General features: G+C 43.8%; 21 protein-coding genes, 5 long non-coding RNA genes, 4 other non-coding genes and 1 pseudogene across 90 annotated transcripts in view; 19 read left to right on the forward strand and 12 right to left on the reverse strand.

Moving 5' to 3' along the window:
• Window positions 1–7,821: 7,821 nt before the first annotated feature.
• Window positions 7,822–113,424, forward strand: LOC120387409. Its single transcript, XR_005590152.1, has 3 exons — window positions 7,822–8,262; window positions 44,598–44,677; window positions 112,578–113,424. It is a non-coding gene; the product is annotated as an uncharacterized LOC120387409 (long non-coding RNA).
• CALN1 (calneuron 1) lies at window positions 58,065–341,904 on the reverse strand. 4 transcript variants are annotated; one of them, XM_039508117.1, is made up of 7 exons: window positions 341,781–341,904; window positions 242,258–242,461; window positions 214,274–214,398; window positions 166,954–167,097; window positions 145,904–146,016; window positions 78,556–78,709; window positions 58,065–65,814 (listed from the first exon to the last, which is right to left on the reverse strand). In XM_039508117.1, exons 2-7 carry the CDS (start codon window positions 242,386–242,388, stop codon window positions 65,687–65,689), a joined length of 795 nt encoding a protein of 264 aa, XP_039364051.1. In that variant the 5' UTR covers window positions 242,389–242,461; window positions 341,781–341,904; the 3' UTR covers window positions 58,065–65,686. The 4 variants fall into 4 exon arrangements, with proteins under 4 accessions (XP_039364051.1, XP_039364052.1, XP_039364053.1 ...); XM_039508118.1 differs by lacking the exon at window positions 341,781–341,904 and adding an exon at window positions 299,203–299,308; XM_039508119.1 differs by lacking the exons at window positions 242,258–242,461; window positions 341,781–341,904 and adding an exon at window positions 234,258–234,822.
• Window positions 113,873–118,206, forward strand: LOC120387408 (annotated as a pseudogene).
• LOC120387402 (S-adenosyl-L-methionine-dependent tRNA 4-demethylwyosine synthase TYW1-like) lies at window positions 326,023–444,294 on the reverse strand. 6 transcript variants are annotated; one of them, XM_039508103.1, is made up of 18 exons: window positions 444,175–444,294; window positions 443,034–443,219; window positions 442,904–442,946; window positions 439,803–439,945; window positions 438,901–439,041; window positions 438,243–438,344; window positions 437,169–437,363; window positions 435,373–435,654; window positions 433,934–434,056; window positions 421,094–421,220; window positions 406,274–406,326; window positions 402,945–403,063; window positions 396,802–396,911; window positions 393,010–393,187; window positions 388,990–389,125; window positions 354,144–354,254; window positions 341,781–341,948; window positions 326,023–328,354 (listed from the first exon to the last, which is right to left on the reverse strand). In XM_039508103.1, the coding sequence occupies exons 3-18, from the start codon at window positions 442,905–442,907 to the stop codon at window positions 328,133–328,135; spliced, it is 2,214 nt and encodes a 737-aa protein (XP_039364037.1). In that variant the 5' UTR covers window positions 442,908–442,946; window positions 443,034–443,219; window positions 444,175–444,294; the 3' UTR covers window positions 326,023–328,132. The 6 variants fall into 6 exon arrangements, with proteins under 6 accessions (XP_039364037.1, XP_039364040.1, XP_039364038.1 ...); XM_039508106.1 differs by having other exon boundaries at window positions 444,171–444,246; XM_039508104.1 differs by lacking the exon at window positions 444,175–444,294 and adding an exon at window positions 443,879–444,019.
• On the forward strand, window positions 444,293–452,217 carry SBDS (SBDS ribosome maturation factor). The gene is made up of 5 exons (XM_039508121.1): window positions 444,293–444,533; window positions 446,839–446,968; window positions 448,152–448,352; window positions 448,997–449,161; window positions 449,951–452,217. The coding sequence occupies exons 1-5, from the start codon at window positions 444,406–444,408 to the stop codon at window positions 450,077–450,079; spliced, it is 753 nt and encodes a 250-aa protein (XP_039364055.1). The 5' UTR covers window positions 444,293–444,405; the 3' UTR covers window positions 450,080–452,217.
• A 285-nt stretch (window positions 452,218–452,502) lies between these two features.
• LOC120387403 (merlin-like) lies at window positions 452,503–483,053 on the reverse strand. Of its 10 annotated transcripts, none has more exons than XM_039508107.1 (21): window positions 482,976–483,030; window positions 481,872–481,946; window positions 481,064–481,130; window positions 478,557–478,637; window positions 476,248–476,356; window positions 473,357–473,482; window positions 472,836–472,958; window positions 467,559–467,642; window positions 466,511–466,579; window positions 466,173–466,255; window positions 465,130–465,205; window positions 464,452–464,589; window positions 462,688–462,762; window positions 461,556–461,669; window positions 460,959–461,081; window positions 459,792–460,009; window positions 458,761–458,863; window positions 457,538–457,665; window positions 455,802–455,952; window positions 454,865–455,074; window positions 452,503–453,640 (listed from the first exon to the last, which is right to left on the reverse strand). In XM_039508107.1, exons 5-21 carry the CDS (start codon window positions 476,335–476,337, stop codon window positions 453,605–453,607), a joined length of 1,947 nt encoding a protein of 648 aa, XP_039364041.1. In that variant the 5' UTR covers window positions 476,338–476,356; window positions 478,557–478,637; window positions 481,064–481,130; window positions 481,872–481,946; window positions 482,976–483,030; the 3' UTR covers window positions 452,503–453,604. The 10 variants fall into 10 exon arrangements, with proteins under 10 accessions (XP_039364041.1, XP_039364042.1, XP_039364045.1 ...); XM_039508108.1 differs by having other exon boundaries at window positions 478,557–478,660; XM_039508111.1 differs by having other exon boundaries at window positions 481,064–481,418; window positions 482,976–482,991.
• A 354-nt stretch (window positions 483,054–483,407) lies between these two features.
• MRPS17 (mitochondrial ribosomal protein S17) lies at window positions 483,408–488,416 on the forward strand. 6 transcript variants are annotated; one of them, XM_039507249.1, is made up of 5 exons: window positions 483,408–483,510; window positions 484,209–484,294; window positions 485,193–485,479; window positions 485,563–485,709; window positions 486,996–488,416. In XM_039507249.1, the coding sequence occupies exons 4-5, from the start codon at window positions 485,587–485,589 to the stop codon at window positions 487,284–487,286; spliced, it is 414 nt and encodes a 137-aa protein (XP_039363183.1). In that variant the 5' UTR covers window positions 483,408–483,510; window positions 484,209–484,294; window positions 485,193–485,479; window positions 485,563–485,586; the 3' UTR covers window positions 487,287–488,416. The 6 variants fall into 6 exon arrangements, with proteins under 6 accessions (XP_039363183.1, XP_039363178.1, XP_039363179.1 ...); XM_039507250.1 differs by having other exon boundaries at window positions 483,446–483,489; XM_039507244.1 differs by lacking the exon at window positions 485,193–485,479 and having other exon boundaries at window positions 483,411–483,510.
• A 2,228-nt stretch (window positions 488,417–490,644) lies between these two features.
• NIPSNAP2 (nipsnap homolog 2) lies at window positions 490,645–512,982 on the forward strand. 2 transcript variants are annotated; one of them, XM_039507970.1, is made up of 10 exons: window positions 490,645–490,748; window positions 495,984–496,123; window positions 496,209–496,254; window positions 500,804–500,898; window positions 503,281–503,351; window positions 504,650–504,790; window positions 506,007–506,038; window positions 509,414–509,508; window positions 510,720–510,803; window positions 511,623–512,982. In XM_039507970.1, exons 1-10 carry the CDS (start codon window positions 490,660–490,662, stop codon window positions 511,685–511,687), a joined length of 858 nt encoding a protein of 285 aa, XP_039363904.1. In that variant the 5' UTR covers window positions 490,645–490,659; the 3' UTR covers window positions 511,688–512,982. The 2 variants fall into 2 exon arrangements, with proteins under 2 accessions (XP_039363904.1, XP_039363903.1); XM_039507969.1 differs by lacking the exon at window positions 490,645–490,748 and adding an exon at window positions 490,898–491,174.
• Window positions 512,983–516,701: 3,719 nt separating this feature from the next.
• On the reverse strand, window positions 516,702–537,488 carry PSPH (phosphoserine phosphatase). Of its 6 annotated transcripts, none has more exons than XM_039507869.1 (8): window positions 537,374–537,472; window positions 537,118–537,226; window positions 532,859–532,906; window positions 524,039–524,197; window positions 522,889–523,023; window positions 520,605–520,750; window positions 518,876–519,024; window positions 516,702–516,893 (listed from the first exon to the last, which is right to left on the reverse strand). In XM_039507869.1, the coding sequence occupies exons 4-8, from the start codon at window positions 524,176–524,178 to the stop codon at window positions 516,783–516,785; spliced, it is 681 nt and encodes a 226-aa protein (XP_039363803.1). In that variant the 5' UTR covers window positions 524,179–524,197; window positions 532,859–532,906; window positions 537,118–537,226; window positions 537,374–537,472; the 3' UTR covers window positions 516,702–516,782. The 6 variants fall into 6 exon arrangements, with proteins under 6 accessions (XP_039363803.1, XP_039363804.1, XP_039363801.1 ...); XM_039507870.1 differs by having other exon boundaries at window positions 524,039–524,194; window positions 532,859–532,910; XM_039507867.1 differs by having other exon boundaries at window positions 532,859–532,910.
• Window positions 537,489–538,567: 1,079 nt separating this feature from the next.
• On the forward strand, window positions 538,568–549,486 carry CCT6A (chaperonin containing TCP1 subunit 6A). The gene is made up of 14 exons (XM_039507864.1): window positions 538,568–538,764; window positions 539,038–539,101; window positions 540,597–540,731; window positions 541,468–541,641; window positions 541,797–541,900; window positions 543,074–543,184; window positions 543,750–543,909; window positions 544,170–544,252; window positions 544,698–544,794; window positions 545,378–545,525; window positions 547,116–547,249; window positions 548,067–548,169; window positions 548,806–548,878; window positions 549,302–549,486. The coding sequence occupies exons 1-14, from the start codon at window positions 538,628–538,630 to the stop codon at window positions 549,372–549,374; spliced, it is 1,596 nt and encodes a 531-aa protein (XP_039363798.1). The 5' UTR covers window positions 538,568–538,627; the 3' UTR covers window positions 549,375–549,486.
• LOC120387609 lies at window positions 541,138–541,269 on the forward strand. Its single transcript, XR_005590253.1, has one exon. It is a non-coding gene; the product is annotated as a small nucleolar RNA SNORA22 (small nucleolar RNA).
• Window positions 542,785–542,920, forward strand: LOC120387608. The gene has a single exon (XR_005590252.1). It is a non-coding gene; the product is annotated as a small nucleolar RNA SNORA15 (small nucleolar RNA).
• Window positions 543,496–543,610, forward strand: LOC120387610. Its single transcript, XR_005590254.1, has one exon. It is a non-coding gene; the product is annotated as a small nucleolar RNA SNORA22 (small nucleolar RNA).
• Window positions 549,487–551,662: 2,176 nt separating the features above from the next.
• SUMF2 (sulfatase modifying factor 2) lies at window positions 551,663–562,925 on the forward strand. Of its 2 annotated transcripts, XM_039508511.1 has the most exons (9): window positions 551,663–551,844; window positions 553,434–553,587; window positions 554,957–555,071; window positions 555,983–556,027; window positions 557,490–557,640; window positions 560,117–560,172; window positions 560,985–561,069; window positions 561,685–561,850; window positions 562,717–562,925. In XM_039508511.1, exons 1-9 carry the CDS (start codon window positions 551,760–551,762, stop codon window positions 562,805–562,807), a joined length of 948 nt encoding a protein of 315 aa, XP_039364445.1. In that variant the 5' UTR covers window positions 551,663–551,759; the 3' UTR covers window positions 562,808–562,925. The 2 variants fall into 2 exon arrangements, with proteins under 2 accessions (XP_039364445.1, XP_039364446.1); XM_039508512.1 differs by lacking the exons at window positions 557,490–557,640; window positions 560,117–560,172.
• A 2,186-nt stretch (window positions 562,926–565,111) lies between these two features.
• PHKG1 (phosphorylase kinase catalytic subunit gamma 1) lies at window positions 565,112–585,170 on the reverse strand. Of its 2 annotated transcripts, none has more exons than XM_039507259.1 (10): window positions 584,984–585,170; window positions 580,582–580,717; window positions 578,879–579,054; window positions 577,047–577,101; window positions 572,159–572,224; window positions 571,499–571,662; window positions 570,840–570,930; window positions 569,034–569,187; window positions 568,413–568,538; window positions 565,112–566,871 (listed from the first exon to the last, which is right to left on the reverse strand). In XM_039507259.1, exons 2-10 carry the CDS (start codon window positions 580,662–580,664, stop codon window positions 566,620–566,622), a joined length of 1,167 nt encoding a protein of 388 aa, XP_039363193.1. In that variant the 5' UTR covers window positions 580,665–580,717; window positions 584,984–585,170; the 3' UTR covers window positions 565,112–566,619. The 2 variants fall into 2 exon arrangements, with proteins under 2 accessions (XP_039363193.1, XP_039363192.1); XM_039507258.1 differs by having other exon boundaries at window positions 584,978–585,170.
• A 4,662-nt stretch (window positions 585,171–589,832) lies between these two features.
• On the reverse strand, window positions 589,833–593,614 carry CHCHD2 (coiled-coil-helix-coiled-coil-helix domain containing 2). The gene is made up of 4 exons (XM_039507331.1): window positions 593,429–593,614; window positions 592,120–592,366; window positions 590,781–590,937; window positions 589,833–590,200 (listed from the first exon to the last, which is right to left on the reverse strand). Exons 1-4 carry the CDS (start codon window positions 593,476–593,478, stop codon window positions 590,190–590,192), a joined length of 465 nt encoding a protein of 154 aa, XP_039363265.1. The 5' UTR covers window positions 593,479–593,614; the 3' UTR covers window positions 589,833–590,189.
• Window positions 593,615–596,359: 2,745 nt separating this feature from the next.
• Window positions 596,360–597,986, reverse strand: NUPR2 (nuclear protein 2, transcriptional regulator). Of its 2 annotated transcripts, none has more exons than XM_039508053.1 (2): window positions 597,549–597,981; window positions 596,360–596,898 (listed from the first exon to the last, which is right to left on the reverse strand). In XM_039508053.1, exons 1-2 carry the CDS (start codon window positions 597,945–597,947, stop codon window positions 596,890–596,892), a joined length of 408 nt encoding a protein of 135 aa, XP_039363987.1. In that variant the 5' UTR covers window positions 597,948–597,981; the 3' UTR covers window positions 596,360–596,889. The 2 variants fall into 2 exon arrangements, with proteins under 2 accessions (XP_039363987.1, XP_039363986.1); XM_039508052.1 differs by having other exon boundaries at window positions 596,706–596,898; window positions 597,523–597,986.
• A 4,214-nt stretch (window positions 597,987–602,200) lies between these two features.
• Window positions 602,201–622,014, forward strand: VKORC1L1 (vitamin K epoxide reductase complex subunit 1 like 1). Its single transcript, XM_039508054.1, has 3 exons — window positions 602,201–602,459; window positions 617,323–617,432; window positions 618,021–622,014. The coding sequence occupies exons 1-3, from the start codon at window positions 602,266–602,268 to the stop codon at window positions 618,245–618,247; spliced, it is 531 nt and encodes a 176-aa protein (XP_039363988.1). The 5' UTR covers window positions 602,201–602,265; the 3' UTR covers window positions 618,248–622,014.
• A 626-nt stretch (window positions 622,015–622,640) lies between these two features.
• Window positions 622,641–645,319, reverse strand: GUSB (glucuronidase beta). Its single transcript, XM_039508050.1, has 13 exons — window positions 645,077–645,319; window positions 642,078–642,266; window positions 640,310–640,491; window positions 638,791–638,933; window positions 634,480–634,667; window positions 633,677–633,829; window positions 632,601–632,779; window positions 631,427–631,573; window positions 630,512–630,596; window positions 628,415–628,591; window positions 627,227–627,362; window positions 624,282–624,430; window positions 622,641–622,729 (listed from the first exon to the last, which is right to left on the reverse strand). The coding sequence occupies exons 1-12, from the start codon at window positions 645,272–645,274 to the stop codon at window positions 624,282–624,284; spliced, it is 1,926 nt and encodes a 641-aa protein (XP_039363984.1). The 5' UTR covers window positions 645,275–645,319; the 3' UTR covers window positions 622,641–622,729.
• On the forward strand, window positions 636,892–665,690 carry LOC120387375. Its single transcript, XR_005590140.1, has 3 exons — window positions 636,892–637,159; window positions 660,496–663,761; window positions 665,171–665,690. It is a non-coding gene; the product is annotated as an uncharacterized LOC120387375 (long non-coding RNA).
• Window positions 648,938–669,322, reverse strand: ASL (argininosuccinate lyase). Its single transcript, XM_039508051.1, has 17 exons — window positions 669,200–669,322; window positions 668,867–668,930; window positions 665,564–665,758; window positions 663,657–663,740; window positions 662,963–663,019; window positions 660,790–660,887; window positions 659,783–659,860; window positions 658,908–658,985; window positions 658,083–658,135; window positions 656,826–656,888; window positions 656,039–656,153; window positions 653,565–653,649; window positions 652,421–652,480; window positions 651,338–651,421; window positions 650,800–650,880; window positions 650,153–650,259; window positions 648,938–649,185 (listed from the first exon to the last, which is right to left on the reverse strand). Exons 2-17 carry the CDS (start codon window positions 668,876–668,878, stop codon window positions 649,035–649,037), a joined length of 1,401 nt encoding a protein of 466 aa, XP_039363985.1. The 5' UTR covers window positions 668,879–668,930; window positions 669,200–669,322; the 3' UTR covers window positions 648,938–649,034.
• Window positions 669,323–675,567: 6,245 nt separating this feature from the next.
• Window positions 675,568–675,638, forward strand: TRNAG-GCC. Its single transcript has one exon. It is a non-coding gene; the product is annotated as a tRNA-Gly (tRNA).
• On the forward strand, window positions 675,597–714,906 carry LOC120387290 (CGRP receptor component). 4 transcript variants are annotated; one of them, XM_039507782.1, is made up of 7 exons: window positions 675,705–675,906; window positions 680,596–680,632; window positions 687,444–687,542; window positions 690,390–690,484; window positions 704,960–705,017; window positions 712,637–712,769; window positions 713,763–714,906. In XM_039507782.1, the coding sequence occupies exons 1-7, from the start codon at window positions 675,899–675,901 to the stop codon at window positions 713,768–713,770; spliced, it is 438 nt and encodes a 145-aa protein (XP_039363716.1). In that variant the 5' UTR covers window positions 675,705–675,898; the 3' UTR covers window positions 713,771–714,906. The 4 variants fall into 4 exon arrangements, with proteins under 4 accessions (XP_039363715.1, XP_039363716.1, XP_039363714.1 ...); XM_039507781.1 differs by lacking the exon at window positions 675,705–675,906 and adding an exon at window positions 675,597–675,635 and having other exon boundaries at window positions 712,637–714,888; XM_039507780.1 differs by having other exon boundaries at window positions 675,707–675,906; window positions 712,637–714,886.
• Window positions 714,907–739,901: 24,995 nt separating this feature from the next.
• On the forward strand, window positions 739,902–811,989 carry TPST1 (tyrosylprotein sulfotransferase 1). Of its 8 annotated transcripts, none has more exons than XR_005590103.1 (8): window positions 739,902–740,047; window positions 740,865–740,933; window positions 776,784–777,724; window positions 788,707–788,905; window positions 801,978–802,028; window positions 807,166–807,241; window positions 809,874–809,921; window positions 811,385–811,989. XR_005590103.1 is itself a non-coding variant. In XM_039507778.1 (6 exons), the coding sequence occupies exons 2-5, from the start codon at window positions 776,880–776,882 to the stop codon at window positions 809,918–809,920; spliced, it is 1,101 nt and encodes a 366-aa protein (XP_039363712.1). In that variant the 5' UTR covers window positions 753,527–753,666; window positions 776,784–776,879; the 3' UTR covers window position 809,921; window positions 811,385–811,988. The 8 variants fall into 8 exon arrangements, 2 of the variants coding, with proteins under 2 accessions (XP_039363712.1, XP_039363711.1); XR_005590104.1 differs by lacking the exons at window positions 739,902–740,047; window positions 740,865–740,933 and adding exons at window positions 753,549–753,666; window positions 756,343–756,453; XR_005590100.1 differs by lacking the exons at window positions 739,902–740,047; window positions 740,865–740,933 and adding an exon at window positions 753,527–753,666.
• A 4,818-nt stretch (window positions 811,990–816,807) lies between these two features.
• KCTD7 (potassium channel tetramerization domain containing 7) lies at window positions 816,808–842,899 on the forward strand. Of its 13 annotated transcripts, none has more exons than XR_005590024.1 (9): window positions 816,809–816,979; window positions 819,502–819,643; window positions 823,288–823,386; window positions 824,853–825,045; window positions 825,718–825,887; window positions 828,167–828,345; window positions 829,449–829,821; window positions 830,698–831,628; window positions 841,130–842,899. XR_005590024.1 is itself a non-coding variant. In XM_039507232.1 (9 exons), exons 5-9 carry the CDS (start codon window positions 824,902–824,904, stop codon window positions 841,137–841,139), a joined length of 876 nt encoding a protein of 291 aa, XP_039363166.1. In that variant the 5' UTR covers window positions 816,809–816,979; window positions 819,502–819,643; window positions 821,518–821,553; window positions 823,288–823,386; window positions 824,853–824,901; the 3' UTR covers window positions 841,140–842,899. The 13 variants fall into 13 exon arrangements, 11 of the variants coding, with proteins under 11 accessions (XP_039363171.1, XP_039363166.1, XP_039363172.1 ...); XR_005590023.1 differs by lacking the exon at window positions 830,698–831,628 and having other exon boundaries at window positions 841,130–841,239; window positions 842,678–842,899; XM_039507232.1 differs by lacking the exon at window positions 830,698–831,628 and adding an exon at window positions 821,518–821,553.
• Window positions 842,900–847,107: 4,208 nt separating this feature from the next.
• On the forward strand, window positions 847,108–883,316 carry RABGEF1 (RAB guanine nucleotide exchange factor 1). Of its 4 annotated transcripts, none has more exons than XM_039507220.1 (10): window positions 847,108–847,217; window positions 862,742–862,926; window positions 864,819–864,985; window positions 869,997–870,116; window positions 874,080–874,249; window positions 875,958–876,039; window positions 877,446–877,578; window positions 878,005–878,096; window positions 879,573–879,829; window positions 881,084–883,316. In XM_039507220.1, exons 2-10 carry the CDS (start codon window positions 862,748–862,750, stop codon window positions 881,480–881,482), a joined length of 1,599 nt encoding a protein of 532 aa, XP_039363154.1. In that variant the 5' UTR covers window positions 847,108–847,217; window positions 862,742–862,747; the 3' UTR covers window positions 881,483–883,316. The 4 variants fall into 4 exon arrangements, with proteins under 4 accessions (XP_039363154.1, XP_039363155.1, XP_039363156.1 ...); XM_039507221.1 differs by having other exon boundaries at window positions 874,083–874,249; XM_039507222.1 differs by lacking the exon at window positions 869,997–870,116.
• On the reverse strand, window positions 856,926–858,325 carry LOC120387075. The gene is made up of 2 exons (XR_005590026.1): window positions 858,190–858,325; window positions 856,926–857,187 (listed from the first exon to the last, which is right to left on the reverse strand). It is a non-coding gene; the product is annotated as an uncharacterized LOC120387075 (long non-coding RNA).
• On the reverse strand, window positions 869,158–888,168 carry LOC120387074. The gene is made up of 3 exons (XR_005590025.1): window positions 887,984–888,168; window positions 883,739–883,848; window positions 869,158–869,210 (listed from the first exon to the last, which is right to left on the reverse strand). It is a non-coding gene; the product is annotated as an uncharacterized LOC120387074 (long non-coding RNA).
• Window positions 888,169–888,239: 71 nt separating this feature from the next.
• Window positions 888,240–914,178, forward strand: TMEM248 (transmembrane protein 248). Of its 4 annotated transcripts, XM_039507224.1 has the most exons (9): window positions 888,242–888,381; window positions 889,972–890,091; window positions 895,855–895,933; window positions 904,335–904,511; window positions 905,339–905,624; window positions 906,951–907,101; window positions 908,878–909,061; window positions 910,111–910,254; window positions 911,434–914,178. In XM_039507224.1, exons 1-9 carry the CDS (start codon window positions 888,359–888,361, stop codon window positions 911,452–911,454), a joined length of 1,185 nt encoding a protein of 394 aa, XP_039363158.1. In that variant the 5' UTR covers window positions 888,242–888,358; the 3' UTR covers window positions 911,455–914,178. The 4 variants fall into 4 exon arrangements, with proteins under 4 accessions (XP_039363160.1, XP_039363158.1, XP_039363161.1 ...); XM_039507226.1 differs by lacking the exons at window positions 889,972–890,091; window positions 895,855–895,933 and having other exon boundaries at window positions 888,240–888,381; XM_039507227.1 differs by lacking the exons at window positions 888,242–888,381; window positions 895,855–895,933.
• Window positions 914,179–943,104: 28,926 nt separating this feature from the next.
• The window catches only part of LRRC75A (leucine rich repeat containing 75A), a 261,639-nt gene continuing 117,360 nt past the window's right edge, over window positions 943,105–1,087,383 (forward strand). For both annotated transcript variants that reach the window (XR_005590153.1, XM_039508123.1), the window contains exons 1-2: window positions 943,105–944,109; window positions 994,865–994,993. Coding sequence is in view for 1 of the 2 variants with exons in the window: in XM_039508123.1 (XP_039364057.1) it covers window positions 943,840–944,109; window positions 994,865–994,993 (399 nt within the window). In the remaining variant the exon portion in view is untranslated. The remainder of the gene's footprint in view (window positions 944,110–994,864; window positions 994,994–1,087,383) is intronic.
• Window positions 983,129–990,587, reverse strand: LOC120387412. Its single transcript, XR_005590155.1, has 3 exons — window positions 990,525–990,587; window positions 987,153–987,381; window positions 983,129–984,135 (listed from the first exon to the last, which is right to left on the reverse strand). It is a non-coding gene; the product is annotated as an uncharacterized LOC120387412 (long non-coding RNA).

Below are 1,087,383 nucleotides of genomic sequence, written 5' to 3' on the forward strand. Positions count from 1 at the left end.
CTCATCTGATAGAACAGAGCTAGTATAGCTGCAGTTCGCAGGGATGTGGCCAGGACAAAGTGCAGCCGACAGAGGGCATCTCTGACTTACAGAAGTGAATTATGTGGGCTGAGAAAAGCGGGAAATTATTTATTATCTGACAAGGATTTGTTTTTCTTACCTGTGGCTGGCAATAGAGGAGTCTCTTTGTCGCTCCATTCATTGCTTTATGGTTCCACTGATTTTCTTTTTAGAATGGGATGAGTGAGGCAAAAGGGACATAAAATAGCAAGAGGAAGCCCTCTTCTGCTGAGACAAAAATGCTTCTAAATTCAGGTCAGAAATGAGTCATCTGCTGTCAAGATGACAGAGAAAAACTTGAAGCCCTGACACTTAATGCAGGGCCTGGGATGTAAAATGCACCACTCCTAAGAGAACTCCTTGCATACACCTTTTGTGGCCCTATTTATGGGACGACCCTTTCTCACCGCAGCCTATGGCTCACAGACCCCGTTAGAACTACTAATGTTATTCTAGCAGTGCCCACCCATGCTGCTAGAGCCCAGAGAGCTTTCTCTTAACTCTCAGTAATAAAACATGAGGGCACATGTGGAGAACAAGCAATGCATTCTCCTGAGAGCGGGGGGTTAACGTGACTTGGGTCTGATCCTGAGCTGGTGTAAATCAGCACAGCCCTATTGGCTTCAGTAGAACTACACCAAATCACACCAGCTGATGATTTTGTATATATATTCACAGGGATTGCGCTTTGTGGTGCTCTTTGGGTTTTGTTGTGGGGGGAGAGATTCCCCCCTTGTCTTTAAGGCTATGTCATTTTTACCTTCTCTCCCATCATGTCTTCAGCTTTGGTGCTATTTTTGTCCTCCTCTCCCTTTGCCTGTAGCTGTCTTGTTTTATTTTTAGTCACTCTGGCTGCCTGAGATTTGGCTCTTTGTTCTCAGCATGGATTTGTTCCATCTACGGCCTCTTCAGTCCCTTTATTCTCCATGTATCTTTGTTCAGTCTTTTTTCTCTTGCCGTTTCTTTTAATTGCTTATTTCCACTCATTCCATTCTGGTTATTTTGTTCCTCTGTCTTGTATCCTCTCTTTTATTTTTCTTTTGCTTTGTTTTCTTTGTAGTTAGGTTCTCTAGTCTAGTTGCTTTGTTCTTTATACATCATCATTTTGCTGTTTAGATTTCTCCTCGACTGCCTCTAAGTAACTATGCCTCTGTTTTTCCCCTTAGGTTTCCCTTTTGAGATTTGCATCCAACCTAGGTATAATGGTTAAATATTTTTCTCTCTTTAAATTTTAAATCATTAGTGTCTGTATTCCAAATGCACTGACTTTCTAATGTTAATCAGTGGGTATCCACACAGCTACTGGTGCTCTCAGAGTTACACAAAACCAGCCTTACGTCAATGTTGAATTGCTCTCATGCAGTATGTGTTGGGTTTTTAGCTTGTTATTTCAGTACTCCTTCTTCCCACGTTGGGGTTTCTCTAGAATGCTGATGAATGTAGCAGAAGCTCTGAGAGAACGGATATCTTCCCAGCCCTGCTGAGCCAGAACCATTTGAGATCAAGATACATTGCAGGGTAGGGAGGTACCAATGAACATACTCTTATAGTCCCACTTTGGCAGTGTATCGGGCACCCATTTTACAGTCCCTCTAAACTGTCAGCGTGGTAGAAAGGAAGCTTAGTGTAACTGAGAATCAGCCTCTAAAAGATTTTAAAAGCTGCTTCCTTTTGCAGGGTGTTAGACTCACTTCCCTACAGTGCTGCCCCAAATGTTTGCTACTGGTAACAATTCACTGTGCTAGAGCAGGGTGTGATATCATGGAGAACAACACTGCTTCCTGAGAAGAAAAGGCAAATGCTTTCAAAAGGGTAAGTCCACTCCTAGCAATCCAGGCCATTATGATGGAGGTCAAACTTTCCAGGATCTCCCAGCTCTAATAAAATATAGGCCATAACATCAAGGTCTGTGTCTACAATGTGGAAATGAACAAAATAATTCCCAACAATGCTGTCATGGGGTTAATAGACAAGGTTCCTAAAGTCCGGCTCGGTTTTACCACCACTTTAGTTAATCCTATTATGCACGTAATTTAAATGGTGGTAAAACCAAGCCAGTCTTTATAGTGACATTACAGCTCCTGCCAGCACTAACACCAGTAGCAACCACTGTAATTTGTTTGTTCATTTCCCCAGTGTAGACAAAGCCAAGAAGAGACAGACCCATGATATTACACCATACTGGGGGGAAAAAATAAGGTAGCATTTTATTTGGCTATCTTAGAGTGAGAGCACTTATTTCAATTGGAGCCATAGAAAACCTCATTTGTCCTGCACTTGGCAACTCAAGGAAAATACTTTCAAGCTTTACAAAGGACTGTGTTTGAAGACAAGTCTCTCTCCAGAGAAACTGCTCTCTGTTGCTTTTCATTACGCTGATAGAGTCTAAGGTCAAAGGGATGTTGTGATCATCTGCTCTGACCCTCTTGCACCAAGACAAGCCACAGACCTTCCCCCAAATAATTCCTTTTTGAACTTGAACATTAGAACCACTGGTCACTCACAGAAGAAATATCTAGGATCTGATTTCCAGAAGTACTGGGAACTCATAGCTGCGGTTGTTGCCAGCAGAGCTGCAGAAAAATGAGGCTCCCCTCACTTCTCAGAAGCTGCATGTGGGAAAAGGATGGAGATGTGCACAGGGGAGAAGGAAATTCAGAAAAGGTAGAACTAAGTCTGCGGTGCTGACCCCAATTTCCAAGAGAGAGGAAATCACAAGCAGAATGAAATGTTTGTTTTGTTGTGAGGGTCATTTCTGAGAAGGGGAAGGTGGGAGAACTTGTATCTAGTCACGGTCATCTCTGAAAGCTCTGTGGGCCAAATTCTGTGGTCGTGTATAGAACGGCCCTGCGATAGGGTGTGTGCAGTGCACATTTCCTCCACCCAGTTTTACAGCAGCATTCCCTAATGCAAGCCTGGCAGTGTTCCCCATTGTTCCTCTTAGGGGCCCTATTCCGAACTCCTCAGCCAGAAAGGAGCGACTGGTCTGGGACCCCAAGTAGGAGGATGGAGGGATAGAGGGGAACATCAAGCTTGTGATAGAGCTGCCGGGGACTCAGCTGAGAAAGTCAAGAACTTGGCCCTAGTTCTCAGCAGTGCGTAAAATGAGTTTTGGCACTGCATAGGAGGAGGGGCAAGGGAAATTTAGGCCACCACTGTGGCCCCCTGGATTCTGGGAATCACTGAGAAATGGAATAGTCACTAACATAAGTTTGAGCATGTTCAGAATAGCTGGAGCAACGAATGTGCCAGACATACTTTGCTCCCCAGCTGTCTCCCCTATGCCAGGGATTTGCGGGTGGGGACACCAACAGAAGTATTGCCCAGAGCTGTTCACCAACCCTCCTCCCCCTGAGAGGCCCTTCACAGGAGCAGTGTGTAAAGCCAAATTAGGCCCTCTGTGTTTTTAGGAACCATCCTAATGTCAGAACTCTAGTGCCTTGGGCCACGAGTCCTTAGCGTGGAGGTAACCAATAAAGGGAATCACTCCCCGTGATCGCTGTCCGCTGGAAGTTGTTCTGTGTTTGTTCAGCACCTAGCACAATGGGGTGGTTGCCCATGACTCCTAGGCACTACCACAACCCAGATAATAATGCTAATGTAGACAATGCCAGGCGAGGATGGTACATTTCCCAATAGTATAATGTTGGTGACCTCCACAGCTGAAGTGCAGCAGCTCACGCTGAGCGGCTTTGTTGCAGTTGATAGGGAGATAATTATAATCCCATCAGTGGATAAACTGTGTTTCAATAGGCAAGAGAGAGCTCTTCAGGCCTTTGATGGATATCTAACAGCTCCTAGAGATCTGATATTAATCAGCTGCTATCTCTTGACTGCCGTCAGCCTAGTGATCACTAACAATAGCAATTGAGGGAAAACACAATTTTTCTGAGATGCACACTTTAAAAAAAATCAGGCTGATTTCTGAAGCTAATTATTAACTGTTCTAGCCCCAGTCGTTGTGAAAGTGGTCTTGGTGTGCTGGGAAAACCTGTCACCTTGATACCACCTCTGGTGATGAGATTTAGCACCAGTTTTCTTTTACCAAAGTGTTGGCTGGAGGTGAATTGATGTAAATTACAATTGCCACCCATCCTAATCAGAAGAGAAGGGGTTTTCTCTTTAGCCTCTCATGAATTATTTAACTGCTGGAATTGCAAGGTGAGGAGTGGAAAGTGCCTGCTAAAATGTTACTTAATATTTAATTCCGTACAAAGTCAAGGTTGGTATTTCTAGGTATTTGATTTCTTCCTAGATATGTGACAGGTAAAAAATATTCATTATTCACAGCCTATCCTTAGTCCTTAAGATCAAGCAAGCTTCCCTCTGTATTTTAATGAACAATTTCTTCCACACTGCAAATTTGTTTGTAACATTAATAAAAGTGATATGTTCATCCAATTCTCTTCAGTTATGCCATGAAGTTGCTATAAGACAGACGTTCTAGTCAATAATGCTAATAGTCATTGCCCGAGAAGCCAATTGTGATTAGGAGTGAGAATATTTCTGGTATTGTCCTATATAGTAATAGGATAAAGTTACTGATGGAATAGTTTGGCTACCAAACTACATGGTATCCTGTAACACCCACATTTCATTAAAAAGTTGGACTCTTGTGAGGCCTGGGATAGATGTACAATACAGACAAAGTGTAATTATATTTTGGGAGTGATTTTACCTTGCTAAGAGTGCAAGATATATGGGGGCTTTTGTTTGTTTGTGAAGATTTATAGGGCCCATGGTTGATAGCTATCTAAATAGAACACTGGGAAGCATGTAGGATGCATGCTGATGGATGTAGCTCTTGCTGAAGTGTTTAACATTACATGACAATTACCTTCCAGAGTAAAGGCACACAGTATCCTGGGACTTACTGTTATCACAGTAGCATCTATAGGCCCTAAACCGGATTGTGTAAGGTGCTGTACAAACACAAAGGAAGAGAGAGTCCTTGCCCAGAGTAGCTTATAATCTAGCTGGACAAGACAAAGGAGAAACAGCAATAAAACCACTTGCCAATGGTCATACAACAGAGCCAGTTTTTCTCAATCCCAGACCAATTCCCTACACATATAGCACAGGGGTACACGAAACAACAGGATGAGGCTAGATAGAACAGGGTTCGTGGCATACTTTAGCGTGTGAGATGTTATTTCTCTCTCGTTCTGTGATGCTAAGCCCGTGAGACAAAGGCCTTTCACTGCCCCAGACTAATACAGCCACAAAGCAGGGGTCTGAGACTTTCCGCATCTTTTCATCTGCTCCTCTCCCTCCCATAAGGATGCCCAGTGGGTGAATCACTGTCGTCATCTTATGCTGCTCTCTGGGCTCGCTGCGGAGAAGATTAAAGGCAATGCACGCCCTGCGTGTCTTCCTGTTCCTGCCCACTCTCTCTTCTCCCAAAGGAAAGGGACTGTGCTCAGCTGCCCTCTCATCGCAGGTATCTAACAGCATCTCTTCCTGCCCCCTCGGCTGCTGCAGGGATTGGGAAGGTAACGTCACAGCTGTTCCAAAACTCAGCTCTTCTCCTACCAAGTGCTGAATAAGCAGCTCTGCCAGAAGCCCCACAGGTCAGGGTACAAAACAGGAGGGCTTGACTCAAAGCTCATTGAAGCCAATAGGAGACTTATCACTGACTTGAATAGACTTTGAATCAGGCCCTTCGTGCAGACTTCCCCATGCTGCCCCATCTCTTTCCTCAGCCTCATAAAAATCCATTCGATCCTGCTGAGCATCCGTGGGGAGGACGGTGGTTTTTTATGTCAGTTTGCTCCCTCTAAACAGCAAATGGCAACAGCTTTGCAGTTGGGTGAAATGAAAGTAGCTGCCACACTAGAGAAGCGTCCCGAGGATGCTGATGGAGTGTCTGCCTTTCTTGAATGATGCTCCATCTATGAGCTGAGTGCTCAGCCGGTGGGATGTGTTTTATCTCTAGCATTAGCTGGGGTTGTTGCCTCTTCTGGGAGTAGTAAGAGAGAGGACATGGGAATCAGGACACCTGGATTTTAATCCTGACTCTGGCAGTGCGTGCTCATGGCTAGAGCATGGGCAGTAGGTGCCAGATCTCCTGGGTTTTAATTCTGGCTCTGGGTGTGTGAGGCTTTCTGTGAGTCAGGACTTCTGGATTACATTGGTCCAGCTCTTGCAGGAAGTGGTGTCTAGTGGTTAGAGCATGGAGGTGGATGAGTGTCAGAACATCTGGGTTCTAGTCCTGGCTCTGCTACTGACTTGCTGAGCATCTGTCAGCAAATGACATTGCAACAACAGCTGTGGAGGAGTTGACATCTGCCGGGGGAGGGGGGGAATTGAACTCTGGATCTAAAAGCTCCTAATGATTTAATAATGGTGTGGGTGTGTCTCAGGAAGGGCAGCTAGAGATCTTTAAGTTTTTTTTTTTTTTTAAGATGGCAGGGGGAAACTTACTCACATGAGACCGCCCATAGAACTACGCCATCAAGCGTGTTTGAGAACAACCTGAATTCCCCCACTCTGTTTAAATTAGAGTCTAATCTGGTTGCAGGGATGGAGAGATGAGATATTTGAAATGAAGTGAGGACATAGAGGGAGGCTATTACAGATGAGGGAAGCTGCAGACGAGGTGGGTCTCCCACCCACCGTGGAGAAAGCAGGGACGGAAGGGTCCGGTGCCCAGGGAGGGCAATTGGCAAGCCCTGATTCAGTCTGAAAAGATCCATTCTGTTGGTGGTGCTGCCCTCCTGCTCTCCTATATTCTAGGGAGCAATGGTGTCCCTCTTCCTTACTGCCCTTGGAGATTGTTCTGTGTTCCCTCCAAGCCCAGGGGCATGGTGCCCTCTCTGCACTTGAATTTCTCCCCAGCAGCACATGCCATCCGGATCTACCTACTGGTGCTTGTGCAACAACCAAGCCATCTTCACCCTCCTTCTCCTCCTCTGCACCTTTAATTTCTCGCACTTACTTATTGACCCCTTTAGCAATTCTGGCCCCGATTCTGCAAGCTGCCCCATGTGGGAAGATATGTGCAGCCCCCTGGGGCTCTGTGCAAGTGCATGTATCTCCTTGCATGCCTCATATTGCAGGATTGGGCCTTAGATTATAAACTCTTGTGGGTATGTGCTGGGTCTTTCTGTGCATTTACACAGCACCTTGTGCATTGGGGGCCCCCCGATGCTAACTGAGGCCTCTGAATGCTACTGCAGTTCAAATAATAATAATAATAAAAAAATACTACTAATAAGTATTAATAAATTCACTGCCATTCTGGACTAAACTTCAGCGTTATTGCTCAGCTCTGAACTGCTCTGGGAATTGTATGAGCAGCATTGCTTTAAATCCATGCTAATTCTAAGGGCATGAATTTCAAGCCCTGAGTAAATCACTTCAGACTAGAATTTAGAATCTGTTTTGGTTTTATGGCAACTTCTAGCATTGTCCCAAAGGGACCCCCAATAAAGAATCAGAAACCATCGGTGACAGCACAGAGACTATGCATGCAAAGGCAGCAAGCATTATGACTGTGCAGTCATTAAAAGGTCACACACGCAGCAATGGACTTTAGAACCCATTTTACTAACAGAGAAGCATTGAGCAGAATGCAAAACCTATTCCTTAACCTTTCCAAAAGAGGCCCTGAGTGCAGGTCCTGCAGTTCTTTCAGTGACCTTTAGAGGGGGCTGTGTGCTATGTTACTCCCACCCGCTCTGCCCCTTCAGGGAATCCTCACCAAGCCAGACACAGATGTGGGTTTGGTTTTGTTTGAATCCCAGCAGTGGGGGAGGTGTGTTGCTTGCACAGTCAGCTCAGGGAGATGACTGTCAGCTGGCAGTAATCAAGGGCAGCTGAGCCTCCTTAGGCTTAGAACCTTGAAGAGTAGCTCAGCTCAGTGAAGGGAGACTCTGCTAGCTGGAGAGCAGGCCAGGGTGCTCTAGCGATGAATATTGTTGATGGTGCTGTGTGGATTCCCGCTGCAGGAAGGAGATGTGGCTAAAGGTAGCATCGTGGTTTGGTTTCTTTGGCTATGCAAGAGCCCTGACACCTTAGAAAGAATCATTCAACCTAGGACCTCCTGGGAAACTTCTCTCCAGCTATATTGTCCAGGACTGCTGTGTGTGGGATTTTTCATGGGATGCTCACCAGAGACTAGTAGACAGGATTCCATTTCAATGTGCCTTCTACCCGAGCACCCCTCTAAACATGCAGTGACCCTCCTCCCGTTGGCAGCAGGTAGGAACTTAAGTGCTATTAACAATATGTTAATGTGAGATTTTTTTGGCTCCTTAAATCTGAACTGCTGATAACATCCTCAGTGCAATTTGTCCTTTCATTTTTCATGCTTCCTTTTAACAGGTAAAGTGTATATGTTTGAGTCTCTTCCTTGTCACATCCTTGACCGTGCCGTAGGCAATTGTTTGAATCTTTGGCTCTTCACTGTAACTTAGAAGTAATTGGCCATGAGACTTTGAGATCCCTGAGAGAGGCCAGGGGCTTAGAAACTGGCACAAAAAGAAAAGTTCATTTCTAACTGTTTGTCTAGGTTTTTAAAAAAAATGATTGAATTGAATAGTTCTGCTTGTGACAAAAAAGTGTTGCTCCATCACAACCCATTGTCTGAAGTAGCCATGGGGTTGTGTAGCTCCTAGCATTGTTTGTGTAGGAAGGGGAATGGTTCTTGGAACTTGCTTTGTGAAATTCAGTAGCTGACTCAAGGCCATTTTCATAGTGCCACCGTGTGGCCAAAAATCAAATAATCACAAATGGGCCTCAAAGCAAAAAATAAAATAAAATGATCAGGTGTAGAAGAAGTCGGCATCTGTGAATCCTCCCAAGGAGCCCTGCAGATCCAGAGTCTGGGCAGAAACTGAGCTGCTTTGAAAATCATGTTTAATGTTTTAACAATATTAAACAGGGCATTGAAAATTTGGCCAGAGACTGTGTATGTGCACGTACAGTAGTTTGATCACTAGCCTGAGACTTGGGAGACCCAGGTTCAGTTCCTGCTCTGTCACAGGCTTTCTGCATGACCTTGGGCAAATCACTTAGTCTCTCTTTGCCTATGTGTAAAATGGGGATAAAAGCACTGCCTTACCTGACAGAGGTGCTAGTGGGGATCAGTACATTAAAGATTGAGGTGCTCAGATGCTGTGGTAATGGGGAGGCCTTACTTGAGAGAGAAGTTGGGTGATTCCCTCTCTCGCAGAAGAACCCTGTGAAACAACAAACCAGAAGTGAGGAAGTGGCTTTTTTCCAGCTGAACAGATTCAGGTTATGATAAGGAGGAGGCCTTGAACAAAAGGCAACCACCAGGTAAATCTGTTAGTCTATAAGGTGCCACAGGATTCTTTGTTGCTTTTACGGATCCAGACTAACACGGCTACCCCTCTGATACAGGTAAATCTTGGCTCCACTCAAAGCATGAGGGAAATGCGTGTTGCTCGTCTGATACATTGTGTTTGCCAAATCATTAGGACAAAAGCAGGCGGCACAATGTCTTGTATTTTGAGCTTTCTAATAGGGCACCACGCAGTGCAATTGTTTTTCTTTTTTATCAAAAACAAACACAACCATTCACCCTCCCAGAACACACTGATTCTTGGGGTTTTTTGGCAGGGAGGAGGGGAGAGGAAGTGTTGGGCATGGTACAGCTTATCCCACAATTGGTTTAAGTCTATATGCTAAAACTGGTGTTTCTCAGCCATGGGTTACAATTCTGGGATTCAGAAAAAGCGATTGGGAAGATGGCAAGGGTTCTAAAACTTTATCATGATCTAAAGCAAAGAATCTCACTTCCCCACTCTCCTCACACCGTTATCCTTCCTCTCAACACACACACACACACACACACAAATTATATAGGCTTAGCGTTGTAATTTATTTTTTACTTTTTTTTATAGTAAATGTAAGTGGGTGACGAAAAATTCTCAAACAAGAGGTTGCCAGTCTGAAAAGGTTGAGGAACACTGGTTCAGAAGAAGCTGTCATTTGTATCTAATAAGTGGTGGTTGGTTTTTGTTTTCGTTCTTTGCTAGCGGGTGCAATTCCAGGTTCCTAACAGAACCAGCGGAGGAATTGTCTGCACTTGTGAAACATGATTGCGTCTAACAAAAAAAAGAGAGAGGATGAATTGAAAGCCTGGCTGACTCTTTCCCCCCCCCCCCCCCTGTAAAAGGTGACAATCCTAAACATTGGCTTGGTAATTACCCACTCAAACGCTTTCTGGCTGGCTGCAAACATGAAGCTAACTTGAAGCTTTCACTACAATTAGCCTCATATCTCTCGGAGGGCACTCAAGTGTGGTTTGAGTGATGGTGTATAAAATGGGCAGGCCTGTTAATTGTTTCAGCTTTCTCAAGCCTTCGCCCTATGGAGTCGTTTGTTTGCTTTTTGTTTTGTTTTCTTTAATTTTGTCTTCTGACAAACATTCCCACACGTGGCATTGGTCTCTAACGCCAAGTTTCTGCTCAGTTATTAACCATGCTCGGTGCAGCGTTCCCTTATCTTCAAAGCGTGCCTCCAATCTGTGCTCATTCCTTATGGCGATGACAAGTCACCCTCTGGCCCAGATCTAGCAAGAAGCTGTGTGTGAGTGGAGCCCTGAATAGAACTCCAGTAAAGCCAATGGAGCTTGCCACCAGTGTCCATCTCAGTGCCAGAGAGGGGCTTTTATTAGTAACCCTACTGGGATGCTCACAAGAGGGGTTTTGAGAGGGTGGGTGGGAATTTAGGCTACTACCTCCTCTGGGTCAGTCTGCATTGTCTTCTAGGGATTTCACTTTTCATGTCTCTTACAAAACAAGGCAGAGTACCTAATGGTTAGAGCACTGGACAGGGACTCAGGCAAACCTTGGGTAAGTCACTTCATCTCTCTGCCTCAGTTTCCCATCTGTCTCTCTGTTTACAAATGGAGGTCAGTTTGTGTGTGTTTGGGGTTTTTTTTTGTGTGGTTTTTTTTTAAGTACTTTGAGACTTACTGAAGAAGAGCACCATGTAAGTGCAGGATGATGGTATTATTACAGTGGCAAGCACAGAATCTGTGTTTAGTAATGAATATTCCAGGGAAGGAAACTGATCTTGGTCAAGTCCCTGAAGTGATCTGCCTCCTAGGCCATTCAGAGCCAGGAGTGTCTGTCTCAGTCACATTCTGAGAGCATTAGACTGTGATTTCCTCTCCCTCCCCTCTCTTATTTCCCCCCTTCTCCCCCCCCCCAGGTTAATTCAGGGACTGCTCTAACCAGGGCCGCCCAGAGGATTCAGGGGGCCTGGGGCCTTCAGTGGCAGGGGCCCCCGCCGCCGAATTGCCACCGAAGACCCGGCACTTCAGTGGCAGGTTCCGGAACGGAAGGACCTCCCGCCGCCGAAGACCCGGAGCGGAAGAAGCTCCAGGGGCCTGGGCCCCATGAGAGTTTTCCAGGGTCCCCGGAGCAAGTGAAGAACTCCGCTCCAGGGCCCCCGAAAAACTCTCGTGGGGGCCCCTGTGGGGCCTGGGGCAAATTGCCCCACTCACCCCTCCCCACCCCACCCCGGGTGGACCTGGCTCTAACTTGGTCTTATGACTAAACTTTTCTCTGAAAACTGCTTCTCTCTCTCTCTCTCATGCCCTACATGCAGAACAGGTTGATGCTTTGCTTTGTCTCACATGGCTGGATGTTGCTTGCAGGAATGCTGCCTTGTAACTGTTAAGAACCATGCCCCATTGGATAGTTCTTTGGCTGGTCTCCTAGTATAAATACAACTATTCCTCCTCCTCCTCCAAGGAGCTTTTCCTTTCCCCTGTGTGGTGCTATTCTCCTCCAGGTGTTCTCAGCCTGTGACACTCATGGCTGCAGGAGATCAAAAAGTCAAAGAGTGTGGCTGAACTTTGCAACTGGCTGGGTAACTTATTACACTTAGGGTATGGCTACACTTGCGAGTTGCAGCGCTGGTGGAGGCTTTCCAGCGCTGCAATTAGTAAGTGTCCACACCTGCAGGGCACATCCAGTGCTGCAACTCCCTGGCTGCAGTGCTGGCCGTACACCTGGCTCAGCGTGGGGAATAAAGATTGCAGCGCTGGTGATCAAGTGTGGCCACACACCAATGCTGTTATTGGCCTCCAGGGTATTAGCAGATATCCCAGAATGCTTTTATAAATTACTCTTTGTTTTGTTATGCAGCCTCTCTTTGTTTTGTTGTGAACTCGTAGCTCTGTTGATCCCGGAGCTGCTTATCTACAAACACAGCTCCTGTTTGCTGTGATCAATCAAATGAGATAATGAGGCAGACAGGGAGTGAGTGTTTGCTTGACAGAAACGGGGCAGAGGGGAGAGAGGGAGTCCGTTGGCTGCAGGCTGTTTGCAGTTAAGAGTTAAGGGTAGGGGATCGGGAACATGTTCTGATTTTTCAAGGCAGGAAGGTAACACACAGTGTTGGCTCCAAAAATTCACACTCTCTCTCACCCGCTCCCTGTCACACTACGCCCCGCCCCACCCCCCTCTTTTGAAAAGCACATTGCTGCCACTTGAATGCTGGGATAGCTGCCCATAATGCATCACTCCCAACAGCGCTGCAAATGTGACCACACACGAGCGCTGGTAGCTGTGAGTGTGGCCACACACCAGCGCTGGCCCTGCACAGCTGGACGACCAGCGCTGCAACTACCAGCGCTGCAGATTTGTAAGTGTAGCCATACCCTTAGTTACGCATGGTAAGATGAGAGTAAGCCAACAGCTGATCAGGAAGGAATCCATACACAATAAGGAGACATTGTACAACTAACTAGGTGTATTATGGGATTTCTTAATATTTATTTTGTCTGCTTTCTGAAGGGTCCAAGAGCTTAGCATCAGCAAATCAGATTAAACCAATGATCGGAGATTGCTCTGGTGATAAATCTTACATTTGTTTCTGTCTTGTTAAAGCAATGTAAGATCTCGAAGAAGAAAAATGGAAGTTGACCTTTCAAAGAGTGTTTCCAATCATCCATCAATCTTGCTCTAGCCCTGTGATGCAATTTAAATATGTATTATTATACCTGTTTGATAGGCAGCTTTTCCATAATCAAGTTTTCCTAGGAGCTAGATATTTTTTTCCAGGAATACTGAGCACTCTCACCTCCCAACTAAAGCCAGTGGGAATGGCAGGCACTCGGTACCCATAAAAATTGGGCTTCATGTGACTTGCCAGAGGTTGCATCACCTATCTGGGACAGAGCTGGGAATCCCTTCATTCCACACCTGAGTCCCAGGCTTATTCTTTACGCACTAGAGATAAGAACACAAGAATGGCCATGCTGGGTCAGATCAAAGGTCCATCCAACCCAGTATCCTGTCTTCCGACAGTGGCCAATGCCAGGCGTCCCAGAGGAAATGAACAGAACCGGTAATCATCAAGTTATCTATTTCCTGTCGCCCATTCCCAGCTTCTGGCAAACAGAGACTAGGGATACCGTGCTTGCGCTGACCATGCTAAAGGAGACCTGACACCAGGCTATACTGAGCCTATTTTCTACTGGGTAGTTTCCTGAGTGACTGGTCAGACTGGCATTGGAGACATGAGCGTAAAGAGCTGAGAAAAAAATCTGAATTTCCCTCCCCTCTGCATATGGGTGAGGGTGCAGCTTTGTACATGGGAGGGTGGGAAGGTATATGTGCATTGGGGAGAAGGGTGGTGTCAGCTGTGTTCATAAGTCTGTGGGTGGGGTGCACCTGAAATCAGTGGAGGGTTTGTGTGGAAAACATTCTGTATGTGTGCGGGGGGGAAGCTGGCTGTGTTCATATGCTGGGGGAGCTGCTCTCTGCTTGTGGCTGGGAAGCAACTGTTCATAGTGGGAGGGGGCTGGTGTCAGCGCCTGCATGTCATGGGGGGGGGGGTTGTTTGCACACAGGTCTTTGGGGAGGCAGTTTGGTTGGGGGAGGGGGCTGGTGTTGCTGTTAAGTGTCCATGGGGAGTATGGTGGCTGTGTTCCTGGGGGTGCAGGTGTTCACTTCTGTGGGGAGGTGACTGTATGTATGGCAGGGCACGTGTCCATGTCTTCAGCAGCATGTGACTGTGTGGAAGGGGGACGGCTGGTGTCTGCATGAGGCTCTCTGCAAAATAACTGTTTATGGAGGGGTGGGGGGAACGGGTGTCTGTGTGAAACAGCCACTGCCCCCTACATGGATATGTTCATGGCTGGCTGGGATCTGCACACGCATTTGGAGGGGAGTAGTGTCTCTAGGTGCATGCAAGGGGAGGACATTTTGGGCATGTGCTCAGGGTGGGGGAGGCTGTTTTGTGCACACATCTGTGGGTGGGGGTGGCTGTGTCCGTGGGGAATGTCTGTGTCCATGAGGGGTGTGGTTGTCTTCACTGGGGGGCGGGGGAGGGTGGTGTTTAACCGTGTGCCCAGGGAGGGGAGGCGCTGTTCTGATGTGGAATCTGGGGTCTGCACCTGGCGTGTTCATGGTGGGGCTGGTGTCTGTGTACCCCGATTGTGGGGGAGCTGGTGTTGATGAAGGGGCTGGTATCTGCATGCAGGTCCATCGGGGTGCAGGCTGTGTTTGTCCATGGGGGTGGTATGCCTGGGGGGGGGTGTTGAGGTATGCCTAGGGTGGCTGTGTTTTTGGAGGGGGGTCGCTAGTGTCTTTGTGCACAGCTGGGAGGCATTGTGTTCATGGGATAGGCTGGAATCTGTGAAGCGTTCAAGGAGGGTTGTGGCTGTGTTCATGGCAGGTGCGGGGGCTAATGTTTGCATGTCTGTGGGGACGGGCTGACATTTTATGGGGCCTGGTGTCTGCATATGTGTCCATGGGATGGGGATGGGGGCTGTGTTAATGGGGGGGGAGGGGGAGGCAGGGCCGGCTTTAGGAAGTGTGGGGCCCAATTCAAACAGTTTTGATGGGGCCCTCGCAGGGATGACTTAAAAAAAAAACATAAAAAAAACACGTGGGGCTTGTATTCACCAGGCGGTGCTCTGAGTCTTTGGCGGCACTTCGGCGGTGAGTCCTTCACTCGCTCCAGGTCTTCAGCAGCACTGAAGGACCCGCCGCCGAAGTGCCGCTGAAGACCCAAAGCACCGCCAGGTGAGTAAAAATGTAAAAGGCCCCTCTAGCCAGGGAAGGAATTCTCACTGGGTGCGGGGCCCGATTCGGGGGAATTGGTGGAATAGGCCTAAAGCCGGCCCTGGGGAGAGGGGCATCTGCAGTTACGAGGGGTGCTTGTGCACATGTTCATAGGAGGATGTCAGCATGCCCATCTATGGGTGAGGAAGGCTGTGTTCACATGTGGGGAGGGGCTGGTGTTTGCACATGGTGGTGGGGTGCTGATGTCTGTGGTGGGGGTGGCTATGTTTGCAAATGGGCTGTGTCTGTGTGCTTGTCCTTAGGGGGAAGACTCTGTTCATATGGGGGGGGGAAGATGGTGGCTGTGGCTCTGTTTGTTTGTGAGGGGGGGCTGGTGTCCATGCACATATGGGTGGGGGGGGGGCTGGTGTCAGCAGGCTCATCCGTGGCGGGGCTGTGGTGCTGTTTGTGGGAGGGGAGCTGGTGTCAGCAGGTCCATCCATGGAGAGGTGTCGGTGTGGCTGTGTACAGGGGACTGGGAGAGCTGGTGTTACCGTGTATGCAGGGGGCTGTGTGCATGGGGGAGCTGGTGTCAGCATGTGCATTCGTGGGGTGGCTGTGCTTGTTGGGGGGCTGGTGTCTGCATGTGTGTCAGCGGAGGGGTGCTGCGGCTGTGTTTTGGGGCAGGGATGGTATCTATATGGGGGGAGCTGTGTTCAGGGGGCTGGTGTCTGGGGGGGGGCTCTGTTCATAGTGAGGGGGCTGATATCTACATGTGGGTCTGTGGTGGGGGGTGGCTGTGTTTGAAAATGGGCTGGTATCTGCATGCTTGTCCTCTAGGGAAAAGGCTCTGTTCGTATTTGGGGGGTGCATGTCGGTGGGTGGGTGGAGGACTGTGGCTGTATTCAAGGGGGGCTTGCGTCTGGGTAGGTGGGGCTGGGGGTGTGTAGCTGTGTTCATGGGGGTGGCTGGCGTCTGCGTCAGAGTGGTGGGCTGAGGTAGGGAGATTTTCCATATTAAGCACTGATCAGCCCTAGATTGAACTGACCTCGCTAAGCAGGGGGGTTGGATGCCAGATCCCAGTGAAGAGACCGAGGATGGGAGACGTGTCTTTTGCTTGGTGCTGTGGGCTCTGCCTAAGAGTCACGGCCACTATTCATCCTGTCCCTCTCCCCTGTTTGAAGAGCGAGGTAATTAGGCTCCATAGAGAGTGTTTTGTGGGTTGGTTTATTTTAAAGTGACCAGTAGAGCTGAAATCACTGATCATCAGGTAGCGGTCTTAAAAAATACGCTAGTTGCCTAACTCTTATGCTCTTTGGAGGCATCCAGCATAAAGGTATTTCTTCCTTAACAGAGAAGCAATACCAATATGAGCACTTCTATACTAGTAGGACTTTGTCCAAATTAGGCAGTTACACCACCTTAACTATCTTGCTTTCTAAGCTAGTATAATGGTACAAAAATTGCCAGTAGACTTAAGTTACTTCATTCTGGCACCATCTTGGATTATGCTGCTGTGTCTCCCAGTACATACCAGAGATGAAGAATTGCAATATCATAAATAGAATCAAATTTCATTGCATTCTGCAAACGTAGCTTGGTCTTTTATCATCATCAACAAGATCTTGATCATAATCAAGAAGAGACCTGCTTGTAACAACTCACTGCAAAAGGCCTCTTCTGAAGACATTCTTTACAGAGGTAATGTTAATAGCCAAAGACAAGTTAATTATTTAAGCAGCCATTGACTGAAAGGATAGGTAGATAAGCTTGATACTTTAAACAGGAGCGATACATTGTCTGACTTCTCATCAAAGGGGTAATTGTTAGATATTTATCAGTGTTTAATTGTAGCGGTAAACAAAAACCTCTTAAATGGGTTTTTAAAAAATTGCCTCTGAGGACAAAAAAACAGATTCTCCAAAAGGAAAGCTATTAGCATATTCTTTAGAAGTTTCTGCAATAGAAAGACAGCTGTAGGAGCCGAATCAAACCCACATTTCTTGTGTATGGTACTTCTGTCCTCTTATTTCCACCATTTATTTTATGTGCTGCACAGGGTGCATATTAAAGCACACACTTAAGAGGTTAACACAAAGCTACGTGAGCAAGTCCACTGTATGCAGAAGTAAGTGTTATTTGTAGGAATATGGAATTTCATCATGCATGTGATATGCAGGACTACATCCATCCTATTGCCATTAGAGTAATAGTGTTTAGAAAGTCCAGAGAGAGAACTAGGAAAAATTACTAGCTTATTACTTATGTTTCAGTATTGCCTAGGAACGCCAACCAGCACTGGGCCCCCATTTGCACTGGGCATTGAATTAATGGGGGTTGAGGATTTTCAGCCCCTTGCAGGATTGGGCCCAGCTGTGAAGCTTAGATCCAGATCCATGCTGCTCCAGAGTTTGTGGGAGGGATGGGGGGGGGGCGGATTTCAGGTGTAAGGTTTTGGTTCCAGCCTCTGGGTCAATGCCACAAATATATATGACTCGTGACCAGGATGAAAATGACTGTCATGTTTACAGGGCTAGCTACAGCTCTGTCTCCTTCCTGGTCTCTCTCAGTGCAACCCTCGGGTGTCGGGCCTCATGCCTTCGCTTCTCCTGAGCGGAATGCCACAGACCTCCCACTTAGACTGGGATCTGGGCCACAGCACCCTGCACATCAACTGTGCTTACCCAGCAGGTTTCACTGAGCACAGACACCTGCATTTTTTTTCTCTGTGGGAGTCTCTGATCATTTGGTATCCAGTGATAAAGCCGCCTTCTTACAACCAATCTCACAATGGAAACAAACCTGTTAGAGAGAATTTTAGAACAATCTACACATGTGGCTATCTTGCCTACTGGCTTACCATTGCCTGATGGCAGCCTAGGCAGGCCTAACTTCTTCAGATACCCCAATGGTGCCTTCCTCTTAATCCTTTTTTAAACAGCTAGAGTCCTTTTATTCTCGTGTGTTCCTGAGCTTTGGCCCTTCTGAACTGAACTAGTTGAGCAGGTTGGCTGGGAAGGTGGAAATCTCATCAAAGCTAAAAGTTCAGGCAGTGTCTGTTAGCAGCCCATGGTCTTTGCTGCAGGAAGATGCATCTTGAGCTCTTCTTGGCCCTTCTTGCTCATCTTTCCTTACAACCCCCTATTAAAGTAAACTCATATAATCGTATAGTAAACATCCCAATAACCAGACCAACATGCAGCGGTCATTTCATCCGTTATTGCCAGCTCTGCTTCTTGCAGCCTGGGATGGAAAATTGCTGCCTTATCTGTATCCCTGTTCTTTAGACCTGAAATGTACCATATTGGTTTGCCAGCTGAAGGCCGCCCTAGTCTACAGCACAGTATTTCCTTCCAATTCTTATAAAGCTTCACTTGATCTATTTTAATAGCGATACCCAAACTAAATCTTGGTATAGAAAAGATGAGTAAATGTGACTTACTGGTGCACATAGAATTAGAGGAGTATTTATTTAAAAAAAAAAAGGCAGGTAGAAAAGATTAAGAACTTCTTCTTTTAAAGAATGATCCGAGCGAAGTAGCTAGGAAAGGCAAACATCAACCGGAGCAGGCCTCTGACTGCAACGTGTAGGATAGTACCATAGCAATGGCATGTACTGCTCTGTATCTGTATACACCTACTGTGCAACCCTTCATCTGGGTACAGGTTCCTTGCTCTAGGTGAGAGAGGCCACGCTGTAGCCAAAGCGAATCATTGAATTACTAATCTGCCCCTTGTATGGAGACAAATGATTATAGCCACGTGTCTTTACCAAAGTGAGAGTTACAGAGCTACAACACGCTTTGTTAATTTGCCCTGTGAGTAAGACCGTATCTTACACACTAGAGCCCAGATTTTTAAAGGTATTTAGGTGTTGCTGTGCTCTGCATTTAGCAGCCTAAATCTGAGTTCAGCAATGGCAAAATACCTTTTAAAAATCTGACATTTCCCCTTTTATCTCTTTATCAAACAAGAACTTTTTTTTTTTTAACACCACCAACCCTATTCTGTGTTTCCATCCAACTATCTGTTAGGGCTTATAAGGAGAGGTTTTGGGGTCTATAAGGCATAAGCCAATGCTAATGATAAATGCCATTTTTCACCACAAGAGGTCCCCAGGTTCCTAAACAGAAGAATAAGTCAACTGCATAGCTCAACCATTTGAGAACTGTTGTGAAAATCAGTATTGGCAACCGCAAAAGCTCAAAAAACCAGGAGTCGGGTTGCAAAAACAAATTTTAAAGAAGGATTTAATTTTTAAGTGCTTTTTGTTTGCCTTCTGGTTTTTTGAGGCTTTAGGATTTTTTTTAGCAATCATGTGATCATGCCAAAAAAGCCTTCATGACTCTGGGAGCTGGGGTGTTTAAAAGAAGCATCAAATATTGCAAGCCTCATGATAAAATCATGAGAGTTTGCAACACGGGAAAAACATAGTGTGGAAATACTTAATAATGTACAAGGTTTTTATTTTTATTTTTTTAGCTGTGCTGTAGTAATGAGGGGGATCTCCTGTTAATGAGAAATGTTGGGAGGTTTTTTCTTTCTGCAGTTGTCTGTCCTTTTTCTTTCTCCCAGTTAACTAGGGAGTGAAGTTTGGTCCCTGCTGTTGACTTTACCTGGTTTATATTAAAAGCCATGTAGAATAGACTGCTTCTGTCTTTTCACATAACCTCATTGATATTAGCGTGTCTGTGAGCTACAGAGGGGAAGAGTCTCTCAGACTGTGTGGAGTGCGTTGACGGTTCATGGCCAAAGAGTCTTGTAACTTCCTTTGTATTAAAGTTTTATTTCTGTATGAACATGGACAGTGTGTGGTGTGTTGGTAAAGGGCAGGGTTTGTAATTGTGTTCCGAGTGGTTCTGTCTCTCTGACCTTCAGTGAGTTACCGAGGCAGGGAATTTTCAAAAGAACCAAAGCGAGTTGAATGCACTGACTGTACAGATTGCTTTTACAAAGTTCCATCGGTTCAATCCCATGAGCACTGCTACCATTTTCTGTGTCGTCACGGCTCTGAAGATTCAGAGGTAGTGGCTATAAAAGGGGGGGCATGGTGCACCAGTCACCTCAAATCTTCCACTGCCCGCTCATATCCAGATTTGGAACTAAGACTCAAGGGAAGTGTGTGGTGAGCATGAATGTGCAGAGTCCATCTTGAAGCCTCCATTTACAGAGAAGAGACCTTCATTTCTTCGTCAAATGGCCTTGGCACATTCCTAGGAGACCTTAACAGAGGGCTAGATATTGGAAAGAGTGAGGCAGAAAACCTGGAAAAATTACAATAGGGTCATAAGCACAACAGGGGGATATCCATGTAGGAACTTGCTCAACATCTTAGAGGTCTATATACAAATGCAAAGAGTATGGGAAATAAACAAGGAGAACTGGAAGTATGAAGTTGTAATTTAGCTTATGTATTGACTAGTTTTACAGAGACTTGGTGGAAAATAGGGATGTACCATTTTAAAATTTAACCATTTAAACGATTAATAATATCTTGTTTAAATGGTTAATTGATTAAAGGTCTGGCCTGCTGGATCCAGCCCAGCAGGGCCACTCTGGGCAGGGCAACTGGGGTCGGCAGCTGGCTGGCGTAGAACGACTGGGTTAACATTTTACATCCCTAGTGGGAAAAGCCTCATGATTAGAATATTGGTACAGGGAGTATAGTTTGCTTAGGGAGGACAGGCTGGGTAGAAAGGGAGGAGGTGTTGCATTATACATTTTAAAATATATACTCTTGTTCTGAGGTCCAGAAGGAGGTGGGAGGCAGACAGTTGAGTCTCTGGATAAAGATAAAAGGAGTGTGTGTTTTGGTTTGTTTGTTTTTGTTTTTTAAATCAGGAAGAGGAGGTGGATGAATTAATAACAGAAACAGCCAAAATCCAAGACCTGCTAGTAAGGGGGGACTTTAACTACCCAGATCTCTGTTGGAAAAATAAAATGGCAAAACACAAATTTCTAACAAGTTCTTGGAAAGTATTGGGGACAATTTTTTTTTTTAAACACTATTAACCTTTTTAGTGACCAGATACTCAACAGAGTAAATATGAATGACAAGGGGAAAGAAATGGAAGACAAAGTAGGGAAATACCTAAATTTTATTAAACCTGTTAAATGTAATGTATTCAAGTTGGTGGAGCCTAATGAAATTCATCCTAGGGTACTTAAGGAACTAGCTGAAGCAATCTCAAAACCGTTAGCAAATATCTTTGAGAATTCCTGGAGGAGGGTAAGGTCCTGGGGAGGGGCAAACACATAGTATCTATCTTTGAACAGGAGGATCCAGGGAATTACAGACCAGTCATCCTAGCTCTGATATCTGGAAAGATACTGCAACAAATTGATTTAAAAATCAATTTGTGAACACTAGGAGGATAATAGGGTTATAAGGTAGAGCTAGCATGGGTTTGTGAAGAACAAGTCATGCAAAAAAACCAACCTAACTTCCTTCGTTGACAGGGTTACTGGCCTAGTGGGTGGGGGGAAGCAGTAGATGCCATATATCTTGATTTTTTTTTTTAATAAGGCTTTTGACACAGTCCCACATGACATTTCCCTAGTTTCATTATGATGATGTGGTCTAGATGTAACTAGTATGAGGTGTGTGCACAACTGGTTGAAAGACCTTGCTCAAAGTAGTCATCAATGGTTCGCTGTCAAATTAGGTGTGTGTATCAAATGGAATTCTTCCAGGGTCAGTCTGGGGTCTGGTACTACTCAATATTTTTTCATTAATGACTTGAATAATGGAGTAGAGAATGTGCTTCTAAAATTTGCCGATTACACTGTGGTGGGTTGCCCCCTGCTTCCAGGGTGCCACCTGATGTATTGTGGTCTCACTGAGCCCGCCCGTTCCACCAGCCTGGGCTCCTTCGCCCTGCTGTGCCAGGCCCTCAAGCCTTCTCTGGTACGCACAGGTACGCACACACCCAGCAGCAGAAAGACACGGACACTGAAATCAGCGCTGCATGGGAAGAATCAGCTAGGGCAGTAGTCGCCAACCTTTTTTGTCTGGCAGGCGCCAGATGATGAGCCACGGAGGACTGTGACGGCGGACGGGCATCCGCCAAAATGCCTCCGACAAGCGGCAACGTCAATAGGCGTTGCCGACAAGCAGTGTCATCCAGAGGCAACGCCTCTGGATGCTGCTGCTTGTCGGTGGCATTTCAGCAGATGCTCGTCCGGCCACGGCGCCTGTGTTGGGGACCCCTGAGCTAGTGCACACCCCTTCTGGGTTGCAAACCCAACATTGTATTGTCTTGCATTGCACAGAAATCTGTACAGCTTCAGTTCATGAAAATCACCCCTCCCAGTGGAGGAAGAGATGCACAGCTTTTGCCCCTGCCCTCCCCCTCCACCCCCAGTTATGAATTTCACAAACTGGATTTTATAATAAACCAAACAAGCGTATTAACCATAAAGGACAGATTTTAAGTGATTATAAGGGATAGCAAACAGATCAAAGCAGATTGCTGAGCAAATAAAACAAACACGCAAACTAAGCTCAGTACACTAAAGAAACTGGGTACAAGTAGTAATTTCTCCCCCTAAAGGTTGTATTGGACATTTCTTTCACAGGCCAGACACCTTTTCTGGCTCGGGCTCAGCTCTTCTCCCCCCTCCTTAGTCCTTGTTCCTTTTAGATGTTCTCAGCTGTCATCCTGGGCAGGATTCAGTGAAGAAAGAGCCCTGATTAACTCACTTCCCTGCCTTAAATAGGATTTACATATAGTGGGAATCATTTGTTTCCCAGTTTGGTCCCTATGAGTGGAAAAATACTAGCAGGTCGAGATGGGGTCCAGTACCTGGTGACATGATCACATGACCCTGCAGTGTCAAAGCAGCATCCCAGGAAGCTTCTTTGAAAATGCTAATCTCCCAGTTTCCTAAATCCTATTGTTTTCCCTAATGGTTCATTGCCTAACGAGCCAGACTGATTATATTCTAGTGGGCATTCCTCAGATGCAAACACATTTTGTAATTGATATATAGTTAATATTCCTAACTTCAGATACAGACAAATAGGATAATCACATTCAGTAAATCATAACCTTTCCAATGACCTCACATGACCCACCTTCCATAAAATACATCTTAGTTGTGCCATATTCATATTAGAAGCATATTTCTGTGAAGAATATGGGGCATAGTGTCAAGTACACCAAGCTGGGCGGAGTCGCAAGGACTTTGGAGGACAGCTGGAGAATTCTAAAGGATCTTGACAGATTGGAGAATTAGTCTGAATCTGTCAAGATGGCATTCAAGAAAGATAAGTGCAAAGTACTTCACTTAAGAAGGAAAAAATCAAATGCACAACTACAAAATGCGGAATAACTGGCTAGGCGGTAGTATTGGTAAGAAGGATCTGGGGGTTATAGCGGATCACAAATTTAAATGAGTCAACAATGTGATGCAGCTGTGGAAAAAAGGCTAATATTCTGAGCCGTATTAACAGGAGTGATGAATGTAAGAAACAAGAGGTAATTGTTCCACTCTGCTCAGCGCTGATTAGACCTCTGCAGGCGTAGTGTGTCCAATTCTGGGCACCACACTTTAGGAAAGATGTGGACAAATTGGAGATGGGCCAGAGGAAAGCAACAAAAATGATAAAAGGTTTAGACCAGGAAAGGTTTAAAAAAAAAACTGGGCACGTTTAGTCTTGAGAAAAGAGAGACTGAGAGGGGACCTGATCACTGCCCTTTTTAGAACAGCCCTAAAAATATTTGAAAGCAGGTATCAATTGTTTTCCATGTCCTCTGACAGTAGGATAAGAAGTAATGAGCTTAGCCTGCAGCAGGGGACGTTTAGTTTAGATAGTAGGAAAATCTTTCTAACTGCAGGGGTAGGTAAGCTTTGGAACAGGCTTTTGAGGGAGTTCATGGAATCCCCATCATTGGAAGCTTCTAAGAACAGGTTGGACAAACACCTCTCAAGGATGGTCTAGGTTTTCTTGGTCCTGAATCCGTGCAGGGGGCAGCACTTGATGACTTCTGACAGTCCCTCCTGGTCCGACATTTCTATGATTTTATGATTCACACTCTTGACATATGCCGGCATGCAGTTTGGAGTTCCGTGGCCAAATCCTAGCCTAGCAGGAAGCCCCCCAGGCTTTCTGAGAAGCACAAGTATGTGATTTAATGTAGCAAGGCCAGACTGAGCTCAGTTCAGAATATTTTTTTGGTGCTGAAGTGCATGAATGTGACCTACATAACCAATAAGCCTGGAATGGAAAGTGTTACTGGAATACATTGAACTCCAAAACGGGCCACAGGATAGAGGGCAGCATGAGACATTAACTAGAAACAGTGGACAGAGGCCCAATGCCCTTTGCAGCATGTTTTTTTTCTCCTGTGTAATAATAGGGAGCAGTGGGTAGCAAAGATGGAGCCAGCTAATTTGCAGTACATTTCACAGATTTGGTTTGCGGGCAGATAAATGGCTCATACAATTCAATGTCATCAAGTAACGAGGCGGAGACCGGATAAAAAGACTCCAGGATAGTAGTTGTATTAGGCTGACTGGGGATACCGCATTTAAACTAACAGCAGCAAGAAAAGGACAAGCAAGGGCTGTGAGGATATCGTAGCGGCTTCTCACTGGAACTCCAGTGTGTGCAATTCTGGTTACCAGCAGTAAGAGACATCTTGTGTGATCAGTTCTTGACAAACAGTAATTCGCTGAGAACATCTATTCTGCTCAGCTACGGCATGAGACTGATTAGGGATGAGTTTTAAACCTGCTGCCTGTTACAAATGCATTAACTACCTCCAAATGGCCCCAGAAATAGACTTGTGTGTGCATTTAAACTCCACTGTACTTGTCTCTTTTTTGCATCCCCTTTTATTTCCCTGTTTTGAATCATATTCATTATGATCTTTAGCTGCTACTGTAAACTGTCTGTCAATTTTGCCTACCTACTGTTACTATCCTTCACCTCCCTCAGACTCTCTCTCCTTTCTCCTTTGTGTCCCAAAAGCATCCTCTTCCCCCCACCAAATTATGAACTGAAACACTGGTTAAGTAAAGAAGACTCTTATCTCTAGTTTCAAACACCAGACTTCTTGAAGGAGCTCTTTCATCATCTTGATGATCTCATTATCAGAGGGGAAACATAAATCCCTATTTACATGATTTATCAGAATTCTTCGTACCTCTCTTGTATAAACCCCATAATCCACCGTGAGCGCCTGGTTTGTCAGTGCGGTAAACCCATGGCACAAGAGATGCACCTAGAGGCTCATTCTACTTCTATTGAAATCAATGGCAACAATCAGTCAAGCTGTTTGGTGAGGAAAACATTGATTTATTACTGGGCCAATTGGTTGCAACTATAGTGAAGAACAGAATTATCAGACACACAGAAGAATGGGATTTGTTGGGGGAAGAGTCAACACAGCTATTTCAAAGACAAATCATGCCTTGCCAATCTAGTAGAATTCTTTGAGGGGGTCCACAAATGTGGATGAGGGTGATGCACTGGATATAGTGTGCTTGGACTTTCAGAAAGCCTTTGACAAGGTCCCTCACTTGTGGCTCTTTAAAGTCAGTGGTTCCCAAACTGTGGTTTGTGAACCCCTGGGGGTTCATGAAATGTTACAGGGGGTTCTCAGGAAAAAATTCCCTAATGGTGGACAGAGCTGTCCCTAGGGACCCTGGGCAGCACGGGGCCGGCAGCCCGGGGCCAGCAGCCCGGAGCCTCTGGACTTCCAGGAGCTAAGCAGATCAAAGCAAACATATCTATCACACTGAGGAGATTTGAACTTCTAGACTCCTTATAAGAAATGGAAAGGGAGATGGATATTTTTTTGCTGTTTTTAAAATTAAATAGGCAGCTAGTATTGTTCTTCATAATTTTAAAAACAAGTTTAAGCTTTGTTGTAATGTGTGGTGTTTGCCTGGACTGCTCAAGACCTGAATGCTTGTGTAAGAGGAACAATTTGAGTTGGCTTCTTAAATACTTTCATGCTGTTTCACATCTGATACTCCTTGGTGAAACATAGGAGCCTTGTCTTACAACAGGCTTATTCAAAGTAATACAAGCTACGAAAGTGAGATCTTGGACGAGTGTTGCCGTTTTCATAATGTAATCATACTGTAATGATTAATAATAGTGTGTAATAAGCATGTCATAAAAACAAATTTTATATTTCCAAGATCACGGATTTTATAATTTATATTCAGGTAAAGGAGGAAATCCCTAGAAATATTCACTTTTAGGAGGGGGTTCGTGAGACTTGATATTTTAGTGAAAAGGGTTCACAGGTTGTTAGTTTGGGAACCACTGCTTTAAAGTAAGCAGTTGGGATAAGAGTGAAGGTCCTCTCATGGATCAGAACAGGTTTAAAAAATAGGAAACGAAGGGTAGGAATGAATGGTCAGTTTTCAGAATGAAGAAAGTGAAACAGTGGTGTCCCTCAGGGACCGGTACTGGGATCAACCTATTCATAAAAGATCTGGGAAAAGGGGAAAATTTTGCAGATGATGCAAAATTACTCAAGATAGTTAAATCCAAAGCTGACTGCAAAGAATTACAAAGGGATCTGCTAAAACTGTACGATTGGGCAACAAAATGGCAGATGAAATTCACTGTTGATAAATCCGTATTTGGAAAACATCCCAACTATACATACAAAATGATGGGATCTAAATTCGCTGTTTCCGTTCAAGAAAGATCTTTGAGTCATTGTGAATAGTTCTCTGAAAACATCCACCTAATGTGCAGCAGTAGTCAATAAAGCTAACAATGTTAGGAACTATTAGGAAAGAGGTAATACTGCCCCTATATAAATCCATCGTTTGTCCACACCTTGAATACTGCATGCAGTCCTGGTCACCCCATCTCAAAAAAGATGTATGTAATGGAGGAGGGATTAAAAAGACAGACTTCATCTTGGAAAAGGAAAAACTACAGGGGGATATGAGAGATCAATAAAATCATGAATGGTGTGCAGCAAGTGAATAAGGAAGTGTTTTTGTTTTTTCACATAACACAAGAACGAGTGATCACCCAATGAAATTAATAGGCAGCAGGTTTAAGACAAACAAAAAGAAGTACTTCTTCACACAATGCACAGTCAACTTGTGGAACTCCTTGCCAGGGGATGTCGTGAAGGCCAAAAGTATGATTAGATTAGTTCATGGAGGATAGGTCCATCAATGACTATTACCCAAGATGGTCAGGGACACAACCCCAAGAATTGGGTGTCCCTAGCCTCTGACTTCCAGAAGCAGAGAGTGGATGACAGGGGATGGCTTGCTTGATGATTGCCCAGTTCTGTTCCTTCCCTGGCATTGGTCACTTTTGGAAGACAGGCTATTGAGCTAGATGGACCATTGGTCTGACCCAGTATGGCGTTCTTATATTCGTATGTTCTTAACTGACCCTGGATCAGATAACCCAATTAGCAAGTGCAAAGCCTATCTTTCTGTTCTCCAACTCTCCTTTGTAAAGGAGTATCCACACTAACCTTTACAAATGTGTTAACTACCTTGAGTTCACTCCAAGTTAATTGACTGGCAGTTAGTCTCTAGTGTAGTCAAACCCTATTATTACTATTGTCTAGTATTACCAGAGCACCTAGGAGTACAGCTGGGTAAATGTTTTTCAGTTACAGTAAATTGGCCAAAAAATACTTTTTGTTTTAGTTTCAGTGCCCTGAAACTATTTGCAGATTTGTGTTGAATTCAACTAATAGCCTTGGCTGGAAAAAACAGGAAAAACTAGAAACATCACACTGTTTTGCTATTTTGCTTTGGCTCAAACAGATTGAGATGGATTCAAATGGACATTTCCAAAACACAGTATCATTTCAAATTGACAATTCTTTAAAAAACAATGAATTTTTTTTCAGTTTTTTTTGGTTCAGGGTGAAATATTTTTTTCTTTTGTTTGAAACAAACGGATTTGATTTTTTAAAAATTATTTTCAGTTCAGCTACCAAATCAAAAACTAAGTTATTTGCTCAGCTCTACCTGGAGAACCCATGAGCCCATTGTGCTGTATAAACCCAGAATGAAAAGATGCCTCCTTCCCCCCCCCCCCCCCAACAGCTTACAATCAAAGTAAACACAAAGTGTTGTTCTTATTTCCAACCTAGAGCGAATGAAATGGGGATGCAAGTTTATTTAAATCTTCTGTGTCACAGTTCATTAGATTGTCGAAATGGGTAGAAAACACTTTGTGTGTGTTTAAGGGCTTTGGTAAAAATCAATGTGGTTTATGTGCTGCTTTGTTTTCTCTGTAAATCTCTGGTTTGTCTTGACTGTTGCCGTTGTCTCTCACTGTGTTTAGTGCATGATTTTGGGGCCAACATATTGCAGCTCCGAGGACACACTGTGACTGGCTACAAATGGAGCCCTCCGTTGTTAACCCTGAAGACCATTCAAGTCATCTGACTGTCTAAGGCATTTGTTCACATTTTAAAACCTCTGAATGTTTAAAAGAGTCTGTGGCCAGAATTGGGAGTCTTTGAATTCGTGATCTCTTCTGTGCTGTCACTCGCTCCTTTGCTAGTAATACCACAAGGGGAATGCGATTTGTGTGTGCAGTGCTGGGTTGGGACTAGCCAGCAAAAAGGCTGCTCTCTTGGTCTAGCTCTTGGGAACACCCTAGAATCCTTTCTCTGCCCCAGAGCAAGTATCTTCCTCCTCCTCCTCCTTGCTACCTGAGCTTGACTGTCATGGCCCTCTTCTCAGTCCCTTCTCTCAAACTAGCCAATGCAGGTGTGAGAGTCTTCTCTGCCATCCAGAACCACCTCTGCGCCTCTCCACTTCATCACTCAACCTCTTTCTTCAAACCTTATTGGAAAACATCCACTTCTCCCTTTTGGATACCGCTTAATTTCTCTGTAGGTTACCACTGGGGAACTATGTTTAACATTTTTCTGGAATACAGCTGTATGAAAATGGTAGGTGGTGACTGCGTTTTTGTTTCTGGCTGTAAAATGAACCTATAGTCCTAGGCCATGTCTCCAGTACACCGTTAGGTCAACACAAACTGCCTTATGCCAACTTAACTGTGGAGCTGTACACACTGCAATGCGCCTCTCGCCAGTGTAACTCTCCTGCCTCGCCGCTGTAACAAAACCACCTCGATGGGAGGCGTAGCGCATATGGGGACAGCGTTAGAGCAATGCAGTGTCAGTGTAGATACTGCATTGCTTATGTCACCCTAAGTGGCATCTGGGAGGTGTCCCACCATGGCCATTGTGACAGCTCTGGTCGCCAGTTTGAACTCCACTGCCCTGCAGCCAGGTACACAGGCCTGCGCCCCTCCCCTTTTATCCCCAGGATTTTTAAAAATTCCTCTTCCTATTTGCTCAGCTAGCATCTTCCCAGCTGACCATGCCAGCTCCATTTAGATGGAATCCATTAGATTCTATTTTCTTTATATACTGAGCTGCAGTTTACATTGTATAGTGACTGGGACTATATAGCTTTCGGTCAATATAGGACTGAAGCCCATTGTTCTTACTCTGTTTAAGTGCCAAAATAAATAGCTAAAGAATCTGATTTACACTGAATCTCCTCCCATTCCTTTCATGGATCATTTTGCAAATCTCCTGTGTGCCTTTCATTTCTAGTCTAGAGACACATTTCATTCATCAGCCATTTAAAAAACCTAAGTTTTCACAATCTACTAATCGCCCAAAGAGTTGGTTTTTTTCCAAATATCTCCTTGCATTGTCATCACAAATTAGAGTAATTTTAAAAATAGCCTTGATATCCTTTTCCTACCAGCCTCTCCCCCACCACCACCTGCAGCTCCACCCAACAGTTGCTTTTACACTGCTGCCATGTGGGATGCTAACAGAAAAGCAGCAGAGGAAGATCTCCCCTCATTCTAAGTCACAATTACAGTGTCTCCAGCAATAACTTCATAGGAAGTGAAAGATGCCAAATGGCCAGCCTTGCAAAGTGCATCAGTATGGTGTCGGTAGCACCATTGCTAACTCCCTTAAGCTCCTTTGCAAAGATACCTTGGCAGGCTGGAAGGATAATATCAATTTGAGGAGCCATATCCATCCTGAATTTCATTTTTAATAATGTCTTGGGCGTTACTTTAAAATTAATCACAAGAATGCTAATATGGATTTTGTTCTGGCTATGATTGGCTTCACCTCATCAATGGGCAAGGCTGAAACAACTTTCCCTTTTAAATATTAATCAGGGTTCTTATCTTGCCGGTAGACTTAGCAATGGTAAAGGGAATAAATTACACATCACTATTTTTTTTTCTATAGCGCTGTCTGAATACTGTATATATTAGTTTCTTTTCTTTTGAGTTCTGCACTTTCTTTCATGTTCTCGGTCAGTCTCTATATCTGGTTTACTTCCAGATCAGCTCTCAATACTCAAGGGGGTTAGTTTTTAAGACGCTTTTAAAATTGTGGGTACTTACCAGACATTTAAGAGGTCAACCCACATATTGCTTATTCAAAAACAATCCACCTTTGGTATTTACACGGCCACTAGTACTGTACTATCTGAATGCCTCACCATTTTTAATGTATTTTTTTTCCTCACAACACCCCTCTGAGACATGGCAGTGCTACACCTCTAGCCCGATATAACGCTGTACTTGGGAGCCAAAAAAACCTTACCATGTTATATTGAACTTGCTTTGATCCTCTGGAGTGTGCAGGCCTCATTTCTCCCCCCCACCCCCCGTGCACTGCTTTACCGCGTTCTATCCAAATTCTTGTTATATCAGGTGGCGTTCTATCAAGGTAGTGATGTACTTGCTTCAGTTTTCCATATGTAAAATAAGGATCAGAGAGATGAAAATATTTTGTATGGAGTATAGGAAATAGCTAAAACCTGACAAACTATCACTTTAAGAGTGAGGGATTTTCTCAGGCTAAGGGGCTCTGAGGGAAGCCATGTCATCTGAGTTAGTCAGCAGAGCCACCTTAAAGTAAGGGGGAGGGGGGTGTTATACTCGCTGCCTTATGAAGCAGCCTGTTTTTTTTTTTTCCTCTCTGTTTTTGGATTCTGTGTGTGTGGTGTTGAGTTGTAAGACATGAAGTAGCTTTACGTTGCAATCTTCCAGTAAGAGTGAGTATGTTTGTCCTAACTTCTCTGTGGGTAAGCATATACTACAAGCTAGGGGTGTGACCACCCTGCTTACATACACATACTCGCGCTCGCTCTCATCAAGTTAGCACGTGTTTAAATACCATTGTAGCCACAGTACCAGCTATGTACCTACTGGTTTCAGGTGGGTTTGTGCTAAGCTGTGCCTTGGCTGCCCATGCAGCCATGGCTACACTGCTGTTTTATATTCACACAGGCTCGATAAAAGCTAGCACGAGTGCGTATACAACAAGCAGGGGAAACACAACCCTAGCTTGTCATGTAAATGTAGCCCGTGTGTATGCTGTGAACATAACATTTAGGTGCCTAGAGGCACCTGCAACTCATGGTTCTCAATGGCTATTAGAAGTCTAAATACCTTTTAAAAATCTGGCCCCCAAGTGACTTGCCCAAGGTCACATAGGAAATCTTTGGCAGAGCAGAGAATTGAACCTGGGTGTCCTGAGCCCCAGGCTACTGCTCTAACCACAGGGCCTTAATAGAGGTCACTTCTTGGCCATCTTGCATTAGATACCTCCGCCACATCCAAAGGCAAGACCTCACTTCAGCCAGTCCTTTGCAGGGATTGTTGAGTGTGTAGCTTCCCTTCAGATTTGTAGGCCAGTTGTCTTTATAGCTGATAGTTGTGCTCTGACAGGTATAGGTCAATAATTCATAGCTGATAAAAAATTCCCTCTTAACTTTATTCTGCTTTTTAAGAAAATATAAGCCGTATCTCTCCGGAAAGATGGGTTGGATTCAGATCGACAAGGACACTTCGCAGATAAAAGCACCATTACTAGGCTAGATCAAAAAGCAGACAGCTCTTGGAGGAGAAAACTTGTTTGTAAATACAATGCAAAGTTGGCCGGGAGAAGTGACTCTTGTGTGCACATCCTAAACTGAATCCTTTTGAAGGTGCACAAACAGACATCCAGTCATGTAGATGCTTCAGGCTGGCTAAGCAGGTTCAAACTGCCAGCTGGAAAGCTGGAAAAAAATTCTAGAGCCAGCTAGTAAAACAGGCAATAGGACTTGAACAGAGATGGTTCTACTTGCTATACAGATAAAAAATGAGTGTGGCACCAGAGCTTGTAATCTAGACTAGATGCCTTATAGAATGGGTTCTGTCATTCCCTTGAGAGCCGCAAAGGAGTCACAGACTAAAGGGCTGTGATCCAAGGGAGCAGTGAGAGGGTAGCATATGGTACCCAATACCAGATGCTGGAACTGAATATACTGCCCAGATAAAGGGGGGTGGGAGGAGCTTTATTTAAAAAAGCAAAAAGTCTGGAGATGCAAGGGCATTGCAAAAGCTCCTCTCTATAGATAGTTTCAGACTAGATCTTTCCTGCAGGCACTTCTTCATGGTCTAATCCACACACACACACACACACACACACACACACACACACACACACACACACACACACACACACACACACACACACACACACACCCCCTAGTCTCCATTGTATTTTAATTCAAAATCCTAATTTTCATTATTAGGAATGAGTCGCTGTGGTAGGTTCTGGGAGGGAAAATAATCTTGTAGCCTCTCATGGGGACTAGTCAGGGAGGAAATGGTATTTATCCTGGAGAACTTGCTGGAGGCAGCATGCTATGAAGTGCCATCTGGATACAGTTGTGGTTAGTAGCTACAGGGCCGGCCAATAGACCGCAAGGTGATGGGGACGGGTCACATCTGTGACCATTATGTGCTATGACTAAGTTATGGAGACTCGTGCACTACACGTTGAACGTCTCGTGCTGCACTCATTCACTGTTCATTTCCTGCCGTGATGGTCATGCCAAACCTATAAATATTTTTATGTTCCAATGAGGCTAGGAGACGCTATCTCTGCCACAGCAGCAAAACAACATTGGGTGGGGGTGGGGGGAATAGCTGCAGCGGGAGGCTTCTGCCACTGGGAATGCCACTCATCACATGCTCAAGTGGCTTGTGGCATAACAGAAAGCTATGCTTGACTGTGTGGGTAAATAGAGAATAAGTAAGGCCGATACCATCCTGACCTCTGCTCTCTGGAATCTGTCAGTTCGGCATCTCTGCTACCTCCTCTTTTTCTTCTTCAAGCAGTTAGTTTTATTCATCAGTAGGGAGAGGTGAGCCATGTGGGATAAGATGAGGAGAAGTAAAACTCTTCTAAAGTACAAGGAGCTTTGGGTTACTCTATTTTTCTCTTGATCCCCTTCCCATCCTACCTTCACTAAAATTACTATTCACTTTCATACACCTCTGTGCATCCAGTGTGGAAGTTATATTGGTTTGTCTCCTGGAATTCTGACATGGCCACACTTCCAGTGTGTGGCCTTCCTTTTTCACACCACTTAACAGAATACTGTATACTGTGGGGCAAAATATTATGATTTATTTTCCCCTAAGATAATACAATATGACCAATCTCCTTCTCCAGAAGGAGCTCTGTGCAACAATATATAAACCAGTGACATGTCTGGAGACTTTTTTCGTGGATTTCCTTGACTTCTCTCCCACTTGCTTCATAACATCCGTTCCTCCTTAGTACAAAGTTCCTATACTGAAATGCTACCATGTAGCACCATGGAAGTTGTTAGCAAACAAAATCCCTGTTGTCTGTAGGTAAATTTTGAATTAGAAGGTTATTCTCGTGGAGGTGGGTAGGTAAAGACCATTTTTAAAAGTAGTCTCATACTGGCTCACTACCCTCATGTAAATACTGTATATTACTTATCAGAGGGGTAGCCGTGTTAGTCTGGATCTGTAAAAGCAGCAAAGAGTCCTGTGGCACCTTATAGACTAACAGACATATTGGAGCGTGAGCTTTTGTGGGTGAATACCCACTTGGACGAAGTGCATCCGACGAAGTGGGTATTCACCCACGAAAGCTCACGCTCCAATATGTCTGTTAGTCTATAAGGTGCCACAGGACTCTTTGCTGCTTGTATATTACTTGATGCCATCTGATTCCATTTAATGGCACTCCTGTCTCAGACTCAAGTTATAGGAAATGCCACATCTCAGTAAAATAATACATACAAGTGAACACTGTAAAAGAGGCAAAAAACTGCAAACCATTTCAAGAGGAAACTAAGATCAATCATTCTGTTAAAGACAGCATTTCTACCAAGCCCTTGAAGTTAGACTCCTCATCAGCTTAATCAACAGTCTTAAGTTTGAGCTTGCCTGCAAAGAAGAATTCAGAGTTAAATAGATATCAGAGATTATTCCATGCAAGGTGAGGCATCCAGAGAATATGAAATAAAATAGTTGAGCCATTACCTGCAATTTCAATGCGAAATCTGATGCTAAAGGCTTCTTAAAATTCTCAGCTGAGGAATTCCAACAGAATATTGATTTGTGCCTTTTTTTTCTTTTGCATTACGAACCTTTTCAATATCTTTGCCCCATCATTTTAATATGAAGGTCCAAATAGAACTCCTCTAATAACAAGACTGAAATCCTCTTTGAGCTATTTTGTTCCCATTATATATGGGAAAATACTTGTCTAAACCATTACCCATAATGTCAGTGGTATTTATGATACCTACGTTAGTACAAATCGCAAAGCGATGTCTCTTTCACCATTAGATTCCTGTTTATCTACTAACAAGCTAGGCAGACATGTTCACCACAATGCATTATTGCTGGAACACATGGGCAAGGTTGCTAAGCATCTGATGGTTCTAGTGAGAAGAACTTGGCTTGCTCTTTCCATCAGCAAAGCACTGGCACCCCCCTCTTTGATAGGTACAACAGAGTCAAAGTGCTTTATTCACAAGGGGTGAACCTCACCCCTTTGCAGCAGGCCCTCCGCAATGCCAATGCACCACGTAAGCCTTTTTGAGCCCTAGTTTTGAGGGCTTAAGCCGTGTGTAGACTTGGTGAAGAGATGAACTTCGTGGGATGTTGAGCAACCTCAAACCCCGTTGATTTTATCTGTGCTGCTCCATTGGCCTCGTAGAGGTAGGGTCGCAGACCAGGATTTTTATAGTGCTGAGCACTTGTAGCTTCTCTGGAAGTCAAATTCGCAGCTCTGGGATCTGTCTCGAAGCCCCCCACTCAGGCAAAACTCCCTTTGATGTGAACATACAGTCGTGACTAATAACTGAGTAAAGATTTTGGCTCAGATCTGGGGTTAAGGAGCCCAAGGACTGTACTGTGCATCCAGGTTTCATAGTCTAAAAGCATGTGGGCGTGATCGCCAATGCAAATGGAAAGCATAGCTCCAGCACAGAGAATACCTCTTTCCCGCCCGAATATGCTAGTCACCCTTTCCAGAAGGCTCTCTTACACTGGGGCAGTGGTTTTCAAACTGGAGTATGCCCCCCCCCAGTAATGGCGGACAATACATTTTATTTAGTAAGACTTGGCACTCTAATCCTAGGTATATCATAAGCCTATGGCTGGGGGTACGCGGCAAACTGCATTATTTGGAGAGGGATATGCAGCCTTAAAAGTTTGAAAACCACTGGAGTGCTGGAGCTCACCTCTGTAAGAAGTGATGGGCCCCCACAAGGGCGTTGGAACAGTTTTCATAGTGGGGATGAAGAGTCATTCAAAAACCCCTGTCTATGATGGAAGCCATTTATTTGGTTATCAGGACTTAATTTGTGCCAGGGCTGAGCCCCGCCCCTCTAGGCATGACAGTTCATAGGCCTGGTACCTCTGGACTTGCCCATCAGTTATGAAAGTAAAAATATTGCTTGAGCCCCAGCACCTCTTTCATTACATATCAAGCACTGGTTGTTATGACCACCTCAAGCTCGGGGGTGCTGCCACACACCCAGCACCCCTGGGCCTCTGTCCCTTCACTGGAAGTCAGTGGGTATTTATCACTGCCTACATTGAGATGAGGATCTGGCACCAACTTTCTAGCAGCACTTGAATCTTCCTTTCTGCATTTGCGCTCCTAGAAAACGTTGTCCTTGGCAGTAATACTGAGTCTCTGTGGAAATCGAGCAATGCACAACTGCAGTGTTACTAACCTGCTCAGTTTAACAGCGACCTGACGACAACCAGTATTAAAGATCCAGAGTAACTATCAAAAAACCCACTTTCAAGCAGCCCTCTCCAAAAATCACTGGAGCAAACAATAATCCTTGCATTAATACGCAGGAAAAGAGCAAATGAAGGTTACATTAAATATTCATGGTGTGTGGTTTTTTTTTTTTTTAGAATGGTGTGGAAATGTATTTCTTAGCTACTAAATATAACAAATATTTAACTATTATGGAAAATGCAGAGTTTGGGACTAGAATGACATACTTAACAATGCACTAACAAAACCATTCATAGACCTGAGATTGAGCTGGGGCTGTGCAGACTGGTTCACAGAGGCCTTCTCTTACAACAGCTAATATTCAGTGGCTAGATGCCAAGCTAGGAAACATGTTGTTCCTGCAGCAGTTTCTACCTCTCTTTTTCCAATGGCGCAGGCAGCTATGGTGGTGCCTCTGGATCGTTCATGTGGTTAGATTGCTGATGTTCCTTAGGGGGTTACTCTTTTTTTCCCTTGTGTATGACAGAAGGAAATGTAAGGAGTTTAGATTTTTTTTTCCAGCCTGTAAACAAAGAACTAGGAGATGAATGACCTGCACAGTTGGATCCTATGCTGCTGATCAGGCCCATCAGTCTTTGGAGAAGTTAATGACTCTGAACTCCTTGGCTCAGACCCAGCACTACAGGGAACTTTTCTGAATGTAGCTCCAGTGGTACATTTTAGGAGCAGAAAGTGACACTGCCCCTCACAAAATACCTGCTTATCCACAACCACGTTCTGTACCCATACAGGAGCTGTTTGCAATTTACTGCAGAGTAGAAATAAACTGCATTTTCTCACACCCCGGGAAAAGTCTCCTGATGCTGATTACCGACGATGATTCAGACTAATCTCAGCCAGAATGCAAAAAGTGTTGTGTTGATCTGCCAGGTTTGAACCACAAGCTCATTTATTTCATCTAAATGCATTATCCCATTTGCTGCACAGCTGCATTTGGATCAATTTAGTACCAAAAGCTAATTCATTTATTATCTGGTTTTATTTTATATCGACAGTATGGCTGGTGAGAGGGGCAATGAACTAGAATTTTGGACCAAAACTGGCACATCCAGAACTCTGAATTGTATCCTACGTTGCAGCTTTTGCCCACTGGCATTTTCCTTTAGATATGTAGAGTTGCATTGCTTCAGACCTGAGTTCAAAGAGAATTAAATGGGACTCAGCCCTGTTATCAGTGCCCACTGTAAACCATCACTTTGGGGAAGCACTGGAATAAGATGGTCCTGCTGCTGTACCCAGCCACCCAGGGCAATGGAAACTGGCCTGGGTTTGAGTATGATCTGTTCACAAACCATTCATTGCAACTTGTACGTGTGTTCAGTGATGGAGATCTCTGCAGACATATTTGTTCAGTCAAGTTACCTGAACTCTGAGTCCCTAAATGGTGCATTCAAGTGGGGGCTCTTTAGAGGAGCTCACTGAGTCCAGCTTGAGATCTGGCATCAGAAGGAGTGGTCCAACTCAAATTCTTTCTAGCTGTCTTCAGCTAGAGCGAATGGCCCAGGATAGAGGACTCTGGAGATCTGTGGTTGGCGGCCCATACCCCGATTGGGGTGACGGACGGGAGTGAGTGAGTGTCTGATGGTTTAGTTGAGTCTACTGGGAAAATGAAGGTGGGGTGGGGAAAAACCTCCTACAGTTGCTCTTCTGCCTTTCTGACTAAGGCGGGAGAGGGAATCCATGTTCCCAGAAGGTCATAGTCTAGAGCAGGGGTGGGCAAACTACAGTCCAGGGGCCGCATCCGGCCCTTCAGACGTCTTAATCCGGCCCTTGAGGTCCAGCCGGGGAGTGGGGTCCGGGGCTTGCCCCACTCTGTATGGCTCCCAGAAGTAGCAGCATGTCTCCCCTCCAGCTCCTATGCATAGGGGCAGCCAGGGGGCTCCACATGCTGCCACCGCCCCAAGTGCCGCTCTTGCAGCTCCCATTGGCTGGGAACCACTGCCAGTGGGAGCTGCAGGGGTGGTGCCCGTGGAGGGGGCAGCACGCAGAGCCACCTGACTGTGCCTCTGCATAGGAGCCGGAGAAGGGATGCTTCTGGGAGCTGCTTGAGGTATGCGCTCCCCAAAGCCTGCACCTCTGCCCCACCCTGATCCCCTTCCTACCCCCGAACCCCTCGGTCCCAGCCCGGAGCACCATCCTGCACTTCAACCTCTCAGCCCCAGCTGGAGCCCTCACCCCATCCGGCACCCCAACCCCCAATCTTGTGAGCATTCATGGCCCGCCATACAATTTCCATACCATTATTGAACTGTCCCATCTTTATTGTTATGTTAGCATCATAAGTATTTGTTTTTTTCCCAAAGGCAGCGTTTTCCCCCTCTAATATGATTTAGGTGGTTGTATCAATGCCAAGCCTAGTGCAGGGGTAATCAATTATTTTTTGTCAAGGTCCAGACTCCAGAGAAAATAATACCAATAATGATAATATTTTTGTATTTAGTAAATATATTTCACTGGCTGTTCAAAAGCATCTGGTGGTCCAGATTTAGCCCTAGGTGTGCCTATTGACTGTCCCTGCACTAGTCCCACTTCTGGTTCCAGGAATTCTCCCCAAATCCATTCACAAACGTGTGAACCTGAATGTTGTCTCTGGTCCGGCAAGGGGGAACCCCAAATTCCTGCAAACGTCCAGTCCCATGAAACCACGAGAATTCTGGGGAGAAATGTCTTTAAGCCCCTCTTGGAAGGGTTGGTACAACTCTAGCTCTGCTTAATGTGGGGGATGGAAGCTTGGGCACTGTTCACTCACATTGTCAAGGTGAAAAGGGGAAACTTTACCAATGAACTCCCTTTCTCTGTCATGAGTTACCAGTGAGGGCTCACGGTAAAGCTAGAGAGAGATTTGGCATTACAGATTCCCAGCGTGATATTCGGGGATGATGCTTTGGGAGAACGGCGCCTTTCTGACAAGAGAAAATTGAGGTCACAACTTCTTGTATTCACTAATGCAAGAGGAGAGTTGTTTGCTCGGGTGCCTTGGCCAGATGCTTACTTGGGAACTAATATTCTGTTCCCCCATTTGACAGGCTACAATATGTCTTTGCTTCTTCTACTAAAATACTTGCTAAAAGCTGTTCAACTGCCATGCTCCACTCTAAGCCTTCATTTACACTAGCTCCTAAAATGCCAGTGTATCTGCGTCAGTGCAGTCCCCTAATGCATCCGTGTTTACACCAATGCAGCCTGATTTGAATCTGTTAGGCTTTATCAGTTCTTCTGCACTGCAAATCACATTCCAATGGTTAAATGGTATCTTCGTTAGCGGCATTGAGCCAAATCCCTATCTCCATAAGAAAAATCCCTGTGTTGACCCAGACCTTAGTGATGGCTGCATGTCAGTGGTGAGTTTAGCAATTTGTATGTGTAATTGTGTAAAATGGGTGAGTGCATATTGTTACGGTGGGAGTCACCAGATGGCATTGTTGCAGTCTAGAAGGGTTTTTGTTGGCTTACAAGCAGCATAGAGGTTTTTTGAAGAAATGCTGTATTGTTGTTTCTATGACAGGTAGGGTCTTGTGGGGATGTTGTTACAAACAGCAAAAGCCTCTGTGCTCTCCATTAATCTCTCTAGAGTTAATTCTTGGTTTGGCATTGCCTCCTGGAAACCAGGCACAGGAATTTGGGCTGAGATTTCTGAAAGAGGGGGGTTGTCTGCATGTTTGTGACCACCTCTGTTCAAGAACTGGGGTGTATATTGCTTTTTTGTAGTTCAGCATGTTTATTTACAGTATACAAAGACAAGACTCTGTCACTGATTCCTTCTCCAACAGGAAGCTGTTCTGCAAAAACTCAACCTTTTCTAGCTCAGTAGAGGGGCAAAAAATTGTGCATGTGGATTAATTTTTTGCAATACAGTAAAAACTACACAGCAAAGGTTGTCTTCATTTTCTCTCTTTGTTCAGCTCGGAACACAGTGTTAGTGCTCAAGGTAGATAAATAACAATGATTTATTAAAATCAAAATGGTTTTCTTAAGAAATGTGTTTAATGTAAATACTTTTACTAGATTATACTACGTTCAGGCCTTAACATAGATTGTCATAATTTCAAATTTTGGATTTTTTTTTAAACCAAGCAGTACATGCCTGATGCCAAAGTTTTAAAGCAGGGGTTCTCAAACTGGGGATCCGGACCCCTCAGGGGGTCATGAGGTTATTACAATGGGGGGGAGGGTCGCGAGCTGTCAGCCTACACCCCAACCCCACTTTGCATCCTGCATTTATAATAGTGTTAAATGTGTGGTTTAAAAAAAAAAAGTGGGGTGGGGGTCGCACTCGGAGGCCTGTGGGGTGAAAGAGGTCACAGTACAAAAGTTTGAGAACCACTGTTTTAAAGAAAGTCAAATCACTGAAGTGGTGGATGTTGTCTAAGTACCTGCAACAGCATTTGTTCACATGCTAAAACCAGCTTTTGACCGCTGTAGCCTCTTGTGTAGGTGCAAAGAGACAATATTTTCTTCATTCAGTTTAACTAGTGCAAGTTGAAAAATTGATTAGGAGTTGAAAAAGCAGGAAGTGTGAGGATGAGACTGACTAGTTCTAAAATCTTTGAAGGAAATGGATGATGAGAACCACAGTCAGTTCAGCTCACTAACTACCAACTACTTCCGTTGTTTAATATGATCAGTTTAAAAAGCAAAGTTTGTTGTGATAAACTTCCTTTTTTTGTTTGCTTGTTTTTCTCGTATATCAATCACATGTAAGCTAGTTTTATCTGATGAGTAAACATTTTTAAATGTTCATTTCGTATGTTTTTAATTGAATTCCAATGTCTATCCCAATGCATCTTGACACATCTCAACGACCCTAGTAAACGAGATATGTACCATTCACCATTTTCTAACGCATTCAATTTTTAATTTTTACTGGGTTTTTTTGGTTTTTGTTTTTTTTATTGTATGTCAAAGTATATACTTGTGTAAATGTATACAGATACATTATATCCTTGTGACTGGCAAAAAAGTAGCAAACCTTATGTAAAGGGCTGTTGCAAATCAACATGTTTTAATGGTTACCAACCAGTGAGAATCACCTTTTGCTTTAGGAAAACAACTAAAGTATGAGTTCAATACAAGATTGAAATAAATTATTTAAATCAAGGTTTCTCACTTGCTAATTTAAATGATCAAATTTAATCATGGTTTAAATCACTTTGCTTTAAATCAATCCACCCTGTCTGCACTTACCAAATATTGTTGAGATCTTTGATGAACCATGTTATAAATGCAGCCAATTGCCATTTCATGTTATAAATATTCTACATGGCATAAGCTCTGGATCATTTGAACTTCTTTCTCTAAACTCTGGTGTGGGCTCAGGAAAAACATGGCAGTTACACTAAGGCAATAATCGTAGCTCTTTGCTGAGCCCTAAGTATAGCAGATGGGACTTCCTAGATAAAAAGGTTTCTAGCAATAAAAAAACCCCAGGTATTTCATGGCTTTTTTTAATGGTACTTTTATAGCATGAAGAATGGTTTAAAAAGCACCCAGGGACCTAGATTAATCTATGTAAACATTAATATCCTTCTAAATTGGTCCCATTTAATTCACTGTGGACAAGTCTTAATTCAATATTATTTTACTTGTACAGAGCTATTCCACTTTCAAATGCGCCCCTTCCTCTTGTCTGACAGGGTGGCTTCTCTCTGGTAGCTGCCTTCTGTACCTGCAATCCAGCTGTGGGCGTATATTGGGTAGTTAAAGGAGTGAGGATTTAGATTTGCCCCATTTTTGAAGGGCACCAACTGTGTCAGCTCTTTTTTGAGACCACGACTCATAACTCAAAGGTTCTATTTTTCATTCTGAGGAGTTCTAGTGTTAGCAACTGTGGCAGTCCTTAACTAAAACCTCAGGTAATGAACTGTCATGTGTATGTACTGAAACATGTACTATAGCCCTATACTGGATATGGTGAGCACTGTGCGTGTCAGAGACCATATATTGCTAGGCATAGTGAAGATTCTCTCTTGGCTCCGGTGGCAGAGTGAATTCTATCCTCCCTGCTACCTTAAAGTTCTGAATGGCCAGCAGCACAGTGGCATCCAGGCAGCACTAGAGGGCCACTGGTTTAATATGCAGGGATATGAATACACCTAAACCTTGGGAGTAAGACCATCTCTAAAAACTGGAGCATCATGGACATGCATAGTGCTGAATCAATGCAGAAGACAAGCTTCCTACCCCAAATAGCATGCTATCTAAATGAGAGACATGGTAATGACCCCTAGCTGGAGAGTGGATGAATACTACTTAGATCACACTTCTTGTATTCCGCTATCTTAAATAAACAAATAACTACAAATTTTGAGTGAGAAGAGGGTGGATGGTCCAAGTCTAGAGGGCAAGATTTATGAACAGCTGAACAGTAATGCCTTAAGGTCCCAACCAAGATCAGGGCCCCATTGTGCTAGATGCTGTACATACAGAGTAAGAAACAGTCTCTACTCCAGAAAGTTTAGGTTGGAATTTTCAAAGGAGCCCAAGGGATTTAGACACACAAACACCCATTTGTGTCTTATGGGAGTTGGGCACTCTGCTCTTTTTAGGAGTGTTGTGAAAAGCGTCCCCTAAATAAATGAGGCAGAAAGGATGGGAGGAAAATTATGTGGTCAAGGACTATAACAATGTTTAAAAGGGGACTGGATAAATTCATGGTGGCTAAATCCATAAATGGCTATTAGCCAGGATGGGTAAGAATGGTGTCCCTAGCCTCTGTTTGTCAGAGGATGAAGATGGATGGCAGGAGAGAGATCACTTGATCATTGCCTGTTAGGTTCACTCCCTCTGGGGCACCTGGCATTGGCCACTGTCAGTAGACAGATACTGGGCTTGATGGACCTTTGGTCTGACCCGGTACGGCCATTCTTGTGTTCTTAAGTGACAGAAGCCAAAGGTGACTTAGGAAAAATTGACCAATCTAATGTATTTTAGGCTCTGTACATGCTAAGCACCAGCCTGTTCCAGAGGTTGCCCAGAAGCCTGAGCTGAGCTGGACTGAACAGAATACTTGAGCACATAACAAAATGAGCTGTGGCTTCTGTCCAGCCAGTCTGGCTCCTGGGCATATTAAAGATCACATTGCTCATTGCATCTGAATGCTTTGGATTCCAGTCCTAGCTGGAATCTGGAACGAGAAAAGGAAAAGCGTTGAGGTTTTTTTTTAATCATAAGTACTTACGCCTCATTGGTTGTTCTTAAACAAAGGTTCTGATTTTTATGCATCAAGGGAGAAATTCAGCCCTGCAGCAAAAGACTTATTGCACCCTCCCAATGGGGCCTGGGGAGGTCTGTCCTGGGATGAATAGCCCCAGTGCTGGCTGCTTTGTAGTGGTGAGGGATGAATGTCATAACCTCATCTCCAATCCCTAGTTCAAAATTTCCTCCAAACAACCCCTCCCCGTATCCCCAGCTTCTACTTTCCATGTGGTCTTTATGGAGGAAGTGAGGCTTCAATGAGAACTATAAATACCGCTTACCAGATTTTCGAGTATTTCAGTAGCTTTAATCTGTCACAAGGTGTTTTGTACCAGGGCCGCTATTTCATACCTGGAATGACACTCTGTGTTACAATGGCTTAGCTCTGCTTGCAGATTAAATCACACCATTTAGCTGTTTATCGTAAATAACTTTAGTGATATTTGGCGGATAGTATTGCAGAGTCTCCGGGCCTTCTCAAAAGTATCAAGGGCCCAAATTAATCCACGCCTGCTTGTTATGTATGGTGGTGTCCTCCTATCAATTACCATCTCTTACAATTCCGTTGAAAGAGTAAGATGAATAGAGCTGTAGTGGGAATTTGCCTCACTTTGTATCTGTTCACTACCTCTGAACTGTGCTCAGGTTTGCTTAAAATTGGATGAACCCATATCACATTTTGCAGGGATATGGCTTCTGAGTTGCTGAGTGCTTAAAACTCTTGAATTCACTGGAAGATGAAGGTGCCTGGTTCCTGAAAAATCAGATCTTATCTTTACAATATGAAATCCCTAAGGTTTTCTCTTGGGCTGAAAGGTATCTGTAAATATAACTTCCTCCTACTTTGAGTTAAAACCAAACAGAAAAAGCAGGAATCAACTCTGTGTGCAGCATTCTTGCTAGGGCAGTAAAATGTTAATCAAACTGCACACACTAACCAGTTGCCTGCAGGATGTTGAGCTTCAACAGATCTGTTCAACTAAGAAACTGCCCACAATTTGCATACGGTCTAGTGTCAAGAGGTAAATTCAGCATATTACTGGCAGCGGGAAAAAGTCCTAGCTTCCTCGTGGCTGAAATCCCAGTGTCATTCCTGTAATAAATTTCATCCTCATAGCTTACCTATGAAAACCTAAATCTTCCTTTCCACCACTAGATGTCACACACTTGAGTCTTTTATTTATTTTATTTATTTATTTATTTTATTTTTATTTAACAGGTGCATTCAGTTCAGAATAATATTACTTGGTCAGCCTCTGCAATTCCTCCCTGCAAACCTCATTTGAGGAAGATAGTAAGGTAAGTCTGTTGATCAGCTGATTGCTGGATACATGTTTAATTCTTTGAGTGGGTTGCCTAAAAATAAACTATTTTACACCACACACAAATCCCACGTCTGAAAGTTTGATAACTTTTACTCATATCTTCTATTCCTAAAGATAAAAGATATGGCACTTATAGAATAGAAAAAAAATTGTTTTGAAATGTGTGCTGGAACCTCGAGAGAGGCCCATTTCAAGTTTGGGGTTCATTTTTTATCTTTGCCAGACTAGTTCACCATTTTCCATAAATAAGATGGCTAAAAACAGTAACTACTGATGAGTTCACACACCAAAGGATGTCAGAATCTTTAGTTCCAGTTGACAGTGTCCACTGTGCACCCCAAAGAAAACATTTCTGCTATATAAGCCCTCCTGGTGGCAGGCCTTGCAGGAAGGCTAGGAACTGACTAAACCACGGAGACTGCATTTCCCCCCCCCCCTCTTTTTGATATGTCCCCTTGTACGCTAGTAAGCTGCTGTGCCTACGGTGAGAGGGTTTACACTTAAAGTCAATGTAATGTTTGTGAAATTATTAGGGTTATTTCAGGCGATACGCAGTTGCTGCAGTGTTTGGAATTATAGATTTTTATAAGTACAGGCAGGAACCATGCTTTATACAGGTATGTTAATGGGAGGAAATGAACAGCTGTTAATAATTCAATAGAGAGTACTAGAATCCTTATTTCCTGTGAAAATGTTTGCAATGTTAAGATTTGTTTTAGAAAGGGTTGCATAGTCTATAAGTATGTGGGCGCGCGCACACACACACACACGATCGGAGACCTTCCTGCAGAACCAATTAAGAAGCCAGTGCAAATAAGTGAGGAGGTAAGTACCACTTTCTGGAGGTGCTCCAGCTTCATCATTTTTATCTTCTCCTGTGCAGAGTTGCTGTGTTTGTTTCTCTAGGTAGAAGGAAATTGAGTATATCAAAAAAGAAACACAGGAGGGGGAAGGTGTCTTTATGCTATTTCAAGATCTTTCCGTTGCACATATTGGGCAAGAACATAAAATGCAAGACTAATTCTGTTTCCCACTGAAATAAACATATATCTTACAACCGGCTGCATGGACTGTACTGAAAATGGCTTAGAAACCTCTTGACAATCTCAAAGACGTGCTCGCTTATTTCATTTGAAGCAGTGGGCAAGGTTATTCAGACTTTCTGATCTTCACAGAATCACTTGAGTGGCGAGCACCAAAAAGTGATCAGAATAATGCCTCGTGTAGGAAGATCTACCTCTGCCCCTTCCTGAAAATAGTCACATCAGCATGTCCTGTTCCTAGTGAAAGGAAAACACACACCTACTGTAACCAGCAGAACGCTAGACCACTAAAACAATAGGAACCATTTATCTATGGGCAGTATTATCCTGTGATTTTTCCATAACCTGCTATACAGTAGAAAGTTGTATGCTAACACACAGTGTAGCCCTATCCAATAGGTATGCTAGAGATACTGTATGGCATTATTTTGTCTGCTCCACTAGGGTTCCATCTTTGAGGAGGCCCTCTGTGCGTGGAGTTAAAATACAATTTTAGCTGTATTTTATTTTATTTTTTTAAGAGGAGGGGGGTAAGCTGAAATTGGATTGTACAGCTGGAGTTTACTCCTGCTTCAAATCAAGATATATTTCACCAGTGCAAGCAATTGCTTTGCCTCTCTCTACTGTGGGTAACATCCATCCATTTCCCCTGATGTGGCCAACAATGGCTGTAAATAGGGACAAATTTTCGCTCTTGACAAATTCAATGTATGTATATTTATGTAAATATATGCAAATTAAGTTGCTCTTGGGGAGGGGGGGAGCAAAAGGTGTTGGACCAAATAAATTTATTAATAACTTCCTTACTTTAAACATTTTTGTGGAGGAGAGCAGAAATAAACATTTTTTGTAGATGTGAGAGTCTCTTAAATATAAGTTCCAAAGAAACTCAGTTAACAGACCTCATTATTGATAAATTAACTTAATTACACTGAATGTGTTTCCCTGGGATCAGTAGAGCCACTATGTCAAAAATTTAAGATATAGCAAGAGAGAAGGCTGACAGGCAACAAAGAAAGCAAAAACTAATGTAATTAGGTCCCCAGAGATGTGTATTCACAGCTCCATGTGGAAATTAATATTACAATTCAGTCAATATTTAAGAGTTCAATTGTATTGACTTAATTAAAACCTTGATTAAAAAGCCAATAAACCAACCAGCTAAAACTCTCTTTTTTTTTTTTTTTTTTAAAAAGAGGGGGGGACCAATCTAATTAATTCTTGATTATGTGTGGCGCTCTAATTTAATAATAAGCTTGCATTAATTAAGGTAGATCTTGCATATGTTGAGTGTCATTAGAAAAGTAAACCAAACCAAAAAAGCTTTTCCCAGTCCTCGGAAAAGATGTGGATTGTACTATATATGCATTTATTTATTCTGGTTAGCAAAGGGGAAAAAATACATCTGGGTTTTGTAATGGTCAGAGAAGCCAATTTTGAATTCTTCATTCATCCCTTAGTTCAACTCTCCCTCTGACATTGTGGGGTGGTTTAGGTCAACTGTGTGGCTTATTAAATCTCAGACATCAGCCTTTGAAACAAATGTGTCCTGAAAGTAATGGAAGGTAACTAGGGGTCAGTGAGAACTCAAGATGCCCAAAACTTTAAGGAACTGGAAACCAAATGCTACTGTTTGGTCCAACCAGCCTTTGAGAACTTGTTACTATCATGCCATCCTAAATCAACATACCAGCCCACATGCTGGGGCAAAGTTTACATGGATCCTGGGGCACAGGGTACCTTGAGCTGTTGTTACATTAAGAAATGTACCTAAGTGCTGATGCTTGTATAAAGATGGGTTAACAATTCTTATAGGCTAGTGTGAGGGGGTGTGCATAACCCACATTTGAGCAAGAAAGGGTTAACCCAACACTATGGGTGGCGGAAGTCCCACCCCTAAGATCATGCTGGGCATGCTCCAACTGCTGCCCCCATATAAAAGGGAGCAGCCCAGCTCATTCTAGGCTCACCACCGAGGAGGGAGGACGCTCGGAGCTGCTTCAGCACTTGACTGCGGGAACCAGAGAATAAACCAGACCAGAGGCCTGTTGCCTATGGCCAACCAACTGGAGTCAGAATTCCAGGGACCTACCTACACCAAGGGGCTTGGAGACCCTCATGACATACAGACCTCGACTTCAGGAGACACAGTAGAAAGTGGTCCATGGAGGCGGCATGAGTAGTATCTCCCACCTGAGGAAGGTAAGCATGTAGCAGTAGGATCCATACTGACTGCATGGTGACCACAGTTGCCACTAACAGGGCCCTGGGCTGGGACCCAGTGAAGAAGGGATGGACCGGGTCCTCCTATTCTGGCTGTTACTTTTACTTACACACACACACACACCCCCGCTGGCTAGCCATTGAGCTGCACATCCCTGATCCCCAGGGCAGTCGCACTGACTTTGACCATGAGGCCACACAGCCCTGATTCCCAGGTCGGTCATACAGACTCCGGTCATTGGGCCGTACGGCTCTCAGGCTAGGGATAGTTGGGTAGACTGTAACCGCAGGAATATCACAACCCCAACCTGCCCCAAAAGGGGATGGGGTGTGCATACCCCGCAACACTGGTCAGTATTGGAGCTTTCTATACCTTTTGATATCTATTAAAGAAACTTCCTCCTGCAGTCTAATGAAATTGAAAACACCAAGGCTTTTTTTAAATTTGTAATTCTATCTTTTTTTCAATGTCATTGATTGGTCAAATGCTTATTTCACTCTAAATGTGTCTTAATAAATAGGCAAGATGCAATTGAACTGCTAGTAAATTAGCACTTATGCAGTACGTCCTTTTAGGTGCTTTTGATAGATGTCTGGTATTTTGTGGCAGTGCTAATCAAAGCCTACCTGAGGAATGGCACCAGAAGGGTTAAATTTCAGAACTTCTGAATTCTCTAAACTCCTCCAGCATCGTTCTCCAAAATTGTTGTGTTTTTGGTTTTGTGGCTTGTTTTTAACTCTCTAAATGTTCTGTTTAGATTATTCATCTTAACTGGACACCCTAGATACTATGATTAGGAAATCGTAGTGGGCGAAATCCTTCTCATTTAAACCCACTGAAGCCAATCAGGTAGAATAGGTGTAATCAAATGTAAAATTTAGCCACAATGTGAAAAATAATAAATAATCTAACAAAAGTATTTTAATTCAGTGGGTAGAAAAGTCGCAGATTGACTGTAGACGGATAAAAGCTGTTCTTACTCTTCATCCGTCAGTCAGTAATCAATCCATGCCTCTAGCATTTAAATGTAGTTGTATTGCTTAGTTACCAAGGTGATGGATGCCTTCTGTTAGTCCCTTGCATTTATAGTTATTCACCTTTTGATGTAGCCTCATCCCACTTCATTGCAAGCCTATAAGATGACCAAATATCTCTTAAGCTTTAAACTTGAGTTATAAAAACAAATCCACTTTAATTTTCAATGACCATTTTCTGCAATATTACTGTATACATAACTTGGAGACCAGTGGAGTCTAAAGAAATCCCGAAGTGATAAGTGTTTAAGAACCATCTTTAACAACATAGAGATTTGCAATTATGTAAATAAATGCTGCAAATTATAATTGCTATTGACAAGCCATCATGTGTATGCAATCGTTACATTCAAAGTGTCTAATGAATACTTACTGCGCAAGGCATACAAAGGGGTTATTTATCCTAAATAAAGACTGATTATTTTACTGTAGTCTATAGTGCTTTTTTCCCCTTAATGTACAGTAGAACCTCAGAGTTACAAACCACTCAGGAATGGAGGCCGTTTGTAACTCTGAACTAAACGTTATGGTGATTCTTTCAAAATGTTACAACTGAACATTGACTTAATACAGCTTTGAAACTTTACTCTGCAGAAGAAAAATGCTGCTTTTAATCATCTCAATTTAAATGAACAAGCACAGAAACAGTTTTCTGACAGTGTCAAATCTTTTTTAAAACTTTACTTCTGGTTCCAAATGAAGTGCATGGGTGACTGGTCAGTTCGTAACTCTGGGGTTCTACCGTAGTAATGCTTTGCCCCTCTGTACAAACCCGAAACCATGAAAGGGAAGATCTGGTACACTTCTGAAGTTTCCTCTGGATTTATTAGCTTGGGCAGATTCCATACTTTTGACAGAACGTGCACTTTTTTCACTTAAATTCTTATTTTGTGTCTTCCATTTTAACTTAAGCCTTGAAAGCAGGGGTCGGCAATCTGTGGCATGCGTGCCAAAGGCGGCATGCGAGCCGTTTTGTTTTTTTTCTGGCACACTGCTGCCAGCGAGGGTTCTGGCCGCCGGCCCCTTTCAGCCCACTGCTGGCCTGGGATACCAGCCGCTGGCCCCCGCTCACCTCGCTTCTGGTCTGGGGTTCCAGCCGCCCGGCCCCCTGCCAGCCGGGGTCCGGGCCTCCGGCCCTGCTCAGCCCTCCTGCCAGCCTGGGGTACTGGCAGCCAGCCCTGGGCTCTGCTCGTGCCTGGTCCCAGCACTCTGCAGCCCTTATAAAAAATTGCACTACAATTAGCTTAAAACCTTTTGTATATTACAGTAATCATTAAAACATGTATAATGTTAATTGTTTCATCAAACCTAAGTAGTTGTACTTACGTGACTGTGCTTAATATGTGTTTTGGATGATTTACCTTCTAAAAAAATCTTGCATGTTTCGCACTGCCAGAAAGGTGCCCCCCAGCTTAGAACCACTGCACTAAACTAATAAGATCTGCATTTTAATTTAATTTTAAATGAAGCTTCTTAAACATTTTAAAAAACCTTGTTTACTTTATAACTAAACTAAACTATTGTTCTATGTATATTATAGACTTCTTATAGAGAGAGACCTTCTAAAAAACATTAATCTATTACTGGCACGCGAAACCTTGAATTAGAGTGAATACATGAAGACTCGGCACACCACTTCTGAAAGGTTGCCGACCCCTGCTCTATAGACAGACATGCATATGCATATGTGCAGACTCGGTTCTATCCACTAATCTCAGTGATTGTGAAATTCTGTCCAGTAAACTCTTCATATAGATTTCATGTTTTGACAGAAATCACACATCCTTTCCAGTAAAAAGCACTGTTCAATAGTATACAACCAATTCTGTCTCTGAAATTTACTCTTTTTTATGTAATTGTGGCACTGAGGAGCATAGTTGTAACTTGCTAAAATGCGTGTTCTGGATTTGAATAGGATTGAATGACTGGCTTATGCCCAGGGATTAAAGCAACACCCATAAGAATCTTCAGCAGTTCTTTATAATTATAGCTGGTCTTTATATCCTCTCTCGTGGGATCCATTAGTACCATTAAGCAAAGAGAGTCTGGGTGAGAGAGCGCTGTAAGTGCTTTGAGGTGTACAGGGCAAAGTGTTATAGGTGGACAATACCTGTACATTGATGATTGGATCATATTGGGGTACTACTCCAGCTTTGATTACTTTACTCCATCTTTAGCTCCCAGGCAGTTAGCAGCAACAGGTGTACTAGGGGGTGATATAAATATGGTAGGAACCCAAAGCTTTCTTTGGGATTGAGACCCCACTGTGCTGGGATACTGTACAAATATAGAAAGGAATCTCTGCCTCTGAAGATGTACCATGTAAAGGCACAGGCAAAAAGAGGAGGAGGTAAGGATAAGCTGTTCAAGCAAATGATTACGGTGAAGAATTGATATTTCTGGGTAGCACTAGTTTTTGTTTTGAGAGTGGTGGTTTTGTAGGGTTTTTTGTTTGTTTGTTTGTTTTTAAATTTTGGTTTAAACTTGGGTCAGAGGTAGGGGTTAGGAGGAGAGACCCAATCATCGGGCTAGGTTTTGTAGGGATTGCATAGGGTTCCCAGCTGGATAGTTTTTGTGCTGCCCTGCTGGTTAAAAGATTTAATGTGCCAGGTTATTTTTTTTCCTACTTGGGACAGTCTAACTGTCCCACGATTTACACTCCAGTTAGCCTGCACTGCAGCACCACATTAGGGTAAGGTAAGAAAGTGATAACCTACGCTGTGTATGAGAGGTTAGTTTATTTTGTTTTTAAATGGTTCTCTACAGCTAATTACTAAAATGTTTTTGTTGACACTAGGACCTGTTTTCTTAGTGAGGGGTGGCCACTGGCTGGTTTTCTGCATCGTGGAGGTGGCAACCCCCGTATTCCACCACAGGAGTCTTAAGGAGGTTAAGATTGCGACTCTTTGGATGTTATCAGTGCTTTTCCCATGTGTAAGAAAGTGTCTGGAAAAAGCAGGGAGATGTTTAAGGCAGAAGCTTGCTGATGGAGTCAAGGCACGGATCAGCATTGTGTTAGGTTACTAGACCGGCTAGATAGAGTGGCTGAACTCTTCAGTCTCTGAAAGGTAGAACCAGAAAGTTTGTGGTTGATGTGGGAGTGGAGGAGGAAGCTCGTGGAGGGTGGGGACTGTTAAGGTGGTCATCTTCATAGTTTATCTCAGCAGCAGCATTTTGAATGGACTGGAGTGGAGCAACGCCAGAACAGAGGCGGTTGCAGTATTCAAGATGTGAAATGACGAGGAGGGGAAAGGCCGGATTTTAGAGTAATTGTGGAAGAGGAAAAGCAGCAAGATTTAGCAATGGCTTGACCAAGTGGGTCAAATGAGAGAATGAGGTCAAAGATGACTGCCAGGTGAGAGGCCTGAGTAGTAGGAGGATGGTTGTAGCATCCGAGTTGATAGACAAAGGGATAGTTAGGGAAGGGGGCAGCAGCTTGAGCATAGTGGTTTCATTTTTTTCAGGTGAATTTTAAAATATGGGGAAAGAATTCTATGAAATCAAAGTAGGAGCACTGGGCTTAGAGCTGTATGAGGAAAGCATGTGTGATATATAAAGTTTTGAGTGCATTGGGGATGAACAAAATCCTTCTATTTCCCCCCTCCCCCCCAGCCCACAAATTAGCTAGGCCGACAGATGTAAGATAGATCAAGACAGGAATCAGGTCTGATGCTATGAAGGACCGCTGACTTCCATTTAATAATCGCATGCAAATCATGTGTAGGTACCTAAGATACGTACTTGCATTTACAATTGTAATAGTACGTGGAAAATAAGGCCTACAGGTGTGGGTACTTTTACCATTGGATATAGGTATACACTTAAGGTTTGGCCCTAATATATATGGCAGGCCTAGCTTAATTACTTATGCCTACTATCCATGACTTATTAAAATAATCAAGCCCAGGTAGATGAGTATTATGCACCTATAATTGTGTTCTCCTATAGTGACTTTCCTCTTCAAACTCTAAAGCACTTGAATTACAGTCCTCACAACAACTCCATGAGGCTTGTAAGGATTGGTCTATTTTTCAAAGTGATAATCTGAGAGGTTAAAGTCCTGTCTATTGTAGGATTTTATACTGCTACCCATCATTTTAGTATCTGAGTGTCTCCCACATCAAATTGATACAATAGTCCCTAGTGGACTGTATAGAATCCCTGGCACGTCTTCCTTTTTGGGGTAAAACCTCTGCCTAGGGTAGGGATTTCTCTATTTAATTTACCTCTATTGTTAAGGGTGATTTGTTTCAGTTTTTGGTTGATTAGCGTTTTTTGGGGCATAAGGGGAAAAAATGACGTCTCTGGAAGAGTTGGCTAAACAAGCCAAGAATCCAGACTCTCTTCCAAGCATGCTCCCTCTGCCTGTGTTCTTATTATGTCTGCCCAGTTAATACAAACTATTTAATTTGTAAACTTCAGTTTCTGAAATCAATTTATAGCCTTTAAAGTATTTGGGATCATAAACTCTCTCAGGCCTTTCACGTAGCAGCTCAGATTTTTGGAGCTGTTGTAGTAACAATGAAGCTTTCCTGCCAAGCAGGTTAATGACTCATCGTTCTGTTGAATGTGAAGGCTGCTTCCCTGCTACTGTACCCATTAACGATTTTGTCAGTGCCATTCCTGGGTCTTTACTAAATGATGCTCCAGATTTGGAAATGGCTGGTTTTTTTCATCCAAATACAACCGCATGAGTGAATGCTGCTTCCCTCCTGATCAGGAATCGAATGTTTGCGAATGCACTTCAAGGAAAGTACAGGACTGGGTCTCTGAGCAGTAATTGCCTGTCTGTTCGCTTTATGGCAGGGGTGTGGACAGCTGCAAATGCTATGAAACTGAATCAGTTATGCAAGAAATCAGGATTACAAAGACCTAAATATGACATGAAGTGAACAAAATTACATGGCGATGCAGCAGTGGAAGTACAAAAAGTTACATTCTTAGTCCCATGTTTATGGTGGTAATAAAAAAAAAAAAAAGTAATTTGTTCATATTCTATCTAAGCTCCTCATTGTGCGTGTGAACATGTTTTTTTAAATGTAGATAAGCAGATGCTCAGGTTGCTGGCATCATTCCAGAATTCCTACGGCAGCCTCCCTCTGTCCTGTTACGCCAGGTCATTAGATGATCTTCACCAAACGTTTAGCAGTACTGAGTGGAGCTGATGGGGAGAGATGCCTTAGCTATTCCATTCACATCTCTTGCTGAGCATGCAGATGAGTTTAATTTATGTTTAATCAGCCTCTGCAAACAGCAATCACTTGAGAGCCTTTCCACGTAACGTGCAGTGATTACCCTTATTATAGTAGTACAGTTCGTACCACTATAGTTAAGGGTCTCTCAGCCTTTCCATTATAAATCCTTATTCTGGGGAGTTTTGCAGCCTAACTGTAAAAATGCTTTTGCAGGCTGGCACTTGACATAGTGCATACAAGGGCACAAGCTCTTTTAGATTCATCAGGAGGTGGCTCGTTAGCAGTACTTACCTTGTTTTCCTGTAGCCGTACTGCAGTGTCTCCTTTCTGCGTGTGCCAAATCTCACGGGCTTCCTGTTCGGTGATCTGTAGGATTTTTGCCTAAGGAGTCAAATCTTGCTTAGGCTAGGGACGAATATGGCCCATAGAAATTTAATCCTTGAAATATCCCTGAGGCAGAGATTTTTACCCACGGCCACAGAGCGAGAGTCGGTGCTGATGCTAGGAGATGAACTTACTGTCTGCAGGCTGCTTGGTGGTAGCAGTTGCCAACCATGTAATTACAAAATATACTTGTTTGTTTTTAAGGCTATACACACATCTTGTAAATATTTGGAATACTAAAGATTTGTCCAACTATCTTTTTGTTAACCTTCAACTCTCTCATTTTATTAATAAGCTTCTGTTTTTAAAAAGTAATAATGTGATCTGCTAGTGCCTAACATCTTGAAATTTGCCAATTGTTCTTACCCTGTGCTGTTAGAGAAACACTGTAGCATCTTTGTTGGAGTACAAAATAACGTTTTATTATGGCAAGATTACTTAACTTGCTCACTTGACAACCGCAACTAGGGAAGATAATGGATGCAGAGATAATAAATGTTGCAATACTGTGTGGACAGGTAAAGGATGATGATTTCAGTTAACTGCATTTTCCTTTCCTTGGAGCTACCAGATTTTGACGGATTTAACTGAATGAATTTTTTTTTTGGTGGTTTGTTTTGGTAAGTGGGCGCAGGATTTTTGTTCCACCTCAGATCTAAATGATAATAGCTATTTATTATTGGTCATCTTTATAGCCACTTGTAAAGCTAGGCTCGAATGATCTCAGCTTTCATTCATTATACATGAGATACATTCTCCAAAAGCATCTCATTTTCAAAGCCACTCGTGGTGGACAAGTAGCAGTCTAAATGGGAATTGGGGTTAAAAGACATTTATTATAGTTGGGTCTAGGCCGAAAAGGCTGCCTATGCATAATTACTAATATATTGACATTGTAGAGTATATTTCCCAGTGCTGTATGCCAGTTGTAGGTTGGATTTATCATGTTGCACTATAATAACCCCCCTGGCCAGTATTTTTATATTCACTGTAAATCTGGTGTAATATTAGGGATTAAATAGGACACTTTTAGCCATTCAAGAATGAGCAAACTGCTATATTTTAGTAGAAGTCCATAAACAAATGGTTTTAATGCTGAGACTGCCTGGATGTTTCCTAAAGGTGGGTTATCCCAACTGTGGCATGAGAACACTGATTCACTGGAGAATGTAAAATTTGTCTCTAGTTTTGCCTGAATATCTGGGTACTACCTGTGATTAAACTCTGACTAAATCTGGGTACTGCTGAAGTCAATGGGAGTCTTGCTATTTATTTTAGTGGGAGCAGGAATTGAGCACAAGTACTATTCTCTGCTATGTTGTAAAGGTGCATTTGGTATGTCACAAATTGATAGTAAATTAATACATCTAATTTAAACTACAAACAATCCCATGCACCACTCTTAGAGGAGTTGCATTTTGATTCCAGATTTCAACTTTAAAACTTGTTGTTGTTGTAGTAGCCTGTTCAAATGACTAATGGTATTCTCTCCTCCCTGCCCCCCACTTTCTAACTCAAATAACTGGAGGGAATTTGTTCGAGTCCAGCACACTCAGAAATCACATTTGGGTAAGTGTGGGAAACTTTCAGTCCAAAGGGGAAATGCTTCAGAAATTTTTGAGCAAGTGAAAATAAGAAGGCTAATAAACTGTTTAGCAACAATAATTTATAGAAGCTGTGCTCAACATCTCCTGTAATTACTTTCTTATCAAAACATTTGTAATTTTCTAACTTCTGTGGGTGGAAGAATAAATGGAAAAAGATATGGAAGATAAATCAAAAACATTTTAATTAAAAATGTTATCAAGAGTAAGAAACAAAGAGCCAATTGAAAATGGAGGACTTGAAACTGCGCTTAATATTGAAAAGGTTTCTTTGTTGTATTAACTAGTCTTTACCAAAAAATAAATAAATATACAGCATTGGGATTGGCATTAGCAAATGAATGCTATAGATGTAAATCTGGTGGAGGAAAAGGGGGGGTAATGGACAGAGTATACGTGGGTATGTAGAAGTGTCATCTCAAAGTCCTATTCACATTGAGATTTGCTATTTGTGTAAGTGCAATAGGCCAACCAAATCATGGTGGCTTTTTATAAAGTTTGGGTCATGCAACAGAAACGGAAGTATAATGAATTAGTGGATGGATAATCATTTGTGGTAAAACTGATTAAACCTTCCAAGTTTAAGGAACATCATCCGAAAGAGCAGACTTTCGTCCAAGTAGTTGTGTAATAAATATGAACCGAGTCAGACAAATTCTGCAACTTTCTTAGTTTTCCCACCTGTTATGTAAAGCACTTTCCATGGATTAAAAAAAGGAATAAGACATTTTTCGGTAAGAGGCTTTTTCTTTTTCTGTACCAGGTGTAGTGCGTTTATTCAAAAAAATCTTTCACGACTCAGTTGTAGTTACAAGATAGATGTGAGCGAACAGCAAAACACAACTTTGTCACAAGACATGGGTGAGCAACTTCAAAAACTTATCAAATTCTAATTTAGACACCACAGATGAAGCAGTCGGGTGTCACTCCACATAGGTGTAGTTTCATTTCAGACTTTCTCACCTGTCTTTGGTAAAGAGTTAACTTGAATGCTGTTCTAATAGCTCTGGGGATAATATTAAACACTTCTAAACGGCCCTTCATCCAAAGATCTTAAACCACATTGTAGATGTGAATTAGGAGGTAGGTGAAGAAGAATTTTCAGTAAAATTTTTCAGAGTAAAACGAAGAGCAGGTTACGTGACTTCACACACCAAGGCTCCCTTCCTACAAGCTGCTTGATGGCTGCGTAGAACTTTGCTGGAGTCAGCGGGCCCTCTCAAGAATACAGGGGTTTTCCTGCCTGGAGCGGCTTGCACTATTGAAGCCTATGTAGCAGCTGGGTCAGGAGCAGAACTGAGGTCTTAGGTAGGCTCTCTGGTCTTACTACTACTGTATACATTCCTACACAGTATTCTGATCTGGACCTCACTGAATTCAGTGGTGGTCATTCCACTGATTGTGGTAGGTGTCAGATCAGGCCGTTAAGGGTTCAGGAAAGTACTGTAGTGCAACACAGTTGTAGGTCCCCTTGTCCATTTGCTTGCATCACTGTAACTCTCCTGACTGCAGGTGAATTATTTCTGACTTCTACAAAGGGGAGTTGAGCCCCCTGTTAAGCTCTATGTAACGTTGTAGCGTAGCAAGCGTCTTATCTCGATCCTAGCATCAAACTGACAGTGCCTGTATTCAGCCACAAGCGCCGTTTGTAATAACAAGCTTTATAATATGTAAATCTGTTTTCAAAGGGGAAAAAAACAAATCTTTTTTTTAATCTTCATGTATTCCTCAGAAGAAAGAAAGGGTCTCGGGCTGTATATTTTATGCAAATCTAGCTTTCTCTCATTCTTGGGCATGAATGAATATCAATGACTGCTTCAAAATGAGAACAAAAAAGAAATTTCATCCCTCGTCAAAAGAAACGAAAACTTTATTTCTATTGCATAAATAATGGTAAAATTAAAATCTTTTTTTATACACATTATATATTTACAGTGGTGTTTGGTTAGAGGAAACAGCCGGTATATATGGCAATCTGTTTTTCTTTATACACTTCTTTATACACTCAGATAACATTGTAATAACAGAGAATTTATTTCAGTTGCATGCCAAGTTCATTTATATTTACATTGGTTTGTACAAAGTTTTTTTGTTTTTTAATTATGTTAACCGTTATGCCTTTGACTTTGTGGATGGTGATTGTTCTTAATTAAAATGCCATGTCTTCAGTTAATGAGCAAAAATTATTGATTTTTAACTCTGAATGAGAAATGGAGCAGAAATAATGATGGATTGAGGTATATAAATTAAACTAGTAATGTTGGATTTCATATGGCTGAGCCACTAGGTATCAATTATTCAGGTCCTACAATAAAATGAATGTCAGGGTGCCTGATTCTGATCTCACTCCAGTTTAACTCCATTGAAGTCAATGGATTGGCTCCTGATTTCACCTGTGAGAGAAGAATCACACCCTGTATGTTCACTTTAATTGATGGGATTTGAGAGAACAGGAGCCACTGAATGAAGCAAGAACAGTTTGGCATGTCTAGACAAGGATGGCAGGAATGCTAATACTGTGTTTTAGTCTGGAAGAATATGAAAATAGCTCTTGTTTACAGTTAAAATCAAAACAGATATACAATCTGAGGGTCCTGATCTCTTAGGCCCCAATTCTGCAAACATGGGCCATGCCTAATTTTGAAATCAGTGGGGCTAATCACAGTAGTAAAGTGAAGCACATGCATAATTGTTTGCAGGGTCAGGGATTTAGTCACAGGAGGCACATGAGGAAGGGTCTGCTGTTTCAGACACAGGACTAGCAGATGTGAATCAATTTTAATAGGAATGCAGTTTAAAGGGAGGGAAAGAACAGCAGTCCTGGGGGCTGGCTATTTGTGATAACAAAGCAAAGACAGACTTTTCTCTTTAGGATCCTGTTAATGATCACTCTTGAATAGGACTGGACAGAAAAAAACAATACCAGCTTGTGAAAACTTTCAAGGTTTCAAAATCTGGTTTTGTTCTGCATGGGAACTAAACCAAAATGTTTTGAGGTTGGGTGTGTGTGTGTGACAATTGTAAAAACATCTGTTTTGAGAATGCAACCTGACCTTTTCAATCTGATGTCCTCCCTGCATCTCAGTTCTTCAAAATCTGTGTCTGTCTTTGTTTTCGTCAATGGCATGTTTTGACAACACTTTACTGAATGAGTAGAGCTGGTCAGAAAACTTTCAACAAATCAGTGATCATTATATTAGCTTCCCCCCATCTTCCCACACACTCCTCCCATTGCTACTCTTCCCCTCCCCCCCCCCACCCATCACTACTGTTACTTCCCTACAAAGGGGAATTTTCAGTGTAGCTGACCATAGGGCAGGGAGGGGAAATCATGCATTCCTAATTCTGTTCAACCTCAAGCAAAATTCCCAGGGATTTTGGCTGAATACAAGGATTTAACTGGCCCCTCTTCCTTCCAAATGAGATGGCATTAGAATTTGCAGACTTGAATTGGGAAGTCCATTCAGAGATGCTGAATATTCCTGAGATTTATAAGAAATATTTCTGGCAGAAATCTGAGTGTTCCCTTTGACCCAGAAAGTTAAAATTAATGTACGTGAATAAAAGAGAATCAATGACAGTCCTCATGAAAATGGCAGCCAAAATAGAGAGATGAAAGTGAATGTTCTCTATTAAATTCTTAGAATAAAGCCCGTTACTTTCCTAGAAACTGACAGCTCTGCCACTAGATTTCCTGACATCAGAGTAGAGTCTATTTCACTAAGATATGGCTCCTATAAGACTTGTCCCTCCATTTAAGCATGAATATATATGAGTCAAGACACTTGGTCAGACTTAAAGCTCTTATGAGATTAAGATGAACGATTTTTTTTAATTTAAGACCGCAAACTCTACTTTACCACCAGATATAATGCATTATAGAAAGCCTCATTCTTATTAATCATAACTCCTTTCTGTGGACGATCAAAATACCATTTTCCCCTGTCGCAGACCTCCATCTAAATTGGGACACTTAATTTCTTGCTTCTGAGGGACGACCGTTCTTGACAGCAGTGTGTGTACGTACATGCGCATAAAAGTTGCAGTGGAATATAAAACCTTGAATGGATAAGGGAGAGGGAACGGCATAAGTCTCCTTGTATTATGTGAGCACTTCAAACCGGAATTTCATCTATAGCATTGGAACTGTGGACAGGGGTCGCAGTCCTGTGCTGAGTTCCAGCAGGCATTCTTGGAGTTCTTCATAGGAGGCCAGAAACACACAACACACTTTAAGCATAGAAAGATTCTCTCCCCCACTAATCTAACACCTATTGACCTAATTACTGTACAGTCTTTGTTCTGGGTTTTCTGCGTTCAATCAGATCAATAACATAGACAGATGAGAGCTCACTAGGATGCTGTGACTGATAATCTTAGGATGACACATTCTTGAAATCATCTTAACTTCGGGGGGGGGGGAGGGATGACCTCCCCTCTCTCTCCCCCCACCCCCCGTAATGTAGAGTTTAGGTTGTGCAAGTGCATTACCTTTTTGATACAGTCACTAGAATACAAGGACATTGCCAGTAAAAGCCACACCAACTTCCTGACCAAACAACTTCCTGACCATTCACAGGTCCTGCCATCTAAACATCAATGTGCGAGTACACACCTAGAATACTTAGTGTGAATTGTCTGTACCCAGTCCCTCAAAATCACACTCAAATGCACAACTTTAACTCTGGCCTCAGCAAGATTAGAATAGGGTTATCTTGTGGGAGGAGTAAGAGGTAGGCTGAGAAGCAGGTGTCCTCTTCCATGTTCTGTCCCCATCTATTCTGCCACCCCAAGTCAGAGTCGCTTAGGGAGATTCTGTGCGGTGCAGAGGTGACGAGGAAGGTTAGGTAGCAGGGCCATGGTGGTAGTATTAGAGATCAGAGCTAATAAATGGGTTCAGACAGAATTCTCAGTTCTCTTGATGGGGATAAAATGTGTTGTACTGAACTCTCTATATTCGCCTAGACAGCTTGAGAAATTTAGATGATAACTTTCAGTGTGTTGGGGTTTAGAGTTTTTTTTACCCTAGGATTCATCACAAGATAACTGTTCCAGAGAGTCAACTGAATTTTCTAAGATATGTCTGGGCAAAATGCTCATTATTTCCTGACTGGTAATTGAATTTATACCCAGATTTGCTACAAGCATTCTCTTGTGGAAAGTCTTGCTGTAACCTTAACAATGGTGCGGGTACCAACTTGGTAGCAAAAGGTTAAAGAAACACAAAGCTGTCCTGCTTCCTGATCCAAGACTGTACCATAAATAAACCCCTATGAAAGCCTCAAAACATTTTTTCAGAGGTGCTGAGTGCCTAGAATTCCAACTGAAGTGACCAGGTGCTCAACGTCTTTTGAAAACCAGGATCTACCTTTTAAATGTAGAGCGTCAGGATGAAAAATATTCCTGAACCTGGCTAAAATTTCATTTTGGATCACCTAAGACCAAGCCAGAATCCTCGTTACATGGATACAGTCCCAGTTTGCCAAACCTGTAGAGAGCAGGGTAAGAAACAAACCAACAACCTCATATTCAGCTTTCTGTGAGGCTCATACGCTTAGCTGCTCAGGGATTTCCAGATTTGTTCCGTCTTCATGGAAATATTGGCAAATACCAAAATTCTCTCCAGTTATTATCAGATGGGCTTTTTCTTGTTCAGTAGTCTCCTGTTTTTAAGAAGTTTGTCCTTCAATTAGGAAGCAGTAAATCCACATGAGCAATCCCACACCACAAATTGCAGATGCCTGTAACTCTCCATTCACTAACGGACATAAGAACTGTCTAATCAATGGCAAAAGCTTAGGGCTTGTCTACACGCAGATTTACACTGGTTTGATCAAACTGATGCAATCCAAATGCATGGACACTCTCATTGGCTTAGTTTGATTTAGCTAAACCAGAATAAGTCTACACTTAAATTGAAATGTGTGTCCACTTAGGGGTTTTCCACCAGTTTAAATTAATCTGTTGAATTTCACACAGTTAGACAAACCACTGCAACCCTCCACCTAGACAAGCCCTTAGATACAAGTGTATTTGGGTCATGCATCATTCCCAGATTCTGCAAAAGGCAGGCTAAGCTTATCAGTTCTTGGCTCGAATACTGTTTGACCCCCACTAAGGAAGTTGGGCTGCATGTTCTTTAAGAAATTGTTGCATGTTTCTGTGACACTGTGCACATGTCTTGTATAGCCAGTATTGCCTTAGCTATAGCCTTTTCATACCGAATGGCAATGCGGAGCAGCCACTGAAATTCCCATGGAACTTGTAGTGTCGCGGTGGTGGAGTGAGTGACGGATGTGCAAAACATGCCCACGTGCAGTAGTTAATAGTACTAAACATGCAGTACTGTGTGCCTGTATTTTGGAGGGCAGGATTTATCCCACTCCTGTTGCATGCCAGGCTCCCCTCCGTGTGGGAATGAGAACAGAGCTTTTAACTGTGGTTGAGGATCAGTTTTCAAAGTCAAATTCCTATTTATGTATCAAATGTTACGTGGCTTTGGATTTCTCTAATTCTAAGTAACTGACCAAGAACGGAAACATGTTTTTGAGTCCTTTTATGTAATCTAATAACATTCCAGTAGTAACAATTTAATATTTATGCTGAACAATATGAAATTACAACCCTGTTTTTATGTAAACTAAAACCTAAAGAACACCCACTGAAATCCATGCATTGTTTTCAGGAATTGGAGATGATTAAAATCACTGAGACTTGCCAAATGCTGGTGACTTTTTTGTTTACTATTACTATACTGATCAACACACCCATGTTGAGCCATTAATGTACCCAGAGCCAAGTTTTCTCAGGCAAAACTCGCACTGATTTCAATGGGAGTTTTGTACCAGAGGGAAGGGTCTTGCTTTGGCCCCAGTGATCTAATCCAGCTCCCCAGGAAGCTGCACTGGGGGGCTGGGTCAGGCCACGACTGAACGCTTGTCTCCAGCTTCAGTTGCTCTCCGTGTGGAACACTGGTTTCTAACTTTCAAAAGGCACCAATATGGTCCGTCAACTAGGAATATTAAGCAAGAAGTGTTAAGCCTCCAGGCAGTAACTGCAAATTGTTAATAAACATCACCCAGTGATAAGTAGTGTTGATGCTGTGTTCCGATGATGCCACTTTCATCATGCCCCTGAGACGTGAAACTGTCATCCACATTTACGGCATCAAGATCTCAATGCTCATTAGTCGACTAGGTCTGTCGGGTCCCTTACAGAAAGCCTTTAACTCTATCTCTGTTCCCTAGCAATGAGACGTATGTGTTTAGAACTCTCCCAGGATTTGATTTTGTTTGAAGTCCGTTCCTGTCCCATACTGTATGTAAATCTCTCCTTCTGGGAGAAAGAATGCTTCTCAGAGAATATTCTACTCATTGATCCAATTTTAGCCACAGTAGAACAGAAATGAAGTGTGTGTTGTGTCGTCCTGAAACCTAAGCAGAAAAATTGCATGGTTGCTTTGAAAAAGAAAGTTGTCTTGCTCAAAAACAGGGAAAAGATGGATGACGAAAAGTTTGTGGATTTAGGCTTGAAACGGTGTGGGGGAGAGGAATGCAAATCCATGCCAGATATTGAACACATCCACTGTGAATGGCTGAACTGTCTGTAGATGGGGGAGGAGGCAGAAGAGGAAGGAATGTTTCCATTGTGCTCACTTTCTAATCAGACCTAATAAAAATATGCATTACATATAACCAAAAGACATGACATTAGTTTTCAGGACAGATTAGGGTTTAAGAGGCTTGGCTTCGTTGTAGGGGGGAGAGAAGGCATGAACCATGCTGTGTCTCTGCAGTGATTCTGGCTGGCACACCCAAAGTTCCACTGAGAGTCTAGGGGAAGTGTATGTTGGAGATGAAGCTCCGCCTCCCTTTGAAAAGGTGAAGCATATGCTCCTTGGCCCCACTTTCACAGTGACACTTTCCACCCCCTTGGGGGCATCTAATGTAGCTGGCAGCACTAGACTCCAGCACTCTTATGGCTCTATCCCTACTCTCAGGTATCTAAAGAAATACACCCTCTGCCTTCTCTCCTCCCCAGACACACTGTCCATTTGACAATAGCAGGTGACTTTCCCCCATACCTCATACCCAGATGACGCAAGGATCGTTCAAAGCTAAATGCAGGATCATGCCTCGTTTAAAAAAATAAAAATTCCATACTTGATCCTGGCATCAAGCGTGCGTGGTCCTTGCACTCTTCCCAGTACGTGTTGTACCTTTTTGACTACATAACTCCCTGATCTTGTTTATGCCGCTCGTGAAAAATCTCTTCCAGGAAAAATGAGTAACTCTCAGGATCTGAACGGCTGACATGCTATGCACCATATGGCAGTATTTTCTAGTCTGAGCTCTTCCACTGCTTGTTGCTTTCTGCTTTTCAGTTTTCTCTCCCATGAGCCTACACACGAGGGCGAAAACTGCCCCTGATAAGAGACAGAACAGTCGAATGATCAAAAACGAACAACACCAAAAAGTCAAAGGTGCGAGCGACTATATATAATTTTTTTTTTTAAAGGAGGTGCCTAGCACAGAGACTTCTGATACCTCATTTCCATAACAAGGCATGTGATTGGAGCCAGGACTCAACAAATATTATTTTATCGGAAGAGTTCTTCTATGATTTTGGTGTCTGAGAAGCTTGTGCAAGACAAATTTAGAGCAAGGGCAAAAGCGAGTTTGATTGAAAACAAGTGACATTTGATGCACAGATGGAGCCAAATATGATGATCTTTAATTGATAGCGCTGGTTGCAGACTCAGTAGGAAGACTGTGCACAGATTTTTAAAATGCCCATGTGCTAAAGCAAGCTTTTTTTTAAAAGCCCTGATTGAAACAGAAAAAATCGCACAAAGTGCTTCCCCACCCCCAATCTTGTGTCAAAGGTGGGTTTAAAAACAAAAAAATAGAAATTGCACAATACTAGCAAATTTTCCTTTTTTAACATTTGAAAATACTATACAAGGACTTTCTAGCTCCCCTCCACTGCCATAGACTTGAGGGCACAGTCGTAAGGGAAAATGTAGCAAAGTATGTGAAGTAAAACTGTATTTGCTTGTGGCTACACTATGATCGACTTCCTAGGAATGTAGAACTCCTGGAAAGCTGCTCGAAATAGTCTGTTGGCCCCTAGGTTAAAAGACAGCCCACAAAAATAGCTCGTGAGGCTGCGCTTCTTCAGAATCACAAAATATAACTCTGGATGAAAGTGAGTCCTCCACGTTGCCACCGCTGTTTTGAAGCAATAATTCAGGACTCCTGTACGTTTATTGCATTAGGAAACTAAACCATTAAAGCATTAAGACAGCCCTTTTATGTCCCTGCCAAGAGGATGTAGTTGATTCACAAGCCATATTACACTGCTGGCCTCGGGTTCCTTGTCGACTGGTTCTTTATCTGCCCGCCTTTTATTTCCCCTTTTCAAAGTTGATTGAGGAAAAAGTTCACCCGTTGGCATGCGCATGCATGGTTAGTTTGGTTCACAGTGTTATGGTGAAAGGCTATTCCATGCCGCTCCGGAGGATCTGGTTGGCTGCAATCAACATGACACTTATAATAAAGGCCATGGCAAATGCACATATAAGGCTCTTCCGTACACAGGTCTGTCTGTTCTGTTTCTGGGAGTGAACTAAAGTGGGAGGGGAAAAAATAGAGAAGGTAAAGATGAGACACTCTTACAACTGTAAGTATTTAGTCTTTCACCAGTTAGTCTTTGCATTGTAATAAGCACTTAACATCTCTTGCATCTGTAACCCCTCTGCAAAAAAACCCATATCAATTGAATTTTACCCCAATAATGTCACCCTTTTCACTGGTCTGACTTTGAATGGTTAAACCTCTAGCCCATTCCTTTGAGATTACCCCCAGACTCCAGACAGCCCCAGTTGTTTGATTTCTGATTAAGAAAAAGTTGCATTTCCATAAAGATTTCCACCCCCGGATTTCCATACCAGTAATTTAAATTCTCCACTGTGCACTTCAAAGGGAGACTGAACCAATTGTTGCCCGATTCTGGCACATACTAAATACAAAGGGTAAATTCAAGCCCTCTTATTCTCAATACAGAGTGGTCACCAGGTATCCTAGCACCATCCCAGTTTATTTATTTCTTTTATAGTCCCTAGAGAAACATTGGAACCTTTGCTTGGATTCAATATTTAGGGCATCTTTCTGCCAGTGCAGGATTTGCGTGCTCGCAGTGTATTTTCTAGTGCTTTGTCTGAAATGGCTTGTAAAACAATCAAGTGATCCATTCTCATTGTATTCACCCTGAAGGTTCACTGACTTCACCTGTTGCTCCTAGTTAAAATGCCTTTGTATCATCCTAACCCACTGCTGTCTCCTCTTGGCATTGAAACACTGTTTACAAGTATTAGAAGGGTTTAAATTTACTGCTGTTTAACCAAAGAACTGACCATCTCTTTAGTCCTTTAGATATAGCTCCATTAATCTTTCCTTATAAATCACTTGTGTTGGTTTTGACTGGAAAGATGTAGCCAAATTGGAAGGGATTCAGAAATGAGGTGCTCGGAACTGAGCAGAGTATTCCAGATGCGGTCTCATAAGACTGTGCCCAGTGGCCATGGTTAAATATGGTGTAATCACTTCCAGGAAGCGCATTTAACGTTTTCAGTGGCCAGGCAAAAGGAGACCTATTGAAAAGGAAGCCTTACAGAACAGACGGAAAACGTCTCTAAATATCCTGTAGAAAAGCGGGAGTATCGGCTACCAGTCAAAATACAATATTCAAAGTCAGGAGCTGTGGTTTTGTTTTTTAATCTCTACCACTGGCTCGCACTGTGACCTTGCACAAGCCAGTGTTCCCCTCCAGGCCTCCGTCTCCCCATCTTGCAGGATTATTGTAACAATTCATATTTGGCAAATGCTTAGGGAGCCTCTGCTAAAGGGCTATAGCAACTCGGCGTATCTTTAAGTCCATTGTTGCAGGAAGTATGAACTCTGTCTTATCTGTATGTGCTAGGCAGCCAATAGTTCTCTTATTTTGGTGTGTGTAGGGGAGAGGGAGAGGGCATAGCTGATTGATTATGGAAAGCACTGACTTACTGCTAGTGATTATAAACCTTCTCCATAACAACCATGGTAATCACTAAATTTTGATATGGCTCCCCCTCCGCTGCTCCCCCATCCCCTAGTTATACCATGGACATGAAGTTGCTGCCTCCACAGGCAGTCAGACTGGTAATGAGAGAACCTCAAATGACTGAGATACTGTTCCAGTGTTGACAAACATCTGAGGAGCAGAAGAGTCTCTGAACATCTCAAGTCTGGAAAGCTTGGGCTGGTGGTTTCATGAGAATGGGTTTTCTTTCACAATACCCTGCCCTTCTGGTTCTGATGCCAGCTGGAAACTGACTATCCAAAGGCATGCAGAAAGCGGGGTGGGGAAAGCTGTTCAGAACCGTCAGGGAGCTCCAGAGATTAAATTCTGAGTGTTAGCGTTTCTGCCTCACTTTTGTAAGGGGGTAAGGACGTTTGATTTATAACACCCGTGTCCATATCAATGACACTTCGGTATGGCCTTACTCCTTCTCAAAATGTGGTATTTTGATTGAAATGGCTGTTTCTTTAGCAGCCTTTTTTCCCTAGGTCAGAGAAACCAATAGGGGAGTCAAGTAAGTTCCATGCAGAGAAAGTGTAAAAATCCCCATTGTGGCAGTTTGTATACTGTTCTGGTGCATAAAAAAAAATAAAATAAAAGTAAATAAATCCTGACTTCTAGCCTGTACCTTTCCTATTCTATCCTCCCACTGTTGCTTTCTTCCCTGGGTGGTGGGTTTTAAGAAAAAAATATTTTTTTTACATCTAATACTGATTCATTATTTTATGCCTAAAATACTGCCATTTCCAAAATCTACTTAAGATACAGGGCCTAAATTTGTGGGTTCTCCCCCCACTTCTGAAAGCTTCCTCTAACGAAAGGACAAAATGCAAAAATTCACTGTCAACCGTAATGGCCTAACACAGTTCCTGCAGAATAGGATCATACGCTCTTGCCAGTGACAACAATCTGAGTTTGGGGTGCCTGAGTCCTGGAGGACTGGTCCCTATGGCCAGCATTATACTTTTTGTGATAATGCTGCTTTCTCATGTGCAAAGGCTACAAGGAAGTGAGAAATCAGTGAGCTTTTGTTGTTCGATTGTGACAGTCAGTCTATGCAAGTCTCTCTAGTTTTTAATCTTCTGATGAACCAGCCTTCAGAAGTTGTGCTTCTAGGTAGCAAGCTTAAAATGAAGTTATTCCTATAATTTCCATCGCGAGAGGGCTGCAGTGTAATTCATCTTTAATGATAATGGTTTAGTGAGACATTATAATTGGTAGAACTTGTATGCAAGGTTAACATATAATAAATTACAGTTCATGCTCTGTTGGAATACCAGAGACTATACTTTAAGAAGGCTCCTCAGTACTTCAGTTGAGAAGAGTATATGGCCCAGTGTCTAAATGAAACCAGAACTGCTGAATAATTTCACTTTACAGCCCCTTCTGATTGTCTGTCTGGAGTCAATATAAGACCATGATCCACGTGCTGTATATTTTATCAGCGAACAGTGCACACAATGAATGTTTATGGCACTGGAAAGATTTCATTACTTAAAGCAGAGGACTGGGAGGCAGGAGACCGGTGTTTCACTCCCTACGCTAATACTGACTCACTAGGAGGCCTTGGGCACTGGGGAGATGTTTTTCAAAAGTGGCCTCTAGTTTTCAGGCCCATAGGTTCTCTTTTCTGAGGTGTTGAAGCAGAGTAGTTGCAACGTCTGCTGATTTCAATTGGAGCAGGAGGTGCTCATCAGTAAGTGGAAAATAAGCAGCTGAGATTCATGGCATCTCAAGGTTCGGGGCATTTTTTTTTTTAAATGTGGGCATTTGCTTCTCAGGCTCGGCTTCTTCATCTATAAAAGGGAGATAATTTGCCTAACGAGGGGCTGTAAGGGTTAAAGACTTTATTTAGTAGCATTTCTACACTTAAGAATGCACTTTGGTTTTCACATGGCTGAAAGAAAAAGTGAGCTAGTGCAAATTATGGGTATGTCTACGCAGCAAAGAAAAACCTGCGGCTGGCCCATGCCAGCTGACTCTGGGCTTGGGTGGCAGGGCGGTTTTCAAGTCCAGAAGTCTACACAGCAATGAAACAGCCCTGCAGCCTGAGTCGGTTGGCACAGGCCAGTTGCAGATATCTGTCTACACAGCAACAATGCCCTATGTGTATTTGGTTTTAGAGATGGACCTGATTTCTCTTCACCTATGGGGATGTTTGGATCTCAACTTTTTTTCTGTGCATGCATCCATCTGTCTGTCCATCCGTCCCTTTTATGAAGTTGGATACTTGGTCCCAGGACACACACAGCAGCTAGGTGTCTAGTTCCTGCTGACGATGCTGCTGATGATGGAGGAAAGATTCAAATGGCACAAAAGGAACTCTCATTCAATCTATATACTTGGTTCAGTATTGTTTAGATTAAACATCCAGTCGCATTAACTGCACTGCTTTGGTGAAGTACTCAGCAATGTGCCACAAAAAGTATCGAGGAGGAAATGTACATGCAATTTTTTTGTGTTTTTAATTTGAACAGATGCGAGAGAAATGAGTTTAAACCAAAGTCTTTATGAAAAAGTGTGAGTGATTGATAAACCACACAATCCCTCTGGCATTTTGATGAATGCATACTGCAAAATTCTTACACTCTCTAGCAACATTGTATCCTGCATGTGAAACTTTTTGTGAAGTCCGTGGGAGTTCTGTTAGAGGAATGGCTGCAGAATCAGGCTGAAGGAAATGTTTCAAGTAATCTGGTGATGTAGCTGTGCCGCTAGTGATAATGGCCTTGCAAATGCTATACTTACTAATCGACATCTACACTCAGGGTATAATAGTTGCAAAGTGGGGTATGTGAGTCTGATCTTGCAAACCGCAGTAAAGCTCAGGAGCAATCCCATAGAAGTTGCGTGGAAATAACTAAGATCAGAAGCAGGCCTAGGATAGCGAGTATTCTGATATTTTTCCTGTCTGCCTACTTCTCTTGTCTTGGTTCTTATATTGTGCATCACTGTATTTCAGCCCCTTGTATTCATTTTAATAGAAAAATGTCATACTGAATGTATATTATACAAATGAGCAAGATTATTTCATGCTTCTCACTGATGTGATGAGACAGTATTTGGGTGGTCACAAATAAGAAATCCTATGCACCCCAGCACACTCTATGCTTGCCTAGCTGCATTTCTCTTTAGAAAGGGAGACAATCAACAGGACTGTGTGTTATCTAGAACACTGGCAAATGAAAAAAATTGGTTCATCAATAAGTTTGCAACATGCTTAAAATCTGTGGAACATTTTATTTGATATACGAGTAGCAGGAACTTAGTTTGTTGGATTTTGAACTTATTGGGGCACAAACAAAATCTTCCATTTCCATCTCCAAAGAATAAATCATTGGTGATTCACTGTGGGCCTAAATTATTCCTGCACTGCATACTGTACACTGTGTTGCTGGGGGAGGAGAGGAAGAAAAACAGTTTCATGAATCATGCATAAGAGTCCCTTCACTAATCACAAGGTAGCTGATCCTGAGAGGTGCTGAGTCTAATGGAGTTGTGTGTGCTCAAACTTTTCATCTGGTCAGGGCCAGATCCTGAATTCAGCTGGGAGGAGGAACCCAGGGCCCCAGTTTTCCTTATGGCAGGCTCCTCTGTGCAAATGGTGTGAATTCCTGCCCTGCTTGACAAAGGGAAAGCTGCCACCTTGTACAAAATTGCTCTCAGAGACAACCTATTATAATATAATCTTCCTGTAGCTTTGATCTGTCTACTCGCAAGAGTTGTGTAATGCAACATAACCCCCACTGAGCTACAATGCCTACAGCTGTGATGCAAAGCAAGGGTTTTGAATGCAGCTGTGGCAGCCACCGAGCTGGCCAATGCCATTCTCTAGGAAGACGATTTGTGTGTATAGAGGTTCACCCCTTTCCAAAAAAGTCAAGTGGTCTTGAGCAAACTAGACAGATGGCTTGGTCCTAGAGCTTGATATTTTAAAGACCACCTCATGGGCTTTGTCCTGCCTTTATTCCAGTGGGAAAAGTCAGAGAGAAGACAGCTACCATGAATATCTAGGTGCACTGCACAGGATGCTAGGTAGAGCCAGGATAGATTCAGCTAAGAGGGGTCAGAGCTAGTCAAGCTCTACTGCCAGCCTTCCACGGCGCTCCCTGGTAAGAGAAGGCTGGGGGCTTTAGAATGAGGAAAGTCTGCATTTTACAGCAGAGACCCGTCCGTAGTGGTGTCTAGGCTCTGTACCATCATGGCTGTGGATTGTGTTTTCCTATTTGGAAGGACTGAGAGCAATGAAATCCTTTTCTTTAAGTTTGTTGGTTTTTTTGAAGTTTGTTTTCCTGGAGTTCTCCCTTCTCCACATTTCTCCTTCTCCAAAAGCATGTGTTAGCAGTGCACCAGAGACACACAGAACAGAACAGTGGCAGCAGGCAAGCAAGCAGAGAGCTCTCAGTTCTCAGATGTGTGAAAGTGGTCAGCTCAAGTGGTCAGCTCTCCCTCAGGAGAAGGAGGCTGAGTGAGAAAGGCAAAGAAGATTGAGCTAAGCTGATGCTCAATTTGAGATAAAGCTTCCTGAGAATTTAAAAGAAATTCAGATCAGAAAGAGCAAGCAGCATGGGGGTGGGGTGGGGGTGGGGGTGGGGGGGGGGGGGGGGTGGGGGGGTAGTGAGTGTGACCTGGTGTAGTTGTGTAGTTCAGGTGTGTGCTAGGCATTCATAGCATATGAGAGAAAGGGGGGCAAAGGAGCAGCAGAGAGCAGTAGCAAGAGCATGAGCTATGCAGGAGCAGCAGCCATATATGAACATCTGAATATAGGCTGACTGCTAACGAAGATGCGTGCATCTATATAACATGGGGCTCTGGATACTGGCCGGGCTCTATATGGGGAGGGTTGGAGGGAAGAGCTGTTGCAAGAGGTTGCAGGGGCAGAGAGAGACTGCAGTTTCTCTTCTGTTGGGGAAGAGGCCACAAAGGGCTAACATTGACCAAACAGAGAGCAGAGCAGCTCTGAGGAGCAGGCAGCCTCAGGCTCTACACGATGTATCATGATCTGGCTAGTGTTCTCAAGAATAAATGCAGCTAGAAAAAGCAGGAGTAGCAAATCAAAGAAAGCAAAAACAAAAAGAAAGAAATAGTAAGTGCTACTAAGCCACTGCCCTGCACTCACTGCACATGCAGGCTCTCTCGAACACTGACTTCGCAGCAAACACTGTGTAAAGCCCAGTTAGCAAACTAGCTTGCTAACTACTGCATCTGCTTCATGCTGACCATGCTGCCCCTGCCTGCTGCTGCCCAGGCCTTGCCAACGTGTGGCCACATGTGTGGCTAAAAACAGGCAAAAAAGCAGGCCACATCCACGGCTGCATCCACAATGGGGCCTGGCCTGCTCCTGCAGGCTGCTGGCTGCAATGCTACTGCAGCAACCAGCAAACCGAGGTGGAGAGGTGGGAGGGCGCGGCTCGGCCGTGGTGCTGAGCACACCTAGGTGTTGGTGTACTCTACTACTGCCTGCCAGTGCTTCACCTGCTGCTGCTCCCTGGCCCCTGTGCTAGTGGCATGTACTCTGTATGCTGCTCTGAGGTGGAGAGAGGGTGGGCAAACTACAGCCCGTGGGCATCATCCCATCATCCTGGATCCTGCCTGATCCTCTGGCCCTGCTGGCCCAGGGGCCCCCCCCCCCCCTCCTCCTCCCTCTCCCTGCCCGCAGCTCTCAGCGCGCCCGGCCCCGCGGCGGCGCAATGCTCTGGGGTGGGGGGGCTGGCTCCTCCGGGCGCCAGCAGCCTAACCTCTCTCTGTGCGGTGGCATGGGCCCCCAGCCAGCCAGCGGTGTGGCTGTAGTGCCGCCAGCACTCCAGGCAGTGCAGTAAGGGGGCAGGGGCGTTCGGGGTGGTGGTCAGGGGGTGGGGGGAGTGGATGGGGTCAGGGAGGGAACGGGGGGCGCTGTCAGGAATGAGTGGAGGGGTTGGATGAGGCGGTGGGAGGTCTGGGGGCACAGGCGACAGGGAGTGGGGTGAGTGTGGATGGGCAGGGGTCTGGGGCGGGGGGCAGGTCATGACCCCTTCCCCTAACTGGCCCTCCATACAATTTAGGAAACCTGATGCGGCCCTCAGGCCAAAAAGTTTGCCCGCCCCCAGGTGTAGACCCGTCCTAACAGTGCCATAGGGAGCTGTTACTGTCCATGTGGACACTTAGTGTGCAGCAAGCTCGTGCGCTGTAAATGTACACCCCAGCTGGTATAGACAAGGCCCAGGTTTCTTTCCCTTTGTCTGGAAATAGGTATGAAAATGAGGAGCTGACATCCTCCTGTGAACAAGGAGCAGAGACTCCTAGCTTTTGGGTGCAGCTGCTCAATTATGTCTTAATTTCAATGTCACATTTGAGGATGAAATATTTGTGTGTGTAGTGCGCAGCCATCAGCATATAGACATTCTAGTTTGTTCCCCGTGAGGTTCTTAACAGACTATCTCGAGCAGTTTGATTTAAGGCACTGCTGGGCAAGAGACTGTAGTGTAATTACGCACTGCTCTCCTTTTTGCCGTAAATTATATATGATGAGTCTTGGTTCTTGCCTCCATTCCCCTGGCCTGCTCATTAATTTCTTCTGCCCATTGCTACTGTTCTTTTAGTACAGTGCATATCCTTCTGTCTGTTAGGTATTTCTATGGCGATCTCCATACTTAGTCGCTTTTGTGGTCCCTTGTTATCAAGGTGGAAAATCTGAATGAAAAAGGGGGGAAATGTTTGTTTCAATTTGGGGGGGTTGATTCTTTACCAGAGCAGACACTTTGTCATTGGATAGGTGGCAATTTTGGACTCAGCTGCAGATTTGGGTTCAAAGTGTCATTCAGCGCACTCTAAAATAGCCGCCAAACTCTCCAGGTGTGCGGAGCTGGACCTCTGGATATGCATTTATAATTTTCACTAGACAGGGACTGACGCACACAAAGTGTAATCCTGAATGTCTGTGCACAGACAATGGAATCTCAAAACAGAGAAAATGGTTAGCTAAGGCCTGGCCTAGACAGCGTTTCTGAAGCAATAGTTATATTTGGTTTAGAGGGGTGAATTTTTTTAACAGATGTAGTTATGCTGGTATAACCCCTTGTCAGGATGCAGTTACATCAATATAAAAGGTGCCTTATACCAGCGTAGTTTATAGCATATTCTTGTAAAGAAAGTGCAGTGGTGGAACAAGCACCTTCTCTAGTCATGTAAGTGCATCCGCGCCAGGGGGGTCGTACCAGTGGGTGACACAACTTTGCATGTAGACTAGCCCTGAGAGTCTCTGTGGTAATTACCCGCACTGAGCCTCTGTGTCTGTGGAAAGAGCACACAGTGTCCTTCTGTTGGGAAGAATGTTTCAACCGTGCTAATGAGGTGCTGATTTTGAAGAAGGGTTAAACTAGTTGGTGGGGGAACCCCACACCTCACCAAGTCTTACTAAAATCCAGTGAGGCACTCCACTTGCCTTACCTGCTAACTTACTGCTTAATTAAGGCATGTTGACCCCGTGAAGTCCTGCGTTCTTGCTTTGGAGCCATGCCCTAGAGTTTGGCACCTGTGTAATGGGTATAGTTGGGGCAGCAGAGTATATGCTTAAGTGAACAGCTATGCAGGAGAGAGAGATGCACATTGTCTTTGGGCCTGAAATTACTTTGAAAAGTGCCAGTGTCACAGCGAAACTTTTGAAATATTCTGTTATTTTTGAACCAGAAAACTGGATTAAAAGCTAACATTTTTTCCTCCTGATTTTTTTTAACGGGTCCATATGCTTCTGGGTTCTGTCTGGCACCAGCAGCGCCAACATCCCATGAGAAAAAGCTGTTCCCCCTGTACTTTCAGAAGCAGGAAGTACCAACGTGCTGACAGACTGAACAGATGACACGTTCAGTCCAATTTTAGCAGACCCAGGCTGTTGATAGTTCACCTAAGTATGAGGCCCAGTTCAGTGCTGAACTCAAATTAGTGGCTTATCGGCAAGTAATGACAATTTTAAGAGCTTTGCTTTGCAACATCAACTTTCCATTTTTAATCGCGATTTAAATCAGCAAGCAGGAAACCTTGATTTTAAGTAATCGATGTTAATCTTATTTTGCATTTGTGCTTTTTATTGTTCCTAAAGATGGGTCGATTGTCATTGGTTGGTGTAATTTGGTGGTACTTTTTGCTAACCAGGAGGATGCACTAGATCTATATGCATTTATTCCAATTTCTATGTAATTTCTTAATGTCACGTATTTATTGAACTTTTGCTTTTTTTTATATTAGAAAATGGTTAATCTCATTTAATAGAGGAATAACTGCAAGTAAAAAAATGTGTCAGGCTCCATTTGGCTAGAAATTGGAAATCAATTCAAAATGCACAAAAACTGCATTGTTATTTAGTAAATGAAACTACCTTAAATATGCTGGGCGCAGAAGAAGTGTTTTAAACTGCAGGCAATACTTCCTTTATCAAATCAGTGTGATTGTAAAACTAGTGCCCTTCACAATCAAACTTATTCTGCATTTAAATCGGTTCCAATCTTGAAGGACACGGTGACATCTAAATCAGAGTATGTGGCTGCTAGAGTAGCCCAGAAATGTGGTGGTGCGGCTTGAATCCACCTCTCTGAGAGGCTATAGTTACGTAGACAGAAGAATTCTTTGTTGTTCTAGTTCAGGGCTCGGCAACCTTTTCAGAAGTGGTGAGCTGAGTCTTCATTTATTCACTGTAATTTAAGGTTTCGCGTGCCAGTCATACATTTTAATGTTTTTAGGTCTCTTTCTATAAGTCTATAATATATAACTAAACTAGTGTTGTATGTAAAGTAAATGTTTTTTAAATGTTTACGAAGCTTAATTTAAATTAAAATGCAGAGCCGCCAGGACCCAGGCAGTGTGTGTGCCATTGAAAATCAGTTCACATGCCGCCTTCGGCACACGTGCCATAGGTTGCCTACCCCTGATCCAGTTGTGTCTACAGTAATGGTTAGGTCAACCTAATTGTGTTGCACAGGGCAGGAAATTTCTCCAAGCCCTGAGTGATATAAACCAAATAAACCTTGAGCTATATCTGAAGCCTAGTCTATACCTAAACATTTCTGCTCTAGTATCCTTCATTTTCTCTCACTCTGATCTTATTGTGGGAACCTACCCACACGCAATGAAGCATTCTTAAACTTGAAATGAAAGATTAGATGGGATTTTTTTTTAACTTTGGATCATTTTTCTCATTGGCATCTTACATTGGGTAAAGTATAAAAGCGGCTACAATTATTAAAGCCAAAATTGCATGCGACCCCATCTGTCAAGTACTCCAGTAACCATTCCGTGTGGAATCCCTAAACTAACTTTTTTTTAACCTAATTTTGCTAATACAAAGCTAGTCCTTCTCTGTGTGGTCCAATAAAAGAGATCCCCTCACCCACCTTGTCTCTTTCAAATCCTCACTGTGATTAGTTCCAGAATGCTAGGTTAAGCCGATGTGTAAGTGCATGTGTCAATCTTTGCAGGATCGGGATCTTAAGGGGCCAAACTTTTAGTAGATTAGTATCACAGAGCAGAATTTAGCACAGTGTAACTGAGAGCAGAACTTGACTCACTGGCTTTTGTGTTTAATGGGTTGGCTTACGTAGGTAACATTCTCTTTTGCAGAGAAGAGAGACGCATGCCAGGTTTCGAGTGCTAGGTGATTTCAGGACGATCAACAGTAATTAACAAGTGTCAGAGAGATGACTCCAGAGCTCAGTTGTAATTCATTGTGCTAATTCCATTACAAGGATTAAAACTTGCCTCTCACAAGGATCTAAGCCAGCTAAAGAGATTCCTGTCTCCCTGAGAAGCTTTCTGGCATTTGTATCATCATTTTATACTAACCATTGTGAGGTTCCCAGAAAGAACATCAGCGAGAAGTAGCTACTCTTGAGAGAATTGCCATTTCCTCCTTCACTGACCTCCCACTGAGCCTAAAATGAGCGATCCTATTTTTCTTTATTATTAATTTATATCAACTTTCCTGTTCCAAAGAGCCTTTCGTCTGAGACTCTCAAAGCACTTTACAAGCAGAAAACCCTTGCAATAACCTTCTAACAATTTTTTTTTTAGAGGTGGCTCAATTTGGTGAACACCTTTTCAATTCCTTGACATCTTTCACCGATGTGTGTGTGTGTGTGGGGGGGGGAGTTTGCACCACCTGATTCTGCGTGGTTTCATGCCATTTCCAGGGACTGAAACGGTTCCCCAATGGAGCATGAAAACTCTCATATCAATTCACTCACACTCATGGATGTTGAAAAAGCTGGCGTTAGAGCCGGTTGGGGTGGTGCTCGCAAAGCCAGATGGGGCAGCAGATTGAGACTAGAAGGGAAGAGGTTCTCAATTCGATTCCTACTTCCGCCCCTTAATTAATGCTGGCCATTCATTAGCCCCTCAATAAAATGGTTTTGTTCCACAGCTCAAGTAAAGGAAGGCTATTTGGGGAGGGCGTTGTGGTGGTTGATTGTTTAAAGCATACTCAAGTATGCAGCGATTCTTCCTCCCCTTAAGCAATTTGTTGACTTCAACTCCAGGCTAAGTTTAAATGTAGGTTTGCTACTGGATTATAACTGATGAAAAGGGAAGAGAGTGTAGGGGAAACTGGTGGGGAAGACTTACCTTGCTTGTGGAAGGATACCAAGAAATTGACCTCAAAATGGTTCGGGTACTGAGCCTGACAAATGTGTCACAAGATCTATCTTGTATGAAGATGGGGGTTAGTCATATAGAGCACAGGTTCTCAAACTGGGGGTCTTGACCCCTCAAGGCTTGCGAGATTATTACATGGGGGGGGGAGATTGCAAGCTGTCAGCCTCCATCCCAAACCTTACTTCGCCTCCTACATTTTACACTATTATTAAACACTTTAAATATGAAAAAAAATTATAAGGGGGGGTGTCACATGCAGCAAGCCTCTTTGTGAAAGGGGGCCACCAGTACAAAAGTTTGAGAACCACTGATAGGATCTCTAGACATTTTATATTCCCTTTAAGTGACCCTATAAACTCTATGTACTGGAAACCATATAAGGTATCAGTTTGATTCTTAAAACACTTCAGCCCCTCCTCCCCCGTCCCCCAATTTTAATGGATATAGAGTAAAGAAGATTAAGGCTCAAATTCTGAGGTCCATACTCAGTTTTCACTGGGCTTTTAAGCAGACCAGTGCTCATTGATAATAGTCAGGTCAGTTCCCATTAAAACCTTAGGAAAGGACCTCAGGGTTCAGCTAGAGTTTCATAACAAAAGCTTAGCGAGAGAAGGCATAGTAACTTTTCACCACCTTCAAACTCTGGTTGGCAGTTGCCAGAGTTTTCATTTAAACTCTCCTCCTCGTTGATGATGATGTTTTCAATGTCCTTCATTGTTAAATGGTCCTGGAATGCATGATACAGAATATGTTTGAGCTCTTCCAGCGTTATCCTTTGCATGTCAAACTGTGGGAAAAGGAGAAATCATTTCAGTTAGTTTGCATAACTGGTAACAAACCATGAATGCTTTCGGGACCCTCTCTCCACATCCGAGCACATCTCAATTTGCTGCATGCTCGTTCTCTCAGGGTGAAGGAAAAGGCCCCAGAGGTTGTTTTGCAAATTCTTTTCCATACTTCTAAAGACCCACTAGAAATGACGACTATCCATCACTTCCCCTCTTATGTCTGTATTGCTTACAGGCCTGCATGCGCCCAAGAAGCCAAACCCAGGATGGGTTCTATGAGAAAATGGCCGTACCCAGGCCAGGACCCAGCAAAGCTTGTTTTCGGTAGGATCTCTATACCTTGGGCTGCCTAGCAGCTTTTTTGCAGTGCAGCAGCATCTTTCCCTAACCCCTCCCTCTTATTTGTTCTGATGTCTCTTTCCGGAACACACAATACAGGGAGCTGGCATGTTCATCTTCAAGTATTCATGAGCATATGGCAGGTAGGTGCTGCTCCCGCACCATGTCAGTGCCCATCCTGAAACTGTCTCACTGCTGCAAAAATATGCTGAAACCTATGGTTCTCCTTGGAACACAGTCCTCTGCCTTTCTCCAGAGGGTACATCTTTGCTGTTGGGTAACTGGCTGGGAATTTAATGTACAAGTAAACAGACACTATTTTTGTTCATTTTTTTATATCATATATAAATATTTATATAGAGAATATTTATTTTAGAGACCTTATTGCTTGATTTAACAAACACTAGACGTTTACATGCAACCTCTGTATCCTTCTCAACCCTTCAAAAGAAATATCCACGTCCTGCAATGAAAAAGGAATCCAAACTACACCTCTGGCCTAATGGGGTGGTGAGTGAGAAAAATAAATTACCACTTGTGTCTGCTTCTTCCATTAAACACACACTGACAGCAAGTAATTAGATTTCTTATCCAACAATTTCATAAACCATAGGAGCAAAAGAGAACCCACCCACCCCCACACAAGCAATTAGATAAGCTTATCTATTCTTAGTTAACAGGAAAACAAAGAGAAGTTTAGCATGGAAAACAGCTAAGGCCCCGTTCCCTGACCACCTTGTCCTTCACTGATGAAAAACCATTTGCCTATGTGAGAAAATAAGCTTTCAGAAGCTGTTCTTGATACCTTTTTAAAAATATTTTTGCATATAAATAAATATGGACTCATTGAGCTGTAAAATTCTAATTAGAATTTATTTCTTTTTCATGTGACCTGTAAAATCTGATGCCAACAATGTTATCACGCAGCGAGCAGGAGACAGCGTGGGCAATGGTGAACATTGCAAGCTCCTCATGTAGCTCCCAACAGACCCCCGTCTACTGGGGTTGGTTGCTTTTTTTGCTGGATTTGGGACACCGCTGACCTACTAAAAATATCACCAAAAGCACAGTCACCACCAGCAATCTATAGACTGCTTGCGCTAGAAGAAAGACATACACACACATTGGGGTATAGTGACAAATTCCCCACTCACTGGGTTGTAAGCATGGCAATCTGTATACTCCTCTTCTGATTTCTATTCAGAACTGGTATGAATAGGAAAAATGTTTCTCCTGGCAACTAGAGCTCTGTAAACATAGGCTAACAAACACTTGGCTACCTCACAGGGGTGTTGGAAGCATTAATTACTTGATGTTTTATATGACGCGTTGCATTTTCAAAGCACTCTACAGAGCCAAGTGCCATTTGATCATTTTTACCCCCTTTTGAGGCATTGTTTTCAGGCTGGCACCGTGCTGAGGTGAATGGGGTTGCTCTGGATTTACACCAGATTTACCTCTATAGTATCTCTGCTGCAAAATATGGGCCAAACTGAGCTTTGTTAAAGCGCAGGGGTTTACCGTGGGGCTGGGAAACACCCAGCGCCCAACAGTGTTTCGCCCCCATCCTGGGAATATGATTTCTCACCTGCCCTGTAGTTCCACTTTCCTCTCTTTTGGTGCGGACAGGACTCACGTTAGGGGTTACGCTTGAGGTAACTCTGCAGTGAAGCCATGGCCTTATTGGTCAAAGGAGGGGTGGTGGGCGGTAGTTGATGCTATAATAGTGCTTTTTTTCCCCTCACAGGGAGAGCTCTGAAGCCAGCATGTGAGCTTTTGCACAGGAGTTCATAGCTCCCCCCTCCAGAGAGATTTTTGTTCCATCTGCCCCGTAGCTAGCTTTAATCAGGGGTGCCTGCAAACTCTAGAAAGCACAGCCTGTGACTTCATGGGAGATGTATTAATAAGCACAGCTCATGGTCTCTGTGCTCTTAACTCACATCCATACATTTGAAAGTTCCCCATCTTCTCGGGCGTCCACCAATCACTGGTGTTCTGACTCCCCAGGCACTTCTGTAACTACTAGCGGATTGTGCTTTTGCTAGTCCACCCTTTGCCCGTGTGGTCTTGTAGAAGGAGTGCGTTGGCCATCTGCCTCTTGGGACATTCTAGGGAGAGGGGCCCTGGATGGGCTCGTTTCAGGGAGACTGCGTGTCAACTTCACAGGCAGCGGCTATCAAAAATAGTAATGGGACTCCCCTCACTCCATCACAGAAATACTGAAACATAGGAGTAGCCCCCGTGGATCTGACCTGGTCCATCTAGCCCAGTATCCCATCCCAGACAGCGGTCAGCATCAGCTGCTTCGGAGGAAGGTGCAAGAAACCGCCCAGCAGGCAGATAAGTATGTTTTTGGATAGCAGCCCACTTGAACTACAGTGTGGTTGTATCCCATGTCAATGGGCAACTGGTGAAGGACTCTCTCTTGAGGTTCTGTGGAAGAAATCCTTGGTGGAAAGATTCTGCCATGACTCTTTCGGTGACAAAATACCGAAGTATTTCTCAGCAGCAGAACTGCTGCCTTACGATCATCTGGCTTGGGCACACTCTCTCCTGTGAGCCCCCCTGCACCGAGCAGCACCACTTACCCTTGTCATACCTGTTTTGTTCCCGGAGGTTGAGCCAGCAGCCAATTGGGCACATCCGGACTTATTTTCACGAAGACATGGAGCCACTGACTGTGTTGAACAGTAGAAGAGGGGGTTTATAATTGGATGCAGCTATATCCTGTCTTGGGTCATGCACCTTACCTAAATTGCTCTTCAGGTTGGGGGGTGGGGGAGAGGCAGGAAACCCACCCCTGCAGCACTTGCTCACTCCATCCGTGAGCCTGTGCGCAGAGTTCTTCTGCACAGGCCTTACTCTTCCCAGGAAGAGGCAGAGGATAAACAAGGGCTCAGCTCCAATCCCTGACTCAGTCCCGCCTTAAGCGATCCTCCAGCTGCAATAAGCACGGTGCTTAGTAATGAAGCGTTTGCGGGATCAGGCCTGTAGTTTGTGAAGTGTTTTGTCATCTTTGGGGATGAAAACTGCTGGAGCTATGAACAGCATCTAGAAACTCAGCAGCCTGAAATATTTTCCAGTTTGAGCCCACATCTTCTGGCCCAATCAGAGTCGTAATCAGAAATGTCCTTTTGCCATTAATGTGTGTTCATAACACAATCATTAGCTTTGGTGAAAAGCGCATTGGTGGAAACTGATTTTATGAGCCTATTTTTCATTGTTAGGCTGTAAATTACGGGTTCATAACAGCGATGGTAACTTTCCGAAAATAAGCATAAATTTCTCCTAGAGTTCTCTCTCAGTGAATCCCAAAGCAGTCAAGCTATAAACCCTGGCTGTGGCTAAAGAACAAGTGGAAGAGCATTTATAGACAGGGAAGAGCGCTATCAAGGGAGATTCTTTTATGGATTTCCTCTCAGTATTATGCTGTAGAAGACAAGCGAGTCAGCTTGATGAACTGTCTGTTCATCTCTCTCCACTTTCATCACAAATGAATGTACAGAACTTTATGAGCAGAACTCTGCCGACTGCCTGTTGGGGGGTGTATTAAAGAGATGATTATGATTCCAAGGCAGGGTGGTACTTCAGTAAGCTCAGCTTCGGTGTAGATAATCTCCGGGGACAGCACTTCCCTCACCTTCTCCCTTTAGCAGGCCTCAGTATTACCCTTTTTTCCAGGATTTTAATCCTGATAGCAGGTAGAGAACTGTTGGTTAAAGAAACTCACATCTGGGTGCTGAAAGCCAGAACTAGTTAAAACTCTTTCTTAGAGAACGGTGAGCTGGCTAAGTTCATACTTTAAGTCACTTAGCCATGATCTATGGTATATGAACATCTTGCCATTAACTAAATGCAGAACATGTTATTCGACCACCCAGTTATCCCTGAACTGAAATTTAAGGGCCTGTATATACAGGAGGTCAGACCAGGGGGAAGAGTTTTAAGGCTCTAAGAGACCAGTACCTCATCTTCTCTATTCCCCCTATAGATTAAAAAAAAGAAATGTTACTCTCAGCCATGAAGTGAATATTTGAACTTGCCCCAAACTTATGGGTGTTCAGCGCCAGGGTTCTGGCTTGGCCAGATATGGAGGGTGGAGCTAGATTCAGATTTCCTAGCAATAAGGGGAGTTGGGAACCTGAGGGTTTGTAATGTAACGCCCAACCGGAAACTGCAGGGAGAGTTGTGCTAAATGCTGCACAAGCAGCACCTTGACAGTACCAAAATGGAGCAGTTGAGAGTTTCTGCTTATTTAGACTACACTGGGCTGTGCATGGGCTCAAGGCTCTGGCTGCATGGAGCTGCATCTAGGACCAGGTCCATGCTGATTCTCCTTTTTATATGAAAAGCAGAGAGCACCACCACTAGAAATAGAGACGACTATTTGGCCTTCGGGATTTTACACATATCTGATAGCTTTCTACTAGACTTAGTACATCCCTATGCTGATGCAACTCTTGTGGTAGGTGAAAATCTTCCAGCATTTCCGATATGTCCAACCCAGATATAAAATCATCACAGCTTGTAAAAGAAGGGCGTGACTGCATCTGCTATATAGCATGTAGGCTCAGTTTTGGGGGAGCGAACTTAAAAGTAGACTCTTAAAGTTTTTATAACTGAACTGTAGCCACCAACTTGCATGAGCTATGGGAAAAAACCTTCAGTAGATGAGTGAGCTTCCTGTGTCTTAGCAATAAGAGCAACATTAAAAGCTTGTCAACAGAAGAATGGAGTTCCGGGAAGTGCTGGAATCAGTCATGCGATCACCTTAAAAGCCATGCTGTATAACTGGTAAATTTCCACCTTTAGGCAAGGCATGCTTTGAACAGAGACCAAGATGATCCCTGGTGTGTAACTCCATAGATGGGTAATTTAGACTCCCGAGTCTCCCAGATAACTAACTCTGATTACAAATTGTTGGGTAAAAATGGGACCCAAATATGTATGGAAAGATCTATGTGCAGCATAGAGTTGAAAACTCATTTCAATGATTTACTCCATAAACTGCTCTCAAATTTTTATACTTCGCATCTGACAATGCATTCTATTTGGCTACTGACTGCAGTATATCAGTTTCATTTCCCTGATCAGCTCATGTTTCTTAAAACAGCACTCAAAGGCATAGAATGGCCATTTTAACATATGCTACACTTACAATGCTTTCGTAGAAAGGAGACGAAACGTGGTTGCTCCTGTTTTATGGGTCCTTATTTAATAAAAGCGCATATCCCCGCTGTGGTTGATGCACTGATCCAATTAGATGTGAGTGTATCACATAAATAACTTCCACAGACAAATCTATGCTTGCTTGTAACTACGCCTGCAGAAGCCTGCATGCGCCACCATAATTCTTCAGTTCTGGAGGAAAATCTTGTGCTCCTCCATAAAAGCATATATTGACTGAGGGCTTGATTTTGCAAGATGGCTAAGTCCCTTCAATTTCTCCTTACGCCAATGAGAAGTAAACTTGCTCAACATCTTTGAGGAGGCACTCAGTACATTGCAGGCTCGGTCTTTTGGTGACCACCTTAAGTCAGTAGTTTTAAGTTCAGTACAAATACAAGGGAAATGTCTTCCTTGCTATAATTTGATTGTCCGCCTTCTCACCTACATTAATACTTACGGTACCTCACTAATTCATCTTTGCCTGTAGCAACAGAAATCCATTTCATTCACAATCCCCACAAGTGTAACTATTTTGTTATTCTCTAAAGACTGAAGCTTAGATCACCTCACAACGTAGAAAGGTGGTTTTCTCCTCATTTGGCAAATGCTTGGCGCCAATGCTTTGAACAGCTCTCTCAAAACTACAAACATAATGGTCAATGTTCAGAGGCTTGCAAGCAGGGTGCTTGAATTCAGAGCATTTTTTCTTCACTCCAGAAGTGATTGTCCACTTCATATTGTCTTAACAAACCAGTGTGAAAATGTGCAGGGGAAAAAATCCTGACCTAAGTAGATCTCAGGCTTTGTTATGAAGCGTTTAGACTTTGACTTGTCTTTCAAGCAGTGAACGGCTTTTGCATCAGGAACACTCATTGTGCCTTGTATCTGCTTTCACATCTAAACTCTGATTAAAAAAAAATCAGTGCACCCGTTGTCAAAGATCTCTGAAAAAAATATCCTGAGTAGGGCCCTTGACCACTAGTCGTACTTTGGCCCAAAATTAAGCTCAGGACAAAATTAAGCTAAGTTCCTTTTGGGCTAAAATTATAGCTCCGCAAAAAGCCCAGAACTGTCCAGTGCTGGATAAATGGTAATCTAAACGGATACAATGACTCACGCAAATGATGATAATCTGTCTGAGTGCGGCAGAGAGAGATCAGCTGAACTGGCCAATCTATCACCAGCACAATGGGTACGTGGGGGGAGAGAGAGAATGAAGGACAAAGTAATAACCAACCTTTGGTTGCAATGTTAATAAAAATACCTGGGCTCTTGGCCAAGCTGAGAAATGATTCTGCCCATAAAGCAGTGCCAAATTATAGCAAACTTTGATCATTATGAACCTCCCTTGGATCTTAAAAAAACAATTTGTTTGTGGGTGATTGTTTTATGCTCTTTATAAAATCTAAAATGCCATTTTTCATAGATTCTCTCCCCGCCCCCATAAACATGATCAGTAACTACCTTCTAGACAATCTTCTATCCCTCTCTCTTTAGGCTTGTCAAATGAAATGGCAGGGCGCTCTTAGGCAGGACTCTACACATAAGTATTGTATGTAAGAGACAAGGCAGAAGCATGTGGATTAGTGACTCATCTGCCTGCACACTCCTTTCCATTCAGATGTCAACTTATTTGGTAGTTCTAAGTTCACTGAACACATGGGGATAAATTACGGCCCCATGAGCCAGCGAAGCATGGGGTTAGCCTCCAAGTGTGTTGGGTGAGGGGACGTTATGCCTGTGATGCACAGTAAATGGGGATCTGTCCCAAAGCACCCCTGCAGCTTGCTATGGAGGCATTCGTGCCAACACTGGAACACCCCCTCTGGGGTGTGCCGAGTGAAAGCAGCAGTGCTAATCACACTTTGAGCCAGAATTATAGCCGCCTCCTCTGTGGGTGTGCTGGAGGCAGCAGAGGTCTCTCTGCACCTGCATCTCCTCTAGCATACGCAGTTAGCGAAGAGGTCAAAGCATGGCCATGACTGTGTATGCAATCAGAGCAGCTTGAAACAAAGTATCTTCCAGGCTGTTTAACTACTGTCATATGGGTAACTGTTTTCTCATTATTTTTTTCACTTGTGAGTTCCCATAATGGGTAATTACTTAAGAACTGTAGTGGAAGATTAGTGTGAGCAATTGCATATTTAGGAAGAGAAATTGACTCAGTCTATGGAAGGTGTTGTTTGTGTCTCTCTTGTTCAGCTCAGTTTCTCTTTTGCTTTTTGCGCTTAGAATGTGAGGGAGCATCTTTGGCAGCACCTGTGTTCAAACACCTCACTGCTTGTTAACCACAGTTCACACTAGGCATGGGCAAGCAGATTTCTATCATTGCTCCCAGCATGTACCAAGGCTTGAAAATGTTGGGTTAGTTTAAAGCAGTGGTTCTTAACCTGGGGTGCACGATGCCCTTTCTGGGGGAGGTGAGACATGCCAGATTTTTTTAGAAGGTAAATCATCGAAAACACAAATTAAGCACAGACACATAAGTACAACTACTTTGTTTCATCAAACCTATGTATTTATTAACATTATGCATTTTTTAACGATTACTGTAATTTACAAACAAAAAAAGTCTCAGTTTAAAGAACTGACCACCTGCAATGATTTTTTATGAGGGGTGCGAGAACATAGTTTGAGAACCAAAGGGGTGCAGGCTGCAGCAAAGGTTAAGAACCACTGGTTTAAAGGGTACAGTGAACTGGGAATTCCAGAGATTCAGAAGCATAAGGATGCCCAGTTAGAAAACATTCAGTATTTACTTATTAACTGTATTGAGGTACTTCAATCTGCAGCAGGTATAGGGTCTCATTCTTGGCCACTGGGATGATAGGAAAATTATTTGATTCCAAGCCATTCAGAGAGCCTGTTTAAGTGAAACAGGCTTTACTGAAGCTGCACTGAAGCCACTGAGTCTCTCCCTTCTCATTTGCACTGGTGTATGTATGAAAACCATCTACAATTTTAAAAACAAATCTGCAAAAATTAATTATGCTGAATTACACACCAATCATAAATTCAAATATTACACAATCAAACTGTGACTTGCTTAGAGTTCAGTGCCCAGAATTAAAGCATTAAAATCAAGCTTTGATATAGTATTTTTCCCAGTAAAGCATGTTACAAAGCGAGGTGAGTATCATTAGCCCCATTTTACAAAACAGAGATGACATGAGTTGCCCAAGGTCACTCCAGTGGGCCAGGAATAGACATCAGGGCTGCTGACTCCCAGTCCAGTGCTCCTTCCTCTAGGCCACATTGCTTCCACTGAATTTCTACTTGTACTACAGTGGAGTAAAACTACTTCGGGGAACTTTCTTCTTTTCCTGAAAGCTTAATCCTGTTTAGCATGAACTTTCATTCCACTGCAACTGTTCCATTGTACAATCCCTGCTGGACTGCACTAATGTAGTGATCTGGGAGGTCATCTAAGTGGTGTGTTTCAAGGATGCTGTCTCCTCCTCTGGTCAGCTATGGACAGGAAACTCTGGGGGTGACAACTCAATGAGGAATGAAGTCCATATGACTGGTCTTTCTTCATAAGTTCCTTGCTGGGTGTGAAGAAATGGCCTTCCAGAGGTCCCCCAGATACTACCCAGCTCTTAGTAAATATTCCCCCTCCCTAGCTGCCAACGCCCGCTACAACTGCAGATGATTGTTGTGGTTATCGATACCGTTAGTATGTGGTTCTCTGCCCTATATGGTATCTTCTCTCAACTGTTCCACTTTTCTTATGCAATCATTTACATGGGTAGATTTCTCTGTGTCACATACACAATTATTATTTCCGTTACTTTCTTTTAATGTCATCTTGTCTTTTCCTAATTTCTAATACAGTGGAGCCAATTTATGATTCATGTAAAATGTCCTCCCACTGTTTTGTAAATGTCAGAATTACAGCCATGATGGCTCTGTGAAAGTAAAAGAAAGCTGAGAATATCTGTTATACATTTCAGGATGCTAAGGAGAATAATACCCAATTTTATAATTCAAAGTTCCATCTATGATCAGCTCACCCATGTCTGGGCATTAGCCCACCTAGCACTGCTATCAAAGAGAGGACGCGGTGACTTGCCCCAGAACTATAGATCAGTCACTAAAGGGAAAAACAAAAAATTGTAAGGGAGCAAATGAAGGAAGACAGTGGGCTCAAGGGTAGCCCCCAGGTTTAGAAATGTGTTCTAGTCATCTTCAAGCAACTCCACATTTCTTAAGTAGGAGGTACAACAGCCATCAGGAAGTAGTGGTGGTTATAACATCTTTGTAAACCTGCATGCCTGATAAGAGCCATTTCTGAAATTTTTACAACGAACTGTGGCCGCACGGAAAAAATGAGGTAGTGCTTGTTTCTATAAAATTCAGCAACACTAAATGCAAGCCTGAGACATAGTACAAGAGGGAAAGATTGGAGACGGGGGCAGAACTAAAGTTTAATCTCTTGAAATTAAGACGAACATAGTTCTGCTGCAAAAGGGCCGCTAACGCGATAAAACACAAGGATGCAGACCAAACAGAAGACATAGAAACAGACAGAAAACAGGCTTAAAAGGAGCTATGCTACTCAGCTGCATTCATGTCTGAATGAACACTGCACACACAATCATGCCACATAACTGAGAAAAAGGTTGTAGTGGACAGTTGTGATCAATAAGAATTGTTCCAGACCAGCCCCGCTCTATGTGGGTATCGTGTAGTTACTAAGTGATGAAGTTTGATAGAGAGATGGAGTTTACAGACCAATTGTTTACATATGGGAGATCAAGGTGGCTATTTTTTTTTGACAGAACTCTGCCATAGAACAAATTGGGCTGGAAATCAAGTTAAACTCTACCCCAAACCTTTTATTATTCCTTAGCTCATCAGTGAAGCACAAACCACAACAGGTTCAATGGTTCAGTTTCTTCATCTGAACTTGAACAGAATTTGCAAAAGTTGGCAGTCACCATCAGCACTCAATGCAGACGCCATTATTGGTTGTCAAGTGAAAGAGTTACAGTGCTTTCCAGGAGAGGGGGGGATTAGCCAAACCATAGATCAATAACAAGTTGTGTTTTCAGCAAGTCTAGTAGTTAGGAAAGTTTTAGTTGGGTTTGGTCCAATAAGTATATTTTCTTTGTTTGCTCCTGGACTGAAAGGGCACTACATTGCTTCAGTCCCTGCTCCTGGGGTCTTGTAGTAAGTTTAGTTGTCAGAAAGGGGTCACCATGCAATCAAGTTTGAGAACCCCTGAACTAGAGGGATAGGCAGAGAGCAAATGAGGGCACAGTGGAGTGAATTATCCATGGAGCACTATGTTTTTGCAAGGAGGTTTGCATACACTGTGCCGATCTTCTTTCATCAGCACAGAGGGTGGCAGAAAGATTACATTTTCAAAAGGCAAGAACAGTTAAATATACCATGTGATCAGACCCCTTAAAGCCTAAATCTGCTCAGTCTTGGGCTGAATCTCATGGAGCCTAATCCCACTCCTCTTCATGTCAAGGCATTGCCTTTGTGTCAAAAGATGGTCTTTCCCCTCTGTCACTGCCCCCATCCCGCTCACTGGATTTGATGCCCGGGAATGGGATTGTCAGTACATTCTCTAGGGCTATAAGGATCCAGAGACCATGAGTGCAAGATTCTGCATGTCATCTTTCAAATATGCTTTAAACTGGACGTGGAAAGACCATTCCTCCCCTCTTTTGGTGGAAGAGGGCATTTGTTAGTGTCAACCACCCCCTAGTATTCATGGCATATTTTCAACCCTCTCCACCCCACTAGGCCATCCCATCAGTGGCATGCTGTTGGTGTAGGCAAGACATGGTCCAGGACCAGCTGTGCCCATAGGCCAATTCTGTCTGGGCCCTCAATGCATGAACAAAATGGCATCCTCCGCACAGCGTGACCTCACGTGTATGGTGTGTGCAGAGGATGCCATTTTGCACACCTGACTGAATGGGATAATGCAGTGGCATCCCGGGATATTTTTATTTTCTGACTCATAAGGGAAACCCTCTCAAAAACAGCTGCCTCTGAGCTAAAACCATATGAACGCCTCCTTAATGTCATAGAGCTATCATGCAACTCAATGCTGTTATCGTACACTGTGCCATAGAACCCTTGTGCTTCAGATAATTGCCAGGTCTAGTCAAACCTTAATACAAAAGTTCTTCCGGGCTCATGAGCTTAAGCAACCTCAATTAAACTCAGGGTAGCACTTGAGCATATTCCAGCTGCGGCGTTCACAAACTTGAATAAATCCAAATATGAAACATTCAGTTGTTTGTGGGATTTCATTCATGAACACACATTGCCCAAATCCTGTCCCTGCACTTAAGTGCCCCTTGCCTTCCAAAACCAGAGCGCTCTTTTGGGATTCAATCCTCTCGCTCCTCCTTGGCAGGTCACAGCTGGAACGTTTTTAAATTCATCTTCTTAAAATCACTGAACCATGGGGCATTGCAGCAGAAACACTACCAGCAACATTACACTTCTCTTGCCAGTGTAATTGTATTACATACAGAAGAAACACCAGCTAATGAATATATACATTTATATACACATATAGGTGCTCTGTGCAGAATACTGTCACTTTCATACTGTATACAAGGAGTGAGCAGGTACCTAACAAATAGCCAATGGGCAGCTGCGTAATGCAAATCGGCACCATCGGAGGCATTTGCCATCGCAAATGAGATGATGGACTAAAGTCGATGATCATTGTGCAGGATTAACTGGCCTGCAGGTGTGGATTGTTGTAACTTTGCCATGCCTATTGCCGCACGAAAATGCAACTCTCCCTTGAGGCTGTCAATACAGTAGCTTTCACATTTGCAAACATCCTGACATTTAAAAACCAACAACATGTGGCATCTCTTTATTTTGCCTTCTTTGTTTGTTTTCTTTTTCCCAAGCTTTGTGCTACAATTCTCATAATGCTGAAGATTTAAGAAAAACACCAATGATGATGTGGGAACATTTTGTTCCTTTGGTGTAGTCGCACATATTGAATAAAGGTGCCTCTATGAAATAAAGATGAGTTGAGCCAAATCTTTGTTACTGATTTGTAGGCGGTTTCCTCTCTAGTTTTGACTCCCATTAAACTTTTAGTTCTGAGTGACTGAACACCACTATTCTAGTAGCAATCCTTTCCAGCCCTGTGTGTACTCGCTGCAATTGCCTTCAGAATGCTCAGTGTTGGAAAGTAATGGAGCTGCTACAATTTTGCACAAGAGCAAGGGAAACGTTGCCTCTCAAAGAGACACGCGCATCAAGCAAAAGTCTGCTCACAATGCGTGACCCTCAGAAGAACCTCCCTGGCCCCAGAGTCATCCGGCAATGAGAATGGGAATTATTTGTTTCCACTACTCAGTGCAGGGGCCACAAAGCTCACTTGCACCAAGCTGTGTTAGAGGAGCCAAACCTCAAAGAAGAGCAGAACTTAGTGGAGCGGAGGCAAGTCTAAATGTCTTAAAAGGACATGGCTAGATTTGGGGACAGAGTGTGTGCACACAGCTTATGTCTGCATGTTCATAATACTTGCCACATGTATATGCTCTTTTATGAGGGTATGGGCATCCATACAGGGATGTTGCAAGGGATAGGAAATGATGCCTGTTTCTATCCCTAAGAATACATGGGGTGCTGCCTAGAGATGTGCATAGACACCAGTTCCTATCCCTATAGACTGGGGTAGTCTCCTACCCCTAACAATACAGAGAAACAGGTGGTTATTCCTGTCCTTAGCTGGAAGTAGAGGAGCATTCTTATAGGTAGCAAGTCATGGCTGGGGCTGGATGTCCCTGGGTGTTCCCAGCTCTGGACCTCTCTTCTTATGTGTAAGCTATAGCTGGGATAGGAAGAGGGGTCTATGTGCCTGTTCTTGGATGTAGAAAACTGTCCCCGGCTTCTATCTCCATGTCTAGATGGAGCTAGATATGTGTAGGCATTTATGCCCAGCGCTAGGCAGCTAGCCATAAGAATATACTGTATAGGAACAGACATCCATCTCTGGAAGAAAAAACAAAATAATCTCTGCTCAAGTTTGCAGAAGACAAAAAAAATTAGGGGAGTGGCTAAGTCAACTCCATCACTGATTCAGAGTGATCCCGATCACTCAGTAAACAGGCTGGAAGCAAACACTGTATGGCTACATTTAAATGTGTACACCTAGGAACAAAGACTGCGGGTCGGACATACATACTTACAGGATGGAGAATGCTATCCTGGGAAGCAGGATGATCTATCATGATAATCAGCTGAATATGAACTCCCAATGTGACACTGTGGCTCAAAGAGGTATTGTGATCCTGGGATGCATATGTGAGACTCTCGAGTAGCAGTAACGGGGTTATTTGGCACTGCTGTGACGGCTGCTGGAATAATGTGTCCAGTTCTGGTACCCACAATTCAAGAAGGAGGTTGATAAATGGGAGAGGATTCAGACAAAAGCCACAAGACTATAAGGTATTTGTAATCAGTGATAAGCTCCTTGGGTCCTAACAAAGAGAAGGTTAGGGGTGGGTCATTGTGGTGGCTCTCCAAATCACTGACAATCATGCCCAAGCTCGCCCTAGGAGGGAGCAGCGGACCTGTTGGCATGACTGCGGAGGCCATGATCATCTGGTCTAATAGGCATCCAGATGCAGATTCTAATCCCAGAAGGGACAATTTGTAAATACATAAGCATAGGGTGTGTGTGTGTAGAGCAGTGACAGGCAACCTGTGGCACATGAGCTGATTTCAGTGGCACTCACACGCTTTTAAATGAAGCTTCTTAAACATTTTAAAAACCTTATTTACTTTACATACAACAATAGTTTAGTTATATATTATAGACTTACAGAAAGAGACCTTCTAAAAACGTTAAAATGTATTACCGACACGTGAAACCTTAAATTTGAGTGAATAAATGAAGACTCGCCTTGCCACACCATGTCTGAAAGGTTGCTGACCCCTGATCTAGAGAGACAAACTCTGTTCCTGGGTATAGAGGTCTGAGATACACGTATGCATCAGTGTGTGTATATTTATTAGGCCTGGTCAAAAATTGGGGGGAAATTTCTATGAAAATGTTTAATGAAAAAGTGACCCCTCTCTATGGAAAATTGAGGTTTTGTGGGAAAAAACCAAAACCCGATAAGGGGGGGAAATTGTTTTTGACCTAAAAGTCTTAATTTTTTTTAAAACCAGCTCTAGCGTGTGTGTTGGGGGAGAGGGAACAGTAACATACCATCTAGAACACTTCTGCCAAAACCTGCATGCCCTTTGCACTGCACTATCAGTTCCATAAGGACAGGTGGTGGTGAATGTTCCACATCCACTGAAGAACAACTCAGAGATCTCGTTCCTTTGAAAAAAAGAAAAACTATTCATTTTTCAAGTCCTCCCTCAATTGTTTAGAATAATTAAAGGACGTACTTTTATTCCTCTGCTGCTAGTGAAAAATGGAGCCTGTACACCAAATACAGAGAAGATTAACATGCTCCCCACTACTCCTGTGCATGGAAATCGTAAGGACTGCCCTTTTGGTGCATTCTGAGTCTTTCGGTCCGTTTGACTCGTTCCTTGAAGTCAGGGCTAATGTATCAGGACTTGAGCCATTTTGACAGATGACCACTACTTAGGAAATGGTCCAGGTTCAGTGATGTCATTATCTAGAATCAGAGGGGTAGCCGTGTTAGTCTGGATCTGTAAAAAGCGACAAAGAGTCCTGTGGCACCTTATAGACTTTATTGGAGCATAAGCTTTCATGGGTGATGAAGTGGGTATTCACCCATGATAACTCATGCTCCAATAAATCTGTTAGTCTATAAGGTGCCACAGGACTCTGTTGCTTTTTACATGATCTAGAATAAAAGCCAGACCTTTTTTTTCTACCACCAGTGAGAATCTGGCTCTCATCCCTGCATTGTTTTTATAGGTTGGTGGTTGGGTTTTTTAATCACATAGCGCAATGGAGCGTGATTTCACTGCTGGTAGTCCTAGCCAGATCTCTGCATTACAATTAATGGACTAGTGCAGAGTAAATTGTTTAATTTATTACTTCCACTAAAACTTGGCCCAAGGAATTTGATGTTCCTATGAAGGCATGTGTATTTGGGGGATGGGTCTAAGACTAATCATTATTTTCAATCAGATATTTTCTCCCTTTTAGCCAGCTTTTATTTTAGCTGGGTGGTCTGGCCACTCCTCAATAGCTACAGCCAAGGAAAAAATGTTTTCACTAACTTTTCAAGTACTGTAACTCTAGATTAGCATCTGTGTGAAGCTTTTATACTAGAGCTGAGCAGAAACCAGATTTTCTATTGCATGGGAAATTCCAAACCATTTTCTGTTCTGAAATGGAATGAGAAAGAGAAAAAAAGTTTCCCAGTAAACAGGAAATTCTTCCCAAACTTCTTATTGTTTCAATCAAAATCTTTGACTGAAATGGAAATCTCATATAAAAAGGGTTGAACACCTGGCATTTTCTGAAACATGTTTTTTTGGGACAAAACATGACATTTGATCAAAATTGACACGTTTTGATAAAGTTGCGTAATGCTTGTTGCAATAATGCCTGTTTCAGAAATAAAAATCAGCCTTTGTGTGGTTTTTCATTTTTGAAAGGAAAAAGCGGAAAGCTACAAAAAGGTAGGAACAGGAATGACTGGATCAGTTGGGTCTTACTATGGCTTTTTCCTTTCTCTGGACTGATGTGGCAAAGTGAGGGTATGATATTTATGCAGCATATCGCCAGTAACACCACTGTCACCAGTGAAGGAAGAAATAATTTCTGGGTCAGACTAGAGGCCCTCACTATCAGACATCTGCACCAAATACCACACAATTATGTGCCTTGCCCCAAATTTCTCTAGGTTTGCAGACTGCTTCCTCTCAGTTAACCAGTTTCTTTTGATATCTTCTGTAGTGCCCATAGACTTTGGTGGTTGGTATAATCATAAAAACTGTTCAGTGGAGTAAGATTGCTCAATGTATCTTGAACCATCTGATCACATCCCCACCACCCACCTGCAACTAGTCAATAATGAGACAGAAATGGGTGTTGCCACATGGTTCAAAGGTCAGACTTTGGGCCCGATTCTCCATTGACATACTTTCTTTTGACCCCCTCAAAATGGCTGGTACTCCAACTTACTTGCTTTTGTAAATGACTGCAAGTTAAAATTCCTTGATGCCTTCCTCGCTGTACCATTAGCTAGGACATGATATTTCAACTTGCATCTCGATGGAGCCTTATACCCTGGTGAGCAATTTATGGAGAGAGAGACCAAGGCCCAAAACTCAGCAAGGATGAGTGGGTACCTCAGAGATGAAGTACTTAGACTGAGTCATCCCTCTGTGGCTCACATGGCATCTTTTAGTTTGCCAGGTAGACTTTCTGGTATAAAATTAAGGGCTCATTGTCACATTACTCAAGATGCATCTCCTTCCAGAACTCTGCCATTTGTAACAACAGATACCAGGATATGAACTCACTGCTCAATCTTTTCACACGTACTGTAGAGTTGTAGTGAAATATGCATGATGCGTTACTGTTGGCAATGGCATAAGTCAAGGGAGGTCATTCAGTGATATTATGGAGTGGATATACAACAAATTATTAATAATGGTCAGAATGCTGATCAAGAAAAGTTCCCCTACCGTTGCATGTCCTTAACAATCAAATAATAATTACCCAACGCTTTACATCTTCAAAGCAACACAACTCCATCTCAGGGTGGCCAAGAGGTTAAGTGTGGATTTGCCCAAAGGCTGCAGAATGTGTCAAGGCTAGAATTCTAATTCAGGAATGGCCTGTGCCTGTACTGAGAGATCCATGCCTCAAAATAACACTGACACAAAACCCGACCTCTGGCGGAAGATCAAGCTGTACAGTATGTGTTCCCGATTCATATTTTAAAACTAATATTGAAGACACGCTAAGGCTCTTATCCTGCCGTCTGATCCAGGCAGAATGACCCCACTGATGTCAGTTGGGTTCCACGTGGGTGCTACGAGTCCATATGGCCAGAGTAGGACCTAAAAAGCAAACCCAGGGGAATAAAGCGAAGCCCATTTGAAAAGGCTGTCCTCTGTACAAGTAACTTCCTCCATAATTACTCTGGCTGATTAGCATAATCAGGCTGAGGCAACGGAAGTGTGAAATTACTTTGCAGCATTAAAATCAATGAGAGGAATACTGTAAAATCTGAAATTATTTCCCACCAGCCTCGGTCTGGAATTCACATGGATTCCCAGGATGATGTTAAAAGGGATGCATAAGGGGCATGGGCCTGCAGCTTTTTCCAGCCAGGAAGTGCCACAGAATTATATACACTAAGATTTGGTGAAGTTTGTAAGATTACCTCCTAGTGGATGGGTGGGAGATGGTAGGTAGGGGCCTGTGCTCGTATTACAGTAACAGTGGGTCTATAGCTCAAATGCGCCTTCATTATATGAAGTGGTCATGGTGTAACGAATGGTTAGCTGGCCACAGGTTTGTTAGGACATATTCATGGTTAAAATATCATATTTAATAATTCCTACTCTTCTGTTTCCTCTCCTGAAGGTCTCTAACAGAGTCTAATGGTTCTTAGTTTAGTATTATACAGAATCACCATTTGCTAATTGCCAAGATTTCTCACCCACAAGTTTTGGTAGTCGAGGGACAATAACCCAAATAAGCACAGTTCAGGAACAGCTTTTCCAAAACTGAAAAGCAGCTCAAAAATCAGTCAGGAGCCAGCAAAGAGCATGATCTCATTTCCATAGTAACGGGCTCATTACTATGCTGGCTGCTGCTAACACAAGATTGCTGAAAAGAATCAAGCAGACTTGGCTGCAGGAAATGGTACATAATGTATTCAAAAATATATTTTAAAAAATTAAATTAAAATGTTTTAATAATATATGCACTGTGCCTGTCTTAACCCTAGGCACATTATCAAGTATTGCATACGATACACAGTATTCAAAATAAAAACAGGCCCACAAAGTCAACATGGATAGATCATAAAGGCAGAAAAGTTACTACTTTCCAGCCACTCACAATATTATCTGAATCCGTCAACTTTCCCCTGACTGGGGAAAGCATTATCCTATTAGAATGCCCCGAGAGTCATGAAAACCCAGGATCTGGTGGACTGATATATGGTTTAGTTTAACGGCATTTGATAGTACAAGATCCTGGCTATATGCTGGGTTAGGGTCTCTTTCCAGAAATGCAGAGAGCAGCTGGATCTTAAACATAAACATCTAACCAGCCATCATCACTGTGTCTTAAAATCCTGCCACAGTCAGGAAGAAACAATGGCTTGAGGATCTACACTGATGCACAAAGCTCTGATGAAAAGGACTCCGACAATCAACGTGGGAGGGATTTCCAGCTTTAAAAAAATGGGGACAAAATATCCACTCCATCCCTCTGTGAGAAAATTGACCCTGCTGGAGATTGCACTGAAGCTTGTCAGTGCCACTTGTGTTGAAGGAGAAACTCCATTAGCTGTGAACATTGACGCAAGCAGTACGACAGGGCCCACATTTGTATTCAGATTGAAGCCTGAAGGCTTCCTCGGAAGAGCCTTTTCATCAAAACCTTTGCTCATGTGAGTGTTCCCGATGAATTCAAGAGGGCCATTTGCCTGAATAAGCATTACAGAACAGGAGTAAGGATCACAGAATCAGGCACCCAAATCCAATCCTAAAGTGTGATACAGAAGAACTGGTAGATGACATGGACTAGTCTCCTTTCACATAGTCCTTTTTCATCATGGAGGCTCAGCACTACGTGTGACTTGTCTGGGGACAATGAGACCTTTTCAGAAGGGCCACTGAGGGGGTTGGAACAGGATGGCAAAGCAGCACAGGAAAACAAGGTGTTTATACAAATGAGTTCCCCTCTCCAAGTTCGATAACTCCTGCAAAGCAGCCACAGGAATAGCAAAATAGGAGGAAAAACTGAAATCGCTAGAGCTGGCTGGAAACTAGAATTACCTTTCCATGGGGAACTTTGTTTTTCTTGGTTGCATTGTCCTGCAATGTCAATGGGAAGAAAAAGAAAATTTCCCCTGGAACAAGTATTCCAATTGTTTGGAAAAGACATGGATGGGGACGTTACTTCACGGCTATGCTGTTTACCTAAAAGGTGCTACGAGTTACCACCGATGAGGGGCATTCCTCCCTCAGGATTCGATTAGTACTTTGTGGAGATGGAGCCCCAGGGCTCTGGTGTGTTAGGGTCTGGGCCATGTACTGTATTACTCTAAACTCACTACTGCTACTTATCATAGGTTGTTGCTTTGTTTCCCCACACATTACGGAGACAGAATCAACATGGGAGCAGGTTCCTAAGATGAGACCATCAACAACTGAGTAACAGAAATCTGACTTCTGCTGCCTACAGTTTTCACTCTAGCTGGACTAGAATAGAACTCCAACAGCTTATTCCGGTGTCACCATTGCTGTGTAACAACGTTCTTGGCCATTTTAATTTGATCCGCTGGCCAGTGCTAGATCCGGTCTCCTGATTCTAAAGCATTATGCATAATGCTTTAGAGAGTATCAGTATATTGTCTTGCAGATTTAAGACAAAGCACCCCACTAGGTCAGAGACCTTTATGCCACACTGAATTCTCCAGTTCAAGGCCAGGGCATAACCATTATTGAAGCAGGTTAAAAGAAATAAGCCCCTTGGCATTAAAATTCATACTATCTTCTCTTTCAATAATGCTGTTATGTCATGTCAAATCAATTAACCTATGAAAACTTAGAGGGGAAATCATTGCTTTCTTCTCCTTCTTTTAAACCAACTAATTAATCCTAAAAAAGTTCTACAATTTAGGATCCATTTGTCATAGATCTGAGTTGTTAATCAGTCATGTGCAAATCCACAGTGAATGTATATTTAGTTTACATTCCAGACCCTCAGGAGAAAACTTGCTTCTATACCAAATGGGAATTTCCAACTGTATTTCCAATTAAAACTTGCATCTTCAGATGCTGCAGGCTTCCTCGCAGATAGTCTTTTTACATTTACGCTGTTTCCTAGGCTAGTTCATTTTACATTACAATTTGAGAAATGAATACATTCACTTTGATTTTCCAGACAAATATGTTACTTATTTCAAGACTATCCTGAGCATCATCATTTTTAGAACCTTTCAGCCCCGTTATTCACGTATAAAGAGAGAAGCCAACAAGATCATTTAATTATTTTTGTTATTGCCCGAGCACTCTGCAAATCATCATTTTTCACTAGCTGTGTGCAGCGCTTTGGAAGCTTATCCAAGCCTTCTCCGAATGATGCATGCTTAAGTAACCTGAACTTTGAGATTTACTCAAACTTGTTCTGGATTTAAACTAAAAGTGAGAAGAGAATCGGGACCATGAGCTTGTTCATGCGTTTAATCTCCAGATTCATAATAGATATTATACAACTATAATGGAAGATACAGAGTGGCTCAATACCTCCAATTGAAGTCAATGAAGTTTCATTTACACTGGTGGGTCTGACTCTTCTGAAAACTCTACTACCTTTTCTTAAAAAAATAAGACCACTATTATTTGAGACTAAGATGCAGTAATTTTTAAAATCCATTTACTGTGAAATTGGGTATAGACAACTCCTCAGTTGAACTGAACAACAACAGATCAAGGAGTCTCCTCTCCCCTATATGGGTTATTCCAATGTAGGGGAGAGGAAAGTCCAGAAGTTTCAACTTGAATTCCTAGGAAGCGCTACTTCTACCATGGTGTTTCTACCCTATAGGAAGGTTCCACATCTTTAAATGTGGATCCCCCCACTTGGCCACCCCGCCTCACCAGCTACAACTAATCTAGTGACTGTACTTCCAGAAGTACCCCCACCAAAGTTGCCTCCAGAATCCAACTACCTCCAGGGCTGTTAAGGTGAGTTGGGGGGAAAGGCAGGGGATACTATCTTACCATAGTGGATGGATAGGAATATATGGGGTGCAATAATTAGCTACTGCACAGGATACATTTACTGCTATGTATATAAATTCCATCCCTTCCAGATGCCCCTTGTTTGTGCCACAAAAATATCACCATAGGTGAAAGAATGAAGAGAAAATATAGCCGTACATTCTAATGAAGGCTGTTGAGCAACTTAGAAAAGACAAATGTGTGCTCTGTCCCCAGTATGGACAAGAGAAAAGCCTAGCCCAGGGATTGGCAACCTTCCAGAAGTGGTGTGCCGAGTCTTCATTTATTCACTCTAATTTAAGGTTTCACGTGCCAGTAATACATTTTAATGTTTTTTAGAAGGTCTCTTTCTATAAGTCTATAATATATAACTAAACTATTGTTGTATGTAAAGTAAATAAGGGTTTAAAAATGTTTAAGAAGCTTCATTTAAAATTAAATTAAAATGCAGAGATTCCCCCGGACCAGTGGCCAGGACCTGGGCAGTGAGAGTGCCACTGAAAATCAGCTCGCGTGCCGCCTTTGGGACACGTGCCATAGGTTGCCTATCCCTGGCCTAGCCCTAAGAGAGGGGGAAAACCCACTCAAAGAAAGTGGGCAGCTTAAGATGCTACTGTAGTTACCAAATTCAGTGAAGTCTGGACCTTTCCTTCCAAGTGGAGGTTAACACCTTCTACAGCAAAATGATGAACACGTCATCACCATTTGAGGTGCACATCTCTCTGGGAAGACCAGGTACAAATACGTTTGTAGCTACAGCGTTAGCTATGGGTGATTAGGATCTAGAAGAGCATGATGCAGGATAAAGAGGCCTGTGTCCCACAACAAGGAACACAAGATGGTAACATTACCTGTCATTAGATGAGAGTGGTAATTCAAGCTATCTGCGCCCATTATCAATACAAATGTGTTTCCTCTCACACGCACACACCCTCAACTTTGCCAACTGAATTTGTCAGAATTAGATAACATTACTATAGAAAAGCACCTGCACATCTTGGGAAAGTAAAGAAAGCATAGTGTATTGGAGGAGTGGTTTTAATTTATGGGTCTAATAAATATAGACTTTGGCAAACTTTCCTTGTTTATATAATTCCTTGCCTGAGATCTGCTGTATCTGCTCAACTGCTGGGTGTCGGCCTTGCACAAAGCATATTCATTAACCTCTGTTTTCTTTCAAAGCGTAAAATCACAAGTGGCCTTGTAAATAACATATAATTAATGGATAAAGAAAAATTAAAAAGCGTGATGTGTGATAAGTTACAGCTGCAAGCGTTGTTTACTAGCATACTTTGGTTACCTAAACTAGTAGATCAATCTCTGTACAGATCAGGAGCTGTCCACAAGCACCAAGCATCCAGTGCATGATATGAGGTATTAACCAATAGTATTAAAATGTGGGTTTAAGCAGATTCATGATTACATTCATTGATTGAATGGGCTGTATACCCTGTACCCACCGCTATAGTTGAGTTGATTGGGCTCAACTGTAGCTTGACCTAGGCCACTAAAGAAACCTCAGTGACGAGTCTGGAGTTGAACTGATTTCTTGGGTTTCAGAGAACTGGATAAAATGTTGTCCCAGAACTGGCCTAACACGAGGAAGAAAAGGGAGCAACTAAAGGAGAGAAAGATACTACAGAGACACTAGTGGCTGATTGGCATTTGTCGTCACCACAGAGGATTTAAAAAGAAGAAATACTCCCTAGGTAACATAAGGCAAAGGTGTCTGCATTGGCACAAGATGATCTATTAAGGAGCAGTTTGTCCATCTTGCGTTCTTTCTGAAGTCTTGTCCCTAGTGACTAACGTGGCTGATCTGCCAACAGGCACATACAGCTGCTCACTAAAATCAGCAGAAGAATGGAAGGCAGCAGATGTTCTTTTAAAAGGTGCTAGGGTGTTCCTGTGATTTACAGACCAGCATGCATTGTTTTAGCACCAGGAAAATTGGTTGTCTCTATAAAATAGTGGTCATCTAGCGGTTTATAGAAGCTGTGCTAGTTTGAAACAATTACTCTACTAAAATTCTTTGCACATATCAGCAAAACCACAGATGAAGGAGAAGCAGCTGACAATGTATTTGGATCTTCAAAAAGTCTCTTGTGAGAACTGCTTAGTTGCCTCTCGCCTCACTCCATGACAGGACATTAACTCATAGTCTAAGGGGGCTCACTCACCACTCTGGCACCTATTTGTGGCCGATAAGGGAATTGGCTCTGGTAGCCAGTGCGCCCTCTTCTGGTGGTGTCTCGCCACCATCACTTCTCCTCCTGGACCCAGGTCCCCCCAAGGACCACAGTGTCCTCTTCAGTGACACAGCCCTCTGGCTGTGCCACGCTCTGTGGTCCCACCTTCTAGGGGACATATCTGCAATCCCCATCCAGCCACTTAGTCATAGACTTAAGGTCAGAAGGGACCATTATGATCTTCTAGTCTGACCTCCTGCACAACACAGGCCACAGAATCTCACCCACCCACTCCTGTAACAAACCCCTAACCTATGTCTGAGTTACTGAAGTCCTCAAATCATGGTTTAAAGACCTCAAGGTGCAGAGAATCCTCCAGCAAGTGACCCCTGCCCCATGCTGCAGAGGAAGGCAAAAAACCTCCAGGGCCTCTGCCAATCTGCAGAGGAAAATTCCTTCCCGACCCCAAATATGGTGATCAGCTAAACCCTGAGCAAGTGGGCAAGACTCACCAGCCAGCACCCAGGAAAGAATTCTCTGTAGTAACTCAGATCCCACCCCATCTAACATCCCATCACAGGCCATTGGGCATATTTACCTGCTAATAATCAAAAATCTATTAATTGCCAAAATTAGGCTATCCCCTCAATGGTGACTGCAGTCTACTGTCTAACCACTCCCCCTGCTGCAAGCGGTGGCGGGGAGGGACCCTGAAGAAGGCCGCTGCTTGCCGCCCTTCCGACTGCTCCGTAGATTTCCCTGGGCCACTTCCCCACAGCCCCATTGCCCTCGCCTCAGGGACTCAGCCTGCCGATCCCTGCAGCCTCCCAGGAGCTGCCTTTAGCTCCCCAGGTCTCTGCCTGAAGCACTGCTCTGTCCAGCGTACTAGCTGCCTTCAGCCTGCAAGGCAGCCAGTTTGCCTCCATCATCGAGCTCCGGGGAGTGACTGAAACTGCTCTGCCCTGCAGCTCTTTATATAAGGGGCCTACTGGGCCCCGACTGGCTGCTCCCCTCAGCCCTTCTTTGATTGGCTGCCTCCTGTGCAGCCTGCCTAGGGCTCAAAGAGCCCAATATGGGGCAGGCGTCTTATCACTAAGGGGTTAATATTGTTTTCTATTAGTCAGTTCCTACTTGTAAGAATACAGTGCCAAGTTGAAAACTGACCAAAGATCAACAGTAGGATGCCCCAAGAATTTGGTCCCAGACCATTGTTGTGTAGGATATTTATGAATGACTGGAAAAGGGAATAGCCACCTCTCTTAAAAATTGTTTGGTCAAGTCTCTTATTAAAAACCTATACATAATGGTAAGAGAGGATAGGTCCCTCTGACATTCCTCAGATTAAGTAAATGGCAAATAAATTCATTGTGTTGTCCCCTCTTGAAAATGCAAGGTGATGGGCTTGAGAGACCCATGCACAATGAGTGGCTACTGTTAAAAAAAACCCTCATTGAGATGTTACTAATTAATTTCCAATTCTTTGTCCATAGTGACAGGATAACTCACAATATAAACTAAAACAGTTTTATTCAATGGCAGCAAAGATTCATCACACTGTAAAATTACCAGTCCTAACATTAGACAGATGTTTTTGTTTGCTTTTATAAACTAGAGTCCATAATAACACATCATTACTGAAAAGGAGCTCTATAGTGCATGTGCTTTATTCATATTCTCATCTATAAATGAGTTATGAGTGTTCTATAATGGGATGGTGCAAGTGTGCATATGGCTACAAGTGAATTACACACCTAGTAAATCAAGTTTCCTGGGAACACCGAGTTCAGTTTTCTCTGGTAGTCTTTTAAAGGGTACAGAGATGGGCAATAAGAATGATTAGAGACACGGAAGACTTCAGTATGAGGAAAAAAGAGGACTGTTAAGAGTCCTGATTTAGCTTTAATTTTGTACGTGTCTGAGGATATCTTCCATATGCCTGTTCTCTTATCATATTCTCCTTCTCATAAGGAAAAAAGGATATTCAAGAAAATCAAGAGGCACAAAATATCAAACTGAGGAAAACTCTGCACGCAATATCATTGCCTCAGTGGGACTGTATCTAGTGGCACTGAGTTCCACAGGCTAAAGAGCTTAGAAAGATTCAAACAATAGCTATGTATATGGCTAATGAATGGTGAGCTTATGCCAGGAAGCATAAACTGTTTTCTCCTAAGTAGCTGGTTGTTTGTATTAAGTGATGAGATAGGAAAAAAATTTCTCGCGTGACATGCTTCACCATTATCTAACTCTGCAATGTAAACATAAGGTAAGTACTTAGTGGGCCTTGGAGATACATGTGACACAGACTGCAGCTGGCAAAGTAGTCAGGTCTTGCTCACTGTTCTTTACAAGCAACTGGTAACAAACTCACTACACCTAAAATCTACTGAAAGCAGTATCAATACTATGAAAGCTTGTAACTTACACACATCTTGCAATGATTTACCAATTCTCAAATATTATGCCCTTCTTGAAAGTCTCGGAGTAAAAGTTAGTTACATTATTCCGTATCTTATATAGTCAGCAGGGAATCGTGTCTCAGTGATAGCTCATTCAAGTGGGAGGGAACTGTCACCCCTTCCTGGCTAGCTGGCTATGTAATGTATTGGTACAACAGTAGACAAAGACAAATTACAATTGCTCAATCCAGAAAAGTCAATGGAAAACCAAACTCTTGAAAGTGAAAAGGAATGAGAGGACCATGAGGGGATCACCCCATCTGGGAATAAAGACTGATTCAGTATATCACAGGGTGGAGAAGGACACTTTGGATCCATTCACTGAGGAGGGAGTGCTTCATGGAAGCACCTTGGGGCTAGCAAATGCTGCAAAAGGCTGACCTTGGGCATGAGAATCTGTTCTGTTACCTTTCCTAGCTAACTATTAATACATGTAGGCCCTAGTTCACGTTACAGGGTTCTGTGCAAAACAAAATCATCAGTTTGTTTCTCTGATGGACATTTGATTTCTTTCTTTAAAAAGCGCAAGTGTCCCTTTAACTCCTCACTTAAAGTCGTCCTGGTTAACACTGTTTCATTGCTGATCAGTTAGGGAACATGCTCGTTTAAAGTTGTGTAATGCTCCCTTCTAATGTCGTTTGGCAGCTGCCTGCTTTGTCTACTGCTTGCAGGAAGAGCAGGCCGTTGCAGCTAGCTGGTGGGGGCTTGGAACCAGGGTGGACCAGCAGCCCCTTATCAGCTCCCCACTCCCCTAAGTTACCTGTGCAGCAGCTGTGACCCTCCCCCCACTGCCATGTGCTGCTCCTGCCCTCTGCCTTGGAGCTGCTCCCTGAGACTCTGCTTGCTGTTGGGGAGGGAGAGAAGGTAGAGGGGGGGCTAATGTCAGGGTGTCCCCCTCCCCCCTGCTCCTGCACCCCGCTTACCCCATCTTCCACAGAGCAGGGGGGAACACACCAGGGCTCAGGATGGAGGGAGCTTGCAGCAGCTGCTGTCTCAGCAAGCTGATCTAATTAACAAGGCAGTGTACTTAAAGGGGAAATTCCTCTCTGTGTGTGTGTGTGTGTGTGTGTGTACACATTTATAAATGTCTCTCGTCTGGTGAAAAAAATTCCCTGGAACCTAACCCCATCAATTACATTAATTCTTATGGGGAAATTGGATTCGCTTAACATCGTTTCGCTATAAGTCACATTTTTCAGGAACAGAACTACAACGTTAAGTGAGGAGTTACTGTATTACCATCACTGAACTCGAGTGCTGTGGATGGTACAGGCCTGGTGGGTTAAGGTAAAACTGGGGCACACGGTTCTTTTGCAAGCAGAGGAGCTGGGATTTCTGTGGGTGTGCAGAACTCAGCTGCTGGACACCATAGGAGGACACTTAGAGACACGCCAGCCCATGTCCCTTCAATTGTCAACCTGCAGGGCAAAGGCAGGGCTGGTGTAGCCCAGAGGCCGAAAGGCTGGTTGTACTGGGGAGCTAAAATCCAGCTGGCACAAGCAAGGCTCCCTCACATTGGAAGCAGGTGACAACAAGGTAACTCACAGGCCTGGGTGACTCAAGAAGCATCAGAATATGTCATAGGAAAGATTAGTCAATGCATTTTAATTTTAGCAAGAGGAAGGTCTTATGGTTTTAGCCCAGGCCTGGGAGACCTGGGTGAAATCCTGGAGTTTGCCCAGATTTTCACCTGGGATTTTATTATTGTCTCTGCCACAAAAGTGATCTTAGGCATCTATCTCCTCAATGGCGATAATATTTATCCTGTTATGTCACAGGGAGGTAGAGAAGCTTAGTAGGTAATGGATAGAAAGTGCTTTGACATTCTTGGGAAAGGAGACCCCTTCAACAGTTATTCACTGGGTAAAAAAATACCAAAAGTATCTTTGAAACTACAAAGTATCACCATCATTACTGCCTAGATACTGTACTGAGAAGGCAGTATCCACCTAATGAACCTATGTGAGTATCATCTGTACTGCAAGAACAATCGCCAGTTGTATCTTTCTTCTACTCCTGCCCATGTGCACTCTTTTCCATTGACAAGGGATGCTGGTTTATTGGGCGCAGAGATGCTTGGCTTCTTCAGCAATCCCCAGTATTGGCATACTCCTGGAAAATGCAGCCATGAAGCGCTACGCCAAACGCTACATCCTCCCAGCCAGGAGAAATGAATTTCCTGAAAGCAAACAGTGGGAAAACACCAGGGACTGACATCTGTTACCCTTTTGGATGGTGGATTCCTTACCGCCCCCCACCGCCCCTTACTGAATCACTGCCTAGAGCATGAAACTTCATTTAATGTACACAGGATTTGGATTTTTTTTAAAAACGTCAGAGGAAGTATGAACTGTCTGATCAATTTCCCTGCTGAATCTTTTTTGAAAACCTTGGGCAACAATGACCCCATTTTTACAAGAGATTTAGGGATGGTGGCAGACCCAGATAACACAGTGATGTGTGCTACAGAAATGCATGAATACCTAGTAATTAAAAAAACTTTATAAGAGCTTCTGAAGTGAGAGCCAATAGGGAGTCACAGGATTGGTGGTTTCACTGAACCTCCGTGGCTGCCACTACACATCCCACAAGAACACGTTCTCTTGTAACCTTCTGGCACTGCCGTCGCGAAGAGCAAACGAGCTCAGAAGTTTAGATACTGTATTCAACTTAAGGTCATTTCCAAGGTCTTAGGAAGTGACCTGAAAATTTGCCCTTTTATTTTATCCTAGTCAATTCAATCATTCCGGAAGAGATTCTGTCTCTGTAAAAAAGTGCTTTAAGTTGTGATTTCTAGAAGTTCTCCAAGATTAAATTACTTACGTGTGTGCTCAGTGAGGCTAGATATATTAGAGCCTCTGCATGGGAAATACATTGACACTAGATGTTTGCATCTTGGTTCTCCTAGTACAGAATCTCAAATAAGCTCCATCTAAGAGAATCCTTGGGTCACCACAAAGGAATAGTCTCTTAAGGCAGATAAATTATAGAAAAATGAACTCCTCACTCAGAAACCGGACTTTGTACTAGGCAACCTTCACAACACTAAAGAAAAGCAAATGAAAAAACGTGGCTGTGAAATACGACACTAGACTACACTACACTCATTTCTAGTTTGTGATATAGGAATGTGGATTACGGACAATTAGGAACGTTCTCACGGGTGACTGGATCAGGGACATTGGGTTCATAGCCAATTGACTAATCTTTGGCCCATCTCCTGTGAATCCCAATAAAAGGTCCCAATTGTGATAGTGATTTTTACAATAAGGAAAGCTTTTAGGGATGGATTATAAAAAACAACAACATGCATTTATTCAGCAAAGCACTTAACAATGTGCTGCAGTCCTGCTGAAGTGTGCTGAATCGCTGCTTGGGAACTGACCTGATATTACCAAATTTCACACACAGCAATAAACGGCCAACAATTTGAGCCCATTCCCAACCTGCCATAGAGAAGAATCCTTGACCTAGTGGAGAAAGAACTCGATACCCTATTATCCCTCACAGTTCCACCCCTCCCCTCCTATTCCCCTAGATTATTTGATCAGGAAAAGCCTAGGATATCTTGTGTTTGTAGCTGTGCGCCTGCCTTTATTTTTCCCCTAACACAGGATATGGGGGGAGTTTGTTTAAAAAAAAAATTAATCTCTCCTCAAGTTAAAGGGTGTTAGGTACCTTTGAAAATCTCACCCCTACAAGATCCGTGACAGCACGTTGTGCAGGCAACTCTTAATTAGTCAGTATGAGAGAACTGAGATCAATGAGGATGTTCATACACTGCCTAATACGGTCTCACTGCATCCTTGTGCTCCTCCCCTGACTCTATCCACCTGTCTGTAAGGCAAGGACTGTCTTTAAGTATCAATCTTTGTTCTGTGTCTATACAACACAGTACAGTCTGGATCCATGAATGATGCTCTTAAGTGCTACCACAGTACAACACAATAGGTAAGTGGCAAACTCCCATATGTCATCACAGATTCCTTCTTAACCTCCCCGCCTGTCTTGCGAAGGAATGTAATGGAAATGAGAACATTCATTGTTTACACAGGCACTTTGAGGTGAACTTCCCCTCACTGAGCTTGTAAGTTCCAGGCTGATGGTTCAGTCTTCTGCATCTCCATTACCACACTGGCTAATAGAGGGCGGAGGTGTGGGGTGGGCCAGAGTACCGCCCACTACTCCAGGTCTGGAGGTAGGGTGACCAGACAGGAAATGTGAAAAATTGGGACGGGGGTGGGGGTAATAGGAGTGTATATAAGAAAAAGACCTAAAAATCGGGACTGTCCCTATAAATTCGGGACATCTGGTCACCCTATCTCGAGGAGGTGGATCTGGCCAGGTGGGCCCACCCACTCCTCCAGGTCCCAGCCCAGGAACCCTATAGCTAGTTTAAAGGACATGAGCAGACTCATTAGAGAGAGATTAAGTATTTTGGTAGAGAAGAAAACTTCCTGAAATGCTAGTTCAATACAGACTTGAAGTACCAGCTCCAGGGATTCAAATACCCTGCCCGCAAAACCGTCTCAAACATTATGCTGTACCAAAACCTGCTTGTGCTCAGCAGTTTTTTAAGCAGTGAGTGCTTGGAGCACAAGCACAGTTTTATTTAAGATTAAAACAAAAAACCACATCTGTCTTCATCCACAACATTTGGTGTTAGAGAGGGAAAGGAAGTTGTTGGGTTTAGTGACGATGTGGTGTTAATGGCCTGTGATATAAAAGAGGTCAGACTTGATCTAATGGGCCCTTCTACGTCTCTGTGACTCTAAATCCTAATCCCAATGAAGCCTGTCACAAAAATCCTATTGATCTCAATGGGGCCAAGATATCACCCTTTTTGACTAACATAATCCAAGCCCCACTGTCTGAGTATGCTCGGTCCCTCTTGGGGTATAGTATTCCAAGGTGTTGATGGAGCAGAACTTGCCTGCAATGGCCAAGCCAAGTTTTTGTAGGATCCTTTTCCAGACTTTAGTTACGGGGAACAACTACTGACGTCCAGAGACCAGCAAAGAACTTCATGAGTTATATTGTTTTCCCTGTCCTGGCTTGTGAAAACAAGAATGTCCTCTAGACTTGCTGTCTATAACTCACCACTATGAACAGCAGGAGGCTGTTAAAAGCAGCAGCTTTGAGGGCATCAGAAGTGATAACATTAAAAGGGAGAACTGTTAAAACAGCTCTCCCATCCTACACAACAAAAAAGCCGCCTTCTGACCACTCAGGGCTGGTTTTACTGGAGACAGAAAAAGAGGGTAGCCCATTCCTTGTCCAAAACCTGAGCTGAAATTAATTTTAAAATTCACAGTTATAAAGCTGATTTAAATATACAGCTGGTTTAAATCAAAGAGAGGAAACAAATAATGTGAGGAACTGTTTTCCTGTTATATGAAAAATGTGTCTCTGAACTGTGTGCCAGGCTACAGCCAGGACTGGATCCAAACACAGCGCAGGGAAATCTGTTTTTGTGACTCTTGGATCCCAGTTTACACACGTAAGGGGCTTAGGCAGTTTAGGTGCTTATCTGAACCAAACCTCTTGAGGGCTCCATATCCAAAACCAGAGATAGGGCAACATCCATCCTTAGTACAACCCTTCCTATGATCTTACACAGTCATATTTTTAAAAAGCCGTTTTCCTGCACACATCTGGCACCGCACACTACAATATGCAGCTTAATAATTCACCCACACTGTGGACATGATTTTATATAAAACTCAACCATAAGCAATGTAGATTTACCACAACCAGCCTGCCAGTGAAAATTCATTTAATGTTCAGCTCCTTATTAATCATGGCCTGTTGCTGGTCTGACTGATGTCAATGACAAAACAGCACCTGAATCAAATATTGATTTGAGGGTGTGCTGATGCTTGCAAGTTCACAGTAAATTAGGGCTAGAACTTCCTATAACATTTGGTTTTCTTACGTTGGTTGACAACACTCATAAGCATAATTCTGGTAATATACATTAGGTTTGCTATTAAGAAAACCAATTTTCCCTCTCAAATACTTGATTACATTCAAAAGTGTCTACCATCAAGTGAACTGTCATGCGGCAGGCACAGCGGGTGTAAAAATGCAATTGCACTTGAATCTTACAATATTCAAGATCACCTGGCCAAAGTGCTTATTCAGTTAAGACTCGTGTACAGTGTAATGCAATGTGACATGCTGAAAATTTCAGTTCAATGATCAATATTATCCATTCACACAGGAGGTAACTAATCCAAATTCCAGTGGATAATTAATGAGAAGGGAAGGGGGGGGTTACTTGTCAGCAATAAAAATAATTTTCACTGAGCATTAAGATGAGTTTTCACTCCACCAAGCATAAAAAGGGCAAAGAGTTCTCAAAAATCTAAACTTAGACACCAAACTTCCAGCTTCAAGAGAAAATTAAACCACTAGCTTTCCTCTGACATACAGGAGACATCTGTGAATGTACAATGAAATATAGATACAATTTGCAACCTGAGGCCTGGCTTCTAGGGCTCTCAGTCTGGCACCTTTGCAGACTATTACACGTTTACATTATATATCTTTACTTTAATATATCTGCTCACTGCTGGAAACTGATCACAGCAGATGCAATGTGCGAGTGACAACATAACCCAGGGGAGACTCTGGGCCAGATTCCGCAGTAGTGTACATGGCAGGGTAAGCGACACATCTGGTATAAAAACAGGAAAAGGGGTCTTGCTAAATAACACTGACTGGGAATAGGGAGACCTGGGTTCTTTTAGCGATTCTGACGCTGGCTCACTGGAATTCTGAGCCTGTCACTTGGGCCAACATTTTCAAAAGTGGACTCTGATTTTCAGTGCCTAACATGGGACATTGTGGGCCTGAGTTTCAGAGCACCCAATGTTCCTTCTGACAGCAAGAGGGAGCTCAACACCTGATGCAAATCAGGCCCAATGTGTATCAAACTGGGCACCCTACATCAGTGACCACTTTTGGAAGATGTTGGTTTTAGGACCCACTCCTGCTCTTTTTTAAATGCCAGCGGCAAAACACTCACTGATTTAAACGGACACACGATCGCCATCTGTTTCACTACCAAATACTAAGATGGGGATTGCATTCAGTTATCCCAGAGCCCTTAACTGATGGTAACAGAGTGCAAGGCAAGAACAGAGTATACTGCAAGATGTTCTTGTGCCTTGAATAAATCCTCAAACACACATTCACTGAACCAACAAGCCAAAGCCTATGTGAGGCCTGCATTCTAATACATTATTGTAAACCTGATCCAAACAACGTTCTTGTGCTAACTCTACACCAATTGCAAGCACAGTAGCAAACAGATTTTTAGACATGCTTCCTATATCACTGGTCCCAGCTGCACCTTAGGTGATGAATCACATCAGTGCTGCCTTGGCAATTATTCAGTGGTGTCTCAGTCTATTGATTGCTTAATAAAGATAAAAGCTTAGTGTAAATACAAAAAGAGGGTAGAGGGCACCAGTGTATTTGTTGTTTGAGAATCCGTGTTCAAGTCTTATTGAGTGCTTGATTAAGATCACAATGTTATCGTGGGGCAGGCTGTTGAAATGTAACGTTGTACAGCAGACTAGTGAACCTCAGATGGTACAGAGATTTGATTCAGTACCCCAAAGCTTCTGATGTTTATCCAAAGTCTGAACACATTGGGCCAAATTCTGCTCACACTTGCACCAAGCAGAGCCTATGTTTGTGAACCCCCCTTCTCCCACCTCCACCCCTCTGGGTTGTTGCTCACCAGGTTCAGAAGCCCTACTCTAAACAAAACTTTATACCGGTTTCTTTTATTCTCCTAGGTTGCATTCTCACTTATCACAATGTCACCTTCACCTCGTGCCCTGGAAAGCAGTGCTGACTCGGGGTTATAACTGGAGACCAGACGTCAGGAATCCTGGATTCTCTTCCCAAGACCACTGTGGACCACTTTAAGTCACTCACTTAACCTCTCTATCTTTCCAGAAGGCTTGGATACCTTTGAATAAGAGGTGTGATGTAAAGGAAGCCTGATTCTCAGCTATGCTGGGAACATACAGCTCCCACTGTCTTCATCTGCAGATCTGAGTGCTCAGCATCACTGAAAGTCAGGTCCTGGATATTTTATTAACAACTCATTTCATATAAACCTCCCAAAAAAGCCATCAGACAATGACTTTTGGTCACCCCTGACCCGGGATGACATTGTAGGGTTCAAAACCATTATTAAATTCCACACACGCTGAGAAGGAAACAATAAATCTTCCACCACCCAACAGAAATCTCCAATTGAAGCATTTGCGGTATGTTTGTACAATCCAGGCCAAGTAGGGCTACCACCATACCAGGATTTCTTACACTTTTTCCGGGTTCTATATCTTAGTGAACGCTGCACCTCCTTCACCCACTGCCATAGACTTCTTCCAACCAGCAATCGCAGCCAAGAATGAAATATAATGAAAAAGGGAATTTCATTTATTAAATTGCTCTCTCATTTTTATTTTTTTTTAGCCACAGCAGTTACTCTCGGTAGCTTCATTCCCAGAGCTCCCCCCCTGTGGGAATAGAATGTGAGATGCTGAGATTGTTTAGGCTTTTGGGATGAGCTGACTGTGTTGGGAATTGTGTGTGAAGGGCTGGCCTTGGGCTTGTTCTCATCGGCCAGCTAATTGTAAATAGGATGATAAGTCAGACAGGTGTGTAGGATGATAATTACCCTCTGGGTTACAGCTGTGGCTGTGTGGGTTTAATTAATTAATTAGCAATTGTGATTGCTTACCATATTGTATATAAGAGCATGCTGGGAATGAATAAAGGCATATGCATACACACACACGCTTTCTTTCTCTGCTTGGGATCACATTAAATGTTGAACTCTGTTCCTGCTCTTCTGCGATGCAACAAATGGTGGAGAAGCTGCGGGCAATAGTATCGGTGGCCTGAAAAAAGGAGGCGCACCTGAGTCTCAGTGTCGAGCGGCTGGGAGCCGCAGGGCGTCCGAAAAAAGGAGGCGCACCTGAGTCTCAGTGTCGAGCGGCTGGGAGCCGCAGGGCGTCCGAAAAAGAGGGGCGCACCTGAGCTCAGTGTTGAGCGGCACGCCGCAGGGCGTCTGAAAAGGGAGGCACACCCGAACTCAGAGGTGAGCAGCTACCATGGGAACCGCTGCATTAGCGGAAGAAAGGACGGTGATATGCATCGCAGAGCAGCAGGAGCTGTGACCCAGCCGCCTGCCTCCGTCCCGCCTCCCCTGTCTCCTTCCCGGCGTGGCATAGATTTTGATCATCTTGGACTATAATCTCCATGGCGTGAAAATCTGAAGATAATCTGGAGTAAAAGATTGGTTTATTTAAAGTGACTATTGTATCACGCCGAGGGGAGCAGCGCGGCGGGTTCAGGAGTAGGAGCGGGCAGCGCGGGGCGGCGGCGCGCGCGGTTTGTTTATTTTTAAATGTGGCGGGCTTTTAAGAAATGTTTTATAAGGTGCCCGCAGCCCCGAGTAGGACTTGGCGCCTGTCCCCGATCACACGATGATTGAAATGCTTGTAACAACTGAAGCTCAGGAATTGCTAGATCAGTTCAATGCTCTGTTGGAACAAGAGTTAAGATATTAACCATCTGACCTGAGACTAATTGAAATTGCTCATGACAATGGCCTCTGAATGACTGCAAGGTTGTGAGACTTTGAAGTAAAAGATCTCCTCAGCTTAACTCAATTCTTTGGCAAAAATGAAGGTGCAGCCTAAACACTTGGGCTGTGTTGGACTAAGCTGCTTCTACCTGGCTGTGAAAGCAGTAGAAGAAGAAAGAAACATTCCCTTAGCCACTGACTTAATTCGAATAAGCCAGTACAGGTTTACTGTATCTGACATAATGAGAATGGAGAAAATTGGGTTAGAGAAGCTATACTGGAGAGTTGGGGCTATAACTGCTTTTCAGTTTCTACAACTCTATCACTTGTTCATTCATGAGAATTTACCTTGTGAAGGAAGAAGGCATCTTAATTTTGAGAGACTTGAAGAGCTATGCCAGGATTTTTTTTTCCTGTTTGATATTTATTTGTTTGAGATAATTTTGCTGTGCTTGCAAGAAATTTTGTGCTGGCTGCATAGCATTTAGTGTACCATGCAATTATTATTAAGAGTTATGTTTTGTGTTTTTTGTTTTGTGATGTTTTCTGGCCAGAATTGTTGTTGTGTTGTTAAGATTTTTATGTGGTTATGTATTTTCTCTAGGACCCCCCCCTCCCTCAGTGTCAGTTTGATCACCTGACATCTGAGGGATGTTTCTATTGGGAAGGGGGGAATCCTGTAGAGTTTGCACTTTGTTTTTGTTTGGTGTTGCTGGGGTTATATGTTAAGGATTGCATGGTTATATGGGTTGGCTTTACAAAGTTTTAATTTTGGCTTGTGATAGATTGTGGTGTTATGTTGTTAAAGTTGGAAATGTTTGGTGAATGTTTTTATCCTTTTTTCCTTTTCCCTCTTCTTTTGATTGTGAATAAAGGGGGGAGATGTGGGAATAGAATGTGAGATGCTGAGATTGTTTAGGCTTTTGGGATGAGCTGATTGTGTTGGGAATTGTGTGTGAAGGGCTGGCCTTGGGCTTGTTCTCATCGGCCAGCTAATTGTAAATAGGATGATAAGTCAGACAGGTGTGTAGGATGATAATTACCCTATGGGTTACAGCTGTGGCTGTGTGGGTTTAATTAATTAATTAGCAATTGTGATTGCTTACCATATTGTATATAAGAGCATGCTGGGAATGAATAAAGGCATATGCATACACACACACGCTTTCTTTCTCTGCTTGGGATCACATTAAATGTTGAACTCTGTTCCTGCTCTTCTGCGATGCAACACCCCCCAGGGTCCAGAACAGCAACCACAGTGGCAGTACATGTGAGCTGCATATTTAAGCAGAGATGGTGTTACAAATGTGTCTGTGTTAACCCCTTGGAGATTGCCAGCAACATGAGCGATGACTAAGGGTGGATGGAAAATGCCAGTATTCAAAGTAGCTCAGTTAGCGAGCGACTGGTTCCACAGAACTGCAGCATCACCTTTGCAGGTAACAGTGATGTGTGTTTTCTACAGTTAGCACCAGCAACATGCCTGGTATATCCTCTACTGCTATTCCCAGGATTGCTAGATACTGTGCAATAAATAAAAAAAACAGTGATATTAAGGCTGAATTTCATCTTGAAAACACAAATGACAAATGCCTTTTTTTCCTCCGCTAAACAAACAGTTAAGAGAACAAAGCTACTTCAAGAGCTTGCTGCAGGAGATTTTTTTGTAGGCAAGAGTCTGTGTTCCTATGTTCAAATCCATAACTTTAGGGAATCCAGAAGTACTTGAATCCAAGCGCTGAGCTGGCCCATTAGACAGACTGGATGCAAACCTATATTTGATGTAACTAGAGCAAAAAAGACTTATCTAGATGTTTGTATGTGTTTCTGTGTTAGTTCTAGTGTAGATCACTAGACTGACTTCTCTCTGCCTTCCTCCTCTGGGGATTTCACTCTTTGGAAATAAGATCAGGACAGCTTCCTTGGAAGCTCCATCCTTTCTAGGTGCAAAGGAATTTAGATTGGTCCCTAAACTGGTCCCTGGCATTTTACTGATTAGAGCTTAGGCTTTACAGGCACAGCAAGAATACATCGAGTCAAAAATCCCAGGAGATCTCCCAAGCGAAATCCAGAGTTAGAGAGAGACTGTGTGTGGCTTCAGAAGCTGAGATATAAAGCAAAAGATCTAGCGGATAACTAAACATAAGCGGAGACTTCTGTGTAGATAGTCAAGCTTCCAAGGGGTGAAGCAGGAAGTATCTGAAGACCAGCAAGCATTTCTGATTAAGAAAAAAACAAACAAAAGCTAGATTTTGGCACTGTCAAGGGGAGAAAGAAAGGAGACAATATTAAGACAACTGGTGGCTCAGAAGAAGGCAAAATGCATTACAGAAGTTGTGTGTGCCTATCTGAAGGGAAGTAATGAGCTCCCCCTGCTAATGAAAGCCTGCAGTTGAGAGACACAAGATGCATTTCACCTGTTTCAGATGAGACTATCAAATGACATTGCTATGAACTGAGTCATAGGCAGTTTCGCAGCATGAATGTGATTAAAAAAACTGAAAAAGTGTCTTGGGGGGTGTTTGACATTCTAGCAAAAATATTTGCCAGATGTCACCCATTCTACTCATACAGAGTTGAGGAAGAAAGCAGTTCATGGTAAATGCATTCACAGCAAATGCCAAGTCTCAGGAAGTGTGGGGTCTGCCGGGGGGAGTGCTCACACTGAAATCATATACCTGTAGTGTCTGGAGCAAATCAGACACACACATTCACATTCACACACATACCATTTTATTTCAAATAGCTGTTTTAATGTCTGCCTTGCAGTGCGTTGCAGGAAGAGGAAGTCTGGGATTTGGTTGCAGTCAAGCTGTGGAATAGCCTTGTAAACGCCTGATGGTCTGGAATACATTATAACCATTCGGAGGAAATGTTCAGATAACAGAGTGGTGGGTACCAGTACAAGAACCAAGACAGACAAAAACACTAGTCATTAGAACTTGAAAGCAAATTTCAATTCAACCATATTTTCTACCTTACTGTACTTGTTTTATGTGAATTTTTGTGCCATTCGAGCTTTACTAGCACAAATACGTCCAAAAGCCTAATTGTGAGCTTGACTAGAATATTCTTGGAAAGGAAATTTAAATTTTTGTGTTCACTGATAAAGTTCGCAATTTCCAATCTGTGTTGTGTTGCTTATTTACCAGAGTCATCCAATCAGAGATCAGAAAGAGCACAGTTTGACTTTTGTAACTAAGCAACACAGCACAAATTGCAAATTGTGAATATTCACAATTTGACAAAATATTTTATTTGTTGTCTATTAATTTCTTTCAGAAAAAAGGTGAGGATTTCACTATTTGTTCGAGGGACAAGTTGCAAATGAGATAAAAAACAATCAAATTATGTATGGACAAATTATTTGCTCACCTCTATTTCCAACATTATGGCTGGCCTCTGATATTAACAGAAACATGACTTCCCAAGTGCTGTTTAGTTGCAGTAATAAAACAGCATGTAGCTGAAGCCAGTGACTACTATTACTGTAAACACAGAGTGACTGATTCAATGGCATCTTCCATTCTTGGTGAACTTGTCCTTTGTAGAATTAACAAGCATAAAGGATTGTTTACAACCAGAACTGTGCAAAAGGGAGCATGCATTTAATACAGAAGGTGGCTTTTGCTGTAAACTTGTACAAATTGAAGCTGAAAAATATACTGCATGTTTATTCTGTGTTGGTTTTTTCTTAATTAGCTCAAAGGATGCTGTTCATAAAAAGTTTGGCCCAAAACATAACCTCACTGTACTAGCCATAAAAGGGATTGATTTAGCAAAGCAACTTAGAGCAATCACATTTCCACCCACACACCTTGAAGAGGACACAGTTTATGTTTGAAAATGAATAATTAGTTAACTACAAGTTAGTGTACCAATATTTTCCACTTTCAGGAAAAACAGTGGTCTTTCTCCTGGCTCCAGTTATGATGGAATGATCAACGCTTATAGAAATCAAGGAGGAGATGTGCCATTCGTGTTAATAATTGACTCCTGCACTCAATGAAAATTCCAACCCTGAATGTGGCAGAGTAAGAAACAGCAGGTAACAGTGTGTGACTTCACATCACTGTTTCCCCACCTAAATAACTGATGCAAAAGGAAATAGACTAATTAGAGGCAGACCCAATCAAAAAATTTGGATTCCAACAAGCACAAACACTGCAGCTCAGATCCTCCTCTGGTTCTAATTGAATTAGTAGCTTCAAGGCTCTAACTGAAAATAAACTCTTTGGAAGTCTCCTTCCACTTTTATTCACTGAAGAACCCATTGTGACTGTAGTCTAATGCTTAAAGGAGGGATGGGACTGAGTGTTAGGTCTGTTACAGAGCAGGCAATACAGTTTTGGAGTCTTATGAGACACTGGGCGCATAGACCCAGCTCTACAAAGGTACTTGGGCAACTTTAGCCCAGATTTGCAATCCAAAAAACTCCCGCTCAGCTCCATCTAATCTTAAATTCACTTGGCACCTAAATTTTCACCGAACCCTCAATTCCCTTAGGAACCTAGGTTTCTGCCTCTGGATATGCCCACCACTGCCTCAGGTAGGCATCCAGAATGCTCATCTCACATCTCGACCCTAGCATGACCCACAAACCAGGTGAAGATAGGTGGAACAGTGCCTATCTTGCCTGTGGGCCCAGATCCAGTAGGCGTTCTCCGAGCACACCTACCTCTGCACAAAATGGCCAAGGAGTGGCGGGAAGGAGGAGGCAGTCTCTCTTATAAACTTTAGTCCACTGGTTAGGGCAGCGGTTTTCAACCTTTTTTCATTTGCGGACCCCTAAAAATTTTTGAATGGAGATGTGAACCCCATTGGAAATCTTAGATATAGTCTGCGGATCCCCAGGGGTATGCGGATCACAGGTTGAAAACCACTGGGTTAGGGAACTCACCCAAGATGTGGAAGACCCTGGTTCAATTTCCCCATCTGACTAAAGAGGAGACAAGTGAGTGCCCTAACCACTGGACTATGGAGTCATTCTCACATTCTGTCTCTAGTTCTCATAGTAACTATGGAAGCCATTCCACTTTGTATGAATAATTAAACAAGAGAGCATGAGAGAGATCCACATCAGAATATCTCACATTCCCGTGGTCAGGTGACATGAGATATTTTATATTCTGTAGGATTAGGATGATTAATAATGACCCATTGGTTGCTCAAACCAACATCCAACTATGCTTGACTTTTAAGATTGTTGTTCAAAATCCAAACCCTTACCTGAATTCTGCAAATGTCCCCAATCTTTATAATGGGCCAAGCTCCTACACCAAACTTTTGGGTGTTTAACTCATGCTGCATAATTGGGACCCAGGTATCAATCTCTAATATTAATGCCATATTTAATAAGCTAAAATTGTTGTTAGTACCATAAAGCCAGCCTCTAGCCACAATTTTTAGAAAGCTGCAGAGTCTTCAATTCTTGGACTATTTCTGGGACTGAGTCATAACCTCTCAATAGCTATAGCTATCATCTAAATAACATGGTGATGTATCAACTAGAGAGGCCAGCCATGAGGAAACCTTGCTAGCATGAACTTTGCACTTTGGCTTGAGCTATGGTATCAGAGCAGCTTTAACCCAGAGTCTCTGTTATTAGTTATACCATCGGTGGCAAACCCGAAGAAAAGGGATTACGGGAGAGATGGAAAATGTAATTACTTTAACTGCCCACCCTCAGAGCCATCATGTGGCACCATTTTCAATGGCCATTGATGGAAAGACCACATCATTGCAATCCCTCTTTGGTGGCTGACCTGAGCACAACCTACCCCCATAAATTACATCAATGGAGTTACAACAGTTCACATTTCCCTACTCGAGGGAATCCCTTTGTATACAGTGACTAGGTCTTTAACAAAAAAAATGGCTTTCAGGAGTTCATTCAGAAAACTGGGTGAGGTATGAAAACATTTCCATGAAATGTAGCACTACCAGAAATTCAAGGAGATGTTTGCATTTCCTTAAAAGCCTTTGCACTGTAACTTGCACATTTTTTGATAGGGAGAAAATAATTAGCCTGATTTCCAGTGAAGACAGGCCCAGTTCTGTATTGTCAGTTTTGATTTCACCATCAAGATGTAAAAATATAAGTGAGGTTAACAGAGTCATGTATATGTACAATATTTCAGTCTGGCCTTCACCACTCTATTTAATTGCATGAAATAAAATAATGCTATGCATTAGTACACTTACCGTGTTCACTGTTAAAAAACAATTAGAGTAAAATTTAATAAAAACACAAAAAAGTTAAATGTAAAATCCATATAGCAGGGGGTCACCAGAGAGTGTGATGACCCAATAAATTATTAAGTGACCACAAGCCAGACAATGCAGAGGGATCTCAAGGATAATGATCCATCAGTTTGTAGGATCCCCCTCTCCCACCGATATACACCATATCTGAACTGGAATAAAGTCAGGGAATGAGCTATTTAAAGCCTGTCCGAACACTGAGCTTTCTGCCCATATATATCAATATATTTAACAGAGGTGTAATACCAGATAAAGCTGATCTGGTGACGGTTTGCCATCAGCTGACTGCTTAGTAGATCTGCTCAGGAAACCAGAATTTCCGTTCCATAGGAAATCCCATTTTTTTGAAAAAAAATTCTGTTCCAAATTGAAATAAGGAGCTACATTTTCCAGCAAAATGACAATGCTAGGGAAAAAATGATTTTGAAATATTTATCAAAACGAAGCATTTTTACCTTATGATATTTCAACATGAAACAAAATGTTTATGTAACATTTAATAAAATGTGGAAGTCAAAATTAAATTATTATTTTATATTATAATGTATATTAATACACATTGAATGTATGATATAGTAATTTTAAGTCTAAACAAAAGGAATCAATATTCTCCAAATTAAATTAGGAAGTTGAAATGATTCATTTTGACTTTTTCCTGCCAAAACTTTTGATGAAATTTACATACTCCCGAAAAACAGTTAGATTTTGATGAAAATGCATTTTTCAACAGAAAACTACTCTATCACATGTTTTTATCAACTCAACTAATTAGTTTTGAGAAGCAGTAGATGCAGTACAAACACTGAGATGTTTGATCACTCACTTAACAAAAGCGATCTAAACTTTAGGACGCTGTCGGTGAAATGACAAACTTAATCATTCCCCTTAGTGATGGATCTGATGGTTCTTATTTTTCACATAGGACTGCTTGCTGCTTATAGAGCACTGCCTGTTGATAACAGCTAGGCAGGTGCAAGCTGCACTGTATACCACCCCCTTAGCCTACAGGAAAGCATGCTGATATCACCTGACACAATTTGTTTGTCCCTTCCACTTGTTGAATTTTGTCATTAACCAAGATCAAGGGCAGACACTGTCTTGTTACTACAAACTTAACAGAACCCACTGTGCTATGTGCTGGATCACAGCTTCATGTAAAGAGCTGTGCAGAATAAGACATCTCTCCTGTGTAGAGCGCTCCTATAACACACCACTGTTCCTAACTGGTGCCTCGAAGTGCTATTGCAATATAAATCAATAACCACAACAGTGTTATGCACATGATAAATCCATGGATAGATCACATTAACTGGAGCCTGCAATCAAGTAATAATGTTCTGGTTTGTATGTATGATGCTATGTGTTGGGCCAGTGCCAAATTATTATGAATTGCTATGACTGGTATGAATGAATGTGGTAAGCATGAGCTTGGTATGGCTTGGTATGTCAGAATCTCTTAGCGTTATATAAATGGTGTGGAAAATTACTGTCAGTGCTAAAACGGCACCTGAATGGTTAATAAAGGCTCAATCTGTGTGTATGTTTCAACATCGAACTTTGGAATATCAGCAAGGGAACCAGCTCACGTAAAATCATGCAATCAGTGGGCTTAGTACAAGCTGACCTGGGTCAAAATGACCACTCTGGATGGCATCACGGGACATGTGACTCCTTTAAGCAAAGGCAAATGCTAAGCAAAGGAAATTAGTTAATTGGGGAACTAACTTAACATCTGAAGACAGAAGTCCTCAGGGTGACCTAGACCCTGCTTTGGGGGACACTTAACGGACCAAGTAGCTGAGAGGGGAAAAGAAAAGAAGAGAAGACGTCTCCATCTAGAATTGGTAGATAAACCTGCTTTGTTTGCCAATCAGGATACTGTGTAAGGCTAACATAGTTATTGAGGGTTTATGCTTGAGGAACTGAGGCTTATTAGGAAAGATGTGTACTATGTAACCGTAACTACTTGTGTAATTCTTTCTCAAATAAATTACTATGCATTAAGCATATTGGTTTCTGAATTCTCACTGGTACCAGTAACAATGCGCCCAGCTGTGGGCCATTAAAGATCCATTTCAACACTATGTATGTCCTCTTTATGAGAGCTCAGAACAAAGGATAATGTGAATTATTATCCGCCAAATCAGAGAGGTGGGAGAGCTTCACAGAGGCACTGTTGCAGCAAACAAATTAAGCATGTGTTTAAGTTTAAGACATTGACATCAATAGGACATCTTACATGCTTGGCTGAATAGAGATGGAATTATCATGTGCTTATCAATTTTGCTGAATATGGGACAGAATAGATCTGGGTTCAGATAACTATACAAGTCTTCAAACAGAGTTTGTGTTCTTAATGCACTAAAGGAATACCTGAGAGGAATACCCAAGAGTTTGACTATAAATCAGTATTCACAAATCAAAACTGATATAGTTAAATCAGTGCAACCTCTCTTGTGGATGCAGTAATACCAGCATAAACTAGCTTTATATAAAAATCAGCCCTTTTATTTTGGTAATTAAGTGGATACAAACACACTGATAATACTATAACTGCGTTCACACCAGGGAGTTTCATTAAATGTAACTATAGCCAGTTTTAAATTGATACCGTTTTTATAATGATTTAATTATGTGTAGATCGGCCCTAACAGGAAAATTTAGCGGTGGCTACTTTCAACTTGAAGATGTGTTTGTTTTGTTTAAAAACAACCCAACATGTTTTTAATGGAAGCATTTGACTAACTGACATTGAAATGCTGTAAAGGCAAAGGGGGAATAACGCATTTACAACCCCGAAATGCTCTCCTCTCTTTCCATCTCTCTTTCCACTGGGGAGTGGTGATTTAGTTAAGGAAACAGTTCTCATTCTTTTGGTGCGTTGCTCAGGGGCACAGTTAAACCTGCATGCTGAAGTGGAATGTATAGCCCTGCTCTGAGAGGCTGTGCTCCCCAAGTTGATTAGAAGTCAAAGTTAACTGCTGTGGCAGCAGCTCTGAGTCATAAAACATGCCCCCCTGTCCCCTTCCCCGTCCCCGCCACATGCTGGATAGACAGATGTCTGGAGGTTCCCAAATATGCTCTGCATCAGCATGCTAACGTTTAAGCCCATAGACACTCTCCACCCACCAGACACTCTCCCACAATTGACATACTTCAATAAGGAGGATATGCCACTCTCTCCTGCCTCCTTACCCTCTCCAATTGCATGATTTAGTGTAGGAACCTGCGAGGCCCCACATGCTCCCCAAGATAGCAGCAGGATCCCTTAACTGCACCTCTTGATTCAGAATCTCCCTTACATTTAGCGGCACGTGGAGTTTCTCCATGACTTGCAGCTAAGAGGGCAATACAGCAGCTGAAATGTTACCACAGCCAAGGTTTTAAATAGCTCCAGGATTTCAGAAGCCCCAGAGAACAGCTGAGTGTAGAGAGCAGTGCAGCAGCAGGACAAAGCAAACGGGAGTGCTGAGGTCAAGCAACAACTAGAGAGGAAAAGGGCTCTCAGAGCCACTCACCAAGCCATGACCCTAACCAAAGGAAGGCACAGGAGTCACGTCACCTTCCCAAGACAAGTCCTACAGGAAGAAGTAGGGAAAGAGGGAAGATCATCTGGTCTCTCCTAAATAAGCAGACAGCATCTCTCCAATGTATGTAAGTGAGAATGGTTATTACACAGTGGACTCACTGCAAAAACGTATGCATTCAGTTTGGCAGTGGGCAAAAATTACAGAAAACTCTTAGGCTATGGCTATACTAGAGAGATTACAGTGGTGCAGCATTTTGATTTATGTATTCATCAGCAAAATGATCAGTTACATTTTGATTGCAAGCATCTTATTTATGGCTAACAAAAGGCTGCTCTATTTTATGGTCCAAGGTGGAGATTTCTAACCACCATCCTTGCAAAGTCAACTTCTGATCTGTACATGATACAGAAATGTTACTGTGAGAGGACAGAGACGGAACTATGTAAAGTCACTATATGCAGGTAGTATTCTTGCTCAACTGTTAACACAGTAAACCTACTTGCACATTAGATGTCTTTAAATTTACTTGCTTCCTGGGTTGCTATTTGGTGTGAAATTAAAACTCAACAAATCTCAGCCTAAGTTTCCTATTACAGGAGCCTTTTCCTAAGGTTTCTCACTGCAGGACCCCTCTGGCCAAGGGAAACATTCAAATTTCAATAAGCAAAACTCCTGTGTTGGAACTAAGAGGACCTAACTAGTGTGGGTGCCAAGATGAGGCAGGAAAGCAGCTCTACATCTCTGAGCAAGGTCATAGAATCTGACACCCTATTTCAGCCATTCCTACAAAATCACTTTGTCTTTCAAGTGTAGAATTTTATAAAAAATATAAAAGGCTACACTGACACACAACATAACTGATCATACCACTGTTGCCTTTCAGATTCCTTATGAAGAATTTTTTTTTGGAATTGCCCATATGCCTCGAACTCATTCAGTCAATGAATCCATTAACAGTAGGTCTGAATTGTTGGCCTCCTCTTGGAATGTAGTCATAGTTGGCATTCCAAATTCCCTAGGATTGTGGCTCTGCTTCTCTCTCATACCGCTATTTTCTTAGATAGTAGTGTTGCTTCCTATGAACTCCAGATCCATCAATCAATTGCCAAACCAATTGCTGAGGCCACAAGATCCGAAACAAAAACAATCCCAGGCACACCAAAGAACTGGCTGGATTGATAAATGGCAAGACCAGTAGTGTACTCCTATTGGGCAGATTAGTGAACCCATCTGTCGTACTATGTTGTATTTTTAGCATTGCGAGAGTTCACAAGCCTCACTCGGCTGTATCTTTCTATAATGAATGTATCACTTAATAGAACTCATTGCATTCAATCTTAGAATCCTAGCTCAGTCAAGACTCCCAGTGACTTCACGTTAACTGATATCAATGGGTGCTTTGCCTAAGGACTACAAGATCAGGCATCCCTGTCCCACTGAGCTTCAGCCACGCTTTGGACAACTGTACTGAAAACAGTCCACATGAGCGCGCCGATTGCTTCCAATGCTGGCTCCCGCGACTGTTACTAAAACTCATGTGGAAAACAGTTCTCAGCAATCTGGTGTGTGTGCAAAAACCAATGCCCCACAAGACCACACAGAGTTTGAAACAAGCACAGATCATGAACTCAACATGAAGCCTAATTCTGCCCTCAGATACACCTGTGCAACCCCCAGTCACTTCAGTGGGCTGTAAACAGATTCACAGGATGTAACTGAGGGAAGAAAATGTCCTGAGGTGTCCTAATGCATGGCTAAATTGTTGCATGGCACATACAAATCCAAAGATTAAGCAGTTCAGACAACTTCATTTAGGAATGTACATCTAACCAACTGAGTTTCTCATGCCCTGCAAACTCAGGATGGATGTCCTCCTCTTCCATTCAAGTGAAGAATTAGACCTGGCTTGGGTCCCTGAATGTACAACTCAGGAAGTTTAGAGATCAAGAAAAGCAGTTGGACTTTCTGAGGGGTTCTCAGTGGTTATGTTTCCAAGGACTCACATTGTGGATCCTAAAATGTAAGAAGTTTGAATCTTTACAAACTCCTTATCAATCGTCAAAATGAGGCACAATCCATTTTAGCCTCAAACCTGGGTTTACTGCAAAGTGTGTGGTTATGATTCACTTTCACCTAAGCAATTGTGTGCCTCTTCTCATGCCAGTGTGTTTTGTAGGCAACACACATCAGATTTTATTTCTAAGATGATTGCACAGTACTGTTTCAGTACTGTGCATTATGATATTAGATAACAGATAAGAACCTCATTTTTCCTTAGACCTAAAATGCAAAATCTCCTTGTCTGCCCATTGGTCACAGGCCGACTGATCCAACACATAGATTAAAATTACTTCCTTGACGCGTTCTTTTTTTCTTTTGCTGTGACAGCAGATTTGTGTTTCCTCCCTCACTACTGTAAAATATCGGTATCTGGCAAGAGCCAGCAAATGCTAAGAGAACTGCTGGAGGGGACTTGAAAATTGATCACCTTATTTTTAACAAGGCAAAAAACTGTATTCATAGCAACAGAGTAACCAGCAGTTTCTGTAGGCTTCAACTGAACTTTCTACCTCGTCAGTAGTAAAGAGCTTTTGGGGTTGATTTTTATTCTAGGGAGCAGGAATAAGGAACCTCAGTGTCAGACTTGTGGTCTAACATAATATACTGTCTTGCCTCCAGAAATGTACTTTACACTATTTAGAGAAAGGAAATGTTACAAAAAAATAATTGTGCATGAAGCAAAACACAAACAACAAAATTATAGGGACACTCCTAGACCGCAGCATCTGAAAAAACTTATTCACTAAACCTTTCATTCACACGCTGCATCTCCTTCTGATGCCTTTGACATATGAACATCACTGTATTTCATACAACGTCCTCTTTAAGTTGATCACAAAAATGGTGTGTGGGGAGGGGGAGGTTTAAGTTACACGTTCCTTGTCTTCAGCTGAAGTGATGTATCCATCTATTTTTTCAGGCATGAGATTTTTCCTGAAAATAGCATCAGCAATTAGAAGTGAATGTTAGCAAAACCACAGTGGAGTTAATCCAGGCTTTTCCATTGCAGAGTCAAGCAATGGTGAGCACAACCAGTGATGTTCTTAGCTAAATACTATAGGCCAATGTTTTCAAAAGTAGGTTTTGGGTGCCCAACTTGAGACACCTTTAAAGAAGCCTGGTTTTCAGAATGCTGATGACTCAGCACTTTCTGAAAATCAGACTTCTGTATGCTGTCTCAAGTCGTGCACCCAACAAAAAGCACCCACAAATCATGTCACTTCTAGAGCTGATGAGGAATTTTCAGTAAAACAATTTCCCTCCCGTTAGAAAATACTAATTTGTCAAACCTGAAACTGTTCATGGGAAAGGGCTGGTTTTGACAAATTTCCCATTCTGGGGGGGGGGAAAAAATCCAAAACCTTCAAAATTTTCAAAAAAATTATTTTGAAAAGTACAGCTTTCTAACAATCACCCTGAAAGCAGGGGTCAAAATTTTAAAAATCTGAAAGCTAGGAAAAAATCCACTCCCAATGACATTACATACTATAGTATAGAGAACACTAAGGCCTATTTTTCTGAGGTTCATATAGCCTGCTGCTCCCACTGATGCTTATGAGAGCTACAGGTGCTCTCACACCTCTGAAATATCAGGCATTAAGCCCATGTCAAAATATAGTGCCTAACAGTTTTGACCCTGATTTTGGAAAAAGGCCTCAAACCAGCTTTGGATTTTGCAAGCACCGATAACTGGATCTTCAATTACTTATGCGTGTAATTCATATGATTTAGACATCTAACTCAGGCAGGTAAGCTTTGAAGGTTATATGAACCACAGCCGCTCCTAATGATTGTGCATGCAATTATTTGACAGTGCAATGTGAGACATTTTCTCATTATGTCAAAGTACCAATGACGTGTGTGTCATTTCCACCTTTTATGGAGGTGCCTTGCATGCCATTCTGAATCACTTTGATATTGAGATTAAATTGGGAAAAGCCTATCTCAGAGAAGGATATTCTTGGCTTAAATTTAGAACAGGCACATATATAGTAAAATGACCGGTGCTTTAGAAATAACACAGCATATTAGTCACAGGGCATTTCTGACACTATGGAGTTTCATTACAGTTAGATCTTTATCTTAATTTTTTAAGTTTTATGGTATATATTGGAAAACATGAAACCCTTTTGAGTCCTATTGCAGTGTGTACATCACAACCAGTTCCAAGGTTTGTAAACTTTATATCCAAATATTCCTACTTTCACTTTCCTCCCATCTCTAGGACTGGATGTATCCCCATAATCTAGGTGTGAGTACAATTGTATACCCAGACTTTTATGATGCCTTTAGTAGTGCGTCCGGCTCTGGCACATTTTGCCACAGAAAATAAATGAAGTCAGCTGTGGTTTGTCAAACAGACAGGATTGAGAAGGTGCAGAAGTAGAGAGAGGGGATTTTCAACTTGACAATTTTAATGGACTTTAATTAGCCACTTTAACTTGATTACCATAAAGCTTCTGATTCTATGTCTCATATGCAAGTGTGCCTGAGGGTGATTGATATGGGTTTTTAACTCATCTAATTTGATTCCTGTACAGCAATCAACAGTCAGCTGTTTGAACTGCAATCAGAACAGACTGTTTCGGGAAGCGAGAAGAGTACAACAGAATTCTAGTCTCTCATGACCTTTCCCGAACACCCTTTTTCTGAGGATAAACAGAAGAGTAACTTGAAGCTATAAGAAAAACAAAGAGCTGTTTTCTGGTACACAAAGGGATCTAGGGGAATTTTGTGAAGAGAGCATTTCCCAACTCCATTGGACCAACAGCATTCATAGAAAGAATGATCATTGCAATAGGTATATTTGTCTCAGAAATTGTCATTAGTGACTGAGATGCCCTGACTGAACAAGGTGCATTACTTAAGACTCTACTGCAAACAGCCAGACAAGCTTGCTAAAGTACTCTGCACACACTTCTTCAAGCTAGATAGAAAATGGGGAAATGATTTCACTAACATTTTTTATGTTGTTTCCATTTTGCCATTTGAAATGGACCCATTTTCTGTTTTTCATTAAATTCTCCATGATTTTTTACCTACATTTTTCTTTTCATTTGGCAAACACCCAGTTTGCAGTAAGAAACCATGGTTTGGGGTAAAACAAAACACTTTAATAAGAATTTCAGGAAACATTTTTATCAAAATTTCTGTGAAAATATTGGTAAAAATAGACATTTTTGATTATTCTCAAAATTTCCTCCACTAATTCTATCATGAAAAGTTTCAGGGGGTGGGGGGTATTTTCAGCAAAAAAAACCCACAACCTTTTTCATACAAAAAGTTTTGATTGTTATTTACTCTTTACAGGACTCTCTAAAAATGGGCCCTCAATGTGATGGAGTGTGGACAAATGTATAAAAAAAGACAAGTCCATCCCTGGAGAGCTCACATTTAGGGCACTGATCCTGCAAAGCCGTAGGGACGTGCTTAACTTTATGCACTGTGAGTAGACCCTCTAGCTTAAATGAGACAACTTGCAGTGCGCAAAGTTAAATACGCGTATAAGTTGTTGCAGAACTGGGGCCTAAATTAAGACAGGACCAGGCAAGCCAGTGTTCCAACCAAGCAGAAGAAATGGAGAGAAGATGAGGGTAACGAAAGTTCAAAACGTGCACTTTGAGCCAATGACAGATAAGGAAGAAACAAGATGTATAAGGAGTGGCCCCCACTCTCCACCAACCCCAACCCAGAAATAAGTCTGTCACCTAGAAAGAGAGATTTTAACATGCACAGTATATACATTATAAAAATAAATACAAAATATAAAATCCTCTGAGAGCAGTGTAATTAATTGTGCATTCAAGTCTGCAGACAAGAGAATAGTGCTCCCTTCAAGACTCGGTCTGCCTGACTTTCCAGACATCTCATCACAGCTGGCATTCAACAGAGCCTCAAAAAACATCCCCATCTATAGACCAGATTTGTAACGGGTGTAAAGCTGCATAGCTCCATTGAACTAATGAAGCTGTGTGGATTTACACCATCTGAGGAACTGCAGCTCTATCTATAGAATAGATTGTTCTTGTCTCCTCTGACCACATCTCTGGAACACTATAATAATTTGCTTGTTAAATGTACAACATTGTAAAAAGAATTTTCTTCCCCACCAGATGCTAGGGCCTGTATTATTATTTCATGTATAATCCCGACTCAGATCAATGCCTGGATTGAAATTTCACACACACAGTGATGTGCTGTGTTGACTGACTTGGTATCCTGCTTTCTTACATAGACACAAAATCTCTACAGGTGCTAACAATTCAGTTGGTAGATTGCTATTGGAATGTAACACTGGAGAAGCAATTTAAAAACGAAATCTTTGCTAGACATAGTATGGCTGGAAGGTGAAAACCCCCTTCATATTTGCCAAGCTTGGGTTCAGAAACCCTGACATTTCAACGAATCATTAGTTTCGAAACACATTAGAATTGTGTAGTTCAGCTGCATTCTATTCCCTACACAGCGGCACAGCAGCGTGGAAGATTAGCGATGGGTCCAAACTTCCACCAACTTTCAGGGGGCAGTGTGGAGAAGGTGGGGGGAGGGGGCACTGTAGGAAGGTTAAATCCAGACCCAATCTCAGAGAAAGATTTTATGGCTTGTGCCCTTCTATACAAAAGACCTATAACACACTACAGCAATTTGATTTAGGCTGCTCAGATTCAGCCTTTATATAGATGTAGAAAAAATTCATCTGGTTTTTCAAACCTATTTACTTTGGAGTCACTAACCATCAGCTGAAAATCTTCTTGCTATGCAATCTACCCTGTTGGTTTTAACTCTGTGATGAAAACCTAGATGAAGAGTGTTCTAAGAGCTTACTAAGGAATACTGGTGGTTAAGGGGAACATTGGCAGTGGATTCATTCTGTCTTTGCGTCCCTTCTCAATCTGACCCTGCTCATACCAGCCAGGACTGTGCAAGCTCCCTCCTGCACACAAAGCCCTATATCCCCATTTCCAACCTAGGGGCCTAAGCCTGTAAACAGTTATTACCAGGCAAAGTGCTTCCTTCAGCAGACTAGTCATGGACAGGAAGCACTGTGCTCTGGAATATCTGCAGGATTCGACCCTAAATCCTGAACAAAACATTTCATTGACCAAAACAACCTTTTAAAAAAAGTTTTAGTTTTTCCTAAAAAAAAATTCATTTCAGATCAAACTAAAACAATTTAATGTTTCCAGTTTAGCCATCAAACCAAAAAAAAAAAATCAACTATTCACCTGTTTGTAGATTTAAATGGCGCGTGGGATGAATGTCATCCTGGGTATTTCAGTTTGCCAGCAAAAGTAAAGCACTGGGGATTTATAACAAACCCAGAATGTTCAGGAATATAAAGAAACAGATGATGATGGTAAAATACCTCACTCGTACATAGCGCTTTTCATCAGTGAATTGCAGAGTGTTTTACAAACCTCAGTATCATTATCTCCATTTCACAGATGGGGAAATTGAAGTATAGAGAGACTAAGAAACTTGCCTAAAGTCATACAGCAGAGCAATGGCAGAGCTGCATATAGAACCCAGGTCTCCTGAGTTCCAAGTCCAGTGTTCTAACCACTAGGTCACACATTTTATTTTATTTTTAAATCACTAATTTTCTAGTATGAAACATCTTTGTTTTAAAACGATTCTGCACAAATTGAAGACAGCAAAAAATTCCACCTTCCCGTTTCTTTTGACTATATACTTTTGTGTTTTACAGAGTTAAAAAAAATGAAGGAAAATAAATTCCTTTTCTGTAGAATTTCAGTACATGCACTTCCTAAGTGAATGTATTTTCACAGGAGGGTTACATCATCATTTGATTCTGGGATCATTATATGTTCTACCCTTAGACTTAAAACTGCCCTTGGGATTCAAGCATTTTTGAATGTCAGAATAAAATACATAGTTTGCTGAAAGCTATTTGAATAACTGCAAGAGCATTTCAGAGCCAGAAGTTCGTAGCTTTTGTATTGGAGGCAGTAATAAAGAGAGGACATTATGACAAAAGATGAGGAAGTTTGGCTTGAAGCAGTAGGTAGAAAGAAGAATTTCTAATATGGGGGAAGGGATACATTGTAACACACTGACTAAGCAGGTGATATTTTGTCACCCCCTACTGGAGCTTACAAAGAATATGTAAACAATAATACCAAAGCTTTTGTTCTTTTAACTCAAGTCTCATAGAATATCAGGGTTGGAAGGGACTACAGGAGGTCATCTAGTCCAACCCCTGCTTAAAGCAGGACCAATCCCCAGACAGAATTTTACCCCAGTTCCCTAAATGGCCCCCTCAGGGACTGAACTCACAACCCTGGGTTTAGCAGGCCAATGCTAAAACCCCTGAGCTGTCCCTCCCCTCAATAGAGAGCTGTGATTTGTGAGCTAAGATTTCTGGATTCTGTCTTCACTGAGTCCCACAGTTCCTGTAAGTATACAACACATGCTTCAGTGAAGATTGGCACTATCTAAGTGGTATTGTGTCATTTCTTTTCCACCCCGAGTGCTGCGCCTCTAAAATGTATCCACTTAAACTTTGGAGAGAGAGAGATAGATGAAAAGGAAAATAAATTGAGTGAATTTTAGGGCTGCTGAAAGTTGCAGGACTGATAACTCTGGAGAAAGCTTGACACCCTCTGTATCTTATCTGCAAGTCCCTGAGCTATCCAGTCCCCAAGGGAAAGGTATCTAAAACAACACACACAGCAATGACCGAAAGAGAACAGAAATGAAATCATCTTTATAAGATTTCTTTTTTGTCTCTTCTTAGCTGAAGCGAAGGCATCTCCATATTCTGCATTGCACTATCTGGTAATATCTAGACTAATTGCTTTGCTCTTGATATCAAAGCTCATCAACCGGTATAATTTGATAAGGAATCTTCTGAATTCTGCCTTTCCTTGCCCTCAGTGTACAAAACCTTGAAAAATGAACATGCCTCATGACAGAACTGTTGATGTACAGTGTAAGACCTCCATGGAAACATTGGACAGATTTCTTGCTCATTTCACTACAGGGGAAATTAGGCATAGAAAATACCATAAATATCAATATATAAAGAGGGAGATCACGAAAGGTTTTGATCATTTAATATCATAGAATCATAGGAGTGGAAGGGACCTCGAGAGGTCATCTAGTCCTGTCCCCTGCACTCATGGCAGGAATAAGTATTATCTAGACCATCCCTGACCATTGTTGTCTAACCTGCTCTTAAAAATCTCCAATGACAGAGATTCCACAATCTCCCTGGGCAATTTATTCCAGTGCTTAACCACCCTTACGATTAGGAAGTTTTTCCTAATGTTCCACCTGAACTGCTCTAGCTGCAAGTTAAGCCCATTGCTTCTTGTCCTATCCTCAGAGCCTAAGGAGAATATGGAATTCACAGATATATCCTTGTATATTTCTAGTATTTTCATTGACTTCAATGGTGTTATTCTGGATTTATGCCATAGTAAGTGGTGCTAGAATCTGTTCCAACATAGTTCTTCAGTCCTACTTGTGACTTATACATACTTCTTTTTAAAAAAGGACCACTTTATAATACCGTGTAGAATTCAATTATATACAGTAGTAAATCTTTCCCAGCCACTAGAAAATGCATTAAGACAATCAATTCTAGAGGATCCTGTGCATTTCAAGGCATAACGTATTTCTTCCCTTGCTGGCACAGAAATATATTTATAACCTCACATACAGTAAAATGAAGGGGGTGGGCAGAGACAGGCAGAGAGGTACTTTGTCTGGATAACAGTGGATTCGTTAAAAGAGAGAGACCTCTGGCATTTCATCAGCTTTCTCTTCACGTTCAGCATCTTTCCACCCACTCAGAAATGGTAAATCATGTCTCTGCTAGAAATGTTTATTTAACAAAGCAACACCACTTTTTTTTTTTGAAGGAGAGAGGACTAAGCCCATTCTTCTTCGCCAGTGCAGAGTTTGCAGTGGGTGAGGCAAAGTTCTCAGCACAGTGGGCATCGTTTTTGCCCCAGCACACTAGACAGTAATCTGTTCTACTCTTGCCAGACAATCCATTTCAAACCTCTACAGGGCCTATTTGTAGGATTCATCTAAAAAACACTTGAAAACCAGGGCTTCTGTTTTGTTTAGTTTTTCTTTTTCAAGTGCCAGCTGGACCAGAAACCATGGGCTAAAATTCAGGGCCAGCGATGCATGGACTGTCATCCAAACAAAAGATGGTGTTCACCGCTAGGGAGAAGTGTGATGGAAGAACCGGGCTGTACTATGGCTTATCCTGGAGGATACTGGTAAGGGACTGGTGGAGAGGCTGAGAAAGGCATTGAACAAGATCAGAGGATGTGATTTGTCAAGGCCACTTAGGACAGAGCTGGAGAGCTAGCGTAAGAGAAAGTCATGACATGAAAGGGGTGGTATAACAAAGTTTGATGGGACTCTTTAAGGAAAAAGACTTGAGTTTTCAAAGAGAGGTAAACACCCAAATCCTATTGACTTGCAGTGCAAGCTGGGTGCCTAACTCCATGAGACTCCTTTGAACATCCTAGCCCAGGGAGAAGGGCAGATGCCCAGGGGGGAAGGAAGGGGTGCAACTGAGATCAAATAGTGGTCTCATGACTGGGAATGCCAGGGCCACAGAGTTATCCATGAGCTGTCAGGATTCCTCCCCTTCCTCCCAGCAGGGAATCCCCAGCACCCACAGCAGTTACTCGACCTGCATGCTGGGGGGGAGGCCTAAGGGAGAGCAAGGCGCTACGAAGCACTCATTTGCAGCAGCCAGCAGCAAGCATGGTCAGCCTGGCCCCATCAGACCAAAACAATAAAGGCATTTTACAAAGACAGGTGAGCAGGTGCCCCTGGGGTGCCACAGTTCTATGTGTTACGATAGAAAAGCTGTTGAACACATATCTACACTCATCACTGCTAGAATGGTAAAGGTTCATGGCTTACATTTTCAAACCCTGTTGCCATCTGCAGATGCTAACTGCTTCAAGTCAGTCACCTGCACATGGTTTAACATTGCTGTTTTGCTGACATATTGGTTGTGCACTGTATGCCCCCATGATAGCATTTAGGGCCTGATCCATAGAGCCTTGAAAAGTCAATGGGAGTCTTTCCATTGAATTCAGTCGTCTTCAAATCAGGCTTTAACCAGTAGGTTGCAACTGAAAATCCTGATTTCACACCGGAGCACCACAATGCTACCACCTGGGTGTACATTTAGGGTATGTCTACATTGCTCACTGAGCCAAGGTCTGCGGGACATGGGCCTGTAGACTCAGTGTTGCCATACACATGCTTGAGAGTCCACACTGCTTTGTAAACCTCAGTTTACAATTGCTGGATCTGGGTCTCACCGTTGTGCTAATGCATCCATATTGTACCTCACAGAGCTTCTGACTGAAAAATCAACGAATGGGATAGTTTTGAACACTTCAAATTGAAAATCACTTCAACGTTCAGCAATTCTTCGTGAAAATAGGTTTTCATTTTTCCATCGGCTCTAGTGTTCACATACCTCATCAGGAAATTGTTTTTTTCTGCATTGTTATTGTTCTGTTAAGCAAACCAAAAGACACAAGCATATTACAAGAGCCTGATAACAACCACAACGACCAAAGGAAGGTGGTCTAGGGAAGGTTTGTTCTTTAGCAAAGTTTGCCAGCATTCCAAATCCCTAATAAGCCATTTCTTAGATACCTCTGAAGAGAGGAAGGATGGTCCAGTGGTTAGGGTGCTGACTCGGGAAATCTGAGCTCAATTCCTTGCTTTAACAAAGACCCCCGGTGCGCCCTGGGGCAAGACATTTAGGCTATGACCCCACTACAAGCACTGCAGCTACACCTCTGTAGTGTAGACACTTGCTACAGCAACAGAAGGGGGGTTTCTATTGCTGTAGTAATTTTCCAAGAGACAGTGGCTACATTGATGGAAGAATTCTATACTGGAAGAAGTCTGTACTACATCTCTCGGGGAGCCGGGGGAGGAGCTGAATTTTTGACACCCTTGAGCAACATAGCCAGGTCTCCCTAAATTTTAGGTGGAGACCAGATCTTAGTGTCTCTGTGCCTTAATTCCCCCTCTGCAGAATGGTGATAATAGCACTGGCCTACCTCACAGGGGTGATGTGGGAGGGGAATAAATTCATTAAAGATTATTGGCACTTAGATACTCTGGTAACAGGGGCCATATAAGTACCTAAAATAGATCGATTATTTGAATCTGTTTGGAGATGCTAAATCAAAAACAAAGGCTCTTTGGGTCTGAACCAGAAGGGGGCTGGACATCTGCAAGTCCTATTGATTTGAATGAGTTTTGGGGGTATAGTCTGTGCTTAGACTCTGGCCAGAACTGTATTATGGAAAACCCATGCTCAAAGAACATAAGAACAGCCATACTGGGTCAGACCAAAGGTCCATCTAGCCCAGTATCCTGTCTTCAGACAGTAGCCAATGCCAGGTGCCCCAGAGGGGATGAACAGAACAGGTAATCATCAAGTGATCCATCCCCTGTCGCCCAATCCCAGCTTCTGGCAAACAGAGGCTAGGGACACCATCCCTGCCCATCCTGGCTAACAGCCATTGATGGACCTATCCTCCATGAACTTATCTAGTTCTTTTTTGAATCCTATTATAGTCTTGGCCTTCACAACATCTTCTGGCAAGGAGTTCCACAGGTTGACTGTGCGTTGTGTGAAAAAATACTTCCTTGTGTTTGTTTTAAACCTGCTGCCTATTAACTTCATTTGGTGACCCCTAGTTCTTGTGTCATGAGGAGTAAATAACACTTCCTTATTTACTTTCTCCACACCAGTCATGATTTTATAGACCTCTGTCATATCCCACTTAGTCATCTCTTTTCCAAGCTGAAAAGTCCCAGTCTTATTACCCATTACCCTACCATGCCCTCACATGGCAGTCGTTCCATAGCCCTAACCATTTTTGTTGCCGTTTCTGAACCTTTTCCAATTCCAATATACCTTTTTTGAGATGGGGCAACCACATCTGCATGCTGTATTCAAGATGTGGGTGTACCATGGATTTATACAGAGGCAACATGATATTGTCTGTCTTATCTATCCCTTTCTTAATGATTCCCAACATTCTGATCACTTTTTTGACTGACGCTGCACATTGAGTGGATGTTTTCACAGAACTATCCAAAATCACTCCAAGATTTCTTTCTTGAGTGGTAACAGCTAATTTAGACCCCATAATTTTATATGTATAGCTGGGATTATGTTTTCCAATGTGCATTGCTTTGCATTTATCAACATTGAATTTCATCTGCTATTTTGTTGCCCTGTCACCCAGTTTTGAGAGATCCCTTTGTAGCTCTTCACAGGCTGCTGGGGACTTACAAAACTACTCCAGATAGTTATCATCTGCAAATTTTGCCACCTCATTGTTTACCCCATTTTCCAGATCATTTATGAATATGTTGAATAGGACTGGTCTCAGTACAGACCCCTGGGGGACACCACTATTTACCTCTCTATTCTGAAAACTGGCCATTTATTCCTACCCTTTATTTCCTATCTTTTAACCAGTTACCAATCCATGAGAGGACCGACCTTCTTTTCCAATGACAGCTTATTTTGCTTGTGCTTTGCTCAAGATGGAAGGCATGAGTCCTGCATGCATTCCTCCATTGCCTTTATTGTTGTGCTTGAAACTTAACATAAGGAATATATCTATTAAAAAAATACATTTCTCCCAACAAACCCAGCAAAGAAACTTCAAGAGAGCAGGCAAAATGCATTACAGAATTGCCACCACCGAACCTATCCAGGGCAGATCCCATAGGGAGCAACGGAGCCCCATGCCAGTTCAAATTCCAGACAACCATCAACACAGAGACCTACAGCCATGTGCATTCACAGCTCCATTCATTTTTAACTGGCTCATTACGAAAGTCAGAGCACAGTTGTTATTTTATGCATCAGGAGGAGAGAAAAAAACAACAGAGACAGACCAAAACTCTGTGTGTGTGTGCGTGTGCGAGAGAGAGAGAGATGGGAAAAGAAAAAAATAACCTCTATGAATTAAGAAATAGTCAGTGTGCATGTTTCCAAGTGTGTGACGCTGAATACCAAAATCACCACCTGCCACGCTGATAAAGCAACATGACCCAGCATGCAGGATGCCTCTTTATATAAATTGTTATCTTTAAATATACCTCAGACAAAGGCTTTGGTGTCTTTTTAGAAGGCTAATGGTATAAATAGGCCTGTTCAAACTATGCAACACAATAGGACTGGGAAATCATCTTTTCTCCCTATTGTTGGCTACAGCAGAGGTCTAGTCTCTTGCTTTTGATCAGAAGCATTTTGGCCTAGATTTTCAAAATGTAGTGATTTCAGATGCCTCTAGTTTTGGATATCCAATTTGAGATGGCTTAAATGGACCTGGTTTTCAGACAGACGCTGTTTAACACTGTCTAAAAATAAGGCCCCATTATAAAAATAAGGTCTCAAGTTCGCCACCCAAAAACCGAGACATCCCAAGTGTGCCAAGTCATTCTTGAAATCTTTGCCTTTACTTTTGTTATATAGTGGTGAAAGGAGTTAAAGGATGGAGACACTCGTCACAAGACAAACAGCAGCTTCATGGATGGCATATAATTAATCAACCTAACAAATGCACAACTTCATGTATATTCCAGCAGGCTATCCAAAGCACTTCTACGCAGGATACATGTGCCACAAACATAGGTCTCTTGTTGCGTCCTGAGATGAATGTCAGGCAAGCGGAGGATGGCTATAGTGTGCATGGAAGAAATCAGGGAGAAAATGAACTTGGGACTCTTGGTGGCAGGTACACTGGAGAACGCGCATTTGAGGTTAGCTAGACATGTGACAAGAGTGGGAGAAGAATGACACGCAAAGAAAGCATGGGAGGAAGAGGGCAACAAGAAAGACTGAGGATATGATGGAAAGACTCTGTCAGGGAAGTCTGAAGAGAGGAGGACTGGAACTCCAAGACTCATGAGTCCATGTGTCATGGACCAAAAGGAGTGGTGAAGAATCCTGGTTACCACCAATCTTGTGTAAATGGGAAAAGGAGTTGATAAATGCAGTGGAGTCATGCGAAGCAGGCAGCTAAGCCTGTAGTAATGTCTGCTAATCAACAGCAGACCAAGGTTTTCAAGTGACTTGAGATTCTGGATGCTCCACTGGAGATGCTATAAAAATGTCTGATTTTCAGAAAGTTCTGAGCACCTGCCCTGTGAAAATCATCCCCCTTTCAGTGTATCTCAAGCTGGGCTCCCTAAAGTGGAGGCACCCAAAATTGCAGATAACTTTTGAAAATGTTGGCTTGTTTGGGTAATCCACCAGTGAGTTCGTGTTATAGGTACACCTCTGTGCTTGATCTGCAAAAGATGAGTGGGACAGCCCCAGCTAGAGATGCTTTAGATTAAGCTGTAGAAACTCATGCTTCTAGCTCTGGAGCATGCACCAATATGGTGGCCATCACATATGCACTACACCTACAAACATTACTAGGCTTTCCTCATGGACCACAGCACATGCAGCGGCCTATGAGCCAAGCACCTCATACAGCTCACTATCTGATTCAGTCGTCAACTGACAGATAAGATTCCGACAGCTGAGCCAACCACCAACATTGTGCATCATCTGGAGTTTTGACCTACAAACTTAGCGTTACACAGTTTCGAGCATCTGCCATTCTTTAGAACCACAGCAAATGCTGGCTGGAGTCCTCGATAAAAACTATGCTTCCATATTGCAAAGGCTGAAATAACACCACCTAAAGTCGATATTTGGAAAATTTTTGTCATTGTAGCTACACCAGTTTGCAAACTCCCAGTGTAGATGTGCTGCACTGATGTAAAATGGGGCTTACTCCGGTTTCACAGCATATTACACCAGTTCAGGGGTTCTCAAACTGGGGGTCGGGACCCTTCAGGGGGTCGCAAGGTTATTGCATGAGGGGTCGCAAGCTATCAGTCTCCACCCCAAGTTCCGCTTTGCCTCCAGCATTTATAATGGTCTTAAATAAATTAAAAACACTTTTTAATATATAAGGGGGGAGGGTCACACTCAGAGGCTTGCTATGTGAAAGGGGTCTCCAGTACAAAACTTTGAGAACCACTTCACCAGTGTAATGCATCTGTGCTGAGGGGTTGGAGTGGTATAACCGCTTGGTTTAGCAGCTGTTTGCAAAAGTAAGGGGAGCTGACTAAAGACCATTAATGAAAGCCAGATCCCAGACCAGCATTAGAGTAGAACAACATAAAGGATGTGCAGGAATCTACATACTCCCAAGCCCTCTCCAGCCCAGCCCAGCTGGGGAGAAGGAAATCTGTTATTTAGAAATACACTTTTCCAATGCTGGTGAAGAAGTGCCGAGTTTATTACCTGGCTAAATTACAGGCTATTTTCAGAGAGACGAAATACATCCTCAGGGATTATGACAATGCTAAAAAATGTTCAGGCCCCAAATTAATTCCTCTGCGGGGACTAGAGGAGGAACTAACTGTTCCTCAATTCTTCAGAGGAAGAAATGTTGTTAAATTTATCTACTGGACTTAGGAAAAAACCAACGCCTTTCCCCAGCCACCTTATATCTTTCAGAGTCTCTGCCTCCCCTCCCCCAAGTTTGCACTGGCTTTTGTTGATGCCAACGAGATTTCCAAATATTTCCTTCCTCATTTCATTCTATTAAACCACTGATTGATTGAATGGTTTAATACAGCATAGAACTATCCCATGGGAGAGTGATTCCATTAGTAATGACAACTGACAATAGATTATGAACAGGCAGCTCCTCGCATAAATTCATTAAAGCGTCAGCAACAGAACCCAGGCCGTGGATATGCAGATGTTCTATCCCCTTCCTCACTGCATCCTTACTGCTCTCCACATAGAACTGGGATCCTTGCCCTCAGAATTTTCTGCAGAGGCCAGCAGGAGACAGAATCCTGCCCTCCGCAGGCCTCATAAAAATCACCACAGCCATCTCAGGCCAGTACTGGAAGCTGTTGTAGCCTCCTCAGTCCCTGGATATAGCCATGAATAGAGCTGAGCGCATAATAGATGGTGGTACTGAGAAATCCAGAAAAATAGTTTGGAACCAATTCTGCAATGTTTTCCCTTGGGTTTATTTTTCTTGACAAAACAAAACAAACATAAAAGGCATTTGTTCAGGTTAAAAAAATTTCATTTTGAAAATGCCAATATCAAAATGGTTCTTTTCTATTTTTTAAATGTTTTCCCCTCTGTTTTACATTCAGCCAAAACTATTTGCCAAACTCGACCTCAATTCGCAAAGAGTTTTGTTCACTCCCAAACTGCATTTTTTTTTGTGGCAAATTTACTATTCACTAAAATAAATTCACCCTGCACTAGTAATGAATCTACCAGGCTTGTGCCTCATGCTGTCCTCGGCACATCCATCACCACCTAGTGATGAGAAGAGAAAACTCATTCTCCTCTACGTGGCTGGAACCAGCCTTCCTTCCCTTCTTGCATCACAAAAGCTCCCATGTTAACAGAACATGCGTGGCTGGTCTGATGGCCCATGGCTCCATAGTGCCCTGCTATGCAAGAGATCAGTGTGCTGCGCTTCGTTTGCTACGCCGCTGCAGAACATCTGATGAAGACACTCTATGCCGACGGGAGACACTCTATGCTCTCCCGCTGGCAAAATTAAACCAACTCTGTGAGTGGCACAAGCTGTCCTGCCAGCATAGTGCTGTCCACTCTGACGCTTATGTCGGTCTGGCTTATGTCACTCAGGGGGGTGGTTTACTCCCACCCGAGTGACATAGGTTATGCCAACGTAAGCTGTACTGTAGACATAGCCTTAGACACTTTTCAAATTTTTACCCTTATTCTTACTAAAAAAAAAAAAAGAAAAAAAGAAAAAAGCTGACACTCTGGTGATCAATGGAATGGTCTCTTTGCACCACTCCAGCTAATCCTTGATCCCCACTAGAGGCAAGCCCCCTCCCCGCTATGGAAAACACTGCACTAGAAATCCTTTTGTCCTTCAAACCATACACCATAATCACCCAAACAAAGTGCTCATAAACATCTTCTGGTATCAGATAAACTTTCCCATAACTTGTTTTTCTTACAAACATACGTTAAAACAAATTTTATATTCACTTGTAAACAGAAAGCATCAGTAAAAACCCCATCTGGACAAATGGCGCTGAGATGGAGAATTAGGAATTGAAATATGTAATTGACAACATTCTCTGCAAAACCGTACTCCATTTGTACAAGCTCTAGCTAGAAATTTTACAGAGACAGAGCTACAGCGATAGAAATTAACGTTCCCTCAGCTCTATTGATACTATTGTTCAAGACTGCGTTGAACTGAAATAGTCTTTACAGTGTTACCCTCCCCCCATCCCCACCCTACAACCTCTTGAACCATCATGCAAGAACACGGAAAGCCTTTCTTTCCAGAGTGGATCTGATCTTGGCTACTGTATAAAGAGAGTGAGCAAGCTGCTTGACAGGAACTGATACAATGCAATTTAAAGCTCACATGGGAAGGAAAATACACAGCCTGTTCCCATCTTTGCTCTCTCTACTCTTCTACCATTGGCATCTTTCTCCATCTTCCCGCAGTCCTGCTAATATTGTTGCAAGATCCTTCCCCTCTGCAGCTCATGCCATCTGGAACAGCCTTCCTGTATCACACCAACTCACTCCCAATTTCATTTGAACACGCATCTCTCATCCCTCGCCGGTTCCTTTGAATTTCTCTCTCCTTCTGCTGCTGTTTATTATTTAACTCTGTCATTGTATTATTTAAACTGTGCTGGGAACAGAATCTGGATGAAAGCACCATTAATATAGGAAGCTGGGCCTTCAGCAAAAATATCATGCAAGCCAAAATCGTGACAGTTGGAGAATGAAAGATTGGATGGATAGTGGCAAAGCAGTTTCTGGAAGCCAAAAATGTATCTTCTGCCTCCGCACCTGATACAAAAAACTTCTCCGAGGTGCCTCTTGACATGCTGATTCTATGGTGTGGTGCCCCAGGCCTTCAGCTAACAACCTACGTAAGACAGAGTTGCACCTTCTAGTGGCTATGTTAACACCTTCAATTGCCTGGCCCCACTTATAGTTTTGGAGTGGACATAACAGGGCTGCAGCTACTCTCAACTTTCTTTAGATACTTGAGGGGATTTTTCCAAAACTGTCAACATGCAAAAATCATTACACATGTCCAAGCCTTTCCCTTTTGCGAGAAAGTTTAAAGTCTGCATTAGTGGGATGTTGAGAGTGAATTTAGACCCAGTTCAGCAAGGCACTTCAACATGTGCATTACTTTAAGTGTGTGCTTAAGGCCCACTGAACTTAAGCATGTACTTAAATACTTTGTTGTAGGGGGATGGGACTTAAATACTGCTTAAATATTTTGATAAATCAAGGCTCTGCTATTTGAGTAGGTAAAATAAGCAAAGGAAACATGCCACACAGCAGCCTTGTGTTGCCCTTTGCTACATTCTTCTGCCAGTTCACTCTTCTGAGAACAGGCAGTCAAATTGCAGAGGTACATTTTAGACAAATTTGACCTGCTCAGAAAGAAGAGGGATACATGTCTGTATGCAAAATGAAAACGTGTGCAAGCCACTCTTAGATGCGGCCTCATGGATATGTCAATGAACCTGAACTCAGGAGACGTGGGTTCAAATTGTGGGTCTGCCATTGCTTGCTGGGCAAGTCATGGCCCCTCCCTGTGCCTCAGTTTCCTCATCTAATAAAGATATTGCCCTCTTTTGCAAAGTGCTTGCAGATCTATGTAAGAGCTAGGAATTATTATTATAAGGGTTTTTTTACATACTCTGAAGTACACATGCAATTCAGTCAAATCTTTATTGCCCACAGATAACCCCCCAGACTATTTCTCACAGCTTGTATAGCATCTGTCACCTGATAATCACAAAACTCTGTTAATTAATTCTCACAGTAGTCCTGTGAGGAAGAGAAGCATTATTATTTTCCTCACTGTATAAGCAAAGTAAACCACAGCACAAAAGAGTTAAAGTCAGTGGCGAATAGACAGTCCACAGCAGTGCCAGACATAGAACCCAGAATTCTGCTGCTCCGGCTCATGAGGCAAGGCTAGCCACAGGCATATATTGTTTGGTAAGAAGCACTAGAGCTTTTTCCCCTTTGTATTAGTCAAGCTCTTTGATAAGTGACTCACCTGTGGGGCTCAATGGAGGCTGTAGAAGAACAATGATTTTCTGCAAAGTCCCGGTACTTCTTAATGTTTCTTCAAACACTGTTTCCCTCCCAGATATGTCATAATTCATTGCTGGTTCATCAACACTGAGTACTTACTCTGAGGAATGAACGGTGGGAATACAGAGCTAACACTTTCAATCTTGTTCCTATCATCTCAGCATGTATCAGAAACACGTTTAAAGGATTTTTTTACACCACTCAAATATGGCAGACTGAATGCCTGCAGGAAGAGGAGACAGAGCCTTTTATAGTTAGGCTGTCAGTTCCCCCAAGGACTAGGCTTGAGAGTGACCAAAAGCTGGTAGGCCACCCAAAAGCACTCAGTTGTTATGTGAAATCACTGGTCATCTCATAGTAGCAGAGAAATCCTGTATACAGTGGTCCAATATTCCTGTCTCAAACAGCAGGCCTGGGAAAAGTGCAAGAAACCCTGCAGGAGGCAGTTACAAAATAATATGTCCACAGGGAAAGTTGAGAGGTTAGAGGATTTCTTATGTCCTGAAGCACTAATGTTTATATCCCTTCCAAAATTTGGGGGTGGACGTGTGTGTGTGTGTTGGGGGAGGTGTAATCCTTACTATAGCAACTCAGCAGAACCTTGTTATCATACAAAAATCCAATCCTTTTTGGAAGCCTGCACAGCTCAGTACAGTTGTCAAGTTTACAGGTATCCACACTGCAAAAATAGCCGTCGCATTCGGCACTGGTTAACACCTTAGACAGGCGTCTCAGCACCAAGGACTGAATTCACATGGAACATGAGCATGGAATCTTACCCTGTTAGGGCAGGGTTGAGGCACATTGATGGGTCAGCATAGGAGCAGCTTGCAAATGGCACTGCCAGTCTACTTGTTCTGTGATAAACAGAGGGTGTCAATATCCCCAGACTTGGATCCCAAATTATTTGACCTATTGTATCTCATAGAACACACATAAGCACCAATAGGATCTAATCAGCATGCTATACATTTGATTAACTTCAGCTCAGTTCTGCCGGCTTGGAATACATACCATTACCACATTGATGGCGAAGAGTGAAATATGACGTCTAAAGGGAGATCACCTGATGGGCAACCATATAGATTATATTTCTATTTCTTTGCCTCATTAGACAAACTAATCTATTTCCCCTTTAACACAGATGTTTGCTTTGCATCCCAATCAATATTCCTTGTAAAACCCAAGTTCCCAACAAGGCATTGCAAAAATATCAAAATCTATTCAAAAGCACAGTTCTACACAGACACAAACCATCAAATTCTCTCTCTTCTTCACACATCAAATGCAGAGAATGAGAAAGGCACTCCACCAATACAGTATGGTCTTATGTGGGTCATAACAGAACTGAATAACCTTTACACAATTGTTCAATCTCAGCAAAATATTTCATGCTTCAAACATTTCATTGTTTCTTGAGATAGTGATAATTGCTCATTGATGTTGCTTTAAGAAACCAAAAAGATCACTTACCTGCCAGAATATGCTGTCAATTGTATTTCCAAGAAAACCATCTCTCCCTTCTGAAGATACCAGCTTAGGTCCAAGAATGGTCATAAATTCATCAAAATCAACCTGGCCATCCCCTGGAATGAGAGGAAAACTATCAATGAGTCTTAGTTGATTGGTATCTCAAAGGCCGCTCAAAAGTCCATGGGCCACCCTGGATAGCTCTGCCCCCTGGAAAGAAAACAGGTTATGAACCAGTGAGTGCATCATCCAGACACCATGATCACCAGCAGAATCACATCTGTTGCATGGGAAACAGCTCATTTCCATTCTTATTAGTGGTTTAATATTATATTACTATCCAAAGAGCAGCCAAGATTGGGGTCCCATTGTGCTAGGTGCGGTACACAAAGAGATGAAAAGGCTGTCCCCATGCCCTGCTGAGGTTACAAGCAAGTCGCTTCTAAAAACCAAAGGTTCTTGAGCATTTCAGCAAGACCGCAACTTCCATTAGCTGTAGGAGGGAGGCAGCGTGGCAGCACTGGACTGGGACTCAGGAGACTTGGGTTCTCTTCCTAGCTCTGCCACTGGTTTGCTAGGTGACTTTTGTCCCATCACATCATCTCCCTGTGCCACAAATTCCCCATCTGTAAAAAGTGGGGATAATGATACTGATCTCCCTTGTAAAGTGCTTTGAGATCTGCAAAGGAAAAGGCTCTGTGTAAGAGCTAGGTATTAATTAATTTATTATCATCATCATCCTGTTTGTAAATCAGCCTGTAGAGAGTGAAATCTTTCCAAACTCTTACGCAGGTCCAAGTCCATCCTGCAGCAGAGGTTCCCATACAAAGAACAGCCAGGTAATAATGTAACCACAAGGCAATTCATATCAGCTTTCATCAATGTGTATCTCCTAAAAACCCTGCGTACTCTGTATGCAGAGAAGACAGTGTAGACTCGGATCCAGTGTCATTTCCAGAAAGAGGAGACTGCTCGTGCAACTAATGAACTCAGCCATGACCCCGCAGTAGATTGTCTGTTTTGTAAATGAGCCCTGGCGCTGTCTGTAGTGCATCCAAGTATTAATTATCACCTGGGAGGACTTTACAGAAGGATTCATACAAAATGCCAAGAAAGAAAGAGAGCGCTTCTGTAGTGGTTAAGGAATCTTTCAAATACTTTGTTCTTCCAGGTTTTAAAAAGGTGAGCGCAATGCACATCTGCCTCTCTGTACTTTTCAGCTCCCTAGCACCACACCACCAGAGCACCTCACAACCTTTTAATGCATTCATCCTCCCACCACCTCTCTGAGGTAGGGAAGTGCTGTTCTCATTTGACAGTTTGGGAATGGAGACATAGAAAGATTAAGAGACTGGCCTAGGGCCACATATTGAGACCAGGTCCACATTAGAAACATTTGCGGGTATGGCAATGTCATGGAAAGGGTGCGATTTTTATGACAAGCCCTAATATAGGTGCAGTTATGCCTGCAAGAAAGTGGTTTTGCCCGTATAGCTTATGTTATCCAGGGAGCTGATACAAAAAGCACTCTTTTGCCAGTATAAACTGGCTACATCAGGGGGGCTTTCTAGTGTTGTTCTAGCGTAGACGTGGCATTAACTGAACCCGGGTGTCCCAGGTCTCAAGCTAGCACCCTGATCATTGGGACCTTCCTGATTCTCTTCCCGATCCTGCACCCATTTAACCCCGTGGGAACAGACTAGCCGGACAGGAGCTTGTGTGGGTTTTGTTCTTAAATTATCAAGAATGAATCACTATTAAAAGATCAGACTAGAGCAGCTCTGGACAGTGGTCATTAGGAAAAAGCCAGTGTTCACCGGGGTATCTTAGATACTGCGGTGTGTGATTACTTCTGAGTAAATACTGATTAATGGCAACACCTCCATTTGCATGTGTGCGTGTGTTTTGTGGGCTGCGGGTATTTGCCCTTTTCAGTGTAACTAAGATAACTGTTTGCTGTTCTCCATTTGTACGTACGCCTCATTTGTTGAAATCTATATAAACTAAATTCTTATCTGAGCAGAAAAACGATGTCAAATAAGCCGAGCAGAGATTATTCCCTTTCCAGAACGATGATCTCTACCCACTCAAGAGTGCAGTCAATAATTTTCAGGAAGACACGCAGAGATGGAAAGAACATTCTGAGGGGGAAGGAACAAGCATTGCTCTGAAGAACATAGCAGGGATCCATAACAGGCTCAATCCTGTCAGCTGCTGAGCAGTCTTGCCCCAAACCAGCAAGGCACTTCAGTTTGCGCATAGCTTCATTCATATCATTGGGAATGATCCTCACACACTTACAGCTAAGCATGTGCTTAATGCGTTGCTGGATCAAGGCCAGAGCACTCAGCACCTGATAGAAGAGTCAATGCCAACATTCATTGCATAGATAGTCTGTTTAGGGCGAGGTGGGGGTTGGGGACATAGGGACCCACATCTTTGAGAGCAGATTTTTGAAATATTCATAGGCAGAGAGACGGTGCGCTTTTTGCTTCCCTGTGGGAGACAGAACTTTGTGACATCAAGTCAGACTGTATCAATCACATCACACTGGATCACGTTGTGGAATGCAATGCAAGGTGACAGTGAATTCAAGATGATGTACACGGCAAAGCCTTGCTTAGAAGGAAATGCTGTAATAGAAACACACACTACCTTACAAACTGGGTTAAAGATATTAGCCAGATTATCCAGAAAACAATTTGCATTTTAAATAGCTACTAGTACGTGACCACACATATATTTGCTTCTTCATGTCTGACCCCAATATATTGAATTATCCACATGACATTTTCTACTAGAGACAGTGTCATTTCATTTACTAAGAAGAGAAGCAGGGAGTGCTGCATAATAGAACAAGTGTCCAGAGTTCTGGGCTCACTTTCTGACTTACTAGAACTTTGGCCAAGTCGTTTATAGTCATCACTCTGTGCCTCAGTTTACCCATCTAAACATAACGACTACTTCAGAAAGGCTGTTCTGGGGCTGAATTAATTGAAGTTTGTACAGTGTTTTGAAAGCCTCCAATGAAAGATACCACAAAAGTGCAAAGATATTTTATTTCCTTATTTGCTGCACTTTCAGTTAAAACTGGTGACTAGCATATGACCTAACCAGAACCAGGATTTGACATAACAGAAAAGATCCCTTTGACATTTCTTTTAAGCATAACAAAATAAACACTTCCCACCATCAGACTCACAAGAGATCCTGTATCAGAGGTAGAAATCACAATTTAAAGCAAGAACTCCTTTTATGGTATTCAACAGTCAACAGAAAAATCCTTAAATACCAGTGTACGGATCATGGGAAAATGAACATAAAGGGCTACTTTCTGTTCTCAGGTAGACCCCATGCAATACTGCTGTAACTGCAGAATTAAAATCAATGGGGTTTCTCTCAGGTATAAGGTTCTGTAAAGGGATGATGCTGAATGAATTTTGCTCCCCCTCAGATCAGCAGGAGTTAAGATCGGCTCAGAGGACTGCTCAGCATCTTCAAGGATCTGACCTTAACTGAAGGCAGAATTTGATCCACAGTTGCTCTTACCTCACTCCCTTAACAATCTCAGCTAGGTACGTATCTCATCGAATTATAATCTGTGATGCTTGCAATCACATTCAGTACCTATACCATGCCTACAGAAATCCTCGTTGGCAGAGATTATTAGATATTCAGAGCAACTGAATGCCATCTTATTCAGAAATTCTAGGTTTCTGCAGAGATGGGGCCAAGACACAAAGTTTGGATCCAAATGTGACTATCCCAGGCATTTGGGGGTGTTTGGATTTGCTGGCACTCTTCAGCCGTTAGACAGATAGACCTGAGTCACACAAGTATGAAGCCAAACTTCCTCAGGGTTTGGGTGGGCTTGAATCCCATGTTCTGGTCTGAGCCCACCTCCAGCTTTATTAGCACATAGTTTTTGTGTCATGCCCAATTCCTGCAGTTCTCTCTATGCCAAGAGATTTGTAATGTGTCCACCGTCCTCCTTCTACACCAGTCTCCCCTTCCTTCAACCTGCAATTTTACGTTAATTACCTTAGCAAATCCTCTTCGCATTCAAGGAACTACCGTCAAGGGCAATTTGACCAGCGAGGCAATCTAACGCAAATTAAACAGCAGGCACAGGGAGTGAGAAGATGCAAATCGGTTGCTTGTTCGGCTCAGATATTCCATTTTCCTTTTAGTGATGTAGAGCAGTATTCTCTTTTCCCTGCTCTCATCAGTTTTAAATGAGGAAGAAGTTTATAAACCTGACCCATACTGCGCTCACTGCCCTGGTTGATTATGACAATCAAACACTAATATGACTTATTTATAAATCCAAGGTGCATAGAAACTCTACTAACGCAGCCATACAAAGCTCCTGGCATGTCAGCGCCTAAATATTTGTAGCCAACCGCACTTCAAAGCTTCCCAGCAGCCTGGAAAATAGAGTAACTTTTTCAACAGTGGCCAAGTTACACCTACTCCTAACTAGTAGGTCAGACTGCAGGACTGCAACCATGGCCATGTGAGAAACAGAGTTGAAATAAGGTAATACACAACGTGGAAGGTCCTCACTATGTATTATTCTTCCCTAGAGCCAGTCCACTGGCTTCCCTTTGTCTACCTAAAAGAGGATTTTTCAAAGAGTTGCTCTGTGAATTTTTCTGCCCGATCCCCTATAATACAACCCACTAACTGTCTTCCACTGAGGTCAAAGTGGAAGATGGGCTGGAAACTGTATAGCTAAAACCTTGCATAACAATGAAAATATAGCCCAGAACATATGTTATTGCAGTGTAACGTTCATGGGATCAACTAGACCCTGTTGTCATTATCTCTCCTCAATGCACAAGAGACACTATTCTAGCAAATAGATGCATCAAGTTACTTGCTGTCTTCCTTGCCGCTTAGTTCCCCCACAGCCCTAGGCCGTCTTGCCCTGCTTTAAGAAGACCGAACATAGCACATGGCCATTATCCGTTCATTGCTTGGTTTGGTTGAGCTCTAATGACAATGAAGAACCTGGTTTGCTCCCATTTCCTGGAGTGGGATTGCGAAGGGAGACCAATGCTCCAGCAGTGAGAAATCGCTCAAGGACAGTGGACTTTGCAAAGGTAAATACATTTTCAGGCAGAGATTTTGATGCTAAATTAGCACGCAGGGGAACACTTCCTGAAAACCCCTGGCCACGGCACAAAGGATAAGGCACATATATAAATGGAGATAAGAATCTGGTGTGTGTGGACTGATAAGTACCCACATTTTTCTTGTGTTTGACCTCCCGAATACGGCTAGCTGGATATATTTGAATTAATGAGGGAGTCACTTGCAGCTTGGGTCACAAGCATGCACAACCCTTCCGTTCATTTTTATTCTCTTAATAGCTAGCAGCAGTGATTCTCTGTCCTGCTCTGTGTCACTCTTTGCTGCTGTGTGGCAACTGTATGTGAAAATTATGGGATTTTGGGATTGCCACCCTGCTCTGCTCTAAAATTATAGAGCTACAGCCACTGAGCTATTTTCAAGGAAAGTTGTGTGCCTCTTTCATAGACTTTAAAGCCAGAAAGGATCACGTAGAGCTGCCTGCTCCTGGCCCCTTCACAAACTCAGTCGGAAACCGCTCCAAAGGACATGCACCAGGGCTCTTTTATTGTTCATGCCTATCCCCACCACCTACGATTTACATATCTTACAGACCAACACCCTGGGAGACCGCTAGCTTCTCCTACCAGCAGGGATCTAGAGCTCCTTGTCCTCCCTTTCCTGTCTCTCCCTCTCTGCTTCCTTCAAGCCAGCTTTATATAGCAGGCTGGCCACTCAAGCCTGCAGGTGCATCTCCTCAGGTGATTAGGGCGTGGCCTCCCCAGCCAGTCCTGACTAATCCCCCTTTTTAAGCGGATCTGGGCTAACAGGGGCCTGGGTTGGATCTCTGAGCCAGCCCCCTGTTACAGACCATTATGATAATCTAGCCTGACCTACAGCATGACACAGGGCGAAGAACTTCACCCAGTAGTTACTTCATTGAATATATAACTTCGGTTTGAGCTATAGTGTCTCTTTTAGAAACTAGCCAATCTTGGCTTAATGATCGCACATGACGGACAATCTGCCACATCCCTAGATACGTTTTTCCATAATTAATTACCTTCACTATAAAAATGGTGCCATCTTTTTAACATAGGTGTGTCTCTGAGTATTTGTCTTCAGCATGTGGGTTTTCTATACTGTGGGGGAAAAACTCCATTTCACAAATTAATTACACCTGGGGTGAAGGTGTTTGTTTTGGAGGGGTTGGAAGGGCAATTGGAGGATGGGAAGGACAGCGAAGGAGCCAGCTATATACAAAACTATAATGATATTTTAAACGTATTGTATAAAATTGTTCGAAGATCTCCTTGCACTTTACAAAGATTAATGAAAAGCCTCACAATAATAATAATATCCACTTTTCACAGCTGGGGAAATTGAGGCACAGAAAGCCGTAAAGTCACTTGTCCAAGGGTAACGCAAGAAGCAAGTGGCAGAGTCAGGAAGAGAACCCAGGTCTCTCTGGCCTATCTGAGCTAATGCTCACTTACACGCTAAGTCCCACCAGGCAATGATGCACGATCATTCTAGCATGAACTCAGATAATACACCTTTTCCATTGTAAAAGATCCTGGTGGCCTTTACTTTGTGAAGCTCTTACGCCTCCGTTGTTTGCAGCAGGGCTTTGACAGTGGGCTCTGGGAAACACCAGCAGGCTGCACAAGTGCCTTTTCTTTGTCCCATGAAATTCTGTTCAGATTTTGCTGAGACACAAACTGTTAAATATCACCATGCCCTTTCTCCCTTGCTCCTCCTGAACAAATCACAAAAACTTGCTATCATTGAAGAGACATGAACTCTCTACAGCTCACTGTAGGATGAAAGACACATTTCTACAAACGGGGGATAAATAGAAATTATAAGACCCCCTTCAGGACATACCCTTCTAACAGTTTGGCTGAGAGGCGTTGTACATACCCCAAACTTAACTGGCCTCGGGACGGTGGTTAAATACCTCCATGAGCAGCCCATCTTTTTGGGTTGCTGGTGAAAGTTGGCAGCTGTGGATCATAGAAGGGTAAACATAAAACTCCATGATTTGGTTGGACTGGGGTTCCTAGCTGAGGGAAGAGTTGGATTTGCATCCACCCTGTAAAGGGATCAGCTGGAGACCAAAGACAAGGAGCTAGTGGTTTGTCTGTCTGTTCTGCCCACAAGGAAGGGAACCCAAGAATCACTCAGTTTTACCCTGGCCTGGGATCTGCCTGCGAGAACCAGAGAGCTGAACTGACCACCAAGTCTTTGCATCCAATGATTCTATTATCTATCCACACTGCAAGTGGGGTAATCTTAGAACTTCCCATTTGCACCTTGTTTCAAGGGACTGGCCTTTGTTCATTGCCCTTGCAAGGAAAGGGAGTTCAGAACTCTTCCAAGGACTGAATGACTGTGTCCCCATTAGAAGGGACTCTTAGCCTATTCATATGAGCCAGCAGAACCCTCTCTAGCTGTTGACCCTGCAAGACAGTGATCGAAGACTAGGACTGTAACTTCAGCTCAGGTGCTTCCACCTGGAAACGAGTGATAGAAGCTTGTTGTCTAACACCAGAGATCAAGTTACCCTGATGAGTATCCATTTAAACCTCAGCCTGGTAACCAGACCTTGGAGATGCAGATGTGACAGCTGCCATCTTGACCCACATACCAGGGACTGAACAGGGACCTTCTGAGCTAAAACCATGAGCTGCTACAGTTTGAGCTAAAGAGCTACAGCTCTGGAGCTGGGGGCTGTAACAATTCATATCCTCTGTGGAGCCGCACAGCGTGGGATCTGTAACATACACACACCAGTAGATTAAACCAGGGATTCTAAAACGTCATTGCACCGCAACCCTGGTCTGACAACAAAAATTACTACACGACCCTAGGAGCGGGGACCAAAGCCTGAGCCCTGAGTCCCGCTGCCCTGTGGTGGGGCAAAAGTCAAACCCCAAGCCCCTCCCCGCAGGCCAGGGTGGGGCCCAAGGCCCCCAGGACTTCAACCCCAGTCTGTAACCTGAGCCTCCCACCCAGAGCTGAAGCCCTCGGGCTTTGGCTTCAGCCCCGGGTGGTGGGGCTCGGGTTGGCCCCAGACCCCAGCAAGTCTAAGTCAGCCCTCGAGACCCCATTCAAATGGAGTCACAACCTACTTTGGGGTCCCAACCCACAGGTTGAGAATCGCTGGGTTACACAACCAGAGAGACTGGTGCTTGCTCTCCACAACATCTATTACGAGTCAAAAATGAGCAGGTTGCTTTTTAGCACTTGGGTAGAGGAGAGCAGTCCAACGATAACAGCAACTTACACTGCAGTAAAAATTCACCAGGCATCTGTCAAGTGATATGTCAGCTCCACACAATCCCTTGGAAACCATATAACCTCAAAATTACCTCTCTCTCCAAATGACTGCACTGCAGGTAAACATACTACAGGGCCTGCTGTCCCTGGCTTGCCTCCATGTCCTTTGGCTGTGCCACTAGGCCATCGGGCCAATCTGCTGCAAGCTATCAATACTTATTCTGCAGAAATAGCCTCCTTTGCACTGCGGAGGCTATCATTAGGAGATGGGAGAGTGATGGCTATCAGGCAGTGTGTAAAAGTGAAAGGATTATTGCAGATCCCTTACAATTTCAGAAAGTCTTACATGTTGCAGTAGATGAACAGTTTGCCAAATGCTCAGCTAAAGCAAAAACAGATCAAGCTGGATGAGACCCTAATCATTTTTGCCTAAGAGGCTCCCAGAATGGCAAGAAGCTCTGCAATCATCATTGCAGTTACCAGAGAGCTCTGCAACATTTGACACAACTGGGAAGCTGATAATTAAGTATGAGGAACTATAGACACAGTCCATACAAACTGCCCGCGCGCACACATACATGCACACACACACACACAACTCCTATGTTGGTTTTTTTTTAATTATTGAGGTTGCAAAGTGCCAGAATTTAAAGATGCAATCCCCATGTGCATTAGGATCCTGTATTGATCACGTACTGTTTTTAGTACCGAACCCTGGCCTCAGTCAATGCACAAGATGTCCCAGTCTTCAGGTAATGAAAGAGCTGTTCAGTATTTCTTTTTCTCCTCATCACTCAGTATGTGGCCACAAGCACACCCGCCAGACCCTGCACTGAACATGGAATTTGTTATTGCTCATTCGTTTTTTTTTTTAAATGGTGTTCATCAATGTAGTATCCTACTTGCCTCACAAACAATCATTCACCTTCACAACACCTCTGTGAGGGGGCGGGTGGGAGTAGCATTATCTCCATTTTACAGTTGGGAACTGATGCAAAGGAAGATCGGGGCCAACTTTTGTGCAAATTTCCACTCATTTTCAATGCCCAACTTGAGACACTATGGAACTGATATTTCAGGGGTACTGAGCAACCACAGCTCCCAGCTGTACTTGTGAATGCTCGACACTCAGATTCAAGAAGCTGGACAATAATCAACAATTAGTGGCTGCCTGAAAAAGCGCTGCTCTAAGTGACTTATGTGAGAAGTCCGGTAGAGGCAATGCTTTCTAAAAGCCCTAGTTAATATGCAACGGCCATATCCCATTCCCCGCCCCTCACATTTGGTTTAAAGAGCGGGAGAGAAACTCATCCTAAGAGAGTTAAACTATGAAATTGCATGTTGAGAAGCTTATGAGCCAGCTCTGAAGTCAAAAAAGGGAGAGAGAAGCATCTAACATCTGATTGTCAATCTAGTAATCAATTTACTCATCCAGCAATCACTTAGTTTACCAGACCAGCTACGCTTATTTAGATCAGACGATTAGAATGAATTAAAATATAATATCGATGGTAATATGGTTTAGTCTTCACAGCAATGTGTAAAAGAAAGAAAGAAAGAGCCTAAGATACTTTTTCGTAACATTTATCCAAGATGCTACAGGCTTCTCCTATTCAACAATGACGGAGTAAAAGGAGGAGAGCTCTAAAAATACTGGTCGTCAGTGAAAGGTGAACAAAGATCCATCACTGGATCCCATTTCCTATTGAACTGGAAAGCACATTACAAAATCTATTATTGTACAGAAGAGAGGTATCTTGCCCCCATCCCCAGAACAAATAAGAGCAGCTGTAAGTGGTTTTTACTAAAATAAAAAATAGCTGGACTTGATAAAGCTCTTTAGCCGGAATGAAAGGTTTGTCATGTGCCTGTGAAGGGTGAGAGTTCCTTAGGGTCATCCAAGTCAGTGTCACATAAGTAAAGGCTAGTCTGATTAAACCAGTTTTGTAGTTGAGCTATTCCATCTGTCAGGTGGATGAGTCTCCCAGCTAAGCAATATGATTTAAGCTAGCAGAACTTTGTAGCTGAGCAAGGTCGTTTTTCACGGACAAGGAACAAGTGAAGTGCTTGTGGCAAGCAATCTGTTCTCTTCCTGTTGACTTCTTAGGGCAGATCTACACTCGAAACGCTGAACCAGCGCAGCTGCACGAATGCAGCGCTTTAATGAAGACGTTCTATGCCGACGGGAGAGAGCTCTCCCGTCGGCATAGTAATCCGCCTCAGCAAGAGGCAGCAGCTTTGTCGGTGGGCAAAGCTCCTCTGCCAACACAGAACTGTTTACACCAGCACTTAGGTCAGTACAATTATGTCGCTCAGTGGAGTGGATTATTCAAAGTAATTACACCTCTACCCCATTATAATGCTACCCGATATAACACAAATTTGGACAGAACGCGGTAAAGCAGCGCTCCAGGGGGGCGGGGCTGTGCACTCCAGCAGGTCAAATCAAGTTCGATATAACACGGTTTCACCTATAACGTGGTAAGATTTTTTGGCTCCCATGGACCGCGTTATATCGAGGTAGAGGTGAATATTCAAATTATACCAAAGTAATTCTGTAGTGTAGGTTTGATCTATTCAGTGTAATCATTCTAATTCTGCCCTACATGATTTTGGCCCATACAAATAACTAAAGCATGGTCTACACAGAGATCTTGTACCAATATAACTCTTTCAGTTAAGGGTGTGATTTTTTAAACCAAAATAATTACACCAACCCAATCCCTAGCGTGGATGCACCTATAACAATATCAAGATGTATAACTTATCCCCCTTCCCATATGGGAATAGCAAAATTGGTACAACTGTGTCCACACTACAGTGGGGTCGTACTGCTTTAACTATACTGGTACTGCTTCAAAGACGGGGTTGTCAGAAGTGCCCTGAACTAGGATAGATCATTTTGTATAGTATAGAAAAGAGTATTAACCCAGAGAAATTGTCAAGTCATGACTATGGTGCACCATATGAGGGGATGCTTGGTAAGGTTCTGTCTACGCTACAAATGCCTGCCCTGGCCTCACACCACTTCCGGAAGCAGCCGGCACGTCCCTGCGGCACCCGGGGGGCAGGGGTCTCTGCACACTGCCTCTGTCCCCAGCACCAACTCCGCTGCTCCCATTGGCTGGGAATTGCAGCCAATGGGAGCTGTGCGGGTGGAGCCTGCCTTAACCCGCTGCTGCACTGCCCACCAGAAGCCACCTGAGGCAAGCGGGGTCGGGGACTCCGCACGCTGCCTCTGGAAGCGGCCAGCAAGTCCTTGCGGCCCCTGGAGGTGGGGCAAGTGGCTCCACACGCTGCCCCCGCAGCTCCCATTGGCCGTAGTTCCCAGATAATGGGAGCTGTGGAGTGGGCGCTCGGGGCGTAGGCAGTGCACAGAGACCCCGGCCCCCTCCAGGGGCTGCAGGGACATGCTGGCTGCTTCTGGGAGCGGCACGGGGCCAGGGCAGGCAGGGATCCTGTCTTAGCCCCCCTGTGCCACCAGACTTTTGGTGGCCTAAAATCTCCCAGTTTGGCTTCAGTAGCCTCTGGGAAATAGAGCCTGATTCTGGGAGACTCCCGGCGAAACCGGGACGGTTGGCAACTGTATTTCAATCTTGTAACAGCTCAACCTGACTGTACCCCAAAAGTAAGATCAGAAAAGGGAGTGCTAGAAGAATCCCTAACTATGAGGGAAGTTTACACAATGGGGCCAACTTCTCTGCATTATGGGTATATAGCTCCATTGATTTCAATGGAGTTTTATCTACTTATACCAGTGGAGCATATAGCCCTAACAGTTACATTCAAGCATCGTGAGTCACAGATTCATCTTTTTTATTTGTAGAGGCTAGTTTAAATGCTGGGCTCACTACACAGGAAAATGCAGTAATTAATATGCTGTTTTTCAATATCTTTATTAGTTTTCCTTCTAACTGGCAAATCATGCAAACTATTCCTTTTTTCTCACAGAAAATACATTTTATATACTTTACATCCCAAGGCTATAAAGACAGAGCATCCCAACTTGCTAACAAGACTGCAGAAAGATAGGTATGTATTCAACATTGTAGCAACATGCATAGAACTTGGAGGGAGGAGCACCGGCTGCAGAAGGGAAGAGTCTGAAGAAGGCACCAGGAAGTCAGTCTGTGTGTACATGGCTAGAATACTAGCTGCCATCACAGCATCTCTGTAAATAGTTATCTTAATAAAAAGCTGGTTTAATGTTATAAGCATGGAGTCCTTCATGTTATTACCCAGCACATGGTCCATGAAACACCCATGATTTGTAACGTTCAAGTTAATGTTATGCAGTTCAGCATATAGGAACACAAGGCCTAAATTACCTCAATTGCACCCCAAGCAATGGAAAAGTGAATATGTTGCTCTCCCCCAATGGCATCAGTGGGCCCTGGGGTGTAAGTTAGGCAGAACGCGGTCCATGGTGTCAGAGCACATATCACAGATCTGAGGAATGACATCCAGTGTGTTCATATATGGCCATTGTCCAGCTGGTGAATATTCAAGTGTATTGAACAACCCTCTGCTGTCTTAGGCCTGGTCTACACTGGGGGGGGGGGGGGGACTTACAGTGTATCAGCCACAGGAGCTCGAGCGTGAAAGCTGTGAAGTCTTCTACTTTGACTGACCTGACCGTCCTGGCCGCGCGCGATCAAGTCGCTCCCTCTCCGACTCCGCCGCCGCCCGCCGTTGGGTGGTGGAGTTCCGGTCGACGGGGAGCGTCCGAGTTCAACTCTATCTAAGAACTCCGAGAAGTCGAACTCTCCGCGTCGACCCGGCGGGTAAGTATGGACCTACCCTTAGTGTGAAATTCATCCCAAAGCAGAGAGCCAACATACAATCTAAGACCTGCTTGTATCCTCAAAACAGGGCATAAGCATTGCCTACCCTGCACAGGATGCACCTCATCCTTAAGGGATGAAAGCATTGGTCTCCCCCCGACACACACACAGCAATGAGGAGCAGTTTTTTCACACTCTTCTCTATCCTGTTTTACTTGGTTTGCTATACCACCTTCATTAGAGTAGTATCTCAGCCCCTTTCGATAGCGAGTAAAGCAATAGGACTGTGGTAATTTATTAGGTTTCCTTAGAGACCTGAAATATTCCCAATATATTATTTTCCCCTTAGCTTTATTTTTAACAGTTAAAAAAAATGACTAAAATATTTCTCTCTGCAGCAGCCACCCTTCTCCTTGGCTGAACTGTACCTTTGAAAACGGTAAGGAGACTTTACAAATTAAAAAAATAAGCAGCAGCCCTTTTAAGAAATACAATAACTGCTCTGACCTGCGGTACCTGCCTCCAGTGAGAGCTGCGGAGTTTGGTATTCAGGGGAAGTATTTTGCATTCAGTCAGGCTGGGCTCGGGAGAAGGCAGCTGGATGCTTACTCCTTCGCAAAGATACGAGAGGAGAAGCACAGGGCAGGGAATGTGCTGGTAGCATAATATGCTAAATTGTGTTGTTTTCTACCTGACCCACATCATGACAGGAGGGAGGGCAGTGGAGTGGCAGCAGCTCTGTGGAGGTTCCTTTAGCCATTCTGTCTGCATAAGGCTGGTACAGGGAAAATGGCTCAGTTAGCCTTGGGGGAAGCAAATGCACCAATGCTCCTGATGGCTGATGCAGACATTAGCAGGGTCACGTACCCCCAGCATCTGCTTTCAGACGCTACCACCTGGTGCACAGTAGGGCAGGTCCTTGCAGGGGTGCTCCCAGGCTACCTGGGGCTGAGAAACACCATCAGTTGATGTTTAGCCATCCTCCCTCCCTACCCTGTAGCCCAGGGGTTCTCACACTTCATTGCACTGACAACAAAAATTATTACATGACCCCAGGAGGGCGGGACCAAAGCCTGAACCCATCCGAACCCCGCCGTCCTGCGTAGGGAGGGGAACAAAACCGAAGCCCAAGACCCGCCACCCCGGGTGTGGGGCCTGTAGCCTGAGCCCCGTCACTCAGGGCTCAATCCCTTGGGCTTCAGCCCTGGGCGGTGGGGCTCAGGCTTCAGCTTCAGCCCCAGACAGTGTCCCCAGAAAGTCCAACGCTTGCCCTGGCAATCCCATTAAAATGGGGTCCCAACCCACTTTGGGATCCTGACCCACAGTTTCAGAACCGCTGCTCTAGCCCTTACCGTGCTGCCTGGCCCCTGCCTGGATGCACTGAGGGAGAAGAGGGCTCACTGTCTGCCCCCACACAGCAGGCCCACCCAAGGGACGGCAGAATTTAGCCTCATGTGAAAAGCAAATATGTTGCTCTCCCTTGACGCATCTATAATCTCAGACACCCCCTTTAAGGTCAGGGGGCAGATGGTGCCCAACAAACTTTCACGTGTTAGGCAAAGGGGCAGCCTTTACCTAACACGCACAACAAACAATTGTACTGGAAGCCTCCTGGGGACACTAACGTGGTCAGTTGCTATGGGGGAGCTGCCTGTTGAAAGTGGGCCCCTTAGTGCAGATTTCATTACAAGCATGCACATTCCTAGCTGCAGATACCTTGTGTCATTTGCTAGACCCAGAACCACAGAACCGCAGCAGCGGCACAAAGAGCAGGATTCAAACCCACTTGCTTCCCAGCTCAGGCCAGTCTGCTAGCCCGTATCCCTTTTCCCCAGTGAGGCTCACTTCGCCTGTTCCCTATAAAACAACAGGGCCCACAGCATAACAGGCAGAACTACAGCATATAACTACCATGAAGTAAAGTACTAACCACACCATGATAATAAATGTGTGGCCACTTAGAACTTCACGGTTGTCACCATAGGCACACCATGACAACTTAAATCTTTGTCATCCCAGCAAGGACAGAACTCAGATCTTATAGCTCTGAACTCACATGTCTCTACCACTTGAGTTAAGAACATCTCCGTCGCACTACAGGGTTTATGACACTCAAATGAGCAATTCCAACGCCATCCCTGATAGGGCAGCAGCACGGATACACACAATCCAGTTTGTTTCACTACAATAGAATACAAATCCATTCTAAATAATGTTCATTCAGAATCACCAGCCTATATAAGTCCAAAGGACACCAACATTTCAACTCAAACTGCTTTCATTGAGATTATGGGTTTGTGAATCAGTTCAAGTTTTCAACCACCATCCCTTTACCTTAATCTCACCCCAACGACGTTCCCATCTCCTGTCAACTGTGTCCATTGCTCTGACAAATTATTCATGTCCATCCCTGGTCTTGCCATCATCATATCTGTTGCATCTAAGCCTCCATAGTTATACTCTTTATACTTGAAAAAAGTTCCACCATGAGGTTTTTATGTCATTGTCTTTTTAATGAATTAACTAGATGCTTACACTTTTCTACAATGCAGTCATTTTGTGGGATAATATGCTCATAAGAACCAAAAGGGAAATAAAAAGCTTTTTTTTTCCTTCCAGAGCAAGTGGCAAGAACACCCAGGACATAATCAATTCCAATAAAAGAAAATGCAATTCAAAATAAATCATTACACTGTGGCCAAACTAATGATTTACAACTGAAAGCCAATTTCAAGAGAGACAATCAGATATTTGAGAAACTTCTCTCTCTGTTCCAACTGTCCTAAGAATCCTTCTGAGAGAATACAATACAATATATGCTTCGACGCACCACTGCAGATGATTCTAAACTGGGGGTAGGATTATATCATACAAGCTGGAAGAGTCAGCATTGGTCGGCACTTGGATGGGAAAACTCCAGAGAAAAATTCTGTCCACTGACGCAAGTTCTTTTGGTGGCTCTCTTTTCTTTATCTCAATAATGAACTAATGCCCCAACATGGTGTTACTGGGCACTGGGCTGCTGGAAACATGGTGTTGCTGAAAACTCATGGGCATTAAAGACTGAATGGCACTTTTACTGAGGTATTGGTCAAATTCCAGTTTGGACAATTCCACTTCTACTTAGAATTCTACCAGCATTTTCTACCTAACCTAACTTCTGCCTGCTTTTTCCATGGGATATAAAATTCTCCTTTATTTCTGTCCTAACCTGTTATGTGGTTACGCTTCGCATTGTTAAACAACTGCCATGTTACGACCCCAGGAGTAGCTGCTTTTCAGTGGGATAGGAAGTGATTCCTGTATAATCTGTCAATAGGGTGACCAGATAGCAAGCCTGAAAAATCAGGACATTCCCTTTTGGGAGGGGGGGGTGTTATTTTAGTGTAGGATGAGTGCCAAGCCATCAAAAACTGTCCATATTATTCCTGCTGGTGGCTCTTCTTTATAAACACAAATTCATCCAATCTGGGTAAGACAAACTTTCTCTCGGGCTTAGGCTTCTATTCATTTTCAACCTGAAACAGATTTTTAATAGCTGAGTTCTCACTCTCAACCCACTTACAAAATGGGATTCATACAGGAATGGAAAGGCTGACTGATTCTGGTTGTGTCATTATAATCAATTTGTCAGCTAAATAAGGCAAGGCAGATACAGTTCCTCTGCCATCTTGCAATCCAAAGATACTCCCAAGGTATTGTCCAATAAAAACATTATGTTTGTACTAGGTCCGCACAGACTGGTTCAGATTACACGTAAACCACTGCCAATTTTATTACCTTACTATTAGCAGGCACTGTCATCAGCCTACTGGGAGGAAGCACACATCTGGCTAACATATCCACGTGCACATTATATCTTTATCAGTCACATACCCCCAAATGCACAGAGAGTTTATTGTCTTTTCCGTAGCACTCACGTACTGGGGGGGTCTTATGATTGAACATTGTACATAATGATTTATCATGCAACCTGGCATCCCAACTGAGATAAATGTAGGCAAAGCACTGCCAAGAGCTTCAGTTTTCTGGCTTTATTCTGACAAAGTGCTGCATCCCTCATCAGGAATATACGACAGAGAGAAACTTGGCTGTGTAGATCTATATCTGCAAGTACAGGGCCTGATTCGAAGCCCAGAGAAGTCAATTTCCATTGACTTCATTGGACTTTGGGTCATGCCCAGAGTACCGAACAATCCCCATTCACACAGCAAGAGAAAGAAAGGGAAGTGAGTTATACAGTTTCAGGTTCTCATTACATGTTTCAAGATAAGCTGTGGAAAAGAGCAATCCATTAAAGAAAAGAAAACCTTGAGCTGCATTGTGTTAGCTCGGTTTGCAGTCTAAATAAATTCTTCTCATAATATCCTCCCCCAGCTCCTGTACTGCCTAAAGAATTTTCCCTACTAATCTTTCTGTTTTGTTTTTTGTCTTTTTAAACTCTGGGTCCACTTATCCTTTAGGCACATTGGAAAGCATAATCCGAACTGTACATATAAAATGATGGGGTCTAAATTAGCTGTTACCACTCAAGAAAGAGATCTTGCAGTCACTGTGGATAGTTCTCTGAAAACATCCACTCAATGTGCAGTGGCAGTCAAAAAAGAGAACAGAATGCTGGGAATAATTAAGCAAGGGACAGATAATAGGACAGAAAATATCCTGTTGCCTCTGTATAAATCCATGGTACGCCCACATCTTGAATACTGTGTGCAGATGTGGTTGCCCCATCTCAAAAAAGATATATTGGAATTAGAAAAGGTTCAGAAAAGGGCAACAAAAATGATTAGGGTTATGGAACAGCTTCCATAGGAGGAGAGACTAATAAGACTGGGACTTTTCAGCTTGGAAAAGAGACAGCTAAGGGGAGAAATGATTAAGGTCTATAAAATAATGACTTGTGTAGAGAAAGTAGGTAAGGAAGTGTTGTTTACTATTTCTCATAACACAAGAACTAAGGGTCACCAAATGAAATTAATAGGCAGCAGGTTTAAATCAAATAAAAGGAAGTATTTCTTCACACAACGCACAACCTGTGGAACTCCTTGCCAGAGGACGTTGTGAAGGCCAAGACCACAACAGTGCTCAAAAAAGAACTAGATAAATTAATAGAGGATAGGTCCATCAATGGCTATTAGCCAGGATGGGCAGGGATGGTGTCCCTATCCTGTGTTTGCCAAAAGCTGGGAATGAGCAACAGGGGATGGATCACTTGATGATTACCTGTTCTGTTCATTCCCTCTGGGACACCTGGCATTGGCCACTGTCAGAAGACAGGATATGGGGCTAGATGGACCTTTGGTCTGACCCAGTAGGGCCATTCTTATGTTCTTTACATCACATGCATGTGTCTTCTAGTCCAGAAAACCTTCAGTCAAAATACTATGAAAATAGGCACCTCAGAAACATTAATAATTAATAATAAACAACACAGCTAGAAAAGCTAGATCGGGATGGGTGAATTGGCTCCGATACAAGACTCACCTCCCAGTCTTTATGCAAAACTGACATTGAAACTTTGTCAAAGGTCTCAGAAGTTCATTAATTTATTCCCCTCTTTTACCTTTTCATGCCACCTCTGCACTTACAGATCCCAGCTGTACTAGAAGTGGAAATGACAGCATGCCAGAGATCTCCAGAGCATCCAGATATCGGGAATGAGAGAATAACAGGAGATGGACTGGAGCTGGAGTCATTATCCAAATCATTCTTCGTACTAAAAGTGTATGAATCTGTACCACATCATTCTGTAAAACCTAAAGCAAAGTCACCCTTATGGAAGAATCCAATAGAATTTAATAGGATGAACACAATAGTGCTCTATAGAAATTACTCTTAAAACCTATAGAATTTTTTTTCAAAAGAATGAGATCCTTTCCACCATTTTTAAAATCCACCCTATGGAATCCATTTTCTATTGATTTCTATCCCTGCTATAGAATTCTATGGGATACTTTGAACATTCTATAGAAAGGTTATCATGCTCTTTTACATTCCACAGAGGTGTTTTTCCCCTCTTTAATCACAAGAGACTGAAAGCCTGTGATCATGGCATATCTGTCCTAACTGGAAACAGAAAGTACTAAAAATCATGTGAGAAAATCCAAGCCCAATTTCTAAACCAAAGCAGCATATGAACTAAACCTAGGAAACATCTGAAGTTTGCACTTCACTCATACATTTGTAACAAGGAGCAAATTTTATTTAAAAGCAGCACGTATTAGCTACACTCCATGGTGCATCTGTTGCACACGGAGGATATCAACACTCTCAATTTAACATTTGCAGATTTATAATACTCTGCATTGTAAAACTTCTTTAGATGACCAGAAAGATTTTACTATAAAAAACAAACACTAAAACCAAAAAATCACCAAGGACATTTTAAAGATGTCTCCTTATTCTGAGCTAGTATGATTGCAGATGTACATCAGCTAAGAGAGTCCCCCATGGTTCCAAAAGCCTTGATGTCCTATTCCTCTATTCACTTTAATAATGGGTTCCTTTTCTTTTATTATATATTAGTAACTATTTGAACAAGATCTCTCCACAGGGCCTTGTTCCATCCTTTTCAAAGCCTTGCCCATGAAAACTTCCAAAGCTTCCACATTTCAGACACAGCATGAGAAAGCCCCACCTATCGCAACTTTCGCTTGCAAGCTATGAATGATGCAGCAGAATTACATCATGGCTTATAAAGAACTGGATTGCTCAGAGAAGTGGAGCATTCAAGACACAGATAACGGGCTCCAAAGCCTTCCAATGCAAGGTCATTGGTTCAAAGGCAGCCCAGAAATAACCAAAAAGTCCTCACAATTGATATCTGTTTAGTGACTGAATCAAACATGTTTAGTGGTTTCAGTCTAACTCTCAGTGAACAAGCATCCACAAAACCACCACCATGACTACCTCTAGTTGGCACAGCAGAGAAGCCAAGTATTTGAATGGGTTATGGAAACTGAGCTACCCTCTCATTCCTAGAGGTGATCAGAATAGAGTCATATAGAAGGGACAGTGTGGGGAAGCTTGCACCACTGTTGTACCTACTCTGTGAATGAATAAAAGACTTCAGTTTCCTGGGTTATCAGCTGATACCTTTCATGAGCACTGTATTCACAATACATATCTGAAAACAAAACTAAGGAGGAAATGGCTTAGCGGGATACTTTGACAGGCACTATTTTGCCACTTCCACCTGGACATTGCTTGGAAATTATAGGACAGTCCAATCTGCAAGTGAAAATCTGTTTGTAAAGGTTTTATCGGGGGAATTTTATAAGGTGAGGCAGCATGGTCTAACAGATAGGGCATAGGACAGGGAGTCGGGAGTCCTGCGTTCTATTTCTGTCTCTGCTATTGAGCTCATGTGTTGCATCTATAAAGCACAACAAATATGATTGCAAGCAGAAGATGTGTTGTACAATGCATAATGCATTATATTATATATATTAAACCATATTAGACACACACACAACACAACATTGCATTGCTTTTGCTTGTTGTCTGACACACACACACACACACATGCATCTTGCTTACTGCTTACTGGTTTCATTGCAATTCAGCTGATTATGGCCTTGTTTATCACCTTGAAACCGATCCCAGCTAGGCCACCTGGCGTCTGTCTCCCACGGGCTAGCTCCCAACTTTCTCACAACAACTTTATCTAACCCCTCTGTACTTGATGTGCTGCTGCTGTAACTTTCCACCAAGGCAGCATGGGGATGATATAACCCCACACTCATGTGTGACCTTGGACCAGCCACTCCACTTTTCTGTGCCTCTGTTTCCCCTCCAGCCCTTTCTCTGTCATGTCTATTTAGATGGTAAGTTCTTTGAGGCAGCGACTGCCTCTCACTATGTATTTATACAGCACCCAGCACTACTACAATTCAAAGAATAATAACGACTTACCATCCATATCAAGGCGCTGCATGATAATTGCCAATTCCACCTCACTAGGCATGTATCCCAAAGAACGCATAGCCATGCCCAGCTCCTGCTTGGAGATAAAGCCATTCCCGTCCCTGTCCAGCACCCGAAAGGCTTCACGGATTTCTGCAATAATGAAGAAAAGAAGAAGGGTGTAATAGCATCATGGTGCATTAACCGTTCCATGCAAAGAATATAAATCTCTCTTTATTATATCAATGAGATGTTTGTAAATGTTCCAGTAATAGTAACCAGCATATGTATAGATAAAAAAAAATCTCCTGGGTTGAGTGTCGATAATATCCCACATTTTATATACATATACACACACACATATATATATATATATATGGGATATTATTGACTCTCAAGTTTTCAGGCATAAGACAACCACTAGAAATCCAAAAGTAATTTGTCTCTAGGCAAATTATTGCACAAATATTTATTTGAGGTTTTTCTGAATCTCTCTGCAGTATCTGATACTGAGCTCTGGGTGGACTGTTCTGATCTAGTATGGCTATTCTTATGTTTCTAGAATTATAATCATCACACCAACCCTGGGATACAATAGACTATTTCATCAAATAGACTCAAGAGTCCTTTTCAGAAAAAGTAATGAATTAAGCCTGTCAGCACATTTGTAAGGAAGATAAGTTTTGTCCGTCATACAAGCAGGGTAATAAAACCATGACCTTATTGCAGGGTAAGAGAACATAGGCACACTTCTCTGCTACATGCAGATTCATGTAACCTAAGCATGACCCTTTAATGAGGTCACCCACATCACCACATCAGGACAACGTCTCTCCACTATTACACGAAGTCACACCAATCTAAATAGGAGATTTTTGCCTACAGCCAATAAAACTTTTGGCCCAAAGAACTGCCTTTGGAAGTTGAATCTCTCTCATAGAAGTCTTATCTCCCAAATGAAGCCCTAAATGCTCATTTTCTTTCTTGTCTGATAAATCATGATGTATATCTTTTAAATCACCTCCAGGCAATTTCCACCCTCCACTACTTTTCATGGCATTCCTCTAATTTATAACTGTTTTACAGCTATAAACAGCCACAGATCAATAAAAATGCTGTGAGAACCAGAGAAATCATCCATCATTCTTCCCAACCCTGGCACAGTTTTTGTCATCTGATGTTGTTTTTGTTTTAAATCTGACATTCACACCTCAAGCCTTTCATAGCCGCTTTAAACTCCATACTGCTCAGTCATTCCCTATCCTGGAGTGTCCATGTTCTGCCAATGCACTGAGGGCACTGATGGTTATCCAAGTTTGACATACTTCAGGGCTTTCTTAACATTGAAGTTTCACCATCAAATTCCCCAGGTGAAGTGGTCATGGCTGCTTAAAATGCAGGGCATTTTGATTCACGTCAATTCTGGAGTCTCAGCCAGCTGGGAAGCCTTCCTACTTTAAGGGATTTGGGGTTTGGTTTGGTTTGTTAAATAGGTTTGTCTTTTCAACAAGCATTTGGAAAGAAAACATAGGATGTTTTATTAAACACCTTTCAGGGAGATAATGAGCTATTAACAGGTTCAGTAATCTCACGTCAGTCAGCTCTTTATGATCTCTGCTAGGATACGAACACATTCCTTATTTAACATGTCATCAGTTATGTTTATCTTACTTGTGCATTGTCTGCAAGGATGTTGACTGATCATTTTCAGTTTACCCAGGGCCATAATGTACCTTTCAGTAATAAAACCTACAAGAAGGCAGAGGACTCCAGGAAACTCTGTCCGGTAAACCACAGACTTTCTGATGAATGTTCTCCTGAAGGGGGATGGTTCAGGGAACCCCAGAGGAGCCCAGTGCCCACTCCCCCAATGAGAGGCATGGAGCAGAAGTCAATATTGCTAGTACCCATACAGTATTCACCCACATGGGTCCCAGAGGGAGCATTCCAAGGTGGATGGCCACTCCTCACCAACATGCTACTTCCAACTGCACAAAGTAGGATTCTGAAGATTACTGGGAAAGTAGGAACGTGACATAGAGGTGAGTTCCCCTCATCTGCTTTCACTGCCCTAGCTCTATCCACTCTGCTCCCCTTTGCCCATGGGGATGTGCAATGAGCCACTTATCTGCACAAATATTTCTTTGTATTATAACTGTCTCCTGCAGAACTTAGTGATCGTATTGCACGGCTGGTGCCTCTGTAGCCTTTGCTTTTGGAAAATTAATAAAATGAATATATTTAAACAGATGAAAAGGTGGCTGTTTGGAAAATAGGGCTCTTTTCCCTGCAGAAAATTTCATCTTCATCAAAAAACTAAAAATCAAAATATTTGTAAAATACTGTTGCAGTGCCTCATGGGAGTTGTAGTTCAGGTGCCTCACGCTCCCATTCTCCCAGAGACCGGGCTCCCTGGTCAGACTACATTTCCCATGATCCACCATGATTCTCCCAGGGGAGGAGACGTGGTATACCATGTGAGTTCTGTGGCCCCAGTGCATCATGGCAGATGAAAACCGGTTGGGGAGCCCAGTACACAGAGTATGAGGAGGATCAAGGGCACCAAACAACAACTCTTATGAGGTATCGTGGCAGCATGTCTGATTCAAGATATTTTGGTTTCAGCTGAAAAATTAAATTTTCATTTTCAGGTGTTTGGTTTTCAATTCAAAATTCAGTTTTCTGCCATAAAACAGTTTAATCAGAAAATTTTCAACTAGCCCAAGGTGGTTTGGGCACTAGCCTAGGACTCAGGAGATAGATATTCAATTCCCTCCTTCACCACAGAGTCCCTGAGTAACCTTGGGCATGTGTCTTACTTTCTTGTGCCTCAGTTTCCCATCTGACTAATGGGAATACTAGTGCCCTGCAGGGAATCCGTTACAATAATAATGGATCTTCCATCCAAGGAAGAGCTGATGATATCATAGCTCACAGTGGTAGGCTGCAGTGACTTAATTATTTTCTAATAATTCTTTTAAAGCCCAAAGACAGCTTCTAAATCACAATCAATCAAAGTTCACACATACACCACTGTTCCTTTGACAAAATCTATTGTGCCTTTATCATTTCACTGTAAATATACTATCTTATACTATGGAATAATTCCATGTTTGCTTAGTTGATTTTTAAATCGCCTTTTATATGTCACCCATATAAGGCCTGATCCAAAACCCACTGAAGTCAAAGGGAAGATTCCCGTTAATGTCAGTGGGCATTGGATCAGATCCATAATAGCTATATTTTCAGTTCCTACAGGAATTAACTATGGCCTCTTTATCCATAAGTGAAAGAGAGATGCTATCTTGTATCCACCTTCTCTCCTTGCATTGGAATCACAATAATGTAAAGCGATGACGAGTCTGTTCAAATCAAGCACAGCTGGAAGTTTCAGTACATAAAGCCTTTGGAGTAGCAATGAATCCCATTAGACACTGCCAGCTCGAGTGAGATCTATTTTCATATGCTGGGCTGAAAGCTGAAGCACAGTAAATATTACAGTGGAATCCATTCATTTTAAAAAAATGATCTTTAACAGCTTAAAAAAAAAGCAAATCAGAACTAAAAATATAGTAGGAAACTAACAAAATGGTTTTTAAAGGAAAATATCAGGCATTAACGTCAGAAAACTTTACAAGCCGCAATGTGAGAGCACTTAAACATGAATAATCTACATTCATATATTGACTTCAGTGTAGGATTTCTTAATCCCAACATATGGCAGATTTCATTGGGAGTACTCACATGCTTAAGTGCTTTGCTGGATCAGGGCCTTGGTCAGAATCCCAACATAAACTTCAGTTCAAGCTGTTCCACAGCCTTCAGAAAAATGAACTTTTAACCAAGTCTGAAACATCAACTTCTGACCCCAAACCTACCTATTTTCACTCATGTCTATAAATAGCACTTCCTAGTGTAAGTATATTTGGGGAGCTATACTCAAAGCACAAAAAGCAGCTATACTTCAGTAAGTGCCTCCTTTGTATACTTGCATGCAACTCCACCTCAAACATTTTTTTCTTTGTAGCATTCTTTGATTCTGCTCTCCAACAGACTCCCTGTTACTGTTCGACACATCACCTAACTTAAAAGTCACTCGGCTCTGGTTCCTTTTCGGGTACAGTCAAGCCAACTCTATTAGCTAACGGGTACAGAACCGCAGTTCTCAAACTGTGGTCTCTGAACCTGTGGATCACAAGGTTCTGGTTCCCCCTTCTTGTTACCAGCCGTTAAATGTCATTACCAGAAGCTAAAAATACATCAAGACTTCCCTTACATCACTTTTCCAAGTGATCATGGTGGTTGCAATGACGACTGATGCTGCTGGATCACAAGTGGGACAGGAGGTGCCCATGAAGCAATCACTCAGCAAAGATACTGTCCATACTATGAAAAAAATTGAGAACTCCTTTCTTTAGACCAGTGGTTTTCAACCTTTTTTCATGTGTGGACCACTAGCAAATTTCAAATTGAAGTGCCGGACCCCTTTGGAAATCTTAGGCATAGTCTGCAGACTCCCCGAGGTCTGCAGACCATCGGTTGAAAATGACTGATTTAGACTACAGGCCCTTTGGGGGCAAGGACTGTTTATTAGAGCACGGCAAATAATTTTCAACAAACAGATTTTTTTTGTTGTTGAAAAATGCATCTTTCCATGCCCCAAAACTCTCTGCAAATTTGGGCCCAATTCAATGAATAATTTCCATACAGAAAAAAAACAGGAACAAAATTTCAAAGAAGACAAAACATGTTATTTCAACCATTTCAGAATGTTTTGTTTTGACTTTTTCATTTCAAAATGTTGTGTTTTGAAAATTTCAAAATGTTGACGTTGACTTCAAACTTAGCCAGATTAAAAAGAAAACAAAAAATGGTAAAACAGCCAAATGCTGATGAATCAAAACCAAAACACAAATTATTTCGAGTAAATCAAAATATTTTAATTGACACGAAAATTAAAAAAAAAAATTCATTTAAATCAATCCAAAATGTTTCAGTTGATTCAAAACAAATGTATGTGTTTCAGCATAAAATTTCGATTTGATTCAATTTGAACCAGATTCTTTTTCAGAGTGTTTAGTTCGGTGCTCAGACTGAAAATTCCATTATTTGCTCAGGTCTACTACTCTGGGTTTGCACAGTGCCTACAACAGGGTAGCCCCAATTTTGGCTAGTTCCCAGGCACAACCATAATAAACATAGTCATAATAATAGTATAGAAGAATAAGGGCCAGTCTGTGACCAGAGAGCAGCACAGATTAACACTGCTCCAGAAGGGTGAAGCCTCTTACCCACCCTTCTGGAGAAGCGACCAGTGGGGGCGCACTAGTTCCAAGCAGTCCTGTGCTGGGGCTGGCCATACAGTAGCAAGCGACAGGTCTGTTCAAGTTCTACTGGTTTCCACTAGGGATTTTAGTATATTCCCACTCCCATGTATATTACTTGGCATCAGTTTGTACGGCTGTCACCCTCCAGTCCGATGTATGTAGTTTACTCCCAAACCCAGAAAACGCAAATAGAACTTCTCATGTAGAGAAGGTGGTAGTTAAGTATCTGGGGATTTTAATATTGGGTGACTGTGTGTGAGAGAGATGCGAGACCTTAGAAACATGGACACTTCCAAAGACTATTATATTGAGATGGGCCAGATGCTACAGGCTCAGGGATTAGTCACACGCTTTTGTATCTATAAATGTTATATGTATCATTGTGAGCTAAGGATGGTATTCTAGGTCTATGGGGGAGGGTCACAGAGCTTCCACCAAGAACTAAAATCAGTGGGGAGTAATTATGCAGATCCTGGGGCAGGTAAAGAACCCCTGGAGTGAATGAATTGCATTCAATTCAGACCAGGTTCAATGAGACAAGGAGAAAGGCGATAATATAAAGGGTCAGACTGAACTGGCTGAATGAATCCACTTTTTGATCCAACAATTGACATGAGATTGTAACCAAGAAGGCAAAACACTGCTGGAAGGGTTTGAAGACTTGAATCTGCCAGGGCCTCCATGTGGAAAATGGGAGACACCTGGTAAGCTTTGCATGCGTGTAGACTGTTTATTCTTTTAAATGTCCTTTCTGTAATGCTTTTGCCCTAAAATAAATGTGTTGTGCTTTATGAAAGCTACCTGGTCACTGGTAACGCTGTCATTTTCCCTGAGACAGGGACAGACCTTCTGGGATCAGTACAGTGGATTGCATGGGCACTGAAAGCTTAAATCCCTTATCTGCAGGCTGAGACACATGTCCTTGCCCACAGAGAGGTGATGGCTGGAGTCTGAGACTCTACAGGGTGTCCTTGAGCAGATCTGTAGAGGTCAGAGGGGCAGTTAACCCCAGAACCATGACAGTGTGTTGCAGCAGTAACAGCACTGGACTGAGACTCAGGACATTTCAGTTCTTCAGGATGATATTGGGATGTCACTGCCCCAGCTTGTGCCTTTGTTTCCCCATCTGTAAAATGGGGATAATAACCCTGGATCTTCCTTGTAAAGAACTTTAAGATCTAAGGATGAAAAGTGCATTGCTCTTCTGCCACTCAGTCTAAGGACAGAGAAATAACACTGTGCACAACAGGTTAGACTGAATGGCAGAAAACAACAAAAATGAGATTCAGCTGGAAAAATGCAAAATCATTGAACTAGGGAACAAACAACACAAAACAGGTAACTCAGGAGAGGGAAGGACTAGGGAAGTATTAATGCAGAAAGAAATCTAGGGTATATTCATTATTTATTTTATTGACTGATTTCAATGTATAATTCTATGATTCATTTCCAGGTACAAGTTCTGTAGTGACTTAAGCAAGAAGTGTCTCCATTTCACAAGAAAACCAGTGAATCTGGCTCAACCTGTACAGAAAGTCAAAACTTTTCAACCTTCTCTATCATCCAGAGGTCACAGATTTTTACCTCAGCTTGTTTGCTGTTTTTAAAACACATTTCTCATGATGGTTTAGCCTGCTATTTTCCCCCCACTGATGATTTATGTTCTACAAGTGCTAAAGGGTTCAGTACTCATTTCTCAGAGTTATTTGAGCATGCAAGGGTTTTTGTTTTTAATTAATTTCCACTCTCTGATTGCATTTAACATCTGTACCTTCTAGTTTTTAGTTATTAGGCAGCACATGGCAATTCTATTAAGTCCCAAATTCCTCTGGGATGAAGGAAAGAATAATCAGGTGAAATAAGCATTTTTTAATTTTCTTTGTGAGACAGCTATCATAGTTCTGACTTGACATCCAGTCTAGCAAGTCATTAATTCTCTTCATCTATATCTGACTCTACGAAGATTCAAAGGCTACTTCCTCCTTTACATGAGTTACTCTGCATCAGTTTCTTTCGATGCATTTCATTTCAGAAAAGCCATTCACAGAGGGAGTTGTTTTGGTGATGTTTGATATTGTTTTTCCTTTAAAACTTCCTGAGCTTTCTGACCTACAATTCAACAGTAAATTTATTTACAGGAAATCCCTATATGACTGGTAACTAGCAGCAATCCTCATTATTTCTTGTTGCATATACTGATCCAGAGTGAATCACAACTCTCTGTGAAACAAATTCTACTTGGGAAATCACTGCCTGCTAGCTAGCCTCTGGCCTCGCAGATGGTTTCTATATATTTGATAGATTATAAATAGCCATGTAATAAATTTGTAATTACACTGCAACTGTTGACCACGTTAAGTGCTATGTAATCACTATCCGATTATTTCTGTCATTGTAACATGGGTAGCAGTCCTACATCCCTTATGTTTGCCAGCAGATAATTTCCTTAGCTTCAATGCAGCTTTGGGTTCTAAAGTATAAATAAGTGATTTAAAAGCTGCCAATTTTATATCCTTAGTTGCCTAGTAAATAAGTTTAACAATTACTAGAGCTGGTCAAAAATTGGAATTTCCATCCCTTGGGAAATTCTGATATTACCACATTTGTGTTAATCCTAAATCAGGATGAAGTGTCAAAATATCTTTAAAAAAAATTGGTAGAATGGAAAGTTCTAAAAAATTTTGATTTGGAAATGTCAAAATGTTTTATTTTGAGAGTTTCGATAGAAATGAAACATTACGGCACTATTGGATCAAAATGTTTCTTTTTGACACTGAGCTGTGTCTGTCTGAGCTGTCACAGTGTCTCATGGGAGTTGTAGTTCAGGTATCTCATACCCCCATTCTCCTTTATGGACTGTGATCCCTGGAGGGACTACATCTCCCATGATTCACTGTGGTGGAAATGTACTCCAGCCAGGGACACAGCTCATACAGGAGAATGGGGATGAGGCACTTGAACTACTATTCTCAAGAGGCACCATGGCAGCTCAGTTGGACACAGAGTAATGTCAAATTGACCCAAACTAAATGTTTTGATTCATTTCACAAAGTGAAATATTTCAATGTGGGTTGATCCAACCCAAAACATTTCAGTTTGATTTTCCTAGTGGAAAATAGGGGGTTTGGGGGAATGGCAAAACTGAAATTCCCCATGAAAATTCTGATTTTGTGGGAAACTGCATTTTTCACTGAAAAAGCATTTAGATGGAAAATTCTCAGCCATTCTAATAATTACCAAATAATCTTCAGGAACATGTTACTATCATATAAATGCACCGAATAAAGGATATGTGCCAATACTAAGTAATTTTTTTAACGATAATAAATGTCATCGTTTCAGGGTAACTTTCCTGTATTCCCCATCCATCATCCCTTGAGGGCACCCACCAAAAGGTTTCTGGCTCACAGCTGTCATCTTTTCTGGGCAGTGAGTCTTACTCACTTCTGACCAGGCTTTTTAAGGCTGCACAGCGTCCTGTCTTCTACTGCAATATCTCCAGCAAGCCAGTGTACCTAAAGCTTGTGCTTTGTTCTCTCTCCCAGGACTATGAACAGTACAATTGCCGGCAGTTATAAGTTACAACACAGCTCTTTCTAAGCAAGTACATATATTCTTCAGGCAAAAGCAATACAGAGAAAACAAAAAAAAACCCAATAAACATTCCCATATGCATGCTAACAGCTTACCAGAGGTCACCCATCAGTTTTATGGGGCCTCAGTTAGTCCAACCTTCCCTAAAGGTGGACCACAGATCTTGTCCATTTCCTAGATCAGAAAGAAGTCCCCGAATCAGTTTAAACTCAGGTTAATGAATCCAAAAATCCTCTCTTAGTCTGTTCATCTCTGGAGAATCCAGTTTGAACTAGCATATGTGAGCTTTCCCAGGTATCTCTGTACGGGTATTACAATCTGGGTGATTTGTCTTAATAACCACCCACTGTTTTCAGTTCCTGAAGAAGCTGGGGCACCCCTCCCTCATGAAGTAGAATACAATCATACATAACCCATTCAGTTAATACAACGGACCCCAAAGATACTTAAACTTCATTCAGTAAGGTCTCCCAAGTATATGGCAGGATGATGCCACACCTGTCACAGTAAATATCTAGTGCCAGGTATAGGTGCTGGCTTGACAGTCCTTAAGGATGTTTATCTGCATAACAGGGCAGACAGCAACACTGCAAACTTCCCATTACCCACCTATTGCCAGGCAAATATGCTTCAACCCTGATCCGGAGGGAACATATAGAGTAGCTTATAATTTTATGACCCTTGCATTGTCTTATGTTTCAGTGTTCTGCAGAAGAATATGACTGTGAAAGCCAGCTGTCAAAAGTGTTTGGAATGGTAGTAACTTGTTTTACATCATTTTATGTCATTCCCATTAGAATTGGCAATCTGCAAGTCTACATTTAGCTGTTCTCTGAGTAGCATCCTGGACATCTTGGGTCTGTCTCTGCTTATGTTGAAAAGTAAATGGGTGTTTTCCACTGATTTCAACAGGAGCAGGACTGGTACCTTTTTTTTGACATAGAGGATGAAATCTTAAGCTCACTGAAACCAATGGCAAAATTCCCATCATCTTAACTGGGGTCAGGATTTCACCCAGAATGTAACTGCAGGCCTGAACCTGCTTCCACTCAAATCAAGGGGACTCCTTGTCTCTCATTGGTTTCAATGATAGCAGGATCTGGCCCTCAACTGGTGAATGAAATAATGTAGAATAATTCAGTGAGTGGTGATTTTAAATGGGTGCACATTTTCCCCTTTGTTTTCAGCTGATCAGGAATAACTTTGCCTTAGTTCCTTGCATCTGAAATAAGCTTAAAAAAATAAAACACCCATTGATGAACTGCCACAAAAAATGTTTGATTCCCAAAGGCCACAGTGCAAATTTATACTGGTTCTGACTGCTCCGTGGACCACTGCACACAGGGCACAGTATTATTGATTGCTCGGTCAATTAAAGTCGGTGTAAATGTTGGCCAAACAGATAAATCTGTGCTGAGAAAAATAGCAAGCAAGGGAGGGCATGTCAACAAAGAGGTAAAAAGAGAGAAGTGTAAATCTGTGTTTGCTCCCAGCACATCGATGCTCATTGCAAGCATCAGTGCAAAGATGATGCACCATTACACAGGTGAAAAACATGACTGGCAATAAAGTTCTCTACTAAGAGAGGAACGTTCTTCCTAGCCAACTTACAGCCCAATATGCATCAGAGCTATCATATGGCCCCTGAATGGCCTGCACTTTAGACTTCACTAATGCACCCTCTGCCACTCCCAATTCTTCTCAGCCTCACCAGCTTCTCCCTCTCCTCTCCCTAAAACTCACCTGCTGTTTCAGGCCTAGCATTCTTCTCCCAGCCGTTCCATCTCCTGCTCCCCAACCAGTCCATTCCATCTGTGATAATTTCAGGGCTGATCCTATCTCCTGCCAATCACTATTATCTCTTCTTCTTCTTCTTCGCTGTTTGACAAGTTAGCCCAAAGAGCTTCAGCAAGGGTGACAGATTGTCTCTTTCCCAGTTTAAGTGTCAGAAATGCTGAGCTTTGCATTCCCGTTCTCTCGGCCAAATGGCTCCTAAAATGGGTCCCTTCTTGGGCAGCCGCAACCAAACAAATCATTTATAAATATCAGCCTTTGAGACGGATGTTGGCTACATAAGCAAATATCTCATTTTTGTTCTTTGAGCAAAAAGCTTATTGTTACATGTCTCCGCATTTACCCAAGATCCCATGGTACATCGTTGTCACTGTGCAATCTCTGAGCTGGTAGTGTGGCCAGTGCTGCATTTAATGCTATTTGCAGAATAGTTCTGTGGTCTCTCCACACAAGCCAGGAGGCCACCATCCACCCTAACACATGTATAGAGGCCTGTGTATTAAATGGAAGAGTCATATGACCTCTCCTTTTGATTGCTGAACCATCCCACAAAGAGCTCTGCATAGAAAAGGAGAAATACCAATTGATTTTTAAACCTGCAGATGGATCCCGAATAGATAACGCCAGGGAGTTCAAAAAAAATCTGCATTGAGAGTGACAGTTTCACTCTGGTCTTTTTTGTTTTTTTACTGTGAATTACTGTGCTGCTGAAAAGTGCCATATTGCCAGATCTGGAGGTCCTAGTTCTCTGTTTATCCAAACAGCAGGTAAAGCACAAGCAGTGGCAACATAAGCCCCCCAAGTCCCTCAGCCCTGTGAGCTGGAAGGACTACAAGTCTCTGTGACTCATTCAGCCCTTTCTGATGAGACTGCCAGCGAGGACAGCTGTGTTGGGGGCCGTTCGTGTTGTTCACCTGGAAGTGGACTGAGACTGCAAGGGTAATATTTGCCAAGCACAACTGAGAAAGGAACTCCCACCACTACTTATTATTGATAATGAAAAAGAATTCGTAGCCATGAAAACATATGGCCCCTCCTCCATTACAAGTGTCCGGTTAAATAAACAGCCCATAATATTTCCTTTACAGTTTAAAAAACTACTGTTCAGAAAGCTGAATAAGGAGACAGCTATTCTTCATAGTTTTCCAAAGAAACTTCTCTCTTTCCTTTCCCCCCTCCTCCTATTCCAATCCCTTTAGTGTGAATTGGTGATGGAAAGCCTGTACCCCTATTTTACAAACTAATTGAAGAGTCCATAAAACTGAACATCTCAAAATAACAGTAGCTACACAACAAAACTGCATGAGTTGCAGTACAATCATTCACAAAAATCAGGGTTCCTCGGTGCCACCATTTATGGACAATGAGTAAAGGCCTATTTTTCCTCCCATGACATTACTCCAGTGTTTTGCCATGAGTATTCAATCCATGCTCACAAAAATGAAAATGTTTGCTGGATATGATAAAAGTTTAAGACCCTGCTCACGGGCATTTCAAAGACTGAGGGTAATTTGATTCAAGATTATTTACCCATGACTCTCATCAATGTCAAAGAGATAATGGTTGGCCATCATTCATTAATTTGCATCCTTTTCGGATTTCCCACTGAAGCTGTTTTTGTACAGTTCTTAGTAAAATGGCAGCTTCAGTCTGCAACCTTCAAGGCAATAATCGTTTGGGAAATATGACCTATGTCTTCATTTATAGCTATTTTCCTTCCCTTCATAAAAATGCATTATTTAGATATTGAAAACTTTCTTTTATAAATTTACTTCCCAATTTTCAAACTTGGGTGCTTAACTCAGGGCATTAAGTTCCACATTTAGGACAACATCCTTGAAACAGCTAAGCAGGGATTGATTTGCTATGGGAACACCTCAAAGTCACCTGGCATGTGGTTCTGACTCGTACAAGAACTTGGGCTTCTTTCTTTTTTTGGAACCAGAGTTTTGTGGGTGCAATTAATTGTGGGCGCAATCATTTGTGGGCAAAAATGACTGAAGCTGGACAGCTTTTTCACCCACCCCAGAACCTTTAAGTAAAGCTCCACATGGTTCATTTAACTCCATCAGTTGCCTCATTAAGGACCCTATCATGGGAGCTGCTGAGTGCCCATTCAGCACCTTGTATGATCGGGCCCTAACCTGATCACACTACAACATCTAGATCAGGGGCCGGCAACCTTACAGCAGTGGGGTGCCGAGTCTTCCTTTATTCACTCTAATTTAAGGTCTCGCGTGCCAGTCATACATGTTAACGTTTTTAGAAGGTCTCTTTCTATAAGTCTATAATCTATAACTAAACTATTGTTGTATGTAAAGTAAATAAGGTTTTTTAAATGTTTAAGAAGCTTCATTTAAAATTAAATTAAAATGCAGAGCCTCCCAGACTGGTGGCCAGGACCCGGGCAGTGTGAGTGCCACTGAAAATCAGCTCGCGTGCCGCTTTTGGCACGTGTGCCATAGGTTGCCTACCCCTGCCCTGGTAGATATTGATATTATTATTCTATCTACTCCTCCATCATAAGCCTGCCCACTTCAAAGACCAATTTCAACCATCCCCATGTTTCTTTTTCAATCAGCAAATTTTACCCCTTGGGCCCCGGATTCACTTCCACTAACTTTGGCCCAAGGCAACAGACTGTCTTGTAAAGACTCTAATGTACCTTTGATTTAAGGGTTTTCATTATTAACTTACTTTTCCCCCAGGCATTTTCTATTCCCCAACCCTCAAGCAGCCATGGATTTCTTCCTCTTCAAAATAATATTCATTATAACATGTAAATTGCTATACTGGCAGCATGTCTTGTGAAAAGGAGCATAGAGAGTCTGTTGACAAAACCCAATCTAACTCGAACGTGCCCTTTCCGGCTCTCACTCATTATCATCTCTCTTTACTGTGTCAGAGTGAAAGGAAATGAGCTTCTCTTTACTCTTGCTCACTCTTTTTTTTAAGGACTACACAGAGCCAGCTACACTGAATCAAAACTTCCCACACAGCGAAACTTCCCACCACTTTTGGCGGCATGTAGCGTATGCGTAGCTATACGCTGCAGTGAAAACCAGGTTGCATCCACACTGCAGGGTGTAACTACACGTATCAGTGAAAGGCTCTGGCAGGGGGGAGTTGCTGGAATCTTTGCCCGCTGCTGGAGCCTTTCCCCGAGGCCAGAGTCTTTCCCTCTGGTGGAGAAAGGGTCTAGCAATGGGAGTCCTTACCTGCACGGGAAGGCACCAGCGGTGAGGAGCTGCTGGAATCTTTTCCTGAGGTGGGGAAGGCTTCAGCAGTTTTCCTTCTGGCAAGGAAAGGCTCTAGTGGATGGGCACTGGGCAAACTACGGCCCATGGGCCAGATCTGGCCCACCAGCCGTGTTAAGCTGGCCCTCGAGCTCCCGCTGGGGCGTGGGATCTGGGGCTTACCCCACTCTGGCGCTCCAGCTGGGGAGCAAGGTTGAGGGCCACTCCAGGCAGTTCCTGGAAGCCGCAACATGGCCCCCTTCTGGCATTCCAGCCGGGGAGCAGGGTCGGGGGGGCATTCCACATGGCTCCCGGAAGCTGCAGCATGGCCCCCTTCTGGCACTCCAGCCAGGGAGCAGGGTTGGGGGGCATTCCACATGGCCCCCGGAAGCTGTGGTATGGCCCGCCATACAATTTCTGTTCCCAGATGTGGCCCTCAGGCCAGAAAGTCTGCCCTCCCCTTCTCTAGTCGCAGGGAGCTGGCAGAACCTTTCCCCTGTGCCAAAACCTTTTTCTATGGTGAGGAAAGGCTGCAGTAGCTGGGAGACGACACAGCTAACAATAGCAGTGCAGAGGGTGAGGCGCAGCTTGGGTGAGTGGAGAGCTGTGCAGGGTATGTCCTCGGGTACATACCCACAGCCTTCAGGCAGATCTGTGCTCTGCCTGCCTAAGCCAGGCCTCACCGTCTACTTAAACATACTCTACTTCCGCTGAAAGAAGTGTGCAGTGTGGACGTCATGTTCAATAAATTCAGCCACTTTGGTCTTTGTCTAAGTGCTGGAGATAAACTATAAATGTGGTGGTTTAATTACAGAAGTTCATGTTAGAATTCATGCTATCATTAGATTTATAACTTTTCTGGTAAGCCCAACTTGTCTTCTGTTACCCTCTACTATGGAGATATTTGTTTCACAGTAAAATGGGGCTCTGCTAACATTTTCTGCCCGGTGACTAGTGATTATATTCTCTTAACTCCACTGAACACTTTCATATTAAGGTGACCTTGCTATGAAAGCAAATTCTTTGCAAACCTAGTAATGACCTGACTGGACAGAAGGGCTCTACAATTCTTCATTATCTGAACCTGTTTTCTACAACTCAATCATCTCCTGCAATTACAGTGGAAAGGCCCTTGATCACCTGACTCCTCAATTAGATAAACTGATGGAGAATTCCCAGTGACATTCAGATCAATAACCCTATTCAGAAGTCCAAACAAGACTAAACCAAAGTGGTGATGCAAGCACAGTAAAAACTTCAGGCAGGAGGATAACAGGAATGTAACTCTTACTTGTATTTTAAAGGGGACATAAAGAGTATACCAAAAATAGGTGGGGAAGCAAGGAGGGGCGGCAGAGATCCAGCATCATGTGTTTGAACATGATCTACCAGGGCAGGTGAGTAAGCAGGCATAACCTTGTGCAGGCTACCCGTGTCACCAGACCGTGTGTAGCAGAGAGGCCAGCTGCCATAAAACTGCTAATCCCACTCCTGCACAAGGGAGAAGGCAATGGATAGAAGGTTCCCTCACCCATGGTCCACCCTCCATATACCAACACAGCAGAGCTGAGCCAGTGTACAGTGGGAAATAAACTACACCATGTACAGGATTCTCTCTAAGTTACAGTTCAGTGCCTGGCCTCCTTCTGGAGCAGCAGCATCCCTGCATTCGGGGCTTTTGGCAACTCCATGATCTAGCCATATAACCCTTCTGTCTCACCTGAAAAAAGGAGTTAATTTCAAATATTACAATTGGAGGCAGGCTGGGGAGAGCGTGGTATAGTTATTTATGGAAGGGTTTGTTTTTGTTTTCCACTAAATCCTTCAGGCGGCCACAATTAAACCAAATAAATCATTCTTTTCCATTAGTAATTTCAGATTAGAGGTGAAATAGAAGCTTTCTAATAAATCTTTGTACCTGAGGACGTTTGGAAAAAAATAAAATGCGCTCTCCAGAAAACACACTAAGAATCTAGACTGGGGAATTTTACTCATATATTTTATTTAAAATGTTTTTAATGGCAATCTGTCTTTTCTGCTGGTGATTTTATAGTGCAAAGAAGGTAAGGTGTTGTATATGAAGGTACCTGATTCTCCTCAAAGTATATGGAAAATGAGTAAGAATGGGAAATAAAACAACATCCACTGACCCTAGAACCTGGAATTCTCATTCCATGAGAAATTCCAAAATTTCCAAAAAACAAACATCTAAATCAGAACAAAACTTCAAAATTTCATTTAAAAATATCAAAACATTGTTTTGTTTCATTTGAATAAGGCCAAAATGTTTCATTTCCACTTTATCAACTCAATTATATTATGTTGTAGTCAAAATCAATCATTTTGATAATTTTCTGTTGAAAATTTCAAGTTCCTGCAGAATGTTTTGATTTAATCTAATCAGCGTTTTCCAACAGATAACCATTCTGTCGGAAAAATTACAAAGCGCTCTAATCTCCCCTACTTACTCCATATGCCTTTGATCTGGCTTTATTTATGGCTTTACATAGTGTAAGACCTTTTGAGAAGGCTTTTCATATCCCTGATCATGAAGCAGCACTGAGAGGTCCACTCAACAAGATGTACAAGTTCAGAGACACTCAACACTGCAATGCACCCAGTGCAGCACAGCTGATACAATATTCTCTACTGCCTTGTGTCATAATTTGCACCAGTGTAAAGTGAGTGCAAAACTCTACCAAAGTAATTATGTACCCACTTTGCACCAATGTAAAGGATACAATGCAATAGAAAAATCACACCCAGTATTGCAAAACCTGCAGACATATCTCCACTGCTATGAAGACCAATATCCTCCACAACACACCTTTCACGATCCACAGGTCCTACATATGCCTCTCACAACATGTGGTGTACCTGATCCATTGCACTAAATGCCCCCAATAACAACCATGTGGGTGACATCAGACAATCACTATGCTCTTGAATGAACTCGCACAGAAAAATGATAAAAGACAAAAACACCACATCACCCATGGGCGAACACTTTTCACGAAACAATCACTCTATATTTAGCCTCTCAGACCTCATCCTCAAAGGAAACCTGCACAACACCTTCAAAAGACAAGTTTAAATTCATAACTCCGTTAGACACTAAAAATCATGGATTTAATAAAGACACTGGATTCTGGCTCATTACACCAATCTATAATCCACTAAACCTCCCTCGTCGTGTGACAGCAAAGATGTTAACTGTCCACTTCACCTTGAATGCTCTCTTACAACATGTTAACCCCTTAGGCTAAACAATCTGTTCCACCTTGTATTTAGCTGTGACAATGCTGCTCCCATAAAGATATTACCTCACCCATCTTGCCTCTCTAATACAATTAACCTTCATCCAATTATATATGCTATCCCCACGATGAAGTGGTAGGGATCTGACAATAAAATATCCAAGCAGATGATTCAGAAAAAATACAGCTGGATCCCTACTGAACGAATTCATGACAATATTTATGGAATGAAACCAATAAAAACAAAGGGCTGCAAGAAAGAGCTACAGGGCTCAATTCTTCTCTCCTTTAGACCAGTCTTATTGTAGTGAAGCCTCATTGATTTCAGTGGAGCTGCTCCTGATTTGCACCACGGTTAACAAGAGGAGGATTCGATCCTTTGTGACCATTTCCCATATGTTAGTTCTGATTCAAATCACACGCCGGGATCAGAGCTGAACAACACCTTTAGTCCTACAGAACAAAAAAATCTTAACAGAGAAAGATGAAAGTAAGGCTCGTTAAAGAGAATGGTTTAATTAGTGTGCACGATATCAAAGTTGAATAATGTCCCAAGTGCAGTTAGCATGATTTCTAAATTTGAAAATGGGTCATTTGCCTTTATCATCATTTTACATCTATGCTCCCTTGACATGTTTTATCCATGTTCACATGACATATTGATCAATGATCATTCCAGTGACCTTTTATACCATAGAATTAATGAGTTTCTTTAAATAAATAGTTGCTCCCTTACAATCCATTCACACTGCAGCTCCCAAAATAATCCCACCCCCAATCAGTCCACATCACATCCCTCTTCAAATCCTTTCCATAGCTCCCTCTTCACCCACCAAGTCAAATTTAAACCTCTTGTCCTCAAGTCCCTCTGCAATTCTGCCCCAGCGTTCCTCTTGCTCTTATTGTGCTCCCCTTCTCTCCTCTTTCTCACTGCCAGAGACATCAACCACACTGTTCCCTTCACTTCCTTCTCCAACTCCTGTCCTCTTACTTTCTCCCATACTGCCTCGTCCACAAAGAAGACCACCACCACCCCAGGCCCAGAAGCTTCCTACTCTCCTCTCTCATTCGAAGCCTCCCCCTGCCTCTTTCACAAGGCCACAAACGCCAACCCACATAAGCACTGCCAGGGCAGAGAAGTCATTTTGCTGGAGAGGAGATAAAGGGAAAAGGAAAGCTAACCACGCCATAGACAAATGGGTAGAACATTCAGTGTTCTCCTCCATAGGCATCATTCCCATACAGGGAAAGATGGGGCTCAATAATAATACAGTAACATAGTCTGTAGCCTCATCACCTTGTGCTGTGATCATCACTTGGGCAGGGCCCAGACTTGGATGGAAGCGATGAAAGGACTGTCTAGGAAGTGGTGTTAGCAGTTTGGCATGTGGCATTTTACTCTCTGAGCCATTACAGAGCTAGGGTCTTAGTGCGGTGGTTCTCAGCCGGAGGTCCGCAGAGGTCTTCCAGGGGGTACATCAGCTCATCTAGGATTTGCCTAGTTTTACAACAGGCTACATAAAAAGCACTAGCAAAGTCAGTACAAACTAAAATTTCATACAATGACTTGTTTATACTGCTCTATAGACTATACCCTGAAATGTAAGTACAATATTGATATCCAATCGATTTATTTTATAATACTATGGTAAAAATGAGAAAGTCAGCAATTGTTCAGTAATAGTGCGCTGTGCCACTTTTATATTTTTATGTCTGATTTTGTAAGCAAGTAGATTTTAAGTGAGGTGAAACTTGGGGTACGCAAGACAAATCAGACTCCTGAAAGGGGTACAGTAGTCTGGAAAGGTTGAGAACCTAGTGAGTGGCAGGGGGTATTATGCTGCTGGCGCTTTTGTTTTGCATAAAGCAAAAGGCTGAAGTGCTCTGAGATTCACGGGGATGACAGATTCTATCTGCTATAAACATAAAACCATTTTAATTAAGAAAATTATCTGGCTAAAGATTCCAAGCATAAAGCAAATAAATAAACCAACATCAAATGCAGACACAGGTAAAACTTGCACTGTGTGCATTTGATCTAATATATATTAGCAAAATAGATCGGTTTCACATTTCTAGAAAAGGATACCAGATGTCTTTGGCATCATCTAAATTATCTCTATTTATAAAAGTTACTCTTTTCCATTTGCTGCCAAGTCTGAAAGTCCAATTTGCCAAGATAACATAACCAGTGCGGATGAAGATTTCCAAACTTGAAGTATCAGTCTCTTAGCAACCGTGGTACCCTTTGTATTAAAATGGAGCAGAGTGAAAATGTCATCTTCTGCAGACTTTTATGCACCTAATCAGTGAATTCCCATTAAAGACAAGCAAGCGGGTGAAAATGGTACTTGGAAAATCTCTCTTGCTCGCTCTCCCCGCACCCCATGAAATAACAGCTGATCATAATGAAAGGTTCAGCAAGCCCAGGTCAAAAAGCTGGTATGATTCATGGAAAGATTAAGACTCTTTCCTTCCACTTGCCCAAGAATTCTTGGTTTAGTGCTGAAGCAGGATCGATGAAGCCCTGCTCAGTTTTGTGTCCATCTGTAGAACAACCATTTGATAGCTCCCTCTCTCCAAACCTACAAGAGTTCCTAAAAGGGTTTTCAACTCCCACATTCACATCTGTTGCCTCCATTTGAGTCCTTCGCAGAAGCTCACACTCCTGATACGGTGTCCTTTGTAAAATAACATTCTGGGATCCTCGGGGTGTTCCTCTCCATTCTGGGGTCCTCAGAAGTTTAGGGTGCTATATAAAGGCACAACAATATTGTAAACATACAGAAGGCCATAATAAGCCCTGTAATTCTCAAGGTCGCATCAACTCTCTGAGCTCAGATGTGGCTGCCTGCACTTTCAATTCAAAAACACAGGAAACGCAAAGCAACTAAAGCTGCAACCCATGTCCCCTGGTCTCTCTCTGCTTGCCAAACATGAGGAGTTCAATTTACACAAAGAGGCTGCATCTTCTCTCCTCTCTCTCTCTCTCTCTGGGCTGATTTCTGACCTCAGTGGAATTACTGTCCTGATGGACACTAGCGTGGGATCAGAGTCATGTTGTTTGTATGGGTGTAGGATGAAGGGGTTAACTCACTGCTGTCACCTCCTTGTGGCCAGGTGTGGCGTAGCAGCTCTCTGCCCACTGGCTGTCTCCTGCTGATGGCTGTTCTGCCTCTTCCTGTGATGTGGCCCTCCGGACAGGTCACTTTAAAGCCTGTCCCCTTCTGGAGCAGGCCGTGAACAAACAACAGGGGGGACTGACGCAAATAAACAGAGTTAGTGAGAGAGAGGGGAACTGGTCCCCCTTGGGGTGCATCAGAATCTATGAATATCTCTCAGGGTGTGTCAGAATCTGGCCCTCTCCTCAGGCAGAGGCCTTCTGGGAAGTCATCTGGGAAGCTCCTGCCTTCAGTCAGCCCTTTCCTCAGGAGCTGAGGGCTGACGCTCTGTTCTCTTCCCTGGTCTGACAACAGGTGAGCTGCTCCGCTCCCCTGTTCAACTCTGCCTCCAGCATGTGCATGCATGGCAGGTGTGGTGGGGCGTAGCTGGCTGACCCCAGAGCAACTCCTTAGCTCCTTGTTGCCCAGTGTGGGGTTTGTATGCCCCATCACACCCCCTCCTCCTGAAGATGGCACTGGGGACCCAGACCAGCAGATTATCCCCCTCTCTCTTCCCCGCCCTGAAAAAAATGACATTTTGGTGAGCTTTTCCCACTCTGTGCTGAACTTGGAATGTGTACAGCTGGAGGGCAGGAGCTGGAGGGGTTGTGTCTTTGCTGGTGTTTAACCACCATAAGGGAAGTGATCAGTGACAAGCTAGAACAGATTTCCCAGGAGGTAGTAGTGGAGGGAGTCCACGACCCATTTCACAGCCACACCTTCCTTTTCCATTATGGAATATGCCCACTCCCAAGAGAATAGTTTGCGGCTCAGGTAGAGTACAGGATGTTCCTCTCCATTTGCTTCTTGGGACAACACTGCGCCCTGTCTCACTTCTGAGGTGTCGGCTTGCAAAATGAATTCTTTGGAGAAGTCAGGACTGAACAGGACAGGCTCTTTTCACAAGTGTTCTTTCAACTTCTGAAAGGCCTTTTTGCAGGCCTCGGACCTGTGAAGCTTCTTGGGGCTGCTATTCCGGACTAGGTCTGTGAGGGGGGCTGCTGTGGTTGAAAACCCAGGCACAAATCAGCAGTAGTAATCTGGGAGACCTAATAAACTTTAAATTTGTTTCTTCGTGGCTGGGATAGGCATGTTTTGAGGGCCTGCACTTTGCCCACAAGGAGCCAGTCCTGGCCCGTCCCCACACTACATCCGAGGAAGATGGTCTCTTTTCCAATCTTACACTTTGCTGGGTTTCCAACTGGCCCAGCCTCCCATAGGGACCAAAGTACGGTGGTGACTTGTGCCTCATGTTCATCCGAATCTCAGCTGTGGATGACCACATCATCTCAATAGCATGCTGCAGGTGACGGAACGTCTCTGTGGCACCGTGGAGGCCAAAGGGCGAAGTCCTAAATGACAGTGGCCAAAGTCTTGGCAAAGGTGGTTTTCTCCCGTGATTCTGGTGTGAGTGGGATCTGCAGGTGTGACAGGTCAGAGCTGTCTGAGCCCAGAGCAGTTCCTTAACCCCTTGTTGTCCAGTGTGAGGTTTGTATACCTCATCACAGTAGATTGAGAATGCTTTGTAGTTAAGGCAACGAGCTGGGACTCAGGAGATCAGGGGCCAGTTCCAGACTTCCGACGAGTCACACTTCAAGCTAGATCCTGCAGGTGGCTCCCCCAGAACATATCCATTTGCAGTATCTAGCCTTTAATCATTCAGCGTCTCAGGTCCCCAGTTGTACATTGAAGATAATCACATCTTTTTTGCACCCTTTTTCCACTTAGATTTGAAGCTTTTTAAGGTAGGGACTGTTCCTTATAATGTCTACATTCAGTGCCTAGCACCAGGAGTCCCTGAATTCAGTTGGGTCCTCTAGGTGCTCCTGTAATATTAATAAAAAATAAAAATGATCTGGAAGCCAACTCTTCTGTTTAGCACAGTGCCTATCCTCCCCATACTTCTCAACGGTAGAGAGAAACACTCTAGTGAGTGTCTCTCTCATTCTGTAACTCAGAAAAGTGGGGAGTTTGAGTACTTTTTTGAGCAAAAGGAGAGTTTGCTTCCCCGCTGGGATTGTCTTTGCTCCCACAGCAGTAATGATCAGAGTCCATCAAGACCGCACGATCAGCAGTTTATTTCTTACGAAGTATAATAGTTGCTTAGGAGAAGATGGGATCAATAGCATGAGGAAATGCCCATACTTGGATGCCTGCAGCTCCTCTATCACACAAACAGGCAAAGAAAAATCCTTGAAGCTTTTACAAACATTGCTGGGCTTATTTTCGTTTTCCCGCATCCCTGATGGATTAAAAAAAAAATCAATCCAAGCTCGACTCTATTTTAGCTGTGACCTTAGCTCCTCCAGGTATTTTCTGCGTTATTTCTGTAGATTACTAAAACCAACAGTTATGATGATGATAATAATGCCATGGTGACTATTTGGAGCTCCAGGGAAGGAGACAGAGGCTGTCTAAGTATTTTAGATTTAAGAGGGAATAGTCTCGCCATTTACAATCAGATATATCCAGCCTGCCATGTTTTTTACTGCTGCAAGGTGAGCAAAGGGTCTGAAATGAAATAAAATGGAATGAACAGTATCTTGGCATCAAATGCCCTTTAAATAATCAATTTGGCATTTGGCTATTGGAACTTTCAAGCCATGTACATTACTTGCATGCTTTATTTGTTTGTCCAAAGTCAGAGGGGAACATGCCATTTGTAATCCTATCTGTGAAATAAATTAAATGGATAAAGAAGTCCCTAATTAAAGACTCGATAATGTGTATATATATTTTACATTGGAGCTAATACTTACAAAGCACAAACAAACATAGTTTGACACCATACAGACTCGTATTATATAGCATGCCAAATTTTGAGAGCCGCTATTTCGCACCTGATGCGGGGAATAGGGGATTTTACTCACATTATTGTAATTATTTATTAAACGTATTCAGTATATTCAGTGCCCTATGCAATATGCACAGAATCATTGAATACACACAAAGAAAATATACAGTCGCAGGATATATACAGACAATATACACACAGACACTATAAACAGACAAACTATACACAGTCACAGTGTATGCATACACACAATATACAGGCACGTTACACACATAGATAATATACACACACTGTCACAGTATGCAAACAGACAATATACACACAGTCTCTGCCTCCAAGATCTTATAGTCTAGATAATGTTGCACATCAGGTGGAATTGCCCCCAGATTAAACCATACTGAAACAGCTAATTAGGGATGATGTTTGATAAATTTACTACGGCATTTCTCCTTGCAGACATTAATTTATTTAGATGTATAAGGAATACACTGAAGAAAAAGCCCCTAAAATCTCTTGGCACCTTTACCACAATGAAAGATACTACCACGTGAAAAGGAAAGCCAGCAGCTACTCCACACCCACGAGCAAAAAGTAACCGTCAAAGTAAAAAGCAAGCCCAGCAATACTCCCCTCGCTAACACAAATATCAACCACCTGTCATGTCCCTCCCTCTCTAAACGTCTGGGTAAACAGACAGGCTTGCAGTGTGGCTGAATGTCAACAGATGTCTGGGTAGGTGGGGAGAGTAGGTTCAAAAGTTAAGGACCCCTCTCATCACAAAGAACACCCAACTGTCAGCTCCTACTGTTTGACATCACTCCATGGGACTACTCACATGCTTCACGTTAAGCACCTGGTTGAATCTATACAGCATTTATTACACAATACCTGTGAATGTTTGGAGTGGGATCTGTTCTAAAAACATATATGTAAATGTTTGCCAAGTACAGCTGAACTTTATTTAGAGAATGAGACCGTAACTGTGCCTTGCTGTATACTGTACGATACTTGACATGTTTTCTTATCACAGAAATAGCCTCGGCCAACTCAGTCTAAGAATACACAGCGTTAGCAAAACTCTGAAATCAGGCAAATTATAACTTTGCTGGGAAGACACCTCAGGAGCAGCAGGATCAGAAGAGCATCTTTCTCGGTGAGCCGTGGAGAAGATAAGGGAACATAACTTCTAATACAACGTACAGAAGATTACTTTAAAAAAAAACACATAAAACTCCGAGAATCTGAGAGAGAAGGAAAAACTCACAGCAGAGGAGAGGTAAAATCTGTGACATTCACCTCTCAAATTAAACTTCACGTGAAAGGAGAGTGAAGGAATTCTCCACTGCCTTGTGCAGCCATTTACACCTGCAATGGCATTTTGTACCCACTGTGCACAGATGTAAATGACTCCACGAGGTAAAAGGCAGTAGAAAATCAGGTCTCACTCCCAACACCCTTTTTATGTAAGGGCTGGTCTCCACGCAGTTTTTGTAGCACTATAACTTATAAACTGACATAGTTAAAGTGATACGATTCCTTCATGTTGACACAATTATCCTGGTATAAAAGTGCATAGCTTTTTGCAGCTGCACTCAGGGGTTTCTAAACTGATATAGTTATAACAGTATAAAAACTGAGCGTAAAACCAGCCCTAAGAGAGGCTCTTTTGAAATCTGACTCTCCCATATATTACCTCCCATCTCTGCTGAAAGTCACTTCTCTCTCAAATGGAAAAGCTCATTCCTGATTGCAAGCTCAGGCCCAAGACTACAATCCAAATTCTACACTTAGAGACTCAGTGACTTCCACACAATCCAGGCACATGCAAAGGACAAAATCGGGCCCAGTTCATTCTCCTGGAAGAAGCATTATATTGAAATAATAACTAGAGTTATTAAGTTATGCCAGCTGCCAGTAGCCCCAAGGGGCTATAGTAACAGCCAAAAGTCACCAGATAAAAGGAATTCACAGCCATGACACACACACCTCTTGGCCATGTCCCCTATGCCATATGAATGGGGAGGAGATGTATGGGCCATTACGCCAGCTCTGTGGCATGTGAGGTTCCCCTTACACAAGGGGGATCCTTCACTGTCCAGCTTTAGGGCAGCTTTGCGTTGGCAACAAAGCACAAAATGGTCCCATGGCAGGCGAGAAGAATCAAGCCAAATACTGTTGCTTTATTTTGTGTTCCACTCCCTCTCTTCTTAAGATATTTACGTTCTTCCAGATCACACAAAACATAAGAGAAGAGAGAGATGGGAAATGCCAGGTAGATCATCTAGTCCCTCCCCTCTTACGGAGGGACTCCTTCCTATATTATATGTTTTGTCCAGTCAGGTATTATGTATCTCAAGCAATGGGGTTTCCATCACTTCCCTTGACAGATTATTGCTCAGTTCAGTAAGTGTCCAGGAAGTCTCCCCCTGTTATTCAGACACAATGTTGTTCTCCAGCTCCTTTCACAAGGCCCTACGCTGAATTATAAAGCTTTGAGTGGTTCCAAAATAAATCACTTTCTCTGCCTTGGAAATACAGCCCTGTAGGAGGTGGGAGTTCTGTATACAGGAATCCTACAATAAATATATAGCCCCTATTGTAATATCTGAGCACCTGACAGTTTTTAATGTGTTTATCCTCACAACACCCATATGAGGTAGAGACGTATTCTTATCTCCCTCCTAGAGAGACGGAACCGAGACACAGAGAAACTAAGTGACTTGCTCAAGGTCAAACAGAGGGAGCATTTGGCAGAGCAGAACCTTGAACCCAGGTTTTGCAAGTCCTAAGCCACAACTAGGTGGGAGTAAAGCCACCAGTCCCTAACTCCTGCAAGAACTACCAGCGGCTAAGGAGATCATATGCCTCTGACATGGAATTCTGCAATGCACCTGCCTGCCTCCACAGCTTCCCATGACAGCAGCTCACAGCCCCAACTAAGGAAGGGTCTCATAGTGTGGAGACAGGGCACACAAGAGTTAACACAGCCCTAGGCTATGTTCATTATCTATAGGCTTGCTCCTATGCATATAGCACACTTGGACCTCCCATTCCTACCCATGGGCCCATTTCCTCCTCTCATGTAGATCCCAGTCATCACAGAGCACTTCCTCCATGGTTCAGGAAGGTGGAACTATGATGACAAAGAGGAAAGTGACCTCCCCATTACTACAACCCCCAACTAGGAGCTTTCCAGGTTTTTGTCCCCAATCTTCCCATGGAGACGGAGGTAACAATTTGGCCTTGTTGTTTTTTTTTTAATTCTCAATCAAAGTGGCCGAGCACGGATGGAATTTGCCTTTTGCTTCATAGCACAAAGGCGCAATGAATTTCAATGAAGAAGCAAGAGTAGTCAATAATTGGCACCAGCTGTCTTTTTTTGCCTCACCATCTCTGTTTTAATGGAAGAACTGCAGAACCATTCATGGTTATTTATATAAATGCTGTACACTGCCCCAGCTGCAGACCTTCGCCAATCTATATCATTTTAGAAAAGCAGTGTTGCATATTTTCTGCCAAGCAATTAACGCACACCGTAGCACACCAAGCAGAGAGTTTTAGTAGCACTAAACAAGGTTAGCACATTTGTAAACAGCTTGCTATGGTGTAATATTTTTTTCTGCTCATATGGTCTAAATATACCTTGGGAGGATTTTCTCCAGTACAAATGGCTCTGCCTGAAGGAATTTAAAACAACAAAAGGGCTTATGATAATTTCTTCTGCTGTTTGCCTAGCGCGCACTCTCTCTCTCTCTCACTCTCTCTGTTTTCTGGTTGGTCAAGTTACCAACTGAGGGTCAAGTTCCACCAATTATCCAAATGAGAGCTTGGTTTTAATGGAGCATCCAGTTTAAATAGAGATGAGGTAGAACACACATACTGGCCACCTGAGTTCTAACCTAAGTGCCACAGACTATCCATATAGACTACCCATTGGCAAGACAGCTGGGACAAATCTCATCCCTGTAGAGAGAGAGTACACAACACCCAAGTACGGGCTTAGACCGGGCACTAACACCCTTTAAGATGTGCATTCTACTCTCCATAGACGGCACTGTAGAAATCCAGGCTTCTCATTTACTAGTGACTTCCAGATCAAATGTGATCAGTTTAGAAGCTAAACTATGTTATTTCTGTCTCTCATAACAGTCCAAATTTATAACCTGGGTTTTGGGAGTCAAACTGAGTTCTTGCCTCCTCCGTGCACGGCCCTCAATAATAATAAGCAGCAGCTCTGCAGAGACAAGGTGAGTGAGGCAATATCTTTTATTGGACTAACTTCTGCTGGGGAGAGAGACAAGCTTTCGAGTTTACACAGAGCTCTTCAGGTCTGGGAAACTAACTCAAAGCATCAACGCTACATAAAATAAATAAAACAACACTGCATAAAAGCCCTGCAGCTCCTTTTATGCCTATAATGACTCTCGAGCAAACCCATCACTGTCATTGGCCTGCACAGGTAATACTGACTGGAGTTCAAGTCAGACATTTGGGTGACCATGCATAAGCAGGAGTGGAATCCAACCATTTCTTCGTAGCTCAACTGGCTCTTCAGACCTAAGCAACAGTTAAAAAAATATTTTTGTCCCTCAAGTCAGCAGATATGACTCCGGATGTGCAAAGTGAACAGATCTGCTTAGAAGAAGGTGCCATTTTAAGATAGTCACAGTTCAAAGCAGTGCCCTATGTAAATCTCTCCGTGTCTCAGCTCACCTATCTTTACAGCTGGAGGGACAGTAATATTGACCTACCTCACAGGGGCTTTGTGAGACTAAATACATATTTTATACAGGGCTTTGGGACCTGAGACAAAATGTGCTATAAAAGTGCAATGTATTTATTTGTTTTATGCACTTGAACCTAGATAAAACTGGCTCGAGAGGCTGGACTGGGATTCATAAGACCTCGGTTCTGTCCTTGGCTCTGCCACCCATTTGCAATGTGCTCTTGGGTAAATCACTTCCCCTCTCGGTTTCCCCTTCCCTCCTTTGTCTTCCTTGTCTACTTAGGCTATTGGCTCTTATTCTCTTATCCATACACCCCCCTATTACTACTATTGGTTATTTGCACTGCAGTAGCATCTGGTAGCCATAGTCTTGGACTAAGATCCTGTTGTGCTAGGAGTTGTATGAACACAGTTGGGACGATGTGACCCCAGTCTTGCTTATGCTTCTCAGTGCATTGGTAACCCAAATAATACTTATTAATTTAATATCTTTAACAGCATCTAACTTCCCACTAGATCTACAGCACATTCTGCCTTTTAAATAGTTTGTTTCATAAGCTTCTTTGATGGGCCACCATCCTGTTTGATATTCCATCCATGCTTGTTGTGAGGAGGCTGTTAATGAAATGGCAAAGACCTCCCGATCCTTGCGTATGCCTAAAAGATGTCTACAAAGCGGTACACTTTTTACACTTCATTTAAAAGCTCTAGAAACTAATTGGAGTACAAAGTCAGGTCTAATTGATGTTTGTATTGATTGAACTGCTCCAAGCCTTAATTTCGGTTGTAAACCTCACTTTAAAATAAAGCCATTCATAATTAAGACAGGATCTGTAATTAATGGATTTTTATAGTCATAACAAAATTCCTGTCTCATCAATCTAAATTAAACTCTGCATCAAAGTTAGTGCAAATTAACTACCGTGGGTGACAAATTTGCTCTCAGCAAAGCTTTCACTATTTTTATCAACATCAAAAACTAATTTCACAATAGGGTTAGTGGAGGTTACAAAAAAGTAGTAGTTGTCTGCAGACAAGTTGCATTTATGATGTGTATTCTCTACACAGCACAGAAATCATGATAGAGATGCTTTATCCTACTTTGTTTAGCTTTTGGGTAGCCTCTTTCCAGCGTATGACTGTTTACAGGCTTAAATGGTCACCTGTTTAAATGCTCCTAAAGTTTCCAGAATGAAAAGGTCATTACCTACATAATGTACATAACAGATGCAAAGATGGAATTACATACAGCTCCTTGTCACTGGGCCTTGCAATGAAATTTTCACATGGTGTGTGTTGGCATTAATAGCAATGCTTTACACACATTACGTTAATCCTCGCCAGGCCCCCTAAAGTAATTAATGGTTTGGCCTCCAGAAAGCTTTTAAAATGACTTGGCCAGAACAACCCAGAAAGTCATCTGCAGAATTGGTGGTAGAACTCACTAGTTCCTGGCTACCTCCTGTGCTCCAGCCACTAGACCATATTGCCCCTGGCACATAGTTACCACATGGGAGTACTCATTTGAGTTGGATTTCTGCTTCATTGGATTCCATTTAACTTATAAGCAAGGGGCACAGTTTGAGGGCACCCCAACAGCTAATTAACCATACAGCTAAGGGGCCAGTCTGCCTGAACAACTGCCTGTCTCAGTTCCTTATCTTTATGGAGACGATGTGTGTGTAACCACTGGCTGTAGTTTAGGCACACTGGGTCTGATTAAAAGTCCATTGAAATCAATAGGTGTCTGCCCATTGACTTCAGTGGGCTTTGGCTCAAACCCATTATTAAAGATAGAAAGCAGTCACATTGGGCAAAACTAGCCTGTGCACCTCTGATGACTTCAGTGGTATAAATCAGGATAGTATTTGGTCCATTGTTTCTGCCTGTATAGTATAAGCATAGAAAACATCAACCTAATAACTCTTCTCAGTATTGTAATCCGGTGGTTCAGTTTACACTACGTCTCATTCTTGTGGCTGGTCCAGAATCAGAGGATAAGAGCCAATTACTGCTTCCAGCTAATGGAATTATTCCTTTAGTTTGAATGGCAGAGTCCTATGCTTCCAGACCTGATTCAGGAAGGCATTTGTGCATGGTCTTAAGTGGTGTCCGGATCGGGACTTTAGTGCTGATAACCCATGGTGGGGAGCAGGACAGTAGCTTGATAGGTTTTATTGTCTCTTTCTATGTGGTTTTTATTTTGCGGTAGGTACATGAGCACGCAGAAACTATCTCGCCCTTTATAAAGAATAGATGAAAACAAACCAACCAACCAGTAGAAGGAGAAAGCTGTGAGACCAGTTGAGAATATTTCTTGTGGGAGTGAAGCACTTATTGACAACTCCCATGTTCAAAGCTGGCCATGTGCCTTTCTGCTCTCCTGCAACAAAAGCTGGTGTTAAAGTCTCCCCTACTTCCTCATGGCTACAGCGTGCAGGAGTCACCAGTCATTTTCATTCAGTTGCATTGATAAGACTAATTGTGCTCCTTAAGAGGAGGAGATGAGATCGATACCAATGCAGAAATAAAACGTATTAGATAAATGATGTCCCATTTGTGCAGTAGTCCTGTTAACCCTTTTGAACAAGTGGCTGTCGAGATTTTTGTCCACATTTGAAAAAAATTTTTAAACCTGGTAGTGGCAAAGCTTTGGCTTTCTTTTTAATGATTGATGGACACTAAAGGCTTTGTGGCTGTTGATATGGCACAGAAGGAGAAGCTTTGATGCCTAAAACTGATGACTTAGTATTGTACAGGGTTTTTTTTCTCCCCAAAGTTTCCCTTGTTCTTAGCTAATAATTAAGAGGGGCTGCCCCAGACCCTGGGATCCTGGCTCCATGGCAGGGCTCCTAGGCTCCTTGCCAAGCCTTGGTTAGAGCTGGGGCTCCCAGGAATATGGCTGAGAGTCTGGAAGCCCTGGCATGGCTGCCTGCCCCAGAGCAGCAGACCCCGAAAACCTAGGCTCTGCAGCAGTGCAGAGAGCTGGCAGGTCTCCCATGCAAACCTGCCTTTCATTCACCGAAAATTCATTAAACCGGAGGTGTTTTTGCTCAACATTTCCGGTTTGATGAATCAGCATTTTCCTCACACAATTTCCAGCCAGCTCTTTTTATGAGTCTGCTAGTGCCCCCAAGCTAATGGATTTGTTTCTTTAGCACAGGTAGCGGGGGCCTGTGTTTTTAGACTCAGAGGTACTAAATTCAATATCTGCAGACTAGCCAACCAGTGGTGTCATTACATCTATTATTTGTATAAAGCAATAAGTAAGGCAATCAATGAAGCTTTATGGAAGGGGAAAATCAAATTTGCTGAAAGCTACAATCCCAGGAAGCCAGGTAGGGAAAGCTTATTGTTGCTGCTATGTCCTTCAGCTCCCTCGATATGTTTCCATCTCTCCTACGCCAGCACTGAACTAAATGTTTACTTTCCTCCCAAGCTGTCAGAGATAAAACTTAAGTCCTTGTGACAAGCATCTTACCCATCACATGCTTTTAGAAAAGAAGCTTCACCTTTCAAAGGCACAAACTTAGCTGTACCTGCAGAGCACAGGGGATGCCACCTCCACATTAAGAGCTGTTGAAGAAAAAATACACCCAACCGATTCAACTGTAGGGGGAAAATACCAATTACTAGCTAGTTAAAACAGTTATTTTTCCCCCTCTCCATTCAAACCTATTCAAGGAACCCCCTGGCTATGCATTAGATTTAGATGAAAGGAAAGTAATGAGATCCGTCTTTACCAATTTCAGTAGATAATTGCCCAAACGAATAATCTCATTAGTAATTAGAAATGCCCTGTTCCAAATGTGGCTGACATGTTTGTGTTCTATTGACTTATCACCAAGAGGCACTACACTTCCCCTAAATGACATTATAAAGATGTGAATTGGAGAAAATGAGCCTAGATACTTTTTCACGGCTGAGGGGTTATTTTAGTTTTTATGTATGTCTCAGCAAACTGAAGAAAAGATGTGAAACATTAAGACTGATCATAGCGCTGTGTTACTGAAGACTGGAAAATATAGGATGATAAAATATCTGCTTTGGTTATTCTATCTTTATTATTTGCATTATTTGTTCCTACAACATACCAGGGGGCTGTTTACACATATAGGGAGACACCGTCTGTGTACTGAACCCTTTATACTTTACACCCAGAGAAGTACTGCAAAAACAGCGTATGTGAGCATTCATTCCAATTCTCATCAGCTTTTTCATTCTACTTATAGTTCCCCTTTAGCTGACTGGTTGCAGATGCCAGGGGCCTTTCAGGTCAAGATCCCCAGTGGAAGAGAAATCAGCGACCTGGAGTCTGGTTATATTCTAAGTATAGCTTGTTTTATTTATCTACATACACCAGTCCTGGAACAGAGGTGGTCACATACAGCACACAGGCAATTCCTTCTTTCAGGATTCTCTGCCCAAAACCAATGACTGGTTCCTAGGAAATATTTGATTTGAATCAGAGGCTGAAAGAGAGGGCAAACTCTCTGGTTCTTCCCACAGCTCCCTGTGATGAGTCCCTCCCCCAGGGTGCCACCTGGAACTGGGGTACCACTGAGCCCCCCGACCCACCAGCCTGGGCTCCCTTTTACACTGTACTGCTGTGACAAGCTGCAAAGCCTTCTCTAGCCTGCACTTTCACCAGCACACATACAGTTAGGAACACACCCAGCTGCAGTTACATGCGGGCAGGCTCTTTAACCAGCCCCTGCATGGGAAGGCCTCAGCTAGGGCACCTCCCAGCTCCTAAGGCACACACCTCCTCTGGAGTATAAACCCAAAATTATACTGTCTTGCGCTGCACAGGGAACTGTACAGCATAAGCTCATAAAATTCATCCCCTCCCTGAATGTGGAGAGGAAATGCAACAGCCTTTTTCCCCTGAGTTATGATTCCCACATACTAGTTTTAGATAAAGCAAAAGCACGTTTATTAACTACAACAGATAGATTTTAAGTGATTATAAGAAATAGTAAACAGAACAAAACAGATTACCTAATAAATAAACAAAAACGCAAAATAAGCTTAATATACTAAATAGATTGGATATGAATAGCACGTTCTCACCCTAAGTGATGACACCAGCAGGCTGCAGACTCTTAAGCTGCACTTGCTTACAGCTTGGAATCCCCAGGTGTTCCATTCACAGGCTAAAAATCCCTTTAGCCTGGGTCCAGCACTTCCCCCACTTCAGTTTTTTTCCCCTCAGGTGTTTCCAGGAGCCCTCTTGGGTGGGGAGTCAGTGAAGAACCCAGATGATGTCACTCCCTTGTCTTATGTAGCTTTTGCACATGGCAGGAACCCTTTGTTTCACAGCTTGGTTCGCACGCCAGTCAGTGGAAAAATACTGATATCTCAAGGTGGAGTCCAGCACCGGGTGACATGGTCACATGTCCCTGTAAAGTCACAGCAGCCATCCCCCACAGGCCGTTTGGAGCGGTCACCGGAAGGCTCACCAGGTGGGAGATGAACTTCTCCTAAGGCCTATTATTTCTTCCTAATGGCTCATTAACCTGAATGGGCCCTTCCCAGACAGCCATCTAGACTGAGAGCATTTTCCTATTGGGCATTGCTCAGGAATAGCTACATGGGAAATAGATACACAGTCAATACTCATAACTTTGGATACAAAAATGATACATGCATACGAATAGGATAATCATATTCAGCAAACCATAAACTTTCCAATGACACCTCACATGCCTTATCTTGCATAAAATACATCATAATTATGATATAATTATATCATACTAATATCGCTATGAAGAATATGGGACACAATGTCACACTCCCCCCTACTGAATTCTGCATAACAAAACTTACACCACTTGTCTTCCCAAAACTGAACATTTGCTCACATATTAAGAAAAAGAACTTGGAAGACTGTAACAGCAACTCCTATATGCACCACAGACATGTGCTTTACCCTGACCTTTGAATACAAAAAAATGTCATTTCTAACTCATTTTAATTTCACTCAGAGGCAGATTTTGCTAATAGCCCTGGGCCAAATTCATGTCATCCCACTAACTTCAGTGAATTTGGCCCACTCATCCTACAATGTAATAACATTACAAATGGCAAATGATCACAAAGCACTTTACATACTACCGAGATGATTCTCCTTTTGATCAGCACTGCAGACCTTATACCTGTTCCACTTCTAGACTCCCTCTGACATCAATAGCGCTGAGTGGAGAATTCATATATATATACACACACACAAATTGCTTCTCCCACTGACCCTGTGTCACCTTTGAAGTGAAATGAGGCAAGTGGTTAACCCAGTGCCCCACAACACTGTTACACCACTGGGCTAGTACAGATGACAAATACCTTAACCCAGGCATGCACAGTAAAACCTGTTATAACCAAACAAAGTTCTGGGTTCTAGTCCCAACTCTGCCTCTCCTGTGCTGTGTGACTAGGCAAGATGCTCAAACTCTCTGTGTCCCTCTCTGTGAAATGATGATGAGGATACTTGCCTGGCAAACAGGTCTGCTCTTCTGTTTGGATGATTAATGTTTGTCAAGTACTTGAAATTTTCACCTGGAGGGAGTCATATACTCACCCAGTGATATATTAACCGTAGGGATTACTTGCACCTCTTCGGTACTCATGGGCATGCAGAAGCAAACTCTGAATTCAAAGTTTCAATTTAATACCCTTTGATGTTTCAAAAGCCAGCCAAGGCCACGAAAAGCTTCTTCCCGGCTGGGTTTCTGCCCCACCATCTGTCTGACAGTTGGAAGCAGCAGCAATCCGACACAAGCCGACAACTGCTGCCCATAGTCCTGGCTGCCAGCTCATCTTGCTCAGGAGGGCCTCTAGGATGGAACCTGAGTGGTCAGACACCACATCTAGCCAGCTACCAACCACCCGCTCCCTTGCCTGTGCCCTCCAGAACAGTCTGTCCAGCTTCCCTGGCTCCCAAATCTCTCCCCCAATATTCCCTGCTTCCCCGTCCCAGCTCTGACTCTAATATCACCCCTCCACCACCGCCTCCTCTGTTCCTGCTTTGCTCTTCCAACGAATCTGCCCCCAAGAATCTTGGCCACTTCACCACAGAGAATCCTGCTTCCCTCTCACACATGATTCTCCACTTCCCCACTATTCTTTCTCCCCCGGCTTTAAAACTCCCTCAGCCACTACCCTGGAGATCCCCACTCACTTCCTATCTTACCTGCCACCAATTTTCCACCCCTCTCCTCTTCCGCCTTTCTGAATGTTTTGCAAATAATCTGACAAAATTACCAGGAAGGAGTGTGTTTCAGTGGCTGCGCCAGACAGGAGCTGGGTGCCCCGTGTGGGTTGCACTGTATATTACTGTGCATTCACTCAGTGAAAAAAAGACAACAGCTTCCTATCTCTGGCCATTCGCATCTATTCTCATTTCGTTTTGGGATGAGCTACCGTGTGTTTTTCTATTTCCCCTTCTTAGCCTTCAATTAAGCATTGCTCTGAATGACATGACCTGGCTAGGTAAACTTGGATATGGAGCTTTTACAACAGCTGGTCTCATGCTTCCCACAGCCTTGTAATTGCAGGGAGAAAGGGAAGGTGGGTCTGAACCGTATCAAGACACAATGCAGTCTATTAATTTTACTCTTCTGAGCATAGCGTGCTTAGCTTCTCTCCTCTGGATCTATGCCTTGCTAAGTGACTCGTCGCTCTCCCAGTCATGAGACGTGAGTCACAGCCTTGCCCCCTCAGGAAGACAAATGTACTTTATCATGTGTGGGGAGAATAGTACTGAGGGAGTGGGGGGGGCGGGGGGGAGAACATAATCAAAACGTGTCATTACAGACTTATGGACAGCAGTTGCCTGCGATGGCTTCTAACCAATAACACAGCAGGTTTGAAGATGCTTTATGATGCCACATAACAGATGCCCTGAAAATCAAACTCAAGCCGTTAACATTAACCTTGACATTTTATCTTATTTTTCTACCAAAAAAAAAAGGGGTCTTTAGAAAGAATCACATGTGGAAGATACAGGCAAAGCTTTCCCTGGATTTCTGGAGATTCCCCATCTCCTCCATTCATGGGATAAATGCAAAGCAGAGGTTCACTCAGTGCCATTCATTTAGATCCATTTCAGCAAAGCACTTAAGCCTTTCCACTAAAAACACGTTTAAGTTAAGCACTTTGCCGAAAAGGGGCTTTCCTCCGAATACTCCCTCTGGGAAATCTTATACCACTCAGATGGGGATATAAATATTATTCTGCCCTTCTTACAAACATTGCTCCCATGTGGTAAACTGAGGCACATAGCGATTAATGACTCTCAAAGTCTCAGTGCAGAACTAGAACCCAGAAGTCCTGGCTCCCAATCTGTTGCTCTGTAGCTGCCAGATCTCATTATTAATGAGGCAAAATCTAGACTGGCTTTATGAAATGCACTTAAACATTGCGGCGAACAGATGTCTAATCGTAGGCATCGCTGAGTTTGGCAGGGTGACTCTTCTGGACTTGAGGAAGTTGACTCAGGTTTTGCTACAACTTGATTAAATCTGACATGCTGAAAAACACAGTGAGCTACCTCAGCATGGCTGAAACATTGATCTCTGTAACACTAAGGGGCACCTGACAGCAGACAACCCAGCAAACGGACTGAGGCAGAGCTGGTTCTCAGCACTCGCATCGTTTACTTTGTCAAGTATTAATTATTTAAAATAATGCTAATTGAAGGGGAAACAGGCAAAGTGCGCTGGCTAATTGATACACTACAGTGCATGCTATTCTGAGCAGGAACCCTGCTGGAACAGAAGTACCGCAGAGGTGCCCTTGACTGGGTACAGCTAACTGAACAGAACTCATTTCCCCATGCAGCATGAAACATGCATCCTAACCACTGCTGAGCCTGCAGAACCTTTTCCCGCATTTTATAAATTCATGCAAGCTCATTCTGCCCCAGAATCATGCAACATTAAGGTCCCGTTTGCTCCACTGTGGGTCTGGCTTAGATTCATCAGGGCACTCTAGTAACGTTCATCCTCCTTTTGTCTCTTTTTTAACAGCATCTTGTCTGAACCTCCTGAGTCCACTCTGCAGCAGCCCCAAGACTTTGGTTGAGATATGAAAGCCCTAAGCGATGAGATAGATGACAGCTGGTATGAGAACCAATACGGCACAGAACAGAAAATACAACAGGCTATTTGACTAAGCACTTACATAATAGATTGGGGGCCTGAGTCTTCTCGTACACACTTCATGGGCGTGACACAAGTCTAGCATCGTTGACTTCAGTGGAGTTATTCCCAATTTAAACTGGCATAAGTGAGAGGAGAATTCCGCCCCCACCTCCAAATTAACGAATCATGAATGAGATGAGCATTAATGCAGATTTATTCAGCCACAAATGGGGAAGGCGAGGCACAGAGAGGCTAAGAGACTTGTCCTAGGCAACTTAGCAACACAATGGCCCGTTTCTAAGATACCAAGTGCAAATGGGAATCTTCAGTCAGCTGGTCTGAATACACAGTTCTGCAGGCTTCCTGCTGCTCCCACCAGGCTGCCGTTCCTCCTCCATTGAACCTGCAGCTCAGGAAGGAGACAGTAGTTGGCTGCAATGGGGCTATCTTGGCAGGAACAGAGCCAGCGGCTCACCAGGAGTGGTCAGAGAGGGACAAAGAAGGGTCAAAGAGGGAAGTTTTTAAAAGGTCAACGATAGGGTTTATTCTGTAAGAAGGAAAAAAATCCCCTTTAAGGTATTCAGAGGCTGTTCCCTCTAACCACCTCCAGGTGCATTCAGTCTGAAATCTGTTTCCCTGCCACACTCCCCACCCCAGGCCCTATCAGCCCAGGGAGCAAACAGCGGAAGCAGAATCAAACCCCACAGCCTCCTGTGTGGCAAGGAGAGGCGCTTCAACCAACAGCAACCAGTATGGACCACTAATGAATTCACGCAGCATCTGAAAGGTTCTGGAGGGATGCTAGAAAATGTTCACCTTGATCTGAGCCTCTGGATGTAGGCACCTGATGCTGACTGAACACATGGGCCCCAATCCTCCATTCTCTGGCTTCTGTGCCTGGGAGAGAAACAGCAGGAGGGAGGCAAAGGTAGCTTAAAGCCTATTTTGACTCTGCCTATTCAGGGGTCTGCCTGGGAAGCAGAGAATAGCCACAGAACAGGGCACTCTCCCTACCCCCTCTCCCTTTTGTGAGCTCCACAGCTTCTGAGAGGCTGTCCGTGCAGAGGGTGTTCTCCAGACTGCTGCAAAGGGGCTTTGCTGTTAACTAAGGCTCAGGCCCACTGAGTTTTTAGGGCAACATGCTCTGAGAATCATGCTCCCTGCAGAGCAGCTGTGAGGTGAACCATGGATTTAGGACAAGGAACTGGACAGATCCTGGTAAACGAGTGGTCTAGATTAGAAATATGCATTAAAAAGGTCCATATTAAAGTGGTATCAATGTGTCATTGTCCGATTTCAGGGACTTTTAAAGCATGTTTGGAGCTCGATCTGAGTTTGCCAGGCAGCAGCTCTGCACACAGGTCCTTGGCCCATGCTCCAAAGAAAGGCAGTCTTCAAAATGAACTGGGTTTATTTAGAAAAATTCAGAGGACTATTTGCCCACAACAATTCAGATCACACGAGGGATAACGTAACAATGATGCGTTTCCAGTAGGAGACACGCATGCCTGTCTCCATGCTACGAGGCAAGAGATTAAATAAACAAAGTACTGAAGAGTGAGGTAAAAGTGACTTGGTGCAAACCACGGGGCTTTTCTAAAAACGGTCTTGTACACAGAGGGTTAACAATGTCCACCCTGTATCGGTTCCTTCCTTCCCATCTCCAGGAGACTCACCCCCTTTCGTACACCATCCTCGTTCACATTCACTGCGGAGGATAACTAACCCCAGTGACACTCCGAGGACTTGCCCACTGACCAGCCAATACCAATAGCTACGGTGATGTAGTTAGAGCTCAAACGTAACCTCTTTAATTGTCTTCCAGATGGTGTCCCTAGCAATTCTCATCTGTTGGCAGCTGATCGTCAGTTTATTAATTCTCTCTGTCAGAGCTCTCCCCTCAGAGACGGCCGCGATGTGTGTTACTGGATTTTTCCTTTATAACAGACTGCTGGGGCAGTAAGCCAAGGTGAATGAGCTTTACAGTAAAGGATTCTGGCATCAGGAGGGAGGGGTTGTTCTGGGGAAAGGAGCAAGCACTTCCCCCTTTAACGCAAGGCATCTGCGACCCCTTTCCCCAGCACATATACAAACACTACAAGATTCCCCCCAATATCTTAGCAACCTGCCACGTTGGGCAAATATAGAACCGCCAGCCAGGGCCCAAGCAGTAAAACATCTGGGAATGGAAACCTGAGCTGCTTTGTGCCGCTCCACAATTTCCATTCTGTAGCTTTTTACCACCTACCTGCTGAGGGTCCTTAGTGCCTCATCTAGCACAGCACTGGCCCTCTAGCCATAGAGTTCCCTGATACTTCACAGCATCCACAGCTTAGAAGATATGAGCTTGGCTCCCTACAGAGCCCAACTTCCTTCTAACCCCAAGAGTCACTCTTGCGTCATACCAGCTTTGTGTGTCCGTGTGACTGACGGCACCTGCTAGGAGCTGGGACCTGTTACTCCTGTTAACAAAAGCTCTTGTAGCTGAAGTGCTAGACGCCTGTGTTTCTGGAACTGAATTACAGTCCCTGTGAGTGTGTGAGAGATTTGTCTAGTAATTGTGTCTGTCTGTCTGCAGCACCTGGATTTCATACCAGCTCTGTGCAAAGTGGGTGTAAGATGCTATCAGATCAGAACTGTAGATTTTACCACTTACTTTCCCACTTACTAAATGGCTATGCAAGGTGCAGCTCAATGGAGAATTAGGCCCGATGTCTTTGAGCCAGTATGTAAACATCAAAGCAAACCCAAGTAACACTGGAATCTATAGACTCCATATTAATTTTATAGAAGATCAAATAGATTCGGATAATTATACACGCAGAGCACTGCTGTGTGCTCCCTTTGTCTGATATAAATGAACACTCTCTAACCTAAGCCCACAGTAAATAAGAACACAGGCCAGAGTGGGTAGCCACAATCTCGCTCCGTGCATGTATGTTCTTCCTGTGGGTATTCGTTCTATGGGCTTTTTTCAGGAGCAAATGTGCATCTCATAATAAAATAATCGATATTATACAGACGTTATCATCACCGTGCTGGTATTTGTGATTTCTAAATGGAAACTGTTTCAACCCTGAAGCAACTGGGCACTGAAGAAATTCACACTGTAATTAAAATAAATTTATATTTGGGAAACTGGAAAGAAAAGCCCCACAGGCATCAGAGATACCCAAGGTCCAGCCGGGGGAGTATCTGCATCATGACACTGTGGCTTTCTATCCACAAAGATGAAACAGTATTTAAACCCAATTTAAAACTTAAATTATTCCATTTTCACCCCAGATCACTCATGATGGGAAATCCATGGATGAACCTCTCTTTTACAAGCATTCCGAGCTTTTATACAATTTCATCCATGTAATTAACAGGCTGCTCCCAGAGCTCACACTGAAATACAGGCTTTTGAGAAACCTCTGTTGCTATCGCCCTCAATGCTGTTCATCACAGCTGCTAATCTGAGCACTAGCCTTTAATGCAACATAAGCATGGCTAGCATTTCAGCTTAGTTCCTTCTGTGTCATGCCTGGCCATTTCAGAAGAGGTCCTTGGACCCCCAAATGCACCTTATCTTTCCCTTTTATCCCTCTCCTCCTCTGGGTGGTTTTTTCCATGGCCAAAAAGCTAAAAAAGGCAGACTCACTCAGTGTTACTCCATGTGTCAACCAAGCATCTAACGGGACATAGCGCCTTTGGATTTTCCTCCCTCTGAGTGCTGGTGCATTGCTTCTCCAAAGAATTTAAGTTTCACGCTCTCCGCGGACACCAAGGCAGCTCACTCTGCAACAATAAGTCTCATCTGCAAATATATTGTGCAATCAGCTTGATTTTAAGACTGGCAAGAATCTAACTGCTCCTTGAGTCACCAGAACTCAGCAGGGTGAACAAAATAGCCACAACTCCAAAGGCGTCACAGAACAGGCACATTCTAAAAGAATCATTTTCAGGAGGAACTTCTGGGACTAATATTGTGGTTCCCCATCTCTGAGAGGCAACCGCGTTTTTATCAAGTCCTCTTGGTAGCCAATAGCAAATCAGGTCCCAATGCAGCAAAATGCTTAAGCAGTTCAATGGGACTCGAGTGCCTGTTTATGTGCTTTGCTGAATAGGGATGGGATTACAGTTAAACTTATGCTTAAGAGCTTTGCAGAATCAGTGCCTTAGTGCTTTACAGAGCATAGAATATATCTGAAAGGCATTAAAAACTGACCTTCTTGGGGTTACCCATTATCCGGTCAGCAATCATGACCTCTGCCTTCATTTTAACAGCCATGGACAACATTTGTAGATGTGCGTGTCTAAAGTTTAGGTGACTTAGTTTGAGAATTGGGGTCCGCAGTTTTTGTTCCTGCTTCCCAAGAGAGCCTATTTAGTGGTATAATCTCCATCACCCTAATGTCTTATTGTCCTGCTGCAACTTTGACTCTATAAATGGCTATTGCCTCAATATAGCCTCATCCAATTGTTCATTGCCTGGATTATTGGCATATGGCAGCCAACATCTAATTGTGAAGTTCATCATTTAACCAGGCCCTTTCATTTTTGCATAAGTTGTTTTCCACTCTAAAGCCACTCACTGTTGTATCTCATGCAGCAGCCCAGCCTACAGGTGACCTCGTTAAAATCGCTTCTGCAGGTTTTGCTCTCACTCCATAATGGCAGAGAGTTGGCAATGAAACAGGTGGAAGCCTGGTAATGGAGGTGCTATAGTGCATGCAGACATGTGAGCATGTTTGTCTTCGACTCAAACAAGATAATCCTTGAGGAAGAGCTCTGATTCAGGGGACATCCTCGAGCACTTCATTTGAAGGCCACTTGACCTAAGCTTGTCTAGACTGGGGATTTTCCCCAGTTCCAGCCTTTTCTATAGCTCCACTACTGCAAGCCTAGCTTGGACAGACAAAGCCTTGATTTGCACTGACGGAGCTTCCCTCGGCTTCACTACACTACAGCATGCACCAGTTCAGCCAGGCAGTTGTCTGTAATCGGGGCACATACCCAGTCTACAGAAGGTCTTACAGGCACAGCTAAGGTTTTATGGCGGAGGCCATATGATCTAAAACTGCAGATGAAATACCTTATTACTTCAAAATGCTCTAAATACATCAGAAATAAATCTCAGGGAGGGTAAAGAGCTATTTAAGGTGAAGGACAACGTTGGCACAAGAACAAATGGGTATAAAATGGGGATGAATAAACTGAGGCTGGAAATCAGAAAAAGGTTTCCAGCCAACAGACGGGTGAGGCTCTGGAACAGCCTCCCAATGGGAGCAATGTGGGCAAGAAACCTAACTGATTTCAAGATGGAGCTTGATAAATTTGTGAAAGGGATTCTGTGGGGTAGTTGCCTGTGATAGCAGGGGACTGGACTTGATGACCCAGCAGGTCCTGTCCAATCATATATTCCTGTGCTTCATAGTGACATGGTCCAATGCCGATTGACTTACTGTGACTTGGGCCAGGCTCCGAGTTATCATAACATCTTTCTACCCTAATGGCTGCTCTTCTGGTTCTGGGGGGTGTGTGTGTGCGCGAGAGAGAGAAAGAGAGAGAGAGAGAGAGAGGTGTGTGTGTGTGATACACACATACACACACACACTTACTTTTACAAAGTTTACCTAAAATGCATATATTTTCCCTTCAGGTGATATTTGTCAGACTCTGACAGTGGGAACATTTTGCCTTCTAACGATACCCTTTAGATAGTGTCTGTGTGGGTGGATGACTCAAACTTGCAATGATGATTCCATCCCCTGATTTTTTATTAATATATATATATATTCTTAGCAATTTGTAATGTTAAGGCAGCAGCGATTCTAAAAGGAAATATGTGCAAATAGCGCTAAAATTCTGAAATGAATCAACAATAGCCAGGAAATTCACAGATAAAGCAGTTGCTCTAGCCCTAATTTATGCTCTTATGCCTAGCTATTCCTGACTATATGGCACATAACATTCACCAGAAGCCGCCCCTACTTTATAATCCCCAAGAGACAGGTTATGGATAGCATGTCAGTTTCAACTTTGTCATTTACTTTGTGTTACAAATTTTGGCAACACCTAATGTTCTATAAATTAATTTCCTTTGCAATCCTAAGAGTTTCTCAAAACCCTCATGCTACTATGGGGACCACAAATAGCAAATGACACTATGAGGAATAGACAGAGAATCAAAAGAGTAAGCAACTATTGCTTCAGCCTATTTTCTTTGCTGCCACGATAGTATTTACAGCAGAATGGGAAAAAGAGGATGCATTTAAAATAGACAGATGGCTGACAAAAGTCTGAGAAGTTCTCATGGGAAGAGAATGACTAGCCAGAAAAGAGGTGGAAGAATTGCCCAGGCATGTGAACAGACTACTCTAAGATGTGCTTATTCACCCTACAACGCAGAATCTCTGCACACTTTTACCCCTTATTAAAAATGTGTGTAACCTTGAACAATTTAAATTGTCTGATCTTCATACCATACTGCACTGTATGACCCCGTGGACCACATAACAACAATGCAAGTATGAATTAATTACATTACCCCCCAACAAAAATAACATTCTAATCTATTTAGTTTTACTTAGGCTCTTATACTTCACTTATCACCGTAGTAACTGATCACAAGCACTTTTAAAAATCCATTACAAAAGTGAATGGGATTGAGTCAAATACTCTAGATGCTACCATGATGCCAGAGAAGCCTAACAGATCAGATGGATATCTGGGCCCCAATCTTGCAAGAAGTCCCGCCCAAAATTCCCAATAACTTGTATGCAATAAGGTTCAATCCTTTAAGGATTTAGCATATTGTTGCTGGTATTTCTGAAGGCACCGGAGGGGGTTTAGCACCTAAATCCCATTGAAAGTCAATGGGAGAACAGTGCCTAACTCCCATAGGCTCCTTTTGAAAATCCCAGCCTGTATTATTAATTTCAAATTTGTTACTATGTTATAAAGGTAGTGATGCAGCCGTTAGTACATCAGTATAACTCCCATATGCCCTCACCAACGCCCAAAGCTAAAACATCTTAATAACTGCTGCCTAGATTGTAAACTCTTTGGGGAAGAGATGGCCTTTTTGTTCTATAGTACCTAGCATAGTGGGGTTCTGGTCTCCGGATGGGGCTCTTAGGTGCTACAAGAACACAAATAAATAATAAAATAATACTTACTGCTGGTAAAAAATAACAAATGGCCAAAAGGAATTCCATCTTTTTTTTTTAAATGACTAAGCTATATTTTAGTACACAGTGCACAGGAAAGCATGTCCACCTACGAAATCCTTCTGTGCTGCTATGGCTTAAGAGGAACTGAATCAATTTAGCACCAATTTTGTGTGTAAGGAAAAAAAAATGCCCTCGGGTTGAGTCTTTTCTGCTAGGCTATAGGAATGAACTATGCCCAATGACTAGCTAAACTGCTAGGCTAAAAACTGGGACATATCTTCATGGCAAAGTTATAAAGCCTTTGAAAATAAGTGTTTGTAAAGCAAAATGCTGCCAAAAATGTATAAGTAAATTCTAACAAGAAGTCTGTGTCTAACAGCCAAAGAATAAATGCGTGATTAGCAAAAGAGCTCAGCTCCTGTATTTTGAAGAATGAGTGGGATATCCTTTGTGAACAGAGATGAATGAAATAAGCTGCTCTCCAGTGCAACGGCACAATTACACTAAGGCACAAACCACATTGAGCTGACATGGGATTAACATTCGCAGTGACTGCCACTGGTTTTATAAGCCGGCTACCCAGCAGTTATTCATGACATTTCACATTAATTACCAGTAATGACACTCATATTCAGACTGACTTTGTTTAGGCCAGGCACCTTCACTCCCTGGGCTGAATTTTGTGGTGACCAATAGCCTGTGAAATCAGAATGGAGTCGCCAACATGCATGAATTTTACCTGATTGGGGGGTGGTCAAATTGCAAAGTAGGGTGGGGGTGGCTAAGGGGGCCTAAATCTCTGGTCTGTCACTGTTCTGTGCAGGGCTGGTCTCCCTGTGCTATGTTAGAGCAGCTTGAAGGCCAACTGCAAACAGCCTGAGAGGAGTGAAAATACAACAGAGAATCAGCACATCTTACAGTATTCTGGCCACTCTCCAGTCCTCCAGCCAGGCCCCCTTTTCCCTGCAGTGCCAGTGGCAGGGAGGGTGAATGGCACAAAAGTCCTTCTGCCACTACAGGATCAGTGGTGTCTCCCTTTCCCTAGCTCTCTGGGCCAGTTAAATCAGCTTCACTGCCAGATTACTCCAGTTCAATAACACAAAGAAGCCACACTGCACTGACAGAGAGCTTGCCTTTGTGTCTGACACTGATATGTAAACACTTCAGAGCAGAGACCTGGCTTTTCTGTTTGGTTGCTTGCTGCTAAATGCAAATCTTCTAAACAAATAAGTTGCAATGCCTTCTTCAGTCACTAGGAGGTAAGGGGTCTGTGAGCTATAGAGGAAGTTAAAATGGGAACACCCTGGTTAGCGTGTAACAGCGAAGTCTTCCAGAGCGGCATTTGAGCAAGACTTAATCTACTGCCATCTTGTCTGCATTGTGCTAACCTATTTGATCATCAACTATGAGAGCATCTAAACTTTACCTAACCACGTTGTTCTTCCTTATTGCAGCCCACAATGGGCAAGCCAGCTCAGCGATATTATCAACCAAACCCAAACTCTCATCCAAACTTCCACAGCACCTTACAAGGAACACAGAGGGTGGCTATAAAATCTGCACACTTCCCTTAAGTGATATGCCTTAAGTGACGCTTTTAGTTAAACTGTGTTTGAAGTGTTTTAGACTCAGGGCCGGCGCTTCCATTAGGCGACCCTAGGCGGTCGCTTAGGGCGCCAGGATTCGGGGGGCAGCATTTTGTGCGCTCCCCACGGGGCGCACGGGAGCTTCCGGTTCCACTCCAGTCGCACCGCGGAAGAAGGACCTTCTGCCGACATGCCGCGGAAAACAGCAGCAAGCAACTGAGCAGCTCAATGACTGCCACTGTCGCCTGCAGCATTTCGGCGGAAGGTCCTTCTTCGGCGGCGCGATGGGAGCGAAACCGGAAGCTCCCGCACGCCCCGTGGGGAGCGCACAAAATGCCGCCCCCCGAATTCTGCCTAGGGCGCCAGAAACCCTGGCGCCGCTCCTGTTTATACTAGGTCCTGTATATTTCTTACCTTTAATAAGTATAGTAAATTCCCACTGGGGGAAAAAATCATTTTAATAAATATATTTGGAGAATATATTTTTTTCTTCTTAGCTTAAATTAACATACAACTTGTAAAATTGACTTACAGAGAGTAGAGATAAAATAGACCTGTCAAGCTTGTAAGTGAGATCTGATTTATCCTCAGAACATATAAAACTTGGCTTGCTTTCATGTTGCCCCACCAATACATGTAAACCCTGTTCTAGAGGGACAGTTTCTATCTAGCTCCATTTCCATGCTCATTGAATCATTAAGCTCTCTGCAGAGCTTGTACAAAAGGTCCACTGAGAAGTAGACCAAGAGCTTCAACGTCTTCCATGTTGCTCACAGAACAGCCATCAAACAGTAAGCACTTATGATTAGAAATTATCTGGTCAAGAACAGAGGGATCAGACCCCAGGTCCATATAGCCCAATGTCTTGTCTCTGACAGTGACCAATACCAGATGCTGCAGACGGAAGTACAAGAAACTCCACGGGGTAGGTAATTATGGGATAATATCCACCCACAAGGAAAGTTTCTTTCTAACCCTCGTCAATTAAAGGTTGGCTTATGCCCCCAATCATTGACCTGGAGAAGTCAATCGCAAAGCACTTTTCCAGCCCCGGAGCCACATTCAGCTTCCACATATCTATCTAGATAAATAGATATAGCTAGACAGAAAACTTCTCGCTTAATGGACATATAGCAAATGTGATGCTACATCTAGGAACACAGATCCTGGCCCTGCATAAAGAACAAGGCATCTTCCTGTGTAAAGAACAAGGCATCTTTATCCAAAATGTTAGTCTAACTTTCTCCTGCAAAATTTGGCCCATTCAGAACATTCTTGTTCTTTTAAAAGCTCTTGCCTTATTTGAAGGTGGAAGGACAGAGACTGCAGCTAAAAGCAGACCTGAGATCTGAATAGAACTTCAGGCTATGGCCTTCCGCTCATTTTAGATCTGGTGACCTGTGCCACTTAAAGCAAACCTTTTATTCTCTACTTCACACTCGGAATGGCATTCAAGTTATTTTATGATTACGCGACTAATAAAATGAATGCAGGCTCACCGACTGCCTTCCCCTACTGTCTAATTACCCCTTCCCCACCTCAAACAAGGCTTCTTACCATCCAATTCCTCCACAGAGATATTGGCTAGCTGTTCACTGTCACTGCCAGCAGAGAGCGATCGATTCAGGTAGTTCCCTTTGTACAACAGGCCAGCCGTCACATGGTGGAATGGCATCTTCTCCCTGCACACGAAAAACAAGCAGAAGACTCATTATAATACTTTGTCTTTTCTTTCTTTTCAGAGAGCAATCAGCTGCCTTTGAAAGAGCAGTAGGATTAAAACCTTCTGCGTCTCAGAATGATGAATGCTCAGAGAAGCCAAATTCATGACTGATGGATTGCAGGCTTAATTTTGTCGCTACACTAGGAACTAAACAAATAACAGTGTCTTCATTAAGGGGGAGAGTGAGCATAGGCAGAATGCAGATGTCCTAGCCAACTAATAATCCTTTGCATTTACCTAGCAATGTTCAGTCTGGAGAATTTAATAGAGTGTAAAAAAATCACAAGGCGTCAGAGCTGAGATATTCAAAGCTGCATAAGGGATCTGAACGCCCAATTCCCATTAATTTAAACAGAACATCCAAATCCCTTAGGCAGCTTTGAGTATCTCAGCCAGGAAATGTTAGTACTAGTGCTGAGTACCAATCCTAAATGAGATTACATCCATGCCACAGTTTCAAGGATCTAACTGCAGTGGTTCTTGCTGAAGGAAGGAATTTCACCTTCAAGCAGGAACTGGAGATGAACATTTTCATCCCAGTATATGAAAATTGCAGAAGAGTATTACCAGGACAGCATCCCAGGAGATTGCAATGGAAACTTCTTTGTAATTCACCTACAGCATAAGCAATGCCCACCATAACCCAGGGTATGTTTCAGCAAAGGACAGCCATTTCCCCAGTCGAAAATGGCAGTTACATGGCAATAATATACAATGATTTAGGATGGACAGGAAAGGAGCAAGTTTGCCGTAACCAACTGAAATTATGTTTGAAACTGAAATGTTTGTAGGCCAGATCCACAGCTGGTATAAATCAGACTCCATCTCAGCCATAGCACATTTTATAGTGTAAAGGATCCACCTTCAGCGGATATAACAGCAGAGTCGATGGAGCCATGTTGATTTATACCAGCCGAGGCTCTGGCACAATGTTTTTACACAAACTGGAATTTGGCCAGGACACAGGCCAAAATACCTCGAGCCAAATCCTCAGCTGGTGTAATTCGATGTAGCTACAGTGACTGTGCTGATTTACAGCAGCCGAGGAACTGGTCCCTTGAATGTTCTCTATAAAAACGTACTATAGGGTCTCTCCTTTGCATCTCGTTCAAAGGCCATCACCTCTACATTCATGCCGAAGCACTGCCTCCGAGAGACAAGTGCCACCTATTGAATCGTGTCCTCAACTTCTGGCCACACTTGGGTAATAATTACAGGGGTGATTTGGCTCTTACACCACCATATGTTTTTAGTATAGTCAATAAAACAGATGCATATATATACACATACACTCAATATATATATAAAGACATGCACATCTGACTCCTGTAATGAATGACTTTCTGCCTCATTGAGTTTATGAAAGCTTAAATAGCCTTAAAGAGCAAACCAACCTGATACAAAGGTAACACAGAATGAGAAAGAAAGTTTGTTTCCCTGTCATTACTTTGTACATACATAGCAGTTCTCTTGCTGTAATTATGCAAACAAATCCTAATCCTTTTTAAAATATATTTACTTTGGAACTAGTTTCTTCAGCAGCACATTAAAAACATAAATAGGTGCATAGATAATTTCCCAGCACTTACCAATTAAAGTATTTCACTCAGATACATTAGTCTGTGTTGCCAAGGCACTAACTTTATATACACAGCGAAAGGATATGCTGAACACCATTTCAGTGCCAGTTTGGATATTTAAATGCTGACCAGTCAGACAGCAGTTCCAGCAAGCTGTGCAGTCATGTTGGCTGTCACGTCAAACAATGAAATATTTAAACAGAAATTGATTTGCATGTTTCCTCCATAATCATACTTCCAATATAAAAGCAACTACACTGACTTTTGAAATCCCATTTAATTAGAGAGGGGCTAAAACCAAATCCCTAAACCTGAGCAGTCACATATTTGGGGTTAGTTTGATATCCAAAATCCAGATCTCAACTCCTCACACAGGGTCAGAGGTTTAAATTGACTAGGTGCATGTACAAATCAGGCAGCTGAGGGCACACAACAGGCCAGAACTGGTGTCCAGGGTTACCCAATTTGTGTGCACAGCTGCAATAACTACACATGCAAATAAGGTACGGATTTCTGCATGTAGCTGAATGCCTAGCCATTTTAAAAATCAGACTTGTGAATAATGATTTTTAAAATACCAGAGTTAACCATCCCCTCAACTTTGAGGTGTTTGAAATCTACATCCAACTGCTAGCAGAGTGAAGCTTGAGGTATCCTGCCACCGGAAGGGAATCCTTCTAGAGAGAGATGAAGCAGAACATCTGGATTGCAATACCTGGATTGTGGGGGAGCCATACAAAAAAGGGGAAATATTCTGAAACAAGCAAAGGCTTTACGGGAGAGTGGGTAACTATCAACCCATCTGGTAATCAGTGCTGTGCTCTACTATAGACAGTTTGTTTATAGACAGGGGGTCGCTTTTTGTCATATTTGCTGGTGAATTGTTGCATGATCAGTCTGAGCAAAATCCTCCTATCGCAAGCAGGGTCACAGAGGGTGGTGGAAACAGGATGACTCTTCAGCAAGAGGTAAGAATGACACTGCACACGGCATTGCCGACATGAGACACTATGTGTACACGAGGGAGATGTTAAGATAGCCTGTGGGTCCATGATTACACTAATCCAAGCAGCCACACATCTTAGCAGTGGGCATGTGCAGTGGAAGTCCTTTATTAACTATGGACGGGTTGCAGGACTGGCGATGTCTGCAAACCGGGAAAAGGAGCGTACTCCGTTCTCCCTGCCCCAGGATAGCTCCCCACCATCATGATGATTTACTCCAGCTTTGTGTGAGGCAGGTGGATTTCACCCTGTGTACCTCTTTGTCCTGACCTTACCCAAGTTGCATTACACTTTCGGAAGCATTAGAGGAGCACACCACCTTGAGGGACAAAATCAGCGGCAGCTCCAGGCACCAGCGCTCCAAGCACTCCTGGGGCGGCAAGCCGTGGGGGGCGCCCTGGCGGTCCCTGTGAGGGCGGCAGTCAGGCAGCCTTCGGCGGCTTGCCTGCAGGAGGCCTGCCAGTCCCGCAGATTCGGTGGCAATTCAGCAGCAGGTACACTGAATCTGCAGGACTGGCAGACTTCCCGCAGGCACACCGCCGAAGGCTGCCTGACTGCTGTGCTTGGGGCGGCAAAAAAGCTAGAGCCGCTCCTGGACAAAATACCTGTGTAGGCCTGACCCTGCCAGACCTCAAACCACACAGTACTTCAGGGGGAGTTTTTGCTTGAGTAAGATCTGCAAGACAAGGCCCTCTCTCATTTGTATTCAGACTGCTGTACTGAATGTTTTATGTCTTTTTGAGGAAGGCCCTTTGCGGTAGAAATATTGACCTTTTCCTCTTCGCCCGCAATAAAAAGAAAGTGACTCTATCTTAATGAGTCTGAGCACTTAATTAATGGTAGTTTAAAGACACAGCCTTGGTGGTTCACTGCTCAGGCAGGAACTCATGAAAGAGACTATGCCTTAAAGGAAAAGAAACGGCAAGTCATTGTGTAACCCTTTCACCGGGGGAAGCAACCAGGTGTAGCAAGGGGCTGGCATTGCCCGGCACTCTTCAGAGAAGCTAAGCTGGCAGCATTACTAGCCTAAAGACATTCCTGCTCTCAGGAGACCTCACAGTGCTACCCAGCCCAACCATTGCTCAGTTGAGAGAGGGTGGCACCCAGCATCCTCTCTCACTTGGCATGTGACCGGAGTCCCTATTGCTGAATTTGTAGCCATGTGAACATGTTTCTCATTAACAGGACACAGAACTTTCTTCTGCCCTTTTACAGAGACGGCATAAGAAAGAATCCAGAGTTCTGTCCTGCATGAAGCAGCCTCTGTAGCTGATGCATCAAATACCCAGTGCTTCCTTAGATGGACAGTCACCACCAAGGGTACTCTCCCTTCCATCTGGAGGGTTTCCACCTGTGAAGCAGCTGCAGAATGCTGACCCTTGCCTGGCTGAGCTCACTGCTGGAACGGACAGCAAAGAAGAAAGGGTGTGTTCCTGTGGAGGATCCACCCCACTTCATAATGCTAGTGACTGTGGCTGGGAGAACGGGTTTCACACCACACACCTGATCTCCAATTCTGGAGCCCACTATGACGCTTTTCAGGGCATCCAGGGCTGAGAATCACCCCCCTGCCACCTGCCTCCATTGTGAGGGAGTCTTACCGGTGTCAGCTGGGTGTTAACTCCCTAATACAACCAGCCTGTCAGGTACTCGAGCACTCTCCTCTGGGCTACACCAGCCCCGCCTTTGCCCTGACAATAGATGCTCCCTGCCCCTGTGGGAGTCCTCCTATGGTGTCCTCCTGTGGTGTCCAGCACCTGATCACTGGATAACCATAGAAATCCCAGATCCTCTGCTCACAAAGGAATAGTGTATCCTCATGGTAATATAGACTTAAGAAAGACAAGAGATTCAAATAGAAACCAGTGCGAGTGATGGAAAAAAAATGGCTATGTACAAAACAAAATCATAAAACGTGAACTAGGGCTTACACATATTAATAGTTACCTTTCCTAGCCAACAGAGCAGATTCTCACCTGCAAGTACAGCCTTTTCCAGTGTTTGCTAGCCGCAAGGAGACAGACCCCAGTCTTTCCTCCTCAGTGAATGGATCCAGAGTGTCTTTCTCCACCTTGTGATATACTGAATCAGTCTTTTGTCTTTATTCCCCAACAGGATGCGCCCCTCACTGTCCTATCATTCCTTTTCACTTCCAGATAGTTTCAGTGTTTATAGTTTGTCCTTGATGGTTTTCCACTGACTTTTCTGGGGAGTTGGTGCACTGAGCAATACATTACGTAGCCAGTTAGTGGTGACAACTTCCTGCCACCTGAATGAGCCAACACCGAGATATACAATTCCCTGCTGACTAACTTTTACTCCATAAGGGCATAATTTTCCATATAGTTACATTAGTCCTTAAATATGACCCTACACACATCTTGCCATGTTTATGAGTATCGATAAGATACAAGCTTTCAGTAGAGACCTCACATGCTACCCTTTATGGAATACTACTACGAAAGTGGTGTATCAGGAGTAGTGAGTTTATCAGGTCTGAGACAGGAATTGCTTGTTAAGAACTTCGAGTCCTTTGCCAGTTAGCACCAGTCAGTCTCTGTGTGACACCCTCTCCCTACAAACTCAACACAGCCTAGAAGGGGGAAGTCCACCTCAAACTACCAGCAACAAATAAAGGCTGAAGAGAGCAGCTACTGTATGTTTTCATTCACATGATGTAACTATTTTACATAGTTCAAGACAGACTCTCACTTAGGGACTGCAACACTGGTAAAGCTGGATGAATACTACAGCAGGTTGAAAATCTTCCACTGGAACTGGTTTTTGAAAGAAGATTGAATTTTCAATCGCAAAAGGAGTGTTTCCATGGAAAAGGTTGAGTTTTCATTATTTAAAAAAAAAAAAAAAAAGAATCTCCCAAACACAAAAAATATTATTTGGAAATGCTGCCATGATGCCTCAGGGAGTTGCTGGTTTGGGGGAACCAGGTCACCAGTCAGACAACATTTCTCACCAGGCACGGCAGCAGCATTTCCAAATATATTTGTTAGGATTTTGGTACAAATACCTTTGAGGAAAACAATTCATCAACAGGAAAACAAAGCAAATTTCACTGAATAAATTATTTACTACTAATTATTCATTCAACTGGTGTTTTGGTGTCAGGAGTCTCTTTAGTTCAGTGTTTCTCAATGAACGGTCCCTGGACCAGTGCTGGTCCCTGTGATCTCCCTGACACTGTTTAGAAAGGCAGGAAGCTGGTCCTTGGTAACATTGCTGTAGCTTACATTCTTCTTCTGCTCCTATGGTGTGTTTAAATAAAAGAGAGTTTCAGACATTACTGAAAATTCATCTGATTCAACTGGAAACTTTCTTTTAACTAGAAATTAAGTGCATGTGAAGGATTGTTCTGCAGGATTAGGATCATTTAAGTGGCTCTGGCCAATAGATTGCTCAAATTTACCCTGTAACTATACCAAGTACTGATTTTTTTTTGCCCCAGATTCCTAAGTGGCCCTCTCAAGAATTGAGCTCACAACCCTGGGTTTAGTAGGCCAATGCTCAAACCACTGAGCTATCCCTCCCCCTAGCAGATATGTGATGGCTACCAAAATATGCAACATTTCTTATTAAATTCTTCATTATGTTCAGCAATATATGACTGCCAGTGATTTCTTCAAGTACCTGCCACATGAAGATGTGCAAGCAAAGAAAAAGAAAGAAAAGAAAGAAAGAAAGAACGAACCACAAAATGATTAGACTGTAGGGAAACAAATTTATGAGCCATAAAGCACCCTCGGGTCCTGTTATAAGCCCCTTTTGCAAAGATTCACCAAATTAAGTAGTGGAGCTGGGTTGAACAAAATTGGAGGAAGGGTCAAGTACAGTAACTGAGGCAAACAGAGAGATCTCTGGCACTTTACCCAGTCTTAGGTATCTATATATCTATATGAATCAGGCTAATAATTGAGCTTCTAACTTGGCCCAGAGGAAAATTCAGAATGAAACACAGATAGGTCGTTGTGCATCAACAGGACATATCTTGAATAATTTCACCCTCCATCTTCTAAGTGTGTCAACCAGGCAAGACAGTTGTCTTTCCAAATATTCCTCACTGTCTTCCTCATTCTGCCCTAGTTGAGGCAGGTTTAACAGACACATCACACCATGGAAGAGGCAGTAACCAGAGAGTCATCTTTAGCCATGCCCTCCTTCATCTGAGCAACTGTTCTGGAGTTAATCCACATCTCTCCCACTGTAGCCAATATATTTAATGGGAGTCAGCAACTTGTTGCATACATGCGCTTTTGGCAACACCCCTCCATTAGTCAGAGTATTAATTGACCTTGTGCATTAGTACTTGGATTTGCTGTTGCTGACTATGTATTTTTTCTTTTTGCATGTCTCCTATTGGGCATAGAGTTGGCTCTCCTTACATTTCAATACTAGATCCAGCTGCAAAGAACTTGGAAGGACCCAAAAAGTCTCAGTACAGCAACAGAAAATATATTTGGCGCATTAACAGGCATATCAGGAGTGTCTGATTGGTTCTTCTAACAGTGTGCCAGATTCTAGGATCCTGCATAGGAATGCAGAGGTCTTCTTTTTAATCACCCAAACCTCAAGTGTATAAAGATAAACAAGAATTAGAGCTCATTTATGCTGGCAGGTGGATCTTGTTATAGCTCCAAACAGGCTATAAGAGAATTTGGGGGTCTCTAGAGCAGAGGGAAATAAGGTCTGGGATAGAGGAGGTCTTACTCTCGTAATTGACCCATAACCTCTGGCTGTATTACTGAAATCCTCAAATTATGGAAAAAAAAAAAAAGGGTTTCTAACCTGAGAGGAATTCCTTCCCGACCCCAAATATGGCAATCTGTTGGACCCTGAGCATGTGGGCAAGACCTATCAACTAGATACCTGGGAAAGAATTCTCGGTAGTAACTCGGAGACCTCCCCTTCTAGTGTCCCATCAAGTAGTAAAGGCAGGGTCGGCTTTAGGAAGTGCAGGGCCCGATTTGAATTGTTTTAACGGGGCCCCAGCAGGGATGACACACCCGGCGGCGCTCTGGGTCTTCTGCAGCACTGAGGACCCGCCGCCGAAATGTCGCCGAAGACCCAGAGTGAGTGAAGGACCCGCCGCCGAAGTGCCGCCGAAGACCCAGAGCACCGCCAGATGAGTAAAAATTAAAAAGGCACCTAAGTTAGGTGCTCTTCTTTAGGGCGCGGGGCCCGATTCGAGGTAAAGGCCTGTGCTTTTAGGTTTTGATCCAATGCTTATGCCAGCAAAAAAAAATTTCCATGGGAAAAACTCCTTTTTCCAACCTTCTCTAGTCTCAGCCTGCTGGGCCCTGGGGATTGGTTCCTCCAAGTCTGACTTGCAGTGCACTCTGGGATGTCTCCATCCAAGTAAGCTTCGGAATGTGAGAAATTTCAGTGAAGTCAAGGGTCCTAAAAAAATTAAGTGTTGGCCTCTACAGTGGGATCGGAAGCATGGACTACTGGAAATGTATGAGTAGAAAAGAAGAAGGAATAGACATAGTTGCTAAGGGTACAGAAAAGAGAGAAAAATTATTTGAGGGTGGCAGAAAATGCCTTATAGTGAGAGACAAAGAGCTCGATCTGTTTAGCTTATAAAAAAGAAGATTGGAAAGTGACTTGATTACAGTGTATCTGTACCTTCATAGGGAGAAAATACCACGTAGTAAAGAACTCTTTAATCTTGCCGAAAACTAAAGGTTGAAAACTGAAGCCAGACTAATTCAAATAAGAAATGGGGCACAAATCTTTAATAGTCAGGGTCATTAACCATTGGAATAAACTACCAAAGGAAGTGGTGGATTCCCTGTCTCTTGATGTCTTAAAATCAAGACTGGATGCCTTTCTGGAAGATATTCTTTAGCCAGACTCAAATTATTGGGCTCAATAGAGGGGTAACTGAGTTAAATTTAATGGCTGGAATTATAAAGGTGGTCACACTAAAACTTTGACTACACATGGAAGAAAAATCCATGGCTGCCCCATGTCAGCTGACCCAGGCTTGCATGGCTTAGGCTGCGGGGCTGTTTCATTGCTGTGTAGACCCTCCCACACACCTCACAGTGTCCTAGAGCCCAGGCTCCAGCCCGAGCCCAGAATTCTACCCAGCAATGCAACAGTCCCGCAGCCTGAGCCCTGCAGGCCAGCCATGGGTTTTTCTTCGCTGTGTGGACATACCGTAAGTGACCTAGTGCTCTCTTCTGGTCTTAAACTCTATGAATCTATGAAGATACCATACCTATTAACACAGTATAAATGCCCAGGTCAGAACATCTGCTATGAAAGAACTTAAATGTTATACTGTGTGTTTACTTAGAATCATAGAATATCAGGGTTGGAAGGGACCTCAGGAGGTCATCTAGTCCAACCCCCTGCTCAAAGCAGGACCAATCCCCAGACAGATTTTTGCCCCGGATCCCTAAATGGCCCCCTCAAGGATTGAACTCACAACCCTGGGTTTAGCTAGGCCAATGCTCAAACCACTGAGCTATCCCTCCCTCAAAACAAGTTACCCTGCTAATGAATGATGATGCCAGCAGAGATCTCTCTGAATCCATGCCCAGCAATTACTTACTGTTTTATCCCTTATCGGCATGCAGTGGTAGTCATCGCTGTTTCGCTTTCCTCTCATCTAGCAATCAGCAATTTCCCCCTCACCAACAGAACACTTGGTGTACGGAGAACTGAACAAAATCAACAGCGATAATGTCTAAGTGAACAAATGGGGCCATCAAAGGTCACCAGTGCAATAGAGTCTTCGCACTATCCTCTTTGTTTGTTCAACACCCTTATGCCAGCAAGCACTCTCAGGATCTTTACTGTTAAGTCCAAAAAATCTGAGATCTGTCTCTTTCTGGAGTAATTTATCGCACTTTTTTGGCCCATGCAGCGCTCATTGAAGGATCAGGGCCTAGAGAAAGGGTAGCATGTTGACACAATTAGATGATACAGAACTAATTGACAACATGGAATAAGAAGATTGTTATTAGCAGTAAGAAAAAACGATATTTCAAAGATTTTCCAAAGAGAACATCAAAGTAGCAAGGAAATGTCACTTGTGCATCTTTAAGTCTCCAATTATACATTTGTACATCTTCTCTTAATCTGTTTAAAGACCTTGTCTTCCATTGGTAACAGAGGATATGGCTGTTGTGGGTTTGTTTATCACAAGTATTGTAAGGACTCTTTTCCCCAGCATGTTTTAGTTCATTTTCCTATGTCCCATTGCCTTCATTTCAAACAGTTATAGCAGAGCTGAAGAAATGAATTCAAAGCATTCCCTATCTGCAGTATAGTATACTGAACAAAAAGCCTCAATTTGAAAAAACATATATACACAAGTTATTATTCATAATAGACTGAACATATCATAGCTGAGTAATAATAAATGGAAATACATCAATAATGAAGAATTTTTACAACAGATTTAACAAAACAACATGGCATTACAAATAGCCTCAGGGTTGATTGGGTATTGTTAGTAGAGTGCCAAAACATTTAATTTTAATAATGGGACAATGAATTACTTCAGTGAATATTCTGAATTAATTACTCTAGTGATATTCACCACCCCCGTTCCTGAAAGGAAGCTATTGGGCAGCTTGCATGGTTTCAGTTCTAAAAGTGACGGCAGGTAACTCTTACTGAAGTTGTCTAGACGTTATGGTAATTGGGGGCCATGCAAATATCATAAATGAGATAGAAAGTAGTAGAACAGGGGAGGAAATTATAAAAGTGAAATAACTAGAGATGAAATGTGATACAAAATTCAAATGCAGATCTAAGTTTCAAAGTCATGGGGCATTAGGATCTAGGCTTTTGGTTGAGTACATTGTAGAGAAAGTGGCCAGTCCTTAAATTAGGGTGTAGGTGTAGACTTCCAAAGTCCCAGATTCATCAGACCAGGACATTTGACCTAGGCTTATATTCAATAGCAACACTTTTCCAAAATTGTACGGCTATTTATTATTACAGGAGATCTTGCAGATGCATTAAGACTATGGTATGCAGAGGATTTTAAAACATTAATATTAGATTTTTTACACCACTATCTAAGGTTGTCATAATGTCCACCCAAAGGAAAAGAGCTAAGGACTACCTGTCCATCTGTGGCATTTATATATAACACCAGTTACCATAGTACCGAAGCACTGAGCAGGTTAAGGGGAAGAATATATATTTAGGTTTTGATCATACAATGAACTCTGCATGGCATGGAGAAGATTTCAGGATTAATGCCTATGGCCCCAGTTCAGCAAAGCAATTCCATAGAAGTCAATAGGATTTATGCATTTAGTACCCAGTTCAACAACGTACTTAAGTACATGCTTAAGTCCTACTGATTTCAATCAGACTACAGCACTTGCATAAGTGCTTTGTTGAATCAGGGCCTAAAAGCATAAGTGATAATTATGGGATAATCAGACTCCATAGTAAAGTGCTAAAATTCTTTAGAAATTATGCAGTTCTTTCCTCTCAGGGTACTGGTCTTTGGAAGATTGTCACAAAGCTGTCCTGAGATTTTGAAATGATAATTTCCTGCTGAAGCATAGTGTTTAGCTCTTTGGATGGCCAAATTACAGGATTCTTATTTTTATTCAGTATTTATTTGAAGGAAATGTACAAGGGAGAAGTCTGATGCTGGCAGTGCTTTAAACCTGCTGGTGCTCCGTAAACAAGTTAGCTCCAGAGAGATTTTCATGTCGCTTCTTGAAATATAAAAAGAATCACTGAGACTGAATAATTGAAAACAGTTATGTAGACTTCATTTCGTTGTTTTTCCTGGGCTTAACTCTGTGCTTTCTTGCTCATAATTGTATACTTAGCAGGGTCAATTAACTATTTGGAATCTCATTTACATAACAGTTGACATGTTGATAATGCTTCAGAATAGATTATTGCCCTGGAGGATATCATACTATGCAGAAAACTAATATGAAAGAAGGCATTTCTCTTAAATTACAGTTTTTAGAAGGAGACAAAACAGAATATGAAAGATCAAGGAATTCTATAAAATGGGACAATGTGTATCAACACACACACATCAATCTGACATTTTTATACCATCGTTCATCTAGATAGCTCCCCAAATGCTTCAGCAAGCTAACAAACTCACTGTACAAGGCCTGGTCCTTCCAATACACACTCACAGAAGCAAACCTTACCCACATGCTGCCATCATTACTGACGTCAATGGCAAAACGCCAATTAACTTAAATGGGAGAGATTGTGCCCATTAGCTGTCCTGAACTGAAGTCAACGGAATGATTTGCATGAACAAGAACTAGGTACCTTAGTAAGGCTTCGTAAGACTAGGCAGTCATTTAAAAGTGCTCATCAAGTCTATATGACAGTTTAAAGGCCCCAACCCTGCCAACAAAAAAAACATGGGCAAAAGCTCACTGACTTGAAAAAGTTTCAGTACAGGCATAAAGGTCCATCCTCGCAGCATCCTACTGACTTAGTCCCATTGACCGCAATGAGAGTCTCACCACAGTGATCCCTTTGCACGATTAGGGCCATGGGCAGGAAGTGAAGACAAATTAAATACACTATACAATTGTTTCCATATCTAGGTGGAATTCAGGTCAGAATGTAATGACCTGAACTGGATTTTGGCCAGGATACCAAGGGCATCATATCACTCAACTGTCCTTCATTTCAAGGAACGTCATTCATCTTAGTCCCATAGTTACCGGTATCTACATTTCAAACAGACCTATTGTCCCTCTCATTCTTATTGCTGAAAGCAACTGATTAAAAAAGTGATCATTAAGTGAGGTGATGACAAAGTTGTGTACACCAAAGAAGTGGATCCCAAGATACTTTGAGTATTTTGAATGAATACTTTTTGTGTGGGCACACGCCACACACTGTGACCCACATTTTTTGATGTTGAGGGGAATGGCCCTCCTTAATCTTGTAAAAAATACCACGGGATCCTTAATGACCATAAGTGATCACATCTTCTGTTTCGGCCTGACCTGAAAGATAGAGAATCAGATTATCTGTATTACATCTGTGAAAATCTGGAGCCACTCCACTGTATGAGTGCCCTCAAATATCAAGGTGAAAGCGCTTAGTGAGGCAGAGATATTAAATCAGAGGCTGGCCCAGCACCACCACCAACACAATACTCCTTAACACCACACTGGGACATTGGTTAACTCCTGGCTCAGGTCTTTTATTTACACCTTAACCATTTTTCGCGCCCCCCTTAAACCGGTTCACCGCTCCGCACACACACAGCCCTCCGCTTTAACTATATATGTTATATACGAGACTCTTTAGGCTCCCCTAACGTACTTAGCCCTAGTAGGAGGGAGAGTTCCTATAATTAATCGATCTATGGATTATCGATTATACCAGTGCCGGATCGACAGTGTGGGACAGCACTGACAACAGTGCTCTGCCACTGACACTCAGACTGGAACTTGGCCAGCAGGCCACAACCAACAGGCTTTGAGCTTTTGAATATTTCCTGCCTTTTTGCCGTGCGTGGAGCTCATAGTTAAAAATCAAAATAAAAAAAAAAAAAAAAAAAAGAAAAAAAATAAAATGGACCATGCGGATCGCTGCAGAAAAGGATGCAAGAAAGCAGGCAAATCTGTTTTTCAAAATCGAAAAAGAAAAAACAGAAGAAAAAAAAAAAATCAAAAAAAAGACAAGCAAGACAAGCAAAGCCAAACAATCAGCCAAAGAATCAAATGCACGGAAAATGGAGGAAAACGCCGGGATCTGGAGGACAAAGTCACCACAGTTCCTGCAGTCTGCAAAGTAAAAAAGTTCTTGGCTTTCTAGGCTCTGCATCTTCGTGGCTCAACCTCAAACACAAGCTCCAAATGGCAAGGCATAGCCCCACCCCCACCCCCACCCCCCCCCACAAAGAGAAGAAACTGAACTCTCTCCTCTCTCTTCTTCACATCTCTCTTCTCTTGCTGATGCAGATACTGCCGATGCTGCACACACCAACACTCCTCAACATCATCCCCATTGGTGGCTGATGTGTATGTAATATGGCTGGTATCAGCCCTTGGCACATCATGGCACACAAAAGCAGTGCAAAAGGACTGTGGGCATGCAGCAGAGCATCTCGGCAGGTCAGCACTAAGGTGCCCTTCACTTTTTTGGCTTGGGTGTGGTTGATTATGGTGATATACAGTCTGGCACCATAATAGGGGGGGCTGAGCTCTCCCTCCCCACCCCTTCAGTGTGTAAAAAGATTCAATTGCCCCTGGACCAGCAGAGGGATGCTGCTCCTCTCTCCCTCCTCCTCCTACTGTCTCTCTCTGACTCATCATAGCAGCTGAGGCTGCCTCACTCTCACTATCACTAATATCACTGTGTCTTATTTTTTCACTTTTTATTACTTCATCAACAATGGGGGGGGGGCCCAGGAAGTAGCAGGAAGAGGAGGGGGGAAGAGGAAGGGGGGGCAGGCAGGTGGGCAGCCTGCAGATAGGTGAATAGCAATCAGTTCATATTCTTCAGGGCACTCTCACACAGAGCTCTGCTTCTCTGACACTCTCTCTCTCTCTACTCAGGCAGCTCTTATTCTAGATTCTATTCTATTTTTAGATACCAAAAAGGGAGGATTGACTCTTGGAGTTTTTTTTTCTTTTTTTTTTTTAGCCCTGGGCAAGCAGCCAGGCAGCACTTGGCACAGCAGCAAATGGTGCAAGCAAATGATCAATCATCTTTTTTTTTTTTATGGATTGGATGATTGGATGATGGTGCATGGCTGCTGGTAACCTGCTCATGCAAAAAAAAGCAAGCTGTAGCTGCTGCTGCGCTGCTGAATCGTCTGTCAGCGCATCTATCATACACACACACGTGACACAAACAAAAAGGCAAACCATGATTATGATTGCCATGGCATCTGCCAGCAATCCAAAAGGAAAAAAAAGGAAAAAAAATGCTTGTGCCTGCTGTTTTTTTCCAGAGGAAGGAGTGACTGACGACATTTACCCAGAACCACGATTTTGATTTTTTTTTTTGCCCATCAACCATCTCGGATCCGAAATTGGGCGGGGGGGGGAGGAGGCGGGGGAGGCTGAGATAGCTGAATAGCTACCCCCACAGCAACGCGCAGAAGTCGTCGATGCTAGCCTGGACGTGGACACACACCACCGATTTGTGGTGTGTGTGGTGCCGCACTCGATTTTATACAATCTGTTTTACAAAACCGGTTTATGCAAATTTGGAATAGTCCCGTAGTGTAGACGTACCCTCAGAGGAGAAGCGTAACAACTACTAAATCACCAACTCTGTGCCCTGGAACATCTCAGTGCTCCTTGGAGGTGTCCCATTTATGCTGATAGGATCACAGCGCAAAGTGATATGGCTGCAGGCAACGAATGACATGAATCCTAAACCTCAGATCCAGACTAAATAGTACTGTCACTTATTATGAAAAGGGGAGATATGCTGTGCCTATACTACAGCCATGAGACCAGGCTTACCGACAGTATGCAGTGTGCAGATGTTTAAGATTTTCTTTTATTATGCTGTAATAAGGTATGTACAACTATGCCCACAAAGAGTGCATAAACAGAAATTAAGTTGAGCGAATGAAAGGGCAGTTTTAAAACCACCTCATTATTTCTATACATTTTTCATGTCATACTCCTGGACTTCGGGTTCAGAAGACTAAATCCACAGTGTGATTTTGATTACCATGGTTTAGTGTCTTTATTCGAAATCACATTTTAATCCTTTAAGCCTTTTAGCAAAGCAGGATGCATTTAATTATAAGTAATAATGTAAAGGGGAGTTCTTCTATTGCATCACATTAACGATAATCCAAGTCCTGTTACATAATAGCCTGTGTTTTCTACAGTTTCTTGCTTACAGCTTAGAGCACAAAGTCAAATTCACAGATGCAAAGTATAATCAGCGGGTATCTACCTTCAGAAAGTCAGTCTATAGATATCAGTTCCTCCAGTTAATATCCCAGCTAAGTACATTTTATTGTACTGCTTCCTATATAAAACGGACTTGATATTATTTATAATATCCATACAATAATTGCTTTAGTTGCCAGAACCCAATCCCACTGAATAAAACAAACATTCTAAAAGACATTCCACAATCCCAGGATATATTAAAAGAGTTCCCATTTTCTTTTGTATCTATTAACAGATTTTGTCAGCCACATTTCATGCTGACTCAATAATGTTATGTGTGCAGAAATTGGCTAAAATGATGCACACTAGCATTGCTAATGCAAACAATTTTTACAGAGGCATTATTTTTTTTCAATTTACAAATCATTATTGAAGATTAAACCTGAATACTAACTAGGTGCTGTTATCTTGCCACTCGTTAAGCAATGTTTCATCTGCCTTACCAGTTAGATCAGTTGGGGGGGAGGGAGGAAGGATTTTGCCGTGCATTACAACTTAGAGGGGAAGGTTTTTTGGAGACTGGATTAGAAGCAGAGGACCAGCCATTGAAATGTATTTGGACTGGGTTTGCATTGGTTTTGTTGATGTAAAGTCTAGAAGAAGTGGCCACGGGAGTGTGTATATGCATGCACATATATATATATATATAAACACGTGTATGTGTGTGTGTGTATATACACACACACACATATAAAATGATCTCCCGTAGATAAGATGCATCAGCATAATCCTGAACCACATTATGGTTGGACAAAGACTGCATGATGTTGAAGTGTGTTACGGGGAGAGGGAGAGAGAAAGAGAGAGATGATAACTTTGCCTTGTATAATATGAGAGAAAGGGGTAAAACAGAATTCTGTATAAAAATAAGGTTTGAATAGACAACTAGAACCTTTAACAGAATACAATTTTTGCCGTGTAAATTTAGGCCAGAAATTCCATAATACATATAGTTTCTATAAAGCCCTGCACTATAATAAAATTCATCAGCATGAAGAAGCATACTTTATTATGAGCCTTCTTCTTGCACTACTGAAATTAATGGGGGGCTGTCAGTCACACCCAGGCTAGGTCACACATAAAGTCAAATGCAGGACGCATACTCAGCACCTTGCAAGACAGAGATCACCCTGAGAGGTCTAATCCTGCAGTCCTTACTGCAAGTGGATATTTTGCATGAGGAAAATCTGGCCCACATGTACCATCATCCAGATCCACGTACAGTGTGGTTTGAATTTTTCCTTGACTTACACCCCATGCTACTCACTGATGTCAGGGCAGATTTGGCTCAGGAGGTGCAGTGCATATGCCAAGGAAAAGAGTACAGGATCTAGAATAAGATAGAAAACTTGACTAGGGGTAAATCTGTCACATCAAAGCTTCTCCTCACACATAAGAGGTAATAAAAAGTTTCCTGCAATAAATAAATAAACTTTCACAGAAATACCACAACATAAAACAGCTGGGACAGTCTTTCTAAAACGAAAACTTTCAGGGTGCTCACCTGGTGGAATTTATATTCCAAGCAACCAGTATATCTTAAATGTAGAACTTCCATTGGTTATTGTATGAGACTGGAACAGTAAATTATTTCAAGTCAAGGAAGCTTACATCAGTATTAATTCAAAGTAAAAGCATAGCCAATGTGACCTAAACATTATCCCTGCAATGAAAGGCTCATTACAAAACAATATGGGGGAGGGAGGACTAGAGAGACTTTTATTTGCACTAAGACATCATATATATGTGGTCTAATCGCAGATAATTGCTTAGATGGTTCTTTTGGACTTAAAACGAAGTGTCATTTTGATGTCAGCCACCTACATGATGTAAGCAACCTACTCAATCAAATCCATAACCAATCACATCCAGTGCATCTGCTTTACAGCAAAACAGAGAAATCCCATTTCCAATTACATTAGGAGTTTTTTTAATAGCCCGATAAACACAATAAATATAATGTGGCACGTTCCCTCTTTTTAATACATATATATCAGGGGTTCTCAAACAGGGGGTCGTGAGGTTATTACGTGGGGGAGGTCGCAAGCTGTCAGCCTCCACCCCCAAATCCCTCTTTACCTCCAGCATTTATAATAGTGTTAACTATTAAAAAATGTGTTTTTAATTTATAAGGGGGGGGGTCGCACTCAGAGGCTTGCTGTGTGAAAGGAGTCACCAATACAAAAGTTTGAGAGCCACTGATATATATCGATCTAAATCATTTAGACCAATGATAACTTGGACAGCTGTTTCCACAATGGATCAAATTCTACTATAGTTTTCTCATTGAGGCAGTCAGTATCATTACGAATTTCAAAAGAGTAATGACCATCACCACAATAAAATCCTGCATTGTGCACAATTAAGAATTGAAACACTATGCAGCTAATACTAAGAAAAATGCAGCTTCAACATGCTGGAAAATGTTAGCAGAAACTTCTTTGAATAGCTTATGAGTGCCAGCTGAAATGGTATTATACAGCTTAAGACCTCAGAAAGCAAGAAAGCTAAGAGGGAGGCTTTCTTAAATGTATTCCTTTTGCTCTTTTAGTAGATAAATTAGGATGCAATCACTACAAATCATCTTTCAGTGATTGAAATTATATTTAAAATAAAACAAACCAATGTGTGTTTGAATACATAAAACCTATTAATACACCTATGCATATGCCTGGTAGGACCATCACCTTTTGATTACTGCCATTAAGATTAGTGGACATTATGGGCCAAATTCATCCATGGTGTGAATTCACTGACTTCCATGGGATAATTTGGAGCTGGGTGTTCAAATGGAGGGGAAATCATAGCTCTTTGTTTTCTGATTCTCTCTGTACATCTACTTATACCTACCTACAGAGTGTGTATTACACAGCTACCAAACAACCCTGTATCTTCTTTCTTGGGCCTGGGGGTTGTTTGGAAAATACAACAGAACACTAGGGGGATGCTGTTAAACCAGAACTTATGTACCTCTCTGTCTCTTGTGAGAGTGTGCGTGCCCACCCCCAAATCTATCCCCCATCTGGATGCACACAACACTCAGAGCAGATGCAGGTCTGCGTTACTGACTGTTATTGAAAATAATGGGAGTGATAGAAAATGTGCATACACAGAGAAAGGGAGAAATAAGGTGCGCAGGGAGAAAGAGAGAAGATGTGTGTACCCCAAGGGGTATGTTTCACAGTGGCTATAAACACAAACACAGGGTATTACAAATACAGAGCGGTAGGAGCGATCTCTCGGGCTGTCTACACACAGCTTCCTGCACCCTGTGGCACAGCTGTAGCCCTTTCACTGCGTTACGCTCAGTGCAGCCTCCTCATGCCCACCTGCAGCGCTGACCTGCCGCCCTCCTCCCCCAGGGACGCCACGACCTGTTGCTCAACAGCTACATTGAGTCGCTCGGGGGAAGAACACGCGCTAATTGCGCCCAGCTTGCCCCGGTGCAGGGAGCTGAGCTGAGCTGGCGCTCCGGCCACGGGCTGCCCCCTCCCCGGGGCTTTGGAGCGGCTCGGGGCTTGCTTAGGATGCGGCGGCCCGTGGGCGCAAGGTGCACCCCACCCCAGACACGGTGCAAGTTCAAAGCACCGCCCCCCCCCGGGTCTGGTACCTGCGCCCCCCGCAAGGCAGGTAACATGGAGCCACGCTGCGACCTGCCCGCTGTGTCACCGGCCCCGCCTGAGCCCTGCCGCCCTCCCCCCTCTGCTGCTTCCATCCCGGGGGGGCGGGGGGGATATTCAGCTCAACCTGCTGTCGAGACTCTTGGAGGGGGGCAGCGCATCCAACACTAGCTGGAGGAGACCCCCACAGCCAGGGCTGGACGCCCCCTGCCCCCCATCAGGGCCCCCCCCTTTAAACCGCCTGGTGCAAAATCCTCCAGCCTGCAACCTCTCTGCGCCTAAGGACCCGGCTGCCGACCGGTCCGGGGCCCCCAGGACGAGCCCGCTGTCCGGCAGCAGATGGGAACGGTTAATAGAGTATGGAGCTAGGTAGATTCTATATATATATATATATACATATACACACACACACACACACCCCACTCTTCCTTGCAGAGGAAGGTCTTTGCTGAGCCTACACCGCGCGCTCCTGCGACCATCCCCACCCCACTAATGGAAGCAAATGCCGGGCAGACCCCAGCACACACAGCTGCACCATCAACACCCCGGCCGCTCTCGGCAGGTTCAGAGGGGGGGGTTCCCCTCCCCCCCATCCCATTCTTTTCATGCAATAAAACCTCACCCCCGGGCCGGCTAATCGCGATCATTTCCTTCGCCCGCCTGGCCAGAGGATGGGGGGGAGAGAAGGCGCCCCAGGCTCTGCACTCACCTTTCCAGCAGGCGCCTCGGCCGCTACAGGTTCTCCCCCCTGGCTCCCTCTGCCCCCCTCCAGGTCGCTGCTGGCCGGGGGGGGCGTTGGTGGTTTATTTCTCTCCGCCCAAGCCGAGAAATCTCCGGTCACACACACAGCGGGTAGAAAACATGCAGCCCCCGAGGCAACCGGCGGCGTTGGCGGGGTTCCAGCGCTCCCCGTGTCTTGGGGTGCATGGGGCGGGGCGGGGGAAAGAGGGGGTCAATCTCCGGCAGGGGGACAGGTGACCCGGGCCGTCCAGGTGCGCCCCGGGGCCGTCAGTGCTCCATCTCCCCAGGCAGGGCTCCCGCTAAACTCCATGCAGCAGCTGCTGCCTGCCCCCTCGGTGCCGCCAGCAGCCCATGGCGAAGTTACAGCGCCCGCCTTTCCCCGGCTGGGCAACACCCCCCAGCCACCTCCTGGGGCTCGGGAACCGGGACTCGGCTGCTCCCCGCCCGCGGAGAAGCGCCCGGCCGCGGCGCGCACAGACCCAGGCAGCGAGCGGCAGCTTCCTCCCCTCCGAGCGAGAAGCTGCCCACGTACAACTCCTGCCCACTGGAGCCGTTTCACATTGGACACCTTGCGCCAGGGCCCTCGGTAACTCTTTCCTCTCCGGGAGGTGAGGCGCACTCCTGCAGCTCGCTGCACGCTCCTGGAGGGGGGCAGGGGGACAGAGGGGGACAGGCAGAGAGGAGAGGGGCTTGGGAGCAGAGCTACAGAGAATAAAGGGAGTGGGGGCCTGAGGAAAGTCAGCGGGAACAGGAGGGCGGAGGGGCAGATGAACGGAGGGCGAGGCAGAGAGGAGGAGGACGCCAGGGGCACATTTAGAGAGGAGAGGTGGAGAGCTGAGAGGAGGTCGGGGCAAAGAGAAAGCCCGAGGGAGGGAAAGGGAAAGAGATGAGGATTAAGGGGAGAGCCACAAACCACCCATCCCTGAGGAGCATCCCAGGAGAAAGGAGAGAAAAATGTGGAGACCCAAAGAGAGAAAAAGGGAGCGGGTCCCCCTGAGGGAGACTCAAGGATGTAGAAAACTCCCAGGGAGAGATCAAAAGGGATAGACTCACAGCGCTTCTCAGACTGTGGGTCAGGATCCCAAAGCGGGTCCCGACCTCATTTTAATGGGGTTGCATTAGATTCATTGCTGATTCCAAAGCCCAAGGCCTTCAGCCCGTGATGGCCGGACTGGGACTTGGGCTCCGGCCCCACCTCACCCAGGAGCAGTGGGTCTTGGACTCTGGCCCTGCCCCCGAGCAAGGTCATGTAGTCATTTTTGTTGTCAGAAAGTGGTCACAGTGCAATGAAGTTTGAGACCTGTGGGGATAGAAAGTCCAGGGGAATGGGGAGGGAAAGAGAGGAGACACAGCAAGAAGAAAATTAGCATAAGCAGTAAGGGTTGCAGCCAGGGGAGGAAGTGACTGAGTGAGATGCTGGAGGAAGAGATTTATAGCCAGTCTTATGCTACCACTTTTCACCAATCCTCTAACTGGCTGGCAGCACAATCCACTAAACATAGTTTAAGGCTCATATTTGAAGAATTCATTCAAAGACCCTCCCACCTCGCAGGGTCCCAGAGCCATCGGAAGTCTACACAGCAATGAAACAGCCTCACATCCTGAGCCCTGTGAGCCTGAGTCAGCTGGCACGGGCCAGCCGCAGGTGTCTAGTTGCTGCGTTGACATACCCTGTGAGAGCTCAAGTTCCTACATGTTGTATATTTCACTATGGGATATTAATTAGAAATTATCTTAGATATTCATATGGCCCCCTTTACCATAGTATCTGAGCAATGCACAATCTTTAATCTATTTATTCTCACAGAACCCATGTCAGGTAGGTATCCCCATTTTACAGATGGGCAACAGAAGCACAGAGACTAAGTGACTTGGCCAAGGTCACATAGGAAGTCTGTGGAAGAGGAGGAATTGAACCCAGGTGTTCTGAGTCCCAGACTAGCACTCAAACCACTAAATCATCTTCCTTGTCTTTAGACCAAAGACTAACTCAACACATGGGACACAGGCAAAGGCAAAAACAGTGCATATTACTAATTTGTCACAATTCTAGACACCCAAGCGCCAAATAATTTTGTTTCTGACCTACTATGAAAACCCACAATCCTTCAGAATAGCTCACAAACGACATGTTTGATGGGCTGATGTAAGTGAGTGTAGAATCAAACACCAGCATTGTTATAAACAAAAGAAAAGAAAAGAAAAGAAAAGGCATAACTAAACACTGCCACAAGACTCCTGAATGAACAGGTATGTGTTTCAACAAAGACCTACCAGTTACACCCTTACTTCTTGACAACGGAAGCCCACTGTTTAAGCCAACTAGAATGGTGTGCATAGTATTCAGGAAACGACATGGAGAGTTTCCAGCAGCTACTAAAACACTTTGACAATCACATTAATATTAATCAAAGACGGTGTGGCCTCATGGATCACGTGTCATCTTTCTATTTCAAGGGTATTTAATTCATAGCCTGTTAGTGTTGTACGTTTCCAGTGCTGCCTCTCTCTCCAGACCAGTGAATCACTATGTTACCAACACTTAGGGCTAGATGGGGCCTTTAAAGCACAGTGAATAAGAGCAGAAGTCCAAGGAAGGGATCCTGCCTTTCCATGCTCCTCACCTGCTCCAGCGAGCTAGTTAACTCTGACCAGTTGCCGATTATTTCCCCCCTGAGCCAAATCAGTTGCACTGACCAATGCATTGGAAGGGTGGAGCCAAAGCTCTTCTGTGCTGTGCCCACTCCTCACCCCCAGAGGGCAGGGATATTGGGTACAGGTTACTTATATGCACCTGGGCCCCTGGTCTGGGAAGGCCATGCAGAAGCATGGGGATTCTCTTACTCATTCGTACATTGCCATAAAGGTACATAGGCCAGACTACAGTCCGGCACTGCATCATCTTCATTATATAGTACACATATCCATGTCCAACGAAAACACTTCAATTGCTGGTCCATGAAAGTAACTCCCGCTGATGTCAATGGGAATGGAGCTGATAGACCATAGGCCGCCTGCGTTTTCGTTAAATTTTACACCAGGGTAGGGTTGGAATTCGTTGCTTTTTCATTCTTTTCCTTTTCCTTTTTTCTTTGGTTAACTCTTAAAGGGATCAAGCCTGATTTGCTTATATGTTACCCCATCAATTTTAAGAGCACTACTGGAATGAGTAAAGCAAGCAGGGTTTGGTCCATTATAGTTCTAATAAATTTATAAGAACTTAATTCTCTCTTTAAGTTTACGTTCCCCCCATAAATTTCCAAAGATAGTAACCAAATTCCTGCCATCCAGTAGCAAAAGCATCTGCCTTGTGGTTTGAAAATAGTAATTTGAAAATGATTGGAGTTCTATATCTATTTTTTAAATTGTTCACGGACCAGATTCTGATCTCTGCTACACCTGCATAAATCCAAAGTAACCCCAGTTACTCTGGATTTACATCCACAAAATTGAGATCAGAATCCGGTTCTCCCTCTCTTTTACTCCACGTCCTTTAAAACATATTACTGATTGTGTAAAACCTTGTGTTTTATAAGAATAAATATAAATTACCAATTTTGTTCCCACGTGTGAACCCAAATGCTGGCTCTTCGTGGCACAAGCACATGGAAATATGTATTTTTCATTAAGGGATGAAAGTTTCAGAAATCACAAGTATGTCATCTGCATTACATTTCTGCAAATAATGCAGAGGGAGACAATATAATACCAACGTGACAAAGTAATACAGTGAAACATTATTAAAGACAGAGCAAGTTGTTGTCACAGGCCTAGCTGCCTTCTGGTAATTGGTGATTGTTGTCACTGTCAGTACTGAGGCATCACTCTACTAACAAGTGCATCATGGTTTGATGTAATGTGTCATAAACATGCTTCAGATCAGCCAAAATGATTAATCAAACGTTGGGTATCACCCAGTTCAGAGGAGACGGCTCAGTAAGCCCATGACTGGAGTGGTGTTTTTTTCTTTTTTATCTATGCATCAGCTTTTTGAGCTGTACTTTCTGTGGTAAAGCACAGACCAAGCAACACCATGGATACATAGCTATGAGCTATCATTTAACAAGTGACCACCACTACTAGGAACATACCAGCAGCATTGGCCACACCAGATTAGATCGTTGGTCAACCTGCAGCAGAACAAGGGAGAGGCCAAGAGACAATCAATCCAAGCCAATGTAAAATTTTAGAAAGGGCTGACATTTTAAAAGATCTCCCCTTTATTAGCTATGTCATCATTTTATAGACCCATCACATCAAACCGTAGAGATCTTTAAAATGGTCAATCTTCCATTGAAATCAGTAGGAGTTTTGCTCAATTGAGGAAATTAAAACTGGAAAAGATCTATTAGGTCCATCTAAGCTATCAACTTTCCAGTGCAGAATTGTTCCCTACAATATACTACGTGTTCTTGTCCTCTGTCCACTCCAGTTTTAAATGTCCCAAGAAGTATAGGGGAGAGTTGTACTAATACTTCATACCCTAATAGGTCTCACAATTAGAACACGTTTTCTGACTTTTCTTTTTGCTTAATTTAATCCCATTATTCCTAATTAAACCCCTGTGCACCATCCCAAACACTTGCTACCCAGCCTGGATATTTATACCTTTCTAACAATGGTTAATTATTCCAGAGGCAAATTGTTCTTAAACTTTCTCCTTTATTTCATTTCTCTGTTGGATGATTTATTTTGAAGTTTAATGGGCAATTTTTAGAGCTAAATAGCTAGCTTTAATAATTAGTGAGTAGGTTCTGCTTGAGGATTTATGATCCTTCTGTGCAGTGCTTATTGTGTTTGCCAACTCCTGTAATTGATGTTGATTGATTAGGTATTTGCAATGAGGCAGAAGAGGAACCACGTGGAAGATTGTTGGTAGTTTAGGAAGCAAAACAGTTAACAGTGCTTGTTTTGTGGGACGAGAGAGAAGGCAGATCTGCCCCAGCCTTTTAATAACCCAGTGCTGTTGCCCTTGTTCACACTGAATAGTACCTTCTTCCACAAAGAGGATTGATTTTGATTACTCACAGAACAAGGTGCTACTCAGCATAAGTAAGGGCTGCAGCGTCAGGCCTAAATTATCCAACTGTCGCATTGCTTAGAACAGTTGTAGACGGCAGAGGATATGCTTACTACAAAAGGGCCTGAGCTACAAAACTTCTAGCAGATCCACTTCTCCTGCTCACATGCCCCAGGATCATATGGGTATAATCTCACTTAATCAATTTCCTTCCATTGCAGAGGTCTTGGGCTGTGCCTCAGGGTGTACCTCAGTGCATCCTATTTTCTGCCTGAGGCACCAATAGTTTAGTCTGCTGTTGGCTGCAATACCTTGGTCTAATTTCAATTGTTGGGTTTGGTGTGCGAATGCTAGATGCTGTTGGTGTCCTGTGATACACTGGGGATTAGATTAGATTAGATGAGATGAGATGATCTGGGTCCCTTCTGGCCTTAAATTCTATGACTCTCTGATTCTATCTCCATCCCCTCTGTGTGCTTGGTTCCAAAGTTTCAGTTCAGCCCATTAGAGAGACTGGGCTGGCTATAAACATCACATCTAGGCTTAGTTTTGGCACCTGACCACCCCTTCCCACTGAAAGTCCAGGGTTTTGAATCAGGTTTACCTACTAGTGCTAGCTACGGCTTCTGTATTGTAATAGGTTCCCACCCAGAGTGTGGCTCATTTCAGGATGGGAGCCTTAGAAACCAGTTTAATTTTGCAAGTCCCGTTAGTAAACTCTGTCAGCCTGGACAATAAAACAAGAACGCCTTTTAATTACAAAATAAACCTGTAGGTAACTGTGACAACACCCACAGTGGTCCTCATGGTATGTTTTCCAGAAGTTAGCTAACCTCATACCTGGTTCATTCGGCTTGTTCAAGATACCCCATTTGGGCTACCAAGCACCGAATGAACTCCTAAATCCTGACACTATAATAATAATCTGCCCAGTTTAGGACAGCATCTTCTGGAATACGGTCACAATTTTGCTGAATGACCATAGTCCCAATGGGACAACTGGCGATTATTCCACAACCCCAGTCATTATTTTCCCCAAACGTCACAAACAGGTCAAAGAGCATCTGCCTTCTGTGCTGGATTCACCAACAACTCACGTTCACTGACACCAAGAGTCTAGAGCAGTGGTTTTCAAACTTTTTTTCTGGCGACCCAGTTGAAGAAAATTGTTGATGGCCGTGACCCAACGGAGCTGGGGATGAGGGGTTTGGGGTGTGGGAGGAGCTCAGGGCTGGGGCAGAGGGTTGGGGTGCAGGGGTGAGGGCTGCGGGGTGGGGTTAGGAATGAGAAGTTCAGGGTGTGGGGGGGGCGCTCTGGGCTGGGGCAGGGGAGCAGGAGGGGATCAGGGCTCTGGGTGCAGGCTCTGGGGTGGGGCCAGAGATGAAGGGTTTGGGGTGCAGAAAGGGGCTCTGGGTTTGGGGGGGCTCAGGGCTGGGACAGGCGATTGGGGCACAGGTTGGGGCATGGAGTTACCTCAGGCAGCTCCCGGTCAGCGGTGCAGTGGGGGGGCTAAGGCAGGCTTCTCGCCTGTCCTAGCACCGCAGACTGCGCTGTTCTCCGGAAGTGGCCAGCAGCAGGTCTGGCTCCTAGGAGGAGGCGCGCAAGCAGCTCCGTGTGGCTGTCACCCGCAGGCACTGCCCCCCCACAACCAGTGCTCGGGGCAGGGGCAGCACACAGAGCCCTGTGGCCCCCCTGCCTAGGAGCCGGACCTGCTGCTGGCCACTTCCGGGGTGCAGCATAGTGTCAGAACAGGTAGGGACTAGCCTGCCTTAGCTGGGCAGCACGGCCAACAGGCCTTTTAACGTCCCGGTCGGTGGTACCGACCAGAGCCGCCACGACCCAGTGCCTTACATGCCATGATCCACTACTGGGTCACAACCCACAGTTTGAAAACCACTTGTCTAGAACAAAACAGGCAGCATTTTGTGGCATGCAGGTTGTTGAAATAAATCCATGCCCCAGGGCCACCTTTTAGCTGAGCTAACCTACTGAGCTCTGCCCTATCGGTGCTACCTTGTGTCATTAAAGCAGCAGTACAGGGATTCCAGGCATACACATGCCACGAAACAATGCAACTCTCCGACACCTGGTATAAACCTCTCTATTTCAATCTGCTCTCTCAGACATGGAATTCATGATCAGTTACCAAACATCACCATACAGTGTAGCTTCATGTCTTAAAGGGACACCACCAACTTGAAATAGGACATCTGCATCAACTGTGTATTTCTTTCTTTTTTTTTTTTTTTTTAAGGAAGTAACTCTGAAGTCATCCAAGCACACATTTTTTCCAAAGAATATCAAAAGTGGCAAAAATATATAAAAATTATTGCCTGCGAACAGCTGAAACAGATGGTCTGTTGTGACTCCTCCATAGCCTCATGCAATTAATGTGAGTCAAACCACTTTAAAAAAATAATGAAGAATCCATTTTGGAGATTTCCAGCCTTCAGAAATCCCTTTGGACTTCCCAGTTCCTGCTCAACACAAAGTGAGGCACTGGATGTCCCAAACTCACTAATAAACTCAGCCTCAGGCCAGCTTTTATGCTCCTCTAATACGATTAAAGACAATAACTATGGTGGTATGCAAGGATCCTGGGCAAACATGCAACATTCCAGCAAACGACAGAGCTGTACAACACGTGAGGAGTTATTGCTACCTGGGAAGCATCATTATAGAAGATGGAAGACAGCATTATTGAAGGCAGCACCAGAATAGCAAGAACACAACAGATGAGAAGGGACATAAATCTGAAGACTAAATTCCGCCCCCAAGCCCAGCCACCTGCCTCCAGCTGGAGATGAGCTCCCGCTAGCTTGGGGGAGGAGGTGGAGCATTGGCAGGGCCACTGCCTGGGTTAGGGGAGGCGTAGCCTTCTCCGGCCTACTATACCCACTACCCACGCATTACTGAATGGAATAGTTTGTGATTAGAAAGAGACTTGCCAGACAGGGAATTCTGGTTGCCTGCTTCTCTGTAGAGATTCCGAGATCTTCTCTTTTTCTCTGGGAGACTCTCCCTTTTGATCATCTTCACATTTCATCTGCCCCTCTCCACGTTCATCTATCAGCCTCATCGGGCAGATGAGACGAATGGTTGCAGAAGATGGGTGACCACATCAGGGGGACATCAAAGCCAGCAACGTGACTCTGCAAGGAGTTGACAGAAATTTACTGCACATGCTGTACTAGTTTATAATTTATTTAAACGAGGCTGTTTAATAATGCATACCACCCTTTCAGTGGGCAGCAGGACAACCATGGCAGCACAGCACGGACACAAACATGAACAGTTGCAGCTGTAACAGATGTTTAGTTATTAATAAAAGCTTGATATTACCACAGAATATTAAAACACACGTTAAGTGACATGCTTTCACAGACAGCCCCACTACTTACAGGTATGCAGGGATCCTTGCCCATTTGTTTTCATTGCAAACAACGTCTGCATAGACAAAATGACAAGTCCAGGGATAGATTCCACCAAAACCCCACAGTATGGGGATATTAGAGGTGCAGCACCTGAAAGGATATTCTCAGTAGCACTGGGCCAGATATAGGCACAATGGTTCTGAACTCACTGAGACTGATGTAAATTGGGACTACCTCCACTGGAACCAATAAGCCTGATTCTGAATGCACTGACACTCATGTAAATGAGGAGTAACACCACTAGAACCAGGGAACTGGGGTAAAAACCAGGGAGAGATTAGAGTCAGGCCCAATATGCAGGCGAGTGTGCAGGGTGCAAGACTTCCCTGGCTCCCTCCCTGTAGGAAGTTATAGTTGCTGCTGGCATTAGGCTGGAGCAGCCTGTGAGCTCCCACCCTACAGGGATGGAGAGCGTAACTACCCTTGTTACAGAGGCACAAGGAGAGGAAGTCTCTCTGTCCCCACACCCCACCCTGGGCTAGTCACATTCTAGCCTCACTGCCTGTAAGACCTACAGGGAGTCCAGATCCTCCCTTAGGGCCTGACCCTGCACCCACTGAACTCAAATGGAGTCCTTCAGTGAGTGTAGGACCAGGCCTTTTGATTCCTTACTGATGGAGGAAATTCAATAGTTGAGGAGGTTTAGATTGTTCCTGATACTTAATCCAAACCCTCTCCATAGCTCTGGAGCTGAAAAGTGAGAGCAGGGGATTTTCAGGGGCAGAGACCTTCTTGGGAGATCCCTTTTAACCCCTACTTCTGGTCTGATCAGAAGTACCACAAGAAAGAGCTTTTCCTGTGGCATTTTCCCCCTCCCCCCACACTTCTAGCTAGCATAGAGGCACAGGGTGAAGGGGGTCATTATCTGAACATATGCTTAGCAGGTAGACCAGCAAGCACCAGGGAGACATACCTGCCCCAGCCCCCACCCCCTACCCAGATTGTCCCAGTGCCACAGCCCACTGCCTTCTTGCCCCTCCCTCGTGGAGGCAGGAGAGGGCATTCATGCTTGCTGTGCAGCAGAGGTCCTGCTACAAGAATTACCACCAGAGCATTTTTCAGCTCTCCATTTCTGCTTTTTGTCCCATCTGCCACTCCTGCGAGGCTCTCTCCACACCCCTCTTCTGCATCAGAGCATCTGTCCTCTTCCACTCCTTCCCGTCCCCTCAGTGGCCCCATTTTTCCATCCTAGGTACCCACCAACTCTACATGTTCATCTTCCCCTCTCCAGCCCTCCCACCAGCACAAATCCAGATCTCACATCCACGCAGTTGCTCTGCCTCCTTCCCCTCACCTCTGGGGACATTTGCCCCCACCCTGGTCCTCTCTCCACCCTGCCACCACTTCTGACTCCATAGCCGCGCCTTTCCTCAACTCTTCATTTGACCTGCATCCCTGGTTCAACTTCCCCAGTCACGAAAAGGTGCCATCACACCCCTTGGTACCTGGAATACATGTGTTCAGAACAAAGAGATAAGGGATAGACAAAAAATAGTAAATCTAATTTCAGATGAGGCACACGGTACCTTATACTTGTAAATGGATGAGTATAAAAAGGGTAGCTTTAGGAGTGTCACTTTGACTGCACACCTCCTTTGTAAGGTGAATTTAACAACACTGCAGGAGATGGCTTCCCAGTATCCTATTGAACCTTCTTTCCTCTTCTATACTGTTATTGAGTTTTCATAATAAACATGAATGACATTGGGTATTTGGTCTCTTGAATATATTTCATCCTGAACCAAAGTGTGGTCAAGCAATTAGGTACATAGTTTGTCAGCAACTCTTGCTTCCTTCTTCCCTGCCACAGATGAAGTTTCCCATCTGATCTCCTCCTCTAGGCCCTCCAAGTGCCCCAGTGACCCCATCCCACCTCCTGAGCTACCTAGCACCTACTCTTACCCTCTCCCTTACTCTTCTCATTCTCCTCTGGCTCTTTCCCCTCACACTATGAGCAATTCCACCCTCGACCCCACTTGCCCCACCTCCCTTCTCTCTTTCATCTCTTAACTCATTGAGCATGCTGTTTACCGCAGCTGTCTGGAGTTCTATTCCTTCACTTCCATCCTAGACCCTCTCCAGTCCATCTTCCAGGCCTTGCATTCCACTGAAAACTGCCCTAACGAAAGTCTCTAAATAACATCTTCAGAAGCCAAAGTTCAGAACCAATACTCCATCCTCCTCGACCCGTCAGCCACCTTCAACACAGCCAACTGTGCTTTTCTTGAAATCTTGTCCACCCTTGGCTTCTATGACTCTGTCCTCTCCTGATTCTCCTCCTATCTCTTTAATTGCGCCTTCAGATAATTTACCTAGCCCCCTTATTTTGATCATGTCCCCCACCTTTCACTGACTCCCTGTTCTCCATAGTATCAGCTGTACATTATTTGTCTTCACTTCAAGTTCCATCACAGCCAATCCCCACCTTCCCTATCATCGCTCATTCACTATCAACTATGGACTCCCACCTCTGATCAGCCCATGATGCCACCCTCCATCACCCACTTGTTCAATTTTCACCTTTGTTCTTTCTCCCATGCTGCCTCCCACACTTGGGAGGAACTCTCTGTAAACCTACTTCATTGTCCTCCTTCAAATCTCTCCTGTTCTGTGATGCCTACAAAACACTTGACAACAGTTAGGCTGCTGGTGTGCAAAGACCACTGCTTGTCAGGCTGACCAGTATCTCGCTGTTTCCTTGCACTCCTCCATCTGCCTGTATCCTTCTGTCGTCTCTTGTCTTATACTTCGATTGTAAGTTCTTTGGGGCAGACACCATCTTTTTGTTCTGTGTTTGTACAGCACTGGGCACAGTGGGTTCCTGATCCATGACTATTGTCCTAGGCACAACAGTAATACAAATTGATGATGATGATGATAAACTCTGTAAGGGTTTCTTCTGAGCTCCGGATAGCCTCTCACATCTTTCAAACGGTTTTGTCCATCCCTACTTATTGCAACGCCGGGCTTTCAACACCTCCTCTGATAACTGGATTCTTTCCTCTCTCTGCCGGTCATCTTATTTGCGGCACAGACATAGCACTTATGAAGGAGTTTTCTTACTAATAATGACTGAGTATTTCACTCTGCTAGCCAGCCACTTAACGCCAGCCAGAAATGGCCTTTTTATAGATAGCTGTTGAACTTCAAGATCGGTTAGCTAATCAAAGCCACATTAGGAACCCATCAATCAGTAGGGAGCACTGAACAACAGAGAGTAAGACAGTCAATGGCTGTTCAAGGCTGAACTAAGGAGAGCCACAGAGAGGTCTTGTGGTCTGTAAAGGTGTGGACAGTCCCTGTATGCCTCCTTGTGGCCAGGTGTGGCACTGCAGGTGAGACCCACCTTCCTTTCCTCAACGGGCATCAATAAGTTTACTATAACAGATCTGGGCAAGCAGAAGCAGACACATACTATCAAAGTAGCAAAACCCTTTAATAAGGATCCAGGATAGGAGCAATTACAATAACTGGTTCATAAGCTTCTCACTTGGCCCCTGTTCAGTGCTCTCAAACAAAGTCTCTGAATTTGGTCAGGCTACTCACCTGGAGCCTGAGGAAGAAACCACCCACTGTAGCCTGCACAGTTTCTCTCCCTTGACAGCTTCCGGTTTCTGTTTAAATACCCCTGCCCAGGGGAGAGGGGGCAGACAGGGGCTCTCTGAATACACCCAGACTGTCCCTGGTCATAGGCTCTGGCCTGACCCTTAAAGGGGCAGTTCATTTTTTCCCATAGTCATTCAAACCTGTCCCCCTGGTCTACACTTCATATCCCGCATTTTAATCTTGGTTAAAAAGGCCTACAGTCAGCTCTAGCGGAATTCTTTCTATGGAGTTTCTGGACCTGTGCCACTTAGGACACCATCCAGATTAAACCCTGGTTATCCAAGAGGGTTTCATTCCAGCCACAATTCTGTTGAACTTTACATATTAAACAAAAATCTTGTAGCACTTTCCTTGACTCTCTGGTAGATTGCATGAAAAATAAGAGCAGAATCCAAAGCTGTTCAAAGGACTTCTCTTTACAAACAATTCTGACTATCATTGCCATGTGATAGGGACAACGCTGTCAGGTGATAGGGACAAGACAGCTGAACATTCACATTGGGGAATTTTCTTTTATAAGCCTGTTCAGTTTAAGCCAAGCTGCCCCAAAAGCATTATTGTGAGAATAGGATAAGCTTTGGTATTAAGGTAGGCTTTTAGTTGCCATGATACTATGTGTAGCCGAGAAGATGTTAAAGCAGATTTCAGCCAAAAACATTTAACATTGCATCTAAGTGAAGCCACCACTCAGAGAGAGCAAACCACCTCTAATACAAGAATGTAATGGCTTCTTTATATTATATGCTCCACTAATCTGGATGTTGGACCAACAGTCCTGGCAACTCTGCAGTCACAGAAAATGTGACCCTCTTTGGAAACAGTTTCATGAATTTATTGACACCTGTACCAGAAACTGCACTTACAAACTCCTGTCTCAAAAGGAGTGCCAAAAGTACCCAATAATGCACTGATTACAGTTCTGCTCCTCCTTTATCAAAAAGCCCTGCACATTAAGTTTACGCGCCTCCAATATATTCAGGAAGCCAGAAAAAAATTCTTGCCTCTATCTTTAATATTCAAAATTCAGGTCTTGTCTACTTTGTTTTTCCCAAAAGATGGATGAGTGGAGAAGTAGCAGTAATGTAGTGTGACAAGTTACAAACCCATGTAACCTGATGGAGAGGAGGAAGAAATACATATTCAGATGGTTAAAAAAATGTTTTTTTTTGTTTAATTATCGTTAAACAACTAACAACCCACTGCCTGTTAAAGATTCAACACACACCCCTAGTGAAGGGCTGAGAAAGCTTCTCTGAATCTTCCAAGACAACCTCCAACAGAAAGAGCAAAGACAAGATTTGATATTTCTGGTAAGTTTTTGCAAAGTTAAAAAAAACAACCAGAAAAGGAAACTTAAGAAGAAATAAAAAGACCTCAGACCTTTCCACCCTTATAATTAATAAAAACCCCACATGGCAAAAATCCTTTTTATTTCTCTAAGTAGGTCCAATTTTTGTCTGGTCCTTTGAACATTTGCTTAAGATACATTTCATCGTAGCTGAACCGAGTTTGCTTGTAACTGTAAAACCAGGACAGAGTTCTTCAGGTTTTTTGGGTGACAGAATCATCCTTTAAACTGTTGAGAATTAAAGTGATCACTAATCAAGTTCAGTTGGCTCCCCTAGTACTGCAATGCTTCTTGTTTAAAGTTTTCTTTTCTTTTCTTGCTTTTTCTTTTCAGTCTGTCACTCCAAATGTAAAAACCCCAGACTGGTTTACAACACAGCATACCAACTCAAGCTCAACCACTCATTCAGCATTTCTTCATCCCAGTGTATTCTTTCAACAGGGTTTCATTTTAGTTGGCATTTACCTTAAAAATATTATGCTAGGAAAAGGCAAGAAAATCCTAAACACACAGTATATCTGGTATAAAGCAAATTAAGGAAGAGCATCTTAAATAGTTCCAAAACAAATGATATAGTCAGATGGAACAACAACATGTTTTCTTCCCATAATAGGAAAGATGCTATTGCAAAATGTCGACAGAGAAGAGCCACTTCAAAGATCTCAATATCATGGCTTCCATAGGATAGACAAATTTACATAGCGAGGATTTTAACAGCTGTTCTGTGGTTCAAATAAATTGTGGTTATTTCCAGTCTTATTAATAGCTCAGAACCTAATACTATTAAAATGGAAATCAACAGCTGTTCCAGACATGCTCTCTTTGGAAAGTAAATGATGTTTGAACTCAGCCTGTTAAGAAGCCTTTGGTCAATTCTTTCGTTGGATCTGGAGCCCTTTATTTAAATGGCATGAAAAAACCCACATTGTATTCTCTCTCTGTGATATTGAGGCTGCTGGATTTCTACCTTATCCTGGGTAGTTTTTCTTCACTTTTCTGTTGTTCTATTCTATACACATTAAACCATGTCACCCTTATCACTTTTTTTCCTTCTGATAATAGCTCACCTAATAGCTCACCTTAATTAATTACCCTCATTACAGTTGATATGGCAACACCCATTTTTTCATGTTCTCTGCGCATATATATTTTCCTACTGTATTTTCCACTGCATGCATCCGATGAAGTGGGTTTTAGCCCATGAAAGCTTATGCTCAAATAAATTTGTTAGTCTCTAAGGTGCCACAAGTACTCGTTCTTTTTGCTGATACAAACTAACATGGCTACCACTCTGAAACTTATCACTGTAGTATCTGAACAGTTTCCAGTAGCGCACTGAGCACCTTTCAGTGGCCTGGGTTTTATTTTGGGGAATATTTTTTTAAACGTACACGCTGCTCCGTGTGTATGTTAGAGGAAGCAGGTCGGAGCAGCGCACTTTGCATTTGGAGCACTGGCCGTGAGTGGAAGGTGATGAGGTTTGTATGGCCCCTTAGTTCCCGTAGGAATTCATTCATTCAAAGTCTAGGATGAGCTCCTGAGAAAGTTCTGTCTCCTGCACAGATGAGTTTTTCCCTTGTAAATAGAAAGTACCATTTTGCCAGAGTGGCAGAACAGCTAATGCAGTGGTGTTGTGGCTGGGAGCTTTTCCCTTGCTTGCAGTTGCCTGATCCCAATATGATTAATGGTTCACTCCCTTTAACCCATACAGGTAACACCTACACATTTTCCATGTACAACAAGACTACTACCTCACCTGCCACTTTCATCTGCACCAATATTTGGACTCATTCTGTGAGCCCTCAAGTGAGAAGACCCACTGAAATAGTTACTTACTCGTATCAGGATTAGTCATGGAAGGGTTGCATGACTTGCCTTGTTTATCTCACTGCTTGGAACTGGCATTATCCCAAACACAATTCCCTTGCAGCAGAAAGAGGATGGTTCCAATGGATTATCTGACACAATGGGCCTGATTACCATCTTACTCCACACCAGTGTATCCCTAGTCTTTTCAGTCAGTACTGATTCCCACCAGAGTAAGCAATAACCAAAACAGATCCTGGTGGATCATCTCACACATTTCAAAAACTGCCCGATTCATAATGAACTGAGAGAACAAGGGACACTTATAGGAAAACTTCCCTTCAAGCAGCCGGGTTTGCTATCGCCAAGTGATAGATCCTCCAGCCCGCAGTGTGTGATTTTAGGGTCAGTTGGATGCCATTCAGCGTATTAGCATAAATCTGGAATGACAGGATGCTAGGAAGAGATTGTGCTGAAGATTTGGAAAGCTCCTGAAGAATTGAGCAGTTTGGCAAGCCTCTAAGAATAACTGTTCCCCAACAAGGAGCTCTGATATTACGTATGGTCTTTTGAAAAAGCAACTGGCAATGTCAGGACAATTATAAAACAAGGGTTTAGGTCAAATGACGTACTGTTCTCAATGTGCAATGACAACAGAATGGAAGAAAAACACAAGAGAAACTTGCCAAGCTGCATGAAAAAAGAAATAACCAACAACAAGAATGAAAGAGACTTTGTTGGCAGCACTGACTAAATGACTTGCAAATCGTTACTGCCCTCTTTCACCCACCTTCTGTAAAGTAATTGCTGTGTGCTGAAGCTAACTCACCAGAGATACTGCTGCTGCTAACAGGGAACTGCCAATTAATTATCCTACAGCCGTTCCAATCTCAAAAGAACTAGGAAAAGATTTTGAGGGTAGCAAAAAGTCCGGTATTAAAGAAAAGGGGGGTTGGTCAATATTTGGTGGTGCTGAATCTGCGTTTAGCTTCAATGTTTGATGATGAGAAGAGGGAGGCTGAAAGGTCAATGAATCTTAGTGCAATCTTACAAATGAACCTAAAGGAGCAGATACATAGTTATTCTGAATTCAGAGCCGCAGGTGCTAACAGCCAAAGACTGCACAAAGACCTTTGCATAGAGTACAGCCCTGTACAACTATTGGTTGAGCTTATTCATTAGCACATACACATATGCAAGTAATAGGTTACTCATGGCTCCAGTGGCCTGGCCTCACCCCTCACTTTTATATCCGGGGTTACAATCGCAGGACTAGAGCTACATGCGTGCAGCTGGTCGACCTTGCAGGAGTATGAGCCAGGCTCTTATTTGTTTCTTTCTTTTTGGGTGACTTGCACATGAATTCACCTTCCTTCCCCTTGGATTTCAACCCCAAAAGTGCCCCAAAACATAAAGTTAAACCCAGTCAAAACCACCACCTCTCCCTGGATTTGGATCAAAATCGGAGGTTGGCCAAAAAGAAAGTGTTCAGGTCCGGATCAGATTTAAGCTGGAGTTCAGAGTTCCAAATCAGGGTGCAACCAGGGCCCAGGTATTAATGTAACAGCACCAAAATCTTGTGAGCTGTCCTGGCAATATTTTGGCCCAAAACACTGGAAATGTTGTGAGGTCAACGGTTCTGCTTTCTACCTATTTACTTTTCTAAGGTACTCATTTGCCCCCCATTTACTGTAGCATCTGAGCGCCTCACAATATTTATTGTATTTCTCCTTACAATACTCCTGTGACATAGGGAAGTGCTATTATCCCCATTCTATAGATGGGAAACTGAGGCACAGAGAGACTAAGCAGCCCAAGGTCACACAACTAGTCTGCAGTGCAGCAGGGAACTGAGCCCAGGTCTCTCAAGTGCCAGACTAGTGCCCTAATCACTGGACCACTCTCTCTCTCCTGGGCCAAAAGCCTTGCAAGGGCATCCAAACCAGAACAGGGGAAATCAATCCTTTCTGTGCTTGCCTTAGAATTTTCACCATCCCCATTGGGGGAGGTCAGATGTCAATGACATTCAAAGAGGTTAGGACTGAGATTCAGGTTATAACTTAATTCTAGTCCAGCGGTTCTCAAACTGTGGGTCGGGATCCCAAAGTGGGTTGCAACTCCATTTTAATTGGGTCACCAGGGCTGGCTTAGACTTGCAGGGACTCGTGGCCAAAGCCCAAGGGATTCAGCCCTGGGCCACAGGGCTCAGGTTACAGGGCTCGTGGCTGGGGCTGAAGCCTTTGGGCTTCGGCTTTGACCTCTTCCCCGCCCGGGGTGGTAGGGCTCAGGCTTTGGCTTTGTCCCACCCCCTGGGGCAGTGGGCCTCAGGCGGGGTCAGATTTCGGTCCCCACTCCTGGGGTCAGGTCAGAAGGGGGTCACGGTGCAATGAAGTTTGAGAACCCCTGGTCTAGTCAAACCCAGTGTTTCCTATGGTTCCTCCCAATACCATAAATTGCCCCCGTTTTGCTCAAAACTCAACACGTAACGTCCCATAATTCAGCACAACTTCATTTGAATCTTTGTCAAGGTTTGCTCTCTAGTCTATTAATGCGCACCCACACATAGATCCTAAACAAAAAGCTTTGTTAGTGACGACTTACGATGGAATTCATTTCAATCGAGTCCAAGTAACTCAAAAATGTCCTTACAAAAATTAAACATTTTTTTAAAACCTCAAACCTCAGGATATCTGGAAATTAACACTGATGGGAGCCAGCCTGCTCCTTAGTGCCATAAATAATCCTCCATCACTAACTCTTAGACACCTGTCTGATTTCTATAGTTAGGAGTGACGTTATAATCTTGACTTTCCGTTCCTGGAGTTTTGTCATTTGCCAACCTCAAACATTCATCAGTTTATCTGCACTGATTTCCCTTTCATTACCATCACACACCAAAGGTTTTCCAAATAGATATCTGTTTACCATCCAAAGGCTGGTTGAGGGGCCTTGTGCAATGAATTGGTGGGTCTCAGACCAGCTCCCAACGGACACATGGCCTCGCTATAAATATCACCATTGAAAAGGAGACTGATTGTTGACAGGGATAGCCAAGACGGCAGAGGACTGAATGGACACTGAGATTTGGCCAACCTCTCACATCTGCGCTGTCACTACCTACTCTGAACCTGTTCTGGAGCGAAACGAAGGAGGTAAATCTCCAGAGCTATCACCATGGAGGATGCTAATATCAGATGCTAATAGGGAGATGAAACATACACATAGGCACGTTCAGAGCCAACCTACTGCAGAAGAGGAAGAACAGACTGTATCTGATTCAAAATAAGCCAGGCAGTGCCTGTCACAAGAAATCTAAGCCCAAGGAGTCTCTTGTTCTACCCAAAAGTCCCTATCCTACTGCCCCTCAAAGAGGCAAAATACATCAAAACAATACAATAATCAAAAACAAAACAAAACCAATAAGCCACAACACAGGGGGACTAGTTCTGTGCATACTTTTGATCTTCCCCCTACCCCACCATCCCCATGACCACCCCCTGGGCAATGAGATTAGCATAACTAATACCCTACCCTAAAGCTACACTAACACAGAATAAAAGAGATCAAATCAAGCTGGTGCAGGTCATTACATCAGTTTAATGTTGCAGCTGTTTAAGTCAGTAGCAAAATATACCATTGACTTCAGAGAGCGCCGGACTGACTGCACAACTGTATATGCAGAAGCCTTTGACCTTGGTTCAAGAAAGCATTTAAGTGTGTGCTTAAATCCATCCCTATTGTGAAAACACAAACTTTTGCTTAACTTTAAGCATGTGCCTAAAGTCCCATTGACTTCAGTTACTTCAATAGAAGCTAAGCATGTGCTTGAGTGTTTTCCGGATCAGGACTTTGGCTAGAGACTCTAATTTCCACAAGATATTACTATTTATTATTCAGACCGTGTTACAGTAGCATCCTGAGGCCCCAATCGTCATTGGGGACCCATTGGGATAGCTGCTGCACACACACATATTCAACAAATATGCCAGGCTGCAAAGTGCTTCCAACAGCAATTCAACTCCTTTCTCAAATGCTCAATTTTCTGGAAAACCCAAACAACTTCTGAGCTAAACTGCTGAAATTCTACCACACGCAATATCAACGGTGCTAGGCTTTTTTGCTTCGGGTATATATCTTGATTAATTGCATACTCTCTGTCTCTCTCCTATTTATTTATTTAATTAATGTTTCGTTCGAATTAAGCACCAGAGTCATCATTCATAGATCACAGTAATTGTTCTCCAATTCTTCTTCTGCCAGCTATTAGGGAAGCCTATTTAAGGCTGACCCTACCAACCCGTATTCATTTTACTTCAAACATTTCAATTACTGTCCAGTTTGGATCCACTTGAACAGTCGTGTCTAACATGAGCATTGCCAATACAGTGCCCACTTATGTTTTATCATCCCTAGATGGCATGCTGATAATGCTACTTAGCTCTAACACAGCAGTCTCATTATCCCTATTGTACAGATGGGAGCACTGAGGTACAGAGGTGAAAGGTGACAACAGGGCAGTGATGGAGTGGGAAATGGAATGCGGGTCTCCTGAGTCCTAGTCCAGTGCTCTATCTACTGGATCACACTGCTGGTTCTACAAAAAAAACGGTGTGGGTGGCTTAAGAGGCACTGTGAACAGCAGCTCCCTGAGCGACATCTGGGATTGGCTGGAGAATGTAAACCCACCCTGACTGGCAATGTGGAAAAGGGCAGTACTCCTTGTTAAAATATCAGCGAGTCAAGACCAGATCCAACTGAAAACCATGATGCCTGGCACTGTTGCCTTTATCACAGAGAAAGTGTGGGAACAATTACGGCTATTAAGTGGATGTTAGCTGGGGAATCAACACCAAAGGTAATACGGGCTTGTTACGGGGAGTTCCAGAACCAGTCACCTGCACAGGATTCCCGGTAGCTCCACTGACCCTTGGGGATCAGCGGGGCAGGGGCACTGGAACAATTTGTATTGTGGGGGTGCTGAGAGCCATTGAACCAATGAACCAACTGTATAGGATAGAAACTACTTCAAGCCAGGGGTTGTAACAGCACCCCCAGCACTCCTAGTTCCAGCACCCATGCAGAGAGGGGCTCAAATGAGGCCTCTCTTGCAGAGGCGTGTCGTGTCTGTACAGTTCCCTGAGATATGCATAGGCTTTCCTGCTGTGGGAGGCAAGGAAGAAAGGATTTCTTCCCTTCGCCTCATCCTGCGATAGTTAGAACTCGGAAGACATTCTCCATCAGGCCCCGTCAGTTTTAAGGTAAGTCAAATTTTAGGCATAAACTATTTAATCTAATGGTAAGGGAAAGATCCAGTCAATCAGTTGGTTTGACCCCTCCCTCCTGCTTTGCACAGGGCAATTTCCTTATGTAATTCCCACTATTAGTCTCAGCTAATCTGTTCGTGAATACCTCCCATGGTGGTGCTGTGTTAAACACATTAGCACAGAAAGAGAAATAACGTTCGCCCGTGACTTCCATGGGCACGCCTTCCAAAAGCTGTGGAACAGAGACTGATGTCTTCGGATAGCAGTATACACATGGATAGCATTATTGCTATTGGTATTACCGTAGGCCTGGAATCCTAGGCATGGAACCCCTTTGCGCTAGATGCTGTACATACACAGAACAAAGAGATGCTCCCCTATATATTATAGTAAAACATATTATTTCCCCCTCTGATATGGGGAGATTTCTACCTGAATCAATGGAATATCGGAGCATGTTTCCTATCTTGTTTTACCTTGATTAGCTCCTATCACGTGCCTGCACGTATTTTCATTAAGTCCTCACTATGATCGCCATAGCTATGATATGGTATTGTGTGTAGAACAGGGCTAATTTAGATATTATATGTCTGATTACACTCTCCCTTGCACCGGTGTAAATCAGGAATGACTCCATTCACTTTGGCACAGTTACACCAGTCTAAACGATAGCAAAATAAGGCCTTATGTTGAAAGCAGACTCCTGTCATAAGTTGGCTTATTGCATATATATACAGAAGGTCTTTGTGCATGTCACTCTAGTGTGGACCTGTACGCCTTTCCCTTGAAAATCCCTTACCAAGTAGCATAATTTCTTTGGAGCATGGACTGTCTTTTTGCTACATGTATGCATAGTGCCTAGGGACAATGGACTCTCAATCCCTGACCAGAGCCCTGCCTGCACCCACCTCAGTTAAAACACAGCAGGGCAGGTTTCTGATTCTCAAGCTTGGGCAGCTCCCATGCAGAGCCGACAAGAGCAGGGGGAAGCCAGTACAAATTACCGGGCCCGGTGGTCCAGAAGGGGGCCCAGGGCCCAGCTTCTGCAGCTTTGGCGGCCCTGTTTAGCCGGTCCGCCCTTGCTGGGGGGCCTGAAAAAGTGTTTTCACTGGGGCCCGAACCCGCTCTCGGCAGCCCTGCCCCCATGCCCTTCTAAAGTTACTCCTTTCCTCTCAATATGCTGTTTCAACAAACCCTTACTTCCTAGGGAATGATAGGAAAATAAAAATCTCTCCCTATTTTATCTTTGATTCCATATATTCCAAAATAAAGATTTTTATCTTTGGTCACATAACAACAGGTGGGGCACAACAGGATCACGGGTACCATTTTCAAAAGCATCTGTGTGACTTAAGAGCCTGGGTCCCTTTGCTTTTCAATGAGACGTAGGTTCCTGGAAGTCCCAGTTGAAAATGGGTCTCTTAAGTCACTAAGGGCGCCTGTGACATTCCCCCCCCCCCCCCGAATCTGGAATCAATCTTCTGGCTAGGGCCTGAATGCAACATAGTTCAGATGCTCAGAATTTCAGACCCCAACACAAAAGAAATAATCAAACTTAAGCCTCAATCAAATTCAGCACCACCTCATATACACATCCTCCTTAAACAACTACTTTAAAGGTGCCCCAAGGCCTCCATTACAATTTTGTTTCACTTTATTTAAATACCAGTCCCTACCAGGCAATTGATTTTTGCTGCTCTCCTGGGCAATCACTGAGGACAAGGTCTTCACTGTTCCCTGTACATTCTTTTTCTCTCTTCCCTCCAAACCACATTTCAAGGAGTACACTTAAAAGTAGCTTTACATTTAAAGGGGGGAAATATATCAGTCCCTGAATAAAAAAAAGATAAAGATCCAGAAAGAAAATATCCCAGCAGATGGAGGATTAGCCCATATTGAAAGGGGCCCTGAATCTAACTAACACATTCTGATTATCAGTAAAGATTATTCCACATCAGGATCACTTAGTTTTCTCCTGTCATGACTGTTTCCCACTTCTCCCAGTCGCAGGTTCATGCTAATGCTTCTAGTTCAAACACATCAGTTAATAATTGTGGGATTTCACTCAGGCAATACATTTTAACAATTTAAGTCTGCTGTACAATTTTATGACTATTTTTAATTTATCCTACTAATTCAAACTGTGATATCCTGCCAGAAACGTAGAAGGGATTTGACACATGTTCCTCGCTCTAAAAAACAAAATAGGCTAGCGCAGTTTTTCTCAACAACCGGTCGGTGGCCTGGCGCCAGTCCATGGCAGCCTCCTCCAGTGCCTGAGATCTCCCTGAAACGGTTTAGGAAGGCAGCAAAGCAGTCCCTGGAATCAAAAAGGTTGAGAAACACTGGGCTAGAGTGAGTAAACAGATATTACCTCTTCATATCCACTTTGGTCCCCTCCTGTCCCAGGTATAGTATTTGTCTTGTGAAAATTAGACTTGTGCTTTTTGTGGTTGTGCGCTCCTTTTAAAATACAGTATAAAGAAAGCCTGAATTGCTGTCTCCCACAACAAAGGGAGAACAATTTTTCTGCTTGTTCTTCATACCTGATATTCAGGTCTTGGCTATCTTAGAAGATGCTATGACAACTGGAGACTTGGAGAGAGATCCACAGCTGATGTAAATTGACGAACTATGTGGTTCACCCCAAGTGATGATCTGACCTATGGTAAGATTATGATGCAATTACAGAGAGAAAGCTGAGTGTTTGAGGGAGGAACGGGGTTGAGTTTATTTAAAACATTTTGGTTGATTGCTTTTGGTAAGATCTTATGTAAGCCTATTATGTCAAGAACACTTAGCTAAGAGAATGTGTGTTAAAAATTCCAAGCTCCTTCTTTTAACAGGAAAGAGACCGCAACAAACATTTTCAAGACCTCCAAGCAGTCCTCCATCAACACCAGGGAAAGACAAAGTCATAAGCCAGAAAAGTCTAAGGTTTAAAAAAAAATCCAAGCCTTCTTTATCTATCATAAAGCAGCAAAAACAGGGCACAAACTCAATTAAAAAATATTTTTTGCAGGCCACCTTTAATTTAAGTGATGCCAGGTGAGTGCTGTTCTGCTTGGATGTGTGTCTTCCAATCCCCCTCTAATTCCTTCTGTCATTACAGTTCAAGAGCATTACTGAAGCACAGAATGCAGAGTTTAATTATGAAGGTCAATACACTGAATTATACTAGCTGCTGAGCTTGGCTTTTTCTTTTTTCTTTTTTAATAGCCGCATTCATAGAATCAAATTAAAAATGGAAAAATCTTGTTCAGTCATCTACTCCATCCCCTGCCAGTGAAGCATGGCTCTGTACATTAAGTTTTGTCCTGTCTAATTGTACATGTCCACAGCTAACTTCCTTTAGGGCATTATTCCACAATGCAGCATCCCCTCCCTACTGCTTGTCCCTCTTACTTGGTGTATCACAACCAACATTTAGGCCTTGATTTTCCATGTGGGTGGATCCCTGTGCCTGGATGGAGCTCCTCTGTCTTCACTGGGGCCTCACACAGGATTCTGTCTAAACAAGATTCATTGAAGGATTGGGGCCTTAGATTGTAAAGTAATTGGAGGAGGGCCTATATTTCTCTTCTGCAATGCAAAACGTGCTTTGGACACTGTAAAACACATCTCAGGGTCAGGAAGCTTTTCCCGATTGCAGGAATTGTTATTTTCTTAATGTCATACCATTACTCCTAGTTATACCACCATAAATAATTACTACCCGTTTTTGGTGTTTGCACCTGTCGAAAGCTTGCTGGTTGGTGTCACATCACTAAAGCCAAGCTATTTAGCTCTTCATTGTTCCTCCCTGTAATGGTTTTTGTTGTTCATCTCTGAAGTCCTTCCCGTTTGTCAGTCTTTCTGGTACTGAGGTGCCTTGAAATTAACACAGTATTCCAGGTGAGGTCTCCCTCAATCATACAGAACTCAGAACCACCTCTCTGCTCTAGAATATGCCATCTCTGGATGTGCAGCAGATGCTTTAACCCCCATCACAATGGTGGCAGGACCAAAAGCAACATCTACAAGCAGCAATAATTTGAGAGACCAGCAAAGCTGCTGTTGGAGCTACTGCGTAAATGTCAGCAGGTCTGTGCTTCTTTACAAGCAAGCCTGTTCCAGAGAAACAGTTACCGTATTTCCTAATTTAAGAGATGGAGCAGCAAGACTATAACAGGGTTCAAAAAAGAACTGGATTAGTTCATGCAAGATAGGTCCATCAATGGCTATTAGCCAGTAAGGGCAGGGATGGTGTCCCTAGCCTCTGTTTGCCAGAAGCTGGGAATGGATCACTTGATGATTACCTGTTCTGTTCATTCCCTCTGGGGCACCTGGCATTAGCCACTGTCAGAAGACAGGATACTGGGCTAGATGGACCTTTGGTCTGACCAGTATGGCTGTTATTTTGTTTAAGAAATGGGAATCTGAATACACTTGTCTTTTATCATACGGCTGATTCAATTTATTTAGTACTTAAATAACATATTGGTAGATGCACCTGAATGAACAAAATGTAGTTACCACCATTTTTGAACTACTTATGTCAAGTTGTGTGTATCACAGGCCAAACTGCACATTCAGTTTCTTCCCTGCAACAACGGAGTTGCATGGGTGCCAATTAGTGCTGAATTTGGCCTTTTGTGTTTGTGCAGCACATGCTGATACAGCATATGCCATGGTGGCTCGTGTTATGGACTTGATGCAAAAGCTACCTGGTGAAGTTCTCTGGCCTGTGTTAAGCAGGTCAGACTAGATGATCAGAATGGTCCCTTTCTGGTCTAAAAAAAAAAATCTATTAATGTAGTGCACACGCTTGATAACAGCCTACTATAGCTACTAGCTAACAGAGTTACTCCTTTAACTCAAGTGGTTGAGATCTGCACTATGGGTCTGAAGGTATTAGGGTCAAACTCTGCTAATTACCAAGGGAAGGGAGGGGGTTACACAAGAAGCAAGAGTTTACTCCTGAAAAGCCACCGGCCTGGGTCAGATCATAGAAAAAAAATTGTGTGTAACTACAGAACTAAAAGGCACTTTCAGGTTTCCTTGCCAGCTTATTTACTTCTCCTCTGCAAACTGAAAACAGCAGATCTATTATCCAGGCTTTAGTCATGAGGTCCAAGCTCCTTCATATGCTCACCAGCCTGAACAAACAATTAACACTTTACAGTCAAGTAATTCACAGATGACAGAGTAAATGATGAAGGAAACCAAGACTGTGGAAACCTGTTAAAAGTATACAACAGAGAAAATGTATATCTTCCGCAGGCCTACTCCTGTAATAGTTAATAACAGATTATATGGTTCAGATGTCACTGTGCTCTGGCATCTTTAGCTTTGGCTTGCAGGGAATGCAACCCTTCACTATGTTTGTTCCTTTAACTATTCAAATCATGGCAGCAGCAGCCACCAGAAGATACATGGTACTTGGAGTTGCACCTGTATTCTTCTTCATGCAACAGCTATCGGAATATTACTCTACATTATATTACTCACTTTGAAGTTTCTTGCCCCTTCTTCCTCCCACACATCTAGTACCCAACACAGTCAGAGAGATGGTACTGGTCTAGATGGATCACTGGTCTGACCCTGCGTGGCCATCCTTATGGTCCTATGCACTTGGATTCATGATGAATTTACAGAATTTCTTAAATGGGTGTGCTGTTTGTCAACAGGTGTGGACACAGTAAGGTAGAGTTCTCTGCCTGTGGATTAATGGCAGAGTTTTTGCTGCACTAACACTCCATGTATAAACAACCTGTCTCATTATATGCTGAAACATGTGGTTAAAATTCTAGCCCTTTTCTGGGAGATTAGTGGCTGCTTTTTCAGTCCTACTTCAAGACGGTCTGTTATTTGTCAAAAGTGTTATTAAACTCACATAGGCATCAGCGAAAATGCTTTTCTTCTAAGCCTATGTTCCCCTTCAGAGAGCCACCCCACATAAGGGCTTCTGAGGACCCGCAGCTCACCTGGGATCTGACTGCAAAGATGAAGAGAATTGCTCATTAAGATTAAAAAATCTTAACTGTGCTCATAACCGGATTCTCAGAGCTAGAAATGAAGGAACATCAATGCGTAATTTAAAGAAACAGCTCTGCTGCTGGGAACTGGGGATTAAGATATCACTCAGTATAAAACAGTGAGGGGGGGGGAGAAAAAATCAATTGGTGCATGTGATGGGTCACAGTTAATGGTTCTCTGTACACACTGTTCTCACTAAAAGGCAATTTATAAGACTAGATAAAGCCACTATGGTTATACTCCCGAGTACATCAAACTCCAATCCAAACACAACACGGTCCTTAATAGACCTAACATTCAGCAGTTATGCTCCGAAGAAATGCTCTGCATTAAGAGTGCAACGTGAATGGAAGAATATGGCAAAACTCGGTTAGCCTGGTATTCTTAAAAAGGAAAGCAAAGAGGAGCAGAATACAAACACCGTAGTCCAACTGGGGAAATTTATAGAGTAAGTGACAGGGAATGAGTTCTCCAGTAACTTATGAAAGAAGTAGCTCAACTTATCTTCCACTGAGTGGCACGTCATTGATTTAAGGGGCAATAAAAATTCTAGGACATGCACTTTATTTTTTAAACAAGGGGAGGGATCATCAAGGCATACGACTGTGCCTTAAGGAGGACAACTCATACTCCTCTTCTGATCCATTTGTAATCAGAACAAAGCAAGGTGCCAAAAGAAATCAATTGCATTTATGCCCAGAAATCAGAAACAGATGAAAAATGGGGACACTTTCAACCTGGCTGTTAGAAGAGGAAGAAAGCACGCAATCAGCCCCCTTTCAATATAAAAGCCCCCCCCCAAAAGGCCACCAGAAAACAGCATACCTACTACAGTTGATCTCAAGTGAACAGCTTCCAAAATCCATGATGTGGGGCCAGTGAATGGCTAAACTCTTCTAAAGAACCTAGAGTCACTGTAGCTACTTGGAAAGACAGAATATAGTACAAGCTGCAATTTAAAAAAAAAAAAGCCGTCAGACTCTTTTAAGTGATTTAAAGGGCTAGAATCCCAATTTGGTGGTGTTGTTCCCTTAGGAGTGATCCTCTCTCACTTCAGCCCATCAGCTGCAGCAGCAAACCAGAGCCTGCAGATTGCTGACAATACTGTAACCATGTAGTAAGCAGCAACAACAGTTACCTGGTGGCAGCAACAACAAATTGTAAATCAATACTAGGAGACCTAGGCATGGAGGCTAGCAAACCATGAAGTGAAAGCAGCGATGTTGGCAATTGTGTCTACGAGGTGACCTGAAGCATATTAGGAGCAGGAGGGAAAGAACGTTTGCAATCCACAAATGCTTTCCAGCTTTTTCAGTTTAGGATAGGGTTTCTCCAGCTCTGTCCTAGTTATTAAAATGCTTGCATCTCTCCTAATACCAATGGACCTGACCCTGAGTACTAGGACAAATCCCTTATTGAAATCAGTTGGAGTTTTGACTGAATAAGGACTTCAGTAAATTGTCCAAACTGAGTGAGGGGCAAAGGACCTGCAGCTGGAACTGATGCACTTCCCTTGCTTCTGCCTGGCAATCATGTTAATACAAGGCCCTAGTCTACCACTGTCTTGCTCTCTTGTAATTTACATCTGTGCAAAGTGAACTGGAAAAGCTACCACTCTGATCTGGAATCATTGTTTCTACCCAATGCAGCAGGGAATCAGACCCAACATATGCACCGGATTTCCAGCTGCCCATATTGCAAAAATACTTGCTCTTCCTTTGATTTCCCAGGCTACTCCATCAGCAGATTCATTCAGTCCGCCAGGTGTTCTCAGGATGGATATCAGAATTCCAGTGTGCAAGTCCTTAAAGCTACAGTATCTCCATTTTCTTAGGCATGGCAGTTATGATGAAAGCCCGTTTCCTAACTTTGCTAGGTTGTTTTCTCACTTTTCTCTTAGCAAACAGCTACTGAAGATTTACTATAAAGTACCGAATACTGAATCAACACACCTTGGGCCAGGCTTTGCCAAATCTTAAGTTAAATAAGGGAGGGGAGAAGCAGGGAAAGAAAGACTATTCCACTTCTTCCTCATCTTCTCTGGGCTTGCTTGAGATTGCAGCAAAATTGCAAAAAATCCTTGCATGAATCTGAGATTGCAAACCAGTCCCAAGCTTTTCAGATAATTAGCAGTGTTATAAATGAATGAAGAACACTAGCAGAATGGAGGAACTAAAAGATGGGGAGAAAGGGTCACAAGTCATTTGTGGGGTTCATTCACATTCTAAAACAAATTCATCAAAGTTAGAGATGGGCCCAAGCTGCAAAGTTGAGATTGAGGGGCAAAGTTCTCCTTTTCTGATCCATCTTCTAGCTTTCTGTTGGTTGTTCTATGAGTGGAACGCACATTAACATCAACAGGCGCTCCCAACATAGAATCAGAATATTATAATACCGCATTGTAGATGAGAGAGTTCTGCAAAATGGAGAATTTAGGCCTAAATTTGGAGTCTTTCCATTCTGTTTGGATTGAAATGGCTTCCATGACTTTACATTAGCTTCTTGACACCGCTTTGGCTCAGAGAATTTGAGAGAAAGCAAATTTGGTGCCAGATTTTCAGAGGACTCAAGCATCCACAGCTTCAATTTGCATCACCCACTGACCCTTCTGAAAGCCAGTTTCTCTAAAATATCTCGGGCCTGATCCAAAGTCCAACAACTCCCCTTGACTCCAGTGGATTTCAGATGAGAATTTTCACACAGCTCTGGAATATTGGTAATCCATGACTGCCTCTGATTCTTCTTTCCAAATAAATTTGATAAAGAGTATACAGGAGATGTAATTTCCTGAGCTAACACTATTCCTCTGGTTGAGGTTAGCCATCAGTTGTAAGTTGCTAGTTAAATACATTCCTTGGGAAAGCATGGTACAAAAGCACTTAGCTAAATGAAGAGATAAATGTCAGCAGAGACAGTCTGTCTCTGGAGACTCTGGGAGATATTGCTCTCTTCTATGAATCTCAGAGACATTCAGTAGTTGTTATTCCTTGAATTATAAATCTGTGTACTGACGTATGTGAATTTGTATGGGCTTCTAAAGGATGCTCTCAAAAATACACATCCACATGATTTGACTTGTTTTCATCCCATGACCAATTGCATTGTCTTTCCAGCCTAATATTAAACACACCACAAAATACTAAGCATTTAAATTAAAGTATCCATCCAGAAAGTTAAAAACTGCATCACATGCTGAAGTGTGATACATGTGAAAAAGCCCTATTTGATAGAAGTGCGACAGGCCTTCATGTGCGGAATCTAATTTCCTGATAAGATCCTTTTGCTCACAATGTTATCACAGGATTCACTTCAACCACCATGCTAACGGTTTGATCTGATAGTCAGGACTGAGCGTTATCAATTAAGCGGTTATGGAGCTGTGCCCTTCAGCATTGCTTTAATTTCCAAGCTTCAACTCCAGACCTAGTTGTTTTTTTAAAAAATGGGTCTTCCATTCAAGTCTTCCCATTTAGATTAAAAAAAAAAATTAAAGACGCTTCCTCCCAGAAAACTAGTTAAAGGGCCTGATAAATCACAAAGAACATCCCTGAACTTTGAGGATGTCTGAAATCCAGACCTGAATTCTGCATATGGCTCTTTCCCTTTACATTGGGCTGAACCAAAGCCATAGCAAACACCCCAATGCTTCAGAGTGTTCAAAATCGAGATCTGAAACTCGCCCCCTTGAGCCTATGGTTAGTTAAATCCATATTAAAAACAGCTCTCATTTAATGTATACTTTAAGTGTCTTGATACCATTTCTATTCATGCAGGTTTTGTAAAACTTTTTTTTTTAAACAAAACCTAAATACTGTACCCAATTCACGTGGCATTATGTCCTTCAGCAAATAAGTCTGCTGGGATGCTTTCAAGGATGTGAGATGTTTGTTTTAATATATAGGAAGGCCTTGTTACATTGTACACATTCACTCAGCAATTCTTATGCTTCAGAGCTTTGGAGTGCATCACACTTCACATTAACAGATAGCAAACACAGCTGCTCACCCTGTTTTATTCAGCTGAATTCTTTACTGGTAAACATACATTGTGTTTACTGTTCTTTAGTAGCTGAAGTGAGCTACTAACATTATTTGATATTTGAGCATTAACACGATAGATGTGCCTGGCGTTTACATAAAGATAAAAGACATGGGGTCAAATCTAGGTCCCACTGACTTCAGAATGGTCTGGATTTCATCCATGGACCCTACTCAAACAAGGTTACATTCTAACTGATTGTAACAAGGGGAGATAACAGGAAAGAGGGATAAGTAAGATGCAGAAAATTACAGAGTTGTTTGATTGGTACAGTAGCTGTTAGCGCCTAGTTTTTTTGGTGAGGTTCTTTTTTTAATAGAAATTACATTGTTTTGATTTGATTACATTGTAGCTAAAATAGAAAGAGAGGATCATGAGTTAAGAGATTGTGGAGAAAGTGATTTTTGAGGCAAAGTTTGAAAGACTAGATGAGGTTGCATGTTGTACAGAGTCAGGCATCATGTAAAAAGCACCATAGGAAAAGCCACTTATGGGAGAACATAGAATCATAGAATATTAGGGTTGGAAGGGACCTCAGGAGGTCATCTAGTCCAACCCCCTGCTCAAAGCAGGACCAATCCCCAGATTTTTACCCCCAGTTCCCCAAATGGCCCCCTCAAGGATTGAACTCACAATGCTGGGTTTAGCAGGCCAATGCTCAAACCACTGAGCTATCCCTCCCCCCATGGGACTTTCTAGACTAGACCCATAGTCCATTTAGTCCAGTCTCCTGTCACCAACAGTGGGTGAAGGAGGAAAAAAAAAACAAAAAAAACCCCACCACTGTAGGCAGCTATGGAATTATCTACCCACAGGGCTAGTTTCTTCCTAACCTTAATTAACTAGAACTAGTTTATACTTGTTAGCAGGAGGGTTTAAGCTTCCTTATCAAAACTCTTGGGGTTTTGTAATCTTTGCTATTGTAACTCTGGATGGGAAAGGAGCAAAGCAGGGCATTGAGGCAGATCTGACAGAGCACAGGGTCCAAGCAAGGTGACGAGGGAGGACATGTACAGTAGGCAGGAACAGAACTGCGCAAATTCTTGTCCAAAGCCACCACCTTATCGTCTTTTAAATCCCTCTTAAACTGACCTGCCATGCTGCTGGAAAATCACCACCACTCCACACTGGCTAGGCAAGTGGGGAGCTCAGACTTCTACTCTTATGCTAAATCCTGTTCATTTCATGTTGTTACCACCACACACTTTTTCTGTTACATCTTGCCTGCCATCTAAAATGAGCTCTCCAGGGCAAGGAGTGTCCTCTGTCTCACTTACATTGATTTTAAGGCAAGGAGGTACCACTACGATAATCTCATTTGCTGCATAACAGAGGCCAGAGAAATGCACCAGTTTTACTTGTCTGTACAGTGCCTAGTGCTGTGGGACCTAATCTCTGACCGGGGCCCCTAACTGCTGCCATAATATAAATAATAAATAAATAGTAACTATCATAATAAAAGGGGTTGGGGTTTGTTTTTACAGATTGTGCTTGTTTCCTACCAAACAGGAGGAGGACTAAACACAATTGCTCGGTGACAGGAGCAAAACCTTAAAATGCAGCATTATGTTAAACCAAACAATACCAAGTAGAGACATTCCCCATTTATGTTTATTATACGAGCTTCATTCTGCTAGTGAAGAAAAAGCAAAGGGAATAAAACATATCAGAATACATGTCCAGTCTGGCATTTCTGATTTCCAGCAGGAAGATCTGAACACCTTGTTTGTCTTACCCAAGTTTCACAGATTATTTAGGACTTTACTTCAAATGGAATTTGGAAACAAAAACTATAGTTCAACATAGAGATGAACCAATTCTTAACACACTTTTGTAAATTTGCCCCCTATCCCACCCTTTCCTGGCTTTGCAAATCATTCTGTCATGTGGCAAACAAATGTATCTCTGAAATCTAGATAAGTTACAATGGGTATTTAACCAATTTCCACAACAGTGCTGGTTACAATGATAAGTGCTCCAGAAAAATCAGACATGAGAAGATAAAAGAAAACAGAGGGTTTAAGAGGCAAGTTTTCTGTTGAGTGAGATATTGGAGTCACTGAACAAGAAGAAAAACTCCAGGAATTACTGTTTATATAAAATACAATCTCACGTGGAATATTGTGTTCAGTTCTAGTCACCCTATCTCAAAAATGGATTTGGGAAGCAGAAATAGAGGCAGTCCAACGACAAGTGACAGAAATGATTACAAACCTGGATAAACATCCATATGATGAGAGATTGAAAAGGCTGGGACCATTCACCTTTAAGGTGAAATGAGTAAGAAGGGACATAATAAAGACACACAAAATAGTGAATAGTATATAGAGAAGGTAGGCTGGATGCTGCTATTCACTCAAGTGCACATTCAAACTGAATTTAAAACTGATACAGCAATTTTTTTTTTGCACAGTTAGCCTTTGGAACTCAGTGCTACAAGATATCAATGAGGCCAAGACCTTAGCAGCATTTATAAAAGGATTGGCCACGCATATGGATAACAAGAATATCTAATTATAACAGAGGGATTTTTTTTTAAGTGGAGGATTTTGGAAAGAATATAAACACTCTTGTTTCAGGGCATAAATCAAATTCTAACTAATAGAGGTTTAGGAAGAAACTTTGTTCATGGGAAGGTTAATCCATAACTGCCTGCTGCAGGGTAGATTTGGTGGAAAACTTTAAAAACTCAAAACAAATCAGGAATATGTTTAATACCATTTTTGTTACACTTCCCCCTACTTAAATTAGCAAGAAAGGTGATTGTATATTTTCAAAATGTCAACACTTTTCCAACAATATCAAGAACATTTTCAATTAGTAAATTATTATTCCCCCGCCCCCCACCTACCAGATTTGCTCCTGAGTTGAACCTTTGTCTCCAGCCTCTGATGCTGGTGACTGGAGGAGACAGGACGGGGGATTAGATGGATCACAGATCTGATCCATTATAGCAATTCCTCTGTGCACTGTCACAAGGTCGCTGCTACTTTATCACCTGCCCAGGGCCAAGAGTCACCAGCTACAAACAACAAAACCCTAAGAATAGGGTTTATAGAACTCCTCCCTTTATTATCCCAAAGGGAAGTTCTTGAGCTCTGTTTATGGCACTTTTAATGACTTTTCCAGATCCCTTCCAGCCCGACCTTCCTATGATTCTTTATTCTTTTCTGCTCTATTTCAGCATGACTTTGAGCAGCCTTGAACACAGGTCCCATTCGAGAGCGAGCCAAGAAGTCGGTTTCATTATAACAGCCAGACAGCTGTCAACACACAAGCTTTATGCTCTTATCACATGCACGCACTGTTTCAGTAGGTTAGTGTAATTTTCGGTCCATGCTCCCTTCAGAGGAGAAAAAGGTTTGTGACGATCAGGAAACCACTAACATATTTTTCACTCCTTTTGATTGAGAAATCCCAACCCTAGGGCTTGGTTTTACTGCTGCATTTCTGGTTTGAGCTACTTCTGCAGTAAGAAGCTCTCACATTTGTGGACCACGTTCTACAACAGGGGTTCTCAAACTGGGGGTCGGGACCCCTCAGGGGGTTGTGAGGTTATTACATGGGGGGTTGTGAGCTGTCAGCCTCCATCACAAACCCTGCTCTGCCTCTAGCATTTATAATGGTGTTAAATATATTAAAGTGGTTTTTTAATTTATAAGGAGGGGTTGCACTCAGAGGCCCACTATGTGAAAGGGGTCTCCAGTACAAATGTTTGAGAACCACTGTTCTACATCATTCATGCAATTGCAAATACCCAATAGTCTAATGGAGGCATGACTGCAGACTCCCACCGGTTGGTACAAAACCTCATCCTTGATTCAGCATCCAAAGAGATTTTACAATCATCAATTGGGTTTTATGAGCTTCCGTATCTCTCTTGTTTGAGTGACTTTGAGGGGATGGGAAAGGGGGAAAGAGTCATTAAGCAATGCTTTGAAGTGTAGCAGTTACCACCTAAACATTAAGCAAGATTTAATACTAACAAATTATGTAGCTTCAGTTCAGCCATAAATAATATAAATCAAACCATATTCTCTCTCTTATACATATATCTAACATATGATTGTGAACAGGAGATAGAGTAGGAAAGATTTCATTTCAACCCATACTTGACTGTTAACATTTCAAATGGATTCAAGGTATTTGTCTAAACTAAAAGAGGTAAGTGAATCTGACAGCAAAGACTAATTGCATGTTTATAACTGTAGAAAAGCATTCTGTGCCGGTATTTTTTACTGCATGCTGCGGATACAGTAGTACTGTGAATGAAGTCCATTACCCGCAGGATGTTGCCAAGAACAGCGTGGATTCTACCTTAGCTTTCTGTTGCCATGGTGAGCAGAGTTGCGTCATTCTTTTACAATGGAAACCCAAAACTAAGCAAGATCTGGTCTAGTTTGGGAAATGAAATGGAAATGAATCCAGCAGAGCTCCTTGTAAAATTGTCTTGGGCCCACAGACATTTAGTCAAATCCAGAGAGCTTAGTCTATGTGCTGTGGCTTCATAATGATAGGAGCGATGATTAGTCGCAGCTTGGGCAGGTAGGTGGTCACAGAAGGTGTGCTGAGCTGAGCAAGCTCTTGAGGAATGGCTCACAAGTATCATGATGACATGTGGCATTATAGGCAGAATGAGCCAGATCCACAGTTGGGCCAAGTTTACACTCTACACAGCTGCAGGGAGCACAGAGAGAGCCAGACACTCTAGGGCCCTGGGCTGTCCAGGAGTCAAAATTGCTCTGCAGTGTAATTTACAGCAGCCCGAAGGCTTCAGCCACCCCACAGGGACTGCCCTGTCCCTGAAAAATGCCACTCGCTCTGCCCTGTTCCCAAAATTGCCCTATCCCTGTAAGGGAGGGGAGCAAGTAGCACCCTCTGTCGGGAGAATCCAGAGCCGATATTTAGAGTAGCATTCTGGTTTCTTTGCGTGGTGTAAACCAGCTGGAACCAAAGATCTGCCTCTAGATAGGAATGCTTAAAAATACTCACCAGTTTCAGCTGGCCTCCATATTGGATTCAAACAACACCCAGCACCATAACGCAAATCTCACGAGGTGCCAACACCTCCAAAACTGTGCTGCAAATCACACAAACTCAAGCCAAGTTGTGATGTAGATGAAATCATTGTGGGAACACAGTGCATCAATGCCTTCTAGGAAAAGAGTAAGGCATGTAGGCCATACTATCCTTTGCAAACATCATGGGCAAAGGCCAATGGGAGTTAGGTGCCTCGTTGCCATTTGTGCCTTTGACAATTTCCTCCCCTCATGCTTAGTATGGAACTTTCTCTAGGACAGAAAGAATAAGTTTGCCTTAATTTAGTATCAAATACTAGCTGTGGAGAAAGTAGGCAACAAGAACACAGGATGGTGCTTCCTTTCCAAAGTGACTCTGATATCATGAATACATGGCAGACAGAGCCTGTCTCACTCTCATTGCTCTGCTCTTCATCAGCGGGGTTGAGAAAGTGCACAGTGACAGGCATGATAATTCTCTCTCATTTTGCACCTGTTGTGCAGAAAGATGCAGTATCAACGTTAATCTATCTCAATTCATATGCTAATATAGTCCCCAGGAAGTAAATTGTGAAAGAAGGTGTGTTCATGCACGTAAGAAAATCAAAGGTGATTTTCACGGGTAGATCAAGGTACAGTCATTGGGTCCCTGTGAGATGATAGGAATCTGAGAGTCCAGAGATGCAGTGAGTAACCACGTCTATTTGGGGAGACTGTTAAGGGGCTTAATTTGGAGTCTCAGAGACTTCCCAAACTAGGGTGAGGGAGACGGGGAGAAAGCTTATTTGTGGGAGCTTTGACAGCAGAGACGAGGGAGTTAGGGGTTGACTGATGCTCTTGGGGGACCCCGAGTGCCCAGTATTGTTACTTATCAGGGCCCCACTCAGTGTTAATCCATCGTGTTGGTTTTGTTCCGAAGAATTATGGAGTGTAATGGCTGTCGGCTTCTCTGAATCGCTGCAGCTCGGTTCTCTTTCCTCTGCTGCTGCAGCGTACTCTTGCATCCCTTTCTAAACTATTGCAAGTGAAATCCACAGTGAGATTTATGAATCCTCTGGAACTAAACTAAAAAGAAAAAGAGTTTCCCTCATAAAACCTTGTTCTTGGGTTAATCCTGAATTGATATTAAATGGGAGCAAATCAAATAATGGTAGGACTAGGATGTGATGACTGCTAATATCTGCATGTAGAGTTTCCCATTAACATATGTAGGATTACATCAATTCAATTCAGGTAGCGAAGGACAAAGATTAACCGTTGGTGTGACCCTTATCCCTTAATCAGGATTCTTTTCAAAACTCATCATTTGATTCCCTTCTCCTCCCCCCATGGGCTATCTGTATGTTTTAAATAGGAAGCACAAATAAAACGTCTTAACGATAACATGCAGGGAGAAGCGACCATTATGTTGATAAAAATTAGGAAGGCGCATTGCCTTTTCAAACAGCTACAGTCACCCGAGTGAATGGAATGGGGTGCTGTGGGTATAGTGAGGCTGAAGGGATGATAGAAGGAATGGAGATTAGCACCCAACTGGTCTGGACGTTGGCGTGGGTGGAGAGTGGGGGAAGCAATGAAGGCTTCCTCACTTACCCACTCACACATCTGCACCTCTTGGCAAGGGCCAGAGACGGTCACACTTCCTGAGCTTGGGCAAGAACAAAGAAACCTCCCTGCTGGGGATACAAATTACCCCTAAAGGGGGTAAAAAAATTGCCCCAAGCAGTTAGGGAGAAGGCAAAGGGATGGGGGAGGAGGCAGGACCCTGAGCTCATTCCCCAAAATACCCACATCCCTCTGCAGCCCCTAGAACAGTATCAGCTGGAGGCCCTTATTCCCTGTTTACTCAGCCAAAAACCCCTGGAGAGTTTGCCAGAATGAGGGCTTCAGGGTTTGGACCTTGCAAAAAACCATATGGCACAAACCGAGATGGAAGGACAGGACAGAGCTAACACAATGACAAGCCACAAACCATGTCCATTCATTACTGTATGTTTTTATATACACTGCACTGTTCCTTTCCTGGTATTCTCCCCCACCCCACTCCCAACCTACTTTTCTCACCTGTCCCTAGCATCTATGAATCTGAGGACAACCCCAGGGCCTTTTCCCCAGGGAAGAAGGAAGATCAAACCATGCCCATCCCTAACCAATTTATTTGGGGAGATGTCCATGAGATGATCCTTGCAGAGATATCCTCCTTAAGCCCCTTTTCTCCAGGTTGGTCTGAGCCAGATGAAGGACCTCAGGACTTTGCTCACAGATGATATGAAACAGGTCCAGGAGTAAGAGACATTTGCAGGGGCGGCTCCAGGCCCCAGCACGCCAAGCGGGTGCTTGGGGCGGCAAGCCACAGGGGGCGCTCTGCCGGTCGCCGGGAGGGCGGCAGGCGGCTCTGGTGGACCTCCCGCAGGCGTGCCTGCGGAGGGTCCACTGGTCCCGCGGCTTCGGTGGAGCACCCGCAGGCGTGCCTGTGGGAGGTCCACCGGAGCCGCGGGACCAGCAGACCCTCCGCAGGCACGTCTGCAGGAGGTCCACCGGAGCCGCGGGACCGGCGACCGGCAGAGCGCCCCCAACGGCGTACCGCCGTGCTTGGGGCGGCGAAATTGCTAGAGCCGCCCCTGGACATTTGCCAGCTCCAGTTACTCTTTTGTAGCTTCTGGCAGCTCCAGCAGCGATTGTCTGACTTTCTACAGAGCTACAGTATACTAAAAATGCAAATGCAAGCCTGTACGTTTTATTCAGATTGCTGGAATTATTCAGTTCAAAGGAAGATAAGTAACAGCCACCTCTAGTGAGGTTACCTGAGAGCTGTCTGTTCCATTAGCATATCTGTGTGCTGAAAAATGCTTACTTTTATAATACTCACTCAATCTACAGGGAAAGTATTGAATTAATGATGGAAATTTCAGGGCAGCAGCTCGGTTCCACAATAGGAAGAGTTTCTGATGCGCATTTTCACTTCAGTTTTTATTGTATTATTACTTTTCATTGCTTATTAACCTGCTATCAATATCGCAGTCACACAATGGTAATTTTATCATTTCATCATCCCGTGCAGAGGGATTTGGGATGTTATACATCATCAAAATGCAGATTAATAGATTCCAAGGCCAGAAGGGGCCTTTATGATCATCTACTCTGACTTCCTATACAGCACAGGACAGAGAAGTCCATCCAATGATTCCCGCATTCAGCCCACTAACTTGCAGCTCAGCCAGGCCATCTGTTACAGAAAGACAACCCATCTTAATTTAAAATACATGTAAATATATTGAAATATAAGGCTGCCATCTAGGAAACGTCATTGAATAAAACTGATACATGGGACATTCAAGGGAAATGGAAAAGAAAGTCTGAGGCTAAGAAATATGAGCCCAAGAGTGGACATTTTAAAAAATGAACCTTTGGCAGTGGGGAGCAATGGGGACTGAGTTACAAACCCAGCTTAGAGCTTTCCATAGCTCTGGTCTTTCAAAATAACATAAATCAGCTTCTGTACCAGGTGGCAGGAGGATAACTAATGTAACGCCAATTTTTAAAAACGGTTTCAGGGGCAATCCTGACAATTAAAGGCCAGTAAGACTAACTTCAGTACCAGGCAAATTAGTTGAAAAAACTATAATAAAAACAGAATTATCAGACACATAGATGATCACAGTATGATGGGGAAGAGTCAACACAGCTTTTGTAAAGGGAAACCACGCCTCACCAATCTATTAGAAGTCTTTGAGGGTGTCAGCAATCATGTGGACAAGGGCAGTCCAGCTGATACAGTGTAACTGGACTTTCAGAAACCCTTTGACAAAGTCACTCACCAAAGGCTCTTAAGCAAAGTAAGCAGTCCTGGGATATGAGCAGAGGTGGGCAAACTACGGCCTGCAGACCACATCTGGCCCGCAGGACCGTCCTGCCCAGCCCCTGAGCTCCCCCAAAACCCGCAGCCATACTGCCACGCAGGGAGCGCTCTGGCCCGCCGCTCCTGCCGGGCTGCACAGCTTGCACCCACCCACCTCCCAGGCTTTCCAATAAGCCAGTCCTGCCGCTCTCAGCGGCATGGTAAGGGGGTGGGGAGCGGGGAGGTTGGATAAGGGGCAGGGGGTCCTGGGGGCAGTCAGGGGACAGGGAGCAGTTGGATGGGGTGGAGATTCTAGGGGCGGGGACGGTCAGGACCAGGAGCAGTTGGATAGGCATGGGAGTCCCAGGGGGCCTGTCAGGGGGTGGGGGTGTGGATAGAGGGCCCGGGGGGCAGTCAGGGGACAGGGAGCAGCGGGGAGGGATTGAATAGGGGTGGAGTCCCGGGGGCAGTCAGGGGACAGGGAGTGGGGAGGGGGTTGGATGGGTCGGAAGTTCTGAGGGGGGCATTCAGGGGGCGGGAAGTGGGAGGGGGTGGGGGCCAGGCTGTTTGGCAGGGCCGGCTCCAGGCACCAGCGAAGGAAGCAGGTGCTTGGGGCAGCCAATGGAAAGGGACGGCACGTCCAGGTCTTCAGCGGCAATTCGGCAGTGGGTCCCTCAGTCCCTCTCGGAGTGAAAGACCCGCTGCCAAACTGCCGCTGAAGAATGAAGCACCATGGGAGAGCTGCTGCCGAAGTGCTGCCGATCGCGGCTTTGTTTATTTTATTTTTTTCTGCTTCACTGCTTGGGGCGGCAAAAAAGCTGGAGCCAGCCCTGCTGTTTGGGGAGGCACCGCCTTCCCTACCCGGCCCTCCAGACCGTTTCATAACCCCAATGTGGCCCTCGGGCCAAAAAGTTTGCCCACCCCTGGATAAGAGGGAAGGTCCTCTCATTGATCAGCAACTAGTTAAAATATAGGAACCAAAGGGTAAGAATAAATGGTCAGTCTTGACGGTGGAGAGAGGTAAATAGTGAGGTCCCCCAAGGATCTGTACTGGGCCCAGTGCTGTTCAGCAAATTCATAAATAATCTGGAAAAGGTGATAAATATTGAGGTGGCAAAGTTTGCAGATAATACGAAATTACTCAAAAACAGTTAAGCCCAAAGCCAACTGCAAAGATTTACAAAGGGATCTCACAAAACTGGACAGCAAAATGGCAGATGAAATTCAATGTTAATAAGTGCAATAAAATGCATATTGAAAAACTTAAGCTCAACTATACATACAAAATAATAGGGTCTAAATTAGCCTTTACCACTCAGGAAAGAAATCTTGGCGTCATTGTGGATAGTTCTCTGAAAACATCTGCTCAATGTGCAGCAGCAGTCAAAAAAGGTAACAGAATGTTAGAAACAATTAGGAAAGGAATAAAAAAAGACAGAAAATATCATACTGCCTCTATATAAATCCACAGTATGCCCACATCTTGAATACTGTTTGCAATTCTGGTTGCCCCATCTCAAAAAGATATATTAGAACCAGAAAAGTACAGAGAATGGCAACAAAAATTATTACGAGCCTGGAACAGCTTCCATAAGAGGAGAAATTAAAAAGATTGGGACTGTTCATATTAGAAAAGAGACGACTAAGAGAGGATGTGAAAGAGGCCTATAAAATCATGACTGGTGTGGAAAGAGTGAATAAGTGTTATTTACCTCTTCACATAACAAGAACCACCAGGAATCACCCAATGAAATTATTAGGCAGCAGATTTAAAACGAACATAAGGAAGTACTTCTTCACACAACACACAGTCAATCTGTGGAACTCACTACCAAGGGAAGCTATAAAGGTCAAAAGTATAACTGGAATCAAAAAAGAATTAGATAAGTTAGTGGAGGATAGGTTGATCAACGGCTAATATCCAAGAGGGTCTGGGATGAAACCCCATGTTCTGTCCCTAAACCTCTGACTTCCAGATGCTGGGGACAACCGGGGATGGGTCACTCAATAATTGCCCTGTTCTGTTCATTCCCTTTGAAGCATCTGGCATTGGCCACCCTTGGAAGACAGGGTACTGGGCTAAATTGACCATTGGTCTGACGCAGTATGGCCGTTCTTATGTTCTTAAAATACAGGCATCTAGATGCTATCGTGAGGAGTGCCATAAATAAGATAAATAAGTACTGTTTACAATGATGGGACCGCTAAGCAGTGAGCCATGCCCGAATGCAGATATCCATCAGGATGAGGCTCGAGAAGATCTCAAACACAGCTTGGGCCTACATCAAACTGGCACGGTATATGCTTAATATATTCAGTTATTGGCCACAAGGCAGACTGAGTGATTAGACTCAGCTACAAACGGACATACACTCCCGGACCCAGGTGAGGGAGAGAGGTTCGAATATCTGGAGCTGACCTCAGATCCAGCCACATCTCTGCTGTAGTCCCACAGTTAGGAGGGAAGTTTACAGAACACACATTGATTAAGTATGGATGGTGCAAGCCAGCTGAACAGATGCACCTTTATTTTCAATTTGGACTTCAGTCTTCTTAACTCATCCTGCTTTAAATCAGTTTACAAGATCATTCTCCCAGGCAGACTTTATTAATACAATCTCTTTGTAATTTACAACAGCCTCCAGTCCCCGACATCCACTGACTGGATCACAGATTGCCCAACCCAGTTGAAGAGACAGTCTGTTGAATTTCCCAACCTCACATTTGCTTCAGCTAAACATAAAATAATTTCCGTGCTCATGTGGTTCTCCCTACTGTGATAGACCTGGTCATAGTTTTCTCTTTTCACTTCATACCAGGGATACCAGTTTTGAACAGAGGTGGGGCCAAGCTTCAGAGCTCAAATCTGAACCCAAATTCTGCCTAAGGGTCACAGCCCTTCAAAGTTGTATGTTCCATTTCAGGTCCATGATAGAGACAGACCTGAGCTGTCAAGTTCAGATCAAGAGCTGAACACAGAGCAGAACTTCTCCAAAGTTCAGATGCAGTGGGACTGATCCTTCTTTCATTTGCACTGCGATAAGTCAGGAGTAACCCCATGGATGTCAGTTGAGTTATGCTAGTCAATGAGGGGAGAAACAGACCCATTTCTATTCTAGCTAGCTTGGTACATGTTCTATCACCGAAGTATCTGAGCACCTTACAATCATTCATGTTTTTGTCCTCACAACACCACTGTGAAGTAGGGCTAGCCCCATTTTACAGAGGGGGAACTGAGGCCCATGGTAAATTAAGTGACTTTCCCAAGGTCACACAGGAAGTCTGTGTCTCAGTTGTGAAATGAATCCAGGCGTCCTAAATCCAAGTCCAGTGCCCTAAGTACCAAATCACTCATCTTCCCTTTTATTCAATCCCAATCTCTCATTCCAAACAAAACAAAATAACAGGGTGAGAAGGTTCTACACCTCTGGTGATGAGGAGCATGAGCCCCAGCCAGGGACAAGGTTAACTGAGATTCCCTAGATGAGAGAACAGTACCTATGTGAACCCTCAGGCTGACCATGCAATGGCCGCTCCACTGAGGGTGACTCCTTCATCCCCTTCTTTCCTCGCCATTTTTATACTAAGTTCCAAGGAAGGCACAATTTTAAGAAAACTTACATCAAGCAAAAAGTATGTGGCTTCTGCTTATTCACACTCTCCGCTTTTCAGCAAAGCTTGGAATATTGCCTAGCCCCCATATATTCATACACTCTTCTTCAGCACATACAGTACAAACAGGGCTAGCTTTGGGCACTGCGGGGCCCAATTTGAAAGAGCTGCCACCGAAGACAGTGGCAGCACTTCGGCGGCAGCTCAATTGGCTGCCGATGCCTTCAGTCGCATGTTGGCGGAGGGTGAGGGTCCTTAGGGACATTGCGGGGCCCTCTTAGGGGCGCGGGGCCCTCTTTGGGGGAATCAGGTGAATCACCCTAAAGCCGGCCCTGAGCACAAACAAAGCTTAGCACTGGGTGCCCTAGGGTCCAACTCAAGGGGAAACACCTAAAAATGAACATGCCCCTCCTAGCCTTCCTGCCAGACGCAAAGCCAGAGGTAGTCAATAGGCGGACTGTGGGCCAAATCCAGACCGCCAGATGCTTTTGAACGGACCGCAAAATCTTTTTGATTTATTTAGTTATTACCATTATTGTTATTTTTATATTATTTTCTCTGGAGTCTGGACCTTGACTATACCTTGACCAAGAAATCTGGACCTTGACAAAAAATAATTGATTACCCTTGCCCCAGGCAGAGATGGTGACATAGTTCGTTTTCAGTGCAGAAATGTCCCCACACAAGATGCTTCTGTGTGTCTCATAGCAATTTCAGACAACTGCATGGCACCTCCATAGCATGGCCAAAGTATCTGAAAAGAAGATATGAGGCTTGATCCAATGGCATTGCTACAGTCCCAGTGCATCCTCAATATTCCAAATGGGCACATCTGCACCCTGCAAGAAATGAAGGTCATGCTTAGAAACCACTGAATTTATGCGCCAGAACCACTCCAGAAGTGAAGCCACAAGGAAGTTGATAGGATGCATCTGCCAATGTAAGTATCACCCATCATACATCAGTAATCTCCAGATTATCATGATAATAATACATCATCCAGGGAGAATTCATGTCCCAATTGCCCCATCGTTTATATTATGAGCCATTTCAGACCAGGAGCCATAGTCTGTATTAAACATGTAGCATGTTTGGGTAGGTCTACACTTACCGCGCAGGTCGACGCGGTGAGTTCGACTTCTCGGAGTTCGAACTATCGCGTCTAATCTAGACGCGATAGTTCGAACTCCCCGCGCGCTCCGGTCGACTCCGGAACTCCACCATTGCAAACGGCGGTGGTGGAGTCGACCTTGGAGCCGCGGACTTCGATCCTGCGGCGTCTGGACGGGTAAGTAGTTCGAACTAGGGTACTTCGAGTTCAGCTACGCTATTCACGTAGCTGAACTTGCGTACCCTAGTTCGACCCCCACCCTTAGTGTAGACCAGGCCTTTGTGGGTGTTGTAACAGTTGCCTTCTACAGACTCTCTCATGTAGCATATTTATGATGCAGCGGTTTGGAGGATGTGTGTATTGAAGGTGGCCTTGTTTTCTGTTTTACACACGTAGCGGCTGTCATCAGAACACTGGTTCAGCTGCAAATGGTGACTGTAACCGTGGTAACACCCTGTAACAATTCTCCCACAACTGCTTTTGCACGAGTCAGTTCTACATGTTCGCATGAGTACTTTCTGCATTAGAGGAAAACAAATCCTGGCTGTATTAAGATTAGAGTTCTATATATATCCCCGCACATCACACAGTGCCCTCTGGTGCATGCTTAAGTGAGGAAAGTTTAGGTTTTGCAAAAGGGTCTTGGGTATTAAATATAATACAGTTCAAAGTTCAATTCATTTTAATTAAAAAATGACTAATCAAAGTATTTTTGTGGCTACTTGATCCACTTAAGATGAGATCACTGTAGAAGCTATTGGGCATTTTAAAAAAAAACTTTTCATACCATTTCTCATATGCCCAATGATATTACAGCACTTGATAGAACTCTGGTAGAGCTGCCTAGAAAACAAGACAACTGTTTTTGTAAAAAATTCTGTAGTTTTTGACGTCTGTTTGCTCTCCCTGTTGGAATAAAAACCAGACCTTTCCAAACTTTTCAGGAAAAGACAGACAGTCTCATCCCAGAATAGAGAGCGGCCTGGTGCTTAGGGCACTCACTTGGGATATAGGAGACCCACGTTCACATCCCTTCTCCAAATCAGGCAGAGCAGGGACTTGCACAAAGGTCTATCACGTTCCAGGGAAGCGCCCTAGCCACCAGGCTCTTGACTAGTCAGGGGCAGTGCCCTCTCTCTCCTTCTTTTCCTCCAAAATTCCACCCTGAACCCAAGACACTGTCTAGATGAAAATTTCATCAAAACCAATAAGTTTCTGTGGAAAGTTTTGGTTTTGACAAATCAGCATTTTCCAATGAAAAACATTGTGTCAAAAAAATTCCCAGCCAGCTCTAAACATTAGCTACATCAACACAAATTTCCATTATTTAAATCAGGGGTCTCAAACTCCTGGCCCGTGGGCCATCTGCGGCCCACGCGCCTCCCCAATGGGCCTACGGGGCTCCAGCAGTTTTGGGGCCAGGTCTCTCCCTTGGCCCCACTTCCGCCCCCAGGCAGCACAGCAGAGCAGTGTCTGCCTGCTCACTTCAGTAGCTGCCGGTCCCTCCCTGCAGCCCGACGCGAGGCGGAACGGGGTTGTGCCTCCGTGTGCTGCCCCCATCCCGAGCACCCCTGCGGCCACTATTCACCACGGGTCAACAGTGTTCAAGCTTAGAAATCCTCTTCCCTCATCTGCTGAAGTGAAGACACATAGGAACTATTCACTGAGTCTTCCTCAATCCAGATGTGATATGGATAATTACCAAAAGAGCTTCTACAATTAGAAGACAGAACTAGCCTCAGAAAGGATATGATTGTTATACTGAATAGAAACTGAGAAGAGTTCTACTCTCTGGAGAAAAATAGTCACAATCAAAATGGGGTTTCATGAATTAGCTATGAAGCCCAAAAGAGAAAGATATGCAAAAGTGACTTTTTAGTGTACTACTAATTAGGTATGTGGGAGACAGAAACCAAGTAGCAAATACTAATATAAATATTTGATTGAAGGGAAGTGCACAGGAGTGACTTGGTTTTGCAGAGCACCGAAGCACTCGTTGCTGTGAGAAAAATAATTGGCACCTAAAATGAAAAGAAAGGAAAATTGAAAAGAGCTTGGTACAGTAAAAAAGGCCTAGAAAAACAAAAATAATACATGTAGTGGAAAAGGGTAACATTTACAAAAGCGCATAAAAGACTTAGGAGTCCCATTTTCTAAAAAAAAAAAAAGAATTAGACACTTAGGAGCCTAATTCCCATAGGCTTTCAATGGGATTTAGGCTCCTAAAGCCAGATTTTTAAAGGTATTTAGACACAAAGATTTGGTTTATTCTTTTTTATTACTTTTATTTGTGCTTCCATGCTTAGAAATGCTGACACTTTATGAGACAAAGCATTATTGTGTATTATTTTACTTTTTTTATTTTCCAAAAATTCATTTTCTCTTTGCGCCATTTTTTCCCCCACAGAATTATCAGTGAATCAAACAATCCATTATTCACACAGCCCTACCTCCAAGGCCTTGGGAAGCTCATGCAACATGTCTGCCTCTATTTCCTCACCCAGGGACTGAGTGTGGCAATATTTACCTACCTCAGAATGAAGATGAAATAGCTAATGTTTGTAAATCTTATTAGAAAGGAAGGATGATGTGGTTAAGGCATTGTTACTCAGGAGATCTGGGTTCCTGGCTCAGTCACAAATTTCCTATGTGACCCTGAGCAAGACATTTAAACTCCCAGGACCTCATTTCCCCTTTTTCCAATTCTCGGCATGTCTTGTCTATTTAGATTGTAAGCTCTTTGGGGCAGGGACTCTCTTACTTTGTGTTTGTACAGTGCCTACCACAACAGGGCCTTGATCTCACATTGGAGCCTCTAGGCTCAGCCATAATACAAATAGATAATACTACAATAATCAAACCATAACATTAACACAATCCTAATAATAATAGTATTTTAAACACAAAAAGTGTCAAGTTTGGGGTACTTCTGTGTATTCATCTCTTCAGAACCTTTAGGAGGTAATCTATTGCTACACAGAAGATCCTTGGATTGTAAAGCAGAACCCGCATCAACTTGTGAATAGTCCAGTTATCCGGCACTGAGAGATTCTATTACCCTGTTGCTGTATCATTGTGAATGATGGAGATAATACTGATAATTCTTCTTTGGTAGGTAAAAGAAAAAGATGTCAAAACGTGCTCTGTGATCACGTGTAATTCTGTTATTAGGAATGCAAAGGAAACGATCAGATGCATGCAGGTAGCGCCAAGGTTTTTTTTTATCATCATAAGAGATGAAAAGATCCGTGGGAACAGCGAGCCTATTATAGGATAAAATATGAAAGTAAATTGTAGAGAGACAAAATAATTGAAGTAATATGTCAAAACATGAACTCAGAAGAGAAAATACTATCATCTGATATTGGCTTTCAATGCAATAAGCTGGAAGGCGTCCAGAGAAGTAAGAGTGAGGTTTATCCATTTAGGGCCTGCTGCATGACACACTGGGGGTTTTCTTTGAGCTTTAAAGTACATCATGGAAAAATTATCTTATAGACCAAGAAGAACTAGAATAAAAAGGATAACATGAGCAAAACTAGCTGAGGAAATGACAGACCTGTACCTGGATGCACATAATAAAAAGAAACCATGTAAGAGGATAAGTTAGGGGAGCACAATCCACACGATTGCGATCTTAGGCCAGATTCATCACTGATGCAATTCCCTTGATTTCATTACAGTTGAACCAGTTACCAATGTGACTCTTTGAACCTATACATCATTGGAACATCTTTCATCCTAATGGCTCTGAAAGTGCTTTACAAACTCCTGCTCCCTTTAACGTGCAACAATAAAACATTTGGATTTCAATGGGAGTTGGACTGGGCCCTAATTATAAGAACATATAAAGTATATAGATACCTTTTCTCTCACTAATAGAATACAGCCACCTGTGGGGTGAACAGCAGCAGCTGTTTAACAATGAATGCTAAACAACAGTTCAGAACAGGAAGCGAAACCATCAGATTTTGCATTTTCTGATTTCTGTTCTAGTCTGTTCTACATAGGCTGTTATACCTCCCTCATCACAGTACTATCTCAGTGCCTTCCAGTAGCGCAGTAAGCATGCATAAGTAATATCTGACATATTTGGTTCAAAACTGTAAACCCCCTGAACTCTTTCCCCTCTTCAGTTTCACATTTCATTCAAAAGGTGGGACCTTCATCAGCAAGTCACTCCTTTGTATCTTTATGGAGCTTTGGCTCTGTGCTAAGTCAGATGCATTACAATCCTACTTAGACTGTACATTTATCGGGGTCGCGTTCATCTTTTTCCTATGTATTTGTACAGCATCTTGCACAATGGAGCCCTAATCTCTATGGGGGCTCATAGGCATAGCTGCAGTACAAATAAACAACAACAACAGATACAATAAATGACATATTGTAGAAACAGAAATAGGCTTGGGCCAACATATCTGGATCTGAACTTTCCCATGTTCAGGGAGTTTAGTGCTGTTCAAATTCAGACTTTTAATCTCTAATTGTCATGCATCATTACGACGTTTCTTTTTCTTGGAGGAGGTTACAGTAGCCCTAACTCTAGGCTTTGGATTTTTCTAGAAATCTACTCTAGCTAGTGTCACGGAGTGTGGGGGAGTCCGGCTCTGCACCCCTCTTCCTGGGACTCACAGTGACTCTCAGCCAGCCAGTAAAACAGGAGGCTTATTGGACAACAGGAATGCAGGATACAGCAGAGCTTGGAAATACGGCCAGGACCCCTCAAACTGGTCCTTCTGGGGGTGCAGGGAGCTTAGTTCCCAGCTTGGGATTCCCTGCACTGCACCCCCTAGCCCAAACCGAAAACTGACCCACCCTTCTCCAGCCGGCTCTCTCCCTTTGTCTAGCTTCCCGGGCAAAGGTGTTGACCTCCCCTCCCCCCTGCCTAGCTCAGGTTACAGGCTCAGGTCTTGTCCATCACCTAAAGTCCTCCCCGGCTCTCCCATCCCCCACACAGACAGTCTCTACTCCATCACAGCTAGTTACACCCAATTCCTATCACTAGAGTACCACAGCATGACAGTAACTCTTCCCTGGCTTCCATCTAGACTTTGGTGGTCATTCAAGGGTGTCTGTTTGGGGGTGATGGAAACCTTCTTCTTGAACTTCCCTGAAACATCTGCTTAAATGGAGGCAGGAAGTCATAGAGTTTAAGGTCAGAAGGGACCAGAACATTTAGCCTAACTTCCTGTATCTCACAGGCCACCAACACCACCCAGCACCCAGTGACAGAACCCAACAACCAAAATTAGACAAAAGAATTATACCCCAAAGCAGGCAAGACTATTATGTGTCCCAGGAGACAATAGGAGGGACCGAGGTGCACCAGGGCCTGAGGCAGGAAAATGATTAAGTGAGATATAGTGAGATTAAGCGAGTCCTAACAATTGATCCGCATTCACAAGGACAAAGGATATCCATGTGATCTGAGCATACATTTTTATATCTGCAGGAGGCTCTTGTATGACACGATAAGTGATCGCAGTGCTGGTGACACACACACACAGAGGAATGTTTTAAAGCAGAAGTCATTGCTTAACTCTAGCTTACCGCTGCTTTTCATTCCACTGACAGCAAATGATCTAGACAGACCAAATGACTGCAGCACAAACTTGAACAATTTGCTGATGACACAAAATCAGGGATAAAAAGAGGAGAGTTTAACTGTGGCAAATAGGAAATGCTAAAGGATTTGGTTTTATGATCAGGCATGTAGAAGATTGAATTTGAGATTGAAAATGGTAAATAAATTTAGATTGACTTACAAATAATTCAAAAGAGAATGAAAATGAACTAGTGGCAAAAGGACCTTGGGTGTCCCAAGTAGCTTTTTAAATTTCATTTCCACCTTGCATAGCTATTTACGGAAAACTGACGTTCAAGAGTAGAATGCTATGAGACATACGCTATTTCCAGGGAGATTTTAAATAAAAACAGGATGTTAAGTGCTGCTTTCAAAGTAGCGAGGGGTGAAGGGCCTAGGTCTCAAGAAAGGCTTGAGGTTTGGGTTTGATACACACACACACACACACACACACAAACACAAACATACACACACACGATTAGAGGCTTATCTGAATTATCTGGACTTCTCAGCTCTGCTGAGTTAGGCTGGAGAGACTCTCTCGTGGAAAGCTAAGAAATTCTTGTGTCCATCACAAACCAGCTTCACTCATGGTACTTTGGTGCTACCTTTCTGAACCCACAAGGCCAGAGATGTTCAAAAATTGGAAAGGAGAGGAAGACTTGCCGAGGGCCAATTCCTCCCCATCCACCAAGTCCAAGAAGCTACCCTTGCCACAGTAGGCTTCATGAAGGGAGGAGAAAAACTTTCCCCATGCCTCAGACCACTGAGGGGTAACAGCTGCTTCAGGGATGCTATTGCAGCTCCACTTTTACAGTTACACCCTTGCTCCATGAGTAGCTGGCCTTGGCCTTGCCTCATCCTCTGTCTCCCAGCTGCATGGGGATATGGCACGATCTGGGTGCAGTATACCGGGCTATGTGAACTACCATATGTGACCTATCCAAATCCTGGCTGTACCAGCCCCACATCAGTTCCACTGCAGGCAGGATACTCTTGAGGAGGCGAAGAGGGCAGGAGCAGAATTTGCTCCTCAATAAGCTTTGTTGACCATGAGAATAGGTTTGGTTGGAGTTCTGATGAGCGTCCAGGGGAATTTCCAAGTCTCACTAAACCAGTTCAACCATCCTCAGATATCAGAGGGGTAGCAGTGTTAGTCTGGATCTGTAAAAGCAGCAAAGAATCCTGTGGCACCTTATAGACTAACAGACGTTTTGCAGCATGAGCTTTCGTGGGTGAATACCCACTTCGTCGGATGCAAGATTTTCATCGGATCCGACGAAGTGGGTATTCACCCACGAAAGCTCATGCTGCAAAACGTCTGTTAGTCTATAAGGTGCCACAGGATTCTTTGCTGCTTTTACATCCTCAGATAGTCATTCTCTGCATCTTCAAAATGCATAACTAGTCAGAGCCAAAATCTCAGTTCCTTGTTTTCCTGCAGGATTCATATTAATATTCATATCTCTCATCTTCTGTGGTTTTTAAGGAGCAACAGTCACCATTGCATGTAGATATGTGTTACTCCAGAAAGTTTTACAATTGAGAAATCCCAGAAAGGTTTGCACATGTAAGGCAAGATTTTCTTAAGTCACTAATGATTTTGGGTTCCTAAAATGTTAGCAACTTACAGCAGCCTGGATTTCAGAAAGTGTTGAGCACTCTGGAAAGCAGGCCCCCATAATGGTGTCTCATGTCAGGGACCCGAAATCAACAGTCACTCCTGAAACTGAAAAACTTGCCCATTGATCCCAGTATTTCCAAATACCTGGAGTCAAACAGTCAGGATCTCACAATGGGAGCAAAATATAGAAGAAAGAAATGTTGATCAATGTATCTGGTGGGTTTGGTTTGGAAGAGTATTCTTTAGAAACACTGCTGACCATTCTACAAGGTCATAGAAGACATCACTTTACCTTCAGAATAAAACTTGCTGAGCAACCAGATAGTTCAACGCTCTATGTTGGGAGGCCTAGATCGGTGTATCACCATGCCACCTGCCGGAATCCAACCTAGGTCAGTAGTGATTAACTGATAGCTTTTCAGAGACCTGCTATAACCCACTGGTCAGCATGTGCTACACATTTATGCCCAATCTACAGAGCACACCAGTCTGTTACAGCTTCTCTGCTTGACAGCCTGGCTTGGTATATGTAACACACCGGTCAGTATGTGTTACCTTCTCCCCTTTTGGTATGAGGCTGGTCACAGCTCTCTGCTTGACAGACACCAGGGACCTGAACCAAGGGCCTCCAAAGCTAAAATCATAAGTCTCCACAGCTCGAGCTACAGAAGCAAACTCTCTACCTGGGGATTGTACGAGATCCATATCCTCCATGGATCTGGCACAGTAGAGGACACAAAACACACTCTGAGCAGCATGTAACACTACCAGATGTGTAATGAGTTGGGGAGAGGGTGTTCAGCCCAGCTCTTAGTGGACATGCTCCCATGGTACAAAAGCTCCCATGAGAGTCAAGGCCTGGATGGGCCACTGAGACAGAGCTATCCTCTCATCCCTAGATAGGAACGTTGGTGACACTAAAGGGGAAATCAGGCTGCCCCTACAGCACCTGTAATTCCATGCACCGAGAGAGAGAATCGGATTCTAGGGTTGTGCCTATCAGCCATGAACATCACACTCATTTTTAAAGCTAGTTTTCAAAAAAGGAGAAGATTCTTATTATCTGTTTTCCTAACAAATGATTGGAATTGTGGAGGGGAAAGCACTATGTAATAAACATTCACACCTGGTATACTGCTGCTCTGGATTATCACGCCATGGGGACCCATGCCATGGGAATTCAGAAGAACAAGCATGTCAATGTCTATAGGTGAACTCATCAACTTACAGCTGTTCACGTTAGTAGGTCTGTGGTCTATAGCAGTTTTGCAGCCTATCCAGAGCAGCAGCATCCTTGAACTAAAGCAGGATTTGCTGGCACTAGTCCATTTGCAACCATTCTAGGAGTGCCAGATGGGGGCTGTGTTTCTTCAGAGAGCTCTCATTAAATTCAAGTGTCCATCAAAATCAAGGTGATACTATTCCAGGTAAACACTGCTTTATTAAACATCTGTGTGAAATTCCCCTGGCTCATACCATGATTCAATGCCACCATCAAATGTATCCCTTGGTGCATTTACTTGAGAATGCAGAAACATTACTAGGGATTGGAATGCGTCTAGATTTTAATTAAAAAATGTCTATGTCCTAGCAGATGAAATAAACTAATTTGGGGGAGAGAGGTTTGGGACTCTGAAATGTTTCCTATAATGCACATTTGGGCTTGCATAAACTCTCATCTTCAAGGTACACCCCATTGCTTAGAAGCCCAACAAAGGTCTGACTGAGAAACATTAAAAAAAAGCCAAGCGTGAGCAGGTGGAGGTCACATCCTGCTCTGAACAGAATATCAGTAGAGGGCATAAATCAATTCAAATTCACCCTCTTCCCAGAATTTTTATACAGAAAAATGTTATCCCACTTTTTATAGATCCTGGGTAAAATTTTCAAAAGTAACTCAGGCTCAGAAGTCCCATTTTCAAAAGTGACTTAACCCAGATTTCCAGGGGTGTTGGTGCCTAAATAACTTGAAAAATATGGAGAGACTAATCAAAAATTGTTTTTACTCTGAATTGCAAAAAGTGAGCTTTCCAGAACTAGTGAAATTTGCCAAATTGTTGGAGGAAAAACAGAACTCTGGGGTGACATCTGACTCCTTCCATGATCATGGATTTTTTTATTTGTTCTTGTTTAAATTATAAAAAGAACCACTCTTGTTTTCTAACTAATCTATCTCCCCAATTTTATTTTTTCCTCCATTATTTTCTTGCTGCATTAAATAAAGTGCTGCTTAAATAAGCTGCTCCACAGCTTTGAAAACTCACCGCAAGGCTGGGCTTTGAGAATGTCGTAAAATCGATTCCAAATTAGAGCTGAATGTTATCACTTAGGGATTTGCGCATTTTAATCAAGGAATGAGGCGTGCATTGGACTCAGGGGTGAACCAACAGCAGCAGCTCTCTTTCAGCAAGTGATGAGCCTAGCCTACATGCCTCTGTAGAATGCGTCCTAAAGATAACCTCCAGTCTCTCTCTCTTTCTCATCAGTAATTCCTATAAAACACATCAGTGTGATGTTTTGGGGTTCACCCAGGCCAGCAAGGGGTTCAATCACCATCTGCCTTGTAACCTTGGCTCTCTTGTGGCTGTGCAGCTTTAAACCAGAGCTCCGCCGGCAGCCCACAAGCTTCACCCTAGCTTTGCCCAAATTGTTTACTCCTTGCAGACTGACCTTGGGACCCTTCCAGCCCCAAATTTGCCCCAAAATCATCCTAGTGCAGGGACCAGTACCTCTCACTGGACCCTCAGAGAGAAAGTGCCGATTTGCTGCCTTTTCAGAGCCAGTAAAACACTCCAACCTGTTAGCTTTCTACAAGCACGCACTTTCCCGAACTTACCCAGCACCAATGATTTATAATGAAAGCAAAACAAGTTTATTAACAAAGGAATTGTGGATTATGTAATGCAAAGTAAAAGAGAGAAAGGTAGAGATGGTTACAAGCAAATAAAAGGAAAATATGCACCTAAAAGTCTAAAACTTAATCTAGCAAGATACAGTCTTTGTTCAAGATGGATTCACACACACACACACACACCATCTCCTCTACTGGCCAGGATCCATCACAGAGACCAGATCACTTGGTCTCTTTGTCTCCTAAGGAGAAGGATAAAGATGGAGTCTCTCTCTGTTCTTTACATCCCTAAGGGATGTCTCTCTTACAAGTCAGGAATGCCTCCTCGGGATACAGTTTCTTGTGTCTCTGGGGTGCAGGAGCAACGTTAATTCTCTGTCTCGAGTTCAAGAGTAAAAAAAAAAACCCAGTTTAGCTCCATGACTTTGTTTAGTACTAATTTGTAAATCAAGGTAAATCCACATTCCTTTGTCTCGGCCAGACCTGTTCATCACCTTTATCTAGGCTAGGCAGTCTGGTCTTAAACATGTTCTAGTAACATCATACAGAGAGAATTCATAACTTCATATATATGGTTAACACATGCATCTTACACTATGAATAAGCAGCGTGTTATTAGCTTTCATAGGATCTCTCACAGGCATGCTTTGGTGGTTACTTGGAATAACAAATGTTATTCCAGTAGTGTGCAGGGTGTGAACACAGAGGTGCCTAGGGTAACAAGCTGATTCCCTGGAGATGCTGAGTCAGTACCTCAAATCCATGTTGAGCAAAAATGACTCCTGATGCCACCATGCTGCAAAGCACCCCGAAAGCCCAAATTTCACACACATCTGTTGTGCCTTTCAACTCTGCGATCCACTACAATTCTGATGGGAAAGATTAAATGCAATGGACTTGGTGGAAGGAATTTAACAGCCACTGGTAATGAGAATTCAGTATCGGACGTTAAATGGCTTCTCAGCCTCAAAGGAGGAGGGAGAAAGTAGATATATACAGACATTAATTATAGATATTTTTCCACCAACCTCTTTAAATAGAGCCATTAGGAATCAAAGAACTTCCTCCTAAAATATGTTTTTAATGTTAAAGGTTTCACATAAACAGAATAACGTAATGGTCATTAGAATACTAGGCACAGTAAAGATCAACTGAATCAACCGAATGAGTCTGTGCAGTCTGGGGTGTTTAAAATTTCATAGGCAACACTTCTTTGCAGCCCTTATGCTTGGCTTTTTGCAAAGCTGTGACATTAATTGCTGTACATAAGAAAGTAAAACAATGTGAACAGCTCTTACTATCTGCAATATCTTACACTTTATGCAAGATCAAAGGGGGAATGGACAAGAAAAGCTGTTAAAGTAGCCACCAATATCATTGTGTTGACAGGGTAGCAAAATATTAAAGAGCCTAATCCCCAAAAGGCATTTGATTAACCCTTTGGAAGCCGGAAAACACCATCATGCTGTGGTTTATGTTGTTCCATTAGAAACCACATCAAACCAGTGGAAGATACAAGGATGTAGTCACTCAAATCAATCAAATTATTTGAGTCAACTATATTCCTACAGGTTTCAGAGTGGTAGCCATGCTAGTCTGTATCAGCAAAAACAATGAGGAGTCCATGTGGCACCTTAGAGAGTAACACATTTATTTGGGCATAAGCTTTCATGGGCTAAAACCCACAAAAAAGCCCATGAAAGCTTAGGCTTAAATAAATGTGTTAGTCTCTAAGGAGCTAGTGTGTTAGACTAAATGTGTTAGTCTACAAGGACTCCTTGTTTTTTTTTAAATATTCCTACAGTTTAAGCAACACACACAAACTGGGGGAAGGGAGGGAAATCAAAATATAACAGCCTGGTGTGAAATGTTCTCCTGTTAGAAATCTCTCTGACTGGCTGCGATTAAGTAAAATCTGATTCCACTTCCATTAAAGTCATTGAGCACATCTAGACTAGGAAAATAGACCATGACTAGCTAACACATTTAAACTAACCTGTTTTCCACTATTTTCCTAGTGTAGCCAGAGCAAATCAGAGGTTTGCAATTATGGAAGTGAGCCCTCGGTGTCCAGCAGAGAATAGAACGTGAGCTCATTAAACTAATATTTACTTCTGATGCACCCATAATTTCCACACAGATTTCCAGAAAAGCTCTCTCCCTGTAATTCCACCTAACTTCCCACAGGCCTGTTAGCAAGTAGGCCTCCATCACCCATATCCTATACTACTGTTTTACCCCTGTAAACTCCGTTCTTGAGATTCTCATGCTCATCAGGCATTTCTCATGCATCCTGAGACCCATAGCCCTGAAGACAATACACCCTTGGGGCAAGGAATGCTTAGCCTGTGCCATAATAGTCACGAATCTCGAGTAGCAGACTCTCCAGACCCCTTCTGTTCATTGCCTCTGCTTAGAGGTTGAAGGTTGTTTTACCTCTTGAAGATGGCTTGTGGGAATTTCCCCAAACTGTCTAAAATTCCTACCTGGGTCATAATGAAATAAGAGAGAGAAATATTATAACCAAACACCATGCTCTGCCTAATGCATCCAGGGTTATATTGTCAAAAGTGCCTAAGCCACTTAGAGCCAAAGTCCCACTAACTTCAGTGGGATTTAGGCTGCTCAGTCACTTAGGCACTACTGAAAAATTGTCTTAAATTTCTGCAAAGGCTCCTCTAGATAGGCCCACTTTGTGTCCTTACAGGGAATAAGCCATAACTTCTCAAGCATGCATCCTCTCCTCAGCTACCCTGTTCTTTATAAAACACTTTAGCCCTGGCAACAGGTCCAATAACCGGTGTCTCATCTCATCCTCTATTTGACTCAGTGCTTTCATGTATGTTTGATATGCCTGGCTTTTCAGCAGAGCAGACACCTCCCACCCACCCAAAGATCGCCCACAGAGGGGATATTGCAGCCTGTCTCTCCTGCCAAGGTCAATGTCTGCTTTCTCAGTCATTCGCTATTGTAATTAACGCTCTTTGGAAAACCAGACTGGAATCCTGTCTGCCTCTCTGCCCTGTCATCCCCACTGCCTTTCTTATATCTTATTTCCAATAGGCAGCTCTCCCTTCCCTTTTTGTTCTAGGCTGACAATCATGCTTTTGCTTGTTGTCATGGCTGGAGGTATCAGCTGTATCCAGCTCATTGTCTATCTTTAAAGAGACAGCGCTCACATATGCATAACCCTCCCTCTGAACTGTTTTTTCTCCTGTGCTTTTTTAAAACCTCCTTAACTTTTGATGAGATTAAACATGTCTTCATTTCAGCTATAACCTTGAGAGCCTCAAGACTCACTCAACCTCTCTCTCTTCCACTCCACCCTCATATAACAAGCGTCATTGAAATTAGATTTTCACAGTGCAGCTGCAGTAGGGTTAAGAGTGGACTTGCCCTACGCACAGCTTAAAACCCCAGGCTCTTGCCAGCATACTGAGATCCTATTTAGTGATTATTTTCTTTAATACTGGAACTTAACACTCACAACTAAAAATAATCCTAATGAGCAGTCCAGTATCTCCCTTGGGGTTTGCTTTGATTTTCACCATCACCTCTGAGGGGAGAGGGGGTTCTTGCAAGCATGAAATCTGCCATTAAACAACATTACTGCTGTCTTGTTTCTTCTGCTTTTCTCTCTTCTCTGCTTCCCCCAATTTATGCATCTTCTCTCTTTTACATTTCCCCCACCTACTTCTCCTCAGTCCCTGGGCTTTTTTATCTTGCTCATCATTCTTCCAAGCATAATGTCTTCTTCCAGCACAGACTTCTGGGAGATGCATATCTTTTTCAATTCCTTCCTCTCTCTTTGCTCTGCGCACACATGCACTCACTCATTCTCTCATATCTAGAGCTGCCTGCATTCTCGTGGCTAACAGTGCAGTCATGAAAAAGCAGAGAGAAGTGGGGCAGCTCTAATGTGCGTTCCTTTGAGCCCTACACAAACTCCAGCGCAGTCGATGGAACTTGCCTTGTCTGACGTCAGGAGGAATAAAATATTAGCCAGTCTCAACCAGCAGTAATGCAAAAGGGAGAGAGTGTGATCAAGTGGTAGTAGTATGGGAGAATTAGACTTAACATCTTCATAGGGGTGGTTCAGATGTCTCGGTGATGCTTGTGGCATAAATGCCTGGCCAGATTAATGAAATAAGCCTTGCGACGCGCCATCTAATGTTCAGGGATCCTCAAGGTGGGGGCTCTAGTACATTCTGAGCTATTCCAGTCCTGGTGAGGGTCAGCTCCATACTCTATTCTAAGCTGGGGCACTAACCCTGTAAAGTCCTATACACACACGCTTCACTCTACACGTGGCGATAACTCAGTAGGGATTACTCAAGGGCACAAATTTAAGCCTGTGTGTAAGTCTTTGAAGGGTCAGAACCTTTGTGCATTATCATTAACTGTGTCAATCAATACACAAAAAGCCTCTCCCCTCACACTGGTGTGGTCACAATCAGAATTTTGTCCCCTTTAATAATGGATGGCTGTTTCTGAGACTAATAGAGGGCCAGTGGCTCTAAGTTGTCCAGTGCACACCAAATATCCCAACCCTGTGCATTGCAACTCCAAAAAGGATGCTTAAGGCACTGGACCGGGATTCTCAAGAAGTAACACAAGGGGGCTCGGTGCCAGTACAGAGGCTTCATGTAGGTGGGCCAGGATCTGTGGGGCAGAACCCTTAGCTTTTTTTCCTCCACTGCAATAGAGCCATATGGGGGGAAATCTTCTCCCCGCAAGCTCCTTCCTACAGGATGGGGTTCTCTAGTTCCTGGTGATGATGCATGAGAACTTGGGTTTCATTAAAAGGAAGCCTTTTCCCCTCCCCTCTTTCTCAGAATTTTTGGCAGCTTTTATCTGCAAAAATGGTAGCATTTGATGCTCTGGAAGAAATTGGTGATAACGTTTCAGCCACAGCCTCCTCACCCTCAACTCTGCTCCTCTGACCTCTCTGCACCCAATCTGGCAGGATGGAGCATCTGATCACAACAGAGCTCCCTTCATCCCAAACAGCAACCAAAATGTCAGTGTTTTATCCACTTTTCAGACCACGATTTGCCCTCGGCACTGAACTGGCTTTCCACGTGGTCTGAGAAGAGAAAATCGCTTGGACAAAGCTGATTCTCTTACAGGGGTACCAGCTATATCGCAAGAGCCTAATAATAAATGTTATGTGTCATTAAAGTAACAATGACAGATGCATGTTTTCAGGGTGGCATAAATGGTGCATGTGTGTTAATTCTGAAAAAAAAGCATCTCATCGTTTTGGCCTTCTGGCCACCCCTGAACCATAAACTCCTTTGATACTGAAAAAACACAAGAGGAATTATCCAGCCCATGCCCAACAACCAGACCATGCTGCATATCGGCTAAAGACTCATAGCCAGCAGAAGATCAATGTCTGGAAGTGTGCCAGAGCTGTTCTGCCTCAACCCAGTTCCTATTGAACCAGTCACTTGAAAATCAAGCATCACTTTATCTTTACTCTGCGTTAGAAGGGTTTAATATGGGGTCAGCACTCCCAAATTTTCCCTTCCTCTTGCCCTCAGCTTTCACTAATTCCCCTAGAGTGGCAAAAATACACAGATGGCCTTTGTTTATAACCATATGTGGATGAAGACTCAGATCACATAATAAGGGAAACATCCTGCTTGAAAGTCCACGTCAGCCGGGCTACATGGAGACAAGCATCTCAAGCTACTCTGAAACTTGGTATCCCCAAGTATCTAGTTGAGAACCTTTCACTATGTAGCTACATGTGCATTGATACACAGATGACCATCAATATGCTCATTTTACATCTACCACTGTCAGAACCAGGAGTAGCATCCTGAAGGGACAACAGGAAAACCCAGCCATTTGGGTTATTCTCTGGCAAAACAAGCAGCTTGTCTATTACAGCTGACCTTTTCAGGTAGGGTGACCACTTGTCCCAATTTTATAGGGACAGTTCCGATTTTTGGGTCTTTTTCTTATATAGGTTCCTATTACCCCCCACCTCCTGTCCTGATTTTTCACACTTGCTGTCTGGTCACCCTATTTTCAGGTCAGTATTTTTCCAGAGCTACTTGCTTTTTTACAGCCTGCAGGCATTCTCTGACTCAACAGTATTGCTACAGCTAAATACATCCGAATGGCTTTTTCTTGGGGACAACAGTATTCCTTAGTGGCTAACACATATTTCCACTAATCTCCTCTGTTGCAAACGTCGCTTTAGTTTCTGTAGCCAGATGGAACCATTAGATTTGTCTGGTGCCTTTTCCCTCCCATCACAATCAGCTGGCTGTGGTAGTATATCTGTGTTTGCCCACAGATAGACATCAGTTGTGAAGGCCAATACTATAACAGGGTTCAAAAGGGAGCTAGATAGATTCATGGAAGATAGGTCCATCAATGGCTATTAGCCAGAATAGGCAGGGATGGTGTCCCTAGTCTCTTTGCCAGAAGCTGGGAATGGGCCATGGGGGCTGGATCACTTGATGATCGCCTGTTCTGTTCATTCCCTCTGGGGCACCTGGCATTGGCCACTGTCGGAAGACAGGATACTGTGTTAGATGGACCATTGGTCTGACCCAGTCTGGCCGTTCTTATGTTCTTAGTTTACATCAGACATCAGATTGCAGACATCATGCAAACCACCCACATTCAAACCTTTCAGTGGATACTAGGTGCCATCGTGTCAAGATCCCAGGTAAAGGAGGAAAGCCACCTGCCTTCCTGAAGTCCCTGACACCTGCTTCTGCTCCTAATGTTTTTGTAACAACATCTGTCCCTGTATCTCTCCCTCCTTGACAGGTCACTGGGTCCCAGTCTTCTGCCAATTATAATAATCAGGAACGGCTTTGTATTATGGGGCAGAGCTCAGATCTTGCTAGTTCTTTAATCTGCTTCTCCAGCACAAGCATCAAGAAGAAAGATAGGCCAAAGGCACCTGAGCCCCTGGAAGTGTGTGTGAGGAGAAAGATGGGAGCATTCCAATGCAATGGGACCCAGGTGTGAGCCCCCCTGGATTTCAGCTTGAAGAACAAGACTATGACTAGTAAGGCTCCGCAAAATCAAAGCCACCATCAAGTTTGCCCATCTTTATCCAAAGCCTCCACAGCACACGCTGCTCAGCTCAGTCCCTGGAGAGAGGAAGCTTCGTGCCATTCTCTGAGGTGATACTCTTGACACCACACATTGAGAAGCACTGATAGGCTCCAGAAGGCGCTCTTTGCAATGAGGCACCACTGAGCGGAGCCAACATTTTCAGCTGAATCTTATTTTTTTTTTTTGGCTGAAAAATGCAGATTCGGTGACATAAAATCATTTTGCAAATTTGCTTTGGTTTCACCAAATTGTTCCTTTAGATAAAAATTCTAGAAAAATCAGGGAAAAAAGCAAAACATTTTGTTTTCAATGTCCTGGATCAAAATAACTTTTTCTTTCAAAGTTTCCCTTAATTTTAATTTTAAAAACCTTCAAAACCGAGAATGAGAAGCTGGATATGGGTCAACAGGGTGCCCTTGTTGCCAAGAAGGCTAATGGCATTTTGGGCTGTATAAGTAGGGGCGTTGCCAGCAGATCGAGGGACATGATCATTCCCCTCTATTCAACATTGGTGAGGTCTCATCTGGAGTACTGTGTCCAGTTTTGGGCCCCACACTACAAGAAGGATGTGGAAAAATTGGAAAGAGCCCAGCGGAGGGCAACAAAAATGATTAGGGAGCTGGAACACATGACTTATGAGGAGAGGCTGAGGGAACTGGGATTGTTTAGTCTGCAGAAGAGAAGAATGAGGGGGGATTTGATAGCTGCTTTCAACTACCTAAAGGGGGGTTCCAAAGAGGATGGATCTAGACTGTTCTCAGTGGTACCAGATGACAGAACAAGGAGTGATGGTCTCAAGTTGCAGTGGGGGAGGTTTAGGTTGGATATTAGGAAAAACTTTTTCACTAGGAGGGCGGTGAAGCACTGGACTGGGTTACTTAAGGAGGTGGTGGAATCTCCTTCCTTAGAGGTTTTTAAGGTCACGCTTGACAAAGCCCTGGCTGGGATGATTTAGTTGGGAATTGGTCCTGCTTTGAGCAGGGGGTTGGACTAGATGACCTCTTGAGGTCCCTTCCAACCCTGATATTCTATTAACCATTCAGAAATGATCAGAATTTACTCAGTAGGGAACGAGCACGGATATGAGCTTTTAGATGGGACTCATGCTTCCAAGTCTTGCAGTCACTTGTAAAAATTTTACCCTCAGCGTACATGTGTGCAGCCCATGGCAGGGACCTTCCTAGGCTGGTGTGACATACCTAGGCTAGCAGGGCTGACACTAGAACTCTAAAACATATCTAGTCAGGCAGTGCTTTGAAGTTGCGGCTTGGGCTCTGAAGCCAAGAGAGGGCGGGAGGCTTCAGAGCCCGAGCTGTAACTTCACAACACGGTCCAGACAGCTATTTTTAGAGCGCTAGCCCCACTAGCTCACAGGCTGGGTAGGCCGTTCGCCTAAGGTCCCAGTGGAAGTCTGTGGCAGAACCAGGAACTGAACCCAGATGGCCTGACTCCTAATCCAGCACCTCAAGCACAAAGCCGCGCTCGCTGCTACAACCTCCCATAATAGCACACTCAAAGCGCCGAACCATAGTACAATAAAAGCACCAGTAAAAAACATCTGAAACAATCCCAGCAAAGTCAGAACTGAATGCAGCACAATTTGCTAAAGTGAAAGAATTGCCAGCAAGTTTCTAGGAGTTAGGAGACTTCCCCTGTGGCAGGGAGCAATATAGAAACCTCGCTCCCAGCAATGCCTTGCCACTGTTAATTAAGGTTCCTGCAGCCTTACTGGAGCTAAAAATGTTCTGTGCATGTCCCAGAGAGGCAACTCCTGCACTGCTCCATCTGGTTTGCCCGACCATGAATCTTCGGCTAGCGCTGTGATTGTGGAATTCAGACCAGGCTAATGGCAGCAGAATCCATCTTGGTACTTTAAAGGCAGAGCAGGATCACCTCCCTATAGACTGAAAATAGTGGATGAGCCATTAATCTGTTCTCTCCCTCTCTCCCTTTAATCACTGAAAATCTTTTTTCAAGGGGTGTAGCAATCAATAATGTTAGCAACAGGGTAGCGTGATATTCAGATCAGGAAGAGAGGCTTAAAGAGACCGCTTTGTTGTCTGCATAAGATAAGAGTGATCCTGAAAGCAATCTGCTAATGATGTTGAACTGAGCTAGAAGGCTATGATATAGCTCAGGGTCAAGGGCACAGGAGAGAGGCAAGCTGCATGATCCTGTGGTTAGAATTTGAAAAAGGGTATCAGGACTGCTGGGTTCAATTCCCAGATGTGTCTGAGAAGCACACAACTTGGGCACATCACTCAGAGTCTTGGTTTCCCCATCTGCAAAATGAGGACAATTTTTTTTTTAATTACGGCACAAATGTTTAAATATAATAGACTAGTACTAATAGGTATTTCACAGGTGTGCCAAGAGGCTTTGTAAAGTGCTCAGAGATTTGGCTGAAAATAATGTGTACTGAACCCAATTATTATAATGAGCACAATCTATTTATTGTGCTTACAGTACCATCGTACCTGAGCACCTCGCCACCCCTGTTTATCTTCACGACACCCTTGTGAGGCAGGACAGTGCTATTATCCCCTTTTTAAATAGAGGGAACTGAAGCACAGAGAGACTAAGTGACTTGCCCAAGGTCATGAAGTCTGTGGCAGAGCATGGAATTGAAACCAGGTGTTTCAAGCCCGAGGCTAGCACCCTAGCCACTAGCCCACCCTCATAAAAACACGGAAGGTATTCAAATCCATCCATCAGGAGAGAGGATGCCGAGACACCCATTGATCCAGTGGCTCAGGATTCAACCATAAAGACATCATGATTAGTCAAAAATATTAACTAAGGGCCCAATTCTGCAATGACCTCAGCATAAGCAGACGCCTGTACCCATGTAGGATTGGGACCCCCAAAAAACAAAATTGTCAAGTCAACCTCCTGCATTGCTGACCCTCTTTCAATTCCCTTTATCAGCATTTTTAAGTACAGTTTCCTTCTCAGAAGATTTCAGTAACTATTTCATAAGCTGTTTAAAGAAGATTCCTCTTTTAAGCCTTTGTTTAATCACATAATCCTGAGAAACACCCTCCCAAGGGGGAAAAAGGGTGTGGGGGGGGCTGCGGATTGCTTTATCCCCACGTAATTGGATAACATTTACTGATCTAAAATAAGTCTTCTGAAAAAGTTTACAATTTATAGCAACAATACCAAGGCAATTTTTGAAATAAAAGGAAGCTAACCACACATTTTGGAGAAAATGGGTTGCATTTTGGGGACATTGTGGTGCATGAGAAACAGCAGCACATGTTCAGCAAACATACAGCTACAAGGTAGGGCGCTTTAAAAGTTAGCACTGCAGAGTGGAAGGAGGGTCTGAGGCATTACCTCAAAAATAGTAGAAAAGGAACACAATAGAAAGCACTTCCTCCCCGAGGCAAAGGAGGGAAGCCTGCAGAATACAGATTCTTAGAATAAAGGAGGGAGGGGGAGGGTTGATGCTTCCAAATACAGGGTCCAATCTTGCAAGGTGCAAGACCTCAAATCCCCACAGGCACCAGTGGGTATTAAAGATGCTTAGCACATGGCAGAACCAAGTCTCTAGGAACTTTAGGTGGGCCCATAACAAAAAGCCCAGCAGCTCTTTGCACCCTCAGACATTGTGTCTCAGACTCTTCTTTAAAAGGAACATCTGACTTACCGAACTAGAGGGGACCACTGATACTTTCTCATCTGATAGTCTGTCTCCAGAAGATGGTTCAGAAAAATGCTGACGCTAACAATGTGTCCTTCCTGACTCCTGGAGGTGATTGGATGACATGCTAAAGCATGAGATTCGATTTCCATGATCTAAAACAAGAATGGTCTTCTAGTTAAAGCACAGGGCTCGAAGGTAGGACTTCTGTGATCTATCCTCGGTTCTTCCACAGGCTTTCTATGCGGTCCTGGGGACATCACCTAGGGTATTTCTACACTGCAGCAGGGAGTCTGCCTCCCAGCCCAGGTAGACAGGCACGTGCTAGCTCTGTGCTAAAAAAAACCTTACCATAACAAAATGTACGTTGAATGCAATTTCAGTACAAATGTGTTTATACTAAGAGAGAAAAATTGTCATTCACCATGACAAGTAATCCACTATTGCATGTGCCCCTATAGAAATAATCCCTATACTTCAATTAAAATTTAGAACCTCATTAAGGAATTCTTCAGAGAGCAAGAAAGTGGCCTACACTGCAGTTGTTCCTTTATTTATAGAAAGTGGAGACCATAAGCAGTAACATAAATATATAAATAGCTTTATTTGCATGCACGTCACTTCAGGGTATTTTTTTTTATGATAATGAAAATATTGACTTAATGGACCATTACACAAGAAAATAGAAAAATAAACATGCTGATATATTTAATTCTAGCATCTATTCCATATTAAAATACTGTCACTTAAACTGTGACATGGATAATGTATTGTCAGGAGCATTTTGTAAACGCTTCATGCAGAAAAACGAGTTGCACAGAAGTCTTAGAAGATTTCACAAAAGCTTCTGATCCTGTGAAAGACTTTTCTTCTGCATTAAAGCTGTCTGAGCGCTGAAGAAATTATACTCAGAACAAAATCATGGGTGTCTTGTCAGCTGCCAATATACTATTTGCAAATGAGCCACCAGCAATACAGTGTCATATCATGATCTGTAATGATCACCGGAGTAGAAAACATTACAGTAAATCTATGATATGAAAATAAACAGAACAGTCACGGTGCAATGGTAGTGGCACCATTTTACCAGTTGTGGAATAAACAGTGGCATGTGGTGCAGAAAGTTAACCTTGCAGACATGCATGGGATGGTTCACAGGGCCAAACCTATTAGGAAATGGAGTCTTTCACCTCTAGTGCACTGGTTCACATATGCCACCAGGTAAGAACTAACTAAAGTGGATGATAAAAAACAATGAGGAGTCCGGTGACACCACAAAGACTAACAAATTTATTTGGGCATAAGCTTTTGTGGGTAAAAAACCCACTTCTTCAGATGCATGGATGATGTAATGACCACACCACTCCCTTTTCATTGAGAAGTACAGTCAGGCTGGACTTCTGCAACTCACCCTTCCTGAGGGTCATCAGGGGAGCTATACAGAGACCGCAACTAATGGGGTTGCTTCATGTGCTCATTTGCATTGTGCTACCCAGAATCCTCCTCCAGCTCCCTGTGCTGTTCCAGTATCTCTGTGCTGGTATCTGAGCTCTGGAAACAAATCAAAGGTTTACTTCTCTGTCACGGTGGATGCAAGATGCTCCCTCCTGCCTATTCTGAGAGAGTCATAATTAGGAAGGATTTTGTGCCAGTGGTTTCACTCTTCATACCTTACTGTTCTTGGGTTAATAGAAAAAGAGCAAAGTGATCATTAAGTGCACCCCCAGTTGTATAAGCAAAAACTAAGAACACTGAATTTCCTTTAACCAAAGGAATCGAGATATAGCGCCGCACTCTTGTAATGTCCCACAACACTGCCTTGAAAAGACGTTTAAATGAAATCTGCCTAGCATCTGTTAAATCAAACATTGAACAGAGCCTTTGAAGAGATCAGAGCCTTACAAGTATTGTTCAAAAGGTTCTGGATGTTCGCTGTGTTCTCAGGTTAGTCTTAGGGTGGAGAAGGAGAAAGAAAAATAAGTAGTAGATGTCTCTGAAGACTTGAGTAAAGTGAAATAGATCTTTGGGGGGGTGGAGGAGGAGGAATATCAAGGTAGCATCCAGGTAGGAATTCAGGCAAGGTACCTGATGCTACATTGTTAAGGCAATGCACTAACTTCTAAGTGATAACAAAACTGCAAAATGAGTTTACTTTCTGCGTTCCCTGCAATTAATAAAATCCATGACAAGAAATTATAATTGTGAGCTTCTTGGACAACATGGTAACAGGGGCCATATAGACACCTCAGATAGATAGACCGAAGCATAAAAAGAAATGTTAAGTGTACCAATTATTTTTAAAACTTAAGCTTTTAAAATAAGTATTTTCTAATATATACTGCTTAACGAGCTGCGAGGATTGATTTTGTCAGCTTTTTGGCAGTTCTACCCTCAAGGCCAAGTTTTTCAAAAGTCACCAGCAATTTGGGGCGCCTAACCTGGAATGCCTTAGAGGGGCCTGATATCCAAAGGTGGGTGCTCAAGCACTTGTTTAAAACTAGTCCTCTTTAAGGAGTTTCATGTTACGCATGCAAAAATTGGGGCACCCAAAATCACCACCACGTTTAAAAATCTTGGGCAAGAATCCATTCACGTCAGATGTGTCTTATGCAGACAGAGCGCTCAGTGAAGGCAAAAGCCCTTAGAAGCCACCTTCGCCACAAGAGAAGACGGAGCACTTTTCTAACCTGCACAAGTATGTGGCTCACTGTGACTCAAGTCAAGTTTCTGGAAACATCTCTCTCATACTGGGCATACTCAGAAACTTGACACAGACATTTACATAGTCACTCCCATACTGCAAACTTATGTCTATCCTTAAATTAAGGACAGGTCCTTCCAGCAGGACTGGACCCTAAAGGGATGATGCAAATAAGTTAAACTCAACAGTGACCATCGCAAATAAAAGAGCCTAGGAAATCACTAGTTAAATCCTCACCCTTGCAATTTTACAAACATGATTTGGCTTTCTTTACTTTACCTCATCCACAACACACACTTCCAGCCTACCCCTCCACACAAAACATGCTGTCTTCATCTCTAACCATGCTTCCTGGTTAGAAATTAACATCAGTATTATGCTGCAGACTTAACTAGTCATCTCCCACCCTCTTTTATGATTGTGTTTGGGACCTGAGAAACCCGAGCTGTTTTTAAAGAAGAATTTTGTTTGGTGGAATACATAACAGTCCCTCTCTGCTCCATTCATTCCCTTCAATGCAGCTATGCTTGCTACACATAACAAACTTCCCATTATTATACAGTTTATATAATGCTAGCTCTGCTTTAATAAGGTGACTATTGCTGCAGTTTCTGGCTCCGCTCCATTCAACTGAGATACTGAAATTTGCACCTACACTGTGGGAACCAGCCCAAAAAAAGGTGGGGGGTGGGATCTAAATTTATTTTCGAGGCTGCAGTCTTTGGTTCTGATCTTCACTAACAGTCTCAGGAGAGACCTCAGCAGTTAAAAACTACAGAAAGGAATGCAAGTCTTTTAGCATGAGGATCCAGGAACAGACAGGACAATTAATGTGATTGAGGAGTGTGGTAAGAAAAAAACGCTGACTTTAAAAAAAATGTTTTGCCAAATCTCAGGGAAGCCAAAGTACACATTTGACAGCTTTTACTGGAGCTGCACCTTGAACACTAGCTACATTTCCGAAGAAACAAATGGCATTGTTCTGCCTGAAACAGTGAATCCCCAATAGAGCCAAGTCTTAATGGAAGCAAACAAAGAATTAAGGTAAAAAGAGGTGACAAATTATTAATTCCTCTTGAAGACCCACTTCTGCTGTCCTCAATGAACTGAGCTTATTTGTATATAAACTGCCTATTCCCTATTGCTGTTCCCCTTCCCCTAACCTTTGTCTCCTTACTTCTCTTTCTTAGAATGCAAGTTTCATACAGTAGGGAATCATCTTCTTGGGGGTTTGAAAATTGTCTCACACACAGTGGGCACTAAACATGTGAATTATGGATTTTTCAGTTTGCTGGAATTCAGAAAAAAACAGAGTTTCGGATCAACCCAAAATAAAAATTTTTAAAAATATTCAGCAAATTGAAAAGTAAAACGAAATTATTTTGATTTCAAGCATTGTTTTGTTTTATAAATATAGATGGAAATTCCTAAACAAAAAGTCATTTTGAATTGAAAAGCCAAAATGTTTCATTTTGAAAATGTCAAAACAATGTTTTGTTTTGTTTTCAGATTTTTTTTTCTTTTGTAGGGTTTTTTTTTTTCAAGCTGATACAATTTGCCAAAATCTACATGAATTTGAGACATGTTTTGGTCGAACTGGATCTACATTTTTCACTAAAAAAAAGTTTCATTTGAAAAATTTCACCCAGTTCTAATGGGCACTACTACAAATAAAAGGTACATAGTAAGAAAAAGAGAAATTAAAGAAATTAAGAGCATGTGACAAATGACAACTGCTTGTGCCTTGTCCTTATGGTCCCCTGCACAAACACAGATTGTTTCAAGTGTGTACTACTTATTTATTTAAAAGTGTTCAGTGATGGTATCATTATGGAACTTGATACACAATGCTTAGCTGAACTCAGGGAGATGTTCCAGTCTGCTGGGTAAACATTAAACATCTTAAAACCACATAGAAATGCATCTGCCTCCCACAGATCAGCCATTACAGACTACCATGTGAATATGTATTCATGGACTGATTGCCAAATTGCACCCCATGGACGTGCAGAACCTCTCAAGAAATAAATGAATCAGACCACTAGGCATATTCCTATTCGGGGGTGTTCCTGCAATTCTAAGGAAAATGTAAAGAGCAACGTTGCAATGGTAGCCTACACAGTACGGCATACTATTATTATTTATTGGCGTTACCATAGTGCCTAGCAGCCCTAGACCAGGGCTCCACTGTGCTAGGTGCTGTACAAACACAAAACAAAAAGATACACCCTGCCTCAACAGGATTACAACTGTATGTGTATCCTGGACCTTGCAATCTTTACTTTCCTCTCATATAAGTAGCCCCACTGAAGTGAACAAGCCTTTAAGGAAGACTTATGGGACCAGGTCCTATATTAGCTATTTTCATATTTTTCATTTTTTAAAATGGAGTTTTTGCCTGATCTTTCTCCCTTTGAAAACGATGGGATCAGAAGCAGGACCAATACACCTGATCTACTTATGGGCTAGTGAGCATCAACATCGTCCAGTAAAGCCAATGAGAGTTATGGGTACTCAGCGTCTCTGAAGAGCGGCCCAGAACTGCTTACAAATTGCCTTATTTTGGCAAATGAAAGGCTTTTTTGTCTGTGTTTTTCACTAGGAGTTGCAAAAAAAAAAAAATTTTTAAGTAACATCTAAAATGCCGACTTCTCTTACTTTTGCAGAGAGACCTTGCAAGACAATTCTGAGCCCACAGCAAACGTTTTCAGCCAAGCCATAAAACAGCAAGCACAGGGATTTATCACAAAAACACTGACAGATGCAGCTTAACTGTAATGTCATGAACAGGTAAACAGCAAAGATCCTACAAAAACAACTCCTGCCTCAGTCTTTGCAAGAAACAGTAAATCTGGCTTCCAGTTAAAAAAGCATTAGAGGAGATTTGAGGTAGACATATTGGCTTGGCTCTTGATCCAGTGGTATCTAGGAAAAGCAATAACTACTGATGATGGAATGCCTGAGCTTGAAGCACTAACTAGAATAAGTGTCTGAATTTATAGAGCTAGTAACTGAAAGCCTGCTCCTGCTGCCACTGAAGACAATAGGAAGTTTTAGCTTCAATTAGAGCAAAAGTAGGTTTTTAAAGGAAACCCTGCTAAATGGAAACATGCAGCGTTCACATTCATTCAGGCAGCCTTGCAGGGTGAAACTTCGGTTCTGTCACTGCTCTTGAAGGCCGTGACTACACCCCGAACAAACTAGACTCATCATTTGCAAGCTGTGTGCCGCCACTGGTGGGAGCAGTGGTGTTGGACTAGATGACCTCCTGAGGTCCCTTCCAACCCTGATATTCTATGAAAGGTGACAGACTTTTACAACATTACCCTACTTGGAGTGTCTCTACACAAACCGTGAGTTTAGAGGATGTCAGAGTCCCTAGAGCTTTATTATGCCTCCATTTACACCAGTATAACTCAGGAGTAACTCCAGTGAGGACACAGAAGTAAAAAAAAAAGCTCTGGAGCCCTGTCTGCACTACACCACCCACCAATGATGGAGGTGAACTAATGGGGGGTTACAGGCCTGTAGTTTGTCAAGGAAGATGCAGCGGATTCTGCTCTCAAGAGTTTTACACCAGTGTGATGGTTTATATGTGCAGTTATTCCTGATTTACATCAGAGTAAATTGAGATTAGAATCAAACTCTAAGGCTTCTGAGATCGCCCAGACTCAGACATGGATGGCCATGCAGTTTGTAAAACCAGCTGCTGCATCTCCCTACTTTTTCTTTTCTCTTGAACTGGCACTGTATGTACACTGGTTATACCTACGTGTGACCTGTAGGATTGTGCTTGTCATTACAAGGACATAAACGATGCCCCTAGGGAGGATAGGGATGTGTGTAATAAGCTCTAGTATTAAGGGTTGTCTCTTGCAGTTGAGTACCATTGATTTAAGTGAGTTTCCATTACTGTAGATGAGGCAAAGTGATTATACCAGCCTCTTGCTATTAGCAAGGCTTAAGAAACAGAGGTGTTAGCTGTGAACCTATTATCAGCTTAAAGCAGAAAGATGGTTTAAAGAAGTAGGATGGTCTTGTGGTAAAAGCATCGGACTAGAACTCAGGAGACCGGGGTAATTCCCAGCTCTGCAACACACACTTCCAGGGTGACCATGGGCAAGTTATGTACGTTTTCAAAAGCACCTAAGTGACTGAGGAGCCTAAGTCCTTTTTCCAAAATTGACCTAGGCACTTAGGAGCCTATGTTCCGTTGTCTTTCCATTAGACTTAGGCTCCAAAGTTCATTTTGAAAATGGCATTTAGGTGCTTTTGAAAATGTTACCCCTAATCTCTCTGCGGCTCAGTTCCTCATTTATTAGGTGGGGATAACATCGCTTCCTTATTGTCTCAGTCTCATCGAGAATGTATGGTTTTGGGGGACTATGTCTTTGCACAGCACCTAGAGCAATGGGGCCCAAATGTTAGCTCGGGCCTATAGGCCACTACAAATAATAGATACATTCACAGTTTCAAGTTGGTGAAGCTGTTTGCACACACCGAAGACCAAACACCGTCATCAAATTTTATACCGAATTATCATTGACCTACAAAGAGATTCTTTTAGAACTAGCCACTTCCAGCTGTAATGACTTGGCGTTTGAATGGGCAAGTGAAGGTACCACCTGTAAGTAGCTGTTACAGTGTAAGCCTTGACAGCAAGGACTTACTGCCGTTTGCCAGCTCAATGCAATCTGACTGGGCAAAGGGTGTTGTGCATTCAGCCAGACTCCCTCCTTATGGTACGTCCACACTACCTGCCGGATCGGCGGGTAGCGATCGATCTATCGGGGATTGATTTATCGTGTTTCATCTAGACACGATAAATCTATCCCCAAACGCGTGCCCATCGACTCTGGAACTCCACCAAGGCGAGAGGCAGAAGCAGAGTTAACGGGGGAGCTGCGGTCATCGATCCCGCACCGTGAGGACGGGAGGTAAGTCGAAATAAGATACGTCAACTTCAGCTACGCTATTCCTGTAGCTGAAGTTGCGTATCTTACATCGACCGCACCCCCTGTGTAGACCAGCCCGACGTCTTAAAGGGATATCATTCCTTACAAAACTCAACGCACAAAGGGCTTCCGTTCTTCCCATCTCAACCACAGGGGACGAGCCAGGCTCACAACTCTTCGGAATACATATTGGCCTTGCTACTGTGCTATGAGGAGAGTGCAAAGGAGCCCGGACTGAGCAAGAAAATTAAGCTGTGCTCTGTCTCCATTAAATAACAGCTTAGCGTCAAATGAGAACCACATCTGCATACTTGATCCGCTTGTGCAGTTCATTCTCGAGATGAATCCTTCACTGACATAAAACAGATTGCAACGGGATTGGCCTTGTCTTACGTGCAATTTTTTTAAAGAGAATTTAAGCAATAAACCTTTACACCTGCCATTTTAAAGGAAGCCAAAAAATGCATGAGAATGAATGCCCTGATTTTCCAGGCTTACTCCTTTGGGTGATGTATGGTGTCTAACAGATAGTAAATAACTCTTTTGATTTTAGCTTGATATCTTCATACCATACCATGCAATACATGACCAAATGAAGAGGTTACTGCCACATTTTGGGCAATTCGGATATAAATTGGGATTACAGCCAAAGGACATTTTTCATGACTTTCTAGGATAAAAATGCTCCGTTTGGGGAGCCTGAAGCTGCGTGTGGCCTTTCATTTGCTTTTAAGTATTACTCTGTCTTCCATAAACAATGTGGCATGGGCGTGAGACCCTACAGCACATTCTAAAAGTCAGGCATGAAAGAAAGGGCAAGTCATGATGCATGTGCTGCTTTCATTTGACTTCTTGTTCTTAAGTTACTAATGCCTACCTTTGTTATTTGTGTTATAGCAGCACATAGGAAAACAAATTACAGGCCCCATGGTGGTAGGTGCAGTACAGAAAAATAAAGACAACACTCCTTGCCCCAAAGAACTTACAGTCTAGGTGTCAATCAGAAGGTGACATCCTACTGTAAGATTATATTTCATCCCTTTGGGAAATTAACACAATATTTCTAATTACATTTACTGCTGGTGGAAGAAGCCAGATAGGCAGCCCTGGAAAGTGAAGTCCTCTAGTTTTTGATAGATTAAACCAGGGGTGGCCAAACTGTGGCTCGTGAGCCACATGCAGCTCTTACACTTCAAGTGCGGCTCACGGAGCCCCTCATGCTCCCCCACCCCCCTTTCTCCAGCTACCAGACTGGGAGCAGGGAGCTCAGATCTTCTTCCCTGCAGTGGAGCTAGGGGCTTCTGCCCAGCGGGGAAGGGGTCTCTGGGCTTCAGCCCCACAGGAGGTGGCTTGGGGCTTCAGCAGGATCAGGGCTGAAGCCCTGAGCCCCAGTACTATTAAAGATGGCTCCCACTCTCTGCTGGTGGGAGTAAGTTCACCAAGGTCTTTAAGGGTGAGAAAACTGGGGGAAAATCTGTGGGTCTCCTGAGAGACAAGCAGAGACCATCCAGAAAACAAAAAGGAATTAAATTACACATTCTTACAGAGCAGTGACAGTATGCAGGACACTACAGTGATATGAGTGCATATGCTCTAGCTGCATTACCCATCAAAGAAGCCTGTCACCGTAACATACACGCGCTGTAATTACCTACCTCACTACCTTTGACCGCACTGCTTTACCAATTTATGGTGTGCAGATGGGTTACTTTAGACTGCGTACTGTTCTATTACCTACTATACAGGCTAATAGTGGAGCTCTGTCATCAAATTACCTCCAGGGCATCTGGTAGTGAATATCGCGCCACTGGCTCAGTGTTCTAACATCATTCCAAAGCAGGAAGGGCTTTTTGGGACTCCAGAATCTTATTTAGAAAAGTAAAGTTTGCTGGAAACACAAAACTACAGGAGCTTCTTTTTTTTTTTTTTCTTTTTTCCTTATTTCCTCACTGCAGTTTTCCAGCTGGAATAGCTCAAAATGAATTTGGTTTTATGTGGCTGTATTTTCTCATTACTGTTTCTCAAAGGCATTTAAGGTCTCGGGTAGCTTATTTGCTTAAAGGAGATGAAATGTTCTGTTCCAAGCAATTTTAGCAGCTGAAATGGGAGGTGAACAAGGGATCAGGCTATTGCAGGTCTATCTAAACAAGACTAAATACTGTACCAGAGCGGCTTTAGTTATAATGCCATAAACCTGCTACCAAAGAACAATATTTTATTATTAACATGCTAATTTTCTGATCCTAGTCCACTGTATGGAAATGCCACTGAGATTTATTTTTTGCAGAATTAATCTATAAAGTTGATTTCTAATATATGTGGATGATATATTGTATCATTCACACTGCAGCCTATTGGGTGAGATTGAATCACATTAGTATTCCCCCCACGGTCACTGGCCCTGGGTTGAAATATGCAAAGTGGTGTCACTCCTACATGATAATTCTGAAGACGATTTTTATTTATTAGTCACTTTGTAAGTGTTGTGCATGCGAAATACACCAGCCCCAGTGCAAGGAAATGTATTGTCAGTATGCGGCGTTGGAAATGACAGCTCTGTCTATTATTATGTAAATCAGCCCAACACACTCAAACAACAAGTGTGCTTTTGAAAACCCTCTCATTTGTAGATAAGATTTGACAGTGACCCAGCTGAGAATTCAGATTTAGCCTTAACACACAATAGTTTACAGCAGGAAAGTTGAATGTGAACCATTAAAATAAAAATTGGGCCAAGGACCTACATGCCCTTTGTCCATTCTGTCCAATACAGAGGAGTCTCAGAGCACTGTCTCCTCTGTATGGTAGGTACCACGTAGTGGAGACAGTATGAGAAATTTCAGGTCCTTCAGCAACACAACCTGCAGCCTCCCAGCCCTTCTGCCATCATATGGACTAGGTCATCTGCCTGTGCCAGTGTGCCCATTGTGCAGGCTGCAGTAGGGAAAAGGGAAGATGGGCAGTTTGGGCACCCAGCGCCATGAGCCAGAGATATAGTATTAAAGCAGACAGCGCCCACTTCCATTCTGAATCAGGTGTGAGCAGGAATTATGAACCCAGGTCTCCAACTTTCCAAGTAAGTGCCCTAACAACTGAGCTACTGGCTATCCTGGGATCTCTCTCTCTCTCTCTCTCTCATTCTGCACTGCAGAAAAATGCCCATTTATGACAGTGGGAAAGCAGGAGTTGAGGCCAGTCATTTGGCCCAAAATGGCAAAGAGAAATTACAAGTAAAGGCTAAACCTCTGTATATAGGGGAATGTATGGGGGATCTGATTTACATGAATGCCTCCCAAGAAGCACAGGAAATAGGTAAACCACTAGATTTTTGTAACTTTTAAAATATTTTTAACCTTTTTTTTTTTTTGCTTGCAACTGCCAATACAAAGCATTAACCTTCTCAGAGTTCTGTTTCATAGAACATGACCATCTCATTGCTCAGTAAGAAGACAGATTAACAATGAACTGAGCAAACCCAAATAATGCCACATGTAATCATGATACAATTGACTTTTACATTCTGGAAATTGAGTTTTCTACATACCATCTGTGTACAGAGATGGGCTAAAATCCACATAATTTCTCCAGAGCGCTCTCTTTCTGGTACAAGGGAAATAGGAAATACGGAAAATAAAATACAGGAAATAAAAGGAGGACCACCATGTCCACTTGACATTTGCATATAATGAGAACTGAATTGCAAAGTTTTTCTTTAGCAACTCTATGACTTTCAAGCAGCAATTTAAAATAAAAATAAGTAAACGATGTTCATAAAGGCAGCTTTGCCCGTACAATGATCAAATGTAACTTGAGAATGCATCTGTCAATGGGAAGAATTATGAAACGTATATTATGGTGTGGTTTATTTGAAAGCAATCAGTCAATTTGTAAATATTGCCATTTCTTGATTTGAATCATGTTAATCATAAACATGATTTGAGGAATGAAATAAACATGGAATTCTCTATATCATCTGCACCCATACTAAACCTAAGTGTTTCAATCAAATAAGGTCCCTGGTGGTATCTATTTCTTATTTTTAAAATAATTCTGAAACCCTAAAACTGATAACAGAAAAGAGACCTACACTCTGTTATTCCAGAATCGTGTAGATTAGAGACGACTCATGTAAGGGATCCAGCCTTTTTAACCAGTTATCCTGAAGGAATGTTAATCCCATTTACTAGAATGCAGAAGGTTTTTCTAGATGTCATGTATCTTCCTACCCTCAAATAGAGAATATTGCAGAGCAGTGAGGTTCTTTGCTGGCCACCCGCTAACTGACACAGACACAGGCAGGGTGGAGAGTTGAATGAAGTGTGCTGTTTTGGTGGGGTCGGGTTGTTTTGTTTTTTGTTTTTATTTTTTTTTTTAAATTAAGGCCCCTGTCCTTCAGGGAGGGAGTGTGAGTCTGAGTGTTCACTCCTTTGCGCGCGCGCGCGTGTTCGTTTGTTCCTTTGCCTGGGCAAAGCTCCTTACTAGATCAGAGCATCTAATTGTATTAGGCAATATTTAATAAAATACCAAAGGTTCTGATCCGACAAAGTGCTGAGAAACCTCTGCAACAGGCCTAGTTCCCTCAACTCTCAAAGACTTGAATGGGAGTTGGGAATGCTCAGCTCCTCCCAAAGAGGAATCTCATAAAATCTGGCCCAAACACAGCTACAAAACAAATTAAAAGCTGAAGATAAGAAACGCTGCTGATGCAATTTTAAGACATGTTCATGTTATATAGCTAACCAAATCATCTACCCTCAGGATTATACATCTCCTCACCCACCTATTAAAAAAACAAGACACAGATAAAGAATATAGGAAAGATAAAAAATAATCTCTGCAAGGTGAGAAATATCAGGTTAGCCTTGCTGGATTTTTCAGATCAGGCTCATCTCTAGCAAATCGAAGCCAATTGCAGCCCTCATGGGAACAGGGGCATTCTCCTGACTTCAGGTGGGAAATGGACAGCAGGAGCAAATCAGCTCTCCAGAACAAACATCCTGTTTCCATGCTAGCAATGAACATCAAGGGTCATAAGGGTAGAAAACCTACAAGTAGACTAGGATGTTTAGCAAAGTTTCTGTATGAGGCATTCAGGTCTCAAAAACCCATGTAAGCACAAAAGCTTGTCTCTCTCACCGACGGAAATTAGCCCAATAAAAGATATTACCTCACCCACCTTGGCTCTACCATGTTAAGGAATCATTACACACTAAATATTTATTTCCACTTCTCAGGGCCTAATCATGGTTAAGAGACCACATAACATATTCCTGACAGATATTTACTGCTGTCCTTGTAGAGAGGGAATGAAATTCTCCGAGGGAAGCTAGAACCCAGATGGAGCCTCTTTCGCTCCATCCCCCCACCATGTGGTTCTGGAGCGAAAACTGCAAAGAGGAGCCAGCCAGAGATTCCAATGGGTTGGCACAGATACAGCCAAAGCAGGGACCTTCTGATCCCAGAGAATTTTCTACAGTTCTGACTGGACTATCTCTGGTCTGTGGTGACTGTCCGTTTGCTCCAACCCTCTCCCTGCCTCTTCACCTCAGCTTTACTCCACACCTACCCCTTCTCCCCTCTTCCTTATCTTCTCACCGGCTTCCCTTCAATGTCTCTTTTGCTTTCACTTTTCTTTCTATTCAGCTGATCCCCTGCTAAATAAACCAACCCCCCAATAAATCCTGAAGCTAACATGCCATTTGCTGCCATCACATTGTTCAATCTGCTTGTGTTCTGCCCCTTCCCCGACCCAGTGTCTGTCTTGGTTATTTAGATTGTAAATGCTTCAGGACAGGGGACCATCCACTACTCTATATTTGTATACTGCTTATCACAAGGGGTCCCATTCTTGGTTGGTCCTCAAGCACTACCCTAATAAACATGACTATTAACCACTACCTAGCACAAAAACAAGTTCCATTCTGATACATTAAGTTATAAAGTGCCAGTGTATCAGGAAAGGATCAAGGTAATACCAGAGAGCTGCAGTGGGTGAGGTAATAACTTTTATTGGACCCAAATCTGTTGGTGAAAGACACAAGCTTTCGAACTACACGGAGCTCTTCTTTGGGTCCAAGCTTGTCTCTTTCACTAACAGAAGTTGGCCCAATAAAAGACACTACTTCACCGACCTTGTCTCTCTAATATCCTGGGACCAACATAGCTACACTGCTTACAAGGTTATACCAGGCGTAGATGATGTTTATCCATCATTTTAATCTACTAATTGGCAGAGGGACCCAAAATCTCCACAGTTGTCACAGATCAACAGCATGAACCCGAATACTTAAACTTGTAACTGGATTGCTCAAACAGATGAAAGATATTTGAAAGCTACATTTAGCCAAAGAGGTCCCAATGGGTTACCAATGGAGGGCCCTCAAGACCATTTTTTTTTCAGTTTCCATAAGTCACCAAGTGTAATTTATAACGATTAAATCAGCTGTACAATGGCATAAGAACATCAGGGTTTCGCTAAATTATTGATTTGTATTGCAGTTGTGCCTAGGAGCCCAAGTCATGGACCACAACTCCATTATGCTAGGCGCTGTACAAATACAAGATAAAACCATGGTGCTTTTCAGAAGCCAGACTGTTCATAGAATGGCAAAAAGTTAGTGAATTGAAAGTTAAGCACACTCAGTGTTCTGAATGCTTAAACTACCCCAAATGGCTGAGATGGCCAAATTCCGCTTGCAAATCTGTGCTCTGGCTGTTATTTTTTATATTATGCTAGCATCCACAGGTCCCAACCACAACCGAATCAATATAACAAGCCCCACTTAGAAAGTAGAGGAAAGGCTTTATATCCAGTGTTGAAACCAGTAAAAGCAAGAATTTGCGCGTGATACAGTTTGAAAACTGCCCCAGGAACTGACTGAGGCCACGCACTGAATCTACACTGTAAAAGAACAATGCACATTCTTTCAAGCTAAGTGCAGTAGAGACTTTTTTTGTCATTATCCTCTGTTGAAGGTTTTCCATCACCTTTGAAGCCAGTAGATTTTGGGTGAGACACAAGATAACATGGAGTAACAAATGAAGCTGCCAGCATTGACTGGGAAGTGGAAGTGAGTCAGTGCAGCTGTAGGATAATGTAGACCGACCTGATAAATGTGACACCTAAACGTATAATTTCCTCCCAGATCAATGTACTGTGTACGGGAACCTAAGGGTAACAAACTTTATTGTCAGGCTGTACTCAAAACTATAGAGTGGAACAGGACTGCTTCCCTGAAAAATATTTCAAAGCCAAGTTCCATATTCTCAATGTAATTAGCCAGGGAAATATAGAAAAATTTCCTCCTGCAAAAGTTCAGTCCTTGTCTACTCTGGAGCTATGCACAGATTTCAGCCACAAGCGTAGCTGCATCACAGCAAACCCTTCTTGAAGACAGGGTAAACTGCTGACGGTCAGATTTGCACCAGCATAGTTTCAAGCACTGTAAATAGTAGCTTTGCCTGTCTACACAAAGGGTTCCGCACACAGGCTACTGCACCTGGCTGGTCACGGATGACTGAAACTGAAGCAAAGGTGCTGTGTAGACAATACCTTAGTTTCACCTAGTTTCCCATGAGCAAACTGATTCAGAAGGAGAAATTACAAATCGGTGACAATAGGACAACCACTTGGGGACTGCGTAAGTGCCAATAATTTTGACAAGTATCTTCTCATTTCCTGGGGCAATCCACTGAATGGGAATGGAGCATTTAGTGGCTAATTATTCACGTCTGACGCTTTCTCTCTGTTTTCTAAATAACATGTATTTAGTGCTAAGACGATTTAAACAGCTGATCCAATCTGAGCCCCTGGCAAAGAGGATGAAATTTAGCATGGCGATGGCAGTTTAAACTCCCAGATGGCTGACCCAGAGGTGAGGATTACACTATTATCAGCATGCATAAAAATTCCTGGAGATAAAAAACATCTATGGCAAATCCATTAGAAGAGGGAGACAGAGAAATCAACCAAGAATACTAGCATTGTGGGGGAAACAGTAACTAATGAAGCCTCTAAAATTTCCTGCCTTTCCCGTCAACTGGATGTTTTCTCTCATCATGGGCCTCATCCTGAAAAAATGCACCTGTTTTAACTGGATTCATGTGAGTTGACCCATTGATGTCAATTAAGTCAAGCATATGCATAAGTCTTTGCAGGCTGGGCCCTAGCAAAAACTTTATAACTAGCGAGCAACCTTTAATGCTAGTCTATAACCAGTCATATCAACCCTGACTGGAGCTAGATATGGAGGCAAGGCAAATACAATAGGTTCATACATCAGATTTCCCAGTTCAAGAGCCCAATCTAGTTTAATCACATTCATGCAAGAAGTCCCTAAAGCCAGTTTCATCTAGGCCAGTGGTTTGATGGGGAAAAAAATCAAGGTGCTGCAAGAGGCATTGCTGGCTGGCTATCCAGCAGGAAGCCAAATAGGTAAGTAGTTACCTTCTGCCTACTTCCATTTCAACTGGATAAGGTAGTACCCTTTGCTTCCTATCATAAGCAATTCTGCGATGCTACTGTGCAGTTGAACAGCTGCCACATTCCACCCTTGAGATGGCCACATTGCGGAGGCAAGAGAAGTGATGTCTTGCATAGGAGTTGGCAAAGCTGCTGTATAAATATAAGTGATACCTACATATACATTGTATATAAGCACAGTGTGAATTCTTTTCCTCCATGGCATCAGTCGGTCTAACTATGTTCTCAAGAAAAGACATAGAAGCAAAGGAGATACAGGGTTCAGCCTACTGTCCGTATTCCCAGTGATCTCACTGGGATTTCTTGAGTCAGGATTTGACCCCAAATTAAATAATATTCTGAACAGCCACCCATGTAGAATTTGTCTTCTACAGATAGCGGACACGTGTTTAAATAGATAGCAGTCAGTATTGCAGCCATGCATATTCATGAGCTGTGAAATGGGTATGTCCTGACTGCCCTTGGATTGGAAGATAAAAGTTTTCATATCATGTGCTTAAAGAACACCGAGCTGAGGCTAAATCTGTATGAGGGTTGGCTTCAAATACACCAAACACCAGTGGTAACAGATGTGAAGGCACTGATGAGCCTGATGAGGAGCCTCTGGCAAGAAGAGTGTTCAGCAGGAATGAAGTGGGAGAAAGAGAAGCGCAGGTTAGGACACAAGACTTCAGCCTCCTGACATCTATCTTCACAAAGGGTGAAATGATTTGTGGAGCACTGATATTTAGAGGCATGTAAAGCTAGCTTGTGACCTGGCCTACACAGCTATTCAGAGTACGCAGGAAATGAGAATTCACATTACATGCCTGCACAGGTCACACAGACCTTGGGAATCAACAGGCATGCTCCTCCGAGTGGCTGGGCCGGGGAATGGATGCACCTTTGCTCTGCTCCCTTGGTGCATCCAACCGGTGTAGCTGAGCTAGCTCGGAAGGTGCTGTAATGTACTGCTGATATAAGCTAGTAACAAACAACTATCTCACCAGAGTAAAGCAGGGAGGGAAGTATTATTATATACACCTCTACCTCGATATAACGCTGTCCTTGGGAGCCAAAAAATCTTACTGCGTTATAGGTGAAACCATATTATATTGAACTTGCTTTGATCTACCGAAGTGCGCAGCCCCCACCCCCACCCCGAGCACTGCTTTACCGCGTTATATCCAAATTTGTGTTATATTGGGTGGCGTTATATTGAGGTAGTGGTGTATTTGTATTACAGTAGTGCCTAGAGACCCCCATTGAGATTGGAGCTCCAAGGTGCTACATGCTGTCAATACACACAGTAAGTGACAGTGTAAACTGCAAAGAATATACCATCTAAAGGAATATGACATGGGGTGAAGTGACTTACTCAAGGTTTCAAAGCCAGTCAGTGGCAGAGCCAAGACTAGAACCCAAGTCTCCTAACTCCCAGTCCAGTGTCCTACACACTGGCTCATGTTGCCTCATGGGTTGGTGAGGTTTACGACACATACCATGCTGAGGGCTGGGACTGAAGGCACGGTGTTCAGCTTGCAGTTTTCAGGACAAGGTGGTGTATAATCACTCAGAACAGCAGGGCCACCCGGGGAGGGGGGAAGTGGGGCAATTTGCCCCAGACCCCACAGGGGCCCCCACGAGAATATAGTGTTCTATAGTATTGCAACTTTTTTTTAATGGAAGGGGCCCCCAAAATTGCTTTGCCCCAGGCTCCCTGAATCCTCTGGGTGGCCCTGCAGCAGCTGCCACAACAGGAATTTCAGCCCTTGACTTTCCTCCCCACTCCCACTCCAGCAAGAATAATATCATATTGCAGCAGCACTGTACTGCAGTGGCACTTGCATCATATTGCAGCATATCATTGCAGATGGCAAAATGGAAAAGGCTTAGGGCCAGATTCTAGAACACTCCGTCTGGCATCCAGGCTACAGAATCCCCCTCCTCCCTAAAACACTGGGCTTGCACAGCACACATGGCAGATGGAGTTTTTATTGAACCAGGCCCAAGAGAGAAGAAACAATTAAGATTATTCCATAGTTAAGGTATAAATGTGACACAGGAAAGGCAGGTAATCCATCTGTCAGATAATCATCCTGAAACTGTAATTAACTGCTGCCTCTGGAATGAGATGTGCCAGTCTCAAATATACTCCTCTCCATTTCGTATCTAACCAGAGCAGCAAGTAGGAACAAGGGTCTAAATATAATTTATACTTCACAATTTTTAGAAGTTTTGTTCTTACTCCCAATCCCCAAAATTGCAAATTTAAGGGCTCCTCTACAGTTCGCAGCAAGCTGAGGCGTAAATCTACCCTGAACTAGCCTGCCTCCCACGAAGTGTCCGCGTGGACCCTGCTGACACATATTAAAAGTTCCCTAGTGCACTTCGATCTACCCTGCTTTGAAATAGGAATAGATCAAAGTGCACGAGGGAACTTTAAGTGCGTCAGAACTTAGTCTGTGGCAGGCTAGTGCAGCGGAGATTTACACCTCAGTTTGCTGTGAACTAAGTGTTTGTGTAGCCAAGCACTACAATTCTTGCTACTTATATTTTTTTGAATATGGCTGATGAGCTGATTCAAAAGCTTTTGTCTCTACAACTGTATGGTATTACTTATGTGTCTGTCTGCACCAGGGTTATCTCTAGAAATATTCCCTGTCAAAAAAAGAGAATTTATGATGAAAGCAATGTTGCGGACTTGTAATTTTATCATAGGTCTTGCAACATTTCTTAAATTCCCAGCTCCTGGACTCTTGTGAATACATGAGAATTTTTTTTTTAAATAAGTTTCTAGTCTTCCTGGTAGCAGAGAAAAGCTTAAAAAACAAAAGCACATCCTAAAGATTCAAAAGTCAGACTGGTGATTAAAGAGCACAGCCCTCCCATTAACATTGTTAAGTCTCATAATTTTTATTAAGCCAATCTTATGATTTTTGAACACTTAGGACTGACAATATTGTGATCAAAATGAAAATAACTGCATACACTGACTCTCCCATCAATTCTGTATGATAGAAAAGTGTGCCCATTTTATAGCTCTTGGATAAAAATTGAGGGTCTGATTTTCAAAAGTGCTGAGCACTCCCGATTCTCACTGAAGTCAGTGGGTGCTCAGCACCTCTGAACAATGGACCCTAAGCAACTTACCCATGGCCACGCAGCAAGTTAGTGTAGTTTGAACCAGAGTCACAAATAGGACTCAGGAGCCCTGAAACCCAGTAACTGCTGCACTTGCTGTCACTTCAACTTATTCCCAGCCTGATGTCAACAACTTCTTCTAAATGAAATATTTTTAAAACCACAGGACTAAATATAACCATCCTCTACGTCTGCATCTACAGGTCCCTGTTGGGTCTCCAACCTTCTTCATAATTAAAGACTTAACAAAGAGTTCTAAAATAAATCTTTCCCCTTTGGGCATCAAAGATCCATCACAACCCCAGTGATTAATACATATGTTCCAAATAAAACCTTCCCTTTGCCCCATCTTTTACAAACTTTTGCTACTTGTTTCTTTCCAGCTAGACATTCACAGAAACATTTTTACACAACAGACCGCCTTCTTCAAGCAGACTGCTGTTCCTTCCCGTTCCTTGGGATCTACTACTTCAGAACAGGGCTAGATCAAACAGTGTGTGTGGCTCAGACCCTGCTGTAGCAATCACATAACTCAGCCTGAAGGGGCCAGACAAGCCAGATGAAAGCTTGTCTGGCCAGCGCAAGGGGAAGCTGCTGGGTCTCATGCTAATCTACAGGTTGATCTGGTGGAGCACAAACCTCTAAAGTAAAAAACCCTACTTCAACCACAGCTCCACTTGCCACAAAACTGACTCTCGGCTGTCACCTCCTGTTCAGTGCTTTATAGCTCCTTTAAAAAATACTGCAGGATTCCATTTCTAAAAGCACTACAGTAGTGGCCCAAAAGATTGCATCTTACCGTAGCACTGCTGGATTGCCTATTGGTTACAGTGCTATCCTGGCATTTGGACAACATGGCTTCAATTCCCTGCTCTGCCACAGACTTCCTATGAAACCTTGGCAAGTCACTGAGTTTCTCTGTGCTTCAGTTCCTATCTGTGAAATGGGGATAATAGTAATTCCCGACCTCACAGAAGTGCTGTGAGGGTAAATACATTAGAGATTGTGAGGCGTTCAGATGCCATGGCAATGGTGGCCAGATAAGTACCTAAGACAGGGTTTTGCGTGATTGCTGTCGAATAGCATCGTATTATTTTTCTAAAGGAGGACACAACATCCAACAGACAACCAGTGAGGTAGCATTCTTTAGCTCTAGCATTTTAGTCAGAGTTGTCTGACTCAGCATCCAGCGGTTAAATCTTAAGGCAAAGTCATTTGTGCTAGAGCAGCTACAAGTTAAAAATTATCACACAAGTATCTACCCTGACAGGAAAATTAATTCCCCCCCTAGTTCAGGCATGAAACAGAACAATACCTACTTGTAAAGCAAGACCTTTTCTGACTATGTTTCTGCTGGGCATACAACCAGCAAGGATGACACAAAAATGTGAGGGTTAATAGTAAATAATCTTGCTGCCTTTTAACACGTCAGTGTCTGCCTGTAAAAGCCATTGAAAAAGGTGTCAAGTTTCAGTGTGCACTAAAGATAGTGCTTTCGAAATGTGCACTTGCTGGTACAAGCACCTGTCATAGCATCTTGAGAACCTTTTTCCTTAGTATTAGCAGAGTGCAGGTGAAGAAAGTCAAGCTTGGTTTAGAGGAAGACTGGATGTAATTTTAGACCTGGTGATAACAAGGCTTTCTGCAGAAGAGCCCTGGCAAGAAACTCATATAAAACTTGAAAGCCTGGATGTTCTTGACTTACAAGCGAGCCAGAGAAAAAGGTTATCACACAAGAATGCACTTTTGCTTGTTTGAATGATTCCAAATGATACTTCAGCCATAGCTGAACTTCAGCTTCAGCCGTAGCAGCTATAGTGAAGACACACTCTAAATCATATAGACTTCAAATGAGACATAAATACCCAAATGCCTGTATCCTTTTTGGAAATGGGACTTAAGTGATTTTGAAATTTTTTACCTCTACTATAGCAAGTGAATCAAACTAAGTGTTAATTGGTGACTGACAAAACAAAGAGAAACCAAAACTTATTTCATATAAGTTACTTTTTAAAAAACAAAACAAAACAAAAACAAACAAACAAAGCTGAAAATTCCTGCAAATCAGGCAACACCACACACAAGAATGGGGCAAGGAAGGGAATTCAAGTTCTCTACTCAGCAAAGGGGAAGGAATCCTTTAAGAATGCATGCAGCATTTTAATTGATATTTTCCCCAATATTAATTTCCTTTGCTCCATCATATTAAGTCATTTGCACAATGCCTGGTTGTACCTGCCATCAGTTATTTTCACTTAAGGGCCACTACCCTGTGCCAGCTCATGAATCAATTTGTACTGGATGAAATGAAAGAGACCCTTATTTAAATGAAGATGTCACTTTCCATTTTCTCCTTATTGCATCATACTAAATATAACGTTCAAAATCATTCATAGGTGAAGCAAAGTAAAGTCAGAGCTGATAGAGAGCGACTGTTTTGGGGAAGTTTTTAATCATGATTTTGCTCTTCATGAAAAAGCTATTTCTATCCTTTGAGAAGACTAAATTTAGTGGGTCAGGGATGACAGTGATGGTTCTCTATTCCATTCCTATCCATAACTCTACAGTAACTGGATGTTGCAGCTACAATCAACAATTGACCAAAATTGTGAAATGTCAGCCTTGATGATCACCATAAAGCTACAAAGTTAACATCACTGAGATGAATTAGGATAGTTGACCATCTCAGAGCTATTTTGGTTAAGCACAATCTCAGAAAGATAGTGCTGCACTGGTACTAGATTCAGGCGTGTGCCGTGGTGCGTCTCTCCTCCTCCTTCCCCCAAGTACAGGGCTAGAACTTTTCAAGTGAAAGCTTAAATTCTGCAGAAAATAATGGCACCACTATATCACAAAATACCAGCTCTGCCTGATCCTTGACAGGTTAACTTCATTTACGGCATGCTAACTAAGAAGGTCTTACACCAAGACAATGCAGATGTTAAAATCCACCTTACCTTTGGATCCTGGAGTTGAACGTTCCAGGGGAAGAGCCTGGGTATTCTCAGCAAGAAGAGTTGTGCTTTTGGCCATTGCTCCTTGTAGTGGTGTCAGATCCTCAGTCTGGGGAGCTTCAGGCCACAAAGAAAAGACTGAGCTGTTAAGTCAGACTTTTAATTGCCCACGTGACCATTGCTACCAGTAACAGGCAGCAGATTTAAAACATAGCTACGGAAATACTTCTTCAAACAACGCAGTCAATCTGTGGAACTCATTGCCACAGGATGTTGTTAAGGCCATGGGGTTCAAAAAAGAACTAGATAAGTTTGAGGAGGATAGATCTGTCAATGGCTATTAGTCAAGATGGTCAGAGATGCAACCCCATGCTCTGGGCATCCCCAAACCTCTGACTAGGACTGAACAACAGGGGACGGATCACTTGATCAATTGCCCTGTTCCGTTCATTCCCTCTAAAGCATCTGCCACCAGCCAGTGTCAGAAGACAGGAAACTGGGCTAGATGGACCACTGGTGTGACCCAGTATGGCCATTTTTACATTCTTAATGTATGGGAGGCTGGGAGTTTGATATCGTGTGTCCCGAGCCTGATCACTGAGCCCTATGGGAGTTCTCCCACGACCAGCCCTTTTATAAATCTATATCAAAAAGGGAAAGGATAGAGTTTGGCAACCCTAAAGATCACTCTTTTCTTGTGCAGGCTGGATGAATACTGTGACAATACAGCCCTAGCATAGAAAGGGTGTATATCGCAGGCAAAGTAGAGAGGCAATCTATTTTATATCTACCTTAAAATAAGCAATTTCTGTGAAGACATCAAATGTTATTGTTGATTGTTCAGAACCAAAGGACCCTCTCTCAGATTTGAAAAAAAATGTCCAGCAATACGGGCAGACTTCACAGTACCAAATATCTGAATCCAAATACAACATCTAGCCTATCTTCTTCAGATATATTAACCTACGGGAGCAGTCCACTCTGGTTGCATGGGTCTGAATTTTAGCATATTTTAGGAACAATGCTGGATGGCAATTTATATTAAATTGTACACTTGAAAGCTAGCTGTGTAAGAGGATTCGGTTTTGGATATGGGCATTGAAAGACATGCATTGTGCTTAAAGCAACTCAGATAGAATTACAACACAAAATCCAGCTAGTTTTAGTCACTTGAATAGTCCTAAAAGTGAATGGAACTACTCAAGTGAACAACATTTGGCCCTTAGTTTGTTCAATGTTCCTAATTTTCAAGGTTTTCACGTTTCACTCATCTCTATAATCCCAAAGAATTGCTCCCTAAGGCCACTAAAATATTGTACCTTGATCACGCCATTAACTGTTGCCATGATCAAGGTGAGATACTCCAGCTCCAGTTACGCCGTTGCACACAATGAGTTCCACTGACTTCAACGTGAACTATGTCCGTGCATGTTAGGCTGGGCTTGAGCCCTTAGCTGCACTCAGTACTAAACACTATTTTGTTTTCCACTAAATGAAAAATGAAGTATTCGTTCTTTTTTCTCTCCACACCTTTGCAAATTTCCAGTTGAAGTGGCCAGCTGTCAGTGATCGCAAGAAATTCCCATTGTGTGCCGAGAGATTTAGATTTACAAATCAGTAACCAACACCAGTCATTAAAACTCTTCCTTGGTGAGCTCAAGTTTGGCTGAATATTTTTTAAAAAGGCTTCAAAACTCCTGGGCATTGAGGTCACTCCCAGGTTAAAGACCACGCCACACGTTATTTTGAAGATTAAACAATTTTTTTTTCTGACAAGTTGTGAATGGTTTGTCAAAATACTTCATTCGGGAGTGTTGGGAAGTTGGAACTGCACCTTGGCTTCTGCACTGTGTTTGAATTTCGCCTCAAGAAATCTCAGGGATGACATTTTCCTGATGTTAGTGAGCAACCTCTTAAGCAATGGTGCATCTCATGCGCGTTAACCCCAACAGAAGAGCTGTGCACAGCTGGGCTTTTGTGGAGAGAGGGAGCTCTGACAAGATGGGATCAGAACAGAGAGGAAGGATGGGCCAGTGGGCACTAGCCTAGAAGTAGAACAATATAGCTTCAAGTCCCTGCTCTGTCAGACTCCACGTGTGACCTTGGGCACATCACTTAGCCTCTCTGTGCCTCAATTCCCCATGTGTGAATGGGGATAATAGTGCCTGCCTTCCTCACAAGGGTGTTGTGAGGAGAAATACATTAAAGATTGGGAGGTGCTCAAATACGACAGTAATAGAGAAGCTTAGAGAGACGGATAGAACACATGGGAGCGTTTTCTGACTCTTTAGCGCTCCCCTAGGATTTTCCATGGGAAAGGATGATCCAGCACTTAGATGTTATGCAGCATTAACTGCCTAATTACCACCACGGCAGTCAACAGCAGCACATACCCCATTAGTAAAATCCAACTCTCAGCCTTCAGTGATTAAATACAAGGGGGAAGCCGAGACTGAATAACTTACCGCAGTGCATGGTCTGAACAGGGAGGTTAGGGTAGATTAAGAGCCTGGGGGGCAGATTCTGGGCTGATTTATAGCTGTGTAATTCCATGGAACATCAGCGAGTTTTGGAAGTGATCAGAGTATCTAGCCCTAGGAAATCAGAACAGCTGTATCACAGAAAGTCTTAAATGGAGTATTGCATGTACATTATAGTGCATTGCTGGGCCTCAGTTCTACAGTTTGCTGCGAACAGGCATGAGCAGGCCTCAATACTGCAATTGACTAAATGCTAATACTAATCTAACAGAACCTATGCAGGGCACCGGATTTCTGGCAATTATCTTGATTCGATTTATACGGGAAACTAGAAGTGGCTTTATACTATGGTGCTTCTTAGCACCTCACAAACATCCCTAATTTCAAAGAAATATGCTTTTCACCGCACTACCCCAACCTTGAAGGAACTTCTAATGAGACATTCGGGCTGCCATGAAACAGAACAGGATTGGACAAGGTCTCAGCCTACAGACATCTCCATCAGAGGGTAATTCCTCCTGGAATGTCTGTGCCCAGGAGCAGCAGCATGTCATTGTTGTTTAAACCGCAGCTCTTCAAGAACAAATACACTTTGTGATGAGAGCTAAACTGCCAGGGAAGATAACTTCTATCTGAACATGTTACCCCTATATTAAATCCAGTGGAGCGCTTTTAAGCAAGATAATTTCTTTCCCACCCCTCTCCTATATGATATAAGATGACTTTCACTATTGCAAAGCGAAATTTGCACATTTTGGTGCAATGAAATACTTCTGGACCTCCACTGTATAAACAGCTTCACACCTTAAGGATCTGACAGAAAGAAGATTGTACTGTTAGCATGTAACATCCATTCCAGACAATGAGAAAAACTTCATTCTAGAGTTGAAAAAACCCAAGAGGATTTATCCATGCCAGTTCTGGTTCTTGTTTTGCAAACCAGAACAGTCTCCCCTCTGAATTCTTGGGATTTGTAATCCATATTTTGAGATCTATAATCCATATTTTAAAAAGCCCTATTCACTTGGAAGAGACAGTAACAGCAAAACTCAAGTTTTACTAGTAAAAGTGAATTTTTTTTTTACAAAATAGCTTCTAATGACAGAAAGCTGGGCATTTCAGTTTACAGATGGTATAAAATAATTTCCAATACTGGAAGCTTGAGATAGTAGTTGCTAAAATGTAGTTGAAAGGAAACAAGTGGGTAATCATAACGACGTGATTTTTTAAGATGTGATATCTTGCACTAACACCTGGATGAGAGCACTAAACATGCTTGCAGAGTCGGTAAGCTATTCCAAGCCCAGATCAGTGAGCAGAAAGGAAAAGTGTTGCTCCCTAGACTTTTTAAATTGGAAAAAACAGTGAAAAATTGGAACCACAAAGTTGCTTTTCACACTAGGGTTTAGAAAGTATTTTGGGGATGTGGATGGTGAAAGGAAAAAAAAAACATGTTTGATATGGCTTTCTGACCATAACCATAATTAAATATGCCAACTGCATTACATTGTGAGTTTCCAATACTTTTAAAGGATCAATTAAATTTAATTATCTTTCCGTTACAATTCACTGAACAACCATGTTTCTTCTTGATACATAGAAAATTAATACATTCCTAGCATATTAGTATCGAAAGATATATGAATTCTAGTCTCCAATTAATAGAGTAGAGATAGTGTAAAGGCCAGCATGCTGTCTTTGTGGTTGATGGTATGGGGATAACAAAAGGATTCTTACTTTTGACTTTGCAACAATGCACAAAAGCTATCAATTTTATTATATCCAATACTACAGTGAGCAAAATGTTCTAACCACTAGATATCACTCTCTAGAGAATCATGGCTGTTTGTATTTGGAACCTTTAACCTCCATAGCATGAGGACAAACTTGAACATTTAGGAAAAAAGCTGGAGAAATTACCTATTAGGACATCTACCACACTAGATCAGACCTCTCTCTCTCTCTCTCTCTCTCTCACACACACACACACACACACACACACTTTTTCGCTACAAGCCACCCAAAAGCTCAAACATTTAAATTCTCATTACAATTTTTTTTAAAATGTTTCATTCATGTCCCCATATAGAAAAAAAATGGTGAACGGTGCACAATCACACAAGAGATTGCGTTGAAAAGTCAAGTACTTTATTTCCTGCCTTTTCTGAATCACTTTTTACAGTTTAAGAATTGCACTTTAAAAAAAGTACAGTCCCACAAATACCGACATGTCCAAGCTATAAGGCAGGGATATTACTAATTTTGAAAATACCAGCTACTGTTACAAAGAAATTAAAAAATAGCAACAACCTTCATAAAACAGCCAGGTTAGGTAGTTAGGTTTCAGTCAGGATACATGATGGCATTCTCTGGGAACCCTGAGAGAACACATCTAAAAGATGCATCTTAAGAACATGGCAGTAAGCATAGCTATCTTTAACACATCGCCATAATATGCCTGAAATTGTATTGTTTAACCTGCAGAGGCAAATTATACTCCTTCGAGTTTGCTGTAAGTGGAAAATATTCAAATACAACTCCATTCTATAGCAGCCATATGCAACAGGAGTCTAAGCTCCATATAGATGGAGATTATAAATAAACCCACGATCCTCAGCTGGTCCAAGTCAAAACAGCATCAATACTTCAACGCAGCTCTTCCAATTTACACCAGCTGAGAATCTGGCCTTAGATATTTTCACATTGAGGCTTAGTAACTTGTATATGAGCAAACGTATTGATATTGCATGGGGTTTTCATGCAGCAGACTCAAGCATATTTCATAAACAGAATGGTGCAGATTGTTGGGATACAAAAGCAATTATTTCCTCAATGGTAAACAAAACCCATCTTTATTTAAATGTAAATGCCCAGTAGCAGTTACTTTAATATCTCAGAATATCACAAAAAGCCATCAGTGGTCCAGTCTCTCCAACAGATACATTTATAACATTCACATCAGTGTGACCTTTACTTTTCTGTGATAAAAGACAATAGTTTTCTTGGAACAAAAATCCCAAACCTGATTCAGACTTTACTTTCACCAGCTTTACACTTATAACTCGGACAAATTCATTGTTGTTACTGTATATTTATGCAGGTGCAAGGAAGTCATCCACAACTGACAATTTTGATCAAACACACTGACACTTACGCTCAAAGATTAGCCACTATCACCCTGCCAAAAATGCAAGTAATGATTTGGTTCAAGAGATTCTTTTGGTGCCTTATTCCTAGTCGTTTCAAAATATTGTTGATCGTTCCAGTCTTTCAGTTCAAAGGCAGAAATGATTCTTTAGATATTAAGGCCTGATGTATTTAGGTTTTCCTACTGGTCAGGGATTTAAATTAAAATTCACTGCCGGCTTACTCAAATGATCAAATACTGATAGCCTACCTCACTCAAAACTCTCACTGAAATCAATAGGACACCGTGCACAAATCTGGTGAGCACAATTGTGCCCAAAAGAGTTAATACAAAACTGAACACATTTTGTTTGGAGGCACGACTATTTAGAAAATATTAAATATAAGAATCCATGAAGTTGGAAGACACTTGGGCATGTTTTAAAGGCTTCACGCTACCAGAATAGTTAGAGGTGTTCTATAACTTCAGTGGATACTTTCCACCTTGCTGGATCGAGCTCTAGATTAATTTGTTTTTTTATAGCAATGAGTGTTTGTGTTTGACATACAGGTTCATAAATCTTAGGTGCTGCCAATGGCATGATGCTCTTGGTATGGGTCAGGCTTTTAAAACCAGAGCTCCTAGGTTTCATGCCCTCAGACAACCAAACTAGGGGGATAGTTACACTGAAAAATTCGACTCTCCCTAGCATTGTTATTGAAACAGAATATTTAAATGTTGAAACAGGAAGCAAGCAGGCGCCAGCTCTATCCACTCCAAAAAGTTGAGCAACAAAATAATAAAAGCTGTAACACTAAATTGTGTGGGCCACAGTTACTCTCTAACTGCAAAGTCTATACAAAGAATAAAATGTACGTGGCACCATGCCAATTATAGCAAATTACTTATATGGATCATTTGTACTAGATTTAAAAGTGTCTAATATTTTAAATCGCGGCGCTAGAAGGAACAGAAGGGAAGAGATTACAAAGGGCTTTTGCCTTTTTGTTGCTGTCAAGGGACAGGGCTATGTGCAAATATTCTGTATCCAAGTTCTGCTATATAAGTAAGAAAAACCAAACAACAGCTCTATCTGTCAATCAGGTGAGTGATATCAACACCCCGAGATATCCTTTGTTTTGTTCTTTCGTTGAAATCTAGTGTCCAAAGGATCAAAGCCCCTCTCTCTGGAGCCAAACACTGCCCAGTGTGGTGTTTTGGCTACGTAATCTGCTGCGGTGAAGGTCTTTGATCCCCTGCTATTTTCATACTCCTGGACCAGCTCCTGAAAACGATCATAATCAATCCACGTGCACCATTCTCCATCGATCTTGAACTAGAAAGGGGAAAAAAGAATATTGTCATATCTGGGAGCAATAGAGAGAACCAAAAAACCCTGAATATATGCTTAGCCAAGCTGATGAATTCATAGCTACATTTTAAATTGGGTCATCAAACTGCAGCACTCTTATTCTCTAGACACAGCGTTTCTCCCAGGGAAAAGAAGCCATCCAAAAATTAAGACATGATAATGACTGAATGTGAAAAGCCATGTAGACAGTGTATTGTTCACCATCAATGGGAATCCACTTTTTTCCAGTTCACATCTTGAAGCTTGACAAAATGCAGACAGATGTGGAACAGTCACTTTTCTTAAGGCGCTAGTCAAAATTGAGTGTTATCTACTGGCATATAGACTTAATTTCTTGGGTGCATTACCTGCATGTCAAAAGTAAATGTCCTTCCGATCCTGTTAACACTCAGTGCTGCCTCCTCGGAAAGAATACCTCATCCTATCCTCTTTGGCTACACTCGACAGCCTATTTCGCAGCCATCTCAGCGTTCACCTGAGCGTTCATTCTTATCTGAAGAATATGGTTTCAGGTGCTGGAAAAACCTCTGTCGCAGCCTTGTGTCTTACACAATGTTAGTGAGGTATTCCTGTCTGGAGAATATTGTCCCATCACAGTGATCAACCTGGGCAACAGCCATTATCTTGACTGAAACACTGGGAATTACAACGGGTTCCTCCAGAGCTAAAAGCAAGAGATGCTCCTGGTTCAGCTAAATAGCCAAAGCCCTGTAGCTGGGGGCTTTAACAACTCATATCCTCTGCAGATCAGCATGGATGAGGACTTCTGACACACCCACCAGTGGGTTACATAAGCATGCTGTAATACCAGCTACAGGACACTAGCACCCACTGAGTGAAACAGAATAGGGTAAATAATACAGGTGTGCCTTTGTAGGAAACAAGTTTGAATTATCCTTCAAGAATAAGAGGATAGCGTCTGGGGAACAGAGAAAGGAAGAGAAGCTTAATTATATGAATTCTCCTCTTATGCAATGGGAATTTTAAGAATTGCTTATTTTGACAAGTCTATACTGCATTTGTCTAATAAGCCAGCTCTGCTAATTTAGCAACAGCCTTGACTGAATCCTCAATTAGGCTTTATCGGAGCTAAGTAAGTGCCTATTACACACTCCATCCAAGAAAGACTGAGAATTTTGTGTGTGTGTGTGTGTGTGTGTGTGTGTGTGTGTGTGTGTGTGTAAAAACTGAACGTTATGCATTTAAATGGCATCTGACTTGGTGCCCAAGAGCTAAAAGCTTTTCAGTAGAAAAAATGCTGACATCAGCAACATTTGAAATAAAACTTTGCTCCTCTTAATATATTGCTGTCCATCTAATAGTTATGAAGATGGCTTGTCTGAAGATTCCTCAGCATAGTTCTCCTAGCCAAGAACGGGAAAATGCAGAGTCATAATTGCAGGCAATGATTGCATTGTCAAATACTTTTTATTCAGTGTTTGCTCTAAATATGTTATGATACGAAGGCCGTGTTCAAACCAGGCGATGCATCTATTGTTCTGCATATAGCTAATAAATAAAGCAACTTCCAATTTAAAGAGACATTTTTGCCTATAAGGCAGTGTGGTTTAGTGGATAGGGTAGTGCATCCAGTGAGAGGAGACCTGGGGCTCTACATCTCTTGTTGCCTGCCTCTTCACCTCCACCTTTGTCTCTCGTCTCCTCAGACTAAAAGCTCTGCAGCACAAGGAGACTTTTCCCATGCCCTATGCTCCTAGCACAATGGGGCGCTTCTCTTGGCTGAGGTCTCCAGATGCAGTGGTGCTCAGTGGCTAGAGTTGGAGAATGGGAAGCAGGACTCCTGTATTCTGTTTGTAGCTCACTTTGACTCTTGTGACTTTGGCAAGTCACTTAACTTCTCTGTGCCTTATTCTCCAATCGATAAACTAGCTATCACGCTCCCCCTAGCCTCATGGGAGTGAGAGAGACTTATTTAATGGCTTAAAAGAGCTTTGAACCCCTAGAATGAAAGGCATTTAAGAAAGTTCATTAAATGCATCAGGATTCCAACAAATGTTGGCATACAATGCACATGCAATATTTAAAGAGAGGAAACCAACAAGGCTGCAATGACAATCCATTTAAGTATGTGATACCGCGAAAGTGAACTGTTCAAAGCACAGTGAATCAATTTCCATGACTATACAAGGAACTCCATATATATATGGAATGGATCAAAGCCATTTAAAGAAGTGAAAATAAAGGGCAACCTAGAGGATGGTGATCAAAGATCAAATAAGATAGTTAAAACCTGAAACCAATTCAGCAAATGGATAGTTCAACAAGCCTACTTTCTTGCAAACCAACGAGGTGCCCTTACCTTGGAAAGGGGGGAAAAACCTTGCAATAAATTTTTTAACTGCATTCAGCAGCTGACGAACTTTGTACCCACTCCCATAATTAGAAAAACTGCTATAAATACAAGTCATCAAGTCAAGATGAAACAAAGATATAGATTAAAAACTACAACAGTCCAGACAGCAGACTACTCTAGCTAGCTAGATTATTAAATTGGTAACAATATGCTAATGTTGTGTATGATCAGAAGGATCAACAGAACTACCACTGAACCCACATCTGCACTGACAAGCTAATCAATAGTGATTCAGTTTCACTCACACTCAGTAGAACATGAATGTGTGGATTAAAAAGAAATTAAACTCACAAATGGCCTATGTTGCCTTCTTCACAGTGCACAGTAGCTGCTACGGTTACAGAACTCCATTGCTGTCCAACTTAGGCCTGGTTTACACTGGGGGTGGGGGTGGGGCAATCTAAGTCGGTCTAAGTTATGCAACTTCAGCTACGAAAATAGTGTAGCTGAAATCAACGTACTTAGATCTACTTACCGCAGTGTCTTCACTGCAGTAGGTCGACAGCTGAAGCTCCGGCGTCGACTCCGCCTACACGTCTCGCTCTGGTGGAGTACCGGAGTCAACGGGAGAGCACTTGGCAGTCAACTTATCGCGTCTTCACTAGATGCGATAAATTGACCCCCGCTGGATCGATTGCTCCAGAGGTAAGTGTAGACATGCCCTAAGTTGGGGAAAGTGGTCTCTTACAGAGATGAGATTTTAAAATGAGCTTTGGAGAAAAATTAGAAGCTTTTTATTTTAAAAAACTACTTACTTTTTTCAGGCCACAATAGTGTTATATTTCATTGCTCTAACTGTCCGACTAAGACTACACTAATCTTTGTCAAAGCATACTAGAATAATTGGGGGAACTAAAACGATATGTCCAATGGGCTGTTTTTGTAACAAGGGGGCAGAATTCTTAAAAGTTATGCAACATGAACTGTCAGATTCCTGAAGAAAAAATTAACCCGCACAATCCCCTTAAGAAAATCAGACAGTATTCATGACCGAATGCAATTACGTAAAGTGTCAATCTGCTTCATCTGATATGCAGGCTCTGAAAGGTCTATTTGAGCATTTCTTTCATACAAATAGCACTGGGAACCATGGGATCAAATGCTATTACTCAACAGGATCATACATATGCAAAAGAAACCAAGTGAGGACCTAAAACCAAGCCCCTGTCAAAGCCCAAATAAACTGGGGTCAAACAGCAAAAACTTGATAGCGCAACAAAGGGAATGTGCAAGAAACAAATAAGATCTGAATTATAGCAGGGAAACCCGTATAGAATTCCAAATGCAACAATCATAGTTGTAGGTCCAGGCATGAAAAGTGTGCAAAGTGCTCAAAAAGGCACGTAAGAATCAGAAGTCATATTTTTAACTGGGCAACCTGAGGCACAGTGAAAGGAAGCAATTTAACCAGTCAAGGTCAGTGTGAGTTGGGGCAATTCCCAACCAGCTCCAAAGCAAAAGATAGGCACTCATCAGAGCAAAAATTCACCCTTTCCGGGGGCCCAGTTTTATTACACAAAGGAAATTCCAAAATAACATCCCAGGAACCCCAGGCTAAATCTTTTCCCAAGGATCCCACCCCTTCAGGGCCCGTACCAAATGTCATCATTCCCACTCTGAACTAGAGCTAGACAACCCAAAAAGTCTAGCCAAAGATGCAGGTGGTTCAAGTTACTTATGGTTTTTGTGATGAACCCTCAGCTCTTGTGGAGTCACCTGGCACTATGGGGCCCTTAATCCCTATTGGGGTCCTTTACAGGCTTTCATCATAATCATCATCCAACTCCCATAGCAACAATCAAGCTAAGAGTCTATGGTATTTTGCTACAAAAACAGAAGAAGAAATATTTAATATTTTTAATGCTGTGATGCAATAGCAATATAACGTGGATATGAAAAAGTCATCTTTAAGCACAGTGGATCATGGAAACCAATTATTTCCTCCAAGGCAATAAAATCAAACCAACAGTGGTGAGCAAGACAATGACTTCTTCGGTTGTCCACACAGATTTACTGATTGGAGTTCAACAATTTTATGAGCATTTTCCAGCTAGTGAAAGATTTAAGACTTTCTATAGTATTTCAATGTCCACACAAACAATGGAAAGATAATTCTAAAAAACTAGTGTTATTAAAAAGGCCAATACAGTTGGGATTGTTTATTGTATTTTTCACTACCTAGTTAGTGTTAAGGTAATAAATACAGGAACTAAAGACTACTTTTTTTTTAGTTAGTTCAGTTAAAAAAAAGAAAGTAACATAGGCTATGCGAGATTGTCTTTTCCAACCAGCTTTAAAATTAAGTCACTGAAGAGTGAAAACTCACCCCCTTTCTGGGGTTTGGCTTTATTAACAGTAAGGTTATATTAAGGTCTGCTCAGATGTTCACCTCAGGCTTGACTGCTCTACTGGTTCCTATCTCTAGGATGATTAGCCCACACCGGAGATGATCTTCCTTTATCTGATACAGGCATATTTACACCACCTTCATTACCATAGTGTCTGAGCACCTTCCAGTACTTACACTAGGGAGCCACTCCCCCTCCACCCTGCCTCAATATGCACAAAAACCCACTTAATTTTCCCAGCAAGATCCGGTGAGGGGGGTAATCCAAAGCTCACTGAAGTGAATGGGAGTCTTTCCACTGATGAACTTTAGATCATGCCTGAGGGAAGAGGTTGATTGGGGGGGGAGGGGTGTCATTTCAGGCCAACGCTGACAGCACATCATGAGCTAATGTTGACTACTTTGTTTTTTTATTTACCCCTAATGGAAGTGTATCTAACATTATTTCAAAGGGCATTATCTACTGGAATACCATTCCCACTTGAATTTCTTTACGCTGAAAATAGAGTAGCTTCTTATTATGTAAAACTGAACATTCTTGAAGAAAAGAACAGATTAAAATGTGGAAAACAGTAAATTGCTGCAGTGCATATTTCTTCTCGTAACAGTACTTGCATAAGCAATTTTTAGTAACTAACGTATAAAGAATTTATGTTTGAGATAATATAATTTGTAGTACAATATACTACATTCCATCAGACACGCATAATTGCAGAGAAATAAAAGTCTCAACAGATTTATATGGAGGGGTATAATACAGACGAGAAACAAAGACAGTGACATGAAGTGCTACAGCTGAAAAAAGGAAGTCAGCCAAAAATCAATTAGTTTCTCCTAATAAAGATGACACTATTATTCTCTTCTGAGGACCGTGCATTAAACTGGAGAATAAAGTGTCTCTTCATCCATTCACTTTGGCAGTTCTTTATATACTTATTCCCAGACAAAGAGAACATACTCTATGCAAAATACGAAATTCAACCAGAGTGGTGCAGTGAAGCCTGTTGCCGTTACTATCCAGGTTTTACCCTTCTGGAACTAATTCTGAGCTGGAAGGACACATCCTCTCGTGGGATGAGTGATAATTAGCTGCCCTGCCCACTTCATTTGTTAAGGTCTTCTTGTAGACTGTTAGAAAGGCTGAACTGAAAGGGCTATGAAACATGGAATTCTTTCCACTATTGACTGAACGGCAATAAGCATGTGGCATTTCATTTATGCGCCAAACTGAGGTCAAATGCAAGAGTTTAGCTACACAGTAATTCTTCACACTACCACTAAACAGGAAAAACAGGGCATTACTTTTTTCATCAGTTATTCTTTAATAACCTCAAGGTACATCATTTTACATGCAGAAGTTACAGCACTCCAAAAAATAATGGTTAAACATAAATCTTTTCTAGACTACATAAAAATCACTCGGTGGAAAGAAAAAGTAGTGCATGCTTCACTGGCATTGCTTAGCGACACAGAAACTGCTCCAGGATTGTACTGTAGGGAATGACCCTGCATTGGCACAAAGATGGACTGGAGGATGTGATAGAGCTTTTCCATCTCTAATTTACAGAATTTTAAAATCTGTTTTCCGCAAATGTTCAACCAACATTTTTCCAGTCTGTCAACAGCACCACACGTTAAAAGAGGGTTTTTCACCAGCAAATATTGAAGTGGAAGCTTTTTAAGGCTGACACACCTGAAGCTGATTTCTGGTTACCATCTTCCTCCTCCTTCATCCACCCATTTAAAAAGAAAAAACAAATGGAAATTTACTTTCCCACACCCAGCTATCAGACATTCAAAAACTATTTACTGGGTTTCAACAGGAAGGACTCCAAGAGTGTTAAAACTCCAGCTTCTTAGCTGAGCACTCCACCTAGAGAGCTCAGAACATGGGCTTGTTGAGTTTTCCAATATACACACACATATTGCTGTCCTTTTTGCTTTCCCAAACTGTTTCACACGCTTGTGAGCTAGCTTGGAACTAAACTTGACATGAACGATTCCTCAAGGCAACATCCATCCGTGGAAGGCTCACAGAAACCAGAATTGCTATCAGAGGTTGCTTGTTTTTGCATTTGGATCCCCCAGCAATTGGGGCTTGGGCAGGACTGGAAACACTTCTCCACTTGCAGAAAATCATTTTACCAATAATGATCTTTAGAAGTGTTCCATGTTGGGCCTGCAAACCTTGAAACTGTCCCTTTAACTCTATTGCGAAGTACAGTCATTTGACAAAGTACTTGATCAAAAAACTGACCACTGCTCCCACTCGAGTTTTACCAAAATGTAAGACTTAGCTTCAAAGCACTGGTTAGGGTTGCATCAGAACAACCCTCATGAGTCCCTATTTTCAGCAGCTTCCCTCAGGTGATTTCTTACTGAGCTTAAACAATTCTTTTTCCATTAAACAAAAAATGCTCTTAGGAAGACGGAGTACAGATGTGCACACATAGCTTAAGGATGCTTTTTTTAGTTGCAGAAACTCTTGCAACTTAAAAATGTGCTATACTGTAAAGCCTGTAGGAACGCTAGCACATCATTTCAGATACTCTCCTTGATTGCTATGGTCTTCTAACATGATTGCTACCACATGAACACACACCAAAATGCTTTACATTTTCAAAGCTGTCTCAATATATTTAGAGAACAGATCTGTAGAAGCAACATGGCGCTCTGTAACTTCCCAGAAAGAACCAGCAGACTTGGGTCAAAATAAACCCATATTTTGCCAAGTAACAGCAACACTCTTCTCCCAAAACACCAGCATAAAACAGATGTTTCCTTTTGGCTAATGTAAGTGCCACTCCATTAATTGCCCATTTGCTGGCACAGAAGGTAAGGGCTGTTGCCCATTTTCTTTCTCTTCCCCCCCCATACATGTTCATGGAGATCAAGTGTATTAGGTCTGCAAGACTAGACAGCATTAAAATGGCTATTGGATGTGGGTCTACTGCAGTATATTATTCGCTGAAGCCATGGCACCCGGCTTACAAAGATTCTACATGTACCATATTTGTGCACGTAATATATTGATGTATAAAGTGCAATACAATACAATGTATGGAACAGAGAGGCATGAATTGGCTACTGATTAATGCCTGGAAGCAGGAGTCAGAAGGTACTCAAATACCACTGTCATGCGAAGCAGTGCAAAAACCTAGACCAACAAATAGATCTGGTTCTGGTTCTAACTCTGCCACTGAGCTTCAAGTTATTTTACCTTTCCATACCTCTATTTCCCCATTTCTAAAATGGGGATATTACTGCCACCTCCACGTCCACTTCCCCTTCCTGTGTTGCTTAACTCAGACAGAAGGAGCTATTTAAGTGCAATATAATATTATAGGAAGTTTCCTATTTAAAAGTTATGACCACTTTATTTACTTATCTAGGGCCCCTCAGTGTTGCAATTTTATGCCATTTTCTTTGCACCATTTCAGCACAAACCACCCTTTGTTCTCATTAAAGTGAGCATTGAGGAAAATTCTTAAATTAGGTTAGTTGGCGAAAAAAATAATGCATTTTCTCATGCAACTTTACAGCATCAGTTCCTTAATTTAAACTGATGGCAGTGAGATATCTTAATAAAACAGCTTTTATTCATTCACAAAGTAGCATTAAACAGATTAACATAATGGCAGTGCACAGCATTACATTATGCAAATTTTCATAACAAGGCTATTTTCACCACCTGCCAATAGAAATCTGTCTGAGTCAACTTGAATAATTCATTAAGCTATTGTGGACAGTTTCTTTACCTATTTAAGGTTTTTAATATATGCTTTCTTGTATGGCAGGAGTGACTGGACTGGAGCTTATGTGAAACCAAAAGAAATATGGCAGACAGCTGAATTCTATCAGGCTCATATCACCACTTCTAATTCAGAACTCAGTGTTGTTTTTTAATTGCTAGTTATAACTTTAGGCTCCATGAGAAGCAACTAGGATTAAAAGGTGAATCAAGTCATAAACATGTGGCATGGAATGTTATAAAACTCTAACAGAGTATGAGACATGTAATTATGAGAATTTTACCACATACCGTACCCTAGCGGTAAAAACAAAAATCAGTACATCAGCACTGACTGCTGGGGGACAATTATACTGGTGCATAACTATATCTTTCCAGAAATCTTAAAAACCCCATCCATGAACAATCACACTGAAGATTTCCATTCCCCACCCCCACCAATCCCTCTGTCCATAAGTACCCTAGTCACATGATCAGTGATATTTTTAAACACTTTAACAGCATTATCACCAGTTTAGACAGTCAGGTCATCATTCAAATTTAGCACTGATCAAGTTTTATACATTCAATTTGTCATCGCACTTTCTAAAAGAGAAAAAGCCTTGCAACATGATGTCTGTATCATCCTCGGTATAGTGGCATAATGCCATCCACACATGGGATCTCTCTTCTGTAACTTCTTAGCTGCTATTTATTAAGTCTAATCTTATGCAGATTATTCTATATAAAAGATGCATTATTGTAGATTTTTTATATATAATTCTTACCATCATCATCATGGAGCAGCCCATCTACCAATTAAGCTATAGATACACCCAGTTTTAATTCTAATGGATGAAAAATGGATTACTTCAGAATACCCAGTGCCCTTTTTAATAACTAACAGATCAAGCACAGCAGAACCAACCTCATATTTTGAGAGTGACACTAAAGAAAATCACAGAAACATCAAGTTACAATCCCATGCCTGCAATAATATTGCTGTCGAGAAGTTAGACTATTCCACTGACAGGTTAGGGCAGGGTTTCTCAAACAAGGGTCGCCGCTTCAGTAGGGAAAGCCTCTGGTGGGCCGGGCCTGCCCCGTCCGTAGGTCCGCCGATCGCGGCTCCCACTGGTCGCAGATCGCTGCTCCGGGCCAATGGAAGCTGCTAAAAGAGGCGCGGGCCGAGGGACGTACTGATAGGCAACTACACTACTGAAACCTCCTAAAGACTGATGAAGGTGGGATTTGAACCCACGCATGCACAACATAATACAGACTAACACGGCTACTCCTCTGATACATAATACAGTAGTAGCCCAATGCCTTGCCCAACTGGCCACCTCAAAATGCAGTCTCCTGGCAGGGGGAAAAAACCCAGGTACCCCATATGACAGGTGGGGATACTCATCACTACACCAAGAAGGAAGAAGCTCACAAAATACTTAAATTCTTAAAAATAATCCTTCAGTGTTATGGATCTGCTTTGAGCTGATCAAAAATGAACAGCAACAGAAGTAGAAAGCAAGAAAGGTAGCACATAATACAAATAGCACTAATGAGAAACCCAGGAACGTAAAGCCACAGAGACAGCACTGATGGAAAACAAAAGCAAGGTAGGTTATTTAAAATCAATATAATAGAATGTAATTGGCAAGCAAGGGTTTCAACACAATAGAATACATGGCAAACACCAGGGTAAAACAAATCCAACAAAAGAGAAACAGACGTTTTTATTCCAGAAATTACTGCGATTGTAACTTTCATTCAAAAAGATACTTGCTGCGAGGCATCCGCAGCAGATTTTCTCCCTTATTAGTCACTCACTCTGATTGTCTCAAGGATACCATTTATTGTTACAACACAAGGAAAACCAGCTGCCTAAGTTCTCTCTCTGGAAAGGTTATTAGAATTAATTGTTAAATTATAAAGTTGCCGCTGTCTTGATATCTCCACCAATTAATTCAAAAGCACAGTAATAAATTAGATTTTTCTACTTGAGTGTTCATAGGATTTTCCACAAAGCAAATGCAATTACTTGAGACTATAACAGCTATGCTGGGAAAATATAATCAAATGGGAGAGAGCTGGAATACTCTGGGCACCTAGCAAAGGGAGATGGAAGTCATCAGTTTAAGAAAAGAGGGTGCTGCAAAAGACACAGCTGCGAGAACACAGAACAGACATGTGAGACTGACATCTTCTGAAAGTGGCAATACAAGCAAGGAACAGATAGCAACAGTAGTAGTAATCCTCTTGGCTACTATAGGTCTATCTACCTTCATTGAACACAATGGCACTCGCTAGCAATGGCTACTCTACAGCAGTTAGTATCAAGCCAACCTCAAAATAGTACAAGTATCAGCTTCTTGATCTACAGGTTAATACTCATCAATTAACCAAGTTTTTTTAATCATATTGGCTAATGCAACACTGAAAGCCAGATCCAACTTTCACTGAAATTAATGGGAGTCTTTCAGCTGGCTTCCATGGGAATTGCATTGGGCCCAAAGGGTAAAATTTTCAAATGTGACTAAGTCCCATTTTCAAAAAGGACTTAGGCCCCTAAATCACATCCACTATCAATGAGTCAACTACCCAAATGCCTAAGTCCTTTTGACAATGGGACTTAGGGTGAAATTTTCAAAAGTGCTAAAGTGATTATTCAGATTTAAAACAATCGGAGTCAATGCCCCTAATTTAAGACAAAACAGGTATTAAACTACGCACTCTCTGCCATTTTTAAATTCTCTTGAACATGCAGGCATTTCAATGAAGTGTTGTTGTTTTTTAATTTGAACGTAATAAAACAGCTAGATCCTGCAAAACAGAATGAAGCAAATGTAATTTCTTAATTATTTTTACTATCCTTTTTTCTCATTATTTTTATTTTATTTTAAAGGTTCCTTTTATGCAGCCTAATGGCTCCCATAGCTTTGGTTTTCCACAAGTAAAATACTGACAAGTTTTATTCTCTACTGGAGCTCGAAATCCAGAATTAAAAAGGAGTAGAAATAAATTTCCTTTTTATTAGTTATTTTAGCTCCTGGATAATGATTGCTTCCAAGAGACACCCTCTCCTCATGAATTTGGAAAGCAAAGTAGTTGTAGAATTCCTCGCAGGTTAGTATCCATCTATTCTTGTTACTGTTAATAATGGTGTTACTTAGATTATGTTTCGATGACCTAGGCAAAAATTTGTTTCCTTTCCGTAGGCCAGACTTTTACCTTGCTATGGAAGAGACTTTTCCATTGAGAATGAACTCTGGCACAGCTATCAGTTCCACCACACAAGATTTGAATTGAAAAATAAGGAAATATTATGAGGACACAGGTCAAGAAGGTAGCATGTCAGATTTTTTTAATCCTACTCCACACACACACCCCTTTTTTTTAAAATGTGAATTTGGCATGTTCTGAAATTTCCTACTGGAATTTTTCAGCCACTATAATTTGTTGAAAACACCAATTAAAAATAACTTCTGATTTCTGCAAGTCGGGATTTTAACCAAATAGACTAATTTGTTACTGTGTGTGTGGTGTAGTGCCCAGAGCCCACTGTGGTAGGCACAGTACACGCAGGAGACAAGAGAACGGCCCCAAAAGGAGTTCACAATTGAAGTAAATGATCAGAGGTAACAGGTGAATACCACACAGACAGACAGAAACACAAAGCATAATCTAATACCAAGATAATAAGTAGAGATTTCACCAGCTGCCTAGACAGTCCTTTGTTTTTCATTTTTAAATGTTTTTCTGTACATTAGAACACCAAACAGTACAACATTTTCCGTACCCCACACCCTTAAAAATTAACCATCCCTTTGGCATTTCACATTACTTTGATGGCATTTATAAGAAAAATACATTATATATACACATACATATATGCGCCACTGAAACATGCTTTGCCTACAAAGTATTTTAGTGCCTGACAGAACCGCTGGGCTGGTGTTGCTGTTATGACAGCAGTAGTAGCTTCAGAGTTGTTTATCTATCATTTATATGGATAGAGAGAGTGTATGAAATTATGACAGAGCAGCTTTATTGTTTGTCCTTTAAAATCTGTTTTCTAGAAATACAGTTGCAGAGATCTCTCAGATACTGCAAACCAGATACATCAAGTTGTTCTGAGAGGAAATTTTTCCATGCTTAACACCCACATATCAATTTGTCTTGTGCAGAAATTGTTTATCTCAGAGAAGGAACGCAGTCCCCAGTGCTCCTCCAACTTGGAGTAACAGGAATAAAGATGTCTACAGCTTTGACAGGAATTCTAATGATTCAAAAATAAAATAAAATAAAATAAAAATAACCCGAACTCCTCTAAGCTCTGGTGCCCCTTCAATGTCTAATCTGCATGGGGACACTCATTGCTGAACAACATTATTAAGGAAGAAATAGGGGCGGGAGATAGCAACAATCAACCCATCCCCATTTAGTTTGTTCCTGCTGCCAAAAAATACAAAGCAAAGACAGCACGATAGATACTTTCATTTTCTTTGAGAGCCAAAAGACTGTTCGATATTTTCAAGATCTTGCTTGTGTCATCAAGGACAGTACTGCAGGTTGTAACAGGACAGTCACTGAACCCATAACCGTCCTATAAACTAATCCACAGAGCTCCATGGGATAAATGTGTTAAGGGATTTTAAAAAAAGCTAATCTTTCAAACCTCGAGAGAAAAACCTGCTGAACTAGAGCAATTGCTTAGACTCAGCAGCTCACACAGGGTGACCAGATAGCAAGTGTGAAAAATCAGGACGGGGGTGGTGGTGGTGGTAATAAGCGTCTATAGAAGATAAAGTCCAGAATATTGGGACTGTCCCTATAAAATCGGAACATCTGGTCACTCTAAGATCGCAGCTTTTAGGAAGTGAGTTGTCAAATCTTTCTATGCCATGTCTGTTTTCACACACCAGGAAAAAGACAATACCTTTTTGTGAGCTATCAGGAGGCAGTTTGAGTGTTCATGTTCACACGCAATGTCATAGTCTGGAATCAGGTCAGCCAACTCCCGGACGAAATGCACCACCTCTTCATGCCAGGGGACATTGGCCATGGTTAAGTTGCTGGCCGAGCTTTCACCGCAGTACGTCACTCCCTGTCGAAACATGTTGAAGTAATTACTAAATGCCTTTTAAAGATGGCTACAAATTTAAGGCAGTATTTACACATGCACATGTACAATTCACATTTCAATATACTCTGCGAGCTTGTTTTTGACAATTTACACAAATATTATCAGCCAAAGTGTGTGTTGGATGGGGAAGGATGGTCTTGCAGCAAGGACATAGGAAGAGAATAAGGAAATAATCTCATCTCTGCTGAAGGCTCTCTCCCCACCACTTTCAGCAATCCACGCCCCAATTTCCCCTTCTGTAAAACAGGGATTAATCCACCTCTTCCAACTCACACAACCTTAATGCATTAGGGTGTGAAAAAAACAGCAGCAGCAACATAGCAGAAGTCGATAGGGCTTATGCTCCTATGCCATTTAGGAGCTTTTGAAAACCACACTTTTAATATTCATAGACAGCTTTGAGATCTTCGGAAGGAAAGTACTATCGCAGTACAAAGTATTACTGTATATACAGCAGCTTAACAAAATGTAAAAAGTTACAGAAGACTAATTCCTTCCATCCCCTCACAAATTAATTCTCTACCCCAGTGGTTCTTAAATTTTGCTCCCTAGAGCAGCGGATCTCAACCAGGGGCACATGTATTAAATGTTGTTAGGTATTCCAGAGGGTACCTCAACTCATCTAGATATTTGCCTACTTTTACAGCAGGCTACATAAAAAGCACCAGCGAAGTCAGTCCATTCTAAAATTTCATACAGACAATGACTTGTTTATACTATTCTATACGATACAATGAAATCTAAGTAAAATGTTTATATTCCAAAGGATTTATTTTATAATTATATGGCAAAAATGAGAGAGTAAGCACTTTTTCAGTAATAGTGTGACACTTCTAATTTTATAAGCAGGTAGTTTTTAAGTGAGGTGAAATTTGGGGGTACTCAAGACAAACCAGACACCCAAAAGGGGTACAGTAGTCTGGAAAGGTTGAGAGCCATGGCCCTAGAGAACTGACTAGTCATAGAGTACTGGCTCTCATTTGCAGCTTCTCAATTTATTTAAGAGACCATTGAAAATACACGCACTAACTTGCTACTATTACTTTTCAGGATACACAACTGTAGTAGCCAGAAGTGGAAGGAGATCATAAATAAGAAAAGGGGAGATAGGCCACACAGTTATGAATGGGATGTGCAGGAGACACTCATTATTATTAAAATGTGGTTCAGACTATGCAAGTTTGGGAAACCACAGCCTGCCTTCCACCAAAATCTCTACATCATGTGAACTAGAAGCCATCTTGTGGGGCTGCTGTAAATGGCAGACTTAGCTATATGCCAGCACAGACTGCATTTCTGCTGCAACAGGTCAACTAGTCCACTGTTAGTAAAGCACTTTGTTTTACTTCCACAACTGATTGCAGCCCAAGATCTCAAATAACTCACTACTGGCCATTTTAATTTCTTGCCACTGCTATTCTAAAAGGATTTGCCTGAATAAATTAGACAGTAGGAAATTACAGTAAAATACACGTGCAGAATGCCAACATGAGGACCAGCAACAAACCCATTAGATATTCTTCTGGAGGGGTTGACGAAGGTAAAAAAATGGATGGCCCACCCAAAGCTTAAGCATGCAACTCCCGTTCTCTTTTCAAGCGAAAGAAAAAAACCCATCATATTGCAGGTGTGCAAATGTTTCCTAATCCTCTGTGCAAGTGCATGAAGTGAGACTCTTTGGAAAGCTTTGAGAGCCAAACTGCTCTGTTTTAAGGGGGACAAGGAGCAGTTATAAAGCAGAGGAATCTTGTGAAATGCACTTGGAGATCCCTCAGAAGGCAGGTGCTATGTGTGAAGGCACAACAACGAAAGACCTGAATTTTAGAGCAAAAGCTTCAACTCGCTGGGTCCAGTTCTCGCCTCACTTACCATGATGTAAATCACAAATAAGTCCATCAAAGTCCAAGGAGCTCTATTTGGGAGGTGGAGCTGTGCTCTTACCCCGCTGTACAGATGGGGAACTGAAGCACAAAGCAATGAAGTGCTTTCCACAAGGTTACATAGGAAGCCTGTTGGGAACCAGAAATGGAACTCTGGTATCCCATATCCCAGGCCAGCATCCTAACCAGTGGCCTCTTCCTTCCTTTTAACACCTCCTTACTTCCTAGTGACAACCCTGGTTTCCTTTGCTTCACTTCAGAAAGACCTTCCCTCTGTTTTTCCCTCTCACTCCCACCTCCTCTGACCTCTATTTCTCAACGTCCCTGAGAGGAAAAACAATCTGAATTGCTCTGTAATATGAACTCTCAATAAAAAAAGTGACAAAGATTCCTGTTGTAACAACTCGCATGGCTTAAAGAAAAGTATGCCAGTTTTTCCGTTACTGTACCTAGCTCTACCTTCCCCATTTGGGTCATTAATAAGCGCTATCAGGCGTTTATGCATCAAACACCACCACCCTTTTAAGGTCTCCTTTATTAATGAAAAGTTCAACAGAACACACAAGAAAGAGACCTTCAACCACATGTCTTAGCACTTGAGTCTAACTGTCCGAAAGGCCAGGTCCTTTATCCATGAGGAATTCTCAACTGGATTCCTTTCCTGGAGCCAGGACCTCTGCAAGGCCTTCCTTCCTGTTGACTACAGCTCTTCTCCTAGCAACATGCAGCTTCCTGCAGATTGGGCCTCCTGTGATTATGTGGGATTTTGTGACCAAATAATACATCCCCAACCAAGTAGCAAAGGCGATAAAACGGCCAATGAAAGCGTGAGGGCAAGAGGTGCTTTTGCCGTAGGAGTTCCTCTACTCTGGAGCCTCCTCTCTCTAGGAGCTTCCTCCCCTAATTGAGCTCTGGTAGCCAACTAGCTGTCAATCAGCTACCTAGGCAGTTAATTACTTGCAGGTGGGCTGAGATGAGCTGACTTCCCTTGACATAAAGACTGATACTATGTTATATTTCTCAGTGCTGAATCTGTATCATACACTATACACACACATGTGCACAAACACATACGCATGCCAATCTTTCATACTGTAGCAGGATACACTGCTGAGATTATTCTGACGTCACTATCTTTTAGCAAATTAACATTTAGCAAATGCTGAAAGCTCTGATAAAAGTTGGCCACTTTGTCCCCACATTCCCACTGCCCATTTTATTATCTTTGCTACATGATTAGGGATGTTTTATTTGGTCCCAAAATGCTATCAGATATGTTCCTTTAAAAACAGAGCACATGCAATTCTATGGAGGATTATGTTTTGAAACTTGTTTTCCAATGGGAAAAAACTTGGGTTTCTTTTAAAATCAGCATTTCCGTCTCCACTAAATGTTTATGGAGCCCTGATCCTTTCCAGCATTACATTCTGAAGACCTAATCCTGCAGGCGTTATTAATGTTTATTATAGAATCATAGATGTGTAGGATAGGAAGGGACCTAAACAGGGCATCTAGTCTAGTCCCCTGCACTCAAGGCAGGGCTACGTAAGAAGTAGACCATTCCTGACAGGTGTTTGTCTAACCTGTTCTTGCAAACCTCCAGCGATTTTGTGTGCATTACTGTGGCACCTCTGAAGCAGACTAATAGACCAGGACCCCAGGACCGCATTGGGCCAGGAGCTGACCAAACAAAGACAGAACAAAAAGACAGTCACTGCCTCAAAGGCTTGGTCTAAAACAGGGGGAAAATGAGAATAGCATAGCTGAAGTCGACGTATCTTAGGTCGACTTACCTCACGGTGCGGGGTCAACTGTCGCCACTCCCTTGTCAACTCCGCTTCTGCCTCTCGCCACGGTAGAGTCCAGGAGTTGATGGCAGAGCGATCGGGGATTGATTTATCACGTTTACACTAGCTGCGATAAATCGATCCCTGATAGATCGATCACTACCCGCCGATCCGATGGGCAGTGTAGACGTACCCACAGAGTTTAAAATCTAGGTGCTGAAGTTGAAGGTGCTGAGCACTAAAAAGAGGGCCAAGACCTTACATTGCAAAGGCTTGAAATGGGGGCAACTGAAACATACAAGCAGGAGAGACTCTTAGGATAGTGGAAACATCCTTAAGAAGAAATGGAATCACATTAATTAGAAACCATACCAGTTTTGGAAGCAATTATTTTTCACATTTTTAATTTATGGTGGACTGCCTCTGTTAATCTACCCAAGCGAAGGATATTAAAGCAGCATACTGTAGCTCAGTACCAGTGAGGTAACAGATGCACTGTGCAAGACAGAAGAGACGCAGAGGGAGTACTGAACAGGAAAGTACATTAATTTAACCCTGCACTGGAAGTTTGAAGAGATTTTAAACATGCCTATATAAAAGCAACCAGACACCCAAATAACGTAATATATATCTCAAAGGCTCAGCTGTATAGAGACAGCTTTGTAGAGCAATATTTTCCCCTCATTCATTATGCAGATTATGATTTGAGCAGCATGAAAAATGTATGATTACAGAGGGGGGAAAAACTCCTAGGAAGCTACAACATGACTCATTCCTTTAATAAACTTCAAAGATATCATTTACAAGCAAAGCGGACGCAGTGGCAAATGGAATTACCAAGTACTTGGATGGTTGATTAATTCTCTCTCACACACACACACACGAGTGAAAATCATCTTAGCAACACACTGTACAAAAGCACATCAGCTTTCAACTTCTTAAAACTTGAGCTAATTAACAGTGCCAACAATGCCTCTAAAACATAAATGGTTGATTAGAGCAGTCTTGTTATATTTTTCAGCAATACCTGAAAATAGCGATTACTTAGAAGCCAACTATTGAAAAGGAAACAGTCCTATTATACACAATAGCTTATATATAAACTTCTCTGTAGTGGAAATATCAATGACACTCTCTTAATTAGTCTTTAATATGCATGTTTTCAGCATGCTAATTATACTAACAGCTTTCAGACAAATACCTTGAAATCCAAACCTCTTCAAAAGTGTCTTAAATACTCGGGCCAATTTGTGCTTTTGGTTCTGCGCATGTAAATCCAGAGTAACTCCACTGAACTCACTGTGGATTTACATACTGATGTAATGGAGCTGAATTTTCACCACTGATTTTATACCATGTCTTCTGCTAGTTTGGTAATTGTAATTACAGTCAATGAGAAACACAAAAAGGAGTGCTGTCTGGTGCTCACGAGAGTGTTTCTTCTTTTGAGATTTGGATCCTTTCCAAGGACCTGAACAATCATGAATCATTCTAATCCAAATGGCTGTGGAGGAAGATTACCTGTGAACTAAAAATGAGAGAGCTTTGCTTCTTTTCTAAAATAAGCTGCAGGCCTTCCAATTTAATTATTATGAACAAGAGAACTCTCTTATCTACTAAACCACTGATTATAAATTCATTAAACAGCGTACTGTGTGAAATGACAAAAGAATAAAGTGCTGCCGTCAAAATGTGGCTGACCTACTATTAGAGAGACTGGATTACTGCTCAGAAATTCGGGCAATCTTGACCCAAGGCAAATGTAACTACCTTAAACTGCCTGCTGATGGATCAAATACTCTGCAATAAAAATGCGTATTATTGGGATTTCAATATTGTCTAAAGCTATAATACACAACTACTCCTCACTGAAATGTGTTTTTTTATATCCACACTCAAGTTGATTGGACATCAGTTTATTTGTATCAATTATATCTGACAACCCAATAATTCAACTGTTTAGTCATGAAGTGTAACCACAATATAAAGGCTACTTCCATGAACATGGGTTGTACTCTAACATTTAGAAATGGACTGCATAGATATTTTAAAAAATAATATCATCAAGTTTTAAAGAATATCACGTTCCAAATCTGGTTTGTTTGTACAAACACCTGCCCATAGAGCAGGCTCTATGCCTCAGTTTTCCCATCAGTAAAATAGGGATAATGATACTTATCCACCTTTACAAAGCATTCAGATCCACAGATGGAAAGCATTATGTAAGTGTTATTATTTACTCTATTAGCATTAAGTGGTGACGGTGTTTAAAAATCATGATCCAGATTTGGCTATCACCTTACATTAGTTGTGCCATAATAATACTTTTAATGATAACAAATACTTTCAGACATCTATATCAGTTTTCATGGTTTATACCTGCTATTTACTTTATACATTACTCTTGGCTTAGACAATGAAAACAGACAAGTCTTTCAGATTGGTTTCTGGTTATTTTCAGACACTGACACACCAACAGAATGCCACAATGTTTGGGCTGCAAAAAGAATGTAGGGAATAATTAAATCAAAACAAAAAAGTAACCTGCTTTAATTTTTCTCTCTCTCACATCAAGAAAACGTGTATTGATGCTAGATTTTGTTAAATGACTAAATTTTCAGCCCAAACTACCTGACAGGGTGCATCTAGAATTCAAGATTTGTTTTTAAAAATACAATCTCCTGCTAAAATGTTCACATGTATTTGACCTGAAGCTCTTGAATAAGTGACTTGACTGCAGTAGGATGTCAGATACAAATCGAGTTAAGCACATATGTATGCATTTAGCACTCTGGGGCCTTATCCTGAAAAAGGAATAGCAAAAAGTGCTGTCTGTATATTTTTCCAATACAAAATTTTACTTGGCCTGGTATTCAAAGGGGTTTGGCCTTCAGTGGGAGCTCCCCCTCTCTGAAAATCACGCCATGCTGCGTGCAGTTTTGGCACTTCCCTTTCTCTCTGCCGAGCTATGACTCATTTAACCTAGAGTTCTGTAGATAATGGTACAGGTCAGCGTTTCTCAAGCATGAAAATTATATATCAGTTGTTTTTGTTTTATAGCACTCGCTAGGACACGTCATTTTTAACTTCATCTTCTCTCCATCTAAGTGCAGAATGGAACGCTACCCAGACTCTGAATAGCTTTCTGACAAATGAAAGCAATCAGCTTTCGCTTCTTGCAAGTAAAAGCTCATTAAAGAAGAGTTAATTTTCCTCTGTTTTAAACACTTACATAATCTTTAACATTTAATAGGACATGGGTAAGCAGAACAGGGGAGATGCTTCCATGTGGCCCTACCCAGCCAGCTTATTAACAGGTCATTTAAATTTGATAGCAAAGCCTCAGATACCAGTTCCAGAAAGCCCTTCCTCCTTCTGACTGACGCCAGATTCACCATCCCTCATACGCTAGCCCAGAACCCCGGAAGTGCTGGGCTGAAAGCAGTGATGCAGGATAGAGCTAGACAAATGCAGCAGCGGTGGTCAAAAGACTGAGTTGACAAAGGCTTTTGGAAATTATACATACTGGGCCTGAGTCTCATTTATACTTAACGCCCCTTTGCCCTGCCAGAGCTCTTCCTTGAAGTAGCAGCATGGTGTAAAATAGCCTTTGGGTAACTGGGAATCTGGCCCAATATTTTAAGTGAAAGAAATTGGTTAAATACAAAAAGGACAAAGGAAGAGGATCAGTTATGGAGGCTTTCCTCATTACGTGAGCCTACCAAACTCAAGTGTCCTCAGGGCAGCACAATTGGGCCTTTCTTTACTAGTGCCAGCCTGCTCCCCAAGTGAACTGTTCCTGGGTAGGTGTGTGTCTGTTTAGCAATGATGTACAAAGGGCCACGCAAACACAATCACCAGGTTTACTGCACTGACTGGTAAGGGTCTGCAAAATCAGGGTCAGAGCTGCAAGAGGGTCCGTACGCATGAGCGCTCTCACACATGTTGTCTGAAAGCTACTGTCAGTTTGCAGAGAGAGGTTTGGAGTAAGTGCACACAAGGGCACAGATACAATTTGGAATGTTAGTGTAACAGATTTGCTGTGTAAACCACGCCATTTAGAGGTGTATTTGTTTTCTGCATGCTTATCTGGACTTCATCCCGGTAGCACCGCCAGTGCATTTTTAAATAAGTTAATCTACTGCATATGCACATGTTTTCCATATCTTTGGAATGAATTATTAAGGATCCAAACACTAAACCTTTTATTAAATTTCACACAGTCTTCTCTAATAAGTTGTTGAGCTCAATGTAGGGTTAAACCTGTTGAAATTTAATGGCCTGTGACATACAGAACATCTGACTAGATAATCTAATGTGCCCTTCTGGCTTTAAATGCTATGAATCTATGAATGCACTTGATTTGGAAAAAAAAAAAAAAGCAAGATACTGTGTGTTTATTAATATAAACTGGTGGCTTCCCAGGGAAAAAACTGATAAGATATGTCACCGATAAAAAGCCAAACTGCATGTTCGATAGATTAAATACACAAATCACTTTTGAATTAAAGTGCAACAGTCCTATTATGGCATTAAAATATGCAGTAATTGTGTTTTTGTTATATGGATCTCTTAATTTTGATCTCCATAAACCTCATTCTCCTGACCCACAGGTTTTACACAAGGGTAACCATCGCCAATAACAAAATTAATGCTAGTTTACACTAGTTTAAGTGAGAGAAGAATAGGGTTCAACAGAGTTGCACCAATGTAAGATGTGTAAATGAGACCAGAATTAGATTCTAGATCTTTTGACCTTCCACTACACCCCAAGAGTGTTTCTGGAGCAACAGGGGATTAGCTACATTGATTTAAAACGAACATAATTTATTTCAAGTATTTAACCAGGAAAATCCCACTGAGATGAAGCCTCATTTTGTAGCAGATGCTCTACGGGACCTAATTCCTTTTTCTTTTCTTGGTCTCCTTTCTTGAACCCATTGCACTAGAGTAAATAGGGGAAAAAAGACTATTATGACTCTTGGTCTCCAATGAGTTCTTCAATCTACTTTATTCCCAAAGGATTAAAAATAATACCTTGTAAATCAAGAAAAGATTTGAGGGAAAGTTCCCACATCACAGGTGCTCTGTACATCCTCTCTTGGGTGTCACTCTATCAAAAATATTATAGCTGCACTTAAGGACAGACCCCCTATGTCCATCAGCAGGAGTGACATCAAGAAGTTAAATAGCACCTAAGAACTCTAAGTAAGACGTACAACTGTACCCAGCAAGTGCAGAAAGAAAGAATGGACTCCGCAATATTCAGAGCCCCTGGATCTGATCCCTTCTCAGTGCTACATGACATCCATGCTGCTAGGAGTTTAAACTTTGACTCATTGCACTTAATCCCCATAGTATTGCCAAAACTGTTGGATTACATTCCTGGGCCAACTGCATCCCCAGCAGACCTCACTGACTGCAACAAGGTGACAGTTGGAGTGGGTTTGGCTCAGTAACTGCATCATAAGATAATCACCTATCTCCGTAACTCAAAACAGACTGCCTGCATTTTAGTGCAGGGTCACTGCTTTCAGGACTACAGAGTCTCAGGCGACAGCATTTTATAGGAAGCACTCACATTCCTATCGAGAGTCTTGGGGCTTTATCCAAACCCCATTAAAGTCAATGGAAAGACTCTGATTTCACTGGGCATTGCATCCAGCCTATGGTGGCTTTCATCAGGACCCAGAGCCCTTTTCCAGGCTAATTTTGTCCACACGCCCAGACCCAGAGTTCTCTTGATTTTCTCATGCTTAGACTCCTAGAGAACAGATTCACCACAAAAGGCCTATCACTCCTCTACCATTCGTTTCACTATGACCCTGCAGCACTCTTAGGAGGAGGTGAGCACCCTCTGCTCCTGGACGAGCTGGAAGATGGGAGTTGAAGGCACCCAGAATCTCTCAGAAGCATTACCAAACTGACATGGTCTGCACACTCACTTGATCACACACATACGACTGGGCACAGAGACTGGTGAAGATGGCACTGAAATTATTGCGGCTACCTATATTTACAGACATAGTGCTTGCCTCTCTGCAACATACACTAGCAGAAACATGGTCTCGTGGTCAAAGCACTGGATTAGGACCGGGAACAATCTAGATTCCAGGCCCGCCACAGACTCCTGGCGTCACCGTGAACAAGTCACTTCCCTTCTCTACAGCCAAGTTCCCCATCTGTAAAACTGGGTTGATAATAATTATACTTCCTCTCTCTGACCCTCTGGACTTGCCTATTTACATTGTAAGAGCACTTTTTGGAGCACTGAGTGTTTTCTCTTATTGTACATTCATACAACATAATTCAGTGGGACCCTGACCTCAGCTGAGGTCTCTATCATCCCCACCCTCACACCAGACAGCCAGAGCTCAGGTACGAATGGGGAAAATAATCTAAGTAGATAGAAGCCATTATTGTTAAAACAAAGGTGTAGGTGTTGCCTTTCCATGTTGGCATTATTTCACTGGGGTATAAGTGTCTCTCTCATCCGTGTTGAGATGCACCTTGTCTCGATACCAGCCAAGAGAAAAGGGAGGCCAAAATATAATAGTTCCACTCTCGAAGTAAGAAACCATGTAATCACATTCACAGAGACAGCACAGTAATAGGAGAAAACTATTGTGCCTTCCCCACTGAGCCAAACCCTCTGCGCTTCAAAAATACTGCTGTTTAGCAGAAACTGGCAAATAAAACTGGATGGAACAAATAAGATTGCTGGTTGACCTAATGCTAAATGTAGTGTGAGCTGCTTTATTCCTATGGAGCATAACATTTACCTCCTTTAAAATGTTACACCCGTTTTAAAGAACTGAAAGATGAAAGAAAAGGGTTAAAAAAACCCTGCCCCAAAATAAAAGCACTAAAAATAAAAAATCCACTGAAAAACCCATGAGGAAGTGTTTGTCTTTCATTGACTACAAATTACAGTCCATTTAAACAAAACAATCAAGTGTCAAGCAAATCTCATCTCGAGGAAAGTGTCAGAAAATTTCATGACATTTTAAAGAGATGGAAATGCCATCCAAATCTAAAAATGTTCCGCTGATGCATAGACAGCTGTGCCATTTGGTTCAGACAGTGATAAGATCAGTTCAGTTCTCAGGAAAAGAAAAATCCCATCTTGAATGGGCACTGCCTGCAAATGCTGTAAGTAATAGGGTGCTTCATATTTAAGCTTGTTTTTTTAAGGACATACACACTGCTGCAGTTCTTATGCATTAAAATAACAGGACAGTACAATTCAATTTAAAAGCTCTGTGATGACTCAAGTGGAGAAATGGAGGCTATTGCAGGATCTGCAATAGATGGAGGTTCACCTAGTTTGCGGATAGTTTATTTTTATCAGGTGACTATGCTAACCAATTATTTGTGTTTTATTGTATTGAACTGTCCACTTTTGTCTTCTAACTTAGCTACTGTCTTCATGTACAGTATCATGCACATTGAAAAAAACCTTTAAATGAGAAAGCCAATGCACAAGTCGTTTTCATGCCCTAAGAACTATACAGCTGATGTTGAAATTGTACATTGCGAAAATTTTCAGCCAGCTGTAATTAAGGGCCATGTACAGGGGCAGACAAGAGGAATGGAGAAGCCCCAAGAAGGTTTCCCACCTCTTTCGGCCTCTGTGCAGAGTCTGCTATTGATAGGCAAAATGCATGCTGCGTCCCCTTAAAGGACATAAGCATGAGACACTCTGGCCCACATACCATCTCTATGCCTGGTGGCACTGTGCCTGGAGCCCTGCGCGGATACAAAATTTATATCCGCAGATATAAAGCAGATATCAATGGAGCTGGATGACTCTAGCGATGATGAGTGAGACCAGCAGGGCCATGGCTAGTGACTGGGCCAGGAACGCAGCGGCAAAAGCAGCAGCATGTCAGGCCACCGTTCACGGGAGTCCACACCCATGCCAAGCAACAACTCTGACATGGCTGTACTATCCCAGCCCTGCCCACTGGGGCCGCTACCAGGCTCATTGGCAGCTGTGCCTGGTTGTACTAATCCCCCACCTTACTACCCCTGTCCATGCCCTCCTCCCCAAGCTGGGACCAGGAGTAGGGCAGCAACTCGGGTGGGGGGGGTGCAGACAGGGGTAAGGGGGCCAAGGCTGGGGTGGGGCCAGGAGCGAAGCCCAGGCACAGGGCTGGCAGCTGGGACCCCAGGTTCGGAGCTCCAGGCATGGGGTCAGTAGCAGAATGAGTGGCCAGCAGCCACACACCCCCAGATGTTCCTCTGGGCCCTCCCAGGGGGACGTGCCCACAGTTTGGGGACCTCTGTGCTAGTGTGTACAAGAGGCTCACACACTCCCAGACAGGAGTCCCTGCCTTATAGCAGTGTGCGCCTCCTTGTGGTGAGAGAGCCATGCCTGTGTCATTTATTTACTCAGTGCTCATGTAATCTTGAATTATTGTGTTACAGAAAGTGGAGAGGAAAAAACTAGACGCTATGTAGTGGAAAAGCTCTGATTCACAGCTCACCTTAACTTCGATGAAGTCTGGTTTACCAAGGGACACCAGCTCAGCATAGGCTTTGAGTTCATCCACGTTCCAAGCTTTCACCAGTGTCAGTCTATACACTGTGCGCTGTTGCTGAAATAGAGAAAAACTCAGTTCAGTGACACTTGCTTTGCACTCCACTTACTGAGCCACTGAGGTTTCCTACTTTGTAATTCACAATCCTCAAACTGTCACCAAAAAAGAAAAAGCTTTTTATTGTAGAATCCTAGTTCCAAGTACTGGGGGGAGGACTGCGGTAATCTAGATCATGAAGCAGGGCTGCCCAGAGGATTCCGGGGGCCTGGGGTCTTTGGTGCGGGGGGCCCTTCCGTTCCGGGACCCGCCGCCGAAGTGCCCTGAAGACCCGCGGCGGGGGCCCCCCCCCCGCCGCCGAATTACCGCCGAAGCAGGACCCGCCACCGAAGTGCAGCCCGGTCTTCAGTGGTAATTCGGCGGCAGGGGGCCCCCACCGCGGGTCTTCGGGGCACTTCGGCGGTGAATCCCAGAATGGAAAGGCCCCCCGCCACCGAATTACCGCCGAAGACCGAGCTGAACTTCGGCGGCGGGTCCCGCTTCAGTGGTAATTCGCCAGTGGAGGGTCCTTCCGCTCCGGGGCGGAAGGACCCCCCGCCGGCGAAGACCGGGAGCGGAAGAAGCTCCTGGGCCCGGCCCCGCAAGAGTTTTCCGGGCCCCCCAGAGCGAGTGAAGGACCCCGCTCCAGGGGCCCCGAAAAACTCTCGTGGGGGCCCCTGTGGGGCCCGGGGCAAATTGCCCCTCTTGCCCCCTCCGGGCGGCCCTGTCATGAAGGGAATAACCCATGCTCCATGAACTAACTTTTGATCTAGAATGACTGCATCTAACACTCTCTCTCCATATGCAATTACATATGGGAGTATTGAATTATCAGGACAATCACTTGGTTCCAGCAGAAATCAAGAACGTTTCTTCCCCTTTGGTATGACATTTCATAATTAGTTGCAATACGGATATTTTATTTCATCAAAATGAATCATATGGCATTGCCAGTAATGGAGACAAGCAATTAGACTAGAGGGAGCCTTCATCTGCTCGGGTCTGACGATTGCTATGGTACACTATGTTCACTATTGCTGCAGAAAAAGCTCCCTTGTGACAAGTTATGCATTTTATTGGAAACAAAAGTGACAATTAAAATTGCTACCAAAAAATATTTGTGTGTCCCTAATCCATAAAGACTGTGGCTATAAACCATTAAAAATAGTGTGCATTATTTGCAATGCTATTAAATAAACCAACATCAATTCATCAGCAGCACTCTATCCTGGCTCTGAATCTCATCACCACCACTACTTCTAGGTTTCTACCTGCTCTCCACAAAATCTTTCTCCACAAAGCTGCTCTCTTCACTAACTGATGAAACAGTCTATCCAAGCACTGGGATTTCTCATCGCACTAGCCTATTTCCTAGGAGGCCACAGTAAACACGCTCATGCATAGTACTGGCCCTGTGCGTCTCTTGAGAATAAAGTGATTCTGTTCAGCAGCTTCATTCTTTATAAACTCATAGATTTAAGGTCAGAAGGGACCATCATGATCATCTAGTCTGACCTCCTGCACATTGCAGGCCACAGAACCTCATCCACTCACTCCTGTAATAGACCCCTAACCTCCAGCTGGGTTACTGACATCCTCAAATCATGGTTTAAAGACTTCAAGTCACAGAACCATTACACGGATTTAAACCTGCAAGTGACCCATGGTACAGAGGAAGGTGAAAAACTCCTGGGGTCTCTGCCAATCTGACCTGGGGCAAGGGGAGATGGGGGGGAGATTCCTTCCCAACCCCGAATATGGCAATCAATTAAGACCCTGAGCATATAGGCAAGACCCAACAGACAGACACCTGGGAAAGACGTCTCTGTATTATCTCAGGGCTCTCTCCATTTACTGTCCTATCACCAGACACTGGAGATATTTGCTGCTAGCAGTCACCGATGGGCCACATTTCATTGTAGACAGTTCCATCATACCATCCTCTCCATAAACTTACCCAGGTCAGTCTAGAAGCCACTTAGGCTTTTTGCCCTCACTGCTCCCCTTGGAAGGCAAGAAACCTTCATCTAATTTCAAGCATAAACTTGCTGGTGGCCAGTTTATATCCCTTTGTTCTTGTGCCCACATTGGCGTTTAACGTAAATAACTCCTCCCCCTACATGGTATGTATCCCACTAATGTATTTATAGAAAGCAATCACATCTCCCCTAAGCCTTCTTTTGTTTAGGCTAAACAAGCCAACCTCTAAGTCTCTCCATTCCTCGGATCATCCTAGTAGCCCTTCTCTGCACCTGTTCCAGTTTGAATTCATCTTTCTTAATACAGGAGACCAGAACTGCACACGGTATTCCAGAAATGGTCTCATCAGTACCTTGTATAACGGTACTAACACTTCCTTGTCTTTCCTGGAAATACTTCGCCTGATGCATCCTAGGACTGCATTAGCCTTTTTTCATGGCCATATTACATTGGCAGCTCATCCTGTGATCAACCAATACACCCAGGTCTTTCTCCTCCTCTGTCACTTCCAACTGATACATCCCCAGCTTATAGCAAAAATTCTTCTTGCTAGTCCCTTTCTTAGGGCAAGCTTGTTCAAGCAGATACTAGCAACAACCCTTTTGTAAGCAGGAAGCCACTTAACTATGAGATAAGGCGAGGCTCTAGTTTTATTTTTCGAGAAAGCTCATTTGCCCTCTTATTCCCCTAGCTCCTTCATCTTTCACTATATTCCAAACAGAAGCTGGTAGAATAAAACATTATTTATAGAGCAATTTTCCAGCAAAATTGTTTTTTCGATTAACTCATTTTACATCCTTGGCAGAGAGTACATTGTAAAATGTTACAAGAGTACCGGCTTACTTCGAAAAGATAATGCAACAAATCCATGGCAACCTAAGACTTCACGGTTGTCAGTAGGCTGCATACCACGGCCAGAGATTCACAGGAACATCAGGGAGAGAAATCAAATGTTTCTGGAGCAAAAGAATCAGGCCTTTACTACTTGAATTGGAAAAGATTCTCTGCTAGCTGTCAGCATTACAGGGCCTACAGCAGAATTTCATAAGCCATCCTGATTCCGTTCAGTATAGGTGAGTTGTACACATACACACTAGCCAGTTTATTACAGAATATACTAAATATGTTCAACCCGTGGGAGAACACTTCAACCTCTCTAACCACTCAGTGACAGACCTGAAGGTGGCAATTTTGCAACAAAAAAACTTCAAAAACAGACTCCAAAGAGAGAGTGCTGAACTTGAATTAATATGCAAATTAGATACAATTAATTTAGTTTGAACAGAGACTGGGAATGGTTGGGCCATTACACTAATTGAATCTATTTCCCCATGTTAAGTATCTTCACACCTTCTATGGGTCATCTCGATCATCACTTCAAAAGTTTTTTTTCTCCTGCTGACAATAGCTCATCTCAATTGATTGGCCTCTTACAGTTGGTATGGCTACTTCCACCTTTTCATGTTCTCTGTATGTATAAATATCTTCTTTCTGTGTGTTCCAGTCTATGCATCCGATGAAGTGGGCCGTAGCCCATGAAAGCTTATGCTCAAATAAATGTGTTAGTCTCTAAGGTGCCACAAGTAGTCCTGTTCTTTTAGCGGATACAGACTAACATGGCTGCTACTCTGAAACCTGTCATTACTAACAAAGGACCAGCAGACAAAACCAGACAGGGTGCCACTGCTTGAAAACAAAGGTTGAAGACTGATTGCTCCTTTAGTTAATATTTAAAAACATCTTGGGCCAGGTTTTTAAAGATATTTAAGTGCCTAAAAATGCAGGTAGGCACCTACCTGCAGCTGTAGGCACCTAAATCCAGCCCTTATGCCTCAGCACTTCTGCCCATTATGAGCAAAAAGCCTCAGAAAGTCATCATGGTACACAAGGAAAAAGGGTAAAATTTTCAAGAGTGCCTAAAGTGACTTGGGCCCAGATCCTCCAAGGTATCTAGGCCCCTAGCTCCCATTGAAATCAAAGGCAGTTATGGGCCTGGAGATCTTTGAGCAGGTGGGTCTTAGCAGCCTAATTACTGTTCATTTTCAATCAGACTTAGGCACTTTTAATTTTACTGCTAGCCTTAAAAGTTGAACCTGCAAAGTCCTTGAAGGGATACACCTCTGCGAGGACCTCGCATATAAAGAATCAATAACAGTTTGATATGATAAGCTAACACAAAAGCTTATAGAAGAAACCTGAGATTAATATACATTTTACAGGAAACCAACAGCATCCCTCTTGAAAGTCGGCGTGTTAGCTGCCAAATTCTGGATTAGCTACATTGCGTAGAAAGCCCATCTGTAGCAGCTGAGATAATCAATGAAGACACAATAATAACATTAATCTAATTTACTTTAACAAGTGATATCACTTCTAAAAGACTCTAGTCCATGTGACAAGTATCCTGGCACATCAAGAAGGAGGAGTGATTTCTAAGCCCAGAGTTTGGCATGAATGAAGTATCTGTCCTCCCCAAAGCCCTCCATTGTTCATAACCTTGTTGCCTTCTGGGAATGGTAAGGTGAAGGCTTTTGTGATACAACTGAAGTAGCAAAAGGAAAGTTCAGGAAGCGAGATAACAGCAAGGTCATGAAATGGATTATTAAAAAGAGAGAAAGAACAATGGGAATGCTAAGGATACAGCATCTTTTACAAGGTTATTGGTGGGAAAGGAAACCAAAGATTACGAAAAAATCTTAACTTCGGTAAAATCTCATCTGTATTGCATGCCTGACCATTTTTTTAAGCAATTGTGACATTACCCAGAGTACAATCTGGACTGTTGACCAGCTGTGTCCCTCAACTCTCTAACCTGAGGTGCCTTTTACGCTGCTTTGCTGTAAGAACAACCACTCCTGGTCTGCTCCCACGTAGCCTCTAGCATGTAAATTACTCCCAGCTATATTACAAGAGTGTTCTAGCCAGCCAGTCATGTATTATATTACAGGGCGACACCCGCAAACTCCGAGTCAGACTTCTCCCTAGAAATATGCATCTTGTACTGCCCACCTTTTTGTTTCGGGATAATACAAGCTCATAGAAAGTCCATTGCTTCATTAATAGAAAATGATATGCACAGACCCTGTTATCTCAGATGAAGGTTTCCAAACACTTCAATCCAAACACACTGGTTTAGATAAAAGAATAAATGTTTATTAACTACTGAAAGAAAATTTTTAAGTGATTACAAGTAATGAGGCATAGAAGTCAGAACTGGTTACAAAGAAACTAAAAAGTAAAATCCAACTAACACCTAACTTAACAAGCTAAGTGAATTTAAAGCAAAAATGTCCCTCACCACATGCTTTTACAGTGTCACTGGCTGGAATCCTTCCAGCCAGAACCCTACTCCTAGTTCAAAGCTCTCTCTTTGTCTTTCAGGTGTTGTGGCTGTTATAGGCAGAGAGGAAGGCAGGAGTATTTTGGGGCATCTCTTCCCATTTCTTATAGTTCTCTTTTCCCTTTGAAGATCATTTCCAGCTGAGGTTCAGAAGACAGGAGGTCTGGGGGACAGGAACCTCCAAGCTGTTTTCTTTGCTGCTATGCAATTTTTTTTACTTGTACCCTTCCGCCTGCCAAAGAATGACCACTTAACCAGGTGATAGTCCATTTGATTTTGTTGATACCTGGCTGAGACGCTGGCTAGCCTTTTGTCTCTGGGGAACTGTTCTGAAGCTGTTTCCCCATATTTGGAATATGTCTTATACAGTAGAATTTTATAACTTTACATACCATGGTGCCACACATATTTAAACACCACAATAATGTTCAGCAGATTATGAGTTTTCAAATGATACCTCACAAGGCATACTTTGTACAAAATTTATCATAGTCACGCAAAAAGGGTGAACATAGGGGTACAGACTGTCATACCAATGAAATTAGAAATTGCTCCCCAAGGGTCAGCTGGGACTGGAAAATAAATATGTGTAGCTTCAACGTAATGTTAAGTAAACTAATGGCTCTTAATTCAAGCTCGTCGATGCAAAGGGCCAAAGTCAGGAAGAATACATTCCAAATGCAATCAGTGAGTTGTGTGCCCTGCATGAATTAAGTCTAGAGGTAACGCTGGAATGTCTCATAAAAATAACAATAAGAACAGGGCCCAGTGCAGTTCTGCTGTGTGTGCAGAAAAGGCAGCATGCTGATAATACACATGCACAAATCTTTAGTGACTCGGAGAAGGAAGATACCGCTCTATCCGGAGGTTAAAGCCCCAACAGAAACTTTTCATTAAAATGTGGAAACGCCCGTTTGTATGGATTTCCATCACAGTCTCAATAATCCCCATTGGAATAGGCTGATTGAATACCAGTCAAGAAAAACTACCCACTCCATTTAGGCTACTCACAGAACCCTTAGCAATTCTACTAGGTTACAATCTAAAGAAGGTTACTGACTCAAGGAAGGACACATTGACAACACAACTACTGACAGAAGCCAGATCCACAATAGCCCCTTTTTGGAAAAGGACAGATTCCCCAATATTAGTGGCATGGAGATGGAGAAATGAAGTATGTAAAATCTGTTTGACAGGGGAAAAAGACAGACAGCCTTATATCAGCATCAGCTAGATGTTATGAGATATGGTTAGCATTTTGGGGAATTTGAACAAAAATGCACAGAATTTAACCAAACACAAAAACATCTTTTCAATGTAACAAATACGGGCTAAGAATTATAATATTTGTTAATACATGAATGGAAAGATGATGTATGTTAATAATGATAAAATAAAAATGAAAACAAAATTAGCCAAGACACAAAGGCGGTGAGAATCTCTTTGCAAAATCATGGCAATTGCCACTATATGGAGCAAGGGTAGCATGCCCCTTAGCCTAACTGAAGTGTTAACAGCTCAGGACAGAATCAAAGATTTAAGAAACATGTGCATTCCAGAAGGCATCATGCACAGCTGTAGTATCTACTTGGAATGTGCTATCCACTTGAGTACCATTGGTTTGTAGCAAGATCCTTGTGAAAAGCCTGTAAAATGTTCTCTCAAAATTTATCAACACCTTATAATACCATTAAGTGTACATTAGAGTAGATTTAATAAATAAGCACACTGAAATTGTGTAAGTGCCCTTTGCATCAGTAAGAGATGACAGGAGGTGTTTTTAATTGAGGGTAAAGATTAAAGGAGAGCCACAGAATTCTGAAAATGGAAGGAGGATTTTACATAAAGGAAATTAAATATTTTTTAATTTATATTGGGGAAAGTGATAAACCCATTGTGCCCATGCAGATTTCCTTCTGTAATAATGAAGTACTGTACAGATTAGTTGTTTGGTTTCCTGTCACCTAGATCTCAACTGGTACGTTCACATCTAAATTTTTGTCTGTTTTAAAAGGCTGACACACTTCACCCACTTCGTGAAACTGAAACTGCTACAAGTATATGAAAAGTATTTTTTAAATGGGAAAGCTGACTGATATTTAATAACTGCAGTCAGCGTATATTATCAATCATTTTAACAACCCAACTGTTAGAAAAAAATATTAGCTAATCATTAGTGGCTCTGAGAGAAACAGATGAAGAACACTGAAATATTGCCCAAAGGGACAGGAAAAAAGTTAACCAGCATCAGGAATTAATACTGCAACTGAAGTAACGTACGTCCAGAGGGCAATATACTTCATGTGTAGACTGAGTGGAAAAAAAAGACTAATCTCGCTCACTTTTTCATTATAGAAAAAAAAAGTATATAAAAATGACGAAGGGCCCAATCCCGCAATGTGTTACATATGAGCAATCCTTATATGTAATCATCAGCACTAACCCTAGCAAAAATAGCCACATATTATCATATTAGTATTAGTGTTTGTATTAGGTCAGCATATAGGGACCCCTTCAATGGCTATTAGCCAGGGTGGGCAGTGATGATTTGCCAGAAGCTGGGAATGGGCAACAAGGAATGGGCCGGACCACTTGATGATTACCTGTTCTGTTCATTCCCTCTGGGACACCAGGCATTGGCCAATGTCGGAAGACAGGATACTGGGCTAGATGGACCTTTGGTCTGACCCAGTATGGCCGTTCTTATGTACAGACCCCACCATAGTATGCACTGACGTAACATAGAATAAGACATCTTACACTTTAAGAGTTTACAGTCCAAAACACTGGAATGTTAACATTTACTGTCTAATGTTACATGCCTTGTGTTCCCAGGAAAAGCAATCAGTATTTCAATTCAGACAGCTATCACAGTAACTCTAGTTAAAATGTTATGAAGAATAAAAGCTAACAGACTGTTGTCCAAGTGATAATTCAGTTGAGAAGAAGAAATTTGAGGGAGTGAAAATGCAAAAGTTTTATTTAAAAAATCTTTGCTCACCATCCTCCAAAATCAATGACACATGGAACAGCGCCACTTAACATTGCTTATTGGAACTAGCACAAATCTGACAAAGGCTGCAAAAAACTTCATGCTCTTCTTCTAAATGGAATTCCTCTGACACAGACCAAGCTAAATCAGGAAATTAAAAGTTGTAGAAATGGCATCTAGGAGGAAGTTACAAACATATCACTTTGGAGAACGAAAACAACATATGCCAATGAATAGTTCTAACTTGGTCCAGTAATACAAAACACAACTCTTCTAAATCACTCTTCACAGGGGGAGTTGAGGGCAGTGTAAAATTCAGCTCTACAAAAATATCCATAATTAACAACAATTAAAAGCAGCAGCAAACATACGGAACATTCCTTTAGCCTGGTTTAAAATGTCGACCTAAACCAACAATTATCAACAGCAGCGGAAAGTGCATTCTACAGTCATGGGGCATAATTGCAGAAGGAAAAAAAACTAGCTCCCATCATCACAAGGTTATAATCAAGGTAGATTAGATAACCAACTGATTCAGATCTTAATAAACAGATGAGAGTGTAGCAGAAGAAAAGAGCAGTAAAGCATACTGAAGCAAATCCATTCAGAGCCATAAGAGTCAGATCAACTTTAAAATCAATATATTGAAAAAGAGCTGAGATTTCAGAAAATTACTAATAACATTTTATAATGTCTGCCTACCTAAGAACATGAGCTGCCACATTTGAAATAAGGTGTATCCTTGATATAATACAGTCTGGTACGCTGAGATAATATATCCTTGACTAGATGAGAGCATTCATCAGCAATTATAAATCATTCTTACTGACAAATGGCTCCAGAGGGGGAACTGCGTTTTACAAATTATTGGTCCATTATTCTCAAAAAACTGAACAACAAACTCCTAGAGGACTATTTTTTACACTAACAATCTCATGGAGATAATGAAGTTTTTTTTCAGTAGCATGTAGGGAAAACTCTTTAGATTTGCTTCATTCCAGTAACAAAACCAGATGCATAAACCAAGGAGTTCCTTCTACAGTAGTCTCTTTGCAGTACACCAACAGATCTATTTTGTGTTTTTATATTTCTTGACTGGGCAGTATTGAAAACTGTTAAAATTATAAGCTGCCACTTTAAATTCTCAGGCGTTTTCCTTGTACTCCTTGCAGACTCTGGGCCCCTGTAAGGAAAAGTGCACTCTGGTTCTTTAGCAGTCAGTCTGCAAAGAGTCAACTCAGAGCAAGATGGGATGAGTTGTGAGACTCTGCATTAGGGAGCAGCCTCCTTTGTCTCTCTGTTTTTTTGGTTCTTGCATGTTAAGGCTCCTGATTCTAAGAAATAAAGGAGCATTACGTTACAATCTTCCAAAAAGAGTATTTTATGACTTCTGCGTGTATGCTGTCAACATTACACTGACATTCCAATGTGGATTTTATAGATATGTTTGGTCAGTATTCCCTAGGCAATACAACGCAAATGTAGTTTTTTATATCCACATACTTTATGAGTTATTTACAACAGCTCTATATTTAGTATATTTCTGTATAGCCAGAGCACTTATGACACTTACAAATTTCATTCATTATTGAATTTTACTCATGATGAACAACTAGGGTTGCCAATTGTTTAATCACACAAACCCAAACACCCTTGCCTGCCCCACCCCTTCCCCAAGGCCCCGCCCCGCTCACTCCATCCCTGCTCCCTTCGTCACTCACTCTCCCCCACCCTCACTCACTTTCACCCGACTGGGGCAGGGGGTGGGTTGAGGGAGGAGGTGTGGGCTCTGGGCTGAGGCCGAGGGGTTTGGAGTGTGGGAGGGGGTGAGGGGCTGAGCCTGGGGCAGGGAGTTGGGGTACAGGAGTGGGTGCAGGGTGCAAGCTCTAGGAGGGAGTTTGAGTTTGTGTGCAGGAGGGGGGTCCGGGCTGGGGCAGGGGTTGGAGTACAGGACAGGGTGCAGACTCTAGGAGGAAGTTTGGGTGCATGGGGGGGTGCGGGGTGCAGGCTCTGGGAGGGAGACTGGGTGTGGGAGGGGGCTCAGGGCTGGGGTAGGGGGATGGATGCGGGAGGGGGTGAGGGGTGCCTGCTTCAGCTGGGCAGCGCTTACCTCCGGCGACTCTCAGTCAGCGGCGCAGTGGGGCTAAGGCAGGCTCCCTGCCTGCCCTGGCTCCATGCTGCTCCCGGAACCAGCCAGCACATCCCTGCAGCCCCTGGGGAGGGGGCAGGAGGCTCTGCATGCTGCCCCTGCCTGCAAACACCACCCCTGCAGCTCCCAGCCATGGGGAACTGTGGAGTCAGCACTCAGGGCAAGGGCAGTATGCAGAGACCCCCTTCTCACCGCCCCCCCAGGAATGTGCTGGCCGCTTCTGGGAGCAGTGCGAGGACAGGACAGGCAAGGAGCATGCCTTAGCCTTGCTGTGCCGCCAGACTTTTATCAGCTTAAAATCTCCTGGATTAGCTTCAGTAGCCTCCGGGAGATAGAGCTTCAGCACTGCCTCTGGGAGACTCCTGGTGAAACTGGGAGGGTTAGCAACCCTATGAACAACATCATCATCATCAAAGTGACAGACTCCAAAGTGTCTAGGTCTCTTTTGAAAATGAGACTCAGGAGCTTAACCAATGTAGGTGCTTTTGAAATTTTTACCCTATGACTCTAAATGACTCTGGCTCTTCCACTTAAGGAAAACACATTTCAAACAACTCCATGCAATAGGAACCCTTGATGAAAAACAGCATTTTCCTATTAAATTCCCGTTGCATCTGAAGAAGTGGGTTTTTTTTAACCCATGAAAGCTTATGCCCAAATAAATCGGTTAGTCTTTAAGGTGCCACCAGACTCCTTGTTGTTTTTGTTCCTATTAGATTATTATTGTACAACTGATTAGTTTCTTGAAACATTGCATCTTCCAATTGCCAATGAGGGGCACAGAGAACAAAAATGTAATAAAAATCCTATAATAAAAAACATTGGAATCCAAAGTTATTACCCAGTAGACAAGGAGATAAAACCTTTTTCTCCAGAGAAGACTTTTGAATTCTGTTACCCATCAGTAGGGTAAGAATTTATGTCTCACTGCTAAAGAGGCAGAGAACACAACTGACAATCACCACTGATGTTGGACACAGGCACAGAAACTTACTGGACTTTTATCATGCAATTAAATCTCACTTTTCAACCATGTCAGAAAGCTTTCCAATCCCGTACAATTTGCAAGTGAGCATTTGTTGTGGGTACAAACTTTGACTTTGTCCAAATCGCAAAGCCAAACTATCCCATGCATCTCAGCAATCAGCTAAAGCCAATATAGGAGACAGTGCTCTCTTGACTATCCATCATTCCAGAATCTGCTAATGTAGGTTTTGCATGTCAGCTTGACAAAGTGCTCCCTTCCTGCTTCAATAACCAAGAGGGATTAGGCTGGCTTTTATTTTTTTATCATCTCTTTTTAATTCCCTCCATCTTAACGTTCATCTTTTTGTAGAGCAGATATAATTATTCTTCACAGAACATACCAGTTTTAATCTCAGATGGGGGGAGGGGGAAATGTATATCACAACTGTTACTATAAATGGCCCTGCACAGGTACAGTTAGGGGCAAGAGGAAAAGTTTCCCTTCAAGGGAGGGGGAAGGCACAGAATCCATAACATGAGGTACAAAAGCAGTGCTGAAGCTTGTGCTTGATCCTGAACATCTGCAACTGATTTCAGTGGGAGCTGTAAGTACTCAGCAGCTCAGGATCAGACCTCAGGCCTGACTCCCAATTGCCTTGCATCTTGTGCATATCTGTGCAAAGCGCTACCAAATCAGAACTCGCCACTCGCACCAGTGAGGGAATACTAGGGAATCAAAAGCAGGGAATACTAGGGAATCAAAAGCAGGGCCCACAACGGCCAATGCCAGTAGAAGCACTCTGGGCTTACACACAGTGGGCCATGGCATTCTGCAGACTACCAGGCTCCAACAGATTTGGGGCAACCTTAGCCTTTTTCATGAGAAACCCACACCTAATGAGACAATAGGAGAGAGATGCCTGCAGAAATTTCCTCCTCCCTGGGAGGGCAGGATCAGGCACTCAGTCAGGCATGTGCTGATTTAACACCCTCCTTCATTAAAGTGTGAGAATCCTCTGGTAAAGTGAGCTGAACATATTCATGGAGTTACAAGCCAGATTGTTAAGTATTCAATACACCCAAAGTGTAGGAGATTTCTATTCTACTGCTTAAAGCAAACTCTTCTGAATAAAGCGACAAAGAGTCCTGTGGCACCTTACAGACTAACAGACGTATTGGAGCATAAGCTTTCGTGGATGAATACCCACTTCGTCAGACACATCTTCTGAATAGTTATATACCTTCCTTAGATATAAACAGACTGAAGAAGAGCTCTGTGTAAGCTTAAAAGCTTGTCTCTGTCACCAATAAAAGTTGGTCCAATCAAAGATATTACCTCACCCGCCTTGTCTCTATACTAAAATAAGACATTTTATTTACCTGGTCTTCAAAGTAAATTCATATTCTGTGCCTAGTGGAATTAAATAAGTAATGTAAGTGGTACAAACGAAATGCAAAGGTAGCTTTGCTTAAATGGGAAAAAAAGACTTGTGGAAGATTAAAACACATAAATCCTACATGAAAATGACTCTTGTCTTACTCCAGCATTGCAGATACTTTGTAGGTATTAGATTATGAATAGGAAGCTACTGCAGAAACCAGCTTCTGGATTTTTCATTAGTATTTCCTGCACTCTCTTGGATAAAGAGCCTTGACTTGCACCCTAGCCTGAGACAACTTTTTAAAAGGATCTGAATCGCCAAGTACTAGCCCTTATCAAAATATAGAATGGCTTAAATCCTTACACACATGCACAACTTTAGGACCACTGTTTCATTCCTGGTACCCTTGGCAGGTCGTTTATTATAAACATGGGAGCAGTAGGCAAGGTTAACTTTTGGAGTAGCAGGCCCTCTGAAGATAGAAAAATTGTAATTTCCAGTGGCCAGATTTTGACGCCCTTTCTCGGGTTGAGGAGCATCTTTACTCCAAAAGCAATCGAACTTAAGTTCTGAGTAAAGTTATCATAACCTTGGCCACAATTTATCACACAGCAGCAATCACTTGTTACAGGGATTTGCTATAAAAGAAAGCTTTAGCACTGCATCAACTTATGATAAGCAACATGCATAAAACCAATAAATCCAAGACACAGCAAATAAATTCAAAGGTCATGAGGTCAACAATTCCCAGTTTTCAGCCCCTAATTTTAATGCAGAAGCCTCCAAGCTTTTATAAAACAACCTGGTGACAGAGTTTTAGCAGCGAGATTCTTGGTTCTGAGAGTAAAGTGGCCCCATCTGATTCATCCAGGCTCAACTCCCAGCCTCTGGGAGAGCTCAAACTAGCCTTTCCCTAATTCACTAAAGCACCTGAGTTTCCAGGCTCTCAGACTACACCATCCCAAGTGAACTATACCACCAAGCCTACTCCTTAACTCAAGTAACACATAGCAGTGAGGTTTCACTTCCTCTCTTTAGAATGTCCAACACAGTCATTCAGGCAAAAACAGAACAGGTTATCTATCTTGTGTGTAACTACCATTACTTGTGATCCAAAAGCATACATTGATCAGGCATTTGTTATTCAAATGCCAGTTTAAAGTAACGTGGGGTTTGTACACACTCCAGCTTCTCCCGCCGACACAGCTACCGCCTCTCGTGGACGCCTCTCGAGCACTCTCCCATCAGCATAGAACATCTTCAAAAGATGCATTGCCATGGCACAGCTGTATAGCTTCTAGCATAGGGCTTTGTCTTCACTGGTTAAAAAAATATAGAAAAAAAGGCTCTCTGGCAATAAAAACCATAGGGAGGACAAGGCCCTTCATTTTTACTGACAGATAACCTAGGCAGAATCAGCCCCAGGCAGGGGTATAGTGCTGATCTCTGGTTAACTCCATCTTCTCCACGGAGGATTTTGTTACCAGGCTGTAAGAAAATATCTTTTTAAGCAGTGAAGACAAGGCCAGTGTTAAGTTCAGATTTGACCGCAGGTTTATAATGTCAAAGAGCACCTGAGATGTTCCTTTAAAAAATTATAGTTTTATTTCCAAAACATAGATACCCCTACAGTGTTTGCATTCCAAACCATTCCTGCACTGAGTTAGTCATGGAAAAGAATCAAAAGTGAAATTGACTAAGTAAAATGTCAAACTGATTAGGGACCAGATCCTGTAAATACCGAGGGCTTCTCTACACAAGAAAGTTGTACCGGCCAGGACAAATAGACAACGCAAATCAGATTTTTAAAATTTTCCGTTTTAATTATCAGTTTTTTGTTTTACTTAGGTACCAAGGCTGAAATCCATAAAACCATTTCTCAATTCCTCTACAGCCTCAATATATTTCCCTGTTATCAATGCAGAGAAATCCGTTTATTAAAATGTGTATTTGTAAATTATTAAAAAGGTGGAAAATCCTGCAGTCAATTCTTCTACATTTTAGATCTGGTTCTTGGATGGGAGTTCATTTAACCCAACTGTTACTGGCCAAATCTACAATCCTTCCAGTGAAAGGGCAAGAATAATCTACAGAGATGCTTTGGGAACATACCACTACCAATTCCCTAACCAAGACCTTTATCCAAAAAGCACTTAAGCATGTCAGTGGAACTACTCACATGCTCAAAGTTAAGCATGTGCTTGAGTTTTCTAGATTGAGAACTAAAAAAAAGTAGAGAACTAACTATGATTCATGTATCTTGCTCACCTATCAAATCCGTAACACTAAACTTTGAGATTCTCTGTGACCCATTTTACTTATACACTAATATTTGTACGCTATTATCCCCACTTTGTTATAATTGTTATAACAATTGTAGTCTTTGTTCTGTTTATTTGATTAAAAATCCCTGGAAATAAAATGTTAACTAAACGTTTGTGCTGAGGCCTGAAAACTGTTTTATTAAGTAGATCCAGAGTCCTCACTATTTTTTCCACTTTAACATACTTATCTCTATAAATCATTTACCAAATTTCCTTTATTGATTAAGAAAGATTTTTATTTCTAGGCTGGCTCCCGGGGACTGTCATGTAAAATTTATATTCACAGTAGAAAATCAAGTGCAATGTTCCTGAAAATAAAAGAGGAGCAGCAAACCAAATTATATGCAGCCATCAGCAAAAACATACTTCAGATTTATTGCTAAACAGGCCGACAGGAACAATGATATTTCAGTTCCTTTTGGGAAATTAGGTAAATCCAACATTAGAGAAGACAAGTATCTGGAGCAGCCTGGATACTGCTAACGCATGGCTCAATCCTATAACATTATTACGAAAACACAGGGCTTGAGCTACAGGAGAACTTGTAGGGTATGCGTCCACTGCAGCTGGGAATGAGCCTTCCAGCCTTGATAGACAGACATGAGTTAGATCTATCCAGGCTACTGTGTTAAAAATTGCAGTGTGGACATTGCGGCACGGGTGGTGGCTTGGGCTAGTCACCCACGCTTAGACCCATGCCTTGATTGCCTTGGACTCGGGAGCCTACCCCAAGCTACCACCTGTGCCACAACATCCACGCTGCTATTTTAGCATACTAGCTTGAGCAGAGCTAGCACAAGTCTCTCTGCCCGAGCTGGGAATCACACCTCCCAGCTGCAGCATAGTCATACCCATAGGGAACAAGCACCCTAGTAATAAGATCCCATTCAGGTCTGAACAGGGATGCTTTTGTGAATCCATGCCCAAGTATTCACAAGATCAGGGCCTTTATGCATAAAGGACTCGCTTTACCAACCAATGAAATACAGCAGCAGTCACTAGGGTGAAATACAGCAGCTGTTAAAACATCAGGCAGCAACTATTCAGAATAGGAAATGATGACCACTATCTCCAATTCAAATCGCATGGGCAATTTAGCGAAGCGGAAAGTAATCAGCCTTGGAATATGGCCAGTACATCAAGGCTACCAACGTATTATCATGAAAAGAGCTACTGCAGTTTTAACAAAACTCAAGTGGTCAGCCCTCAATTTTAAGGCGGATCTATAAAACATTATCTCCCCATATCACTGTGCTGGGACCCTGGTTACAACCCCAGCTGGAATACCAACTCAGTTCTGATTCTACATGACCACCGCAAGGTTTTAATGAAAAAGTTTCATGTACGGTTTAAGACCATGAAAATGCTATTTAAAAAACTGAAACATTAAAAATAATTGTTCCTCGGTTTTAATCCCTGTGAAGTGCTTTGAGAGCGAAAGATGAAAAGCGCTGTATAACAACGAGGTATCATCATCATTACTGAAGAGCAACATTTAAAGTATATTGACAAACAATGTGGAACTTCATGTGGGGGGAGGATGGAGGGAAGAGAAAGGAGGAAATAATCCAGCCAGATGTGATTATCCTCTGCAACAATCTAAATGAAAACCAGGGCCAAAGGTTTTAAAAACAGTCAATAGTTAGGAATATAAATAAGCAGACTGATTTCCAAAACTGCAAAGCATCCATCAGCTCCACTAGCAGCTGCTTGGTGCTCAGCACTTTTGAAAGTCAGACTCTTATTTACATGCCTGTAGAAGATCCAAGAAGTGGGAGGCCAAAACTAGCCCCCCCCCAAATAAAAGTCACTTCTAAGAAGGTCTCCAAACTGATCCCAGCCACCTGCAACAATCCCAGTTCTCTTCTTGTTCTAGATGGCAAGCAGGCTCTCTCCCTTTTCCTTAGGTCAAGTTGGGGAATGAGTCACTTAACCCAGTTCAGAAGGCCCTTCACTCAGAGCCACAAAATGTATAGTCAGCAAAACAGTCTACAGGCCGGTAACCTGGGGCCTGTCCTCTATCAGCCAGCCTGGCTTCTGGTCCCCAATCTCTTGCTCAGCTTTCTTTTCCTGTTTATATAACCCAGTCCCAAGGACAGGGCAGGGCATTCCTGGACTGCATTCAGGCTATCTTGGCTGTGAACTCCAGACTGTCCCGTAAAGGGGTGGTACACCCTACCAGAGCGCCCAGCTAAAGACTTAGAAGCCTTACTGTAGGTTCCTATTGTTGAAAAATCTTGGCCAAAGAAAATGACTTTTCAGCTCCCCTTGGATCTGATATGCTCTCATGCAAAGACAATCTTTTGCAACGTCCAGACTTCTTATTTTTTACATGCCAACTGGGAATATGTGGGGAGGGGGAAGAGTAACTCTGCATTTTACATAATCCTATGACAATGATGCCGAGATAATGAAACACTAAGAGGCACGATGCCTACTAAAATGAAAGATTTTCACAATTTGACAAAACTTCAGCTGGGTCACAGTTAGGGTTCACTGAAAGTAGTGGCCAATAACATAATACATGTTATGTACGATTAATGCGGGGCACATCAGCATGTCAAACGGACTGAAGTATGACAAGTTAATATTGTGGTTAAAAGAACAGGGATAACATGCAAACAACAAACCAGCAGTGCAGCTGCAAGGGCTAAATAATAAAGTACAGATTAATCTGCCATAAAAATAGAATTACCTTATAGAACACCTCTCTAACACTCTACGAAGCAAGAGATTTATGAGTATTTTTCTTTGGGGGGTTGTCTAATTAACCTTAAAAAAAAAAAAGATTTAAAAGACCTGACTTGCTGTAATTCTGCCAATTGAATTTAATCGCAAAAAAAGCAGAAGATACGTTTTATGTCTCGTTGATTAAGAGAGCTTTGAAGGCAGCTGCTTTTGTAGTGCCATTATATTACCCCAATAGTTACAATCTAAGATAATGATTATTATAAAAGGTAAATGGACGTTAAAAAATTTAATTGCCCATCCTATTAAAAGCATAGCTCCAGCAGAATGCTCATGTGATTTTAAAAGAACATAATTTTTATATAGTACCAATTGCATGCATTAGAGACAAGCAAGAAGATACGATCTGGGGCCGAAGGAGCTCACACTCTGATCCAGTCGACTTCTAGACCTACGCAAAGGACTAAAGTTACTACCATGCATGGTCTGCAGGGGCAGGCCCTACTTAATAAAAAAGGAGAGTGCTCAGTTCTTGGACGTGAATGGAATTGTGCCTGTCTTTAGAGCTGCCAGGTGCTTTGAGATCCGTGGTGAAAAGGACTAGATAGATATGACATATTACCACTGGCAGCTGGTATAACCCCACCTTCAAACATTTCTCATTCAGGACCTAATTCAACATTCCTGGGAGCCTTTCCGTCAACTCTGTTCAGCTTTGTATCAAGCCCTGAATCCTGAACATTTTGATTCTTCTGGAGGGTATGTCTGCACTGCAGCTGAAAGTGTCAATTCCAGCTCAGGCAGGTGTATATGATCTAGCTTTGATCGCGTTAGCATGCTAAAAATAGCAGCGTAGCTGCAGTGACGTGGGTTGTGGTACATGCTAGCTGCCTCGAGTATTTACTTAGAGTCTTATGCAGGACTGTACTTGGGTGGCTAGCCTGTGCCACTGCCCACGCCGCCATGGCTACGCTATTTTTAGTGCACTAGCTCCGTCAAAGCTGGCTCATGTACATCTACCCAAGCTGGAAATTACACTTCCAGATGCAGTGCAGACAAACCCTAAGACTCATCCTATTTGGTGCTGGGTTCCCTTCAGCTCCCATTCATTTTAATGAGCACAGAGGACATTTGGCACACTGCAGGATTAGGCCCTGAATATATGTTTCAAAGGCCCTGAATATATGTTTCTCTCTTGCAGGTGGCAACACTTGGGCTATCCAGCTCCCATCCCAGCATTTCAGATCTTGGGGTGAAATTCACCTAATCCTCTTCCCCTCCCCACATACCACACAGCCAGAATGAGCATTGCACAGGGAGCTAAGCAGGGGTTGGGGAAGTGGGAATACAACCACTGATCCACACGCAGGGCACAAATAGGCTCTGCATCCATTCCATGGCCATTATTAATGGACTATAACAAGGTTCAAAAAAGAACTAGATAAGTTCATGGGGGACAGGTCCACCAATGGCTATTAGCCAGGTTGGGCAGGGATGGTGTCCCTAGCCTCTGTTTGCCGGAAGTTGGGAATGGGTGACAGGGGATGGATCACTTGATGATTACCTGTTCTGTTCATTCCCTCTGGGGTGCCTGGCATTGGCCACTGTCGGAAGACAGGATACTGGACTATATGGACCTTTGGTCTGACCCCTTATGGCTATTATCAGCTGCCAATGCTTTTTTATGCAGAGCTTCTAATCTGCTGCAGCCACCTGTTTTTGGATCCAGCAACCCTTTCCCCTATCGTTCACTTCTGCATTCTGATGGTTAGAACCAACGTGTGGTCTACTTCCCAGCACACCATGAGTCTGAAGGCCTTTCAGCATGGACACCCCCCACGGCTCTAACTATATAGTATTACAAGCATGAGGGTTTCACAGCATGGGGAGCCTTGTGTGGGACCTGCCGAAGGGGGAAGAGTGCTCATGCCAACTGCACTCATCTGGACATGGTCTTGCTCCTGTGTCTGTTGTATATCTAAACAAAGAGATGTGGACATTCATTGTCTGTGTCCTAAAGCTGCCAGATGGGACTCGGTCTCAAATTATGAGGAATTTTTATAAAACGTTACCTTTGACTTTCCTGTAGGAAGACGCTGCTGTTAGAAGCTAGCTTGTGAAAAGCAAAGTCATTTTCATATAAGTGCACTCTAAGAGGCCATGTGCTAGAACCAGAGCTATCATTTGTCCATTCCAATGCACTGAAACAATTTTGGACTTTCCTACTGCACCGTAAGGAGAGTTTCGTTCCATCCAAGTTGGCTATAAGCAGATTCCCCGTACGTGACTTTACAACAAATTAAAATACTTAGAACAGGATCATGAGGAACTGCTCATTAATGCGACAGCAGGGGAGAAAATGCAAGTGGTGGGAGCAAATCCAAAACAATGACTAACATTAGGACCTAATTACCAAATTCATATTCCTGTAAAACAAATTGGGAGCAGTTTTCCCGCCAACCCTGTTCGTATGCAAAATACAGAACCTAATAGGCCCTCTAAGCTGTTCTGCGCCACTGCTGGTACATGTTACCCAGTCTGTCAAGTCTCCCACATTTCACAGTTGCAACGTATCTGCGTCCCCTGGTATTTCTTCTTATTATTATTATTTTATATTTTATTGAGGGTGTCCCCCAATAAGGGGAAAACAGGAAAAAAAAACTAAGAAGTAAAGAGAAGGAAGGAAGGGGAGCAGGGAGGGGAAAGCAAAATTACATCTGTTTCCATCCACTAAGAATTAATCAAAGACTTCTAAAAAAGTTAGAGTAAATCTTTTCAAATTTGCCTGTGGTGCCTCTTGTCCAAAACACTGCCCACTTTCTGCTGCCACCACCACCATTCTACCTATGCTCCTGTCGGAGGGAACAGTTTGAATCTTTTACAGTAACATTTTCTAACCCGGACTCAGCACGACAGAGGCACCTAGATAGTTGTGTGCCTTCTCAGGTGTCATTTTGTATTGCTCAGAATCTCAAACCTGCTCAAGGCTTAGGTAAGAGATCACTCTAACTGGTTGTAGCCTAAACAAATCATGCATGTTTCTTAGGTGTCCAATAGGTCCGCTCAATAAGCATTACACATTATTAAAACCTTTGGCCAAGGTTTTGGGTTAGTGACTCGGGGTCCAAGATGAAACTCCTGCAAACAGAGCCTGATTCTGAGGGAAGGTGCTTAGCACCGTCTGAAAACCAGGCCCCTTCCAGGCATCGCAAATTAAGCGCTCCAAAACTGAGGCAACAGTCACTACTGAGAATCTTACCCCCCACCTTGTTGTGGGCTGGGATTTCCAGAGGAGCTGAATGAGTTAGGCTGAAAGTCAATGGGAGCGAGTGCCTACTGCCTTAGGATCCTTTGAAAAAAAAATCACAGCCCACAAAGACAAGAGCAGGTTAGTGCAACAAAGTCAAGGCACATACAGTAGACGTTTATATTTTCGGGTCTGTGTCTCGATTTTGTGTCGTTTGTCCCGCCACCCCTGACATGTTACTCAGGGACACTGGACAAGGTCAAGGGGCTGGAGCCTCCTCGCCCTCCCCCCCCCCCTCCCCCCCTCCCCCCCCCACCCCCGCCCCTCCCCCCCCCACCCCCACCTCCCCCCCCCTCCCCCCCCCCCCCTCCCCCTGCCCCTCCTCCCCATCCCAATGCCCCCAGCCATGTGCGGGGCCGAGGACTCAGTGAGTCGGGCAGGAGGGCGAGTGAGGCCTGGCCGGGGGGCGGCAGGCTGGGCGCGGGGGGGGCGGGGGGGGGGGGGGCTGGGGGCAGCGGGCCCAGGGGGGCTGGGGGCAGGAGCAGGGGCCTGGGGCAGCCCACTGCGGCAGGGGGAGCTGCTGCAGGGAGGGGCGGGCCGGCCGCGTGGCGTGGCGCGGGGCCGGCGGCCCGTGCCCGGGCTCCCAGCGGCGGGCGCGCGCGGCGCCAGGCGCCCTGCTGGCCTCGCCTGGCCCTGCCGCTGGCAGCTGCGTGCAAGCCCTGGCTCGGGCGCCGTGGTGTCCCGGCAGCCTCGGGCCGCTGCCCCGGGATGCGGGGGCTGGGGCCTGGGGCCTGGGGGCCGGGGCTGCCTGCCCCCCTGCGAGGCTGCCCCAGGCTTGCACCAGCTGGGCAGCCAGGCCCAGCTGTGGTGGCCAGCGACTGGCGCGGCGGCGGCGGCAGGTCCGTCCGCGCAGGGCGCAGGCGGGGGCCCGGTGGCAGCGGCAGCCGCAGCGCAGCTCGGCCCCCGCGGCCGCGCTCCTCCCACAGCCAACTCTGGCCCGAGTGCCGCTGCCCGCTGCCCAGGTGGCAGCTGCCGCAGGCCAGCCTGCCACCCCCCCACCTCCACCCCTCCTCTCTCTACCGCGCGCGCCGCCTGCCCCCTGCGGGCCAGGCTGACTCACCCCGCCCCGCCCCTCCCCCCCCTCCCCCCCTCCCCTCTCCTCTCCTCAGGGAGAGGAGGAGGGAGGAATTTTTTTTTTTTTTTTTTGCTCTGCGCCATTTTTTCCCCCTCCCCCCGCCCGCCCCCCGTCGATATTTTTGACTGGTGATCTGGTCACCCTAACATACAGGAACAGAAAGACAAAGGTAAGTTTGTTACAAGGCTGGAAACTGTCTCTTTAGATTCTGGGCTTCACCTTATATGATATGGAGACATCACATTTTCTTATTTCAACTGCCATTCTTTTTGCTATTTGAAATTCTGGCTAAATGGGTTTTATTGCAAACTACACATTCAGGAATTGTGGTTTCTCTGAGTGCTAAAATTAAAACAAAGTTCAGTCTCTTTTAAAAGAGAAACCAGCATAGACTACTGGTGTTCGCATAAAAACATAGAAGTGTAGGGCCGAAGAGGTCGTTTGCTGAGGAAGATTAAGTATAGCTAATGGATTTGCATAATGGCTTTATGCAGGATGTGTCTTTATTACAAGGGCACTTCCTAATTCAGATTTCATAGACTTTTTCTTTTTTTATGGACTAGTGAAGTTTAATTTAAAAAAAAAGGAGAAGAGATCATTTATATTGTGCCTATTGTAAAAGCATCCAATCTGATAAACATGGAGACAGCAGAGTACTCTTCTGGGAGTAATGGGGGGAGAGAATCCATCCTGCTCACCACAGCCAGCACTCCTCTAGCCCAAGAGAAAGTTAAAAATGAACACAATAGATTTGTTTATTTACAGCCATTTTTACTATGGACCATTTGCGTGGGGGCGACTTCATCTGGAGAGAAATGGGTAAATGTGCGCAACTTCACAGTATCCAAAGCACATGCTTTCGGCTTCAGATTCATCTGCACACTAAATGCAGAAAACAGCCCACTCAGCAATTTTGGAGACTTTCCATTCTCTGCCATAGAAAGATAACTAGGGCACTCAGCTCAGAGTCAGGAGATGTGAATTCTATTCCTTGGGCAAGTCACTTTGCCACCCCATCCCTCCATTTTCCTTCCCACTCTTCACCTATTTAACCTATACACTCCATGGGGCTGAGACAGTCTCCCAGCACCCAGCACACCAGGGCCCTGATCTCAGTTGAGGCCTCCAGGTGGTGCTGTAATACGAAGAATATGAAGTTATTTCTCCCCATGAATCCCCAACTAAGTTTCTAATTTTCCTTGCCAGATCCCATTTGGCTGGCAGATTTGCAGCCTTTGTGGAATATACTTCGGGGAGAAAAACGCTGGCTGTGAAGAAATTCCACTCCTATCCTCAGGGGGTGACTTTAGGAGCTCAACAGAGGACATAGGGCAGCTCAGAAGCTAGAAAAGCTATGACAATGCTGTGACCCTAACATCCCAATGCAAGAGGGCAAGGTGCACATTGGAATCTGGTAGTGATTTTCACCTGGCCTGCCCTGACCAGTCCGCTGATGTCATAACCTGTATCTAAAAGGTGTCAGGTAAAACAGCAATAGAAAGCTAACCACATACTGCTCATTCATATTATTGTGATATATATTTACAGACGACAAATTCAAAATTGACCAACATGTTGGAAATTACGTTATCAAAGTGTGTCTGCCAACCAGGACAAAAGTTATCCCATCCTGGATGGTATCGCCAAGGTACATTAAAACAGACGTTCTCAACCTTTTTCTTTCTGAAGCCCCCACCGCCCCAACATGCAATAAAAACTCCACACCCCACCTGTGCCACAGCAACTGCTTTTCTGCATATGAAAGTCAGGCTGGAATTAGAGGGTAGCAACCAGGGCAATTCGCCAGGGCCCCATGCCACTGGATCCCTGCAAAGCTAAGTGGCTCAGGCTTCGGCTTTAGCCCCAAGGTGGTGGGGTTTGGGGCCCTGGGCTACAGCCCCACATAGCGGGGGCTTGGCTTTCTGCCCTAGGCCCCAGTGAGTCTAACATCAGTCCTGCTTGGCAGGCCCCCTGAAAACTGCACGTGGACCCCCAGAGGGCCCCTGGTTGAGAACTGCTGCATCAAGAGACAAGGGGAATGCAAATTACATAGCAGGTACACAGGACCATCCAAGCAGCAGGGGGAGGAGATTGCAGAAAACAGATCAATTTGTATTTTAGCAAACACTAGTGGGGGAAGAAGCAGCATGAAACTTCCTTCACCAGGAGACTCCACATTGCCAGTTTGAATGAACTTTATTTTGGGGGGTAACCTTCAGATGAAACCATTTCAAAGCTTCATTGGACTATAAAGGGAGAGGCAAAGAACCCCAGGTTATCTTTCACCTCAGACAACAAAGGAACTGAGCCCTTTGGACTTTGTGGGAGATCCTGACCAGAGGGCTTGGTCAGCATCTTGCTGGTAGGACTATCGGTAAGGAAACTGCCTTGAACAAAGCCTGTAGCTTGTTGTGTTCAAGCCTCTAGAAAGTCCTTTTCACTTTCACTTTTATTTGCTTGTACCCATTCCCAACTCTATCCTTTGTATTTGAACTCACTTGAAATCCTATCTCCTGTTGTTAATAAACTTGTTTTACTTTTAATCTAAACCAACCTATGCTGTGTTTGATTTCAAGTGAATGTTAACTCCAGTTAAGGTGGCAAGCCGCTGAGTATTGTGCCTTTAAAGGAACAATGAACCTTAATCTCTCTCTGAATGGAGAGGGCTGGATATTGCAGAGTACATGATTTGGGGGAAAATTCAGGCCTGGTAGTGTGTTGGGATCACCTTGCCAGATGTCACCATAGCATGGCTGAAGTATCACAAACAAGCTGCTGGAACCAGAATTGCCGAGTCAGAGCTGCTTCACTCACGGACACTCAGTGCAGGATTGGGAGCATCCAGACAAAAGAACCACAGTAGAGGAGCATTTTGAGGCACTCAGGATTACAGGGCAGGCAGAATGCGACAAATACAAATTAGTAATAAATATTATTATTAGGAAGAGGTGATGAGGAGTAACTCTGCAAAGTTACCAGTTGGTAGCTCAATGAGTAGAAGGGACTTTAAAAAACAGGATTGGTATGCATCATCCCTAGGATTTCCTGAAATTAAACAATGCATAATAAAAAGATTCTTACAGGTTGTTGTTTTTTCAGATTTTGAAACAAAATACTTAGCATTAGAGAGTGGTATGCATTTCCTAAAGCTTTGTACTAATATTAAGGAAATGGCTTTTAAAACCCTGACACCTTTTTTCATTGCACAGAATGACAAATTAAACTGCAGAACCCATAGCTTGAAAAATTAGTGGGATTCAAAAGACGGATTTGACGTTTATATGAATAAAGAAAACATCCAGAGATTTATTACACATGATTTTAGAAATGTGTTTTTTACAGAGTTATAAACCCTCATGCTTCAGGCCCTACGCTGATAACAGCTCGCAGTGGTTAGGGAGAAATTTTTGCTATGGTCAGGTACTGCCATGATGTATCCTCTGAAGCATCAAATACAGAAAAAGGACCCATTCTGATAATTACTATCATGGTCTGACCCATTCTGATAATTACTATCTTCCCATTATAATGTTCAATTAACTGTACTATAGTAGAGGGCTTTACAAAAATCATGACCACCACAGAAATCTCTCTTCAGCAAGTTTTCAGTCTCACAAGGCAGTTTATCTTTCATTCCATGTTCCACAACCGCCAATTTACTTTGATGTGCATCTAACGCCATACATATCTGATGATTATCGTATGAAATTTAGTAAATTCCCATAGTTTCTTGTACTTAAACAGAAATGCAAGATTATGCAGGCAATCAGGTGAGAAAACAGTGATGGAAAGATTGATCAAAATACATCCGTCCTTTCAGATTTACTGTACTTTACATCAGGGCCGCCCAGAGGATTCCGGGGGCCTGGGGTCTTCGGCAGCGGGGGGCCCTTCTGTTCCAGGACCCGCCGCCGAAGTGCCCCGAAGACCCGCGACGGGGGCCCCCCGCCGCTGAATTACCGCCGAAGCGGGACCCGCCGCCGAAGTGCAGCCCGGTCTTTGGCGGTAATTCAGCGGCGGGGGGCCCTCGTCGCGGGTCTTTGGGGCACTTCGGTGGCGGGTCCCGGAACAGAAGGGCCCCCCGCCGCCGAATTACCGCTGAAGACCGAGCTGAACTTCGGCGGCGGGTCCCGCTTCAGCGGTAATTCGCCAGTGGGGGGGTCCTTCCGTCCCGGAGTGGAAGGACCCCCCGCCGGCGAAGACCAGGAGCGGAAGAAGTTCCCGGGCCCAGCCCCGCGAGAGTTTTCCGGGCCCCCGGAGCGAGTGAAGGACCCCGCTCCAGGGGCCCCAAAAAACTCTCGTGGGGGCCCCTGTGGGGCCCGGGTCCTGGGGCAAATTGCCCCACTTGCCCCCTCCCTGGGCGGCCCTGCTTTACATGGTCCTTGCATCAAAAAAATCAATGGTATTAATGCTAGTCATAAAATTGACTGCTACACTATTCCCTTTCTATATTGCTGACCATTAATCGGAGCAGCTGAACCAACCCATTAAATTGAAACATAGTGACAAGCCTTAATGTAAAAATAAAAAAAATCACCTTTAACTGGCAATTAGTTTACAGGCTTTGGTGAACCTCTAATTAAGATATTCCAGTTCCAAGACGACTCCTTAAGGACTGCTTAAGGTAGTTAAGCTTTCATGAGGAGGAATCCCCAACTTTAATTTTTTGGAAAACAATTCTTCAGTGTAGCAGCTTCAGAAAGGGCTCTGAAGATCGCTGCAGTGCGAGCCCTCCAGTCCTTAGAGTGGTAAAATGAATGGGAGTTTTGTCCAAGGAAGAAATGCAGGCTTTGGCCCTAAAGCTCAGATCCTGCAGCATCAACGAGACTACAAATGGCCTGCCCTGGCTGCCCTTAGAAGCTGCTAGTTACTAAAGCTGATAGGTGTGGCTAGAGAAGTCAAAGGTTACCCTTCCTATAGCCATGCAGGGATCTGAATGCTGTCCAGTACGCAACTGCCTGACAAAGCTACGAGCAGCTCTGGTCTCATGTCCTGCTAGGTGGATGTACAATTATAATAAAGGAACTGTTTAAGGCACATACTCCTTGCACTCATGCAAAGACCCCACGCATGGCACTCTCTTTGCAGGGTTAAGGCCTTAGTTGCTATAGGCTGCAAGAAAAAGAACCCAGCTCAAGCAAATTGGCACTCAGCTCACTCACAATATGGCAACCCCAACAAAAGTGAAAGTTTAGGGCCAGATTCTGCTCTCATTTGCACTGGTATAATCTAGAATAATGCCACCAACCTGAATCTGAACAACAAAACCTGGCCCTTTGTCTTTGGAATGCAGTGTGCTGTGGTAAATCCTTTCTAGACACGTAGAAGCAATTAGCCAAAATCTGTCCTTGGTAGCTCGGGCATAATTAAGAGCACAATTTAGCTTTATACGGAAGTCACAAATACAACTCAAACAGCCTACCACATGGATCAAAGACTGCAATTTCACCCTTGCTGTGGATTTCTCTTATTCTAGTAAGAGCCATCTTACTATTCCATTTTTCTTGGGTGTGGAAGGATGCATGTTTCTTTCTTTCTTTCTGTTTTCAATATGCATTAGCACACCAGTATCTATGTTCTTCACAGTACTGAATTTCTCAGTTTTCTTTTGTGGTGCTTTTGCATTAGTTTTATATTCGCTATCATTGAAATGAAAATGTAAATCACCCTTGGAAATGCTTTGTCAACTTCTCTTCTTTCATGAAATGTCAAATAAAAAAAATTCAATGGACGAAATAAATACTTTCTTATAAATCACCAAGTTAGAGCTTCTTGGTATTTGTTTAAAGACAAGAGAAATGTCTAACAGTTAAAAGAGGTTACATCATTTAACAGACGGGAACATTATGCAACACCTTGAAAACGTATACAGATCCAGTACAAGTCTACACAGCATTTGGTACAGCACTATTCTAAATAAAATGAGATTTAATTCTCCTTTACTTAGCTGCCACAACCAATGATTAGTCCCCATCTTTCCCCTGCAAGAGTTCCAACGAATACATATATACATAGAACCTTTTCAGCTAAAGATTTCCAAGTGCTTTTCAAAAGTCAGTATCAGCAGCCCCGTTTTACAGATAAAGAATAAAGAAGTTAAGGGTCTTGCCCAAGGTCACCCAACATGTCAGGGTCAGAACAGAACTCTGGCTTCCCAAGTCAACCCAGTGGGACACAGTGACTCTTCTGGAAGGATGGAGAATGCTTTCTTTTGGGTATTTGCCATATCATCAACACTCAAGAGCAGCATGGTCTAGTGGATTGGGACTAAACGGAGCTGGATTCTATTACGAGCTCTGGCACTGGATTGCTGGGTGACCTTGGGCAAGTCACTTCACCTCAGTTTGCTCATCTATAAAATAGGGAAGATGATGCTTATCTCCTCTGTAAAGTGCTTTGAGATCTACAGCTGAAAAGTGCTATATAAGTGATAGGAATTAACTCCTGCAGAGGAAAAAATTGAAGTCTGACACCAGGTAAGCAAAACCGGAACTGATCCTTAACCAGTCTTTTAAAATGTAATTATTTATTATTTCAGGTCTCCAGGTATCCCAGTAGAGACCAGCGATTTGGAATATTAAACAGGTTTGATTTTGCAATGTATTATTTACAAACTTCTTCATTCCCTTTTCCTTTCTACAAGGAGACATTAGAAGGGTTAGAAAAGGCTAAGTAAGGGTACGTCCATACTACCCGCCCGGGTCGGCGGGTAGCGATCGACTTCTCGGAGTTCGATATATCGCGTCTCATCTAGACGCAATATATCGAACTCCAAACGCGCTCCCATCGACTCCGGAACTCCACCACCGCAAACGGCGGTGGCCAAGTCAACGGGGGAGCCGCGGACTTCGATCCCGCGCCGTCAGGACGGGTAAGTAGTTCAAACTAAGGTAGTTCGAGTTCAGCGTACCTTAGTTCGAACCCCCTCCCAGTGTAGACCAGGCCTAAGTGTTTATTCTTTCCAAAGTCTAGATATTTTTGTTACAGATTCATTCAGGTTATACTCCTCAGTAGGCCATGCTGAAAGAGGGCAAAGTATTTCAGGGAGTAACATAAAACATTGAACCTTTATAACTTTCATCATGTTCCAATTCACAATGATTACACCAATAAATCTTGTCAACAAAATCATTAAAGCTAACAAACAGCTGGTGGAGAAGAGATGGTTTACTGTGCATGAGAGGCAGATTTTTCTAAATTTAGAGTGACACAAAATTGATTACTGATTTCAACATCTGTTGCAAATTTTACATTTTACAGTCTCCTTAAAAAAATATATCTTGATTCAGAAACAAAGACCAGTCTCTCCAAACTGACGAACAGAGATTTCTCCCCTCAACCACACAAAATAATCTCCACACAAACCAAAATCTGTTGCAAGCATAAAAGCTATAATTATTGGCATATACTGTATAATGTAATAGAGCATTAGCACCAAACACAACTAAGATTCAACTCCCAGAGTATATGAATTTACAGACATCATGTGTAAACCCACAGAACCAAAGAGTAAGTTGCAGTAAGAATCACATTAAAAAGAAGAGTTAAGTAAACAGGACCAGACACGAGCTTGCATAATTTTGAAATCTAGATGCAGGCATCTCCATATACACTCAGATATCTATGAGGAATTACACAGAAGTGGCGTCATAAATAGAGTCAGAAAGTGGTAAACTGATGTATAATTGTCGCTTCACATTTTGAGGCCCTGATCCTGCAAATGGGTTTGCAAACACCATCCCTTAAGGTGATTCCATGCATGAAGTACAGATCTGTGTGTGTGTGTGTGTGTGTGTGTGTGTGTGTGTGTGTGTGTGTGTGTGTGTGTGTGTGTGTGTGTGTGTCTCTCTCTCTCTCTCTCTCTCTCTCTCTCTCTCTCTCTCTCGGCAGGATCGGGGAGTATGGCACTGTAGTTAAGGGTCTGGCTGTTCAATATGTGAAGTCCCCAGTTAAGCAGAGTTAAGAACCTTCTTTCATACGGAAGATGAGGAACTTCTGCAGCACTGCATCTGCAAAGAGTCATTATCCTTTTCCCAATGAAATTTCAATTAACTTGAAGAAAGGAAAACTTAGGATCCAAATCCCACAAAATGATACAATTCAGAATGAACTTTGGAAAGGCTCACTAGGGAGGTCCTTAGCGTGTGCGACCCTTTTTTAAGGGCAGGTTAATGTCCTGCTTTGTCATCAATTCTTGCAGGACCATAATGCTATATTAACCCAGGGTTTGGGCTCCCCCGCCCCAACGTTCTAATCTGTTTAAGAGAACATTGGCATCTGCACTCTGAAAGTTAAAACAGTGCAATAATGCCTACTTGGTGTCTGGCAGCACAGCAAGTACTTTGAGGTACAGTGTACTGAGCAGACTGGAAAGGATTTATGATGATTAAGTCAAGGAGATGGAGAAGTAAGAGGTACCTAGGGGGAACCTAAAGATGACAAAGAGGTGGCACCATGCGGAGGCGGAAAAGAACTCTGCAGAATGCATCAAGCTAACAAAATTGACTTTTTCCTATACTCTGGTATTCATCAGCTCCATGAATTTCCTTTATGAGTGAGCAAACAGTTCCCTGCTTAAAATTAGTTGAACTAATTTCTCAAATAAAAATGTGTGCGTGCGCACAGGTACCATAGGGTAATGATGGATCCCAAACACAGATCTTAACACTCTGCTGGCACCTACTTCAACTTTTTTCCCCCCGAGATAATTGTATAGCTTCAGTTGTACAAATATGTAAGTCACTTACCATAAAATAATGTATCTGATTTTAAAGGGAGTACATTTTATTATGCCATTTTTCAGCCCCAAAGCAGCTAATTAGCCAAATTATGCTTGGGGTCCCCACACAAGGTTGCTCCACCCCTTGTACTAACCGCCACACCCTCTTTTTATGAAACGTGTCACCAGATTTGTACTGTCCATGCAGCACAGACAGGTCCTTAATTTTCAACAGTTGTCATTGTAAAGAACCTCACACCTCAGTAGAATTCATGGAAATCAAGTCTATAGAATCATAGATTTTAAAGGCCAAAAGGGGCCATTACATTATCTAGTCTGACTGTGTAACACCGGCCAATGGAATATCACCCATCTACTCCAGTACTGTGCCCAAAACCCTGGGTTTGGCTAAAGCATCTCTTCCAGAAAGGTATTCAGACTTGAGCTAAAGATTTCAAGAGACGGAAGATCCACCACTTCTCTCAGTAGTTCACGACCTTCACTGTTAAAAGCATCAGCTTTATTTCTAATTTTAATCTGTCTGGCTTTGCCTTCCAGCCACCGGTTCTTATTATTTCTTTCACCACTACACTGAAAAACCCTTTAGTACCAGTCATTTTCTCCCCAGGAAGGTACTTGTCAACTTGTCAATTAAGTCAGCCCTTCATCTATTTGATCAGCTAAAGTCATCTGCTTTGGAAGGATGAAGGGGTGAGTGAGCTCTGCTGGGTATTTCAGCCATGATGCTTGGAAGAAGCACATTTTAAATTAGATGTTAGTTTAATCACTCAGTTGACACCTGTCCCTTACTTTTCATTGATAAATAGTGCTTAAGACATGTTCAGAATATACATTTCGATCTAAAACAAATAAAGCTTTCTGAGTACCCACCAGCTACCTAACACTAAATCACACAGATCTCTTGGAAATGTAAAATTCATCATAAAGAGCACTGCAATAAAGATTACTTTGGAAAGAGCAAGACTTACGCCTGAAAACAGCTTCTCTGCATCAGCTGGAAGATATACTGTTGCTCGCACTGGAAAGTGATATCCTGATAAGAGATGGTCAAAGATTTTCTGAGGAAACTTTATTCCGAAAACACCAGGTCATTGAACCACAAATTTCTCATGAAAGCAAGACTGGTTTACCGAACTAGGGGTGAAACCCCGCCTGCTAGGGTTCTGATGAAATCCTGCCATGCCACACTGTCTGCCCTGGAGCTAGGGACCACAGGCCCCTAGGATTTGCAGCTCCAGGACAGTCCCACCATGCCAGGATTTCTAGGATCTCTGCTGTGGAGCCAGGACTCTCAGCACCACAGCAGGGAGCCTGCAAGAGCTGGGAGCCCGGACTGAGACACTGCTCCTGGCTCTGCAGCAGGGAGCCTGGAATCCCTGTGGTCTTTCAAGGCTTCCAGGCTCCCTGCTGCAGAGCTGGGATCCTGGAAGTCCTAGGACGATCTCCCCGGGTCTGCGACTCCAGACAGCTTTCCCCAGAGCTGAAGACCCCAGGGCTCCCAGACTACCTGGCTCTTCAAGATGCCAGGCAGGGACTGACTCTCATATTTACAGTACCAACCACAGTAGAGCCCTGCTCTTGTCTGGACCCTCTGTGTGCTACTGTGATACAAGCAACCAATCACAGGTAGGATGAGGGAGAGCAAGAATACAGGAATAACTCTTGCCAAACAAAGTTGTAGCAAGCACAGGAAGACATTTTATGTCAGTTTTTAGAAACCTTTTATTTTCTGGCAGCACAGGGGATGAAAACCCACTATAAACTCTTAACAACAATGACCGTATATCAACTACAATATCATCCTGGCTATGTCTTGGAGGAATTACGTAAGACACGACAGCTGAATGCATCGTGCAAAACTGAGGACTTGTGTTCTGTTTCCTGATACACAGCACTGCTTTTCTCAACACAATGCATCATCACTTCCTTATCCCAACATCCATATTGTAGTATGAACCGTATACCTTGAGATCATCAGAAGCAACATCAGCTTTCCACACACTTAATTCATCAGAGTCCTATGAAACAGTGCTTAATCTTCGACATGGTCACCAAAGCATGCACACCGAGGAGAAAACCTGGAATGTTCGCCTTCTTAATAAATCACTTCAGGTGTTTCTAGACACTCGCTATAACCACAGCCATGTGTAAAATTATAAAATCATCTGAACATATACAAGCTTCCTAGGGGATTTTGACATTTGCATATTTTTGCCCTGGTATTATGCGAATCATACCCCATTGCTGATCAAGGATATCATCAAACTTGGCTGCTATTAAGAGGGTGCTATGTTGTCAGTGTTATAAGAACACCCAAATCTGTCTTTGAAGGGAAAAAAAATGCAGCTATCAGCATGGCTTTTTTTCCCCTTCCTCTTCACCTTGACCAAAAGTATTTTTAGCTCTATGGATATAACTGCCAATATGTTCCTCACAAAAAATGAAGGTGGAAAGATTCTGACAACACGCAGGAATTCAGCAGTGAATGTACCTTATATAACCAAGGTCAAGAGAGAGATTCTACTAGCCAAAGTCAGATTTCCTAATACATCAAAATGTCCCCCTTTTTTGTTTGGTTGGTTTTGTTTCATTTTGGGTTACTGGAGTTTGGGCCTCCCCAAGCCAAATCCTGATCCCATGGAAGTTAATGGAAATTTTGCCCTTGACTTTGCTGAAGCCAGGATTCTGCCCTGAGTTTAAAAAGATGATCCTGTATACAGACACTCAACACAAGTACCTTTACCGTGTGAATACTGCCAGCAAGTGAAATGGGTGTATCCACGTAAAAAAACTAATTGCATGCATTTGCAGGACCAAGCCTTCGGGCAGTTCCATTGAAGTTAATGGGTCTATTCATGTAAGTAAATCTGGCAGAAACAGGCCTAATATTTGTAGTCTCGGAACACAGCAAAGCTTATTATATACACTAAATAGCATCTCCCATCTGCTCAGTCTCACAGGCAGCATGTAAAGTTGTGCCAGAAATATGAATAAAACCTTTTTTTCAGAGTGCTGCAACAGTAAAGACAAGAGAAAACATGTACACAAAACACCTATCTTGTTAATTCACACAGTGCCCAAGTCAGATCAGTAGAGCCCTCTCAGATAGATGGAAAACTATAAAGATTGTGGCCTAAACTCACAGCTGGTATAAGCAGGTCTTAAGCCTGCAGTGAATTTGGACCAGTGTTCAACTGCCTTATGCAGTACAGAAAGAAAGTTACAACCTGGAAATATCAGAAAGAGGCAACGTCCTTACATTACCCAAGTACATACAGCCGCTAATTTTGGCCCCAATCCTGCAAACAGACATTTACACGTACGCTTATTTTTACACATCAGTAACTAGTCCCCATTGCAGCCAATGTGTAAGTGTTCACAAGACAGGGGCTTTACTGAGATCCTGGTGAAAGCTTTGGAAACAAATGTTAGCTATCACATGTTCTTTCATGCCCTCTTCTGGGCTTCCTACCTTCCTCCAACCGCCTCGTTTTGGCTGCGAGCTGTTTCGGCAGGGACTACCTCCATTTTGGACAGCAAAATAAATATATGATTCTCTTCCTGACACACATTCTACCTCTCTTCTCCTGAAATTTATTCCCATATAAAAAAACCCAAAGTCCTTTGTTAGCTTTCAGTTCGGATTGCTACACTGCTTAGCCTAACACCACAAACTGTACAGCACACAGAAATAAAGCTCTTCATTTCAACACCCCGTTTCCTTCAAGCCCCACAAACCCACACCCCCCCTTCCTGAGTGGAAAATGGGCAGAAAGGGGGAAAAGTTAACAAAAACTATTCTTAACTTGGTACCTTTTCAGCCAAGGCCTTTAAACTGTCTAGAAACCTTTGCCAGAAATCCTTGAAGAGCGGACGGTCAATTTTCTTCAGGCTTTCTTTGGTGCTGGCATCCACGCTGACATACAGCTGCGTTACTGGCTCAAGGTTCCTTGGCAATAAAAAGGAGAGGAGAATCATTATTTTCAGACATTACAGCTAACTGAATTTATGCTTTTTTACAGAATCATCCATAAGACATAACATTGCAGAGCAAATAACTATGCTGGATTCTGCTCTGTTCCCAAAAGCAAAAGCAGTAATGTAATATTTACAGCATACTCTCTCAAAGTTCAGCAGTGCATCTTTAGCAAATGGCTGGGGTTTCTAATAGCGACAGAAAATAATCTTTCACCACATAATGTGCCACAAAGCAAGGAACACCACATACTAACCACTCGCAGAAGGGTCAAACCCAGTGATAGTTCAACGATCAAATCCTCACTGAACAGCATATTTCATCCAGGTAGAACACTAATTAAGAACCTTCCCAAGCGGCCTATGATCAAAGGAGCCTGTGGTCTCACCTGAAGCGTTTAAAAGCTTCACTTCCTATTAGAGCATCTGCAGGCAAAGTGCCCTAAACTTCGACCTGTCCTATAGAAAGTCAGCCCTATTCAACAGAAATGCAGTGCTGCTCAATGGAGTTCACCCGGCAGGGTGGGACATCTCTGAGCTGGGCAGATGGAACTTTAAGGCTCCAAAACTGTAAGCCAAACACAAATGGGCGTTTTGCAACAAAAGAAGTGTAAAAGTGGCTTTAGAAATGTGCTCCTGGTACTTTGTAGAGGACCTTATTTCATGGGACCCGCCCAAAATTTTGCACTGAATCCTTTCCAACTAGCACTACTGTAAGCATGCTTGGGGCCAGAGACCTACTACAATATGAGACATTGATTCCAAAGCATATCCTTAGTTATGATTGCCTCCCCACATTTTAATAGCCCAGGCTCCCAAGTTCCCACATTTTGAGGACTGTTCCTCTGGTGCAAAAAGTGTGGGATACAGCTCCCACAAGGACATCAATGCCTTTGTCAAGTTGACTAAAGAGGTCATTACAGCAATCCCAGCCTGCATCAGTCTAAGTGGAAAGGGCTGCAGCTTGGATTTCTGCAGGAAAGCATATTATGCTATAGCTCTTTTATAATTGAAGACATTACGCTGTTTACAAGTGTAATCTCCTGGTGAATGTGTGTTACAGGTCCCCTCTATGCTGATCCACAGAGGGGGCTGTGACAACTCCCGTCCAGTTAAAACACACATTCACCAGTGGGTTAACACAAGCGACTTCTAAAAGCTTAAACCTATTCCATGAGTCTGTGACCAATTTCATCCATTCTGGAACCCCCAGGCTAGCAAGTGTGATGCAGACACAGACAACTGGGGATGCAAAGAGCAGAATAAGTAACACTGTATTCTGCTATGCAAGGAATAATGAACAAAGAGTAACAAGCTGAGAGAATCAGACTTAGCAAGCTCCTTAAAAGCAAGAGAAACAGACAAAGTAAGTTACTTTTTATACCCTTTGGTCTCTTCTGGAGGGCTGGCAACATTTGTCAAACACTGGGCAAAAACACTCTACTACAATGCCTTCTAGATGAAGTGACAGCTTCAAAATTTTATCGCACAGCTCTATGGGTGTTAACTCAATATCTTAGGAAATTAAGGAAGAGCCTTCCACAAATGCTGCCTGTAAAGGCTGCTAATGAGCAGGCTACAACTCAAGTATGATCTAATGCTTTAAAAAAAGAATCCTTCATACAGCTGTCAATCACTCCTGCTTTAAAAAAACATGAAGGTGAAAACTAAAAGTGGCAAGAATTGCCTGGAATGAGACCAGAGCTGAGCTGTCAATGGTCAGAAAATCCAATTACCCAACATGAACTTGCAAAGTACCCAAGCATATTCCTCCTCTCCAGATTCAGACAAGAACAGATCATTAATGGGAAACAAATCTAACATTTTAGATTAAGAACCCTTTTACTAGTGAGCATGCTCTGAACTGACAGTCCAAGCAGCAATCACCTAAATGGCCAAGTGTTCCAGGTAGCAAGGGATTGAAATATTCAATTACAAAGAGCGTAGCCAGTCTTTTGCATGTTACATTTTCCTAATAAAATAATATATTATTATGGTAGCACTGAAGACAGAGCTAGTCACTTTCAGAATGGTAACTGGAAAAGTTCCTCTTCTCCAAGGAACCAAAGCGTGCCCCATCCCCAGCAGCTGCAGGCAGCCAGCAGAATTAGTAGTTATACCACAGAAGGATGGGGACACGATCACGAGCAGGGGTTTTACATACCCTCTTGCACTATGCTGTTCCGCTTTGCAGTGACTGGCTGAGCCCCAGCACCCACAAGGGGGCATAGTTGGGTCTGAAAGTACAGTACATGAATACACTTGTCATTCTATCCCACAAGCTGTGAGAGCTGCTGCGATATTCCATGGGGCTCTGACATGGATTTAGCAGTGAACAAACAAGGGACACAACCTATTGTAACTCAAAAAAACAGTGGATATAATTATCAGCCAAACCTGCAAATGCTTTCATACACAGACAGCGTCAGAGCCCTAAGAGACTTGCAATACAGACAAAATATCATGTCAATAAACTGTAGAGTCTAAGCTCAGCAGCAGGAATAAGACCACTCTAATGTTAGCAAGGTTTGTGTGTTCTTAAAGCAAGTCTTATTAACTGCTGTACCAGATATCAGGCTAGGATTTTGCTAGTTGGGCTCAATGGACATGCTGATGAAAGAGCCATACTAGAATTTTATCACTTGGGGGGGGGGGGGGGGGGAATACATCAGTTTCCAAGAAATATATTCTCAAAAATAGTGTTGGCCCTCTTTTTAAATTCTATGTTCAGTTTCTAGAAAGAGCAGTTTCTGTCTATCAGGCACATAATACATGGTTTGAAAAGTAACTTGATTACACAATCACCCAATCATTTGGAATGGTTTTGGAGTACCTAATTACTCACTCCAAAAAATGTGCAGTTCCCCCCACCCTCCACATTCAGACCAAAAAAGGGAGCCATAGAGGAAGCCAAAATATCAGAGATTGCTGATGTGTAAGTTATTCTTTTGCAACAAATGGAATGTCCTATTTACCTGGAATTAGAGATTGTGGGAAACATAACACACCAAAGCCATTGCTGCTTTACCTCCACTGACGCTGCTAGCATTCCACCAGAGAAGAATTTGGGCCTATGCTGTTAACTAATGCCTTTCGGAGTAGTTCTCCCCCCCACAATTTGTGGGAGCTGAAGACAAGGTCTGAGCATTAGCAGCGAGTTTTTCAGTGCTGTACAGATTGTTGGTTAAACGGGTCAAGCACTCTCAAAAGAGACAAATAATACACCCAGGACCTTTAATCTAAGTATCTGAAAATGCTTTACAAATATTAAATTTCACAACTCCCTCTGCAAGGTTAGATAAAAATGACTAATTACCTTTTGCAGGTGGGAATATTGAGAAAAGAAGTGAGTGACTTGCCCAAGGTCACAAGGAAGCGAGTGAATGAACTGGGAATAGAACTCATGAGCTTTAATGTGTGCTCAGTCTATTAGAAACACTCCCTTCCTTTACTCAACTGCAACACCAAAGCAAAATACAATTTGCATTTCATTTGTTTTATCCTTATAGACTTTAGGTATCTCCAGAACCTTCTGGAATGTACGTTTGGTTATACTGCCTGTATTTCACTTCAAAGTAATTGCACTGAATTTAAGAGGCACAGGAAAAAAAAAATAAAGTAAATGTACATTGGTGTGGAGAAGAGAAGGAAGAGGGAGGGAAACGAGCCCGGAGAGACTAAAACTATGATCCAGGCAGATTCTGAGCAATAATTTTAATGGCTATTTCTAATGCAGACTGTGGCAATGTATATTTTCACTGTGATAAAGTATAAGCACACCATACATCACCAGCTCTTTAGAACGAGACAAAATCCATTTAAAAACAAACAAAAAAAACCACTTTGTAGGATTCTCACCTAATCTCCACAGGGAACTGTGCATTTGTAACCAGGAAGCTGGAGATGTTGTGCCGGTGCAGCAGTTTTAAGAATGTGTTGATTTCTGGGTACATAATTGGCTCTCCCACCAGAGACAGCGCACAGTGTTTCACCACCATCCCTTCTTCAAAGCGATCTACTCTCACTCCTGGCACACCTGGAAAAAAGGGAAGGGGGGGTGAAAGAGTGCTGTGGGAAAAGAATTTACAAAATAATTCATGCAAAACCTACATGCACAGCACATCTTGAATATTCATTGGAAACTGGGAAGAGGTAAAGTGCAGATGAAAACTGGCTGACCATCACAGGGAAAGAGAAGATTGGTTAATTGGGGGGGGGGGGGGAGCAACATTTTACCCTCCAATAGCTGAACACCAATTTGTAAGCAACCCTTCTGAATCATCTACTTGAGCCAATCCACCTGTGCTGCTACTCATTTTAAGATTTTCATTGTGTCAAGATCAAGAAAACGGGACTGGTGACTGAAGCTACTGAGCCAGATCCACAGCTAGTGTGAATTAACATGGCATCATTGAAGTCAATGCCCCAACACTGCTTTGCACCAACGGAGGACTCAGCTCACTGTGTGTACAATGAACCTACATAAACAACAAAAGCAATATTTTAGTACACAGTATAGAATAGTCTCTCGCCCACATATAAGTCCTCAAAATACATGTGAAGGAATAGGAACGAGGGAACAAAACCAAGAACCATAAGCCGTTCTTTAAGAAGAAATGAAAAAGTTATGTTCCTCCTCCCTTGGAGCTGAAAGTAGTTTGTGCATTTCACATGAAAACAAAGTCCCACATTTCATTTAACACCGCAACAATATTCCATTGCAAATCAGTATCAGTCACAAATACCATCTGGTTTAAGACATTTCCTAAGAGACAAAAGACCTGTTAACACACAAACACTGCTTCATCCCTGAGTTGCAAGGACCACTTCCAAGTGAGAAGGTAGAAACAAGAAGGCTACCAACTGTAGCGATCCCATGGAACAGTCAGTCAACAGATGTAAGTGCTTTTAGCTAATAACATGAGCCAGATTCATACTAGCGATCTGGGAATGAAGAGCGCCCTATCCCATCCATTACCAGCTCCCTGAGCTTCCGCGTCTGCACGTGAATTCATTTCACTAGGAATAAGAGGCAAGCCAATTCAAATTTCTATTCTGAAGATGTCACTTTATATTGCCCTGCGGTGCCTTGATGCATTTGAATAATATACTAAGCATTTTAAAAGATTTATGGCTTCGTAGTCCTCAACTCACCTCATGTTGCCTAGACACTGCAGCTCAAATGGTACAGAAAATTACCCACTAGACTGCAACATCAAGATAAAAAAAGATGTTCTGAGGATACAGCCTCAACCTTAAATAGAGGAGTTGGTCTGTGAACAGAACCAGGAAGTATAGTGCGTTTAAAATTAGTTCAATTTAGTCCTGAGCCCGTGACCGCTTTAGTGTCTACTGGCTTGGGACCCTGCAGGACTAGAAATGGAAATTGTACCCCTCTGGAAAGGAAAATCGCAGCTTTACAATGGGACAAACAGCACTTTCTTCTAGTTCTGGAAGGGGCAGAGATATCAGACATTAAAGTCATGACATTTCCATGTCTCAAAGCTATTCTGGGAGGCATTTAGGTTAATTTCTCTTCCCCTATGAGCCCTACGCTATTGGATAACAGTGACCAAGGCACCAGGCTTACAGGCAGAGGGAAATAAGAAATAACCCCAATAGTACATTTTTAAATTCTTTAAAATTTTCCTACAACAGTTATTGTCCAACATGGCATGCACTACATACACAATGGTGGGGTACTGAGGTTTTAGAAGCAATCATTTTGACCAGCATAAATGATATGCTAGCTCAGGGTTATTCCCAATGAGTACATGGACATGTTAAGAAGCACATGAACTCCCATTCACTTAATAACTAAACATAATGACCGCATTTGACTTCCCATTTCCTGTGGATGAGCTCACTTTCAAATCTAAGGTGCTCAATCTTCCACCACCTCAGCTCTTTGTGACTTTAATTTCACATATGCCTAAGCACTGCAGCTCAAGGGGTAACAGACATTATGGATCAAGCTTCACTGTTCATATGGGACTGGCATTATAGAGCTGTATTAAGAATCTTGTTTAAACATATCAGAAACACGCGGATAAGTGACCTTCCCTCCCCACCTCTTACAGCACCTAGATTTTCAGGGCACACTTCGTTATAAATCCAGGACTGCAATACCAAAGGTACCTGCTTTTCTGGGGTTATTTATTTATTATGTCTATGCAGCATGTGCCCTTGCGAAGGGCAATGGGGTTTACTAGTCACTACCTAGAAAAAGTATCCATCAAATAAATTATCCTGCCCCTGTCCCCTTCAGCAGCCAATCAATCAATAAGATCTCTCTCTCTCTCTCTCTCTCTCTCTCTCTATAAATATATATATATATCATTTACACAATGGAGAATTCTGTGGCTGGAAGCTGCGTCAGGGTGGGTGTGGAGCAAGGAGAAGCACTGCCAGGACCAATCCGTTCTAGCAATAACACCACTCTGCACCCACCACCCCCTCACTTCATTCTAGCAACAAATACTAGCTCTTCTATCCCACTACGGCCCCACAGCCCAGGCCCCACAATCCCTAGCCCTCTCCATTAGAATCAGGCCATGAACATCTAGTGTATGAAGATCCTAAGAAACTGTCTCATCCAAAACATCATAGGATTTAAATCAGCACCCCAACTTAACAAAAAGGAAGGCAGGACTGACTTTGCTTAACTCAAGTTGGGTTTACATAAGAGAGAACACCAATGAACTAGACAGAATCACTCCATACTGTTGAAAAAAGTTTCTGCCTGTCATGTTTCTCATCCATTGAGCACGCTCCATGCTCAGCCATGATAGACGGATGGGTTACCCAATGACATCCAAGACATAGACTTGTCTTGTACATTTTACGGATGCTTCATTTGACTCCTGACCCAGTCATAATCTAAACTATAAATAAGAAAGAGCTTAGTTCTAGAGTTTTCCTGTCAAATAGGCTGGCTTTTCTTGTGCGCAAGTGTTGACCACGGCAAGGTAACTAATTTTCTATATCTGAAAAAGGATGTGAGCTAATGAGTAGCTCATACAGGAAACAAAGCCAAGAAGATTTCAGGTTACACATTTATTTAGGTGGGCTGATTTCCTGCAGCTCCTATTGACTCCAGTTGGAGTTCTGGGTGCCGAGTACTTCTGGGGGAATCAGACCCTCTAGTGCATAAAGCAGGTACATAAACATGAGAGAAAATGTAGCCAATACCCTGAAGAATTCATTCCAATGAGAGACTATGGCACTCCTTCTGCTCAGGTTAATGGGCAGCTTCCATTTTTATCTCTCCTTACTTTTTATACAGCAAGGTCAAGATTTGTAGTCACCCAATCTATCCCCACCCATTGTGGGGCCTCTGTCCACAAACCATGTATCTTACTCCTGCTATCATATATGAGAGAGAGCTCCCTTCAGCTCTTTCATGGCAGCAACTACCAGCCCAGAGGCTGATACTGAGTTCTAATGATGTAAACAAGACAAATCATCTAGGAAAAAACAACAATAAATAATGTGCCATAAAAATTTCATAGTTACGTACACTTGAGGGTTCTTACTAGTCTCATGTTTCTTTTCTAGTGTTTTAGACATTTTTTGAGCCACACTTTATTAGTTAGTGTCTGTTCTGATTTCTGCTTAACAGCTTCATTAAAAGAAATAAATTTAAATTACCTTTAAATTGCTTGATCAAGCTCTGGTGGTTTTCAATAGCCTCCCGCAAGATCATTTCAGGTTGGTCCATTTTCCACCGCCACTCTGTGCCCACTGGATTTGTATGATGCCTGAAAAGAGAAATATTGGATTTTTTTATTGTGATTTGTAACACACAAGAATGAGCCCACCTGTCAATCTTTGCACGTCTGACATTATTTAAAAACCAATATAACAAAAGCCAGCTGCAAATCCCCAATACAACTCCAACCCTCGCACAACCCAATAAATACATGGGACTTTTCTAACAAATCAGCCAGCTCCATCAGCCCTCAATTCATGGGCGATGGTGAACACGCTGTTGGGGGAGGCTAGCCCCTGGCTGCTCCCACTCTGCCTGAGGCCCCTCCCCTCCCCTTCTGCTCTTCCCCCCATCCCCGTTGGAGCCCGGACTGAACACACCCCCGCGAACGCTAGCGCCCCAGTGCTGGGCGGCGGGAGCATCCCCAAACCCAGCACACCAGGTGGGTGCAGCTGGAGTGCCCTCAGCCCCAGTACGGCCCCAGCCCCGAGCCTTGTGCGCACCTGCACCAGTCTGCCTGACCCAGCCTCTCGTCCGCAGAAGAGCAGAAAGGTAACTGGAAGCAGGCAGGAGGCGGCTGGGAGCAGAGCGTGGATGGGGCCACACCAGGCTGTTTGGGGAGGCACAGCCTTCCCCTGCCTATGCTACCCCCTGCCCATGCCTCAGTTTCTCTTCTCCCCAGGCAGAAAGCTGGGCCTTGCCGCACACTTTGAAGGCCAAAAGCCTAACTATTCTGGAGCCAAGGGAAGACTCTGCCTCCAACCATGCCTCTATTAAAATCAAGGGGATCCAGCTCTAGCATCGCCAATGAGTGCAGCTGTGGCAATATGACACACCCACAGAGGCAGGTCCCACGCCATTTAGCCATATATTGAAGGTACAGGTGCTATCCGCAACTGACAATGAAGTGATTTGTTTCTAACATGATAGCCTTACCCTTTCTGAGAGTTCCAGTGTAAAATGGACAAGAGCAGCCTTTGTTATTCCATATATAAAAAGAACTGTGTAACTTGCAATAGATCAGAGATGTATTTATGATGGATCCAGTTAATTTCCTAGATTTATTCAGATGGGGGCTTCGCTGGTTACTTACAAGTTTTTTTTTTTTTTTAAGTATTGAATTATTGAAACCTAATATAAAGTACTAGTTCTCCGCGCTGAAGTAAGCAGCAAACAAAACAATCAGTCAATCATTTGAGACAGAGCTGGAGTAAGACCACAATGCAGCAGCTTGCTCAGAGTCAGGAAAGCCCACCCACCCAAAGGCACTTATATCAATGTCTCAGCAGCTGTACTCAACCAATTTGCCTGCACTAATTCTTTTTCCACAGGCCAAGCACCTGCAATTATATTTCACCCTCTCCCTTAGTTTTCCAGATATACTATAAATCCATTGAAACTCAACTGTTTCTTGCCACTACCCATCGTTCAAGCCTCCAGCAAGCCAAGAGGAAAGAAATACATCCTTCCTCTGGCTAGCTATGCCTCTGCTTTAGCCCTACCCCAGGTTACCCAGGTGACAGGCAGGAACCCCCTTACACATGGGGACTTAACAAGCACCTTTATACATTGTCACACAGGTGCTGAAACTCGTAGGGTCCTTATTACTGAGCCAGTGTGACCTGCAAAGGAAGGCAGGGGTTGGGACAGTCTGGTCTTATGGAAAACAAACTAGAGGACAAATCAAGCCTGGGGAGAAGGTTAAAGCTAGGGTTTAGGCAATGCTAGTTTTGAATTACCCTGTTTTTGTTAACCGAACAAACCCCTACAAGAAGACGACTTCACTTATTAAAATGAGTAGGTTGTTTGGTGATGGCAGGAGCCTTCTCCGGTTTACAGGCTCCAATTCTATTTAATGTAATTCTATTACAGTCCAGTGTTGCTAACTTTCGTGATTTTTATCATGATATTTAATATTTCTCTAAAAGCCCGAGCTTCTGGAGTCAAGTTATTAGATGAGAGTCTGCTTTTGTTGGTTTTGTTTTTAAAAAGGTATGTTTCTTGCCCTCACAACTGCAGAGAAAAGCTTGAGAACCTGAAAACTCTCAATGTATTTCTTTTCAAAATTTCATTATTTCTGCGGGCCTGACTCTTGCTCTTTGAACACTGGGGACTGGCAATACAGATATTCAAGTATTGCGGTAAGGAAATCCATCCCTGAAGAGTGCAAGCCACAAAATTTCAGGTTGCTGTACTAGTGAAATACTGAGCATTTGGACACAGTTGTAACCAATGTAGTGTTAAAAGAAGAAATATGAGCTAATTTTTATAGGGTATTTTATTCCGGTTGCCTCCTACTCAAATACAAAATAATAAAACCTATTAATTGAAATCTTATTTAACTGCTTCATCTCTCCACAGTAATTGATTGGGTTTTAGACACTCAGCCAAAGGAGATAATCAAATCAGGTCTGCTTAGTGATCTCCTAAGTAATCATGACATAATATGCATGGTGTCGGAAAACTCAGTCAGTACGCTTCCTCTAACTGATTAAAAGATTTGGTCACTTAAATTTTTCCATTTAGACAATTAAGCTGAAGAGACACGGCAAATACAGTGGACAGACTGAGAGCAATAATGGATGGTGACAGACTACTTTTTTTTTTTTTTGTAAAGTGAATTATTATTTTGGGATATTTATGTATTATAATAATTAAAGGTTTGTTCCTGCTCCCATTGCCAACTCCTACTCACTTTACTAAGGCATGAATAAGCCCTTAAAAAACAGGCATATTATCCCTTGAGCCCTGTGAAGCGACTACAGTATTAGCATATGACGACAATGTGTACACTGCGCTTAGGAAATCCTGGGCCAAGTTTAATCTTGCCTGTCTCTGAATGGAAGTAGTATAGAAGACAGAGCACCCCTAATTGCTTCCTTTCACCAATGCTGGGTATTATATCTACACAAGGCATAATGCCTCCACAGATGATGGAGTGAGCCAAACCACGCTTTTAAAAAAAAAAAAAGGGACTCAAGCTGCAGAGTTTAACATGCCAAGGGCCAAGCCATGGCCACACAAGCATATGGCCTTTTGGACGATGAGCATCACAACCAATGCTAGCCAGCACCCACCTTGAGTGAAGACAGCCAAACTATAACCATGCCTTGCCAGGGGTGTGGGGTTGTGGAAAGAGGCTCCTTGTGCCTTTTCCCCACTTGCACTGGGACAGCCATCATTTACCTCTACGGGTATGTCTATACTGTAAAAAAAACCTGCAGCAGTAAGTCTCAGAGCCCAGGTCAATTGGTTCAGGCTTGTGCTATGGGGCTAACAATAGCAGCATAGACGTTCAGGCTTGAGCTGGAACCTGTGCTCTGAAACCCAGTGAGCGGGGACTGTGTAGAGCTAGCTGACAGGGCTAGTCAGGAGGAAAATACATATTACAAATATTTTACTAGCATTGGATCAAAAACCACTTGAGTCTCCAACAGCATAGATGATAACTATGACGGGTTACCCTGCACTCTGGGGTGACACCTGATGTACTGTTCCACCAGTCGGTGCTCCCTGTTACCACAGTATCTGAGTACCTCACAACCTGGAATGTATCTATCCCCACAATAGCCCTATGAGGCAGGGCAACACCATTATCCCCATTTTACAGATGGGGAACTGAGGCACAAAGACTAAGTGACTTGCTCAAGGTCACACAGGGACTCTGTGGTGCAGTAGGAAATTAAACCTGGTCTTCCAAGTCTTAGGCCAGTGACCTAACCCACTGAACTACCTAGGCTGTACCTAGCTCCCCCAAAAAACTGGACAGAAAGAGGTAGGGATGACCCTAGATCACTGAAATTTGCTACACATCTGTTTTTCACATCTGTATCTGTGTTTTTAACTGCACCTGACAGCTGAAGAGACATTCTTCCTGTTCATACCGAAGAACTTACTAATTAGACCCATTTCACCCAAAGCAAATAAACTAGAATGTTTTTCAGCATAGTCCTCTAGAAAGTGATTTCCTTGCACTCCGTTTGTCACCATTAGCAAAATCCGTTTTCCAGCATTACTATTCATTAGTGCTACTCCATTTCCAGCATTATTTTAAAAAGTGACAAATGGCCTCCACAGAGCTATGAGTTAGAGTCATATGGCGGGTGTCACACTTGGTGATTTATCCCAATTATCGTACTTTCAAATTTACTCTTCCTTGGCGTCTCTGATTCAGCCCCATACTTCAAGACACAGAATCCTGCTGATAGAAAATACTGTAGTTGGGTTGTTTTGGAGGGGAACCGGTATTAAATTTTCTGTAATAGAACACGAGGTACCAAAAAGCTCCATTTGGGTGGTTTTATTGCTTTCTATTTTACGTTTATGTTATGCCCCATCTGTGTTGGGATTGGGTACACAATTACACACACGCACAGTTACCATTGCAGAATTAACTGCACCATTACAAACTGAAGTCTTGAAAAGAGAAAAAAGAAAAAAAAATACTACATTTTGTTTCCTAGCTACAGAACAGTTATGACATACTGTAGAAAAGAGTGGGAAAATAACACCCATTAACTAACTATGCCATATGAAATTCATGGTGTCCTTTTAAACCATGAGGTGTGGAGAACCTATTTAGGATTACAGTAGCAATTAAGGCTCAAGTGTTGATTTAAATAGGATGGCCAGTACAGAACGCTCGAACTTAGCATTTACATAGCAGTTATCTTCAAAGTCCTTTTCAAAATGACATCAATTGGTCTGCACTGTTATTTAAAATACTTTTACTCTTAAATTTGCAGACTACACCTCTACCCCGATATAACGTGACCTGATATAACACAAATTCAGATATAACGCGGTAAAGCAGCACTCTGGGGGAGTGGGGCTGCGTGCTCCGGTGGATCAAAAGCAAGTTTGATATAACGCGGTTTCACCTATAATGTGGTAAGATTTTTTGGCTCCCAAGGACAGTGTTATATCAGGGTAGAGGTGTATCAAGATAGGGGGAGCAACTGACACTCAGGGGAATGCAGCTGTTTTCACAGAATGATCTTGAAAGGTCCGGCACACTGGCAGAATATGAAAACGAATGGTGTCTATGTGCTCTTGGGGAGAAATAATACCCAAGCTAAGTACAGTTTGAATGGCATTGAATTAGTTAATCGGATAGAAGAAGAACGAACAGTTGAGAAGTTGAAATAACTTTCAGCTACTCCCATTCATCACATTTTCACTTTTAACAAAACCATTCATCTTGGGATGGGTACTTAGGAACGCACGCGTGCCCACACCCACAAGAGAGACCCAGGTTCGTACAACATAGAACATATGAACACATTTATTTAACCCATCTGTGACCCTGCACCATGTGGAAGTTGACTCTTTTTTTTTTTTCCAACTAAATGAGGTCTCAAGATGGCATATTAGTGGTTGGTATTTTTCCAGTGGACTTAACGTTGCAAGAAAAAACTAGCTGCATAGTAAAGCACAGCGTGTTCAGTCTCTTGGCTAGCTCAGTCTCTTGGCTAGCTCCTTTATAGCCTAAATGTCATCTTTCCAGATGAAAAATGCTTTAGAAACTCAAGGATGCTTTTGAAATTGTTCCCACCCTCACTATCGAAACAGCAAGAACATACATTGAATTAATCCTTCCACCAAATTCTCAGACACTATAAAAGGATCTTTTTAAAATGTCTTTTTAAAATGTCATACAAATGGATTAAAAATTAAAGAGGGCTATTAAACCAAATTTATCATATTAATATTTTCTTACTCTGGATGCAAAATTTAGCAGCCTTTGGTAATGAAACACCTTAAACTTAAAAACCTCCCATTTGCAATTGTAATAAGAAGGGCATTGAGGTACTGACCCTGCAACTGGATCTCCACATGCAAGCACATGTCCAGTTGCAAGATCAAAGCTATGTGTTACTAAGTGTGTGTACACAGCACACAGCAGATTGTCAGCACGCAACAAATCAGATTTAAATTTTTTGAATTATTGTTTGGGGGGGGGTTAATAGGTATGCTGAGTTCAGAGAATTGTGAGCAGGTCTTTCTCTCATGCTAAGAATCCAGGAGTAGATTATAAACACACCAATTAATGCACCAAAGTAAATCATCATCAGTACTTTACCTCCAGCAAAACACACATTTGTTTGCACAAGCCAGGCTCGGTGTGGTCTCCATGCAGCGGTGACTTTCAATGCCATAAAAGGTGTGTTTGTAGCAGCCTCCTCTACCTCGCAGCATCGACTAGAAACAGGAAAAGAAGAAGGCACATAGAAGTTTAACAGTTTGCAACCAATGGATGCAAAAAGCAAAATAATCTAGAAAAACAAGATTTGACAACTCCAGACACATTTCAGCTTCTTTCATAGAAAGAAATAAGACAATGGATCAAACTTAATTCTTACTCCCATTATACAGGAGATCAAACTAGATTATCACAATGGTTCCTTCTGGCTTTACAACCTAGGAACGTATGAAAATTCCAATGTAACTGACTTCACTAGAGATTTATACCTGTGACTAATTAGCTCAGTAACCTGAATACCAATAAGGCTGCTTAAATTAAGCTTCCTTTTGCCAAAGAATCCAGAGCAGAGTCAATGCACTGGAATGGAGATTAAGTCCCCGATGCTGTATTAACTGCAATACAGCAACACTCAAACATCTTTACAGGCATTTCTTTAAGTTTTGCATCATTTTTGTTTTTAATACTGTCATATCAAATGCTGTACGGTTATTTGTTCCCCTAACAGATCTTCAATTTCAATCATCAGCCACTTTGATTTTCAAATCCATCCATGGACAGATTCCACATGTAAGCAGTAGGTCACAATAATGACAGATATCATCTATTTGAGAAAATTCATGGGAAGCAGATCAGTGTACACAGTGTACAGCAGCTTATATATGTGCCTATATAAAAAGTTTACATCAGTGCTGGAAAATTCATGACTCTCCTTTACAGGAAGGAAACAAACAAAGCTCTAGCTTAAACATTATTTTTTCTTAAATAGTATCATGCACCACATCTGTTATTAAAGCTTTTAGCCTTACAAAAACACTCACTATCAATAACCAACAGGTTAAGCCACTTAGCTGTACATTTAAGGTAACTTTCTTGTAAAAAGTTACTACAAATAGTAACAAAAATCAATGTAAAGGCTGCCTTATTAAACATCCACTTGTTTTAATTCTCCTGAAAAACTGCTTCTTTCTCAATCCTAATCTAATACAGACCCTCTTTTACACCAAGAGCCTGTTCCAGGAGGATTGCATTAACTCCTTAAGCCTGGGTTTTCAGCATCTACCCAGAGGTTCTCAAACTGGGGGTCATGACCCCTTAGGGGGTCGCAAGGTTATTACTTGGGGGGTCATGAGCTGTCAGCCTCCACCCCACCCCCACTTCACCTTCAGCATTTATAATAGTGTTAAATGTGTTTTTAAATTTATATGCGGGGGTCGCACTGAGAGCTTGCTGTGTGAAAGGGGTCACCAATACAAAAGTTTGAGAACCACTGTTCCCTTAGGAATTTGCAGTCTATTTAGAATGCATGTTGCTTGGGACAGACACTTTTTTTTTTTTCACAACACATCAGATAAACAACAACAAATGGGACAGGATCCCTATCACTATCAAGAGGGAAAGAGGAATATAATGGATTAACTTTTAATCAAAAAGCCTCAGTGAGCCAAATTAAAGTTTCATCCTCTCAGAGAAAAAGAAAATACAGTTAACGTCTAACCATTACAGTATAATTATGCACGAAGTTATTTAAAAAAAAAAAGGGGGGGTGGGGTAAAAAAGGTGATTGTGCCCTCTGCTTCCAACCAGGTGTTAAATTACTATTTGTATTGTTGTAGCACCTAGGAGTCATTGGACCCCTTGCTTGATGCTGTACAGAACAGCGCAGAACAAAAACACAGTCCCTGCCCAATGCCATATTTGCACATCATCTAAGAGAGCCAGATAGCGCAGATGGATATTCTGAGATGCCCAGAAGTACAAATTATTCGTACCTGCCAATTCTTTTCTGTAATATGGCAAAGCATAAATACATCTAATCAGTTAAGATGGTACTGCACAGCTTGTTTTCATTAATAAACCGTAGGCCTACTTCTGCTTTCCACTGGTTTAAATTAGATCTACTAAAATCAATTAAGATACCAGTCTGAAACTGGTAACTTAGGCCAGATCCACACTACGCACTGTGGGATAACTACGTAGTGCCCCCATCCATTCCCAAATTGTACTTCGATACTTTTTAATGGGTTTTATGTAATATTGCTTGAAGCGATGGCATTTTAAAACAAATCAGTTCTCTATTCTTCGCTCTCATCTGCAGCACTGACCAAGTCAGACAACTTTTTCTTTAAGTATCTCACTGCCTCCTAGTATGTTAAAAACCACAGAAGGAACGTTTTTAAAAGTAATTTTACAGCCCACTTTTTGCAATCGATGCAGTGGTCACCAAAAGCATTAGCAGGATCAATATGCCTTACAAAACATTCATGACAGTACAGCAGGGTGCGCTTTAAACCATTCACAGGTGCAGATATTGTGATGTGACACTTCTCCATCAGGCATTTCAGTAAAAACTAGGTTCAGCCACCCATGTTGGCAATCATCATTCAAAGAGTTCTTTTCAAAACAGACCACGCTAATCATGAGCCAAAAACAGAGAGACCAGGGAAACTGCCATGACTCCAGAATTAAAGATGTGTCAGCACGTTCAACAAAAGTGCTTAATCCCAGAGTTTAAAATTCTGAGAATGTTTTAGTAAAATATACACTGAATTTGCAAGATTCATAACATTCTCTGTTTTTCCAATGAGGGGAGAGAGCAGACCCTTTAGATCAGTCACAAAACATAGGATCATAGGGCTTAAAGGAGGGGCGGGGCAATATTATACAATTCAACTTTCAGAATCTCACACACTAGTAAAGTTATTTTACTCCTTAGAAATAAAATCCAGCTTATTGATTGACAAATGAAGAAAATCCAAGGACAAGGCAGTACAACCACAGAAAACCAGAAACATCAATTAAAGGACAAACTGGTCTGAATACCTGCAACAGCTAGGTCAGTTTTACGATGAAATGTGTCGTCTTTGCTTTAGGGTCTTCTGTGGTGAAAACAATCGCCCCAACACTCCCAATTATTTTTCATGCTATATATTACTGCAAACAGGAGCTACAACAACAGGAATAAGCTGCAGAAAATGAGACTACTAGAGAGTGGCTCCAACTTCTTTGCCTAAATCATATTTCCACTCTTCACAGCAGGGATTTAATAAATCAAAATGCAAAGCGACAACATTACAGATAGCTTAAGTTTGGTTACAGGTAATTATTTTCAAATGGTTATTTTGGACAGAGAATGGTCACACCTGATTTAGGTCTCTAGATGTTTGTTTTTATTAGTGTTGCAAAACCTTAAAAAAATAAAAAGGTACCTTTGTCCACCGACAAAGCTTCACACCGGAATGGCTTCCAATCAATTTGTATCCTGGACAGAAAAAAGGGAAGGGTTAGTTCCATTGATTTTAAGCTGCAGTAACTGGCACACAAAATTAATCTAGTCTCAGAGCATTAACATCTCCCCTACCCGCTAGCCACCCCTAAAAATTAAAGGTGTTCAGATGGTGGATGTGACATAATACTAGAGCTTGTCTATATGGAGAGCTAATGAGCTGCAATGCAAGCCAGAGTGTGACGTGCAGCACCACTAGCTTGCTGCGCACTAACTCGTCACGTGGCCCCTGCTACAAAGTGCACTACAGAACTTTTAGTACAGCATAGTGATGTCCACGCAGCAAACTAGTGCTTGGTGAGCTAGTGTGCTGGAGAGTCACACCTTGTCTACATAAAGAGTTAGTGTGTGGCAAGCCGAGCCCTAAGTTAACGTGGTGGAGAAACTTAACACACCCACATGAACAATTCCCTGCATTAGAGCTATTTCATTGATAGCATCGGCCTTGTTTTATTCTCGCGAGCCCAGACCTCAGAGGGAAAGCCACATGCAACTCAAAACTGACTCCACCTCATTCAGGAGGACTGCTGATTGTTTACAGATGATATATTTATATTGTCCAGTCTCCCGCTAATGAAAAGAGGGTGGCCCCAACATGGGGCCGTGTGACACAGTGGCAGACTCTAGGACAAAGCACAGTGACAAAGAGTCTGTGTTGAGGCATCCGCTACTTAGGCACATTGTAACTATGGCAGAATCACAGCAGCAAGCAAGCCAGTTAGCTCCAAACCAGTCATACAGAGGATGGACTCTCTCTCAGGGGCAAAAGGAAATAAGGTCTGGAACACAAGGGGTCTTCAGGAATAACCCTGGGAACAGCTAAACCTGAGGAAGGAAAGCTTAGGCAGAAGGGGGTGAATCTGAACTTCTGCATGGTGCGAAGTCCAGGTGCTTATAGGTTTCTAGGGTATGGCTAAAGGGTATAAAGCAGACGTCAATGTAGGAAAGACCCTTCAGTCTCATAATGCATCATCTAGCCCTTCAGAAAGGTGCAGGAAACAAAAGCACAGGTTATACCCAGAACAAGACTTATCACACCTCTGCTCACCTCTTCCAGACGCTTCTCCCACACTAGTGTGTCTGCCCAGTTCTGAAGAGGACACCTCAGGAGAACGATTGTTCCATCTTCATGCCCTTTCAACATAGACTCAAGAGTACCAGCCAATGGCCTATGTGAAATGATACTTGTTCACTAAAACAGGGCAGAGACCAACCCAGGGCCTCATGTAGGCTGCTAAATAGCCAGCGTATGTCATTCTCCAAACTGTCCCGACCTTAAATTAGAACCCTAGCAGTGACTCTTCCCCTGGACAAGGGAAGGGGATCTTCTTCAGCAAGGCTGACAGACCAAGGAGAATCACAGCCAGCTCTCCTCAGCCCACTCATGCCGCAACAGTGATAAGAGTCAGAAATGGAAAGGAGAATGATGGGCTTGAAATGGAGAGAAGCAGGAAGGAAGCCTCAGGATTTTAAACTGGACTCAAGGTATTGTGGGCCAGATTCTCAGCTGGTGTAAATTGGGGTAACTCCATTGTCTTTAGTGGAGTTACGCTGATTTACACCAGCTAAGACTCCAATCCTATATTCTGAAGATAATGTAAATTTGACATCACTTCATGACATTACAACAGTATTAACACACATTTTTTCAAATTCATTGGGATGAGGGGATTAATTAAATGATGTTCATTAAGCTCTAAGCACTATTACCCTAAATAGTCTACATTAGGTTATTTTCATCTTTGGGAAAAAAAATGCTTAGATACCCAAATGTCTGTAAGATTTAAATTCACTACGAAATGGGCACAAAGAGATAAGTGGGATTCAGAAAGCCCACTTGCATAACTCAGACCAAATGCAGAGCTCTTTACTAATCAACGCAAACTGGACACCCACAGACCCAAAGGTTTACCTCAGCTAGCTAGTTTTTCTTGGTTAATTCCAGCAGATGTTTATGACGTTTATTCTTTTAAGGCAAATAAAAGTTTATGAATCAAGTCCTCCTTCCTGCCCAGAAGCATGAGCTAGATATAAAAACCTACAATTCGGCACACAGAACCAATCACTGCCACCCACAGCGAATCAAAGAGCGGAATTAGTGTGTTTATTTTACGTTCCTCACTTGTGAAGTTATCACACACGTCTCATTGCAACCAGGCTCAGGGTGATGCTCCATCCTGATATACACACCCCCGAAGCCACAACGAAGTCAGTGCAGAATTAAAATGAGAGTAAGAATCTGAGTCAGATGTACCAACTACAAATAAAGCAACATGATAAACTGCAAGCACAGGAGGCTGTGCAACTATTTTATCCACTGAGCATACACAGCACTCAACAGGCTGTTTGTGTTCATAGGTATTGAGCACCCTTCACCTCCTACTGAAGTCAAAGGGGGTAGAGAGCACTTCAAAGGACTAGCCGAAAGCATGTTACGTAGGCAGAAGTTACACAAAAATTAATTCTGATGGACAATGAACTATTGGCTGTCAAAAATCCTATGGGCCAGAATGAATTACTTCAGTGGAGAGAGACTTGTGCCTACCCCAAAAAGCTTACAGTGGACAAATTGGAGAAAGTTCAGAGAAGAGCAACAGAAATGGTTAAAGGTCTAGAAAACATGACCTTTGAGGGAAGATTGAAAAAATTGGGTTTGTTTAGTCTGGAGAAGAGAAGAATGAGGGGGACATGGTAACAGTCTTCAAGTACAGAAAAGGCTGTTACAAGGAAGAGGAAGAAAAATTATTCTCTTTAACATCTGAGGATAGAACAAGCAGGAATGGGCTTAAATTGCAGCAAGGGAGGTCTAGGCTGTACATTAGGAAAAAATTCCTGTCAGGGAGGTCAAGCACTGGAATAAATTGCCTAGGAAGGTTGTATAATCTGTCACTGGAGATTTTTTAAGAGCAGGTTAGACAAACACCTGTCAGGGATGGTCTAGATAATACTTAGTCCTGGTGGACTAGACTAGATGACCTCTCAAGGTCCCTTCCAGTCCTATAATTCTATGATTCTATGAATGGAGCTATGCCATTTTACACCTGCTGAGGGCCTGTCCCCATCTTTTTAAGAAATAACACATTTTACTAATGTATTTGGGCATCTGTGTAGCCCTCATCAACATTTAAAATATAGGATTTATTTTCATCAAAACTACATAGAGACACAGAGTTTAGAGCCGGAAGGAACCAGATCACCTACTCTGACCTCCTGTACATCACACCCCACCACCATCTCCCAGCACCCGCACGCTAAACCCAACAACCAAAATTAGACCAAAATATTACACACCTCAGGAGACTGTTATGCACCACAAGCAGAAAATATCAGAGGCCAGATGTGCACCAGAGTCCGAGGCCCCTGCAATGGCAGGGAAATGTTTAAGTGAGATATGCTCAGATAATCCTGGCAAGTAGCTCACACCCACATGCTGCAGAGGAAAGCAAAAAAACCCAAAGCCATATGAGGCATGGGAGCCTGATCTAGTGGATAGGGCACGTAACTGAGAGTCAGGAGACTTGGAGTCTATTCCTGGCTCTGCCACTGCCCTGCAGTATGACTTTGGGCGAGTCATTTCATTTCCCTGTGCCACTTCTTTCCCTCCTGTCCTGGGTCTGTCTTGTCTATTTAGGCTGTGAGCATTTTGGGGTAAGGACTCCCTCTTGTTAGGTTTCTGCAATGCCTACCACAGTGGGGCCCAGATTTCAATTGGAGCCTTTAGGACTAATCCGTGCTATCCAAACTCCGTTCCAAGAGACAAAATGCTGGAATATTTGAAAAAATGCCGGACAGAGGTTATAATAGGGACTCGCCGCAGTGCCGCGTGAAGCCTACCAAAGAACCAGAGAGACAAACGGCCGCTCCAGGTCAGAGCCCCAGACATGCCACTTCTATGATGAGCTGCATGCCATTCTAGGGGGTGCCCCTACAACTACCCCACCCCTGTGCTTCCCTCCTCCCCCACCCCTCCTGGGCTACCTTGACAGTTATCCCCCCATCTGTGTGACGAATTAATAAAGAATGCATGAATTTGAAACAACAACTTTATTGCCTCTGCAAGCAGAGATCAAAGGAGGGAGGGGAGGGCAGTTGGCTTACAGGGAAGTAGAGTGAACCAAGGGGGCGGGTTTTCGTCAAGGAGAAACAAAACAGAACTTTCATACCGTAGCCTGGCCAGTCATGAAACTGGTTTTCAAAGCTTCTCAGAAAAGCACAGCAGGGCGTGCTGTGCATCAAACCACCCTGGTGTCTGGCTGCGCGTAATCAGTGGCCAGGTCATTTGCCTCAACCTCCCACCCCACCATAAATGTCTCCCCCTTACTCTCACAGATATTGTGGAGCACACAGCAAGCAGTAATAACGATGGGAATATTGGTTTCGCTGAGGTCTAACCGAGTCAGTAAACTGCACCAGCGAGCTTTTAAACATCCAAAGGCACATTCTACTACCATTATGCACTTGCTTAGCCTAGAGCAGCCTGAGGCAGAAGCTTCCAGCTGGCATGATATTCCAGGCAGGACTGAATCTCCATTAGACGAAACTTAAAGAAGAGAATGACCTGAAGTCATTCCCGTTTTTGTCCAGACGCCCCCGACCAACCTAACCAAGGTTGGCCAGGAGCACCCACGGGACGACGGCTAGCAGTCGTATAACAACATCTGCCGTCCGCAAGGCAAGGCAAGGGGATGCTGCTGGGTAGTACTGCATCTGCCAGCAGCACCCAGGAGACATACGGTGACAGTGAGCTGAGCTGGCTCCATGCTTGCTGTGGTATGTCATCTGCACGGGTAACCCAGGAAAACAGGCGATAAACGATTTTTTGCCGTTGCTTTCACGGAGGAAGGGGGGCCTGACAACATGTACCCAGAACCACCTGCAACAATGTTTTTGCCCCATCAGGCATTGGGAGTTCAACCCAGAATTCCAATGGGCAGCGGAGACTGCAGGAACCATAGGATAGCTACCACAATGCAACGCTCCGAAAGTCGACGCTAGCCTCGGCACTGTGGATGCACACCGCCAACTTATGCGCTTAGTGGGGTCACACACAATTGACTGTATCAAATCAATTTCTAAAAAATCGGCTTCTATTAAATCGACCTAATTTCATAGCATAGACATACCCTTAGTATCGTTCGGTAAGTGAAGTAAGCTATACACCAGTATGAGGTAACTTTGTATCAGTATAACTGCACCCACAGTGGAAGTTGTACTGTTAACTGTATCAGTACACATTAACACCCCTAATCAATATAATTATACAACTATCTAGTGCAGACCAGCCCTAAGTAGCACAGAAACATAGGGAACATCACAATGGAGGGTCATTGCACTATCAAAAAATTGTTTTGCCAAAAAATTGAAAGATGTAGGGCTGTGAAATTAAGGATTTAACCATGACAGACTGAGCTAAATAAGCAATTGAAATCACCAGGAGGTGCAAGAGCAAAAAATTAGCCACACTCCCCAATAAGGAAGAAGTCATTGCAAGCTCTGGTGAAAGCAAATTCGATGCAACACTGAACTTGAAAATCAGACAAATTCAGAGAGCTGCTGTGAATGGGATAATAAACATCCAATACAGTTGTGTGGTTCTATTAAGCAGGCTCCTCAAATAAACACTCTGGTTTGAAGTGACTGCTGCCTGTTAAACCCAACACTCATCAGGAGAATGTTCACAGGAATAAAGTTTCCCATTTGCTCCCACAATGCAAAAGTGGAGTGTAAAAGGGTTGCAACGTAATAAGGTCACTAATACAGTAGTAATTCACCTCCAACATTAAGGATTATCATGAAGGCCATAATGCAATTTCTTTGCTTGAGCTACCACACAACAGGGGTACTTGACAAAGATTACTTGGCAGAGAAACCGGGGAGGCGGGTAGGAAAGAGACAACAAAACTTACAAAGGCTGAAAGGAAACTACTGGAATTAAATTAGTATTTAATGCAAAAATATGAAGAGCATCTGATAGCTGGACAGGCTGGCCAGTCATATTGGTGGATATTGAACTATAAACACACTCTGGATTTTGTTCTGAGCTCTGACCAGAGTCTCATGGCTGAGGGATGGGAGGCGGGGGGGGGGGGGAGAAAATCAATCAACACGACCAATACGAGGCCTAGTTTTCACAACATCATTTTTAAAGTATTCTGGGGGGAAAGTACTTTAAAAATAGGCTTGTGGGGTAGGAAGCTTTCAGGGCCTGATCCTGAAATATTTTCTTACGAGTAATGCAATTGACAGAGTGACTCCCAATGAGAGTGTTTGCGTGACAAAGGGTTGCAGGACTGGACCCTGACTGCGAAACAGTTGCAGCTTAATACTTGTGACTCTTTGCCTCCCAACTGAGCTGCTAAAATGTTGCTTTGAGCACCTAACGTCTTCTGTGACTATCAAAAACTTATTTTTGCATTTTCAACATGTTGTAAAAACCTGCTATGACTAATAAACACAAGCTCTCAGGCCATGTGCATTAGATACAAGCAAACATATGTTCCTAGATGTCAGAAAACAGACATTGACAATGATGAACTGCCAGTAGCTGCAACAAACTCCAGCCTCAACCTTAATTTCATAAAATACCTGGCAAATTTTTAAAATTTCAATGTCCAATATGATACTATTTTTCATTTTAATCAAAGCAGAGATCCATCTTTATATTACAAAATTGCCAAACTAGCGGAGCATATAAAACCACTGATGTATCAGAGCACCATTTCCTATCAAAGTGTCTGCTTGATAAATAGACCGCCACAAATACCACTTCCATGTTTTCATCTACATTAAACTAGTACTGAAAAAACCTCATGCTTTATGCAGGTATAGACAGTGCAAAGTGGTAAGCAGAACCACCCACAGAGCTGCTGCAAACATTCTTGCCACTAACAAAGTAATGTCAACTCAATTTCCAGTATTTGGGTCGAATGAAGGAACTTGTTCTACAACTATCACAAGATATTACCCAGTAATATTCCTGAAACACACCAGCAAGAGGAACGCCAATATGATTTTACATACAATAAAGCAAACTCAACTTCAGGAAGAAACAGAGAAAAGAGGTCAAGTGAGGAATCTTTTGATTACTGCAGGAAGTTTAATTTTCCATCCTTTTTGTAAAATTAGCTCTCCAGCCCCCACCCATGAAAGATTGATGTGATCGCTAGTTGTTTGCAGTGGTGTCGTAGCTATGATGGGCCACATCTACACTAGTGAGCCTACAGCAACAGCTGTACCACTATCAGACTGCTCACGTAGTCGCTCTATGTCAGCAGGATAGAGCTCTCCTGTCGACACAAAGAACCTCACCTCCACGAGCGGCCATAGCTATGTTGATGGGAGAAGCTCTCCCACCAACATAGTGCTGTCCACACTGGCACTTCTGTCAGAGTAACTTATGTCACTCAGGGGGTTGTTTGTTCAGACTCCTAAGCAACAAGTTATACGGATATAAGTGGTAGTGTTGACATGGCCTTAGTCATTAGAGAGAAAAGGTGGGTGAGGTAATACCTTTTATTGGATCAATTTCTGTTGGAGAGAGAAGCAACCTTTCGAGCTTACACAGAGCTCTTCTTCAAGTCTGGGAAAAGTATTCCCAGTATCACAGCTAAATCAATGGTGGAATGGATAGTTTAGCATAAGTAGTTAACACATATTCTAAGGGACCACTCAAGGTGAATTGGCCTTTTAACACCCCTGCAGTCATAAGACCAACAAAAAAAAAAAAAAAAAAAAAAGAAGGTGGGGGATTAGCGGGTTACACATTGTTGTAATAAGCCATAAATCCAGTATCTTTATTAAGACCCTAATTTTTTGTGTCTAGCAAAAGTTATAAATTTAAGCTCCCAGGCTCATCTGTGGCAGCTCTTGTGTAAGTTCCCTTTGAGGATGAGGACTGAGAAGGCAGAGGGCAGTGTTTGCCCAGGGGTGATGTGATACAGTGACCACTGATAACAGGAGCTGGTGTATATTTATCGTTCTATTAATGAAAACTCACCCTTACCTGAGCACTAATAAATAATACCACTTAGCTATTACATAGCGCTTTTCATCAGTAAATCTCAAACACTTTACAAAAGGAGGTCAGTATCATTATCCCCATTCTACAGATGGGGAAACTGAAGCATGAAGAGGTATGCAAAGCATGATGGAAACTTCAGAGTATAGCCTCCGTGTACACGTGTATGTCAGTTTTACTGGCTGCTAGAGACCAAGTTGTTGGCTTTTTTTAAAGCATCTCCTTCCTCCAGCTGTTATTTCATGAACTGGGCACATTTATTCTTATGCCTAGGACTTTTTTCAATTTCTAAAAAAACACACCCTTCCTATTGTCTGGACAGACAGCATTATGAAGAATGCAGAGAGAATTTTATCCTTGCCCATCTGTATGTCTACAACCTGTATTTTGTCTAAACCTAACAGGCCTCATGACTTCAAAACTTCCGCTCCAGTAAGTCCCGTCCCCTTTAAAAAAAAAAACCCTGGAAAAATAGAAATAGAAAGAATCCATTTCTTCTCCCCACCAGTTTTACATTTGTAACTTCATCAGCTTACACTGATGTAAGCAAAGGTTAATCAGGCCCACAGAATCTCGAATATTACTACTTTCTGTGCCACTAATCAGGTATCAGAGGGGTAGCTGTGTTAGTCTGGATCTGTAAAAAGCGACAAAGAGTCCTGTGGCCACTAATACTATACTATGCGTCCTAGACTAGCAAATGATTATCAGCCACTTCTCCATGAGCTCTTGGCAGCTCCCACACCATGACCCTGCTCAGACTCTGTAACTCCTGCTCTTAGGGTGTTATTTCTTTAACTTTATATTCCATATTTATTGAGACATACACAAATTCTCTAGGTAAATTTCACAGATTTAGAGCCTCATCTTTTAAAACCACTGCATTCTTCTGCTTACAGGCACTTGAGTGAGAATTATTTTATTTTAGTTGTTTTCACAACTCATGGTTAATATTTCCACGGCAAACATTTGAATTCTATTGTTCTAAAGCATACATTTCAGTGGCTGCACTGTTGTTACCAATACATAACCCAGCCAGAAGACTGCTAGCACCCCCTGGAGTTCAAGGGCTTTATTTTCATCTTGATGCACAGGGATTTTCACATGCATTATCCCCAAGCCTGAAAGATGAAAATATAACCTTAACTATGCAAACCATGCAGGGGTACATCATGCTTCTTAAGACAATCAGTGACAGTGCCTATGCTTGTCACAGCACATTTAGCGTTTATGGCCAGAAGTTTCAAAAGGGCTCAGCACCCATAATCAAGCTCAGATTTTCAACCCATCTCAGAATATTGCGTGTTGAACCCTTTTGAAAATCTGGCCAGCTGAATCAACAATGGGAGCTCCTGAGTACTTTTAAAAGTCTGGCCTCAACTCTGCACGCTGAGCATTTGGGAAAAGAACCCTGAGCAATTCCTGACATCCGTGCCTGCACGTCCCACACACACTGAAAATCTTAGATCAAAGGACTTTACATTGACATCCTAATGGGACAAGAGAGCACCAAAAGACGTTACAGAACTGAAATAGCCCCTGCTATTTCTGATACTGTGTTCTCTTCTACTATTGCTTTCCCTTGGATTTCTCTTCTACCGAGGCCCATTAAATAAGAAACCAATTTTCTATAATGTGATGATTCTTTGACATTAGAGAACAGGATGAGCGAAAGTACATGCACTATTGCAATGGATATTCCCAATCATTTGGCATTTCCATTACCATTCAGCTAACAAACAGGAAATTAAGGTTATAATTAAATGCAACATCATCAAGGCTGAGAAATCAAGCCCCATGAAACCGAAGACATTCTGGACATTATTAAGGTTCAAAATTCTGCTCTCATTCACACTGGTGTAAACACAAAACAATTCCATTGGACTTCAGCAAAGTTGTTCTAGCCAACAGAAGAATTTGGCCCAGTATCATTACCTCAGCCACAATGTACTAAATATATACTGTGAAATATACATATATATATATATATATATATATATATACATACATATACACACACACACACACAAAATGTATATATACTGTGAAATATACATAGATAATTACCCAGGCAGCTAGCTCATGCTAAAGCCAATGCTTCCGCAGCTTCTAGATTAAAGCTAGCTCAGGTGTATCTACACAAGCTGCAATCACAGCCCACGATTAAAATGTAGACATACCCCAAGTTAACAGAGACATGGAAGAAGCCTTATGTGGAGTTCCCCCACAGCTTGGGTTCTCAGCCTTATTATTTTTTTGCATTTATATTCCCGCTTGTTTAAGGTTCTCTTTACTGTGCTCTTCTTAAGCACCATAAGACTGTAGCTATAGTCCTCAATATGGACTTCAGAATTGGCACTGTGGGGCATTATGTTTATTGATACAAAAATCACTTGGAGACAAGTCCGCTTACTAGACAAATGATGATTTTTCTAATTCCCAGCCCTCACCCTGGGATCTGCATGTCAAGATGGGTTCATTCTGACTTGTCTATCACTGATAAGAAGTATTCTGCAAATCATAAATAAGTTAAAATCCCATGAATGATTCAATAACCAGAACAGAATACAGCTGCCTATGCCACAGCTGATTTTGTAGAGCTAGCAGGATAGTGTAAAAAGTTTACCACGTTTTTTGCATTAGTAAAATAAGCAGACCCAACCTGGATTACACACAAGGAACAGATATGTTGATTCAGAATGGACTTACTAAAACAGTCACTCTCTTCTGACCATAACCATAATTTAAGGGTGTCTCTAAAGCTAAAGCCACACTTAAGTTTACCTTCTCATCTGAATTCAGCCTCCAACACTTAGAAGTCATTAGAGGTAAGCTTTTCTACACACAAAAATTCATCTTAAGACCAAGCATACCAAGTTTTGGCCAAGAAGGAACTGTTTTGAAAAAACTATAAGCAACTAAAGGAATTAGAATATAAGCCATGTCTCAGCTCTAGCTACATACTGTTTGCTCTGGCAAACAAAGTAATATCAATGGTTGATTTCTATTTTCATTTCATTTTCTGTCTGACTTAAAGAGATGAAATCTACTATAACATTAACACTGCAAAGTAGTAGCACTGTAAACATAACACCCACAGTCAAATACTTGAAATAGACTCATTGCTAAGACTCTCTCTCAAGTTATATTTGTTATTTGGAAGTACTGAACAGCTTACCCTCCCTATGAACTTTATGCAAGATTTAACACTGACGAGGGAGAAGGAATTAACATTTCCTGACTGTACAAAATTGACTACAGCTTTTTATAGAAGGAAACTATTGAAGAATGCCCCTGTTAAGCTAATCAGTAAATATACAGCTCCTACTACCCTGTACAACAGGGATGGGCAAACTATGGCTCGGGGGCCGTATCCAGCCCTTCAGACGTTTTAATCCAGCCCTTGAGCTCCCGTCGGTGAGCGGGGTTGGGGACTTGCCCTGCTCCAGCACTCCAGCCAGGGAGCAGGGTCGGTGGCTTGCCCCACTCTGCACGTGCCATGGCTCTGAACGGCTCCCAGAAGCAGCAGCATGTCCCTGCTTCGCCTCCCACATGTGCTATCCCCACCCCAAGCACTGCCCCCGCAGCTCCCACGGCCAGTGGGAGCTGCTTGAGGTAAGCGCCACCCGGAGCCTGCACCCCGACCCCCTTCCATGCCACAACCCTGATCCCCCTCCCACCCCCTTGGTCCCAGCCCAGAGCACCCTCCTGTACCCCCAGCCCCACCCCAGAGCCCGAACTCCTAGCTGAAGCCCTCACCTCCCCCCCTGCACCCCAACCCACACCCTGAATTCCTCATTTCTGGCCCCACCCCAGAGCCCGTACCCCCTCCCACACCCCAACCCCAATTTCATGAGCATTCATGGCCCGCCGTACAATTTCCATACCCAGATGTGGCCCTCGGGCCAAAAAGTTTGCCCACCCCTGCTGAACAACCTGAGTGTAATGGTACATTTAACTGGTGGAAAATCCATGGTGCTAAACTGGTGCTAAAATAAAGCCCAATTGTTCAATCAATATTCAAGTCACTTAGACCAAGCAAGATAAATTTACCTGAAGGTGAATAAAAATAAATGAATGATTGTTAAGATTGTCTAAAAAGACAAAGGCAAATTCGTGTTCTGCAACTAAATTTTAAAGGAGCAGCTTCATTCTGAATCACTAGCACTGATTTTTACCTCTTTTGAGCTAATTATGCCCTCAGGGATAACACTGAAACGAAAGTGAAGTTTAACCCATAGCAATCAGTAACTGCTAAATAAATTATATGATCTTTTGAATCTTCTGCACTTTTTTTTTTAAACCACCATGTAAATATGTCTATATAGTCTGATCTCCAGAAGAATGTTTGTTTTGACATGTGAAAACAGAAGGAAGGCAAATTAAACCCCTATAGAGCAGGCTGCTCTGATGCTAGTTTTTGTGAATATAGTGCACTCAGTGCACAGTGGGAAAGTGTTGCATGGAGAGGTTTTAATTTAACAGAAATGGGCATGCTAAAATTAACTCTTTGGAGACTGCAAGTTTATTCATCCAGCTGTGATTGCTGGCATGTTCCAAAAAGCCGGTCATAGGAAAATATAAATGACACATGTACCTAAAAAAAAATGCAACCTGCCAACAGGAAAGTGAATTCTTCCAATTCTCCCTGAAGGTCGCAAATGATGGAATTTCCCAGGTAGATCTGCCCCGGTGTTTAAAACTTGATTTGTAGAAAAGTGGGCTGTGTGTGCAATTTTGATCATCTAACAATGTTTTTTTTAATGTAACACGAAATAAATAAATAGCTATCTCGTCAGAGCCACAAAACCAAAGGCAATTAAAGGCAATTGGAAAAGTGAAGCTGCCTGAATCACTGCCGTCACTTTGCTTCACTCTTCCTGAAGACATAATGCAGCCTCACAATTGGGCAGGGCACTGCAATGAAAACATAGGGCCCAATCCCACAAGATGCTGACTGTCCTCAGCTCCCATGGCAGTTGATGGCTCCTGGCATGTCAAAGGGCCAGGGCCATAAGCAGCATTTATAATCACTTCCTATCAAAGTGTTTCACCAACAGAAAGACAGTAAAAGCCTCTACCCTCACGTCCACGTGGTAGCAGAACAAGATTCCTCCTTAGGACTCCACAGATCACTTAGCGGGGTACCAGCTACCATGCTGCCTAGCACATCGGGGTCAATCTTCCAACCCAGGGAACAGCCAGAACCCAAACTCCCAGGAAGCTACTGCATGTGCTACTATCTCCAATAGATGCTACTGCTGTGCACACCATCCATCCCTTCTCACATTCCCTCTCCACCCTACGCATCTACCAGCATCCCTGCTCCTAAGACGACAAGCTAGGACAGGATTTGACCTTAAAGTTATACAGGGGAAGCACTCACAAGTGAACCACATATTCAACTACTTTGCAGCAGTTTACACTGAATTTCTCACCGAAATTATTACCTTCAGCAACAAAGGCAAAAAGAACTTAAGCAACCCAGATGTGTGGGAGACACTTCAGGCTTCCAAAGGTGTCAGCAAGTAGCAAGACAGGTACCCACATGGAGGCACTACAGGTTAGTGGCCAAGTTTTGCAGCACTTTATTTCTTACAAGGCCTTTGCTAGATTCTTTTATTCTAACTCTTGAGTTTTATGCATTTCACATTTCTTTTACATCTGTTCTAAGTTTAATTTAAAAAAAAAAGCATGCGCACAAGACTGGATGACTGGGACAGGGAGTTGGGTCACCTTCAGGTGACCAGGTTAAAGAAGCTAGACCAAGTTGTCAGTGACTGAAAATGTTACAGAAAGTGAACTTGTTTCAAACAGCTGTGGCCTATCTCTGTCCAGCTATTAAGTTAGACATCCGTATCACAACAGAGACCTTTTTTCAGAAGCTTCAGGAGAGAATCTAATGCATGAATGGGCATGAAAACTAAACTCCCCTCTCATCTTTAGAGCTGAAGACCAAACTACTCTCTCATACGCCCTTGAGCTACATTGCAGAGCATTGTGCTACCTTTGCCCAAGCTGTACCTGTTCTGGGGATTGAGGCTTTTGGTCTGCAGGACTGTAAATGGCATTTTTCATGCATTCTTGCATACATGTTTTTTAAAATAATGGCCTTAAGTCTATTAACATCGTTCTGTATGGTTCTCGAGAGAAGTCATTATCTAGTTTTCCTCCAGTGGACCATTCAGATTCATTTGAATGAATTTATCTTTGGGAAATTAATTTCAGCACTGAAATCAGAGTATGAAATTGAGAAGAAAGTACTGGACTAAAATATTAGAAGTGAGGCCAATTTTCAAATGCCCTTCAAAAGCCCTCTCTTTCGGGAGCTGGATAAGCACTAGGGTGTTTTATCCCCAAAACATTAACAAACTGGCTCACGAAGAAGATTGGTGCCCTCTAGACTCCAAAATTCCTGTTCCGACACTACTGTTTATGACTTCAAGAGCTGCTGTGCCCAATTAAGGATTTTAGGTCTGGACTGCTTGGTTTCAGTAATCTCACTAGTGTCCTAACTTTGCAGCAGGAGGGTGACACGTACAAAAAGACTGTCCCATATCTATTACGCAGGCATCATGAAACCCACCATAAACAAAAGGCATCCGATAGTTCAATCCTTTCTTTGCAATCCTTACATTGAACCCTTTCTGATAAAAATCTATACATACAAAATTTTTGAAGCCTGATCCAGAATCTGGTCTGCACACCATCTTTATAGACCCTCACCTTGTTTCGTAAGTGCATCTCTAAGACCTGGAGTGATCATCTCCCTCCTTTCACTCTCCTCATTTTTCCCACTGCTCTGCTGAGATGGACCTGTCCTGCCAGCTTCTTCCTCAAGTTCACATTCTTTCTGTTAAAAGAGAATTAATTACAATCATTTAGCTGAATATGCAATATTTAGACATAGGAATATTCCTAGCAACCTCAAATCACAGCTATTAAACCTGATAACAATTCTGGCACACCAAGATGAACCTGGCACTCATGCAATTCATTTGTTAAAAGCTGTTCATCCATTATTCCACTCCACCGCTTCGTCATGCTGTCCAAAACACTTTACCTGGATTTACAAAGGAGTCTAATGGAGTTTGGCATCTAAATCCCGTAGAAAGGGAATGGGATTTGGGAACCTAATTCCCATAAATTCCTTTGAAAATCCCCAGTCATAGTGACTTTCATCTCCAAGTGCTTTACAACTGTTCCGGATGTGCAGGGATCACTTCTCCCTGCCAGTAAACTAGAGCCACCTCTTGGGTAAAAAGTAGTTCCAATAGTGCTCAGCACTGCACAGTTATTTAGCACAGGTCAGTGAAGAATGCCCCATAACTGTTTTAAAACACTGAAGGGTTTTAGATAGGCAAGACAATTTACTGACTTGGAGACATGGAATGTTTCTCCTACTCTTACACTAAGTACTATAAGGACCTTTCCTGGCCAGTGCTTCCGACCTCTGTTTTATGTCTGTCTATCTGGAGCATCACCCACTCCAGAACCATAACTTGTCCTTTCATGCTGTGATGCTGCATCAGTTCAGGACTGTCGATGCAAGCCCAACCAACTGCATTGTTTAGAAATAAGCTATTAAATCTCATCACGGAACCCAACTAAGATTAGAGCCACCATTATCAGCCACAGTATAACAAGAGTATTGGGATCTCCAGAGATACAATGCTACAAATATGGCTGATCCCCGAAGTCTCATTTGACATGAATAAAGAAACAACACAAATTAGTATGAAGTTAAAAGAGGGTTAAAAAAAAAAAAGAGTACATCATAATTGTGAATCCCTTGCTGTATGAGTGTCACTTCTGAGATTAAAAAAAAGAGGAGTACTTGTGGCACCTTAGAGACTAACAAATGTATTTGAGCATAAGCTTTCGTGGGCTACAGCCCACTTCATCGGATGCATAGAATGGAACATATAAGAAGAGTATTGAAAGCTTATGCTCAAATACATTTGTTAGTCACTAAAGGTGCCACAAGTACTCCTGTTCTTTTTATGGATACAGACTAACATGGCTGCTACTCTGAAACTTCTGAGATTGTATTGCCATTTATAGTTGCCTGGATAGCACACATGGAAGTGTAAATAATTACTTTGATATTTGATGGAAGGTGTACTATGTTTGTTCTTAAATATTTCAATATTTACAGACAGATGGTGTTTAAAAATTGAGTCATTCTGATTTCCCAAAAATCAAAGTTCTTTCACAACCAGGTCCATTTTAATCAGCACCCCTGATCTAGGTCTATTTTAAATCAATAGCCTCCCCTCGCCCACTCCCACTTCCTCTCCCCCCCACACCCCACCACACACACACCCTATGTACCAGGAAGTTCCAATAATTTTTTCCAGTTCTGGCTTATTTCTACTTCATATTAAAGAAACATAGATAATAATCAAACAATTGCTCTTAATTTCCTGAGTTCCACATGGTCTTCCTGACCAGATTCAGTAACTCAAACAGTTCTCAAGGCACACATATGTATTTCATTTGAACTCCAAGAAGTTTTCAGAAAACACTTAGAGCGAGCTCAGAACCATCCAAGTATTCAGTTTGCCATTGCTTCCAGGAAGTCATATGGGATAGATTATTGAAATCACATGGGATAGATTCTACCCACCCTTCATATTGGAGTAGTACCTTACCTGTTCATATTGAAGTAGTACCTGTTGATTTCAATAGGACTACTTGTGCAGTAGGCATCAGTCATCAGAACATAACAGAATCTGGCCCTTACTAAACTAGTAAGATCTGGTCCAACTTTTGCTTCTTTGCATTCATAGTTTGTTCAAAAACAGTTCTAAAATACAAGTACAGCATTACATCAGCAATTCTACCAACATTTTTGTAATGCAGCTAAACTTTCTTAAAAGGTCCACAACATAAAGCACCCAGCCACTAACACAAATCACAGAAACGCAGAGCTGGAAGAGAGCTTGAGAAGTCATCAAGTCCAGCCCCCTGTGCTGAGGCAGGACCAAGTAAACCTAGACCATCCCTGACAGGTGTTTGTCCAACCTGTTCTTAAAAACCTCCAGTGATTGGGGATTCCACAACCTTCCTTGGAAGCCTATTCCAGAACTTAACTACCCTTATAGTTTGAAAGCTTTTCCTAATATCTAACGTAAATCTCCCGTGCTGCAGAGTAAGCCCATTACTACTTCTCCCACCTTCAGTGGACATGGAGAACAACTGATCATCATCCTCTCTATACCAACCCTTAACTTATCTGAAGTCTATTAGCGGGTCCCTTCTCAGTCTTCTTTTCTCAAGATTAAACGTGCCCAGGTTTTTTTTTAACATTTCCTCAAAGATCAGGTTTTCTAAAACTTTTCACCATTTTTGTTGCGCTCTTCTGGACACTCTCCAATTTATCCACATCTTTCCTAAAGACACTGTACTCCAGCTGAGGCCTCACCAGTGCCAAGTAGAGCGGGACAATTACCTCACGTGTCTTACATACAACCCTCCTGTTAATATAAACAGGTTTCTAAGTCCAATATAAGACTCCGCCTTCACTCATCAAGACACTTGGACAATAAAATATTGATGTCACTGAAAAAGCTTCATACATAAGCAGGGAGAAGGTAAGTTAGTCATCTTTTACATAACTATTGAGCACTGAACAGCCCTCTCTCTCAAAGCTATAATTTAAGTCTGGGCTAGATTCTGCCCTCCCCTTAACTCAAGGCGGACAGTACCTTACTCAGAGTAGTCGCATTAACTTAGCAGAGTGCAGCATTACTCAACGTGATTTCAGCTCTTGCACCGCATAGAATCCTAGAACTATAGGGTTGGAAGGGACCACAAGGGTCACCTGGGCTAACCCGTGCCAAGATGCAGGATTTGTTGAGTCTAAACCATCCAGGACAGATGGCTATCCAGCCTCTTTTTAAAATGGCCAGTGAAGTAGCTTCCATGTCTTCCCCAGGCAGTTTGTTCCATTGTCCTACTGTTCTTACAGTTAGGAAGTTTTTCCTGAGATTTAATCTAAATCTGCTTTACTGTAGTTTGAACCCATTGCCTCTTGTTCTCCCTCTGAGGGCAGGGCAGAATGTACTGATGCAGGAGCATTCCCTTTTAAATGAGTAGAGAGCACAATGTGTATCTGTGTTGCTGTATTAAATGTAGTCACTCACATAAATGTGCAGTTCAAATAAATTAGCATATACAGAACCAACCTTTGCATACAAGAAAAGTCATCTTGCATGACTAAGTGTCCTAGCATATCTATTTTTCTATATACTACACTCACTGTATTATCTCAGCAAAGTACTGAAGCATAAAAGAGTCTATTTAATTAGAAAAATATAATCAAAATCTGTATATTTAAATTTAAAAAATAAACTCTTATTTTTTCCCTACCTTGAAGAGACTGTCTACCACTTTTTTCCCAGGCTGATTTCAATGTATGTATACAGGACACCAATCATTTGTTCCAGTCTTAGCTGAGTACCCAATTTGTTTTATGTTTGGTAAGTATTTAATCCAAGACATTTCTTGAGGGGAAAAGCAACTCGCTGCCCTAGGAGTTGTATTTATTCCTTTGCTTAATAATAAACCTTTCATGTTTGTTATTCAGGATATGAAAGAAAAGAACACAAGTAAACAACTTAGCACAGAGAGCAAACTTCTCAAGGGTGATTTAGCAAGAAGCATTGAAGTAAATCTAAGGCAAGTTTATTGTCTTTCTGTAACAAATCAAGCAAGCTACAGCCAGCTTTTCTTTGCCCTTGAAATAACGTGGCTGACAATAAAACAAGCCAAACACCCATCCTTCTGTTCTATATTCACAGGCAGCAAAAGTCCATGGACAATGAAAACTTCGGGATTCAGATTTTTGCTACTTACGGCCCAAATCCTGAAGCCTGCAGGAGTTTTGCTACCATACTTCATTGGGAGCTAAATAAGGACAATTACACCTCATGCTTGTGGGTACAACTGACCTCAATCTTGGGTCAGGAAGAAATGTATTTCTCTTTATTCCTATATGTACAGCACAACACAATCAGCTAGGCACTTTATGAAACAAGCCAGAGAAATCCACCTTCCTCTGAACGACCAAGTATTAGCCGTTACAAAAGGCAGAACAGGGGATCAGTTGACCAATTTAGTAGAGAAGGTTCTGTATTCCTGGTTAGGATAGGAACAGAAAGCAGTGCAACATTCATTATCTGCAAATTCACAGCTCAAATGTTTCAAATGCTTCTTTATATGTATTTCTTACAAATATGCCTGGAAAGCACACACAAAACGTAAAATTCTTTCAGCAGCGTGCGTTTATTTGGGGTCCTGCCGATATCTTCAGACATGGAGGAGAACACCTCCACAGATGGTTATAGTTGAAGCTGTCAAAACTCCTCAGCTGCATTTTTGGCTTCGTTATGTAGAATTCAAGATATTCAAAACATATTCTGTGGCTAAAATTAGCCATTTCAATTTAAACTAGGCACACAGTTAATTTAAGTCTTTTTAACCTCCCATTAAATGTGGCTCTCGTTCTCAGTGGGTCACAGCTGAAGAAAATCTGTTGATGTAACTCACTATACAATTCTCTACTCCAGCATGGCAGCTGCCACCCATAATGTCCAAAAGATAAAACTCTGTTTCACAGATGGTCCAGACCATTACTTATTCTTCCAGGAGAAACATGCTAAGGACCTTCAGAAGTTGGCCTGGCTTATGGAAGACTGGTTTTCTAGTCAAATAGATCCAACCTTTTTAATGAAGCATAGTCTACAAATATTGGAAGGGCGCTGCGGTGTCTGCAGACGGTACAGATGGTGCAGTGTGCAGAGCCGCCTGGCCGCGCCTCCGCGTAGGAGCTGAAGGGCAGATATGCTGCTGCTTCCGGGAGCTGCTTCAGGTAAGAGCTGCCCAGAGCCTGAACCCCTGATCCCCTCCTATGTCCCAACCCTCTGACCCAGCCCTAAATCCACCTCCTGCCCTTCAAACCACTCGATCCCAGCCCCACCCCAAAGCCTGCACCCCTAGCCAGACTCACCCCCAACCCAACTCTCCACCCAGCCCAGAGCCCACTCCCACACTCCAAACCCCTCAATCCCAGCCCAGAGCCCCCTCCTGCACCCCAAATCAAGTCAAACCCAATTTCTCCTTGCCTAGAGGCCGAGCTATTTTCAACCCCACTTGAGATGGGTCAGTATCCTTGATCAACCACAGATCATTTCCTAGCCTACACATGTCGCAAGTGTATACAACAGGCCAACACTGCGCTCATCAGAGCAAGATTAGCACCCCTAGAGTAACAATTATATAAGGTTATTGGCAGAAACAGGTTAACACTGTTTCCCTGGCTAAGACTTAGCTGTACTATGAACCAAGACAAACTCCATGACATGGTTTTGTAAACTGGTATGGAATAACCTCTGGGTACAGGTACAGTTTAATACCGCAGCTTACAGCATGCTTAGGCCCTGTTTACATCTGTAAAATTGAGTTAATACTACTTCCTTTCTCCTACCCTTTGTCCGTCTTGTGTATTGAAACTCAGGATATACATACTTTCTTGCTATAGATATATATATAACACCTCGCACAACAGAGTCTCAATCTCAGTTGCAGCACAAGGTGCTATTGCCACATATGACAGAGAGGGATTTCTGTCCATCAGTTCTCCGAGTGCTCAAAACAAAAAATCAACCAATTTGCTGATGGAAGCAAAGCTGTGCATCACCTTAAAATGAAGAAAGGACCTGCTGGGTAACATATTTCAGAATAACCCCACCTTTAGAGAAAATGAGCACGCTTTGGTAAGACAGAAGGCAACTTTCAGAGTTGACTGCCATTTAGGGACTATGCCAAAACACTTGGACAGCGTGCGAAGGGCTGCGGGGGCCCAGCGGCACTTACTGTGGCTCCCAGGAAGTAGCCGCCAAGTCCCTGCAGCCCCTAGGCAGAGGCGTGGCCAGGCAGCCCCGTGCACTGCCCTTGCACCTGCAGGTGTCGCCCCGCAGCTCCCATTGGTTGCAGTTCCCAGCCAATGGGAGCTACGGAGCTGGTAGTTGGGCAGGGGCAGCGCACAGCACTCCCTGGCCTACCATGCGCCATGGGACCACAGGGACCTGGCTGCTGCTTCTGGGAGCCACGTGGATCTAGGGCAGTCAGGGAGCCTGCCTTAGCCCTGGGCCACTGCTGCGACACTGCCTGGACTTTTAATGGCCTGGTCAGCACTGCCGACCAGAGCCACTGGAGTCCCTTTTAGACCGGGTGTTCCAGTCGAAAGCCAGACATCTGGCAACCCTACTCCAGTTGTGCACATGCTCTTGGTTGTTAGTTGTGAAGCTTTACAGTTCAGAACACTAAGCTCACTCAGTTAAGTTTGGATACCAACTGCTGACACCATGTTTCTTGCACAGATTTTGAACCAAAACCTGTTGTTCCTTACTCCAGGAAAGCTCCCACCACCTTCACTCAGAGTTTTGTTTAAGAGAAGACAGTAAGATTTGGCCTTTCACAATGATAAAACTTTAAAGGATCTCTAATAAATGTATGAACATGGAGGTTTACAAACCGCACGGGAGTTGAGTAAATATCCACCCCATTTTACAAGATGGTGAAATGAGCCAAGAGAGGTCAAGTGACTCCCCCTAAGGACACACAGTGAATCAGCGGCAGAAAAGGAATAGTATCCTAAAGTCTTAACTCCTAGTCCCCCCACTTCAATTCCATTCTGAACACATTGTTCATTTCCAACCACCCCTTTTCTTTTCTTTTTTCCACCCCCTTGCATTTTAACTTTGCAACTGTGTCCACACTCAACATTAAAGTTGTTTTGGAAAACAAAACAACAACATTAATATTAAGATGGTACAAAGAAAAATATGCATGCGTGATTACCTCTCAACAGATCCCAAAAAATTAGGTGATTATTATTATTCATAAATGTAGTTTATAAATATGAAGGTTAATAAAGCAATTCCTTTTGGTAGGACAGATCTGTATTTCTAGTTTATCACAATCATCCAGCTGTGGGAGACGCACTGTATTAAGAAACAGTATCCCTGTGATTAATGACCATAGCTTTAAAGGCTAAAAATACATCTATTAAATTTCACATTTATCTGATAACTCCCCAGAAATGTGTTTACTTTAGAGGACAGAGAAGGTGCACCACATTTTTATCAATCAAAACCAGAAGTAGCTGTTAAATCTATCACTAGCCAACACCTTTCTCTGCTAAACAAAAGCTGGTTGGGGGAATAAAACCAAACCAAATTCTCTGTTTGAAAAGTAAACAAAATTGAAATTATAGCTAATGGCAAGAAAACAGGGGAATTACCTTGCTAGGCCAGGCTGCATTCCATCTAATCTAGCATCCTGTCTCTGAGTTACCAGTACCAGAGACGCTTCGGAGAAAGGTGCAAGAAATCCCATAGTGGACCACTTATGGAGTAACCTCCCAATTGGACTAATTATTCCTAACCACCCATCAGTTAGTGGTTGCCTTATGTCCTGAAGCATGGAGATTTTTAATATGCCTTGGAATTTATTTTATCCTGTTTCATAAAACTGTGGATGTTTTCTCGGTGGCTCTCATGCAGGGTCTGGGGCACCCTGATGGGCCACAAGGAGGTTTCAGGAGGGTCCACCAAGAAGGACCAGTGTTAGACTCACTGGGGCCAAGAGCAGAAAGTTGAAGCCTGTGCATGGGGCTGAAGCCAGGGACCTAAGCCCCACCACCTGGAGCTAAAGCAGAAGCCTGAGCAACTTAGCTTTGCGGAGCCCCTTATGGTGTGGGACCCCAGGCAATTGCCCTACTTGCTACCCCCTAATGATGGCCCTGGCTTTTATATGCAGAAAACCAGCTGCTGTGGCACAGGTGGGCCGTGGAGTTTTTATAGCACACTGGAGTGGCTTCAGACAGCAAAATGTTGAGAACCCCTGAGCTATATGAAGTTCTAATCCCTTTCTTGAATTCTATTAAGGACTTGGCTTCCATTTTAGCTTTTGGCAGAGAGTTCCCCAAGTTAGCTCTTTGTCATGTAAAAAAAGTATTTCCTTTTATCAGAGAAAAGGTCTGCTGCCTATATCAAATGCCCTATTTTGTATAATCCTAAGAAACTTGCAGTGTGTGAAAGGCAATACATAAAACAAAAATCTAGTCTAGATTTCCCAGCAAATCATGTAATGGGAGATGGAATTTCATTCAGCAAAATTAAATGAAGATTACCTGCAGAGATCTCAACAAACATTCATTATTAAGATGCTGCTGTCATGACCTCGCTCATGCTGCCATTGCATAAAAATCAAGACAACAAGGATTTATGACTAGACATCCCAGGCATTCAAATCTCTGCCACCAATCCTCACACAACCATACAAGAGTCCAAAACTAGGTCCTAGAAATATTCAAAAATTATCTTTTACTGCCCCTACACACAAAGGAAATGTGCAAATGTACATCCCAAAGCCTCAGGAATATTGGAAGGACGAGATTGACATCATATAGTAAAGCCTGAAATATTTATAGATCAGCACTGTAAAAACAAAATCAGAAGCTAAGATATAACAACGTATTCTACGAATAGATTTTAGGCCCCTTTCTGCTCTCTCATATCCCATTTTAAGTCAGAGTGATGTAATTCTATTGATTTCAGTAGAGTCAGTGTGAGAACAGAATCAGGCCCTGTGAATTTAAGTACTGAACATGTGCAACACAGTATTCTGTAAATTGGTTTTTAAAATAATCTTAATTTGAAAGACAAAAGCTCTCATTGCACTAATGCACAGCAGCTAAAGCAAGGACAACTCTATAAAGACGGATGCCTGGGACTTAACCAACAATGGTACCTTCCATCTTGGAAATCAGACAACTCGATAATGAAGAATTAGTTTCACATTTCAGATTCTTCTGCATGTTAATATCACATCTTTGGTGCTTATTTTTATTACAATAAATGACTGCACCTATGGGATCATTCCACAATTCAAGCATTTGTACAAATCCGTTAGTAAATCAGTCTGCATATTCCCCGGGAGATTCATCATGGAGGCAAAGCCATTCATTCTCATAGCTAATGATACAGACAGCCACCTATTTAGCCTCTCACATGCAGCATTTATATGGTCATATCCTGCCACTGTTCTGTGTATGGAGCTCCACTGAAGTCAATTGGAGTTTTACATTAAAACTGATAGCAGGATATGGCTGTAGTTAAGAAACCTATCCTTGACAATCAATTTTTAAGAGGAGAATGAAATGCAACTTTCAGACATTAACACACACAGCCAACCCATAGCTAGAGGAAATACAAGAGTCTTCCCTCCTGGCCTCACTGAGACCAGGTCTATAACTATAAACTTACACCAGTATAACTACTGATATCACGACGGGGTATGAAAAATCCACACCCCTGAGCAACGCAGGTTATACCGACCTAGACAGTGCTATGTCGATGGGAGAGCTTATCCTGTCAACATAGCTACCGCCTCCCACAGAGGTGGATTAAATATGCTGACAGGAGAAGCCCCCCATACCGTCTTCACTGAAGCGCAGCAGCATTGTAAGTGCAGACCTGCCCAGAGGATGCTTTGGAGGTATTTACTCTTACAAGTAGCCTCCCTGAACTCAAGTGGGTCTACTAGTATAAGAGTTGCAGGATAGAGTCCCTAGATTGTATGGGGGGGAGGGGTGTTGCACTTCTGGGATAGCCAACCTACACAGAGACTGCACAAAGAAACCAGTTTACGGAGGAGGGGATTAATAAAAGACTCCAGCTCCACAGACAAAATAAGGGAAGGATGAGAGGTAGAGACAGAAAACTCCGCCTTAGATCCTAGAAAGGCCAAGTATTAAGCAACAGTGAGTTTTTGTTACCTATTTGTAACACTCAATTATACTGGAAATTCTGACTTTGGTCACTACCAGGGCAGTGATCACAAAACGTTAGGAAGTGGTTGTAGTTTACTGCTGTGGTCATTTGTTGTTCATAAACTAGACAATGGACTATGCATATTTTTATTTTACATTGCACAGTCCTTATGCTGTTGCTAGATTTTATTAGTCCATGAAACCTTGAGGCCTCATCTCCTATAAAAATGGTTGCAAAAATAATTATTTTTCCCTTTAGTGGTTTCGAGTCATGTCACAAATGAAGGCTACCAAAAATAATCTTTTATTGGACAAACTTCTGTTGGTAAGAGACACAATCTTTCGAGCTTTAAGTCTGGAGAAGAGCTCAAGGGGCTCGAAAGCTTGTCTCTCTCACCGACAGAAGTTGGTCCAATAAACGACATTACTTCACCCACCTTGTCTCTCTCATATCCCAGGACCTCCACAGCTACAACTACAGTGCATACACAAATAATCTGTTTTTCTTTTCTCCAGTGACCTCTAGTGGTGAATACATATGACAGTGAAGCCAAAAGGAGGACTGTACCCTATTGCAAATAGGATCAGACCGTGTTAAGGGTGAGGAAGATCTAGTAGTTCATCAACCTGTAAGTGGAAAATAGTTTCCCCCAATGGAGACACAGATACTAAGCTGACACTATCCTAAGGAAAGGTAGACATTCAGATACAGGTCCCCCATCTTCTCCCATGATAGTTAATGAGGCATTATGAGTTCAGGAGAGAAACCCGCTAATCTCAGAATTTCCCCTTGAGAAAGGAGATTAAGCATCCTCAGACAGCTCCATCCCCTCTCAAGGGGTTCTGCATTCTTTGCTCCCTTGTTTCCCACTGAAATCAATTAGAGTTTTGGGTGTTAAGGCAATATAAGATCAGGCCTGCCAGATTTCTTTGCAACTGTCTCTTAGAACAAACTGGTAACTGCCATTACTCTTATGGACCACAAAGAAATGTGCACATCCATTATTTTCATTGCACACCCAGCTGAAACTTTAGAGTTATTGCCTCAGCTGCCTTACTAGATAAATCCAAACAGATCTGCAATATAACAGGAATAATGAGCATGTGGCAGAAGCAGGAGGTTTGGGGGGGGGGGTGTTTTTTGTTTGTTTGTTTGTTTGAACACTTTTGGCTATTGTGAGCATTTTATAAAACCAACATAAAATTGTAGGCCCAGTTCTGTAGTAGAAAACTCATCTTTGCGCTTGGCAAAAATAACTGTTATGCAATAACTTCGGAGGGCACCTCCCATTCATTGTTCAGGAACACCACTTTTTTCTCTACGAACCCAAAGTAGAGTCAATATTTGTGCACGCACCTGTATTTCCAAAGAGAAACTTCGGGCCCTGTCCTAGCCCCATTGCATTTCAACTTTTATTTTTCTTTTTTATTAGACATTTATGCTGCAGTTACCTCTAGAGGCATCAACTAAGTCAGAGCTGCATTATTCTGCAAATAGGTCATATATGTAGCAAGTGACAGTCCCAGCGTAAAGAACTAATTCCTGCTCTCTGTTAAATTCCTGAAAGAAAGACTCTCCAACTTTCTCCTTTAGTCAGGAAAGACAATGCAACCAAAACTTCATGCTAGCAAGCACTCTCATGACAACATGAACACAGCTCACTGTCCCAGAGTGCCCCCTTGTTGCAAGACCAGGTGTTGCAGCACTTGCACCTCAGTTTCCCCTTAACACTCTTCAGCTTATTCTTGCCAGAGAGGTGACATGGCCCTCCAGCCAAGCCACTTTAAATATTCAATCCCTTCCAAGGTAACAGAGTCCCTTAATCTAAGTCCAGTGCAACACCAAAACAGTTTTCTTTACAGACAGGCTTCCAGCAGCAATAGCCTGTCCCATCATCTCACCTCCAGATCCAATCACACCAACCATCCAGGTCAGGTCTACACTCTTACTAAGGGACCCTGGCAGGCCAGAGCCAGTTCCTAGCTCACACTCGGCTTTTTCCCTCATTTAGGAGCAGCCCGTCTACTCCCTCCCCAGCCGGCACTCAACTGCTAGACTTTCCTCCTCAGTCAGCTCATCTGCTCTCCTCCCTAGCCAGGGATTCTGGCCTGCCTTCTGCATGGAGCGCCTCTTCTTAAATCCAACCCCCAGCGCAGCTGTAGCAGGATAGGGCTAACTGAACAGGGCTGACTGGCCCCAGACCTTCTGGCCCTTACAGGGGAAAACCTCCCTGTTACCCAAAAGCATTCAGCTGTCTAACGTGATTGAAGAAACTGTCATGCCACGGTCTCTACAAAGGCATGTCATCATCATCTGCTTGTCCACCTAAAGTTTTATCCATTGCACCATGGTGACACTAAACAAACCGTACTGTTCACCCCCAATTGGAGGAAAATTTTAAAAATGAAACATCTATGCTGCTGATGTACTCTGGAAAATTTGGATTGAAAAATGCACAGGCAGCAGTGCTTTTTATTAGACTCACATAACTTTAAAATAAGACTATTGCAAAATCTTTTGAAGGGGGAAAAAGAGCACCTCCAACCTACCTCCAAATATTTCAAGTCACATTTTTGTTGTGTCCTTAGATGATAGCCAATGGAGTTTACTGCTTTGTTTATAATTTACCTCTATAGCTACAAGCCAGGGGCAGTAATATTTTAATCAACTCGCTACCTTGGTGATAAGGAAACTCCAGGTACTAAGCTTGCTCTAATAGCAGTACCTTGGCTTTCTTCATGTGACCCATAATTTTGCCCAGATCTTCAACATCAATGACAGAGTTACGGCTTCCATCTTCCTCAGCGCCCGACTCCTCCTCACTGGTGGTTTCAAATAAATCCTCCACCTATGCAATAAAGATTGCAGAAGAAATTTTAGAAGCTTGCATGCTATGTTAAATATAAACCTCTGCCTATTCTAGCCTGCTGATTCCATTACACAACATGTGGCAAAGACTTCTGGAAAGTTAACAATGGGACATTTGACCTATACAAGGCATACAACTCCCAGCTGTACCAATAAAAAGCCTGATGAATTGTTTTTTAAAATGAATTTAAGAGCACGCAAAGCATTTGCCCTTCAGTCCCCTGGGAAATCTGGCTTCCAGATTAATTCCTCTCTCTCTCTCTCTCTCTCCTGATCAGTCCATTTGCCACCATGTCATTGGCAGTTAAAATCAGAGGTTAGAACAAAGGCACACAACTCCCATGGGATTTAGGCACCTCATTCCCTTAGGATCCTTTGAAAATCCACACCGGAGTGATCAATATCACAGCGAACAAGACAGGAAGGGAACTGCCATTCAAACTGTAAACTCCTCAGGGCAGGGGGCTTGTCTTATTCCCCTGTAAAGAGTCAGGCACAGCAGCTGTCCTGTATCAATATTAACAAAGCCTATTCCTCTTGTGGTAGCCTAAAGAAGAGGCAGCCTTGCACTTTCAAACCCACCCAGGGAGAAGACCAACTGTCTTCTGGTAGGCTTTATAGTGCAGTAGCAGTGATGCCCTGTGCACGAGGTGGATGATAAAGTGTCTCAGCGTCAGCTGCTTTCACTTTCTACAAAGCAAGAGAGATGATCCCCTAATCAAAACCTGTTATTAACACAAACACTGTGGGAGAGAGACAAGCAGTTAGACGTAAGTATTCAGAGGAAGAGACAGAGCTGCCTCAGACAATGCTGCCAATCTGCAGCTGCAAAGAGAGACCCTGGACCAAAGCAGCCAACCTGACCAGTGACAGACTGAAATGCTAGTGGTGGTGTTAACTGCTCCTATGGCACAGTAAATAAGAAGCTTCACCCTGGCAGTGGAGATAACTTAAGGCCCTTCTGAGAAATCAGCATGGCTCCTCTTTATATTGGCTCTGGCACATCCTGGCTCCCATTTGAAGGGAAACTTCCCTGTACCATTCCCCCTAGCTCCCCTCCACACACACAACCCTCAGTTCTACTTCTTCTCTGGCCCTCTACTTGCACCCTCCCCAAGGCACGGAAGCAAGGGACAAGTGTAAGGGAAAAGGTCACATAGCAGATCCAAGCCCTTAGAGCTGGGGAAGCGAAGGAAGGAGTCCAACACCTCTCCAAGAGAACCCACAGAGTCCCTTAAATCAGCCCTGCTAAGAGATTTGTCACAGAAGTAATGCCCTGTGATTTTTGGGACCTACCTCAGTGTTCTCCTGCTCTGACACCCTTTGCTCATGATCCGATCCCTCCTTGCTCTGCTTCCCTTTGGATTTGCACTTGCCTTTCTTACAGTTTCCACTACAGGGCTTCTTCTCCCCTTTGCAAAGTGCCTGGAGCCTAGCGAGGAACCTGGCCTTCCAAGCATCGAAGTCAGCCTCGATGCTGCCGCGCTTGCTTTTGGCTACATTACAGTCCCCCTCCGCACGAGTCATGACACGACTAGCACTGAGCATCCACAGCCATTTGTCAATGTTTTTTCCAACCTAGGACGAGAAATGAAAAAAAGCCCATTAACAAGGAACTTACAGACAGTCATTCAGAAAACAAACTGGACAGGAATTTAGAAAAAGGTGGCTAGATGTATGGCCATAGCATGCTGACTAAGTGATTGGGAACCAGGGATCTCTGAGCACTAATAGCAGCTCTGTTGCCGACGCGGAGTATGAACTTAAACCTTCTTCACTGGTAAAATAGTATTAATAACACCACTGAGTCTGACCACTTCAGGGTGCCAAACTTTAGAAAAGATGTGGACAAAGCGGCGAGAGTCCAGAGGAGAGCAACAAAAAAGATAAAAGGTTTAGAAAACCTGAGCTGGGAGGAAAAGTTAAAAAAAAAAAAACAGGGCATGTTTAGTCTTAAGAAAAGAAGGCTGAGAAGGGACCTGATAACAGTCTTCAAATCTGTTAAGAGCTCTTATAAAGAGGACTGTGTTCTGCGTGTCCACTTTTGGTTGGATAAGTAGTAATGGGCTTAATCTGCAGCAAGGGAGATTTATGTTAGATATTAGGAAAAACTTTCTAACTCTAAGCATAGTTAAGCTCCGGAAGAGGCTTCCAAAGAAAGTTGTGGAATCTCCATCATTGGAGGATTCTAAAAACAAGTTGGACAAACACTTGTGAGAGATGGTCTAGGTTTACCTGGTCCTGCTTCAGCGCAGGGGGCTGGACTTGATGACTTCTTGAGGTCCATTCCAGCCCTGTGTTTCTACCATTCTATAATAGGTGTGTTTTAGGGGATAGTTTTTCACTTTACAGCATTTGCTAGTAATAACAAAACCTATGGATGTACAATACCAGGTGTTGCCATCAGGCCATCAAGCACTGTACAAGTACATTAGTCTGACAAACTACAACTTTTTTTCTCTTTCTGATTTAGATAATCTCAGCCAGTTTATGGGGTTAAACATGATCAGACTATCATATAGCTGGTGAATATCAAGATTTATCAGTATAGTAAATGAAATGCAGAGAAAGGAGTACCCGGTACTTTAAAAAAGGGAGAGAGGCAATAATAAGCCAGTGGTTTATTTCGCCCTTTAAAAATCATACAGAACAGCTTCTGACAAAACAAACATGACAGCTTTATCTACTAATTACTGGTTTTAAAAGCCTGGAAATTCAATGAAAGATTTACAAAACGTATTCTGTATATATTACAAAGGCTGGGGATCAGAGTTACTGTAAGGTTTTACAAGTGTCTGAACTACCATCCTGAGGAAAACACTCCACAGGTTAACATAGTACCAATGGGAATCATTCCTCTTCACTTTGATAGGGTGCTGCACTTGAAGGGGAACTGGATCTGGCCTTAAATACTGCATCCTTTAAACATCTAATTTTCCAACTTTCTCTTAAAAGCAAGGAGTCTCAAGAACACTAACTGCCTAACCCAAGAGGTGCAGAACACCATCAATCTCACTGATGTCTGCAGACACCAAAGATACTTAGCAATTCTTCAGGATCAGAAAACAAAAAGAAAATCCAGAGAAACTCACCGTGTTGTAGTGGTCCACATATACTGAATTTCCCAAGCCAAACACAGCGTATCTCATGCCTTTCAGATAGGTTTTGCCAAACCTAAAGTCATTCACAGCCTCTTCTAACCATTTGCAGAACCATGCTGCATTTTCAGTTGGCTGTCCATCAGTGTAGGTAGCAACCAGAAACACACAAATATTTTTGCTGGTTGCCTGAAGACAGTATAGCAGAGGAAAAGAATATTTTAAAGGGATGATCAGTGGATTTTCTAAAACAACTTTAATATCAGACTGTCAGAAAGAGAATGTTATTTTCTTTTTATAAGTCTACGTATGAAGTCTAGGGCAGAAAACCCTAGGCATGAAGCTGGTAAGTTCACTCTTTGTATAAACCATGGATTCAATACATTAGGAAAAACTGTATTAATAAACATTTTGCCCCATACAGCATTTCCATTCAAAGATCTAAAGGAACTTTATGAACATTAACTAAATAAATCTCCATCCTGCAATCTGCATCCGACAAAGTGGGTATTCACCCACGAAAGCTCATGTTCCAAAACGTCTGTTAGTCTATAAGGTGCCACAGGACTCTTTGCTGCTTTTACAGACCCAGACTAACACGGCTACCACTCTGATACTAAATAAATTTCAACACCGCAGTGAAGTAGAGATGAATTACTATTACTCCTAGAAAGGACACTGAGGCACAGTGAGGGACTTGAGCAATCTCTCTCTCTTACTGAGAAAGCTTGCAGCAGAACCAAAAAAAGAACTCAGAGCACCCAGGATCAGAGGTCTGGGTTCTAGACAGAGACCATCATCCTACCTCCTCTCAGAAAAGAAATATCAAGTTGATATCAAATATTAAATTACTTCAAGGTGATATTTTAGGCTGTAAGAAGCCCAGCATTGAAGGTTCCCATTTACCCCACGGATACACTCTTCAACACAAGTCTTGTGGGATTTGCAGGGAACTAGGGGAGGCCTGCAGGGAGATGCAGAAGAGATCAGACCTCTCAACGGACCCAGGGAATTGTTACATATATATATTTTACCTATTTAGGAAGGGGAAAAAAGAAAAATACTAACCTCTTCACCTAGACAATCATCTGGATCATAGTCTCTCATGTTAATGATTTCTGCAGGCAAATTAAGGGAGAGAATAGTTTCAGCAAGAATTGTTGCAAATCCCTGGAGAGAGAGAGACACAGAAAGGCTTTATCTGCAATAACCCAACCAAAGGAAGAGTCAAACAAATTCATGAGAGGGTGTTAGAAACTCACAAACCTTGTAACAAGAAGCTGATATTTCATATGGCTATCATGTACATCATATATCGTGTACAGAAACAGAACAAAGATACCTATAAAACACGCATTTTCTTTTTTTTTAAAGTGAAGTGCATTTTGTTTTAGAAAAAGTGAGTACCGGTATTTCTACAGACACAAAAAAAATCACTCAACTTTAATCAGTTTTTATCTTTGACAAAGAAACATTATAAAGCAGTATCTCTCCACACCAGAGGAGTTTAAAGTGACACCAAAAGATTAATAGAGTATATTTTAAAGAGTTGATTTTTAAATTCTTTAAAATCTAATTTCCTCTTCACTTTTTTATTTTATTGGACAACAAAAACCTAGTCAATTTCACTTTCAGGTTCTTGAACCATGCATTGTTTGCAAGCCAAAGTTACACTTCAATAACATTTTGAATTAACTTTGTCCAACTAGAATAAAATGACCTTTACCTTAGCAGTGCCAGTCTGAGAGCCATAGAAAATCTTCACCCCAGTAACATAAACCTCCTTCATCTTTGGCTTTGTATATCCATTTATTAGCACATCTTGTGTTACTTTAGATGGAGTTAGCTTCTCGGTGGATTTTTCATCCTACAAAACAATTGTAGTATCCCAATCTTACCCCTTTCAAACTCATCTTAAGCTAGTTTTGACATAAAACGCAAACCACCTAGTCAGATCTTCAGCATTAGGTTGGTGAGCTCTAGCAAATGTAACAGTGTTAAGTATTAGAGTTACAACCGGCCCATAAAAACAATCAAACTAGCATCCTCTCATTTAAATAAGCCAGGTTACTGTAATCTGATTTTACACTATAGGGTGTGACTTGATCATCCCACATACACAACTGAATATTTTATGAGGGAGTTTTTGCCCTCTTGAAGGGCGTAATCCTGCTCCTAGTGAAATCATGCTACTTTTATCATTAACTTCAAAGGGAACAGGACTTGCTTCTCAAACATCAGGTGTAAGCAGCTGGCAGAGACAGGATTTGAAAAAGTGCTGGGCCAGTCCAGAATGGCAAATCTTCTTCACATAATAAACAGGGGTGATTATGTGAGATCAGTTCACATGTCGCTTACAAAGCAGTAAAATATTCAACAGGTATGCTTTTGTTATATTTCTGAACACACTTCAAGTACTGTGATTTTGGAGGATGCCAAACCACATTTAAACTTTAAGAAGTTAGAACTTGCACATGGCCTAGAGTGGACTACACTGAAATGAAATGCCACATTCCCACACCAAAGGAGGACACATTTCAGTAGTGGGTTAAAGGATTACTGTTGTAACACGGTGGTAGACTCCCAGTTGAAAGAATATAAATGCTAGAATTGTGAAGTCTCATTTACCTGCTTTTTGGCTTTGGTGGCAATGAACTGAAAGCAGATCCAAATACCGATGCCAAAAGCTGCACAAGAGTAGATGTAAAACCTGTTTAGCCATATCGACATCAGATGAGTGTAGAAGTAGCTCCATGTATCCACTGATGCATCTAAAATGAGAATAAATCATGACTGCCCTCTTCCAACTCAGCAAATGCAGCAGCAGTTTCCTTCATCATCAACCATTTTAAAAAAGCAACACACACAAACACAACGGCATCTACCAGTCTCATGACCTTAACTATTCTCAGTCTCCATATCATGCAATGACAGGAGAAATTGAAATGGCTTTTGGCTATGGACACAACCATTATAAAGGAATTAGGGACTAGCTGGCCTTTCACCCACTAAAGCACTGCTGCATAGATTGAATCATAGAATATCAGGATTGGAAGGGATCCTAGAAGGCCATCTTGTCCAACCTGCTGCTCAAAGCAGGACCAATCCCCAGACAGATTTTTGCCCCAGAACCATAAATGGCCCCCTCAAGGATTGAACTCACAATGTTGGGTTTAGCAGGCCAATGCTCAAACCACTGAACTATCCCTCCTCCCTACAGCCTTATCCACAGGCCAAAGCCTTAGACTGTTACAGGACAGCCTAAGTTTCAACAGCATAAGTTGAGTGTGCTTAGTCTTAAACATGTTCTGTGCCATTATAGCCTCTTAAGAATTAATACAATCTTAATGCAAAAGCCAAACTTCATCTCATTAGCCTCAGTCTTGCAATGAATCCCATGAGAGCAAAACCTTGCACCTATATAGAGCTCCGCTGACTTCAAAGAGCTCAGTGCAGGATTAGAACCTTTAAAAACTGCTCAAATTGTACAAGTTTTAATAAACTGGGTATCAAGACATGCTTAATATTTTGATTACACTGAACATACTTTATCAGCATTATACAAGGCCTATAACCACAAGGTTTTTATTTAAAAAAGAGGATTAGCTTTTAAAGTATACCATTAAGAGCACCATACATTACACTGTAGTAAACAGTGATATTTCCCCATTCTCCGTCTTTACTGGTTATGTGCAAAATGTTCAAAGACTTAAAGACCGCAAGCCAACAAAATAAGACTAACTCATTAAATTAATTATTTCTGAAGAGCAGGGATTGAGCATTCACAGTATTACTTCTTATGCTCCTAACCGGGCTCCAACATCATGACTCCAAAAGGTACTGGGGTCCAGGATCAGGACTGCTATCCCCTAACAGAGTGCAAGTAAGGGAAGGGCACGTTTCTTGGAAACTGAATGCAAAGGATTTGGTTTTCTTAGCAACATCCATTGGGAATAGTCACAAGACTTCTCACACAGTTTGCCAGCTCACTCATTAATTCATTGCCCCAATTCCCCCCGCTGGCTGCTGTAGCGGCAGAAGAAGTGGGCTGTAGCTCACGAAAGCTTATGCTCAAATAAATTTGTTAGTCTCTAAGGTGCCACAAGTACTCCTGTTCTTCTTTCGGCAGAAACAGCATTTCTCCAATTTTTCTACCAGTAGCAGTTTTTCTCTCATGCTAATATGACCTTTTAGCTACCCATCAGAACTTGCTACCACTCGGTCCATGGGTAGTGAATTCAGAGGGATGGGGCTTTACCTTGGAATCTGGCACAATTTGCTTCCTCCTTGCTAATTTGCAATTGATTTGATTATGGAGGTGTGCTGTCTCATTGTGTGTGTGAGTACGTGTAAAGGGAGGTGAGACTTGGGCTCATGTCTGTGCTCTATACCCACAAGTTGATACCACACACCAGCCCATCCTTGCATTTTGATCAGAATGAGGAGTCACTGAGATAGCAGTTTGTAGAATTGGCTCTGGTTAAAAGCAGCTGCCTTCAGGGTCAGCTATACAGCAGTTAGTTCTGTAAGAGGCCAGAGTTGTAGCACAGACAATGCTGAAGACAACAAAATGTTTGTGACAATGGCTGTGAGCAGCAGATGTTTTCCAATATCCTTGAAGCAGCAAAAACCCAAAGAGCTTGTTTAGATGGAAATTTGCACTAGTGTCACTACACGGATGTAATCACACAGCTGTAAATTGCCCTAATCTAAACAAGCCCTTTAGAATCAGATCAGTTAAACGAGTTTTCAAGGTCCACAACCAAACCATGAGCCCCAGGCAAATAAAAGCTTGGCCTGGCCTTCCTTGCAACAAAAATGCCTTTTTGGTAAAAGTGGTATCTAAAAAAAAACTGGAGACCTGCATACTATTCCCTGCTCTACCAGTGGCTTGGTATTTCATCTGTAACAAGTCTTCTTCTCAACTGCTCTGGTCTCATTCCCCTTGTAAAATGGGGATAATGTTGCTTATCCACTGGAACAAGGCCAAAGAGCATAACACTTCGAACAAAAAGGGTTATTAGAAGCTCAGCTTTCAGTAAAAATAATCCTTTGGGTGGAGGTTTTATTGCAACAGTTTCTAATTCAATCCCACCTAAAAGCAATCTGGCTAAAATCTCTAATTAGCCTCATCCCATGCAGCAAACTCATAATCCCAAAGATAGCTCCTCCCATTCCTCACTGCTCCCAATCACACACACCTTCCCTTTGTGGAGTTTAGATACATTCAGCTGCCTATAATTAACACCCAAAACCCAAGGCCATTAGCTGGCTCAGAGGTGCTTCCCCCTGGGGCACCACTGGAGAAGGGTACAGCAATAATTCAGGGTTATCTTTATATTATTGTTTCCTACATTTCTCTGATACTAACAGATTTCACTCTGGGTGTGTCCATCGGAGATATGTTCCAATCTCATTTCTGCTGGTGGTCCCAGCAGCCTTAAGGTTTCAAGATATTGGTCACAGGGGTCACCCCTTCCAGGCTTGGTGCTAATTTGACTTCCTTTTAAAAGAATAAGCAACTGAGTGTGTGTTGCACGCAGACCTAACAGCAGCAAGCGAGTGAGCCCATTCCCACCTTGCTGGGAGCAGCAGGAAACAGGCTATTCCTGATGTGTTATGGCTAAATCAGTGTCGTTTCAGTTTAATAGGAGATATATCCTCTGTCAAGGCATTAGCTACAACAATCCCCTAAAAATCATCAGGCTTCTCCACACAATAGTACTTACCCATGGCATGAGCGTCAGCACAAGCAACCAGGATAGTTAGGACCTGAAACACCAGCCAAAAATTCAGTATTCCAGAGCGTGCTGTGGCAATTTGAAGCTACCCTTCTACGTTTTGGGTAACAAACTTAACTAGGACAGAGAAATCCCCAGGAGCTCCTGGGGGCAGCCATGCTGTTTGCAGAGGAATGCTGGGAGTCTGGGCGGTTGGTTTTTTTTTTTCCCCCTTTCCTCCCCTCTTCACTTTGTAGATTGCTACTGATGAAAAGGAAGCTATACAGAGCTCAGGGCTGGTGTGGCAGTGTTTCCTTCCTGTTGCCTAGAAAACAAAAACACGCGATCACAAACACTCTAAACATTTACAATCATAGAAAAACAATCTCTCATACGCAAAAACATCAGATAGGCAGTGCAACCTCACAGGGCTAAAGAAATGGGATACAAAAATAATACAGCAAAGACAATCACGGGACGGGGGAGCACCCGATCCTACACATACACCCCCCATGCAACCGCATAGAAACAGAATACCACGAACACAGTCACAGAAACACACTGAAGCACAGGAGCGACACGCAGAAACTCAGCCCGCCAGGGAAACACATGCTACAAAAACACGCAGAGTCAAGCCACTCTCAACCCCTTCTCACACCCAGCCACGGGAGTACAGTCACCCACGCCGGCCGACCCTCGGGAGCATTTCACTGTTGTTGATGAACCCCACCAAGGAGCCATTTGCCTCCAGGCCCCAGAGACGGGAGACACCCGGCCAAGAAGACACGGTGATGGGCGCGCGGGTTGGACTGTGAAACTGGGCGGAGTGTGCAAGCTCCTCCGGCGGGGACGGTCTCGGGCTCAGGCACAGCGCCCTTTGCCTGAGCCGCGACGCACTAATATTAACGACTAATCATGGGGGGGGGCGGCTGGGGTCTGGTATGTGCCTCGGGGGTGGCCCGGTGTTACGGGGGGGGGCACTACCTGACAGGCAGTGTCCTGCCCCCCGGGTACGTGGGGCTGGGGGCAGCCCCCCTGTGCCCACAGGCCAGGGGAACCGTGCACGGGAGGGGGGGGATTTGCCGCCCACTCACGTCGGCTCAGGGCCCTGCTTTCAAACCGCCCCTCCCCCGGGGGCCAGGTCAGACCCCCCCGCGTAGTGTGCACGGCGCTGTGAGGGCCCCGAGGCCAGGCGCCCCCGGGCGGACTGGGGCCCCTGTGAGGGGGAACTGAGCCCACGCGCGAGGAGAAGCAGCGCGCGCGCGCGCACACACACCCACCGCGCGCGCGCTCTTCTCCCTGTGTGGCCGCTGCCCCGGAACCCTTGATTCCCGGGCCTCGTTTCCCCGCCCGGACGCCTTTCGGCGGCCCCTCGAGCCGCCTGTTTCCGGCGTTGCGCGGGCGTCACAAGAGGAGGAGGCGGCTAATAGCAGTGGCGCAGCGCCGCTTGTTGACAGACCTCTCAGCCGCCGCCTGACGGGCCCGGGGCTCCCTGCACCGCTACCGCCGCCATGTCCATCTTCACCCCCACCAACCAGATCCGCCTCACCAACGTGGCCGTGGTGCGGACCCGCCGCGCCGGGAAGCGCTTCGAGATCGCCTGCTACCGCAACAAAGTCATGGGCTGGCGGAGCGGGGCGTGAGTGCAGGCCGGGGGCAGGCGCGAGGGCGGAGGGGGGCTGGAAGGAGGGAGATATGGGGCAGGCCGTGGGGGGGGGAGGCTTGGGGCCGGGGGAGGTCTGAAGCAGCTGCAGGGCTGCTGGGGAGGAGGGGAGTCCCGTGTGGGTGCAGGGCCAGGAAGGGGGTGAGGGTCTGGGGACGTTTGAGGGGTTGGGGTGGGACCCCCTCGCCAGGGGGTTTCTGGAGGGGAGGAGACTCGGATATCTGAGGACTGGGACGGAGGGGGGTGGATGCCCCAGGTGGTGCTGGGAAGTGCCTTATCCAAATAGGTGCCTGTCAACATCCAGCTCCTAGTGAAATGGACCAGGCCAGGACTCACCAGTACCCTACGTCTCCAGCTGGTGCCAACACTTACAGAGCAGGGGTAACTTGCCCTCATCCCACTCGAGGAGAGATTCCCACCCAGGCATTGGGGGAGGTGTTCGTAGAGTGCAGGGAAGGTAGGAGTCGGCCTGGCCCGGCCCTGTCCTGAGTTACTGACAGAGGGTCTGAAAGCACCTACTCCGTCTACCTGAGGGCCCTCTGGAACTTGAAGATTAATCAGCTAGAGGCATGGAGTCAATGCACCTAAGTTAAAGCATGAAGATGCTCTGAGTCAGGAGTAAACATGGCTTTAGTTTCCTGTAATTAAGCATGGCCTACACTCAGGCTATGTCTACATTACCACTTATGTCAGTATAAGTCAGTGCCTGAGTGATGTAAGTTGCATGGACCTAAGCACTGCTGTGGACAGCACTATGGCGGCGGAAGAGCTTTTTCCATTGACATAGCTGCCGCCGCTTGTTGAGAGTAGATTAACTGAGTTGATGGGTGAGATCGCTCCCATCTTCTTAGAGCGGCTACACTAGAGAGCGTACAGCAGCACTCTCTAGTGTAGCCATAACCTTCAAAGTTAGGCTGAGGTAGCTACATTAGTCAGGGATATGAAAAAACACACCCTGGAGTGCTGTTTTGTTAATGGAAGAATGCTTCTATCAACCTAGTTACTGTCAGTTGGGAAGGTGGTGTTCCTGCATTAATGGAAAAACCCCTTCTGTTGGCATAGGCCGCATATCTGCTACGAGGTTTTGCCAGCGTAGTCTCCTGGATCCTCCTTGCCCTTTGAAGGTATCTTCACATCTTTAGTTTATTTGCCTTAACTTTTCTAAGTGTCCTCCTATCCTCTGCATGAGGAAGTGTCCCTCCTTTGAAACGGTAGCTCCTTCTCTTCTTGTGAATATTGTTTTACTTCAGGATTTAGAAATACTCTCTGTTGCCACTGCCAGTTTTGACTGCTCTTATTTGGAAAACATTGATCTGTTTTGTTTGTTGCAATGTTTGTACAGGGGCTTGCAGTTGGCAGTGCTTGTTTTATGTTTCATGTTTCTGCACCAGTAATGTTGAAGCGGCAAGCGCAGTTTGAGAATAAAGACCCCTGCCTGCAGTCACTATGAATCAAAAACTCCCATTTCATATGTCTTTCTCTCTGGGACTTATATTATCGCTATCAGCATAATGTTTGAGTGCCTGTCTTGAGAGGCTTTTATATTTCATTGTCTCAACCATGTTTTTTCTTTAGCTTCTCTGACATAGCTAAGGGTTTAACTTTTTTAAAAAATCAGACTAGTCCCACAAAATTAATATTTTGTGTCATACTTGGAGTCCTAAAGGATCATTAATGGCTGCACAGACTTAACTAGCCATTGCTTAACCCCAGCATCTACATTTTTTTTGTGAAAATCAACCCTTAAAATAAATGTTGACATTTTTTAAAATTCCAGTGAAAATAGTTCTCTATAAACAAAAACATTCTGCAGTGCATGCAACACAAATGTTTCAGCATTGAGAATCAAAATATGAAACTGACTTAATTTATTTTCATGGTTCCAGCTGCAAGTGATTGAAAGTAAACAAGCAGTATAAACTAGAGGAGATGTTAAAATTCATTACTTTTTAGTAACCAACGTGGTGATAGTAATCTAGGAAGGAAATTTGTTTCTCATTTAAGTCACTTGATGGTGTCCTTAAGAAGTTAGTAATGAATTAACCACTCCATAAAGCTACAAATCTCCATGTTGTGTTAGATTCAGTTAGGTTTACGGAGGGCCCCAAACAACATTCCTCCTGGTGAGAAGGTCCAATAGCTGCCCACACTCAAGTTCCCAGCTTCCGCTAATTAGTGCCCTAGCCTCAGATGCAGAGTAGCAGCCACAAGACTACTCCCTGCTAGTTAATGCTATGCTTGCACATGTTTTCTAATTGTGAATACAATTGTTATTTACCAGTGAAAAAGACATTGATGAAGTTCTACAGACCAACACAGTATTTGTAAACGTCTCTAAAGGTCAAGTTGCAAAGAAGGAAGATCTCCTCAAAGCTTTTGGAACTGATGACCAAACAGAAATCTGCAAGACGGTAGGTCCTCTATACATGAAAGCATAAAGTTAACACACCTTATTGTGAATCACAAAAGACTCTAGCCTTCCTCCACTTAAAATTTAGCTAAACTGAATATCCATCTGTCAATTGATGCTGTTAGAGTTTAATGACTTTTCTAGTATATTACGTTTTTGTTTTTTTTCTATTATTGATCACAGTTTTGGGTAAACACATTTTTTTCCCTTCTCTTTTGAAATAGTGTTTTAAATGTGGTTTTCAGCAACACCACTTTGTGCTGGTCATATGTTCCTCACAGATCTTGTGAACAAAGCAGGGTCATATCAGCTCAGTAGACTGATGGGGGGATGTCCGTGCAATGCTTAGTTGTTATAGGCCGGTGTGTTGCTGATCCAGTAAAGGATACTTTTCCCTTTCAGTCACTACTGAACCAGCTTCTGGGGAGGGCGGGCATTCTTCTTGATATCTGATCTTTCCAGTGAGATATTTATAAAACTGAGTTCTGACTACTTGCACTTTTTGTATAGCATCATTAGGATGCATTGTCCTTTACAGACATGTCGAAGCAAGGTCCCTGTCCCAAATAACTTTAACTAGACCAATTTCTAATGGAAGATAGGGATGGAGGAAGAGATGTAATAAAGTTTTGTTTCACAAGTATCTTGATCCAAAAGATTTTTTTGTTATATTGGTCTATTTATAATGTACTAGGAATAAGTGGGGATGAATAGTAAATCTGCATTTTTAATCAAACAAGATACTCAGTAATGCTGTTTATTTTGAAATTGTTTCAGTGTTCAAGATAAACCTGTTACTTTTATTTATTTATTTTTGGTGCCCTTGTTGGTACACTTATATAAACTGTTAACTTCATTTGTAGGATTTGACCCTTATCTGAAAAACACTAGTTTCCTTTTTATAGTTTAATGAGACAAGCATTACACTTTTGCATAAGGGTGGGGTTTTTTGTTTGTTTGGGGGTTTTTTTTGTATTATGAAAAAATTCTAGTGTTATACTTGACATGCTGCAGAATAACCTAGTCAGGTTAAAGATCTATACACAAATTAAGCTAAGACATACCGTAATTGTTACTTTGAAAACAAATCAATAACTTTCCCAGAGCTAGGATTTCTATTCTTCAGTCAAATATGTATTATTACTATCTAATAGAATTTTTCATTCTTGATTAATCACTTCTAGATTTTAACAAAAGGGGAGTTGCAGGTATCTGACAAAGAGCGACACACACAATTGGAGCAGATGTTTAGAGACATTGCAACTATTGTCGCTGAGAAATGTGTGAATCCTGAAACAAAGAGGCCATACACAGTAATCCTTATAGAAAGAGCCATGAAGGATATCCACTATTCTGTTAAACCAAACAAGAGCACCAAACAGCAGGTCTGTATCCGTCCCCAAAAATTCTGTTTTCACTTAAAAGAATTTTTGTGTGTAGTTTCCTTATTAACATCCACAGGAGTCACTTGAGCCTAAATCTAAGGATGGTAAGTGAGCATTGTTTGACAGAAAGAGGTGGCATAGGAGCTGCATGTTAGAAAGAAACACTTGTGATCTGAAACTTCGTAGTTTGGTTTGTATCTGCCCATGAAAGGGGGGAAAGGAAACTAACTACAGATTATTAAAGCAGCAACAAAGTTGGGTGTAAAACAAAAGCAAGAATACTCAACACTTATGCTCTCTTCTTACCTCCTGTTGTTCAGTGGGACAGTGTGTTTATCCTTAATTTTGAATGTCCTGAATTTTATAGTTTTGATATAATCACCTTGTTTAACATTTCCAGCTTTTCTGACACCTTAAGTCCTATTCCAGCAATACTTTGAGAAGATTTGCCTTTTCATGTTAATCAGTTCTGATCAGTCTATACCAAATGTATTCCTGGAGAATTCCAGTGGACGGTACCAAAGAATGTTTCTGGAGCATCTATAAGCAGTTGTAAATAATGCTAAACCTGAGTGTGGGATATGGTGCTATGTAAATAACAAATGAGCATGTGTCAATTTCATTTGTAGTTAATGTCTTTGCAGGCTTTGGAAGTGATCAGACAGTTAAAGGAGACTATGCAGATTGAGCGAGCTCACATGAGACTGAGGTTCATTCTCCCAGCAAAAGAGGGCAAGAAGCTAAAAGAGAAGCTCAAACCACTGATCAAAGTTATAGAGAGTGAAGACTTCGATGAGCAGTTAGAAATTGTAAGAATCTAGTTTCCATAGTCAATTTTTTCTACATTTAGTTGTGTTCTTTTGAAGGCTACATGTAAAATCTGTGTTTGGGTTAGCTGAAATTGTACTAAAGCATTGAAATTGAATTAATCAGAGATGCATAATTTGGGGTTTGGGAGATTGTTTTGGTTTTTTTAAATTCTTCATGGTCTTAGTGACTGCTTTCAAGCCTTAAAAGGCTCAGGACTGTCGGAACACTTGCTTGAGGAATGAGAGTTCTTGACTTAGTCATCTACCTGTACCCATATTTGTTGTAGAATTGCTGGCTCAAACTTTGAAAAATACAATGCAGCAACTTTTAGCAGTGATATGTTTAACTTTCTCCTTTTCTCATTTTGCCAGTCCCCTATATGTTAGGATGGTAAATTTTAATTCTTACAGTGCAAAACACATGCACCATATCTTACTGCAATTCAGTTTTGACCATACTGTAACTTATTTAAAAGGTATTCCACCAAAATAACTATACATTAGACAAGATCTGTAATTAGTGATACTTTGGGCTACTTACAACAGACTGGGCTTCTTCTGCAATTTCACTGCTGCATCATCAGCAAGTTGAGCATTGGCAGATGCAGCTGCAAAACTCCCTCAAACAAAAGATGGATCCATTTGGATTGTTTAAATATCGGCTTTTAGGGATGTGGAAAAGTTTTCTTAATGCCTAGGGGGTCAGTCATCTGTATATTAAATTGCCATAGGAGAAAAGGACACAATGTAGGCTAAAATCTTCATTGATTGGTATGTAAAATGTTTCAGGTGTGCCTCATTGACCCAGGCTGCTTCAGGGAGATTGACGAACTGATCCGGTGTGAGACTAAAGGGAAAGGCTCGCTTGAAGTACTCAGTCTGAAAGATGTGGAAGAAGGAGATGAAAAGTTTGAATAAAACCCTTCCACCAACATCACTTTTGTGGCAAACACTATAAAGAGGCAGAGTTAAGCCGCCTCATTCTGTTAAGGTTTTTGTTTTTCCAAGCTATTGCTGTCACTAGCTCTATTTGGGATAATTCCAGGCCGTGTTTCCTTGCATTTGTCTGGGTAACAAGTGCCTTTGATAAAGAGATGTTTGAGTGTTCGATTTGCACGAAGGATAAAGTTATAGGACTTACCGGTGAAAGGCTATACTAGCTTTGTTTTGGTGTGGGTAGTGATTATATCGGTGTTCAACTGGGCCAAGTCCTTTCCCCTTTAATTTAGTGCTGGTGGAAGGCTGCGTATATCCCAGAGATGTTTACTGCGTATGAGGAGAAGCATGCACAGCCAAAAGAATTAAATGAAGTGTCACTCTTAAAACAGTGCATGGAGTTAAGGTGTATATTATTTACCTTGTTTAATGGCATCATTAAATGTGTGACCTAGACTGCCACATACTACTGCTAGAGAAATTTCACTATTTGTAAATAGACCACTCTTCTATATTTTATTCATGGGACATATATTAAAATATACATCTTAACTTGGAAAATATTCCCCTAATTCATTCTTTCAACTGTTAAATGAATTATAATATATACATAAAGTATCTTATAGGATCTGGCACTAGGGTAGTGGTCCTTTTATGCTGCTGTGAAGCTGAAGCTGTGCTCCCAAAATATGCAAAAATTCACTACTAAAATAAACCTGATCTAGACTAGGTAAAGGCAGCTGCTCCTTGAGATAGACAAGCTCCCAGTGTATCCTAGTTTTCCCCTGCTGGATGTTTATATATGTTCCTTTTCTTATCCAAGATAAAAGCCAAAATGCTTTAAACTTTTCTAGTATCTTCATGTTAGACCCTTCATGTGTCTTGCTGATGTCCACACACACTTTCTACCAACCCACCTGCTGCAGAAGGTACAGCACTCTAAACTACTTCCTTGCTGAAATTACAGAACAGTTTTTCAAACTAGATAGTATATGAATAATACAGCTAAGCAACTCCAAGAGATGTATTCTCTCTCAGGAAGTAAGAATACAAAATAGAGAGGAAAGAGTAAATGATACTAACTGGGCCTACCCATCCATGGATAGTTCAAGGATAAACATGGAGTTTAAATGGAGCCCCTGGCATTAAACAACTGTGACAGTAGCATGATGCAGCAAAACATGCATTAGTTGTTTGGTACCATTTGTTTCTTAGTTTCAGGGGATGAGCAAGTACACTGGTCACTTACTGACTCCTAGAGGGAAGTGGCATATGTATTTTGTGACAAAGTTGTCAGCTGTCCTCTGATTTGATGCATAGTTTCTGTGAAGACCTAGATGTTCTTAATTTATAAGTACAACAAACCGATATTGCTAACATGTAAGTACCTAGCAAAGCCCCTCTGTACCCCTCTCAGGAATTTACCTCCCCTTTAGTCTGACAGCCTGAGCTTATTCATGGATCAGATTGCAGGGGAGACCAATAAGAAATTTAAAAGTACCTAAGTCCCACTGATAGTCAATGGGATATGGGTTCCTTAGTCATTAAGTATTTTGAAAATTGAAATTACCTGTGTGACTTTTTTGCTACCATGTGGTCTTATGTGGACATACATTAGACTTAGTGGCTATACACAAACTATACTGGTACAGTTAAGCTGGCAAATTTCCCCATGTTAAGCCATTGATTATGCTCATCTTTGAGCTGGTTGGGCACCAACGATACTTATCAGTATTAATATCCCATTGAGATTAACTAGGCCATTCATTAGTCTCATCTAGTGTTTTCGGTTGCCTGCAGCTTCAGCCATTACTACATCCATAATGATGAGGGCTGTTTTTCTTTAGCGATAAAACTTAGCTCCCAGTTTGCTCTTCAGAAACTAACAGGAGAAAGATGAGTTGCAATAACTTAGCAGAATCCAGTTCACAAACTTGCTGAGGGGGGCAGGGGGAGTCTATCTTCCTATAAAGCCTTCTCTAGGATTTGGGTGAATTTTTCAGGTTTTTCCTGAGTAGAGGGAGTTCCTTTTTGTAATTTATGTACAGTTGGTTTGTTTAGTATTTATGGGTCAGGAAGAATGGCTGACAAGTATCAAAATAAACCTTATTGAAGTTGTTGACTAGCCTGTGTTGATTTTCAGCTCTGCTTCAAGTAACACCTGTACTTCCTTGCACAGTGTTTTCCTGAATATGGATACAATTCACATTTCAAAAAGATACATGTAGGTTTATAATTGTCATCTTACTGTTAGAGGATAAGCAAGTTAAGCGAAGAAGTAGAGATGAAGACTTGTAAAGGAGCACATGTACTACACCTACATTGTCAGTGCTCAGAGCTGAAAAACTTTCAGTATTTCATGCTCTGCCTTTAAAGCTAAATCCAAGCAATATATACGCACACTTAAAGCTGACAGCTAGAAGGAACTGAAGCTTTATTCAATATACTTTACATTTTTAACTTATAGGACTAGATGTTTATGAACATTAACATCTATTTTTACTCAGTCCTGTATGTTCAACCTATTTGAGCTACAATTTTGTATTGTCTACTTCCACAGAAATCTGTATGAAGATCTCAGTTAAATATACATTTAATGCACAACATCCTCAAGTACAAATTGGTTCTACTGATAAAGTAGATGCTGGGTGGTGGATACCATGTTTAGTCTTCATCAGAGACGAGTCCCTCTTTAGCAGATACCAGTTAGGTGTCCTTTGTCTCTAGTACTTAGATTTCTCTGAGACAGTAAGTTATGCAGTCTTCTACACGTGGCGGCAGCAGCAAAGGTATTCCACACGATCACAAAAACCATGCACTTCCACACTAAGGATTCATTCACATCTCCATGAGACATCAAAATAATAAGTGTATTAAGACCTACAAAAAGCCTGTCCAATCCTAAATTTAGAATTAAGAGCTAAACTTTCTCTAACAGAAATACAAGTCCAGTATGTGGACAGTGTTACATTTAAGGATAAGTAGTGAAAAATGTTCTGTGGACTAACACCTATGCTGAAACAGGCTTTAGAAGTGTCACACCAGCTGTTAAGACTTAACACAGTCAGGTGTGCTCTGTACTTTTTTTTTATAAAAACAAATTTTCCCAAATATCTCCTCCTCCCACAATGTGTTCCATTAACACTACTCTTCGCTTTAAAGGGTCCTGCATTTCAGTAGTGCTCTGTAGTTTAAAAAGCACTTTACATTTAAAATGCCTTTTATCCTAAAGTGTTTTCTCACAAAGCACAGATGCAATATAGGAGCCCAAGTTACATCATGTTTGTCACCACAAAAGATGCTTGTCATTTTCAGTGCTACAGGCATCTGTTGCCTCTGGACACTGAGCAGCACCACACTCATTACTGGACATGTTTTGATGCTGACATTGAGTAGCTAAAGGTATACAGTGGTTTTGTGTAAGTAACTTGTGGCAGCCAAATGAATTACTCTCAAGTTCTGCCTGTTCACTTCTTGATGAAAGCATTACTGAATCGCTGAGACGCTTCAAATGTAGATCACGTCCGAGTCATGCTGCTGAACCTACATGCAAATCAAAGAAGTTATTTCCACCCTAAAGTTCTGTTTAAGCATAGGAATTCCTGGCTCCCACTCATAACTCTAAGCCTGGCTTTGACAACTCTGTGGCCTTTAGGAAGTCAGATAAAAATGCCTTGACTTTTTTTCCTGCCCTCCTGCTGGAAGTTTTCACACTGACAGACATCACTTTGCCGTTTGGATTCTATTTTTTCTTTAAAAATTACTTAATTATTTGCATTAGGAAGATGCTGCTTCTGTCCAACCGCATTGGACTTTGTATCTTACAATTCTATGCCCAGAGTCTGCAAGTTAAGATCATGTAACACAGGCTCTAGTGATTCTGAAAAATCTTTACAATAAATATACGAAGGAGGTGACGAGCAAAGCTCAAGTTTATTGATCATAGACTAGAAACTCTTGCCCTAGCCTCATTCAGACATCGTTTCTTTAAACTTCCAGTTAGTTCTCTAGCAACCAGCACAGTTAGTAGTGCATAAATAGTTACTTGTTGGTAAATGTTCAATAACAGTTGCCTGCCCTTAAACCAGTCTCACATTCAGAACAGGATTCCTACACCACTCCAATTCTCAACTCTAGAAGCAGACTGAGCTTTTATATCCCGCAATGTACTCACTCACCTGGAAGGAGCCAAGTATACAACAATGCAGGGTCTCCCTCATGGACCCACGCAGCACTGGTGTGAAACAGCTGATAAAGAGGTGGTGTTCTATGACCATTGCCACGTAAGAGCTGAATTGTAGGTGCTTTGGTCAATTTCTGTTACTGGAATCTTATTACCTACCCCTTAATGCTGGAAGTTAGGTTTTCACAGCCATAAATACTAGTGCAGAAGGGAGTCATGTTTATGTTTTAAATTGCTGATGCCAGCACTGAGGACACATTGATTTACTTTCAAGCTTGGTCAAACTATAAAGAAAATGCAGCTATTGAATACAGATCCTCTTATTTCGTAACAGGATTTATCTTTCATTCATATTCCAGCTTTGATCACAGGTGGAATGGAGTCAGCTGATCTCAGGATACCTATCTTACAAGCTGCCTTAAATGGCATGAAACTGAAGGACTAAAGTAAGCAGCAGTCCTTCACAGTTTGGGATTGAGAAGCACTGGCAGAGTTGGGTGGAAGGAGCTTGCCCAAGCTATTAATTCCTTACTTTCACAAGCACTAAATTCACATTTTGGGAAAATAAATATAAATCCCATTACCTTTATAATCTGTTTTCTAGTTCCTGTCCCCACATTGCTGGCTACCAAGGTATTTGTTTGAAAAGTTGACTTTTCCACTGGCACTGTATGTTGACTCTTGTTAGTACATGGCCAGCTGCTTGTGGCATTTAATGGATAAGCTGGGAAGGGCTTTCGAAGATTTGTATCCAACAAGTCTCCAACTCCAAAGGTTTTCATCCATGAGGGAGCCTTTAAATGACAGAATATGTGAAACAGCATTCTCACTACATCAGCTCACATTAAGCCAAAGGCATATTAAATACACGGACCTGAAATTATAGGAGCCTTCTCTCACCCAAGCCTCCCTTTTTTCTCTCTAATATGTGTTACTCTAAGACAAATTTCTACTAGGTTTGGCGAAATCTGGAAGGGCTGGGGCCTGTCACTGTTGCACTGGTCCAGAAAGGGGCTCGAAAGTTTGTTTGCTGAATCACAAGAACCTGGCATAAAAAGCTGACTTCACACAAACACAAAATCATCACACCTGAAGAATTAATAGCCACAAAAAGCATAAAGTAGAAAGAGACTGATTACAGCTATGCCACATTTAACTGTTATGAGCTTGCAAGATTTTATTTTACCCAATAGCCTTCAGCCTTTATGGGACTCTTCCTGGGAGCTCACAATCTTTTGACTGTTGTACATTTGAGGGGATTCCTCTCATAAAAAGCTTCCAACAGAAAATGCCACTTTTAATGTCTCCAGACCCACTTTTCACATTTTATTATCAATAGAGATAGTGAATGTGTGTTTCGTACCAAAATATGAAGCGTATGTTTAGCATATGCGTTTAGAAACATTTTAGGGATTCCAATATTCCTTCATTTATGGTGTCAACCAAACCTATATTTATTAATTTCTACTGCATGAGTAAAGCTTATGTGTTATTATAAAACCTATATTTAGGGTTACATACATTTCCTATTGAACGATCCAAGGATCCAAGAACTTCATTCCAGTGAGAGTAGAGCCCAGTTTGTTTTTCCTCTAGTTTTAACGCATGGATTTCTGACTTCAGCTCTTTCAATCGATCTTCAAATTTTTTGCTCTTTTCCAAGTAATCTAACCTGCAATCCACACAGGGAGAGAAGACAACAAAAAAATAATCTAATTAGCCAGTGGTAGCTGTAAAGGAGGGTTTTGTAGTTTTTACATTAATCTATTTTGTAAGGGCAATTTGTAAGAAATTTTCATTCTAAGCTTCTGGGGCAAAATCAATCTCCATTATAAATCCACTAATTTTACATCAGAGATTTGACACCTGAAGTTATTCAATTAACAGTCAATAACTTCATCCAATTTGTATTTTTATTTATTCTGTGAGGCTGAAGCTGTGCTCCCAAAATATGCAAAAATTCACTAATAAAATAAACTGGATCTAGACTAGGTAAATGGAATGGTTCGAAATGTAAGCTCAGGCTATGGGCTGCATAGGAAACCTGTGAAGACATTAATTCCAGATGATCACAGCAATACCTGCTCCCCCTCAACTAGAAATCCAGCAGTCACACACACAATCTCCTATTAGGTGTTATTAAACAGTCGGAGAACCAGCTTTATATGGGAATCTGCAGAATCATAGAGGGTCCTGCAATAGGTATAGATAAGACTAAGTCTGTCTACATCCATCTGTACTCTCTTGTCTTCTACTTAGATCATAAGCTCTTTGGGGGCAGGGACCATCTTTTTGTTCTGTGATTGGACATTGCCTAGCACAATGGAGTCCTGGTCCATGGCTGGGGCTTCTAGGCACGACGATGATGCAACTAATAAGTTTACTAGCTCCTTGCATTGTCAGCTAATTTACCATCAGAACATTAATGCATTTCAGTCAGTCAGATTGAGGGTATGTCTCCACTACAGGATTATTCCGATTTTACAGAAACCGGTTTTTTAAAACAGATTGTATAAAGTCGATACTGCTGAAGTTATTTGGCTCCATATGGGGGTGTCTGGGCTGTGATATACAGGAAGTTAGGCTAGCTGACTAATGTGTCTCTTCTGATGATAAACTCTGTGAAAGCATAAACATACATTATAGTCCATGTGGAGTGAAAAAAACATTTAAAAAAAGAGTGAGTCTTGCCATTTCATATCCATTTGCCCACAATGCAGCTTATAAGCCACTTTTAACATTCAAGATGGCCTCAGAACCAACTTGATGCTCTCCAAGGTCTGTGTTGGCAAGCAAGTGTAATGTCTAGGAACATTTTGAATAGTCTTTTGGTAGATTTTAAAGCCACTTTTCACAGGAATGTAGGAAAGACCATAACAGAACAACGGTTCCCCTAGTCAGTATACAGTCTACAGTGGGGCAAAGGAAAGGAATGCACCAGTCAGTTGTTTCAGTCCTCCTGCATACTCATATCGGAGTAGAGTGCTTTGCTCCTAGACAATGTATTCCTTTAAATCCCAGAGCTCTGTACTCTTCATGGCTAGAAGCCAAGAAAACATCTTTTCTCCTTCTAAAAAGCTAACGAGTTACAGAGCTGATGCTATTACTTCTGTAGAAGGCGAACGCCCATATGTATTGTGGGGAACAATCCTGCACTGGTAGGAGGATACTTCAGGAGACATAATAGGTATTTTCCACCTCTAGTTTCTCAGGTTAAGACTCCCTCGTTTATTTACATCTTAGGAGTGTTCCAGTACCTCTCTCTTTCTATCTCAAAGGACAGTCTCTTCAGATCTACATCTTTTAAATCCATCTTTACAGATCCTTTGTCAAAGTTGACATCTCTGGTGTCAGCAGGTGAATGATGAGGATACCGGGCCACATGCTAAAAGATGCAAGGTAATCAAAGAGTTTGTTCCATTAACAATACAATTAGAACATTTGTTTTTAATTGCAAGTATATTCCTAGCTTCTACAAGCATCTCACACGCTGTCTCCAAAATTGATGTCTTCCCATTGATTCTAAAGATGGCTGTAGGCATTCGTATCCCTTTCCTCCCTGGCTGGCTGGCCCTAAACAAATCTTTTTGAAATAAAATGTTAGCCTTCAATGAAATACATTACAATGCATACAGACTGTGTGCCAATGAGAGAGAAGCATCATGGCTGGAATGTCTCCCCATCTAATTTTTAAACTTTGTGGGTATCACAGAGAGTGCAGCATGAGCATAGATTGGCTTCCCCATAAGCAGGATTACTGGCATTTGCTCCTGGCATCTCAGGTCACAGTGGCAAATACTGCTTCTGTGCAAGCCCACAGCTTTACTTTAAACACAGGCTGGGAGGAAGAAACTTTCATCTTATCCTGTTACACTCACAAAAATAAAAGCTAAAGTACTGAGGAGTCTGGCATTTTTTAAAATGAGACTCGGACGCTTTTGAAAATTTTACCCTAAATTGCTTGCCCTAGTTCACTCAGTGGCAAAGAATGGAATAGAACCTGACTGTCCCAATCCTCTGTTTTGACAATGCAGATTCCCTCTTTTGCTATACTGGAGCATACAAAAGAAGTTTGAAGCCACAGACAAGTTTTCATTCGCTAAGCTCCTTTTCTGAGCCCTTCCTAAAGTTCTCTCAATGTCCCTCAGTTTCCATATTTCGTTTCTGTCAGTACGACATCCAGGTATCCTTAAATTGCAAACATCTCTGGGTACTGTGTATGCTACGTGATTAACAGTGATGGAGATAGATTAGATATTCCTTAAATTGTCATGACATGTTAAAATTGTGAAGTCCAAAGATTGCAAAGTACAAAGAGGTTATAAATATATCAGCTTGGTAACAAAGTGTGTTGAGCAAACTTCATGGAGAATGTGTATTTACCTGTTAGTTACATTGTATCTACATTTAAATGATGATTGGTTATTTGTCCACTCTCCAAAAAAGTGTTGCCCACCAGAACCTAAACTGGGTAACTTACAAGATAATTAAGCTTAGTTACATCCAGAAGTTTCTGCTTTGCTTTTCGTTCAGCTTCCCTGGCTTCATGCAGATCCTGTTTTAGATGTTCAGCTTCTTTGGCTCTGTCAGACAAACATACTGTGACTGTTAGGTGGTAGATTTCAAGCATGTGGCAACACACCGAATTCATACCCTTAGCTTGTTTCCTGAGAGACATCGGTTAGCCTCTGAAATAGTCTCCACAGGTGAAAGCCTGATTGCACAAGACATTGAGAACTGGACAAAGCACAGGAAGAGTCCTGCATTAGCTGGCTGATTTAATAGATTTTTTTTATCTCTAATTCCTATGGGCCCAGTTCTGCACCCATTGTCTTGTAATCTCTGGGCCCTCAACTATTATCTGGCATCAAAGATCCTCTCTGGGATGCTTGTTTGAAAAGTAAGTGCTCCCCGTTTTGGGAAAGTGTTGTTTAACACTACGCCAGCATAAATAAAGTGCCCTCAGGTACCAGGGTGATAAGTACTTTACAAATACCTGTACCAATACACAACATGAGGCATGTCCTGTATTTTAGGACAGCACTGAGCCCTAGGATTCTATACATGTGTGAACAATAGAATATACATAATCTACAACAGTGTCTATATTAAGTGCACTACACTGGGCTAGGAACCCTATAATAGAATCCTGCAAACCGCTTATAAGTTTAAACTCCTCTAATTAGCATGATTCTAGCATTCACCAGGCTTTACATTTCAGTTTAGACTCTCCATTAGTAGCCCTCAGTCTGTCAATAATGCTAAGGAGTTGCTGCACAGTCTCAGTTAAAACTCTAAAAAGCTGAAGATGCAATTTTTGCCAAACAATTTCTGGCAGTAATTTCAAATTCACTGGTACAAGGTGGGAATGAACAAGATGCACAAAGCTGTGAAGTGTCACCTGGGGAATTCCTCCTTCCACACGTAAACTCTAGGAAGATAGTCACATACTATATCGACAAGTGCCACGGCTGACAGGTGCCACCCACCAGACCCTCAAGCAAATCTAACCTTCGATCTGACTCTTTCACCAGTTTTACTGCGATCAGCTCCGTCTCCCGCATCTTCTGCTCCATCAGACGCTTCTCTTCCTTGGTTTTCAGTGCTGTGATCTCCAACCTCTGCCGCTCTTGCTCAGCTTCTGCAGCATTCTGGGCCAGCAGTTTGGCCTCTTCTTCTGCAATCTGAGCTTTCTCCGCCAGCAGCTCTGCTGTTTCCTGGGACCGCAGCTAAAAAGAGACAGGATTTATCTTAGCTACTATGATGCAACATTTAGAAAGGAAAAATAACTAGTCAGCTTAGAAGCAGGAGGTCTTTCCCCAGCAGATCATAATAATGTTAACCCTTAACATACCAAGAATCATTATATTCGTCCTTAGCCCTCTTTACTGAGGGCCTAAAGCCAAGTAAACATTTCCAGGATGTCTCGTCTCCCTCTGCTCCAGTATTCTTGCCTTCCTTTCTCCCTCACTCCTTCCACCACATCAGACCTCTCCTCCTGTATTCAGCGCTGGACTAAGACATCTCCCAAATGGGCAGAGCTTAGTGAACTCTGCCTGCCTCCTTTCAGCTGCCAGTCCCACCTGCTACTGGCTTCATACAGACTTCTCCACAGCTTCAGTTCCTGATGCAGCCTGCTTTCCTCTGGTTCCTGGCCTGAACAAGGTGTTCGCAGAAAAATCTGGGGGAAAATGGGTGGTTCCCAGCAAATGGAGATGGGGGACAGGCTTGGTTCCCTGCTAGAGTGCAAGCATGCGCTGCCTCCCAGAAAATCTCCCTCCTTTCCTTAACAATAACCCTCAGGGCACATCTACACTGCAGTAAGACATGTGGCATTGTCATGGCTGGCCCGGGTCATCCAACTCAGGCTGCAGAGCTAAAAATTGCAGCGTCAGCATTCAAACTTGGGCTGGAACCCAGGGTCTGAGACCCAATGAGGCCAGAGGGTCTCAGAGCCTGTGTTCCAGCCCAAACAACTACACTGCAATTTTTAGGCCTGCAGCCTGAGCCCTGTGAGCCAGAGTCAATTGGCCTGGGCTCGGAGACTCAGTCCCATAGGTTTTTTATTGCAGTATAGACATTCCCTCAGTGTCCTAGCTGACGCCACAGGAAAAGGAGCTAATAAATCTTGATGTCACCCAAGGCCAGATGACATTCACAGACTTCTGCAATGCTCACCAGTGCCTCGTTGGCTTGCCTGGCTTCATCTTCCATCTGGAAGAGACGCCTTTCCAGCTCTTCTTTGGCACGCTCTGCTTCTTCTCTGAGCTGCTTCTCCCTGGCCAGCCTTTGAGTCTCCATCTGGAAAGATAATGAGTGATGCTCACAGACTGGGACTGCAGAGCAGACTGGGTAAATATTTCTAGAGAACTGAAAGCTGTCCGGCTGCTGCACGGCCATCTGCCACTATCAGGGCATCTTGCAAATTGCCAGGGCAGCTCATCTGTATTGACTGACAGCTGGTGAGCCTGGTTATCTAAAAGTGCTGTCAATATGGAGCACTTGTGTCACTCCTCCCTTTGTATTACACCTCCGCTTGAGCACCCTCTACCACAGATACCACCCATACACAACACACATACTGTCTCCTCTGACATTCCACACCTCCCACAACTGCTCATATTCTCAATCCCTCCATGTGCATCAACACAGACACCATTGAGAGCACACACGTTCATCTCTGCTCATGATATGAACAAGTAGGGTGAAGAATAATGTATGTGTAGTGAATGGAATAATAAATACTTTCAGCAACAAGGAGCAGAAGGAACCTACTTTTTTTCTAGCCTTTTCCTCCCTGGCCTGAGCTTTCATTTGCTGGATCTCGATGGAGTCCACTTTTCTCCTTCTCATGAACATGTCATGGTTTCCAATGCACAACTGTAAAATCTGCAAAAAGCAAAGCAATTGCAACACAAGTGAGCTGAGTGAAGAGCACCGCACAGGAATGCAAATATCTCCTACTTGGTGGCGAACTTCAGCGTCATCAGGAGCTAGCAATTCCTCCCCCTCCAATAAAAGCGATGATTAGATTTGCAGGTTTCTAGCCTAGCAAGTCAAGGTAAGGCACATCTTTAGTCAGCAAATACATGATTTGGACAGGTTCAGAGCAGGCTGAAAGTCTCTTTCCTTATTCAGTCACCTTCTCTGGCACCAATTTATCCTCCAGTTCTGCTGGTGTAAGAGAGGTAAATGGAACTAGTTGGGTGGGCGCATATGAGGGACAAGAGCAGTAGTGGCATGGCAGGTCGTCTGCAGAAGACCCTCCACAGGTGCATAATAAGATGAGGGCTCTGCAGGCTGGGAAAGGATATGGTTAGCTAGGGAGAGGACTGAGCCGGTGTCTTCCCCCATCAATCCCGAAGGGATATTTCAATGAAAGATAATGCCAACCCAGTCAGCAGTATCATATGCTGCTTCCCTTTCCTTGTTGTTCCTTGAGGAAATGAGAATCCACAGAAGCACTGCTCCTGAGGAAGCAAAGGGGGCATCATGCCTTCTCACAGTGCCCTAGCCTTAGATCTGCAGGATTTCCCTGTGGCTCTCTGGCCTTTTACACAGTTGGTGAGTCTCCTCCCATGCCCATTCTAAAAAAGGGGGAAAACTCACCCACAAACAGAATAATTGAGAGGAAAAAGCAAGTGTTCAGACAGACAAAGTTTCCTGGTCCCCAAGCGGGTTCTCTCATGTAGGGCACAATATGGTACGCCGGTTTCTCTCATTAATTTTTACTAAATCACTGCAACACTAATTTTTATTATGGCTTCAGGCCTCTTAAGTACCAATACTCATGACACACATGACCATGGCAGTATTCTGAGAATAAGATTTCTCATTCTGAGATCAATCAACGCAACGGAGATTGTTACTACATTCAGATTTTTTAAAAGAGCAGCAGCCCACTTACCAGTTTGTTCACTTTCAGCTGCGAGGAAAAGAATTTGAAAACTTCTGCTTTTTTATCAAGAGGTTTAATAGTTAGCTGGGGGGAAAAAAGGAAGCAGAAAAGTCTGGATCAATAAAAAGCTGAAACTACTGAATACTATTTCTACAGCAAACAATAATGAATCCACACCTACGTGAAAGTATTATCCCCAGCACAGAGGAGAAACTGAGACAAGACGTTAATGATTGCTCGAGACCTCAGAGAATCAGAGCCAGAGTTGGGATTAGATGACAAGAGTTCTTGGTTTCCAGTCCTGCAATCAGATTTCTAGGGGATTTTAGAAGTTGAAGCTGCCAGCAATGAGGCCAGTTAGTGCCAGCTGTGACAGTGGCTTTGTGATGAACTGGATCGAGGCCATCAAATTCAATGGTCATCATTATAATGAAGTTATTATTAATCTCTAGAAGTTGTCTTTTAACAAATGCAATACTCCAAGCCTGCCCTTGTGAAGTATCCAACACCACTCTGGTTATAAAACAAACAAACAGGAAATACACAACAAAAGGCCTGAAGGGGGACATCAGGACCCATTCATGGAACTTTTCATTATTCAGAGTCCATCTCCCAATTTGTTTTCTGAGGAGTAAGTGAAAAGGGGCTATATTGCAAGGGGGCCAGCACAGAGTGTTTCACTTCCTATGTTGAATTCAACTCAGCAGTACCATAAAAACAGCTCCCTTCTTTTAGATCCTGGCCTTTGCTGTGACTCATGAATTAGCACTCTATTCCAATCCACTCATTTGCATTTTGTTGCATAATCTCAGTGCCTGTCATCTGATTTCAGATATGGTTTCACTGAGGTTATAAATAAAACTTGTTATAGCTCATTTGACTCTGTGGGTAACAGTCATTCAAACATCTTGCCCAAAGCAAGGCTGTGTTTGAATAGTAGAAGATAATGAATGTTTTAATACATGCACACCTCTGATTTTGGATTTACACGAGAGCAGAATTTGGACCCCAATTTGAAAGGACTCATTGAAAAGAAAGGGACAGACTATGCTCCGCTTTTATTGTTAATTCCTGGGGATTCCAGTGCTGATGTTTTCTCCTGATCAATCTTCCAGTTAACAATATTTCAGGTATCTCTCACACCTTCCCCTCCACACTCCCCCTCCTTTGTATGGAGGATGATCTGTAATCTCTTTAAATCCAACTGAACTCTTATAAAATGTGCTGGATTTATAGCTCTGGAGACGAAAGTCTTCTACTTATCCACAGAACAGATAGAGTGTAGGTAGAAAATGCAAATGCCTCCCTACATGCCCTCTCTTGCCATAGTGCCTCCATCCTGACCTGGAGGAACCAGCTCTGTAAATGAAGATAGAGTTCAGTCTTCATGGATCATTCAATCCTTGGCTTCTCCACGGGGACAACTGGAGCCAATCATGGTGGCTTTTGTAGGCCTTATCTTCTGGAAAATGAACACAAACCACCACACTTTTTTCACAGGTCAAAGAGCCATCAGATTGCAATGAGGTGCTCAGTTTTCAGGGAGGGCTGAGCACCCATAGCTCCCCTTGAAACCAATGGGTGCTACAGGTACTCAGCACCTCTGGGGAGGGGGGGGGAAATCAGGCCCATAATTCTGAGTTTTGTTACAAATCCCCCATCCTCGGGGTTTTTTCAGCTGTTCAGACAGACAGACTGCTTCCAATCTATTACAAGAATCCCTGTGTGTGCACACACAACCACAAAGAGAGTAATAGGTTAGATCCATCCTACCTCTTTCTCACTATAGGAAATGTTTCTGATACCACTCCATTCAAAAGACTTATTTGGAGAGAACCTGTTATTTATGCTGTAGACGTGAATACCTTTAGCATCAACTCCAAGTAGGAGATCTGTGTCGCTCTTATTTTGCTGCAAAGGAATACAATAAATTATGATCAACACCATTTCTAGTGGCATGTACAACCACACTCCAGCAACTTGTTTATTCTAAGCAATTTATTTGTATATTTTAGAGGCTAGTGTATCCACCATATAACAGAGGTTTATTACTCTGCTGCCACCTCTAGCTAACAGGCCTGGTCCTTTAGCTTAGCCAGTAGAAGCTCATAGTTTTAGATCCAGAGATCCCAGGCTCAGTCACCATAGATGACCTCACTGAGGTGTCATCACATGCTGATATCAAAGACCTTTTACAGACATTAAATAATTAAGCCTAATAGTTCTATTCACAGGAACTTCTTCTATTTATTTTGCAGACTAGGAAGCTGAGAGAGTAGTGTGTCTGTGGCCACATGGCCCGTCAGTGGCAGAGGTGGAAATAGACCCTATGAATCCTAGTTCTAAGTCCCCGGCTCCAAGTATCAGGAAACACTGGCCCTAACTGGGCTGAAGATTTAGAATCAATGAATCTATAGTAAATAAAAATACAGCTTAATATGATACACTTACAGCAATAGGAAAGTAATTGACACCATACATCTCCAAGTCCTGAGCAATTTTCAAATAGTTCATCTTTGCTTCATCCCTAGAAAGCACAACAGTGATTACACTTGGAAATTCAAGTAAATTCCAACCAATTTTCCTCTTCTCTAATTTTCCATTACTATTTTGAAGAGAGCAATCCTAACCAGGTGACTGGGTCTTTTGCTCCTTTAATTTTGGTTTACTTGCGCTTCAGTTTTGCTGTACAGCTTTTAAGATCATGCACTGTTAAGTGCATGATCTATTGCTGACAGCTTAACCAGTGCAGTCTACTCCAGATGAACAGAGTAAAGCTTTACCAACCCTGTTTGAGTCACATATAGTATAACCTTTACCCATTACTGGTAACTGACTCCAATCTCATCTTTGCGTGTCAGTTTTGCCTCTTTCAGATGTAAAGAGATGCCACTGGCTACAGACCTACTCTAACATGGTCTTCCATGACACAGGAGTTTCCCCCTCAGGAAGTGGTTCACTGAGAAGTATTGCTGTAAGAGGCTCCAAACAATATTTTACACTAAAATCCAAAAGACACACCGAAGCTGCCCTTTGACTAATAGAGAACGTCTTCAGCCACTCATCAATATCATTTCCCTTTCAAGGCAGGCAAAATAATAAATACCGAGGAGAGAATGTTAACGTGCATCCAGGGCAGCTAAATAAAGAACAAATGAATTAAAACAACTTGGGCTATAGATCAACTCTGGACGCCTGGTATGGCGTGCCTCTGAAACAGGGCCTCAACCCCTCCTTTGGCTTCAATGCAAGTTGAAGGAACTAAGTCTATCTCAGTTACTCAGCATCTGGTATGAGCAGGATCTTAGTACCAAAATATTGTATTTTTCCATTCGGTAATAAATGTTCCTATTAGGAATACAATGTTGATAAACCAAAATAATGGGGGTCAGATAGCCATCCACTAGCTTATACCTGTAAAACCCAACTGAAGTCAGGTGGGTTGTACTGATGTAATGGATATGTCTATGATCTCCCAAGAAATGTTACGGTACCTGGCAATACCCCTGTGCTCTGCATACCAAGCCGATATCTTTTCTTCCCACATGTCTGCTGTCATCTGATACTGCCTGAGGACCTACAGAGCAGGGAAGGAGTTGGTTTTCTTTTGAACATATGAAGACGTGTGCTGCCAGTGGTGTTTACCACCTGCCACTCCCAAACAACCCAGTGTATAAGTGTCAACAAAGTTCACAGCTGGGACTTCTTGCCAAGTTCAGAGCAAACACACGCACACGCAGTGTGAATTCCTGGGGTTATAGCCAGCCCCAGGAAAAGATTTGCTTCTTCATGCAGCTAAAAATATTCATGTTCAGCCCTGGGAAATACTTACTCTTTTGGGTAACAGCTCTTCTTGGGCAAGAAAGCCTGGCTCATGAAAATTCGGGTCATAGTCACCATACTGTCACAGGAGAAGACAACAGACTTGGTTAAATACCTGCAGGATGCTGGAGAATTTGGTAGCTGGACAACTTTTGCCTAGAATGACTGCATCAAGGGGGATGTACGGCCCAAGTAAATGGGCTTTGTGCAGGGATCCACTAGATGGATTTGGGGTATGGAATTTGTCGTTAGCCTGTGGCCAACGCATGTGGCTTCAACAAGCCACTGTTCTAGCCTATGGACTGAAATGCTAGGCACAGTCCCTCCACAGCCCCTTGCAGAAGTTCCAGTCTGTAAATCCATGTAACTACAGATCCAGTGACTCCCTGTCCCACCCTCCCACATCCTCCTTCGCCTCAGCTGATTCAGAGCCAACAAGGAGCCCACTTCAGCTGCATTCTGGGGATGTGGTGGCTTTGCTGGCTCAGCTATTCCTCTTGTACACATACCCACACATGGCTACTGCAGTCAGCAGTGCAGAGGGCTTGGTGCTGACCTTCTGCCATGGGGCAATTTTGACCCCTGTGAGTATATGGTGGCCTCTAATACTTAAAGATGCTGAATGTCCTCAGTTCCCATTGATTTCAGTAGGAACTGATGGCACCAGCCACCTGCAGGATCCATGGACATCTTTTAAAGAGCCAGGAATAATTTTACATTTTAATATAAGCTTATACCAAAGTGCTATATACAGATGTTTCAGGATCAAGATATTCACATGCTCGCACTCTGCCTCTTAGCGCAATAGGACAACCCAGAGAACAGGATCTAATTTTAGTCCTCTAACTTGTTAAAAGCATAATGTAAAATAGCAAACAACCCTCTCTCTCCCTAATTGCAAGTAATTATATATAATAAAACACTCCTCTTTCTGCAATACCTCCATGTCCCCAGCTGACCTACTTTCTTCACAGCAAAGTTTAACAGTATTGTATGTGTTAGTTAAAACTGTATAATCATGTTTGATAAAAATTGAACAAAAAGAAAAGAAAACTAACCTTAGCCTGCACAGCATAAGAAGCCAATAAAACTGTAGCCTCTGGAGAGCAATAGATTTCTTCATCCAATATCTGTTTCTTAACCTAAAGATGGAAAAACAGTACCAAGTTATGAAAGACAATCCAAAAATCAGGACTTAAACCAAGCTCGAAGTGAATCAAATAAGCCCTCACCACAACCTGAGACCAGAAATGAACAGTTATGAGATAATAACAGCAACAACAAACAAAAATACACTTTAGAAACACAGGATATTCAAAGTTAAGGTTAAATTTACAGGAAACCCAAACCTTTGAAAGTATGGAAATCACAGTTAAGATAGTTTGGCTATCCCCACAGAGATACCAGTCAGCGATCTACTCTGTCTTGCAGATGACTGAAAAAGTGTACAACAGAACATGGATTTTATCATTTGTTTTACGTGCACATATCCAATACTACGTGAAATGATTTCTCACCATGCTAACTTGCACACTTTTCATTTAACTGCTCTAATCTTATGATCCAGGCATATGAGGCTTTTATAGAGAAACACACTAACTTGGGGTCTAAAGACATGTGAATAGTTGGATGGCACACAAATCATAGATGGTGAGCACTCTCTGAAGATCAAGACCTTAATGAAGAGTGAGGAATGATTGCCTTCCATATGCTATTTGTCTATTCAGGAATTTGGAAGATGTCTGTGCACATGTTGTATATAACCATAGAGAAGGCCAGAAAGATGCTCAACCACTGTAGGATTAAGATGAAAGTATCCTAGTTTTTGAGATCAATGCTAAAAAGAAGGCACTTGTTTTGGATGGCTAAAGTACCATATCATAGCGCATGTTTCTTATTTTCTCAGCACTTCATTACTGGCACAGAGTTAAGGTCCTTTGGCTACTTTAACTGCGAATTTCCATCTGTCAAAGGTTTGGATTTCTTGTGAGTTTCATCTTAACTCTGTCCTGGTTTTCTGAAATTTGAATTTTCTCTTAACTCAAATGTTATTGAAAGGTAATATGCATTCAAACCACTAATAAGTGCCTCTAGCTTTCATTTAACTTTAACCCATTTTTTTTTCTGTGGGAAAATAAAAATGTGTGTCTACCTTACAGTAGATAAAAGGTGCTTTACAAGAGCAAAATATTGTCAGAGATCATCTGAGAATTACTGAGATACAACATTTTCCTGGAAAACAAGTGTTCAACTAGAGATCAAGGGCCCAATTCTTATGTATACAAAGCTTGCTTTATACCACTCCAGCAGCACAAACAGACCTCCATTTCCAGGCCCCTCTATACTGCCAGAGTGGTGTAAAGCTCCCTGAATGTAAATGAAAATTATGTCTCAGAAGTAAGTGTTAAAACTGAAGAAATATTTTAACAGCAGGAAGAAAACCCAATGAAAATATAATGCTCAGTTTGCTTGACATCACAAATTCTTACATTTTAAAATGGCAAGAGCAGGTTTTTTTCCATAAGGGTGAGAAAAATGTAAGGGAGAAGCTTTCATTACTGTGAATCTGGAATTAGGTTTACTCATTATGCCACATTTGTATATGCGGAATGAATCACCACTCTGTGTCACCCATCTATTTGGCACTCAAGCATATATATCCAGGAGAGAAGCTAAAACCCATCTTGCTTTTACCAATAAAAAAGTGAGCCAGCTCCTCAATTACTGTAAATCAGCATAACAACTTAATTGTCTTCAGAAGAGCTACCTCGATTTGCACCAGCTGGGAATCTGGCCCACTATATCTAAAAAGGGCTCTAGCAGGTAGCTTAGGCCAAAAGTTTACATTTTGTTTTTAAAACAGCCTTACAAAATGTAACGTTAATAGAAATGTTCTCATATGTAAAAAAAAATAAAAAATGCTTAGTACAGTTCTGCAGTGCTTGAAGCTCAAACATTGCAACATTGGACTAGTGAAGCAGAACCACAATGTAAAACTGACTATTAAAATAGTGAAACTAACAAGTGTTTTAGTTGACCAGGCAGAGCAAAGTGCAGAAAGTTCAGGAGGAAAAAAACCCAGCATAAATGGTAAAAAGTTAGAGATTTTAACATTCTTTCCATTTTAATCATCTAAACTGATATTAGTAACACAGGTACTAACGTGAGGGGTTTTGTTTGTTTTAAATCTGATTTTAGCCCAATAATGTAAAGGAGAAATGCAGCATAATATTCACAAATTCACCCTCTCAAATGCAAATGAGTTTAACCTAGAAACAGAAACAAGTCTTGAGGAATGTATAGCCTTAAACACTTCCAAAATAGAAGGAAGGAATGACCGGAGGTAACTTAGTTATCTTTATGAATATGCATTGGGATAGCAGATTCTGTGAACTGAAATGAAACATCAAGGAAGAATTTTTATGATAAAAACTTTATTCCTTTGGTGAGCACAATCTGTGAATTTGTGTCATAATGCAGGGAAACTCATTTCTAAGCTGCTAAAATGGAAAGCATGAAAAGGTTTTTCTTCCAAACTGGAAAATTGCAGCTTTCATACTCCATGTTACAAATCGTATCTTTCACAGTTGAAAACGTCCTTGGACAAATTCTATATACAGGTCTTTGGGATTTTAAAATTAAATATTACAGACACGAATTGTTATGTGTCTTTAGGCAGCAGATAGTTGTTCTCTAATGGACAGAGAAAGTTATGAAGCGTTTTAATCATGTAGTTTTATTCACACATATGGCAAAATGCTATTATGCCACATTAATATTTAGACATTTCAGTAGTCTATAAAGCTGAAATCTGTAGGCAAGCAGATGTCTGTACATGTTTTTCCTATTAGTATCCAGGTGCAATCTTAAATTCTTATTGTCAGGAAACTCTGCAAGTTCAAATTTGTTTTTTGCCATGTCTTTCTACTTTGGAATGAGAAGAATTACACTAATTGCATATCTGAAAGTCAAAGCCAGTCAAGGCAGGCTCAAGGGGAAAGAAAAAAACAAAAACATGAGGATTAAAAGAAAGGCAAGGAGGAGAGTTTTCGTCCTGTCATCTCTTTCCTAAATGACTCAAGAAACCAGTTGTCAAGTGGTTAAAAGAATCCAAATGGAACAACAGTTCCTTGGAACAATGGCATTTGTCCAACTACTTGATGAATTAATACTTGCCAGGAATACCTGCTGGGCTTCTATATTTAATATAGACAATCATATTCCATGCCTCCAACCTCCTTTGCACAGACATCCAAGTTCCAAAAACAAGCAGAACTGCCCTGGTCCTGCTACAAAGAGGAAGCCATCTGTTGAGAAGCAGATGGAGCAGTAGAACAGCGCTCTACAGTGGCTCTGTACACAATAGCAGAGAAGTTGGGCTGGGGCAGGCCAAGGAATTGGCAGTGGTTCTATGAATAATTGGCCAAAACCTCCATGCATGGTGTATAAGAAGGGTTATTCTAGCAGCTCTGGCGTGACAACATGGTTTCTCTGCTCCAGGTTGGGGAAGGATTCGAGCTCACCCATCTCTATGTAGGTCACTAAGCAAAGCCTGTTAACTCAGCATGAGACACAAGAATTTGGCCCACAGTGCACAGCATTCAAAGGATTACCAGAACCTTAGAAGTCTCCAGGACAAGCATAATGGAAATGACCAACCCTGGCAATTCAATCAGCAAGGCAGCCCTGCAGAGCTACTAGCTCTTATGTACAAGTAGAATTTATTTTAGGTTTTTAGCACATTCCATCCAGAGATCTCACAGTGTTTAACTAATACTAATTAAGCCTCACAGCACCGGTGAAAGGGAGATAATCTCAATTTTAAAGAGGGGAAACTGAGGCACAGAGCAGTTAAGCAACTTGCCTGAGATCATTTAGGGTGTCAGGAGGAGAAAAGAACCCCCGAGTCCTGACTCAGGAATTCTGCTCTCACAACTACTGCACTATGCTTCTGAAAACAAAGAGCAACTCCAATTCTTTAGTAACAGATCCCCTCTTAACAGTTATTGAAGTGCTGGAAATTATTCCATTCTCTCCCGGCAAAACCACCATTTTACTTCCTAATGCAATCAACCCCACTGCAGGGTGTCACTATGAGTGGGGTCAATTAGACTTCTCTGAGCAGTGGGATTCCATTACATTCCCAGGGATGGGGAACACAACTCCAATTGGCTGGCAGAAGTTAGGAGCATTCAAGGTGCCAGAGGACTTCCGAGTATCCCTGAAATGCTATCCAGAGAAACAAACATAGTATATTGGTGCTGTTATACAGTAAACAGGGTATACGGTTTGCTTGATTTGAAGAGTTAGACCAGTCCTAACCTTGGCTTATCTGTAATAAGTTTGCAAGAGATTTAGGCCAAAAGTATGATGAGTCCCATTGATTTGTTTATATAAATTACTTTTGTATCCCAATAAAATTTAAGAGTTTGCCAGACAGCCCGGATTTCCATGTTCAATTCTGTGCATTCAACATGACCCCTCGGTGTGATTGAACCCATAAGGGATTCCTGGACTCTTATGTTGCTGTCCAAACAGGTTTTCAAAACATATTCGGGGCAGACTTTCTAGGAATGAAAACTGGTGGATACAATCAGAAGAATGAAGATCCATTCTCAGTCCAAGGGTAGAAATCCAGGAAGCAGAGCAAAAGAGACAGAAATAACAGGCGGCCGCAACAAGAACTACAGACACTGATTTGCTAAGCTAGTCTGATCTTGCCTTCAAACAATTGACTACCCCAGGGCCCAGAAGAAGATTTACAGACCAAAGAACTGTAGCGTCTTAAAAAAAAATTATGGAGCTGTTCATATTTCCTGGTTTTGCTGTGTTTCTTCCTTCTCACCCCAGCCATCAAGTAAAAAGCTTCTCCAAATCTCCCTGGGTCTGCTTGAAGGTATTACACACATACACACACACTCTCTCTCTCACCCTTGCTGAGATAAAAATAGGCAATTAATAATGATGAATGAACCTTGAAATCACATGGGATTAACACCCAGAACACTGACTGCTTGATTCATATTCTGGACTGTAAATCCCAGCAGCTATAAATCGACCTGTAATAGGGACACAGCAACACAAGCCACCAGGAGACCCAGAGCTGGTGTAGCCCAAACAATGGATAGGTCGTCTAATAAGGTGACTGAGCCCACTGACCAGGAGAGGAGATGATTGTTATTGATTCCAACTAGGATATCCCACAGAGATACTGCAGCTTGCCTGCTATGGGCAGCATCCCATTGAGGACTAAACTACAGACAAGAACAAAAAGAAGACAAATCATGAAAAGGGATGGGATGAACAAAGTTAACAGTTAAAAACTGCCTCCTGACCTGCAAGAAGAATAGGTGCTGGGTAATTTCCTGTAATAGCTCCTCTTCCACTTTCTCTGGATAAAATTTAGCCAAAAAACGAAAGCTAACAGGGTCTTCTTTGGGGATTTCTTGATCCAAAACCTATTTAAAGAGAAGCATTAGTAGATGCAGTAGTGAAAATGGTGCAGATATGCCTCAGAACACAATTCCAGATATCAGTTAGAAAGCAGCCAGCATTTGAGCCAAAGCAACCCTTTCAGATTTGAGCAAGAAGGACATTGCTGATTCTAAATTTAACAACTAACACTATGCATTATGGGCTTGATTTCAGCTGGTGAAATCCTATGGTTTATTTTATGCAGCAGATCAGACTAGACGATCACAATGGTCCCTTCTAGCCTTAAAAATCTAGAAGTCACAGTCATCGCTAAACATATGAGCCTTTACATCTTGAGCTGAAGTAGTAGCTCCTGTAGGAGTAACCTAGCTGAAAGGAGGTTGACAGGTTGCTGTTTTTACAGGCTAATTGTTTTCAATACCTTTTTATCCATCTTTAACCAGGTGTACATTCCTTTTATTGTGTATTGCAAGCCAAAGAACCAAGTTTCCCTTAGTCCTAATGCTCGGCACACCAAGTCGAACAAGTCCTTTCCCTTCCACTTCATCTAGAATGAGAATGGGAAAAAAAATGACAATGGATTTTTCAGATGTTATTATCTTAATGAGGTGCTCTAGGGCTGGTTTTCTAAAGCATGGAGGATTAACCAGGTCATGGTTTGCCTTCTTCCTGAGAACTGCATTTATCTCACCTTTTGCTTTTCAAATAAATGTGTCACTGTTGTCTAGTGGTCAGAGGAAAGGCCCAAGAGCCAAGACTTCTTGATGTCTCTTCTAAGCTCTGTGACAGATTCACAGTGCAGCTTCTGAGTACGTCACTTAACTTCTCTATCCTGTATCTTACTTGCACATACAACCAGGGATGGTGTACATTGCAAACTTTTATTAATAATTTGTAAAGTATTATTTAATAATTCATGCAAATTGGAAAGATGGGGGCACGTGGGTTGAAAGGAGGCCCAAGCCTAGAACAGTAATGCATAAAAATCATAGGGTAAATCCATCCTTGATGTAACTCCATTACTTCAGTGAGTTACACCACAGACCAACTTGACCTCTTAACTATACAGGCTCTTTCCTTACTCCCATTCAAGTCAATGGGGTTGGCCATTGCCTTCATTGGGATAGGACTGATCCCACAATAGAGGCAATATTTGTTGTATCCAGGAAAAAAAATGTAATGACAGTCTAATGATAGGTCTGGCATAGATATAGAATGAATTCGTTTGCTAGGCCAGCTCCATGTAGGAAGAATGTTTTGATTAAAGGACCTGAAGTTCTCTCACAGTTTTCCTCTGAAAGGCTACACATCTGTTTCTCCTATATGGCAGGGTGTTACAAGAGTTGCTGTCTAATAACATGGGTCAGACCCTGAGAACTTCATGGTAAAAAAAGTGAATTTATGAGTAATATTTGGACGGGGAGAAGGAAATCATCCCAACAAAAAAATAAAATATTTTGCAAAGGACGGGGGAGAGAATACATTACATTGAATTTAACAAGGTTCCTGAGCTGTAAGCAATATTCCAAAATCCTTTATTTCTATTAATCTGACAAAATTATTTGAGATAAATGTGTAACAACATATTACCTGTAATTAGGTAATTTGATCTTTGGGTGACTTCTAAAAACCAGGAATTATGTAACGATTCACACCCAGAACTGACAAACCCAAACAAGATTGCCAACTCCCACAATGGCAAGTTCATTCAGCCCATACCAGTTCTAAATTTTCACCTTTGATTTTTAAATAAAATCATTTCCCACCCTTTTTTTGCAATTGTTGATTTAGTATGTGTTGACCAGCTGGCCATCTCTGTATTTCCTCCACAGTAAACCCAATTCAAGGAGTGACTGGTCATCTGTTGCATCATTCTCCTCCATATGGCGTTCATTCACTCTCTTCTTTTGCAGCCTGTATTTCTTGATTTTGTTTACTGGGGAGTCATAACCAGTGGAAGGAAAGAACTAGCTTGTGTGTCCAGATTTGTCCCCCGCCCCCAAAAAGAGATTCCCCCAGAAAAGACAAGAGCTTTGACTTTCTAAAAGTCATTCTGACCAAACAAATATACTTGAGCATGGTAATGGTGTTTAAATCCAGAAAACAGCAGTCACCTTTGAGGATAAGATCCGAGTTCCCAACTCAAATATGCAGGGGGATATCATTCTGCAACTTGTAAAATAAGTTACAGACCGTGGACCTGCTCTGGCAAGGTGCTCAGCACCCGCAACTCTCATTCAAGTCAGTGGGAATGGGCCACAACCAGCACCTTGCAGGACTGTCATTTGTACAAAGATTATATATGTGCACACACATTGATATTTACAAGAGGTCCTTGTATTGCACACCAGTCTGACTAGGATGAAAATCAGACTGAAATCTCTCCAGCTGGCATAATGCCACTTTGGCTGTACTGTGGTGCTACAATCAGAAATTAATTTTAGGTTTTTATTCAGCATACGAAGTCAAGGGGTGCTTAACAGAACATGTTTTCTGAGACAATTAATGGTCCCTCACCTTAGGTCTGATCCTTTATTTCTTAAATAGTCTATTAACGGAGGACTCTAATGGATACCCATTACAGAGTGCATGCCTTGATTAATTCTTTACCTGTACGACTGTCTTTTCACATACACCATGTTAGTGTATTTTGGTGAATACTTTAAAATAAACATTTATTGAGTTAGTGCTGCTAATCATTACCTCTATATGTAGGGCAGGGCCAGTGGCAGCACAAGCTTCCCTACACTGTCGGCATACCTCCACCATGATGTACTATAAGGTTGTGGGTAAAGTTCAGTCTATTCAATCCTTGGCCTCTCTGCTGAGATCCCGAAGGTGGCAACAAGTGCTAAGTGGTTTTGTAACGTGGACACTTATCCAAGGGGAACTGGACTGAGACCACCCAACTTACTTCACACAGGCCACTGAACCACAAATACATAGCAATGCCTTGCAGGCAATACTGAACTGAGCTGTGTTCAAACCAGCACCCTACAGGTGAGAGACTATGAGTCTGATTCTCAGCTGTCCTGCACCTCATGTACTCATTAACATCTGTTCAAAATACACATGAAATGCTAGTAGATCAGAATCCCACTTTCCACAGGTGGAAGTGACTACACACAGTGCAGGACAGTGGAGAGTCGGGCTCAAAATCCCATTACAATCCCCTGAGCCATCCAGTCCCCTGATTAACAATTATTTTTCCAAAGCCTGTTTGTGGTTGTACTCAGAATTCTCCAAGTCAGACCTTAGTAACATGAAGGATGTAAGTTCTCTCTTTCTTTCCCCCACCTCCAGGAAACTTACCTCACAGCTGAACTCCATTTCAGCATCCATTGTTATAACTTTCACTTTAAAAGTCTTAGGTTGCTTCTTCTTCAGTCCCCTGATGGACATTTTATCAGGACAACTGCAGCTAGAATGAACAAGAGTAACATTAACAAAAGTATACATTTAAATATACAATTTGGGGCTGCAAATCTATTTTCTGGAATAAATTAATAAATCCCAATATAAAATAAATCTGATCTTGGGAAAGGAGGAGGAAAATCGCTCTTTATTATGAGTTGTCTCTGTACGTGATAGCATACCTGACAACAATAGAAAATCCAGACTATAACCAAGAAAGGAGATTAAGATTTTACGGTACAGAAGCAAACTTTTTCTTAATGTATTATTTATATGAATAAGTCTCCAACTTTTCCTCCAATTTGAGCAGACATTCAGACCCATCATTGCAAGGCCCTGTTGTCTGCCTCTTATCACATGCGAGCCACACATCCTCAGATCCAGTCCCCCAAGATCCTGAAGTGTTTCCTTCATCTGTTGCAGCGTTGCAGTATAAATGTCAAAATATTACAAATTAAGTCTCGCTATTGTGTTGCAGTAACACAAATTATGACATTTATCTTGTCCCTTTACAGACTTAGGCAAAATTCTCCCTCCCAAGCCAGGATCTTTGTTGCATATGCCATACTCTTTGAGCACAAAACTGCTGCTGACATCAATGGAAGTTGTGTTGCAGAATATGCAACAAAAATAAGCACCAAAGAGCAGAGATCCACAGCGCTCACCAGAGAGGACAAATTTTGTTCTTAATCCTGCTCTGCCTGGTACCGAGGATGCCTTCATCTCATTGACACATGTGTCAACAACATATGCAGTGAATAAATTGCATTTTTATACTTCTCTAGGATATATATTTAAAAGATCAGTTAAGTCTCATTGATGTTGGGTAATTTAAATATTTATTTTCACACGAGTTCTTGTGATGTGAGTTTAGTTCAGATTTGCATAAGCCCTTATAACATATATTTTAAATACAGTTGACTGAGTACTATATATAAAACTATATGGAAAATGTATGTTACTTCCATAGCCAGATGGTTTTGTGGATTTTAGACCAACTAAATGTTGCAAGCAGGGGGCTTGGCAGTGGGACATGGATCCGCACTATGCTGTCCTTAGATTTTATGAGTGTAGGACAGTAGTCCATAAAGTTTTGTTCCATAAACTAAAAAACAGGAATTAATAGCTTTGATCTGAAACATACACAGCCTAGTTAACATCTGAGGGTGATATAAGCCAAGAAGAGACCCAGAGTTCTTGGTATCTTACAAACTAAGGCTGTTCTTATAGTGTAGCTAACCTTCAATCTTGTCTTAAAAAATTCCTAAATAAAGTCCTAGTTTAAATTGAAAAGTTCCATTTGTCTGAACCTCCCAATAATTTATAAAGCATCTTTGTCCCTTTTTTCTCTCCTACTGAGCTGTAAATTGGCAAAGATACACAATATTTTCCATGTATTTTGCATTTCAACCAAATATCTCAAGCACGCGCATTCTCTTTTTACTGATGAGAACACAGAAGCAGAGAGCAGGTTAGTAAGGTACCCGAGGTCACACAACCAATGCACAAAACACAACACATAAAACAATGGCAGAATCGGGAATAGATTCTCAATGAAGAATCGATCCCTGCACCAGCACTGAGACCACTGCAGAAATCATGGGGACGTGGCTCACACTCTCCCAATGCTGAGGCTGCTGGAGACTGGTTCAGGCTCAGGCACAGATCAACACTGCCAAGTTGTGCCTTGGCTGTAAGGCGGACGTGCTGTAATGTGGTTGAGGAACAGCTGGGACACAGACGTGCCCTAGCCAAACCCTCTCACTCACACCTCCAGAACAATCCCTGTACTAGGAGTATTTTCCTGGAGGGGTGCGACCACTTTTCACCTGTATAACCAATCCAAATTGTCCACAGGGCAATTTGAGCCTGCATTCTAACCACTACAGTATACTGCCTCTGTATTTAGTATACAAAGTTGTACTTCGGTCAAAAGATGAAATTAACATTTTGCCAGCTCAGCCACCATCATAAGTCTCAGTAAGGATCTGAACTGAAGCTATATGAAAACAGTTTAAATTACTTTGATACCATTTTAGGCCTCAATCCTCCAAGCTGTTCTAGATGTGACCAGTGCACATGACGGTAATAGCACCTTTGTGTGTCTAGTATATTCAAAAGGACACTCCCACATAGCTTTTCCTTTTATAAAGGTAACTAATACTTCCGCAAAGTACAACACATATAGAGTATTACAGAAGACGTACTTAGCACTGGTACAGGAGAGGACTGTTGGATGCCAGCGGAACCAAAGTGAAACAGGGGAATGACACCTTCTACCCCTAGTCCTGCAGAGACACAGAATCAGTAGCTAGAGACAAGAGAGCAAGAAGTTACGTAATCTGTTTTTAATGTATACTTTGAATTCACTAATCCAAGGGTTCTCAAACTCCATTGCACCACGACCCCCTTCTGACAACACAAATTACTACACGGCCCCAAGTTTTGAAATGTCAGAATTTCTCACTAAAGGGAATTTCCTAGTTTCAACCAGACCTACTCTGAGGAACTGTAAGAGGAGAACTTTTCCGCAATGATTAATCCAAGGACCCGCTGCTGATTTTTTTCACACCAGTTTAAATCCAGAATAACTCTACTGAGCCTTAATGGAGTAATACCAGTTTAAAACCCTTGTAAGTGAGAGAAGAGTCAGACCCTTAGCAACAAAGGAACCTTTTCAAATAAAGTATCAGAGGGGTAGCCGTGTTACTCTGATTCTGTAAAAGCAGCAAAGAATCCTGTGGCACCTTACAGACCTTGGGTGAATACCGAAGGAATTAAGGTTTCGTGGGATGCATCCGAAGAAGTGGGTATTCACCCACGAAAGCTCATGCTGCAAAACGTCTGTTAGTCTATAAGGTGCCACAGGATTCTTTGCTGCTTTTTCAAATAAAAGAAACCTTGCAGGCCAGCATAATCAGGTTCTGAAATCCTTTGTGAAATACAAAATGGTAAACAGTGTCAAGTCTTCTTGCTAGTAATAACCACTTTGGACTGTGAGTCATGGGCAACTTGTATCAAGATACAATCTCCTTCATTGAGTTCCAGTGATTTATTTAGGAAATTCCCGGAGCGACAGAAGCTGCAAATTGCGATAAACAGAAGCACGTCATAATATTTAGTAAATAACAATGCAAGCCACAGCAGGTACGTAGAGAGGTTGAGGTGAAAAACACAGTCATTGGCTGGGTAGGAAATTATTGACATTTTAGAGCCAGGGAACTGTGGAGAAGTGGTGAATTTCCAGGGCTTCCTCCTCCCCCTCATAACTCATTGAAGAATGACATAAGCTCTGCTTGAAAGGTGGAAATTGAAATGCAGTGATCTAATGTAATTACTGGAACGAAATGATAATGGCCCCACCTTTCACCAAGTTCACTGAGGAAAGTGGTTTGCTAAGAACTCTGAACCTCCAGAATTGACCCAAGCAACCACTCTGCACTGGACTACAGTCCTCTTCCTGCCTGCTACAGCCTATGGACAAACCCAAAAACTAGCACCTGGACCAAGGGATCAGGATGAAGAACGATAAAGGAAAATAGCAGCAGGAAGAACTGGCAAAGCAACTCTTGCAGGAGTGTTGCAAGGATTACAGTTTATTTATACAGCACATAGGTGTGCATTGCACTTTACAGACATATAAAACAGAGCATGTCACTGCTCTGACGAGCTTATCAAAAGTGTAAACAATCCAGATCATTAGACTTAGGACATCAACCTAAACCAGAATTGGAAAAAAAGTGGAATCAGTAATCCTGCTAGTCATAATATAGCTACCAGAGGTAATTAAAGTTACAGAAACCAGGATATCAAAAGATCTCAACCAAAGCTGCTGTAATTAACCCTACCAAGAAGCTGAGTTTTATTCACCTTCAATTTAGTACTACCAAGGTAACTGGATTGTTCATGAAACTGTATATGGGATATAAACACTTTCACCTATATGGCACTTGCTTTAGTCCAGCTCTGGCTGATACGGATAGTGAGTAAAAGTGTTACCAGCTAGATCACAGTTTGGCAATCTGTCTAAATCCAAGAGAGTGTGAGTGTGAGTGTGTGCGCCTCTCTCACACACACACATATATCCAAGTGGAAGAGCGCATACACACACACACACACCTCTTTAATTGGCAACCTTGTTTTCTCAGCAGATAAGCCAAGAAATGAATGAGCCAAGAAGGGTCATCTTTTAATTAGGATTAATTCTTTCAGATTAGGATTCAAGCACATTGGTGGGGCAGTGACTGTGCTGTATGTGGTCTGTGGATAACCATGAGAATCTTCAGGCGTGTCCGATAAACTCTTTTCACAAGCACCAAATTTGTGCCTCACAGGCAGTGAAATGGTGTTTAATGAATTAAGGTTTGTGAAGCACTTTGAGATCCTGCAATCAAAGGAGCAGAGCATTTTAAAAGCACTATATTGACAGAAACACTGTCTAATTTGAAAGGCTCTTGCCTTCATCATCACTGAAGTATTTACTGCAACTTTTATTCACAAGTTCCACTGCCTCATCTGTTTTTCCTGTTTCCCAAGTTTCTATACTTTAAGACCAGAAAACAGTGCAAATAAACAGAATGCAGACAGTTAAGAGATAAATGATGTTTTGTTTCTTTTACAAAAAGGTTTTATTTAAAAATTCCTATCTGTGCTCCCAACCTGATTTGCTTAAATATTATTTTTAACGTAAGTGAGATATAAATAATTTCCTTACCTCTCAGATAACTTCTCGTGAGTCTAAGTTCTCCAGTTGGAACCAGATTTATTTCCCTGTTTCCTCTCTGAACCGAGATAGGACAAAAAAATTACTTTCAATCCCAAATTCCACATTTTGCAGCACACATCAAGGTCCAGCCTCACTCCTCAGTTCTGTCACTGAAATTAAGATCTAGGCTCATGTTTAATAGTCGCTTCCCTTTCCTTTGTTTCCTATGAGTTGCAGCATGTTAGCGCCCTCTGACAAATCAAAGAATTGCTTTTCCAGGTGATATGAATGGCTGTTAACCATTTCCTGCCTGTGCTGGCTAGACTCCTCCCCAATTTTCCGTTCACTGCAGTTTAAGCAAGACCTTAAAAGATAAGGAGTGCTTCAGGAAGGAGCCTGTAAATCTTGATACACACATATGTAAAAACTGATCAGAGACACTGGCAGAGTGTCACAACTCTTTTAAAGATATTTGATCGTATTATTTTGACAGGATCCCCAATCACAGAGAGTAGCTTTATCTCAAAACAGCCAACCACCTTAAAAAAAGGTAACTGCTGTGTACTCTCCTTAGGTAAATACCACCCTGCCTCTTGGTACTTCCTGCTGTGGTGACATGTGATGAGATGATAAAATCTAAAGAGAGTAGCTGTGAATAGGCAATGGCCAATATAGTCACAGACCCAAAGTTACTCAGAAACAAAACTGAATGCAGTTCAGCTAGCCCCAAATCGGAGGAAAAGCCAAAGAAATGGGATGGGGGTAACAGTGCTAACAAGCTGCCAAAAGCACTGTTGCCCAGAATGCAGAGACTCACCAAGGCTATCCTTTGCCATTCTTAGGGCTATAACTCCGCAATTGTGCCACCATAGCATTGTAGTGTAGACGTGTGCTACAGAAATAGAAGGGTTTTGTCATTGCCGTAGTTAATCCACCCCTCCAAAAGATGGTAGATAGTTCCATCGACCTAGCAGGATTTAGGTCATCTTAACATCTCTCAGGGGTGTGAGTTTTTCATATTGCTGAGCAACATAGCTAGATCCACCTACGTTTTAGTTGTGGACCAGGCCTTAGAGTTGAGCTACAGTATAAGTCAATTTCTTAAATATCCAAATTCTACTAGGAAATGGATAAACAAGGACAATAGACCAAACTCCCCTGTGTCTGTTACACCAATATAAACTTTTATACAGGTGTAACAGCAAAATTTGGCCTATTGCTCTGATTTTGGTCTGAGAATGAGCAGAGGTCCAATAAACCCCTCTGAGAAAGGCCTCCATTTCATCAGATTCTGCTTTCCTGAGGTGCAAAAAGACACCATTTCACAATAAAACAAAGGGGTATTTTATTTAAACACAGTTCTTAACAAGGACTCTGGTGAAATGGAACAAGGCACCTCAGTTCCTACACCTTTACATCTTCATCTCATTGGGCACCTCCAACCAGGGATCCACAAGATACACTCATGGCTGAATAATGAAAAATGTAATTATGAATAATTTGACAAAATCTTCAGCTAAGTTAACCACAATGAAGAGTTCAACCAGCTCTACTCGTACCCATCTATGAGAGGGGTTTTGTGACTGCTCGAACCATGACTTGATGCAATGCTGGCCCCTACGGGAAAGGGGACAAGGAATGGTAGGGTTAGAATGGTCCATGACACAAGCCTGCGTTCTCCCCTCCACTGCAGAAAGCAGTTCCCCGGGTCCAGTACTGGGCAGCGAAGGAAATTAAGAAGACATGACTTCTCTGTCTGCCACCAGGGCAGGCCACACTGCAGGGGGCGCACACACAAATTCCTAAACCACCTCTGGAGGTGGCAAAATGTGGGTAAATGGACAGTACTTGCCAGAAACACCCCGCAAGAGCACGTGCGTGGTTACATGACGTTCCTAGAAGGCAAGATGAAACATCTCACCTCAGGTCTTGCTGCCTCTTCCTCCCTGTCCCTCTCCTCAGAGCATTCCAGCGGCCCCACTCCAACCCCCCGAGTCCAGCCACCCCACACAACCAGGCCTCCATCCCGCCCCCCCCCTGTAGGCGCACCCTGTTGCTCAGGTGCAGGGGTTGAAGTTGAGCCCAGATTCCCCTTTATCACAAGCAATAGAGCTCCCCCTCCCCTGCCTGAGGGGCTGCAGCCCAAGCTCCCCTCCTGTTCCAGCCCATTTTAATCCCCGGGTGGGACTAGCCCAGGTGGAGGCAGGGAGCTATGCTACTCCCCCATTGCCACAGCAGGGGGCTCCCTTGCTCCTCCCCTGAGGACAGGGGTGACACTGCTGCCCCCTGGGCAGCCCTACGCCTTTAAATGGCCCCTCCCCCTCCGCTACAGCGGTTGGCCATGCCCCCTTGTCGCCCTCAGGGACAGCATATCCCTTCCGGGTTTGGCTCCGCCCCTTCCGGAACTGGCTCCTCCCCCTCTGCTGGTCGGTGAGGTGGGTCGGGAGTGCTGGCGGGTGAGGAACTGGCTGTTGGGTCCCACAGCCCGCGGGCGGAGCGCGGCCTAGAGCCGCGGGGGAGGGTCCCGAGCCTCTGCTCGGCGCTGGGGTCGGGGGAGCGGCCCCGGGGTGTGCTAGGCTCTGGGGCTGGCCTTTGCCGGGGGCAGTAGGGGCGCCAAGGGTGGGTGGGTGGGAGGGAGCGAGGGGGGGGCTCGTAGGGAGGGAGCTCGGGGGGGCCTTTTCGGGGCCACTACAGCTGCCTTGACTTGATCTTTTTTCTCCCTAAGTGCTTCCCTTCCCGGTGAGACAGCTTCGGCCCAGATCCTCCAAAAGCACTTTGTGGTTTACTCCCATTGACATCAATGAGAGTTAGGTGACTAAACACTTGTAAGGATCTGGGCCTTCCTGCCTACAGCACTTTCCCTCCCAGTGCATCTCTGATGCCTTGTAAACGCAAGTGATTCAGCTTTCACAACACTCCTGTATCATTATCCCCAATGAGCTAGAGTTACAGAAAATTACTTGTACCCTGTGTTCACTCAACAAGTTAGTGGCAGAAATAGCACCCAGGAATCCTGACCCTCACTCTAATGCTCCAACCACTAAACCATGCAACTGGGAATTGATATTTTTATTGCGCGTGAATGTGCAGAGAAGATCTGGCTGTTAACTCTTCTGTTGAAATGTGCTTTTTTTTGTTTTGTTTTATCTTGTAGGTATGTGGTGATCACAGTGAAAAATAGAGAGGGGATCTCCGAGGTTTTGGAGAGACTCTTCAGCCAAGCATAACATTGCACAAAAGGTGTGTCAGAAAAGAACAATGCTATTTTCTTTTTGTCACATTAATTGTTTGTAGCTGGAATTTGCCAAGGTCTGTGACAAGAAAAACTGTTCGCGTTAGCACCCTCTCAGGCTTGGGACTTCAGATACACATTTCTCTACTTTTGTAGTATTTCCTTAAATGTATTATTTACTTTTCTCGTGCTGAGTACTGTAGAAATAAAAGTATGCACCACCTTGTATATATGTATATAAAGCATGTACTTCTGCTTTTGTTGCTTAGTGGGAAATAACTAGCAAAACAATATGCCAGATTAAGAATCCCTTTAGTGTTGACGACTGTCTTTAGCAAAGTTTATTTCAACAAGGGGAACGGGTGTTTAGTGAACTAATAATTTTAAAATTGCCCTAGTTTATTTCTGAAGACTTAGTTTTCCTTTAGGGCTCATCAAGGTAATGTGCAACTGCAGAGAAACTCTTCCCTGTTTAGACAAGACTGGTGTTATATTCACATGCTCTTATTTGAACAGCAGAACTAATTTTAAAAGTAGTCATTTCATGGAATGCATCTGATGTGAGAAAAAAACATGCAACTTAGTTAACCTCCAGTGCATCTTGAAAGTATCATGACATCTTTTTTCAAGTTTCAGTTTCTGAATTCATAATCATGGAATATACAGACATATGTACAATATTTTTATCCCTAAAACTGTGGAATATTTCATGTAGCAATTTTGTTTTTTGTTTGGGGCTTTTGTTTGTTTGTTTTGGGGGGGGTTTTCTGTTCTACATCATTCTATTCATATGTTAGGTAAAATTGTAAAGGGGTTATAGTGAAGATACCAAAGAAAGGTAAGACAAGAACAGTAATTTGGATATGGATTAGGTTCATATTAACATAATTAATTTTTCATTTCTAGGTTACGAATTTGGATCCAGCATTTTAATCAGATGGCTCTTTGGGCCATGTAAAATGAATTGGGTGCAGTTCACTCTTCAGTGGACACAAGGGGTCCAAGTCTACGCCCGTGAAATCACTACCTAAGTTGCTGTCTTCAAAATTGGGTGTAGAGGCTGACATACATTTACACACCTACTTGTAGGTTTTGATACAAGGGAGAAGAGGAGGAATGTGGGGAAATTTGAACTGCTGCTGTCTGTGCCTCACCCCTTCTAAGGATTAAAAGAGAGATTGGGTTGGGACCAGGTTTATCATTTTGGCACTGAACAGAAACCACTACATTTTTTTTTTAATTTTTTTTTTATGAAGTAACGTAGTTTTCTTTCCAGGCACTGGATGACCATAGCTAAACAATGTCTGGACTACGTGGAGCTGTCCATGCAAAATGGATAATAGGGAAAGTAATTGGAACCAAAATGCATAAAACTGCCAAAGTGAGAGTGACAAGGCTTGTGCTGGATCCTTATTTACTAAAGGTAAGGTCTGGTCACCAACTTATTTTGCAAGATCATTTTCATATTCACTGTCAAAGAAAATTGTATTGACTCTCTGAAATACTAGGATTTCATTGTAAACTGTTTACATTGTTAACTAATTAAGAACATTGGGTGGGAATTTGGCTCTGAATATGACTGCATAGAAAGGAAAACAAGTGTAAGAACATAAAATTTGCCGTATCAGATTATCCATTAAATGCATTTCCTTGAATGTTTGTTAACACACATTTTGATCTGAGCTGGGAAAGTGGACTATTCGTGCTTTGATTTTTGAAAAGTCCTTTTAAAATTTTTTATAAGTTTCTGGGCTTTTGCTCCATTTTGAAAGCTTGAAGTTATAAAATAGTTTTTGTATATGGTGATATTAAAATAATTGCCTAGTATATCTTTTTCCTAACCACTTTGTTGAATAAGTAATTGCAGAAATTATTCTTTAGCATTTGAACCACTGAATCAATTTAGATCTATCAATAATAAAATAATCAGACTATTTATAAGGCAAGCCTCCCTCAGTTATTATTAAAGACTAGATTCAAGAGAAACCATGCTTTCTTTAATCAATTCTGCACTTTATAAGATAAAAGAAGGTAGGTTAGATTTGTAATTGACTCTTTTTTCTGTTTTAGTATGCATTTTCCACAACTTTTCAATCATAATTTACATAATCTTCTCAAGGGATATAGTCTGGATCCTGATATTTTCCCCAGACAATAAGTTACTAAAACTGGACTAAAATGTGCTCATATGGGAGATATTGGTGCAACACTAATACCACAGGGATAGGGACTTGGGCGTATTGAAAAGGATGATAATTATATAGTTTCCTAACCCCTTCCCCTCTGCAGTTTATGCAAATTATTATTAGGCTTGGAAGAGCTTTGACAACCATTTTTGCTGAATGTGATGCAGTGTCATTCTGGTGCATCTTAAGCATGGGAGGGACTGAGATGATAAACCAGAGGCAACTAGCGGTCAAGAATGGAGTTGATGAGTCAGAGATTGGTGAATAGTGACGGTACCTAGGGCGAAAGACCTACCCTGGGTGAAGAAGAGCAAATGTTACATTTGCCCAGTTCTACCGTTATACCATATGCATCTACCAGTGGCTTTGCTTGGGCAAAAACCCAGTTAGTTATGCATACCTGCACTACCAGCCTGATAGCAAAACTTCCAATTCATTTTGCTTTTGAACATAAGTTTACTGGTCATCTTTTTTAGTTTTGAGTCCTAATGCCTGGGTTTCCTTTTCTCCTTCTTTCCAACAGTTCTTTAACAAGCGAAAAACTTATTTCGCTCATGATCCATTGCAGCAATGTGCCGTCGGAGACATTGTTCTTCTAAAAGCTTTGCCTGAGCGGAGGACCAAAAATGTGAAACATGAACTGGCTGAGATTGTTTACAAGGTTGGAAATGTCATAGACCCAGTGACTGGAAAAGCCTGCGCAGGAACCAGGTTCCTGGAAAGTCTAACAGATTCAGAAAGTCTAACTGAGGCAGACACCACCTATCTAAGTGAAAAGCTCCAAGAACTAAATGTTTCCTCAACAGAGAAATAAAGGGTGGGAAGAGGCCAGTAAACAGGGGGATTTACCTCTCATCTTTACATGAGAGATTGGTTGTGCCCATTGTCTTAGGATGTAAAATCTTTCTATTGTTAGTAACAAATAATAAACTGAATTACTTCCAACACTAAAATGACAGATATTTTAAAATTGGGGAATTTATCAATTAGAAATAATGTGGAAAAAACTTAAATCACAATGTTCTCAATGTTTTATTTTCTTAACACACAGTTTTGCCCTATCTTTAGCAAGAATGTCAAAATTACCACCTCAGTCACAAAATTAAGAATGGTTCTTCTTTATTAAGATGTTTAAGAGCATAAATCTATATATATAGTTTAATATTCATGGGAGGGTGTTTTTCCCATGTTTGACTGTCTGAACCCTGGAACTGAATCTGTTGTGGTTTGTAGCCTAATATTTAAAGTAACACAATTAAAAGTTTTTTAAAATATTGTAGAAATCCTATAGCCATATGTTTATATATGTTGTTTCATTTTATTAGTAGTAATGCCACTCTATAGCAGCAAGCCTGTTACTCATTTTGTACAGAAGGTTTATGAAATGTTATAATAGAAGCATGTGCATTTAAACCACCTAATTTTAAATGCTTACTATTACAAATTTTATCTGCTTTATCATAAGACATACTAAAGGAAAGGTTCCCATGTGAAATTGATAAAAGTCTACAATGAAACAGTGGCATAGCTTGACAAAGTGAAGAGATATAATCCAGCACCCATTGAAGTCAAAGGGGAATGGGAAGTCGATGAGAGTTTTGCTGTTGACTATCATGAGGGAGGTTCTTAACCAATAGGTAGGGGTAAAATCTATATCTGAGGGAGAAAAGTGGGTCCTTCATGATTCACATAGTTTGTAAAACAAAGGAAAAGTACATGTGTATCCAGCACAGATATAGGGGAGGGATGTATCTGTTTTAAACTAAGTATTGTGCTGCAAAGAGAAAAGTTACAAAATATGAGTATTAGAAAAATCCCATAAATGTAATATAAAAGAGTGGAAGTAAAGATGCCTGAAGTCTTATCTCTTAATAAGAAAATCTAATTAAGGCCCCAAATACTGCAAAGAGATGCAGGGATCGAGTCTCTAAAAGCTGTACCAAAGAACACATAGTCCATGGCAATTCAGGATTACAGTTGACTTGGTGCTGCTGGGATTCTGGGCCTGTTGACACTATTGCGCCTCTTGCCATAAATTAGAGCTGTTCCAGGGCCTGTGGGTTGCTCAGCAGTCAAATCTACCGGGACATCTTCTCCGACCCTCAAAATACAAGGTTTGCAGGGGACAGCAGAAGAATATATATGGTGCAACTGCCCAGGGGCCAGGCCCAGAGCTGGGGGAAGGAATCTTCACTCACTGACTCTTCAAATGGGTGTATAGGTGTGCCTGCATCCATCACTTTGCAGGGTTAGGCTTGCAGCCTAAACTTCCAGAGAATCCATCTCTGTGCATGAGGTGCTACTGATAAAGCAAGATTTTGGAAACTGAGACCCTCTTCAGGAATATGAAATCAGTTGTGCCCCCTTCCATTCTACCATGTGTGGTTAAAGATCTACCCATTTTAATTTATGTGCTTGCTGTGGGAAATGCTACACTAAAGGCTTAGGCTCTGGTGCTTGTGAATCTGTTCAGCGGTTGCCAAAAGCCATGCTTTGCTCATCAACTCATTCGTTATCCATGTGCCCACTGTTCTGCAAAATTAACTATTATAAACAGTACTTGAACTCATTTTCTGTTGAACAGGTCAAACCCTTTTACGCTACCGGACATTTATGGTGTTAACAGAATTTATATCCTCTCTGTGCTCACCACCATAAAACAATTGGCTAGGCAAGGCTTTTGTTAGTGCAGTATGTTGCTCTGATAGGCTTAAATATAATTTTTAGTCACTGGGGGATTTGTTTTTCTACACGAAGTAGTTTTAACAAAGATCTAATTGACACCCTTGCTAGCAGGAAGAATGTGGTGTGGAAATGTACCTGTTCGGTGAATTAATAGGACTTTCACTGAAGTCCTTGTCAGCAGAGAGCCTAAGGAAGGAAATGTCATGGAGAGATAATTATTTATTCACAACTGTCACAAGTTCTTTTAAAAGACCTATTTACTGTACCCTTTCTAGCCCCGTGTGCCTGTGTACCTTAATGACATAAATAGCAGCAGTCCTAAAATTCAACTACTACTTTAAAAATTGATAATATATAGTATATTTTACAGTCCTCAGTTTTTTAAAAAAAGTCAATTTTTTATGCTTGTTAAATTAATGCCTAAGCCTAGAGTAAGAGATGAGAGAAGGAAAATATTTTTCAGTTTGTGTGGGGGTGAAGATCTTACATTGTTAAAGTTGTGTCAAAAATCAGTTCTGTATTTAATTTAGAAAGTGGGAGTCTGGGATGCTTACATCTTTATTCATGTATTTTGAAGGACCTTGAGTGTCTGTAATTTATCCACTATGCTCATCAAAAGTGCTGTGTTTTCTGAGTCAGGATTGAGGCACATTCACACAGTAGTTCAGAGGAGTTTTGCACTGCTGCTGGTTGGGCTGACGATAACAGTATAATGATTTCCAGGGCTGTTACACTGCCCTCTTTCAGCACCCTTACATTTGCTTTAACCTTGTTAGTACAGCCTTGCTTGTCTGGTATGTATGGGAAAATACACCTTGCCTATGTAGTATGCTCTCAGCACTGTGCTATACAGATGCCGTATCTCCGGTGAGAAGGTATTTTCCAGTTTTCGTTCTTTCCTCCAGCAAAAAAATGAAATTGTAATTATGAGTGACAAGTGAAACATGCTGTGATAACTGAAAAAAACTGAGTTTTTCCTATTACTTCAGTGTATTACTGGAACAAATGTGTGTTAATATCTGCTCCTGTAGGGTTCCAACAGGAGGGTGACAGGAAAAAGAGCATTCTAATCTCTAATAACTTGTTGGAGTGGGAAGAAGCTACAGCTAACCATGAACACAAAATATTTGTGTATCCATCACACATTTCATGAAAGGAATAACAGTGTAAAGAGCAGCCAACTATTAGACTGTTGGCTCTTCAGAGCTAGGACTTCTGCACATGGTTGCATTTTTTGTCTTGCAGAGTGGAAACCACAGTGGCAAGGGTTAGCAAGTAATAATACCTTAGCAGGCTTGGAGGCCTAACACTTATGCACCCTCAGGATGCTTCACAGTAGTAAAGTTAAGCATGTGCAAAGTATTATCCTTATTTTACAGAGGAGGAAACTGGCACGGAAAGGTGAAAGGGCTTATTGCCAAGGCTAGAAGCCAGTGGCAGAGCTGGCTCCACCACCCTGGTCTCCTTATGGAGATAATAAATGTTTCTTCTCTGAAGTGGTGATGAGATGCAGAATTATTCTCCTGCGAGAGAGAGAGAGAACAGTGGAGGAGGAAAGGCGCTGGCATGAGCCTCAAGGGCCGTATACTGAGTGGGTTGAAATAGGCTTTAACAGATTTGCATGGGGGCAAATGGGGCTCCACCCTAAAATCCTCTCCATCCCCATAGACTGATGCCTGGCTTGATGGGATGTGTTCGGGAGCCATAGGGAGACGGATACCAAGCCCAGCAGCCAAGGGGTTAAATAGTAGGGTCGGGGGGGTCCCCCTGGGCCCCTTCCTCAGAGCGCCAAGCCCCGCTTCGTCTGCTCTGGGGCCTGCTCACGCCCCGCTGTCCCCCCAGTGGCCGCCAGCGGGTACTGCAGGCCCGAGTCGTCCTCCCGGGCCCGGGCGAGCTTGGGCGGGGGAGGCCGGAGCAAGATGGCGACCCGAGTGCTGCTGCGGCGGAGCCTGGGGGGAGCCGGCGGGCTGGGCAGGGCCGGGCCTCGCCTCCCGGCCCGCGGCAGCCTGGCCCTCAGGTGAGCACGGGCTCCTCCGGGAGAGCCCCCGGGCCTGCAGTGCGGCGCTGGGGGGCCCGGCCCCCGGGGTGCCCCTCGCTCCCTCCTCCCGGACGGTAAATGGCGCCCCTCTGGCCTGGGGGGCGCGGGCTGCGGGCCCGGGGGCCGGAGCCCCCCGGCGGGGCCGCCCCGAGTAGCAGTTCCTAGCCCGGGGTCTCCCGCAAGGTCATGGGCCTCCCCGCTCCGCCTAGGGACAGCCCGCGCCGGGCACCCGCGCCCCCACCTGCACCCCAGCTTGTGCCTCCCCCATGCGGGGCCCCGAGCCGGGCCTGGGAAGCCCGCCCCACAGAGGCACTTTCCGCCTCAGACCCGCCCCACGATCCTGCTTTGGGATCATGCCCACACAACCCCCAACCCCCATCCTGGGTTTGAACCTCCCATTCTGCACACACAGGGGCCCCCCATCTGAGACTGGGGACCCACCGGGTTACACAACCCCCCTACACACGCACCCCCAGAGGGAAACCCACAAGACATAGTCTAAATATCTGATGCCCCATGCCCCAACAGGCACCTGTTGGAATGGGTTTGAAGCATCTGATTTATTTTTATACTTTCAGTTAACTTTGATGTTTGTTTAGAACAGAAATCAAAACCTGTTGGTTGAATTTCAGTTAAGTGTGTCTTTCAAATTTTTCTCTCTTTCAGGGGGATGGTGTGAGGGCAAAAATTTAGGATTTGTACTCAACTTGAATATAGGTTTTCAGCTAACAGAAAACTTGATGGAGACGTATTTCCCTGTGTGTGTTTAATCTAATGTAGGCAATTTTTAAAATAAACATTTGCCAGCTGCCTACTGTAGCACTGAGCTTGTACATAGGAAAAGAGAGGTGAAATTGATTAGAAACTGATTAGTCTTTTACTATTTTTCAATGGAAGGGTAATGCCAAAAGTAAAACAGTGAAAAATAAACTTACATTTTCAAAATTCTAACTTTCCATTTGTTACAAGTTACCAATGATGTTTCTAAAATAAGGAAAGTTGTTTTGTTACATTGTTTTAACCTGATAGTGTCCGTTTGAAATCTTGGGTATTGATGATTTTTTCTGGGTTGTTTGTTTGTTTGTTAGTGTTTGTTTTTTGGGTTTTTTTGGAAAACAACATCTACAGGAGCCACTAGCAGTTTGAAAAAATATACACACATTGGCTGATTATTTGCTCTCTATACAAGCCAGTGTGGACACACCATTGCACACTGCATGATTGCTTACCTACCAGGTGCAGTTGTAGGCCTTGATCTTGCAAACACTTAGGCATATATGCTTTACTCTGAGTACCTACCAAGGCCCAGTGACTTCAGTGGGATTATTCACATGCTTACAGTTCGGAACATCCATACGTGCTTGTAGGATTGGGACCACAGCTAGCAAAATCAGGCAGTGCCTTAGTAAAAGGACTGATAATGATTCCACAATAGGCTGCCTGTAATGCTGTGAGAAATATGGCCCCCAGAAAACCAAAAATTGTATGCTGTGTTGTAAACACCGTATACCTACCCTTTATCCATGATGTAAACATATTCTTACTGGCATTAGAGAGATGTTGTCAAGTAACTTTTTCTTAAACCTGTTTTATAATCTGGTGGGACATATCAGGAAACATTCCCAGACAGTAAGGTGAGATTGGAAATAAGGTATAATGTTTAACAATTAGAGTAATTAATCATTGGAATAATTTACCAAGGGTTATGGTGGATTCTCTGTCACTGACAATTTTTAGATCAAAATTGGATCTTTTTCTAAAAGATACGCTCTAGGAATTACTTTGGGGAAGTTCTATGGCCTCTGTTATACAGGAGATCAGACTAGATGACCACAATGGTCCCTTCTGGCCTCAGAATCTATGAGTCTGATAGACTGTGGAATGATCTTCCAGGGGGGAATGCCATGGCTTTGAATATTTAAAACTGAACTATACAAAGCACTAATGTTCTACTGCAGGGAATATTTCTGAACTAGTAAAGAGATTAGACCTACCTGGGTCTCTTCTGTCTCTTTCAGAGCTCAGAATAGCAGTCAGGATATCCTTTAAAGAAAATCTATTTCTCTATAGCTGGACTATTTTTGGTGGAATACAGCTCATCTAGGACCAACACACATACTGGAGTTGTAGTAGTAAGACACGAGAGACAGTTCTCAAAGTTTTGCTAACATCAGTGATACTGTGTACAAATCTATGCTGATTTTAAGATTAATTAGAAATATAGGAAAGTATCCATTTTTGTCAAATTGTGAGAATTGTTAAGGAAATAAGTTTTACTTCAAACTATTGAGAAGTAAAACTATGGAGAGTTTAAGGGGATGCTGTCAATTTATAATTCATATTGTAAGCATATTTATTATAAATTTGATTATTTCAAATAATTCTAAAAATCCAAGTTCTTTTTCCATTTATATGCTGTTATCTTTTGCATTCCGCTACCACTCAACAATTAATATCAACAAAGTCAGTTTTCTTTTGGTTATAGTCAGTTTCTCTTTGAAGTTCTTTAGCACTGCAATCTTTGAATTGACAACAGTGGCGGAAGATGCTTTTGTTTAAAAACAACTGTTTATATTGGAAGATGTTTAAAACAAATTATTGGAAATATACCTGTTGGACCTGAGCTTTTTTTAAATGATTTCTCTCCCAAAATTCTAAATGTTGCTCACGTTTTAGTTGATAGTGTTCATATTTAAAAAAATATTAAGCACTGTAATGTCCTTATAAAATACACCTAGGAATTGAGGACCTCTCTATACTACCAGGATTACATCTAAGTAGTAGTAACTTTCAAAGCAGAGAGATAATCATATTACTTTATAATCTTCAAATACTGTACCTACCTAGTAATATGTCATACAAAGCTGGTTTCTTATGGTTGTAGGTTTATTGTATTTGTTTTATTTCAAGGTTTTCGTTATTGTCCCTGACAAACTCTTGAGAAGGTGACTGTTCCCCAATAATCATTAAATTGGGCCATAGCTTTAATTTACTAACTTTTATTTTTCAGTTGATTAGTCCTCTGCTGTGAAAATTCACTGTGTACTGATTACTGACATTTGAATCTAGCCCCAGAAGCTGTAGCTTCTTTGTGTTGAAGGTCACCTCATTCCCAGCTATTCTTTTCTTAGGTGTCACATGTCTTCTCCTTCCTTCAGCATGTTGCTTGAATAAGCAATATAAACTACCTCATCATTTTATGCCCCATTATTATTGGGATTTTAAAAATGGGAATTGGGGGGGTATATGTGTTTTTTAAAGTGAACTGCAAAGGGTTATTTTTCCAAAAACAGTTTTTTTCCAACATTTTTATTTCTGGAACATTTTCAGTCTGTTGAGGACCTGAAAGACAGTATCACAGTTGGAAGTTGTAATCTGTCCTATGGATCTCCCAGCCAATAACTAAAATCCTCCAGAATAATTAAGTCTAATTAAATAATTTCAGATCTTTCCACAATCCTCCAGGAAATGGGGCGAAGCTGCAAGCAAATGCTTCTAACGGGTCGGGAGGAAGGAAAATATTGTAAGATCAAGGCCACCTTTATATATTATAAAGACGAAGCAGTAAAAACTAGAATCTTTTCTGTTTGCTGTTCACTTGAACGAAATATTATTTGTATTGGTGTAGATAAAGCTAGTGCACATCATTTGGTGGCTCTAGTGTCTTTCACCACTGAAAAAGGGAAAAAACAGTCCTAATATATTCATACTTTAAGAAGAACCATGTTGTCTGTTGTGATTTTATTGTGTACTGTATTGTTGTATGAAGATAAAAAATAGCATTTTTGCAGAGGTACTTGCAGAAACTAAATTGTTAAACTAGTTAAGCTTTCAGACACTCTATCAAAGTCAACTAATTTTTTAAGTGGGAAAAACTGTAAATATTGAACAAAGAAAATGAATTTGAATCCTGAACATTATAATGGCTACTGTTCAAAAATTAAAATCTATGCAGGCTCCTTGATGTCTAATGCCACTCTAATCTATTCCCAAAGTAGAGTATGCTGTAACCTGCATTTCTTCTCTTCCATGATGCTTCCTTGAAATCTATTTCAGTGAACACAGGAACACGTGGCATTTACTGTGCCATTCACAGTAAACAAAGCAATGTTTGCACACTGTCTTTTCTCGTGCATGTGCACTAGGGTTCATGTTTGACCTCAGGTTTCTGGGAGGATGTAGATATCCTGCTTGAGCAAAGAGAGTTTAAGAGAAAAAAATATTTAGTGGCTTACATTCTCTGCTCTTACAGAGCTCTAATCAATGCAGGAGCAGGGCACGGAAGCAAAAGTGGTTTTATGCCTCACAATGTTTTGGGGTTGGCTTAAAACCTGATATAAATTGTCTTTACTAGCAATGTTAAAGCGCTGCCGTGGCTGTGTAGTCACAGCACCAGGGCTGGGAGAGAGGTCTCCCAGCGCTGTAAAAAAACCCCACCCTCGTGAGGTGAGTAGCTCCCAGCGCTGGTGCATTGTCTACACTGCCACTTTACTGCGCTGAAACTTGCAGCGCTCAAGGCGGTGTTTCTTCAGCACAAGGGGTGCAAGTCGGGTAGTGTAGCTGCACCACTTCTGTGCCGTCCTGGGAAGCCTTTCCAATAGGTGTATACCTTGCTGGGTAAACATTGTCCCTTTACACTGCTGGAGAGTGAGGTCCTGGGAAGACTTAGCATCGTTCCTCTGTATACGTTACCATAGTATGTTAAACTTGATCTTGACTGACTTTCCTCCTGTCTGTGCATTTTTAATAAACATTCGGTGACAATGTAATGTATCCATTGATGTGTAGGGGGCTGGCATCATCAACTAACAGAGCAGGTGAAGACAGCTGGTTAAAATCACTCTTTGTTCGCAAAGTGGATCCAAGGAAAGATGCTCACTCCAATCTACTAGCCAAAAAGGAGACCAGCAGTCTGTATAAAATACAGTGTGGGTGATATTTTTATATTTAACATTTCCTTTTATCTTATTTTATTTTTGCTACTACATTTATCCTTGAATTTTATTGTTTCAGTTCACAATGTAAAGCCAGAATACCTAGATGCCTACAACAAACTTTGGTAAGTTCATATATTATACTTTGTGGTTTTCAACATGTGAATCTGAGCAATGGGATTCTGTAAATTGGCTGGTGTGTGATTTTTTTTATTTGGGAAGAAGAGAATTATTGTGAATAAACCATTTATTCTTGGAGACAGTTGGCACAGATGCTTCCTTCCAGTTCCCCTACTACTGCTCCTTTTTTGGGGTGTTCCTTCACTGAACTGCACTAGATGCTGTTTTTAGGGTGTATATGAGAGGGATCCAGGTGCACATTTCTTCCCTCCCCTAGTTGTCATAAGGCTGCTGCAGCCTTTTTAGGCAGATACAGTGGAGTCGCATCATAGGCGCATTTAACTTACGCAATTTTAACTATATGCGCTCGGCAAAACAAAAAAAAATGAGAAAAATAACAATTTAAATACTGTACCTGTAGTGCAGGCAGCTCCGCCCGCTATTCCACTCAATGAGCATTTGACTATACGCGATTTTCGCCTCACGCGCTGACTTCAGAACCTAACCCCCACGTAAGATGCAACTCCTCTGTACTGCTGTTCCAGTTAGCCCTTCCTTCAGCTACAGTGTAAGAATCTACCTGGTGGGAGTTCTGTCTACAAACTGGAAGAAAAGAGAGAGGGTCACTTGGGAGGGGTCACTAAATATCAAATATAAAACGGAGGTAAAAGCTTTGAGGGAGGGGATAAAACCCCAAGATTTGACATTGACGCACCCTGATGTTTCCATGAAAAGTGACATTATTGAGAGCCATACATTAAGAGGTATAGTGAATCCTTATGTGGGCTTGATCTGCAGTGAATTTTACCCACAGGGCTGTTATATAGGATTTCCAAAAACTCTTTTGCTGATTAAAAATAAGAATCAATATTTGTTTTTTAATGTACTGTACTAATTTAAAGACCAGTTACAGAAATGGAAATTCTGATTTATCTGTATATTTGCTGCATTAGAGCCGTAGCCATTACACTTTGAAAGAGCTAAACACTCAAGTTGGGAAACATGAGCCTCCCATGTTGCAAAATGGCAGTTCGTTCTCATTGACACTGATCATTTAAGAGAGGGTATCAATTAAATAGAACATTGTTTTAGGATCATGCAACCAGTATTGTTTTAAGTGTGGTTTATTGTCTAGAACTGTAGGCTGGAGGTCACAGCTCCTGACTTCTGTTCTCAAGAGTGTTCATGACTCTCCGTGTAACCATGAGTAGGTTACCTGACCTCTATGTGCCTCCATTTACTCATCTCTAAAATGGGAATAATACATGGCTACCTTACAAGGATTCTTCTAGGCTTCATAAATTAATGTTTGTAAAGTGCTTTGATTTGCTTTGGATAAAATCACTATTATATCTCTAGTACGGTATGAATGATCCTTTGTTAAAATGCCCAAAGTAGAGAGAATGTACTAGGGGGGACAGTTTTCTTCATTTAAATTAAACAATGGTTCTTCTTGTGGTGCAAAGTGGGAAAATCTTTAAAAAGTAGTTTCCACTGTAATCTTTTTTTCCTCTCATGACTGAAAAAAGAAATGCATACCTGGAGAAGAGAAAATCACTTTCAACCAGCTCAGTATAAATGTGTATAATTATATGAGGTAGGGAAGTGGAGAAATGGCACTGCTTCATCAGATAAATAAATGTTAAGTCAAAGCAGAGATGTTTATTTTCAAGGAAAGGTACAGGGACAGTGATAGCAATCTACTGAAAGCTATGGTATTTGATTTGGTCTTTCCAAACCAAAGTCAGCCTAAATATTCAAGTAGAAAGGAGAGAATTGGGTCCATTTTAAGAATGGAGGGATGAAAACCTGAAGCTTCCCTGAACTTCCCTCAGTATCCCCAAAAATTCAGCTTGAGCAGTCCGAGTCCTTGTTACATACTGCCAACTCAGGGTGATAAGGATTAGTCATCATGAATTTTGGCATCCTGACTTCACCAACAGGGAGGAATTGGTAGCAGATCCCAAGGTGGAAGGCAATTTGGGTGAAAGCGATCATGAAATGATAGATGTCATGATTCTAAGGAAAGGAAAGACGGGAGCAACAGAATAAGGACAGTGGACTTCAAAAATGCAGATTTTGACAAACTTAAGAGAAATGGTATGTAAGGTTCAGTGGGAAGAAAATCTAAGGGTAAGAGTTGTTCAGGAGAGCTGGGAGTTTCTCAAGGAGGCAATATTAAAGGCACAACTGCAAACTATCCTGATGCAAAGAGAAGATAGGAACAATAGGAAGAGGTCAGTGTGGTTTTATCAGGAGCTCTATAATGACCTGAAAATCAAAACGGAATCCTACAAAAAGTGGAAACGTGGATGAGTTGATAAGGAGGAGTACAAAAGAACATTGCAAGCACCAAGGGACATAATCAGAAAGGTTAAGGCACAAAATGAGTTACACCTAGCAAGGGACATAAAAGGCAATAAGAAAAGGTTCTATAAGTACGTTAGGAGTGAGAGAAAGATGAACCAAAGTGTAAATCCACTACTTAGTGGGAAGGAGAGTTAAGAATGGATGACATCAAAGAAAGCTGAGGTGTTTAATGCCTATGTTACTTCAGTCCTCGCTAATAAGGTTAACAGTGACCAGATACTTAACCCAATATTAACAGGGGGTAAGGTGCACAAGCCTGCATTATGAAAGAACAGGTTAAAGAATGTTTAGACAAGTTAGATGGATTCAAGTCAGCAGGTTCTGATGAAATTCACCCTAAGGTACTTAAGGAACTAACTGAAGCAATCTCAGAACCATTAGCAATTATCTTTGAGAACTCATGGAAGATAAGTGAGGTCTCCGAGGACTGGAGAAGAGCAAACAGAGTACCTGTCTTTAGAAAGGGGAACAAAGAGGACTTGGGCAATTATAGACGAATCAGCCTAACATCAATAGGTGGAAAGATACTGGAAGAAATTATTAAACAATCAGTTTGTAAGCGCCTAGAGGTTAACAGGGTTGTAAAGAATAGCCAGCATGAATAGAATAGACTTCCTAGGGAGGTCGTGAAGGTTTTAAAAGCAGATTGGACAAACACCTGTCAGGAATGGTCTAGTCTAGTTTACTTGGTCCTGCCTCAGTACAGGAACCTGGACTTGATGACATCTTCCAGCCTTACATTTTTATGACTGTATGAATTAATAGAAAAAGTGTTATCTGTCTTTGTCCTACTAATTCATGAACCTTCAGAGATAGGGGGCTCCATTCTGAAGTTCTGAGAGCCAATTTGACTTCCAATAATAAAAGGCAAAAAGGTGGTGCTCATACATATGAATGAATCAGGTGAGATTCTTTCTAATCTAGAGCAAAAACTAGCTTTTAGTTTTATTGTAGTAATAATCATTTACATTTCTGTTGCAACTGCTATCCTAGGATCTCATTATACTTCGCAAACATAAGTTGTTAAAAACTCCCAGCTCCTCTGTGAGATCAGTGCGTAGTATTATTCCTGTTATGCAGATGGAGAAATTGAGGCACAAATAGTAATGAGATTTGCTCAAGGTCACATGGAAGGTCAGTGGCAGAGCTAAGAATAAAACCCAGGTCTTCCAACTCTGAATGCTGTTCATTACACATAAGACTATTCTTCTTCCCTATTTATTATGGTACATAGAATCAGTGGCTGCTAGCCAGAATGCTCAGCAATAAAAAGTAATAAAGAGAAGATTCAGCTAGTCTGAAACAACCTTATTCACCAAAGTACAGTACAGTGAAATCTGTCTTAAACAACCATGCAAGAAACCAGGGGTTGCTCAAGACCAGGTTGCACATAGGAGATGGATTTTAGGCAGCTTTTGCTGTGTACATTGTGCTTTAATGAATAAATTAGTTTCAGACTGGGTCTGCTTTCTAATCTGTTCAGTAATGCTACAGCAACCAGCCATCACTTGACTTTATTCATGTCCATCAGACAAAGTGATTATCTTCATCTGTGTGGCATAATAGAAATGTCAGTTATAGAACTTTAGTGCTGGAGACAAATTATCCTTTCCCATCTCTGTGTCTTACCATTGCTGCTAACAAAAGAAAACTTTTTAAGTTGTTCCTGAACCAAGTCATGCAGGTGTTTTGCACACCCTCAGATTGGGACATCTTGCTAATATATCAGGTAACTTTACATGTTTTGCGGGTTCACATCAAAAGACCTGATGTGTCATGCTGTGTATTAGACATAGACTATCAGGGTTGGAAGGGACCTCAGGAGGTCATCTAGTCCAACCCCCTGCTCAAAGCAGGACCAATCCCCAGATAGATTTTTGCCCCAAATGGCCCCCTCAAGGATTGAACTCAGACCCCTCTGTTTTGCAGGCCAATGCTCAAACCACTGAGCTATCCCTCCACCAAAGCTGGTTATGCTTAAGTTTATATAGAGAGAGTTGTAGTGATCAGTTTTTCCTGCATACAGCAGGGTTTTGTATTTCTGCTTTCTCTTCTGAAAAATGAAGTTTGTGAATGTTCATACTATAATGAACATGTGGTGGCATAATTATGAGTTGTTATGCATATCAAATGTAGCCTCCCTGAAGGAAATGCAACATAGTGTCTGTATTCCTTGTTTTTAAGTCAAGAGGTGCTGCCAAAGATTCATGAAGAAAAACACTACCCGTGTGCACTGGTGGGGACTTGGAACACGTGGTACGGAGAGCAAGATCAGGCTGGTAGGAGATAGAAGTACAACAGAATGTAAAACCGTACAAGTGAAATGTGTGCTTGGCAGGTTTCTTTTTAAGTCCTCACTGTGCATAAACCTTTAACAGTGTACTTCAGGATATGGGCTGTTGATTACATAAAATAATTGGTTAATGATTGTTAACTTTAAAATGGCTTGGTTTTTATCACATTGAGTTTGATACTGAAGCGTTGATTCATAAAATGGGCTTGTTCAGGCAGCACTACTCTAATACTCTCTTTCAAACATATTTGTATACTTATGTTAATACACTTTTACCTCGTCTCAATGAGAGAGTGACAGTACATGGTAAGCCCCTTCCTCTTGTTCCTGCATATTTTTGCACCTGCATACCGTTTGTGCCTGCATTATTTTGCAGGCACAGATCACACTTCTGAAAATTTAGGCTTAAAAGGTGTACTGAGATAGAATTTAGTTTGTGTTAGCCAGTTTAAAAGCTTAACTTTGACTTTCCGTGTCCTATTATAATTGTTCTGCATGGCACTGTTAAGCAACGTTGACGTTACCACAAAATGTAATGGAACTATTGTCTCCCAGCCAATTGGGTCCTGTACTGATACCCTAGATATCTCTTCCTTAAATAGACAGTGTCCAGTAATTCAAGATCAAAATGTAATCTTCCTTCAGATTCAACGAGGAGTCCGGTGGCACCTTAAAAACTAACAGATTTATTGAGTATAAGTTTTCGTGGGTAAAAACCCACTTCTTCAGATGCATTCCTTCAAATTATTGAAAATATGCTATATAACTACAAAGTGTAACATCATTGTTATAATCTGGTATAGGGAGACATTGAAATGATGTTAAATGGCTTTTAAAACAGTCCCTGCTCTCTGAGAAGTTAGAGTATTGCAGCAGCCCTCATTTTGTGGGAACCACATAATCAGCATGCTGCGCTCTTATTAGTTCTGCAGCAGACACACACTGTTGCCGAAGCTATCCTGCTATCAGTGCTGCTGCTTCAACTACAAGAGCATATACATGCATACAATGTGCATGTTAATTTCAGCTGTGTTCGCTGAATATAATTATAATATTAGCATTGGCCAAAGGCAGGAGCAGCACCCTTGGCAGAATTCGGGGGTGAGGGGTGGCATTTTGTGCACACCCTACGGAGCACGCGGGAACTTATGGTTCTGCTCCCATCACGCTGCCAAAGAAAGACCCTCCGCCGAAATGCCGCAGGCAACAGCGGCAGTCATTGCCGAAACGTCGGCGGTAGCTCAATTGCCTGCCGCTGTTTTCCACGGCACGTCGGTGGAGGGTCCTGTTTCGGCGGCACGACGGGAGCGGAACCTGAAGCTCCCGTGCGCCCTGTGGGGAGCGTGCAAAATGCCACCCCCCCCCCCCCCAAATCCTGGCGCCCTAGGCGATCGCCTAGGGTCGCCTAATGGAAGCACCAGCCCTGGCCAAAGGTGAGAGGATATCTGTAGACAGAGATTTGTCAGTTTGTAAGAGAGTATTTTTAAAAATGAAGAGAATGTTGAGGTACGGAGGGGAATAAACCTAAAATATTGCTTGATAGTTAATTCAGAAGCATACTGACAGAGAATGTCCATGCAATCATTTCCAAAGCAGCATTAACTAGTTCAGAGGAAGCCATGCCCACCCCGTCTCCATTGGAGGAAAGGTAGCTTTTCTGGGTCTTTGAGGGAAGATGGAAGAAAAGAGGGTGGGAATGGGAATCTCGGTATTTTAATATTGCTAGTCTAAAAGCTTATAAAAAGTCTTGTTACACAGAGTACTTAAAGGGCATTGTTAAATTTAGGTAAAATAGGCATCCATCTTGAAATTATTATTTGATGAGGAAGGTCCTCCTGATTATAAATATTTTAGAGGGTTTGGGTCTCATTTAGTGTACTTTTGAAGGTTGCCTCTTATCGCGGAGCAATTAAAAAATTAACAATGGCATCTATTTTATTTATCCCACAAAAAAGTTTTGTGCTCCTTCTGCTTGAGTAGTTAATTGAAATACAAGTGCCATCACTGTGCTACTATCAGTTGAAGCTGTGCACCAAGTCATTTTCGGCATAAGACACTGTTTTAAGTTGAAGCTCAACTTTAATTATAGTCACATAAAAGCATCACATCTAAGCAGTATACAGCAAAAGTGCCCTTCAGAAATCTTTGTACATTCTTGCCTTTAGGGTAAATCATCTGTTGCTAGAATAGCAGGGGAAGCCCCTTGTCAAAAAGCAAATGGCTGCACTGTATTGCACTGAGAATGCATTCTGAACATGCTAGCCAGCTTTTACTTTTGAATCATTCTGTAGTGTTAATGACCTTGTTTACATTATGGTGTTTCATGTCTTTTGTCATAAGCCTCTAAAAAGGTCTATTTCTATTTCAGTACATCTCTGGCGGTATGAGGGAGGCTATCCAGCTCTTACTGAGGTCATGAATAAGCTCCGACAAAATAAAGTAAGTCTAAATGAAGACTACATTTTAAACTTTGGCTAGAAATAATAAATGTTTTACTGAGAAATATTTTTCCCAGTGTCAGGCTAGCAGACAGAGCAAAAGACTAGAAGTTTGGACTCCTATGGTCTTTTTCCAGCTCTGTCAGACTAGCTGTGTGACTGTGGACAAGTCACTTCCTCTTTCCGTGCCTCATTGGACCTGTCTGTAAAATGGGGATATCACACACCTCTCGAGTGCTGACGTTGAATGTGTTAACGTTTATATAACGTTTTGAGTTCCGTAGGCGTAAAACGTTGTAGAAGTGCAAAGTGGTTTTAGTAATTTATATTCTGCTGTTATGAACGGTCTGTGATTCTCAGCTCTTTTGTCAGAGCCTATTTGCTAGCGGGGCATGCCCCCACCACCATGTCCCCTCACATAATGCTTCTCCTTTACTTTGTTCTCTTGTCTTGTCTCTTTCCTCCCCCCCCCCCGCCCCGGTCTTATTCTCATTATGCTTTTTTACATGATTTTTGCAGATACTCTTCCTCTCCCCTCCCCATTTTCCCACTTATTTGAAGGTCACATGCTGGGGGCTGGAGGTATCTGTTGGTGCCCAGGCTATACTTACTACAATGGGAGCAGAAAAGTGATGCTCCAGCTGGCAGGCTGCTGTGTGAGCCTTCAGCACTGTACATGTGAGCTGCTGCCACAGCCAGTGACCTTAGGTGCTGTGTGGAAGCATGGAAGAATGCCCACTAGCGTTTAATGAGCAACCTGCTTCTTTACATGCAAATGCATCAGCCTGTTTGCTGTATTTGGGGATGATATAGATCTGGAGGCCAACATCTTTCCTCACCCACTCTGATTCTCTCCTCTGCCCCACACACCCACTTTAACTAATCTGGCACCAGCCCAGGTTGAAAAACAATTAATTACATTCTTCAGGATACTGTCAGTGGCCATTCAGAACACACACAATCTAATTGTCAGTTAAAGCATTATTGTCATGAAGCCTCTCAGTACAGCTTGTGTAGAAAATAGCTCCTCTGGATTTTGCTTACCTAGCTTGGCATTATTAAAACAGCTCACACCCAAACTGCCCAGTACAAAAATTGTTAATAGAGACTGTGATGTGTAAACACACTGATTGATACTTTCAAAGCTGCCTAAGGAATTTGGATACTATTAAATTCAATGGGAACTGGGTGTACAGATCCCCAAGGTGATTTTGAAAATCTCAATCACTATGTTCTATAGAAGAGTAGAATTTGTTAATGTAACATATTAAAGTTTGATGATGACTGTTTATTTTTAAGGAATTCACGGAGTTTCGCAAAGAAAGGGGTAACATGCTTCTCTCTCGCAAGAACCAGCTTCTGTTGGAATTTAGTTTCTGGAATGAACCTGTTCCCAGGGAGGGTCCTAATATTTATGAACTGAGATCTTATCAACTTAGAGTAAGTGTCAAATATTTTTTCTTGCGTGAATGATTAAAAATTGAAAATATGCGACACACGTGTACAATAAAACACAGACCTCCTTAAAAATAAACTAAGGATCTAGTCTTATTCCTATTGAAGTCAATGGCAAAAGTGTTTCTGGCTTCAGTGTGTGCAGAATCCAGCTATAAAGACTGGATCCGACAAGGTGCTGGCCACTTCCTGAGAAGTGCTGAGCACCCTTGACTCTCATTGAAATGCACACACACTCATGCAAGAGACTGAAAGAAAATATTATAGCTGTACAGTGTAATTGCAAATGAATATACAGTCATAATTTTAAGCACTTAAAGGAATCAATGTATTTGATAAATGATGGTATTTTTCAAATGGAAATGCTGTGAGAATGGAAACCTGTGTAGTAATGATGCCTGAATTCTCAATGTTCTATATTATAACACGTATGTGAAGATGAAGGAGCTCAAGAAAGCATCGCTGACATTTGTGGCTATGTCACTATCTTGTTTAAAACCATTTTTGTTCCCCCTTTGTCATTAGTGCATCATAAGCGCTACAATAATACAAGTAATCGATGATGATGATGATAATGGATCTCAATAGCTCTAGGCTCATGCCATTGTATTTTTCATTTTTTCCTCTTTTTTTTTTTTTAAACCCTTCAGATTAGTGAAAATTAAACAGTGCTCAGTTTGGCAGAAAAGACATGCTAAAAATATATTATTGTTGGAGGCACTGTTAAAAACCTGTAATAATGCCAGCAGGCAGGAGTGGGGACTTGAGCAGCTGGCATGGTCTGTCAGTCCTGAACAATTATATTCTAAAAATATTTGAAAAGTCAAATCTCAGTTTCTTACCTTTTTACATTTAAGGACCCTGTAGAGGCAGCATGCACAGCCTCTCAGGGGAAAGAAGTGCCTTCTGTCACTCAAGGGACTCCTTCAGTTGGTTAATGTGGCATGTTAACAGACTCAAAATGGGAGCCCTGTAAATCTTAACTTGGACAGAAGATTGATGGCCATAACGTGGTGCTTAGATCAAGCAACAGGCTTATCACTGTCAGTTTGTGAAATATGGAAGGAAGACCCTCTCCCCCCTTTATATTTTTGCTTCATATAACTTCACATTTGTCAGATTCATTTTCAAAAACATGCCACAGAACTGTCCCAACACTCTAGTTTTCTTTAAAATACTAGACACTTTCTTCTTCTTTCAGCCTGGAACAATGATTGAATGGGGCAACTATTGGTAAGTGTATTTCACCATGTTGTGTGCTGTAATTTAAGTTTATTAATTACATTTCATAGTTTAAAACAGGGGTCGGCAACCTTTCAGAAGTGCTGTGCCGAGTCTTCATTTATTCACTCTAATTTAAGGTTTCGCATGCCAGTCATACATTTTAACGTTTTTAGAAGGTCTCTTTCTCTAAGTCTATAATATATAATTAAACTATTGTTGTATGTAAAGTAAATATGGTTTTTAAAATGTAAAGGAAGCGTCATTTAAAATTTAAATTAAAATGCAGAGCCCCCCGGACCGGTGACCAGGACCCAGGCAGTGTGATTGCCACTGAAAAGCAGCTCGCATGCCGCCTTCGGCACCCATGCCATAGGTTGCCTACCCCTGGTTTAAAACCATGTAGGGGAGATGGTCGAATAATCCCTACACCCTTCCAGATACACAGAGCTAATGAGCTGCTCCTGGTCCTACACAGCTCCGACAAATTAGTTATTTTATTTTGCCTTTCTGGGAAGGAAAGGGAGTGCCTCTATGAACAATGCTGGGACCTCTCTTGTTTGTTCTCATTTTAAAAGCCATCATTCTTTTGAGAAGTAAATAATACTTAACACTTCTATCACATTTTTCATCCTTAAAGCATTTAGATATTAATCTTCACAACAACTGTGTGAGGAAGGGAAGTATTATCCTAATTTTACTATGGAAGATTCTGAGGCACAGATTGGGGAAGAAATTTTCCCAAGAACACATAGTGAGCAGATGTCAGAGCCAAGATTAAAACTAGATTATTTTGCTTGCTGTCCTATGTTCAGTCTACTTTCCCAATCAGTCTCCTCAGGGACAGCACCAAGGTTACTGACTTGGTGCCTGATCCTGCTGCATTGAAGTTAATGGAAATGTTGCTGTTGACTTCGGTAAGAGCAGGCTCAGACTCGTGGCAAGAGTAGACATCTGTAGAAGGGACACCATCATTCTTCTAATACACCTGGGCACTACTGGCATTGGGTTTCTTTCACAGCTACAAAATGAACTACCGTCCTCTACCACTAAGAATCTCGCCTAGTCTCACTTGTACATCTCTGCTGGCTAAACTCTTGCCCGTCCTGCTCATGTTTGTCCGTAGTAGTGTGATCAAAACAAATAAAGACCTTTACACAAAGAGACTGTTTCCCAGTTTTCCATATGTCTGTTTCCTGAGAACTTCTTTCAGAACACCTTGAAATTTCCCCATTTTTTTTACTTCATCTATCAAAATGTTCAGGTTTCTTATCATTCAAAAATGTTTAAAACATACTGCTAAGATATTTTGTATGCCCCTGCTTCGTCCTTCCCGAGTGAGTGTGTAACACGCCAACAGTTGTTCAAAACCAAAGCTTGTTATAACTTGTCGTGTGCCAAAGTTGCAGTAATAAGGCCAATGATCCAGCCTAATTAGTGCAAAACTGCAAAACCCCTCAAGAAATAGGGGTTGGGGGTGGGGCAATGGTCTCTCTGCTGTTTCCCTTTTCTCTAAAACTGCCAGACCCACATGGAGGAGGGAAAATAGGTATAGAAGAACACAGGGGGAAGAGGCAGAACTTTCCTTTGGTTTTTCTGTTGCCCCAGATGGAACTCTTGTAGCTCAGGTGGAACAGCTCAAAGACAGGCACCAAAAGGCAGAAGACTTGAGTATTTGCAGCTATTTCTTTTCTGAGCATCAAAAACATGCTTGGTTTTTTTTGTTTGAAAATATGGTCACCTAACTCCTAACCCATTGGCCAATTCTCCAACGTTACCATCATTCTGGTTTTACTAGTACACCATACAAGACATTGGCAGTAGCTAGGTGGTGGTAGTTTTAATTTACAAGGAAGGATTTTTTTTCTTTTCCCAAAAAATTCAGGCGTCTCAAGATTCTAATAATGTATATGTGTTGCTGCTTCTGGAAGTCATGCATTTGAAGGATTGTCAATAGAAATAGCATGCTGTGAGAGGCCTCTGTAGATTCAATTGAATTGGAATTAAATGTAGTCTCAGATCTTTCATTTTGCTTTGTAACCTAGAGCCAACTTCTGTGGGTAGAGGGTGCCCAGACTGAGGAGTGCATGCTAGAGTCTTCCACGAGCCATGCTTCCTATGGCACAGGGGCAGCCGAGGAAGCAGTGGAAAGTGCTTGGCTTCAGCAGGTTTTGGATACTGAGTCACTTGCTAGTTTTATTAGGGACAAATCCTCCCCCTTCTCACTTGGTGTTTTCTGTTTCCTATGCTAGGTGTACCCGACTAAGGCCAGATATCCTGACTGCCTTCTGGGCAATGCAGTACTGTATTGCAGAATTCATGGCAATGCATTGTTTTTGCTAGAAAGTACTGCCCTTGGAAACTCAGAGGGTTAACTATTTAACACTATGTTGATCATTCTTGGTTTCCTCAGCATCAAAGTTAGAGATACTATTTTTATAATACCAAACCTTAGATTTTGATCTTTTTTAAATAAAACTCATTTTAAAATCCTACTGAGTATCACATTTATATTTTGATATATAGGTAAAAATGTTTGTCTCCTCTTCAGTATATACTCCTGATTTTTATCTTGTTTAATACCAGTATAAGTTCCTTGCATTTACATTAGCTAAATCCAAGCAATTCTAATGAATTAAGGTTGCATGATTGTGAGTATTTACAGTTGTTTTGAATAAGAATGAAGACTTGAGTTTTCAAACAGCATAATGTGCATCAAGATAATTTGTTTAATTTCAATAATTTGCCAGTAAATTTGGTTTCATTCTATTATTGGGGAGGTACACATTCAGATATATTTGAGTTGGCAACAGATCCCCTTTAGAAAATGTAGCAGCTTCTAGTTGAGTTAAAAGTTTAAAATTAGGCTTGTGGCATCATGTGATGCAACTGCCTGAGAAAGATGCATGTGTACAAGAACTTTGCATTCCAGCAACGTAAAATCCATGTGTGTAAGTGTGAAAGACAATACATTCACAAATAGCATATCTTCCTGATATGACTAACACTCAAAAGTAGTATAAAGTTGGCAGGTAGGAGGATTCCATTTTGGAAGCATCTTTTGATAAACCTTTAGAAATTTCTTGCCATTTTAAACCATAACAATGATTATCATACTGGCTCCAAAATTAAAGTTGAAGACTAGAAAATGATCAGCATGGAATCTAATAAAGGGGTGTCTCTCCAATGTTAATGTGGCTTAACAAGTTCTATTTTAATTGCTTATTGCTGGGAATCGGGTTGTATTTTTGTTTTTTACATCTGGAATCTGCTGCAAAATCCTTTAACATTTGAGATGGTGTTAATTGTAACTCTGCTTTCCTTCCAATCACCACTTGCTTCCTGTGCCCATCTACTGCTTCTAGAGGTTCCATTTGTCTCTTGTAGGGCTCGTGCTATTCGTTTCCGACAGGACAATAATGAAGCAGTTGGAGGATTTTTCTCACAAATCGGACAGTTATATATGGTTCATCACCTTTGGGGTAGGCTTCTTTGTTTTCTGCTATACTCACTCCTCTGTCACTATACTGAATAGGTCCTTAAAACAAGGACCTATTCCGTTTGGAATAACGAGATATGTGGACTAGAGAGAGAACCATGTGAATTGCATTTTGATATCAGCAAGGGTTTTTTAATTGATTTTGCAGTTTTAGTTGCCAAAGTTAAAAGCACAAAATAAATATTTCCTTGTCCTTTTGTAATTTCTATGAGAAGTTTACAGTAAGGCATCACAAACCTTTCTTATCAGAGTCTTACTGTTTGCTTCAAGTAAAGTGAACATAATGAGTTCAGTCCTGCAGTTTCTTCCCTCAGGCCAAGTTCACACTGAAATTAGTAATCAAAGATTTAATTTCTAAGGGTCAAATTAAAAAGGGAAGGAAGGAAGGGAAGGAAAAATCAAGTATCTCCTCAGGTTACCACCGTCTGCTCCCCTCACAGCAGAGAGAATTGAACATTTATTTATTTGCAGTGGCACCCACTGTGTGCTAGGTGGTTTCCAGACAGTTCAGGAGGATGGGCCTCTTCAGAGAAGTTCACAATCGAACAACTGCATTGAGGAAACATGCGCTGCGGCCTTCAGACCTCAAGGATATCCACAGGAAACTGGATTCCAACACCATGGATCCTAGAGCACCCATGCAGAGATCCAGCCCCAGTGTTCTGCATTATCTGTCTAATCTATTTCTAATGCAGCTATAATTTTGGTATCAAGGCCCCCTCAATGCCCTTTCTGCCTCTGGCATCCCTTGCCACACTTGCATCTTACTTCCATTTGAAAGGGGATAGTCAGCATGGGAGCTTAATGTTCCAATGACCTACAGTGACTTCTACCAACCTTCCTAGCAATACCTACAGCTGGTTGCCAGGGTTAAATATCAGGCAGAGCAGTTGCCTGAGGACTCCACATGCAGCAAAACCCAGGGAGCACCAGCCATGTGATATTCACATGGAATGGCCTCCATAAATGCTGTAGACCTACCTTTTTGCTCTCTCTGCCTCCTCCCTTTCCACTGGTCTTGGAGCTTTTTCTTTGTATAAAAGGAGGAGCATCTGAAGCTAACTTTTTTTTTCTTTTTCTTCCAAATGACTGCAGCCTCTTAACCACGGAATTAAATATTTTAAATCATGATAGTTATGGACAGCAGAACATTGACTTGGTACTAAATTTTGTGTGTATACTTTTTTCCTTTAGCTTACAAAGACCTCCAGTCCAGAGAAGATATAAGAAATGCTGCATGGAATAAACATGGCTGGGATGAACTAGTATATTATACAGGTAAGAGCTGAACTAAATTGGAATGGGCCATGGAGTAAACATTTTTTTTTTTAATGGACAGAGATGCCACCATGATTGTTTCAGTAAGTTACACTGTCATAAATGTTTTGTTTTGCTGGTATGTTCATCAGTTACAAAGTCAATTGTTTAAATAATCTGTTTTCAGTTTTTGTAAATGTCAGCAAACTGATGTAGTTGCTGTATAAATGTTTGTATTAAAACACATTTGTACTAAATAACATCTACTAAAGGAATAGATCTGTTCAAAGATTTAATTTTCTGATCACAAAAACTTATACAGTAAATAGTGAAATATATCTTTAAAAGAATCCATTAGATTTTCTTTGTAACAGTCTATAATGTGAAACATTGGGGCCCTGTGAAATAAATTCCTCTAAAGAGGGAAAGTAGACTTTGGAGCCAGGATCCAGGAGACCTTTGATATCAGAAACAGCTTTCATAACAAATCTGGCATGTAGGCTATGCTAAATATTTCAAATGTTGTTCCATCAGATTACAAAGGAAATATTACAGTACAATTGCAAGCTAACCTTAAATCTTGCTGAAAAGCAACAGGAGTTTTTGTCTTCAAAACCCTTAGTGCAAATTTAAAAACTATTAAATAATTTTGTTTTTTTCACCTCATCTCAAAACTACCATTCTTCAGTGACAGGGGGAAGGGGTGGTTGGTGATTAGTAAAGATTTGACATGCACTGACTAGTAGAGTAGTTTGATGAAAGCGGTACTCCAAGTTGAGTATGCAGAATTACTAATGGGATCTTTATTAGTAAATGAGAGCCTGTCTTTCCTTTTTTCAGTGCCACTTATTCAGGAAATGGAGTCCAGAATCATGATACCATTGAAGATCTCTCCACTTCAGTAAAGTTATTGACTTACCTGTGCCTACATAGATTGAAGTGACAAGTATTTGTCTTAAATTAATTTGATGGCATACATCATATATCATGGTCAAAGAAACATAAAAGTACCATATTGAGCTTGTCAAAGAAACCTCTTTGCTTCAGAATCTAAAGACTTTATGCATTTAGAAATGTACCGGGGAAAGAATAATAGGGTTGTAGTTTAAGAACTCAAAAGACATACCCAGTTCATCTGTGAAACTGGCCCCTCGAGCTGAGCCTGGCATACAAGTATGTGGTGTATCCTGATGTGTGCTGATTCCCACGCTTCAGTAGCAGCAAAGGGAGAGTTGCACATCTGCCATTTAAAGTCTTGAACTAATGCTGTATTTAAATCCTGGGGAAATTGTTACAGTTCAGGGGGCTTTTGTATAATGGAAAATGTATATTTGATTTGTAGTAATTACCGATTGAAAAATCAGTGTCAGTTGGTTCACATAAATAGGAGAGATTTAAACAAAGCTTTGTATCTGAGAAATTCATACCATTATATCAGTTTTATTGGGAATTGAACCAGTAAATAATTACGAATTTACAAAGTAGCTGAGAATATTTAAATTATAACGTGCAGTAGAATTACTGAACTACTCTCACTTTATAAATAAAGTGCAAGTATTAGTGGAAAATGAATTACAAATCAGGTGATAGTTGATGAATGTACAGACAATAGTGGATTCCATTTTGATAAGGCTCTGAAGTAGAAATAAACGAACATCCATCCACTGTCTAAATCTGGAACTAACTGTATGAAATTATTTAATCAAGCTTTGGGCTGTATGATCTATAGTATTGGAGTAGACATTTGCAAGGAACACTGGTGTGAAATTTTACAGGCACTCGTGTTTTGTTAATCGTGTATTTCTGACAATAATTCTGAAAGCTAGGAAAAGAGGTTTTGTTTAATAAGCAATCATGACTTCAGATATATGCTTGATCAGGTGTTTCACTAACTATACAGTAGGTGCATCTGAAATGATGTGTGATGATGGCGCATGTTGAGTCAATATGATTAGCATAAAGCAATGTATCATTATGTCCGGTTCTGTTTGATTTCACTTTTAGATTAGAGCATATCAGCTTTTTAATATCTATAATGACGTGACCATCCTGTAAGTGAAAACAATAATGTCTATTCAAACTAGTTAAAGAATCACTGTAATATATTGTATGTACAAATCACATACTGAATGTCCAGTTTGTACATTTCAATGAGTTTTCTGCAATAACATATCAGTCAATAAAATCCTTTTAATTTTCACATATTACTGGCGCCATGTTTCCATCTATCTGCGCAGTGTTTGTTATGAAAAAGAGGGGTAGGGGGAAATTACACAGTATTTCAGTTTAGATGGCCAACGTTGCCATAATGTGCCTTTTTTTCAGAAGCTTATCACTTCCACAAAGACATGCTGTCAGCTGATATTTACATACAATTTCCAAATAAGATGCTAGGTTGTGAAGTGTGTGGTGTTGGGATGTGGAAATGGGAAGTATCCCCACAGCCCAGATCCCTCAATTAGATCTGCTGGGGTGGAGCCCTGCACCCATGTAGAGCCAGCAGATCTCCATATAGGCTGCAAGGATCCATGTTTCCAGATCCGGTTACAGGATCAGGACCCATGTTGTTTTGCAGGGTGTGGCTTCAAATGATCCATGCTGATTTTATCAAGTGTGCTCTTTTTGTGTGGGGCTTATTTTAGCTTTTAATTATTGAACACATTCATTGCTCGGGAGAGTGAGGGATGAGCAATGCCGGTTTGAGCCTGGCGCTGCAAGCGTTAACATTCTGCTGATGCCTCAGTCTTGACCCCTTGAGCTGCATCGTCCTTGTTTCATTCTATTGCCAGGCCTCTCTTGAGTAGAGCTACTTAATTATGCCGGATTGTTGGATGGCTTTGCAGTGCTAGACAGTGGAGACTAGGCTGAATCTTGCATGCTAGCCTGTAATTTCCATCCCCTGTACTCCGGTGCTCCAGGCTAGATGCCTAAACTTACTATTGACCGGCATCAGTATTTTCACCTTGGTCTCCACAGGTGAAAAGCTAATGCACTGACATAGCCATTTTGGCCTAGATAATACAGCATTTGAAAAATGTACATGGATGTGACACACATCTTCAGGGGTCCTGGGGGTGCTGAGAGCCATTGAACCAAACTGTAAATCGTGTATATAATGGAAACCACTTCAAGCCCGGGGTGCTGCAGGAACACACACACACCATACTCCTAGTTCCAGCACCTGTGCACATGTGGTCTTTCAACTTAATAGTTTCCTAACTTTATTATTAATAATTTCCTAATGTCGGTATTATTTGTGTTGTGGTAGCATCCCGTGTCTGATTTTTCTAGCCGCCGTGCAAGCAGAGTGAAAGACGCTTTGTGTGCTCAAGCGCTTACAATCTAAACACACGAGAGAAAGCGTGGGGAAAGGAATATAATGTGCTGGAGCATAGACTGAAGAACAGATTTTTCATAAGTGAGCAATGGCTTTGCATGATTTTCCTTCCTCTTCTGTGTAGGGCATTTCTTTTCCCCCTCTGTAACTTCCTCTATTTTATCCTATTCCTCTCCTGTCAGGGGATTGCCTGCCTACTTACTTTACCCCTTGCACTGTTTCCCAAAACTTTCCTGGGCACTTTTGTGGTGGATCTTGTATGCAGTGGGACCGACCCTTACCTGTGATGTGGAAACTTTCCTCCTGCTGCTGTCTCACTGCCGTACTGCCTCTGATTAGCACTCTGTGCTGTAGAAAGCAAAGAGGTCAGCCAGGAGAAGAGAGCCACCTGCTTACTGAGCTGAATAATAATTCTTGATTCCACCTAGGAAGAGGTGTGGCTTGGTGTTTGCCCAGTAGAGAACGGTTTTCTTACTTTTCAAAACAATCACACCTGAAGAACCCCTGTGAAATATCAGGTCCAATCCACGCTTCCATTTTCCACTCACAATCACAGTGATGGGCGAGGAGAAGAATTTCAGAGGTACACTGAGGCCTCAGTTGTACAAACGGTTCTCCATATGCTTAAATTAACGCACTGACTTCAGTCAGACTACTCATGCTTAAAGTTAAGTATGCGTACAACTGTTTGCAGAGTCAGGGCCTGAGTGAGTGCCAGAGCTGCTGTATTGGACGTTAGATTTTTGTCATGATATCTTAACAAAAAGTTCTCTCATGCCTGGAAACTCTACAGCTGCATCTTAGAGGAGAGCAGGGAAACACCCTGAATAACAGCAAGAGCTTTCTTTCACCCTGTTCAAACGCTCCCACCCAAACAAAAGACTTATTGTACATGAGCTGTTCTTGGAACTTGCTGAGATTTCCTTCAAGACGAATTTAAAAGAGAATATTTTTTGTAGGCTGCTGAAGAGTCTTGTAGTAAACAGCCTGCTGTCATGCCCATTGCTAGAGTACAGGTGCAGATTTATTAAGCAGAGCGGATGTTGCCCTCTGAGTCAGCCCTCACTAATAAAGGTCTGTTTGGAACGATCTTTTCACAGAAATCAGTCAGCTTGTTGGGTTTAGCTGCTCCTTGGTGTTAATCAACTAAACCTTGATAAAGAACCAATTTGAAAGGAGGCACCAAAAAACCCAAATTTTTGGTGATAGTCTGCTCAGCTTTTCCTTGGAGGAAAACCAACGCCCAGACTGTTTTCATGTGGCATTTTGGAATTTTGTACAGAAAGTGACTCACTTATAGCTCAGTGGTTTGGGCATTGGCCTGCTAAACCCAGGGTTGTGAGTTCAATCCTTGAGGGGGCCATTTAGGGAACAGGGGTTTTTTTTTGTTTTTTTTTAAACTGTTTGGGGATTTGTCCTGCTTTGAGCAGGGGGTTGGACTAGAATCTCCTGCGGTTCCTTGGAACCCCTGATATTCTATGAATACCTCCCCCACCTTGTGTCTCAGGCATATCTTTTATTGAATCAAACCCCCCACCCTGTGTCTCTAATGTCCTGGGAATGACACAGCTACAACTACGCTGTATACATTTGTGTCTGTCCTTTCTATACCACTATAAGTGGACATGTGAAATCTGAACTTTTAAGAGAGTTGCCAACAAGCGTTCACGCTGAGCAAGCAATTGCACACTCAGGTGACCTCTGAAACTCTAGCCAGTGCCTCCAGTTAGTTGTACATCACATAACTAAGTATGGCACACCTCTGCTGGAACTGTGAGCCCTGACTGTGCTTTTCAGCAAATAGCAGCGGCTTATTTTTCACATTCCAAAGCAGATTTTCAGCTCAGTGTGGCGTTACTCACCGTTTTCCACAAGGCAAACACATGCACATCAAAAACGTGGCACCAGATTCTCCACCCTGAAGTGGTTCCTTTGCACCACTCAGGCCAGCTGAGAATTCCCTCAGCAGGAGGACTTCTCAACTGATGCACAGCCAGCATAGCTGGACCCTGTGCCAGCTGCCCTACCTACCCACGCCAGTATTTGGGGGCGTGGGGGTTGGGAGAGTGAGGAGGCAAAGTAACTGACTGGCCAGTTCTCAGCTGGCATATGATCTATAAGGGACCATAGCCAGATGGTGTTCTAGTTAATGTAGGTCAGGCGGCAGCCAGGGAGCAAATGCCTTTCCCTCCCTGTCATGTGCCAAGCAAATCTGACCCTTCTGCAGGAGAGTAAGGTGTTACTCAAGCTGAATGAAGGTAGCAGAATGGGGCCCTTAGTGATTTGAAGAAACATACATTATAAAGTAATCACAGACTATTAATTTATTAACTTGCCAATAAATTCTTAACATGGGTCTTCGGTTGTGATAGGCCAGTGAATGAATCCATTGACTTTTCCACCTTGGAAAAGATTATCGGATAAAAGGCAGCCATTGCCCCATAAGAATTCTGATTAGCAAATGTTTGGGTAATATATGGGAATGGGACCACTTGCAATGTGAACTGCAGGTACAAGAGGGAATATCTTGGGAAGTTATTTGGAAGCATCAAATTCAAACAAAAAAATTCAGTACACAGTTGTGCAAACAAAAATATGTTTAATTGCATTGTATATATTGATCTACTATAATTGTTAATAAAAATACTATGTTACTGTATAACTTATCTTTCTTCCAGTTCTTTAAGCAGTTCATCAAAGTGAGTAATGTACCATTTGGCTTTCTCCTTTACTTGTTTCCTGATTACATTTCCTCCAAATCCAATGAAGCAATCCTAGCAAAACAGAAAGGAATAGGCTTGTATATTAAGCTTTCCACTAATGAAATGGGGATTTTCAGTGTAAATATGTTCAATTTTTTAAAAAGAACGAGTTTATCCTCAAACTGTAGCAAAAACCCCTCACCAAAAAAAAACCAAAAAAACTGCCTTTCTGTGTTTGTTGCTAGGATGGATTTCATTAAAGGCTTGATTTTGCACCCTTGAAGTCAATGCGAACTTTGCCATGGGAGCAGGGTCATTTTCTAATACCTCGTGACATTGAGATTGTTCACATCTGAGACTTTACTGAAAAATCTGAGGACAATTCCTGTGACTTATGCTGCTACTGTACCTTGAACTCCTAACGGTCCAGTAGGAGTTCACAGCCGAATGTTTATGCACAATATCACAATTATACCTCTGCTATTTATTTTAACTCCGCTCACCTCGTGTGACAGATACCAAATGCAATCATTAACCAATCTTGGCTCAAATCATTAACCAAGAACAATCATCATTTCTAGAGCCTAGACAATCTAGATCAATGAAAATGCAACATTTAAACTTTCACTTCTTGCTGTTTCATGAGATATTTAAGGCATTAAACAAATATTAATCTGGAATCGCAGTGCATGCACTTGCTGCCAAGATATGCACAGTTAGCATTCAAAATAATAGAATCACACAAGCACTGGCACTTGGAACTAGCATCAGGCATGTTCCTTATACTGCAGTGCTGATTTTATGGTACTTGCAGAGCACATCCCAGGCCCACATTAAGGTACATGCTTCCTGATTCTGACAGAGCAAGAGCATTGGTATTCTAGCAAGGTACTTGACTATAATGGTAGGTTGCACGTTACATCCACACCTACTGTAAAAAGGCACTTTTTAAATGTTTTTTAGGTTGTGTTTTTAATTCTTTTTTTAAATTATTCCCAGTTCTGTGATAGCTGCCATGTTCAGGGGAGGGGGTGTCAGGTGTCTGCTCCATCCCTATGAGAAGTTATCTCTGGTGCAAGAAAGGATCTTGGTCCCCACCCCTCCAACCCATCAAACTAGCACTCTTGCTCTGCTAGTATCAGGCAGCGTGTGCACCAGAAGGGTGCAGGAGCATGCTTCCTAAGCACCATAAATCAGTGGCCCAGGTTGGGATCCTGGCACTTGATGGAATCTGTGTAGAAGCACCATGATACTAACAGTAATAGCAGGAATCCTAGTGCTACATTGACAAAAGGTGTGTGTGTGTGCGCGCGCGTGCGCAAGCAATGCCTTTTTAAAAGGTAAACAATACCAAAGAAAAGATTGCAAATCTGGAGGTGTTGGCCACAGTCTAAAAGGCAGGTTGAGTGCTGCACAATATTGTCCAGACCAGCTGGAAGGCATTAGTGGGCTGCTTAGTGGCACTGGAGGGTTTTCAGGAGATTTCTGAGGGAGTGTGCTTGGCTGGCTTCCAAGTCTGTTCCAAGTGCAACGTGAAAGAAGGCAAGGAGCCAAAGGGAGCAGTCAGAAGAGAAGCCTGGGTGGGCTACAGGAAGAGTGATGAGTGTAAGGTAATAACAGGATTATGATGTTTCTTTTCAGGTTCTCATATTAGGGGCTGGAGAGGCAGGGAGGTGATGACCTCAGCTGCAGGTGTGGGTGTATGCTCAAATGGCACAAAGAAGAGAGAGACACGATGAGTGTGCATGTGTGAGCCAGACCCAGAATGAAAGGGGTACATGACTGAATGGTGATCCCACTGCCTGTTGACATCGGGAGGTGAATGCCCATCAGTACATCCCCTTCTTGGTGTCAGGCAGGAAATCTGATTTCTGGCACAGCCTTTGCTGCTGCAAATAGCCCACAAGATACTGTTTCAGAATAGATTGAAAGGCATTAACGATCCCCCTTAAATACTGTATAACAGTCAACAGATGGTGTCTTGACATTCTTATATTTATATATATAAAGCAAAGCATTTGTTTAAAGGGGAAATCCAGTTCTTGGATACTCACAGCAGGGGGACATGCCTCCATGTCTGTAGCTCCATCTCCAATCATAACTACTTTCTTAAAGTGAAACTGTTCCTTCAGATGACTGATAACCTTTCCTTTTCCACCCGATTCAGCTGTTGGTTGTGTCTCATCAAACCCTGCATATTCTCCTAAAAACATATGGGGAGGAGGAGTTAGATTCTTGGGCAGCATATGCAATTGCTTCAGTAGGTTACAGAGAATCATGAGTACCTAGGAAAGACACCAATGAACTTCTTGAAAATCAAGAGGGATTTTTACATTGTCCATGGCCTTTTCATTAGGAAATAACTAATTAGGGCCCAATCCCGAAGGCTTTACATGCATAAAGCCCCCACTGAATTAACTGGAAATTAAGCATGCATTAAAAACTAGGATTTGACCTAAATCACTTTGTGGATCTTACAGTGCCACAAAGGTGTGAATATTTTCACAATGTTGAATGCTGAGAAAAGGCAAAAAATTCCACAAATTCACAGATGCATTGGGCCAGGTTCTACCCTTGGTTACACTGTGTAATTCAGAAGTGACCCCATTAAAATCAGTGGCATAAGTAAGAATAATGAGCCCCACCGAGCCCCATTCTATTCAGTTACACTGGTGTAAAATCCAGAGCTATTCCACTGAAGTCAAGTCCATTGAAGTCAATAGTTACTCTGGATTTACCCCAAAGTCACTGAAAGCAGAAACTAAAAGAACTGAAACTGTGTTATTATTAATGAGACAGTCTTTAACCTTGACTTGAAATCTTATCAAACCCATAGCAAGAATGTAAAAGAACGTGACTTTCCTACGCCTCTGCTGCCATGCAAAGGAGCGCCAACATTGGCTGCTTTTCCCTAGTACAGCCATAGTTTAAAAAAAAATTGATCTTTTATTCTAGACACACAATAGACTGAACCAACTAGCATTATTAGTAGGGTATTTCCCATGCTTGTTTCTTTACCCTAGCGGGTTATGTTATCTCAGGGGAAACAATGGCTTCCAAAGAACATTTGGTATGGCCAGAAATTGTTTCAATTGGATTTGTTTTGTTTGGAGCAGAGAGGGGAGTTCTGGGAGAAGAAGGAGTTTGGGGGAAGGGACGGGGAGATGACTTAGTGCTGGAGAAAGTTGCCAGCCTGACAGCCCAGCAGTCTGCAGTTTTCCGTCCACAGAACAGCACACTCCCCAGAGTTTGATTGGCAGATGTCAGGAGAGAGAAAAAGAAGAGGGGCTCACAATTTCCTTGCCTGGTGCTGTGCCCTAACTGGTACTGAGACGATGCAGGCTGGATGGTTCTGGCAGAACATGGACTGTGGCTGTAAAGTCACTACTGGAACCCACGCTTCATTTTCTGTCTTATGTCCTGTGACTTTTAACATGCTTTTACGTCACCAAACTGCCTTAACCCTGACCTCTTCTAGGGGCGCCTGGGCAGTTCAGTTTCCATGCCACTCTCCATGGCCTCTCTGCTAAGGCGGCCAACAAGGGACAATCAGTGCCACTTGTAGTGATGGTCTTTATAACGTGGACACTCGATCACAAGAAACGGGACTGAGAACCATCAACCTCAGTTCAGAGAAGCCATTCATAGAAGCAACATGATCATATTTCAATGTGTTGATTTTCCATTAAGTTCTTAAGCCACTGTAGCCCATGATCCTACTTCAGCTTGAAGTGAAATGGTGACCGTCGGTGAGTAGAAAAAAGAGCCACAATCACATCTTACCATTAAAGTAAAACTTCAGCCTATTGGCAAACACGTTTGCTGCTGGAATGTTCACCTGTAAAGCCACATGCTCCACAATGCTCTGAAACCCTCCGGATATTAAGAAGACTTGGATGCCTCGCTGATGAAGCCTGCTTACCAGCTCCCTTATAGGAAAAGAAAACACAACAACCAGCCCTGAATATCTAGTAAGATCAAGAAATAATAGAGAGGGAAGGAGGAATCGCAACTATATTGTTCATTAACAAAGCTGACCACAATTTGCATTATCCTTGTTTAGCCAGGAATTGGGTTTCAATACCATACTTTAGTGCAGCCTTACACTTTCCCTTCTTCCTTTGCAGGCTCGTGTAGCATTTGTATGAAAGGAGCTATAACAAATCTGTATTATTGAGACAGACTGGCAATTAGTTGCTCAGAAATTAGTGGATCAGGGAACTGATTTTCTTGACATCCAGGTCAATTTTCTTCACATTCAGGTCAATCCCAGTGAACAAATGAGAACTGATCCAGCCCAGAAATTCTCCTGAATGGGGGGATAAGACCATCAAAAAAATCCACCATATGCAAGCAATATAGGCGGTTGAGTCCATAGCACCAAGCCGTGCAGAGAATGTGCTTAAAGTTATTGTTTCTTTCTTTTATACCTTTGTAACTAGCTAAGTAATAAGAATACACCTAAATTCTTGGAGGATAGGCCTGTGCAGACAGGCTTGAATATCTATATCCTAACAGTTATCTAAAGCATAAGCTGGTCTTTTGGATTCACTGACCCTGGGCTTATGCTGAAATAAATTTGTTAGTCTCTAAGGTGCCACAAGTACTCCTGTTCTTTTGACCCTGAGCTGTATCTCTTGCTGGATAGTTCCTAGGGAACATTGGACAGCAACAGCCTTCCTATAGAAAAAGGCAATAGCTACAGAAAAGGAATCACCAAAAGCTGTATTGGAGACAAAAGAATTTCACTCCCTGTCCCTGAAGACAATGGGAGTTGAGCATTGGCCTGCTAAACCCAGGGTTGTGAGTTCAATCCGAGAGGGGGCCATTTAGGAATCTGGGGCAAAAATCTGGGTGGGGATTGGTCCTGTTTTGAGCAGGGGGTTGGACTAGATGACCTCCTGAGGTCCCTTCCAACCCTGATATTCTATGATTTCTAAAAGAAGGCATTCAGCTCCTGGCAGGATCTGGCCCTAAAACAAAAAAAGCAGCAAAAGCAAAGCAGCAGAGGTGGTAGCAAGAGCGGACGTGCTAGAACACAGGATTAAAATACAGGATTAAAGCAGCGGAGCTGTGTGAACAGGAAAGGGGAGGGAAAAAAGGAAGAGGGCGAGTGTAAATAAAGAGAAGAGAATCATGTGATTCCAAACAAAGACACAATGTGCTGTTTTTGTTCTTGCTGGCCCTGGAGAGAGAACAAATCTGTGTTTCAGTTCAAGGGGAAAACACAGACGCAATATCTTCTCACAACACGGTTCAGTATTAGAGCCTGCTAGGAGGGCAGTTTTCTAATACGAGCCTTTTTTCAGTCACTTACTGCTTTTGGGTAGAAAATACCTGTTAGGCTGAAATGAGTTGTGCTTACTCTGAGCCCCAATGTCTTTAAAACTTTGTTTGTGACTTTAGTAATGAATTGATAGCCTTGAAGAACGGACTCCTCTAGATGGGCCCAGTCCTGGGATTTGAATGCCCCCAGCACTTCACAGGGTCACATTCTATATCTCCAGAACATACACGCCTAGGCCAACAGCACTGCAATCAAAGGGCCACACCCCGGACCTCGAAAGACCACTTCTAAAGGTGACGGGATAGAGCATTGTCCATAACCATTCAGTCCTTGGCCTGTGTGCTGAGACTGCCAACGAGGATGCCCCTTAGCACCAACCGAGATGGTGCTTGCTTTGATGTGGACACTTGTCCGCAGAAATGGACTCATCCCACTGTAACATCCCGATTTGAACATCACATACCATGTAAAAGTCAAGCCAGAAAACATTCTGGGCCAGATCCCCAGCTGGTGTAACTCTACTGACTGGGGGAGGAATAGCTCAGTGGTTTGCGCATTGGCCTGCTAAACCCAGAGTTGTGAGTTCAATCCTTGAGGGGGCCATTTGGGGCAAAAAAAGCAGGGGATTGGTCCTGCTTTGAGCAGGGGGTTGGACTAGATGATCTCCTGAGTTCCCTTCCAACCCTAATAATCTATGATTTCACACAGCTATGCTGATTTACACCAGCTGAGCATCTGGCCTTCTGTGGCTTTGGAAGGCTCACTTGAAATACATCTTACCTTATGCCTGGTGTGAGCTGAGGAGGATGTTCTGAAATTAGTTTTTGCACTTGCTCCCAGGAGGGACGTATAAGTCCTAGTCGTGCCGTTAAAGCAGCTTTGAATGTCACAGAGCCTCCCATAGCTCTCCGTGTCCTAAATTGAGATCCAAACAAATCCATGCAAATCAGTGACTCTCGTCAGGAGACGGTTTGTCACAAAGACTTTTAACTGAAGAGGGATTATTCATAAGTGCCATTAGTTCTAGGCTCTGTTGTGTGCACATTCTGAAAAGGTATGAGCTGAGAAATGTGCATGATACTTAGGAACTGCTGCCAGATTTCAAATCCCCCTCCAAAAATGTTGTGGCGGTTCAGATCCACCTCTAGTTACAACGGAGCAAAGAGGCAGAGCACTCTAACATGGCAGGTTGAAGTTACCTGACCAGTATTACTGGGCAAAATACAGGAGATGGGCAGCAAAGAGCTTTACAAAGAGGTGGAGTTGAACTGCTGATTGATGACTACTTGTTGGCAACTCATTAAGTCTGAGGTTTGTGAGATATTTATTTCCAGCTTCCACAAACAGACACTTTCCCCTAGCTCAGTGGAAGAGGATCATTGATACTTCTCAAGAGAAATGCTGTGATTTAGGAGGACCATGAGGCAAAGCAGATAGGTAGCTCTGACATGCTGTACCTGAGCATGGCTGACCCAGCTGACAACATCTTTATTTTATTTCTCCATATTGGACCAGCATTCTTTAAGTAAGGGCCTGATTCTGCTCCCTATTAAGTTAATGGGAGTTTGGCTATTGGCACCAATGGGGGCAAGATCAGGCTTCAGACTGGCCCCAGATGTATTTTCTTTCTTTCACAAAAAAGAGGGACCAAGCTGTGCTACTATTTTGCAAAGTTTAACTAAAAGCCCCTTAACAAAGTAAGGGCCTGGTGTGCATTGGACAGATTTGAATGAACGTTGGCTCAGGCCCCATATATCCACAATTCCAACCGGTAAGTTATTCCAGTAGTCACTGATGCTATTTATTATTACTCTGATCCTCTTTAACCTATTCATCCCTGATGTAATTCCACTGGCCAGGGATGAAGCTGAGCCATTATTACTATTGATTGCTATTGACTGTTAAATAAATAACCAAACTGTGTACATACATTTCTGCCACAGCATCCCCAACTCCACAGAACTTCGCCAGCTCGTCAATTCCTTCTTCCCTGATGACTGTACTATCCACATCAAAGCACACTGCATCGGCATTGCGGAAGATTTCCTTCAGCTCCAAGAGGGAGGCCATCCTTCTGGGAAGCTTCCTGCTGCAAGAGAAGAGAAGTTCTTTCTGCCGCTCATTGCACTGCACTCTGTGTTGAGCCATCTAAGAAACTGATCTGTCATCTGCCAGCTAGTGCTGAATGCAGCCGTAGAGCCAGCCCTTATTAATGAGCGTGGGCAGCGGTGAAGACCTGGCTCAGTTGCTGATTTGCTCTCTGTGCCTGTTGATGATCAGGCTGAGTTCAAAGCTGGCGTTGGGCAGTGGAGATTTGGCTCAGCTGTTGATTTGCTCTTTGCAGGGGCTGCCTATTGATGCTCCAATGGGGCTCAAGCTTATAGTTTTGACATTTAATGCAACAACTCTCTGAATCCAGCTCTCCTGCAGGGATTGTGACACTAAATTCCAGCTCACCCTCTCAGGTCTAAGGGAACAAGACTTCTCCCCACAAGGACTTGTAGAAGGACATAGGATCAGACCCCTGGTCCATCTAAGCCTGTGCCAAATGCTCCAGGGGATGATGCAAGAAATCACATAAAGGACAGTTAGGGATTAATCTGCCAGAGGTGAAGTTTCTGCCTAAGCCCAGCAGACAGTAAACATAATTCTTTTATAAATCCTACTATGCTCCTGGTCTCAGGGAACTTGACCCAGCACATCAAGACATCAATCCCAATGTCATGAAACCACAACCTTTTCCCGGGAGGACTATGTTTAAAAATTAGAAACTGAAAGTGTCACTCAGCTGGACAGTCAGGACGCATAATGACTGCTGAAATACACTAGCTTTCCCTTTCTTTTGTCTCTGTTCACTTGACTGTGTTGGGCACAGTTAATTCAGCAGATCAGAAACACAGGATTTACAGTTGGGTATTAAACAGCATACGAATACTTTCCTGCTATCACACTAATCACCTTGTGCTTGTTCTCTTTATAGGCAAGGTGTAATTCCATATTTAGCCATCGGTTTGTATTTGGGAGAAATACTCAGTGCTACAGCTTTATACCTACCCCGTGCCCCACATGGTATTGTTTGGCTGGTTTGTTTTGGGGTTGATTTGTTTTCTAATCACCTACACTCTCTACTATACATCCCTGTATGTGATTAACCTGAATCTTCCCTGTTCTTCCTGGGTGAAGGGAAAATGCCTTGCCATCTGGTGTCATGTCACACAGCTTCCTCTTTTCTTTTCATCACACTAAACTGTATGCAGATTTGTTTGCCTCTTGTGTATTCATCTATAATTTGATGGCAAGACGCCCTACAGCTCCTTACAGAGGACCTGGCTGATCCCACAGAGAACATATTTCTTGTCCTTTTAAAACACACTTCTTACACTTGGGCTCCTCACTGTTGCCAGTGGAGATGGGGCCCTGATCATCACACACCCAGCTCTGTAAGGGCACCTTTAAGTAAAAGATGTTTTGATTTTGTAAGAAAGTGCTTGGCTCTGGGAATGGTTAAAACAGCTGCCAGTGGGTGCAGTGGGGTAAGTGTTTTAATTTTTCCAGGATAGTCTCCCCACCTCTGCCCAATATATATCAGAAAACTCACAGTCAACTTCTTCGCCACCTTGCCTGCAAATATACCTGCTTGTGGCATGATCCTGGTAAATGTCACAAGTTAAGAAGGATTGAACTGATTTGGTATTTGGATGGGAGACCTCTAGAGACAGTGTGTGGTAGGACTGATAGCAACTGAGAGACAGCATTGCTGAATAGTTAGAGCAGGGGACTAGGAGTCAGGAAACCTTAGTCCTATTATTATTATTTCCCATGCTGCCAATGCACCTCTGTGTGACATTTGATACATCTCTTCACCTTTCTGTGTCTCAGGGCTTGCCTATAGAGTTCGTACACGGCAAGCGGGGGTGTAAATCCACAGTGCACTAGGGTGCTGCACACTAACTGGCTGTGTGGACCCTGCCACCACGCACTAAAAGTTCCATAGTGTGCTTTGACCTACTGCTGTTTCAAACACTCTGTATAGAAATGGCCTCAGTTCCCCGGTCTATGAAATGGGGATAATACTATTTGCCCCCCTATAGGTAGGCTATACATAGTTGAGATGTTTAGAAGGAAAGCTGCTATTTAAGATCCTGAAGTTCTCACTCATTTATTACTCAGTCCTCTCTCGGACAAAACTCCCAGGAGAGTGATACGAATTTTATCTAAGGACTCATTAAAAACCAAGTAAGAACTTAGGGCCAAATTCAGCAGTCCTTAATTGAGCAACACTTCCGTTGACTTTAACAGGCTCGTCGTGATCTAGATCCACATTATTATACTTTACCTTTAGTATAACCACAGTACCTAGGAAACCAAGTCAGCAATCAGGACCCCTCTTTGCTAGGACTCCGACTCAGAAATAAAAGCCTCTGATGAAACATAAAGAATGAGGTCCTGCTCATTTATCCGTCCCAAGACCTCTGCCATGTGAAAGGGGCATTAAGCCCAGTCATGTGGCAGAATTCCCATTTGAGTACTTGCATCCTAGCTACATTCCCAATGCGTTTTCAATTGGTTGAGTTATTCTTCACTTCCTGTCCTAAACAGTAGCCTTCTTAGAGCTCTGACTGACCATGTCTCCATGGCTGTGTGTGTAAACTGTTATCTCATGTATTGGCATTTGTCTGAGTGAGATTCCTTGGAGCTGGGTCCTTGTGTTTTGTAAAACCCCATGCATGTTTATGGCACTCTGCCCTGCCAGCGGATGAAATGGCTGTATATACCCTGTGGAAAGAGCTTTGGGATCCTTTGGGATGAAAGGATCTTTGAACAATTATTGTAATAACTGAAAACGTATGTACTACACACATAGTCATCAAAGAGACTGACTGGGTCTTGTAAATGCTCGTGTAGTACACAACTAACCGAATAAATAGGAATGTTCCAGTCCTTCATTATGAGACAGAAGACAACAGCCAAACATGCTACCTCGAACAGGTGGAATAAAGCCTGCGGCTGAGGACAGGTAACTCCTTATTTGTAAGTGCCCCTCTGTATTTAGCAGGACGCTATCAGCACTGGGCATGAAATATCACCACGCGAGGCAGAGACAAAGATTTAGCTGGCAAAAAACACCTATTAAAAATAAAACTCTACTAAGGCGCCTGTGAAATAGCAGTATGTGCTACATATAGTCTATCTATTTGGTTTAGGGTTTTGTGTGGCACGCTCCACAAGAACCAGATTGTGACTTAGAGATAGAAAGGGATGTAAGGAGCCCCCTTACCCTCCTGCACTTATCTGTCCCACAGGTAGGAGTGTGAGGGCTCTGGGGAGAGCCGGTGCTGCAGGGCTGCTATGCCCCTCCCATGCAGGTGGGTAGGTAGGGCAGAGGGAGTGGGCAGAGCTCTGGCACAGCTGAGCCCGTGTGGAGGGCGAGTAACCTGTACTAAGAAAATGGCTGGTGCAGCCAACTTCTCTCAGGGCACTAGGGAGAAGCAGGGACTGGTCTCTGACTCTGGGGTAATGCAGCTACTCACTGCCCCTCACTCAGGGCAGATTGTAAACTTCAATCTGCCCCAAGCACTTAGCCTATAAGCTCTCTGGAGCAGGAACATCATCATGTAGTTTTCTGTGATGCACCACTTACACTTCTGCAATTGGATAAAGAACACATAATACAATAATATTACATGATCATGGCATGCAAAAGAAACTTAGTGCTACAACATAGCTATAGGAATAAAACCTAAACCTCCCTGCAATACCTACAGGTTGGTACTAAGCTACAGTTTCACAGTGGGTGGGTATGTGACTGAATTCCAGGTTTATATTGCATCAGCCTTAACTTGAAATTGACTTCATATCTGCCTGGTCATGCCATTACTGGAATTTTTTGCTTTGACTTTGGGGCGGAGTTGGAAAACCATGTGTTGTGACGTGATTGAGCAATGGAATTGAAAAGAGTGTGTACTGACCGTTTTGGGATAGCATGCTGTTAAAATCCAGTCTCCAGAAAAATTATGAAGTCCATCAAGAATTCAACCCTGGATATAGTTGCTGGTTTTAAAGTTTACCCTATTGGACAAACATGTTGCATCAGAGTGGCATGACATTTGTGTCATGATGTCCCAGGGCTGAGCCATCCTTATGGAAAGTTATCATGTTGCATCGTGAGAACATGAGGTTGCATTGCAATATCACACCATGATGCAATATCATCCTGTGACAATACAGCATTACCATGTGATAATGCAGTGTCTGCCTGAAATATATTTCAGGATATGCCTCCTCAAAATCTGATCTATCCTGTGAAAACTGGGATAGGCAGAAACCCTAATCATGGGCACCAACTGGATTCTGCCTCTCCCTGGGATCAGCGCTTCCAGTTTGCTTCCTTTCCTGGACATTCCCTGCTGTGACGTAGCCATTGCTGCTGACTTTGATGGACTGGGATATAGGATGGAGAGAAAAAACATGGATGCCAGCTGTGAAGCCAGCACTGAGACCAACACTTTCTTCTCTTTATTACATGCAGTGACTCTTTGGAAAGTACTTTAAGGCCATGCTTTGTGGAAGGAGATGCTTAGGCGGTATGATCTTGATCCCCGAGAAGAATCCGGGGTTGATGTGTAAAAAAGAGAAGATGTTTCTAATCTCCTTTGGCCTGCAATCTGCAAAATCTCTGGAAAATCATCCCACCACACACTACAGGTAGGATTTTGAGTCATGGACTAATTGTTGGGGCATTTTGGGCTGCTGATCAAAAAGGTGGTGATGGAGGATTTGTGGGATGGGGCAGCTGGTGCAGAGCATGCCTGGAGTAGGGAGGCTGATGCTACTGCAGTGAGGGGCTCTTAAGTAGGTATAGCCAATGCTGCTGGTGTTGGTGAGGGTTGATACACCTCAGGTGAAGTGGGGTTCATCCTCTTTTGTCCTCCATGCCTGCACAGCTCAAGGAGCTCTAGGGTTAGGAAGAATCATTCCAAGGGGCTACAGAACCAGTTTCACAGAATCTTGAAGCCATTTCCCTAGCCCTGGAATTGAAAGTAACAGGGGAGCGGGTAGAGCACCGAGCTGTCCCGTGACTGGTACCGGACAATAGGCAGCGGGGCAGGGCAGAGGGAGCAGTGGGCCCTCCTGACCCAGTGGGCCTCCTGACCCAGTGATTTTGCCACACCAGCCAAGCACCCCCGGGGACCCACTTCTGGGTCATGTCCCACCCATTAAGAACCTCTTCAAAGAGAACACAAACACACGGAAGGGAGGAGGGGAGACACTGGAGGAAGTAGACAGAGGTTGTCTCTAATCTGACTTTTCTCCAGCGCTGAGAGCAATGCCCTAAACCTTTCTCTCTGGCGGTGCCTCAAATGAGGTGGACTACAGCAGTTAAGAGCACAGCCTACCCAAGGAAGGAGTTGCTAGGTTATTCACAAGACCTGGACATTGCGCAGACGTATAGTGTACAAGATCTCAAAAAGAGTGGAAGGAGAACTGAAAACTTTGTCAACCTTCCAAGTAGAAGAGAATCAGGAACTATCACATGTCTGGCTTTACTCCAGAGACCCATGGTTATGTAATCTTCTAAGACTGACAAAGATCAGTTGCATTGAGAAAAAGAGAATCTACTAGCATAGATGCACTGAGGTTTATGCAGTATAGACAGAAAAGGATGAATTCCCACAACTAAGATCAGTTAGGCCTATCTCCATGTGAAAGATGCAGGTAAATCAAATTGGAAAAGCCTGCCTCTTTCTAGCACAGCAACTCCTCACTTAAGGTCGTCCCAGTTAACATTGTTACGCCGCTGATCAATTCGAGAACATGATCATTTAAAGTTGTGCAATGCTCCCTTATAACGTGGTTTGGCAGCCGCCTGCTTTGCCCACTACTTGCAGAAAGAGCAGCCCGTTGGAGCTAGCTGGTGGGGGCTTGGAACCAGAGTGCACTGGCAGCCCCCCTATCAGCTCCCCTAAGTTCCCTGTGCGGCAGCCGCCCAGCAGGTGATAATATCAATTGCCTGGCAGTTCAGCTGTCCCTCCGTCCCCTGCAGTGTGCTGCTCCTACCCTCTGCCTTGAAACTGCTCCCAGGAGCCTCCTGCTTGCTGGGTGGGAGGGAGAAGAGGAGTGCTAATGTCAGGATGTCCCCCTCCCCCAGCTCATGTACCCCATCTCCACAGAGCTCGGGGGGGACACACAACAGAGCTCAGAACGGAGGCAGCTTACTTGCATCAGCTGCTGTCTCAACTTGCTGATCTACAATACTTAAAAAGGCATGTACTTAGAGTGGGGTCAGCGTACTTAAAGGGGCAATGCACGTCTCTCTCTCTCTCTCTCTCTCCCCCCCCCACACACACACGGCATAGCTCTCTGTCTCTCCCTCTGTGTCTCACACACATAGTGCGTGTCTCTGTCTCTCTCTCTCTCACACCCACACATATATATACAGGAAGGGACAGCACGTGGGGCTCTTCAGCAACAATTCAGCGGTGGGTCCCTTGGTCCCTCTCAGAGACTGGCTCAGTCCCTCTTTGGCTGGCAAAAAAAAAATCCCTGGAACGTAACCCCCCTATTTAGATTAATTCTTATGGGGGAATTGGATTCACTTAACATCATTTCGCTTAAAGTAGCATTTTTCAGGAACAAAATTTCAATGTTAAGCGAGGAGTTACTGCATTTGACTTCTGGAAGGAAGGCTAGACTTCTGACTCTGTCATTTCAACTTTGGAAAGGTTCCACGCAGCAAGCATTCATACAAGTCTAAGTGAATGGAAGAAAATGGACACAAAGGTGAAAGAAGAAAATGGGGAAAGAGAAGCCAGTGGAAAAGGAGAGATCAGAGAAGAGAAGAAAGGTTCAGAGAATCAGAAAGAAGAGCAAAGTAGAACAGTTGGGGGAAAGGAAAGATAACGATGAAGAAAAAAGAGGAACAAAGAAGGCAGTTTTCAGAGTGGTAGCCGTGTTAGTCTGTATCAGCAAAAACAATGAGGAGTCCTTGTGGCAACTTAGAGACTAACAAATTTATTTGGCCATAAGCTTTCACAGTGGCAAGGAAGGGAAAGTAGATCTTTCCACAACCCTCTGGATTTGCCAGGACACTCAGAAGAAGCACTGGCACATCCACAGTTTACAGATGAGTTCTGTTACATAACCTAGCCGTGATGGAGCCAGCGGATTAGGACTAGCAGTTATGCAGTGCCAAATGCTGTTGTTTAAAGAAAACAATTGAAATATTTCCAGTTTTCTGATCCTTTGAGGAAGAATGTTTTGTACATGGTGAAAAGCCAAACATCTGATAAATAATACTTCAAGAGGAAAAAGGGAATGATGTTTAGAAGCCATGTGGTTTTCTGGCTGCGTTTATTTCTATCCTGATGTAACTAGGCATTGATTTGCCTAGTGAGATCGGAAAATCAACATCCCAATCTCACTTCACTTGTTATCATACGTTAGTTTTCAGAAGTGCTACCCATCCCCATCCACATTGTCACTTTTTGTTGCATTTGCACTTGTTGCCATAAAAAAACTGAAGATCAACTCAACCTTAGTGAAATAGTTACCAACAGTACCTCCTGAAACAGATCATTAGGGCTGTGGTGCACTTCACAAACAGCATCTGGTGCTTCCCACTTTCCCACCCCCCTTCCTCTTCAGTGAAACTGTAAACGCCTTATCAATAGTAATGGATTGCACAAGAGGCCTGATTTTGATCTCACTTACACTGGTTTAACCCTCATGTAATTACTTCGAAAGAGTTACTCCTTGTTTGCACCTGTGTATGTGAGAACAGAATCAATCCTGAGATATTACTACATTCCCTTGGCAGAACTGAACCCTGGTTTGTGGCACAGGTGTGAAATTAACTCTTACTGTACTACATTGTTTCTAGTGAACTAAAGAGAAATGAGAGTCACAAGTAATTGGTTCTAGTCTCAACTCTGCTACGTACTGTGGGGTTTGGTCCAACTCCCACTGAAGTTAATGGGAGTCTTTCCATTGACTTCAACCGGTACTGGATTGGGCTGCATGTTAGGATGAGGCAAATTACTTAATCTCTCTGTGCCTCAATTCCCCTATCTGTAAAATGGGAATACAAATACCTGCCTACAAGGTTGTTGTGAGGCTTAATGCACAATGCTAGAAAAGCACTTTGAGCTCTTCAGATGAAAGGAGCTTTATTTGAGCAAATTATTATGAGTAGTAATTACATTAAAAGACCAAATAATAGTCCTTGGGAGTTTTTGGTGCACTAGTATCATTGAGCCTGCTTCAACTTGTTGATTTTCAGTTCAGCTTTAAAGGAAGTAATGTAAATAAGTATTTGCATTTGGAATCAACAGATGGGTTACTTGCAACTGTCAGTTGACATTTGACAGCAATGCATAGGGGTAAATTGCTTTCAATACTTTATAAAAAATAGATGAGGAAAAGGCAAAGGAGACCAAAAGATATAGCCATAAACATAGGACCCCTCCAGCTTTTTGGGTAGTGCTTTCATCTGGCAAAGTGATGATGATTCCCCTCTATAGGATTGCATCATTCATTATGCTCCTGTTGCAAAACCGGCACCTCACTGTCACTGCATCTGGTGTGAGAACACAATCATACCAACAACAACAAGAAATACCCAGAGGGGTCTGAAAACTAAATCCATCACATACTGTCTGTGCTAGAAAACAAATTAGGAGCAAGATGGATATGAGCTTTCAGAGAGACATCCCCTTCTAAACAGAGAAAAACACCAGTCCTGGTGACTTACAGTATTGTACTGCCCGTGGCTGCTGTTGCTGCTGCTGCTGGAAACCTTCTGGCTGTGCAGGAAAAGAAATGATCAGCTGAGACCTTTGCTCATATATATACAAAGGCACGGACTGATCAGGAAGAAAGGTGCATTTTCTAAATAGCTCTGTATAATCTGCTGAGTAAGCACGGCTACTTTTTTTTTTTTTAATCGTTACATGCATGAAACTAGAGATGTTCAGCTGTTTGCTGACAGGCTTAGGAAAGCGAGGTGCAATCCTTCCCCCTTTGGAGGAGGAGCCCCTATAGCCCAGCCCTGCTAGCTCCCTGGTTGGCTAAGGATGTACCGGCACTGGCACAGAGAGCATTGCAAGGAGAGGTGGAGGGGTTGCTCGTTTAATGTATGTCACTCTGTGCTGCAGAAATTTATAAGGGTTCTGAAGCCTCAGCAAAATGAACCAAAAGAGCTTGGCACAAAACCACAAAGAGGTGGGTGTAGGGATGTTGGGTGCCGTGGTCCAGGGTTACTGCCCCTGGTAATGCAGAGTAATCCCCCAAGGAATACGATTACAAAGGCTGTCCCCTGAACTAAGGATAACTCAGTGTTTATATTTGTAACAGAAGAATTCTTAGTCAGTGGAGCTAAGCTGATTTACACCAGCTGAGGATCTGACCCCTTAAATTGTCCAGCTTGGAGTTGAAGAATGTCTCCATTCTCACCTGAATTGAGAGACACATGGTACCAAAGACACGTAAGAAGTATTGGTCTATTTGAAGATTAATGTATCATAGAATCATAGAATCTCAGGGTTGGAAGGGACCTCAGGAGGTCATCTAGTCCAACCCCCTGCTCAAAGCAGGACCAATTCCAAACTAAATCATCCCAGCCAGGGCTTTGTCAAGCCTGACCTTAAAAACCTCTAAGGAAGGAGATTCCACTACCTCCCTAGGTAACCCGTTCCAGTTCTTCACCACCCTACTAGTGAAAAGTTTTTCCTAATATCCAACCTAAACCTCCCCCTCTGCAACTTGAGACATTACTCCTTGTTCTGTCATCTTCTACCACTGAGAACAGTCTAGATCCATCCTCTTTGGAACCCCCTTTCAGGTAGTTGAAAGCAGCTATCAAATCCCCCCTCATTCTTCTCTTCTGCAGACTAAACAATCCCAGTTCCCTCAGCCTCTCCTCATAAGTCATGTGCTCCAGCCCCCTAATAATTTTTGTTGCCCTCCGCTGGACTCTCTCCAATTTATCCACATCCTTCTTGTAGTGTGGGGCCCAAAACTGGACACAGTACTCCAAATGAGGCCTCACCAGTGCTGAGTAGAGGGGAATGATCACATCCCTAGATCTGCTGGAAATGCCCCTACTTATACAACCCAAAATGTAGCCCCCTTCTAGGCTGGGGCTTTCACTAAATTAGCTTGGCCAGTTCAAGCACGGTTCAGATGAACTTGCTTTAAACAGGGTTTGACAGTCCAATGTAGACATCTCTGATACATATTACACATGAATATGGAAACATAGGAAGGAATTGTGAGGTACCTGTGGCGATTTGGGGACAGATCCTCAGCTGATGTAAACTGATGTAGCTGCGTTGGGATCTGCCCTATTGTGCCAAGCCTTCTTTAAGCCAAATCTGCTAGTGATTATTTTCCTGAATAGAAAAGCTAGATCTGGAGGATTTCTAGACCTTCTCATTTTTAAAAAGGGATGTGTTTTAGTGAAGAACTGAAATCAATGGGATTACTCACAATCTTAAAGTTAAGCACACGCCTAGGTACTTCGCTGTATCAAAACCAGAAGGCTGCTCAGCATCTTGCAGGATCAAGCCTCAACCTTTACACCAATATAAAGTTGGAGTGGCTCTATTTAAATCAGTGTGATCACTCCAAATGTACACTATTTTAAACAAATGTAGAAGATAGCGTATGGTCTTTTATATTGGCACTCCTGTGGATTTTCGATTAGGGGCTGAAATTAAAGTGTTTTCCAAAATTAAAGGGTGGATTTCTTGTTATGAATAATCTGGATTGTTAGTAGAGCTGTGTGGAAACTGGAATTTCCAATTATGGGAAATTGCATGATTTAAAAATTGGTTTTTGTTCTGAATTGGAAAGAAAATTGAATTTCTAAATTTCCTGCAAAATGACATTTTCAACAAATTTTGATTCTGGTCACTGTACATATTTTGTTTAGCTAAAATTTAAACATTTTATTTCTATTTTAACTTTTTTAAATGTTATATTATAGTGTATAATGTAATCTAAAATACATTTTGAAATAAAGTTGTTTTTTAAATGAAAAATCAAAATGTTCCATTCAGATAAGGTTGAAATGCTTCATTTTGAAGCGGGGAGGGGGGGTGTTAATTAAATTTTGCAAAAATTGACACATTCAAGCAGAATGTTTCGATTTGGATTAATCAATATTTTCCATTGGTAAAATATTCCATCAGAAAATTTTTGACTAGCTCCAGGAAGCCAACAAAAAAAAAAAGTCTCTCCTTTTAAGTTGGTTATATTCAAAGGTAGGACAGCTGTTGTGGCTGATATAGCTCCATTTATTCACTTCTTGATGGGCAGTCTTGTGACTGGCATCCTTATGAAAAGATTGTCAAGAGCCAGTCACATTTCATGCATCAGCTGTTTTGCAATTCTGGCAACCTTATTCCTCCAATTTATGTGGATTAGTTAAAGTCACAAGCTTTATCTGTGCCTCCTTCTATGTCATCCTTGTTGTTTCAAATATGAACAATATTTAAATAATCAGTGGTCAGTATGAGCATCTATGTGTAGCTTCTTATGTCAGAGTACTCCTATGCCAGGACCCCCTACTGGAGTGACACTGACATATCTAATGTCTAGTCTGATCCTGTTGATTAGTTTTATCTTTGTCAGGACATTGTGTTTTTAAACAGGCTTAGAAACAGTTTATTTTAACATGGGTTAATCACAGTTTGATGCTGGACAAATTGAATCAGATAAAGACGCGCTAAATGGTTCCTACTCAAAAACCCAATGGAGTTTTGCCTGAGTAAGGACTGCATAATTTGGCCAACAGAATTCTTATTGAATACTTCAAATAGAAATATCCCACCTTTGGTTTCAATAGATTTAGATGGGTTTAATAGACAGGTTTTCATCCATTTAAACATTATAGGGAAGTTCTTCAGTTGATGTAAATTGTCACTGCACCACTGACTTCAATGGACAATTTACTCCAGCAAGTATCTGCCCTTATATTTTGATCATATATTAAAAATTAAATGCACAACAGTTCAACATCTGAAATGAAAATGAGCTATAAATGGACAGGTTTGCACTTATCCCTAAAAGACTGCTGCAAAATGCGAGTTCAACTGCCCTAAAAATATAAAAGTACTCTGAAACAGCAGCCCTCAAATGTGTGGTCCGGGGAGGAAGCACAGAGACTTGTGGCTTAGATTTTCATTGGGGCCTAGTGGAGTTAGGCACCCCCAATTCCCTTGAAAGTCAATGTGAATTGGACACTCACTCCTTGAGGCTCCTGAGAAAACCCCATTTGGTGAGAAGTGTAGATACTGACTTAAACTAAGGGCTGTCGGATTTCTTTTGAAGTTGGCTTTTCTTTCTGATAAAACACATCAAAACTCTAACTAAAACAAAAAAGTGACGATGGTTTTTTCCTGCACTAAATCAAAGCTCCCTGTCTGAAATAGCTCCTGAGTGTTTGAACACTCTAGGCACCAGGGCTGGGGCAGGGCCAAACGAGAATGCCTTACAGATGGCTTCAGCCATGACTTGGATTCATATGGACACTGACCCCTTTTTATCTATATTGGCAATACAACTGCCCCCTTTCCAGGGACCATCAAAGGAAAAGATCATAGACCTGGAAATTGCATAATATGAAGGATAGTTAGTGTGTGTGTGTGTGTGTGTGTGTGTGTGTGTGTGTGTGTGTGTGTGTCTGCATATGTGTGCACATGTATGTGTGTGTTTGACTATATTGCCCTCTATTGGCTGGTTGCATTCTACATGTTACAGCTAGAGGCTAGGCCTGCTAATCATCATTAATCAAAGGTGCATGTCAAAATGTTTGGGTGTGATACTTGGACTGTGGAATTCTTTGGTGGAGAGTATCAGAGATATGTGGAAGATTCAGGAGTGTGGAGTCTCCTTTCATAGAATATCAGGGTTGGAAGGGACTGGTGGTCATATACTTCCTCCCCCTGCTCAAAGGGGGACCAATCCCCAACTAAATCCCAAAATTGCCCCCTTAAAGATTGAATTTACAACCGTGGGTTCAACAAGCCAAGTCTCAAACTACGGAGCTATCCTTTGCAGGATATATGGGGACAGAGATCCCAAAAGCCATGTGTGCAGTCTTTCTCCGGGCCTGTAGCTAGACACACACGAAGTAGACAAACAATTAAAATTAGAATTCCAGGGGTCCCCTCTAACAGTACATTTTGAGATACCAAGTGCAATTTCCTGCATTTTAGAATATTTAATTTAAAAAAAGATTAATGCAATGATAAAGAAAGCTTACCTGGTATTTTTTATTTGGGGTTCCTCACTAAAATAACTTGCCAGCAGCTCAGCAAAACCACAGAGGTCCAAACATGCTGATATATTTCCCATTGATGCTCACACACCAACTGCATAAAAAAGTAAAAAAGTCAGTAACCCAAGCAGGTTGTCACCTTCCATCTGCATAGAAACTCTTGGGCTCCCATACCTATCTCTATCATTCACAACCTGGTCTCCCAAAACTCCCTTATCCTGCTCTCTCACCAGTAAGTACTGGCCAGGTATAATTGTTAAATTGGTTTCAAAACACCCCACTGAGGACATTCAGTCTTGCCAGCTCTCATGATTTTCTCGCAAGTACGCAAGTCTCACAATATTTGTTGTTTTTCTTAAAGCCCCCGCTCCTGAAGTCCTGTGATTACCTGAGAATTTCAACTTTCATCTAAAACAAGCAAGTTTGAGCCTTCATAGTTACAGAGAATATCTTGAAAAAGGGAACCCTAAAGGTTCAGAATTCAAGGCAAATAAAAAGAAAAACTCTAATTTTATTATTTTTGAAATCTCAGGATTTTCAAGCAGATCACATATTTTTGGAGCCTGACTCATGATTTTTGAACATTGGGGACTGGCAATACTGGACATTTGTTTATTACTCTGAGCAGAACATCAAGTAGCAGTGAGAGCAAAGAAGGCGGTTTGAAATATTGCGTTTATCTGTTATTAATTGAGCTAATTTAAATATTAATCCACTATTTTAAAAAAAAACTTGGCGAATTTCAAACTCAGGCGAGTTTGTGATTTTAGTAACTGGGGGATTGTCATTGCTAACTACATAATATACCCATTAATGACCTAGAGGCATGTTCATTATTTGAATTGCATACAAATAGCTAAAACTGTGAGAAGCTAGTTTGTGCATATTAATGAAGTTATTCATATAATGAGAGTCCCAATCGCACATGACTAGGCATGGTTGTACAGTAGTAAGATTTTACATATTAATAAGATCTTGCGTATATTCATAAAAATATGCGCACGTGATTAAGTTGATTTGCATATTAACGGCTTCCAACGGCCGCGAGAGCCTCCGCAGGGGGGGCGGGCCCGGGGAAACGAACGACAAGGGAGCTGCCCAATGGTACTGCCGCCGGCTGGGCCTGGCCAATGGGATGCGGGCGGGCGGGGTTGGCGCGGCGGAGTGTTCTAGAAGGGCGGGGCGGGGCGGCGACGCGGGGGAGCTGATTCCGTCTCTGGTCCCGGTCTCGCTGCGGAGATGTCGGCGGTGAAGGCGCTCAACCCTAAGGCCGAGGTGGCGCGCGCCCAGGCGGCGCTGGCCGTGAACATCAGCGCGGCCCGGGGGCTGCAGGACGTGCTGCGGACCAACCTGGGCCCCAAGGGCACCATGAAGATGTGAGGGCCGGGGGCGGCCGGGCCGGGCCGCGGGGCTGAGGCGGGCGGAGCGGCGAGGCCCGGGGGGGGAGGGGAACGGGCGCCCTGGCGAGCCGCTCCCCGCAGTGACCGGCGGGTTCTCGGGTGGCGGCCCGAGGGGTCCCGAGCGTTGGAGACAAAGCCCGGGCGGCCATGCGGGCGCCGAGGCAGCCACGCGCGGGGGTTGGGCAACGCGCGGGCCCCTGGGGAGCGGGGCCGCGCAGCCGCTGACGTTCCGCATTGTCCCTCTCGCAGGCTGGTGTCTGGCGCTGGAGAGATCAAGCTGACCAAAGATGGCAACGTGCTGCTGCACGAGATGGTGAGTGCGCCCCTCTGCCCCGGGCCCAGCAGAACGGCGGGAGCTCTGTGCACTGATGGCGAAGGGGGCTTGGCGCGCAGTGGCTGAAGGCGGATGCTCGCTACGTCTCCTGGGTTAGCAACCAGAAAGGAAAGTTGCTAATTCCGTAGCAAAAAATGTACCTGTTGCTCATTGGTTGGTCGTTTACCAAGCAGTTCTCTCTCTGACCTCAGAAAGGGTTAGATCTCTCATTCCTTGTCCTGCCTGTTACTCTTAAATACCCTGTTGTTTACCCAAAAAATATTTTGGTTCACCTAACGCTTCTGTCTCTCTCAAGTCCCAGTCTTGCATCTGATCAGGGAGAGGCCTGCATTTCGGTTGCAAACAGTAGGGCTCTTGGTAGATGTACATGCACAATTGAGGCCAAATGGAGAAAGAATCATAGAATATCAGGGTTGGAAGGGACCTCAAGAGGTCATCTAGTCCAACCCCCTGCTCAAAGCAGGACCAATCCCCAGGGTACAGATATGATGATTTAAAAAAAATATGTACTAGGCTGCATGGTGCATGTGGCCCACATAGGGTGACCAGATAATAAGTGTGAAAAATCAGGACAGGGGTGAGAGGTAATAGGAGCCCATATTTAAAACGAAAAAAAAGCCCCAAATATCAGGACTGCCCCTATAAAATCGAGACATCTGGTCTCCCTAGGTCCATGTGTCAGTTTCCACTACACACAGATCCATACCTACACTGTAGTTTCCCTGCCACATGCTAGCTAAATGAATTATTACATCAATCTTTAATTGTGCTGTATTTTACATCATACTTTTAAATGCTGCCTCCTCTGTGCTTATATGCTTGGTCTACTCCATTAAGGTTAACTTTTCTGTGCTGCTTCTTAAAATAACATCCTTTTTTTATTTCTTCCCTGAGTCACTGTCAGGCATGTATACATGGTCCTTTTAGAATAACTTGGCTGATAAAGACTTCTTAATGTTTGAAGAAACCAGTGCCATGCTTTGGTTCTTTATTTTCATTGCTTTTTTGGTCAAAACAAGAGTTATACAAAGCCTATGACCACTATAGTTTGTTCTTTAAATGTGACTCTCTAATTAGATGGTGCCACTTTGAACTGATAAAAACAAAATCATTCAGATACACTATTGGTTATGAAAAGTAAGTACTGGCCAGATATAATTGTTAAATTGGTTTCAGATGAAGCAGCAAAGAGTCCTGTGGCACCTTATAGACTAACAGACGTACTGGAGCATAAGCTTTCGTGGGTGAATACCCACTTCGTCAGATGCATCCGACGAAGTGGGTATTCACCCACGAAAGCTCATGCTCCAATACGTCTGTTAGTCTATAAGGTGCCACAGGACTCTTAGTCTGGATCTGTAAAAGCAGCAAACACGGCTACCCCTTTGATACTTGGTTTCAGATGGTTATTCCCATAACAATGCAACAAGATTTATTGTTCAGTGTCCTTTTTTTTGTTTTTTGTTTTGTTTAGCAAATACAACACCCAACAGCCTCCTTGATAGCAAAAGTAGCAACAGCACAGGATGACATCACTGGAGATGGTACCACTTCAAATGTTTTGATCATTGGAGAGCTGCTGAAGCAGGCAGATCTCTATATTTCTGAGGTAGGTATGAATTTTTTTTTTTTACTTTCATAAGAAAATATGAACATTTTCCTTTGAGGCTGTTCAGCATCATTGCATTAATGTTTCATGTTCATAAAAGAAACTTCAGGTGTTACAGCTCTTCCGGAATGATCTTATTTTGAAACACTTTTTATTGTGTGAATACATTGGGTAAAAACTAAAACAGATGTTAAACTACCGGTAGCCAGGGTTGTAGTATTACAGTTTGAAACCACCCATGATGAATGCAGCTTGTATCTACCATTTGTTTTTTACTTATTTCTAATTGGATTTAAAGCTCTTGTCCTCTAATTGTATGACACCAAGAGGCACCTTTCTAGAGTAAGGCATCATTGCTGGCAGTATATGTGCCAGGAGACTTAGGTTGATACCTTATTAATTCATGTTGCACAGTGAACACCCAAGTGTGCTTTGTAGTTCCCTTGGCTAGAACTCTGTGCTAGAGTAATCTGTTCTTTTCCTCTGCATTAGAAGGAGTACCTTTCCTTTTACATGTATTCAGAAGGACAGTACATTTTTTTTTTTCTCTCTGTAGCATGCAAATTCTAACTTACTTCAGTCTTACAGCACCAAAGTCATGGATGTTTGTGGTATCCAAAGTTTGGAAATAACACTTCAGATCTTAACTTTTCAAGTAAAACTAGTAAATAGGAGTTTTTCTGGTGTGAAAAAAATCCACTCATAATTCTATTACTTAACTTATTTTAAAAATTAGGGCTTGCACCCTAGATTAGTCACCGAAGGATTTGAAGCCGCAAAGGAAAAAGCACTTGAAGTTTTGGAGAAAGTCAAAGTAACCAAGGAGATGGACAGGGAGACACTTGTGGATGTTGCAAGAACGTCCCTGCGTACTAAAGTTCATGCAGAACTTGCTGATATCTTAACAGAGGCAAGTGTGCTTATGTTGTCTGTCATCTTACCTTACTGTCCCCTCCTGTCAGGAACTCCAGGTGTTCAACTTGTTCTGTAACTATTTGGGGGAGGGGTGAGAATGCTTTTTTGAAGAGTGCATTGTTTTTATGGAGGCACTCTCTTCTATTCCAGGCTGTAGTAGATGCTGTTTTGGCAATCAGAAAACCAGATGAGCCTATCGACCTCTACATGGTTGAGATTATGGAGATGAAGCACAAATCAGAAACTGAAACAGCGTAGGTAGCTATAAAATGTTGGTAATGCATTGTGTATCCGTTAATCATAGCTTGAAACTTAATTGCTTTAAAACACTTGAAGATAGTATGCCACCTCTGAGTCCCTTTGCCAATTTTTGTCAGTTTACAATTGCATTTTCCCATTTTTCTTACCCTTGTTTTGTTTGAAAAGAGGAAACTGACTCTGCAGGGGAAAACTACAAAACTGATTAATAGCAAAGTATTGTCAGAATTATAAAGTAAATTACAGAAAAAAGCTATTTTTCAGTTTCTCTGTTATGCTAATCTTCTAACAGGCCAGGAGGGACTGGACACAAGTGAGACTAAATGATGTCCCTCTATGCTGGAGGATGACTGTACTCTTCTGATACTTTTCTGAACACCATTATCGCTACACATTCATTTCAAGTATAAAATGTACATTAGGTACTTCTGCTGTGTATAAACTTTAACTTTCAAAGATTGTTTTAAAACAGTTGTCAGTGTGAAAACCATGAAGCGTCTTACTCCTTTTTAACTATTCCATCTCTTTTGGAATGCAAGTTCACTTCCAGTATGGATGAAGTGGAAGTTTTAGGTAACTAATCAAAAATGCAAGGTGAACAGGAATCCAACTCTCCACCTTTTTGCATCTGAAGAAGTGGTTTTTTTACCCATGAAAGCTTATGCCCAAATAAATCTGTTAGTCTTTAAGGCACTCCTTGTTGTCTCCGCCTTTTGTGACTCTAAAATATTGGCAGCACTGGGTGGCTTCTAATATGTCTCAAGTGTCCTCTTAAGTGAAGGTATATAAAATCTTCTCGGAATTGCATATTAAGAGAATCATTATGATTCAAAATTTTTTGGAATACCTGAACTTTTTTTTGTAATGTTTAACTTCAGTGGCATGGATGAATTCTGCATTGGCTTCTTCAGTAGCCAGTGCAGTCAGACACTATGCTAGAGTATATTTCCTTTTTGCTTTTTCCTAATGGTATGCTTTGTGTAAAGTTAGCATGTCCATACGAGTAGGATACATGATCCAATGAATTCTTAATATGACAGTATGATAGGTAATTTATGTTTAATCAACCATGATATTAGTTTTATGACTACATTTCAGGGAAACAGAAGTTTTCTACCCTGTGTATAAAAGATTTTTTTTATAGGTAATCTTACTGATTTTTTTTACAGGCTGATTAGAGGACTTGTTTTGGACCATGGTGCTCGTCATCCTGACATGAAGAAAAGAGTGGAAGATGCTTACATCCTTACTTGCAATGTATCACTAGAATATGAAAAAACGTAAGTAGTCACCAGTGAAACAAGGGAAGAAATATACCTGACTCTGGTAATGTGAATTAATATTTGCTTATGTATCTTAAACCTTTTAAGAGTATTAAGAATAATAAATATTTTTAGAATATCTCTTTATTTAACAACAAAATTAGAACTAGCCTAGTTTTGTGTAAAAGGAGGAAATGAAGTCAAATGTTTCACTCCAAAGTAGTGGAGCGATGAATTGGCTATTGAGGTGGGCACGTTAGCACAATAGTCCCTTCTGTTGGCTAATTGAATGACAGGAAGTCTTCCCTATGCCTCCAACACGTCTTGCATTGCACAGTGAACACCCAAGTATACTTCATAGTTCCCTTGGTATGATTCTGTGCTGTACCTCTGCATTGGAAGGAATTCTTTCCTTTTACATGTATTCAAAAGGACTGTAAATTTCGTAGTGCTGTACTATAATTTTAGCTATTGACGTCTTAACTGAAACACTTAATTTAAGTCCTCTTCTGATTTTAATATTCTGCTATTTTAACATTATAAAGCACTAGTAGTAATGTTGAACAATTTCTTTTTCTTTCAGAGAGGTGAGCTCAGGATTTTTTTATAAGAGTGCAGAAGAAAGAGAGAAGTTAGTAAAAGCTGAAAGAAAATTCATTGAAGACAGAGTGAACAAAATCATAGATTTGAAAAAAAGAGTCTGTGGTGATTCAAATAAAGGATTTATTGTGATCAATCAAAAGGTGAGATAAATGAGAATACCAGGTAACTGAAAAAATTACCTAAAAATGTTAGTATTCTTGGCAGGCCTGATGCTTTTTCTGTTAACTGTATAGGTTTCTTTAGACAAGCCTTAGTCAGTCTTGATCAGCCGCATGTTTTCAGATACATGTGCATAGCTTCCACTTACTTCAGTATGAACTGAATGTAGAATTTGGTATTTAGCGCTGGACTGAATCTATTTTTAGTTTTTCCTAATATGCACTTCTCTCTTTGGTTATAGGGAATTGACCCATTTTCCTTGGATGCACTTGCAAAAGAAGGAATAGTAGCTTTGCGCAGAGCAAAAAGGAGGAACATGGAGAGGTCAGTTCTTGAGGAAGGAATAGAGATTTTGTGTTAAACTAAGAATGGATTGTGAAAGTTATTACATGGTTTTTCTTTCAAAACTGAAGTAAAATATCCTTTTAGTTCAAGCACATACACTTCCTACAGGAATAAAAACGGTCAGTTCAGTATAAGTCATGGAGAATCCTGACATGAGGCTAAAACTTTCAGTAAGCTTTCAAGTAGTGTAGAAGAGGCTTGAATTGTTTTAAACTCAAACACTAGGAAATAATCACTTGAATAAACAATCCTTAATATCTTGAGATAGTCACAAATAATGAGACCAGCCTATATGTTATAATTTATGGCATGATGTGAAAAACATCTTCACTCAGGACCATTCAGGCAACTAAGATTCCCTAGCTTATTTTCACTTACATTTTTAAAAAACGTAACAAAGTCTTTTATGTACATCCTTTTTCAGATTGACCCTTGCTTGTGGTGGCATGGCTATGAATTCTGTGGATGACCTCAGTGCTGACTGTTTGGGGCATGCTGGTCTTGTCTACGAGTATGTACTGGTGCGTAAGGCCTTGAGTTTGTAACCAAGGCTAAATTTGATATTCTACTGGCTCCTATCTGGTCTGCAGCAATCTTTTCAGTTCAGGCTTTGTTGATTCTGCTACTTCTAAACATATGGAGGTCTTTGCCTACATTTAGGCTCCCATGAGAATTCATTTAGAAGTTTGAGAGCAGTAATGGAAGTCTCATAAAAAGTCAATGGGACTTCTCGTCGTTTCTCCTTGTCGTGTGTAAACATTTTGCCTAGATGTTGGTACTGCAACTAGAATGTTTTGGGGGTCAAGAATAAAATTGAACCAAAGACAACACAGAATAAACTTGTTCTCTATTTAAGGCTGAAATGTAATTGTTCATATTCCTTCTCAGCTTCAGAGGGTGAGGAGACAAACATCTCCCTTTCTATCTCTCCTCCCTTCCTGAAAGGTCCAGTACAAAATTAATTATCTGAATAAACTCGTGTTGACTTCAGTCTTAAAATACTCAGATGCACCATTGTTAAATATTTTTCCATTTAGCGCTTTACGTGGGAGTTTTCTTATGCAAAAATGTGATATTAGAAACTTGCTGCTTATTGGCATATAGGGTGAAGAGAAGTTTACCTTCATTGAGAAATGTGACAACCCTCGCTCTGTTACCCTGTTGATCAGAGGGCCAAATAAACATACACTCATGCAAATCAAGGATGCAATAAGAGATGGGCTACGTGCTGTCAAAAACGCTATTGAGGATGGTAAGTCTCCTGGTGCTTTTTATTACATATAAAGAAGTCTTATGAGGCACATCTTGAAATACGCAAAACATACCTGCCAATGCACAGCTGTGTGCCTGTATTTTTCTATGGATAAATTGTTAGCACAGTGTCATTATAAACTACTAAAGCACACTTCTACTTGAAGTGTTCCCGGTGCCTTGGTGTTTTTAAAGTGGGTATTTAGGAAAGATGGACACGCACGTTTGGTCAGTTATTGTAACTTCAGTTATATGTTAGGTGACAATTAAAAGCCTCATGTTGCCTTCCTCCAAGAAAGGGAAGAAGTATTATTAAATGTTAACAGTAAGTTAAGTGCTGCAGTTAAAGTTGCTGGAAAACTCCGTTAGTACAAGATGCTCTAATCACTACAGGGAAAATTATTAAAACTTTAGATCTAATTTAAAGTCAATGCTTGTGGAAGCGGGGAGAATAAAAAAATACATGCTCATAGCTGCAAGGTGTATGTCTACATTTGCAGCAGCATATAGAGTACAGACTGCACACCCAGCTTGCACAAGTATAAAGAGCAGTGTAGACGGTGAAGCACTGCTTGGCTGAGTAGAGACATGCCAGAACCCTAGATCATATACTCTACATGGATCTCTACACGCAGTACCTCCCATGTCTATACACTGTTTTTATCTATGTAGTGTCCCACTACTTCCCTGCAACAGTGAAAGGCTCCAGCAGTGGGGAAAAGCTCTGGCAGGCATTTTCAGCTGCAAAGAAAGACTTTGGCAGCTCCCATCTGCTGCTCTTCCCCCGGCCCCCACCCCAACAGGTGTAGCTCTTTTCACTGCTGTGCATAGCTATATGTACCCTACATGCCACTGAAAGCATAGAGGAGGGCTAGGAAAGGCTTGTTCTCCAGTCATGTAAAGGTTTATTACTCTGCATTGTCAGTCTGGTGTTCCTGCTGGGAAGTATAATTAGAATAGCATTTCTTATCAGTGGAAATAATGAACCAATAACTTGTTTTTCAGAAGTTTGTTTAAAATATCTTGAATTAGATGTATGGTGTTTCAAAAACTTGAGTTTTATTCTGAGAAAATTGCAGAATTGGTACTTCTCTTCTAGTCCAATCTCCATTTCAAAGGGAAGGAAAAAACATCTAGAAGAGCCACTTTTTTTAATCTAAAAATGACACATGAGAACTGCAAACGATTGATGTAAAAACCTTTTACTATATGTAGACTTTGTGCTTTACTTAAATTACTTCATGTAATACTAATAATCTTGGCTTGTGTAGAATATTATTTGTCTACAGTTGGCCTAAAACATAACTGCTGTCAATACTTTTGATAGCTGGCCAGTCAGTAAGACTTTTAGTAGAAATTATTACCACCAGGTCTTGGCATGTTTCACTGAATATGGTAGAAACATCCAGGCTTTAGTTTTAACTTCCTAGCTTTCTTTCCACCCAATAAAAGCTTGCTGCTCTTTACTACAGTCAGTAAATCTTAACTGACCTCTTTGCCTCAGTGGGAGCTTCATGACCACTAGCTTAAATTATGTAGTCTAATTGTTTGTTTGATATGGCTGTACACTAGCACGTCTCCTCTCTTACAGGATGTGTAGTTGCAGGAGCTGGTGCATTAGAAGTGGCAATAGCTGCTGCTCTTGTGAAACATAAGCCAAATGTAAAAGGAAGAGCCCAGTTTGGAGTTCAAGCCTTTGCTGATGCTATGCTCATAATTCCCAAGGTATAAAATAACTCCTGGTTAAAATAATAGTTTGAGCAGTTATAACGTGTAGAAAATTGTACATGTCTTAGCCGTAGTCCACTTCGCTGAAGAGCCTTTTGCATGAGTAATAAATGTCTTGAACTGAAGACAAGGATGGTATATCAGAGGTAGGGAAACTATGGCCCGCGGACCATGCCTGGCCCCTGAGCTGCTGTTCCCCCTCCAGCCTCAGCTCACCGTGCCACTGGCGCAATGCTCTGGGCAGCAGGCCTGCAAGCTCTTGCCAGGCAGTGCAGCTGCACAGCTGCGACCTGACCTAGTGCTCTGTGCTGCGCAGCGGCATGGCTGCCTGTCCTGGCGCTCTGGGTGGCGCAGCTGTAGCGCTGCCAGCCGCTGGTGCTCCAGGCAGTGTGGTAAGGGGGCAGGAAGCGGGGGGGTTGGATAGAGGGCTGGGGAGTTTGGGGTGGGGTACAGAGGGGTTGAATGGGAGCAGTCAGGAAGCGGGAGGGTGGTTGGATGGGGGCAGTCAGGGACAGGAGTTCCAGGGGTGGTTGGATGGGGCAGGCACAGCAACCCTGGCTGTTTTGGGGAGGCCTAGCCTACCCTGACTGGCTCTCCATACCATTGTGCAAACCCAATGTGGCCCTAAAAAGTTTGCCCGCCCCAATGTATATCCTTCCTCATTTTTGTATGAGTTATGCCGGCAGGGGGATGTGTTCGGAGCTATGGTAAGACTAATAGTTAATGATGCATCGTCTGTAGATGGTTTCATGGCTTTAAGTTTAATACATAAAACATGCTTTCCTCCCACTCTCTTCCTTCCCCCCTCCACAAGGTTCTTGCTCAGAACTCTGGCTATGACCCCCAGGAAACACTAGTGAAAGTTCTTGCCGAATATGCAGAATCTGGACAACTTATTGGAGTTGATCTGAACACTGGTAAGAAACTTTAAAATAAGTTCATCATACAATTGGGGTTAAATAATTTATGTACAGCAAGTCCTTCATGCTTTAGCTTCCAAAGATGTTTCAGGACTGGTGGACTTTTGTGGTAAGACCTGGCAGTTTTTCAATGAGCAGCTTCTTTAGTTGATTAGATTGCTAGAAGAATACTTCACTCATGATGATCAATACTTAACTTCAACATAGCTTTATGCAAGAGAATTAACTGACTTGGTGAGCCACTATTCCCCATTTGGAGGCTCAGAGAGACTCGTTTACAAAATGTATTTTTTCATTGTTACACATATGGGCACACAAATGTGAAGGCCAGTGTTTAGTATGAAGTAGAAGATACTTTGGCTTGCCTCTTGGTAGCAGCAGCATTTTGCCAGAAGCTGGGAATGGGTGACGGGATGGATCAGTTGATTACCTGTTCTGTTCATTCCCTCTGGGGCATCTGGCATTGGCCACTGTCGGAAGACAGGATACTGGGCTAGATAGACCTGTTCTTATGTCATGTGGGGGCATGTTAATATTGTGATTTCCTACTATCTGTAACAAGATTTTGAACTATATTAATAAAATGCTAAAATGTATCAATTGCCTACAAGGGGATTTATTTTGCATTCCCAGGTGAACCAATGGTAGCGGCAGCAGCTGGAATTTGGGATAATTATAATGTCAAAAAACAACTACTTCATTCATGGTAAAAAATTTTTGTAATTTTAAACTAGAATAGGCTTCCATTGCTAATGGTCAAATTGAATGGATTGCTATGGGATGGGTTAATCTTTACAGAAATATCTAAATGTACAGTGTAGAAATAAAAACATGCAAGTACAATAGTTAGATAAAAATGACTAGTCTTGATATCTCTTTCACCTCTGTCCTCTATAGAGAAATCAAACTTCTTAAATAAGCCCCAGATTGGTTTTTAAGAACTTACAGAATGACACTTCAGCTGGTACATGAGTTTTTAAACAAGTTAGTGAATGTAGAACCATAATCTACAGAGTGGGTGTGTATGAGGTGGGGACTGAGTGGGGAGATGTATGCATTTGGTACTCTTGTTTGGATGAACTGTAGAACAATGCAGAAGTTTTGACCATCAATGTTTTGATCTTTCTAGCACGGTGATCGCTAGCAACATTCTTTTGGTTGATGAAATTATGCGAGCTGGAATGTCGTCTCTCAAAGGTTGAATTGAATCTGCCCTCGACTGTCATGGTAGCCTTGAGTAGGGAGATGCCCCTACAAAGTAACTTCCAAAAAAAAAAAAATCCAGCTAACGGCATTATTTTCTCCAGCTTCCAATGGATTTTCACAGTAACAGAAGTAGCTCTCTTCGAAGTAAACATGGCCACTCTCAAACATTAGCACCTATTCAAATATTAGGTTCTAAAATCAGTTATTTATTTTTTTTCTTAATTGCACTGAAATGTACAACTTGCAGTCTTTTTACCCAATAAACAGTTCTGCTCTGTGCTTATCTTGTAATGGTGTCAGTTACTTAACATCTGTTTTGGTTGGGATAGCTAATGTTCTGGGACAAGCCAATGTAGTTAGGTGATTGTCAACTGGGAGGAAATGTCACTTTCTCAGAATTCACTCATCTGTACGCCACCTTTCTGGATATTGCTAGAATACCCCAGGCAGGGATGACTTTCTGTGGCTCATGTACTCATGCAGATTGGATTGCACCAAACTCTTTGTAGGTTGAAAGATTTGCTGGGGGGGGAGAGTCTCCACAGGGGTTATGAAGAATACCTTTAGTTGTCTGGGAGGCAGTATGTTTTAATGTGTGGGACACTGGACTGGGTGGGAGTCAGACCTGGATTCTTTTCCTAGCTAAGGTGCTGATTTACGGCAATTATGTCACCTATGCATCAGTTTCCCTATCTTCAAAGTGTGTGGGGGGGTAAACAAACACCTTCATTTGTAAAATGATATGAGATCTATACCTGGAAAGCTGTGCATATTTATAGGCATAATTCTTACTTCTAATTTTAATTAGCAATGTATAATGGTGATCTACAATCCAGTGTGATTTAAAATAGTCCACAAACTTGCTGGCAAGTTCCTAGAGTATTGTTTTGATTTTTATTGGCAGCATCTGATAACTCAGATGTGACTTCACCAATGATATAAGCTGCTTTAGCAGCAGATTGAGGCTTCAGCGGGAGGGATGGACAGGAACTGTTTGACAATAGTCAAACTTTGAACCAGACCCAGCTACAATTCCATCAAAACTTCAAGTATGTGAACAACCAATTGGGTTCTGGTTTCCTGATATCATTGGACCCTACCACTGGTAATGTAGATTCTTACTTCAGTTGCCTGACTGTTCTGTTTTCCACATTACAAAACTTCTTGCTTCAGTCTTGCATGCCTTTTGGTTGTAATAGTGATCAAGAAATGTTTAACTTCTCCCAACTGTAGCCATGCTTACTGACTTCTCCATTCTACTATCTTTTTTTTTTTTTTACTATTACATCTGTTTTTTTCTGAATATGGGCATTGGTCTTTACGCACCCAAATGTCCCAAAACATGGAGCATGCATGAGCCAGGAATACAGAGTAAAAGCAAAGTCCCGAAATGATATCTTAATCACCACAGTCATGTATCACTACCTGAAGAATCAGTGTTTGGAGAGTTGAGTTAGAAAGCAAACCTCAGTTGTAATCCTTGTGTATGCAAGAGCTCTCAAAGGTTCTAAAACTGCAAAATTTCCTCTGCAGAAAATCTCAACATATTTCAGTAAGAGTAGGTTCAAGATATTCCTCCATAAAGACTTTTTTATCTGCAAGTTGAAACACTTTCTCTCTTCTTGAGTGGGGCAGGTAGGGTCACCAGTGCTTTTCCCATTTAAAGGTGCACAATATAAGGGCTAGTCACCTTCAAAGAAAGGAAAAAGGGTTCCACAATGTACATCTGTATGACCATCTGCCTCTATGGGAGCCTACAGTCACATTCCTGCCTCATTTTTTAAAACAAAACACATTTCCTTTGTTGTAATGAAAACCCATGCAAAGCAGCCAAACTGCATACCTACACAATAGAAACCACAAAACTGGTCATCTGAAAAGTGTTGTCAAGTGCCCAAAATAGGTTTGGGGTTTAGGTTTGCTTTTTGGGGGGGGGGAGGGGGGGAGAGAAGAAGGATATGATATTTTCTGCTCTTTAGATGAGGGATCTTAAGTATTCTGGGTAACAATTTAAAGGAAAATGCTTCAGTCGAAAGTGACTGACTTTCGCCTCTGTAACACCAAATAGCTGGTGCACTAATTTAATGCACCATCAGGAACAATCGTTCACAGGACTGGGCTTAAATATGACAATGCAATGCCTCTCATTTCTACACGGACTCCATGTGCTAAGTACCCAGCTTCTGTGCTGCCGCTTGTACGCATGCTCCTCCTCTTTCATCACCTCCCTGCTTTCATTTCCATGCAGGGGGAGGCGGGGACTTTAACCGGCTTCCCTTCTAGCCAGTGATCCCGGAAGCATTTCAACCCAGTACACAGCCCTTCTGGGTCACGGAGGGGCCTTTCCCACTCCTCCAATTCATCTCCTGTTCCTGTCAGCAATGCTACCGTGCTCCTCTGCTGGGAGAGTGCAGCTGGCTCTCCTGTTAGGCACCTGTGTGTTAGGGAGCAGCTACAGTCTGCAAGGTGAGTTCATGTGTCCAAGCATGTCTTGCTCCACCTTTCCTTTCCACCTCCCTTACTCTTTACACTCTTTCTTGCAGCAGAGCTTAATAAATGCTGCCTGTCCCCATTTAATGACTCTTTCCCCTTCTGTCCGGGCATGTCTTCCCTGACTCTCGCCAACCCTAAAAATCCTTCCTCTCCCAAAAAGACTTGAAATACTGCCTTAAAAGGAATCCTCAACTGCCTGAAAACAAGGAAGAAAGGGCCTATCTGCTCCCTTTTAAATACCTTTGAAGGAACAAGCATCAAACTCTTAAACTTATTCCAACAGTTAGGTGAAACGAGCAATGTGAAAAGCAACCAGCACCCCCCACCTCCAACCTTTGGAAAAGTTAGATGAGAATTCCATGCCTTCACTGGCTCTAAAGTGCAAGATCCTCCTGGATTCCCCACCAAGTTCAGCTCTAGATCTGATGTTTGTGGGGTGCCCCAGTGGCTGCTCACTCAGACTGGTACCTAATTCTCAATGACTATTGTGATGCTGGGGAAGGTAGGGGAATTCCGTTCCTACTCATCTTCCCTTCTTCCCACCCCCATCCCCAAACTTATTTCCTAGCTGTAAATGTCTGGTAACTTCCCCACTCTGATGTATTTTTTCCCTTCTCTCCCTTTCTGAAGGTTTGCACAGTCATTTCTACATATGTTAACACAGTATTTACCCTGGGTCTGCCCCTCTGGGGAGGGGCTGCTCCTTTCAGAGTTTCCCTAGTGAATCCTGGGTCATTTGATGCAACTGAACAGTGACAGACCTTGAATACTTCCAAAGGAGATGTCCCCGGTGGCCTGAAATCCTGCATGTAAAAACCGATGAGCGAGACTAGATGCCAGGAGTGAATACTCAAATCTCACAACTCAAAGCGATACCCAGGAATGCCTCTCTGTATAAATTGCCATCAGACAACACCGAGTCTGATCTAAAGCAATAGATTGAGCTGCAGTTGTCTTCAGTGAACCCTTTGCAGTGTAGATTCTCTAATGATTCTTTCACAGTAAAACCTCTCTTTACAAAGCCTTTGTGCATGTACAAGACTTTCATAGGGCAGATCCAGGCTCTGAGGGCGTTTTGTGCCACTAGTCCAATTCCTTTATGTGGTTAATCTGTACCCATGCAGAGGGGCCGTCTTTCGGATAGCAGTATCTTTAGCAGCAGAGGTCCTGCCATGTATATTAAGAAAAGAGACTCCTAACTGTGCTGCTTTATCGCCTGTGTGACTTAGAGTGAGTCACTTAGCCTTTCTGCCTCGGTTACTCCAGCTGTAAAATGGAGATAACAATACTTATTTGTTTTCCTCCTAGGAGAGTAGAGAGAACTAGTGAATGGATTTTTCTCAGGGATAATTTCATTGATTTCCATGGAGTTACACCAGGAATAAGCGCAGTGTACTCTGTGCAAAGGATTTTCAAGATACAAAGCACTGTCTAGGTGCTAGGTATAATTATCAATCCTCTGTTATCCTCCTTCCCCAGCATGCAAACATCTCTAGCAAAGAATGTACACACGCCAAGATTGTATTGTGACTAATTGTTATATTGGATCACATCTCTCATAGTTTTTGAAGATGATGGAAACATGGTACAACTGCCTGGCGGGAAGTTCCAAATGGGAACAAATTCACCTGATGGTAAAAATGAAGGGCCTCTCGAGGCGGTGACAGTGAAGTCATTTGCTATTGACAAATATCCTGTCACCAACCGGGATTTCAGGTAAGGCCCACACTTAGCATTTGCTTAGTTTGCAGAGAGTGGCTGGCGCAGGTTGGTGGAGACTTTCACCTGTATGCTATTGGGCTGGGTAGTGACTGAAGCCATCTTTGCTGGGTTTATCTTTGTTGCAGCATCAGCAGAGAGGCCAGTGACTGATCATAGAGACTGAACTAATCTGCAATGCTTAGAGGTGATCCCACCAGGTCGGAGTGGAGGTACGTTGGCAGAGCAGCATGTGAACTTGCACACCTACTGCCAGCGCTGTACCTGTTCTATGGATTAAGGAAAACCAATTAGAATTTTCAAGGCTGAGAATCTCACCATATTCATGATCACTCAAAATGTCTGGAATATTATAAAATCCTGCAGAAGGATGTTAACATTTTTGTTTAGCTGTTTGCAATACAAATGGCTTTTCAAACACTCTGGAAGGCAAATATTTCTGTTGAGAAGAAATGATAAACAGAAAACTCACTTGTGGTTATTTTAAGTTAGCAAACAGGTCCTTTCCAGCTGTTTGGGGTTTTACATGGGTAACATACCAAAACATCATATTTTATTTTGTACTGGATTTGTAAATACTTTGCTTTGTTGTTCTGTTATGAAACTGCAATATACTGCAGTCAGAGGATGGATATTCCATTTTCCCACTGAAGTATGTCACTCTCCATAATGCACAGTCATAGAAGTTGGGCCATCTAATGACTAGATTCTAGTTGTCCCTCTATTAATACTCAATTGCTTCCTATAATATATTTTATAAGGATTGTACAAAGCACTAGACAGGTATTGGAGGGACTATCCTGCATTGGCACAGAGATGATTCTGATATCTTAATGATACTGCAAAGCTCATCTTGATTCTCAGCTATTTTGGGAGGCGATAGAACGCAGATTGGTCGGGGTTATTCACTGCCCTGGATAATTAAATGTTGGGGACAGATTTGCAATAGTAGCAGTGGATTGAAGTGGTTGCATGTGACTTTTGTTCAATGTGAATTTTTGCAAAGTGAACTCACAGCTTAGAATGGGCACTTGGAGTAACTCTGCTGGTTGGTTGGTTGGTTTCTCTTTTGGGTTGGTTTGTTTTAATAAATCTAAATAAAGAAACTCAATAGATTTATTTTTTAAATATTAAAAAAAAAATCACATCAGGATAGCAGTTCCATGCAACCAATACAAACTGGGCCAGTTTCATCTCTAAACCTAACTCCATTGAGCTGATTGGATTTACATCAGGGGCTCAATAGACTATAAATGGTGTGAATAGCTCTTGTAAATTGCATTTACTTTTATCAACTTACTGTGCATGTGGTGGTAACTTTGTGGGAGTGCTACCTAGCAACCTATATCTGACCTGTTCACACCAGGGAGTTTGTTCGAGAGAAGAAATATAAAACGGAAGCAGAAGCTTTTGGATGGAGCTTTGTCTTTGAGGATTTTGTATCTGAAGAGCTGAAAAAAAAAGTGACCCAAAAACTGGAGGTAAAGTCCATTTGGAGTGTGTATGTTATGGGATTGATTCACGGTGGTGAAAAGAGGGCTGTGATGTTTGTCCTCAGAACAGAGTGGTGTCGGGATGGTGGAATAAATCCAAGCAGAGCCATTCCTGAAAAGTCGACCATTTATTGTTGTAGCCTTATGTGAAAAAGGGAGGCGTTAACGTCAGCTCTAGCCAAGTGCCCAGAAGAAGGGATGCAAGTGTTTGGAACGTTTAGGCTCCACACCCCAGGGAGTAGGAGGGAATTGGACTCCTCACTGAGGAGTTTTTCACTTTATTTTCTGACCATGTTACCTTATTTGTTTATCTTGCTATAAACATTCTTCCCTGAGGGAGGAAGGCCTTGTTGATTGCCATGGGCATTTTTTTTCTGCTGAATATTGCCACCGGGTAATAACTGGTTTAATATTTTGGTTTTTTCCCTGCCTGATTCTGCTCCCATTGACACCAAGAGCAAAACTCCTGTTGACTCCAATAAGAGCAGGATTGTGCCTTACGTGATTTAAGGCCCCAGTCTGTAGCCTACTTTGGACTCTTTGCAGAGTGCGCAGTAGGGTCTGCTCGGCGAGTATGGAGAGAGCAAGGCATCTCCTGATATTTATCCATCAGAACTGAAAACAGGGAAGCCTACATTTTTAAAGGAGTTTTTTAAATCCTGAATTTTCTTTTTAAAATCAGATGCCCCCTGGACTGTACTTATGAGCTTTAGAGGAATGTCTTTAAAATGAACCAGCTGCTCATATCCAGCCACAGAATCTCACCCTACCATACCCAACTCAAAAATACTCCGCCTTACTTCGCATGCTGTGAAAGGGGTTAAGCACTGAGAGTTAAGGCTTGGGGAGGATTACATGGCAGGATTGTGTTTTAATCTGCTCTCTTTTCTTTTTCTTAGTCCGCCCCTTGGTGGTTGCCGATTGACAACGCATTTTGGCGACAGGTGAGCAGTCCTTCGAAGGAGTGAATTGCAAACCATAGGGCTTCAGAGACTCTCTGATTTATGGGCTGAACTTCAGTGGGGAAAAAAACGGCATTAATTACAATGTTAGCGATTCCACTCACATAAAAGATGGAAATTGAGAGTTAAGTGCAGAGACTGTGATTTTTCAGAGGAGTCTCCGGGAATTAGATGTTCAAATCTCCCATTGCAATTTACTAGGCGGTGGGTGCCTAATTCCCTTAGGCTCAATTGAAAATCCATAGCAGAGTCACTGGCAAAAGGAATGGTAATCAGAAGGGCTGATGACCAGCAGTTGAGGGCATTGGCTGCCCTCCCAGCTGTGCACTGTTCTTGTCTATTTTGTTTATATATTTAGGGGGCGCTGTGATTGGAGAAGTTCTGCCAGCTACCTGGAAGTGATCACAGGCCACAGTTGATCTGCAGACCTGTTTGAGATCATTGTCTAGGGCAGGGGTAGGCAACCTATGGCATGTGTGCCAAAGGTGGCACGTGAGCTGATTTTCAGTGGCACTCACACTGCCTGGGTCCTGGCCACTGGTCCGGAGGGCTCTGCATTTTAATTTAATGTTAAATGAAGCTTCTTAAACATTTTAAAAACCTTATTTACTTTACATACAACAATAATTTAGTTATATATTGTAGACTTATAGAAAGAGACCTTCTAAAAACATTAAAATGTATGACTGGCACGCGAAACCTTAAATTAGAATGAATAAATGAAGACTCAGCACACCACTTCTGAAAGGTTGCCGACCCCTGCTCTAGATATAAACTCCACTATCAGCCATGCCTTTCTAGCAGAGTAGATAGAACTGGTGTCTGTGTGTTACGCAGGTCTGAGGTTCTATCCTTAACTGAGACAGATGCATATCCTCCAGTCTTTAGTAAGATTTATTTCTACGAAGTAGTCAAAGGCAAGGTGCTCTGTACCATGTAGAAAAGGATGCATTTCCAAATCATGCCGAAGTTCAGGGTATGACCTTCTATACATTCATGTGAGGCAGGTTGGGCCAGTATTTTGACCACTAACCTAATACTTGGGTTCAATTCCTTCTTCTGCCACAGACTCTCTTAGCTTAATATTTATCATTTGTACCCTTCCTCCTTCCAGAAAGTTGTCTTGGGCTAACGAAAGTTTTTTGGTGTTTAAAAAAAGTGTCCCCAGATTATTCTCACTCCTACCCCACCCCACCCAGATTTGAAAGGTGTTGCCACCTTAGCTGACAAGCCATTAAACTATACAAATATAGTAGAAGCACCTGAAGTCCAAGATTCTTGTATATTTCAGTGGCCTTATAGATAGGCAGAGCAAAGTGGGTGGTGGTAGATGATGTGTCTAATCGTAGGCCTACCAGACTCTGTACTGTTCCCTGTTGTTGGGTTTATTTTACATAAAGTTGTTATGGCTCAGTGAAAACCTGTTAAATGAAATTCTCCTCAGCCAGCAGGTCCAGGATCTGGGATAAAAACCAAGCTGGACTACCCAGTGCTACACGTGAGCTGGAATGATGCACAGGCATATTGCAAGTGGAAAGGGAAGAGACTCCCTACTGAGGCAGAGTGGGAATTTGCTGCAAGGGGAGGACTAGAGAGTATGTAAGAAAAGCTCTTTGAACTGATCTTTCAAACGAAACTAAGTCATCAAATAATTATAATTGATTCTATGATGGGATGTCCTGTGATGGCAAGGGACAGGACTCAATGACCCAGGAGAGGACTTGTATTCCTAAATAATGAAATCCTACCAGACTCAAAGCTCTACCTTCCCCTCTGCTGGGGGTTCTGGTCTCCATAGGGAGATGAGGGTGGAAGTCAGATTACATGATCCAATGGTCCTTTCTGGCCTTAAAACCCATGACTCTATGAAATAGGTACATGAATACATTTTGGAGCCATCTCTCTGATTAAAGCTCTGGGGGCCAAATTCTCCTCTCAGTAATGAGAGCTGGGTCTGGCCCTTAACGTTCATGCTTTGCAGTGCATTCCGCCAGGGATAATGGGCAGTCCTGGAGTTGACTACAAAGATGTGCTTTGCCTGAGGGATGTGGATAGCATTAGTTGTTCAGTTATGAGGCATGGCCCTGAGAAGTTAACTTGGCTTGATCCTCTTACAAATGAGACATGAACATCAAAGCTTGTGGAACTCGTTGCAGCAGGATGTCATTGAGGCCACGGGTGAAATCCTGGCCCCGTTGTACTCAAACGGGAGTTTTATCACTAACTTCGATGGAGCCAAGACTTTGCCCCAAGAGTTTAGGAAGATTCACAGAGGGATTGGATGTTTATAGGGATAACAAGACTATCCAGAGTTATAATAGTTAATGCAAAACTTAAAAAAAAAAGAGTTTGGGAAGGGATTAAAAAACCCTCCTGCTGCAAGGTTTAAACCAACCTCCATTTGAGATTGAGATGTGACCTGCATGTGGGGCAGATGATCTCCCATCTACCTACATGGAGTTTCTTGCATCTTCCTCTGGGGCATCTGGTGCTGGCCACTGTCAGAGACAGGATATTGGACCAAGTGGACCCATGGGTCTGATCAAGTCTGTCAACGCCTGTGGTCCCACAGGTTTTTTTGGTAAAGGAAGAGACATTAGCTCTGACATCTGGGTCAAATACCAGCTCCAAATTTAATGTCCAGCCTAAAAATTCCCCCTGCATTTTCAATCAGATACAATATTCCTCTTCACTTCACAGCAGTATGCAGTCAGCAGTGTCCTACTCCAGAGGCAGCTGCGTTTTAGTGGTGGATGAATTGATCTCCATGTGTAGGTCATGTCTGTAAATCTCTATGCGCAGAAGCTGTGATATTTTTTTTCCAAAGGAGTCTATGGGAGCTAGATGTTCAAATCTCCCATTATCAGAGGGGTAGCCGTGTTAGTCTGGATCTGTAAAAGCAGCAAAGAGTCCTGTGGCACCTTATAGACTAACAGACGTCTATGCATGTGAAATTTAGTAGGCTGTGGGTGCCTAATTCCCTTAGGCTCCTTTGAAAATCCCTGCCAGAGTAACTGGCAAAGGGAGTGGTAATCAGAAGGGCTGATGACAAGCAGTTTAGGGCACTGTGTCCTTTAGAGTTAAAATGTTTATTTTTAAAACCAATGCATGGTTTCCTTTTGAATATAAGAACGTCCATATTGGGGAGACCAATGGTCCATCTAGCCCAGTATCCTGTCTTCCAACAGTGGCTGGTGCTAGATGCTTCCCCTGATCTGTTCATTCCCTCGGAATTTATCAAGTGATCTTTCCCCTGTCATCCAGCCCCAATTTGTGGCAGTCAGAGGTTTAGGGACACTCAAAGCATGGAGTTGTGTCCCTGAGTGTCTTGGCTAATAGTCACTTCCTCATTTACTTTCTCCACACCAGTCATTATTTTATAGACCCCTATCATATTTCCCCTTAGTTGTCTCTTTTCTAAGATGAACAGTCCCGGTCTTTTTAACCTCTCCTCATATGGAGGCTGTTCCAAACCCTTAACCATTTTTGTTACCCTTTTTCCAATTCTAATATATCTTTGAGATGGGGTGACCAAAATTGCATACAGTCCTCAAGGTGTTGGTGTACCATGGATTTATATAGTGGCATTATAATATTTTCCATCTTATCTATCCCTTTCTTAATGCTTCCTAATATTCTTTTAGCTTTTTTGATTGGTGCTGTACGTTGACCAGATGTTCTCAGAGAACTATTCACAATGACCTGTAGCTCAAGAAAGATCTTGAACAGCAAATTTAGACTCCCATCATTTTATGTATAGTTGGAATTAGGTTTTCCAGTATGCATCAGTTTGCATTTATCAACATTGAATTTCATCTGCCATTTTGTTGCCCAGTCACCCAATTTTGTCTGCTCCCTTTGGCACTCTTTGCAATCAGCTTTGGACTTAACTATCTTGAGTAATTTTGTATTGTGTGCAAATTTTGCCATCTTGTTGTTTATACCTTTTGCCAGATCATGTATGCATAGGTTGAACAGCATCAGTGAGAAAGGGTAAAGCTGACAGTTCCTACTGGTGTCCTGGTTTGATCAGGAAGGAAATAATTAGTCCCGCCTCTTCTTTTTTGACAGGCAGAGTATATCCTTGGGGGAACAAGTTTCAACCAAATCGTACAAATCTCTGGCAGGTAGGGTCTTAATACCATCGTGTCTGTGATGGGTTGTCTTGATGGCTTATTGATGAAGAAAAATGTCCTAAAGCGACCTAAGGAAGCATTTAGCTAGTAAATCATACTGACTTGTCTTCAAGATATTGAACATCAGCTGGTAGGGCTGTCAGGTCAGTTGCTAAATTTACCACCATTTGACTCTCTTCCCTCACCTCCAGGATTTAGAATTTAAAGATATTTAACATTTATCCTTGCAAGGCATCAATCTCACCCCACTCTCTACGGCGGAAGCAGAATCCAGATTCCTCAACATTTGCGGCTGTTGAGGTTCAGAATTTCATGGGGGAGGGATCTCCCTCTTTAGGACTTTGAATGGTTGAGCTATTGCTTGGTCATATTGAAGTATCTTTGCATATGTGATTTACGACTGTTAGACAGTTTCTGTTATTTTAAGCATGATGAGATTCTGTAAAGTGCAAGCCCTTTTGCTCCTTTCTATGCCATCCTGGGTGAGGTAGGTTTGTTTTCTTAGGCCTGGTCTACACTGGGGGGGGATCGATCTAAGTTGCAGGTAGCTGAAATTGATGTACTTAGACCTACTCATTGTGGTGTCTTCACTGCAGTGAGTCAACTGCTGCTGCTTCCCCGTCAACTCTGCCTGCGCCTCTCGTGCCAGTGGAGTACAAGGGTGGACAGGAGAACGCTCGGGGGGTCGATTTATTGCACCTAGACTAGACGCGATAAATCGACCCCCGCTGGATTGATCGCTGCCCGCTGATCCAGCGGGTAGTGTAGACATACCCTCAAAGTAAAATCCTCTCTTCACACAGGGAATCTTCCCAAAGGTCGATATGGCAGAAGATGGTTACCATGGTGTTTCCCCAGTGAATGCATTCTCTCCTCAGAACAACTATGGTATGGGCTAGTGGGCACCTTTGCCCCAGTTTGCAAATAAATTCTTTTGTTTATTTCATTATTTCTAAACTGAAATTAAGTCTCGAGATTATAGTGGGAATTTAAAACCTAAATGGAAATCGCGTTTCTTGGCACCTAGAGATGATGATGCTGGGCACATTGAGATCTCTGAAGGCTGTTTAAATTGGCTGATGTTGGCATCATACATTTTAAGGCAAGAAGCACGACATTGCAGCCAATGATTTACAGTAATGATACTTGATCACTTTTTGCCCTTCTGTAATGCCTTTCATCTGAGAATCTCAAAGCACTTTATCAATATGATCTAATTAAGCTTCACAATGCCCTTTTGCGGGTAAGGAAGCATTATTACCCCACTAAACAGATGGTCACAGTGAAGTTTAGTCATCGGCCCAAGGTCACGGTGAGTGTGTGTAAGAGCTGGGAATACAACCCAGAGCTTCTGGTTCCTGGTCACCTGCTCTAGCCATTAGACCATCCTCTTCTGATGGCATCTTAAACAACCCTCACTGCACCAAAGTGCTTCCAAAGGGGCTTTGTATTGACAGTGTATGTCTCTCCTATGGATCCTGATGAGCAATTTCTACATCTCAGGGCTCTATGACCTGTTAGGAAACACCTGGGAATGGACTGCATCAGAGTATAAACCTCGTGGACCCATGTCAAGGCAGGGTGCTCAGAAAATGCACGTCCTGCGAGGTGCATCTTGGATTGACACAGTAGATGGATCGGCCAATCACAAAGCTCGTGTTACTACTAGGTAAGTTTACTTACTGCTGTGGACAAGTGCTATTTTGCACCACATTGGGGGCTTATAGTAACTTAACCTTTACTACATAGATTTGTTTCAAATTATTTGCTGTTTTATTTTTGCTATTTAAGAATTATTTACTTTTAACTAATGTGAAGACTACTTTATTATTATTAATAATAAATCCCTAAACACTTCTGTATGGACAGCAGCCAACTCTGGAATGAAGGCTAGATGCCAGCTAGTATATAACACCCAATACAACAGTGAGAGAAAGAAGGGAAAATATCATAAGGATAGAAATTATAACAATGAAGTGTAATGAATGGTGGGAAATAATGTTCATCTGTTTTAAATCATACAAACTCATTTTTGTCATCAATTATGTAAATTACATAATTTACATGATCTAAATAATTAAATTGCTTTGCCTTCCTTCTCCATATTAATTGTCAGAAGATGTTACTTAAAGCCCGGTGGAGGAACTGCATCACTCATCAGCCCCTTTGCAGCAATTCTGTATGTTAAGGGCCAGATTTTTCCAAATGCTCTGCTCCCATTTAGACCCCTAATTTAAGTGGCCAGATATTTTTTTAATTAGCACAGTATGTTGATGGTTGAGTTATTCTGAAAATCTGGCCACTTAGGTGCCTAAATTGGAGCTGGGCTCTTTGAAAATGGTGCCATGTGTCAGTATCATTTTAGGCTTGGATGCCTTTCTGGAAGATGTGCTTTAGTCAGACAGGTTAGTGGGCTCAGAAGAGGGATAACTATGGCCTGTGTCATTGAGGGGGTCAGATTAGAGAATCTAATGGTCCCTTCTGGCCTTAAAATCTGATTGAATCTACATCGGAGGGTTTTTTGTCCTTTCCCAGGATGGGAAACACACCAGACTCCGCCTCAGATAACCTGGGTTTCCGCTGTGCTGCCCAAACCAGGAAAACGGAGAGTAAAAAAGAGCTGTGATGACATCACGTATCGGAATGGTCCTGAGACTTTTTCTCCTGTGGAGATGCCAGCGATTCCCTGCAGCTCTGTTGGATTGAAGTTTGGCAAATTTTAAAAATAAACATTTGCTACTCTTGTTCGGTGTCAGAGTGGAGGGTTTAGACATTGAGGGTGGTTTTGTCAGTTGTCTCAATTCTTTTTGACTTTTTAAGAAGATGCTGCTGCTGTCTTTTCAGCTAACTTCAGCCATCCATCCCCGTGGGCCCAATCCTGCAAACACGTACACACATGAGTAGTCCCAGGGAGACAGATGAGGCTGCTCATGAGTCAACTCTTGCAGCCTTTGCTTAGGCTCTTACTTGGCTAAAATTCCCTTTGGGGGGGAAAAAAACTGGGAGTTTTTTGCTTGAGTAAGGCCTGCATGGCTTCGTAAGAGTAAGAACCACTTGTGTGAGTAAGGGTTGCACTTGTTCCTGCTGGTAACGGAGAGAGACAGGTGGGGGCTGAGTCAGAAAGTCCTGAGTTCTAATCCCAGCTCTGACTCAGACACACTCTGGCTTTGCTACACTACACTCTCTCCCCCTATAATTCTCCCTGGTCACAGCTCCACCTGCACCATTGTACACCAACCACTGGTGTTTCAACCACAGCTCTGAGCCCTGTTCCACAACACAGGGTCTTGAATCACAGAAATGTAGGGCTGGAAGGGACCGTGAGAGATCATCTAGTCCAACCCCCAGCACTGAGGCAGGACCAAGTAAACTTAGACCATCCCTGACTGGTCTTTATCCAACGTGTTCTTAAACCACCTTCCTTGGAAGCCTGTTCCAGAGCTTCACTGTTCTTAGTTAGAAAGTTGTATTCTCAGTAAATAACCTAAATGTCCCAGTCCCGTGCCAACGACAAGCCTCCACAAACATTCCCATTGTTGCTATCATCACCCATGCTGCAGAGGTGGGAAATTTTAGGAAGCAAGAGCATTGTAGACACAGCTCAGGAGACCTGAGGCTGGTCACTTGTCGCCAGATTGTCAAAGCTGCGGATGGCACCTAGTGCGATTTTTTCCAAAAACACCCAGGCATCTGACAGCTGTTGATTTAATTCCCATTTTAAATCAAACTCCCATTGGTTTAAGGGCTCCTATCTCCAGCTTTAAGTGCCTAAATACCTCTGACAATCTGCCCCTTAACCTCAGCTCTACCTGAGTTTCCCCACCTTGAAAACAGGGATAATAAAACATAGGGGCTATTGGGAGGATCAATTACTTAGTGTCTAAAGCAGCTGACTATCAATGCTAAGCATTAAGGCTGAGGTTTACAAAAGGGGGTGAGCTAAAGGCGTTAGCTAACTCCCATTGGCATCCCGTGGGAGTTGGGCACCTAATGCCTTGGGCCCCTTTGCAAATCCCAGCCTAATATTATGTTGCTTGACAGAATACAACAGGCACCAGCTTAACAATGCCACGTCACACCAGCTAAGTAAAATTAAGCCTATTTATTGACATGTAAACAGTTTACAAAACCACGGACAGATGCACTGATCAAATAGACATAAACTGAAGCCCCTGACCATTTTGAGGTCTGTGTATGAGCCCTGTATCTTTTAAAATGTCTCCTAAATACACATGCAATACATGAGTCACCGTTAGCTGCAATGTGCATTTTCCATCACTCAAAGGCTGTTTAAAAAATCAGCCTAAGTTGTAGATGCATAAAATGAATTGCTACTCTTCAACATAGTGCATTAAAGCTTTGGAAATGAAACATCTATCACCCGTAAGGTGTTGTTTATAGATTGACTGGTTATAACCGCGGTAACTAAGGCTGGCAGGGATAATGACGTGATGGAATCTGTTGGCTAGGAAGAGTGCTATGTGAGATGCTAGTCACCCTTCAGAATATGCCCTATCTATGATAGAAAGGAAGGAGTCAATCAAGTCCATTAAGATGAAGGCTCTAATTGCTGTTTTCACACTCAGGCAGCCTTTTGCCATTTGGGGGATTTGGACAGGTCCACTTTTTCCTACTGACAAATTTGAGGGTGGTGGTTTTGTCACAACTTCTTTTTTTATTTTCAGCGTTTGGTGGGCAAGCAGGCAGGGAAGGTTTCCTCAGCTTGTATTAAAGGCTGAGTTATAAACTACCAATTGTACTACAGCCCAGGGGGGAGGCTTTTTTTTCTTAATAGAGTAGAAAATGTGTTAGCCCCAAAGCTAAATGAAGCGAGAGCTCAGTGAATAATACCGAGCCTTTATATGGCACTTTTCATCAGTGGCTCTCAAAGTACTGTACCTTACAAAGGAGGTCAGTATCATTAGCCTCATTTTACAGATGGTAAAACAGGCAATGAACACTTGCCTTTGCAGTGAAGCACCCAAAACAGGGTATTCGTGCCCTGAAAGACTTGATTTTCATAAGTGATGTGGGATAAGCCACCCTATCTTAAGGTCCTGCCGGTGAAGGCTGGGCCCAGAATCTCTAATAACAACATCCGCCTTGTAAAAACAAAGCTTGTCCAGCTTCTTCGGGTGGTTTTTAACCTCAGTCAATTGAATGTAACAGGTTAGCATTTTGCAAGTGTCCCATTGGTGGAGCTGCTTTCCACATCCCTGTCCCCTTTCCTCTCTGCCTCTCACCTTCACTCCCCGTCTCCCTGAACTTGCTAATAACATCACACTGATTTTTCTTTTTACCCAGCTCCCCATCTAATTTAGATTCCCTCCAGCTGCCATGACCCCACTGCTTACCTTGGCCTGATTGTGCCCCAAACTCATTATCTTTGCCTTGGCCAATCTATCATCTTCACAGAAAAGGTCGTGCCCACTACCTGAAAGCCAGGCTTTGAAACCTCAGGCTGGCCTGGGCCAGACACCGAGGCCCCAATCTGGCAAGTTGCTTCCCAGAGGTGATCCTCTGCGCACACATGGAGTTCCACTGACTGCACTGGGGCAGGTGCAAAGGTCGGCCTAGGTGTCGCTTACAGGATGAAGGCCCTAGCTGAAGCAGGAGGGCACCAGAAAGAGCGACATGAGCCTGATCGTAGCAAATGGCAATAACAGAAAATATTGCCACCACTGCTGGCGGGGATTCCACACAGGTGTGAGGGTGCTCGCTCGCATCCTTCTGTTACCACAGCTCGGGGGAGCCTGGCCCATCCTGCCAATGAAAGGATGTGGTGCCTACAGGAGAGGCAATACGTGTATTCTATTGTTCTTGCATATCCTATTGGTTCCCTCTGCATTAGAGAGCTGTGATGTCCAGAGCTGGAGCCGTACCCGAATGCCACAGCTAGGATTTTGCTTGGGCCCCCATCTCTATTCTTTTTCAAAAGTGCCTCATCTTGGTGACCAATTTTGTGCCTGCCATTCATTCCAGGCCAAAAAAAACCCCAAAAAACATTCAGGTGAAATTAATTTGGGGGCACAAATGCTGCCATTTAAGATGTTCACCTGCCTGATCTGAGGGTATATTTACACACACTGTTAATTACAGCTGCAAAATTAGAAGCCACTTCTTAAAAAAAACAGGCCCTTATATGTCATTTTGTAGGAAAGTTGAATATCAGTCCGGCAAGGCCAAAGCACAGAGGCCTTACACAGGCAAAATTCATTGACGTTTGATGGGGCTCTGCCGAGGTTTGTGCACATGGCATCTTTTGAAGGCCAAATAAGGATGTCGGGGTTTGGCACACCCTGGGTTTTAATATTATCTATTGAGATTTTATTGGGAAAACATAAAGGAGACTGCGGTTAGTTTTCAGAGCGTCTGCTCGCCTTAGCTCTTACAAACTTACGCTAAGATGCTGCTGAAGCAGTTTTACTCAGGGATAAATCAAAATAACGCTTCCTCTGCGGCTAAGCTCATCAAAATCACCTTTGGAGTGTTCTCAAATAAGGCTGCTCTGTTTTGTGCTTCTCCTTTCTTCACCCAGTGTCCATAGATTCTAAAGGCACAGGCATCGATCAGTTTGCGAATGGGTTTCAGAGCGTAGGGGTCTCTCATTATTACCTCCCTGGTAATTGGCTTGACATTCCGATAGTGATGATAGATGCGGACTGATGCCAGAACTGTCAGGCAGATGACCTGAAATGAAATGTAGCCAGTTCATGTGAAAAGGCAACTGCTTTTGAAATTAATCAACAGACTATCAATTTAAACTGATTCGTTAACATATAAGGATGGCCTTAGTGGGTCAGACCAATGGTCCATCTAGCTCAGTATCTTCCTGTCTTCTGACAGTGGCCAATGCCAGATGCTTCAAAGGGAATGAACGGAACATGGCAATTATGAAGTGATCCATCTCCTGTCATCCAGTCGTCCAGCCCCAGCATCTGGAGCATGGGGTTGCATCCCTGATTATCTTGGCCAATAGCCATTGACAAACCTATCTTCCGTGAACTTACCTAATTCCTTTCTGAAGCTGGCCTTCACAACATCCCCTGGCAATGTGTTCTATAGGTTGAATGTGCCTGGTGCAAAGACATACTTCCTTTTGTTTGTTTTAAACCTGCTGTCGATTAATTGCATTGGGTGACCCCTGGTTCTTGTGTTATGTAAAGGGGTAAATAACACTTCCTCACTCACATTCCCCAAACCATTCATAATTGTATAGACTATCAATCCTCCCTTCGTCATCTCTTTTCCAAGCCTAACAATTCCAGTGTTTTTAATCTCTCCTCATATGGAAGCTGTTTCAAACCTTTAATAATGTTTGTTGCCCTTCTCTATATTTTTTCTATTTTGAGATGGGGAGACCAGAACTGCACAGATATTCCAGGTGTGGGCATACCATGGATTTATATAATGGCATGATATTTGCTATCTTCTATTTATCTCTTTCTTAATGGTTCCTACCGTTCTGTTCACTTTTTTTGCCTGCTGCTGCACATTGAGTGGATGATTTCAGAGAACCATCCACCGTGACTCCAAGATCTCTTTCTTGAGTGGTAACAGCTACTTTAGACCCCCATCATTTTGTCTCTATAGTTGGGATTATGTTTTCCAATATGCATCCCTCTGCATTTATCAACATCAACTTTCATCTGCCATTTTGGTGCCCAGTCTATCTTTTCCTTGTTCAAATCCCTCTGTGTAACACGCTTCTTCCATTAAGAATTTCAGTGGTAAACCCACTGGGATATATAAAAAATAAACTACATGGGCACTGCTTTGAGACGGGCCTCCATCTGGTCATCTATAATGTATCAAGGACCTGCACTGTGTTGTCTCTCTAAAGCACTAATCTACTGGATAGATCCGTTTTGTTTAAGTCCTATTACTTCCTGTGCATTAGAGATGAACCCAAGCTACAAAATTCAGTCCCAAAGTTTGGCTCCCTAGTTATGGTTTGGGCCCATCTTTAAGAGCCTGATCCTTCACCCTCATTAGCAATCAAATCAGTGTTGGAGCCGTGGCTATCGACCATGATGAATAAATAATAAACCAGCTGAAGGCTGTATGTGATCTCACACCTGGCATTGGCCACTGTCGGCAGACAGGATACTGGGCTAGATGGACCTTTGATCTGACCCAGTGTGGCCATTCTTATGTTCTTATGTTCCTAACATGTTTGAAATGTCACCGTCAGCCAGTCCTGATGGAAGGATCTAAAAAAACTCGGTTACCTTAAGTTTCCTTAAAGGGCTGAAGTGCCGTACTTCCTCCACGACATATTGCTGGAAGAACGGGTGGGCCAGCGCATCGTTAACTGTGTAGCGCTTCTTAGGATTCACCACCAGGAGCCGGGAAATCTGCAGGAAGGCACAGTCAGACGGATTGGCACAGCCGGACGTGCCCTTCTCTCCTTATCGTTACCCTGTCCCAGGAGCATTCCGTCAGGTGTCCCCACTACTGGATTCTTGTCTGTCTTTGGTTCCTCAGGCCTCGAGATTGCATGAGAAGAGCAGGGTCTAGAAATACTTTGAGGGTTATTTATTATTTGTATGACAGTAGAGCCTAAAGGCCCTACCCAAGATTGGGGGGTCATTTCTTTAGGCACTGTACAAACACAGTAAGAAACAGTCCTTACCCCAAAGAGCTTACAGGCTATACTCACAAGACTGATAAAAGTTGGGATGGGGAAAAAGAGGCACAGAGACTAAGTAACTTGCCCAAGATCACCCAGGGCAGAACCAGGAGTAGAATCCCCATGCTACTAGTGCATCCACCAGGCCACCCTACCCCACTAGTAAAGCTGGAGAGATTCCCCGTTTCTCCCATTCCTTCCATGGCAAGTAAGCGCTCACCAGATCTTTGACTGTGTCTGACTGATCATCCCACTCCGGAGAGCTGAACTGGTAATTCCCACTCATGATCATCCGCAGCATGAGCATCTGCTTCCGGTGCCAGAAGGGCGGGGAGCCGGCCAGCAGAGTGTACATGATCACGCCACTACTCCACCTGCCAAAGGCAGAGCGGACCGGTATCAGTCCCCTGGGCACATTCATTAGTATCGCTCCCGTCAAGGAAGCCAAGACAGGCATAGACTGCAAAATCCTGATCCAGAGCTGCATGTCAGATGGCTCCGGGGTGCTCAGCTTATTAGACAAATAGGGCCCAGTTACAAAACTGGAGGCCAGAGCAGGGTTCGGGCCTACACTGGGGTGTTTGAATCTCACACTCCGTCAAGCTGGGAGAGGGGAGGGTCGGCAGAACAGACCACACCTGTGAAAAACTGCCTCTGCTGGTAATGAGGAGGGAAGAGTTCCCTCAGGTGGGGCTCATTAGGTTAGGCACATAAGCATGGGTAGGTGAGGGGCTGTGTAGGAGGAGAAACAACCTATGGCTTCTTCTGTGTACGAAAGAACAGGAAGCCAGAGTAGATGCTGAGGCAGAAGAGTGGAGTGGCCCTCCTTGCTCACCGGAGCCACCGTGCTAGCCCAGAGAAGCTGTGAGTTAGAGACTTTTATTCTGGACCTGTTCTGATTTCACTGCTTTAGACTGTGGGGAAGTTCTGCTGGGCCATGAGAGAGAGGGATATTTTGCCTTTCAGGCTTATCACCGGTAAAGCCAGTTGGCCTTGTATGCCCCCCAGCCCCATCCTTGCAGCGTAGGAGTCAGCTGTCTGGACTGTGCTGCAGTGTAATTCAGGAGTCAGCTCCTTACAAGCCTGTGCTGTCAGTGGTGAGTGTGCTGGAGTCGCTCTGTCACGGCTGGCCAGCCAGGAATGGGAGAACCTTACACAGCAAATGTCCTTTGCACACATGAGGCTTGTCAGGTGCCTAGCTTAATTCAGGTGACTCGCCCAAGAAGAGAGCTGAGAAAGCAGCTCAGCTGTCTAGTCATCACGTGTCTGTTTCCAGTTACTAATCTGCACAGGCCTGGCCTTGTGCCCATTAAAGTCGCTGGCAAAGCTCCCATTTGCTTCATGGGGAACAGGATCAGGCCCTAGAAGCGCATTGTTTTCTGACTGCTCTGTCTGTGAGTGTATCAAACCCAATTTCAGGGCTTGTCAGTATGAAAAGGCAAAGAACCATTTTGGACACCCACTCGTGCACTGCTCATTATTATTAATGACACTTAGTGCTTTTCACCTACATAGCACTAAAGATTGAATTGAGTGGAAGCTAGGCACCTCAATACCTTTATGGATCTGGACCTGTGTGTTATCCCCCTTCAAAACGCCTGTTCACCTGCCTCACAGGTGTTGCGACGGTTAGTTAGCAGGGTTGTTACCCCCATGGTATAGACCGTTGACGGTAAATAATACTACTTCTCTAGCACTGTATGCTCACATAATAGGCAAAGATGAGGAAACTGAGGCAGAGAATTTGTTAGAGCTGGGATTAGAAATCTGATATTCCTGGCTCGCTGTGTAGACCATTAGCCCATGTCATTCGCTCTGTGCATCGTATAACCTCTTCACTGACCCCAGCCAGTTGTGGCTGGTATTCAGATCTCGTATCCTTGGAGACTAGTTTGTATGAGCTCCTCTTGCTTTTCCCAGCATCCAAAAGCATGAGAATTTCAGCAGTAAACCCCATTGCAAAGGGGGGAGATGTTCACTCCAGTTACTAGGAAAGTTTGTCACTACATATGAATGTTCTACTTACATGTCAACTTCCTTTCCATACCCTGGATGGTCCTTATCCATGGAGCACTCTAATATTTCAGGTGCTAGATACCCGGGAGTGCCACAGATTTCTGCAAGAAAGGGATGGAACTTTTCACTTTAACGTCAGTGAATTTGCAGAGGTTTGTACCACCCTGTAACCAGTAAATAGCTATTCATTGAGCGGCTGCTGCTGGACAGAATGTTTCCAGTGTGTGTTACATAGCCCTTAACTACGCTTCAGTGGTATCTTATCAGGGGAGTCCAATATCGAGTTATAACCTGTAATGTAGGCAAGGAGAAGAGTGACCAAGCCAAACAGCCATTTGTGCCTTTGAATAATCTTGTCCCAATGGGCTATGAAATAACTAGTATCTGCAAGTAAGATTGTGATGGGGAAAGCTAGTATGGAATGGCACAGGAGTGTATAACTAGGAGCAACTTGTAGAAATCAAGAGAGAAAATTTAGGATGAACTTCCAGAGGAGAAGCCAGTATAATGGGAAGTGGTAGAAGGCCCTTTGGTTAAGACATTTAAAGCAAGGCTTGACAAAGTACTGGTGTATAGACTGAAGGAGCAAGCCTGCCCTGCCAACGGGATAGCATAGACAATCTAGAAGGTCTTCTCCTCTGACTGCTGTGATTAAAATAATCATCCCACCTTTGAGCATCTCATCCCCATTCAACTGGCAGGAGAAGCCGAAGTCCATCAGCTTGATGTTCATGTTGTCATCCAGGAGAATGTTCTCCGGCTTCAGGTCTCTGTGGACAATGTTCATGGAATGGAGGTACTGGATCACTTGCAGCAGTGCACGCATGATCTTCCTAGAGGGGATGATAATGGGGTGGGGGAAGATAAGTTCTCTTTCAGCCAAGCAACCCCTCCAAAAAGAGATCCCATACCCTCTTCTCCTCTCCCCTGAGAATGATGGAGACACACTGAGCTCATCTTGCTTCTAGGCAATGAGATGAGCACTGTAGCTCTGAACCCCAGTGTCCAATTCAGTAGCCTGAGAGTGAGCTTTGCCACCTGGCCCTAGGAACAGACACTGGTTGTCCTTATGTTCCATTGAAGCTGGGTGTGGACCAAAAAGTGCCTGTAAGTGCAACCCCTTGCACTCCTGACAAGTTGCCAGCTGAGAGCAGCAGTTTTGGGCAACCTCGGGAACTGAAAGGTTTGAAACCTGGGCTGTGAGAGACCCCATTTCAGACCTGGAGACCTTTTCGGGGAGCTTGTGACTAGCAAGTCCAAAATGCCACTGTTTGTCCAGGCGGAAACACTGGCAGAACCACTGTGCTGTTCAAGTCTGTCTCACCATACCTGGTTTCCTTCTCACTTAAGGTGACTTTCTCTGTGAGGTAATCAAAGAGCTCTCCTCTCTTCATTCTGTGTTTAGGAAGACAAGGCACTTGAGTCACAGCCACAATGTAAAATGGCAATAAAATCTTTGGAATCAACCGCTACGTGTAAAATGCAGCAACAACCCTGGAAAAGGTCTAGGGGGCTCCCTGTTTGTCTCTCGGTGACCTCAAGCAAATCTCAGTATCTCCAACCCTAGCCTGCAAAAATCAAGTATCAGGTCTCAAACAATCAAGAGATTTGGCTTTAAAATCATGAGATTTGTAAAACCATAAACGTGGGGTTCTTTTGATTTGCCTTCTGAACTTTGAACCCTGTAGGGTCATGTTTTCAAGCTTTTCTCTGTAACTATGAGGAATCATACTTTAAAAAAAATTAAAGCTGGGAGTCTCACATAATCACTTGACTCCAGGAGTTGAAGCTTTAAGAAAAGCAACAAAGATTATGAGTATCACAATAAAATCACAAGAGTTGGTAACACTGAATTCTATTCAATTCACAAGTAAAAGGGAGTAGATTTCTTCCCCCCCAACCCTGCATTAATCAGCCCCATAAGCTCACTCTGAGATCTGAGAGTCAAGCTGGGTTCTCTCTGGTTCTTGCATCATCAGCAGTAAAAAGCTTTTGCCAGTGAAATTAGTTAACAATTCCACTGACGCAGGACTAGGAAAGAACCCAGATCCCCTCTCCTGGAATTGTTTTTGACTTAACAAGAGTAAGCCCTTTATCTTGGTCACTAAAGAGCACAGAGATGATTCCAAATACCCCCAGGCAATAGATCTGGTTGATAAGAAGCTGCCAGTTCTAAATAATGTTGTTTCTCTTGCCTTTTACACCACAAACATAATATGAAGGAACCACAGAGGCACAGTAGGGTCCAAATAACCATATTTACTGAAAATACACAACATTCAAGGCATCATTACATATGTAGGCTGGTTGCTCTGGGTGGGTTCTGGCAGCTTTTAAAACATAGAACACCATGAGCACCACTAGAAGGCTCACAAACTATTTAAAGGAACACTCCCCTAGTGTTTTGCACAACAAATAGTAGTTTTTCTGACCACCCAACACACTCAAAACTATGTATTTACTGTTTTTTCTGTAGGACTTTTCACCTAGATTCTCAGCCCCTCTGTGACAGAGTGCAGGGTGCAAATGGGTGAGCCTGCACTCTGATCACTCTGATAGTAATTAGTTCCCTAATAGGAAGCTGATGGGGGGGGGAGGGTGTTAATTACTCAATCAGTAATTGAGCTGATTACACATCAGCCCTAGGCTGATAAGAGGTGGCCCGGAAAGGAGAGAAGGAGAAACAGGGCTAGCTGAGCCTAGCCAGACAGAGGCTCAGAACAGGGGGTCCTCTGTTACCTTCCAGCTCTGGCGAGCGGGCCAAGAGGCAGTTCATATTGTCACTAGGCTGTCACGCAAGGACTGGTTGGTGGCGGGAACACAAAGTCAAAAGACACGGGGAAGGCACAACCAAGGGAATCTGTGCAATTTTTGCGGGGAGAAGACAGGAGTGGGGCCACGGCCTGTGACACCCTCATAAACATGAATTGCGTTATTCCCACTAAACCCCAATGAGGCTGGGAGCCTCAGCTGGGGAACAGAGGCCCAAAGCAACTAAAATGAAATTTCAACTTCTTTTTCGACGTGCCCTCGACGACACAGGAAGTTGGTGGCAGATTTCCTGAGTCCCATTTTTACGGCACTGGCTAGTCGCACACCCTCCCATGCTGTAGCGCCATTGGAGATGACACTCTAAGCCGGAGCCGCATTCCCTTGTGCCCTGAGATGTTGTCCAGGCCCAGAAGCGCTTTGGCTGATATATGCAGTGATTTCTTGCACTCAATTAGCTTTCGGAGCTTTTCCACAAGAGACACATGTTTTTGCTTAGCCTGCCCCACTGGACGCATTCAGATCCAGGGCTCTTATGCTAAGGGTGGCTATGAGGCGTAAGGAGATGGGTTAATGTAGCCACCTCAGAGCAGCGACAGAAAAGCATCTCTCTGGGCTTGTCCCCGCACAAAGTTGCACTGGTTTAACTGACTCGGTGCAAGATCACACCCTGAGTTAAATCCGGTCTAAGCCACAGAGCTCGCACCTTTCCCACTCCACCGGGTTACCTTCTAAAGAGCTGGCTGAAACCACAAGCCCTGACTGATCAGAAGTTGAAGCATTGCACATGACACAGATAGTTCTGAGGCTGCAGACGGGGCCAAATGTATAAATAGACTCCAGGATCTATGACGGACCTCGCCAAAGGTTACAGGGAAACCTGAGCAATCCCGCTCGCTCCCACAACGGGGGGGAAGGGGGAGATGGCTGCCAGCCCTGTATTGGCAGGGGAGGCTGCAGCCTTAGCAGTGAAGAAAATGTTCTTGGGCTTGCAGCGTTGAGGCCTGGCGGAGTCGGATACGTTGCAAAGTGCAGCCGGGCGCCTGGTGGGGTTTGGGGCCTGTGTGAAATTCCATTCACAAATGCCCTTTTGCAACGGTTACTGGAACAGAGGCCACCTGCTTGGTGTCTGCTGACGGGAGATTGACGCTCACGTCTCATTTAGCCAGCCGGCTCGGTGGGTGTACACAGGGAAGCCCCTGAGAGCAGGGGATGAAGAACAGTAAGGTGGGAACGGGGACACCCAGCATCATAGCCAGCAAAGCCGCCTTCACTCTGAGGGCCACCTGAGGTCTCGCCATGCCCTTCCTGGCTACCTTTCTCCCCTCAGTTAGATGCAGGGATTTCCCGTGTATCACCTGCCATGCTGCGGGAGTACTGGAGGGTGCCCTCTATAAAAGGGATACCCCCTCATTCCCCCACCAACCAGACTGTTGGGACCTTTAATGTGGCTGGGAGGCAAACTCAAGGGACGTGTTCTTCGTAATCCTGGCTAAGCAGGAATGGAGTGATCAGCTGTGATCCTGCTATCGTCAGGCAGCAGGGCTCCAAGGGTACAGCATGGGAATCCGGACACGTGGGACTTGTTTCCACCTCAGCTACCGGCTTGGGACGTGACTCTGGCCAAGTCTCTTATGCTCTCTCTTCCCCCAGCTGTAAAGTGAGGGTGACGCTATTTCCCAGCCTCGCGGGGCAGTGAGATTAGTGCACTCGGCTTGTAAAGCTCTTGGAGAGCCTCAGACAGAGGATGCTGGGGAAGTGCAAAGTCTTATCGTTGTTTCTCTGTGTCCTTGACTATGCGTTTCACCTTCTCCCGGTGACCGCTCTGGCGATTGATTTGCCTGTGGCCGGGACCGGAGGAACCACAGGCGGCGAGTTATATGGGCCCGTGGTGCCCGTGCTCCACCAATATTCAGGATCAGGGGCCTGGCTCCACCAGTGTTTGGGCTGATATTTTCAGAGCCGTCCCGTCCTTAGGACGGACTGAGGCAACTGCCGCGGGCTCTGCACTTCAGGGGGACGCAGGGTCCAGGGCAGCATGGGGGGCTAGCGCGGGGCCTGGCGCCGGCAGCAGTGAGCGACTCAGCCCCAGCCTGCCCCCACTCTGCCCCCCATCCCGGCCCCACTCCACCCTTTCCCCACGTCCCCGCCCCTGCCTCTTCCTGCCGCCGTTCCACCCCTTTGCCAAATGCCCGCCCCGCCTCTTTCTGGCTTTCCCCCCGAGCGACACTGGGAGCCGGCGGGGCGGAGCGGGCTGGGACCCCGTTGCTTACTGCTGCTGCTGCCAGGCCCCCCCCATTGACCCCTCAGGCCGTCCTGGACCCCGTGTCCCCCTGACCCGTGGGGCCCCCCAAAGCGCAGGGCCCAGGGTCCATCCTATGGACGTGACAGCTCTGCTTGGGCCTGTTCTGGGCACCACAGATATATACAAATCCGGCGCCCATGGCAGGAACGGCTTTAAAAAAAAAATCCCGCCTTCAACTCCTTTTTTGCCTTGTGCCGCATTCCTAACCTCACACACTGCTTGGCACCAGCTACTCGATAGAACAACTTTCCCTCTGCCAGCTGAAGCCAGCTGTATGTGCACGGGTGGTGGAGCTCCTGAGAAACCTGCGTCGATTGCGTAGCCCTTTTGGCAGCTTCATGTGCCTCTGTTATCGAGCTGGACCCAAACCAGAATCCCAGCTCCATCAGCCAGAGTTTGAGGGTGTTCGAGTCCGACCAGATCAGGCGCTTGGGAGGCTTTCTGCACTGGTTGCTTGGGTCATACAGAAAAGCACACGTCACCTGGTTTATGTTATGGAAGATCACCTCCATTGACCAGCCAGAACCTTCCAAGATGCTGAGGTTTAGAGGTTACTGGCTGGCAGTTACTTCTCCCCACAACACCCAACTCTGCTGTGCCTGAGTATGAACTGGGTGCTGAGGTGACTGGGTGCCTGCTGCTCCCACGGAGGTCACTGGGAGCAGGAGGTGCTCACCACTCTGCAGGAGCCATCCAACACCTGGCTGTACTGGGTCCTAAACAGAGTGGAGCTCCGTTAGTGATTGGCGGGGAGACAACCAAGGAAATCTCCTCTGGACTTGCTGCCAGGAGAGGGGATCAGGCCAGGAATAGCTCAGCGTGCCAGCCTGTTACTTGTCTTGCGTGCTTTTAAAGCCAGCCCTGCATGTTATCAGGCTAAGGATGATCTGTTGTGGGATGGGGGCCCACTCCTTTATGGTCACAACTTCAGTTTGCTACAGCGACCACTAATAGGAAAATCGACACATCCCAGGGACCAGATTTTGCTGTCGGATCCGTAACTCTAAACCCCATTGACTTCAGTAAGGATTGAATGGGTGTCACCAAACAGAACATGCCCCCACTGATCAATCAGACAGACAGGAGGACAACACCCCTCCCCCCCAAAAAAAAACAACAAAAAACAAAACAGATGGTACTTACAGGTCAAACACCAAGAAGAAAAAGGTGTGGGATTCATAACTATCCTTCAGCTGAACTGCAATAAAACATGATATCAACTATCATGACAGTGCTGTAACTTACCCGGGGCTCTATGTACGTGCAGTCAGACACGTTCCCTGCCCCAAAGAGATTCTAATCCACTGACTCCCTAAGGATGAAAATGTGAGCTCATCTCAGAGCTCCCCAATCCTGGAAGGTGGCTGGGTGCCCTAGGCTGTCACTGAGCTCAGTGGGAGCTCCGAGTGCATGACACATTGCAGGAGTCACCCAGCACCTTGCTGGATTGGGTCCTGAGCTGAGCTTGGTTCGTCTCTGGCTGGGACACCACCAAGGAAAACCCAGTGCTGCAGAAAGCAGTGTGGGTGAATCAGAGAGGAGGCAATGGCCCAGCACGGTTAGGGACCACTGGGCTACTAGAGGCCTCCCCTTTCAGATGAGATGCAAGCCAAAGTCCTGGCTAGCTGTGCTCAGCCCCTGGCACTAAAGGGTATGTCCTCACAGTGGCCAAATACCTCCTGGGGAAATTACATTCTGCCTCCGAACAGGCCACAGAATTCCTGAATGGCTCTTCCTCCCCCTTCCCCAAGAGTGAAAAACTAAGCAGTTGTTGCTGACACCAGTGTCAACTTTGCTACCTAAAACTTCTGGCAGTAGGACTGCATCCCAGCCCTGCAGGGAAACGGGTTCTAGCTACACCCCTTGTTCCTTCCTATAGCTCTTTCTCTGGTCAGATCCTCTAATGGCACTGCACTGAAAGGGACTTCCCGGAACCATATGAGAAACTAACCAATCCCAGGAATCAGCGAAGCAGCCTTTCCATTTCCTAGAATCCCTTCATCAGGCAGAACTGGAAACCTTGTCCAGGAGATCACAGCCTGTGCTTTTCAGAAGAGCTGAGTCATTAACAAGTGAAACACACAACACCAGAGGGGTCAGGGCAGAATTTCAGGCTCCACGTATGGTACCGGAGCCTGCAAACCAAGGTCCTGAGGAATCAAATGTGAACACAGCAGGCTCGGAAGTGAGGTTCTTGTCCTGTGTCAATTTGCAGGTTTTAGCCACCCACAGAACTCGTCTATACTTAGAATGCAGCTGCTGTGTGCTGTAGCCCTGAGCGAAGATGCTACCTACGCCGACGGGGAGAGCTTCTCCCATCAGCATAGGCCTCCACCTCCTGAAGAGGTGATAGCTACATCAACGGGAGAAGTTGTCTGCACCAGTGGTTAGGTCAATCTAACTATGTCACTTGGGGATGTGGGTTTTCCACACCCCCGAGCGACATAGTTATACCAACATACGCTTGTAGTGTAGACCAAGCCATACTCTTCGCTCTGAAGCAAAGATCTTCATGGATCATAGATAGTGGGGAATCACTGTGTTGACAGACACTAAAATCCCTGACGGCCGTGAGCTTTGGATCTGGGGCCTAACACCTCCTCTAGTCTTTCTTCCCCAGCTGCAGGTTCCATGGAGCATTGGGATCTTGCTTCTAGCAGATGCTGTGCTCTGCCAGAAATGCTGACTGGGATCATTATGGGTCTAGGGGAAGCAGTGAGTGGCAGGAGGGCTCGCGAGGGCCCTGCTCATCTAGGATTTGAGCCAACTCCCAGCAAGATATCGCTATCAGACACCATCAGGGGGGCATCCACAGAAGATGGATCCTTTCCCTGTAGGGATTTCAGCTCAAGGAGCCAAAGGGATTAATCAAAATCTGAAAACTCTTATGAATACCTAGAACAGAAAATGGGGTGAGAAAAGCTACTGATCAATTTGTTACCCGGGTGTCCAGTCACACCAATGCTTTGACTTACTGATATTGGGATGTCCTGAGACCTTCCGCAGGATGTCTATCTCCTTGATAGTGGCTTTCCTCAGCTCCTGGACCTCCTCTGGGGATAAATTACCAGCGGTGATGTCTATAATCTTAACCGCATACTCTTGGCTGGTGGGTTTGTGAATGCACCGACGAACCACGCTGCTTACCCCTCTGCCAGGACCAAGACAAAGAAAAGATTGGAATAGGAGGAAAATTTCTAGCCAGTTTCACTTCCTGGTGCTCGTGCACTAGCACAGGGCTAACAGGATGAGGTAAGGGAGTTTGGGTCAAGGGTGGGGTGGGGGCACAGCCCCCCTCAGTAATCCACTGGGGGCACAGAATTCCTCCAGCTCTGGGGCCGTGGTGGCGAGCTCCTCCCGACCCCAGGGCTGCGGGGAGAAGAGCAAGCAGAATGGACGGGTGGGGGAGCGTGAGCTCCTGCCGGAGCTGGGGGTGGGGGGGCACAGAATGTCCCAGTGATGTTTGGCAACGTGCTCCTTGAGGGTTGGCCCTTGGGCTACGTGGTGTGCGTCACCTACCACAGCCTGTCCCTCTCCATCATCTTTGCAGAAGATGCCCCCCCCCAAAAGGGGTCAAAGTTAGATTTCTGCATATGCCCCTGTTTTCTATATATACTGACAATATGTCCTTATCGTTCGCATTAAGGTATCACTCCTCTGGAAAAGTTTTCTGCCAGACCAGAGATCTGAGGTAAATGAAGATTTACAGAAAGAGGGGAACAGTGGGGGAGAGGGGTAAGTGCTTTGTTTGAGGGTTCATTAGGGAGCCAGGGCCAGCACTCTGGCATCCTGCTCTTGAGGAGGTCATCAGGCAGTGAGATGGTATTCATGAACACAGGATCCCAACCTGTCCTGGTAGGAAACGCTGCAAGGAAGCTTTCCTCAGAAGCTGCTTTAGACAAGGATTTTGTTAAGTGTAGACTCTCAGAAGTGTGCTGTACCATTTTTGTTTTACAAATACCCATTTCCGTTTCCATTATCCTTTCCCGGACATCACTTGAATCTTGGATAATAACCGTAGGATTGTTTCACTATCCATATATGCTGTGGTGTGACAAAGGACCTGAACCTGAGTTGTACCAATCAAGCTGGGGAACAGTGAAGCTGGTAGTTACTGAGAGTGTCCAGTGACAGGGGCTGGACTCTATAGGGAAGCACTTTGGAGTTGTAAGGCAAAGTAAGGGCTGGCAGAGCCCTGAGGAGATCGTTTGGGTGGCTAACAGGCTGCAGTGTTCGGGAGCTGACACCCAGTTTAGTCCTAGCCAGGCTTTCTGTTGCTGAGGGAGAGGGATACCACAGTGACTTACAGTCCCGGGCACCCCGAGAAAGTGCTCGCAACGTAACGCCTCTGCACAAAGTGATAGCAGGAGGGGTTTTATCAGATGAGGTGTCTTCCAGCAATTTTTGCCCTAAACAGTCAGGCTGGTTCTCATTCTTACGCAGCTGTATAATTCTTCTCCAGAAGTAGCCACATCTCTGTATTCTTGGACAGCTTTGTAAATATACTTCGGGATGAAACGTACTATATAATTTTTTTGTACATGGAACGATAGGACTGAATACTTTCTCACATGGAGTCCTATTCAAATCAGTGGGACTAATTGCATGAATAACGCAAACAGGTTTTGGCAATTCTGTTTACAAACTACTGGCCCATCGTTAAGAAACCCCACTTTACCTGCCCAGAATTTCCTTCGGGTCATAATTCTTATAAAATTCCTGGGCTGAATGCCAGTCTGGTAGCTCCTCCTCCTTGGTCATGTTTGGATCCTCACTGGGCCCACGCTAAAGCCTTGCTTCAAGGTAACAAATAGCTAAAACAAGAAAAAAACAACTACTAAATAGTACCATGGCTGTCTTTGTTTCCTCTAACCAGCCCTCTAGTCTCCATGGGGAGGAATGAAGGTAACTATCTTGATTTAACAGCTACGGGGAGCAGGCGGCTGAGACAGAGAGGTTAAGTAGTATGCACAGGTGCACACAGTGAGCTTGCATCAGAAGAGTTTCTGGCACCCAGGCCTGTGCTCAAACCACTGCTGCTCTCACTATCAACAGCCAAGGTTTTCAGAAGCCACTGGTACCCCACTTGAGATGTGATAAAGCGGTGGTTCCCAAACTAGGGGCGCGGCTTGTTCAGGGTAAGCCCCTGGCGGGCCGAGCCAGTTTGTTTACCTGCCATGTCTGCAGGTTTGGCCGATCGTGGCTCCCAGTGGCCACAGTTCGCCGTTCTCGGCCAATGGGAGCTGCAGGAAGTGGCGCGGGCCGAGGGACGTGCTGGCCGCCACTTCCCGCAGCCCCCATTGGCCTGGAGCGGCGAACCGCGGTCAGTGGTAGCCGCGATCGGCCGAACCTGCAGACGCAGCAGGTAAACAAACCGGCCCGGCCCGCCAGGGGCTTACCCTGAACAAGCCGCGCCCCTAGTTTGGGAGCCACTGTGATAAAGGGCCCTGATTTTCAGAGAATGGCTGATTGGTGCTCTCTGAAAACCAGGCCTTTTGGAATGTTTCACACTGGGCAACCCAAATCAATAGAAACTTGAGAAACCGTTGGCTTATTTACCAGGGTCCTTTTGCAATAGATTATAGCATGTCAACAAGACTGGCCAATGGCTATTTCTGAGCCCTCCCACCCTCCTCCAGTAATGATACATTATTGTCAGCTTTTTAAATAAAACATTAAGCATCACAAAACTGTCTAAAGTGTTTGGATTTTTTAAAATCCATTAAAAAGCTAAATAAAAATGACTCTCGGAGAAAGGGGAAAAAAAACAACCCCACCCAAATACAGTTTTAGGGCTGGATGACATCTGAGCTGCTGCTTCTGCTAGGAGGATATTCTGCTGATCAGCATAAACTTTAGTTATGCTAAATAGAGACATTCAGATCTGTACTTCTCCCACGAGGCTCCGTGTTATGAAGCACTGTGCTTGCAGCAGATCGGTTTCATAAGGTCAAGGTTTGGATAACATGTTCTGTGTTTCTAAGACTCCCAGTATCATCACTGTGAAATACAGCAGTTTGGAAACCAAGTTTCCAAGAGTCCATTCAGCACCTGTAGACTTGGGGCCTGATCCTAGCGGGAGTTAAGGGTGCTCAGAATCTCCCTGGGGACATCCAGTGCTTACTTACAAACTCTTTTCTGTTTCTTTTTGTGTGTGTGCATGTGAGAGGGAAGCGGGGCGGTTGAAGTCACTGCTCCTGTTGAAGTCAGTGGCTAGGATTGCCAACAGTCCCTTATTACAAGGGATGTCCCTTATGTTCTCCTCTCTGTACAACACTGGCGGTTGCTGAGTGCTGCAAAAAAGCAGCAAGAAATACCCCTGGCGAATGTAGGTGAGTGATGCTCATTATTTAATAATGATAATATCAAGAGGAGGGGCAGTGCGGGTGTAACACCGACAGCCCAGGTCGTTGGCTGGAGGGATTGAGCCTGAGACCTCTGGAGCTAAATGCATGAGCCTCTACTGCATGAGCTAAAAGCCAACAGGCTCTTAGCTAAGGTTATAGCGGAGTCATTAATCTCTCAGTGATCTCGGTGCCACTACATGGGACAGAGCCCCGCACCCAGGAGGTGTGTGGGTTACACAGGGTACTATGAAAACAGTCTCTTATTTTTTAAATACAGTGTTGGCAATGCTACGCTCTCTTGGCTGCAAAGGAAGTAGGGCCAGGCCCTAACTTTCACAGATGGCCTTGTTTGTTCAGAACCCCAGTTGAGACACCTAGGGACAGGGACCTATGAGGAACTGAACTCCTACAGTGCTCCTCGCTGACCCTGGCCGCCTTGAAATTCTCCAGCCGTTGTGTGCGTGCTCAGCACCACTGGGAAAAACAGGCCTCTAACATAAGCCGTTTAGCATTAGAGGTTTCTTTTGTAAAAGTGCCAGAAAGCTTTGGAGGGGCTGTTCACCAAGTTTATTTCATGGCCAGTGGCAGTTGGCCAGAAAGTCTCAGTGTTGCAATTTTGCCTCCACATTGTCTTTTTGTTTGACCTATCGGTAACATGATGATTCTGCTACAATACCTACAGATGTGCTTTCATTTTTCTACAGTGCATTCAGCTCATGTCCTCAAATGGTGTCTGGCCTGGCCTGGTTCTAAGAAACAAAACGCTCTTCTTGAAGGTCTTTGGTCTTGACCTATGCTCCATTCTGAGTCACTTAATATCAGTCTAGCTTATTTATATCAGGGCTAAGGGTTGGATGCTCTTCCTTATTTCACTAACACAAACCAATTTCAATCAATCAGCTTAGGGCTACTGAATTTATAAAGAGCAGCCTATAAGCTCTTTCAGCTGCTGGAGACAACATACAAGTTAGAAAGTGCACAAGCATTATATAAACCAATAGCTAAGGCAAGACCGAGGGGATATTTTAAATAAGCGGGAGGATCAGGCAGAGAAAAGAGAACACCAACACACCTCTGACAAAGTGTCCTCAAGACGGCATGTGGATTTGGCTTGTTTTTAAGGGGGAAATTGAGGCAGGTATACAGGGGGAGTGAGTCCCACACCCATAGCAAAAGCTCAGTGTCTACTGAGCTCAGCTGCAAGGGTGGCACCTGGCAAGGCAGGTGGTGTCAGGGCACATACACCCACCACAAGGCCTCTCCACATGAGGTGCTGAGGGCCCTGTACCGCCACACCAAGGTGCTCAACACCTTCCAGGCTGGAATCCTAAGGGCTTTTAAAATCTTAAGGGCCTGATTGGAGGACTTCAGTGGGAGCTGAGAATGCTCTGTACCTCCTGGGAGACGCTCAGCACCTTGCAAGATCAGACCTTTAAGGTCTCTTTTTTTGTCTAGTTTTGTGGAGAAAAGACCTAGATTTGGAGTTCTCTTCAGCGGGAGGGCTCCCATAGACTTCAGTGGATGCAGCAAGCTCCAGCCTAACAGAGCTGCTTAAAATCCACTGGCCCCCTTTACAGGCGGCTGTTGTAAAGAACTAACAACAGCAGGAGAGTCCAGTAGTATTATTGGTCCTGTTAAAGGAGACTTCTTTATCAGGGTAATATTACTCTTTAATTAGAGAAGGAAAATTGATTATCTCAGCATGGATAAACCTAGACACCTGCACCAAGTCTGCATTTCATATTATCCCCATGTCATGTATTTTGAAACTTTGAGAGCCTGAAATAACTGATTGGCCACCCCTGGTTTAATGTATACACACAGACTTACTGACTTTTGCAGCCACAGATGATAATCATCATAACCTCAAGAGCTGGGCATGTCTGCGAGAGCTCGGGTCTTCTGCCCTGTGGCGGGGTGGTGGGGCTTGGGGCTTCTGCCCCACGGGAAGTGCCTGCCAAGGCTTGGGGCCCCAGCAGGTGCGCCCCAATCCCCCCCACCCTGCTGCAGGGCAGAAACCCCGAACTCCCCATCCCTGGCAATCTGTTGGACTGAGAAGCGGGGGACGACATGGAGGGGTCCAGGAGCTGCACTTTAACTGTAAAAGAGCCGCATGTGGCTCGCGAGCCATGGTTTGGCCACCCCGTATTAAACCCTACAGAATAGAGCAGATACAGGCCAACATCTCTCTGAACTGTTAGTACCAGTCTTTCTACTCTTGATGCACCCTTTAAATTAACATACTTGGTAAAAGGGCAAAGCTCAATAGTGCAAGATAATGGGCTAAATTCTACTTTGACACCAGTGCAGTCAATGGAGTCATTCCGGTTACACTGCTACAATATTGTAATGACAGCGGAATTGGACACAGTCTATTCCAAAGGCCTGATTGGACAATATATTTTTGTTTCAGAAATCCTGCTGGTTTTAGCATTCACTAGTGGATCTGAGAGGGGCTTTCAGCTCCAGCAAGATTACATAATTACCTCTAGGGTACCAAAAGGACCCACCATGCCACAGGCACATAAGAAAACAAGGCTCTCTGCCTTACAACTGAGGCTTTATGTGATCGCTTGTAAGGAGCTATATAAAACATCACAACATATCAATGATTTGTAGCTCTAACCGGTTGCTTCATACACTCCCCCACACTCTCCTTTGTAGATGTATTCCTACTGCTTGTTTCCTTTAGAGAGCTGTTTCTAGACACAGCAGGTCCCTACTTACCATTACCTCTTTGCAGATTCTGCCTTCTACCGTCAGCCCAAATTTTCCTGGAGCAGCGACTGGGGATCAAATTACTACCACAAAAGTCAAAACGAACTTGAACGATAAGGGTCTGAGACACAGATCACTTTGAGTCCCTCAATAACAACCCAGCCTTCAGCCCGGCTGCTAACTCATTGCAGGTCAGCGTCCGTGTGAGGGCTGCAAAGCCAAAAATAAATTGCAGTGCGACTTGGAAGCAATGCCAGAGCCTCAGGCATGAACGTACGTCGCCACAACATTTGTTTAATTTCTGCTTAGGAGCGGAAGGTTGGGGAAAGCAACATGAATGACCCTATTTGGAAGGGATCAGAAACCATTCAATAGGTAGCAGCGCTTTCCTGGGTCTCCTACATGTTACTGAATTGTAATAGCAGGCTGAGTAGTTTCTTGTAAGTGATCAGTATTTTTTCTAAGCATTTGGAGCCAATTCACAACTGTTATTAGGTAAGATTTGATGGGATTCATGCACAGAGCATAGAAAGGACTAGTAACCCCAGCATGCATGTTTCTGAAGTGCTGTCAGAGGAGTGGGAGGTAATTAAGCTAAAGCCAATTTGATGAGTAGTAACAAGGTGAGAAGGCAGAAGCCCCATCTTCACCGCCTTGGTCCTTCGTGCTCGCTTCCCCCTCTGAGCTCTGAACATTTAAGCTAATTTATATACTCAATAATACTGTTGAGAGGGTTCTTTGACCCCCTTGTCCTCCTGTTCTTCCCCCGCTGAAATGGGTCACCTGCCAGTTTTGCCTTTCCCGGTTCTTGTCTCAGCTCCTTTGCTGCAGTACATCTGCTCAGTTCCTTGTAACTGGGATTCTATGCGCACTGTTTAAACTACTGCGGCTATTCTTGCCAGGGCTCCCATGGGAGCAGCCACACAGGATTCCTAGGAAACCTTTACAGAAGTAAGTTTGAGGCTAAAATGTGAAGTCATGATGGGGAGGGAAGAGAAAAATCTCTGCTTTGGTTCAAGAGCAAGTGCTCAGGCTACAAAGCCACCTTTAAGATACAGAATGGTAAAGATTCTTACCCAGGCCATTATGCAAACTGTTGCACTCGTCTCGTGACCTTATCAAACTTTCCCCCATATCTACATGCATCCTTGCACTTTATTTCAAGAATAGTATCCAACATTAATTCCATCCGCACCGTAACAATTCACATGGTTATACATCTTCTACAGCCTAAACACAAGCTGATCAAGTTGAAGCGTACTTGTTCAAGGATAGCAGAATGGAGATGGAAAAAGTGAATAAGGAAAAGTTATTTACTTGTTCCCATAATATAAGAACTAGAGGCCACCAAATGAAATTAATGGCCAGCAGGTTTAAAATAAATAATAGGACGTTCTTCATACAGTGCATAGTCAACCTGTGGAACTCCTTGCCTGAGGAGGTTGTGAAGGCTAGGACTATAACAGGGTTAAGTCCATTAATGTCTATTAGCCAGGATGGGTAAGGAATGGTGTCCCTAGCCTCTGTTTGTCAGAGGGTGGTGATGGACGGCAGGAGATCACTTGATCATTACCTGTTAGGTTCACTCCCTCTGGGGCACCTGGCATTGGCCACTGTCAGCAGGCAGGATACTAGGCTGGATGCAGGGCCGGCTCTATTGTTTTCGCCACCCCGAGCAGTGCGCTGAATTGCTGTCGTGGATGGCAGAGGCAGTCCGTGTGCCGTTAGGGTGGCACGTGTGTTTCTGCACGGCGGCAGCTTCTATGTTCAGCTGTCCACGGCGGCGCAGCTTCTGTCTTTTGGCTGAAGACAGAAGCTGCCTCCGAATTGCCACCGCCGCGGAAACGCGTGTACCATCCACAGCGGCAATTCAGCGCGCTCCTCTTTTCCAAGCTGAAAAGTCCTAGCCTCTTTACTCTGTGCATTTTTTTTGAGATGAAGAGACCACATCTGCATGCAGTATTCAAGATATGGGCATACCATAGATTTATATAAGGGCAATAAGATATTCTCAGTCATATTCTCTATCCTCTTTTTAATGATTCCTAACATCCTGTTTGCTTTTTTGACTATCGCTGCACACTGCGTGGATGTCTCCAGAGAACGATCCATGATGACTCCAAGATCTTTCCTGATTAGTTGTAGCTAAATTAGCCCCCATATTGTATGGATAGTTGGGGTTATTTTTTCCAATGTGCATTACTTTACATTCATCCACATTAAATTTCATTTGCCATTTTGTTGCCCAATCACTTAATTTTGTGAGATTTTTGAAGTTCTTCATAGTCTGCTTTGGACTTAACTGTCTTGAGCAGTTTAGTATCATCTGCAAACTTTGCCACCTCACTGTTTACCCCTTTCTTCAGATCATTTATGAATAAGTTGAATAGGATTGGTCCGAGGACTGACCCTTGGAGAACACCACCAGCTACCCCACTCCATTCTGAAAATTTACCATTTATGCCTACCCTCTGTTCCCTGTCTTTTAACCAGTTCTCAATCCATGAAAGGATCTTCCCTCTTATCCTATGACAACTTAATTTATGTAAGAGTCTTTGGTGAGGGACCTTGTCAAAGGCTTTCTGGAAATCTAAGTACACTATGTCCACTGGATTCCCCTTGTCCACATGTTTTTTGACCCCTTCAAAGAACTCTAATAGATTAGTAGGACATGATTTCCCTTTATAGAAACCATGTTGACTTTTGCCCAACAATTTGTTCTTCTACATGTCTGACAATTTTATTCTTTACTATTGTTTCAACTAATTTGCCCAGTACTGATGTTAGACTTACCGGTGTCTGCAAGTGCTGGGATCAGCTCTACAGCCATTTTTAAATATTGGTGTTACATTAGCTATCTTCCAGTCACTGGGTACAGAAGCTGATTTAAAGGACAGGTTACAAACCATAGTTAATAGTTCCGCAATTTCACATTTGAGTGAAATCTTGGATGAATGCCATCTGGTCCTGGTGACTTGTTTATCAATTAATTCCAAAACAACCACCTAGTGACACTCCAATCTGTGACAATTCCTCATATTTAGGAATCTCCCTAACATCCTCAGCTGTGAAGACTGAAGCAAAGAATTAATTTAGTTTCTCCGCAATGACGTTATCATCTTTAAGTGCTCCTTTTGTATCTCAATCGTCCAGGGGCCCCACTGGTTGTTTAGCAGGCCTCCTGCTTCTGATGTACTTAAAAAAACATTGTTATTGCCTTTTGAGTTTTTGGCTAGTTGTTTTTCAAACTCCTTTTTGGCTTTTCTTATTGCATTTTTACACTTCATTTGGCTGTGTTTATTATGCTCCTTTCTATTTACCTCACTAGGATCTGACTTCCACTTTTTAAAAGATGCCTTTTTCTCACTGCTTTTTACATGGCTAAGCCACAGTGGCTCTCACTGCGTTTTTTACTTTGGGGTATACATTTAAGTTGGGCCTCTATTATGGTGTCTTTGAAAAGTGTCCATGCAGCTTACAGGGATTTCACTCTACTCACTGTACCTTTTTAATTTCTGTTTAACCTTGTTTTTGCATAGTTCCCCTTTTTGAAATTAAATGCCACAGTATTGGGCTGTTAAGGTGTTCTTCCCACCACAGGAATGTTAATTGTTGTTATATTATGGTCACTATTTCCAAGCGGTCCTGTTATAGTTACTTCTTGGACCAGATCCTGTGTTCTACTCAGGACTAAATTTGAGAATTGCCTCTCCCCTTGTGGGTTCCTGTACCAGCTGCTCCAAGAAGCAGTCATTTAAAGTGTCAAGAAATTTTGTCTCTGTGTTTCGTCCTGAGTTGACATGTACCCAGTCAATATGGGGATAACTGAAATCCCCTATTACTGAGTTCTTTATTTTGATATCCTCTCTAATCTCCCATAGCATTTCATAGTTACTATCACTGTCCTGGTCAGGTGGTCGATAATAGATTCCCTAATGTTATATTCTTATTAGAACATGGAATTACTATCCATAGAGATTCTATGGAGCATGTGGATTTTTACTTCATTTGATTCTACATTTTTCTTTCACATAGTGCCACTCCTACCCCATGACCTGTTCTGTTCTTCTGATATATTTTGTACTCCGGAATGATTGTATCCCATTGATTGTCCTCACTTCACCAGGTTTCTGTGATGCCAATCATATCCATATCCTCCTTTAATAAGATGGGTGAACTAGAGTGCCTTGTGTTAGACTTCTAGCATTTGTGTACAAGCACTTTAAAAACTTGTCACTGTTTATTTGTCTGCCCTTTTCTGATGTGTCCGATTCTTTGTGAATGTTTCTCATCTGATCTGGCCCATATTTTATCCTCTCCCATCCTCTCCTCCTGACTAAAGCCTAGAGAATCTATCAATAGACTCTCCTCTAAGATAAGTCTCTGTCAGATCCACTTGCTCCTCTGCAGCAATCGGCTTTCCCCCATATCTGTTTAAAAACTGCTCTGCAACCTTTTTAATGTTAAGTGCCAGCAGTCTGGATCCACTTTGGATTAGGTGGAGCCCATCCTTCCTGTATAGGCTCCCCCATCCCAAAAGTTTCCCCAGTTCCTAATAAATCTAAACTCTTCTTCCCTACACCATCGTCTCATCCACGCATTGAGAAGCTGAAGCTCTGACTGCCTACCTGGCCCTGCGAGTGGAACTGGAAGCATTTCTGAGCTAGAGGTCCTGGATTTTAGTAGGGACCAGACTTCCAAGAATGCTCATCAGCATAAGTGTGTGTATGCTCTAAACTCTCCTGAAAACACTGTCCTTAGGCTAACAACATAGGAGGGGTGTTTCCCTAAAGATCTATTTCCCCATTTTATTCCCACAGAAAGTGATAACTCCTAATTCACAGGCTCTCATTAGACACACTTCAAACATTGAGATAATTTTATTTAGTCTTAGTCTCACATTTACACAACAGCAACAATGTAATCAGCAGAAAACTAGTTTTGATTAGGCCCCTTGAAACATTTTGCCCATCTTCAGAATCTTATACAACTCCCTCCCCATATCTCTCGTTTAGAACTATCCTGTTACAATCCAGCATGTCTATCAATGTGGCAGAAAAATCGAAAGGACCCTTTAAGTTTTGGGGATTCAGTTGTGAATATATGAACTAACAAGATGTCACAGATCGCTTTAGACTTTAGAAGTTTACTACTGAAGCATCTTTCTATTTTAAAGATCTTTGAATGCTCATTTTCAGCTTCTTCATTCTGTAGAATTTGATTAGGATAAACCTGTAAATTAAACAGTTAGAATTAGTGACAAGATAAATTTTAATGCTGAGAAAAATCTTTAATCCACAGGTAGTGAACAATCTGCTTTGTATGATTCAGGAAGACTTAATTCCTCAGTGACATTAGGGATCACTAGGTTTCATATTCCAACTGTGCTTGCGTAGACTAACACTTGCACAATTGGCAATTTCTCCTCAATAAAAAGCAGAGCAGCAGAGATGTCTCTGATGGAGAGTAACACCCATAATTAGAAAGCACTGTAAATGCACTTTACAGAGCTTAGCATAGCTAGTACAAGTTTGAGTTACCACTCCTTTGGAGTCCACCTTTAATTTCAGACTTGGACATGCAAAGGAAGAAACAAATTAGAAGCTTTTGTGCATTCTTTCAGTTCCATTGGAAATGACTACAGGGGGCTCTGACACGCAAGCCAGAATGGATATTACCAAGTACCATGCTGGTTCTTGTCCACTTCTGATAGAGAGACTAGGAACAGGTCCAGTTCCTGAGATAATTAATCTTATTGATTTAGGTGATTTAAGTCTGTACCAGACTACACACAACTAAGTAAGCTACTCACCATTAGCAAACCTGCATTGCTTCAACACCTCGCTGAAGCCCTCACACAGTTTGAGGTCACTCTGGTTCTGTGCACACTCCAAAAACTGCTTCATTTCATACTGGCAGGCAGGGTACTGGGACTGCTGCTGGTATGCAGGCTGGGCTGCTTGAGGCTCCTGAAAAGGAAGCCACAGAAGCACAAATTCACATTTTAAAAAATGAACACTGATGAAGATTTCCAGCTACAGAGAACCACACTTTAAGAGGACCTATTATAATAGGTACATATCTGCTTATTTCTTCTCCTGTGAAGAAGGTAGCAGGAGCTCCCTTGGAAGTTGTGCAACTTTCAAATACTAGAGGTAATATCCTGGCCCCACTGAAGTCAAAGGGAGTCTTCCCAGTCTTAGGAATTTAGGATTTCATCCAGAGTTCAGCAATGTAAGAACTGTCCCTAAAGGGATTCAAATCCCAACACAGGGACAAGAGTACCCAAAAAAGCCTGGTTCCAAACATCACATTGGTGAATAGGGGTCAATTTAAATTCAGTAAAACATTAAGGTATTTTCCTGGTCCCCTTTATGATTAGGAGACTTGTTGATAAATGAGCTAATGTTTTGGATTGCAGTTATGTCTGCATTTTAAAGAAAACTGATCAGAAAGGGCATTAATGGAAGGCTGATCCATAATTCTCCACAGTCTATTTCAGTAAGATTAAGAATTTGGTACAAAAGCAGAACAAGATAAGATGTTCAAACGCAGCTGACAGAATCTGAGCTTTATACCTAGCCTCTAGCTGACCATCTTAATCAATCTAGTCTTTTTTCTACTTGAGTGAAAAGCAGCACATGGAAATTCTCTTGTGCACAAATCCAACAGCTAAATATTTCAGACCTTCATCCCAAACTCTTAATGAATCCTAGAATGGCAGTTAATGCTTGAATACCCCCAAAGCTTCCACCCTTAACATCTTATTACTCTGATGGCTAATCTACCAATCAAACCGTAAAGGCATTAGATTTGCCTGAGCATATCTGTTACACACCCTTTTTCTGAGGGGTTGTGGCATGGGGTGGCAAGAGCCAGTCACTTCTAAATCCAGTATACCCACCACTACATGATACTACCCATTTAAACTATTTGAAGTTTGATTTGTTTGAAGTACATTTCATAAATGGTAAGGTGGTAACTGTTTTGCAAGATAAATATACTAGAATAGAATTATGCATGTATCCCCATATACCATCTCCATGCATTAAGCTGTCATTAGGCCTATACCGTCCATCACTATTGCTCACCTTACAAGTTTCACATTTTGTACATGGTTTGATATTGTATATTAAGTCTGAGCTATGTACCTGGTAAGTAATGTCAGGCCTTGCAGCTTCAGAGCTGCTTCCTCCACCAAATCCTCCTGTCATGGCATGACCCAGCGTGTGTCCTACAGCTGAGCCTACTGCTACTCCTGCAGCTGTTGTAGCCATCTGCGCCATCAGACCAGGCTGCCTTGGTGCAGGAGATGCCACCGCAGATGCAGGGGCAGGTGCTGGTACTGGAGCACGAGCTGCGGGGGGTGGGGGTGCAGCTCTCATTTGCGGTGCATGACTGCATTAGAAAAAAAAATCAATTAATGCAAAAAAAACCCCCACCAACCTTTATAAAAAGCTCCCCGTTTAAAAGCTGAGTTTTTGAATACCTGTAATGTTTATACCACATGCATATCTTGCAATATTAAGGGCTTGACTACACTACCTGCCTGATTGGCGGGCAGTGATCTATTGCATCTAGTATAGATTGAGCGCTCTCCCGTCAACTCCGGTACTCCACCAGAATGAGAAGTGCAAGCGGAGTCACCCGAAGAGCGTCAGCTGTTGACTTACTGCGGTGTCTTCACTGCAGTCAGAAGATCTAAGTACCTTGACTTCAGCTATACAAGTCACATAGCTGAAGCTGTGTAACTTAGATCGATCTCCCTCCTGTAGTGTAGACAAGGCCAAGTCAGAGTTGTTCATGCATTAGGCTTAGGTCCCCTTTTTGAGACCTTCATAAAGATTTCACAAATGGATACGTGAGAGTCAGACCCTCTGCCCATAATGCGAATGAAAAGAACAAGTGTGTGAACCATGGGATAATCGACGCGTTGTGGATTTTTCAAACCAGAGCCAGTGGGGTTTTGCTAAGGCCAATCCACAGCCAGTCCATCCTGTAGGTGCCACAAAACGAGTTTAGTTCACGGCCGTTCAGGCGCTACCCAACCCGGTTACATATCGGATGCCCTCTAGGCCGGTTAAACATTTACCGCCTCGACAAGGCCACAGCGCTCAATGAACAACATCTCCCTCTGCAGGAGAAGAGGCCGGGGACTGTTACATAACCGAGGCCTTCGATCGCCCTCTACGGCGGGCCTTGGCCCCACGGGACACCCCCGCGCCGCTCCGCCCGAGCTCCCGCTGCCCTGCGCGCTCCACGCCCGCGTGGGGCGGCGCGTGAGAGCCCCCGGATCCCGGCAAGGGCCGTAACTGAGTGTGACGGTGGGGGCGGGGCTGCTGCCCTGACAGGCCTGGGGAGACAAGGTGAGATTTACGAGACACCCCCCCACACACACCCCTTCTCCTCACCCCCTCCCGCCCCCAGACTCCTCGCCCCGCCCCCCCCGGTGCCGCTCACCGGGCCGGGGGCGCCATGCGGGACGTGCGGCTCCTGCTGCCTCTCGGCATGGTGGTGGCGGTGGCGGGCGGACTCGCTAACGGCCGGGACGGCGGTGGCGGCTGCTGCACCCTCCTTTCCCTGCAAAGACCGCGAGCCTGACTGAGCCGATCCGCCGCTTCCGCTTCCGCCCCCTTGAAGGTCACCGGGTTTCCAGCAGCGGCGCGCCCTGATGATGTCACGCGCGCGCCCAGCATAGAGGGCGGGGCCAATGTTGAGCGACAGCGAGAGTTCTGGGCTCCCTCTTGTTAAGGCGACTCTGGCCCAGTCTCCAGCCCCTGCCATGGATGGGAGAGACTCGGCTAGTGTCCCCATCCACCTGCCCTCGGACCAGCCAGGCTGGGTGAGGAGGCTCTGCTGGGATCTGAAGAGCAATCCTGTATCCCCTCAGTAGCCCTGCTGGGTGGAGAAAGGATGTTCGAAGGCTGCCCCACGTCCTTGGTTAAGACCCTGTCTGTAGGCTGGTGGATGTCAATGAAGCAGTATTGGGAAGTCAAGTGCAACTCCTGGGACAGTCAGAACCTGTGACCAACAGGTGGTCACTGTACCTGTGGAGTTGATCTTAACATTTACGGGGTGAAATCTTAGTTATAAATGGTCAGTTTTAAATGGTAGAAGAATGATAAAGAACTTAATGAACCATAATGGGGCCCCACTCCTGATGGAGACCTCTAAGTGCTGTCAAAATAGAAATGTGAATTAATAATAGTAAAAGCATCTCATGTTAATGTCCCTCACCAGCACCACTGTTCAAAATTCAAGCCAAGAGAATGAAAAATAACAAATATTCAGAGGAAACCAATTAGTAAAGTGACTACAGAGCCAATAAATGCATTTGGTAGGAAAGTCTTACAGAGAAGAGCCATCTACAATCAAATTACATAGTCTTGTGAATGCTGTTGTGTATATAATCTGTGTTTAAATGAGTTATTATATATTGAATTAAACCAAGTTTAGTGAACGTGAAAGATTTTTTCGTATGTCTGAAACATGTTAGTACTATACAAATACTACTTCCTAAAACTTATTTGGGTACAGATTCTCGCACAAAGCACCCTGTAATACAACACCTGTTCACAGCTGTTCAGCTAAAGTCCTAAATGTTTTTCTCTTTTAAACTGTGATTGGTCTAGCATGTGTGAAAAATTATACTGTTCATTTAAATTTATTGCCACCTTTTAATTTTGATCTATTAATAGTTTCACCTGTTCTCTAGAGCATGTATCAATTCCAACTTTATAGCACTGTGGTAATAAACAATCAGAAGGAGTGGCAGACATCTCCCCCCTTTACCTTTATTTCATATCTCACTGCCCCGATTAACATTTTCTGTTTAATCCCTATTTAATTTCCAGTTCCCCAAAAAGCATAATTGTGTCATTTTTGCATACAGAAGCGACCTATCATCTCATTAGACAACTGTCTAGAACAGGGGTCGGCAACCTTTCAGAAGTGGTGTGCCAAGTCTTCATTTATTCACTCTGATTTAAGGTTTCGCATGCCAGTAATACATTTTAACATTTTTAGAAGGTCTCTTTCTATAAGTCTATAATATATAATTAAAATATTGTTGTATGTAAAGTAAATAAGGTTTTTAAAATGTTTAAGAAGCTTCATTTAAAAGTAAATTAAATTAAAATGTAGAGCCCCCCAGACTGGTGGCCAGGACCCGGGCAGTATGAGTGCCATTGAAAATCAGCTTGCGTGCTGCCTTCGGCACGTGTGCCATAGGTTACCTATCCCTGGTCTAGAAAGTAAAAAAAATGAGTATTGATCAGAAAACTATGACCATGATTCCACACAGAGTTGTGTGCAGGAACAGCTGTCTACCCACACACAGCTCATTTAAAGTCTTAAAAAAAAACAATCTTAAGAGCAGCAGGGGAACTGATAGAACCCAACTCCCAAAAATTGCCATGATCAAAATCAGATTACTTATGTGATTTTACTGACAATAAAAGCCACTCTTTAAAAAAAAAAAGCCAATACCTTTATTTACATATATTCATACAGCTATCATTTATTAGAAATGTTATTTACAATTAACCAGTACATAAAAAGGTACTACGTACAGCCCAATGCCAATATACATAACCAGTCATTTAAAAACAAAGAAAAACACCAACATTGCCCTAACAGGACAGCTAAAAGGGATATACTTAATACAAATTAGAGAAGAGTGTGTTAATTTACTGTTGTTACAACACTTAAGATCAACAGAACTTGATGAGAACGTATATTTCAGTTTATTTTGTGGTTTTGATCCCACTTAATATGTAGTTGCCCCTGTATTTTAGGTCCTAGATCTTGCAAACATCTATGCTCACAGTTTTACATGCCTATGTAAATCACTGTGAGACTACTCATGTGCCTGTTCTTTGGAGCAAGAACCATACCTAAAATGCCTGTTGCAGTTGTGAAGCATCTAGCATAATAGAGTTCTGATCCTGATGAGAGCCCCTTGCTGCTACTGTAATTGCATGTGTGTAACTTTAAGCACAGCAGTAGCCCTTATTATAGTACACAATGGGACTGCTCATGTCAGTAAAATTAAGCATGTGCACGACAGGGGCCGTAGTCAGTTTCCCCTATTCCTATGGGTCTTTCAAACAGCAATAAGGGACAGATATTTTTGAAAATATTTTATTTTTTTTTATTTTCACTTTGAAACTACTTTAATCCCCCTTAAAAAAACAAAACAACCCCCTTGATTTCATGTAATGGTGTCCTTTTCAACATTCTGGCTGGGATTTTTAAAGATGCCCAAAATCTCCCTAATTTATACCGCTTTGAAAATCACAACTCCATCACTTAAGCCCAGATCTTCCAAACTCACATGTGCAGTTGGATCCCAGTGCCCACACTGACTCTCATTCATCAACTTCAACTGGGTTCTTTGTGAGTACAAGAGATCCACCTGCACATGTAAAATCAAGGCCTTAATCAACAACCCAGAGATTTAAGGCCCCAATCTTGCAAATTTTTACACATCTGAGTAAGCTCATTGAGTTCAACGAGACTACTTAAAGCATGCATCGATGGACCCTGCAACAGGATCCTAGCAAGCAACCCTGACTTTGATGAAGCTTCACCTGGGCACAAGCATCCATACTAAAAGATATGCTTGTAGTGCCTTCAAATGTAAAATCTCCAAGACCCAAACCCTGGCTTCATATTTGTCTGTAAAGTTCTTAGCATACTGTTGTCATTATATAAAATAACACAAGATGAGGCAAAAAAAGTAGCAAGGACCTTGGTCTTATTGAAAAAAGTGTCACTTATTTGTCCTGCAAGACATGGTATTTCAGCAGTGCAGCAGGTGAGGTTAAGGAGATCCCATTGCATAGCATTCCTGAACAGGGCTCCCTTTTTCTAATGGGAACAGCAGTTGGAATGCGGGAAGATGTTTAACATCCGGACTGCTATTCAGCCTGCAAGAAATGGACACAAAACATTCTCTTTTAGTTACATGATCGGCTACTGTGTGACATTTCACTTTCATTTAAACATGAGTTACTCCAACCCTCTTCCTTTGTAATCAGCACAAAACCATCCTCCCCCAAGAATATTTACAGTGGTCAGGGCCTTAAATTCAGCAAGAACAGGCAGCTCCTTGGGCTGCAGGTGCTGATGCTTCAAAGTAGGAGAGGGAAAGAGCAGCATATAGAGAGGCGATGAAGTTTTATCACTGCAGTTAGTCTTAACGCTCATTATTATTTATTTGTATTACCACGTAGCCTAAGGGTCCTAGTCATTGGACCTGGTCTCCTCTGTGCTAGGTGCTGTACTAACAGAACAAAAAGTCCCCATCTCAGGAAGCTGAGTACCCTGAGAAGGAACATTATGGACCTTGGGTTGCTTTTGGAGGGGATACCACTGGTTTGGGGCTCGCCCACCACAACAGCGAGTTGGGTTTGCGGGGAGGGGGGGTAATGGCAGAAGAACTGGTGTATGGATCTGCGTGGCTGCACGGGGGTTTCGGGGTGGGGGGCGGTGTAAGGCGCTTGGGTCACCTCCCTGGGAAGGGCGGAGAAGGGGGACACGCACACACCCCCCCCGGGGGGCCTAGCGCGTAACTCGCCCTGGCGCTGCGCCTCCCGGCCCGGGTGGAGCGAGGCCCGCGCTGCTCCCGGCGGCGCCGCTTGGCCTGGCTGTTGCGCAGCTTTTGGGCGATCTTCCTCTCGTGGCCGGCGGGGAGGTGGCGGTTGGTGCGCAGCTCCCTCTCCCGGCGGCTGCGGCCCTTCCCGCCGGAGCCCGGGCCCCGCGGCCCGCTCCACTCCCGCACGTTGTACCACTCGTACGGATCGTAGCGGGCCTCGGCCTCCTCCGCCCCAGGGGGCGCTGCCTTCTGCGGCCTCGCGGCGCCCAGCCCCGCTCTCTCCTCCCGCGCCCCTGGCTCTCGCATGCCTGCCGAGCCCGGCTCTGTCGGAGCGCTGTCCCGCCCACCTGGGGGAGGGGACACTCCGCTCCGCCTTCCCATTGGCTCCGCCGCGGAGGGCGGGCTCTAACTCACCACAAACCCCACCCCTCCTGTTGCGTCATAGAGCATGTCGCAGGTTACCGGCCCTTGGGCTTGTACGGTTGCTATGGCAACAGAGGCCCATGCCAAAGGTTCCCCCTCTCGCTTCTCAGGCCTACGCGCGGAGGGGCATGTCCCTTGCCCCAGATATATACACGAGGGGATTGGTCCTGCCCCCAAGTCCATATACAAAGTGTGGGGGGGTGTCCTGTACAGCAGAGTCATACCCAAAGGGGGTGTGTCCTGCCCACAAATCTATATCTGCAAGGGGTGGTCCCCTGCACCCCACTTCTATATACAAAGGGAGCACTCGTCTATCTAGAAAAAGGGGGGGCTCCCCCCCCCCAAGCCTATATACAAAGGGGACTCTTGCTTTCTCTTGCCCAATGTACATCCTTTTTGGCACACAGGATCACTACGACTCCACCATGGGATTGGGATATGTTAGAAAAAGAAGAGGTTCAGAGGAGGTGGGATAAAATAAGAGCGATTAAAAGGATTAGGACTTTTTAGTACAGAGAGGTGACATGATAGATGTAAAAGGAATAATGAAAGGCATTAGAAAAAGAAAATTGGGCACTTCTATTAGATACTTAATACACATTAAAGTGAAAGGCAATATACCTAAAATTGATTAAAGGAAATACTTTTTTAGACAGCACAATTAACCTGTGGATATTGCTGCCACAAGATAGCAAGCTTATTCAGATTTTAAAAAGGATTAGTTGTTTACATGTGTAATAGAAGATCCACAGCTACGTTACAAATATATGATGCAAAGATAGTCCTTGCCCCAAAGAGCTTACAACAACCTAAGTATATGCACACCATGGATAAATTTATCCCTCTGATTTCCTGATCCCTACTTATTCAGTTAATGTAGCAAAGTTTTTTTCCTCGATTAGGGGCATGAGCTAATATCCACTGAAGTAAATAGAAGGACTCCTGTTGAAGTCAGTGAACCTGGGATTGGGCCCTGTGTTTGTGAGTAGTTGTGTTTTTGTTTTGTTTTGTTTTTCCAAGTGGCAGAGGGAATCAGCCAAAAGCAAAATCTCAAGCTGCTTTATTTCCCATTGCAGGCAGGTATAGCTCTTATTTGTATTGTACGCAAGCATTCAGAAGTTCATATATTTAATATGATTTCTACCATGCAACATTATAACTTAATGCTCAAGTCCAAGGAGGAATAATTACCAGAAGAGAAAATTTGTCGTTCCTTTTCCTCAGTTGTTTGCTGCTATGTAAGGGATGTGCAAATGACTAGAATTATATTAAATACTGCTAGAAAATTATTTCAGCATTGTTATGTATGATGTTGCTGTTCTCTGACTAGTGATACTCTCTCTGCATGATCACATCATTAGTATTATCAGCTTGTAAAGTATTATTAGTCTGAAGCACAGCTTGAATCACAGATGTAATTTCTGGTAATTCCCGTATTAAAGAGGAGACAAACAGACCGCTTATATTACAACAAAATATTTTATAAAAGCAAATTAGTGAGGTAACCTGCCCATTTAGTGTGATATATACCACAAATAAACCACACACATAATTTATTTAAAATTATTGGACTATTTAAAACTGTTTGCAGGATTTTCTTTTAATCAATTGGGCTATGTGAAACTGTTTGCAGATCTGGAACTTTACTATTGTCTCAGAAGCTAATTCCTCCATCTTCTGAATCTCTGTCATTCTTTTTCCTGGACTTTTTTCCAGTCTGTCAAGATCTCCATGACATATAACTTTCCCTAAATGTCCCTGTTTTTTCAGTTTTGTTTGTCAGCCAGGAAATAATATTTTTAATAATTTCTTAAGATATTATTACTTCAGCTGCCAATTTAACTAGGCTGAAAAATATTTGCTGTGCTGTATTTATATGAAAAATATTCCATGTGTTTCTATAGGTTCTCATACAGAATTTGGATTCAAGATAGTAGTCATTTCAAATTTTGGAACTAGTTTTGAATTCTCTCTCCTAAATTGGGCTCCTGGTGATTCCCAATAGAACATCCTCTATAAATCAGCTATTGACATGGAAAGCATCATTCAAAAGTTGACAGAGCAAAAATAAATTTTGTTCCACCTGAAGTAAAAATTCAGGACCCAATCCTGTACCTGTTGAGTGCCTATTGTGAACAGTTGTGTCCTCAACTCTCAGGGACTTTAATGAGAATTGAAAGTGCTAAGCACCTCTTAGGCACTGCCTGGGTTCTTACATTATACATGAAAATATTCTTGACTGGAGACTTTGTGTTATTTGGGGGCTGAACTTCACAAATATGACTGTTGCCAGGCAAGAGATAGGGTTGTTTCTGTTCCCCCACACCTCACCTTTATTATTTCTTCTGTGAAACCAGACTTTTTTTCACCACACCAGTAGAAATTAGAGCCTAAACAGCAATAGACATTTATTTGAACTTAAACCCTTGTTAGAGAGCAAGGACAGCCTTTTTTATTGTTCATACATTTTTATGTGTCCTGAGCAATACATCTCTTCTCTTTGCTGCAGTCATTTCACAATTGTTTCTGTGTATTGATTTTGTTCCATAGAACAAAAGAGGCACTAATGGCATAATTCGAGCGATGAATGCTGCCATTGTGTTGCTCTGTTGTTTCTTGTTCCTCGGGAAATTCTACAGAGGCTTATATTGTACTGACTTACTGTCTGTAAGTATGTCTAGCTAGCAGCAAGCCCAGAAAGCTCAAGAGAGTAGGTGGATAGGTAGGCTGTGATTGTACTTTAAATATGCAGAAAGATAGTGGGTGTGGCTGGTGCTTATAGTAGTGCAAGGCTCATTCTAGACTCTGCTGTTATACCTCTTTTGTATTTATAGTTCAGAGACTTTAGCTGGCTTCTCGAACTATAACCAGAGATGTATTGAAATTGCTTCTGCCAGAAAAACCTTATTTTCTAGACTATCTTGTTCTAGGACGTTAATTCATAAGAAAACATATTCTCATGAATCAATCTCCTCTCCTCCTTAATCACCCTACTGCTTGGTTCTCAAAATGTTTAGTTCTGCAGATTACCAGGAAAAGAATCTACAAATCACTGATGATTTTTAGACACAATTTAAGATGATTGTCCTATACCTATCCTTTCCCCCCATTTCCTTCTTCCATAACCTCTCATATATTACAGTAAGGCTTAATGGAAGTACTTAGAATCATAGAATCATAGACTTTAAGGTCAGAAGGGACCATTATGATCATCTAGTCTGACCTCCTGCACAATACAGGCCACACCTTGTGCCTTTCTTGTTTCTTCTCTAAATGGACTAAAGCATTAAGGGGACTTCCAAAAGGAGATGCATGTGCTAAACCCTGTTGATGGTTTGTCCTACCAAGGTCAAGGCCACAAATACCATTTACTTCAAAGGGAGCAGGATGGAGCGTCTATTAATTAATTTCTTAAAGTGAGTTTGGAGTTGTTTATTGACATTTTAGTGCTGTTTGGGATGTTTATGGAAACAACGTGGCTCCTGGAAGAAAAACACTAGTTATATAGAGCCAATCTGGAAGCACCTTAAGGCCCTACCCCCACATTGATGTTTTCCATTGTCCCCTTTGTATCCATGCAGTATCATTCATGTGCTCGTTGACCATTTCCTAATGCACTTTGTCTGTCTCTGCCAACAGCATTTGTTATACAACAAAACTGGTAATTGAGTGGGGGATAGATCTGTTGGGGCTGATTCCTTCCTTCACAAAATTGGGTGTGATGTTAATGGGTTGTTCTCTGGCAGGGTATGCCCAGCCTAAAGGCTATTGGGGAGCCAATGTAGGGAGGATGGTCTGGGATTAGGGTCTGCCAGCCCCCACCTCAACTGGTACCACAGCAGGGACCCCATCCCTCTCCCCCACTGATATCAACGGGGATCTCTTCTCCCCCATTAATATAAACAAGGCGAGACTCCACTCCCCATTCTGCAGGAGAGGTGGCTGTCACCCGGCGATCAAGCGGAGTCTGGGATTCGAACACGCAACCCCACCCCTTGCAGTTCACGGCTCCCGCCCCCACGCCAGCCTGTGACCGCTTTCCGACCTGAGCGCGCCTGGCAGGCGGGCGCGCCCGCGCGCGCAACACCCCTTCCTGGACGTGGCGTCTGGGAACGCCCTGACGCACCTCCGGCGTCGCCGCTCGGTGGCGTGCCGGCGTCGCGGGACGCCACGTCCAGGTTGGCCGAGCGGCTGAGCCAATGGGCTCCCGGCGCGCGTGCGCTGCTGTCCCCTTGCCGGGTCCGCGTCGGGGGCTGAGGCGGAGGGAGGGGGGAAGATGGCGGCGCCCGTCCTGCTGCGAGTGTCGGTGCCGCGCTGGGAGCGGGTGGCCCGCTACGTGGTGTGCGCGGCCGGCATCCTGCTCTCGCTCTACGCCTGCCACCTGGAGCGGGAGAAGGGCCTGGACCTCCACTACCGGGCCCTGTGTGACTTCAGCGAGCGGGTCCGCTGCTCCGCCGCCATCGCCTCCCGGTGAGGGGGCAGGCGCCGGGGGCTGGGGCAGGGGCCAGAGACGGGGCCGGGGCCGGGTCGGGAGCCGAGAGGGCGGGGCCGCCCGGGGAGGTGGGACAGCCCGGCGCCGGGGCTCAGGAGGGGGAGGGCCGGGAGGGAGGGGTGGGCTCGGGGATGACAGGTATTGAGGGGTGGGGGCGTTGGCTTCTGGGCGGTGGGTGGCGGAGGCAGGTGGGCGACGTGGAGAATCCAGGTGTGAGGCTGAGACTGGCGCTTCTCCAGCTGAGGGGTCATGGGAAGGACCCCCCCCAAGCAAGCTCCCCTCCCCGGTGGGGCGGGTACCGGGGTGCGTTTCCTTTTCCCCAAGGGCAAAGGGGGGAGGAGAAGGAGGCTCCCTCACTGCCTCCCTCAGCCGCTCACTGAGGCCTGCAGGACGGGATGATTTCATGGCTCGGGACGAATAGTAAAGGGGTGTCATCAGTATCTCCTCGAGGGTGGAAGATTCTGCCTTTAGGGGACGTGTGATTATTTCGCTCTGCCAGATTGTGATCTTCATTTCAGTTGATTCTGGTGGATACAGCCTTGGGGAAATAATTGAGCCATTGGGCTTGTGATAAATGAGGGGTGGATCCCGGGCTGCTAGAAAGCTGCTGTTGTGTCATTCATTGAGGGAATGAGGTAGCAATTGCTCTCCTGTGTCTTTTGTGGGGAGCAAGAAGGGTTTGAGGATTAAGTACATGCAATTTGTGTTTTGTAATCTGTGGTGATTAGGGTACCTGACATTTTTTGGTAAAACGTGGTTCATCAAAATTAAATGGTGTAAATAATCAGTGTTTGAGGAAAATATTTAAGATATTGGATGTTTAGGTTGTTTAATTTTAACATAAACAGCTGAAGTGCTTTTTCAGTAAATGTTGTTTTACCCCATAGTTCAAAATGCTTAATGTTTAATGCTAAGGGTAAGACTTATTTGCTTCAGGACTGAAGATCCCATTCCAAATTTTCATTTTTCTTAATATTCCAGGATGAGCTTGTCTATTTAAGTATCAGTAGTACAATTAAATTGGTAGCTGCTTTCTAGCAGCCTTCCACTTTTACAGGTATTTTGGGAGATTAATAGACTATACATTTTATATGGTACTAATCTGACTTCTATTTGCAAGCAGCTAGGTTATTTATCATAAATGGTGCTGAGAATTTATGTATCCCTTTTTTTTTTTTACACTAATAGTGCTGTGACTTTGGCATTCACTGTTCAAACTTACAAATGTGGTAAAGTGCATGTAGTTTTCTAATTTTTTTTAAAGCAAATTAATACAAATGACTTTTTAGCCTAAGAAACAAGAGGGTTATCCAAAGACAGCATTCACTTGTTGATTAGAAATCTCCCTCTATATTTTTTAACAAGTTGTAGAGCTGGAGGCATTTGGTCCTTGAACAAATGTATACTCTCCAAACAACTTCCTTATATTTTTGAAAAGTTTTGTGTTTTTTATTGATGCTTTTGGGATAACGTATCCATGATTATTAGTTCAAACACCTAAGGCTTAAATTCAGTGAGAATTTCAGAAATGTATTTTTTCCTATTTAACACACACATTTCAGCAATCAAAATACTTATTTTAGGCAATTATCATATTGTCATATCAGGATTTAATCATAGGAAAAATAATCCTGTAATAAATTAAAGAGTTAGTACTTACTCTTAAAACTAGTTTTACCGTGATTGAAACCAGCATTGCAACATACCGTGTTGAGAAGTGTATGTACAAATCTCTGAAAGGCTGTTTGTTGGCTCTGGGTGGGGACTTCATTTTTGCTTTCCTGATAGTCATGAGATTAGTCTTTCAACCAAGAAAGGTCTTGAGAATTGGTCCTGTCTCTTTGAGAAATAACTTAAAATCTTAGTCTTCTCTCTCTTTAGATTAAGATGGTCAAACAACTTGAGCAATTACATTAAACTGTCATTAGGCCACTTACATTAAACTATTCAAGCATCATTAACAATATAATTGTTACTGAAGCTGTAACAAAAAATCAAAAGTCTGGTTCTGTGTGTTTTGACTGAGTGGGGCAACAGTCACAATAATCAATTTTCCCAACCTTTGGACCAGAAGTCAGTGGGCATACAGTAGTCCAAAGTAACATTTTCAGGATTAGCCCATAGGTTTTTACATGACTTTCTTTAATTTCTGTATTCCAAATGGTGCATATGTATAAGGCCTCAAGTTTCAGGTAAGTAAATAATGAAGTACGGTCTTGTGATTAATTTTTACAAAGTATTTGAATATGCAGAAGTGCTCTAACTTTTTAAAGGAATTTTTAATGGCCAAGTGGTAGTTGGGTAATTAGAGCACTTACTAATACTACTACAGCCTGAGTGTTGGGTTCCTGTGATGTGGTATTTGTGGGCTTTTATGTGTTTTCCATACAACTTTATAGACATTCCGAGAGCTTCAGAGCATGCAGTGATATCAAGGAAGTAGAAAAGTTTGATATGATTGAGTTAATTGTGCAAGGATCAAAGAAGTAACTCAGGACAGGTGGAGTGGTCATGCAAAGGGAGTCTGTGGAACAGATGATCTTGAGCATGCAAGTTCTCTTTAGTCAAATGATATTAGGAGAAGAATGCACTTTCAGCAAATAATCTTTCCGAAATGTAAGTGAGAGGATTATCTGTGGCTTGGGAGCTGTGCATTTTGGTTGAAAGAATAGTCACTCTTAAACCACCGCCAAATGGAGATTTGTTTCTTTTTTATACTGTTGCCTTTCACTGTATTTCAGTTAAATAGTTGCTGATACCTCCAGCAATAGTACTGTTTCATTGGCACTTAAATTCCAGTTAAAGTTGGCAGAGACAGTGAAGGCTCAAATTTCAGGTATGCTAGTAATTTCAATGTTAACTTCTTATTCTGATCGGCTATTTAAATTCACAGACAACTAACTACTCTATTTGCTGTTGATTTGTCTTCAGCTGAAAGACCAGTCTTTAATTTGTTAGTTGTTGTGCAACAGTTTTCTTCCTTGTGCTAAATTTGTGACTGGAATTTGAATGAGATCTGATGGTTTGTAGATGAATCTCCTGGGACAATACCTTTTCTTAAAAACATTCAGTTGATGTGTTTAGATTAAAAGTGAATGTGTAATTTATCTTATCTATAAATTTATTTATTCTCCTTTGATCTGGTCAGTTTGGGGATTAACTTTCTGGTCTTCAGGAAAGATTTTTTCATTAATAAACTGTTAGCATTTCACAAGTCACTCATAAGCTGAATCAGGTATTGACTCAGCATTGAAAATGGAAATAATTCATGTAGGCTACTATTGACGGGAGAGGCCTGGAAAACCGTGTATCTGGAGATCAAATCATCATGAAGAATTAATCAGAGAAATCTAGCTCCTTGGCTTATATTTCACATATAAAAGTTTCTGTTGAGTTTATTTCAAGCTGGTATCATGCCACTCTAAAACGACAGTTTGCTCAACACTGCAAGACCGCTTTCTTAAGAATATACTATTATACACATGAATATAACTTTTATTTTGCTATACATGGCAAACTATAAAAAGGGCCTAATTTTATAATTAACACACTTTATACTCAAATAAGGAAGTAGAATGCTTATATTTAACTGAAATTTACTTTGTGAGTTACAAGTAACTTCTTAAAATTCAGTATTCGTTGGCAAATTATACTTTAATATGATTACAGAATACAAGAAATCTGCTATTGTATTAATATCTCTTGCATGCTATGGAGTAACTTTTCTTTCTACCATTTTATATTCCTTTTGGAGATGGAATGCTCTCCAACTATTTGTGTTTGACACTTCAGTAACGTGGGAAGCCTTGGGAGACTTCCAAGATTAACTGAGTCCAGGAGGGAGTTCACAAACTACCAATGGGTAAAAAGCAAAAGTTAACAAGAACATTGTAAACTCATGTTACTACATCTGAGAAAAATGTTAGGAATTAAGGAAACATTCAAAATCTTCACTTGACAATTACAGTAATGTTTTTAATAACTTCTTTTATATTTAAGAATAATTGTAAGTAGCTGGTAAAATTTTAATTGCAATGGAATCTGTTAACAGCAATCACAAAAGGAACTGATAGGCTAGCTGTTATTTACAGCAGACTATCCCAGAATAGCTTCAAAAAACCGCAGAATGAAACATGCAAAGATGTTCGTGCTACTTTAATGTTAAAAAGTTAAATTTAAATTTTAAATCCTCTCATCTAAAGTCTTGTTGTTGTTGTTTTTCCCCTACTTTATCCTTTGCATACTACAATGGACTGTTTCAGGTCTTCAGATATGTTTCCACTTCCTGGCTATCTTCCAGGTTGATCTTTAAATGTCTTAGGGTATGGCTACACTTGCAGCCGTACAGCGCTGCTGCGGGAGCGCTCCCACGGCAGCGCTTTGAAGTGTGAGTGTGGTCGTGGCGCCAGCGCTGGGAGAGAGCTCTCCCAGCGCTGCAGGTACTCCACCTCCCCGTGGGGATTAGTTTATAGCGCTGGGAGCACGGCTCCCAGCACTGGGGCAGTGTTTACACTGGCGCTTTACAGCGCTGTAACTTGCTGCGCTCAGGGGTGTGTTTTTTCACACCCCTGAGCAAGAAAGTTGTAGCGCTGTAAAGCACCAGTGTAGCCAAGACCTTATTGAGTGGAGCATGTCAGCGTATGACTATTAATGCATAGCCCCCCTAACACAATGTGCGTTAACATGTTGGTGGCAACTCTGAGACAGATTTCTGGTGGCTAGTGTGAGTGACCATTGGAGCAGGTTTAATTTTACATCTTGAACAATATCTGCAGCCTTCACCAAGTGGCTGACTGTGGATGGTTTGGAAATAGTTAGTATTGATCTAGTTGGGCACATGAAGTTTATCAAGTCCTAGAATAAAGATAAGTCCAATAGCTTTTAAGAGTGGACATTGACTTGGGTGCGACTCTTCGAACAATCTACTTCAGGAACTCTATCTTCAAGGTATTTCAAAATGTGGAAAGACATCAGCTATCAACCTTTCTAAGGTGACTATGCTGAAAAACATTTGGTGGCTGTATATATATCTCATGCAAGAAATATATTTGGCTAGTTGAATTTAAAAAGTCATTTAATTTATAAACATGGTCTAGAAAATTCTGCTGTTTTCGTGGATGAGTCTATGCAGTTCTCCAGTTGTCTGATGTTGAGTTGCTGAGCATTGCTGTGTAACCACTAATATTTTTCTTTGTACAATGGCATCTGTTCACCAGTTTATCAAATACTATTAATAGTGATTAGGGCTTAAAAGTTGTACTTCTATAAATATCTGGCATAGTTAAAGTGGTACAACCCCCCTATTTTGGACATTGATACTGGTATTAATTAAAATACTTATACCAGTATTGTTTATTCCTGTACAGGAAGAGGAAAAAGATATACAGCCCAGTGGGATCGCATCCATACTAGAACTTTTACCAGTATAACTACTTTGGTGATGTGTTTTGTTTTTTTTAAATTACATCTCTAATCAAAATTGTTATACTGGTACAACTTTTAAGAATAGACCAGGCCTTAGATATAATCAAGGTCAAGTTCACAAGAACCACCCCTAAACCATATCTAAACCAATGGGACATAGATCAACGCTTCTTTGACCTCACACCTAACCTGATGTTTATATTACAGGTTCCTATTCAGTTCTGTTGTGGGGCAGTTCCTGTAAACTTGATGTCTGTCAAGTTTGTTTGATTCCAAGTTAAGAAAATTTTATAGCAGTTATCTTTCTCTTTAATGGTAAGTCCACTGACATCAGCATTTTTCTATTGCTGTAGCTTCAAGAGAATATTCTAATATTTTTAATCCTGACTAGTGCAACTATTAGTGACTGAGGTGTAAGAGTTAGCAACCATAATGGCAATCTGGGACAGAAAGCCAAATACCTGTCTAGCCATTTTTTGGAACTGGCTTATCAAATAGTGTTAATTTTAAATTTTACTGGTGGCTTTGTTTAATATTATTCATTCTTCAGTAGTGAGGCACCAATAGAGATTCCTTTTGGTTTGTCTTTTGTGACTTCAACCACATTGAGTGCAAGCTAGTATTTTTGTTGGAGGTTGTTGACTCACTGCAGCAAAAAATAAAGTTTCAGTAGTAGATCTTTCTTGAAGGTCAGGAGCATGTGGACATTCAGCTGCAATCATTCCTATAGTATTAAAGCTTCCCAGGTAGCTATGTTGTATGAAAACACAGGTCCCTTAGTGTTGACCCTAAAATGTCTTCCGAGGGGTTTAACTTGGCTTCTGTAGTTCACATTGAACAGAGCTTTCAGATTGTTGGGACGTATCTACACTACAAACTTAGGTCAACCTATGTTAGGTCGACTGCAGCTACCGCAGTAATTACTGCAGTTGGTCATGTCCACACTGCCCTTCTTCTGTCGGTGGTGCACCTCCTCACCAGGAGCGCTTCCACCGGCTTAAGAGGGGCAGTGTGGGGGGCTGAGAGCCCAGGGAGCCTTGGTGCAGCTGGGCTTGGAGCAGGGAGCCCCTCATCTGCCCCAGGGTAAAGCCCTGTGAGTGTCTTTCTTGTCAGTATCACAGCTCCAGCATAGAGCCGTGAAATTGACACGAATAACAGCAAATAGCAGATGTAAATAACCGGCAGTATCTGCGTGGGCACAGTGTTGCCCTAACTACACTGACATAAGCCCTATGCCTCTTGTGAAGATGGAGTTATGTCCGTGTAGTAGGGCACTTACATCAGCAGGAGCAAGGCGTGTAGTATGAACACTGACGTAATTAGGTTGATGTAAGCTGCCTTACGTTGACCTAACTCTGTAGAATAGACCAGGTCTTGGTTTTGGGCAGTCCCAGAGCAAAAATACCAGGATACTTGAAAACTTTTGCAGTTATATGGGGATTAATCAGTTTTGTTGTATGAAAGAAGTTGTTTTGAAAGCCACGAGTATAGTTACTTCCCAAATCTTATTTTCAGTGCAGAAACTTGCCATCTGCTATAGCACATACTGTGCTATGTCAAACAGTCTATTCTTCCGTCAACCTAGCTACTGCCTCTTGGGGAGGTGGATTAACTACAGCAACAGGAGAACCTCTCTTGTTGCTGTAGTGAGTGTGTGCACTGAAGCACTACAGCAGGCACGGCTGCAGTGGTTTAAGTGTAGACATATTCTAAGTAACTGAGCAAAGCAAAGCTTACCTAGAATGAAGAAAATTGCTGTTGAGTGTTAGGTTGAATAACCAGCAGTGTCTGCTATAAAACTAGCATCTGCATGTGAATCTGTTGTAGATCTAAAAGCTGAAATATGAGATTGTAGCCTAGCTGCTGCTGCTGCTGTTCTAATTATTTATTAGAACTGTTGATTAATTGCAGTTAACTCACACGATTAAAAAATGAATTGCAATTAAAAAAATTAATCACTATTAATCACATTTTTAATTGCTCAGTTAAACAATAGAATACCAATGGAAATTTATTAAATATTTGTGGATGTTTTTCTACATTTTCAAATATGTATTCTGTGTTATAATTGAAATCAATAAAGTGTACATTGCTCACTTTATATTTTATTACAAATATTTGCATTGTAAAATGATAAACAAAAGAAACAGTATTTTTTCGATTCACCTCATACAAGTACTGTAGTGCAATCTCTTTATCGTGAAAGCATAACTTACAAATATGGATTTTTTTGTTACATAACTGTACTCAAAAACAAAACAATGAAAAACTTGAGAGCCTACAAGTCCACTCAGTCCTACTTCTCGTTCAGCCAATCGCTCGGGCAAACAAGTTTGTTTACATTTGCTGGAGATAATGCTGCCCGATTCTTGTTCACAGTGCCACCAGAAAGGGAGAACAGGCATTGGCATGGCCCTTTTGTAGCCCAGCATTGTAAGGTATTTACGTGCCAGATATGCTAAACATTTGTATACCACCATTCCAGCGGACATGTTTCCATGCTGATGACGCTCGTTTAAAAAAAAAAAAAAGCGTTAATAAAATTTTTGACTGAACTCTTTGGAGAAGAATTGTATGTCTTCGGCTCAATTTTACCCGTATTCTGCCATATATTACATGTTATAGCAGTCTTGGAATGATGACTCAGGACATGTTATTCATTTTAAGAACACTTTCACTGCAGATTTGACAAAACACAAAGAAGGTACCAATGTGAGATTTCTAAAGATAGATACAGCACTCTACCCAAGGTTTAAGAATATGAAGTGCTGTCCAAAATCTGAGAGGGATGGGATGTGGAGCATGCTTTCAGAAGTCTTAAAAGAGCAACACTCCAATGCAGAAACTATAGAACCTGAACCACCAAATAAGAAAATCAACCTCCTGCTGGTGGCATCTGACTCAGATGCTGAAAATGAACATGCGTCGGTCTGCACTGCTTTGGATTCTTATCGAGCAGAACCTGTCATCAGCATGGCTGCATGTCCTCTGGAATGGTGGTTGAAGCATGAAGGGACATATGACTCTTTAGTGTATCTGGACATAAATATTTTGTGACACCGGCTACAACAGTGCCATAAGAACGCCTGTTCTCACTTTCAGGTGACGTGAACAAGAAGTGGGCAGCATTATCTCCTGCAAATGTAAACTGACTGAGCGATTGGCTGAACAAAAAGTGGGACTCCATGGACTTACAGGCTCTACAGTTTTACATTTTTATTTTTGAATGCAAATTTTTTTGTACATCTACATTTTGTAAGTTCAACTTTCGTGATAAAGAGATTTCATTTCTTTTGTTTTTTACAGTGCAAATAGTGTAATCAAAAATAAATATAAAGTGAGCACTGTACACTTTGTATTCTGTTATAATTGAAATCAATTATATTTGAAAAATGTAGAAAACATCCAAAAATATTTAAATAAATGTATTCTGTTTAACATCACAATTAATCGATTAATTTTTTATATCACGGGATTAATTACGATTATTTTATGTGAAGTGTAATAGGTGTATATAGAATAAAATATCTTCGTTCTTAAGTATACTAATATTTAAAATCAGTCATGAAGGTAAATGTATGAAATGTATTTTTGAGCACTGTTGTCAAGGTTACAAATTGGAACTTTGAATCTATTCCTTGTTGGTTTTAAAGAGCTTCAGTTAAGACTGGCAGCGTGACCCAAGTGACCTTATAGCTATGAACTGGGCTTAATCCAAAATCTCCGTCGGAGTTGTGCAAAAGCTACAACCAAGGTTCTTGCTACACATTAACACGCTTTCTAGGTCCTTTAATCAAAAGCTGATGTAAAGATCAAAGGCGCACCCCATGAGTTCAGGCCAGCTTTATTGACCTTATTAGGACTTGCATTCCCAATTGAATCTGGGTGTTTAGTCTTCTGGATGCTAGTCATTTGATTCCTGGCCATCAATTTTCTGGGTTTTAATTTTTTTTGGTTTGTTTTTATTGTGCTCAGCAAGCTTGGAATTACCTTCATTTTCAGTTTGAGACACTGGTAGCTCTTGCCAGCTCCTAAGCCAGTATTAAACATGTAAGCTGTTTGTTTAGTCACTTGTAAAGCATCTTGAGATGTATAATAGCAAAGATGCCACTTGGAGTCTTTTTAGCTGCCTTTGCTAACTTATAATAGAGCAGCCAGTTCTTCAAGTGCACTCTTTTGGGTCTGTTGTTCTTGAACATTAGTGAAATTCATAGCTGATCAGAACTAATGATTAACAGTTTCTAAAGTTTTCATTGATAATTTATCATGGATGGACAGAATGACACATCAGTGCCATGGTGTAACAAGTGTCAAATAGAGGTAATTGCATATATTTAATAAAACATTAAGAATTGGTTCCTTCTGAGCCTTTTTAAATGCCACAAGTCAAAATAGGCAACATCTAAAGGGTTTGACAACATTGCAGTCTTTCAAAAGGGACATAGTGTGAATAGAATTCTGTGCAGTATTCACAATTTTAGTGATTCTGGTAAAGCTAGATAAACTATTCTAAATTTGTCAGGTTCTTTACTGTGAAATCTTCTTTACGTAAATGTTTAAGAACCCTTTGAAGTCATAAAGTTGTTTAAAACATTAGGGGTATTAGTTGCAAAAACTTAAGTAGAGCTGACAAGCTGTGATAACTTCAAAATACCATTTTAAAATTTTCCTCATTCAAGTTATCTTTGAAGCATGCAGCAAAATCTTTCCTAAAGGAAGCTTAAAATGCATGCAAATTGCCTCTCTTTTAACTGAGTGAAACTTGTTTGTGGCATAAGTACACATGCCAAGTATAGTTTTTGTGTAACACCAAATCATGCAGTACTTTCACTTGCATTACTTTCACAACTGAACATTTGTCTGATCCAGCAGTCACAAATCAATAAAGCAAAGGAGTTGGAGATCTTGAGCGGTACATTTTCTTGTGGTTTGAGTTTATTGCATCAGCCAGCCCTTTATTAACTATTGTGTTTAATTGAATTTCCTTTTTTTATTGTGAACTTTGCTATAATCTATATAGGGAGTTTATAGCAGTGTATTAAACAGTAGCATTTTATAAGCTGAAAACCATTGGCCCTGAAGAACTTTTGAGCAGTAAAGCCAACAGCCAAACTAGCACTGTTCAATAAAGTAAGACTGGAATTATACTTCAAAAAGATTCCTTAATCCAAAGCAATAGAGCCAATTTGTAAAGGCTTCTTTAGCAAAGCCACAATCTGTTCTTCCCACGTAAATAAACTCCAAAAAAATCTTACAGCATGCAATATTTCACTATGATTCAAATCTATGGAGGATTGCACAGGTGGTAGATGTGCTCCAATCTGGGAAAAGGCTCTGGGAAAAGCTTGGCATAAACCTAAACAAACAGCAACACTGCATTTTGTACAGTGGCCTTCTTGGGATAATGAAGAACAGCTCCACAAATCCCAGAACTGTTAGAAGTCCTATTATCGAAAGGTTTAATAATAATAATAGCTATGAGATGGAAATCTGCCCACATGCCCATTCTTACTGTGGATGGAAAAACTGACCTTCCCAATATCAAATCCACGGATTACCATGCCGTTTCGAGCCTATTTATTAAAGAACTTATTTTGCTTATATAAAACAGAAGCTAGCCAGAAAATCATCTGCACCAGAATAACAAAATACAAAAGTCAAAGAACATGTGGTTAATTTGAAAATCGCATGTTAATCTGTTAACATAGGAATTGCCGTACTCTAACAGACTTGTGGTCCATCTAGTCTAGTAACCTGTCTCTGACATTGGCCAGACCAATGCTTCAAAGGAAGGTATAAGAATGCAGGTAGCTGTGGGATAATCTGTGCCTCATGAAAGTCTCATTTGACTCCCTAATCATATGGTTTAAATTCTGAAGCCTGCACTTTGTACCTACTCCTTTTGCACATAGCACTTCAGATTACTATCACTGAAAGATTAGACTTGAAGTCTTGATTTTCCAGACTGAAGTACAAATATACCAATGCCGCCGTTGTTTCACATTTAAAAACAATTGTGAATCTTCTAAATCACAAATACTTTTTACACAAATTGAGCCTTCTGTCCCTTCAGGCTGCAATAAAAATTGCTCTAGCTCTGTTAGCAAGCATTCACTCAATAAAGAGTACTATCCACCTGAATCTACAAAGAGCACTTAATGAGGTGAAGCGCTGTTTTAATGCAAGCTGAAGTCTTTGTTACCAAGAGACTAGATGGCATGAAACAGAGTGATTGTCAGCTAAGAGTCAGTTAATTTAGTTATTTATAGGGCTGTCAAGCGATTTAAAAAAAATTAGTTGCCATTAACCGTGCGATTAAAATAAAGGTATTCTATTTAAATATTTTTGGATGTTTTCTACGTTTTCAAATATATTGATTTGAAACTGAATACAAAGTGTACAGTGTGCACAAGTCCTGTAAGATCAGGGCTAAGAAACCCAAATCTGGTTCTGGTTCTGAGACTGGTAGCTTTGTAATTTGCACGCTATTTATCACAAATATTTACTTCAGTTTAAATTATGGTCACCTGAGAAAGAAAAGTTTAGTGCTGAGGAGGGACATTACCATGAACTGTAGAGGTGGCACTTGTGAGAAGTGCTGCATCAGAAGCACTAGAGCTCCACCCAGGAGTTTTATAAAGAAATTAAATGCTGCCAAATCACTAACAGATTAAATATCAGCAATAATAAGTTGACTGTTAGTAATGCATTTTTGACGTTTTAGACAGAGACTGAAAGGAACAAGTACAAGAGAATTTCACATCTTTTCACCCCTTACACAGATTTATGGCGTGAAACTATGCCATGATGAGGCGAGTGTGGTGGTAATGGGAATCTGCTGCAAGATTTCCAGTCCTTTGAACTGTCGCATTTAATTTAGTAGTGTAAACATATCCTAAGTCAACTTAAGTTGATGTACAGCCACCGCAGTAATTTAAAGGGGTGTTTCATGACCCTACTATGCTCCTTCTGTGCATCTTCACCAAGAGTGCTTCCACCAACTTAACCCTCACCCCAGGCCTGACAGTTGGAGGCCCCCTCACCGTGAGGCTGACAGCCAACAGTGATGTAAGTAATGTGGTGTCTATCCTAAAAACATCAACCTAAGTGCTGCCTCTCTCGTGGAGGTGGAGTTTAGTCGATGTAGTGGGCGGTTTACATTTGTGGGAGCTACATTTTAGTGTAGACGCTTACACAGGTCTACGTAAAGCAGCTTACATTGACCTAACTCTATAGTATAGACCTGGCCTTACACAAATTAGTAAAGTTAAACCTGTGCATAAGTGTTCGTAGGATTGAGGTCAAAGTAGGTAAGAGCATAATACCTAGGATTGAAAGTTCACTTGCTATAGGAAGCTTTCCATCAGTGAATAGGGTCATAAACTTCCATTTTTGCCTAGTATAAGACTTAATTAAAAAAAACCCAACTCTTTTGTTCACACTTGGCTTACTGAGGAAACCGGGCATTTTGCTATTTTTAACACTAGAAGAACAAATTGTTTAAGCAATATGGGTTTTAATATTTATACTTGAATGCATGAGAAATGAAATTCATTGTGAGGTTTAGGAGAACATGGATTCATGTAGCATTTCCAAGGAACACACTCGTATTGGGGAACAAGTTAGTGTCGTTTTACTATGGTTGACTATCTAGTCGTACTCTATCTAGGAACTGGCATTAGGAATTGGCATGTAATTCTCTCTGTAGTTTTTGGGGGAGATGGATGAGGCAGTTGGTGGGCATAGTAGTTAAACCAATAAGCCCACTTTTCTAAAGTGGCTGATTTGCTTTAACTATATCTGATCTGAGGATGTTTTGAAAATGTTGCTCATAGAAGCTTACCTGATTTGCAAGTGTTTTGGCGATGAAAAGCACTAAATCATCCTCATTGGGGCTGTTAAAGTGTGGGAAAGTCAGACGTAGGGAAACTTTGGCTTGATAGTTGGAGAAAATGCAGGTGACATCTAACTTATGAATAGTAATAGCAGGCTAATGTTCTGTAATTTAACATTGTTTCAGTATTCAAGTTTCCATATATACTCGTTCATAAGCTGAATTTTTTTAGTAAAAAAGGGAAGCACCAGAGAAGGGGATTGGCTTATGAACGGGTATAGAGAGGGAGAGGTGGGACACAGCCCCTCCCCCCAACAGGGGGAGCAAGGAGAGGCAGCACAGCCAGAAGGGAAGAGGTGGGGCCAGAGTCTCTCCGCTTCTCCACACTGCTGTCCCCCCAACCTCCAAAGCAGCTGCAGCTCCGTGCCACTCGGCCCCGCCCGCTGGAGCATGCTGTGGCCATGCCGCCTGGCTCAACCAGCTGGAACAGGCTGTGGCCGCGCTGCCCAGCCTGCCGGAGCAGCTCCAGCCAGGCCAGAGACATCCTCCCCAGATAAGGTGGGAAGGAATGGGATGGGGGAGAGTGTGGGGGTCCCAGGCTAGGGGTGGGGGATGGTCACAGGGGTTACTCCCCTGACCCCCAGCTTCTGGCCCCCCCCCCCCAAAAAAATTTTCCCCACCAGTTGTTGTCCCAGCCCATCAGGGTAAGCAGCTGGCGCACCGGTACACTTTGTTTACTTAGGTTTACCTCCGTGCCTGCGGACGCTCGAGGTAAACAAACCATCTCGACCCACCAGTGGCTTATCCTCATGGCCAGGGAGCCAAAGTTTGCTGACCCCTGAATTATAGGGTCGGCTTATGAACGGGTCATACAAATTTTCCATTTTTACTTATCCATCTTGGGAGGGCGGGTCGGCTTATAAACGAACCGGCTTATGATCAAGTATATACGGCACTTTGCTTATCTCCTCTTTCAGTTGTCACTTTTAAAAAATTATCCTTATTTTGCTCTGGCCACTAATATTTCTTGAAGTGTTCAGCCTTAGAGAGAAGGAACCATTTGTTCCTAGCACAAATACACAATTGTTGTTTTAAAAATTCCTTCTTACTGTATTTTCTATTATGTACTATTACTTTTATAATTTTATCATTTATAAAATTGAAGCCTGCCCAGTTGAGATGCTACATCAGATTCACATTCTGTATAATATTGTGGAGAGAGATTCTGCTAACCGTTTCCTCAATAAATCCTGACTTACCATTATAGCTTATATGCATTGGCAGGATTTTCAAACTGATAACTTCTAGAGAAATAAATGACTCATTATAATGTCTTGCGTTTTTTTGTGGCTATACTGGTACTGAATGTACAAAATCCCAATTTTAGCATGGATGTATGGGATAGTGGTGTATCCAGTGCACCCACACTGTGACAAAGTATTTGTTTTTTAAAGCGAAGTTTGAGCTACATATAGGAAATGCACTAGTTACACCAGAACATCCTCCTATGGTGCTAAAGTGAAATTTGGGTGAGAAAGAAGCAGATCTCAAATCTGAGATTATTGGTGTTTATTATTTTACAGATGGGGTCGAGGATTTGGTCTGCTGGGTTCCATCTTTGGAAAGGACAGTGCAATAAATCAGCCAAACAGTGTCTTTGGACTTGTATTTTATATTCTACAAATGTTACTTGGTAAGTATTTAACTCTATTTATGGTCTAAAGTCTATAACAGCATAGATGTTAATAAAACAGGACATTGATATAAACCTTGCTAAGCCTGGATGAAACCATGATAAACTGCACTGGTGCAAGTCACAGTTTACACCAGTCTAGCTGTCCAGCCACAGTGGTAGCTTAACTTGTTTGCTTTTAGTCTTCTATATCATTAATATGAGCACTGGCACAAAGACCGCATGTGTGACTAGTAACACATGCAAACCCATCTCTGCCTGCCCCCTGTAAGCTGATATAAAACCAATGAAAATGTTCATAGATCTAACCTAATCAACCTATAACTTTCCCATAATTCAGGAACATGAAAGATGATGAAAATACCACTCACTGCTGATCAAAATACAGAACCTAGAAACTCTGCTCCAAATTGTGATTTGCTACCAGCGTGGACTCATGGTATTTTAAGCAGAGCTGTATGAATACAAACGCACTGAATAGAAATAGTTAAAATGTTAGTTCTTTCTCAGGGTTTTTTTTTTTTTTTTTGCTTCAGCTATGGAATGAGGGCATTAAAGTAGCAATAATAACTTTGTCTTTTGTTGCAGGTATGACAGCCAGTGCAGTAGCAGCTCTAATCCTCATGACATCCTCCATAGTGTCAGTAGTAGGGTCATTGTACCTGGCATACATTCTGTACTTTGTGCTGAAGGAATTTTGCATTATATGCGTCATCACATATTTGCTGAACTTCATTCTCTTTATCATCAACTACAAACGACTAGTTTACTTGAATGAGGCCTGGAAACGGCAACTCCAACCCAAACAGGAATAACCCATGTTGGAACTTTTGACCGATAGTCTGAAGACCTGACTTCCATTTAAGTTTATTTTGCAGTAATTTTTTATTTTTCATATCAGACACTTTTCCCAAGAATCATCCAATAATCATAACTGATATTTTTAATAACTGTAAATTGGAAGGGGCCCTAGATAATTTCTGTGCTAATCTTCAATTTAAATATGGCTACAAAAGAGAAAGCTCTAATACAATCAAAGACAAGCTTTAACTTTACTTTGAAGAAATTTCTTAGCCACACAAAATCTAGACTCCTCGCAACTTGTAAAGTGGGTAACGCTAGAAAATATCCTGTGTATAAATTCAACTTCAGATATGACGAGATGTGATCATGACATTTAAATATCCTAGAATAGAGGTACCATATTTAATGTTGCCATGTTTACAGTATGTGTATTACATTTTTAGCCGATGGACTTAAACATGTAGATTTGACTAAAACATGATATTGTAAATAACTAGAAATATTGGATCCATTTCTGCAAAACTCACTGTACAGTCAGTTTTGTTAGTGTAGCAACTTTAAGAATGTTCAGCTTATAGTTGATTGATTGAAATAATGGAAGGAATGAGCCCATATAGTGTCTTGTGAGAAGCACTAGTAGTAGTGAGTGCAGCAACACAAGTGATGGTTACCTTTGCTCCATCTTTTTTTCTCTATTAATGAAAATGGAATTAAAGCTAAAACTTCAGGTATATCCAGTAATGAAATTGTGATTTAATATCCGTACAATATGAAGACTGTTTAATATGGCCTGCAAAAAGCCACCATTGGGAAATTAGTACATGGGCACGGGAGAGGAGGGTATTCTGAAACTGGAGAAATCTCTTGTATAAGATATTTGAGTAGCACTTCTTGGAATGGCTTAATTTTCATGCAGATCTGTTTTTCATTTTAAACTGGTATCAGACAGCCCAACACAGTGTTACCAACAACAATCTGACATTACATTGAAGACTGCAAAATAGAGTTGTAATTTACAGTGGGTACCAGAGACTTACTGGGCTAGCTGAGTAATGCGCTGAGTAATGCACTGACTAAACTGAAATTTCACTGATCTTTTTCAGGATCTTTGATTTGTGTTATATTTAGAAATGAACTTTAGAACTGACACATATTGGCCTTTCAAGGGGCCTTATCTGTTTGAGTGGGATAAGTAGGTAAATGTGCTCTTGAAAATGAAACCCAGTAGTGCTATCATTGCTCTTTCTAATAACTATTTTTAAAAAGTAAACAATCGTAAACAGTGTTTCTGCACTCAATATCCTGAAGTAAAATGTTGAAAGTGCCTTCTGTCTTAAATTCTTAAACCAAATATTTTGTGTGTTGAACCTGGCAGGCAGAAGTGTCCTTGCAGTATGTAGAAAAGTATTCTATGGTCCATTTTAGTCCTTAGAATGAGAAGTGGTAGCAATATTATTGGTTCCTTAAGACAATGTGTTAAACAGACATGTAGGGCTGATAATCTGATACTTCATTTACCCTCAAACAAGCTAAATACTGTGTTCTCTGAAACTCGGTGAATCCAAAATACATTGATTCAACAGTTTCCAATAGCTGGTGCCATGCTTTTTCTGCCCTCGTGTCAGCTAGATTGAACTAGATCTTTTAAAGAATACATCTTCAGATTTAGAAGCAACTACTAAATGTGAGTCTACTTAAGGGACACTATTCTTATGTGTTGTACTGTAAAATGAATTAACACTAAAGTGTTGAAACTAAACTTAACTATGAAAGTATGATGTATAATAGTAATGATATTTAGGATGAATTCACAACAGTATTTAAATTACTGTTGAGGTAAATTTCTGGTTCTTACCCTGGATGTAGGTGGAGATTGATTTATGGATGGAGTTCTATGGTATGAGTAACATCTGTTACATGTTACACTAAACAACTTGTCTCTTTTGTCTAACAACTCTAGACAATGTATTCATTAAATACATTTTGTATTGACTGGAGTAGAGCTAAAGCTTGTCTTGATGTTTAGTTCTCTCTCAAATGCCTTGAACTTTGACATGAGCAACTTTAAACTGGGTACCTCAAAGCTTTACCCTTTCCTGGCTCGAGGTTTGGGGAAATACCACTGTTGAATCTGTTATATGGATTTATTTTGATACATTCATGTGATCTGCTACACTAAGGCATCTCTTCAATGAAAGAAAAGGTGAACATGTGCTGCTTGAAATGATTAGTCACAATGCTAATATCTGAGAATAAGCAGCAGTGGAGACAAGTATAAGTATTATTTGGTCTAATTAATGACTTAATGCATAAAAACCCTCAAACCAAAAACCATCCACTGAAAATATAGGTGTTGACGATCTTCACTGTGTCCGTGTGCTTAACTGTGTGGGCCGAGTCTGTAACTTCAAAGTTTGTTCAGCTGAATCATCCAGGGCCAGATTTGCAAAAGGCACCCGCCTGCAGCCCCAGTTTGAGTGTAGATCAGGCTTGGCCTCCATAAGAGTTTGCCATGATGCTGCGTGCACACTCTTGCAAATTTGACCCTTAATTTTAATCTTTTTTCTTATGTGCTTTTCTAGTGTTTACTTTATAATTCATCCTAACATGGAAATAACACTTGCTAGAAATATAATCCCTTCCTCTTCTTGTCCTTCTCTTTTGTGTCAGAGAAAATGCAATTTGTGTGAATAAAGGGCAAAACAATTAGATTCTTGGTAGAAACAGCCCATTCTTGACCTCTCTTTACTGCTGCCAATGAGAGGCAGCATTTTTCTTCCAGTAAAACAGCTCAGGGCATAATGTGCCAGATATCAGGCTAGTACTTACTCCCTCCCCCTCCCAACCAGAGTAAATGTCATGCCAAATGTACTGAGATCTGTTAATTTGAGCTTTTTCAAATTAAAGGTAACTTCTGGTAAACTTTCATGGAAAGACTGGGGTACAAGAATAAGGCAAAATGCTAGCAAACAATATCCAGACTTAAAAAACAAACACAAAACCGTCTCCACCCTAACTGTGACTTCAGCACTCATAAAATTTTGTGCTTTCTTCAAAACACAAAAACTCTTCAAAATTTGGACTTCCATCCTTTCAGGTTTTGGAGGAGGATAAAAGGAGAGGGACAGGAATCAAATCCCAAGACTTGCTTAGAAAGCAAACATTCCTGAAAAGGCTTCTTACTGTAAGATATTTGCTACAAGAAGGCCAATGAAACATTTCTCACCACTTTAAGTATCAGAGGTGAGAACAAATCTCTCCATTTAGAGGAGAGAAATTTCCGTATGCTGTAGTACTCGTCTTCTACTGTACTAAGTCTCTAATAGGTCTTGATTGGTCAAAACGGATGGTTAGGTGCTTCAGGAGGCAAGTGTGGCTCCTAATTTGTTTGAACTAAACTTAAATAAACAATCTGATAAAACTTGACTTTGGTTCAGGCAACATTGTTTAAACATGATCTAGACAAAACTAGTCCAAAAAAAGTGAAGTATTCTGTTACCGTAAAACTGTATTAAGCATGGCCTAAATATTAGGTGTGTGTTCTGTATAGTATGTTCCATCTAATATTTATTACTAATGCTTTAAACTCCAGAGTAAACATCCATTTAAAGTGGAGTCATTGGGCAGATGTTCCTTTTATCAGTATAGGTTGAGATACTCTATATCAGAGGTTTAGAATACAATTTTGCTAACAGGTAAAGAAAACCAATGTAAATATATAAGAATGTTTATTTGTTGCACAACTTTTTTTGGTATAAAAAATAAATGTAGAAATGACCTGTGGATGTCTTGCTGCAATCATTCTTACACTGCAGTAGTGCAGTTCAAACAAAGAGCTTGAATGAACCCAATCAGAGGCCTTTTTGGACTCAATCTGAGCCTTAGAAACTGTTTTTAAAGCCAGTACTGTAATCTTTGTAGAAATGTACTCAGTTGTGATTTCTTTTTTTCAAAAGAAGATGTATGTTAGCAGTAGAAGGTTGAAGCATTGAGTCCCCAGAGATACTAGTGCAGAAAATTCCTGTAGCTTCATGTATTGCTGAATGTTGTGTGCACATGGGAACGTAAAGGTTGAGCACCATTGACTTGAGGATTTACTGTTTACAGTTCTTCAAGCAACATGCAGACATGTTCCTAAGTATGTTACTTTAATCACTTTCTACTTTTGTTAGGCCTGAAGATCTCCTTTAGCTCCACTCTGACAATGTCTCAGTATTCTAAATCTGCAGTATGTGTTCCTGTTTTTTGTTTAAATTTGCAATGAGCTGTGGAGAACTTAAGCAGGAAATGACTCTCCTTGATATGTGTGCTTACCATACAAATGGATGTTGAACCCTTACCATCTGTCTTGTTGGAGTGAACAAAAGTGTAGTTTTTCCTACTGAAATTGCAAGTCCTGTGCATATTGTAGGGATCTGAGTCCTAGTTTGTAATGCATTAACCATGTCAAATCTGTCTCTGTATCTTGATGTGGCAGTTGTTGGTATGTCATTCTGTCAGTGTTGAAATGGGGAAAGAAAATTAAAGTTTAGAAATTAAGAAGTTTTTTAATGACTTTCAAACACTGGTAATTGGATTAATATGGTATTCAGTAAGGTACTGGATAACATTTGAGTGACTGCTTTTTAACATGGATACACTTTTTTATATTCTGAGTTTTAGTTAATTAGGAAATCTGTAAAATTTAAGTATGCAATGTAAATGTGACATACTCATAGTCTGGGTTTTCTTTTGGAAACTAAAAGAAAATTGTTCTGAGTTCTGTAGTGGGTGTACCTCCTTTTTTTACTGCTGCATGTGGCAGTTAGAATTGCCTTTGGCTTCTCATGTGTTGCTTCAAGAGTAAAGAACACTATGCTGCCATCCAATAAATAGTGGCAGCTATTTCCTTTTCTTTATATATGGGCAGAAATTTAAGTCACTTGGGTCAGGCCACGAGAAGGAGACATTGCATAAAGGAAAACTATAAGTGATGGTGTGCTGAATCATTCTTGTCAGGTGATGGTGTGCAGAAATGAGGACACCCAGGCAGTTTAATGCACATCAGTTACTGTCCAAAATCTAGTAAGCAACCACGGTTCAGCAACATGGATCTGGCAAAGGTGATGCTGCTGTAGGGCTAAACTTCGTCTTTGTGTAAGAAGTTTTTATAACTACCTCCACTATACTAGCTTCACTGAGACTGGATTGCAGCCAGTAAGGTAAGGCCGGTACCCTGAATTTGTTATAAGACAGATGAATCTGCATGTCTAACTTCAACAAATCTGTGTACCCCAAAAACATTGAGGGTGCTGCAGTATCTATATTTCAACCCAGTGTTAAGTGAGTGCTCAGGTCAGACTTGGACAAAGTTAACCTATCTACTGAGAATAGTACTATGGTTTGACCTCCAAATGTGAATTAAGCTCCTCCAAGCTGAAAGTCAGGGCTGCATCTCATCCTTGTAGTCCTAGTAGAGAAGTTCATACTTAAAAGAACTGGAGCTGCTATACAGAGGTATATCTATTTATGACTGACTGGAGTGGTAGGGTAGAAGCTACTGTGGTACACTGAAACGACCTAATGTTGTATAGATGTCATACTAACTAGAATTAGCTGCGTACACTTAGAGTAGAGCAATCCTAATCAATTACAGTACACCTTTTGAGACACCAGAGGATAGAGGGGAAATGGTGGTTCCTTCAGAACATAGCTAGCCAGAAACCCATTTTCAGGGATAGGGTATGAAAACACTACAATGTTAGAAATCGGGAGAGCTAATGCATGTCTCCCAATCTACCTCTCTCAAATACTTTAGTTATTAAGAGTGTTAGGTATCCACTTTACCACCTGCAACCATGCAGCCTATTGATTACTAATTTTCTATTGATATATTTCAGTTTGCCCAGTGTTGTGTATTAAATAGAACCCGTGGTATGGAAATATTTTTATTTTAGTACTATTTCAAACACTTAAACTGCACTAATTCTGTAATATTAGATTTCAGTAAAATGTAAACATTAAGTAAAATATTATTTAACGAAAACATCTGAGCTTAATACCCACTCATAAATTGTAATATGTGAGTGTTGGACGGAGACAACTTGATTCATTTGCAAGCTTCCAGTATCTGTCTCTTAGAACAAATGCAGCTGCCTTTGGTTGTCGTTGACGGGTAAAAATCCCCTTCTTGTTCCCTAAAACACGACTGGTTGCTGTAGATATAAAAAGTCATAAAATAAAGCAGTTTTTTTTTTACAGAAGAATCACAAAATAAAGCATCTGTGTACAGAGTAAGACACCTCTTTCTTTCCCTACGGTAATCAACGTGACATGACTAACTCCTCAGCCAAAGGGAAATAATGTCAGTAGCAACTTTTCATAACCAAGTTATACAGAAGAAACTTAAGTCACCATCTTCCTACATATGGAAGATGATTATTGTTACACTAGCATCATTACAACTGATTTAGCTTAAACCACTACACACTTACATAGGTTCACAGCTGTCAGATGGCTTTAAGTGTGCCCGTGAATGGGCTGTATCGCTTTAATTAAATCAAATTTAATTAAGCTAGTGCTTAATAGTCTATGACCAGTCTCATCTTAAATAGCTGGGGGTTCTATTTCTGCTCTATTTCCGCAGTTAAATCTCACTGAAGAACTTTACTTTGATACTCAATTAGATTTTCTTCTTTATTCACCCTTTGTATTACCCTGCATTCCTTTCCTTTACTGCTGTTCATGCCCTTTTCTCCAACTTACTAATCATTTGTTCAGTTTTTAATCAAACCAGTCCAAACGACACATCATCTCCAAGTGGCCTCCAGTTCCTCCATGCTGCATGATGTGTATGGAGCCCAAAGCTGCATTGATTTGTCATTGCAAACTTTGTCTAATTTTCTTTCCACTATTCTTTTTGAATCAGTATCTTTTCCCCCACTGCTCCTACTTTTTTTTATGCCCATGTCTGTCTGGTCTTTTTAGAGCCTTGTATCGCACATGCTCTTTACTTAAGACACTGAAGCTAGCACCTGTGGAACAGATTCCTACGGGGGGTATTCCACTAAATACACTGCTCACGCTGCCTCTGCTGACCATCTCTCAGGCCTGGGGGGGAAACTGATCTAAGTTATGCAACTTCAGCTCCGTGAATAACGTAGCTGAAGTCGATGTACTTAGATCTACTTACTGTGGTGTCTTGGTTGTGGTAAGTCGACAGCTGATGCTCTCCTATTGACTCCGCCTACGCCTCTCGCCCTGGTGGAGTACCGGAGTCGACGGGAGAGCACTTGGCGGTCGATGTATCGCGTCTAGACTAGACGTGATAAATGAACCCACCCACCATGCTCCCGCTGGATCGATCACTGCCCATCGATCCAGCCGTAATGTAGACAAGCCCTCAGTCTCAATTGTCACTCCAACAGATTCTCTGTACTCTGGCTTAAGCTTTGCCCTAGGAACATACAAGACTGGTCATTCACCAGTGGTGGAGACAGTAGCATAAACGACCAACCACTTTTACCATCCTGGCATCTAGCCCTCCTGTGCATAGCCTCTGTGGCTACAACTGGAGAAGCTGCCTGCAGCATGATTAATGCGGTTTGCCAGTGTCGGTGCAGCGGTAATGATGGGAGTTACGTGTGAAATACCTACAGCAACTTTGAGCAGAATTTAGAAAGTAAAAAAGGATAGTTGAGGCTGAGCATTTTGGAGGATGAGGAAGAGGAGAGGGTAGAAAGAGTAGTGGTGGGTCCCTCTACAGATGTCACTTGCATTCTGTTGTAGCATACCGTCTCCACAAACCGGTGATGCAGGTGCTCCTACAGCCCTTCCCTTAGTGTGTGGGACACTTGGTAAACACAGCTCAACCACAGGAGAGAGACCCTTCAGCATAGGAAATGCTGCTTTGCAATCAGGTCCTAGCCAGATACTTGACTTGATTGTGGAAAAATGTCACTTTTTCCCCTGCCTTAATGCAAGAGTTAGCATGTTTGGAACACAACCCATTTCTAGAGAAACAGCAAAAATAGAATATTTCCATTTCTTACTAAGTCATTTTAATGAACTTTGCCCTAGTTTAAAGCATCAGAGCCAACTGGCCTAAATTCTAGCTACATTTCAATGAGTAGCGGTAATGGAAGAGTAGAGAGATTATCCCATTCAACATACAACTTTGTGACAAGGTTGTGCTCTCAGTCCTAAATCAACTAACGTCTAACAGTGCTAACACTGGCGAAATAAAGGGAACAAGCTGTGGGAGTTGGCTACAGAGGATGTTTCTGAAATTCTTTGTGAAAAGCATGAAGTCTTCTACATGCCACATAAGGGAGCTTTGAACACCACAGCTGCCAAAAGGACAGACTTATCTTGATTATTACAGTAAGCAGAAATGCCCGACTGTTTGCATTTTAAGAACACAGCAAACTGTGTAAAAGTCAGTGATCTCCTTCTGCACCCACAGTCTGGCTAGAGTACAGCTTTAGCCGCAGTGTTTGTGTATGAGTTGGGGGAGGGAGAGTTCTGTTTTGTAGTGTAGCTCTGACTCTCCCCAGATGCCTCAAGACTTGAGCAGTTTGTTCAGTGTACACTGAACAATGGTACTATTTTTATAACAAGATATGACTAGGCTGCCATTGATCAGCTTATGGTGCTCATGTCTTCACAATTCCCTGGAGAGAGCACTTTGTCCAGAGTTGGCAGAGAAAATGAAGTTAAAGGAAGCTTTTGGGACAGATGGTTGAGCCAGTAGCCTAATACTATAGCACAGGCTTCATTCTCCCCCCTAAAAAAGCTGTTTATGTGGCGGAAAGTGACAAGGGAACTTTTAAATAAAGGTTTTGCTGCATTTAACAATCTTCAGTGCCACATATACTAACTAGGTTTTCTAGAACACATGCTTGTACTTAAATCTTGTACCCTCAGTTCTGTAACATGAAAGCCATGATGTCAGGGGAGAAAATACTTATCCTTACATTGCAGCTTAAATATAGAATGGAATCTCAGCCTACCTTGATCTGTCATAAAATCAGCAAAGTTCCAGATGAGCTCCCCAATGACATACTCCTTTCTCTTTTTGTCAAATACTGAATGGTATTCCTTTAGCACAGCCTTTTGGTATTCCTCGCTGAACATAAGAGGTGGGTCCTGTAACCAAAGAAGGGAGAAAAGACTCAAAGATAGTACATAGCAGGTGTCAGCAAAGGCCTTCAATTGACTTTTTACATATGAAAAGAGTTGTACAATTATTCATTCGCTTCCTCCACCACTGAATTATAGCCATATCTCTGGAATGTGGTGGCTATTTAGCAGAGGTTAGAAGTACCGAAGAAGGGTATCTAATTGAAACTGGCAGGGGAAGTTTAGATAGCGTTGAATTCTTCTTCTACCTATGTGGGCAGCTTCTTTTTGATTCGTAGGGAGGAAACTAGTAACTTTTTTTTTTTTTGATTGATCAACTTCTGAATGTACTTCCTGGCAACGGCTTTTAAAGTGCTACATCTAAATGGTTTCTCTGAAGCTACACAATCTCATTGCCCCATAATGAACTGACTTTTCTCCTCAGCATTGTACCTTCCTGTCTGATGAATATTCTCCACAACTGCCAAAGCACAGAGAGAATATTCCAAGATGTATCTTCTGGTGGTTTGATCACAAAAGTGTAAATCAGTGAGTTAACTGTAGCCTAACTGGCAATGATTCAGCTTAAAAGGAAAACTGCAACATCGCATAAGAGCCAGTTAATGATTTACACTTTGTAAACCAGTCTCTTAAGCAGTATTTTAAATAAGGAAAAAAAGGACCAAGGACCACAATCAGAATGTTAAAAGTTTGACAGGTTTTCAGAGAGGCAAAAAAAAAAAAAAAAAATTATAGGAGGCCAGTGATTCAGAGATTATGGAAGTGAATTAGTGGCTTGCAGCATACGCCAGTGCTTTTACTTAAAGAACTCATCTCCTCAGGTGCCATCTTAGCCCCAGTGAAATCAAGGGCAAAACTCACTGACTTCAATGGGGCCCAGTGTTTCAACAGTAGAGTCCAGTATAATGCGCACGGCAGCTGAGGAGTATATTTCACATTGTATCTAGCATGTCTCAGAATTAAGGGGTCAGTAAATTTCATGGGTTGGTTGGTTGTGACTGACCCTCCCTCCTTGACCAGCACTGTGTTTCCCAAAGTGGCACAGTTAGGAAACTCACATTGTGAAGCCCAGCAATAGTATCTGCTCCATATTCGCTCTGGATAATTGGCTTTTGGTAGGCTCCATACCAGTTCTCAAACTGTGTATTAAGTTGCAGCTGAATAACCTCCAGATGGCCGGCGTCATGGTACCAGGAGAAGTAGCTATTTACGCAAATTACGTCCACGTATGGAGCCTAGAGAAATAATGTAGAGTAATATTTGTAACAAACCCCAAAGTAACCTACTGCGGATGGCTACATCCCTCTCTGCTGTAGTTCCACTGACCTCAGTTGTTACACTTAGGATCAATTTGGCCCACAGCATTTTAACACAAAAATGAGACTGCCCGCCACCCACCCTATTCCCAGAAAAAACAGGAGGAAACTCAACAAGTCAGTTTTCCCCCATCAACCTATGTTAATTTTGGCATTTTCTTACAGATTTAGGTAGGCAACGTAGCCAGTTAAACAAGATTAACTGTTTCATCCCTAGGTTTGTTAGTCTTTTTGGAAATTCCAAGATATGTCTTGGATCTGGTTGTGCATTTAAACATCCTTTTTAACTTATTAAATAACACGATGATCAACTTAGTGGTCAATTACGTTAAGTAGTGACTAAGTTCATGCATCAGTGGTGTAATTTAGGACGAAGCATTCTGCGAGTTATATGCCATTTCTACCACCTGGACAGTATGACAAAGGGCACCAGCCCATTGAAGATAAAGTGATGTTATATGTAACTTATCCAATGTTCTCTTAACATGTTTTGTAATAAAGTTCTGAAATCAGAATTTACAGCGTGTAAGTTCTTTGAATCGCTTTGTGTCTCCCTGAGCTGTCGGAAAAAGCATGTTCCACTGGAGCATGATGGGGTGCATGCAACTAGCAATAGATGGGACACTGGGGTAATCAACAGCAGTGCCCTCTTTGCTATGTTTAAAATGGAAACAAACCCCAGTGGTTTTGATCCTGCGCCAATGGAAGAAAAGTCCAAGCTTTCCAAAAGGCCACACATGCTAGCTCCAGGCCAGCCCAGTTTAGAGAGGAAAGGCTAGCTTACTTGGAAAGGAAAATGAAATGGGATTTCTCGCAGGTTCTTGTGAAAGTCGTTTGTGTACATGTATCATATGTAGCCGGGCAAACTCATTGTCTAAAAACAGACTTGTTGCAAAGACCTGGTACGCTGAAAACATCACAAAGCCTTTTATGTTGTCTTTGATTTCCAAGGAAATGCTATAGGGAGACCAGTTTTCAGACATGAGCCCTTAAAGCAAGGCCCTCAATTCTGCATGTAGGGCCTCTATAGCAGGACTAAGCCGGCAAAGGCTTTCCCGGGCCAGTGTCCAAGCCCTGTTTCAGAACTTCGGGTATGTCTCCACCCCAAAAGCCCCCTGCAGCAGCGAGTCTCAGGGTCCATGGCAGCTGACTCAGACTCGCGCTACGGAGCTAAAAGTAGCAGTGCAGACATTTGGGCTGGAGCCCGATCTTTGAGACCCTCCTAATGAGTTGGGTTTCAGAGCTCCAAACTCGACTGGCTAAACTGCTACGTTTTAGCTCCGCAGTGCAAGCCCAGTTGACCTGCCATGGGTCTTTTTTTGCTGGGTAGACGTACCCTTAGACTAGAGGCTCAAGCCAGGCTTGGGGGGTGGATAGACTATGGAAAGCCAATAGGCATCTGCCCAAGAACAACCAGAGAAATTTACAATGAGTGGAGACAAAACATTCTTTACTATACTATAGTTGGGGCCTGTTCCCATTTGAAGAGGTTTTATTCTCTGCTTTAACAAACAGCCTATTGCAAGTGGGAGGCTCAAGGGCTAACAGGTACAATAAGGAGTGAAACAACAGAACATCCGCAATGGGGTTAGACAGTTACACAGTGGGACTGGCCCTGCACACCATTAGAGAGAAGGGACCATTCTAGTCATTCTACTGGACTCAGTTTTGCCTGAGTAATGGCTGCAGAATCAGGTGCTGTGAGCTTTGCTTCTCCATGCAACTCAAACGTTCTCTTCAATGGGGAGGGGGGGAAGAAGAGGGTTATTTAACATTCCTAAAATCTACCCCTTGCCCAGTTTTATTAAGCAAACAAAGGAGAAAAGAAATGAAACTTACACCATGATCATGAGCGTAATTAGCATTTGACACAAAGGTTACGGGCCGGGTAGGATCAATGGCTTTAGTGTGAGCTATCACTGTCCTGTTTACAAACAGTAAAACACAAGTGTCCATCACCAAAAAGGAGAAACAGACCCACAAAAATCAGCCAACTCCCCCACGTGCCCAACCTTTGGAGCTGGTGTTTAGTTTAATAGGCAGGTGTTTTGAAAGTGAAATAGCGCGGGTCTTGGATGGTGGTTATCCCCCGCAAAGTGTGTGTAATTCTAGCTAAGAATAATAGACATTAAGAGCTCACAGAGCAAGGAGACTATTTTGCCTGGGTGAAACACACCCATTGCGCAAATCACTGGAGAGGTCTCCGTCCCCATAAGACATCATAAGCATAACTTAAAAAGCGTGAGAGAGAAAGGGGGAGGGGGCCAGCGTCTCTGCAGCCTTCAAGATAAGGTGCTGTGGCCTGCCAAATGAGTGGTACTGCTCTGATCACAGCTTCTTCAGTATGCAGGCCCAAGCTCTATGCTGGCCTCACTCCACTAAGTCCATAGAGTTACGTCAGCAGAGAATTTGGATCCTGGTTTTTCTGTAGTTAGGAATGACCAAATCCTTGACCCATTCTGCCTTACCTGAAACTTAGTCTTGAAGGAATATCTCATTCCAAGAGATCTCCTGATGGCTCTTCAGAGTTTAGCTCAGAGACGGGGCATTAAACAATATGCAAAACAGTAGGTGCCTTGGGGAAATATGTAGTAAGTACATAGAACATGTATACAAAGAAACTCTAAAATAGATGAAGGGATCCCTGAACACCTGCCAGACTTCCCCATGCAACTCCTTTTTCTGACCTGAAAAATGATGAGGCACATCCATCAACCTGAGTCTCAACAGCCACGCACAAGAACACACACTTACTTAAAGTAGTAAGCTGCCGGCAATAGCTCCGAGGCTGGCTCGTTGGCTACAGACCACATCACAACCGATGGCCGGTTCTTATCCCTGCGGATCAGCTCTTCCATCACCACGAGATGGTGGGCCAGTGACTTGTTCCCAAAGTTCTCCCTCAAAGACAAAAGGAAGCAAGAGCAGGTCACTAAAATGCTAAATAAAACTCACCTTAAATCCATTATTGATACTAGCAATGTCACCAATGGTCTTGGAGCACAGGGACCAAAATTAATCCCTGATGTAAATCGGACCAGACCAGAAATGACGCTGGCCCTGTATCTCTGGATGGGGAGAACTCTTTGCAGAACAGCAGCTGGCCTCTTAGATAGTCTAGCAAAATATGTTTTACTTCACGCACCCCTTGAACGTGGAACCTGCTCCCTCTTCTCGGGAGCCAAATCACCGCCTCGTCCTCTTTCAACTTCCAGCTTACATACTTCCAGGCAGCCTTTCAGAGACTTCTACAGCCCTGGTGAGATTTCACCATCACCCAGCGCAGCTTGCATGGCTGAAGTAAAGAGGAACCCAGACAAGAGCCTTTGAGCCAAACCTCCCCTCACCCCCCAAGCATTGGTGGTCTGGTTTAAATGCGCTCCAGGACCAAGCTACCCCCGATTTGGGGTTTGGAAAAACAAACAAGGCCAACGAGGCTCAGATGAACTAGGTTCTCTTTCTACTAAAACCCACCATGTTGGTAGCTCCAGTCACAGCTTGATTCCCTCTGCTTCCCTCCCTGATGGGGATAAGGCGCTGCTCACCCTTGCGCTGTAGCTGGGATACAAGTGTGCTTCTGCCCTGCTCCAACCCAAGGCTGCAGCATAGTATAGGAATGCAGGTTGGGCCCATCTATGTTGCAAGACTGAACAGTATGTTAACAATGTTGAGAAACTGCACAGCTCTAGCCTGCTCCGTCACACCAGCCAGCGTAGCCAGGCCCGAACTTGTCATAGGCTAAGCGATGTAGAGTCCCCGCACATTAAGCTGAGGTCAATAGGAGCTGCGGACGCTCAGCACACCTGAAAAGCCATTTTCCCGGGCAGGGGCTGTGCTCAGTACCCACCCCAGCTGGGGCGCCGTAAAGAATCGTTTTTGAGCAGGGAGACATACAAAGGGTGGAGTGAGCTTTCAAACAATCGCTTACGGATCTCTCATCCCCACGCCCGGACACTCGTCAATAACCACGATGCCATACGCGTCGCACAGGTCCATGATCTCCTCTGCGTAGGGGTAGTGGCTAGTGCGGAAGGAATTGGCCCCGAGCCACTGCAGCAAGTTGAAGTCCTTCACGATCAGGGCCCAGTCCAGTCCTTTGCCACGGATCTGGGGGGGAAGCAGGCAGGACAATCCGTGATGAATAAGAACTCGGTAATACTTTGCATCGCCCTTGCACCATCCCTTGCACCATCTCAAAGCGCTTCAGTCGCTTCCCTAAGCTTGACAGCACTGCTGTGTGTTACACCCGGGGAGCCCTGGCTTCAGGCTAAACACGTTACTACATTTCCCTCTCTCAGCCTGAGCCCGCTGGGCGCCATCTGCTCTCCACTCACTTTCACAGGGCAGAGGGACACAATCAGGCTTTCCTTGGTTCCGTCCTGAGTGGGCAGCATGGGAGCCTTTCTGCTTCAAATGCTACAATATTTGTCTGTCTTTGCGAGTTTTAAAAGACTCCCACAGAGCTGAAAACTTAATATTTATGCAGAAGAGCTTTGGAGGGGAGAGGGGCGGAAGGCTCACCAAGGCTGGAAAAATCATTAGTCACTGGAAACAGGGGTTGCTGTTTCCACGGTACCAGCTGAGGTGTTGGGCAGGGGCAGCGGGTTTCGCAGCTGTGTATCCTCAAACTAAAGTGTGTGCCTCAGTTGCCCACCTGTAAAATGGGGATAATACTACTTACCGCCCTTTGTTGGGCTTGTCAGTTTGGGCTTGTAAGCTCTTTAGGACAAAGAACATCTCTCAATAGGCATTTGCACAGTGTCTAGCACAACGGGGCCTGGATCTCAGTTGGGGCCGCTAGGGGTCTAAATGGCCTGGCGCCCCGTAGATGTCTCTGTATAAACTTCACAATGTTACTGACAACTGCGTATGTGCATCTGGGGGAGGGGATGGTAGGCAACGGACCCCTTCTGGGGGTGGGCCCAGAAGTGGTGTTTCTGGAGCTGATTCCGATGGAGTCGCAGAGAGCGACCTCCCACGCCTCACCCCGCTCTGTGCTCTTACATCGGCATCTTCGTGTTTGTTGACTCCATGGAAGTAGAAGGGCTCTCCGTTGATGAGGAACTGCCGGCTGGTGACATGCACGGTGCGGATCCCGACGGGGAGCGTGTACACGTCTTCCGACCGCTCACCGCCCACCTGCGCCGACAGCTTCACCTGGATCCCCAACAGAAACCAGCCTCCGCGTTCAACCCTGACCGCACTGAGGAGAATACGCTCAGTTCTACCTCCCTCCCAGCTAACGCTTCCCTCTCCGTGACCCCGCAAAGGCAGCCCATCCCAGCCGCACGCTCCCCATCCATTTTACAGCGAATGCCTGTATTGTACTAAGGGGGGAAGGGCTCCCTGCAGTTGTTAAATGTGTCCAGCGGGTTAGCAGTTTGCTCCAGGTGGATCATTTATCTCCTCTCTCACTCCCTGGGCCGTCTCCCTCTCTGTCCTTGATCCAGACCTTGCTAAAGTCCACGGAAAGACTCCCCTTGACGTCAGGGAGGGATGGACTGGGCCCTGGGACCAGACAGCAGTGAGGATTACAAGCACCGGGGTAGGATTCTGAAGCCAAAGGCCTCGCGTTCCCTCCCCGTACAGCCAGCCCTCTCTTTCCCAGTGGCTTGGCTTTCAGCTCAGTAAGCCAAGAAGGTAGCAAAACTTGATTTGATTATGGCAAGAAGTGAAAGCATGTAGGCAGGATTCTTAGGTTAGGAGGATTAAGGCAGGCAGGCTTCATGATGCCCGTGGATTTCTGTAATCCTAGGAGGGGAATGAAACGAGAGACACGCAAAATGAAACACATATGTGCATGTTACCTCTAAGTAATAAAGGTATCCGGGGTTTTCGTGCATCAGATAAGGCCACCACAGCTTTGGCTCCACTACTTTCAACTCCCCGATCGGTCCTTCTCCCGTAGCCACCACTTTCCCCTCTTTTTCACGTAAATTCAGCGACAAGGAGTAGCGGGTGTTGCCCATCCCCAAAACCTCGTATCGCACCACACCTAGCCCAAAAGAGAGCATGGAGCAGGTTGGAGACCCTTCTCCCATCAGCCATGCTTCCCGGTGACCCCACTGTGATACGGGTTCTACATCACCACGGTTAGCAGGGCTGGGTGCTGTCCCAATAATTCCATCACTGACGGGCTATCTGCTGGGCTTCCAGTTATTGATACATATTAATTGGAGTTGCACAGATTGTTTCTTCCCTGTCTGAACGCCTTAAAGCGGTGCTTCCTTGAGAGCAATACCCTGCATTAGTCGAGTTGAAGAATCGCTTCCTCACCCAAATTCTATATTGTAAACGGTTTGTGGGGACAGTTTGGCTCATGAGCTTGGTACCAAGATATAAAAGTTTTGCTGCTTCAAATCCAGTCCAAGGGATCAGTGGATGACAGAAGGTACCGTGTATGAGCCGACACCCAGCTATGGCTTGGTACCACAGTGCTCATCTTCCTAGTGACCAAGCCCAAGACTGGAATTTAGCCGGCTCACAGGCACCCTGCCCGTGTGAAATGAGTCTGGCGGGTCTCAGGCCAGTTCCCATTGGACTGGTGTCGACATCAACCAAAATAGCTGCTACCGGCCCCATTGCTGGCATGCTCAGCAGAGAGGCCAAGCCGTGAATGGACTCTGTAGGGTCTCACCCTGAAGAATTCTAGACCAAAGCTCAGGCACACAGCCTGGCGGAGCTGGTAATGCCTCTGCCCCTGCTGACCTCCTGTGGAGAGAGGACTTCAGTCTCCAGGACTGGTTGTTAACACACTGCTAAATACACACACATATACGCTCGTCAGAGTTGCCTTCCTGACTCGATTGTTCTCAGTCCAGCTCTGTACGTTTGCACTGAGCTACCTACCACGTCCCTGCCAAATGAGCTCACAATCTAAAGGGACAGTCACAGAACACACCCAACATGGAGTGGGAGGGGGAATGGGATTCACCATCCGGGGACTTGATGGAACCGGGAGCTGTCAGATAGTGTGGGGGCTGCCTGGAGAGGTTGTTCCAAGCACAGCCAGTGAAGCGAGAGAAGGAAGGGAGGCAGGAGCAGGCGACTGAGACAAAGAGAGACGGGTAGGTGAAGCCACGGATGCATGTCAGAGGATTTGACATGCAGCGATGCAGGGCTAGGGTGTAGCAGAGGAGAAGCCTGACATTTACCCAGCAGGAACTGCGGGGGACACAGTGCAGAGTGTAAAGAGAAGAGGGCCATAGGGTCAGAGTATCAGAAAAGGAAACCTGGAAGGTAATTGACCAGGGGGTGGAAAATCTAAGCCAGATTTGCATTTCCTGTCGCAAGGACCTGCTGCTGTCAGAAACGGGGTGGGGGAAATAATTACCCTTCACAGCACCCACCTGGGCCTAGTATCTGCACCTGCACCAGGCAAGCTATGGGGGAAAAGCATGTTTGTGAGCAGCTGCCCTCATTTTAATGCTGCAAGGGAAACTAATTCAATGTATTACAAGTGACAGCACTAAACAGAGAGGCCTCCTTACATGTGAGATGAAATGGTCCAGGCAAGCAAAAATCCCTTCATTTCCCTAGACTCTGATCTGCTTTTACAGGTTACCTCTCTCTCTAAGGGATATGAGCCACTTTCACTGGCCTTTTATATTCTTTGTGTACCTGCAAGATTGTGGCCATCTGACATGGCTTTAAAACAATTGCAATCATTCAGATAGTCATCCTCAATGACGCATAATCAGAGGAACAACTGAAAAGGCAAGCCGCGGAGATGCAGCTGAAACAATTAAGGCTGTAAAAGGAATTGTAATGGGCCTAGCAACAGGGTCCAGTGGACAGCACACTGGACTGGGAACCAGGAGACCTGGTTACCAACTCTGCAAATTGCTTTACCACTCTGTGCCTTGGTTTTCCCATCTGTGAAAAAGGGATAATGATCCTCTTTTATCAAATGCTTTGAGATCTATGAATGAGAAGTGCTGGGACAATCTGGCGAATCTGTCTATATACAGCTCATGAGTTTTGTTTTGATATTGGGGATTATCTTTGCCAGATTGCAAATTGCAATCTGGTTGTCATCTCAGTTATCTTTTTACCTCCATGTTGAACTGAATTTCCCAGGAGTTGTGACACAGGGTTAACAGTGGAGAGTTTTTAAAACTTGATGGTCCTCTATTCCCAGGGAAGCACCCTGGGAGACAGAATTGGCTACAGAAGCACCAGTCTGCACAGGTGAGCTGGTAACTAAGCAATGGCTCACCTGGTGGGGGACATTGATCACCTGACAAGGCTGATCAGAGGGTCACATGGCAAAGGAACTGAAGGTTATAAAAGAAAGGCTCTTATTGGCCACGGGGGGCTAAAAGAGGAAAGGGGAGTATGCCTGCATAAAGGAGGGTACTCGCTGCAGTGAGCAGACAGAAGTTCCATGATTTGGAGGAGAAGTTATAAGAAAGGAAGGATCCACAATACCCCCGGAGCACTCTGACCGAAGCCCAAAGAATGCTCCAGAGTGGTGAGGAAACGGAGGTAGGGAAATGCGCGTGTTTAATACTTTGTCTGAATCTTTATATCCTTTGTGCTGTCCCAAGTAAGAGTGAGTGGTTTAGAATTTCCTTTTGCAAAGCCTGGGGTAGGTGGTTCAACTGTCCCTGAAATGGTAAATGGTGAACCAGTGCACCCCCAGGGCTGGTGCTCTGGGAAAGGGCATGGGGCAGCCTGCCTACTCTCAGGACTTAGGCAGTTGGACTGTGGGGTCTCAGTTCTCAGAGGGGGGTGGGAGACACAGGTTCTGCACCCAGTAATGTGCCTAGAAAACCAGAGGCAGTGCCCAAGCGCTGCTGGGACTCAGGAAGTTTAACAGCGTGGGGGGAACCCAAATGCACCTGCCTGGTAAGTGTCCAGAAGGGGAAGAACAACTAGGCCTTTGTCAGGCATGTTTGTACCTTGAACCTGAACCATTTAAAACCACGGAGAGTTTGGCCACTGGCCCCAGTGGGAGCCAGCTGGGGGCTCGTAAGGCGACGCATTAGTACAGGATACAGACAGCTGAGCTCCACTGAAAGGAGGAAGAGGCTGGTCGATCTAGCATTTAGGGCACTGGTCTTAGATTCTGGAGACTGGCATTCAACTCCCTGCTCTGCCACAGATTACCTGAGAGACCTTGTCTAGGCCTCAGTTCCCCACCTGTGAAACAGGGATAATAGTCCGGCCCACAGGCCGTTGGGAGGGGAAATGCATTAAAGACTGTCAGTGCTCAGGTCTGAGAGAAACGGGGGCCATGTCAGTACCTAAGATGTGTACACAGAAGAGTGTGTGTGTTGAGGTCCAGAACACTTCTGTGGAGCTCATGAAATCATCTCCATTGACACTGGTCCTTATGCCAGTCAAAGCAGGATTGGCCCTTATACAAAATTCCACCTCATGGATCCTTTCACTAGACTAGCTCAGTGGTTCTCAACCTTTCCGGACTTCTGTACCCCTTTCCGGAATCTGATTTGTCTTGCGTACCCCCAAGTTCCACCTCTCTTAAAAACTACTTGCACAAAAACCAGACACTATAAATGCAGAAGTGTCACAGCGCGCTATTACTGGAAAACGGCTGATTTCCTCATTTCTACCACAGAATTATACAATAAATTGATCGGAATATAAATATTGTACTTGCATTCCAGTGTACCCGAAGCCTGAGCCTCACTGCCTGGAGCCCAAGCCTTGCCACCCAGGGCTGAAGAATGTAACTTAGCTTTGTGGGGGCCCCTGTGGTCTGGAGCCCGGGGCAATTGCCTGGTTGCCACCCCCTAATGTCAGCTCTGCACTTGCAACCCCCCAAAACCTGTCCCATGACCCTCGTTGGAATTACGATCCCCAGGTGGAGAAAAACTGAACTAGGCAAATATCTAGATGAGGTGACGTACCCCCTGGTTGAGAACCACCGGAGTATATTGTCAGTCAAGTGCCTTTTTTCTTTTTTTTAAACCCCTGAAGGAGATTTTTACAATTTCTGTGATCAAATGAGCGCACGTGGCTTCCCACACTAAACCTACTACACGATCAGTTCAACCTATCCAAAAATTCCCCAGCAGGAAGCTTTCCCATTGCCTCCTTTCACTTCCCCTGGTGGATAGGAAAATAGTTGCCATCATTGCCCTGATACCTACCAATATTCCCTGCCCAGGCTGTAGTCACAGTGATGTCATCTATGTAGACAGAAGGGGTTGTATACAACACGACCGGCCGGTGAATTCCAGCGTAGTTAAAGAAATCAAACCTTGTGTTCTGAACAAAATAACCCCTAGGGTACCTGTGAGGGAGGGGAAAGGGTTACGTTCCATTGCACAAGAATTAAAAAGCAAAGTACAGATGTTAGCGACATACTATTAAAATACTCCTGCAATAGATCACATTGTTCCTTTCAACAAACACTTGGACAAGTGGGATCCAGTGAATATCGTATCAGAGGGGTAACCGTGTTAGTCTGGATCTGTAAAAGCAGCAGAATCCTGTGGAACCTTATAGACTAACAGACGTATTGGAGCATGAGCTTTTGTGGGTGAATGCATCCGACGAAGTGGGTATTCACCCACGAAAGCTCATGCTCCAATACGTCTGTTAGTCTACAAGGTGTCACAGGACTCTAGGCTGCTTTTAGTGAATATAGTGTACTTGGATTTTCAGAAAGCCTTTGGCAAAGTCCCTCACCAAAGGCTCTTAAGCAAGGTTGGCAGGCATGGGATAAGAGGGAAGGTCCCCTCACAGATCAGTAACTGGTTAAAAGACAGGAATAATTATTCAAGATAGTTAAATCCAAAACTGACTGCGAAGAGTTACAAAGGGATCTCATAAAACTGGGTGACTGGGCAACAAAATGGCAGATGAAATTCAATGTTGATCAATGCAAAGCAATGCACATTGGAAAACATAATCCCAATTATACATATAAAATGATGGGGTCTAAATTAGCTGTAACCACTCAAGAAAGGAGTCACTGTGGATAAATCTTTGAAAACCTCTGCTCAATGGGCAGCGGCAGTCAAAAAAAGCTAAAGGAACCATTAGGAAAGGGATAGATAAGAAGATAGAAAATATCGCATTGCCTCTATATAAATCCCCAGTACACCCACACCTTGAGGACTGCAGGCAGTTTTTGTCACTTCATCTCAAAAAAGATCTATTATAATAGATAAAAGTACAGAGAAGGGCAACAAAAATGCTTAGGGGTGTGGAACAGCTTCCATAGGAAGCGAGATTAAAAAAGACCGGGACTATTCGTTTTAGAGAAGAGATAACTAAGGGGGGATATGATCTAGGTCTATAAAATCTTGAATGGTTTGGGGAAAGTGAATGAGGAAGTGTTATTTCCCTCTTCACATAACACACGAACTGGGGGTCACCCAATGAAATGAATAGGCAGCAGGTTTAAAACAAACAAAAGGAAGTATTTCTTCACACAATGCACAGTCAACCTGTGGAACTCCTTGCCAGGGGAGCTGGTCTGACCCAGTATGGCCGTTCTTATGTTCCAACACATTTGCTATTAATACTACAGGGATTAACATGGCCGAATGGTTCACAAATTACTTGGAGGTGCTGAATGAGTTCCTATGCCGTGAGGATTAATGAGGATAACTCTGGTGTGTCATTTCCACCACTGCCCTGGTAGCAATCCAGTGAACTCACTTAGACTCATCTCTCATGAACTGAATGGAGCCGGGAGGCAGGGTCTGAGGTGTCAGCGTATTGTTGAGCGCAATGGTGATGCGACACAGAGCTCCGGGGCTGCCCTGAACAATCCTGCTTATGTCTGCTTCAAAGGGGAGGTGGCCCCCTTCATGCTCAGTAACGTTCACTCCATTGACCCACTGCAAAAGAAGAAATAAAGGGTGGAGTGGCAGCATTAGATATCACAGGGCTGCTGGGGGAGAACATGACCTCCCTGAATGCTAACGCCTGGGTCAGAGCTCTCCTTCCAAAGGCCCAGCCCTGCAGTTCTTCTAGGCACTAATTCCCAGTGGAGTCAAATAGAGCCAACAGCACCTTCATGGGTGCTTCGGGTGCATCAGTATCTGGTGTCCTTCAGCCCCGCAATAGGGCAACACTTCAGCTACTAGCTCAGAGAACCAGTGAAGCTAGAGCTGGAAAAGCACCACCAGGTCCTTGTCCTGAGCCCTCTGCACTTTGGACTCCAGATCTGTGGCTTGGCTCCACTTCTTATTTGCAGACAGCACGGAAGCTGCAGCTGGACTCGCGAAGGGAAAAGCTGTAGAGTGCTGACTTAGTAGTGGGCCAGGTCTAGACTATGGACCTATGTCGGTATAACTCCGTCCGCTGCTCAGGGGTGGGGAGATTTCCCTGAGCGACGTAGTTATGCCAAACTTAACGCCCCCATGTAGACAGGGCTGTCGATGGGAGAGGTTCTCCCATCAACCCAGCTACCAGCTCTCGGGGAGGTGGATTAAGTACACCAATGGGAGAGCTCTCTCCCCTCGCCGTAGGAGCGTCTTCACTTAAGTGCTATGGTGGTGCAGCTACATCGGCGGTGCAGTGTTTTAATGTAGACCAGAGGTGGGAAAACTACGCCCGTGGGCCGCATCCAGCCTGCCAGCCATTTTAATCCAGCCCTTGAGCTCCCGCTGGGGAGCAGGGTCTGGGGCTTGCCCCGCTCCAGTGCTCCAGCCGGGGAGCAGGGTCGGAACCTGCAACGCGTGGCTTCCGGAAGCAGCGGCATGTTCCCTCTCCGGCTCCTATGTGTAGGGGCAGCCAGGGGGCTCCGCTCCACATGATGCCCCCACCCCAAGCGCTGCCTCCACAGCTCCCATTGGCCATGAATCATGGCCAATGGGAGCTGCAGGGGCGGTGTCTGTGAATGGAGCAGCACATAGCAGAGCCGCCTGGCCATGCCTCCGTGTAGGAGCTGGAGAAGGGACATGCCACTGCTTCTGGGAGCTGCTGAGGGAAGCGCCGCCTGGAGCCTGCACCCCTGAGCCACCCCCGTGCGCGCCAACCCCCTGCCCCACCCCAGAGTCTGCACCCCCAGCCAGAGCCCTCACCTCCTGCGCTCAAACCCCAATTTCATGAGCATTCATGGCCTGGAATACAATTTCCATACCCAGATGTGGCCCTCAGGCCAAAAAGTTTGCCCACCCTGGTGTAGACCATAGGTGCTGGAGCTTGGAGTGCTGGGGTGCTGCCCTGCCCCCTGGCTTGTAGTGGTTTCCATTATAAACAGGGTTTACTGTTTAGTTCAATAGCTCTCAGCACCCCCACTATAAAAATTGTTCCAGTGTAGACATGCCCGCAGCGTGTTGTCAGAACACACACAGCAGCCACGTTCTTCTATAATACAGGATATGGGGGTCCCCTAGGGCTGCGTTTACTGCGGGTATTTCGAGAGCCTCTGAGCAGGGCGGAATGCCTGGCGCATTGCTCCCCGGGCCACCGTACTTACAACTATGGAGTAGTAATGGGCACTGCCAACCCGAAGCACCACGCGGGTGTTGAGGGCGTTCAGAAGCCAGCTCCTGGGAAGCAGCACCTCTTTCTCATACCAAACCCAGCCGGTGAACCGCCGCAGGCTGGGATCCTGAGTGAGCTCGTTGAAGCTGGCGGGGACCGGCATGTCAATCACAGGCCCACTCTGAGAGGATCAAAGGAGGCAGAGGGTGAAATGGTTCACTTGGGACTAAAAATAAGGGTGAAGTTTGATAGCAGTTTAAAAATAGGCTTGTGGGTCGCAGGGCGAAAAGTTGCACTGGCACATCCATTGTGGGCCAGATTCTGATGTCAGTCAACTGCTGTAAATCCACCAGGGGTTTCTCACCCTTGACTTTACCTGGCTCTTTGGGCTGGAATGGACTCCTCCAAAATGCAAAGGGAAATTCCTTTCTCTCCCCCGCCCCCCATTTAGATTGAACCTACCAGATTCTGCACAATTTCCACCTAAAATCATATTGCATCAGGCTGACCTCATGCCCCAGCCTCATTGCAAAAGGCAAACTGGGTTAGTTCATGTCGCATTGAACGAACTGTTCAGGATTTACTGCTGATGCAGTTACACCAATTAGCCAGCAGGGAGTGCTGAGGGACAGTAAACCTTTCATTATCACAGGCAGAGCGGGATCTACAAGGAACTTTTACAGCCAATATATATCTGGCTGTTGTGCTCAAGTTTCCCCTGGTCACTGATGACGAGCAATCACGTGCATGAATTTCAAACACTGACCTGCACGCTTTGTGAAGAGTGCCCGTTTCTGCTCCATCAATCCCAGTCCCCTCAGCTACTTTCACAAACTCCTTACACACAGCGGCCACAGCGCAGGGCGTGGAAGCGGCCAATTGTACAATTAGTTTGTACTATTTCTATAAAATGGAGCCCCAAGCCCTAACAGGGACCTTTGCACACCCGCCATCACATAAATCTCTCAGCTACTCCTGTGGCGTCCATTCCCATGGTATTTATCCTCACAATAATCCTAAAAGGGAGGGAATTATTATTATCTTTATTTGACAGATGGGAAGCCCAGAGAGACTAAGGGCCAGATTTTCAAAGGTTTTTGGGTGCCTCAAGATGCAAAGGGCTGCTTAGGTTGATTTTCAAAAGCACTTAAGCTGGTTAATTTCCATGGGAGTTAGGCACCAAATCTAGTTTGGGTGCTTTTGAAAATCCCACTGGCTGTATCTTTAGGCACCTAAATACTTTTGAAAATGTGGCCCTAAGTGCCCTGCCCAAGGACACCCAGGAAATCTGTAGTGGAACAGGGAATTGAATCCACATCCCCTGAGGCTTGGACTAGCACCCTAACCACGGGACTATCCTTTCTCACAATAACTTCAGACAATTAGGCACAGTCCCTTAAAGTCACTGATCATAGCGAGCAGTAGTAGTAGGGCTGCCAAGAATTTAGGCTGTTTGGGGCCAGATCTTCAACAGGTGGAAACTGGTGTAGCCTCACGGACACTGAGTTTGCACCAGATGATGATCTGGACGTTTGTTTTCTGAGCACCAGGTAGTTTTTCTACAGCTACAAAAAGTGGCAAATTCAGTGGGTTTTTAAGCAAGAGGATCTCGGCGACATCGCACACCGTAAAGGAGTATAACTATTCAGTGATTACAACCTATTCAATCCTGATTGAGTGCCATCCTATAAATATTAACGCACACCCCTAAATATTCAAAAAATAATTGCATGCCTTTTAGAAAGTATACCCAATGCTTTGCTATTTTCCCTCAATGAATGACATAAGGAAACCCTAGAGATGGTATAATTATTTCACTATTACATGTTCTCAAATTATATTACAAAATATGGTACTCCCTACAGTTCTCTCTCTCGCCTCTCTGAGATATATTATTTATTTCTCTAAGTGACCCATAATTTCAGCAGCTCGCACTCCAGTGGTTATTCCCTTTTAAAAAAACAAAAACAAAACATAACACCACTTTGCCTTCTTGTAGTCATAATTCTTCTGAAGTAAATTCTATATTTACTGTACACATTTTTTCATTTGGAAAAGATTCAACATTTACTCCATGATTTGTTTTGTATTGGCTATTTGTTAGAATCATTCAATATTTCCTGAATTTTCCAACATTGAGCATGCATAACTACTCTTTAGAGAATGGTATTCATTTCTAAAGCACTAGGATTGCTATAATCATGTTGTCTACAGTTCAGTCAAACATTCACACACTTTTTCCAAGCTTCCTGCTTCAGGCCCTTGTGAATGAAATGGAGAAACAGTAAAAGGCTGCTCAGTTTTATTGATTAGTATTTGGAAAGCATCTTGAAGATGAAAAGCGCTACTCAAATGCTAAGCATTATTCATGCAATGCAGGAAGTAAACAGCAATTGATTTGCCTCAAGTTAAATAGAAAAGGGGAAGCTAAAAATCACGTGCCCAGATAACAGGAAAAGAACCGTTAAGTTGTACCACAGAAAGATCCTTTTTTTTTTTTTTTCCCTAATACAGTATTCACACCCCGGCCTGTGTTTCAGGAAACAGCAAGTGAGGGTCAGGATGGAAACCGATATAACACAGAGCAACTGGAGGAAAGGGGCCCTTTTTCCTTCTTGTCTCATTCTGATATTTATGATGCTCGTTTCCTGCTTTTCATCAGAGATGGGATAGCCCCTGATCTGAATCTCACAGCTCTGTTTTATCTCTGGGGAGGACTGACTTTAAGGGGCTCAAATCCTGGTGCCAGGATGTGACGTTCTCGCCCATCTGCCCCATTATAGAGATGGGCACATGCTACTGGATCCAAAGCCGGGCCTGGGTTCTGGTTCGGGCCCCAAGCCCTGGTGACAAAGGCACTTAACGCACCTGCATCAAGGACCCAGTGGAGACTCTCCACTCACAGGCTGCCTGATGTCCCTCCTCAGTGCCCAAGGCCAGTGGCAGATACCCTCTTTGCCACTACTGCCCCAGCAGTGCCCCCCTCCATACCTGTCTCAGGGGCTTCCGGTACCACTGCTGCACAAACCCCTTGTCCCGCTGAGGGGAGAAGTCAGCCCTGAAGCTCCAGATGCCATTCAGCTCCTTCAGCTCCCTGGAGGCAGACTCCCTGGGGTAGAGCATCCCTCTGCCCAGGGCCAGAGCCTGGCAGCACAGCAGCAGTAGGCACAGAGCACAGCACACAGACATGCTGCTGTCTGCTGGGCAGCTCTGCAAGAGGCAGTCAGCTGAGCCAGGGTCCAGCTGACTGCAGGGAACACTCACATGACTTCCAGCTTGGAGGCACCTGCAGCCATCTTGCTTATGGGCTTGCCAGGCCCTCTGTGTGCCTGAGACAGTGAAAGAAAGTGGATGTGATCCAATTTGCTGTGCCACATGGGGCCGGGGGATTATAGTCTTTTACCTACACTGAGTCCAATTGCTAGGCACTTTACAGACCAGTAAGAAGGCACGATGAGGTCCCTGTCTGACTCCCTGACAAGCTCACAGTCTAAATAGGATAACAAATATTGCCCAATACAACTTGTACAGCATTCGAGCCATAGTCTAATCTCAGTTACTCAGGGTTGCCCCACCCCAAGCATTCAGAAATCATTACTCAAATCCCTTCCCCCACCCCTCCACTCATACACCAGAACTGTCAAATAATAATTTAGATTATTTTTATACATCTTCTGGGGTTTTTTTTAACCCTGCAGGTGCTTTTGGGTCATCAAGCATTTTTCCGCAACTGTGAGAGCTAGAAGTTAACTTTTACAATAGAAAAACTGAGGTCCTCATGCATTCATATGACTCCAGGAGCTGGGGCTTTAAGAAACACACCACATATCATGAGAGTTAGCAACCCTGTATATAAATCCAGAGTGACTTAACCTAAATAGGTGGAGTTACTCTGAATTTCACTGACAATAGAAATTTGCCCTGTGAATTAGGGCCCAGATTTATTTCCAGGCTGGTAAGAAGAGAGACATGGTGTTCATTTAAAATACTTGTGAGGTGCTCTGGTACCATGGTGATGGAGGCCTCATAAGCACATACACAGATGGATATAAACTGGCTATTAATAAATTTAGGCTTGAAATTAGATGAAGGTTTCTAACCCGAAGAGCAGTGAAGTTCTGGAACAGCCTTCCAAGGGGAGTAATAGGGGGGAAAAAACTAACTGGCTTCAAGACTGAGCTTGAAAAGTTTATGGAGGGGATGGTACAATGAGACTGCCTACAAGGGCATGTAGCTGATTTCCAACCGTTATTAGCAAATATCTCCAATGGCCAGTGATGGGACACTCCAGGGGGAGGGCTCTGAATTACTACAGACGCTCCCCAACTTACACAAGCGTTCTGTTCCAGAACGCCTTGCGTAAGTCGAATTTTGTGTAAGTCGGGAAAGTATACCCGACAATTACACACACACACCTACCTTACGGAACGTATGGAACTTTTTCCATAAGTTTGGATTTGTGTAAATTGGGTTTGCATAACCCGGGGAGTGTCTGACCAGAGAATTCTTTTCCAGGTGTCTGGCTGCTGGGTCTTGCCTCCATGCTCAGGGGCTAACTGATCACCATATTTCGGGTAAGAAGGGAATTTTCCCCCAGACAGATTGACAGAGACCCCAGAGGGGTTTTCGCCTTCCTCTGCAGCCTGGTGGATTCTCTGTAACTTGATGTCTTTAAATCATAATTTGAGGACTTCAATAACTCAGCCAGAGGTGATGGGTCTATTACAGGGCTAGATTAGTCAGGTTCTGGGGCCTGTGATGTGTGAGAGGTCAGACTAGATGATCATGATGGTTCCTTCTCACCTTAAAGTCTATGCCACCGAGCCTGCTTGCCTTACTTACGCAGTGTGTGGGTGTTACAAAGAGAGATGCTAGAGACATAGCTAAGAAAGATAAGCCACCTGAGTGATCAACAATGGGGCTACTCCTGAGCGGTACTAGTGAGAGGATTGGACCCTGAGCCCCGATTCGTCCATTGATGACATAGGGATGCACCCTGCATGGAACTTCGTAGCCTCCAGTCCAGCCGCACACTGTCAGCTGCAGGGTCAGGGCTGTAACTGGGTAGCAGCTTTCGTTCAAACTGCACCCCCCACTCCAAACCTTGACAGGATTAAATGCCGTTACGGTGAGAAATGGCAGCAGAGGAAGACGAACACAAAGGCAAGGGTGGGAGGAGATGATTTCAGATGGATTTTTTTTTTGTATAGGTAGAGTAAGTTTTTTCTGGTACATTTCAGTCTCCTGGCTTGCAAGTCAAATGGCCACAGTGACTGAGCAGCTGGCAGTTAGTCACTGGTCTCTTGTGTCCCAGTGACTCACTTAGAGAGACATCAGCTCTGGTTTTTCCAGCATGGTCTAAGTGAAGGGATTGGCCCTGCTCGTGGGTGATGAAGGGGTGGGAGGTATGTTACACAGCTTGTGTTCATGGAATGCTTGGTCATGCAGAACACCTCAGTATGATTCTCTGCGCAGCTCCGTTCCTTGGGCCGGCAGTACCCTGTGTCACACAACACGCACCCTCTGGCTGTTAACAGTTGTCGATCGGCATTAAGGGCCATCACATCAGTAGGTGGCTAAAAGCTGCTGACCACGAGTTTGGCGATGGGGATTAGAGGGAAGTGTCTCAGCTACAGGAGATTTGGGAAAAGAAAGAAAATAGCTGCAAATTAGAGGCCAGGCTGTGATCGAAGCGGCCACTGCAGCTTCAATAAGACAATGCTTAAGTGCATCTCTTAGCAACCCAGCCTGATTTTAATTTTGTTGAGGTGGGGAGGGGCTGGCTCTGCACCCCATAACACACCCACTTAAGGCCAGGAGGTGGCACTCCTTTTTGAGCCGGCTGGTTTTGTGCCTCAGTGTAACCTGTCTTATTTCATGCCCTTTTCATCTAAGGCTCCACTCGTGCAGAGGCATCGCTTTCCCTCTGCCAGCGAGCAGAGTCCTAAAGCATGGAAAATGAGCAACTGAGCATGTGACTGGTGCAAACAAGGTCAGGGTCGTGTGACTCTGAATTGCACCTGAAAACGAGTGAGCATTTTCTTTTCATTTTAGGGCAATGGGTTCACGCTAGTACCAGAGAAAGGAAAGCCTTGACTCTTGGGAAACGGGGGGTTATTTTTCATGGCTGAGCCTCCCCTCCCATTTGGAAAGGGCGTTACCTTAGATGCCTTACATAGAGTGAAAGTGGCACTGGCCTAAAGCTGGCCCAACATCGCTGTCACTGCAATGGTTACAGCTATGCCAGCTTAGGCTGTGTTCTGGTCAAATCCCCTAGTGACGTTGGTGGAGATAGAGGGGTGTGCAGAGGAAAACCACCACAACTCCTGTGAAGGGGAGTCAAGTCCCATTAACAGGTGCCAACGTTTGTTGGTGCTGGTAGGTGCTCACGCCGCCCTTCTCCCTGCCCCTATTGGATCCCTCCCCAAATCCTTGTCCCGGCCCCACCTCTTCCCTGAGCGCACCACATTCCTCCTCCTCCCCCTTCCCTCCCAGCACCTGCCATGTGATTCTGGCAGAGCACCCACCCATTTTTCCCCATGCTCCAGCCCTGGAGCACCCATGGAGTTGGTGCCTATGCTTCCCCTTAATATGCTGGATAGCCCCTTTGCTGTTCCTTGTACCCATGACCCCTGCATTCCCAAGGTCTTTTTCTACTGATATTAAACCTGGGTGATTTTGCGCTAAAATCCTTCTAGAGCCTATGGGGACCAAGCGGCAACTCTCCCCCCTAGGGCTTGCTCAGGTCAGGGTGGGCTTCCATTCTTTAGAGCACTGGCCCAGCCAGCGCTCGTCATAACTGAAGAAGCCCCACTGGGGGGTTTCCTGTAGAAGAAAGACACGACAGGTGTGCAGGGTTTTCAGTGAAAGACAACACACCCCTGGGTTTATTAACTCAGGAGTCCTGCGATAAGCAGAAACTCGCGTGAATGGGACGGTTTCCCCGCCCTCAAAACAGATCTTTCTGTCGCCTCAGAAGCTCCCTCAGCTGCTCGATCTGCACCATCACGCTGCTCTTGGCCGTGCCCCCCGGCGTGGTGTACTGCTCCACGCTGTTGGCATAGTCCCACACTTGAGACACGTCGGTTCCAAACAGGGGGCTGGGGAGGCAAAGCGAGAAGGTGCGTCAGTGGAGAGCTCCACCGTGGAGTCTGACCCACAGGCTGAACGGATTTAGCTTTGCAAGCCGGCTACGCCACATTCCAGTATCTGCCTGGGTTATGGAGCCCAATCCCACCCCCACTGAAGTCCAGGACAAAATTCCCAAGGCCTCCTCCTGCCCTGCCTTGCACTTTGTGTAGTCAGTTACGCCTGCACACAGTGAGCGCGAGCTGGGTGTAACATGCTACCTGATCAGAAGGGCGGTGTTCTACACCTGCTCTGCGGAGGTGCCAGTGACAAGGCAGGGGCAACGCCGTGGAGAACCAGGCCTTCAGTTTTTAGAGCTGGTCCCACGTGTTAGCACTGGAACGTGTCTAAATCTGCAAGACATTTAAGCCCAGTGCCTCAAAGATATTTAGGTGCCTAACTCCCGTTGAAGGATCTGTGTCCTAGGGCCTGATCCAAATCCTACTACGGTCAGTGGAGAGATTCCCATCAATCCGCCCTGCTTCAGGGAATCAGCTGCCTAGTCACACACCGTCAGGTACAGAAGCTGACCGCAGGCCAGGCCTTTCTGGTGCTGGCATTAACAGCAACGAAAAGTTTGACAAATAAAAATCACTTTCTAGTTGCGCCATGGAAAAAATGGAAAGTTAGTGCTTTGGCGAGAATTGCTGCAGGATCTGTTCCCCTCCCCAGCACACATCTCCCTGTCCATGCCTGGCTCCAGCTGAAAGGTAGCTCCCCATGGGTAAAGGGGTTCCCCCCCTCTTCACACAGGCATCATTTTAGGGCCCACTGTCCAGATGTAAACTTCAGTAGCATCATGGTAATTCAGCCCAGAAGGGCTTGAGGAACAGTCATGTCCAGGCGAGATGATGTTGTAGGAGTTGTACAACAAGGGGACAAGTGTTGAGAACCCTAGAAAATGGCCTTTGAAAGCTCTGAGTTAAGGAATACACAAACCTAATGCTCTTCATGTCCTCCACAGTGAGCTGATTAATGGCGATGCCCTTTGTCTCGGCTAGGTGGACAGCCTTCCCGGACGTTGCATGGGCTTGTCTGAATGGCATCTGCAGTTAGAAGTACACACAACAAAAAGTGAGCAAGCAACTAAGGACCAGGACCAAAGAGTGTGTGAACACTTAAGCGAATGTGGACCTTGTTTTACAAGGTGATGCAACATTCCCAGTGCTGTCAGAGGCTGGGTTTTCTGGGACACAGGGTGTGTCTGTTACGCAGGGTAACACTATCTGCCAAAATGTCTGCCAGGCCACAATGCAACAGTTACACTGCTGGGGATACATTCAAAGGGGCTTTCAGTCCTGCTGACTCAGGGCATAAACAGCACCAGCTGGGGATCCAACAGGACATAACCAGGTGCCTCACAAGGAAAGGAGAGAGTGACCCCTTTCTCTGAAGTATCCAGCTGTCGGCACAAAATGGAATAGCTTAACATTGTTCCTACTGTGCGCTGATGTCAAGGGATGTTGTCAAGAGGAGAATTGAGCCCAGTTGTCTTTGCACTGTCAAGCCAAGATACACCCCCAATGAGTCTTTGCGGCTTCAAAACCCTCCATCACGCTTTCCATTGAGATTTCCTCAATACTTACTCCTTTACGAACCAAGTACAGGGCCAAGTCTGTAGCCAGCATGTCAGGGCTCAAGGCTTTCTCCATGTTCTCCTTATGGATCTGCGGAAGTGAGGACCATGAGCAGAAATCAACAGCTACTAACAGGTCACTGAAGAGGCCTCACACAGGAGATTTCATCCAGGAGAGGCCTGGCTTTTGAAAGGCCTCATTGCAAAAACAACCCACCAGAGTAAGACATTTACTCTCTGCCTTTCGTTTTACTACAGCAGATGATCCAGATACTGCAGTTTAAACTGCTGTGAGACACAAAGGCTTCAGCTAGGAGACCCCTCCCTCTCTCCTGCTGAACTAGAGACCCTCCCCTCTATACAACCCCCCTGTTCGAGGGGTCTGCACACGTGAATGTCAGTGAGATAAGTTTCAACTTGTAGGCCCAATTCTGATCGCACTTCTTATCAGCAAGACTCTTGACTCGGATGGAGTGACTCCTGATTTACACAGCAGTGCGCAAGTGCAGAATCAGACCCAAAACATAGTAGTAAAAAGTTAGTCTTACCTGGAGAGTGGAAATGACTCCAGTTGCCACTGGTAGCACAGAACTCAGAGTATCGATAACATCGAACACGGCCTCCTTGTCTTCCTATTTGTTAACAACAACAACAAAATCAGTCAGCCTAGTGCAGTGGACAAAGCAGAGAGCAGCAGCAGCCTGGTGAGTGGACACAGTGTCCGTGCTGACCAAACACATCTGGTCTCCGTGCACGAGTGGGAATAACCACACCTGGAAGAACTGCCAGCCCATGGAGCTTTGGGCATGATGACGGCCGTCTTTCCCCGGGCAGTCTAGTGCCCAGCTGAGGAGGACATTCTAACAGCAGTTCAGCCCAGCAATTGGGAATTCAGCAGGGGGCGATCTGACTACACTGTAAATTATTTCATTTAAAAACAATCTTAAGTGAACCTTTGTGCTAGTGAAAGGTGCCAGACTGCCAGCCCAAGAGAGCGAAGGCCTGATTCAAACACAGAGCAGCAGCGCAAGCTTTCTCCACGCTGCTCTCTGCCACATGCTCTGCAGTGGCTATTGAGAGGGGCAGAGTAGCAGCTCATTCCCCACACCCACTCAGCTCTTGGCTGGAGACACCTACCCTTGGTGTTATTTGCGATGCAGAAACTTTCCTGGTAGCAACTGGATGGCAACCTCACCAGCTCCCTTAATGTAGCTCAGCTAACAGTTGTCAGAGGATAGAGACCCTTGATTGCAGTCACTCTGGGCCAGATTTGAGTCAGTAAATCTGGCAATAAAACTGCTGTGTCCTATTATCAGACCTCCAAGCCATCCAGACCCTGAGCCAGATCCGCAACTGGTGTAAACTGGCATAGCTGCATTGAAATCAATACACTGGATTGACACCAGCTGAGGATCTAGCTCTGTGGCCTTAAAATTCTCAATTGTCTTTTGTTCCATAATCCATCATTAGGATTTGGAGCGACTCAACTACAGTCTTTAAACCCCCTCATCTCTGAATATGTAACGACCATGTCCCAAGCAGGTCATGCGCAGTGTGTAGGTATGAATGGATTTTGGAGAGTGTGTTCTGTTGTGTCTATGCAAAGAAATGGAAAGATAATTCGGGTTTACCTGCAAGTCCTTGTTGTAGGTGCTTGGGAGTCCTTTGAGAATCATCATCATTCCAGAACACTGCAGAGAAGGGGAAGTTTATGGTACTTGGATTAAAACAAGAATAGCGAGGAATTTTAAACCGTTTCACTCAGCAGAGCTCCAAAGACAAGGCTGCATCCTCTGGCCAGATTTCTGTACACCAGCCATTGCTTGTTTAAAGCCTGATCTCTGGGGGGCCCACTGAAATCAGTGGGAAGACTCTCACGGACTTCACTGGGAATAGGATCAGCCCGTTATTTGCCAGATTTTTTTTTAAACCTTTAACCAAAGCAAACACCTACTGGCAGACCAGTAAAATAAATAAAAAGATGGACCATTCTCAGAATTCCACTATAGTTAGTAGGATTCTGTAGATGGTTATTAAATGTATAGCAGACATGTGCCTTCTTATGCCTGTTATTCACAGTGGATGGACTTCCCCCACCGGCAAGACTTGGCCTCTTGGTGGTGTTACTTGTAATGCTTGGTAGCCAACTTGTGTAATTGCTTCAAGTAGTGCTGTGTGTTTTGTAAGGATTTTGTTGCTGGTCATCCATGTTGTCCTGTTTGATCTAACTGCAATCAGTGCCAGGCTGTGGTGTGTACCTGGGATACAGCCCGGGAGGTGTGCTATGCCTCATGTCTGTAGCTTTGTGGTACAACCCTTCCTAGGGATTATATTCTACTTTGTATAATAGCATGCTCGGAGGGTTGGCAGATGGTGGGGACGCACCATTATCTCCAGGTTACAGTTGAGGAAACGGATACATAGGGGAAGACAGGGCCTAATTGTTAAAGTGGCCTCTGACTTTGGGTGCCCCAAACTCTGGCACATCTTTGATCTCAGTTTTCACCCTCTGTTCCTACTGACTTGAGCTGGAATTGTGGGTGGTCAGCACCTTTGAGCCATCAGGTCCAAGGCCTCTCCTGTTCCACACACAAGTCAAGCCAACCTTTTCAGCTGTAGCCTCTAACAGACTCGCCCAGTGGCTCCCCCGGATTCAGGAAGAGAACCAGAGGACGATGGGTGGGATTTAAATTTCTCTCCCAACTACGCTAACCGGGGATAAAGACGATAGTAACGAGCACCCCAGTGCTCTGACATCTCCTCTTGCAGACTCACCCTTCCAAACACACGTCCAGCCTTGCTGCGGATCAGCTCCAGACTGTCTGGATTCTTCTTCTGAGGCATCAAGCTACTCCCTGTGCTGTAAACAAAACACTGAGCACATTAGACTGATGAGGTCCCTGTCTGTAGAGAGGGGAAAAGAGTTCACGGGGGCTCTGTACTCTGCACTGCAGCAGACCAGGGAAGCTACACCTGCCACCACCATGTACAGTCTAACTGCACGTGGCAGGAAATACCTGGTGCTCTCCAGCGTTCATGATGAACAACGGGGCTAATTTCCTCTTGACACACCCAGTAGGGGCAGGGGTTCCCAAACTGTGGAAAGCTGATGTCTGGAATTTTCCAGAAAACGTCAGGAATATTAAACCCATTGCCCCATCCCCCATCAGCTCTGGCTTGTTAGCAGTGGGTCTGGCATTGGGGAATGGCTCCTTGCCCCACGTATTAGTCCTTTGCAGCCCCCCAGTCCCACACTTTGGGAAATGCTACAGGAGACTAGGGCAATTCATAGTAAGAGACCACGGTGGGGTCACTGGGTGGAATCCAGCACACACAGAGCCGCAGCTGAAGGAACTGCCAGTTCCTTTACCTGGCCTTAGACACACGAGGCCACATTCACCCCTGCAAACTCCATTGACTTCAGTGGGGTTACACCAAGGATGAACTGGATCCTTTGTGCACTGGAGCAGCGTGCTATTGCTCTGCAGCCTACTCTGCTTAGTTAGTTTACACAAGTCAGGAGTGGAGTCTGTCCCTTTGACACTGTTGTAGCTCCACTTTAATGGCACTAGTCTGGATTTAAGCCAGCACAGCTGAGAGCAGAATCAGAGCCCCTGCATGTTAAAGTGCTGCTTGTGCAGCTGGAGTAGAGTGATTCGGTGTTTGTCTAATGAAGACTTTAAATAAGATGCAAAATATCACACTTCCCTGGGTCTCTCAGATCCCCCATACGTGCTGCTTCTCCCCTAACTCAGCCTAGATATGCCAGATTGTCTCATGGGAAGAGAGCAGGGATGCTTGTAGATAAATTTAACGTGCATCTTGTCTACAGCTACCATGCATCCCTGCTCCTGAGCCTGTATCAAAGCTGCTCTGGGTTTAGCTCCGTCTAGCCAGAAAGATCTTAGCTGTCTTATTCAACAGCTATGTACATATATTGAAGGGAGCCCAGTCCCCTCAGGGTGTGGTCATTCTTGTACCAGGATATACTAACAAAATGTGGCTTAGTAACCCTGTCAGAGTGAGAAATGAGACTAGTAACAGGAAATCTGGAAGGATTGCAAAACAAGTCTGTTTAAGGAAAGGCCCTTTTTACGGGAACTCCCAGCATAGGAAGATTTTTTTTTTTTTTTTTTTAATTCCTGGTTTCTCATTTACAGCCTGATTCCACAAGTGTTTACTCAGGCAAAATGCCCAGTGAGTACGACAGAAGATTCAGCAGAGTAGAGCTATAGGATCTGGCTTTTACTGGGATCAGAGTCAAAATATTTTTTTAGTAATATGTACACTTATAAAGCTCCTAACGTCCGACACTCTAGTATTAATTTGCATGATATTTCTGTGAAGCAGGGAAGTCCCCCTTTACCATGCCCATCTTACAGGCAGGCAAACTGAGGCAAGGAGGCTGAGTGATTTGCCCAGTGGCACTGGCAAGGAGGGAGTAGAATCCACAACCCCTCTCCTAGCAGCAATTTGTTCCAAAATGGAAATAGTCACACAAGTAACCTGGTCTCCCTGCATCTAAAAGAAAAACCAGGTTAACGGGGAATATTTGTCCAGGTGCAGAAGTGAATGATAAGAGCCCGCTCAAACACACGCTGTTACTGGGCATCTGACAGGACTTTGCAAGCAGGAGGCTCCACATCTGAGTACAGTTTAATTGTCTCTCTTCACACCTGATTGAGAAGCCAGTCCCAGCTCAATGCCAAGCCTGTCATTAGGATCTGGCAAATATATAGTGTCTATCCCTGCCTCCCCAACCCCCCCAGGCCTATGCTGTGGTGACGGGGGCAGGACACATGCATCTCTGGGGAGCTAAGGATACTAGTGGGTTGAAAAGAGGGTACAGAAAAATGGGTGCTGGAAGCATGCTCCGTTGGGTTGGGAAGATGGCATCTGAAGTACAAGTATGTTATTGCCAGCCCACCAAGCAGACTACCTTTTGGGGGGGCTATGCCCCAGGGCCATCATTATTCTCCCTGTCTAGTTGTGAAAGCTCCCCTCTACCATAGCAACCCCCTCTAAGGACTGCTAGACACTCCCTCCTGATCCCAGTGCAGGGTGTGAGCGATGCTGATTTATAGCAACTCGCTCGATTGAGGTTTTTGGGTCTTTTCCTCCACGATCCCCTGTTTATATATAAAGGTTTGAATACAATTCATATGAGCTCCTTTTATGTGGAATGTGGGAAATGGGTTGGTTGGTGTGGGGGTGGGGGAATAGGACTGCAATAAGCTCTAGAGAGTTACCTGTAGGCATCAGACAGAGTCACAAAGCCAAATTCCTTTGTACTATAGATGATGAGATCTTCAGCCATCTTGCTTAGGTGAATCATTAACAAGGAGGCAAAGAAGAGAAACTCCACTGTAGAGAAGGGTGACAGTCAAAAGCATATGAAGGTCTTACTTTGGCTGCCATTGCTAGTCACAGTTGTAATTTAGCTGCAGGAAAATTCAGGCTGTGAACAGCCATAAGCATTTAAGGTAAAATTCAAGTGTGACTTAGGAGCCAAAGACTCATTGAAGTCAATGGGACTCAGGCTCCTAAGTCACTTAGGCACCTTCAGAGCATTTGCCCGAGATCTATTAGATTTGTGGAAGGCCCGTCACTTGGGTTGTTGCACAAAGCCCTGATAGTTTCAAATTAATGGTGACTCCATCTCCTTAGCACATGCCATTGGGAGTTTCTTTACCATGAGGGACTGAACTCCTCTTGAGGGGCAATATCCTCAGCATAGCTAAATCGGCATAGCACTGGAGTCAAAGGAACTCTGCAGATTTACGCTGAGGATCCAGACCCGAGGGTCCCAAATTCAGTGGCTTTGGGTCACAAATATAACACCAGATATCCATATGTAGTATTTATTGCCAGGTTAAGAGCTCAATCCTCCCACCAGGAAGTGCAGGGGGCGGGTGTGAAACCACCACATCTGAGCTTTTCTTCCCCTTGAAAAGTTTACTGGGAAGAATCTCAGAGAAGCAGGTTCCTGGTGAGCATTCAGGGATGGGGGTGGGGAAGTGATAAAGTTGCACCTACCCACGAAGTCTCGCTCACTAGTTGCATCCATGCTGTTCAGGCTGATGGCAGCAAAGTCAAGTTCTGCAATTTTAAAAAACACATACACAGGCTCAAACCCCTGGCTGCTATTTGAGCTCTGAAGCCCTGCTTCCCCAGGCTACCCAAGCATGTACTTAAACTTTAAGCAGGAGCAGTGCCATTGCTACTCGCCTGCTTAATGTTAAGCACACACTTAAGAGTGGTGATGAATCAGGGCTTTAATTATTATCCATAGACTTTCAAGGGAACGGTAGCTGATCAGCTCTGCTATTGTGTTCCTCCTGCAGGCACCAGAGCATCAAATATTTGTAATCTCATCTCACTTCAGAGAGCATTTTTATCACAAGAGAAGGACTATGACCCCTAAGTAAAGTACGTTGCGGTTGATGGGAGTCTTCCCATTGATTCCAATGGGCTTTGGACCAAGCCTTCTAGTGCCAGTTATTTTCCAAGCAGCAGGGCAAGGGATTGCAACATATCTAGAGGGTGCGGTTGGAACACGTGGTTTAATGGCCATCTGTCACAGATGGCTCCCGAGTGCTCCGTTTCCAACCAGAGTCCGCTTCAGGGACCCACAAAACTCAGGGACGTACTGCCTCTTCTTTGATGGAGAGTTCTGCATTTAACAAGGCCTCTGGGGTCTACTGCTGTCAGAGTGCATGGATCAGCATCTTGCTGCCTGTGCTTCGTCTTAGGCAGATGCAAAGAGGAGGGTTCCCTGCCAGTGACTGCTGTAGCAAAATACCCCACTACCAGGGCTTCTCTTCAGAGTGCTAGAGAAAGGGTTGGGGGCAGGGAACTAGCTGTGTGTCCCCTGCTACTGTGGGGAAAGGAGAAAGCACAGCAAGGGGAAGTGAGGTGAAGACCCTCTATAGCGGGGTGGGCAAAGTAAGGCCTGTGGGCCGGACTCAGCCCACCAGCTGTTTTAATCCATCCTCGAGCTCCTGCTGGGGAGTAGGGCTTGCCCTGCTCTGGCGCGCCATCTGGGAAGCAGTTTCTACCCACACGTGAGAAATAACTATAGTGAGGGGCATCTAAACTCCTAAAGCCTGTCCTGTTTTCCTCAATGTACATTACATGCATTTGGCTGATGGGAGCTTTAATTCCCTACCCCTCATGAAAAGGGTGTAGTACCTACAAAAGTCAGCATTTTGCTTAAGTGATCTAGTCTATGATGCAGCAGTCAACCTGTTACCATCCCCAGACTTGTGTTCTGTGAATGGAAAGACAATTTACCTTTACGCAGAAACTCTCGATCGATACCCAGTGGGTTGCCAGCTACAGCACCGCTGCAAGGCAGAAAGAAACCTCATGCATGACGCCCTGCACTTCTGACACTCACAAACCTGCAGCAGTGTCCACAACACACACTCCAGTTACAGAAAGCGGCGAGAGACGCCGGTCTTTAGACTGGTGATACCTGGCTGCTTTTTCTACTGCACTGCCCCATCGCACACTGTATGTGGGCAGCTGTAGTATATTTTGTTAGCTCCTGGCCTGGCCAAAGTCAACCAACATGTCTAAGGCGTGGTTTCTATTTTGAAGTGTTTAGGGCAGGATCCTGTACCCAACAGAAGAGCCTGCAGATACTGGAGATCTCGTCTGCAAATCCAGACAGCCATGTCTGAAATATCTGCCTCCCAGGGGGCCCTGGGCTGAAGGCACAACATTACACCTGAGAGGCACTAGCAGTCTGAGTGCTCTCAGTCCACATTCGCTCAGGTAGGCTAACAGTCCATCAATGGATATCACACAGATGGATCCCTCCAATGTAGACAGAGCCGTAGATGATGCAGACCAATGATTAGGGTAGCCAGAAGGAATGTATCAAAAGTGGGTGGGTGGGGGGAGCATATTACGTGCTCAAGAAGGTTATAAGCTTTGCCATCTGTGCCATTTACAACTGAGAGCTCAACAACCTCCTCCATCAGCACATACAGCTCACATTGGGCTCACTGAGTAGAAGGACCCCAACCCTCACATCTGTGTTTTCTCTGTAAGATACACAAGTGTTACCCCCCCACACACACAAAAAACAAGCAAAACAACTGAACGCCTTACCTTCCCAATGGCAAAACATTGATCCTTCTCTTCACTTCTCCCAGACGCTCAGAATCGCGGGTGAATGCAACTGCATGACTGTGGGGAAATAAACAAAAGGAAAAAAAGAGGACAGGTAGGAAAGAAGCCTGTTCCACATTTTCCTCTCTAAAGTGGAACGTAGCTGTTGTAAGGAGTGCCAGGTTGTCAACCCTGGAGACCAGATTCCTGTTTATCAACGGATCACAGAGCCCATGATACCATGGGCCTGGAAAGCATGGGACCCAGATACCATGGTGAGGGGTGCTTTGTCAGTGAAGAGATGGAAAGGCCAGCAGCAGTGCAAGCTTCCCCATCCTCCAGTGAGCCGCAACGCTGGTCTACAGGGACCACCTCTAAGTGGGAGACAGGTACCCTCTTTTTCATGGCCCCTCAATCATCTGCTCTCTGCAAAATCTACTCAAAGTAGACTGTGGGCTCAGAACCCTGGTAAACTAAGTGCAGATTAAAATGGAGCTGTTAGGTCCTATGGTCTTTTGTGGCAGAGCCTATGAGCTACTCTAAGTTTAGTTCCTGAGCTTGGCTGCCTGGTGTTTGTGCAGGGAGAGCTTTGGATTTTATGCACTCAGCCCCTGTGTTTCTTCTCTAAACCCACCCACAACCGAGGAAGAGCATTAAGGAAGGCTAACTCAGCATAGGGCTCCTGGTAGCGTGCAGTTTGCTGTGCTACCCATCCTAACTCGGACATCTTGCAAAACAGCAGCTTCCTAGGTTAGCTTTGGGGGCGACTTCTGCGTCACCACGTGCTGATGTTACAAGGTGACATGGCTGCACGTATAGCTGTCAATGAGCTGGTCCCCAAGGACAAATTGTCACAGCAGATCCTACGAAGTTACCTGAGTAAAAAGTGGCTCCACCGGATTGGCTGAGCTCTTTGCAGATGAGTATAGCCAGGAAAGATCACATCAGTTTCTCTGCAATAAGAAGTAAGAGAGGAGGGAGAAAAGGGAGACAGCTGATCTACAGTTCAAAAGAGTCTAGCAAATCCAACAACCTGCAAATTATGTGCTAGAGGCTCACAATAAGCCAGGAAGTACTGAGCACAATAACCATTTAATAATAGATGCAGTAGCTCAAACAGAAGCTATGGACTTGATGCAGAAATAACTGGGTGAGGTCATTTGACTCGTGTTACGTAGGCGGTCAGACTGGATAATCACAGTGGTCCCTTCTGGCCTTAAATCCATGAACCAAGTGTCAGAGCCAGGATTAGAACTCAGGAATTCCCAGTCCAGTGCATAGTCCACTAGGCTTTCAAGCTGCTTTTGTACCATTATTGGTTTAGGGTAGTACCAACCCTTTGTTGTATAGTAGTTATTTATCCTCATATTTGTTAGCTATGAAGAGAACTGTGACATTAAAGTATCCTGTAATGAAGGCTCATCAGTCTATGATAAATTGTTTGGATCACTGTAGTTTAGTCAGCTGCTACAGTCATTACAGTTTTTAATCGTTACAATCTGGAAAGGTTGAGCAGTCCCAGCTGCCTCTATTTGATTTTGCTTTATTAAAATTAAGTTTTAGCCTCTTCAATATGATTCGTTGCCAGGATACATCTGGGATAAGAGGAAGTCTCCATGCAGCAGGCCAGCCATTCCCCGAGAGAAAAGAAGGGGCCAATCCTATTACCCGGACCATCAGCTGCACGCACTTTGCCTGACTGCACATGGACACTGTATGAGTTGAATGGAAAGAACACCGCTGACTTCAATGGAGTGTTGCGGATTTACACTAGATAAGGATCTGGCCCAGAATTTTTAACATCACAGCACACAAGCCGTTTCCCCAAGAGATTCCACAGCGTTCCGTTTCATAGCATGGGCTTGGAAAAATAAGGACTTACGCAGCAGCCCGTTCCACCAGAGTCTTGATAAACTGCAACAGGTGAGCAGACAGGACAGAGCAGGAATTTCGCATATAGAGTCTCATGTCAGTCACAACCTGTAAGAGATCCCCAGTCAGTCAAGATGGAGCATGATGTACATTGTGACCAAACAATACTCACCGGGTCATTTGACTTTTGCCAGTTTGGGGAACCGGATAAGAAAGTCAACCCTCCACCCAGGGCCGCCCAGAGGATTCAGGGGGCCTGAGGTCTTCGGCAGCAGGGGGCCCCCGCTACCGAATTGCTGCGGAAGATGCTCCGGGTGGCCCAGGCCCTGCAATAGTTTTCCAGGGCCCCCGGAACAAGTGAAGGACCCCACTCCAGGGGCCCCGAAAAACTCTCGTGGGGGCCCCTGCGGGGCCTGGGGCAAATTGCCCCACTTGCCCCCCCTCCAGGCAGCCCTGCCCTGCCCCGCCCCCCCTTTCAATAGTGAAAAAAACTTCCCAGTGCCTTACGGATGCCATTCAAACAGTTCAGGGCTTTCAATCTAATTCATTATTCAGTGGGAATTTCCCTATATTTGAATTTGCTCTCCAGGGGCCTGATCCGAAGCCAGTGGGAGTTTTTCCCATTAACCTCAATGGGCTTTGGCTCCGGCCCCATCAGTGGTTCCCTTAATAGAAGGTCTGCTCCCTAAAGGTGCTATGAACCTGTAACTCCCGCTGATGTTAGGAGCAGGTCCCAGCCACTGGAGAAGACAAACACAGAGGGGGAAATAATCACATAAGCTAATACTAGCACAAAGGGACTCAAAATATAACATCAAGCAGCCCAAAGCTTAGAGGGCTGGTCCATCTACCTGTCAGAGGCCAAAAGCTCACCGATAACCCTAAGCTTTTTTCCTGGGAACCCTGTACTCTGTGTTCAAACACACAGGACCAGATCCAGTGCTGAAGTGAAGCCATTGGCAAGACTGCATTACTTTCAATGGGTGCTGGATCAGGCCCACAGAGAGAGAAGTGAAAAACAACATTATCTAGGGAAACAAAAAGAACTAGAAGGTGGGGGATGGAGAATGAGTCTAGGAAAAGTTATGGACTCGACATTTTAGTAAATCAGGTGTAAACACAATATTTGTCCCTAAGGTCAAGAATACGGCTTGCCAAATGAAATTACTGCTACAGTCAGCAGCCTGGACTAACATCTGAAGCTCTGAATTGAAAAGGACGAGGAGTCAGTATGGCTGAGTAATGGTGATAAAATGGAATATACTGGGACTATAAAATTAACAGTGACCAAAAGAGTTAGAAAAACTGCTGGAGGTCAAAGCAGAAGTGTGAAAATTAACTGCAGGTGTTTGCCTAACCATAGCACCAGCTTTGGTAACTGCAAAGCTCTTCACATTTAATTGCCGGAGTACACACGTGTGAGCTATAAAGAAGGATCCCCGTGACTATGGGCTAGACTCTAAAGTCCCTCAGAAATGGAAACAGAACCTACAGTGCGGTTACACAAACATAACCCCCTCGCTGGGAAAATGCAAGTTCCTCTCAGGGCTGCTAGATCCCGGAGTCTTCAGCAGAGAGCTATTTGTCTTCCAAAGCAGTGCATATGTGCGCCACTCCCTCTGTTTAGTAGCACTTCTAACCTGCTCAAGTGTGCGTGAGATGATCACCCTTTAGTGGCTGCAGAAGATAGATCAGACTATGACTAATACCGCAGCTATCTCGGGTTCACCTTCAGCTCAAGTGGTTGGGACTGAGTCCCGAGTTCTGTCCTTGCTTTGGACGATTAAGTTCACGCAGGAATGATGTTCAGTCCAGGTGGAAACCACGAAGCCCGCCATAGAACGGCTGCAACTTGTTTGAAAGAGTCTTGAAGCACCTCGGGTTCTCTCTTTTGCACAGAGCTCCTATTGAGTTCCAAAGGAACACTGTGCAAGAGTCTGGCTGCATCGTCTTGGCCAAAAGAAATGGAGTTCAATTTGTGTTCGTACCCAATACCATTACTCAGCAACTGTGCTCATTCTGTCCACCCAGCACTCAGGGGCCACTAGATGAGCTGCACACCTGCAGTGACTAAGTCCCAAGGGAGCATGTTGTGGATGTCAATTAAGAAAAGGGAAAGAAGGTAGAAGGAAATAAAGGAGACAAAGCAAGTACTGAATGACACGAGGCAACTCTTGCCATACTTGATCATTCCGGCTTCGTCCGGTGTGCAACTTCCCAGCTGCATCCCCAATCAGCTCCTGAGGGCAACAGAAGAATTTCCATCAGTGTTGGCAGTACTGGAACGATAAGGACTGCAGAGAAAGCAGACCCCACCTGCGCTTAAAAGTCAAGGCCTGGATTCACAAACGCTGACGCAAATGCTTAACTTTATGCAAGCAAATAATACGCTGGAGCCAGGCAATTCAGGGCAGGGACAGTTTTGTTATGTGCTAGTACAGTGCTTGGTCCACAATGGGGCCCTGATCAGGGCCCTACATGCAATTGCAATACAAATAATCCCCACTGGGCCCTTTCGGTGCCACCAGACTATACATATTCAGTAGTAACTAATAATATGTTAAGCATGTGGTTAACATTCATAAGTAGGATCAGGCCCCAAAGCTGCTTTGGGCCAGGTCTGGCCAAGTCTTCTCCTAGCAATATTTTGGGACAGCCTTCTCTCACTCTGAATACAAAATAAGATGGGGCAAAAAATATACGCCACCGAATGTATAAATAAGAGTTTGCAACATATTTTTAATTCTCTCAATAGGGATGTAGCCTAAAAAGGAAACACTTAGATCAAAGTATCTAAGGGGAGAAGACTTATTTTACTACTGCCAGACTGATCAGAGGCATGACCTGGAAGTTATCAGGAAATTAGAGGAACTGGACCTTTAGTCTGCGTTCGTTGGCAGTGTGGATGTCCTCATCGCTTTTGTTCACCACAAAGGCTCCCCTGGACCATTCTTCAGAAATCTACATCAGCAAAATACACTGGTCAGTAGTTAAATGACGCTTCTTTACTGCGCAAGGGTGTTGGAGACTTGATTCAGTCAGGTTTGTAAAATGTTTTGCGATCCTCAGATCTAGTAATTGGGCCTCATCCTGATCTCAAACTGGTGCGATTAAATAACTTGACTGAAATCACTGAACTTACATAATGGTGCACAAGAGATCAAAATCAGGAACTAAAAAGTGCAAAGCATTATTAAGAGACTCTTGCTGTCAGATTAGAAATACATCTTAAGTCTCATTAAAATTGCATCAGATCAGTGCCACGCCCTCCTTCAGGGTGCAGGAATATGTGTTGTTGCACTTTCTGGGGGATGCACTCCATCAATCTGTTCTTTCATCTCTAGCTGCTAACCTTTAAGACACGTGTGGTTAAAAATGTACTTGACAAAATGAGTTGAAAAGTCAACCAGCAATACAACCCACCAACATTTTCCTATGTAAACACTGTATGGATTCCCCATTGTTCACAGCGTGTAATCAGCAACAATGGATTAACAGAGATGCATTCCCCTGGCTTATCTGCTGACTCTTCTCTTTACCCCTATATAATATGGCGAATTAATTCAGACAGCCAGACACAAGAGCATCCTGAGCATCGGCTCAAAGAGACCATTCCCAATTTCTACTGAAACAATTCCTGAGTACTGTTTGTTCCGGGAAGGGGGTTTCAACTGAATGCACCTCAGCAGGGTGTCTCAGCTTCTATAATGGCCTTTAATAACATTTGTAGAAGACTTTCAGGACCCACATTCCTGCCATATTACCTGGGGTCACAGGCTACCAGCCAACATTATATTAAACATGGTTCTTTTTCTTGTAGATCTAAGCACATCTTAAACAGATGCTATTGAGGCTGTTGATCTTAAATATGAGACTTTCTCTACACACAGGCTCCTATCTTTAACACATATAGTGCAAGTCATTCACAGATGGGGGGGGGAATGCAATTTGAGAGATTAAGTGAGTTTTCCGAAGGTCACAAGAGCAACCCAATGTCAGACAACATTAGAACGAGAGTTCCTGGCTTCCTGGCCTGTGTTCATGCCATTAGAACGTGTTACTCTTCAGGATTCCAGGGATCAATTGTTCTAAACATATCCAAGTAGTCCTAAGACATACACTGCCATTTCCACAAAAACAGAGTGGTGCAGGCATGCTACAGAAGTCAGTAAAACAAAAACCCCTCCTCTTTTTGAAGTGAAGAGCAAATAAAGGATAGACTCATGAACATGAGTTGCCTCTTTGGGAAATCATTCACCTTTGTAATACCTTCAGATATTGTGATGCTATAGCTATCCACAGAAACGACAAATCTTTCAGAGTCGGAAATGGCAGGGCCTTGGAGTGGGCTTACAGATTTTTTGTTCTTGATTATGTGTTTCTGCCTGCAGGAAAAGAGACACTAAAATGGGAGATCTCCACCAGGCAACTGTTTGGGGGCATGGAGCAGGCTAAGCACAACATGGGTTAGAGTGCGTACACCTGAACGGGAAGCAGAGGTAAGCCAAGGGTCAGGACTGATGCTGGACCCCCAACTTTATAATCAAAGACATGATTCAAGACACCATCCCTGGTCAGGGAAGCACGTAATGTGCCTACTTTTAAATAACGGGACTTAAACATGGTTTTCTTGAATCAGGACTAAGGAAGATTACCATGCCGACTACCTGAAAAGAGAGAGATCAACAGCCAAATAGCAGTGGCTAAAGCTTCAAGTCAGGGTGGGTACCTGTGGCAATGCTTGACAACCTTTTACCACACTCTGTGCTTAAGCAAATACATACCTTTTCTAATCCACTCAGAATCTTCTCCAAATCACCCTTGGTAAGAATCCCAGACTTCTCCAAAGCCTTGGCATAAGCCATGCTCCCTCGGATGTCAACTTCCGACAACCGCTGGTCACAAGCCATGGAAGAGTTGAGAGTCTCCATGATGGGATCAGTGCCTCCTACAAATCTTCCTCCCCAAAGTTTATCCCCCTATGGAAAAGGAAGTTTTTTTAAAAAAATGCAGTTTAAAAGGACATACTAGTAAATCTGAAAGAACCTTCAAAGAAACATTCTTTGATATGAGTATTAATCCTGAGGGACAGCATCCCTGAATCTACCAGAATAGAAGGAACAAATTGAGACCTGGTGTAAGTGAGTACAACTCTGTCAATTAATTTGGCCTATTACACTGACTTCCATTTAAGTCAACAGGCCAACTTTGGCAGTAATGTCAAAGGTGCTGTAAGCGAGTTTACGCTGCTGTAACCTGTGCAGAGAGAGGCCAGGACAAAAGGGAGCAAGGAGGCCCTGCTTTAAATGTAAACATTGAAACCCTCCTGTCCGCAGCTTCTCCCGTTACATCTCTCTCTCCCAGACCCTTATCATGAGTCCGTCTCCCTTATGCACACTTACCAGTTTGAAATCACCTACAAAAAACTTGACTACAGTTCAGCAGCTGGTGTGCTAAGGTCACTGCCTACCACGCTGCCCACTGTTTCCTTCTGTTCCCCCATCCATCTGTATGTAGCCACCTGTTGTCTCTTGTCTTCTATTTAGATTGTAAACTTCTTGGGAAAGGGGCTATCTTTCTGTTCTGTGTTGACACGTAGCACAGTGGGGTTCTAGGCACTACCACGATGCAAATAATTATACATCACTTCCGAATTGCACTGAATGGGAACTGCCAGTATTCATCTAAGAGCAGAATGTGGCTGATGCTCAGATAATAAGCAATACAGCCTTTGAGTTATCATGAGAGCACAGATCAGAAAAAGGCTGATGTCATATTCAGAATGCCAGGACTCTTGCAGGCCGTTCCAGAGATGGGCAGTTTGTCTTTGTCATTAGTGTCTAGCTACTGAACCGTTACTGCTGGATCATGGGCCCTAACCAACTGTACTTTGCCCCCAACACAAGTATGGCATCTTTATGTCCTCATTTTTCAAAGTGAGTATAAGGGCATGTGACACACAACCAGCATTGACCTCTCTTTTAAAGCAGTTGAAAGCCACTGACATCCTTTTAGAGCAAAATAATTGGTCAGCAAAGGACATAGCAAAGACTAGCACTTTTCCACTGGTTTGAACAAAGAACGATACGTTCGTTATAAAGAATAAAAAGCAGGGGAGGGGTTTTAAGTGAGAGGGAGCAGTGGGCAGATATAAGCTACCTCTATTAAAAACACTTCTGGAATTATGAAGTATTCTAAGTTCACATTGTGCCAGAGTCTCTCCTCACTTATACTGGTGTGAATCAGGAATAACTTCATTTACTGCAGTGGAGTTACACCAGGATAAAAACAGTGTAAGTGGCAGGAGAATCAAGCCTGCTGTGTTTTAAGTTTCAAGGACAGGTTTTGGTCTGTTAGACGCAGTTACACTGGATTTACAGAGTAAATCAAATGAGTTAAAATTTACCCTGGTGTAAATCTACTGCATTGATTAATTTGACATTGGAGTGTGGCATTACAATATTCTTTGTGGGCACCCTTCTGAAGCGAACACACTTTAAGCCACTCAAATGCGTAAACCTGCGTGTAACCTATTTCACCATGCATTTGTACAACGGCATTGCTTCATTAGCAAACAGAAACGTGTCCCTTGGTCCCATGTCACTTGTTTACACAGATGGACACATCCCTGAAGTCCTTACACAGGCAAAACTCCCACTGACGTCAAACGGGATGTCTGCTTGTGTAAAAACTCCATGGTTTGGCCTAACAGATTCAAAAAGAAAGTTTCCAAAGCAGATATTAGCAGACAGAGAAGCAATTGGGAAGCATTTACAGGAAGTGCCTGTAGCAGACTTTAAATGGATACTTGTGCCCATCTAATATATTTCTCACACCCCTTCTACTCCCTCTGCAGGCCAGGAATCATAGCCACCTTCTCTGGCAGAGGACTGGATAGGACCCAGTTTCAAGTTAATCAGTGCCACTATCTCATCAGCCAGCGAGCGGGGTCATTGTTAAGCAAGTCTTTCCCCAAGGACTGTTTCCACATATCTACCAATCTCTGATGAACAAAGATTGTTCCTGGGGTCCATCTTACAGTCCCTATGGGGGCAATACACTTAGTGAAGTCCTGGGGAGTTTTGCTCCCAGGACTGTAGAATTAGGGCCTATACTTGGAGATTTAAAAAAAAATATTTTCAGGGCAGCTTTGTCAGTCCAGCCATTTTTAATTCTAAATTTTGTCAGTCAAATTCTGCACAGCCTCAGCTTTGCTACCACCTAGATTTTGGCATCATATTGATTTCCTCTACTGTTTCAAGTGAATGGCATTTTGCCTCTCAAACCTATACAATTACACAGCCTGATCTCTGCAAAACTTTTGAGTAGATATGATTTTTTCCCTCATCAATTCTGTACTAAGGACAAGTGCAGGGGGACAAAATCTGGAGATCAACACGAGCCCATAGAAGCATTTGGACTAGAGAATGGGCAAAGACATATCTATGTGTTTTGTTTCAGGTTCTCCCCATATTAATTCAGGCATAAACAGACAATTGAGATAACTGAACCTTTACAGCAAGTGATTAAAAAAAAAGTCTAGCTGTGAACATGCAAACAGTTTTTCTCATCTTTTAGAAGTCACAGAATTTCATAATATATTTTGTACGGGCTTCTCCCCTAGTCAAAATTTGCTACCAGTTGGACTATGGAAAGAACAAGGCTGGCAAATTTTGACAGGTGAGAGACGCTTATCAGAATAGTGATAACAACGGTGCACAATAGCAGATAAGGCCAAGAAGACTGTGCTAGCAATTTTTGGAAATGGAAAGCATGAATCGCTATGGGAACTGGTCAGATTTTGCTAACAGGGGCCAGCGCTGAGAATGCAACATTTGTATAAAGAAGCATCTTGGGGAAGCAACTCTACGAGTGGGTGTCCAAAGAGTGATAAACAGGAGAGCGACGGCCACCTAAAAGAATGAGTGTTGGTCGTGGGAAGAAACCCTCAAATAAATGGAGGTCTGCAATATTTTTGACTCACGCTCCCTCCAGAAGAATTTACTTTGCCTGTGGAGCAGCTCCCATGACAGAACATCTGATAATGAGGTGACAGCTCCTGATGATGCATCAAAGCTCACACTCACCTCAGATGCCATGTCGGGTGAGTTTTCCCCTCTCTCCTACCGAAACCTCAGCAACTGGTGCAACCTGCAAGACAAGAAGCCACTGATTCTTCCCCTCAGCAGGGCGGTGCAGTGTGCAGCTCTGGGGTGCCTGGCAAGAAATACCCCCGCCCCAGCTTTGCTGCCATCTGTTTACTCTAAACCAGGCGCAAGCAAAGCCCATCAGGAAGGCTGCCCCATCCGTGCCCGCACGCCGCACCGGGGCCGGCTCGGGCCGGTTGCACCAGGCGGAAGGCAGTGGCCCTGCCCGGAATCAGGAACAGGGACCGATCAGCTGGAACCCGACGCGCTCACCTGCTCTGCGGCAAAGCCCCGGCGCTGCTGGCCCGAGCCCGGCTGCTATTTCACGCCACCGGGCACCCCACCCCGCGGAGGGGCCGGACCAAGCCTGGAAATGCTCCGGAGGGTCCCTCCCACCTCCAATCCCCGCCCCCCTGCCTGGCTGTTCTCTTCTCCGTCCGCCCCCAGGCTGCCGCTGGTTAGTGTGTCAGCCTCTGCCAGGCTAATCAGTGGCAGAGGGGGGGAGATCGGTGCTCACAGCTGACCCCGAGTCTGTCTCATTTGTAGGGAGACAACTTGGGGGGGCGCTATGGGGTACAGGGGAGAGACTCCCGCATTATGCATGTTTAGGGTGACCAGATGTCCTGATTTTATAGGGACAATCCTGATCTTTTTCATATATAGGCTCCGATTACCCCCCACCCCCTGTCCTGATTTTTCACACTTGCTGTCTGGTCACCCTATGTATGTTGGGGCAAACACCCTGCCAGGGGGTTAATTGCAAGGCCTATGATTCCTTCTGGGGAGCAACACAAGGGTTTCCTATGAGCGTTTCAGTGACAAGGTGGGTGAGGTGTCATTTATTGGAACAAAGAACAGGAGTACTTGTGGCACCTTAGAGACTATATTGGAACAGCGTCTCTTAGAGAAAGAAGCTTTTGAGCTTACCCAGGAGCAGAGCACCTGTGGCTGGGAAGCTTGCCTCGCAAGTGATACCTTACCTCACCCACCGTGTCTCTTTACTGTCCTGGAACCACCAGGGCTACAATACCACCGCTTATTTCAAAGACAGACCTCTGAAATCTCAGCTCATTATTTAGTAGGCGTTTAAAATCTTCTGCATTCCAAAAAAAAAAATTGCACCAGCTGGAGACATACCCATGCAAAGTGCATTCAAATCTATACCTGTTGTGGGTAGGGATCAATCCGGAAGAGTCTGCTCCGTCTATTGGTCTGACAAGGATGACGGGATTGATATGGAATTTAATAGGTTCTTTTCCATCTCTGCGTCTACAATTCCGTTAATCCCGTTTGCGGTGGATATTTCAGGAATAGTTTATAAGGTTCTGCGTCTCGCTGATTACCTGGAATTATTCTTGAGGAGTGGCTCTTTTTAGCCTTTTGACTTTTCTTAGGCAGGCTGAGGCACAAGGGAATGGTCCTTGGATGCTAAACTGTGCAAGTTAAAATACCGGTGCTGCTGCTGGCATGGACTTATATAAATATGCAGTGGCATCCTGGATGCCAACTTTTACATTTTGCTTAGCGGTGTGCATTTCCAAAACCGAGGTTGAGGATTTCAGTCACTCATTTCAGAGCAGGGGGAAGCCAAGGAAATCACCTTCTCCCCCTCACCCCCACCCCCAGAAAATCTATTTCTTGGCTTCAAATATTAAATAATGCAGCAGCCAACGGGGCTGCTTTCTCCTCCTTCCCTTTCCAGACAGTCAAATGTGTTCTTTTTTTTTTCCATTCTGTTTCTTTTGCTTTCTGTTTCATTCTTTTAATCTTTTACTTGAGACTTTTTTTTATGATTTGCATTATTTGTTAGTTACGTTACAATGGAATATTTATCTCAATCTGCAGTGTCAAGACCTTGGAGAGACTCTAGAAATGGCGCAAATGAATCCTTAGGGAAATTAGCCATCAGATCCCCAGCAGATTATTTAGATAATTTTGTTCTCATCTATTTCCTTGTTATTTTGTTCTTTCTTCTTTCCATTTCCTCTGTGCACATTGGGATCACTCTCTTTCCTTTATTTGTCCTTTCCTGTTATCTGGCCTCTTCTTCCATTCATCCCCTCTTGTTTCAATCCCACTATTTATGCCTCTTTTCCAATTCCCCCCTCTCCTCTCCTCCTGCTCTTTGGGGAGGTGTTTTCCTTATGTTGGGCCTGGCCTGGGGGTGGGAGGCTGCTGTTGTGTTGGCAAAACAGCCAGTACACAGTTTTCTTATGACAAGATGAGGCATGTAAAGAAGGCACCTTTGTATGACCACACATGTTGCACTTTGTAGCCCCAACACCGGCTATGTAGAATGGATACAACCCTTGCAAGGATAGTGTCTCCCTGCAGGAATATGATGTGGGAAAGGGCTTTCGCAAAGTGAAAGGTGGACTGGTGATCACCCCCCATATATGGCAACCAGGTACTGTTATCAAGTGACTGGACCTGCTCCCACTTAAGTCAATACCAAAACTCGATTGACTTCAGTTGGGTCAGGACTGAGGCCAAATTGTAAATCACGTGAGTAATATCCCCGTCTGCATTCTAACTGAATTTATTTTATGTTTGCTTGTTTGTTTTTCTCTTACATGCCTCAGCACAAAACCCAGGTGATCTAGTTTTGCAAGTAAAGTGCCTTTGGTGGATGTTATCAAACAATATTTTTCTTATTTATCTCATCTTCACAAGCATTTGCATGGCATCCATCACTGGTGCCCAGTTGCCTGTAAGAGTGATAGTTTTTTTTGTTTTATTACATTCATATACCTGACTGTCTCTAGGATGTGATTAATCCTCTGTCCTACTTTTTCTGGATGGAACAGCTCAAAAATCAGTCCTTTTCATAGTGATGAGCAACAAGGAAATGGCAGAAAATAGAAATGAAACTGGAGGTCAAAACAGAAGTTGCAGGGATTGGGACAGGTGATGAGCAAGGACTTCTGTGGAGTGATTTTGAGCTAAGGGGTACAGCACTGCAGGGGGCAGTGGTGAAATAGGACTGATCAGACACTCAGATCTCAGTTCTTTTTTTCATTCTGATTTTTTATTTTCTTTCGCTTTCTGTTTTATTCTTTCAAAATTTTACTTGCTCGAGTGACACAGAAGCATTTAAAACAAATTAAATACAAGGTACTTAGTTAAATGCAAGGTACTTTTTTTGCTCTGATGGAATAGCAGTGCCAGAGCATAGCACTGTGTCTCACATTGGAGACAGAGAGGGGAGCTCTTTACTGATGTTTCCTGCTACACCCTTTTCCAAACTGATGTACCAGGTACTCGGGCAGCTTTGAAAGGGCATTTAGCACATTCAGCAGCATGGACATGTTTAATTTTATTTTACTGCATTTCATTGCCCCTAGGTACTAGACCGGGGACGGCAACCTTTCGGAAGTGGGGTGCCGAGTCTTAATTCATTCACTCTGATTTAAGGTTTCACGTGCCAGTCATACATTTTAACGTTTGTAGAAGGTCTCTTTCTCTAAGTCTATAATATATAACTAAACTATTGTTGTATGTAAAGTAAATAAGGTTTTTAAAATGTTTAAGAAGCTTCATTTAAAATTAAATTAAAATGCAGAGCCCCCCAATCAGTGACCAGGACCTGGGCAGTGTGAGTGCCACTGAAAATCAGCTCACACGTGCCATAGGTTGCCTACCCCTGTACTAGACAGTTGAACCTTAACTGCGCTTGCTTTTGTAAATGGAGGTCACAAACTTACTATTTTTTAACTATAGTTTTTTGGTTGAGGAGTGTTTTTCTGGTGGTGTTCAACTCCTTTCAGTGTTTTGAGTGGTTTCCAGAAATATCCTACAATAATAATAGGCCTAATTGTAGAAGCTCGTTAACTCAGGATGCAGAGCAGAGGTGAAGATATGGACTGAAACTGCTAGTCAAATGCACTGTCAGCTCGAGTGGTGTGGAGCAGAGTTGACATTTTTGTTCAAAATTAATGAAACAAATTTTTTTGTTAAATGCCGGAAAGACACTATAGGGTGATTAGCAAAATGCTGACTACTCGAAACATCTTTCATAACAAAGACTACAAACACTGCAGATCTGCTTTCAGTAGCAGTTACAAGGCCCCCTGCTTTCAATAGTTAATACCAAGGCCCCCCCTCACTGGGGCTTAGCAGTAACAATCAAAACCCTATGCTTAGAATGTTGACACGCTGAGCACATTTAAAAAACCCCACATCTGTGTTCCCTATGGATGTTCTGTTCTGTGTATCTCATACCCCTAGTTCAATCTAAAGTGCAGCATTTAGAAACACTGAGCTAAGCACTGCTTTTGTCGCCTCTCCTGAAAAGTTGTTTGCAAGATCCATAGTGGTAATTTGGGTAATGCATGAGCTCCTAGATTCAGCAACTGAAACAAAAAGAAGCTGGGGTAGAGTGTAGTCCCTAAAGGGTCCATCAGCAAAGCCTTGGAAGGAAACTGAAAATGCAGATGATTAGGAATAAAATGGAATTCCAGAGAGCGATAAAAAGAGATGCCATGTGGAAAAATTAATATGTTGAGGATGTTGAATCCCAAATCTGATAGTATTATAGGGAAGGTGGAGGCAGGGGTGAACAGATCAGTTGAAAAATGAATACAATCTGGAAGCACTGTATTCCTAAAAGAAACATAACTTTCTTCTTCCTCGTCATCAAACTGGGAGCAGATGCGCACGTAGGATTGCAGGCAGAAATCTGGAGACTGGCTGCAACCAACAGAGAAATTACAGGGCATTATTTGGTATTATTACTCCAGGATTACGGAATCTGGGCCTGAAAAAGAATGACAAAGTGGGTAAGTTGTCTCTATATCCCGGGACCAGCTTGGCTACAACTACCCTGCATGCCACACTGGAAAAGAATAGCAATGCTAACTTGATATCTAGTCTGTTGATCCAGGCTCCTGAGATCCATCCATATTTCAGTCCTTTGCACTGATAAAAGGTTGACTGTTCTCAAGACATAACACTGCATGTTGGGTCACCTGTCTAGATCATGAAGGGTTGGCAGAGGTGGCCTGATAGTGTGCAACATCCCACCTAAGAGCAAGGTCCTAAGCGAGGAGGGCACGTGGAGTTGCCTCCTTTTAGGTCCTGATGCTGGAGAACAAGTTGGGTGCTAAATTTACTCTCAGTGGCTTATGAGTAAGGCTGTGAGTCTGTCACAGATTCCATGACTTCCTGGGACCTCCGGGACTTCTGCTGCTGGCAAGTATGACTGACCCCAGGGCTGTTGGAGCAGCTTGGGTGTCCCCGAGGTCAGCTGCACTGCCCCCACAACAGCGGCGGTCCTGGGCCACCCCCTGCCAGCAGCAGTGCGTCAGTCCCAACCTGGCAAGGCTGTCCCTCACCAGCAGCAGCGGCGGTCCTAAGCAGTCCCCCACCAGCAGGGGCGGCTGCCGTGGTCCCAGGCTGGCAGGGCCATTCCCTGCTGTGCCAGCCCTGCCCCCAGAAGGCACACCAGTGGGCACCCCAAAGACTCCTCCAGCGAGGGTGACCAGACAGCAAATGTGAAAAATTGGGATGGGGGTGGAGGGTAATAGGAGCCTATATAAGAAAAAGACCCCAAAATTGGAACTGTCCCTATAAAATCAGGACATCTGGTCACCCTACCTCCAGCAGGCGCACCAGCAGAGGCCCCCCTCCAGAGCAGCAGCTGCACACCCAGAACCCCACCCAAACACCACAGATTTAGTCAGGGCTATATAGTAGAAGTCATGGACAGGTCACATGGCCGTGAATTTTTGTTCATTGCCCCTGACCTGTCCATGAGTTTTACTAAAAATGCCCAGGGCTAGATCTTATCCTTACTTACAAGTTTGAGTCCGTGCAAGACTGTGAATTCCCTATGCAGCCCCAGAAACAAGCACTTTGTGCCTGTTGTTGGAGGAATCATTGGTGTACTTTGTTTATGCATCGACTCTTGAATGGCAGATCAATAACAGAAGAAACTGTTTCTTGTATTTATCTACTCCGGCCTCTCAGCCAGTGGCCCAGGCAGAATGTTGCCTGCCCTAGCCAATGGGATTTTCAACTGTATCTACTCAGCAGAGTGGATCTAGTTTTCTCTGGGATTAAAGAAGACCATACAAAATATAATACAATATGTGTACAAAGGGGTGCAAGAGGAGGGAGGGGAGAAAAGGGGATTGAGAGTGCTCATGACATGGATGATGAAATACACGTAGAATTAGGTGGGTGGAAATGGGAAGAGGTTTTATATTTCTGTTGCAGAACTAGCAAAATTCTGCTTGCACATAGTCAATAATTTTTTTATTTGATGGACAAGTGAGATATGTCCCCCCCCACCCCCATTATTATCTTGGTAAAGGGTAGCCAAGAGTTTTGGAAGCAGAGCTAATGAAATTCCAGGACATTTTTGCAAGGCTTCTATATATACTGAGTTTTCTGTCCATAGTGACTAATTAATTTTTTAATAGGCAAGTGGAATATTCTTCCCTCTCCCCAAAAAGTATTGTCAGGATAAAGGGGGGGGACAAGTATATTTTGAGGATAGGTGAATGAATTGTCAGGGCATTTGTGAAAGGCTTCTGTATATTGGACACATTTTGGTCAGTGTATATAAAAAACTAAAACCAGAGAATCATTTAATCTTGTTTACCTTAAGTAGAGGGTAGTGAGCATGTTTGTTATCACCTGCATTGGTGGTTCAGTGGTAGAATTCTCGCCTGCCACGCGGGAGGCCCGGGTTCGATTCCCGGCCAATGCAAGTCTCGCTTTTTGCCCCAGCTCCCCTGGATTAACGTTGATTCAATATTTTTGACCTCGGCGGGTCTCTGAGGCAATGGGGACGGGTCCCCGCCAGGACCACAACAGGAGCAGGGCCCCAGGGCTGCGCGCTCTGAGCCAGGCGGCCCCAGCGCCGAGCTCCGCCAGGCGGCCCCAGTGCGCGGCTCCGCGGGGAGAAGAGCTGCGGGGGCGGGCTCGGCGCGCAGCTCCGGCGGCGGCAGGAGGCGGCGGGCGGACGCGATGGAAGTGTAAGGAGCCTCGGCGCGCGTGTAGGCCGCTCCCGGGCGCCGCGTGCACGCGGCTGAGGGACACCCCCCCCGAGCACCCACTGAAAGGGGACCCCGCCCTGGGGGGTCTGGCTGGAGCGGGGAGCCCCAGTTGGGGGGGTCTGGCTGCGGGAGCTGGGAGGAGCCCCAGTTGGGGGGGTCTGGCTGCGGGGAGCTGGGAGGAGCCCCAGGTGGGGGTCTGGCTGCGGGAGCTGGGGAGGGAGCCCCAGGTGGGGGGGTCTGGCTGCGGGGGGAGAGGAGCCCTGCTTTGGGGGGCGGTGTCTGGCTGGAGGGGAAGAGGAGCCCTGCTTGGTGGGTCTAGATGCGAGGGGAGCTGGGGGAGGGGATCCCCTCGTGGGGGGGGGGGGGCTGGCGGGAGGGTGAGCTGGGGGATGGGAGCCCCAGTTGGGGGCGGGTCTGGATGTGAGGGGAGCTGGGGGAGGGGATCCTCTGTTGGGGTGGGGTCTGGCTACAGGAGTGGGATGTGGACTTTAAAGGATAAGGGGACCCCCCTCCGGTTGGTTGGGATCTGCCTGAAGGGGGAGCTGAGCATGGTGCGTGAGGTGTTTTCCGGGGGCTTCCCTTTCAGTTGGGGCTGGTTGAGACTTTTGTGTAGGAGGTGGGATCCTGACCCCACAGGGCTGCTCAGGTGAGGTGAAATTGCCCCTTAAACCTGTGGGAGTGAGGGTTCCCCCTCACCCATTTGCCAGCTGCTTCCATGGCCAAGGTCAGGGCTGCAGAAGGTGGTGGTGTTTGCACTTTGACAGTGTTGTGTCCCAAAGTCACAGGGGTCTGTACTCTGCCTCAAGGCTGAGCCTTGACATCTAGTGCTTCCCATCATGATACCACATCAGAATAATTGTCTTCTCAGCTCATCGGTGCTATGTAGTGTCACCCTGCACTGATGCAGAATTGAGGTGGGATGCAGGACATGGCTGCAAAGTACTATGCGGACCCATGAAATACACAAAGGGTAGTAGCCTTGCATGGTGGGCATAGTGCAGTGCTTTGTTGCACCCCAAATCTAATAATCACCTCACTTTCTCCCTCTGTACATTTAAGAGGAACATTGAGGAGGCAGGGAGGCAAAATACTTGGAATATGTTAAAAACTGTAATTATTTAGGTATTGGTACTCCAGATCAGGCCAGAGCTCTTGGACAGTTTGTTAACAGCTTTCCAGTCAGTAACTGCATTTTTGTTCGCTTGAAAAATATTGCTGAAACATATAATTGAGTAAAACACCATGGGAATAGTTTTAACCCTCTAATAAAACCATCCTTTCTGGTCAGACGTGCATGGACGTAACATTCTCCCCATCTTCTTTATCTGTTCTTCCCATAAAGTAAAATCCAAATCCTTCTTTTGAGGATCCTTGGGGACCTTTATGCCTGCTTGCAAGAATGGAGCAGACTAGCACAGAGAGGGTGGAAACATAATTTACATGCGTGCAACCTACAATTCAAAACACAAGAGACAAGTCAAATTCTTGCCTAGCCTGCAAACCTTGAAAGCAGTTAAGACAATCAAACAAACAAACAAAAATAAACAAACAAACAAAAAATCAAAACAAACAAACAAACCAGAAAGTTACTACAGCAGAAAGAGTGCTGGTTCAGGGCAATAGTGCTAGGAACTCCAGCAATTTGTTGTATATCTGGGTGCTGGCATGTTATACAACAGAAACCTGTGTATTTCTAAATAGATAGTAGTACACACTTCCAAAAAAGTGAAACTGCCTATTTTGGCAATGTCTCTGAGACACAAAATAATCTAATCTTTCATTTAATCTATTTTGAATTTTAAAAATGAATTCTAGAGATAACTATTATTTATAGAAAGCAAGTTTTATAAATGTTGAGGTGTGCTGTTATCTACATACATACAGCACTGATTTCTGATAAATATGGGTATTAAGGTACTAGAACCTCAGCTGATGTGTGTCGGCATAGCTTCTTCGCTGACATCAGTGGACCTAACAGTGTTCTATACCATCTGAGACGCTGTCTCTCCATTATTATAATTAAAGCTACTTATTGAAATTCAGAAGTGGATACTGAAGAGGGATGTTGTTTTTATTAAAAATAAAGGACCGTATACTGTCAGCCTTAAACCGAGTAGCAACTTTTAGAGTTATGCCCCTGCCCTGCAAGCTACTGTGCTTGCAAGGACCTCTGTGTATGCACAAAGCAATTAGCAGGATCAGGACCTAAGTGGCTATTCAACATGTGACAGGATCTAGCCCACTGAAAAATTCCTACTAATTCCTTTGATGAATAGGGCCTGTCATAACTGAGGGTCTGATCCTGCAAACAAACACTTATGCACATGCTTATCTCTACAACTAAGCATGGCCCCATTGATTTCAATGTGACTGCTCATGATAGTAAAGTTAGGTATGTACATAAGTGGTTGCAGGATTTGGGGCCTAGGATCCTGATCCTGCAGTCAGTCCGTGGGAGTGGACCTTTGCCCGTTGAATATGGTGGGAATATTGTGCAGTCCACCCCGCATAGAACTCTCAGCCCTGTTGGAGCCTAATGAACAAACACCCCAATCTTGTTCCTCAAGGAGTCCTTAGAAGAGGAAAATCTTCAGATAAAATTGTCACAAAGCTCTAGAGATTCAAAGGTGAAAATTTGTTATATTCCTCCCCCCCTCGAAAAAAAAAATCACAAAATGTTTTGGTTTAGAAATGGAATGTAGTTTTCAATGTTAGAAGCATAAGGTGCCAGTAATAATTTAAAAAAAATAAGGGCTCCCATACAGTAAAATTAATAGTATTATATCAAGAAAAATCTTTCAATAATATTTCACTTAGGATAGCAATTAAGGCCATTCATAACTCTCGAAGAGACTCTAATACATTACAGAGTTGGTTTTAAAATCAAGTCAGTTTTCCTTTTCTGTTCAACTCTGAGTCAGCCGAGTGCTATGTTTAGACATCTGATATAAAACTACATATTGAACTGATATAAAAAATAAAATAAATTCTGGTATTTTATGTACATTCTTTTCTTTAAATATTTTGGTTGGTTATTTTTTATTACTCATAAGAGGGCTGGGACTGATGTGAAGACTGAAATCTATACTTTATAAACGGTGCCAGTTTTTATAAAGACATAACTCAGCTTGAATAAGCACACTAGCAATAATGTTTCTATTATATTGTTCAGTTTAAATTCCTACTAGCCTGGCAAAATACAAAATGTTGAGAAGATCCAAAGTCTGGATGGGTTTAGGTTTGGCACACATTGATACATGAAAAGAGTTTAAGCCCTTGTGCCCTAAAAGCCCCTGAACTGTAGAGGTGTACAGCTTTAAAAACAAACCAATCCTTTGACTTAAAGGTAGTATAAAAAGCTTATTCTCCACAGACCCACATCCTGCAAACCTTTTATTTACTGCACATAATCATCTCACTTTTTTAATTAGATGATTTTATATGTGATTCTTCCATGGCATTATTGTTATTATTTATAACAAAAAATGTCCTCATCCATAGGGATTTCGGTGGCAATTGACTGAATGCAAAGATTTCAAAGAACTGCATTTACCAAATAAACAAAAGTGACATGGTTCGTAAAACATGAATGAAAACTGATGTGTGTGTGTCTGAGCTTACTTGCTGAAGATTCTCTCTAGTCAGTTTAGGAGGTCCCTTTCATTTAAAATAAATAATAGAACCTGTGGAAGTTTGTGGAAGGCATTTATTTAGCTTGTTTGAATGTGATGAATGTGACAGTTCTATTCAAACATTTGACTGCTTAACAATACATTCTACCTTTTTTATATGGTGCAACACAGATCTCAGAGAAAAGCATTTTTTGTGTGTTTTTGTATGGTAACTTTCTGTTGTTGTTACTACTGTCTGTTTGCTCAGCAGAACGTATTGTGCTCTTGGCTAGTTTTTCTACATAACATTTATTTATTAATTAAAAAAAATAAAATTACAGTATCCTCTACTTAGTTAGGGCATGCTTAACTCAGAGCAAACCTGTTTAGCCTAATGATAGTGAATGTCAATGATTCTTGGTTAATTGGGATAGAATTATTCTACATTTCACTTAATAGGGAAGCATTTGGTAGGTGGGAAGCTCTAAATTTCAGTCTGCTAGTGTAGAACTTGTCATAAACATTAAAAGAACAAAATAAAGATGAAATGCAATGGATATTACTTTATTCTTTAATTTGTATTTTGTACTGTATATTTTTTTCTTTTTTATAGTAGTCTTCTGTAATGGTTCTGCCTATCGCTCTTCACTCAGACAAAACTTCAGGGAGTTTTATCTAATTCTGGAGTAATGGGGCAGGTTCTTAATTAGGATGATAAGCCATTCCGTAGAGTGTCCCAGTTAAGAGGATTCTGTTGTGCGAGTTAAACACTTCCTGATGCTTTGTGGGCTGAGTTGTAGCCAAATATTCTTACACAGTTAGTTTGTGTAATAGCTGCATTTGGAGTGTGCAAAAATAAGTAACTCTGAAAGGCAGCAATAGCCAGAAATTATAGAGGATTTAACAGAGTTGTGATCCTGAAGATTTTATTAAAAAAATAATCTCAGAAATCAGCAAAAAGGGTTCCCTTTTTTTAGTGTCAACACAGATCAGCAAAGAATAGAGAATAGATTTTTGACAGTTTCGTTTGAGACATGCTTAATTTTTTGTTTTTCAGGAAAGACGCCAATGCTGCATTGCTGAGTAACTTTGAGGTAAGTTTATTTGTACCATGATTTTAAACTGACAATTTATACTCCTTTTGATATCAATGAGAGCATGTCCTGATCCAAATACAAATAATGTCTTCAGGGAGTTGTAACCAGGAAATCGGGGAGATTTGTGTATGACTTTTGATTTTTCACATCTGAATTTTTTGTTTTTATAGGTTTGGTAAAATGGGGTCTATTCCTGGCTTTAAAGGGAACCTAGAAATGCTGTTATTGTACTACAGTATTTGCATGGTGAATGTGAGCAGGGTTTGATCCCAAATCTGTAAAAAAACAAACAAACAAAAAAACCACAAAAAACCCCCAACACCCAAATATTAGTGTTGTATGTGTGTCTTCAAATCCATGAGAAAATAGTCTTTCAGAACATCAATCCTTTTAATTATCTTTTCTCTTCTCCCACATTTTTATGTTACCAATTTGCTGAATACCCTTACTTTGTTTGTATGCAGTATTCATAACCTGGGGTCTGATTCTCTTTTGCACCAGTTTTACATCTGGGCAACTGCCCTGGTTTCTTTGCAGTTATACTGTTCTCTCATCAGGCCCAAAATCTTTTAAAGTTGTCAGCTTTGTACCTGTGGAAAGTAATGCCTAAATGGACATTTTTAAACCAGTCTTAACACAGAAATGAATTAGGATACATGAAAATAAAAAATTAATCCTACAAAAAGTGGAAACATGGACAAATTACTAAGGATGAGTACAGAAGAATAGCGTGAGCCTGTAAAGACAGAATCACAAAGGCTAAGGGACAAATTGGGTTATACCTAGAAAAGGACATAAAAGGCAATAAGAAGCGGTTCTATAAGTGAGTTAGGAGTGAGAGAAAGATGAAGGAAAGTGTAGGTCCACTACTTAGTGGGGAAGGAGAGTTAAGAATGCATGACATCAAGAAAGCTGAGGTGTTTAATGCCTATTTTACTTCATTCTTTGCTAATGAGGTTAATAGTGACTAGATACTTCACACAATTAATATTAACAACAAGGGGAAAGGTGAAAGCCTGAACTGTGAAAGAAAAGTTAAAGAATGTCTAGATAAATTAGATTATTCAAGTCAGCAGGGCCTGATGAAATTCACCCTAGGGTACTTAAGAAGCTAGCTGAAGCAATCTCAGAACTGTTAGTGATTATCTTTGAGAACTCTGGCAACAGATGAGGCCACAGATGTCTGGAGAAGAGCAAACACAGTACCTATCTTTAGAAAGAGGAACAAAGGGGACCCAAGCAATTCTAAAGCAATCACCATAATATCAATACATGGAAAGATACTGGAACAAATTATTAAACAATCAGTTTGTAAGCACCTACAGGATAAAAAGGCAATAAATAATAGCCAGTGTTGGTCTGGTATGATTTGATTTCTTTCTTTGACTGAGTTAGTGACCTAGTAGATGGGAGGAAGCTGTAACATAAGATATCTTGATTTTAGTAATGCTTTTGACACAGTCCCACATGACATTCTTGTAAGCAAACTGGGGAAATGTGGTTGAGATGAAATTACTATATGGTTGGTGCATAATTGGATGAAAGACTGTACTCAAAGAGTATTTAATAATGGTTTACTGTCAGTCTGGGAGGACGTATGTCGTGGGGTCAAAAGGGGTCAGTCCTGAGTCCAGTTCTATTCAATATTTCATTAATGACTTGAATAATGGAATGGAGTGTATGCTTATAAAATTTACGGATGATACCAAGCTGGGAGGGATTGCAAGCACTTCGAAGGACAGGATTGAAATTCAAAAGGATCTTGACAAATTGGAGAATTGGTCTTAATTCAGCAATATGAAAGTAAAGAAAGGAAGTGCAAAGTACTACACTTGGGAGGGAAAACTCAGATGCAGAACAACAAAATAGAATAACTGTCTAGGCAGTAGTACTGCTAAAAAGGATCTGGGCTTTATGGTGGGAAAAGCTAGTATTATTCTGTGGTGTGTTAATAGGAGTCCTGTATGTAAAACATGGGAAATAATTGTCTCTCATTACTCAGCCCTGGTGAGGCTTCATCTGAAATACTGTGTCCAGTTCTGGGTGCACACTTTAGGAAAGATGTGGACGAATTGGAGAGGAGAGGAACAAAAATGACAAAAGGTTTAGAAAACCTGACCTAACAGGAAAGGTTAAAAAACAAGTTGGCATATTTCATCTTGAAAAGAGAAGGCTGAGGGGAAACCTACTAACTGTCTTCAAATATGTTTGCTATAAAGAGGAGGAGGATCAATTGTTCTTCATGTCCACTGAAGATAGGACAAGAATTATTGGGTTTAGTCTAAAGCAAGAGACATTGAGGTTTGATATTAGGAACCACCTTTCAACTACAAGGATAGGTAAGTACCGAAACAGACTTCCAAGGGTCGTTTTGAATCCCTGTCATTGAAGGTTCTTAAAAAACAGGTTGGACAGATATCTGTCAGGAACGGTCTTAGGTATACTTGTTCCTGCCTCAGCATGGGGCTGGACTAGATGACCTTTCAAGGTCCCTTACAGTCCTACATTTCTGTGATCAACTGCTGAATCCATTTTCAGGTTGCAGAGAAAAACAGAATTAGAACTGGAGGAAATCTTTGCAAAAAAAAAAAATACAGATGTTTTCTGAAATGGCTGCAGGGTCACTATTTCATGCTTAACTTGAACCATCCTGCAGTTCAGAACTCTCTTAAGTACCTACTGAAATTAAAATAAGTGCTTTAAAAAAAAAAAAGCTCTTCGTAAGTCTCTTACAGCTTAGTTTTAAAAATCTTGGAGTAAGTCCACACTACAGAAAAAATGTGTTTTCTTAACATGATAAAATCTTAGTAATGGCAAATAGTTTGTTGTTTGGAAATGTGTTAGTGGGGGCAGGTAAACTCTAAAGGGGAGCCTAGGGTTTACCTTGACCTGCTAACGCACATGAGAACTACAAGTGCCTTGTCTTCATTAAGATTTTACCATGTTAGCTAAGAAAACACCTTTTTTTCCCTAGTGAAGAGAAGGCCTTGCTGAGCCTTTTTTACACTCTTCAGATTGAAAATGCCTTTTTGGTGATGGTAAGATGGAAATGTGACATGAGTATGAGGTGCAAATTCAACCAGGTAACTTGAGGATTTCAGTTGGAAGGAATCTTAATGTTTAAGAAATAGAAAATAGTCCATGGTTTTATGTCAGAGTGTGGTATTAAATGTCTATTTAAAAAAATCTACCATTTCAGAATGGAAAGCAAGAAGTATGGAAGAGATTATTGCTCGCAGAATCAGACCTTTCCAATACTTCTTTATATTCCTTTTCAACATGCAAGGATGTTATGGTAAAATTGGGTATGGATCCTGCCTTTCATGTACAAGAAGAATTCTTGCATTGTGTAAGTCTTCTGGCACCCCAGAGCAAGGGCCCAGTGCAGTGAGGTGCTGATCATTTTGCAAGATCGGACCCTTAATTATACGCGCTAAATATCTGCACTTATTAAAACCACTTTCTGTTCCTCAGTCTGTGCCAACATCATCTTAGTCTCAATGCCGCCCCACTATTGCCATGTATACCCATATCATATGTGCTGAGTGAGAAAGTGAAAGGAAGTGGCAAATGGAATTACCGATGAGACTGCTCATTCACCATTTCCCTTTCTCAGCATAGTTGTCTCAGCACATATAGCTTTTTCATTCTTTTCAGGAAGGGATTTGCAGTGTCTGCAGCTGTAGGCATTTTAAGCACATTTTTCAGCACTCTTCAGTGTACAGATTCCTCTAAAACTAATATCCTATTTCCCTTGGGCTGCTATTTCTCCGTATTCAGGGGCGGCTCTAGACCCCAGCGCGCCAAGCAGGTGCTTGAGGGGCGGCATTTGGCTCGGTTGAGCGGCATGCCTGCGGCAGGTCGGACCTGCGCGCGGTTGAGCTCCGCGCAGGTCCGCTGGTCCCGGGCTCCGGTGGACCTGCGCGACATACCGGGCGGAGCTCGCGGGAAGAGGGGGGGGGACCGCCGCGGGACCGCGGAAGGGCGGCGCAGCGCACCGCGCTGCTTGGGGCAGCCTACTTTCTAGAGCCGCCCCTGTCCGTATTGCAGCTTGACGAGGGTGTCTAACGCAGTCAGTGCCAAGCTCATATTTCTCACTAAAAATGTCTGAATAAAGCACAGGACTGTGAGTCAAGAGATCTGGGTTCTATCCCTGATTCTTTGAAAGATTTCCTTGGGCTAGTTGCTTCCCCTGTTTGTGCCTCATTTTCATCATCTGCAAACAACACTTGCCTGTCTCAGTAGTGTATTGGTATGTACTGTGGTATACAGTTAATGTGTTCACAGTGCATTGAGAGCCTCGGGTGGCAGGTGCTATAGATGTGCAAAATTATAGGAATTGATATCTCACATAAGATTAGGGCTAGTCATGTTTCTCTTGACCATAGTTAGAAAATGCCAACTAGTGTTGAAGGAAATGTGCTGACAAAGATGAAGGCAGGGGGTATCTTGCACAATGATGCTTTCTTCCCTATCTCCTTCTATACGAGAAAATATTACAAAAGAGTATTGCATTGGTTAGAATAAGTAAAGTGTAAAGGCAGTTCTAATTCACTTTCCCTCATTTAACCCGATATTTATTTGTATGTAGGTTTGTGGAATCAGTGTCCTCTTCCAAGTCCCAGTTTGGTTATATTTATTTATACTGTATTTAGTATATAAAGTTCCACTTTGTTTGAAGATCTGTTATAGTAACATTTGCTGTAATGGCAGAGTTAGCATTAGTAACTGGAAACATTGCTCATCATATTTCATTGTAGTTTTATGAACCAGTCATTTTTACAAGGCCAAGGGATTTATAAGTGGAACTTGAGTGGGGCATGTTAAAAACTAAGGAAGCAGAAATAGAAGGATGTCCATTACTTAGATCAGTGGTTCCCAACCTTCCAGACAACGAGCCACGGAGGATCGTGGCGGTGGACGAGCATCTGCCGAAATTCCGCCAAGAAGTGGCAACTTCAATAGGCGTCGCCGCCGAAATGCCACTGACAAGTAGCATCATCCAGAGCTGTCGCCGCCAAAATACCGCCGAAAATCGGCGGTGATGCTTCTGGATGACGCAGCTTGTCGGTGGCATTTCATTGGGGACTCCTGACTTAGATTTTGTTATCGGCTTTGGACATATTGTGAGGCATGAGGTGAAGGCACTCACAGTAAGTGCACAAATAGCCAAGTTGTTCCCAGGCAATGCAATTGTAGTTTAATATGGATCTTTGGTTGTGGATCCAGTATTTAAGGCAGCAAGCAGCATTGCTGTTAAAGTAAGTTTAAAAACTACAGCAGACAATTCAGAAATGGGGCACGTAAGCAGTATTTATTTTTGGTTTATTGCAACCTTAAAAATAGTACCATTTGCTACTCTGGGCTCAAATACGAAGAGTACAGTATAAATACTTAGAGAAATACTGTTTTTTAACTAAATGTTTAGAGAATTCTTTTTTAAACTTAAAATCTGCTCCCTCTTCTGAGCTCATTAATGACGCACCAGAATGCATGATTCCAGGACAGTATATGCATCAGAAGAGACTCTTGGTATCAGCGATGACCCATAAGGATGCATTTTGGGGGAGGGAGGGTCTCTGTGAACCCAGAACTATCAGTGGACTTTCAGAGTATAGAAGGAATTTTAAATAGATTATTTAAAACATTTCTGTACTGCATGCCTCCCACAGTCTGGCTGGGAGCACTTAAGCGTGTGAACCGCTGAAGCCTAAGAGCTTTGCTGCATTGAGGCCGAAAAGAATAACAGAAGTTGTCTTTACATTTTACTACAGTTCTGACTGTCATGCAAGAAGATGTAGCAACAGTATAGTAGGTTTGTCAATACTTTATTTTAGAAACTGAAACATAATTTATTTTTAAAAAAATTTATTACATAAAACAAATAGTTAATTTCATTCTTACAGTTTTGAGCATTCAAAAATGTGGAGACATCTTTATTACTCTTTTTTCAACAATATTACTGCTTGTATTTATTTTTTCTAAGAAACTTATGTACTAATTAATTCTATTGATTTTTTTATACGATACTTATCACTGTGGCATCTGAGCACACTGTTAAGATGATCCCAGAAATACTTAACTATTAAGCCTAGTGCTTACTGCAAGCAGCCCCACTGAAGTGAATTTATAGTAGCACCACTACACTTAGTGGTGTTTGCAGCATCAGGCCCTAATTTTGTAGGCTCATTACAGAAACAGAATTGTAGGGCACACTTTCTTCTTGCACCCACAGCACACTTGAGTTTCTGTAAAACAGAATATGTTGAATATTTTTCTTTTAATATTGTAGGTTAATGTATACACACATTACATACTATAAGATAGGGCCATATCCTGCAGCCGGTATTCCAGCAACAGTCACATTGATTTCAGGAGGCGTTTCGATTAAGAACTGCAGGGTGTGGCACATAACCAGCAGTTGCACAGAATAGAGTTAAGTGGCTGATAGTTTCATTCTGGTAACCACTTTTTCCATTGGGGCTTTTGGGTAAGGCTTCAACAAGTGCTAATAGTCCATTCAAATATCTACACTTCCTACATCTTGTTGTTCAACATAATTCAAGGCCAATAACAATAATTTAGAATGATCTGTCTCATCATTTCTTGTATACAAATAATTTTTCTGTTACCAAATGTCTCCATTTTACTCACCCAGTCAGTCACTAGAAGGGCAATCTTTTGTATTTGATTGGTAATATTGTAATAACACACGTTTAAAAAATGGCAGTGGAAAAAATGCTAAACTAGTTCAAAAAAATCTTTTAAAAGTATTTTAGTAATAAAATACTTTTTTTTTTCTTTTTAGGTGTTCCAGTTATTTACCGATCTTAAGCAGCAGCGCAAAGATAGTGGAAAACACAAACAGAGCTCTGGCCAGCAGAATCTGAACACTATCATGTACGAAGTGAGTAGAGCTATACATTCCCTTAGCGCTCTAGCAGAAGTCAGAGGCTGGACTGTATCATAATGTTCATCATTTACAATCACACATGCAAAATTAAGTCTTGGAATTTTCCTACTGATGAACATTGTTTCAGTAAATACATATTTGACTTTTGTAATATAACTTTCCTCCCCAAAGTGCTGCTTAAACTGCGTGTCGTACAGCACAACTGAAATGCAGCCCCCTAGGTGGAAAGTGCTGGCTAGCTGGTGTGCACCATCATGGAGGAAAGGAGCAATTTTGGTCAAGGACACAAGGACAAACTCCTACTCTTATGAAAATTGCCAAAGGATTTTTAATGTTTATAGAGAGCAGAGAGGCTGTGGTTCTGGTTTTGAGGTGTCATTCGAAAGACTTCAACACAGCAAACTACATTCAATATATTTTTTAAGCCTGCCAGCACATGCTGCCAGTATTTGAATCTGTACTTCCAGAGAGTCTAGGAGTTTCAGACCTGAGGGTTAGAACACACATGGTCTATAGATTTCTCTGTTAAAAACAAGTAAATTAAATTCTCCAACTTGGATTACACAGTGTAACTAAATTATACATTCAGTCACTGGTAAATTCAGTATTAAATTTTTGATGTGTTGTTGGAAAAATCTTTAAAACTATTATTTACTGATCGTTAACATGATGAGATGGTTCTGAATATCTTAAATTAGCAGCTTTATCAAATGTAATTACTTAAAAGAATTGTAGTCTGACCTCTGGTGGCCGTGGAAGAGAATTGTCTTTAATATCCCCATGGTTAATACTGGGCCAGTTCCAGCTTTCCTGGCCTGCATGAATAGTCCCATTGACTGCTGGGGAACTATTCATGCGAGCAAGATTTCATCCAGGCTTACTTTTTTGTTTGTTTTTTGTCTGAAAGGACAAAATTGCAATTTATAGGCCTTAGATTTGATAAAACAGAAGTTTACAAAAATCTAGTTTAATTTGACATTGAGATTTACTATCTCATTCTCATGTGTTTCAAATATATGGGGGAAAAGACCATCCTGTGATTATATTTATGTCTAAACATAATATACAGTTTAACTCTTTAATTATATTGTTGCCAGTATATGAAATGCTTTCACATGCATTTTGCCATCTAGACATTTATTCTGTGCCAGTAGAAAGAGAGAGATTAATTCTAGGTGTACTTGCTTTAGGTACTTGATTTAATGGAATTATTTCTGTCCATCACGCATACACACTCACAAGTTTCGTGCATGCATGTGCCCACTGGCATTGCAGTCGCTGGATCTAGCTTAGTAAACAGGAACTGAATTTTAATGTGACCATAATATGACATTTTTGTACTTTTAATTGATTTTTTTTTAATGGAAGACACAGCAGAGTTTTGAAAAGAAATCATTATAGAATTGAAATAGCGCTGTGTTCCTCTAATAGAAAATGGGGCAATTGGTAAATAATAGTAACGTTTAGTACGGTTGTACTTTTTTATTTCAGAAAAATGCAAGAATTCTCTGGAACCCTGTTCTGATCCCAATTCCTTATAGTGGGTGTTTTTCAAGCAATGTTCACAAAAGCTCATAAGTTATTGTCAAATTAAAAAGGGAGCTGTAAACTGCAGTCTGCATATACTTATTTAAAACTAAAGCAGGGATTCTTCACCAAGCCTTCCATTTAGTTAGGGTGACAGGCTCGGATATTATCTGTCATCTTGGATTCTCATTCATTTAAACAGAGAAACAAAACATCACATATCCTTTAAAGCATATGTTAGTGTAAAAGATAAACAGAGCAGGGAAGTGAATTGTCTCACTGAAAATATCTGAATAAATTACTATAATATCCTTGCAGAGTTTTTTTTTTTTTTTAATTGTGATCTGCATAAATAACTTCTGAACTCTTTGAGAAACACAGCCAAATATGCTGATTACAGTACGCTTTCAGCCGTAAAAGATGAAAACATCCTTATGCTGGAAGGCTTTGTTTCAGTTGTGGAGCTCAAATTAGCTATTTATGGCCTGGCAATGAGAGTACCACTGGCACTGAATTCATGAACACTTGGCAGAAAATAACTACATGATCCCAAGGATGAATACGATAAGGTGGTTCTTCAGTTCGGTTTTAACAACTGGATGCCTTTTTAAACAAGGTTTTGAAATCCTCTGTATTGTTAGAATTATACATATACAAAACATTCTAAATCTCTGATGATGTTAAAAATACCTTAGTCCCAATTTGATCTGCCAGTTAAGATTATTTCATTCAAATTAATAAAGAAAATGTGTTACAGGTGAATACCCTTTGAATTGCATCTGTTTAAATGCTTAGCACTAAAAAAGGACCTTTCATCCATATACTTCAGTGCACTTTACAAATCTGGGTAGATATTATCCCCATTTTACAGATGGGCAAGTGAAGTTACAGGGAGGTCAAGTGATTGCCGAACACTACAGAGGGAACCCTTGGAGTTGGGTTAGAACATAGAAGTTCCTGTCTTTCAGCATTAGACCGTGTCTCTCTGTATGGACCAACTTCAGAAGGGTTTCCTAGATAAGTGCTGGCATAATCGCCATCACATAATTACTTTTTTATGTACTGCCTGTTGCTTACACTTTCAGCAGAAATTAATATGATCTTCGTGAATCAAGGAAAATCCAAATGATTGTTCCAATTATGGCAGCCCATTCCACCTTCTGAACTATGTTAAAGAACTAAGTTCCCCATTCAGACTTCTCTCAAAAGGATTGAGGAGATTTTTCCTAAAATAACTTGTTTCATAGAGCTCTCATAGGACTCAAAGCAAAAATAAATGTGGAGTAACCTATGTTTTTTTCCAACCTTGTGCAGACATTGAAATACATATCCAAAACACCGTGCAGATTCCAAAGTCCTGAGATTGTGAGAGATTTCCTCATAGCAATGAAAGGCCATAAACTAACCAAGTAAGTAAAGGTCTTCTTTTGAGTATGTTTATATGAGTGCATGAGAATATTCAAAACCAGCTCTACATAAAAATAATCTTAAACTTGTCTAACCCAGTTCACGGAAAAATGAAGGACAAAATTAAAATTCTCTGTCTAACCATCCTTTTTTCTCAGATGAACACCTATACACATGCACATTTGCTTTAAATGGATGCTGTTTGCCAAAGTTTTCCCAAACTCTTTGCTTGTATTTACCTTATAGTGTTCAGCATGAGTTCTCATAGTCAAAATGCAAAGAAGTATTAAAAAATATGTTTGCTGAGGTAGAAACTATGTGAGGTGGATGGATTTTCAGCAAAATAAAAAGGGACGCTAAGAGAAACCTCAGTGTGTTGAGTCATCTTGCTCATGTCTATCCTCAGAAAAATAAATCCATTCCTAAAAAAAATTGATGTCTCCCCAGCAAAGAGTAGGCATACTAGTGTGACTGAACATAAGGTCCCCATAGAGATGTATGGGAAATGTGTAATCTGTTGAAGAAACTAATTCTTGCCTGAGTCTGTGAGTTGCGGATGCTCAGCAGCTGCCCAGAACTGTACACTCTAATTAATTAATGTTTAGCAAAGTAAGATATTTCTTTTCCCCTCTCTGTTTTCCTTGGACACTAAAGGTGTATCCTCTGTGATTTCCAGGAAATCTGTGTTCACTTGAATCAACACCCAGACAACAGGCATAGTCTCTTCTGGGGAATTCAGAGTGGAAGTTTGACTGGCTTCCCTCATACTTCCAACAAGCTTCAAAAACATTTTTTCTCTTAGGCATTAGTGCCCGAAATGGCTCGGTCTCCTGCACACCTCATCATACTGTGAGTGAAGCCTGCCAGAAATTTTCAGGCTCATGAGAACTAGGAGGAGTGAGTCAGTTTTTCCCCTCTGCATCTGTTATCTTTTTCCATCTTTCCTTTTTCAAACACAGCTTTTCACAAAGGCTCAGTTGTTTCTAAACCACTTGCTTAACGCCGCCAGGGAACAGTGTACTCCACGTGGATTCTCTGACTACTTTTTTCTCCTTTGGAGATTCTATAAAGAAATCTTGCTCTGGGGAGAAGACTAATTTGGTTCTGTCCTAAAAAGACGCATGTTAAGATTATCTGTCATATACAGTACTACAAGGGAAATGCTTACTTCTTTGGAAGCAGCAGTTGGGCAGAAAGAAAACCCATTCAACCCATGTGTCTTGTGCCCAGAGTATTAGCGGCATTTTGCTGATCACGTTGCATCACTCTGTGTTTGACATCGAGGGCACGGGTCGCGGTGCGTCAGACCGAACTTGACTTCGGCTATCGAACTCGCGTCTAATCCGAGCGATAGTTCCGCGCTCGCGAGCGCACCACCTCCTCACTCCACCACGGCGGCGGGCGGCGGAAGGAAAACAGACTGAGACCGATTCCGCATTGCATCTGGATCGAGTAGTAACGAACTAGGGTACTTCGAATTCAGCTACGCTATTCACGTAGCTGAATTTGCATACCCTAGTTCGACCCCGCTTCTTAGTGTGGACCAGCCCCAAGGTACTAGTACTGAGAAGCCCCCTGACTTTAACATCAATACTGTCATTTTTGCTTGTGCTGCTTTCATTCATTTCAACTGTAGTCAACATTAATTGCCCAGCTAATATGCCAGCATTGTATCCCACAATGAAGTACTTTATATAGATCCTGTAAATCACAGTCATGCAACAAAACTGAAAGCACTCTAGGGATTTCTGAGCAAATTACATAATCTAGGAGGACAGTTTCACCTTCAAGCATTCAGACAGGCTCTCCTAATCCCTTCCAGGTCTGACACTGAAGTATCAGTGTGTAAGAGAAGAGTCTTTGCTATAAAGAGCTGACACTGAAAGTGAGAGAGTTTTTCCTGAAATCTCTATGACAGTCATTTTCTTGTGTAGGCAGGAAGTGTCACTGAATTATATACTGTACATTTCTTCCTGTGCTGAAATACAGGGTCAGTAGTTTGATACTGTGACTAGAGTTAGATGAGGGTGTAAGTTACCACCAGTCCTCTTTGCATTAGCAATAAATTGGGTGATGAATCAGACAACACAATGCATTGTGGATGGTGTGAGATGAGTTACATAATCTTGACTTTGCCGATGATATTGCTTTACTAAGTAATACATGGAACAGGAATGATTGCTCTTACGTCAGAGGTAGAATAGGAAGCAACAAAAATGGGATTGAAAATAAATGCGGAGAAAATCAAGATTATGAAGGTAAGAAACTGGACAATAGATGCAAAAGTTTATGTGGATGGAAAAGAAATTAAACAGGTAAAAAGAATTCTGCTGTCTGGGCAGTGTGATGATGTTTGAAGGTGTCTTTGATAAACATATTTATACAAGATGAGGAAAAGCAAACACCATGTTTTGAAAGGATGAACAACATCTGGTCAAACAGAGGTCTCTCCATCAAACTAAAGACAAGATGCTACCATGTGATTGTACTGAGCATGCTACTGTATGGAGCAGACACTTGGCCAGTGACAGATCGGAGGCTTCCCATCACAGATGGCTGTGGAAGAGACAATACATTTCATAGAATAATAAAATAAGAAATGTGAGAGGAAGGGAGCTGACAGAGCAGGACCTGTTCGAAAATATCATCAAAGCTCAGATGGTTGGGAGAGGTACATCATATGGAAGATGGGAGACACATTAAGCAAAACATTCAGCTGGGTATTTGAGGGAGGAAAGAGAAAGTGAGAAAGGACAAAGAAGAACTGGCAGAAGACAGTGACAGGAGGATCTTGGATGTGCTGGGATCACCAGGGAAAAAGTACTGTCACTGGCAAGTGACTTAGTCCGTGGAGGAACTGTACTGTCGTATGTGTCAGTTGCACAGGAAGAACTAAGGTATGCAACTCAATAGAACTATGTGAGAATGAGAAACCCTTTTTCCATTTTATTGCACCTATTGAACACTAGGGGGAGCTGTTATATAGCAGAATTATAGATGGGTTTGTTAGCTCAGGCGTTGGCTACACTTTCAAGTTGGAGCTCATTAAAATAACTGCCACAAGTCTTTTCTTATTCTTCATAGTGGCTTTGCTGGACCAGTGGCCTGGTCTGATCTAAATTTCTCATTATTACTGCTGTGCTCAGTGATGTTGATGCATTTTCCAGAACACACTTGTTGGGCATTTAGCGTCCCCTGTGAATTTATTTTTCAGTCCTCTTAAAGAGAGAACAAAGCAGTAAAATATACTAAAACAATTAAAAACCTCTAGTTTTTAGTGCTTTCAGCCAATTGGTTTGCTAACGGGCAGTTTCAAAGCCATGCAAATACCTAACTCACTGATACTGTCTGACATGAGATGTAGCCATACTTGGGCCTCAGCAGCATTTGGATGAAATTCAAGGCTTGGAACAGAGAATTTAAAAGTAAAAAAGCTATAAGCTAACATCCCAGTAAATTATGTAACTACCTAGTTGAGGTCTTATGCTTTAATTAATTCGTTAGCAAATCCAGCAGTGTTGTATTTGCAAATATAAGGTCTAGCCTGCTTGCTTGCTGTGTTATTTCCTTTCTTATGGGTTTGTTGTTTATTATAATAGATTTATAGCTGTGTATTAGAGTATTTTGGCAGTAACTCAAGGAACCTACAGGCCACATCCAGTATGAGCTGAAGCAGGTTAGCATACATATGTTTGTGACCTTTAGCATAGATGATGAGCTAAAGCAAGTTAGCATGCATATGTTTGTGACCTCTGACATAGATAAGTGGCCTGCCAATTGCCCTCTATAGACTTAATGGGTACACCACAAAGAACATGGAAATAACCACCACCAGTTCAGGCCAGAAATAACACATGTGAGAATGAGCTAATTGACATTAATGCATATGAACATGCCAGCCCATAGAGTAAGCGTACCCTGTAGCACGTGGGTGAGGAAATTAAATTTGGACATAGAAGGTGGGTACATAGTGCTCAGGTGCTAGAAAAGGGGCAAACCACCCTGTTTAGTTAGGTTTTAGGTTAGTTTTTCTTGGGTCTTTCTAGAGCTTTCTAGAGCTCTCTAGCTTCTCCTAAGTTTTTCATCTTCCACCTGAGAATTGAGGAACCTGGACCATTGGACTCTTTTGGCATGCCCCAGTCGAAGCTAGTCCTTTGCCTCTTACTACCAGGTTATCAAGGAAGGGTGTGAGTATGTTAACCAAGGAAGTTTTATAGTAAATGATATCACATGTACCTCTAAGACAGAACAGTATTATTTCTGTTTTAATTCTGATTGATTACTTTTCCATTTGATTACTATTCCATTTATGTCAATAAACGTCTTTTATTGTATTTTGTTCCCCAACATGAGTGTCCTTGTCATACATCCCGAGGGTCCTTCTGTAGCCTGATTCTGGGACAAGAACCTTATTAAATTCTGATCAGATCAATCGGCGAGCCTATAACCTTTATTAAAATAAACAGTAATATTAATACCCTAAAATTAGGCAACAAGGGGAAGATACTGTGCGTCACTCTAGATTAATTTTCCAGGCCTAGTCCTCTGTAGAAGGGTCTGATATTTTTCTATATGGTTGTTAATACCACTTCATTTAAAAGAGCAGGTATCAGTCTTATGGTTTGTAATTGAGTTTAAATTGAAATTGACTATTCTCTCACTTTTTCTTGCCTGTATTATGTAATTTTTATTTTGGGAGAATCAATTTTTAGATATCAGGTGGACCTAAATATTAGGTCCCAGTTAGGACCCAGACATTGTCCTTTTAGTTTTTAAACTGACAAATTCAAAGAAATTTGGATCTGAAGATCAGTAGCACTTTAAAATGTATTTCATCCTGATTTTACTGTTCCATTGTCATTGACAAAATTATAACAAAGCAAAACCCTTAAAATGTTTAAGGGTGGGCTGCGTGTTTTGTCACTGCTGTCTCCTCCAGAGTTTTCAGAATGAAAACATTTCTTGGAAGACAAAATGGTACCACTTAAGTAACAGCATAATTTTCTAGCTTCCTGAAAAATATCCATTGTACTTCCCACGCTTCAGTGCAATCGTAATTGGGCGTATTATCTACAGAGCAATTCCTGTAATCTTGATTCCAGCCAGAGGCCTAGTGGGGAGTCTTGGCTGAATTAGGACGATCAGATTTAACCCTATGTGTTTGAAGCATGTGATAAAATATAAAGTAGTGGTAGCATATGCCACAATATGATTTTTCTTCTAGCAGCTAGAAAAATTATGTTCCTTAAGTATAAATCTGCCTCCATGCAGAAGGAGGAAATCCTGATTTTTAGCTCTGAATGGTGGATCTTGGCACTGATAGGCTACTCTTCCCACTTGTGCAGATCTCCACCTTTGTTGTAAGAGGAGACTTCCAGAGCTCAGACCTGCTGTACAGCACTTGTACTAGATTTTTTCCCATGAGAATGTGTAGAACTAGAAAAGGACAACCTAGAGAGTCTCACAACTTAAAATATCTATATTAATGTTAACGTTTGATGACAAGGACTTGGTTAAAAGAGTAAATGTACAAAATTCATTTGGGTTGCTAATCAGAGTTGGTGCTCCCACCTTAATTTTCACCATAATACTTAATTATTTGTATTTGTTATTGTAGCATCCACAATACAACTTAAATCTGCAGAGGCATTGCAACAGTGTGCTGTTAATTAGATATCTTAGGGCATGTGCTGCCTAAACTAGGTATGCTATAGCAAGTTAAAGATGGGTTGACCTGAATTCCAAAGTTCCTGGCGTTTTTCTGGTGTAACTAACCATGAGGTCCACTCAGACCCTACATTCTTTGCTGTGTATTCATGTTTGTGCAAAGGCAGCATTAATTGTGGGTTCATACTGAGACTGGCAACATTGGCCTCTTGTGAAGATTATTTTTGGTGGAGTTTATAATCTGGTTCTGCATGTGTGCATATGTGTATATGCTAGCAAGGAACCCTACGTACACTTGTAGGGCATGATCCTAGGTGACTGGCATCTGTGAGAGTTTTTTGACATTGGCTTAGATGGGAGCAAATCAGTTTCTGAGCACTTAGCTGTAATACAACACAGTGGCTGTTCAATCCTGGCTTATATAGTGAATAGGGGGTAGCCTACCTGTTGCTAGTGTCATGGGACATGGCTTCTTCTTCCGCCATGGCGTACATGAATTTTTTGTTTTCTATCTCCCCTTCCCCTCCAGCAGCATGCAGGAGAAGAGGAGAGTTCTCCTTTGGGGAAAGGGAGGTCCAGGGCTTGCTGTTTATACAGAGGAAAGAGGAGCTTCCATGTTTGCATCCCCTGTGGTGTTCTTACAGCACACACTTAGGCTGGTCTACACCTAAATCTTAGGTCCACCCATCTTTGTCACTTAGACTGTGAAAAATTTTGCCCCCTGAGCACTATAGTTAACTTCTGGTGCATATACGGACCTACTTACCTCCTCTCGAAGAGGTGGATTACCTACATCAATGGAAAAACTCCTGTCAATGTAGGAAGTGTTTATACTCCAGCAGCGCAGCTGCAGTGCTGTAGCTGAGCTGCAGAAGCAGCCAGGGGTGGCAGGTTTGTGTAATTTTTGGTGGTGCCCAGAATGGTCCATGTCCCGCTCTCTTTCCCCCCCCCCCCCCCAACATGCCTAAGGTTCTGGGGGGAAGTTTGGGTGTGGGTTCTGGGCTGGGGCAGCGGGTTGGGGTGCAAGAGGGGCTGAGAGGTGCGGCGCTTATCTAGGGCGGCTCCGGAAAGCGACCTGCACACGCCTCTGGCAGCAGCTCCTAGATGGGGGGGGGGGTCTCCATGAGTCGCTGTCCACAGGCACCGCCCCTGCAGCTCCTTTTGGCTGCAGTTCCAATGGCAGAGCCAACACTTGGGGCGGGGTGGCGCGTGGAGACACCCCTCCTCCCAGGGGCCGCAGGGATGTGCCAGCCGCTTCCGGGAGGGGTGCGCCGTGTGGAGCGAGGGCGGGCAGGAAGCTGCTCTAGCCTCGCTGCGCTGACAGTGGGGGTGGTGGGAGCCCCCAGACCCTTAGAAATTGCCCAGGGCAGCAGGCGGGGCCGGGAGATGCTCCGGGGAAGGCATGCGGGGGCAGCAGGTGGGGCCGGCGGACAGCCCCAGCCCCAAACATTAGTGGAGCCGGGCCCCCGTGCTCTGAATATTCCTGGAGCACGTGCACCAAGGGCCCATACAACTCGCCACCCCTGGAAGCAGCTGTAGTGTAGACATACCCTTAGAGTACATCTGTGCAAACAGGAGAGGGAACTGCTAACGTGGACCTCCCAGGCAATAGATGCAGCTATATTTATTCCACTGATGTGCATGCTGATTGTTTGTTAACAAATCCCTGGCTCTAGATATTTCCTAAACAAATATAAGACAACATGTTCTTGTTGTAGGTTGCTGAATGAAAAATAACCATGGGAATAAATATTCATACTAATATCAACATACTCACCAAGCCTAGGATTATGATCAACCCAACCGTTATCTCGAAATGATTTACCAGCAGAAGATAACCTACAATTCTGATGGTCAGAACGGTATTTAGGTCAATCAGTAAATAGATGACTAGTTACCGGTATTCAAATAGCTCCCTCGGTAACTTTCATAGTTTCCTTTGTTTCTCCAGTTGAAGCCCTGTATATTTTTTTTTCAAATGCATCGTTTGCAATCTTAAATACCCAGTGTTTGAAAGACATTAAAATTCATGCCTGAGGCTTCTAATTTTTTTCAGTATAAATTAGTATTTTCAGTTTATAACCTGCTAGGATCTGTTCAGGCATTTTAGGATTAAAAAAACATACAAACGGTTCATGTTGCTTTTTGATTTTTGTACCCTGCTGCTAATGCTTTTTTGATGCACTTAGTCATTTTTCTGCAAGGGAGCACTATGATCAAAAGCTCAGTGAAATTGCCCAGATAAAACATTTTAATGACTTGCTACTTTCCTCTTGTAAATTATCCCCTCATTTTTCTGCACATAAATTTTGGAAACTGAGAACAGTCTGTATGATTGCATCTTTTGTTGAAGCATTTTTCATTGAGATTATATTGTATTGCTGATAAGATTTCTAAAAAACTACATTATAGGTTATTATGTTTTCCATTGATGACATTTAAGTCAAAACACCCTTTGAGAGATGACCTTGCTTTACACTCTTGGAACCTATATTCCTTGTCTCAAGGAATATTTCTGCTTAATGATCACATTAGATGGTTCTAGTTATGATGTACATTTGTCTATAGTTGTTTTTATTGTTGCCTGTTCTGCCAATAACATGGTAATGTTAACTGGAGATCTGTGTCTTTTAAAATTGTTCTAGAAGAATCTAGATAAATAAGACTGAAATTATAACGTCTTTAATATTTGGGATGACATAGCTTTGGTTATGTGACCAATATTCAAGGCATAATTGGGAAAAAAACAAACTATTATGATTATGTTCTCTGTAGTAATAATTATTTAGTAAAAAGTGAGAAAAACCATACCAGGTTTTTCTTTTCCATAATGAATTATGGTACCTCTGGGAAGAAGTGATGAGGGATTTTTGTTTTTTTCACAGAATTTTCTTCAAACAGCTGTATTTTTAAAATATCGTTATTATTTCCTGACAGGTACGAGGAGATGGAACCTATTGCTCTGCATTGTTTGGGGGAATAAATAATTCTAAATGTTACATATATGAATGTTAGTTGGAAAACCGACATGCTAAGGATGGTCTGTCAAAACCCAATTTTCCCCATGAATAGAGTTTTTACTTGCAGAGCAAAAATGGTTTTCCAAAACAGCTGCTGCTTTCTGGTAATATTTTGATCCACCCTTTTGATTAGTTTTCATAAAATATATCATCGCTCCATTCTGTTCAGTGCAGGCTACAACTTGGTTAGTGACTTCTTTTTGGCTAGATGCTATAAATTAGATTATTAAACCTGGGTATTTTTCAGTAATATATATTTGCAATGGAAACCTTGACATCTTGCTTACTCACCTGATCCCAGCTGTTATTTTTTCTGTATTAAGTTCCTTGCCCCTTTTATTATAACTTTACTTTCTAGAATAAAACTTGTTCAAAAGCTAAAAGATGCTTTAAATACAACAGTGGCAACTAGCTCTCCCACCTCAAGGCAGGCATCCGACCAAACTGGGGCTCAAACCGAGTTAAGAAACCATGTTGAAACATGGGTTCATCATTCTAAACCAGCTCCAAACACAACTGGATTGACCAATATGCATGGGACCAGACCATGTTACAAATAATACATATATTTAAATGTTCTAACCTACAACCCTATGGCTAGAATTGGTTCTAGCTAGACATTTGTTTAAACGCATTTTTCAAACTTGTTTTGAAGTCGAGCGCAGCGAGGGTCAAAATCCAAGGACATCTGCTCCTTCCAGCCTGAAAAACAAGAACAAGAGCCATTGTTTAGGAATGAACAGTTTTTTCCCTTTATTTAGTCAAGGATTTTTTTCTTGATAGAGGTGATTGGGGTCACCTGGATGCACTGAGTAACATGCATCTTGCAGCAATGGCGGGGGGTGAGGGAGACAGCTAAAAAGATTCAGGTCTAAACATAGTCTGAGTGTGTAGTGTGAGGAACTTGCAGATAGACTATTGTCATTTAATATTATTTTAACTGGTACATAGAGCTTTTCTTTCTCAGTGTTTTACAAATATGAATCTCTACAACCCTTCTGTGAGGGAGGCCAATGTTATCCCCATTTTACAGCTCTGGAAACCAAGGGACAGAGAAGTTGTGGCTTGCCAAAGCCACCTAGCAAGCCAAACTGAAAGCCAGGATTACAACTTGGTATTGCCCATCTCTCAGTCCTGTGCTCAAACCACTGGACCATCCATACTGCTTCCCAGCTCTAGGAAAAATTCATCTTATGTGATTACTCAGGTGAACCATGGCCTAATCCAGTGCCAGTTAAAGATACTGATTAGCACCCTTTCCCCAAGCAAGCCAGGACATGTTTTTTTATATGAGGTGGGGTGGTTTGTTTTTTTTTTTGTTTTGCTTTTTTTTATTATAATCTTTTACGAGTGTAGGTTTTTTTCCTTCTGTGATTGTTTTTCCTATTTAATTGTAGCATTAGAACATTTTATGCTGGTATCTTTAATCAGCATTCATTCTTACATGTCTGTGTCTTCAGCTGCACACAGTGGTAATGAACTCCAACAGTAATAAATACTTTCTTTTAGACAGAAAGCAGCCAGCAATGTGACCTCAGCTCAATTCTAAATCCAGCTACACTCTTAACAGACACTGTATTGTTGTAAACAAGCTTGGGATTATTGATAGAGAAATCTTCATAAATGGCTAATATGGAAAAACAGTGGAGGTATATTCAGAGTTCCCAGAGACTAGAAGCATAGTGGACTCTTATCCTTGACTCTCCAAAACCAAAGCAAAGCTAATGTGTACAGGAAATGAGTCTTATACTGACTCCTGCATCTCTTTTGTAAACCATCATTTTCTTCTTGCGCAATCAATCCTACTTCAGAATTAAAGAGGCTAAATGCTGTGCTGCAAAAAGGATTATTGATGGGAGGAAAAAACCCTGAACAATTACTCTGACAGAAGAGAGAGTATGTAGTTGCTGCAGTGGACAAACTGGGTTAGATACATTGGGTTAGATTGTGGCAAACCCTGCATGGGAGGACATGGAGCAAGGAGCTTTCTCTTCTTCACCCCCGTGTAGACACTGCCAAGGAAGGACAGACCTTTTCGACAGGCTAGGGACACTAGCTGATCTCTATTTCAAGGGAGATGGTATCTTTGTTTTTTCTTCAAATCTTCAAACACAAAGCATCCAAAAGAACTCTCTTGCCAATTAGTCATTCTGCGCCTCAATTTTCCCATCTGTAAAATGGGGATTATGATTCTTACCTGTTTTGTAAAACATTATAAGATATGCACCACCACTGTATAGATAGTGAAACAATAACAGGCATTTCTAAAAACACTTTGAAAACTCAGTTTATTTTAGTAAATATGTACCTTTCCTCTGAAGAACAAATCTCGGTAGTTGTACTTTAAGGGATGCATCCATGACCATGCTGTCATGGCAAGTGCTGAATTCAAATGTAGAGTTTTTTGTATAGTTAAATATAAGGTATTTCACAGGCGTATTATTATTAAAAACTGTATTGTGAATGTATTAAAGTTGAGACTTATTTTAGAACAGTTTCCAGTGCTTTTATAAAAATGGTAACTGAACAGCTCGGGGAATTAGGTAAGATAAGATAGAGTCTTTCTCCTTTAGGACATTGTTTTTGGCCAGATTTGAAATGAATCTCTTTGGAGGCTCCTGTGAAATAAAGTAGTCTGAGTTCTTAATGGATATGCATCCACATCACAAAAATCACCACACATAATTATCACCATTGTTTCAGCCTCACCAGCGTGGTTCAGATTTGAATGAGCCGTGTTCTCTCTCATAGGAATACTCTGTTCATAGAATCATGGACATCAGAGATGGTAAAGACCTGTCAGGTCATCCTGTCTTTGGCAATGTGGGATTTTTCCTTCAGGTCAGAGTAGAGACATAAATATTGGTGGAGCAGCCTGGAAATGTTTGTACTACTGCTGCTTATACTGTGTATGTTCTGTGGATAAGCAGAGGGCTTTAGTCTCCAGGGCTGTCATTTAAGTTCCTTTCTTGAGTATTAAATTCACTCTTTCGTACACGCACACAAACCAGAGCAGCACATCACTTGTCACTGTTTTCTCATGTAAATGCCTTGGCTGTTGAATGGTTACTAGGGCACATACATAAGTGATAAGGCATTGAAGTGTCTTAAATATTGTAAGGTGTTTGTCAGCCTTGGAAATCTGGTACTATGTCTGAGGCCCATTTAAAACTGAAATGGTATCTGGTAGGGATGTAAATATCATTTCAAAAAGTAACCGTTTAAACTATTAAAACTATATCGGTTAACTGGTTAACTGATTCGGGCCTCGCGTGCCTAGGATGGTGCGTCTCCCCTCCCTTTTTGTCCAGGAAAGACGGGGAAGGGCAGCTGAACTCATACTGGGGGTGACACAACAGCCCTAGCCAGGAGAGCCTGGGGCAGTTGAGGGGTCCCAGCACCCCCTGGCATCGTCAGTACCCAGGAAAAGGGAAAGAAGTCCCAGGTGCTTAGTTAGTCCCGATGCGGCCTCCGCAGACGCTCCGTGCCACCCCAGCAGCAGCTTCCCTTCCCTTCAGTTATCAGCTGAAACCACAGCACCGACTAGTGCGCTGTCCAGTGGCACAGGCAGAGGCCAGGGACTACTTTACTCCCCGATGGGGCCTGCAGCCTCTGCCCACCCCCCATGGCCTAAACGTGCTCCCCCTGCCTGGCTGGTGACACCGTCCCCCACGAAACCCCTGGACTGGCGCTTTGCTCGTCCTGCTTCCCTGCACTGCCAGGCGTTTCTTGGCCTAGTGAGTGGTATCCCTCCACCGGGGTCACCCCTCAGGTCACCGGGGCTGGAGGGACTGTTTTTACCAACAAAGGGGTATACAGGACCCTCCTCGTCACGGGGCCGAAGACCCCGTTGGGCTAGAGCGTTAATATCGACCCAGCCCCTTTAAGAGGGAGCTAGCCTCCCAGTGACCTCTTATGATGCCCACCCCTTCCTGGTTACCATAATCACCTCTTGCTGGTGTCCCAAAAATGGCATCTCTGCCCCGGCACCCAGCAAGGACTTCTACCAGCTGATTGTCACCCGGAAGGAGGTGGGTGAACAAAGGAGGGTTCACAGTAAGACTAATACTTATTGGTCAACCATTTAAGCATTTAATATTTTACATCCCTAGTATCTGGAGGGCTTAGGCATGCAGACAATGACCAGCTGGTTGCAAGGGCCCAGACATCTGAGCACAGTTCTGTGAGTTTTGGCATCTCTTTCCTCTTGAAGAATGTGAGGTTTCCTCTTTCTTGAAACCTCCTCCAGTTCTGAGAAACTGATGAGAAGCTATTTGGAGTTGCTATAAATATAAATTTAAATGCTCTTTGGAATTCCATTAAATAACCTGGAAAGAAGCTTTAGCCTTTTTAAAATAGGAGCTTACTACTAGATGGCAAACTAGTAAAACCATAAATATGAATGGCTTCTTTTTTTATTCTAATTTACTAATTAATAATAACAACAACAATAAAGAAATACTGAGCAAATACAGATTGCAATAAAGAAAGGCGAGTCCTCTAATTTTAAAATAGTTCTTGAACAAATACTTTTATTCGGGGGGGAGGGGTTAAATTTGTATTTTAACTCCTTTTCATTGTATCTAAACTTACTAAATTACAGTTACTGACTTTTTATTATAAGCTGCAGATTCCCTCACCAGTCGTACCATTTCTATCTCTAGCAGTGTGATGTAGCTGTGTGAGTTTCCCCTAAACCATGAAGGCCCGCTGAAATCACTGCTACTTCGATATCATGACCTGGTCAATAGGACCAGAATGTTAAAATGTAGCTTTTGAGAGCAGTGAGATAAACATACTGGCATATGACTGTACCTTGGGGCTTAGCTGTTGGGGAGGATATATATTTCACTAGGATGTAAAATAAACACTGAAATATGTTTTCTTCCATTCTTTCCACTTTAGTAATAAAGCTCTTAAAGGGGAAAACAATTGTAATTTTTTTTTAATTTGTATTATATTTAATTTTAAATTAATGAGTAGAATTATTATGCAGAGTGAATCCAAGGTATAGTTAGGCTTTATGGGTGTATGCTCTATTGACGTCAACAAGGAGTCCGGTGGCACCTTAAAGACTAACAGATTTATTTGGGCATAAGCTTTCATGGGTAAAAAACTCCACTTCTTCAGATGCATGGAGTGAAAATTACAGATGCAGGCATTATACAATGATTCCGGACTTCTTGTTGTTTTTGTGGATACAGACTAACACGGCTACCCCCCATACTTGTCTATTGAAGTCAGTGGGAGTTTGCCATTAACTTCAATAGAGGCAGAATTTAACCCTCTATTTGATTTGTGTGTGCTTAAATATAAACGTTAGATTAATTTTATTTTTTCCTTGTATGTAGAGAAGGATGGAAATTGAATAATTTAAAATGTAACTATAACACTAAATATATACTTAAAATCAAAACAAAACAAATTTAACACAACATAGACGGAATCCTGGACTTATGGTTAGAATACCTAGATTTTTCTGGGAGTCAGAATACATGAATTCACTTTCTGTTTCTGTCATGGACTTCATGTGTGATCTTGAATAAGTCACATAGCCTTTTTACCTTTCAGTTTTCTGAAAGGTTTAGAAGCAGAATGCTTGTGATGCTTTTTGATTGAAAATGACCCTTTGTATCATTGCTGCTACCACTGTTATACAATTGCAACAACTCTTCTACAAAGTATATCATGTAAGGTGTCAGTGGAAAAGATACCATCTATATAATACGATTATCATAGTTAAATCCATGTGTCATCTTTCTATCTAAATTTTTTTTTTCTTTTCAACAGAGCAGAAAAGCTACAGTTGCTTAACCACAGGCCAATGACCGCAGTTGAGATACAGCTGGTAAGTTACTGTTCTCCTAATTGCTTAAAATCCATATATTAATGCATCTTTATTCTTGAAAATCAATTGAATAATCCTTTGCTCAGGGTCACTGACTGATAGGACTTCTGTACCCATCTTTATATTCATGTTTTCTGATTATTTGTTTTCTTTCCTCTCTGCTTCCCCTATGAGACCTCTCTATAAGACTTGCCCCTCTTCCTCTCAGAACCCAGAGCAGGGGCAAATCTTCACACTCGTGTTTCAGATTGAAAATAGCCATCAGAATTGTTAAATGGAGCTATAATCTCATGTCCTTGGAATACATTTACCTAGGGGTTTCTTCCATTGCTTCATAAAGTCAAATACTTTGGAATATGAATTTGATTTAGAAAACTACTGTGGTATATTCCTTTTCATTATTTTTCTAAGATACAGGTAAGGCAAAAATTTGGGAGAGAACAATAGTTAGCAGTGACTGCCGCTGTGCTTTTGAAGTGACTGTGTAGCATGAGAACTGTACACTGGGAAGCTTTCAGTTGGAAGTCATCCATTATCAGTCTGCTGGAACATAACCTTTGGATGAAGGAATATTACAGATAAAAAGGGAGAGATTGGAGAACATTTAACCAGAGCATCGTGTAAAGAACACAAATGCTGTATTAATAAGGAGATTATTATAACAATGCTGTTCCTCTAATACGGCTGTCTTGCATGGAGAACATCTGTTGACAATCTTATCCTGAGACTTGATTGTGTAATAGCAGGATTGTATTCTGTTGCAAAAGGGTAAGGGTTAGAAGTGAATGCTAGTAGGACTGCATCCTATATTTCTCACAATCCTTGATAGCCAAGAACTAGAATTTCTAGCAGTGAAAGCAGCTGATATGATACCTTAGGAACTGCAAAAAGAATGAGGAGTACTTGTGGCACCTTAGAGACTAACAAATTTATTTGGACATAAGCTTTTGTGGGCTAAAACCCACTTAATCAGATGCACGCAGTAGAAGATACAGTAGGAAGATATATATGCACAGAGAACATAAAAAAATGGGTGTTGCCATACCAACTCTAACTGCTATTGTCAAGTTTATCTATGAGTTAATTCCATTTTGTGCAGCTGCAAACAAGAGCATGAAGGCTTCACTGGGTTTGTTGGGCAGCTTTTCAGAAGTGAAGAAGTAGAGCCTTCAAATGTTTTAGAATTTCTCTCTGTTTCTGTTACCTTCCTGCATTGCACTTACAATTCGTTAGGTTTCAGCATAGTTCATATTCTATCTTCAATTCTTCTTAAAATATACTCATCTTATTGTAAACTTTCAAGACATCCTTTGTCTTTGACTGCTCCCTCAGTCACTAATTATCTTGTCTATCCACATCACATAGAGTGTATCTGTTTATGCTCCAGTATCCAGCTATTAGTTTCAGCTTCAGGTCCTTGAGGCAGGTGTAAGCAAAATATGACTCTTGAGTTGGAGTAAAATGACTGCACTGGTACATCATTTGTACCTCAACTCTTTCAAGGTTTAGCAATATAAAAGTTAAAATTGCTCTATTAAAACTGAGGTGCTGCGGCAATAAAACAAGTTAAATGCGGATTGACCAATTTTGGTATGTAACCATTCTCTAAGTAACCCAAAGCAACCTGTTATATAATTAGAAATGACTCTTAGGAGGTAATGTAATGTTACAGTTGGCAACTAATCTTGAGTTCATCCCCAAACTGTATCCAAAACTAGACAATAGAGTGAATTATTGATGTACCTGTGCAAGTTTCTCCAACATCACATTAGGCTAAGATGAGTGAATTGCTCATATATACACATGGCATTATGTCAAATTAAGTCAGCAGAAAACTTAAACTACATAGATCCTTTCTTAAACTAGTCAGTTTTTGTGGAGTAACAAATATTAGGCTGTCACAGGCCATTTTTGTGAAGGTTGCCTTTGGGATCTGTGTAATGAATGGCTGTTTACTGATATAATGGCAAGAGTTAGTGTTACAGCATCCTCAAGCAAGTAGAACCTCCATGTATTTATAAGGAATTTAATACATAAAAACAGAAGCCACTGGGAGTTTTGCCATTGACTTCAGGAGGACAAGGATTGTCTATACACAAGTTTCCATGAAAGCAAGTCTGTTAGCTGGAATAGAGGATTTGAAAGGCAAAATATACAAGTACATTAATATGAACTCTAAAATGATCTTGATTGCGCTGTGAACTTTTTTTTCTTAAAAGCTTTGACTCATCCCTGGATACAGATCTGAAGCAATTGATATTGAACATTTTAAACCATAAGTTTCACAAAAAGCAGGTGAATTAATTCAATTTTAAAAAGAGGCACCTTCTGGAACTAATTACAAAACAAGCCATGTCCCCAAAAGAGAGAGAGACAGAGAGAGAGTGTGTGTGTGTGTGTGATTTCCCCAATTTATTTTAAGTAATTTATGTAAAAGGGTATTTAATATTGTTTGGGTTTTTTTGGCTTCAGGTCTTTTTATTCTCTCCTGTATAATTCTTGCCCTGTAATAGTGCACAAGATATAAACCAGGGTAACTATATTTAATCTAAAAGGGATCTTTCTGTGGCAAGATATCATTTTTGTTTTAATTCAGGTCTTTTTTGTTTGTCCTCCTCATCCATAAATCATTCCACTTTGTTTATAGTTGCCTTCTCCAGACTGTGTGCTGAGATAGTTTTTAAAGGATAACAACAAAAGCAGCATGAAATTCTAATCCTTCTCCCACTGGATAAAACATTGTATGCAGTACAGCTGTCTTGACCTCTAGCTTTAATCTCAAACATATGTTGTACATGGCTCAGTGACTCACACCGAGAAAGAAAGAAAGAGACAGTGATGTTGATTTAACCATGACATGGGTTCCAACTTTATGTAACGCTTAACAATGATGTGTTAGAAGATTGAGGAGCTTCTCTTTAAAGAACAGATTGCTCCACATCTGTCTCTCATTGGAGCAGTAGGTGTTAATTTTGCATATTTTAAAACTAGACTTCCACACGTGGGAGTTCACTGCCTCATGGGATCCACTCCATGCAAACAAACTGGCAGATTGCCATTTATTGTTGACCAGAGAATAACAACACCTATTCTTCTGGAAAATGCAAAAGGCTGGAAGGTATAAACATTTAATGTTCTCAACAATGCATTTTGCATACTCGTCTAGTTTCCTATCACAAGGAGATGAATCCAGCCATTCAGTCTTTTACTGTATTTCTTTTTCTTATGGTCTGTCTTATTAGTATGTTTGTGCTGAACATCTTGGAATTATTCTACATTTGAGGAAACTGCAGGTATTTCCTTGCTTAAAGTGTCTCCTACATTGGAACAAAAGTATATTGTGATTGTACCTCTGCGAAGTACCAAAATGCACCTTTCTCTTTTTTGTTATTGATTTTTGCATTTAATATGGTCTTGAAACTATTATCTACAGAAAAACAATAGTGTGCAACCCACAGATTGTTCTCGTCACACATCAAAAGTTGTTCACCAGTGCAGGGTGTTTTAAAGTTCTTTGTATTGTTTATTCTCCAGTATTTGCAATATATATTTGTGGCCAAATGCCTAAGGAAACAGCCCTTTTTCAGCAGAAAATACTTTATTCCAATCATATTACAGAGTAGTGCTCACTTACAATATCGTTTCTCCTGACTCCTGCATTGAACCTATCATAGTGACCATTGCTGAGTAGGAGAAAAAACTCATGACTGTTGCTTATAGTATTAACATATCACATTGGAATGTAATAATTGAATTGAAGTATTTGTCTGTGTCAAATGGGAAGCGTGATTGACTGCAGCATGGCAATAAATTTGATCTTGTTAGCCACCCAGTTGCATTTTCCTGAAATAAGAAACATATATTCAAATGCAAATATATATAAATGCTACAGAGAAATTTTACAGTGATTTAGGGGAGCAAAAAGGTGAGTGCTGAAATGCAGTAGCATCTTTGGAATTATTTATTAGAACCAGTAGCATGGACACTATGATTTATTTAATCATAGAATCTCAGGCTTGGAAGGGACCTCAGGAGGTCATCTAGTCCAACCCCCTGCTCAAAGCAGGACCAAACCCAACTAAATCATCCCAGCCAGGGCTTTGTCAAGCCTGACCTTAAAAACCTCTAAGGAAGGAGATTCCACCACCTCCCTAGGTAACCCATTCCAGTTCTTCACCACCCTACTAGTGAAAAAGTTTTTCCTAATATCCAACCTAAACCTCCCCCTCTGCAACTTGAGACCATTACTCCTTGTTCTGTCATCTTCTACCACTGAGAACAGTCTAGATCCATCCTCTTTGGAACCCCCTTTCAGGTAGTTGAAAGCAGCTATCAAATCCCCCCTCATTCTTCTCTTCTGCAGACTAAACAATCCCAGTTCCCTCAGCCTCTCCTCATAAGTCATGTGCTCCAGCCCCCTAATCATTTTTGTTGACCTCCGCTGGACTCTCTCCAATTTATTCACATCCTTCTTGTAGCGTGGGGCCCAAAACTGGACACAGTACTCCAAATGAGGCCTCACCAGTGCTGAGTAGAGGGGAATGATCACATCCCTCGATCTGCTGGAAATGCCCCTACTTATACAACCCAAAATGCCATTAGCCTTCTTGGCAACAAGGGCACACTGTTGAGTCATATTCAGCTTTTCGTCCACCGTAACCCCTAGGTCCTTTTCTGCAGAACTGCTGCCCAGCCATTCGGTCCCTAGTCTGTAGCAGTGCATGGGATTCTTCCGTCCTAAGTGCAGGACTCTGCACTTGTCCTTGTTGAACCTCATCATATTTCTTTTGGCCCAAAAGATTAAGCATAAACGAGAAACAGATAGTATCTTCCACTTTGCGCTGAGCCTTGAGAGAGACACATGCCTGTCTGGTTGTATTGGAGAGTGTTTTTTAACATGTACCTTCTGTTTCTGTAATGCCAGGTGCTTTCCACTAGTCACATGAGGCTTTTTTAAAGCCCACCTGTATCTCCAAATATAGTATAAACAAGGAGAACACAATAAACATTAAAAATGTCCAGTCCAATTGAAATGTTGGCTGACTATGCCATACAGTCTCCACATGGCATCATTTGCTGAGGTGATCTATCTCCATTTGGATTGTGTGGTCCCGCCAAATAAATACACTATATATAATTCATTGACAAAAAAAAATGTATTTTATTTTCCGCTAGCTTAAAGTTTCGCATGCCCTTCTGCTTAGAGTTTGTTGCTTTTACAACTTTAGCCAGTTGCAGAATAGGGGTTAGCAGAACTGCTTTATAATCCACGAGTGATTTGGTATTTGTTCCTTTGTTTGTGAAACTTTACTTATCAATGTTAGTACTTAAAATGTTTGTTTCTTTCCCTCCTTCTGTGTTTTTCCTTATATATTATTTTTTCTGTGAGGTTAGTGTTTCCTTGTGAGACTACTATAATCAGTAATCAGGGAGCATTTTGTCTTATAATTCAGGAGCCTGTGTGCAAATCAGAAGTGTGTGCTCAAGTCTGGTGCACTTAGAATGAGCCACTGAATCCCCTTCTGTTTCCCTGGTTTGATGTTTTGATTTGACTCATTTCCACTTGTCTCTTTATCTGTATCTCGTTCATGCTTAATCTTTTGCATTTCTCCTTTATCTTGTTACTTTCCTGTTTTCTAACGGCATAAAACATTTCATGTCGTTACACTTGCTGTTTCTTTTTCGGGGAGGGGGGAGAAATCTAATTTTCTAGTTTATTCTTTTGATCTTTTGCGCTCTTTGGTTATACTCCACCTCTGCAGAAACATGGATCTTACTAGCAAGCACTCAGCCCATCCCAAACACGAAGACTTTATCTGTTGGTCCCATTCCAATATATATTTGAACTTCTAAAGAAGAATGAGGGTGCATGCTTAAGTCACTGTTTGGAATCAACCGGTCCTGCAAGATTTCCTTATTCAAGTATTACTAACTATTAATGTCAGCATGACTATTCACATGAGGAGTTGCAGCAGGATTAAACTCTACAGTTTACCAAATGCAGCCACACTCTGGACAATTAATGCACTGAGAAATTAATCATTCAGTCTTAACTAGCTTTGACTCTCCAAGAGGCAACAGGTCTGTCTCTTTGTTGTATGTTTGTACAGTGCCTAGCACAATAGGGCTCTGGCCCTACAATAATACTTACTAATTGATAATATAACACTATAATATGGTGCACAACCAGGTAGACTACACTCTCTCTCTCTCTCTCTGTCTCCAGCACTGTTAGTAATAGGATGACAGGTCAGTTGTTTGAATTCAAGTCTTTTCAAGTGCTTTAGCAAGGAAAAGTAAATTGAAAAAAGTTTTGAGGATCTTAATTTTGGATTTAGGTGCCTAAAATGGCAATTAGGTGCCTAAATCCCTTTATGGATTTAGCTTACTGTGTCAACAGATATGAAAGACCCCCAAAATATCATTTATAATTTCCATGGAAATTTTACTTCAGGAAAAAAAAATCAGAAGTATGACAATCTGGAAGTGAATAGTTAAGAGATGCAGCCGTTTTCTTCCTGCCATATATTTCTCTAAACTCGCTATCAACCCATGCAAGTTACACCCTGCCGCGTTGCCTGTACTATATTCCCCCTTTGTTGTGTTCTAAAGTAATAATACGTTGTTGGATGTATACAGGAGAATTAATATACTATATATATATATATAATACATAACTTCTTTAGAGCTAACTGTTTCAAAATTAAGTACTTATGGTGCCTTAGCATATGGCAGAGCTCCCTATGTTTTCTACTAGTGCACTGTGTTGAATAAATAGTAAAATGTTTTTATGAAGTAAAGGAAAAATGGTAAAGGTGGGACCGTGCAAAGCATTCAGCGTTGGCCTAACTGTTCCCATTGAAGCATGGCAAAGATTCCCATTGATTTCAGTCGGAGCAGAGGACAGTACTGAGCACCCTTAAAAATCCCACCCAAAATGTTTATATTTATACGTTTAAAAATAACACCCCTAAAAAACAAACAAACAAAACCTAAAAGGCATTCCTTTCCTCAGCAGGCTAACCAGAAAAAAAAAGGAAATTTGGAATCTCTATACCAAAGTCGACGTTTGCAAAAGCACCTAAGTTCCTTTTTAAAAAATGATCTAAGCACTTAAGCGCTTAAAGCCTATTTACTTTAGGCTCCTAAACCACTCAGGCACTTTTGGACAATATTATGCCAAGTCATGTTAGAGAGGTCCTGAGCCCAAAGTCTTAGAAAAATGTCCAGAAGAAAACTTCTCCCAAATGTTCATAACACTATAACTTTAAAACTGGCTCATTTTTGACATTTTTACTTTAAAAATACCAATGTACCCTGGGATGACATATGGAGAGCGACATTTTAGAAAAATAAGTTTCTTTTTGGAGAAGATGAGGTCTGACAAATCTGGCTTATAGTGGAGAGCTAGTTCCCATCAACTATAGAGCAACTATCATTCTGCAGTACATTTTTATCATTAGAATTCAATTTTTTACAAGCAAAAGTTTGCATAATGAGCTCAGACAATGTGTACTGCCCAGCTAATGCAGCACCTCCTAACTGGGTAAATCTTGCCTCTGGAGGTGAGGGAGGAAGTGTGGATTTTACAATGACAGTAGGTTGTTTTGGATTTGCAGATGGTAGAGGAAAGCGAAGAAAGACTAACAGAAGAGCAGATTGAGTCACTTCTTCAGACAGTCTCCAGCATTCTTCCAGGGAACCCAGAGGAAGAGCTGCAGAGACAGGCGACAATGGCAGCTGAAGAAGAAGGTGACCCAGAATAGACAGCATCTGAACCTAAGTTGGCAACATCATCAAAAGCTTAATGAGAAAAGAACCAGCTAAACTTTTTGATTGCAAAGACCATGTCTGGGGTTTTTCACCCGCGGCTTAATCTTGTGTGACATCACTGTACAGTATGTTAATGTTTTATTGTATAAATCATGAGAGCAACAGCTGTTTATAAGAAACATAAATCAAAGGAGACCTCTCATGTCAGCCTTTTGTGAGATGCGAGAAAGATAGTAACTGGCTTCATAACACAGCAGTTTGTGACATAGTGAAAATAAACCTTACGCTTGAATATTCTTTTTTTCCATTACCCATGTAACAGCTGTTCTTTTCTGAGTAGGGTTATATGCAGCTGGCAGTGTTCTAATTATCATAGCAATACACTATAATTATAATTGATTTAATATGTTTTTGAATTACTCAACTGTTTTCCAGAGTGCAGTTTACAATGCAATGTCCGTTCTGTGTGGAAGAAGCCATTGCAGGGTATCGATACACAGTTAGAATAAAGTTCAAAAATTGTTTAGTATCCATATAAGATCAGTAGTAATAGATCCTTATAACTACTAATATCTTTAGGATTGTACCATGGAGTGGAAGGAATGTAAAGGCCGTGTTGATATGGTAACTAGTCTCAAGGACACCTCTGATATGACCCTATGCTTATTTTAAATATAAGGCCAGATCCTCAGCTGATGTAAATGGACAGAATCCCATCAAAGTCAAGAGGGCTATGCTGATTCAGACCACTCGAGGATCAGGCCCATAAAGTTAGGGTTCTGAGTAATGCAAACAAAAAACAATTTAGAAGTATAAGTCTGCTTTTTTTTTTCTTTCTTTGAATCACCTGTTGTCTAGGTGTTACATGTAGAAGATTGCACAGTCCACATGAGCTATGCTATCATGGCACAACTGGGTGAGTTAATGATGACACCAGAGCCTTAACTCTGAATTTCCCTATTTTGTTTTCAGAAGTTTAATGAGGCTCAGTCCTTTCTCAAGCAAAACCTCCACTGAAGTCAATACGAGTTTTGTCTGACCACAGACTACAGGATCAAGCACTTAGTGTTGAAAGTGCTAGAGATCGTTAAATCACAAATCGTACATGTATGGTACAGTCCACACTGTTTCTTCTTACGATATGGCTGCAAACAAAACATGTACCAATCATTGTAATGTGTTAAAAGCCGAAATAAAAAGTTTGAAAAAACTCCTAGGAATTTCGTGGTTGATCGCAGTGGGAGTCAGAATATCTGATGTCTGTTTCCAGCTCTGTCACAGCCTTCCTTTGTGACACTGGGCAAATAATTTACCATTGCTCTGCCTCAGTTTTCCCTTATGTAAAGTAGAACGGGTAATACCTGCTTCACAGGAGTGTTGTCATGCTCAGTTCATAAATATTTGTAAGATGCTTTGAGGCACTGAGATGGAAGGTGCTATTGAAGTAGAAATTATAAGTACTACTATCTTTAGGAAGTAAATAACTGTATATCAGGTGAATAAATTATAAGGCTGAAAGCCAAGGTGTGTTTTAGCACAAGGTGTAGTGACTAGGGTGTTAAAAGGAAAGGTCCAAGTTTTTTATTGTTAAATACATGTAAATATTAATAGTAGAGGGTGGAGGGGAAGCCCTCCAAAATAGTTAATGGACTATCCGACTACTGAAAGATACGTTTTAAAATTTGTTATAAAATTACTGGTGCTCGACAGCTTGCAGGAATGGGCCATGTCTATTAGAATTGATTGTATTTTCTAAAAGCGAGCTCGTGAAATGTCATTATAAAGCTAACAGAGCAAACAGAAGCAAAATCACAAGTCCCTTTAAGATACAAGTGAGTATTTTAACCGCCTTCTTAAGCTGGTTGTTCCACCTCGGGAATTGTTGATTTGTTATAATATATCTGGGCCAGCATCAGTATGGTTTTATGTTGAAAGTTGAAAATGTATTGTTGAGATTTCTAGTAAACTGCCCTTTTACTACATTATTTAAAGTATTTAACAATAAATCACTTCCAGATGAATAAAAATACGTACTTTTGTACAAATACAAGAATAGACTACTTATCTCAATGAAGACACACAAATGATCATTTTCTTGGAAGTATTTTGCCGAATGATATTCTGTGAAAGATTATATAGGGTTTCAACATCTGCATTGCATTAAGGAATTTTGTTTTAACCTGCTGCCTGTATTTTCTGGATGCACAAATACAGGCGGTGGATTCTGGAACTATAACGGCTCTTGCTTCATGCTTGTTTGCACTCCGGTTGGTTACTTGGAAGCCATGATCCTGAGACTCAGAAATGGTTTATGGAAAACAAATATTACCTCATGTGTGAGGTGATATCTTCTGGTGCGCTGTACGTTACATGAAAGAGCTGATTAGTATCTAAGGCCACTTATTTTTTTACTGCTAATCTGTTATCTAGTACTGTAAGTGCATGCTGGGTTATAAAACAGAGAGCAATACACATTCCCTGCCCCAAAGAACTTACCCTCTGAGGCCCTGGTTCAGCAAAGTACTTAAACATTTGCTTAACACTAAGCATTTTTATAATCCTATTGACTTTAATGAGACTACCCACATTTTTAAAGTTAGCCACATGCTTAAGTACCTTGCTGAATCGGCCTGAGAGACCAGATGAAACATCACAGAAGTTTAGGTAAAGGAGGGTGTGGAGGAAATATTGCTGCAGAAAATAAAGTAGGACTTCTGAAAGAGGAGGATTTTGAAGAAAGAAAAGAGAGGGAGCACTTAATAGAGAAGAATTTGGTAGATGTTTCCAAGCAGAGGGGACAGCACAAAAAAAGGCATGAAAACAAGAGTGTGAGGTGGTGAAAGGGATAGTAAAGAGAGAACTTTGGAGAAGAGTAAAAGGAAATTAAAGCAGAGGTGTAGGCTGTAAGATTATGTAGTGTCTTGAAGGTGAGGATGGGTTTGACATTGTTGCTGTAAAAGACAGCAGGCTAGTGAAGGGATTCAAATTGTGAGGAGATGAAGTTAACTATGGTCTAGAGTGTTCTGGACAGACTGGAGATGGGAGGGGCCAGAGACTTACAGCATCCAAGTGAAAAATGAGCAAGGCCGTGGACAAGAGCTTTAGGAGAGGGGCTAGAGAAAAAGTGGAATAAAAAATGACAGTGATCTTGTATTAAGTATGTTCTGAGATTGGACTTTTATGTTTCTCCATAAACTGAGATATCAAGTAATAAGGTGTCTCAGGTAATTCATTTATGGCTCTACAGATAATTTACCTTCCAAACTGACCCATCCAAGTGCTACTAAATGTCGATTCAGAATGCTGCCGCAAAGATCATTTTTCTAGCCCAGTGCTTTGACCATGTCACCCCTCTCCATGCTTCTCTTTTCTGGCTCTCCCTTCTCATCGGATCCAATGTAAGCTGCTTTCCCCCCCCCACACACACTTTCCACCCTACATATGCATCTCTCATTTGCTATTGAGATGTTGACTTTTGCTGCCTGTGATGCCTGCTACCACCCACTTGTTAAATTAAAAAAAAAAACACAACACCTTTTGTACTTTCTCTTCTGCTGCTCCTGATGCTTGGGAAACCCTCCTCAAAACTGTCCTTTGCCATGATGCCTACAAAAAATGTAATGGGTAGATAGCTGCTATCTTGAGATCACTGCCTGTCATGCTGATCAATATTGTGTCATTGTTTCCTTGCACACCCACATCTGTCTGTGTTTTGTCTCGGCATTGGTGCCCACCCCTCACGAGTGCCCCCTTCTGATAGGGTGTGTCTGCGTTCTTTAAGTCTGGAGGCCCCTTTCAGTGGTTCTCAGGTGGGTTTTCAGTGACAGCCCTCAGGCTGAGTCACACTGTCTGCACTTTACCCAGCACAAACCCCTTCTGCGGTATACAGTCCACAGGGCCCATCTTTCTCCAACCGTCCTTGGGCTTTAGTCTTCAAGTAGTCCAGCCCGGGTATGGGGCTGTATTCCCAGGGCTTCCTCCCTGGAAACACTATCTTTCTGTAGCCCTCCACAGGCTCACTTCTTACTCAGTCCCTAGCAGCCATCCAGGAGCCTCTTGCTCCCCCGGTCCCTGCCAGCAGGCTTAGCTGTCTGTAGTCCTGCTTCTCTTCCAGGAAGCCAGGCCGGCAGCCAGTTCTTCTGCTCCATGCAGCAACTAACTACTGCTCTGGTCTGCAGATCCTTTTATATGGCCCTCCTGGGCCCTGATTGGCTGCTTCCTCTGCACCCACTCTAGCCTGCTTGGAGGACCTCTCCACTGCTTCTTTCCTGGGATGGGTATGGCAGAACCCTGAGGCCTCCACCAGGGAGCCTTTGGGCCTAGTCCACCCATCACACCCTCACACTTGGATTGTAAGCTCTTTGGCGCACGGATCCCTGTTTGTTCTGTATTTGTACAGCACTTAGCATAATGAGGTCCTAGTCGCTATGGTAATACACATAATAAATAATAAACTTGTTAAATCATATGTAAATTGTAAAAATTGCTTGACAGTAGAAAAGCTGGGTTGCTGTAATATACAAGCTAGAGGACTAGAGTTAACAATAGCAAGGATGCACTTAGTCTCTAGATATGTCTACACATCATCATAGAAGTTAGAGGCAGAAATATTATTAGGACATCCAGTCCATCACTCTACTACTAAGATGTGTTTTATCTCTCTCTGATTCTTATAACAATATCTCTGAGATAGACACATTTACTTCCCTCACAAAAATCTGGCACTGACATGCTCCTTGTTACAATAAGTTGCCATTAAAAACACTGAGGGACAGATTTTCAGAATTGTGTGATTAGTTTTGTTTACACAGTGACTGCTTGGGTGTACAAACTGGTATTCGTGTGCTCAGATGTCTAGCTAGCTATGTGCATGTATACACAAAGCACACAATTGTACGAGGAGTTCTGAAAAATATGGTCCTTAATCTTGAGGGTATAGGAAACTGTATCCGTACTAAAGAAGCACATCCCATATCGTTTCTAGCTTCTCCCCCTGCAATGTTTTTTATGCACTAGTCCTCGTTTCTGTTCTTTATCTCACAAGTGGGCCTGGGAAGATTGAAAGCTCTGATTGTGACAGCACTTAGGCTATAGAAACCTCTCTCTTGGAGAGTTTATGATTTAACTGTCAAAAATCCTCTTGCATTTTGGTATTTTAAAATAGAAGAATAAAACCAGAAACCAATTGGCTGGTCGCAGACCTTAGTATGTGTGCTGCAGGTGAGTTCTGCTAGCCTTGTAACTTGCATAGTTTATGTTCTGAGGGATAGTATGAAGAAAAACAACCTGGCACATTCGGTGCCCATCCAAAGGCTGAGCTGTGCATTTGTCACAACATTGATATGTGAGACGGGAAGGACTGAAATAAGATCGGTGTTTAGTCAATGTCTGTGTTGCTTCCCCTCGCCCATATGTGCACAATATCTTCTCTTACAACTCTTTGACCCAGAGGTTGAAAGATGCTTTGCATTCCAGTTAGGAGTTGAATGGCAGCATGGACTAATAGATAAGGCATTGAATAGGCCACAGAAGACTTGGGTTCTAATTCTTGACCTGCTGTGTGATCTTGGGCAAATCACTTCACCTGTCTGTGCCTGTTTCCCTTTCCACCGTTTATCTGTGTTGTCAATTTCGACTGTTTAAGCTTTTGGGGATGATCCTTTTTTTTTGTTTGTTTGTACAGAGCCTTGCACAACAGGCCTCAACAATCTCAGCTGGGTGCTCTAGGGACTATCATAATACAAATAGCCAGGAAACAAACAATTGTATTATTATTAGCAGGAATCCAATGGAAAATCTTCTTTTGCATGAAGGACACTGAAGCTGGAGTGCAGCAGAATCTTGCATTGTGTCATCTGTCGCATCAGTAACTGGAGCCTGAAAATCACTGCAGGTGTGTTGAAGCTGTCCTGTGATAAAGTCTGCGGGCTTTGCATCTTTGATAATGGTTTCTCTTCCAAAGGAGGCTTGTATGAGATGCCAAGAGCATGACACAGACTTGGTTGACCTCGGGAGTTACCACGTTACTGTAATATGATCAGACTTGCACTCATGTTTTTTATTCCATTCGATGGGCCGGATTCATCCCTGCTATCACTCTGCCGACTTTAACTTGGCCCAAAGTCTAGAACAGTTTGCCCGTTTACATTGGTTGGGCCCAGTCCATTGGCGTCAATGGGAGCAAGGTTGGAATCTTAGTTTAGTGAGTTAAACTAAGCCCCATTCATGGCTGCGTATAATCTAGATACTGGTTTTGAAACACTCGCATTTATTCTGTGTTGCATTTTCTGTGACTGCGTTTTCTCTCTCTCCCTGAGGTAATCTCTCTATCATGCCAGCTCTAAGAACAGCACATTCTGTAGCCCAGTGAATGTTTCACATTATACAAATGAAACATGCAAACTTGTATTTAAACACATGCTTTTTAAGAATTGATTTGACTGCAGACTGTTGTCATTTCAATGCTGTCTGCAAAACTCTTGAAACAGCCACGTGCCCCCAGTGGATCCAGTTATAAAGTGTAATTATTTTTCCTTTTAGGAGCAAGTAGTGTTCCCTAATGGTTAAAGCAGGTGACTCCCTGGGAATAGGGATTGAGAGGTTTTGTTTCTGGATCTGTCACTGAGTCTCTGCAACTTGGAATATGTCTCTCAATCTCCCTGCTCCTCTGTTTTCCTTATGTAAAATAAATATAAGAAGTCATTGGGCTTAATTAGTTGTAAGTGCTATGGGATCCTGCAGTGAAAGGTGCTATAGAAGGAATAACCCTTATTCCAAATTGTGTAAATCGTATCCTATACCCAAGCTGTTTGATACTTTTGGCCATAGCGTTTCAGCAGAGGGAGGTGGTGGTATTGAGGGGAAGTGCTAGGGTGCTATGCTCACCTAAAGCAGAGATTCTCAGCCCTTTTCTGATTGTCATTCCAAATCTTGCTACGTATAACTTTGTACCAGGCCCTCAGGGTTCCAGGGTGCTTCAAAGTGTGCAGTGTAGAAATAGTGGCTTTCTCGGTGTGCTGTTGCTGGTCTCTGAAATGGACAGATGGAATGGTTGCAGGCAAGTGGCTGAGTGAATCCATTTCATCAGACACTGGCAATGGGAACAAATTCACAACTCCTCCGACAACGGCAGGCGACCCCCTCTTGAGTATCTCTGGCCTACAGAGCACTGCTGGGAAAACCTCCTTTCAACAACTGAACAAGTGTATATACACCATGGCTCCTGAGAACTTTATAGTGAGGGGGGAATCCTCAGATCCTCCTACTCCAAAAGTACAGGCCTCCAAATCTCGTTTCCATTACTTAGTAGCAGTTTTAGTTCCTCCAGTAGAGGGCAGCGGCAGAATGAGATTGGAGTGATGGAGAGGCTGATTAGGGTGACCGCTGCCCAGATGTCCTGATTTTATACACATAGTCCTTGTATTTGGGGCTTTGTCTTATATAGGCGCCTATTACCCCCCCCACCACTTGTCCTGATTTTTCACACTTGCAGTCTGGTCACCCTAAGACTGATTGATTCCTAATAACAGGTGATGACCATAGTAGTGGCATGTGGTGTATCAACTGATGCTTTGCTCGTAAGGCAAGATGACAAGAAGTTGAACCAATGTGTTTGGAAATGAATGTTACTTCATGTTGGAATTGTATTTAACAACTATTATTAATTGTTACAGCACCCAAAGAAGTGCTAATTATGTCTCCGAACAAACAGGAAGACACAGTCACTGTCCCAGAGTTTGCCATCAAGTGTTAGACCTGACACAGCTAGTGAAGATAACTAACCATAGAAAGATAGTGTTGTGTAGTGGTTAGAGAGCAAGAGGCTGGGTGTCAGGAGACCTGAATTCTAATATCAGCTCTGATGCAGACCTGCTAAGTGACCTTTGGGTAAGTCACTTCTCTCTCGGCCTCAGTTTCCCCATCTGTACAATGGCATTCATACCATTTATCTTCTTTCTAATGCACTTTGAGTTCTGTGTATATGCAAAGAACCAGGATTGTTAAAGGGACGGTGCCAGGAAGGGGAAGGTTATCAGCCGGGAGGCTGCACAGCCACTCATTTTAGACAGTTGTGCGTCCTGACGGCTGAATTAATTTTTTAACAATAACTGACTCCCAATGATGCTGTGGCTTTATTGAAGTGTTTGATTTTTCATGTTGTTTTGGGACTGGGGTGAAAACGGTGTGGTCATTTGGCAGCCTTGTCTATACTGGCATTTTCGCCTCCGTTGGTGGCTAAAAATCCAGCATACACAAGCCCTAAATTGCTCTCAAGCTAAACAAAAAAGCAAGATGCTAATGTCCTGTTAATACTATTGATGCGATTATGTGCATTTTGTTGTTCTGTGAGGAGAGAGTTCATTACAAGGAATTGGATGTTAAAGTTATTGGAAAGTTTAAGCACCGGTCTTTATCAGCCTTGGCAGTTGTGTTGCTGGGAATTACCTCCCGATACAGGCATGTTTTCCCCATGCTGAGAGTCATTTAAATCATTTGTAACAGAGAGAGCACACAACTGAACTGTGTGGTAAAATAACGTTCAGTTACAGGATCCAACCTTTTAAATGCAAGATGGGCCCGAGCCGTGGAGTTTGGGTCCAGAGCCAAACTGGAACTTTCACAAAATTATTGGGTGACCATCACAAGCTATTGGACTTGATAATATTCACTTAAACAGCAGGGAAGATCGAGTTCCTCCACTGCAAGGATTACTGGGTGGAGTTCTGTGGCCTGTGTTATGCAAGATATCAGTCTAGAAGATCATTGTAGGTCCTTTCTGGCCATAAAAACTTGTGTGACAGCTCCTCAGCTGGTGACCTCAGTGGAGCTAAGGTGCTTTCACCAGCTGAGTGGATCCATCCATCTAGGGAAGTTCAAGAGGAGTGGGATTCCGGTGCTGCAGTTTCTAATTCAAGCCGATGTTTTGCTTGTCTGGTGACACCAAAATTCAGTATCTCGGGGTAGGCTGGATTAGAGCTCTGGGAGGACAAAAGATTGGCATTTTTGCTCCTTAAATCAGTGGTCTGGTAGAATCCTAGAACTAATATAAGAGGCTTGTGGTGACGTAGCAGAGATCGGAAGGTGGAAGTTTCTCAAGGTTTTTGGGTAGCTGGAGACAGCTAGGAAACTGGCACCGAGCAGGGACCAGCCTGTGAAGTGAAGGAAGCTGGTACCTGAAGCTCTGTGGAAAGGCTTGGATGTAATTATTCCCTGTAACTTGCTACTAGTCTTACTACTGTCCCTACCCAAGAAGGTGTGCAGTGTCTTGCTGCCGACGTTTGGAAGGGCTGCTGAGAGCTTTTTGCTACAGTTTTCCCCCCATTGGGTCCTTCAAAGCCAGTTTGGGGTGGTGGGTGGAGGAACTGGGAGGAAAAATGCAAGAGAGAGGGAGGTGCTGATGCTGCCGTGTCCCTGTTTAACATTGCAGTGATTGTTATTAACAAGGTGCTGATGGAAGCCAGACAGCTTTGCTGCCATGTGGGAGCGAGAACCACAGCTAATGGCCTTCATGTCATCCAGACCCTAAATGTAACCTTTCATCGGGCAGCTAATGCTCACAAGCCTGCCTGTTCCCCGGGAGATTTGTGACTGCTCTGTACAGTGCAGATTGATTTAATTAATGTTACGGGATTAACTAACTGGAGGATTAATTTGTTATTAATTATTTGCAAAGCACTTTGGAAAGCAGCCAAGTGAGAGATAAATGGTATCAATATTAGTACAGTTATTATACATTACCAAACCTTCAGATTTGAAGCATTAAGCTTCTGTGTTTGCCTTCCAGACCCAATCAAGTATGTGTGTGTGTGTGTATATATATATATATATGTATCTATCCTGGGCAATCAGGGAATATATATATATATATATATATATATATATTTTCCCTGATTGCCCAGGATAGATACACATGGATGTTACCCTCTGAAAATAGGGGTATTGCAGGTATGAAGTTGCAGGAGGGAAAGGGGTGTGGCTGAGAAGACAGCACCTTTGAGTTTCTCTGGAACAGTATTATTTTTTAATCTGTAGTGACAGTTTAGCCATGTGATATCATAACACAGCCCTCTTGTGCTAATAAGAATACTTTGCATGTACGTAGCCTCTTTCTTCAAAGGAAGCCAGAGCTCTTTACAAGCATTAATTGACCATTTCAACACTCCTATAAGGCAGGTAAGTGGCATCATCCCCATTTTAAAGATGGTGAAACGGAGGCCTGGCATTGGTGATTTACCCAGGATCCCACAGCGAGTCAATGGCAATCTGTTTTTGGTTGGGACGGCGGTAAACCTCACGAAAGAAAATATTCTGTTACTGCAGAAAGATTTCAGACTACAAGAATTAACTGAACTAACAGAGCTTCAGCCAAGTCGCTTTGGTTAAATGTTCAGTGCACTTAGAAGACATCATTAAACCCTTAAGTCCTTTGCAGGCCACAAGCAACAGAATCTGTCGAAGCATATTGGTTGAATTAATTTCCTTACCTATTAAGAGTCTTTATTGTATTAATTTTACTGGTTTATAAAGCGATCTTCAACGGTGTGTGAGATGATGTAAAAGTTTTAAGATTATAATTTGAAACAAAAGTGGCCCAGGAACCAGCCAAGGCGTGGGGTGGGACGGAAACCATCTGAAAGGAAAATGGGAAGCCCAAAAGGATCAATAGCAAAGCCTTACCGAGCTTTGAAAATAGCCACAGAGCAGACTCCAGTTGAGACACACAAGAAGCAATGCCGTAGATGGCCAGCTCCCCAGTGTAACAGAAGTCATGGAGTTGGTGGCTACTGATTCCTGTCATGTACGGGACACTAACCTTTTGTAATGCTGACCTACATGCGGTGACTGGGGTCCGGGAGTTAAGAACGTTCTCTTAAACTCACTCTTGACACACAGCCTGTGCCAGATTCAGCCTAGGGAAGAAGTTTAGAGACAACTCTGCTGTAGAGGGACACAAGAAGATGGGCACTCAGGTACATAGTTTAAGATTCTGTTTTTCCTTTGGCTGTAACAAAGCTTCTTACAGATAATTATCCTCTTCCCGTCTAGCACAGTGGTGCTGAGCTGGCGTTTTTACGTTCACCCCAGTAGGTGTGACTCCGCCTGACTAAAAGACATCTCCGTTCTCCTCCGGGCATCGAATATTCTGTTTTTAATTAAGCTTTGTTTTAATTCTCTCAGTAAATTTTCCTGCTGGTGGCAAGTGTTGGATTGAAAACCCTGGAGACCAAAGTGCCAGATGCAATTAAAAAGGTAGCTGCAGTCTTCACTGATGTGCTTCAGCTCTGACAGGGAGGGGCCATATCTATGGGTAAGAATCTCCTTGGCCTCTCTGGTGAGGACGCGACCCAGAGTGGCAGTAACTGCCCTGAGTCTAACTGGTGGAGGCAGTTGTCCTCCAGGCCTGACTGAAGCCCTCTCCCCACCAGTTAATTTCACAGCATTGAAAATACTCTTCTAAGTAAATAACTAGGTAGAAGTAGCTACAGTGGGTTATGGATTTGCAGCGCTCTGTGGTTGGATCACCCTTTCTCTCTAAACCAGGTAAGATGATCAGTGTGACCCCACTTGAACGCAAGGCAGTGGGCATGATGAACACGTGCCTTTCCCCAGCCCCTTGTCTGCAGCCCCCTGATTTGATACCACGCTTGTAAGCTTTGATGCTAGGGTTGCTGTCTTGTGTTTGGATCCCAGGTATCTCCCTGAGTAAGAACCATTCGAGGCGTCTGGATGGTGGAGAACAAAATCCAAGTTGTAGCATAGCATCAGCCACCCCGGACGTGCTGCACTTGTCACTGGGGCTGGGCCAGATTAAACACCACGCACGGTATGTTTGTCCCTGGCAGTCTGTGACTCGGGTCATGGAGCGATGTCATCATGAACAGCCTGGAGAGCACATGAGGCAGATGGCCTGTTGGATAAAGCCCCACAGTGCACAAGGCTGGGAAGACCTGTTCTTGCTGATGACCTTCCGAGGGCGCGGGTATATCTACAATTCGAGCTGGGTGTGTGTGGGAGGGTGTGTGACATACCCATGCTAACGGTGATGGCTAAAAATAGCATGTAGCTGTGCCGGCATGAGCCATGGGAGAGGCTAGCGGCCCTGAGTACATGCCTATGATCATACTCCCGGGGTGGCTAGCCACTCCTGCTGCTGCAAATGCACTCTGGTTTTCGCGTGCAGACACTCACTGAGCCAGCACAGGTATGTGTCCTCGAGCTGGGATGCCCTCCCCCAGTTCCCAGTGTAGACATATCCTCTGGCCAGCTGGGGCGGGCTGCTGTTAGGGCAGCTGTGGGAGAGCTGCAAACCCTGTGAAGCCAGATATAAAGCCCTGCCCCTGAAGAGGCAAGGTCCTGGCTGCTGCAATTGTCAGAGCAGCCAGGGAGGGGAACTGGCCATTCCTGCTGCCTGGAACAAGGTCTGCCTCCCTAGCCCCTGGGGCAAGGGGCTCTGCGTGAAGTGGGCATGAGCCCTGCCCCCTAAGACAGGAGGAGCCCATGTGGTGGGGGTGGGGGTTGCTCGGGAGAGCAAAGGGCCCTACTACTCTGTTCTGTCCATTGACTTTTCCTTTATTTAAAACTAAAATGATGACGACTGCATTATTTGCCACGGCAGAGCCACAACCTCATCCATTTCCTGCCATGGCAACTAGCTTTGCTCATCACCAGTCCCCGAAGCCATCCAGCCCCATGTACCCTCTCCCTCTGCCGAACCCACAACGTTATGGTTGCAGAATTGTTCCTCCAAAGCTTGAAACCCGGTTGCTTTGATGTGCTCTCTGTCTAGGCCAATGTGGTTTAAAATCCTTGTTTATGAATTCCATTGCCAGTGCCTCGTTTTAACAGACATCTTTGCTGCAGACTAAGTATGTGTAATTAGTGACTTGGCCTAGCTGAGCTCGCGCCTCGACATCCTGCAGTGCTCGGAGACCTGCTAAAGAGAAGCTGGCACCAATCAGATGGACCTTCTTATTTTATGGGGCCGGAGAGCAGTTTCATTGTTCATAAGAACAGCAGCTCACTGCAGTATGAAAGTGTAGTTCAGTGTAAGCATTCTGCCTCCCACCCCAGGCCTCCTTTAGAACAGACAGTTGGCCAGTGTGGGTCTCTCTGGGGCTCAAGGAAAGCGTAGAAGTGAATGTAAGGAACCTACTCTAGGCATGCAGCAAATCTCAGCTGATTCTTCTTGGTGAATGTGCTGTTTGTGCACCAAATGCCTGACTCTCTCCTGTGAAGGATCTGAATTGGGCATTCAAATCCTGAGGGGCCTGGGTATTTGCTTGCCTACTCTGAGAGTGCTCCCGGTTCACCCCTCCCTTTTCATTTAGGAAATTCAACCTGTTGCCCAGGTCCTGACCCTGCAAGGGAACAAGCACTCTGGTCCAGATCCCGCAAAGCGTTGAATGACATGTTTAACTGTAAGCATGTGAGTAGTTAAAGTTAAGCAGGTGCTTAAGCGCTTTGGCCTTGATCCAACAAAGTGCTTCTCACCTTGCAGAATCATGCACGTCTGACGTACCTAGAAGCGTTATACAATCCTGTCCTATCTGTGGGGTGTTGGCAAAGCAGGAGAACCCAGAGCAACACATCAGAAGAGAAACCTGGGCCCGCTCTACTGCTAGCTCAACACTGGAGTGAGGGACAATCTAGGCAAAAGACAAAGGTATCTCCTGCTGTCCCAGCCTGGACTGGCATTGCTGCCTAGGTTATGTATAAGAGCTGGGCACACCTTTTATTTCAGCTGAAACTCTTCCTCGCTGAAAAATGCCCATTTGGGTAAACTGAAGCATTTCCAGAGTTCAGGTTGATTTCGGGGAAACAAAAAATGAAATTTGTTTTGAAAATGTCAAAATAAACCATTTCGACAAGATTGAAACAAACCATTTTGATTTTTCAGGCTAGATTCACAAGGGGCATTAGGTGCCATTCACAAAACTGGAGGAGGGAGGGGGTGATGTCCCCATTATAGTCAGTAGCCCAGTCACCTAGCGCACTCCCCTGGCAGGTTTGAATCCCCACTCCGGAGCAGGGACTTGAACTTGGGTCTTCCCCCTCCTAGGCAGATGAGTGATCTCTTGAGTACTCCAGTGGGAATCTCTCCTGTTGAAGCTGTTCCATGTGGTATAAATTATTAAATTATTCATTGGCGCAAGGACAAAAACCTGAGTGTCCCGTTTCCCCCCTCCCATGAGTGCTATAATCACTGAGCTGTAGAGCCATTCTCACTTGCTCCCTGGCACAACGCCCATTCAAGTCTTTTATACAAAGTGAGAGAGTGGGAGAGCCCCTCACCCCAGAATAGCCGATATCCCAGCGGTGAGGACACTGACCTGCGATGGATTCACATTCCTGCTCCCCAGCAAGGCGAGTGCCCTAACCACTGAGCTGTTGGGCATAAGGGGGGGTGCCACCACCCGTGGTTTTGTGATTCTAGACCTTCTTTTCCTTTAACTTTTATTAAAGAAGGTTAAAAATGCCCCGAATCAAAATGTAACATTTCATTGCAGGTCAAACAGAACATTGTTTTTTCTTTTTTTGATTTCCCAAACATTCCAGTTTTTGTTTGACCAGCACTGATTTCCCCCCCCTCGCCCCAGAACTGTGCCAGAGAACCAAAAAATCAGTTATTCACCCAGTACTGCTTAATGTGCTTATTTGTGCCCTCTCCTTGGTCTTTCTTGAAGACCAAGAAACATGTAGCTGGGCAAACAAAAACGGAACAAACCGAGTACAGCTCCCTTTAGTATCTACTATCTGCCTTGCTCCTCCCGGGCAGCAGGGGAGAAAACACGGGCTTTTTTTTTGAAAATGTAACATGTGGGCAATGGAGGCTGGCTTCATGGGCCGATAAGAGGCAAACTTGGTTGTGAAGGAGAGATGATGGGGGCAGTGGAGGCTGACAGTGAAAGGCCTGGAAAGTAAAGACAAGATAGTTGAGACGCTATAACTCTGTATGTCCTGTTCAGCGTTTCTTCAGGGTTAATTCCATGTTCGTGATGTCCCCACCAAGGTAAGTAAAAAGTCAGGATATTTGTATTATTCATATAGCAATTTGGGCCTGATTCTCATTTAAACTAAGGCCCCTTTGCACCATCCTGGCAGCGTACAGAGGTCTTAAAACAGGTATAAAAGTTTTAAGGCTCTTTTACATTTCCCGAGTCGTGTCAAGGAGGTTTATTGTAAATGACAGTGTGGCCTTATAAATGCTTATGGTGCTTTAGTGATTCGAACTGGTTTAAATTTTTGGACTGAGAAAATTTCCTGTCAAAATCAATCTGGGTGGGGACTTCACTAAGAATTTGCACATTGCTCTCTGCTGAATGTATTGTTTTATGTGGCAAATCATTGGTGATCACCGCCTAAGAGCAACCTTCTGTGTCTCACACACAATACGATTCTCCAGTGTCAAAGCACTGGATCAACTTACCCAGGTGAAGAAAATTAGCATTTGTCACTTTTGAAAGCCAAATATTCGTTCTTTGTTTCTTTATGGCATAATCTTTAATGTCTTCAATTTGACATAATACAGCTGTGCTTTCCAGCTCTGGGTTTGTGTGTTCTGTAAAGCTGAGCACTAACAGGGCTTCAGTCCTTTAAGCTCTTTTGTCATAAGATGTAGGGTTGGGGGAGCTGATCCCTTTTGTTACAGACCAGGTGCTGTCAAAGAAAGACCATCCAAAAATAGAACATCTGAGCTGTTAAAACAATCCAGCTACGTGGAGAACGCTGTATTTTTCATTTCTTGTGCAATTTGTCCAGGAGAAGAATTGGATCCAAACCTTGCATTTGGGTGGCATTAACAATCTTGAACCTGGAGCTGCATTTCACTAGCTTTATCGTTATAGTGGGCTGACCCAAAATTCTGGATCCAAACATCCCCGAACTTTGGACTGTTCCAAATCCAGATCCAAACGTTGCCTCTTTGGCATCTCTCCACTAGTTTATAGACACTAGTAAGAGGCATAAGGGCTATTAGCTACATTCTGTGATTTTTTTCTATCTTTGTTCTCATTGCAAAGGCAGTTTGTACACTCTAAAAGTTGTGAGGTGCAGAAGGTCAGAGCTTTGGCAAAAAGATGGCAAGATATGCACATGCCTAATTCGAAAAAATGGGTGGTGAGAAAGAAACAGTGTAGATTTCCGCAAAAGCATGTATTGCATGATGTTGCTTTAGTTCTTGTTCCAAGCCTTTGTTTAGTCACACCGCAATGGTCCTCAAACCTGTGCAGCCAACCCAGTTTTAAGACGATTCATTCCGCCTAACCTAGAACTAAGAACTGAAACTCATTGTACTTTTCTGTTTGGAAGGTTGCCTTCGGGGATCTGTGTTGATATCGAGGGAGTGAGGAACCCTGAGTACTTTCTCTGGAGCAAAGAGGATTCAGAAAGAGAAGGTAAAACTCCAAACAAGGTTCTCTTAAAGAATCACAACATTCTCCACCACATCATAATAAAATAGAGTAAGGTTCCTGTTTGGTTCTGGGTGTGAGTCAAGATGCTGATATTATTATTGCTTTATATATTCATAAAGAGAGCGAGCCAGTGCAAAACCTGGGCTCCACTTGTATTTAAATACTCAGAATAGGAGTTCAGTGTGCATAGCCTCATGCAAGCCCTCTATATGGAGGCAAATTTCACCATGAGCCTCCAAGACCATTGTAGGTGCCATACAGACAATTTAAAAAGCGACAGTCCCATCACTAAAGAGTTTACAGTCTCAGGGCCCTGATCCAGTGGACACCATGTGCATGGGACCTAAGTGAAGAGGCAGCATGAAAAGTGGCGGCAAAAGAGAGGGAGGGGGCTGGGGCTGGGCGATAAGGGTGACAAATACAAACGGATGAGTTCTCTTCGTGGTAGCCATTCGTCAGTGGAAATCACAGAAGGGAGCCGTGGGTCATTCTTGGCAAAGGATCAGGGGTCTGCATATTTCTGCATGTGTGCTCATTGGTATGGGAACACCCTGTATGCATCCCCCCCTCCCCCAAACAGTATTAGAAATAGATTATATGAGGAGAGGGGAGCTCTTGGGCTCATCATGGTTGGCACTGGCCCGTACTAACCTGGCTCCCATTTGGGGGTGATGCCTCCTGTTTCCAGATGCCAGCCCTTTAAGTGTTTGACCATTTTGGATGGACTATGGCTCCCTTCTGGAAATCCTGTAAAATGTGCCATAGCCTCTGTCTGAGCTTTACGTCTGAACTGGCTTGCACAGTGGAAATAATTTCAAGGAAAATGAATACGTTTTTGTTTTTTCTTTTTTAGACTACTCCTATTCAGTTGATTTTTTTTTCAGACAGTTCAGTTGTTTTTTTATTAGAAAATTTAGTGTCAACTCAATGAGTTTTAGACCTTGTGGTCCCTTCTGGCCCTGTGATTCTATGAATTGTTGCTTGACATAGACTGTTTGATAGATTAAAAAAGAATGCAAGCAAGCACACTCCAGCTAAAGCCTGAAGATATTTCAGTGTTTTCCTTCCATCAGGGTTGTAACTTCGTTACACAGTGAAAATGGTCAGACCCACCAAACTGTTTCAACTTCCAGCTGCAGACACTACAGAATTAATGAACTTCTCTGTAAACTAGTCGGGGCTGTTTCCAGGGGTGGATAAAAAACCCTTTGGCCAGTTCTGGTTGGGGGTGGTGGAGGGGGATAGTGGAATTTGTAATCCTGGCCAGTATAAACATTTAGCTTTTTCCTGTCCAAAGCCCTGCCTCCAAGGGTCCACTTCAGGGTTCTGTGAAAATTAACCTCTTTGCACAACTTCCCGTCCGGGCTGCCCTGCTGCAGCAGACATGGAGATGTTGCTCAGAAAAGGGACAGCCGGGCCAGGGCTATCACTTCGTATGTTGCAGCATTTTAAAGGCATCCCAGTGGCTTAAACATTCAGGAGAACTGAAAAAGACACAAAACAAAACAAACCCCCCCACAATTTGGGCCTTAGGTTACATTCAGGCCCCTTTATGCCTCTCCGGTACTAGAAAAAGGCCTTAAAGTGAATGGAAACAGTCCCCCGAGAATACCCCTCGACAGAGGGTGTTCCGAGGTGGCGCAGGGCTGGCATCCGGCTCCACACTGACCCTGCTTCTAGTGTATGAGATGTGTTGGGAGAATTGTAGTACAGGTATTCTCTGCTTTTCTGGGCCCATAGGGGCCACGGGCGCCAGTGTGTAAGTTAGTGCAGTCCTGAGGCTGCTCTACCTTACACCATGGACTAGGAATGGGCTTGCATGGCTCCATAATACATGGAGCGCTGCACAAAGATGATTTAAAGTCACCTTTTCCACCCTACGCTACCCCTGTCCCAAGCACAGTAGCAGAGTCTCTGGAGAATCAGACCCCTTGTGTTCTTAGTTACTAATCAGCTTTAGAATTCAGAATCTGGGGAGGATTTTAACTCTGCCATTTCTGGGGGGCTTCATGATACCTTCACAGAAGCTCTGCCGTGCTAACCGTCCGCCTTATCCAGAGGTCTAAATCTAGCACCCACCTTTATAAAACAGGCCTATCCTAACACAAAGCCTTTAACACAGTGGCTCTCAAACTTTTTTTACTGGAGACCCTTTCACATAGCAAGTCTCTGAGTGCAACCTCCCTTATAAATTAAAAACACTTTTTTTGTATATTTAACAGCATTATAAATGCTGGAGGCAAAGCAGAGTTTGGGGTGGAGGTTGACAGCTTTCGACCCCCCCATGTAATAACCTTGTGACCCCTTAGTTTGAGAATCCTGACATCTGAAGAGCCACTTTGACACTAGCTGGATATGGCCAAGAGCCATGAAAATGAAACCTATTTAGCATTCTGCAAAGCACATAAGGAGCTTATAATAAAAGTCACAGTTAATACATCAAAATAGCTGCAGGTTACGATAGAAGCAGTATTATTTAGAGCTTGCAGAGGGATCTGGCAGGTGGAGGCTGTCAGCAGCAGTCTAGCTCTAGAGATGTCACTGCCATCCACCCACATCATCATAACATTTAGTACTTTTAATCTTCATAGCTCCTTGCAAGTATTAACTAATTGATCCTCACGACCCTCCTGAGGGCTAGGGCTAGTAGTCAGCTAGCAACTAACTAGCTGGGCTTCTGGCTCTGTCACTGGCCCACTGCACCTTGGATAAGTCACCTAGGGGTGAACTTTTAATAGTGGCCAATGAATTTGGGTGTCAAAATGTTTGGGTGCACAGCCTCAGGTAAGATGGGTGTGCAGCCTACAGTGAAGCCTGATTTTGGGAGGTGCTGAGTACCTGCAGATTATAAGATCATGAGTGGTGTGGAGAAAGTGAATAAGGAAAAGTTATTTACTTGTTCCCATAATATAAGAACTATGTCAGCAGGTTTAAAACAAATAAAAGGAAGTTCTTCTTCACGCAGCGCACAGTCAGCCTGTGGAACTCATTGCCTGAGGAGGTTGTGAAGTCTAGGACTATAACGGCATTTAAAAGAGAACTAGATAAATTCATGGATGCTAAATCCATTAATGGCTATTAGCCAGGATGGATAAGCAATGGTGTCCCTAGCCTCTGTTTGTCAGAGGGTGGAGATGGATGGCAGGAGAGAGATCACTTAAGTTTGAAATTCCCATTGGTTTCAACTGGCATTTGTGTGGGTTCTCAGCACTTCTTCAAATGGGCACCAAGAAAACCCAGGCCACTTGTGAAAATCATCCCTTTGCTGTTCCGTGCCTCAGTTTCCCATCCTGGGGCTAATCCTTCCCAACTCACTGGAGTGTGTTGAGGCTTCATTCATTCATGTTTGTAAGGTGTTTTGAGATCACCAGATGGAAGGTGCTATACAAGTGCAAATTATTATGTATTACCCTAGTGTAATTTTTTTTAGTTGTATCCCTAAGAGCCCCATACAAGAGTTAAGGTGGCTGATCAAAATTGGGAGATTTCATTGAAGTCGTCCACTCCAACTATGCAAGCCTTACTGTACTAGCAGGATTTTGTTGAACGTGTTTTCTGTTTTGAGGCTGTGCCAATAAAGTTAGACTGGCACAAGATGAAGGACAATTGTGTTTTATTCTGTAGTTTTCTTGGTGCGTTTTCTAGCTATAATTGATGTCAAAAGATATATTGCCTGTTCTGGTAATCACTGATGTAGTGAACCTAAGGCTTTTGGCCTTTATATCCAGTCCAAATTCTGGCCTCTACTTGCTAGGGCCTGACCAAATTCACAGTCCATTTTGGTCAATTTCACAATCAGGGGATTTTAAAAATTGTAAATTTCATGATTGCAGCTATTTAAATCTGAACTTTCAGGGTGTTTCTGGCCCAAAAAGGAGTTGGGGGGGTCGCAAGGGTATTGTAGGGGAGTTGCGACACTGCTACCCTTACTTCTGCACTGCTGCCGGTGGTGGTGCTGCCTTCAGAGCTGAGCAGCTGGACAGTGGCGGCTACTGGCTGGGAGCCCAGCTCTGAAGGCAGAGCCGCCGCCGGCAGCAGCGCTGAAGTAAGGACAGCATGGTATGGTATTGCCACCCTTACTTCTGTGCCACTGCCTTCAGAGCTGGGCCCTCAGTCAGCAGCTAACACTCTCCGGCCGCCCAGCTCTGAAGGCAGCAGTGCAGAAGTAACGGTGGCATGGTATTGCCCTCCTTACTTCTGTGCTGCTGGTGATAGGGTGCTGCCTTCAGAGCTGGGCATCCAGCCAACAGCCGCTGCTTTCCAGCCACCACCTCCTGCTCTCCAGCCACCCAGCTCTGAAGGTAGTGCAGAAGTAAGGGTGGCAATACCATGACCCCCCTAAAATAAACTTATGCTCCCCCTGCAACTCCCTTTTGGGTCAGGACCCTCAATTTGAGAAACTCTGGTCTCCCCTGTGAAATCTGTATATAGTGTAGGGTAAAAGCACCCAAAAGACCAGATTTCACAGTCCATGACGCATTTTTCATGGCCGTGAATTTGGTAGGGCCCTACTTATTGCCTTCACCTGGCTTTCATGGGGGCGATTGAAGGCAGAATATGGGAAAAGGCTTAAATCGCCATTGAAGGTAACAGATGCTGTATAGTCAACTATTTCCTCCTCTGCTGCTGAGCAAGGAGTTTCTGGAGCTTGGCCCAGCTTTTGAGAAATTTGGAGAAACTGGAAACTTAAAAAAAAAAATATTGTTGGCTCATGACAACTGCGGAAATAAGAAGTGAGAGACCTGAATGCCACAGCAGGAGCTGCCTTCATCAGTTCCAACCTACTAAAAGTATGAAACTATAGTCTAGGGAACATGCCCAAATGAGTGTCTGGGCCTGATTTGCTGCTGTGTTACTCCACTTCTACCCCATTGGCACTACACTGATCTCAGTGGACTCACATTGGGGTAAAATGCACTGCGAATAAGGCCCCTTTGTGTTAGAATGAAGCAGTGCAGAAGCTGTGCTCCGAGTTACACAGATGTAGCTCACGTTGATGTCAACGGGATGTACACGTGTCATTCTGGCCAAACTGAGCCTTTAAATTGTATCATCGCCAGCCCTGCAAAATGCTGTGAAAGGTATGCTGTGGGTTCTGGTCTTATTTACACTGAGGCAGATCCAGAGTAACCCCACTGAAGTCAGCAGGTTGCACTGGGGTAACTGAAAGGCAAAATATTGCCCTTGGTCACCCAGTTGCTAAAGAAGGGTTTTCATATTTGTTAGAACAAAACTCCAAGGGGAATGTATTACGTTTTGAGTTAGCAGGCACCATGCCTGATCCTTCTCTGAGTTACAGTGGCATGAATCCAAAGTAACTCTATTTACTTCAGTGGAACCACTCTGAATGTATAGCTTTGCCAACTAGTAGAATCTGGCCGACAGACCTCTCTGTCTGTTGTTCACTGCACTATGTACACAGAAAGCTGATTTTTCAGTGTGGGGTGCACCAGTTTTCTTCTTTTTGTATATGCTAGTGTAAGGGAAAGAATGAACTGAAAAGGTTAACAGAGTAAGGATTTATTTTGGGGGGATTGCAATAGTGCCAGCCCCTAAAATCATAAGTCAGACCCTAAAAAAGTTAGGAAATTGTCTTAAAAAGTCATGAGATCAGGGGTGCTGGAAGAATTTTTATAGTGAAGGTGCTGAGAACCATTGAATCAAACTGTAAAGCCTTTATATAATGGAATCCACTTTAAGCCAGGGAGTGTGGCAGCACCCCTAGTTCCAGCACCTGTGCATGAGATTAAAAAAATAGGTTCTTTTTGTTTGCCTTCTGGTTTTTGAGCTTTTAGGGTTTATTTTTCAAGCTTTTCTCCACGATCACTGGCTGTAATGAAAGCTGAGACTGATCAAATGATGCCAGGAACTGGAGCTTTAAAAAAAACACTAACGATTGCAGGACTGGTGATAAAATTGTGAGAGCTGGCAGTGCTAGAAATGTGTGTGTGTATATCTTGGCGAGTTTATATGTTCTGCATTTTTTGCGGGCCCGTTAGCAAAGCCTAACGGTTAATGATTAAAATGTGATTGTATGAACTAATCTCTGAAAGACAGTGAATTTAGAATTTACTTAAAACAGGTCAAATCAGACATAATATTGTCCAACCCAAGATTCTTCCATTCAAACCAATAAACCGTAAGACCCATGTTAAAAGTGGAATAATAAGAGCTGGAAACACACAGGCCACAAATGATCAATGCATGAGCTGAAAGATCAGGAAATGAACTCAAATGTCAACAATCCCTGCAGCAGCCACCTTTGGTGGCTCTGATATCTGGGAATGGGCCAGATCTGAACTAATCAAATGGTAAAGGTTGCATCATGGGCTCTCTCTCCGGGTTCAGCTGCAGCTGATATTAACCAGAGTTGCATGCCAGAATGTGGGTGAGTTCACCCATGACATAGTGGTGGTCCAAATCACTCAGGTCAGGTGTGAGTGGATTAGAAAATGAGTGTGCATAGCAAAATAGTATAACACGCACCAATGGATGTGCAATCTGAGTGCAAATTACACCAGGTATTCGTTGGGGACTAAATTAAGCCTGGTCATAAATATTGAAGTCAGGAGCTGCATATGCTTCTTATAGGCTCAGTTTGGCTCTGGAAGTGATGGTGATGGTGGAGGCATAAATTAGATCAGGGAGGGGCTGCTCTCCCTCTGTGAGTTAAATTATCTGCTGTAACAGCCTATCTATTTTCTGCTTTTGTTTGCACAGATTAACTCTGCTTATCTCTAGAATAACTCCATTCCAATGAACAGGTTAGTGAGATTAGTATCAGGCTCCTAGTGTTCAGATTATTTTTAGGGTACTGGTCCATTTTCTGATCTCAGTTTCACTGTTGTACGTCTGCACTCATTCCAGTAGCTTCAGTGGAGTTACTCTGCATTTACACCGATGTTATTGAGATCAGAACCTGGCCCACTGAGATTCACACCAGCACACTTTGGGTTTATTCATCCTACAGCCTGTAACTGTGTTGAATCAATTTGCAAACATGGCTCTTCCCAAACACACTGTTGCAACTCTGTTTGGAATCTGTGCTATGGAATCGGCAGAGGGAAAAGACACAGCATGGTTTCCGCTAGCTTGGTTGTTTTCTTAAGAAACCTTGTCCACAATAAACATGGACACTGCTAAAATAGTGTTGTGAGCAGTTGTCAAGTACAGGGTACTTGTGACTTCACTGCATTGTTGTTTATTTTCGCAGCTGCCTGTAGCAATGCATAAAGATATGCCTGCCACTGACTGTCGTGATAGGAAGTTAATTATCTTGCCATCTCTATATCTCAGTCTCACTCATTTGCCTCTGGAAATCTCTGGAGATGCACAGAGCTTTGGGAGCTGAGCCTCTAGCTTCTTCCATGAAAGAAAGATGCAAAAACCTACCCCACTCCATTCCAGCAGAAGAATGAACATGAAATATGAGCTGAAACATTTCATGTTACCACTGCCCTGAGTGCAAGTAACCCAGGCATCCTGAAATGAGCATCACAGAAAGATCGGCACTGATCTTTCTTCCCCTGACATCTGCATTATGATTGCGAGGAATGCAAGAAAATGGCAGCTCATGTGACAGTCCTTCCACAAGGGGTGAGAGAATTTAGCTCGGATTTACTTACAGTTTTTCATACTCCTCTCCAGCTCGTATGACTTTCCTTAAGGAACCTGCACAGAATAAATGGGAGGAGTGGTTGATACGCTGGAGGGTAGGGATAGGATACAGAGGGACCTAGACAAATTAGAGGATTGGGCCAAAAGAAATATGATGAGGTTCAACAAGGACAAGTGCAGAGTCCTGCACTTAGGATGGAAGAATCCCATGCACTGCTACAGACTAGGGACCGAATGGCTGGGCAGCAGTTCTGCAGAAAAGGACCTAGGGGTTACGGTGGACGAAAAGCTGAATATGACTCAACAGTGTGCCCTTGTTGCCAAGAAGGCTAATGGCATTTTGGGTTGTATAAGTAGGGGCATTTCCAGCAGATCGAGGGAAGTGATCATTCCCCTCTACTCAGCACTGGTGAGGCCTCATCTGGAGTACTGTGTCCAGTTTTGGGCCCCACACTACAAGAAGGATGTGGATAAATTGGAGAGAGTCCAGCGGAGGGCAATAAAAATGATTAGGGGGCTGGAACACATGACTTATGAGGAGAGGCTGAGGGAACTGGGATTGTTTAGCCTGCAGAAGAGAAGAATGAGGGGGGATTTGATAGCTGCTTTCAACTACCTGAAAGGGGGTTCCAAAGAGGATGGATCTAGACTGTTCTCAGTGGTAGAAGATGACAGAACAAGGAGTAATGGTCTCAAGTTGCAGAGGGGGAGGTTTAGGTTGGATATTAGGAAAAACTTTTTCACTAGTAGGGTGGTGAAGAACTGGAATGGGTTACCTGGGGTGGGGGGGGGGGTGGAATCTCCTTCCTTAGAGGTTTTTAAGGTCAGGCTTGACAAAGCCCTGGCTGGGATGATTTAGTTGGGGATTGGTCCTGCTTTGAGCAGGGGGTTGGACTAGATGACCTCCTGAGGTCCCTTCCAACCCTGAGATTCTATGATTCTATGACTTCACCTGGTGTTCTTTCAAATGAATCATTTGTTACATCAAGAACGGCAAGCTCGGCCTGCAGCCGCACGTGAGTGGTTCCTGTCGATTGTCAGGGCTCACGATCTAGCCCACAGGATTCTTTTCACTTTGTGATTGCTTCCTGCTTTGCCAGAGAGATTTCTGTTTGCTTACTTGTTAATCGCCCTGCTAGGGTTGCCAGCTTTTGGAACATGGCCTGCAGTGCCAGCTCATTTACCTCATGGCGTCACAATGTAACGTCATGGCCTCGTGCCACGACGGGAGGATGCTGTGCAAAATCATCATCGTGTCACAAGACAGTGTTGTGACTGGAAGAGCTTTTGCTGGCCTGAAATAATTTTGCAGACAGTCAAATCATCAGGGTTACCCTGCTTAAATAGGGACAATCCTCTAAAGCCGAAACAAGAGGCAGTCCTCTTCTTTCTTATTCCCACGGAGGGCAGGACCAGAAGCAGTCATCTTAGTTTGCAGCAAGGGAGATTTCAGTTAAATATTAGGGAAAACTTTCTAACTGAAAGGGTTGTTAAGCATTGGAACAGGTTTCTTAGGGAGGTTTTGGAATCTGCATCACTGGAGGATTTTAAGAACAGGTTAAGCGAACACCTGTCAGGGATGGTCTAGGTGTGCTTACTCCTGCCTCAGGAGGCGGGGATGGATTAGATGACTTGTGTCAAGCTCCCTTTCAACACTACCTTTTCATGAGGCTGTGATTATACGCTTCTGGCATAGCCTGGAATTCTGTGGCGCTCCCCTAGCTCAGGCTTCTTCTCACAGTTACGCTCGGTCAATCTGACTCTCCCATGGAATGACAGTGCCCTTTAGTGAAAGGAAGTGATAATTCTCCTTAAGAGGGGTATGCATTTAAAAGCAAAGGCAGTTGCTATACTGTCCGTCATTAGCCAGTCTAGACACGCAAATTGTTCTGACCTATTTACCGCACTACAATGCTCATATTTATATAAAGTGATACGTCAGCTGCTATTCCATCCTGTGCGGTGTTTTCTGTCAGGTTTGTGAGCTAAGCAGAGTTGCCCTGAGTCGTTTCCTAGATCATCCACTTCCATAGAACACCTAGGTAGTGTGGTGGCAGTCCTCCCAACAGGTCAGTTTTGAACTAGTTTGGAGACTTTAAGATGCTGGCTTTCAAATTAAATGTACCACCGGCACTTATGGTTTGTAAGGATGTTAGGGCAGCTTTTGTTACAGTAAACCCTTGGCAAGATTACAACTTGAGTAATTACAGACTGCAACCTAAGTTCCCCCTGGAGGTTCAGTTGGACGCAGCAGTCTTCTTTCCTCCTTGTTCTAATGGTTGTGCCGTGCAACGTTGCTCTCAGCTGCTGAACAGCAGCCGCAGTCCAGAGGTGGTTGCATCTCACGGGCAGGTGAAGTGAGTTGCACATAAAGCTTGAAAATCCATTTAAGTTTGTAAGTTACTTGGGATGAAAAATCAGTATTTAATTGTAAAACTCTTTCATGGCGCACTGAGCTTTCAGGATCAGCTTTTCTCCCACATCTTGTCTCTGATAGCAGGCTTATAATGACCTATCTATGGAAGAGATTAAATGAAGGATAAAGCCTTTCATATTTTCCACTCCTTATATATGTAAACGCCACTAAAGAAAGCATTCTGGGATTCTACCACAGATAATTCTAACATTAGGCAGGGAGTGCAGCACATACTTGACTGAAAAAAAAGTAAAAAATTTAAATGATAAACAGTTGATTCATACTAGAAAATGCATTATATAAACTCAACTTGTTTTTCCCCTTTGATCCATATTGTCTGTGCTTCTAAACTACAATATTTGTGAGATGTTTTGCAGGAGATACCCATCCTCAAAATGGATAGTTGGCAGCGGATCCGGAAAATAAAGAGCAGTCTGTTTCCTGTTAAATATTGCTGGTCACATTAATTTACATTGTTTGTCTCGTGTTTTACTGCTTCCACGTTGATGTTGCATTAAGCTGGCTGGAGTCGAGGCAAGAAATCAAATGCAGGCACTGGCAAAGATTCTTTTACACTAATAAGGGTTGTTCAGATAATCATTGTTTTTTATGCATTGAAATACAAATACTGCAGCTGTCTCTTTAACTTCTTTAATTAGTGTGTGTTAATACATTGCTGGATTGAAAACCCCTGGAGATTCAAGCCTCGGTACAGCACAGGGTCGGCCGTGCAAGTGTCTCTCACTGTTGGACTTCACTCCCCTATGGATTCATCTTTGGCCTTTCTGCTGTAGCTGTTGACAGTGGACCTAGTAAGTGCCAGTTGTATTGATATTAGCTTTTGTGCCTGTCGTGTGTTTACTTGTCCCCGGGCAACTGAACGCTGACCTAAATTTCTCCCAAGCTATCAAATGGTGAATGGAACTTCCAATCGCTATCTGCCCTTCTGAATTTGAGCCAGCATCCCGCCATCCGGGGAGTGTACAATATCTCATTAGCTGCTCTCTGACTCTTCTGTCCCCCAGAAGCAGTCTTGTTTGCCTTCAAACTGCAGCAAGAAGTGATGGCATTGAAGGCAATTATTTCATCAGACATACTCTGCTAAGTAACCACCGTTCTGTGTCCTCTTCCCCAAATGGGATTGCTGCCTCTGTTTATTTAGAATGGGTGGAAGTTGCCGGTTTGACAGTCCTGGAAACTAGAGGGGGCAGGTCAGTCCATTGAGCAGCCAGATGTTCATGTTTGACATTGAACGGATATTATATGCTGGGTCAAAAAATGTGTCAGATAAAATTAAGTTGAGCACGGCGCCGTGTTTAGATTAAATCTGACAGGATCCAGTTCTTTTCTCTTCACTGTCAGCTTCTTTAGATTGCAGAGCTGCCTACAACCCTTTCCCTGCATCTCCAGGCTCTTAAGATAAAGGCAAGATAAGTTAAGCACATGGGGCAAATCCCAGTCTCATTGAAGTTAGAAGGAGTTTGGACATTGACCCCTTTAAAAATGGGATCCTCAGGTTTTCAAATAAATGTCTTTGAGCAAAATCGACCTCTCCTCATGGACCTGCCAGAGCCTGAATTGTCTAGGTGTCCTCCAACAGCTAAACCTGTCCTTATTGTGCTGTCATAGGTGGCTGCAGTGGCATTGGCTTGCTGGGAAAACACAGAACTCTGAACGTTGCAGCTGTGCACAGAGCAGGTAAGTGAGAGAGGAGGACCTGCCTGTCTGTATGAATATGTATAGTACAGATTGGATATATCTGTCTGTAGTTGTTAGGTGTGTTGCAGCCCCTGAGCTGTCTGATATGATCATTCGTGTTGGCCGACAGGATAAACTTCTGCAGACACGTCCAATAGTTAATCTCACACCTGTGATATCCCTGTACGTCACTGATAGCCTCATGCACCCACATCGCCTTCAGCAGAGCTTTGGGGCTGCAGCTGGTGTGGGTGGGGCCTGAGACAGGCTGTACAAGCAGGCCCTTGAGTGGCCTAATGATGCCCCCCATCCTTCACTAGCAATCACTGGTGCTCTCCTTGGGTCCTCTTCCCCCGCCTCTCTCCTTGACTCCCCGCCTCTCACCCTGTACCTCTCTCTCTCTCTTCAATCACTCCTGCTTCTTCCCCCTTGCTTTCTCGTCTTGCTGTTCCCCGTGGCTTTCTATTGGTACTCTTTTCCCGACACTGCCCTCTCTTCTCCTATGGCTCCCCCTCTCGCTCAATTAGTCTTCCCCTTTGGCTCCTCTTCCATCCCCCTGCCTCCCTCGCTTGCTCCTCATTTCCCCTGCTCTCTTCTCGGCCCCATTCACTGTTGCATCGGGTTGCAGAGCAACGCTCCCCATAGCCTTTCTCTCCGTGTGTGTACGCATGCGAACGTGCGCACCCACTGGCAAACTAGCAAGTTGCATGTAAGGGGAAATGGTTAACAAATGCCAAAGGGAAAAGCAATCACCACTTGTCACGGATAAGTTGCACCGTACTGTGGAAAGGGTTGCCATATTCTCCTCTCCATTCTTTCCCTTGATGGTCTGACTGACTCACCAGCAGTTCATACAACGCAAGTCATATGGAATAATTAATTTAGCTCAGATCAGTCTCAAGCAACACGTGTGCTGCTACTGCTGCTAACTGCTGCCAGCTTTAGCTGTAGAGAGCTGAGCGTCCATAAAGAACCAACCGCTTTCCACCTGGCTCAGGTTACTTGAAGGCTGTCTACAGCAACACTAGAGAAGGCGGCAGAGCAAAGCAGTGATCTTGGCCCAAACCGAGCCAAAGGATTTGGAATAAAAAGGCCTGAAATAAGGACAAAAAGCTTCTCACAAGCCATATTCGTAAAGAAGGTTTACAAGAGTTGTCAGCTAGCATTGGCCTGGAAGTGTTTCTACCATTTTTAAAGCTAATTTTCCCTATAGAAACATTTTATAGAATTTAATAACAGGGTAGAAACCAACAGGGTTCTGCAGGGTTCTATAGAAATCTCTCTAAATCACTTATAGCCGGGGGTCTCAACCTTTATCTGTCTGACACCCCCCCCCCGCAAAAAAAAAAAGCTATAAAAATTCCACAGCCCACTTGTGCCCCAATAACTGGTTTTCTGTGTCTAATAATCAGGACTGGCGTTAGGGGGTAGCAAGCAGGGCAATTGTCCAAGGCCCCATGCTACGGGGGCACCATGAAGCTAAGTTGCTCAGGCTTCAGCTTCAGCCCCAGGGGGTGGGGCTTCAGCTTTCTGCCCTAGCAAGTCTAACACTGGCCCTGCTTGGCAGACCCCCTGAAACCTGCTAGCACCTTCCAGGGGGCCCCGGACCCCTGGTTGAGAACCACTGACCTATAGAATGTAACAGAGAAATTTCAGCTTTCGGCAGAATTCTTAAAACAACTTATGGAGGCTAAAAGAGATCCAGTGCACAGAATAATGGAGTCAGGAGGCCTTAATACTGTTCCAGACCCTGCCACTGAGTTGCTGTGCAACCTTAGGCAAGTCACTTACCCGCTCTGTGCCTCAGTTTCCCCACCTGTAAAGTGGAGCTAATGCTCCTCAGCTTCCTAAAATCTTTTGAAAAATGCTACCGAGGGCCAGATGCTTATGTTGTTTTATTCATTATATCTCTGCTTATGGACTAAAAATGCTGCCTCTCAGCTCATGCCATCTAAGGACAGAAAGTAAAATATTTACCTCATTTATCCCTCCCTGATCCCCTTCCTGTGGTGTTGATTCCAAATTTAGCCAACAGATAAGATTTCAAGTATACAGAAAATCTCATTGGATGCAGTGTCCAAATGATCAGAGTTTCACAATGATATCAACAATCTTATCAGAGCAAAACAAAGGTGAGGAAATTATTTAAAAAACAAAAAAAGGCTGTGTCCCTCCTCTGTATCTTGTCCTCGACGGGCTTCCTCTTGTTCTCTCAGGGGATGGCCCGTAGGCTAGAGCCTAACTCATTATATCAACAAGTGTCCTCACAGTGTGCCTTGAAGACCTGATTTAAATAAAAAAGGCACTAAACCCTGCTGGTAATAACTGAGAACTCCGCTATTCTGCCCAATGTGTATCTATTTCTGGGCAAATCACTCCCGGGCGAGGGATACATACCCCAGTGTTGTCTTTCTCAGGAAACTGTATTTTTGGACACATTGCTAGAGAGCGTCCTGCTAGCATCCTAACATCGCCCCAGCGACCATGGCAAGGTGCAGTTACTGAAATGCCTGTACTTGCCATTAGCTATTCCAGAAGCAGCAGAACAGGAATTGCGACATCTCTGAAAAGAGATTGAATTTGATTCTTTCATTTAACACTTGAGCTCATTCAAAAAGGGAAATAACAGCCTCCCCTATAAACACTGAATGTTGCATTATGGGAGGAAAATAGTCTTTGCATGCAGTATCATCTGCTCTTATAGTGCTAATTATATTCCAGCCAGAAACCAAGCCTATGTGTATGATCGCTAGTGTTGCTAATAAAAACAATGTTGTTCTTTCAGCACTTTAAAAAAAAAAATCACACTTTTACTGTTCCTCGAAAACTAGCCAGCTAATAAAAAGAAGAGTGACTCACTGGACGTGCATTGTACAGTCACTGCTTTCAAAGGAACGTCTGTGCCTCGTAAGTGAGTTAGATGCCAACATATTTAGATGACAAGACATTTTTGTTTTCAAATCTGCCTGAGTGGCAACTGGAAAGTGATAGTCTCCTATTTTTATGCTGGAGATGCTGGCACTGCAGAGTGATTCATCATACAGCAAGCAAAATGCAGCAATAGGAAAAGGCTTTCACAGATGTTTCACTGCCATACTTGTAAACAGAGCTCAGTTTGAATAGCTTTAAATTGAGGCAAACAAAATCCCATTTCTTTGGCAATGAATCTTTGAAACAACAGAGCTGAGGCGGGGCCCCACTGACTGATGCCCCCTCATACCATTCCCAAGACTCGGATGAGATCATTTCTGTATTACTGGCATTATAATTAAACTAATGGCTACGTAGCTCATTAACTGGCCATTACACGTTCTACAACCCTCCATTCATCTTACATACTCAGGGCTTGTCCTGCAAGGTGCTGAGTACCCTCACCTCTCAAAGAACCCATGGCGAACGCAGTACTTGCAAGATGAGGCCCTTAGACAGCACAACTGAAGGCCAGGCTGGAGTGCTGGGATGCTTCCCCTGTGGTTAGTGCTCTGCGCTAGTAGATGAAAAAACCCACATCGATTCTCTTGCCTCCTGGGCCAGCTAGTACTGGGGGGGAGCTTTGCATAAGCAGCCCTAGAAGTAGGGAACTGCAGTTTGCCTGCTTGTTGATGTAGTAGCAGCCCGAAAGACTCCTAAAAGAATTGCAGGCCAAAAGGTCTGTGTGAGGTAGAGTCTTTATAGAGAGAGGAGTTAAAGCGGAGTCAAAACTCCTTCTGACTTCAATGAGTTAAAGAGGGGGAATTGGGTGAAGGAATCTTCATAGAAAATATCCCCCTCCCCAAAAGCAGAATAGCATGCGATCTGTGCGCATCCGTCAAGCCACATAGGCAGCTGTTTGTAAGCCAAGAGGGGGAGCATTCACTCATGCTTTGTGACTGGAAACACGGCTATTTATTGAACAGCTAAAGCTGCACAAAGACTGGGGAAAAAGCACAACTTTATACATCCCGAGGCACTGTACAGATGGGGAAAAAATCTGCTTATGAAATATATTAGATGTCTAGTGCTCCATGCCAACTCGAGCAGAGATGAAAGTTGCATGCAGATATTCATAGCATAATTATTTTTCCAGGTTGAAACTGCTAGCGAGCACATGAAAAGACCAATTTTTAGCTGTCTCATATATAAGATGAGTGACGTGAGATTGGGGACAGATGCCGGGATACAGAGCCTTTGATCTGTAGGCTGCTGGCTGTCCTGGGTCACTATCATCCGAAGGGAGTTTGATGGTCTATGTGCCATGAGTTTGGTGGTCTCAATCCAGTTCCTATTGAACTGGTATCTGCACCAGAAAAAACATCATAACAGATGGTGCTTCTGTTGTCAGTGTGATCAGACACACCAAGGGCTAAACAGTGGGCTTGGAAGCTGAACTATCCTCTCCTTTCCAGAGGTATCCTCAGCCAACAGGATGTAGACGGACAGGTTGGTTAGTGTGGGGGTGCTTGCACTGCTGCTGCTCAGCATATCTACAGATAATAGAGCAAACAGGCCCCCACACCTTCCACGGGATGCTGCATTTTGTGTCCCCTGTGCCAGCAGCGGGAAATTGTGCCCATACTGTGGACTCTGTGTTGCTCTGCAGGTCATGAGATCTGAAACATTTGAGCACTGCCAATACAGAATTAGCTGTCAAGGTGAATACTACAAGTTGCACTGAAAGCATAATCAATACACAAGACAGTCAGGCCAGAGAAATAAAATGAGTAGCTGTGGAAAGTCATAAAGAATAAAATCAATGTGCCCCTGGAAAACAGAAAAAGACATCAACATTCTTCTAAGTCAAACAGCATTTCTTATGGTTTAATGGCTGGCAGGTTTATGTTGTGAGTAAGATAGGCTGCATTAGGCATAAGGCATGATTTGAGGCATAGAGATGTATCTATTTAGCAGACGTTAGATTTCTTTAACTCTGTTGTGAGGAGGTGCGGACAGATGTCCTCAAATTAATGTCTGTGGTGCCAGCTATCTCTGAGCTTAGGAGATCATGAACACAGTTCTCCAGCGTTGGAGCTTGAGTCTTTCCATTGACTTCAATGGGCTTTGGACCAGGTCCTTTGGGAGCAGCCTCCTCTTCTGCTTATATCTTAAAGATGAACTCAGGGTCTAGTCTAGTCTCCATGCTGAGTCCCAGGTACTACCCCTGCTTGCTTCCCTCTGCTCTCTACCAAGCAGTGAGTCTTGGGGTACCCCAAAGAGCCGTGCTTTCCTGATTGTGGGATTGTGGCATCCGGAGAAACCAACAGAACTTAAAAGTAAGTTCCTTGGGGCAGGGATTGTCTTTTGGGTCTGTGTAAAGCACAATGGGCACCTGCTCCATGACTAAGGCTCCTGGGTGTTCCAGTAATAAAAATAACAATCCCTGGCAAAGTTAGTGCGTGCCCAGCCGAGGGACGGTTTAGCAGGGTCCACCATAGAATAGGAAGCAAAATGTAGCATTCAAGCCCCGATTCAGCCGAACACTTACGTGCATGCTTAACTAAAACACATGAACTTAAGTCTATCCTTATTTGGCGAAGCATTTAAACACATGCTTAATGGAGTTGACTTAAGCATGTGCTTCAGGTTAAGTGTGTGTTTGGGCACTGATTCAGCCAAGCGGTAAGACAGAGTTATGGCAGAGGCTGCTGAGTGACGTGAGCAGCTCCAGCCAAGTACGAGTAGCAATTCAAGTCCAAAGCACCAGTATTGGTACGTATGTCAGTGGCTTGGAGCTGCTACCCTAACTCATCTTTTATCTTAGGGACAAAAGGGTTCCCCATGCTTCTCTTATAAACCAGGCCCAGGAACAAGGATTCTCAACACCATCTCATGCCAGCACCGTCCTTTGAACGTCTGACAGCTGGGAATCTGGCCCCCTGCTCCTGAATTGTGCCTCACCCATGGCCTGGACAGATCACCTGCAGAGGTGAGGGGAGTGGGAGTTCAGTCTCCATGGACCACTCAGTCCTTGGCAGGGCCGCCCAGGGGCGGGGGCAAGTGGGGCAATTTGCCCCAGGCCGTAGGCCCCGCAGGGGCCCCCACAAGAGTTTTTCGGGGCCCCTGGAGCGGGGTCCTTCACTCGCTCCGGGGGCCCCAGAAAACTCTCACGGGTCCGGGACCCCTAGAGCTTCTTCCACTCCAGGTCTTCAGCGGCAGGGGGTCCTTCTGCTCTGGGGCGGAAGGACCCCCCCGCTGCCGAATTACCGCCCAAGCGGGACCTGCCGCCGAAGTGCCGGGTCTTCAGTGGTAATTCAGCAGTGGGGGCCTCCTGCCTCGGGTCTTCGGGACACTTCGGTGGTGGGTCCCGGAGCAGAAGGACCCCCCACTGCTGAATTACCGCCCAAGCGGAGGCCCCCCCACCGCCGAAGACCCCAGACCCCCTGAATCCTCTGGGCGGCCCTGGTCCTTGGCTTCTCTGCTGAACCGGCAACAGGGACGTCAGCTGTAAGACTGCCCGGTGCTGTGCATACGTGTGTGTTAGGAACTAAACTTAAGTCACCAAACTCATATAGGCCTGTAAACTGCTCTTAGATGCAGGGCTGGTGCAAGGAAGTTTCACGCTCTAGGCGAAACTTCCACCTTGCGTCCCCCGCCCCTCCCTTTGCCCTGAGGCACACCCCCCTCCCCGTGGCAGCTCTCCCCTTCCCTGAGGTCCCCCCCCCCCCGGGAAGCCGTGCAGCACCTCCCCACCCCAGCTCACCTCTGCTCCACATCCTCCCCGAGCACACTGCCCCCGCTCCAATTCTCCTCCCAGGCTTGCGGCGCCAAACAGTTGATTGGCGCTGCAAGCCTGGGAGGCGGGAGAAGTGGAGCAGCGACCGTGCGCTCGGGGAGGAACCGCTGTAAAAGAAAAAATTGGGGGCACCGCTTTTTGGCGCCCCCAAATCTTGGCGCCCTAGGCAACCGCCTAGTTCGCCTTAATGGTAGCACTGGCCCTGCTTATATGGCAGCATCTTTCAAGGGTCAGTTCTCCCCTGCATCTGCTCTTTGCTGACAGAGACCCAACCCCACTTCCTGACTGCTCTCCTTGGCACAGGGGGGCAACTTTAACTTACACTGCTGTGAGGCAAACCTTCCATCAGCCTTGCTCTGCCAGCACCCCTCCGTTCTCCTCCCATTTTCTCATTGGCTTAAATGAAGTGAGGATTTCACCTAAAGGCTGTGGCTAAACCAGGCATAGTCAAACCCAGCTTTTCTGACTCTCCCGGTCCTTTGCATTAGCCACCTGATCCTGCTTCCCCGTAGTGCTCATGGTATCTGTGCGTAGCATTGGTGCACACTGTGGAACCTCCAGGCTAAAGTACTTTCACATCTGTCCAGAGGCAAAAAGAAATAAATATTAGCCACAGATTATTAGGTTCGCTGTCAAACAGCTAGCAGTTAATGCTATAATTTAACACAGTGTTTATACACCGGCTTCAACAACTTCTTTGCTGAGCGTTAGGATCTCGGTTAGTGTGTCTGCCTCTTGGAACAGGGCAGCAAGATTTTGTGTGTACACTGTATAATTAAATGTTTAACAGCCTACTTGAACTATGGCTTCACGTTCACTATAAGTGTTAATTAAGGAAGAGAAGCGCGGCTCAGTGTTAGGCACCAGGCGTATGCAGTGGCGTTTTTATTTTCCTCTTTCTCTAGGAGGATATTTATTTTGTTTTGGAGGCACTGCTCCATTGCAGCAGACAAGCAGCCTTTACAAGGGACTGAACAAAACGAATGCCATTAAAAAACCCAAAGAACAGTAAAACAATAAAGTAAACTGAAAAGAGCTGTTTAATGGACTGAAGGGAACTGCCTGGCTCAGGGGACTGGTAACAGGATACAAAGTGTTTCATCACTAAAACACCCGTTCAAATCCAGCCCTGATTGGTCATAAGTAACACTTATTGCCCTCTGATGAGCCCATGTGAAAGGACTGTATGGGCTCTGTCCAGTTTTTAGTGGGCATGTGTCTGTATTACAAAAAAAACCCCCAACCAAACAAAACCACAATGCACCACCTCTATAGGTGCAGCGTGGAGACTGAATATCTTTTCTCTCACTGCTAATGATGGGTTCTGCTTGTCATCATCGTGTGGCAAATGGAGGAAAGCCTCTTCCTGGGTGCTACCTGTCCTGTTGACAAAAGAGAGAACATAGGGGTGGCAGGCTTGTCCGTGCAGCGCCATTCACCAGAGTTAAATACATTTAAAAACGAGGCAGATTTTCAAAAGAGGTCAGCACCCCATGGCTCTGATTTAGGGACCTAAATGAATGGCTAGAGTTTCAAAAGCACTCAGTTCCCATTTATTATCATTCACTTGCTTGTTCTGTGGTAGTGTCTCATGGCCAGGACTTCACTGTATAAACATACAATAGAGACAGTCCCTGCCCAAAAAGGTGCCTAATTGAAGTGGTCAGATATTCAAAAGGGATCTGCTTCCAGCAGTGCCCTTGGATCTAGTTGAGGATGCTGAACACTTGAAAACCTGGCCCTCAGTCGATGGATCCTTTCCAAATATCAACCTACTGCAACCTTAAAACTCCTCATCCTCCCACATGTAAGCATCTACTGTTGCCACTATCCTTGGTTTCTTTTTTCACAACTGCAAATAAAATGCATAGTGCCACATATTAACCCAGTTTCAGTAAAGACCAATCGTTTGGGCTCATTGAGGGCTCTGCCTGCTGCTGAGCTTTTTAACACATGAATTTCAGTCGGATGTGCCTGGTTCTCCTCTCCCTTACAGCAGTGTAAATCCATTGACTTCAGTGCAGTTACAGCAGTAAAGCTGATGCAAATGAGACTAGAATCGTGAGCCCTGGGTATTATTATTTGTTAGGGGATAGGGTCTCGTAAGAACAGCCACATCAGTTTGCAATCTTGTTAATAGTCTCAGCACGTCTGAAGAAGCACAATAAAATTAATCCCTTAAAAATATTCAAGAGAGTCCTCTGAATATCAGCACTCATTTTCTACCCCTGGCAAGCAAGAGGAAAATTAGGCACCCTTTCTTATAAATTCTGTGGGCGGCATCGGCAGCAAGAACTGGCTCGTTGCTATTAATGGAAAATATGTCCCTTCAGGCTCATAAAAGTTTTAAGACATGCCGTTTGGAAGGTCTATGTTAAATCAGATAATGGTATGTTGTTAATTTTTTCATCTCATCCTTCTTAATGGCATGAGCCAATTCAGTCATCAGCTTTTTACTGTTGCATGAGTATCGGCTGATAGTAAAATGTATTCCGTTACTGTCTGGAGTCTGTCACTGGAATCTGTATCATCTCACTGGGAAATTCAGAGAGTAATGCCTGTGAAACTATATTAAGGGGTTTGAGATTGAAATGGCTGCATTCTGTAGGAGATGGGCCACTGAGGATACAAAGACTCTTTAATGATGACTAATAACCATCTTTCAAATGCTTAACTACCTAGCACAGAGAGTGGATTTCATAGATCAGGTTCACTGACAGGCATCTTGTTAAATACCTCCAACCAATATTTCCTTTTGTCAAGGAATATGAACTGGGGCAGGCGGGGGGTGGGAGGGGGATTGATGGGACGTTCCCATGCCCTTCGTCACAGGATCTGAGCACCTACAAACATGTTTCTTCTTAATATGCTTCTGCAGCATATAGTGACATTTTTGAGATGTGTATCTGTCAGTATATGGTGGAAATCTCCAAGTCACCTGGACTAGGACCTCTAGGTACAGAGAAGTAGCTATCACTGTGATTGTTATTGAGCTAGATTCCAATCTTGTTTCCCCCTCCTCTGTGGTGTAGAAGTTTTATATATAGGGTAGTGATGGCAGAATTGTCACCAAAAGGTTCCAGACATGATGGACGTGTGGTCTGATTCTGGTTCTAAAGGGCAATATATCTGTAAGCAGCTCGAGAACACTTGAAGAAGATTTATGATTAGGGCTCTACCAAATTAATGAAAAACGCATCTCGGACCATGAAATCTGGTCTCCCTCTGTGAAATCTGGTCTTTTGTTTGCTTTGACCTTATACTACAGAGATTTCATGGGGGAGACCAGAGTTTCTCAAATTGGGGGTCCTGACCCAAAAGGCAGTGGCAGGGGAGTCAAATGATTATTTCAGGGGGATTGTGGTATTGCCACCCTTATTTCTGTGCTGCCTTCAGAGCCGGGTGGCCGGAGAGTAGCTCCTGTTGGCTGGCACCCAGCTCTGAAGGCAGCGCCCTGCCAGCAGCAGTGGAGAAATAAGGGTGGCAATACCATACCAGGCCACCCATCCGTGCTGCTGCCTTCAGAGCTGGGTGGCCGGAGAGTGGCGGCTGCTGACTGAGGGCCCAGCTATGCAGGCAGTAGGGCAGAAGTAAGGGTGGCAATACCATACATTGCCATTCTTACTTCTCCGCCTATGCTGGCAGTGGCTCTGCCTTCAGAGCTGGGCTCCTGGCCAGCCGCCCCTGCTTTCCAGCTGCTCAGCTCTGAAGGCAGCGCCGCCACTGGCAGCAGTGCAGAAACATGGGCAGCAGTGTCGCAACCCCCCCTACAATAACCTTGCGACCCCTCCCACAACTCCTTTTTGGGTCGACACCCCACAATTACAACACCATGAAATTTCAGATTTAAATACCTGAAATCATGAAATTTACAATTTTTAAAATCCTATGACCATGAAATTGACCAAAATTGAAAGTGAATTTGGTAGGGTCCTATTTATGATGGAATTAAGCTCTCTTATACTCTTGCTTATACCAGACTTCTAAGAAAGTTTATTTGTGTATCCTTTTAATTTCATCCACCCATTATTGCACTATGCTTAGAAATGGACTGCTCGAAAGGACTGTTTGTTCTGGGAAGTTTTTCACATCTGATTTATACGTCAGCTGTGGAACATTTGGAAGAGAAGCATTCAACGCCCTTTGCAAACTTTCCTTTTTCCAGGCAAGACCATTCCATACAATGGAATTCTAAGCTTTAGACTTTTTTCACCTGCCTATCCTGTTCCTGTAATTAAGTGATTGCAGGGCAGGCCAGGGAATTCAGGGGGCCTGGGGCAAAGCGGGGGAGCTGCAGTGCTTGTACTTACCCGGCGGCGGTCCGGGTCTTCGGTGGAATTTTGGCAGCGGCGGGCCCTTCAGTGCTGCTGAAGACCCGGAGCGACTGAAGGGCCCCCCGCTGCCGAAATGCTGTTTGAAGACCTGGACCGCCGCCGGGCCAGGGCTCACGGGGCCCCTGCGGGGCCCGGGGCAAATTGCCCCACTTGTCCCCCCACCCCCTCTGGGCAGCCCTGAGTGATTGTGAACTTGGCAATATCCTAGCCAGGCAGCGCATTCTACTTGGAGTTCATAAGTATCTATTTACTTGTGGTTTCTGTGGTTGGAGCTCTTACACTTTCTTAAAGATTCTTGTAACTCAAGCACACATTATAACTTTCTTCTTCGGATGTGGTAGCATACATTTGTAGAGTTGGTGTGGGTATATTTAGAGTAGGTGAAAACCTTTGTCATACTATCTGTTATTTCCGTGCAACACTGGGATTCAAACATTCTAGACATCACAGTAATAGGCAATTTGTCTATAATTTTTTTTAGCAAACTGGAACATATTGTTCCAAGATTAGTTCCTGGCAGTTCAGGATTAGTGCTACTGGGGTAACGTTTATGCCAGCCACTTTTTGTGAAGTGGAAAACCTCTTGTGAAAAAATAAAAATGAATGAGCCGTTCAGAAGTGAGTTAATTTCAGTATTGTGATAGGTGAAGTGATTGCTGTACATGTGCCATATGCTACTTATACAGCTTGCCATATGTTTATGTTTTAAACATTTTGGGATCTCTTGGAATGAAAAGCACTGTATAAGCATATATTGTGTGATTATCACAGGAGGGCGTATTTAACAAGGTCTGAAGTAGCTGGCAAAGTTAGGTAATGTTTTGATATCTAGTCATACACAAGCTCTTCAATCCAAACTGTTTACCTACATGTTGATTCATATGTGTGTCCAAATTTAAATGTTGTCATCAAATTCTAGATATTTTTCTCCATAGTCATTTGCCTGTCTGCTATATCCCTGCCCATAATAATTGTGACAGGTGTCGAGGTGGTCACCTAGACCCAGGTGTTTGCTTAGATATTCATCCCGGCAAACTCAAATCCAGCTGCTTATACAGGTGTTACATCATGGCCAGATGTTGACCTAGCTGTTGCTCTAAATCTAAATGACTTTGCCAAAACCAGCTGTTCAAACAGGTGCAGTGAGGTGCATGCTCCAAAGCCCAAGCTGCAGCCAGGTGTTCCACTCACATGCAGCTGTTTTCTTGGGCATTCATCCAAATCGAGAAATGTATCCAGCTGTTAAAGCCAGATCCAGTTGTTCACACTGGTACAGATGTGCCCGTGCTCCTCCCACGCTCCAGGGGCCGGATGGAGCCGGAGCCACGCCCACGCCCCCTGGAGCCCCGCCTACCCAGCTGTCAATCCACTGAGTGGCCAATCAGCGTCCGCGACACAAACTGGCTCCGGCCAGGAGTGTGGCCAATCAGGGCGTGTTTGTGATTTCCATGGCAGCGGCAGGCGCCGGGCTCCGCCGAGGGGAGTAGCGCGGCGGGCTGAGGAGCAGGAGCGGGCAGCGCTGGGCGGCGGTCGCTCCCCTCGGCGATGGTGCCGGCTGGGGGCGGCGGCGGCGGCGGCGGCCAGGACTCGGCGAGGGAAGAGGAGGTGGCGGCGGCAGCAGCAGCAGGAGCCGTGACCCAGCCGCCTCCCTCCGTCCCGCCTCCCCTGTCTCCTTCCCGGCGCGGCGCAGGTGAGGAGCTGACCGCGCGGGGGGACCCCTCCCCCCGGGACCCCGACTCCTCCCCCCGGGTGGTCCTCCCGTAACCCCCTTATTCCCGAGCCGACCCCGCTCACCCCCGTGACCGTTATTCCCGAGCCAGCCCCCCCGTGACCCCGCTCCCCGTGACCGTTATTCCTGAGCCAGCCCCCGTGACCCCGCTCCCAGTGACCGTTATTCCCGAGCCAGCCCCCGTGACCCTGCTCCCCATTGTGTCCCCGTGACCCTGCTCCCCGTGACCCTGTTCCCCATTGTGCCCTTATGACCCCGCTCCCCCCGTGACCGTTATTCCTGAGCCAGTCCCCGTGACCCTGCTCCCCGTGACCGTTATTCCTGAGCCAGCCCCCGTGACCCCGCTCCCCCGTGACCGTTATTCCCGAGCCAGCCCCGTGACCCCGCTCCCCGTGACCGTTATTCCCGAGCCAGCCCCCATGACCCCGCTCCCCCGTGACCATTATTCCCGAGCCAGCCCCCCCGTGACCGTTATTCCCGAGCCAGCCTCCCCGGTGACCCCGCTCCCCCCCGTGACCGTTATTCCCGAGCCAGCCTCCCCGGTGACCCCGCTCCCCCCCGTGACCGTTATTCCCGAGCCAGCCCCCTGTGACCCTGCTCCCCGTGACCGTTATTCCTGAGCCAGCCCCCCCATGACCCAAAAACCGTTATTCCCTAGCCGACCCTGCTCCACCCGTGACTGTTATTCCTGAGCCAGCCCCCCGGGGGCCCCGCTCCCTCTTGTCCCCCCATAACTCATTTCCCCACAAGAGCCAGCCCCGTTTGTCCTGTGGTCGTTATTCCCAAGCCGCCCCGTGCCCCCATTCCCTTTGTGTCCCTATGACCCATTTCCCCCCAAGAGCCAGCCTCAGATGCCCCCCGTGACCTAACCCCCAGCCAGCCCTTTTATACCCCCAACATGATCCAGCCCCCCCAGCCGATTGAATCATTCATCCATCGCCCCACCATGACTGAGCCCCCTTCCCCATATCTCCAATCCCGTTTTAGCCCCACCTTCGGTCTTCCCTCATTAGATTCTGCCCCCCCTTCCCCCTCTCTCTTACACCTTCTCTTTCAGCCCCTGCCATTAACCTTCTGCTCTCCCCATTTCTCTTTTGGGCCATATGGGGCTGGCAGCGTTTCATCCCAGCAAAATACATGAGAGTGTCAGTTGTGCAGTGACCGGGAATCCTGCTGCTTGCTCTGTGTTTCTGTTTGCCTTTGGTAGCCAACCTGTGTCTGCGCACTGTTTGGAAACATAGGTGGTGCTATGAACTCTTTCTACAGTAGGTGGTTGCTCTTTCGCATTGGAAGAAAATGTTATATAACTGTATATTTATTGCTGAACAAAACAATTTCATAGCAGGAAAAGTTTAAACAATTGGATTGTTTCTACAAAGAAGTATACAAGAGCCAGAGCTCCACTGCTGAGTAACTATAAGGACCATGCTGGGCAAATATTCCATCTTGAATGATAAAATAAGGCTTTCTGGAAGTTGATGATTTGTAGTAGGAATGCCCTGTTGTGTATTGTCTTGTATGGACATAGACTATAGTATATGCATGTTCTCTATTTACTAGCTTTATGCTAATAAAGCTTTGTAAATTTCATCATACATATATGTGCACACTATCCTTCCTTTACTGACCTAACTGACAAGGGCTTTCAACTTTACAGCCATTTCTTCCCTTTCAGAAAAGGCTGTGATCAACCATTAGAAACTGCTTCCAGTATTAGCAGAAATGCAAAGGATTTTCTAACAGGATTTGGCCTCCTAGTGGCTTTCTTTGTTTTCTGTAGAATTGGTTTTTCCCCTTGAATCTGAATTTTATACAGCATGTTGACACAGGCAGGAGAATGGAATTCAGTGATGCTACCTTTCCATAGCTGTCAGATACTTAGGGGGAGGAAAGATGGAAGATATAGTTAGTAACTTGGGTCATTTGGAGAATCACATCAGTTATAGGAGCTTTACTTCTGTGTTATGGAGCCAACATTATCAATTAGCAATATTGTAAGATCTTTCCTAAAATTACAATTCCCAAAACAGAGCAGCTGTTTATTTCTTGGTTCCTTATCAGGACAGAAATCATATTTCCCTGTCATTCTAACTTTGAATTTAAGCTTTACAATTATACATAAAACAAAATATTGTTATAAAATCTTTGATTAACCTGTATATTGCAAGACCTCTGCTAGTTTAATGTTAATACAGCAGGGAATCCTAGAACATGATACTAAATAATAATAAAAATACTCTAAAAGTAAATTGATTTATTTTAACCAGTGCCTTATGCGTGTGGTTTTAATCTATAGGACAGATGTGACTTATCCTCATCAGAAAAAAAATCCTATAAAAATTGATTAACATGATCCTAAAAGTGCAGAGGTGTTTTAGACTGTTTGGCCAAGATTTTCAATTAAGCTGTTTAGTAGGAAGACTGTCATATAGTATTGATCTGTGGGTATTACTTCACTATCTGAAGTTAGTATAAATGTATGCGTTAGGGATGTAAAAGGCAGCTTGTGTATATAAATGTTTAATAATCTTTTGCAGTATTACACTTACGTGGGCGTAAGTCAGTACAATTCCAGAAATTGTTCATGTTATTTGTATCTCTTTAGAAATGACCTAAGTAGTTACATTTATTCTGCAGATGCAGGGAAATGTCCTATATAAATTCAGCCCTTACGAAATAAAGTAATAAACTTCTTCAGGAGAACGGAACTGTATGGTATTGTATTAGAAAGAGTTCTGCACCTGGGAGGTATGTAACAAACTACAGTTCTGTCATTGCTAATGGGTATATTGCAGGTTTATTGTTGGAACAAATGTAATATGGGGGAGTATGATAAAAAGGAGTGTGTATATAGATGCACACATAAAATATGAAATAATTTCTATATATTTTAAAATTGGCAGTAGGCAACAGTTTTAATGTGTCAAGATGCAATCTGATAACTTTTTCTGGAATGTAAGCTTAAACAATGTGTTCCAGAACACCCAAATATGTTCCTGAGAATATGCTATATATATATATATATATATATATATATATATATATATATATATATATATATATATATATATATATATATATATGAAGTATGTGTAATTATAGCAGAGACTCACGTAATGCCATAGTTAACTGAATCACAAATCATGTTATATTCTTGTCTTAAATATTTTCATTAAATAGGCTTATCTGATTTCAAATGAGAAGGGCAACTCCCCCTGATCCCAGTACAGTAATCTGACGTTTGGTGCTCTGTTTGGTACTTTTGTAGTTGAATGGAGAAATCAGTTGGGTTAGTTCTTCACTCTTGATATTTGGGAACAAATAACCATAGGTAATGATTGTTGTCACAGAGTTAGTGGAAGGTAAGGTTTGTTACCTTGACAGATTGTAGGAATGGTGGTGGAGAAATATTTCAGGTTACAAACTGAAGCAAAAAAAACAAAAGGAAAATGTCTCACTTTGTCCTTAACCCACTGATTAACTTTTTATGTATCTGTAGCATACGTGATACGTGCACCTTTCACTGTCTCTCCAATATCTGATTATTGTGGGGCAAATTACATGCAAATAGCCAGATGCCATTAAATGTATATATGTGTGTCTTCCACAATACGGAAACCTCAAATTCAGCAGTGATATAAATTGACAGTGGAAAAACTTAATTCATGTTTTTCTAGTTGTGGTCAATTTTCTCACCACTTCAACAATTTTAAGAGAAGTTTGTCTTAAGAGTATAGATTTGGGACTTGGATCTCTTATGTATATTGTAAGAGAACTAGGAGATTAGAATAATACATAAAGAAAGTGATGGAAAGATGCCATCACTTTTTGGGGTGTGTGGAGGGAAATTGAATAGTTTTCTCACTAGGAAACTATATTAAGGATTAAAGTGATTGCTATGTACTAGTCCTTTATGTAAACAAAATGCCAGTGTCATGTAAATGGGGAAGGAAAATGAAAAAGGAGAGACAACAATATAATGAAAACAATCATAGAGCTTGGAGAAACTGTATAGTCTGGATGACTGAGCATAGTATTAGAAGTCAGGACCTCTGTATTCCTAATTCTGGTTCTGCTATTGATTTGTGACCTTGGGCAAGTTATTTAATTTCTCTGCTTCTGTTTCCCAATCTGTAAAATTGGGATAATACATATTTACCTGCACCGCAATGACGTCATAAGAATTAATGTTTGTTTAGTGCTTTGTACATGTAAAATGCTACTGAAATATTAATTATTTTTTCAGAGTGAAGGGGAAGGGTGGTTTATAATGTCCCTCATTGGAATGGTCTGTTAAATGAGCCTTTCTCGAAAAGAGCAATTTGTGTTGCTGTTTTAAGTGGTGTACAATAAATACTTCAGTTATGTTTCTCAGTGTAGTGCTATAACATTTTGTTTCAGTTAACTTGCCTATACATTCTTCTTTGTAATTAACATACTTGAAAAATCAAAGGCAGGTCAGCTGGTTAAATTAATTCCACAGATCCTTTAATTCAAGCCCTTTCTTTAAGTGTGCCTTTTGGAAAGGTTGCTATAAACGCATACAGATGTGTGATTGTTCCTAGCATTTCATTACTGTTGAAATGGGTTTAAGCTAGATCAGTGGTTGTCAATCAGGGGTATGCAGAAGTCTTCCAGGGGTACATCAACTCATCTAGATATTTGCCTAGTTTTACAACAGGCTACATTAAAAGCACTAGCAGAGTCAGTACAAACTAAAATTTCTTAGACGACTTGTTTATACTGCTCTATATACTATACACTGAAATGTAAGTGCAGTATTTATATTTCAATTGATTTATTTTATAATTATATGGTACAAATGAGAAAATCAGCATTTTTCAGTAATAGTGTGCTGTGACACTTGTATTTTTATATTTGTTTTATTTGTAAGTGGGTAGTTTTTAAGTATGGTGAAGTTTGGGGTACACAAGATGAATCACACTCCTGAAAGGAGTACAGTAGTCTGGAAAGGTTGAGAGCCACTGATCTAAATCAATTCCACTGACATCTGTAAGTATCTTTTTAAAACAATATTACAAAAATATTTTTGTTTCAAAGGGATTTCTTGCTGTCCTAATGGTCTTACTGTTGGGGTGATTCCTTATAGAAAATACTGAGTCAATAGTAATGATCTGAGACAAAGTACTTTAGGAGAGTATCACTGCTAGAATTATCTAAATTGGACCAAAGAGAGATGCAAAAGGCTGACTGTACAAAGGTACAGAAATAAAGAGCCAGGTTCCAGAAATGAAATGACTGAGTTTAAACCAAGTGTAATTTGCATCAATGTGTTTCCTCTGGAGCTGGTTTAATGAATTCTGGGGACGGGTGAAGTGTGGTGGGCAGTAGAAAACGTGTCCCAGTCCTGTATTTCACTGCATGTTAAAATGGCTAATGCTTGTAATTAAATTCTTTGTAGATACAATTGACATTTTGGCCCACCTGGTAACATTTTTGTTACATCCTGTAAGAATGTGGTAGTAATTTTTTGCCTATTGATTAGTTTAGTGACTTCTGTAGTGCCTGATTTCCTACTGCCCACAGAGTATTTGGTGGCAGGGTAGAACCTTTGTTCTACACAGGAAGGTTTAAGAATCCTTTACAACAGGTTTTTGTAGCAGCTTAAAGGACAAAACTGGACCTGGGCAGGACTGGAAGAAAGGGTATGAGTTAAGGAGCCTGCCAGTTCTTCTATGTTTTTTATCTCAGCTAGAGGCAGGTTTAACTGGATAGGCTTCAGCTCTTTGAGCAAAATAAGCAAGGGTTGTCCACAGAGACCCTAGCCAGCCAGGGATTACTTAAGCCTCCCTCTGTTGAGCAGGGAAACAGGCTGGTTCAAAGAACTAAGTGTCAGCAAAGCAGAGGCTTCTGGGGGTTCTTATCTCATTTCTTCTCCTGCCTCCCAGGAGGTCTGGCAGAAGTAAGTTGGATGGAAGAAAACACATAACTGCCCAGGCATGTATCATCAGCCACTGCTGTCAACAGTCTCTTCTCATAGCTCCAGGTCATGGAGGAAAGGGTAGGAAAGCAGCTTGGACCTGAATGACCAATTAATTGGGCCACTTGGCCCACCTCATCCTTTCAGTCCACCCCTTCCTGCTGTATTTTTACCAGGAGATTATTTAGCTCCTTTATGATGTCACTCTCAAATGGGTTTCCTTTTACAGCCTCTCTTGGCAGGTTTAGCTCAGCATCTCTGGGTAGCAGAGGTTAACGTCACTAGAATGGTCACTGGACTGCTCCTTGACCTCAGACCTTGCAGGGCTGAGATTTGTAACCTTTTGGGATGTGGATTTGTGGGCAAGAGCAAGCGCTGTTGTTCGTCAGAGACACAGGCCAAGAGACTAAGGAGCAGGGGGAAGACCTGTTTCTAGGAAGGAAAGCCAAACTTTAGGGTGTGTGGGGTAGAAGATTTTCCAAGACAAAAGTAAATCCTCAGAGAAGTTGGCGAGCCCTATTTTTCCTTCATAGTTGAAGTGGAAATCTAATAGGCAGAGACATAAACCAAAGAACTGCCCAGAACAGGGCAAATCTATCTTGAATTGTCTATACCTGCTGAGGGAGAAACTAGTCATTGTTCTCCTGTCTCAGTCCCCTTTATCTGAGTCATATCAAGGGAATGAACAGGCTCCAGGGAAAATGACCAAAGGCTTGATGGCCTGATAAAACAAAGCCAGATGTTATATGGCAAACCTTCCTCCCAGCAATTCTCTTCAGAAGCACTTTGGCCAAAAACTATGAGGCGTACCACTCAGGAAAAGCAAGATAAAACCCATAGAAATCTAAACAGTCATAGGTGGCGAGTTATATGGGCCTGTGGTTCCCGTGCGCCACCAATACTTAGGAAAGTGGATCCGGCTCCACCAGTGTTTGGGCTTACTGCGCTTCAGGAGGACATGGGGCCCAGGATATGGCCTGGGAGGTTAGCGGGGGGGGGGGGCCGGTGCCAGCAACAGCAGCAAGCGACATGGCCACAGCCCACTGCACCCTGCTGGCTCCCAGTGTCGCTCGTGGGAGGGGACAGAAGCCAGAAAGAGGCAGGGCGGGGGCTTGGAGGAAGGGATGGAATGGGGTCGGAGCAGGGATGGGCTGGGGGTGGGTCGCTGCTGCCGGTGCCAGGCCCCCTGCTATCTTCCCGGGCTGCCCTGGACCCCATGTGCCCCCCAAAGCGTGGGGCTCAGAGCGGTTGCCCCAATCTGTCCTATGGATGGGATAGCTTTGTTTTGGGCACCACCAAAAATTATATAAACTTGGCACCCATGAGTACAACTCCAGTTTGTCTTTTTGGGAAGAGGCCCAGTTATCAGAATTTGAACCAGAGGTTCAAGAAAAGGAAGTGGAGGACAAGCTAACTGTTCCAGAATATTTGACACCTTCTTTAGAAGGGCATTAGCAATGCTGGTCCCCTGTTTGCTCACCTTTCTAGAAAGTTGTCTCTGGCCAAACAGTAGCTATAGCAAAGGATTAAATTTGACGCTCACTTGCTCCTTTCTCCTGACTCAGGTTTGAACTTTAAAATGTACTGGACTGCTTAAATGCTATAGTGAGCACCAGCAGCTCCACTTTTCTTAAACAAGGACATTTTTTTAAATTGTTCCAATGTAATACAATGGGAAGTGAAATATTGTTATCCTACTAACATTAACGTGGCATGTACTGGACTTTGCTGGTGTAACTCCACTTACTGTGACTGAGTTCATGACTGCATAGAATTTAACTGACTTCATATTTTTAGATATATTCAGTATGTGCAATGTGAGAGAGTTAATCACTCACTTTGCTTTGTTAGCATCCCCTGTGGTGAATTCATGGCTCTAATGCTCTCTGTGAATAAATTCATTTACTTGTACTTCTGGCCAAAAGTACAAAGTGTGGCTAGGATTACAGGGGAGAAAGTTAAAATAGGCTCTACGAATTTCAGCAAAAATTGTGGAATATATTCTACATTAGGCTTGATGTATACGTGGGTTTTCTATAAATATTCCAGTTGGAAACACTTACCGCAAACTAATGCCTCTGATGGTTCGTATTATGATAACCAGAAGTCCCTTGGGACAGTCAGTACTCCTGACATGTAAATTAGACTATAACCTAAACCTTAAATAGCACTAGTTATTCAGTTTGTACAGGGCATTTGGCATACTATGAATATGAAATATTTTACACTATATTTTTCATATTTAGATTTTCTGCTAATTGATTTATCAAATCAATTGTAAATGTACATGTAATGAGTCTCTCTCTCCACACACACACACACACACACACACATATGTGTATGTATATATACATCAAAACTTCAGTACATAGGAATATATTGTACATGTTCTATAATACCAGTGGTATTTGCTGGGTAATATTTGACTTAAAATATATTTTTGCTTTTAGAGATGTTTAAATTATTATTAGATATAACATAGGGAGGGGAGGAGCAGATGGAACTGAAGCCATCAGGGATCTGAACATGCCCACACTGGCTTGCTTTAAGTCTGTTAATTGTTTTTGTTTTCTGTTAAAAATATATTTTGGAAGATGCATGATATTTAACTATAGATCTTTTTGTATATCTGATGCCCCTAGAGGCTCAATTGAAGGCATCAATTTATTCAAAACTAACCAGTATCTAATATGTACAAATATGGACCATATCCTAGAAATGTGGTTTTACAATATTAATGGGGAAATACGTATCTTTAGAATAAGGTTATATTTCTTTGCCATGAATTTTCTTACTGTGTTCTCTTAGAATGTGAAGGGACCTAATCAACTTTCCAAAAGAATTAAAATCCTGAGATTCCTCAGACCAAAAAAGTGCCATGTAGGTTTATTGCAGGAAACTCATCTAGCAGAAATAGATGCTGATAGCTGTTGAGTATCTTTCATCATTGAATTCTAAGAGCAGAGGCGCATCCATCTTAGTTTGTAAAAATATAACTTCTTAATGTATAGAGTCTTGGTCTGGTTGTGAAGGAAGATGCCTTCTTCTTGAAGATTGTTTCAACTCAAAATAGTTAATTCTAGGAAGTATTTACAATCCAAGTGGAGGTAATTCCGAATTTTTCAAAGACATTGCAGACATTCTTTCGAATAAAAAAGACATTCCTGGGCCTGGTCCCACACTAAGAGGCCCTTTAGGGCTCAGGCCCACTGACCGCTCTGGACAGCAATCTGAAGAATATTTCTGTTTGCCAGCGTGGAGCTCCGATCAGCACGGGTGGTGATGCAGTTAAAAATCAAAATAAAGAGAAAGCCAAAGAATCAAATGGACAGTTCTGCAGTCTCTGAAAAGCATTTGCATTCTTGGCTACATGTCCCCTATCTTTACTGAATGCTGCAGATAGACGCGATGGTGCAGCTCATCATCAGCCTTTGGCACATGGGGCAGTGCAAAGGCAGATGGTACAATGATAACCATCATCATCATCATCACAGGGGCAGGGCTTCATCAGCCCCCCCCCACCTGTCATAAAAAAAAAAAAGATTCAATTGCCCTAGCAGCAGGATGCTGGGCTCCCTCTCCTCCACACTCCTTAATGTCCTATGTGGACTATCATAATCACACAGGGGGGACAATGCTATGGTAGCCCAGGAAGGCTGGGGAAGAATGGAATGAACAGGTGGGAGCTCATAATCTATGCAGGATCTGACACAGAGCAGCTGTGCTCTCTGGTTCTCTGATACAGTGGTTCTCTAGTACACTTGCCCATATTCTAGGCAGGACTGATTCTATTTTTAGATACAGGCTCCATGATTGCCATGCTATGGCATCTTCCAGGGCAATCCAGATACAATCTGTTTTGTTAAACTGGTTTATCTGCAATACTTGGTGGTGATTGGAGTACTATGCTAGATAAACATGAGCTGCAGCTCTCAAAGCACAATAGGCTAGCCCTTGTTATTAATGAATGAACTTGATTTAAAAGATATGTGGTGACTGAGACATCCTGAAGTGAGCCTATACATATTTCTGTACAGTACATTCATCTTACTCCAGAACTGACTTTTTTCTTGTCTTCAGAACTGATTCCAGCATGCCTTGAAGTAACTATTGATAATATATTAACTTCAGATCATGCTCCAATTATACTTACCATAGATGCTGGTTACATACACATCATTAAAATCTTATAGGAGGAAATGGAACACTGCTACTAAAAGATGCAAAATTTTGTTCCATGGTTGATTCAGTCATCTCTAAGTTCAGACAAGAAAATAAGTGCACAGTTACCTAAGATACCATCTTTGGGGAAGCTCTCAAAGCTACTGTAAGGGGTGAATGCATAAATCATGCCTCCCAAAAGAAGAGAGAGAGACTCAAGTTATTAGACTCTCTGGCCAACAAAATAGATGAGTTGCAGAGAATGCACAAGACTGGCCAAATTAATGAAAACCTCATATGCTTTCTAATCAACATGTAACATAAATATAATTAATGCTTATCCAGTCAAGTTGAATTTACACTCAACAGGGTTAAACAAAGATATTATGAATGGGGATATAAAGCTGGTAAACTGCTTGCCAGAAGACTTAAAATGGAACTAGCCAACAACAACATTTCTTCCTTATTACAAAAAGACGGGAGTGCATCCTTGAACTAATAGATAGAATTACTTAAATTGATTATTTATATCAAGCTTTATATAAATCAGACAACCAATTTAGCTCTAATAAATTTGATCATTTTGTTGAAGGCCTACCTTTTAATACCCTAACTGCTGAACAAGTGTTGTTTATGGACAAAGCTTTCACAACACAAGAGGTTGAACAGACTTTAAAAAATGTGAATTCTGGCAAGGCCGCTGGGATGGATGGCTTTCTGGCTGATTACTACATAACATTTTGTAATCAGCTATCTTCTGTTCTTTAAAAGGTCTTCACTGAAACATTTAAAAAAGGAACCATGTCTTGTGACCTGAGAACTGCTTTAATTACTTCAATATTAAAGAAGAACAAAGATGGCTATAACAGTGGCAACTTCTGCCCCATATCTCTGTTGAACACAGATTGCAAAGTAATTGCAAAAATTGTAGCAACATGACTGAACACCATCATCCCATGTTCATTAAAGGAAGATTGGCTGCTGCTGATACAAGAAAAATCACACACTTGATCCAGCTCAGATGTCAAATGTTCCCTTATCTCTAGATGCAGAGAACTCTCCCCTCGCTTCACTATCAACTAATGGAAGTATTTCTCTCATATTTCAGCAAGAAAGAGGGACATGACAGGGCTGTCCGCTCTTATTCCCCCTCTTAAATCTCTCTTGAATGACTGGCAATGTACATATATCAGCACTTAGCCATTTAAGGTGTGACCTATAAATGAAAGAATACAAAATTCATTTACATCCTGATGACTTTTTTTTATTATTGAAGAATCCATCCTCATCAGTCCCATCATTATTGAATGTAGTTGATATTTTTGGAAAGTTCTCTGGTTTTTGCATTAACAGGAATAAATCACAAACAATGAATATATCCAAAAGACCAGATCCTTCTCAGTTTCAGCATCATGCATATTTGACATGGGAGTAAATAACTTATTTAAGTGTTAAGATTAGTCCTAATCTTCCCAAAATTGTTTCTATAAATATGGACTATATAGTAAAAGAAATTTCCAAGTGTAGGAGGATAGGGAACCATGGAAGATTTTGTTACGGCCTAGCTTAGGCAGTTCCGCTTTCTCAGCCTCCGGTTATTGTAGGACACGGCATGCTAGTTTCAACCTGCCGTAACCGGCTGGAATTGCTGCGTGGCAAGCCCCAAGGCTGTTGGCCAAGGGGGCGGCCCCGGAGGGTGGAGAGTTCCTATTGCATTATGTATGAGCTGGTTTGCTGTTGTTTGTATAAATATGAGCATGCTTTGTGTTTGCTTTTGGACTCCGTACCAGGCTGGCTCCAGGGCGCTGGGTTCCCCACCTCTGTGACAGCACGCTTGGAGTCCCCGTTGCAGATGTGTCACTTTACCTTCATTAAAGCCAATAACTCACAGTGTGTGTGGGCCTTGTTCTTACAGAGCACCCTGGGAGGGCCGGGGCCTCCCTGGAACGCAACACCAAGGATGTAGAGAGGTGGCGTCTCCTCCCTCTGTTTGTACTGGGTAGAATAGAAATAGCCAAAATGAATATCTGCCCAAGATTGACTTATATCATTAACCTATTGCCTTTCAAGGGCACTCCCTCACTCTTTGCTCAAATAAATAGCCTTATCCTGCAATTTATATGGGATAAAAATCAGCCTCACTTGTCATGCCAATAGCAACATGCCAACCTTTCACATGTCCTCTATACCTGTCAACAATGCATGGCTCTGGTCTCAAAAACTTTGTCTCACTATCTTCCTTTCTCCAAGCTTGAGTATTTTAGCAATGCTGGATGAGTTGGTATTACCAGTTAACACTGAGAAATGGATTGCAGTGACACTTTTAGTGGCCAAAAAAGTTACTTTGAAAAAATGGAAATGGGCAATTCCTTTCTCATACACAGACTGGCTTATTGAGCTCTCTACTGCTGCATTGGTGGGGAAAAAATTACTGTAATAGAAATGCTTGGAAAAAATATGAGGATGTCTGGTCACATACGAAACTATTGCATACTTTTGGAATTTAGTATATATCAGTCCCTGATACTCATAGGTAATGTTCTCACATGTTTATCTATTTAGTCTCTTTAATAATTGATGTCCTGCATGACCTCTATGGGTTCATTTTTATTTTGTTTTATAGGTTTTTGCAAATAATGTTGAAATTTGTTGTTTGTATGCTATTTCTATCTTGTGTATGTATTTATGTTTCATTGGAGGCTTATATTTTACATAAAACAATAACAGTAAAGTTAAATAATAACGGGAAAAACAAACAAACCAGTGTGCTCTACATAGGGTCAGTTTTGATTATTGCATCTTTTTTGTAATTTCACAAGCTGATCAAAACCCAGGGCATGCTAGATGGTGTAGCATGCACAAAAGGAGTCAATCATCTGAGTTACCAGTTAGGCATGTTAACTTTTCATGTGTGGCTTTAGGAAATGCTTATCCAGTTGTAGCATTATATGCACATAACAAACTCTGTGATTTTAAACAAAGTTTCTTACCATTGATGCTGGTTTTAAATTCAGTTTTTGTTGCCAAGGTAACTTTACTGAGTACTTTCATTTCTGTTGCTTTGGTTTATTGAATCATTGACAGCTCACCAAGGCTTTTGTCAGCTCATTTGGGATGCTGATCTGTATATTCAGTTAGAATAAAAGTTGTGCAGGAAATTTTAAATGTCAAGATTGTTCGTTCTTAGGCTGCTACTGTTTGAGGTCAGCCCCCCGAAATGTGCAGTGAAATTCATGGGGTTTATTCACAAACTGAAAAACTTCAAGTATCTTATATTTGTACAAATATTATTTGATATTTGAGCCAGGGATACAGGAGACTTGCCTGTTACCATTTGTTCCCACTGATCTATCTGTGAGGAACAGCTCCCAGGAAGGGGATTGACCTAACGGAAACTCAGATGCTGGGGAGGAGAATACCTAGTGGGTCAAGAGGTAGTGGGCCAGTGGTTGGATTTTAATGGGGAGCACTTTATTCAGGGTAAGTAACAAGTATTGCTGACTAAGGTGGAAAATTTGTGAGGGAGACAGTCATTAAAATTTTGGCAGTACATCAGTGTTTAGAGCTCTTTAAAATTAAAAACATGTGCAATTCATATTGGTGATGTGAGCTATTTCAGCACTGGAGAAGAACAAGTGTTCCTTAAGTCTCAGTTAAGGTGTATATATATATTTTTAACAACGTTTGAAGTTTGACAGTAATACTCGGGTCTTCAGGCCAGCTACCCCTTCCAAGAGTCCAGTGCTGTTGAGCAGCAGATTCTAAAACAGAAAATCTTTTAGCAGTAACTTTGCATTTTGATGAAAAAATTATATTCCTCCTTAAGGTATAAAGATCCAGAGTTTGCTTTGGCACCAGCAGCAGAATATTTTAGGATAGCAGAAACAGTAGGTTCACTAAAAAATTATCTTTAAAAAAGGGAACAAAGAGGACCCAGGGAATTAGAAACCAGTCATACTAACTTCTGGAAGGGTAATGGAGTAAATTATTAAACCATCAATTTGTAAACACCTAGAGAATAATAAGGTTATAAGGAATAGCCAGAATGTGTTTGCCAAGAAGAAGTCATGCAAACTGACCTATTTTCCTTCTTTGATAGGGTTACTTGCCTGATGAATGGGGGAAACGGTAGATATGATGTATCTTGATTTTTAATAAGGCTTTTGATTCATATAACAAACTAGGGAAATTTGAAATAGATGGAATTATTATAAGGTGGGTGTACAACTAATTAAAGACTATACTCTGAGTAGTTATCAATGGTTCTGTCATGGGAGGGGCCTACCTAGTGGGATCCTGGAGGGATCTGTCCTGGGTCCAATACTATTCAATATTTTCATTAATGATTTGGATAATGGAGTGGAGAGTATGCTTATAAAATTTGTGGATGACTCCAAGATGGGAGGGGTTGCAAGCACTCTGGATGACAGGATGAGAATTCAAAAGGACCTTGACAAATTGGAGAATTGGTCTGAAATCAACAAGATGAACTTCAGTAAAGACAAGTGCAAAATGTGCATTTGATGTTTTCTTCCCAAGAGTAGTACAACTACAAAATGAGGAATAACTGGCTAGGTGCTACTACTGCTGAAAAGAATCTGGGTGTTGTTGGGGATGACAAATTGAATATGAATCAACTATGTGATGCAGTTGGAAAAGAAGACACATCATGTTGGGGTGTGTAGCCTGACCCAAATTTGGGTAAATATAATTGTAACTTGAGGATTAACAGGTTTTTGTTCCGATATAGACCCAGTAAGATTATTGTAAAATTATCATATAATTTGGGAACCCCAATGTGCACAGGTGCAACACTTACTCTATAAAAAGAACAGGAGTACTTGTGGCACCTTAAAGACTAACACATTTATTGTAGCATGAGCTTTCGTGAACTACAGCTCACTTCTTCGGATGCATACAATGGAACACACAGACAGGAGATATTTATACATACAGAGAACATGAAAAGGTGGAAGTATGCATAACAACAGGAAAAGTCTAATCAATTGAGATGAGCTCTTATCAGCAGGAGGAAAAAAAACTTTTTGAAGTGATAATTAAGATGGCCAATAGAAGGTGTGAGGAGAACTTAACATAGGGAAATAGATTCAATTAGTGTTGAATTTTCATGTTCTCTGTATGTATAAATATCTCCTGTCTGTGTGTTCCATTCTATGCATCCGAAGAAGTGAGCTGTAGCTCGCGAAAGCTCATGCTACAATAAATTTGTTAGTCTTTAAGGTGCCACAAGTACTCCTGTTCTTTTTGCGGATACAGACTAACACGGCTGCTACTCTGAAACTTACTCTATAGGAACTCTTTCTATATATAAATATGATTTATTAATTTTAGCAAAGATTATACACACACTTAAACTTAACAAAGCAGATATAGATAATACAGAAAGTACATCTGGACATGCATACTTACACCCTGATCTTTTATACTTAACCATTTTTTTTATCACCGTAATCGTTCTCATCTTCCCCGGCGGCCATTATTCTGGTCCCTCTCAAGGTCTACATTTTTTCAGCCTCTCTGCTGCCCCTGGGATGTTACTTCTATAGTTGGTTACACTGACGCTGCCATGACCAGTGCATATTCAATAGAAGTCCTTATTTGTATTTCCTCCCCTTAAGGTATCCATTTTCTATAGGTTAGTATATGTATGATGTTACCTTATTAGCATACATGTCAATTTACTGTCATGGCAGCTTTGCGGTTGGAGAGTCTGTCCGGAACTTTCCGGATGCTGGTGTCAGGTATGTTTTGTGCTGGGGTCAGCTGTGTTCTATGGGTGGCTGATGTCAGTATTTTGGACAAAATTCTCCCCCTTGCATGATACTTTTAGTTCACTATGACTTATGAGTTACTTAAGTTTATCTATGCCAAAGATTATCGGCCGCAAGCCTCACACTATTTACTAAAGCCAAATCTTACAGGATAAAAGCCTGTAGGTTCCTTGTATTACTACTAAATATTATAAAGCAGAATAACAAAGCAATTAATATAATACAGGTAAGCTGGCCAACTGGGCTACAGGTGTATGAACAGGAATGTTGCATGTAAGACCTAGGAAGTAATTGTCCCTCTTTACTCGGCACTGTGAGATGTCAGCTGGAGTACTGTGTCCAGTTCTGGATGACACAATTAGGAAAGGTCTGAACAAATTGGAGAGGGTCTAGAGTAGAACAACAAAATGATAAAAGATTTAGAAAACCTGACCTATGAGGAAAGATTTTTTTAAAAAATGGGAATGTTTAAGAATGTTGAGAATGGAAGACTGAGGGGGGACCTGTTAACAGACTTCAAATATGTTAAAGGCTGTTATAAAGAGGACAATGATCAATTGTTCTCCATGTCCACTGAAGCTAGGACAAGAAGAAATGGGCTTAATCTGCCGCAAGAGGGATTTACATGAGAGATTAGGAAAACCTTTCTAACTATAAGTGTAGTTAAGCTTGGAAATGGGGATTTCACAACCTCCCTTGGAAGCCTGTTATTGGAGGTTTTTAAGAACAGGTTGGACAAACACCTGTCAGGGATGGTTAGGTTTATTTGGTCCTGCCTCAGTGCAGGGGGCTGGACTTGATGACCTCTCTAGGTCCCTTCCAGCCCTATATTTCTATGATCAACCCAATTGGACTCAGTCAGTTTCAGTAGAATCGGCCTATCTCTATCCCACTGACCTCAATAAAAGCTGCTGTGGTCTCAGAATTTTTGTAAATTGGACAAGTGCCTAAAACATAGATTTAAGAGCCAGACTTTAATCTCCTGTTTTTTAAAATGTTGGCCCTGGATTCAATCTCTAGTTTTGCTATTGACACACTTTGTGACGTTGGGCAAATCATCTAACCTCTCTGCACCATTTTCCCCTTCTTTAAAATTGAGATAACAATTCTTGCTTCAGAGATACTGCAAGACATTAAAGCTAAAGCATCTTTAGATCCTTAGATGACAGACATTATATCAGTGAAAAATTTTATTTACACTCTGTTTAGGTTTAAAATTTGACCTTCCTTAAAATTATAATCTGGAGAAGAATGTGTTCTGGAGTGTACTTCTTTAAAAAGCATTCTATCTGAGTATTTTACACATCTATTTGGCTTTCAGGAGTTGAGTCATAGTATGACTAGAAAATTTACTAAAGCAATTGAGGGGGAAACAAATATCTAGCCAAACCACTGTTGCTTATGCACTGGTACTGCAAATCCAGCCTGTGAAGTAAAGTTTAACTACTTGCCTGCAGGACCGGGTAGGATCCTTCGGTAACACTGGTACTCAAAGAAGAAAGTAAAAAAAAAAAGAGCCTATTTGTAACAGGGAAAATATTAGTTTATCCATCTCCATTTGGTGAAATTGTTACGGAAGGAAATGATGCCTTTAAGAGGGTGTTTAAAAACTGGACTGTATAAAATACTTCAATACATAGCATGTTTCTGAACCAGAAGAGGGATTGTGCTACAGTGCATTAGTTTAATCTGTTTTGACAGCCTTCATTTCTGTACCTTGACAAAAGTGAAATGACTCCCCCCCCCAAAAAAGAAACAAACTCCACAAATAAGAGCTTTCATGCTGTTTTTTCAGAGCCCTGGGGAGATCTGTCAGTGCTCTTGCTGCTGCTGTGCTAATTGGCTTTCTCATATTTGTCGTGTGTGCTTGCCCGAAGATTTAATGAAAAGCAGCCATGCATTCAGATTGCTAACCTTAGGTGATGGATTTTTGGCAACAAAGGGCCCTCCTCTCCTCAGACACATAAATAGCATGTATGTGCACAGACCTATGTACTTGAAGCTCAAGATGGGCTAAAAGAAGGAAGGAACTTGCAGGTGCTGTTCATAGAGAATCTGAACGTTGTTTGATATCTTATTTCCATCCAGGACTGAGCTTCACTTTCTGTTTTGGAGAAGCTTTATTACATAATTAAATGTTAACACATTATGCAAGGTTTTAGCTTTTCATATTGAATGCTAAATCTTACATCAGGATTTATTATACATTCTCTCCTTATTTATATAGCTGTTTCATATTTTAGCTGACGTTTAATACATTCCTACTTCTATGGGTAGTTTTTCAATTTGCAGCGTGGTCAAGTGATAAGTTTAACACCAGTGAGAATATAAATATGTAATTTCCTTGTACATCAAGACAGAATTCAAAGCTATGGAGATGGTAGAGGAGTAAAGGCCAGATTTAAAGCCTGCCTAGTGAAGGAACATTTTAAATAGAGGATGTCTTATTCTAGAAGCTGTGGATGTGCAAAGAAGGAAAAAAATCTGAATATTGGAATTGGGGTGGGTGGAATTCTCCCATTTAAAACATGAAAAATTATTTAATCAAGAGCCCAGTCTCACCATGTTGGCACACCCAAAGTTCCTCTTGAAATTTGAGTCCTTGTTTACTTGTTGCAGCTATGTTGATTTTTTTTTAGTGCCCAGAGGCCCCAATCAAAACTGAAGCTCTACTCGGGCAAGGTGCTAACACAAAGTAAAAGATAATCCCTGGCCCCAAAGAGCTTTCAGTCAACAGTATTGCAATCAATTAAGTCAAAACTTGTATTTTGTAATTATTTAACAAATAAATCTGACTCGCTAGCACAGTTGGAAGTGTAAAATGGCTACATATTTTCTTTATATTTAAAACTACTTTAGTGTATTGGATACGTTATTTCCATAATATTTTGTTGATAAAATAAACAATGGTTTTTTTTTTTAAATCACTATACTCATGGATTTTTTTTTTTTTTTGGTACAAACAACTGGCATGCATTTGTAAATAGATGTATCATTTGAGATGGTTCCAGTTCTCTCTTCACCTAGTTAAAAGTTGCTTCTTTGTTGGTGCCTGAGCCTGGGTACTAAAGCTGTTCTTTGCTCCTGGCACTTTCTTTCCTGAGGTCAGAATTCATTTGCGCTGTCTGAGTCACCCATCAATAACTTCTTCAGTTGAGAGATCCGTTTCAGATTCTCATAAGCAAAAGAATACTTATTTTAAAGTTTATGGGAATAGAGTGCAAACAACAAAGTAAAAGTAAAAATAGTTGATGCTCCGCGTTCCAAACCTAAAAAGAAATAGAAATATCTTTGTGGGTATATTTTGTGTTGACTGCGTTATGAAAGCTCTTCCTCTTTTTCCCCCTCCAAAGCAGTTTTCCTGAAAGCTCTAGAATTTTTTTTTAATTGCATTATTTAAATGTATGTTTTTATTAAGGCATTTGCAACGTGTAGGGTTGTATGAAGTTGACAAAGGGGGGCTGGGGCTTGCTTGCAGCTTGCGCTTGCTGCAGCGCTGCAAGCACACACTGCCACACCTGCAGGGCACAGGCAGTGCCAGTGCTGCAACCTCTGCTGGGCAGCTGCTGGCTGGCCAGCTGCGCTGGTGATCCTGTAGATGCTCATCTGCTCTCTCCCAGCGTGTGCACACACACACACACACTTTGGCTGGCCTCCGAGAATAAGGAGGAGAAAGGAGACTCTTTTTTTTTTTTTTTTTGTTATTTGTTTGTTTTGTTTTTTTTGTGTTTTGTTTTTGAGAAGTTTTCCGCTCCGTGGCCGGCTTCTAGCCGGAGCTCTGCTTGCTAATCTGTTTGCTGTGATCAATCCAAATCATCCTCAATGAGATCCTCCTCCTCCTTCCTCCTGGCTCTGTGGAGCTCCTCCTGCTGCTCTCTAAAAAAAAAAAAAAACAAAGTCATCTGTGCTGCTGATGATCTGCTGTCTGTAAACAATCAAATGAGAGGCAGGCAGCAGGTGCAAGGGGTGCAGGTTGTTTGCAATTAAGAGTTAAGAAGACTAAGGAAAAAAAAAAAATTTTTTTTTTTTTTTCAAGCTAAACACACACAGTGTTGGCTCCAAAATCTCTCTCTTTCCCCCCTCCCCCCACACACACCCCCCCCCCACCCCCCTCTTTGAAAAGAAACGCACGTTGCAGCCACTGCTGGGATGGGATGCATAATGCACATCCTCAACAGCGCTGGAAATGCTGCAAATGTGGCCACACACCAGCGCTGGTAGCTGTGAGTGTGGCCACACACCAGCGCTGCTCCTACACAGCTGGATGACCAGCGCTGCAAACTACCAGCGCTGCAAACCGTAAGTGTAGCCAAGCCCATAATTGTTGACAGTCAATTACTGCCATTAATGATCATTGGTTGTAATTTTCTTTAAATGGTAATATTAAATTTATGCTCTTTAATTGGGAGCATGCACTTTACATTCTGATTGTAAGCTAAAAATACCTTATGGCTACTTCTAAATTGATTTGATTGACACTCCTTACTGAAGTATAAAATTTTAATTTATTTTTACCCGATGTCAGTTTTCTGCTGATCTCTTCACCTTAACAATTTTATTTAGCTTGGTCTGTTAAACAAATATAATGCAGTAGTTTCTGTCATTGCTCTGACTGATTATATTCAAATTGCTTTGCTGATAACAGAATCATGTTATGATCCCATTCCTGGAAGTCTTCTATGCGTGAAGCTCCCATTTATGTCTGAGTTCTCATCTTGGAGGGTTTGCAGAATCAGGGTTTTTATTTGAATTACTGAAACATAAAACTTGCTTCCTTCCACACAATTTTTACACTTCTCAAAAAGAGTAAATGAAACTTTCACATTATTTCCATTGAAGAGGTTTTTGATTACCTTGAGGTATGTTTTAAATCTTTGGCTGATAACAGCTGGTGATGATGCCCTGGCAGCACTCAGGCTTGAGTCCAGTGTGGATCCTCATCCTGTGTGTTGGTTCCCGATCCCCTGTTTGTTGCCTTACGTACAGTAGAACCTCAGAGTTACAAACACCTCGGGAATGGAGGTTGTTTGTAACTCTGAACAAAACGTTATGGTTGTTTCAAAAGTTTACAACTGAACATTGACTTAATACAGCTTTGAAACTTTACTATCAGACATGCCAAACCCACGAATAAAATGCAGAAATTGGGCTTGTTTTTGGATTAATTGGCTTGTTGGCTAGTTTTTGGCTTATAACTTGTCGATTGTTTGGCTTGTAGCTTATTGCTTTTTTTTAATCTGCTCTCAGCAAGCAGGGGCAAAGGGCAGCAGGGGCAAGGGTGGGAGAGAGTCAGGGGTGCACAGCGGGCCCACCACAGTTCTAGACTGCGCACCGGGGGATCTAGTCACATAGAGTGTTGGGGTTCTTAGGGATTGGCTTGTTTTGGCCTTGTTTTGAAATGGGATTAGCTTGCTTTTTGGCTTATTGTGAAAGTCGGAGTGCTTGTTTACTGCGTGAAAGTTGGCAACTGTGTTTACTATGCAGAAGAAAAATGCTGCTTTTAACCATCTTAACTTAAATTTAACAAGCACAGAAGCAGTTTTCTTACCATGTCAAATCTTTTTTTTAAACTTTCCCTTTATATATATATATATATATATATATATATATATATATATATATATATATATATATATATATATATATTTAGTAGTTTACATTTAACAAAGTTTTGTAATTGCCTTTTGTGGGGGGGTGTCTCTGCTGCTGCCTGATTGTGTACTTCCAGTTCCAAATGAGGTCTGTGGTTGACCAGTCAGTTCGTAACTCTGGTGTTCGTAACTCTGAGGTTCTACTGTACCTCAGACCCACTTAATCTCATCTTTTCTGTTTCCAGGGAAACAGCCCCTATACCCTAAAATCACCAGCCAGATGCAAACTGTAGTTGCATTTTAACAAGTCTCTTATTAGGCTTAAAGAATATAATGGGCTCAATTGTTCTGTGTTGTACAGGTGTATCTCCACTGACTTCAGTGGTATTGCACCACTGTATCTGAGAGCAGAATTTATTTCATTCTCCTTTCAATGTGTATGCAATGCTCCAGAGATACATGGAAAGACTTCACTCCTGTCTGTACTGGGTAAGATGTCTGAGTGAGTGAGTCATATACTGTATCCCATATGGTCATAAATATTGTCTGTGTAGCACTCTTCTCCCTCCGTCCCCAGCATTGAGATATATAGGAAGACTTAAAAAAAAACAACTCTGTAGGATTCCATGCTTATATTAGTGGCACCATATTGAACTTTTTAATTTTGCAAGTATAAGAAAATTCTTTCCTGTCAGCCCTCTAAACTCAACATGGAATCTGAAAGTTGCATCTTTGAGTAATAAAGATGCTGCCTCTGATTTGTGTCTGTGCAAATCCACTGGAGGCAATGGGGTTTCACAGATATGATAGAAGGCAGAATGTATTTGTGTGTGTGGAAATGGTACATGACATTTATCATTTACCTGTGTATCTCATTCCTGTGACCACCTCATCTGCCATTTATCCATCAAGCCAAAATTATTCTAATATTCCAAATTTTTCAGCAGCTTCCAACAGCCAACTTACATTTCTACTCAGATTTAATTTAAAATATATCCTGCTTTTCCCCAAATGTGAAATTGTATCTATTGATTTATTCTTTGTTTTTATCTAGACAGTTCTGTCCTCTAGGAGCTCTCAGTTGCTCTTTTCCTTTTGTGAAGTACTAAGCACACAGTTAAACTTCAGCGAATAATAATAAAATACGTATTTTTAACATTTTTCCTTTCAGTTTGAAGACACTTGCATAAGTGACATCTTTGCTAGACCATACCTATTAGTAGTAGATACCCAGTGGTTCAATTTATTCTGAATATTTTCTTGATAATGTAGCTGACTATTTATCTTACTAAGCGGTAATAATACAGTCATCTGACTAGCTGTAGACAACAAAGGAATTGAACCAGTCCTCATGGAGTACATCCACTGGAGGAGATGATGGGGACTTGCTGATATAATGGAAGTACATGGTATAACATGGAATGCATATTCTGTTTCAAAAATTTGTATATATGTACTACATTCAGTAGTATTAACATCACACTAGGGAATTTGTAATTTATCTCCAACTGAAATATCTGGCATGGTGATAGGTATATGTTAATCTGTAATGGTTCTTAGTGCAGTTGTAATTTTTTCTTTTATTCCCACCAGATCTTGATCATCTTGGACTATAATCTCCATGGCGTGAAAATCTGAAGATAATCCGGAGTAAAAGATTGGTTTATTTAAAGTGACTATTGTATCAAAATGGTTGGAAAACTCAAACAAAACTTGTTATTGGCATGTCTGGTGATCAGCTCAGTGACAGTGTTTTATTTGGGGCAACATGCTATGGAATGTCACCACAGAATAGAAGAACGCAGCCAGCCAGTGAGGATGGAAAGTGGGAGAACCACAATAAGAACTGTCTTTAACTTAAAGGCAAATAAAACTTTTGCTTACAATAAAGACATGCCTTTAATATTTATTGGAGGGGTGCCTCGAAGTGGCACTACACTAATGCGTGCCATGCTAGATGCTCACCCCGATATCCGCTGTGGAGAAGAGACTAGGGTAATCCCTCGAATTCTGGCAGTTAAGCAGATGTGGGCCAGATCAAGTAAAGAGAAAATCAGACTGGATGAAGCTGGGGTGACAGATGAAGTTCTGGACTCAGCCATGCAAGCCTTTTTATTGGAAATCATTGTTAAACACGGGGAACCTGCTCCCTATTTGTGTAATAAAGATCCTTTTGCTCTGAAGTCCTTAACTTATCTTGCCAGAATTTTCCCCAATGCCCAATTTCTTCTAATGGTACGGGATGGTCGTGCATCGGTGCATTCCATGATATCTAGAAAAGTCACCATAGCTGGGTTTGACCTTAACAGCTACAGGGACTGTTTGACCAAGTGGAATCGTGCTATAGAGACTATGTATAACCAGTGTATGGAGGTTGGTTTTGAAAGATGCATGCTGGTACACTATGAACAACTTGTATTACATCCTGAAAGGTGGATGAGAACTCTATTAAAGTTTCTCCACATTCCATGGAACCAAGCAGTGCTACACCATGAGGAAATGATTGGGAAAGCAGGTGGTGTCTCTCTTTCAAAGTGAGTACAAGTGTTTCTTGGGGTCTTGTATCGATCTAAACTTCACTGTTTAGACATGATTTGCATTTTGATGCCAAGTATAATTACAGGTTATTGTAGAAATACAAGTGCTGACAAGTCTCGGCAGTGGTGTATTTTCTTTAATCCCTTTTCACTATGGCTGTTTTAATGTTCCTGTCGATAAGACCAGAATACTCTGCAGCAAGTTGGACTTAAATTCTGCAGCAAAGCTCTGTCACCAGAGTGCCTGACATGAAATTTTGCAGCAGCTTCATTTGAATTGAACGGTTTTATTGGATTACACAGGAAATGAAATAACCAGTACAATAGCCCTTCTAGTCTTCTAATTTTGACATTAAATTCAATTTTTTTCATTCTCCTCACACTTTGTTTGCTTCAGATTTTTATATTGAAAATGCATTTTTACCTTGTAGAAGATACAAAGGAAAGATGTAGGTGTTTGCATCTGGCTAAGGGGCAGTTTGGGCTTTTGACCCCCAGTAAGGTGTTGGAAGTAGTTTGGGATTGTGAGATGAGCATGCTGGATGTTTCTTGTAAATATGGTGACCAGATGTCCCGATTTTATAGGGACAGTCCCGATATTTGGGGCTTTTTCCTATATAATTGCCAATTACCTCCCACCCCATCCCAATTTTTCACACTTGCTATATGGTCACCCTACTTCTAAAGGTCCCATCCCCACTACCAGTACAATCATGGTTTTTGTAACCAGTTGGTGACTTGACATGTTAAAACAAACACAGAGTAGTTTGCACAGCAGCATCATTGTGTCATAGCTGTAGCTAACTGTGTTTGTATATTTGCACCTTCCATATTGCCTAACCATGTTTGTATTAATGCATTGTGGGAAAACGTAGGCAGCTACCCTGTTATCCTATACCTCAGCAAGGAATATAGGGTACCTGGACAACATGCACTGAGTGGAACTAGTGCATATAGGTCAATACACTCTGGAATATCTTCCTTCCAGCTCCCTGTGCACTAAGTAGGACTGGCTACCCTGGATTACTTAGGCACAGTTACGGGGGTCCCACCTCCACTATAAAATATGCTGAACTGTTCACAAGAAGCAATTGTGACTGCCTCGGCCTCTGGCAGTGGCAAAACACACTACAGGATGCCACATTTACTAATAGAATGTGAACGCAAACCATGTATAGAGCAAAGAAGGCATTAACTGGTTACAAACTCAGTTAAGAATTAAGTGGACAGGCTAAAATGATCAGCAAGGAATTAGTTAACAATGGGTTACAGCTAAATTATTTAGATTTCAAAATTCATCTCCTCGGATGACTGAAGCAGTTCACATCTCAGAGCTATTGTTGAAGCTATCTGCAGTTTGGGAAGATTATGTATCAGTTTATATTTCATTTTCTTAAATTTAAATATTTGGCTAAAGCTGATGGTGAGCTATGATTACCTAGGTATGAAATCCATTTTTGCATAGGATTAAAGATAATGCTTATCTTATTGACAGTATATATTTTAAGAGATTAGTTATATCTAGGGTTCAATCTTAAATGGTTTAGTAATTCCTCAGGAAGCTGAGTCCTAATGTAGAGTGTCTCAAAAGCTTTGTCTACACTAGAGGTTTTTGTTTTTTTTAACCTCAAGTTCATGGGATTGTAAATCAGCTTGAGTTTGCTACCACAATCAAATGTGGAAACTCCACAAATGTGTGTGGAGTGTCTGCGCTAGCCTTTACAGACAGAATGGATACTTCACATTAATTAGCAATCAATCAATTAACTTGAGGTTAAAAGCCTCTTGTTTAGACAAACCTAAAGGGAAAACTGACCTGCTCTATTTGGCATGACATTATTAGTTTTTGTAAATAGTTTTGATTCAGGTACTGGGTAGTATATTGTCAATCAGGGCCACCCAGAGGGGGGACAAGTGGGGCAATTTTCCCCGGGCTCCGCAGTGGCCCCCATGAGAGTTTTTCGGGGGCCCTGGAGCGGGGTCCTTCACTTGCTCCAGAGTCCCCGGAAAACTCTTGCGGGGGCCCGGGGCCCCAGAGCTTCTTCCGCTCTGGGTCTTTGGCAGTAATTCGGCAGCGGGGGGTCCTTTCGCCCCAGGACCCGCCGCCGAAGAGCTGGGTCTTCGGTGGTAATTCAACGGCGGGGACACCCCACCACGGGTCTTCGGGGTACTTAAGCGGTGGGTCCCGGAGCAGAAGGACCCCCCCCGCTGCCGAATTACCGCCGAAGCGGAGGTACCCCGCCGCCGAGGACTCCAGGTGCCCTGAATCCTCTGGGTGGCCCTGTTGTCAATGCAAGAAGAGTCCTGAAGATATATCTGCCAAGAATATAATCTTTCAGGAAATTTGAGGAACTGTTGTTCCAGTGACGTACGACTCAGAATTGGCATACTTTTTCTTTTGGCACAGCCTTCTGAGAGGGTTAGTATTTTGAATATAAGAAACCTGTTATAGACCAATCTTTTACTAATTGTCTTTCATGCACAGTGTGCATTTGACTTCCTTAGTAGAGCTGGGTGAAATATCCGGGTTTTGATATTCTTGAGAGAGTTTAAACGATTTAGTCTTTCCTGTGATGTCTAACTTACTCTTCACTGACCAGCTCTTTTGGTGTGTCTACCCATATATGTAGCTGGAGTTTGAAAGAAGTGGAAACTCATTATTCCTAATACAGAGAAGTCTTTTTCTCGCCCCCTCCTGCCTCTTCCTAAGCACAGTTCTTTCAATATGTGAATCATGTCTTTCTTGTTTTCCTGATATTGCAAAGCTTTTACTGTATTATGTCATCTCTGTTGGACTGCCAGAGGGACAATAGTTACTTTTTATATTAATTAAAAAGTGATGTCCTAGCTGTGGGATGTGCCCAGTTAAATTTCTTGGCCACAATGTGTGACTGCCTGTCTGTGCTCAAGTACTCTTGCAGTAGAAGAAAGAAAGAAGGAAGCTCCTCTCTCAGTGGGTAGGAACACTTTTTTTTGGTTGATTCAAATAAACTAGTAAGATTAACTGAAGAGTGGAGAGGATAAATGCTAAACCTAAACAACTGGGTAAGCCAACAGGCAAAATACTCTAATTTACACTGATTAATTCTTCAAAAACCTAAAGCCAAGTGATTTTATATTAAAAATTGGAAAACAGCTATGAATGGCTACTTGTTGGATCCCTAAGCCAGTATTTAGCACAGAGTGGGTTTTAAAGACTTTATATTGATTTCTGGCATCCCTGGTAAAATATCAGGGTTCTGATGCAGCTGCAGTGGAAATGGTTGTCTTTGTGGCAAGGGAAGATTTAATGCAAAGAAACTCACTCTTCTGTGCCACTGTCCATACGTTTGATTGTCGTCATTAATGAACATTTTATATTGTGGTAGTGTCTGAGGTCCAATTTGCTTGTGGTCTTTATTGTGCTAAGTGCTGTACAGATGTAATCAATGACAGCCTGTGGCCCAGATTGCTTACAGTCCAAAAGGTTGGATAATACTTTTTTTTTTTTAAATATAAGAGCAGAGATATATTGACATGAACCCTTTTATTTATTAAAAAGGGTTATCATGTTAATTGGAAAGATGACTATACAAGTATGCAAAAGCCCTGTTGGTCTGAGGAATAAGCTAGATATGGGAAGTGGCAATGGGATGCTTTGGGGAACAGGCCGTAAAAAAATGCAATGGTAAACTTCCACTACCATTGAACTAATGGTTTGAGTCACTGGCATATGGATTGCGTAGGTACTCTTTGCAGCTGCCTTCAGGATTAAGTGGATGATGGAGACCAGTGGTCCATAAAATGGAAGATAATGAACTGGGAAGTCCTCCTCACATAATATACCGTTGGTTTGGAAACAGGGATTGGAAAAGATGAGATTGGTATCTAAGTGGCTCATAAGTATTTAGAAATAGGAAACAGCTTTCTAATGAGTCCCTGCTTATGTTGGAACCTTGGGAAGTAATTGGATTTTTCAGGCCTGTCTCTGTTTGTTCTGCTACGGTATAATGCCTTTGAGTCAATAGTAACTTGCCTGAGTCACAAAAACTAACGAACCATTAGAACACTGGCGTCTTCAAGGCTGTTAGTCTCCACAGTGTTAATTTTACTATAAAGGTAGTCATTATATTTTCTGATGGAATAATATTTTTTAAATTGGACAGTCCTAAAAATGTGGGAGGATCCAAATCAGTTTTATGTGCAATATCACTTCAGTGTGTTGTGCAGGGATTGATTACTTCTTCTTAATGTAAGAGTTCTGACTTCTCTTGTGCACTGATTTATTTAAATAAAAAAAAGGGGCTCCGGTGTGGCTTTTATTGCTAGTTTTGTTTTTGGGAATAGTATTATGCCTCTTCACCCTGTTTCTTATGAAGTATTTATACTTTATCACTTCATGATTACCTGTTCTGTTCATTCCCTCTGGGGCACCAGGCATTGGCCACTGTCGGAAGACAGGATACTGGGCTAGATGGACCTTTGGTCTGACCCAGTTTGGCTGTTCTTATGTACCAACATTTATTGAGCGTTTCCTCAGAGGGGTGTAGTTAATGCAAACATTTAATGTGTAACTTCCAAACATTTGCATGGGTGTTCTCCCTTCTCATACGTCTCCACAAGGGATTGTGACTTGTGTACACATTTGTAATACATTGAGCTGGTGCAGATGTCAAAATGCTGCCAGAACACAAAAATAGATTGCCACCTGTGACTTCGCCTGAAGTAATAAACCCCACCTAGCCTTTCGGGCAATGGCAGGTTGGGCCCAGTTCTCCAGCTCCCTGTAGCTAATCACTAATTCTTCAGATAACTTCCCTCTCTACTAGATCACTAGTTCAAAATAAAATATTAAATTTATTTTTATGTATAAAATACAATTTAAAAACCCTGGATCCCCGACCAAGCAGTCTACAGTATTAAACTCCACACAGTTTATTGGTCAATGTTTTTCCCCAAAACTAAATTATCAGTCTTATCTGATGTGATATTTGATCCCATTTACTCATGTCATTGGTTGTGCCATTTCAAGGTAGTTGAAACAATAAACATATCATAAAAAGTAAGTTAATCTGAGTCCTGTTCACGTAAATAAAGTAAAACAAGTCAATACAGTTCTGTTGTCCATTTTCAATTGTATTTAGTTTTATGGGCTTTTTTCCTGTACACTGAAATACTGAGTACAATAAATTGTGATCTTTTCCTTGGCATATCTTCCATTGTAATTGTTTGTTGTGTAACTGCTTTCTCAAGTATTTGATTTCATTCAGTATTAACATTACCTATCTCTCATTTTCTCTTTTTTTGGTCAGTGCAGTGATGTAAATATAGGGCACGTGTTCTCTGTAGCAGGCTTTTCTGATGTTGGTACAGAGGTAGCATAATTGAAATTACCCTTCTATTCTGTATAAGGAGGGAGTTTCTGATCCTTCACAGAATGAGGCTGTAAACACAAATGGAACCCCACTCTTACTTCAGTTCTGCCATATATTTCAAACCATTGTCTGGTAGTGCTCTAGAATATAGTAGTTTCCTTGATTGATTCTGTTGAATCAGTAAATATGTTTGTGCTTTTTTTGGTCTTATCTTCTAGCTTTTATTCAGCAGCCAGTTACCTTATTCATAAAGCATCACATCCAGTAATGACTAACCATCTGTTCCTTAAAAAATGACCTATGGATTATGTTAGTAGTGAACAAACTGATCAAACTTCAATATCTTTGTGCATTGAGTGGTCTTTTACTGGAATATTTTCTTGGCCAGAAGAACACAGATGGAACTGGTAACGTGGTCTTGATTATTACAGCAAAGAGTCCTGTGGCACCTTATAGACTAACAGATGTATTGGAGCATGAGCTTTCATGGATGCATCTGACGAAGTGGGTATTCACCCACGAAAGCTCATGCTCCAATATGTCTGTTAGTCTATAAGGTGCCACAGGACTCTTAGTCTGGATCTGTAAAAGCAGCAAACATGGCTACCCCTCTGATACTTGATTATTACAAAGGCTTTCATATGGCTTCTTTAACAGTTGTTTTCCTCATAAGTCAAAGTTAGTATGTCATGGTTTGATATACTTTTTTATTACAACATTGTGTTATGTACTGTTAAACCTTATTCGCTTATCAGGATATTTCACAGTATGTACCGCTGCACCAAAATTGAGTGCATGTCTGGGTTGTAAATTGGCAGTAATTAACTTTTGGTCCACTTAATAACTATCTAAAACCAAATTGTTAGTATTAAATAATTGTTCTAGAATTATAACTGAATTGCAAGATCTTGCACACTCTATCTCCTTATCCTAAACCTTCTGATTGAGTTGGAGTAAATCAGTGTATCATAGCTGCCTGTATATCAGCAAATTATGTTTACTGTTGTGGCCTTCGGATTTTAGGTTTCCATTTCATTCTGTTACTTCACTAACATTGCTTCTTAATTGTGGGATCCAAAAAGCTTCATTTTATCAGCAGAAATATGGAACTAATAAGAGCTTTGAATTGGGAGGGAGGCTCCCAATCTGCAGGCAGGAGTATGAGGAGGTACAGAGCAGTCATGCACCTTTAATGCCATTATTCAAGACTCCAATCACATATATATGAGGCACATGCATATCTGCAGTGCAATGTACACCAGCATCGTCTTAAAAACTGTTACTGAAAGATAAGTAACAGTTCTGTATTGAAGGAGACTATGGTGTTGTCTACATGGTGCGGGAGTGCGCACCAGTGGGGCTCTTCTTGCTAGAGCAGGCTTTCTTCGGGTGCACGGAGAGACTGCTCAGAAGCTGACGTAGCCTCTTCATTGATGTTGTGACTTCCTCTTTCTCAGGTGATCAGTCTTGGAGTTCTGGAGCTTCAGTTTTCCCCTAGGGAGGTTTTCAACCCAAAAGCCAAACCTTCTTGCCCATATCCTTGATTCCTATAGCTTGTGAACTTCACTTACTGAGCCTTGTAGCATCTCTTGCCAAGATCTTTGGAAAAGTCAGGTGCAGTGCCTACCAAGGAGCTATGTAACCATGTCCAATCGGGTTAGAGTTAAGTCCTTTTTAGCTAGTTGTCAATTCCAGAAAAGTCCCATTTAAACAAAGTGTTTGAGGCTCTACATACCACAGAGACTGAAAGTCCATGACATCCCCATTCTGTGCCTCGTCCCCCCCGCCCCAAAATCAGAAATTGGACATAAAACCACTTTAAGGAAGAGGGTGCACTTTTGTTTGGGTGAAAAATCTGATAACAGATCATCACTTTACAGAAAGTACAATTAGCAATTATTCACCCAGCAAAAAAATAGGAAATAAATTGGAACTTATGACAAATTCACATTAATCTTATCTTCCTGTTTATAGAAGTAGGCTACAGTGACATAGGTTATGTCCTGAAACTTTCACCATGATAGAGGGAGCTTACTTTAAAATGTCTGAAGATGAAACTCATTTAAGATTTTCAGTTTTATATAGAGCCTGTATTCTCATGAGAGCTGTTTCTTTCACACAGATATATTGGTCACTTTCAGATAAGTGGTTTTGTAGAATCCTGGGGCAAGGAAGGATGTTTTGCCTTCACCTTCTTTTCCCCTCCTAGTTTTTGGCTGAGTTCCACCCTGCATGCTCAACTCTATTAGTAGTAACTTGGGATAGGAGACACATCTGATTAATATTCTGACTTTTGGTTTTGGTTCCACTGCCACCTTGAGTAGGCAGTGATTATGGGTGTTTTAGTCTTTGTCTGCATTTGCTTGATAATCTTCATCTTCATTCTTCAGTTTCTTATGCTGATGCTGCTGGAGCCTCATTATTATTAAGAGAACAGGAATAACAATTTTATTTGTTTGGCTTCTAACTAGTGATAATGTTAAAAGGCCTTTAAAGATGTATATTGCAGGATTTGTAGTAGCTCAAAACCTGTGGTTTGAAGTAATAGCCAGCATGGCTGTTTAAGGAATGCATTGTAGTATGTAGTAGTCTAGCCATAAGGAGTATTGTTAATATATCCCTGGTATTTGCCACCTAAGTGAAAGCAGCTGTGGTGACCACAAATGCAAAGAAATGCCATTCCTTTTTCAATGAGGATTTGGCAAGGGATTTTTTAACAATTTTTTTAGGGTTATTGTGAAAATAGTTGAGTGGGCAGAAAAAGTACTGGAATATTCCTTTTTTGCAGATCATTTTTTTTTCTTTATTGCCATGCAGAGAGAGAAGTGTTTGTGGTTAGCGCTGGATTACATGTCAGCTGTTTCACTGTCTCAGATCTTATTGCACTTTTAAAGTAGGTCTTGGAACTGCCGTTGTGTGTGTGTGTTTCTTATCTCCCTCCCTCATTTTCATGACTTCCTACTCAGATGCTCTAGACTAAGGTTCTTTTCCTGGTCTTGTGCCTTTTTTCCTGTGTTAAATATTTTTCTGTGGAGACCTGGTTTACTTAAGCAAAAACAACTTTGGTGCAGTATTTTCTGGGAATTAATGACTGTCTGGGAGGAGCTAATGTGCTTCTAGCATTAACCCCAGGCTGCTGTTAACTGCCAGGAAATGTTCTATGCTGATGTTGTTGCTGTAAATGATGAAAAAGGCAAGGGGCAGGACAAGGATTTTTATCTTTAAAGTTTGAAGAGCTGTTTGTTATGTGCAGGGCATTCATTAAGTGCCCTGTATGTTACTTACATTACAGTAGCCCTCCAGGGCCTGATCTCTGATTGGGGTTCCATCTGGTGTTGAACAAACAATTATTAGCCAATGCAATTTACATAGATCTTATTGCAATGCTTCTTGTTGTTTAGAATCAGAGTTCAAAGACAAGTCAATCTTTGCTAATTTTGAGAAGCATTTCAGATTTGAACTGTTGTTTTTTTCCCCTCTGTCAGTCTTTAAATGTCTGAGAACCTTCAAAAGTGTAATGCTAGTAAGAGTCAACTTCAGTGGTTGTGCTCATCTTTTGGGTACTGTCCCATCTTTGCAGATTTCTTTTGATGTCATGACGCTTTGTGCTATATGTGCTTTGTCATCTCAGTCCTCCTAAAATCAATTCTAATGATTCTCTAAGTGGGAAATTAGGGTACACTACTCCATTTAACACTGCAGCAAGGTAGAGAAGGACCAAAAGCAACCTGTTTCTCATTGGCATCCCTTTGTAATGGCTTACTTCAAAACTAGAAGGGATTCTCATAGCTTCCACTGAAATCAATAGACACTCATTAGTTTTCACTGTAATCTGTGGGGGTGATGGGTGTTCAGCATCACTGAAAATCAAACTACGTATTTGGGTGCTTAAGTATGAATTTAGTTGTCTCATTTTTAGGCATGTGCTTTTGAAAACTTTGACCTTGGGCTCCAGAAAATTGGGAATTTTAATAGAATACTTCTCTAAACCAGACAGCCTCAAAGTCAACTAGCTGCTTATGAATCAGTAATTATAATCATTACCTATGAGGCAAAAACCGTTCAGTCTCTTCTCACAATTATCAGGTTAATTAGATAAGCTCATTATTGTTGTAAAGCAGGGGTCGGCAACCTTTCAGAAGTGATGTGCCGAGTCTTCATTTATTCACTCTGATTTAAGGTTTCGCGTTCCAGTAATACATATTAATGTTTTTAGAAGGTCTCTTTTTCTAAGTCTATAATATAGAACTAAACTATTGTTGTATGTAAAGTAAATAAGGTTTTTAAAATGTTTAAGAAGCTTCATTTAAAATTAAATTAAAATGCAGAGCCCCCGCAGACCAGTGGCCAGGACCCAGGCAGTGTGAGTGCCATTGAAAATCAGCTCGCTTGCCGCCTTCGGCACCCATGCCATAGGTTGCCTACCCCTGTTGTAAAGTGACTGAAATCAATGAAGTTATGGCACTTTGACCCCCTAGCTTGAAACTACAGGGACTGTTCCACGAAATTTCTGTTTATTTTTCTCAGGAGATATCTGCTATCTTAATTCTGAGTCAGTTACCAATTGCTGAGTCTTACCTGGAATCTCCATGCTTCATTAACTTGCATTGTTTCCTGTTTGTTCTGGTAGGGAGGGGTCTTTTTAATAGAGCAAGAGTTTGGCTACTGTTCTTGTGTTTTGGTATTTAAATGTAGACTAGAACTTGGTTTTATGGCCTATGCAGTGATGATAGGTAAATCACTTTGTCTCCTTGTGCCTCAGTTTCCCTACCTGTAAAGTGGGGAGGATGATAATGATTACTGTCTTTGTAAAGTGCTTTGAGATCTACTGAAGAAAACTTCTGTAACAAGAGCTAGGTATTAGAGCCTAAGTAGAGCCTTTTGTGCTTAAAATGCTTTACATCAGTAAGTTAGGTACAGATAGTGCACTGACTGTAGGCAGACATGACAGCTGTGTATTTAGCAATAGTTCCCATACATGTTTAGCTATTCAGTTGGAATTGCAGATGTATGATGACAGACCATGTGGTATTACTTATGGTACAGGAGTTAAATATCCGCCAAGGGACTTTTTGTGCAAAGGTTTTGATTTTAACCTGTTTTCACAGAAAAAAGATGAATACTAACATCTAAGGAGCTGTGTACTTTTCTAATTGGAAAGAAAGTTTGGAAAATGAATCAAAGTATTTTACTTCATGGGAGAATCTAGAACTATTCAGTCTGTGCTGCAGACCATATATTAAATAGCTGGGAGTCAGCATTTTATTAGCACATAGTGTGTCAGTTTTTCTAAACCCGTAATAAAAAGCTGAGTTGTACATGTTCTTATCCAAGGAAGAAGTGACCATAGAAAAGGGCGGGTAACACCAGATTTAAAAAAAACACAACAAAAAACAAAAAAGTCCTTCCGAGTCCTACTTATGGTCCAGGAGAAAAAAAACAAACAACAAGCCCCGATTTTTTTCCTGTTTTCTTGCTGTCCCTGTGTATGTATGGAACAATGCCTTATCTCCCAACAGCTTTATGTAAACATGCAATTACAAAAAGACCAAAAGATCTTAATGCCAGTTACACAATAAAAACTGTTGGGTGAAAAATAGTAACTACTTCTTTTTCTTTTTGCAGAGTTGAAAGATCTACAGATCAAGTAATCAAACCAGTCAACGTAGAAGCTTTGTCCAAATGGGTTGGGAAAATACCATCAGATGTTCTACAAGACATGCCAGTGATTGCACCAATGTTAGCGAAACTTGGCTATGATCCATATGCCAATCCACCAAATTATGGAAAGCCAGATCAAAAAGTTCTTGAAAACACACGAAGGGTAAGGTATTTTTCTATATGAAATCTAGTTGGCTAAAAGCACATCTTTCATTATGAAAGAAATGTTGAGGTGTTTTTGTTTTAATGTGGACTATAAAACAGTAGTTTACCGTTTTCATAACGGCAACATTTAAAAGAGCTTTTGGTGGAGATTTTCATAGGCACTATGAACAGTTAGGCCTCCAACTCCCATTGACTTTTAATGTGACTTGGGTGCCTAACAGCCTCTTATGCCTTTGAAAATGACCCCCTTCATTGCTACCTCCAACATACTGGCATGCAAGGAACTGCTAAAGAGCTTCAATGCTGAGTGTTATAGGAAAGTGTATAAGACTATAAGATTTACCATTGCAGATCAGACCATTGCTTCTGCCTCCCAATGGTTTTAGAGAAGGTAAATCACTCTCCGGCCTCCCATGATGCACCTAGCTAACTGAGTATACTTAAGGGAAGGAGGAAAATCCTTTCTGAGCTCCTCAGGGACTCATCTGCAAAGCAGGAGAATGAAATAGTCTTGCTTCAGGTTGCTCAGATACAAATATTCATGGATATAAATATTTCTAGCTCCTCTTTAAAGCTAAATTACAGAGATTTTTTTGTAAACTCTTGTTCTTCATTAACCATTTGTTTCTGTATCATGGGAATGCTCTGTCAAGCTTGGAGTTGCTTTGTATCTTGTTTTCTTTTGCATTTTCCAAGTCTGAGGCAGGAGAGAAGTTTCTTTTCTCCTTTCTCCTGTTGGCACTTTATAGTTTTGTGGGATGAAATGCAAAATGAAGATGCTCCCGAGACTCTCCAAGCTCAGTGGCAGGGATTTCCTTAGGCGCTCTCTCTCTCTCTGAGGGCTGTTTTTCCACAGAACTATTAGCCAACTTTTCCCTCTCACTCCAGTTTGATCTGACTGGCAAGGAGTGGGGCTGTGGGGAAACACTTTGAGAGTCTTTGGACTTCCCTAATGTAACAGTAGATTCCCAGTTAATTCAGTGGTTGAGCAGAGTCCTGTTTACAACATTAAGAATCATAGAAATGTAGGTCTTTCAAGAGGTCATCAAGTCCAGGTCACAGCACTGAGGCAGGACCAAGTAAACCTAGACCATTCCTGATGGGTATTCATCCAACCTGTTCTTAAAAACCTCCAATGATGGGATTCCACAACCTCCCTTGAAAGCCTCTTCCAGAGCTTAATTACAGATAGAAAGGTTTTTCCTAGTAGCTATCCTAAATCTCTCTTGCTGCAGATTAAGCCCATTACTTCTTGTCCTATCTTCAGTGCATGTGGAGAACAATTGATTTCAGTCCTCTTCATAACTTTGATTCCTGTGTTTGGTTTCACATTTTCCTCATGTAATTTCAACTCATCTTCTACATCATCATTTGGGAATCTTCTCTTCAGCAAAAACAATGAGGAGTCCTTGTGGCACCTTAGAGACTAACAAATTTATTTGGGCATAAGCCTTTGTGGACTAGAACCCACTTCATCAGATGCATGGAGTGGAAAATACAGGAGCAAGTATAAATACATGAAAAGATGTGAGTTGCCTTACCAAGTGTGATGTCAGTCTAATGAGACAATTCAACTAACAGAAGGATACCAAGGGAGGAAAAATAACTTCTGAAATGGTAATGAGAGTGGCCCACTTCAGACAGTTCACAGGAAGTTGTGAGTAACAGTAGGGGGAAATTAGAATTGGGGAAATTAGGTTTAGGTTTTGTAATGACCCAGCCACTCCCAGTCTTTATTCAGGCCTAATCTGATGGTGTCCAGTTTGCAAATTAATTCCAGTTCTTCAGTTTCATGTTGGAGTCTGTTTTTGAAGTTTTTTTTGTTGTTAAAGAATTGCCACTTTTAGGTCTGTTAGTGAGTGACCAGGGAGATTGAAGTGCTCTCCTACTGGTTTTTGAATGTTATGATTCCTGATGTCAGATTTGTGTCCATTTATTCTTATGCATAAAGACTGTTCAGATTTGGAGACAATTTATACCTTCAAATCAGTAGGACTGCTATGGGTACCTGCGTGGCCCCACAGTATGCCAACATTTTTATAGCTGACTTAGAACAACGCTTCCTCAGCTCAGATTTAAATAGCTGAAATTGTGAAATTGATGATTTTTAAAATCCTGTGACCATGAAATTGACCAAAATGGACCGTAAATTTGTCAGGGTCCTACTTATAAAGCAACAAATCACGAACTTCCCATAAATATAGTTGTTCACTATACCAGGGGTACAGCTACCAGTGCTGAGTAGTAGTTGTGGTTTTATTTGCATATTAAATTTAAATGTTTATTGTAAGGAATAATCCCTCCTAAACTGAAGCCTAATAAGGCAGTAAGTAAATTCAATTCCAAGAGCAGAGCTAGAATGGACTGTTTGTATTACTAGAACACTGAAATTAAATGACCACCTCTTTAATTTATGTGCATTTTAGCAGAAAATTAAATTAGTATAATTAGAAGACTAATCCTTCGTGCTCTGTTATATATATATTGGCTATCTCACATTTCCTTCTTTGCCTTTCTGGCCTGTCTCGTGGTTTCCCTAAGGCTTGTCACTTTATTTTTAAGCAATTTAACTGCAAAGTGTAACTTATATATTAGAATACTAATATATATTCCATATATAGAATATATGTATGCATGTCTGTCTGTCTAAAAAATGTAAAAATGGCATAAAAGTAAGCCAGTTACAAATTTGCAGGTCAGAAGACTATATTCCTCAAATTCGGAGCTTAGGGGAAAGCAGGAAGATGTTTGACTACTGTAAAAATTTGTGAAACAATGTATTTTGTTAAAGATGAAAAGGCATTTACATGTAAATATTTAGGTAATCAGTGTGGATTGTTTGTACGGACTCCAAACTGATAGGAAGAACCTTTTTCCTTTATAAAATAAGTGAGGCATAGTCTATAAACCTGGCCATTTACAGATCTGAATAAGTGGTATTTTTGAATTTATACATAGATTAGATGGTAATGGTTTCAGTAATATTATATTGAAGGAAAATTTCTTCCTGGCTTTCTCAAGAGTAAATCATAAATAACAATAAAATTGTGTAATATTTGGTGATCTAGAAAATATTCCATAAACACACTCTAAATATCTTAATATACACTACTTGTTCTGTTGTTTAGTATGAAATTAACATGAAATACTGTTTGTTAGAAATAGTATGCAATGTGGCCTGTGGGAATTACTTTTAAGACTTGGCTACATCAGCCAAGAAATTCATGATAGTAGCTGTATAATGAATTATGGTTCTTGCTAGAATAGTGTTAACCCAACTCTGTCTTATTTAGACAAGGGCTTAGTGATTTTGGTGTGAAAGGCACCCCCCCACCCTTCAGTAAAAAGCAATTATTTGGAAGACTGGTACCCTGTTTTAAGTAAATATACTTTCTTTATCTTTATTACCTAAGAAAAGTCTATCAAGTACTGATAGGTTGTGACATTATTATAGTTTGTAAATCAATTTTGTTCACTATTGCTTCAAGATTAGATTTTTTTTAAAAAAGCCTTTACTGTAGTTTGGCAGGTCATTTTTTCTATTCTGTCATGCATAGGGTTTAACTTTCAGGCTTTAGCTCATTTCCTTTGTGTAAGTAACCAGACTTAAAACTAGTTTCCCTAACCTTAAGGACAGTAATCTTTAAAGCTGGCTGGCCTGGTTGCCAAATTTGAGTTTTGAGCTCAGTCTTTTGCCCCTGGTTTGGCAGGAGTAGAGTGCTACAGATATCCTATGCAAAATACCTGGGGTGGATTTAAAAAGCAAGCTCTGGAAAAAGTCCCAGGATGACTGAAATGTCAGGTTATCATATGCTTTGCTGTTCTTTGAAGAATAAACAAAAGATGCAACAGAATCTGATGCTGATTAACCCGAACACTGGGATTTTAAGTTTGCCTTATGATTTTGATTCTGTTGGAATGTGAGTAGTTAAATTAAGTAGTACTGCTTATCCCTGGAGGTACCTGCTGAAAAATAATTACAGCTGCTTGTAATAAGAATAATTACCTCTCTACTTCACGCTTGTGATAACTTATGTTGTTAGTAGAGGCTGGCTTTGCTGCCTCAGTGACGACTTCTGTTTGATTGGGTTTTTGCATTGGTGACTGAGGGCTTTTGTCTTCATGAATAGTAATGCCTACTCGTCTTTTGATATCTAAAACCCATTTGTCCATATTGCTGAATGGAACAGATTATAACTTGTGAAAAGTTATTTATTCACTAGCTAAGGTTAAGAGAAACCTGAGAGAGGCTTCATTTCAACAGCAAGAACTTTCTGTCCTACAGTATCTGGCAGCGTAACCTCAATGGCAATCTATTCCAGTTGTTGGGAAAGCATCCAAAGAGTGACATAGGAAATGAATGTTAACATTCCCAGCAAGTGAATAGGATATGGTGAAGACAGAGGATTCAGTTGTAGGTATTGGTGAGCTGGATGTGAATGATTCATATTTGTATAAGGAGTTTGGAAATGAAGATTAAAAAATTGAGGATGATTATCAGCTCTTCAATAATTTGGGATGCCTTTCTCTCAACCTACATCATTGAAAGAAATAATATTTTTTTCTTAGCATGAGCTAATAATAATCTATGTGAAGGAGCAGTTACTAGGACGGACAAGGCTACAAACATATCACATCTACAGGGAAGAAATAAGAGTAATTAACTTTTACAAATCTTAAAAGCAAGGTAGTTTTTTTTTTTAAAGTTGCCTTTGGAGAAGTAAAAATCTTGCATAGCAGTTTTTCAGTGGTTTATAATTTGCCATTGCTAGCAATGTACCGCTCATTTGAATAACATTTCACAAGTTATAATCTGTACCTTAAAAAGATATTTCTGCTAATAATAAATTATTGATCTTGCAAGCAACTGTTTTTCATTATGGACTAATTGCTTCATTAATTTCATGTTGGGCCTTGCATGCTTCTCCTGTACTGTGTGGATGCATGTAAGACATCCATTCTTATGCAGGGCATTGAGTACGGAGGTGGAAGATGTGTGCCACTAGAATCTGAATAGTATTGGATATAGATCAATGCATACAGAGGGACAAATAAATAAAAATATGTCTGTCCCTTGATGCATACATGGCGCCTGTTGACTTCAACGCTAGCTTTCTGTGCATTTATGTAGAATTTTGCACTTTATTAGTTTTTTATAATATAAGCAAATCTTTTGGTATTCTTGTTGTGCTCATCCACTTTACTTCAAGGATCACCTAGCAGTGACTCAAGTTTGATATATTTATAGTTAAACGTACAGTGGCTTTTTCTAGAAATATAAGAGGTAAACAGATTCCATATCCTCATGTACAAAGGACTCTTTTGTAATTGAGTTCATGTGTATACAAAATATTAATAATTGGTGTTTTCTGAAATGCTACAAACTAGTAGCCCATTTACTAAGTGAAGAATATAAGGTATTAGAATCACTTCATTATATTTTAAGAATATCGGATGTGTCTGTAGCTCAGTCAGAATAGTGAACTTCACAGAGACATCTGTTAAGAGTTGAATAGAATATAGCAAAAACTGGAGGATTCCTTGTGACTATTAGATTTTGACTTATGCCCAGTTGAAATTGGCTTATCCTTGTATTATGACTGGCTGTGCAGTTTCCTCTCACATCTGTAATGTATTACTCCAGTATTTCTTTGGCACACACTCCACATTGAATGAATTTGTGGACACAGTATTACATATTCCAGTCATTTCTTTTGATGATTCCTAAAGGTTCCGATGTTCACCATAAAGAGATTGTGAGAAGAAAACGTACATATGCTTAGAGGAAAAAGCGTGGGGGTTCTGCCTGGCTACTTACTGGTGGTTCTTATAATAACTTCTGCAAGCTATATTTTTCTCTGTCATGTCACAGAAAATTCTGTTGACTGGTCATAATAGCTGGAGAAAGAAATTGAGGTTTATAAACCCTTCTGTTTCAAAGACACAGCTTATCCCCAGCTTGGCTCTTGAAGACATTTCCTCAATGTTATGCTAGTGTTATCAACTGAGAGACACTATATTAGAGATCATGTGTTTGCCTTTTAAATACAAAGTAAGGACAATGTTCTGCACTAATGATCCCAAAGCATTATAAATAGTGCATCTGACACCAGTGTGGTAGAGCAGCTCTGTCTTGTAAAAGATGTAGTGTATCTTTGTGTAAGGTATGCAGCAATGAGATGTAGCTGTGGAACAGACCAGAATCAAGGCCATGATTGTGCTATAGCTAAGCTGCGAATGGATGGTGTTGGTGGCCACAGAAGCATTTCGCTGTGTGTATTTTGGCTTGTGTTCTTTAATCTAACTTTTAAACTGGAAAAAAAAAAATTGCATCTTAGAATACAAGAACCAAGTCAGTGGTTTTCAAACTTTTTTCTGGGGACCCAGTTAGAGAAAATAGTTGATGCCCGCGACTCAACGGAGCTGGGGATAAGAGGTTTGGGGTGTGGGAGGGGCCCAGGGCTGGGGCAGAGGGTTGGGGTTGGAAGTGAGGGCTGCGGGTGGGGCTGGAAATGCGGGGTTCAGGGTGTGGTAGGGGGCTTTAGGCTGGGGCAGGGGGTTGGAGTGCGGGAGGGGGTCAGGGCTCTGGGCTGGGGGTGCAGGCTCTGGGGTGGGGCTGGGATGAGGGGTTTGGGGTGCAGGAAGGGGTTCCAGAATTGGGGGGGCTCAGAGCTGGGCCAGGGGTTGGGGTGCAGACTTATCTCTGGCAGCAGCGCAGCTGGAGTGCAGAGGCTGGCTTCCCGCCTGTCCTGGCACCGCAGAGCATGCTGCGTCCCGGAAGCTGCCAGCAACAGGTCTGGCTCCTAGGGAGAAGCGTGACTCTCACCCACAGGCACCGGTGTGGAGCCAGTGCTCGGGACGGGGTCAGCGCGTGGAGCCCCTTGGCCCCCTGCCTAGAAGCCAGACCCGCTGCTGGCCGCATCCAGGGTGCAGCACAGCGTCAGAAAAGGTAGGCACTAGCCTGCCTTAGTTGGGCAGCACCCCTGACGGGACTTTTAACGTCCCGGTTGGTGGTGCTGACCAGAGCAAGGCGACCCAGTGTCTTACATGCTGCGACCCAGTACTCGGCCACGACCCACAGTTTGAAAAACACTGTTCTAAGTGGTCACCCATGAGACAGGGGTTTCCTTGAAGAGAACCTGCAAATCTCCTGTGACTCCTTTGGTATAGTTTGTTTGTTTGTTGTTAACTTTCTTCTTTGAGCTTTTTAGATGTAGATACGCCACTGCCTCCATTCTCTCCACAGGAATGTCTGTATGGTTTGGAAAAGAGAAATTAACCCTGATTAATAATAGGATATTGAGCTATTCACCACTGGAGTATAAGTTTAATTACTATAAGTCGCCATCTGGTGACTGTTCAGTGACCTATATTAAATGAGTTTGCTCTCTTTAGTTCCTACTTGCAGTCTGCAGTGTGATTTTTTTTTTTGCTTATCTAAAATAGTTTCTTAAAATATTTGTAAACACCTGATTTTCAAAAAAGGTTAAAAGGCTTTGTTATAGGTATGCTTTACGAGACAAATTCTACGATGGAATTTGCAGTAGTTTATAAAATAAAATGAAACAAAATCGATTTTCTTGTACATGTAAATTGCTGCCATGCTATTTTGTATTGGAACAATTGTTTTCTGAAATTGCTGTAGGAACAGCCCCAGCTTGTGGATTTTATTAGGGAGATTTTTATCCAGAAAACAATCCATCTCAAAGTGGAAGATTCAGTATATTTCTGAAACTTTTTTATTTCTGAAAATATCAGGTGCCAATTCTCTTCTTAACTTCTTTAATATTCTGCTGAATATTAGTTGCTTGGAAATCATAACAGTGACTGTGATCACACAGTTAAAATATTGGCATAGTAACAGATTTAATTTAAGAAAATGAAATGATTCCATTTAAAGTAAAACATGACACCCTTCTCTAATGTCTTTGCCTTCTCTAATGACCCCACATGGCTGAAGAAGCGGTTTTGACTGGCATTTGAAGAAGCAGTTCCCAAATCTCCTTGCTTAGTAGATTGCCATTATACAGGGTCTTGATCAAGACACGAGGGGGAATGAACCACAGACACACGGGATGGATCTAGGAGGCAGGCTACAACTTTATTACTACTGGGGAAGGGCACTACATGCCCATGGCCTGTTCTCTCACACCAGGCGTTTAACTGGTTCCATTGTGGAATTACAGGGCTCCCACCATATCACCAATAACTGGGGGTAGACCTGCCTAAACCAACCTCTAGGACTTAGCCCTGGTCTACACTACGAGTTTAGGTCAAATTTAGCAGCGTTACATCAGTTTAACCCTGCACGCATCCACACGATGAAGCCCTTTTTTTTTTTTACTTAAAGGGCTCTTAAAATCGATTTCTGTACTCCTCCCCCGATGAGGGGATTAGCGGTGAAATCGACCTTGCCGGGTCGAATTGGGGTAGTGTTGTTGCAATTGGATGGTGTTGGCCTCTGGGAGCTATCCCAGAGTGCTCCATTGTGACCGCTCTGGACAGTGCTCTCAACTCAGATGCACTGGCCAGCTGCCCAGGGACACCCGAGTAGCCGCTGGTGCGGTTGGCCCTGGAGCTGCTCCAGCAGCAGCCAGTGTGGCTGGCTGCAGGGCCGCCTGAGCGGTTGGCTGCAGAGCTGCTCCAGCAGTGGCAGGGGAAATAAATGTTTTTATACAAATTATTAAATTAAATACATTATTTCGCTACAACTACAGCTCATTTAATTATGTCTGCTTCCGTAAAAATTACTGATGGTGCCATATGCTGCCATATAAGAAACAGAGAAATTATAAAGAAGAAAGATGCTATATGTTGCACATTCTGGCCAAGACTCTTGTAGAACTCTCTGGAGGTGCATTACACAAGGTGCAGCTGAGGGTGAGAGTCAAAGATTGTTTATAGCCCTCTGATTTTTCTGGGCTTCTCTGGGAGCCAAAATGGCACCTGTGTAACTTAGCATCTTGGCAGCCTTCTAAGTTATGGCATCTTCCTCAGGTCTGCATCTGGTTTGCAGCACAAGCCAGAATGGCCCTATATTGGGGTTTACAGGGATCAAAGCAGGGCTAACTATGGCTGCACAATACTGTAACTGTGTTGGGTGAATGTCATCTGGCCCTGTTAACCTCTCCTAGAATGGAATAGAGAATCTCAACCATTTTGATATCTAAGAAAAATTGGTGCATAAATCTGATGCTTCTAGAAAAGCTTAACCCCCACCTCTCCTCACCATGATGAGTAGTTAACTAACAGGTCAGCAACCTCAGAAAGCAATATCTCATTTTTCCTTTCCTTTCCTTTTTTTTCAATAAACCTTTTTAAGAACTTTACAAGGAAACCATTAATGTTAGAGTTCCATCCTGCTTCCAAATACTGCATGTAGTTTACTTCTGGCTCTTCTAAAAAAAAATTGCCAAATTGTATGAAATTCAGATATACTGTTGTAAAACCCCACCCAGTAGCCAGTGTGTGCTTTTATATTTTGCACGCTGTTTAAGTAGAATCCTATTCAGGCAACTCTCCAGTTCCGTGAGGATTGCATGTTTTCTGCCATCTCCTTGGGAGAGGTTAGAGGAGGTGAGGGGTGATTTGTATGAGAAAATAGAACAAGTTTATAATAGATGTCCATATTTTGAAGATCTTTAACAAACCTCTAGGCGGAGTAGAAAATGGTATCTAGATAGGTTTCCTGACTTAAGAAGGTAACTTTGTTCAGGGAAACCGGTTCTGCATAAGCTAACTTTTTTTTATTAATACTTACAAGTGTTGTTTAGATCTTGAACTGGTAGTGCCTAAAAGGAACTAGAGCTGCAAATGTTGAAATACAAGGTACATCCTGTTTTATTGGCTGTCTCGCTTGTAGAATGCATGTATTAGTATGAAAGAGCCTAATATGTAAAAACCCTCCCAAATTCCTAATCTTTAAAAACTCCTAATCAAATCTCCTCTTGCATTATTTTTGGACAATGTTGCAGTATTGGTGCTTTTTATGTAACATCACATGGGCATTTTGGTTTAGATTATCTGTGGATAAGAATTCACATGATAGGAAACTGACTGTTCATGACAGATGGGAGCAAAGAATCTCCTAGGTTATGAATATTTAAAATGTCTGTCTGAACCAAAAGTAGTTTTTCTTCAGTATCTACATTACAAAAATGAAGCATGTAGCAAATTACAGTATCACTTTTATCTGCAGTAATCTGATCTGCTGTGCCCAATTATGCTTATGGAAAATGGATAATGCTGTGTGACTAGAGGCTTTGTTGCACCTTTGACTCTACCATAATATTAAAATACTATCTGAGAAGGATTTGTCTTTGGTAGTATGTGAATAATTGCACAGCTGTCTTCCAGGTGCCTGTTGCTGTATCTCTGTTGCATGAGAATTTTATTTTGTCAAATTTTTAACATTGTACACTGAACTGACCAAATAAAACATTGCAAAATCTAACAGGGAGAGAATTATATCTGCATTAAAATCCTGACCCAACACTATTATTAATCCTGTTTAAATGGACTCCTTTTCACTAAACAAATATTGAGTAACATAGTGGTGCTTGGACTATATCGACTTTTTAACCTGCAGGTTGAAATATTTACTACCTCACAGAAGCTCAGTACACTGAGTTAATTAGTGTTTGGGCATTTTGGAAATAACTGAGCTGATCATTGTGACTTTCGTGGCTATTAGTCTTTTTGCTAATTTTGACTGATGTAACAAATCTCTATATTGTTTTCATGAGCTATGTTTTCTTCTACTAAAAAATCACGTTAATATGGAACTTCATAGCCTAATGCTTCTGAGGCAGTTCAATTTCTTTCATGGATATGAAATTAGCCAAAATGGTTTCATGTTGTGGATAGGTGAATAAATTGTTTGTAGTATTAATGTGACAACATTGTTGCATCACTTCTTAGCTGCTGTCTAGAGAGATGAGCTTCATTTTAATGGCTTAACTAAAAGATAAAAATCTGAAGTAGTCTGCTGAACTCAGACGTTTACAATAAATTTGGATTTCATTGACCACACACTGAATTTTTGACCAATGAAGCTTTCATTAACGTTATTGTGGGAAGCTATGGTTATTGTGGGAATGGCTTCAAGAATGTGAATGAGAGCTGTGCCTATCATTGTGGATTACCATTGTTCTTCTATCTTTGTCCACTCCTTTTGAGATAACTTTTAAGGTTTTGCAACTTATTTAGATGATTCCTTGCTCCCTGGTTATTTTTTTATAGTAAAGTCTGGGTCATTGCATGTGTTTAACCAGTCTAGTTATGGAAATAGAGTAGTGAAAGCTCTCAGCTTGCTTAGTCTAGTCAAAATGAATCGTATTGTTTAATGTTGCAGGCATATTTGGGGTGAATTATTTTGCAGACAGGAAACTCTGAGCTGACTCAGCCTCAGCGACAAAGCCACTGCAGTGTACTGACATAGTAATTATTTCAGAGACCGTTCTGCTCCTAATATGAGCTCAAAATTGGAGACTTTGTCTAGTTTAGACTCCCATTCAGACCAGACAGGAAACTGTCAATTCTGTAGATGCAAGATCCTTCTATTCAATATTAGCCATGTCAGGATAACCTACTGCAAATTGTACTTAATTCCTCTTTTATTTTTTAACTCTGTAATTAGTAATTGGTTTTAATTTTGGAGAGATTTTTGTATGGCACCACATCGTAAGGAAAGACAGATTTAAAAAAGACAGTTTTATATTGGATATAGCTAAGTTAATATATAGTGAGTAAGGTATATCGGACTTACATCAAGCATAATTTGTACCCTGAGAAAACTTCAGATGTAGGGTAAATTATAAGATTTTTGCCATGTATTAACCTAGTGCATGTTTCTTAAATAAAAATTGTATTAAATGCCATTTACTTCTCACTCTAACAGAACAATCAGTCAATATGTGACGTTATTGTTTGTATTACCATAGTGCCTCTGGGCTCTAGTCATGGACTAGGCTGCCATTGTGCTAGGCACTGTACAAACGGAACACAAAAAGACAGCCCATGCCCCAAAAAGCTTCCAGGCCAAGTGTAAGATGTGAAATAACATTTGGGTACAGACAGATTGGGGAGCATAAGAAAAAGCTACAATATTTGTCAGCATGATAAGCAGTGGTCTCAGCACATCAGCAGCTTAACTATTCTCAGGCTTTTTGTAGGCACCATGGAGTTATAAGCTGGAGAATGTGTGTAAAGGTGTAGAACTGGATCAGACTAACACACATTTTCATTCATGGATTTAAAATGAGAATTTCTAAAATAAGAAGTGCCACAACCTGATGGATAAAAATAATGATTTAAAAGATAAAATACAATCTTTTTTTATTTAAATCAGATTTTTAAAAGTTTAAATTGTTTTATTTTTTGAAATAAACATTTAAAATTAAATTTGAATTTGACACTCTGTTAAGGCTTAAATTTACTATAATCTATTAAATTATTTAAATATCAAATATAATATTAACAAGTACATGTTTGAACTTTGTGACTAAGCATCTGGAATCAGAGCTTACTGAAGTACTAAGCCAATTATTCAGGAGTAGCCTCTTCTGGAGGTGCAGAGAGAATATTTTCTTCATTTCAGTTTATTCAACTAGTTTGGTTCAATGACTACTACATTCAAAGTTAACAAATCATTTGGGAGTTGAAAAAGCAGGAAAGCTTGTTTTCCTTTTCCAATCTATGAATAAAAACTAGTTCTGAGAATGACTCTACTAGTTCTTAAAAGAAGCCTAAATTTAGTGTAAAGTCTATATTTAGTTGCAAATCAACATGTTTTAGTGGTTACCAACCCATGGGACTCAACTTTTTTTTAGGAAAATAGCTAAAAAGTACACATGCAAAACACGATTACAGTAAATTATTTAAATCAAGGTTTCCTGTTTGCTCATTTTAAATCTTGATTAAAATCGTTGATTTAAATCAATCCTCCGGGCATGTCTGATTAGCATGACTAGTTCCAGATGACCCAGACTAACCTATCTTTTAGTTAGCAGTTTGAACATAACATAATGATAGCATCTGCTTAAAGTTTTATTATGTTTTTCCCCCCCCAGGTCTATAAAGGTGAATTTCAGCTTCCTGATTTTCTTAAAGAAATGCCACAGGTACAGTATTGTATTGTTTCGCTTCTCTCTGATGAAGCGATATGGAGAAAGTGTGTGAATGCGAGAGAGATGTGATACACAACTTTATTAACAATCCCTTTATAGAGAACTGATTTTTGCATTTCAATGTGATTATATATGGTTGAGTCATAGGTAATATGTCCTCCTATGAATTAGGGAGGCCTTCCATGACAGAAGCTGATAGTAAGAATGGTCAGATTTGTGAAGCCATATAGTGCTTCATTTCTCTCTGAAGGAATGCTTAAATATCTGAGTTTACAGAACTTTAGAGAACTTCCTCATCTGGATTAATGAAGTATGTGCCATAAACTGGGCATTGTATATGGTTTGTCCCACTGTCTAGAGTAATTTGATTTTTTTCCCCTCTGCATGCTGGGGCCTTCTTGTATCCTATTTTTAATATTAGTTCCATGCCTACTTTTTCTACCTGATGTCTTGTTTGCTAGTGGGTGATAGAAAACGGTGTGCCTACCAGCTTTCCCACAGAGCTCGAGATCTTCATTGCTCTTCTCCTGCACGGTCCTAGAGAGTCCTAGCGTCCCCACACTATTCCTGAGCCTGTTTGCATCTCTGGTATGGAATGTAGCACGCTACATCCAAACTAGAGAGGAGTCCAAGACAAAGTGACAGATCCAAACATTCCTGGAAACTTGGGAAACTTCAGACCTGAACTTTGCCATTCAGGCCAAGTTTCATTCTAAATACCTCTAAATGGAATGTTGCATATTATTATTGGTAGTAAAGAAACGTAATTTGCTATCTGTTGCTTTGTTCTGAAAGGTTCTAAATCAAGTACAGGGCAGATAGCGAGGCTATCTCCAGAGTGTTTTGCCACACTTCAGTAAAGCAGTTCAGTCCTGGGCAGTAAAGATAAGTTATCTCATCATTTACTAAGAACATTGAACTAGTTAATATACTTCACAGCTTTAATTATAATTCTAATTGGGTACATTAAGATATAATATTCTCATCAGCTAACTAGTTCAGGGAGTTTTGCTGACCTTGTATTGCAATTACATTTATTTATTTATAGATAGATAGGGAGGATTATCCTCCCAAAGTAGTCAAGTGTATTCTATTCTATAGTAACATAATTATGTACTAATAATGTGATGCTTATACATGGCACAGTCCTGTCCTAGAGGGTATTGAAGAAATTAGAATAGGGGCTATGTGAGCAGTAATAACTAGAGAAGGTATTTCCTCATCGTTTCAATAACAGACGTGAGGTCCTTCAGACATAAATTGCCAAGAGAGTGCCTGATCTAGATCTGGTATCAATATAAACCCAACAAAGGTTTTCCATTTCTATGTGCGGCATCTCAAATTCTGGGTTCTGTTGCTGGTCTTCTGCTAACAATTTAATGACCTTTACTTTAATCAAAGAGAAGGTAGGACTTAATTCTCAGAATTCCATTAGATTAATATGTAGATGTCTTGTGACTACAAACAAGTTTTAAATAATTAAGAAATGTAAATAGACTCTCAAACAGATATATTTTTCAACTGATTAATCTACATTGAGGAATTGTCGTACAATAAACGTACATGTTATAAAATTATCAACCACATTTTTTCTTTGCTTTTAATATGGTGAATCTAATGACAAAAAAGAGAAGACTGCATCTAAATGTGCCTCATTCTATTCCGTTAATCTGGCATTGAAAAAGCGTCATGCAGATTGTCTCACCCAGGAGCAAAACATGCTCACTCACTTTTACCATGAAGATAGTAAACATATTAATGATATTTTACTTGCTTGTTTTACAAAACCAAAACCAAAGCAAACCCAAAAGAAAACAAAACACTGTCCCTGATGAGTGAGAATTTTACAAGGTTGGATTGAAAACAAAAATGGATCATGTTGTTGTTTGTAGGAATGCATACAAATTATGGGCTCAGTCATGACCTAGGGAAAATTCCCAATCACAGTTACATGAGGAAAGGCTATAGCAGGGGTGGCCAACCTGTGGCTCTGGAGCCTCTTCAGAAGTTAATATGTGGCTCCTTGTTTAGGCACCGACTCCGGGGCTGGAGCTACAGGCGCCAACTTTCCAATGTGCCGGGAGTGCTCACTGCTCGACCGCTGGCTCTGTCACAGGCCCTTCTCCCACTCCACCCCTTCCCGCCCCATCCCCTGAGCCTGCAGTGTCCTCGCTTCTCCCCCCCCCCGCCCCGAGCCTCCTGCATGCCACGAAACAGCTGATCGGGAGGGAGGGGGAGGCGCTGATCGGGGGGGGCTGCCGGTGGGTGGGAGGCTCTGGAAGTGGAGTGGGGGAGCTGATGGGGGGGCTGATATATTACTGTGGCTCTTTGGCAATGTACACTGTTAAATTCTGGCTCCTTCTCAGGCTCAGTTTGGCCACCTCTGGGCTATAGGGTAGGACCCCTGTAATTGGTAGCACGTCTGGTGATGTATCTATGTACAAAGGGCTTGAGATACCAAAGGCTGGAATTGCTTATCATTATTATCTTAGGGCTTGTTCATGGAAAAATTAGTTAGAATAATACAAAAGTTAAATTGAAAAAGATCTAACATTAATGTGATTCTGCCCTATAGAAACAGGGAGAGGAATAGCCGTGGAGGGGTGGGAGATGAATTAATGAGGACAGTGGGGCTGAACTGAGCGAGGTGGAGACTGATGGGGTGGGTGTCTGCCCCCCCAGCACCCACCCTATCAGTTCAGCCCCCTTCATTCAGTTCAAACTTGTGGTAGGGCTGGGGGACAGGATTAATTGCTGGGGTGGGGGCAGGCATGTTTGAGCTCCTGCAGCAGGGGCAAGTACATTTGGTAGAATGGGCAACATTGATTGTCACGCCCCCACGCATTGGGGATGGGTAAGTGGAGTTCAAAAATCAAGACGGACTGAAAAAAACACAATATAATTTTTTCTATAAAAATCTCTTGATTTTTAGGGGTGTGAGTCATGATTTTTGATTTCTTGAGGTTAGCATTGCTACAAAAATGGTGGTTCCAAGAACCTGGGAGCCATAGAGAATTGCATATTTGGGGAGGACCAGGTAATTAGGTAACTCACTAAAACACTTCATCTTTTCCCCCTTCTTCACACTAATGCCATAAAATAATATGTATTAATGTCTGTCAGATAAGTGGCAATTTAAAAAAGTTTGAGTGCACACAGGACAATGGTTTGGCCCAATGTGCTTCTGAAATTTCATTTCATTCGACCAGTGTTTCCCAAGTGGTGAGTTGCGACCCACCGTTGGGCCATGCGCAGGTTCTAGATGGGTCACAGGTCCGGTGCTGGGAGGAGGGAGTTGGCGAGCAAGCTTGCCATGCACTCACTCTGTAGCAGTGGCTCCTGTCCCACCTGGCTGGACCTTCCTCTGGGTGTCGCAGTCTGGCGCACAGGGTCACAGTGCCACGCAGGGTTGGCCCGTCCATGACAGAAGGGCTCATGGGGTTGCAGCACCATGGCTATTTGGCCCAGTCATGGTGAAGGGGTGGCTGAGTCAAACCTGAGTGGTGCTGCGCCCCGTGTGCCTGGTCGCAATGCCCAGAATGGGGAGCTGGGCCCAGCCTCATGTGACAGGAGCTGCCACTGTGGGGTGAGTGTGGAGCAGGCTTGCTGTCCAGCCCCCTCCACCTGGACCTCCCTTCTGCCCTGGGCCAGGATTAAGGTGGTGGTGCCAGGTTGTAGGGAGCTGCTGCAGGCTGTCAGTGTCCCCTTTGCAGTGCAAGGAGGAGGATGCTGGTCTGTGATTTTGGGGATCCCCCATTTGTACCCTGGGAGGGTCAGAAAAATAGACAAAATGGAGGTGGTGGGTGACCTTTAGTAAAAAGCTTGGGAGCCAGTGCTCTAGAGGGAGTATTGTCACCCTGTGGAGTATCGGGGCGCTGGTAGTCAGGAAATAGTCACTTTGCTCTCTTACTCAGTTTTCTTATCCTTTAATAGTATACAAGAAAAGCTGAGCTATCCGGCACTTTTCCAGCTGAAAAGCTCTATGAACCGGCATTCATGATCTTCATTGACAGTCCAGTTTATAGTTCAGTTTGCGCGGGGCCGGCAGCATGGGTGGCAGGTATCATAGGCTGGGGGAGGCTGTGCCGCCCCAAACAGACAGGCATGGCCCACCCATGCCCCATCCTCAGTCCCACTGCTTCCCACTCTGCGGCTTCAGTGCCCCTGTGTGGTGGCACCTGCCCTCCAGGCCTGGGTGGGGGGCTGGGGCCGTGGCGCCTGCCCTCCCAGCGCTCCAGGGCGCTCCGGGGCCAGAGGTGCTAGCCTGGGGTGGGGGCCAGCAGCTGCAGGGGGGATGGACCCTAGGCTCTTGCAGGGGGGGGTGCAGAAGGCCTCGGGCAGAAGGAGCAGGCTGGGGCTAGTCTCCCCCAGCTGATGGTTCATGCGCTGTCAATGGCTGGCAGGCTCCCTACCTGGCTGTGTGTGGCTCCCCGAAGCAACGACATGTCCTTGCCACTCCTAGGCAGAGGCGCGGCTCTGTGCGTTGTCCCTGCCCTGAGCACTGGCTCTGCAGCTCCCATTGGCCGGGAACCATGGCCAATGGGAGCTGCGGGGGTGGCGCCTGCGGGCAGAGGCAGCATGCAGAGCTGCCTAGCTGCGCCTCCACCTAGGAGCAGCAGGGACACGTCAATGCTTCTGGGGAGCCGCCCGAGGTGAGTGCCACCCGGATACAGCATCCCGTACCCTTTCCTGTGCCCCAACTCCAGCTCCACACCCCCTCCTGCACCCAAACTCCCTCCCTCTTAGTTAACTAGAATTTTTCACTTACTGGCACCCCCCCAACATTCCAGATAAAAAAGCTTTTACTGTACTTGCTTACCTCTTACGGTCATTGGGAAGGTTAGTGTGATGTTTGTAACCAGTGTTTCAGAAACTTTGCTCATGCTTTCAGTGTCATACTCTCAGGATAAAAGGATAGGCACATTTTGTAATTCAATATCCAAAAATATAGGAACAAACTATTTTTCCTAAGGATAACTTTTAATTATTCTTGATATGTTAAAACTAGAGATTCAGGAAAATGCACAGAAGAATTTATTGCATATGAAATTAAACCTTTTGACTTGCCCCATCAGTTCAAATTAAAAATATTTTTTTATTTAAAAACCAAAATTGGTTTCTTTTGTTCCAGCCAAAGAAGACAGTAGAAAGGAAGTCCCGTGGCAAGATAAAATGAACATGGACCAGTAAAGTAGAGTAGCTGTGGTGTCTGTTTCACGTTTTCAGAGCATAAAACTCTTAGCTGTGGGCACCTTGAATGTTTCTGATAAACTTTCTTTATGTGCGATCTCTAACCTGGGCTTTGCTCTGTTACTGGGTGTTTGCCTGTTCTTACATTTTGAACAGTTAGTGTTCATGCTTTGCAAGCTATGCTTAGCTAATATAAAGCCATGAAGAACCTGACACCACTCAGCTAAATGTGCTGTTGCTCACGGTATTCATAGTATTGCTCAGCTCTCAACTGCTGGCCAAAGTGTCTATGCAGCTTAAAGGTGAAAAAGTATTTAAATGTCTGATTTTTAGCAGTAGTAGTTCAGCAAACTGATTTGAAGAAGTATGCAGTGGTTAGTTCATAGAACTAAATGATGACAAAGTCTTGTTAAGCTACAATATTACATGTGTAGTTGCCGTATATGTAGTACATGTGCACAGTTGTGTCTAAAGAAAGAAAAAGTTAGCAGTACATACCTGTGTGGTGTTGAATTTCTGAATAGTGGAAGTTAAGCTATTTTTAAAATATTTAATAGAGCACAGTAAATAGACATGGTGCTTTATAAACCCTAAATTGTCATGTTTCCTGAAGCCTACAATATTAGTTATTTAAAAAATAAATAATTCCTATTTTTAAAAAATTGACCCGTTAAGTCAGCAGAATTTGGTCCTTAACTTGCAGCAAATGTCTGTTGTGTTCCAAGTGAGATGGTTAAAATGGAACTCTTCTAATTCTTAGTAGTAGAACTGATACAGTTAATTTAAATCTGCTTAATTTAAAAAAAGTAAGTTTTATGTTTCTCTAAAAAGAGAGAAACATATAAACTGAAGTCAGAAAAAAATCTTTAGAGAGATAAAGTGGATGAGGTAATATCTTAGATTCATAGACTTTAAGGCCAGAAGGGACCATCATGATCATCTAATCTGACCACCTGCACATCGCAAGCCCCAGAACCTGACTCACCTATTCCTGCAACAGGCCCATAAGCTCTGGCTGAGTTACTGAAGTCCTCAAATCTTGATTTAAAGATTTCAATTCGGAAAATCTACCATTTACTCTAGTTCAAACCAGCCAGTGACCCATTCCTCATGCTGCAGAAGAATGCAAAATAAAACAAAACAAAAAAAAAACCCACCATCCACATACTTGACCATTACATTGATTACTTCAGAAAAAAAATCAGCTGTGACATCCTTAACAAACATCATGTCCACCACAGCCTCTCCACTGTGGAGAGGATAGCTGTACAGTCCCTAAAAGCCAACCACTAAATAGTGATCAAACCAGCAGACAAAGGGGATGCACTGTAGTTTTCAATTGTAATGACTACATCAGTTAGGCCAACTGATAACTCTCCTACACCACCTACCATAAAGAATTCAAAGAAGACCCCATATCACAATTCACACAGGAATTTAAGGATATCATCAAATCCTTCCCCAGACAACTCCAAGACAAACTCTACCACTTCATCTCCCACAAACCCACACCAGGGACCTTCTACATGCTTCCCAAGGTACACAGACAAGGGAACCCAGGCACACCCATCATATCTGGCCATGGCACTCTTACTGAAGGAATATCAGGACTCATATAAACTATGCTGAGACCACTCTTTACTCAAAGGACTGACTTCCTCCAGAAACTCCACAGCACCACAAACCTCCCTCAGAACACCATACCTGCCACTATGAATGTCTCTTCCCTATACACCAATATCCCTCATCATGGCTGCTTCACATATCTATAAGACAATGGACAACATTGCTAAACTCATCCTTTTCATCTTCATCCTTAACTTTACATTCAACAACAAAATCAGAAAAAATGATCAGACAAAAATACCCTATCATCCGTGGGTTAACACTTTTCACAAAATGATCACTCCAAATCTGACTTCTCAGTCCTCATCCTTAAAGGAAACCTGCATAATACCTTCAAAAGACAGGCATGGGAGCTTAAATTCATAACTCAGCTAGACACCAAAAATCATGGTCTCAGTAGAGACACTGGTTTTGTTTCTCATTACAACAGTCTGCAGCTCATAACTCTCCTTTGTCCTATGACTGCAGAGGTGTTAATTGCCACTTCAGTTTGAATAGTTTATTGCAATGTGTTATCTCCTTATGTTTGACAATCTGTTCCACCTAGTGTTTAGCTGTGACACTCTGAGTGCCTTTCCCAGATCTGAAAAAGAGCTCTGTGCAGCTCAAAAGCTTGTCTCTTTCACAACAAAAGTTGATCCAATAAAAGATACTACCTCACTCACCTTGTCTCTCTCATATCCGGGGACCAACACAGCTACCACAACATTGCATAAAAAATCTTCGTGATATAGCAGTAGAGTTAGTATGCTTCATGGGCAGTATATGCTAAAAGAATTATAAAATATATATGATTGCTTCCCTTTTGGAAAATCTGAAGCTGGAGCTGAAATCGCTTCTATTAAATTAGTCTTACTACTTAATATTTTGTTCTGTTTATTTGAGTCTTGAGTATAATAAAAAGAACCAAACAACTAAATGGCACTATTAGTGATATTTTTATTTTGTAATGGAAAACAACTAATTTTGCTTTAATTGGTGGTAGCATTTTATATTAATATATGTATGTATTTGCTTTAACAGACAGAACCAGTGGAGTAGAATATCTGATGGACTTACCTTGCACATAAGGTAATAAAATGGAGTATCACAAGGTTATTTATCTGCTCCAATTGTTTCAGTTAAGCTGGTTTATTGTGCTCTTTTAAAATCTCAAATCATTAATGGAAGCTTCAGAGTGGAAAATTGCATTCTGCATTAATATATTTGGGGCTTAGGGTGGGAAATAGATGGAAGGTATTTAGTTCAGATTCAAAAGTAATATATATGAGTCAATTTGGTATAATTCAATATGCTGAGGAGCTGAAAAAGTGTAAATTACATCATTTCAGGATTGCTAGACAACCATACATGATATCACCTCTGAATTTAAATCATTTTCTCTATTCTTGGATTTTTCTGTGCTGTGGTATGGCTGGAAGTACAAAGGAAAATATAAAATGAACAAACTATTTGGCACATTTTAGTAGATCTTCACATTTTTAATTTGTGTTAAAATTAATATACAGGTGACATGTGTACATCAAATTGAAATGCATTTTTAACAAGACAAAGTTTTTTAGAATAAACTTTTTATATTTTTAAAGACAGTTCTTTGGCTGAAGAGTGGGATAAGAAATGACCAGGAAAAAAAAAGAAAGAGCTAACCTTATGTTTTTTGCTTATAGTGTTCCATACGTTCTGAAACAGCCACAGGAAAATTGTATTTCTTTGATGGAAAATGGCCAGCATAGGGAATGCATATTTTAGTGTACTTTGTACTGAGACACTGGTGAATGGTGAAGGCATTACTGCTAATGCTATAATCAATAATGAGTTTATTTTCAGAGCACTCCTTGCTTAAAATATTCTGGGTGCCCAGCAAAATGCAACATCCATCTTAAATTAAACCAAGGCAACAGTGTTTATAAATAAACAAATAGCACATGTACACAAAAAGATTATGTTGCATTATAAAGAAATTAATTCTGTTTGGAAACATTCTTAATTTAGAAATCTATGCGGAAAGCATTCATTTAGTATTATATAAGAAAAACATTTAAAACTTTTATGTCTCAGATAATTTTACTTTTCATAAATAATTGGCATTGGAGTTTGATTCAGTGCTGTTTTTTACGTTCCAAAGCAGCAAAATCTCCTTGAAAGCATCCTCAGGAGCAATTTCACTGTCAATTTGTGATGGAAGAGAAAGTTGTTAATAAAAAAAATAATTTGCACTATGTAGCTAAAGGGTTTATTGAAAGTATACAGAGATAAAAAGCTTTTCACTGTCTTTGCCTTACAAATGACTTACTTCCGACAAGGTTTCATGCTTTAAAAACATACATATAGGGTTGAAGGAAAGGTTCATGAGTGGCTGTGCCTAGCTTGGATGGTAATTTTGGACCAGTTGAGATTGTTGCCATTCCAACTGTGAATTAGTCTTTGTATTTATGAAAATGTATGGGGCTGCAAAATGAATTTTAACAAATAAAATGAGTGCACGAATTCTAACTTTTTTAATTATTATTTTCTCTTTGACATGACATTATAAGGACTGTCCTACCGAGATCAGTGAGGTGTACCACTCATGGCCTGCTCTTTTCGAATCTTCTCCCATTTGCCTTCAGACTGTTTTTTTTGTTTTGTTTTGTTTGGGGCTTTTTGTTTGGTAATTTTGTTTTTGGTTTTTTGTGAGCACACTTAAACCTGTAACAATAAAAGCACTTTTCTGATATGGTGAACACTTTCACTGATGATGTACTGTGTTACATTTATACAACTGTTTCTAGAGTTTGAAAATGAAATTAAAGCAAAATCTGGCCTATGTTGAAACTGCTATTCTGTCTATATATCTGTTTAATTCCAGAGCTTAATTTTAAAGGGTTTGTAAAAAATAGTTTGTGAAACATTTGGAATTTAAATGTATGAAATTTTGTAAAAGTGGCCTGTGCTTGTCCTAATTTGTGTTTTTTGGTAGAACAGTTGAGCCTGTTTCAATTTTATTGATGTGGAAATGGTTAAATATCTTTCTTTTAATTATTTAAAAAATCACTTCTGAGATGTTGATAAATTACATGTACATTTACAATGCCGTGATCTTTTGTATTTTATTTTTCAAAATAAATGCTTTAAATGTGATTTTTTTGGTTTTGAGTTATTAATGCAGCTTTTAACTTGAAGATCGTCATGCAGAAGCAAGGTGTTAGTGTACCATTCAGGTGAATAGCTGTAATAATGAAAGATACAAACTGAGGCCCTGAGATGAGACATTTATGTATGTGATTAACTTAAACGTGTGACCAGTAGGAGTACTCATGTTCTTAAAGTTAAGCACATGGAGATTTGCAAGATTGGGGCCTAATACACCTCTACCTCGATATAATGTGACCCGATATAACACTGGTTCGCATATAGCGCGGTTACCCTGGGGCTCTGGCAGCGGGGCTCGGGTGGCGCTTTAAAGGGCCTGGGGCTCCGGCTGCTGCGGGGAGCCCTGGGCCCTTTAAATCACTGCTGGAGCTCTGCTGCTGCTACCCCTGGGGCTCCAGCAGCGGGGCTCGGGTGGCGATTTAAAGGGCTTGGAGCTCTAGCTGCTGTGGGGAGCCCTGGGCCCTATAAATCACCGCTGGAGCCCTGGCGCCGCTACCCCAATATAACAGGGTTTTACCTATAACATGGTAGAGATTTTTGGCTCCTGAGGACCACGTTATATCGGAGTAGAGGTGTATATTGGAATTTTGTTTCCGCATATGTAAATCCTGTTTTTCTATGTGTATTTCCAGCGTGAACTAGCTTGTTTATTGATTTAGTGCAGGGATGCTAAGCTAATAAGACACTAGTAAATAATTTATAAAGTAGGTTAAATAAGTATTTTCTTTACCAAGATTCCTCTAATAAACAGTATAAAACCTGTCTTCTATAAAACTATTATTCTCCACTGATAATTCAAGAACTTCTGAAATGTCATTTATACTTTTTCCCCACCCAGAGGAAGTCGTCTTGGTGGTTGTGTGACAGCTGAGTGGGAGGATCTTTGTACTACAGTTACAGCTGCTTATTAAAAATTATAAATGTCTCCCCAGAATATTTAAAGGACTCTGTCAAGGCATTAGTCATCATTTTGGAAATATTTTCTTTCTTTTATTTAAAGTAATGCACTATTTCCTTGCTAGAAAATGTTTTCCCTGCATTTCATATGCATTGCACCCTGGGTTGTCAACAGATGGTTGCTGGGGAACACTTACCTTGGTTTTCCCGTCCCTTTAACATTAGCAGTTTGTCTTGGGGCGGGGGAGACCCAAAAACACCTTGGCTCTTGAACATTTTGAACTTTTTGTTCATAAAGTATTGAAATGTAAATTATACTGCTAAAAATAAAGAGAGATGATTTGTCATCAAATCTTGTCTGGCAAAGTATTTTAAGAATGATTATTCAGAGGAATTTTTGTCTATGCACTAATTTATTTCCTGATCAATTGACTGAAGTTTTAAAGTTTGCAGATGTCTTCACTCTTCCCTCAAATATTGTGGGCTCTCATCAGAATTTTTTTCTGTTTAGCCTAACTCTGTCCCTTTATTGTGGATGAGAGGGACAGATTAATTATTTGTTTATTTTTATTGGCAGCTTAGGGAGTTTCCTTTCTATTTACTGCAGTGCAAGTAATTCAGTTTGAATTGGTTAAAATGGTATCTAGTCTTACTTTTTAAAGATCTATATTGAAAGACATTTTTATAGATGCAAACAAGGAGTGAGGCATATTTTTCACAATTGTTGAGTTAATTTGCTGTGCTAAATATGCAAGTAAAATTCTTCTGTTCCTGATAGCTTAGTACAGTAGAGCCAAAGAAAACACAGAGCATCCCCTGGTGACGGAATAGAGAAGTGCTGCTTTTTAATTTCTGGGTCTCAACAATCTGTTAGTGAAGTAGATGATAAAACCAGTTTTGTCTTGAAAATGGTCTTTATTATTTTCAGATTGCTATCAAACTGTTAGTCTTTTCTGGAACAAAAATCCCCTGAAGTTAGTCGCAACCTTCTTTTCTTTTCTTTCATGAGCAACAGACTTTTTTTTGGCAACGTTCTGGTATTAATTATAATTGCTGCATTACACCCAAATTCATGTACTTTAGAGTAGCGATCCATTACATATGTTTGTCAGTTTAAACACATGAAATGGTTTAGGATCTTTTAGAATGAAAAGCTGTACATTTTTAGTTGTTAATGCTTATGCTTATATAACTATAAACATTGTTATTGTTCCTAAAAGCTTCTTTATTACATAGTTTCCATCAGACAGATAATGAATACTATTCTGTATTATCAGATGTTTGACTTGTATGTTTTTCTTCAATTCCTTTCTCCTTTAATAGCTTATTCATAGACATGTAGGGCTGGAACTTTGGAAGGGACCTTTGGAGATCTTCTACTTCTTGTCCATTACCTTGTGCTGAGGCAAGACCAAGTATATCTTACACCATGCCTGACAAGTGGTTGAGTATAGCCTGTTCTTTAAAAATACCCTCCAATGATGGGGATTCCACAACCTCCCTTGGAAGCCTATTCCAGTGCTTAACTATCCTTGTAATTAGAAAGCTTTTCCTAATTTCTAACCTAAATCTCCCTTGCTGCAGATTAAGCTGATTACTTCTTGTCATGCTTTCAGTGGACATGGAAAACAATTGATCACCAGCCTCCTTATAACAGCTCTTAATATATTTGAAGACTGGTAGCAGGTCCCACCTCAGTCCTCTTTTCTTAAGACTAAACATGCTCAGGTTTTTTTTACTCTTTCCTCGTAGGTCAGTATTTTTTAAAACCCTTTATCATTTTATCAGGGGCGTAGCCGTGTTAGTCTGGATCTGTAAAAGCAGCAAAGAGTCTTGTGGCACCTTATAGACTAACAGACGTTTTGGAGCATGAGCTTTTGTGGGTGAATACCCATGTATTCACCCACGAAAGCTCATGCTCCAAAACGTCTGTTAGTCTATAAGGTGCCACAAGACTCTTTGCAGCTTTTATCATTTTGTTGCTGTGCTCTGGACCCTGTCCAATTTGTCCACATCTTCCTTAAAGTGTAGTGCCCAAAATTGGCCACAGTACTTGAGCTGAGGCCTCACCAGGGCCAAGTAGAGCTGAACAATTACCGCCTGTGTCTTATGTATGACACTCCTGTTCAGGCATCCCAGAATATGTGCCTTTTTCACAACTGCATCACATTGCTGACTCATACTCAATTTGTGATTCACTATAACCACCAGATCCTTTCCAGCAGTATACTGCCTAGCCAGTTATTCCTCATTTTGTATTTGTCCAATCTAAATATTTGTGGTCTGAAGTATGAATGAACGAGCTGTCATTTAATTATGCAGTGAGTGATGTAGAATATTCATGTCTCTACTTGATGGCTATTTAAAAAGGTTCTTACACAAAAAACTGGATGGCCATTGTTCCCATCTGCTGCCTTTTTGGTGGCCTGTTTGAAGTGAGTTGGTGGTTTCAGCCTATGCAGGTTCCAAGTGGACAGGTGGTCACAGCACAACATACATCACCACAGTTGGTGCTAATGAGCATAAGAATGGCCATACTGGGTCAGATCAAAGGTCCATCTAGCCTAGTATCTTGTCTTCCGACAGTGGCCAATGCCAGGTGCCCCAGAGGGAATGAACAGAACAGATAATCATCAAGTGATCCATCCCCTGTCACCCATTCCCAGCTTCTGGCAAACAGAGGCCGGGGACACCATCCCTTCCCACCCTGGCTAATAGCCATTGATGGACCTATTCTCCATGAACTTATCTAGTTCTTCTTTGAACCCTGTTCTAGTCTTGGCCTTCACAACATCCTCTGGCAAGGAGTGCCACAGGTTGACTGTGTGTTGTGTGGAAAAAATACTTTCATTTGTTTTAAAAACCAGCTGCATATTAATTTCATTGGGTGACCCTTAGCTCTTATGTTATGAGGAGTAAATAATACTTTTTCCACATCAGTCATGATTGTACAGACCTCTGTCATCTCCCCTTAAGTTGTCTCTTTTCCAAGCTGAAAAGTCCCATTTTATTAATCTCTCCTCCTATGGCAGCCGTTCCATACCCCTAATCATTTTTGTGGCCTTTTTCTGAACCTTTTCCAATTCCAATACATCTTTTTTGAGATGGGGTGACCACATCTGCACGCCGTATTCAAGATGCGGGCATACCATGGATTTATATCAAGATTTGAGCGTACCATGGATTTATAGCAGTCTATTAGCAATGCCAACTCAGTCTACCCTTTCTCAACCCTACTTTTTAAGGCACATTGGCAGAGAACTACTGAAGAGAAACTGTCACCTATGATTTGTCTGGACTTCAGATTACATTCTTTAAAAAGGGGTAGTTGCAGCCTTTAGCCCAATGTGCATCATCAATCAGTGTCAAACTAAAATGTTCAAAGGTTGTAAATAAGGGTCTTCCATTTGTCCTCTTAGTTGTGCTGCTATTACTTCATGTTACTTTCAGATGCCTCTTCAAAGAGGGTGACTTTGAAGAGAACTATGTGAAATCATATTTTGAAATCCAGTTATCATGCAAATGTAATCATGCCTTAGAAAATGTAAGGGGTGTGTGTGTGTGTGTGAGTGAGAGAGGCTTTATCCAGGCACTAACTGTTAGCGAGTATGGAAAACAGGGAGGGTGGGTAACAGGTGTAACTGGTCAGCAACCTGGCAGGCGAGGTAAAGTAAGGTGCAGGTGCTGCTTTTTACGATGTATTCTGCAGGTGGTACCCTGGTTCCGCAGCGCCGTTTTAGGGCTTGCTCCCTCCCTGGGCCCGGGTTTTCTCGGTGCTTTACTTCCCTCCGTGGTGCCTGGGGGGCGACCCCGCTCATCACCGCGCGCGCTCTGCGGCAACACCCTTCCCGCCCACACCTTTCAAAAGGCACGTGAGCGATGGGGCGCGAGCTCCTGCCCCCATTCCAGGGGCAGGAAGGGGGCTCACTGGCCCCGCCCATCCGGGGACAAGCCACGCCCCCATCCTCCGGTCCGGCCCTTCGGCCGGTCGGAGCAGCGCGTGACGCGGCACGTAGAGCGAGGGGCGGGGCCATGGCTCATCCGAGGCGGGGCAGCGCATCCCTTCAACGGCCTCCGCAGCTGAGGAGCCGCCACCGCAGGTGAGGGGAGGGCGCGCGGCGGTCCCGTCCGTTGGGGGGCGAGGGGCACCCCCGGCTCTAGCTGGGTCCGCCCAGGAGGGGAGGCCACAGCCCGTCTCCGCCCAGCCAGGGGCCGTGTGCCCGCCCCCCCGGCCTCCCGCCCCGAGGGGCTGCGGCAGACTCAGAAGTGAGGGGCTGGGCCAGCCGAGCACCCGGGACGAGAGGACAGCAAATGCGCATCGCTGGTTATTGCTCCAGTGTGTGTGTGTGTGTGTGTGTGTGTGTGTGTGTGTCGGGGGGGGGGCGGGGGATGCTCCTAGCTGGGCTCCCTCAGACAGGGCCCCTGAAATGGGGAAGGTCTGTGCGGAGTCCCCCCTCCCGTCCCCAAAGCCTGGAGCAGGGACCTTTGTAGCTACAGCCCCACTGCATAAGGGTCACTATTCACCTGCATATACGGGGGAGGTTCCTGTGCTGCAGTGAGTGCCCTTCTCCACCTGGATGTAATCCGAGTCATTTACCAGGGATGTGTTCTGCCTCGTGGTAGTGTGATCCCTGCAGCCAGATGGGTAGATCCAGAGGTGCCTTTCTAATGGCTTAAAACAAAAATAAAAAGGTAGAGCGTTGTGGTGATGGATGTAGTTTTGGCAGGTAGCTGTTTATTTTGCTTCTTAAAAAGCTGTCACCCCCAAGCATCTAAGTGAGGAAAGTTGCAATAGGGTCTGACAAAATAAAAACTGAAACTCCATAGGTCTAATTGAAACACAGAGCAAAATTCTTCAGCTGAGACTAGTACTCCCAAAACTGCCTTAAAATTGCTGTCTGGCAAGTGAGAAACACTCCCTTGAAAGACCTGGTAGGGCTGGAACAGGTGTCTTACAAACAAAAAATAGGTTACTTTGGACTATTGCCACTAGGTGGCATAAGAATGGCTGTCACAGTAGCTCGCCCATTCCTGACTCTTACAATCTTTAGCAGCAGTACTGTTTGTAAGTGTCAATCTGTCAGGTGAGAAAAATAGTTTTGTAGGGAGAGCTGTGGAAGGGGACAATGTGCAGGCTTCTGGTGTTATTGTTTCTGTCAGCAAATACAGACTGGGCAATACACACAGGCAGACTTCATCTGTTCTCTGGCCTCCTCTGGTTAGTTTGGATAACCTGTACTTCTCAATGCAATTTCCCACTTTGGGGGGTTACCGCTGGTGATGCTGCTTCCAGTCATATCCACCTACACAGTATATCTTTGTTTTAAACTGTTCTGCCTGGTCCAACCAGACAGAATTAATTCATGGTATGTGTGCAGGCTACCCTTTTGCTAAGCATGTCTCATGTACCCTGGCCTTTATATTTACAATCAGTTATATTACTGACATGTTAAACTGATTTGTAGCATTCTGCTTACCACATCTCAGGGGTTCTTTTGCTGTTTGAGAATATTCTCTCACTTATTTGGGGGTAGCTTTCCTTTCTCAAAGTATAATAACTCTTCTTCCCCAATATCTCTTCTCTGCTCAGTACACACAAAATCTCGACTATATGGGACTCATTTCAAAAGTTACTCCTGATCTTCCAGTAGGCATGCACAGAATTCTGTCCCTGCAAAAACCAAGGTTCCCTTGAAATCTACTAAATCCTCTTAAAATTCAGCACAGAATACTTTTTTTACGTTTGAATAGCTGTGCTCTGGAAATAGGGTTGTAAAATGAACAGGCTAACTGATCCCTTGGGTTAACTTCACAAATGATACTGGATTATACACTGTTTATTATATCATTTTTCATGTACATAACTTCACTAACACCACATCTCAGGAGTGCTCTGCCTCAGAAGCAGTTATTTAAACCAATCTGAAAAGAGCTGAGAAAACAGCAGTTGTGATAGAGGTTGCATGAAACACTACACATACTCCTCCTTTAATCTGGGTAATAGTCAAAGGTGAGACAGTACTAGGAATGTTGTCTTCCCTAGAGAATGAAACAAAACTAGCAAGACAGGCTCATTCAGTAACTCTGAGATTAGAAAAAACACGTATCTAGGCGGAAAATGTCATCTAACAAGTTACGGGGAAGTAATCTTGTCCACTAAGTGGAACAGCAGTTTGTAAATTGGGAGGATATTCTTTATAATTGGATTAATTAGAAGAGACTAAGGTATCTGATGCCTAATTTAGAACAATGATACATCTTATTAACGAAGTGTCTCCATTAATTTTTCTTTACTAGATTTGGCCTTAGTATGATGTACTTGAAAAATTAAAGGGGCGCCAGCTACTTAATTTCGGTCCAAAATTTGTTGTTTTTTTTAATGTTTAAAAAAAAAGAGTGATTTACAAAATCTAATGTGAACACGCTTTTTTGAAATAATGAAAATATTTTTCAGTTAAACAATTAAAGCAGGATTTTATGAAGGGAGGAGGAGTTTGGGAGCGAATTTCTTATATTCCCCTGCACTGCTATGAACCCAAACACGAGAGCATTGGCTTAGTGCCTGAGAGTCAGAAAGTGTAACCACCAATTCAGAAAGATTTGCTTATCTTTTTTCTTTTAGGCAGACTTCTTGTTCCAGTGCTGGTCAACAGTGATAGTGATGTCACTAGTCCATTGCATGCAGGGATGTCTGAGGGTGAGCAGAAAATGAAGCCACTTTAGACAATAACTTCAGCTGCCTATAAATGAACATCAAAACACAGGTTAAACAAAAGAATATAATTTTAATTTTTTTCTTATCTATTTGAATATTCATCTTCTTTCACTAATGACTGAAACATCTTACTAACAAAATCAATCTGTTCACCTATTTAAAAAGGCAAAATAAATGTTATTACAAATCCTTGTTCTTGGGCTCTGATGATGTACACTGAGCTTCACTACAGAGGCAATTGTATTGCTGGAAAGTTTGAATGGAAATGCTAGTTTTGTAATCACGGTTTTCAAACTTGGGTGCCTAAATGAGAACACCAAACTCCACAACTGAGCAGTCAAACAGGGTGCTGTTGAGGCGTATTAAATACTCATTTTAGGGGCAGAATGGAAATAAACATAGAACTAGGCTCCCAAACATAGGTGCCCAAGTTTGAAAATTGGGTTCAAAGTTTGAATGTTATTGCTGTGAGTAATCCTGTGACTAAGTAACAAGGGCTAAGGTAATATCAGTATTTACCAGATTAGAGGGTTCTGCCAATTTTTCCTTTGACTGACAGTTAGTGAAAATTGATCCTTAAATAACAGGTTGATGGACTGTCACCGTTGGATTGCTATTATATGTCTGGATAGAAGCATACTTTTGTCTTTCTCTTTCTAACATTTTTTTTTTCTAAAGTTTGAATGATAAAAGTTGATTAGAGGCCTTTGGAGATGCAGTAGGGAAGTAGCAGAGAAACACTCCCAATAATTTCTCCTTCTCAAAGCCTTACTTTATTGGAAAGAGGGGAATTTTTAATGAGATTTTGTCACTATTGGTACTTCACAAATTATGATATTCCATGATTATCCAAAATTCATTCGGTCTCCCTGAATTGGACATTCATATAGAATCTGAATTTTGTTAATCCAAAACTTTCAGATCGCTGGAGTCTGTTTTGAGAGTCCCCTGAGAAATGTGGATAATTAGTGCTTATCAGTAATAACTGTATCTTCTTATCTCAGCTTCTGTGAGATAAGAACTGGGAATATAGCAGCCAAAGCACTGGCTTTCAAATGGCAGTGTTATAAATAATACATTACATGTAAATAAGATTGAAAATCCTTGTGTGGCACTGTGCAAATTGTAACCATGCAGCTGAAGACTCTTGGAAGCTACTGTGCAGTGTTAAGTATGTGAAGGAGTCGCTATCAAAATTCTTTTTAGCTTGAACACTCTTGTTAATGTGCATTTGGGTGTGTGCAGTGCACATAACTTTTTAGTTTGTTATATTAGATTAAAAATAGGTCTTTATTTCATAACAAGATTTAAAATAATTGCCAGAGTCAAGTCATTCTACCTTCATATATTTGCCTGTGCATTTTATATTGTGATGAAAAGAGGGTTATGTAATGAAAACTCATTGTCTTTGTAATTCTAGGATGTTTTCCTAATTACAGTCACCGCCCATTTCTACCATTTGCAGTGCAGATGTTTCTTATTGTATTCATATGAGTAATATGTGAGATGGTCTCTAAGCCAGTCCTGTTTGTCAGACCAAGAAAGATGCTACAATCTGATGAAGCAACAAACCCATTTTCTATTCTCCGAGGCCATAAGCTCTGTGTAACTGAGGTTGGATCGTCTCAATAAAAAAAAAAAAAGATTTTAAAAAAAAATGGTGTAGTCTAAATACAGATAGGTACCACTGCCAAGGACACGGAGTGTAATTTGTCTTTGCAGGGTCTGTCTGTATAACTCTGCCAGCAATGGAAAATAATCTGTTTTAGGGTTTTATTCTGCTGCCCATCTCCTGAGTATCTGAGCACCTTCCATGTAAGATCAATAGTAGTAATAATACTAGCCCTTATTTATCATTTTTTTCATCTATACATCTTGGAGCACTGTACAGAAGAGGTCAATATCATTATCCTCATTTTGCAGATGGAGCAAACTGAGACAAAACAGAGGCATAGAGAGGTATGATGATGTGCTCAAGGTCACTTAGCTGGCCAATGGCAGAGCCAGAAATAGAACCAGGTCTCCTGGACTCTATCCATTAGGCAACACTGCCTTGTAGTGCTCAACAGTGAAGTCCCAAGTGGACTTCATGGACTCATTTCTCCCTTTCAAGAGGCAATATTATCTTAAGAGTATGGACTTTTTTGTGGTGGTGGAGGGTTCATTAGAATTTGGGAATCAATGTGGTGTCTGAATTGTGAGTTTCACTTGTGGGGAAAAATCATTTAAAAAAAAAAGAGTGTAATGTTTCCTGAAGATGGTCAGACTCTGGATTCACCTGATCTCCTCTGGAAGATTGTTGCATAGTTGTATCCCCTCAGTAGAGAATGCCTTGTCCCCAGTTCTCACATTGCAGACCGTGAAGCCCAGAACACAATGTTCCAGAGGAGCGCAGTTGTTGCAGTGGTTCCAGGGCCGTCCTTACCCACACGCAAAGTACGCAGCTGCGTCCGCCTCTTCCCCAGGGCCTCCGCCCCAGCTTTGCCCCTGCCCCACCCCTTCCCGTCCCCCGGAGGACTGAAGCAGGGCTGGGCCTGCACTCACCGGTGGCGGGAAGTGCAGCCAGGGGCAGCTCTAGCTTATTTGCTGCCCCAAGCACGGCAGGCAGGCTGCCTTCGGTGGCGCGCCTGCGGGAGGTCCGCCGGTCCTGCGGCTTCAGCGTATCCGCTGCCGAATTGCCACTGAATCTGCGGGACCAGCGGACCTCCCGCAGGCAAGCCGCCGAAAGCAGCCTGACTGCTGCCCTGGAGCGCTGGTGCCTGGAGCCGCCGCCGAGTGCAGTGATCCAGCCCTGGCTGCGCCGCCGGTGAATGCTGAGGGGTGGTTCCCCCCTGTCTCCCAAGCCAGTCCCCCGTGGAGGCCTGGGACCAACCCTCCCCCACCCCCAGCGGGGGGGGGGCTGCGTAGGGCCCCAGTATAGTAGCTAGGACGGCCCAGAGTGGTTAATAGATTGAAATTCTGTTTTTGCAGTAATTTGGGTTTAATCTGTTAATTGCTTTGAAAATTAAGAGCAAGGCCTTAAACTGGCATTGGAAGCTTGCTGGGAGCCAGAGGAGGAACTTGAGCAAAGGTCTGATGTACTCAGCATGGCCTGGGCCTTGGGGTAGGTGGTCAACTGCACTGTAGGCATTCTGCGGGCTTGTCTACACTACAAAGTTAAATTGACATACAGCCACTGCAGTAATTAAAGGGGTGGCTCATGTCCACACTAGGTCCTTCTGTCAGTGGTGTGCGTTCTCATCAAGGGCTCTGCCACCCACTGGGGCATTGTGGGACACTGACAGCTGGAGCCCAGCAGCCCTGGGGGGTGAGAGGGGCAACTGTGAGTCTGTGCCCAGATGGCAGCTTGGGATGCCAGGGCAGGGGAGGAGAGCTCCAGCTGTTGGCCCCACTTGGGGCCGACAGCCAATGGGCAATGTAAATAACGCAGCGTCTATACAAACACTGTGTCACCCTTACTACATCGACAAAAGCATTAGGCCTCTTGTGGAGTTACTGTGTCAGTGTAATGGGGGACTTACTTTGGCGGAAGCAGCATTCTAGTGTAGACACGGCTTACTAATCATGACCACCTTGTATTGACCTAATTCTGTAGTGTAGACCAGGCCTGACAACATGCATAACTAGGCTTGTGAGGTCTTATACTTCACTCTGCAGCATTTCTGTTTTATCTGATCACTTCCAAAATTGCAGGGAATGTTCCAGCCATCGATGGATAGAACCCTTTGATTTTGGTTAAATTCAGAAAACTGGAAGGAGAAAATGGGGGACACATGGAGCCTCCGGCATCTGGTTAGTGCTTATCAGGTTCAACCAGTTCTGTAATTGTCTAACGAACTGGCTGATGTCAGCCATTACACCTTAAGGCAAAACAAAAGCCCATCTCAAGTCTGTCCATCCTCCCAATAGAATTTGAAAGTTTGACACCTGGAGAAAAGAGAGGAAGGCGGTAGGGTGAAAATGGGGGGAACACATAAGCCCCTGGGAGTGGGGAAAGATGAAAGCGGGGGCTCTACACGGGCTGGCATGGGGAAAAATCGGGGATAGTGGTATGGGGGCAGGAGACACGGGGAACAGAACCCTGGCACGGTGTGGAGGTTGAATGGGGGGCTGTGATGGGGAGAATAGGGGATGGGGACACAGAGCTCCTGGCAGGGTGTCCCTAAACTAGAGGGAGGTGGAAAGGTGGGGCACAGAGAGTTTGTGGGGGAGAATGGAGGGATGCAGGTGTCCTCTGGCACATGTCGTGAGCTTAGTTCATAGAAGCAACAGAATGCGAGACCCTATAGTGTGTGAAGCAAATTTAGTAAAGTTTTCTATATGCATACACCTCTACTCTGATATAATGCTGCCCTCGGGAGCCAAAAAATCGTACCGCGTTATAGGTGAAACTGCGTTATATCGAACTTGCTTTGATCTGCCGGAGCGCGCAGCCCCGCCCCCCCGGAGCGCTGCTTTACCACGTTATATCCGAATTCATGTTATATTGGGCTGCGATATATTGGGGTAGAGGTTTATATGTCTAATGTAATCTGTAAAAGGTGTTTTAAATACCACCTCTTCATCTGTTGTGTGTGCGACTAAATTCACAGAAAAACTTAACATGTGTTTAGCTCGTTTTTTGGGGTTAACATTTTACGTGACTTGGTAGAACTGCACCAGAAGCCTTCTGGTGAGGCACAATGTGCAGAAAACCCTGCTGTAAGCATCTGAAGCTACTGCACTAACACACAGCAGAGCCAAAACTGCTTTGAAAGATGTCAGATCATTTAATCATCTTGCAACATTATTGTAAACAATAACAGGATTACTACAGCGCAGTCCAACCAATAAGAGAACAGCTTTCAGAACACAGCTCTGCAAACAGCCAATTGCAATTTAACGGCAGGTGAACCAATAGCTAATTGGAATTCAGTTGGGAAATGACAGCTCTGCTGCTGAAAAGAACTAAGCCAATCAGACACTGAATTGGGCAGCGAATGAAAATCAGCATTTTATTCAGCCAGTGATGGGCCTCCTGCTCTGGGTCTGACAAGGAGATTTCCTGGCACTGCTGGGCAGACTGCATTCCTCCAGATCTTTGTGCATCTGTGAGCTTGACTCACAGCACAATAATAATCCTTATAATGATTCATTTCCCAATAATAACAGTGTCATAAATTATTTGTACAAAGCAGGACAATTATGTCTCTCTGTCAGCCCTATGATTGCAGCTGGTAGGGAAAGTATCCAGATAATTTGGGTCTTGTCTCATTTAGCATTGCCACGGCTGTCTGCCCAGCAGACCTGGTTACAAGAGCCAGAGGGATGGTGGTAGTCACAGGGCAGAACAAAGCCAGTGGAAATCTGGACGATGCCATGTCGAGTTCAGATGCAGAGGATGATTTCCAAGACCCTGCCACTCCTACTGCAACTCAGGCAGGGCACTCGCTGCCTCTGCTGCCTCAACAGGTAAGGGTGGTGTAAGATTGTTCTCATCTGAGCTGATGAGGTGCTTACATTTGAGCCTCCGTTGTACAGTATCAGGGAATCCATTATTCCTCATGCTGAAGTCTTAAGAGTTTCTAGTTTAGTTTCCATTGCCAACTAGCTTGGTGAATGAAACTGAACTCCTTTTTTGCATGATAGCCAGGTGTATTACCCTCAAAACCCATATCCTCCCCTCATCCACATTAGTATTTATCTGCTGTCTTCTACACTAGAAAGAGAAGTGCTTCCTGCCCTATTATAAAAATCAGTAATTCTTATTCTCTAAACTCAGCACAACTCTTCCTTGACCTGTATCTGCCAAAAGTTGTTACTTGCTCATTTTTCTCTGAACTGCTTCCTTCATTCCCTTGTTTCACTCCTGGGTTACTGCCTTTCATGCAGCGGCTCTATGCTTGGAACAGTCTCCTTCTTCCTTTGTGCCAGGAGATCTCCCTCTTCCTATTCCTCCACTCTTTATGAAACCTTCAGACTTTGATCTCCTTGCAGACCGTGTCTTTGTGCCATCTTCGATCTGTAATCTTATCCTGTGTTTCATAGAGATTCTCCTCCGTGTGGGTCAAGGGATCTTGTCATATACATGTTTGTGAAGCACCACAGAATAATTTTTAAATAGTGATATGATTGCTTTTCCAGTTCCCAGAAGTCGTTCCGCTTAATGTAGGAGGCATGTATTTCGCTACCAGGCTGTCAACACTAAGACGCTATGAAGATACCATGTTGGCTGCTATGTTTAGTGGAAGACACTACATTCCAACAGATGCTCAAGGGAGATATTTTATTGACAGAGATGGAACTTACTTTGGGTATGTGCATTGTCCTTACTACTCTAATTTTGAAACTGTTACTGTGGTAGGAAACATTAATTTTAAGGAAGGCAAGAATTTGTTTGCAGTCTTCTAATTCAATCCCATTTGAATTGCATCTTTTATCAGAGACTGGTGTGATTAACATAGAACTACAGTTTTTAAAACTTCTTGGTACATTGCAGTGCCAAAAACCCTATTATTTTATAATTAATGATTGTAACTCACTTTACCCAAAAAAACTCTAAACAATGTTTTGGTCCTTAGCAAAACTGTGTGTGCGTGCGTGCGCGCGTGTACAAACGCACAAAATGGCTCCATTCAGGGATCCAAGTTGCTCGTACATTAAAAGTTGAGTATTTGACACCATTTCTTGTAACAACATGATTGTGGCCTTTTGTTTTTGTGATGTTTGTTGGTATTATCTTGTAGTTTTTACCCTAAAAGGGCAGTTATGTTCCTAGGATAATTGATAAAGGCCTCTTTTGATTGTCACAATTTTCAAATGTTTAATAGAATATTTGTAGAGATTTGTCCAAGTTTAGAGTATAACATGCTATTAAGAAAGACAACTGGTATTGTGGTTGACTAATTTACAAGCTTGACTTCTGTGTAAAATATTCTACCCTGTTAATCATACTATAATACTTAGAAGGGCCGAATCTCGTTTTGGATAAAATTACAATTTATACCTTTTTTATTTTTCCTCTTTTCTGTTGTCTGCATTTTTATTTGCCTGAATTTCACGTATATATAAATTCAGGTGAACAGATTAACACTATATACTGATGAAATGTGCAGCATTGTTTCAAGCCTGCAGATATTTATCCGCATCCAAAATTGCCAGATTTTCTCTGAAAGAGAATTTGTTGTTGGAAATCCGGCCCAGCTCTAATTATAATGCACTTCAGAAAGCTGAAGATTAGAGTACAATCTATGTCTTTTGGGGATTTTCACTTTCCAACAAACACATTCTGCAAAATGTAGTAGGATTAATCTTTGTTTTGCACGTGGACCATCTACTCCCTGGACCAGTGAGAAAGTAAAGCATAATAATCTTGTATTGTTTTTAAAAGACTTGTTTACATATTATATGTGGGGAAAAATGCAGGGGTCAAAGAACTTATTTTAAATTGTTGATGTCTGGCAATGTTATTTTCAGAGCTCTGTTATCCTTCTAAAGGTCTCAGACAAGATATTAGTTTGCTTTTTATTATTTATTTATTTTGAGCATGATTCCCCTTGTTGGCAGTAATCGCTACTCCAAATACTAAGTGTTTTCAGAATCAGATATTTGCTTGTAGAAACATACGTTGAACATTCTAACCTCATTTCCAAAATACTTTTTCCCAGAAGGATGTTCTTCATCTCTCCAGTTGAGGACCTAATTCTCTTCAAAGCCAATCAGTGCTGTTCCTTAATCCGCCACAAAGTCCAAAATACATCAAGTCAGAATTTCCTAGTATGATTAAGCTGATTTGTTTATTTGAAAACAAATGTTGGCTTTTGTGAGCTGCTTACTGCAGGCAACTCTCTTATTGGAAACTGAGTTAATTGCGATATACACTGTCGAACCAAACCAGCAATATTTCCTGCAATATTATAAAGAAGGGCCCAGTAGCAAGTGTGTTCTTTGTTTCAGGTCATATGTTTGCTAATAGGATGAATTAGTTAATGTTTGAAGATGGAAAAAACACTTTACAAAGCATTCTGATCTAAACCATTGTTACACAGTCAAATGAAACACTCATTCTGTTGTCAGAATAATTGCAGAAGGCCCTGATCCTGTAAAGACAACTCCACAGCCAGACACTATTCGCCCACCTGGGGCTCTTTGATGCTAGTGAGGGTTTCAGTGCGCCGAAAGATCTGCCCACCTAGTTCTTCAGCAAAATTGGGTACTTAATGAATACAGTTATAATCACTGTGTTGTCAATGGGAGACTATAATCTGCGTCCTGTTTCAGTTTAAAGAGATTAAAGCATCCTGAATGTTTTGTTTGCTGTGTTTTTAGACTGGGGTCCCCACACTGCTAGCTTCACAGACATCACATTTTCCAGCTGGAGGCTCAAAAATGCCACTCAAAATGTGCATTTGAAAATAGAGTTTACAGTTCATATAAGAATGAGAGCTGCTTCTTACCTTCTGAATTTGAAAATTGCTGGACTGAGTAAAATGGTGTCTCCATTTCATGTCAGATTAACAATTAAGTTTTTTTCCCCAAAATTTTATTTGAAGACTTGTTATTGAATAATATTTCCCCTCCTCCTTCTGTTTAGAGACATTCTTAACTTTCTGCGATCTGGTGATCTGCCACCGAGAGAACGGGTGAGGTCAGTTTACAAGGAAGCTCAATATTATTCCATAGGACCATTGCTGGACAATCTAGAGGAAGTCCAGCCTCTTAAAGGAGAAAAAGTTAGACAAGCTTTCCTGGGTTTAATGCCATATTACAAAGGTAAATTAAAGAATAGTGATGATGTATATTGTAGCTTGGTATGTGTAGTATAAATAATGCTCAAAAGACTGAGTTTACTTTCTAAGAGTGTTTAAGTGTTCTGAGGTAAATACGCAAAGAGGGTTTTCATGGACAGGAAGAAAGTCCTGCGGCTCTGATGCTATTTCCTATTCACTGAGTAATTTTGACCCAGATCCTCAAACGTATTTAGGCTCCTAATTTCCATTTCCAAGCTTCAATTTTTGACTTTGCTTTTGGGTAATTACGGTGCTCTAACATCCTAGCTCGTCACATCTTTGGAGCCCCCACACAGCACTTCCACCTGCATCATTCAAGGTGATGAGTGTTTTTCCTTGGATTTGAATGAGAGTAGGATCAAGCCCATAAAGTGTGAGAAGAGATTCTTGAACAAGACTGTTTCTTTGAGTCTGTATTGGTGATTCTCTTGAGGGTCTGCATCTCTTTCCTTGGGTAAGAGGTTGTGTGTTCAAGGTCTTTAGGAAATGTTTCAGCAGCTATTTATTATTACAAGTATTGTGCCTAAATGGGCTAAATACTTTTTGGACATACAATAAACAGGCCCCTGCCTCAAAGAGCTTACAGGCGACACAATCCATTTTTTCGAGACGCATTGTTCCTTGTAGGCACATAATAGCATTACCCAAGAGATCTTATCTGAACACAGTTTATATTAAAAATAAGCCAATATAAGGCTGGCCTTGAATTGAAGAGAATAATGCCATACATGTGACTTCACACCTAACTTAACTCAGATTTTTTGTTTTTTTTCTCAGTCTTGTGAGCCTTTGGTTATTTCACAACTTGAACTTTGGGCTTAAGCAGTCATCCTAAACCTTGCAGTCATAAGGTTGTTTTTAACTGGAATTTAAGGCATATATAAACTCTCAATATGAATATGGCTTATTTCATTATTGTAGGCTGTATCTTTTTGCAAGCAACCCTTGAGTATATCTTTTGTTGCCTCTGGCGTTGTTTTAAGAATAATTCATGCCACTTTGATGCAGTAATTAAATTCCACATGAAAATATTGTGTTCTGTTCTTCACATGACATTCACTGTTTATTACGTTTGTTGTTGTTTAGAACACTTGGAGCGGATAATTGAAATAGCTAAGCTTAGAGCCATGCAGAGAAAAGCAAGATTTGCAAAGTTGAAGATCTGTGTTTTCAAGGAAGAAATGCCTATCACCCCATATGAGTGTCCACTTTTCAACTCTCTACGTTTTGAAAGAAGTGAAAGTGAGACAAAGCTATTTGAACATCACTGTGAAGTAGATGTCTCTTTTGGCCCCTGGGAGGCTGTAGCTGATGTATACGATCTTCTGCACTGTATTGTGACAGACCTGTCCGACAAGGGAATTACTGTGGATCATCAGTGCATTGGTGTGTGCGATAAACATCTGATAAACCATTATTACTGCAAGCGCCCCATCTATGAATTCAAGATTACTTGGTGGTGAGTTATTCTTTTCAGAGAGTGCATAAAAAGTCTTTTCTAGACAACAGTTGCTTTTAATATTACCTTTTGCAATATGTCTCTGGAAATGCATTGCTGCTGAGATGCACTGGAATTGACCTGCTGAAATGTTGGCTAATGCTTAGCTGTTCAGCAAATGGGAGCCTGTTACATGATAACATCTTGAAAAACTAGCCTGAAACAAGATTGTTGGCTCAGGTATCTTAACTTGACACCTTCTGAAAGGTGCCCACCTGCTTGGTGCCTTTTCTGTAATGGCAGGGTCTGAAAAGTGGACAGTGCAACTTTCACTCACTTTCGAGCAAAGTCATGGCTGCTGGTGGTGTTAGCACCATTTGAGAACATCGTGGCTTCCATTTACCAGCTGGTGTAACGGTTTTAGTCACGTCTGCTAGATTGATCACTCTATAAAGCCAAATACCACTCCAATACAAAGATACTGACAGTGCAACTCAGAAATACCTGGTAATTTAAATAAATAAGGGAAGAATGTCCTCATGTTAATGTTGGTTGTGATTATTTTAGTTTTTCAAAAGTTAGCTTTATTGACAAACTGCATTACAAATCTGTATTATAATAATTCAGTTATTTCCATTTTTGTGACCAAAAGAACATCTAACAAATTCAGGCTACATTCCTTAATACATTTAGGACAAATTACAAAAAATTCACAAAAAGCCTGTTCTCAGCATTAGAAATTCTAAATATTTACTACACCTACAAAAAAGAAGCTGTATACAAAATGGTCATTTGGAAAGGCTTTTGGAAAATGGGAGAATCCTACTGGTATGCCCCAATTAGCAAAGATAAGATGGACACTCAACACATGAATTACTGTAAACTTAACTCTTCCAGATCCAATGATAATTCCACATGATTCTGAAATGGAAGCTGGATGGTGAGACTTTAGAAGCCAAGCCCTGAAAAACAAAATTAAGTTACATGATGAATATTCCTGTTGTCCTCCCTGCTTGTAGCAATAAGAAATGTAATTGTTGACTTAGTAATTAATCTTTAAAGATTACTCCAATTACCAGCTAATGTGTCTCTGCAGCACATTTTCTTTTAGACTGAAAGAGGCTATCCCAGGATCATCTTTCTTCCCTGAAAGTGATAGTTGAAATACTGAAATTTGTAAATGTCTCTGTTGAAAGTTCAAATACATAATTTTATCCAAAATGTAGGAATATATTTAAATCCTGGAAACATTACTATAATATGGAGTATCTCAAATCATCTCCACTATTTCAAGAAAGTCACTTGGGTTGGCCTCAAAATTTAATCTTGGAAATATTAATGTAAATTGTAGGCCCTCATGTTACATTTAATTGGGTTGATTAATCTAATTTGTTGATCAAAAAGATCTTTGGGAAGGCAACTTGCATTTAAGATGTTTATCAAGAATTTCAGTAAGAATCTTTGAATAGCATGTTCTGAACAAAAAAATGGATTAGCTCTCACCCGTACTGTTTAATTTAGGAGATTACAGTAAATCTTCTTTATAAGGCTGCACTTGGGAGCTCATGACTTTGTGTATCTTTGTAAAGGAACATTGTCAAGTGCTCAGGTTTAGGATTTGAATTTAGGTTTTAGAAAGGAGAAGGGAAAAGGGAGAGGATAAAAACATGTCTTTGAATCTTTATTTAAAGGTTAAGATTCCCCTTCAGTCTGAGGAAAAACCACCACCACCCTGCTAGTGCATGAGAATCTAAAACTGAAACACTCTAGAAATGGCAAATGAAACTAACCAAGGTAGTTTCACTAAAGCCTGGTCTGCACTACAGAGGTAGGTCAAAGGAAGCCACCTTAAGTCAACCTGTTAATGTATGTTCCTACACTACCGGGTCCTTTACGCCGACCAAGTTGTCTCTAATGTTGACTTCTGTAATCCACCTCTGCGAGTGGCGTAGCACTTAATTTGATTTTCATGGGTTGACTGTGAGGTAGTGCAGATGCAGCATTGTGTAATTTGACTTAATTGGCCTCCAGGTGGTGTCCCACAATGCTCATCTGTGACTGCTCTGGAGATCATTCTCAACTCTGCTGCACTGCAGCCAGGTACACAGGAAAAAGACCCTCCCCTGCTAAAATCCTGGGAATTTTTGATTTCCCATTTCCTGTTTGATCAGCATTGGGAGCATGCCAGCTTGAGCACGGCTAATCACGGAGACTACATTCCCCAAACGCTCTCCAGCCTGGTCTGCATGGGAGGTGGTGGATCTCATTGCTGTGTGAGGAGAAGTCTGTGCAGGCAGAGCTCTGATCCAGCAGAAGAAACGCTGACATCTATGCAAAGATTGCTCGTGGAATTGGGGAGAAGGGCTACATGAGGGACACACAGCAGTGCCGTGTGAAAATAAAAGAACTTTGCCAAGCACACCAGAAGGCAAGGGAGGTAGTCGTTCTGGTGCTGAACCCCACACATGCCGTTTCTACAACGAGCTGTATGCGATTCTCTGGGGTGACCCTACCAGTGCCCCCACAAGTAACGTGGACACCTCACAGGTGTGTGAGTCTAGAGACAAGGAGGATGATATGGTGGATGAGGATCATGGGAGACAGTGAGCGGTGGATCCATTCTCCCCGAGAGCCAGAAAATATTTTTAACCCTCCAGCCCTGTGGGTCACAGGACATTACGGTGGCCAGACATGATGCCGGGGAAGGCACCTCTGGTGAGTATACAGTTACAGTCAAAGTCCAGTTAAACTTTAGCAGGTGCACACATTCGGTGGTATTGCATGTTTACTGTGAAGAAAAAGCGAGGTGCTGTGGTTCTTTGCTTTCAAGAGGCTGCTTCAGCTATGCAGAGGGTGGCCCCGGGAATCCTCCATGGATATCTCTAGAAAACTTTCATGGAGGGACTCTGCAATCCTTTGCAGAAGGTTTTTGGGCAGTGCAGTCTTATTTCTTCCACCATGATAAGACACTTCCCCACGCAACTCCTGAATGAATTCTGCTAGCATCATTGTGGTACACAGCATAGCAGCATGAGGACCGGGTCTATACCCAGACGCTTGCAGCATCTGCTTCCTTTCCGCCTCTGTTACCCTCAGGAGACTGATATCACATAGGGTCGCCTAGGGGAAATGGTGGAAGTTGTCATTAAAAGTGCTCTTACAAGAAAAAAAGAGCATGTAGACCTCCCCCACCCCACATTCCGGATCGCCAAACCACGCAGCTGCTAATGTGCCTTTACTGTGCTTGGCATGGGTTGGCAAGTAGTGGACTGGGGCCCCACATGTGAGATTCTGCAATTTGAGAGTGAAAACGCCCCCCCGCCCTGTTTGTAAACAGCTTTCCGTGGTGCTATGGGGAAGGGCCATTGTTTGACTAGCTACCTCTGCTCCCGACATGAGCCTACCATAAACTTAATTAAAAGTGCAGTCACCCATGACTGGGGAGGGGGAGATGGGGAGCTATTCACCATGGCTGGAACAGCAAAACGGTGCAGTGAATGGTTATGGATTCTGATTGTTATGTCTTGCACCTAGTGTAATAAGGGTGTTTTTTTGTTTGTTTTTGTTTTAATGAAAACGGCCTTGCTATGGAAACATCCTATGCATGTACAACGGCTCCTTTCTTTTTTTCCCATGACTGACTCTCAGCTGAAAATGTGTCCTTTGGCACGTCATCAACACCTGGAAGCAGACTTTTGCTGATTAGAAGAAGGCGAAAGAGAACACGGGAGGACATGTTCACTGAGATAATGAAAGCCTCTGGGACAGCAGACACAGAGCTGACCATAGCTGAGAGGGTGGAGGATTTCACTGTCTGAGAAGTTAGACATGGACATGGAGAGCAGGAGAGCTTCCAATGAGCAAGAGTGTGCGGCGCAGGATGAGATGCTTCGGATTATGACCAAGCAGGCATATTGAGGCATCTGGTTGAACTGCAGGAACAGAAGAAGTCTCTCTTCAGACCCTGGTGGACAACCAGCTAGCCAGCATCGCCTGGCACAGAATCACCTTCCCCAAAGCATTCCCTGAGGCGTGGGAGAAAAGTCCATTATCCCTTTCAATTATCTCGGGAGGAGGGTACAAGGAACAGAAGGTGCCCATTCACAGACCTTTGATGGTCTAGAATACGGTGTTATATTACACAGCTAAAAATGTTCCTCCTGTTCCAACTTTACAACCCCTTTTCCCCAAGGCTAATTTTTTTGTCTGTTTTCCCTCTTTACTATGGTTGTTAAATAAAGTACATAAATGGATGTGAGAAACAAATGTTCTTTACTGAGTAGAAACAGTGGGCTTGGGTGGGGGGTTGGCTTTACAGGGACAGTGATACAAGCCAAGTGAAGGTTTGGGAAAGCACAATGCAGACAAGCAGCTCGCGTTACTGTGACTCATTATTGAAACGGCTTTTCAAAACCTCGTGGATACGCAGCGCCCCTTGCTGTGCTCTTCTCATTGCCCTGGAGTCTGGCTGCTCAAAAATGGCTGCCATGCAATCTGCCTCAACTGCCCAGCCCTGCGGAAAATTTCCCCCTTTTTTCCCTACAGGTCTGAAGCACACAGCAGGCAGCTATAACCAGGGGGATGATCTCTTCACTAAGGTCCAACCTTGTTAGTAAACTTCTTCAGTGCCCTTTCAAACTACCAAAGGCACATTCAACCACCATGCTACATTGGCTGAGCCTATAGCTGAACGATTTCTTACTGCTGTCCAGAAGGCTGGCATATGGCTTCATGAGCCATGGAAGCAAGGGGTAGGCTGGGTCCCCCAGGATAACTATAGGCATCTCAACATTGGTTTATGTACTCTTTCGCAGGGTGGTCTGGTGCCAAGATGTGGATATTCGTGCCATCTATCGCCCTACCCATTATGGCAAAACCATCCACTATGTCCTACACATTTCCCAGACTTACTACCTTTTGTAGCAGAAGTCGATTAATGGTCCTGCACACTTGGAGCACAGCAGCTCCCACAGTTGATTTTACCTACTCCAAATTGATTCCCAACTGACTGGTAACTGTCTGGCTTTGCAAGCTTCCAAATAGCGATCGCCACTCGCTTCTCCGCTGTCAGAGCAGCTCTCATTTTTGTGTTGCTGAACTGCAGGGCAGGAGAAAGCTCTGCACAAAGTTCCTGGAAGGTAGCCTTCCACATTCAGAAGTTCTGAAACCATTGCTAGTCATCCCATACTTGCAAAACAGTGCAGTCCCACCAGTCAGTGCTTGTTTCATGGGACCAGAAACAGCTCTCAACAGAGTGCAGCTGCTCTGTGACTGCCAGCAGCAACTTGTGAATTGTGTTTCCCCCCTTCCCCCCAATGACTTACAGCAGAGCTGCTTGCAGGACATTGCTATGTTCCATGTGGCGAACACTACTTCGGCTCTGGAAATACTTCAGGAGAAGGCGTGAGGTGTTTGAGATGCTCACAGCAAGAATACACAACTGAGCAGGCTCCATGCTTCTGGGGTTATGGCGTACGTGTGGCAGTTTTAAGGCACAAAAACCACTGGGTGGTTTGCTGTTGATATGAGGGAGGGAGGACGGTGCATCATGGGATGCCGACGCAATGTTCCCATTCTCCCCTGCAACGTTTTGGTCCCATGAGGCATTGCACAAACTTCCCAAAACACACTGTGGCAAATTGCACTTTGGGATAGCTACCCACAGTGCACTGCTTTGTGCATCGATGCAGGCACTGCTAGTGAGGACGCACTCCATTGAGACAATAAGCATGGTGTGGCCATGCACAATCGACTTAATTCGGAGGCTCCAGGTCGAATTAGATAAAGTTGACTTCAATTTTGTAATGTAGACCAGCCCTAAGTTGAGTGAAGACTTGAATGAGTCCTTCACTTATCAGCTGGCTCCTCAACTTTGGTTTCTTTGTAGGGGAAGGGATCCTTAAGCAACAGAGTGAACTTTCCACTAAACAGCTCCTTCAGATCCAAAATCTGAAACTTATGAGCCCAAGATTCTTGTTAGGAGAAACGCTTTATTTAATGACTACGTTAAAATAAGACTGTTTTTTCTGGGTAGTTCAGTGGTGCTTGCCCAATTCTCATGTCCTTGTAGAAATGGGACATTGCTCTGGTCTGACTTTTCAGCATTGTTGACAGAAATGGGAATCTCAGCTGCAGTGATTAAAAGCATACGTTTGGGCTTGACTGTGTTATGATCACATTTTAGAAATTTCCCAAGAGAAGCTATTATGGGGATTTTGTTCTTTCTGGTTATGTTTATCTCATGTGGTAATATTCTGGCACTAACATTTTTGCCAGTAGATTATATGGTAACTTATTCTGGTTCTCTATATTAAAAAGAAATGGACAGGAAGAAGAAAATCTTGTTCTTGTATCATTTGTATCTTAATTAAAGCCCTTAATTGCCACATCCTCTACCAGACATTGAAAATTTTAAATCCAGTTTAAGGAAAACCCCAGACATAAGAGCCATTGTGCTTTCATTATGAGCATATTTTCTGTGTCTTGTGATTTAATTTGTGAGAGTTAACAATACTGCTATTGGCTGGACTTGTTCTAAACAAAATCTTTTACGGTGATTTAGATGTTGTTACTGCCTAATACGTGTTCATTTTTTGACAGAAACTGAGAAGAATTGTGCAGGAGGATGTCAGGGGAGTATACTCCGTAACTGCTTTAAATAACTTTATTGACTTAACTTTTCTTGACATATACCATCACATTTTGCAAGTTCTAAATCTGGAAAAAAAACAAAACAAAACACTGATCTGTTAACCCTCATATATATTTAATGAATGCTGTATAGTTGTAGAATGACTCCAAACATCTGCATAACACTGATTTTTTTTTTCAGTGACCTTAGAACCTCTCTTAGGGTTTATATACCCAGGCACATCCAAGAAAATTAATCCAGATAATTAAAGGTATGACTTTAAAGTGGATTAGTTAAACTTCATTAAAGCTCTTTGTGGGTGCTGTTGTTCAGAATTAAACTGAATTAAGGCCACTTTATCTTAGTTCACTTCCAATTGAGTGAATTGAGGCCATTGCTATTTTGAATTAAGAAGTTCTCGCAGGGTTTTAATTCAGTTTAACTAATCCACTTCATATTCACACTTTTAGCTAACTCAGATTAATTTTCCTAGATGTCCCTGTATAGACAAGCCCTTAGTCAAACACCCTATCTCTATTCAGTTATGTCCCTGCAGATCTCTCCTCCTATCTGCCTGTTTCTCTATCTCTGCCTAGTCTAAAGGCTGGTCTACACTAGGAATTTACATCTGTATAGCTACATTTCTCGGGGCATGAAAAATCCACACCCCCTGAGAAACATAGCTGACAAACATACTAACATAACCCCAGTGTAGACAGTGGTAGAAGAATTCTTCTATTGACCTAGCTACTGCCTCTTGGGGAGGTGGATTACCTACGCCATCGGTGTAGGTAGTAGTGTCTAAACTGAAGTGCTATAGCAATGCAGCTGCAGCATTAAAGTGTAGACACACCCTAAGGGCTGGTCTACACTGGGAGGGGGGATCGATCTAAGATACGCAACTTCAGCTATGCTATTCGCGTAGCTGAAGTTGAAGTATCTTAGTTCGACTTGCCGCTGTGAGAACGGCCAGGTAAGTCGACCGCCACGGCGCCCCCATCGACTCCGCTTACTCCTCCTGCCGAGGTGGAGTACGGGCATCGATTCGGGGATCGATTTATCACATCTAGACAAGACACGATAAATTGATCCACGATATGGCGGGTAGTGTAGACATGGCCTAAGTATTTATATCACTTTGTCACTGTAGTATCTGAGCACTTGTAAGGTATCTTTTCTGTGCAGAATCTGTCGCTTATCTGGATAAACATCAGGGCCTCTGTTCCATTCTGATAAATGCATCATATGGTTGTTTCATGTAATCAACATAGTTTTGTTATGAAAGACATGCTGCCCTGCCTGTTGTCAAAGGAACAGTAAGTGCAGCCTGTTTAACCCAAAATGTACGTACCTAAAAGTATGGTGCATCTTTCGCAGCATCTTTGGAGAGGATGCCTATTATTTTTTGGTTCTCCAGTAATGGCGAAGGGAACTTGTTAATAGTGAGTGGAATATTTTGTATAAAAATTCCAAATGTTTTCATTGTGCAAATTGTAAAACCTAGATTACAGTGAAATCTCTGCTAATTGTGATGATTTGGGGGAGAGAAATTAAGAACCGAGTTCTGTTTAGTTATTTTTTAGGTTGCTGCATGCCCAAATGTTTGCATTAAAATTATTAGTCTCTTAAACCTCTGTATATGCATTGACCAGTGGTTTGAACAGAGCAAAGAGAGACATAGATCCTATTATCGGTTTTCCAGCTAACTTGTTGTGTGGCCTTGGGCAAGTTGCTTAATCTCTTCATGCTTCAGTTTCTCATCTGTAAAAAGGGGATGATGATACCTCCTCATCTTTGTGATGCACTTTGAGAGCTTAATATGAAAAATGCCAAATGTTAAATTTTTAAAATTGTATACCTATAAAAGATACCCACCGGGAATGGGATGAGGTTTATTTTACTTTAAGGAAGGTACGTTTTAGTATCCTGACAAGTTGACAATTGTTTCTTGAATGGTAACTAGAGATTCGTAGGACCTAAGAATGTAAAAGAATGAGGCAATGAGCCTTCCTTGTGCTGCTCGTAATGGCCCCTTTTGCCTACATACCACAATACTACATGAGGGTTGCATGGCTGTGATACAGTGCGGAACATGTTACCTGTACAGGCAGCTAAATAGTGGATTAAAATAGGTGGCAATTAATGGTTGGAATTTGTTGGGACATAAATTATACACTTTGTCTCATGGGTGCAGAGATTTTGTTCCATGGAAAGGTGCTGGCATCTTTGTTGACTGATGATGCAGACTGGCTAACAGCCACTGGCACAGTTTACTTCTTTCTCTACACCCTTCTCTGTTCCTGTTTTTCCGTTGAGACCTTTGATTTGTTTTTGTAGACTGTTTTGAAATCTAACCCTTAATTCCTGATCTGTTCTTTACATTCAACATAGCATGTAACTTTTTTAAAAAAAGTATTGCCAATGGTAGAAGCAATAGGATTCAAATTTGTACAGCAAAAATGTCCTGGAGTCCCCCTGACGGATTGTGTAGAGATGTAGGGAGTCTATCAGGAAAATACTATACAATCTAGTAACAACAAAGAATTAATTCATTAACCTGAAAGCTGTAGGCATCTTTTCTTACTTTGGCTTTCCCAGCTTCAAGCACTCACTGGAGCGGAGACTAGCGCAGGAGCTTGGGGATGATCTTGCAAGACACTCAGGGAGGAGGTTTATAATTAATTTTTTTTTCCACAGGGGACACCTATGAACCCTAAAGCCGTCCACATAGCCAGCATCAGTGTTGTGTGTGAAAGATATTTTAATTTATCTAAATTGAGCTGCACAAAAATCCACAGTAAATGGTGTGTGCATTTGTTTGAGGGCATAAATGAAGAATGGCATGTTGACCGTAATTTTGTATTTCTAGTCTTATTACCTTTCTGAAAAATCTTTAATTTAACGCAGTTATTATATACCAGGTCTTTTCTATAATTATTGAGATGAATCATTGAGAATGGGCAGAAGTATCAGTTTACATTTGCAGTGTAATTCAAAAGGGGATAAATGTATTTAAAATATAATTCATGTAGGCCCCAATCCAGCAAACAAGCCCATAGACTTTGATAGGGTATGTTTGACATTAAGAATGTGTTTAAGTGCTTTCCTGGATCAGAATCAAATGTGCTAGGGTGACTTTTTAAATATGTAGTTCTTAGAGCCAGGTATGAACATTTCGAGGTCTCTTCTCTCTACACATGCAGTACTCCTGTTACTGTCAATGGGAATTGTGTATGTACAATAATTAAAATACATAGCCCTGAGTGGTATTTTTAATCTTCAAAGCAGTTTACAAATATTGGCAACTGAATTCTCACAAAAGCCGTTTCAAGTCACTAGCTAGCCTTTCTATTTTATAGATAGGGCAACTGAGTCAGACAGATTAAATTACTTGTCCAAGTCCCCAGATAGTGTTTGAGCTGGGGTGAGCATGCAGGAGATCCTGGTTCCCCATCCTTGTGCTCAAACCACTAGGCTATCCCTAATTTATTTTAAAAGCTTGCGTATGTCAACTTTATTTGAAATCCTGATCACTGACTTTTTTCAGTAATAATGTTCCTCTTGAACATAGCCGAGATATGCTTCAGAAACTGAACATTCTGTATCATAATGTATGTGTGTTTGGCTGGTACAGACACAAAATATAGTTCAACTAATCATCCATTCTGGAGTCTCAAAAGATTCAGATGACTGGAACAGATGAGCCTGTGGATATTTGGAACTAATTGGATTAATGCTAACTCATGAAAATGATTGTGAACACTTGCCAGGGGAATGCTTTTTAGAGTATGTCTCTCCTGTGTTAGGGGAGAAACTTATGGGGGAGGGGATTTAATTTCTGGAACCTATACAGAAAGAAGAGTTTGAGATTAAAGGGGTAAAACTTGGAGACACAAACACTCCTGTATAAAGTAACCATGTCTATTCAGTTGTTATAGTGCTCCCACGTGCAGCAATTGTTTAGGAATGTTATGTGTGAAGAATGTAATTCTTTCGTGATAATCAGCAATTGGTTTCTGGATTTTTGCAGGGAGGTTTGCTTTAGCTTATATGATTTTTTTTTTCAGTTTAGACAAATAGGCATAACCTGAAAGCATTCCAGCAAATACAAAGTTCAGTCTGTTATATTTACAGGAACTCTTCCTTGATTCTTAGTGAGTCCCTAAAGAGGATCTAACCATGTACTTGGCAATCTAATTGAAATGCATTTCAACAAACCTTTGCTTAGAATGACGATTGATTAAACTGTGAGCATAGTGGAGCTGGGTAATACAAGTCCTTGAAAGTAAGAGCCAAAGCCCCCTGTGTATCCAAGAATGCATTAATTTGTCCAGATACACAATCTGGCTAGGTTTAGTGCCATTTTAACACAGACACTTTGCTAAACTCAAAAGGGTTAGCAGTACTTGAAATTTATTTTTTAAACGGTTGCTCTGCTTAAATAATAATAAATCAAATTTTACTGAAACTTTTGGGGGCAAATTATCCTGATTTATACCTTGTAAAAGTCATGGCAGAAATTGACCAGTTTCCTTGTTCACCCGTTTCCAATATATTTTTATGCTTCATGACTGAATATCCACGTTCTGCTGTATTTTTCTATAATGCATCCTTCCCGGTGCTTTTAGCATGCATTTTTTATTACAAACATGGAACTGGGAGGGGTTTTTGATTTCATAACTTATTTCCCCACTCTAGTTATGAATGACGATTTCAGTGAGATCCTGCTCCCCTCCTCCCCCCTTCCAGTTTTCCAGCTGTAAGAGGCATAAGGAGATCAAGTGACTAGCCTGAGGACACACATTGAGGTAATGACTGTGACTGGATTCGTCCTTGTTCCCTGCCCTTTGTTCTAACCTCTACACATCATACATATATAGTCTACTTAAACTTCCTAAACCTAGAGCATTTATCTTGTATGCAGAAGTTTCAACATCTATATTGAGAGCCAGAATACACTGCCTTCATTTAAAAAATCCCTGGAAGTTATCGGTTGGCAACTGGCAGTTGCTATAGAGATCCTGAAGAGGTGTCCTTGAGTCAAACAGAGTCATCTTATTTTTGTTGCTCCCCTCCTCCTTTGCATCTCCCTTTGTTTCACCACACTCCTTTTATTCCCTATAGAGCATTAGTCATTAAAGTAACATCAATGTACACAATCAGTTCATAGTTTTTGCAGGTTGTTTTTAGGAATACAATGAATTTAGGCCAAGGATGCCCATACTTTGGGATTCTGAGGGGCTTACTGGTGGACTTGACAGATCCTGAGGACTACATCATATCTATGTCTCTTCCTGTTCTTCATCTTAAATTAGGACTTGATTCTACAAACCTGGTAGGTTGTGATCTTTTGGCCTCAGCCAGCAATAGTGGTCACGAGCTACACTCTTCCCCCAGCTGTATCTTCACAGGTCACCCTGGCTTATGGATGACCTGGGGAAAATGACATGATAGGGAAGACAGATGCTCTGGTGGTGAAAGTCTCATGCCAAAGCTGATAGTTTGCATCATACAGATTTCTTCAATTCTCATGCTGTGGTAGTGCAGGAGGCAAATAAATGTTTATCTCCATCATAGCATCTGTGAAGTCTGTTGGTGGATCAGTTCCTGGTGGTGGATAGCTTAGCTAATCTGGGTTGTCTACACCTGGTTACCAATGTGAGTCCTGTCTGTTGTAAGGTAATGCAGGTCTTCTGGGGGTAAAATGGATCGGATTTGGACTAAAGTAGGTCAATGGAGGCAGGGTTTCCCCTGCTTGAGTTTCAGCCAAGGTCGCTTAGAGTTTGTGGATGCGTTGGAAGAACTTCATGCCATATCCTGTGCTTAGGATCCTTGTGCTTCCTGGGTGGAAAAACTCAGTGCAGAAGTACTGGGTCATACAACTGATCACCAGCCAGAAAGGGCAATGATACAAAGCACAGAATATAGCATGAAGTTCTCCCAACACATCCAGAGCCTCTGTGAGCTAGCGCCCAGGACACTTTGGACACAGCTGGCCTAAGTAATCACTGGCAGTACTGAACCTTGTAGTTATGCTGATCTATATGGTTACTTACAGCTTCAAAAAAGAATACATTTTTGTGATGCTTTTTAGATTGTCCCTTGTGCTATAGAGGAGATCTAAGATGGTTTTACATCTTCTAATTGTTTAAAATTTTTAAAAACAAACCCTCAAGGTTGTTTCATTTTTCTTTCTGTGAATAAACTGAGTCTGATCTGGGAATTATATTTATTTATTTTATACAGATCTTCAGATGGATGTTACTTTCCAGGACAAGAATTTATGGTCATTTTACTTTCACAGGTTTAGTATGAGTTTACAGATAGTGCTTCAGTGGGACTTTTATAAGAGGATTTGTATTTTGTCATGTTACATTTTGTCAGCAAGATGTTGTCTCTGTGCATTATAATCCTGAATGCCTTTGAAAAAGCAATCCTAGATACTGATCGGAAGTTGGAGATACAAATGTGTGGGTTTGTTTTTACATTTTAAATAAGTTTGTGAATAATGTTAATTTAATACTGTGGATACTGTAGCACTTACTGTGTCTTATTATGTATTAGTTTTCAATTCCATGTAAACTCTGTAATCTATGTATTTCATTTAATATGTGTAAAAGAAAAATTATGTATAGTCTGTGTTGTGAAATAAAATATATTAACTTGTCTTTTTATAATCTGAACAAATATAGATGAGCACAAAAGCCTCTCAACCAAAATCTGATTTCAGAAAGTTTTGAAGAAAGAATTAATCTATTGGGTTTTATCTACAGTAGAGATAGAAATGGTCTTGCCCCACTCTAACTAAAACATTAAAGGCATTAATAGGATAAGAGAGGTTTTATTTGACATATTGTTGAGCATGGTGATTCATTGACATCAGTGGTCTGCCTTCCTCTCTTTGGTATGCCCATGTTCCCTTGCTCTGTTACTGCCGTGCTTCTTTCCCCATCGAGTGGGAGTGGATGGAACCTAGGTCCTGTGTAACAGCTGGTTGATTAGGGGTGAGAAGTAAGACACCATACTACCCATTCAAACTTACTTAGGTGGTGGAGATTCCCACTGGAAGGGTTAATGCAGTGTTTACAGTCTCACTTTGTGGTGGGAAATTTTTGCCCTAGATTCAGTTAGACATTTACAAATCCCACCCCCCACATCAGTGAAATTGTCAGTTTGATTGTTCCTTTCCTTCCTAGCCACTTGTTCAGGCAGCTCTTGCCACAAGCTAAACTATACTAAAACTAGGAGCAAGAAGCTTAATGGCAGTTGCTGAGCTGCATGTACTCAATAATTCAAATGCAGCTCAATTCATTTCACCAGAATTTACCAAAAAACCCACACCCCAGGCCCAACCAAGCCAACAACCGCCCCTTGCGTCTGTGGTGAGAGCTGGAAAGTTTCAGACCCAAAGGTGAAAGTTAGAGCCTATGTCCATGGAAGGCAGTTGGTGAGGGAGGGAGTAAGCTGTATTTTTGTTTGAATAGAAGTCATCTTAACTATTTTTCTCCCGGAGGCAAGCACCATAAATAAAACATGCCTCCTAAGCATTCATCTGGCTGCCGGATCTGGAAAATGCCAATGTTCTGATTTAAAGGCTAAGCAGTTGTGGGAGTAAGGCCAGTTGGAGACTATAAGAGGAGCAGGGATGCCATTTCTGATGGTTTTGTAAAGAGAAAAATGAGAATTTGACTTCTCTTAAGGAGCAAAGCTCAGAGGAGTGTGGATCTCTTCCCTAGTTCATACCTAACACATGTAGAATAGTGAGAGGTAAGTCTCTTGACATTACCACATTACAAGTCAGACACAAGCCTGGTGTCATCTCAGTGTTGTTATCCCAGCAACAGGCCAATTTACCATGCAGCTGCCAGGATCATCCTTTCCCACTTCCCTGACCTTACTTGAATCTGCATAGGCTTTTCTCTCTCCTCTGCATGAATCAAGCGTCGCCTCGCCTGCATTCAATTCTCCATCTTCCCTCCCTTTGTCTGTGACACCCACTTCTGCTTTCTTTCATGTGATCCTTGGAGAAATTTCCTATTAATGTTCGCAAAACAGCCCTCCTTTCCTTAGTTCAGAAATCCTTTTTTAAAAACAAACAGATCTGTTCCCTGAAGCTTCCATATGTAACAGCAGTTCTCAGAACTTGGTCTTCTGGGGTCTTTCATACTGGCCTGGAGAATGAAACATTTTGAGACTCATACATTGTGGTACTGGGTTGGTGGGAGAGGGAGGTGGTCCATGATGGGATCTTTCTCTTAAAAAATGACCAGTAGTGTGAAAGACAGTAATACCCTTTCAATATGTGTTCGTTCTGTACTGTATTTCATCCACTTGTGCCTTTAGGCTGAAAGCTCTTGGGACAAAGACTGGTTATTTGCTTGGCACAGTCCACCCAAGATGCAGTGCAGCATACCCTTCTGCAGCTGTTGGAGTAAGTTACTTATGTCAAAAATGAATATTCTTTTAATGAAAGTAATTTATATACGTGTGAGTGTGTGAGAGAGAGAAATTTTGGTACTAGTGAAAAGTGTGGCAGCCTTGGAGACTGAACCACATTTATCCAAAGAACGGGTACCAAACAGGCAGCCTTTAGCTGGAGCAATAACTATTAAATGTTGGATGTGGGAAGTAATTCTGGCTCCAGGGTCCATTCATGTCTGTTGAGATGGTCAGCAAGGAGGCTGATTAGCCCCAGCTATGTGCATGGCTTTCATAATGGGGATACCTTGTCCAGCAGGAAAGAGAGAAAACTTAATGCATGTGAAAGAAACAAATCTTGCATCAGTTGAAGCTACTACTTTCATGATTTTTTTTTTCTCATCACGTACTTGGTTTTGCAGACGAAAAGTAGAGAGAGCAGGAACTCAGCATTGTGGGTTATATTGTCAAGTTTCTGATATCAGTGTGGGTTTTAATTTTGGCTTCTTTGTGGAGCAACGGAACATATTGTACTTTTAGCATCCATTCCATTCACTTAATATTGTAAAATATTATTTGAGTGTTTTTCTTTAATAAGCTCTGCAAGGCTTAAATCTATTAGCAAAATTGTCACATTTTTATGTCCATTTGTCTCAAACAATTTTATACAGTAGAACCTCTGCGTTATGAACACCACGGTTATGAACTGATCAGTCAACCACACACATCATTTGGAACTGGAAATGTGCAATCAGGCAGCAGCAGAGCCAAAAAAATAAAAATAAAAAAAAAGCAAATACAGTACAGCTTTGTGTTAAACATAAACTACAAAAAAAGAGAGAGAACAGCATTTTTCTTCTGCATAGCAAAGTTTCAAAGCTGTATGAAGTTAGTGTTCAGTTGTAAACATTTGAAAGAACAACCATAATGTTTTCTTCAGAGTTATGAACATTTCAGAGAGATGAACAATCTCCATTCCTGAGGGGTTTGTAACTCTGAGGTTCTACTATACCAGTGGTTCTCAAACTTTTTTAACTGGTGACTCACATAGCAAGCCTCTGAGTGCGACCCCTGCCCCTTATACATTAAAAACATGTTTTTATATATTTAACACCATTATAAATGCTGGAGGCAAAGTAGGGTTTGGGGTGGAGGCTATCAGCTCGCAACCCCCCATGTAATAGTTTTATGACCCCCTGAGGGGTCCCAACACCCAGTTTGAGAACCCCTGTACTATACACTCCTTAGCTTGTGCTTTTAATAGTTTAAATGACTGACTATACTATAGAAAATAATCCTAGGTTCAAATTGCATATGAACATTCTTTATAATTACAATAACAATCTTACAGACTGTTACAGCTCTTTATTTCAGTCCTGGTATTACATGTGCAGCGAAAACAGTAGTGACTGACCTCAGACTTTAAAAGCAATGTAATCGCTCTCACTCTGGTAAATCTGATATTTGTGACATGAGTGTTCATGTCGACACGTTGCAGCTCAGAAAGAGGCAGCAACCACCATCCTTTTTTATAGCCTTGATGAGATACTGTGGCAGTCTTCTTCATTAGCACATTTGCCACCGTTCCTTATTTTAAGGACTGTTACAGATTTTAGTGAAACTGTCTCCAGGTCTGGTACGTTAATGAAATGTCTGAGGATTGTTGGAGCTGTGAGAAGGGGACAGATGCATCATGCTATGGTGATATACAGTGTGATACAGCAACTCTTTGGGGCAGCTGGAGACCACCCTGTGCCCCCTGAAGCAGTAAGACCTGAGTAACAGCCTCATCCTTGACAATAACTTGCTTATCACAATAGGACTCTAGGCCAGCGGTTCTCAAACTGTACTTCAGGACCCTAAAGTGGGTTGCAAACCCATTTTAATGGGGTCACTAGGGCCATATTGAATGGCAGGGAACTGGGCCTGAAGCCTCAGCTCCACCTGCACCTGGCACAGCGGGTCTTAGGCTCTAGTCCCCTCTGCCCCCACACAGGGTCATGTAATTGTGGTGTTAGAAGGGGGTTGTGGTGCCATGAAGTGTGAGAACAGCTGATCGAGGCAGCCCCAGGCCCTGCTGGCTGCAACAGCCCATTGCCAATGCCACGGCTGTGCAAGCAGGGCCACTCCTGCAGCTCCAGCATGGGGACAGGGCCTGCTACCCCCTTTCCCCCATTCCCTGGCCCTGCCCACTCCCCTTAGCCCTGCCCCTCTCGCTCAGGCCCCGCCCCGCCGGAGGTACCCGGAAGTGACGCCGCCGCACGCACGCGCGCTGACGCCGTGGCGGGGCCCTGAGGGGAGGAGCGTCGCGGTTGCTGGCGGCGCAGCTGGAGCGGGGCTGAGACGCCGCCGCCGCCCGGGAGAGCCGGTGAGGGGGAGGGGAAGGTGTCGAGCCGGAGGGTCCCCAGCTCCTGCCCCCTGCGAGAGGGAGCAGAGGGGGGGGCTGTGGGGCCGGGGCCGGGGCCGGGCTCCTCCTTCTCCCGGCCGGGGCGAGCGTGGCGGCGCGGGGCCTTCCCAGCCCCTGGGGTGGGGGAGAGCGGGGCCCTCCCTGCCGCCTGCTAAGGGGCGCGGGGGTGTCAGGGCGGGGGGGGGCCTGACCCAGTTATGGGCCCCCAGTCCCCGTAGGGCGGCCCCCCGCCCCTCCCCATCGCCGTGTCACCAGCTCGCCCTGACCCACCCTGGCGAGCCCCTCCGCGCCCGGCCCGAAGCGGGAGGGAAAGGCCATCGACCTAGTGCTGGGGGCGGGGGTGTGTCTGTCCGTCCTGAGGGCCCCCGGGGGCTGCACGCTCCGGCCCCTCCCACCAACAGGGAGGCTGAACCCTGAGCCTGTTGGAGCGAGTTGGGGTCAGACCGGGGCGCTCAAACTTTGGGACTGGCGACCGCTGTCACATACCAAGCCTCTGAGTGTGACCCCCCCCCGACCCCTTAGATATGAATAATGCGTTTTAATTTATTTAACACCATTATAAATGCTGGAGGCAAAGCGGGGTTTAGGATGAAGGCTGACAGCTTATGACCCCCCCTGTAATAACCGCATGACCCCTTGAGAGGTCCTGACCCCAGTCTGAGAACCTCTGGTGTAAGAGGAGGGATGGGGTTGTGGTTACAGCACTGGGGCTCTGCGGCCCTGGTATCAGTTCCTACCTCTGCTGCAGACTTTCTGCGTGTGACCTTTGGCAGATCTCTGCCCTAGTCTTGAGTCTCTGTGCCCCAGTTCCCTATCCATGAGATGGAAAAACTTCCTTTTTTCTATGCTTTGTCCATCTTGTCTATTTAGACTGTAATGCCTCTGGGATAGGAACTGTCTCTGACTTTGTGTGGTGCCTAGCACACTGGGGCCTCTATCGTAATTGGGACCTCTAGGTTGTGTGATAATATAAATAACAACAATTTGTGACAATACTGGTGAAACGTTGTTTGATCTTTCTGGTTGACGGCTGTTCAGTTCAAAAATATTTTATTGGTGCAGCACACTATACAAGTGCTGTCAAAACATCAATGAAACCAAGGTTTGTGAGTCATAGGTGTGTCTCAAGCTTCTGCCGAGAGCAGACTTCACAGCCATTTGGAGACATTGTGGCAGTGGGGAAAGGCTCCTGCAGCTCCCTGTCCTGGGGAAAGGCTCTGGCAGAGAAGAAGCAGTGGGAAAAGGCTCCTCTGCTGCTGAGTGTTTCCCTATTGCCTCCCCTTGCCAGAGCTTTTCACCAACACTTGGAGCTCCACACCACAGCGTGGACGCAACTTCTCACTGCTGAATGTAGCTACGCATACTCTACACATTGCCCCAAGTGGTATGCAGCATAGCCAGAGCCTTTGTCATTTCTGGTTTTTTGACTGGCTGCTCCATAATGAGGTGCTATGCCTTTTCTTTTTTTGAGTATCTTGTACTTCTTATGAACAGGCTGGTTTATAGGGAAACAGAGAAACTGCATGTAATAAACTTCAGGTGATTTTTTTTCTCTTGCGTTAACTCTCGGGAGTGGGGAATAAATTTGTTTTACACATTGCACACACCAAGCTATTTCTTCAACCTGACTTCCCAAGAGCATTCTAGAAAACTTTTCTACTGTCTCTTCTACTTTTGGTTAACAAATAATGCAGCTTAATCATTCAAATAACACTTGATCCAGCCTTGAAAATGTATTATGGACACTTATTAGCCCAAACAATCGACTCACCTGTCCATTTCTAGGATAGCCATTTTAATATAGTTCCCTGTGTATCAAGTTTATTCTTTTTTAGTAACTTACACATGCATTTAGTGTTCATGGAAACTATAGAGTGACAGCTTGGGAAACTGAAGTTATCTATTTAAATACAGGACAAGTACAGTTTGTGGCAGCTCCAGTACAAGTTTCTACAAACAGCACTGCAAGTACTTCAATCCTGACCTTCAGGGGAGCACTTCTAGGGTTGAAAGAGTAGTGCAGTCTTAATGGCTAGTTCGCTCCATTGCCAAATACTTAATGCTTCTACTGATTTTTCCAGTCAAGTTGCTAATAGTTGTCGTGACTTTTACAATGTAAACATGTGTGACCATTGGAAGCAAGACTGGAACCATTACTGCTGTTTGCACTGGGGTGAGGTCGGCATAGCTACATTACTGAGGGGTGTGGATTTTTCACAACTCTAAGTGATGTGACTATGGCAATGTAAGTTCCCAGTGTAAACCAGCCATCAGGGTTTTGTAGACCAACACTTTAAACTTCACCTGAAAGCCAACAGGAAGCTAGCACAGACCTCAAAGCTCTGATGTAATGTGCTTCCAGCAAGAAGCACCTCTCAGAGATGGTCTTATGGCTAAGGTATTGGACTAGGACTCAGTCTTTTTGTGTTACTTTGGTCAAGTCACTAAATCTCTGTGCCTCAGTTCTTCTCTGTAAAATGGGAATATTACTACTCCTTATTTCACAGAAGTGTTCTGAGGATTAAGTAGTTATGTGAAATGCTTATATACAGTAGTGACACGAGCCATAGAACAACTTATAAAATAAATTAATATGGGAGCCACGCTATACACTAAACTGGATAGTCTTAAGGAAAAGCTCCCTGTGTGGACTGCAATACACTTTTTCCATAGACCTAGCTACTGCCTCTTTGGGAGGTGAATTACCTATGCTGATGGGAGAACCCCTGCCGTCAGTGTGGCTAGTGTCTACACTGAAGTGCTACAGTGGTATTTCTGCAACATTTTAACCTTAGACCTACTTTAAGTGGTCTGGGTGTCTCGCCCCCTGAGACATCACTTCTGTCCATGTGATACCACATAGATTCCAGTAAGAAGGAATCCAGGCTTGTGGCCCCATGGCTTAAAAGGAAATGGTGCTCTCAAGGAAGGTTACTTGACTCTAGGAAGAAAGCCCTCCAACTAATATCTGTAAAAACTTGAAATTGTTGACCACCTGGGCGTGCTGCAAGTCCCATCATTAGTATTTTGGGAAGTGGAAATGGGGAAAGAGGGATTGGGAAGAGATGTGATGGCTAGATCAGAAAGGTGTTTTTTATACGATGATCTAATGGATTGATATGATGGGGGCAGATATTTCTATTTAGTAATTTTATCCTTTGTGTGTGTGTGTTTTACATTGTGCAAAAGAAAACTTGCAGTTTTGGATGGGTGCTTATTTTAAATTTATTTCAATTTATAATACAATGTAGTTTGTAAGTCTTCCTCAGCTTCCCCTTTCTCTTGCTGCCATTTGTCATAAACTCCTGTTATGCTTATTCTCTCTGTATATCCTTGATGTTCTTCTTGTGACCTAAACTAGTCCTCAGACTGTAACATGCAATCATGCTTGTGGATACTGACAACACTTCAGTCAGGTGCAAGTATACACTAAGAATTGGATATCAGATGTCAACTCCTTAAAACTGCTTCTCTCTCCCTACAAGCAGGCAAGCAACATAATGATCTAGCATTTTGATAATATATATGTGAAGTAGAATAACTGACACTTCAAAAAGCTTATCTTCCATCTGGATTTTTGGATCAAAATTTATTAAAAATGCATATTTAATGTGATACTGAATTGTTTCCTTTCTTCTCAGTCATAGCAGGAAGCAATTTTTAGGCATATATTCTGTGTGATTCCATTTGCCTCCTTTTCTGTATGAGGCACACAGGTTCAAGATGTAGATACTTGGGTGTGATCTGTTAGATCACTATGTTCATGGCCTCCTTGATGGATAAAATATTCATCATTAAAGATGGTAGCTGAGAAAGATCTGAGATCCCATAATAAGATATGCAGACAGTTGGCATGTAGACAAACTAAATTGTGGTTTTAGTTTGCACTGTCAGCACTGCTGGGGGTGGTGCTTTATTTACATATAACTCTTCAAATTCCTTTTTTAGAGTTGGAACAAATAATGAGTTGTGTTCACTAAGATTTATAAAACTTGTGAAGCCTGGTGACCAGCACATTGGATTCCAGAAATGCTAAACAGTGGATGTAACTTCCTTTGGCAAATATTGTTATGAAATCTTATTGTGATACTTCATTTCCATGTTATCAATATTCTTACCTGGCATTGTTGCTTTAAAGTAGTGTTTGAGCAGTGGTTTGAATTCTGAATAAAAGATCAAACAATTTTACTAAAATCTTTTGGCTCTCTTCCTAATGAACATATATTTAATAGGCTATAGTAAATATGCAAGAAAATAAACTTGGTTGTTGTGTATCTAATTTCTTAATATTTTTAGTGTGAATTGGTTGCTGATTAAGTTTTGGTGATTAAGTGCTGGTTCTGAACAAAGTGGTTACTGTATGATTGGGTTGATGTTAGCTTGTTTTGAAGTTACTTAGTTTTCATAGAACCATGGATGGAAAATATTTGTTAAGTCATCTTGTCCCTCCCTTCTCTATGGAGGAAACTGGTTCCTAGTTTATTACAAGCACATACTAATTACATGCCTAAATGATTATTGTAGAGTAGTGTGTGAATCATGAATACTTAAGCACTTACATGACTTATAAGAAATTTATGTGCCATGCAATTCAGTGATTGCTGTTCTGAATTGAATAAATATTTGAATAGTGATTGAAAATAGAATGGCTAGTTACTTCAATCTCATAAAGACTTGTGGTATTTAATTAAAAGAAAATTACTTGAAGTTCGTAATCGCTCTTCTGAAGACACTACTGATAATAATGACATTACTGTTTTCACACAGTCTTAGCCAAAGAAAATCTTGCTTTCTAATGGACGCCTTTCTCCTTTTTGAAAATTTCTGTTTTCAGTGCCTTTGGTCTGTTTGGGGATGGGTTCATTTGGGAATGTGTTGTAGCCTCGTATACAACGTTTCCCCCCCACACACACCAAAATTATCCACCATCACAGTAGTACTGGTACAGCTTTACCACTGCTAGCTCTCATGTGAGTGTTAGTGTGGACCTGCTGCTGGCAGATACCGCTGTGTCATTTTGATCTGCCCTGGGCAGGGTTGGACAACTTGATGGCTAAAATCCAGAGATGCTACTCTATATTAGACTAGACTTGGGTAGAAGATGCTGCTTTGCAGTAAAGACACTATGGTAGTCTATCTTGTAGATTTGTACATGGATTCAAAGGCCTGGTCTATGCAAGAAAATTAGGCCTGCTTAACTAAATTGCTCAGGGGTGTGAAAATCTATACCTCTGAGCAGCCTAGATAAACCAACCTAAATTCCAGTGTAGCCAATGCTAGGTCCACAGAAGAGTTCTTCCATTATTGCCTTTCATACGCTGATGAAGAATTCTTCCCAGCCGCATAGATAGTGGCTACACTGAAGCCTACAGCTGAAACACTGTAGCATTTCAAGTGTTGGAAGTATGCTGTGAACTAGTGGTGAACCCTACCTGAAACCTTTCTAATCTGGTGTGGAATCAATCTGTCATTCCTCCACTAATAAAATGTAAAGCATCAGCTGATATCTTGGCAAAATGTTTGCAGTCTTCCTCACCCTTCCCTTTTCTCATCTTGCTCTGAGCTTTAATGCTTAGCACCCAGAACATGACAATCAGGCAGTCTTGATGTTTGTTTTGCACCAAGTGTTCAAGAAACTTCCTTTGAAACGTTTTTTGACCCGTTCTAATTAAAATAATAATGTCCATAGTGAAATTCATTCCAAAGCATGAATAGTGTCAGAGGTAAGACTTAAAAAAAATAAAAATCTGGAACTTGGGCAGATCAGTCTAATACAGAGGTTCCCAAACTGGGGTTCACAAAATGTTACAGGGGGGTTTCGGGAAAAAAATTCCCTAATGGTGGACAGAGCTGTCCCTAGGGACCCCGCCGCAGCATGGGACCAGCAGCTTGGAGCCTCCCTGGACTTCCAAGAGCTAAGCAAATCAAAGCAATCATCTCTATCACACTGAGGAGATTTAAACTTCAAGACTCTTTATAAGAAATGAAAAGGGAGGTGGGTATTTTTTGCTGTTTTTAAAATTAAATAGGCAGCTAGTATTGTTTTTTAAATTATTATGAAGAACAAGTTTAAGATTTGTTGTAACGTGTGTTGCTTGCCTGGACTGCTCAACACCTGAATGCTTGTGTAGGAGGAACTCTTTGAGTTGGCTTCTTAAATACTTTCATGCTGTGTCACATCTGATACTCCTTGATAAAACATAGGTGCCTTGTCTTATTACAGGCTTATTCAAAGTGATACAAGCTACGAAAGTGAGATCTTGGAAGAGTGTTGCTGTTTTCATAATGCAATAAAAATACTGTAATGATAAATAGTAATTAATAATAGTGTATAAAAAGCATGTCATAAAAACAATTTAAGATTTCCAAGATCACTGCTTTTATAATTTATACTCAGGTAAAGGAGAAAATCCCTGGAAATATTCATTTTTAGGAGGGGGTTCGCGAGACTTGAGATTTTAATGAAAGGGGTTCACAGGTTGTTACAGTTTGGGAATCACTGGTCTAATTGAAAGAGCTGTCTGGATTGTCGCTAAGGAATGTGATAGAATTTAGCAATACTTCTGAGTCTCTTTGCTTGTTTCTGGAGATAGAGGATAAAAGCTGGAAGGGAGGGATTCAGGATCATATGATAAACATGTTGGGCCACATGGTATTTTACTGCTGTTGGTCATAAATTTTAAATGCTGGCATACACTTAGTGTGCCTAATTTAATATGAAAGTGGATGGGTTACCTTTTCCTACTAGTCTGTTTGGTTTTTTTTGGACTTTCATGCAAAAAAGGAAACATTTGTTTGAACCTGTGTAACTGAAATACCATTGCTGACATCTACTGCACTCCTACGAAGTCACTTCTTTGACCTTCAGAAAGTGCAGTTACTGCTTATTTAAGGAACCATTTTTCATGTGTTGTAGTAATTACATAATTGATTCGTACAGGTGCTGTCCCAGAAATCCAGGAGCTCACAATACACGTTCATTTCTGCTTAACTCTGCCTGATTTCTGGGTTAGTTTTTGTTTTGCTGTGCAAAGATGACCCTAAATAGAACTTAAATATGTCTGAATAATAAACTGTTATATATTTTAGGAATGTCATCAGTTTCATTGACTGTGAGGGTGAATTTATTTGCCTAGTCTTCTCCTTGAAAGGAAAAGATATGAGGAGAGATTAAAACTTAGGGGGAAAACAAAACAAGATCTGGGGGAAAACAAAAACAAAAAAACTGTCAGAGACAGTACTTGGTCCTGCTAGTGAAAGCAGGGGACTGGACTCAATGACCTTCAAGGTCCCTTCCAGTTCTATGATATAGGTATATCTCCATATATCATTATTAAAGAGTCTAGGAGTTTTTAGTGTGGAAAAGAGGAGACTAAGGGGGGATATGATAGAGGTGTATATAATATCATTAGTGGTGTGGAGAAAGTGAATAAGAAAAAGTTATGTTTCCACAATATAAGAACTAGGGCCACCAAATGAAATTAATGGGCAGCAGGTTTAAAACAAAGAAAAGGAAGTTTTTCTTCACACAGTGCACAGTGAACCTGTGGCACTCCTTGCCTGAGGAGGTTGTGAAGGTTAGGACTATAACAGGGTTTAAAAGAGAACGGGATAAATTCATGGAGGTTAAGTCCATTAATGGCTGTTAGCCAAGATGGGTAAGGGATGGTGTCCCTTTGTCAGAGAGTGGAGATGGATGGCAGGAGAGAGATCACTTGATCATTACCTGTTAGGTTCACTCCCTCTGGGGCACCTGGCATTGGTCACTGCTGGTAGACAGGATACTGGGCTGGATGGACCTTTCGTCTGACCCAGTATGGCCATTCTTATGTTCTTATGTAAAAAGCTTGTAAAGGTTACTTAAAGGAAAGGTGGCAGAAAATGTGATTGAAATATGACTTTTACATGATAAATTCTAGAACTAGTATGGATGTGTTAATTAACAAAATAACAGTGCTTTCCCTGAAGTCACAATTCTGCCTTCAGTCCTTGTAAACACTGATGTATCCTGCAATGTATGTTGATTATATAGCTGAAAAGGACACCATTACATAATCTTAGTCTTTTATGTGCACACTAAATAAATTATGCGTGAGAAATTCTATTTTGATGATGAAGGTGCCATTTCTTTACATTATATTAAGGCTGAGGCCACAGCATGATTTTTCGTAGTAGTTCTTGTAATTTTAATGGCTCTATCATAGGTTTGGTGCTGTGTGTTTGTAGATATTTTGCAATTTGTGTTCTATATGAAAACTGATAAAATATAGCCTCTTCCTCTTGAGAGAGCTTTATTCTTAGCACAAAATGTACAATTTCCTAGAAGAAATATCAAATTATGTGCTATTTCAGTGCCTGTTGTACAGTACTGACAAATATGGCCTTGGGGATTTATACAAATATGATTGGGGGAGGGGCCCTTTTTGGATTTAAGGCTGGCCTTGTATGTTATGTAACTGACTTAGAAATAAAGCTGTTTGCTGTGGTGTTGTAGCCTTGTTGGTCCCAGGATATTTGACAGACAAGCTTGGTTAGGTAGTATTTTTTTATTAGACCAACTTCTGTTGATGAGAGACACAAGTTTTTTACAAAGGTGGAGGAGATAAGGAGTTAACACGTTGCAGGAAACAATTCAAGATGAAGTGGGCAGTTAACACTTCCACAGTCATAGAACAAGGAGGGTTAGTGGATTTACACCTTGTAATGAGCCATAAATCCAGTGTGTTAAATCCATAATTTTTAGTATCTAGTAGAGTTATGAATTTAAGCTCCCAGGTTCATCTTTTGAAGGTATTGGACAGGTTTCCGTTGAGGGTGAGGACTAAGAGGTCAGATGTAGAATGATCCTTTTATGAAAAGTGCTTGCCTGCGGGTGGTATGATGGGTTTTTTTTGTTTTTTATAGTTTTTCTGTGACTGTTCTCCCACTTTGTGTCTCTAGAAATAAAGATAATGTATAAATTCATATGAAGTTTCTTTTACAAGGTCCATTTTTATTATCCTAGCGAGTGTATTGTGAAGCAGTGTTCATCTGAGGGTTTCGTGTTCAGTTTCATTAGGATTTTAATGGAAGATGTTTGTGGAGATAGGTTTAAGATGCGTAAACTGATCACTGTAGACTTTCTTTAAAGGAAAGTAAGACAAGAAAATCATGATGTTCTTCTGGTTGCACTTCCTATTTTACTGTGAGCTAGCTAGCCTTGTATCTGTGTTGTTGATCAGTTCGGTTTGATATGCAAATAACTAACGTAACCGTCTAAAAGTTGACTAACTTCTAAAACCAACATTTTCAAGAGCCCACTAAGTTTGGACATCTAACCTGAGAGAGCCCTCCCTCTTCCCATCTCTTCTCTCACCCCCATCCCCAAGAAGATGAACCAGTGAAATTCTGGCTGAAGGCACTGGAAGCTGAAAGTGATCAACACTTCTGAAAATCAGGCCCTAGGTTTCAGGTTGGGCACCCAAAGTCAGTCTGACACTTTTTTATCTTGGCTAAAGGGGGAGTTTTAGAAAGTTGTACACCTTCATCTTTTAAATTATGCACTTCATTGAAATGAGCTTTTTTGCACAAATGGAATCAAGACCTTTACACTTTTGAACATTTTCTTTTGTAAATTAGGGGGAAAATGAGTCTGGGTACAATATTAACTTTTTCATGTGCTACAGAAAATCCTCAAAGATATTAGTTTATTAAAATGGGTGATTCACAGAAAATCATGGAGCTGCAGGCAAGCAGTCTCCTGCAAAACACAGTTTTGCTGGCATTGGCTTGGATTGTCTCTCTTTCTCATTATGACTGCAGTAATTGAAACCCTGCACTTTTTCCACTACATGTTAACTTCAGCTGTAAGTTTGGGAGAGAGTCAAAGAAGAGGAGCTTTCACTGCTTAGTAAAAGGAACTGTCAGGCAGAGATGCAGCTGACTTTCTCTCCTGAAAAATAACATGCATTTCAGTATCCTCTTAATGTTCCCATTGAATGATATAACTTTGTTTTATGAAAGAGCAGTGGCTTGCTGTACACTGTACTGTCATGCAAGATAAATCTGATAGTGAAAGAATTTGGGGTGGCAGGGAAGAGTAAACCCAATTTAGATTTGTACTCATAAGAAATTAAAGCAAATATTTTAATAAGTAAATGAGTCTTTACTTCTCAGCAGCATAAATAAGTGCCTGTAATCCCACAAAGTAAAATATTGGGAGTTGCTTCAGATTTCCCTAAATTTTTCCCCTCATACTATATTTTAAAACTAGACTGGAGAAAACATTAGAATATTCACATTGAGGAAACAATCCTGCATTGGCAGGAAGGTGGATTAGATAACATAAGTCTTCTCCATCTCCACTTTGAATCTGTCATCATCCATTTGTATATTGGAGACTTTACCACTGTTCCTCTTTCTTTTACATTCTAATAAAAAATAACTTAAACAGATCAGTATCAGGATAGCAAGTAAAAAGCCACTTCACAATTAAACCACAAATTCTTGATGCACTTATTCAGACATTTTGCCAAATCTGTAAATATTCTAAGATACTTATTGAAAAAAGCAGCACATCTTGGCTCTTCTTTCATTACGTAATTTTGATGTTGCAGTCCCCGAATATGCTTGTAACACAACACATCTTCATACACTATTTAACAGTGGTCCACAAGCATTCGCGTTACTTCTGATATTACACTAATCTGCGAGAGGCTAAGTGCTGTCATCGTAACAGTTCAGAGTGACAGAACCATTGGTAACTGACTGTTGCATGTTAGATTGACTGGATGCAGGCCTGAGTGCACTCATGGCAGTAAGTGCTCAGTTCATCTCTGTGCTGTCCTATTCCTTAATTGCCAAAGCAGCAAAGGGGTGGGCACAGAAATATGCTATAATGCACCACAACACTACCCCTTTCCTCATCCTTATACTCCCAAGTAAGTCCATTTACCTCCCCTGGTGCTCTGGCACCTGTTTGTTGCAACTCTCAACTGTATTGTGTATGGAAGTTTGGAGGGGGGTGGATCCAGACTGACTGGGTTACAGAGGAGGCCTCCTTTCTGGAGTATGCCTGAACTACTCCTATCTTTCTCTTAGAGGGAAATGTAAGAGAAAGAAACCATAAGTTTATCTACAAAAAAGGAATAAAATAATGCAATGAAGTCAAATCAACAAACTAATTAAGTCAAGTTCCTCCAGAAGTCGGCTCCAGACAACTATTGCTTGTGTGTAATACATTTAAATACAAAGAAAAGACCCTATCATAGAAGCACATTGAAGGATTGGAACTAGAATTTTAAAGTGGAAAGTTTCAAAAACAAAACAAAGGGATTTGACTGTCCAGTCATGTAGTCCCAATAATGACCTTTTCTCAGGGGGATAGTAATCTGTACAGGTTTATGTACTACAGACAATATTGATAACTCAGTTATGTGGTTTATATTTGTACCATGTATAGCTGACTTTTTTATATGGAAAATTAAATGAATGTAAGGGTTTGAATGAAATATAAACATTGAGCTGCAGATTCAGAAACTGACCACGCAACAGATTGTTTAAAAATGAGAAAAATGTTCCGGGAAAAAAAATCCCTTTAAGAAAGTTGCCTAACTTGAGAAATATGACATGTGATACCATCTTGTTGATTCAGGGCGACTGCTTCAATCCCTAGACATTTAGAAGAGAGGGAAAGGGACAGTTGGTGTCTTTTAGTGGCTTGGCTCTGCAGATTTCTTCTGTAAGTCTCTCCAGAAAGAGAGAGCACAAGAAACAGAATTGTTTTGGCCCTTCCCCCTGTCTAGAACTTCTTCCTCAAAAAAGGATTCATTTAGCTACTTCAAATCCAAGTTTCTGAGTTTTTACATTGAAAAGAATCTGTTTTTTTTTTTTTGTTCTGCTGTACAGCAGAGCATTTGCAGCACGACAAACAAATCTTCTTGGACCTAGTATCTGGCTTTTCCATTCTTTTTAAAGCAATTGAAGGTCTGTTTAGATATAGGGAGCCAGATTTGACTGTATCTCTGAACTTAGAGTTGCAGAAAGCTGAGCTAGGGTCTGCATCACTTGGATGTAAATAAGCCCTTTCATAAAGCAAGAAATGATGTAAGCTCACAAGTGGTTGGAGGGTTTTGTGTGTCTGGGCACCTTCACTTTGCATCCCTCATTTCTCCAAATTCCTCCTTCATTGAGTCTCTCAAGCACCATCCTGCTCGTTAGCCAAAGAAATTTAAATTTCTAGATGTGGTCCATGGACAATACTGAAATATTATTCTTGTTACGGTATGGAATGTAGGTGAGTGTGTGTGTATGCGTGCGTGCTGGGGGGTAATAATTTGAGATGACAGCTGCAAAATATATGGCTTATTTCCTAGAATGGTTAAAGCAATCTTACAGAATGGATATAGAATTCAGGTTAGAATATTCTAGGTAAAATCTCTTCCTTAAACCTCCCAATAACTTACAAAATTGGCATGTTTTTTCTTCGAGCTGATCCTTCCATTGACAGTCAGCTCAGCATTGATGGAAGCAACTGGAGTGTACGTTGTCACTTTCAAATAAAACTATTGCTGATGCAGTGTAAAAAGCCAAGCTTGGTTAAAGCAGGCACCTGCAGTATAATAGTCTGAAACAAAATATAATTATGCAATTGTTTCAAGCTTTTGCTTGAAATTTGGCTGATTAATCATTATTATTTTAGAAAGAAGACTTAATGCTAAGTGGGAATAGTTGCAGAATAGTTTCAGGGTTTCATTTCCCCATTCTCTAGAGCTGTGATTCTAAGAGTCATTAATCAATTATACATGTGATAAGGAGGAGAAATTTCCTTTTAAAGAATTCATTGAGCTCCAGTTTGCGGCGCTTGCACGCATCTAACACTTGGGTTTTGGCCCACTAGATAGCAAGGCACCTCAGTCAGCTGCTCTGTGCGCCATCAGGAATTAAACATGGTGACTTAATCTGTAGGAACAAGAGGGAAGAGATGATTTTCATACTTAAATCTTTATTTTTGTCTAATGACTTTTTCCCATCACTTGTTTGTTTATTTATAATTTATTTTTCCATTATGAATAATGTAAGGTACAGGTGAAGCAAAAGCAATCACTACTATTTAAACTTAAAATATTTCCCCCTTACACTGTCAGATAAAAGGATTAACATGTAAAAGGTCAAACAGCTTGGCATATATAACTGTTATTTCCAACTAGTAGCCATTCAAAATGAAAACTATTCCTTCCAGATAAAGGCCCATGTTAGGAAATCCTCTTAAGGAATCAAGATCATTGCTCCTTTCTCAAAGACTGGAGAAAAAAGGGGCAAAAGAGAGAGAGAGAGAGAGAGGGGAAAAAAACGAGCGTTCCCCCACATAAAAACTTGAGTAGAATCCTGAATTGGTTCCTCCTTGAAGTAGTTTGGTTTCTCTTCTGTATCAGTTCTCTTAAAATCTCTTTCCTAAGTCATTGGGAAATGTCGAACATTGTCATAGTTTTAAAAAAAATAGTCTCTTTTATATACAGTTTAACCTGGTACAAAATGTGTATGTCACTTTCCATACTAGAACACTAGGTTCATGGATGGCAATGTGAAGGAATAAACTGGCTTCTTCTTTCTTCTGAAGTGAAATAATGCTATGTCTCTCTAGATATTCTAGTTGCTGAGAAAAATCAAACAAGCTTAATACATGTTATATTATTCACAATCCTTGTATGTGTGAACTTCAGCGGAATTGGAAAGACTTGGGTCATGTTCTTTTCCCCTGAAAAATCCTTTCCAATTAAGGGCTACTATTGGATTAAAAATCAGTTCAAGAAAAAACATCTAACCTAACACCTAAAATTAAAACAATTTTTACATAAAAATTATTTTTCACTATGCTAGTTTTCATTTTTGCATTTAACTCAGGCTAGTCCATATCAGCTGTGTGTGGTCCAGTTCCTTTCTCATGTTCCCTTGCAGTAGTCAAACATCATATTTTAGGGTGAGGCTGCGTTTATGTAAGAAGTTGTTCAAATCCAAGCTCTAATGTTAATATATGCGTAGTGCTTTAATATTGAGTTGCTTATGTTTAGAGTCATACATGAATTTATGTTGGTTTTGTCATAAATGGAGCAAAGCAGTTGAAATTAGAATGAAGCTATCAAACCGTTAACTGCTTCATCACTGAAACTGTCCTTGGGACAAGCTGTCCTAACAGAGTAAAGAAATGTACACAATTTATTTTCAATCTGTGTGTTTGAGCCAAATTTAATTCTTTTCAAACAATTCAGAGGCTCGGGTCAGTAAATGTAGTTTCATTTGTCTTGTTCAGTATTTCATCAAATATTTTAAAATTCTGAAAGTTGGGACCTATTGCTAGATAATGAATACTTGACTCTTCAATACTATGAGACATTGGTGCAAATACTGATTCTGACTCACTTGTATAGTCTCACTGAAGACAAAAATGAGCAGGAAACTAGGGATCTGGTTGCTTATTAAACTCTTGGATCAGTGTTAGGGGTTGTAAATTTCTTCAACAGAAATATTGCCTGCCTTACTCCATGCTAAAATGGCTGAGAATATTGGATCTGTGATATGTCTTATTAGTAGGGTCCATTTTGGTCAATTTCACAATCACAGGATTTAAAAAATCATAAATTTCATTATTTCAGGTATTTAAATCTGAAATTTCACAGTGTTGTAATTGTAGGGGTCCTGACCCAAAAAGGAGTTGTCAGGGGGGTGGTTTCAAGGTTGTCGTAGGGGAGGTTGCATTACTGCTTCCCTTACTTCTGTGCTGCTGCTGGCAGTGGTGCTGCCTTCAGAGCTGGGAATCTGGGGAGCAGCGGCTGCTGGTCAGGGGCCCAGCTCTGAAGGCAGAGCCGCTGCCAGCAGCAGCACAGCAGTAAGGATGGCATAGTATGGGATTACCACCCTTGCTTCTGTGTTGCTGCCTGCAGAGCTGGGCCCTCAGTCAGCAGCCACCCAGCTCTGAAATCTAGTAAATACAAATACATCTTGTATCTGTTCATTAAGGACTCATGTATTTTACTGTGTTTGACATTCTACTGCCTTGCACATTGTGTAATCCCTCATACTACCCTGGTGAGAGTGGATTGTTCTGCTTTGGTCGCCTTTTACATTTTGTTCAGAGTTGTATGACTACACAAAGTGCAAGTCAGTGAAGAATCAGAGCTCCTGTATTAATAGTTGACCTGTACGTAGCACTTTACATTGACAAAAGCTGTACACAGTTACATTCATCCTGTGACTGGTTTGGTACTGTATGATTGTGTAACCATCAGATGTGGGTGTTCTAACTAGTGAAAATCGCCCTGGCTTCTCTAGCCTTTGTGTTTTTACTACTTGAATTATTCAATAATTAGAGAGAGGGTAGCTTCTCTCTATAAGACAAATGGACTCTTCAAAATATATATACTTCTTTATCAAAGTATTTTCACTAGATTTCTTTTAACATCTGTCAACAAGTTTCTCTTCTGTTCTTTAACCTTTTTCTCTTTAAACAGGAAGAAATGAGCCTAAAGTCTGAACGCAGAGGAATTCACGTTGATCAGTCAGAGCTACTGTGCAAGAAAGGATGTGGTTACTATGGAAACCCTGGTTGGCAGGGCTTCTGCTCCAAGTGCTGGAGAGAAGAGTACCATAAGGCAAGGCAGAAGCAGATTCAGGATGACTGGGAGCTGGCAGAGCGGTAAAGATGCCTCTTTATTCCTTCATCCCTTGCAGTCAGATGGCTTTGCCGAACAGTATGGCCATCTTTTATTTATAGTCCTTTTTACCCTTGTTGCCTTCAGTTGCCAGCTATGGCCTTTGCAGGGGGAGACAGAATCAAATTTCTGATGCCAAGGAAGAAATTTGTAATTTTGACATTTTTGCATAAAAAACACTTCGAAAGAGCATTGCTATGTGGTGACTAAGGACAGCAAAACAAAAACCCAATAAATATCCTGCATAATCTACATGATAAAGTCTGGAATTCCATGACTAATACTTGGCAGTGTGCAAACTCCTTTTAGGACCATTTTATTTCAGCCTTTTTTCTCAGATGCTGATTAAATACATTATAGCTGATTATACTTCTCAGCTAATATGTTTGTCCTGGCAGTAGCAAGAATTAAAAATGCCACCATTTTCAGCATTACCTGAAATTCATAGTTCCTCTGCTGTGGAACATGGTCATCAGCATCTTGGGGTTAGCCAATAATTAATACAAAGTTTCAGTTTTAAGTACTTTAGTTACTTTATAAGCAAAGTTGGCAAAAGTACGTTTTGTTTCTTTAATATAGGCTTGTCTACCCTGAGGAGCTATTCCTGATTAGCTATTTCTGTTTAACTCCATATTGGACACTTATTCTGGAATAAGTGTGTCCACACATGGAGATAAGCAGAAATAGTTAATCTGTTTTAAATGCACATCCTACCTTATTCCAGATCAAATTTCATATGTAGTCAAGCCTAGCAACAAAGATTTGTTTTTTACATTGCGGGTGAGAAGATGTTTTTGCATCATGCCCATTCAATAAATGGCATTTTAGTAACTTCTGCTATCTTCATCTGGCCTGAAAATGTCCAACTGTGATTTCCAATGCATGTTACACCACAATTATCCATGCCTCCGTTACTTTCAGGCTGCAGTACTATAATACTAAAGTTTACCCTTGAAGGTTGCATGCATGATTCAGCTAGTGGAGAATGTGGCCACATCTGTCATTAAGGGTTTGTCTACGCTAAAGGTTTTGTTGTTTTTTTTTTTAACTTTAGTTCATTGCCAGTTAACTTGCATTTGCTACTCCACAAACATTGGTTCCAGCATATGAATGTTTATGGCAGATCCTAGAACTCAATCCGGAATAAATCTCAAACATCTTTGGAATGTCCAAGCTAGTATATAGACACTGATTAGCTAACTCAAGATAACTGACAATCAATTAATTCAAGTTTAAAAAAAAAAAAAAAACTCAGAAAACCTCATGTAGACATACCTTAACTCAGTGGTGTGCATCCTGTGGCCTGTCAGGGTAATCCACTGGCAGGCCATGAGACAGTTTGTTTACATCGACCGTCCACAGGCACGGCTGCCCGCAGTTTCCAGTGGCTGCGGTTCACTGTCTGTCACCAAGATTGGCATAGACCAAAACAAATTTATAACCTCTAGAGGGGGCAGGTAATAAGAGTGGTGGTATTTTTGCAATTGTCCAAGTACCAGGGTTGGGCCTGTAAGAAATCCTTTTACAAAGTGATAACTTTTCACTGGGGATGTGGAAGCAGCAGGTAAGCTCTTTATGATTATGATTAAAATGTTTAGAATAGTAAATACAATATGCTTTAAGACACGGATAAAACACAGTCCCTGCCTTGAAGAGCTACAATGAAGGTGAAAGGACAAAGGTTTTTACTGTGTTGACCGTGAGGAAAGGAGAGATTTATATAATGACAAGGAAGTGATGCTTGGAAGAAGAGTTGATATGGGGGTGAGGGAGGAGAACAGGCCTGGGGCGACAGAAAGGGTAATGGATTTGTCAGTGTATGCTAATTTTTGTTGGCGCTAACTAACTAAACAGTCCCAAATTCTTTTAATTTTAGACTTCAGCGTGAGGAGGAAGAAGCCTATGCTAGTAGTCAGAGTACACAAGGGGCCCAGTCACTCACCTTTTCCAAGTTTGAGGAAAAGAAAACAAATGAAAAGACACGCAAGGTGACAACCGTGAAGAAATTCTTCAGTGCTTCTTCCAGGACAGGAGCTAAGAAGGGTAATTCTTATATTTCTTAAATCATTACTTTATAATATATCCCTTTATGGATTTTTAGAAGGCTGTGTATAATGGCTTACCAAATATAAGCCAATAACTACTTTGTATATGGACCTCCATCCTATACTTATATAGTTACAATACTGATAAAACTACTGTTTTGAATCTACTCCACTGTTTTCCAGAACTCCCATGCTCTCTTCTTTGAGGTGCTTTATGCACAAATAAAGCCTCTAAAAACCTGAATTCCCACTGAGTTGTTAGTAGTTCCTCTGATCAGCATATAGGGGACATCATAATACCATCAGATGTGACGCTGACTCTGTATTGATGGAACTCCTGGATCACTTTACACTTTTGACCAGAGTTATCTGTGTGAATAGTTTTCAGTCTTCCCAAACTATTTGCCACTAAAAAAAGGTGTGAAAGGGACTTGAAATTATAGGGCCTGTAGACAGTGCATATCTGTGATTAACTCAATTAAAAGTTTTGCTGGTCTTGGGTTAGTCTAAATTAGTGGTTTTCAACCTTTTTTCATTTGTGGACCACTAAAAATTTTTGAATGAAGGTATGGACCCCTTTGGAAATTGCAGGTTGAAAACCACTGGTCTTAATGAGCAGTGGTTCTCTTTACAATATACTCCATGTAATTTGGCCACGTTGGGTGTCCCATGCCAAGAAGCTTAGACTAGTTAACAGAAAATGAGTTACCTGCCTTCCTAAAGGTGTTGGGTGAGGGTGCCACACGCTTGCATCCGAGACACTCAAGTTTATTAATTCAAACCTTTATTTGAAGCTTTTCTTGCAATGATAATTACTAGTAAAGCAAGATACGACAGACATACAGAAAAAGATAATGGCCAGTTACCTTCTCCTGGGGTATAAGTCACTCATGATGGGTTTCCCCAATGGAGCTCTAACTATCCCCTCATGTTTTAAGACACTTATACACATCCAAATTGCATAGTAGTTAGTTCTTTTCCAATCACCATTAAGTATCATAATATTATGATAATCTTATGCAACTCAGACAATATGCATGTGTGAGCTTCAATTTGTAGGACTTTTGCTGCCCATGCTATTTTCATGTTATTTCTCTTTTCTAATTGGGTTATTACCACTGACCATGCCTACTCTGACCAGCTCGCTTTACCTGATATTAGGGACTGTTTCTCTAATTGCCTCTTAGCAGCACTGTCAAGGTTCCTGCCCCACTCTGAACTCTAGGGTACAGATGTGGGGACCTGCATGAGGCCCTCTAAGCTTAATTACCAGCTTAGATCTGTTTTTTCTGCCACCACCCAAATCATTTAAGAGTTATTTGGGAAACTCTGTCTACCTTCCCCCCCTAGAATATCTCCCTCCCAAGTACTATAACCCTTCCCTGGGTAGTCTTAAGAGACTCCTCCACCAATTTCCTGGTGAACACCGATCCAAAGACCCTTGGATCTTAAAACAAGGAGAAATTAACCATTCCCCGTCCTTTCCCTCCACCAATTCCTGGTGAGTGCAGATCCAACCCCCCTTGGATCTTAAAACAAGGAAAAATCAATCACGTTCTTAAAAAGAAGGCTTTTAATTAAAGAAAGAATGGTAAAAATCATCTCTGTAAAATCAGGACGAAAAATAACTTTACAGGGTAATCAGATTCATAGAGCCCAGAGGAGAACCCCCTTTAGCCTTAGGTTCAAAGTTACAGCAAACAGAGGTAAATCCTCTTAGCAAAAAGGAACATTTACAAGTTGAAAAAACAAAGATAAAACTAACACGCATTGCCTGGCTGTTACTTACAAGTTTGAAATATGAGAGACGGGTTCAGAAAGATTTGGAGAGCGAGCAACCCCCAAAACAAAGAGCACACAAACAAAAGCCTCCCCTCCCCAGATTTGAAAGTATCTTGTCCCCTTATTGGTCCTTTGGGTCAGGTGTCAGCCAGGTTACATGAGCTTCTTAACCTTTTACAGGTAAAAGGATTTTGGTGTCTCTGGCCAGGAGGGATTTTATAGTATTGTACACAGGAGGGCTGTTCCCTTCCCTTTCTAGTTATGACAAGCGCATTTTGTGTATCTGTTGTCCTCCAATTTAAGCCCATCCTGTGCTCAAAACATTCCCTTTGTCCTGTAGAGCAGCAGCTGTAAGCAAGTTCACTTAATAACAAATTAGAGCAACACTACACTCATTCTGACAAAGCTGAGGCCAGCCAAGTCATCACAAGTATCAGATTGATATGTAACCCATTCTTATGACAATTCCCAATAAAGGCCAGGGGGCTGACATTAGAAACTGTTCAGAAGACCTTTATTCCCTTCACCGCTTCTTGTGTTAATATGTCCCTGAAACAAAGCAAATGGAATTTTCTCCTGGTATCACTGTTTGTAAAAGATCCTACGAATACAAAGCTGTGCTAAGGAAGTTTGCAGCTAAACCTCTTGTGGTTTTTATACTGAGTATGAGGAAACTTAGTATTCTTTCTGGGTTGCTTTGTCAGTTAAAATCACTATGAATAATCATATAAAATGTTATGAGGCTTCTTTACGTATGTTTTATGTAACAAACTATACTGAGGAGCATCTGAAGTCATATAAATATTAATTAGGGCTTCTGATTTTCAGTTGATAAACATGAATAAAGCACCCTTGATACCAGAAAAAAAAAAGGATACTTTTATCTAAGGGCTTATCTACACAGAGCAGTAATGCGGAAAACAAGGATGTGATTTCTAAAATGCACTCGCCATGTAGACGCTGCTGGTGTACAATAAAGATTCCCTACTGCACCTTAAGGTAGCTCTTCTGGAAACAGAACTATGTTAAAACACATTAGGAAACATTACAAAGACTACAGTAGTATATACTGTAATGAGTAATGTCTGTGATTTACATTACTCATTACAGTGTGTGCAAGAGAGCTCTGAAAAACCCTGATTTTTGGATATGTACATAAAACTCAAAAACTGCTAAAAATAAATCCTAAAAAATGAAACAAACCTTAAAAAAAACCCAGAAGCCCTAATGTTATAATGATGTAAATAAGGTTACTAGTTAACGGCCAGGAGTCATAAAAGGTAACCATAGATGGTACCATGGTACACTTCTAGCAAAGTGATTTACTTTATCAGAGCAAAAGCAAACAGTGACCAGCACTTGCAGGGAACAGCTCTGATAAACTTTTAATGCAAGCACCTTGACACACGTAGGCTCCAGGAGGGGTGTAACAGCAAATGTACATATTGGTAAACCAGTGTAATAAATTCCTTCTCGCTCGGGACAACCACCTCTTCACCCAAGCATTCAATTTAAGAATTAGCCTTATTAAAAGTGACTTTCAAATCATTTAACAAAACTACCTTTATGTTAGCAGTATGTGCTTAATGTTCACAGTATCCAGACTAATAGAAGATTCAATTTAAAACTAAACTTTAAAAAATGGGCTAAATGCAGGGACTGAATGAAGCATATATTTGAAATGGCTGGAGTAACGATGGTTTCTGGCAAGCATTCACTCTCCTCAAAACCTTTTCAATAAAGATGCATATGGACTTGGGTACCTTTTGACTACGTATAGGGTTGGGTTTTTTTCAGAAACATGATGAGTTTTTTAAATTAATGGACAATTTACTGTTTAGAAGTAATGTTGGAAGTGGGATGACTCCAACTCATGTTAAGGGAGAAAGCTTACAGGAACCTTATTCTTCAGAAATACTTCCAGCTGGAAGTTCTATCACAATCTTATAGCTTTGTGGCAGATGCCTGTGGCTCCTGTGACACATGTTTTTGTTGGAACCAAGGAGTCATCTACATTTTCAATGTGATGATGGTATGGTTTAGGAATTGTAGGGGAATACTCTATGAATAATAATAGATTATAAGGTCCTGAGTTTTAGTAATATTCAATAAACAGATGTCTAAATGTTGTGGAAATGCACTTTTGAAGCAGTAAGCAACACCACATGTTCTGAAGACTTCAGATAATTTTGTAAGGAAAATTAAGATGATGTAACCCATGTACCCTTCAAGAAAAATAACATGAATAAACATGCATCCGACAAAGTGGGTATTCACCCACGAAAGCTCATGTTGCAAAACGTCTGTTAGTCTATAAGGTGCCACAGGATTCTTTACTGCTTTTACATGAATAAACATTGTTTTAAAAAAAAACAAAAAGGGAGTTTCTGGAGGAATAATAAGTTTGTTCTTCACTAACTATTTGTTATCCATTGTAGAGTCTGTTGAAAGAGAAGAAGAAAAATTGCATCATTGTCTTTGCATAGTGATAACTTAAAAAAAGAAACTAATTTATGTGATTGTGTGCTTTGGCTTGGGCAGTAAATGGCTGATAGAGAATTTGACTCTCGAGGAGAAACTCCAAAAGGCATGGAGTATATCAGGAATTGGCAACCTTTCAGAAGTAGTGTGCCAAGTCTTTATTTATTCACTCTAATTTAAGGTTTCACGTGCCTTTTTAATGTTTTTTAATGTTTTTAGAAAGTCTCTTTCTATAAATCTATAATATATAACTAAACTATTGTCGTATGTAAAGTAAATGAGGTTTTTTAAATGTTTAAGAAGCTTCATTTAAAATTAAATTAAAATGCAGAGTCCCCCGGGCTGGTGGCCAGGACCTGGGCAGTGTGAGTGCCACTGAAAATCAGCTCGTGTGCCGCCTTCGGCACCTGTGCCATAGGTTGCCTACACCTGGAGTATATTTTCCTATAAAGGAAAGGTAACATTGCTGGGTCTCAGTTTTGTAGACACACTGCATATTTCCTTGGGATAAGAAAGGAAATATACTTTGCTTTCACTTTGGAGTGTCCGCCTCTCAGTGCATGAATGCCACCTGGTTAAACACACAAGCATTTCAAATCCCTGATGTCTTAACTCCTTGTCCCTGATCCAGAATAGTACCATTCATTCTTCTCATTCCCATGTTTTTCCTTTTGTTTTGGTCCTGTTCTCCTTACCACTTGATACTCTTGCTCTTGGTGTTTTGCTTGCTTTTGCATTTATTCCAGCTGCTCAAGAGAGAAATCTTAAGCAAGGACAGCTTGGGAGGGAGCGAAATGCTGATAACATTCTCAGGGACTTGAAGGAGATTTTTACTCCCTCCTGGGAGCTGGCTTCCCCTACTGAAGGTAACACAGCACAGCTTGGAGAGCTGTCTGCTTGTTTTAGTAAGTTTATTTAGTTTGGCTTTGCAAAAGCCAAACTAGGGTTGTGCCAGCTATAACTTAGGCCATTGAATATGATGATGAGAAGAAAGGCAATGCTTGAAATTTTTTACATTCTAAACCTAGTTTATGATAAGTGAACTTTGAACCAACAAGTTGCCTTTAGGGGGAAAAATATGAAACTCAAATTTCTTAGAAGAGATGTTTCCTTGCACAATATTTCTGGAATCAAACTATAAAAGAAAACAAATTTCCGCTTTTTAAAAATAGTGAATGAGTCTGTGTGCTTGTTCATCTTTATTTAAAAAAAAAAAAGCCTCTAAAATCTGCACTAAAAATAACTATGCTAAAAATGGGACTTTAGTTTGTGTAAATTTGTTTGAATTATACCCAGTAAATTCTCAAAATGTGTGTTCAGGCCATAGTTACATAAATCGGGGGAAAGCAATTTTATGTTATGAGAGAAGCCACTTTTTTATTGTCTGAGTTGAATAATAACAAAATTGATAAAGTAACTGCTCTAGGATCTTGTCCAAAATCTTAGCCATAGCATGTTGTTTGGCATTCTAATGTTCTGGTCTCTAAAGACATTCTAAATTACAAAGTGTCTTTATTTTACAGAATATATCGGGTATATACACATGTTTGGGGGGGTACCAAAAATACTTTTTTTCATATTCTTATTCATTGACTTTAGTCCAAGTAATGGCACAACCATAGTGTGAAGCAGCTGTAATGCTAATGTTCTGCTGTGGCACACAATTGCCACATAGAAATGAAAGAAAAAGGAGATATTCATGTAAATGATGTTTATCCTCCTCGTAAAAATTATCCTTAAATCCCCACGCCTCTGTTTTTTGTATTGTGTTGATATAGCTCCTCTTGCAGGCTCTTCCTAACCTGCTCAAATGGGCTTTATTCCTTTTCTGTGATTAAATTATCAGTAAATATGCACGCTTACTTACACTTTACTACACTTATTCTATAGTATCACTGAAATCACATATCTTACAGACTGTAATGAGCAATACACAGTATGCTGCTTCACATGTCTTAAGCCAAAATTTCTGTGTAGAGAGTAGTAGCAAATAAAATTGCAACTTCCCTGATTCATATTAAATTATTACAAATTTGGGTGCTGAGACTATTAAAGAGAAAAGTTATTTAAATTAGAGAGCAAATGAAAACAGGTCTCAAATTTTGTAGCCATGTCTGTAGTAACTGTATCGAGATGGATGCTATTAATATTTTACCTTTACTACGCTAGAAGTGTCTCTCATGAAGCTTTCTAAACAGAGCTTTTGTAGTCCTTAAACAAAAACTAGAAACAGCAGAATGAGGCTGCTATTTTTATGGATATCTAATCAGCCAAATGTCATAGGAATAGGTAGATGATAAAACTTCATGCTGATAAATTTGAATACTGAAGGAAGCCAATTAGTTAATACTCCACATTGTTTAATGGTGAATTAAAATACATTATTATAAAATTATTTGATATAATTGAGTGAATACTCTTTCAAAATTAGAGCTTTTTTCTTTTTAATTGTATTTATAAAAGTGCATATTCTTAACCAGCTAGTTATTTGATACTAAATTTAGTAAATTATTTACTGTCATGGTAATCTACTAGATTGCATTTAAGTAGTATTCAAATTACTATGTAGACTCCAGTCTTGCATACTGCACAAAATCTCTGCTTTGAATCTTCAGAATTTTTTAAAATTCTTCTTTATACTTAAAGAACAACCTTTGGGTATAAATAGAAATGAATGGATTTGCTTTAGCAATATTGATCTTAACTGATAGAATTCAAATACTTCTATTTATATGGCTTATAAGGAGTAAAATTTTAACACATACTGGTACAATAACTCCTCGCTTAACGTTGAAGTTATGTTCCTGAAAAATGCTACTTGAAGCGAAACGATGTTAAGCGAATCCAGTTTCCCCATAAGAATTAATGTAAAGAGGGAGGGGATTAGGTTCCAGGGAAATTTTAAATACACAGTATACATTTTAAACAAACAATTTAATATTGTACACAGCAGTGATGATTGTGAAGCTTGGTTGAGGTGGTGAAGTCAGAGGGTGGAAGAGGGTGGGATATTTCCCAGAGAATGCCTTACTGCTAAATGATGAACTAGCACTTGGCTGAGCCCTCGAGGGTTAACATGTTGTTAATGTAGCCTCACACTCTACAAGGCAGCATGAATGGAAGGAGAGGAGACAGCATGGCAGAGAGAGACAGTGTGTGTGTGTGTGTGTGCGATGCGCATTCCCCATTAAGTATGCTGACCGCACTCTAAGTACACTGCCTTTTTAAGTAGATCAGCAAGTTGAGACAGCAGCTGCTGCCAGCAGGCTCCCTCCATCCTGAGCCCTGTGGTGTGTCACCCGCGCCCCCCCCCATCCCCCTGCTCTGTGGAGATGTGGTAAAGGGGAGCGGGGCGGGGGACACCCTGACATTAGCACCCCTCTTCCATCCTCTCCCACTCGCACAGCAAGCAGGAGGCTCCCCAGAGCAGCTCCCAGGCAGAGGGCAGGAGCAGCACATGGCAGTGCGGGGGACGGACAGCTGAACTGCCTGGCAATTGATAGCCTGCTGGGTGGCTGCCACACAGGGAACTTAAGGAAGCTGATGGGGGACTGCTGGTCCACCCTGGTTCCAAGCCCCCACCAGCTAGCTCCAACGGGCAGCTCTTTCTGCAAACAGTGGACAAAGCATGTGGCTGCCAAACAACGTTATAAGGGAATATTGCGGAACTTCAAACGAGCATGTTCTCGAATTGATCAGCAACATAACAACAAAACAGCATTAACCTGGATGACGTTAAGTGAGGAGTTACTGTAACTGCATCACTGCTAATAGTGTCTATTTTGATTTCTATCAAGAGAAGACTATATTGCTAAGTGAGAAGCCCTTGAAGAGTCTCTCTCTTAAACATTGCTGGTCAAATTCATCCCTGGCGTACAATTCCATTGAAATATGTGAAGTTAAACATGAGAGATGAATCTGACATAGTGTTGAGCCTATAAAAGTCTTATTCAATAAGAAACCAAATTAACTACATGAACTTAATGGACAAATTATTTTCTTCCTGTTTAAAATAAATTTTTGATTTTTTTGAAGTCCTGCATGTATGGCTGCTGACAGTGCATTCTCTTGTTCTGCATGTTATAAATGGGCTTGTTTGCTTATTAAGAATATTTTCATGTTTTTTCTGTCTCTTTGCTTCTCGTTTTTCATCATGTTCATTTACATCGCCTTACATTCAATCATTCATTTTGACAGCGTTGGCTGGCAAACTGAGAGGTGGGTGTGCTAAACTTGGGTAGAGAAGATCCTATCACGTTTGTATGTCTGTCTTGTAAAGTGCAACCAATATTTTCTGAAGTATGTGTTTCCAGAAGAGAAATGTGTGGAAATCCCATGTTAACGTATACATTTCCAGCTTTGTAAACTTGCATCCACTACTGAAACAAATCCCACTAAACAAAGGGTAGGGTTTTCCCCATCTGTTGAGCTCCATGTAGAAAACTGGAGCATATTTGGTGTTTCTGCTCTGATTCAAACATTAAAGCCAGATTCTCATTTACACTAACACTGCTCTGGCAATATAAAGGAGTTTTCAAGTGAGCATGTAACTGTAACTTTCACCCATGTTGTCTCCTTTATACAGTCAAAATGAATGTAAATGAGAATCTGGCTTTAAATATTTGTGACAATTAGTTTAATAAGCAGTTTCTTATATTTGCATTTAGTGATGGTTCAGCATGTCACTATTTAATCCTGCTTTCTTCAGAAAAGAAAAATTCATCTTTATGTATAAAAGTTTAAATGAGGTTTGTCTTGCTGTAATTTTTTAAATCTGATACATTAACTGATTAGTACAATTAATCTCTAATTATTTCTAATGTTCCCAGCAGAGATTCATGAAGCTAAGGCTCCTAGCCCTTCGATAAACAGGCAGGTCAGCATTGAGACAGATCGAGCGTCCAAGGAGTTTATAGAGTTTCTCAAGACCTGTCATAAATCTGGTCAAGAAATTTATAAGCAGTGCAAAATATTTTTGGAAGCAATGCATCACAAAAGGGTAGGTATATCACATGCATTATGTAAGTAACACATTAAAAATGAGCAACTTAGGCAGAAACAAAAGATTTTAATCCTTAGTTTATACAAAAGCTGTAGCATCAGTTCTCCATTGAAGTATTCATGTGGCTATAGTGCCACCTAGGGTTGAAATGATACAGCATTCATAAAGCCCTTCAGTTCTGGTTTTTATTTGGTTTGAAATTTCTCAAGAATTTGTTGGTGTTTGTTATAAAATTTGAAAGCTTAAAACAAGGTGCAAAAATAACTTCACAGTTTTCTGGGTAAATATTGGGGGACAGGAGGACAGAAAAAGCATCAAATAGAGAAAAGTAAGAGTACTGAATGTAAACACAGTTTAATGCTGTGGTTTACTTCATGGACTATATATTAGCAGTATATACACTTTTCCAAGCATGTGTATGCATATATTCCATTACATTAGACTAATTTATTAACATAAATGTAGTATTGGATTTTCTCAAGATAATCAGTGTTTTTGTGTACTCCAAAATTTGGGGAAAATTGATAAGAAAAACAAAAGTTTTTATAAAACCTGGGAATTTTTTGTTTTTTTGTTAAATGAAGGGCATTAAACATTGAGTATCTACTGTTAATACTATTTTCTTCTGTTTCAACTATAGCAATACAAATGGCAACCTGAAAATTAACTGGAATTTCAGATTGTCACCATTTTCATTACAGTCCCCCCCTTTCTCTCATTTATAAGTTATAGAAAAATCAGAAGACTTGTGAACCTGTCTCTTACTTTAAATAGAAAATAAAGTTGAGTATAAAATGCTTTTAGGGTTCATGGAACTTTAAAATGTTAAAATGATTCCTTTTGTCATTTCAAAATATAAGTCATTGCTTTTGATCCTTTGAAAACTGAGGCCACCGTCAGCTTTCTGTTGCCAGTTTGCTTGTGTGCTTGTATAAACACCACTGAAACTCTAGGAATTGGTCATAAACTGAGGAAGACTGCTTCTCTGTTACTACCTGTGCAAATGGTTCTGTCATGACATTTTCCCTCCAAGTAATACTTATTACCTTCTTACAGCACTGATTGGTCTTTCTGTGCACACAAAATGTGTGAGTGCATGCTTCAGTTCCATTGCCTTTAATGCGACTTAAGGACATGCTTAAAGTTAAGCAAGTGTTTAAATGCTTTGCTGAAGAGAAATGGCTTGTTGAATCATGGTCCAACACTAGGAATTAATCTTTCAGTGTTCCAAAGGTTACTGCCATTGTCAGTAATCACAGCACTTTGCACTTTTATAGTGCCTCCATTTCAAATTGCGTTAAAAATGGTAACAAATTAAGTGTCTCAACTTCTGTCTTAGGTTGACAAACTCTGTTTCCATTTTACAAATGAGAAAATTGAAGCATGAAAAGATTAAGTGACTTTTTTCCGGATCACACCGGAAGCCTGTTGCAGTGCCCAGCCTCATACTTTAAATACAGCTCCATCGTTCCACCCATTCATGTCTGTGGCATTGAGCAAAACAAATAAACATTGTCTTCGAATCACAATACTGAGAAGATAATTTGTCCTGTTTCATGGTTCAAATAAATCTGTGTTCTATAGAACTCTTGCTGCTGTTAGATATTTTCCATGAAAGGATAGGTACATGACTACTTCTATGCCATTTACTGTTTGTGTGGCACCATGCTTTTTTTTTTCACTTAATATCAGTGTTCTGTCCTAGGAATTAAGTATTGAGGAACAATCTGAATGTGCCCAGGACTTCTATCAAAACGTAGCAGAGAAATTACAGACCCGTTCGAAAGGTATCAGACTCTTCTTTCTCTCACACCTTATCATTGAAACAGTATAATATTTAGGCCACTTACATCTCCCGAATTTCTCATGTTCTCTCTCTCTCTCTCTCTCTGTCCCCATGTGACATTGTTACTTTTTAATAGTAAACACTCTAGAGCTCTTCCAAGTAACATCACAGTATTTAAGATTCTGTAAAGTTCTGCCATCTAAATTAATTGTCAGAGGGTATTTAAATATTTTAAAGAAATTAAATTAATGGAGATATCCTAGAACTGGAAGGGACCTTGAAAGGTCATCAAGTCCAGCCCCCTGCCTTCACTAGCAGGACCAAGTACTGATTTTGCCCCAGATCCCTAAGTGGCCCCCTCAAGGATTGAACTCACAACCCTGGGTTTAGCAGGCCAATGCTCAAACCACTGAGCTATCTCTCCCCAAATTCTACCAAGTAACAGTTCAGTGAACAAAACATTTGTTGGTCCATAATTTAAAAAAAGCCCACTAAATCATTGCTGTTTTTAAACTGGTATATTCAGTCCTTTTTAATTTTTCTATTTTTTCAGACCTATGCTTTCATCTTTCTTAAACTGTTCTGCAATGTAACTTCTATTATTTGTATGTAATCTATCTATTTACCCAGTATTTGATGTAGTCCCTACACTTGGAATGGGAAGTATCACAGTGAGTGTATTTTGAGTGGCACGTACCTTACTGTAATTATTCTCAAAAACTTTAAGCCTTCTTGCCTCTAGTGGCACTTACATGTGCATGGAAGTGCATAGTAAGTTCAAAAGGCCTCTAGCTCAGATATTTCATACTATAAAATGCATCGCAGCAGAACCAAAATTAAAATTCATAGCGCAGAGTAATATTTCTCAGTCCACTTCTGTCTCTCTACCTTGTCCACAGCGAGTATAGATCTGACTGTACAGACATGACTATTCTGACCCTTGAAACAAGCCCACTTTCCCTTTGGTTCCTGAGAGGCAGAAACTCGAAAGTTGAAAGCAAAGTATATTAAATGTTTCCACATTGTAAACTGTGCCAAGGAGCATATCTGTTCAGGAGTTTAAGTACTTTTTTTTTAACCTAGATATTAAACCTCTTTGGAGCTAGGAACCTGTTTGATCTTCAGCTTCATGCCTTGCTGTGGCCCTAGACATATGGTTATCTCAGAGCATCTACACTCGCTCCTTACTGTTGTATTATTCTTTACTTCTGAAAAGCTCTAGATTTAGTACATTAGTACCTATTGTTTAACTCACATTTGACTTGAGCAGTAGACGGGAATAATTCGTATCTGTGCTGACTCAGTGGTTATTGTGGCATTAAGTTGGCATTAAGTCTTCACAAACAAGCCTGTGGTTCCGTAGACACCTAATTTACAACATTTGGGGGATGGGTTTGTATCTTTCAGTTTCCCCAGAAAAAGTTGAGAAAGTAATGGACCAGATTGAAAAATATATCATGACCCGATTGTATAAATATGTGTTCTGCCCTGAAACAACTGATGATGAGAAAAAGGATCTGCTTGTCCAAAAGAGAATCAGGTAAGGATTTCTGAAGATAAATCATCTAGAAGTCCAAAATCGCATGAGTGGTGTCTATGCCACTCATGCTGAAACTAGCATGCCAAAATCTGTGCGCAAGAGTGGCACTAATCTATTAACTGAAGACAAGGTTTTGGATTAATTCTTTTATAGCTTTTTGTTAAGATAATGGAAATGACTACGCTGGGTTATTTCATTTAAAATAATCATGCGCTCACTTGTAGCACATTAATTAATTATAATATAACTGTTTTTCTGGACAGTAACCTAGTTTCCTTAGTGGGTTGAAATGTTTGCCTTGTCAAATGGAAGGCTCCTCATATGATCGCTTAATTAATCTGTTAGCATACTGTTAACCTTTGCAGCTGACCTCAGATAACTTCACCACTATGGGTGGTGTGTGTTTTCATTTGTTTCTCTTGATAGGGCTTTACACTGGGTTACTCCACAAATGCTGTGTGTTCCTGTTAATGAAGAAATTCCAGAAGTCTCTGATATGGTTGTGAAAGCAATTACAGGTTTGTGAACTATAAACTAGCTTATCTTCTTTAAATTAGCTAATTGAAGAAATAAAAAGTGCAAAGACCTACTTTTTCATAGACTATATTTCCTGCTTTAAACAAGTGTCTACAATCCTGAATATTATATACATAAATTCATTCCTCTGCAGAAACGCTTTGGAAAAATCTTGCTTCTGTAACTCACATTTGTTTCACTGGTATCTTTAGGGATAGATATGCCTCACTTAGGCCCCAGTTCAGCAAAGCACTTAAACCCATGCTTAACTTTAAGCATGAGAGTAGTCTCATTGATAAGGTTGTAATTGGTAAAATTGAGGTGCTTAGCTACCATGCTGAATCAGGGCCTCGGAGCATATCTGTCATCATTCTTATGTGAATCCTAATATTTGTACTGTTTACTTCGTCAGCTATTGAGATCAAACAAAACTCTTAGTTCTGCTTTTCCAGAAATGGGTTTAGTTTTTGGATCTGCCACAGAGTAATTGTGTGATGGTGGGCAGGTTTCCCACCTATAACATGGGAATATTATTTCCTTACCTCATGGAAGTGTTGTGAGAATAAATCCAACCATGTTTACTCAGGAACTAGGTTGAAGTGGGAGGCATATTAATACTTAATTTTCATACAGCATCAAGTAGATCAGAGGTGGGCAAACTATGGCCGGTGGGCCACATCTGGCCCATAGGATCATCCTGCCTGGCCCCTGAGCTCCTGGCCGGGGAGGCTAGCCCCCAGCCCCTCCCCTGCTGTTCTCTCTCCCCTGCAGCCATGCAGGCAGCACTCTGGGTGGCGGGGCTGTGGGCTCCTGCTGAGCAGAGTGGCAGCATGTGTAGGTCCGGCCGGGCGGTGCAGCTGCCAGACATGCCACTCTGAGTGGCATTATAAGGGGGCTGGGGCTGGGGGGTTGGATAAGGGGCAGGAGGTCCCGGGAGGCAGTCAGGGGACAGGGAGCAGTTGGATGGGGCGGAGGTTCGGGAGGGGACGGTCAGGGGATGGGGAACGATGGAGTTTGGATAGGTATGGGAGTCCCGGGGGGCCTGTCAGGGCGAGGTAGGGATAGGGGTCGGGGCAGTCAGGGAATAGGGAGCAGGAGGGTTGGATAGGCGGTGGGGTCCGGTGGGGTGGGGGGGGAAGGTTAGGGTCAGGAGTCTCGGGAAGGGGCTGTCAGGAGACAAGGAGCCGGGCGGGGGTGTTGAATGGGTCGGAGGTTCTGAGGGGGGCAGTCGGGGCGGGAAGTGGGATGGGGGCGGGTAGGGGGTGGGAGCCAGGCTGTTTGGGGAGGCACAGCCTCCATACAGTGTTGCAACCCCTATGTGGCCCTCAGGCAAAAAGCTTTGCCCACCCCTGAAGTAGAGGAAATTACACACAAATAGTGCAATCTGGTAGCAATCCAGTGGGTCACCCTTTACATGTGGATTCACTATTGTGGGCTTCTGACTGGAGATCTAACTATATAGGGTTTTTATCTTACAGATATTATCGAAATGGATTCAAAACGTGTCCCTCGTGATAAGTTAGCATGTATCACCCAATGCAGCAAACATATCTTCAACGCTATAAAAATCACAAAAAACGAACCAGCTTCTGCTGATGACTTCTTACCGACACTCATATATATTGTTTTGAAGGGAAACCCACCCCGCCTGCAGTCCAACATCCAGTATATAACCCGCTTCTGTAATCCAAGCAGGTTAATGACTGGAGAGGATGGCTACTATTTTACCAATCTGGTAAGTTCAAGAACAGTGTTGATGCTCTATACAATACAATCATCCGCTGTTTGATCAAGGCATTCCCAGCAAAGATGAATGTCTTAATACTGAAGGAAGCAGAAAATGTAATCACATGATAATGTGAAAGTATTCTTATGAAACAGTGTATTGCTGTTCAAGCTGGAGTGCACTCCCTTTCACTTTTCATTTCTTCTTCTTCCCCCCCCACCCCCCCACCCCCTTCTAAGTTAGATGAACCAAACAATGCTCTGGTTTCATAGCCACTTCTTTAACCAGTTCAAGCCCTTGATTCTGACCAGTGTTCTGCCCGTTCAGACCTGGCAAGCTTTTATTTTGTAAGAAAAGTGAAAGTTCAGCTACCACTTGATTTACGTTAATCTCAAGCTTCAGGCATTTAAGATGTAACAGATGAAGAACCATTAACTTGTAACAGTTTTGAGAAGGTTGACTGACTACCAGCTGTTCAAAATCTGTTGAGGCTCGATTATGCAGCGCTTGTGCATGCCCAGCTGCCATTTGAGTCGGTGGGATTTCATCATGTGAAAGGTCTGCAGGATCAAGTCATTGATAGAGAGGGACAGTCCTGTGGAAGTATCCCTAGAACAGGGCAGGTGTGTCTGAACAAAACTATGAACTTGGATACCCTGGAATCTGCATATGTAACAATTCTACAAGAAAAATGATTTTTTTTCTTAATTCGAAATACTTCAGTGTTTGTTCTAAATAATGCTTTCAGAAGGAGAACACTTCAAGCTGAGATGCAACCTCCCATTTACTTGTTCAGAAACAGATTAGATAGTGTAGCATGAAATTATGCCGAGTACATAACTAAAACAAGTGCACATAGTATAAAGGCTAAATTAAACATGCTGCTGTCAACTTTCTTTTCATTCTTTCACTTACTGTTCTTTTTCAAAATGCAGTGACCCCATAGTTTGCAATGGCGCTTCCTCATTCAGTCAGCACACAATTGCTTTGTACAGCCAAGATGACCTGATCTGAGTGGTGTTCTGCAGTTTCTTAAAATGTTAGTTATTTTTATTTTTTGTGAACTGCCTATTTTTAACCAGGCTACGCTGAGAGGCTTTTCAGGAGAGCAGCAATTTGCTGTCAGGTGATCTATTGAACCATTAAAGCAACCACCGTATTGTTTCTATAACCGCACGATTAAAATGCAGAACACTTGTTGTTATGGGCTATGACTTGCATCATGTACCCTGCAATGACACTCTCTCTCTGTTCTGTGTGTAGTGCTGTGCTGTGGCCTTCATTGAAAAGCTGGACGGTCAGTCTTTAAATCTAAGCCAGGAGGATTTTGATCGCTACATGTCGGGCCAAATGTCTCCAAAGAAACAAGAATCTGAAAACTGGTCTTCTGATGTGTGCCTAGGTGTTAAACAGATGTATAAAAACTTAGACCTTCTCTCTCAATTGAATGAAAGACAGGAAAGAATTGTCAGTGAAGCCAAGAAGCTTGAGAAAGACCTTATAGATTGGACTGACGGAATAACTAAGGAAGTCCAAGATATTGTTGAAAAATATCCATTGGAAATAAAACCAAAAAATCAACCCTTAGCAGCTATTGACTCCGAAAACGTAGAGAATGATAAATTGCCCCCACCACTGCAGCCTCAGGTTTATGCTGGATGATAATTTACCAGGAAAGTATTAACTGCAAAAGGAATTTTTACACACCTATTACTATTTGCTGCTTGGAAAGGGGAATACGTTTGAGGCTAAAAAATCAAATGAGTTTAAATCAGTACATTTTTAAAGGTACAATTATTTTGTTTAGAGTGTAATAAATTGTATTTATTTTAGTCAGAGTAGGTTTCTATTAGGCTTTTGTGGGTTTTTGAACTGAATTTAAATTTTCTACACAAAGCCAATGTAATTTTTAAGCAACACTAGTCCATTGACAACTTTTTCCTGAAAGCTTCCTTCTAGGCATGCACTTGTGTTTTTAAATAATGAGTTTAATTTAAATTTAAGAAGAAAAAGATTAGCAGTACTTCTTGAATGATGCAAGGCTGGGCGTTCTAGCAGAAACTCAAAGGTACCAGTGTTCCAGAGCCTGAATTTATTCTATAGTTGTAATGATGAAAGATATAGTGTAAAATAAATATGTAGAATTGTAAATAGGTTTAAAAAAGTAATGTTTCAACTGTGCATGGCACCTTGTGTATTAGTACAAAATGATATATAAAAATGTCCATTTTTAGCAGCTTTTATTTAGTTCAACATGAACTTCACGGTATATAAGGAAGTACGCCATTAATGTATTTTAGCAAGCTGGATGATGCAACAGAATGAACTGCAGATTTGAAAGCTTGACAGAACTATGTCATAGTATTCATAGCTTTTAAGCTCATTCTTTATAATAACTCTTGGGATCTGAAAATGGAAATATTTTTTTCATCTTAACATTTGCCTCCATTTTTGTCAGTACACTGATGGTCTGTTGGGTTGCAGGTAGTTGCTGGTGTTGCTTATTTCTAAGAAGAAAGAGCATTGAAGCAGGTTTTGGAAGGAGAGGAAAATGACAGCCTTGGAACACGATAGTTGTGGGGGAAATGGCTCAAATGCTCGGCCAACAGTGACTGACTCCCATGCATCATATGAACGTGTTTTAGAGGCTACTTTATTAAGAGCATGACCCTTTGCTATGAGCAAGAAAGAGCACATTTATTTTTGCAAAATTGCACTATTCCAGGCTTTAGTGATTTTTGAGTACTGAAAGTGAACAAGTTAAGCATCAAGGTTAATACAGTTCACTTCACAAAAGCTTTACATCACTGTGTACTGTATTTCATGTGAAAAATAACCCGGTAGTCCACTCCACAAAACATGTAACCATTTGCAGATTTTTTTTATACTCCAGTGAAACATTTTATATATCATTTTAAATATCTTCCAGTTAATTTAGTCTGCCATGGCTTGTACGTGTACCTGTGATATTTAATGCTTTTCAGAGATATTTTCCTTAGCTTGGCTAAGGGCTGTTCTTAAGCAACATTAAATTTTTTCCATCAAAGGGAGGGTACCTATCCCTTCATTGTATTCCATTGCTTTAAAAATACTGATACTTCAAAATTTGCACTGCAATAATTTCAGACCAAAACTGTGACTTGTCCTATTTTTAATTCTCAAATTGCTGTGTTTAGCGGTTTGAACTATGCATTCCTAGTGTTTTAAAGGTAACTAATTACCCACATTTCCCTGCAGAGATGCAGCAATGAGTCAGTTGATCACAAGAAATTACTCTGAGTAGTTACTGTACATTGATGAGACTCTGCTCCTAGACTGTTTAAGACCTGGTCAATGCTTGTAGTGAGTGTTTATTTTCTCTACATACATTAGGTGCTAATTCTGATATCCAGGTACACATTTGTCTCTTTCCTAAAACTAAATAAATAAATAAAAATTGTACACACCTTTTAGCTACTGCATACTAAATTGCTGTTAAATAAAAATATGTGCATTAGTCCTTCGTTAATGAGTTCTTCAAAAATCCTGCTTTTATTGTAATGCCACTATTGTTTAAATATTTGTTTACTTATGCCAGGCACCTGTTTTTTCCATATTTGTGGAGGGGAAGAAACATTGGGTGTTTGTGTGCTCTAGATTTTGGATATGAACCTCTGACTCTAAATACATCAGAGTCTCAGTAGCAGAACTGTTTCTGATCTTGGAAAAAGATCACTGAAACAGAGAGCAGTGGAGTAGTCAAATGACATGATTCTTCTACAGTGCTTTTCTAGCTACGGTATTTCTAATTCATTTATCAAACCACCAAAGTTCTGTCACAGGCATAAATTAATTCTCAGTTACCTCTCTGAGGTGGGTGAATTTGTTTCATACTCATTTTACAAATGGGAAGACAGGTGGAGAGGTTGTGTGACTTACCCATGGCTCTAGAAGAAGCTGGTGTCTGAGCTGTAAGTAGAACTCAAATCTCTGCATACTTCCTGTGGTAATTTGGGTTCCAGTCTAGCACGTAGATAACTGGACTGTGTCTGTGATGGAAAATAAAATGGTGACAGGTTTTTAAAGGAAATGGCTTAAGATATTTAGCCTTGCCCACGGGCAGACAGTAAACAGACAAACCTATCTACAATGTAAGCTATTTAGATGGCATATTTAAGCAGTAATGTACTTTGCACTGTTTAAGATATAAAAGGAAGTTTTTTCCCAGTACAAAAGAGATTATGAGGAAGACAGACACAAAAAGACAAGATACATTGGGAAATCCAGAGCAGGAAATAACTTGAAGGATTTTTATATTTGTATTGGCCCACTTTTGAGGAACCAGAAAATAATGAGTCTTTATTACTGCTGGAATAGCAGCAGTGGCCATGAACATTTTTCATAGTAAACAGGAGCAAGTACTTGCCAATCAAAATATTTGGCTACCAGATAAGGTCAATATAGGTCACTGAAAGACCGGAGAAGACCGGCTGCTAACATTTTATGTCACAATAACTATATGTTGTTAGTGATTGCTTCTCATTTTCATAAGTAGAAAATCCGTACCATAGTTGGTTAATGCTACTGAAAATAGTGTGTTAGGGAATCTCTGATCAATGAGCTGAACAAAGTTGTCTTTGAACATGAACCAACTACTTACTATGCCTAGATCAGTCAAGCTACTTTCCAGTAAGAACTGTTACCAAACTATGCATTCTGCTTTTAGTAGTGGCCCTATGGGTACTCCCACGTGAGCATGTGTGTGCACCTATGCACTCTTAACTGGAGTTTTTGATCAGCAATGTCTGCGTCTGCACCCTAGACACTCTCATGCTCTTGCATGAGGGTACACAGGGAGGGGCTGATCAGCCAGCGCTCCAGTTCCTTCTCAATCACCTGCAGCTTGAGACAGAGCATTGTGGTGTCTGTTTAGCTAGCCACTGGGCTTGCTGCATCTCTTGCTCATATTTTCTTTATTTCATAGTATTTTCCTTTGATTTTATTTTTTCTGTTTAGCACAGTTTGTACTTTTGGGGGAAGGGGGTCCCTTTTTTTTTTTCTTTGCCTGATCTAGGCCTGTGTTTGATTTTTCTCAGGCCTCAATCTGCAGCCTCGAGTTTGGGTTATGCCCAAGACACAGAGCTTCAAAAACCTATCAGACCTGCAACAGGTCTTTCCCCGGCAGTGATGGACATTCAAGCTGTCTCCTTTGACTTGGGGAGTCTCGCATCCCCTCTAAATGAAACGTCTGTGCAGGTTTCAAGAGTAGATCTAAGAAATTGAGGGAGGACAGGCTAAAACTCCTGTTAATCAAGCAGTCTGAGACCCACGGGACCTAGGTCACCCCCTTGTACATCGAAGATGCCAACCAGCTTTGCTCTGGCAATAAGTGAAGATGCTGGGGGCCCTGTGCCACCACTCAGTCATCAAAAGTCATCCCTTTGGTATTGGTCTTAGGAGACCTTGTATCTTGTTATGGGCTCCCATTCCCTCCAGTCTCAATACTAAGCTGCTGGCAAAGAAGCAGTGTACAAAGAAGCCTCCCAGAGTGGCACCAGACTCAATGCCTTCAAAGCATGAGGCCTCCAGAGGCAAGGTGAAATGCTCATCATGCACAGTTTGTTTTCAGTACCATCTCCGTTATCACCTGACATACTGACTCCTGAGGATCCCTATCCAGAGTCCCGATTGCTCTCCTGACTCCTGTTCCATTAGGGCCGTCGCACCCTGAATGATCCTGAATCACCTCTTCTAAGCAGGTTTGAGAGAGACTCTTTGCCCGTACCGACTCTTGCTAGAACCTACCTACCCTCCATCCCTGCCATCCTTGATGGTAACTCATCCTCCTGTGCTGCACCATCCCCACACAAACTCAGAGGGTATTGAGAGATCTCCAGATGGTACCAACTCGACATCGCCAGGTACCTCCTCACTAGGCAACCTGCACCTCGGTACCATTACAAGTTCAAGTCCTTCCCCAGGCCCAGTACTGGCACTCTCTGTCCCTGTGTTGGACACGGGATGATACCTCATCTGACTCTCAGGTGTCCATACGAAGGTCCTCTGACATCATGCCTCCCTCTCTGTTTTCTCTTCAGGTTGAACCTTATCAGCAGGGAAAATATCTAGAGACATTGGCAAGGACAATCTTGGGGCCCACCCTTATGCTCCACTTCAGTGAGCACAGTGGAACCCAGTTCTACCGCATCCCATCTTGTAGAAGGCCTGTCAGGAGCAACAACCAGTGCCCTTGACCCTGGCTTCTCAGGCACATCTCATGGAGGAGCAAGAATCAGCTGAGGAGGAAGAAATACTTTCTTCCCACAAGTCCTCCTCTTCAGCAGATGAGGCTGTCATACCTCCTCCACCATCTTACCCTGATGACTTCAAGGTCTTTCAAAACCTGATGAAACATGTAGTGGACAATTTACAACTTCCATTGGAGGAGATACAGGAACTCGAGCATTCCTTGTTGAACATCCATTATACATCCAAGGCAAGCTCTCCCCAAGGTTGTGCCTATTAACATCCTCTTGGCCCCAGCAAGCATAGTGTGGCAAAATCCAGCTCCCGTCCCACCTATATCAACCACAAGTGGGCACTGAATGACGAGGTATTCCAAGAGAGAGGTCTTATGTGGGGTCATCCACAGATAGGTCTCTTTGCAACTCTATCCAGTGCAAAGGGCAGATGATTCTGCCTGAGGGGAAGGCACGGCTTCAACTTGATGGGAGATGCCCCAGTCATTCCCTTAGCCTCACATACTGCTTTACACTTACCCTCCACCTCCCTTACTGATCAAAGTCCTGAACAAATTGAAACAAGAAAAATTAGTAACCATCTTCATAGCACCATCTTGGCCAAGACCTGTGGTTCCCAGAGCTCATCTGCCTATCCTCGCAACCACCTCTGTCTTCTCCTGACAGTGAATCTCCTGACCCAGAAGTCAGAATCCATTGCTCAACCAAACCTTTTGACACCTCACATTGAGTCCTCCTGGGAGCCAATACAGAGGACTTTAACATGGGAGTCAGGTTATATATGCATCTAGACTACCCCAGTGCTGAGGTTTGCTGCTGAATTCCAAATGTTGTTGGTATCTGGTACCCCACTTGCTAGACCAGCATACAAAATTAGTGATCTGACTCCTCCATGTTCTAAAGATGGAATTACAGTTTTCACATGATTTTAGCCCAACACCACACGGTGCATGGGTTGGACTGAAGGGTTTACTAGAGAATAAATGACTTGCTTCTGATGATGGTGTATCTTACTGAGAGACAATAGGTGTTGCAGAGCCACCTTATAGTCTTCAACTAAAACAATTATTGAAGCTTTTGGAATTAAGTACTGTGAGACTGTCAAAATACATTGAACTTAAAATGTCACTTATTCCCCTTCTGGAAACTGACAGTGAGCTGACTTCAGATCAGGTCTAATGGGCTACAGCTCCCTCTTCAGTGAGGGTATGTACCCTTTTACACCAGACATTGATCCTTTAAACATTGGTCCAAAATCTGATAAAGCAATAAGACTTTTCAGCTGTAGATCTCAAAGTGCTTTACTAAGGGGGAGGAGGAGAAACTATTATCCTGATTTGGCCCTATAAATGCAGGGCACCTTAAATGGCTCTTTACTGTTGTGAGTTACATACCATAGCATAAGGCCCAACCTTGCAAATGTATGAGTAAAGGAGATTATGTACGGCTAGTAGGTGGGGTCATGCGTTTGGGAAACTCACTGCAAACACTTTGGAGCATCTACTAAATAGGACAGGTGAGCTGCCGAAGAACATACTGTAGACCTTTCAAAAGAGTAACTGAATAACTTTTTTTTTTATAGAGTTTCTGTTGAATTGGGCTCTTATTCATAATGCTGTATTGGGTCCTTGCAATTTAGATTTCCAAGTTGTAATACTGCTGTAAATTAATGTCTCACCAATGAAAAAAGCAACTGAAACTAGTGTGACTTCCAGAGGATGGAATTGTGTTGTTGAAGGTCCGGACCACTCAGTGAATTTGTGGCCCACAAAACATGTTTTTTTTCCAGAATCTAAACTTTTTCAAAAAGGAAAGTTCCTACTCCTCCTGGATGCAGAGATAATCTTCCAAATGTGAACTAAATATAAACCATACAGTGTTTTCATATCAGTAAACAGCCATAATGGCTCACCGATTAACTAACCTCTCATTCAACTTGATGAAATATTAACTTCAAAGCATTTTGATGATATTTCACGTCACCTATAATTATTTAATGGCTGGTCGTTTTAGCAACTGTGATAGGGTTGAGGGCAAAGCCCATGTAAAAGGGAGTTGAAAATGGGAGAGACCAGACAAGTGCAGAAACAGCAGTGTGTGTGAAGCTGAGTAGTTGCCCAGGGAGAGAGAATGAATAGAGTTTAATGACTACATAATGGCAGTATTCTATCCTCAATCTTTGTGTAAACCACCCATTGCTATCAGGAGGAGGCCCATTGTGGACTGAGGGAATATGGAGTTCTAACTTTATACCCCCATCGGAGGACATAAGTACAAATTTAAGTTGGTCCTCTACAGAATGAGCTTGCTACTTCATTACAGGTGATAGGTAACGTTGTATGGTGAATCCAAACATTGCCCTCTATGTAGGGTTACTACATGTCCCGTTTTGGCCGGTCCCTTTTTTAAGTCCTGTCCCGGCCGTCCCGACTTTTTTGGCAAAAATGGGCATTTATCTAAAAAATGGGGTGTGGTGTGGAGGAACATGCAGAGGGGCAAGTGGCAACCCCAACCCCATGTGGTGGTGGTGGGGGCAGTTCTCGGATGAGCAATGACCCCAGCCCTGCCTGGGGAGAGGGGTGGGAGGGCTTGGGTGAGCAATGATCCCAGCCCGGTGAGGGCTTGGGCCAGCCCCCTGCAGTGTCTAGTTTTCCCTTTGGGAAATAGGATGATCCTATCTCTATGGCTCACCTTTAAAAGAATATTAAATATTACAAAAGCATAAAGCTGTTCAGGTCAATTTTTTGCACAATTATGACCAGACATTTTTACTTTTTTTTCCCGTTCTTTAAGATTATAAATTCATCTTCCTCCTTTCCCTGTCTTTCCCCCCCCCCACTCCAATTGTTTCATGGGATACTCTGTGTGTGAATGGTGGACTGGTCCATATGACCTTATAAATGCTAAGGAAATGACACCTGATTGAGAGGGGAAGGGATTTTTATACCGATTGTTTAAAATTCATTGTCTTCTGTTTGTTTTTATTTAACTCAAATGTCTGACAACCAGCTGAAAGAAAAGTTTTTTGTCAGTTTTAGCAAAATATGTGCTGAGAGCACAAATCCACATGCGAATCCTTTCACAGACCTCCAGCAAAACCAAGGTAGACAATACTTGATATGCCTGGTGTTTTGGGGAAAAAAATGTTAAAGATGCTGGGTCTTTATACAGCATAAAAAAAGCAATTGTAAAAGATCAACTTCTATGCATCCCTTTAATGTTAGCATTAAAGGATCCTTTTCGGTTGTCCAGCTACCACTAGCTGTGTTGTCATAGCAGAACACTGTATGTAAATTAGAATTAGCCCTAATTCAAGATTCTTAGAATCATACACTTTAAACTTAAAAGAAGAGAAATTTTCACTAAACTAGTTATGTATGACCTGACATGAGTTAGTAAAGGGAGCTAAAGCCAACTTTTGTAAAGGAGAAAAATTGTTTCAATCCAGAATAATAAATAAAAGGGAACTTGAATGTCCAGCTGCTCAGTGCACTCAAAACAGTGTGGCCAAGAAGACCGGAGTGGCCACGGGCAGGTGCAAACAAAGTATGTACAGATTTTAAAAGCCTGGCTCTACCAGCTGTGCTCAGCCCCTGGACTGCTCCAGAGTACCTCTTATCCTAAAAGGCCATGAGGACAATTATGAAAGTTATGTTGCTTCTTGCCATACTGGCAGATATAAAAGAAAGTTTCTGGAAAATTGCTCATGTTGCTGAAGTTGTGACAGAAGAACCTAAAACCCAGAAATCAAATATGTAGCGTGTTATGCAGTGTGTAAACACAGTGCCTGTACCCTCCTTGGAAATGGGCAGGGCTTAGGTGGGAATTCTTAGCAGGGGCTCTCAGTAAGGGTCACAGATCCGTGCATGAGAAGTGACTGGTCCTTGTGAATGTCTGTTACTGCCTCTCCAGGTGGCTTGGGCCAGCCCAGACGGAGGGAGTCTATACCCCTGCAGCACCCCTAGTTGCCAAAGGGCATTCGGGGCCAGTTTTGACCAAGTCTCCTCATTGCCTCCATGAGGGAGCCTGGGGGTAAGTTCTGACTATAGGGTTCTCTCCCCTTTCTTCCCCACTAGCCCCTGGGGAGCCTGATTGGGCCTCCCTGGCTGAGTCATCCATACTAGCCCCGGGGGGAGCTTCAGGGGCCAGCCTGGCTCAGCCCCCCCCCCAGCCCCCACTAGGGGAGCTTCAGGGGCCAGCCTGGCTCAGCCCCTTCCCCCCCCCCCGCCACTGGGGGAGCTTCAGGGGTCAGCCTGGCTCAGCCCCCCCCCCAGCCCCCACTATGGGTGCTTCAGGGGCCAGCCTGGCTCAGCCCCTTCCCCCCCCCCCCGCCACTGGGGGAGCTTCAGGGGTCAGCCTGGCTCAGCCTCCCCCCCCCCAGGGGAACTTCAGGGGCCAGCCTGACTCAGCCCCAGCCCCTGGGAGCTTCAGGGGCCAGCCTGGCTCAGCCTCCCCAGGAGCTTCAGGCCAGCCTGGCTCAGCCTCCCCAGGGAGCTTCAGGGGCCAGCCTGGCTCAGCCCCCCCCCCCCGGGGAGCTTCAGGGGCCAGCCTGGCTCAGCCCCTCCCCCCCCGGGGAGCTTCAGGGGCCACCCTGGCTCAGCCCCCCCCCCCGGGGAGCTTCAGGGGCCAGCCTGGCTCAGCCCCCCCGGGGGAGCTTCAGGGGCCACCCTGGCTCAGCCCCTCCCCCCCCGCCACTGGGGGAGCCCCTCCCCCTGCCTATCCACTCCCCCTGCCGGGGCGGCCCTAGCCCCGCCCCTCCCGGAGAGGGGGAAGGAGGCCGGCCGGCCTCAGGCGGGGCGAGGGGAAGCAGCAGGGCGGGGGCTGAGCTCCGCGTTGCTGGTGGCCGTCAGGGAATCTTGTCCCCCCTGGGCCGCCGTCCGCGGCCGGCTGGGGTGAGAGGTGACGTGACGGCTGCGTCCCCGGAAGCAGCGGGACGGGAGGGAGCGAGCAGCCGCCTGCCCACAGCCCCCCGCAGGGCCGGAGAATGGTGCAGAGCCGCCCGCCCCGCCGCCTGTGAGCCCGGCCGCCGCCGCCGCCTCCGGGCCGCGCCCCACCCGGGGGCTTCTTCACCCTGCGCCGCCGGTAAGAGACACGCAGGCGGGCGCGGGCCTCTGCGGCGAGCTGCGCCCGGGGCCTGGCCGGGCCGGGCCGCGGCGGCTGCGAGCCTGGGCGCCGGGCTCCCCTCTGGCGGGGAGGTGGCCGGGAGCCGGGCCGGGCCCCGCTCGCTCCTCGCTCCCCCCGCCCCCGCGCCCGCAGCCGGGCTGTGAGGGGCCCCGCCCGGCCCCAAAGTTACCCGAGAGCTGCGCGCCCCGCCCCCGCCCCGAGAGGGGGGCGCGTGGGGGTGTCACCGCGCGGGGCTGCCGGGGGGGGGGGGCTTGATTTTACAAACGCCTCGTTCGTGGCTAGACGGGACCCGGCAGCTGCCCAGGGAGGGGGGCCCGAGGGGCAAACCTGCAACCGGATGAATCACGGGGAGATATTTGGTCATAAGGATTCTCCGCTGATCCACAAGCACGGGCCAAAGGAGCAGATGAGGTCTCCTCTGCCTCGAGCTCCAGGCCTGTTAGTCTCCAGCTAAATGTATTTGTCCCGCTGAACAGACACAAATGAGATTCGTGATCAGGACTTGATTTACCTGGTATTTTGAGGTTGCCCTTTAAATCACAAAAATAAATGTTAGGTTGATCTTAGCTTGGTTTCCGTATTTTAGGTTTGAACTACTCCTGTGAATTTATAACAGATGAGTTAAAATAATAACGTGAATGGCAACAAAAAGTGGTTCAGACTCTGAGTGATTTCTTAATTAGTTTACGTTGTTTACTACACATACATTATTTATACTGTTTTGCTTTTAATTCGTACAAGTGCAGATGTTGGTGTATGCCAGAAATTTCGTACAAAAGACAGTGTATCTGAAACAGGGCTGCCAGATACATAGATTTGGATTTGAGCCATGTCTCATAATCATAGATATGGATACCCTGGGAAATGTTCCTGAATATAGAGGGAAGGACTAAATTACAAAACAACTCTTTCTCCACTCTTCCCCTCTTTTAATTTGTTTCTAAAGGTTTGTCTACATAAAGAAATTTACTGGTATAATGATATCACTGGAATTATACTGGTATCACCATAGCTGTATAATTGTGCTAGTAAATTTCCCTGTGTAAATAAGTCCTAAGTCTAGATATGAATCTAAGTAGGGTTGTTTTTCAGGTTGTTAAACTTTTGAAAAGCTAGTTGGCTTAAGGTTCAGAATTGAAGGTGTACAATTTAGGGCTGCCTTTCATAATTAAACCTTAATGCGTTTAAAAAAAAAAAGGTTAAATTCTGGGAATTGTGAAATGGACACTGAGCCTTTTACTGCTAGGTTGAATTTGGCTCAGGTTGATATAGTAAATTAATATCATCACCATCTCTCAGCTTTTCACTGGCCTGCGTGAAATGAACAAATGGCTTCAATCCAGTTTCTAGTGGGCATGTGGCCACATATCAATTGGCACCTTTTGTTGGCAGACCAGGTATACAGATTGAGGATTGAAATGGCCTTGGAGACCATCTCTGATTCTAGAGATGGTCTCTTCAGGCACATTCAGAGAGGGTGGCACTGCCGAGTTCTGTTCCTTAAGGGCTTTCAGTAAGACTTGGAGGATTGGTTCCATTGCTGGGGAAATGTGATTCTCATTTTCCATTTTAAATATGTTTTTTAATCAACTATGTAAAATGGAAACTCCTTCTGCATCTGTGTCAAGTATCAGAGGGCTAGCCGTGTTAGTCTGGATCTGTAAAAGCAGCAGAGAGTCCTGTGGCACCTTATAGACTAACAGACGTTTTGGAGCATGAGCTTTCGTGGGTGAATACCCACTTCATTGGATGCCTCCGACGAAGTGGGTATTCACCCACGAAAGCTCATGCTCCAAAACGTCTGTTAGTCTGTCAGGTACCACAGGACTCTTCGCTGTTTCTGCATCTGAAGATAATAACCAGACGTCTGTGTTATCTGGCTAAGCCAGATGCATCCAGCAACAGACAGGATACTGAAAAATACCCTTGCCACTGCACGGTTACTGTACTATGGTAGTAAGTGATTCACTGAGTGTTCTGGCAGTTTTGGACCCCTTTTCAATATGAACAGCTTACCATTTTTTATTTTATTTTATTTATTTACTTGTTTAAAGGAGTTGTCTTTTTTTCATTAAATATTTCCATGTCTGGACAAATAAAACAGAATTTTAGGGATCTGTTGGGTAAAATAGCACTTATTGGGACTTCTTGATGGCACAGTTCTGCTGCTCCACACCCCAGCTCTCCTTGCAAAAGCAAGTGTGTCCTGCAAGTTCTGTTTAGGGGAACAGCCAGACTAGTGAATTAAACGGGACAGAGAGTCATAGTTCCTGGGTTTTGTGCCAACTTCGTTTGTTGCCTTGACTACATCATTCTTTGCCACAGATTACCCATCTGTAAAATGAAGGCAGTAGTTGTCTGCTTAACTTTGTTAAACTTCAACCCTAAGCTAAGTTGTAGTTAGCTTTGAGACCTTTGGTGAAACAGGATATAGCTATGAAATGGGGGAGGGATAGCTCAGTGGTTTGAGCATTAGCCTGCTAAGCCCTAGGGTTGTGAGTTCAATCCTTGAGGGGGCCACTTAGGGATCTGGGGCAAAAATCTGTCTAGGGATTGGTCCTGCTTTGAGCAGGGGATTGGACTAGATGACCTCCTGAGGTCCCTTCCAACCCTAATATTCTATGATCTGTAAGGTATTATGTTCTCTATTTTGACTTTTCACCTTAGTCATTTTTTGTGTTCTTTTGCTGCACGGTGTCCTCTGTTTCCTTCACTACTGTCCACTGGTTTGTTTTTTTATAATTCTGCACACACTAATTTCTGCCTTCATTGTAGATCCATGCTACTTCCAGTGAAGCTGCCATTTCCTCAACTTGCCAGTCATTTTCTGCTTGTGATTCAAGTTGTGTATCTGGCTGGGTGTCTGTCTCATTACAGTTTTCATTTAAAAACTACAGTAAAAGCCTTCTAAAGTTTTTGGTACGTAGATTAGTAAATTTTAGACAACATGCCTTGATGTGTATCCTTTAATGAAATAAACATTTGCCATTTCAACCTCCTTAAACTGATTAACTTTTGGTTACTGAACTATTTGAGCTTTTTCATTCTTAGTGAAATTTGCATAGCTCTTATAAAAATGAATCAATTCTCTATTACTTTGCTTCTCATTCCCAACCTAATGAATAATCAGGTAAAACATTTGTCTTCAAAACACTATAAAATTGTCCAGTTCCAAACTTTGCTTGTGCCATAACTCTTTTCCTCCTTAAGATTAACTGTATTTAAGCAGCAAGTTTTAGCTCATGTCATAAAACATTAAAAATGCCAAAACCAGAAGTCAAATGCAGGGAACTTACTGTTCTGTACACAAGCTTGCTTAGCAAACCAGTTTGCCTTTTTTGTCAGCAAGATTGCAGAAAGTAGCATAGTTTAAACCTACGGCAACACAGGTTTTTCAAGTGAAGGTTGGTTTTTGTTTTTATTTTACAGCAGTGTGTATCTTAAACCATGTTTATTCACTCTTAAGCAAATTCAGAGCGTGGTATCAACAGATCACTTGAAGAAGCTTTCCTCAGGCACTCTAATTTCCCTTGTCTCATAACTTTTCTCTCTTTTCCTAAATCTTTAGGTGCACTGATTTTTGAAGTTACTCTAGTAGTGAGAACTTGCTTGCACCTGTCTCAGTTTTTGCAAATTTTTCCTGAACTTCAGTCTATAAATTAAGAATTTTTGTGCAGTTTGATGCCCTAATCACTGCACTGCTCAGATTATTGCATTAAATCAAGCATAAGATGTCAGACCACTGTATGCAGTAGTTTGTGGAGCGAGGTGATGTATCTGGAATTGCCATGCGTGTGTGTCTGCTTTAGTGGCATACTATCAATAATTTCTCCCTTGTTTTCTTTAAGTCTGCAGCATTTTTTTCTCTTCTTGCCAGCCCCCTGGCACTCCTATGTTCATTAATAATCCACTTTCTTGATAAATCCATTATCTGGATCACTTGTAGAAAGAATCTTAATTTCAGTGGGTGATATTGTGGCACTAATTCTGCATTGTATAGAAATCTTTATTACAGCTGTAATCGCTGTAAATCAGAAGGCCATTTTTCTGTCATTAGAAATGACGTCTATGCTTTTTGCCTTCAGGATCATGGCAAATATATTGTTGTTAATCAAAATGATGGGTAAATGTATCAGAAAACTGCCTCCAACCACTAAATAGTTTGTTTTGTCATTAGCTGAAGTCACCTAATCTACTTGAAAGCTTTTTCCTTGAACATTAACCTTTAAGAAGTGTGACGTCGTAATGCCTACACCTCCAATCTGACTAAACTTTGACATATTTGTTTTTACTAGTTTTGAAAACATGTTTCTGCTGCTTTCTTTATAGTTTATCCTCGATGTAACCAACCTTCTGGTCTGGTTTTGTTTTATTTTATTTTTTTGTCCTAATCAAAAAGGAGCAAAAAAAATACATTCGAAATAGATGCTGTACAGCAGCTTTGGCCACAGATTTGACCTAGAATGAACACAGCCTGGCAGTGTGGTTTTTGTGTTTTAAACCAACACTTTGTGTGCTTCTGTGCTGAATGCCTAAATATAGCAGAGGTAAGAGGGGCACGTAAATGATCATAAACCTACCTCCCTTGTTTCTTTGCAAGTTTTGAAGGTCGCCCCTTCCCCCAATATCCTATGATAAGCCTGCTTTTTTGTCTCACTCTACAAATATAGGCTCAGTTTCTGCAACTGGATCTGCTCGTGGGGACACCCTGCCCCCACTTCCACACAGACATCCGTCGAAATCTGCCTTGGTGGGTCTGATATTCTGATATAATCTGCCCATAGTCATTTTTAACAAAACCATGTGCAGATCAGCTACCAAGTGTGACTTGACATGGGCCAGTCTGAAATCTAGCCATAAATTACCAACTGGGGGATCGCATTTTGGAAATGCACGTTTCGCAGAAGCACTACCAGTTTCCATTAATATAAAGACACTCAATGATTCATGAGAATAAGGAAACATGGGAAGAGCCTAGAAAGGGCTGAGATTAACTGTGCAGCTGGAGATAGGAAAACATCTCTTCTGAATGCTGAGAAGCACTTTAAGCTGCTAATAAGACAAAATGTCCATTTATATTTGGCTGTTGTGATGTAAAGATCTTAGCTGGTGGTGTATTAGGTATTTAAACCTGTAGTCTTGCTCAACAAGTCTTGATTCCTGATCTTGTTCTTTGCTTTGTGAAAAAGACGGATGTCATTTAGTGTTTTTTTTTCTTTCTTTTTGTATTTTTTTTTTAATCCAAGACACACAAGAGTGGGAGGGTTGCTTGAACATTAGAAAGGGCTGGGCACTGGAAAATTTACAGTGAACTTCAGAGCCTTGAAGTAAGGATCTTGGGACACCTCTACCAGGCAGCTTGCTGTCTGTTACTGATACAAATTTTTAAGCCATTTAATTTCACCCAACTGGGAGTTGATGTGATTCCAACAGGATGAATAAAAACATCTGCGAACTCTTAAATTGTTAGTTTTCCTCCCATTAAAATCAGTGGTGAAAGAGAAGATAAGAAAACTACGCAAATTAATAGGTGAAAACTTTTCTCTCAATTTCACATTTTTTTAGTGTAGCAAGAAGTAGTTCTGAAATTCCCATAGGAAGAGGGAATGTTGATCATTTATAACTTGCTTTCATAGCTGCAGTAAATCAATTTCAAAAGTAGAAATACTAATTGAGTAATAAAAAAAACAAAAACAAAACAGAGTTCTGGGTGAGTTTGGGGACTTGTATTTTTCTTTTAGATTGTGTTTTGTGAGTTTTGCTTTTTGTGTCAGTTTGGAGTCTGACCTATTGCAACTTTGGGAGCTTTTTGTTCTGCATTCCAGTGCCTTTAGGTTCATAACTATTAAAATGAAATATTGTCTTGATATTAATCAGTGTCCAGAGTAGCATTGTATAAGCCATTAGTATTCTTAGCAATTGCAACAGGCGGTGTGTGTTGTTGAGCCTTTGGGATTTTATCTTTAGTATTTTAAGCATTGGCATGTCGAGCTTTGCTTTGAAGAAAAGAGAACTGAACTTAATATTTGAGAATATTTTTATGTACCTGCGAATGTTTCCTGCTCTTGAATGAGAAGGGTCAGTTTTGAGATCAACACTCTTCTTTTGTGTCTGTGTTATTTATGGATGGTTTGTTAGGAGAATCACAGTTCAGTTGGTTGTTTTTTTTGTATGGATGCTTTAATTCCAAGTGGTTAACCCTGATGTGACCTGGTTTCTTTGTATTGTTAGTAATGGGACATCTTTTAAATCTTCATTGATGGTAAAAGAAAAAGACAAAATACTTTTAAATATGGTGGGATTTTCAGGTTTAGAAGAGAGATGAAATCTTAGAGACATTGTGAAAGTGGATAGGCCAAAACTGATGTGTCCACCCTCATGACATACTCATAAGCAAACTAGGGAAGTGTGGCCTAGATAAAATTATTATAACATGAGTGAAAACTTGGTTGAAAGACTGTACTCAGAGTAGTTATCAATGGTTCACTGTCAAAATGGGTGACTTATCTAGTGGGATCACACAAGGGTCTGTCCTCGGTCTGGTAACATTCAATATTTTCATTAATGTCTCGGAGAATGGAGTGAAGAGTATGCTTATCAAATTTGTGGATGACCCCAAGCTGGGAGGGGTTGCTAACACTTCGGAGGACAGGATTAGAATTCAAAATGACTGTGACAAATTGAAGAACTGGTGTGAAAGCCACAATGACATTTAATAAAGACAAGGACAAAGTACTACATTTGGGAAGGAAAAATCAAATAGAAAATGGGAAATAACTGACACAGCAGTAGCACTGCTGAAAAGGATGTGGGGGTTACAGTGGTTCACAAATGGAATATGAGCCAACAGCGTGGTGCAGTTATGGAAAAAAAACAAATACCATTGTGAGGTGTATTAACAGGATTGTCATATGTGAGACATAGGAGGTACTTCTTGTTCTATGTGGCACTGGTAAAGCCTCAGCTGGAGTACTGTGTTCAGTTCTGGGCACCACATCTTAAACATATGGACAAACTGGAGAGAGTCCAGAGGAGCACAACAAGAATAATAAAAGGTTTAGAAAACCTGACCTTTGAGCAATGGTTTAAAAAAACTGGATATGTTTAGACTTGAGAAAAGACTGGGGGAGGGAGAGAGAGAATGGGACACCTGATAAGTCTTCAGATGTGTTAAAGGTTGTTATAAAGAGGATGGTGATCTGTTTTTCTCCATGTCTGCAGAAGGTAGGGCACGAAGTAATGGGCTTGATCTGCAGCAAGGGAGATTTAGGTTAGATATTAGGAGAAATTTTCTGACTATAGTAAAAGCTGTTTTATCTGGCACGTCACCAAATAGAAAGCTCTCTAAACCAGCATTTCTGTTCTTCATTTAAATTCCAGTTTATGGTCTGGTTAGCGTGGGGCTGGCAGGGGGTCTGGAGCATGGGCTCTGGGAGGGACTTTGGGTGCGGGAGGGGGCTTGGGGCAGAGGGTTGGGGCATGGGAGGGGATGCCGGATCCAGGGGCCACTCACCTTGGGTGGCTCCCCACAAGTGGCGACCTGTCCTGGCTGCTCCTAGGCGGAGGCGTGGCAGGCAGCTCTGTGCGCTACCCCTGCTCCACCCTGAGTGCTGCCTCCACAGCTCCCATTGGCTGGGAAATGTGGCCAATGGGAGCTGCAGGGGCAGCACGGCAGGCAGAGGCATCATGCAGAGCTGGCTGCCTCAGCTCCACATAGAAGCAGCTGGGGCAGGTCGTCCCTTGCCGAGAGCCACTCAAGGTGAGCGCCCCCCCCAGATCCGGCATCCCCTTCCGTGCTCCAGCCCGCTGTCCTGAGTCTCCTCCCACACCCAAACTCCCTGCCAGAGCCCGCGACCCAGCCCCCAGCCTCACACACCCTCCTGCAGCCAAACTCCCTCCCTCATAGTTATCCGGCATTTTTCACTTACCAGCAGCCCCCACTTCCCCAACATGCTGGATAAAACAGCTTTTACTGTAAAGCAGCGTTTCCCAAACTTGGGATGCCGCTTGTGTAGGGAAAGCCCCTGGTGGGCCAGGCCGGTTTGTTTACCTGCCGCTTCCACAGGTCCAGCCGATCACGGCTCCCACTGGCCGCGGTTGGCTGCTACAGGCCAATGGGAGCTGCTGGAAGCAGCTACCAGCACGTCCCTCGGCCCCGCCGCTTCCCGCAGCTCCCACTGGCCTGGAGCGGCGAAGATCGGCCAGACCTGCGTACGGGGCAGGTAAACAAACTAGCCTGGCCCTCCAGGGGCTTTCCCTACACAAGCGGCATCCCAAGTTTGGGAAACACTGCTGTAAAGGATAGTTACCTACTGGAATAGGTTACTGAGGGAGGTTTTGGAATCCCCTCATTGGAGGTTTCTTAGAGCAGGTTTGACAAATATCTGTCAAGAATAGTCTAGGTAATCTTAGTCTTGCCTCAGATTTAAAGATTCTCCTTATTTATAAACTGCTCTTGATTTAACTCCTTGACCTAGTTGCGAGGTACACTTCCTTATCCATTCTCATATGATAATCAGCAGGGATTAAATTTTGCTCATTGAAGATTGCTGTATTCTATCCTGTACCAGTGCTGGCAAAAGCATTGCTAGGTCAGGGAGAAAGTGTCTGTTTCATTGTCTTTCGCAAACCTTCCAGGCTAGTCACTAATACTGTATTTGCTTGGGATTCTGAGATCTGAGCTTTAACTGTGCATTTCTAGGATTTAACGTGTTTGGATTTTTTTAAATTATCAATTTAACCCTAAATTTCCTGGGTGTATAATGCCTGCCTGGTTTTTGGGTTAACTACAACATACCTGTAACAACTTTTTTTTTCTTTCCTCTTTTGGTCCTTAAGGTTGAGAGTGCATGTTAGTAACTTAAGTCAATTTTAACATAGTTTTTTGTCTTGAATGTATGTAGATATTGACAAAAGCAAAGTGATTTGGAGTGAGGGCCAAAGTTCTGGACTGACAGCTGACAGCACACTGATGTGGCCACATTTGCGGTACTTGCAGCGGCATTGGGAGCAGTGCATTATGGGCAGCTATCCCAGCATGCAAGTGACTGCAATGTGCTTTTCAAATGGGGTTGTGTGGAGTGTGACAGGGAGTGTGTTGTGTGTATGTGGGGGGAGAGAGTGGGGTTTTGGGGGGCTGAGAACATGTCAGCGTGCTGTCTTGTAAACTCAGACATCAACAGACCCCCTACACACACACACACACACACACACACACAACATTCCACATTAATCTGTCTTGGAGCAAACTTATCTATCTCGGAGCAGATAAGCAGCTGGCTGTCAGAAACGGAGCTTTCAAACGGCATAACTGCATTCCTACAGCGAGTTGAAAACAATGACAAGAGTGGCCACTTGACTTAAGGGGATTATGGGACGTTTCCGGAGGCTGATCAGAGCGCAGTAATGCAACACCTCGTCCACACTGGTGCCATGGCGCTCCAGGGGGGGCGCGGCAAACGTTATTCCACTTACCGAGGTGGAGTACCAGCAGCGCTGTAGCCGCAGAGTCAGAGCACTCTGTGTCTTGCCAGTGTGGACGAGGGAGTGAGCTAGGGCGCCCGGGGCTCCTTTATTGTGCTGTAATTTGCAAGTGTAGCCAAGCCCGTAGATTGCAAAACAGTATGCATCTCCTGTGTATAGGTATCATTAGTCCTGCAAGGTTTAGGCACAGTGGAGAGAAGTTAAGGACTGTGCATTCACCTGCCTTTAAACTTTATTAATAAAAGAAGAAACCTGATGCTGTCACTCTGCACATCTCTAGCACAGTCCCTGTGAGGCTCACAAAGTGCTTTGAATTAAGCCTCATCAGTGCCGTGAGGTAGTTCTGTTCCTCAGTTTAATCATTTGTAAAATGCATATAATGAAGTTAGGGACTTTCTCCCAGGGTCACACAGCAAGCCAGTGGCAGATGCAGAACAGAACTAGAATTGGTAGCAGAACAGAGGTTCTGATGTGCTTTTTTTAAAGAGATGTAAATATGACTCAAGAGTTCTGATGCCCAGTCGCTGCCTGAACCAGTAGGTAACACCCGCTCACAAAATGTCTCATGGTGATGGAAATGCATATAAACCAGAGTATACTAGAGTTTGTGGCATAAATATTTAGACACTGGAAAAAAATTAGTTGTGCTTACATGCTGTGTGCCATAGTTTCAAGCAGCAGTATGGAATCATTCCTAAGTTAATACAGATTTGTATATGAAGGAGTCTTGATACGCTGAGCATGTGCAATTGCTGGGTTTTTTCCCTCACCTCTAATATTAACCACTCACAGGTTTTGTTGTAAATACTCAAAGGGCCTATTATTCTTTGGAAATAGCATCCTGTAACACTTCCTGACTGTTTTCAAAGTTACAGGAGGATGTTTGTCAACAAGTCCTCAGAAAAGCTGGTGCTCTTTTAATAACAAAAAATATTTGGGATGACTTTCTTAGTGAGTTTTAGCACATCCATTATGGTGCCTGAGTGAAACCCCTGGGGAAACCAAAATTCTAATGAAATTGCTGACAATCCCTTAAATTTACAGTAAGCCGCAATACTGTATTTGCTCCTGGGTGACATTCAGCTTTGATTAAATGCTGTAATAAACCTTGCCTCTTGCTGGGGTTTATTTTAAGAGGAAATTCAGAAGGGAACATTGACTACAACTCTGCTCTTGATTTGTGTTTTGGTCTGTTTCCATCTCAGCATGTCTCCAGTGTTTCTAGATTGACAATTTGTGATGAACCCTAGTTTTTAAAAAACTATATATATATTTCAGAAATTTGCTGAAATGGAATCCTGTCCTGCCAGTGACAAGATAAGAGACAGAACTTTAGAATTGGGTCATACCCAATTAATTTTCTTACCTGAGGCAATTCACCCATTCTCTGTTGCACCTGCCTTTTCTTGACACCCTAATTAGCTTTTCTAGCAGTACCGCTGCGTGTCTTTGAGAAGTGTGGGCTCTGATAGGATACGCTTTCTCTTCTTTCTACCTCTTCTTTCCTTTTTTCTCCCACTTCCTGCTCTCTAGCTCTTCCCTATATCCTTCCCTCTCACCCCGCCCACACACAGGATTTTTCCCATTAGATGTTTGTAGTGCTGCTAGTGATCATTGCTGGCACAATGGGGCTGGTTACCTTAGTCTTTGGGAAGTGGCTAGAAATCAGTTAGTGGAGCAAGATTGTGCACCCAGGATATGATCCTGCACCCTGAAATGACCCCTGTTTTAAAAAGTTGTACTAAGGAAAAGAGAGAGAGAGATTGTATGTTAAAGTCTGTGCCATGTTTGGAGGAATGCAATAGTCTCCTCACTGAACTTTTCTGTCTCCATTGAAGCAAAGTGATTTTTCTTCCTAGAAGAAACTGATGATGAAAAGTGTACGCCAGTAACATATTAGGAATACCGAAGCGAAAAGCTGCAGTTACTGTACGGATCATACGCACCACATGCTTCTAACAAGAGATGACAAGGCACACAAACCTGCAGGGGGCAGAATCCCTGACTTAATGAAAATTCCCAAGAGATCGATCTTGTTTTAGTCCTTGATTGCCGAGTCTTAACCATTAAAGTTCTATGCTCTTGAGCTGCTTAGTTTGCATCTTTCAGTTGCTCAAAATTTGGATGGGCAGCACAGGTTTCTAGACAAAAGTCCTTTCCTTCTATGTACTCAAAGGATTAAGAAAGTTTAGAGTGACTCAGGTAAAGCAAATAAAGGAAACAGGATTGCTTGTGGTGTTCTCTGCTTGCACAGTTTCTGAAGTAGAGCCTCAAAGCTGCACTTTAACACTTGACTGCATTGTTTTCTTTGTGGGTGGGGATGAGTAAATTCCAACAGGTTTGTTCCCTTCACTTGCATACTGGAAAGACGGGAAAACTCAAAAGAAATGGAGACTCAGTAGGTTTAAATGGAAATTCTGCTTCAACTCAGTAGACCAAGGGTAGTCAATAGGCAGACCACGGCCGCGGGCCAAACCCAGACCGCCATACGCTTTTGAACAGACCCTGAAATCTTTTTATTTATGTATTGTCATTGTTGTATTTTTATTACTTTCTCTGGAGTCTGGCCTATCTCAGTGTAACTACATTGCACAGAGGTCTGAAAAATCCACACCCCTGAGTGACGTAGTTATACTGACCTAAACCACCACCACCCATGTAGACAGTGCTGTGTCGACAGGAGAGCTTCTCCTGTCCACATAGCTCCTCCCTCTTAGGGAGGTGGATTGACTATGCTGATGGGAGAAGCTCTCCTGTCAGCAGAGTGACTTCACTTTAGTGCTACAGCAGTGCAGCTGCATTGGTGCAATTGTGCTGATGCAGCGTTTTAAGTGTAGGCCTGCCCTAACTCTGGGCGTTCACAGTCCCATCTGCTTAATTTCCTGACTCAAGTCAGTCTGTACTTCTGGAGAACCAGCGGAGAGATGAGTCTTCTGGTTCACTCAGTAAATGGATAACAGGATTTTAGTTGACATGTCAGCCGGAAGTGTTCCAGCCTGAGTCTCAGGTCCCAGGATGCAAATTTGATGGCTAGAAAAAACATTGGTTTCTTGATAAACTGATCAGATTGCAAATGCAAAACTTTGTGAGGCTTTTCTCTAACCAAATCACTTTTCAAAGTGGAATAGTACTTTGCAGCTACATAGAATAATTCTCACTTATAAAGTTCCATCATCTATTTCACGCTTGGTCCAGCTTGGTCTTAAAATGGCCATTAAAGGCTTTTGCCTTAAGTTTGGAAGTACAATAATTCAATTGGAAATTTGCAGACCTTATCTGTGGGCTTCATTGAAACTACATTTCCATTATAACCTTATTAATTCAAATACTGTTCTTATGGAATCCAAATACAGCTGTGTATGCTATACTGGGTGACTAGTAAAGGAAATAAAATAAAGACCTATATGGACCACTGATTGTCATTGGCTGTCAATAATAGGAAGTTCGATTCTGTTACAAGCTGTGGCATCTTTCTTTTAATTCCATTCTTTCTGGAAATTGTAGCGGTTGGGAGACCAAAATCTGGCACCTTTTTTGAGAAATTTTTTTAGACTTGTTCAATCCGCAACCACATTTTTCTGTTGATTGATTGATTGACTTAAATTATCTCTTGGAAAAAGTCATGTTCTTCTCATGTATCACTCTGTTCTAATGCTCTCCACTTTCAGGTGGATCTAATCAGAATAATGTTCAACATAAACCCTTTGGAGAACCTGAAGGTTTACATCAGCAGTCGCCCTCCTCTTGTGGTCTTTATGATCAGTGTAAGCGCGATGGCAATAGCTTTTCTGACACTGGGTTATTTCTTTAAAATCAAGGAGATCAAGTCACCGGAAATGACAGAGGTATGGTATAATAAGATATGTAAACTGACATCCTGCAGTAACACGCTTCCTGGCTTTGTGATGGAACATGCTTATTTAACAGGCATACACAGCATTAGTTTTAACAGTTTGTATGTTTTCTCCGGTGCTAGTGCACAGGACCTGATTGTTTTCATTTGCATTGCTGTATTTTAATCTCTAATTTAGAAGTGGTCATTTATCTTATAAGGAATAATCTTGATACAATTAATTTGACGGGGGGAGGGGACATTAATGTTCTGTCATTAGGAGATTGTGTATGTAACACTCCCCCCTCCGACTCCCACCCTTATTCTGTTCTGACAAACGGCTTGATTCATGGAAATTCTACTGATCTTTGTTGTAACTTACCTTGCAATACTCTTCCATAGTTTAAGTGCATTTTGATAAAAGTATGTGAGCTAAACTTCATTGGGAGTTACCTGTATGAGAGAGACCAGGGCTCCTCACTAGACAAAGTTAGTGCAAGTACACCAACATTATTAATTTCATTTGTAGCTCTGTATTCTACCATGCTCTTTATAGCTTTGAAAATGAGTATTTGAGCAGTGGGGGTGAAGTGGGAATCAGAATTGGCATTTGATTTATAAAAACAAACACACGCAAGCACCAGATATTTCTCCTATTGAGAGTGTTGCCACTTACTTCAATGGGACGGTATGATTGAGTTTGTCTTGGTGACATGGAATAATATATATTTAAAACTAGATATTAAAAATCTGAACTGCTCTTTGAAGAAGTGACAGTACAGAATAATTTTGCTGATCTAATGTGTCATCTAATCTAGATTTCTGTCTCACTTTTTAAAGGACTGGAATACTTTCCTTCTGAGGTTTAATGATTTGGACTTCTGTACATCAGAGAATGAAACCTTAAAACATCTCATCAATGATACCACAACTCCAGAAAGTACAGTGACTAGCGGACAAGGCAGATCTTCTACACAATCGCCACAGACTCTTGAGGACTCTGGTCCAGTAAACATCTCTGTGACAATCACTCTGACACTGGACCCGCTCAAACCATTTGGCGGGTATTCCCGTAATGTCACACATCTAAGTTCCACAATTTTGGGGCATCAGATTGGACTCTCAGGTATGCAAAATTTGATTGTTCCAAGAGTGAATAATAATTACACTCCTAATATTACAAATGTCTGAAAAAGGAATATAAAAATCTAGCTAGTCACTAAAGAGACAAATCATTTGCTTAGACACTATGTGCATTGCTAAAATTGTTGTCAGTACTTCACAATAATGAGCCTGTGAGATTTCTTTTTGGCAAAGAGTAATTTTTCCCTTATTTGGGGTAATAGGGAAGATGTATGTACAGTAATACATGTACGCTACTTTGGAGTCTAAAAAAGATCCATCAGCCCAGTCACATTCATCTGAGAGTATTTTCAAAACGAATTTCTGATCTTGAAAAGCTGCTACGTGCTTATGCAGGGTACACTTGAGGGCTGCTGATCAGTCAGTCAGTTTTGGTGGTGGTGAATCCTTTTGCATTAACCATCCAGCTGTACATTAACTGAAAATCTCTTGTTGATTTAAAATCTAAAATACAAACTCATTCAGGATAAAGCTGCTGAAAAGAAGCAACAGTTGTAAAACTTTCTAGTGATGCTAAGATGATGAAAGAGTCCTAACCTATTCTGTTGCCTTGCCTGGCCAGATGGACAAGTCAGTGGGTTGTGGAGACTTATTAGAAGTGGTTTACAGTAACTATTTAGAGTTAAAGTTCAGCATGTTTAATTTTACAGTGGTGCTATAAACATCAGTGTGGCTTGCACCTGAAATATTCTATAGCAAACATAGGCCACAACTGAAAACCGCCTCTTACAGCAAATTTCTCTAGTCTTTCCTGAACGATATAATGTAATTTCTGTTGATCAGACTACCTGATATCAAATCCGGTTTATCCCTGGGGACCTTAAGTTTATTATTTTGAGAACCCAGTGGTTTAGTCTTGTCTCTTATAGTTTTATCTATTGATGAGGTTGTGCATATTAAGGCACTTTTCAGCAGTTATATCTGCATGGATTTCTCTATAGCAAAAATTAAACGGCAGAAAAAGCAGATGATGAACTAAGGTTTTAGGTGGGGAACGGCTAAAATTCTAAGATGTAATTACCGATAAAATTGTTGCGGACAATGGCCCAGATGATGCACAGTTATAGAGAGGTTTTCTAAGTTCAAAAGCTTGTAAAGGCCCAATGGTCATGGGACCAGGTCCAAAATGTCGTCCGTGCTAATAATTGTGGGGGAGGGGGGGAGTCTGTAATTTTCCTGGTATTTCTTTGCCTCCTACAATGATAGCACAAAGCTGTGTCCCCACAAGTGCAGTCGACCACACGCCTTTTCCTAGTACTTGTTGCTGTTACTACTCTCAGCATACCAACAATTTCTTTCTTTCTAAAAGGCAGAGAATCCCATGAGGAGATAAATATTACATTCACCCTGCCTGCTGCTTGGAATTCAGATGACTGTGTTCTCCATGGTCACTGTGAGCAGGTGGTATTCACAACCTGTATGACTGTCACAGCAGCCAGCAGTGTGTTTCCTGTCACAATGTAAGTGCCTTTCTAATTATTGGTTCTTAGGCTGGTTACCTCAAATGTACCCACTACTCTCTTAATGCTTTTCTTATGCTCCCCATGATGCTGTAACATTGACTTTGGAAGTAAGTGATACATTCTCTTTTTAGTGGTATAAAGTCCAGTTTGTTTTTAAAAGACATTTGCTGTCTTTACTAACACAGTAGAGTTTCCCTGGATGTTGTTTAGCTACATCTCACGTGCGCTCACTTGCTCTTTCTCCACATGTTATGTGCACTGATGGAGTTCTAGCCACAATCCAGGGAATGTGGACAGGAATTATAGAATTTATAGTCTTGAAACTATCCCGATAAAGCCCTGTGCATCTAAGTTACAACTGTTTAAACACGACTCTCGTTTTGGAAGGGATATTTACACCTTGTGCTTCAAGTTTAAACCAGTTTCTAACTACTAGGGACCAGATTGAGACCTACATGTGGTCAGGTTATTCCACATATGTCTACTGTAGGGTTCTTACGCCATTCTCTGAACTGTCTGGTTCTAGCCGCTGTCAGAGGGAGGATACAGGACTGGGTAGATTACCGGTCTGATCTGGTATGGCAGTTCCTGTGTTCCTAGTTGTGTTCACCTTCAGAGTTTCATGTTAGCACTTGATGTCCTAATATCGATTTTTCCTTCATTTCAAAATATTATCACTTTGGTTTTAAAAGTGCAAAAGTATTCAAGGGTTTTCTGGACTTCTGCATCCCTAACTTGCTGAAAATGGCCAGTTTCTCTCTCCAGTTCAGAGCCAGCTTAGCCTGAGTCATGTCTACTTTAAAGCTTCTCAGAAATGATGCTGGCCGTCTGCAGCATAAGCAAACGGCGGATGTTGTAAGAGAGAGAAACGTGTTCTGAAAACTTTCTTTAAACTGTAATATCTTTAGCCATATTCATTGTTCCATTTAAAGTGATATACTGTGGGGAAACAGCTGGTTCAGGGGATTGGTGTGGCATATAGATCCTTTAAGTGCTATATAAAAGCTAGGTGTGGCAGTGTTTATTATCTCTAAGTTGGTAGCTTGATCAAAGCTCAGATCATGGGTGACAAAAGGTTGATTCTTTCTGGCAACTGGTCTATATCAAAAGAGTTCGGTCTCAGCCTCTTCAGCAGTAGAAGGGTGTTCACAAAAACGGTATTATGATTGACTTCCCCCCACTTTCTTCAACAACCGGGTCAAGAGGACAAGGCTGAATGGGCACTGGCGAGTGAATGCCTCTCTTGCATACAGGTGGCATTGCCAGGTCAGTGTGGGGATGCTAACATTCCTGCTGCCTGTGCTGTATCTGTTCTTTGGATAGAATCCTTCAGTGCCACACTAGTCGGTTCCTGATGGTAACAGACTTTCCCCTTGTCTTCTCTCCACACCTATGGATCGGGAACACCAAGTTCTTGTTCTTTATCCCCCTTGCCTTCTAGAGCTTGGGGTCCATTCACCTGAAAGCCATATTAAAAATATCAGAAGGTTTTTGAAACCTAGTACATACTCCTCTTGTTAACTTTTTGGGGTTGACTTTTTGGAATGGATTGCAATGCAAGTTATGTTACTATAGGTTCAGGACTTCTTTTTCCTTTAGTATTAGATTTTGCCATTACACTATGGATGATCCTGAATAAAACAAGACACTGTTTACACTGTTCAATGAGAGAATGACCCTTACTATGTTCTGAGAGTCAGCCATAGAGGACACTGAAAATGACAATTCATCTGCTTGTTTTGTGTTTTTTGTTTTTTTTTTTTTAATCCTCAGTCAGCCACCACATTGTGTTCCTGAGACGTACAGCAATGCTACCCTCTGGTACAAGATCTTCACTACAGCCAGGGACTCAAATACAAAATATGCACAAGATTATAACCCTTTCTGGTGTTACAAAGGAGCCATTGGAAAAGTCTATCATGCTTTAAATCCCAAACTAACTGTTGTAGTTCCTGATGTAAGTGCTAATGCTCTACGTTCCATTGACTGAATACCTCCTGTCAATTTAACTGAATAAGAGAGTCTTCTCTTGGTGATCTAAAATAGTTGCATAGTCCTGCTTTCTTAAATAGTTGCTTGCAGTGTTGTTGTAGCTGTGTTGGTCCCAAGATATTAGAGCGACAAGGTGGGTGAGGAGATATCTTTTGTTAGACCAGCTTCTGTTGGTGAGAGAGAGAAGTTTTCAAGCTACACAGAGCTTTTCTTCAGGTCTGAGAAACCTGCACAACACCTTCAAAAGATGAGCCTGGGAGCTTAAATTCATATCTTAGCTAGACACTAGAAAATCATGGTCTTAATAAAGACACTGGATTTATAGTTTATTACAATCTGTAATCCACTAACCCCTTTGTGTCCTATGATTGCAGGGGTGTTAACAGGCCGCTTCACCTTGAATGGTCTCTTAGAATACGTCTTAACTTTTTATGCTAAACAATCTTTCACCTTGTATTTAGCTGTGGGACAGTGAGTACGTTTCCCAGATCTGCAGAAGAGCTCCGTGTAGCTTGAAAGCTTGTCTTTCACCTCCAGTAGTTGGTCCGATAAAAGAGAGTATGTCACCCACCTTGTCTTTCTTAAATAGTTGCCGTAGCTATGTCCGAGGTGGCTGCATTTCAGTGGTGGGCGTGGTGATCCCCATATATCTCAAATGTGCCTCACAGCTTCATTAATTAAGATTTGTAATTTGAAATCCTCTGATTAAAGCTGCTACTGTTTTATATATAAAATGCAAGAGTAGCGTAATGAATGTTGTTAAAATGCAGTCACTAGTGCAAATTAAATATTGTTAGGAAAATGTGTAAGTTATCCTTAACTGCCAAAACTTAGAGCTCCCTTACTACCTTCAACTTTTAGAAGTTCTGCATTAGCAATGTAGAGGATACCCTTTGTATTGAGAAGAAACAAGGTTATGAAAGTGGCTTCTTTGCTAATCTGCTAAACATTGCTTGGCTGTCAAATGCCTTCTCTATGTACAGCATCAGTAAACGGTTTTATTTCTCTGTGCAGGATGATCGCTCACTAATAAACTTGCATCTCATGCATACCAGTTATTTTCTTTTTGTGATGGTGATTACAATGTTCTGCTATGCAGTTATTAAAGGTAGACCAAGCAAACTGAGGCAAAGCAATACAGAGTTCTGCCCTGAAAAAGTAAGTTGACCTAAGATAATACATACAGCATTGATGAGGGGGAGGGGAAATTAGAAAAGATCCCTTGACATACAAAGTTTACATTATTTTTGGTATACAATGGTGATTCACGTCTCTCCCAACCTCGTATCTCACTGGAGGGCAGTAAATAATGGCACTGTAAAGGTGACTTGTTATCTTTGTATCCAGCCCCTGGATGTAGTGGAGAAACAAGGTAGACAATTCCATTCAGAAATTAAATGCCTTGATTAAGAGTAGGGTAGTGTAATCTGTGGCTAAAGCAGAGGATTGAGAATCTTGACTACTGGTGTCCCTTGTGTCTCAGCCACTGGCACTAAGACCTTGAACAAATCACTTAGCTGCTTTATGCCTCTGTTTTGCCTTCTGTTTGAAAGGCGTACAATAGTCCTCTATGCCCTGCGGGTGCTCAGAAGCTTAACAAGTACGTATGTATATAGTGCTGGTAGATCCTTCAATCATAGATTCTTATTCTGTAAATGTAGGGTATTCGTTGTAGTTCAGTAAATGAGGAAGTGATTTTGGTTTTTTAATACCACTAACATGTAACGTCAAGTAAACTGTATTTACAACACGGTATATTATTTGCACTTTGGCTTATATAAAGTTTGGCTTCCACAGCTTGAAATAGTGTTAAATTCTCTTATTACAAGAAGAGAGAATACATTTATTAAAATACGCTTTCTGCGTGTGACGTTTGTTAGTTCAGAAGAGAGAATACATTTATTAAAATATTGCTATCACAGCTAGTTCTAATGTTTGTAATTAGCATTAAAGAAAATTAATGCTGATGTTGGTTTAAGGGCAGTTAGACTAATTATATATACGCATACACACACGCACACATACATATGCATACACGCACACACACTCTTTGCTTAATGGATTAAATCCGGATGTATTTAACTATGTAACAAGAAGCTACAATGTACTATCCTTCATGATTAGGGAAACTTCCTACCAAGAGCTGAATATCTTTGAATATTTTATAAATACCAATTACAAAATATCTTCAGATATATTTTGGTCTTTGCCATTCTGAGGACTCAGGGTTGGAATGACAGACATCCTGGCTGCATAGAGATAAGTAATGTGCAAATAGAATTGATTTCAATTATACGCAAGCTCTTAATTCTGTAATTTTTTTTGTTTTACTTTTAGGTTGCTTTGTCAGAAGCATAATCCATCTCCTCCTTTTACTGAAAATGGCTGAGAACCATAATCATTGCCTGCTGAACCCAGACTGGGTCTTAAGACTTTGTGAATACATTATCTTGCAATGTTGGTTTATTCCAACCAAAGACATTTCAAGTGCCTGTAATTGATTTGTACATATTTATAAAAGTATATTCAGATGATGCACTTGTTCCGCATAGTAGTGCGGCAAGAATCTTTACACCTTTACCTGTGGACATAGCTGAATGTTTGTGTAGATAATAGATATGTTTAGTGATAAGGATCACGTAGTCAGAGCAAGATATTTTTGTCTAGCTGCATCTGGGCATGTTAAGATGCCTTTCCAAATGTCTCAAACAATACAAACCCTTTGTTTTTGCCCAATGATATGTACAGCGTGTTTGAAACAGTATGCATCTTTGATATAATATTGCATTTCCAAAGCCACTGATCTACTACATAAATTCAATGTGTGTATGTGGCTTAATACTTTTTTCCACTTTCTCCTTGCTTGCAAGAAAAGATATCAACATTTCTAGATTTTTTTTTTTTAAAAAGAGAAATACATATTCACATTTTAATACTGCTGTAGTTAGGACAAACTTGTGCTTTTATCCAGAATTTAATAAAAAAGGCAAAGTCTTGTTTTAAAATCCTTTCTATTGCAAAGTGCTAAGTTTCACTTTTCATGTGGCCTGCTGGAATGGCAGAGCATTGATCAGCATTGGGGTTGTATGCAAAGCTTTCCACTTACTTTGCCTCCCCCCCCACAGGCTTTAAACCAGGAACTTCCTTGGAATAAAATAGCTTTTTATAACCTGTCTAAAAAGTGGATTTAAAAAAAAAGATGCATTCTATTAATAGTCAGTCAGTTGTGGCTCTAAGTAGCCTGGTGAAGTGCAAATAACAAAGGGAAAAGGAAGATACAGTAACTTAAGTGCTTCATGTTGGACCTTTCACACATCTCTAGCGGGCAGCTGAAAATGACATGTTTTTATTAGCTTTGTCCAATTTTTATCTACTATTGTCTACTGAGGGGAAGTTGACAACTAGTGGGCTAGTCCTGTTGTGAGTAAATTGAGGGAAACCTTGCCTGAGAAATTCGTATTGGTCTTTGTGTCCATTCTTAAAATCAGAGCAGACTTGATTTTTTTTTTTTTTTTGAGTGCTTTTGTTTTGTGGGTTTTTTCCCATTTCTGGCTTATTCAGTCTCCTTCCAGCCTGTCCTCCAGTTAGCTTTTTAATTCTCGTAAGACAGAAGTTTCCTATAGACATTTCCACCACGGCTTTTAAAATCTCACTGGTTGCCTTAATGACCCTTCATGTCGTCTTTCAGCCTTCCTGTCAGGTAGCGCAATTAAAAATGTGTGTACATTTTTCTTTGATAAGTTTCACACTGCCATGTGATACACGAAACCGTAAATCCAATTCAAAGATTGTAATCGCTGATATGTTGGCATAAAATCCTCTGTGTCTAGACACTGTTGAATGCACATTGTTGTGTTCTGAAGATCATTTTATATATTGTGTAAAATTGATTTAGGACTTTAATGTATTGAAGATTCATATGTTTCTTCAGAATGTTTGAAGCAAAACAATCAGACTTTTCTTCAGAAAATAGTTCCTCATATAATTGGGCTTGCTTTACACGGAGTATTGGTTATTTCACTACAATGTGTTTTCTCCAGATACCTTAAGATTAAACTTTAGAGACAACCATTTAGTTTGAAATCCAGAAATGAAATAACTAAGGCTTCTAATCTTCAGTTGAAGCTACCGTTCACTGGTAAAACTCCACCAACGAAGCAGTAAATTTACTGAATACAAATATGGAGAAAGCTTAAAGTGAAAATCTCTTCTACTGCTCCTAACTTAGGCATTCCCCTCCTTTTATTTAGTACTCGTCTTTGAAACTGACTAGGGGGTAGTTCAGAACAGATAACTCTGGAAGGAGGTTGACATCATCATGTAAAGATACTTTAAATAAATCCAAAATCTGTTCTCTAGTTCAGCAAACTAATGTCAAACCCCAAAAGCGCCAAACAGAACTACCTAGACAGTAAAACACAATTGAGTGTGTTGGGGGAACAGGTTTTTATAGGAGACGTTTTCGGTAATTAGAGGGGCCAGCTTAAAAAATACATAGTCAAACCCCACAAACAACTGCACTGCAATAAACATTAAGCTCAGATTGCAACCCACAAATGCAAGGAGATTAGCATTACGGGCATATTTTTCATTCTTAACTTAACCCTTTGTACCTAGTTAGTGCAGCCCGTAGTCACCCAGTAGGCTGAGACTTTGTCATACTTACGAGTGTTGGATTGTACCTAGGCCCAGCGTACAAAAATTAAATGCAGCCAAGCAGAAGGGTAAAAACTTAATATTAAAGTGGTTGTTCGGATCATATTGATCTTTCCTTTTTGTTTTCTTTTTCTTTTTAACTATGACTTGAATCAGTTTTGATTCTATTTGTAAGTGTTTTCTTGTTGGTAGAAAGCTGCCATTTCTGTTGCATTTTTCTTTGGCATTACATAGAAAGTCTGAGCCGTGGTTTACAGCCTTCCTCTGCAGGTAATGTAGGGTTAAGATGGTATTTTTTTAAAAAACATTTCACTTGTATTGTTGCATGATGGTTAATAGCTGATTTGGTAATGACACTTCTCTCCTATATTAATTTTGTGTTTGTAAGATGTGCATATTGCTTTGCAGAATAAAAAAAAATGTTTATTCTGTTCTCTTTATTTTTTTATTTTTTTATTATTTTTTTTAACCAAGTCCTTATGGACGTTTCATAAATCATCTCTCTTTAGGCTGTGTGCAACACAAGGGACTTTGTTTTGACAGTGCACAGTAGTCTGGAATTTCAAACCCTGTGTTGTGCGTATGCTCCAATAAACACTTCAGTTTAGACTTTAAAAATATGTGCCATGCAGGAGGGGAGATAGCTGTTTTGATGTCCAGCATGATAAAATGCAGCACTCATGACACTGAGACCCATCTAACCCAGATATTTCTCTTGTGCTTGAAGCTCCGGTCTCCTGCTGTGCAGTTAAAGGTAGATCGGCAAGCTTCAGACACGCAGTACAAATTTCTGCACTGAAAAGATAACAAGAGGGCTAAGATGAGAAATGCCTGGTGGGAGCAGGGGCAGCAAATAGCTTTAGTTACCTCTGAGATAGTTAATGCAAAACAGGACAATTTCACGCCTCAGTAAGAATTTTTTTGTCTTGACAGTTTCCCTTTAAAAGTTAATCTCCTTGGCTACGTTTTCCTGTAGCACTGTAGATTGCTTCCTTTTCAGATCTCTAACAGCTGGGACAGTGAAGCCAAAATGGTCATTTTCCCTCTTGTCACTTTCGCTTTCTGGTTCTCAAGCCATACACAAGCTCATGGGTGTGCTGTTTGGCGGGCAAGAATGGCAATGAAAACCTCAACATCCAAACGATACCATTCATGAGCACTTTGTCTAGTGCCTTCACCCATGCTTGCCTCTAAGTTTTTGCACATCTATAAACATTTTTGCAGCTTTTTGCTGTACTCTTTCCAGATCACTTGTCTTATGCTAGAGGTTTTCAAATTGGGGAGGCCCCTCTGGAGGTAGCATGGAATGTATTCTGGGGGGGATGTGAGAAGGTGTGGGGTGAGGAATTAATGCACACCTTTTTACCCACAGCAATGAATAACTAGCAAAGCTAATTCCTCCAGGTCCCCAGATGGCGCTGTCCATTTTGACGGATTTCTGATAAGCTTGCATAGCATTATACAAAGTCATGGCCATCTGTGTGTTAATCCGTTTTGCTAAGACACAGCGTGCACGTTTAATTATAAGCGTCCACCACAATCGTGGTTTTGCTTGTGCTCGTATTACAGAGGATTGTTGGCTTTGTTTGAATCAAGGCCTTCCCATTTTTAACATGTAGTGAGAGTTGCATGTTGGGTTATGTACTTTGTGTGGCAAGAGGGCAGCGGCATAAACAGAAGGGGGTGTGTTCAGATAAGTTTGAGAACCACTGTGCTATGCCATTATAAATGAGGCTAATATTGGAGGTGGAGGATGGGGAAATGCTGATCTGACTAAAAATTGAAATGAAGCGTTCTGAGCCAAGGAGTGAAATTTTGAGGATTTGAGGCTAATCAGTTAGTTGTGGTGATGAGGGTGAGAAGAGAGGAGATTTTTCGTTTGCTGGAAAGGGAAAAGAGAGAAACTTTTGGCATAAAATAAAGTCCTCCTTTAAATGATCCTTTATATGGACTTGCTGCCTGTTCGTACGCTACAATTTTGGGTAATGTTGACTACCTGCACAGTAACTTCTGTCACAGTGTAACACAGTTTAAAATCTGTTGAATTACTTCCATTGACCTGAAGCTTTAACCGAGAGCGTGTCTTGATTTGGTGAGGAACAGACGTCTCTTTGAGCCGGTTTGCATGCTTCATACTCCCAGAACTGCAGTTAAAACCGTCTGGAGTTCTCTTGCTGGCTTCTGGGGCTCCAGTTTTGAGAGCTGGCGGACGGGCGGTCTCTGGGCTAATCTACACACCTGAATTGCACTCATTTAGTTCAGTTGCTGTCACTCCTGTGTGTCAACCAGGCCTCGGTAGCGTCCCTCCCTTTGGCGGGCCCCTAGAACCGGAGTCTGGCCTTTGAGTGCCAAGGCCAGGCCTGTGTGTTTTGATACGCTCTTGGTTGTTTCTCCTCCATCTCCACCTTGTGAATCAGATGGTGGCGTGTTCTCTTTCCCTGCAGTAATCTCCACTGCTACGCGGTGAGCGGCTTGCGTAACTGAATGCCTAAGAGAGGCCTCCTTGCCATAGGCACGGCCTAAATTATTTAACTGAGTGAGACCTTGCCCCCAGCATGGCTCCAGGGAACGTGAGGGAAGGATGGAAATGGCTGTGTCAGTTGGTTACTGTTGATGTATACGGGTATAGAGCAAAGAACTTGTTCAGCCTGCCTGGAACCAGTTGCAAAACCCTCTTTTCTGTCTCTGGCGCAGAGGAAGACTGAACAGCACCTCATGTTTCAGCTGGGCATCACGCTAGGGCAACAGTGGAGGGTAAAAGGGACTCCATCCAATCAACCAAAGCCCAGGCATTGAATGTTTGACGAGCAGAGGAAAGCCTATCTTGCTTGAGTGGGGCATAAAAAAGCTGTCATGCTCTGGCTTATTCTGCACGTAAGCTATCAGCGAATGTAACCCCCCTGTATTGTGTAAAAGAATGGTAAAGAGCTGGGCCACCATCAGTCTCCGGGAGAGGAAGGTCTGATAACTGTAGCAAGAACACTCAAGAGAGCTCAGTGGTTTGGGCATTGGCCTGCTAAACCCAGGCTTGTGAGTTCAGTCCTTGAGGGGGCCATTTAGGGAACTGGGGTAAAAATCTGGGGATTGGTCCTGCTTTGAGCAGGGGGTTGGACTAGATACCTCCTGAGGTCCCTTCCAACCCTGATATTCTAAATTTCTAAAAGAATTAGGTTTCCTAGAGCTATCGTGCTGGGTGGTGTATGATTCTAGTGTCACTGTCCTCGCCTATAGCCCTAACACCTACCTCGTCTAGTGCTAGGCTGGTCACTGTTGTAACAAAAAGATCTTCTCCTTCAGCCCGTACTAAATCCTTTGTCCCTAGGCTGGCGGAGTGGGGGAAGCAAGGCTCTAGGACACGTATTCATTTGTTTTCCCTTTAAACAAACATACTTCTGTAACCAAAGGAGGAAGCAATACCATCTGGCAAACGAGCAAGTTTACTCAGTGAATTTCCTGGCAAGGCTTATGCTTCCTGAAAAATAGCCTTGGTCTGCAAACATCACAGTATAATATTACATTTGTGTAACCTTGGAAGGGGAGCAGGAGGGGCTGTATTTCTCGGCAAGCATTTGGAAAAATACGTGACCCATGGTTTAATCTGGTCTATTGTAAGGAGGGTTTGTTTCAGTACATAAGAGAGGCAGAATTTTAATGGAGGCCCCTAGGCTGCCTCCTTCTGGCACATACTGGATTAAGCATCAGATGGGGAGCATATTCCATTGCTCTTGATATTCAGCAGGGCTCCCCCTGGAGTGGGAGAGGTAGAGGAAGGGGTGTGTGTGGGGAAGCCGGCTCCAAAAGCGATTCATTTTGTGACAAATTAACCCCGATGCTGTGTCCAGGCTATGAACGTTTTATAAGAAGCCCCACTAAGAGCAGTGAGAAATCCTGCAACGCTTGCTCATCTGGAAACCATGCCGAAGCCATGTTTACAATCGGATTACAGCAAACATTAGCAAGCTGTTCCACCGGTGAAGGAGAAGCACCATCTGCCACCAGCCAGGACGTTTCCACAATCAAATATTTTACCCCCCAATATTTTGATACTTTTGTGAAAACTGAAGACAAGGACCACGTCTCTCTTTACAATAGGGCCTTTTTTAGCAAATGCCTTCTGCCTTCCACTCTCCTCCCACTTGCACATCAGCAGATCCGTTTGCACTTGCTGATGTTCAGATTGGTTTAGCAGCCTGGGCTGCAGAGTTCATAAAGATTGGTTGTAGAGTGGCCCAAGAGGACAAGCAAATCAACTAAGACTGAAGGGTTGAATGCTATATGAAAGGATTTAAACTCTTCAAATGTGGGAACCTGAAATTAGGCAGCTTTTCCAGATGTGCTGAGACCTGACCTGCAGCTTTCATGCAGCGCCTCTGAAAAAACAGGCCTTCAGTGTAGGTGTCTAAATCTGGATTACAATTCAAACCAAAGTAATACCAATTGTGATCTCTTGACCACGGGCTCTGCAGGGCCTAGTGCATGGAGTGCACAGGACTGGGACTCAGGAGACTTGGGGCCTAGTGCTGGCTCTGCTGCTGACCAGCTGCATGACCTTAGGCAAGTCACTTCACTGCTCTGTGCCTCAGTTTCCCCATCTGTAAAATGGGGTTGATGGTACTTTTGAGACCTATGGAGGGGAAGTGCTGTAGAAGAGTGAGGTGGAATTATGCACCTTGCACTTGTTAATGTCTGCTGCATATCTTTAATAATGCTTTGGCCTTAGAGTACTGTTCAGCTATAGAGCTCAAACGACTTTACCAAGCTGTCTAAGCATCATTGTCCCTGTTTTGCGGATGGGGAAACTAAGGCAGAGGAAATTGGGGTGAAGTGGCTTACTATGCTCCCAGACTCTCTCACCTTCAAAACCCTGGTTTTATGATGCCTACTCTGTGTAATCCTCTGGCCCACGGTGCTTCCCACTTAATAAAAGTTTTACTGGCTGGAGACCTCTTATGTAGAAGTGTTTGCTCAAGAGACATTAATACCATCACCTCTGGCTGGGGCCCGGGTAGGGTGACGAGATGTAAGATTTTATAGAGACAGTCCTGACTTTTGGGTCTCTTTCTTGTATAGGCTCCTATTACCCCCCAGCCCCTCCTGATTTTTCACCCTTGCTGTCTGGTCACCCTAGGCCCAGGGTCCTATTTCACCTGTGCTGTCAGCTTGTATTCGCCCGTGTACCATGACTCATGCACCTTGCTCTAACCAAGTGCCAGACGAGGCTGAACTGTGTAAATCTGAAGAAATAGTAGGGGGCATGAACAAAGCTGGGGAGCGAGCTCCCGCCCCGTTGGAGAGTACCTGCTGGCCAGCACTTAGCCCTGCTTTTCAAGAGGAGATGAATGAGTTGCAGTGGGCTCTGCTTGAGCTTTCTATCACACTGGAAGGGGGCGATCTCCTCTGGGGACCCTTTCCTCGCCCATCCCAGAGAGGAATCCCCTCCCTTACCAGTGCAACGCAGCTACTGCTGAAGGGGACAAGGGGCCAAGCATGCTGCAGATATGAGGGATTTGGGGCTAAATGACCTGGGGGCAAACCCAGTCTCTTAGGTCCCTGTCTCTGTCTCATCCCAGAGACCCCCTACTCCTGTGCTGAAGGGGCCGTGTCACCTCCAGCTGTTCAAAGATGGGCCCAAGGACCTCTTGGCGCTACAGCCATAGGCTCAGGTTCTCTGGGCTGCCGGAGCTGCAGTCAGAACGAGTCCAGGGGAAAGGGGGCTTTGAGTCATCTTCACATTCCCTTGCTCCTGGCCTTGCTAGGTCAGCACAGGCAATAGAAGCCTAGTATTTGCCACTGGCTGCAAATGAGCAGCAGGCAGTTCTGCCAAGCAAGGATCAGCTGGGTGCCGGGGCTCCCGCATTACCCTGAGGGGGCTAAAACAGAGCTGAAGACCTGGCCCTAGGTGCGTAGATCTCCGGTTACCCCAGCTGTCCTCAGCCTACTGCAGGGACCACAACTAAAAATCCTGGGTGGCATTTTCAAGAGCCGCCAGCAGTGGCCTCACTGTTCCCACGGGGCTCAAACCCTTGATTTCAGTGGGAGCAGCAGTTAGGCCAGCGCTGAGCACGTTGGAAGAGCCCAGCCCGTGTATGTGGCCATTTGTTATTTGTCTGGGTTCCCCAGGTGCTAGAAAAAGACACACAGATGCTCTAGCAAAGAGAGATTTGGGCCTTCGCTCAGTCTGAACGGTAACGTTACCCCTCTGGGCAGCCCCTCTGAGTCCCGGTGCAGCAGTTCGCAAGTGCTAGTCAAGGCCCCGCGGGGGCTGCTGCTGGTTAGACTGACACGGCCTCTTTCACAGGTGCGGACGATAACCTCTGATTGCATCCCGGCCCGCCTGACAGGGAGGAGGGCACGAATTGAGCAGCACCTGGGTGAGCTGCCCACTATGGAGCCTCTCAGCTCCAGGCTGCTGGTTACTCTGGAAGCAGCTCGCAACCTTAGCTGAGCTGTGGGGCTGTTTTCCTTACAAACTTTCCCAGGGTGGGTCAGGAGGTGAATTGGCTCAGGTTGGAGTTCGTAGCCCAGCCAAGCAGCATTAAACACCCCGGTGGAAACTGGGAGTCCCTGGATTCCCTCTCCCAACATCTGAGCTGGCTGCAGCTTCCTGGGAGGTGAGTTCCCCTACGCGGGCCTGTGGGGCGCTGAGGAGAATGCAATTGTTGTGGTTTTGACAAAATTGTACTTCAAAATGAAGTCAAATGGGCTTTAAAAGGGCAGTTGGGTAGAATGAAAACTGATAGGCCCCTAACCAGGGGTTCTCAGACTTTTGTACTGTGACTCCTTTCACCCAGCAAGCCTCTGAGGGTGACACCCCCCCTTATACATTATTTTTTTATATATTTAACACCATTATAAATGCTGGAGGCAAAGCAGGGTTTGGGGTGGAGGCTGACTGCTCGTGACTCCCCATGTAATTACCTCATGACCCCCTGAAGGGTCCTGCTCTAACCAAAGGGGAATGCTCGGAGGTGGGGAGCTGAATTGTGAGGGAGCCAGTGTATCATGTGGATTAGTGTTCAATCCAGTTTTATTTACCACTGTTATTAATGAACTGGAAGAGAGTTAACAGCCGGATAATGAAATCTGTAGAGGAAATGGGAATTTCCGATGTTACTGAGATGAGAACTAGATTAGCAGGACTGAGAGACATTAGAAACATAAGGGGAGGGGGGCATAATCTGAATAGATTAGGGAGAGACCTCTGTGATGAACAAATTCGAAACACACTCCCCCAATGGTGGGCAGGGGAGAGACATAGGAAGTAGCGATGCAGGAGGGAGAGTGGGTTGCAAACTAGATATGATTTTTATAGTGCAATATGGTAATGAGGCGGGTACAATTTTGGGTTGCTTGCATACAAGGTTGATATCCCAGAGCAGGGAGGTCATAGACTTCCCCTCTGTAGCTCCGGTGCAGCTGCCTGTGGAATATCGAATTCGGTCCTGGGCACCTCTCTACCAGCAGACGGGTATTCAGAAAGCAACAGAAACAATTGCTGGGGCTGGATGATCTCATTTCTCAGAAGAGATTAAAAGAAGTCAGTCAATAGGCTGGCTAAGCAGCGACTAGGGGATTCCTCAGCTGTTTAGGGTGATCTAATGTATATAACAGAGGGGGGGAATGTCTCCAGGTGAGGGCCTATCAGAATGGTCTCAAAGGGGACCATTACATCACCCTTGAGAGAGGAGAGGACAAAGTGTGAGTAAATGTTCAGTAAGGAGCAGTGCTGCAATGGCTTCTGGACTAAATAGGTTCCAACAGGGGTCTTCCACCTCTAACTTCTCTGAGGTGAAAAGAACGAGGAGTCCGTGTGGCACCTTAGAGACTAACACATTTATTTGGGCATAAGCTTTTGTGGGCTAAAACCCACTTCATCAGATGCAAATTTGTTAGTCTCTAAGGTGCCACAAGGACTCCTCATTCTTTTTGCTGCTACAGACTAACACAGCTACCACTCTGAAACCGGTTCTCTGAAGTGAAATCTCTTGCACTGCCGCTCTCTGACTGTCTTGTATTCATGGGGGGGGGGGGGGTTTACGCTTCATGGCCGCTAGGTGGCAGTAGGGCTCTATTTCTATTAGGTACCTCTGGGCTGGCAGTGTAAATTCTGAGCTGTAAGCAGTAGTTCAGGACAGCTGCCTTCTTGTATTGGGCTGGGTAGATTCCCCGGCTGATACGTCTTCTATAATCTGCTTGCTGCATGGTTTGCTGTGCCTCTCGAAATGATCTGTGTGACATTATGAGAGGCCATGTTGTGCTCGGCGCTGTACATACTGAGTAAGAGACTGTGCCCAGAGCAGGGGACAGTTGAAACAGACGACCGGTAAGAGGGAAACAGAGGCTCAGGGTGGGATTCTCCTTGGGTCATGCAGGAAGTTGGGAGCTGCGGGGGTGGCACCTGTGGGCAGCAGTGCATAGAGACCCCTTGCCCCCCTGCCTAGGAGCTGAGGTAAGCGCCTGCACCCAGCACCCAAACTTCCTCCATAGCCTGCCCCCCCACACTCCTTCCTGCTCCCCAACCCCCTGCCCCAATCAAGGTACCTCACTTTATTTTCATTTACTTCCCATTACTAATAATAGGAGGAGGAGGAAGGGAAAAAAGAATGAAAAATGGAGAGGAAATGAGAGACTGTTCTTTTTCTTGGCTGGGCCCTGTGGGAGGTGTGTGGGGGGGTGTATGTCAAAATGAAGCTGTGCGCAAGGCCCCACTAACTCTAAATCCACCACTGTCCCCTGTGCGTTTTGCAGGAGCGGAGATGTTAGTGCTGCAGGCCAATTACATTCTGGCCTCCTGCAGTTCCCTGTGTGGTTTAAATTGGGCATCACCGATTTCTTTTCACTTCCTGTGCTAACCTCTAGTGTTGCAGCTTAAACAAGTGAGCTCTGCTCCCTTACTGTGCCGCTCTCCCTGGGATATGCTGAAGCCACTAGTGTCTGCAGAGCAGGTCTGGGGTTAGAACAGCACAGAGAGACCATCCTGTCCCCAAACCAACATGCTACGGCCCCTTCTCCAAGTGTTCTAGATGTCTGCTTGAAACCCATCGCTTCCCCCAGTGTGCTTGCATCCCATTTACTACTCTGCTCAGCGAGCTGTGACGCATGCTGATGCTGACTGCAAAGAGCCATCTTATACCTCCTGATTACCCTGCACAGATTTAGGAGCCACTTTAATTAGTTTTGTTGTCTCATCTTATGTCGCCTAGGAGAGACCCCCATACTCCTCAGTAATCTGCTGTCAAACGCCTGTGAGGAGGAGAGGGGGATTAATGTGTCTGTGGTGTATCCCAAGTGACTTTGATTTGCTGCAGAACCAAGGCTCACCAGAAATGACTTCTCTCTCAGTACCTGGGAGGTGGAGGGTGCCTGTAATATTGTGACCAGTGTAGGTACAGCTGGGGGGTTGATTTATTGTGCTGGCTGCTGTACAATCACCAAGAGCTCATTCAGGTGTGGATTAGCCTACCTGTTGCCAGGTAAGCAGACACACTTTACCAATAACCAGAGGGCAATGCATGCGCAGTGTTGTTCTGCGCTGGCTTTGAGACCTTGGTGTGTCAGCCCAGGGCAGACATGATATCCAGAGCAAAATTATTTCAATAATTAAAGAGGGCGGTGAGGTGTGACGGCCTCTCTTTTCAGAGGGAGCGTTTCCTTAGGAGACGCAACCATCCCTCCCCCACAGCAGCTCCGGCTAATTGTTACCCGTAGTGCAAAGGGTGAAGATGCCCGGAAAACGTTTTGTTTCAGAGGCTCTTTGGTAGCGTGGCGCAGAGATGACTGAAGCCTTGTTGGCTACGTCTGCCCCATCCCGTTGACCTGTTGGCTGTGCCGTCCCCCATCACAAGGCAGTTTGCCTGGGCATGGGTGATACCCCTGTTACTGCACCCTGAGCTTTCAAGCTCGGCGGTTCTCTTGCACTGTGGGCGTAGAAGTCCTGCATAGAGAGACGCTGGATTATTCTGTGGGGCCTGGGGGAAGGGAAAAGATCCAGGCTCAAGCTATGGCATCTCCTGCTGGAGAATTGGAACTGGACAGTAATGCAATGTGGTCCTGCTTTATAAACCCAGGACTGGCCCTGAAAGAGTGTGGGGGGGGGCAAAGGTGCCCAAACTGAGGCCCCGCCCCCTGCACCACCTCTTCTCCTTCAGGTCCCGCCCCCATTCACTCCTCTCCGCCCCCACCCCCTGTCGGCCAGTAAAAAGTGGGAGGGCCCCCTGGCCTCCCCTGTTCCAGAGTCCCTATATAAACCCTGGGTCGCCCAGTGTGACTGCGCAGGGCAGAGCTGCTCGGTGCATGAGGTGAGTCAGCTCCACCTGCCGATATTGTCACGTCACTGACACTGGCTGCAGCTGCTGAGAGACCTGCCTGGCACCGTTCTGCTGCCCATCATCGAGAGCAGCCCTGATGTCCTTCCTCCTCCTTGTGCATGTGACTGGAGAGCACGTTCCCAAAGGCCAGCCACCAGCACAATTCCCCACCCCCTTTGTTTTACAGAGTTCTAGCCTGAGTCCTCGTAACAGGGCCCCGGGCAGGTGCACAGCTCCCAGGGCAGGTGCGATTTTGAACAGTGAGAGTAATTCACCACTGGAACGATTTTAAGACCCTATAGGTGAATACCAAGCGCCACAAGCCCTGCATTCGCCACTCCCCTCTGTCACTTTTCCCTCAGGGCTGCAGCAGATAGCACCCGCTGAGGAAGGGATGGCTCAAGTATTAGTATTGTCCCCTGCCGGCAAGGTTTCAGAGCAGAGACTGCTGGGAGCTTCTCTAAAAACAAAATGGAGCTGGTTGAGACAGAGAGAGAAAATTGCCAACCACGAGGCCTCAGTCTGAAGCTCTGGCGGCGACCAGCCCGCGTGAAATGCAGGCCGCGTTTCTTTGAGTTAATGAACAAACTGACCCAGGCAGCCGGGAGATGCCAATAGAATAAAAATCAATGCCAGAGAGAGCCAGCCCCACTTGAGGGAGGGGCTTGGCGCCTGTTAACCCGTTAGCTGGATGTTTGGGGTTGTGGCTGATGAAGACATGGGTCAATTTCAATTAGCGTTTGGAGGGGTAAGAAAACAAAAACGCTGTGACTGATGCTCAGGCTGCCCCCTGCAGGCCTCTGAAGTGTTTGTGCTGCGTTTCACACAGATGGACTGTGCTGGTTTAGAGGAATGACAAACCCACCTGGGCAGGGTCAGTCGTGGTTTTCCAAATCCTGGGATTCCTGGCAGGGGACCGTCACATTACTGTGGTGGCTGCCGAGCTGTCTGTCTCTCTCTTTCCTGGGTCGATAGCCAAGGGCAGTCCTGGGAGGAGGTGTAATCGGGGTCACGTGCCTGTCTCGGCGATTCTCCAGGTCCAGTGTCTGACTCTACAGCAAAGAAAACCCGGCGGCTGGCCCCTGCCAGCCCGCTCAGGCTGCTGGGCTGTTTCATTGCTGTGTAGACTTCCGGGCTCGCGTCGGAGCCCAGGATTGAGGCCCTTGCAAGGAGGAAGGGTCCCAGAGCTCAGGCTCTGGTCCATGCCTGGAAGTCAACACAGCAATGAAACAGCCCCGTAGCCTAAGCCCTGTGAGCCTGAGTCGGCTGGCGCGGGCTGGCCCGGGTGTCTAGTTGCTGTGTAAGACCCTTAGTGTCTAGGATTCTATTATTATTATTTAATGTTTCTATTGTGGTAGCCCCTAGAAACCCACCAGTTTATACCGCACCTGTCCCAGCAGGGCCCCAGACACTGTTTTATTAGTTGTACATTTTCCCCTTCCTCGGTGCCATTTTGAGGCACTATCCTCTGCTCAGAGGAAAGGGGGAGAAACTAAATCCATCTCCTTCTGAAACAGCCTGAAAGACTCGCTAAAAACCTCATTTCCCAGCTGTGCCCTGCCTTCTATCTCGATGGCTTTGCTAAGGGAACATGCGAACGCCTTCCCTGCGAGAAACCCGCATGACATCTTGGTCATGCTAGTGGATCCCCACGGAACAGCTTTGCAGAAATCAGAAGTATTGTAAAAGGTATTTTTAGAGATTGCGTTAAAGAAACTGCTGGGTACATTTCTTACCAAGGGGCAGGCTAGGCAGTGCCGGCATGGAGAAGAAATATCCCATCTCTGGCTTAGTCTGCACTATGGAATTATTGTGGTAGAACTGCAGGACTCAAAGGTGTGAAAAATCCACACCCCTGAGCGACACAGTCAGCGCTTGTCGGTGGGAGAGCTTCTCCTGCCAACAGAGCTACTGCCTCTCACAGAGGTGGATTAACTCTTCTCTCTCCCATCGGCAAACAGTGTCTTCACCAATGGGCTCTGCCTGTGCAGCTGCAGCTTTTTCAGTGTAGACCTGCCCTCTGTCCAACCAGCCAGGAGGCACATTGAGCCAAGAACGGGGCTGATGCGCCTTCATTTTTGTGCCAATGTGCAGTGTTTTTAAACAACAAGTCCTAATTCTGGTGCATGGGATTGTCTCTCTTGGGTGCCAGAACAAGAAACAGAAGGGAGACGTGTGGGTGCATAATATGTGTGGGTGGGTGTTTGCAGACAGAATCACAATTTGCTGGGACTGCTGGAGTTTTGACGTGTGCTGATGCGCCGCGTATGACTTGAGAGGTCTGGGTGTGAATTAAGAAGTAAACAATGTCACTTCTCGCGTCTAGTCGATCATAGGGAGACGTGATGAAGAAAACCCCTTCGGTTAGACCCTCGCCACTTACAGGAAATGAAATAAGGCCCACCACAAAATGATTCCTTCACCATGATCTGTTCTCCCTGTTAAAGAACGGTAGCGCTCCCCGCCCCACCATCATGCAATCTGTCTAAGTACTTCCAGTGCTGGGGGATGGTTAATTTTTTGCTATCAAAATTCATAACACAAAATAGATACGTGAAGGGACTATACATCCGTCATGAAGAATTTCAAATTGCTTCTCTGATACACACACAGCTATACACTTCTATTTATTGTAACATGAACAGGCAGGCTGGTGTGGAAAGCACAGCTGTATCTCTGTGTTTCTTAGATTTCACTTAAAAAAGTAACACTAATGTTCTTGAAAGATAATGTATGCTCAAACCAGTGAGGTGTGCCTGCGTGGGAAAGATGAGGGATAATGCATGTGACTAGGACCCTGGGTTCTAATCCCAGCTCAGCCACAAACTTCCTGATTTTGGACACGTGTAGCCTGTGCCTCAGTTTCCCATCGTAGGGCTAATCTGTCTCTCCTATTCATGATCAGTGATACTCTAAGGCTTGCGAGCTGCAAGTGGCTCTTTTTAATGTCTCCTTTGCAGCATGTGATATTAAAACACTATAATTTAATTGACCAATCAGGATGCTTTTACTATGTTATTAGCCAATTGTATTTGATGAAATAGTAACACTTGGTCAGTTATTTTGCTGTGAGAATACTATATAAAAACTAAATATCTTCCCATCATACTGTTTAAATGTGACTATCTAGTACTCTAGGAAACGAAACAATGCACTGACACGACATTTTGGGTAATGTGGATCACTAATTGGGCTCCTTGAACCCCTGTGGTCTGAGTATCCCCACGAGATCCACATAGGTAACCGGGTGATGCCTTTGTGTGTTACTGAGATGTGCTGTCATCGGTCAGATCGTTGGCTGCAAAACAAACTGCAGGCTCCTTTTTTTTGAGTGTTTTACACTAGGGCAGTTTGAATTACAAATGTCTCTAGATTCACCATTAAGATTGGCAGTATTTGGTATTTCAAACAGTGCTCTAGGTTAGATCTGTCATTGCCGGCTGTTACATGCATAGACCAAATCTAAAACCACACAAAAAAGACATTTTCAGAGCATTTTGTGGCAGCGGGGGGAGGGCAGCTAGGAGTTAAGATGCCTCTTGATTATTTCAATGGAAAAGGTGGCAGAGAGAGATGAAGCTGTGGCATCTTACACCTTGGGGACACTTCCCTTCCAAGGTTTGGTTTTTTTAGCAGATTGGTTTAGGGGCATCAAGGCATTCAGCTCCTGCTCCCCCCCCTCCCACTAGATCAGTAGGGACTGAATGTTTCAACAGCCAAGTCAGTAACTGAGTGCACGTGCAAACTGAACTCCCCACCTGCTCTTACAAGGGCTTCCTCTCGCGGCATCGTGACAAGGCCACACGGGGAAACGTGGTGTGTTGACACGGCGGCCTGGGGAAATGTGGCACTTCTGCCTATGCTGTGTGGCTCTTCCACCTCCAGGGCTGTCAGCCCAGTGGCATCTTTTACTAACCCTGAATTCATGCTAACTGAGGTGAAATATTAAGGGCCAGATTCTTACCCTTGGGAATTACCGGCATGAAGGGGACCCTCTGCCTGGATCTCCCCTGTCCCACATGGTGGTGTGTTTGGAGGAAAAGGGAAACCAACCATGTGGAGAGATGGCTATGAGGGTCAGTATCTGTGGCTGACTGGTAACCAGATGAGATGATCCTAGGAGAAACCTCAATGAGCTTTCTTCAGCCTCCCTCTGGGTTTCCTATAGATGGGGGCTAATGGGCTTTAAGTGAGTAAAATAGTGGGACTTTGATAGCTGCTTGTAGGGGTCTAAGATCGCTGAAAACTGGGACGTGTTGAGGCCTAGTTCAGTGGTCCTGCCCTAGGGCCTCACTGTTGACTTCAGTGGAAATCAGTTAAAAAGCCGTTACCCTCCCAAGCCCCAAACGCCGGCTCTGGAGCCACCCGTTCCCCACGTGGTCTCCTGTTTGATCTGGCTGAGGGCAGGAGCGTTTCCAATTGAGCTCTGAGGTGTTCAGATCCGGGGATGTGTTTTGTCTCCCTCTCTAAATACAAACAGTGCGATTGCCACCTGGAGGATTTAGCATCCTCGTCGTTTTGTCGAAGAGAGTAAACTCTGCTCCAAGGAACGGTGGCTTTTATTTAGATTAAGGCTGAGGAGATGAAGCCAGGGAAAAACCATTGAATTTGGTCTGTACTCTCACCATCTGGCACATGCATAAGCCTCTCCTGGATCTCTTGAGACTCTTGTTTTTGCAAAGGGCTTTGCGGATGAAGCCTGGTTTCCAGCATCCATCACACTGGGGGCTGAGGCCAGAGTTGCTGAGAACTGTCCACTAAATTCAAGCATCTGCATTAAAAGTTACTCCCGCAGTTTGACTCTGGCAGTGTCATCTTGCTCACAAAGGATGGCTCCAGCCAGCAGCCAAAACTTTGAAATGACTCTTGGTTTGTCAGCCCTGCCAGCGATGATGGCCAGGAATCTCCTTGCCCTTCAAAGGTGCTAAAGTGACTGATGTTCTCTCTATTGACAACTCAAGGGTGGAGTTACTGTGGGAAGGAGGGAGGGGAGCTGAGCTGCCTCCTGGAGCTCCACTAGGAGTAAAGAGGTTATTTTTACCTCTGTATTTGGCAGTGGTGCAACCATTGATGGAATCCTGCATCCAGTTCTGGTGGCCACAGTTCTAGAAGGATGTTGATACATTGGAGAGGGTTCAGAGAAGAACCACAGGAATGATTAAAGGATTAGAAAACCTGCCTTTATAGTGATAGACTCAAAGATCTCAATCTAATTAGCTTAACAAAGGGAGGGTTAAGGGATGACTTGAGGGTACAGTATTTAATAGTGCACCTATGTACCATAAAAGGCACCTATATCCCAAACATAGCACCCACATATTGTAGAGTGACACCTGTATGTTGTAAAATGGCACTTATATAACATAGACTTGGCACATATGTACTGTAATATAGCATTAGAGTTGGTTGAAAATTTTCCAACTGACCGTTTTTCTGTTGGGACATGTTGATTTCAACACAAACATTTTTGGGAGTGGGAAGACCCTAAGCAAAGTGTTTCGATCATGGAATGGAACATTTTTTCGAGATGACTTTTCATTTCAAAATGTATTTGATACATTTATAAATTGCAATATAAACATTTAAAAAAATTGATATCAATTAACTCAAAACAAATTTTTTGTTTAAAAGTTTTTGTTTAGCAGGAAAGGTTGAAATTGTACATTTCATTCCAATTCTGAACAAAAACAAATTGTGCATTTCCTGCTAAAACATAACTCTCTTCCACAAAACGCTACACAACCTTATAGATGCTCAATTGCACATTAAGGGTGATTTGATCAGTCTGTAAGTACCTACACGGGGAACAAATATTTAATAATAGGCTCTCGCTACTAGATGGAAGAGCCCAACGCGATCCAGTGGCTGGAAGTTGAGGCTAGACAAATTGAGATAGAAATAAGGTGTACATTTTAAATCGTGAGAGTAATGAACCAATGGAACAATTTACTAAGGGTTGTGGTGATTCTCCATCCAGGGGCGGCTCTAGGATTTGCGCCGCCCCAAGCACGGTGGCATGCCGCAGGGGGCGCACTGCCGGTCGCCGGACCCGCGGCTCCGGGGGACCTCTTGCAGACGTGCCTGCGGAGGGTCCGCTGGTCCCGCGGCTCCGGTGGAGCATCCGCAGGCATGACTGTGGAAGGTCCGCCGGAGCCGCCTGCCGCCCTGCCGGCAAAATGCCGCCCCACGCGCGCGCTTGGCGCGCTGGGGTCTGGAGCCGGCCCTGTCTCCATCACTGACCATTTTAAAATCAGGATTGGGTGATCTAGAAGATCTGCTCTAGGAATTATTTGGGGGAAGTTCTCTGGCCTGGGTTATACAGGCAGTCAGACTAGATGATCATAAAGGTCCCTTCTGGCTTGGGATCTATCAGTTCCGGCAGCAGGGATTATCGCACCAGGCACAATATGACTGACTGACTGTGTAGTTACAGTATATACCATATGTATTCTACTTAGTGTGTGTTTCTTAGTCTGATTGTGAGCCTGTTGAAGTCAGTGGTAACTTTCGCTGACTTCAGTGGGTTTTGCATTAGGCCTTAAGCACTTACACAGACCCAGTGACTACGTTCAGGAATTTAACACTGTTTAGTCCTTTAATTCTCTCTAAGGTTCTCATCCCATCCCCACCACTGTGCTATTGGATAATGTGGGAACCGTGATTTTTCCAAAAGAGAATTGTGTGTGTCTGTGTGTGAGAGAGAAAATTATCTATAGGACCTGAGCCTCATTACGCTGGGGCCCCTCTATACTATGCTGGCAGTGTAAAGGGACCTTCGTGCAAATGAGAATTAAAAACCCACAATCTTCCCCCTTGGTTCTGCATTTTCCCCACATGACAGGGTGAGGGAAGTTCAGATTTGGATCTGGGGTTTTGGTTTGGGACCCATTTATAGTGTCATGATCTTTCTTTAAAAATTAATATTCATATTGCAATGAGGCCAGAGACCACAGTGAGGACTGGGGTCCCATTATGTAATGTGACCTACAGAGACAGAGGTGGATGCAGTCCCTGCCCTGCAGAGCTGATGCAGAAGACACGTAATGAAGGATGTGGGAGAAGGGATACAATGAAATATGTCTGAGCTGAGACTGAAATGAACGTGAGTTGTGTGCCTAAACCCCAAAGTTGGCTGTGGGAAGCTCAACCCTAAACTTTTAGTGTGGGTGTGTGTGCGCGCGCCCATTGGGATGTTAAAATGACTATCATAAACAGACCAAGTGCTAACTATCCCCATCTGCCCCAGTCGATCCACTGTAAACTGGCTGATTTTTCTTACGGGCAAAGAATTTCCTATGTGTATTTTTTAAAGGGTTCATGAAGTTATTTCTCCCCCTCCCTCTCTCTTCTGTTAAGACAAGAAAAATAATCCTATATTCTTAAGGAACAATTGTAGCTATCTTTTTCCCTGGTGATTTCAAAGGATTACATACCATCTGCTCTGTGAAAGCTGGGACCGGCACTGCCTTGTCTGCTTCAGCTGAATTCCTACCCCCACCTTTCGTATTTCCACACAATAGTTTGGCATTTAATATGCAGTAACATCTTCCTTTCGTGAACACATTTTCCATCTGTGCTGTATTATTCAGACCACCTCAAGGGAATTTCAAACTACTCCCCCTACCCCCCTCCTCCAGGAAACCATTTTTTTTCATGTACAAATGTATCATCAGCCTTTAAATTCTGGTTAATTAACAATCCCACCTTCCCTTCACCTTCTGATTCATTAACCATGTGAATGGGACAATCAAGTATGGACAAGGCCCCAAGAACAAACCTGGCGAGCCTTCTGTATGGCACGGCACAGGGCTCCAGTTCATGATGGAAGATGGGGAAGGAGGAGACACTCTCACCAGTGAAGATTCAGAAGACTATGGGAAGACATTGTTTCATGCTCATTGGCTGTAGCATTTAGTCTGAATACTTCCCGTCCCTTGTGTCTAAGGATAGGCAGCATGTGGATACCCTAATATGGTGGTTCCCAAACTGTACTAGACTAAAACCTCGAGTCTTATTCTCTGCTGCTTGGCACCATTTGGGACCAAGGCAAAATGGGTACAAAATGCCACCACAGCGGAATGGTAATGTTACGCTCATTTTGCACACGGGTGATGGAGGATCGAGCCCCTTGTCTGTGTTGCCCAGATCCTCTCATCTCCCATTCAGCAGCAGGAACTCTAACTTTTAATGGGAGCTTGGGTTGTACTGAAGGAAAAAGGTGATGATCAGATAACACTGTGAGATGAAGGCCATGTAACTACCTAGATCAGGGGTCGGTAACCTTTCAGAAGTGGGGTGCCGAGTCTTCATTTATTCACTCTAATTTAAGGGTTTGCATGCCGGTAATACGTTTTAAGAAGGTCTCTTTCTATAAGTCTACAATATAAAACTAAAGTACTGTTGTATGTAAAGTAAATTAGGTTCTAAAAATGTTTAAGAAGCTTCATTTAAAATTTAAATTAAAATTTCATTAGCTTCATTGTCACCTGCTATGCCTGAGCTGGTAAACTTTCCTGACCCTTCTCTGGTCTGTAACAAATCTCCAGAGATGGACTCAAGCTGAAAAGTGCTGATCCAAGTTTCAAACACCCTTGAGTTTAGATCCAGGATGTTGAGACCCATTAATTTGTTCTGATCACAATTATGTCTTTATGGTCAAAGGAGCCAATGTTTGTTCTGAAACCTGGCCATGTGGCTGGATCATGAGACCCTATGCACGAACCAAAGTTAATAACAGGTAAGTTTCACCTTTGATGTATATGAAATGGTCAAACAGTTGATGTCAGTAACAGCCTCTGCTCTAACATTTAATGTTTTTAGCATGTGAAAGCAAAAAGAATCTCAATGCAAGAAACAGATTGTGGGTGCTCAGCTCTGCTCTTAACTGTTCCTTCACTCTTGGAGTTAACGGTGCCAGGGCAGCGTGCATGCTTTGAACAGGTGGAGGTGAGCAAACACTGTGCTTGGCACACTGCTTCAAGTAGTTCATAAACACTCGCCAGCAACAACATAACTGCTATGTTGAACATATGCTGGGAATGACACACTGAACCTCTCTGCTGAGGGCAAGGAACCCTTGCCTGAGCTGCATCAAGAATCATGGTGGTGTTTTTTTTCTTTCTTTTTTTTTCTCTCTCTCTTTCTCGTGATGATGAGCTCCTTGGGAAAGATGCCACGGTCAACAGTTCGCACTGCTCTGCCCTGTGTCCCCCGGGCTCCTAGCTGAGCCAACTAAAAGTAAACTTCTTCTGTCTGCATAACTTTAACTCTGATTTGCTGCAGTTAGTCCACAGTCACACTCCATCCCGTCTTGGAGCATGACTCCATAGCCTGTGATTGCCTTTTGAGGCAAAATGAAGGCACTCCTAGGACTGGAAGGGACCTCGAGAGGTCGTCCAGTCCAGTCCCCTGCACTCTATGCAGTGCTAATACTTCAGTGCCTGTACGTTCTTGGGTGTCATCTGAAGTTGGGTTTGGCCCTCCAAAGCCCTGAGCAGCTCGTATGAAGTGCTGGGCTCCCACTGAAGTTACTGGGAATCGAGGGCACTCACACTAGAGCTGCTCGGGAATTTTCCATCAGAATAATTTTCAGTTTTGCTGAAAACGGTTGATTTTCAGCCAGGCAGATCTAACTGAAATATTTCATTTTATTGAACGGACTCAAAATTATTTATTTAAAATCAGTTCATCGAAACATTAAACTGCATTTCCCTATCAGTGCATTGCATGATGGGAGTTGTGCTTTGGGCCCCCACTCTCTCTTAGGGGCTGGACTCCCCAGAGGATATCTCCTATAATACTATGCGTATTTCCCTTTGAATGAGCCATGTGGTGTATCATGGGGGAGACATGATCCTGGGTGCATCTTGGGAAATGTAGTTCAGCCAGGGAGCCTGCCCCAAGGCAAGTGTGGGGGCATCAAGGTCTAGAAATACAACTCCTATGAGGCAGTGTGCCACTACGAGAAAACGGTGTTTGATATTGAACTGACTTGAAATGAAACACTTCAGATCAGTTCAATAAATTGGAATGAAACATTTCAATTTTAGGAATGTCAAAATGTTTTGACACTTCTGAAGAATTTGTATTCAGAACTTCTGTTCCACAATTATTATTATTTTTTTTTATTTCAATTTTTCATCCCAATTTGGGACAGAAGCAACTGTTGGATTTTCCCGAGGATTAGAAATTGTGAATTTTACTCCGCTCTAGTTAATACCTTGTAGGATCCAATTTATTTACAGTGTTGCCTATTGATCCTACCAAACAAAGAGGACGCTGAATGTCTCCTAACTAGAGATGGTGTCCAACCACACTCCCTGGCTCAGAATCCTGTTTGAACTTTGGGAAAGTTCAGCTCCGGACACCAATTTGTGGCGAGGGTCCCACCCCTCTTTAAAAATCACCCTGTTCTCTGATCAAACTGCATGCTCCGTTTGGAGAATGAAGTTAAAATGTGAAGACTGAGACCTGAATTTGCAATTACAGACCACTTGACTCTGCTTTCAGGTAAAGTGGGCAGAAATTCTACTTATTTGGAACTTCTGAGACTAGTTTCTCCATAAAAGACAAAGGCAGTAATGACACCTAGGTTTGCTGGTGACTGGATTCTAGACACTGAGTTTACACAATCCAAGGGAGAGCTGTAATGTATTTATTCTGCCTGCATTTATTTATCTTTTGGGCACATCAAATTGCAGGAAGCCAAGCCTAGATTATTTTTTTATAGCCTAGGGAACTGTATGTTTATAACCGGTATGAAATTACCAGTAGGTATGAATGGCGGCCATCCACCAAGGTTGATGAGCATGTTTATAACCTGACTTTTTTTATTTTGACCCTTATCACTGAATATTAACAAACCAGGCAAAGCAAAAAGACTGTGTTCGTTACAAATACAAGATCTTAAGCAGCTTTGCACAAGTAGGATCTGCTTCTGAAAGACAAACCCGCAATTCAACTCCCCTTCTATCTCCCTGAGAGTTTGAGAGCGTAATGCCTGTTCTGTTCCCTTCTAAACAAAAGGCATCAGGAGTTCAGCTTAGCAGTTCACTGTGAAAAATTGCAAATGTAATCTGGCTGGCATTGCTTTTACCATCCATCCGTCAGTGAGATTTGACATGGCTAAAGCTGTGGAATAGCAGACACTTCATCTGAAACAGTAAGCTCCATCTGACTCACTTGTTACTTCTAAATGCAGAAAAGCATTAAGGTCAGACTGCAGCAATGCGGGGGTATAGATGGCTTGGGGGCATTGGTACTAATGGCATATGCAGCCCTTACTTTTTAAGTCACTGGTTCAAATCAGGAATGGGTCACTAATGCCTAAAATTCAGATGCTTGGCTGCTGGCTGCGTGCAGTGAGTGAGCGATCCGAGTTCAATGCCTAATGGCCTACAGCCATGTCCAAAACCCATTTAAGCCTGGTGCTTGGCAGCAGTACATTTATCACCTCGACAAGCTCCATCAAACATGCATTAATCTTTGAAAGAAATCAGCTAGTAAATAAATGAAATACGTAATCTGGAGACGCACGCACAAAAGATGGATTTGACAATGTGATGTTGAACGACGAATGATTTACTGTTCAAAAAGTTAGCTGCCAATGGGGTTGGGCTGTTTATTTTCAAAAGGGGAATGGATGGATGGAGTTTGCTGCTTCAAAACATTCATTTTCGTGTCCTGGCTAGATGCTGTGAAACATTTGGAAAGAATCAGGAGTGTGAGTCAAACACTGAATCGTGTCTGTTTGCTATCTCCTGGGGTTCTGCATATTTCTTAGTTACTAGAGAGCAAGTGCCTGCAGCCTGCTTCACTACCCTCTGAAGTGTTCCAGTTGATCTGATCAGTGCGCTCCTAGCAGAGGGCTGATTCTCATGCCTGCAATCTGGAGTAACTCCCCCGGAGTCTTTTTTGCTCCTGCAAATCATGTATAGGTCTTCCTGGGCATCAGTGAGCCTTCGGGCTTGCACAGGATAGACTGATGCTTCAGTTTTCTATAGCACTCTTAATCCAAGAATCTTGAAACACTTCACAGATATTAACGAATCAAGCATTGCATGATCACTGTGCTGTCGGCAAGTAGTATTAATGCCATTTTGAGAATGGGTATAGCGAGGCACAGAGGTTTAAGTGACTTGCTCCAGCTCACGGAGGAGTCAGTAGCAGGAACAGAATTTGGGAATCCTGACTCTCAAGCCCACGTTCAAACCACTAATTTATATTCCCTCTCTAGCACCTACTTCGTGAACATCCAAGTCCATAGCAAACTCTGCTGTGGGCTCCAGAAGAGGAGCACTGGAACGATGCAGCAGCTTTCTTCATGCAAATCTCCCCTTCCGTTAATAGTGGTCCCCGAAAATTTTCTTACCCAGTTTGCTAGCTTGTATTTCATCTACTGTATATTTTCTTTGGGAGTTCATGATTTAATAGCTGCACATGTTTGCTTTTGCTGGCTAAAGTAAATGGCTTCTTTCTATATGTTGGATCGGATCTGATTTTTTTTTTTTTCTTTTAACTTCCAAGCCTTTTCCTGCATGGAGCTGAGATTCACTATTGTATTTAATTTGTTTTCAGTGCATCTCCTGGAAGGTTTTAAAACAGTATTATGTAGATTTTATCTTTACAATAACATAGAGGGAAATCTAGATCCCATTGAAGTAAATGCCAAATGGGATTTTTGCCTTCAATGGGGCCAGAAGTTCACCCATAGATGGTTCGGAGATTGGTTGATGCATACCCTTTTTAACTCTTGGCCACCAGTTCAAATCCAGCCCTGCTGGGGAGCTAGTGAGTGCACGACTCTTGTTTTTTAACCAGCTGACTTATCTTTAGCATGTGGGATGATAAAGACCCTGATCTAAACCCTGTTGAAATCAATGGGAGCCTTTCCACTGGCTTCCCTGAGCTTTTAATCAGGCCCTAATTAGCATATCTGAGCTCCTTACACATGGTACTGATGAGTATGTAGATACAGACATGAAATAGACAGGAGGTTTCTGTTCAAGTCACAAGCGGATATGAGGCCACGTTACAAGACCTCTAACAAAATTACCTTTCCTCCACCTCCCATTGGAGGCCAAAGATTGAAGAGGCCCTGGACGCTGAGCTAGTCTCTTGCCCCAACTGCCAGGCCAGTTCTGGAAGGAAGCTGCTCATCATGTCCCCATTCTGCAGAATGTTCAAAGATTTCAGTATGGGGGTGGCCCTGTCAGCAGGACAAACCTTGCTAGCACCAAAATTCCCCTGGAACAGAAGAATAATGCTCAATAAAAACATAGGTAGACACTTTACTAACTAACTGGGGTAGTTTCTCCTCCAGATCAAAACAACAACACTCTCTAAGCCCCATTCCTATTTTTATTTATAAAAATATTTATTTCCCATATATAAAATATGGGAAAGAAAAAGACTCAGAAATATTTAGCAAGGACCTCCTGGCAGCTTTCGCCGCTGGCTTGAATTGTCTAAACAACTTTTGGCTGGTGTGTAAACAGAGCCTTCTGCTTCTATAAACACTGCATCTAAATTGTTGAGTGCAGGGGGAAAAAGCTGAAGCGGTCACATGAAGGGAAGATTTATCACTTCCGTCAGCTTAAGCAATTTTGTATTCCTCCAGGGCTTGCAAGTTTGGACTTGTTTTGCTTGGGAAATGTGGGAGGACAGGGACAGTGGGTACTTTGTGCTATTGCAGAAGACGGCATCTACATGATCTCTGAGAGACTGGAACGCAATGGACGACCCCTTCGGGGATGTATCTCTTGACAAGAATCAACACACACATTTTTAAACCTAAGCATGTATGAAGAGGAGGAATAGTCCCTACTTTGTCTAGAAAGAGAAGGCAGTAGGCTGATGCACAGGGGTTTATCCTCATAGCCCCTATGAAACACCAGTGTGAGTTACGCCAGTGTGGTAAATCCCCTTGCATTGAACAAATGCTCCCTGCTGTCTAAACAAAAGAGATCTTTTCATTCTTCTGATGAGAATCAACCATTTTGCCAATGCCAAAAATTGACACCTGCTTTTATTGCAGCCCATTGCTTCCTTGAGGTGTAAAAGTAACCTGGTGTATTCGGGGGACTCATTCGTGGTCAATATTAAGTTTTCTACTTGGCAAGCCTCAGTAAGTAAGCAACCAATGAGATGTTCACTGGAACCATGGGTTGTTCTGAGAACTCCCCTCTGAGGGGAAGAAAGGAGAGGGTGCTGCTTCTGGTCATGGGATAATGAGGAGCATATTGTGCATTATGGGTACAGGAATACTTTGAGATCAAATCAGAGTGCTTTACAAAGGTGGATAACAAAACTCTCTCTGTTTTGCAGGCAGTGAAATGAAACACGGAGAACTGAAATGATTTGCCCAAGATTGTCCCACAATAAGGCCGGGTCTGCACTAAAAACTTTTGCCGATTTATAGTAATGTTGCTTAGTGGTATTTTTTTTCTTTTATACTGGCAAAAACCCTAGTGTAGAAGCAGCTATTCTGGCAAAAAAGTGCTATTGCTAGTATAAATTGGGTCCACTCCAGGAGTGTTTCCCCTTTGCTGGCACAGCTATGTTATACCACCAACCTTTTTTTTTTTTTTTAGTGTAGACCTGATTTTGGTCAGCAGAATAGTCTGCTCCAGTATCCTCATCACCTGTGTTCTATTCCTGGCTCTGCTGCTGAGTCGCTGTGACCTTGGATGCTTTCTTGAACTTGGTAGGTCTGCAGTTTTAGAGGCGCCCAGGATCTCAACCTCAGTTTTAATTTTTTTCTCTCCCCTTCTCACTTCCTATACTCTACAGAGTGATGAGCTGACACTGGCTTGCTGACTTCTCAGTTCAGGTTGTTTCTAAGTTTTGGACATCTTGGCAACTTCCTGGGATGGAAAGCAAATCCAACCCAGTTAACTTCGATCCTTTTTCAGGTGGTTTGGATGTGAAAAGCTTGTTGTGCGTGGGGAAATTGAGTGTCTGGAATTCCCATTACAGGGTGGACCAACATTGAGAATGCTCTATGCTGTGGCTCCAGATTCTGTCATCTCCTAGCTAGTAATGGATCTTGGCCTGCAAAATTCTCATCTGCATCCAAATGTCCTTGAAGTCCAAGTGTAATGGTCCCTCGCCCTCCCGTGGGGAGGGAGGTCACTCTGCCTCACTACACCAAGGGAATTTAGGTTCTGGATTTTTGGCTCCATTTGTTAGCGAGAGACTAGCTGCAGAGTGTAGACCTGATCTGAATTTCCTCAACAGGAGATCCAGGGTTTGGGCTCGGCAAAAGTCTAACCAGTCTGTTTTCTTCCATAGTCTCAGTATCGACATTTTTAAATCCTTTTTGAATCCTGGACATTTCTAACTAGCCAATCCCCAGCACCAGATCTGCTGAGGCACATTAACCAAGCCAGAACGCTCTCCTACGGAAATGCTGACGAGCTTGCAGTTTGCACACCTGGATACAGTCAGCTGTACTAAGAGAAATCTCTCAATGGCTGAGGAGCTATCATCAGTGAATAGCAGAATATATCATCAGTCAGACAGGTACAAACAAAGATCAGGCCTGCTGAGGACTGCAGGATAGACACGGCTCCCAATGTGAGAGAGCGAGCGAGAGCGCCAGATATATATGTTTTACAGTTAGGCACTCTCAATTGCATGTGCACATTTGGGCACAATCTGAGTGTATAGAAAATACCACAGACACTAACTCAATATTTGTTATGCATGTGGCCAATGTACCCTAGCAATTGCAGAATCAATCTGTGAAAATCTGGCCCACTGGGTGTCTTGCCTTTATCCTTTGTTTAGCTTGTTATGACAATCAAGAGAGAAACCTATAAAGAGACTGGATCTTTAAATGGCTGAGTCTGCCCATAGGATAGAATAGAGGAAGATGGGGTGGTGACAGGATCTCCTACTGGCAGGGCAATGTCTGCTTGTGGTGGAACACCAGGCACGCATCTGGGCCTGTGCACATAGCAGGCTCTCTGGGCCTGATTGTTCTGGTCCCTCCACATTCAGGATTGAGGCAACGTGTTGGCACTGGAAGCTTGAGTTGCAGCTAGGCCAGGCTGCACCCGTTTTGTGGCTAATCGGTCTCCTGGGCCATCAGTGCAAGACCTTGTCACCAAGCATCAGTTCATTTAACAAGAAATGCAGCAGAGCCTGTACCATTTCTTTTTGGTTGGGGACACTTTAATTTCTACTCCAGTCAAAAGCATCTCTCTGGAAAAGGCTTGCCCGGCCCTGCTGACTCCTCTCAGTATAATGCAGAGCACACTGCTCTTAACTTCTCAGTTGAAATTCTGTGGTTCAGAGGAGCCCTGGATCTCAACCTCAGTGTTTATTTTTTTTCTCTCCCTCTCTCATTTCCTACATCCTACAGAGTGATGAGCTGATGCTGGCTGGCTGACTTCTCAATTTGCAATAGATTTATCTTCCGTGGAGAAAGAAGCTAACGGTTCTATAGCCTTATGTAAGGAACATGCACTGAAATGGGACCATCCTCCTGGTCCAGCCAGAGCATTTTTGGCCGGAAGTCTCTTGGCTGCTAGTTTGTGTGATAAAGAGAGGCTGTGTATCGATGGGGCCAGGGCGCACTGTTGTCACTCAACAAACAATTGTGCTCAGTTGGTTCATATGGGAAAACTAGCCAACAATGGCAAGTTTTGCATACAGGGGCTCTGCTCCTATTGACTACAGTGGTGCACGAACCCGCTCTAGGGTAGTAAGAAGACTGCTACAGCCTGCTTCAGAGGCAGTCTCCCTGTAGGGCTCTGCTGGCACGTAGTGGCTTGCAGGATTAGAATCTAACTCTCTAGGCCAAGGGAGGCCTGGACAAAGCTGGGAGCAGAATCTCGTTCGTTCCTATGTCACTTGCCCACATGTTCTATAATCCATATTAAAAACGTGGCTGCCTCTCCCCCGCCCCCACCCTAGATTTAATAGCAAATATGGTGGTGAAGTCTCACTTTACTATGTGTCTGTGATTTTTATAAACTATACTACAGTGCATTTCCAGACACAGCCTGATTGAATTATTGTAAAGAATTCAAAACTAAACTACAGGTGTCAAAGAAAGCAACAATACTTTTTTTTTTTTAAAATGCATTGTCTCAGCAGATTTAGACTTCGGTCCCATATGTGGATCTGATACTATGGTCCCCTGTGGCCACATGGAGTCCTGTTGAAGTTAACCCTCCCAGAGGGAGAGAGGTGCGCAGAGGAGTGTGTTTTGTTTTGTAGTAATATATATACACACAGTGCTGCAAGGTCAAAGAAATGCATCTGGCCTTTGGAGTGGAAGGTGGTGGGGTCTGTGATGGTACTTAGGTCCTGGGGAAGTTCATTTGACAGTCTTGGGCTGGCCTCCGAGGGAGTTCTGTCTCCTGCACAGATGGGCCTTACCCTTGTAGAGAGCTCTGTTGTGCCCGAGAAGCAAAGCTAGCAACCACACTCTTTATCCCAGGGTTAGTTTAGTTAGTTTTTAGAGATCCTGGGTCCAGGCCATTGAGTCCCTTGAAGATACAGCTGGAGACCATGAACTTGATTTGATAGTCGAGGGGCAGCCAAAGTTGAGTGGAGGCCAGGTTGGATGTGCTCATGGGAGCTAGTGTAGCTGAGGAGATGCTCTGCAGCATTCTGTATGATGTGGAGTTTCCAAAGTGCTGAAGGCTCCGTGTCCAGGTATATTGGATGGCTGTGGTCCAGCCGAGAACTGATGAAGATGTGAATAACTGAGGCCAGGTCATCATGTGCCAGGATGGGACAGAGTCTCCTAGCCAACTGGAGATGGTAGGAAGCATTACACACAGGTGCTGCTAGGTGAGAGCTCAGCATCAGCAAGGAATTCACAAGCCTCCTGGACTTACTGACTCAATTGACCAACTGTAGGTGTGAACCTTCAGTCCAAGGAGACTGGGCTGTGGCTGCAAACTCCTCTAAATACTTTCTTCTGCCCATTAGCATTACCTCTGTCTTGCCTGGATTCAGCTTCAGCTGTGACCTGCTCTCGACCAAGCACGGGGCCATCGGGGAGGGGGTGTTGGGGGTGTGATGGCAGGTGGTGAAGGAGAGGTAGAACCCTGTCACCGATGTGGTGCTAGCACTTGAGTCCATGTTGGCTGACCGGTTCTCCAGTGGGTGCAGGTACATGTTGACTAGGGCCTGAGCGAGAGCTGATCCTTTGTGGGATAAACGATAGACACGGTCAGGCAGGTAGGCTTGGGAAGGGAGATGTCGGTTTGCGTGTGGAAGGGTGGAGGTGTTGTTGGAAATATAAATAATATTTATTATTAAATCCCAGTCCGGGCCTCCTGTCTTGTGCTTCTCTTCTGTTTGTTTTAATGCCTGAAGCTACCCCTCCTGCTGGGCTTGCTCCGCCCTGCCTCCAGGGAGCAGCCTGCTAGCTCTGAACAACTTCTGCTGTACCCGGACCTGCCTCCACTCTAGCGGGGAGTGGTTCCAGCCAGGGCTGCCCCTGGGGGGAGCGCAGGTGGGGCAATTTTCCCCAGCCCTGGGGCCCCACAGGGCCCCCATGAGAATACAGTGTTCTATAGTATTGTGACTTTTTTTATGGATGGCCCCCCCAAAATTGCTTTGCCCCAGGCCCCCTGAGTCCTCTGGGCAGCCCTGCTTCCAGCAGGGTCCGGGGGGAACCGCCACAGCGTGCAGGGGGGGTCCCGGGGAGGGCGAGGCTGCCGGTTCCCGGGTACCAGTGAGCGTTGGGGGGGCCGGGCTGGGAGAAGCCCGAGGCGGGGCAGGCTCCGGGGCGGGATTCTCCGCGGACCGGCGGGGCCGGGCTGGCAGCAGCGGGTCTCCCCGGGGCCGGCGCTCGGCGCTCGCTCTCCGCTGCAGCGCAGCAGCCGGGCAGCAGGGGAGAGCCGGAGCCGGAGCCCGCCCGGATCCCGCGTCCTCCCGCAGTCCGGCCCCGGCGCGCCGAGCCCTGCCCGGCTCCCTCCTGCCCGCGGCCGCCTGGCTCCGGCTCCGGCCCCGAGCGAGCTGCGCCCTGCCCCGGGCGGGGGCCGGGGACCGCGCCTGGCCGCCCCCTGCGGGGACCCGGGACTGATTCCTGCCGGGGAAGGGAGCGGGGCGGGCTCGGGAGAGCCGCCGCCGCCGCCCGCTGCCTTTGTTCGGGGACATGCAACAGTTCCCCCGAAGTTGCTGCCGCGGCTAGAGCGGGCGCCCGGCTGCTCCGACCCCGCCGCCATGGGGAGCGAGGACTGAGCCCGCCCCGCGCCCCTGGGCAGCGCTGGGGGCCCGGCAGGGCGGCGGGGGGCTGACCGCTCTCCGCTGCCCGGAGCCGCCCGGGCGGGGCGTCTGCAGCCTCGTCCCGGGCAAGCGGCTTTGGATCATGCCGGCGGGGCTGCTGCCTGTGCCCAACTCTCCGCGGGAAGAGCGAGGCGTGGGGGAGAAGCCGCTGCCCCCTGCAATCAGCCCGGGGCCAGCGAGCCGGCCCCCTGCCGCCAGCCCCCTGCCCCTGGCCACCGGCAGGCTCCGGGGCCCTTGGTGAGAAGCTCCCTGGAATCCTGGTGGGTTTTTTCCCCCGCTGGCAGCAATGAGGGGCGATGCCGCTTGTATTTCTTACTGGTGAGCGAAGCCCTCCAGCTCTGCATCCCCGGTGGGGCGACCCTCGGACGGCTGGGGGCCTGCACTTCCACTGAGGGCACCCTGCCTTGGAGCCGCTGAGATCTGCTGCCCAGCCACGTCGCTTCCCACCAGGGGCCGCCGAGCCCAGACGCTTTTGCATGAAGCCGGGGGGAGGCGTTTCGGATGAGGCTCCTGGTGGCTTGGCTGTACCATGGGCACCAAGCAGACCAAAGGATGCCCGCCTCCCGGGGCAGGCGAGAGCCCCCCGTCGCACAATCCAGGCTCCCGCAAGAAGATGCCAGCTAGGGACCGGGGAGACTTCCTAGCGTCCTTCATGGTGAAGTCCAGTGATAAGTTTGGGAAGAGTGGTGGCAACTTGCCCCCATATCACCGGCGGATCAGTATGATCCAGGACATGCTGCTGCTAGTGAAGCAAGGGAAACAGGACGAGGCGACTGAGCTGCTGAAACACCTGCGACAGGTGAGTGAGGACGCTCTGGAGGTTGGAGCATAGGATGGAAACAAGGTGGGGTCCAGCAAAGGGTCCCATGGGAAGGGTATGAATGGAAAAGATCATCCTAGCAAGTTCTTGGCAAACAAGGGATTGGAAAAGCATTTAAAACTCGGCAGGATTAAATGCTAATATATGGGAAGTAAAATGCTAATAGATGGGACACAATCTCTCCTTGGTCAGTGGTATGGATTGGGTAATCTATAACCCAGCTTTTCCAGGTCTAGCGTCTATCGCAGGACTTTATGGGAAAGGGTTCAGAAATCTCAGTAACTGTTGCGTGGTCATTGTGTCCAAAAACTTATAGAAGCATTGGGACTTCACCCAGTTGTTTCATTTGCAAATGAAACTTGGTGCAACATAGAAGCCTTCAGAAAGCATCTTTCTCTCTTTTATTGCTTCCAATGGTAGCTTTGGAGTCCAAAATAAAAATGCCTGGTATAAGAGATTCCCATTTCACTTTTAAAAAATTCATTTGGAAACAGCTCTTTATAGCACCCACAAGTCTTTGGGCAATTATTCGCCTTTTGTCTCAAAGATTCTTTGTTCATGGTTTTTTTATATTGTAAAGAAAAAACTATCGGCAGCTTCATATGTATATCTTACTCTTCTGTCACCTACCAGTAGACGGAGTTTAGTTCCTATTTGATTAAGGCTTGTAGCAATTACCTTGGGATCTTTAAGGATGGAAGGTGCTATGTGAAAAGAGGGAATTATTAATATACTATCTTAACCAATGCCCCTCAATTGAAAATCTGTTCCAGTCATGTGTTAACTGAAAGGTTGGTTTGAGCAAGTGAAAATACAGGCAGAGAACAATGTTCTTCTCTGTCCTCTGGGGTACTGGCTCTGAATCTTTTCAGACTACTGTACCCCCTTCAGGAGTCTGATGTGTCTTGGGTACCCCCAAGTTTCACTTCACTTAAAAACAACTTGCTTACAAAATCAGACCTAAAACTACAAAAGTGGCACGGCACACTATTACTGAACAATTGCTGACATTCTCATTTTGACCATAGAATTATAAAATAAATCAACTGGAATATCAATATTGTACTTACATTTCAATGTATAGTCTATAGAGCAGTATAAACAAGTCATTGTATGAAATTTTAGTTTGTACTGACTTTGCTGGTGCTTTTTATGTAGCCTTTTGTAAAATTAGGCAACTATCTAGATGAGCTGATGTATCCCCTGGAAGAGCTCTGCGAACCCCCAGGGGTACCTCTGGTTGAGAACCACTTCTCTAGGGCGCTGAAACAAAAGCAGAAAGAAGAGTGGCTTCAGAAGTAAAAGGCTATAGTGGGACTGACCCTGTTTGGGGGAATTCTTAAAAGGAAACAAATTGCTCTGTAAGCTATGAGTCACAATTTCCTGAGGTATCAGGTGACAATAAAAGACCGAAGTGCTATGGGAACTTTTGAGGCTTTTTGTGTTTTGGAAGTGATGTGTTAATCAGTTTTCAAGGTGAAAGTGAAAATGGACCTGTCCACACCAGACTGGATTTGTTTCTAAGGTCTTTGTTTCTTGAGGTCTGCAAGACCCATAGGCAAGATGTACCTTGCAATGGGAGTGATCAGTGCCACCTCAGGGAAAGTTGCTCAGGTTTTCTCTGTATGGCAGTAGCTTCCTCTTATTTCCTAGAATTGTTGTGTAAAAATGCACCCTTTCTACTCTTGTTCTGCGTTGTTTTCTGCCTTTCTTTTAGTTGTCCTGGTGTTATTTCCCCCTTCCCTTTCACAGGCATCTGCCAGAGACATTTCCCACTGAAGCCAAGAAGGCAGGTTGTGTGACTTGTACCTATCTTGGGAGTAGTTTCATTGAGAGCTATGGAGGAGGTGCTGTAAGAAGAAAGGTGTTGGGTTTTTTCATGTTCCCTACCATGCTCCCCTGTTGTCTGTTTTCACCTCTAGATAACGCTCCCTTCCCCAAACCATAGTGCCCATTTCTACAGGTGATATAATAACACCATTATTAAAGGCCATGCGTATTCTCCTTTGGGTATCTGCACAGATCTCCCAGTGAATGTCAGTGAGGGTTTTGGGTGAGGAATGTGGCTTGAAAGAGGTAATGATTCAAATTCTAAATTGCTGCCCCAAAACACCAAATAGGCCAGGTCAAAGCTTTGCAGTAAAGAGTTTGATCTAATGCCCTTTGAAGTCAATGGGAAGACACCTGTTGACTTCAGTAGATATTGGTCAGGCCCAAAATGAGTGGTGGTGGAAGCAATAATTCTTCTCCTAAGAATGCTTGCTGTCTGTGCAGTATCACGGAGCACTGTTCCCATGTTTTCTGTCATCCAGTGCCCAAGCTTGAGTCTTGCTTGCTTCGCAGCTGAGATCTGAAGCTGTTCTTCTAGCCTGGGTGGGAGATCCCCCCCTTTCCCTGCTCTGGATCAGTGAGGTGGAGAATCTGAGTGAAATGTGACATTTAACAGTGGTTGCCCTTATGATGAATCTTGCTGCCAGGGTGTCCTGTCACCATGACCGGGGAAAAACTGCATATCCACTAGAGCCAGAAATTCCTTTCAAAATGCTGGAGGAGGCAAGGAACCTGTTACAGTCTGATGAGTCTTTTATAAACGAAGATTTCTATAGAAGAGCTCAGATAAAGTATACCTTGATATGTCATAATAGGGAACACTTTGTCCTAGATACTATAATAGACTTGATTATTCCCTGCCATTCACAAGCATTATTCCCTGCCACCTAATTAAGAACTTAAGAGCCCCATTGACCAAACTCCTGATTTCCTGTGGCTTAGAGAATTTAATTTTCAGGGGTCTTGGCAGTCTGGTGCTAGTGCTGAGCTCTCACCCCGTGTTACGTGGCAGAGAGAGAACATGGTTAACTCTTAAGATGGGAATTGCAACTGAATGATAGCAAGCTTCTCTGGGAGCTGAATTCCAACGATGCCTTAGTCTGGAAGAGAGAGTGTGGGGGTGAGATTCCTTCGGCTGAGAGAACTGAGTTTGGTGGCACGTTACATTGCAAACTCCTTGGGGCAGAGACCGCCTCCTCACTGTGCTTTGTAAAGAACTGAGCATAAAGGGGTTTTGATTTTGGTTGGGGCATCCAGATGCTACAGTAATATATAATAATGGGTGATAACACAGCATTTGGGATTTTTAGAGAAGACTAAGGGAGTTAATGCCCAGATTTCAATGGGATCTGGGTGCATAACTCCTTTGGGCTCTGCTGAAAATCCCATTGAGATCACGGGCAGATTTTTCCATTGTTTCCTGTGGGCTTTGGATCAGGCCCAGCGTGCTAAGGAGAAGACTGAGCTAGTAGCTGCAGTTCTCCATGCTTTTCTGTCTGAGGCTTGTGTGCTGAATTGATCTGCAGGATTCCTGTACATGCTTCTTATGGATATCTGATCCAAAGCCTACAGAAGTCAAGGGAGGGACACCCACTGATTATGGATCCGGCCCTATGTGTGTGTCCGCTTACAGGCAGTGCTTTTTGCCTGGAGAGAGCCCCGAAACTTGGATTGGGTTCTTCCCACAGTTGCCAGCATCCCTAGAAAAGTTATGTATTCTAGACAGCAGCAGGAAAACAAAACACCAGCTGGCGGGCAGGACGGCCTACTAAACTGAGCATCAGAATGTCTGCCTTTTATCCCCATCTCTGCCACTGATTTGCTGTATGCCTTGGGCAAATCACACAATCTGCCTGTGCCAGTTTTCCAGTGGGAGTGATGCTTACCTCGTTTGTAGATTGCTGCAAGATTTAGTCAGTCAGTGTTTGCAAAGAACCTTGACTACGTAAAGAGCTCTGCAAGTGCTAAGTGTTATGAAGTGAAGCAAGCTTTACAAACAAGTTGGGGGAAAAAATAAACGACAAATGAGTACACTTAGAGTGTCTTGTTACAAGGCTGCTCCCCAGGGGAAATGCAGTAGGTGGTCTCCTCTCTTAGAATCAGCTTGGCATTACTGCTGCATTCCAGATCCTACCGCCGGCTGTACAGAGCATGCATTGGCTGTTTGCACAGACAGCCTAATTTTGCGACGGACTCTTTCAGCTGGTGGTAACCTCTCTGCTGCCGTTTCCTTCTGCTCCGTTAATAGCGTCGACTGCCTCGAGTCCGAGAGCGGGCCTGAAGCATCGCTTGTAAAGCTAACATCCTAAAAAGAAGCATTGTGCTCTCTCCTTCTGAGTGTGCGCTTCCCTGGAAATCAGCATCTCCTCTCTGCATCCGGCATGGCGGCGCCCAGTGGGTGCTGCACATGGGGCATCTTTTGTTTTTTGATAGTGAGACCAACAAATTGAGGATGAATGGAAATGTACAGAAATAACTATAATGCTTGTCTATAATTCGAAGAACCCCGGTAATAGTATTTACGGTAATCCGCTGCATGCCATGGGCATCCTAGGCTTCCACAATGATGCTGGGATAGTTCCTTTTATGGGGACCTTGCATCGTATGGGGCAGGGTAGGGTGGGGGGCTGGTGATGGTGGTTGGGCATAGGGGCCCTGTATGGTAGGGGCCTGGCCCTTCGGCTTTTCCATGACATGGGGTGGGAGTGGGAGGAGGGGGGGCTGTGTAGGGTGATGGGCAGGGGGATCTTGCCTGGTATAGGGCGTGGAAGGGTGGTGGCTGTAGGGGCCTAGCTGTGGAAGACCTGCAGCATCAAACTTTCCCCTAACATCTCCCTGCTCATTGCCTTTGGGTTTGGGCTAGGGGTGGGTCTGAACTGCAGCCGCAGAAGCGGGGGGAAGTGCTGGGGCTTGGCCCAGGCCAGTGTGAAGAGCAGTATCCAGCCATGAAACCTGGATCAGGAGCAGAACTTCCTCCGGCTCGGGGGTTCGGGTTTACGGTCAGGCCCTTCTCTAGTGGAAAGTGCTGGCGGAGGGGATGGAAAGGGTCCGTGCGCGATTGTCTGTTGTGTCCGTTCTTGTCTCCCCATCCCCAATGCCCAGGGCCATATCCTGTCCTGAGCTACCAGCGCAGAGCTCTGGGATGGGGCACGCAAACCCTGCATGGGCTGGGAAGCGCCAAGACCCAGCGCTACGCCTGTAACGCGTGTCCGGCCTCTGGCAAGGGACTGGAAAGACATGAGCTTGCCCAGGTGCAGCTGGCCAGGAAGGAGAGCAGACCAGCGGCTCTAGCTTGGGGGGAGAAACCTGGCTGGAGCCAGGAGCTGACAGGACCTGGGCCAGTCATAGCTTCCCTGCAGGAAGGCAGGTCTGACGGGCTGTCAGGGCCCTGCCAGTGGCAGTAAAGCCAGGTTACGGTAGGGTGGGGTCTCAGAGCTGAGCCCCGAGGATGGACACACAACCTCCAAGGGGCTGAGACTTAAGCCCGACAGGGACACTAACTCCTTTTATTTTGGGTTTGGTTTTGGAACCGTGACATTGGAAGTGGGGCGAGGAGGGTGCATGATAGTAACCTGGCCAGAGTGCTGAGCCATAAGCCGTCAGAGTGGGCTGGAAACCCTGCCAGGGAAACCGAGGCAGATCGGCTGCAGCATTCTGCCCGGCCGTGAGGACGTGCACAGGGGGCAGTAACACGACGACAAGTTTCCATCACAGTCTGTGCAGTTGTGTGAACAGACCCCAGGGCCTCTGTCAGACCCCACCTGCTGTACGCTTAGGAGGGGGCTCGATATTGATGTTTATAGGGCTTGATCCTGCAAGGTGCTGAGGGCTGTCAGTGCTCACTGAGGCAGCAGTAACAGCCCCGGGCGGGGGGTGTCAGTGGGAGTTGAGCACCTTCTGTGGTGCCCCGGGCTGCTCAGCACTCTGGGGCCAGTCACTTAACTGCCTATTCATTCTGATGGGGTGCCATGTGCCCCTTCGTGTGCCAGTCTGGTTATTCATATCTTAATTACAGGAGAGGCGTGGCAGGGTATAATTAAAAATAAATGGATGGTGTAGAAAAGGCATACTGGGGACTCGTGTTTACTCTTTGCTATAACACCAGAGCAAGGGGACGGTCAGTGAAATTAAAAAGCGATTCTTTGTTGCGCTCTCTCTAATTAATGAACTTGATTAACTATAAGAGATGTGGGGAAAGGCTGTTATTAATCCCAGGTCCGTGGGATCCGTGCATCAAGTGCTTTCTCTCAGCTCGGGTTGCCATCCAATAATTTTGCCCTTTCTAATGAGGCGTCGGTTATTAAGGAGAGTTTGGAGCAGAATGTAAAGGAGTTTGAAGCCAGAGAACAAGAGCTGTATATCGAGAAATAGCCTTGTGCCAGGGGGATGGATCAAGGTGATTTAAATCATCGATTTTATTCAACTTTTCCATTCGTACTGCAGTTACTTTTAAAAGAAAGGTGCATTCTCATTGGTTGAGATAACCATTACAACATGATTTACAACTAAATAGAGTCTTTACGCTAGATTTGGTGCATCTTTTTGCTACCTAGCCGGGTGCACTATATAACTATTCACGTTTATTTAAGCAATTATATAGCTTAATAGTTTCAGATTCTTATTAATATTTGTTTTTAGTATGTTAGAAAATAGTCAATGAAGTGTCAAGCAGGATTAGGATGGTAACTGGGATTTAATTAAACAAACAAACAAGCATATAAAGCTTATGTTCATTAAACAAAACAACATTGAATGTTTTGATACATAAATGTATCAAAACATGTTTCACATTTTCAACTAAATGGAGGGATTAACTGTGGTCAGGGAATTAAACTGATTATTTCAGGTCAGACTTGGAAAATTTTCAAATATGCTTAAATGAAAGTGCCTAGAGCGTAAATTCCTACGCACCTGTCTCTTGAAAATGAGACCGTCTAAGCAGGGCTTTGGAGTGGAGCCCGGAGCAGCTCCGGAGCAGTGGAGTTGCAGGGTTTTGCCTGGAGCTGGAGCGGAGCCGGAGCACAGCTCCAAAGCCCTGTGTCTAAGTTTATTTAGACTGATCTATTGTGCCGTATTTCTAGAGTTTGACTTCAACACTTAGATGGTTTTTCCCCTGACTCTTTCTTCATATAGAAGAGCAGACTTTAATTCTAACTCAATGGTTTTGATAGAGACCCATGGATTCAGCATATTTATTTTTATGTAAATGTTTTAAGAGACCACACTAAGTTTTTAGGCCTTAATATATTTTGTATTAAATTCAGATTTAATTTTAAACAGGTTTATTTTAAAAAAGAAAAACTTATAATTTAAATGACTGTTATAATTGAAATAAACTACAAAAATCAGATTTCCTTCTCTTCCCCCAAAAAACCCCCAAACTTGATGTCTGTCCACCCAGCTTGAGATACAATGAGAGCAGTGTGTTGTGATAGTGGTGAGGTGACCATCTTTCAGAAGCAATGGAACTCCTTTCAAGAGAAAGAGGTGTATTGGCTCTCTACTGTTCTTAAGTAGCAGTTTACTATTTGGTTGGTCACTTTTCAATTGTCAGGGGATTCTGGGCTGTCCGTTTCTTTTCCGTGACAGTTGTTTGAGACCTGAGGAAGACACAATCTTACCCTTAAAGGTTGGATCTTATTCCTTGCAGCATTGGAACTGGCATGAGCGCTTTGGTTTGGAAAGATGTTTGTGTGTGAGAGAGAAGGATCTAGTGGTTAGAACTCCTGAGTTCTCTAGTGTCAGCTTTGCCACTGACTGACTATCTGGCCTTGGGTGAATTGCTCATCTCTTGGCCCCGGTTTATGTAACTTTCACAGAGTTCTTAGGAAGCTTAATTCATTATGTTTGAAAAGTGCTTTGAGGGGAGGAGATGAAAACGGCTGTATGTAAGTGCACGTTCTTATGAGCTGCAAATAACACATTTGCTGGACAGAATCCCATTACATTCCAAACTAGATGGTGGTGGTATGTCTGAAAAGTTGTTTGGGAGCAGTCACTGTAAATGTGCAATTTAAACCCTCACGGTTACTCTGTGTACTTAATGGAGCTTTGTAGGTTGAGGTAACCTGGTCACGCAAGAAGTACTTTACGTTTTATTTACGTGCATGAAATCAATCACATGTATTTAGGAGCATAGGCGCCAACTTCTCCTGGCGTCGGTGGGTGCTCGACTGCTGGCCCCGCCCTGACTCCACCCCTGCCCCGCCCCCATTCCAACTCCTTCCCCAAAGTCCCCGCCCCAACTCCTCCCCCTCCCTGCCCCTATTAGACTCCTTCCCCAAATCCCCGCCCCGGCCCCACCTTGTCCCCTGAGCACGCCACGTTCCCGCTCCTCCCCCATCCCTCCCACAGCTTGTTACACCACGAAACAGCGGGATGCAGAGCGCTCAGGGGAGGAGGCAGAGGTGAGGTGAGGCGAGCTGGGGTGGGGAGCTTGGCTGCTGGTGGGTTCTGAGCCCCCACCAATTTTTTCCCAGCCCAGAGCACCCACAGAGTCGGCGCCTGTCTTTAGGAGTGGCTCTGAGACAATGGATTTCCCTAAGTGCACTGCGGTTCCAATGCGAGGTACTCACGGATACTGATGTACAAGGAGCAGAAGTAAATCACAGCGAGTCATGCAACTTGCATTGTCCAGCGGCAAGTGACATCATAGCCAGGTTCAAACTATTGTTACACAAGACGCATTTTACAATTACAAAGTCGCTGTGATAACTTTAGAGCCTCTGCCCGTAAACTTCGCCGATTTGACACAGCCCTTAACCATGTGCATCAATCTCGTTGTCTTCAATGGCGTTGAAGCATGTGACTAAAGTTAATGAAAAGGCTTCACTGCTTTGCGGAATAGGGATCTCTGGCTGAATCGGTAGATGTTCCTATTCACCAGAGCATTTCAATACATAGACTTTAAGCAACTGAAAGTGCTCAAATGCTTGACTGGATTGGGGTCCCCTCTGGCAGTTTGCTAGATGCCCGAAGCCTGCAGCTAATTTGCATAAAATTGACCCAACGGGTGTGCCCTGGGATCAGCTCCTGGCGTGATCCTGTCCTGCTGCATCCTGATCTTGGAACGCTGCACACCAGCAACCGCAGTCTGCACGGGCTGCAGCTTGGTGCTAAATGGAGAGGGGCTGTGGGCACGCTACCAAGCTCTGTGGCCTGCGTTTGGACCGTCAGGGCGGCCCAAGTGTGACTTTTCCTATGCAGCATCCTGTCTGTCACGCGAGAGCTGCCCGTCTTTCTGTGCGGACAGGGAAAAGCAGGGTCAGAGACTGTCGGGGCCGCATCTCCCTGCGGGCCCGGTGTGCGTCTTCGAGAGGGCACTGCTCAAACGTCGTCATGGGTTAAAGAGTGTGTGCTCGTCAGTGCCGACGGGGACATGCGAGAGCCTCCTGCAGATGAATGGGGAAGGCTGGCTGAGGCCAGACATCTGCTCTGGGTGCACAATGGGGCTGTGGGGAAGAAAGTGGGCAGGATGACTTACACCCAAGGTCAGTGCTGTGAGTTTGAGACCAGGAATTGGCTTCCTGTGGTGCATTGGAATGGCACAACCATCAGAAGCTTCCTCCCCCCTCCTTTTTTTTTTTTAAAACCCTTAGAACACTGGGAAAGTTTGCCAGCAAGCGAATGTTAACGAGGCCACATCTGCCAGTGGTGTGTCAGCCATCATGCGGAGCTGGTGGCCCTTTAATCTCTCTTTCCACCTTCTGAAGATCTGCTCTCGCTTGTATCTCTCTGTGCTCCTGCTCTTCTGCCTTTTCCTTTTCTCAGCATGTCGAACTTCCTGCTGTTCCCGTTCCTCGGTGGGCCCGAGCAGGGAGATGGGCCCATCGTGCCTTAGTGGTGTCTGAGCGAATGAACTTAGAAAACTGAGCCTGCTGCTACTGTATAAATCTATCCTTTTTTTTTTAAGCTGTGGGGGGGGGGAACAAGAGGGGGAGGTGAGGGTCACACATGGCGGTGGCTGATCCAGGTGGATTATAGCTGGCTGGCTGGGAAGGATTAGTGAGATTCCTTTCTTCATCTGGTTGGCTAACTGCCCGGCACGGCTCTATGTCTGCTACCATTGACTACCCGTGATACTGACAGGGCTCCTCATGGGAGGAACAGCAGCAGATGAGGGTGCCCAGCTGGCATGGTTGAGGACGCTGTGATCATCCTAAAAGTGTGCACGTTGCTGTAGCCTGAGCGTGACTGGGCGGTGGCCTCCGTGCCTAGGGAAGGCATGTGTGCCCAGACCTGTGGAGTTGCCAATGCAAAGCTGCATGTCAGCATAACCTATGCTGGTGTAATAGGCTTCAGGGGCAGGCTGGCCTTTTGGGGATTTTTGTGGGGTTGTTTCAAAAGGAAATACCTTCCCGAGACTGAGGCTCCCTCTCCCTTCAGTGCGTGGGTGTGTGCCGGCTGTTTTGACAAGCGGGTGCCGTCGCCTGTGGGAACTGCCTTCAGAATTCAACCTCTTCGGTTTGGAAGTGGCGGCTGCTGCTCCTTTGAAGTCTCCAGCCAGATGGTGTCTGTGCAGGGGAGTCTGAGCTGGGCTGGGACTGGGAAGTGACAGTGTATTTTAAACACAGCGTATTTCCCCTGGCTTCAGATCGATAATATCCCACGGAATACAGGGCCTAATGGGTCCCCAAGGGCTTTACACACCAACACCACTGAAATGTAGCCACTTCTGGGGTGGAGGACAGCAGCCAAAATGCACATGCATGACAAAGGGTGGAAGGGTGGGTTATGTTGACTGGGAGACTTAGGGCAAATCTTACTGTCATGCAGGGACTGTCAGTGTCTACCCCAAGCAGGTAAGATTTCTGGCTGGGCTTTTCAAAGGAAGTTTAATGGGATTTAGGTGCCTAATTCCCTTTGGTTACAGCTGCACGTGAAGCTGGGGGTAGGTTGACCAGACAGCAAGTGTGAAAAATCAGGGGGTAATAGGCGCCTGTAGAAGAAAAAGCCCCAAATATCAGGACCATCCCTATAAAATAGGGACATCTGGTCACCCTAGCCGGGCATGTGATTTCCAGCTTGAGTTGCACTAGTTCTCCTCTCCAGGGATGTTTATACTAAGCCTACTCATGGGCCTGGCTGGTAATTAATTACTTTCTGATGCTTCAGCATTTCTCTCTCTCTCTCTCTCTCTCCCCTCCCCCCCTCCCCCGATAGAAGGGGAGGTTGGAGATCTGTCAGGTGTTTTTTCCTTTTGGTAAGTTGTCCCAAAAAAGGAAATGGAGGAGGGGGAGGAATGGATCAGCCATTTAGGAATATGAGGGAGAACACATTCTTCATGGTTGAAAATGTGACTGTATCCCATTCACTTCCTGAAGATAGAGTTCTTGAGCAACAATGTGCTGTCCTTCTAGGGTGCTGTCTACCTGCAGGTCTTGCAGCATTTTGCAAACTTCAATGAAATGGGTATAAATCATTCTTTCTATTTTGCAGATGGGGAAACTTAGGCAAAGGGACTTGGCCAAGGTCCTACTGTGAGCGTGTGGCAGAGTCAGGAACCAAACCCACCTCTGCTGACTGCTAATTTGGTGCTTGAATCCCAAGACTTGGTCAGGGATAATGCCTTCGGCTCACCCTTAGTTCAAAGAAAAATACTCCAGTAGTCTAGAGTAATTACTGTAGGCCATAGGGTTAGAGTCGTGTTCTCACAGGGCTCGATGCCATTACTCTAAAGTTCTGTAGGGCTTGTCGTATAAGGGCATCCTGTTTCCATTGTGGTTGACCTGGCTGTGCTGCAACCAAACCGGTGGCCACTTATCAGTGGCATTTAAAAGAAAACAGCGTAGTGCCCCAGTGCACTCTGCTGTTGTAATATCCTGTGTCGAATGGCAATGCCTCCCGTACACCCACAGTTCTAGTTCCTAAAATGACTTGAGCGAACGCCATTGGAATAAAGCCCCGGTTTGAAGGGACTCTGGAGGGGAGGGGAGGAGCTTTGTGAAATATAAGCCAGTGGATTTAAACAAACAAATCCCCTCTGAGTAAAGAAAGGGCTGATGCAAGGTCCTTGTGTTACGGCTGAGGACGGTACAATGAAAAAGGAAGGATGCTAGTGTGGTTAAAGGCTAAGAGAGGGACTAAGGAAACCTGGCTTTAATTCCCAGCTCTGCCACATACTTGTGTGACTTTGGGTGAGTCCCTTTGCACCCGTGTGCTTCGCTCTCCCAGCTGTGAAACAGGTGACGGGGGGTAATATTACTTCCCTGCCTGCGGGATGCTGTGAGGATGAGTTCCTTAAAGCTCTCTGGATGGGACATGCTCTAGGAGTGCAGTGATGTTGGAATGAAGGCAATGAATGCTTGGATTCAGTAACCGTCTTCAGAGCAGGGTCCTTAAACGAGACCCATCTGCATCTGCCCAAGGCTGATGCAGTGTCACTGAAGGGCCATTTTTAAGTGGTTTGGATAATTTAAAGTCAGAACAACTGTTTGTGTTAAAAAACACAAAGCACCACCCTTGTTCTCCCCCCCATCCCTCTCCCTCTCCCCTTTGTCTGTTTAGTTTTCTATGGTCAAATAACAGCATAGAACCCACAGGTGTGCATGCCCTCGCTGGCCTGTGGAAGTGACACCCATTTACATGTGGGCAGAAGTATTTCTAGGCTGGAGATTGCTGTGTGGAGGGAGGGGGAGAGAGAGAGAGAGAGAGTGTGTGTGTGTGTGTGTGTGTGTGTGTGTGTGTGAGAGAGAGAGAGAGAATGAGAATGAGAATCAGGGAGATCTCTACTTATTTAATTCCTAAAGGTTTGCAAAGTTCGGTCTGTAGCTGAGGGGCATGTGATCCTGAGAATGATTGTTGGGGTTTAGAAATGGAATTACCTTCCTCTATAATAAAGTTGCTGTTAAGTCGTTTCATTAGCAGAGTTAATAGAAAAACCTCTTCAAGCCCCCGAATACCAGCTGGTGGTTTTTGCAAATGCAGAAGGTGAATGTTAGGAGGGTTGACAGTGAAGTCTCTGTTCAGACAGGACATGTTGGTGCAGGGGGAGTATATGTGATTGGAGAATGGGGAAGTGGTGGTCTGAGCATCGGAAACTAGGAGAGCTTCAGGTTGTGACAGCTGCACGTCTCTATCTGTGGCCTTAGACAAGTCACTTACACTCTCTTCTTCAGCCTAGCAGGAGCCTGAAGAGCGCTTACATTCGTTATCGCTTCGTGTTTGCAAAGCGCCATGCAGGACAGTGTTGCCAACTTGGCAAACCTGCAATATTTGGTGTTTTCCTTAAAGCCCAGCTTGAGGAGTCAGGTGAATGTGCGACTCTCAGCTTTCCTTCACCCAGAAAGTTTCTAACCCTCCTAGATGGTAAGAAAAGTTCGAAAATGGGACCTGAGTGCACCTCAGTGGCTCAAAAGCCAGAAGATAAATAACCACCTGCCCAATTTACTGTTTTAAAGAAACTTATGAGTTTTGAGCCAACCTCCTGATTTGTGTGGGGCTGACTCATGATTTCTGGGTGCTTGAGGTTGGCAATGCAGCATAGTATTGGAGAAGAGTGGAACACTTCGGGCCTGATCTTGCACTGTCTTGCATCTGCGCACAGTAGGTCTGAAATGCAATCAGAACGGCATTCCCCCCGCCACTGTCTCCAGCCGTAGCATCTCCCCTGCACTCACCCGGCACTGGAACTGTTTGGGGAAGTTTTCAGTGAAATGGTTTATCGTGACATGCCAGTGTGTCGAAACCAGAGCTGCTTGCCGGGAAAGGTCTGTTTCAATACATTTCCCATTTCTGAAGAAATGTTGGGTTGTTTTTTTGTTTTGTTTTACAAACGAAATTTGGTTCGAAATGACCTTTAATTTTGAACTTTAAGTTCATTTAAGATCAAACAAAAACTTTCTTTGACAAGATCAAAATGAAACATTTATCGAAAAAAACCACTTTGATTATTGAGCCAAAGTCTCCCCCTTCCCTTCCCATATTTTCGGTTTGCAATTTTTTTTGAAATTCTCCCTGATTTGGGAGAGGAAAAACCATTTTGAAATCTTGAAAATTCTCCCTGGATGGGAACACAGTTTCCCGCCCAGTTCTTGTTGGCACAGGGGTAAATGGCCAGTGAAGGTGCAAGGCAGTGTTTGTGCACGCACGCATGCTTGGTTTTGTTCTCCCTGGCAAACTTAGGCCCTGATCCTGTATGGACATAGGCTATGCTGTTCTAAGGTCTCCCGTGTAGCCGCTCTTTGCCGGTGGGAGTGCGCTCTCCTGCCGGCATAATTAAACCACCCCCAGTGAGCAGCGTTAGCTGTGTCAGCAGGCTACGTAGCACCGTCCACGTCACCACTTTTGTCAGTCAGGGATGTGTATTTTTTTTCAAAAGTTTTACTGACAAACGTGGTAATGTAGACAAAGCCTTACTCATGGGCAGAACTTCACACATCATTGAAGTCGAATCAATGAAGTTAAGCATGTGCCAAGTATCAGGGGGTAACCGTGTTAGTCTGTACGCACAAAAACAACGAGGAGTCCAGGGGCCCGTTAAAGACTAACAGATTTATTTGGGCATAAGCTTTTGTGGGTAAAAAACCCACTTCTTCAGATGCCTGGAGTGAGAATTACAGCTGCAGGCATTATACAATGACGCATGAAGAGAAGGAAGTTACCTCACAAGTGGAGAACCAGTGTAGACAGGGCCAATTCAATCAGGGTGGATGTAGTCCACTCCCAGTAATTGAGGAGGTGGTGTCAATTCCAGGAGAGGGAAAATTGCTTTTGTAGTGAGCCAGCCACTCCCAATCCCTATTCAAGCCCAAATTAGATGTGCAGGTGAATGAGCCCCTGATGGTGTGGCTGATGTGGTTGGGTCCTCTGATGGTGTCGCTAGAGTAGATATGGGGACGGAGCAGGCAGCCAGCAACTACACACCACATCAGCCACACCATTAGGGGCTCATTCACCTGCACATCTACTAATGTGATATATGCTATCATGTGCCAGCAATGCCCCTCTGCCATGTACATTGACCAAACCGGACAGTCTCTACATAAAAGAATAAATGGACACAAATCGGACATCAGGAATGGTAACATACAAAAGCCAGCAGGAGAACACTTCAGTCTTCCTGGACGTTCTATAACAGATTTAAAAGTAGCCATCCTTCAACCAAAACACTTCAGAAACAGACTTCAAAGAGAAACTGCAGAACTAAAATTCATTTGCATATTTAACACCATTAATTTGGGCTTGAATAGGGACTGGGAGTGGCTGGCTCACTACAAAAGCAATTTTCCCTCTCCTGGAATTGACACCACCTCCTCCTTAATGGGAGTGGGGACATCCCAGCAGCATGAGATTGGCCCCTGTGTCACACTGATTCTCACTTTTGTGAGGTAACTCCCTTCTCTTCACGTGTCTCTTCATAATGCCTGCAGCTGTAATTTTCATTCCATGCATCTGAAGAAGTGGGGTTTTTTACCCAGGAAAGCTTATGCCCAAATCTGTTAGTCTTTAAAATGCCACCGGACTCCTTTGTTTTGAAGCATGTGCGTACATCTCCCAGGAACAGCATCTTTAAACTTCCCTGTCCTTACTGTTTTCATATCTATAGGTGCCTGCAGTTCCCATGGTGCTGGATAGATAACAAATTCTAAGGTAGCTCTGCTTTCTTGTGAATGCTCATCTGTGTGTCTTGGTTTCTTTCCATTTACTGCTCTTAATCTGGGTGCTTCGTTGCTCAGCTCAGCACCTGGGCAAATCTCTCTCGATCGCTCAATTTCCATAACCCGTGCGTGTATCTGTCTGGTTTTGGGCATGCTGGGATCCTGCTTGGTTCTTCTGAGAAGCAGCTTTGTGGCTGGTGTGTAGGGATAGAGAATTAGTTGCCAAGAGAAGTAATTCCCTTGTCCGGCTACAGAACAGGAAGCAAAACGGTGTTCAGAGTGGGGGGATGTGTAAACTATACAACTGCTGTTTATGGTTTCAAATTCTGACTCCTTTTATGACTTAATTTAAAAAACAAGATACAATAGAAAGCAGAGAGCTTTGAACCTGCTGACGGTTTGTTATATTGCCCAGGCATTCTTCCAGGAAAGGGATTAAACAGAAATTTGATGCTATTGCCTAACTTTGCCTGCCTGCCAATCTGCCAATGCTCTGGGAGGGAGTAGACCTTTTCTGAGCCATTGAATTGAATGGAACCCTTTAATCAGACGGGTAAATAGAATTTTTCCTGTTAATTTCACATAGGGCTCTGGGATATGGCGTGTGTTCAAATTGAATGGCTTTTTTTGTAGCGCTTTCAGCTGCAAAGGATGATAGATTTTTGTGCTAATTGCTTTTTAAAAAAGCCCAACGATCTTATCAATATCCCCATTAGGAAATTCCTTGTTTTACACACAAGCCCCTTTTCGCCTTTCCTAGTGTAAAGGAGCCTTGCATTAAAATGAGTGGAAATGACACTGAAACCCACTTTACGTCCCCTCTGCAGTGCCAGGGCCTCCGTGTAAATGAGATTAATGCCTTCAGCTGGAACTGCTCCCTGGCTTGCATTGTTTGGAAGCTGAACATGAGCTTATTGTTTGAAAGATCCAGTTACTAAAACTGTTCCTGAAAGCATGGAGGAGGGGAAAATCCACTTGGTCTGGGCTTGAAATCATGGGCAACTGATCTGGCCTTTCTGACATCCTCACAGAGGGAAGCTGCTGTGAAAAGGGGAGGTAGTGGGGCTGTTAACTCCCTGGATGAGGGGCTGGGAGCGCTGCAGGAAGGCACAGTTCTGCTCATGGGATCCCCCAGAAATCTGACCGTGCCGGGTGCTATGAATGAGGCACCATTGGTTAAGCATCATTATCTGTTAATGCCAGAGTTTGTGTAAGTGTGCGTGAGTGAGCCTGTTTTTCTCCTGGAATAGAAGTCCTACTGCTACAGTGCCAGAGGTCTTGCATATGCTGGCATGGCTATAGCTGAACCAGGCCAACAAGTAATAGAAATGCCGAAGCACTGAGAAAGCTGGGAGCGATAGCAGAGTGCCTTGTGCTGTATGGATTTAGACGGAAGCCTCCTGCAAAAATGGTGTCACCCTTGGAACTGGTGTGAAATAATTCCCCGTCTCTGGTGCTTGCGCTCATCACGTAGGCCCCAATTCAGCAAAGGCGCTAAACATGTGCTTGAAGCTCATGGAAAGTCAATGAGACATAAGCATGTGCTTAAAGTTAAGCCTGTGTATAAGTGCTTTGCTGAAAAGGAATGGCTTGCTGAACTGGGGCTGTGTTCATGGACTCTCTCCCTGCCTCCCTCCCCCGCCCTTTAGGATCCTCCTTTCCCCATCCTGAAAGTTACTCTGTGTGGGTAGAACCCTTATTGAAGTCCTGCACAGAGCAGTTTGCAGGCTGGGGGCTTTAGTCATCCCTTTGCTGAATTGTACGTGGTTAGGGTGAGGGTTTTCGAAAGAGACCAAGGATATTTCTACACTGAAGCTGCTGGCATGTTTCCTAGTCCGGGGTAGGGTGACCAGACAGCAAATGTGAAAAACTGGGACAGGGGGTGGGGGGTAATAGGAGCCTATATAAGAAAAAGACCCAAAAATCGGGATTGTCCCAATAAACTCGGGACATCTGGTCACCCTAGTCCGGAAGACAGACACAATCTAGCTCTGCTCGAGCTAGTGTGCTAAATATAGCAGTGTGAACGCTGCTTCCCAAGGACCAGCCCTGCCGCACTGGGTCCATACTCAGGTGGCTAGTCCAAGCCCCTGGTGCCCGTGCCACAACAGTCACACGGTTATTTTTAGTGCACTGGCTTGCACGGAGCGAGCACGTCTGAGTGCCCAGGCTGGAAGGCACGCTCCTAGCTACAGTGCAGACACACCCTCAGTGACTTAGGAGCACGGGGTACATGGACTGTCAGCGGAACTCCTGCTTCTAAGCCACACAGGTGCTTTCGAAGAGCCCACCTACAGTCCTCCCCAGGATCCTTGGTAAGTTGTGGCTGGTGGCAGCTAATGTGGGTACGTTGTACTGCACTCTACTGGGTTGGTGAGCTGGAGCCATGGTTGAATTGTAAGGCTGGAAATAAAAACATCTGATTGTGCAAGAAAATCCCCACCCAGAACACACCAACTTCAAGTCAAGGTCCGTGACGGGTTCCAGCAGGGCAGTTGAAAAGTTGAGCCTGGGTCAGCTCCTCAGTCGGGGCCGCTCCATGGAAGTCTGTTTACAGCACCTAAGGGTCTGGTCCGTTATTGTCTCAATTGGTGCCCCATGATTCTCAGGTTGTTTTGGTTTAAATGAAGATGCTTTCAAAAGACCTCAGCAATTCCATTCTTTAGGTTCCGGCAGCATCACTATTTTATCGTATAATATTGCAGACGAAATCGATACATTATTACATTGGCCCTTATTGAGGTGTCAGGCTCTAGAAGGAGAATTACACACCGTCTGCCTGTTGAATTGGAGAAATAGCTGCTCGTTAGATCATTTTTTCCCCTGAACACTGGGTTGCACTTGATGGCTTTTGAGAGGCATTTGCAGCTTTCAGCATTGCCCTGGTGTTTATTCCAGGTATTGTGACCACAGCTGGAATGGTACATTGTGTTCTACCAATTACACCGTATTAGTCTGGGCTTTTTTCCTATTTCAAATTACAAACTTAGCTTTTAATCAGATACATAAGTGCACCACGGAAGGACAGAGCTTGTGTTAATGAGACAAATTGATTCCTTCTGTGGTTCATCTTTGTCATGTTCCCTCCTGTTTGGCTTTTTTGTTGCAAGGATCTTAAAAAGGAGCCTCGACAAGTGAATACAGGTGCAGCTCCTTTGACCTCAGCAAATGTGCACCTGCTTATGCCAGTGGTGATTGGGCCCGAATGCTAAGAGGAGGTACGAGAAGGGGATATCAAGTCTGGAATGGCACGTGGAAGGCTGCCCGTTTTGCAGTGTTTGTGAGCGGGAGATGCTGTTGTGGTTGAAGCACTGGGCTGGAAAACAGATCTGTGTTCAGTTCCTGACTCTGCCACGTGCAAGTCACTTACTCTGTCTCTCCCTCAGTTCCCTGCCTGTAAAATAGGGGTGACAATATTTCCCTGTTCCATGCTTTGCCGGCCTTGATTTATTTAGGGGGAGAATTTCAAAGGCACAAAGAACAGGTAGGCACCTAACTCCCATTGGGTTTTGGTGGGAATTTGGTGCCAATATGCCATGTGTGTCTCTGAAAAATCTCCCCTTTCTGTTGTAAATGCTTCAGGGCAGGGACTGCGTCCCACTCTGGGTTGGCTGCACAGCAATGGGGAGGCATGATTGCAGCAACCCGAGTTAGCTTTGCTGAAGGTAGCATGCTAAAAATAGCTGTGTAGCAGTGGCTGTGAGGGTGGCAGGATAAGTTAACTGCCCGAGAACATACCCAGGGTCCCGGGCAGGATTGTACAGTTTACGATGCGGTGGCTACTTTTAGCAAGCTAGCTCCACCAAAGCAAGTGTAGACGTACCCTATGTATTTGTACAGCACCTAGCACAAAGGATCCTTGATCTTGCTTGGTGCCTGCAGCAGGTGCTACCGTCATGAATAACTGTGGCTCTGCTTCGCTCCATGTTATTCCGATGGGCTGCTGAAAGTGCAAAGCTTCAGTGTTCTGCTTCCTGTGTCCACTCTCGTCTGCCCCGTCCTCTCCGTCGTTGGGGGGGGGGGCTGTTTACTTTCCATTCTCGTTCCTTTTCCCCCCCGGGGTAAGAAGCAGGAGTCTAGTGGGCTACCGGTGACTTGCTAAAGCCTTGTGCACTGAAGCAAGGATTGCACTGCCAACAAGCCATTTCCTTTTCTGTTCAAACAGCTGTAAAGCAGATCTCTGGTAAGACTAACTCCATGAACTACGGAGAGTAAGAAATCAAAAAGGAGAGAGGGGGGAAACCCTTTGCTAGTGCTGCTTTCATCTCTTGCCCATCAGCTGCCATCCTCCAAAGGTGCTAAGAAAATAAATAAGTAAAAATCCTCTCCTGCAAACCATTTTCAAGTCTCTTTCAATCTTGCTGCACCGTGTCAATCAAATGCATCTTCTGGCAGTGACTGCATTTACTCGCAAATTCTCCCTTCGGGGAAGGCTGTCGCAGGGCACGAAAAAGGGAGCCTAAGGATGGGCCAGGAGACAGGGATAAAATGCCATTTCTGCAGGAACCCTGCAGGGCAAACTTGCTGTACCCAGTCTCCTTGCTCACGATAAAAATCATGAGCGTTCACTTCCGATCGCCGTGTGCCAAGCACTGATGGATCTGGGGGAAGTGAGCAGTGACCGGACTAGGCCTCTGATGCTTTCTTTGCTCTGCTTTAGGGCTGTGGTTTTGCAAACTGGTATGGAAGCCAATTGTGGGGATGCAGAGTTGATTTCCCAATGCAGCCACTGTGCTTTGTGCATCTGATTACATGGATGCACGTAAGTCTTGAGCCGTGGCTCCTAATAGCTGTCCAGTAATGCCAACCAAACGGTTCAAACTCATGAGTCAGACCTCTGAAAATCATGAGAGTGGCCCTAAAACCACATGATTTTAAAATATCCTGTTCAGCTGCTTTGATTTTTCACCCCACTCACTTTTAGGCTGTGTTAAATTAGGTTTATGCTCTCAGTCCAGTGGAGCTAATACAGAGTTACCCTGGTAGTAGTATAGTGGCGTTACCTTGGGTTTACACTGCTGTAACAGAGAGCGGAATTCATCCTATTTGGGGATATTTCTGTTTCAGGTTAGCTCTGTGAATGTCGCTAGCAATGCCCTCTCAGGTCACTCCAATTATTTGTGTGCTGCTTAATGATAACACCTTAATAGCGTTACAGGTATCCACTAAATATGTGTATGCACGTACAAATCACATTCAGATTTTAGATAAATATGTGTAAAATAATACACACACATTCATTTCCTAAACTTATGAAGGAGTGAGTTGCATCTGTGAAGTCCTGCTCTTATCATCAACTGTCAAGAAGTTGCTTCCTTCTTAACTATATTTAAGATTTCTTAAATGATACTTTACATTGTAATTAGATGGAGGGATTAAAATCTTGTGTATGTGTGTGTGAGAGAGAGAGAGAGATTGAGATTTAAAATGCAGACCCATCTTCAGTCTCTCTCTCACCCACACCCAGCTATCCCTGGATTAATTTGCAGAACAAGTACATAAATCAGAGGAACAGATTATTGTGAGCGCAGATTTTCAACAAGACGCTTGGCAGGGAATCCATTGGAACTCTGTGTTCCAGCAACGACGCTCTGGGATTGCATAGCATGCGCTCTTCTAGTGCCTCTGGGGGAAATCAAGGAAGCTTGGTCTTGTGACTGAGCCCCTGGGCTGGAACGTGGGAGATCTAGTTTGAAGTCTTGTCTCTGCCCCAGACGCCCTGTGAGGCTTCAGGCGAGTCCATTATTGACTCTGTGACGTAGTTTTCCTTATCTGTAACATGGAGATGAGACTTTTTTGCCTTGTCCACTTAGCTCCTGCCCCAAAGACCTCACAGTCCGTCTCTCTGTGGGTCTGTACGTCACCTAGTACAGTGGGGCCTTGATCTTGGCTGGGCCCTCTAGCCACTTCTGTTATACAAACCATTAGCCGTCTGAAACAGATCTATCAAAGGGAGCAATAACGATGCTCAATAATCGTGAGAGAGACCTGGGGGGAGATAACGGGCAGCAGTTTGCAGTGAAAGTTTGGCTGCCTACGCAGAGCAGGAAGACCACGGCCACTCCCCATGTGACTCCAACACAGCCTTTAAGGTGCCACAAGTACTCCTGTTCTTTTTGCGGATACAGACTAACATGGCTGCTACTCTGAAACTTCTCTGGAGTGTTGCACTTGTCACTGGGAAAAGATGTTGACAGTTGGAGGCGAGGTCAGAAAAAGGAAACAGCAATGGCTGGAGGGACTTTGATGGGCTTGGCTAATCAGCATCTGAGCAGGGAGATGTAGTAATAGTTCACCAGCCTCTGAAGGGGCTAGATGTACAAACACCAAAGGCAGGAGGAAGCAGCAGTGGAAGTTGCTTCCAGCCTGCCTTGCTGTGGGAAATGTTGCAATGTGCAGCCCGTGTACAGGAGGAGACCGGCAGTGCAGCCCCTCAGGAGCCATAGACGGCCCCAATGTCCGTCTGTCTTACTCTATTTTCTGTTCCCCGTTACTGTAGTATCTGAGCACGGCCAAGTCTCCAGTGTGTTTCTCTTACCACCCCTGCAAGGTAGTGCTCTCCTCCCCGTTTTACAGATGGTGCCCTGAGGTACAGCGAGGCCAAGCGATCAAACTGAGTCCGCGCATCTCAGGCTAGCACCCGACGACTGGGTTGGCCCACCTGTCTGGCTGAGGCCGGGCAGCACGTTGGATACGGTACGGCAAAGGGAGAGACACGGCAGCAGCAGTTTGCTCCTTTCTGCACAGGCAGCCGGGAAAGTTAAAGAGAAGAAAGGAAACCAATTAACGCAAATTGAGTTTGTTTCTTAGCCTGCCAGAGGCTTTGAAAAATCAGTCTGTTTCTGTCTCAATTAGATTATCTTTCTCTCTCAAGTCTGAAATGTCTCTCATGTATAGCAGGAGGAATCCTCTCTCTCTGGTACTGTCCACGTATCTCTTTGTATACCGCCCCCAACAAGGTTCCTAGGGAATCACTTTCTCTTCCAGGTCCATTTGTTTGCGAGGGCACCTCTGTCTCTTGTGAAGACATCTCCTGAATGCCCGTCTTCCCTGTCCCTCCCAGCCGCTGTTTGGCGCCGTGTGTGGCCAGCTCACTGCGGGATTGAGTTTGGCCTGGGCAGTGGAGGCTCAGAGTGGGCAACCTAGATGCCCTCCAGACACCTACCAGCTCTTTGTCACCTAGGGACATTTGTGTTGCAGTGGGATGGCAGTTGTGAAATGCCAAAACACTGGCTCATGGGGGCTGTAATTCAGATACCTCCTGCTCCAGTTCTTCACTATAGGCTGGGCTCCTCAGCAGCCACGTGGCAGCCATGTTGGTAAGCTCTTTGAGGCAGGGACTGTCTTTTTGTTGTTGTTGTGTCTTTGTACAGCACCTAGCATAGTGGGGTCCTGCTCTATTAGCGTCGGGATCCTTGGCATTATGGTAATACACACAACAATCCTGTGGCGCTCCCAGAGGAATGAACATCCCCAGACTGGGTCCCTCACCACCTACCGCTCAGAAAGATGAAATCCCTCTGGTAACGTAGAACGGTTTGCTGGTTTGTCCGGGTTCCTCACGTCGGAGACCGACTCGCTGGGGTCGGCCTTGGGATTGGTGGAACATGGGGTAGTTTCTTGTGCTTCGGGACCAGCCAAGTGGCCGAGTCCATCATTTCTCAGCACTGTTCTGGCTTTGAAATAACCAGACATTTACTCAGGTGTTTTGAGGCTGAATGAGGAATTTCTGCCCCAAGCATACGAAATTCTCTGTAGGAAAGTCACAGCTGGGGGAGGCCTGTACCTCAAATCACCGGTGGATGGGGCCTGCCATCCTGGAGTATGACATCATCCTGGTTTTGTCTGCTGCTCAGCTAATCACGTTTCATTAAGCTGGGGGTGGATAATCAGCTCTGCTGTTGTATCAGGAACATAATCACAATGACCTGCTGCTGTGTCCAAACTGTCTCTGGGGCTCTTCCTTCTTTGCCGTTAGCTGCGGGAGAAAAGTGTTAATGTTGGCAAACAAATGTGCCAGGCTTGTAACATGGATGCTGTGGTGGAAGTCCAGTGCCAAAGGCTTTGCTGGAGCACTTGTGCAAATATCCTTGGGTCACGGCATCTTGTGAGAGTTGATTCTCCTGGGAAGGCTCTGCTGCCTCCGCAGAAGGGATTGCCGAGTAGTGGGGTGCATGACACTGTGGTGCTGGGAGCGTTTCAGGGGCTGCCGCCTCTGGGAGTGGGCACCTCCCTGTACGGGGTAACACTGCAGGGAAGTGGCTGGGCCAAGCGACTGGTAATGAAACAGCCCTTCACGGTTAGGTGCCGCCGCTTTGTATCCAGCCCCGTTATTGCAACTGGAGGTCGTTGCCATGTGGTGCCTGTTGGCTTGGGTGGAACGAATCAAAATTGCTCTGGCTCCCAATGGATGCGAGTTTCTACGTATCAAAAGCCACCCCCCAAAACTGGCCTCTCTGTTGGTTTCTTGACTCCGCTGGCAAAGGAATGGGCCATGGGGACTCTTGCCTGTAGAGCTGCTGTCTGCTGTGCCATACGATAGTGCACGCTCTAGCATTAGCTGTGCTCTCAGTTAACCCGTGTGCAGTCCTTGCTGCGTGTGGAACGTGGCACGGTGTGGATGCACAATTTGGGGCACTGCAAGATGGAAAAGGATGCAGCGGCTGTGCTTCTCTGACTCCTTCCCCCCATCCCGCCTTCAGACAAGTGGAGAACAACAATGCAAGGAGGTGATCAACCCAAAGCAGCCCTCGTTTCCTGGGAGACTGCGTGCAGCTCAGACTGGCATGGGGTGCTGATCTAAGGTGCCTGGCGGGGGGAGGGGGGCTCTTAAGAGGCAGAGCCCCCGCGGCGCCTCTGGCTCTTGTCAGCCTTGTGGGATGATGCTAGTGGAAGAATGATGCAGTGTTAAGCAGCGGGTGCCATGGACCACGTGGGGCTGGCTCGAAACAAACGTCCTGCTTGCAGGATGTGAAATTAGTGGGTGGCGATGGATGAGCACAGGAGCCCCATCGAACTCAGGCACGTGGCTTGGCCATTTCCCAGAGCTCTCTTGTCTATTCTTTCTCCACCTAGCCGGTGTGAGGGGCCTCTCCGCTCGGCTGCGCCCTTCCCATGGAGACTCTGTTAGTAATTTGCTTTAGCAACGGGGGGGTTTTAGGGCCGGAGTTGACTTGCCTTGTTGTGGCATCAGCAGGTTTAGGAGCTGCTCCCTTGCCTTAGTGGGCGGAAAGGCAGCGCTAACCACAGGGCAGTGTTGCTGGCTTAGACTTCTTCACCAGGGCAGTTGTTCTAGCGGCTGATGGAGGCAGCTGCTCTGGTGAATGACGTGCACATGTGCAGCCTGCTTGGCAGGTCGGGACACAGGGTCATGCTCAGCCTGGGACACAAAGGTAGTGGAAGCTTTTCCATGCAGAACAGTGTCTGGCAGGGGATTTCTTACAAATGTAAATTGGACACGAAATCCTCCACTAACCCTGAGCGTCTGGGACAGCAAGAGAGGAAAGGAGGGAGGCACTGAACCCGGCTTTGCCACTGGCTTCTTAGGGTTCCTAAGCACTTAAGAGCTGAAGTCCCATTTTCAAATCTGACTTGGGAGCCTACTTCTCATTGAAAGCCAATGGGATTTAGGCTCATCAGGCACTTTTGAAAATGGGAGTTCTGTGCTTTTGAAAAGTTGACCTTTTAGCTTCTGTCTAATAATCTGTGCAATGGTACTTGCTTGCTTCTCCGGGGGACTGATTGGCTAAGGTTTACTGAGCACTTTTACAAAATGCCGTAGAGCACTTGTTGATAGATTTTTAAGGCTGGACGGGACCTTCATGCTCATCTAGTCTGACCTTCTGTATGACACCGGCCATAGAATTTCAGCCAGCGGTTACTGTATCGAACACAATAGCGGCCGCTGCACTGTAGCGTATCTTTTAGGAAGACAGCCAGTCTTGATTTAAAGACTCAAGTGATGGAGAATCCACAACCTCCTTTGGTAAACTAAAGACAACAGGAATTGTAGGGACTTGGCACTTCTGAAATTCAGGCCAGTGTCTTAGATGACTAATTATGAATTCAAGTATCAGAGGGGTAGCGACTAACGTCTGTTAGTCTATAAGGTGCCACAGGATTCTTTGCTGCTAATTATGAATTGAGATGGCTAATTTTAGGCAACCAAGATTTGGAAATTGTAGCTGAAGGGTTTATTCAGGGCCTAGATTAAGTAAAACATTTAGGCATGTGCTTAATATTAATAATGTATGTTGGATCTCATTGAAGTTAATGGGACTTAAGCATATGCTTAAGAACTTGGCTGAATAGGGATGGACTTAAGCATGTGCTTACAGGCTAGCCCTTCTTTAGTGCTTTGCCGAACTGGGGCCTAGCCTCCGAAAACGAATGGGGTTTAACTCGCACGTGGTTAAGCACCACTTAGCATCTCTTGTAGACCAAGACAGTGATCAGGGACCTAGACCGACCATGCTTTCGTGGTTCCGAACTCCACTCATTTCCCCATTCTAGACCAGCCCTTTGCTAGCATAACTTGGCCAACCGGCTTCTCTGTCTTCAGCAAAGGCGTCGTTCCACTTGTGCGCGTGTGTCTAATGCAGCTGGTGAAATCCGAGGAACGAGGCTTCCATTGGAATGACTGGAACAGCAGCAAAAATACCTCTGAATCCAGCTAGACTTAACCGTGCACCTGTGTAGTGATCAGATGATAATGGCACGTTCTGTTCTCCTTTCTTTTAAAGGTAGTTTTGAACTTTGTGATGAGGCAGACGGGGCCCAACTCATCTCTGGTACAGCTTGGTTGATCAGGGATGAATCTTGCCTCATATAAATTGATTCAAATGGATCTGAAGGCACATACCACCTTGCAGGAAAAGGCCTAGAGGGCATCTTCCTCTGGCCAGGCATGGTTGTCCCGTGCAGTACGTTTTCTAGTGCCTTTATAGTGTTTGGAATGGTTGGGACTGTTCTGGTGCTGTTTTTGTCCAGCAAAGAGTTGGATTCTATCCCTGGGAATCTGGATAATTTGGAAGGGAAAGTTCACAGCAGACAACACCCTGAAATCTTTCTACTACCCTATTATGCATGCAGATGTAAATGAGGCTCTTCTTGGGTGAATGTATGCCAAGCAGGGCAGGACCAGATCCTTGGTAGGACTACAGTAACCTGCAAATTTCATTGGATGTAAATGCTATTTATTTTTTCACCCAGCTCCTTTGTGAGAAATGCTTTCTTGCAGAATAGTAATTCGGGCTGCCCTGAAATGAGTGCAGCGGGGCATGAGGGAGGGAGGTGAAAGATCTTTATTTTGTGAAATCTTTGATTAAGTCCCCAAATTCAGCAAAGCACTTAAATGGCTGCTTATGTCCCATAGAATTCAATAGGATTTTAGGCACAAGTTTAAGTTAATTAGATGCTGAAGTGGTTTTCTCAGTTAAGGCTCAGAAAATGAAGAATCGCAATGGAACAGAACTGTGACCTGCTGATACAGAATTGGAAAGGGGCACTCACTAATCTGATTTCTTTGCTGCTTTTGCATAACGCTTTTACTTCTGTTTTCCCAGCAGTCTTGGCTTGTTTACGCTTTTCCTGTAATGTTCTTCCTTCATTGCTTGTCCAGCCTTTCCTTGTATGCTTATGCCTTCCAATGACTTTCTCTGCTGTGTTTTTTGTCTTGCTTCTCTGAATATTTCTCATGTGGTCTGTAATGAGTGTCCGTTGCATCTGTAGAAATGGCTTTTTTTCCCCACAAAAGCTTATGCCCAAATAAATGTGTTAGTCTTTACGGTGCCACTGGGCTCCTAGTTGTTTTTGTAGATACAGACTAACACAGCTACCCCCTGGTACTAGACTTACTTGAATTAATGGTGATATTCTTCACTACTTTGGAAGATTGGTGTAGTCAACTTAGGCTGCCATGAATGCCAAGAAGACAAAGTGGTTGGATCTTGTAAAAGGGACAATAGATAGAGTTGAAATGTAGCAGTGGTGAAATCCTAGAGCCAAGTAGACTCTAATGTGTACATAGGAAGCTTGGTCAGTGCCGGTGGATGAAGTTAAAAAGAGATGTGCCTTAACACAACTGCTGTCCAGAAACTGATGAAATTATGGATGGATAAAAACATTATGATTGGTCCCAAAGTGACAAGTTGTCAAACCAGTGTACTTAATAGTATTACTCTCCGGTCTGGAAGCACCTGCATTAAATGAAGCAGACCTCAGAAGGCTGGAGGCAGTAGAGATGAGTTCTTTGAAAGATGGCAGGTGGAAAGTGGAATGATTTAAGACCAATGAAGAGGTTAGAAGGAGAGTAGGATGTGAAATCGGGATACCGGATTGGCTACAAGTGAAAAGATTACGACGGTGGGGACACTGTGGAAGACGCATGCTAGGATGCAAAGAAAATAATGCGAACACAGACAAGGTCAGCTTAACCTAGAGGCTGACGACTGACTAGATAGTGGGACAGGACCCTTAACGGAGGAACCGAGCCATGGTCAGGATGGGTGATGATACTGTACCGCTCCATTTGTCTGCTGGGATGATCCAGGATAAGAACGGCCATACTGGGTCAGACCAAAGGTCCATCTAGCCCAGTATCCTGTCTACCGACAGTGGCCAATGCCAGGTGCCCCAGAGGGAATGAACAGAACAGGGAATCATCAAGTGGTCCATCCTGTCACCCATTCCCAGCAAGTCTAGAGCATAAAATGGCAAAAAGAAGTTGGTTTTGCATCTAAGACATGGGCCTAGGGTTCAGGCGACGTGGATTCTATTCCTAGCTCTTCGACAGACTTCCTGTGTGACTTTGGGCAAGGCACGGAAAACGAACGAACAAACAAACAAATCGTTTGTGCCGCAATTTCCCCATTTGTAGAATATTTACCTACTGCACTGGGGTTCTGAGTCTTCATAGCTATGAAGAGCTCGGGGAGGCTGTAATGGAAGGTGCTGTAGATATGCCAAATAGCGTTACAAAGCTAGCAGCACTGTGCTTTATCAGCATGGCGGGCGAGTAGGTGAATAAAATGATGATAAATGCAAACAGTTCAGTTCCCGGCGGTAACTGCAAGTAGCTCTATTAAAATAGAGTAATAAAGTCTAAGGTCAGAAGGGGCCACTGTGATCACCTAGTCCAGGGGTGAGCAAACTATGACCCGGAGGCCGCATCCGGCCCTTCAGATGTTTTAATCTGGCCCTCAAGCTCCCACCAGGGAGCGGGGTCCAGGGCTTGATCTGCTCTGTGTGGCTCCTGGAAGCAGCGGCATGTCTGGCTCCTATGCATAGGGGCATCCAGGGGGCTCCACATGCTGCCTCCACCCCAAGTGCTGCCCCCGCAGCTCCCATTGGCCATTGGGAGCGCAGGGGAAGCGCCTGTGGCTGGGACAGCACACCAAGCCGCCTGGCTGCCCCTCTGTGTAGGAGGTGGAGACATGCTGCTGCTTCCAGGAGCTGCTTGAGGTAAGCACCACCTGGAGCCTGCCCCCCGGCCCCCTCTCCTGCCCCCTTCTGCCCTCTGGGGAAAAATTAGCGGGTGCTTTGCACCCACCGGCAGCCAAGCTCCCCCCTCCTTTCCTCCTTCTCCCACCCCCGAGCACGCCGCGTCCCCCTCCTCCCGCTCCCTCCCAGCGCTTCCCGCCCCCCTGCCGCCTAACAGGGACACGATGCACTCAGGGAGGAGGCGGAGAAGAGGCAGGGCAGGGACTTGGGGGAAGAGGGTGGAATGGGTGCGGGAAGGGGGCTGGGGTGGGAAAAGGCAGGGTGGGGCAGGGACAGGATGGGGGTGGGGCGAGGGCGGAGCGGGAAGAGGCAGGGCAGGGCTGGGGCGGGCGGGGTCAAGCACTGTCAGGCAGAGGGGAAATCAGCACCTATGGCTATGCTGATTTACACCAGTTGAGGACCTGGCCCATTAATTTTAAAACCCGTGGGCCCCAGTGTTTCCATCGCAAGAGGCCGTGTAATCTTGGTTGCACTGCTCTGGTGGGGGAGCACTCGAAGCCCCAGTGTTGCAGAAGAGCCGTGGTTAAGTGAACGAGGGGATGATGGATGCTGTGAGCCGGTAGTGGAGGATAGAGAAAACATCACGTGAGTGACTAATGAGCTCCAGACGCAGAAGCGCACACACCTTCCAACGAAGAGTTCTCTGGCGCGTGCAGGATGAGACAAAAGGCCTGAAAACCGGAGAGCGTTAGCAGGGCTTTTCAGGGAACAAACTCGGTTAGCAATTGGAATGTCTCACGAGTCAGCGATTATTCCATGAGGCTGCACAGCAGGGGCAAACAAATTGGTTTACTGGTGCCTCGTTCGCAGCTGCTCAGTGGTACAAATAACACGCTTTTCTCTAGTGGGTTTCAGTCCCGGCTGCCAAAGCACTTTATCAACATTTATTCATTAAACCTCGCATCAATCCCAGGAGCGCGGGGACTGATTTGAATAGGTATTGAGGCACCTAAAGATGCAGATAAATGCCTGGCTGGGTTTTCAGAAGCACCTAGTGTCCTAATGCCAATTAGGTAGGTATCCATTTTGTAAAATCCCACTTGGTGTCTAGCCATGTCTTTAGGCGCCTAAATACCTTTAAACGTCTGGCCCCAGGTTAGGAAAGGTGTGCGTTTGCATTGCGATAGCTAACTCCAGGTCTCTGTCTCGCTGTAAAATCCTAGTGAAGAGGGAGGCCTGGGTATATTTTATCTCAGTGTAACTAATTAAGGCCAACTCCTGGTGAGTGGTTGACCTTGACTAGCTACCGGTGCCTTGACTCCTTTAGGATGTTGCAGCAAGGTCACTATCTCCATGGAAAAACACACCTCTTTTTGCAGTGAAGATATTGCCAAAGATCCCGGGGTTAACCATCACCAGCTAACACACTTTTAAAAGCATCTGTTCATGCTTGGTGGCAACACGACTTGTTCCTCTGAGTGCAGTGCTTTGTCAGTTGGCAGCAGGAATATCCTGTTCCTTAGACCTTGGGCTCGCAGGCTGGGGAAACACCCTCACCTTTGTCTTTTTCGGAAAGCAAGCTGATTTTTTTTTTAAATCAAAAGCCGCGCCCCGTTCAATCTTTGCACCATCACCGTTCTTTTAAATCACTCTGTTGCAGACGTATGCAAGTCTGTGCTGATCTTTGTAGAGCGCCTTTCATCCAGAAAGATCTCGAAGCCCAGGGGCAGAATTTTCTTTGGGGAGCCACACTGGCTGTCTCTGATCTCACGGACGTCGCCAGCATTCAGCGTGCAGAATAAGTGTTAATTCTTAAAAATAACCCCCCAACCTTTTTGGTGCTGGCTGTGCCGAGGCGGCAGTTAATGCAGAGGTAGGAGCTCGGTCGAGGTCTCGGCCTGCCCACTGATGCCGCTCAGTAAAACACTTGGCAGACGCTTGGTATTCAGAGCCTGCAGGCCAGTGCTGTAGAGGGAATGTCAAATACCATTCCTGTGCGAGTGCATGTGGATCTGAGAAAAGCCTCTGCTTTTTCTCTTGACTTGTGGATGCGAAAGGCAGGCAGGATGCAGCCCATGTTTCCAGGGCAATCACTGGTAATATTGGCAGGGACAGAACTTTTCAGAAGCGGACGGATTCATCTCTCTGCTCTCTGGGTCGAGGATTGTTGGGGGGTAGAGGGGAAGGGATGATCTCCTCACTTGAGGTATTGAATCTCCTAGGACTGAAGGTGGGGAGATCTCTGTTTAGTTTTGGGAAGGTGAATAGGGAGCTGTAATGGAGAAAACCTGACAGTGTGTGAAGTATTCACCGTATACTTTCACTAAGAGCCCACGGGGGGAGCTGCCCACATGCGGACCCTACAACTCTCCCCCAGGTGTTAGCACGCTCTGCAAAAATAGCATCTGCCCACTCCCTGCTCGGGGCCCATGTTGTGAACAGTCATTCAGGTGGTCTTGCGTTGCTGCACCTCATGGCTGTTATTCCTGCAGAGAAATGGGGAAAGTACTCCCTGTAGTCCACTCCTGCTCCCTCCTGCCACCCCCGCGCCTAAATGGGAGTCGCTCTGGAGCACAGTAAAGGATGAATGATCAAGAGAAAACAAGAGGGAAGGACAGGGTTTTTTTGAATCTGTTCTTTTTGTCTTACTATTTACACTCAGCAGTTCTAATGGTCGTTCACTGAGGGAGCCAGGAACTTTGGTTCTGAAGGTCTGGGTGTCTCCTGACTGGTGTGGGATGCAGAGTCTCTCACCTGGGCTGGCAGATCACAGTTCAGGTCGAAGTGCCATCGGAAAGTCACGGGTGCCTCGTGTTTGTTTAGTGGCGCTCAGGAAATGGGTTGGTGATGGAGCTGTTCCTCCTGGGCTGAGGACACACACAAGCACCACCATGCTGGGCAATGTTTGGAGGCGGGGTCAGCAGAGAGATGGAGAGCTGTACAGGCTGTGGGGACTGAATTGGTCCCCTCATCTCTCCTTCAGATCAGGGCTGAGCTCCTGAATGGGCACCACGGGGAAGCCTGAATGGCTCTTGGAAAGAAACGTTTTGAATGGGTTGTCAAAGGGGATCTGGTCTCTAAAGGGAGGCAGTGTTGCTTAGTGAATAGAGCAGTGGACTGGAACTCAGGAAATCTGGGCTCTTTTCCTGGCTCTGCCACTGGCTTGCTGGGTGACCTTGGGCAAGTCACTTCCCCCCTTGCTGTGCCTCAGTTTCCCCCATTTCTAAACTGGCGATAATGATACTGACGTCCTTTGCAAAGTGCTTTGAGATCTATGGGTAAAAGTGCTGTGTAAGAGCTAGGTATCAGTAGTAGTAGGAGCAGTAACTGCCTCTGTGGCTATGCATGGTAAGATATCCTGCTTCTGGTCATCAGCGGATCATGCTACAGTCAAGGAGGAATTTTCTCTCCTATGTACAGCACTGCACAGTTGTTAAGCTGCATTCTAGGGGTTTTCTGAAGTCTGACATTGGCCACTGTGTTGGAAACAGGATACTGGACTGAAATGGACCCTTGTAGCCAGCGTGCTAGGAACTGATTGTTTTGAAAGAACTAAATCCCCAGCGGTGCTGTTCAGGCCATATTTTGTGTTTGATCTGTGAGGTGTGTGCAACTTTATGCCTGGATTATGTACGGAAAGGTAAACGGTCAAGTCCATCTGCGCTCTTCCCCCGCACTGCACCACTCTCAGGGTGGAGCCTGAGACTCAGGGTTCCTGGGCTCTGTTCTCCCCTCAGCCACTGGCCCGGTGGAGAAGATACAGGAGCAGGGTAGGGATCGGGAAATATGTCGTAGGAAATGCACAATGTTCACGCGCAACATGAGCGAAAGCCTTTCAATCCATTAATGCTAATGAACATAATTTGTGCAGGTGAAGACCGGGGAGATGATGAAATGAAAAGCTTATAGGTTCTGTGTTTTTTCAAGGATGACAAGAACCCTTACTAATTACACTGTGTGTTTAGTGAGACTCTTCCGTTATGTCAAACAGTGAAAGAAATATGATCATGAATGGCAATACCCCTAAGGATTCAGTTGCTCCAAGCCCAGGCAGCAGGGCTGTCTTTACCCATCAGTTCCCCTTCCTCCCTGGCCCATTTCCTTTTCTAAAAACCTACCTTAAAAAAATATTAAATTTTACATCCATAAAATGAAACCATAACTTCTTGTTTTATATTTTTAAATATGGGTTATTTCAAAGATCCCAATTCCAAAATGTGTGTTTTCTTTACATATTTATGATGTGTGTCTTTATTTTTGTACGCGCAACACTACCTGTGTGTATGTGTTAGAGTTGTCAAGTGATTAAAAAAAATTAACTGTGTGCTTAATTGCACTGTTAATAATAGAATATCATTCATTTAAATATTTTTGGCTATTTTCTACATTTTCAAATATATTGATTTCAATTATAACCGAGAATACAAAGTGTACAGTGCTCACTTAATATTTATTTTTTATTACAAATATTTGCACTGTAAAAAACAAAAAGAAATTGTATTTTTCAATTCACCTAATACAAGTACTGTAGTCCAATCTCTTTATCATGAAAGTTGAACTCACAAATGTAGAATTACTGGTATGTACAAAGAAATAACTGCATTCAAAAATAAAACAATGTAAAACTTTAGCGCATACAAGTCCACTCAGTCCTACTTCTTGTTTAGCCAATCGTTCAGACAAACAAGTTTGTTTACATTTACAGGAGATAATGCTACCCACTTCTTAATTCACAATGTCACTTGGAAAGTGAGAACAGGTGTTCTCACGGCACTGTTGTATCCGGCGTCACAGGATATTTACATGCCAGATGTGCTAAAGATTTGTATGTCCCTTCACGCTTCAACCAACATTCCAGAGGCCATGCGTCCATGCTGATGACGGGTTCTGCTCGATAACGATCCAAAGCAGTGCAGACGCATGTTCATTTTCATCATCTGAGTCAGATGCCACCACCAGAAGGTTGATTTTCTTTTTGGGTGTTCGGGTTCTGTAGTTTCCACATCGAAGTGCTGCTCTTTTAAGACTTCTGAAAGCATGCTCCACACCTCAGCCTACTCAGATTTTGGAAGGCACTTCAGATTCTTAAACCTTGGGTCGAGTGCTGTAGCTATCTTTAGAAATCTCACATTGGTACCTTCTTTGTATTTTGTCAAATCTGCAGCGAAATTGTTCTTAAAATGAACATGTGCTGAGTCATTATCCAAGACTGCTATAACATGAAATATATGGCAGACTGAGGGTAAAATAGAGCCGGAGACATACAATTCTCCCTCAAGGAGTTCAGTCACAAATTTAATTAATGCATTGTTGTTTTTTTTTAATGAGTGTCATCGGCATGGAAGCATGTCCTCTGGAATGGTGGCCAAAGCATGAAGGGTCGTACAAATGTTTAGCATAACTGGCATATAAATACCTTGTGACGCCGACTACAACAGAGCCATGAGAACGCCTGTTCTCACTTTCTGGAGACATTGTAAATAAGAAGTGGGCAGCATTATCTCTTGAAAATGTAAACAAACTTTTTTGTCTTAGTGATTGGCTGAATGAGAAGTAGGACTGAGTGGACTTGTCGGCTTTAAAGTTTTGCGTTGTTTTGTTTTTGAGTGCAGTTATGTAACCAACCCCCCCACATTTGTAAGTTGCATTTTCACAATAAAGAGATTGCAGAAAAACATCCAAAAATATTTAATACATTTCAATTGGTATTCTGTTTAACAAAGCCATTAAAACTGTGATTAATCGCGATTAATTTTTTTGAGTTAATCACGTGAGTTAACTGCAATTAATGGACAGCCCTAGTATGTGTATGTATAAATATTTGTGGGTGTGAGAGAGAATGTGCTAGCTAGCTTGCAAATAAGAGCCCTTTAACTGGCCATAAAGCACCTAACCTCACCACCAAACGATAGGAGCTTCTTGAGCTCAGACAAAACAGGGCTTACAACAAAACTTCACAAACAAAAACCTCGTATTAATAGAAATGATTTGATCAATTATAAAACAAAGGGAAGTTTTGTTTGGCTCCAGAGGTTGGTGTACCCAAGCACTGCACCATTGGGCAGGCATGTGTGGCTGAAGGTGCAACTGACTAGAAACAAAAGTGAAAATATCATTAATAGTAACTAGGGTGACCAGATGTCCCGATTTTATAGGGACAGTCCCGATTTTTGGGTCTTTTTCTTATATAGACTCCTATTACCCCCACCCCCATCCCGATTTTTCACATTTGCTGTCTGGTCACCCTAATAGTAACTGCACATCCACTTTCAGCCCTGAGTCTCCAAGCCTGTTACAAAGGAGGGGGAGTATCATTGACTCCATTTTACAGATGAGGGAACTGATGCCAAGTCCAAATCTACAGAATGAGTTCTGCTGGTGTAGTAACGCCATGTCCCTGAACGACATTAGCTATGCCGACAGAATCACTATTCTGTGGCATAATTATGTCTACACTGAGAATTTCATAGGCATGGCTGTGTGATTTTTGTTTCACACTCCTAGCCGAGACAGCTATGCCTGTATAAGTTTTAAGCTGTACAAAGGTGAAGTAAATTAGCCAAAGCCAAACAATGCATCAAGGCCGTGATAGAACCCAGGGAAACAGTGTCATCTTGTAGCTAGGGTGCTGGACTGGCCATCAAGAAACGGGTCCTATTCCTGGCTCATCCCCTGAGCTGCTGTGTGACCTCAGATAGTGAATCGAGACTTTTGTAACTCTCAGTTTTAATAATGGAAAGTGTTAATAAGAGAGGCCCAGGGATCGGGAGAGTTTTAAATACACTGTTAACTTGCCCTGGTGTTCTGCTGTGAGCCCAGCCTCTTTAGAAACTGCAGATCTGGAGCAGTTGGGAGCAGGTGCAGCAAGAAAAGCAAACGTTCACAGGCTACTATTTAGCACAGCTTCAGTGCCTCTTAAATGCTTTCTGTAAATTAAAGCTCTGCTTGGGACTTGCCGTCTGGGCTTTCTGTGTCTGCACTGGGTCTTTCAGGCTTGCTCCTTTAGAGGATGGACGTGGCAGGCTCTTGATTAAACTTGTCATATTTCCTTTTAATGCTCTCTTGAGGAGCTCTTAATGAGAGCTGCAGCAGCAGCCGAGGCATTAATAGAGTGATTGCATTGCAAGGTTGATGCACTGGCCTTCTTTGGATGTTAGCCATGTAAACAGGTGTGCTCACACTGGCCATGAAAGATGGAGCTGTCCGTCAGGAGAAAAGAGATTTATGGTGAAAGGTCACCCAGCACCTATCGTGCTGGTACTCAGCAGTTGCTGAGCTGAGCAGATGACAAGTGTTGTGTGGATGGCATCCAGGAGCCCGATCCTGCAAACCCATACATAAGTGGCCCTTATTCATGTGAATTTTCTGCCAGATTCACACCATGAGCTGTAGGGTAATGAGAGAAATTGACAGGTCAGAGACTGAGGCCATCTGCTCGAAGCTTTTGGGTGTCAGCCCGGATTCCTAGATCTTGTCCTTGGTCACATTTTCTAATGATCCATCGTCTCCAAGGGCAGTTTGGAGAGATTTATTGCAAAATCGGGAAGCAGGCAAACTCCTGTTGTTTACAAGCGGACATGAGTAATGCCCGTCCCTTCGGAGTTCCTGCTAATACCCAGCTACGGCTAATGCTTGTGTGACAGGCAATGGCGGATTTGATTGACTGAAATTCTCAAAACGGAGCCTTTAGTCGTGTCTGGGTTCTGGCAATCCCAGCCCTTTCCGTGTCAGGCTCCTACCTGCTGTGAGAACCAAGCTGACGTGTGCAGCTCAGGCTGTGGCTTGGTATAGTCATTAAAGATCCAAGAGCATGTTCCAGGCGAGGAACACCCGCCCTGGTATCCTGGCTGCATTCCAGCCTGGGTAATGACATTCGCCTTGCAGTCTGAACTAATTCAGCACATTCGACTGCACGTCCCTTATTAACTGTTGTTGTTTAGTATCTGTAGAGCGTCATCACCATTAATCCATCTTTCCGAGATTCTGACCCCGCAGAGTAGGGCCAGGCAGCTGCGTTTGTTATTTATGTCAATCTGCCAGTGAAATGTTCACTCCTTCTCCTCTAAAACGTGGACTCTCCTCCTTAAATTAATCCTCACTTGATGTACAGAAAGAACAGACTTGGCATTTTGCCATGCTCTGCTTGTCATGAGTCCTGGCCAGTTGCTTGGGCTTGTTGGACTTTTTTTTTTTTCCTAAATGAAATTGAAGTTGCAGTGACAAATGGTTTAATAAGGGAAAATACGTTTGACACCAAGTGTTTAAGTATCTTCACGACTTCGGGGGGCATTACCTGCCACCTGCTCATGCCCGAAAACTCAATACTAAGCCTCACAAGCCAATTGACAGATCATTATTTGATGCTGTGCTGTAATCTTTGAAAGTGGATGGGAATAGCTAGCTTGGTTTGTCTGGCATTAGATGGAGACAGGCTGATTTTATTGATCCTGAATGGCTGGTCTCCTTTATTTCCATCACTGGCGTAGTGGCTGCTGCATCTGTCTCATTTTCCTGGTGAAACTGATGGTGATTTCTTAGTGTAAGCTGTTTGGGCCAGGAACCGTCTTTTTGTTAAGTGTGTGCACCGCGCCCTGGTGCAGTGGGGTCCTGGTTCACAGCTGGGACTCCTAGGTGATACTATTACTATTTCCTGCGATAGTGACCGTTGCTTTGAAAACTCTCTTTAATTATTCTCCCCATTCAAAGTGAAAGAACTATTTAAACGTTGCCCCATCCATGAGTGACCTACTGACCTGCAGCTTAGTGGTTATTGACAGCTTATCGGAACGTTGACTTCCCAAGCGCAAACCTTTATCTGGTTTTGTGGCTGGGTTTTGTCTGTCTTTGACAGCTACTCCCTTTGCCGGGTTCAGTTTGGATTAGTTTGATCCGTCTTGTGATTGATTCAGGAGAGGTGCTGGTGCGTGGCTCTTGCTGGAGAGCTGGGTAAGGGCTGAGACTCTCCTTCTATCACCTCTGTGCTGGGGTATGGCTCTCAGTCCCATCTGATCGCTCCAGGTCTCTGCTCTCTTTTCGGCCCTGTCCTGGGTTTCAACACCCACGTGCTCCAAAACCTGGGCCGAGGCAAATGGTGGGGATCTGATGTGTTCTATGAAATCAATTAACAGACCTTTGGAAAAGACTTTCATTTCCAAACTGGTTTTCTATTGGTACAAGGTACTTAGTCCGAAACGTTTGAGAACCCACAGCACGCAAACGGACGAAACGTACAACTGATGATCTAATCTTACCTGAAGAGAAACTGGGCGTTTGAGGTGAGAAATCGATCAGTCTCTTTCTCTGCATATCTTCTCTTGATTTGCAAAGTTATAGTAATAGATATTGGAGATGGAAAAAGTCGGTTGGATCTAGTCTGCTCCCCCAGTGCAGGATTTTCTCCTGTTGTCAAGGCTCTGTGACAGGCTGCTCTTAAAATCTATCTTGTATAACGCATCCCCGCCCCCCCCAGTCACAGTAATATCCAAACGCTTTGCAATCTAACGTTTTTATCCAAAGGCAGGGCAGTCCTGTTATCCCCATTCTACAGATGAGAACTGAGACTCTGGGAGACTAAGTGACTTGGTCAAGGTCACATAGGAAGTCTGTGGCAGGGAATTGAAACTTGGTCCCTTACGTCCCAGGCGAGCACCCTAACCATTGGCCCATCCTTCCTTTCAATGCTCTGATATGGCAGATTGGAAACGCTTCATTTCAGTTGCAAAAATTAAGATTTTTAAAATCAGTTAAATATGAAAATGAATAATATCATTGGCCCTGTAACTCCTGTATTATTGCCTTTGCAATTAAATCCCCACCAGGGAGGCAGGAGAGGGAGTTTGGGATTGTGAGGTGTGACCATAACTGGAGGTTGTTGAACAATTCCTGTTGTCTTGCTCAGATTAGCTTTCAGTGTTCCAATCCCCCACTTCCCTTGGGAACCTATTACACAGTTTTCAATAGCTCTCACGGTCAGGAAGTTTTTTTCCTCACCGTTATCCTAAAATTTCCCTTTCTTGGTTTCATCCCATTGCTCCTAGTTGTACCCTTTGTTTTTTTGTCATGGCAACAATTAGGAAAAGCTGTGACGTTTTCGGCATTTTTTTCCTTAGGAGTTCTATGAAGTTTTTCAGGCCAGGTCTTCATAATCCATATTGGTTACTACTTCTCATGATCATGTTGATTGCGGAGCGCCAGATCTTTCCTAGTTAAGGTTGGGATCCTCTAGCAGTCTAATGCAGTCTTTGTTCAGTTACTTTACAAGGGTTAGAAGTTAGAATTATGGGACAGTAATTACCAGGATTATCCATTTAATGCTTTTTGAAGAGACGCATCACTTTTACTTCCCTTCTGTTTTCTGGTACCTCTCTAGTTCTCCATGAATTATTTTTTAAAAATCTGTATGGCATGTAAAGCATTCTATTAGAGCTAGGTGGTGGTCGTTTGTTATTGTTCTGATACTTCCCTTAAATCCCTCCAGATGCATGTTGTATAGGTTTAAAATTTCCAAGTAATCCCGAGTGCTGTTTATCAATAGCTGTTTTTATAAGGTCTTCCTCACTTCCTAACTGCCTTTCATTATTTCTTTTGTTAAAGTCAGATTTTGAAAAAAGAACTTCAGATTTTCAGCCAGTTTTTGAGTTCTTGTTCATTTCATCCCCCATGCTGGTTCTTTTAATGGGCCGCCTTTCTACCCCAAGATAGCTTAAAAGCCCCTTTATGTTCTTCCTTTGGATGCTTTTCTCTAATATTAACTTTCTGGTTGTTTTTTTTGCTGTGTGTATCTGTTCCCTACAAGCTTTAGATTTCGGAGAAGTCCCTCATGAAGTCACATTAGCCGCTTCTCCTCCTTGTTTATTTCAAAGTAAATGTATTCTGTTATGCCTTTAATTATGGCGTCTCGGAAGATTTCCTGGACTTTTTCCATACTGATGATGGGTTTAGTACTTCCTCCACCCTTTCTTATTAGATTTCTTGATTACTCTCAATTTGCTTTCCTGACATCTGATACCCTTACGCTGCTGCATTCTGTTGAATATCAGTAGCTTGTGGCAAGAGGCTGTAAGTGTCTCTGTCGGTTCCTGCAAGTTGATGAGCTATCCAGGGTGGCTTCATGGGGCTGCTGCTTTGTCTTGGCCTCCTACAGTTAGATCAAAAATGAAACAAAGGTCAAATAATATTATAGGGAAAGGGGAGGAGTAGAATGAGTCTAATGGGACTGCCACGGTTTCACCTCATCCCAAAGCGATTTTCCCTCTCTGGCATTCAGTTCCTTCAGAGCAAATGTATGTTCTGATCTTAACAGATGTGTTCAGAAGCTTGCAAAAATTCAATGAGACAATGTCAACGCGCACGTTTCTTAGCGGCAACATCAGAAACTACAGGGCACGTTCTAAGGTTTATTAAATGGAGAGCGGGCTAGCTGGCAAAGGACTCTGTAACCAGACAACAGACTCTAATAATGATAAATATAAACAGTTGCAAGCGCTGCCTTGTAGTGAGACGGGCGCTCTTTGTGGCTCTGGGTTGCTTTCAAGTGGTTTCACAGGCTCGATTCTCAGTCTGCTTGTTTGCTTTGTTTAGTTAATCCCAAATCCTCTTTGACTTTGGCATTAGCGCTGGGTGCATAACAGGCAGAGAGAGACTCTGGTGAATGCGGGTCTCTGACATACTTGGAAACTACCTCAGTCTCCTCCTCCAAAAGCCAGCTGTAGATGTTAGCAACCTGAGACAGCTCAGGGATGCGGAGATGTTCCTGTTTCCTATCCCCAGACACCGACTTACAGACACTGTCCTCCAAACCTCCCCAACAAACCAACCTGGTTCAGCAAAGTGAGGGGTTTGTATGTGCTCAACAGAATAATAACCCTCTATAAATACCCAGATTGTTGTATTCGGATTGGCTGATCACCACATTTGTTCTTAACCCCGGCGCCTCTGCTGTGGGTAAATTGTATTTGCTATGCCGGTGGGTGTCACTTACGGAAAGGGGAAGATGCTGGGATCTCAATGTGCTGAAAGGAAAATTAATGATTCCAGTCAGACTCGGGTGTTTTTCTCCAAAATCAGAGATGAGCGATTTGCTGCTGCCAGCGTGAACTGGTGTTAAGTTATTAAATCGCAGATGAGCTCATTGCTTGTGGAGCTTTAAAATATTGCACATGGAGGGGCTGGGGGCGAGGGACGATGCTGGTATAGCAGTGAGATTTATGGAGCAGCTGAGAGATGCATCTGTGGTAAAGGCAGGGGAAAAGGCTTCCTGCAAATGATTCTCTCTCTCTCCCAGGAGAGTGGGTGTCCTAGAATCACTGGTTTTATTTTCCTACTTCTAAAATTTAGCTTAAGGAGAATTGCCAGGTTTTTGAGATGTATAAAAAGAAGTGGCACAGTAATAAGTCTGCTTCCATCCCAAAAGATCCCGGGGTGCCGAAAGCTGTATGTCCAGGATCACTCTACCCAGCTCTGAAAACCAGCTTCCCCTGGGGCCGGCCAGTGGCAGTCAGTCAGTCATTCTTTACCAGTGACACCCTATGACTGTCGGGCACCCTATAACTGTTGTGAAGACCTTACTCAGTGTTTGCTCAGTCCTAACATTTCACACTGGTAAAGTATGTCATGTCTCCTCTGTGAACCAGCCACTGGATAACAGCCTACTATTGCTGCCATCTCTAAGGATTATTTTTTCTAACTTGAGTGGTAGAGGTTTTTGCTATGGATCTTCAGGTCTTGGATTCAAACTTGATTACTCTTGTAATTGTTACTTACTCATTCAAACTCCCATTGTCCTCAGTGGGGAATTTCCCCTAAGGAAACACTGAGCTCGAGAATTTCTGCATTTTTTTTTAAAGGGGAAATGAAGGGTAACTTATGCAATTAAAATTGCAGAGAGCGGGATCTACGAAACCTGGATGGATAATACAGGAACTCCCCACTTAACGTCCTCTCGCTTAACGTTGTTTCGATCTTACGTCCCTGGTCAATTACAGAACATGCTCCATTTAAAGTTGTGCAGTACTTTGCTATAACATTGTTTGGCTGCCTGCTTTGTCCACAGCTGTCAGCCCCCCTATCAGTTCCCCTACGTCCCCCCACCCCGCGCCTCCCGCCTGCCGGCAGACTCCACGGATCAGCACCTTCCCCCGCCTCCTGCCCACGGCAATCGGCTGGCTTGCAGTGTTCAGGAGGGAGGGTGGAGGAGCGAGGACGTGGCATGTGGAGTAAAGGGGGGCGGGGGGAGAAGAGGCAGGTTAAGGGTGGCGGCTTGGGGAAAGGGGGCAGTGGGCGGGCCGAGGGTTGAGGCCCCCGCCCCTGGTGCTTGCACAATAGGGGAAGCTGCCGCTGCTGCTGGTCAATGTGCTTTTCTCCCAGCCTACAGCACCTTCAGCCTCCTTGCCTGCCTCATTGTCTCCAGTGCCAGTGGCTGTGCCTGTGTGGGGTAAGGCGGGGGCACCTCCCAACTATAGTACTGTATTGGAAAGAAAAATTTCCCTGGAACCTAACCCACCCCCATTTACACTCATTCTTATAGGGAAATCGGATTTGCTTAACATCGTTTCACTTAAAGTCGCTTTTCAGGAACAGAACTACACCGTTAAGTGAGGAGTCACTGTAGTAATGGGAGTCTTCCTTAATGCCCAAGCCGTGCTGCAAGCTCAGGAAACAGATTGTGTAGGATATACCCTAAGTGGGTTCCCGCTAAATGCAGGCAAAATCCAAGCAGACCTCACCCTCAGTCCCTGTCTTTCTGCCTTGGGCAAAGGCCTTTCCAGCCTCAAATGGGGGCCCAAAATCTTGAAACCCATGTTGATTTTCTACTTGGGCAAAACACTGCCTTGCCAAGTGCAGGAACAGAAGGGAATTGCCTGCCTCTTCTCCAGTAGGGCAGCAGGGGAGACCCGGGCAGCAGGGAATCCCCTGCCACAATAGGCTGGGGGGTGGGGGAGGATGTTCCTGCTGATGTAACTTACAGCAGCTCTAAGACTTTGCTAAGTTACTCTGGGAGCTGGGTCACCCCAGCTGCTTGCCAGCTCCATGTCTGGGATCGCAGAAGGGTGGTTGAGTCACTTCTCTCCTTCCTCTTGGGTCCTGCGCTGAGCTCAGCTCAGCTTGACCCAAAGATCTAGAGGTTTTAATTTTGGTATTTATACTTGAACTTACCGAGGATCTTTGTGACGTGTGACCATAGTACATCCAGCGTTTCCATCTCCCGCAACATCCCTCCACTTTGCCAGTCCATATAATCACATAACCCCTGTCTCTTTGATCACTTCTCATTCACAGCCAGTCATTCGGAGTGCAGGTGCAGAGTTCTCACCAGTTAGTGGTTCATGTTGACTAGCGCGTTGCACCCTAGAGCTGTGCTGCTCTGCCGTGCTGCGTGCAGAATCTGAAAGAAGTAGCAGCAGTTGCAGTTGGCAGAGGTAGGAAGGGAGCCACGTACTGGTAGGAAGGTCTCTTTACAGACTGTGCTGAATGGAAACTAGAGCTGGCCTGGCACTGGAATGCTGTGTGCTCCCTGTTACCAGCAGGGGTGGGAATGAAGCCTTTTGCTCTTGATAACTGAAGCGTCATAAATCTGAGAGACCCGGGAAGCGGTTATGCCGTATTCTCCTGAGAAAATAGTCCCACAGGCCGTAAGTGGAGGAGTGAAGTTTATGGCACCATGCATATGACCAAATGAATAGTCACGGGATACAGGTTATCCAGCCCAAAGTGAATGGCATCGTCTGTTTTTCACTGGTTCTGTATTAAGGTTGCACTCTTCCAGGGATGGAGGGCTCAACTTTTGTTTTGCACAGTTTGTGTCAAAAGCACCAACAATGTGTCAACCAGTTGAAACCAAAATAGTCCACCTGCTGATTGTCTTGCTACAGTCTCAGACTCCAATACCCGGGAGGACGTTTGCAAGTGCAAAATCTGCAAGAGGTCTTTGGAGAAAGCATAATTTTTCCATGGAAAGGTTAATCTCTCTCTTGTTCCTAAATAGAACTGGAACATGCAAAATGTTCTGTGGTCTGGTAACTTTTAAACAGGTCGGTTGTAGAATCCCCTCCCCTCTCAAAAATCTAGCTCTAGAACCCAGGCGGTTCTAAGTTCTAGAACACATTTCAAAAGTGAGTTATAGGCCCTTAGAATCTGCATGGTTTGAAGTGGCTCTGAATTCTAGAAACTACTCCACTCTAAATGATTCTAGCATCTCTGTGATGTAGCGCTGATCCATTTCACTTTCTAAAACAGTGTTTCTCAACCTATATCATACTAGGGACTGGCTTGCTGCCTTCCTAAACTGTGTCAGGGGGATCTCAGGAACTGGCGCCAGTCCATGGACCAGTGATTGAGAAACACTGATCTAGTATACACATGGTTACGTTCTAGGCTCTTAAATCAATCTGGTTCTGAACAGTTGTTGTAGAACTTCTCTTGTTCTTTAAAAAACAAAACCCAACAACCTCCAGAAACTATATAACTAAATAACTCGCTCTAAGATATGAGTTGGGTCTTCCTCCTTAGTTTAATTAAAAGCAAACACTGTAGTGTAGCCTCATTAAGTATTTGTAGTGCAGTATATAAGATCATCCATTATTTCTATATCTCTGAGCTCTGTGGGTATAATTTAAGAATAGTTTTTTTTTAAAGTACCAGCATGACAGTGGCCATATGACAGATCATTGGAGTGTGTAGTTATTTTTTAAAAAACAAGCTAAATAGTTTATAAGCAACAGGCGCGCTAACTGGTTAACTTCAATTTTTTGGTACTCCCATGAAATTAAAAACAGCCCAGTGGATTTTGATTTTAAGCTGTAGAATTCCCCAATCCTTGGGCTGAGGCTATTCGTGCCAAGTTTCAGCCTGGAGTCAATATTTTATACTGCGTTGGAAGATTTGCAGTGAAAATCTGCTCTGCTGGCAACCTTAACTCCATCAGTGCCAGGATCATGCACCTAAATTCTGCAAACTGCAGAACTGTTGCATTGCTGCTCCCAGTCTGAGACTCCCAGTTCCACTTCACACAGGATCCCTCTATAACTTCCTGAGTTCAGTGTCTTAACAAAACGAATGAAAGAAGAGCAGACGCTTGCTTCCAGCCTGCAGGGTGTCACAGCCTCACTGCTCGCAAAGGACTTGCGTCCCCACGACCCATTTATCACGAACTGAAGCATTTCCAAGCTTAGTGGTTCACGCTGAATTGGAACCAGCATTGAGTCATTATTCACTTTCACTTTCTTTATTAAAGCACTGGGGACGCTTTGATTTCAGTTATTAACAACTTCCATGTGTGGCTGCCTGCGGGGCGCTGCCAGCTGCTGCTCTTTGGATCATTTAAAATCATTGGTAGAGGTCGGAGACTGTGGCGTTGTGGCAGGGAGCATGGGGACTAGGAGGTCAGGACGCCTCCTGGGTTCTGGTTCTTCTACCTGACCAGGGCCAGCTCCAGGGTTTTTGCCGCCCCAAGCAGCAAAAAGAGAAAAGAAGAAGAGAAAGAGAGGGGGGAAAAAAAGCCACGATTGGGATCTGCAGCTCTGCTGCCGCCGCTTCAGAATTCGGCAGCGGGTCCTTCGCTCTGAGAGGGAGTGAGGGACTTGCCGCCAAAGACCGGGATGTGCTGCCCCTCGCCGTTGGCCGCCCCAAGCAGCTGCTTGCTGGGCTGGTGCCTGGAGCCGGCCCTGTACCTGACTTCAACCTGGTCTGCCCTGGAACGTTGTATTGATTTTTACCTGTCTAGTTATACCAGCACAGCTCCGAGAGTGGATGCCGTTAGACCAGTATAAAGATATCCTGTATGGTACATTTAGTCCTCTTCCCAGCTGGCAATAGCCAGGGGCTGTGAGCACCATTTAAAGTGTGTGTGTGTGCTGAGAAGTGTGTGAGGCTGTGGACTGGGTGATCCCCCCGGCTCTGCAGGCTGTTGCAATAGCTATCCCAGTCTATGCGGTAGGGATTACAGCAGAGTGTCGCTGGCCCCATAGCTAGGGTGGCATGATGCTGTGGGGTATGGAAGGGGTTTTTCTGGCTCTGTTAGGAACCCTGCCATCCTGCGCGATGGTAGCTGGGTTGACGGAAGCATCCTAGCTGGGTCTGCACTGGAGTTTAGGTCGTCACTGCTACTGCACTCAGGAATGGGAATTTTTCACACCGTAGCTGAGCGCCGTGCTAAAGGAGGTTGTATGGCTTTAACTATACGGGAAGTTAAAGCGGGTACAAACGTCTAGTGTAGACAAGGCCCATAATCTGACTTCGGGCAAGTTAGGTCCTTGGTCTAACCCAGGGTATCCTACAGCAGCCTACCTGCTCCCTGCAGTTCACCCCATCAGCCTTTGTGGGTATGTCTACACTGGAACTGGCTCAGGCTCCCGGGGCTTGTGCTACTGGACTAAAAATAGCGGTGCAGATGTTCCTGCTCAGGCTGGAGCCCTGGCTCTGAGACCCACCCCCATTGCTGCGTCTCCGAGCTGAGCGGAGCCTGAGCCAGTTGACCTGGTCTCTGAGACTTGCTGCTGGTGCTGTTTTTTGTTGTCAGTGTAGACGTACCCTTTATGGACCAGGTGCTCTTCAGAGTCTCAACTGAGTCCTAGTCCCACCGCCTCAGCTGGGAGGCAGCTGATTTAGTCACAGGCAGGGCTGGGCTCATCTCCCCTTAAAGGGGCCAGTCACCCTGTGACAATACCATTGTGATTCAGTAGCACCTGACAGCCACTTGGTACTGGTGTGAATGCACCGGGAGCAGGGCAATTGAGAAACCGGCCCAATCTGTTATGCAATTCATCTTGTGTCTGTTGCTTAGGACAGATCTCACTGTTCATTGTGTTCAAAATGCCAAATAACAATTAGCTAATAATAGTCATAAAATCCCTTGTGAGATGTGTGTGTGTTATCTCCAGTTTATGGATGGGGAAACCCAGAGGCAGAGAGAGGTTAAAGGACCTGCTAAAAATGGTTTTAAAAATGACACAACTTCTGCTTCCATGTGCAATGTTTTTGAAAACTAAATGCGATGGCGATCTGTGTCGTTTCATGCATTCCAGTGGCAGGCAAAGTGTGTCTGCTCTAGTCATATCAGGACGATGCCCCTTGCTACCTTACTGCTTACACCTAGTTTTACCAACTTTGTGGAAGTTAACATCTCTCTTTTATGCATGCATCAAACGAGAAAAACAGAGTGACTTTCATTCAGGGGCGTAATTCACTGCACAAAATCCATCGGTACAAGCGCTTTCATGAGACCCAGCCCAAACACGGCAGGACAGAGCTTGCTGTTGCTTCCTGGTGTTGCTGACTTGTATGTGTAAAGCTCCTACAGCTACTCCGTTGGCTGCTGGTTTAGCATCCATTTGTATTTCTGTTGGGCCTTGAGTCTGGATGAAAGCTGAAGGGTTCCGGGTTCAAGCCTCCCATTTCCGAGATAAACCAGCTGATTGTGCGTTCTGCAGGCATCTGAGGCTGAAGGCTTTAAAATGTTCTGCAACAGAATCTCTCCTTGTTTGGGATGGAACTTCAGAGGTGAAGTCTATGGAGGACCAGCTGGGTGTTGAATTGGCTCATGCAAACTGTTAAGCCTTTGATGTATTATGAACGATGAGGGAGATTTATAGCACAGGCTGACAGCAGGCATCTATCTTTGAGAATCTACCCTGGAAGGCTGCCCCCTTTTATGAGTTTATTTGCTAGGATCAAGGCTGCCTTTCCATCCAAAAGTCTCCTTTCTTAGAGGTGGATCTAGGGTGGGATGGACTTGGATGGGCAAAAGATTTTTTGTGGACAGGGAGAACTGTCATTGTTCTCTTCAGTCTCCTGAATGATTCCATGTTAAGCTGTATCTTTGAAAATGTTGGCATGCGCACAGAATGGCCAGCAAAGAAGAATTTCTGATGCGTGTCTACAAGGTCCTGAAGCAGAATTATGTACTGGTCTTAGAGAGGCTGCTTCTGCATCCCCTCCCCACCTTCGATCCAGTGGATACGTTTGGGAATTTCAGCTCCTTTTACTCAGGACCATCTTTTGGCTGTCACCTAGCAAACGGGGCCCTGATTCCTCATTTGGGGCCCTCGGTGCTTCCATGATGCATACAATTAATCAGAAAAGCTTTAGTGCTGGATGCCGTCAGTCCATATGGCTGGACTCTGTAGCTTAATTGGCATATCCTAATGCGGCTGTGATTATAGCTCTACTCACAGCTAATCGAGAGTCTCATACGAGGGTATAGAATTGTGTCTTTGGCTCAGAAAGTCTCCGGTTCAGTTTCGTAGGCTGCCTATCCGATATGTGACTTAGCCGATGACTGCCGGAGTTAGCACCCAGAATGTCACTGTCATTATGCTTTCCTCGCCCTGGGAAGGGAAGCCTGTTAGGACAAGCCTGGAGAAGCTGCAATAGTTTTCCTGGAGTCTATTTATTATCTGGGCTGTTAATTGGCTTTTTATTTTACGTATTTATACTTTACTTTGCTGTCGTCCCATTTAAAAAAAGAAAAGACCCTCTTTTCTCCAAGAGCGTCAGGTCACCTGTGCAAAGAATCTCTCTCCCAGTAAAAGCTCAGTTCTTCTAACTCTGAAACAGTTGCCAGGCTGCATTTTGTCACTAGCTGAATTTTAGTGGGAGTTTGATTCCTGTGGACTGTACGTAGAGGGTGATTGCAAAGCATTTGAGGATCCTTTTAGGGTGACCAGATGTCCCGATTTTATAGGGACAGTCCCGATATTTGGGGCTTTTTCTTATATAAGCTCCTATTACGCCCCACCTCCTGTCCCCATTTTTCACACTTGCTGTCTGGTCACCCTAGATCCTTTGTGCACGGAAGCACCTATCTCAGGAGCTACACTTGCCTTTCAGGATCGGAGTACGTTTTTATCTAGTCTGCTAACCCATCTCTGGAAGTGCCCAGCACCTGACCACATCCCAGGCACTGTCCTACCCCCGTGTGCTCAAAATGTGACCCCCCGCGATAGGGTGACCAGATAGCAAGTGTGAAAAATCCGGATGGGGAGAGATAATAGGGTCCTCTATAAGACAAAGCCCTGAATAGCGGGATATCTGGTCACCCTGCCCAGGGACCATGCGTCCCACGGAGTAAGAGACGTTGAGAAGCAGGCAGTAAGGACACTGGGGAGGTGGGTGGGGGAGATTCTCTTCCCTGCTATAAAATGGATGTCCGCATAAAAAGTTAGCACCATCTACTGTGCAGCGTGAGGACAAGGGAAATGACTCCTGACTGCAGCTTGTGCCCTGAAGCATGCAGCTGGTTAGTCTGGTCGTTATCCAAGCCGTCACAGCTATGGGTGTGATATGGGGCAGTCAGAATGTCCGGCCCTTTTAAAATATCCATGCGGTGCTGCATTGGGTTGTGGGTTTTGTTTTGGTCCTTCCTGGGTTTTTTTTCCTCTCTAGAGACATCCCCTTTGTGTTCCCATCTTGCCCTATTTCCAGGGTCCACTTTGGGGAACATTCACATGGCTCCATTCCTTCCTGGCCAAGCGTGAGAGCCCCCATCAGCTCCGTGAGGGCAAATGGAGGCAGCCTCTCAGGATCTGAAATGTGCAGCATGTGACTCATCTGAGTGCAGGGTTGCGTACGTGCTGCTTGGCATCTGGGCTCAACCGGCAAATGGGTCATCCAGAGGGAGAGTTAGCCGACCTTGCTTACAAAACCCACACGAGAAGTCATGAGTTGCAGGATGTCACCGTTACTCACTGACACAGACCAGGGGCGGTGTTAGCAGGGCAGCTTTTGGGGGAGCGTAGCAACCTCCCATACTAAATCCAGTGTTAACTCGTGAAGCACCAATTCCATGCTGTCCGGTGAAGGCAGGTGCAGCTGGTGAATTTCCCTCTCTGGCCAGGCCCAGGGGTCTGTCGACAGAAGTGCTTTACAGAACAGGAGACAAGCTTGACCACCGCTGTGTTGGTGCGGGTTGCACTTTGAAGATGGTGCCTAGAATGCTAGGTGTCGAGAAGGACGGAATATCATCCCAGTTGTGAAAGGGTGTGCGTGCGTGTGTTCACGAGAGGGCTACAGGCCAAGTGGTGACACAACCCCTCACTGGCCTGGATTGAAACCCAGACCCGTCACACCCTAGTTTACAGGCACAGAACCACGGCAGCGAGAGATTTTAGTGACTTGCCCATGGTCAGACAGAGTCTGTGACAGAGCTGGGAATTGAACCGAATCTGCAGAGTCCCTGCCCAGTGCCCTAACCACAAGGGCATCCTGGTTGTTTTAAAAGCTGAGCAAAGGGCTTTATCTTCCAGAAGGAGCTGCTTTGTTTGCGGAACGCGCTGTAATCTGCCAATAAGCTTGAGTAGCACTGCAATATCCCCGGGGAGCTGCTCTCGAGGGACAAAGGACAGCTGATAGATGAGAGGAGATATCTGAAGTAAATTGAATACGCTGTATTTAACCCCCCCCTCTCCAGCCCTTTATGAAAAGCTAAAGAGCGGAATGGTCGATATACACTAGTGTGTTTAATAGCGTTGTGGGGTTTGTGCCAAAATTCTTTACATTGCTGTGTCTTGGGACACCCTGGGCCAGATTCTGCCTCCCAGCCATCTTATGCTGGCATAGTTTCAGTGGAGTCACCTGTGGCTTGCCCCGGGGGAGTGAGGTGAATCAGGCCTGCCGAGTATAGTGTACTCAGTGAATGTATTGCTTATGAAGTGTGCCAGTTGGCGGCCCCGGAGCCCGTCGTCTGCTCTCCATAGTGCAGGTAAAGCATTGGAGTGCCAGTGTCCCCGCGCCAGCGCGCCAAGGAACTTAGAGACGGGCACGTCTGAGCTCCTTGGCTACTGCCCTGAGCCTGCCAACACTGGTGAATTGTGAGAGACGGGCTGTTGCCATCAACCTCCTAGTGTAACTAACCTTGCTCTTGTTTTCTGCAGGACTTAGGGATGGAATCGACCTCTCTGGATGACGTCCTGTATAGATATGCCAGCTTCCGAAACCTGGTGGATCCAATCACCCATGACTTGATCATCAGTCTTGCTAGATACATCCATTGCCCCAAACCGGTAGGTAACTCGCTCTAACTACGTGGCCAAGGCAGTTCTAGTCACTTGCTCATTTGGGAAATGTCGTTTTGTTGTAAATGAGAAGCTTTTTGTTGGTTTGTTTGTTTGTTTTTTATAATCAGTGCTGCACAAAAGACCTTCGGGTTAACACAGAGACTGTGATCCTCCGAGTAGAGCTGTCCTGTTGTGGGGAGAGTGGATCAACGCACAGAACTCTGTGTGAATTGCCAGCAACCCGAATGACGTGCGTTTAGTGCTTAGTTAATTCTGTTGTTTTGTTTTTTCATATTCCCTGTTTTTGCTCTTTCCTTCTGTCTCATTTGCTTGGGCAAAGCACGAAGGCACCTATGTCTGGAACAATACAGAGGTATGGACAGGATGACTTCCTAGGCCTTTTCTATCTCTGATTTCTGCGGTGCCTGTCTTTCCTCGTGTCTCTAAATGAAGCGAGTACTCAGCTGACACATTTCTCACCCCTGTAAGGAGGGCGGTAGCTGAAACAGAACCCTGTCTTTGCAAGCGTTTGAGCATGCTGTGAGCAAACCTGGCAGCCCGGGAGCCTAGAGAGCGTGGCAGTCAAGACGGAATAGCCTGAGCCGAATAGTTATCGGCTGGGGTGAAGGACTGAACTGTGACGTCAGAACCAAGATTTGCTTTCCACTCCATCATACTGGTTGTTTTATCATGGCGTGGGGGAGAGCTGGCCCTGTGTTGCTCTCTTTAAAGTCAGAAATGGAAACAGAGTTGTTCAAATCAGTGTATCAATATGAGACCGGTTCGTACGTCAGCTGCTGTTATGGCAGAAACGTTCCTAACCCACCCGGCTTCAGCTTTTGATGGTGACGTGCCAGATTCGCCATTCTCCACTGGTGTAAATTGGAGTAACTCCATTGAAGTCAATGGGAGCTATGCCGATTTACTCCAGAGGAGGATCTGGCCCTGTTGAGTCATGGAAAAGGCATTTGAACGATGGTTCTAAATTAGGGATGGACAGAAATGGACGTGATTCTGGTTTTGGACCTCATCAGTCAGGGTATGTTTTGCAGGAGTGGCTGGGATGCAGGCCCCATTTCATCTGCCCCTGCAGAACTTGGGAGCATGTGGTTTCAGATGAATGGTCCGCAGGGTTTGGATTCCTCTCTACTTTTCCTGTTGGCGGCTAGAGCATTCATCACAAACCTCAGTAAAGACCCGAGTCCTCTTCAGCAACGCTTAGAACGTTGCGGCCAGGTATTCCAAAGAGCTCAGCTCCCGGTCAGGGATGAGAGTTTCAGAAGTGCTCTGCACTGATAAATCTCATCCTCTTGGGCTATTTGCTTTTCCTAGGATTTATTTTTTAAATTAACCACTTAATTCTCCCCCTCCACCCCCATTTCAGTGTTTGATTCAGTGAACTGCATGGACCTGGGACGGTACAAATACCAGACTTCTCAAAACATCTCGGATGCTGAGGAAGGGGGATTGAAAGAGAGGAAGGATGGCCTAGTGGTCAGGGTATTAGCTTGGGAGACCTGGGTTTAGTTCCCTGCTATGCCACAGGCCTTGGAGTGCCTCGGTGTGGGCATTTTCACTACCGTGATGGGAGGGGTTCTCCCATTGGCGCAGATAAGCCGTCTTCCTCAGAGACCGTAGCTAGGTCGACAGAAGAATTTTTCTGTCAACCCAGTGCTATCTCCCCTGGGGGGTTGTGTCTGCATATCTCAGGGGGATGGGTTTTCCCCTCCCCTCCCCCCTGAGAGATGTGGCTATGCTGATGTACATTTTCAGTGTAGACCGTCCCTTAGCTCCTCCGTAGCTCAATTCTGTAAATTTGAGACAATCGCTCTTCTCTCCCTCCCGGGGTGTAGTGAGTGTGACAGGTCGCCCCCCCATCCGGGATGCCACCTGATGTACTGGGGTCCCACTGAGCCCGCCCGTTCCACCAGCTTCCTCACCCTGTCCTGCTGTGCCAGGCCCTCAAGCCTCCTCTAGCACGCACAGGTATGGCCACACCCAGCTGCAAACAGACACAGAGACTAAAGTCAGCTCTGTGTGGGAGGATTCAGCTCGGGGATTGCCCAGTACTCAAGTGCACACCTCCGTTGGGGTGTAAACCCCAAATGATATGGTCTTGCACTGTACAGAGATCTATACAGCGTAAGCTCATAAAAATCGCCCCCTCCCTCGGTGTGGAGGGAGATATGCACAGCTTATGGCCCTCCCCAGTTATGAATTGCACTAACTGGTTTCTAGGAAACTGAAACAAACAAGTTTATTAACCACAAAGGAGAGATTTGAAGTGATTATAAGGGATAGAAAGCAGATCAAAGCAGATTACTCAGCAAAATAAACAAACATGCAAACTAAGCTGAATTCACTAGAGAAGCTGGTTACAAATAGTAATTTTTCACCCTAGATGTTGTTTTAGGCAGGTTGCAGAGTTCCCTGAAGACAAACTGCTTTTGCTTGCACTTAAAGTTCCACACATTTCTCTTCACAGGCCGGATCCCTGTCACAGCCTGGGCCTCAGTCCTTTCCCCCAGATCAGTTTTACGTGTTTACAGCAGTCAGCCTGGGCAGGGAGTCCGGGAAGAACCAGCGACCCTGATTAACTCACTCTCCGGCCTTAAATAGGATTTACATATGGTGGGAATCTTTGTTTCCCTGTTTGATCCCCACACCCCTTCAGTGGAAAAGTACCAGCAGACTAAGCCGGTAAATTCACACCCATAGTGAGGTAAGAGTCTTCCCTTGAGTTGCGTGATGCTAGAGTGGCATGAATAGAGCCGACCCAGGATCCTATTTGGGTGAGTTTTCTTAGGCATGTCAGTGTATTTAGTGTCAAGGCTGCAGTAGGGCCTAAGCCTTGTAGTCCTGATCTGCATTAAAATCTAAAGGGCGTGAGTTTTGGTGATGTCTCTTGTAGGAGCCGGATTCAAACCTTCTCCAAATTCTGGCACTCTTTGGACGCAGGGCTTGGGGTTGGTCCTGTCTCCAGTTGAGAATGTATAATACAGCTCTCCTTAAAGCCTCTCTCCTTGTGGGCCCGATCCTGATTTCAGTGAGAGTAGTGCAAATGTGGAGTAACTCTAGTGGAGTCATTCCAGATTTCCTCCAGAGTCACTGAGATTGGAGTCGGGCCTGAAATGTAGTTATCCTGTTGGACTGCATAAGCACAAACTAAGCGCTGTCCAGAGTTGTGCTGGGCCATGCACGGAGACATCATCCATCAGTATCTGTTCCCCAGTACCAGCAATTACTGTGTGCCCTTTGCAGTATGAGAGGGAGCTTTATAGTGAAAGACGCTCTCAGGAAATCAATTTTAAACATGAATTCATTCACCATTATCTGTAGTTTTCTAGTGACACTTCAGGGAGATATTTGCTAATGATCAAAGACATTTAAATGAGCATTTCTTTCCTCAAAACCACAGCCCTGGGGCGAGGGGAGGTTAATACTTCTCTGTCAATTCTTTCCCCCCAGAGCTGAGGAAAGGTGCCAGGCGGACAGTTCTGAAAAGTGCTCCGGTTAGTCACAGAATGGGCACAATGCAGGGAGAGGCAGCGCATGCTTCCTTCTCTGGCATGCCTCAACCCTGACTTAGGGGGGACTGCTCTTCCTGGGTAGAGGGGAGATCAGTCCTCGTGGCTCATCTCACCCTGGGCCTTTCTGAGTGGCTGGTTAGTGCTGATCAGAGTGCTGCTTTTGTGACGTGGATATGTGCCCTCTGGGTGATGGACTGAGAGACACTCATTTTACATAGGCGTCGCAGGGTAACAGCTTTGGGTCACTGATGGCCTGCCGTAGGTCAGAGGTGTAATGCTCCCTAATAATGTTTTGCACTTGTGTCTAGCACCTCCCTCATGGCACGTCAGATGCAAATGAATGAGGTCTCTGCACTCTGCTGAGGTCAGGGTTGGTATTCCCATTTCGCAGATAGGGACATCAAGGGACAGGGAGGTTAAGTTCCTTTCCCAGAGTCCCATGGGGAGTCAATGAACTATAACCAAGATGCCCTTACCACTGCTTCTGTGTCTTTATCACAGGAGCACCCTACCATAACCTATTACCAACCACATAATTCATCCACCCCCGGGCCTGTGTGTCGTGACATGACCTTGGATTACAGTTGTCGTTCTGAGTTCCTGACGTCACATTAATTTTGATGGTAGCAAATGCTGATGTTACAAATACAGGGGAGGGGGGGGCGAGACAGTGCAGTCTGGTGCTTATAGTATAGGACTGTGGTTCTGGACTCATCTGTGCCACTGGCTCACTGTGTGACTGAGCAGAGCAGCCAGCCTCTGTGCCTTATTTTTTCCATTAGTAATCTGAGGAAAGTGATATTTACCCACCTTTATAAAATATGTTGTGATCTTCAAATGCCACAGACTATATAAGCACAAAGTATTCTTCTTCACTGCAGGATCCCAGCTAAGCTGTGAGCCAGAGACTTCTTATATCCAAATATCTGAAATAATAGCATAGGGGATAAGAACGATTTGACTGTCAAAGTCAGTGACATTCTGTATTAATGTTCCTTTTTTGCCACGCTTGCTTGTGAAAATCCCTCTGTATGGGAGCTATACATCTGCATCGCATTAACATATTTTGCAATATCAAAGTGGCCGGGAAGCTCACACTTCACTAATAACGACTCCCAGTATCTTTCGTTACTTAATGTGTTTGTCCCACATTCATGTTTTCATTGTAATAAGAGATGTTCTTTTGAAAAGCTCTTCTCTGTAAACTGTGGGAAAATAGAAAAAGGCTGAACCCGGGGTCTTGGAAGCAGGAAAAAAAAATAGCATTAAGCCCTTTTTTTTTTTTTTTTTTTAGGCTAAATTGTATAATGGTAACATCTGTGTAATTTTCAGTGACACCATTACTGGCAATCCTCACTCAGCACCTCCAAACTGGGGGAAGCCAGCAAGACTTAGCAAAAAAACCCAAGTATGGCTGGAGGATCAGCGTGACCTTAAGCTGTAATAAATTAAACTCTTCAAACTGAGAGCTGTTTCCTTGACACTGAGCTCAGTGTGCTGGCACTGAGAGTCTAACGGGCCCGATCCTTGTTAAACTGAAGTCAGTTGCATAAGGGTTGGGCTGCTCTCCAGTAATCTACTCTGTTTACAAGACCAAGGGGCAGAATGAGAGGGAGATGAGGTCTAGTGGTCTGAGCACAGGCTGAGGAAGCAGGAGTCTGAGTTCTAATCCCAGTTATGACATTACAGACTCCCCCTGTAGCCTCTGGTCAGTCACTTCATCTGTGCAAGTAGATGGTGGTACCTCCCTCATAGAGGTGCTGTCAGAAATAATTAGTGGCTTGTAAAGCTCTTTGGAAAATCACTATCCCCGAATTGCTACAGCATTGTGATTCCTGAGGTCCTGTATTAGGCCACTTCGTTCCATCCTGGATTTCATAGATTACAAGCTCTGAAGATGGGTTTAGCGGATACTGAAATGCACATCCACTGTTTCATACTAGAGGTGGGGAGTGCCTGGAGTGTAGCAGGGGGGATGCCCTGAAATCTGGGCAGACACATCAAAATGTCTGAGTGGCTGCCCACTGCATGTCAACGTGGTGACAGAAATACGGCAGGAAAGCACATTCTGTGGTGGGGTTACCGGCTCCAGGCCTGGAAGCTATTCTGTCTGTGGGGTCCGTGCGTTGTGCTTCATTGCAAGGTCAGGGATGTCATTCATCTGTTAACTCTGTTAGGTATAGACACAGCAGGCGAGAGCCAAAAAACCCCAACAGGTTCCTTCGTGCCACTTTGCCCTGTGATCTTCTCAGATTTGATGGATTTGCACTGGATGGATTATCTGTGCAAACCGGTTTCTCTCTCAGGTTTTTCTAGGGCACCTTTCACCTCCCCTGCCCTAAGTGTGGGGAATGTAGGGAGTGCTGCTCCTTCTGTTAGCACTGACCCGTTGCTCTGGCCTGCTAGACGTAACACCAAACTCCTGATTACTGATCGAAGTCATTGTCCGTCAAGGGCGCTGGAACAGTTGGCATAGTTGGGGTCCTGAGAGCCGTTGAACCAAACTGTGAACTCTGTGTCTGATGGAAACCACTTCAAACTAGCACTCCTAGTTCCAGCACCTGTGTTATCAATCCCGTGGTGGTTTTTGCAAGAATTGGGCGATTATTCCTGGTCTCTAAGCTAAATCAAACTTTGAGGAATTACATTCTGTTTAATTAAATTTTCCTCACGGTTTCAATTGACTCTGTTTTTCTTCACTTCCTGCTGTGATGTTTGTCTGCCATTAAATCCCTGCCTCACTTTCTCCTAGAGTTGGCTGGGTGTGAACGGTGGCTGGTCTCCGTCTTGGTCTCAGACGGTTTGGGAAGTGCCTTGAGATGCCCTGGGATACAAGGCACCAAAGAAGTGTAAGAAGCGATCATCAATAGCATTGTACTTCCTTCAGGAGGGCTTCTGAAGCACTTGTGTCAGTCTTACAATTGACACCAATACCTAACGAGGCCTCACTGACGTGTGCAAGAATGATTACTACTTACACAGCAATGAAAGAGCCCAGTTTATTTCAAGGACAGAAATTCCTCTGTGGTACCTAGTGGGATGATTTAGCTGGGGTTGGTCCTGCTTTGATCAGAGGGTTGGACTAGATGACCTCCTGAGGTCTCTTCCAACCCTAATCTTCTATGATTCTACCGAAGAAGAGTCGCTAAAGAGGGAAAGATTTGGCAGTGTCAAGTCATTTATCTTTTAGTTTTCCAAAATATGAAAGAAGTGCTACAAAGCAGGACCTGTCGCGGCTAAACGTTAATGAAAACAATCCATCACCTCCATTGGGAAGCGGTGGTGTATTGTTCCATGTGGGCTGTATCATTGACAACGAATGATATGTGCGTACTCCCACATCCCCACCTACCTTCTCCAGGCTTCCTCAAGTTGTCTAATCACTTGTGGCCTGGGGAGTTACATTCGCATCCTGGTGAGCCAGGGTGAGTGTGGTGTGCTTTCCTTCTAGGCATTGTCTAGTGGGACTCAGGACTGTGTGTTGCGCTTGGGGTGTAGTGGCACAGAGGAGCCTCTGGCAGGGCTGTTCAGCTCTCTTGGTCTCAGTTTAATTCTTCCCTGCCTCTAAGAAGTGTTCTGAATCTGAGGGTTGCTTAATTGATACCTGTAAAGCGCTTTGGGAGCGTTGAATGAAAGGTTCTTTAGAAAGGAAAAGTATTATTAAGTTATACGCATCACGTCCTGCCAGCTGGGCAGGTAATGAACAAAGGAACTCCTGAGCTCTAATCCCAGCTCTGACGCTGACATCATCTAGGGCCTTACCTCTGCTGCCTCGGTTTCCCTATGTATAAAATGTAGGTAATACTTACTGGGCTCCCTCAGTAAGCTGGTGTGAGCATTGTCTCTTGTTCGTAAAGTGCTTTGAACATGAGTCTATAGAAGCATTAAGATAATGTGCAGCATTATATCCCATAGGCTGGCATGCCAGTGCGTCATTTGAATTAGGAAGCCATTAGAAGCTCTTCCTTTTTGTTAGGCTCGACTGCAGGGTAGTAAGATCCACAGCCCTTTACAAATATAAACAAATGGATCTTCACAGCAGCTGCAGGAGTTGGGTGTAGATGCAAACTGAGGCCCCAGGAAATGGAGGGAGTTTGTGACTTGACCAAGACCTGACACAATGAATGTTTGAGAGAGATCAGAGCTCAGACCTCTCTAATGGCGGTGGTCTCCAGTAAACAGTTACAGGATAAACCCTCGTGCTAGCCAGACGACGAGAGGAAGGCTGCCCTTGTGGCTAAGGGACTGGGCTGATATTTGGGTGATTTGGGTCCAGTTCCTGACTCTGCCTCCCGTGTGACTGTGGGCAAGTCACTTAATCTCTCCGCGCAGAGCTAGCACTAGGTATAAGCAGACTAAGCAATTGCTTAGGGCCCCAAGCAGTTCAAGGGGGACCCCTATTCGCTTTTTATTATAAGAACTTGCCGGGGGAAGGGGGGAATATTCCTACTTAGGGCCCCCAGTGGGCTAGCACCGGTTCTATCTCTGTGCCTCAGTCTCCAATCTGTGACATGTGGATAACAGCCCTGCCTCGTCTAGTTAGATTATAGACGCTTCAGGGCAGGGCCTCTCTCTTGCTTTGCATCTGTATAATGCCTAGGCCTGAGGCCCTGATCTTAGTGAGGCCCTATAGGTACTACTGTCATACAGATGACAACCCCAAGTGTTGCGTCGAAGCAGGCTGGATGCCGTCTAGCCATTGTTTGGCGTCCCCGCGATGTGATAACTGGGCTAACGCATTCAGCGTAAGTGTGCAGGCTAATTTTTGGCGGGGATGTGTGTGTGTGTGTGTGTGTGTGGGTGGGTGGAACTAAATGAAGTCTCATCTGTGGCCATCAGGTATTTTTTCCTTAATACACAAAATCGCTGATTTCATTGGGAACAGTGGCAGGATCTGGCCCTGTATTTTAGCTGTGCTTTCTGATCCAGGAAAATAAAGACATTCCTCCAGCCCTTTACAAAAGTCATTCAGAATCAAGTGCCAGTGATATTAATGGTATATAAGCCACAGCACCTTTTCCAAGAAAAAGAATCTTGCACTGTGCCACCGTGACCATCCCGGCCTCGCAGCACCGCGCCTGTGCTCGGACTACATAGTCCTGCATGATTCTGCAGTGGTTTTTTTAATAAAAGGTTGTGGGGGATTATCTACTGTTGTTAACCTCTCTGCTGCTTTATTTCCCTTCCTCTGAAGCAGCTTGATGGGGTCACCACCCCCGCTTGTATATCTAAAACACCTCTCTCTGGAAAGGCTGTGCTTTACTTAGGTGATGGAATTAGATTTCGCATTACAGATTTTGACAGGCTTCCGCCTACCTAGTATCTGAAGGAAATTCAGCTTGTTATGCGGGTTTGGTTTATTCTCCATAGCAGTGAAATCTGGGGGGATAGCCTTTAAGTTACTTACTTGTCTGGGGAACAAACATAAGGAATATTCTTTTGTCAGCGACACAAGACTCTCCCCTGTATTAAAAAGTAGATAAGTATTTATGTATGGCAGAGTTCAAAATACTATAGTTTACAATAGTTCCTATAGTGGTTGGACTGTTACAGGAGAACTTTTAAAAGGGTCTCATTAATCTTTATGAGATCACATGGATGCATCAAGTGGGTAATAATATGTAGTCCATAAAAGTCCATAAATAATTTGGGTTCATTCTTTAATGGCAGATTTTATATATATGCCAAGTATTATGAGATGTTGAGATTTTTCCCCCTGAGATTATTTTGTTGAAATAAATGTTTTTTCAGTGAAAGTGTTTTTTAAAGTAATTTTTTGCTAAAAATTGTCAGCAGTGTTTATTTTTGAAAAATAAATTAATACATTGTTTTTTCTAACTAGTTTCTAATATTTTCTCCAAAACATCATGAAATAATTGTTGACAATTTTGTTTAATAGAAAACCCAGCTGGTGATAAATTACCACTCACCTTTTTGGTAATGTTTTTGTTTAAAAAAACAATTTAAAACTTTGAAAAATTTGAAGTAACAAAACATTTGTTCTGTTTCAAACCTTTTGAAGTGGGAAAAAAATTGATTTTTTTCCCCCTCACAAAACTACTTTTGGGTTTTTCAGCCAGGTCTGATGACTACTGATGCAGCCGGACCAAGCCCTGTGTTGGAGTCAATGGGCAGTTGGGCTGTAGGATTTGGGACGTGACTCCATGCATGTCTCTTCATGTTAGATCCCGGGCGACTGCACTAAGGCAGGCCCACATAGCTTAGGGACAATTTTGGACCCCAGTGGTCTGCCCCTACTGTAGCAGACTGGTTAGTGTTTGAGGTGTAAAATCATAGAATCTCAGGGTTGGAAGAGACCTCAGGAGGCATCTAGTCCAGCCCCCTGCTCAAAGCAGGACCAACACCAACTAAATCATCCCAGCCAGGGCTGTGTCAAGCTGGGCCTTAAAAACCCCTAAAGATGGAGATTCCACCACCTCCCTAGATAACCCATTCCAGTGCTTCACCGCCCTCCTAGTGAAATAGTGTTTCCTAATATCCAACCTAGACCTTCCCCACTGCAACTTGAGACCATTGCTCCTTGTTCTGTCATCTGCCACCACTGAGAACAGCTGAGCTCCGTCCTCTTTGGAACCCCCCTTCAAGTAGAGTACCATGGTTGGGACATCCAAACTCCCTCTGGGTACCACTTTACTGTGCAGACAGTCCCGCTGAAGTCGGTTGCCCTTTATGAATTATGGGCATTGCAGTCTAGCTCTGAAGGAATAACCATTTTCTGAAAGATTCAGCTGTGGCTTTGCTGCAAGCCCCATGTTTGGAGCAGCACAACAGCTGCCCCACAAGCAGACCAGGAACCAGACTGTGACTTGGAGAGTTATAATCTGCCTCCCAGCTCCATGCAGGACGTGCCCTGCCCGGTACATGCCTTGCTACAGCTGTGCTGCTAGCAGGCTGAGGGGACAGAGCCGTGGCCAGATGCGGTGAGGGAGCAATGTAGATCCCCTGAGGGGGTGGCTTTTCCTGCTCTTGCACAGCTGTCCTGCCAGGGGCAGATGGTGCAGGGGAGTAAGAGAGACCATTCCTACTGCCCAGGTGTGAATCTCTCTGCACCCTGTGCTCCTGCGCTAGGAAAGGATGTTTCGGAGCAGAATGCCTGGCCGTGGAGTCCAATCTGTTCATCGCTTTCTGTTTGCAAACGAAATGTGTTGACGTTTGGCATTTAAATCTGGCATCTCTAAGAGCCGGAACTAAGAGCTGGCAGGATCTGTGTGACCCTTTCTTGATTCCCGTAATAAGTAAAGAACCTTTTCTAATCACTGCATGATAATATGCAAACCGTCCTGAATGCCAAGAGATGGATTTTTGCCTGCTCTGAGATGGATTTTTTTTTAATGCCTCCAAAATGTCAGATGCCAGTTCAACAGGCGAGTGACGTGAGAAGTGGCCCTTGTTGCACAACTTTCTCTGTCCCGCTGATCTCACGAGGGCATCGCAGGTGACGCTGCCCCATCGATTGCCATTGTGGGCTTTAATTAAGCAGAGGAGAAGGTTAAAAAGGAACACGGAGCAGGAAAAGCAATTTCACGACAGCCTCTTAGAAAATATTTGATCTTTTCTCAAAAAGCAACTGTTGCTAAGCATCCAAAGTAAACTTTGGAACCAACTCCCCAAATCAGAAGGCATTCTAGGTGGCTCAAGTATTTTTAAATCCTTGAAGCAGAAGAAACATATACAGAGTCACTATTCAGGAGAACGGGGAAGCAGGGATTTCTTGTATGTATGGAAAGAAGTAGGAACTGACTCTGAAAAATAATTAGATTTAATAGGATCGAATTAAATCTGCTTGTAAATGTCTGCAGGGCTGTTCAGACCAGTGAATCTTGACGTGCACTGCCAGAAGGGCGGGGGGGGGGGGGGAGTGAGAGAGAGAGGGTGTGTGTGTGTGTGTGTGAGGGGGGGGCGGAGAGAGAGACCTTATCTGAAGTAGCAACTGAAGTCAGAGAAGGGGTGTTACCATTGCTTAGAATGGGAAGCTAGTGTCTGGACTTCTGGTTCTCTTCCCAATTTCTGCATAGAGATAACACCACTGTGGATGGGACACTGCTTCCTCTCCCGCTTTTAAACTTTTTACTCTCCTGTTGATGTTTTCCGCAGTGTGGCTGGATAACGAATGCAGCCTCGCTCCTTACCTCTTCTCGCCCCTTCTCTTGCTGGCCCTGTCTCCTTAGCGAGCTCACTGGCGGCGACCGCATAGTGAAGGCTGGGCAGTGCGTGGTTTTCGCATAGGTTGGCAGGTCGAGTCATGCCTACGGTGGAGTCTAGTCTTTAACTCGGCCTGGTACTCTCATGATAACTACAACTGCCTTGTCTGCACTATCGCTTCACCTCAAGTTAGCTAACTCCAGTTAGGAACACACCATTTTCTCTATAGGGAAGTCTAGGCCGCTATATTTCAGTGTATTTGCACCATTGTGATACTGTCTCAGGCTATACGGTCTGTGTTTACCCCAGAGAACTAGCATGCATTAGCTATCCTGCCGTAAAATCCTAGTGGAGACAAGGGACTGTCACACGGTCAACCGTGGGGGTGGAGGGAGAGGCCATAGCATTGACCTCTCCTAGTTTACCTATTGGTTATCCTGGTTGCCCACCCCTTTCTGGCAGTGAAGATGGAGCCTCGCTGTGTGGTGGTGGTCAGGTCACTGTGGTTAAGGAACTGGACAAGGACTCCGACGGTGAGGATGATTTGCTAGGTGTGTTGTGGTAGTGCCTGGGGACCCCAGCGCCATTGCGCTAGACGTTGTACTAACAAGAAGAAGAATCCCTGCCCCAAAGACGTTACAATCTGGGTTAAATTCCTAGCACCACAACAGACTTCCTGTGTGACCCTGGGCCAGCAATTTATTCTCTGCCTAGTTCTCCATCTATAAAATGGAGATAACAACTATTCTTTTCTCCTACCCTTTTCTTGTCTGTAGCATCTAACACAATGGAGCCAGATCTTGTTTGGGGCCGCCTCTAAGTGCCCCTGCAATACATATCATCAATAGTAATAAAATAAAATAACTCTCCCTCTCCATGCCTCAGGTGCAAAGGGAGAGAGATATTGACCTAGCAGGAGGGTTGTCAGCGTGGGCAGTTTCTGATCTCTGGCTGAAAGGTGCTGTGGAATTCACTGGTATTAATGTGGTAGAGATTTTTTTCCTATCTGAACTCTGCTGATGTGACAGGATATAACAGAGGGGGAAATTCAATGAATGCAGGCTCAGGGTATCCGAACCGAGACCCGGTGACGTTCCTGTTGTGTTGCTTATTTCAATATGTTATTGAAATGCCTGCAGACGAGTCAGAGGTTTGCTCCGATGAGACCCTTTGACTAGATGCCTATTAGGTAAGGGCTTCATTAGATTCCTTTCACTTATTCCCAGCAATGGACCAGATGAAAAATATTGCAGAATAAAAGCGGGCAGGGAAGGGAGACTGAGCTACGTCGGAAAGCGTTTGCTGAATTCTTTCAGCAGGACTGGAGAGCTTGCAGATTGCCTTGTGGACAATACCATATGCTGCCTAATAATTTGAACAAGTGCTTGCCAGACTAATGGGCCTCGCTGGAATTTGTGGATTTTCGTTGCATTCTAAACCACTGTTAGACTTGATCATCAGTTAGAAAAACCAGAGACCTGCAGTGCTCAGCCTTGCTGCTGCATTACCCTGGGCACATCACTTCTCTGTTTCCTTTCCCATCCTTTGCTTATCTTGTTTGTTTCGACCGTAAGCTCTTTGGGGCAGGAACTCTCTTGTGTTGTGTATGTACAGTGCCGAGCACAACGGGCACCAATCTCAATGGAGGCCTTCGCTAGACACTGCAGTAATATAGTCTCTCTGAGCAAAGTCCATGGAAATTTCTACTAGCTGTTCTGTACCTGTCCTGGGGGTAAACAGAGGACCTGAGCTTCCGGAGCTGTCAGCCCAGCACCGTCCCTTAGCACTACCTTCCTCTGCAAACGTTCGCATAAACCAAAGCAACGGTTCCTTAGGGAAATATGTGGCCAAAAAGCAGGAACCTCATTAAACAGCAACCCCACGTTTGATGTTTTCCAATGGTAATTGACATCTGAGCACAGATCATTTGGCTTTTAATCAAACCTTAATTTACTGCATGGGAAGGAAGCGTATTGATTTTCCTACCCACCCTCACACATTCTTGGGCTCGTTATTTATTGAGTGTCGAAGCTCGTGTATTAAGATCCTTTCTGTTCCCTAAGGGTGTGTCTACACTGCAATAAAACATGCCCCGGCATGGCCGCAGCCAGCCCAGCCAGATGACTCAGGCGACTCAAAATGGCACTGTAGACATTTGGGTTTGGGCTCGGGCTCTGAAATCAAACCAGTGGGGATGAGTCTCAGACCCCGGGCAGGCTCCAGCCTGAGCCTGAATGTCTACACTGCTATTCCCAGTGCTGCAGACCAAGCCCTGTGCCCCCGAGTCGATTGACCCAGGCTCGGAGACCTGGTGCCATGGGTTTTTTATTGCAGTGTAGCTGTACCTTTAAGGAGTAAATCCAAAGGGAGTGTTTTCAGTCTCTAGCCAGCGCAGTTAATGCTTTTGGATGGATGTTTTAATATCTGTCCCTGGCTTTGCCTGCGAGACTGAAGTGTAAGGGAACAAATGGTCCAACGGCAAACTGAATTTGCAAAGATGAACGATTTAATGAAGAGGCTTCACCGAAGGTCTCGCTTAGGCAGACCTGCAGGCCAGCAGCTCTTTGCACAGAGAGCACGGCTGACAAATGGTGGCACACCTGTCTGTGAGTTCTCCAAGTCACAGCTTATTGATGGGAGTAGCTTTCTGAGGCTTATGTATGCGGAGCAGGAGAGTCCTAAGAACCAGCTGTTGAGCAGAACAAAAGAAGACACCACAACAGAGGTGGGATCCTTCACATTTGCTGCTCAGCCGCTCCTGCCTCAGCAGCACCAGTGTATTGCTTGTTGTGTGAGTCTGTCTGTCTGTACGGAGGGCTCCTATTGCCCGGGTGTCTGCGCTCCCAGCAAACCCTGAGGAATTCTCCCTATAGAATCTGGATGAGGTGGGGAATTAGCCCCACTTCACACATGGGCTCCTGAGATGCTGAAAGATTAAGTGACTTGCACAAGATCATGTGGGGAGTCTGTGGCAGAGGTTTTGAGTGCCAGGCCAGTGCTTTAACCACAAGACCGTCTGCCCTTCAGTTGGGAATGCAAGTGAATCAGCGGGGGCTCAGCTGTGTTCTCTGATGCACATGTTGGTCTGTGTGCCAACTTAGGGTCGCTGGGCCATGCAGCATGACACAGAGCAAGATAGCATTTAGCACCTGCTGAAACCCATGGTGCTGGGGCTTCACGGCTCCAGGCCCAGAGCTAGCTAGATTAACGCTAGCTCGAACACATCTCCACACGGTGCAGTCCTACCCGGTGATTGCAGTGTGGACGTGCCCACTGTGTATTCACCCCTCTGAAATGGGGATACAAGCTGCCTTTCCCTTTTGCAAACAGCAAATCCTGGCACCATGGACGTATGAGGGGTATTATGGGCTGGGCTAGTGTCTGAACCACTTGTAGCATAAAGTGCTCCTAACGGCACGGAAATGGAGGCTGTTTGGGGTCAGATGGAGTTAATAGAAGAGCCCTGGCTACTGCTCTTGCAGTGTCGTGTATGGGGTCTGTTTCTTTTCTCAGGATGATGTGTTCATGGGACCCTTTGGAGAGGGAAGAACTCACAGCACAATTAGGAATGATGACAGTGCCGGAAAGTGAGCCTGATTTCTGTTCCCACCACTTATACTCTCCAGCAGACCTGGCTGATTCTCCAGGTTACCTCCTGGCTGTTTCTTTGGTGGCGAATCCAGGAGCCTAGGTAGCAGTGTATCCGTAGTCACCGATTTCTCTCTCTGCTGTTCTGAATTGCTGTAGGCAGCGCATGGCGAAATGTTAATTTTGCTTCAGTAGTTGCTGGGGCTGGGGTTGATATTATCATTCCTGTGTGACGATTACCTGCCGCCTAGTAAGTGACACATTTAAACAATGCTCCTGTCAGTGTGTTACGCTTCCCGGATGAGATAATAATAAAAAAAATAAATGCTGCTTCCATTACATGCGCTCGACCCAACGTTGCAGCTAATCAAGACTGTAACCTTCAATTAGTCGTAAGCAGCAAAAGCAAATTGTTTCTACAGGCATGTTAGTTACTGCCTGGGGCTGGAAGCAATGCTTACGCATCCCTCGCTGTCGTCCTACAGGCCAGAGCAGGAGTGGTTGGTCTGCACAGAAGATTTTCCTTGATAGATTTTTTAACAGTTTAGGTGAAAAGCGCTTCACATCTAGAGATTCAGTTAAGCAGTGGTCACACTCTGTCTTACGGGCTTTCATAAGCACCTGCTGCACACGACAGAGCTGCCTCTGGGACAGGGAGCTTCCCTGGCAGACAAGCTTTTAGCAGCAGCTTGTTTATGGTTAGAGAAAAGAATCTACTGTTAGAAACATAAACAGGTTATCCATTGGCAGGCCCAGATTGAAGAATTTTGGGGCCCTTTGCACTATGGAAATTGGGGACTCCCACATTGCTTAAAGCGCCCTGTATATACCCCACCCCATGCAGACCCCCGACTGTCCTCTCTCCCTGTCCCCCACACAGCCCCCCACAACCCACACTACCACCTCCAACATCCTCATGACAGAGAACTGGCTGGGCCAAATCTGAGCGAGTGGCCTTGCGACCTGGTGCACTGAGTCTCCGCACCACTCAGTTTTGTTTTTGTTTATTTCTGGTGGGGTTTTTTCGGGGGGGGCAACTGAGATGGGGGCCTGTGCTCCTGCTCATGGGTTAATCGGGGCCTGACCACTCATTGTCCTTCACTTTTATTTATGCTGTTACTACTCAGCCGCCTTTCTGTCCTGCCTCTTGTTTAACGAGCAGGCTTTGATTCTAAAACGAACGTTCTAGCCAGCCAAGCAGGGGTATGCTGCATTTTCGTTATAAGCAGCTCTTTTCCCAGACTGGGCAGCACTCCATGCCCTGTCTGATAAGCTGACACATTGCATTTCCTACTTCCCAATTAAAAGTGAAAGCCCATTTTCAGATGCTCCAAAAGCATTAAATTCTCCATAAAAATAAAGTATCAGAGGAGTAGCCGTGTTAGTCTGGATCTGTAAAAAGTGACAGAGTCCTGTGGCACCTTATAGATTAACAGATGTATTGGAGCATGAGCTTTTGTGGGTGAATACCCACTTCATCAGACACATGTGGTGGAAATTTCCAGAGGCAGGTATAAATATGCAGGCAAGAATAGACTGATTCTAAATCTAGGCATGTGCTTCTGTCTTACCTATCAATGTATTTCATCACTGCAGCATCTCAGCACCTTCTCGAGTCTATCGCTTCTGGCCTGAGCTAATGCAAAAGGAACTCCTACTAGGTCCGATTTGGCCTATAATATTCCTTTACAAAACCGAAGATCAACAGAAATATTTTCATGACATATTTTTTTTAAAGTCCCAGTGGACACGGTTTTAAAAAATTCCAAATACTCCTGCATTATTGGAATGCCAAACATTGCATGGGAACCAGAAAAAGAAATTGACTAGAAACTGACATTATGGAAACTTAACTTTTAACAGGGATGAAACTCTATACAAATTTAGCTTCTGTTGCTGCAGACTGATATGCTTATGTGGAGCCCCATTTTGGTCACTAGGGGCTTCATGTGAGTGCAGCAATCTGTTTACACGCAACAGATTGCAGGAACAGGGCTTTAATAGGGTTCTATAGGCAAATATGCTATACAACCAATAGAATTCGGTCGAGGATAGTCTTTAAAGGCTTTTAAACTATAGAATTCTATAGCAGAGAATTTTATATTCTGCAAGGTGGCTAATAAAAAATGGTAACCTTTCTCTAGCGTTTGTTTCATTTTGTTTTTATCGTTGTAGAAAAGTCCTACAGAATTAACAATGTACCTAGGTGAAATGGTTTGGGTATGTTTGTTGTTCAAGATAAGCGAAATATAGAATAAAATAATGGAACAAATTGCAATTCTTTATAGATTCAATACACAATTTTAAATAAATCGCTGTTCTAGAATTCTATAGGATTTTTTTAAACCCAAAACTATAGAAACAATCTTATCCTCTATTAAATGTATAGGTTTGCAGAATAATATCATAAAATGCTATTCAATTTCTATGCAACTCTCTAGTGCAGTGGTTCTCAATCTATTTACCATTGTGGGCCGCGTATGTGGCCCACAATGTGTTATGTGGGCTGCATCTAGGGTGACCAGATGTCCTGATTTTATAGGGACAGTCTCAATTTTGGGGGCTTTTTCTTATATAGGCACCTATTACCCCTGTCCCGATTTTACTTGCTATCTGCTCACCCTAGCCACATCCAATACTACCTGTATAGCCCTGAGCGTGTCACATGGGCTGCGGCTGTGTGCTGCTTGGGCTGCAAGCAGGCCGCGGGTTGAGAACCACTGCTCTCATGGCTAAATCATTATTAAATTCTTTCTGACTTTGCTGTGAGGATAGGAACCAATGGTTTGTACTAAGGGGAAGAATAGGCAGGAGTGCTCCTTTCTGTTTTCCTCGTTAGAAAACTCTGGCAAGTAAAATGTAAACGTATAATAAGGCAGGCGGAGAAAGAATTTGAGAAGCGACTTGCTAAAGACGCAAAAACTAACAGTAAACTTTAAGTACCTCAGAAGAACAAAGCCTGCCAAGCAAGCAGTGGGGCAATAAAGCTGTTAAAAAAGCACTAAAAGAAGACAAGGTCATTGCAGAGAAGCTAAATGACTTCCTTGCCTTGGTCTTCACTGCAGATGATGTGGGAGAGAGGCCCTCATCAGAGCTGTTCTTTTTAGGTGACAAATCTGAAGTACTGTCCCAAATTGATGTGCCAGAAGAAGCAGTTTTAGAATAAATGGATAAACTAAACAGTAATAAGTCGCCAGGACCAGATGGTATTCACCCAAGAGTTCTAAGAGGAACTCAGATATGAAATTGCAGCATTACTAACTGTGCTATGTCACCTCTCACTGAAATCTGCCTCTAAACCAGATGGCTGAAGGATAGCTGCTGTAACGCTGATTTTAAAAAAGGCTCTATGGGATATCCTGGCAGTTACAGGTTGGTGAGCTTAACTTCAGTATTGGGCAAATTGGCTGAAACTATAGTAAAGAACGGAATTATCAGATACCTAGAGAAACATGATTTGTTCAGGAAGAGTCAACATGGCTTTTGCAAAGGGAAGTCATGCCCTGTTAGAATTAGAATTCTTTGAGGGAGTCAACAAGCACATGGATAAGGGTGATCCAGTTGATATAGTGTACTTGGACTTACAGAAGCCTTTGAGAAGGTCCTTTACCAAAGGCTCTTAAGGAAACTAAGTAGCCATTGGATAAGAGGTAAGGTCCCCTCATGGATCAGTAACCAGTTGAAAGGCAGGAAACAAAGGGTAGGAATAAACAGTCAGTTTTCAGAGTGGAGAGAGGTAAATAGCGGGTCCCCTCCAAGGATCTGTCCTGGGACCTGTGCTGTTCAGCATATTTGTTAATGATCCGGAAAAGGGAGCAAACAGAGAAGTGGCAGTGTTTTGCAGATGATGCAAAATTCTTCAAGATAGTTGAGTACAAAGCGGACAGTGAAAAGTTGCAGAGGAATCTCACAAAACTGGGTGACTGGGCAACAAAATGGCAGATGAAATTCAGTGTTGAGAAGGGCAAAGTAATGCATATTGAAAAAATTAATCATGACTATGCATATACAATGACAGGTTCTAAATCAGCTATTGCCACCCAAGAAAGAGATCTTGGCATCATGACTAGTTCTCTGAAAACTTCAGTTTAGTGCTTACCAGCGGTCAAAAAGGCTACCAATATGTTCAGTGCTATTAGGAAGGGATAGAAAACGGACAAAATATCATAATGCCACTATATAAATCCATGGTGTGCCCACACCCTGAATTCTGTGTCCAGTTCTGATTGCCTCATCTCAAACAGGGTCTAGGGGAACTGGAAAAGGTTCAGAGAAGGATAACAGATAATCACAGGCGTGGAACGGCTTCTATGTGAGGAGAGACTAAAAGGATAGGGTTGTTCAGCTTAGCAAAGAGATAATTTGGGTGGGAGGGGAGATAATAGAGGTCTATAAAATCATGAATGGGGTGGAAAAGGTGAATAGATAAGTGTTACTTACCCTTTCACACAATACAAAAACCGGGGTTCACCTGATTGAAATGAACAGGCAGCAGGTTTAATACAAGCAAGAGGAAGTACTTTTTCATATCACACAACTGAGCTGTGGAACACGTTGGAATGGGATGTTGTGAGGGCCAAAAGATGAGTTCAAAAAAGAACTGGACGAGTTCATGGAGGATAGAACCATCAGTGGCTATTAGCCAAGATGATCAGGAGTGCAACCCCATGCTTGGGTTGACCCTAAGTTTCTGACTACCAGAAGCTGGGGATGGGAGAAAGGGGTGGATCGTTCCATAATTGCCCTGTTCTGTACACTCCCCCGAAGGTCTGGTATCGCCACTGTCAGAGACAGGACACTGGGACGATGGGCCATGGTCTGACCCAGTATGTTCTGATCGCTGTACACTGTCACTTTCAGGTTCTAAAAAGGGTCTGTTGCTGACCATTGCATCAGTTCCCAGGGCTGGTAACCGTTGTCAGGTATCAACTCTCCCACCACCGCTGGAAATCAGTCACCATCGTTTTATTTTTGGTATCTGTTTCCAGCCCTGCCTCCCCAACTGGTGCATGTGCTGGATGCAGAGGAGGGTTAAACAAAGCTTAGAAGAGAATCTGCTATGAGATCACTGCAGAACCAGTGCTGGGGGTTCGCCAAACCAAGGGAAATTTCCAAGAGCAAGTAAATCCTGGAAGAAGGGAAACTCCAGTGGATATTTCTCAACAAGAAGAGATTCTTTCTTTGCCAGGGCCCGCTGGTGCCTTGATGTACCTGGCACATTGTGAGTTGATCCTGGACCATTGCCTCTGCTGCAGAAGCCGCGAGAGTGTCTCTGTGATTCCAGAAAGACAGCACTAGGAAGGCCAATCCTGAGCAGTGCTGATGTCTCTGGGAGTTGCAGGGCCCAGCACCTCTCAGGATTTAGCCCTGAAGGAGGCGGTTTATTCTTGCTCTGTTCCCATGTGTCTCTCTTCTCCCCTGCTGGCTGCCTTTAGGTGCTGGCTGCAGTTGCTAGCATGCCTGCTGCCATCCCTGCTCTAATGCAGCACCCCCTGCCAGCTTCCCCAACAGTGCAAAGGCAAATGCCGGTAGGCAGGGAGTCCCCTTGTGCCAGCTCCTTGTCCGGAAAGCCCAGGTGGGAGCTAAGCCCACCTGCGTGACATGGCAACTGGGGACCGTGGGCTTTGGTGTTTGTCATTCCAAAAAAAAAAATTAGTCTCTGTCGTCTTTTCCATCCAGCATCGCCCCTGTCGCCCTGCCCCGGTCCTGCGTAATAGCGGTACCTGCCTCAGGGCTGAGCTCTGCAGCCTGCAGGGGGTGGACTCCTCAAATCCTGCCCCTTCTGGGACATTAGGCCGTGTCTGTCTGTGCAGTGCCCAGGGCCCTCTGCACCCGCAGAGGAGGGGGCAGGATTGCCCAGTGGCGGCGGCATCATGTCCTAGATAAAGCTCAGTCCCTCTTTGTAGGCTTGGTAGCAGGACGGAGGGGCAGCCCTGCGGGAACAACGAACCTACTGAGCCCTTTGCAGCTGAATGTAATGAGACTTGATTGGGAACTATCAAGCCGCCTACGCAGTGACCTGATTCAGGTTTTTCTCTTGGCAACAAAAGCCACGTCTGAGCTCCAGGCAGAGGGCCTGCTGCTGGGTTTTCACGCCTGCAACTGGACCGTGCCAACCCCTGAGTGTTTCCCACTGTTCGCACGCCGGCATGTGTGGTGGGGGGCAGTTCCAGGGGTTTCCTCTTATTAGCTGGCTTGTGGTCTGAAGCAGCAGGAATTGGGCGAGGGGCAGGGTGGTTGCACTTGAAAAATACACCAGTTATTAAAAAGTCAGAGGCCAAGTGTGTCTTTTTTTTCTCTGGGCGCCTGCCTGAAATTCAGATGTGGGCATGCAGCAACTGGCTGCAATTTAGCCTAATGCTCAAAAAAAAAAAATCATTAGATGACTTCAGTCCCTCGTGACTTACATCAAAAGGGAAGACATCATAAAATTGGCACCAGAGATCGGAAATGCCTTTCTGCTGCCAGCGTGAGGAAAGTCCTTTGCAGAGCTGCGATGGCTCGGTCTGATTAGACCGGGGCTTTGCCCAAGCGAATGAAGGGCACGCGTGAAGTGGCGCTAGGAAATGGTTTTGCTGCAGGCTGCGGTTCGCGCTGCTCGTGGCTGTGAAGGGGTTGGAAAATTGCAATCCGGGTGCACCAAATGAGCAAATATGTGTGTGGAGTCTAATAGAGGTGTCCTTTGTCGGGAATGGTGGTGACTCTTGAAGAGGCAATATGCACAGTAATGGTAACGAATTGTCTGGAGTGAATCCAAATAAGCGCATGCATGCACACACACACCCACACCTGCCCTCGTGCCCCCCCCGGAGGTGTTAGGTCTAAAGGTAGTTTAGCTAGCTCCAGCTATGGGATGGTTTTGTGATGTGGACACCTGTCTGCTAAGGATGGAGATGACTGATCCATTCTGCATGGTGGCCAGATGGTTATGACTTTAGGTTCCTACATGCAGATTCAGCTGGTAGGCAAGCGGCTGGGGTTTCCCAAGGGGCCTACAGGAGCTGGGCACCCAACTCCTATCAGTCTCCTTTAAAAATGCCAGCCCGAACACTTTGTCTCGCAATCTGTCGAATGGGTCAGAGACCTGGTTATACAGGGCCTTTCGTTTGAGGGGTCTCCAGGTGAACTGCAAGCATTAATGAAGCCACACAACACCCCTGCCAGGTACAAAGTCACTAGAGCCATTTTGCAGATGGGTAAACTGAGGCACAACAAGGCCTAGTCCATTGCCCAAAGCCATGCACTGAGCCAATGACATGATTGAGAACGAAGTCAAGGCAGTTTGACCTCCCACTTCTCATTCTAATCACTAGAAAACAGTCTCCTCTGTCTCCTGCAGGCAAGATGGTACGAGAATTTGTTTGACCAAGAGAGGATATGTTGGCTAAGAACAGCAGGATGTTTTTTCTAAAGGTGCCATAAGATCTTTCTGTTCGACTCCCATTTGTAAACTGTACCCGTCGCTGTGGTATCTGAGCACTTTTATCGTTCACTCCCCCCTGGGCAATGTGCAGAGATGGGGCTATGCAATTCTGACCAAGACCTTATCCGAAGATCAGGCTGCAATTCCCGTTTGTCAGGTACTGTAATGCTCACAACCCCCCTTGTGAGGTAGGTAGATAGGGATCGTCACCCCCATTTTGCAGAGGGAAAACTGAGTCACACAAGATTTGATGTCTTCAAATATGTTAAAGGCTGTTACGAAGAGGGTGGGGATCAGCTGTTCTCCAGCTACATCTACACTTGAAAAGCTCTAGCTGCAGGGCTTCAGTGTCGATGCTTACAGTAGAACCTCAGGGTTCTGAACACCTCGGGAATGGAGGTTGTCCGTAACTCCATAAAACGTTATGATTCTTTCAGAAATTTACAATTGAACGTTGACTTTTAATACAACTTTGAAACTTTATTATGTGGAAGAAAAATGCTGCTTTTAACCATCTTAATTCAAATGAAACAAGCACAGGAACAATTTCCTTACCTTGTCAAATCCTTTTTTTTAACTTTCCCTTTCTTTTTTTAGTAGGTTACGTTTAACACGGTATTTGCTTTTTGTCTCTGTGCTGCCGTTTGATTGCGTACTTCTGGTTCCAGATGAGGTGTGTGGCTCACCAGTCAGTTCGTAACTCTGAGGTTCTACTGTAACATAGTGACAGAAGGGGTTCTCCCGTCACTCTAGATAAACCACGTCCCTGAGAGGCAGTAGGTAGCTATTCTTCCATTGACCTGGCGCTGTTTACACTGGGGCTAAGGACAGCTTAACTATGTCTCTCAGGGCTATGGATTTTTCACCTCCTGAGAGATGTAGCTATGCCAATGTAACTTTTCAGTGTAGACCAGCCCTCTGTCTCCACAGAAGGTAGGACAAGAAGCAATGTGCAGCAAGGGAGATTTTAGGTTAGATATTAGGAAATGTTTTAGTTGTTAGGATAGTTAAGCTTTGGGAGGTTTCGGAATCCCCGTCACGGGAGGTTTCGGAATCCCCGTCACCCCCGTCATTCGAAGAACAGGTTAGACAAACACCTGTCAGGGATGGTTTAGGTTTACTTGGTTCTGCCGCAGGGCGCTGGACTGGATGACCTCCCGAGGACCCTTCCAACCCGACGTTTCTGTGATTCTGTGGCGCTGCACAATATCTTTGTGTCGGATCCCGGAACAGAAACCTGGCTTTCCCAGAGCGCAGCTCTGCCCTTTGGACGCTAGACCATGTGGCCTCAGTTGAGATTTCTGTGCAGACAGAGTCTCTTGCACAAATACATTGGAAATGGCATGAGAGATTAGAAAAGGCCCAATCACCCAGTTACAAAAACTAATCAAATCACGACTCTTTGTCTCTCTGCCTTCAAATGAAATTGGCTGCGGCTTTTAGCAGCAGGCTTAGTGAGAGGAGTGACCGTCGGCCCTGCCCTTCATTTCCTTTCTGCTGTAATTTCAGCTCTCCTCCCTGGAAGCACTGGCTGATTTGGTTTAGCATTATTGATTGGGCTTTGAAAAGAAAGTCCTCATTTCATTCATTTGATTTTGCTCAGGGTTTTGTATTTGATTTTTCCAGATGAGATGAGAGGTAGGTTTAATCCACAATTACATGTAGCTTTCTGCTCTCAGAAATCCAGGCTTCCCAGACCATATGGCTGCTGCTTTTTGATAGTTGGCTGTCTTTCCTGCCCCTAAGTGTGCTTGGGTTTCTCAGGTATCAAAGTTTTCTTTTGTGAAAATGACTTACAAGAGTCTCCTGCCTCTTTCCTTCCTGCTGTGTCTCCTGTTGTTAACTCTTGTCCCCGACTCTGTTCTCTGATTGGATTGTCTTCCGAACCCTGCAATGTTTTGACACCATTTTTTTTGCATAGTATAACTTGTAGGTATCAGTTCTGCACCTGAGAAACAATACATTTCCAGAGAGAACTGAGTCATACCAGCTTAACTGGTGAAATGTTCCAATTATAAAAAGAACTATACTACCACTAACAAAGCCACTATGTATTTCTCCAAGATCTGACTGCCTATACAGTCAGTTACATGGCACCTGTATGATGACCTTCACCACTACTATTTTGTGACTTGTAATATTACAACTCTTAAGCAATTGTTGCTGCCTGTGGACTCCAGTTGCTTTACATTTCCTTAAATTTGCATCACGCTTGTCTAGAAGGGATTTCCTTGGTGCTCTGGCTGACGGGGCCTGATCCATTGACTTCAGTGCGTTTTGGATTCGGCCCTTGGACCATTCCTCTGGAACTTGGCTGAGGCTTGCCCAGAAATGAACGTTGGGAGCTCTTATGTAGCATCCTTAAGGAAGCAGGGAGTCTCAGGTTTCAGTAAAAGGCTTTGTTTAACTGTTACATCAACAACTTAACGGATCAGGCTTATTTGAGAGAGTGCTTAAGCAGTCTCTTTCTCCATGTCTCTCTCTAGCCTCCTTCCTGTAGGACATGGAGTGTCCACAAGCCAGAACTGAGCCACGTGTGGCTTGGCTTGTGTGAAGCAGCCTCTCAGAGCATAAAAGCTTTGGACACAAGGGACTGTTCTTCTCCAAGGAGCAGGAAATTTCACACTGGTTAGATAACGGTTCCTCTTTCATTTTGTTTTCATTCCATGCAAACTTTAGACTCACAGACTCTAAGGTCAGAAGGGACCATCATGATCGTCTAGTGCAGGGGTGGGCAAACGTTTTGGCACAAGGGCCACATCTGGGAATAGAAATTGTACGGTGGGCCATGAATGCTCATGAAATTGGGGTTGGGGTGTGGGAGGGGGTGCGGGCTCTGGGATGGGGCCAGAAATGAGGAGTTCAGGATGTGGGAGGGGGCTCTGGGATGGGGCGTGGGAGTGGAGTACAGGGGGTGGGAAGGTGCAGGCTCTGGGGTTGGGCTGGGGATGAGGGGTTTGGGGCGCAGGAGGGTGTTCCAGGCTGGGATCCAGGGGTTTGGAGGGCGGGAGGGGGATCAGGGCTGGGGCAGGGAGTTGGGGAGAGACTATGGGATGCAGGCTCCCAGCAGCACTTATCTCAAGTGGCTCCCAGAAGCAGCCGCCTGTCCCTTCTCCAGCTCCTACGCGGAGGTGTGGCCATGTGGCTCTGCACGCTGCCCCATCCACAGGCACTGCCCCTGCAGCTCCCATTAGAGCACTGGAGGGGGCCATTGGAGGGTGTAGGAGCCGGAGCGGAGCCATGCTGTGACTTCCGGGAGCCGCGTGGTGTGGTCCCCGACCCCGCTCCCCAGCGGGAGCTCGCGGACCAACTTAAAATGGCTCGTGGGCCAGATCCGGCCCACGGGCTGTAGTTTTCCCGCCCCCTATCGAGTGTGACCTCCTGCACATTGCAGGCCACAGAACCTCACCCATCCACCCACTCCTGTAATAGACCCCTAACTTCTGGCTGAGTTACTGATGTCCTCAAATCATGTTTTAAAGACTTTGAGTTACAGAGTCCACCTCTTTAGGCATTTATCTGTTTTTATGCATGTGCCATTGGACACGTTTTCATTTGCTTTATGCTAATTTGCAACAACTGATCTGATGCATGTCAGAAAATATTTGTAATGATCTTTCTCTTAGGGTTTTCTCTGGTGCCTATCACCGTATAAGCTATGCATTTTATTTTACTAATTAACCCAGTTTTCTGTTCTGTGAATAAGACATTTTTCTTTTTTTCATCTGTGTTTTTGTTTAATAGTCCAATCAAAGGGCAGGTGGGAAAATCCTAGCTAGTCACACTAGACAGATAAGCTGACAGGAAGAATTAGAATGCAATCTCTCCATTTCTCTAGGCGATACATGGGTATGAAACTGTTTGCTTTTTAAAACAGGATCTTTCATTGATCTGGGTGGAAAACTGAAGATTTGGCCTGAAGAGGTCTCAGGTTGGACTGAGCTTTTTATTGCAAAGAACAATGGTCTCCTTGCTGACTACAGAATCACACAGGCTTGTGGGCTGTAATGATCTCCACTCGTACTGTGTGCTTTGCAATAAGACAACATTTCTTTGACTCCTCAGGGCCATTTCTTTGTACATTTTGAGTCTGACTTATACTTCATTTACTTTCAAACCGATTTTCTTGTATGCTGACCAAATAGAGCCTGGGACTGCAAATATTAAAACCATAAGGCAGTGGCTCTCCACCTTTCCGGACTGCTGTACCTTTTTCAGGAGTCTGGTTTGTCTTGTGTACCCCCAAGTTTCACCTCACTTAAAAACGACTTGCTCACAAAATCAGACAGAGAAATACAAAAGCGGCCCAGCACACTGTTACTGAGGGAACAAATGCTGACTTTCTCATTTTTACCATGTAATTATAAAATAAATCAATTGGAATATAAATATTGTACTTGCATTTCAGTGTATAGTATATGCAGAAGTATAAACAAGTCATTGTATTTGTCATGAAATGTTTGTTTGTACTGACTTTGCGGGTGCTTTTTCTGTAGCTTGTTGTTAAACTAGGGAGCTATCTAGATAAGTTGTTGTACCCCCCGGAAGACCTCTGTGTACCCCCAGGGGTGTGCATACCCCTGTGGAGAACCACTGCCGTAAGGGACCTAATCCGAAGCCTAATAGAAAGACTGCCATTGACTTCAGGGGACATTGGATTAGGCCCAGAGGGCTTAATAGACCTGTGCAAATACCCAGTTTCTCAGTTAGGCCACCGAACCAAAGAGTCGGAGGGGAAAATATTGTTTAAACGTTGACCTGAAAGGAAAATTTTTCAAACTTTTTGGCAAAATGAAAAAGTTGGAGAAATTGAGTTTTGGGTTGAATGAAATGTTGGGTTGTTTTTAAGTATTTCTTATAAAATAAAAATGAGGAAATCTCCAAAATGCAAAATCAAAACGTTCCCTTTCGGAAAGGTGGAAACGGGATCTTTTGACATTTCTGAATTTTTTCTTTTTTAACTGAAACCATTTGCCAAAATCAAGCCAAATTCACGAATTGCGTTGGTTGACCCAAGTATGCATTTTTTGGCGACAAGTTTGTGCGTAAATTTTTGCCCACTTTTATTGCTTAGTCCCGTTATGGTTCATGCTGCAGGAGGGCCCGTCTGTTTTTCTGGATACAACTGAATGAAGGCTGGAATGTAATTCGGTTCTCGCTCTTAATCATGCCCGTCACCTTGGTGTCTGAGCTCCTGGGGACAAATACAACCTCAGGTCACTCCAGAGTCTGAACTCCTATTGCTCTATTCGGAGTCTGCAGTGTTAGCTTTTATTACATCATTGAACAGCTGCAGTGATACTTTCATCGTGTGTCTTGCAATATCTGGTGCTTTTTTTTTAAAGCCCAACTCCTGAATTCTTGTAGTTATATGAGAATCTCAGCTTCCTTTTCTTCTTTTTTTAAGTAAAAGTTTCCACCCCTCCTGGTTGTGGAGCAGAGCTTGGAAGCCTGAACCCGGAAGGCAATGAAAACAGAAGACCCAATAGTTTTTGTTTTTGTTTTGTTTGTTTTAAATCACATGCTTTTTAAAGTCAATAGCATGATGGGTGTGGGGGAGGATGACTCATACTTTTTGAATACTTGGGTTTAGCAATGTTGCATCTGTAACTTCTCCACCCAAAGGGTGATCTTAAGAGACCCAGTGAAGGCCTGAGAGGCAGAAACTTGTGACTCAGCAGGACTTCATATGAGACTAAGGCTAAACTGGCGCTGCTTCGCAGCGCGCCGGCGCTGGCAGCGCGCTTAAGCGCGTCGCGAGCAGCGCTGGCGAAAAGCGCCGAGCTGGCGCTCTCAGCGCTGCCAGCTCCTCAGGCTCCAGGGGAGCTGGGGGCAGCGCCCAGCGCGGCTGGGGCGCTGCTGGGCTGGGGGGGCTTGGCGCTTTTTGCCCGCAATTTGCAGCGCTGCAGAGGGTGTGTTTTCACACCCTGCTGCAGCGCTGCAAATTTGTAAGTGTAGCCAAGCCTTAAGTTAAGAACCTGCCAGTCTCCAAGATCTCCATGCCACTTCCTCTAACCTAGGCCAATGGCTAATTGTTCTAATTTAGGTCAGGCCGCTGCTGGATTCCAGCATGAATTCTTTATCACGTCTCTTTAAAAATTAATTGCAACCTATTTTACACAATGTATGGACCCAATATGGATGACAGCACAATGTACTCAAGCCCGTGTGTGATTCAGCTAGCCGGGGGGAGAAATGAGGGATTCGTGCCAGTTGCGTGGATCTGAAATGTAGGTTAAGGTGTAGTTTGAGATTATTGGGGTTTGGAGAAGGAACTTTGAAAGAACACTTTCACAGGAAAGGATTTAAGGAACACGTCGTTAAAACATTTAGGCATTTACTGAATTATTCCAGTGTGTATGAGATATGAATATATTTTGAACCAAAAGCAAATAAAGTTGGAGTCATCATTTTAATACCTACCCTGCCTCATCTCCCATTCCCAAACACTCTGCCAGCTTATTTTACAGTAGCTTTGGTTCTGGACTTCTGAATGACCATCTCACCTGCCCTCGTCGCCACGGAGCTGTGGCTGTTTGAAGGGAGGCAGAGGTTTCAAGAAGGCAAGTCTGAAGGAGACCGCAGGGTTGGAGCTTCGTTGGCTGCAGACAGTTCATAGTGTATGTGTCTGAGGAGACGTCTTCAAGGATTTGGTGGGGGGAAACTGCCAATCCACGGGCTTGTGCTGCTGAGAACCTGCACTTTGTCCTTGCTTGTGGTCGGTCTGTCTGCTCCACCATTGGTGTCCTGGGCGTAATTCTTTATATGTCGTGGGATTCAGTGACTCTGCTGCATTATGGGCATCTGACCCAAGAGTTACCAGTGGAGAATATAGCCAGTCTTGCTCCGTTAGAAGAGGAGTCTCTGAAATTTCAGTCGTTTTTGTTTTTAATTTTTGCCACGTTGAATGTAGGCACCAGCTCATGGCCTCTTGGTGCCAGCTGGGCTGCGTAGGCTCTGTGTGTCGGCTGACCACACAAATCCACTTTGAGCAGCGTATAGCAGTCTAGTAGTACAGCTTAAGGCCAGAAGGGACCAACAGAACATTGTCTGACCACCTGTGTATCATAGGCCACTAACCACACGCACCACCTCCCCCGCCCTCCACGTCCCAAAATCCAATGACTGAAATTAGACCAAAGTATCACAGCCTTCAGGAGACTAGCCTGTTCCGTGCAATGGGCAGAGGAGGGATGGCGGGACGCCAGTGCCCGAGGCTCCTGCAAAGGCAGTGAAATGATACACCCAGATAATCCTGCCAAGTGACTCACCCCCATGCTGCAGAGGAAGGTGAAAAGCCCCCAAGTCGCTGCCAATCTGGCCTGGGGGAAAATTCCTTCCCGACTGCACCTATGGTGATCAGACAGACTTTTAGCATGTGAGCTCAGTGCCGCTTCTGAGTCCTGGCCCACCCTGTCCAGCGTCCCATCTCACATAACAGGGAGAGACTAACTCCCTCCCGAAATCCCAGAATACACTGGGGGTTGTAAATCCCTTCCTGACCACTGCAGGTGGCTGGCTGAAACCCTGAAGCATAAGACACAAACTGGAAGTGAGCCCCAGGGCTGCCGAGCCCTGCCCCCTACCATCACAAGCTGTCCTATCATACAATCCCACTCAGACATATGGCCAGTTCTCCGAGTCGTAACTAATTACGTTGTTTGTTTGACCGCACAACTCCTATTGGGAGGCTGCCCCGGAACCTCATCCCTCTGACGGTTAGAAACCATTGTCTAATATCCAGTCTGAATTTGTTCACGACCAGTTTATGCCCATTTGTTCCTGTGCCAACGTTGCCCTTTAGGGTGTGTCTATACTGCAATAAAACACCCGCGGCTGGCCCGGGTCAGGCTGCAGGGCTGTACAATTGCAGGGCTAACTTTCGGGCTCAGGCTGGAGCCTGGGCTCTGTGACCCGCCCCCCTCGCTGACCTTGAGTCAGCTACTTCACGCTTGGCCTCTTTCCTGACCTTCGTTGCATTCGTCTCTGAACTGTGGCTGCTGCCATCTTTCCCCACCCCCAGAGAGTCTCTAGCCACCATCCAGAGCCGGCTGCTTGCTAGCACAAACCAACGTTTCCAGCCAGTCCACCCCGTGATGTTTGACGTCTCATAACGGGAGAGGGCACGACTCAGGCACATTTTCGTTATTTCCCAGCTGAATTAGCTGCTTTTGGAGCAGAGCTGGTTCAGGATCAGGGATCTGGCGTGTACAATGAATCACTGTTTCAGTTTAAACCCGTTAAGCGATAGCTTAACAGCAACTCCTGAATCTTCTGCGCTCCCCTGTGACAAGCCGCCTTTTCCTTCCTGGAAGGGGGTTGGGAGGCGATCATGGAAGAATTCATTCTGGCAGCTTCCTCTTGGGCGTTGGTGTGTAGACCACCTCGAGTCATGTCTCGCTGTTTGGAAGGACCATGCTTTAGCTCTCTGACGTCCTTTCCAGCTTAAAAGGACACTGTCAAGTAGAAGAGGCCTAAATTTTACATGAGATCTGCTGATCTAAATGAGGAGTGCAGGATGCTTCTGGGGTCATTGGTGGCTTTAGCATATGCCTTATCGGTGGGAGCGACAGGCATCTCAAAGCTGTAGGGTTTGTGTTCTCTCCAGGTACCTGTCGTATTCTTGTTTGTTACGTTCACTACGGGGCCAACCAAAACCGGGGGCTCCTTGTACTAGGCAAGAACAAACATAGACAGTTTGTCCTGTCATGCCTGCAGAGCTTTCAGTCTAAACAGACAGGCTAGCTAAGGCTAGGGGGAAGGAATACACCAGGGCGTGGATCTAGCTGTTTCCAGAGAGGCGCTCTCTCTTCGGAGAGCTGTTTAATTTAAAGTGGCCACCACTTCTCTAGATGTTTTACAATATCTCCCAGATGTGCCAGAGTTGGCCCTGTTGTGTCAGGTGCTGTACAAACACACACGGAGACATGATCCCAGGCCCCAAAGATCGTAAAATCCAAGGGCCAATCCTCAGTTGGGTAATTTACTAGAGCCATTTACATTAGCTTGAGGATCTGGCCCAAAAGACCGTGCTTATGTTCAGGTTTCCTGTGAATACAACATTAAACTAATCTAAAGCTACAACAGAGGGGAAATTCAAATTGTGCAACAATCCTTTGGCATACAGCATCATAACGGTGTGGTTTTAAAGGGTGAAATCAAAATAAGGTCTCCCCCCCACCCCCACTGATCTTATTTAATATCAGTCGCTCCAATTCTGCAGAACAATTACTGCTCCTACTGCAGGTCAGACACCTAACTGAAGAATGCACATTTGCTATGTGTGATTACAGTGAGTATGTCTGTCTTTGTGTATGTAGGACTACTCTACGGGCCAGATCCAGACCTGTTGTCAATCACTGTAGCTCTGTTGTCAATCACTGAGGACACAGGATCTGGCCCTACGTAGGGTGATCATTTTTCTTTCTAGCAGGGAGGGAAAAATCATTCAGAGCAGCAGTGTTTGACACATGGCTATAACCATGAGAAAACGTACTTAGCAGGATTGGTAGCTTTCACTGTGTGTAATTTATTGTGTGTGTTTAAGGCATCCTTTTCTTCCAAAAAGAGACCATAATGTTTGCCAAACCCCATTGCTGTTGACTCTGATTTTGCCTGGCTGAGAGAAGTCTTCCATACCATTCCCGTGCCTTACGACTGCAAGAATAAAGAAACACAAAAGTCTTATGCTGTCCTTTGCTGAAAGGAAGGAGTTGTTAAATAAATGATATGCTGTAGGTTGAAGCAGCTGGTGAAGTGAAGCATGTTGACAAGTGAACTCAGGGTGCATAAGTACATAACATTATTTCTTAGATTGCTTGGAAATCTAGAGCTTGTCCCAAGGTCAAGGACTAGAATTACAAATGTTCAGCTGTTCTAAAATATGCGTTTGATTTTTGAGTCGAGCAGTTAATCACTTGAAAGAGCAGGGAGGGAACAAGCCTCCCAGTAAACAACGGAAGTGATAGCAGCTGACACTGGAGCCGAGGTATCTTCCTTGGACAAGTGATGTGTTTGTTTTGTCTTCTGCATGGGACCAGGATGTGATGGTGAAGGTGGCAGTGAAACACATAGATTAGGTGAGGATAGGTGTCGAGGAAAAAGGAACTGCTAGGGCTGTCCTCTTCCACTGAGCGGTGACTGAATGGAGTGGAAATTACGCCCCACTCTCTGCTCCCCCTGCGTTGGGATGAGAGGATTTATGATGATACCACAGAGAAAGGGAAGCTTAAACTTGGCAGTCACTTATCATTAACCGTTTACATATACATAGTGCTAGCCAGGAACTAATCACATGACATTCCCGAGAGGTAAGTAGTAGTATCCCCATTTTACAGCCTGGGAAACTGAGTCAGGAAGATTGCGGCCTTGTCTATATGAGAAAGTTGCACTGATTTAACTTAAATCTGTTTTTAAACTGATTTAGTTAAGAATGTGTGAGTGGCAGGGTTGCATCATCTTAAACTGATTCCTAAGAGAGAGATGCTAAGCCAAACAAGACTGGTTTAAACCATAATAAGAGTGTCCACCCAGCCTTTTGCACCAGTTTAAATCAGTTTAAAATCACCTTTAGTTAAATCAGGTGCAACGTTCTTATGTAGACTGCTCCTGCGTGACTTGCTCCAGGCTGCAGAACGCGAGGGTGGGTAGGTTTAGAATTCAGCAGTTCCTGGCTCCCAGTGCGTATACCTGGGAAGGAGCTCTGGCTAGAGAGTCTCTCGCTGTTTGAGTGTATGTTCAGTCCCTAGCACAATGGGGCCCTGATCTCAATTCCGACCTCTAGGCAAATAATAATAAACATTATAAAATTATATAGAATATGTAATAATTTTATAAAACCCTTGATCTTTTTCAGTGATAGATTTTTAAGGCCATTATAATCCTCTAGTCTGATTTCTGCATGATTTAGGCCAGAGAACTGCATCACAATCAAAAAAGACACCCCATCCCCCCAAAGATATAGGAACCCTTCCCAGAAGGCATTAATATCGTTCGCTCTGTGAAGGACTTGGGCTGAGTCCGTTCTGTAAAGGAGAGGATTGGCCAAGGAGGGAACTAGTAACCTCCATGTGATAGCTGATGGATTACTCTGGCCAACATTTAAAGTATCCCTGAAGGGTTAAAACCTATCGTCCTTGCTCAGGCAAATCTGAGTTCCCAAGGGATTTTTGAGCTGAGTGGCAGCGGGCTGACAAAGGACCTCAGGGTCTGGCTGATTTAAAGCAAATGAGATTAAGACATGACAGTCGGGGTTAGCGAATGAGCACTAGACTGAGGAGTGATAAACAAAGGGATGTGAGAGTTACTGGCACTGACTAATGTGCCCGGCCTCCCCGGTCCTGGAATGGACTGAAGCAGTGACAGGCGGAAGATGCGAGACAGGTTGAGTTTCTGGTGAATGCACCTGATGTTAAGGATCCTGGGGGGTGGGAATGCAGTGCTGTCCTCGGGCATGGTGATGTGTTTTGTGTTGTCGGCTCTGCGTTGAGGACAATTCCAAGGAGCTTTCCTAGTCCAGCTCTCCTGACTCCCTGCTGGAGTCCTTCTTTCTTCTCCCCTTGGCCAGGGACCTCACTGGATAAAGGAGGGTTGCTGTGCTAACTGCTGCAAAGTGCCAAAGCCTTCCACAGCCTCCAGGAGGAAGGACGAGGGGATGGAAACACAAAGCTCGCTTCCCATAGACTCCGCCACCTGCTTCCCTACACGCATCCCACTTCTCCCTAGGGTGACCAGATGTCCTGATTTTATAGGGACAGTCCCGATTTTGGGGTCTTTTTCTTATATAGGTTCCTATTACCCCCCACCCCCGTCCTGATTTTTGACATTTGCTGTCTGGTCACCCTACTTCTCCCTTACCAGCCACTACGATCGTATTACAACTGACCTTAACCCCCACCCCACCCCCGAATCCTGCTACCGCCTCTGGGTGGATTCAGTTTCCCTGCATGCTGTGCCAGTGGAGAGCTGGTTTCTCTTCCCCATCCAAGGCATTAGATGTCTGTTCTCCCTCACAGTACAATCCGATGCCAGTCTCCATGGGCTCTGAACACCCCCAAGTTGTTGTATTGTCCTGAGGGAGATGAGCGTCTGTGGGTGTGTTTCTCTCTCTGTCTCTCTCGTGCCCCAGCTATGAAGCTCTTCATTCTGATCTCTGGGAATATGCTGATTGTGGAGAGGAATGAGCAGGCACTTTTGTAGCTGTACGTTGCATTTCAGCCGGAGTGGCTGCTGAAGTTATTCTGCCAAAACATGCCAGGGGGTTTTCCCTTCTGATCAGGGCTCTGAATAATTGAATCACAGTAATGAGGAGTAATTTCTCGGGCTGTGTGCAGCATTGCCATGCAGTCTGCAGCAAGCTGTCAGCTTCCCTCTCCTGTCTGTCTGTCTGTCTGTCTGTCTGTCTCTAGCTAGGGCACTAGTCTCCCACTGCTGCCTCTCCAGCTGCAGTTACAATGTTGGTTTACAAAGGAAACCTAGCTTCAAACCATCTTGACTTCAGATTTGTTTTTTAAGTGATAGAATTTCAGCTAATGAGTTTCAGGGCTTGGTGCCGTTATTCTGGCTTGTTTCCGAGTGAGTCTAAAAGGGACGCTGTTCACTTAAATCTCCTTCCTCCCCCCAAATCATTTGTGACGTTTAAATATAGTTTGGTTTTGTTCGCTTGCACTGTAGCCTGAAATGTGGGCAGCGTTATCCCTGGAAAATCAGAGCAACCAAGTCAATGTGAGCAGAGCCGGCTTTAGGAAGTGCGGGGCCCGATTCAAACAGTTTCAACGGGGCCCTGGTAGGGATGACTTAAAAAAAAAACAACATGTAAAAAAACACGTGGGGCTTGTATTCACCGGTCGGTGCTCTGAGTTATTGGCAGCACTTCTGCGGTGGGTCCTTCACTCGCTCCAGGTCTTCAGCGGCACTGAAGGACCCGCTCCCGAAGTGTTGCCGAAGACCCAGAGTAAGCGAAGGACGCGCTTCCGAAGTGCTGCTGAAGACCCAAAGCGCCACCAGGTGAGTAAAAATTCAAAAGGCGCCTCTAGCCAGGGAAGGGATTCTCACTGGGCGTGGGGCCCTCTTAGGCGCGGGGCCTGATTCAGGGGAATTGGTGGAATAGGCCTAAAGCCGGCCCTGCCTAAGGGTAGGGCACTTGGAGATAGGGTTAGGGTTCCTAAGGGCAGGGCACTTGGAGCTAGGGTTCGGGTTCCTATGGGTAGGGCACTTGGAGCTAGGGTTAGGGTTCCTATGGGTAGGGTTTATCACCCTATGGTTAGGGTTCCTTTGGGTAGGGCCCTTGGAGCTAGGGTTAGGGTTCCTATGGGTAGGGCATTTGGAGCTAGGGATAGGGTTCCTATGGGTAGGGCCCTTGGAGCTAGGGTTAGGGTTCCTATGGGTAGGGCATTGGAGCTAGGGTTAGGGTTCCTATGGGTAGGGCACTTGGAGCTAGGGTGAGGGTTCCTATGCGTAGGGGGCCCCGCCCTAGGGTTAGCGTTCCAATGGCTAGGGCACTTGGAGCTAAGGTTAGGTTTCCTATGGGTAGGGCTTCCTGCCCTACGGTTAGGGTTCCTAAGCGTAGAGCACTTGGAGCTAGGGTTAGGGTTCCTATGGGTAGGGCTTCCCGCCCTAGGGTTAGTGTTCCTAAGGGCAGGACACTTGGAGCTAGGGTTAGGGTTCCTATGTGTAGGGCACTTGGAGCTAGGGTTAGGGTTCCTAAGGACAGGGCACTTGGAGCTAGGGTTAGGGTTCCTATGGGTAGGGCACCTGGATATAGGGTTAGGGTTCCTATGGGTAGGGCACTTGGAGCTAGGGTTAGGGTTCCTATGGGTAGAGCTTCCCACCCTAGGGTTAGGGTTCCTATGGGTAGGGCATTGGAGCTAGGGTTAGGGTTCCTATGGGTAAGGCACTTGGAGCTAGGGTTAGGATTCCTATGTGTAGGGCACCCCGCCCAAGCGTTCGGGTTCCTAAGGGCAGGGCATTTGGAGCTAGGGTGAGGGTTCCTATGGGTAGGATGCCCCACCCTAGGGTTAGGGTTCCTGTGGGTAGGGCCCTTGGAGCTAGGGTTTGGGTTCCTCTGGGTAGGGCCCTTGGAGCTAGGGTTAGGGTTCCTATGGGTAGGGCCCTTGGAGCTAGGGTTAGGGTTCCTATGGGTAGGGCCCTTGGAGCTAGGGTTAGGGTTCCTATGGGTAGGGCACTTGGAGCTAGGGTTAGGGTTCCTATGGGTAGGGCACTTGGAGCTAGGGTTAGGGTTCCTAAGGACAGGGCACTTGGAGCTAGGGTTAGGATTCCTATGGGTAGGGCACTTGGATCTAGGGTTAGGGTTCCTATGGGTAGGGCACTTGGAGCTAGGGTTAGGGTTCCTATGGGTAGAGCTTCCCACCCTAGGGTTAGGGTTCATAAGGGTAGGGCATTGGAGCTAGGGTTAGGGTTCCTATGGGTAGGGCACTTGGAGCTAGGGTTAGGGTTCCTAAGGACAGGGCACTTGGAGCTAGGGTTAGGGTTCCTATGGGTAGGGCACTTGGAGCTAGGATTAGGGTTCCTATGGGTAAGGCACTTGGAGCTAGGGTTAGGATTCCTATGTGTAGGGCACCCCGCCCAAGCGTTCGGGTTCCTAAGGGCAGGGCATTTGGAGCTAGGGTGAGGGTTCCTATGGGTAGGATGCCCCACCCTAGGGTTAGGGTTCCTGTGGGTAGGGCCCTTGGAGCTAGGGTTTGGGTTCCTATGGGTAGGGCCCTTGGAGCTAGGGTTAGGGTTCCTATGGGTAGGGCCCTTGGAGCTAGGGTTAGGGTTCCTATGGGTAGGGTCCTTGGAGCTAGGGTTAGGCTTCCTATGGGTAGGGCACTTGGAGCTAGGGTTAGGGTTCCTAAGGACAGGGCACCTGGAGCTAGGGTTAGGGTTCCTATGGGTAGGGCACTTGGAGCTAGGGTTAGGGTTCCTATGGGTAGGGCACTTGGAGCTAGGAATAGGGTTCTTATGGGTAGGGCACTTGGAGCTAGGAATAGGGTTCCTATGGGTAGGGCACTTGGAGCTAGGGTGAGCGTTCCTATGGGTAGGGCACTTGGAGCTAGGGTTAGGGTTCTTATGGGTAGGGCACTTGGAGCTAGGGTGAGCGTTCCTATGGGTAGGGCACTTGGAGCTAGGGTTAGGGTTCCTATGGGTAGGGCCCTTGGAGCTAGGGTGAGCGTTCCTATGGGTAGGGCACTTGGAGTTAGGCTTAGGGTTCCTAAGGACAGGGCACTTGGAGCTAGGGTTAGGGTTCCTATGGGTAGGGCACTTGGATCTAGGGTTAGGGTTCCTATGGGTAGGGCACTTGGAGCTAGGGTTAGGGTTCCTATGGGTAGGGCACTTGGAGCTAGGGTTAGGGTTCCTATGGGTAGGGCACTTGGAGCTAGGGTTAGGGTTCCTATGGGTAGGGCACTTGGAGCTAGGGTGAGCGTTCCTATGGGTAGGGCACTTGGAGCTAGGGTTAGGGTTCCTATGGGTAGGGCACTTGGAGCTAGGGTTAGGGTTCCTAAGGACAGGGCACTTGGAGCTAGGGTTAGGGTTCCTAAGGACAGGGCACTTGGAGCTAGGCTTAGGGTTCCTATGGGTAGGGCACTTGGAGCTAGGGTTAGGGTTCCTAAGGACAGGGCACTTGGAGCTAGGGTTACGGTTCCTATGGGTAGGGCACTTGGAGCTAGGGTTAGGGTTCCTATGGGTAGGGCACTTGGAGCTAGGGTTAGGGTTCCTATGGGTAGGGCACTTGGAGCTAGGGTTAGGGTTCCTAAGGACAGGGCACTTGGAGCTAGGGTTAGGGTTCCTATGGGTAGGGCACTTGGAGCTAGGGTTAGGGTTCCTATGGGTAGGGCACTTGGAGCTAGGGTGAGCGTTCCTATGCGTAGGGGGCCCCGCCCTAGGGTTAGGGTTCCTATGGCTAGGGCACTTGGAGCTAAGGTTAGGGTTCCTATGGGTAGGGCACTTGGAGCTAGGGTTAGGGTTCCTAAGGACAGGGCACTTGGAGCTAGGGTTAGGGTTCCTATGGGTAGGGCCCTTGGAGCTAGGGTTAGGGTTCCTATGGGTAGGGCACTTGGAGCTAGCGTTAGGGTTCCTATGGGTAGGGCACTTGGAGCTAGGGTTAGGGTTCCTATGGGTAGGGCACTTGGAGCTAGGGTTAGGGTTCCTATGGGTAGGGCACTTGGAGCTAGGGTTAGGGTTCCTATGGGTAGGGGACTTGGAGCTAGGGTTAGGGTTCCTAAGGACAGGGCACTTGGAGCTAGGATTAGGGTTCCTATGGGTAGGGCACTTGGAGCTAGGGTGAGCGTTCCTATGGGTAGGGCCCTTGGAGCTAGGGTTAGGGTTCCTATGGGTAGGGCACTTGGAGCTAGGGTTAGGGTTCCTATGGGTAGGGCACTTGGAGCTAGGGTTAGGGTTCCTATGGGTAGGGCACTTGGAGCTAGGGTTAGGGTTCCTATGGGTAGGGCACTTGGAGCTAGGGTTAGGGTTCCTATGGGTAGGGCACTTGGAGCTAGGGTTGGGGTTCCTAAGGACAGGGGACTTGGAGCTAGGGTTAGGGTTCCTAAGGACAGGGGACTTGGAGCTAGGATTTGGGTTCCTATGGGTAGGGACCTTGGAGCTAGGGTTAGGGTTCCTAAGGACAGGGCACTTGGAGCTAGGGTTAGGGTTCCTATGGGTAGGGCACTTGGAGCTAGGGTTAGGGTTCCTATGGGTAGGGCACTTGGAGCTAGGGTGAGCGTCCCTATGGGTAGGGCACTTGGAGCTAGGGTTAGGGTTCCTAAGGACAGGTCACTTGGAGCTAGGGTTAGGGTTCCTAAGGACAGGTCACTTGGAGCTAGGGTTAGGGGTTCCTAAGGACAGGGCACTTGGAGCTAGGGTTAGGGTTCCTATGGGTAGGGCACTTGGAGCTAGGGTTAGGGTTCCTATGGGTAGGGCACTTGGAGCTAGGGTTAGGGTTCCTATGGGTAGGGCACTTGGAGCTAGGGTTAGGGTTCCTATGGGTAGGGCACTTGGAGCTAGGGTTAGGGTTCCTATGGGTAGGGCACTTGGAGCTAGGGTTAGGGTTCCTATGGGTAGGGCCCTTGGAGCTAGGGTTAGGGTTCCTATGGGTAGGGCCCTTGGAGCTAGGGTTAGGGTTCCTATGGGTAGGGCCCTTGGAGCTAGGGTTAGGGTTCCTATGGGTAGGGCCCTTGGAGCTAGGATTAGGGTTCCTATGGGTAGGGCACTTGGAGCTAGGGTTAGGGTTCCTATGGGTAGGGCACTTGGAGCTAGGGTTAGGGTTCCTATGGGTAGGGCCCTTGGAGCTAGGGTGAGGGTTCCTATGGGTAGGGCCCTTGGAGCTAGGGTTAGGGTTCCTATGGGTAGGGCACTTGGAGCTAGGGTTAGGGTTCCTATGGGTAGGGCCCTTGGAGCTAGGGTTAGGGTTCCTATGGGTAGGGCACTTGGAGCTAGGGTTAGGGTTCCTATGGGTAGGGCCCTTGGAGCTAGGGTTAGGGTTCCTATGGGTAGGGCACTTGGAGCTAGGGTTAGGGTTCCTATGGGTAGGGCACTTGGAGCTAGGGTTAGGGTTCCTATGGGTAGGGCCCTTGGAGCTAGGGTTAGGGTTCCTATGGGTAGGGCACTTGGAGCTAGGGTTAGGGTTCCTATGGGTAGGGCACTTGGAGCTAGGGTTAGGGTTCCTATGGGTAGGGCACTTGGAGCTAGGGTTAGGGTTCCTATGGGTAGGGCACTTGGAGCTAGGGTTAGGGTTCCTATGGGTAGGGCACTTGGAGCTAGGGTTAGGGTTCCTAAGGACAGGGCACTTGGAGCTAGGGTTAGGGTACCTAAGGACAGGGCACTTGGAGCTAGGATTAGGGTTCCTATGGGTAGAGCACTTGGAGCTAGGGTGAGCGTTCCTATGGGTAGGGCACTTGGAGCTAGTGTTAGGGTTCCTAAGGACAGGGCACTTGGAGCTAGGCTTAGGGTTCCTATGGGTAGGGCACTTGGAGCTAGGGTTAGGGTTCCTATGGGTAGGGCACTTGGAGCTAGGGTTAGGGTTCCTAAGGACAGGGCACTTGGAGCTAGGGTTAGGGTTCCTAAGGACAGGGCACTTGGAGCTAGGGTTAGGGTTCCTATGGGTAGGGCACTTGGAGCTAGGGTTAGGGTTCCTATGGGTAGGGCACTTGGAGCTAGGGTTAGGGTTCCTATGGGTAGGGCACTTGGAGCTAGGGTTAGGGTTCCTATGGGTAGGGCACTTGGAGCTAGGGTTAGGGTTCCTATGGGTAGGGCACTTGGAGCTAGGGTTAGGGTTCCTATGGGTAGGGCCCTTGGAGCTAGGGTTAGGGTTCCTATGGGTAGGGCACTTGGAGCTAGGGTTAGGGTTCCTATGGGTAGGGCACTTGGAGCTAGGGTTAGGGTTCCTATGGGTAGGGCACTTGGAGCTAGGGTTAGGGTTCCTATGGGTAGGGCACTTGGAGCTAGGGTTAGGGTTCCTATGGGTAGGGCACTTGGAGCTAGGGTTAGGGTTCCTATGGGTAGGGCACTTGGAGCTAGGGTTAGGGTTCCTATGGGTAGGGCACTTGGAGCTAGGGTTAGGGTTCCTATGGGTAGGGCACTTGGAGCTAGGGTTAGGGTTCCTATGGGTAGGGCACTTGGAGCTAGGGTTAGGGTTCCTATGGGTAGGGCACTTGGAGCTAGGGTTAGGGTTCCTATGGGTAGGGCCCTTGGAGCTAGGGTTAGGGTTCCTATGGGTAGGGCCCTTGGAGCTAGGGTTAGGGTTCCTATGGGTAGGGCACTTGGAGCTAGGGTTAGGGTTCCTATGGGTAGGGCCCTTGGAGCTAGGGTTAGGGTTCCTATGGGTAGGGCCCTTGGAGCTAGGGTTAGGGTTCCTATGGGTAGGGCCCTTGGAGCTAGGGTTAGGGTTCCTATGGGTAGGGCACTTGGAGCTAGGGTTAGGGTTCCTATGGGTAGGGCACTTGGAGCTAGGGTTAGGGTTCCTATGGGTAGGGCACTTGGAGCTAGGGTTAGGGTTCCTATGGGTAGGGCACTTGGAGCTAGGGTTAGGGTTCCTATGGGTAGGGCACTTGGAGCTAGGGTTAGGGTACCTAAGGACAGGGCACTTGGAGCTAGGATTAGGGTTCCTATGGGTAGGGCACTTGGAGCTAGGGTGAGCGTTCCTATGGGTAGGGCACTTGGAGCTAGTGTTAGGGTTCCTAAGGACAGGGCACTTGGAGCTAGGCTTAGGGTTCCTATGGGTAGGGCACTTGGAGCTAGGGTTAGGGTTCCTATGGGTAGGGCACTTGGAGCTAGGGTTAGGGTTCCTATGGGTAGGGCACTTGGAGCTAGGGTTAGGGTTCCTATGGGTAGGGCACTTGGAGCTAGGGTTAGGGTTCCTATGGGTAGGGCACTTGGAGCTAGGGTTAGGGTTCCTATGGGTAGGGCACTTGGAGCTAGGGTGAGCGTTCCTATGCGTAGGGTGCCCCGCCCTAGGGTTAGGGTTCCTATGGCTAGGCACTTGGAGCTAGGGTTAGGGTTCTATGGGTAGGGCACTTGGAGCTAGGGTTAGGGTTCCTAAGGACAGGGCACTTGGAGCTAGGGTTAGGGTTCCTATGGGTAGGGCACTTGGAGCTAGGGTTAGGGTTCCTATGGGTAGGGCACTTGGAGCTAGGGTTAGGGTTCCTATGGGTAGGGCACTTGGAGCTAGGGTTAGGGTTCCTATGGGTAGGGCACTTGGAGCTAGGGTTAGGGTTCCTAAGGACAGGGCACTTGGAGCTAGGGTTAGGGTACCTAGGAACAGGGCACTTGGAGCTAGGATTAGGGTTCCTATGGGTAGGGCACTTGGAGCTAGGGTGAGGGTTCCTATGGGTAGGGCACTTGGAGCTAGTGTTAGGGTTCCTAAGGACAGGGCACTTGGAGCTAGGGTTAGGGTTCCTATGGGTAGGGCACTTGGAGCTAGGGTTAGGGTTCCTATGGGTAGGGCACTTGGAGCTAGGGTTAGGGTTCCTATGGACAGGGCACTTGGAGCTAGGGTTAGGGTTCCTAAGGACAGGGCACTTGGAGCTAGGGTTAGGGTTCCTATGGGTAGGCCACTTGGAGCTAGGGTTAGGGTTCCTAAGGACAGGGCACTTGGAGCTAGGGTTAGGGTTCCTATGGGTAGGGCCCTTGGAGCTAGGGTTAGGGTTCCTATGGGTAGGGCACTTGGAGCTAGGGTTAGGGTTCCTATGGGTAGGGCACTTGGAGCTAGGGTTAGGGTTCCTATGGGTAGGGCACTTGGAGCTAGGGTTAGGGTTCCTAAGGACAGGGCACTTGGAGCTAGGGTTAGGGTTCCTAAGGACAGGGCACTTGGAGCTAGGATTAGGGTTCCTATGGGTAGGGCACTTGGAGCTAGGGTGAGCGTTCCTATGGGTAGGGCACTTGGAGCTAGTGTTAGGGTTCCTATGGTCAGGGCACTTGGAGCTAGGGTTAGGGTTCCTATGGGTAGGGCACTTGGAGCTAGGGTTAGGGTTCCTATGGGTAGGGCACTTGGAGCTAGGGTTAGGGTTCCTATGGACAGGGCACTTGGAGCTAGGGTTAGGGTTCCTATGGGTAGGGCACTTGGAGCTAGGGTTAGGGTTCCTATGGGTAGGGCACTTGGAGCTAGGGTTAGGGTTCCTATGGGTAGGGCACTTGGAGCTAGGGTTAGGGTTCCTATGGGTAGGGCACTTGGAGCTAGGGTTAGGGTTCCTATGGGTAGGGCACTTGGAGCTAGGGTTAGGGTTCCTATGGGTAGGGCACTTGGAGCTAGGGTTAGGGTTCCTATGGGTAGGGCACTTGGAGCTAGGGTTAGGGTTCCTATGGGTAGGGCCCTTGGAGCTAGGGTTAGGGTTCCTATGGGTAGGGCACTTGGAGCTAGGGTTAGGGTTCCTAAGGACAGGGCACTTGGAGCTAGGGTTAGGGTTCCTATGGGTAGGGCACTTGGAGCTAGGGTTAGGGTTCCTATGGGTAGGGCACTTGGAGCTAGGGTTAGGGTTCCTATGGGTAGGGCCCTTGGAGCTAGGGTTAGGGTTCCTATGGGTAGGGCCCTTGGAGCTAGGGTTAGGGTTCCTATGGGTAGGGCACTTGGAGCTAGGGTTAGGGTTCCTATGGGTAGGGCACTTGGAGCTAGGGTTAGGGTTCCTATGGGTAGGGCACTTGGAGCTAGGGTGAGCGTTCCTATGCGTAGGGTGCCCCGCCCTAGGGTTAGGGTTCCTATGGCTAGGGCACTTGGAGCTAGGGTTAGGGTTCCTATGGGTAGGGCACTTGGAGCTAGGGTTAGGGTTCCTATGGTCAGGGCACTTGGAGCTAGGGTTAGGGTTCCTATGGGTAGGGCACTTGGAGCTAGGGTTAGGGTTCCTATGGGTAGGGCACTTGGAGCTAGGGTTAGGGTTCCTATGGGTAGGGCACTTGGAGCTAGGGTTAGGGTTCCTATGGGTAGGGCACTTGGAGCTAGGGTTAGGGTTCCTATGGGTAGGGCACTTGGAGCTAGGGTTAGGGTTCCTAAGGACAGGGCACTTGGAGCTAGGGTTAGGGTTCCTATGGGTAGGGCACTTGGAGCTAGGGTTAGGGTTCCTATGGGTAGGGCACTTGGAGCTAGGGTTAGGGTTCCTATGGGTAGGGCACTTGGAGCTAGGGTTAGGGTTCCTATGGGTAGGGCACTTGGAGCTAGGGTTAGGGTTCCTATGGGTAGGGCACTTGGAGCTAGGGTTAGGGTTCCTATGGGTAGGGCACTTGGAGCTAGGGTTAGGGTTCCTATGGGTAGGGCACTTGGAGCTAGGGTTAGGGTTCCTATGGGTAGGGCCCTTGGAGCTAGGGTTAGGGTTCCTATGGGTAGGGCCCTTGGAGCTAGGGTTAGGGTTCCTATGGGTAGGGCACTTGGAGCTAGGGTTAGGGTTCCTATGGGTAGGGCACTTGGAGCTAGGGTTAGGGTTCCTATGGGTAGGGCACTTGGAGCTAGGGTTAGGGTTCCTATGGGTAGGGCACTTGGAGCTAGGGTTAGGGTTCCTATGGGTAGGGCACTTGGAGCTAGGGTTAGGGTTCCTATGGGTAGGGCCCTTGGAGCTAGGGTGAGCGTTCCTATGGGTAGGGCCCTTGGAGCTAGGGTTAGGGTTCCTATGGGTAGGGCACTTGGAGCTAGGGTTAGGGTTCCTATGGGTAGGGCACTTGGAGCTAGGGTTAGGGTTCCTATGGACAGGGCACTTGGAGCTAGGGTTAGGGTTCCTATGGGTAGGGCACTTGGAGCTAGGGTTAGGGTTCCTATGGGTAGGGCACTTGGAGCTAGGGTTAGGGTTCCTAAGGACAGGGCACTTGGAGCTAGGCTTAGGGTTCCTATGGGTAGGGCACTTGGAGCTAGGGTTAGGGTTCCTATGGGTAGGACACTTGGAGCTAGGGTTAGGGTTCCTATGGGTAGGGCCCTTGGAGCTAGGGTTAGGGTTCCTATGGGTAGGGCCCTTGGAGCTAGGGTTAGGGTTCCTATGGGTAGGGCACTTGGAGCTAGGGTTAGGGTTCCTATGGGTAGGGCACTTGGAGCTAGGGTTAGGGTTCCTATGGGTAGGGCACTTGGAGCTAGGGTTAGGGTTCCTATGGGTAGGGCACTTGGAGCTAGGGTTAGGGTTCCTATGGGTAGGGCACTTGGAGCTAGGGTTAGGGTTCCTATGGGTAGGGCACTTGGAGCTAGGGTTAGGGTTCCTATGGGTAGGGCCCTTGGAGCTAGGGTTAGGGTTCCTATGGGTAGGGCCCTTGGAGCTAGGGTTAGGGTTCCTATGGGTAGGGCACTTGGAGCTAGGGTTAGGGTTCCTATGGGTAGGGCCCTTGGAGCTAGGGTTAGGGTTCCTATGGGTAGGGCCCTTGGAGCTAGGGTTAGGGTTCCTATGGGTAGGGCCCTTGGAGCTAGGGTTAGGGTTCCTATGGGTAGGGCCCTTGGAGCTAGGGTTAGGGTTCCTATGGGTAGGGCCCTTGGAGCTAGGGTTAGGGTTCCTATGGGTAGGGCACTTGGAGCTAGGGTTAGGGTTCCTATGGGTAGGGCACTTGGAGCTAGGGTTAGGGTTCCTATGGGTAGGGCACTTGGAGCTAGGGTTAGGGTTCCTATGGGTAGGGCACTTGGAGCTAGGGTTAGGGTTCCTATGGGTAGGGCACTTGGAGCTAGGGTTAGGGTTCCTATGGGTAGGGCACTTGGAGCTAGGGTTAGGGTTCCTAAGGACAGGGCACTTGGAGCTAGGGTTAGGGTTCCTATGGGTAGGGCACTTGGAGCTAGGATTAGGGTTCCTATGGGTAGGGCACTTGGAGCTAGGGTGAGCGTTCCTATGGGTAGGGCACTTGGAGCTAGTGTTAGGGTTCCTAAGGACAGGGCACTTGGAGCTAGGGTTAGGGTTCCTATGGGTAGGGCACTTGGAGCTAGGGTTAGGGTTCCTATGGGTAGGGCACTTGGAGCTAGGGTAAGGGTTCCTATGGGTAGGGCACTTGGAGCTAGGGTTAGGGTTCCTATGGGTAGGGCCCTTGGAGCTAGGGTTAGGGTTCCTATGGGTAGGGCACTTGGAGCTAGGGTTAGGGTTCCTATGGGTAGGGCACTTGGAGCTAGGGTTAGGGTTCCTATGGGTAGGGCACTTGGAGCTAGGGTTAGGGTTCCTATGGGTAGGGCCCTTGGAGCTAGGGTTAGGGTTCCTATGGGTAGGGCACTTGGAGCTAGGGTTAGGGTTCCTATGGGTAGGGCACTTGGAGCTAGGGGTAGGGTTCCTATGGGTAGGGCACTTGGAGCTAGGGTTAGGGTTCCTATGGGTAGGGCACTTGGAGCTAGGGTTAGGGTTCCTATGGGTAGGGCACTTGGAGCTAGGGTTAGGGTTCCTATGGGTAGGGCACTTGGAGCTAGGGTTAGGGTTCCTATGGGTAGGGCCCTTGGAGCTAGGGTTAGGGTTCCTATGGGTAGGGCACTTGGAGCTAGGGTTAGGGTTCCTATGGGTAGGGCCCTTGGAGCTAGGGTTAGGGTTCCTATGGGTAGGGCACTTGGAGCTAGGGTTAGGGTTCCTATGGGTAGGGCCCTTGGAGCTAGGGTTAGGGTTCCTATGGGTAGGGCCCTTGGAGCTAGGGTTAGGGTTCCTATGGGTAGGGCCCTTGGAGCTAGGGTTAGGGTTCCTATGGGTAGGGCACTTGGAGCTAGGGTTAGGGTTCCTATGGGTAGGGCACTTGGAGCTAGGGTTAGGGTTCCTATGGGTAGGGCACTTGGAGCTAGGGTTAGGGTTCCTATGGGTAGGGCACTTGGAGCTAGGATTAGGGTTCCTATGGGTAGGGCCCTTGGAGCTAGGGTTAGGGTTCCTATGGGTAGGGCCCTTGGAGCTAGGGTTAGGGTTCCTATGGGTAGGGCCCTTGGAGCTAGGGTTAGGGTTCCTATGGGTAGGGCACTTGGAGCTAGGGTTAGGGTTCCTAAGGACAGGGCACTTGGAGCTAGGGTTAGGGTTCCTAAGGACAGGGCACTTGGAGCTAGGGTTAGGGTTCCTATGGGTAGGGCACTTGGAGCTAGGGTTAGGGTTCCTATGGGTAGGGCACTTGGAGCTAGGGTTAGGGTTCCTATGGGTAGGGCACTTGGAGCTAGGGTTAGGGTACCTAAGGACAGGGCACTTGGAGCTAGGATTAGGGTTCCTATGGGTAGGGCACTTGGAGCTAGGGTGAGCGTTCCTATGGGTAGGGCACTTGGAGCTAGTGTTAGGGTTCCTAAGGACAGGGCACTTGGAGCTAGGCTTAGGGTTCCTATGGGTAGGGCACTTGGAGCTAGGGTTAGGGTTCCTATGGGTAGGGCACTTGGAGCTAGGATTAGGGTTCCTATGGGTAGGGCACTTGGAGCTAGGGTGAGCGTTCCTATGGGTAGGGCCCTTGGAGCTAGGGTTAGGGTTCCTATGGGTAGGGCACTTGGAGCTAGGGTTAGGGTTCCTATGGGTAGGGCACTTGGAGCTAGGGTTAGGGTTCCTATGGGTAGGGCACTTGGAGCTAGGGTTAGGGTTCCTATGGGTAGGGCACTTGGAGCTAGGGTTAGGGTTCCTATGGGTAGGGCACTTGGAGCTAGGGTTAGGGTTCCTATGGGTAGGGCCCTTGGAGCTAGGGTTAGGGTTCCTATGGGTAGGGCACTTGGAGCTAGGGTTAGGGTTCCTATGGGTAGGGCACTTGGAGCTAGGGTTAGGGTTCCTATGGGTAGGGCACTTGGAGCTAGGGTTAGGGTTCCTATGGGTAGGGCACTTGGAGCTAGGGTTAGGGTTCCTAAGGACAGGGCACTTGGAGCTAGGATTAGGGTTCCTATGGGTAGGGCACTTGGAGCTAGGGTTAGGGTTCCTATGGGTAGGGCACTTGGAGCTAGGGTTAGGGTTCCTAAGGACAGGGCACTTGGAGCTAGGGTTAGGGTTCCTATGGGTAGGGCACTTGGAGCTAGGGTTAGGGTTCCTATGGGTAGGGCACTTGGAGCTAGGATTAGGGTTCCTATGGGTAGGGCACTTGGAACTAGGGTGAGCGTTCCTGGGTCGGGCCCCTGGAGCTAGGGTTAGGGTTCCTATGGGTAGGGCACTTGGAGCTAGGGTTAGGGTTCCTATGGGTAGGGCACTTGGAGCTAGGGTTAGGGTTCCTATGGGTAGGGCACTTGGAGCTAGGGTTAGGGTTCCTATGGGTAGGGCACTTGGAGCTAGGGTTAGGGTTCCTATGGGTAGGGCCCTTGGAGCTAGGGTTAGGGTTCCTATGGGTAGGGCACTTGGAGCTAGGGTTAGGGTTCCTATGGGTAGGGCACTTGGAGCTAGGGTTAGGGTTCCTATGGGTAGGGCACTTGGAGCTAGGGTTAGGGTTCCTATGGGTAGGGCACTTGGAGCTAGGGTTAGGGTTCCTATGGGTAGGGCCCTTGGAGCTAGGGTTAGGGTTCCTATGGGTAGGGCACTTGGAGCTAGGGTTAGGGTTCCTATGGGTAGGGCACTTGGAGCTAGGGTTAGGGTTCCTATGGGTAGGGCACTTGGAGCTAGGGTTAGGGTTCCTATGGGTAGGGCACTTGGAGCTAGGGTTAGGGTTCCTATGGGTAGGGCACTTGGAGCTAGGGTTAGGGTTCCTATGGGTAGGGCACTTGGAGCTAGGGTTAGGGTTCCTATGGGTAGGGCCCTTGGAGCTAGGGTTAGGGTTCCTATGGGTAGGGCCCTTGGAGCTAGGGTTAGGGTTCCTATGGGTAGGGCACTTGGAGCTAGGGTTAGGGTTCCTATGGGTAGGGCCCTTGGAGCTAGGGTTAGGGTTCCTATGGGTAGGGCACTTGGAGCTAGGGTAGGGTTCCTATGGGTAGGGCCCTTGGAGCTAGGGTTAGGGTTCCTATGGGTAGGGCACTTGGAGCTAGGGTTAGGGTTCCTATGGGTAGGGCACTTGGAGCTAGGGTTAGGGTTCCTATGGGTAGGGCACTTGGAGCTAGGGTTAGGGTTCCTATGGGTAGGGCCCTTGGAGCTAGGGTTAGGGTTCCTATGGGTAGGGCCCTTGGAGCTAGGGTTAGGGTTCCTATGGGTAGGGCCCTTGGAGCTAGGGTTAGGGTTCCTATGGGTAGGGCCCTTGGAGCTAGGGTTAGGGTTCCTATGGGTAGGGCACTTGGAGCTAGGGTTAGGGTTCCTATGGGTAGGGCACTTGGAGCTAGGGTTAGGGTTCCTATGGGTAGGGCACTTGGAGCTAGGATTAGGGTTCCTATGGGTAGGGCACTTGGAGCTAGGGTTAGGGTTCCTATGGGTAGGGCACTTGGAGCTAGGGTTAGGGTTCCTATGGACAGGGCACTTGGAGCTAGGGTTAGGGTTCCTATGGGTAGGGCACTTGGAGCTAGGGTTAGGGTTCCTATGGGTAGGGCACTTGGAGCTAGGGTTAGGGTTCCTATGGAGAGGGCACTTGGAGCTAGGGTTAGGGTTCCTATGGGTAGGGCACTTGGAGCTAGGGTTAGGGTTCCTATGGGTAGGGCACTTGGAGCTAGGATTAGGGTTCCTATGGGTAGGGCACTTGGAACTAGGGTGAGCGTTCCTATGCGTAGGGGGCCCCGCCCTAGGGTTAGGGTTCCTATGGCTAGGGCACTTGGAGCTAGGGTTAGGGTTCCTATGGGTAGGGCACTTGGAGCTAGGGTTAGGGTTCCTATGGGTAGGGCACTTGGAGCTAGGGTTAGGGTTCCTATGGGTAGGGCCCTTGGAGCTAGGGTTAGGGTTCCTATGGGTAGGGCACTTGGAGCTAGGGTTAGGGTTCCTATGGGTAGGGCACTTGGAGCTAGGGTTAGGGTTCCTATGGGTAGGGCACTTGGAGCTAGGGTTAGGGTTCCTATGGGTAGGGCCCTTGGAGCTAGGGTTAGGGTTCCTATGGGTAGGGCCCTTGGAGCTAGGGTTAGGGTTCCTATGGGTAGGGCCCTTGGAGCTAGGGTTAGGGTTCCTATGGGTAGGGCCCTTGGAGCTAGGGTTAGGGTTCCTATGGGTAGGGCACTTGGAGCTAGGGTTAGGGTTCCTATGGGTAGGGCACTTGGAGCTAGGGTTAGGGTTCCTATGGGTAGGGCACTTGGAGCTAGGGTTAGGGTTCCTATGGGTAGGGCACTTGGAGCTAGGGTTAGGGTTCCTATGGGTAGGGCCCTTGGAGCTAGGGTTAGGGTTCCTATGGGTAGGGCACTTGGAGCTAGGGTTAGGGTTCCTATGGGTAGGGCACTTGGAGCTAGGGTTAGGGTTCCTATGGGTAGGGCACTTGGAGCTAGGGTTAGGGTTCCTATGGGTAGGGCACTTGGAGCTAGGGTTAGGGTTCCTATGGGTAGGGCACTTGGAGCTAGGGTTAGGGTTCCTAAGGACAGGGCACTTGGAGCTAGGGTTAGGGTTCCTATGGGTAGGGCACTTGGAGCTAGGGTTAGGGTTCCTATGGGTAGGGCACTTGGAGCTAGGGTTAGGGTTCCTATTTGGAGGGCACTTGGAGCTAGGGTTAGGGTTCCTATGGGTAGGGCACTTGGAGCTAGGGTTAGGGTTCCTATGGGTAGGGCACTTGGAGCTAGGATTAGGGTTCCTATGGGTAGGGCACTTGGAGCTAGGGTGAGCGTTCCTATGCCTAGGGGGCCCCGCCCTAGGGTTAGGGTTCCTATGGGTAGGGCACTTGGAGCTAGGGTTAGGGTTCCTATGGGTAGGGCACTTGGAGCTAGGGTTAGGGTTCCTATGGGTAGGGCCCTTGGAGCTAGGGTTAGGGTTCCTATGGGTAGGGCACTTGGAGCTAGGGTTAGGGTTCCTATGGGTAGGGCACTTGGAGCTAGGGTTAGGGTTCCTATGGGTAGGGCACTTGGAGCTAGGGTTAGGGTTCCTATGGGTAGGGCACTTGGAGCTAGGGTTAGGGTTCCTAAGGACAGGGCACTTGGAGCTAGGGTTAGGGTTCCTATGGGTAGGGCACTTGGAGCTAGGGTTAGGGTTCCTATGGGTAGGGCCCTTGGAGCTAGGGTTAGGGTTCCTATGGGTAGGGCACTTGGAGCTAGGGTTAGGGTTCCTATGGGTAGGGCCCTTGGAGCTAGGGTTAGGGTTCCTATGGGTAGGGCCCTTGGAGCTAGGGTTAGGGTTCCTATGGGTAGGGCACTTGGAGCTACGGTTAGGGTTCCTATGGGTAGGGCCCTTGGAGCTAGGCTTAGGGTTCCTATGGGTAGGGCCCTTGGAGCTAGGGTTAGGGTTCCTATGGGTAGGGCACTTGGAGCTAGGGTTAGGGTTCCTATGGGTAGGGCACTTGGAGCTAGGGTTAGGGTTCCTATGGGTAGGGCACTTGGAGCTAGGGTTAGGGTTCCTATGGGTAGGGCACTTGGAGCTAGGGTTAGGGTTCCTATGGGTAGGGCACTTGGAGCTAGGGTTAGGGTTCCTATGGGTAGGGCACTTGGAGCTAGGGTTAGGGTTCCTATGGGTAGGGCACTTGGAGCTAGGGTTAGGGTTCCTATGGGTAGGGCACTTGGAGCTAGGGTTAGGGTTCCTATGGGAAGGGCACTTGGAGCTAGGGTTAGGGTTCCTATGGTCAGGGCACTTGGAGCTAGGGTTAGGGTTCCTAAGGACAGGGCACTTGGAGCTAGGGTTAGGGTTCCTATGGGTAGGGCACTTGGAGCTAGGGTTAGGGTTCCTATGGGTAGGGCACTTGGAGCTAGGGTTAGGGTTCCTATGGGTAGGGCACTTGGAGCTAGGGTTAGGGTTCCTATGGGTAGGGCACTTGGAGCTAGAGTTAGGGTTCCTATGGGTAGGGCACTTGGAGCTAGGGTTAGGGTTCCTATGGGTAGGGCACTTGGAGCTAGGGTTAGGGTTCCTATGGGTAGGGCACTTGGAGCTAGGGTTAGGGTTCCTAGAGGAGGGGCACTTGGAGCTAGGGTTAGCGCTCCTCTGGGTAGGGCACTTGGAGCTAGGGTTAGGGTTCCTATGGGTAGGGCACTTGGAGCTAGGGTTAGGGTTCCTATGGGTAGGGCACTTGGAGCTAGGGTTAGGGTTCCTATGGACAGGGCACTTGGAGCTAGGGTTAGGGTTCCTATGGGTAGGGCACTTGGAGCTAGGGTTAGGGTTCCTATGGGTAGGGCACTTGGAGCTAGGGTTAGGGTTCCTATGGGTAGGGCACTTGGAGCTAGGGTTAGGGTTCCTATGGGTAGGGCCCTTGGAGCTAGGGTTAGGGTTCCTATGGGTAGGGCACTTGGAGCTAGGGTTAGGGTTCCTATGGGTAGGGCCCTTGGAGCTAGGGTTAGGGTTCCTATGGGTAGGGCACTTGGAGCTAGGGTTAGGGTTCCTATGGGTAGGGCACTTGGAGCTAGGGTTAGGGTTCCTATGGGTAGGGCACTTGGAGCTAGGGTTAGGGTTCCTATGGGTAGGGCACTTGGAGCTAGGGTTAGGGTTCCTATGGGTAGGGCACTTGGAGCTAGGGTTAGGGTTCCTATGGACAGGGCACTTGGAGCTAGGGTTAGGGTTCCTAAGGACAGGGCACTTGGAGCTAGGGTTAGGGTTCCTATGGGTAGGGCACTTGGAGCTAGGGTTAGGGTTCCTATGGGTAGGGCACTTGGAGCTAGGGTTAGGGTTCCTATGGGTAGGGCACTTGGAGCTAGGGTTAGGGTTCCTATGGGTAGGGCACTTGGAGCTAGGGTTAGGGTTCCTATGGACAGGGCACTTGGAGCTAGGGTTAGGGTTCCTATGGGTAGGGCACTTGGAGCTAGGGTTAGGGTTCCTATGGGTAGGGCACTTGGAGCTAGGGTTAGGGTTCCTATGGGTAGGGCACTTGGAGCTAGGGTTAGGGTTCCTATGGGTAGGGCACTTGGAGCTAGGGTTAGGGTTCCTATGGGTAGGGCCCTTGGAGCTAGGGTTAGGGTTCCTATGGGTAGGGCACTTGGAGCTAGGGTTAGGGTTCCTATGGGTAGGGCCCTTGGAGCTAGGGTTAGGGTTCCTATGGGTAGGGCCCTTGGAGCTAGGGTTAGGGTTCCTATGGGTAGGGCACTTGGAGCTAGGGTTAGGGTTCCTATGGGTAGGACCCTTGGAGCTAGGGTTAGGGTTCCTATGGGTAGGGCACTTGGAGCTAGGGTTAGGGTTCCTATGGGTAGGGCACTTGGAGCTAGGGTTAGGGTTCCTATGGGTAGGGCACTTGGAGCTAGGGTTAGGGTTCCTATGGGTAGGGCACTTGGAGCTAGGGTTAGGGTTCCTATGGGTAGGGCACTTGGAGCTAGGGTTAGGGTTCCTAAGGACAGGGCACTTGGATCTAGGTTAGGGTTCCTGGGACAGGGCACTTGGAGCTAGGGTTAGGGTTCCTATGGGTAGGGCACTTGGAGCTAGGGTTAGGGTTCCTATGGGTAGGGCACTTGGAACTAGGGTTAGGGTTCCTATGGGTAGGGAACTTGGAGCTAGGGTGTGGGTTCCTATGCGTAGGGGGCCCCACCCTAGAGTTAGGGTTCCTATGGCTAGGGCACTTGGAGCTAGGATTAGGGTTCCTATGGGTAGGGCACTTGGAGCTAGGGTTAGGGTTCCTATGGGTAGGGCACTTGGAGCTAGGGTTAGGGTTCCTATGGGTAGGGCCCTTGGAGCTAGGGTTAGGGTTCCTATGGGTAGGGCACTTGGAGCTAGGGTTAGGGTTCCTATGGGTAGGGCACTTGGAGCTAGGGTTAGGGTTCCTATGGGTAGGGCACTTGGAGCTAGGGTTAGGGTTCCTATGGGTAGGGCACTTGGAGCTAGGGTTAGGGTTCCTATGGGTAGGGCACTTGGAGCTAGGGTTAGGGTTCCTATGGGTAGGGCCCTTGGAGCTAGGGTTAGGGTTCCTATGGGTAGGGCACTTGGAGCTAGGGTTAGGGTTCCTATGGGTAGGGCCCTTGGAGCTAGGGTTAGGGTTCCTATGGGTAGGGCACTTGGAGCTAGGGTTAGGGTTCCTAAGGACAGGGCACTTGGAGCTAGGGTTAGGGTTCCTATGGGTAGGGCACTTGGAGCTAGGGTTAGGGTTCCTATGGGTAGGGCACTTGGAGCTAGGGTTAGGGTTCCTATGGGTAGGGCACTTGGAGCTAGGGTTAGGGTTCCTATGGGTAGGGCACTTGGAGTTAGGGTTAGGGTTCCTATGGACAGCGCACTTGGAGCTGGATTAAGGGTTCCTATGGGTAGCGCACTTTGAGCTAGGGTTAGGGTTCCTATGGGTAGGGCACTTGGAGCTAGGGTTAGGGTTCCTACGGACAGGGCACTTGGAGCTGGGTTATGGTTCCTATGGGTAGGGCACTTGGAGCTAGGGTTAGGGTTCCTATGGGTAGGGCACTTGGAGCTAGGGTTAGGGTTCCTATGGGTAGGGCACTTGGAGCTAGGGTTAGGGTTCCTATGGGTAGGGCACTTGGAGCTAGGGTTTGGGTTCCTATGGGTAGGGCACTTGGAGCTAGGGTTAGGGTTCCTATGGGTAGGGCACTTGGAGCTAGGGTTAGGGTTCCTATGGGTAGGGCACTTGGAGCTAGGGTTAGGGTTCCTATGGGTAGGGCCCTTGGAGCTAGGGTTAGGGTTCCTATGGGTAGGGCACTTGGAGCTAGGGTTAGGGTTCCTATGGGTAGGGCCCTTGGAGCTAGGGTTAGGGTTCCTATGGGTAGGGCACTTGGAGCTAGGGTTAGGGTTCCTATGGGTAGGGCACTTGGAGCTAGGGTTAGGGTTCCTATGGGTAGGGCACTTGGAGCTAGGGTTAGGGTTCCTATGGGTAGGGCACTTGGAGCTAGGGTTAGGGTTCCTATGGGTAGGGCACTTGGAGCTAGGGTTAGGGTTCCTATGGGTAGGGCACTTGGAGCTAGGGTTAGGGGTTCCTAAGGACAGGGCACTTGGAGCTAGGGTTAGGGTTCCTATGGGTAGGGCACTTGGAGCTAGGGTTAGGGTTCCTAAGGACAGGGCACTTGGAGCTAGGGTTAGGGTTCCTATGGGTAGGGCACTTGGAGCTAGGGTTAGGGTTCCTATGGGTAGGGCACTTGGAGCTAGGGTTAGGGTTCCTATGGGTAGGGCACTTGGAGCTAGGGTTAGGGTTCCTATGGGTAGGGCACTTGGAGCTAGGGTGAGCGTTCCTATGGGTGAGGCCTGGAGCTAGGTTAGGGTTCCTATGGGTAGGGCACTTGGAGCTAGGGTTAGGGTTCCTATGGGTAGGGCACTTGGAGCTCGGGTTAGGGTTCCTATGGGTAGGGCACTTGGAGCTAGGGTTAGGGTTCCTATGGGTAGGGCACTTGGAGCTAGGGTTAGGGTTCCTATGGGTAGGGCACTTGGAGCTAGGGTTAGGGTTCCTATGGGTAGGGCACTTGGAGCTAGGGTTAGGGTTCCTATGGGTAGGGCACTTGGAGCTAGGGTTAGGGTTCCTATGGGTAGGGCACTTGGAGCTAGGGTTAGGGTTCCTATGGGTAGGGCACTTGGAGCTAGGGTTAGGGTTCCTATGGGTAGGGCACTTGGAGCTAGGGTTAGGGTTCCTATGGGTAGGGCACTTGGAGCTAGGGTTAGGGTTCCTATGGGTAGGGCACTTGGAGCTAGGGTTAGGGTTCCTATGGGTAGGGCACTTGGAGCTAGGGTTAGGGTTCCTATGGGTAGGGCACTTGGAGCTAGGGTTAGGGTTCCTATGGGTAGGGCACTTGGAGCTAGGGTTAGGGTTCCTATGGGTAGGGCACTTGGAGCTAGGGTTAGGGTTCCTATGGGTAGGGCACTTGGAGCTAGGGTTAGGGTTCCTATGGACAGGGCACTTGGAGCTAGGGTTAGGGTTCCTATGGGTAGGGCACTTGGAGCTAGGGTTAGGGTTCCTATGGGTAGGGCACTTGGAGCTAGGGTTAGGGTTCCTATGGGTAGGGCACTTGGAGCTAGGGTTAGGGTTCCTATGGGTAGGGCACTTGGAGCTAGGGTTAGGGTTCCTATGGGTAGGGCACTTGGAGCTAGGGATAGGGTTCCTATGGGTAGGGCACTTGGAGCTAGGGTTAGGGTTCCTATGGGTAGGGCACTTGGAGCTAGGGTTAGGGTTCCTATGGGTAGGGCACTTGGAGCTAGGGTTAGGGTTCCTATGGGTAGGGCACTTGGAGCTAGGGTTAGGGTTCCTATGGACAGGGCACTTGGAGCTAGGGTTAGGGTTCCTATGGGTAGGGCACTTGGAGCTAGGGTTAGGGTTCCTATGGGTAGGGCACTTGGAGCTAGGGTTAGGGTTCCTATGGGTAGGGCACTTGGAGCTAGAGTTAGGGTTCCTATGGGTAGGGCACTTGGAGCTAGGGTTAGGGTTCCTATGGGTAGGGCACTTGGAGCTAGGGTTAGGGTTCCTATGGGTAGGGCACTTGGAGCTAGGGTTAGGGTTCCTATGGGTAGGGCACTTGGAGCTAGGGTTAGGGTTCCTATGGGTAGGGCACTTGGAGCTAGGGTTAGGGTTCCTATGGGTAGGGCACTTGGAGCTAGGGTTAGGGTTCCTATGGGTAGGGCACTTGGAGCTAGGGTTAGGGTTCCTATGGGTTGGGCACTTGGAGCTAGGGTTAGGGTTCCTATGGGTAGGGCACTTGGAGCTAGGGTTAGCGTTCCTATGGGTAGGGCACTTGGAGCTAGTGTTAGGGTTCCTAAGGACAGGGCACTTGGAGCTAGGGTTAGGGTTCCTATGGGTAGGGCACTTGGAGCTAGGGTTAGGGTTCCTATGGGTAGGGCACTTGGAGCTAGGGTTAGGGTTCCTATGGGTAGGGCACTTGGAGCTAGGGTTAGGGTTCCTATGGGTAGGGCACTTGGAGCTAGGGTTAGGGTTCCTATGGGTAGGGCACTTGGAGCTAGGGTTAGGGTTCCTATGGGTAGGGCACTTGGAGCTAGGGTTAGGGTTCCTATGGGTAGGGCACTTGGAGCTAGGGTTAGGGTTCCTATGGGTAGGGCACTTGGAGCTAGGGTTAGGGTTCCTATGGGTAGGGCCCTTGGAGCTAGGGTTAGGGTTCCTATGGGTAGGGCACTTGGAGCTAGGGTTAGGGTTCCTATGGGTAGGGCCCTTGGAGCTAGGGTTAGGGTTCCTATGGGTAGGGCACTTGGAGCTAGGGTTAGGGTTCCTATGGGTAGGGCCCTTGGAGCTAGGGTTAGGGTTCCTATGGGTAGGGCACTTGGAGCTAGGGTTAGGGTTCCTATGGGTAGGGCCCTTGGAGCTAGGGTTAGGGTTCCTATGGGTAGGGCCCTTGGAGCTAGGGTTAGGGTTCCTATGGGTAGGGCACTTGGAGCTAGGGTTAGGGTTCCTATGGGTAGGGCACTTGGAGCTAGGGTTAGGGTTCCTATGGGTAGGGCACTTGGAGCTAGGGTTAGGGTTCCTATGGGTAGGGCACTTGGAGCTAGGGTTAGGGTTCCTATGGGTAGGGCACTTGGAGCTAGGGTTAGGGTTCCTATGGGTAGGGCACTTGGAGCTAGGGTTAGGGTTCCTATGGGTAGGGCACTTGGAGCTAGGGTTAGGGTTCCTATGGGTAGGGCACTTGGAGCTAGGGTTAGGGTTCCTATGGGTAGGGCACTTGGAGCTAGGGTTAGGGTTCCTATGGGTAGGGCACTTGGAGCTAGGGTTAGGGTTCCTATGGGTAGGGCACTTGGAGCTAGGATTAGGGTTCCTATGGGAAGGGCACTTGGAGCTAGGGTTAGGGTTCCTATGGGTAGGGCACTTGGAGCTAGGGTTAGGGTTCCTATGGGTAGGGCACTTGGAGCTAGGGTTAGGGTTCCTATGGGTAGGTCACTTGGAACTAGGGTTAGGGTTCCTATGGGTAGGTCACTTGGAACTAGGGTTAGGGTTCCTATTGGTAGGGTACTTGTAGCTAGGTTTCGGGTTCCTATGGGTAGGGCACTTGGAGCTAGGGTTAGGGTTCCTATGGATAGGGCACTTGGAGCTAGGGTTAGGGTTCCTATGGGTAGGGCACTTGGAGCTAGGGTTAGGGTTCCTATGGGTAGGGCACTTGGAGCTAGGGTTAGGGTTCCTATGGGTAGGGCACTTGGTGCTAGGTTAGGGTTCCTATGGGTGGGCCCTTGGAGCTAGGGTTAGGGTTCCTAAGGTCAGGGCACTTGGAGCTAGGGTTAGGGTTCCTATGGGTAGGGCACTTGGAGCTAGGGTTAGGGTTCCTATGGGTAGGGCACTTGGAGCTAGGGTTAGGGTTCCTATGGGTAGGGCACTTGGAGCTAGGGTTAGGGTTCCTATGGGTAGGGCACGTGGAGCTGGGGTTCGGGTTCCTATGGGTGGGGCCCTTGGAGCTTGGTTTAGGGTTCCTTTGGGTTGGGCATTGGAGCTAGGGTTAGGGTTCCTATGGGTAGGGCACTTGGAGCTAGGATTAGGGTTCCTATGGGTAGGGCACTTGGAGCTAGGGTTAGGGTTCCTATGGGTAGGGCACTTGGAGCTAGGGTTAGGGTTCCTATGGGTAGGGCACTTGGAGCTAGGGTTAGGGTTCCTATGGGTAGGGCACTTGGAGCTAGGGTTAGGGTTCCTATGGGTAGGGCACTTGGAGCTAGGGTTAGGGTTCCTATGGGTAGGGCACTTGGAGCTAGGGTTAGGGTTCCTATGGGTAGGGCACTTGGAGCTAGGGTTAGGGTTCCTATGGGTAGGGCACTTGGAGCTAGGGTTAGGGTTCCTATGGGTAGGGAACTTGGAGCTAGGGTAGGGTTCCTATGGCTAGGGCACTTGGAGCTAGGGTTAGGGTTCCTATCGGTAGGGCACTTGGAGCTAGGGTTAGGGTTCCTATGGGTAGGGCACTTGGAGCTAGGGTTAGGGTTCCTATGGGTAGGGCACTTGGAGCTAGGGTTAGGGTTCCTATGGGTAGGGCACTTGGAGCTAGGGGTAGGGTTCCTATGGGTAGGGCACTTGGAGCTAGGGTTAGGGTTCCTATGGCCAGGGCACTTGGAGCTAGGGTTAGGGTTCCTATGGGTAGGGCACTTGGAGCTAGGGTTAGGGTTCCTATGGGTAGGGCACTTGGAGCTAGGGTTAGGGTTCCTATGGGTAGGGCACTTGGAGCTAGGGTTAGGGTTCCTATGGGTAGGGCACTTGGAGCTAGGGTTAGGGTTCCTATGGGTAGGGCACTTGGAGCTAGGGTTAGGGTTCCTATGGGTAGGGCACTTGGAACTAGGGTAGGGGTTCCTATAGGGAGGGGCACTGGGAGCTAGGGTTAGGGTTCCTATGGGTAGGGCACTTGGAGCTAGGGTTAGGGTTCCTATGGGTAGGGCACTTGGAGTTAGGGTTAGGGTTCCTATGGGTAGGGCACTTGCAGTTAGGGTTAGGGTTCCTATGGGTAGGGCACTTGGAGCTAGGGTTAGGGTTCCTATGGGTAGGGCACTTGAAGCTAGGGTTAGGGTTCCTAAGGGTAGGGAACTTGGAGCTACGGTTAGGGTTCCTATAGGTAGGTCACTTGGAACTAGGGTTAGGGTTCATATGGGTAGGGTACTTGGAGCTAGGGTTCGGGTTCCTATGGGTAGGGCACTTGGAGCTAGGGTTAGGGTTACTATGGGTAGGGCACTTGGAGCTAGGGTTTGGGTTCCTATGGGTAGGCCACTTGGAGCTAGGGTTAGGGTTCCTATGGGTAGGGCACTTGGAGCTAGGGTTAGGGTTCCTATGGGTAGGGCACTTGGAGCTAGGGTTGGGGTTCCTATGGTTAGGGCACTTGGAGCTAGGGTTAGGGTTCCTATGGGTAGGGCACTTGGAGCTAGGTTAGGGTTCCTATGGGTAGGGCACTTGGAGCTAGGGTTGGGGTTCCTATGGGTAGGGCACTTGGAGCTAGGGTTAGGGTTCCTATGGGTAGGGCACTTGGAGCTAGGGTTAGGGTTCCTATGGGTAGGGCACTTGGAGCTAGGGTTAGGGTTCCTATGGGTAGGGCACTTGGAGCTAGGGTGAGGGTTCCTATGGGTAGGGCACTTGGAGCTAGGGTGAGAGTTCCTATGGGTGGGGCCCTTGGAGCTAGGGTTAGGGTTCCTATGGGTAGGGCACTTGGAGCTAGGGTTAGGGTTCCTATGGGTAGGGCACTTGGAGCTAGGGTTAGGGTTCCTATGGGTAGGGCACTTGGAGCTAGGGTTAGGGTTCCTATGGGTAGGGCCCTTGGAGCTAGGGTTAGGGTTCCTATGGGTCGGGCACTTGGAGCTAGGGTTAGGGTTCCTATGGGTAGGGCACTTGGAGCTAGGGTTAGGGTTCCTATGGGTAGGGCACTTGGAGCTAGGGTTAGGGTTCCTATGGGTAGGGCACTTGGAGCTAGGGTTGGGGTTCCTATGGGTAGGGCACTTGGAGCTAGGGTTAGGGTTCCTATGGGTAGGGCACTTGGAGCTAGGGTTAGGGTTCCTATGGGTAGGGCACTTGGAGCTAGGGTTAGGGTTCCTATGGGTAGGGCACTTGGAGCTAGGGTTAGGGTTCCTATGGGTAGGGCACTTGGAGCTAGGGTTAGGGTTCCTATGGGTAGGGCACTTGGAGCTAGGGTTAGGGTTCCTATGGGTAGGGCACTTGGAGCGAGGTAGAGGGTTCCTATGGGTAGGGCACGTGGAGCTAGGGTTAGGGTTCCTATGGGTAGGGCACTTGGAGCTAGGGTTAGGGTTCCTATGGGTAGGTCACTTGGATCAAGGATTGGGGTTCCTATGGGTAGGGCACTTGGAGCTAGGGTTAGGGTTCCTGTGGCTGGGGGACTTGGAGCGAGGGTTAGGGTTCCTATGGGTGTAGCACTTGGAGCTAGGGTTAGGGTTCCTATGGGTTGGGCACTTGGAGCTAGGGTTAGGGTTCCTATGGGTAGGGCACTTGGAGCTAGGGTTAGGGTTCCTATGGGTAGGGCACGTGGAGCTAGGGTTAGGGTTCCTATGGGTAGGGCACTTGGAGCTAGGGTTAGGGTTCCTATGGGTAGGGCACTTGGAGCTAGGGTTAGGGTTCCTATGGTAGGGCACTTGGAGCTAGGGTTAGGGTTCCTATGGGTAGGGCACTTGGAGCTAGGGTTAGGGTTCCTATGGGTAGGGCACTTGGAGCTAGGGTTAGGGTTCCTATGGGTAGGGCACTTGGAGCTAGGGTTAGGGTTCCTATGGGTAGGGCACTTGGAGCTAGGGTTAGGGTTCCTATGGGTAGGGCACTTGGAGCTAGGGTTAGGGTTCCTATGGGTAGGGCACTTGGAGCTAGGGTTAGGGTTATAATGGGTAGGGCACTTGGAGCTAGGTTTAGGGTTCCTATGGGTAGGGCACTTGGAGCTAGGGTTAGGTTTCCTAGGGGTAGGGCACTTGGAGCTAGGGTAGGGTTCCTGAGGCTAGGGCACTTGGAGGGGGGGTTAGGGTTCATGGGGGTGGGTCACTTGGAGCGAGGTTTAGGGTTCCTATGGGTAGGGCACTTGGAGCTAGGGTTAGGGTTCTTCTGGATAGGGATCTTGGAGCTAGGGTAAGGGTTCCTAAGGGTAGTATCCTTGGAGCTAGGGTTTGGGTTCCTATGGGTAGGGCACTTGGAGCTAGGGTTAGGGTTCCTATGGTTAGGGCAGTTGGAGCTAGGGTTAGGCTTCCTATGGGTAGGGAACTTGGAGCTAGGGTTAGGGTTCCTTTGGGTAGCGCAGTTGGAGCTAGGGTTGGGGTTCCTATGGGTAGGGCACTTGGAGCTAGGGTTAGGGTTCCTATGGGTAGGGCACTTCGAGCTAGGGTTAGGGTTCCTATGGGTAGGGCACATGGAGCTAGGGTTAGGGTTCCTATGGGTAGGGCACTTGGAGCTAGGGTTAGGGTTCCTATGGGTAGGGCACTTGGAGCTAGGGTTAGGGTTCCTATGGGTAGGGCACTTGGAGCTAGGGTTAGGGTTCCTATGGGTAGGGCACTTGGAGCTAGGGTTAGGGTTCCTATGGGTAGGGCACTTGGAGCTAGGGTTAGGGTTCCTATGGGTAGGGCACTTGGAGCTAGGGTTAGGGTTCCTATGGGTAGGGCACTTGGAGCTAGGGTTAGGGTTCCTATGGGTAGGGCACTTGGAGCTAGGGTTAGGGTTCCTATGGGTAGGGCACTTGGAGCTAGGGTTAGGGTTCCTATGGGTAGGGCTCTTGGGGCTAGGGTTGGGGTTCCTATGGGTAGGGCACTTGGACCTAGGGTTAGGGTTCCTATGGGTAGGGCACTAGGATCTAGGGTTAGGGCTGCTATGGGTAGGGCACTTGGAGCTAGGGTTAGGGTTCCTATGGGTAGGGCACTTGGAGCTAGGGTTAGGGTTCCTATGGGTAGGGCACTTAGAGCTAGGGTTAGGGTTCCTATGGGTAGGGCACTTGGAGCTAGGGTTAGGGTTCCTATGGGTAGGGCACTTGGAGCTAGGGTTAGGGTTCCTATGGGTAGGGCACTTGGAGCTAGGGTTAGGGTTCCTATGGGTAGGGCACTTGGAGCTAGGGTTAGGGTTCCTATGGGTAGGGCACTTGGAGCTAGGGTTAGGGTTCCTATGGGGAGGGCACTTGGAGCTAGGGTTAGGGTTCCTATGGGTGGGGCACTTGGAGCTAGGGTTAGGGTTCCTACGGGTGGGGCACTTGGAGCTAGGGTTAGGGTTCCTACGGGTGGGGCACTTGGAGCTAGGGTTAGGGTTCCTATGGGTGGGGCACTTGGAGCTAGGGTTAGGGTTCCTATGGGTAGGGCACTTGGAGCTAGGGTTAGGGTTCCTATGGGTAGGGCACTTGGAGCTAGGGTTAGGGTTCCTATGGGTAGGGCACTTGGAGCTAGGGTTAGGGTTCCTATGGGTAGGGCACTTGGATGTAGGGTTAGGGTTCCTATGGGTAGGGCACTTGGAGCTAGGGTTAGGGTTCCTATGGGTAGGGCACTTGGAGCTAGGGTTAGGGTTCCTATGGGTAGGGCACTTGGAGCTAGGGTTAGGGTTCCTATGGGTAGGGCACTTGGAGCTAGGGTTAGGGTTCCTATGGGTAGGGCACTTGGAGCTAGGGTTAGGGTTCCTATGGGTAGGGCACTTGGAGCTAGGGTTAGGGTTCCTATGGGTAGGGCACTTGGAGCTAGGGTTAGGGTTCCTATGGGTAGGGCACTTGGAGCTAGGGTTAGGGTTCCTATGGGTAGGGCACTTGGAGCTAGGGTTAGGGTTCCTATGGGTAGGGCACTTGGAGCTAGGGTTAGGGTTCCTATGGGTAGGGCACTTGGAGCTAGGGTTAGGGTTCCTATGGGTAGGGCACTTGGAGCTAGGGTTAGGGTTCCTATGGGTAGGGCACTTGGAGCTAGGGTTAGGGTTCCTATGGGTAGGGCACTTGGAGCTAGGGTTAGGGTTCCTATGGGTAGGGCACTTGGAGCTAGGGTTAGGGTTCCTATGGGTAGGGCACTTGGAGCTAGGGTTAGGGTTCCTATGGGTAGGGCACTTGGAGCTAGGGTTAGGGTTCCTATGGGTAGGGCACTTGGAGCTAGGGTTAGGGTTCCTATGGGTAGGGCACTTGGAGCTAGGGTTAGGGTTCCTATGGGTAGGGCACTTGGAGCTAGGGTTAGGGTTCCTATGGGTAGGGCACTTGGAGCTAGGGTTAGGGTTCCTATGGGTAGGGCACTTGGAGCTAGGGTTAGGGTTCCTATGGGTAGGGCACTTGGAGCTAGGGTTAGGGTTCCTATGGGTAGGGCACTTGGAGCTAGGGTTAGGGTTCCTATGGGTAGGGCACTTGGAGCTAGGGTTAGGGTTCCTATGGGTAGGGCACTTGGAGCTAGGGTTAGGGTTCCTATGGGTAGGGCACTTGGAGCTAGGGTTAGGGTTCCTATGGGTAGGGCACTTGGAGCTAGGGTTAGGGTTCCTATGGGTAGGGCACTTGGAGCTAGGGTTAGGGTTCCTATGGGTAGGGCACTTGGAGCTAGGGTTAGGGTTCCTATGGGTAGGGCACTTGGAGCTAGGGTTAGGGTTCCTATGGGTAGGGCACTTGGAGCTAGGGTTAGGGTTCCTATGGGTAGGGCACTTGGAGCTAGGGTTAGGGTTCCTATGGGTAGGGCACTTGGAGCTAGGGTTAGGGTTCCTATGGGTAGGGCACTTGGAGCTAGGGTTAGGGTTCCTATGGGTAGGGCACTTGGAGCTAGGGTTAGGGTTCCTATGGGTAGGGCACTTGGAGCTAGGGTTAGGGTTCCTATGGGTAGGGCACTTGGAGCTAGGGTTAGGGTTCCTATGGGTAGGGCACTTGGAGCTAGGGTTAGGGTTCCTATGGGTAGGGCACTTGGAGCTAGGGTTAGGGTTCCTATGGGTAGGGCACTTGGAGCTAGGGTTAGGGTTCCTATGGGTAGGGCACTTGGAGCTAGGGTTAGGGTTCCTATGGGTAGGGCACTTGGAGCTAGGTTAGGGGTTCCTATGAGTAGGGCACTTGGAGTTAAGGTTAGGGTTCCTATGGGTAGGGCACTTGGAGCTGGGTTAGGGTTCCTATGGGTAGGGCACTTGGAGCTAGGGTTAGGGTTCCTATGGGTAGGGCACTTGGAGCTAGGGTTAGGGTTCCTATGGGTAGGGCACTTGGAGCTAGGGTTAGGGTTCCTATGGGTAGGGCACTTGGAGCTAGGGTTAGGGTTCCTATGGGTAGGGCACTTGGAGCTAGGGTTAGGGTTCCTATGGGTAGGGCACTTGGAGCTAGGGTTAGGGTTCCTATGGGTAGGGCACTTGGAGCTAGGGTTAGGGTTCCTATGGGTAGGGCACTTGGAGCTAGGGTTAGGGTTCCTATGGGTAGGGCACTTGGAGCTAGGGTTAGGGTTCCTATGGGTAGGGCACTTGGAGCTAGGGTTAGGGTTCCTATGGGTAGGGCACTTGGAGCTAGGGTTAGGGTTCCTATGGGTAGGGCACTTGGAGCTAGGGTTAGGGTTCCTATGGGTAGGGCACTTGGAGCTAGGGTTAGGGTTCCTATGGGTAGGGCACTTGGAGCTAGGGTTAGGGTTCCTATGGGTAGGGCACTTGGAGCTAGGGTTAGGGTTCCTATGGGTAGGGACCTTGGAGCTAGGGTTAGGGTTCCTATGGGTAGGGCACTTGGAGCTAGGGTTATCGTTCCTATGGGTAGGGCACTTGGAGCTAGGGTTAGGGTTCCTATGGGTGGGCCATTAGGAGCTAGGATTAGGGTTCCTATGGGTAGGGCTCTTGGAGCTAGGGTTAGGTTTCCTATGGGTCGGGCACTTGGAGCTAGGGTAGGGTTCCTAAGGCTAGGGCACTTGGAGCTAGGGTTAGGGTTCATATGGGTAGGTCACTTGGAGCTAGGTTTAGGGTTCCTATGGGTAGGGCACTTGGAGCTAGGGTTAGGGTTCCTATGGGTAGGGCACTTGGAGCTAGGGTTAGGGTTCCTATGGGTAGGGTACTTGGAGCTAGGGTTAGGATTCCTATGGGTTGGGCACTTGGAGCTAGGGTTAGGGTTCCTGTCGGTAGGGTACTTGGAGCTAGGGTTAGGGTTCCTATGGGTTGGGAACTTGGAGCTAGGGTTAGGGTTCCTATTGGTAGGGAACTTGGAGCTAGGGTTAGGGTTCCTATGGGTGGGCCATTAGGAGCTAGGGTTAGGGTTCCTATGGGTTGTGCACTTGGAGCTATGGTAAGTGTTCCTATGGGTTGCGCACTTGGAGCTAGGGTTAGGGTTCCTATGGGTTGGGTACTTGGAGCTAGGGTTAGGGTTCCTGTAGGTAGGGTACTTGGAGCTAGGGTTCGGGTTCCTATGGGTAGGCCACGAAGCCCTAGGGCTAGGATTCCTATGGGTAGCGCACTTGGAGCTAGGCTTAGGGTTCCTATGTGTAGGGCACTTGGAGCTAGGGTTAGGGTTCCTTTGGGTAGGGCACTTGGAGCTAGGGTTAGGATTCCTAAGAGTAGGGCAGTTGGAGCTAGGGTTGGGGTTCCTATGGGTAGGGTACTTGGAGATAGGGCTAGGGTTCCTATGCGTAGGGCACTTGGAGCTAGGGTTAGGGTTCTTATGAGTAGGGCTTCCTGCGCTAAGGTTAGGGTTCCTATGGGTAGGGCACTTGGAGCTAGGGTTAGGGTTCCTATGGGTAGGGCACTTGGAGCTAGGGTTAGGGTTCCTATGGGTAGGGCACTTGGAGCTAGGGTTAGGGTTCCTATGGGTAGGGCACTTGGAGCTAGGGTTAGGGTTCTTATGGGTAGGGCCACTTGGAGCTAGGGTTAGGGTTCCTATGGGTAGGGCACTTGGAGCTAGGGGTTAGGGTTCCTATGGGTAGGGCACTTGGAGCTAGGGTTAGGGTTCCTATGGGTAGGGCACTTGGAGCTAGGGTTAGGTTTCCTATGGGTAGGGCACTTGGAGCTAGGGTTAGGGTTCCTATGGGTAGGGCACTTGGAGCTAGGGTTAGGGTTCCTATGGGTAGGGCACTTGGAGCTAGGGTTAGGGTTCCTATGGGTAGGGCACTTGGAGCTAGGGTTAGGGTTCCTATGGGTAGGGCCCTTGGAGCTAGGGTTAGGGTTCCTATGGGTAGGGCACTTGGTGCTAGGGTTAGGGTTCCTATGGGTAGGGCACTTGGTGCTAGGGTTAGGGTTCCTATGGGTAGGGCACTTGGAGCTAGGGTTAGGGTTCCTATGGGTAGGGCACTTGGAGCTAGGGTTAGGGTTCCTATGGGTAGGGCACTTGGAGCTAGGGTTAGGGTTCCTATGGGTAGGGCACTTGGAGCTAGGGTTAGGGTTCATATGGGTAGGGCTCTTGGAGTTAGGGTTAGGGTTCCTATGGGTAGGGCACTTGGAGCTAGGGTTAGGGTTCCTATGGGTAGGGCACTTGGAGCTAGGGTTAGGGTTCCTATGGGTAGAGCCCTTGGAGCTAGGGTTAGGGTTCCTATGGGTAGGGCCCTTGGAGCTAGGGTTAGGGTTCCTATGGGTAGGGCACTTGGAGCTAGGGTTAGGGTTCCTATGGGTAGGGCACTTGGAGCTAGGGTTAGGGTTCCTATGGGTATGGCACTTGGAGCTAGGGTTAGGGTTCCTATGGCTAGGGCACTTGGAGCTAGGGTTAGGGTTCCTATGGGTAGGGCACTTGGAGCTAGGGTTAGGGTTCCTATGGGTAGGGCACTTGGAGCTAGGGTTAGGGTTCCTATGGGTAGGGCACTTGGAGCTAGGGTTAGGGTTCCTATGGGTAGGGCACTTGGAGCTAGGGTTAGGGTTCCTATGGGTAGGGCACTTGGAGCTAGGGTTAGGGTTCCTATGGGTAGGGCACTTGGAGCTAGGGTTAGGGTTCCTATGGGTAGGGCACTTGGAGCGAGGGTTAGGGTTCCTATGGGTTGGCACTTCGAGCTAGGGTTAGGGTTCCTATGGGTAGGGCACTTGGAGCTAGGGTTAGGGTTCCTATGGGTGAGGCACTTGGAGCTAGGGTTAGGGTTCCTATGGGTAGGGCACTTGGAGCTAGGGTTAGGGTTCCTATGGGTAGGGCCCTTGGAGCTAGGGTTAGGGTTCCTATGGGTAGGGCACTTGGAGCTAGGGTTAGGGTTCCTATGGGTAGGGCACTTGGAGCTAGGGTTAGGGTTCCTATGGGTAGGGCACTTGGAGCTAGGTTTAGGGTTCCTATGGGTAGGGCCCTTGGTGCTAGGGTTAGGGGTCCTATGGGTAGGGCCCTTGGAGCTAGGGTTAGGGTTCCTATGGGTAGGGCACTTGGAGCTAGGGTTAGGGTTCCTATGGGTAGGGCACTTGGAGCTAGGGTTAGGGTTCCTATGGGTAGGGCACTTGGAGCTAGGGTTAGGGTTCCTATGGGTAGGGCACTTGGAGCTAGGGTTAGGGTTCCTATGGGTAGGGCACTTGGAGCTAGGGTTAGGGTTCCTATGGGTAGGGCACTTGGAGCTAGGGTTAGGGTTCCTATGGGTAGGGCACTTGGAGCTAGGGTTAGGGTTCCTATGGGTAGGGCACTTGGAGCTAGGGTTAGGGTTCCTATGGGTAGGGCACTTGGAGCTAGGGTTAGGGTTCCTATGGGTAGGGCACTTGGAGCTAGGGTTAGGGTTCCTATGGGTAGGGCACTTGGAGCTAGGGTTAGGGTTCCTATGGGTAGGGCACTTGGAGCTAGGGTTAGGGTTCCTATGGGTAGGGCACTTGGAGCTAGGGTTAGGGTTCCTATGGGTAGGGCACTTGGAGCTAGGGTTAGGGTTCCTATGGGTAGGGCACTTGGAGCTAGGGTTAGGGTTCCTATGGGTAGGGCACTTGGAGCTAGGGTTAGGGTTCCTATGGGTAGGGCACTTGGAGCTAGGGTTAGGGTTCCTATGGGTAGGGCACTTGGAGCTAGGGTTAGGGTTCCTATGGTTAGGGCACTTGGAGCTAGGGTTAGGGTTCCTATGGGTAGGGCACTTGGAGCTAGGGTTAGGGTTCCTATGGGTAGGGCACTTGGAGCTAGGGTTAGGGTTCCTATGGGTGGGGCACTTGGAGCTGGGGTTAGGGTTCCTATGGGTAGGGCACTTGGAGCTAGGGTTAGGGTTCCTATGGGTAGGGCACTTGGAGCTAGGGTTAGGGTTCCTATGGGTAGGGCACTTGGAGCTAGGGTTAGGGTTCCTATGGGTAGGGCACTTGGAGATAGGGTTAGGGTTCCTATGGGTAGGGCACTTGGAGCTAGGGTTAGGGTTCCTATGGGTAGGGCACTTGGAGCTAGGGTTAGGGTTCCTATGGGTGGGGCACTTGGAGCTAGGGTTAGGGTTCCTATGGGTAGGGCACTTGGAGCTAGGGTTGGGGTTCCTATGGGTAGGGCACTTGGAGCTAGGGTTAGGGTTCCTATGGGTAGGGCACTTGGAGCTAGGGTTAGGGTTCCTATGGGTAGGGCACTTGGAGCTAGGGTTAGGGTTCCTATGGGTAGGGCACTTGGAGCTAGGCTATCGGTACAGATGGGTAGAGGACAAGGATCTAGGGTGAGGGTTCGTATGGGTAGGGCACTTGGAGCTAGGGTTAGGGTTCCTATGGGTAGGGCACTTGGAGCTAGGGTTAGGGGTTCCTATGGGTAGGGCACTTGGATCTAGGGTGAGGGGTTCCTATGGGTTGGGCACTTGGAGCTAGGGTTAGGGTTCCTATGGGTAGGGCACTTGGAGCTAGGGTTAGGGTTCCTATGGGTAGGGCACTTGGAGCTAGGGTTAGGGTTCCTATGGGTAGGGCACTTGGAGCTAGGTTAGGGTTCCTATGGCTAGGGCACTTGGAGCTAGGGTTAGGGTTCCTATGGGTAGGGCCCTTGGAGCTAGGGTTAGGGTTCCTATGGGTAGGGCACTTGGAGCTAGGGTTAGGGTTCCTATGGGTAGGGCCCTTGGAGCTAGGGTTAGGGTTCCTATGGGTAGGGCACTTGGAGCTAGGGTTAGGGTTCCTATGGGTAGGGCACTTGGAGCTAGGGTTAGGGTTCCTATGGGTAGGGCACTTGGAGCTACGGTTAGGGTTCCTATGGGTAGGGCACTTGGAGCTAGGGTTAGGGTTCCTATGGGTAGGGCACTTGGAGCTAGGCTTAGGGGTTCCTAAGGACAGGGCACTTGGAGCTAGGCTTAGGGTTCCTATGGGTAGGGCACCTGGAGCTAGGGTTAGGGTTCCTATGGGTAGGGCCCTTGGAGCTAGGGTTAGGGTTCCTATGGGTAGGGCACTTGGAGCTAGGGTTAGGGTTCCTATGGGTAGGGCACTTGGAGCTAGGGTTGGGGTTCCTATGGGTAGGGCACTTGGAGCTAGGGTTAGGGTTCCTATGGGTAGGGCACTTGGAGCTAGGGTTAGGGTTCCTATGGGTAGGGCACTTGGAGCTAGGGTTAGGGTTCCTATGGGTAGGGCACTTGGAGCTAGGGTTAGGGTTCCTATGGGTAGGGCACTTGGAGCTAGGGTTAGGGTTCCTATGGGTAGGGCACTTGGAGCTAGGGTTAGGGTTCCTATGGGTAGGGCACTTGGAGCTAGGGTTAGGGTTCCTATGGGTAGGGCACTTGGAGCTAGGGTTAGGGTTCCTATGGGTAGGGCACTTGGAGCTAGGGTTAGGGTTCCTATGGGTAGGGCACTTGGAGCTAGGGTTAGGGTTCCTATGGGTAGGGCACTTGGAGCTAGGGTTAGGGTTCCTATGGGTAGGGCACTTGGAGCTAGGGTTAGGGTTCCTATGGGTAGGGCACTTGGAGCTAGGGTTAGGGTTCCTATGGGTAGGGCACTTGGAGCTAGGGTTAGGGTTCCTATGGGTAGGGCACTTGGAGCTAGGGTTAGGGTTCCTATGGGTAGGGCACTTGGAGCTAGGGTTCGGGTTCCTATGGGTAGGGCACTTGGAGCTAGGGTAGGGTTCCTATGGGTAGGGCACTTGGAACTAGGGTTAGGGTTCCTATGGGTAGGGCACTTGGAGCTAGGGTTAGGGTTCCTATGGGTAGGGCACTTGGAGCTTGGGTTAGGGTTCCTATGGGTAGGGCACTTGGAGCTAGGGTTAGGGTTCCTATGGGTAGGGCACTTGGAGCTAGGGTTAGGGTTCCTATGGGTAGGGCACTTGGAGCTAGGGTTAGGGTTCCTATGGGTAGGGCACTTGGAGCTAGGGTTAGGGTTCCTATGGGTAGGGCACTTGGAGCTAGGGTTAGGGTTCCTATGGGTAGGGCACTTGGAGCTAGGGTTAGGGTTCCTATGGGTAGGGCACTTGGAGCTAGGTTTAGGGTTCCTATGGGTAGGGCACTTGGTGCTAGGGTTAGGGTTCCTATGGGTAGGACACTTGGGGCTAGGGTTAGGGTTCCTATGGTTAGGGCACTTGGAGCTTGGGTTAGGGTTCCTATGGGTAGGGCACTTGGAGCTAGGGTTAGGGTTCCTATGGGTAGGGCACTTGGAGCTAGGGTTAGGGTTCCTATGGGTAGGGCACTTGGAGCTAGGGTTAGGGTTCCTATGGGTAGGGCACTTGGAGCTAGGGTTAGGGTTCCTATGGGTAGGGCACTTGGAGCTAGGGTTAGGGTTCCTATGGGTAGGGCACTTGGAGCTAGGGTTAGGGTTCCTATGGGTAGGGCACTTGGAGCTAGGGTTAGGGTTACTATGGGTAGGGCACTTGGAGCTAGGGTTAGGGTTCCTATGGGTAGGGCACTTGGAGCTAGGGTTAGGGTTCCTATGTGTAGGGCGCTTGGAGCTAGGGTTAGGGTTACTATGGGTAGGGCCGTTGTAGCTAGGGTTAGGGTTCCTATGGGTAGGGCACTTGGAGCTAGGTTAGGGTTCCTATGTGTAGAGCACTTGGAGCTAGGGTTGGGGTTCCTATGGATAGGGCACTTGGAGCTAGGGTTAGGGTTCCTATGGGTAGGGCACTTGGAGCTAGGGTTAGGGTTCCTATGGGTAGGGCACTTGGAGCTAGGGTTAGGGTTCCTATGGGTAGGGCACTTGGAGCTAGGGTTAGGGTTCCTATGGGTAGGGCACTTGGAGCTAGGGTTAGGGTTCCTATGGGTAGGGCACTTGGAGCTAGGGTTAGGGTTCCTATGGGTAGGGCACTTGGAGCTACGGTTAGGGTTCCTATGGGTAGGGCACTTGGAGCTAGGGTTAGGGTTCCTATGGGTAGGGCACTTGGAGCTAGGGTTAGGGTTCCTATGGGTAGGGCACTTGGAGCTAGGGTTAGGGTTCCTATGGGTAGGGCACTTGGAGCTAGGGTTAGGGTTCCTATGGGTAGGGCACTTGGAGCTAGGGTTAGGGTTCCTATGGGTAGGGCACTTGGAGCTAGGGTTAGGGTTCCTATGGGTAGGGCACTTGGAGCTAGGTTAGGGTTCCTATGGGTAGGGCACTTGGAGCTAGTGTTAGGATTCCTATGGGTAGGGCACTTGGAGCTACCGTTAGTGTTCCGATGGGTAGGGCGTCCCGCCCTAGGTTTAGGATTCCTAAGGGTAGGGCACTTGGAGCTAGGGTTAGGGTTCCTATGGGTAGGGCACTTGGAGCTAGGGTTAGGGTTCCTATGGGTAGGTCACTTGGTGCTAGGGTTAGGGTTCCTATGGGTAGGGCACTTGGAGCTAGGGTTGGGGTTCCTATGAGTACGGCACATGGAGCTAGGTTAGGGTTCCTATGGGTAGGGCATTTGGAGCTAGGGTTAGGGTTCCTATGGGTAGGGCACTTGGAGCTAGGGTTAGGGTTCCTATGGGTAGGGCACTTGGAGCTAGGGTTAGGGTTCCTATGGGTAGGGCACTTGGAGCTAGGGTTAGGGTTCCTATGGGTCGGGCACTTGGAGCTAGGGTTAGGGTTCCTATGGGTAGGGCACTTGGAGCTAGGGTTAGGGTTCCTATGGGTAGGGCACTTGGAGCTAGGGTTAGGGTTCCTATAGGTAGGCACCTGGAGCTAGGTTTAGCCTTCCTATGGGTAGGGCACTTGGAGCTAGGTTAGGGTCCCTATGGGTAGGGCACTTGGAGCTAGGGTTAGGGTTCCTATGGGTAGGGCACTTGGAGCTAGGGTTAGGGTTCCTATGGGTAGGGCACTTGGAGCTAGGGTTGGGGTTCCTATGGGTAGGGCACTTGGAGCTAGGGTTAGGGTTCCTATGGGTAGGGCACTTGGAGCTAGGGATAGGGTTCCTATGGGTAGGGCACTTGGAGCTAGGGCTAGGGTTCCTATGGGTAGGGCACTTGGAGCTAGGTTAGGGTTCCTATGGGTAGGGCACTTGGAGCTAGGGTTAGGGTTCCTATGGGTAGGGCACTTGGAGCTAGGGTTAGGGTTCCTATGGGTAGGGCACTTGGAGCTAGGGTTAGGGTTCCTATGGGTAGGGCACTTGGAGCTAGGGTTAGGGTTCCTATGGGTAGGGCACTTGGAGCTAGGGTTAGGGTTCCTATGGGTAGGGCACTTGGAGCTAGGGTTAGGGTTCCTATGGGTAGGGCACTTGGAGCTAGGGTTAGGGTTCCTATGGGTAGGGCACTTGGAGCTAGGGTTAGGGTTCCTATGGCTAGGGCACTTGGAGCTAGGGTTAGGGTTCCTATGGGTAGGGCACTTGGAGCTAGGGTTAGGGTTCCTATGGGTAGGGCACTTGGAGCTAGGGTTAGGGTTCCTATGGGTAGGGCACTTGGAGCTAGGGTTAGGGTTCCTATGGGTAGGGCACTTGGAGCTAGGGTTAGGGGTTCCTAAGGTTAGGGCACTTTTAACTAGGGTTGGGGTTCCTAAGGTTAGGGCACTTTTAACTAGGGTTGGGGTTCCTAAGTTTAGGGCACTTGGAGCTAGGATTATGGTTCTTGTGTGTAGGGCACTTGGAGCTAGGGTTAGGGTTCCTATGGGTAGGGCACTTGGAGCTAGGGTTAGGGTTCCTATGGGTAGGGCACTTGGAGCTAGGGTTAGGGTTCCTATGGGTAGGGCACTTGGAGCTAGGGTTAGGGTTCCTATGGGTAGGGCACTTGGAGCTAGGGTTAGGGGTTCCTATGGGTAGGGCTCTTGGAGCTAGGGTTAGGGTTCCTATGGGTAGGGCCCTTGGAGCTAGGGTTAGGGTTCCTATGGGTAGGGCACTTGGAGCTAGGGTTAGGGTTCCTATGGGTAGGGAACTTGGAGCTAGGGTTAGGGTTCCTATGGGTAGGGCACTTGGAGCTAGGGTTAGGGTTCCTATGGGTGAGACACTTGGAGCAAGGGTTACGGTTCCTAGGGGTAGGGCACTTGGAGCTAGCGTTAGGGTTCCTATGGGTAGGGCACGAGGCGCTAGGGTTAGGGGTCCTATGGGTAGGGCACTTGGAGCTAGGGTTAGGGTTCCTATGGGTAGGGCACTTGGAGCTAGGGTTAGGGTTCCTATGGGTAGGGCACTTGGAGCTAGGGTTAGGGTTCCTATGGGTAGGGCACTTGGAGCTAGGGTTAGGGTTCCTATGGGTAGGGCACTTGGAGCTAGGGTTAGGGGTTCCTATGGGTAGGGCACTTGGAGCTAGGGTTAGGGTTCCTATGGGTAGGGCACTTGGAGCTAGGGTTAGGGTTCCTATGGGTAGGGCACTTGGAGCTAGGGTTAGGGTTCCTATGGGTAGGGCACTTGGAGCTAGGGTTAGGGTTCCTATGGGTAGGGCACTTGGAGCTAGGGTTAGGGTTCCTATGGGTAGGGCACTTGGAGCTAGGGTTAGGGTTCCTATGGGTAGGGCACTTGGAGCTAGGGTTAGGGTACCTATGGGTAGGGCACTTGGAGCTAGGGTTAGGGTTCCTATGGGTAGGGCACTTGGAGCTAGGGTTAGGGTTCCTATGGGTAGGGCACTTGGAGCTAGGGTTAGGGTTCCTATGGGTAGGGCCCTTGGAGCTAGGGTTAGGGTTCCTATGGGTAGGGCACTTGGAGCTAGGGTTAGGGTTCCTATGGGTAGGGCACTTGGAGCTAGGGTTAGGGTTCCTATGGGTAGGGCACTTGGAGCTAGGGTTAGGGTTCCTATGGGTAGGGCACTTGGAGCTAGGGTTAGGGTTCCTATGGGTAGGGCCCTTGGAGCTAGGGTTAGGGTTCCTATGGGTAGGGCACTTGGAGCTAGGGTTAGGGTTCCTATGGGTAGGGCACTTGGAGCTAGGGTTAGGGTTCCTATGGGTAGGGCACTTGGAGCTAGGGTTAGGGTTCCTATGGGTAGGGCACTTGGAGCTAGGGTTAGGGTTCCTATGGGTAGGGCACTTGGAGCTAGGGTTAGGGTTCCTATGGGTAGGGCACTTGGAGCTAGGGTTAGGGTTCCTATGGGTAGGGCACTTGGAGCTAGGGTTAGGGTTCCTATGGGTAGGGCACTTGGAGCTAGGGTTGGGGTTCCTATGGGTAGGGCACTTGGAGCTAGGGCTAGGGTTCCTATGGGTAGGGCACTTGGAGCTAGGGTTAGGGTTCCTATGGGTAGGGCACTTGGAGCTAGGGTTAGGGTTCCTATGGGTAGGGCACTTGGAGATAGGGTTGGGGTTCCTATGGGTAGGGCACTTGGAGCTAGGGTTAGGGTTCCTATGGGTAGGGCACTTGGAGCTAGGGTTAGGGTTCCTATGGGTAGGGCACTTGGAGCTAGGGTTAGGGTTCCTATGGGTAGCGCACTTGGAGCTAGGGTTAGGGTTCCTATGGGTAGGGCACTTAGAGCTAGGGTTAGGGTTTCAATGACTTGGGCACTTGGAGCTAGCGTTAGGGTTCCTACGGGTAGGGCACTTGGAGCTAGGGTTAGGGTTCCTATGGGTAGGGCACTTGGAGCTAGGGTTAGGGTTCCTATGGGTAGGGCACTTGGAGCTAGGGTTAGGGTTCCTATGGGTAGGGCACTTGGAGCTAGGGTTAGGGTTCCTATGGGTAGGGCCCTTGGAACTAGGGTTGGGGTTCCTCTGGGTAGGGGACTTGGAGCTAGGGTTAGGGTTCCTATGGTAAGGGCACTTGGAGCTAGGGTTAGGGTTCCTATGGGTAGGGCACTTGGAGCTAGGGTTAGGGTTCCTATGGGTAGGGCACTTGGAGCAACGGTTAAGGTTCCTATGGGTAGAGCACTTGGAGCTAGGATTAGGGTTCCTATGGGTAGGGCATTTGGAGCTAGGGTTAGGGTTCCTATGGGTAGGGCACTTGGAGCTAGGGTTAGGGTTCCTATGGGTAGGGCACTTGGAGCTAGGGTTAGGGTTCCTATGGGTAGGGCAGTTGGAGCTAGGGTTAGGGTTCCTATGGGTAGGGCACTTGGAGCTAGGGTTAGGGTTCCTATGGGTAGGGCACTTGGAGCTAGGGTTAGGGTTCCTATGGGTAGGGCACTTGGAGCTAGGAGTAGGGTTCCTATGGGTAGGGCACTTGGAGCTAGGGTTAGGGTTCCTATGGCTAGGGCACTTGGAGCTAGGGTTAGGGTTCCTATGGGTAGGGCACTTGGAGCTAGGGTTAGGGTTCCTATGGGTAGGGCACTTGGAGCTAGGGTTAGGGTTCCTATGGGTAGGGCACTTGGAGCTAGGGTTAGGGTTCCTATGGGTAGGGCACTTGGAGCTAGGGTTAGGGTTCCTATGGGTAGGGCACTTGGAGCTAGGGTTAGGGTTCCTATGGGTAGGGCACTTGGAGCTAGGGTTAGGGTTCCTATGGGTAGGGCACTTGGAGCTAGGGTTAGGGTTCCTATGGGTAGGGCATTTGGAGCTAGGGTTAGGGTGCCTATGGAATGGCACGTGGAGCTAGAGTTAGGGTTCCTAAGGGTAGGGAACTTGGAGGTAGGGTTAGAGCTCCTATGGGTGGCGCTTCCCGCCCTAGTGTTAGGGTTACTAAGGGTAGGGCACTTGGAGCTAGGGTTAGGGTTCCTAAGAGTAGGACACTTGGAGCTAGGGTTAGGGTTCCTATGGGTAGGGCACTTGGAGCTAGGGGTAGGGATCCTATGGGTAGGGCACTTGGAGCTAGGGTTAGGGTTCCTATGGGTCGGGCACTTGGAGCTAGGGTTAGGGTTCCTATGGGTAGGGCACTTGGAGCTAGGGTTAGGGTTCCTATGGGTAGGGCACTTGGAGCTAGGGTTAGGGTTCCTATGGGTAGGGCACTTGGAGCTAGGGTTAGGGTTCCTATGGGTAGGGCACTTGGAGCTAGGGTTAGGGTTCCTATGGGTAGGGCACTTGGAGCTAGGGTTAGGGTTCCTATGGGTAGGGCACTTGGAGCTAGGGTTAGGGTTCCTATGGGTAGGGCACTTGGAGCTAGGGTTGGGGTTCCTATGGGTAGGGCACTTGGAGCTAGGGTTAGGGTTCCTATGGGTAGGGCACTTGGAGCTAGGGTTAGGGTTCCTATGGGTAGGGCCCTTGGAGCTAGGGTTAGGGTTCCTATGGGTAGGGCACTTGGAGCTAGGGTTAGGGTTCCTATGGGTAGGGCACTTGGAGCTAGGGTTAGGGTTCCTATGGGTAGGGCACTTGGAGCTAGGGTTAGGGTTCCTATGGGTAGGGCACTTGGAACTAGGGTTAGGGTTCCTATGGGTAGGGCACTTGGAGCTAGGGTTAGGGTTCCTATGGGTAGGGCACTTGGAGCTAGGGTTAGGGTTCCTATGGGTAGGGCACTTGGAGCTAGGGTTAGGGTTCCTATGGGTAGGGCCCTTGGAGCTAGGGTTAGGGTTCCTATGGGTAGGGCACTTGGAGCTAGGGTTAGGGTTCCTATGGGTAGGGCACTTGGAGCTAGGGTTAGGGTTCCTATGGGTAGGGCACTTGGAGCTAGGGTTAGGGTTCCTATGGGTAGGCGACATGGAGGTAGGGTTAGACTTACTATGCGTAGGGCACATGAAGCTAGGGTTAGGGTTACTATGGGTAGAGCACTTGGAGCTAGGGTTAGGGATCCTAAGAGTAGGGCATATGGAGCTAGGGTTAGCGTTCGTATGGGTAGGGCACATGAAGCTAGGGTTAGGGTTACTATGGGTAGGGCACTTGGAGCTAGGGTTAGGGTTCCTATGCAAAGGGCACGGGGAGCTAGGCTTAGGGTTCCTATGGGTAGGGCACTTGGAGCTAGGGTTAGGGTTCCTATGGGTAGGGCACTTGGAGCTAGGGTTAGGGTTCCTATGGCTAGGGCACTTGGAGCTAGGGTTAGGGTTCCTATGGGTAGGGCACTTGGAGCTAGGGTTAGGGTTCCTATGGGTAGGGCACTTGGAGCTAGGGTTAGGGTTCCTATGGGTAGGGCACTTGGAGCTAGGGTTAGGGTTCCTATGGGTAGGGCACTTGGAGCTAGGGTTAGGGTTCCTATGGGTAGGGCACTTGGAGCTAGGGTTAGTGTTCATATGGGTAGGGCACTTGGAGCTAGGTTAGGGTTCCTATGGGTAGGGCACTTGGAGCTAGGGTTAGGGGTTCCTATGGGTAGGGCACTTGGAGCTAGGAGTTAGGGTTCCTTTGGGTAGGGCAGTTGGACCTAGGGTTAGGGTTCCTATGGGTAGGGCACTTGGAGCTAGGGTTAGGGTTCCTATGGGTAGGGCACTTGGAGCTAGGGTTAGGGTTCCTATGGGTACGGCACTTGGAACTAGGGTTAGGGTTCCTATGGGTAGGGCACTTGGAGCTAGGGTTAGGGTTCCTATGGGTAGGGCACTTGGAGCTAGGGTTAGGGTTCCTATGGGTAGGGCACTTGGAGCTAGGGTTAGGGTTCCTATGGGTAGGGCACTTGGAGCTAGGGTTAGGGTTCCTATGGGTAGGGCACTTGGAGCTCGGGTTAGGGTTCCTATGGGTAGGGCACTTGCAGCTAGGGTTAGGGGTTCCTATGGGTAGGGCACTTGGAGCTAGGGTTAGGGTTCCTATGGGTAGGGCACTTGGAGCTAGGGTTAGGGTTCCTATGGGTAGGGCACTTGGAGCTGGGGTTAGGGTTCATATGGGTAGGGCACTTGGAGCTAGGGTTAGGGTTCCTATGGGTAGGGCACTTGGAGCTAGGGTTAGGGTTCCTATGGGTAGGGCACTTGGAGCTAGGGTTAGGGTTCCTATGGGTAGGGCACTTGGAGCTAGGGTTAGAGTTCCAATGGGTAGGGCACTTGGAGCTGGGTTAGGGTTCCTATGGTTAGGGCACTTGGAGCTAGGGTTAGAGTTCCTATGGGTAGGGCACTTGGAGCTAGGGTTAGGGTTCCAATGGTTAGGGCACTTGGAGCTAGGGTTAGGGTTCCTATGGGTAGGGCACTTGGAGCTAGGGTTAGGGTTCCTATGGGTAGGGCACTTGGAGCTAGGGTTAGGGTTCCTATGGGTAGGGCACTTGGAGCTAGGGTTAGGGTTCCTATGGGTAGGGCACTTGGAGCTAGGGTGAGGGTTCCTATGGGTAGGGCACTTGGAGCTAGGGTTAGGGATCCTATGAGTAGGGCACTTGGAGCTGGGTTAGGGTTCCTATGGGTAGGGCCCTTGGAGCTAGGGTTAGGGTTCCTATGGGTAGGGCACTTGGAGCTAGGGTTGGGGTTCCTATGGGTAGGGCACTTGGAGCTAGGGTTAGGGTTCCTATGGGTAGGGCACTTGGAGCTAGGGTTAGGGTTCCTATGGGTATGGCACTTGGAGCTAGGGTTAGGGTTCCTATGGGTAGGGCACTTGGAGCTAGGGTTAGGGTTCCTATGGGTAGGGCACTTGGAGCTAGGGTTAGGGTTCCTATGGGTAGGGCACTTGGAGCTAGGGTTAGGGTTCCTATGGGTAGGGCACTTGGAGCTAGGGTTAGGGTTCCTATGGGTAGGGCACTTGGAGCTAGGGTTAGGGTTCCTATGGGTAGGGCACTTGGAGCTAGGGTTAGGGTTCCTATGGGTAGGGCACTTGGAGCTAGGGTTAGGGTTCCTATGGGTAGGGCACTTGGAGCTAGGGTTAGGGGTTCCTATGGTTACGGCACTTGGAGCTAGGGTTGGGGTTCCTATGGGTAGGGCACTTGGAGCGAGGGTTAGGGTTCCTATGGGTAGGGCACTTGGAGCTAGGGTTAGGGTTCCTATGGGTAGGGCACTTGGAGCTAGGGTTAGGGTTCCTATGGGTAGGGCACTTGGAGCTAGGGTTAGGGTTCCTATGGGTAGGGCACTTGGAGCTAGGGTTAGGGTTCCTATGGGTAGGGCACTTGGAGCTAGGGTTAGGGTTCCTATGGGTAGGGCACTTGGAGCTAGGGTTAGGGTTCCTATGGGTAGGGCACTTGGAGCTAGGGTTAGGGTTCCTATGGGTAGGGCACTTGGAGCTAGGGTTAGGGTTCCTATGGGTAGGGCACTTGGAGATAGGGTTAGGGTTCCTATGGGTAGGGCACTTGGAGCTAGGGTTAGGGTTCCTATGGGTATGGCACAGGGAGCGGGGGTTGGGGTTCCTATGGGTAGGGCACTTGGAGCTGGGGTTAGGGTTCCGATGGGTAGGGCACTTGGAGCTAGGGTTAGGGTTCCTATGGGTAGGGCACTTGGAGCTAGGGTTAGGGTTCCTATGGGTAGGGCACTTGGAGCTAGGGGTTAGGGTTCCTACGCGTAGGGCACTTGGAGCTAGGGTTAGGGTTCCTATGGGTAGGGCACTTGGAGCTAGGGTTAGGGTTCCTATGGGTAGGGCACTTGGAGCTAGGGTTAGGGTTCCTATGGGTAGGGCACTTGGAGCTAGGGTTAGGGTTCCTATGGGTAGGGCACTTGGAGCTAGGGTTAGGGTTCCTATGGGTAGGGCACTTGGAGCTAGGGTTAGGGTTCCTATGGGTAGGGCACTTGGAGCTAGGGTTAGGGTTCCTATGGGTAGGGCACTTGGAGCTAGGGTTAGGGTTCCTATGGGTAGGGCACTTGGAGCTAGGGTTAGGGTTCCTATGGGTAGGGCACTTGGAGCTAGGGTTAGGGTTCCTATGGGTAGGGCACTTGGAGCTAGGGTTAGGGTTCCTATGGGTAGGGCACTTGGAGCTAGGGTTAGGGTTCCTATGGGTAGGGCACTTGGAGCTTGGGTTAGGGTTCCTATGGGTAGGGCACTTGGAGCTTGGGTTTGGGTTCCTAAGCATAGGGCACTTGGAGCTAGGGTTACGGTTCCTAAGGGTAGGGCACTTGGAGCTAGGGTTAGGGTTCCTAAGGGTAGGGCACTTGGAGCTAGGGTTAGGGTTCCTATGGGTAGGGCACTTGGAGCTAGGGTTAGGGTTCCTATGGGTAGGGCACTTGGAGCTAGGGTTAGGGTTCCTATGGGTAGGGCACTTGGAGCGAGGGTTAGGGTTCCTATGGGTAGGGCACTTGGAGCTAGGGTTAGGGTTCCTATGGGTAGGGCACTTGGAGCTAGGGTTAGGGTTCCTATGGGTAGGGCACTTGGAGCTAGGTTAGGGTTCCTATGGGTAGGGCACTTGGAGCTAGGGTTAGGGGTTCCTATGGGTAGGGCACTTGGAGCTAGGGTTAGGGTTCCTATGGGTAGGGCACTTGGAGCTAGGGTTAGGGTTCCTATGGGTAGGGCACTTGGAGCTAGGGTTAGGGTTCCTATGGGTAGGGCACTTGGAGCTAGGGTTAGGGTTCCTATGGGTAGGGCACTTGGAGCGAGGGTTAGGGTTCCTATGGGTAGGGCACTTGGAGCTAGGGTTAGGGTTCTTATGGGTAGGGCACTTGGAGCTAGGGTTAGGGTTCCTATGGGTAGGGCACTTGGAGCTAGGGTTAGGGGTCCTATGGGTAGGGCACTTGGAGCTAGGGTTAGGGTTCCTATGGGTAGGGCACTTGGAGCTAGGGTTAGGGTTCCTATGGGTAGGGCACTTGGAGCTAGGGTTAGGGTTCCTATGGGTAGGGCACTTGGAGCTAGGGTTGGGGTTCCTATGGGTCGGGCACTTGGAGCTAGGGTTAGGGGTCCTATGGGTAGGGCACTTGGAGCTAGGGTTGGGGTTCCTATGGGTAGGGCACTTGGAGCTAGGGTTAGGGTTCCTATGGGTAGGGCACTTGGAGCTAGGGTTAGGGTTCCTATGGGTAGGGCACTTGGAGCTAGGGTTAGGGTTCCTATGGGTAGGGCACTTGGAGCTAGGGTTAGGGTTCCTATGGGTAGGGCACTTGGAGCTAGGGTTAGGGTTCCTATGGGTAGGGCACTTGGAGCTAGGGTTAGGGTTCCTATGGGTAGGGCACTTGGAGCTAGGTTAGGGTTCCTATGGGTAGGGCACTTGGAGCTAGGGTTAGGGTTCCTATGGGTAGGGCACTTGGAGCTAGGGTTAGGGTTCCTATGGGTAGGGCACTTGGAGCTAGGGTTAGGGTTCCTATGGGTAGGGCACTTGGAGCTAGGGTTAGGGTTCCTATGGGTAGGGCACTTGGAGCTAGGGTTAGGGTTCCTATGGGTAGGGCACTTGGAGCTAGGGTTAGGGTTCCTATGGGTAGGGCACTTGGAGCTAGGGTTAGGGTTCCTATGGGTAGGGCACTTGGAGCTAGGGTTAGGGTTCCTATGGGTAGGGCACTTGGAGCTAGGGTTAGGGTTCCTATTGGTAGGGCACCCGGAGCTAGGGTTAGGGTTCCTATGGGTAGGGCACTTGGAGCTAGGGTTAGGGTTCCTATGGGTAGGGCACTTGGAGCTAGGGTTAGGGTTCCAAACAGTAGGGCACTTGGAGCTAGGGTTAGGGTTCCTATGGGTAGGGCACTTGGAGCTAGGGTTAGGGTTCCTATGGGTAGGGCACTTGGAGCTAGGGTTAGGGTTCCTATGGGTAGGGCACTTGGAGCTAGGGTTAGGGTTCCTATGGGTAGGGCACTTGGAGCTAGGGTTAGGGTTCCTATGGGTAGGGCACTTGGAGCTAGGGTTAGGGTTCCTATGGGTAGGGCACTTGGAGCTAGGGTTAGGGTTCCTATGGGTAGGGCACTTGGAGCTAGGGTTAGGGTTCCTATGGGTAGGGCACTTGGAGCAAGGGTTAGGGTTCCTATGGGTAGGGCACTTGGAGCCAGGTTAGGGTTCCTATGGGTGTAGCACTTGGAGCTAGGGTTAGGGTTCCTATGGGTAGGGCACTTGGAGCTAGGGTTAGGGTTCCTATGGTGAGGGCACTTGGAGCTAGGGTTAGGGTTCCTATGGGTAGGGCACTTGGAGCTAGGGTTAGGGTTCCTATGGGTAGGGCACTTGGAGCTAGGGTTAGGGTTCCTATGGGTAGGGCACTTGGAGCTAGGGTTAGGGTTCCTATGGGTAGGGCACTTGGAGCTAGGGTTAGGGTTCCTATGGGTAGGGCACTTGGAGCTAGGGTTAGGGATCCTACGGGTAGGCACTTGGAGCTAGGGTTAGGTTCCTATGGGTAGGGCTTGGAGCTAGGGTTAGGGTTCCTACGGGGAGGGCACTTGGAGCTAGGGTTAGGGTTCCTATTGGTAGGGCACTTGGAGCTAGGGTTAGGGTTCCTATGGGTAGGGCACTTGGAGCTAGGGTTAGGGTTCCTATGGGTAGGGCACTTGGAGCTAGGGTTAGGGTTCCTATGGGTAGGGCACTTGGAGCTAGGGTTAGGGTTCCTATGGGTAGGGCACTTGGAGCTAGGGTTAGGGTTCCTATGGGTAGGGCAATTGGAGCTAGGGTTAGGGTTCCTATGGGTAGGGCACTTGGAGCTAGGGTAGGGGTTCCTATGGGTAGGGCACTTGGAGCTAGGGTTAGGGTTCCTATGGGTAGGGCACTTGGAGCTAGGGTTAGGGTTCCTATGGGTAGGGCACTTGGAGCTAGGGTTAGGGTTCCTATGGGTGAGGGCCCTTGGAGCTAGGTTAGGGTTCCTATGGGTAGGGCACTTGGAGCTAGGGTTAGGGTTCCTATGGGTAGGGCACTTGGAGCTAGGGTTAGGGGTTCCTATGCGTACGCAACTTGGAGCTAGGGTTAGGGTTCCTATGGGTAGGGCACTTGGAGCTAGGGTTAGGGTTCCTATGGGTAGGGCACTTGGAGCTAGGGTTAGGGTTCCTATGGGTAGGGCACTTGGAGCTAGGGTTAGGGTTCCTATGGGTAGGGCACTTGGAGCTAGGGTTAGGGTTCCTATGGGTAGGGCACTTGGAGCTAGGGTTAGGGTTCCTATGGGTAGGGGACTTGGAACTAGGGTTAGGGTTCCTATGGGTAGGGCACTTGGAGCTAGGGTTAGGGTTCCTATGGGTATGGCACTTGGAGCTAGGATTAGGGTTCCTATGGGTAGGGCACTTGGAGCTCGCGTTAGGGATCCGATGGGTATGGCACTTGGAGGAAGGGTTAGGGTTCCTATGGGTAGGGCTCTTGGAGCTAGGGTTAGGGTTCCTATGGGTAGGGCACTTGTCCATAGGGTTAGGGTTCCTATGGGTAGGGCACTTGGAGCTAGGGTTAGGGTTCCTATGGGTAGGGCACTTGGAGCTAGGGTTAGGTTTCCTATGGGTAGGGCACTTGGAGCTAGGGTTAGGGTTCCTATGGGTAGGGCACTTGGAGCTAGGGTTAGGGTTCCTATGGGTAGGGCACTTGGAGCTAGGGTTAGGGTTCCTATGGGTAGGGCACTTGGAGCTAGGGTTAGGGTTCCTATGGGTAGGGCACTTGGAGCTAGGGTTAGGGTTCCTATGGGTAGGGCACTTGGAGCTAGGGTTAGGGTTCCTATGGGTAGGGCACTTGGAGCTAGGGTTAGGGTTCCTATGGGTAGGGCACTTGGAGCTAGGGTTAGGGTTCCTATGGGTAGGGCACTTGGAGCTAGGGTTAGGGTTCCTATGGGTAGGGCACTTGGAGCTAGGGTTAGGGTTCCTATGGGTAGGGCACTTGGAGCTAGGGTTAGGGTTCCTATGGGTAGGGCACTTGGAGCTAGGGTTAGGGTTCCTATGGGTAGGGCACTTGGAGCTAGGGTTAGGGTTCCTATGGGTAGGGCACTTGGAGCTAGGGTTAGGGTTCCTATGGGTAGGGCACTTGGAGCTAGGGTTAGGGTTCCTATGGGTAGGGCACTTGGAGCTAGGGTTAGGGTTCCTATGGGTAGGGCACTTGGAGCTAGGGTTAGGGTTCCTATGGGTAGGGCACTTGGAGCTAGGGTTAGGGTTCCTATGGGTAGGGCACTTGGAGCTAGGGTTAGGGTTCCTATGGGTAGGGCACTTGGAGCTAGGGTTAGGGTTCCTATGGGTAGGGCACTTGGAGCTAGGGTTAGGGTTCCTATGGGTAGGGCACTTGGAGCTAGGGTTAGGGTTCCTATGGGTAGGGCACTTGGAGCTAGGGTTAGGGTTCCTATGGGTAGGGCACTTGGAGCTAGGGGTAGGGTTCCTATGGGTAGGGCACTTGGAGCTAGGGTTAGGGTTCCTATGGGGAGGACACTTGGAGCTAGGGTTGGGGTTCCTATGGGTAGGGCACTTGGAGGTAGGGTTAGGGTTCCTATGGGTAGGGCACTTGGAGCTAGGGTTAGGGTTCCTATGGGTAGGGCACTTGGAGCTAGGGTTAGGGTTCCTATGGGTAGGGCACTTGGAGCTAGGGTTAGGGTTCCTATGGGTAGGGCACTTGGAGCTAGGGTTAGGGTTCCTATGGGTAGGGCACTTGGAGCTAGGGTTAGGGTTCCTATGGGTAGGGCACTTGGACCTAGGGTTAGGGTTCCTATGGGTAGGGCACTTGGAGCTAGGGTTAGGGTTCCTATGGGTACCGTACTTGGAGCTAGGGTTAGGGTTCCTATGGGTAGGGCACTTGGAGCTAGGGTTGGGGTTCCTACGGTTTGGGCACTTGGAGGTAGGGTTAGGGTTCCTATGGGTACCGCACTTGGAGCTAGGGTTAGGGTTCCTATGGGTAGGGCACTTGGAGCTAGGGTTGGGGTTCCTATGGGTAGGGCATTTGGAATTAGGGTTAGGGTTCCTATGGTAGGGCACTTGGAGCTAGGGTTAGGGTTCCTATGGGTAGGGCACTTGGAGCTAGGGTTAGGGTTCGTATGGGAAGGGCACTTGGAGCTAGGGTTAGGGTTCGTATGGGTCGGGCACGTGGAGCTAGGGTTAGGGATTCCTATGGGTAGGGCACTTGGAGCTAGGGTTAGGGTTCCTATGGGTAGGGCACTTGGAGCTAGGGTTAGGGTTCCTATGGGTAGGGCACTTGGAGCTAGGGTTAGGGTTCGTATGGGTAGGGCACTTGGAGCTAGGGTTAGGGTTCCTATGGGTAGGGCACTTGGAGCTAGGGTTAGGGTTCCTATGGGTAGGGCACTTGGAGCTAGGGTTAGGGTTCCTATGGGTAGGGCACTTGGAGCTAGGGTTAGGGTTCCTATGGGTAGGGCACTTGGAGCTAGGGTTCGTGTTCCTATGGGTTGCGCGCATGGAGCTATGTTTTGTGCTCCTATGTGCTGGGCACTTGGAGCTAGGGTTAGGGTTCCTATGGGTAGGGCACTTGGAGCTAGGGTTAGGGTTCCTATGGGTAGGGCACTTGGAGGTAGGGTTAGGGTTCCTATGGGTAGGGCACTTGGAGCTAGGGTTAGGGTTCCTATGGGTAGGGCACTTGGAGCTAGGGTTAGGGTTCCTATGGGTAGGGCACTTGGAGCTAGGGTTAGGGTTCCTATGGGTAGGGCACTTGGAGCTAGGGTTAGGGTTCCTATGGGTAGGGCACTTGGAGCTAGGGTTAGGGTTCCTATGGGTAGGGCACTTGGAGCTAGGGTTAGGGTTCCTATGGGTAGGGCACTTGGAGCTAGGGTTAGGGTTCCTATGGGTAGGGCACTTGGAGCTAGGGTTAGGGTTCCTATGGGTAGGGCACTTGGAGCTAGGCTTAGGGTTCATATTGGTAGGGCACTTGGAGCTAGGGTTAGGGTTCCTGTGCGTAGAGCACTTGGAGCTAGGGTTAGGGTTCCTATCGGTTGGACTTCCTGCCATATGGTTAGGTTTCCTATGGGTAGGGCACGTGGAGCTAGGGTTTTGGTTCTAATGGGTATGGCACGTGGAGCTAGGTTTAGGGTTCCTATGGGGAGGGCACTTGGAGCTAGGGTTAGGGTTCCTATGGGTAGGGCACTTGGATCAAGGGTTAGGGTTCCTATGGGTAGGGCAGTTGGAGCTAGGGTTAGGGTTCCTATGGGTAGGGCACTTGGAGCTAGGGTTAGGGTTCCTATGGGTAGGGCACTTGGAGCTAGGGTTAGGGTTCCTATGGGTAGGGCACTTGGAGCTAGGGTTAGGGTTCCTAAGGGTAGGGCACTTGGAGCTAGGGTTCCTATGGGTAGGGCACTTGGAGCTAGGGTTAGGGTTCCTATGGGTAGGGCACTTGGAGCTAGGGTTGGGCTTCCTACTGTAGGGCACGTTGAGCTAGGGTTGGGCTTCCTATGGGTAGGGAAATTGGAGCTAGGGTTAGGGTTCCTATGGGTAGGGCACTTGGAGCTAGGGTTAGGGTTCCTATGGGTAGGGCACTTGGAGCTAGGATTAGGGTTCCTATGGGTAGGGCACTTGGAGCTAGGGTTAGGGTTCCTATGGGTAGGCCACTTGGAATTAGGTTTGGGGTTCCTATGGGTAGGGCACTTGGAGCTAGGGTTAGGGTTCCTATGGGTAGGGCAGTTGGAGCTAGGGTTAGGGTTCCTATGGGTAGGGCACTTGGATCTAGGGTTAGGGTTCCTAGGGGTAGGGCACTTGGAGCTAGGGTTAGGGTTCCTATGGGTAGGGCACTTGGAGCTAGGGTTAGGGTTCCTATGGGTAGGGCACTTGGAGCTAGGGTTAGGGTTCCTAAGGGTAGGGCACTTGGAGCTAGGGTTAGGGTTCCTATGGGTAGGGCACTTGGAGCTAGGGTTAGGGTTCCTATGGGTAGGGCACTTGGAGCTAGGGTTAGGGTTCCTATGGGTAGGGCACTTTGACCTAGGGTTTGGGTTCCTAAGGTTAGGGCACTTGGAGCTAGGGTTAGGGTTCCTATGGGTAGGGCACTTGGATCTAGGGTTTGGGTTCCTATGGGTAGGGCACTTGGAGCTAGGGTTAGGGTTCCTATGGGTAGGGCACTTGGAGCTAGGGTTAGGGTTCCTATGGGTAGGGCACTTGGAGCTAGGGTTAGGGTTCCTATGGGTAGGGCACTTGGAGCTAGGGTTAGGGTTCCTATGGGTAGGGCACTTGGAGCTAGGGTTAGGGTTCCTATGGGTAGGGCACTTGGAGCTAGGGTTAGGGTTCCTATGGGTAGGGCACTTGGAGCTAGGGTTAGGGTTCCTATGGGTAGGGCACTTGGAGCTAGGGTTAGGGTTCCTATGGGTAGTGCACTTGGAGATAGGTCTATGGTTCCTATGAGTAGGGCACTTGGAGCTAGGGTAAGGGTTCCTATGGGTAAGGCACTTGGAGCTAGGGTTAGGGTTTCTATTGGTAGGGCACTTGGAGCTAGGGTTAGGGTTCCTATGGGTAGGGCACTTGGAGCTAGGGTTAGGGTTCCTATGGGTAGGGCACTTGGAGCTAGGGTTAGGGTTCCTATGGGTAGGGCACTTGGAGCTAGGGTTAGGGTTCCTAAGGGTAGGGCACTTGGAGCTAGGGTTAGGGTTCAAATGGGTGAGGCACTTGGAGCTAGGGTTAGGGTTCCTATGGGTAGGGCACTTGGAGCTAGGGTTAGGGTTCCTATGGGTAGGGCACTTGGAGCTAGGGTTAGGGTTCCTATGGGTAGGGCACTAGGAGCTAGGGTTAGGGTTCCTATGGGTAGGGCACTTGGAGCTAGGGTTAGGGTTCCTATGGGTAGGGCACTTGGAGCTAGGGTTAGGGTTCCTATGGGTAGGGCACTTGGAGCTAGGGTTAGGGTTCCTATGGGTAGGGCACTTGGAGCTAGGGTTAGGGTTCCTATGGGTAGGGCACTTGGAGCTAGGGTTAGGGTTCCTATGGGTAGGGCACTTGGAGCTAGGGTTAGGGTTCCTATGGGTAGGGCACTTGGAGCTAGGGTTAGGGTTCCTATGGGTAGGGCACTTGGAGCTAGGGTTAGGGTTCCTATGGGTAGGGCACTTGGAGCTAGGGTTAGGGTTCCTATGGGTAGGGCACTTGGAGCTAGGTTAGGGTTCCTATGGGTAGGGCACTTGGAGCTAGGGTTAGGGTTCCTATGGGTAGGGCACTTGGAGCTAGGGTTAGGGTTCCTATGGGTAGGGCACTTGGAGCTAGGGTTAGGGTTCCTATGGGTAGGGCACTTGGAGCTAGGGTTAGGGTTCCTATGGATAGGGCACTTGGAGCTAGGGTTAGGGTTCCTATGGGTAGGGCACTTGGAGCTAGGGTTAGGGTTCCTATGGGTAGGGCACTTGGAGCTAGGGTGAGGGTTCCTATGGGTAGGGCACTTGGAGCTAGGGTTAGGGTTCCTATGGGTAGGGCACTTGGAGCTAGGGTTAGGGTTCCTATGGGTAGGGCACTTGGAGCTAGGGTTAGGGTTCCTATGGGTAGGGCACTTGGTGCTAGGGTTAGGGTTCCTATGGGTTGGGCACTTGGTGCTTGTGTTACGGTTCCTATGGGTAGGGCACTTGGAGCTAGGGTTAGGGTTCCTATGGGTAGGGCACTTGGAGCTAGGGTTAGGGTTCCTATGGGTAGGGCACTTGGAGCTAGGGTTAGGGTTCCTATGGGTAGGGCACTTGGAGCTAGGGTTAGGGTTCCTATGGGTAGGGCACTTGGAGCTTGGGTTAGGGTTCCTATGGGTAGGGCACGTGGAGCTCGGGTTAGGGTTCCTATGGGTAGGGCACTTGGAGCTAGGGTTAGGGTTCCTATGGGTAGGGCACTTGGAGCTAGGGTTAGGGTTCCTATGGGTAGGGCACTTGGAGCTAGGGTTAGGGTTCCTATGGGTAGGGCACTTGGAGCTAGGGTTAGGGTTCCTATGGGTGGGCCAAAACGAGATAGGGTTAGGGTTCCTATTGGTAGGGCAACATGAGCTAGGTTTAGGGTTCCTATGGGTAGGGCAGTTGGAGCTAGGGTTAGGGTTCCTATGGGTAGGGCACTTGGAGCTAGGGTTAGGGTTCCTATGGGTAGGGCACTTGGAGCTAGGGTTAGGGGTCCTATGGGTAGGGCACTTGGAGCTAGGGTTAGGGTTCCTATGGGTAGGGCACTTGGAGCTAGGGTTAGGGTTCCTATGGGTAGGGCACTTGGAGCTAGGGTTAGGGTTCCTATGGGTAGGGCACTTGGAGCTAGGTTAGGGTTCCTATGGGTAGTACACTTGGAGCTAGGGTTGGGGTTCCTATAAGTAGGGCACTTGGAGCTAGGGTTAGGGTTCCTATGGGTAGGGCACTTGGAGCTAGGGTTAGGGTTCCTATGGGTAGGGCACTTGGAGCTAGGGTTAGGGTTCCTATGGGTAGGGCACTTGGAGCTAGGGTTAGGGTTCCTATGGGTAGGGCACTTGGAGCTAGGGTTAGGGTTCCTATGGGTAGGGCACTTGGAGCTAGGGTTAGGGTTCCTATGGGTAGGGCACTTGGAGCTAGTGTTAGGGGTTCCTATGGGTAGGGCACTTGGAGCTAGGGTTAGGGTTCCTATGGGTAGGGCACTTGGAGCTAGGGTTAGGGTTCCTATGGGTAGGGCACTTGGAGCTAGGGTTAGGGTTCCTATGGGTAGGGCACTTGGAGCTAGGGTTAGGGTTCCTATGGGTAGGGCACTTGGAGCTAGGGTTAGGGTTCCTATGGGTAGGGCACTTGGAGCTAGGGTTAGGGTTCCTATGGGTAGGGCACTTCGAGCTAGGGTTAGGGTTCCTATGGGTAGGGCACTTGGAGCTAGGGTTGGGGTTCCTATGGGTAGGGCACTTGGAGCTAGGGTTAGGGTTCCTATGGGTGGGCACTTGGAGCTAGGGTTAGGGTTCCTATGCGTAGGGCACTTGGAGCTAGGGTTAGGGTTCCTATGGGTCGGGCACTTGGAGCTAGGTTAGGGTTCCTATGGGTAGGGCACTTGGAGCGAGGGTCCGTGTTCCTATGGGTAGGGCACTTGGAGCTAGGGTTAGGGTTCCTATGGGTAGGGCACTTGGAGCTAGGGTTAGGGTTCCTATGGGTAGGGCACTTGGAGCTAGGGTTAGGGTTCCTATGGGTAGGGCACTTGGAGCTAGGGTTAGGGTTCCTATGGGTAGGGCACTTGGAGCTAGGGTTAGGGTTCCTATGGGTAGGGCACTTGGAGCTAGGGTTAGGGTTCCTATGGGTAGGGCACTTGGAGCTAGGGTTAGGGTTCCTATGGGTAGGGCACTTGGAGCTAGGGTTAGGGTTCCTATGGGTAGGGCACTTGGAGCTAGGGTTAGGGTTCCTATGGGTAGGGCACTTGGAGCTAGGGTTAGGGTTCCTATGGGTAGGGCACTTGGAGCTAGGGTTAGGGTTCCTATGGGTAGGGCACTTGGAGCTAGGGTTAGGGTTCCTATGGGTAGGGCACTTGGAGCTAGGGTTAGGGTTCCTATGGGTAGGGCACTTGGAGCTAGGGTTAGGGTTCCTATGGGTAGGGCACTTGGAGCTAGGGTTAGGGTTCCTATGGGTAGGGCACTTGGAGCTAGGGTTAGGGTTCCTATGGGTAGGGCACTTGGAGCTAGGGTTAGGGTTCCTATGGGTAGGGCACTTGGAGCTAGGGTTAGGGTTCCTATGGGTAGGGCACTTGGAGCTAGGGTTAGGGTTCCTATGGGTAGGGCACTTGGAGCTAGGGTTGGGGTTCCTATGGGTAGGGCACTTTGGGCTAGGGTTAGGGTTCCTATGGGTAGGGCACTTGGAGCTAGGGTTAGGGTTCCTATGGGTAGGGCACTTGGAGCTAGGGTTAGGGTTCCTATGGGTAGGGCACTTGGAGCTCGGGTTGGGGTTCCTATGGGTAGGGCACTTGGAGCTAGGGTTAGGGTTCCTATGGGTAGGGCACTTGGAGCTAGGGTTAGGGTTCCTATGGGTAGGGCACTTGGAGCTAGGGTTAGGGTTCCTATGGGTAGGGCACTTGGAGCTAGGGTTAGGGTTCCTATGGGTAGGGCACTTGGAGCTATGGTTAGGGTTCCTATGGGTAGGGCACTTGGAGCTAGGGTTAGGGTTCCTATGGGTAGGGCACTTGGAGCTAGGGTTAGGGTTCCTATGGGTAGGGCACTTGGAGCTAGGGTTGGGGTTCCTATGGGTAGGGCACTTGGAGCTAGGGTTAGGGTTCCTATGGGTAGGGCACTTGGAGCTAGGGTTAGGGTTCCTATGGGTAGGGCACTTGGAGCTAGGGTTAGGGTTCCTATGGGTGGGGCCCGTGGGGCTAGGTTAGGGTTCCTATGGTCAGGGCACTTGGAGCTAGGGTTAGGGTTCCTATGGGTAGGCCACTTGGAGCTAGGGTTGGGGTTCCTATGGGTAGGGCACTTGGAAGTGGGGTTAGGGTTCCTATGGGTATGGCACTTGGAGCTGGGTTAGGGTTCCTATCACTAGGGCACTTGGAGTTAGAGTTCCAAAGGGTAGGGCCCTTGGAGCTACGTCTGTGGTTCCTATGGATAGGGCATTTGGAGCTAGGGTTAGGGTTCCTATGCGTAGGGTACTTGGAACTAGGGATAGGGTTCCTATGGGTAGGGCACTTGGAGCTTGGGTTAGGGTTCCTATGGGTAGGGCACTTGGTGCTAGGGTTAGGGTTCCTATGGGTAGGGCACTTGGAGCTAGGGTTAGGGTTCCTATGGGTAGGGCACTTGGAGCTAGGGTTAGGGTTCCTATGGGTAGGGCACTTGGAGCTAGGGTTAGGGTTCCTATGGGTAGGGCACTTGGAGCTAGGGTTAGGGTTCCTATGGGTAGGGCAGTTGGAGCTAGTCTTGCGGTTCCTATGGGTAGGGCACTTGGAGCTAGGGTTAGGGCTCCTAAGGATAGGGCACTTGGAGCTAGGGTTAGGGTTCCAATGGTTAGGGCACTTGGAGCTAGGGTTAGGGTTCCTATAGTTAGGGCACTTGCAGCTATGATTAGGGTTCCTACAGGTAGGGCACCTGGAACTAGGGTTAGGATTCCTATGGGTAGGGCACCTGGAGCTAGGGTTCGGGTTCCTATGGGTAGGCCACTTGGAGCTAGGGTTAGGGTTCCTATGGGTAGGGCACTTGGAGCTAGGGTTAGGGTTCCTATGGGTAGGGCACTTGGAGCTAGGGTTAGGGTTCCTATGGTTAGGGCACTTGGAGCTAGGGTTAGGGTTCCTATGGGTAGGGCACTTGGAGCTAGGGTTAGGGTTCCTATGGGTAGGGCACTTGGAGCTAGGGTTAGGGTTCCTATGGGTAGGGCACTTGGAGCAAGGGTTAGGGTTCCTATGGGTAGAGCACTTGGAGCAGGGGTTGGGGTTCCTATGGGTAGGGCACTTGGAGCTAGGTTAGGGTTCCTATGTGTAGAGCACTTGGAGCTAGGGTTGGGGTTCCTATGGATAGGGCACTTGGAGCTAGGGTTAGGGTTCCTATGGGTAGGGCACTTG

This window comes from Mauremys reevesii, linkage group 20 (assembly GCF_016161935.1).
Source record: "Mauremys reevesii isolate NIE-2019 linkage group 20, ASM1616193v1, whole genome shotgun sequence".
NCBI classification, from domain to species: domain Eukaryota; kingdom Metazoa; phylum Chordata; order Testudines; family Geoemydidae; genus Mauremys; species Mauremys reevesii.

What these genes read in the sequence shown, in the direction of transcription:
- NIPSNAP2 (XM_039507969.1), top strand. Translation starts at nt 491,077, where the DNA reads ATGGCGACCCGAGTGCTGCTGCGGCGGAGCCTGGGGGGAGCCGGCGGG. An exon ending in CGCGGCAGCCTGGCCCTCAG is followed by an intron (nt 491,175 to 495,983) that starts GTGAGCACGGGC and finishes ATTGATGTGTAG; the next exon opens with GGGGCTGGCATCATCAACTA. An exon ending in CAGTCTGTATAAAATACAGT is followed by an intron (nt 496,124 to 496,208) that starts GTGGGTGATATT and finishes TTATTGTTTCAG; the next exon opens with TTCACAATGTAAAGCCAGAA.
- PHKG1 (XM_039507259.1), bottom strand. Translation starts at nt 580,664, where the DNA reads ATGACCAAGGAGGAGGAGCTACCAGACTGGCATTCAGCCCAGGAATTT. An exon ending in TTAAGTGAGAAGGAAACCAG is followed by an intron (nt 571,663 to 572,158) that starts GTATGGTGAGAC and finishes CATCCCCTCTAG; the next exon opens with GAAGATCATGCGTGCACTGC. An exon ending in TATGGAAAGGAAGTTGACAT is followed by an intron (nt 569,188 to 570,839) that starts GTAAGTAGAACA and finishes TGCCTTTGGCAG; the next exon opens with GTGGAGTAGTGGCGTGATCA.
- LOC120387290 (XM_039507779.1), top strand. Translation starts at nt 680,573, where the DNA reads ATGCTTAATTTTTTGTTTTTCAGGAAAGACGCCAATGCTGCATTGCTG. An exon ending in AAAGGCCATAAACTAACCAA is followed by an intron (nt 690,485 to 704,959) that starts GTAAGTAAAGGT and finishes TCTTTTCAACAG; the next exon opens with AGCAGAAAAGCTACAGTTGC. An exon ending in CCGCAGTTGAGATACAGCTG is followed by an intron (nt 705,018 to 712,636) that starts GTAAGTTACTGT and finishes TTGGATTTGCAG; the next exon opens with ATGGTAGAGGAAAGCGAAGA.
- CCT6A (XM_039507864.1), top strand. Translation starts at nt 538,628, where the DNA reads ATGTCGGCGGTGAAGGCGCTCAACCCTAAGGCCGAGGTGGCGCGCGCC. An exon ending in AAATCAGAAACTGAAACAGC is followed by an intron (nt 541,901 to 543,073) that starts GTAGGTAGCTAT and finishes TTTTTTTTACAG; the next exon opens with GCTGATTAGAGGACTTGTTT. An exon ending in CTATGCTCATAATTCCCAAG is followed by an intron (nt 547,250 to 548,066) that starts GTATAAAATAAC and finishes CCCCTCCACAAG; the next exon opens with GTTCTTGCTCAGAACTCTGG.
- MRPS17 (XM_039507249.1), top strand. Translation starts at nt 485,587, where the DNA reads ATGTCTGGACTACGTGGAGCTGTCCATGCAAAATGGATAATAGGGAAA. An exon ending in TGGATCCTTATTTACTAAAG is followed by an intron (nt 485,710 to 486,995) that starts GTAAGGTCTGGT and finishes TCTTTCCAACAG; the next exon opens with TTCTTTAACAAGCGAAAAAC.
- NUPR2 (XM_039508052.1), bottom strand. Translation starts at nt 597,947, where the DNA reads ATGGGAAGGCGGAGCGGAGTGTCCCCTCCCCCAGGTGGGCGGGACAGC. An exon ending in TACGCGCTAGGCCCCCCGGG is followed by an intron (nt 596,899 to 597,522) that starts GGGGGTGTGTGC and finishes CATTTCTTGCAG; the next exon opens with GCTGAATAGCAGTCCGGATG.
- TMEM248 (XM_039507224.1), top strand. Translation starts at nt 888,359, where the DNA reads ATGAGCTTGCTACTTCATTACAG. An exon ending in AGCTTGCTACTTCATTACAG is followed by an intron (nt 888,382 to 889,971) that starts GTGATAGGTAAC and finishes CTGCCTCTCCAG; the next exon opens with GTGGCTTGGGCCAGCCCAGA. An exon ending in ATCCGTCGAAATCTGCCTTG is followed by an intron (nt 895,934 to 904,334) that starts GTGGGTCTGATA and finishes CTCCACTTTCAG; the next exon opens with GTGGATCTAATCAGAATAAT.
- SUMF2 (XM_039508511.1), top strand. Translation starts at nt 551,760, where the DNA reads ATGCTACCGTGCTCCTCTGCTGGGAGAGTGCAGCTGGCTCTCCTGTTA. An exon ending in TGCAAGGGGAGGACTAGAGA is followed by an intron (nt 557,641 to 560,116) that starts GTATGTAAGAAA and finishes CTTTTTTGACAG; the next exon opens with GCAGAGTATATCCTTGGGGG. An exon ending in AAAGCTCGTGTTACTACTAG is followed by an intron (nt 561,851 to 562,716) that starts GTAAGTTTACTT and finishes GTCCTTTCCCAG; the next exon opens with GATGGGAAACACACCAGACT.
- SBDS (XM_039508121.1), top strand. Translation starts at nt 444,406, where the DNA reads ATGTCCATCTTCACCCCCACCAACCAGATCCGCCTCACCAACGTGGCC. An exon ending in ATGGGCTGGCGGAGCGGGGC is followed by an intron (nt 444,534 to 446,838) that starts GTGAGTGCAGGC and finishes GTTATTTACCAG; the next exon opens with TGAAAAAGACATTGATGAAG. An exon ending in TCGATGAGCAGTTAGAAATT is followed by an intron (nt 449,162 to 449,950) that starts GTAAGAATCTAG and finishes AAAATGTTTCAG; the next exon opens with GTGTGCCTCATTGACCCAGG.
- VKORC1L1 (XM_039508054.1), top strand. Translation starts at nt 602,266, where the DNA reads ATGGCGGCGCCCGTCCTGCTGCGAGTGTCGGTGCCGCGCTGGGAGCGG. An exon ending in TCCGCCGCCATCGCCTCCCG is followed by an intron (nt 602,460 to 617,322) that starts GTGAGGGGGCAG and finishes ATTATTTTACAG; the next exon opens with ATGGGGTCGAGGATTTGGTC. An exon ending in TATTCTACAAATGTTACTTG is followed by an intron (nt 617,433 to 618,020) that starts GTAAGTATTTAA and finishes CTTTTGTTGCAG; the next exon opens with GTATGACAGCCAGTGCAGTA.
- PSPH (XM_039507865.1), bottom strand. Translation starts at nt 524,256, where the DNA reads ATGGCTCAACACAGAGTGCAGTGCAATGAGCGGCAGAAAGAACTTCTC. An exon ending in GGGGATGCTGTGGCAGAAAT is followed by an intron (nt 523,024 to 524,038) that starts GTATGTACACAG and finishes ATCTCAATTTAG; the next exon opens with GACACGGAGAGCTATGGGAG. An exon ending in GCTGAAGTTTTACTTTAATG is followed by an intron (nt 519,025 to 520,604) that starts GTAAGATGTGAT and finishes ATATGTTTTTAG; the next exon opens with GAGAATATGCAGGGTTTGAT.
- LOC120387403 (XM_039508110.1), bottom strand. Translation starts at nt 476,337, where the DNA reads ATGTCCATCAGGGGACTGAAGAAGAAGCAACCTAAGACTTTTAAAGTG. An exon ending in GGTTAAAGATGGATAAAAAG is followed by an intron (nt 472,959 to 473,356) that starts GTATTGAAAACA and finishes CTCTTTAAATAG; the next exon opens with GTTTTGGATCAAGAAATCCC. An exon ending in AGCTGAAAGTGAACAAACTG is followed by an intron (nt 461,670 to 462,687) that starts GTAAGTGGGCTG and finishes TGCTTTTTGCAG; the next exon opens with ATTTTACAGTTGTGCATTGG.
- KCTD7 (XM_039507237.1), top strand. Translation starts at nt 824,902, where the DNA reads ATGGTGGTAGTCACAGGGCAGAACAAAGCCAGTGGAAATCTGGACGAT. An exon ending in TGCCTCTGCTGCCTCAACAG is followed by an intron (nt 825,046 to 825,717) that starts GTAAGGGTGGTG and finishes TTGCTTTTCCAG; the next exon opens with TTCCCAGAAGTCGTTCCGCT. An exon ending in TTTAATGCCATATTACAAAG is followed by an intron (nt 828,346 to 829,448) that starts GTAAATTAAAGA and finishes GTTGTTGTTTAG; the next exon opens with AACACTTGGAGCGGATAATT.
- LOC120387402 (XM_039508103.1), bottom strand. An exon ending in CCACCAAAGCCAAAAAGCAG is followed by an intron (nt 439,042 to 439,802) that starts GTAAATGAGACT and finishes ATTGTTTTGTAG; the next exon opens with GATGAAAAATCCACCGAGAA. An exon ending in CTCAGACTGGCACTGCTAAG is followed by an intron (nt 438,345 to 438,900) that starts GTAAAGGTCATT and finishes CTCTCTCTCCAG; the next exon opens with GGATTTGCAACAATTCTTGC.
- TPST1 (XM_039507777.1), top strand. Translation starts at nt 776,880, where the DNA reads ATGGTTGGAAAACTCAAACAAAACTTGTTATTGGCATGTCTGGTGATC. An exon ending in GGTGGTGTCTCTCTTTCAAA is followed by an intron (nt 777,725 to 788,706) that starts GTGAGTACAAGT and finishes TTCTTTTTGCAG; the next exon opens with AGTTGAAAGATCTACAGATC. An exon ending in TTCTTGAAAACACACGAAGG is followed by an intron (nt 788,906 to 801,977) that starts GTAAGGTATTTT and finishes TTCCCCCCCCAG; the next exon opens with GTCTATAAAGGTGAATTTCA.
- CALN1 (XM_039508117.1), bottom strand. Translation starts at nt 242,388, where the DNA reads ATGAGGCTGATAGATGAACGTGGAGAGGGGCAGATGAAATGTGAAGAT. An exon ending in CAACCAGAATTCCCTGTCTG is followed by an intron (nt 214,399 to 242,257) that starts GCAAGTCTCTTT and finishes TTTCGTGTGCAG; the next exon opens with GGAGAAGATGCCATTCCACC. An exon ending in CTGCCAACCAGAGTTTGAAG is followed by an intron (nt 65,815 to 78,555) that starts GTGGTGAAAAGT and finishes CTCCCACTTTAG; the next exon opens with TTCACTCCCAGAAACAGAAC.
- ASL (XM_039508051.1), bottom strand. An exon ending in CTGGTGGAACGGGCTGCTGC is followed by an intron (nt 659,861 to 660,789) that starts GTAAGTCCTTAT and finishes TTCTTATTGCAG; the next exon opens with AGAAACTGATGTGATCTTTC. An exon ending in GAGGACATGAAGAGCATTAG is followed by an intron (nt 649,186 to 650,152) that starts GTTTGTGTATTC and finishes TTGCCTCCCCAG; the next exon opens with CCCCCTGTTTGGAACCGACG.
- CHCHD2 (XM_039507331.1), bottom strand. Translation starts at nt 593,478, where the DNA reads ATGCCGAGAGGCAGCAGGAGCCGCACGTCCCGCATGGCGCCCCCGGCC. An exon ending in CGCATGGCGCCCCCGGCCCG is followed by an intron (nt 592,367 to 593,428) that starts GTGAGCGGCACC and finishes TTTCTAATGCAG; the next exon opens with TCATGCACCGCAAATGAGAG. An exon ending in GGCCTGACATTACTTACCAG is followed by an intron (nt 590,938 to 592,119) that starts GTACATAGCTCA and finishes CTTCCTTTTCAG; the next exon opens with GAGCCTCAAGCAGCCCAGCC.
- GUSB (XM_039508050.1), bottom strand. Translation starts at nt 645,274, where the DNA reads ATGTCTGTGTGCTGTGCTCTGTGCCTACTGCTGCTGTGCTGCCAGGCT. An exon ending in ACCGGAAGCCCCTGAGACAG is followed by an intron (nt 642,267 to 645,076) that starts GTATGGAGGGGG and finishes TGATCCTCTCAG; the next exon opens with AGTGGGCCTGTGATTGACAT. An exon ending in CCCATTACTACTCCATAGTT is followed by an intron (nt 640,492 to 642,077) that starts GTAAGTACGGTG and finishes CTTCTTTTGCAG; the next exon opens with TGGGTCAATGGAGTGAACGT.
- RABGEF1 (XM_039507220.1), top strand. Translation starts at nt 862,748, where the DNA reads ATGAGCCTAAAGTCTGAACGCAGAGGAATTCACGTTGATCAGTCAGAG. An exon ending in GCTGGCTTCCCCTACTGAAG is followed by an intron (nt 870,117 to 874,079) that starts GTAACACAGCAC and finishes TAATGTTCCCAG; the next exon opens with CAGAGATTCATGAAGCTAAG. An exon ending in AAGCAATGCATCACAAAAGG is followed by an intron (nt 874,250 to 875,957) that starts GTAGGTATATCA and finishes GTTCTGTCCTAG; the next exon opens with GAATTAAGTATTGAGGAACA.